Source organism: Microcaecilia unicolor, chromosome 4 (assembly GCF_901765095.1).
Source record: "Microcaecilia unicolor chromosome 4, aMicUni1.1, whole genome shotgun sequence".
NCBI lineage: Eukaryota > Metazoa > Chordata > Amphibia > Gymnophiona > Siphonopidae > Microcaecilia > Microcaecilia unicolor.
Genome location: NC_044034.1, coordinates 219264351 through 220282856, shown reverse-complemented (window position 1 = coordinate 220282856; position 1018506 = coordinate 219264351). Strand labels below are relative to the sequence as shown.

General features: G+C 43.3%; 3 protein-coding genes and 1 long non-coding RNA gene across 4 annotated transcripts; 2 read left to right on the top strand and 2 right to left on the bottom strand.

Annotated features, from left to right (window-relative positions):
- Window positions 1-115994: 115994 nt before the first annotated feature.
- MUC2 (mucin 2, oligomeric mucus/gel-forming) lies at window positions 115995-338651 on the bottom strand. The gene is given in 54 exon segments (XM_030202464.1): window positions 115995-116232; window positions 119086-119209; window positions 122682-122721; window positions 134103-134231; window positions 135178-135279; window positions 140314-140433; window positions 142249-142289; window positions 145339-145443; window positions 148467-148644; window positions 149298-149329; window positions 149748-149851; window positions 151909-151978; window positions 153312-153490; window positions 159111-159318; window positions 159912-160095; window positions 161997-162244; window positions 168042-168216; window positions 171997-172226; window positions 174054-174350; window positions 176626-177479; window positions 177481-179671; window positions 196479-196940; window positions 201370-201870; window positions 210781-211269; window positions 218790-219344; window positions 223974-224000; window positions 231527-231727; window positions 233875-233921; window positions 240136-240283; window positions 242745-242876; window positions 245214-245370; window positions 248221-248460; window positions 250707-250886; window positions 257082-257192; window positions 259199-259337; window positions 260247-260398; window positions 261861-261961; window positions 262270-262319; window positions 268383-268638; window positions 273601-273727; window positions 274055-274149; window positions 275828-275992; window positions 278922-279059; window positions 288036-288105; window positions 290307-290417; window positions 290731-290869; window positions 293321-293438; window positions 295260-295385; window positions 299544-299760; window positions 305318-305427; window positions 310244-310334; window positions 314037-314151; window positions 328696-328957; window positions 338576-338651. Coding segments are annotated over 54 exon segments (11757 nt in total).
- An 82333-nt stretch (window positions 338652-420984) lies between these two features.
- LOC115469014 lies at window positions 420985-426462 on the top strand. Its single transcript, XR_003941947.1, has 3 exons — window positions 420985-421016; window positions 423365-423367; window positions 426414-426462. It is a non-coding gene; the product is annotated as an uncharacterized LOC115469014 (long non-coding RNA).
- Window positions 426463-490394: 63932 nt separating this feature from the next.
- Window positions 490395-683504, top strand: LOC115469675 (mucin-2-like). The gene is made up of 37 exons (XM_030202463.1): window positions 490395-490467; window positions 492262-492502; window positions 500529-500610; window positions 504210-504297; window positions 517359-517468; window positions 519698-519905; window positions 524571-524693; window positions 526038-526158; window positions 528067-528205; window positions 530015-530119; window positions 537231-537303; window positions 537933-538070; window positions 548025-548189; window positions 554103-554197; window positions 556566-556698; window positions 557327-557576; window positions 559496-559548; window positions 562274-562380; window positions 565813-565964; window positions 569805-569946; window positions 576687-576797; window positions 577629-577814; window positions 580291-580530; window positions 584867-585023; window positions 593921-594064; window positions 595405-595467; window positions 596733-596753; window positions 603056-603091; window positions 619808-625046; window positions 625170-628024; window positions 632834-632872; window positions 646767-646793; window positions 647280-652160; window positions 657751-657777; window positions 662731-662772; window positions 672305-672407; window positions 682659-683504. The coding sequence occupies exons 1-37, from the start codon at window positions 490395-490397 to the stop codon at window positions 682831-682833; spliced, it is 16944 nt and encodes a 5647-aa protein (XP_030058323.1). The 3' UTR covers window positions 682834-683504.
- A 14824-nt stretch (window positions 683505-698328) lies between these two features.
- AP2A2 (adaptor related protein complex 2 subunit alpha 2) lies at window positions 698329-978085 on the bottom strand. The gene is given in 24 exon segments (XM_030201248.1): window positions 698329-698533; window positions 711036-711170; window positions 711685-711754; window positions 713187-713303; window positions 715086-715209; window positions 720208-720297; window positions 726600-726682; window positions 728283-728360; window positions 732978-733141; window positions 781451-781627; window positions 783139-783370; window positions 796696-796793; window positions 801082-801264; window positions 828752-828889; window positions 845721-845788; window positions 845791-845888; window positions 850101-850251; window positions 867141-867249; window positions 877322-877423; window positions 878362-878491; window positions 880420-880613; window positions 881037-881179; window positions 903719-903787; window positions 977899-978085. Coding segments are annotated over 24 exon segments (2898 nt in total). The 5' UTR covers window positions 977966-978085; the 3' UTR covers window positions 698329-698455.
- Window positions 978086-1018506: the final 40421 nt, after the last annotated feature.

Sequence of the window (1018506 nt, the reverse complement as noted above, 5' to 3'; positions counted from 1 at the left end):
GTCCAGCACTTCTCCTCCTCTCCATCCATGTCCAGCATTTCTACTCTCCCTTCCCTCCCCTGTAACCATATAAAGCAATAATTCTCTCTCTCCTCTCCTCCATCCAAGTCCAGCATTTCTCCTCTCTCCCCGCCCTCTATCCATCCATGTCCAGCAATTCTCCTCTATCTCCTGCTCTCCTCTCCATCCATTTGCAGCATTTCTCCTCTCTTCCCTGCCCTCCCATCCATGTGCATCTCCTTCCTCTCTTCCCTCCCCTCCATCCATGTCCAGCATCTCTCCTCTCTCCCCTGCCCTCCCCTCCCATGTCCAGCGATTCTCTTCTGTCCCCTGTCCTCCCCTGCCATCCATGTCCAACGATTCTCCTTTCTCCCCTGCCCTCCCCACTCATCGATATCCAACGATTCTCCACTCTCCCCTGCCCGCTCCTTCCATCCATGTCCAGCGAATCTCTCTTCCCTGACCTCCCCTCCCATCCATATCCAGTATGCCTCCTCCTTCCCCTGTCCTCCCTTGCCATCTATGTCCAGCGATTCTCCTCTCTCCACTGCCCCTCTCCTGTCATCCATGTCCAGCAATTCTCTTTTCCCTGCCCTCCCCTCCCATCCATGTCCAGCAATTCTCCTCTTTTCCATGTCCAGCGATTTTCCTCTCTTACCTGTCCACCCCTCCAGCCATCCATGTCCAGCAATTCTCTTTCTCCTGCTTTCCTCTCCATCTATGTCTAAGTGAAGATGCGATTCCATGTGCCCCAATGAATGGAGATTTTAATTGTACTTCCAATATTTATAATACCAGGCTTCCCAAGGCAGATTACAACAACAGTTAAGATATACCCATCAAGAAACAGGTTATCCTCACTGAAATTTTGCCAACTGTATTGTATAGGACAGTGTAGAAAAATGAGCACAAAATACAGTTTTTTTATATCTACATATGGGAAGCTTTCAAATAAATTAAAAAGGTGTCCAATAAGTTAAAAAATAATTTTTCTCCTCCACCTTTGAAGACACTGTCTATCCAACTAGGACAGTTTTAAACTTTTTACAGATGGACAGGCATAGGCAGTCCCTTGTTTCTTATTATCAATAGCGTTTGGAATTGTTTTGGGTGAAGCAGTGTGATAGACTCACCCTGTCAGCAGTCTCCCGCTTTTTTCTAACCTCAAGTCCAGGATGTCTCTCTCCTGCGCCCCCCACCCCCCGTGGACAGGTCAAATGAACATTTCCTCCCTCCCCATGTCTCTCTTCTGCGCCCACTCCCTTGCCTGCATCGGTAAACACTTCCCCATGCATCCCACCTACCAAGTACATTTTGAAATGATTTTCCCTCTCTGGCGCTAACAGTAGCAGCGTTCCACATTCAGCTGCCTGCCCTGCGTCGTCTCAGGAGTCCTTTCTCTCTGCTGTGCTGCACTCTGCCCCCTTTGCTGTATTCCTGTTTCCGCAGGGGCACGCCGGCGCGGCAGAGAGAAAGATTCCTGGGCTGATGCAGGACAGGCAGCTAAATGTGAAATGCTGCTTCTGTTAGTGCTCGAAAGTTGAATTGGAACAGGTATGGGGGTATGGGGAGGGGGGTTGAGAGAGAAGCTTAGGACAGCTACCATACCGTTGGTGGCAGAGGCAGCGGCGAGAGAGCGAGCGAGCGAGCGAGTGAGAGTACAGGTCAAGTCAGGACAGGTGAAAAAGGTGCCGGTATGCTGTACCGGCGCGTACCGGCACAAAAAAAGCACTGGGTATGATACAGACGTTTAAATACTTGAGAAGTATTAATATACATAGAAATCTTTTCCAGAGACTGTGAATCAATAGATTATTAGAGGACATGAATTGAGATTACAGGGTGGTAGACTTAGGAGTAATGTCAGGGTGGTGGATGCCTGGAATGACCCCCTGGGGGAGGTGATGGAGACCAAAACAGTGACAAAATTCCAAATTGCATGGGATAAACACAAATGCTCCTTAGATAGAAAGAAGATGGAATCAAAACAAAACTTGGTGGTGCTTAGAACTGGGAAATAAGGCCAGTGCTGTCTGTGTCCTGCTTATGTAAAGACAGATTTGGAAAGTCTGAAGTGGGCGTCAATAGCAATTCCAGCATTTGGGAAGTGAGACCAATGCTGAACAGATTTCTATGATCTGTGACTTGAGAATAGCAAGGACAGATGAATAACAAGTATGCATATTTTATATTACATTCATATCATATGCTATGAGTGTATCTCAGAGGGAGAGGGGAGACACCTTAAGGTTAATAGAAAGTAAAATTTGTCAGTTTGCAACATTGTTGGATTGTTGGTTTAATCAAGGATTGACAATGAATGTGACTATGCAACCAAAATGGTTAAATCACTTTGTCATGATTGTATCAAATATAACTGCCTATTTGTGGTTGGTATTGTGGCAAATTGCTGACTGCCCTATTTGTGATGCCAGTATTTTTTTTTTAATGTCATCCACAACCAAACCAGCTTAGAATGGTTTACAGCAGAATTAAAACATAAATTAAGCAAACAACATACAATATACAAGATAATCAAGAAATTATCTTACGTACATTTTAAATAGTCAAGTTTTCAACTGTTTACAAATAATTCCTCTTCAACCTCAAGAAAAGAGGTAAAACATTCCAAAGACTAGGAATAGTTGTACTAAATAAGTTCTTACACATTGATGCCAATCTCATCCTATTAGCTAGAAGCAACTCTAGCTTAACATAAGAACATAAAAGTAGCCATACTGGGTCAGACCAATGGCCCATCTAGTCCAGTATCCTGTTTCCAACAGTGGCCAAGCAAGGTCACAAGTACCTGGCAGAAACCCAAACAGTAGCAACATTCCATGCTACCAATCCTAGGGCAAGCAGTGGATTCCCCATGTCTGTCTCAATAGCAGACTATGGACTTCTCCAAACCTGTTTTAAACCCAGATACGCAAACCACTATTACTACATCCTCTGGCAAAGAATTCCAGAGCTTAACTATTCATTGAGTAAAAACATATTTCCATGTAACTTTATTGAATGTCTCCCGGTGTTTGTACTTTTTAAAAGAGTAAAAAAAAATGATTTACTTCTACTTGTTCTACACCTTTTAGGATTTCATAGACCTCAATCATATCTCCCATCAGCCTTCTCTTTTCTAAGCTGAAGATCCCTAACTTCTTTAGCCTTTCCTCATATGAGAGGAGTTCCATCCCCTTTATCATTTTGGTCACTCTTTCTTGAACCTTTTTTAATTCTGCTATATCTTTTTTGAGATATGGCAACCAGAACTGATTGCAATATTCAAGGGAGCAATACAGAGGCATTATCTTGGTTTTATTTAACATCCCTTTCCTAATAATTCCTAGCATCCTCTTTGCTTATTTGGCCACCACCGCACACTGGGCAGAAGATTTCAGAGTACTGTGTACAACACCTAGATCTTTTTCTTGGGTGCTAACTCCCAAGGTGGACTCTAGCATCAGGTAACTATGATTTGGATTATTCTTCCTAATGTACATCACTTTGCATTTGTCCACATTAAATTTCATCTGCCATTTGGATGCCCAGTCTTCCAATTTTCTAAGGCCTTCCTGTAATGTTTCACAGTCCACATGTGTTTCAACAACCTTGAATAATTTTGTGTCATCTGCAAATTTCATGACCTCACTTGTCATTCCGATTTCCAGATCATTTATAAATGTGTTAAATAGCACCAGTCCCAGTACAGATCCCTGCGGCAATCTATTATTCATCCTCCTCCATTGAGAGAAATGGCCATTTAACCCTACCCTCTGTTTTCTGTCCAATAACCAATTCCTATTCCAAAACAGAGCACTGCCATGACTCTTTAATTTTCTCAAGAGTCTCTCATGAGGAACTTTAACAAAAGCATTCAGAAAATCTAGATACACTACATCAACCAGCTCACCTTTATCTGGATGTTTAGTCATGTCTTCAAAAAATGAAGCAATTTGCTGAGACAAGACTTCCCTTGGCTGAACCCATGCTGACTCTGTCCCATTAAACCATGTTTATTTATATGTTCTGTAATTTTATTCTTTATAATAGTTTCCACTATTTTACCTGGCACTGATGTCAGCTTACCAGTCTGTAATTTCTCAGATCACCCTTGGAACCTTTTTAAAAAGTCAGCATCACATTGGCCACCCTCCAATCTTCAGGCAGTAAGATGACTTTGACGGCAGGTTAAACATGAGTTCTTTCAGTACCCTTGGATGCATACCATCCGGTCCACATTTACTACTATTTGTTGATTTGGCTCAGTATTTCTTCCAAGTTCACTGAGATTTCTTTCAGTTCCTCTGCATCATCATCCTTGAAAACCTTTTCTGGTACAGGTAGATCTCTTACATCTTCTTCCATAAAGACCAAAGCAAAGAATTCATTCAGTTTTTCTACTATGGCCTTGACCTCCCTGATTGCCCCTTTTGCTTCTTCGTGATCTAATGGTTTCACAGATTCCCTCACAGTTTATGCTTCTGAAAAAGTTATTACTGTTAATTTTTCCTCTGTGGTAAGTTTCTCTTCCTATTCTCTTTTAGCCTTTTTTATCAATGCTTTGCATCTAGCTTGACAGTGCTTATGTTGCTTATTATTTTCTTCATTTGGGTCCTTTTGGCTCTAATATCCTCTTTCATTTCACCTTTAAACCAAGCTGGCTGTCGTTTTCTCATCTTTCCACCTTTGTAAATATGTAGAATGCATCTGGTCTGGGCTACCAAGACGGCGTTTTTAAACAACGTCCATGCATATATTGTCAACCATAACTGAGGAACATAGAAGGTAGGGGAAGGGAGAGAGGGAGGTAACACTAGATAAAAGTAAATCTTAAGACACATAATAATTGTTCCGGTTTGAATTCAAAAATTTTATTTTGCTGTTCTTGCTTTTTGTGTTTAGCATTAGGACACTATCGTTTGGTTTCCAGATAAAAGGATTGGTGGGGAGGTGGGGAGAAAATTGAAAAACCAGTTTGATGATAGAACTTCCAAAGATATTTATAATGCTGTGTTCGGTCGACACAATTACTCATGGTTGATTTTTATGTCATGTATAACCTGTTATTATCATCAATAAAAATTGTTGAAACATAAACAACGTCCATGCCTGATTTAAGGTCCTAACCTTTGCAGCTGATCCTTTAGCTTCTCTTTAAACATTTTTCTCATTTTATCGAGTTTATTTTTTATGATTGATGATTATTATGAGCCACCTATATATTGAAGATTTTGCCTTACGAATTAGGTGAGACTCCTGCTTTTATATGATTGAAATAAATGTGTTAACTTATGTAGTTCTGTGGATGTTCCCACCACTCTTTGGTTTTGCTTCTATCAGTATATACTAAAATGTTTAAAAAATAAATCCTCAAACCAGAAGAACATGAAAACTATATAATAGTGCTGTGAAAGATACTCTTAAAATGTGACAAAAATATTACTATAAAATATTAATAATAATCAGGAAACATCGGACATACTGTTATGGCCTCATATAAATCACATACAATCCATAAGTTGTATACAACTCATATAAGTCAAACACAGTTCATATAGGTCATATAAGACTTGGACACTGAACAGTCACATGTTTAAAATGCTTCCTTCTTATAAAAACGTTTCTTGCACTATCATAAAAGTGATTTTGATTTTTTGTTTATGAACACATTGAACACTAGGGAGGAAGTTATTAAGGTGTAGTAAAAGTCAGACTTTTATCACATCATAATTTACAGAGGGAGTCTCCAACTGGTGGTACCTCAGTACCGTAGGTTATTAACTCCCACGGTATGAATAATGCTGCTTTTAAGCAACCTCACAAGCAGCGTTATTCTACTCTCTCAAGAGCATCAGGCTACAAAGCTGTGGCCTGATGCTCCCAGGCCCTTCTTAAAGGAGCTGGGAAAAGTCTTACTGAGCTGGACTCTGAGCCCATCTCCCAGTTACAATCCTCCTTCTGAAGACCCCCACAAGTCTCAACCTCACCTCAATTACATGCCCCCACTCATAAGAACTCCCAATTCCATGCCCCCCCACCAGGAGGAAGCCTCCCAGTCACATGCCCCCACACAATGAAGAACCCCCAATCAGATTCCCCCCACAACTGGAATAATACCCCCTCTTGAAGACCCCATCACATGCCACCCAAATTAGAAGACCCCTCCTTAGCAAACCATCCAGAATGATGCCCCAATCACACAGTTCCCCCAACTTCCCATAAACCTCTCCTATTCCTACCTTCAAGCATCTTATATGGGATCTTGACCCTGAAGACTACCATAAGACTACCACTAGGGGTCGGTGGCATCATTTTGAACCCAGCATCGGCAAGAGCAAGAACAACTAGGGACAGCTCCTGTACAACCTCATTAGACACCAGGGATGTTTGAAGGTAGGCTCAAGGTGGGGGGTTATGGGAAGTTGGAGACACTTTGGGCCAGACTTAGTAAATGGCACTCAAATTTAGGTGTTGTGAAAAATCCATGCTAAGCTCTATCCTTTAAAGAGTGCTTCAGGCTGAGTGCCCTTTAAAGAATAGCACTTAGGGTAGATTCACACTCCCAAAGTTAGGCGCGATAACTTATGCTTGCTGAAACCTGGTGTAAATCCTGGTTAGCAAGCTGGGCTCATAACCCCAGTATTCTATAATACTGTGCCTAAATTTTGGGAATGCCCCTGACCCTCCCATGCACCTCCTATGGCTATGCCCCCTTTTGTGTTAAGCGTGAGACAATTTAGACATGCAGTGTTATAGAATAGAGCAAAGGGAGATGCCTGCACCCATCCAAATTATTGTCAATTAATGTCAATAATTGATTGTTGATACCTTGTTAACTCATTAATTTGAGCATGCATCTACCTATATAGAATCTGGGGGTTTGTGATTAAGGGACATTGTTCCAGGTGCAAAGTGTTGCTTTGAGGAGGTTCTTGTGAGTGGGGGGGGGGGGGGCATGTGATTGGGGGGGGGTCTTCTGGGTGGAGGGAGCATATGATTGATAGGTCTTCAGGGACTGGGATGCTGGGGGGATCAACTTTGGGGTGTGATGCTGTAATTCATGGGGAGGGAGGGGAAGAGAGAGTGAGCAGCTACTTTTAGCAACCATCAGCCCCTTTAAGATGCAGCTCAGGAGCATCAGGCCCTGATGCTCCAGAATGGATAAATTACTTCAGTTTTTTACTAGCAGTATTTTTCCTATAATAGCATAGCTTGTGTTCACCACAAGTCACATTATTGCATTTACGTATTCATGAGTTTATTTGTATGCATTTGCACTTTTTGCATCTCATTAGTATGTCACCTCCCCCAGTAACTTAAACTACTGTGTGTTACAGTGATATAACTTTTGTTAGTTCCCTTTAATTCAAATTAAGAGGCAAATAATGCAAGTTATAACTGTAATATAGCTTGATAACTATCCCATTTAGCATGTAGGTATGATTAGAATCTAAAACTGAAACAAACAGTGTTTCTGGCATGATTATGTGATACCTCTTTATACACTGCACTCCCTCTTTGTATGACAAGGTGCTTAAATGTAGTGGCTGATTGTATGTATATTGTATGTATAGAATATTGCCACATGGGTAAGTATCCATGGACATGGCTGCATAGCCCTTGAACACTCTTCTATAATTGTTTGCTAAACCTTTGTAACTGTCAGAGGTACATTCACATGGGAACAGCAGGGGCAGTCAATAGGTGGGGAGCCCATCTTAGCATTTAACTTACAGAATACTATAATGTATTTAGGAAATAACATTTACACCAGCCATAGACCTGGCATATATGTTAGGGATGCCACTGGTGACTTTCGCTAATATTCTAGAAGAAAACCTACAGACATAAGTGTTCTTACATAATAGGCTAACTGCCTGTGGAAACATGGCACCTAAATTGGGATGCCCACCTATAGAATCCTCCCTTATAGGTGAACCCCTTGTTTTTTAAATAATTCAATAGTTTCTGATATTATTTAACTGAACATAGGAAACCAATGTAGAAAATCAACCTGTAAAGTCATCTCCCATGACCTATCATTTCAACTATTACAATAATTAATTGGCACGTGGAGAAAGAAAGTCCACCTAGTTTTAGGTGGCAAGAACATTAATTTAGTCATTGATGCAGGTACGTGGACATTTCCGTGCATAAATGATCTCTTCTAGAATATCGACTAGCAGAAAAGTAGACGTTATGCTTTGATGGCATGTACTTTGTCAGTGAGTGTGCATTTGGGTGAATTTTGAGAAGAGCATTGAGAGAGTGCATATGTATATAAATTACAGAATGTTATAATGTACATGCATTTATGCATACATCTAGTTGCAAGCATTTACACCAGTTATAGGGCTGGTGTAAGGGGTTGAGCCTAGATGTACACTTGCTCTCTGCCATAATCTGTAAAGAAAAGAACTGTAGGTGTCTACATTTCTTGATAGAAGAGGCTATAATCAGTGCCTTTAGTAGGTGCCCTGTTATAGAATTACCTTCAAAATGGGAAGAACCAGGCGATCATGAACTACATTCAGTTGGGTCAATATTCAGTTGACCAATTTACTGGTTAAATAAAACATGGATATTTAGTGCTCCTATGTGGATAGTGTGTGGACTGAATAGCTGGTGGTGGTTGGCACCGCAGCTATCCAGATGGTGGCGATATTCAGAATGCTGTACATATCGCTAATTGGATTAACCTAGGACAGCAATTTTTCTGTCCTAACTTAATCTGGATAATTGTTTAGATAGCAATTTGAATATCTCTCTAGATAACTTTGCACTCTGCCCGTGCACTACCCCGACATTATCCAGTGGTCTATAAAGATATTCAGTAGCCCTTTATGCATAGCACTACTGAATAGCTGTGGAGGAGTGGCCTAGTGGTTAGAGTGGTGGACTTTGGTCCTGGGGAACTGGGTTCAATTCCCACTGCTGGCACAGGCAGCTCCTTGTGACTCTGGGCAAGTCACTTAACCCTCCATTGCCCCAGGTACAAATAATATGTAAGCCACACTGAACCTGCTATGAGTGGGAAAGCACAGGGTACAAATGTAAGAAAAAAATATCCACAGACAGTGGCAGCTAAACAGACATTAAGGTAAATGCCTCTGAATATCTGGCTCTATGAGCATTAACTGATAGAAAGAGCCCACTGTTGAAGTTATTTTAACAAATGAAAATAAATTCATTTCATTTTTGTAATCCATGCTGTAATCATAATCGTCTCCTTTAGTGGTCTCAATGTTCTCCTTTCCTTATTATTAAGTGCTCCCCTTTTTGGCTCATGTCCCCAAAAGTACACTAATCATCTTATAGTAATGGCTTCTCTATGTCTCTATGGACTCTTATTAATGAAGTACAGTATTGTAAAACTGAGGTAGATTTCAGATGAATTCTGATAATGACACATTCACACTGAGGGATGACATCATGGTGCAGTTTTCTGCATTGGCTTTAATATTCGTAATCAGTAATGCAATCATTCTAGGATAATTGTTCTTTTTCTTTGTGAGGGAATTGTTACTACAATGATGCTTTTATAATTTCCAAAAATAAAATAGGGCTTTAAAAGAAAACAACAAAATAAGTAGAGTAATCACAAGGAATAGGAGTTATGTGTTAATTATAAATGGATTTATAGAAGCTATAATACATTGTGATGTAATCACACTCTGTGAAGAAAGCTATGGTAAAAATGAAATAGGCACCTTTAGAAGGATATAGTGGCAGTTGCCATGGAAAGTAAATCTCTTCCCGTCAAATGTGGTGAAGTGGGTGTTGCCCTCAATGGAACAGGTTTTAGAGCAGGGCATGGTCTTGCAGTTCCACTCGCCTTTACTGCAGATGCTGGGAGACAAGAAAGCATTCTCCAATTACAAACATCCCATCTTTCTTACAGAGCATAATATATGAGACCCCCAGATTCTGATATTTTAGCATCTGATAGCTGAAAACTAGAATTTCTCATAGCAAATTCTCTACAAAATGTCTTCAGTGGATTGCTAGAACTTCTTGCTTTCTGTTCCTCTGTGCACATTTATTTGATTGGATTTAGCTCATGCTTTTCATTGGTAGCAGGGCAAGTTACATTTGAATACAGTAGTTATTTTCCTGTTCTCAGAGGGCTCATAGTCTAATTTGTGTTCTGCATTTTGCTATAATCTCCATTTTCAGTATTTGAGAAACCGTCTAACATACAAACATCCAGAGTGATAGCCATGTTAGTCTGTAATAGCAAAAACAGCAGAGAGGATGGTGGCATTTATTAAGCTAATCACTTTATTTGAGGGATGAGCTTTCAAGAACCATAAACTGGTTAGTTTATACCAGAGGTTCTCAACCAATTCCTTTGGATATATCCAGCCGGTATGATTTTCAGGATATCCACAACTTTTTAAAAATTTATTTACAAGAGCTTGATATACTACAGAGTGCCAGGTTGGCTTCTATGCGGTTTACAACAAAACAGCTGCCTAGAGAAAGTAACAATTCAAAGAAAATATACATACAACATTAAAATAAAAATACACACAACAATTATTAGCTAGTGGAATAGGTATGTTTTCAAAGCTACTTTGAACTGAAGGGTTCTAAATGGAGCTGAACAGGGAGAGAAATCCAGAGTCGGGGCCCGGCATAGCTAATGGCAGTAGAATGAGTGATGTCGAGACATATAACAGAGGGAGAGGGTATCTAAAGTGAGCCTGATGCAGAGGAACTAAGCTGCCAGGATAGGGCATATGGTACAAAATGACGTGTTAGGTATTCCGGGGCAGATTGTTGCAGGGATTTATAAACTAATATACACAGTTTGAATTTAATCCAGGCAGAGAGAGAGGTAGCCAGTGTTCTGATTGAAGTAGCAGCATGACAAGGAGTTGATCGATGGAGTAAACGAACTGCAGTGGATTGAACAAGTTGGAGCCTCTTAAGGGAAGATAGAGGAAGGCCTGCATACAGAGAATTACAATAGTCTAAGTGGGTGATGACTAGCTGAGCAGAATGGAACGTATAGCAGAAAAAGAAAAAAGAGAGCAGACAGCACAGATTCTATGAAACATAAAGAAAGAAGCTTTAATAAGTGCATTGATCTGGTCCTGAAAATTAAGACGATAGTCAAAGCGTACTCCTAATATTTTGATGGATTCTTGAAACTGTAATTTCTGCTGATTGACCACAGGAAGTAACAAAGTAGATGAAGCTGGGCTCCAGGGGTTAGTGGCAAAAGGAATTGGAAAATGTATAGATTCACATTTCTTATTATTCAGGAATAGATGATGATCTGAATGCCAGGAGGAAACTTTTTGCAGACAATGGTTGAGCTCAGAAAGATCAAAGCAAGAAGAGGGAACATGATAGAGTATCTGAATATCATCTGCATAACAGAAAGGAAGACAGTGATTAGATAGAATCAGTGTGATAAGCGGTACCAGAGATATCTTAAAAAGTGTGGGTGCTAATATAGAGCCCCGTGGCACACCAGAGGTGATCAGAAAAGTGGAAGACCGCATTGTATTGTGATTAACATAACAGGCGTGGATGCTGTTCAAAAAAAGGAGGAAGGAAGACCAAACGACAGCTGGCACGGTTAAAAAATGAGGTGAAGGACGCTATTAGAGCTAAAAGATAATTCTTCAGAAAATGGAAGAAGGAACTGACTGAAAATAATAAAAAACAGCATGGCAAGTCAAATGCAAAGCACTGATAAGGAAGGCAAAAAGAGACTTTGAAAAAAAGTTTATGTTGGAGGCAAAAACACATATTAATTTTTTTTAGGTATATTAAAAGCAAGAAGCCGGCAAAAGAATTGGTTGGATGACTAGGTGACCGAGGGATAAAAGGGGTACTCAGGGAAGACAAAGACATAGTGGAGAGATTAAATGAATTCTTTGCTTCGGTCTTCACCAAGGAAGATTTGGGAGAGATACCAGTGCCAGATATGGTATTCAAACCTGATGAGTCAGAGAAACTAAATGAAATCTCTATAAACTTGGAGGATGTAATGGGGCAATTTGACAAATTGAAGAGTAGCAAATCTCCTGGACCAGATAGTATTCATTCCCGAGTACTGATAGAATTCAAAAATGAAATTGCAGAACTATTGCTAGCAATATGTAATTTATCTTTAAAATCAAGCATGGTTCCGGAAGATTGGAGGGTGGCCATTGTAATGCCGATTTTTTAAAAAGGAGATCTGGGATCCTGACGTTGGTGCTGGGCAAAATGGCACAGACTATTATCAAGAACAAAATTGCTGAGCATATTCAAAAGCATGATTAGACAAAGCCAACATGGATTTGGTGAAAGGAAATCTTGCCTCACCAATCTATTACATTTCTTTGAAGGGGTGAACAAACATGTGGATAAAGGTGAGCCAGTCAATATTGTGTATCTGAATTTTCAAAAGGGGTTTGACAGAGTACCCCATGAAAGACTCCAGAGGAAATTGGAGAGTCATGGGATAGGAAGTAGTGTGCTATTGTGGATTAAATACTGGTTAAAAGATAGAAAACAGAGAGTAGGGTTAAATGGTCAGTATAGCATTAAAGTGCAAACACAGCTTGTGGAAGGAGCGGGGGAGGGTAAGAAAGATGTGGAAATGCTGGAACTGCAGGAGGGGTGAGAGGCGCTGGACATGCGGGAGATTGGAGAGAAGAAAGAGAGGGAATGTTTTCGTTTTTTGGGGTGTAGCACTTCTGGGTAGGCCTGAACCACAACTGGATGGGCCTGGGTCACCTTACTAACTGAGACTTGTAATGGGACTACCCGATCCAATCCTGAGGCAAGAGAATGATTAAATATTTGTAGTTGGGAGAAAGAGGATAAGAGGAGGAGAACTGAGAGGGAAGGAAGCAGGGCAGGTAATAGAGAAAGATTTTCATCATTAAGCCTATGCCAGGGTGGTGGAGTGAAGTCAATGGAAGGGAAGGTAGGGGTGGAGTTAAAGAAACCATAAAAGTGAGCAATATATGATCCACCCAAGGTACAGTGGGGGAAATAAGTATTTGATCCCTTGCTGATTTTGTAAGTTTGCCCACTGACAAAGACATGAGCAGCCCATAATTGAAGGGTAGGTTATTGGTAACAGTGAGAGATAGCACATCACAAATTAAATCCGGAAAATCACATTGTGGAAAGTATATGAATTTATTTGCATTCTGCAGAGGGAAATAAGTATTTGATCCCCCACCAACCAGTAAGAGATCTGGCCCCTACAGACCAGGTAGATGCTCCAAATCAACTCGTTACCTGCATGACAGACAGCTGTCGGCAATGGTCACCTGTATGAAAGACACCTGTCCACAGACTCAGTGAATCAGTCAGACTCTAACCTCTACAAAATGGCCAAGAGCAAGGAGCTGTCTAAGGATGTCAGGGACAAGATCATACACCTGCACAAGGCTGGAATGGGCTACAAAACCATCAGTAAGACGCTGGGCGAGAAGGAGACAACTGTTGGTGCCATAGTAAGAAAATGGAAGAAGTACAAAATGACTGTCAATCGACAAAGATCTGGGGCTCCACGCAAAATCTCACCTCGTGGGGTATCCTTGATCATGAGGAAGGTTAGAAATCAGCCTACAACTACAAGGGGGGAACTTGTCAATGATCTCAAGGCAGCTGGGACCACTGTCACCACGAAAACCATTGGTAACACATTACGACATAACGGATTGCAATCCTGCAGTGCCCGCAAGGTCCCCCTGCTCCGGAAGGCACATGTGACGGCCCGTCTGAAGTTTGCCAGTGAACACCTGGATGATGCCGAGAGTGATTGGGAGAAGGTGCTGTGGTCAGATGAGACAAAAATTGAGCTCTTTGGCATGAACTCAACTCGCCGTGTTTGGAGGAAGAGAAATGCTGCCTATGACCCAAAGAACACCGTCCCCACTGTCAAGCATGGAGGTGGAAATGTTATGTTTTGGGGGTGTTTCTCTGCTAAGGGCACAGGACTACTTCACCGCATCAATGGGAGAATGGATGGGGCCATGTACCGTACAATTCTGAGTGACAACCTCCTTCCCTCCGCCAGGGCCTTAAAAATGGGTCGTGGCTGGGTCTTCCAGCACGACAATGACCCAAAACATACAGCCAAGGCAACAAAGGAGTGGCTCAGGAAGAAGCACATTAGGGTCATGGAGTGGCCTAGCCAGTCACCAGACCTTAATCCCATTGAAAACTTATGGAGGGAGCTGAAGATGCGAGTTGCCAAGCGACAGCCCAGAACTCTTAATGATTTAGAGATGATCTGCAAAGAGGAGTGGACCAAAATTCCTCCTGACATGTGTGCAAACCTCATCATCAACTACAGAAGACGTCTGACCGCTGTGCTTGCCAACAAGGGTTTTGCCACCAAGTATTAGGTCTTGTTTGCCAGAGGGATTAAATACTTATTTCCCTCTGCAGAATGCAAATAAATTCATATACTTTCCACAATGTGATTTTCCGGATTTAATTTGTGATGTGCTATCTCTCACTGTTACCAATAACCTACCCTTCAATTATGGGCTGCTCATGTCTTTGTCAGTGGGCAAACTTACAAAATCAGCAAGGGATCAAATACTTATTTCCCCCACTGTAACTATTGAGATGTCATCACAGTAGGACAAAATGAAGAAGAAGAGTAAGAGTAAGAGAAAACAAGATCCAATGTATTTCCACCGGAATGAGCGAGAAACAACACATGCTGAACAAGCCCGAGTTGCTTAGTAAGTGAGTAAAATGATAGATTTGCATGCAACAGAGGTAATGGAGGCAAACATTTCTCATGTATATTATAGATATCCTAAAAACCCAACAGGTTGGTTGAGCCATGAAGAGTACAATAGAATAGAAGAATCATATACTTGCTTTCATAAAGCCTTAAACATGTATTTTTTTCAGAGTGTATTTGAAAACATCACATGACAATGGGAAAGAAAATCAAATAGATATAAAGGATCTTTCAATTTTATAATGCAGAATTATAATTTTTGGTTTTAGAATGAATGGCATCATATTTGTTTAGTTACTTCTTCAGTGTGGATGTTTCTGTTTTGTGCTTTCCTATCAAACACTGGATTTCTTAGTTTGTATTTTTGTGTTTTAAATGTATATTTTTTATAATGTAAACCATTCTGATTTGCTGATGCAATAAGTAACAGTATAGTAAATAAATAAAGACACACCCTGGTAAGTCATTCTTTCCCTTGCATTTCAATACATGATGGTTTCTTAACACTCATGATACTATGACCATGATATTATCACAAGTCATTTAATTGATGTTTTTGCACATTAGGTTACAGAGAAAGTGAGTTAGATTACAATAGGTCACCATATCATATTATGTATAACTGATCTGATGCTTTTGCACACAAAGTTTTCTAAGTGCGCATGATTGTACATATTATTTTTAACTTTTCCCTGATTATCACTGTCTTAATTCTGTTCCTCAATCATTTTATTCCTGCATTTCATTTTAATACTTTCTTTCAACCATTTATTGCATTACCTCATTTATCTCATTTTACTATATTTTATATTGTTTTTATAATCCAATCATTAATTATTTTATGGTATGAATGTTTATTTATGTGCGATCTGAATCCATAATTGCATTTATAACTGTATTTCTGTGTGTTTTTATGTTAGACCCCTGAGGCAGGCGCTTGTGCGCCGAAACACGGCCTGTGTCGGGTCTTTTTCACAATAAAGGACGGCTATTATCTCTTTCTTGAAGGCCCAGTGGCACATACAATTCAATGGCAGGCTGCAGGTGGCTCACCCCAGATTTAGAGGGTATATGAGAGATGGGGTGAAATACTTTTGTGTATGAAAGAGGAGTGGGAATTGGGTATGAACATATGTGATGGTCTTAAGGTGGTCAAGCAGGTAGAAAAGGCGATGGAAAAAGCTAGAAGGATGCTTGGGTATATAGGGAGAGGAATGGCCAGCAGGAAAATTGTGGTGATAATGTTTCTGTGTAAGTCTCTGGTGAGACCTCATTTTTGAGTACTGTATACCAATTCAAGTGACTGTACCTTCAAAAATATATAAACAGGATAAAGTTGGTCCAGAGGGTGGCTACTAAATTGGTCAGTGGTCTTTATCATAAAGCGTATGGGGACAAATTTAAAGATCTCAATATGTATACTTTGGAAGAAAGGTGGGAGAGAGAAGATATGATAGAAACATTTAAATACTTCTATGCTATAAATGCACAGGAGGCAGGTCTCTTTGAATTGGAAGAAAGCTCTGGAATGAGGGGGCACAGAATGAAGTAAAATTGGGCAGACACGTGTAACCTAAGAAAACACTTCTTCATGGAAAGGGTGGTGATTTCGTGAAACGGTCTCCTGGTGGAGGTGGTGGAGACGAAGACTGAATCTGATTTCCAAATAACTTGGGACAAGTACATAGGATCTCAAAGGGAGAGGAAGGGATTTATGGCATTGATGGGCAGACTCGATAAGCCATATGGTCTTTATCAGCCTTTATTTTTCTTTGTTTCTATAACTGGCCTGCTGTATTCCTATATCATGACACCCCACCCCTTCCCCTCCATGTCTGTAAACTTCTTTCAAAATTGAATTTAGCCTTTTTGACAAAAGTTTGCCATTTAAATTTTTTTCAATTAAGTATGCTCTAAGGCTATGAACTACTGTAAGAGGAAATATTAGGATGGAGAATGAGTAGTAACAAGATAAAAGACATAAGATGTAAGATATAAAATATGCCATGTTGGGTTGGACCACAGATCCATCAAGCTGTCTCTGACAGGTCCAATCAGGGTCACTTGGAAGTACCTGGCATATCTTAAAGATGGATTATGACATTTCCCTTCTAGTGGTAGCTTTTTAGGTCTACTTGGCCCTTTTAAACCTAGCTATGTTATATGCCCTTACCAAATCCTTTGGAAATAAATTCCATAATGTGAGAATTCATTGAGTGAAAAAATACTTTCTACAATTTCTTTTACATCTGCTACCTGCCAGTTTCATCGAATGTTCTGATACTGTTTGAATAACTATTCCCTAGTTACTTATTCTACCCCACTCATATAAACCTCTTTTGTAATCATCTCTTCTCCAAGTTGAAGAGTCCTTAAACTATTTAGCCCTTTTTTTAATTGCATTTTCACATTTATACAACTCAAAATTAGAGAAGATTGAAAAAGGAAAAAAAAAATCACGATTACAATAAATTTAAATTTTGTCATATACAGACATTAAATGAAATAAATTAATAACATTTTCGTCCATAAAATTTGGAAATAGGATCCAAGATATAAGAAATTATTATCATTAAATAGATATTTGAGAGAACAAGAAATTAAATAGCTTACTGCTTCCCGGCTATTCCTTTCAAGCCAATCTTAACAGTGCGCTTCTGTTACCCTACTGTTACCACTATTTCTTCTCTACTTAACAAGAATTCCTCTAACTGTTTGGGCTCGAAAAACTGAAATTGTTTAGACTGGTACAGAATGCGACAAATACAAGGAAATTTCAAAATAAAACTCGCTCGAAGAGCCAGGAAAGCCCTGCGCCTTTTCTGAGTTTCTCTAGATAAGTCAGGATAAATTCTAACTTTTGAACCCAAAAACTGAGAGTCCAGATGTCTAAAGGAAAGTTTTAAAACAGCATCTCTGTCCATTTCAAGCGCAAACGTAACCACCACTGTGGTTCTCTGAGTAATAATTTCCATCGATGATTCCAAAAATGCAGTCAAGTTCATAGCTTCTCCTACTTGTGCTTGTGGAATTTCTCCTTCTTTCTTTTTATTAACTTGCAAATATTGTGTACAATAGGAGGAAGTGTTTCACTTGACATTCCCAATATTTCAGTTAAGTACTTTTTAACCATATCTATTGGAGATATCAATGGGGATCTTGGGAAATTAGTTAATCTCAAATTCAGTTTCCTTACTTGGTTTTCCAATTATTCTAATTGCCGGAAAGTATAGTTCCGGTCTCTTGTTGTAACTTGTCCCATTGTTTCCAATATTTGCACTTTCTCTTCCAATTGATTTATTTTAGAAGAACTTTGGGTAGCCGTTTGAGCTTGTAATAGGACAGCCTCTGATAACATTTTTATATGCTCCTCATTTTTCCCCAACCGATTTTAAAAGAGAAGTATGTAGTGTGTATGTTAGGTCCCAGAGTGACTCTAAGGTCACAACAGCCGGCTTTTCCACTTTACCCAAACTAGGGCCAGGAGTAGGAGCGCTAAGGATTTGGTTCAGGGTACTCACAGTTTGTAGTGGTAATATAGAGGGAATATAACTTCCTGAGTTCACAGCACCTTGCAACTCCTCCGGTGTGGGCTGGCTCCCTCCCTGAAAAACATCAGTCCCTCGTGGGTTCAGTATTTCAGGCCCAGCCTCCGCTCCTCTTCCTCCTGGCTGCGGGGGGGGGGGGGGGGGGGGGGGCACTCGCTGGACGGGGCTCAGGGAAACCCCGTCGACACTGCTGTCTAACGCCGTCACGTCAGCTCCGATAGTGGGTGAGGAAGTTTGCCTGGGAGCGGTCGAGACGCTGAACTGCTCCAGAGTCGCTTGCCGTCGAGGATCAGACCCAGCGCCGAGAGCGGGGACCTCTCGCACTTTACCTCTCCGTTTCCCCATTTTCACAGGGCTCAGGAGAGCCTCGCAGTCCAGACCTGAAGAGAACCTCGGCGTTTGTCCCTAGAGGTAAGCCTCTAAGCGGCCATCTTGGATCCCTATTCAGCCCTTTTTTCACAAAGGAGCCATTCCATCCCCTTTAACATTTACATAGTAATTACATTAGTAAATGATAGAATACCAGCATAAATGTGCATATATATATATATATATACCTATGCACATATGTTTCTAAGTGCGGAAAATCCATGTAAGCCTATTCTGTAAATATGCATATATCTTACATAGCGCATATGTGACGGGTAGGCATGCATATGTGTGGAGTCTGGGTAGAACATAGGCATAACTCACACTTATGTGTACAATTTATAGAATACTTTAAATTACTTGGGTGTATCCTTCATTTTCACATCATCACATATACCGGCTCAATGGCACGCATAAATGCTCACAATTGACTCTAAAAGTGCATATATAACTTGTTATGCTTACTTTCCATATATGAAAGTAGGCACCTATTTTCCTTCATAGAATATGCCCCAATCAGATGCCCTCTAGGTGCCTATATGTATAGGTACAATGTGATAGAATTACCCTTCAACTGTGTCCTTGCAATAATTATATGGTATATCAACATATACAGGCCCTGGTGAGGCCACTTAAATGGTTTAGGGTAAGAGCTGAATTCAAGCCCCTATGAAATGCAGGGCTAAGACAAAACCCTAGAAATCTACTTGCAGGGAGTGGAATTAAAATACTTTGGGTACTCCTTAGGATGCTGCTATCTTCCTTTCTTTTTTGATGTTGAAAGATATGTGGAGGGGCATTTTGACATAACGTCTAAATCCGATTTTGGACTTTTTTTTTGCCTAAAACGTCCAAAAATCAAGTGATGAAGATAGACATTTTTGAACCAGAAAAATGTCTAACTTTGTTTTGAAAATGGCCATTTGCTAGATGTTTTGTGCTCAGTATATCTATCTTTTTGGACCACTTTTGAAAAAAAAGTCCAAGGGAAAAATGCACAAAAACAAGCAATTGAGATGTATAGAGTCCAGCATTCTTACTAGACTGGCCACACAGACATCCCCCTTATATTGTATAGGAAGCCTTCCAAAACCCACCAAAACCCTACTGTACCAACTGTACACCACTACAATAGTCCATATGGCAGCAGGTATCACCTATATGTGGGTACAGTAGGTTTTTGATGGGTTTTAGATTGGCTCACACTTTCCACCACGTGTAACAGAGTGGGATATGGGCCTGGGTTCCCTTCTCTACAGTGTACTGACCACTAGGTTACTCCAGGGACCAGCTTGCTGCTCTAATAAGCCTGGCCATAACATCTGAAGCTGTAATAGAGAACAGTATGTACTTTTCATTCACATCTTTGGGGGTGGGGGGTGGGTGGGTGGGAGGAGGTCAGTGACTACTGGGAGAGTAAGGGGGGGGGGGGTCATGCCTTAATTCCTCTAGTGATCATTTGGGGCACCTTGTTGTGACTCAGTCATGAATGAAACAGGTCTAGACCAAAACATCTAACTCTTTAGCCCTGGATGTTTTTGATTTGTTCCATTATGGCAGAAAAACATCCAAGTTTTGGGAACACCCAAATCCCACCCACAACATACCCCTGATACACCCCAACATACCCCTGACACCCCCTTGTGCTAAATATATTTGTGAGAGACATTGCTGAAGGAGTAGAAGGAAAAGCTGGCCTTTTTACGAATGCCACGAAGATAGCTAATAGAATGGATACCCCGGAGGGAATAGAAACCATGTGAAGAGATCTCCAAAAACTGGAAGAATGGTCAAAGGTCTGGAAGTGTCAGGTTCTCAGGTTCAGAGCCCGTGGGGCCGGGCTCTGGAGCAAATGTAAGCCCTTGGGCTGCTGATGAGGAGCGACAGCAGCAGGCAAAACCCACCAACCAACACTGGGCAAGCACACCGGCACCGGCAGGGACTGTAGGCACCGCCCAGCGAGCTGGAACACATGGACTGGAATCCCCCGGACTGGAGGACACAGGACTGGAACACTGGACTGGAGCACACTGGACTGGTCCGTACAGCTTCACCTGCACTTAGCCACTGCCCCCAAGGGTTGAGCCCCTGGGTTCGAGTGGCCGGCAGGACTTACTGGATACCGGATGACACAGGGACCAGGGCTAGAACAAGCTGAAGCAGGAGTGCTCCAGGTACTCAACTAACTGAAGTGCTCCTAAATCTTAAACTGACAAACCTAAGCCCTATCCTACCAGGGGTGCTCCTAAGCCCTGCACAACAAAGGGACTTCCTAAGCCCTAAACTAACAGGAGCTCCTAAGCCCTGCTCAACAAAGGGACTTCCTAAGCCCTAAACTAACAGAGCAGGGAACTAAACACAAAGCTAACACAGGTGCTACTAAGCACCAAGCTACAAGCAGTGCTCTACAACTCTAAACTAACTAAGGTGCTCCTATGCACCAAACAACCAGAAGTGCTCCTAGCACTAAAAGGGACACCAGGGAGCCACAAGGGGAAAACAAGGAAGAAAAAACACAAAAACTAGCAAAGGTGCTTCTTAAACACCAAGCTACAGCTGTGCCCCACAGCACTAAACTAACCAAGCACTAAACCTACAGAAGTGCTAGTAACAGAAACTAACAGGGGAGCAGAGAAGCCACAAGGGAACAAGCAGGAAAGCCAAATACACAAACAACAAAGGTGCTTCCTAAGCACTAAACTAACAAGGGTGCTCCAAGCACCAAACTCCAGCACTACACTAACAGAAGTGCTTCTCACCGTAACAACAGGGAAAGCAGGGGAGCCAAAGGGAAAAAGCAGGGGAGCTAAACACGTACAAGTCACAAGTGCACTCTGCACTAACACTGACCTGGCCCTATAGCAAGTAGCAAAAGCAAACGCAACCATTGCAAAGGCCCTGAAGGAAAGAACACCACTTCCTTATCAAGGCCCTCCCAGATGATGTCACACTCCCTAGACCCAGGCATACAGCACATTGAACCCCAGAGAGGCCCAACCCACACCAATGCAGCACCGTGAAGCACCTGAAGCCAGTACACCCAAAGAGAGGTAGAGCTAACTCAGTCCACACACACAGCTGTAGTAAAGTGAAACAATTAGAGTCATGCTGCTGGAAGCTGCCAGCATAGAGAGAGAGAGCTAGCTCAGAAAGGACAGACAAAAGAAACAGAAGCCAGCTAAGCAGCTGACCCCCAGGAAAAAGGTAAGTTTGAGAGGGGTTCTGACCACGATCATAACAGGAAGTTAAAGATTAACGCTAGGAAGTGCAGAGTGATGCACTTGGGGTGCAGAAATCCAAAGGAGATGTACCAGATAAGAGGATAGTGATTGATAAGAATAGCTTAGGAGAGGGACCTTGAGGTGATGGTGTCTGAGGATCTCATGAAAAATTGTGACAAGGCGATGGCCACAGCCAGAAGGATGCTAGGCAGCATAGAGAGGGGTATAACCAGCAGAAGAAAGCTGGTGTTGATGCTCCTGTACAACTCATCAGTGAGGCCCCATTTGGAGTATTGTGTTCAGTTTTACATGCTGTATCTTGTTAAGGATGTAAAAAGGGTTGAAGTGTTTCAGAGAAAAGTGGCAAAAATGGTATGGAGTTTGCATCACAAGATGTATTGAGGAGAAACTTGAGGACCTGAAGATGCGTACCCTGGAGGAAAGGAGAGACAGGAGTGATATGATACAGGTATTTGTATTAGTCTACAAACAAACCTTTGCCAAAAATGGGAAGGTGGTAGATTTAGAGGAAATGAATTGAGGTTGCAGGGGGGCCAACTCAGGAATAATATCAGGAAGTACTTTTTCATGGAGAGGGTGGTATATACCTGGAATGCCCTCCCATAGGAAGTGGTGAAGATGAAAATGGTAACAGAATTAAAAAATGCTTGGAATAAACACAAAGGAATCCTATATGGAACCAAACAAGCATAGCAGTGATTAGATGGCAACATCAGTAATTGGAAAGCAAAGCCAGTACTGGGCAGACTTCTAGAGTCTGTGACATGATTGTGACTGGACAGATTCAGCTTCAGTAGCCACTGTTGGATGGTTGGAAAAATGGAAGGAGAGGAACAACATAAAATTCAAGAAACAGCATGGTGAAAAACAAGGCGCTGATGACTTTGGTGCTGAAAATTGGGTTGTTTCAGTTCTTCCTACCATCTTGAACGAGTTTGCACCTCGTGACATTTTCAATGCTGATGAAAATGGTCTCTACTGGTGAGCAATTCCTGATGGAACACTTGCATTCAAACATGCCGAAACTACAGGAGGTAAAATATCAAAGGACTGACTAACGATCGTCCTTTGCTGCAATATGGATGGGAATGAGAAGTTGGAACCCCTCATCATTGGAAAGAGCAAACAGCCCCACTGCTTCAAGAATGTTAAGCGACTTCCTGTGTTATACGAGGCTAACGCAAATTCATGGATGACTGGGGAAATTTGGAAGCAGTGTCTAAAGAAGTTAGAATGCGGGCACAAAAGCGTCAGATTTTGTTGCTTTCTGATAATTGTGCTCCACACAGTAATGATGTCAGGCTGTCTAACGTCAAGGTGGTCTTCCTGCCACCAAACACTACCTCTCTGATCCAACCTATGGATCAGGGCATAATAGCCAATTTCAAACAACATTATCGGGCTCTTGTGCTATGTCGTCTGATGAGCATTATGGATGACCAGACTGGCAAGGATAAACATGCTGTTGAACTGGTGTCAAGATTGTGACTGTATTCCTTGCCTGCATTCACCTTGCCCCCGGTTGATTGGGCCCTGTGGTTGCTGTGGACTGTTTTTCCCTGTCTCTTAGACATCTTCCAGTTCCTATTCCAGTCCTGATGTTCCAGCACTTTAGACTTGCCCCGATGTTTCTGCTGCCAAGCCTCACCTGTGACCTCATCTGTAATTGCCTTTATTAAGCTCCTGGGAATTGTCAGACTTGCCTTTGCAACAGAGGTCTTCACATGTGCTTTCGTCTGTGAGTGCTTGTTGCAGTTCTAGCTCTGCTAGCCCCTTTCTTGTTTGTCTTTAGTTTCTGTTCCTTACTGTTTGTATTTGTCTTGTTTGTTTTCAGCTCTGTTTCCTTTCCAGTTGTAGTTACCTTGTGTGTCTTTAGCTTCTGCTCCTTTCTGTTGTATCAGCCCTGCGTGCCTTTAGCTTCTGTTCCTTACTGTGTGTCTCTGCCCTGTCTGTCTTTAGCTTTAGTTCCCTTCCTGCTTGTGCATCCTACTTGTCCTTAGCTTCTGCCCTACCCTGCTTGTGTCTGCCTTGCTTGAAAGTCCTGAATCCAGTCCAGTCCAGCCAAGCCAAATCTGTTCCAGCATCTGGTTCCAACTCAGCCAAGCCAAGTCCGTTCCAGCTTTTGGTTCCAGTCCGGCCAAGCCAAGTCTGTTCCAGCAGTTTGGGTGGTTTTCCTGCTGTTGCTGGTCTCTGGCAGCAGCCCAAAGGCTCACTACTCCGGAGCACCCTCAGGGGCATGACAACTAGCTCGTAATCTATCACTGTTGGAGTCCCTACATATGCAGAAAGAAGCCTGGAATCATGTTACACAGGCAACCATTGTGAACTGCGGGGAAGCTTTGTTAGGGATGTAGAGAGGAACGAAACAGATGCAGCTGTTGCAAATGCGTAAGATGAACAAGCTATTGACATCCTAGCCTGTGTTACTGAAGAGGAGTTTCATCACTACATAGCTGTTGATTACACAGGCAATGGCTGATGATGAAACAGATGATTAAATGAGCAGTGAGGCACATGCTGACGAAATTCAACAACCAGGACTATGACTGATTACTTCAAGTAAGCCTAACGTCAGTTAATGGAGACTGTATACTGTATGTATAATAAACAGTACTGTACATATGTTTATCAGATGTCAAGCTTCTTTGGGTCACAACGGTTAAGTGCACGCTCTGGTATATATATATATATATATATATATATATGTAGTATCACATCATACCTTATGCTATAGGTTTATGAGTTTATCTTGTTGGGCAGACCGGATGGACTGTATAGTTCTTTATCTGCCATTATCTACTATGTTAGTATGTTACTATCCTGCTCATTTTCAAAAGAGAAGGGCGACCATCTTCCGACGCAAATCAGGAGAAGGGCGTCCTTCTCTCAGGGTCGCCCAAATCGGGCCGATTTTGGGTGCCCTCAACTGCTTTCCATCATGGGGACGACCAAAGTTCAAGGGGGCGTGTCGGCAGTTTACCGAAGGCGGGACGGGGGTGTGGTTAAGAGATGGGCGTCCTCAGCCGATAATGGAAAAAAGAAGGCCGTCCCTCACGAGCATTTGGCAGACTTTACTTGGTCCCTTTTTTTTCACGACTAAGCCTCAAAAAGGTGCCTGAACTGACCAGATGACCACTGGAGGGAATCAGGGATCACCTCCCCTTACTCCCCCAGTGGTCACCAACCTCCTCCCACCCCCCAAAAAAATTAAAACACATTTTTTTCCAGCCTCTATGCCAGCCTCAAATGTCGTACCCAGCTCCATGACAGCAGTATGCAGCTCCCTGGAGCAGTTTTTAATGGGTGCAGTGCACTTCAGACAGGCGGATCCAGGCCCATCATCCCCTACCTGTTACACTTGTGGTGGTAAATGGGAGCCCTCCAAAACCCACCTGAAACCCACTGTACCCACATCTAGGTGCCCCCCTTCATCCCTAAGGGCTATGGTAGTGGTGTGCAGTTGTGTGTAGTGGGTTTTGGGGGGCTCAGCACACAAGGTAAGGAAGCTTTGCAGCTGGGAGCAATTTGTGATGTCCACTGCAGTGCCCCCTATGGTGCCCGGTTGGTGTCCTGGCATGTGAGGGGGACTAGTGCACTACAAATGCTGGCTTCTCCCACGACCAAATACCTTGGATTTTTTTTAAATGGGCGTCCTCAGTTTCCATTATCGGCGAAAACCGAGGTCACCCATCTCTAAGGTTGACCTAAATGTTGAGATTTGGGTGTCCCCGACCGTATTATTGAAACGAAAGATGGACACCCATCTTGTTTCGATAATACGGGATGCCCTTAGAGATGAGCGCCCTTAAAGATGGGCCCCCCGTTCGATTATGCCCATCCACATTGCTTAATATTTTAATAAGATTATAAAATTATAATATAATTATAATATTATAATATAATGTAATAAATTATAAATATAATACAGTATAAATATAATATAAATACAGTTCAAATTATTATTACAAATATAAATATGTAAATATTATAATGTAATACAAAGGTCTGCCGTAGTAATGGCATGTGGTAAATCGGACCTACCGCAAAGCTACTGCAGGAGCCCAGCAGTAGTTCTGGTGAGTGCCACACGCCATTTCCTGTACTCAAAAATATTTTTTTTAAACACCTAAATAGGAGGCGGTAAGAGCTCCCACAGGAAATGACCATGTGGCAAGTGCTTAACTTACCGCACTGCCATTTCCATTAAAAGCCAAGTAATGAGATTCTTACTCATGCTTTATCAGTACTTCCTCATCAGTCCATGATTTAGTTTAAAAATAAAATTAGGGGACCCAATATTCAGCCTATGGCAGTATATGGCATCTGAGCTGCTCACAGCTGTGGGCTGACCTGATCCCGGATATTCAATGCCGAGGCATGTGTGGCTCCTGGTATTGAATATTCAGGTATCAGTGGCAGTGGCGTTCCTAGCCTGGCTGACACCCGGGGCGGATCGCCGATGCGCCCCCCCCCCGGGTTTGCGCCCCCCCCCCCCGGCGAAACTACCCCCCGGGTTCGTGCGGACCCCCGGGTTTGCGCGCCCCCCGGGTGCATTTTTACCTGCTGGGGGGGGGGGGGGGGGGGTGCCGCGCACCTGTTAGCTCCAAGTCTGCTCGTTCCCTCCCTGCTGCTCCCTCTGCCCCAGAACAGGAAGTAACCTCTTCCGCACAGAGGGAACAGCAGGGAGGGAACGAGCGGACTCGGAGCCAACAGGCGCGCGGTACCCCCCCAGCGGCGTGCACCCAGGGCGGACCACCCCCATTGCCCCCTCTTGGTACGTCACTGATCAGTGGTCAATCAGAAGTTACTTAGTTGGTCAGTGGACTGAAAATTGCTGCTAACTGGCTAAGTAGGTGCTCTACCTATGCTCTGCCTCTGTCCTGTTCCTAACTGGTTACAAGAAGGCTGGTTAGTGATGATATTCAGCAGCATTAACTGGTTATGTGCCACTGAATATCAGGTGCTAGGTCACTCAGCAGGGATTAACTGGCAAGAGACTCTCCTGCCCAGTTAAACCCTCTTGAATTTCAGGCGGATAGCATTCAGCTAGTTATCAACATATCCTTGCACTTATCTGTTTGTTCTGTGGAGCGATTATCAGCTAAGTTTAATCAGTAATATAGGATGGAGCAATGAATGGAACATGCAAAATATGGATGGTGTCAATGATGTGTAGTCACCATTGAGGCTTCATCTTGGATATGTTCAAAATATAACTAGTTAGTGAAATCTTGAACATATATTACATGTGCTACTAATTTTGCAATTTATAGTCTGCCCCTATGAGTTAATTTATTTAGATAGAAAAACTGGAGTCATTCACCACGTTCTCCGGCAATGTATTCCAGAGCTTAATTACGCGTTGGGTGAAGAAAACTTTTCTCCGATTTGTTTTAAATTTACTACACTGTAGTTTCATCGCATGCCCCCTACTCCTAGTATTTTTGGAAAGTGTGAACAGACGTTTCACATCCACCTGTTCCACGCCACTCATTATTTTATATACCTCTATCATGTCTCCCCTCAGCCGTCTCTTCTGCAAGCTGAAAAGCATTTCCTGTTTTTCCTGGTTATACCAGTTTTTTCTATTCTTGCTGTAAACCATCCAGTGGTGTAGCTAGGTGGGGCCATGGGAGCCTGGGCCTCCCAAATTTGCTCTGGGCTCCTGGTTGGCTGGCAGGGGTCCTCAACCCCCGCCAGCTGAAGACTTTGTCCAGTGCTGGTCTGCCACTATGCGGCTGCATTGCCTGCCCTGCTCTCTCTTCCCCTCATGTCAGGCACGCTCCTTTTAGTGTCGGTTTCACTAAAAGGAGTGTGCCAGATGTGAGGGGAAGAAAGAGCAAGGCAGGCAATGCAGTGGCACTGCTGCAGACCAGCGTTGGACAAAGTCTTCAGCTGGTGGGGGTTGGGGACCCCCGCCAGCCAAGGTATTTGTGGTGGTGGTGCTTCAATTGGTGGGGGCTGGGGACCACTGCCAGCCAAGATATAGAGCGGCGGCAGTGGGCAGCGAAGGGGGGCAGCAAGGCAGTGGTAGAGGGGGAGGCGTTGGCAGGGCGGTGACTAAAATATGCCCCTCCACCTTGGGCTCTGGCTCCCTCCCACTTCGAGGTCTGGCTAAGCCCTGAAACCATCTCATTCATAATTCACTGTCCTGCCCTGCAACTATCAATTGTTCATCCTTAGGTTTCAATTCAACTCTCTTTACATTTTCAAGTTTCAAGTTTTATTAGTGCTTGATGTACTGCCCTTTAGGTTCCTATCAGAGCAGTTTACAATAATCAAATTTTAATGTTTAATCTTTTTATTGAAAGATTTTAGAAATAACATTAAAAACAAAAACAAAAGCAAACGAGATACCATAATCAAGTTGACACTGCAGTATAAGCAAACAAGTACAAGAAACATGAACAAAATAGTCTATATATAACCCCAAGGGGCCTAATATAACAGAATAACAAAGGATGATATAGGGTCAATAGGCATCATACAAAGATAGTTCAAGATAAAATTTAAAACAGAGGATAGAAATGCAATGGAAGATAGGAAAGAGAACAGATAGACTGGTAGATCCCAAGACTTATTGAGCTTTGAAACCTTTCACTTGTGTGCTAAGGAGGAGAGGGCCCATAGTTTGACAGCATCCCTAAAAAGAGAGATTTTAAGATCTGTTTTAAATTTAGCTTAAGAGCATTCTAAATGTAGAGTGAGAGGGAGATCATTCCAGAGGTTAGGGACATTTATATTAAATTTTCATCTATGTATAAAATCAAAGCAGAGGGTTTTGAAGGATGGCATAATGAGGCATTTGGCTGGAAAGGATCTAAGATTTTGATCAAAGAATGGTTCCTGGAGCAACACTTTGGGCCCTGTTTACTAAGGCATCTGTACATCAAGCTTTAGGTGTTAAGAACAGGTTTATTGCTAAATCTCGGGGGTCTGTGCAAGATTAGGTTTTGCGAACTTGAAAGGGCATAGTCTCCAGGTCTGGGGAAAGGGGGATCTTTGCAAGATTGGACTTTGGAAGTTGAAAAGAAGAATTTTCTGGTCTACAAGAGTGTGCTTTGGATATTTGGTACAGATAGGCCAATATTTAAGTCTGTTATCCCAGCACCCATGGAGCTTATTCTGCCACCGCTGAAAATGAGCAATAACCAGTTAATTAACCCCCCTCCCAAGCATGGGTGTAGCTATGGGTAGGCCCACCCAGTTTTGGTTCAGGCCCACCCAGAAGCGTTACACCCCAGCCAATTAAAACATCTCCTCTCTTCCTTCCCTCCAACTTCCCGCATGTCCAGTGCCTCTTCCCTTCTTTCTACCCTTGCATGTCCAGCACCTCTCACCCCTCCTGCAGTTCTGGCACTTCTATGTCTTTCTTACCCTCCCCGCCCATGCTACAGTGGTGCTTGCACTTTAATGTTATCATGCTTCGGGCAGGAGCTCCACACAGTGCGTCAGGGCCTTCCCGTCTCACCCACTAATACAACAGGATGGGCGGGACGCGGCAGAGAGAGACGGCTCCGATGCAGCATGCAGGCCTGTGTGGAGTTCCTGCTGGGCAGCGATGATAGCATGAAGTGCAAGCGCCGCGGCGGGGATGAGGGGAAGGTATTGAAGACATGGAGGTGGTAATTCTGGAATTGTGGGAGGGGAGAGAGGCACTGGACATGCATTAGTTGGAGGGAATAGAAGAGGCACTGGACATGCATGCATGTGGGCAGGAGGTTGGAGGGAAGGGAAATAGGCGCTGGGCATATAAGGTGTCAAGGATTCAGGTAAGGTGAGCCTTTGTGATGTTCCAAGACCAGAAGTATAGGCCCGCAGGCATGATCTCTGTTCCAGGTGAAGCAGTCAACAAACCCAGTTCTTCACCTGTGATGACTGCCATTCCCCAGCAGTTGAGCCCCTGGGTGCTGGCAGCTGACAGGACTTAATGAAGCCGGAACAGGAGATAGGGACAGACTTGGCAGTAGCAGGAACAGGAATTAGGAACAGACTTGACTTGGCAAGAGCAGGAGTCAGGAACAGACTTGGCTAGTCAGGAACAGGAGACAGGAACTGACTTAGAGGGATAAAGTCAAGCAGGGATAGAATCCAAACAGGGAACATAAAGACAAGGTACGAGACCACTAGCAAGATGATGTCAGGTTCAGGCTTCAGATCCAGGCAGGCGGCTAGCAAAGGCAACGTCAGGCTCAGGCTTCATGTCCAGGCAGGCAGCTAGCAAAGGCAATGTCAGGCTCAGGCTTCAGGTCCAGGAAGCAAGCTAGCAAAGGCAACATCAGGTTCAGGCTTCAGATCCAGGCAGGCGGCTAGCAAAGGCAACATCAGGTTCAGGCTTCAGGTCCAGGCAGGACGCAACCAAAAATCAGGAACGGAAACGCATCAGTACTGAATCAAAAAGCAGTTGAGGCCCTGAGTCAAGATCTGGCTCCTCCTTAAAAGGAATAAGGCGTCTGACATCAGCTGGTGTCCTCACTCAGGAGGAGCAGAGCAGAGGAGGAGTCGTAGTGCCGCGACGGCCGTTTGTGCCGCTGAGGGTAACTGCCAAAGAGAAGGGGAAGGAGTCAGATGCCATGGCAGCCACCCGTGCCATTGTGCAGGGGTCAGAGCCAAGCACTGCGGCGGCCGTCCTCGCTGCCACACCAGATCCAGACCCCATAAGTTGTGACATAAGGAGGTCATGGGGGGAAGGGATAGAGATGTGGAACTGTGAGGGGAGGGAAGGAAGGGAGAGAAGAGCTGGATAAGAAGGGGGAGGGAAGGGTGCTGAATATTTAGGGGGAAGGCAGGAAAGGGGGAGAAGTGCTGGGCATGCAGGGGAGGACTGGAATGAAGGGAGAGAGGTGCTGGACCTATGGGGGGGTTAGGGTTAGAAGAAAGAGAGAGAGAGAGATGTTGGACCAAGGAGATAAAGGAAGACGGGGTGAAATGCTGAACCCACAGTGGGAGAATGAACCAGATGCATAAGGGGGAGGAAAGAGAGAAGGAGAGGAGCTGGTTGAGGTGGGGTTAGAGAGGAGAGGGACACACTGGTGTGGGGGAGGGAGAAAGGGGACAGGTATAGAGAAACAGAGAGGAGATGATGTGCATTGGGTGGGAGCATGGGGACAGGGACACAGGTGAGATGCTGTATTGGGATGGCATATGGGCACAGAGGGGCAATGCCTGACATGGAGGTGGGGAGGGTGATATGGGAATAGAGATACAATGGACATGGGGAGGGGGTAGGGAGATATGGGAATGGAGATACAATTGACACAGAGGGGAGATACCAGACAAGTGGGTGGAATAGGAACACAGAAGGGAGATGCTGGGCATGGGGTACATGGGTGCACAAAGGAATGATGATGGATGTGGGAATATGAACACAGGGGAGATGCTGGGCAAGGAAATATATGAACACAGAGATGGGAGATGGATGGTGGACATGGAGATGAAGAAATGTCAAATGGACAGGAAAGATAAAGGAAAGTAGAAAACAGAGACTAGGATCAATATGATTTGAAAAGTAAAATGACCAAACAACAAAAAGGTACAAAAAATTATTTTTATTTTCTATTTTGTGATTTAGAATATGTCAGATTTGGCATGTACATCTTGCCAGAGCTGGTGTTAGACATGACTGGGGCCTTCTTCAGCTTCTGGCAGGCTTGGGGCTCTTTCTGGCCAGAGAGCCAAGCGCAATTGCCCTAGTTCCACCCCCCTCGCAAACACCAACCCTGGCATGTGCTATCTTTATATTTTGCACGGGAGGAAATGCCTTTCTTTCTTGTTTCTCTTGTGTTGTACTACATGCAAGGTCCGGCTTTTTGGGGTTTCAGTTTAATTTTTATTTATAGAGTTTGTGGTCACTTATTCTGTATTTGGCGTTTGTGTTCTGTGTGTGTGACCCCGAGGTATTCTGTCACCGTGAAGTTTCTATGTAGCATTCTGTAGTTATTTGGCTTGTTCAATTTTCTCGAAAGATGTATCAATATTTTAGGGCCCCACTGAAATATTTAAGGAACTGCCTTTTATAGGTAGGATCCTCGTTTTGGAAGTTAGTGCTGGCATGGTAGATTTGCTCTAGATTCTGAGTGACTTTTTATTTATCGATTTTTAAAAATTACTTTACAATATATCTATTACTAGCCGTTAAGCCTGTAACAACGGGCTAGTTTTTTGTTTTCCTATGGCCTCCCCCCGCCCCTCCATCCACCAACCCTGCTCTCTCCCTTGCCCTCCCCCCAGCGTCTGTTTCCCTCATTTCCGCCCTTCCTTCCCTCCCTGCTCCCTCCTCCTCCGATTTCCATGCCCATGTCCAAGCCCTCCTCCCTATTGGGCTGTACTGCTGGTGGAGGCGGGGCTTGGACTTCTACACTCTCAGCGTTCCAACTCTACTGCGCATTTGCAGGTGAGTCGGTCACTTGCCGTTTATATGTTTGATTGAGATTACCAAAATTTCTTTGTATGGTGAGTTTTATGGGAAAATGTCTTTGCTCTGCTCTGCATCCATTGTTGGTGGAAGGCCAGGAGGTTCTCTGGATGTGAAATGTATTTGGCTTCAATACCATATGTGTGTTGGAGAACTGTGGCTCAATGGGGGCTGAAGAAGAGTGCAGTCTCTTGTACTTCCCTAAGCTCTCAATTGGCGACTGAAGCCTCCACTGTTACCCTCATTGAAGTAACTGGGAGTGAGGTAGGGGTGGAGCATGGGGTGGGGTAGGGACAAAGCATGAGTGCATCAGGTGACTGTTTCTTTTTCTCTTTCAATAAGTTGGCAACTCTAGTGCCCACCCATCCAACCTGTTGACTCACCCAAAAATTGCCTTCTGGCTACGCCACTGTTCCCAACAAAAATATACTTTCAGAAATACTCACATATTAAGTGACTAAATACAGATACTTCCAAAACTAGGCTACTGTTAGTTCCTCGGTAAATTTTAAAACCCTAAGATTTAGACGCCTAAACTCCATAATTAGGTGACTAGATTGAAAATAAGCTCAATTATTAACACGCTTACTTTGCTGTACCATACATGGAGCACACCTCTGACTGTGGTCTGGTGACTTACTTCTTAGCCTCCTGTCCAAAATTTAGGTTTACAGTTAATGAAACATCTCTGAAAGAAGTTACCATTCCTGACAATCCATAGTGAAGGAACTTCTGGGTGCATATATTTTCCCAAAGTGTAGGCAGGCACATTTCTCCTTTTGAATGCAGCCTTTATAGAAGTAGTCATCCAAAACCATGCCTAGGAAAGGAAAAAAATGAGATACAATAGTTACTGTTCTCTGTCCAATCTCAAAAATCTAAGATGGTGAAATTAAGTCAGCACAGCCACTATAAAATTACATATGCCTCAGTTTTGGTCTTGAGACTCAAGAGAAACATTTCAGAGAAGTGAAGCAAGTTGGCCTTATTATTGTTCTGGCAACATAGATAAGACCAATGGTTTCCAAATATGGCCCTTGACTAACTCCAAATGGTCTGTTTTTCATGGTAACCAAAGCATGGAGATTAATTTGATCTTTGGACCACTTTTTCTGCCAGTATAACTCAAAAATGTTCATAGAAAATAACTTGAAACCCAGAGCTATTTTGGAGGGAAAGAGGGCTCTCAAGGATATGAATTTGAAATGTTTAGAAAAAGTCAGATTCTGATAAGAATAACATGAATTAAAGACGCTCACTTAAACTTTACATTGGAAATAAAAGACTTCATCCTATCAGCCATTTTGCAATAAAGAAAATGGCTGCAGAGACTTACGGTGGTAGTCTTGCTGGTCTCTGCAGTCTCGTGAGACTTTCACAGGAAGTCTCAGCAGCCATTTTTAAAACACTGCAGAGCTGCCGGGCAGGAAAGAGTGGGATTCTTTCCTGCCCCGCAGAGGCCAGTAGACCATCAGGCTCTTCAAGTTAGGTTCGGGGAGGGCTGCAATGTGCTGTGGTGGTGGTAGGCAACCAGGCAGAGCCTCTGGGCCCAGAGGCTCTGCCTGGTTGCCTGCCGCCACCACAGCACATTTGTATACAATGGAGGCACTATATGCAAATCAAGTTCATGCATATTTATTGTGCATATCCTGAAAACCTGACTGGCAAGGGGCACTTCAGGACTAGACTTGGGAAACACTGATTTAGGGCACCTTTTTGTGCCTTATTCATTCTAAAAACAGGTCTAGACCAAAGCGTTTAAATTTTCACCCTGAACGTTTTCATTTTGTTCTATTATGGTTGTAAAACATCCAGGTGTTAGGCAGACCTTACGCTTGCCCTAATACTGCCTTCAAAATGCCTCCAACACGCTGGCTTGTGATTTGGACAAACTGCATATGAATCGAATAGATAGACGTTTGCAAAACAGGTTTTGAAAATACAGAGTTGGATGTTTTGAGAAGATTTTCATGCACATACTGCTTTATGACACTTTTAAAATGTTTTCTCTTTTGAAAATAAGCTCTTTAGTCATTTTGTTCATTGTTCCTTTTCTGTGGTTACCAGAACTACATATAATACTCATGATGCAGTTGCACCATGAAGTGATACAGAGGCACTATGACAGTCTTTGTTTCAATCTCCATTCCTTTCCTAACAATTCCTAATGTTCTGTTTGCTTTTTTGGCTGCCAATGCATACTGAGCAGAAGATCTCAATATCACCAAAATTCGCCCTCTCCTTTCTGAGCATGCTACCAGAATCCTCATCCACACTCTCATCAACTCTCGCTTGGACTACTGCAACTTGCTTCTCACATGTCTTCCACTCAGCCATCTCTCTCCTCTTCAATCTGTTCAAAATTCTGCTGCACGATTAATATTTCGCCAAAGTCGCTATGCCCATATCAGCCCTCTTCTGAAGTCACTTCATTGGCTCCCTATCCGTTTCCGTATACAGTACAAGCTCCTTTTATTAACCTTTAAGTGCATTCACTCTGCTGCCCCTCACCACCTCTCCACTCTCATGTCTCCCTACACTCCTTCCCAGGAACTCCATTCACTAGGCAAATCTCTCCTAATTGCACCCTTCTCCTCCATCGCCATCTCCAGACTCCGTTCCTTTTATCTCGCCGTACCTTATGCCTGGAATAGACTTCCTGAGCCATTACGTCAAGCTCCATCCCTGGCCGCCTTCAAATCTGGGCTAAAGGCCTACCTGTTTGATGCTGCTTTTAATTCCTAACTTGTCACCTGCTCGTAACCTTATCTTGTCTTCCTCTCTTCAATAGTCCCTTTTCCCTCTGTGTCCTATCTGTCTGTCCTACCCTTATCCCTTATTTGTCCTGTCTGTCTGTACTGATTTAGATTGTAAGCTTTTTTGAGCAGGGACTGTCTTTTCTTCATGTTCAATTGTGAAGCGCTGCATACAACTGGTAGCACTATAGAAATGATTTGTAGTAATAGTATTGTTCATGATGAGGCTTAGTTAATTCCTCCAATATTTTTTCTTTATTTTCTTCTGCAATGTAAACGTCTTTTTCTGTGTAAGTGGTATGCTTGTTTGTTTTCTTTGGAATTTATATAAAAGAATAAAAAGGCACCAGAGCCAGTAGAAATCCCTGGGGATCTCCACTATTAACCTTTTCCATTTAGTAAATTAACCATTTAACTTTACTGTGTTTTCCTTTAATCAATTCTCAATCCACAAGAGGGCAATGCCTCGCATTCCATTGCTTTTTCTCAGGAGTCTCTCATGAGAGACTATCTAGCTTATCTTCAAAAGGGAAGGACGCCCATCTTCCGACACAAATTGGGAGATGGGCGTCCTTCTCCCGAGGTCGCCCAAATCGGCATAATCGAAAGCCGATTTTTTGCATCCTACTACTACTACTACAAATCATTTCTACAGTGCTACCAGTCGTACGCAGCGCTTCACAATTGAACATGAAGAAAAGACAGTCCTCAACTGCTTTCCGTCGCAGGGATGACTAAAGTCCATGGGGTGTGTCGGCAGTGTACCGAAGACAGGATGGGGGTGTGGTTAAGAGATGGGCATTCTCGGCCGTTAATGAAAAAAAGAAGGGCGTCCCTCACGAGCATTTGGTCGACTTTACTTGGTCCCTTTTTTTTCATGACCAAGCCTCAAAAAGGTGCCCAAACTGACCAGATGACCACCGGCCTCAAATGTCATACCCAGCTCCATGACAGCAGTATGCAGGTCCCTGGAGCAGTTTTTAGTGGGTGCAGTGCACTTCAGGCAGGCGGACCCAGGCCCCCCCCCCCCCACCTGTTACATTTGTGGTGGTAAATGTGAGCCCTCCAAAACCCAGCAGAAACTCACTGTACCCACATGTATGTGCCCCCTTCATCTCTAAGGGCTATGGTAGTGGTGTACAGTTGTGGGGAGTGGGTTTGGGGGGGGGGTTGGGGGGCTCAGCACCAAAGGTAAGGGAGCTATGCACCTGGGATCAATTTGTGAAATCCACTGCAGTGCCCCCTAGGGTGCCCGGTTGGTATCCTGGCATATGAGGAGGGACAGTGCACTATGAATGCTGGCTCCTCCCATGACCAAATGGCTTGGATTTGGTCATTTCTGAGATGGACATCCTCGATTTCCATTATGGCTGAAAGCCAGGGACGACCATCTCTAAGGTCGACCTAAATGTTGAGATTTGGGCGTCCCCGACCGTATTATTGAAACAAAAGATGGACGTCCATCTTGTTTCGATAATACAGGTTGCTCTGCCCCTTCGCTGGAATGTCCTTAGAGATGGACGCCCTTAGAGATGGTCATCCCTGTTCGATTATGTCCCACCACGTCAAACCCTTTCTGAAAATCCAGATATACTATGGCACATATTTTAGAAGCTCTATTTTTTATTACATTTGTACCCCGCACTTTCCCACTCAAGGCAGGCTCAATGCAGCTTACAGGTACTTATTTGTATCTGGGGCAATGGAGAGTTAAGTGACTTGCCCAGAGTCACAATGAGCTGCCTGTGCCTGAGGTGGGAATCGAACTCACTTCCTCAGTTCCCCAGGACCAAAGTCCACCACCCTAACCACTAGCCACTCCTCCACTGTTTTAGACATCCGTAAACTGTCATTTAGATGTCCACATAGCATGGATGTTTAAACCCCAATATTAGAAAGCCGGACATGAATATCTAAAACCTCAGCACATCCAAAAGGCAAGGGGACTCAGTCCAGGTGTGTTTTGGACGGGGCTAGAGAAGGGCCAAAATATGGATGTCCAATTCCCATTTCAGAAAGAGAGCAGACATTTACGCCCAAAAAGATGGACATTGTCATTTAGATCTGCTTCCTCAGAGGCCTAGGTGTCAGAAAAATGTCATAATTGAGCAGCGCTCCACTGGAGAGATTAAGGAAGGTCACCCCCTTATTCCCTCAGTGACCACTGTCCCTCACAAAAGAGAAACTGGCATGAGATACCAGGCTCTGTGACAAACTCCTTGTTAATCTGTTTTTCCAACATGACATTTTTAATACATCTAACGTCAAACTGAAGTCTCTTTCTCTGCATCTATGCATTAGACTGATTTATCTGCCCGCTAATCCACTCTGCAATCTGTTATGAAACTTGACTTCCCAATGTAATCTTGTTGATTCTCTGTAATCCGCTCTGAACCTCTCGAGGTGTGAGCAGTATATAAACACCTGGTAAAGTAAAGTAAAGCTAAGGATGTTCATCTATTTCTTTATTTTATTTTTTAATTCATTTTAAAAACGTATAGTCCGCCTACAACCTAGGTGGATTACAAAAAACATACACGATAAAAACCACAAAAATACCAGCTAATAGAAGGGAAAACAAAGAGTTTAAAAATGCCTGTACAAAAAAGTATGTTTTTAAGAGCTTCTTAAATTGTGCAGTATCCTGACATAATCATAATGCTTCTGGCAACGCATTCCACAGAAGTGGACCAACCACTGAAAAAGCCACCGAACAAGTTTCAGCATATCTTGTTGCAGCTGCACCATCAAGAGTCAATCACGTTGCCGACTCTGATCGCAGTCATCTTCCTGGTTGATATACCATCAAAATCTGAGAAAAATACCAAGGAACTATAAAGTACGGTGCTTGTTGAATCAAGGACAGAACTTTATATTGTACTTGAAATTCCACAGGAAGCCAATGCAGTTGTTTTAACATAGAAGTAATGTGCTTGGAACCCCCATCACCATCCTGGCCACTGCATTTTGAATAACCTGTAGTACCCTAAATCTAAAGGCCATAACCCCATGATATAAGGCATTGCAATTATCTAACTTTGATAATACCAAACTCTGTACCACAGTTCTTTGACATCGACATCTAAGTGTCCATTACATTACATGGACATTCATGAGCTGCTACAATGGTGTCCATATTCCTGTTTTGTCTCATTCATATTTTATACATTTCAGTTTGTAAAATCGATATTCATACTGGATATAACCAGCACATGGATGTCCCTTTCTCTATGTATTTTAGATTAAGCTCTATGTTGGCAGATCCTGCTCTAAAATACAAGCATGTCTAGTGCCATACTTCATTAGAGGCCTCTTTTACTAAACTGAGCTAGCAATTCCTATGCGGCAAATGTAATGCAGCCCATTCAAAATTAATGGGCTGCGGCATATTTGCCACATTGGGAATCGCTAGTGAGGTTTAGTAAAAGAGGCGCTAGATGTCTGTATTCCTAGTTGGACATCCTTTCTAATATGCAGTCCACATCTACTGGCTCATCTTAATCCAATTCTTCCAAAATTCACATCTTCAAAAAATGTAGCAGATTGATGAGGCAAAATTTACTTTGGCTAAATCCATTTTGACTTTGTTCCATTAAACCATGCCTACCAATGTCTTTAATAATTGTGTAGTTTCTAGTACTTTGTTACTGAACGGATCAGTGCACCCAACTTGGGCACCAACATTTACAGCAGGTTTCACCAGGCATGTCTAGCACCCAAAGTTAGGGCATGGGAATCTGCATTAAATGCATTTCTATAAAGGATATGCACTCTTTATAGAGTCACACTTAGCGCTGATCTTTTCCGTTGCCCATTTTTGAGCACTATTTATAGAATCCAGCCCTATGCCACTTACATATGCCCTTACAGAACACCACTTAGATGCTTTGCTGCCACTTACTCATGTAACTGTATAACTGTACACTTACACTTACATTTATGCACACGAGTGGTGTGTCTATGTGAGTGCCCAGTTTATAGAATTGCCTTTTTTGTGATCACCCCATGTGAACCATGACTTTTCTTCAGCCTTCCTGCATTCTCAGCAAATGGTGTTAACAATTGCTGGATTGCCACACAAAAATGGGCATCTTTAGATTGACTAACTAGTTTAGTAGGTTTTATTCTATATTAAAGCACTTTGATCAAGCAAAATAAAATAGATGTTTTCAAGTCAATAAAAATTCCCAAGTAAAATATGACAGATATAAGTAAGCATAGCTGCCTCATGGAAGAGGTTACAACCCCGGTAAACAGCCTTAGTAGAAAACCATGTTATTTAGGGTCAGGACCTCACCTGAAGGGCAAAAACAGCCTGATATACAGTTGCCCTCACAAAGTTCTTCACTGTTTGGGTTGGAGCACATCTCCATACATGGTGAGCCACACTCCTTGTATATCATTGAAGGAAACGGACAAGTCTGATCTGTAAAAAAGAGATAATCCAAAGAGTTATCAAAATGAATTGTCACTGTGGCTGACATGGAGGGGCATAATCGAACGGCGCCGGCCAAATCAATGAGCGGCCATCTTCGGGGCCGGCTCCGCAAAGGAGCGGAGCCAAGCGTATTTTTGAAATACGCTTGGCGCCGTCCAAATCGCTCGCCGGGGTTAGATGAGATGGCCGACTCCGATTTTCAGCCATAATGGAAACCGGAGCCGGCCATCTCAAACCCGGCAAAATATAAGGCATTTGGGCGTGGGAGGAGCCAGCATTTGTAGTGCACTGGCCCCCCTGACATGCCAGGACACCAACCGGGCAACCTACGGGGCACTTTTTAAAAATTTAAAAAATAAAACAATTAGCTTCCAGGTGCATATCACCCTTCCCTTGGGTGCTGAGCCCCCCCAAATCCCCCCCCCCCAAATCCACATCTCTACAGCATTACCATAGCACTAAGGGCTGAAGGGGGCACCTACATATGGGTACAGTGGATTTTGGGGTTTTTTGGAGGGTTCCCATTTACCACCACAAGTGGAACAGGTAGGGGGGGATAGGCCTGGGTCCTCCTGCCTGAAGTGCACTGCACCCACTACAAACTGCTCCAGGGACCTGCATATTGCTGTCAGGGAGAGGGGTATGACATTTGAGACTGGCATACAGGCTGGCAAAAAAAGTTTTTAAAGTTGTTGTTTTGAGGGTGGGAGGGGGTTAGTGACCACTGGGGAAGTCAGGGGAGGTCATCCCTGATTCCCTCCAGTGGTCATCTGGTCAATTGGGGCACTTTTTTGGGACTTGGACCTGAAAAAAAAGGGTCCAAATAAAGCGGACCAAATTCTTGTGACGGCCGGCTTTCTTTTTTCCATTATCAGGCAAAGCTGGTCATCTCAATGCACGCCCCCGTCCCGCCTTCGCTACCATGCCGACACGCCCCCTTTGAACTTTCGCCGGCCCCGCAACAGAACGCAGTTGAAGCCGCCCAAAATCGGCTTTCGATTATGACGATATGGGCGGATTCAGGAGATCACCACCCATCTCCCAATTTGTGTCAGAACATGGGCGGCGATCTCTTTTGAAAATAAGCTGGATGATAAACTGTCCATTTCAATGTAATGTATTCCAGCTCATAAAGTTCTGGTACCTCAGGTAGTGCCCAGACATCATTTCTCTGGAGGCTTTCATTTGGTATGAACAATTTTCAGAGGACTGTGTTCATGAGGAGCTGGCTAAACTAAAGATGGAGAAGGGTCCAGATCGCATATATCCGATGGTGCTGAAGGAATTTAGGGAAGTTCTAGTGGTTTCACTGGCTGACCTTTTCAATGCTCTAGAGTTGGGAGTAGTACCGAATAACTGAGAAAAGCAGATGTGATCCCTCTCCACAAAAGCAGAAGGAAGAGGTTCGGAACTACAGGCCAGCAAGTCTGACTCCTGTGGTAAGTAAATTAATGGAAATGCTTTTTAAACATAGAATAGTATGTGCTGCTGCGGCTAGGAAAGCAAATAGAATGTTGGGTATTATTAGGAAAGGGATGGAAAACAAAAATAAGGATATTATTCTGCCATTGTATCGCTCCATGGTGCGACCGCACTTCGAGTATTGTGTTCAATTCTGGTTGCCGCACCTCAAAAAAGATATAGTGGAATTAGAAAAAGTGCAGAGAAGGGCGACAAAGATGATACAGGGGATGGGACGGCTTCCTTATCAGGCTAGGCTGAAGAGGCTGGGGCTGTTCAGCTTGGAGAAAAGGCGGCTGAAGGGAGATATGATAGAGGTCTATAAGATAATGAGTGGAATGAAACGGGTCGATGTGGAGTGTCTGTTTACGCTTTCCAAAAATACTAGGACAAAGGGGCAAGCGATGAAGCTGCAGTGTGGTAAATTTAAAATGAATTGGAGGAAATATTTCTTCACTCAATGCATAGTTAAACTCTGAAATTCGCTGCCGGAAAAGTTGGTTAAGGCGGTTAACTTAGCGGACTTCAAAAAAGGGTTGGACGACTTCCTGGAGGAAAAAGCCATAGAATGTTATTGAATGGATGAGGGAATACAGTATTTCTAGGGTGGGCGGGACAAATTGCTTGTTCTTTTGGCCGCTGTCGGTGAGAGTGTGCTGGGCTCGATGGACCCTTGGTCTGTCCCAGCATGGTGATGTTTATGTACTTATGTAGTAAAGTTTTTGGCATCCAATGGGTTACAGGACCCGAGGCAACATAGTTTCAGTAGAGGCAGGTGTTGTCAAACAAATCTGATTAATTTCTTTGACTGGGAAGCTGACTTGGTGTGCAGAGTTGGAGAGCCTGTAGCAGCTGTAGCAGGGAGCCAGTGGGGAGAGAACTTTGGTTCCAGCAACACTACGTGACGAGAAGTCACGCCCCATGACTGTGACAACATCATCATCTATCTACATTTTTGAGCCTCCCTGCTTGTGGTGGCGGTTGCGTGACCTAAGGGGCACAAAACCAAATAGAGTCATGCCCGTTTGGTGCTCCTTAGGTGCCACTTAGTGTGCCAGGTCCTTTAGATTTTCTTATCTCTATAATGGTGAAAAGGAATGTTAAAGTGAAGGCAGCCTCAACTCTATCTGCTGCTGTGAACGGTCCAATGGATAAACACCTGACTACTTCTGCTAAGGTGAGTACTACGACTCAGCTCAACTCCCTCAACCCAGTCCGCTTCAGTTTGGGGGCATTGTTTAGCCCCATTGAGAGGGTTCCTCCCCCAGTTCCGGAGGGTTTAACTGAGACATTACTTTTAAAACCATGAGAACTTGTTACTACTAGTGAAGTGAATATGAATGAGAAACTATGGGAGTCTTTTACAAAGGTACGCTAGCGTTTTAGTACACACTAATGATTAGCATGCGCTAAACACTAGAGATGCCCAAAGGAATGTATGGATATCTCTAAAGTTTAGTGCACGCTTATTTTTAGCACGCACTAAAAATTTTAGCATACCTTTTTAAAAGGACCCTAAGTCCTCTATCTGTGATTGGTAAAAGTTATTTGCCTATTCCTGTACCAATATCCTTGCCTAAAAAACTCAGCTAGTGCATTGACTGCACCTACAGTTCTGACCAGATCACTCTAAAGGACATTTGGACTTTATTGTCAATATAATTTATTATTAAGGGTATGACTAATCAAGTTGTTAAATTTCACATTGGTACTGCTGAGAAAATGAGCAAGGTGAATGGTAGATTTAAGAAAATGAGGATACTTGTGATTGTTTCTCTTCTCAATTTAACCTCATTGTAATCTCTAGCAGCAGCAAGGGCATGTAGAATTCTTGGAAAATTCCCTAAGGATTAAGAACCTTACCCCCCCCCCCCCCTTTACAAAGCTGCACTAGTGGCTGCTTCGCGGCAATGCTGACACAGCCCATTCAAAGTGAATGGGCTGTATCGGCATTACCGAACCGACAGCCAACAGCGCAGCTTTGTAAAAGGGGGGGGGGGGGGGGGAGGAAGAGGTTAGGTTGTTAAATTTTCCAAGAACCCATCCTCTTTCACCAGAAATTTTGTTTCATAATTATCTTAAACTAGTGCTGCAGATTACAGAAGTGGATAATATTTTATTGTCTAATTTATTTTACATCTCCAATTTTGTTAAACACATAAGATGTGAGATGATAGTTGATTTTCACCATTGAGCATTAAGATCAAGAATATAAGACATTAAGACCAAATATTAGGGACCGGTGACAATTTTGGGGTGGTCAAATGCGGCATTGAAGTTTGTTGACCACTTGAACCCAATGCTGAAGTCCATTAAACTTTTATAAAACATTTGAAGTGTGTTATACGCAGCTTGGATTGTTCATTATCAGTGATACACAGAATTCAGCTTGTGAAGTATATTTTCATTACGTTTGATATTGTGACTTACGTATTACTATCAGAAGCGTGTTTGAGCATAAAAGTCTTCCCAGTTGATGGATTGGTAAAGAAAGTCATAATCATAGCATGTGGATAAACACTACAAGATCTACATTTGTTGTGGCCTAAATGACTAATGGTCCCATTCATGGTAATTTGTGGTGGTAATACTGAGGGAACCAATTGATCTCTTGGGTTAGGTTCCCTGGAATATGCAATAACTAGTGTCTTATTCCTAAAACATTCATGTCCCTCCCAAATTCTCCAATTTTTACAAATGGCTTTCTATATGCAGCTGGCCATATGTGAATATCGAAAGTGCACACTATATCTGAGGTGTCTTTGTCTGCATTCTCAGTCAATAAAGAGTCTCTATTTGCTGATTTGGCTTTATTGAGATCCTCATTTATGTACCTATTTGGGTAGCCTCTATTACTGATCCTCTGAGTTATAACAAGCTTGTCTATCAAAATTGCTATAATCTGAACAGAGCCTGCATAATCTTAACTTTTTTTACAACTAATTTCATTATCACATTACGTGTCCCCTCCTTTAGACCAATTTCATAAATTACATATTTACCCCCCTGTTTACTAAGCCGCACTAGTGGCTGCCATGCGCTAATGCCAACACGGCCCATTCACTTTGAATGAGCTGTGTTGTCATTACATAAGTACATAAGTACATAAGTAGTGCCATACTGGGAAAGACCAAAGGTCCATCTAGCCCAGCATCCTGTCACCGACAGTGGCCAATCCAGGTCAAGGGCACCTGGCACGCTCCCTCAAACGTAAAACATTCCAGACAAGTTATACCTAAAAATGAGGAATTTTTCCAGTCATTTAATAGCGGTCCTATGGACTTGTCCTTTAGGAATCTATCTAACCCCTTTTTAAACTCCGTCAAGCTAACCGCCCGTACCACGTTCTCCGGCAATGAATTCCAGAGTCTAATTACACGTTGGGTGAAGAAAAATTTTCTCCGATTCGTTTTAAATTTACCACACTGTAGCTTCAAACTCATGCCCTCTAGTCCTAGTATTTTTGGATAGCGTGAACAGTCGCTTCACATCCACCCGATCCATTCCACTCATTATTTTATACACTTCTAGTCATATCTCCCCTCAGCCGTCTCTTCTCCAAGCTGAAAGCCCTAGCCTTCTCAGCCTCTCTTCATAGGAAAGTCGTCCCATCCCCACTATCATTTTCGTCGCCCTTCGCTGTACCTTTTCCAATTCTACTATATCTTTTTGAGATACGGAGACCAGTACTGAACACAATACTCCAGGTGCGGTCGCACCATGGAGGCGATACAACGGCATTATAACATCCGCACACCTGGACTTCCATACCCTTACCTAATAACACCCACATTCTATTCGCTTTCCTAGCCGCAGCAGCACACTGAGCAGAAGGTTTCAGCGTATCATCGACGACGACACCCAGATCCCCTTTCTTGATCCGTACTCCTAACGCGGAACCTGCAAGACGTAGCTATTAATTCGGGTTCCTCTTACCCACATGCATCACTGTTGCACTGGCACATTGAACTTCATCTGCCACTTGCACGGCCCATTCTCCCAGTCTCGCAGTCCCCTGTAAGCGTTCACAATTCCTCCTGCGACTTGACGACCCTGAATAATGTTGGGTCATCGGCGAATTTTAATTACCTCACTAGTTATTCCCATCTCTAGGGCATTTATAAATACATTAAAAAGCAACGAGACCCAGCACAGGACCCCTGCGGGACCCCACTAACTACCCTCCTCCACTGAAGAATACTGGCCACGCAATCCGACTCTCTGCTTCCTATCTTTCAACCAGTTCTTGATCCATATAATACCCTACCTCCGATGCCATGACTCTGCAATTTCTTCAGGAGTCTTTCGTGCGCACTTTGTCAACGCCTTCTGAAAATCCAGATATACATATCAACCGGTCTCCCCATTGTCCACATGTTTGCTTACCCCCTCAAAAAAAATGCATTAGATTGGTGAGGCAAGACTTCCCTTCACTAATCCGTGCTGACTTTGTCTCATCAGTCCATGTTTTTGTATATGCTCTGCAATTTTATTCTTAATAATAGCCTCCACCATCTTGCCCGGCACCGACGTCAGACTCACCGGTCTATAATTTCCCGGATCTCCTCTGGAACCTTTCTTAAAAATCGGAGTAACATTGGCTACCCTCCAGTCTTCCGGTATTACACTCGATTTTAGGGACAGATTGCATATTTCTAACAGTAGCTCCGCAAGTTCATTTTTTAGTTCTATTAATACTCTGGGATGAATACCATCAGGTCCCGGTGATTTACTACTCTTCAGCTTGCTGAACTGACCCATTACATCCTCCAAGGTTACAGAGAATTTGTTTAGTTTCTCCGACTCCCCCGCTTCAAATATTCTTTCCGGCACCGGTGTCCCCCCCAAATCCTCCTCGGTGAAGACCGAAGCAAAGAATTCATTTAATTTCTCCGCTACGGCTTTGTCCTCCTTGATCGCCCCTTTAACACCATTTTCGTCCAGCGGCCCAACCGACTCTTTGGCCGGTTTCCTGCTTTTAATGTATCTAAAAAAATTTTTACTATGTATTTTTGCTTCCAACGCTAATTTCTTCTCAAAGTCCTTTTTTGCCCTCCTTATCTCCGCTTTGCATTTGGCTTGGCATTCCTTATGATCTATCCTGTTACTTTCAGTTGGTTCTCTTCTCCACTTTCTGAAGGATTGTTTTTTGGCTCTAATGATTTCCTTTATCTTACTGTTTAGCCACGCCGGCTGACGTTTAGTCTTTTTTCCCTTTTTTCTAATACGTGGAATATATTTGTCCTGAACCTCCAGGATGGTGTTTTTAAACAGCATCCACGCCTGATGCAAGTTTTTTACTCTGCGAGCTGCTCCTTTCAGTCTTTTTTTCACCATTTTTCTCATTTTGTCGTAATCACCTTTTCTATAGTTAAACGCTAGCGTACTTGATTTCCTAGTTTCACTTCCTTCAATGCCAATATCAAAACCGATCATATTATGATCACTGTTATCAAGCGGCCCTCGTATCGTTACCCCCTGCACTAGATCATGAGCACCACTAAGGACTAAGTCTAGTATTTTTCCTTCTCTTGTCGGCTCCTGAACTAGCTGTTCCATGAAGCTGTCCTTGATTTCATCAAGAAATCTTATGTCCCTTGCGTGTACAGATGTTACATTAACCCAGTCTATATGCGGGTAATTGAAATCCCCCGTTATTATTGTGTTGCCCAGTTTGTTTGCGTCCCTGATTTCCTTTAACATTTCCGCATCCGTCTGTTCGTCCTGGCCAGGCGGACGGTAGTACACTCCTATCACTATCCTTTTCCCCTTTGCACATGGAATTTCAATCCACAGTGATTCCAAGGAGTGTTTTGCTTCCTGCAGAATTTTCAATCTATTTGATTCAAGGCTCTCGTTAATATACAATGCTACCCCTCCACCAATCCGATTCACCCTATCACTACGATATAATTTGTACCCCGGTATGACAGTGTCCCACTGGTTATCCTCCTTCCACCAGGTCTCAGAGATGCCTATTATATCTAATTTTTCATTTAGTGCAATATATTCTAACTCCCCCATCTTATTTCTTAGGCTCCTGGCATTCGCATATAGACATTTCAAACTATGTTTGTTGTTCCTAAGTACATCATGCTTAGTACTTGACAGTATTAATTGGCAATCTTTTGTCTGATTTTTATTGTTATTTAAAGATACCCGATCTACTACAATCTCTTTTGCAACCTCACTATCAGGATACTCTATCTTCCCTGTTATGGTGATATCTTTGAAAGATACCTTATCCCGAACCATGCTCTTTTGAGCGACTGTCGGCCTTCCCCCCATTTCTAGTTTAAAAGCTGCTCTATCTCCTTCTTAAACGCCGATGCCAGCAGCCTGGTCCCACTCTGGTTAAGATGGAGCCCATCCTTTCGGAATAGGCTCCCCCTTCCCCAGAATGTTGCCCAGTTCCTAACAAATCTAAAGCCCTCCTCCCTGCACCATTGTCTCATCCACGCATTGAGACTCTGGAGCTCTGCCTGTCTCTTGGGCCCTGCGCGTGGCACAGGTAGCATTTCAGAAAATGCTACCCTGGAGGATCTGGATTTCAGCTTTCTACCTAAGAGCCTAAATTTTGCTTCCAGAACCTCTCTCCCACATTTTCCTATGTCATTGGTACCCACATGTACCAAGACAGCGGACTCCTCCCCAGCACTATCTAGAATCCTATCTAGGTGACACGTGAGGTCCGCCACCTTCGCACCAGGCAGGCAAGTCACCAGGCGATCCTCACGTCCACCAGCCACCCAGCTATCTATATGCCTAATGATCGAATCACCAAGTACAACAGCTGTCCTAACCTTTCCCTCCCGGGCAACATTTGGAGATATATCCTCGGTGCGAAAGGATAATATATCCCCTGGTGGGCAGGTCCTGGCTACAGGAGTACTTCCTACTTCACCAGGGTGATGCTCACCTTCTAGGAGACCTCCCTCCTCCAAGGTAGCACAGGGGCTACCTGACTGGAGGTGGAACTTCTCTACAACATCCCTGTAGGTCTCCTCTATGTACCTCTCTGTCTCCCTCAGCTCCATCAAGTCTGCTACTCTAGCCTCAAGGGAACGGACACGTTCTCTGAGAGCTAGGAGCTCTTTGCATCGGGCACACACATATGACACCTCACCAATTGGGAGATAATCATACATGTGACACTCAATGCAAAAGACTGGATAGCACCCCTCTCGCTGCTGGACTGCTGACTCCATCTTAGTGTTTTTGAGTTTTTCCGTAATTTAAAACTTGCTAAAGTATTAAGGATATCAGCCTATCACTAACTTACAGTTCCTCCTTTAAACCCCAATCTTCAAGTTCCGAAAGCACAAGCAAAATTTGTTCACTTACCAGAGAAATATCCTCTTCTCCCAGAACTTATTAGAAGGAAAGCTTTCGCGCGCCGTTAGGCGCGCAGCACCTTGAGCAGAGGCCCCGAGTGGATCGGAACGGACCTGGGAGTCACTTTGGCGAAGGCTCCGAGGATATGCAGATGAGCTGCAAGTCCTCCACGGCACCTGAGAAGGCAACCGGTGGGAGAGCTGGGCACCTCTCAACCAAGAAAAGGCTTACCAGGGGTTAGGCCGAAGCCAGCATTCCTCCCCCTGAGGGTCACCTGATCCTGGCTAAGAAGTACCTGGTAGCTCTGGGTAGGTGGAGCGAAAGCCCTGGGTAACTGTGGCGAAGGCCCTGGGAAGGTCGGGGTGGATTTGGGAGTCACCCCGGATGCAGCTGTGAGGATATGCAGAACGCTGCAAGTCCTCCACAGCACCTGGTAGGAGCACTGTGCACCTTGAGCAGAGGCCCCGAGTGGATCGGAACGGACCTGGGAGTCACTCTGGCGAAGGCTCCGAGGATATGCAGATGAGCTGCAAGTCCTCCACGGCACCTGAGAAGGCAACCGGTGGGAGAGCTGGGCACCTCTCAACCAAGAAAAGGCTTACCAGGGGTTAGGCCGAAGCCAGCATTCCTCCCCCTGAGGGTCACCTGATCCTGGCTAAGAAGTAGCCGTGCAGTAGCAGCTAGCGCGGCTTAGTAAACAGGGGAGTTCATTTTTTATTGTTTGCCATATGAATGCTAATATGTTTTTATTTAGATTTTGTTTTGTCCTCTTTTTCACCACTGAAGTCTCATTCTGAATATCTATGCATTGCATTTCTCAGGTATGTCTTTTTTTAAGGTCATTTAGGGCCCTATTTACAAAGGTGCACTAGCGTTGTTAGCGCACACTAACTGTGTAGATGCCCAAAATTAATCCTACATTATGAAAGCTGCATTGAACTTAAGCTTTTTTGGGAAAATGCGGAGTAGAAATGTCATAATAAATAAATAAATAAATAAAGCTTAGGATAAGCACATAGGATTTCTAAAGGCAGAGGAAGTGATAATAAATGGTATGGATGGAAAGACTGGATACTCCATATGCTCTTTATCTGCCTTCATTTTTTATGTTTTGAGATGGTGAGATGTCATATGTGTGTGCTTGATGCAAAGAGCTCCTAGCTCTCAGAGAACATGTCTGTTCTCTTGAGGCTAGAGTAGCAGACTTGGAGGAGCTGAGGGAGACAAAGAGGTACATAGAGGAGGACTACAGGGACGTTGTAGAGAAGTCTGTAATGGAAAAAGTTTGTGCTTGACATTGAGTTCTGCCTAAGTATTGTTATCATATTTAATGTTTCCTTGAAAATACAAAATGAGTTCTGCCTATCATATTTAATGTTTCTTGAAAGTACATAATGAAGTAATGATATCATAGTTAATGTTCTCTTGAAAGTACATAATGGACTCCCATATGGATATTTAATGCTCTCTTGAAAGTACAAAATGGACTCTCAGGACAGGAATTGATAGCATAATCATATTAAATGATGAAGTAATTTGTACTAAATGGAATGACAACATGCTTAGGGGCTAAGGATGATGTTTAACATGAATCTCTGAAAACCTGGCCAGTTCCTGGGGATGCATTAAGAAACTGTCATATCCTTAAATACACATCAGCCTTATTCAATTGAATGATGAGATCATGTTTATTAGTCAGTATAAAACATGGGAGCTAAGGGCAAACAGACAGAGGTTTTTGGACCGGGAGCAGACTTGCTACCCAGGCTCTTGGTGCCTGCTGAGACTCTCTGCCTGGCTGCAACCGGACCTCCCAGTTGCTGGCAAAGATGTTGTCTGCAACTCAAGCGGTGGTGTATGATTTATGATTTACTTATTTGAATAAAGTTTATGTAATATCCTTTGACTGCCTCTATAGTATATGTCTGACAGAGATATACCTGAAAGAACCTAAAGCAAAACAAAGTCCCACCTCCAATCTGGCAGCCTCTGTGCTGCCTTGGAGGAGGGAGGTCTTCTAAAAGGAGAGCATAACCCTGGTGAGGCTGGAAGTAATCCTGTGGACAGGACCAGCACACCAGGGAATGCAATATCCTCTCGCACCGAGGATGTGTCTCCAGGGACTAGTGTCCAGGTGGCAAGGGTTAGGATGGTAGTTGGTGATTCGATTATTAGGCATGTAAATAGCTGGGTGGCTGGTGGACGTGAGGATCGCCTGGTAACTTGCCTGCCTAGGGTGAAGGTGGCAGACCTCACGCGTCACCTAGATATGATTTTAGATAGTGCTGGAGAGAAGCCGGCTGTCTTGGTACATATGGGTACCAATGATATAGGAAAATGTGGGAGAGAGGTTCTGGAAGCCAAATTTAGGCTCTTAGGTAGAAAGCTTGAATCCAGAACCTCTAGGGTAGCATTTTCTGAAGTACTACCCATTCCACGCGCAGGGCCCAAGAGGCAGGGAGAGCTCCTGAGTCTCAATGCATGGGTGAGACGATGGTGCAGGGAGGAGGGTTTTAGATTTGTTAGGAACTGGGCAACATTCTGGGGAAGGGGGAGCCTATTCCGAAAGTATGGGCTCCACCTTAACCAGGGTGGGACCAGGCTGCTGGCATTGGCATTTAAAAAGGAGATAGAGCAGCTTTTAAACTAGAGATTGGGGGAAGGCCAACAGTCACTCAACAGCGCATGGTTCGGAATAAGGTATCTTTTAAAGAAATCACCAAAACAGGGAACATAAGGTATCCCGATAGTGAGGTTGCAAAAGAGACCGTAGTAGATCAGATGTCCTTAAATAAAAATGAAAATCAGACAAAAGATTGCAAATTAATACTATCAAGTACTGAGCATGATGTAAATAGGAAATGTCTATATGCGAATGCCAGAAGCCTAAGAAATAAGATGGGAGAGTTAGAATATATTGCACTAAATGAAAAATTAGATATAATAGGCATCTCTGAGACCTGGTGGAAGGAGGATAACCAGTGGGACACTGTCATACCGGGCTACAAATTATATCATAGTGATAGGGTGGATCAAATTGGTGGAGGGGTAGCATTGTATGTTAGAGAGGGCCATGAATCAAATAGAAAATTCTGCAGGAAACAAAACATATCATGAAATCCCTATGGATTGAAATTTCATGTGTAAAGGGGAAAGGGATAGTGATAGGAGTGTACTACCGTCCGCATGGCCAGGATGAACAGACGGATGTAGAAATGACATCGGAAATTTGGGAGGCTAACAAACTGGGCAACCTGATAATAATGGGTGATTTCAATTAACCCGATATTGACTGAAACACCGGGGCATGCTAGGGATTTAAAATTCCTTGACGAAATCAAGGAGTGCTTTATGGAGCAGCTGGTACAGGAGCCGAACAAGATATGGAAAAATTCTGGACCTAGTTCTTAGTGCAGTACATGATCTGGTGCAGGATATAATGGTGATGTGGCCACTTGATAACAGTAATCATAATATAATCAGATTTTATATTAATTTTGGAGTAAGTATAAACAGGAAATATATTACGTTAGCATTTAACTTTCAAAAAGGAGACTATGATAAAATGAGAAGAACGGTGAAAAAAAACTTAGAGGAGCAGCTGTGAGGGTCAAAAATTTACATCACACGTGGATGCTATTTAAAAATACCATCCTGGAAGCCCAGGCCAAATATATATCATGTATTAAAAAAGGAGGGAGGAAGACCAAACGACAGCCGGCATGGTTAAAATGTCAGGTGAAGGAAGATATTACAGCTAAAAGAAAATCCTTCAGAAAATGGAAGAAGGACTGAAAATAATAAGAAGCAGCATAAAGAATGTCAAGTCAAATGCAAAGCGCTGATAAGGAAGGCAAAGAGGGACTTTGAAAAACAGATTGCACTGGAGGCAAAAACACGTGGAGGGGTATAATCGAAAGGGGTGCCCAAGTTTTCCTGAGGACGTCCTCACAGGACTTCCAGGCGAAGGGGCGGGGAAACCAGTATTATCTTTCGTTTTGATAATACGGTCGGGGACGCCCAAATCTTGACATTTAGGTTGTCCCTAGAGATGGTCGTCCTTAGACTTGATCGTTTCTGATTTTCAGCGATAATGGAAACTAAGGACGCCCATATCAGAAACAACCAAGTGCAAACCCTTTGGTTGTGGGAGGAGCCAGCATTCGTAGTGCACTGGTCCCCCTGACATGCCAGGACACCAACTGCGCACCCTAGGGGGCACTGCAGTGGACTTCAGAAATTGCTTCCAGGTACATAGCTCCTTTACCTTGTGTGCTGAGCCCCCCCCCCCCCAAAACCTACTACCCACAACTGTACACCACTACCATAGCCCTTACAGGTGAAGGGGGGCACCTACATGTGGGTACAGTACGTTTTGGGTGGGTTTTGGAGGGCTCACATTTACCACCACAAGAGGTGGGGGGGGGGGGGGGCTGAGTCCGCCTGCCTGAAGTGCACTGCACACACTAAAACTGCTCCAGGGACCTGCATACTGCTGTGATGGACCTGAGTATGATATTTGAGGCTGGCACAAAATATTTTTAAACTATTTTTTGGAGGGTGGGAGGGGGTTGGTGACCACTGGGGGAGTAAGGGAAGGTCATCCCCGATTCCCTCCGGTGGTCATCTGGCCAGTTCGGGCACCTTTTCTTGGCTTGGTCGTAACAAAAAAAGGACCAAGTAAAGTCGTCCAAGTGCTCGTCAGGGACGCCTTTTTCTATTCGATTGTGGGTCAAGGACACCCATGTGTTAGGCGCGCCCAAGTCCCGCCTTCGCTATGCCTCCGACATGCCCTGGGAACTTTGATCATCCCTGCTATGGAAAGCAGTTGGGGATGCCCAAAATCGGCATTCGATTATGCTGATTTGGGCGACCTTGGGAGAAGGACGCCCATCTTCCCATTTGTGTTGAAAGATGGGCGTCCTTCTCTTTCGAAAATAAGCCTGATAGTAAAAACGTTTTTAGGTATATTAAAAGCAAGAAGCCGGCAAAAGAATCTGTTGGATCGCTAGATGACTGAGGGGTACAAGGGGCAATCAGGGAAGACAAAGCCATAGCAGAGAGATTAAATTAATTTTTTGCTTTAGTCTTCACCGAGGAAGATTTGGGAGAGATACCGGTGCCAGAACTGGTATTCAAAGCCGACGAGTCGGAGAAACTGAATGAAATCTCTATAAACCTAGAGGATGTAATGGGGCAATTTGACAAATGAAGAACAGCATATCTCTTAGACCGGATGTTGTTCATCCCAGAGAACTAATAGAATTGAAAAATGAACTGGCAGAATATTGTTAGTAATATGTAATTTATCTTTAAAATCGAGTGTAGTACCAGAAGATTGGAGGGTAGCCCATGTAATGCCGATATTTAAAAAAGGTTCCAGAGGGCATCCAGGAAATTATAGGCCGGTGAGCCTGACATCGGTGCTGGGCAAAATGGTAGAGGCTACTATAAAGAACAAAATTACAGAGCATATTCAAAAGCATGGATTAATGAGACAAAGAGGGGCATAATCAAAAGGGACGCCCAAGTTTTGCTGAGGACGTCCTCGCAAAACGTCCCAATGGAGGGGTGTGGAAACCCGTATTATTGAAACAAGATGGATGCCCATCTTTCGTTTTGATAATATGGTCGGGGACGCCCAAATCTGGACATTTAGGTTGTCCTTAGAGATGGCCGTCCTTAGACTTGGTTGTTTCTGATTTTCAGCGATAATGGAAACCAAGGACGCCCATCTCAGAAACGACCAAATCCAAGCCCTTTGGTTGTGGGAGGAGCCAGCATTCGTAGTGCACTGGTCCCCCTCACTTGCCAGGAGACCAACTGGGCACCCTAGGGGGCACTGCAGTGGACTTTATAAAAAGCTCCCAGGTACATAGCTCCCTTACCTTGTGTGCTGAGCCCCCCAAAACCCACTACCCACAACTGTACACCACTATCATAGCCCTTACAGGTGAAGTGGGGCACCTAGATGTGGGTATAGTGGGTTTCGGGTGGGTTTGAGGCTGGCATAGAGGCTGGCAGAAAATATTTTGAAAGATATTTTTTGAGGGTGGGAGGGGGTTAGTGACCACTGGGCAAGTAAGCGAAGGTCATCCCCGATTTTATCCGATGGTCATCTGGACAGTTAGGCCACCTTTTTGTGCCTTGGTCATAAGAAAAAAAGGACCAGGTAACGTCGTCCAAACGCTCATCAGCGACGCCCTTTTTTTCCATTATGGGTTGAGGACGCCCATGTGTTAGGCAAGCCCAAGTCCAGCTTTGCTACGCCTTCGACACGCCCCCGGGAACTTTGGTCATCCCCGCAATGGAAAGCAGTTGGGGACGCCCAAAATTGGCTTTCGATTATGCCGATTTGGGTGACCCTGTGAGAAGGACGCCCATCTTCTGATTTGTGTCGAAAGATGGGCATCCTTCTTGTTCGAAAATGAGCCTGAAAGTCAACATGGATTTAGTGAAGGGAAATCTTGCCTTACCAATCTATTACATTTCTTTGAAGGGGTGAACAAACATGTTGATAAAGGCGAGCCAGTTGATATTGTGTATCTGAATTATTTGACAAAGTACCTCATGAAAGTCTCCACTAGAAATTGGAGAGTCATGGGATAGGAGGTAGTGTCCTATTGTGGATTAAAAACTGGTTAAAGGATAGAAAACAGAGAGTAGGGTTAAATGGTCAGTATTCTCAATAGAGAAGGGTAGATAGTAGGGTTCCGCAGGGGTCTGTGCTGTGATCACTGCTTTTTACCATATTTATAAATGATCTAGAGATGGGACTAACTAGTGAGGTAATTATATTTGCTGACGACACAAAGTAATTCAAAGTTATTAAATCGCGAGAGGACTGTGAAAAATTACAAGAGACTGGGAGACTGGGCGGTTATATGGCAGATGACTTTTAATGTGAACAAGTGCAAAGTGATGCATGTGGGAAAGAGGAACCTGAACTATAGCTACATAATGCAAGGTTCCACGTTAGGAGTCACTGACCAAGAAAGGGATCTCGGCATCATTGTCGATGATACGATGAAACCCTCTGCTCAGTGTGCTGCAGCGGCTAAAAAAGCAAATAGAATATTAGGTATTATTAGGAAAGGAATGGAAAACAAAAGTGAGGACGTTATAATGCCTTTGTATCAGTCCATGGTGCAACCGCACCTCAAATATTGTGTTCAATTCTGGTCACTGCATCTCAAAAAAGATATAGTGGAATTAGAAAAGGTACAGAGAAGGGCGACGAAAATGATAAAGGGGATGGGACGACTTTCCGATGAGGAAAGGCTGAAGCATCTAGGGCTCTTCAGCTTGGGGAAAAGAAGGCTGAAGGGAGATATGATAGAGGTCTATAAAATAATGAGTGGAGTTTAACGGGTAGACGTGAATCATTTGTTTATTCTTTCCAAAAATACTAGGACTAGGGGGCATGCGATGAAGCTACAAAGTAGTACATTTAATACAATTTGGAGAAAATATTTCTTCACTGAACATGTAATTAAACTCTGGAATTTGTTGCCAGAGAATGTGGTAAATGCGGTTAGCTTAGCAGGGTTTAAAAAAGGTCTGGACAGCTTCCTAAAGGAAAAGTCCATAGACCATTATTAAATTGAATTGCGGAAAATCCACTGCTTATTTCTGGGATAAGCAGTATAAAATGTATTGAACTTTTTCGGGATCTTGCCAGGTATTTGTGACCTGGATTGGCCACTGTTGGAAACAGGATGCTGTGCTTGATGGACCTTTGGTCTGTCCCAGTGTGACAATACTTATGTACTTATTTACTTATGTTTCCATGTTTCTATATGAACAGCTGTCAAGAAGTAAATTTTATAATGGCATATATGTGCCTATGTTATGTTTATGATACTATCAAATACTAAATAGATCAGAGTATTAAATATTTAAATTGTTCTCCCTTACTAATGTACCAATCAATCTATGGAGAAACTTCTCATATTTATCATAATATTATATTAATATAAAATATATATATTATATAAAAGATTAGTGAAGGTGCTCATACTTCTTAAGTTGTTTCAGATTGATTTGCTGATAACCAGAAATTCAATCATTGCACCAAACTCAACGTTTATAACAAACTTCTCCCCAAACTTCTAATAAAACAATCAATTTATAAAATGCTCACTTATCTGAATGAAATTCCTGATGATGGGTACTCTTGCATTCCTTTGACACTGTTGAGATAACACTAAAGCAATCACTGCAACTGTGAACCTTTTAAGTGCTCTTAAGTCCCATGAGTTCTTGTGAAGTGTAAACTTGCAAAACTTGTCCAATATCAGTCCATTATCAATGACATTACGATGGAAATATCTATACATTTTGGTGATTGATAAAATTACCCTCTCTATGCATGTTACTGTTGGTTTAACTATGAATCTTTTCTATTTTTACAATTTTTGTGTTATCTGAATTTTATTTTGTTTTTCAATTTTGAGTTCAACTAATGCAATCTACCTTAGGTTTTTCTGGAAAGGTGTAATATAAGTTGAAATAACTAATCAACTAACCAACAGCTAAATAAATAGAAAGTTGATCATTAAGGCTGCCATATAAATTTCCAATTAATACCAATGACATTGGCATATTTCGGGGGGGGGGGGGGGGGGGGTAGGGATACAAGCAGACCACTAAGTTGCCTTTGGAAGACATAAACCTTTTGTCACAAATAAGCTGAATCTCTACTTAATCATGCCTGGATCATTCTACTCACGGCATAATTTAGCTGTCCTCCAGTTGTGTGGCTGTCCTCCAATGAATGCACAATGCCGTGAATAGGCAGAAATGGTTCTGCACATGCCTGTAGAGTTGTGGTCATATAGGTTATTTGCATCATTAGAACAGGCTATCATGTAGTCTTCAATAGGCACCAGTTGGCGGCATATGTCAAAGGTAGGACCAGTCAATAGTTTCTTACATCTTGAATCCTGCAAGAAGTATAGGGCACATTCATCTCATCATTCAAGAGCTCTGTTATAAAATAAATGGAAACATCAATTCATCTGCTTGATAACAATTTCGTGATATCAAAGAAAAGAACAAATAATGACATATCTCAGTTATGATGGTCACACAGGGTAGCGTAAAAGTGATTTATGACGTGAAACCTCCATTAAACCCCCTGTTTACAAAGCTAGGCATCAAGTGATCTCATATAAACATTAAACAACAATGGGGACAAAGGTGACATCTGAGAAACACCTCAACCAGGCAGCCAGGGATCAGAATTAGTACCATTCTTATGAACCAAATATGTCCTCTTGCCCAAACATTCTGCAAGCCATTTTAGTACTTTTCCACCAATACCCAGGTCCACAAGCCTATGAAGCAATAAAGAGTGGTCAATAGCATTAAAGGCTGTGGAAATGTCAAACTGAACAAAGCAGCTTGACTCCCTTAGCTCAATATGTTCTTTATCTCTGACGAAAAAAAAAAAAAAAGAAGCAAGGTCTCGGTGTTGTGTAAAGGACAGAAACCATAACAATATGGTTTCCGTCCTTTACACAGTAAAGTGTAAACAATCATTAGAAAAAATTGATTCATGAAATTGTTGATATACGAGGAATTCCAAGAGTTTGGCAACTCATGGAATGCCCACAACGGGTCAAGAATTATCCACTATAGAAAAATCTGCATTAGTAGACTTAGGAAAAGGAGTAAAAACTATACCAGAAACAGAGTTAGGATAAATTCCCTCCATCAAGAATAATCTCATTAACTCAGTTAACCAAGTGCCCTATAATTTTTAGCTATAAGCTATAAAGTTTTACTTCAGGTATGCTACATTATTTCCCATCCCACTTTTCTCTTTTCCTATCAGCCACATGCAGGAATTTCTGGCTGGTCACATGCTCTGATGGTGAAAATGTTGCTAAGACAACTGGCAACTCAGATACCTGGTATATCTTGTTACAAAAGTAATTTACTGAAAAGGTATGGCAAGGACACCAATTGCAAGCTTCCAGCACATATGAAAGTCCCAATTACAAGTCTCCAGCATATATGCAGCACCTATGATTGGTCCAGGGTAGAGGAGAGGTAGATGCTCACCACAGCCTATAAAACCACGCTGCAGACAAAGAAACTCTGAAAAACTAGGCATGCTTGGAGAGTGAGTTAGATCCATCCAATGGCCTGTTTTTCCCGAAGGGGTTTGCTCTCCACCCTTCGTACCTTCGTAGAAACTAATTATCTATATCTAAGAATCTTTCTTTCATTCTTTCTTTCTCTGCTTTCTGTCTGTTCTATGACTTTTGTATGAGGAACAAACGTTTCTTCTCTTCTTTATATAATTAGTCTAATTACTTACAATTACCAGAGGAACTGATGTTAGATTTTGTAAGTTTGTTATAACTTTACAACTGATGTCTGATGCTGTGCTAGTGGGTGAGTAATTAAAGACTTAATTCTCTCTGATTCCTGTACAATTTATTTCTATAATATTTTGTGATATTTCATAAGTTGTTTAGAGAATAGCAAACCAAAAATGCGCAGCCTAGAACACAAGTTTCCAAGTTCAAAGGAGCATGTACTAACCGTGTAGACACCCATAAGAATATTATGGGCATCTACACAGCGTGATAATACATAGTGCGTTCTAAAAATGCTAATGTGCCTCTATCAAGGCTTAGTAAACAGTGCCCTTAATGAGTTCAAGAACTGTAAAAATAAATTAACATCTTGGTCATTAGTACTCTCTAAATGCATGTTGATATCCCCTAGAATAATAAGCTTATCAAAATAAGTTGTGTAAAATGAAATAAATTCATGCAGTTTACATTGGGCCTTCCTCCTACACTAAGGATGTGTCTCCAGGAGCTTGTACCCAGGAGAGGAGGGTTAGGACGGCTATTGTAGTTGGTGATTCAATTATTAGGCATGTAGCTAGCTGGGTGTCTGGTGGACATGAAAATTGCCTGGTCACTTGCCTGCCTGGTGCGAAGGTGGAGGACCTCATGCGTCACCTAGATAGGATTTTAGATAGTGCTAGGGAGGAAGGGAAAGGAGAAAGGGAAATGGGACTTGATATTCCACCTTTCTATGGTTTTTGCAACTACATTCAAAGTGGTTTACATAGTATATACAGGTGCTTACCTGGGCCAATAGAGTGTTAAGTGACTTGCCCAGAGTCTCAAGGATTTGCAGTGGAAATCAAACCCAGTTCCCCAGGATCAAAGTCAGCTGCACTAACCACTATGCTACTCCTCTACTCCATGTCTTGGTACATGTAGGTACCAATGACATAGAAAAATGTGGGAGGAAGACTCTGGAAGCCAAATTTAGGATCATAGGTAAAAAGCTGAAATCTAGAAATCTGAAATCTAGGACCCAAGAGGCAGACAGAGCTCTGAATTCTCAATATGTGATTGAGACGATGGTGCAAGGATGAGGGATTTAGATTTGATAGGAACTGGGCAACGTTCTGGGGAAGAGGGAGCCTGTTCTGAAAGGATGGGCTCTACCTTAACCAGGATGGAACCAGGCTGCTGGTGCTAATATTTAAAAAGGAGAAAGAACAGGTTTTTTTCATTATTTTAGCCCGGAGGTGTCCATGTGGAATTTGCTTCAATTTATCAGGAAATTGCTTAATTTGGAGAGAAGAATTAACTATTGAGGTCAAAACTGGAACTGTGAAATTCCTCATCTGCTGAAGCACTCCAATAATAATCTAAAGAGGCCTGAGTGGGTCTCAAAGAATGTAAAATTTACATAACTTTGATGTTTTTAACACTTTCAAATGTTGTGCAAAAGTGCTAGCAGAGTTATTTTATAATTTAAGCCACTATCCAGCTTATTTTCGAAAGAGATCGCTGGCCATCTTTCGACACAAATCGGGAGATGACCGGCCATCTCCTGAACCCGGCCAAATCAGTATAATTGAAAGCCGATTTTGGCCAGCGCCAACTGCGTTCTGTCGTGGAGCCGGCCAAACTTCAAGGGGGCATTTCGGCAGGGTAGCGAAGGTGGGACAGGGCGTGGTTACGAGATGGCCGGCTTCTCCTGATAATGGAAAAAAGATGGCTGGCTCTAACGAGCATTTTGCCGGCTTCACTTGGTCCATTTATTTTTAGGACCAAGTCTCAAAAAAGTGCCCCAATTGACCAGATGACCACCGAAGGGAATCGGGGATCACCTCCCCTTACTCCCCCAGTGGTCACCAACCCCCTCCCACCCAAAAATAATAATTTTTTTTTTGCCAGCCTCTTTGCCAGCCTGAAATCTCATACCCAGCTCCCTGACAGCAGTATGCAGGTCCTGGAGCAGTATTTAGTGGGTGCAGTGCACTTCAGGCAGGTGGACCCAGGCCTATCCCCCCCCTACCTGTTACACTTATGCTGGTAAATGTTGAGTCCTCCAAAAAACCCCAAAACCCACTGTACCCACATGTAGGTGCCCCCCTTCACCACTTAGGGCTATGGTAGTGGTGTACAGTTGTGGGGAGTGGGTTTTGGGGGGGGGGGATTTGGGGGGCTCAGCACCCAAGGTAAGGGAGGTATGCACCTGGGAGCAATTTTTGAAGTCCACTGCAGTGCCCCCTAGGGTGCCCGGTTGGTGTCTTGGCATGTCAGGGGGACCAGTGCACTACAAATGCTGGCTCCTCCCACGACCAAAAGGCTTGCATTTGGCCGGGTTTGAGATGGCCGGGCCCGGTTTCCATTATAGCCGAAAACCAAAGCCGGCCATCTCTAAACCCGGCAATCACTAAACCCGGTGATCTCAACATTTGACCTAAATGTTGAGATTTAGCCAGCGCCAACCGTATTATCGAAAGAAAAGATGGCCAACCATTTTCAAAACAGAAAATATCCAAAAAGCGGCAGAATTGCTATTTTCAAAACACATTTTAAAGATGTTTTTCTATGCTGGTTGTCTGCAGTGCATCCAAATCACAAGGGGCAATGTCAGGGGTGTGTTACGGGTTGGGATTTCTGTGTTCCCAAAACTTGGACATTTTTCTGCTATAATAGAAAAAAGCGAAAATGTCCAGGGCTAAAAGTTAGACATTTTGGTCTAGACTTGTTTCAATCACGAGTAAGTCATAAAAAGGTGCCCTAAATGACCAAATGACAACTGGAGGGATTAAGGCATGGCCCCCTCCTTACTTCCCCAGTGGTCACTGACCCTCTCTGCCCCCCCAAAGATGTGAAAGAAACAGTACAAACCAGCCTCTAAGATAGCTTCAGATGTAATATAGCCAATCTTATTAGAGAAGCAAGCAGGTCTCTGGAATAGCCTAGTGGTCAGTATACTGTAGAGAAGGGACCCAGGCCCATAACCACTTAAATGTTTCACTTCTGGTGGAAAGTGTGAGCCATTCAAAACCCACCAAAAACCTACTGTACCTACATATAGGTGATATCTGCAGACATAAGGGATATTGTAGTGGTGTACAGTTGAGTATAGTATGTTTTGGTAGGTTTTGGAGGGTTCTTCATACAATATGAAGGGGTAATGGTGAAATGTGTACCTAGGATCTTTTATGTGAAGTCCATTGCAGTGCTCTCTAGGGTGTCCCACTGCTTTGCTGGGATATCTGTGTTGCTAGCCTACTAAGAATGCAGGCCCACCCGTACATTCCAATGACTTGTTATTGTGCGTTTCCCCCTTGGACTTTTTTTTTTTAATGGTCCAAAAAGATAGACACACTTACAACACAAAAATGTCTAACAAATGGCCATTTTCAAAACATAAAAAATTGATGTTTGGTCACGATCAGCAATGGCGAGCTGAAGACGGAGCTCCTGGTTGCCAGCCGACAAATTAGCTAAAAAAATAGAGTCACCGAGGCCCGAAGCGGAAAAATAAGTAATAGCAGGGGCGGTGAAAGAAACGCGAACCTGCAAATGGCAAACTCGAAGCTCAAGACGGCAGATTTAACTGCCTTCGGATTTCGCCAGCGCCGACCACGTGGCAGGGAAACAGGCCGACGAACAGGGCGGGCCAGGGCAGTTCTGGAAACCCATGCTCTCCAACACTCAGAGAGCGCACGACGAAAATAGCGAGAGCGAGATAGCGACAGATAAATGGGAGCAATTAAGCACGTGGCTGCTAGATATAAAAAGGACATCAAAGAGATGAGGCGAGATTTTGCACAATTAAGTGCGGACTTAAGAGAAGAGATTAAAGATTTGGGGAATCGAGTCAATGAGACGGAGGCTGGATTAGAGCAACATGCAGAAACCTGACAATGGTTGAACAACAAATAACGGACCAACAAGCAGACATGAAATTTCTTACAGACAAGGTGGAAGACCTTGAAAATAGAAGTCGGCGGTCTAATATCCGGGTGCGGGGCCTACCGGAGCTACCAGAATTTAACAACTGCGAGAAGGTAGTACAAGATATAGCGGCTCACCTGCTATCCTCCCCGGATCATACAATAGCGCCAGACACAATCCGGATAGAACGCGCACATCGGGCACTCGGATCAAGAAAGGCCAATGCCCCCAAAGACATAGTGGCCTGCTTTGCAGAGTTTAAAATTAAAGAGGAGATCATGCGTCAAGCGAGAGCAGCCAGTCCTATCACGTGGGAGACATACCCCATTGAATTATTTCAGGATCTGGCGGCCACCACTCTAAAGAGAAGAGGAGCTTTGCGCCCACTAACAGAGAAGCTTCGAGAAGAGGGCATTAAATACAAAGGCAACACCCATTTGCCTAGTGTTTTATAAAGAAGGCAAACAGCGCCGGGTGATATCGCCTGAGGAGGCTCAAGAATTTTTGGAGCAGGAACAGACGGGAACAGAGTCCACCATAAGAGGGTCGACAGGGCCCCCAAGACAGAACAGGCAGAAATGGCAGCGAATATCACAAGGGCGAGGACGGCTGAGACGCCAGGCATCAGATCGTACCTTGGCAACTGGAAAGGGCCTATGAGGAAACAAAACATCCCACCTTGGAATATAAAAGACACAGATAAAGATTTGCCCATATAGAAATCTGGGCCAAGCGGAACTTTAATAACATACAACAAAAACTTTGAGCAACAGAGCAGGCTGGTAACGAATAAGGAAACGGAAGTCCATATCCTAATAGACATGCCTTCACAGGAGAAGGAAGCATGTTTCTTCAGGTTACGGGGAAGGGAGGGGGGGGGGGGGGGGGGATAGAGGGGAAATGGTGGTGGACAAATAGCAAGCTGCTTGTGTGTTATTGGGTGATAGGATGTTCAAATGTGTAACCTTTAATGTGCGGGGTCTTAATTCGCCTATGAAGCGCCAGCTAGCATTCAAAGAAATGATTCGCCTGCGAGCTGACATGGTGCTATGGCAGGAGACACATTTAAAAAATGCCATGAAAAGCTGGTGTGTCCCAAGCAATACCCCACTATACTGTTTCATCGAGTATAGATAACTCAAAACAGAGAGGGGTACTGATAGCGCTGTCGGGGTCTCTCCCATGGCAGGTACAACGTACCATAACGGATAAAAATGGTAGATTTTTGATGATAATAATCTCATTGTTTAATGTGCAATATACAATTGTGAACCTGTATGCACCAAACACAGGACAGGGAATGTTTATCGAGGAAATAGAACAAAAATTGCAAAGATATCAACAGGGGCACCTTCTGCTAGGAGGAGATTTTAATGTCACAATACATCCCCCACTAGATAACTCTGCGGGTCAGGCAGTGTATGCTAAAGTAGATCGGAAAAAACTGAAGGGATTTCTGGCAAGATGGGGACTGATAGATCTATGGCGGGCTAAACATGGGGAAGAGCGAGACTATACCTACTACTCTTCTACATATGGGTCATATTCCAGAATAGATGGATGGATGGGAGATGTGGTAGTGGCAAGTAAGGTGCATGAGACACATATTGAACCACGCATCTGGTCAGATCATGCCCCGGTGGTGCTAGAAATACACGCAGGCACACGGCAGGTGGGCATACGATATTGGAGATTAAATGAGGCAATCCTATTGGACACTAAAAATATCCCAGTGATAGGAAAATACATTGAGGAATACCTTGAATTGAATGATGTGGGAGAGACCCTCCCGGAGCACTTGTGGGAGGGTCTCAAGCAGTCCTACGCGGACAATTGATTGCACTGGGGGCACACATAACCAGACACGAATAGAGCAAGAAGAGAACATCAGAGCAGAGATACTAGATTGAACAGGAACACAAAAAGACCCCAAAAATACCCAGGACAAGTAAAAATACAGGAGCTGCGGTCCAAACTTAACGAACTACAGTTGGCAGAATTAGCCGCCAAATTGCAAATGACACAACAAGAATATTTCGAATTTGGAGATAAGGCAGGCAGACTACTAGCATGCAAACTCAAAAAATTAGCACAAAGAAACCACATAGGAAACATACAAATAGCAGGGGGGAACATAGTCACACAGGTGGAGCAAGTTCAAGAGGCATTCCTTGAATACTATACAACTCTATATGGGTCAGAACAGGTCATAGAGAAAGACAGAATGGAGCAATACTTGAGAGAAGCGGACCTCCCACGGGTGGGGAAGAAGGGGTCTGAACAGTTGTCGGCCCCCATATCGCTAGAGGAGATCACGTGGCCATAACAGTATGGTGAGTGGTAAAGCCCCAGGCCCAGATGGGTTCTCCCCCAGATTTTATAAATTGTATAGTAAATACCTAGCTCCAGTCTTACAGAGAGTGTTTAATGCACTGGCTGACTCACAGGAATTGCCTTATACCTGGAGATTGGCAGCGATAACCCTAATACCAAAACCAGGGAAGAACCCACAACTATGTAGCTCCTACAGGCCGATTTCGCTCCTGAATGTGGATTACAAGATATTCACTAAAATCCTGGCCCGCAGATTACAAAAACAGATACCAGAGTTAGTACATGAGGATCAGGCGGGCTTCATAACAGGACGCCAGGCGTTTGATAACCTCAGAGGTCTGATGCATGTCATTCAGCAGGTAAGAGACGACCAGGCCCCAGCGATATTGCTTTCGATTGATGCAGAAAAGGCATTTGATTGTGTGGACTGGTCGTTTCTATTCACGGTGCTACAGTGGATAGGGATAGAAGGGAAATATCTGAAATGGCTACAGCTACTATATCAGGCCCCATTGGCTACATTGAAAATTAATGGGATGTATACAAGAACATTTAAATTACAAAGAGGGACTAGACAGGGATGTGCGCTGTCGCCACTCCTTTTCGCTCTATCTTTAGAACCTTTACCATGTATGCTTCGCAAGGACCAGGAGGTAAGGGGAGTGGTGAGAGGCTGGAGGGAACACAAACTGATGCTGTTTGCCGATGATATATTGCTGACTATAACGAAACCGGATACATCGGTGAAGAAGATAGTGGAACATCTCACACAATATGGGCAATTATCAGGGTTTAAACCTAACTTGGAGAAATCAACCTTTTTAAATCTCACAGTGCCTCCCAAGGAACTGTCGACTCTTCAGACAGAGTTTCCCTTTGTGTGGGCGAGCAAATCTATTAAATACTTAGGTATCCAAATAACACCACAGTTAGAGGGACTATTTGCAGCTAACTTCCCCCAGAAAGCGGAAGAGCTATTTAGAGAGTTGGATAGATGGGAAGGGCTTAATGTATCTTGGAAAGGACGTATAAACGCCATCAAGATGATGCTACTCCCAAAACTATTATATCTATTTATGGCAATCCCGATACCAATTCCTGCTAGTTTCTTTACAAATTTGAATCGCAAAATGTTCACATACATATGGAGGAAACGTCCACCTAGAGTGAGACGCTCAATGATGTTTCAAACATGGGAGAGAGGAGGTATGGGGGTCCCCAATCTATATCTTTATTACCAGGCGGCCCAGATTCGCGTTTCTGGCGGAATGGGCCCCCGGGGCGACCAAGAAATGGCTGCACTGGGAGAGAGCCTGGCTAGGCAGACGTGAAATAGAGGATATTTTGTGGATTCCAGGGAGGAGCTAGTGCCCATAATCAAAAAATGCCCCTGGGATTAAGACCCCTATGTGGACATGGTACCAAGTGAGAAGGAGGCTATTCCCGGAGAGGCGATATTATCGGCAAACAGCAATACGTTGGGCAAAGGGATTTCCCCTGGGGAAAACTGAGAAAGTGTTTGGCACATGGGCTCAAGCAGGGTTGCGCACGCTGGGTCAACTATGGAAGGATGGGGTAATGTTACACTTTTCAGACCTGCAGGAGGAATATGGCCTGGAGGAGAGAGATCTTACATACTACTGCAATCTGCGCAATTTCATTAAAAAGAAAGCGCAAGACGAGTTGGATCTAGCTGAAACAGCCCTAGAAATAGCAATAAACAGGGGGGGAGGCAGGGGAGGAATCACTAGGATATATTTAGCCCTGTTGGGAAGGACAGACCCTCAGGTATTTTACCAAGCTAAATGGGAGAAGGTGTTTACAAACCACTTACTCAGAAACAATGTGGAGGGGAAATTATAAATATCTGCTTAAGCCATCCATGGCCCAAACGGTAAATGAAAATGGTTTCAAGATGTTTTATTGGTGGTACTACACCCCCGACCGGCTGCAAAAGTTGTACCCAGAAATGTCAGGGCAATGCTGGCGGGAGTGTGGTCACAAAGGCACATTCTATCACATTTGGTGGGCCTGTGAGAGAGTTGAAATGTATTGGAAAGATGTAATGCAAATGGTTAACACAGTTCTACAGAGGACATACCTATGGAAGGCAGAACACTGCCTACTACACTTTAGACCAGCAGAAATACCGAGCTGGCAGCATAGACTGGCGACTCAATATTTTGTAGCGGCAAGATTAGGACTTGCTCGTGCCCGGCGGCAAGTAGAACCACCATCACTTCAGGCGGTCACCAGAAAAGTGGAGCACCTTTACCAGATGTCAAAACTAACAGCTATGCGAAGAGGATCCGTGCTAGTTTTCAACAAAATTTGGACACTTTATGAACAATATAAGGAACAGCAACACACACCACCGGGATAGGGAGGGAAGGGAGGGAAACTACAGTTGGGGATAAGCATAGGTTGATATAAGAAGCAAGATGTCAATGTGTAATGGAAAATCTGTTAAGATGTATCTGTGAATCAATAATAAAAAGATTTAAAATAAAAAAAAATAAAAAAAAAATTGATGTTTTTCTGGTTCGAAAATCACTATGTTCACCACTTAATTTTTGGATGTTTTCAGCAAAATGACCAAAATCAGATTTAGACATCATATCGAAAATGTCCCTCCACATGTGAAACTTTCCATAAAATAAATTAATACATAATCTACAGTTAATCTATCTGTTTAGATAGATGTAGATTACTTATTTAATGGAAAGTTTCATCCACCCAATTTGGTCAGTATCCCAATGATGTCATGTCCTCAGTGGGATCAGAGGGCAAGGCATTATATAATTTTTATTTTATTAGGATGTATTTGCCGCCTTTCTGAAGAAATTCACCCAAGGCAGTGTACAACAAGAATAATCTGGACAAAGGCCAAAGACAATTAGAGCAGTAAACATAATTAAATAACAGTAAACGTGTAGTATGCTATTTACAATGTCAACGCATAAAAACATCTTAATAGACAGCATAGGATGTAAGCAGAGGTGGAACATATAGACATATAAAACAGAATAACAGGAGTTAGATAAGAAATATGGGTAACTAACTTTAAGGAAGAATTGCACCTAGAGTCAGAAAAGATTTATGAAAATGATCTCAGCTAGAGTAAGAGTGGATAGGCAAGTCCTAGTACAGTACATGCAGTGTTAGTCCTTGTGTAGATTGCTAGTCAGCTGCATTTTCTATTAAATGCTTTGGAGAAAAACCAAGCTTTCACTTACTTCCTGAAGCAGAGATAGGCTTGTGTTGAGCTAAGCCTTTGTGAGTTCATTCCAGAATTTGGGGGCTACTCTGAAGAAAGTTCTCTGGCTGGTGTCACATTGTCTGATTTACTTTGGAGAGGGAGTGGTTATAGATATTCATTGGGAGGACCTTAGTGACCTTGAAGATGCATAGAGGGAGATTGGTAGCGTGGAATGTTACTATTATTTGGGTTTCTGCCAGATACTTTTGACCTGGATTGGCCACTATTGGAAACAGGATACTGGGCTAGATGGACTATTGGTCTGATCCAGAATGGCTATTCTTATGTTCGTATCCTGTTCTTCCAGTACTCTGGCCCATTACCTTCAAAGACCTTGAAGATCAGATATAGAATTTTTAACATAGCCCTGTATTGTACTGGTAGCCAGTGAAGTTTTTGCAGAAATGGTACGATATGATCATTTCGCTTACAACCTTCTATCAGTTATGATGTGGCTTTAGTTCTCAAATTCAGACAAAAGGTCAGAGATGACCATCTATAGCTCAAAACTCAGGTTTTTCATTTGATATTAGCCAAAAGACCAAGCATACTCACAATTAGATCATAACCCTCTTCTTCTGATGAAGGAACATCCTCGCATGATTCTGAAATGTGGTTCTCTCTTTGCATATTGCCAAATTCAGTGGCGGTCAGGAGCATACCTGCAGATACACATGAATAATGACCTAAAAGTGGCTTTAGGAGATCCAATCCCCCCCCCCCCCCCTCAACACACACACTTTTTCTGGGAACTCTTCCTTGGTTGCTATAGCACAATATTAGGGATCCTTGTCATCATGGAAATTAAGGGGCCAATATTCAGCTGAAAGATAGCCGGATCAAGATATGCAGGTAAAGTTATCCAGATATCCTGAAACTGGTATTTAAAAAGTTGAAGATTCTTCTTTTCCGAGTAAAATGATTTTCCTGATAAAGTTATGTAGAAATATTGCTGAAACATTTATGTTAATATGTAAATACAAAATAAAATAAAATACATAAATTGTAAAAAAAATATATATCTGGATAAGTCAGAGATGCTGAACATGGGAAGATAACGATATCCTGATAATTATATCTGGTTATCTTATATATATATATATATATATATATGAACATTTGACATTTATTAGTGTTCATATGTCACTTAGAGAAAGTATTTGCAATCCATTCAACTTTCCTTCTATTAAAGGCAAGAAGAGAAAAATATTTTGAATCTTTGTTCGCTTTTCAAGCAGCAAAACTGGGAAAAGATTTAGGTAAAGTTTTGCAGGTCTCTTATAACTACCTAGATTTTAGGAGGAAAATCAAAACTATATTGCTCCATAAATAGACCTTAAATTAATTGATTAGTATATAGGTACAAAGTAGATGTCTTTTTATTACTTCTATAATGTACATCCCTGCTGTTCTTTATTTGTGATCCACTTAGAACTGTGAAGGTACAAGTGGAATATAAATTCCAATTTTATGTTATCTGTACATTCAACTTACTTTACTCTAATGGTGGCTGAATATTACTGCTATCTAGCTAAAGTTTAAACTCACATTGCCACATCTTCAACTTCTCCACATTTAAAATGAATAACCCTTGGCCATATGTTACAATTTCTGGCAGAATGTCATCCATTTAACTGCTCTGCAAATTTAAAAATGAATATTTATCCTGGTGGTAAACTCTCAGGGCTGATGTTAAACAGCAGGCTGTATCTCCTTTGGCTTCAGACAGAGTTGGTAGCATGGTGGTGCAAGGCAATCACCCTGTTTACAACCCCCTATAACTGGTTCTGTGAACTCTTGAAGTTAACAGGATAAGTACTTTTAAGTATCAAATCCTCAAATTTTTGGCATCTTATTAGATAGGAAATCTGTCAAAGCAGAGAAAAGACATTTCACACAGTGCTACTGTGCAAAGCAGAGGAATAAGAATCACCTTACAGCTGTGTGTATACAAAACACATGCAAATACAGCGTTCAGTGTAAAACTATGGCAGCTCATGGCAGCTTATGCCATCAAAAGAACAAGCATGAGGTGCTATAGTTTCACGCTGAACATTGTATTCGCATGTGTTTTATACACACACAGCTGCAATCTTGAAAGTATTCAGATTGGTTTTCTCTACTGACTCATTAATCATTATCAAGACCCTGGATGCAGGCAGGTTGCCAAAACACAGACCATATCTGGTCTTTTAATAAAGCTACATCTCAATACTAACCTGTTCTGGAAGGCCCTTTGTGCTTTTTTATCTGTTGGTTCATTCTGTCGTTCTTTGATTTCCCTCTTTTTTGTTTAACACATTTACACTGAGACAGGGGCGTAGCTACATGGGGCCACCAGGGCATGGGCCCCTGTAGATTTGGCCCTGGCCTCCCCCACCAACCCCTTCAACCCCCCCTTCCCGCCACCAACCCTCCCCCGCTGCCGCCGTCGGGTACGTGCAGGACGTCAGACTCACAGAAACAGAAGATTAGCAATGCGACTGCGCCGGAGAAGAGGACTTCGGCTGGGGGGGGGGGTTGGAGACCCACGCCAGTAAAGGTACTCGACAGCAGTGGTGGGGGAGGGTTGGCAGCGGGGGAAGGGGGTCAAAAGGGTTGGCGCCGGGGGGAGTCAAAGGTAGTGGTGGCGGGGGGGGGGGGGGGAAAAATGACAGGAAGGTGGTGGCACGGGGGGGGGGGGCTAAAATATGCCCCATCACCTTGGGCTCTGGACCCCCCTCCCGCCAAAGTCTGGCTATGCCCCTGCACTGAGCAGCTGAATATCTATGCATAACTTTATATGGATATTTTCATCACCGGTGCTGATGCTTATGTATCTTACAGAAAAAAAAGTGGGAAGTGGACCAATGACTTCAGGACTTCGAGACTATGGTGGTATGAAAGAGAATAAACTTTATTGTAGACTCAACACAGTACTGTGTTTTGGCCACAGGTCTGCCTCAGGAGTCTTGAGAGGTGTAAACATGTTTTTGAATTACTGGTTCGTCTTGAGTAGTGAGGTGTGGTAGCCGTGTTAGTCCACTTTTAAAGGTAATCAATAGAAATAAAACAAAATAAAACATGAAAAAGAAAATAAGATGATACCTTTCTTATTGGACATAACTTAGTACATTTCTTGATTAGCTTTCGAAGGTTGCCCTTCTTCATCAGATCGGAAATAAGCAAATCTTGGTAGATGACAGTATATATAAGTGTGACATCAAAGCATTCAAAGGGATGAAATCATGAGGAACATGGAGGAACTACATCCACACCATATAAGCCAACATAAGGAGGACCTGCATAACATCCAAGGAGAAAAACAATACATTGCTATCCACAAGAAAGAAATAAAGCTGTCTTCTCTCCTGCAGAATCACAGAGAGGGAAACAGCTTATCCTGGAACAGAAACAGCTCTGCAAAACCAACGTTCCCAGACACCTTGGAAACACCTGGATACGTATCTGAGGTATGTGAAAATCAAAGCCCAAACAAACCAAGAAACACTGATCACACTTTTGGAGAGGCAGATCAGGTGGGGATAGTAAACCTCTCGAACCATCAATTATTATAGCATGAAGTCTCTGTACTCTCCAAAGAACTTTCATTTTGCCCATCCAACAAGCTGGACGAAATCCAATTATACTCGGACCTAGAAGAATTTTTAGAAAACTGCGCCTGAGGGCACATTTTCACAATAAAGGGGCACCCAACAGATCGGAATACAGTTCTAAACAAAAGAACACTTATTTCACCCCACAGGATGGACAAAACTACAAACTTGACAACTACATAGAAAGCTTCAGACATAGGGTAAAATCACAACTTTCCACCAAACAAAAGAAAATTCTGTACAATCTTACCCCACCAGAAAGAGCGGCCATAAGAACTCTGCAAACTAACGAACGCATTATCATCAAACCCGCAGACAAAGGAGATGCAGTGGTAATTATGGACACACAAAAATACATTGAAGAAGGGCACAGACAGCTCTTAGACAATACATACTACAGGAAACTAACTGAGGACCCAACACAGGATTATACAAAGCAACTAAAAGACCTTATCAGAACATTTCCTAAACAAGTACAGCCACATCTGAAGAAACTCATACCAAACTAGCCTTCTGTGGGCACATTCTACATGCTACCCAAAATCCACAACCCCCGGAAACCCTGGCAGACCAATCATATCAGGTATTGGCACACTCACGGAGGAAATATCTGGACTCGTAGAGGGAATTCTGAAACCTCTCATGTACAAAACAAACAGCTTCATACAAGATACCACAGACTTTCTGAATAAATTGAAAACTATCAAGCAATTACCACCTAGCACCCTTCTGGTCACAATGGATGTAGAATCACTATACAGCAACATCCCCCATGCAGATGGCATAGCTGCATGTGGGAGGTTCCTAAAAACATCAACACTGGACCATCAATACTCACCAGAAACTATTACAAAACTAATCAAATTAATTTTAACTCACAACTACTTCCGCTTTAACAATGATAGCTATCTACAAATAATGGGCACTGCGATGGGCACCAGGACAGCACCCCAATATGCCAACCTCTTTATGGCTGAACTGGAAGAGACATTTCTGAATACATACCAGACCAAACCCCTAAAATAGTACCGGTACATTGATGACATTTTTATGATTTGGACTGAGGGGGAAGAATCTCTAAAACAATTTTACAATTCCTTCAATACATACAATACTACAATCAGATTCAAAATGGACTACTCCTCAGAAAAAGTCAATTTTTTTGGAAAAAACAGTCTCAATCAGCGATGGCAATATACAAACATCTATATACAAGAAACCTACAGACAGATGCAGCTACTTCCACAACTCCAGCTTCCATCCTTCACATACAAAAAGATCCATTATTTACAGCCAAGCCACAAGATACCATCATATCTGCTCTGACCCAGGGGACAGTGACAGACACCTAGAAATCCTGACTGCATCCTTCAAACATAAAGGCTATAATCCCAAAATAATCTCCAAGGATATTGCCTCCTCCCTCAAAACACCCAGGGAAAAATCTACTACAGTACAAAGAAAAAAAAGCCACAGACAGAATCCCCCTTATAGTGACATACAACCCAGAGCTGGAAAAATTAAGAAGAATCATAAAAGATCTACAGCCTCTACTCCAGGAGGATGAATTACTGAAAGAGATATTCCCATCCCCACCAGTGCTAGCTTTCAGACAGCCACCCAACTTAAAACACAAGCTAATTAGAAATAAGCTCCCAACACAGACTCAAAAAGAAGAGAATGGCACACATTCTTGCAATATATCCAGCTGCAAACTATGCCAAAACATCTCACAGGACCCCACAGTCATTCACAAAGGAAAAACATTCAACATAAAGGAATCCTTCACATGCTCATCTTCCAATGTGGTATACATCATCCAGTGTAAAAAATGTGACCAAGGATGCTATATTGGAGAAACAAGCCAGATGCTAAAAACAAGATTTAACTTACATAGACATCACATGAAAAACGCCATTGCCAGCCAGGATGCCACACCTGTGGGGCAACACTTTACAAAAACAGAACACTGTACTAGTGATTTCATACTAAGAATCCCAAAAGGTAACTTTAAAACAATACAGGAACGTAAGACCTTTGAAGTCAGAATGATTAAATATTTTGACACCCACCAGATAGGACTTAACAGAGATCTGGGCTTTCTAGCCCATTATAAGCCATAAAATTGTAAATTGTACTGCTTTGTTTGTCACTCTCCTGTCTCCATGCATATCCCCCTGTCTCACCCATCCCCCTCCATCCCCACCCTGTTAGATTGTCACTGAAATGCTTTGATGTCTCACTTATATATACTGTCATCTACCAAGATGTGCTTATTTCCGATCTGACGAAGAAGGGCAACCTTCGAAAGCTAATCAAGAAATGTATTAAGTTATGTCCAATAAAAAAGGTATCATCTTATTTTCTTTTTCATTTTTTATTTTGTTTTATTTCTATTGGTTCGTCTTGAACACTACCGGATGGTAGTTTTCACTAGCAATAGCAATTGTTCCTCCTCTGGCCAATATGCTGGCAAGCTCCACCCACTGCCTTCAGCCCAGATAATGGGCCAGATAGGATCATGCCGCCTCCTGTCACTAAACTTCCTTGTTCACAACTAACGAACTTCATTACCCAGAAATCCTTTGCTGGTTCTGGGTAATGAAGTTTCTTAGTTGCGAACAAGGAAGCTTAGTGACAGGAGGCAGTATGATCCTATCTGGCCCATTATCTGGGCTGAATGCAGTGGGCGGAGCTTGCCGGCATATTGGCCAGAGGAGGAACAATTGCTATTGCCAGTGAAAACTACCATCCGGTAGTGTTCAAGATTAACCAGTAATTCAAAAACTTTTTTACTTTGCTCAAGACTCCTGAGGCAGGCCTGTGGCCGAAACACAGTACTGTGTCGAGTCTACAATAAAGTTTATTCTCTTTCATACCACCATAGTCTCGAATTCCTGAAGTCATTGGTCCACTTCCCACTTTGTTTTTCTGTATTTGTACCTCATGGGATTTTGTGTTCATCCACTCTGTGGAGAGCCTTCCCCGCTTAGTAGTATCTTATCCATATTAAGTTTTACCTGCTACTTACTCATTTGGGTAAATATATAGGTCCTTATTTTAGAAGCCCTATTCGTGATACACATGAGTAAATACTGATATTTGCATATGTATATCAAATACATATGTAAAATCCAAATTGAGAAAGCAGATATTTGCAGGTGTATAACCGCACTCATGTATAGTTTGCAATATGGGCGTTGTTTGGGGGGCCGAGGGGGGCATTGCCCCCCCAAATGGCTTGCATGACGGCATCTCTCTCTTTCCTTCCAACTCCTTCCTGCAGCTCTGTTGTCAATCCTCCTCCTCCCGCTGCAGCCTTTCCATCTTCCAGGCTGCTGGCAGCGTTAGCAATGTTAACATGCTGCCTTTGCATGGCCTGGAAGCCTTCTCTCTATTGTGACTTCCTGTTTCCTCGTAGGCAGGTCACTCACTGCAGAGAGAAGGCTTCCAGCCACACAAAGGCAGAGTGCTTACGTTGCTAACACTGCCGGCAGCTTGGAAGATGGAAAGACTGCAGGTAGCAGAGCGGAGAGGTGGAGGAAACACCGGAGCTTGCAGGGGGGAGGGAGAGTGCTTCACAGGACCCAGCAGCGGTGGTGACGGTGGGGGGGGGGGGGGGGGGGGGGGGGGCGATTGAGCAACACCGGACGTAGGGAAGGAGGGAGGCAGGAAGGGCGGGTGACACCAGACCTTGTGGAAAGGAGGGAGAGAGGGAGGTAGAGTGAAATCGACCCTGTGGGGGGGGGGGGGGGGGGGGGGAGGAAGATTGGGAGAGTGCCACGAACTTGGGAGGAGGAGGGAGGGAAAGCGATACAGGACCTTGTGGAGAGGGGGGAGGGAGGGAAAGCGACACCGGACTTTGTGGGTGGGGGCAGGGGTAGGGAGGGAAAGCAACATCAGACTTTGTGGAGGGGGAGAGGGAAGGAAAGTGACACCGGACCTTGGAGGGAGGGAGGGAGGGGGAGCGAGCCCATACCTTGGAGGGAGGGAGAGGGGAGTGAGCCCGTACCTTGGAGAGAGAGAGGGAGGGAGGGGGAGCGAGCAAGCCCGTACCTTGGCGGAAGGGGGAGCAACACTGGACCTTGCAAGGGGGGGAGAGGAAGGAAAGGCATGGGGATAGGGTAAGAGATATAAGAATGGCCTTGGAAGCAAGGGAATGAAAGAGAGACAGGGATGGAGCTTGAGTAGCATGGATGGAGTCATAATTTATATATATTTATATATATATATATATATATATATATATATATATATATATATATATATATATATATATATTGTAAAGAGTATGTAGGCAGCTCTGAGGAACAGAAAGAAAAGAGGAGAGCAAGAAACTACAACTCCCCGCATGCCTCAGGGGAACCCTGGGCTAAGCAAGAATACCCCCGTTACAGGCAGGCATCCCCCAAGAAAGAACCCGAAATAAGGAACTACAACTCCCAGCATGCCCAAAGGGAACGTGGGGATAGGAGAAACTATGTGCATTCCCATGAGTCACCAGAGGAGGGCCGCAGGGGAAGGAATAAGGCTGATTCTCCAACCTGGGGGAAGAGGTGGTGGAACAGGTGGGTGGAGAAAGAGGAGACACCAAAGAGCTTTAATGAAAGAAAGGGCGAGCAGCTGGGAGAAGGGCGGGGTGAAGAGAATATGGATTGGGCTCCTGAGGAGAGAGGGGAGGAGAGTGAGCCTTGCCCTATGGAGTTAACTGAACCGGAGAGCGCCCTAGAAGAGCCGATGGACTTTTCAGCTCTGGCTCAGCGAAAGCCAAGAGAGTAGTGTGGCCAAGCCGGGTCAAGCGGGAGGAGGTCAGGTAGGAGTATGACTGACCAAGAGGGTGGGACCCTAGGCTTTGAGCCCGCGCAGAGCCATTACTGTGTTTTTGAAAGCCTGGCTGGACTGAGCTGTGTTTAAAGCCTGGCTCAAATTGAACTGTGTTTTGAAAGCCTGGCTGGACTGAGCTGTGTTTAAAGCTTGGCTAAAAGTGAACTGTGTTTTGAAAGCCTAGCTGAACTGAGCTGTGTTTTAAAGCTTGGCTAAAAGTGAACTGTATTTTGAAAGCCTAGCTGAACTGAGCTGTGTTTTAAAGCTTGGCTAAAAGTGAACTGTGTTTTGAAACCAGGGCTGAACTGAGCTGTGTTTTAAAGCTTGGCTAAAAGTGAACTGTGTTTTGGAAACCAGGGCTGAATTGCGCCTGGGGTTTTTTTTTCTTTTCCCTGCTACTCTCCAGGGGACCGGGAGAGAAAGCAGCGGTTGAAACCTACCCGGTGTAGCAGTATTTGTTGTTTTGGAGAAGCTATTGAGAGAAGGAGGGACGTTCCTTCCTATTCAATAGAAAGCTTCATTATATTTGTTTTTGAGAAAAAAGGGAGCCATACAGGAGTGTGGGTTTTTTTTTGGTTTGGTTTTTTTTTTTGGAAGAGCTGCAACCCAGGAGAAAGGAGGATCCACTTTACAATTGGTGTCAGGAGTGGGATCACTTCGCGGACCTGTCGCTCGAGGAGGCCAGGACGAGCCAAACAGAAAAGCCCGACGGAGGGGCCAACGCTGAGAAAGGCGCAGACCCGTCTGAGGTTCCGGTAAGCGGGGCCTAGATTGGGGGAAATAAAGGGATCCTAGTAAAAGAGGGAAACATAAGTAGTGAAACCGCACTTGGAGGGGTCCTCTGTGTTTTTTTTTCCCACCAGGAGTCGCTGTTCCGGAGCAAGGATGGACCCCAAGGAGATCTTCGCTTGGATGACGATGCAGTTCCAGAAACAGCAAGAACTGACGGGGAAGATGGTGGAAGACTCCTTGACGGCGGCACGAGAGCAGCAACAACCGGTGCTGAATATGCTCCAGGACTTTTTTCAGCGAGGGATCGAGGCTCCCAGGGGCGGTGGAGCGGGAGCAACTGGACAGGGGCCAGGAGGAAGCGGTGCGGTAGGACCTTTATCCCTGAACTCATTTACTTGGGGAAAGTTGTCTGAGCAGGATAATGTAGATGATTTCCTGACCGCCTTCGAGAGGGTGGCAGTGGCCGCAGGATGGCCACAAGAGCAGTGGGTCATGCGGTTAGTGCCCTCCTTATCTGGGGAGGCTCTAGGGGCCTTTAGAGACTTGGCTCCTGGGGACGCTGCCAACTATGGGAGGTTGAGAGAGGCCATTAAGGACAGATATGGACTAAGTACCCAGGCTTATAGGCGTAAGTTTCGGTCCACTAAATGGGAAAAGGGGGAAACCCCTAAAGCGGTGGCCACTAGACTGATGGATTTGGTAAAAAAATGGTTGGAACCTGATCGTCACACCACGGGAGAGATTCTTCAAGAATTAGTAGTGGAGCAGTTCCTGCAGGGCCTTCCCAGGGAGATTAGGGCAGGATTGGTCCAAAGGGGCTGTAAGATGGTGGAGGCCGTGACAGCCGGGTTGGAGTGTTATTTGGAAGCCCAACATTGGGGAGAACCCGACCTGGAGGGTGGTAAGCCCCGACCTGTGGGGGGCTGGGGTTCCAAAAGTTCCTTCTTTAAGCCAGATCCCCAGGGAGGGAAACCCGATTACGGCTGGGGTGGTAAAAAGCCCGTAGTGCCCTCAGGCCCTGAAAAAAAGGCCCCCTCGTATGAAGGAAAAATCTGTTATAAGTGTGGGAAGGCGGGGCACTTCAGGAGGGATTGCCCAGGTCGAGAGGGATGGACCTCGCAGGTTGCCCAAGGGTTTATGCCTCGGTATACTGCTAAGGTAGAGGTTGAGGGTTTACCGGTTGTAGCCATGTTAGACTCCGGGGCAGACCAGTCCATGATCTCTAGGAGGTTATGGGAACAAATAAGAAAGAGGAGGGCAGGAGGTAAGGATACCTATGAGGGAGCAGTGGCTATTCAATGCATACATGAGGCCAGTACTCATTATACCCTCCATAGGGTTCTCGTGAAGGGGCCCACAGGGGAGATAGAGATAGCCATTGCCGTTCTGCCCAGACTGCCACAGGAAATGATTTTGGGAAGGGACTGGCCCCCCTTTACCGAGTGTATTAGTGAAAAAAGAGTGTGGGTCACTACCCGCTCTCAGGCTCGGCGAGACCCTGAGGCTGAGGAAGAGGGAATAGGAGGTATTTTTCCTTTTCAAGGGGAGGTCTTAGGGGAGCCGGAAAAAGAGAGAAAGGGGAAAGCTTTAAAAAAAAAGGAGCAGAGGGGCAGACGGGAGGCCTTGGAGCAGGCAAGAAAAGAAAGTTATCTGCCAGTAGCCCCGAAAGAATTGAGCGAGCAGTTTCCCCAGTTTCATAGGGAGCAGGCCACGGACCCTACTTTAGAATATGCCTGGGAACGGGCCCGACAGGGGGAGGGCCGGGAAGTCCCGGGGTTCATGATAGAGGGGGACATTCTATATCGCAGGGTACCCAATTGGGAGAACTCTGAAGCGGGGAGACAGCTAGTAGTCCCCCAAGCTTTCCGTCCCCTAGTAGTAAGGCTCGCGCATGATCACCCTTTGGGGGGGCATAAGGGCTCCCAAGCTACCCTGACTCAGATATTGGGCCGGTTTTATTGGCCAGGAGTTTATGGGGAGGTGGAGAGGTATTGCAAGTCCTGCCCCAACTGTCAGAAGGTGGCAGACCGGCTACCGCCTAAGGCACCTTTAAAACCCCTTCCTAGAGTGGAACAACCGGGGAGGAGAATCGCAATGGATATTATTGGCCCGGTAACAAAATCTCAAAGAGGCTTCCTCTATGTTTTAGTGGTTATGGATATGGCCACTAGGTACCCCTGGGCCATACCCTTGAGAAGCATATCAGCGAAGGGCATTGCCAGGGAACTGATAAAAATATTTTGTGAGGTGGGATTCCCCCAAGAAGTTTTGACTGACAGGGGGTCCAACTTTATGTCAAGTACCTTGAGGCAAGTGTGGGAGGCTTTTGGGATCCAGCATATCCGTACAGCGGCCTACCATCCACAAACAAATGGGATGGTAGAACGTTTTAATAGAACTTTAAAGGGTATGTTAAAGAAAGCATTAGGCGAGGACAGGACAGGATGGGACCAGCTGTTGCCCTTCGTGCTATATGCCTACAGGGAGAAGGTGCAAGACTCCTTAGGTGTTTCGCCTTATGAACTAATGTTTGGCCGGAGGCCCAGGGGAATTTTAGATATATTGCAGGAGCACTGGGTACCTCCGGAAACACCCGATCAGTCAGTGGTCGAATATTTACAGGATCTGAGGGCCAGATTGGATAGGTTACAAGAATATTCCCAGGATAGGCTAGAACAGAGCCAAAATCAACAAAAGGAGTATTATGATAAAGGTACTCGGGAAAGGGAGTTTGTAGTAGGAGATAGGGTCCTTATCCTAATTTCGGAGGATCCTCATAAGTTTGCCTCTAGGTGGAAGGGTCCCTGGGTGGTGAGGAGGAGACTTGGGCCTCTTACATATGAGGTGGCGAACGAAAAAGGGCGGCTCCAAACCTTCCATGTTAACCTGATGAAACCCTGGGTAGCAAGGGTAGGCTTTCAGACCCGGGGGGAGGAAAAGGAGGGAGAGGAGTTGGGACCGCAAATAAGAGATATTTTCAAGCCCGGTGAACCAGGGGTTAATCCCCGGTTGACACAAGTACAAAAAAAAGAGATAGGAAGGCTCCTAAAAGGGTTTGATGATGTGTTGACGGCCTGCCCTGGAAATACTCACCTAGTGGAGCATGACATCATAACGGAAAGGGGTAAAGTAGTTCGGCAAAAGCCATATAGGCTGTCACCCATGAAAAGGAGGGAGGTGATAAAACAGGTCCAGGAAATGTTAGACTTCGGGGTGATCGAAGAGTCAAATAGCCCCTGGTCAAGCCCAGTGGTGTTAGTACCAAAACCTGAAGGGGAGTGGAGATTCTGCATAGATTTCCGCCAGCTTAATAATATCTCTCAAGCAGATGCATATCCTATGCCCTATATTGAGGAGCTGGTGGACAGGCTAGGATCTGCACAATATCTCACCACCCTGGACTTGACAAAAGGGTACTGGCAGATCCCCCTTACGTCAGGGGCACAAGCTAAGACCGCCTTTAGTACGCCCATAGGCCTATACCAGTTCAAAAGATTGCCCTTTGGCCTTAATTCAGCAGCTGCAAGCTGCCAGAGGTTGCTGGACAGGGTTCTCCGACCACATCAGGCATATGCCGCCGCATATATGGATGATGTGGTAATACATAGTGGAGACTGGAACACCCATTTAACCCAGGTAGAGGCAGTGCTGCAGGCTTTTAGGGAGGCAGGTCTCACCCTGAACCCAAAAAAATGTTATTTTGCGCAGTACCAGGTGAAGTATTTAGGGTATAATGTGGGAAGGGGAGAGGTCCGGCCCTTATTGAATAAGGTTAAAAGCATCCAAGAGTTTCCCAGGCCAAACACCAAGAAACAATTGCGTAGATTCCTGGGGATGGTAGGGTATTACCGCAGGTTCATCCCTCATTTTTCCGCAATGGCCACTCCCTTAACTGACATGCTGAGAGGGAAGAATCCGGACCACTTGAGGTGGGGAGCGGAGGAGTTGAGGGCATTTGAACAGATGCAGAGGGCCCTGTGCCAGGAACCGGTGCTGAAGGCAGTTGATTTTGAAAAGCCCTTTGTCCTTCAAACAGATGCTTCGGGGAGGGGGTTAGGCGCAGTGCTGTCCCAGGAACATGAAGGGGAGGAACACCCGGTGCTTTATTTAAGCCGGAAGCTCCTACCTCATGAGGAGCATTACTCCACCATAGAAAAGGAGTGTTTAGCCATACGATGGGCAGTGCAGGAGTGTAGTGCCTATTTAGAAGGGAGAAAATTTAGGCTGGTAACGGACCATGCTCCCTTGAAATGGCTGAGTCTGATGAAGAATAATAATGGGAGACTAATGCGCTGGTACTTAGCGCTACAGCCATTCCAATATTCCGTGGAGCATCGCCCCGGGCGATGTTTAGGAAATGTTGATGCCCTGTCCCGGGTCGAGGAGGAGAATGAGAAAGAATGGGGGGATAGAAGTTTAAGGGGGGGGGGTATGTAAAGAGTATGTAGGCAGCTCTGAGGAACAGAAAGAAAAGAGGAGAGCAAGAAACTACAACTCCCCGCATGCCTCAGGGGAACCCTGGGCTAAGCAAGAATACCCCCGTTACAGGCAGGCATCCCCCAAGAAAGAACCCGAAATAAGGAACTACAACTCCCAGCATGCCCAAAGGGAACGTGGGGATAGGAGAAACTATGTGCATTCCCATGAGTCACCAGAGGAGGGCCGCAGGGGAAGGAATAAGGCTGATTCTCCAACCTGGGGGAAGAGGTAGTGGAACAGGTGGGTGGAGAAAGAGGAGACACCAAAGAGCTTTAATGAAAGAAAGGGCGAGCAGCTGGGAGAAGGGCGGGGTGAAGAGAATATGGATTGGGCTCCTGAGGAGAGAGGGGAGGAGAGTGAGCCTTGCCCTATGGAGTTAACTGAACCGGAGAGCGCCCTAGAAGAGCCGATGGACTTTTCAGCTCTGGCTCAGCGAAAGCCAAGAGAGTAGCGTGGCCAAGCCGGGTCAAGCGGGAGGAGGTCAGGTAGGAGTATGACTGACCAAGAGGGTGGGACCCTAGGCTTTGAGCCCGCGCAGAGCCATTACTGTGTTTTTGAAAGCCTGGCTGGACTGAGCTGTGTTTAAAGCTTGGCTAAAAGTGAACTGTGTTTTGAAAGCCTAGCTGAACTGAGCTGTGTTTTAAAGCTTGGCTAAAAGTGAACTGTGTTTTGAAAGCCTAGCTGAACTGAGCTGTGTTTTAAAGCTTGGCTAAAAGTGAACTGTGTTTTGAAACCAGGGCTGAACTGAGCTGTGTTTTAAAGCTTGGCTAAAAGTGAACTGTGTTTTGGAAACCAGGGCTGAATTGCGCCTGGGTTTTTTTTTTCTTTTCCCTGCTACTCTCCAGGGGACCGGGAGAGAAAGCAGCGGTTGAAACCTACCCGGTGTAGCAGTATTTGTTGTTTTGGAGAAGCTATTGAGAGAAGGAGGGACGTTCCTTCCTATTCAATAGAAAGCTTCATTATATTTGTTTTTGAGAAAAAAGGGAGCCATACAGGAGTGTGGGTTTTTTTTTGGTTTGGTTTTTTTTTTTGGAAGAGCTGCAACCCAGGAGAAAGGAGGATCCACTTTACAATATATATATATGCAAATAAAGTACTCGCTAACATTTACACCTGCTCGAGAGTAGGCATAATGCTCACACCTTTAATCAAGATGCAGTTTCTGCCGGATTTGTGCTAATGTTTTATAAAGACACACAAATGTCTGTGTACATTATAAAATAGGCTAACAATTGGGGACTGATAGGGTGATGAGATTCAGTGGAGGGTAGATGAGGGCTAAGAGGATGGGAATGGGGGCTAAGCAAGTGGGTGAAAGATGGGGATAGGGGTTTAGGAGACTGGATAAGTGAGAGACAGAGGGAGTAATGGTAAAAGATAATAGGTAGTTGAAAAGTGAAACACAGACCAAGGTGAGAGAAAGGGAGATAAACACAAATAGACATGAAATGAAATCTGCCAGACAGATGTAGAGAAGGAAAGGAAGAAGCCAAGAGGAGAGAGAAGAAATGGAAACACCAACGTGGAAAAGAATTTAGAGAAGACTGACACATGGAAAGTGGAAAAGGGATTAGGACCAGCCCAATAAGAAAAATAAAGTGCTCGGACAACAAAGGTAGAAAAGAAATATTTTTATTTAATACTTTTTTAAGGACTGAGATGTGCCTGCTTTGTGAAATGTACATTAGTTCTATTTTTGTATTTTGCAGAGTGCAGGAGAAAATACATTTCTGTTTCTCTTTTACCAGTGTTTACACTGCTTACACAGTCTGGCTTTCTTAAGGAAGATCTCTATTTCAGTTTTTCTGTGGTTCCCTGTTTTGTATAGTGATAAAAACCACTGAGGTGCGGGAAACAGATGACCACTATGAATAGTCTACAAGGGAAAAGAGGGAGAGTAGTGGGTCTTCCAACATAGGACACTAACACACAAGTAATTGTTCAAGAGGCTTTATTGGCAATTACCTGCATGATAATGTCCTATGTTGGAAGATCCTTCCACTACTCTCCCTCTTCTCCCTATTTTGTATCATGTGAGGAGTCTGTCCATGTTCTGCATGTGCAACTTATATGAAGGATTCTGCTAGCATATAGTGTCTGTATAGGAATGTGTAACAGTCCAGATCCTTCCAGTTTCCCAGTAGCAGGTATAGTGGTGTTTGGGGAGGGGGGGGTATTTTTTTTTATCTATGTGGCATGGTATGGAGAGGTGCTGATAAGGAAGGAGAAAGCTGGGATTTGGAGAAAGTGAACAGAGATGGTGCTGTGTCGGGCCTAGGGAAAGTGCACTCTCCCCTTGCTAATTTGTATGAATGTGAGGGGCATATGAGAGAAATTTCCCTTGGGGCTGCCTAATTTCAGTTTAAAAAAACCCCAAAACTTTATTGCTTTGATATACTGACTTCATATTCAGTGTTTTAGTCTTGGGGGGTGTGTTTTTTGAAGAAGCATAATGAATATATATATATATATATATATTCAAATGAATATGCTAATAAACCAAGCAACACCTTTTGCCCCCCAAATGAAATGACCAAACTACACCCATGGTTTGCAAGGGGTGTGGTTTGGACATGGGTAGGGTGGGGCTTGGGCAGAACCAAAAACATGCATTCCTATTTCAGAAGGAAATACACGTATATGTCCCAATACTTACTCTTACACTCTCATCCTTCCTGTCTCATCAGCTCGTAACCTTGGGGTCATCTCCTCCCTCTCCTTCTCTGCACATATTCAGCAGACTGCTAAAACCTGTCATTTCTTTCTCTATAATATCACCAAAATTCGCCCTTTCTTTTCTGAGCACACTACCAGAACCCTCATCCACACTCTTTTATCACCTCTCGCTTAGACTATTGCAACTTGCTTCTCACTTAGCCATCTCTCTCCTCTTCAATCTGTTCAAAATTCTGCTGCACGACTAATATTCCACCAGTGTCATTATGCTCATATTAGCCCTCTCCTCAAGTCACTTCACTGGCTTCCTATCCATTTCCGCATACAGTTCAAACTCCTCTTATTGACCTGTAAGTGCATTCACTCTGCAGCTCCTCAGTACCTCACCATTCTCATCTCTCCCTATATTCCTCCCCGGGAATGCCGTTCACTGGGTAAATCTCTCTTATCTGCACCCTTCTCCTCCACTGCTAACTCCAGACTCTGTTCCTTTTATCTTGCTGCACCTTATGCCTGGAATAGACTTCCTGAGCCGGTACGTCAAGCTCCATCTCTGGTCGTCTTCAAATCTAAGCCAAAAACCCACCTTTTGATGATGCTTGTAACTCCTAACCCTTATTCACTTGTTCAGAGCCCTTATTTTATCATCCTCACTTTAATATTCCCTTATCTCTTGTTTGTCCTGTTTGTCTGTCCTAATTAGATTGTAAGCTCTGTCGAGCAGGGACAGTCTGTTCATGTTCAAGTGTACAGCACTGCGTACGTCTAGTAGCACTTGATAAGTAGTAGTAGTAGTAGTACTTACAACGGCTCCATCGAACGTCTATGTACTATAGAACTTCCACACCTTGGGCTTTTAGGAGGTCATTTTATAATAGGGCATCTAGGTTTGGAGATGGGCAAGGCACCAATTGTTAGTCTATTTGTGTGCCTTTTTAAAACATTAGCACAAATCCGGCAGGAACTGCACGTTGATTAAAGGTATTTGGAAAAAAAAAAATATATATATATATATACATACATTACGACTCCTTCCATGCCCCACCCAATCTCCACCCCTAAGCATACCATGCATACATTTAGGTAAGACCTAATTTTATAAGGTTTCATTTTCACATATAAATCAGCATTTTAAGCTGGATTCAGTAAATAGTGCTCAAAATACAGCATAAAATAAAAAACAAAATCAATGCTGAATGGTTTTCTATAACGGGCATTCCAGGATCAGCACCCTTTACAGAATAATGCATAGCATTGGGATCCATTCTCAACTTTGGGCGTGTAGAGTTACACCAACTGAAATCAGGTGTGAATCACACTAGTCAAGTTGAGCACGGATCTGCACTTTTCTATATCACTATGTGCATTTTAAAGGAATGCCCCTGACTCACTCATGCTCCTCCCATGGACACACCCCCTTTGCAGATCCACATGGATACACTTAGGCACTATTCTATAAATGGGTGTGTAAGTGTGTTTTCACATGGATTTGCCATTTCTGCTCTGTTTCGGTGCCTTGCATCTGTTAGAATGTTTTTCTGTACCAAAACTTCACCATGGAAATAGTGCCTAATGTTCATCACCATATATAGAATTCCCCTATTTATGTGTAACAATATTTTATAAAATTATCCTACATGTAGACTCCTACACTGTTTGGTTGTGAATCTCTCCTAGTCGAGCAATATTCCCCAATGCTTTTCTCCCTTCTTGGATAGGCCAAGGGAGAAGAAAACTCATAAAGATGCATGTGTCCTTGTGACAACTCCCAGAAGAAATCTGAGTGACCAGGCATCAACTATTTGATAGGACCCCTGCCCAGCATCTTTGGGAGGTCAAGGGAAATAAATTCACACACACAGATAGACAAGGGTTATGTTCAATATTAATTCAAAGGCCTTTGCAGGAGAGAGAACCAGAGTTCACTTAAAGACAGTGAATCTGCACTGGACTGTCTCCCCCCAACCCACCCACGACCCTCAGGCACTTTTGCCTTTTATTAGAAAAGCATTAAGTCATAGGTTAACAGTTTTACATCATAACCCATAGCTGCTGACAGTTACAAATTGAAGTTATGTTTCACTTCCATCAGCAGGTCAGTGGAGATTCAGGATAAAATTAGCCCATATATATATATATATATATATATATATGGCAAGGACAAATCAAACTCAGGTATAAAGTATCACATACCATGTAAAATGAGCTTATGTTGTTGGGCAGACTGGATGGACCGTACAGGTCTTTATCTGCCATCATTTACTATGTTACAATATAGACTATGGGAAATATCATTTTTGGTTCCCTGTCCTTTCTCCTATTTACTACAAACATGATTATTTTAGTGACAACTTCTAGCATCTGGAAAGGACATTACTTTCAAAGCAGGTTTAATACTGTTAATTCAGCAAGTAAACATTAGTTACATTTTCAGCCTATATCTTGGGGATCCCACTCTCATAAATATTCTTAATATCACCAACACAACTTACATTGGCTAGGGTGGTCAACTTTGACGTGTTTTTGAAAGACATTTTGAAATATGTATAGTGAAATAAATAATGCTTCATAAGCATACAATGAGATGTCCTAGACTGAGATGGAAAATTTCCCACAGATTACAATGACAATAGTTATTTTAAAATTCAAAACAAGGATTTTCGTTCCTAATTCAGTTGTTAGTTGGCCAATCTAGTAATGCCTTGAGCTCCAAACAATGTTAGGATCCTCTTTGGAATACACCAATCAGATCTAATCTGTCAACATAATACTGGCCCACCTACCTCGTAATATAAACTCTTTGTATGACTTGTTGCCATTGAAGTCACCACAGAGACCACATGTTGACTTCATGTATTTCGGATCCAGCTCCATCTAGATTTTTTAAAAGAAAATAAGGAAAAGAGGAGGGACTGTTATCAAGTCTCAGAAGATTAAGTGAACCCATTACTGAACATGGCACAAGGGAAATGATTAATAAAAAAAATTGGCTAGATCCTTGCAGCTTTCCTCTGAGACTAACTGTAGAGCTAGCAGCATGATAAGCCTCAGACAAAAGGAAGTATAGTATTGAAAAAATCTATATAAGAGTAAACAGGAGAACGGTGCATGTAACATTCTGTAAAATTGCATATTGATACTATTCAGTATTTGCTTTGGTGGGAAAGATATATTTTGCCAGTAGGATCTTCATGCAGAGGCAATAATCAACCAGTATACATAGGAAAAAAAGATATAAACAAATGGGAAGGTTTTCCTTCCCCTATACCACTATAGCTTCATCCCAGGGATGGGCAACCTGTGGCTCACCATTGAATTTTATATGGCCCACAAGACCAAGGGAAGTATGCACAGAAAGCATCATTAACCAGAGTTTCGGCAATTTTAGATACTGTAGTTAATAAATATTTTCAAAATTTTCAAAACTCTAGCAGTTTGTTTCATTTTTAGTTAAATATTTATTTATTTATTGCAGGTCTATGGAACTCTGTGCATTTCCAGTTCTGAAAGTATGTAATGTTGCAGCCTGCCAGGGATAGTGCTGACATTTATGTGGCCCTCTGTGTTTTAAAACTGTCCACCCCTTTCTCATCCAAATCAAAAGTAAAGATTATATAGTCTAAGAGGAAATGTACTGGGAGTGAAGGTTACAGCGATGGATTTTATCTAAGTACAGAAATAACCCATCTTCCAGCAGCTATCCTTCACTACAGTAGTTATTTCAGAACCTGAGCTTCTGGAAACAACTATTATCCATGCTTTACCTACTAATATTGAATTTACCAGTACAGATACATGAGCTGAACCCTGAGGGAATCTATATGAGTGAAAAGGTTGAACTCATATGTGCCACAAGATAGAAATAAAAATATTGCATTCATATTTATTGATTTCAGAGTTAATAATCATTTTGAACATGATTAAAGGCACCCTGTAATTTTTAAAGAAATAAAATCCAAAGTTTGAATAGGTGTCTAGGTCAAAATATTCACAATTTGAAGCACATTTCAATAACTCCTTCAAACTCCATGACCCAACTAACAAATATTTAGCTGACAGTTATGAATGTCTTAGAGTAGGCTGCAAATACTGATGGGCAGATTTTTGAAGTAAAATTGATTTCCATTGCAAAATAAGAAATATCCCCCTAATTCTATAAGATGCGATAAAAGTTGCATGCAAAAATTTGGCCTTTTAACAAGCAATTACTGGTGCTAATTTGTTTCAATTAAGATGTACACTTGTAAATGTAGGCACGTCACCCACACCTAAATTGAACGCACATCTCAAAAAGGGGGGGGGCGCGGAAATGGGAGGGTCATGGGTAGTTCGGGGCAGATTGTGGGCATGGTTTTGCGTTACGTGTGCAATTATAGAATAAGGGGGTTCTGTACTTAAATTTAGAAGTGGATGTACCAGATTTTTGTTGGTGCAAATGGATGCACCTAAATTTACACATGACCCCCCAGTAGTTAAGTGCTATACTATAAATTGTGCCTAACTTTAGAGGTACAGCTTATATAATAGCGTTTAAGTGGGTTTTTTGGTACTGATTTTTTTGGCACAATTTATAGAATTCACCCCTATATGTATAATTTTAAGGTTTGTCTACAATACAACCCTTTTAAATCTATATATGCCATGGGTAAAGATATAACTTCAAACAAATGCTCTGTACTCTATTAACATTTTATGTTTATATATCAATGACCTCAGCGGCAACTCGTTTCACATGAGTATACAACTCCTGATTCACCTGCCTCTTCATTGGTCAGAAATACTCTATTTTAGCAGGCTTTGTTTTCTCATCATTGCATTCCTTTCACTTTACGTTTTTATTGTGAACTGCTTTGATTTTAATTTGAAAGGCAGTATATCAAGCCAAAATAAACACAAACATATCAGAGTTGCATAATACCCAAAACTGACATACTTGAATTATTAAATTCAGTCACAATACCTTTTCTTTTCCTTTTTTCTTTTCTTTCTTTCTTTCTCCACCCTCACTGTGACTCTGACATCTCCCCCTTCCCCTCACCTCTCCTCATCATTGTTCTAGAATTGCCTTCTTCCCCTCATGGTCCTCTAAGTATTCAGAGGGCAGCTGGCCAGAGAAGCACTACACACAGGCCTCCCCTGGCCGCTCCTGATGCCTTAGTTCTGCCATGTCCTTCCAACAAGAAGTTGCATCAGAGGAGAAAGGAAATGGCAGAGGGAAGGCATTAGGGTTGTCTGGGTGAGGCCTGTGTGTAGCTCTTCCATAGCTAGTGACCCACCAGGAAGGGGAAGCAGAGAGATATTTATACTTAGAGGAGGAGGAGAGCACGGAGTTGAATGCGAGCACTTCTGTGCAGCAGGAGGTGGTTCCTACCAGTGAGTGGCCCTGGATTTTTTGCTGGGCTCACCCACTGATTGCCCTTGGTTACCCTTCTATATCATCAGAAACAGCCATAATTGACTCATTGTTAAATGGAATAAGACGTAGTGTTTGGTGTCAATTGACAGCATGCATGTGAGCCAGTCAGATATTGACTGAGTCCCAAATTACCACATACCTTCTAGCATGCGCCTACTTTCAGCAGAATTATGTCATATATGATATTGTTCCTTGCCGTGTCTACTTTTGAAAACAGCACAGTGGCAGAGGGTGAGGCTTTTTTGTCATAAATCATTAAGCCCTTAACCCCTGGCTTCTATATAGTGCGCCTAGAGATCGGCACCAAAATCAGCATGGATTCTATAACAATGCTCACAATTTAACAAGTGTAACAAGCTAATGAGTGCTGATAACAGCACTTAACAATCAATAATGAGCACTAATTGGCACTGATTAGAATTTAGACACACAACTCACTAAGCGTGTTCTATAACTTCTAACGCTTGCAAGCAAAAAGGGGCATGGGTAGGGAAATGAGCATTTTGTGGGCATTCCAAAATTAGGTACCTAATTATAAAATATGGCCTAGTGTGCCTAAATCCATGTGCTGAGATTTATACCATGTTTTCCTTGGTTTAAATGGATGCATGTAGATTTAGGATCTGAAATATCAACTGACCATCTAATATAATAATTTGCTCCTCCAACGTTCCAATGCGGTACCTGCCTCCGTAACCATCTCCTGATGTCACGAATGCAGTGAGAGACATTGGAACGTTGCAGGAGCAGCTTCAGCCCTTCCTCCACACGCACCAACATCTCCACCCAGGGCCACCAAGAGACTGGGACGGGCCCGGGGCAAGGCCACCCCGGGGGCCCGGGGCCCCACCCCTGCCACCCTCGCTGCCACACCCCCCGAGGTCGCCGCTGCTCACCCCTCCACCCCCCTCGAGGTCACCACCGCTCCCCCCTTCACCCCCCCCCGAGGTCGCTGCAGCCACTGCTCCCCCTCCACCCCCCCAGGTCAGCGCCACTCCCCCCTCTGTCCGCCCAGCCACTTTCCCTCCAGGCCTGCCCACCCACAGACCTGCCAAGTCTCCCCCGAAACATGCAGCGCCAGCTCCCATTTCCGGCCACTGCTGCTTCTCCTGTTGAGCAGCAGCGGCCGCTACAAAAACAAAAAGAGCTAATTAAACCACCAAAATGTTTTTAAAAAGCAAGCGTGGCACTGCAGGCAGCCATCAGGCATTGGCTGTCGGCTCTGCAGCCGCTCTTCTAGCCTCTCACATCACTGCCCCTGGAGCAGAACCCCGGAGGAGCGCAGCGACCTGAGAGGTGAGTGGAGCGGCTGCAGAGCTGACAGCCAATGCCTGATGGCTGCCTGCGGTGCCCCGCTTGCTTTTAAAAAAACATTTCTGGTGGTTTAATTAGCTCTTTTTGTTTTTGTAGCGGCCGCTGCTGCTCAACAGGAGAAACAGCAGTGGCCGGAAATGGGAGCTGGCGCCGCGTGTTTCGCGGGAGACTTGGCAGGTCTGGGTGGGCGGGCCTGGATGGAAAGAAGGGGATAGAGAGAGAGACACTGGATGGAAGAATCGGGAGAGGGGGGTAGACGGATGGAAGGATGGGGAGAAAAAGGGAGAAAACAGATGGAAGGATGGGGAGAGAAAGACACGATGGAAGGATGGGGAGAGAAAGGGGGAGATGGATGAATTGATGTGGAGAGAGAAAGGGGAGAGTCTGGAAGGATGTGGAGAGAGGAGACACTGGATGGAAGGATGCAGAAAGAAAGAGGGGAGACATTGGAAGGATGGGGAGAGAAAGAGGAGAGCTGCTGGATGGAAAAGGGGAGTAGAGAAAGACTGGAGAATAAGAGGAAGGGGCTTGAGGAGAACAAGGGTGAGAAAAAGATGAAAAGCCATAGGTAGATGAAGGAAAAAGAAGGAAATTAAACCCTGTCCCCCCGCTCGGCAGCTGCACCCCCTCCCAGTTCAGCAGTACCCCCAGGGGGGAGGGGGAGGGGGTCCTGAGACCAGAGGGGGTGAGGGGGTTCTGAGACCAGAGGGGGTCCTGAGACCAGACAGGGGGAGGGGGGTCCTGAGGGGGGTGGAGGGGATCCTGAGACCAGAGGGGGGTGAAGGGGGTCCTGAGAACAGAGAGGGGGTGATGGAGGGGGGCCTGAGACCAGGGAGGGGGGTTCTGAGACCAGAGGGGAGGGGGTCCAGAGACCTGAGAGGGGGGAGAGGGGAGGAGGGGAAGGGGGTCCTGAGACCAGGGGGGGAGGTATCTCTGTCACACACACACACACTCTCTCTCACACACACTCTCTCTCACACAGTCAGTGTCTTTCTCTCAGTCTCACACACTGTCTCTCACACACTCTATGTCTCACACTGTATCACATTCACTCTCTATGTGTCACACAGTCACTCTCGAACACTCTCTCGATCTCATACACTCGGTCTCACAGAGAGTCTGTGTATCGCACACATACTCTCACACTCTATCTGTCTCACACACTCTCTCACACACACTGCATCTGTGTGAAACACACTCTGTCACACTCACTGTGGCTCACATACGCACTCGCACATACTCTCATTCTCACACACACACTCTCTCACAAACACACTCGCACCCACACTCACTCTCTCTGTCACACACACACACACGCACATTCACTCTCTCTCTCTCTCTCTCTCTCTCTCTCACATAGTCACTCTCATACATACTCTCTCAAACATACACACTCCGAGGAAAACCTTGCTAGCGCCCATTTCATTTGTGTCAGAAACGGGCCTTTTTTACTAGTATTCTATAATCGGCACCTAAATTTAGGCATAGATTATAGAATATGCTTAGTTGGCGCTGATTTCAGAGCCAATTTTTAGGCACCATATATAGAATCTCCCGCTAAGGGTCCCTTTTACCAAGCTCCGGCAAAAGGTGGCCTGCGCTGGCATCAGCACGTGTTTTTGACTCGTGCAAAGGCCCCCTTTTACCACAGCTGGTAAAAAGGTAGTCTTTCTTTTCTGCAGGAAATGGCCATGCAGCAAGTAAAGCACTTGCCACAGAGCCATTTCAGGGGGATCCCTTGCCATCACCCATGGCGGTAAGGGCTCTCACGCTAACCTGACAGATTACCAGAAGGTACACCCTGGCGCTACAAAAATAAATATATTTTTGTAGCTCTGGATATAACGGCGCTCTGGGGTGGGAAGTACTCTGGGCTGCTGCGGTAGCCCAGTGGTACTTCCTGTTTAGCGAGCGGTAATCCCGCATTGGGCTTACTGCCTCTTTGTAAAACAGGACCTAAGTTACTTACTATGAGAGCATCTTTGCCATTCCACATTAAGGTCAGACCAGCTTTAGCGATGACTTTCAAATATTCTCCAACATTCTCCATTATGATGCCCATACTGTTATATGGTAATGTGATCCTAGGAAAAGAGAGAGAATCACAGTCTTGTGTATAACACATGAGTTACTAAGTTATTCAGTTGCAAAAAAATGAAGTTTTGTCTGGAAACCTGGCACAATAACTGGTAACAAAGCTGTTCTATGGAGCGGAATTTTAGAAAGGACATCCAACTCAGAATGTGGAATCCAAATCTGTAAGTCAGATATGGACATCCATTTCTCATGTATTTTAGAACAGGATCTGCTGACATACAGCCTGTTCTAAAACACATGAGAAATGGATGTCCAAGTGCTGACTACACCCAGCATTAACTTCTATTTTAGAAACTGAAATGTCAAAACTATGAACAGGGCAAAACAAGGAACATGGACTGCTGTGTGGCAGCATAAGAGCACCCATATTATAAAATGGCTACTTAGACATTTATGTGGAGGTGTAGCCTAATGGTTGGAGTGGCCAAATTAGAACCAGAGCAGAGAGCCAGGGTTTGCTCCTTCAAATGCCACGTCCAGACCACATTCCTATGCTATACAAACACACTCCAGTTTTAGATGCCCATATCTTGACTTTATAAAACCAGGATTTGGACATCCATGCAATAGGGGCAACTAAATGCCGGTTTTCAAAATTCATTTTAGAATTGGCCACATAAGCAGATGAGGCCACATAAAGGATAATTTTACAACCAGGTGCCTAGTTTAAGGCAGCAAAAATGCACCTATTCCAAGTCTGTTTTGTAAGAGTGGAGTGGTCTAGTGGTTAGAGTACCAGTCTTGCAATCCAGAGGTGGCTGGTTCAAATCCCACTGCTTCTCCTTGTAATCTTGGGCAAGTCACTTAACCCTCCATTGCCTCAGGTACAAACTTAGATTGTGAGCACTCCTGGGACAGAGAAATATCCAGAATACCTGAATGTAACTCACCTTGAGCTACTACTAAAAAAAGGTGTGAGCAAAAAATAAAGAAGGTAGCTACCTTTTTCTGTATCAAAAATACTAGTGTAAGTAGTTGAAGTGCCTCCATTGAAAACACAATCACATCTCAGCCCTATAGCTTGTGTAAATGAGTGTGCTTGCATTTTGCAGGAACACATGTAAATCATAGCATTCTATAATACATGTGCATAGGTCCTTGCACTGCCCACGATTCACACAAACTCCTCCAATATGCACACCCACAGTGAAATAATGTATGCAAACAATGACTTTTTTAAGCTGGTTGGTATTTAAGAGGTTGTTTATGCTTGTATGTTGCCATGTACATTCATAAATGACTAAAATAACCACATTCATGCACATTGCTCATGCCTGAAACTTGCACCACCTTGTAAAAGTACACTGTAATTATCTAAAAAGCAGACGGGCCCATACTCAAAAGCCCTTATCTGGTTGAGTGAGTACTGCTCACCAGGGCCTTCCACTGATTTTCAGCAGCACTATCCTGATAATACCGAATAAATCATTACAGATTGCCCAGGTGCTATCTAAATAGTGCCAGGGTGGTGAGATGGCACAGCAAGGGCAAAGCATGAAATTATCTGATTAACAGCAATATTCAGTGTCCTAAATTGTCCAGATAGTTATCTCGATAGTGATATTGAATACCACCTTTATCCCTGATAGGTCTGGTGGCTGGCGTTCTCTCAGGGCATTCAGTGCCACATTCCATAAAGCGACTGGCACTGAATATCTTGGAATATTTTTAAATACCATGACATTTAAATGAAATACCAATTGCAGAGTTTTAATATTGACACAGGTGATTTTAGAAAAGGAAAGTATTATGTATGTGCAGCCAACTCTGACAGGCACATGTAAACTAACAGTGACTCCAGAGAAGGCATACAGATACGTGTACATGTCTGTTGGGTTATATATGTGTACATAGCATTTTGCAAGTTATCCTCTGGATTCTATAAAAGTTGCTCAAATTTGGGCACGGATCCCAGATCCATGTGCAAAATGATACCACATCCTCTGGAACTCATTGCCAGAAGATGTGGTATCAGCAGTTAGTGTATCAGGCTTTAAAAAAGATTTGGTAAAAGGCTTTACTAGCAAGGGTTCGTTCTGCTTTTCTTAATATTTTGAACATACAGTTTAAGTAATACTTCTAGTTTGTTGCTCAGTGGGAGTATCTGAATTCTTCTCTGGGAGGGAGGGGATATGGGGGACTTTTGAAAAGATTGTCATTACTCAGCTGATTCTTGATAATTCTGGATGTGTAGTTTCTGCTGGGATTGTATTCTTTGCACGTGTGTGATGATAATAAACATATTTGACTTAAAAAAGGTTTGGTCAAGTTCCTGGAGGAAATGTTCACAGTCTGCTATTGAGACAGATATGGAGAAAGCCATTGCTTGTCCCTGGGATCAGTAGCATGAATCTTGCTACTACCTGGAATTCTGTCAGGTAATTGTAACCTGAATAGTCCATTGCTGGAAGCAGGATACTGGCCTAGATGGACCACTGGTCTGACCCAGTATTGTTATTCTTATATTCTTATTTATTTATTTATTTATGATTTTTATATCCAAGGAGCAGCCACAGAAGGTGGAGGAACCCTCAATTCCTACGTCAAAGTAGTGCAGCAAAAAGGAGTAGGATGATCTGGCCCTTTCAATAATCCAGGGAGACGTGTAACACTACAAAGTCTTTATTAAAGAGCATCAAGTGACTCGACACAGCAGCTGTGTTTCGGCGCCTATGCGCCTGCTTCAGGAGTCTAAAAGAACATACAAAAATCATATACAAATCATAAAAAAGTCAGGATCAAAAACAACCATATGCATATAATAAAGGCAAAACTTAGAATTAAAAGTACACATATAAATTAAAATTAAATAAATCATGCATTTAAAAAAATAAGTATTGTAACATGTAAAGTAAAACACCTAGAACATTAAAAATAACTCATTACATATAGAAATACATCTAAACCATTTAAGTTCACATATAAAAATATGTATGTGTGTGCTCTAGACAACGGACCTTGTGATGTTCCAAAGGTTTAAAAAAAAAACAAATTTTAATTTTAATTTATATGTGTACTTTTAATTCTAAATTTTGCCTGAAGCAGGCACATAGGCGCTGAAACACAGCTGCTGTGTCGAGTCACTCGATGCTTTTTACTAAAGATTTTTCAGTGTTACATGTCTCCCTGGGTTATTGAAAAGGCCAGATCATCCTACTCCTTTTTGCTGCACTACTTTGACGCCCACCTCTTTAACGCTGCTTTTGACTACTATTCACTACTCACTTGCCCTGTACCCTTTTATCCCCACCTCTTTAATTCCCTTACCTTTTAGTTGTTCTTTCTGTTTGCCTGTCATATTGAGACTGTGAGCTCTTTGAGCAGGGACTGTCTTTTTGTGTATGGTGTACAGTGCTGCGTATGCCTTGTAGCGCTATAGAAGTGATAAGTAGTAGTAGTAGTAGTTATTGAAAGGGCTAGATCATCCTAATCCTTTTTTGCTGACAATTATATCCCACATAATCTCAAATAGGATTCAAGTTGAATGTAGCTCGCAATATAACAAAAGTAGAACTCACAAAGTGTTCTGATTACATAGAACAAAGTATATATATCTATATATAGATATAGATATATATAGACAGGGCTTTTTTTGAGGGGGTACTTGGGGGTACTGAGTACCAGCACCTTTCCCACTGTCTGCTAAAATTGACCCATGGACCCCAAGTTTTAATGAAAGAGCTCAGGCTCTACACACCAATTCAGTGTTGTCATAGATTCTGTGACTGGTTGCAGGGGGCCTGGCTATTATGGGATGGGTCCCTCAGTGATTACCTCATTCCTGAAGGGTGGCCTAGCATTTGAGTACCGGCACCTTTTTGTAGAAAAAACACACTGGATATAGATATAGATATCACACTCACACAAAATTACTAATAACAGTATAACATGAAATCTTGATCATATAACGTGTATGTAATACACGTTATATTCTATCCTATGTATGTAATACATAGGATAGAATGTGAATATGGACAGAATTGTTGTTATTGCAAGTTTAGTTAGAGGGTTAGTTATTTCTGTTGGTAGAGGCAGATCTTATCAAGTGAGATTTCAATAGTTTATGAAATAAGAGATAGTCATAGGTTTGACAGAGTTATTTGGGAAAAGAGTTCCATCTGGTTGTACTTTGATATGAAAATTCAGCATTGTGGATAGTTTTTATATTTGATTTTATTACATTGAGGGAAGTGTAATACAAGAAAGTCTCTGGGTGATTTTTTAGCATTGTGTGTTAATAGCTCTATAAGATTCTGCACGTAAGATGGGAATGAACCATAAATTATTTGGTGGGTGAACGCACATAATTTGAAAGTAATGTGTGAAGTTATAGGTAGCCAGTGTAGTTTGAGTAGAAGTAGTGTTGCTTTGGAGTATTGGGTTGTTTTAAGTACAAGACGAGCTGCTGTGCTTTCAGCAGTTTATAATTTTCTAATTAGTGAGGTCTTAAGTCCTGCATATGCAACCCATGGTTTGTTTAAGAACACGATAGAGTGGACCCCTGGGTAGCAGGTCATTAGAGGAGTGACTGGAGGACCCAGGAGGAGCTCAGAGGATATATAAGGGAAACCTTGTGGGAAGGAGTTTGTCTCTGGTTCTGCCTCTTGATAAAGTAACCAGCTCTGGATGTGGGAGATAGGTGTTACAGTCAGTTCCCTTTGCAAGAGAAGGGGAAGTCCAGTAGCATTGTAACCAGTGGATTGATTATCTGGACAGTAAGCTGTTATATTGCATCAGCCATTATAGGAGCCAGAAACTCAGCAGATTGGGGAGTCCAGTTGTAACCGGGGCTCAGGTGAAATTGCAGTCTACCCCTAGCTGATAGTGAGACCTTCGGGGTGGCAGCCCGAAGGGAACATGAAGTTACTGGAAGCCCAGGCCAGATGGTATTGAAGTATTTCAGAAATATGAAAACTGCTCTGGGTTTGACTGAGCTGCAGGACAGGCATGAGGGTTAAGCATGTGTTTTAGCTCGGATATGTATTATTGCTTATGATCACCCGGAGAGCAATATTAGATACAATTAACTGTAAGAAGATCAATGCAATGGAAACCATCAGTTAAGAGTTAATAAATATTTCAGTTCTTTTAATCCTCTGAGTGCCGTATGTGCCTGAGTGGATGAGTTGACGGGACCAGAGTGAATAAGTAAAAATAACATGCAGTGCCTATTGAGCCCCTTCTAATCCAGGATAGGAGGACCAGGTTACACATAGACCGCATTGAAGTAATCAAATTTTTATTTATTTATTTATTTTTATTTGTTACATTTGTATCCCACATTTTCCTACCTATTTGTAGGCTCAATGTGGCTTACATAGTACTGTAAAGGCGTTCACCAATTCCGGTATGAACAAATGCAGTAATGTTGTGGTGGAATAAGGTTCGTGTGTACAGATACATTAGGGAATCGTAGAGAGGAAGAGATTCGTAGAGAGGAAGAGTTATTATATGTCCACTATGAGCTTTGGTTTCGTTGTATTGCAGGGTACAGGCATTTAAGTTGGGTCGGTAGGGTATACCTTTTTGAACAGGTTAGTTTTTAATGATTTCTGGAAGTTTAAGTGATCATAAGTTGTTTTCACGGCTTTTGGTAATGTGTTCCATAGTTGTGTACTTATGTAGGAAAAGCTGGATGCATAGGTAATGTTTATTTGTGTGCTCAGTTATAAAGTTACCCTTAATATAACCTTAGTATGTAAACTACCCCCTAGTGCATAGATAGGCTCCTGTATGTAAAAAGTGTGGTCCTGCTTCCCCTCTTTCCTTCCTCAAAAGAAACCAAAAGCTCCCCTTCATAGAATTTGTTCTACTTAAAAAAAAAATTCCTGGAAGTTAAAATACAAAATAAGTAGTTGGTGCTTATAAGGTTATTGTGGACTTGCCCACCTCTTTACAAAGATGCATACTTTTCAGTAACTAGAAAACAGGGTCCCACTCACTTCTGATCATTGAAAGTAATATTCTTGTTGGTCACCTTTATGGCCACTCCATCAATTACCATAAAGATGCGTGTGATGATGGGCAATTCTCTGTGCTTCGACACGTTGAACTCTCGTTTGATCTGGATGTTGAATTCCTCATAAGAACTTTTACAGTGAGAGGAGAAGATATAGTTGCAAAGACCAGGGAACCGGAAATATGATGCATCAAAGCTTCTAAAGTGGAAGTTTCCCCACGTGGAACAAATACCAGGAGGATCAATACCGCTGTGGCCTGTCCATAAAAATATGAGGAAAATAGGTTAGGCACAGAATAGTATACAGATATGTTCTGAGATTCTGTGGTAGCTGTGTGGACAAAGAATCCTTAAAACAGGGACCATCTTATGAGTTAACCACTGTCAAGATTTTGCACCACAATTGATCTTGTAATCTGTTGCCTTATGGCTGCACTAATGGTGCACTATCAACATGCATTAATGATAAGTTTTAAAACGTTTTAATGGCAAAAAAGTAGCACTGTGTTTTAGAAGCAATTTGGGACATGACTGAAGTAGCTTATTAATATAGTCATAATAATACTTGGCAACATACACTAATATACCAATTTTTAATGCAGAAGCAGTTAACCATACCTCTATAACATAGTAACATAGTAACATAGTAGATGACGGCAGAAAAAGACCTGCACGGTCCATCCAGTCTGCCCAAGAAGATAAATTCATATGTGCTACTTTTTTTATTTGTACTGTCCTGTTCAGTGCACAGACCGTATAAGTCTGGCCAACCCTATCCCTACCTCCCAACCACCAACCTCGCCTCCCAACCACCAGCTCTGGCACAGACCGTATAAGTCTGCCCAGCACTATCCCTGCCACCCACCACCAGCTCTGGCACAGACCGTATAAGTCTGCCCAGCACTATCCCCGCCTCCCAACCACCAACCCCGCCTCCCAACCACCAGCTCTGGCACAGACCGTAGACACGGTAGGCTTCAAAATCTGCACCATGGTCCACAAAATTATCTACGGCGAAGCACTGGGATATATGACAGACTGGATCGACCTACCAACCAGAAACTGAACCTCATCATCACGAAAATACTTAAATCTTAACTGCACAAGCTGCAAATGACTAAAATACAAATCAACTCAGGCATCCAGTTTTTCATACATCAGCACACAACTGTGGAATGCGCTACCAAAAGCCTTGAAAACCACGTACGATCACCTACAATTCAGGAAAAAACTAAAAACTCACGTGTTTCAAAAGGCTTGCCCTCCCGACCCAACATAAATGCCTGAACTCTGCGACACTACAACACTACAGTTCATAATGATCACCAAACAATCTCATCTGTTCTTGCTTTCCTCTATGTGGGTCCACCACATGAACCTTTATGTGGTTCCTACCACATGATCCTCTTCCTACCACAACTTAACCTAGTATTTGTATTTGTTTAGTCCGGAATCTACCAACACCTCTCCGGCACCATGTAAGCCACATTGAGCCTGCAAATAGGTGGGATAATGTGGGGTACAAATGTAACAAATATATAAATAAATAAAAATTCCTCCTCCCCTGATCTTCCTACCTGCATTGCTACTATGCGGTCCGGGCATCTCTTCCCCTTCTCAGCACAACAGTCTCTCCCTCCCTTCCCCTTCTGCTGCAATCCGCCAGGTAGAAACAGGAAATTGAATCAGAGGAGAGCGGACCTGGTGGATCATGGCAGAGAGGGAAAGCTTTGGGACAGTTGGAGGCAGCTTGTGAGAGTGGCTGCCATGCCAGGGCCCTTCTGAGAAAGGAAATACATTTTCAAAGAAGATCAGGAAGGGTAGAGGAGACGGACTGTGGTGGGGAGAAGGTGAAGAGATGCCTGGACCGTGGGGCCCCCTGGAGCTGTGGAGCCCAGGACAGCTGCCCTGTTTGCCCCCCCCCCCCCCACGGGGGTAGCCTTGCCTACCCCTTTCTCACTGCTTCCATGTTAGCACTTTAACATGGCAGTTAATATGCATTAATGCCAGAAATAACATGTGTTATCCACTAATCATGTTTTGAAGTGCAAATGTGGTTTAATAGGCCCCCTAGGGATCCTTATACTAAGGCTCGCTAATGGATTTAGCATGTGCTAATGATTAGCACACGATAAATGATAAGATGCCCATTATATTCTTATGGGCATCTTATTATTTAGTGCACACTAATCAGTGCATGCTAAATCTGTTAGCGTATCTTAGTAAAAGGACCCCTAAGTCTCCCATTAGTGGGGTTGTTGATAATTTTATAATGGATTTTTGGGGTGGGCAGGGAGGGGAGGGGAAGGAATACTTTCAAACTACTTATGCATCTTACCTGAGTATTTGTTTCTATACGCACTAAGAGATTTTTTTACATCTTTCATGATATGTGGTCTCTGTGGATCAACATTTTTATGGGACCACAGCACTGTGCCCATATGATCAGAATACTAAGAGGAATCCAGAATCATCAGACTTTTAAGGTTAACATGATAAAACACTTCAACACCAACAAGAAAGGACTTACAAAGATCTTGGCGATAAGAATCCATAACTTATTCTGCTTTGTACACTTCCGATCACCTATCCAACTTTACCTCTGTTCTTCCTTCTACCCCCCCCCCCCCCCAACACCAACTTTTTCCCTTGAGATTTATGTTTCACTTATATGTTCTGATATTGTCAGCTTTTGAATATTCTACATTCAGTTTCTGTATGATTTGATTTACTCAAAAATGGGCACCAGAAAAGATCGGTGCTAAGCGTACTTCTATAAAAGGCATGCACCCTTAGCGCTGACTCCTGCACCCTAACTTTGGGCACCATACTTATGTCTGTTGAAACCTGGGTAAATGCTGGCACCAAAGCTGGCATGCTGAGCCATTATTCAGCAAGAACACGTGCAACCTTTCGGAATGCTCCTGACCCACCCATGGCTCTCCCTTGGCCATGCTCCTTTTCAGTTGTATGCTATGGGATTTGGGCTTCCAGTGTTATAGAATAGCATGCAGCCAGATGCATGTGCAAATCTAAATTGGTGCCAATTAACAGCAATAATTGGTTGTTAGCATCCAATTATTGCTAGCTAATGGCTCAGTCAGTTAAATTTCCCGCACATCATGCGAGTGTGCCCAGATCTGAGCGCCATGTATAGAATTTGGGGGATACTGTCTTGATATGAGGAAGAAAGTTCTGATCTTTGAAAGGAAGTCAAAAATGTATTATGTAAGTCCAATGAAAAAGGTATCAGTTGTTGTTGTTTTATTTCTATTTCTATTAATCTTTAAAGTCATCTAACATGGCAATCACACTACTTTATCCAAAATAATGTGGACCCCTGACACTTGTAAGAAGCACAGATGCCTTCACCTGTGGACCTTTCATCAGTATTCAAAAATAATATTTACTCATATTTTCTAACTGAGAGTTGCCCTGGGAAAATGGACCATTAGGGATTGCAGCAGTTTTTTCTGTGAATAATATGTCCTTTCCAAACTATATCCATTGTTTTAAAACTGCAAAGCTATGTGCAGTGCAGCATTCCCTTCCCTACTGCTACCCTTAAAACATCTTTGCTCAATGTGAGTGATCGGTTTTCTGGCACCAATTCATACGAATAGTCATTTACCATATAAATGGCTTTTGACAATTAAATTTCTATATTTATAGGCATTTATATTACACTTGTATGGATAATGTAAAAGGAGAATGTTCATAAAAGTAACAGAAGAAAGAAAGAAAAGAAAAATGTAATCAGTTACTAATTTTGTCTAATGTCCTACTAGTTCTCATAAAACAAGACATCCAGAATGACAGTCTAAAGGTAATTGGGAAGAAAATTAAGAAACAATAACCATCATGCAGCTTATTTAATTAAGTGGGCATAACAGAACTTATAAGTACATACTTATCATTATACTAGGACAGGCCATATGTCCATCAAACCTATTATCCTGTTTCCAGCAGCGACCAATGCAAGTATCTGGTGATCACAAAAGAGTATAATAGATTTCTTGCTGCATATCCCAGGAATAAATAGTGGATTTCCCCAAGTCCAATTTAGTAATGATTTATGACTTTTCCTCCAGGAACTTCCCTAAATAAGGAAGCATTGGTAGTAATGGGATTATTGCTCAAGAAAGAGAATAGTTGAGGGGTCACAAAGAAAATGCACCTAACACCTTGATACTTCATTACACCTTTGGTCATGTGTCTTTACATGGAAATTCCATATCCAAACTGATTAACCTTAACCACTGTGATCTAGTGTTTACTTTTGTTGGACAGTGCAGTGTAAGGTGGAGTCAGCTGAGAATTGTCGTCAACTTAGAATATATTTTATTTTACCTATTTTGTTACAGAAGCTGTTGAGTAAAATGGCCTTGCCCTTACCTCCCAGAACATTGACGGTGTAGATCTGGAAACAAATCAGGAAAGCCACAAGGTAGTTCCATGTTATTCTTCTTTCAACCTGCTCCGTGCCCATAAATTTCAGATGGGGGAAAAAATGGAAATGTGATTGAAGAGTTAAAGAGAAAAAGAATCTATACTAGTGACTCTAAAATGTGTCCTACTGACTTAAAGCCAGTCAAGGTTTTAGGATATTCCTTCTGAATATGCAAGAAGAATATCTGCATATATTTGAAAGCCAATCTATATGCAAATGTTTCATCTGTACATTAAGTTTGGATATTCTGAAAATCTAACTGGCTGAGGGATCAATAGGAGATGCTTGGGAACCATTAATTTATCATATGCCCACAGTTTACAGTGCTAGGTTGTATTACACATTTTGTATCAGTGAACAAAAAGAATGAGGAATAAAGACAAAACATGTGAAGCTGTCTGAAAGGAAGGTGAAGCTATGGAGAAGAGGAGCCAAAATAAAGATTCAGAGGGAGAAGAGGACAATAGTAGGATATAAAGGGTAATTGCATAACTGGTTGCCTGACTTAATGGGGCAGGAAGGTGCCTATTTTGACCCTATAGTTTAAAAAAACAACAACAACAAAAAACAAAGGTGCCCAGGCAATGTGTCTTTATAAATTGAGCCGCAAAAGCACCTACATTGAAGGCATAGACAACATGCTGCTTAGGAACAGGTCTAAATGTTGCAGAGTTCACAAGTATGTGCATAGAGCTGTATAGTTTTAAATCAGTGTATATGCTTCATGACTTCATCCATATGCTGCCTAGGCTGCACCCCTTGGCGTTGCCTACAGTAAAAGTGTGTATGTTCATATCTATGTGCATACTTTTATATCTGACCTAAGTTTATAAAAAGAAATACAGAGGACCTCAAGAATAGATACAACACAGGAATTCTATAACTGGGTGCCAAAGTTAGGTGCCTAGATGCAACGCACTGAGCATGAATTCTATACTAGCATCTGGGCACCAAGATTATAGAATACTAGCGTAAATCAGTATCTATGCACTACAATTAGGCATGCCCACTTAAGCCACATCAATAGCAGATGTAAATGTGCACACACCTAAATGTGGCACTTTAGTGTGCAACTTGTAGTATGTTATAAGGTATGCATGTAAGTGGCAGCTCTCCAATGCCCTACCTATATGTGTATGTCCCTTCATTTATTTGCTACATGAATTGTGTACCAAAACTATAGACTAGCAAAGAGTTCTCAGCTAACATGCATGCAAATGTACATTCAACCATGTAAGTGCTAGTAATTCTAGAATTTTAGCAGGTAAGCATTGCTTATATTTAGCTGCTTAAGTTATAGAATGAAGGGGTTTATGCACATATACAGTCACAACAAAAAATATAAGGAACAGAGGACAATAATTTATATATCGCAATACAGCTTGATGATCCTTTTCAAGATAAGTACCTGCTTAATTTTTATAATTTTATAATTTGACTAATTTTCTTAAAAATAGGGAGGAAAAGCCTCAACAGACTGCATCCGGGCACAAAAGCTATAGATTGCAGGAGTTCTCTGTGTCATCATTGGCTAAAAAAAACCTCCCACAAACTTTGGTTAAGCATATTCTATAGGCTTTTGTGCCCAGATAGAGTTTGTTTAGGCTTTTCCTCCCTATTTTTAAGAAAATTAGTAAAATTATAAAATTATAAAAACTAAGCAGGTACTCACCTTGAAGAGCATCATCGAGTTGGATTGTCATATATTGTCACATACCTGTTAAAATGACATTAAACAATTTCGCAGTAAGAGGTACTGTCAGCAAAGATTTATAAAGTACCATATCAATTGCAAACATTGCACTAATGTAAACGCCACCAAAAATATCCTCAATATAACATCTTACCACTTTCTCACAATGCTCTAAATAATTCATGAGGAGGAAAAGAACCTCAGAAATTAAGCTTTCTCTTATACAATAGCAGGCCAATTCTTTGTTTTAATTTATTGGTCCAAAATACTCTTCTTATTGATACACATCCTAAAAAAATGTAAGTGGCCAAAAATACTCTAATTGTATTCTTTTCTGATCTCACATATATAAGCAGCCAAAAAACACAACTTAGCTTTGGGTCTCTTTTGCTAAAGTGAAGTAGGTTTTACAGGTATTGCACATTTAAAGCAAAAATGAGCCTGTGGTAACCTGAAAGCCTTTGTGGTAAATGGCAGGGGGTGAGTTCAGCATCTGCCCTGCATTTACAGCAGAGTACAAACACTTACTGCACCATATGGCACTGTGATACATGCAGATGCAAGAACAGCTGTAAACAAATAAATATTTCTGATGTGTCAGCACTCTCCCCCTTCTGTATCTTTCCCTTTGATCCCTCTAATCACACATGCTAACCCCCTGACAGTAGCTAATACCTACCCCACACACATGAATCAAAATATACCAACCCCCACACCTCCAATCAGAGCATAAAGACTCCTTCATACCCTTAATCATAACATACCAACTCCCCACCCCCTTTCAGAACATAACTCTCTCCCCACTACAACCCAGCTCCCATCAAACAAATGCCACTCACTCCTAGAAATCTCCATCTTCTGCCAGCAAAACTCCGATCCCCAGTCCATTCTCTCCCCACCTCCTCATCCCCTCCTGGGACTCACCCTGGGGGTCTGCATTGATGGCCAGTGGTGCCTGGTGGCAGCGATCCCCGTTCACTGCCACCTGGGTAATCCAAAATGGCACTGATGACCCTAATGGTAGTCTTGCTGTACTACCACCTCCTAGTGATAGTACTGCGAGACTAACACCAGGGCTTATCAGTGCAATTTTGGAATCTGGCATCTACCTAGGCAGCAGTAAAAGGGATCACTGCCACCTGAGACTACTAGCTACTAATGTAGATCCTAGGGTGAGTCCTGAGGAGAACATATGGGGTAGGGGAGAGTAGACCAGGGGGCAGAGTTTTGCTGGCATGTGATGGGGTTTTCCATGAGGGAAGCAGTAAGGTTTATCAGGGGCTGGGATGTTGGGGGAGGCACTGATGTTCTGATTGGAGGTGCAGGGTATGTCTTTATGTTTTGGTCAGGGGTGCGGGAGAGAGGAGTGCTAAGCACAAGTAGAACAGCACAAACTTTCCTTTTGATTAAAAAAAAAGAAGAAGAATAAGCACTTGGATTCCCTCTCTGTACTAACCCATGATCAGCACAGTGTCAAAGCTTCTTTTGTGAAGCCATCCAATCTTGCAACCAGTTCTTTCTGCACAGAATGTGCTACTACTGCACAACTATCTGTGCAATGTCCTACTCCTAAGACTCCGATATTGGTTATAGTAGCCATGAATCTTACTCATTGATATTTTTTCAGCAGACTCAGAATTCTCACTCATTTCTTCAAAGGATGTTTGAACACTTTGTAAAGGGATATCTTATGGATACATTGGATGTTCCCTCCATTCCAAGATATAAGGAACCATCTCACTCTTCTGCTCCTGTGCCTGTGCAGAGACCCATTTGTTCCATTATTGCGCTCTTCAGACTTGGAGCATGAACTGGCTCATTCTCTTTCTCCATATTCTCCAGACTCACTTCCATCTAATGTGAAGGGTGTACTAGATTCTTTTAAATATAGAACTACCCTCTACTATGCATGAAGAAGAGGGATCTATGGGCATTCCTTCTGATCCTTCTTCTCTAAGGAACAAGTTCATATCCAAAATTTGTCAATAACACGGCTAATGAGATGCCCTTTCCTCTTCAGTAGGAAACAGAACCCAGGTAAGACATTTTTGGCATTAAAAAAAAGCAGCAGTGGTAGTACCTGTACATGGTATGCTCAAGGACCTACAATTCTGCATTTGGTAAAATCCGCTCTCTATTCTGCCAACCTGTAAATGCTTGGATATAAAGTAAAAATGTCCAACCATCTCTAGGATTTACTAAAGTCCAGCAGTCATGCTGTTTGGTAGTCATGGAAGCAGTGATGTGGAAAGCCAAAAAATGCATAGATTATTCTAATGCTCCTCTGGCAAAGATTGTAGATTGATTGATCATATTGAAAATAAAGCTTTTGAAGCGGCTGTGCTCACTGCAAGAATAGTTTCTCACCAGCTCAATATATAGAAGCTGATAAGGTGGAGCTACTTAACAGATATTTCTGTTCTGTGTTCACAGATGAAAGAACAGGAGTAGGAGCAAAGAAGATGATACAAATAGGAATGGAAGTGTGGGTAACCCTGAATAATTTTCAGAGGACTGTGTTTGTGAGGAGATAGCTAAACTAAAAGTGGACAAAATGCTGGAGTCAGATGGCATACATCTGAGGGTACTGAAGGAACTTAGGGAAGTTCTGATGGCTCCACTGTCTGATCTTTTCAATGCCTTTCTAGTCAAGATGGTCCTGGAGACATGGATGGGTGGAAGGTGACAGAGAGTAGTGGTAAACGGAGCTCTTTCTGAGGACAGGGATGTTACAAGTGGTGTGCTGCAAGGATCAGTTCTTGACCTGGTTCTTTTAAACATTTAACAATGAAGAAACAGGCCTATATTAATTATATCCATGTGATCTAAAGACTGAGTTTTCATTACAGGACATTTATTTGCCCATTTTAACTATCAGACACCTTTCCTTCAGCCAAGGACTTATCATAGTAACAGAGTTAACCACATCACTACAAAGAGATTTCAAAACTGAAGTAGCACAGGGATTCAAAGCAGAGAATTATTCAGTCTCATTTATAACAAGCTCCACATGTCTAGAAAAAACTAAAGACAATTCAGACCATTTTGATGTAATAAACTCCTCTTCATAAGTCATATTGACAATGAAAAGAGCAATCTCATTAAAAATTCTCTTTGCCTTACCCCAGAATGTTATCATAAAGTCATGATTTCCAATCTCAGAGAACTTGCTATAAACTGCAGTTGATAAAGCAAACTTTTTGACCAATGCAAACAAAGCTTGAGATCAGGAAAAAAAACTGTTTGAATCTCCTGATTAAAGACCTCCTTCTTAGCAATCATAACACAGTCTTGATAAGACTCCATGTAGCTTTAAAATTCTTCCATGATGCTAGCATTGGGATATTTATATTGTCTCTGGGCTACAACCCATTTCTATCACAGTTCATCTCGGTGCACGTTCATCAATAGATATCCTTCCAGTTTTGCAATTGCAGCTGGTTGCAAACTTAGACTTGCTTCATGTATACCTTCATTGCCATTGCAAAAGCCCACTGTTCCTTGGGACTCATGATGTCTCCTCTTGTGCCTCTAGAAGCAACGTCTCACTAACTCTCTTAGTTGACATGATAACTACAAGGAAAAGAACTATCCAAGTAAAGAACTTGAGAGATGTGGTAAAGTTTCAAGCATTGGTAATGTATGAACCATATACCTAATTTCATTAGAAACAATTTGTCTTTCTGACACATCTCAAGTTTTTACTGAAGGTAAATAGTGCTAATACTTTCTATCCAAAGCTTCATTTCAATGCTCAAGAGAAAACATTTCATACTCGATTGTAATTAGGCTCTCACCTCTATTTGAAAAGAATTGCTTTATTCAGGAAGTAAACTCAATTATTTGATTCATTCAATTCAAATAGAACTTGAAGGCCAGATGTGAAAAGAACTTTAGCAAAGTGGCTTGCTTGCCTTTTGCATACAGTTCTGCTATGAACAAGCATATATTCCCTTTCGACTCCAAGATCAAATCTCATCTTATTATATTTAAAGCTGCTGCATTAGCTCTCTTGAAATCTGTCTCATTGACTGCCAGCTGCAGGGTAGCTATATATTCCTCTTGTTATACTTTCACTACACAGGCTTCAGGACAGGATGGTGCCTTCAGTCAAGTAACACACTTGACCTTGCAGGCTATTCTAAGGACTAAGAGAATATATAATTGAGCAGCTCTAAGCTTGGGAATCACTCACTGGTGTGCCTGACCCAGTCTTGCTTGCCAACAGAAAAAGCAATGTTGCTCTCCTGCAGCAGTATTGATAAGGCACAAAATTTCTCCCACCCCCAGACTGTGTTGAGATTTGAAACCAACTGAGAAGCTGAGGAGATCGCTATGTGTGGGGTGGACTGCACATGCTCAGAAGTTTATGCTAAAGTTACATGATTAGTGAGTACTAATTTTTAGCATGCTCTAAAAATACTAGCTCACCTTTGTAAAAGACCCCCTTAATAAATAAAAACAGAGAGATATGCACTCAAGTGGATTTTAGCTACTCAAAATTACATATGTAATCTGATGAAGTGCACAGATTTGACTGCATAAAAAAGAGCAATTTAAGGGGAATTTCAGGGGAGTGTTATGAATTTACATGTGTAACAACATGCTGTTGGTGTGTGTATCTATATAGACAGATATGTAGAGTGATGAGAACAAAAGACTAGATATTAACAAGTAAAGAAGGGGACTACTGATAAGAAGCTTTAAAAGTTGGAACAGACACACACAAATACCTGAATGTGAAGTCTTGCCTCGATGAGGCTCATCTCCCAAACAATGCAGCTCACCGACTGTGTATCATGGCAGTCTACCCTTAGGCCATTTGGAGTAGAGTCAGACACCTGGCATTGTTATTACATTCTTTCCATATAATAAAAACCAGTGAGTGTAACTATAGTCTCAAAAGAATAAATATGCAAAAAATTGAATTAATTTGAATTGGATTTCTTAAAATTCTTTTCTCCACAGCAAAAGTGAGGCAAAAGAATGCTCTAGGCAATGTGTCTTCAGCTGCAGTAGTCAGGAATTCCTGGGTTCCGTTGCTATAGAGATTTTTTCAAAACATACTGAAGAATCTGACATCATAGTGATGGAGATCCACTGTAGGGGGGTATATCTATGTACTCTACTATAAACAGCTCATCTTAATGTATGGGGACCATCTTGGACCCCTTTAATCCCAGTGTGCTGCTTACATCAGGTTATACCACGTTAGAACAGTGAGGAGAGATAAACAGTGTTTCTACAACAAACCTCCTGAGCTTCCTGCAGTATTTTTACCTGAATCTGTATAAGCTAGAGATACTTAAAATTTGGTATGGTTTGTGACATTTGGGGCCCTGTTTACTAAGGTGCCCTAGCATTTTTAGTGCACACTAAAAATTAGTGTGCACTAACACTAGAGACATCCATGGGCGTCTATAGCGTTAGTGTGTGCTAACTTTTAGCGTGCACTAATAATGCTAGGGCACCTTAGTAAACAGGGCCCTTGGTTCTGTGGATTATATTTAGTCATTCTTTAGGTCTGAGTGATTTTGTCTTGTGGAAGAATCTTCCCTGGAATTTTGAGTTGAAGAATAAAAAAGCAAGAAGGCAATTGGTTCACAGTATCCACCACGGAACAAAAGAGAAAGAGCAGACCTTGCTGAAGAAAATGCAGTCTTTATTAATGGGCCCAGCGTGTATCCTGGGAGCATTAATAAAGACTGAATTTTCTTCAGCGAGGCCTGCTCTTTTTTGGTTCCAATAAAGTTTGTGTAAGACAGATTTTCCCATCCTTTTGGCCTCTGAATAAAAAGAGAAGTATGTTGGGGTGTCTGAGTTTTGCTTGGTGCACCAACTTGGAGAAGAAGGGAGTGGTTTGGTTTTGGGTCATTTTTTAAAAACTTTCTCTGAATTTTTGGACAATTTTTCAGTTCATTTCACACATTATTTAAAATGCACTTTATAGACTTTACACACTTTAACTCATAGGTTAATGTGCATTAAAGCAATCCATGTACATTTTTTACAGGCGTACTTAGGAACTGAATGCATACTAATGGATGCATATACCTAGTACCTTGACCTACTTTTACAAATGAGGCTACTACAGGAGAAAGGTACAGTGTTTCAAAAATGTTTGTGAGGATTTATGTGCTGAAGATGATCCTTAGTGAAGGGGGGGCCATGGAGAATAGCCCCTGGAAAGATATATTGGATACCAAGTTCTATAGATTACAGGGCTGTCCCAAAGGCTGTGCATCGGTATGGCCACACAGGATGCAGGGGAGACAGGGGTGTAAAACTTTTTCCCCATCCATTGTTACCCCTGCAATGGATATGGTGGGATGCTAGGGGGTATGTTGCACAGGGTGTGATTCCAGTTTGGGATACTCCAGGTGAATTAGGCTGACCAGCTGTCAGGAGAGATCTGGAGCCTCAAGAATTGGATCTATTTAGGCATCTCCCTGTGACTATCCCATGTATTTTTGAATTCACTCATCATTTTTGACTCCACCACCTCTCCTGGAATGGCATTCCAGGCATCCAAGGTATCTCTCCTGATCCATGCTTGTCGGTCTCTCAACCCCTAGCACATACTACTCTTTTGGATTTATATATCCCAGATGTATTACTTTGCATTAAATTTTAACCGCCAAACATTTTAACTGACAAAAATTCAACCATTCTTCTAATTTTTGTAGATCCCATCTCATATTGTCCACTCCCTCTGATGTATATCTTGGTGTCATCTGCAGAAAGGCTTTAGCATCACAATAAGTGGTTATATAGCTTTAGTGAACTGGTTCCTAAGTGTACAGTTAATTTATGTCTATGATTGAAAATCAGGATATCATTGAAGTGTCACATCTGTAGAACAGAACTGTGTAGTCTAAAAGTTTATGCACTGCAACATATCTAAAGAGTTCTTATTTTGTCAAATACACGATATTGCAGTCTGCAAAGTATCTACTTTTCTCCAGGGCCATAAAGCTACTAGAACTCCAAACTGTGGGGCCCTTTTATTAAGCTGCACAAGTAAATGGGTTTAACAAGTCCTAACATGGGACTTTCCCGTGCACTGAGCCCATTTTTAGTATGGCTGTAAATTTGGCCTTTTTCAATTATTTTATTTTCTGGCCGTGTGCTAATGTTAACATTAATGCGTGGCCACTTAAAAAAAAAGAACGTGGGAGGCCTTACCCCTTCTGCTCCTGTCTCCTGTTTAGGAGGTGCTAAGGGTCCCCGTGTTAAGTCAGCATTATTCAGTTAGTGCACACTAATGTCAGTGCACTAACTGAATAGTGTTTCCATGTCCATTCTCCACCCCTGACGTGCCCTTTCCCCAAATATTTTTATAAACAATAATTACTGCACAGTTAGTGCATTGAAATGGCAAAACTAATGCAAAACACTGTACCGTGTCCTGCGTTAGGCTATTTTTGCCATGTTATTTATTTTATTTATTTATTTATTGTATTTGTACCCCACATTTTCCCACCTTTTTGCAGGCTCAATGTGGCTTACAGAGTATGGAAATAAAAACGTTGTTACATGATTTGAAAGAACAAAAACAGTCAATCATAAGCTGAGGTGAAAAAGGAATTCAGATGGAAAGGTGTTAGGTAAGGTCGTGTGAGAGGTGTTGTAGGTGCCTTATGTAGTTTACGGAATGATATGTTTCATTGAGGGTGACTTTTGTAGGCTCTGTTGAAGAGATGTGTTTTCAGAGCTTTGCGAAAGCTTGTTAGATTGGTTATGGTTTTCAGGGCCATGGATAGTGCGTTCCAATATTGTGTGCTTTTGTACGCAAAGGTAGTAGCATACGCCTGTTTGTATTTCATTCCTTTACAGCCGGGGAAGTTCAGGTTGAGGAATTTGCGGGCCGATCTTTTGGCATTCCTGGGTGATAGGTCCACTAGGTTTAGCATATAGAGTGGGGCATCTGCATGAATGATTTTGTGTACAGTCGTGCAGATCTTGAACTCAATTCGTTCCTTGAGCGGGAGCCAGTGCAGTTTCTCTCTGAGGGGTGTCGCACTTTCATATTTAGGTGTTCCAAAAATGAGTCTGGCTGCGGTGTTCTGGGCTGTCTGGAGTTTCTTGATGGTCTGTTCTTTGCAGCCTGCGTACAGAGCGTTACAGTAGTCCAAGTGGCTTATTACTAGTGACTGTACTAGGGTGCGGAAGATGTTTCTTGGGAAGAAAGATTTTATTCTTTTAAGTTTCCACATCGATTGGAACATTTTTTTCGTCGTGTTCTTCGCGTGGGTGTCGAGAGTGAGGTTTCGGTCAATGGTGACTCCAAGGATTTTCATATTTTCTGAGATAGGAAGTGTGCAGTAGGGTGTGGTTATTGTAGGGTAGTTGTTTGCATTGTATTGGGAGGTGAGAACTAGACATTGAGTTTTTTCTGCGTTGAGTTTTAGCTTGAATGAGTCCGCCCAAGAGTGCATAGTCTGGAAACTCTGGTTGATCTCATTGGTTTTTCATTTAAGTCGCTTTTGAACGGGATATGGATTGTAACATCATCGGCATATATGTAGGGATTAAGGTTTTGGTTGGCTAGGAGTTTGGCTAGTGGTGTCATCATTAGGTTGAAGATAGTCGGTGAGAGGGGGGATCCTTGGGGCACTCCGCATTCTGGTCTCCAAGGTGGTGATCTGTCCATATTCGTTATTACTTGGTAGGATCTGGTGGTGAGGAATCCTTCAAACCATTTGAGAACTGGGCCTCCGATTCCGAAGTACTCTAGTAGGTGTAATAGTATTCCATGATCCACCATGTCGAAGGCACTAGACATATCGAATTGTAGAATGAGTATGTTCTTGCCGGTTGCGATCGTTGTTTTGAATGTGTTCATTGCCGACACTAGTACAGTTTCAGTACTATGATTTGATCAAAATCCTGATTGAGACTCATGTAGAATTGAGTGTTTGGTCAGGTATTCCGTGAGTTGTTTCGTCACTATGCCTTCCATCAATTTTGTTGTGAGTGGGATGGAAGCGACTGGTCGGTAGTTGGTTAAGTCCATTGTGCTTTTCTTGGTATCTTTAGGCAGAGGAGTGAGTAAGATGTTTCCATTTTCCGTGGGGAAGAGTCCATTTATGAGTCTATAGTTTATTTGGTTCGTGAGGTCTTGTTTGAATTGTTTGGGTGCGGATCTTATTAGGCTGGTAGGGCAAGTGTCAAGTTTGCATTGAGATTTGGCGTATTTACTGAGCCAGTGTGTGAGTTCATTTATTGAGATCGGGTCAAAATTGGACCATGATCAATCGGCTGGGTATTCCCCAGGATTTGGGTCTAAGCATTCAAGGATGCTTGTGTACTCAATGGCATTGCTCGGTATCATGCGTCGTAACTTTGTAATTTTTTCGTTGAAATAGTTTGCAAGGTTTGTTGCCGATGGGGTGTCTGTGCTATTCGAGGTGACCTGTGTGGTATTTAGGAGATTGTTTACAAGTGAAAAGAGTTTGTGCGTGTCCTTGTAGTTTGGTCCTATTATAGTTTTGTAATGCGTTCTTTTGGTATGTCTGATTTTGTATTTGTATTTTCTTTGTACTTGTTTCCACTCTTTGAGTGTGTGTTCATCTTTTTTTTTGTTAAGCATGTATTAGAACTTAATGCATTTTAGTATAAGGAGTCTTTTGTGAGTGGCATTAGTGAGCATGTCTGAGACTTGCAGAGCCTGAAAAACAGATGAGTTCTTTCAGTGCCCCCTGCTTCCTCTCAGTGTCAGAGGTGCCCCTTTGAAACATGCTCACAAACTTCCAATGGCATATTCTGTACTGGTGCTGGAGAGAACCTTCACCACCAAGGCACTGGGAAACTGAACAACAGCTCCATCCTCAGGGCATGGCTTGTAGACATGTTTGTTGCTTGTGTCATTCTCCAAGATGCAGGCCAAGACAGTTTTCAAACCACAAACCTGCAAATCTGTAGAGCCTTATTCAATTCCCCTATCCACAACACTGTGTTGTGACCTTTGGTTAGTCACATAATCTACCTGTACTCAAAGTGGCATGAAAGTTCTGAGTGTCAGGCACACTGTATCCACACAACTGTGTCAATAAGAGTAAATCTTACATTGCAGGAAATAAATACATAAACATAGTCTGGTTATGAGGTGTGTCTTTATTAGAAGCAAGAAAACCTTAACCCAAAGGAAACAAAAATACAAATGCTTAAACTGATATGTACAGTGCATTCATATATATATATATTGATATAGATATATATTTATGTAAATGATACTATAACAATGCATCTGAATCGGTGGCATGTGATACAATGCAGAGATGTTACCTCTGAGTAGAGTGTGATTTTTGAATCTGCTGTAACGTGGGTTTGACAATGTCATCGAGCTTGTCTTGCCCAAGTCCTTTTGGGTTGGCCACATAGAGAAGGTAAAGAATGCTGTGTTTTATTCCATGCCAGAGAAATGTTGGCCATCTGGATCTATGCATTTGTAGTCTCTCCTCAGTCCATATATTGATATATACAGTACAAGGCAGATTCTAATAAATACAGTAGCATGAGGAAAAGGCAGGAAGAAAGCACCATCTACAAAACCAAAGCATAGACTTAGATTGAACTAGATTTTGGGAGCAGGGTGCACTTGCATGGATACTGCTGCTCTTAGTAACAGAACCATTGCTTGACTATCAGTCCTTCTTTCTGAATGACCTCTTGCGGCGTTGCTCATTGCCTTCTTCCTGCTGTGACAAGTTTCCAGTCAACGGCTCGCAGTTGGTGTTGATACAGCTGCAGCGCTCCACATAAGTGTAGCTGTGGGTCACATGACTGCCGTCGGGGCAATGCAGTTGCACCTGCCGCTTGCTGGTCTGCATCTCCTGGCAGCAGGTGCACTTGTGTGACATAGAGTTTGCTTCAGCTGAGTACCTGAGGGAGAAAGCAGAAAAGGTGATGCAGTCATCTATCCTAAAGAGACTTGACTTGGTAGCAGCTGCCCATGTAATAACATATATAAACTACTTCCCCTTAGAAAGGCTGCCAGTGTCACAAAGTGATGAGAGTGTAAATCATATACCCACAGGCTCTGATTCAGGCCCACAATCTAAAGAGTTGATATTCAGTGACACTTACCCAGGTAGGACTTAATCTACTACTACTACTACTACTACTACTACTACTTCTTATCATTTCTATAGTGCTACAAGGCATATGCAGCGCTGCACACCATACACAAAAAGACAGTCCCTACTCAAAGAGCTTACAATCTAGATAAGACAGGCAGACGGACAGAACAATTAAGGGCAAGGGAATAAAGAGGTGAGGATAAAAGGACAGGGCAAGTGAGCAGTGGTTAGGAGTTAAAAGCAGTGGTAAAGAGGTGGGCTTTAAGTTTGGACTTGAAAACGGCCAAAGAGGGGGCTAGACGTACAGGCTCGGGACGTTTATTCCAGGCGTGAGGTGCAGCAAGATAAAAGGAACGGAGTCTGGAATTAGCAGTAGAGGAGAAGGGAACAGATAACAGAGATTTATCAACAGAACGGAGTACCCGAGGGGGGGCGTAGGGAGAGACAAGAGTGGAGAGGTACTGGGGAGCGGCAGAGTGAATGCACTTATAGGTCAATGAGAGAAGCTTGAAATCAATGCAGAAACGGATAGGGAGCCAGTGAAGTGACTTAAGGAGAGGGCTAATATGAGCATAGTGACTTTGGCAGAAAATGAGTCGCGCAGTAGAGTTTTGGACCGACTGAAGAGGAGAGAGATGGCTAAGAGGGAGGCTGGTAAGAAGCAGGCTACAATAATCAAGACAAGAGGTGATAAGAGTGTGGATAAAGGTTCTGGTAGAGTGCTCAGAGATGAAGGGATGGATTTTGCTGATGTTATAGAGAAAGAAACGACAGGTTTTGGCAATCTGCTGAATGTGAGCAGAAAAGGAGAGAGAGGAGTCGAAGATGACCCCAAGGTTACGAGCAGATGAGACAGGGAGAATGAGAGTGCCATCCACAGAAATAGAGAAAGGGGGGAGAGGAGAGGTAGGTTTAAGGGGAAAGATGAGAAGCTCGGTTTTGGCCATGTTAAGTTTCAGATGACGTTGAGACATCCAGGCAGCGATATCAGATAGACAGGCTGAAACTTTGGTCTGGATGCTGGTTGAGATTTCAGGGATAGAGAGGTGGATTTGGGAGTCATCAACATAGAGATGGTATTGAAAGCCATGGGATGATATCAGAGAGCCAAGGGAAGAAGTGTAGATGGAGAACAGGAGAGGACCGAGAACAGAACCCTGAGGTACACCGATTGGTAGAGGGATAGAAGTGGAAGAGGATCCACCAGAATCTACCTGGATAAGTACCATTTTCACAGCATTATCTGAATAATACCACTGAAAATTGTTACTGACTGCTTTGGTACTATCCAGATGATGTTAGGCTGTTCAAATGTGGAGCCAAGGTGGAGCTGGAATTTAATTAGGGTACTGCCATTATTCGGCACTGGTACCTGGATAATTATCTAGAAGTTAGGACAGCAAAATAGCCTGTATAACTTCTGGTTGTCGCCTTATACCTGGAAATTCAGTGCCAGTATCTGGGTGTGGCCAGGTGCTGAATGTCCAGGTATAAATTTAAATGCCAGTCTGTGTTTAAATATAAAGAAGAAAACTTGTATCTAGTGCAATAGAGTCAAATGTGTAATCCAGAGTCACAAGGAATGTCACTGGGATTTGAACCCTGGCTTTCTGCTTTATAGTCTACTCCAACCACTAGGCTATTCCTCCAATGTCTGTTGATCTGTCAGCATTGGTAATTGTGTAACTGTGCATAAGCATATACATGTCCCTGTTTGAATTGTTCAAAATGAAAGTATATGCATTGCTTCACTTTGATGGATACCCAGGGAATACATACACTTCATTTACTCCTACTCACTGATATTTAAAACCATTTAATTGGCTAGGAACGGCTCCTGGCTGGTTAAATGGTAATTAACAGCTATCCGGTGAATTTCAGTGGAGATAGTTGGCTATCTCCCATTGAATATCGCTGGTCAGTGCTTAGTGAATAGCCGATTATATCGCACAATATAACTAGCTATCCGCTGATATTCAGCACACCACCGGCTAAGTTTGGTGGACACCGAAATAGCAGGCATATCTTCAGCCAGTTTAAACTTAACTGGCCATCACTGAATATTGACTTGGCCAATTAAGTTGAAACCAGCCAAGTAACACCCGGATATTGAATGCCGGTCACTGGAAACAGCCCAGCATTGAATATCCGGGCTCAGCGCCAACCATGGGAGGCAGCCTGGCTACTTCCCGTGGTCTGAATATTGGGCCCCTGCTCTTTAGCGTGCCCACATTTTCTGAGTTAGTTTATATGCATTTGTTTGACTTTCAAACGTATGAGCACAAATGGAAGCTCCTCTGGGAACACACCTCCGCTCAGTCCAAGTAAGTTAGGTGTGTATAGACTGTTTCACATAAATTTACAGAATATTTGGTATTCAGTTTTATGAAAAACAGTTTCCACAAGTAAAGTACTCTTTTACCCACAGAAGTGTGTTTGAAAATTATCTTTTATGTTGCTGTTTCTGTATTAACTAACCTGCAGTTCCAAAATCAGGTATGTTAGTGGTTTCTACTACCAAGTAAGCTGAAGGAGCATTTGCAAGCTATAGTGTTAGTAATGTGGTACTTATCTTTTGTTTGATGTACTGTAGTTGATACTAAGGCAAGCTCATTGCTCAGGAAGTAATTTCACAGATCCATATTGGTTTACTTACATGGAGAAGGTACCACAGGAGCCTTCACATCGTGGGATGCTCACTTTATCAAGGGATCTGCATCTGTTGTGTGAAATGTAGTCCTCATACTCTCGAACCTTACAAGAGGTTGTCTTCTCAATACCTGGAGCCCAGACCCAGAGGTTAGAAACATCTCACTCAAGAAAACCCAAGTCATCCTCAAATCTTTTTTGACTGTAAAAACACAGCTCCTATCTTGAAAGAAGGAGTCTTATCCTTGGGTGGTAATGTATTAAAGAAATCCAATATCATTGCTGTATATACCTAGAGGGTAAATTCTATAAAGAAGGTGCCAGCATTTAGGCATCAAGAATGCACATACATGACCAGAATACCACCATTTTTTTGACTGTAAAAACACACTAGGCCACTCCTCCACTCCATTTGTGGAGTGGAGGAGTGGCCTAGTGGTTAGGGTGGTGGACTTTGGTCCTGAGGAACTGAGTTCGGTTCCTGGCACAGGCAGCTCCTTGTGACTCTATCATAAGATAATGAGTGGAATGGAATGGGTTGATGTGGAGCATCTGTTTACGCTTTCTAAAAATACTAGGACAAGGGGGCATGCGATGAAGCTGCAGTGTGGTAAATTTAAAACGAATCGGAGGAAATTTTTTTTCACTCAGCACGTAGTTAAACTCTGGAATTCGCTGCCGGAAAAAGTGGTTAAGGCGGTTAACTTAGCGGACTTCAAAAAAAGGTTGGACAGCTTCCTGGAGGAAAATGCCATAGAATGTTATTGAACGGACAAGGGAATAATACACTATTTCTAGGAGGGGCGGGACAAATTGCTTGTTCTTTTGGCCGCTGTCGGTGACAGGGTGCTGGGCTCGATGGACCCTCGGTCTGTCCCAGCATGGCGATGCTTATGTACTTATGTAGAATTGCCCTCTAAGATAAGGCTGCCAACTGGATCCAGATTTGTAGGACAGGGTTGATCTAGTCCTGGTTTTACCCCAGTGCATGCTGGGACTTGTAGTCTTGCAGTAGGGCAATCAGACTATAAGCCCTTGCATGCAACAGGGTAAACCTAAAACTGGATCAACCCCGTCCTGCAAATCTGGATCCGGTTGGCAGCCTGAAAGCACATAGATGCATATGTTGTGCCTAGTGTATAGAGCAGTGGTTCCAAAACCTGGTCGGCACCCCAGCCAGTCAGGTTTTTGGGACACCCACAATGAATATTCGGAGAAAGATTTGCATGCACTACCTCCATTGCACACAAATCTATCTCATGAATATTTATTGTGGATATACAGAAAACCTGACTGGCTGGGGTGCCTCCAGGATCAGGTTTGGGAACCACTGGTATAGAGGCTATTTGTAGCACCAAAAGTTTTCAATAAAGGGATAATCAGCTATATCAACCATATAGTAATCTCCTTGAATAATATTTGTTATATATATTGGACCTTCAGATGTGCTACAGAAATAATTTATTTATAGCATTCAATGTACCCAAATCGTCATCAGTCCACTCTTATTTTTTAATTTTTAAATTGTGTTTTCAAATTCTGAAAAGTTTAAAAACATTTGGAGGGGCATTTTCAATATGATGTCCAAATCCAATTTTGCAAAAATATGTCCAAAACTCCAGTGCCAAATATGGTCATTTTTTTGAAAATTGCCCTGTTCTAGATGTTTTTGTGCTCAGTGCATCTTTCTTTAAGGGCCATTTTCAAGCAAGAAATGTCCAAGGGAAAAAAGCGCAAAAACAAGCCATTGGGATGTCTGGGGACCAGCAATCTTACTAGACTAGTTACACAGACATCCTAGCAGAGCAGTGGGACAGCCTAGGGGGCACTGCAGTGAACTTCACATAAAGGGTCCCAGATACATATCACATCATAATCCCCTTATGTTGTACAGTGGAATAGCAAGAAATGTACTGTACCCAACTTTGTACACCACTACAGTAGCCCTTATGCGTGCAGGTGTCACCTATATGTGGGTTCAGTAGGTATTTTGTATTTTTGGGGGCACTCATGCTTTCCACCACAAGTATATCAGTTACACTGGGATATGGGCCTGGGTCCCCCTCTCTACAGTCCACTGCATTGACCACTAGGCTATTACAGGGACCTTCTTGCTGCTCTAAGAGGAATGGCCATATCTCCAGCTGTCATAGAGGTCCGTATGTACTGTCACTTTCACCTCTTAGAGGGTGGGAAGGGGTCAGTGCCTTTATCCCTCATCTGTTCAGTTTGGGCACCTTCTTGGCACTCAGTCATTATTGAAACAGGTTTAGCCAAAAAGATTCTAATTTTTATCCTGGACGTTTTTACAATGTTCAATTATCACAGAAAAATGTCCACATCATGAGCCTGCCCTAGATCTGCCCAAAACATATCTCCAGCACACCCCTTTGAGATTTAGATGAACTGCATAGAAAAATGAGTTTCCAAAGTGATTTGGATGATTTTCTGGGAAATCATCCAAATCACTTTGGATGTTTTTCTGTTTCCAAAATGTGCCCCTTAGTCTTCTTTAAATCCCTCTTGAACTAACATAGCAAATTTATATAAAGAGAGCAATAAATATACTCATTTTTCATAGTGTCAGAGTGGACCATCATCTGACATTAGACAATGTTTCACCCATAGACTGTATCAAGTACAAGTCCCCTATTATCTCATACCACGTCACACCCATAAGCTATTAAAAATAATATTAAACTGATGACAATTTGGGTACATTGAGTGCCATAAAGAAATTATCTGTGCGGCACATCTTAAGGTCTGATTATATACAAAAAATATTATTCAAGGGGATTACTACATGGTTGATATATTTATAAAGGCAACAAATGCACCTATTATATGTAAAATAGCCATCCTGAAAGCTTCCATACCAAATTTCATTCTTCTCCAAGGCAGAAGCAACTTTGAGTATGTAGGTGCCAGTAGAAATTGGTGCATATGTATGTATTTTATGAAATGTCCACCTAGCACCTATGCTATCTCTTCTCTGCCCCCTCCAGGAATGCTTACACATATATCACAGAGAAGTGGGTGCTATGTTTCTTGAACATCTATTTTAATGCATGTATAGCTCCAGACTATTTTAAAAGCACCTACTTGAAGGCATACAATGCTGTACTGACATGCTCAAGCCACCTAGAAAGGGGCTTTGAGGGATCTGGGAAAGCCCAGGAGTGAGTTTTCCCACAGTGACAGCCTTAATTTTAATTTGTAACTAAGGGGCACACTTATTAATGTGGGCTACCCTAAGAATGTGTTATTTTATCATTAACTTGTTCTATTTTGGCACAGTAGAGAAAAAGCAGGATATGTTTTCTTTAGGAAAGAAATGCATGTAAATGTTTGATAGTGAGTGTGCTAGCCTCTGAACTGCTATAGAGAAAAATAGAAGGTTTGCAGGCTGTTACTGGACCAACACCAGAATTATCCGGAGATGGTGTACATGAGTAAAGATGGTGCTGCATGACCTTAAAAGCTCATGCTTGACATGATCTTTGGGTAATTCTTTGATTGGTCCAGTGAAAGCTAACCCAGTCTTCAGAGACTAATGATTTGACAGCAGAACAGTATTTTGAAATGAACGGTTTAGTTTCTTACATATTTTGCAGCATCCGTTGGGTAGCATCTGGATGGTTCCCTAAGAAGAGAGAATCAGAGATGACTGGTTATTCAAATTGGATGGATCTGTGCAGTTTCTGTTGCGTAAACTCCCCATTATGTGTTCAGTCTAGGGTGAGATTGGTTAGTTAATTAGCTCAATGGATTTCGACTGTGAGCAGAGTCATTTAGAGGGACACTAGAAAACAAAAACACTTGGGTAAATAATGTGTTTATATAGAGGGGTGGATATTTAGCATGATTTAAGAGAGCAGGAAAGGCTCCTGCTTGCTTAAACTGTGTTGAGCTGGCCAGCAAAACCCCTAAAAAAGAAACTTCACTGGCTCCCACTTAAGGAACGCATTGCGTTCAAGATCTGCACAATTGTACACAAAATCATTTATGCAGTCGCCCCAATCTACATGCTAAACCTAGTAGACCTACCTTCCAGAAACGCCACTAAATCATCCCGCAAATTTCTCAACTTGCACTACCCCAGCTGCAAAGGACTTAAATACAAGCTGATGCATGCCACTACCTTCTCTTACATGAGCACGCAGTTATGGAATGCATTACCTACAGACTTGAAAGCAATCAACGAAACAACTATCTTTCGAAAATCTCTGAAAACATTCTTCTTCAACAAGGCCTACAATGAGAGCCTACCACCTCACTAAGTCACATCATCAACCCACTCAATTATGAACGCCCAGCTTCTACAACTACCCCAATCACACTCTTCCTTCCTCTCTCTTCCCTTCCCTGATCGCTACACATTACTAACTGTATCTGATATCCTGAAATGATAATGTTAACAAATCTATGTAAGCCACATTGAGCCTGCAAATAGGTGGGGGAATGTGGGATACAAATGCAATAAATAATAATATGCAGCAGCAGGTAATAGTGCAGTGCTGCTGAATATCAACTCTGAATGCCCAGGCACAATGTGAGTAATAGCAAAGAGAGGACCACCAAAGTGGAGGAACAAAATAACCACTACGGCAGCGTCACAAGATGCAGCAAAGTAGGGTGTAAAATGACTCTTCCAACACAAAACAACAACAAAGAGAGGGTTCAAAGCACAAAACAAAGTCCAAACAGCAAAAAAGGGTACCAGAAGCCTTCACAAGCAGGACAAACCTTTAATTGCACATCATATATCTTGTACATAAATCTTGTACCATTGAACCGACACGGGCCGTGTTTCAGCTTGAAGTGCCTACATCAGGGGTCATTCAATTGTAATTGTTTAGAATGAAGAAACCAGCCGAGAGCTGAAGTCACATCAAACATGACTAAAATCCACGCAAAATGCATGCTTGGAGTAAGAGGGACGCTGTGCTCTGGTGAAGAGTAAGGAGGATGATTTTGCGTGGATTTTTGTCATATTTGATGTGACTTCAGCTCTTGGCCTGTTTCTTCATTCTAGACAATTACAACTGAATGACCCCTGATGCAGGCGCTTCATGCCAAAACATGGCCCGTGTCGGGACAATGGTACAAAATTTATGTACAAGATATATGATGTGCAATTAAAGGTTTGTCTCACTTGTGAAGGCTCCTGGTATCTTTTTTTGTGCTGTTTGGTCTTCCAACACAAAACCAAGGAATCAAAGAGTTCCACAGCAAAAATGTTTAATTTGTAAAACACCACTGAGACTCGATATAGAGCCATGTTTCAGCATGGCCGTCTGCCTCAGGAGTCTGTAGATGTATAGTCTCAAGTCTAACCACTAAAATAGAGCTATGTGTAAAAGTCTTCTATATATAACGCCTACAAATTTTCAAAAAAGGAACCTTAAAGAGTGCTAAGCTGTCTAGTGAAGCGAAACAATCTTCTTTGTGCAGACTATACACCTACAGACTCTTGAAGCAGGTGGCCACGCTCCATGACGAGTCTCAGTAGTGTTTTACAACAATAAACATTTCTCTTGTGGAACTCTTTGATTGCTTGGTTTTGTGTTGGAAGAGTCATCTTACACCCTACTTCCCTATAATCTGAGTAATGCCAGAGATGTTCCCGGGCAGAATCAGGGTAAAGGTGGGAGTTATGTGGTCACTGGTAATATTCAGGCTTGATATCTGCATATACTGAATATTGGCTGTACTAACATAACATCTGGTTGACATTGCTAAAATAGATATTCAATGGCAGTATCCATACATGGTTCACTCAGCATTGAATATTCACGTCTATTTTAGCTAGCAGTTGTCAACAGTTGTTTACCATCGCTAGTTGAATATTGACAGGACAGTGTCTTCAGCTGATTTGCTTCAGGTACTTTTCAGTCTATGATTTGAATGCAAATCACTTTGCTAGCTTTCAGGCTTGCAAGCAGTATATAATACACTTAAATACGTTTATTATTTATTAAAATTTGTATAAACTGCCTACATGTCTCTAAAGAAACAAATCAAAGTAGGGTGCATAAAATATGTAACAATATAATTTGAAAAAATATTAAAATCTATCCTATTCCATAAAAAATAAAAATCAGCAGCCATCTATATGCTCCACTCCTGTCCCACCTTTACCACAAAAATAACCAAGGGGCCCTTTTGCTAAAGTTTAGTGTGTGCTAATGGAATTCAGGGCACACTAAATGTTAAAAAGCTTTTTAGCATTTAGCCCATGCAAAGCTTTAGTAAAAGGGCCCCCAGTTTTTACATTTCCATCTAAAACATTTTTATTTTTCTATTATTCTCAAATCATGGGGAAGATTATTCCACCATTCAGGGACATTCACCGAGAAAGCTCAGCCATCCAATGAACTTTACATGTACATTGTATTGAGGGAACTTCTAACAAAGACTGGAATGAAGAGAGCATCTAGGTATATAAGGAACCAAATATATACTTGAATCGAACCCAGGCCACAATAGGTGCCAATGAAATTGGTTGAGTAAAGGTTGAACTGAACTCCAGCACAGTGACCTAAATAGCTGCTGCATTCTATGGTACTTGTAAGTGGTGCAAAAGCCTCCCTGGTAACCCCAAATATAAAACATCACATTAATCAGGAAGTAGAAGAATTGATACCTGGATCACCATTCAAAACAGAAGATCTGGTACAAAAGGACTGAATATTCATAGAAGACACAGCTTGTCAAATACAGATCTACCTGTATGACCTATTTCACTTTCTCCTGAGAAAGTGTGGTTGAAGATCTGACCCAAATCTATAACCACTACTTCTCAACAACATAAATTACATTTTTGTAGATTAGGTTGATCAAACACCAATATTTCAGTCTGAACCTCTCCCTCCCCCCCACTCCAAAGGAAAGGTTTAATAACAAATTGGGGAGAGAGATCTTTGATCATAGTGAGTTTTAATAGAAGATTTTCTCTGTCTGTATGGAATTAAGAAAATAAGAGGGGGTTCTAATTGTCTTCTTGCCTGTGCAGCAGCACTGTAGTACAAAAAGTATCAATTTCATAAAATGTTATATGGCTGAGCTAGGCAGAGAGGGAGGTGAGCAGCACTTTATGTCAATTATTCACTGAAGGAGAGACAGGCAGATTGATGGGATTGATGTAAGGGCCCTAGAGGAGCCCCGGGAGAACTAGAGAGATGGGGTCTGCTAGGGGATGAGGGAGAAATAGAAAGTCTATGGGGGTATTTTACTAAGGTGTGCTCACGTTTTTGGAGTGCGCTAAAATTGTGAGCGCGCTAAACGTTAGAAATGCCAATGCATTCCTATGGGTGTCTCTAACATTTAGCGAATCCACAATTTTAGCGTGTGCTAAAAACGTGAGCGCGCCTTAGTAAAAGACGCCCTATGTTAGTCATACAATGAGAAGGAATTGTTAAGTTCCTCTGAAGCTGAAAACAGTAGCCTTGAAGGGTATGAGCTGTGAATATTTGGTTGAGGATAATTACCTGTTGAACTAAATGTACTGATTTAAAAACAGAAGAAACAAATCTCCGCAGAAATATAAACCTAAGACATGAAAGAAACTGAGCAAAGTGTGTGTAGCTTAGCCAAAAAAGGATGTATGTGGGCCAGAAAGATATGGTGTAGCTGTTAATGTAACAGAAAGAGACTGTAAAAGTAAAAGTGTATTGCTTGCCAATTATCTTATCACATTAAGGAATGTATCTGTATCTTCAAAATTGCTAACAAAAACAGCTCAGCTGAAATAGGAATTAGAAGCCTGTCTAGCAAAGCTGCTGGGTGTGCAGCTGCATGACAGTCTTTCCTAAAGCTTTAGCTATTATTTTATACTTGTAACCCGTGTTGTTTATTTCCTCGACCACATCTTGGGCTCTGAAACCTAAGAGCCAAGGTAAGGTCAAGGAGCCCCCAGGTTTTAACAGCCATCAGGATTACATTTACACACTTTGGGAATATTATCCACTAAAGGGAATAAAAGCAAAATGGGTTTAGTAATACAAGCACACAGAGGAAGGATAGCTGAATCTAATCAGCAGATCAGAGAATTTACTCACCATAATAAAAAAGGAACATACTGACAATGACCTGTTGACCAAGAGCTAGGATCTGGGTCTTCAGGTATTTTATACTCAGAGATTCTGTGTGTGGTCTTTTGGCTGAGCTTGAAGGTTACCCTCTATTAGGGAAACTACTGGCCCAGAATACCTGTTAAGGACTGGTATTCTAGGCCACAGCAAGGAAAAGTACCCTATGGGCTCCTCCTGAAGATTAACAGAGGTTGACCTGTATTAGGGAAACTCTGTTACTGTTAGTCACAGAGCCTTGCTAAGGACTGGCATTCTGGGCCTCAGCAGAGAAAAGTACACTATGGGCTTCTCCTTAAGACCAGTGGAGAAGAGGTTGTCCTCTGTGGGGGAATCCTGAGACTGTGGGCTGCACAGCTCTGATAAAGAACTGATTACCTGGCCCACAACACAAGCCCTAGAGGCACCTGGGGAAGAGGGGAAGACCAGTGAGGAGATGCTAAGGGGCAATCAGCCCTTGGGAACATCTCAGGGTGAGGTAAAAGGCCTGGGGATCCATTTGGATCCCAGGTTCAGTGGCAGAGGTGGCCCTTGGGAGTAGGCTCAAGATGTATCGGCCTTTGAGAGCCAACTAAGGGCAAGGCCTTTGGAGGCATGAGGGGGGTGCCCAAGCCCCATCAGCGGAAAGCTTCTCAGCACCAGAAGCAGAGTGGTGGCTCACTGAGTGCAGATTGTCACCAGGAGCCCAGCGGAGGAGGTAGCCCTAGGGAGGGCAATTGTTGCTTGGAGCTTGGCAGTGGGGCCAGGTCAAGCCAGTTTGACTCAGTAGACATTTAACAGCCACCAGCCCAGAATGCCCCAGGAGGATGGTGAGACTTGGGGCCGATATTCAGATCGCGGGAGGTAGCCGGGCTGCCTCCCGCAGTTGGTGCTGAGCCCAGATATTCAATGCTTGGCTATTTCCTGTGACCAGCATTGAATATCTGGGTATTTTTTGTACAGTTTAAATTTCACTGGCCAAGCAGATATTCCAGCTAAGCGCTAATTGGCAGTATTCAGTGGGAGATAGCCATCTATCTCCCGCCGAATATTGCTGGATATCCAGTTAAGAGCCATTTAACCAGCCAGGAACAGTTTCTGACTGGTTAAATGGTTTTAAAAATTAGTTGGTTGGAGACTTTGTGGGGGAGGACCAGGGAAGGACATAAGGAAGGAGTAAGAGGTGGGACACAGGACACACTGCCAGACCCACACAAAGTCTAGAGTGACAGGAAGGAGCCTAGAGTTGCTGCTTAAGCAAAAGGACTAATTGATTCAAACAGTGTTGAACTAATTGGTTAAAAGAGTACTGGTTAGAAAAAGTAATTGGTTAAGTGTTGGTATTAAACTGTGTGATATATGGTTTATAGTCTTCTATGCATTGCAGTGGTTATCTCAAACCAAAGCTTTAAACATTGCTAATTTTTCAGCTCCTCTACATATCTGAATAGCAAACTCTGTATATAGTTCAATAAAACTGTTAAACCATTTGTTTACAGTCTTGTTCACAGAGGTTATTTTGGGGGGGTTTCCTGGGGGGGGGGGGGGGGAGGGTGAAAGAGTGTAAACCCACCCATTAACTCTTTTCTTCCAGGTGGAGGTACCAGATGCCAGAAGCTAAGGGACCAACAGAGCCTGCCCTAGGGGGACTCCAGCCAGTTCAGGCCCTGGACCCAGAAACACCCACAAGGGGACATTACAAGTCTTTTGTCTATTCAAAAGTTAACATTCTCAACCAACCAATTCTTAATACTACTAAGACTTTCATTTATCTTAGCCATGGTAGCAGCCTCATCAGACCCTAAAAATGTATATCAACTCATAAAGAAAACCTATCATATCTAACTAAGCAATTAGAAGTCCCATAAGGTCTAAAAATATGTTAAATAAGAGGGTAGATAAACAAGACAACTGCAGAACATCATAGGAAACAGAAACAAATTCACTCTTCTGGTGGTTATTACCGTAACTACTTTTGCATGTTGATAAAAATAAAAGAACAAATCAAAATCAAAGCCAACCCCTCAATATGAATCCAATACACCGTTGCACTAACCAATATAGAACTACCAAGTCACAGGCAGATGTTCAATCCAATAGAATAAATACTCTTTTTACCCCTGTATCCAAAAACTTACAAATCTCATCCTGCAAAGCAACCAAAACTGTCCCTGTCCGATAGGAAATCTGACTGAATATCAACTAATCCTCAGACTAAATATCAGTTAATCCATTCACCTACTCCACATAATCCTACAATTCATTAAAAAAAAATAATCACCAGCTCCAAAATTTTAGCTACAAAAAGAAGGTTAGCAACTGGTCTATAATTTTATACTCTTCAGGGGCCACTCTTGCTTCTTTCAGCAATGAGGCAATAACAGTTCACTTCAATTTTCCTGGAAGTTCCACTCCTGAAATAAGCAACATACTATCGCCCTCTAAAACTGCAGTAATTCCTCTGTCAATGTTTTCTATAATACTGCTTGGCAAGGATCATGAACCGTAGGTCCAACGGACACTTTTAATCACCTTGGACAACTGAACCAAAGAGGATAATGAATAACTTATAAAGGTACACTGTTCAGCACATAAAATCCAGTCTACCCTGGGCATGAGAATTTCTTCTCTCAACAACTGTACTTTAGAAACAAACAAAACAAAAAAACAACCTAGATAATGCCTCACTCTCCAAAGGCAACACTTCATTTTTTAACCTAATCCTTGATGATCTAACCTATCCACCTCTTGAAATAGTTCCTAAGTCTCATTCATGGAAGTATTAATCAAATGTAAAAAATATAATTTCTTCACTAGAACAACAGCTCTTTCATTCTCTCATTTGTTGACAAAATGTAGAATCCAGTTTTGAAAATTCAAAAGTATACAAGCTGCTGAATACCCTGTCCTAAGCCCACCCTAAGATGGCTCCCAATTTACAGATAAATGTACACATGTTGTTCAACGATGTGTATAATTTTATCTGCCGAGAGGGTGGACAATTTTCAAATAGCTCATTCCTGCATATAAAACACTGTTTTACTCATGAAACTGACTTTAAAAATTGCCCTCACACTGTACTAGCTTCTGTAAGAGAATAAGTACATTTACACTGGTACATATATGTTTATGTATATGCAGTGTCTGTATGTATACCAGAATACATAGACAAAGTGGATATTCTAATGTATACTACTGAGTGATTCTCGGCCTTGTTCGATGGTTATTTTCTGTATCTACCTCAAAAATTGAAGCTGTTTCTTCACCTTGTATATTGTTGCTTCGCAACACCATCCATTTTCACTTGTGCAAGATTGGATGAAGAGCATACATTAGCATATACTATACTTTCAGACTCCTGAGGCAGGTGCCTAAGTGCTGAAGTACGGCCGCTGTGCTGAGACTTTTGGTGTACTTCAATAAAATATCATATACAAGAATCATTGCATCGCCGTTGTGTCCTTTGGAAGAGCCTACCCACTCTACTCTTTGGTCTGTGTCAGCTGTGACTATGCCTGTGCAGAAACAATGGAGTTTCCTCTGAGTTCCAGTGGATTGTCCATAGAAATCTGCTGGGTTTATAATGGCCTTCACTGTATGCATGCAGTAATGTGTGCTTCTGTATGTTTAGGTATATGCATTCCGTACTTATTGATGTGTTAGCTACAGCAGTGTTTCTCAAGTCTGGTCTTTAGGGTTACCATATGGCTCCAGAAAAAGGAGGACGGATTGAGCCAGCCGGGTTTTACTTCCATTGCTTTAAAAGCAATGGAAGTAAAACCCGGCTGGCTCAATCCGTCCTCCTTTTTCTGGAGCCATATGGTAACCCTAGTCTTGGAGTACCCCTTGCCAGTCAGGTTTTCAGGATATCCACAATGAATATGCATGAAAGAGATTTACATATAATGGAGGCAGTGTAATCAAATCAAGTTCATGCATATCCATTGTGGATATCCTGAAAACCTGACTGGCAAGGGGTACTAGGACTGGACATGTGAAACACTGAGCTACAGTATCCCTTGGATTCCCATTCTATATATGACACCCAAAATTGGGTGCCAATATTTGGCACTGATCCAAAATGTGCACCCAACTAAAATGGCTAATGAGCCAATTAGTGCCAATAATTGGGTGCTAATTGGCACTATTTGGAATTGCATGCACATCTTGCTATTCACCATTCTATAAAATGTGCACCTAAATCCTATACTGTGCAACCCAAAAGGGGGTGTGGCCATGGGAGATGCATGGGTGGGTCAAGGACGTTCCTAAAATTTGCACACAGTGTTATGGAATACCGGTGATAAATGCCCAAATTGGATGCTTGAAATTACACCTGGTTTCAACAGGCTGAAGTCCTGGTGCTCAAATTTGGGCACCGAAATTGGCACTCAATGCTATTCTATAATGAGTGCTCATCTTTGAGTGCCCATTATAGAATAGGATTGAGTGCTATTTTTCTCAGCAATTGGTGCCAATTTTTGAGCACCATTTACTGAATCTACCCCTATTTGTGTATGTATTTCTGCACATGTTGAGTGATACACTATCCCCTGGATTCATTAGAACATAGAAGTAGCCATACTGGGTCAGACCAATATCCTGTTTTCCTGTGGACAAGCCAGGTCACAAGTACCCGGCAGAAACCCAAATTGTTGCAACACTCCATACTACAAATCCCAGGGCAAGCAGTTGCTTCCCATGCCTGTCTCAATAACAGACTATGGACTTTTCCTCAAGGAATTTGTCCAAATCTTTTTTAAACCCAGATGCACTAACTGCTGTTACCACATACTCCGGCAAACAGTTCCAGAGCTTAACTATTTGTTGACTGAAAAAATATTTCCTCCTATTTGTTTTAAAAGTATTTACATGTAACTTTCTCAGGTATCCCCTAATCTTTGTACTTTTGAAACAAATAAAAAATCGATTTACTTCTACTCGTTCTATACCACTCAGGAGTTTGTAGACCTCAGTCATATCTCCTCTCATCCGTCTCTTTTCCAAGCTGCAGAGCCCTAACTTCTTTAGCCTTTCCTCATATGAGAGGAGTGCCATCCTATTTATCATTTTGGTTGCTCTTCTTTGAACCTTTTCTAATTCTACTATATCTTTTTGAGATTCAGTGACCAGAACTGAATGCAATACTCAAGCTGCAGATGCACCATGGAGCAATACAAAAGCATTTTAGTATTTTTGGTCTTATTCACCATCCCTTTCCTAATAATTCCTAGCATCCCATTTGCTTTTTTGGCCACCACCGCACACTGTGCAGAAGATTTCAGCGTATTATCTACAAGAACACCCAGATCTTTTTCTTGAGTGCTTACCCCCAAGGTGGACCCTAGCATCACGTAACTATGATTCAGATTATTCTTTCCAATATGCATCACCTTGCATTTGTCCACATTAAATTTCATCTGCCATTTGGATGCCCAGTCTTCCTATTTCCTAAGGTCTTCTGGCAATATTTCACAGTCCGCACGTTTTTCAACAACCTTGAATAGTTTTCTATCATCTGCAAATTTAATCACCTCACTCATCGTTCTGATTTCCCATATATCACTGGTCCCAGTACTTATCCCTGCGGCACTCCACTGTTCACCCTCCTCTATTAAGTTAAATAACCATTTAACCTTACCCTATGTTTTCTGTCCAATAACCAATTCCTAATCCACACCAGAACCTTGCCTCCTATCCCATGACTCTTTAATTTTCTCCTGTCTCTCATGATGAACTTTATTAAAAGCTTTCTGAAAATCTAGGTACACTACATCAACCGGCTCACCTTTATCAGCGGGACTGGTGGTTGGGAGGCGGGGATAGTGCTGGACAGACTTGTACGGTCTGTGCCAGAGCCGGGGTTGGGAGGCAGGGCTGGGGAGGTGAGGATAGTGCTGGGCAGACTTATACGGTCTGTGCCTGTGCCAGAGCCGGTGGTTGGGAGGTGGGGCTGGTGGTTGGGAGGCGGGGATAGTGCGGGGCAGACTTATACGGTCTGTGCCCTGAAGAGCACAGGTACAAATCAAAGTAGGGTATACACAAAAAGCAGCAAATATGAGTTATCTTGTTGGGCAGACTGGATGGACCGTGCAGCCATCATCTACTATGTTACTATGTTATCCATATGTTTATTCATGCCTTCAAAGAAATGAAGCAAATTGGTGAGGCAAGACTTCCCTTGACTGAACCCATGCTGACTCTGTCCCATTAAACCATGTTTGTCTACATGTTCTGTAATTTTATTCTTTATAATAGTTTCCACTATTTTGCCTGGCACCAATGTCAGGCTTACTGGTTTATAATTTCCCGGATCACCCCTAGAACCCTTTTTAAAAATCGGCGTCACATTGACCACCCACTAATCTTCAGGTACTATGGACGATTTTAATGACAGGTTACATATTACTAACAGCAGATCAGCAATTCCATGCTTGAGTTCCTTGAGTAACCTTGCATGTATGCCATCTGGTCCAGGTAATTTACTACTCTTTATTTAGTCGATTGGTGCTAATAACCAATTATTGACATTAATTGGAGTTCATGGGCACCAATTTAGATTTAGGTGGCATCTGCCTATGCATTATTCTATAATGCTGTCTGCCAAAAATGTCTCACATGCAACCCAAAAGGAGACATGGCCCTGGGAAGGGCATGGGCAAGTCAAGGGTGTACCATATATTTAGACGTAAGGTTACACACCCAACTTATGCACCAGAATTTATGTCAGGTTTCAGCTGGCATAAATCCTCACTTCAAAAGTTGGGCATGGGGATCTGGACTAAGCACTATCCTATAAACAGTGCTCAGCCCACAGCACCCCTGACAGAAAGACATGTAGTGTGAATTTTTCCCAGCATCTAAATTTGAGCGTCATTTACTTAATCTAGACCTATACACCTCTGTGCTGTATCTGTTTTTACAGGGGTCTGTGCGCACCCTTCAGATTACTCACCGGTTCACAGTTTTCCTCATAGAATGGTGGGCAGGAAATGTTAGAGATGGAAGTAATGAACTGATTTTTGATAATCACACAGCTGTACAATGTGCAGTTATTCGTCTTAGACGGTATCATGTCACCAGGCTAATGCACAGAAGAAAAAATACAGGTTAAGCACCAGGAAAATATTATCTCAATCTATGATTTATATATATATATATATATATATATATATATATATATATATATATATATATATATATATATATATTCAGCACTGCTACATGGATTATGAGTGATGCTCAATATCCCACTAGAGCTGTATGTGCTCAAGACAGTAATTTTCCTGCCTTGTTATCCTCTCTGGATAAATGCCATCTCCACACCTGTTCAGCCCCACGTACCACCTAGGATTATCCAATAGTGCTGAAGTGGTCTGCAAGAGTGTTCAGTGGCACAATCCTCTGGACAGTGCTACTCATTATCCATGCCAGTGCCACCTAAGCTATTTATCTGGGAGGGTGTTTCACTGGAGATTGAAGCTCCTGTCCTCCTGTCTCTGGCCCACCACTAAATTGTCAAGTCAGGGTCAATCTCTTATAGGGAAGTGCATTTGATTTGTTAGCATGTCTTAAAATAGTCAATGTGCACTAAACCAATTTAATGCATGTTAGCTTATGAATCAACACACTTTTAAAATTAAGACAAATATGTGAAAATTGAAAAACAAAGAAAAAATAGGCAAAAACTGAAGAAAAAGTCCAACGTTGAATCAGCATTTTTTTCATGCACATCCCTAGTCTCTAATCAATCTAAGCAACACATTCACTGGAGCAACGTTTGCCATACTCAGCATGAATTACCCCTCCCGAGACAGTGGAGTTTGCTGTGTTGGGTGCTCTACGGCCAGTTGCACCCAGAACTGATTCCTATGACACCATTTCACTTCCTTCTTTAATGGTGAAAACACTAGGAAGGAGGACATTCAAAGCATGAATGGGGTACCAGTCAGAGAAAGGGGGCTCCTCGTGATTCTATACTTCAGCTACATTAGTGAACACTTTTTTTGTGCATTAAGCTTGGGTCTTACATTCATGATTTGGTATGTGCCATCTTGCAGGTTCAGCACACAGTGGGTCTGCACGCAGACCCCGCAGCATTCTCCCAGCACTCCCTGCTTCAGTGTGAATCCCTAGGAAGACAGCATCAGAAACACATCATTAGAAAACAAAAAACCAAACGAACCCCCCCCCCCCCCCCCCACAAACCGCTATCTCTTTACCAGCTGCTGCTGGGTTGATTTAAAATTTGCCATGACATTCTGTGATGGGCCACTGTGGTTTAATATACTGTATGGATAGATAGATCTGTTCATTCATTAAGGGGTCCTTTTACCAAGCTGTGGTAAAAGGACCCCTGAGGTGGCATTGGCACGTGTGTTTGCCGTGCACTGAGACCCCCTTTTGTCATAGTGGGTAAAAGGATTTAAAAAAAAACTAGAAATGGCCATGTGGTAAGTTAAGCACTTGCCATGCGGCCATTTCCTGGGGGAGCCTTTACCATTTCCTATTTAGGAGGCGGTAAGGGCTCCCATGCTAACCCGGTGGTAACTGGGCACTCTGCACATACCAGCACTACCGCTGGGCTCCTGCAGTAGCCCGGCAGTAGGGCCAATTTGCCACACTCCGTTGCCACAGAAACCCTACTGCGGCTTTGTAAAAGGGCCCCTAAGATATTTACATATTAATGTGACTCTATTTCATCTACCACTACACCCAGAAAGGGCTAATTAACAACATCTATACATTAATCATATACTAATATTATTAAAATTGAATGAAAATAAATCATGATATAACACAGTCACAAGTCACTCTCCCCTATGGGAGCAGTGATGGTACAGAGAACACTGGGCATGATGCTGTATTAGTAAATGTGAAGGATAACTTTGGATGGGATGTCCAGGTAAGAAAACAGATATTTAGGTGTATACATTTAAAAAAATGTATTTTAGTACATACCCAATGAATGCAGATCTTTTCTAAAATGCCTATATCACCACAAAAGAATCATTTGGATTTGGCAGGACACACAAAGGATGAATATATTTCACAAAAAGAAAACATTGAAATAAAGAACCTTTGCATGTGTAAGTAGCACCACTACCCTGTGTAAGTGGTGAATTTTGTAAAGATGTGTGTTTATGGAGACCTAATGATGCAGCTGAGCACTAAAGCTCAAACTTTAGGCATGTCAAGAAAGCTTTTAAGGACTTAAGGGGTCAGCATAATACTCCTCTCAAGCTCTCATCCCAAGCACAGGACTCAGGAGAAGTTACCTAACAGTAATGTATGACTTGTAATATGTGTAAATGCTGACAGGAAAATTTTGTGAGGTATATGTGCATTGCCTAAGATATTGAATATGCATGTAGTTTGAAGGGTTGCAGAAACTACTCTCATATCATGCTTTCTTCCAATCTCTGAGTACCACAGGCACATATAGGGGTAAATTCTATATATGGCGCAGAACAATCAATGCTGAAAAAAGCACTACTCTGTAAGCTACACTTAAAGTTAGGTGTGTTTTATAGAATAGTGCTTATTTCCGGGGATCACATCTAATTTTAGATGCGGCCATTTGCACCAACTGAAATGTGCCTAACTAGAGCGATTATTCTACAACAATCTGCGTAAATGCTAAGAACGCCCCTTTTCCACCCATAGCCCTTCCATTTCTGCACCCCTTTTTTTTACTCGCATGTAAAATTTAGGCAAGGATCCTGCACCTAAATTTATGCACATAAGTTCCAATTAAATCTAATTAGTGCCAATAATTGCTTAGCTCACTATTCAATTAAATTGCACAAGCAAATTTGGCAACTTTTATAGAATTAGGAGGTTAGTACATATACTGTAAGTAGTGCCTTTTCTACAACTGCTGCTTATAACTATGCAGTAATGTGCATTATATTACCATAATGTATGTTAGCTTAGGTTACTGTGAGAAACATATTAATGAGATGCAAAGCATGTAAATGCATGCAAAATACCTCATTATAATGAAAATCAAATGACACAGCTTGCAGTGAACACCAAATGCTACATTACTGTAGGAACAATAACACCAACTCAAAGCTGACTGCTAACTCGTGGTCCAATGCTCCCATGTGGCATCTTAAAAGAATTGGGACTGAACCTTGCTTTCTCGATCTCAAATAGAACCCCCCCTGAATACAGCCCCCCCTCAGCAGAATCTCCCCTCTCTGTAGAGCCACCGAGACCCTCACTTTGCTGTAGGTCCCCAATCCTCAGTCACTCCTGCCCAACCAGGCTTTAAAATGGTGCCAGAAACCCCTAGCGGTAATCTCATGGTACTACCACTTGGGGGTCCAGCTGCCATATTAGGGAAAAAAGGGTGTGTTTTGTGGGGGATGGCTCTTCAGGGGTTTCAATTTAGGGGGGAGAGGATCAAGATTAAGCTTTGGTTCCCTGGGATCATTGGGCTGCAAGTTAGTGGCCTGATGTTTCCAAGATGCATAAATAATGAAGCTTGTGATGTTGATTGCAAGTTGTATTATTCATGTAAAAACATAAGAATAGCCATACTGGGTCAGACCAATGGTCCATCCAGCCTAGTATTCTATATCTAATAGTGGCCAATCCAGGTCACAAGTACCTGGCAGAAACCCAAATAGTAGCAACATTCCATGCTACCAATACCAGGGCAAGCAGTGGCTGCGCTGTAAGCCACATTGTGCCTGCGCTTGTGGAAAAATGTGGGATATAAATGCACTAAAATAAATAAATAAATAAATAAATAAATGTCTATCGCCATAGCAGACTATGGACTTTTCCTCCAGGAACTTGTCCAAACCTTTTTAAAACCCATATATGTTGACTGCTGTTACCACATCCTCTGGCAGCAAGTTCCAGAGCTTACCTATTCATTGAGTGAAAAAAATATTTCCCCGTTTGTTTTAAAATTATTTCCATGTAACTATATTGAGTGCTCCGTGGTCGCTATACTTTATGAAAGAATGAAAAATCAATTCACAATTACCCATTATATACCACTCAGAATTTTGTAGACCTCAATCATGCCCCCCCCCCCCCCCTTAGCCATCTGTTTTCCAAGCTGACGAACCCTAACTTCTTTAGCCTTTCCTCAAATGAAAGGAGTTTGATCCTCTTTATCATATTGGTCGCTCTTCTTTGAACCTTTTCAAATTCTGCTATATCTTTTTTGAGATACAGCGACCAGAATTGAATGCAATACTCAAGGTGAGGTCACACCATGAAGCGAAACAGAGGAATTATAGTGTTCTTGGTCTTCCTTTCCTAAAGCTTCTTAGCATCCTGTTGCTTTTTTGGCTGCCTCTGCACACTGGGCAGAAGATTTTAGCATATTGTCTACAATGATACCTAGATCTTTTTCTTGGGTGCTGACTCCCAAGGTGGACCCTAACATCAGGTAACTATGATTTGGATTATTCTTCCCAATGTGCATCACTTTGCATTTGTCCATATTAAATTTCATCTGCCATTTGGATGCCCAGTCTTCCAATTTTATAAGGTCTTCCTGCAATTTTTCACAGTCCACATGTGTTTTAACAACTTTTAATAGTTTTGTGTCATTTGCAAATTTAACCACCCCATTTGTTGTTCTGATTTCCAGATCATTTATAAATATGTTAAATAGCACCAGTTCCAGTACAGATCCCTATGGCACTCCACTATGCACCCTCCTCCATTGAGAAAATGGCCACTTCACCCTACCCTCTCTTTTCTATTCAATACTCATTTCCTAATGCAGAACAGAACATTGCCTCCTAATCCATGGGCATTTAATTTTCTCAGGAGTCTCTCATGAGGACCTTTGTCAAAAGCTTTCTGAAAATCTAGATACACTACATCAACTGGCTCACCTTTATCCACATGTTTATTCACGCCTTCAAAGAAATTAAGCAAATTGGTGAGGCAAGACTTCCCTTGCCTGAATCCATGCTGACTCTGTCCCATTAAACCAGGTTTGTCTATGTATGTGGGAGTCACTAAGCTGTGATACTGAGATACCACAGGTTAATGACTTTCTAGTAATTTAAGGTGCAGTAAAAAGCCAACTTTTACCACACATTAGTAACTACTCCTTAAATAACTGTATTTTAGTGAATGCCATATTTCATAGTAAATTATGGCAGATAAAGACCTACATGGCCCATCCAGTCTGCCAAAGGTCATTCAATTCATTATTTAACCAACAATCCAACAGTGCTACTAATATTTTACTTACTAAGTTCCACTTTCCCATTGAGATACACAGCACCCACACTCATAACATACAATATGAATGTGGTATAAATTGCACATAGTTGATCCTGATCTGTCTTTGCCATTTTCAGGACACATCTCCAATGTTTTTTTATTTGTTTGTTTGTTTTCTGTTTGTTGCCAATTAGTTGTCATAAAGATGAAGTAATAAATTCTGTTCCTGCACCCAAGGTGCAACCTTTAGCGTCCCCTTCCATTCCAGCACTGCGACCCCCACACACAGTTCTGACTGTGTACCAGCCCTGGCCAGCTGTGGTTCTGTTTTAGCCACCAATGTTGCTAAACTGACCACTTGGGGTATATGACCTCCAGAGGTACAACACCAGGGCATCAATTATATTGCACTAACTAGACCCTATTTATTTCCTGGGTGCTGAACATAACCATGTTTTAATGGTCAGCTTGGTAATTTTTACATATGAAGAATGAAAAGAGTAAGGAAAATCAAATATTAGGATCTGCGTTTGTTTGAAATGACATGAGAAATGCCAATCATATTTCCTATATCATTTCATATCATTTTGTGAATAAAATGATGGGGAAACTCCCAAAATATTATGGGTTATTTTTCAGGTATCATCAATAGCTCACCTTATTGCCATATAGCATGCACTATTTATCAACAGGGGTGCTGCTGAAAAACTGTGATTCTATCCAGAAATAATATGCACTATCTAGAGATGGTACATCCTATTAAGCAATAGTGCATGTTATTAAATTAATTGCCTCTGAAACATAAAGGGAAAACAAAACACGCTTGCAAATGACATGAGAAAATAAAATAAAATTATTTTGCCTGCACATCCCTATCAAATGTAGATTGCACAGAGCAGGGCAGAAGATGAACGACAGGTAAATATCACTAATACCAAGGAGATGAAGAGAGCACTGCTTACCGGTAAACATTTGACGTTGCAAGGAATGTGTTCACATTTGATTATCGGCACATCGCTGCTGCTGGCATTTTGAGTGCAGACACATGTATGGCACTTATCGGAGAGTACAGGAGAACCCGGCTAAACACAGAACATAGATTTACTCATCAGAGAAGCCTGGAACATTGGCTAACAGCAGTGATAATGCCCATGCTTAACACATAAAATTACACAGAGGTCATCAAAGGAGCAAACGTACCATACTTATATTAGGTTCTAGACTACTCGCCTTTTACCGCACCTTGATTACTTCCCCCCTTAGAGAGCAATTTTAAAGGCTGGGGACTGTATCTGTTCTATTGTGAACTTAAAATATAGCTGCATTTCTTTATTGGGAAAGCCTGAGATTTTTCCATATGAATTTCAAAAATCTCAAAGGCTTGTGCCTCACTAAATTTGTGTGTTTATAAGGTGCTACCAGCCTCTGTGTCAATTTTGCTATTCAGGCTAACATGACTACTCTTCCAGAACTTTAAGTTCTATGATTTGCTTGAAATAATCACAGGGAACTGTCCCAGAGGATTTTCTGGGCCCCCTACTCTCCCATGGTTGCCTCAGCCCATTGTTCTAGGTGCTGGCTACTGTGTCTAGAGCAGGGGTTTTCAGGGGCCCTTTTACTAAGCTGCATTAGGTGAAAATTTGTGCCTAGCGTAGCTAAAAATGGAGTACCATGGGACACACTCTGGCATCCTGTGATAACTCTGAAATGTGCAAGTGCTAATTGTGTGCTAAAATATATTTATTTTTTGAGGGGGCATGTCATGGGCAGAGAGGCTTTCCTGTGCTAACCAGTTAGCGCATCTACATTACTGCACATGAAATGGTTAGCGCAGGATACCGCATGAGCTCCTACCACCTACACATTTTTTAAAATGGCCATACACTATGGAAACAGTAGTGCATGGCCATTAATACAAAAAATAGAAAATTGCCATTTTAAGACTGCAGTAAAAATGGCCTTAACGCATGGGAAAGACCCACATAAGAGTGTGCTAAGCCACTTTTTGCCCCAGTTTAGTAAAAGGACCACTTAACCTTTTTTGGTTAACTGATCAATGAAGCCCTTGCACCCCTTTCCTAAACCACATGTCCACTAGTTACCATTGACAGCTAGGTATCTCACCATGTACTGCTAACTGCTAACATGGTGCTAAAATCATAGTAGTACAGTTATTCTTCCAATAGCTGATCTAATAGAAACATGACGGCAGATAAAGGCCAAATGGCCTATCCAGTCTGCCCATCCTCAGTAACCACTAACTCTTCCTTTTCCTAAGGGATCCCACATGCTTGTCCCATGCTTTCTTAAATTTTGACACAGTCTTCGTCTCTACAACCTCCACCAGGAGGCCATTCCTCGCTTCCACCACCCTTTCCATGAATGACTATTTTCTTAGATTCCTCCTAAGCCTATTTCCTCTTATCTTCATTGTATGCCCCATCATTCCAGAGTTTTCCTTCATTTGAAAATGGCTCACTTCCTATACATTAGTGCCCCTGAGATATTTAAACGTCTCTATCATATCTCTTCTCTCCCTCCTCTCTTTCAGTATATACATGAGGTTCATAAGCCTGTCCCTATATGTTTTATGTGTGTAGCCACCCTCTGGACCAACTCCATCCTGTTTATATCCTTCTGTAGGTGCGGTCTCCAGAATAGCATGCAGTACTCTGAATGGGGCCTCACCAGAGACTTATACAAGAGAATTATCACCTCTTTGTTCATGCTGATCATCCCTCTCCTTATCCACCCAAGCATCTATAACTGCCTTCACTCTGACTAGAAAGTTTCAATAAATTGCCTCAGATTTCAAGACTCTTCTCCATACCCTTAGGGGTGTGGCTACTACAGAATGAATCATGTTAAATCAAAACTTCACCCAAGAAGATTCTTACCAAATATTCAGCATTTCCATGAATGCAGACTTGTTTACGAACTGTAATAAGAAGAAAATAAGGCAATTATGTTTGTATATCCCTAATTAAAACATAGGGTAATATGATACAAGTTAAGGAGATGCTATATTTGTGGACCATTTGTGGACCAAATCTAGGCTAAAAGCCCATCTTTTTGATGCTGCTTTTAATTCCTAACCGTTACTCACTTGTTCAGTACCCTTATTTTATCATCCCCACCTTAGTAATTCCCTTATCTCTTATTTGTCCTGTTTGTCTGTCCTAATTAGATTGTAAGCTCTGTCAAGCAGGGACTGTCTCTTCATGTTCAAGTGTACAGTGCTGCGTACATCTAGTAGAGCTACAAAAATTATATCTTACTCACCCCAATAAAGACACCAACAAAAAAACTAACAAAATCACCAACTACTGACCAGTAGCATCTATCCCACTGATAGTCAAACTGATGGAAAGCATGGTAACCAAACAACTTACTGATTACATAAACAAATTCTCAATATTACATGAATCACAATCAGGATTTCGCCCCCTTCACAGCACTGAAACAGTACTAATAACTCTCCTAGCCAAATTCAAGAAGGAAATAGCAACAGGTGAAAGCATACTTCTCCTCCAATTCGACATGTCAAGTTCCTTCTACTAGATTACTTTGGGATTGGCGGAAACATACTTAGTTGGATCAAGGGTTTCCTAACCACTAGAACATACCAAGTGAAGTCAAATTCAAATATATCATCACAGTGGAAAGCAGAGTGTGGAGTACCTCAAGGATCACCACTATCACCGATTCTCTTCAACCTAATGATGACCCCACTAGCCAAGTCCTTATCCAACCGAGGCCTTAACCCTTTCATCTATGCAGGCGATGTCACTATATACATTCCTTACAAATATGAACTGACAGAATTCACAAACAAAATCAAGCTCCGCTTGAACATCATGGATTCATGGGCAAATGCATTCCAACTAAAACTCAATACAGAAAAAACACATTGTCTCATCCTTTCATCCCAATACAATGCGGAAAACCCACAAGTATAAGCACACCAGATTACACCCTCCCTATCTCAGACAGCCTGAAAATCCTTGGCGTTACACTAGACCATAACCTTCCACTAGAAAGCCAAGTGAAATCCACAACTAAGAAAATGTTCCACTCAATGTGGAAACTCAAATGTGTGAAACCATTCTTCCCGAGGGCAACATTTCACAACTTGATACAATCAATGGTACTAAGCCACGTAGATTACTGCAATTGAATTTATGCGGGATGCAAAGAACAGATCTTAAAGAAACTTCAGGCCACTCAAAACACAGCAGCCAGGCTTATAGTTGGCAAAACACGATTTGAAAGCGCAAAACCCCTACGTGAAAAACTGCACTGGCTCCCAATCAAAGAACGTATTGCTTTCAAAATCTGCACCATGGTTCACAAAATTATCTACGGCTAAGCCCCAGGATATATGACAGACCTCATAGACCTACCAACCAGAAACACATCCGGATCAACACAAACATACCTAAATCTCCACTACCCAAGCTGCAAAGGACTTAAATACAAATCAACTTATGCATCCAGTTTTTCCTACTTGAGCACACAACTGTGGAATGCATTACCAAAAGCCGTGAAAACAATGTACAACCACCTAAACTTCCGGAAATCACTAAAAACTAACCTGTTTAAAAAGGCATACCCTACCGAACCAACTTAAATGCCTGAATTCTGCAACACAATGAAACCAAAGCACATAATGGCATAACATAACTCTTCCGCTCTACGATTCCATATGCGCCTGTTCCACGTGAACCTTATTCTACCACAACATCACTTTGTATCTGTTCATACCGAAGTCGGCATACGCCTCTCCGGTACTATGTAAGCCACATTGAACCTGCAAATAGGTGGGAAAATGTGGGATACAAATTTAACAAATAAATAAATAAATAAATAGTAGTAGCTTTGTCTTCAAACATACAGACTTATGTACTAATCTGCAGGATTTCCCAAGGACTACTACTAATCATTTCTATAGCACTACTAGACATAAACAGTTTATGCAGGTATTGTACTCTCTCTATCCCTAACAGGCTCACAATCTTAAGTTTTTTATGTGGGGCAATGGAGGGTTAAGGGGTCCTTTTACCAAGCTGCTCCTATGGTGGTGTCAGCGCACGGGTTTGCCATACACCGAGGTCCCCATTTACCACAGTGGGAAATAGTCATGCAGTATGTTAACTATTTTGCCACATAGCCATTTTCCGGGGGAGTCCTTACCACCACCTATTTAGGAGGCAGTAAGGGCTCCTGTGCTAACCCGGCAGTAACCGAGTAGTGTGAGGGGCTGCCCTATTACCACCGGGTAAACCCTTGGCACTAAAAAATAAAAATATTTTTAGGTGGGGGCAAGCACTACTGCCGGGCTCCATGGTGCTGAATTGCTGCACCTTTATAAAAGGGCCCCTAAGTGACTTGCCCAAGATCAAAGGGAGCTGCAATAAGAATCAAACCCTGTTCCCCAGGATCAAAGCCTACTGCACTAACCATTAGGCTACTCCTCCACTCCAAACAACAACCTCTTTCACCTGTTAGTTTGCTACCCAGGCACATAAGCTGGGTAGCAAACATTTGCAAGATATTTGGCTTCTGAGATAGGCAAAATAAGATAACTACACCTAAAGAGATACTGTTACCTTTTGGTACAAACTAGCATGTGAAGATATTTTTGTGGCTGGTTAAAAAAAAATCATAATTAAAGAGCTTCCTTGCATGATTTTGCATTGAAGCGTCTCATTCTAAATGAATTTGCACCAACCTTCACATAACAGAGCGTGAGAGAAAAATTTTTTATCCACTGTTTGGTATATAACCGCAGAGCCCCCCTCATCCAATTACTTCTGCTCTAACACATTTTCTTCTTCTTATGACCCTGCTTTACCCAGATAACCTCATTGTGCTGGTATTGCATGACTTACATAGAATTCCCCTGACTGTATTAGCTAAACATCACCCAGCCATTCTTGCAGTGAGCCATTCGTTCTAAGGCACCTCACACAGTAAGAGGAACGTACCACACTCATAGACTGGGCAACATTTGCCTTCAGGAATACTGGTGACCACCTGTTCTCCCAGACCACATTTAGGAGACTCGGTTGTGCAGAGGCTTGCATTGCATTCTACAAAGACAGAAAGAAAAGGCAAATGTAATAGGAGAGAGACATGGAGATTTGGAGACTCAATGCTCTTGCTCTGTGTATCTTATCTTGGACTCCATATTGCTTTCTGAATTCATAACTTATTAAACTGTAATGTACTACAGAGGAAAACAATTATTCTCATAGATTCACTGGTCATATCTACAGTAGTCACAGATAACAATGAAACCGCTCTCTTCTATTTGGCAATAAGTACATATGAGGAAAGGCTTAAAGAGGTTAGGGCTCTTCTGCTTGGAAAAGAGATGACTGAGGGGGGATATGATATAGGTCTATAAAAGCCTGAGTGGGGTAGAATGAGTAAAAGTGAATTGATTTTTCATTCTTTCAAAAAATACAAAGACCAGGGGACACTCAATGAAATTACATGGAAATACTTTTAAAACAAATAGGAGAAAATATTTTCTTCACTCAAAGAATAACTGAGCTCTGAAACTCTTTACTGGAGAATATGGTAACAGTAGTTAGCATATGTGGGTTTAAAAAAAGTTTGGACAGGGATCATGTGATGCACTGTGAGTGGAGGTCCCCATGATCCAGCAGCTATAAAGAACCGTTAAACTTATGCTTTCTTAAAGGGTCCTTTTAAAGGGTAAAGGGGGCACCTACATGTGTGTACAGTGGGTTTCTGGTGGGTTTTGGAGGGCTCCCATTTACCACTACAAGTGTAACAGGTGGGGGGGGGGATGGGCCTGGGTCTGCCTGCCTGAAGTGCACTGCAGTACCCACTAAAAACTGCTCCAGGGACCTGCATAATGCTGTGATGGAGCTGGGTATGACATTTGAGGCTGGCAAAAAATGTTTGTAATTTTTTTTTGGGTGGGAGGGGGTTGGTGACCACTGGGGGAGTAAGGGGAGGTCATCCCCGATTCCCCCCGTGGTCATCTGCTCAGTTCGGGCACCTTTTCAAGGCTTGGTCGTGAACAAAAAGGGACCAAGTAAAGTTGGCCAAATGCTCGTGAGGGCCGCCATTCTTTTTTCCATTATTGGCCGAGGACGGCCATCTCTTAACCATGCCCCCATCCCGCCTTCGGTACACTGCCGACACGCCCCCTTGAATTTTGGCCGTCCCCGCGACGGAAAGCAGTTGAGGCTGGCCAAAATCGGCTTTCGATTATACCGATTTGGCTGCCCTTAGGAGAAGGGTGCCCATCTTCCGATTTGTGTTGGAAGATGGCCGCCCTTCTCCTTCGCAAATAAGCTGGATAGCCAACTTTCCTTTATAGAATGCTAGAGTAACTGGATATATACACACAAATGCTGTTAGATGTGAGTACTTCACCACCCACAGAGCTAGTGCAAGTGCTCAGGCCTAAATTCCAAAGATATGCATACATGGGGTAATTCTATAAAGTGGGTGCAAACATTTAATGCCAGTTATGCAGTAACTCTGGATTCTATAAAGGGTGCCCAAATATCCATGCCCAAATCAGGTTTTTAAATTTTTAATTTTCATGTGAATAAAAATTTTTTGGTATCCTCATCCACTCTCCTCACTTTTTGTTTTATACTCCACGGTTTCGTGAGGGTTTTCACCTCCTTTTTTTGGTTTTTGCAAACATTTAATGCCAGTTATGCAGTAACTCTGGATTCTATAAAGGGTGCCCAAATATCCATGCCCAAATTTAGGCATGATCCAGAGCCAATTAACATGAATAATTGGATGCTAACAATTGATGTTAATTGACACCAGTTAGAGGTTGTGCATACATCTGGGAGCCCCAAAAGGGGCTGTGGCCATGGGAGGGGCTTGGGCAATCAAGGGCATGCAGTGCTATAACATTCTAGGGATATGTGCCCAACTTGTACAGCAGGATTTTCACCAGGTTTCAGCTGGAGCAAGTCCTCACACCCAAAGTCGGGTGTGGGAATCTCCATTCAGTGCTCTTCTATGAAGGGATCTCATTCCATATCACCCAATACAAAATAGCTCTTAGCGCAGATTTTTCCTGGCACATATTTTTCGGTGCCATTTACTGAATCCGGCCCTACTGTACTCATGTATATATAAATGCCAAAAATGTGCCTAAACGCTATTCTGTAAATATATCCACATATTGGCAGAGTCTGGGAAGAGCATGATCCCTTGGATCAGTAGCATTGAATATTGCTACTTTCTGAGATTCTGAATAGAATGTTGCTACTCTGGGATTCTATATGGAATCTTGTTACTCTTCAGGATTCCAGAATCTTGAAACAGGATACTGGGCTACATGGATCATTGGTCTGACCAGTGGCGATCCTAGGTCGGCTGCCACTCAGGGTGGATCGCCGTGCGCACCCCCCCCCCCCAGGTGCAGCGGCGTCCGTCCCCCCAGGGTGCAGCACAGCACCCCCCGGCACATCAAGCCCCCCCCCGGCGCAATGACACCCCCCTCCCCGGCGCATCAAGCCCCCACCCCGGGTGCATTCTTGGCTGCTGGAGGATGCAGAGAGCAGCCGCGCGCCTGTCAGCTCCACTGGCTCCCTGCTCCCTCTGCCCTGGAACAGGAAGTACCCTGTTCCGGGGCAGAGGGAGCAGGGAACCAGCGGAGCTGACAGGCGCATGGCTGCTCTCTGCACCCTCCAGCAGCGTGCACCCGGGGCGGACCGCCCCCACCGGCCCGCCCTTGCTACGCAGCTGGGTCTGACCCAATATGGCTACTCTTATGTTCTTATGTTATGTTCGTTCACACATGCAGACCTTGACTTTTGTGGCTTTGGGGCGTGTATATTTTCCCACCTTGTCAGAAGCAATCTGTTTCCTGCATTTCTGTATTAGTGGCAGTTACAATTGTTTAGAGATGATGGGTTACCATCAGAGAGGTTGATGGGTTATGTAAAACAGATACATTTTACACTGCATCAATAGTATGCCACAGAAAGTTCATGTGTGGTTAGTAGGCGATCTGTGAGATTAGGAAATTGTGCATGAGTTACCAAGTAAAAATAGTGAGTTGGTACATCCTGTACATACAGTGCTAAGGACTGGAGCCTGCACTTACTGCATATGGTTTCTTCACAACAGCTGTCAGTGGGGCTGATCTCGGTGACAGCTTTGAAACCTTCCTCATCACAGGTGATCTGAGATGGGGTTTTACATTTGTGGGGCTCACAGATGATCCCATTTCCTCCTTCAAGGCAGATGCAGTCTTGACAGTCCAACAGAAACTTCTCTCCAAACTATTAGCAAAAAAACAAACAGCAATTTCTGTTGAAATAACATAAAATTCAAGCTGCTCCTTGTGATGAAACATATACAAAATCTGACAGAAGGACAGATATTACTGACTTTAATAAATATAGGGCCCTGTAGTCCAAAATACCAAGCTCCTAAATTTAGCCACTTAAGTTAGGCTCCTAAATCTGTCTCCTATTTTCAATCAAATATAGGAGCTTAGGTTTTCTGCTAAATATTCATTAAATTTAGGACCTTAAGATCCTAAATTTAGGCCTGCTATTCATTTGCCTAGATTAACAGTCTAATTCAGGAGTCTAGAACACACAAGATAAGAGAGAATGAAGGCACCTGTTTAGGCGATGTTTTATATAGAAAAGTTGAAACTTAGGGGGTACTTGATTTAAAGAAGTTGGGAAACACTGCTTTACTGCATAAAGGGGATGCAGATAGGACTTGATATACCACCTTTCTGTGGTTACAATCAAAGCGGTTTGCATATTAGTATGTGCCCCCTTATAAAATTAGTGCTCACATGCTGACAATCTGTGCTAAGGCCCTAACTTTTCCCCCTAAAATCTGCCTCTGTTGCCACCCACTTCTTATACCCTAAATTGTGGAGTTTAGTGAAATTCTGAATATAAATGTGTTCACCAACCTTTCTTGGTATGTTATCTGGTCCAACGCAGCCTGAAAAACACAGAGACATGTTATTCCTATTCTGAAGACAAAACATGCATTGTATTAATTACATTGCTGTTTTGGGGTGACACATTTCAAAATGATAGATGACTTCAACATCATAATGGGTGACCTTGCACTCTCTCTTTCATGTGATGAGATCACATGTGAGGTCTCCTAACATGTCCCCTTTTCCCCACATACTATGTGTAAAACAAAAGTATTTCAAAAAATAAAACTCTTTAAATGATAAGAATTAAACACTTCCCCCCCCCCCTTGTTTACTAAGCCGCACTAGCAGCTTCCGTGTGGCAATGCCGACACAGCCCATTCAAAGTGAATGGGCTGTGTCAGCATTAGCGCACCACCAGCCGCTAGCATGGCTTAGTAAGCAGGGAGGTTAGTTAAATAGTCTAACAAAACTCACCACATGTCTGCACACAAATATCGACTCCAGAGCCAAAAGGTATAGTTCCATCAGGGCAGAAGCAACCTTCCACCAAACGGATGTTATCGAGTTTGACATCTGAGCTCTCAGAACTGAGAAAAGAGTCATGTAAGGGTACATCAGAAAGAGTCTGAACTATTGATTAAACCTGAACATTACTGTATCTACCATGGTTTGTAGGACACTTTTCTTTGGACAAGTCACTTAACCCTCCGTTGTCTCAGGCACAAAATTAGATTTTAAGCTCTCCACGGACAGGGAAATTACTTACTGTACCTGAACATAATTCATCTTGAGCTACTACTGAAAAAATGTGTGAGTGAAAATCCAGATAAGTAGGGGATAACCCTAACAATGGTTTTTTTATTATCACAAAGGAATTCATGGAGTAATTTGGTGTAATGAGAAAAAAGCCACATGATGTAGCATTCCCATGTACTACTGACAGAACCCCCCCCCCCCCCATGTTTCTTCCAGTAGATGGCAGAGCTATGAATAAAAAACAGAAGTATGATGTTAGCTAATCTCTCTGGGATACAAAGTGAGGAAGATGAAAAAAAAAGGGAAGATGTTACTAACATCTGGCTGAGTGCTGCTGTGCTATGCCTGTCCTCTGATAGCTATTGCACAGTGTTGACCTTATGTGCTAGCTAACACTGCTGCCCACAGTGCTTTTCAGCACCCAGGACAGCTCCAGGAGTAGAAAACTAGCACAGAGGTTCTTTAATGACTTTTATCAATAGAAATCAAACAAAATAAAACATGGAAAAGAAAATAAGATGATACCTTGTTTATTGGACATAACTTAATACATTTCTTGATTAGCTTTCGAAGGTTGCCCTTCTTCGTCAGATCGGAAATAAGCAAATGTGCTAGCTGACAGTGCATATAAGTGAAAACATTCAAGCATTACTATGACAGTCTGACAGGGTGGGAGGATGGGGGTGGGTCGGAGGTATGCATGGGGACATCAAAGCATATCATTGATATTCTAACAGGATGGGTGTGGATAGGTGAGGGGTGGGGTGATCAACAGAGACATACAGCTTTATGGTTTATAATGGGCTAGGAACCCCAGGTCCTTGTTAAGTCCTTTCTGTTGGGTGTTAAAATATTCAATCATTCTGACTTCAAAGGTCTTACATTCTTGTATGGTTTTAAAGTTACCTTTCAGTATTCTCACTGTGAAATCACTGGTACAGTGTCCTGGTTCTGTGAAGTGCTGTCCCACCGGGGTGGGGGCCCTACTGGCTGTATTGTTCATATGATGTCTATGTAAATTGAATCATGTCATAAGCATCTGGCCTGTTTCTCCAATATAGCATGTCCAATAAAAAAGGTATCATCTTATTTTATTTTCCATGTTTTATTTTGTTTGATTTCTATTGATAACCTTAAGAGTGGACTAACACGGCTACCACACTCCATGACTTTTCTTAAAATTGAAGTGAATGTTTAGGAGGATCAGTCAGTAGCTGATTGCATTAACCAGTTTGGGCTTGTCTTCAACACCAGAGGGAGTGAAGAGGAGAAAGTTGTACCAGGAAGTCTTGGAGGTTGTGAGTAGGACCTCAACGGTTGTGAGTACTAATAACCCAAAGGCAGTTTTAGACCAGGAGAGGTTAAAATAGTACTTTTCCACACTCAGTAGGACCCTAATCCTCTTGTTGAGCTCCATTAAGCATTTTGTTATCCTTGTTTGCCTCCTACATACTGTTGAAGTAATGTAATGTGCCTGTGCCCATTGCTTCAGCATCCCCACCAGCAAAGGTAAAGGGGTGCTGTAATTCTGGAGGGTGCCGGGAGGCCCAGGCCCCCAAGGCCCCCCCTGTGGCTATGCCATTATTGTGAAATCCACCTACATTCTACCTAACCTTCACTCTGTAAACGCCTAGTGACAAAGTACTCGCCATCATGTCATTGCACATACTTTTACAGCAGTTGGAAATTTATAACAGGCCATTTATGTGTGTGTGGCTACCTATGTGAGAAAGTTACTTTATAAAATTACCCCTAAGGCGTACCCACATGATGTCTGCAAGGAGTCAGCACAGCAGCACTGTGATTCGATCTTATTTCTCACGGCCGTAACACCAGTCTGCAGCAAAACTGCCCCACATTCAAATAATCATCTGCTTACCTCTCTTTGCATGTTAGCTCTTCAGCAGGACCACAAGGTTTGTAGACTTTGTGTGATGGACAGGAAATAGCTAGAAGACAGCAAAACCCAAGAAATGTAAGGGCCTTTGTCAGTTTAGCATGCAATTGCAAATACACTGAAACAGTGAAGATAGAACAGAGCAATTACAATACTGATCTTAACTGCACACTTCTTACAGAATTTAGCAGCCAGATTTGTGTGATGATAATATGATTTAGCTCAACCCATGAGAATTCTGGCTTCCGCCTAATGTGGCACAATTTGGTTGATATGCAATAAGCATTGATTGCTGGCTGCATTAGTGTTTGAGTCTAAAAATGTCAGGCTGGCAACAGATACATTTTGTCTTTGTAAGTCAATATGCAGCCAAAATATTTCAGTATAAATATAGGAGGGATTGGAGTATTCAGGGGGAGGGGGGGGCGGGACCAAAAGTTATCTGGACAGTGACAATATTCAGCTAGATAAGTCTGAAATCAGAAACAGGAGGCCTAAAAATGAATGGATAACATATTCCTATATTTTCATCTGTCTGTATCAGCAGCTTAGGCATATTTGCATATCTTTCTGAATAGCTACATGAAGGAATATGGTTAACTTATTCACATATCCTTGAGATTCTATATAAGCTGCTTTAACTTCCGCTTAGAAATCAAAGCATATTCTGTAACAATGTGTGCAACTTAATTGGTTAACTAGCTAATCAGCGCTGTTAATTGGACGTTAACAAGCAATTATCAGCACTAATTGGCATTAATTAATATTTATGCACACAACTCACTGAACGTATTCCGTAATGTGGTACGCCTAAATTCTAAGTCACATAGTTGAAAAGGGGATGTGGCCACGGGCGGGCATGTTGTTATAGAATACACCCACTCTGCACCAAATTTAGGCATTGGTATTTACGCTAAATAAAACTTGGCGTAAATGGCCGTGACTACACTTGATCACATGGAGAGATGCTCAGCGTTATTCCATATACCATGTGGAAATATACGCCTATTCTTTAAAATTTAGGTGTACTATACAGAATATGCCTAGGCGTATTTTTTTCCACATGGAATTTTCAGGTGCCATTTATAGAATACAGCCCTATACCTATACTTATATTGCATCAAAGGATATGCTAACAAAAACAAATAGGTCTTCAACAGCCTCTTAAATTGGGTCACATGCGTGGTGCATCGTGCAGTGTTTCACCACCATATGCATTTCTACACTAGTGATCTACATTACCCATTTGCCTGGTTGATGCATGCAACTTAGCAGTATCATACAGTTCTCACTATCTTCTGCAAGCCATAGATCCTCAGTTTGCATCTCCCATGTTTTCTAGTTACTATGTACACCCTGTATCCCAGCGCTAGCATGTTCCTTACCACATGTTCCATGTGTCTGGTACCTCCAGTCAACACAGATGCCCTGCTCAGCACAAACTGAGGCATATTGCTGCAAACTGGTGCATTCAATGTTGGAGTTGGGGACATGACAGCTGTCAAAAACACAGGCCTGGAAAAAGTCCTCTGGAGGAGAAGCTTTATGGCAAGCACTGAAGGTCCTGTGACAGGAAACAAAGAAGACATTAGTTAGGCTCTGAGAGTTCCAGATCGATGATGCAATGACATTTATAATATTTCCCTAAATCAGAGCACATATATTTGAGGCAAGAGATCACCTATATGAATTCAGTCAATTTATTTCAACAAAATAAACATATCTTACTGAGTGAAGGCCTCTGTGGCAGCAGAGCCGACAAGTTCAATGTTCTCCGAGTATTAATTGATGACATTTTATAGAGCTAATCCCTGGGCATTATCAATGTTATTACAACTTATACTGAGATAAAACTTGTTGAGACCTGGAAAAGGGTTTTTTTTCAGTTGTGGCACCCCAACTTTGGAGTTGGTTACTGCAGGAATCCTTAACTTTTAGAAAAGTAATTAAGACCTGGATCTTTTCTGTAGCCTTCAAATGCTGATTTTATCTGATGCATTTTCATGTTTATGTTACTGATTTTTATATTTATGTACAGAATTTTAAATGGTATTTTGATGCATTTATGATTATATGTGTCACTTTGAGTTTCTATTGGAAGACCTTGTGACACACAAGTATAATACATATAATAAAAAGAAAAAGAACATATTCAAGATGTCCTTATATGTTAGGACAAGGGTTTCTGCTGCCAATTTGCATTGATCAGTTTCCAGTTCCACTGGAGTTTTCAAAACAACTGAGCTCCTAAATTTATGCTCCTACGTATGCTTATAAATATAGTCCTGTAATTCATTTGCCCAAATGTATAAACCTAATGTATAAGCTTAGTGCTGAAATTCAGTTCTAAACAAACTTTTTTTTCCCCAGCCCTAAATCTGCCCTTGTTACCACTGTAGTAACAGGGATGGATTTAGGGCTGGCTTAAATAGCATTTGGCCTTCTAACCACTAATAATCAGTGGGAGATAGCTGGCTATCTCCACTGAATATTCATGGTTAGTGGCTAGCTGGCTATCCTGCTTATTTTTGAACGAGAAGGCTGGCCATCTTCCGACACAAATCGGGGGATGGCCGGCCATCTCCTAAACCCGGCCAAATCAGTATAATCGAAAGCCAGTTTTGGCCATCTTCAACTGCTTTCCGTCGTGGAGCCGGCCAAACTTCAAGTGGGCGTGTCGGCAGGGTACAGAAGGCAGGACGGGGGCGTGGTTACGAGATGGCTGGCTTCGCCCGATAATGGAAAAAAGAAAGCTGGCCCTCACGAGCATTTGGCTGGCTTCACTTGGTCCCTTTTTGTTCACGACCAAGCCTCAAAAAGGTGCCCCAACTGACCAGATGACCACCGGAGGGAATCGGGGACCTCCCCTTACTCCTCTAGTGGTCCGCAACTCCCTCCCACCCAAAACAAATTAAAAAACATGTTTTTACCAGCCTCTATGCCAGCCTCAAATGTCATACCCAGCTCCCTGACAGCAGAATGCAGGTCCCTGGAGCAGTTTTTAGTGCGTGCAGTGCACTTCAGGCAGGTGGACCCAGGCCCATCCCCCCTACCTGTTACACTTGTGGTGGTAAATGGGAGCCCTCCAACCCCCTCCCAAAACCCACTGTACCGACATGTAGGTGCCCCCCTTCAGTTGTGGGGAGTGGGTTTTGGGGGGATTTGGGGGGCTCAGCACACAAGGTAAGGGAGCTATGCACCTGGGAGCAATTTTTGGAAGTCCACTGCAGTGCCCCCTAGGGTGCCCGGTTGGTGTCCTGGCATGTGAGGGGGACCAGTGCACTACAAATGCTGGCTCCTCCCACGACCAAATGCCTTGGATTTGGCTGGGTTTGAGATCGCCGCCATTAGTTTCCATTTTCGCTGAAAACCAATGCCGGTCATCTCTAAAGCCGGCCAAAATGTTGAGATTTGGCTGGCTCCAACAGTATTATCGAAACGAAAGATGGCCGGCCATCTTGTTTCAATAATATGGTTGGGACGCCGCTTTATGGGGCCGACCTTGAAGATGGCTGCCCTTATAGATCGGTGGCCCCGTTCAATTATGCCCCTCCACATTGCACAACATAGCCGGCTAGCCATGAATATTCAAATGCTGGCTGGCTAAGTTATGCAGCCAAATTGTGCTGCGTAAATAGCAGGCCTATCTTTGCCACTATGAACTTAGCCGGCCAGTGCTGAATATTGACCTAGCCAGCTAAGTTTATAGTGGTCAAAAATAAATCAGATATCCAATGTCGGTCACTGGAAACGGCCCAGAATTCAATATCCAGGCTCAATGCTGATCATGGGAGGTGGCCGGGTTGACTCCCACGATCTGAATATCATGATCCATCTCTGGCCCTATTCAAATCCAGACAAAAAGCCCACCTTTTAAGACTGATTTAATTCTTTTTTTATTTTTATTTTATTTATTCATTTTATATTACATTTATGTCCAATACATAAATGGGAAAGAAAAGAGAAAATATCAATTAAAACAAACATTAAGGAAAAATATCATCTTTGTTAGTCCACAATTGGGGGATCCAAGATCAGGAAAACAATCTCAAAGAAAATAAGAAAAACACTGAATGGTTAATCTTACAATTCATATTTTCAGCGGGAGGAAGGTTAATCAGTAATTGCAGCCGGTACAGTGGTAGCTTAAAGGAAGTTGCTGCAGAGGGTTCTTCATCTGTTTTTTTAACTCCACAAACTCTTGTAATTTCCTGGGTTCAACAAATAAGTAATCAGGAAATAAAACACTTACAAGGGAATCGCTCTAGGAAGGTCCCACCCAGGGCAATGATTCTTGGCTTAAAAGCCAGGAGTTCACACCTCCTAGTCTGCAATTCCCTTGATATGTCAGGAAATATATTTATCTTTGAACCAAAAAAAACTATCAACCATATGTCGGAAATACAATTTCAAAACATTGTTCCTATCTAAATCAAAGGCAAAAGTCACTAATAATATAACTCTATATACAGGGTATTTTAGGAAAATTTATCTTTCTCAAGTTATTTTTCCTTAATTGGTTCTCCAGAAGTTCCAATTTTTTACCAAAAACATAAATTGTCCTTCATTACCAGATTAACTGATTTTCATAGAGAAACCATTTCCGAAATCAAAGTCTTTATTTTTTTATCTTGGACTTCCACTTTGTTAGATAAGTATTGATATAATCACATATTTATTCCTAAAAAATTTTTGACATCTGAAGAAGAGAGTTATTCACACTCTGCAGCACTTCCCATAGTGCGTCCGTTGTGACATTGTTTGGCTTCACCAGGTCCAATTTCTCCACAGAAACTGCTCCAGATATCTTCGGGGGGAAGAGCTCACTCTCCAATCCCCCAGTTGGTTTATTATCCGGAGTCAATGCTGCGCCAGGACCTCCTCGGATCGCCTGAAAATCCTAACCCACTTCGGGCATTTCCACTGTCGACCTCCATAGCGAAGCATTACTGTTTCTGGGTCTTGGAGAGGTCATGCCAACAGGGGGACTCAAAGTCACTCCCTCTCCACTGAGATTCGGCAATAAAGCCTTGCTGTTCCCCGAAGCAGGAACCGATATCCCCGACGTTATGACCCCGAGTCTCTCCAAAGTAGACTGAGAAGTGGTGGGAACCCCAGCCGTGTTCGAGGAGGGCAACACCACGGCTTTGCCTTTCTTCTTCCCCATTCTCTGGGGAGCGCGCCTACTTCTTCAGGTATTCTGGTTTAAAACGGGAACTCAACTAACGTACATCCTCCCTCGATGTCATCTTGGATCCTCCAGTTTGAGACACTCTTTGTCTGGTTTCTCCTCAGAGGCCTGTCTGATATGGGTAACCCTTCAGCATAGCCTTCTGAGTCACTGAAACACGGAAGCCCTTCCACCACTTACAAGGTGGTGTCCCTTCGGAGGGGGACTGATTTAATTCTTAACTCTTATTTGCCTAATCATTCACATCATGAAACTCTCTAAATCCCCTATTTGTCCTGTTTGTCTGAGAGAAATAGATTGTAACCCCTATCAAGCAGGGGTGGAGGGTCATTTTTGAAAGGACATCCAAGTCAGAATTGGAACATCCAAGTCAGAATGTTCCAAATGGAAGCACATGTATACAGGATACAGCCTGTTTATGTGAGACGGACATGCATGTGTTGGAAACATCCAGCATGAACAGCCATTTTACAGATTGAAATGTCCAAATTTTGAACAGGGAAAACAAGGGATGTCTATATAGCAGCATTCTTACAAAATGGCCTCACAGATGTCCATGCAGAGCAGAGGGTCAGCCTAGCTAGTGGATAGTGCAGTGGACTGTAAACTAAGGGACCAAGGTTTAAATCTCATGTTAACTTTTTTATTTTGTTATTGTGAATCCTCCAGGAACAGAAAAATATCTACATATATATGACACCTGCAAGTCTGAAGGCTATTGAAGTGTTGTACATTCAGGTATAGTAGTTATTTTTCTGTATCTGAAAGGGAAATGGGACTTGATATACTGCCTTTCTGTGGTATTTTGCAACTACATTCAAGGCAGTTTACATATATACAGGTTCTTATTTTGTACCTGGGGCAATGGAGGGTTAAGTGACCTGCCTACAGTCACAAGGAGCTGCAGTGGGAATCGAACACAGCTCCCCAGGAGCAAAGTCCACTGCACTAACCACTAGGCTACTCCTCCACTCAACTTATGATTTAAAAAAAAAGTTGAAATAGGATTTGAACCTGGGTGCCTTGGGTTGTAGCCCACTGCGCTAACCACTTGGCTACTCCTCAGATCTGCTTTCTGCTTTGTTAAGAATACTCATAATATCTTAAGTTGTCATAGAGTCTGGTGTCCCCTGCCGGTTTCACTTTCAGGGGAGAGGGAGGGGGACAGCAACCACTGAGGATTAATGAAGCATCATTCTTTAATCCCTGCAGTGATCAGCTGCTCAATCAAAGCACCATTCTGTAACATGGATGTTCCTGAAACAGGTCTAAATAAGGACATCCTTTTTAGACATGGATGTTTCTTGCCCTTCAGTAATCATTGTTGAACATCCAGATTTCAGGCCCTACCTAGTGCTGCTCAGAACACATTTCCTTGCAGTTTGGACATTCCGCAGTGTTGAATGTCCTTATTCTGTCTGTAAAATCAAGATTTGGACGTTCCAAGCACATGGATGTCCATTTTAGCCTTTTGAGATGTCAATATGCTTTGAAATTGAGCACCATTGGCTGTTACATGTTTGTGTACAGCACTGCGTATGTCTAGTAGTTTAAAGAATATGCTCATGTGCCGTTCTTGTGACTAAAATTTAGGCGCACACATTTGGGCCACCTAAAACCAGGCCTAAATACCTGTGCATAGTTTTTTAAAACACCCACAACCTACCCATTCCATGCCCCTTTTTTGACGCATTAGAATTTACATGTGCCACGTTGTAGAATAAGCCTAGAAAGTTGTATGTGTACATTCTAATTAAAGCCAATTAGCGCCACTAATTAGTTGTTAAGTACCAATTATTGGCACTGATTGGCATGTTAATCAATTAAGTTGTGCACCCACAAGTTAAGGTGCCATACATAGAATTTGGGGAAATGTACATTGTTGACATTAAAGACATTATTTCTGTTCCATGACATGCTACAGTTAAAGAAACTTATTACAATCACACATCAAGACTTGATATACTTGACTAAACATGTGCAGGATACTTACGGTCCATTGATGAGGTCACAGAGAGGAGAAGGTGTGCAGCTGGGTGGTGGTACTGTAACTCTTGGTGGCAATGTAGTAAGAGAAAGTGAAGGACAGTGTGGTTTAGTGGGGTCGTTAACTATCCAGGAGTCTGCCATAATTTCACAATTAGATATGATTTCTCTACTCTTTAGCATACAGTCATCTGTTTGGTTATTGGTGCAAGTCCCTGAAATGAAAAAGATGGTGATTTCATAAAGAGCCTGAATCAAATGGCTTCTTATATATTTTTATTTTGAAGACCAGTCCAGAATTTCAGTCAACCTCAAATGTATAAATTCTTACTTCTAAAAATAGGTGAAAATATCATCTAAAATTTGATGATTCCAGTAGCTACTCTTGAAACATTTCTAATTATACCAAAACTTTGGTATATTACTACAACTTTCCAAAAAACATATACATATTTCCAATTTTGCCAAATGGTAACAATCATTAGATATTTATATTGTTGTCTCTGTTATTTATGCAGTTTTCATCTCATTAAGCATTTCCTTATCCTACAGACTATCTTTAAGTTTTTTTCTTAACCTATAAGTAGAACAATTTAAATTCAACTTTGGCTACATCCTCAGTTTTTGTGGCACGTCTCCATAGATGTGGTTGGATATTAGTAACTGAAATGTAAAAACAGGTCCAGTTGAGACATGAATGAAAATGACCTTAAAGACACAATGGATTGGCATGATGTACTGATCCTAACTGTGGTGAATTGTCTATAAAAATGTAAAATACTGCAATATAAAAATGAAACATACTTACCGCACTGTCCCTGAGTGTTGTTGCCGAAAAGTTTGTAGGGCAGTTTAATGGAAAAGGCCATACCATTGAAAGAAATGTTTGCCTGGAGCTCTGCAATTTCTACCACATAATTAATACCAGATTGATAGATCTTTACACCATATTTCTTGTATGGTGTAGCTATTTTCTGGTTGTTCACAAATACCTGGCAAGATGAGAATGATAGAAAGCTGAATACATTGATTTTCAAAGAGTACAGTGTACTGATTCTCTTGTTATGTTTTTAATGTCATAAAATAATAGGACCTTCTTCATCCAATCAGAAAAGGGGGATTAAAAAAAGCGCATAGGGAAAGAACAGATAAATGTGTCCAAAGTGCCATCTTTGGTAACATATCATAGTCTCTGTTGTTCATAGACTGCTATATTATCCAATGGTTTAATCTGGACATCTTTACTGTCTTTCCATCAATGCATATCAAGAGCAGGGGTTCTCGACCCAGTCCTAGAGATACATGCAGCCAGTCAGGTTTTCAGGATAGCACATGCAAATTTATCTCTGGCATATTCATTGTGGTTATCTTGAAAATCTGACTGGCTGGGTATATCCTGAGGACTGGGTTGAGAACCTCTGATCTAGAAGGTGATTTTCAAAAGTAGAGCAGTACTGTCTAGCATACCTAGGGCGGGGCGGTGGGGGCAGTCCACCCTGGGTGTCATCAGTGAGTGGGTGCACAGCGCAGGCATGCACTGTTGGCTCTGCTGGTCCCCTGCCCTGGAACAGGAAGTTGATGTCTGAGAGGGCAGGGGACCGACAGAGCCGACAGCACTTGCCTGCTCCGCACACCCTCTTGCTTGAAGGAGGGGTGTGTGTGCTGCCCAGGGGAGGCATGTGCTCTACTCTGGTGCCATATAAGGTAGGTATGCTACTGGCAGTACTTTGCATGCAGAAATGGCCTCTTATAGAATTGCTTGCTCAATATGCAGGTAAATGTATGAACATACAGCCTACATGTTTAAGTTTACTCACTGTTTGAGGAGGTGTTCCTGAGTACAGGCTTGGGGAGAGATTTGCACTTACCCCCTGATCCTATAAAATGTGTGTGCACCCAAATTTGTGTGAACATTTTAATTGAATAACGAGCTAATTAGCAAGCAATTATTAATTAGATTTGATTAACATGTATGCACATAAATTTAAGCACGAGCTGGAAAAGGTGGGCAGAAATGGGAGGGTCATGAGCGGTTTGGGGTGGATTGGGGGCATGGTTTTCAATTACGAGCCTAATTATAGAAAGAGGGGGCACCGCATCTAAATGTAGGTGCAAACCCTGGGTTTAACCACTAAACCTAGGTGCGGTTTATAGAATATTGCTACGTGCTTTATTTTGGTGCCCCTAGGGGTGAATTCTACAAATGGTGCCTAAAAAATCAGTGCCGAGAAAAAAAATGCTTAGTGCTATTCTATAAACCATGTCTAAAGTTAGGGGTGGTTTAGAGAATAGCCCTTAGGTCCAGGGTTCATGACTACATTTAGATGTGGCCAATTGCAGCAATAAAAACATGGTACGAATGCCCATGCCTAAGTTTTAGTGCAGAGCCCTCTTATTCTATAATTGTGTTCGTAACTGAAAATCAGACCCCCCAAATTTGCACATGCACCTTATAGTGCGTTGTACAGAATTAGGGGGGGTTAATGTGCATTCCTTTAAAAATTCAAATGTATCAGCATAATTTAACCCCCAAAACTGGTGCCCTTCAAAGAGCAGCTGCAAATGTCAGTGCATTGGTGTATTGTTTTCCAATGTGAATACCTTTGCTTTGAAAATTTGGCAAAATCTGCAAAGTGATACTTGTATGCATAGTTTTTACTTGTATATCCATTTACAAATTCAATGAGAGCAAAACAGGAGTGTCCAATTGTGTGCTCCTTTTACAAAGCGATGCTACTAATTAGAGCATTATGAGTTCAACGAAGCCCATGAGAATTGAATGGGCTTCTTTGTATTCAGCGCTCCGCTAATCAGTAGCGCTACTTTGAAAAAGGAGCCCTGTTTCTCATTGAAGCAAGCCAATGGGCAGTGACTATGAGCACAACTCTCTTACCTCTACTTTAATGGGCATCAGGTTAATAGCTTTTATTTGAATTTCCTGGGTTTCGTGTTTCACAATAATTGTGCGTGGACAGGAGACTCGATCTCTTGCATCACAGTGATAGTTATCAATGTAAACTCCAAAGTTGTCAACATTTTTGACAATCTCTTCCACTAAAACATAGGTACAGTTTCCTTGGTAACTATAGTACAACCCATCAAAGGTCTTGTAGTGAGGGTCTCCCCAGCCTGTGCAGTAACCTGTAAAGACATCAGAAAGCAAAGTTCATACTACAGTACAGAGTCAAATTAGAGTAGGACTGTAAGAATCTTAATTCTGATCACAAGCTGGTGTCTAGAGATGTGCACATTTTTTTTCTGAAAAGCACTATAAAGAAATAAGGGGTCAATATCCAGCAGGAGTTAAGTGGGTAGGAGTGGATCCTTCCCATTTAACTCCCACTGACTGTGTCCAAGGCAGATGTTCAATGGCATTTGAATTAAGAATGCGACCAGACCTCGAATATCGTGTTCAATTCTGGTTGCCACATCTCAAAAAAGATATAGTGAAATTAGAAAAGAGACAGAGAAGGGCAACGAAAATGATACAGGGGATGGGACGACTTCGCTATGATGAAAGGCTGAAGCTGCTAGGGCTCTTCAGCTTGGAGAAAAGACAGCTGAGGGGAGATATGATAGTGGTCTATAAAATAATGAGTGGAGTGGAATGAGTAGATGTGAATTGTTTGTTTACTCTTTCCAAAAATACTAGTACTAGGGGGCACGCAATGAAGCTACAAAGTAGTAAATTTAAAACGAATCAGAGAAAATTTTTCTTCACTCAGCGTGTAATTAAACTCTGGAATTCATTGCCAGAGAATGTGGTAAAGGTGGTTAGCTTAGCAGGGTTTAAAAAGGTTTGGATGGCTTCCTAAAGGAAAAGTCCATAGACCATTATTAAAATGGACTTGGGGAAAATCCACTGCTTATTTCTAGGATAAGCAACATAAAATGTATTGCACTTTTTGGTGATCTTGCCACGCCCAAAGTTGGGCTTTAGTATTTATGCCAGCTGAAACCACTGTTCCCTCTAAGCTGAGTGAGAGTCCTTCGCCTACAGTCCTGCCAGTGGGAGGTGTTATTTCACTATCACATTTTAAATAGTGAGAGACAAGCAAACTCTGCAGGACTTCAGGGAACCTGCCTGTCCTTAGCAACTGAAAACACAATATTGAAGCACCACCCCCCACTGGCAGCAATGCAGTTGGAGGACTCCCACTTAGCTTAGAGAGAACAGTGGCAAAAACTTAATGTAAATACCAGTGCCCAACTTCTGGCATTTTGGAGTAGAAATGGAACTATTCTATAACCCCGTGCACAACCTTTCGGAATGCCCCTGCCCCTCACCTGGCCATGCCCCTTTTTGAGTCACACGCTAGGATGTTTAGGTGCACGAGGTTACAGAATAGCACACAGCAGATGTGCGTGCAGATCCCAATTATTGGCAATTAAGTGCAATAATTGACTGTCATTGTTAATTAATTACTAGTTAATGGCTCATTAGCTAATTACGATGCACACGCATCATGCTCAATTTTAAGCACCAAAGTCTCAGTGCCATATATAGAATCTGGGGGCATATGGTTAGTGAAGGGGTGTTCTGGGAGCGAAATGAAGGCAGAGCCAGGAGTTATTCGGGCACCACTGAGGTTCAGTGCCTGTGCCTGGATAACTATTCAGGCAGCTTTGATGGCATAAATAGCAGTTCTAACTTGCCTGGGCAGCTATCGGAATACCAGCACTGAAGATCAACAGTACTTGGATAAATTCCATCAGCTACCAATGACCTAGATATTCAGTGCTGGAAATGGCCCAGCACTGAATATCTGGATCTAAATCAGCCCGCATGGCCAATGTTTACAAAAATGCTGACTGCCACTGCCTGTATATTGACTGGTAATTTCTTCAGGCCCGATAGCCAAAAAAAGAGCTGAGCTCATAAATTTACACTCCTAAGTTAGCCTCTTACATTTGTGTCCTATTTTCAGCCAAATTTATGAGTGTAAATTTTCAGCTGAAAATGCACGTTAACTTAGGAGCTTAAAAGTTATGCTCATAAATTTAGGCCCGTCATTCGTTCGCCTACATTTATGAGTTTTATTTATAAGCCTTGTACTAAAAACTAGTGCTAAGCTCCTAACTTATTTTCCCTGCCCTAAATCCACCCCTGTTCCCACCCACTTTTTATGCTCCTAAATTTAGGAGTTTATGGGTCAATATTCAACGCAATTCAACTAGCCAGAAATAGCTTCTGGACGGTTAAATTGCCTTATTGGGGCTAACTACTAATTTTCAGTGGCACTTAACTGGTTGCTGGAGCCCGGCAATAGTTCCCACCCCCAGTGTGTGCCATTTTCTATTTTTGTAGCGCTGGTGCTTACCTGGCAGTAACTGGGCTTTGTGCCCTGCTTGATTACTACCGGGTTAGTGCAGGAGCCCTTACCACCACCTCGATGGGTGGAGGTAAGTGCTCCCCCCCCCAAAACAAAATGGCCGTGTGGTAAGTGGTTCACTTACCACATGGCCATATCTGTTCCAGTAAAAAAGACAGCCTTTTACCCACTGTGGTAAAAGAGGGCTTCAGCGCACATCAAAAACATGTGATGATGCTAGTGCAGGCCCTCTTTTGACACACCTTAGTAAAAGGACCCCTTAACTGGAGCTCCACAAACCCAAAAATTCAATGCTGGTGTCCAGACACGGCCCAGCATTAAATTTCCAGTTTAATGCCGACAGAGGTCGGCTGAATATCAGGTCCTCTGTGAAATTTTGAGTGAAATGTTATGCACTCAGCCCTACTGAATTCTCAAATAGGCCAATTTATGAGCATAATTCTCAAAGTTAGATGCAGAAAGACTTTGAATAACAGCCCCTTTAAATCTACAAGAATTCTGCAGCTTTGTCAAATTAGTTCAAGAGTTACTAGACTTGTTTCCATTGAATTGTTTTCTGCTGTCCAACACCCAAAGCTTTTATGATGGGAACAGTAGAAAATGTAATTACATACAATTACTTCTTGCAAGAAATCTCAGAACAGATTTATTTTATACAATTCAGTCAAATTCATCGCGCAAATTTCCTCAGACAATTTGATGAAAATTTGAAAATTAATCAAACTCAAACCAGGCTGAAACCCACCTGATTTGCATTTGACCTTATTCATATGTTTCCACTCCTAGCTCAACCATTTCTAGACCCAATTATCTTTGCAAGTACATTTGCCTCCATATATTGCACTCTAATTAGGCTGTGATACCTCATAAAAGATCCACACTAACGATGCTGTAGTATATGCATTTTTGAGAGCCCATAGATCCCTTCTTCAGATATGTTTTCATACATAAACTATGAATTTTATTTTTGTATCCAAAAGTCCAACAAAAGGAATCTCATTAATGAATCAGTGAATTAAGACTTAGGAAATCTACAGGGTTTCTGACCCAAGTTTATTGTATTTTTTGTCTAACAAGGCTTACATTTATGGTTTACCAGTTCATTAGAGCCCCATCTTGGCAGTGATATGCCACTGCAAGATCTTCTTCCGCCTTCATACTTTTTTAGGACCTGATTGGTTGTTACTGACTTCTTTCTATCTCCCAGAGATCTGCGGCTGCAACTATCTCTCCTCCTTCTCAGGCTCTGATCTGCTACTGTAGCTGCCTTCTCCTCCCTTCCTGGCCCTGAATGTCATGCTGTCTCCTGCCTCTTCTCTCCCCTTCTCCCAGGGCTGGTACATGGGAATTAGGCACCATAGGTGACCCTTCAGCCTTGTCTCCACCATTACCTTTCAGGATCCTAAGCCTCCACCACCACCAGAAGAGTAGCTGTGAGGGCCTGGGATGGCCTGGACCCATCCACCTTTGGCTCAGACCCACCCAGCAGTGGTACACCATTTGTTGTAGCCAGCAGATATCCCTATGCCCCATCAACTGAAGACATATGCAGCCTGCCATAAGCCCTGTCAGGAAACTGCAGCAGTCTGGAGCGGGGCTTTCAATCACTGACACTGGTGCCCACACATGCTCAGTTCTTGCACATGCTTAGTTCATGCATGAGAATTGAGCGTGCACGGGCGCCAGCATCAGTGGCTGGGAGCGCTGTCACTGATCCCTGACGTTTTCTGATGGGGGTTAGGGTGGGCTGTAGATGTCTTCAGCTGGCTGGGCTTGGGGATCTCCGCCATCTATGATATTTAGGAGTCAATATTTAAAGCCAGTTAACTGGTAAGAGAGCCTCTTGCCCCAGCCCTGCCAAGTCTCCCACACTCCTGCTGGGATGCGAAGATCTCCCTCTGAGCATCCTCCTCCTCCATTGGCAGCAGGAGATGTGTTAATAAGATATCATCTCCTGCTGCCACAGGACCAGTTTCGTGACGCTGCAAAATCTCACAGTTCTTATAGGAAGACTAGTCCTCTGGCAGCAGGAGATGATGTTTTATTAAGCCATCTCCTGCTGCCTGAAAGGGAAGTGGCTTCTTGGTGCCAGCCAGATCTGTTGAGGGTGGAGTCAACAAGTAGAGTAGGAGGCTATTGAGGGTATGACTTGGTGGAGCTGGGGATGTGACTGGGTGGGGCTAAGGATGTGGCTAAATCTCTCCATCAGCCATCCATGCTCTTTGGCAAATCTGTTGCCCAGTTAACTGGCAGTTACTAGATAGTGTTACTGAATATCCCTTCTAACCACTAAAGCTGAAACTGGCTATTGTGTGGGCGGTCCAGAGACATAGTCAGGTGGAGATGACAACTGGATAAATGCAGATATTCAGCCTTTAACCAGTTAAGTTAAACCAGCCAAATAGGACCACAAAAATAGCAGTCCTATGTTTGGCCAATTCAACTTAATCAGTTAATAGCTGAATATTGGCACTTATCTGGTTAAGTGTCATCTGCCGTACATACCCGGATATTTAATGCTAGTCCCTGGACACAGCCTGGCAATGAATGTTGGGACATAATTTCAGCAATGGCAGTCAGCATTAAAAAAAAACCCTGACTACTGCTGGTTGAATATTACTCCCTTTAGTTTTAAGTTGAGTGAGGAAGTGGTTGGGACAAGGAGTGGGAAGAGTAAGAGGTGGAAAAGAAATGTGTCATACCCATCCATTCTACCCATTGGTCCATCCAAACATTGACTTTTGGCTACACCATGGGCCCCTACCATGATTAAAATAGTTATAGTCAACAATCATGATTGTTATAGCATCCCTCCCTGAACAATCCTGTAAAATCTGGGGTTGTACCAAATACTCGTCCCCCTAGTGCCCTGAATGCATTATTTGTATTTGGTTGTATACGAATAATACATTTGGGGCACTAGGGAGCTGAATATCAGTAAAAAAAAAATGTATTCAGCCATCATACATAGCCATCTCTTTCTCCCTTCGAGCCAAATCTGTCATTGCCACTTACTATTCCCTCCCCTCATATCCTCCAGCTCTGATCTGCTCCTGAAGTAAATAGTTTTGCATTTTATCAGGAGTTGCTGTTAATTTAACATTTTTTCATGAATTATTATATTTTCTATAGAATCAGGTGATCCAGTACTCAGTGTCAATATCTGGCTAAATCTGGCAGCATTTTGGAAGTTCATTCTCCTAACCACTTATGTTTTCCATTCCAGCATCTATCAGAGCAAGGCTGTTCCTGCTACCTTAGAGTTAATAACCACTGTAGGTTTGAGCTGCAATAAATGCCTTCAGCCTTCACCCAAGAGTAACCACCTGGTACCAGCTCATACAGAACAGATGAAGCAAAACTGATTAGTCAATTCCCCATCAAAGCAAGCTGGAAGCAAGCCCATTAAAGGTTTGAAATATAAGTGTTATAAAAACCACAACTGACACCTGCACCATATTACTGTAGCCAGGTAAACATCCCCCCCCTCCTCCCCATTTCCTCACCCACACTGGGCAGAATGGGGAGCAGTGATAAAGATGAAATGATATACAGTCCTTCCCCAAGATGTCCAGCTGCCAAAAAAGTTATGTGAATAAACTTACAGTCACACTCCCAGTGCCAGCAGCACAAATTATCGTCCAACACCGGTACCGGGGGTCGGCCATTAGCACATTGTATCATAGGTGGAGGAACACACACTATTGGAATGATTATTACTGTATTATTTTCAACACATGTTGCTTCTGTACAGTTACACAGCATCCAGGTTTCATTTTGCTGCATGACAAAGAAAAAGAGACAATTATAATGAATTGGGATAACAATTCAGTTGGGCCAATATTGAAAAGAACTTGTGCGATTAGTCGACATCATGTGCTGGCCACATAAGAATAGCCATACTGGTTCAGATTGATGGTCCTTCCAGCCCAGTATCCTGCTTTAAACAGTGGCCAATCCAGGTCACAAGTACCTGACAGAATTACAAATTAGTTCCTTCATTTGAATTTTCTGGCAGGGACAATGGAAATGTTTCAGCCACATAAGTCACTAATATGCTTTAGGCACTAATGCACCCTAACACAGCAAAAATGGCTTAATGTAGGACACGCTAAAGTGTTCTGTGTTAGTTTTGCCATGTGCAATTGCTAACCATGCACTAATTTCTTTGAGGGGGCATGTCAGGATGGAGAGTAGGCATTCCTGCACTAACCAGTTAACACATCTACATTATCGCATGCTAACTATTTAGCACATGGATAACACTGGAGCCCACACCTCCTACAAAATAGGTGCAAGTGCTGCCACGGTAATGTTTAAAAATGGTCGAATGCTAGTGCACGGCCAGAAAACAAAATAACAGAAAAAAGCATTTTTTTATAGTCTTGGTAAAAATGGACTTAGTGCAAGAGAAAAACGCACAAATGCTAACATTTACATTCTAATTATGCATGGAAATGTTTAGAATAATAGCACTACTTTACAAGTAGGCGTACACAGTTGGAGTCTGGGAAGAGCAGGACTCACATTTACATGTGTAAAGGATTCCTGAAATCAAGATCTTACAAAGTGAAAATGAAAGGAATTTTATCCTCTCCTTGGTCACCGGACTGTGGCATCCCTCAGGGCTCTCCATTATCGCCCATTCTGTCTAATGAAATGATGTCACCAGTAGGTAACAGTCTAGAAACAACAGAATTCAAAACATTCATATATGCTGATGATGTTACCATATACAGTACATAACCTTCAAAAAGAACATTAGACATCTTACAAAATGTGAAACTTCCATAGTTATCCCAGTATGTATATGATACTGTATTGTAAAATTGGATTCTCACAACAGATTACTTTCTTATGCATTATTCTTCATTATGTATCCTATACTATTTATTGTAAGCCACATTGAACTCAAAGTTGTTTGGGATAATGTGGGATATTCAAACATGCGTGGGATAAACATAAAGGAATCCTGTGCAGAAGGAAGGGATCCTCAGGAGCTTAGCCTAGAATGGGTGGCAGAGATGGTGGTTGGGAGGCGGGGCTAGTGCTGGGCAGACTTATACGGTCTGTGCTGGGGCTGGTGGTTGGGAGGCGGGACTAGTGCTGGGCAGATTTATACGGTCTGTGCCGGGGCTGGTGGTTGGGCAGCGGGGATAGTGCTGGGCAGACTTATAGGGTCTGTGCCAGAGCCGATGGTGGGAGGCAGGGATAGTGCTGGGCAGACTTATACGGTCTGTTCCAGAGCTGGCGGTGGGAGGCGGGACTGGTAGTTGGGAGGCGAGGATAGTGCTGGGCAGACTTATACAGTCTGTGCCAGAGCTGGTGGTGGGAGGCGGGGTTGGTGGTTAGGAGGCGGGGATAGGGCTGGCCAGACTTATACGGTCTGTGCCCTGAAGAGGACAGTACAAATAAAAAAGTAGCACATATGAATTTATCTTCTTGGGCAGACTGGATGGACCGTGCAGGTCTTTTTCTGTCGTCATCTAATATGTTACTATGTTACTATATAAATGTCACAATAAATAAATAAATAAATAAACTTATGGAGTAGTATATGTTACACTAAACCAGAAACCTTCAAATCAATAAATATGCAGGAGGAGCATAAATGGAGGAAAAAAAGACCTCAGTTGGCTGTGATTAATTCTTGACAATGTATTCACAAGTCAAGCAACAGAATTGCCACTTCCTTTACACACAAGAGAATGTATATAAAGGACGTGGCATGTGCTTAGGCCAAAATTATAGGCACCCATTTCACCTGTTACAGAGGAAAGTAGGTGCCTATTTTCCTTAATAGACTGATTGCCCTGTTATAGAACTGCCCTCCATCAGGGTAAAATTATAATGGATTTTTTTGTGTGCACATGCCACTAAATCCTATTTATAAAATAACCCCACACATTTACGTACATATGATGGCAACTGAAGTCCACAAACAAGAAAGGAAAACTAACACTTCCACAAGTCAGCAACCAAAAAAACCAAAGGGCAGAGGTGAAAAAGGTTCCAGGAGGATCCAAACTGATGTCAAACAATTTTATTAGTAACTATGTTGGTAACAATATTGAGCAGAAATAGATTCCAGAACACAATCCCAGTCAGAAAAGACTCAACACAGGCCATGTTTCAGCTGCGTAGCCTTCTTCAGGAGTCCTATTGTATAGGCGATGGTCTGTGAAAACCTACAAACACTGGTGATTACAAAATAAAATGCGATAGAAGACATAATAGTTGCCAATTCTTGGATTACTGAGATGCAGTTCCAAAGCAATGCAGTAGCATTTGCCATGAGCAACTGTGGTCTGGAATCTATTTCTGCTCAGTTTTCACACAGACAGCGTCTGGTATGATTGAACAAATGCTCAGTGGTGGCTGGCAATTTACTCAGACTGTCTGAACATTCCTGCTCAGGGGTCAAGACACACTTTGACCCCTGAGGCAGGCGCTTGTGCGCCGAAACACGGCCCGTGCCGGGTCTTTTTCACAATAAAGGACTGCCATTGTCTCTTTCTTGAAGGCCCAGTGCTGCTTTTTCTTGTCAATATTGTGTACCAACATAGCTACTAATGAAGTTGTTTGACACTAACTTGGATCCTCCTGGAACTTTTTTCCTATAATGGCAATGTACAGATTTGTATTTGACTCTGGTATAGGCATGTTCGAGGCACAGTTGCTATTTACAGGTTTGCTTTATAAAATGTGCATGGTAACATATATTATACATGTGTAAATTTATACCAACTTCCAATTTCAGCCACAAGTTTGGCAGTTCGTGTGTTCTAAGAACTTAGCCCCAAAAGAGGTGCTTACTTGCCCTCTATACATAGGCAACATGCTAAAAAATTATTTGCTTTATGGCTAAACTTTATCTCCATGAATGGGATGGTTCAGGAGAAGGAGTAGAGGAATAGCTCAAGGGCCAATACAGTGGGCTGAGAACCATGGAAACTGGGTTCAAGTCCCACTGTGGCTCCTTGTGATGCTGGGAAAGTCACCTAACTCTCCATTGCCCCAGGTACAAAAAATTGGATTGTGAGCTCACTCAGGATAGAGAAAGTACCTGAATATAATAAATGTAAACAACTTTGGTTTGTACTGCAGAAAGACAGTGTCAAATCCATGATCCTTTTATACAGATACTGGAAATGTCCAGCCTTAGAAAATTGTGCTGGCGAATTCCATGCTCAGATGTAAACATATGTCTTTACTGAAAAGTGATATACAGCTGATGCAGTTGCTGGACTATTGAATATTGCCTCATTGTCTAGATTATTTTTTCTGTATGCTGTCACGTAAAAAGGCTCTTCTTCCTTAGTCATGTAAGCCTTTCCCACCCAGAGCTTAATGTCCTTCTGCATCAAGCCCACGTACTGCAGTGCCTTATGGAGTCAATTTAACTGTTGCTCTATGAATGGTCATAGGATGTTTTTTAAGAAGTATAGTACTTGTTTATTTCTATCAATCACAGTTCAATTCCTCTCTATTAAAATAAACATCATATCTATATCACATTATGCACAGATCTAATTTAAAATAAGCATTTAATTTACCAACCTCCCGTGGTGGATCAAATTCACATATTGGTGGCTTTTTTGTTGGAGTAGGGGTTGGCGTTGTAGATGTTGGGGATGATGTTGTGGATGTTGTTGGGGTTGGTGATGTAGATGTTGGGGTTGATGTTGTGGAACATGGCCAGTGGTTTGTAATCATTGAACAGTCAACTTCACAAATCAGTTGAAAGCACAAAGACCCATTCAAGGAGGAGCCACTGTAGATAATGTCACCTGTGTATAGAGGCAAATACATATAAATAGATCAATGGGATAAATCAATACCGCCATAGATTGAACTTTGTTCAAGGAAAGCAATACATAAGTATAACGTAACAGCATAAATACAAGATTAAGTATGACAAAAGTTTCTTACCAGTCTAGCTTACTACTACTACTGGGAAAACAGCCTAAAATATGGATGATAGGAAGGACCACAAACCAAAACAAAATAGAAAACAGCAACTAAACACAGAAGGTAGAGAAGTGCAATCAAACAAAGGGAGCTCTAAGAAAGCAATGCATTAAAAAATGTACAACACTGAAAAATATGGCCGCTCCTGAGAAATACTAGTGCAAAGCAAATAAGTCAAGAAAAGTGGAAATTTGTAGAGTTCAAAGGAGGAAATGATTGTGTGATTAAACAATATTTAATGCTGTAAAAAAACATTCCAATCTAGATGATTCAAAATATCAATTAGCTATTCCTCTGTTGGCCTTATTCCTAGATTTGTAATTAATGAATTTAAATTTTTTATTAAATTTCCCTATCATTTTCTTATGTCTTTCATAGTTTCTACCTTTCCTTATGGTTGCACCGTGGTATTTGAAAAAAAAAAAATAAAGGTCATTACCTAAGGGGGTTATTTACTAAAGCTTAGCTCAATTTATCTGCAGCAGGGCCCTTAGGATTAAAATGTGCCCTGCTGCAGATAACTCAAGCTAAGCTTTAGTAAACAGGGGTGTAAGTCAACTATTGAGCTTCTATATATTTTACAACCTTTTCCTCCTTTCTCCCTATACCTTTTATCCCCCTACTCCAGGTGTCATTGAGGCCCTTGCCAACCCAGAGACTGAAGGTTCACTTTCAGCATCGTTCATTAGCTAGCAGAGATCACCAATATAATAGCTGGTGCTTTCCTTCCTTCCATGGATATAAGCACATCACTTCCATCATAGACCCACATCTGATGGGTGAAGGATGCAAACCTAAAGACTATCATTACAGCTCTAAGTGATGAAACCTGATGCTTGGGTCTGGCTCTCTAGACACAGGTGCTTTATTTACATGTTACAGGAATGAATGCATTGTCTGCATATAGTTATAAGAAGAATCAGTGCATCACTGCCCTCTCCTCCATGCACTTTCATTCATGAACATACAAACTTTCCACAAAAAAAGAGATAAACCCTAGAATGAAATAGAGATACCTTGTTGATTTTGTTCAACAGCTGTTTGCTTTATTTAACTATCTATGAAAAAGTTGCTAGTAACGGTACTTTAAAACTGAGACTTAAAATCCTAAAAAAAAAACTACTCAGTGTTTAGCCATGAAGTACACAGTATAAGTTCTAACTGACTAATTGATAGCAGCACTGGCCCCCCACTTCAGTCTCTCATCCCAGGGCAAGCCAAGGGTTTCAGGGGCAAGAGCAATGCCCAGTCATCTCTTCTCCACCATCTGTGGAGGAGGCCTGTGGTTCAGCTGATATCACTGTGAATTCTGGCACCAGTGATTGGCCATTGCTCCTGCTCTTGAAGACCTCACTTTTTACCCTGGAACGGAATAAGGGTGGGCTGGGGGAATGGATAACTTAATTTTATTGAGGTCAGATGGGAGAGTAGGATATCTGGCATAGAGGGCAGGATTGAAATTATTATCTTGGTTGGTTGGGAGGGAGGGGTGGGAGGGAGTGATTCTGTTCATCTAATCATTTTTTATGTGCAGTTCTCCACTAGTATACTAAGATTTATGAGAGAGAGAAAGAATGCTGCAATGTTAACATTTATAAAAATTAGAAAATACATCTTTCTTTTCCAACAATAAATAGGAAACTTACCTGGGAAAAACACTGAGCCATTGTACAGACAATGGCATACTGTTGTTGATGAAAGTGTTGTTGTTGAAGTAGTGGCTGTTGACGTTGTGTTGACAATAGGGGTGGGGGTGGTTGTAGGTAAAGAGGTAGTAGTAGTTTCTGTTATGATGGTTGTCTTAGATGTAGTAGGAGTGGGGGTGGTGGTGGAATGTGTGGGGGTACTGGTAATTTTAGTGGTGGTTAGGGTTGTAGCTGTAGTTCTCGTTGTAGTTGTAGAATGTATCTCAGTGCTGGTAGGTGATGAAACTGTAGTTGTTGCTTTGAAAGAAAAACAAAGATACATGAATGATACACATACGAGGGAAAGTTATCAAAGTGTGGTAAAAGGTGAGCTTTTACCACACCTTGACATGCCACAGGAGTCACTAATCTGTAGTATCTCAGTACCACAGGTTGCTGACTCCTGTGTAAAAGAATAATGCTGCTTGTGAGTCACCTCACAAGTAATATTATTGTACCACCCAGGAGCATCAGGGCTGCTAAGCTATGGCCCAGTGTTCCTGGGCCACATCTTAAAGGGGTTGTTGGCACTGTCAGGCCCCCAATCAGTACTCCCACCCTCCAATCAAGGTTTCTATCCACAATCAATATCCACCCCCAATAATCGGCAATCTCATCCCTCAAAAGAACCCCTTCCCTGACCCCCTGAGTCTAATGGCACACATCTTGATGAACCAGTGAGCCCTAGGGCAGGAAAGGTCACCAGTCACTCCTGCCCTCATCTTGCAGTACTACTGTTAGAACTCATGTTTCCTTGTAAGGGCATCTATTGCTTTTAATTGGGGTTGTTTTACTGGCTATACTGCTGCTTGTGGTATGCAGTCAGTGCATTCCACAAACCATAGTATGGTATTTACATAGTAATGAGCTGCTTTAAATGCATTTGCATGTGTAGCATGGGATGATTTATTTAACACTGCATTAGGGCACGTCACCCATTGTTAGATGGGAACGTGATCACTTCAGACCCCATGACTAAGTCCCAATCCAAAACAGTACCAAAGGAGACAAGGCAAGCTGGGGAAAGGCTGCATTGAAGGCTTTTTTTTTTCTTCCTCTTCCAAAAACTTTAATTTGCCAGCATTTAGGGAACCTACCTTTAGCCCTCTCCCAGGAAAGGAGGAGGAGGACAGAAGAGGGACCCAACACTACTGGGTTTAGTGCCCCTCAGTTCTGTGAACTGGCCTCTACTAATTACATCTAGATTGAAGGCATGGACATTTATGTCTGTTTAGGATCAAGCATACATGATTGTATGCATTTTATATGTTACCTGAATAAATCATGACTGTGTCTGTTCTCTATCCAAACGCTGCCCCATTAGGCTTTAATGCAAATTGGATTACAATGGCTGAGAACTCAGTCTGAGGATGCATGCCACTATGGTTGGCATGCACAGCTTCACTGGATACTGCTATGTACTTTCTTATTCAGACTTGACAGAGTGGTCCAGATCATTTCTGTACATAACCTGAGCATATAAAAGAGACAGCAAAATCTGGTCCACTGCTGCAAACAGTACCACAATTCTTGGATCACAGTATGCAACTATATTCTATAAGTGTCTATTATGGAAATCCTGCAATTCAAAAGGTACTCATTAGAGGACTGGAAGCATCCCTACAATATACTGAAGCTTGATAACATTGTAGAACTGAATATACACTATTAAAACTTCCATTGTAGATATTTACAATGTCTTCTTGAAACATGCCTTATTAAAAAATCTAGATAATTAAACCTGCACAGAAATATTAGTCTCCCACTTAGTCACCTCTCCTCTCTCCAATCGGTTCAAAACTCTGCTGCCCGTCTCGTCTTCCGCCAGGGTCGCTTTACTCATACTACCCCTCTCCTCAAGTCGCTTCACTGGCTCCCTATCCGTTTTCGCATCCTGTTCAAACTTCTTCTACTAACCTATAAATGTACTCACTCTGCTGCTCCCCAGTATCTCTCCACATTCGTCCTTCCCTACACCCCTTCCCGTGCACTTCGCTCCATGGATAAATCCTTCTTTTCTGTTCCCTTCTCCACTACTGCTAACTCCAGACTTCGCGCCTTCTGTCTCGCTGCACCCTATGCCTGGAATAAACTTCCTGAGCCCATACGTCTTGCCCCATCCTTGGCCACCTTTAAATCTAGACTGAAAGCCCATCTCTTTAACATAGCTTTTGACTTGTAACCACTTGTAACCACTCGCGGAGGCCTACCCTCCTCTCCTCCTTCCTGTACACATTAATTGATTTGATTTGATTACTTTATTTTTTGTCTATTAGATTGTAAGCTCTTTGAGCAGGGACTGTCTTTCTTCTATGTTTGTGCAGCGCTGCGTATGCCTTGTAGCGCTATAGAAATGCTAAATAGTAGTAGTAGTAGTAGTAGTAGTAGTCTGCTGCAGCAGCAGCATTGGTATTATGCATGATGTATATAAAATCCCTTAAATGAATGATAAGGTTAACAATAAGAGAAAAGAACCTTTGTGAAAAATTATAAAAATACATCATTCTGGTTGTAAACATTATTTCACCAGTACCTGGAGTTGTAAATGAAGTAGGCTCTGGCTCCTCAGTTGTACATAAGGTTGTTGACGGCAAAGTTTCTGAGGTTGTTGCTGTTACTCTTGTGGTAATAGCTGTAGTACTGTAAGGAGTGGAAGGGCTGGTGCTTGTAGTGGTTGGTGTTGTGGACCTTGGTATGGGGGTGGTAGTACTTGTGGTGGTTTGAGTAGTAGTACTGGGAGTGGAGGTGGTGGAGCTCATGATGCTTGGTGTTGTAGTACTTGGTGTGGGGATGCTGGTGCTTTGCGTAGTAGTGGTTGGTGTTGGGGTGCTAGTGCTTTGTGTAGTAGTAATATGTGTAGAGGTGGTAGAACTGGTGATGGTTGGTGTTGTAGTGCTTGGAGTGGGAGTGGTGGAACTAATGATGGTTGGTGTTGTAGTACTTGGTGTGGGGGTGGTGGTACTTTGTGTAGTAGTGGTTGGTGTGGAGGTGGTGGAGCTAGTGATGGTTGGTGTTGTAGTGCTTGGCGTGGGAGTAGTGGAGCTAGTGATGGTTGGAGTTGTAGTGCTTGGTGTGGGGGTGGGGGTGGTGGTACTTTGTGTAGTAGTGGTTGGTGTGGGGGTGGTGGAGCTAGTGATGGTTGGTGTTGTAGTGCTTGGTGTTGGGGTGGTGGAGCTAGTGATGGTTGGTGTTGTAGTACTTGGTGTGGCGGTGCTGGAGCTAGTGATGGTTGGTGTTGTAGTGCTTGGTGTGGGGGTGGGGGTGCTTTCTGTAGTAGTGGTTGGTGTGGAGCTGGTGGAGCTAGTGATGGTTGGTGTTGTAGTACTTGGTGTGGAGGTGGTGGAGCTAATGATGGTTGGTGTTGTAGTGCTTGGTGTGGGGGGTGGTGGTACTTTCTGTAGTAGTGGTTGGTGTGGGGGTGGTGGAGCTAGTGATGGTTGGTGTTGTAGTGCTTGGTGTGGGGGTGGTGGTACTTTCTGTAGTAGTGGTTGGTGTGGGGGTGGGGGTGGTGGTACTTTGTGTAGTAGTGGTTGGTGTGGGGGTGGTGGAGCTAGTGATGGTTGGTGTTGTAGTGCTTGGCGTGGGTGTGGTGGAGCTAGTGATAGTTGGTGTTGTAGTACTTGGTGTGGGGGTGGGGGTGGTGGTACTTTGTGTAGTAGTGGTTGGTGTGGGGGTGGTGGAGCTAGTGATGGTTGGTGTTGTAGTGCTTGGCGTGGGAGTAGTGGAGCTAGTGATGGTTGGTGTTGTGGTACTTGGTGTGGAGGTGGTGGAGCTAGTGATGGTTGGTGTTGTAGTGCTTGGTGTGGGGGTGGAGGTGGTGGTACTTTGTGTAGTAGTGGTTGGTGTGGGGGTGGTGGAGCTAGTGATGGTTGGTGTTGTAGTGCTTGGTGTGGATGTGGTGGAGCTAGTGATGGTTGGTGTTGTAGTGCTTGGTGTGGAGGTGGTGGAGCTAGTGATGGTTGGTGTTGTAGTGCTTGGTGTGGGGGTGGTGGTACTTTCTGTAGTAGTGGTTGGTGTGGGGGTGGTGGAGCTAGTGATGGTTGGTGTTGTAGTGCTTGGTGTGGGGGTGGGGGTGGTGGTACTTTGTGTAGTAGTGGTTGGTGTGGGGGTGGTGGAGCTAGTGATGGTTGGTGTTGTAGTGCTTGGTGTGGGTGTGTGGGTGGTGGTACTTTGTGTAGTAGTGGTTGGTGTGGGGGTGGTGGAGCTAGTGATGGTTGGTGTTGTAGTACTTGGTGTGGAGGTGGTGGAGCTAGTGATGGTTGGTGTTGTAGTGCTTGGTGTGGGGGTGGGGGTGGTGGTACTTTGTGTAGTAGTGGTTGGTGTGGGGGTGGTGGAGCTAGTGATGGTTGGCGTTGTAGTGCTTGGCGTGGGTGTGGTGGAGCTAGTGATGGTTGGTGTTGTAGTGCTTGGTGTGGGGGTGGGGGTGGTGGTACTTTGTGTAGTAGTGGTTGGTGTGGGGGTGGTGGAGCTAGTGATGGTTGGCGTTGTAGTGCTTGGCGTGGGTGTGGTGGAGCTAGTGATGGTTGGTGTTGTAGTACTTGGTGTGGAGGTGGTGGAGCTAGAGATGGTTGGTGTTGTAGTGCTTGGTGTGGGGGTGGGGGTACTTTGTGTAGTAGTGGTTGGTGTGGGGGTGGTGGAGCTAGTGATGGTTGGTGTTGTAGTGCTTGGTGTGGGGGTGGGGGTGGTGGTACTTTGTGTAGTAGTGGTTGGTGTGGGGGTGGTGGAGCTAGTGATGGTTGGTGTTGTAGTGCTTGGCGTGGGTGTGGTGGAGCTAGTGATGGTTGGTGTTGTAGTACTTGGTGTGGAGGTGGTGGAGCTAGTGATGGTTGGTGTTGTAGTGCTTGGTGTGGTGGTGGGGGTACTTTGTGTAGTAGTGGTTGGTGTGGGGGTGGTGGGGCTAGTGATGGTTGGTGTTGTAGTGCTTGGCGTGGGTGTGGTGGAGCTAGTGATGGTTGGTGTTGTAGTACTTGGTGTGGAGGTGGTGGAGCTAGTGATGGTTGATGTTGTAGTGCTTGGTGTGGTGGTGGGGGTGGTGGTACTTTGTGTAGTAGTGGTCGGTGTGGGGGTGGTGGAGCTAGTGATGGTTGGTGTTGTAGTGCTTGGCGTGGGAGTAGTGGAGCTAGTGATGGTTGGTGTTGTGGTACTTGGTGTGGAGGTGGTGGAGCTAGTGATGGTTGGTGTTGTAGTACTTGGTGTGGCGGTGCTGGAGCTAGTGATGGTTGGTGTTGTAGTGCTTGGTGTGGGGGTGCTTTCTGTAGTAGTGGTTGGTGTGGGTGTGGTGGAGCTAGTGATGGTTGGTGTTGTAGTACTTGGTGTGGAGGTTGTGGAGCTAATGATGGTTGGTGTTGTAGTGCTTGGTGTGGGGGTGGTGGTACTTTCTGTAGTAGTGGTTGGTGTGGGGGTGGTGGAGCTAGTGATGGTTGGTGTTGTAGTGCTTGGCGTGGAGGTGGTAGAGCTAGTGATGGTTGGTGTTGTAGTGCTTGGTGTGGAGGTAGTGGTGCTTTGTGTAGTAGTGGTTGGCATGGGGGTGGTTAGACTTGTGGTTGTTGGAACTGTAGGTGATGAAATTGTAGTTGTTGCTGTGACACAAAACAGAGAAGTTGAAAAAAAACTTTACTTCATTTGAAAACACAAGGACAAACATGAACACTATTGCCTAGAAATATTCACATAATTTCAGAACATCAAATGAATGTACCCTTCATAAGAAGGAAATTGTCAGAAAGATGCTATTGCAATTGATAATGTTAAACTCATGTGTAGTATATAAATATGTCACCTATTTCTGGAACTTCAACTTTTACCATTCTACATTTATTTGCTTCATATCTGAGTTCTGCTTGTGGCTAATAGCTCTACTGAGAGAGTTTTCTATGCACATTTCTCTGCAGCTGAATCCAGAAATGTTGTCATTTCCTCATATATTACAGCAAGTGTGCTTTAATCTTTGTTTTATAACCTGGGGAAAACAACCGTAGGTGTATGACCAATGCAGATTCATAGCCATGGAGTCCCTTAGAGAAAGCATCATTCATGGCAACCAGGGGCAGCTTGTGGGGTAGGCAGGGACAGGTACAAAGACTCACTGTTGGACTCATTTGCATAAGTCTTTGCAAAAATCAGTAAGGCTGAAAAGTGGGGCTATGTATGAAAAGCAAATCTATTCATAACTAAGGCTAGCCCTGATGACAGCTAGGCTATATTTGATATAGCTTTTCAAAATGTTTGAACTTCGTGGGTGTGGCTTGGATCTCTTTCAGGGAGAGAAAACTAACAACTTATAGCAGCAGCTTCAGAGAGCATTTTCCATCTCACAGATAGGCTGCAGAGAATACCTTCTCCTGCTTTAGACTTAGCCTGGCCTCAGAATGACATCCTATAGTATATCTCCTATCAAACTGAGCTCTCTTTTTTCATCAAGCACTGCCATTTCCTCCCCTCACCCTCCCCACTGACAGTTTGAACTTCGTGGGTGTGGCTTGGATCTCTTTCAGGGGGAGAAAACTAACAACTTATAGCAGCAGCTTCAGAGAGCATTTTCCATCTCACAGATAGGCTGCAGAGAATACCTTCTCCTGCTTTAGACTTAGCCTGGCCTCAGAATGACATCCTATAGTATATCTCCTATCAAACTGAGCTCTCTTTTTCATCAAGCACTGCCATTTCCTCCCCTCACCGTCCCCACTGACAGTTTGAACTTCGTGGGTGTGGCTTGGATCTCTTTCAGGGAGAGAAAACTAACAACTTATAGCAGCAGCTTCAGAGAGCATTTTCCATCTCACAGATAGGCTGCAGAGAATACCTTCTCCTGCTTTAGACTTAGCCTGGCCTCAGAATGACATCCTATAGTATATCTCCTATCAAACTGAGCTCTCTTTTTCATCAAGCACTGCCATTTCCTCCCCTTACCCTCCCCACTGACAGTTTGAACTTCGTGGGTGTGGCTTGGATCTCTTTCAGGGAGAGAAAACTAACAACTTATAGCAGCAGCTTCAGAGAGCATTTTCCATCTCACAGATAGGCTGCAGAGAATACCTTCTCCTGCTTTAGACTTAATCCTACCCACCCACCCCTAGAGTGACATGTCTTATATAACCTCCCTATCAACCCACTCATTACTTTACCTCACCCATTTCTATTCTTCTATCACCTTCTCGCACTACTCCAACCAGAGTTACACCTAATCACACTGACCACCCTTCAACATCTTCTGTCCTTCTGTGACTGTTCTCTTGTGCTTGACTGCTTAAATATTTTAAATTTAAATGCTTTACTTTTGTCTATTAGATTGTAAGCTCTTTGAGCAGGGACTGTCTTTCTTCTGTGTTTGTACAGCGCTGCGTACACTTTGTAGCGCTCTAGAAATGTTAAATAATAGTAGTAGTAGTATATATATTTTATTCATTGAAAATTGCACTGAAAGCCCTCCTAATGGCTGAGACTTTTCTGTTTTGCATCGCAAAGATTTTTAAATTGGCAGTTAACTCCTCAGGTGCCAAGTTGCTCCATTCTTGCAAAAAGATTTTAGGCTAGTACTGGATTTCTAATCCCTTCCTGTACCATTGATTTCAACTGCTAGAATCAAGGACTACAAATACCACACTGCTATGACTTCAGGACCAATCAGTATATCCACAATGAATACACACAAGATAAATTGGCATACACTTGAGACAAGGAGGTATGTGCAAATTTATCCTATGCCTCTTCATTGTGGATATCCTGAAAACTCCTAGTGAGCTCACTAGAACTGGAATGGAAAGTCCAAGTCCTATATTAAGGTAATATTTTTTTTCTTACATTTGTACCCTGCGCTTTCCCACTCATGGCAGGCTCAATGCTGCTTACATGGGGCAATGGAGGGTTAAGTGACTTGCCCAGAGTCACAAGGAGCTGCCTGTGCCTGTAGTGGGAATGGAACCCAGTTCCCCAGGACCAAAGTCCACCACTCTAACCACTAGGCCACTCCTCCACTCCAAACCAGGGATTTCCAACCCTGTTCTACAGGTATTCCTAGCCACTTAGGTGGCAACTAAATAGGCACCAAGATCTAAGCACGCCCAATGGCATGTCCTTAGCGCCAATTCAATAACAGCATCTGGGTGCCAAGATGACATTATAGAATACTAGTAAGAAAGGCCCGTTTCTGAGACCAATGAAACGGGCGCTAGCAAGGTTTTAATCATAGTGTGTATGTTTGAGAGAGTGTGTGTGAGAGTGACTGTGTGAGAGAGAGAGACAGAGTGAATGTGCGAGTGTGTGTGTGACATAGAGTGAGAGTGTGTGTGAGAGAATGGTTGAGCACAGTCCATTTTAATAATAGGCTATGGATTTTTCCTTTAGGAAGCCATCAAAATCTTTTTTAAACCCTGCTAAGTTGAGCACAGTCCATTTTAATTTTAGGCTGTGGACTTTTCCTTTCGGAAGCTATCCAAACATTTTTTAAACCCTGTTAAATTATTTCCACTTTTTAGTTACGCGTGACCTGATTAATTAGGAAGTTGATGTTTCATTAAGTGATTGTCTTTTTTGGACATCCAAATTTGGTTGATCTATATAGAATGCAGAGGTATGTGTATGTCATGACTTTCACCCACACTCCATCCAAACCGTAGAGGCATGCTGTATGTACTTGAACATAGGGCAGGGTAATTTTATAAGTAGTAAATATGCACCAAAACCCCCGTTTTTAAATTCCCCTTCCCCCATGTATGCACATACAGCAAGTGTGGCTGGCACTGGTTAATTAGCTGTGCTGTTTGCTGTGAGGAAGCGAATGGCAGGGCTCAGCTTCTGCCTGCAGCATGGCAGAGCCTGGAAAGAGGTTAGTTGTGAGCTACAACTGTGTGACCTGCAAAATGAGTGGTAGAAAAGAGCTGCAGGGCACAGCACAGAAGGTAAGATTGAATGATCCTTTTAAACTGCAAATGAATAGATCTGTATTTGTCACAGCATGCTGTTTTTTGTTTCTTTTAATGAGTGAGTAAAGTACCCTCACCTGTTTAGAAGTTGGTATCACTACATGGGCAATAGAGGTATGAAGAGCTTGTGTTACTGAAGCTGTTGAAATCCAAAGTATTAGCACTTTTTCTAACAGATGTTGTTAACGTTTCCGGCCTATTGAATTTGTAGCAGCTCCATGTCCAGCGACCCTCTCCTCCCCTCCTGCACCCCTCTGCATCCGTTCCTCCTCTCCTTCTGACTCTGCACTCCTCTGGGGTCTTCCTGCAGGGGCAGTGACGGGCAGGGAGAGGAGGAGTGGTTGCAGAGATGGCTGTGTACAGAGCCCTGTTGCAGGTTTTTTTTTTCTTAGCTTTTTTCTTTGTGTACGGTCGGGTGACTTGGCTGAGGCGGGGGATGCTTTTGCACAGTCAGTTCCTGAAAAGGTGAAGAGGAAGGGGGTGGAGTTACCTGCATCGGCGTGAGCAACAGTGGTTTTTTTTCTTTTTGATATTTGGTTACTCCGTGGTTTTGTATGTTTTGGTTTTTGGTTTTTTTTTAGCTAATGATGAAGCTTGGCAGCCAGGCTCCCGAGCGTGTTTCCCTACACCTCCCCCCGCCTGGCTCGCTGGAGACTGGCTGCCAACCTCCATCATTTGTTCCACTGTTCTGCCCTCGTCGTCATCACGTTTGACGCGAGGGCGGTGCAGGGAGGCATTGTGGTGGCTTCACCACCATGAACTTACGAACCCTTTCTCTAGTGGTGTGACTTCAGAACTTTTGTCTTCAGAACGTTGAGGGTGCGTTTTATTATAGTAGATGAGCATAAATTGACACTGGCATGCCTAACATTATTATACTCATTTTAGAACTTTTATTATAATGAGATTCAGTTTATTCAGTATGTCTTCATATGAAGTATGCTACTTTTCTTTTTAAATTCCTTTTTTTAAATGTTGCTTATGATTTTATATGTATATGCTTTCTACATTTAAATGTATGACGTTCTTTGCAACAATTTATTTATATGTATTTATTTATTTATATAATGTTATTTTAATGCCTGGACCCCTTAAGTAGGCATTTGCAGAAACACGGCCATGTCAGGTCAACAATAAAATTAAACACCAGAGTGTGGCTCCAGTGACATCAATATACCCTTGACCATCTCCACTTTTTGTTGTTTCTGTTCTCTATGGAATGTTTTTGTTTATTTATTTATTTACCACCTTTTTGAAGGAATTCACTCAAGGCGGTATACAGTAAAAATAGATTTTGTTCTTTTCCTGTTTCTCTTCTTTAAAGTTAAGCACCAACGCTTATGCCAATTCAATGTCAGTTGCAACTGTTGGTGCCTATGTATGCCCTTAAGTGCATGAAACTTAAAGTATTCTATCATTTATGTGCACAACTCAGAGACACACCTATGACCCACCCAGTCTCAGTCCATGTGTGCACCTCCTTCAAACTCATGAACTAACAGCAACAGTTTAAATAGGACATAGAAGTAGGAATTGAGATATACAGCTCATATTTCACAGTATTTTAGAACAGAATCTGCACACCCATAATGGTCATCTTTGCATCTTAGAAATATAACCAGCTATTGCACCTGTACCAGTGACCAGTTTCCTGTACCATTTTGGACTTGGTGGGGGGACAAAAACAACTGGTGGATTATGGGGGTATCCCCCTTAATCTCTCCTGTGGAGTGCTGCTCAGGAGCAACTGTTTCCTAAAAAATAAACATGTTTGATAGCAGGTGTAACTTGCAATGTTAAACTTTTATGACATAGAAGTTTAATCCCCTTCTGAAATGAAGAATAAAGGTGTATGAATTTGCCACATCCTTTTCCTGTCCAAAACATGCCCAGATCACTCCCCCCCCCCCCCCCCCTTTGCTATTTGCATGCATTTGGATTTCAGATGTGCATATCCTGGCTCTGTAAAATGGGGAATTAGATGTTTATGCAAGATAAATGTTTAAGTGCACATTTATGCACAACTCAAACATGAATATGGCTTAACTGATTTTAGCACATATGCTATAGAATAATGCCTCGTGCCAATTGAATGCATATAAATGCATATAAATGCCAATTATATGCATAAAGTGCATTTATTCTATAACTCTTGCACTCAAATGGTACCTATCTTTACACACCAATTTACAGAATTGCCCTGGATTTCAATTGTTGATTAAATGCCGCTGCTGCCACAATCGGGCAACAACTTTCACAATAAATGTAAACAATACAATGAAATGATTCTCCTGTCAAGCTACAGAGATCAAAAATAATTGTGGCAGCTACGGCGTTTAATTGGCAATTGAAATCCAGCATTATAAAGTAGCTGACCTAACTGACCAAAGGTTCGTTGAACCTATATTTTTCCTGTGAAAATGGCAGACTCCTGACGCAGGCACTAATGCCGAAACACGGCCGTGCTGAGTCATATTAATCAATTACAATGAATATGTATCAGATAATTGTGCATACATTGGAGTGAAGTTAAGGGCTCCTTTTACAAAGTGGCGTTACCGATTAGCATGCTCTGAGTGCGGCTAGTTACGCCTTCTGAATAAGGTTGGGAAGCACTGCACTACACTGAAAAATATTAAGCACTGTTATTTAGGTGCTTCGATTATTTTTCTGAGGCTTTCCCCTTCCTTTTCAATTAAGAATTTTGGGACAAATAACATCATTTTATTAAAAAAAAACTTCAGTTTATTCTTGCAGTTGTATTTTTGAGTAGGTAATCTTTTTTTTATTTTCTGTGACAGTAACTTACCAGCTGGGATTCACAATGAATATGTATGAAATAGGTTTGCATGTCCTGCTCACTTCATTTATACATTTGCTTCATGCATGTAGATTGTGGATATTCTGAAAACCTGGTGGGCTGAGGGTACCCACTGCCTTACAGAAATGCATACAGGAAGGAATTCAATAAACGGCACTGAAACTTAAGTAACAAAAAAATTCAGCAGTAAGTGCTATTCTATAAAGGGCATGTCCCTTATGTAGACTAGCTTATATTGCAGATCTCATGCCTAACTATCGGGTATTGGACTTACCCTTGCTAAAACCTAGTACAAATGCTGACACCCAAGTTAGGAGCAGTTAGGCAATATTCTGAAATTTTGCACATGACTTTTCAGACTGCCTCTGACATGCTCATGGTCAGAGATATACACCCAGTGGCGTACCGAGGGCGAGGCGGTCCACCCTGAACTCATGCCGCTGGAGGGGTGCAGAAAGCAGCTGGGGGGAGGGTGTCGTGCTGCACCCGGGGGGATGGACACCACTGCACCTGGTGGGGGGGGGGGGAACCAAGGATCGCCACTGTATATACCATTTAAGTTAGGTGCTGTGCCTTATGGAATATTATGCATCAAGATGCACCTGCAAATTTTAATGAGTGCCGATTAAGTGCTAGGGAGGTAAAGTTCCTTGAGGAAATCGAGGACTGCTTTATGGAGCAGCTGCTACAGGAGCCGACAAGAGAAGGAAAAATTCTAGACCTAGTCCTTAGTGGAGTGCATGATCTGGTGCATGAGGAAATGGTGATGGGGCCACTTGATAACAGTGATCACAATATGATCAGATTTGATATTAGCTTTGGAGTAGGTATACACAGGAAATCCAATATGTTAGTGTTTAACTTTCAAAAAGGAGACCATGATAAAATTAGAAGAATGGTGAAAAAAACACTTAGAGGAGCAACTGTGAGGGTCAAAAATTTACATCAGGCATGGATGCTGTTCAAAAATACCATCCTGGAAGCCCAGGCCAAATATATTCTGTGTATTAAAAAAGGAGGGAGGAAGACCAAACGGCAGCCGGCATAGTTAAAAAGTGAGGTGAAGGAAGCTATTAGACCTGAAAGAAAATCCTTCAGAAAATGGAAGAAGGAACCGACTAAAAATAATAAGAAACAGCATAAGGAATGCCAAGTCAAATGTAAAGCGTTGATAAGGAAGTCAAAAAGGGACTTTGAAAAAATGATTGCATTGGAGGCAAAAACACATAGTAAAATTTTTTTTAGGTACATTAAAAGCAAGAAGCTGGTGAAAGAATCGGTTGGACCGCTAGATGACCGAGGAGTAAAAGGGGCAATCAGGGAAGACAAAGCCATTGCAGAGAGATTAAATGAATTCTTTGCTTTGGTCTTCAACAAGGAAGATTTGGGAGATATACTGGTGCCAGAAATGGTATTCAAAGCTGACAGAGAAACTGAATGAAATCTCTATAAACCTTGAGGATGTAATGGGGCATTTTGACAAATTGAAGAGTAGCAAGTCTCCTGGACCGGATGGTATTCATTCCAGAGTACTGATAGAATTGAAAAATGAACTAGCGGAACTATTGTTAGTAATATGTAATTAACTTTAAAATCGAGCGTGGTACCGGAAGACTTGAGGGTGGCCAATGTAACGCCGATATTTTAAAAAGGTTCCAGAGGGGATCCAGGAAATTATAGACCGGTGAGACTGACCTCAGTGCCGGGCAAAATGGTAGAGACAATTATAAAGAATAAAATTGCAGAGCATATTCAAAAGCATGGATTAATGAGACAAAGCCAACATGGATTTAGTGAAGGGAAATCTTGCCTCACCAATCTATTACATTCCTTTGAAGGGGTGAACAAACATGTGGATAAAGGCGAGCCAGTTGATATTGTATATTTGGATTTTCAAAAGGTATCTGACAAAGTACCCCGTGAAAGACTCCAGAAGAAATTGGAGAGTCATGGGATAGAAGGTAGTGTCCTATGGTGGATTTAAAAACTGGTTAAAGGATAGAAAACAGAGAGTAGGGTTAAATGGTCAGTATTCTCAATGGAGAAGGGTAGATAGTGGGGTTCTGCAGGGGTCTGTGATGGGACTGCTGCTTTTTAACATATTTATAAATGATCTAGAGGTGGGAGTAACTAGTGAGGTAATTAACTTTGCTGATGACAAAAAGTTATTTAAAGTTGTTAAATCACGAGAGGATTGTGAAAAATTATAAGAGGACCTTACAAGACTGGGAGACTGGCCATCTAAATGAGGAAAAGATAGGACTGCTGTTTTAGTTGGCGACTCAATCATTAGGCATGTATATAGCTGGGTGGCTGGTGGACGTGAGGATCACCTGGTGACTTGCCTGCCTGGGGCGAAGGTGGCGAACCTTACGCGGCACCTAGACAAGAGTTTAGATAGTGCTGGGGAGGAGCCGGCCGTCTTGGTACACATGGGTACCAACGACATAGGAAAATGTGGGAGAGAGGTTCTGGAAGCTAAATTTAGGCTTTTAGGAAGGAAGCTCAAATCCAGATACTCTAGGTTAGCATTTTGTGAAATACTACCTGTTCCACGCGCAGGGCTCAAGCGACAGGCAGAGATCCAGAGTCTCAATGCGTGGATGAGACGATGGTGTGGGGAGGAGGGTTTTGGATTTGTCAGGAACTGGTCAGCATTCTGGGGAAGGGAGAACCTATCTGATGGGCTTCACCTTAACCACGGTGGGACCAGGCTGCTGGCGTCAACTTTTAAAAAGGAAATAGAGCAACTTTTAAACTAGAAACGGGGGGGGGGGGGGGGGGAAGGCCGACAGTCGCTCAAAAGCGCATGGTTCGGGAGAAGGTATCTTTTGAGGATATCACCCAGATAGGGAAAAAAGGGTTACTTGTGAGTAAGGATGACAAAGAAATCATAGAGGATCAGATGGACTTAAATAAAATTAATAATGACCAGACAGAAGACAACATATTAATAATGCCATGTATTAAACGTAATAAAAAACGGAACAATAAGCATACATTGAAATGTCTATACGCAAATGCCAGGAGCCTGAGGCATAAGATGGGAGAGCTGGAGTACATTGCACACAATGAAAAACTGTATATTATAGGCATCTCTGAGACCTGGTGGAAGGAAGATAACCAATGGGACACAGTCATACAGGGCTACAAATTATATCGTAGTGACAGGGTGGATAGAATTGGAGGAGGGGTAGCACTGTATGTAAATGAGAACCTTGACTCAGATAGGCTGCAAATATTGCAGGAGACAAAACCCCTATTGGAATCCTTGTGGATTGAAATTCCACGTGAAAAAGGGAAAAGGACGGTGATAGGAGTGTACTACCATCCGCCTAGCCAAGACGAGCAGATGGACGCAGCAATGTCAAGGGAAATTAGGGAAGTGAATAAAAAGGGCAATGTAATATTAATGGGTGACTTCAATTATCCGGATATAGACTGGGTTAATGAGACATCGGTATACGCAAGGGAGGTGAAATTTCTTGATGAAATCAATGACGGCTTCATGGAACAGCTGGTTCAGGAGCCAACAAGAGAAGGAAAAATACTAGACTTAATCATTAGTGGAGCTCATGATCTGGTGCGTGGGGTAACGGTGCGAGGGCCACTTGATAACAGTGATCATAAAATGATCAGTTTTGATATTGGCTATGAAGTAAGTGAACTCAGGAAATCAAATACACTAGCATTTAACTTTAGAAAAGGAGACTACAATAAAATGAGAAGAATGATGAATAAAAGACTGAAGGGAGCAGCTGAAAGGGTAAAAAACTTGAATCAGGCGTGGATGCTTTTCAAAAACACCATCCTAGAAGTACAGGACAAATATATTCCGCGTATTAGAAAAAGAGGCAAAAAGACTAAACGTCTACCGGCATGGCTAAACAGTAAGATAAAGGAAACTATTAGAGCCAAAAAACAATCCTTCAGAAAATGGAGAAGGGAACCGACTGAATACAATAAGATAAAACATAAGGAATGTCAAGCCAAATGCAAAAAGGAGATAAGGAGGGCTAAGACGGACTTTGAAAAAAAGTTAGCGTTAGAAGCAAAAACACATAGCAAAATTTTTTTTAGGTATATTAAAAGCAGGAAGCCGGCTAAAGAGTCGGTAGGACCGCTGGACGACTGTGGTGTTAAAGGGGCGATCAGGGAAGACAAAGCCGTAGCAGAGAAATTAAATGAATTCTTTGCTTCGGTCTTCACCGAGGAGGATTTGGGAGGGATACCGGTGCCGGAAAAGGTATGTGCAGCAGACGAGTCAGAAAGACTAAGAGGCATATTTTCAAAGCACTTTGGGAGGCTAAGTTCCATAGGTTTCTATGGAACTTTGGGAGGCTAAGTGCTTTGAAAATGAGCCTCTAAATGATTTCTCTGTAAACTTGGAGGGTGTAATGGGCAGTTCTGCAAACTGAAAAGTAGTAAATCACCAGGACCGGATGGTATTCATCCCAGAGTATTAATAGAGCTGAAAAATGAACTTGTGGAGCTACTGGTAGTAATATGCAATTTATCCCTAAAAACAGGTGTGATACCGGAAAATTGGAGGGTGGCCAATGTAACGCCAGTTTTTAAAAAGGGTTCCAGAGGAGATCCGGGATATTATAGACTGGTGAGTCTGACGTCGGTGCCGGGAAAAATGGTGGAGGTTATTATTAAGAATAAAAATTACAGAGCACATACAAAAGCATGGGCTACTGAGACAGCACGGATTTAGTGAAGGGAAGTCTTGCCTCACAAATCTACTGCATTTTTTACATGTGGACAAAGGGGAGCCGGTGGATATTGTATATCTAGATTTTCAGAAGGTGTTTGACAAAGTGCCTCATGAAAGACTCCAAAGGAAACTGGAGAGTCATGGGATCGGAGGCAGTGTATTATTATGGATTAAGAGCTGGTTAAAAGATAGGAAGCAGAGAGTAGGGTTGAATGGTCATTATTCTCGATGGAGAAGGGTAGTTAGTGGGGTCCCTCAGGGGTCTGTGCTGGGACCGCTGCTTTTTAACATATTTATAAATGACCTTGAGATGGGAGTAACTAGTAAGGTAATTAAATTCGCAGATGACACAAAATCCAGGGTCGTCTCATTGCAAGAGGAGTGTGAAAGATTACAAGAAGACCTCATGAGACTGGGGGATTGGGCGTCCAAATGGCAGATGAAGTTCAACGTTGACAAGTGCAAAGTGATGCATGTGGGAAGGAGGAACCCGAATTACAGCTATGTCATGCAAGGTTCCGCTTTAGGAGTTACGGACCAAGAAAGGGATCTGGTAGTCATTGTGGATAGGACGTTGAAATCTTCAGCTCAATGTGCTGCGGTGGCTAAGAAGGCGAACAGAATGTTGAGTATTATTAGAAAAGGGATGGAAAACAAGCATGAGGATGTTATAATGCCGTTATATTGCTCCATAGTGCATCCGCACCTGGAGTATTGTGTTCAGTTCTGGTCGCCTCAAATAAATACAAAAGATATAAAGGAATTGGAGAAGGTGCAGAGAAGGGCGACAAAAATAATAAAAGGGATGGGCAACTACCCTATGAGGAGAGGTTAAGACGGCTAGGACTGTTTAGCCTGGAGAAAAGGCGGCTGAGGGGTGATATGATAGAGGTCTACAAAATAATGAGTGGGGTAGAGCGGACAGATGTGAAGCGTTTGTTTACACTTTCTAACAATAATAGAACCAGGGGACACAAGATTAAATTATAATGTGGTAGGTTTAAAACAAATCAGAGAAAGTTTTTCTTTACTCAGCGCATACTTAGACTCTGGAACTCATTGCTGGAGAAGGTAGTGACAGCAACTGGCCTTGCTGAGTTTAAAGGAGGTCTGGACAGATTCCTGAAGGAAAAGTCCATTGATCATTATTAAATTTGGGGGTTTTGTCAGGTTCTTGGGGCCTGGATTGGCCGCTGTCAGAGACAGAGTGCTGGGTTTGATAGACCTTTGGTCTTTTCCCAGCGTGGCAGTGCTTATATACTAATGTGAGCAAGTGCAAAGTGATGCATGTGGGAAAGAGAAACCTGAACTATAGGTACGTAATGCAAGGTTCCACCGAGTAAGAAGGGATCTCGGCATCGTTGTTGATATGTTGAAACCCTCTGCTCAGTGTGCTGCAACGGCTAAGAAAGCAAATAGAATTTTAGGTATTATTAGGAAAGGAATGGAAAACAAAAGGGAGGATGTTTTAATGCCTTTGCATCGGTCCATGGTGCGACTGCACCTCGAATATTGTGTTCAATTCTGGTCACCGCATCTAAAAAAAGATATAGTGGAATTAAAAAAGGTACAGAGAAGGGGAACAAAAATGATAAAGGGGATGGGACTACTTCACTATGAGGAAAGGCTGAAGTGGCGAGGGCTCTTCAGCTTGGAGGAAAGATGGCTGAGGGGAGATATGATAGAGGTCTATAAAATAATGAGTGGAGTGGAACGGGTAGACGTGAATCGTTTGTTTACTCTTTTCAAAAATACTGGGACTAGGGGCATGCGATGTAGCTACAAAGTAGTTAATACAGAATTTAAGTTAGTTCTTGGACCAATGTATAACAGTATATTTCATACATATTTATTGTGGAATCAGCATTGAGGACTGGAGTTTAGTACCATGGTAGTTTTGTAAGACTGAAAATACAGTAATGAAATGATGTGCAACTGGTATTAGCATTTTCAATACATGTGTTGAAGGGAAGTTTTGTAAAAAAGATAAAACAGATATCCTTGTCTATTCAGGTTCCTACAGATTCTATCAGTAGTGCTTTTGTTGCACCATAAATCCATTCTCCCTAGCTAAAGAGGTAATTGCTAATAAGCACAAAAAATGACAAATTTTTAAAATGCATTATTTAGTTGTAAGACATTATTTCAATGGTACCTGGGGTTGTAAATGAAGTAGGCTCTGTTTCTTCAGTGGTACATGTTGTGGTAGATGGCACAGTTGGTGTTGTTGTCACTGTTACCCTTGTGGTTGACAGCACAGTGGTATTTGTTGTGGTGGTTGGTCCTGGAGTAGTTGTGGGAGGAGGTGTTACACAAAAAGGTACAGTCAGGAAGCGAACACACCAACTAAGGGGCATATCAGCATGGTCTACTGTTAAGATGTGTTATTTATACCACTAAGGGGAGTAGTTATCCATGTGGGCTCTTGTCAAGATGTGTTTTTTTTTAGCACTAACATACTATTTTAGCAAAAGTCCCATTTTCTGTAATGAGACCTAGTTACCAATAACTGAGGTTTATAGTAAAATAACATGTTTTAATGGTAGCCCCTGATTACATGATAACTTGTAATAATCATCAACTTGTGATAGTTGATATCGATCCCCCTTGATTAATTTGTGATAGTTGATAACTATAGTTGATAACTTCCCCCTTGATTAAAGAAAATAGAAATGTCTCTAGAAATTTAAATCACTGCTATATGTAATAAACATGAGCCAAGTATAGGACAATCAATCCATTATGATATCACTGATGAGGCTGGCTCTTAGTTATTGGTGGAATGAGGCATTATGATGTCACAATATCAGCTCTGGTTACCAGAGACTTTTGAAACTCTTTTCACTAAGCGGGGAAGCTATCTATGTGCACTACTGTTAAGATGTGTTATTTTACCACTAACTTGGGCTATTTTAGCACTGGTCCCATTTTATACAATTTTTATTTATTTATTTAGATTTTGCTCACACCTTTTCCAGTAGTACCTCAAGTTGAGTTACATTCAGGTACAATGAGACCTCTCGTTACTAATAACTGGAGTTAACAAAAAATAACAAGTCTTAAGGGTAGACCATGTTGATAACTTCCCCCATAAAAGTGGTTAAACTTAAATCAGTACTTGTCTGTATTCATTGTTATTACAGCGAACATACATAGAAAGAAAAATATACACACATTCAGATTATTAAGAACTATGACGTGGAGGGGCATAATCGAAAGACGCCGGCCATCTCTATAGACGGCCATCTCCGGGGCCGGCACCGCAAGCAGGCAGAGCCAACCGTATTTTCGAAAAAGATGGCCGGCCATCTTTACCTTCGTTAATATGGTTGGCCCAGCCAAATGCCAGAGCTGGCCGAGTTTGAGATGGCTGGGATCGATTTTCAGCGATAATGGAAACCGAAACCGGCAACCTCAAACCCGGCCGAATCCAAGGCATTTGGTCGTGGGAGAAGCCAGCATTTGTAGTGCACCTTCTAAAAATAAGTAAATAAAAATAGCTCCCAGGTGCATAGCTCCCTTCTCTTGGGTGCTGAGCCCCCCAAAACCCACTCCCCACTACTCTACACCACTACCATAGCCCTAAGGGGTGTGGGGGGCACCTACATGTGGGTACAGTGGGTTTTGGGGGTTTTGGAGGGCTCAACAAATACCACCACAAGTGTAACAGGTAGGGGGGGATGGGCCTGGGTCCACCTGCCTGAAGTGCACTGCACCCACTAAAAACTGCTCTAGGGACTTGCATACTGCTGTCATGGAGCTGGGTTTGACATTTGAGGCTGGCATAGAGGCTGGCAAAAAATGTAAAGTTTTTTTTTAGGGTGGGAGGGGGTTGGTAACCACTGGGAGAATAAGGGGAGGTCATCCCCAATTCCATGCGGTGGTCAGCTGGTCAGTTGGGGTACCTTTTTGAGGCTTGGTCGTGAATAAGAAGGGACCAAGTGAAACCGGCAAAATGCTCATCATCGCTGGTTTTATTTTTTCCATTATCGGGCGAAGCCGGCTATCTCTTAAACACGCCCATGTCCCGCCTTCAGTACACTGCTGGCACGCCCCCTTGAACTTTCACTGGCTCTGCGACAGGAAACCGGCGAGGGTGTCAAAAAATCGGCTTTCGATTATACCGATTTGGCCAGTTTCAGGAGATCGCCGGCCATCTCCCGATTTATGTCGTAAGATGGTCGGCAATCACTTTCGAAAATGAGCTGGTTATTGACCTTACAAAAAAACGTTTTCTGCAATTTCTCTATCAGGTACAGTTGTGATTTCATAAAACATGAATAAATACCAAAGAAACATACTTATTACTGCCAATTAAGTGCCAATTTTGCACTAACTTGCAAATTAAGTTGAATACGTAAATGAGTATTTTATATCTCTGCACTCAATTATGCACTTAACTTGTGGCCCCATTTATAGAATCTAGGGGTTAACACAGATTTTCAGCACTAGATGATAATTTGCACAATCAAAACTAGGCCAAATCTAGGTGTTATCCTTGGGCACCAAACCAATGATTACAGTCTTATCCTCAGTAAGACACGGTGCCTTTCCATTCTTCCTACCTGAATTGACAATACTTGAAATAAATAGAGATGTGGCCCCTGCCTTTCATCATTCTATACAATGAAAACCTTCCCATTCACTCCCACCCCAGCTACAGCAAAAAGATCTCAGGAATTCCCTAATCCTTCAGAACCTCAGCTTATGGGTCTTCTTCATCCCCTCAGAAAGACACTGCCTCTTGTAGACAGCTCATTCAAAGTAGGTCAGTCTTTCCAGCAAGAGGGAGATTATGCTTCTTCTGCAAGCCACAATGGAAAAGACTCTGAAACCATAAGTGGAAATTCCATAGGGCTTGAGACTTCAGGGGATTCTTCTTAGTCGAGGGAGAAGGTCACACAAGAATCTTATAACAAACAGTGAAAAGGAAGAAACTGTGAAGTGGGGGGGCATCATACTTTTTTTAAGTATTGTGGAATGGCTGAAAAATTGTCTTTACTCAAAAGAACATTTAACCAAACATTTCAGCCAAGATAGAATATTCCAATCTGAGCAGCAAAATTTTGACTGCCCTTATTTAGGAAAAAATTGCAAGCAGACAACAGAACATAAGAATAGCCATGCTGGCTCAAACCAATGGTCCTTTTAGCCCAGTATCCTGTTTCTAACAGTGGCCCATTCAGATCACAAGAACCTGGCACAAACCCAGGAATCTTTACTTGAGTTTGGCTGAAAATTCACCTAAATTCAGCTGCTGAAAATTAGGCGCCCTTGATGAGATAGTCTTGAAAATCACCCTATTAATAAGCTGTCTGTATTCACTGTTGCAGTAAATTCTAGAGGTGTGTCTGACCCTACCCTCCCCCCCCCCCCAAAAAAAAGATCACTGTTAATTTAAATCGAATTTTCCCCTATTTTCATGCATTTTTTGTATTTCTTTGACCTTATTATTTTTTACATGCACATTTTATGTGCAAGAACTTAAAAATGCACATAATTGTGTCCATGTTAATTCATAGGTAAACACATACATTTTTAGGCACCTAATTAAACTGCCTGCAATTGAAAACAGGGAAATATATGTACGTTATTACTCATCAGCCCAGACTTTATGTCCTGCCTATCTACCTTGATGGCTGTGTTGCCAGAGGTTCCGTTTCTAAGTGGTGGTTTAGGTCTTTGTAAACAACAAGATATTAATCCATCAATATTTTCATTTCAGATACTTGTATCAAGCCATGTGGCAAAATGTCAGTGTGTGACCACTACGTTGTTATAGTGAAGAAGTGACTTGGATATTCTGTTGCGCACGTCACCTTAGTCAGAAGAAAATGTTATTAAATAGAAATTAGCAATATAGATTTACAAAAACAAATAGAATATTAAATGTACAATTATTGTCTGAAGATTTTCTATAGTACCTGTAGTTGAAGATATGGTTGTTGAGGCTGTGGTGGTTGGTGTTGTGGTTGTTATAGTTGGTGTAGTGGTAGTTGTAGTTGTGGTTGGGGTAGTTGGAGTGGTTGGTGTTGGGGTTGAAGCTGTGGTACTTGAAGTTGGAGGTGTTTCACAGGTTGTAAAGCAGCAGTAGATATTTACTTCATAATTCATACACATTGGAAATTCTATCTGGTCTTTGTTTTTGCAGACAAGTCCAGTTGAGACATCACATTCCACTTTCTGACCCAGGTCCTTGATTGGTGTATCTGGAAATCTCTCTGCTCGGCATGATATGTTACTTGGATTCTCACAGATTTCATATCCATGCTTTCTAATCTCTTCATAGGTTTCAAAATCACCACCCTCACCTTCTGGTAAATAACTGGGATAACTCACATCAATCCAACCAGTCCAATTGCAATAGACACTGGTTGAACACACTGCTGTAAGACAATAACAAAATGCACTGAGTAAAAGAATTATTTACTAAAAAATTTGCAATATACAGGAAAACAAAAAAGAACCTACTTCTATAACAACAGATAATATGTAGAAATTCTATTTCAAATACATTTTGAATATCTTCTAATTAAACAGAAGGACTACTCAATTTAACAATATGTGACCCGCTGAGTGAAAAGATACCAAAATGGGGGTATGTGGCTTATTTATACCACAAGATAGAGGAGTATCAATTGCATAATCCTGCAAAGTTTCTGCCTCAGATATGGACTAAGTACATGCTTAAAGAATGAGAAACATTTTTAATGAAAAAGATTTTCAGAAAAACACATCTGAGAAATAGCAAAAAATGGGCTGTACCACATGAAAAACATGAAAATTGTGATCATCCCTTGCTACTGACTCTATGACGCTCATTTTCTAAGCATATGGATGTCTCAAAAGGCCAAAATGAATGTCCATGTGCTTGAAATGTCCAAATCCCGATTTTGCAAAGGCAGAATCAAGAAGGTTTAATTGACAAGAGATGATGTCACATGACAAGGCTGAAGCCATAGCTTCAATGTTGTCACGGTCCTACAGTGACTCGCAGTCCTCCGCCGTCCTCCGTCATTCTTTCAGTGGATCAGGAGGGGTCAGGTCCCAGGATACACCATGGGGTCCTCTGCCTGCTGCCAGTGTGCTCCACGGTGATGTCAGACACCGAGGCTGGAGCGGGGCATTTAACCCTGGTGAGCCAAGACTGTGACGCTCTTGCGTCGAAGCCACCCTAGTTTGCTGTCTGCTGCCTGTGGGTCTTGAGACACCATTCCAGCTTCCAGCCTGTGGATTCCTGTCCCAGCTGTTCTGTGCTCGCTGCTTGTGTGAGTGGGCTCCTGCTTTGTTTGTTTTGCTTTGTGTGTATGTGGGTTGCAGCACAGCGGTCCGCTGCTTGTGTGAGTAGGTTCCAGCCTTGTTTTGCCTTGCTTGTGTGTGTGAATTCCAGTGTTACGCCTTGCTAATGTCTGTGTGGGTTCCAGTGCAGTGCCTTATTGCTTGTGTGTGTGGGTTCCAGTGCAGTGCCTTTCTGCTTGTGTGTATGGGTTCCAGTTTAGCCTTGCAGCCCATGTCAGTTGGCTTTTGTTGAGACTTAGTTCTTGTGTGCACGGATTCCAGTTCAGCCTTGCAGCCCATGTGAATGGGCTTCCATTCAGTCTTATTTCATGTGTGCAGGGGTTTCATTTCAGTCTTGCAGCCCAAGTGAATGGGCTTCCACTCAGTCTTACTTCCTGTGTGGATAGTGGAGGGCAGACTTATACGGTCTGTGCCAGAGCCAGTGATGGGAGGCGGGACTGGTGGTTGGGAGGCAGGAAATACTGCTGGGCAGACTTGTACGGTCTGTGCCCTGAATAAGGCAGGTACAAATCAAGGTAAGGTATACACATATGAGTTTGTCTTGTTGGGCAGACTGGATGGACCGTGCAGGTCTTTTTCTGCCATCATCTACTATGTTACTATCCTGCTTATAATCGAACGAGAAAAACGCCCAAGTTCCGACCTAAATCGGGAGATGGACTTTTATCTCACAAAAACGAATAAAGCGGTATAATCGAAAGCCGATTTTTGGACGTTTTCAACTGCACTCTGTCGCGGATGCGGACAAAGTTGATGGGGGCGTGTCAGAGGTGTGGCGAAGGCGGAACTGGGGCGTGGTTATCTGCCGAACAAAGATGGGCGCATTTCACCGATAATGGGAAAAAAGTATGCGTTTTTAGCTAGAATTTAGGACACTTTTCCTGGACCCTGTTTTTTCACGAATAAGGCCCCAAAAAGTGCCCTAAATGACCAGATGACCACTGGAGGGAATCGGGGATGACCTCCCCTGACTCCCCCAGTGGTCACTAACCCCCTCCCACCACAAAATATGCCGTTTCACAACTTTTTATTTTCACCCTCAAATGTCATACCCAGCTCCCTGACAGCAGTATGCAGGTCACTGGAGGAGTTGTTAGGGGGTGCAGTGGACTTCAGGCAGGTGGACCCAGGCCCATCCCCCCTACCTGTTACAATTGTGCTGCTTAATGCTTATTAGTCGTCCAACCCCCCCAAACCCACTGTACCCACATGTAGGTGCCCCCCTTCACCCCTTAGGGCTATAGTAATGGTGTAGACTTGTGGGCAGTGGGTTGTGAGGGGGATTTGGGGGGCTCAACACACAAGGGAAGGGTGCTATGCACCTGGGAGCTCTTTTACCTTTTTTTTTGTTTTTGTAAAAGTGCCCCCTAGGGTGCCCGGTTGATGTCCTGGCATGTGAGGGGGACCAGTGCACTACGAATCCTGGCCCCTCCCACGAACAAATGCCTTGGATTTATTCGTTTTTGAGCTGGGCACTTTCATTTTCCATTATCGCTGAAAAACAAAAACGCCCAGCTCACACATTGTTGAATAAAACATGGGCGTCTATTTTTTCCCAAAATACGGTTCGGTCCACCCCTTCACGGACCCGTTCTTGGAGATAAACGCCCATGGAGATAGGCGTTTTCATTCAATTATGCCCCTCTATGTAAATTGGTTAACCTTAAATCAGTACTTACTTGTGGATGAAACTGTATTCAGTGTTATGACAGCGAACATACATAGAAAGAAAAAAAATACACACATTCAGATTATTAAGAACTATGACATACTGACCTTAGAACAAACATTTTCTGTAATTTCTCTATCAGGTACAGTTGTGATTCATAAAACAAGAATAAATGCCAGAGAAACCTACTTAATAAGTAAAAGCCTTTGGAGCCCACCTCTCTTCCTACTAATTATTGCCAATTAAGTGCAAATTTTGCACTAAGTTGCAAATTAAGTTGAATGCGTAACTGAGTCTACTTTATATCTGTGTACTCAATTATACACCTAACTTGTGGTACCATTTATAGAATCTAGGGGCACTAGATGATAATTTGCAACAACCAAACCTAGGCCAAATCTAGGTGCTATCCTTGGGCACCAAAGCAGTGATTACACTCTTATTCTCAGCAAGTCACAGTGCCTTTCCATCCTCCTACCTGAATTGACAATACTTGAAATAAATAGAGATGTGGCCCCTGCCTTTCATCATTCTATACAATGAAAACCTTCCCACTCACTCCCACCCCAGCTACAGCAAAAAGATCTCAGGAATTCCCTACTCCTTTAGAACCTCAGCTTATGATTCTAAAGGGTCTTCTTACTTCATCCCCTCACAAAGACACTGCCTCTTGTAGATAGCTCATTCAAATAGGTCAGTCTTTCCAGCAAGAGGGAGATTATGCTTCTTCTGTAAGCCACAATGGAGAAGACTCTGAAATCATAAGTGTAAATTCCATAGGGCTTGAGACTTCAGGGGATTATTCTTAGTCAAGGGAGAAGGCCACACAAGAATCTTATAACAAACTGTGAGGGTGTTGTGGGGCATCATACTTTTTTTTTTTAAGATTTGGGGATTGGATGAAAAATTGTCTTTACTGAAAAGGAACAATTAACCAACCATTTTCAGCCAAGATAGAATAGTCCAATCTCAGCAGCAAAAATTTTGACTGCCCTTATTTAGGAAAAAATTGCCAGCAGACATAAAAGCATAAGAATAGCCATACTAGCTGAAACCAATGGTCCTTCTAGCCCAGTATCCTATTTCTAACAGTGACCCATTCAAATCACAAGAACCTGGCACAAACCCAGGAATCTTTACTTTAATATGGCTGAAAATTCACCTAAATCCAGCTGCTAAAAATTAGGCGACCTTGAAGAGACACTCAGTCTTGAAAATCACCCTATTAATATGCAGTCTGTATCACTGTTGCAGTAAATTCTAGAGGTATGTGTGACCCTATCCCCCCCCCCCCCCCGCAAAACATTGATTACTGTTAATTTAAAACTAAGTTTTCCCGATTTTAATACATTTTTTGTATTTCTTTGACCTTATTATTTTTTACATGCACATTTTATGTGCAAGAACTTAAAAATGCACATAATTGTGTCCATGTTAATTCATAGGTAAACACATACATTTTTAGGCACCCAATTAAACTGCATGCAATTGAAAACAGGGAAATATATGTACGCTATTACTCATCAGCCCAGACTTTATGTCCTGCCTATCTACCTTGATGGCTGTGTTGCCAGAGGTTCCGTTTCTAAGTGGTGGTTTAGGTCTTTGTAAACAACAAGATATTAATCCATCAATATTTTCATTTCAGATACTTGTATCAAGCCATGTGGCAAAATGTTAGTGTGTGACCACTACGTTGTTATAGTGAAGAAGTGACTTGGATATTCTGTTGCGCACGTCACCTTAGTCAGAAGAAAATGTTTTTACATAGAAATTAGCAATATAGATTTACAAAAGCAAATAGAATATTAAACATACAATTATTGTCTGAAGATTTTCTATAGTACCTGTAGTTGAAGATATGGTTGTTGAGGCTGTGGTGGTTGGTGTTGTGGTTGTCATGGTGGTTGTTATAGTTGGTGTAGTGGTAGTTGCAGTTGTGGTTGGGGTAGTTGGAGTGGTTGGTGTGGTTGGAGTAGTTGGAGTGGTTGGTGTTGGGGTTGAAGCTGTGGTACTTGAAGTTGGAAGTGTTTCACAGGTTGTAAAGCAGCAGTAGATATTTACTTCATAATTCATACACATTGGAAATTCTATCTGGTCTTTGTTTTTACAGACAAGTCCAGTTGAGATATCACATTCCACTTTCTGACCCAGGTCCTTGATTGGTGTATCTGGAAATTTCTCTGCTCGGCATGATATGTTACTTGGATTCTCACAGATTATATATTCATGCTTTCTAATCTCTTCATAGGTTTCAAAATCACCACCCTCACCATCTGGTAAATAACTGGGATAACTCACATCAATCCAACCAGTCCAATTGCAATAGACACTGGTTGAACACACTGCTGTAAGACAATAACAAAATGCACTGAGTAAAAGAATTATTTACTAACAAAATTGCAATATACAGGAAAACAAAAAAGAATCTACTTCTATAACAACAGATAATATGTAGAAATTCTATTTCAAATACATTTTGAATATCTTCTAATTAAACAGAAGGACTACTCAATTTAACAATATGTGACCCGCTGAGTGAAAAGATACCAAAATGGGGGTATGTGCCTTATTTATACCACAAGATAGAGAAATATCAATTGCATAATCCTGCAAAATTTCTACCTCAGATATGGACTAAGTACATGCTTAAAGAATGAGAAACATTTTTAATTAAAAAGATTTTCAGAAAAACACATCTGATAAATAGCAAAAAATGGGCTGTACCACATGAAAAACATGAAAATTGTGATCATCCCTTGCTACTGACTCTATGACGCTCATTTTCTAAGCATATGGATGTCTCAAAAGGCCAAAATGAATGTCCATGTGCTTGAAATGTCCAAATCCTGATTTTGCAAAGGCAGAATCAAGAAGGTTTAATTGACAAGAGATGATGTCACATGACAAGGCTGAAGCCATAGCTTCAACGTTGTCACGGTCCTACAGTGACTCGCAGTCCTCCGCCGTCCTCCGTCATTCTTTCAGTGGATCAGGAGGAGTCAGGTCCCAGGATACACCGTGGGGTCCTCTGCCTGCTGCCAGTGTGCTCCACGGTGATGTCAGACACCGAGGCTGGAGCGGGGCATTTATCCCTGACGAGCCAAGACTGTGACACTATTGCGTCGAAGCCGCCCTAGTTTGCTGTCTGCTGCCTGTGGGTCTTGAGACACCATTCCAGCTTCCAGCCTGTGGATTCCTGTCCCAGCTGTTCTGTGCTCGCTGTTTGTGTGAGTGGGCTCCTGCTTTGTTTGTTTTGCTTTGTGTGTATGTGGGTTGCAGCACAGCGGTCCGCTGCTTGTGTGAGTAGGTTCCAGCCTTGTTTTGCCTTGCTTGTGTGTATGAATTCCAGTGTTATGCCTTGCTAATGTCTGTGTGGGTTCCAGTGCAGTGCCTTACTGCTTGTGTGTGAGGGTTCCAGTGCAGTGCCTTTCTGCTTGTGTGTATGGGTTCCAGTTTAGCCTTGCAGCTTAGTTCTTGTGTGCACGGATTCCAGTTCAGCCTTGCAGCCCATGTGAATGGGCTTCCATTCAGTCTTATTTCCTGTGTGCAGGGGTTTCAGTTCAGTCTTGCAGCCCAAGTGAATGGGCTTCCACTCAGTCTTACTTCCTGTGTGCACAGGTTCCAGTTCAGCCTTGCAGTCTGTTTGAATAAGTTCCTATTCAGCCTTGCTTCTTGCGCCCTCAAGTTCCAGTTCATGATTTTCCTACTTGAGGATTTGGATCCTATTGACCTTGGAGCTTTGTCTTTGCCTGGCTGCCTGCAACTGCTTCCCTTGTCTGTCTGTGGGGATTTCATAGGCCTTCTCTACATACCAAGGACTCACAACCTCGAGACATAACATTGGTACATGTAAAACAAAGCAAACTATTGGTCCACGCCAAACCACACCTAGGCAGTCCTTATTTCAAATAAGTGTTTGCTACTGTTTCTGGTGATTTAATATGGTGGCAAGCTCTGCCTACTGGTTTCAGGACAGATAATGGGCCAAACATGCTCCCACTGCCTCCTGTCAATTAAACCTCAGGAAGAATAAGGATATCCATCACTGCAGTATGTACAAACAGTAAGGGGGTGTGCTCTGGGTGGTACAAGGGAGGGCCTGAAATCTGGATGTCCAACAGCCACCATGTCTAAAAAGAACACCCTTATTTAGACCTGTTTCAGGAACATCCAGGTTACAGAAAGGTGCTCTGATTAAGCAGCTGTGCACTGGAAGGATTAAGGCATGACTACCTATTTAATTCCCCAGTGGTTGCTCACCCTCTCCCTCTCTCCTGCAAGTGAAATCAGAAGGGGATACCAGACTCTATGACATCTTCAGGTATTATAAACATTTTTAAAAGCACAGGAAGCAGATCTGAGGCATAGCCTAGTGGTCAGTAAAATGGATTATAAACCAAAAAACCCAGGTTCAAATCTCACTTCAGCTCTTTTTATTTTTTATTTTTTAATTGTGAGCCTTCCATGTTTGTGTGGCCGTTTTCTAAGATTGCTGCTATACAGACGTCTATATCCGTTGTTGTCTCCATTAAAAATTTGGATGTTCCAGCATGAACATTCATTTTACAAACTGAATGTTTCCAGTGCATGGACATCCATCTCATGTATTTTCAAACAGGCTATATGCTGTTCGAAAATACATGTGAGAAGGATGTCCGTTTGGGATGTTATGATGGACATCTTTTAGAAAATGCTCCTCCACAGTACACAAAACTTTCAAAAATGAAAGTTCCCCAAATTTACCCCTACAAACCTTTATAGCCATTACCTCTGTTATTTGTAACCTCACTTTTGGTATCTTTCTGCTCAGTGGGTCACATATATGTCTGTGTATTAGGGAGTGCAGAATGTTTTTAAAAATTTCATTCTGTTTCATTGGGTTTTTTTTTTCAATTTCTCTCATTATCCTTCTGTTTTCATTTGCACTTAACAGCTAGTGTGGCTGTCAGCATGTGGTAGCTATTAGTGTGAGTGCATGCTTTTGGGTACTGCATACTAAAACCAGCCAGTGCAGTAAAAATCCCTTGGTTGCTGCTTAGTAAGGGTAGGATCAAAGTAAAATAATGGATGGAGATGGGGCATGGTTGGCACTGTCACCTAGTGTGCAGCATGTTACCACATGCTAGCTGACACAACTGCCAAAGCGCAGTTTCACTTAATGCCATGATAAGTACTGTCACAAAAAGAGAGGGAAACAGCATACAAATATAAACAAGAAAACAAAAAGAGCAAGCACTGGGCCTTCAGGATTGAAAAGAATCTAGTCCTTTATTGCAACAATGACCCGACATGGGCCGTGTTTCGGCATACAGACGCCTGCATCAGGGGTCAAAACAGTCCTATGGATCTGCTTATGGACTAATAAGAAAAGATATAAATTGAAATGGGCAATCAGGATGTGTATCCTGTTGTATGTCAGCAATCTGTTTGCTGCCGAAAAACTGCTGTCAGTATTGAAAACCACTCCCATAACTTTAGCAGGATAACTTACTAGCTTGCCACTTTGCTGAATATCACACTCAGTTATTAAGATTTATTTGACATTTAGCACCATTAAAAATGTTGCCTGTTTTGTCATGATATCCACAGAAAGGTATAGTCAGGAAGCGAATATACCAACTAAGCAGCGTATCAATATGGTCTACTGTTAAGATGTGTTATTTATACCACTAAGGGGAGTAGCTATCCATGTGTGCTCTTGTCAAGATGTGCTTTTTAGCACTAACTCATACTATTTTAGCAAAGGTTCCATTTTCTGCAACGAAACCTAGTTAAAATAACATGTTTTAATGGTAGCCCCTGATTACTTGTAATAATCATCAACTTGTGATAGTTGATAACAATCCCCCTTGATTAAGTTGTGATAGTTGATAACTATAGTTGATAACTTCCCCCTTGATTAAAGAAAAAAGAAATGTCTCTAGAAATTTAAATCACTGCTATATGTAATAAACATGAGCCAAGTATAGGACAATCAATCCATTGTGACATAACTGATGAGGCTGGCTCTTAGTTATTGGTGGAATGAGGCATTATGACATCACAATATCAGCTCTGGTTACCAGAGACTTTTGAAACTCATCACGCTAAGAGGGGAAGCTATCTATCTGCACTACTGTTAAGACGTGTTATTTTACCACTAACTTGGGCTATTTTAGCACTGGTCCCATTTTACACAATTTTTATATATTTATTTAGATTTTGCTCACACTTTTTTCAGTAACATAGTACCATAGTACTATGTCTGGCAAAGGCGCAAGTGGAAGAACAAATGGCTAGAATTGTAAGGAGGGGAGTCAAAAATTTCTTCAGGTATATTAGTGAAAGGAGAATGACTAAAAAGGGAATTGTGAGACTAAAAGATACAGCAAAACGCTATGTAGATAATGATGAAGAAAAAGCCAATTTGCTAAATAGATACTTTTGTTCTGTTTTCACTGAAGAAAATCCTGGAGAAGGACCACGAGGGACTGGCAAAAGTACACCTGAAAATGGAGTGGATAGAGCATCGTTCACAGAAGAGAGTGTGTATCAACAACTTGAAAAGCTAAAAGTGGACAAAGCCATGGGACCGGACGGGATCCACCCCAGGATATTGAGGGAGCCCAGAGAGGTTCTGGCGGGTCCTCTTAAAGATTTGTTTAATCAATCTTTGGAGACGGGAGAGGTTCCAAGGGATTGGAAAACGGTGGATGTGGTCCCTCTTCACAAAAGTGGTGATAAGGAAGAAGCTGGAAACTACAGGCCGGTAAGCCTCACTTCGGTTATTGGAAAAGTAATGGAAGCGATGCTGAAGGAAAGGATAGTGAATTTCCTGGAAGCCAATAAGTTGCAAGATCCGAGACAACATAGTTTTACCAGAGGGAAATCGTGCCAAACGAATCTCATTGAATTCTTTGACTGGGTGACTGGAGAATTGAATCAAGGACGTGCTATGGATGTAATCTACTTAGATTTCAGCAAAGCTTTTGACACGGTTCCCCACAGGAGGCTCTTGAATAAACTGGAGAGGCTGAAGATAGGACCTGAAGTGGTGAACTGGATTAGGAACTGGTTGACGGACAGACGACAGAGGGTGGTGGTAAATGGAGTTTGCTCGGAGGGAAAGGTGAGTAGTGGAGTGCCTCAGGGATCGGTGCTGGGGCCGATTCTGTTCAATATATTTGTGAGTGACATTGCCGAAGGGTTAGAAGGTAAAGTTTACCTATTTGCGGATGATACTAAGATTTGCAACAGAGTGGACACCCGGGAGGGAGTGGAAAGCATGAAAAAGGATCTGAGGAAGCTAGAAGAATGGTCTAAGGTTTGGCAATTAAAATTCAATGCGAAGAAATGCAAAGTGATGCACTTAGGGAGTAGAAACCCACGAGAGACGTATGTGTTAGGCAGTGAGAGTCTTATAGGTACTGAGGGGGAGAGGGATCTTGGTGTGATAGTATCTGAGGATCTGAAGGCGACGAAACAGTGTGACAAGGCGGTGGCCGTAGCGAGAAGGTTGCTAGGCTGTATAGAGAGAGGTGTGATTAGCAGAAGAATGGAAGTGTTGATGCCCCTGTACAAGTCGTTGGTGAGGCCCCACCTGGAGTATTGTGTTCAGTTTTGGAGGCCGTACCTTGAGAAGGATGTTAAAATAATGGAAGCGGTGCAAAGAAAAGCTACGAGAATGGTACGGGATTTGCATTCCAAGACGTATGAAGAGAGACTTGCTGACCTGAACATGTATACCCTGGAGGAAAGGAGAAACAGGGGTGATATGATATAGACGTTCAAATATTTGAAAGGTATTAATCCGCAAACAAATCTTTTCCGGAGATGGGAAGGCGGTAGAACGAGAGGACATGAAATGAGATTGAAGGGGGGCAGACTCAGGAAAGATGTCAGGAAGTACTTTTTCACAGAGAGGGTGGTGGATGCTTGGAATGCCCTTCCGCGGGAGGTGGTGGAGATGAAAACGGTAACGGAATTCAAACATGCGTGGGATATGCATAAAGGAATCTTGTGCAGAAGGAATGGATCCTCAGAAGCTTAGCCGAAATGGGGTGGCGGAGCAGGTGGGGGGAAGAGGGGTTGGTGGTTGGGAGGCGAGGATAGTGGAGGGCAGACTTATACGGTCTGTGCCAGTGCAGGTGATGGGAGGCGGGACTGGTGGTTGGGAGGCAGGAAATACTGCTGGGCAGACTTGTACGGTCTGTGCCCTGAATAAGGCAGGTACAAATCAAGGTAAGGTATACAGATATGAGTTTGTCTTGTTGGGCAGACTGGATGGGCTGTGCAGGTCTTTTTCTGCCGTCATCTACTATGTTACTATGTAAATTGGTTAACCTTAAATCAGTACTTACTTGTGGATGAAACTGTATTCAGTGTTATGACAGCGAACAAACATAGAAAGAAAAAAAATACACACATTCAGATTATTAAGAACTATGACATACTGACCTTAGAACAAACATTTTCTGTAATTTCTCTATCAGGTACAGTTGTGATTCATAAAACAAGAATAAATGCCAGAGAAACCTACTTAATAAGTAAAAGCCTTTGGAGCCCACCTCTCTCCCTACTAATTATTGCCAATTAAGTGCAAATTTTGCACTAAGTTGCAAATTAAGTTGAATGCGTAACTGAGTCTACTTTATATCTGTGTACTCAATTATACACCTAACTTGTGGCACCATTTATAGAATCTAGGGGTTAGCACAGATTTTCAGCACTAGATGATAATTTGCACAACGAAACCTAGGCCAAATCTAGGTGCTATCCTTGGGCACCAAACCAGTGATTACACTCTTATTCTCAGCAAGTCACAGTGCCTTTCCATCCTCCTACCTGAATTGACAATACTTGAAATAAATAGAGATGTGGCCCCTGCCTTTCATCATTCTATACAATGAAAACCTTCCCACTCACTCCCACCCCAGCTACAGCAAAAAGATCTCAGGAATTCCCTACTCCTTCAGAACCTCAGCTTATCATTCTAAAGGGTCTTCTTACTTCATCCCCTCACAAAGACACTGCCTCTTGTAGATAGCTCATTCAAATAGGTCAGTCTTTCCAGCAAGAGGGAGATTATGCTTCTTCTGCAAGCCACAATAGAAAAGACTCTGAAATCATAAGTGGAAATTCCATAGGGCTTGAGACTTCAGGGGATTATTATTAGTCGAGGGAGAAGGCCACACAAGAATCTTATAACAAACTGTGAGGGGGTTGTGGGGCATCATACTTTTTTTTTTTAAGTTTTGGGGGTTGGATGAAAAATTGTCTTTACTGAAAAGGAACAATTAACCAACCATTTTCAGCCAAGATAGAATATTCCAATCTCAGCAGCAAAATTTTGACTGCCCCTATTTAGGAAAAAATTGCCAGCAGACATAAGAGCATAAGAATAGCCATACTAGCTGAAACCAATAGTCCTTCTAGCCCAGTATCCTATTTCTAACAGTGACCCATTCAAATCACAAGAACCTGGCACAAACCCAGGAATCTTTACTTGAATATGGCTGAAAATTCACCTAAATCCAGCTGCTAAAAATTAGGCGACCTTTGATGAGACACTCAGTCTTGAAAATCACCCTATTAATAAGCAGTCTGTATCACTGTTGCAGTAAATTCTAGAGGTATGTGTGACCCTACCCCCCCCCCCCCCGCAAGAAATTGATTACTGTTAATTTTAAACTAAGTTTTCCCGATTTTAATACATTTTTTGTATTTCTTTGACCTTTTTATTTTTTACATGGACATTTTATGTGCAAGAACTTAAAAATGCACATAATTGTGTCCATGTTAATTCATAGGTAAACACATACATTTTTAGGCACCCAATTTAACTGCCTGCAATTGAAAACAGGGAAATATATGTATGTTATTACTCATCAGCCCAGACTTTATGTCCTTTCTATCTATCTTGATGGCTCTGTTGCCAGATGTTCCGTTTCTAAGTGGTGGTTTAGGTCTTTGTAAACAACAAGATATTAATCCATCAATATTTTCATTTCAGATACTTGTATCAAGCCATGTGGCAAAATGTCAGTGTATGACCACTACATTGTTATAGTGAAGAAGTGACTCGGATATTCTGTTGCCTAACCTGCTTATTTTCGAAGGAGAAGGGCGGCTATCTTCCGACACAAATCGGGAGATGGCCAGCCTTCTCCTAAGGCCGGCCTAACCGGTATAATCGATAGCCGATTTTGGCCGTCTTCAACTGTTTTCCGTCGCAGGGCCGGCCAAAGTTAAAGGGGGCGTGTTGGAAGTGTACCGAAGGCGGGACGGGGCGTAGTTAAGAGATGGCCGTCCTCGGCCGATAATGGAAAAAAGAAGGCCGGCTCTGACGAGCATTTGGCCGACTTTACTTGGTCCTTTTTTGTTCATGACCAAGCCTCAAAAATGTGCCCTAAATGACCAGATGACCACCGGAAGAAATCGGGGATCACCTCCCCTTACTCCCCCAGTGGTCACCAACCCCCTCCCACCCCCAAAAAAATTAAAAACATTTTTTTGCCAGCCTCTATGCCAGCCTCAAATGTCACAGCACTATGCAGGTCCCTGGAGCAGTTTTTAGTGGGTACTGCAGTACACTTCAGGCAGGCGGACCCAGGTCCATCCCCCCCCCACCTGTTACACTTGTGGTGGCAAATGGGAGCCCTCCAAAATCCACCACAAACCCACTGTACCCACATCTAAGTGCCCCCCTTCACCCGTAAGGGCTATGGTAATGGTGTAGATTTGTAGGGAGTGGGGTTTGGGGGGCTCAGCACACAAGGTAAGGGAGCTGTGTACCTGGGATCAATTTGTGAAGTCCACTGCAGTGCCCCCTAGGGTGCACGGTTGGTGTACTGACATGTAAGGGGGACCAGTGCACTACAAATGCTGGCTCCTCCCATGACCAAATGCCTTGGATTTGGCCAGGTTTGAGATGGCCGCCATTAGTTTCCATTATCGGCGACAACCAATGGCGGCCATCTCTAATGCCGGTGATCTCTAAGGGCAGGCCAAATGTTGAGATTTGGCCGGCCCCGACTGTATTATCTAAACGAAAGATGGCCGGCCATTTTGTTTCGATAATACAGTCGGGTACGCCGCTTGACGGGGCTGGCGTTAGAGATGGCTACCCTTATAGATGGCTGGCCCTGTTCGATTATGCCCCCATAAGTCACCTTAGTCAGAAGAAAATGTTATTACGTGGAAATTAGCAATATAGATTTACAAAAACAAATAGAATATTAAATGTACAATTATTGTCTGAAGATTTTCTATAGTACCTGTAGTTGAAGATATGGTTGTTGAGGCTGTGGTGGTTGGTGTTGTGGTTGTCATGGTGGTTGTTATAGTTGGTGTAGTGGTGGTTGCAGTTGTGGTTGGGGTAGTTGGAGTGGTTGGTGTGGTTGGGGTAGTTGGAGTGGTTGGTGTTGGGGTTGAGGTACTTGAAGTTGGAGGTGTTATACAGGCTGTAATGCAGCAGTAGATATTTACTTCATAATTCAGACACATTGGAAATTCTATCTGGTCTTTGTTTTTGCAGACAAGTCCAGTTGAGACATTACATTCCACTTTCTGACCCAGGTCCTTGATTGGTATATTTGGAAATTTCTCTGCTCGGCATGATATGTTACTTGGATTCTTACAGATTTCATATCCATGCTTTCTAATCTCTTCATAGGTTTCAAAATCACCACCATCTGGTAAATAACTGGAATTACTCACATCAATCCAACCAGTCCAACTGCAATAGACACTGGTTGAACACTCTACTGTAAGACAATAATAAAATGCACTGAGTAAGACATAATTATTTACTAATCATTTTGCAATATCAAGATACATGATTTTTACTTCCTTTCTTTTTTTGTCTCTTACTTTTTTGTACTGATAGATTTTATTCTTCAGTTTTCACATAAAGAAATAAAATGTGTATCTTTTTAACATGGCCATATCCACTGTTCAAAAAAAAAAATCTCTAGTCTAAACACTTCCACCTCCTAATGTCATAATTAGAATTTTCACTGATAGTGACTTATTCCTAGACAAGATTCAGATGCCACGCTAGTGATTCTTGCATATTAAATGAAAGGAAGCCCATTCAATTCTTATGGGTTTCCTCTCATTTGCCACACGGAAATCACTAGCGAGGCTTTGCAAAAGAAGCCCTTAGGACTCTGTTTACTAAGCCACGCTGTAGGCACACTAACTTTTTAGCTTGCGCTAATGATAGAGACACCCATTATATTCCTATGGGTGTCTCTATCATTATTGGATGCTGATCTTTAGCGTGTGCTAAACAGTTAGCGTGCCTATAGCGCAGCTTAGTAAACAGGGTCATTAGGTTCTTATTGGTGGTAGTGACTTCTGGAGTAATTTTCTAGATATTTTTTTGGTGTAAAATAGAATTTTGTTGTATTTTATATTTAGGACCCTTTTACAAAAGAATGCTAGCACTACCATACGGGCAGTGTGTGCCAAATCGGACTTACCACTGGGCTAGCACAGACCTTGTGGCATTTCTGAGTTTGGTACACACAGCTTTCCTGTGGTACATAAGTATTGCCATACTGGAACAGACTGCAGGTCCATCAAGCCCAGCATCCTGTTTCCAGCAATGGCCAGTCCAGGTCACAAATACCTGGCAAGATCCCAAAACAGTGCAATACATTTATGTTGCTTATTCTAGAAATAAGCAGTGGATTTTCCCCAAGTCCATTTTAAAAATGATCTATGGACTTTTCTTTTAGGAAGCCATCCAAACCTTTTAAAAACCCTGCTAAGCTAACCACTTTTACTACATTTTATGGCAATCAATTCCAGAGATTAATTACACGAGTGAAAAAATTATTGAATATTTTCTATCACAGGAGGCATTCTCAGCACTAACTGGCAATGCACCCATATTGCTGCTCACAACTTACTGCATAGTAGATGATGGCAGATAAAGACCTGCAAGGTCTATCCAGTCTGCCCAACAAGATAAACTCATTTCATAAGGTATGATGTGATACTTCATATGTATACCTGATCTTGATTTGTCCTTGCCATTTTCAGGGCATAGACTGTAGAAGTTTGTTCAGCACTGTCCTTGTTCTAAAACTTTTGAAGTTATCATTGAAGCCCCTGAAAAGCTCTACTCCAGCCCACCCAAATCTATTCAGCCATGATCAGGGCACAGACCATGGAAGTGTGCCCAGTACTGGATTTGCTTCCCAATTACCGGTGTTGCCACCTAATCTCCACTAAGCTTCTTTGGAGATTCTTCTGAACAGGATTCCTTTGTGTTTATCCCAGGCATTTTTGAATTGTATACTGCTTTCATCTCCACCATCTCCTTTGGGAGGGCATTCCAGGTATCTGTCACCCTCTTGGTGAAAAAATACTTTCGGACATTATTCCTGAGTCAGTATCTCTTCAACCTCAAGTCATGTCCACTAGTTCTACCACCTTCACATCTCTGGAAAAGTTTGTTTGAGGATTAATAGATTTCAAATATTTGAATATCTGTATCATATCACCCCTGTTTCTCCTTTCCTCCAGGGTATACATGTTCAGGTCAGCAAGCCTCTCTGGGTATGTCTTGCAGCACAAATCCCACATTATTTTCATTGCTTTTCTCTGAACCAATTCATGTCTTTTACTTCCTTAGCAAGATACGGCCTCCAAAAGTGACATTCCACTTTTCACCGTGGCTTAGTAAAAGGGCTCCTTAGTTTCTCAGTGAATGCAATTCCCTAGTAATGAAGGCTGAGGCTTTATGTGCTTTCTGTACGGAAACACAATTAGTTCCATATTCAAAAGATCTGTCTAGCTAACAGTGGGAGTTAGCCAAATTTTTGTGGCTCAGATTACCCCTCTCCCCTCCTTCACACACTAACTCATGCAGAGTGGGTAGATATCAGCAAAGTATGGCCTACAAAATATCTACCCATATAGAAAAAGGCACAGTGAAAGGGTTTGAGTAAAACCCCAGACTGAGCTGGAACTGCTTAACATTGATCTGCATGTGAAGAGCGTGAAGCCACACTTGTTAGGCAGAATCAGAGGGGAGTGAGTGGATGATTGGGGGAGTTGTGTCTAATAGATGCTTGGACAAATTGGTGGACTTTTGTTTCACTTTGGGTTCGGTAGGGAAGGAGACTTTCCTGTACCCGCTCACTATGATTTTATAATTATTTATAATGGTTTGAAGGAAGAGTTTGTTGCAGCTTTTGGCAGTTGGGGATTGTGAACCCTTTAGAGTTCCAGTCAAATAAGTACTTGGAGTATTGTGTTCAGTTTTGGAGGCCATCCAGCTTATTTTCAAAAGAGACGGATGCCCATCTTCCGACACAAATCGGGAGATGAACGTCCATCTGAAAAACAGGTATAATCGAAAGCTGAATTTGGATGGCCCCAACTGCTTTCCATCACGGGGACGGGCGAAATTCTCGGGGGCGTGGCCGAACGGTAGCGAAGGCAGGACAGGGGCGTTCCGGGGCGTGGTTAACAGATGGACCTCCGCGCCTGATAATGGAAAGAAGCAAGACGTCCCCGACGAGCATTTAGTCCACACAAAGTTGGTCCTGTTTTTTTCATGACCAAGCTTCCAAAAAGTGCCCAAACTGACCAGATGACCACCGGATGGAATCAGGGATGATCTCCCCTGTCTCCCCCAGTGATCACTAACCACCTCCCAACCTAAAAAACAAACTGTTTAAATATTTTTCCAGCCTCTATGTCAGCCTCAAATACCATACCTAGCTCCATGACAGCAGTATGCAGGTCCCCCGAGCAATTTTAGTTTAGTTGGTGCTGCGCGGGACCCATGCAGAGAGCAAAAATCGGAGGAAGAAAAAAAAAACATGCAAGTGCAGTCAGGGACGTCCAAATTAAAACAATAGAAATAAGGGGATTTGAACCAGAGCAATTTTAGTTTAGTTGGTGCTGCGCAGGACCCATGCAGAGAGCAAAAATCGGAAGAAAAAAAAACATGCAAGTGCAGTCAGGGACGTCCAAAAAAAAAAACAGTCCAAATTAAAACAATAGTAATACAGTGATTTGAACCAGCCACCTTCTGATTACAAGACCTGTGCTCTAACCACTGCACCGAGTACTATTTTTATTCACATTTTTTGGGTTTGGGAGAGGGTCAATGACCACTGGGGGAGTAAGGAGGATCATCCCTGAATCCCTCCAATGGTTGTCTGGTCATTTAGGGCACTTTTTATGTCTTATTTACTAGAAAAACAGGTCTACACCAACATGTTGTAGTTTTCCCCTATAGATGTTTTGGTTTTGTTCCTTTATGGCTGTAAAATGATCAAGTGTTAGACATGGCCTAATCCCACCTTTGAAATGCCCCCAACATAATCCCTTGTGATTTGGACATACAGACAAAATGAATAGATAGACATCTGCAAAACAGGTTTCAAAATTACAGATTTGGACATTTTGAGAAGAAATCCATCCAAATGGTGCTTTATGAAACTTTTTGGATGTTTTTCTCTTTTGAAATTGAGCCCCTTAAGTACATAAGTAATGCCACACTGGGAAAAGACCAAAGGTCCATCGAGCCCAGCATCCTGTCCACGACAGTGGCCAATCCAGGCCAAGGGCACCTGGCAAGCTTCCCAAACGTACAAACATTCTATACATGTTATTCCCTGAATTGTGGATTTTTCCCAAGTCCATTTAGTAGCGGTTTATGGACTTGTCCTTTAGGAAACCGTCTAACCCCTTTTTAAACTCTGCCAAGCTAACTGCCTTGACCACGTTCTCCGGCAACAAATTCCAGAGTTTAATTACGCGTTGGGTGAAGAAAACTTCTCGAATTTGTTTTAAATTTACTACACTGTAGTTTCATTGCATGCCCCCTAGTCCTAGTATTTTTGGAAAGCGTGAACAGACGCTTCACATCCACCTGTTCCACTCCACTCATTATTTTATATAACTCTATCATGTCTCCCCTCAGCCATCTCTTCTCCAAGCTGAATAGCCCTAGCCTCCTTAGTCTTTCTTCATAGGGAAGTCGTCCCATCCCCGCTATCATTTTAGTCGCCCTTCGCTGCACCTTTTCCAATTCCACTATATCTTTCTTGAGATGCGGCGACCAGAAGAACACAATACTCAAGGTGCAGTCATACCATGGAGCGATATAATGGCATTATAACATCCTCACACCTGTTTTCCATACCTTTCCTAATAATACCCAACATTCTATTCGCTTTCCGAGCCGCAGCAGCACACTGAGCAGAAGGTTTCAGCTATTGAAACTTAAGGTTGAATTCCTGTGGTTTGTAATAAAGCTGCAGCCTTTGTTGCACCACAGTTATTTGTGTTGTGTATTATTTGGCTGTGAATGGATGATTATGCATTTAAGTGCTTTAGGGAAACCTTCAGCCTTGCACCCTGTTTTTCCAATTAATCTTTAGGTTCCTTTGACCCCCCCCAACAAACATAATCACCCTCCATGAATAATCTGGGTAATTAGCTTTTGAAAATTTCCCATCATCCCTCCTGTTAAAAGTGCCTTCTGTTGTTTCCCTGTGTTTGTGCAGTTGTCTAGGGCTATTGATTGCTTTGATTGCAGCTGCTCTTTGCCATCCCCCAGAAGTTACTGCTCTGGGTGACTACCTAGTCTTCCCTCATGGTTGGGCCAGCCCTAAATAGAAATAGATGAAGCAGGAGGCATTCCTGGGGCATGGATAAATGTTATCCAGTTGGTGCTGAGGAGTGGCCTAGTGGTTAGGGTGGTGGACTTTGGTTCTAAGGAACTGAGTTCAATTCCCACTTCAAGCACAGGCAGCTCCTTGTGATTCTGGGCACCTAACCCTCCATTGCCACATTGAGCTTGCCATGAGTGGGAAAGCACAGGGTACAAAGGTAACAAAAAAAAAAACACTGGCCAGATAAAGTTGAACAGGTAAGTCTAGTCAAGATATATTCAGCAACAATTGTTTTTCCAAATATTCCTGCTGGTAATCTAGATAATATTTTTCTCATAATTCTTGTTTTGCTCAGGTCTATTTGCCATGGTAGCCACAGAAATGTGTAGTTAGGAAGGGAACACACCAACTAGCGGGCCCTTTTATAAAGCCACAGGAGGGCTAACACACAGGTAGCATGTGCCAAATGGGCACTACCGCTGGGGTAGTGTGTGCAGCTGGTGGTAATTCCGATTTTGATACAACGAATCCCAAGGTAGAAAATATTTTTCTATTTTCTGCTGCGGGGGCATTCCTGGTAGTAATCAGCAGCATGGCCATGTTGGCACATGCTGCACGGTTACCATGAAGGTAGCATGTCAGTCCATACCGCAAAGTCAATGGCTGGTGGTAAGGGCTCAGGCAGTAAAGAGGCACGCACTAGTTTTCATTTTTTGCGCATGCCTATTTCCCGGGCCATTAAAAAAATGTTCTTTTTACCATCCACGGTAATAAAGACATGCACACATACCGCAGGCCACTTTTTACTGAAACTTTGTAAAAGGACCCCTAAATGTTTAATCTTAAACCAGTACTTATGTGTGGTTGAAACTGTATTTGGTGTTATGTCAGCGAATATACAGTGAAAGAAAAAAAATACACAGGTTGAAATTATTAAAAAGGAATTAAACTATAACATACCAAAATCATCTATAATTACTCTATCAGGTACAGCTGTGTTTTCATAATATCAAGAATAAATGCCAGTACAACCTACTTAATATGTAAAAGCCTTTGGAACCTACCTCTCCCCAAGATTAATTGTTACTTATATCCTACTTCAATACCCATCGTTGTTTAACTGTTATTTTTCTTATTCTGCTAAATTTGAAAAATTGTACATCTTGCATTGTAACTTACTACAATATTTTTGTAAGCCACTTTGAGCCTGCTATCAGTGGGAAAAGGTGGGATACAAATGTGATAAATAAATTAATAAATATGGCTTTAACAGAGTTGTTTACTGAAGGGCTGGAGTCAGGGGTACTGTTCTCTCTAAGCTGTGTGAGAGTCCTTCACTTACAGTCCTGCCAGTGGGATATGTTGTTTCACTATCACAGTTTTAATAGTGAGGGACGTGCAAGCTCTGCAGGACTCCAAGGAGCTTGCCTGTCTCTAGCCATTGAAAATACAATATTGAAGCACCACCCCCCACTGGCGGCAATGCAGTCGGAGGACTCCCACTCAGCTTAGATAGAACAGTAGTCAGGGAGTGTGGCCGCCAAGGCCCATAATTTTACTGCCACTAGGGAAGAGAGTTTGGGACCCTTTTACAAAGCTGTGGTAAAAAGTGGCCTTAGTGCATCCTTACATGGGTCCATTTCTAGCCAAATCAGAGCAATCTAATCTAGAAAGCCAAGTTTTGGCCACCTAAATTTAGGGGAAATATTTCCAGCTGACAATCTAGGCACCTGGATTTGGCTGAAAAAGTTTTCTGAATCTAGGTACCCAAAATTTGATTATCTTAGGGGCCGTTTTATAAAGCCACATAAGGCCCTATGCGCGTCCGGCATGTGCCAAATCAGCACTACCGTCTGGCTACATATGCCCCAGATGGTAATTCTGAATTTGGCATATGCTGAAAACACGCGATAGAAAATATTTTCTATTTTCTACCACGTGGTGCTTACCTGGTGGTAAATGGCAGTGTGTATGCACTGCACGTCTACGGCCCAGGTAGTGCGTGAGACCTTACTACTAAGTCAACGGGTGGTGGTAGAAAATGGATGTGCACTGGTTTTTATTTTGTTTCACGTCCATTTTCTGGCCCCTTAAAAAAAGGTCCTTATTACAGGGCGTGGCAAAAACTGTCCTGGTGCATGACCAAAAAACGCGTTCGCACTGCTGCAGGCCACTTTTTGTTGCGCCTTAGTAAAAGGGCCCCTCAATGAGGCACTCAGCCTTGGCTGAAAATTAGCTTCTTAATAAATGAGTAAATTCATACAATGATATCTGCCTGAAACTGAAAACAAGGAAATGTAGGTATTTTCCTAGATTTATGACTCATCAGCTCAGTATATATAATTTTGCCATATCTATCTTATGGTCTTGTGGCCAGAGATTCCAAGGTGGTAGTTTAGAGCTTTGTAAATAAGAAGGTGTTAGTCCATCAAAATGCCCATTTCAGAACTTATATCAAATTGCGTAGCAGAATGTCAGTGAGTGACTACTACATCGTTATTTTGAAGAACTAGCACAGGTATTCTGTTGTCATTGAGAAAAAAGGTTATTATTAGCAGAGGTTAGTAGTTAATATTTAGAAAAAGAAATAGATATTTTAAATACATTATATACATTTTTTTCAGAGTAATTCTATATAGTACCTGTGATTGAAGTTGAGGTCATAGGTGTGGTGGTTGGTGTTGGGGTAGTGGTAGTCGGGCTTGTGGTGGTGGGTGTTGTTGGAGTTGGGGTAGTGGTAGTCGGGCTTGTGGTGGTTGGTGTTGTTGGAGTTGGGGTAGTGGTGGTCGGGCTTGTGGTGGTAGGTGTTGTTGGAGTTGGGGTAGTGGTGGTTGGTGTTGTGATTATCACCGTTGTGGTTGGGATTGTGGTGGTCAGAGCTGTAGTTGAGCACCTGTAGTCACAGCAACTGACTCGGATCTCATAATTATAGCACATGTTCCAGATTATATTTTGCTCTTCATTCCGGCAAATCAGCCCATAGGAAACATTGCATTGGACATTCTGTCCCAGCTGCTCAAGGGTGAGGTCTGGCTGTGAAGCAGCCCTGCACTGAATGTCTTCGGGAAGAGTACATAATTCATGTCCATGCTTCCTTATTTCCTCATAAGTTTCAAAGTCACCACTGTCCAAGTCACCAGTTGGCTTACTGACATCAAACCACTGAGTCCAATCACATACATAGTCATAGGCACAGGCTGAAAGGCAAATCAACACATTATCTGTAGTGTTTACATGGATTGAGTTGCAATCCCAAAATAAATCTCAGTTTTGTCATGTGAAAAGTAACTGATTCATTAGATAATCTTAAAGATGTACTATTCCTGCTGATTCTACTACATTCTTTGTTAATACAGTGCATTCACACAAGTTCCTAACAGTATATCTAATGTAACTTCAACTTGCTGTTAATTGTTCTACTTGATTGTGAGCCGCATTGAACCCCAAACTGTCTGGGATAATGTGGGGTACAAATGTCATAAATAAATAAAACGTGTAACTGAAAACTTACAAACTTATTTACTAATGTGCAAAAAATAACATAACTTAATTAAGAAAAGAAAAAAAACTTACTACAGTAGTTAGGAAAATTTTGCAGTGCTACAATTGTCAGAAACTTGAGGCATTCCCGGTTGCATTAACGCTCAATGACAGGCTCCATCCCTGATCCACCATTTTATAAAGAGGTCAGCACTTACTTGAGAAGAACACCCGCCCCCCCCTCCTCCATCTCCTCATGCTTTTTCAAAACTTCCTGCTAGACTATTGGTAATAGCACTGCTCTTTCCATTCCCACTCCCAAACCCACCCAGTAACTAAAGGCAGAAAAAAAAGAACATAAGAATATACAGTGGTGGAAATAAGTATTTGATCCCTTGCTGATTTTGTAAGTTTGCCCACTGACAAAGACATGAGCAGCCCATAATTGAAGGGTAGGTTATTGGTAACAGTGAGAGATAGCACATCACAAATTAAATCCGGAAAATCACATTGTGGAAAGTATATGAATTTATTTGCATTCTGCAGAGGGAAATAAGTATTTAATCCCTCTGGCAAACAAGACCTAATACTTGGTGGCAAAACCCTTGTTGGCAAGCACAGCGGTCAGACGTCTTCTGTAGTTGATGATGAGGTTTGCACACATGTCAGGAGGAATTTTGGTCCACTCCTCTTTGCAGATCATCTCTAAATCATTAAGAGTTCTGGGCTGTCGCTTGGCAACTCGCAGCTTCAGCTCCCTCCATAAGTTTTCAATGGGATTAAGGTCTGGTGACTGGCTAGGCCACTCCATGACCCTAATGTGCTTCTTCCTGAGCCACTCCTTTGTTGCCTTGGCTGTATGTTTTGGGTCATTGTCGTGCTGGAAGACCCAGCCACGACCCATTTTTAAGGCCCTGGCGGAGGGAAGGAGGTTGTCACTCAGAATTGTACGGTACATGGCCCCATCCATTCTCCCATTGATGCGGTGAAGTAGTCCTGTGCCCTTAGCAGAGAAACACCCCCAAAACATAACATTTCCACCTCCATGCTTGACAGTGGGGACGGTGTTCTTTGGGTCATAGGCAGCATTTCTCTTCCTCCAAACACGGCGAGTTGAGTTCATGCCAAAGAGCTCAATTTTTGTCTCATCTGACCACAGCACCTTCTCCCAATCACTCTCGGCATCATCCAGGTGTTCACTGGCAAACTTCAGACGGGCCGTCACATGTGCCTTCCAGAGCAGGGGGACCTTGCGGGCACTGCAGGATTGCAATCCGTTATGTCGTAATGTGTTACCAATGGTTTTCGTGGTGACAGTGGTCCCAGCTGCCTTGAGATCATTGACAAGTTCTCCCCTTGTAGTTGTAGGCTGATTTCTAACCTTCCTCATGATCAAGGATACCCCACGAGGTGAGATTTTGCGTGGAGCCCCAGATCTTTGTCGATTGACAGTCATTTTGTACTTCTTCCATTTTCTTACTATGGCACCAACAGTTGTCTCCTTCTCGCCCAGCGTCTTACTGATGGTTTTGTAGCCCATTCCAGCCTTGTGCAGGTGTATGATCTTGTCCCTGACATCCTTAGACAGCTCCTTGCTCTTGGCCATTTTGTAGAGGTTAGAGTCTGACTGATTCACTGAGTCTGTGGACAGGTGTCTTTCATACAGGTGACCATTGCCGACAGCTGTCTGTCATGCAGGTAACGAGTTGATTTGGAGCATCTACCTGGTCTGTAGGGGCCAGATCTCTTACTGGTTGGTGGGGGATCAAATACTTATTTCCCTCTGCAGAATGCAAATAAATTCATATACTTTCCACAATGTGATTTTCCGGATTTAATTTGTGATGTGCTATCTCTCACTGTTACCAATAACCTACCCTTCAATTATGGGCTGCTCATGTCTTTGTCAGTGGGCAAACTTACAAAATCAGCAAGGGATCAAATACTTATTTCCACCACTGTAAGCATTGCCATACTGAGACACACAGAAGGTGCATCAAGCTCAGTATCCTGTTTCCCAACAGTGGCCAATCCAGGTCACAAGTACCTGGCAAGATCCTAAAATAGTAAAACAGATTTTATTCTGCTTATTCTAGAAATAATAGATTAGAAAGAGATATTTGCAGTACCATAAGGTAAAAATAAACACCTGAGTATTATCTACAACTGAAAATCTAAGATTTTATTTATTTTATTGCATTTGTATCCCACATTATCCCACCTATTCGCAGGCTCGATGTGGCTTACATAGTTTTGTTAACATTGTCATTGCAAGGTGACATATACATTTAATGTTGTGTAGAGGTTAAATGAGGGTAAAAGAAGAAGGAGAGGAGTGATTTAGGTAGCTATGGTAGATGAGATATCTTAAGTGAGTGGATTGTCGGGTGGATTATTGTGGCTATTAGATCACCAATTTGCAGAAAAAAAATCCCTCCAAATGAATCATGTAGTTTAGCAACAAAACAAATCATCACTTGCACATTTCTGAGGTCACAGGGGATCTGACTCAGGTGGAAACCCAAAAAAGTAGAAAAAAATCACCAGGTAAAAAAAAAATACACCTTCAGGTGCAAAATTTAAGAACTGAGTAGAAGTCACTCATGGGTCCTTTTACCAAGCTGTGGGAAAAAGGGCCCTGCGCTAGGGGGTAAAAAGGTCCCAGACATACATGGCCATGCGGTAAGAGAACTCTTAAGTCATGGCCATGCAGCAGGGAGCCCTTACCGCCACCCATGGAGGTGGTGATCAGGGATCCCGCACTAACCCGGAAGTAACGGGGCTTTGCGCAGCGATGCCCGATTACTGTCACACAAGCCATTTCCGATGATTTTCTTTTTCCCACAGAAATGGCATGCAATCAGGGTGAGACTACCACTGGCAGCTGCTTTGAGCCAGCGGTAGTCCCGGAAGAGCGAGCGGTAAGCCAGCGTTGGACTTACCGCCGCCGCTCTGTAAAAGGGCTCCTCACTTTGTACATAAGATTTTGCTTTTGTGGAATATTTTTTTAATCCAGAAGTCCATTAATGTTCCTTAATAAATATGTTAGGCAGCCAGCTATATATGTAAAGGAACAAAACAGCAAGGATAAAAAAAAAAAGTCAAAAATTAAATGAAAATAAAAATCATGTCATGGTTTACTTAAAAAGGATTTCATTATAACAATCTATTATACATCCAAGGATAAGGATAATCAAAAGTGGATCAGAGATTCAACATGGGCATGGCTCAGCACCCAATGCATCAGGAAGCATACATTCCAATTGTAATTGTCCTTATCATGAAATCCTGTGCCTCTCAGAGTACATTCTTTTACCTTTTTTTGACGAGGCACAGAATTTCATGATAAGCACAGTTTCAGCTGGAATGCATGACTCCTGATGAAGGCATACTTGCTGAAACATGGCCATGTTGACTCTCTGATCCACGTTTGCTTATCCTTGTCCTTGAATGTATAACAGATTGTGCATATTATAATTAAATTTTTTTAAAGTAACCCTGACCTAATTTTTTTACATTTTAATTTATTTTTTGGCTCTTTTTTGTTATCCACACTGTTTCACAAACAGCTTTGACCTGTGATTCCGTAATAGCGGTATATCAAGACCTAAATTCACATAAATAAAAAGAAATACAATTTTGTTGCTTTATCTGTTTTTTTGAGGACCTTGTTCTTCCTTCTTCTGTTTGGATTTTGCCTACATATATAAAGGAAACCAGGAACAGCTCTAAAAATGTTGCAACCTCCTCTCTGTTAACCCTTTCTGTTTAACAGCTGACTCTGTATGTGATTTATTATCTCTGTCACGTTCTCAACCATAACTCTTGTTCTTGGTTTGCTCTTCCTCTCACACTTAGGGGCCCTTTTACTAAGCCATGTAAATGTCAACACAACGCATGCCAAAATGGAGTTACATCCCGACTACCGCATGGCTCTTGCGGTAATTTCATTTTTGGCAGGCGTACAATATGCGCATCTGAAAAATGGCTGGCGGTAAGGTCTCAGACCCAAAATGGATGCACAACAATTTTAATTTTGTCACACGTACATTTTTGGCAAAAAAAAAAAAAGAAAAAAGGCCTTTTTTAAAAGCGAGCTAAAAAATGGATCAGCGTGCGCCCAAAACCCGCGCTTATACTACCGCAAGCCATTTTTCAGTGTACCTTTGTAAAAGGACCCCCTTATATTTTAATGCATATTCTTAAGTATCTGTTTTTCTCCTCTCAAATGATTTTTTTTTCATTTGTACACTCCATTTCTCTTTTTGTCTTTTATTCTCCCATTCTCTCTCTCTCTCTCTCTCTCTTTCTCAAGTATAAATACAAATTTAACAGCTGGAACTTACTTGTGCTTGAAAGTACTGTGGTGGAAACTGTAATAATAAAAGACAGGAATTAGATAGGAGAAAATGTAGGTGATTGACCCATTAATATGAGCAGTGGATGTTAGAACAGTGTGGGAGATCAGCTAGATAACACCTTCTATTTCCTGTTAGTGCATGCTACAACAACGCTCAACAAAATGGAAAAAACAAACAACGGAGTGAATCTCAACAGTTTCACATCCTCAACATCCCTATTGAAAATCTCAGTTAACTACTTTAATTCCATTTATTTACTCAGACAAAATATGTTTTCAAAACTTTTGATCCAACCGATTAAGCCCTTACTTAGTTGACAGGATTGACTCTAGGCTTTATAGGGATTTCTTAGGCCACAGACTCAAGATCTTTAATTGAACTAGTGATTCTCATGAATACCACAATATGTTAAAATAACCATTAGAATTTGGAATTTGCCAAGCACTGTTTCTCTGTATCTAGCTCTATGACCTCTCCAGTCTGCCTTTTTTCCTGTTGTTGTTCTTCCTATTAGCCAAGCCTTGCTTTGGTGTCCCTGAAGACAAGCCTCACTTTGGTCTCCCTGCTTCTGCTTGATTTCCTACTTGTGACATCATCAGCCTACTCCTTTATAAGGACCCAGGGCGCTTTCCTGTGTTGCCTTTGCAACAGGTCTATTTTCCTTTTTCTTGTTGTACTGTTTTGTGATTCTGAGGGAACTGATCTTCTTGTTAAGCTGTGTCTCTGGGGCACAGTCCTGAGTCCTGTGTGAGTGCTTTTGGTTTGAATCTGTATGGATTACTTTCCTGTTAGGTTTGCTCGCAAGCAAAGACCTCTTTTGTTTCTCTGTGTGTGTTGTTCTGCTTTAAACCTATATGGATTACTAGTCTGTTAACTTTGCTTCCAAGCAAACCCCTCTTTTGTTTCTCTGTGTGTGATTCTGGTTTCAACCTAAATAGATTCCTTCCTTGTTATCTAGGCTCTCCAGCATAAGTCTGTTCTGTTTCCTTGTGTGGTTTCCCTTGTTAACTTTCACTGTTCAGAGTTGTGGGTTGTTGCCAGCCCAGCTACTTTCCTTGATTACTTTGCTCCTATGCAGCTGAGTGTGCTCTGTCTCTGCCTGCCTTTCCTTTCCCTTCCTGGCTGAGTTCTGGTAAGAACATTGTGTGTTTATCCCTTTGTTTGCTTTAAACCTTTGACTGCAGTGTAAGCTCTGCTTCTTTCTGATGTGTTTTAGAAGCAGCCTTTCCCTTTAGCCTGCTTTAACTCTTTGCCTGCTGTGTATGTCTCCTGATTCTTGTGAGCATTCCTCCTTATCTAATTTGTGTATTTAAAGGCAGCTTTCCCTGTTTGCTTACTTTCCCCTTTGTCTCTAGTGTCTGTTATTTGACTCTGTGACAGCCTTGTGTATTCCTATAAGCAGCTTCCCTTTACCCTTGTGTGTTGTGTGGCCAGCCTTGTGTATTCTTATGGGTGGTTTCCCTTTACCTTTGAGTGCTGTATGGCCAGCCTTGTGTATTCTTGTGAGTGGATTCCCTTGACCCTTGAGTCCTGTATGGCCAGCCTTGTGTATTCTTATGAGTGGCTTCCCTTTACCTTTGAGTGCTGTATGGACAGCCTTGTGTATTCTTGTGAGTGGATTCCCTTGACCCTTGAGTGCTGTGTGGCACAGCCTTGTGTATTCCTGTAGGTGGCTTCCCTTTGCCCTTGAGTGCTGTATGGTACAGCCTAGAGTGTTCCTATGAGTGGCTTCCCTTTTTCTCTTGAGTGCTGTGTGGCACACCCTTGAGTATTCCTTTGAGTGGCTTCCCTCTTCCCTGAGTGCTGTATGGTACAGCTTAGAGTGTTCCTTCATGAGTGGCTTCCCTTATCCTGGAATGCCGTGTGATACAGCTTAGAGTGTTCCTTCATGAGTGGCTTCCCTTATCCTGGAGTGCCGTGTGATACAGCTTAGAGTGTTCCTTCATGAGTGGCTTCCCTTATCCTTGAGTGCCTTGTGGCACAGCCTTGTGTATTCCTATGAGTTGCTTCCCTTATCCTTGAGTGCCATGTGACATAGCCTTGTGTATTCCTATGAGTGGCTTCCTTTTTTTCCCCTGAGTGACTGGTGACACACCCTTGAGTATTCCTTTGAGTGGCTTCCCTCTTCCCTGAGTGCTGTATGGTACAGCTTAGAGTGTTCCTTCATGAGTGGCTTCCCTTTTCCCTAAGTGCTGTATGGTACAGTCTAGAGTGTATTCTTATAGTTGGTTCCCCTTTACCCTTGAGTGCTGCATGGCCGGCCTTGTGTATTTTTATGAGTGGCTTCCCTTTCCCTTGAGTGCTCTGTGACACAGCCTAGTGTATTCCTATGAGTGGCTTCCCTTTTTTCCTTGAATGCCTAGTGGCACACCCTTGATTATTCCTTTGAGTGGCTTCTCTTTTCCATGAGTGCTGTATGGTACAGCTTAGAGTGTTCCCTCATGAGTGGCTTCCCTTATTCTTCTGTATGGCATTGCCATGAGTGTTCCTCTGTGTGGCCTTGTCTTGAGTTTTTCCTGTGCATTTTCTCTGTTTGATTCTGTTTGAGTGGGTGGTTCTTCTGTTTGCTGTGACTACTAGCTCAGCCTTGAGCTACCTCTCTGTGTGATTTTTGTTTGACTTGGTTAGGATTATTCGTTTATAGCTGTGGATCTAGCACAGCCCTGAGTGTCCTCTTTGTTTGGTTCTGTTTGTGCTTGAGTGGATGGTTCTTCGGTTTAGCTGGGACTACTAGCATAGTTTTTTGTGCCTGTGTGTAGGGTCTTTTGACCCCTTATTTGTGGCTCTGTTAAGTGCACTGCTTGAGTAGTACTTGCTCAAGAGATTCCATTCTGTTTCTTTTCCCTTTCCTCTGGTATGATTTGGTTCCAATTTGGCTGTGAAGCCTGTACGCTTGGACTTGTACGAGTGGGTTCCGGATCGGCCATGAGGCCCGCCTGAGTGGTCTATGTCCCTTTTCTGTGGTGCTTGTTGCTTGTCTTGAGTGTGCTCTGTCTATTTGCCATGTCTGGTATTCTGTTTGTATTCAATGACTGGTTCGCCTCTGCTCTGCGCCTCCCCAGAGGACTTGTCTGCTTCAGACTGGCTGTAGCCCAAGGGCTCACCATCCAGGGTTCCGTGACAACAGAGTTCAATGACAAACCTCTAGATTACCCCTGGAGTGACCAGTCTGGCCAGTCACCAATTCTAATGTCTGAAACTCAGGACTGTTTCCAAAGTAAACAAAATTATCCACACGCACATGTATATATGTAGCTGTATGTGGCTTACTGTGTTGTTAATTTGTTTTATGATTCTATTATATTATGTGTGTTACTTTTAAATTGCACAGAATATTCTTTTATGGGCAGACATCTCATAAATTTAAAACAAAGAAATTATATAGATAGAGAATATATCTATCAAAGTCAATATTCAAAACCACTTATGCCATTGGAAATAGGTGCCAGCTACACAGAACTTTAAAATTAGGTAGTGCTCAGATGAATACTTTCCTCCTTATTAACATTATTCAATAACATCATATTTAAACCAAATGATGGATAAATATCATGAATACTACTACTGCTACTTATTTCTAAAGCGCTAGTAGACATATGCAGCGCTGTACACTTGAACATGAAGAGACAGTCCCTGCTCGACAGAGCTTACAATCTAATTAGAACAGACAAACAGGATAAACAAGAGCTATGGGAATATTAAAGTGAGGATGATAAAATAAGGGTTCTGAACAAGTTAGGAGTTAAAAGCAGCATCAAAAAGGTGGGCTTTTAGCTTAGATTTGAAGATGGCCAGAGATGGAGCTTGATATACCAGCTCAGGAAGTCTATTCCAGGCATATGGTGCAGCAAGATAAAAGGAACAGAGTCTAGAGTTAGCAGTGGAGAAGAAGGGTGCAGATAAGAGAAATTTACCCAGTGAACGGAGTTCCCGGGGAGGAATGTAGGGAGAGATGAGAGTGGAGAGGTACTGAGGAGCTGCAGACTGAATGCACTTATAGGTCAATAAGAGGAGTTTGGACTGTATGCGCAAATGGATAGGAAGCCAGTGAAGTGACTTGAGGAGAGGGCTAATATGAGCATAACGACACTGGCGGAATATTAGTCGTGCAGCAGAATTTTGAACAGATTGAAGAGGAGAGAGATGGCTAAGTGGGAGACCTGTGAGAAGCAAGTTGCACTAGTCTAAGCGAGAGGTGATACGAGTGTGGATGAGGGTTCTGGTAGTGTGCTCAGAAAGGAAAGGGCGAATTTTGCTGATATTATAGAGAAAGAAACGACAGGTTTTAGCAGTCTGTTGAATATGTGCAGAGAAGGAGAGGGAGGAGTCGAAGACGACCCCAAGGTTACGAGCTGATGAGACAGGAAGGATGAGAGTGTTATTCACAGAAATAGAGAATGGGGGAGGAGAGGTTGGTTTAGGAGGAAAGATGAGAAGCTCAGTCTTGGTCATATTTAGTTTCAGATAGTGCTGAGACATCCAGACAGCAATGTCAGACAGGCAGGCTGCCACTTTGGCCTGGATTTCGGCTGAGATTTCTGGTGTGGAGAGGTAGATCTGGGAGTCATCAGCGTAAAGATGATACTGAAAACCATGGGATGAGATCAGAGTACCAAGGGAAAAAGTATAGATGGAGAAAAGAAGAGGTCCCAGGCATAGACGGTCGGTAGCCAACTGTTTTGGGGAGGCTAAAGGGGGCGGAGCTTACCTCTGTACTCTCCATGGAAGCGACGTCACGTCGCTGCCACGAAAGTAAAAAAGATAACACGCGCGCGCGGAGGGTGGGAGGGCGGGCGTGCTGGGGGTCACAAAACGGAAGTCCACGATTGGGCTGGGGAGTCTTAGCCTCCCCACGCCTCTTATAGGGGGCGCCTATGGTCCCAGGACAGATCCCTGAGGTACACCAACTGACAGTGGACTAGAGGTTGAGGAGGATCCACTGGAGTATACACTAAAGGTACACTGGGAGAGATAAGAAGAAAACCAGGAAAGAACAGAGCCCTGAAATCCAAGTGAGGACAGCGTATCAAGGAGTAGGCTGTGATCAACAGTGCCAAAAGCAGCAGATAGATCAAGAAGGATGAGGATAGAATAGAGACCTTTGGATCTGGCCAGGAACAGATCATTGAAGACTTTAGCAAGCGCTGTTTCAGTTGAATGAAGGGGGCAAAAGCCAGATTGAAGTGGATCAAGAACAGCTTGAGACGAAAGAAAGTCAAGGCAATGGCGATGAACAGCACGTTCAAGTATCTTGGATAGGAAAGGGAGGAGGGAGATGGGGCGATAGTTGGAAAGACAGGTAGGGTCCAATGAAGGTTTTTTAAGGAGTGGTGTGACTACGGCATGTTTGAAGGCATCAGGAACAGTCGCAGTGGACAGTGAAAGATTGAGGATATGACAGATAAAAGGGATAACAGTAGGAGAGATAGTGTTAAGTAGATGGGTGGGAATAGGATCAGAGGAACAGGTAGTTAGTTTCGAGGAGGAAAGAAGATGTGCAGTTTACTCTTCAGTGATTTCAGAAAAGGAAGAAAAGGAGGCAGGGATTGGAGGGTTGAGAGAATGGACTAAGGGAAGGAGAGGTGGAGGTGACCTGGTTGAGAATTCAAGTATAATCTTGTGAACCTGATCATGACAGATCTCAGCCAGAGTCTGGAGGGAAAGTGAAGGGGGAGATGGAGGTGAAGGCACTTTGAGGAAAGAGTTCAGTGTGGCAAAGAGACGTTGAGGGTTTGAGCCAAGAGAATTTGTCAACTGGATGTAATAGTCCTGTTTGGCAAGTAAAAGAGCAGACTGGAAGGAGGTCAGCAAGAATTTGAAATGTATGAAGTCAGCATGGGCACGGGATTTCAGCCAAAGGCGTTCGGTAGAGCGGGCACAGGAACGTAGGTAGCGGATTCTAGAGGCCAGCCAAGTCTGAGGTTTGGTACGTTTTACAGGACGGGGAACAGGAGGAGTGAGAGTATCCACAGCAGAGGAGAGAATATATCATAGGAAGAGACAGCCTCATTGACAGACTTGGATAACATAGTGGTAGAGAAGAGATTTGAAACATTAGAGGACAGAGTAGAAGGGTCAATAGCCTGAAGATTCCTAAATGTATTGATTAAGATTGGATGAGACTGGGGAGGAGGGTGTTTAAGTGTGAAAGTTATCAGATGATGGTCAGAGAGGGGAAGAGTTGAGGCACAGAAACTGGACAGTGAGCCGTTTGAGGAGAGGATAAGATCAAGACAGTGGCCATTCTGGTGTGTGGGGGCAGTGGAGCACAGTTGAAGTTTGAAAGAGGATGTTAAAGCAAGAAACTGCGAAGCATGAGTCAGAGGGATCATTAACATGAATGTTAAAATCCCCAAGAATGAGGGAAGGAGATGAAGATTCAACAAAGAAGGAAAGCCAAGCATCAAAGTCAGTGAGAAAGGAAGAAAGGGACTTAACAGGGGGTCCATAAATGACTGCTACTCGGAGAGGCAGAGGAGCAAATAGACGGATGGAGTGGACTTCAAAGGAAGAAAAACAGTGAGACTGAGGTAGAAGAAGAGGTTGAAATCTACAAGAGGGTGAAAGTAGTAGCCCGACACCACCTCCGCGGCCAACCGGGCGAGGAGTATGGGAGAAAAGATAACCTCCATGGCATAGGGCTGCGACTGAAGCAGAGTCTTCAGGGTAAAACCAAGTTTCAGTTAGGGCAAGCAGATGGAAAGTACGAGAGATAAAGAGGTCATGGGTGTAGGAAAGCTTGTTACAGACACAGCGGGCATTCCACAGAGCGCAAGGGAAAGGCAGGGAAGGAAGGGGGAGGAGAGGAACAGAAATTAGATTGGAGATATCACTGTGTGACCTGCACAAATAGGATGAGAGCTGAAGTGGAGGACCAGGATTGAGATTAATGTCCCCAGTGGAGAGCAGGAGAAGGAGCAAGAGAGTACGGAGAAGAGTAGGAGAGGTACGACGACAGCGACGAAGGCGAGATGTACTCAGATAGAAAGGAGATGGATGAATGGAAGGAAGGAAATGTTGAAGGTTGAGAGCTGAGAAAAAGGAAGAGGAAAAAAGAGATGGTGAGATGATGAATACAGAGGGTGAACAATGTGTTCCTGCAGTGTACAGTGGTTTCAGATGGAGAAACAAATTAGGAAGGGACAGTACCAAGAAGAAAAAGTGTACTGGAGCCATAAGTAGTAACTGGGAGAAAAATATATGTAAAGAGAAAAATACCCCGCACGCCTGCATCTAGAGCGGAGGCCCTGAGTGGATCGAAGTGGACCTGAGAGTCACCCCGGAGAAGGCTGTAAAGGATATGCAGATGAGCTGCAAGTCCTCCACAGCACCTGAAAGGCAGCCGGTGGTAGAGCTGGGCACCTCTCAGCTGAGGAAAGGCTTACTAGGGGTTAGGCTGAAGCCAGCATTCCTCCCCCTGAGGGTCGCCTGATCATAGCAAAAAAGCACCTGGAAACCCTGGGCACTTTTGACTCATCTAATGCAGACAGCAAGACAGGCTTCCAGCAGTGCAGACTTCTTGTAATCTGAAGTTTTACCTGTAGTGGGAGTGGTAGAGGTAGTGGTGGTAACTGCAGTGGTAGATAAAGTTGAGGTTGGTGCAGTGGTGCTACAGGGAACAACGCTGGACTGGGTGCCATTTTCTTCACATCTAATCTCACTGCAAAATCCTGCATTCTGTTCCTGGAAGATGACCTGACCCACTTGATAGCGTGTTCCATTATAGTCACAGTAACAAGCTGAAAAACAAAAAGGCACAATAAGAACCTATTCTGAAAAACACTGGTTAAAATTGATGATGCTACCAAATTCAGAGCAAAAGTGCTAGCCAGGGTCAAATGTGTCCAGTGCGGCCACACATTGTGCGAGTGAAGCTGGGGCACTAAACTTGAACCCTATCCATTAGTTTCCCTTGCCAGCGCATTGCTAGTGGGTGGGACAGAAGCAATTACAGCTTGTCACGCTCCTGATGCTAGCATATGGAGAGACAATCTCTTAACATAACATTGCCACATCTAAGCTGAAGATGAAGAGCAATGACATCAGTGTAATATTCATTTTTTCATTATCCCCAAATTTTGTGGTGCTATTCCATTTCTAACACTACTATTTTATTAACTTCTAAATCTGTAAACTGAGATGCCCTTTTACAAAGGCGCACAAGCACTACCGCCTGGCTATCATGTGCCCTGGGCAGTAATTCTATTTTTGGCATGTGCCCAAAAAACGCGGTAGAAAATATTTTCTATTTTCTACCACGGAGCCCTTACCCAGCGGTAATCAGCAGTTACCACACACTGCAAGCTTATCACTCGGTTAGTGTGTGACACCTTACTGCTAAATTAATGGGTGGTGTTAAGGTCTCAGGCCAAAAATGGACGTGCGCTGGTTTTTATTTTGCCACTTGTCCGTTTTCCGGCACACTAAAAAAATCCCCCTTTTTTCAGGTGCACTCAGGAAATGGACCAGTGTGCGTCCAAAATATGCACCTACACCAGCACAGGCCACTTTTGGGCATGTCTTAGTAAACAGACCCCTGAATGTTTACAGGATTGATAGCAAACAATGATTTCCATCGCAGTGTACACTCCAACTCAAGTTATTTTCCTTGCTTCTTTCTCCCTGACTCTCTTTAGGTACGTTCATAGCTTTCATCTTTGCCCTGAGCTGTCAGGTACTGGCCTATCAAGCCCATGTACATCTACTACTCTTCATATCTACTGTACTATATGTGCCGATTTTTTTAGGCATGATTTATAGAATTCATCTGATAAAGTTAATTCTATAAGACAGCACCTGGATTTTGGTATGAAGAAAGGGCTTATTTGAACCCTATTCTATGAAGAAAAGTAGGCACTTACGTTTCTTTATAAAATACTACAGTAAGTGGCCAAAAACAAGCCTATATTCAAAGTGTGAACACTTACGGGTGTCATAATGATGCATCTAGATTATAAGATGTTATTATTTACTTGAGCAAGTATGTATCCTCTGTATGCTCTATCCAAACTCAAACCATGTGAACCCCCACCTACAAGTGTGAACTTACAGAATAGCGTTCAGCTGGAAAAAGTCCATTTATTGACATATCAGCATTTGTGTGCATTCTTGCCAACTAAAACTAAGTGGTTCCTCATATAACTACCTTCTATATACTGTAGACATCAATTATGTGCTATTGGCAAATTATACGTTTTACATAAGCTGTACATTAAATAAAATTAGTAATATACAACAATGGAAAATCCTGGAGAGGGGCCATTCCTATATATAGGAATAGAATAAATATGGATCATTCATACATTTCTGACCATTATTTCTAAAATCTTATGCTTGGGTTCTCCTCCATATCTAACCAATCTTATTACTCTCTACTGTCCTGCAAGTGAGCTTTGTTCCGCATTTGACTCCCGTCTGTTTGTACCATCTGTTCACTGTGCCCGCCTTAGCTCCACATGTGCTTCTGCATTCTTCTGTTTGGCCCCTTTCCTCTGGAATTCTTTACCCCCTCCTTTGAAGACTGAGCTCTCGTTCTCTCATTTTCGCTGTCTTCTTAAAGCCCATTTGTTTTCTCAGGCATTTCCTTAACCCTTAATTTCTTTTTTCCTCAACTAAAGATCCAGCAAATGGCACTGGTTTCACAGGTGGGCTTGTAGATAGAGACTAACATGCATCGCTTGGATCATTCAAACCTATGCATATTGTTTTATGCCAAAATATTAACTGCAGATACAGCAGACATTGGGCAATAATAAAGCAAACTTAGAGTTACAGTTTTACTTTGATTATTGTACAAGTTCTGCAGGTACATAGTACCCATAGATTTTGCACCTAGAGATTCAGGATGATATATGCCACAAGATGTATTATGAATAGTTGGACTTACCGGATACATTGTAGGAACAGTTAACCTTTCCTTCAAAGGTACAGATGCTAACAATAGAAATGATTGAGAACTTATTAATTGCAATTTCTTAAAAGTAGACATTTATATTTATTTGCATATGTATTAATGACATCACATTTTATGAACCGTTCATCTGTCTTTCATTCTCTTTGCTAAGACAAGATAGCATTTGAATTATGAGCTAAAGAAGGCAAGTTGGCGTTTTCAGCAAAGCTCTCAAATCTAAGGTTAGAAATTGCAGTCTAATCCTGCTAAATAATCCAATGCACTATCCTTTGCTAATTAAACCCTAGGTAATAATCGATGTTAATATGTTATGGAACATTTATTTATTAATTTATTTAAAACATTTATAACCCACACAATCCGTAGAGCACTTGCCAGTTTACAGTAAGTACATTCACAGTGATGAAATGACAAATCATAACAAAAACATAACCATCACTTACATACTATACCAAGGATTCCACACACAGTAAGCAAACTAATATCAACTACACATTACTCACTATCCAGCTTATAATCGAAAGTAATCGCCGGCTATTTCCCGACACAAATCGGGATATGGCCGGCGATTTCGCAAAAGCGGCGAAAAGCATATATTCGAAAGCTACATTTGTGATAGCTTCGCCGCTTTCCCTTCGCCTCGCCGGTGAAAGTTCAAAGGGGCGTGTTGGCGGCGAAGTGAAGGCGGGACATGGGCAGGCTTGGGCGTGGCTACCAGATGGCCAGCTTTCGCGGATAATGGTAAAATAAAACCCGGCGATAAGCAGTATTTCGCCGGGTTTACTTGGTCCTTTTATTTTCACGACCAAGCCTCAAAAAAGTGCCCCAACTGACCAGATGACCACCAGAGGGAATGGGGGATAACCTCCCCTTACTCCCCCAGTGGTCGCCAACCCCTCCCACACTAAAATTATTAAAATATAAACCTTTTTTGCCAGCCTGTATGCCAGCCTCAAATGTCATACCCAGCACCCAGACAGCAGTATGCAGGTCCCTGGAACAGTTGTTGTTGGTTGCAGTGGACTGCAGAAAGGCAGAGCCAGGCCCATCCCCCCCCCTACCTGTTCCACTTGTGGTGGGTAATGTTGAGCCCTCCCAAACCCCCCAAAACCCACTGTACCCACATGTAGGTGCCCCCCTTCAGCCCTTAGGGCTAGGGTAATGGTGCACACTTGTGGGCAGTGGGTTTTGGGGGGGATTTGGGGGACTCAGCACACAAGGGAAGGGTGCTATGCACCTGGAAGCTAATTTGGTTGTTTATAAAAGATGTTTGAAGTGCCCCCTAGGGTGCCCGGTTGGTGTCCTGGCATGTGAGGGGGACCATTGCACTACAAATGCTGGCTCCTCCCACGGCCAAATGCCTTGGATTTCACCGGGTTTGAGATCGCCGGCAGATTTTTCCATTATTGCGGAAAAACAAAAGTGGCGATCTCAAACCCGGCGAAATCCAAGGCATTTCGCCGGCCCACACCATATTATCGAAAAAAAAGATGGCAGGCCATCTTTTTTGAAAATACGGTTCTGGCCAGCTGTTGCGCCGCCGCCAAAATAGATCGCCGGCGACCTATTTCGCCGGCGACGTTCGATTATTCCCCTCTATTTTACCAAAGCAGATATGACTCCTACCTAAACAGAGGCTTACTGGTCGCCAAATGCTTCTAAGAATAACAATGTTTTAAGCTCCCTCCTAAAGTAATCTAAGGCCTTCAAAGACCTGATGTACATAGGCAACTCGTTCCACAATTTTGGCCCCTCAACTTTAAAAGAAGACCTGAAATATTCATCTAGGTTAATAACCTGAAAAGATTGCACTTCCAAAAGGTTAGCGTTAGATCTCATATCTCTTGCAGGTTGGTATGCTCTTAAGGAAGTGGATAGAACAGGAGAAATCAGATGATTTCACACATTGAAAACTAACAATAAAACCTTAAAAGCAATCCTCTGTTTGAAAGGGAGCCAATGTAATGTTTTTAAAATAGGAGTACCAATCTCAATGGTTTCTTCTCAATATATTTTTTCTGGAACCTCTACAATTTCCCTCTATACCACACTCAGTGTCCAGACTCAAAACTTAAAATACTATAGTATCTTCACTTATTCCAAGAGTGTTTTATCTACTTCGTAGTGACATCAGTTGTGCTCATTGCCAACAATGTTTTTATGGCAATGGATCAAGCACATACTTCTTCATTGGCTCACATTTAATGCCACTTTTAATTGTTTTATTTTCCAAATAACTCAGTTCCTCAGGTCCAAAGTCCACCACCCTAACCACTAGGCCACTCCTATATATATAGGAGGAACTGAGTTCGATTCCCACTTCAGCCACAGGCAGCTCCTTGTGACTCTGGGCAAGTCACTTAACCCTCCATTGCCCCATGTAAGCCACATTGAGCCTGCCATGAGTGGGAAAGCACAGGGTACAAATGTAACAAAAAAATATATATATATATTACTTCAAATACTCATCTTTTATGAGCTGCGTCAGGTCAGGGGATTGCTGTTAACATATATATAGAGTGGAGGAGTGGCCTAGTGGTTAAGGTGGTGGACTTTGGTCCTGAGGAACTGAGTTCAATTCCCACTTCAGGCACAGGCAGCTCCTTGTGACTCTGGGCAAGTCACTTAACTCTCCATTGCCCCAGGTACAAATAAGTACCTGTATATAATATGTAAGCTGCATTGAGCCTGCCATGAGTGGGAAAGTGCAGGGTACAAATGTAACAAAACAAAAAAAAAAATATATATATATAAAATAAGTTATTTGGAATATAAAACAATTAAAAGTGGCATTAAAAGTGAGCCAATGAAGAAGTATGTGCTTGATCCATTGCCATAAAAACATTGTTGGCAATGAGCACAACTGATGTCACTACGAAGTAGATAAAACACTCTTGGAATAAGTGAAGATACTATAGTGTTTTGAGTCTGGGAACTGGGTGTGGTATAGAGTTGCCCCATGTAAGCCGCATTGAGCCTGCCATGAGTGGGAAAATGCAGGGTACAAATGTAACAAAAAAAAATAGGAGTGACATGCATATACTGGGAATAGCCATAAAGGACTCTGGCTGCAGTGTTTTGAGCAACCTGCAAGGCTTTTAAAATATTCCCATACCAATAAAATGTGGTTAGTTCTAATTCCCTGACCCTTGTAATGCAAACCAAAGGCAGGGGTCAATATTTCCATAGTGAAGTGAATTCCTGCAGTATAAAGGCAACAGAAAGGTGAAAGCTGCATAGACAGCAGGCGAGAATAATTTACTTGTTCCTATTTTGGAGGGGTTGTAAAAATACATTTCTCGTTTCTTTCATAAACACTCTGCACTCTCAAATAGTTATCTTAGCCTCATCTTGTTAGAACAAGAGTTCTCAAACTCAGTCCTCAGGATGCACATAACCAGTCAGGTTTTCAGGATATCCATGAAGAATATGCTTCAGATAGATTTGACTGAAATGGGGATAGTACATATAAATTTATTTCATGCATATTCATTGTGTCTCGAGGATTGAGTTGAAAACCACTGCTTTAGAATGATTTGTTAGACTCTGGTTATATTGGAAAAGAATTGTTTGACCAGGAAAACCAGATTAAATCACATGCTTTATTCTAAAATTACTCTCAGAAGTACAGGTAAGAAAATTAACTTGCCTAAGATCATGCAGAGGGTCAGTGGCATCTTGACCTTTAGCCCTAGGACTTCTAAGGGAGTCAAAACCCAATCACTAAGGGGCCCTTTTATAAGCCTAACATGGGCTTACTGCATGCTATCCTGGAACTACTGCCGGCCCAACGTGGCCACCGACGGTAGTTCCAGCTCTAGTGTGCGCTACTTCCATCTTGCCGTAAAATTTTTTTATAGTACGGTACTAACCTGGCAGTAATTGGGCATCCTGGGAGCCCTTACTGTCACCTCAATGGGTGGTGGTAAGTGCTCCCCGCTGCATGGTCACGCGGTAAGAGTTATCTTATCGCATGGCCATTTTTTGGGAGGCATTTTTACACGTTGCGGTAAAAAGGGCCCTGGCGCAGGGAAAAATGACCCCTGTCGCTACCACAGAGCCCTTTTTCCCATAGCTTATTAAAAGGACCCCTAAGTCACTCCTACCGTGAGTTGCACTTTCAGTCTAGTTTAGATCACCTTCATGTGCTATGAGTGTAGCCAACGTGCACATCTACATGCAGATTTTATTACAATTACTGGCATGCATTACTTGTTCACATGGAGCTCATTTACATGATCAGTGTGCAGTAAGTGTGTACTTGTGCACACACAACCCTTTTCATACTACCAGCATGCTCTAAGTTTGTACTAAGGATGTCCTCAGGCAAAATAATTCCAGTTCGTTTTTGGAGTTCCCAATTTTGGGGCTCTTTTTAGTCCGTTTCATACATTTGTTTTAGTCAAAAATGTTGAACAAGCATCAAAACTTTTTAACATTCATAAATCAATTGTCTGTGTGCCGATTCATAGTTTGATATCTGTTAAATTGATTACATGTGCCCAGGATTTTTTCAGGCACACTAAGGAACTGAATGCCTGCAGCTAACGAATGCAGATCCCTAGTGTGTACCAAACCTAATCCAATTTAAACTATCAACATGAAGTAGCTATGTACCTGTGCACAAACATCTCAGTGAGAAAAGCCTGCGGGAGGGTAATTTTAGAACAGGCCGTGAAGACACCGAGGTACACACGTCACACCTATATGCTCATAAACTTTTATAAAATTACCCCATCAGAAAGTAAGTGCACACATGTATACCTGCTTTTAAGCCTAAGGCTGTGCATACAAGTAAGTAATTTATAATATAGACATATGTGACCATCACTGGGAAAAGGTGACTAAAGTTGCTAGAAACAAAAAATAAGGTTTTGATGAAATCTATTACAGTAATCGATTTATAATACAACAGTCCAAATCCCATCCCAAAGTTACAGAAGTTCAAACATGTAATTTTTACAGGCTGTTTATGGACCATGACATGGTAAATCGGTCAATCTCAACATTTTGCACCTGAGACTTTAGTCACCTTTTCCCAGAGATCATCACAGATATCTCATAATTCCATTCCAACTTCACCCAACCGTCACCCCCGAGAATACCTATGTATACACTGTATAAAAGCATACACTAGGCATCAGCAGTGCAGGGAATTTTGTAAATCCTGTACATTCTTTGGTATTTGTTTTCCAGCTAATTAGGGAGGTTTAGGGACCAAAATAAATCAGTATTAATCAGTGTTTTTTCACCACAGGTACTATTGCTGAGCACCTTCCCTGGTGGAATAAAGTATGCAGGGGTATGTCACTTAGGAGCTGTTAGCTCAGAAAAAAAAACACAAAAACTGAGTAGAGAATACAAGACAAGTCACAGAAAGTGGAAGCAGGGGAAGTGGTGTTTTCGTAGTGTTTACCCAATAAACATTTATTTCAATTTGTTTTACAAAGGGGGTGATTTATCACTATTTATCCATTAAAACCTAAAATCATAAGCCCTAGTTATGAAATTGACTTCTAAATGGATGCAGTAAGCACATACCTGTTCTCATACATCTTCTTTACAGTGCCAGTATGCTCAGTGGTGTGCTGAAGCGGGTTCTCACAGGCTCACCAGAGCCGCTTGTTAAGTTTTTAAGAATCTTAGGAACCAATTGTTAAAGTAGCCCCCCCCCCCCCCCCCCCAATGGCTACTTTAACAACTGGCTCCCAAAATGTAGGCTTGGGCCCCCTCCTGAATTCTCTTTTACTTTGCTGGCGGGGATGCTGAGCCCTGCCAGCCAAGTAAATAGACTGCTGCTGCTCCCCGATCCTTGTGCAGGCTGGGACTTCTCCTGCATGTGAGAGAAGTCCCAGCATGCTGCTCAGAGCAGTAAACAAGCAGCGGGGAGTGGTGGCAGTCCATTTATTGGCTGGTGGGGCTCAGCATCCCTGCCAGCAAAGGTATGCCTAGTGTACCCGCACGAGGGGGAGGGGAGAGAGAGGCATGCTTTGGCCTCTCCAGTCCACCCCTGTCTCCTCCCTAATTACAGGGCTGGCTATGCCCAGAGAGAGAGCCTGTTGTTAAAAATTTACCAGCTGTAATGAGTTTGTCTTGTTGGGCAGACTGAATGGACCGTATTGGTCTTTATCTGCTGTCATACACTATGTTACTATGTGGAAGTAGGCAGTAAGCTGCCTGAGTTAATGTACCAGCAGATCCTATGCACAGTTGGCATTTGGGAAGTGTACATACCATGTCGTGCAGTTCTCTTCAGTAGGAATAAACTCATTCTCTGTGTAGTGGGTACCATTTATATAACAGCCACATTGCTCTTCAGTCACACACTTTCTTTTCTCTTCATCAAAGATGGGTCTGTCAGGAGGACATCTGGGGTAGCAGCCTATCCAGCATGGATCAAACAGGACACATTGCATTAAGATATGTTCATTGTTGCTATTATGTACTTGTAACAACTACAGAACACATGTTATGAGAGAATTTTGCTTGTTGGTTGATGAAAAAAATGCTATTCTATAAGCTGCACTTAAAGTTAGGCACGGTTTAAAGAATAAAGCTTATGCCCAGGAGTCACACCTAACTTTAGGCACAGCTATTTGCACCAACTAAAATGTGATGCGAATGCACATGCCTGAATTAGGTGTGTATCCCCGTTATTCTATAATAACGCGTGTTAATTTTAGGAATGCCCTTGTTCCACCCATGGCCCTCCCATTTCTGCACCCTCTTTTTCAACTCACGCGTCAAATTTAGGTGCAGATCCCATGCTTGAACTTATACATATAAATGCCAATTAAATCTAATTAGTGCCAATAATTGCTTGTTAAAAAGCCAATTATTGGTGTTAATTAGCTTGTTTTTCAATTAAATTGCACGTACAAATTGGGCATCTGCTCAAATTTGCATGCACAATTCTTAGTGACTTTTATAAAATTAGGGGGTTAATGCTGGGTTTATGCAAACATTATAAACTGCTGAATGCTCAAAGGGCTCACACGCCAGTGTTAATTTGCATGCTAAAAATGGCTGCAAATCACATTAAAATGTATTAAAATGGATGCTAATGAGGTCAGTAAGTATTTCTTCCCAATGCACAAATGAAAGTGCTGCTATGCACATAAGGAAATGATGGTCCATAATGCCAAAAACTTACCACCACGTCAAGGGCAGCATAGAAGGTTTTCAAGAGAAGATTTCTTGTCAATTTTTTGCATTGAACTATGGGTTTTGTCTTCTTTTGTAAGCAGAAAGAAACCCATTCATCTTTAAGCAAGTCTGAGCAAAACTGAAAGCGCACATTGGCACTTGTTTTTCTGCATTTAAATGTGAGCCTTTCAAAAATTTTAAATTCAAACAATTTTTGAAAGTCTCATATTTAAAAGCACAGACAAACAGCGCCAATGTGTGCTTGCACTTCCTGTTTTGTCTGGACATGTGCACAAGAGCCACGTTTGCCACAAAATCCTTGTGCATATGTGCCAGACGCGTTCCTCCTCTTGCTTTTGATTTGTTAGCATGAATTAACCACACATATTATTTGCATATAATTTCCTTTGACCATTGCTTAGCTATTTTTCTGCACTGTTGTTGTGCTACAGGGTTTTACATTGTGGGCTTTAGTGCCTAGCTTTGAGCATCAGCCACTTGAAGGATTAATGTGTCTGTTTACCAATGTGTCCTGAAACTGTGTTATTGTACAGTTTTTATATTGCAAGAAAAATTCTGAAGGATTTACTAAACCATGATGCCCTAATACTGCATTTTTGTCAATGTTGTGATTTTTTTCTTCTGTTGCTGTGGTCAGGAAATTCACATTTTCCTGGTTGCAGCAAGGTATAGTAACTAGAACCACCATTTTTTTTTAATAGGCTGGCCCAGGAAACCCCTTCATTCCATCTGCACCTCTTTCCTGCCCTTTGAAAAATAAAATTGGATATTCCCTGCAGCTCTCCTTCTCCATTCAGAAGCTTGGCCCCTTGTGGGCCAAAGCACCCCCCCCCCCCAAGTGATTCCCCAAGCAAACTTGAAATCCCATAAGAGCATCAGTAATCCCAAATTCCTTCTTCCCGAGCAGTATCATTTTACAAAATGGTGCCATTGGACACTAGATGCTGCTTTTGCTCTGCACATGCAGGGTGGGCATTCAACTCTAAGGGGTCCTTTTACTAAACTGCAGGAAAAGGGACCTTACGGTAGCAGCAGGGGCCATTTTTTCTGCATGCCAGGGCCCTTTTTACCGCAGTGGGTAAAAAGCCCCCCCCCCCCCCCCCCCAAATGGCCAGGCGGTAAGATAACTCTTACTGCATGGCCATACGGCGGGAAGCACTTACTGCCACCCACTGAGGTGGTGGTAAGGGCTCCTGCGGTAACCCAACAGTAACCAGGCAGTGAACAGCAATGCCCAGTTACCACCGGGTTAGTGATATGCTAGAAAAAAACACTTTAAAAAACATCAAATTCCCCGGCTGAATATTGACCCAAAGCTTTTCATCACTTTTTTTTTTGGCATAACTTTCTACGAGTTCATTTCAATCAGTACAAAACAATAACACAAGAGCAAAGAAACAAAACAAAACGGGAAAGTAGGACCAAGGATTAAGATGTAAAATGAGAAAGCTTAGTAGGAGGAAAATAAGGGGCAAAGAATAACTTTTCTTTAATGAACAGAAAGTTTTTGAAAGCTATTGAGTTTTAGATGCTTTGTTCTATCAGCAAGCATGTTTCGAGAGTTCTAGAAGTCTGGGGTGATGCTTGTCTGATGTGGTTCAGAAGAACGAGAGCTGGTTCTCCTTTGTACCCTCTTCGTGCTAAGTAGTGGAATGTCAAGAGCATAAGGATCTCACCTTCCAGGTGGGTGACTGTCACGTTACTATAGATGTTATTGATGGAGCGACAAGTTAAGATGCTATGGTTTCCACATGGCTCATAGTGCCAATCACACTCATCTGGTGGGTTGTAATAGTCACAGAAAATTGCTAAAGAAAGAGAGATTATGACATGAGATAAATTCATTCATAAGCAGAGAAAACATCATTGCTTCCTTCCTCTTAACTGGCAGCCAAAACAGTGTCCCAGTGTTTAGCTTAATCAAGGTAGATGCTGCCATATTTTCTACCAGTATATGGAGCCTGGATATCTGACCCCAGATGATGCGTGGTGCTATCCCAAACTTGCGATGCAGTATAAACAGCAGTGAGTTGGTAGAAAGCATAAACAAATCATTATCAAAATTAGTGGGCCAGATGGCCTGGCAAATGTATGAGGATCTGAAATGAGTACAGATAGGAGAAACAGGTGGATTTTTTTTCATGATGCTGCCAGCTCTTACTGAATTTAATATAATGGTTTCAATTTGCTTTATGTGTAGTATTCTCTGTAAATAAACTATCATGTGTAATAAAACCATTCAAAGTGCAATATCTTTTCAGGACACCCATCTAGACCTTCCCTGTAAAGGCTTAGGAGGCAATTTTACAACTGGGAGCCACAATTTGGGCATTAATGATGAGGTTAATGTTTTTCTTCTCTGGTATATATGACCTTCAACATGATCTCAGTATTTCTGTTGCTTCTATGGACTATCTCATGTTCTCCCAGAACACATATTAAAAATATATTCTCTGTATTACCTACACTAGAGAAATCTATTTTTATCAGCAGCTTTTTTTCCCTAAATAATTTCTATGCTAGTGAAATGATGTGTGCTTAGTCTATCAATACAGCAATCCTAGGGGCCCTTTTACTAAGACATGTAAGCATCTACGTGCACCAAAATGGACAGTTACTGCATGCCTCTTGCAGTAATTCCATTTTTGGTGCACAGCCAAAAAATAATTTTTATTTTCAGCTGTGTGTATCGCTGCACACCAAGTTGCATTTGCCGCGCGTAGGTCATTACTGCCCGGTTACCGCGTGAGACTTTACCGCAAGGTCAATGGCTGGTGGTAAGCTCACAGACCCAAAATGGATGCATGATAATTTTGATTTTGCAGTACATCCATTTGTGGCAAAAATATTTAAAAAGGCCTTTTTTACAGGCGTGCTGAAAACTGGATCGGTGCATGCCCAAAACCCGCGCCTACACTACCACAAGTCATTTTTCAGCGTACCTTAGTATATGGACCCCCCAATTTGCTAAATTATATTGTACCATTTTGGTATTTGCTATATCTATCAACTCTCTTCAGGTTTGCTGTAGTAAAAGTTTCTTTCTTATCAAGGGATTTTTCTGCAGCTCTGTTGCAGTGAGTAATCTATTGTGCACTGTAAATTTATTTTTCCATCCATACAAAGAAGGTAATTTTATAAGAGGATATATACCCACTCTGGGATATTTTAGTCATTCATACACAGATATGGCCATATTTTGAAATGACTTCCTTCCACTGATTAGAATGGAAACTTCTTTTGTTAAATTGAAGTCAATACTGAAAACCCTTTTTTTTTCAGTTGGCATTCGGGTCTTCAGATGCGTTTGTGGTTCCTTCCCCCCCCCCCCCCCCCCCAACCTGTGCTCATGGTGGCGGGACCACCAGCAGCTACTCTAGCTTCCCTGTGTATGAATGATTAATGTCTTTTTAAAAATAGAGTTCTTTTCTATTTATATTTTACATTTATTTGGTATTTTATTGTGAACCACTGAAATCATTTGGTTATGTAAAGGCGGTATATCAAATTTTCGATAAACTAGTAACATACATACATAAATGACCTCTTATAAAGAACTACTGGCACAAAAGTATGCACTTTGAAATGATGGTGTAAACTTTGCTGGTGGCTGTGCACAGGGGGTGGAGTTACAGAAGAGCACACTAGTGCCCATACTTGACAAATATTGGCACAGATGTTTATACCAGCCATAGGAGAGTTGTAAACGTTTCACACCTGCCACAGGCTGCTTTATAGAATAGGCTTCAAATGGGTGCCTTAAATGTCACTTTAACTAGGTGCTCCCTTGTAAAATTGCCCAACATGTGGGCAAAAAACTCTTTTCTGAATAATTTCTCTTTGCCTAAAGTAATTGACCCCCCTGCTAGACTCTTCCAATACATCACAAGTCTGCTCTCTCTAGCCTCCTCATTCAGTTATCACCAGCTCTCGGATTCATGTAATTACTTCCTCAAACTGAATATCCCTGTTACAATCAATATCTACTGTATAATTAAAGCATTACTATGCATTATACATGTAATGTTGTTCATCTTGAGTGGGAAAATGCAAATAAGTGTTCTCGTACATCATGCATGTGTCTTGTGCAAGGTGACTTTACAAGAAATTGTGCCATGCAAAGATCTGAAAGGCACTGCACTTACGACATATATCAGGTGTCCTCCAGTACACACAGGCCTCAGCTTTGGTGCATTCCTGGGCATACGCAGCCACTGCAGTACAGAAACACTCACAGTCTCCACCGCTGTCACAGGAGCAGGCATCGTGCACACAGGCTTCATAAAATGGATTTGGATCTACCTATTAAATGGGACAAATGTATACACTATATTCTGGACTTTCTTAGGAGGTACTAGACATAAAGACCAAAGAAATAGTTTTGTTGTTTATAATTCTTGGATTAAAACAGTGCATTTTATTTAAATTGCATTCCACTAGTGTTTGCATTAAGTGATACAGATGCAGCCACCTGTGTGGTGGATGACTTAACTGTGATTTATATCACATAATCTAAATAAGACCTGAAATAGAAAGTTGATAGAAGGGGAGAAGGAGGAGTGCTACATGCAGTGGTAAGAGAGGCTTGAAGGCACATGCCCAAAGAGGTATGTCCAAAGGGGAATGCCCCTTTGGAAGCATTCCAATGTTTTACTGGTACAACGCTGGAACCATACTGAAGCTGTGCTGAAATTCCAGCAGTGGTGTTAGTTATCATTGCTGGTGAAGGATTAACTCAAGTTATTATTCTGTAATATGGTAAAGTGTAAGAGTAAATCGAGGCGCTCTCTCTCTCTCTCTCTCTCTCTCTCTCTCTCAAGTACTGTGGGGCCTGTTGATAAACATATGTGAATAGTCAAGCCTGGGGATAAATCAGTCCGGAGTTATTAATTTTTTTTTCTGAGGGGTCTCTCTTAGTTCGGGCAGCAGCGAGCAGCTAGATTCAAATCAAAATAGGTCCTCACATTCACACAAACTGAAGGAAATAATAGGAGGTATTTCTACCAGCAGGGAGAGTGGATAGTTTTCAAATAGTCTATTTGCTCAGGTTATTCTGGGAGGGGTGGTTTGGGAGTGATCATAATTGTTGCTGGTGAAGAGGCCTAAAAGATAATTGGAGAGAGTACAAGGCACAAAGTTTGTGTAGGTATCTAATATCCCTTGCACTGGTCCTGATTAGATACTATGGGGTTGATATTCAGCTGGTGGCGCTCAGCGTTTTACTAACCACTGTTGGCGTTATGACCAGAAATTAAAAACCAGACCACGTCCAGGATCTGGAACTGAATTTCTGGGTTTTCAGCAGAGGCGTAGCTAGATGGGGTGCCAGGGGAGTGACCACTCCCCCAAATGGACTTTGGACAGCACTGGCGCCTATTTTTCAGGCGGTCCATCGCACCTATGCAGTGTGTGCATCTCCACTCCCACTGGCATCACAACCTGGCAAAGCTTTTGGTTTGTGGAGCCAGCTAATGCATAGCCAGTTAAGTGCGATATTCAGTATTTAACCGGCTATGGGGCACCGCATAAAGGTAAGACCAACTTTTATTCGGTCCTATTTATGTGGTTGCTTTAGCCGGTTAAATGCTGAATATTAGCACTTAACCAGTCAAGTGCTGACTCCACCCCCCGGAACACCCTCCGTCGGTTTTGACATAGGCCCTACCTGGACTTTTTCAGCGGCACTAACCAGTTAAGTACCACTGAAAATAACGGGTTAGCACCAAACAAGCAATTTAACTAGCCAGGAGCCATTTCTGCCTGGTTAAATCGCTTTGAATATCAACCTGTATAGAAGTAGCAGGTTTGCGGTATTTCTTTTCTTTCCGCACAGCAGCCGCACTTGGATCACTTCTCTGAGTCTGCTGTAGGTAAGACTTCCCCCTTCACTGGTAGGACAGTGTCAGACACTCCCAGAGCAGTAACTCGGTTGCAGTCTCACTACCTTCTCAGATTTACCTACCTTCTCAGACACTTGTACCCAAGGGGAAGAGGAGTCCCCTCTTTGAGGGCATTTCTATAATTTGCCACATCCAGATAGGTGTACCAATGCCATGTGTTGAGTGTCAATTCTATAATGGCATCAGTGTGGTAAGAATCTATTACAGAATAATAATGTAAATCCAAATTGGAGTATGCAAGTTTAGGCATGACCATTTATACCAGTTGAATGGCAGGTATGAATGGGTGCACCTAAATGCACCATGTGATGTGTGTAACTTCTACCTAGTATTCTATGTTACACACATAAGTTGGAGACATGCCCATGATCTGCCCACTTGAACACCCCCTTTACAGTCAAACAGTAAGGCACTTATGTGCTCTGTTATAGAGTAACGGGTAATGGACTTGCGTGTGCATGGGCTCATTTTCTCAGCACTTACTTGTGTAAGGTGCTTGGAACTATGGGTGCCGAGTTATAGAACTGCCCTTTTTATTGTCCAGCTTAAAAATATGTTGACTTTCACCAACTTATAATGACCCAATTGTTTTCACCGTGAACCTTTTGATTGCTCATCATCACTTTCCCCATGCTAGTATCTGCAAACACAGACTCTGTAGGGCTTAACATTTGTTTACTATCTCCCAGTGTTCTCCTGTTTTATCTAGAAAGTTTTATCTAGGAAACTGTTTCATTCATATGCTGCCAACTGGTAACCTTTCAGTGGTACCACTAGAACTTTCCAGGGATGCCTCATCTGCTGGTGCAGTTTCTTCTGGAAGTGTCCTAGGATCTTCAGTATGAGGGCTCACAGGACTATCATTGTTTCTTGTGTGGGGTCATCCATTCAAACAGATTTTTTAATACCCTCTATTCCTGTGCTGTTTTTCTACCCTGGCCTATATTTCTTGGGTGCTAGTCCCCGTGGGATTCTTATAACATGAAGGCTCTAACTGGTCTACTTATGCACCAATTGAGCATCACCACGTTTCACATCATTACATTTTCTCCCATCTTGGTTTCTGACTTCAATTTCAATGCTTTCTCATCCTTGTCATCTTGGTTTGAGTCATCACCACTGTGAGACAGGACTGGGATGGAAGTGTAAAAGTCAACACAGAGTTCCTACCTTATGATAACCTACAGTAAGAATGACAGAACTGAAGAGTGCCTTTGTTTGTTCTACCCGGCAGTGCTAGTGCTTTACCAACCTTGCTGTGGCAAATCTTGAACACCTCACTCTTGATAAGACTGCATTGTTTCTCAGCCCAGGCCTTTCTGTGTGGCTTCAGTTCACAGGGTAGGATTTCACGATCCACTTGTGGGCAGGTGGCAGTAGCTTTCCAGCTGTTTCCAAACTCCAGTGGGTTGGTTACCAGGAGTTGATGCCTGGTGGTAAAGTCATTGTTGGATATGCCATCAAAGTTGCCGCACAGGCCACAGACTTTACCCTACAAAAGAAGAAGAAACAGATGCTGAAGGGGGAATACATAGTATGTTTTTATTTCTTTATGAGAAACCCATCTAGAGTGCCAACTGGACTTCCTTATTACTAGGAATACAGAGGACAATATTGAGCAGATGCTGAGTGCATAAAGACAATGGATAATTTATCTGCACATCACTCTTCCCTCTAAGCTAAGTAGGAGTCCTCCACCTACAGTCCTGCCAGTGTGGGGGGGTGATGTTTCACTATCACATTTTCAATAGTGAGGGACAGGCAAGCTCTGCAGGATTCCAGGGGACCTGCCTGTCTATAGTGATTGAAAACACAATATTGAAGCCCCCCCCCCCCCCCCCCACTGGAAGCAATGCAGTTGGAGGATTCCCGCTCATCTTAGAGGGAACAGTGCTGCACACCTTTATGTGTATATTCAGTGACACTGTCCATATAAGTCTGTCAGTAGTATCTGCTAACTGTACCTGGATCACATTGTGTGACCGTCGTAGTATCAATGCATCATGATTTAACACAAACAGCAGTCACAATCCTCTATGAAAATAATATTTTCCATTTAACTCAAATTAAAGAGCAGTATCGCTCAATGCTCATCACTATCTAGGCCTAAATTAGGAGTTGGCATCACTGTGCAGTGATCTGCATGTCTCTTTTTGAAAACATTGCGTAAGCCTTATGTTTTCATTCAATATCATCCTGAGTGATCTCTAGTATATTCACTGTTGGATTCCTCTGTGATCCCATACAGTTTGCAGGCTGAGGTACAGCTGTTTTAAGCTATCAGCAATGCTCTTTTGCTCAGAATAATCAAAGCAAAACAGAAGAACAAACTCCGCACTCCAAAAGCAGACACAGCACAGTGGAGACGACAAGTTAATAATGCATTAAAGTCTTTTAATAAATATTTTCAAAGAACAACGCCGACTCGACACAGGCCGTTGACTTGTCGTCATCTCCACTGTGCTGTGTCTGCTTTCCTATTAATAATGTCATGTTATTCCTCCCACCACTTTCACTAGCCTTTGAACAATGCTTAAGCATCATTCTCTATTACTGGAGAAGATGTGAATTGGGAAGCTCACACATGTACACAGGACAGGTCAATAACTGATTAATATTTAACATTTTAAGCTTCTTTTTCATACTGACAACAACTTAAGCAGCCAGTGAGTTGTTCCAATAATTAGATTGTCTGGAACATCTCATCTCTTATTCCCTCACAGGGTGTTCTTGTATATTAGATGGACCTTAAGGTGTTCTAAGTGTAAGACTGAAGTCTGCTTCTATTTTTCAATTTAATCGTAAAAGTACACATTTATAAAGAATCTACACAGGCAATTCCTAGGTTTTGTAAGAAAAACTAATACAATATATAATATAAGTAACATCTCTAGACAGTATTATAAGATCAGCTTTACCACCCAGCCTTACAAAGCACCCGCACATCATCTGTGAGGGTTCAGCAAATAGTTTCCCAGAGTTTAACAGAATCATTATAGAAACCTCAGACCAATCAGAATCCGGCTTTCTGTAGCATATGAGTCATTCTGGAACACTATTGCTTAACCTAATTATTACAATGCACATTTGACATTTAACCAAAAGTACCGAAGTTTATATTTAATGTTATACTATACAACATTAATTCCCAGCCTTTTTGTACATCATGGTATACCTGATACAGGGGTCACTTTGTTATGGTATACCAATCACCTTTCTCTTCTTCTCTTCCCCTCTCCCCCCAAACCCTCCTCCTCTTTACTGCCAGCAGCATTACCATCCCTTCCTTCCCCTCCAAGTTCTGGCATTGCCACCATACCTTCCCTCTCTTTCCACCTCTCTGTCATCGGCCCATCCTCCCTCCCTCCTACCCCTGAATGTCCACCAGTCAGCAAGAAGAATCAGGCAAGCAGTGCTCTTTACCTGCTGCCACCCCTTCCTCAACCAGATTCCTTCTGAAAAGGGACCTGCATGGGACCCTATAGTTTTGTAAGGTCCACTGGGGTGCATTGTTCCAACTTCAGAAGGAAACCATTGTAGCAGGAGGCAGTAGCAGATATGCACTGTTCACTGCCCCCCTCCCTTGGCTTTTAGAGCACGTCAGATTCAGTCATGAGATATGTCTGAATAAATGCATTCATATTTAACCATGGATAAGGTTGATTTGGTTATCTGTTTATGCTCTCAAAAATTTTGCATTCTCTGCTCCACCAAAGGACACAAGAGAAATAGTCTCACCTTGTATGCTGGAGATAGGTTGATGAATATGGTGGTTTTTTGGTCCCAGATGAGCATGACTCCATTACTGGCCTCAATAACCAGGTACAGTCCTACTTCACGTGTCAGATATGATACATGCTTCCCAGTATCTGTCTGGATTTCTACCAACTGTTTGTCCTCCAGCTTCAGCTCAATATTCTGGAAGACAGAGAATAATACTGTGATGGCATACAGTGATTTCACCTAACATGGGCTGAAGAGTGAACCATCCGATTATTCAAGTGTCAGTAGAATTACCTAGGTAAGGAAAACTACTGTAGCATGGCTGAGATCTCTGACCATTCAAATCTTAAAAATCCAATGCAGTCACTATTTATATCACAGCAGTATCTGTTAACTGTGCATGGATCATGTGGAGGGGCATAATCGAACGAAAACGTCTATCTCCATGGGCGTTTATCTCCGAGAACGGGTCCGTGAAGGGACGGACCGAACCGTATTTTCAAAAAAAATAGACGTCCATGTTTTATTCGACAAGTTGTGAGCTGGGCGTTTTTGTTTTTCAGCGATAATGGAAAATGAAAGCGCCCAGCTCAAAAACGAATAAATCCAAGGCATTTGTTCGTGGGAGGGGCCAGGATTTGTAGTGCACTGGTCCCCCTCACATGCCAGGACACCAACCGGGCACCCTAGGGGCACTTTTACACACAAAAAAAAAAAAAGGTAAAAGAGCTCCCAGGTGCATAGCACCCTTCCCTTGTGTGTTGAGCCCCCCAAATCCCCCTCAAAACCCACTGCCCACAAGTCTACACCATTACTATAGCCCTAAGGGGTGAAGGGGGGCACCTACAGTGGGGGAAATAAGTATTTGATCCCTTGCTGATTTTGTAAGTTTGCCCACTGACAAAGACATGAGCAGCCCATAATTGAAGGGTAGGTTATTGGTAACAGTGAGAGATAGCACATCACAAATTAAATCCGGAAAATCACATTGTGGAAAGTATATGAATTTATTTGCATTCTGCAGAGGGAAATAAGTATTTGATCCCCCACCAACCAGTAAGAGATCTGGCCCCTACAGACCAGGTAGATGCTCCAAATCAACTTGTTACCTGCATGACAGACAGCTGTCGGCAATGGTCACCTGTATGAAAGACACCTGTCCACAGACTCAGTGAATCAGTCAGACTCTAACCTCTACAAAATGGCCAAGAGCAAGGAGCTGTCTAAGGATGTCAGGGACAAGATCATACACCTGCACAAGGCTGGAATGGGCTACAAAACCATCAGTAAGACGCTGGGCGAGAAGGAGACAACTGTTGGTGCCATAGTAAGAAAATGGAAGAAGTACAAAATGACTGTCAATCGACAAAGATCTGGGGCTCCACGCAAAATCTCACCTCGTGGGGTATCCTTGATCATGAGGAAGGTTAGAAATCAGCCTACAACTACAAGGGGGGAACTTGTCAATGATCTCAAGGCAGCTGGGACCACTGTCACCACGAAAACCATTGGTAACACATTACGACATAACGGATTGCAATCCTGCAGTGCCCGCAAGGTCCCCCTGCTCGGGAAGGCACATGTGACGGCCCGTCTGAAGTTTGCCAGTGAACACCTGAATGATGCCGAGAGTGATTGGGAGAAGGTGCTGTGGTCAGATGAGACAAAAATTGAGCTCTTTGGCATGAACTCAACTCGCCGTGTTTGGAGGAAGAGAAATGCTGCCTATGACCCAAAGAACACCGTCCCCACTGTCAAGCATGGAGGTGGAAATGTTATGTTTTGGGGGTGTTTCTCTGCTAAGGGCACAGGACTACTTCACCGCATCAATGGGAGAATGGATGGGGCCATGTACCGTACAATTCTGAGTGACAACCTCCTTCCCTCCGCCAGGGCCTTAAAAATGGGTCGTGGCTGGGTCTTCCAGCACGACAATGACCCAAAACATACAGCCAAGGCAACAAAGGAGTGGCTCAGGAAGAAGCACATTAGGGTCATGGAGTGGCCTAGCTAGTCACCAGACCTTAATCCCATTGAAAACTTATGGAGGGAGCTGAAGCTGCGAGTTGCGAAGCGACAGCCCAGAACTCTTAATGATTTAGAGATGATCTGCAAAGAGGAGTGGACCAAAATTCCTCCTGACATGTGTGCAAACCTCATCATCAACTACAGAAGACGTCTGACCGCTGTGCTTGCCAACAAGGGTTTTGCCACCAAGTATTAGGTCTTGTTTGCCAGAGGGATTAAATACTTATTTCCCTCTGCAGAATGCAAATAAATTCATATACTTTCCACAATGTGATTTTCCGGATTTAATTTGTGATGTGCTATCTCTCACTGTTACCAATAACCTACCCTTCAATTATGGGCTGCTCATGTCTTTGTCAGTGGGCAAACTTACAAAATCAGGAAGGGATCAAATACTTATTTCCCCCACTGTACATGTGGGTACAGTGGGTTTGGGGGGGTTGGACGATTAAGCATTAAGCAGCACAATTGTAACAGGTAGGGGAGGATGGGCCTGGGTCCACCTGCCTGAAGTCCACTGCACCCTCTAACAACTGCTCCAGGGACCTGCATACTGCTGCCAGGGAGGTGGGTATGACATTTGAGGGTGAAAATAAAAAGTTGTGAAACATCATTTTTTGTGGTGGGAGGGGGTTAGTGACCACTGGGGGAGTCAGGGGAGGTCATCCCCGATTTCCTCTGGTGGTAATCTGGTCATTTAGGGCACTTTTTGGGGCCTTATTCGTGAAAAAACAGGGTCCAGGAAATGTGCCCTAAGTTCTAGCTACAAACGCATACTTTTTTTCCATTATCGGCGAAAGGCGCCCATCTCTGTTCGGGTGATAACCATGCCCCAGTTCCACCTTCACCACGCCTCCGACACCCCCCCCCCCCCCCCCGTCAACTTTGTACGCTTCCGCGATGGAGTGCAGTTGAAAACGTCTAAGTTCGGCTTTCTATTATACCGCGTTATTCATTTTTTTGAGATAAACGTCCATCTCCCGATTTAGGTCGGAACTTGGGCGTTTTTCTCGTTCGATTATAAGCAGGATTGTGTGACCATCTTTCATTTAGTTTAATTTAATGAGTGGTTTCACTCAACGCTCTTCACCATCTAGGACTAAATTAGGAGTTGGCATTATTTTGCACTTCTCTTTTTACAAATACTGTCGTGAAATTTTGCTCTCACTTTCCTTTCAGCAAAAGATTTCATCCTTAAAATTGCTATAAATTCTTTTATGCAAAGAATTAAAATCTTGTCACTAAAAAGGTGTTTTTCTCCAGGCCTCGCTTCTCAGCTATTTAAATGATCACATTCACTTGCAAACTTCCTTTACTAGTAGTAATAATTTTTTTTTGTTAAATAGGAGTCCTCAAGTAGATCAGAAGCTCAATATCTCCTGCTTTCCTCACTGAGGTGAGTAAATGGAAGATTTAATTAAACTACTGATAGATTTTTCTGCACTTTTTAAGTGTAATTCACATGAATGTTTATGGGAACTGCATGAATGGACAGTAACTAGGGTTAAAGCCTTGACAACTAGTGCAACTGTTCACAAGTTTTAAACTTCTATTAAGTCCTTCTCTTTGTGTATATGTTCCTAGGGGGCCATTATTCAGTTGTGTCATATCTGCCTGTCTTTAACTGAGGGGCCCTCTTACTAAAAGTTTGCTGCATTGCAGTTCTGCCTCAAATGCATGCCATTTCCAGTGCTATTGAAAATTATTCTTTAATTTATAGTGTGGTGCTAATCTGGCAAAAATTATGCACTGCCTGGTTACCAGACTGCCCCAATTTGACCGCCCCTATCAGACTGACCGTTCACTTGTCTCTTAGATTGTAAGCTCTTTGAGCAGGGACCGTCTCTCTATGTTAAATTGTACAGCGCTGCATAACCCTAGTAGCGCTTTAGAAATGTTAAGTTGTAGTAGTAGTAGTTACCACCGGGTTACCGCAGGAGCCTTTACCACCACCGGAATGGGTGGAGGTAAGTGCTCTGCCCTGTATGGCCATGCAGTAAGAATAATCTTACCACATGGCCATGCCTATTTTAGGAGCTTTTCACCCACTGCGGTAAAAAGGGACTTGGCGTGTGGCAAAAATGGCCCTTGCCGCTACCACCAGAGCCCTTTTTACTGCAGCTTGGTAAAGGGACCCCTGAATGCGCAAAGATTTGTTCACCTATGTCCGAGGAGCTGAAAATCATCAGGTCAATAATGAAACATCATGACCTCTTTTTACAAAGCCATGCTAGCGAACAGCGGTGCACCAAATGCAACAACGCCCATTCAATTCCTATGGGCTTTGGTGCACGGTAATCACTACCGTGGCTTTCTAAAAACAGCCCCATGGATGGTTTTAAAATAACTGGGCCTGGTATTTAAAACTATTCCAGACATTACAAACAGTGCCAAATACCCGGACAGAGCAGCAAGCGGCCATGCCACCTGGGTATCAGTGATTTCGAGTCCACTGTCTGGGTAACAATCCAGATAACTTTAGAACAGCTTTCAATAGGTCAGAGCAAAATCAGCTAAGGAAGATGGTGTCTATATAATGAAAATATTCTGAAAACAGGTAATTTATAATGCACTTCTGTAAATTTGGGGCAAAGATATCAGGCAAAATGGAATATTTTTTCATGAATAATTCACAAAAAATGAAAATTCCAGGAGTTGATATTCAAAAGTATTTATCAGTACCTTCTACTTGAATAAATACTCTGAGAAAGATATTTAATGGCACTATCTGTTGACAGCACTGAATATCTTTACAGACCATCATGTCACCATCAGTGCTGGCATTGTCCAGGGCCAGAGTTCGGAGGAGACCACATTTATCTGGGTAGCAGCAATTATCTGGTCCCCTACCCGGATAACTATTTGGGACAGAAAACAAAAAGCAGTTCTAAGTGTATCTGGATAAGCTGTCTGGATAGTGACTGATTATCACACTACCTGGATAGTGCTGGGCACTCACTGCAGATATTCAAGGGCAGCCTTTATCTGGATAATGCCTCTAAATATCCAGGGGATTGATATCCAAAGCAATTTAACCAGATAGAAACGGCCCCTGGCCAGTTAAATCACCTGTGTGGGGTTAACCGCTAACTTTTACTGGCACTTAACTGGTTACTGCCACTGAAAATAACCAGTTAGTGCCAAACTGAAAACCGGCTATTTTAGGGGCGTTCTGGGGGCTAAATCGGCATTTGACTGGTTAAGTGCCAACATTCAGCACTTAACCAGCCAGGTTAACTGCATAAATAGGAAACAAACAAAGCAGATCAGTATATGAAAAAAACAAAGTTTAATGGAAAATTGTTGAATAAAATTAGGAAGCCTGACACAGGCCGTGTTTCGCCTAACTGGGCTGCATCAGGGGCTAATGGATATCGGTGTAACCATATGATTTCCACTTAAAAATCTATTTGTTGAACTCACATATGTAAAGTGGGATTGGAAGACAGCTTTACCAGAGGCAACTCAAAAAGAAGAATCACACCGAAGCCGCGGGTTGACGTCTATCACATTCATTTTTGTTTGTTTCCCATCTTGGAGTTTGCGGATCGGTTGCCCTATTGTTTTCTTGAACCGTATAATTAAGACACATAAATGTCAGTCTTTATGCAGTAACCCATAGCTGGTTAAAGAAGATTTTAGTGAATGCTAAAAATTAGCGTGTGCTAAACACTAAGACACCCATTATATTCCTATGGGTGTCTTAACGTTTAGTGCACACTAATTTATAACGTGAGCTAAAAACGCTAGTGTGCCTTTGTAAAAGAGGGCCCTAAGTGCTGAATATTGTATTAGCCAGCTCCAGAAACCCGGAAATACGATGCTGGTACCTAGACATGGCCTGACATTGTATTTCTGGGTCTAACGCCAGTGGTGGTCAGCAAAAGGCTGAATATTGAGCCCCAGATCTTTTTCCTATAACAGCTGGTGTTTTAAAAAAATTGCCGACTGCCGAGGGCTGAATATCTGAAGGCCAATTTCCATCCTTTTCACTTTGGTTTGAAAATGCTTCATATCCTTATTGGTCCTTACTCTATGTACAGTGACATACAGAGAAAGAGAGAGCAAATGAAAGTTCACTGTAGCCAAATGGTTTTAATATATGTTAAAATACAGAAATGAAATAACTGACAAAAAACAAAAGAAAGGCAAAATGAAATAAAAATGTTTCCCTTACATATCCTTGTTCCTGAGTCCACATCATGATTCCTTGTTCTAGAACTTTCTTTCCATTGAAAAATAATTGCATCTTATGCTTTGTGAACATCTTTGAAGTATGTGTATCTACTTATCTGCTATATAGAAGTAGATTGCAGAGAGCTTTAACTTTTTTCCATGTAAGCTAGGAAAGCATATACTTACTCCAAGAAACACTTTAATAGCCTTTGAGCAGGTAACGCCTGTGGTTCCGCATGGAACATTCTCGGTAATGATGCTAAATGTGCCAGTACCCTGTTGGCTGCCACAGTAATCCTATGAAAACAGGAATGCAAAAAGCATACATAAAATTAAACAACAAACTTTTCTAACTGTTAAGCCTCTTGATAATTGAGGGATTAGCACTAGTCTTGGTAAAAATTAGATATTATCTGTAGTTATTCCTGCTTAATTTTATCCCTTAAGTATTTGCATTACTTTGCCTTCCCCTCCCCCACCCTTTCTCTACCCATAGCTGAGTCACCTGATCTCTTGGAGGCAGGATCTAAGGCAAGAGCAGTGTTGCCAGATGGGCGGTTTTACCGCCCAATTGGGTGGTTTTCCACGACCCGCCGCAGGAAATTTTTGCCCGCGGCGGGTTGCGGTTTTTTGGGCTTCTTTTTTGTCTTTTGGGCGGTTTTTTTGGCGGTTTTTTCGGCCGCGGGGGGCGGGGTTAGTGAGGTTTTGGGCGGGGTTAGTGACGTTCTGGGCGGGGCCGATGACGGGGGAGGCAGGGCCGATGACGGCGGGGGCGGGGTGATGAAGCGGGGGTGGGGGTGTCAGGGGCGGGGTTTGAGTTTGGGCGGGTTTTGAGCTGGATTTAGGCTGGTTTGGGTGGGAAAAAAATTTTCCACCTGGCAACCCTGGGCAAGAGGTGTTCTATTAAAACACTGGAGATTGGTGTCACAGCTAGCACATTCCACAGCCCTTGGTTCCTTAGGCCCTTCCACCCTGCCCCTCAGCCCATCCACCGCTAGGGTGACACTTCCTATATAGCCTTCCAAATCCATTGCCTACCCCCTTCATAAACTTTCTCAATTACAGCCAGATTTGACACAATTTCTCCTTGCTTTTACTTGAGTTGTCTGCTATCAGGTACAGTTACGGATTTGATATAAACAAGGTTTCTCTTCCTTTTGTAGTACAAACTTCCATACTGTATATAAAACCAGGTTTACTGTTCCGTTCTTATATACATCTAAGAGAAGGATATTAGTTTGCCTTCACTTTTCATTTAATTAAATCAGCTTCCTCTAGGCTTTGTTTTTACCCTCACTTTAAGAAGGTAACAAGTAATACTCTTTTTTGCCATTAGGGGACCTTGATAGGTCCTTCGTTTCTTTTTATCCCCAGGTACAAACAACTCCTGCACTTGAAATATGACAAGGAAACATTGTGCCCCTAAAGCTGCGGCTCTCATTACAGCTTCTGCTTCTGTCCAGACTGAATGCTTGGCCTAAGGCAAGATTCTGGTTTCATGTGATAAATGCATGCACTTTGATTCCCTCATGAAAAAAGTGAAGAACTAAGACAGGGGGTGCCAAAACTAAGAAGCATCTGTGACAAATAGAAATTCATCCCAGAGACACATGTTGAAATATTGGGGATCTCCAGCGAAGGTGGTTTTGGCCTCTGAAAGATAGTCAAGAAGGAAGCAGGTTTATAACAGGGCAACAACATTTATGCACTCAGTTTGCATGGGCAGTGAGCGTAATCTATACCAACTCTTACATGTGTCAGTATTCTTATAGAACAGTAGTATTGGAAACCTAAATGTAAGCACCTACGTTTACGCCAGCTCTGTGGATACATGGGTGCACCTAAATGTGGAATTTTCACTTGTAAATTACAGTATTCTCTAAGGCCCCCTTTTACCAAGCCACGCTAGCGGCTGCCGGTATGGTAATGCCAACACAGCCCATTCAAAGTAAATGGGCTGTGTCGGTACTGCCGTGCAGTTTTCAAAAAAGGGGGGGTAAGTAACCTGCCACACCTCTGACACCCCCATGCCCGTTCCCTATGAATACCCTCATGCACTTATTTATTAAACCATTTTAGTCCAATAAAAACGTATCACTTTATTTTCCACTTTTTAGTTTTCTTAACCTTTCAAGCTGATTAACGTGACCTACTATACTATTTTCTGCAGGATGCACTGAGAAAGAATATTCTTAACTTTGTAGAAGCAGCTCTGAAAATTGCACTTGTGTGCACCATGGGGGAAAATGTGTCCCAAACCTGAATTCAGAGTCAGACTGAGACACAAATCTTTATTAAATTACCTGGGAAGCAACATATTCACAGTTGCCGTCAAAGTCATAGAATTTGCCATCAAAGGTAACGTAATGGCCACTTCCATAGATTGTACAGGTCCCGTAGCACATAACGTTGGTGCAGCTCCACTTGCCTCTTTGACATGTACTGTAAGACAACAAGGAGGAGATGTGAGCCATGCAAGAAGATTTATAAATTAATGCTGGCCTTTTTCATCCTAAGAGCTTCCAATCAACAATAAAAATGTGCTGACTCTGTTGGATGCCTCAAAAAGCACCACTAAGACTACAGGAAATTGTTGAGCATTTAGGTACTGTTTGTCATGTACAGATCCACATAAAACAGAAATATAAATACTAGCATAGTGGAATAGGGAACATGAGTTTTAAAGGCTATTTCTATGCACAAATAGACTCTGACAATTGACCACCCTCTCCCCAGGTAAAAGGTAAATGCATGGATCAACAATGGGTGTATATTTACTCTTGAAAATAGAAGGTGGAGGTTCCTGGAGGTAATGACATCCATTATTTTGCAATTTCAAAATCATGCACATTAATTTTCATGGAAGCAGTGCTACAGAAAAAGCAGACAAATCTCTGTAGATACTTTTCCCCCAGCAGTTTTCAAAGGGAAAGTCTTTTACTTTGAGAACTGGTTAGGAGTCTGCAGGTTAAGGGATACCTAGTCTGTCAAGTTTAGTTTTCTTTAGGTAACCCTGCAAGCTTCTAATAGTGATCCAGGGGGATGGCAAAAACTGTGATTTACACTGAAAGTTTACTGTTATAATAACAAAAAAATGAATAAATAATTAGGGGTAATTTTGAAAAAAATGAGAAACCAGATTTTCTATGTTAAACTTAAAGGCAGATTTCTCCAGCATTGCTGGGTACTATCCACACAGAGGTACCATTATGCAGATGAAATAAGCCTGCTGCCCATCAGTGCTCTCGTACCCCCACCTGCTACAAGTGTACCTTTCCACAGCTTCCCATTCATTTTCAGTCCTTTCCATAATGAGTCTTGATGAGTCAGTGGCAGAAAGTAATACCTTACCATGTGTTGCAATCCACCTTGATATGAGCTCCATGGGAATAAAATATTTCATTGTGAACACATGGGCAGTCATCTTCCTTGACACAGACCCCTTTGCCATCATCCACCAGTCCTTCTGGGCATACACATCCAGAAACACACTCTGCGTGAAACTGTGAACAACAGAGGCAAACTCAAGACATATTCATCTAATCAACAATCAGAAATAGATTCATGTTAGTTATTCCAGGCACTGATTGTTAATCTAGCCATGTCATGCCAACATGTTCAAAAACAAGTGGAACAAAAATTTATAATAGCATTCCAAGGTTAACAGGCCAAGTAGGTGCTTATTTAGGCGCTATTTTATAAATACACATAGACGTCTATGAGGTAAATTTCAGAAAGTATTTGGAGAGGGAATTCATGTCAGAAGATGGAGAATTCCTACAGTATTTTACAGAAGGCTCTGCCAAATGTACAGCCTCTTATAAAACAGATCCAGGCTGCCTATATATGTCTCTCCATGTGCAGTGGGAGCAGTAATTTTGAAAAGATGCCAATGGGGGAAGAATTGTGGAAATACCCTCTACATATACATGGGAGCAGTTTTTCAGAATTGCTGCTCCTGATAGCCCCGGTCGGCAGTACCTTTCCTCCTTGAACAGACCCCCAACTGCAATTCTCCCCCCCCCCCACACACACACACACACAACACACACACGCTCCTTAAGCATTTGATCTCTTCTAGCAAGAAGTCCTGCCACCAGACCCTCATTGCATGCATAAGTGCTATAGGGGTGAATTTGGGCTTGTGCAAAATTTGCATATGCAATTTGATTCAATAACAAGCTAATTAGTGTCAATAATTGGCTTTTTAAGAGCTGTTATTGGAACTAATTAATCTTAATTGAACTTTACGTACACAAATTTAGGCACCTAAATTTTACGTGCAATTTGAAAAAGGGGCATAAAATGAGAGGGGCATGTGTGGAACAGGGGCCTTCCTAGTATTTACATGTATTGTTATAGAATAACGTGGATGGTGTGCACATTTGCACCACATTTCAGTTGATGCACATGACCGCACCTAAAGTTAGACGCGATTGCCGGGCATAAGTGCTATTTTATAAGCAGTGCCTAAATTTAAGCATGGCTTATAGAATAGCACTTTTTTTCAGCACCATATATAGAATTCACCCCTATAGCACTTATGCATCCCATAACAGATCAATAATTATATTAATAATAATAACAGATCATAATTAGGTCAATTATGTACTTAAGTGCTAATATTTTGTGCAATTACACACAAAGGGGCATAAACCCTTGATTGCCTTGTTATAGAACTGCCATTCATATTTTTTAAGCTCCGCTAAAAAACTGAATTCACAACTCTAGAATTTAGAAAAGACAACCTAAAATAAGAGCAGGATAGTAAGAATGGGAAAGAAAGATTGTCTTAGTTGAATCTCATGTTGCCGTGATTTGGTTTGAGGATGGGTATGGGTAAGGGTCATGCGTTTGATATACTGCCTTTCTGTAGTACAACCAAAGTACTTTACATATTATCTACAGGATCTTCATTTCCTGTCTGAGTAAATTATACTGAAAATGGAGACAGATGCTACATACGTATTCTATATTATGTGCTTGACAGCTTCTCTGTACTGGGAATTCTGATGATCCAGGGAGGAAACTGTTGCAATCTAAGTAGATTTTATCAGATGAGCATGCTGTAAGAAATAAAACATTATTATAAATAGGTCTGATAGGAAAGTGGACGGGGCAGAGAACGAAGGAGTTTTACAAACCAACAAAGTGGCAGTCAACAATACTGAAATGTTTGTGCTTGATTCTATTGAGATTACAAATGCTTATGACATCAAATAGTTTTCATTTATAAGTATGTTATGGAATTTGTTTGTATCAGTGATTGAATCATTAAGTAAGAATGTGACTCCATATTGAGGATAGAATCACATTAAGCAATAATATTCATGCCCTTGCTATCACTGTTAACATCAGACATGACCTTACTTACTGTCATTGATGTGTACCGAGATGCAATGAAGTTTCCCATTCCGGCAAGTGCTGAGAAAGTGAAAACAAATATAATAGTAATATAACAACATAAAAGGAAAATTACACATTTATAAAGTACTAAGATCATACAGACAATTGCCACCAGAGGTGGTTATGGTAGCTAGTTCTAGGGGTGTGCAGTCCACAGTTTGTTGGGTTTTTTTGTTTGTTTGTTTGTTTTCGCATTGTTTAGTTCCCTGTGTCATTCACAGGAAATTTTATTTTGTATTTCTGGGGCATTGTCAGGAACAGGCACACTCTTCTTAAAGATTGCGCATTGTTTTACAAAGAATACACACTGTTTCTTGATAATGTGCATATGTAAATGCTATCAGAAAACAGGACAAATTCTTTGGAAAAAGTGCACATATTTTTGAGAAAGAGCACATATGTTATCAAGACTGCACACTGTTTCCTGATAGTGTGTACACTTGGGAAGAGTGCACACTCTTTCCAAAGAGAATTCACTGTTTCCACCACAGGACAAACATGGATTTTTCCTGTCATTTGAGGGAAGATGACATGAAATGAGAAATGTAATTAACACTACTCATGTCATTTCAAATTAACGCACACCTGTATGTTTATGTTCATGTTTATTTGGCTCTATGTACCTCCTTTCGTGACTCAACAAACAAAATAGTTTTACAAAACAAATTAAGCAACTAAGAAAAAAAATAAACAGAATGCCAAAATACAAATAGTTGGGGCGACTGTATGTGAGGAAAGAGGGGTATAGAAAAGAATCCAAAAAGAGCATAGAAAGAGAACGCACACATACACAAAAAAAGCAACAGAAGAAGGAGAGCAGCACGTCAGGCCTAGGCTTAAAGTGACCCTGCCGAGATACCAAAGGCGTGAGTGAACAGACGTGTCTCTTAAGTGCTATTTTGAAACTAGGGATTGAACACTTGGATCAGAGAGAGAGACAGAGAGCGGTAAGGGCTCCCCCCCCCAAAATGGCCACGCGGCAAGTGAAGCACTTGCCGCGTGGCCATTTCCTGAAGAAAAGAAAGACCTACCTTTTACCCACTGTGGTAAAAGGGGGCCTCGGTGCGTGCCAAAAACACATCCCGATGCCAGCACAGGCCCTCTTTTGCTGCAGCTTGGTAAAAGGGGCCCAATGTTTGCAAAGAAAGAATGCACACTCTTTCTTGGTAGAATGCACATACATCTAACTCTAGTTCTTCCTATTTCTGACCCCATTTTTGATATTAGAGCATTTTGTGTTAATATAGTTGAAAAATGGATAAGCACCTATTGGCTAAAGCTGAATCTAGAGAATATGAATATTTTAAATTTCTTATCTGCCCTTTCAGACTACGCTCTATCAAAACCTAAATATTAACTCAACCAATTTTTCTTTAGTTTCTGAGATGAATGTCCTAGGCATAATTTTGAATAGCACTTTGTCGCTGTTGGATTACTGTAATTCAGTCTATGTTGGGCTTCCTAAGAAACAGATATTGCAATTACTGCAAAATACTACTGTTAAGATGAATTTTGGGTATCATAGATATGACAGCACTACACCCTTGTTGAATGAATTGCACTGGCTGCCAGTTTAGGCTAGAATTATATATAAGATATTTTGCCTGGTTTTTAAATCTTTAAATGGTCATGGCTCTGTTCATTTGTATGACTTAATATGTTGCTCTATTTCTCATTTGACATTTAGAATTAGGGATAATAACATCTCATGTATCCAGCTACTTGACATGTAACATCTAAACGTAACCATGAATGATCGTATTCATATCAAGCAGTTCGCTTTTGGAATTCTTTGCCATCAGATTTAAGATCAGAAAGCTTTTATGGTTTATTTTGCAAGAACCTTAAAACATTTTTATATAGTGATTATCTGGTTGTAAGTTCAATTTAATCAATTTATTTGTAACACATTGCACAACCTCTTTTTAATTATTTTAATTATGTTTAATTATTATTTTCTGTACACTGCTTTGGGCCCTGGAGGAACTAGTGTTATATTAAGTGCCGGATTAGATTAGATTAGATATTGCCCAACATTCAAAAATAATTTTCTTGTGTTTGAGACGTGTTCATAATTGTTTTATATGTGTTCAATTTAAATTACTAGCTCAGTTTTAAGCCAGCTGGATTATTGCAATCTTTTATAGGATGGCTGTAATTTATCACTTTTGAGGAAACTGCAGACATTACAAAATAGGGCGGTCAGGTTGGTCTATTTGGCAAAAAAATAAGATACAGCTACTCCTGCTCACTGGTTGCCCATTCAAGCTAGAATAACATTTATGATCTGTATAATGGTATTCAAAATTTTGTGTTTCTGCCCACAGTATGTGCTTTTGTTGGTGTTCCACCCTACTATTAAGATACGAGGAAGGGAATTTTCAATATTTTGACACACAACAAACAGGACTTAATAAGGATCTGGGTTTTCTAACCCATTATAAACCATAAGCTGTATTTCTCTGTTTATTTCTCTGTTTATTACCCTCCTCTCACCTACCAACATCCATTCTGTTAGAATATCAATGAAATGCTTTGATGTCCCCATGCATACCCCCATCCTCCCACTCTGTCAGACTGTCAAAGTAATGCTTTGATGTTCCTTTTATATATACTATCTGCTACCACATTTGCTTATTTCCGATCTGATGAAGAAGGGCAACCTTCGAAAGCTAATCAAGAAATGTATTAAGTTATGTCCAATAAAAAAGGTATCATCTTATTTTCTTTTCCATGTTTTATTTTGTTTGATTTCTATTGATAACCAATATGACGTCGAAGTCCAACTTTGGCTAGTTGCTAGATGTTTTTGTGCTCTGTACATTTATCTTTTTGGTCCATTAAAAAAAAATGTCCAAGTGAAAAACACACAAAATCAAGCCATTGGGCTGTAGGAGGAGCCAGAATTCTTAGTAGAGTGGCCACAAAGACAATTCAGGAGAGCAATGTAGCACCCTAGGGGGTACTGCAGTGGACATCAAATAAATGCTCCCAGGTAAACATCTCACCATTGCTCCCTTATCTTGTCTGCTGAGCCCCCAAAAACCCACCCAAAACCCATTACCCCTAACTGTACACCATTGCAATATCCCTTACGGGTGAAGTGGGTACAGTGAATTTCTGGTGAGTTCTGGAAGGCTGACAGTTTCCATCACAAGTGTAACAGGTAGGGGGAGGTATGGACCTGGGTCCACCTGTCTGCTGTGCACTGCACCCACCACTAGACTACTCCAGGGACCTGAATGCTCTTCTAATGGACCTGAGTATAACATCTGAGGCTGGCATAGAACCTGGTAAGTAATGTTTTTCAACACATTTTTGGGGGGGTTGGAGGGGGTTAGTGACCACTGGGAGAGTAAGGGGAGGTCATCCCTGATTCCCTACAGTGGTCATCTGCCTGCTTATTTTCGAAAGAGAAGGGCACCTATCTTCCGACACAAATCGGGAGATGGGTGGCCTTCTCTCAGGGCCGGCCAAATCGGCATAATCAAAAGCCGATTTTGGCCGGCCTCAACTGCTTTCCGTCGCAGTTTCAGCCAAAGTTCAAGGGGGCATGTCAGCAGTGTACCAAAGGCGGGACGGGGCGTGGTTAACAGATGGCTGTCCTTGGCTGATAATGGAAAAAAGAAGGGCGGCCCTGACGAGCATTTGGCCGACTTTACTTGGTCCCTTTTTGTTTACGACCAAGCCTTGAAAAGGTGCCCAAACTGACCAGATGACCACCGGAAGGAATCGGGGATGACCTCCCCTTACTCCCCCAGTGGTCACCAACCCCCTCCCACCCAAAAAAACAAATTTAAAAACTTTTGCCAGCCTCAAATGTCATACCCAGCTCCATCACAGCACTATGCAGGTCCCTGGAGCAGTTTTTAGTGGGTACTGCAGTGCACTTCAGGCAGGCGGACCCAGGCCCATCACCCCCCCTCCCACCTGTTACACTTGTGGTGGTAAACAGGAGCCCTCCAAAACCCACACGAAACCCACTGTACCCATATCTAGGTGCCCCCGTTACCCTTTAAGGGCTATGGTAGTGTTGTACAGTTGTGGGGAGTGGGTTTTGGGGGGCTCAGCACCCAAGGTAAGGGAGCTATGTACCTGGGAGCAATTTGTGAAGTCCACTGCAGTGCCCCCTAGGGTGCCCGGTTGTTGTCCTGGCATGTGAAGGGGACCAGTGCACTACAAATGCTGGCTCCTCCCATGACCAAATGGCTTGGATTTGGCCGGGTTTGAGATGGCCGCCCTTAGTTTCCATTATAGGCGAAAACCAATGGCGGCCATCTCTAAGGGCGGCCCAAATGTTGAGATTTGGCCAGCCCCAACCGTATTATCGAAACGACGGCCGCCCATCTTGTTTCGATAATACGGTCGTGTACGCTTCTTTATGGGGCCATCCCTAGAGATGGGCGCCCTTATAGATGGGCGCCTCCATTCGATTATGCCCCTGCTGGTCATTTAAGGCACTTTTTGGGGCTTATTTGTTAATAAAACAGGTCTAGACCAAAACATCCAACTTATAGCCCTGGATGTTTTTGTTTTGTTCCATTATGGCAGAAAAACGTCCAAATGTTAAGAATGCCCAGATCCTGCCTTTAACATACCCCTGACATGCCCTCTTGTGATTTGAACACACTTCTGACAGACTTCATAGAAAAACATCTAAAAACTTTTTTTTTAATATCAATTTGGACGTTTTTGTGCAAAAAAAACATCCAAATGAGGATTTGTGCCACTTTTTGAATGTTTTTCTCTTTTGAAAATGAGCCCCTTAATATGCTAAGAGATCCTATATATTACACTTCCCATCGTCTAAGGCATCCAGTACCTAAGAATTTTTAAATTTCGTTCACTTATCTGGTAACAAGGATCTGGAACAGTTTACCTAGAGACCTTAGATATTTGAGGATCTATCCAAGGTTTAAGAAACAATTTAAAACATGGTTTTTAAACAACATCTTGGCTAAGTTATCTGAGCCTGTTATCACTGCAAGTTTTTATTTTACTGTAATTCTCTGGGCTATTCTCAGTTTTCTTGGTATATAATCTGCATTGAACTAATTAGGTATATGTGGAATATAAGTAAATAATAATGTAATATAATGTACATGTACGCACTATCAGGAAAGAGTGCATACTATTTCTTTAATAGTGCTCCTTCTTTTCAAATAGCGTGCACTGTTTGCAAAAAGTGTACACTCTTCTGAAAGAGCACGCACTCTTAACAACATTGTTCCTGTAACACACAAAAAAAAGGTAACCCTGAACAAAGGAAATACACCTGTGAATGACATAGGAAATAGCATGAAATGGCTTCTCATGCATAAGTAGTGGAATTTGGTATGACTTCAAGCACCACTGTATATCTTCCATTTCAGTAGATTTGTGGTTTTGAGGTGTTCTTGACCTGGACCTCTGCTGGAAGTTGTATCTCACACTACGCCCATTGCTTGACAGGAGTTTATGATGAATGTTAACAGTCAAAAGAAATGTTTTTGTTTTGCTCTCTAGTATGTCTAAAAGGTTGGGTGGAAATGGGAGGTCAGCTCTCCACTGCTTAGCCTAGTCCTACAGACAGTCAAATCACCTAAGAAACACAGGATAATGACAGAAAAAGACTTGCTATCACTTTAGTTTCCTTCCTACTGTTCTTCCCACTTGAACTCTAATTTCACCTTCTTCCCAGCCAGTGATTCTCTTTGATTATCCCATGCTTTGTAGAACTATTGTTATATCTCCATCTACAACTTCTTTCAACTAAAAAGAAGCTCTGGAGTATGGGGGCATAAGATGAAGGTAAAAGAGGATAGAATGAGAAGAAATCTTATGAAATATTTCTTACAAGAAAACATGGTAGATGTGTAGAACAATATATGTGGCTTAGTAAAAGGGGCCCTAAGGCAATTGTTCCACAGGAATTAACTGATAGTTGAATTAGGACTAAGACTGGCCCAGTGGAAATGTTTCAGATTTGCAGATTTGAGTACCTTGGATGAATTTTCCATTTTTCCCAGTTTGAACAGTCTGATGGAAGCTCACATATTTTTTTATAATAAGAATAAACAAAGATATTGAGCCTTGACATACCAGCGCTCATCCTGTTTGTAGACAACATCTCCAGGGTTCAGATATGAGCTCTTGAAATAGCATGAGCAATCCGAGTCTGGCACACAGTTGTTCTTCTCATTTATGTAGGTGCCTTCAGGACAACCACAACCATCTACGGGGATGAACTCTGCTGAGCAGGCCTTGTCAGTGTCACTGAGAGAGCGGCATGTTGGCTGGCATGTGGTAATGTTATACAGAAAAATCTGGGAGGCAGGGCAAGAGTTCACACCTTCATCTGGCAGAAGATAGAAAAGAACAAGCAAGTTGATATTGAAATCAAAGTTTAGTTTCAATATTGTATGATTAGGATAAGATCTATAGGAAACCTGTAGCAGTGGTACATTATTCTTTTTACCAGGGAAGCAGGAGTTCAGGCCTTGAGTGCTGCAAACAGGACAGGTTTTCAGGATGTCCCTAATGAATATGCATGAGATAGATCTGCATAGATACTACCTCTATTGTACGCAAATATATTTCATGCATATTCATTAGGGACATTCTGAAAACCTGGCCTGTCTGTGGTACTTGAGGCCTGAACTCCTGCATCCCTGCTTTATATTAAAACAATACAACAAACCAATGATTCCCAAATCTGCCCTGGGATAACCCCAACCAGTTGGGTTTTCAGGATATCCACAATGAATATGCATAAGATCAATTTGCATACTAAGGAGACCTCTCTATCTCATGCATATTCATTGTTAATATATAAGTTACACACAGTTATATGCATATTCATTGTGGATATCCTGAAACATTGACTGGCTGGGGTTCCCCCAGGAAAAGTTGGGACCCCTATAGCAAACACAGGCTGCAGAATACTGTTGACCCAAAAATTACAACAGTGAGCAATGCAGAATTATGTTGACCCTTAGCTAAAGATAACGCTGTTTCCCTACAACCTTCCCTAGGGACCAGAAGATTATGTGATTTACTGTATCATCCACCCGTGTGAAAAGCTGTATGTTGGGCAAACATCTGGACAGCTGTATATGCATCTGGTGTAACTTAAGAGTGCCATCAAGACTCAGAAGACTACGTCACCACTGGTGATTCATTTTGTCACAAATTGACATCTGTTTGAGACACTACGATGCTTAGTACTACAACAAGTTACCCCATTGGTGAGAGGTGGTGATAGATGCAGCCTATTGCTAATGAAAGAGCAACAGTGGATTTTAGATTAAATTCATTGATTCCACAGAGTTTGAATGCTAAACTTGAATGGTGCCATTTTTTGTGACTCTGTGTTTTTTACGGTTTGTTTACATTTTGATTTAATTTTGTCTGCTTTTCAGTTGGCACTCTGCCAATTGGCTGTTGCCTCTCTAAGCATCTGACATCATCTAAAGGTTATTTAGAGGGATCGCCATTTTTTCAGGAGGGTGTCTCCATAATTCCGTTAGCTTTTTTGAATGGAGTTTAAGTAAGCAATGTAAAAATTATACCATTAGGAAATCCTAGAATGCATGATGTTACTCTTTTCTTCTGTTTTGCAGATTCTCCAATTTTTCCACTGCTTACAGATAAGAATATAGTGAATCTTTTTTATGGTTTTAACATTAGTACATAGCCACTAATGCATAAAATAGAAAATCAGCCATTTTCTGACCATGACAAAAAGTGGCCTTAATGTATGGGAAAACCCCACTTTTTGCCGCAGTTTTGTAAAAGGGCTCCTAAGTTACTGAAAAACCTGTTACAGTGTGACAGGAGAGGGGTGTTTATGTCAGCCTATGTTTAAATACTGGCTATCCTGGAGTGCAGTTATCCTTTTGCTTTAGGGGCTGTTATCTATTTATTTATTTATTTATTTGCTACATTTGTACCCCACATTTTCCCACTTATTTGCAGGCTCAATGTGGCTTACATTATATTACAAAATATATAGTTATGAACAGAGTAAGAGGTTTGTTCTAAATTAACATATTACTACGTAAGAAATAAGGAATATACTGTATGACTGTGGAATAATTTACATAACACATAATTTAAAAAACAATAATATATGATGACCAATAATGATAATAAGGCTAATATAATCAATTCAGAGGGATCAGTAGGTGGTTGGTTTAGATATAGAATAATCAAGCTCTAAGGAGGATTCTTATTGTAAGTTTTTTCAAACAAGTGTGTTTTCAGTAGTTTCCTGAAGTTTATCAAGTTACGTGTTATTTTTATAGTGTTCGGTAGTTTGTTCCATGCAGGACAATGAAGGTATAGCCTACAAATGCTTTGCCAGAGTGTTGTGGAACAGTGCCTTGAAACTGTTGGAACTCTCTGGCAAAACTTCAACTAAAGATTTTGCTTACATGATTTTTTTTTTTTTTGTGTGTAAGTGTTTTCCCTTACTGAGTTGCAGGAAATACAATACCTGAACAAAAGAGATGTGATCTGATTTCAAAACTATACCAATAAACTGGCTTACACATTTATGGCAAGTGTTTATTTTAATTATCTAGAAATAATAAAAAGATATAAGCAAAATGCCTCTTAATTTGCACAGAAAATCATGAGATACAGGATTGCAACATATAATATTAAGGTTAATAAGAAAACCCAGTAACGCAAGTCACATCTGTTTATACAGGTAGCCTAGACCAGTGGTTCTTAAGTGACCTGTTTGCTTTTCAGGATATGCCCAATGAGTATGCATGAGATATATAGGGGCCCTTTTACCAAAGGTAATGGGCTTGCTGCGTGGCAACCCGGAACTACCGCCAGTCCAACGCAGCTGCCAGTGGTAGTTCTGCCCACAGCGCGTGGCATTTCCAGTGCTGCTGTAATTTTTGAAAAATTAATACCACAGGGGATTACTCGGCAGTAATCAGCACTACCCGGTTACCACCGGGTTAGCGCGGGAATGACGGTAAGTGCTCCCTCCCCCCCGAAATGGGCACACAGAAAGTGCAAACTTACCACATGGTCATTTCTTTTTTCCACCTTTTTACCTGCTGTGGTAAAAGGGGACTCTGCACATGGCAAAAACTCAAACTGCCGCTAGCGCAGGGCCCCTTTTACCGCAGCTTAATAAAAGGAGCCCATATTGCACACAACAGAGATCAGGTATGTAAATACATCTTATGCATATTCACTGAGGATATCTTGAAAACAAGAATGATCAGGTGGTTCTTTGAAAACTGGTCAAGAACCACAAGTGTAGACTTTAGATTGTAAGCTCCTTTGAGCAGGGACCGTCCTTCTTTGTTTATTTTGTACAGCGCTGCGTAACCCTAGTAGCGCTCTAGAAATGATAAGTAGTAGTAGTAGTAGTAGTAGTAGTAGACTGTGCATAGGATTAGTTAAAATTCTAGAATGCCTATGGAAGTGTTTTCTGCCCTGAAGGATGTCACACCTGCCGTATCTTCTCAGTACATTTCTTTCATGCTTAACTTCTGCTGAACTATTAGTCTAATTAATTTTTCTTACTTGTCCTTGTACTTTACTAGTTTTAGTACTTATTGCTGTTGCAGTGGCGTTGCTAGGGTGCCTGACACCCGGGGCGGATCGCCGATGCGCCCCCCCCCCGGGTGCAGCACGACCCCCCCCCCCGGCGAAAGGCCACCTCCCCCCTGGTGAAAGGACCCCCGGGTGCATTTTTACCTGCTGGGGGGATGCCACGCGCCTGTCTGCTTCGCTCGTTTCATGCTCCCTCTGCCCTGGAACAGGAAGTAACCTGTTCCAGGGCAGAGGGAGCACGGAACGAGCGGAGCAGACAGGCGCGCGGCACCCCCCCAGCGGCGTGCATCCGGGGCGGACTGCCCCCACTACCCCCCCCCCCTTGGTACCCCACTGTGCTGTTGCATTATTTCATAAATAGCACATTGAAAGGTCCAGGTGAGGAGTGCTGGGCATGTGTGGAATTGTGGGATTTCATAAGTAGTACTTGGGTGAAGTGTGTGTGAATAACTTGATAGGGTATGAGTATGCAGAGAATGAGGCTATGGGTATGTTGGGGGTCTTAGTGTAAAGGAATGGTAATGCTGGTGGGTATGGCTGTGGGTGCTGACTGTGTGAAGGGTGTGGAGGTGTCATTCCCTCCCTTCCCGTTTCTTTCTGTTCACTCTCCCTTTCTTCCCAACTGACACCCTTCCTCTTGATTTGACATTTAGTGGGGAAGTTATCAACATGGGCTACCATTAAGATATGTTATTTTACTGTTAACCCTAATTATTAGTAACTAGGTCTCATTACACAAAATGGAATCTGTGCTAAAACAGCATGCGTTGGTGGTAAAATAATATATCTTAACAGTAGCCCGCATTGATAACTGTACCCCCTACATCTCTCTTTTCTAGCTGGCTCTTGCTCCTGAATTACTGTTTGTCTGATCACATCTTCAGCTGGTGGAAGAGTAGGAAATTCATCAGTCATTATCATTCTGCTGCCTGGGGTCTGGCCTTTGTTTAGTTGGCAGAAGGGTTGGAAACTCTGCTTGCTCTTCAATCATTGTGCCAACATGGGTCTGGCCTCCACTTCAGATAGTGGGTGGGTGGGAATTTCTGCCAGCTCTTGTTCTTGTACCACCAGGGTCTGCCCACATTTCTAGTCACTATCTGGGGGGGGGGGGGGGGGGGGAGGCAAGGGTAAAGGGGAATCTGCCAGTGTTTCAATTTCATGCTCTGCGGGTCTAATCTCCTTTCCAGCCATTGGGGGACAAGAACCTCCACTGCAAGCACACACAGATTCTGCCTTCACTATTTTTATTCTCCAGTGCCCCATGAACCTCTTTCCCCCCTTCACTAGTTGACGTTTTAGTTTCAAAACCACATGCACTTCTGAAACTACAAACCTCATGGATATGGAGGGACAGGCAAACAGAGAGAAAGAGAGACAGACTGTCAGCAGGGCAAAATGTGCCAAAAAATCCTTAAATTCTGATGTTGTGGCAATTGGAACATGTAATAAAAATGTTAATTTTGTAATATGTATTTTTATTATGTTATGCAGGTGATTGACCCCTGCTGCAGGGTTTGAAAACATGGTCATATTGTATGTTTGTGTTAACTTGAAGTTGGTATTCTGCTGTTCTCAGAGAACTCAGCCTACCAAAATACCACCTATGAACTACCTCTCCATACATACTATGGGGTAAGACCAAGACTGGCTCAGCACCTCTGCCTGGACAGAGAGTTATATAGCCACCCTATGCATAATATACCAAAATCCTGCTCCCCAGGTCTTCTTTTCTACTTACCGCAGATGCCTTTCCTCCAGTTCCACAGTAGGATGCCTTTGGCAGCGCAAGCCCGAGCATAGCTGGAGAGGGCAGCACACATGCAGTTCTCGCTGTTCCTACAGCTACAGGTATCATATTTACATCTCTAAGGTAAGGAAGAGAAAAAAGCCAGTGTTGAGAGGAGACTGGACAGGAGGGAGGAAACTAATAGTTTTGAGGGGGTAAATGCACACTGATATCAGAGAAAAAACTGACTTCTTCACACAACTACACTCAAAGAGCAGACAATTTATTACAAACTGTTTATGAAATGCTTCTGGAACAAGTCAGTTGCAAAGTCCATGGGCACTTTTGTACCCATGATGTACACTCCAGCAGGGCATTTCAATGTGAAAACAAGTTTCCAGGTCAGCAGATACAAAACACAACAAACTGTATGGAGAGTCTGATAATTTGACCCTCTAATTCATACCTTGTAATATTCAGTTGGATCGATGGTTGACTGACATTTGGCAAAAGGAGTTTCAGGTTTTTTGAGCCAGGAGCACCAGTGCTCAGCATAGGTTTCTGTAAGAGCAGAGGGAGAAAGAGGTCTTATTCAATAGTCACTTAACTGCTTTGTCATCTGTCTCATTCCAGTAATTTTGAACAATAGTTAGAATAGAAAAGCAAGTAGAAAACCAAAGAAGATGACATTGTCATAAAATTCATGAAAATCAACTAATCTGCGTATTATTAAGTGAAGTTTTAAAACAGAAGGCTCAGTCTTTCTCACAAGCTCAGGGCCCTGTTTACTAAGCCACACTGTAGGCACGCTAACTTTTTGGTGCGTGCTAAAAATTAGCGCACACTAACAATAGAGACACCCATTATATTCCTATGGGTGTCTCTAGCGTTAGAGCGTGCTAATTTTTAGTACGCGCTAAAAGGTTTGCACGTCTACAGCACGGCTTAGTAAACAGGGCCCTCAGGTTAGACACCTCCTAAAACCTACTGAAGTGCAGTTCACCCCTGCTGTTACTACTGATAACGAGGCTTCCCCAGATCATGAAAAAAAAACAAAACAAAAAAAACTAGACAGCACACTATGGCAAACATGATATTTCCTCTGCACAGCCACTAAACTGTTTAGAACACCACTCGTGTCTTGCTGACACCCAATACTGAGCAAACCCCTGCATTATGTCCAGGGAGGGATAGTTTGTATAGATTTTAACACTACTTATTATTTGAAAAACTGGCTACTCTACTGCAAGCCTGCTTCCACTAAGCTACAGGAGAAACTATGGACCAGCAAAGGCTTGTGCTGCAAATCCATAAGAGCGATGTGGCAATAACTGAGGACTGTGTTTCTCATGCGGGAGGGGGGGGGGGAAATCATTCAGCCTTGAAAAGAGTGGGGATATCTAGAAGAAGGTGGCTGTACATTTCCTTTATTTATTTACATATTACTGACTAACAGCATTTTGCTGTTCAAAACAGTTATCAAGTGCAAGCAATTAACCACAAAGATCAACCAATGTAACACACACTATTCATCCACATATATTCAAAACTGTCTTATAATATCTGCTTGTCATGCTATTATCTTGTTTATCATAATCATATTGCTTGTTATACTACTATCTTGCTTTTCATTATCATATTGCCCAAGATTCCTCTGTAACACTAAATGTCTATTTCCTAATGTCTTCCATTTTTCAAGATGTATTGTAAGCCACATTGAGCCTGCAAAAAGGTGGGAAAATGCAATAAATAAATAAATAAATAAATAATGCACAACAAACCACCAGCAATTCCATGTAAATAAAACACCTTCTCACTATCCACTGATACAGGCAAGGCATATTTTGAATCTACAGTAAGAAAGTAGTGGCTTAATCAGAAAAAAAAAGTTTTCATATTTCTAGTATCTGATACCACCTGTCAAAAATCTACTCAAAACTGAAAAAGGGGTAGTAGATTACACTCAAGGACATCCCACTGTTTTCTCAATCCCCCATTCCATCCAGTAAGCATTTATTAAATTTACTCTAATACTCCTTAAAGAATAATAGAGTTTAAAGTTTCTGGGCCTCTAAAGTGCCACTTGCTACCAAAGTCAGAAAAGGCTACCAGACTGTCCATATTCTGCATATTTATCTCTACATAGCTCCATCTCACATTTAGTCCAAGTGCAATGAAGCTTGCTGCTACAGATGTCCTATGAATTCAGTGTAGGGAAGCTCTGTGTGATAATCCTTACCACTCTCAATGCTGAGACTGCAGGGATCCTCCAACCAGTCAGTCTTGTCATGGCAACCGGCTTGTGCTTTCCAAGTATTGGCAAATGCAGCTGCTGTTGCTTCCACTAGACCTCCAGCACTCTGGAAATCATCTCCCTCCTTGGCATTGAAATTTCCACAAAGACCTGTGGATTGGAAAGGTGGGGGGGGGGGGGGGGGGGGGGGGGGTCAGGTGCTATAATCTAAATCCTGTGTATGTTATTTATTTTAAATAAAATAAAGATCAATGGTCAAACAAGATCAGTACACTCAGAACTGATTAGGTTGTTTTATGAGGACATCTGATTATCGGTACTTTAAACAACTGTTTATTGTCTTCAGACTATTCACTCTGTGCCTAATGTAATAACAGTGCACCTAAAATTGTGTATTACATTTTAATGCAGATTTTTTTGTGTCCCGAGTAATTAGTAATGAAATATATTCAGCGGGGATATCCCCAGTTAGCAGCTATTGAATAACCGGTTATATTGCACGATATAATTGGCTAGCTGCCAATTTTTAAACTGGGTATCAAACAGAGGAATATCTTTGGCTGGTTTGAGGATAACCGGCTAAGTCTGAATATTGACTTAGTCGATTATTTTCAAACCAGCCAAAAATAAACCGGATATTCAATGCCAGTCACTGGAAATGTCCTGGCATTGATTCTCCGGGCTTAGCGCCTACCACAGGAGTTAGCTGGTTTAACGCCTGCGGTTGAATATCGGCCCCATGGCCTACATTTTTCAACAAATTATTCACATATGAAGCATAGATTGCTAGATTTTTATTAAGTGACATCCAAAGAGCAGCCCGATCTATCACTCTCAGGCTTATTTTCGAAAGAGAAGTACACCCATCTTTCGACACAAATCACAAGATGGGCGTCCTTCTCACAGGGTCGTCCAAATCGATATAATGGAAAGCCGATTTTGGGTGTCCCCAACTGCTTTCCGTCGTGGGGACGACCAAAGTTCCCAGGGGCATGTTGGAGGCGTAGCGAAGGCGGGACTTGGGCATGTCTAACACATGGGTGACCTCAACCCATAATGGAAAAAAAAGGGCATCCCTGACGAACACTTGGACGACTTTACCTGGTCCTTTTTTTCTTACAACCAAGCCACAAAAAGGTGCCCGAACTGACCAGATGACCACCGGAGGGAATTGGGAATCACCTCCCCTTACTCCCCCAGTGGTCACCAACCCCCTCCCACCCTAAAAAAAATTATACCCAGCTCCATGACAGCAGTATGCAGGTTCCTGGAGCAGTTTTAGTTTGTGCAGTGCACTTCAGGCAGGCAGACCCAGGCCCATCCCTCCCCCACCTGTTACACTTGTGGTGGTAAATGTGAGCCCTTCAAAACCCACCAGAAACCTACTGTACCCACATCTAGGTGCCGCCCTTCACCCATAAGGGCTATGGTAGTGGTGTACAGTTGTGGGGAGTGGGTTTTGGGGGGCTCAGCACACAAGGTAAGGGAGCTATGTTCCTGGGAGCATTTTATGAAGTCCACTGCAGTGCCCCCTAGGGTGCCCGGTTGGTGTCCTGGCATGTGAAGGGGACCAGTGCACTACGAATGCTGGCTCCTCCCATGACCAAAGGGCTTGCATTTGGTCGTTTCTGAGATGGGGGTCCTTAGTTTCCATTATTGCCGAAAATCAGAAACGTCCAAGTCTAAGGACGGCCATCTCTAGGGACGACCTAAATGTCAAGATTTGGGCGTACCCGACCGTATTATCAAAACGAAAGACGGACGCCCATCTTGTTTCGATAATACGGGTTTTTCCGCCCCTTCACCGGGACGTCCTCAGGAAAACTTGGGCGCCCCTTTCGATTATGCCCCTCTCTGTCTCCTATCAGAACTTTGATCTGCATGCTCTACAACAAAAATGGCCTTTTTTGTTCCTCCATGTGAAAGAACTGGGACTTGCTGAAGTACTCTGGCTCATTTCTCAAGTATGGCCCCCTTAGCCATTTTGGACCAAATCCTATAAATAGCACCAACAAATCATTGCCCAAAAAATTAACTAAGGGCCTGACTCTGTATATGGTGCCTAAAATTAACACACACTAGGAAATTACAACTAAGTGTTTCTAAATACCACAAGTAACTATATGCACTGTATTTAGAATATGCTTAGGCATAGTTCATGCGACTGAATCTACCCATGTCCATTTACACCAACAAAGAGTTGGTGTAAATCCCTGAACACAGATTTACGTGCACTGGCCCATAGTTTATAACAACGCGTGTAGATTTTGGAATGTCCACAAAACACCCATTTCCATGCCCCCTAAGCACGCCTCTTTTTGCCTGTGCACATTAGAATTTAGGCGCAGTACATTACAGAATATGCTTAGCAAAATATGCGCATAGATTCTAATTTTTGTCAATTAGGGCTCTTTATTTCTTGTTAAGAGCTGTTATCAACACAACATCATGTTAAAACAATTAATCTGCGTGCGTAGTTATAAAATATGCCTAGATTTATATGTGGAATCGTGCGTAATTCGAGGCATGCTATATAGAATCTGGCGGTAAACGCTGTTCTATATACAGCACTGAAAGTTAACAGCACTGGTTAATAGAATAGGCATAGCGCCAGGATCAGCGCCAAACTTTAGACACAAGGATTTACACCAATTAAACCCTGGTGTAAATCCTTGTGCCTAAATGAGCCGTGGACCCCTTTAGTCTATAAAAGTGCACATGAATTGTAGGAACACCCCTAATCCACCCATGACCCTCCCATGGCCATGTCTCATTTTGGAGCTACACACAAAATTTACACATGGATCCCCACAAAATGCATGCATAAATTTCAATTAATGCCAATTAGTGCTGATAATTGATTATTAGCAACCAGTTATTGGCACTGAGTGGCTTATTATTCAATTAAATTACACCCACAAATTGGGCATATGCCCAAAGTTACACGTGCAATTTTAAGCTCCGTTTATAGAATTTTGAGGTTTGTTTCAAATCAGAAATATAGCCTGCTTAGTTTCTCTGTTGGAGAAAGCAGGGCTAGTTAAGCCATACCAATTATAGAATAAGGTACAAATCACACCTTGAAGAGTATTGCGAGCAGATCGCTCCATGGTGAGATACAGCTGCATGATTGGAGCCAGCTGGATTTGCATTTGGAGATCAAAAGATGTTTGCACAATGATATGGGAGGAAGTTGGTTGCAGGATGGAAAAGCTTGCTGAAATCACAAAACAGAAAGATTAATTTTATTTCATATTTATAAAATGGCCTGTGAATTTCATTCACTGTAACTTAGATTATAAGTCCTCCAGGGACAGGAAAAATACTTACTTTACCTGAATGTAACTCACCTTGAGCTACTACTGAAAGGACGTGAACTAATTCTAAAAATAATATGTAAAATATGAACATTTCCTTGTCTCCCCAGGACTAAGAGAACTAGAGGCAGACTGAAGAATGTTGATCAAGATTTACAAAAAAGCAAATCAATACAAAAACTCAAGTAAAACACAGATTCCAAAATCATAACACATACAATAATCATAAAAGGCAAAATCTCCGGGGGGAAAAGAAAAGGAATAATTAAAATAGGATAAATTAGAATAAAGTTTAAACCTCCCATTTCATACCCTTCAAGGCACACATAACCAAAAGTATCTATTTGAGCTCAACTCTCCCCACACCCTCTACCTGCAAGATACAAAGGAGATGAAAGGAATTACCATATAGAGATTCCTAGCTAAAAGTGCAATGTGCATCATGAGAATTGAGCGTTGCTGGCACTTTTTCACCCTCCCCTCCCCCGCTGTTCCTACAGGGATGAAAATAATGTAAACATAATTTTATATAGGTAATTGTGCATTTCCCAGACTAAAGTTACCCCCTCAGTTTGGATGCTCTTTCTGTTGTTAGAATCCCATTGATTTAACTTTTAGTTTAGTTTCCAGGCCAAAAAGGGCTAATAAAGGTAACCGATAGGCTGTATCTGTGAATACATTACATACTTATTATTTGGTAGTAAATAAGATTGAACAATTCAATGTTTACTTTCTCTCTACAAAACGTTTGTGCTCTCCAGGTGCTATAAATATGTTTTAAGCCACTGGCTCCATACATGATTGCATGTGTTTCTGAACTATTGAAATGCATAGGGTGCTAGAAATCTGTCTAGAAAACAGCTGTCACAGCTTGATGTGATTTATAATTATTCGTGTTTTGATGTGCTGCACCCATAGTTTAAATCATACCTTTATGAAATCCCTTTCATCTCTGGAGGATGAGGCTCCGTCACTGGCCACAGATCAGACTGTGCACCTACAATTTATCATGGTCTGCTCTTAATGGACTTCTAAAGTCAGGTATTAATAAAAGTGTAAACTGGATAATTTGGAGCTGTGTATATTTTCCCTCTATTTCTGATCACTCATGATTGACTCACAAAGCCATTATGCCATATGAGTTTGTCGGCCATTATCGTACTTTCAGACAGTTTGGTTTTGTAAACTCACTTCAAAAGGCATTCTAGCTTTTTTAGTCTGTTGGGGAGTGGAATAGTATCAGGTTGAGAACCAGGGAAGCCAAGGTTCAAATTCTGTCTCCCACTGATGTTCCTTGTCACCTTGGGCAAGTCCCTTTAAACTTCATTGTCTCAGGTAGAAATTAGATTGTAAGTCCATTTGGACAGGAAAATAACATGTGTATCTGTTTGTCAGTTGGATTTGGAAAGGAGTAAAGAAGTAGATTAGTGGTTAGTGCAACAGGTTAAGGACTGGAGAAGCAAGTTGATCAAATATTATTGATGTTCCTTACCCCCTGATTCTATAAAAGTCACCAAAAAATTCATGCACAAATCTAGATATATGCTTAAATTTGCACTCTCAATTTAATTGAATGAGCCAATTAGCACCAATAATTTTAACAAGCAATTATTGTCACTAATTGAAATCAACATGTGCACATATAAATTTAGGCACGTGATCCGCACCTAAATTTTATACGTCTCAGAAAAGGGGGCATGGAAATGGGAGGGTCATGGACGTTTTAGAGCAGAGCGTGGGCATGGATTCCAGTTACATACACAATTATAGAATAAGGGGGTTCTACGTGTAAATTCAGGTGCAGGCATTTGCACAACATTTTCATTGGTGCAAATGACATGCCTAGATTTACACATGACCCCTGTGCTTAAGCGCTATTCTATAAACTGTGCCTAACTTTAGGCACAGCTTATAGAATAGCGCTTAAGCATTTTTGTCGATACTGATTTAGGCGTGATTTATAGAATCTAGCTCTTAACCCTCTATTGCCTCAGGTACGGATTTAGGTGGCAATTCTATAAATTGGCACCAATATTTAGGTACCTCAATGCCATGCACATAGCGCCAATTCTATAATGGCATCTTGGCAGCTAGATTCCATTATAGAATACTAGGATATGCCAGCATTGATGTGCCTAAAGTTAGGAGCTAACATTTATGCCAAATTAGTGCCAGTTGTAACTGCTGGTGCCTAATTGTGCCCTGAATTGAATGTTACTTATAGTATTCTTTAAGTTACATGAATATCTCAGACACATGCTCATGACCGCCCATACTCTGCCCATGTTTACACCCCCTTGCACATATGCACTAAGATAGGTTCATAATTGCCAATTAGTGGCGCCAATCATTCTATAACTTTCTTGGAAAAATTAATGCCTATCTTTAGGGGCGTAGCCAGACTGACTTCGGCTGGCGGGGGTTGGGCTCCCCCGCCAGCAAAGGTAGGCAACAGCAACGGCGGGCGGGTGTTGAGAGGGGGGTTGAGAGGGTCGTCAGCAGGGGGGGTCCGGGCCAAATCTACGGGGGCCCAGGCCCCCAAGGCCCCATAGTAGCTATGCCCCTGCCTACCTTAGATACCAATTAGAGTGCATTAGTGGCCTAGTGGTTAGGGTGGTGAACTCTGGTCCTGGGGAACTGAGTTCAATTCCCACTTCAGGCACTTCTGGGCAAGTCACTTAATCCTCCATTGCCTGCCATGAGTGGGAAAGCACAGGGTACAAATGTAACAAAAAAAAATTATAGAATTTCCCTTTTAGATTGTAAGACCTCTGAGGGCAGGAAAATACTTTGTGCACCTGAATGTAACTTTCTTCAACTACTACTGAAAACATGCGAGACAAATCTAAAATAATTTTTTTAGAACCCCTAAAATCCAAATCCAAGTCACTTTACTCTCCGTTCCCCCAGGTACAACTTAGGAAGTAACATCTGGGTAGGGAAATATCTCATCTACCTGAATATAACTCACCTTCAGCTTGGAATTGGAAAAAAGTAATTAAGTACAAATTTTAAAAATATAGCCATCATCGTACTGTAGATCTTCCCTGAGACATGCTGAGAGTAATTTTATAAAGGTTGTTCTGTGCATAAAACCTGTTTTGCATGCGTAAAATGCCCCTTTATAAAACCACATGGCAACATCTGCAGGTATAAATAGATGTGCTGACAAGATGGTGTATATTTATATTCTCGCTGCTGCACGCATTCCCAAAAACACAGTTTGGGAAGAACAGGGTGGAATTATGATTCATCACAGGTCAGGAATCTTGGAATACTGCTAGACTCACTCTGATCCCACAAATTCAAACAACCTTCAAAAATTTTCTCTATCACCTACGGCAGCTAAGAAATCTTTCTCCATATATTGAATAGACGAGCCTGACCACAGTGGCCCATGCTATGATAACATTATGACTAGACTACTTTAATGCCCTATACACTGACCAAACCAAAAAGTGTTTGTATCAGCTCCAACTAATTCAGAATGCTGCAGCATGACTAAAAGGCTGCAAGTGGCGTGACCACATTATGCTCTTACTGCAACAGCTAAACTGGCTGCCAGTACCTTACAGGGCTAAATTTAAAACTCTATGTTTGACTTTCAAGGCCCTCAGAAAAAAATGGGCCAGAATACTTAAAGAATAAGTTAACTCTTTACACACCTTTAAGACTTCTAAGGTCCTCTCAAGGATCATCACTATTTGTACCCTCATCAAAAGATGTGATACCCCCAGTGAGCCTTCTCAGGAGAAGCCCCCACACTCTGAAATTTACTCCCAGAGGGGCTACGTATAACTCGAGACTACCTCTACTTCAGGAAGCAGGTAAAAACCTGGCTCTTCTTCCAAGACTTTAATACATAGAGTGACTAACTATACACTCATTCTGCACCTGGACTAGCTTGCTACACACACTGTAACTTAAATCACTTCCTTATCTCTTGCTTAACTATACAAAGAAAGTGCCTTGAGTTCAGCCAACCATCAAATTATCCCATTTGACTCTGTACCATGCATCTTGTTCCCATCATATCTCTGCTCTTGGTCCCTCTGATATATGGGTAGCCATATTGTAGAAAATCTTTAGCATCATATCTATGTTAGTTGAATGTTCTAATGCATGCTTATTAGGTGTATCATTAGTATTATGCTAACTGCATTATATCTCTGATATTTGAATTCAAATGCTGTTAAATGTGTACATTTTTTATACTGTTTCACGGTAGTTCTATTATTAGGGTTCAATTTACTGTTTTCAAGTTTACCTCATTTATTGTATTTATGGTTTATTCTTGGTTATTTTACTATTGTTATGCTGTTAACAAAATTGTAAGTTTGAAGTTAAACAGTACCTGCTGTACACTGCCTCGGGTGAATCACTTCATAAAGGCGGTTAATAAATCCCAATAAATAAATAAAATAAATGCATATGTTTTATACAATATGCAAGTGTACACATAGGACTAAATTCTATATATGGCATATAAATAATTGGCGCCAAAAAAACCCGTGCTCAGTGCTGTTCTATAAACTGCACTTAAAGTTAAGCATGGTTTATAGAATAGCGCTTATGCCCAGGAACCACAACTACATTTAGGCACCAGTGGAAAAATGGTGCAGATGCTCACGCCTAAATTAGGCATGGATCCCACCTTAGTCTGTAATTACAAGCGTAACTGAAAGGAACACCCCTGATCTGCTCATGATACCCCCCCCCCATTTCCACACCCCCTTTTTTGACATGCATTGTGACAAGGCTACATCCCCGATGTATAGAGTGAAACAGCAGAACCATGAACTACATATCCCAGAATGCATTTCCAGTCCTAGCAGTGAGATCCCAGGGGATAGGCAAGCTGGCCATATACCGTCTCTGACCATAAGAGGGAGGGTGAATGAAGGAGCCAGTTCCCGGGACCAGCAATCTGTATATCATGCTGCCCACCTGTAATAGGGAGAGGTGGGCTGAGAAGCAGGAGGAGGATTGGATGGAAGAGGGAATTAATCAGCCTGAGCAGGGGAAGAAAGCGGAATGGAATGGGAGCTTGAGAGCTGAGGAAGGCAGCCCCTGAAAGTTTGGAACCTACATGGTTTTGGGAATTTATTTTGGTTTAAACCCTGCTTAAGTAAAGAAGCCTGGTTTTCTTTTGGGGAAACCCTGAGTGGTGGGGGAATTACTACCCTGTTTTGAAACCTGATTATTGTGAGAACCTCTGAAGTTGGAAGGCTTGTTTATGAAGGAGGGCTGCCTGGTGGGAAGAGGGGTTCAGTTCAGGAGGAGAGGAGCAGTGCAGGCTGAAAATCCTTGGGCAAGATAGGTCCCTAAAGAACTGAAGCAGGCTGAAATACCTTGGGTGGAAGGAAGTCCCAAAAGTATTGAACCTCCTGAAAGTAAAGGCTGCTTGGTGATTAACACTGTCTTGAGGGGAAATCCTGCTTGTGGGACAAGTACTATTTGTTTGCTACTGACTGAGACCACAAAAGCAGGGATTTCCAAAGGACTAATGCATTCCCCTCCGGGAAGGGGGCAAAGTCTTTGTGTAATTGGTTGATGTACTAAGCAAGGCAGAACAGCCCTGCCTGAGAAGCAAGTCTCTACTCTGGAGTGAAGTTTTGTTTATGAATCTGGAAAATAAAGGAATGTTTTTGAAGTATTTCCTGGTGGCAGTTTTGTGAAGTTCTGGCTATTCAGGGAAGGCAGCTTCCTTCCCCATACTGAAGCAGCGGGCCCGTTTACAATGGCACTATCCCAGATGGGACCTAAACTGTGATCCACACGGATAAGAGGGACAGAGGACCCTGGTGGGCCCTTACTACTGTGCAGACCAGCAGGCACCTCAGGTAAGCTGTACCTAGGGGGGCCAAGGCTGGATAAAGAGCAGGGTAAGGGAAGAGAAACCAAAGGGTGGAGAACCCAGGCAGAGTAAAAGGGGACCCGCTTAAAAGATAGCGCACTTGGGTCGTGTGTCTGTTTGCTTCACAGGATCTTCCTCACTGCCAAGGAGAAGCAGCAAGAGAGCTCGCAGCAGTGGCGTAGCCACAGGTGGGCCTGGGTGGGCCGGGGCCCATCCACTTAGGGATCAGGCCCACCCAACATCAACACATATTTAGTGCTAGCTAGTGGGGATCCCAAGTTTGCCAGCTGAAGACCTCCCCCTGATGGTGCTGAAAACACTGCTTTCCACTTCAGCAGTCTAGGTTTCCTAAGCTGCTGATATTGGCCTCATCACATTGGTGGGGGGGGGGGGGGGGAGGAGAACACTTGGTGCCCACCCACTTCTTGACTAGGCCCACCCAAAATCTGCTGTCTGGCTACGCCCCTGGCTCGCAGCACATCTTACATCAATTGGTGAAAGCATCCAAGGAACAATAAGGGCCCCTCCTAAAAGCCCTACAGACCCAGATGCAAGCCATGGACGTTCCTGAAGCCCGTCGAGGGGGCCAACACTGATAAGGCGCATTACTCGCCTACCCAGGTAAAGGGTACCTAGGGGGGAGGCGAGGGAGGATCCAAGAAGCTAAGAAATAGAGCAAGTGTAGGACCAGGGAAACAGACAGTCCGCACTTGGAGTCTTCTCTTGTGTTGCAGGCTATATCCCAGCAGACAATCGAGGAGGACGTCGGAGCCCTGGGAAGGCGGGGACGGTGCTGACCGAAGAGAAAAGTCCAAAGGCCCGAGGAGCCGGAGCCCAAGTCGCCAGCAGAAGAAATGGACATGGCAAAGTTGGACACCATGATCCAGGTTCTGGGACTTGGAGAGGGACTTTGTTTAGAGACTGTTGGGACAATGTTTAAGCCTGAAGGGGTGTCTGGGGAAGACAAGACCCCAAGGAGAGGAAAAGTGGCTGAGCCAGTATGTTACCAATGTGGGGAAATGGGCCATGTTGGAGAGTGGTGTCTGGCAGTATGCAGTTCAGAGGATGAACTGGGAGACTGGGAGGAGGGAAATCCTACAGTCAGTTGGTGGGGGTTAAGTAACATGGCAGGCAAGAGGAAGCCCAAAGGCCATGGGAGTCGGGAGGTGACCCATTCCTCAGGGGCAGACTTCATGGTGAGGCCGGGAACCCAAGGAGAAAGAGGTGGCTGCAGGGAAGAGGTCAAGAGGAACCCGCTGCAGGGAAAGCAACCCATGTCCCAGGGAGAGGGGAGGCCACCAACCTGAACAGTGCCAAGAGGGAGGAGGGGTGCCTGGACGAGAGAGGAAAACCCCAGTTGCAGGATAGTGGTGGTCCTGGTAAGAAGGGTAAACCTTCTAGGAAAGGGGGGGTAGGCCCGGGTGAGAACTTCCCAGGTGACAGGATAAAAAGTAGTCCTGATTGTGTAGGGGAAGTCAATGTACACTGTGAGCAGTGGGATGAGACAGCTGAAGATAAAATAGGCTGCCCATGCTCTGGTGAGGAACTGGCAGTATTTCCATGTGGTGGGGAACCAGGGAGAGTTGCCCCAAGGGAGAAATACTGGGAAACCCAGGGAAGAGAAGGTAGTAAGTCATTCACCCTGGAAAGGGGATTAAAGGAATCTCCCAACCATAATCCTGAGTTTGGTAGAAAGCTCCAGGAGGAAGCCCATAAAGAGAATGAGAACCCGCTGTTAAAATCCCTTAAAGAGAGTTTCTGGCAGGTAGAATGGGAGCTACAAGCCCTATGTAAACCTGGGAAACTCCATAGGTACCCTGAGCAACGTCTGAGGGAGGTTCTGGAATTTAATAAGGGACTGATGGTAACCTTAGTGGGCAATATACAGCAGCAGGAGGAGTCCCATAAGGTATTGAAGTCTGAGCGAGACTGAACAGAAATGGGTCCTATTCGAGTCAGCATGTAAGAAAGAAATGGCTGCTTCAGTGCAGGCCTTAGAGGCCAAATGGGCAGAGTCCCTTAAGCAGAAGGAAGGCTGTGAGGCACTGCTAGCCACGGTTAGGGCTGAGCTGCTCACAGAATGTAAGCTAAGGAAGGAAAAGGAAGCAGAGGTAGTCCATCTTACAGCCACCCTGAAAGAGACCCAAGCCTTAAATGAAACCCGAGTAGCTAAGCTGCAGTCCACACATGAGCAAGAGATAAGGGACCTCACAGACAAGTTGCAACTGGACCAGGAGCAGAGAGTAAACCTAGTTAAAGCTGAGTTCCGGAATGCTCGCCTAGAATGGCAAAAAGAGCAGGAGGCCCTAAGGGAAAGTATAAGGGAACAGCAAGCCTTGATTCTACTCCAGAAGCAAAGGGAAAATAAGCTCGTCACCTCTGTAAAGGCAGAATTAGAAGAAGCCAAGCAGGAGGTGAAGCAGAAGGAAATGGAGTTGGCTAAGAGGCAGGAGTGTGTTAAGGAGATGGGTAAACTACAGCAAACAGCTATAGGAGAGCTGAGGGGGATCTTAACCCACGTAAAGGCTGGGCTGGGAGAATTGAAGGGCAACAGGAAAGCCAGGGAAGTGCAGCAGGGACATACTGAAGTGGTGGCTCAGTTAACTGTGGCATTGCAGCAGATCCAAGCTGAGGCCAGGGGCCTGAATGAGCTTAATAGGGAGAAGGTAATCCAGATAGAAGACCTGCACAAGGGATACACCCAAAGGATAGAGGGGTTATTGGTGGAGATGCAGACAGCCCAGGAAAGGGTACGGTACCTTACTCAGAGGAACCTTGAGTTGGAAACTCAGATAAAGGAGTTGCAACAGGTTCAAGCACAGGGGGCAGCTGAGTGGGCTGTTGAGAGGCTGCAGGCCAAGGAAACCACAGAAAGGGCAGAAAGCTGCAGGGTGGCCCTGGAAGAGAGGTGCAGAGTGTTGACCCTCGCAGTGGATGTCCTCTTCCAGGATGGGCAGAGGAGATTAAGGGAGGTTCAGGAAGCAAAATCCTGCATTTTAGACCTCCAGCAAAAGCTTACCTGTCACATAGGGCAGATTCACCTTCAGCTCATTGAGAAGCACAGTGCCATCTTCTTTGAAAGTCACAACCTGAAGAAAATCAAAATGGAAGCCATGTTAGCACTGAGGCCCTTCCACAGAGCCCATGCTGAAGGAGCAGGAAGGGCATAGTGTATCATGAAAACATATTCCATCCTAATGTTGTACTGACAGCACCAATTTGTTTTTCATAGATACAGCACACCAAATGCCTAGGTGATGCAAGATGTCATGATATTTTGTGATAGGGTCGCAGCATTATAGCAGAATCTATTGTAGTCTGTGAGCAAATAGATATCGTTTGAGCTCACTAACAGGAAATATAAAAGAACAGAAACAGCATATCAAACAAAGTTGTCAATTAAGCCATATAACGTTTGCAGTTAGTTTTGCTACTAGTCTCTTGCTCTAAGCTATATATAACAGGAGTTTAAAAGTACCCACAAAAGGATAACATATTTTCTTACAGTATGTTTTCTACTGCTGAACTACTGATGGTATAGAGGTTATTGACCTATATCTTTCCTATAGGCCCTATCTGTTCATATAGATTGCATACATGTAAAAGTGGTGATTTTACATGTAGATAGTTCAAGGGGGAGTGGTGGGGGCAAGGGAGGATGAAGTTTGGAAAAGATCTGGGCAATACAAAAATCTATAGGTCCATCCCCCATATACAAAGAGTATATACATATATGGAAAAAGGTTTCCCTGTCAGGTTTAGAGGCACACACATGTTTTTTTTTTTTTTAATTGCATATTTATTCTAGGGCTTTACATGAGGCATTAAGGGGGTCATTCTCCTTAATTCCAGTTGTTTATTTTCACCTCCAAAATTAAACCAAATTAAAACTGTGGCCTCATAATTATTGATTACTTAAATGGCAGCACTTACATATCTACATTTATAAAATGGGGTAGTTGCACGTGGGAGTGGAACTGCCTACATGTAAAAAGGTCTGAAATTTCCAGTTTGATGTGAAGATGCCAACACACACACACACACACATGCTTGCACACACAAACATGTGCACACACACACATGTGCACACACATGTACACACACACACATACTCTCTCTTTCCATTTTCTGCCTTATACATCGTTCCTGAACAGATTACTGTCTGGTATTGCCATCTCCCAGTCTCTGTAATAGAAAGAGTATTCAGATCTGCCTCCATCGTCATGGCTAGTAGGTCTGGAATTTGATTACATGCACTATGAACATTTGTGCTCATAGTCTTTTAGATTTTGCTTTTTGCTTTCTATCCTCTCTGTATAACTTCATACCTGCTCCTTTTGTTTACTTATTACTTAACAGACTTATGAGATCCTCAGTGCTGTGGCTTTCTCCACTGACTTCATTTGCTTGTCAGAGGTTAACAACCTCATTCAGTTGGCTTCCATCCATGTTGAACTACATTTATCGGTCTGTTTTATATATTGTTTGGCTAATGGATAAGGGAAGATGGATGAATTTTTTTAAGGTTTTAATGTTATCATTGTGTTATTGGTGGGTTGAATACACTCTTGTTTTATTGGTGTTAGGGGAGGGAAGTTGTGTTTATTTGATTTTATTATTTTGTATTACTGTAAACTGCCTGGTGTCTTTTTGAAAACTGGTGATATATCAAATCAATAAATCAAACCAAATGATAATACAGTGACTTCTAGCAATACTCTTGGAAGTATATTCTAGTTGTCAAGGTTTCTTTCATTGCAAGAGAGCAGTAATGGAACAGAGCACACAATGATCAGAATCATTAGGGTAATATAAACAGATCTCGGAGAAATGTTTTTGCTATCAAGTTCCTCAGTTCTGGCTTTCATTTCCTATTGAACTTCAAAGTTCCTTTAGTTATTTTTTTGTTTCAGAAGAATTTGAGGACTTTTTTTGTTTAAACAGTTTATTTCTTAATTTGTATGTTATTTTTTTTAGGCTTATAGCATAGTTTTTGTTAACTGCTTTGAACCACTGATAAGTGGGTGTTGGCGGTATACAAGAAACATGTCACATCACTTATGATTTCAGCAACAGTGATACAGAATGGCACTGTTCAGTGAATCAGCGGTGAAACAAGGAGCTGTGGATCCCTTTGTAGAAGTACATAGCTCTCTCTATGTATCTATCTGTGCCTCACACTCTCTCTCTCTCCTTTTCTGTTGAAGTGTACGCAACGTTTGTCAGAAATACCCAACAATGGTAGTGCATGCACCCAGAGCTCCATCAAGTATTCTGAACTGGTGCTTACATTGCTCCTGCTATCTGTTAATAACACCACTGTCTTGAGACAAGTCTCTCTCTCCGTGGTGCCGCAGGGGGCCAGCTCTCCGATCACTACATGGGAGTCATTCGCAAGTCCCTGAAACAATGGAAAAACAAAAAAAGATCAGATTTGTTATCACAATCAGACATTCTCCTTCTATAGAGTCCAACAGCCTGAGTGAAAATAGAGCAACCTATGGTAGCTATCAGTGCCGGCTGTCTGTAGTGGTTTGGCAGTTGATTAATTTAATGAGCAGATTGAGCTCTTGAGGTCAGAATGTAGGCAAAGATTCTGGACTATGTAAGGATTATTTGCTTTAGAGCTGTGACAAAGCTGGTGGGATATTTTATGACAGGGATGTATATTGCAAGAGCCATGCATTCTTCTTAGGATATTGGGGTCACAGTACCTTGGAAAACACATAGTAGCAGTCCCCATGGAAGGTGTATTTCTTGCCATCGAAGGAAGTGAAATGAGCTCCTCCTTCTACTGAGCAGGTGCCAGGACAGGGCAGGTCCTTGCACACCCACTTTCCAGAATTACACACACTGTGAAAGCAGAGCAACACAAATCAGAGCTGGGTTTCATGGCTTTCAGCAAAGAGTAGGTTAGCTTGTAGAATAATGGTTACTGCTACAGTTCCCAAGCTGTAGATCAGTTGTTTTGTAAACATGTATGAAAAGAAATGCAGGACTACCACAACATAGAGTCCCCTTGGAATTAAAATCAGAATACATCTTATCCCCACAGTGTTAATACTTGAAATGGAGGAAGTCATTTTAGAATGGTTTGGTGGCATTTTCAAGTGTAAAAAGCTACTTTACAGATCTAAATGGACATGCGCTTGTAAGTAGTGATTTTTGGAAGTCATTACTGACATGTTTATGTCCACAGCATGTACAGATTCCAAGGGAGCATGGTGTGGCATTTTAAAATACGTATGTTTCAAAAATCATCCTCATCATCATTTATATGATTATATTCATCCTCTGAATCAAATGTAAGGTGAGCTAATGGCTTGATTTAGACCCAGTGTTTCGAGGAATGAGTCAGATGTTTCAGACTTTGCTTCTTAATTGGCTTCTCTTGTACGAGTAATTTTACAAAGACCAGCATTTGCACATGTATTTGCCGGTACTTACACATGAAAGTTGCAAAATGTGGAACTTCAACTTTTAAGTACTGCTGTTTACATGTATAACGTCCCAAGTAAAGTTGCATACCCTATCCTCCCGAATGCCAGCTGGTAGACATTTCAGTATTCACCTGGTTGAGAACCTCAGGTATGAGAGTGTGGGGAGGGGTGCCCCAGTTTTTGACCTCTTATGGGCCCTACTTGTGTAGATTTGCCTTGGACCTTGGACTCCCTAGGTGTGAACTCAGTGTACAACCTCTTCACAAATGTGAAGGACAATTCTATAACTTGGTGCTAGAGGCCAACTAATTTCATTTTTGATTTTGGTGCTACTTGCCAAATCCATAATTCAATCCTGTTTCAGTTTTAGATGAAAACGCCAGTGTGTATTCAGCTGAAACTGAAACATTGATGTGCCCTTCAAACAGGACCAGCCCCGACTCCTCCTCGGACAGAAGTAGCCACCCACCCACCTATCCATCCATCCATCTGTAGGCCTCCTTGGGCCTATCTTACAATTGTTGGTAGTCCAGTGGTGCAGTTGAAACATGAGCTATTCCCAGTTGCTCCTGTCCATGCTGGTTCCATTGTCAAAATGGCTGCCATGATATTGCTGCATGAGGTCATAAAAGCCATGTTGACAATGGAGTCAGCATGGTCTACAGGTGGTGGGATCTAGAATCGAGACTGCTGCTCCTGTTTGGGGGGGGGGGGGCAGGAAGGAAGAACGGGATCATAGTGCTGATTAGGGGCAGCAGGTTGTAGCGCTGATTAGGGATGACTGGTTTCATTTTCGGCTTTGGCTTTAGCTGAAACTGAATGATGAAATTCAGTCACAGATTCAGTTTCAGCCAAAACTGAAAAAAGCGGTTTTGGTTGCCCTCTATACTTACACACCATTTATATGCCCCAGAGGCACCAAAATAGGCAGTTATGTATGTAGCGTGTAACTACAAGGGAGGCATACATGTGACTGGAGCAAGGAAGAGGTATCAGCAGTCTCCAATGTACTATAAGTTACACATGTCGTAATTAAGCACACCCATTTATGCCAGCCATTGATCTGGCGTACAGGGTCACACCTAAATTTAGATGTGCCAATTCAGGTCTAAACAAGTATTCTATAACGGCATCTTGGTGCAAAGATGTCATTATAGAATTGGTGTACAGCATGTGGTATCAGTACATATTAACTGGAGGTGACAAATTACAGAATTCACCCCCCCCCCCCCCCTGAAAAGTTCTTTCACAATCCTCCTGCTGGGAAGTGGGGTTTTGAAGGTAGGGAACAGGCAGAAATATATACCAGGATCTCATTTTGAAGTCTCAATGTGCTCTTTATCTAGCACCCACAGACATGCAAGCTAAGTGAAGGAGTGAGGCTGGCTGTGGAGTGAGAAACCTTCATGATGCCTTTCTCCAGTCGAGCACCTATTCCCACCTTTGTGGTGGTTTAGTGGGGAGTTAAGTATGTGTAAACTGTATCTACTACCTCCAAATTGGCATGAAATAAGAGGTGGTATATCTTCTGCCCCTGGTTCATGTGTTCTTTTGCTCTTTTCTCTCCTTTCAGAATGAGTATTACCCCTCCCCCTCCCCCCCAGCTGGCAGTGCTTCTTCTAACACAGGGCCCATGGTGATCAACCTTCTTACTTTACCCTAAAAGCAGCCCTGGGAACTTCTTGAAAGTATTTACAATTATTTTTCACCTGTCAGTCACAAATGTACATACCTACTCTTACTGCAGTCCTTTTACAAATATAAACTAGTCAATAACCATATCGAATTTTTTTAAAACACTATGAAATTTGTGACTTTTCCAGGGATACCTAACAGGATTTTTATCACTGCCCTCATTCCTTACCAGTCCTCGCATTCAGTGCTTATCTTTTGTCCTGGTGAGTACAGCTTTCCATGTAGTTTGCAGTGACACTTGCTCACTGGCACACAGCCAGCCCCGGTGAGGTCATCAAGCACAGTCCCTGGAAAACACAGAACCCAACCCTTACTGACTACTGCTGATCCTCCAGTACCCTGTACAGTATCTGCCACACCAATGTTACACATGCAGAAGGAGCCCAAAGGTCTGGGCGGACAGTTGGAAAGAGGAATAGCAAGCTTTTCTGCAGAGATAGGTAATCAATAGAAATCAAACAAAATAAAACATGGAAAAGAAAATAAGATGATACCTTTTTATTGGACATAACTTAATACATTTCCTGATTAGCTTTCGAAGAGATAGGAAACACTGGGCCTCAAGTGCCACAGTGAAGGCAGAGAATGCATATTCAGTAGGGATATCTTGAAACTAAACTGATTTGTGGCATTTGAAGGCTAGCATTGCCTGCTAGGGATGGGTTATCCTGTGTAATGGCATGGGAAATATGAATGCTCAAAATGATTGCACCACAGATATGACTTCAAGAACCTCAGTGGCGACTCTTTTCACATGGATACACAGAACATGATTCGCCTGACATGTCACATTTATTTATTTATTTATTAAGATTTATTTACCACCATTTTGAAGGAATTCACTCAAGGCAGTGTACAATAAGAAGAATAAATCAAACATAATTCAGAAAGGCTGCACACGCTTTCCTAATAGTGCACTCATGTGTGAACCATGACGTATACACAAACCGTCGTGCATTTACAAACCATTGGAAAAGAGTGCATACTCTTTACAAAGAGACCATATTATTTTGAAAGAGTGCACACTCTTAGCAACATTGGTGTTGAAATGAAAAGTAAAACTAATCAAAACAAAACAAAAGGAACAATGCTGCAAGCGACATGAGAAACGAAACAAAAATGTATAGGCTGCCCATCTCTATTGCCTACCTGTGCTCTACAAGTAGAAAAGATTTGAACAGGGCTGTTTGGGGTACTGTAGTCTGAGAAAGATTGAGAAGACACAGAATACATGATCAGACTTAAGTAGAAGATGGAGAAAAGAAGCCAAGTAAGGATAAAAGTAGTGTGGTCTTGCTAAGGTTACCTCCTGATACCATGTCATAACAGGCTTCTCTATTTAAAATATGCGTAGGTTTCTAGTTTTGATTTTCTTGGAGAACTCAATGGAATAATAAGAACCATAAGTCTAGTGTGGTCAGTGTTGTCTCATATCCACTCACATAATTACCAAACCCATCTACCCAGGTAAATGGACTATTTGAAAACTTCTCACCCTCTTTGCAGGCAAAGGTATGCACCTATACACTGATGGTTCTTTGAGTTTGTGTAACTGTTTCGCTTTATACTTATACTTTATTAGATTTGCTAGGCTGCTCTAGCTGCCTGGGCAGAATAGAGCAGTGTACATATACATGACTAAAACATAAAGAAATTTTTGACAGAAAAGATATATAATCACTCAGAAGAAAACAGCGGAAAAATCCAGTCACACAAAGAAAAATTTAATGCATTCATGCTGAAGAAAGTATAAAGCACACAGCAAAGAAGACGGATAATAAAGGAAAGTATAAATCACACAGGTAAGACAAGGGTTGGTTCACCTAATCAACTGGCAGCAATTTCCGACTAATTCTGACCTTCAAAAGCGCCAGGTTTTCAGATTTACCTTAAAGTTTTTAAGGGACAGTTCGCTACAAAGGGAAAGAGGCAAAGAATTCCAGATATGGGGAGAGAGGAAAAAGAAGGCACGATGTCTGGTTGTTTCTGCTTTTTGAAACTCCCTAGAAACTGCCACCCTAGACAACTGCCTAGTCTACCTAATGGTTAAGATGCCTTTGGGTTTGCATGACTGCCCTAAGCTTGTTATACTTGAGATCAGGGCCTACCTTCAGGGCAGAAGCAGCCATCCATATGATGCTCTTCACAGAGTCGGCGGATATCCAGATGGGAGCAGGTGTTCATGCATGGAGAGCCACTTTCCAAGTACACCATGTTTGTGGGACATTGCTTTGCTGAAATGCAGAAATCCTTGCTGATTCAATGATTCAATTATGAGACGAGTTAAAATTGTATGCAGATCTGTCTCATGCAAATTCATTAATGATATCCTGAAAATTCAACTGATTTGCACCCTTTGAGGCTTAAAGTTGGACATCCGTGGAGGGGACTTTTTGATATGATGTCTAAGTCCAATTTTGAATGCACATGAGATAGAGCTGCATGTATTGCTTCTGTGCATGCAAATCTATCCCTGTATACTCATTGTGGATTATCTGGAAAACCAAACTGGTTACGGGATATTTCAGGACTGGCTTGAGAAGCTCTGCTCTAGGACCATAGCTGTCCCCATCTCAGAATCCATGTTTCAGACTGCAAAGAGTATTTGTCTCTCTCCTTTCCTTCTTTGTTCACCTTCCCATAAAGCTTTCTCCAAATCAGTTTTGACAATAACCATTTCAGTGATGAAGTTAATAATATCGATATGGTAAAATACAGATCTTATACTGAAGGGCTGACTCGTTGAGTCATGATACACAGTGTACACTGCCAAAGAGTTCAGATTTCTGTTCAGAACATTGAATAGCTATTGGAAGCTCTTTGTCAGGCAGTGGCACTTCCCGTAGATTGCTATGGGTTGCATACGGAGTCCTGGAACATTTTAGCAGCTTGTACTCTAACGAGGTACCAATCTGCTAGAATTCAGAGGGAAAGCAGAGGTCACCAACTTAGAATGTCAGAAAGAGAATGCCATAGAAAAGCCACAAGTGTAACTCAACCTAGTATAATAGATTTATTAAGCCAAGGAACAAAAACTTCCTGTTAAGCCACCTGAGAACACTCTGAGGCAGCAGACATATAATATAGTATGGGTATTTCATGTTTTCTATTAGAGTTCCTTGCTTAAATCTTTCACGGTCTCCTTGTTAACTTAAACCTTGTTATTACTTCCTTGTCTCTCTGTCCTAACTAGATCATAAGCTCTTAAGCTCCAAGGGGCAGGAACTGTCTCATATGTGTCTTTGTACAGTTCTGCATGTCTGGTATGTGCTATATAAATCCTGATTTATTATTATTAATATTATTGTTAATACTTTTAATATTAAAATAACTACATTGCACCTTCTCCAGATACCCACCAATATTTAAAGAGATATTCCTGTCTTTTTCTGAATTATTCTGTACTGCTTTATAACTAGGAAAAATAGAATTCAGAAGCAATCCAATCAACACAGACAAAAAAAGGACTATTGCATGTTCTTTGTGATCTGTGGAATCCCTCAGTCTTCTGCCAAATGACAGCAAACCCTTCTGGGCAGTAGGGGAAAGAGATTCTGATGCACTACTTTACTTCCTGGGGAAATAAGATCATGCACCAGCCACAAGGAATGCCCCCAATACATCAGCACCAGTTCAGAGGGTAAATAAACTGGACCCAGGGCAGAAACTAAGGAGCGGGCCCAGCAGCCAGACATCCTGATGCTCTGTCTCAGTGGCATCACTCAGCTTTGTCACAGGGGTGCATTGTAATGCTACTTGTATACCCCCCCCCCCCATTAAAATTGGCCCTGCAAGACTGTCCATGTTATTTTTGTTTCCTGTGATCCTAATATAGTACATTTTTAACACATCTAGCAAATAATTTTAATTATATTCAGTGGTACTACATGTTTAGTTAGTGCCATTGAATATAATGGTATGCTTAAATGCCCTACTTATGTGTATACTTTCTATATATAAGCACTAAATAACAGACAATATCCAGCTGATATTCAGTCGGCAATGGTAAGTGTTCTTTTAAACATTGACTTCTGCTGGCTAGATTAGCTTTGGATATTCATTGCTGGGCCATGTCCTTGGCCACCAGAACTTATGCGGGTCCTGGCCGATATTCAGCCAGGGAATGCATAAGAAAGTTATGTAGGCCCTGGCTGAATATTGGCTGGGACCCACATAACTATTTTTGAGTTTAAAAGCCCTCCCAATCCCACTCCAGGGCTCCCAAATAGCCTCCTTCCTACTCTCTCCTCCCAAGCCCATGAGCATCAATGCATTTCCTCTCCTTCCAAACAAACCCCCTCCCTCAACTCCCTCCAGGTCTAGGTAGGCCCCCTTGGGCCTACCTGTCTCCCTGATGGTCCTAGTGTGGTTGTTGGGGACAGGAGTGAAGCCCCCTCTCTCCTGCCCCTTTGTGGCTGCCCTTGCAAAATGACTGCTGTGATTTCTCATAAGTGCAGCTGCAAGGGGCAGAAGTGAGGGGGCTTCACTTCTCCTGCCCCCAACAACCCCACTAGGACTATCAGGGAAACACGTAGGCCCGAGGGGGCCTACCTAGACCTCAGGGGGGGTTAGGGGGCTCATTCAGGGGGGAGGGGAGGGGTGTTAATGCTCACAGGCTGGGGGGGAGGGAATAGGAGGGAGAGGGCTACCTGGGAGGTCAGGAGTAGATCAGGAGGGCTTTTAAACACAAAAATAGTAATGCAGGTCCCAACTGATATTCAGTGCCAAGGTCTGCATAGCTAAGTAGGTGAACGTATTCACCCGTTAACTATGCAAGTACTGGCACCTGTTTAACCCCCGGCTCTTCCCCAATACCACCCCAGTACCGCCTCTGACCTGTCCACTTTTTTCTTGGGTGGTGTCTGGGGATATTCAGCAGTACTGTCCTGTTAAGCGCTGTTGAATATCCCCACTTAGTAATAAAAAGAGTGGTTAGAACAGTGGGTTGAGAACCTGGGAAGCCAGGATCCAATCCATCAATTCTCTTTGGAGTTTTTTTTCTAAGCTGTGGTAAGCGCTAGCACATGCTTACCACAACTTAAAATGGCTAACCACAGGACGCACTCAGGCATCCCGTGGTAAAATTCCAAATCTGCATGCACTAACCATGCGCTAAAAAAATATTTTTTTCATTTTTGTTGGAGAGGTGTGTCTGCAGGGTTGAGAGGCAGCATTACTGTGCTAATCAGGTAGCGTGTCTGCATTACCATATGCTAACTGGTTAGAGGAGAATTACTGCATGAGCCCTTACCACCTATAACATAGGTGCTGGTACACACTCCTGCAGTAATTCTTTTCAGTGGCCACTCACTAATGGCAAGATTAGCACATGGCCACTAATAGATAAAATAGGAAATCATTTATTTTCGCGCTGTGGAAAAAATGGCCTTAGTGCACAGGAAAAACCTGCTTGAGGGCATACTAAAGCCACTTTTAGCACAGCTTAGTAAAAGAACCCTTTGTGATTGGGACAAGTCACTAAGGGACCCTTTTACTAAGGCATGTAAGGGCCTATGTGCGTCCAGCGTGCCTCAAATCGGCATTACCGCCTGGCTACCACGTGCCCCAGGTGGTAATTCTGAATTTGGTGCACACAGAAAGCACGCAGTACAAAATATTTTCTATTTTCTACCACGTGGTTCTTACCCAGCAGTAAATGACAGTGGGTGCATGCTGCATGCCTACCGCCCTAGTAGAGTATGAGACCTTACTACTAAGTTAATGGGTGGCGGTAAGGTCTCAGGCCGAAAATGGACGTGCACTGGTTTTTATTTTGCCACACGTCCATTTCCGGCCCCTTAAAAAAGGGCCCTTTTTCCAGGACACAGTAAAAAATGGCCTGGCGCACGCTCAAAAGACGTGTGCAATTACAGCTCCTTATTTTTGTTGTGGGGGGGGGGAGGGGTTTGAATGATACTTTGATGCCTGCTGCTTTGAATTTTGTTTTACTTTCCAGTTTCTGATATTTTATTTGATTAATCTGATTATGTACTCCTTCAGTCCTTTGGTTCCTGAATGACATTTTTCTTACGGTTCTTGTTTTTCCGCTAGAATTTTATTTTGCTCTCCTAATTTTTACTCATATATTATGAGGAAAAGTTAACAATGTGGGTTACTGTTGATGTCTTATTCTGCCACTAATGTGTTATTTTAGCACAGATACCATTTCATACAATGAGACCCAGTTAATAATAAGTGGGGTTAACAGTAAAATATTAGTCTTAATGGTAGTCCACGTTGATAATGGTCCCCCTTTATGTCCTTTGTTTTCAGCTATTTTAACTCTGAATACTTGTAGAATGCTTATAGTAGAATTAAACAGTAGCAAACAATCTTGGAGATAGAATATTGGAGCTATCCTTTGCCATCCCTTCTCCCATACCCAAACTTACGACAGAAGTTTTCTGTTCTCCAGTTTTGTGGCCGACCACCGGCATGAGAGCACTGGCGAGAGTACTCAGAAATGGTACTACATATGCAGAAGGAGTCCTGAGTTTTCTTGCAGGAGCACATATCTTGCATGCAGGCCTTGATGTAGAGTTCTAGGTTCAGATGGGTCTTGCAGTCATCAAATGCCGACATCGTCAGTAGCTTCTCACATTCGGAACGCTAAAGAAAGTCAGAACAAGAGGAAGGTCAACGGAGTCTCCAAATTGCAATGGTATCATCTCTTTTCATTCAGCTTCTCTTGGAGGTTATTTTAAATTATGACTTCCAAAAGCTAAATCTGATTCAGAAGAGTTTAATGGCCTAGGGGCTAGTGTTCTGCAAGGCTTGTCCCTCGAAACCCAGTGAGTCTCTAATGAATGAGATTTAGGGGCTCATTTTAAAAAAAGAAAAACATCTCAGAAATGGCATAAAGTGGCATTTGGACGTTTAACTCCCTAAAACATCCAAATCACGATTTCCAAAACTCAGATTTGAGAAGTTTTTCTCTGCAGTGTCTACAAATCACAAGAGGTGTATTAGGGACATGATGAGGGTGGGATTTTGGCATTCCCAAAACTTGGACATTTTTCTGCCATAATGGAACAAAGCAAAAATGTCCAGGGCTAAAATGTAGACATTTTGGTCTAGTCCTGTTTCAATCACCATTAAATCACAAAAATGTGTCCTAAATGACCAGATGACCACTGGAGGGATTAAGACATGATTTTTCTTACTCCCCCAGTGGTCACTGGCCCTCTCCCACCCCCAAAGATGTGAAAAAAAAAACAGTAAGTACCAGTCTCTTTGGCAGCTTCAGATTTATGTCCAGGCCTATTAGAGCTGCAAGCAGGCCCCTGGAGTAGCCTAGTGGTTGGTGCAGTAGACTGTAGAGAAGGGGACCCAGGCTCATATCCCATTCTAACTGGTACAGTTCTGGTGGAATGTGTGAGCCCTCCAATACTCACCAAAAACCTACTGTACCTACATATAGGTGATACAGCCGTAAAGGCTATTGCAATGGTGTACAGTTGAGTAGGTTTTTGGTGGGTCTTGAAAATCTCCCCATACAATATAAGGAGGTAATGGTGAGATGTGTACCTGGGACCTTTTATGTCAAGTCCACTACGGTGCCCCCTAGGGTGCCCTGCTTCTCTGCTGGGATGTCTATTTGGCCAGTTTACTGAATACTGGCCTCCCCCACCCCCACCCCGTACATCCCAATAGCTTGTTTTTATGCGTATTTCCCTTGGACTTTTTTTTAAATGGTCCTGAAAGATGGACACACTGAGCCCAAAAACATCTAGCAAATGGCCATTTTCAAAATAAAAGGACATTTTCTGGTTTGAAAATAGCTTTGTTCACTACTGGATTTTTAGACATTTTCTGCAAAACGTCCAAAATCAGATTTAGATGTCATATTGAAAATACCCCTCCACATACAGTATTAAACTTGCAGCCATCAGTGTTTTTTAGGTACTGACTGCTGTGACTTTTTCTCTGCCTGGATACTTAGTGAAAAGCCATAGTTAGATACCGGAGTTGAGCATCCAGGTATTTAGTAACGACCAGAAGTTATTTGGGTACTGCCAATATTCAGTGCAGGAGCCGGGTTGCTATCTGGACAGCTGAATCAGTGGTACCTGGATCACTTCCAGCTTTGCCTTGGCTTCACCCCCAGAGTACCCCAGCATACCCAGATAGTATGGAGGCAATCAGACTGGATTTTCAGCAGCACTATATGGGTAAATGCTACTGAAAATCTGGTGAAAACCCAGTGAGATTTTTTTTCAAGTTGAAAATGTTGCGCAGATTGCAGGACCTACTTTCTAGTTTGAATTTTACGACAGTGGTGCAGTCACTTGTGATGCCTGTATTTGCTTACTGCAATTTGTTACTGTTGGGTTTATTTCTTTATCTGTTGAAACCTTTGCAGTTAGCTCAGAATGCATCAGCTAGATTAATTTCAGGGGTTTCTAAACGCCCATATTTCTCTGATTTTGTGTGAATTACACTGGCTACCAGTAAAGTGGAGAATTCAGTTTAAGCTTTGAGTGATTTACAGAGTTATTTTATTTACTACATTTGTATCCCACATTTTCCCACCTCTTTGGCAGTACCCAAATAAAGGGCGAGATACCTACCCCTTTAGCTTCGGTGTTTATTGTCCACTATGGCTTCTTAGATCTGCTGATAAACTGTTATTGATTGTTCCTTCTTATAAACAGGTCAGATTGGAAGATATTAGATCTAAAACTTTTTATATTGAAGATTCCTGCTTATGGAATGAGTTGCCAATTGAATTAAGAAACGTTGAGAACTATTTGCAATCTAGAAAACTGCTTATGACTTATTATTTCTCTCAGGATAATTATTGATGGCCGATGCCCGTTGATTGGGAACTACTAGTTTTAACTCTTTGTTTTTTACTGTTTTGTATTGAAGATGTTGTTTTTGTTTAAATAAATTGTATAGGTTATTTTTGTAAACCACCTAGAATATAGGGTAGTGTGGTCTGTAAACCGTGTTATATAAAATAAAATAAATAAATAAAATTTATCCAGGCAGGAACAGCCCCTTAATATTTAAGAAATCGATCACATTGAAGTCCAGAGGGATAATGATGATAACTACAGAGTAAAATGTTCCCTTTCCAAAGAGTTGGTGGATATATATGTATATTGTCTAAGGAGTCCACTACTTTGAGATGTCATGCCTGTCTTTCCCTTCTCTCCTTACCCAATAGTTCTCCTTGCTTGTGTTTCTCCCTGTTTCCTATGTATTCTCTCTTGCTTTCTGTCCTATGATTAATGGCATGCTCTTCTTTCTTTTGAAATAAATTTTTTCAATGTGCTTCTTCACAAGATGCTATATATTATCCTGCTTATTTTCGAAAGAGAAAAATGCCTATAGTGCGACCTAAATCGCGAGATAGACGTTTATCTCGCAAAGGCGCCCAAATCGATATAATCGAAAGCCGATTTTGGGCGTTTCCAACTGCACTCCGTCGCAGAAATGAATAAAATTGACGGGGGTGTGTCGGAGGCATGGTGGAGGTGGAACTGGGGCGTGGTTATCGGCCAAGGAGAGATGGGCGTCTTTAGCTGATAATCGAAAAAAAAGGCGTTTTTACCGCGAATTTGGGTCACTTTTTTTGGACCCTTTTTTCTCAAGAACAAGTCCCAAAAAAGTGCCCCAACTGCCCAGATGACCACTGGAGGGAATCGGGGATGACCTCCCCGGACTCCCCCAGTGGTCACTAACCCCCTCCCACCAAAAAAAACCCACTTTACAAACTTTTTTTCCAGCCTCTATGCCAGCCTCAAATGACGTACCCACCTCCATGACAGCAGAATGTGTTCGATCCTGTCACAGCCTTTCCCTGGGTCAGATGTGGCTCTCGGGTGCAGTACAGGGTCACATCAGCATTGCATTGTGGTGGGTGTAGGGTATTGGGCTCCGTGATTTCATTAGCTTGTGTTACAGTCTCACGATGTTGGTAGTTGGTAGGCTCTTCTCCCATGGTGCTTTTCCCCCTGCCTATTGGGTCAGAGTGTGCCCTGTTGTGTTTCCTGTTGTAGTCCATGCGGTAGTGGCCATTTTTGTAAGCCAGTTTTAGTTCCCTTTCCTGTGTTAGCCACGTTAGAGAACTTAGTTCTTACCTTGAATGTGGCTGAAAGAGGGCATTGTACAGCATTCTGCCAGCTCTGACCTACTGCTCATCTCAGTACCAGGGAGACTCGTTGCCAGTGGGGCACAACCTCTGATCTGCAGTTAACTGTGAGTAAATGCGGTTATTCCAATAAAGGACGTTTTCGGAGAGATTAGTCTTCAGGTGTCAACTGGTGTGCCAATGTTATATAGCAGCAACCAGTCCTAGAGGCCTGCGTGTATGCAAGTCCCTGGAGCACTTTTAGTGGGTACCGCAGTGCACTTCAGCTAGGTGGCCCCAGGACCATCCCCCCCCCCCTCACCTGTAACACTTGTGCTGGTAAATGGGAGGCCTCCAAAACCCACTGTACCCACATGTAGGTGCCCCCTTCACCCCTAAGAGCTACGGTAGTGTTGTACATTTGTGGGTAGTGGGTTTTGGGGGAGGGGGGTTGGGTGCTCAGCACCCGTGGTAAGGAAGCTATGCATGTGGGAGCGTTGTCTGAAGTCCACCACACTGACCTCTAGGGTGCCCAGTTGGTGTCCTGGCATATCAGGGGGGCCAGTGTACTACGAATCCTGGCCCCTCCCACAACCAAATGGCTCGGATTAGGACGTTTTGGAGCTGGGCATTTTTAGTTTCCATTATCGCTAAAAAAAACAAACGCCCAGCTCAAAAACGTCCATTTTTTCGAAAATACGGTTCGGCCCGCCCCTTCACGGACCCATTCTCGGAGATAAACACCCATGGAGATAGGCGTTTCCATTTGATTATGCCCCTCTATGTCTTTTATTAGACCTTAAACATTAAGGTATGATAGAGGTCTATAAAATAACGAGTGGAGTGGAATGGGTGGACGTGAATTGCTTGTTTACTCTTTCCAAAAATACTAGGACTAGAGAGCACACAATGAAGCTACAAAGTAGTAAATTTAAAACAAATTGGAGAAAATATTTCTTCACTCAATGTGTAATTAAACTCTGGAATACGTTGCTAGAGAATGTAGTCAAAGCAGTTAGCTTAGTGGGGTACAAAAGAGGTTTGGATAGCTTCCTAAAAAATAGTCCATAAGTCATTATTAAGATGGACTTGCGGAAAATCCACTGCTTATTTCTAGGATAAGCAGCATAAAATGTATTGTACTGTTTTGGGATCTTGCCAGGTACTTGTAACCTGGATTTACCACTGTTGGAAACAGGATGCTGGGCCTGATGGACCTTTGGTCTGTTCTAGTATGGCAACACTTATGTACTATGTAAAAGTCTGGGGTTGAATATCATTATTATGAGAGCATTTGTCTTTCTGTAAAACAAACACCCTGGCAGTAAGGACAAACAGTGACATAATTGCAGCCAAAGGATACAGTAAAGAGCTTCCTACAAAGCTTGTTCAAAGGCTGCCATTAAACTATTAGGAGGTGTAGTTCTCAATTGTTTTTTAAAGGCTCTTGGGAAGCTGCCAAGTTCAGAAATAGAAGCAGTAAGCCATGAGGATGCCCTAAAATTCAGAATGTTGAAATGAAAGTGATGCAGCTACAGAAGTCCTATATTCTAAAATTAGCCACAGAAAACCAGACCAATACATCATAAGAACCTATTTGGTACCTGTGAAATCACACTGCTTGACAACTAGTCCACGCTAGCCTAATAACATGTTGGGGTTCACTTTTCCAGATCAGTACTCAATAGAAGCTTGCAGATTATCAGTGGCTTCTCCTATGAAATGTACATAGCTCTAGGATAGAAACCTTGCAAATGTTTAGCACTTCCATCTTGATATCTTCATGAGGTTATTAGTTTTGTCCTACTGCAAATATGGACTTGTAGTCTCAATTTTTCTAACAAAATCAAAACTATAACTTTAAGCATGATTTTGAGCAAACTCAGTCAGCCGACAGCCCTATCCTTTCATCCTATGCTGAGAACCCAGCAGAGTGTTATCTTCCTCCCTTACCTCCTCAGTTCCAGGCTCAATATGGGTAACACAACTCTATTCAATGCTCCTTTTCTCAGTTCTTGGGTCCCTTTACACCTTCCTTTATGCTGTTCAAATATCAGATACATTAACTCTACATTACTATTTACTCACATGCTGGGAGCAGACAGACATACTCTGTGTCTCATCTGGATCTCTGCACTCATCATTTGGCTTGTGAACCTTCTGTAAGTTTCCAAATGTGACTGGGCCATAGTACATATCTGCAACAAGAAAGCATGAAGAAAGCAATGGTACCATCCTCTAGAGAAGGAGCAATTTTTGCATCATGTGGATTGTGATCCAACTGCATAAAGTCCAATTCAGGTATTTGTCAGAACTTGGGCTTTTTGGACCATGATTTGCATTTGGACTTTACCAAACTAATAAAAGCCTGGTAAAAGTTCCACATTTCTTCAATCATGATATTAGAATGATATGTGTTATCATTCTCTCCTGTATGGAAAGTCAAATGGACAACATAATTTTCTATTTTCCTTCAATGAAAGGGTAACACCTTCAAACAAAAGTGTCCCTCTTAAGTAAGTCATTCATCTTAATAGGCTTCAACATATTTACCCACTTATAACTACTGAAAGGCATAGAAATGCCACTCACCGGTGGCTCAGCAATGTGAAAGGTATCAAGCTCTGATCATGTAGTTTAGCAGGTCTATAACATTGTAAAATGTTTAAAATTTTGGATTAATCTCACTTAGTGATATTGTATTTTTTTCTTTCTTTTGTATTCTGATGTAGTTTATACTTTGTATAGGATATTTTGTTTTCTTTTATTATTCAATTTTGTAAAACACCAAGGTTCATTTTTTTTGGATTATGCAGTATATAAACCTTAGCTGCGATAAGAAGATAAGAGGTACCAAGTAATATTCTACTAAAATGATCACAGTGAAACCATCAGAGTTTCAAGGAAATGTTAAAATGTTCATGATTCTTTTTAATGTTAGGTTTGGTCCTCTGTACCTGGATTAAACCATACAGGCACATAGGGGTAAATTCAAGAAAGATTACCAAAAGCTAGGTACCAAACATTTGGTTGCTAAGCATCAGTTCTATAATAGCAGTTCCAGATAGAACTGCTGTTATTGTAGACTAGCTTAACTTTAAGCTCATAAACTGGTGTAAGTGCTTGTGCCTAATTATAGCAATTAGGTGCATGACTGCATGTATTCAATAACATGTGTGTGCAAGTCCTGGGCATGCCCCTGACCTACCTATGCTCCTCCCCAGTACACACCGCCTTTGCAGTTGCATGCTATGGAGTTTGCACAAACATGTTATAGAATATTGACTAAAGGCAGTTGCACACGTAACGGCTAAATAGTACAACATAGCACCAATTAACATTACTTAGCGAAATATTGGTTGATAACACCAATTAGCAGCTCACTAAGGGGCCCATTTACAAAGGCGCATAGAGGGGCATAATCGAACGTGAATGCCCATCTCCGTGGGCGGCCATGTCCGTGGGCGGCCATATGAAAGGGCGGGACAAACCGCATTTTCGGAAAAAGATGGGCGCCCATCTTTTTTTCAATAATACAGGTTGTGCGGGGCAAATGCCTAGGATTTGGGCGTTTTTGAGCTGGGCGCTATCGGTTTTTAGCGATAATGGAAACCGAAGGCGCCCATCTCAAAAACAAACAAATCCAAGGCATTGGGTCATGGGAGGGGCCAGGATTCGTAGTGCACTGGTCCCCCTCACATGCCAGGACACCAACTGGGCACCCTAGGGGGCACTTTTACAAATTACAAAAGAATATTAAAAGAACTCCCAGGTGCATAGCACCCTTCCCTTGTGTGCTGAGCCCCCCCCAAATCCCCCCCAACACCCACTGCCCACAAGTCTACACCATTACCATGGCCCTAAGGGGTGAAGGGGGGCACCCACATGTGGGTACAGTGGGTTTTTGGGTTTTTTGGAGGGCTCAGCATTAAGCACCACAAGTGTAACAGGTAGGGGGGGATGGGCCTGGGTCCACCTGCCTGAACTGCACTGCACCCACTAACAAGTGCTCCAGGGACCTGCGTACTGCTGTGATGGAGCTGGGTATGACATTTGAGGCTGGCATACAGGCTGGAAAAAAAGTTCTTTTTTGTGGTGGGAGGGGGTTAGTGACCACTGGGGGAGTCAGGGGAGGTCATCCCCGATTCCCTCCGGTGGTCATCTGGTCATTTAGGGCACTTTTGGGGGACTTGTTCGTGAAAAAAAGGGTCCAAAAAAAAGTGCCTTAAATTCTCGCTACTGGCGCCCATTTTCGATTATCGGCCAAAGGCGCCCATCTCTCCTCAGCCGATAACCATGCCCCAGTCCCACCTTCACCACGCCTCCGACACGCCCCAGTCAACTTTGGCCGTTTCTGCGACAGAGTGCAGTTGAAGGCGCCCAAAATCGGCTTTCGATTATACAGATTTGGGCACCTTTGCGAGATGGCCGCCCATCTCCCAATTTGGGTCGAAATATGGGCGCCCATCACTTTCGAAAATAAGCTGGATAAGGACCTACGCACATCCAGCGTGTGCCAAATTAGCATTACCGCCTGGCTACCACGTGCTCCGGGCAGTAATTCCAAATTTGTCCGAACTGAAAACACACAGCAGAAAATAATTTTCTATTTTCTATCACGGGGGCGTTCCCAGCAGTAAATAGCAGTTGGCGTGCGCTGGATGGTTACCACATGGGTAATGTGTGAACCCTTACCACTAAATCAATGGGTGGCATTAAGTGCTCAGGACATAAATAGAAGCGCGCTGGTTTTCATTTTGCCACATGTCGATTTCCTGGCCCCAAACCCTACTTTTTCCAGACACGGTGGAAAAATGGTCCAGCGTGCATCCAATACACACACCCACACTACTGCAGGCCACTTTTTGGCATGCCTTTGTAAAAGGACCCCTAAAGTAAGTTATGTGCTGAACTGACCTTATCCTATAATTTGCATGTGCAACTTTTGGGCTCATTTTCGAAAGAGAAGGACGTTCATCTTTCGACATAAATCGGAACATGGACGTCCATCTCCCAGGGATGTCCAAATCAGTATAATCGAAACCCGATTTAGGACGTCTCCAACTGCACTCCGTCGCAAGGATACCAAAGTTCAAGGGGATGTGTCGGAGGCGGGACTTGGGCATGCCTAACACTTGGATGTCCTTGACCCATAATCGAAAAAAATGAGGACGTCCCTGATGAACACTTGGACGTTTTCACCTGGACCTGTTTTTCTTAGGACTAAAGCACAAAAAGGTGCCTGAAATGACCAGATGACCACCGGAGAGAAGCTGGAATGACCTCCTGTTACTCCCCCAGTGGTCACTAACCCCCTTTCACCCTCAAAAAACATCTTTAAAAATATGTCCTGCCAGCCTCTATGCCAGCCTCAGATGTCATACTCAGGTCCATGACAGCGCATGCAGGTCCCAGGAGCAGTTTTAGTGGGTACTGCAATGCACTTCAGACAGGCGGACCCAGGCCCATACCCCCCTACCTATTACATTTTTGGAGGAAACAGCGAGCCCTCCAAAACCCACCAAAAACCCGCTGTACCCACATATAGGTGTCCCCCGTCACCCATAAGGGCTATGGTAGTGGTGTGCAGTTGTGTGGTAGTGGGTTTTGGGCGGGTTTGAGGGGCTCAGCACAAAAGGTAAGGGAGCTATGTACCTGGGAGCAATTTATGAAGTCCACTGCAGTGCCCCCCTAGGGTGCTCGGTTGGTGTCCTGGCATGTCAGGGTGACCAGTGCACTACAAATGCTGGCTCCTCCCATGACCAAATGGCTTGCATTAGGACATTTTTGACATGGATGTCTTTGGTTTCGAAAATCACTGAAAGTCAGAAATGTCCATGTCTAGGGACGACCAAATCTAGGGATGTCCAAATTTAAGGATTTGGACATCTCTGACAGTATTTTCGAAACAGAAGATGGACGTCCATCTTGTTTCAAAAATACGGGTTTCCCTGCTCCTGGATTTCGCCGTTTTGCAAGGACATCCAAATTGCAACTTGGACATCCCTTTCGAAAATGTCCCTCTTTGCATACTAAGGGCTAGATAAAAAATCACCACCGAAAAAAATGCTCTTAGCACTTTTCTATAAACCTCAACTAAAGTTACATGCAGCACATAGAATACGCATAGTGCCCCTCCCTGCAACTAAAATTTAGGTGCAATCATTTACACCAACTAAAACCTGGTGTAAATGCCCATGCCTAACTTAGGCACAGATCAGGCATATTCTTTAACAGTGTGTAAACGTTAGGAATGCCCATGACCCCTCTATGCCCCTCCCATGGCCACACCCCCTTTTGATATCCACACCACCTTTTGATATCCACATTAAAATTTCTGTGCACCACTTTACAGAATATGCCTAGAAAGTTGAGTGCGTAAATTTTAATTAGTGCCAATAATTGCTTGTTAGTGGACAATTATCGGCACTGATTGTCTTGTTAAACAATTAATTTGTACATGGCAAAATTGTGCACGCAACTTTACTCACCATATATAGAATCCGGAGTAAGCATATAGTTGAGCATGTGAGTTTATAGAATTTGGGTGATAGCCTAGTATACTAAACTGTTAACTTGTAAAATAGTGTGTGCTGTTAGCGCATGAGCATGGCAAGTATTACCATGCTGGCGTGACAGTGTGTGCTAATTCACATCTTAACAGCATGCAGTGTTGCTGGTTTGGAGGTGGGAACTGGGTGAGTTATGGGCAGACTTAGGGCATGAACCACACATTGCATCAACATTTTTGTAGTAAAAGCAAATGTTTACTGCACTTCAGTAAACAGGCCTCCTATTATATATGCTGTTTTTTAAAGATTTCTGGCATCAGAAAATTAGAAAGAAAGCTAATCAGTGGCAGAGTGAGGATATTTAGGAGTTATGAGTTGTAGTTAACCAGTTAAACCAGTAGACCGGACCTCCTCTTAGACTCGTGAGTCCTTATTGTGGACTCTTTGAGGACTGTATTACAACTGTAAATCTCCAAAAGATAGCCCCTTCTGAGCCCCTCACCTTGATCTATAAACTCGTTGTAAACTGGAACGCCATTGTAATCCCCACACAGGCCGCAAGTCCGGTTGTTAAACCTAGCACTCAGCTCCAGCTACATAGGAGAAAAGATCACAGGAAATAACTGATCAGAAAATTAAAAAAAAACAACAACATTTCCTGATATCTATGAAGGTCTAAAGCAAAATTTCCTGCATCAGACATAGGTGATAATTGAGCCATTGTAGAGCTTTGCCATTAGCAGAATATCAAATTTATTAACGGATTTTTACCTGGTGATCATGCCCCACAAGGGGTAATTTTATGAAACATTTTTGTATGAGGAAATAGGCATTTATAAAATTGTCTAGACAACTGTGTATCTTTTATGTATATGGTACACACACATTTAAGTGCTATACCTTTAGAAAATGGTCCACCCTCCATTCAGGTAAAATGAATTCACTGCACAAGCAAATTTACCCAGAGTAGTGGGAGGTGCTCCTGAGAGTGACTTCAGAAATACATACATACTTTGGAATTTTCAAATTATACAAGCATGTTTTTCCCTCAGGAAAATTACCAGTATAAATTAGCAATATATGTGCAGGTAGTTTTATTGAGGCAATTTTCAGTGTGCTTTCATTTTGGAATATTGCTGAAGAAAAGTGTACCCACAGATACCTGCACCTCCTGTTCAGTGAGTATCGTTTGGAAAACAATGTACATATTTTTCAAAATACAAAAGTGTGCTTTGTTTGAGTTCTCACCCCTGGGGATACTTTTGATGAATATGAATGGAAGTGTGCATGCTGTGAGACTGCACATATACTTTTGCTCACATATAGGGTGTACAATTTTCAAAAAAACAATTTCTATACATACTGTACAACACAGCTTTACTTGTGGGAATAGCTTTGAAAACTGCTCTCCATGGATAGATAGGTTTTATTCACAGAAGAGAACATTTTGAAAATGCTTTAATCTTTAAGTATGGAAAAGGAATGGTCACTGGGGGCAGAGCTGGGATGGACCAAGTCAGGTACACACATGGATTTCACTTTGAATCTTTGCACAATCATTATCCTTCATGTTTTGCACCTGCAAAGTGCAGTGCAAAAAGTCCCCACAAGACCAGTTACCACAGTGTTTTCAAAAGGGTTGCAAACTGTTGGTTTTTTTTTTAGCTTACCTGGATGGATTTTCAGGACAGGCTAGCTGCCAACAGAAGTAACGATCTGGCTCCGTAAAAGCCACTAATTAAGGTTTCACCCCAACTTAGACTGAGTGGGACTGTTGCAATTTAATGTGGGGCGCACAGCTGGCCTGTAGGCACTGGCAGGCCCTACAGTTCCCACCCCTTCCTCCTGCATGGGCTTTCTGTTACCATGGAAACGCATGCAAGGGGTGGAGGCACTGGAGGGCTCTCAACCCCCCACTGAATTGTTTTTATTTCCTATTGTTGCTGCTACAGCTATCACCAGACTTAGAACTACAGCCACAAAAACTATGGGAAGGAAATAAGTTGGGAAGGGGCCGATGTTGCAGGAAAAAGAAGCTAAAATAGTCCATTTGGGGGGAATTAAAAAGAGAGAGGCAGAAAAGGGACCTTCAGCATGGATGGGATTGGAAAGGGAGAGGCCAAGGTGGTAGGTGTTAGAAGCAAGACTTTGTGCCCGATGGGCATAGTAGGTTTCCTTAGTGAATACAATAGCACACTGGAAGGAAAAGAGCATGACTTTTTTTGAATGTATAAAGTCAGTATGGGAATAGGATTTTAGTCATAAATACTGGAAGGGTAGATGTAATGTGTAAGAAGTTCACTCTGGAGATAAGCCAAAGTCAAGGTTTGGTATGTTCTAATGGATGGGAGGAGTGGTGCAAGGGTATCCAAAGCAGAGTGCAGTTATACAACAAAAAAAATGGCTTTATTAACAGACTCAGACGGTGTGGAGGAGAGGAGAGATGACACAAACACAGAGAAGAGGAAAGTCCACAGACTACCAGAAACCCAATAAGGAGCAGAGGTGGTGCAAAAATGGAGGCAAAATCACAGGTCCAATTAGAAATCCTTTATTAGTTGACCCAACACAGCCGTGTGTCAGCACTGTGCCTGTGTCAAGGCTCAACAAAGTAAAACAGGCATTTGTCCCAAACTCACAACATCCATCATGGAAGCTGTTCAAATCCTCAGAATAGCATGGTGTTCCAAAACACGCCACCTTGTACACTAATAAAACAGTAGTATGGAAGGTGGTATTTTTCAGAACACTACACTACTCTGAGTATTTGAAACATCTTCTATGTAATTTGGATGTTGTGAGTTTGGGACAAATACCTGTTTTACTACAAGTTGATGACCCTTAATGCTGGCATAATGCCGAAACATGGCCAGTTCAGGTCAACTAAAAAAGGATTTCTAATTGGATCTGTGATTTCACCTCTGTTTTTGGCCACCTCTACTCCTTTTTGGGTTTCTTGGAGAGAAGAAATGAGCCAGTGGTAGAGAAGATGGAGAATTCAATAGTCTGTAGAATTTTAAAGGTGTTACTGACTGGACAAGATCTTGGGAGAGGGTGGTTAAGTGTGAAAGATTTCAGATGAGATAAAGAAAAATAGAGATAAAGAAACCTGAAAGAAAATAATGGAAGAAAGGACTATGTCAAAGCACTGGTCTTAGGAAGCAAGGGTATAATTACAAGTCAAATGATGACATTAAGGCATAAGAATTAGAGGGATCATAAGCAAAGAAGTTATAGTCCCCAAGATATGAGAAAGGCACAAAATGGTTTTAAAAAAGAAGAATTTAAAGTCAGTGTTGAAGGAGGATGGGAACTTACCATGGGGTTAATATAAGACAGCAACATAGGGAGATAGTGTGATAACAAAGTAGAGGGAGTGGGCCTCAAGTATAAAAAAGGAGTAAGAGAGAAGAAGGGACTGAATCTTGTATATGGGAAAGTAGCAGCCTGTACTTCCGTTACAGCCTATTAAGTAAGAGAGAAATAAAAAACCTCTAGGACAACTGAAGCGGGTTCCTTAGGGAAAAGCTGGGTATCAATCAGTGTGGGAAGATGAAAAGCATGAGAGATACAGAGGTAATGAATGTACATAAAACTACAGAAAATCAAGTGGCATTCTATAGGAAAACATGAGAATAAGAAAGAAGAGAGAAGGGAGGGTGGTATATAAGAAATAAAATTAAGGGTTCCTTTTACAAAGGCATGCTGAAAAATGGTTTGCAGTAGTATAGGTGCGGGTTTTGGGTGAGCGCTGATCCATTTTTTAGTGCGCCTGTAAAAAAGGCCTCTTTTGTTTTGTCAAAAATGGACATACGTCAAAATCAAAATTGCCGTGCGTCCATTTTGGGTCTGACCTAGCGGTAAAGAATCTGGACGGTAATGACCTACGCACGTGAAATGCCGGACGCGTGCCAGAAAATAAAAAATATTTTTCAGACATGCGTAGCAGACGCATGCCAAAATTGAAATTACCGCAAGGGCAGTAACTCCAATCCGGCACGCGTTTGGCGTGCAAAGGCACCTACACGGCTTAGTAAAAGGGTCCCTAAGTAAATAAACGGGAAAGGGAAAAGGGACTTCATATACCACCTTTCCGTGGTCTTTGCAACTACATTCAAAGCGGTTTATATAGTATATACAGATACTTATTTGTACCTGGGGCAATGGAGTATTAAGTGATCTTGTATATAGAAAAATGGAAATTGGTCCCCCAATGAAGAATCACTGCATTACCACACACCATTCTGACAGCAGCAAAACAAGATTTCCATATAACACTACACAGCATTACATACCATAAGCGCATCTTCCAGGTTCCACATCAGGACCAGCCCTGCTTTGGCATAAATCTTGACATAGGCATCATTTTTGTCTATCAGCACTCCAAAGCTATAGTATGGGGTCTTTGCACTGTAGGGAAAAGAAAGCACAAGATCAACCTATGTTTAAGACAGTGTAAGAGGTCACCCACATTTTTCTTCTAGGCTCTCCAAAAATCAGCATTCCAACTTGTAGCATAATAGTGCTTCACTGAGGGAATGATTATGATATTATAAATGAAAGTTTCCGAGGATCCCTCAGTATCCAGCACAATGCAACATTCAGCACATTAAAAGATAATCTGTAGCCTGTCATTAAAATTAACCACAAAACCTGAAGATTGAAAAGTGGCCAATGTAATGTTAATTTTTAGAAAGAGTTCCAGAGGTCATCTGGGAAACCACAGACCAGTAAGCCTGACATCAGTGATGGTCAAAATGTAGAAATGATTACAAAGAACAAATTACTGAACACATGGAGGGGCATTTATGAAAGTTTGTCCAAGCCAGAATAGTGATATCCAAGTCAGAATGTTTCAAACGGATGCACATCTCACATGTATTTTTGAACTGGAAATATGTCAAAATTTCCTGTTTTGAAAATACGTGAGATGGATGTCCATATAGAAACATCCAGTATAAACATCCATTTTACAAACTAGAAAATCGTGATTATGCATGAGGGAGAGGGAAACAAGGGGCATGGACATCTGTATAACATCATTCTTTGAAAATGGCCACATAAACATCCCTGAAAAGCAGAAGGGCAGTCCAGTGGTTAGTGTAGAGGACTGTGAACCAAAAGACTCAGGTTCAAAGCCCACTTTAATGCTTTTATTTTGTAACTGTGAGCACTTCAGGAACAGCAACATGTCTACTGTACCTGTATGTACACCACATCTATAGCCTTTAGGCTTGAAGGTGGCTTATATATTTAGTGGTTAGTGCAGCAGACTGAGATCCTGGAGAACTGGGTTAAATTCCCATCCTGGGTAAGTTATTTAACCCTCCATTGTCTCATGTACAAAACCTCAGATTGTGAGCCCTCTAGGGACAGAGAAAATACCGGCATATAAAACCAAATTCACTAAATAGCACCAAAAAATTGGCACAAAATAATAATAATAATAATAATAATAATGTGCTAAGCTGTATCCTGTAAACGGCACAGAAAAGTTAAGCAAGGTTTATAAAATATGCTTAACACTGGGATCGATGCCTAACTTTAGACGTAAGGATTTATGTTAAATAAACCTTGGTGTAAATCCTCACATCTAAATTAGGTGTGGATCTCCCTTATTCTATAACAGCGCACATGGGCCCCTTTTACACAGCGGTGGTGAGCCCAACGCAGGCTTAGCACTCGCTAAACAGGAAGTACTGTTATAAATTAGGCAAAAGCCCTTCTAAGCAATATACAATAACAACAATACATCATGAACATCAACAAGAAAACCTAGAGACAATAGATAAAACCCCATACAACAACTATAAACCAAACAATTGGGACATGTTCAGCGGTGGTGGTCAGTATTATTTTTGATCTCTCTCTGTGGCATTTTAAAGAATGTGGTTCATTTTGTAAAATACATGTAAGACAGTAGGAAAATACATATGATCTTCCTTAAATGTGCAGCAGCAAAAAACATTTTAGAAAAAGTCACATGGATAGTCCTAATTTCTACGCAAATTTTAAAAAAGGCCTTTTTCACAGACATGCTAACAGTTAACGCGTGCTAATTTTGTGCACGCTCTAAAAACACTAGCGCACCTTAGTAAACAGAGCCCTTAGGGGTCCTTTTACAAAGGAGCACTGAAAATGGCTTGTGGTAATGTAGGCGCGGGTTTTGGGCATGCGCTGATCCATCTTTCAGCATGTCTGTGAAAAAGGCCTTTTTTAAAATTTTTGCCGAAAATTGACATGTGACAAAATGAAAATTGCCGCGCATCCATTTTGGGTCTGGGACCTTACTGCCAGTCATTGACCTAGCGGTAAAAACTCACGCGGTAACTGGGCGGTAATGACCTACACATGCGAAATGCCACTTGGAACGCGTCGGTTATACGCACACGAAAAAAAAAATATTTTCCAGATGCGTGTATCGGACGCGCGCCAAAAATAAAATTTCTGCAACAGCCACATGGTAGTTGGGTGGTAACTGCATTTTGGCGCACATCTGGCGTGTGTAGACGCCTACGCGGCTTAGTAAAAGAGCCGCTTAATTTCTTACCTTCTTCTTCAGACCATTCTATGGCAAAGGCCAATAATTCTTGGAAAGTTAATTCTGGGCATTCTTTATGTTTGTGTTTTACTTCTCAATGTAGGTTATCATTAATTATTACTTATTACTTTAAAACTTCTACATCAGAGATTGCAGTAGCTGTCTTTGATAAGATTTGATTCATTCTCTCACTGAGATCACAACCAAAGAACGCACTGTTACTCCTGGTAGTTACAGATAGGTGGCAATTTTTGCTGTCTATTACATTTACCTGCCAGTATTTCCGTGTATGAGTGCCAAAGAGGGGCATAATCGAATGGCGCTAGCGAAATCGATGGCCGGCCATCTTCGGGGCCGGCACCGTAAGCGGGTGGAGCCAAGCGTATTTTCGAAATACGTTTGGCGCCGGCCAAATTGCTCGCCGGGTTTGCAACAGGATCGCCGGCTGATCGCCATAATAGAAACCCGACCCGGCCATCTCAAACCTGCAAGGCATTGGGCCGTGGGAGGAGCCAGCATTTGTAGTGCACTGGCCCCCCTGACATGCCAGGACACCAACCGGGCACCCTAGGGGGCACTTAAAAAATCTTAAAAAAAAAAAATTAGTTTCCAGGTACATAGTACCCTTCCCTTGTGTGCTGAGCCCCCCCAAATCCCCCCCAAATCCCACTGCCCACAAGTCTACACCATTACCATAGCCCTTATGGGTGAAGGGGGCACCCACATGTGGGTACAGTGGGTTTTGGGGGGGGTTTGGAGGGCTCAACATTAACCACCACAAGTGTAACAAGTAGGGGGGGATGGGCCTGGGTCCACCTGCCTGAAGTGCAGTGCACCCACTAAAAACTGCTCCAGGGACCTGCATACTGCTGTCAGGGAGCTGGGTATGACATTTGAGGCTGGCATACAGGCTGGCAAAAAATGTTTTCATTTTTTTTTTTTTGGGGGGAGGAGGTTAGTGACTACTGGGGGAGTAAGGAGAGGTGATGCCCGCTTCCCTCCGGTGGTCATCTGGTTAGTTGGGGCTTTTTTGGGGGGGACTTGGTCCTAAAAATACATGGACCAAGTCCAGCCGGCGAAATGCTCGTTCAAGCCGGCCTTTTTTTTCTCATAATAAGGTGAAGCCAGCCATCTCGTAACCCCGCCCTGCCCCCCTTCCCGCCTTCGCTACCCTACCAACATGCCCCCTTGAAGGTTGGCCGGCGCCACAACGAAAAAGCAATTGGGGCCGGCCAAAATCGGCTTTCGATAATACCGATTTGGCTAGGATTGAGAGATCGCTGGCGATCTCCTGATTTGTGTCGCCGGCGATCCCTTAGGTGGCTGGGAGGGGATCAGTGACCACTGTGGGAGTAAGGGGGTTATGCCTTAATCCCTCCAGTGGTCATTTGGTCATTTAGGGAAACTTTTGGTCACTTAGTCATGATTGAAACAGGTCTAGCAAAAAACATAATTTTGGCCCTAGACATTGTCCATTTGCTCCATTATTGCAGAAAAACATCAGTCTTTTGGTGCCACCCATGTCCTGCCCAAAACATAGCCCCAAAATGCCTCCTTGAAATTTGGATGGCTCATGGTGTCAAAAAGCACAACTTGGATGTCTTTGAGAGAAAAATGTCCTTAACCACCTTAAACGGCAGTGGGTGTGTGCTGCATGAGATCTTACAGCTAAGTCAATGGGTGGCGGCAAGTTCTCAGGCCAAAAATGGACACATGCTGGTTTTCATTTTTCTGCACATCCATTTTCTGGCCCCTTACAAAAAGGTCTTTTGTTCAGAATGTGGAAAAAAATGGCCCAACACGCACCGAAAAGACACACTCGCACTGCCACAGGCCACTTTTGCCATGGATTAGTAAAAGGGCCCCTAATTTTGAAACTGATATCCAATAGAATCACGTAGGAACCTTTGAGCAAGCCTGGCTTCCTTACATAAGAATAAATAATTAGGTATATTCTTTAAATATTCAATTGGACAGGTTTTTAGTACTATTATTTTTACTAGTATTACAAATTCCAGGGATAAAAGGGCTCTACTTTGTCCCAGGTACTGCAACAAGCTTTTAGGTCAGGTGTTTGTGTCTTTCGATGAGTCGCCATTGGAAAACACACAATTTCCAATTGGCTAGCAGATTGGGCATAAGTGAAGGAAATTGGAATGAAGTGAGGGATTGGAGAACGGCGGATGTGGGCCCTCTTCACAAAAGTGGTGATAGGGAAGAAGCTGGAAACTATAGGCCAGTAAGCCCAACTTCGGTTATTGGAAAAGTAATGGAAGCGATGCTGAAGGAAAGGATAGTGAATTTCCTGGAAGCCGATAAGTTGCAAGATCCGAGACAACATGGTTTTACCAAAGGGAAATCGTGCCAAACGAATCTCATTGAATTCTTTGATTGGGTTACAAGAGAATTGAATCAGGGACAAGCTATAGATGTAATCTACTTAGATTTCAGCAAAGCTTTTGACACAGGAGGCTTTTAAATAAACTGGATGGACTGAAGATAGAACCCGAAGTGGTGAACTGGATTAGGAATTGGTTGACGGACAGACGCCAGAGGGTGGTGGTTAATGGAATTTACTCAGAGGAGGGAAAGGTGAGTAGTGGAGTGCCTCAAGGATCGGTGCTGGGGCCGATTCTGTTCAATATATTTGTGAGTGACATTGCTGGAGGGTTAGAAGGTAAAGTTTGCCTATTTGCGGATGATACTAAGATCTGTAACAGAGTGAACACCCAGGAGGGAGTGGAAAACATGAAAAAGGATCCGAGGAAGCTAGAAGAATGGTCTAAGGTTTGGCAATTAAAATTTAATGTGAAGAAATGCAAAGTGATGCATTTAGGGAATAGAAATCCACGGGAGATGTATGTGTTAGGCGGGGAGAAGGATCTTGGGGTGATAGTATCTGAGGATTTGAAGGCGACAAAACAGTGTGACAAGGCAGTGGCCGTAGCTAGAAGGTTGTTAGGCTGTATAGAGAGAGGTGTGACCAGCAGAAGAAAGGGGGTGTTGATGCCCCTGTATAAGTCATTGGTGAGGCCCCACCTAGAGTATTGTGTTCAGTTTTGGAGGCCGTATCTTGCTAAGGATGTAAAAAGAATTGAAGCGGTGCAAAGAAAAGCTACGAAAATGGTATAGGATTTGCGTTGCAAGATGTATGAGGAGAGACTTGCTGACCTGAACATGTATACTCTGCAGGAAAGGAGAAATAGGGGTGATATGATACAGACGTTCAAATATTTGAAAGGTATTAATCTGCAAACGAACCTTTTCCGGAGATGCGAAGGCAGTAGAATGAGAGGACATGAAGGGGGGCAGACTCAAGAAAAATGTCAGGAAGTATTTTTTCACGGAGAGAGCAGTGGATGCTTGGAATGCCCTCCCGCGGGAGGTGGTTGGGATGAAAACGGTAATGGAATTCAAACATGCGTGGGATAAACATAAAGGAATCCTGTTCAGAAGGAATGGATCCTCAGGAGCGTAGCCGAGATTGGGAGGCGGGGCTGGTGGTTGGGAGGCGGGGATAGTGCTGGGCAGACTTATACGGTCTGTGCCAGAGCCGATGGTGGGAGGCGGGGATAATGCTGGGCAGACTTATATGATCTGTGCCGGGGCTGGTGGTTGGGGGGGCGGGGATAGTGCTGGGCGGACGTATACGGTCTGTGCCCTGAAAAAGACAGGTACAAATCAAGGTAAGGTATACACTAAAAGTGGCACATATGAGTTTATCTTGTTGGGCAGACTGGATGGACTGTGCAGGTCATTGTCTGCTGTCATCTACTATGTTACTATGTTACTATATTGACAGACGTGCATTGAGGCAGTGTACTGGAAAAACAGAGTGTAAGTAATTAAGGGCTGAGCTCTGATGAGAAAATTGTTTTACTGTAAGTAAAGTCTCCTGGAATCCCTAAGCACTACAAAAAAAAATCATTAAACTGTGGAGGGATTTTAATGACACTCCACCCCATTCTGTGTGCCTCCCATATGCTCTAGTACATACATAGGCTCCCCCACTCAAAAGAGATCATTTAGCATTCAGGATATTCCAGCTGATAAACTATGCGCTGGGTAACCCTTTGCAAACAGAAGCTATTTACACTGGAGTCTAGCCAAGAATGCATCTCATTAGACAGCTGTCTACAAACTCTCAACCCTTATTTACTGTTCCTGTAGTCTTTAGGAGGATTCTTTTCCTTAGAATTGAAAGACGTGTTGTGTACTTAGTACATTAAAGCATGAGGCTGAATTTTAACTTTTCTATAAAATATAAATAAAAATTTTTTTGCCCATTTATTAAAGAATTTGCTGACCGATGAAGAGATATCAAGAGCAATCTAGCCTTTATGAAACGAGTCGCTGCTGAGGTCATATAAGCAAAGTAATGATTGAGCCTGATTTATCATTGAAGTTTCCAGATGAATATTTAGCACTGGGTATTTAACTATTGACCTGACAACAGGTCTGGCACATCAAAAATGGCTACATATTTCATTTCTGTCTTATTTTACTTTGTATCCACTCAGTCTCCCTTTTCAAGCATTTTAATAATAACAATAATAATAATAATAATAATTTTGGATATTAAGGCTGTCTTTCTAAATAATGTTCAAGGCATATGCAGTATATTCCTAACCCAAAGAGCATACAGTCTAACTAGATACCTGAGGGAACATAAGATCATGCGACTTGACTAACATCAAAAAGTGGCAATTGGTGAGAATCATCTTGCAGAAGGATTTTTTTTGCATATTTTTCATACAGGGCTACATTCTATACATGGCGCCTAAAAAATATGCTTTGGAAAAAATGCTTGAGCGGTATTCTATAAGCCGTGCCTAAAGGTCAGTGTGGTTTATAGAATAACGCTTAAGCAGAGAGGTCACACATAAATTTAGGTGCCGCCATTTGCAAATGCCCAAGCCTAAATTTACACATGCAGCACTGTTATTCTATAACAGTTACGAGCTACTCAAACCCACACCCCTGATCCTATGACCCTCTCATTTCTGTGCCCCCTTTTTTTTTGGACCACATGTAAATTTTAGGCATGGATCCCTCACCTAAATTTACACAAGTCCCAATTAAATCTAATTAGAGCCATTATTCTAATAGGCTCATTATTCTATTAAATTGCATAGGCAAATCAGGAGTGCGCCTAAATTTGCGCACACAATTCTTGTCACCTTTTATAGAATCAGGGGGATAGAGGTTTGTTTTTAATTGACAGGGTACCTATGTTTTTGTCAACTCATGAACCCACAAAATTTTTCAAGCATGCGGTATCCACATATGCTATAAAAATGCTATAAAAAGCAGCCTAGTTTTAGATGGCAGGAATATGCATAAACGACATAAAATACTAACTAATGGAAAAGTACATTCTACCTTAAAAGTATTTACGCGCATTGGGCTAGATTCTATATATGGCGTCTGAAAACTCCTTGTGGAATACAGGCGTATTCTACTCTGCTTAGAATTATGTGCAGCACAGAGAATATGCCTAGTGGCCACGACTGCACTTAAATGTAGGCACGTCCATTTATGCCAATAAATACTGGCACCTAAATTACACACAGAGCAGGTGTATTCTATAATCATGCGCATAGTTTTTTGGAATGCCCATGACACACTTATTTCCCCACCCATAGCCATGTCCCTTTTTGGATCTGCACATTAGAATTTAGGTGCAGTGTGTTACAGAATACGCTTAGTGAATTAAGTGCATAAATTCTAATTATTGCCAATTAGTGCTCACAATTGCTTGTCAAGCGCTGTTATCAATGCTGATTGGCTTGTTAAGCTAATTAAGTTATGTGCATTGTTATAGAATACTCGGATTTTGGAGCAGAATGCTAGGCACAATATGTAGAATTCTGGGGATTCTGGCTAACATAGAAGTGTGGGCATTTATACCAGCTATATGGCTGGTGTAAATGATTGTGCCTTAAGGGCCAGATTCTATATATGGGGCCTGAAAAATCCACATGGAAATGATTTCTGCCTAAGTGTATTCTATAAGCGGCACCTAGATTAGACGCGGTCTATAGAATTCGCTTAGTTGATATCCTAGCGCTTAAAACTATATGCCTCCATTTACACCATTGAAAATGTGGCATAAATCCTGGCACATAGATTTAGGTGCAGAGGGCCATATTCTATAATAGTGCAGGTAAATTTTGGAACGCCCATGAAATGTTCATTCCCCCGTCCATAACCACACCTCTTTTTCCTGCATGCATTAAAATTTAGGTGCAGTGCGTTAGCAATTTGTGTGTGTAAATTCTAATTATTGCCAATTAGTGCTCATTATTGCTTGTTGTGTGACCACTGGGGGAGTCAGTGGAGGTGATCCCCGATTCCCTCCGGTGGTCATCTGGTCAGTTCGGGCACTTTTTTGGGACTTGGACCTGAAAAAAAAGGGACCAAATGAAGCCGGTGAAATGCTCGTTACAGATGGCTTTCTTTTTTCCATTATCAGGCGAAGCCGGCCATCTCAACACACGCCCCTGTCCCACCCCCTGCCTTCGCTACCATGCTGACACACCCCCTTGAACTTTCGCCGGCCCCACGACGGAACGCAGTTGAAGCCGGCCAAAATCTGCTTTTGATTATTCCGATTTGGCCAGATTCAGGAGATTGCCGGCCATCTCCCGATTTGTGTCGGAAGATGGCTGGTGATCTCTTTCAAAAATAAGCTGGTTAGAATACCAGAGAAACTAAAGAAACAGATCCAGGAGACAACAGAGTGAATATAAATGCAGATTTCCAGAGACCCTTGAGAAATGTAGAAAAGCCGACTGTAAACCCACATTGGTATCTTCCGCCTAGAGTAACATGAGAAGAGGTATAACAGTTCAGAGAAAGGGCCAAAAGGTGTGTGAAGGCCCCCGGACACAAAGAGAAGCTGTGAGGACTGTTAACAATATAGAAGTTTACAGTGAATGCTTGGGAACTGTGTTACAGAAGAAGTGAAATGAACAATTTTGTGGCTGCATCAATTGTTACAATAAATGTAGTTTGCTATTTGGAACACCATCTGGGGGTCTGTGAGTTTTTTTGGAAGTGCACCTGCACCTAGAGCCTTTAAGAGGTGGATCTCTCTGCCCTGCTCAGAGAATCCACCCCAAGTTTTCCAAAGGAAAGGAAGAGATGGGAACCTGGACTAGTGAATCCCCAGCATGTTAAAGGAATGCCCAGGCATGGGGATACGTATCAGTATTGATGTTTTAATATGACAGCATAAAAACAGCTTACAAGTTAATTTGTTCTCCCATTACTGCATAAAACCCAAAGCCAACACAATTTAAAGGCCATTTCAAGCAAAGTGTCCCAATGACAACAACTGAGATGTTTTAAGTAGATCAAATAGATCACATTTTAAAGCACAAAGCACAAAAGTAATACTTTTTTCCAAAATCTAAGAAGGAATGCATTCACAAAGGACAGTTGGCACTTTTGGATAGTTAGGTGATATATCCACCTGTGAAAGTCTTTAGAAACAAACAAAAGCTAAAGTATAGATGAAACCTGTTAAACTAGAATGAGTTTTGTTTGGGTTCTCTTGGGCAATTGTAATTAGAGCAATAGGTTTTGGGATGCTTGTCTTATTAGCGATGAATCATTTCTTCTGCCTTTCTCTTCTACTGCAAAGCAAATATCATTTGGAAATGGTTTAACTGTATTCAGAAAAAATTATCATTATTTTTAGTTTGCATTGAATTGTATAAAAAGAGGGTGAGTACTATGCTGTCAAATGAGAGGAAAAACACCAACACAAAGAACACCAAAGGGAATATAGTAACCCGCAAGAAGAGAAAGAGAAGATAATAATTTTAAGGGCTCTTGTAATGAGGAAGCCAACTTTAATCAAAGGCCAGACATAGCCCAAGTTTCTGCAAAGGGGTCATATGGGGAAAAATTCAGTAAAGGTCACCCAAAGTTAGATGCTAGGATGATGCACACTAAGGGCCTGATTCTAAATATGGGGCCTCAAATTAATGTGCATTAGGCAATCACGCCTAAGTGTATTCTAAATACCACGTGTACATCTATGCACAGTATTCAGAATGCGCTTAGGTGTAGTTGATGAGACTAAATCTCATCAGTGGAAGAGTGGAGTGGAGGAGTGGCCTAGTGGTTAGAGCACCGGTCTTGCAATCCAGCAGTGGCCAGTTCAAATCCCACTGCTGCTCCTTGTGATCTTGGGCAAGTCACTTAACCCTCCATTGCTTTAGGTACAAACTTAGATTGTGAGCCCTCCTGGGACAGAGAAATATCCAGAATACCTGAAGGTAACTCATCTTGAGCCACTACTGAAAAAGGTGTGAGCAAAATCTAAATAAATAAATCTACAAGCATCTATTTATGCCCATAAAAAGCTGCACGTAGATTTATGCGCACTGGCCCATATTTTATAACAACGCAGCTAGATTTAGAAATGCCCATTTCCATGCCCCTAAGCATGTCCTTTTGCCTGCATGCATTAGAATTTAGGTGCAGTACATTACAGAATACGCTTAGCAATGTACATGTATAAACTCTAATTTTTGCCACTTAGTACTCGTTATTGCTTGTTAAGAGCTGTTAACAATGCTTAACAGCTTGTTAAAACAATTAATCTATGCATGTAGTTATAAAATATGGAATCAAGCGTAACTCTAGGCATGCTATATAGAATCCAGGGGTAAGCGCAAATCCTTTATAGAATTCTAGCTTAAGTCCACATTTTCCCACCTAACTTTAGACGCAAGCATTATTCCAGCCAAAGGCTGGTGTAAATGTTGGTGCCAAAGTCCTGGCAGTTAGGTGAAATAATAATAGTATTCTATAACCCCACAACTAATTTTCAGACATGCCCCTGATCTGCTCATGCCCCTCCCATGGGCATGCACACTTTGAAGTTGAGCGCAATGGGAATTAGGTGCAGGGGTTATAGAATAGAGCATATGATAGTTCCATACGTAACTACTAATTGGCTCAAATTAACCCTTGTTACGGTCAATTTATCGATCGTTAGCACCAATTAGGAGCCAATTAACCTACTAAGTTACACATATATAAACTGCCCATGGAATTCTGCGCCTAACTTTGGGTACCATACATTGAATCTGGGGACTAGTGGTTTCACTGTCAAACTGCTTCCAGGTCACTCCAATAGATAAAACACATATTAGTTACCAAGTCCGTCAATGGTAGTCAGACGTTACCAAAATCAAGATTCCTAAAGTAATACAATTGTATGAGCGGCAAATACCCTGCATCACTACTGGGACAAATACTGTAAGTGCCATGGGGGCAATATACAGACAGCTGAAATTGTGTCTGGATATTCAATGCTAGGCTATATCCGATTACCGGAATTAAATTTCCGGGTATGCGCGAACAGCCAGCATCTAATTGTTAAATACCAATGTTCAGCCCTAGCTGGTTAAGTTAAACTGGCCAAAGATAGGCTGCTATTTATGTGGTCCTATTTGGCCAGCTAACCTAAATAGTTAAGGGCTGAATTTCGTAAATACAGAATATGTTGAAAGCAAACAGATTAAATATAAACTGATCAATATTCAGCTCATTGCAATCAGTGTTTTTTAAACACCGATCATTATGGGCAAATGTAGGGTTACCATATGGACATTGATCCAGTCCGGGTTTTGCTTCCATTTTGAAAGCAATGGAAGTAAAACCCAGACTGGCTCAATCTGTCCTCCTTTTTCTGGAGCCATATGGTAACCCTAGGCAGACGTAGCCCCAGATATTCAATACTAGGCCGTGTCCAGACACCATCACTGAATATCCAGGACTAATTCAACATATGAGAGCCACTGGAGCTTATGTAGGTTTTGATTGATAGAGCACCAGAAGTAGAAAAAGTAGGCCTGGAGGGCCTAGGGGATGGGAGGGGGTAGAGAGGGCCTAGTCTGGGGCATACTGGATTTGGGGGGAGGGGAATGGGTTCAGGGGGAGGAAGGGGGCAGCAGGAATCCCTTAGGCCGCTACCAGGGAGTTAACCAAGTCCCCACCAATATATGGTGCCTGGTTAACTCCGCAGATGAAAATTTTTGCTGTCCTAACTTCATCCCCTTACTAAACTGGTTAGCGATCTATCACTACTAACCAGTTAAGTACATAAGTACTTAGGTATTGCCATACTGGGAAAGACCAAAGGTCCAGCAAGTCCAGCATCCTGTTTCCAACAGTGGCAATCCAGGTCATAAATACCTGGCGAGATCCCAAAAAAGTACAAAACATTTTATACTGCTTATCCCAGAAATAGTGGATTTCCCCAAGTCCATTTAATGGACCACCTCAGCATTAACTGGACAGTGCAGGGGTGGATAATGCTGACATTAAAAGCAGAACTGTCTGGTTAAATATGCTGAATATCAGCAGATAGGCAGAAAGAAGCGATTTAGCCAAACAGAAGGATCTCCTGCCCAATAAAAGCACTTTGGTATCAGGCATTAAACATTTCATGAAACCAATAAACAAAAGCATACACATAAAACCTATATATCCATATGATAAAGCATCAACTATCAATGATATATCAAATGCATTGGACTTTGGGGACACCCCCCCAATCGCTACCGTCGCCTCCCTCTACTGCGCCTGGGCCACTGGCGCCGCAGTCCCCTGTCTCCACCCGCCCACCCAAGCCCCGTCGACAGCCCCCCTCCATCTGCCACCGGGCCCCTGCATTCAAATCGGCAGTGCAGCGCCAGCGAGCAGCACCTCACCTCCGTGTGAAAGCGGCAGATCACCTCCCTTCGGACCCTCCCTCACTGTGCCCCGCCCTTGCAGAAACAGGAAGTTACATCAGACGAGGGCGGGACATGAGGGAGGGGCCGAGGCAATCCGCTGTTCTCAAACAGATGCGAGGCGCTGCACTGCCAACTAACGACTCCCTTTTCCAAATGCAGGGGGCACGGTGGCAGACAGAAGGGGGCCGCCGGTGGAGCCGAGGGCAGGCAGGTAGAGACAGTGGACTGCAGCACCGGCAGCCTGGGAGCAGGAGGAGAAAGACCCCTGTGCCACGCCCCCCCTTGGAAGCCTAGGCATGGAGAATTTTGTCCCCCCTGCCCCCTCTTCTCGGCGGCCCTACCAAAGAGAACTTTCAAGTTATACAACTGTGTGACAAGTCATTGGCCAGAGAAATTCTAAGATGTACAGAAAGAGGTATCACCAAAAGAAAAAAAATCAGGTGCCAGGATGATCTGTGTTAAACTAATATTCTGTAAAGGAATTTACACGTTCATAAAACTGCTGTAAATGCTGGTGCCCAACCGATGGCAGTTAGGCACACAAACGCAGGTATTCCATAACACTGTGTCTAATTTCTGCCCCGACCTGCTCATGCCCCTCCCATGGCCACACACCCCTTTGGAGTTACAAGCTATGGAATTTAGCATACAACGGAGAGGGTCAAATTACACAACAAAGCAATCAAGAAAAAAAGCACAATAGGTGCTCAATAAAAGGTACAAGTATGCTTTATTAATGACCCTTGTCAGGTCATTAATAACACTCGTACCTTTTCTTGAAAGCTCATTAAGCTATGGAATTTAGACACACATGGTATAGAATGGGGCGTAGGGTAATTCCATGAGTAAGTCCTAATTATTGCCAGTTAAGTGCTTGTTAACTCCAATTGTTAGCGTCTAATTGAGTAATTAGTTTACATGCGGATCTGGGATCTATGCCCAGATTTGGGCAACTGATACAAAATCCAGGGAATAGTGTCCAATTCTACCTGCTGCTGTAAAAAGGGCCCTGGCACACAGAAAAAATGGCCCCCACCACCAGCTCAGGGAAGTTTGATAAAAGGGCCCTTTACTGCCTTCTATTTAGGATCTGCTATGTGCTCCCTCCTGAACCCTGCATTAATAATTTAGCACGGTAATGTGAGCACGTTAGCTGGATAACACCTCCACCCTCATTCCCTGCCTACTCTCTGCCCATTAGTCACCCCTTCATACGATACAAAAAAATAAATAGCATGTGATTAGCTTGCACAAACAGAAAACTAATGGAAGACACTTTAGTGCATTCTGCAGTGGATTTTTCGGCATGCTAAGCCTGTGTTTGGGCTTAGTGCACCTTAGAAAAATAGTCCCATAAAGTGTATTTGGGAGGGGGCATTCACTGGGGAGGGGCATAGGTAGGGCACTGGCAGGACCAATGTTTACATGTACAACTTATAGGATACTGTAAGTTACGCATTAAGGTGTGGCATTTAGGCACTAAGATTTATGCCAAAGTTAGGCATTGTCAATGCTGACTTATGCTAATATTCTATGATGGAATCTGGGTGCACAGATGTCGTTATAGAATTGGTACTGAGCGCTAGGCGTCTGTGCGTCTACCTGGAGGTGCCATATACTATTAACTAATAAGACAAATGACAGAAAATTACTTACATTGCTCCATTAACCACCACCAAAAGGGGAGTCAAGTAGATGGAAACATCCTTGATGGTAACTAGGATATACTTGATATGGGGGTGTTCATCGACCAGGTTACGTTGGATATGAACTGAGAATTCCTTGTAAGACTCCTGGCAGTCTGAAGCAAAGTTGTAATCACAGAGTCCAGGAAACTGATATATATCTCCATCAAAGGTCTTGTAATGGTTGCTCCCCCATGTGCTGCAGACAAAGTGACCATGGCTAGGTGTTCGACCTGTTTATTCAAATCAATGAGCAAAAGAGATGTCAGATAAATTCAAATAATTATATTGAGAAGAAAATGTACTGAACTTCTAAAAGACTTTATGATGTTAAATATTGCTTTTTTTGTACTATTTGCTTAGATTCACAAGTTACTTATATAGGGGTCCTTTTACTAAGGTGTGTCGAAAAGTGGCCTGCGCTGGTGTAGACATGTGTATTGGACGCACGCAGGTCCATTTTTCAGCGCACCTGCAAAAAATGCCTTTTTGTTTTGGCTGAAAATGGACGTACGGCAAAATAAAAATTGGTGCGCGCCCTTTTTGGGCCTGAGACCTTACCGCCACCCATTGATCTAGCGGTCAAGTCTCACACATTAACCAGGCATACAATGCTGATTACCGCCCAGCTTCAGTTGCGCATAAAAAATGAAATTACCACCCAGGCCACATGGTAGCTGGGCAGTAGTTCAAAATTGATGCTCGTAGGCACCTACGCGGCTTACTATAAGGGCCCCATAGTGTGCATACAGAGATTTCAGGAAGAAGCCCATAAAAAGAAGAAAGGCAGTCTGAAGAGTTTAAGCATTAATAACTCCTGATTCTCTCTCTTAATCAATGAGGCCTTGGACACATTGGACTTGGACCCTAGGGTAATATTCGGCCCGTGGTCGACAGCATTTCTTTCAACACTTATCTGGGCGCCGGCAATATTCAGACTGGTATGGGGTAGCTACCCCCTTTTGCTGTCCTAACATTATCTAGATAGTTACCTGATTAGAGGGCTGAATATTGCTGCTGACCAAGTAACTACTGGATCTGTTTAGATTCTGCCCCTGAACTGCCCCAACACTACTCAGATAGTGTTGAGGTGGTCTGCTTGGATTTTCAGTGGTACTATCCAAATATTGTGTATATTGGACTTGTTCACCGCTCTGGATAAGGGCGGTATACAAAAATGATGACAAATGAAATGAAATAAAGTGCTGATCCTACCCAGATAAGTCCCTCTGAATATCAGTCCCCTACATTTTCAAAGTGTGACTCATGGCCCTACCAGTCAATTACAGCAGTGACAGTAGATTATGAGATGAACTAGCAACTGAGTTAACAGCTGACAGTGGTCACATAGGACAGAATTTTACAGCTACTGACAAGTTGAATAATATATTATCTGGAATGCAGCTTAAGAAAAGTGGAAGAACAGCTAATCAGAAGGATCACAATGCGAAAGCTGCTACTGAACTATCGCCTGCTGCGCTGAACTGCCAGGAAGCAGTGGTGTAGCTAGGTGGGGCCACGGGGGCCTGGGCCCCCAAACTTTGCGCTGGGCCCCTAGTTGGCTGGCGGGGGTCCCCAACCCCCACCAGCTGAAGACTTCATCGAGCGCTGGTCTACGACGGTGCCGCTGCATTACCTGCTCTCTCTCTTCCTCTCACATCGGGCATGCTCCTTTAGTGAAATTGAGTTTCACTAAAAGGAGCGTGCCAGACACAAGGGGAAGAGAGAGCAGGGCAGGCAATGAGGCAGCGCCGGAGACCACCCCTGGATGAAGTCTTCAGCTGGCAGGGTTGGGGACCCCCGCCAGCCAAGGTATTTGCGCCGGCGGTGCTTCAGCTGGTGGGGGTTAGGGACCTCTGTCAGCCAAGATGTTACAGCTGCGGCGGTGGGCGGCGGAGGGGTGGTGGCGAGCCAGTGGAGGGGGTAGCAGTGGAGGAGGGGCAACCAAAATGTGCCCCCCACCACCTTGGGCTCTGGACCTCTCCCACCTTGAAGTCTGGCTACGCCCCTGCCAGGAAGAGCTGAGACATGCTGCAAATCAGAATTAGGATACTTGATACAGGGCCTAGCTTTTAGCTAACCAAAGGATGTTTCTTATTCTTAACACTGCATGTTGCTGTCTCATGTGTATTCCTCAGTTGAACATTCTCCTGTCTACATGCAGAGCTTAGGAAATGTGTGTTCTTGATGACAGCCAAGAGTTCTGGAAGGAAGTCTCCTTCCATCGGCAAAGCTCACCACAGTAGTGGTGGTCGTTTTCCTTCTGTCTCTAGGATTGAGCTTTTGCATGTGTGGTGCATTTGACCTCAGTTGGTCCTGCAGAGTGAGAGATGAGAACTCAAATGCTATGAGCTGAGCCACCCAAAACTGTGCTTTTGTAAGACTCAGAGCTGCAGGGGCTTTCATTTCTCAGCCGTTCTAGCCTTTTGATAGCCAGTGCCCTCTGCAAGATAAGGTCACCTTCTAGTAATGTCTTTAGATGTATAGGGACACATTTGTTAGATTAATCATAGATGCCAACTTTTCAAAATTATTGGGGATGCCAAACATAATACAAATTCTACCAATTTCTATATATGGCGCCTTAAGTTGTGTGCACTAATTTGGCTCATTGCCAAATTGCGTGCACAACCTAATTGATTAACAAGCCAATCAGCGCTGAAAATTGGTACTTAACCAATTAGCAGCACTAATTGGCTTTAATTAGAATTAACACACACAACTTTCTAGGTGTATTCTATAACGCGATGCACATAAATTCTAATGCATGCCGTTGAAAAGGGGGTGTTGTCATAGGTGTGGAATGGGAGGGTTGTGGGCTTTTAAAAAAACTATGCGCACTATTATAGAATATATCCGACCTGCACCTAACTTAGATGCAGGTATTTAGGCCTGGTTTTAGGTGGCCTAAATGGGTGTGCCTAAATTTTAGTTGCAAGAATGGCATGTGAGAATATTCTATAAACTACGAGTATTATAGAATAATATTAATTGCAACATTTATCCTAACAATCCCTTTCAAAACATTAATTGCAGAAAGGCGATACCTTGCTAGCGCCCGTTTCATTGGTTTCAGAAATGGGCCTTTTTTACTAGTATTCTATAAACTACGAGTAACTTTAGGCATAGTTTATAGAATAATATTAATTGCATGGCTTTTTGGCGCTAATTTTTAAGGCACCATATATAGAATTCCCCCTATTAATAAAAATGTTTAATGCTGTATGCACTATTTTTTTAAGGTGTAACAGTGAATAGAATGCATACCCTTATGCCATACTTACTTCATCCCCTATATCTCATCTCTATTAAAATAATATTTTAACTCCTTTCCAACAGGGGCACTTCCAAAACTGAAGTCTTCTGCCAGTCCTCCTAAGAGATCTCTCTAGCGTATACCGGTTACCTTCTGTGCTACCACAGATACATCTCTAGTTTAGATTATCTTCTGCTTCCCCTCCTGGTGTCAGCTCTTGTACATATCATCTACCAGATTTTCTCCTACAGAGCTATAACCACTTTGTATCCTTCAGTCTCACAGAGACAGCTGTTATATTATTGCCTACCTCTTACCAATTAGAGGGGCATAAGGAGAATTCTTTTGCTTTTTAGTTTCTTTTCTTTTCCATATAATTCTATTTAATTGTAATTTTGTTCATTTTCATTCCATTTTAACATGCACTATTTCTTTATATAAAAGTACATACTGTAAGAGCAAAACCTCACACTAAGGGGCCTTTTTATCAAGCCGCAGTAGGGCTACTATGGCAGTGGCATGTGGTAAATTAGCCCTGTTTCCAGGCTCGCTCAGGAGGTCAGTGGTAGTTCCGGCTTCTCTCATCCGCCATTTCTAGTGCTAAGAAAAACTTTTTCTTGTGCCGGGGGTTTACCCAGCAGTAATTGGTTACCACTGGGTTAATGAAGGAGCCCTTACTGCCTCCTAAATAGCCAATGTACTGACTTACCACACGGCCACTTACTTTCCCTTTGAAAAAAATACCTGTTACCTGCTTTGGTAAAAGGGGGCCTCAGCGCACAGCAAACCCACATGCCGACACCACCGCAGGCCCCCTTTTTACTGCTGCTTGGTAAAAGGACCCATAAAAGAACAAAATAAAAATATCCTTGACCAACTTTCCTCCAAACATCTTATGTATGTATTATCACTGTGAATTTGTGCTTTCTGTCTAGAACCATTTGCTCAATTCTTAACTGGCAGAAACTAGAAGACTATGAGTTCAACTGGTTATTGAGTTACACAACCCAGAATTAAAATGACTAATAACACCCCTCTCAGCAAAACTATGGGTTCAACTGATTGTGAGTTCAATTATTAGAAAGAAGCATCTGTCATATAGAGGCAGATTTTAGAAAAGAGGTCTAACTCAGACAAACGGAGGTTCAAAACAGTTAATCACATATGGATGTCAATTTTTTATGTATTTTACAAAAGGATCTGCCAACATACAGTTGTTATAAAATACATGATAAATGGACATCCAAGTGTTGACTATGTCCAGCATGAACATCCATTTTACAAACTCAGATGCCCAAACTATGAATTGGGCAAACAAGGGACATGGATTCATTGAAGCAGCATAAGAATGTCCATGTTATAAAATGGCTGCATAGACAGCAATGTGGAGGAGGGGCTTAATGGTTAGAGCAGCCAGCTGAGAACCAGGCCAGAGGACCCTAATTCAAATCCTACTGCAGCTGTTTGTAGATTTCATATTTTTTTAATTTTATTTTTAATTGTGAGCCTTCCAGGGACAAAAAAAAAAAACTACTATGACTTCCCTTACTCCTGCAGTAGAGAACTACTCAGTTGGAGTACATTCTGGAGGAATAGCCTAATGCTTAGTATACTGGTCTGAGAACCTTGGGAACAGGGTTCAATTCCCACTATAGCTCCATATGACCCTCAACAAGTCACTTAGGACCCTGTTTTCTAAGCAGCATTATAGGCACGTTAACATTATTAACAGGGGTTAACCATGTACGTGCCAACAATATCCCTATAGGCACCTACATGGTTAGCACGCACGCTAACTGTAGGTGTGCTAAAAACACTAATGCACCTTAGTAAACAGGACCCTTAATCTCCATTGCACCAAGTCCAAAAATTAGATTATGAACCCATTAAGGACAGAGAAAGTAGCTGCATATAATATATGTAAATTGCTCTATGGTTGTATCACAGAAAGGCAGTATATTAAATCAATGGCCCCTTTATCTTTACTGGAACCTGGACATGCTAGGTACCAGGTCTAAATACCAACATCCATTTTTTTGGACATAGAGATCCCTTCCCATTCTGAACTCAGAGTTGGAAGACCATATTTTGGTTCCTAGTCCCACACGAAACACACCCAGACCACGATTCCTTGCCATATGGATGCACTACAGTTTTAGATGTCTACAGCCCAACTTTATAAAATTCATATTTGAATTTCCATGCAATCTAGATGTTTACATGCCAGTTTTCAGCTACTCAAAGTACAAATAGGGCTTCTAGAATAAGGACCACAGTCTAATGTTAACATATCACAAAATATTGCATTGTTATCAAATAAACCTTTTGTCATGCTGACATTAACGTTTGATTAACATCTGTCTATTGGATTCCTATTAAGACATGAAAACCATTTACCCAGAGTGCACTTGCTATTATCGACATTCCTGGGGAGACGTTGAGCTGGGGAGGTGCCAATACACACTGGTTTGCAATTTCCAACTTATAAGTACTGTTATTGCCTGAAGAAATACTGACAGAAAAAGCAAGTGCAGGTGTTTCTTGCTTTGGGCATGTTAGAAAGGGGAAGTGTGTGTGGATTTTTACTTTTGGAATTGTTGTAAAATCTGCAGGAAAAGTACCTGTAAACTTTACACATGTGTACAGTCCTGAAAACTGCCATGGGAACGCATCTGTTTTCTTGCCTTATATCTTCCACGCCACTTTTATTTACACCACTTGATAGCCTGGCAGTACAGTAGTCTCTCTTTTCCCTCCTTTAAGAAGTGGAATGTAATTTTTAATAATTTGATATTATTATACATTTAACTGTAATTAGATAACTTTTATTTAAATAGCATTTTAGCCAGACTCTAACACAGACTGTCACATCTGGGGTGGATAAAGATGTGCACTCATGGTAGCTTCCTCATTGGAGAAGGAGCTTCTATATATAAATACACAATTACAGTTCAGTCATTCAAAACACTTTTAAATGCTCATTTTTTTCAGATTGGCGTTTGGTCCCAGTGAATGACAGGCATTTGGGGACAGTTTAGCTTATTGAGAATTTGCAAGTGTTTTATTAATTGATTGTTTAGTGTTGCTGCTTGGTGTGATCTTTTCTTTCCTATTTTTAATTGGCATTCTTTTCCTTTTCTACTGTGATGTATTATTATCATTCTATCCTGCTTATAATCGAACGAGAAAAATGCCCAAGTTCCGACCTAAATTGGGAGATGGACGTTTATCTCACAAAAACGAATAACGCTGTATAATCGAAAGCCGAACTTGGACGTTTTCAACTGCACTCCATCGCGGAAGCGTACAAAGTTGACGGGGCGTGTCAGAAGGCGTGGTGAAGGCGGGACTGGGGCATGGTTATCACCTGAACAGAGATGGGCGCCTTTCGCCGATAATGGAAAAAAAGTATGCGTTTGTAGCTAGAATTTAGGGCACTTTTCCTGGACCCTGTTTTTTCATGAATAAGGCCCCAAAAAGTGCCCTAAATGACCAGATTACCCCCAGAGGGAATCGGGGATGACCTCCCCTGACTCCCCCAGTGGTCACTAACCCCCTCCCACCACAAAAAAATGATGTTTCACAACCTTTTATTTTCACCATCAAATGTCATACCCACCTCCCTGGCAGCAGTATGCAGGTCCCTGGAGCAGTTGTTAGGGGGTGCAGTGGACTTCAGGCAGGTGGACCCAGGCCCCCCCCCCACCTGTTACAATTGTGCTGCTTAATGCTTAGTCGTCCAACCCCCCCAAACCCACTGTACTCACATGTAGGTGCCCCCCTTCACCCCTTAGGGCTATAGTAATGGTGTAGACTTGTGGGCAGTGGGTTTTGAGGGGGATTTGGGGGGCTCAACACACAAGGGAAGGGTGCTATGCACCTGGGAGCTCTTTAACCTTTTTTTTCGTTTTTGTAAAAGTGCCCCCTAGGGTGCCCGGTTGGTGTCCTGGCATGTGAGGGGGACCAGTGCACTATGAATCCTGGCCCCTCCCACGAACAAATGCCTTGGATTTATTCGTTTTTGAGCTGGGCGCTTTCATTTTCCATTATCGCTGAAAAACAAAAACGCCCAGCTCACAAATTGTCGAATAAAACATGGACGTCTATTTTTTGCGAAAATACGGTTCGGTCCGCCCCTTCACGGACCCGTTCTCGGAGATAAACGCCCATGGAGATAGACGTTTTTGTTCGATTATGCCCCTCCATGTGAACCATTTTGACCTTTTTATTAAGAAATGATATATCAAGGTTTCAATAAACATAGGCATAGTAGCCAGATTTTCTAAATAATTAAGGGTGCTAAACCCAACAGAAATTATCCCTCCCTGGACAAAGTCAAGGAGTTTGGTCAATATTGGGGGGGGGGGGGGTGCTCAAACACCCACAGAGCTGGCTCCTGTTGCCTTGAGCACAGGGAGGTAAAAGGATAATATCTGAGTTTATTTAGAAGTAAATCTGTATGTTAGTTTGCTTATGCCGTTTTGAAATCCTGCATATTTTGCCTAAGCCTTAAATTTCCAGTGACTCCTAGAAGAGAAAAAAGATTATGCCAAAGAATTATGGGGTCCTTTTACTAAGGTGCGCTGCAAAATGGCCTGTGGTAGTATAGATGCGTGTTTTGGGCGTGCGCAGAATCATTTTTCAGCGCACTTGCAAAAAAGTGCCTTTTCAAAATATTTGCCAAAAATGGACGTGCTTCAAAATGAAAATTGCCGTGCATCCATTTTGGGTCTGAGACCTTACCGCCAGCAATTGATCTAGTGGTAAAGTCTCACACAGAAACTGGGCAGCAATGACCTGCGCTTGTAGCTGATGCACACCAGAAAATAAAAATATTTTTCGGATGTGCATAGTGGACGCACAAAAAATGAAATTACCACATGGGCCACGTGGTAGCCGGGCAGTAACTCAGAACTGGCGTGCATTGGGCATGTGCAGGTGCTTACGCAGCTTAGTAAAAAGCCCCTACTACCACTACTACTTATCATTTCTATAGCGCTACAAGGCATACGCAGCGCTGTACACATTCATAAAAGACAGTCCCTGCTCAAAGAGCTTACAATCTAAATAAGACAGATAACAGACAGAACAACTAAGAGGTAAAGGAATTAAAGATGAGGGGATACAAGGTACAGAGCAAGTGAGCAGTGGTTAGGAGTCAAAAGCAGTATCAAAGAGGTGGGCTTTTAGCTTGGACTTGAAAACGGCCAAAGACGGGGCTAGACGTACATGCTCGGGAAGTCTATTCCAGGCATGAGGTGCAGCGAGATAAAAGGAATGGAGTCTGGAATTAGCAGTAGAGGAGAAGGGGACAGACGAGAGATTTGTCAACAGAATGGAGTGCCCGAGGGGGGTGTAGGGAGAGACAAGAGTGGAGAGGTATTGGGGAGCAGCAAAGTGAATACAGGGTTGTACAACAAGCACTGAGGAACTGTTGACCAAACCTCATTGTTAACCCTCAGGTGAAGGTCTGCATATTTTTATTTGTAACATTTTCTGTGAGAGTTTCAAGAAAATAAAGCCTTGTGAAAATCAATAAATAAAATATCCAGAGTTTAGAGATTGTGCAAGCAGACTTGGCCTTTTGCATGCAGAGGGAAATGAAAGTCACCAGCTGCAAGTGATGGTTTTGTGCACCTGATCATTTCCCAGTTTCCTGACATTTTGCTAATTTTTGACACCCCTGGCCTTGCTTTTGTAAAATTTCTCTGTCTAGTAGAGTGCAGGTCATTTCATATTTTGTTAGAGAAACCAGGGCAATGTCATATCTACAATTGGTGGGGGAACAAAACCTAATAGGTATTTTAAATCCTTTTCTCTGAGATCTTAGTTTAAAAATATCCTTCATTTCTATCCCAATCCCATCCTTCCCAGTAAAATCCCACACATGTTATACTTGCTTGAAAAGCAGACAGTGACAATTTTTTGTAGCATACGTGGTGGAAACCTACAAACTTCTCAGATCAAGCAATTTGGATTCTATACCGCATGTGCATTAAGTGGGGAAGACTTAATTTTTGCTTAAGCAAGGAATGTGATAGGAACTGCTACAATATCAAAATCCTACCTGCTGTATATACATTATAAAACTCACTATCAAACCTTTAGTTTTGCCAAGTCCTTGGTCCTCTTACACATTAAGTGGCCATTTTACTAAGCCGCTTAGGCGCCTACGCACGCCAAAATGGAGTTACTGCCCAGTAACCGTGTGGCCCTTGGGATAATTTCATTTTAGGCACACGTCCAATAAGCGAGTCTGAAAAATATTTTTTATTTTGGGGCGCGCATAATGGATCCGCAGCAAGTGGCATTTGGCACGTGTAGTTCATTACCACTCGGCTACCACGTGAGTCTTTACTGCTAGGTCAATGGCTGGCGGTAAGGTCTCAGACCCAAATTGGACGCGCAGCAATTTTCATTTTGCCATACATCCATTTTCGGCAAAAAAAGAAGCCTATTTTACAGGTGTGCTAAAAAATGGATCGGCACGCGCCCAAAACTCGCGTCTACACTACCATTAATCATTTTTCAGTGCGCCTTTTTCTTCCTATGTGAGCTTGCTTTTTCTTTGTAATGCCTTCACCAATCATCTTACCTCTTCTAATGTCCACGGCATTTGCATAGGAAAGTGCCAGCCATAGGATACAGAGACTGGCAACCTGGAACCCCATTATGACCCTGCAGGGGCACTGGATGAGCACTGGTCCTTTTGAAACTCTTCCCTTTTATATAACGGGCACTGATCTTTTAGTGAGACTGGAGGGAAGGAGAATAGGATCGGGAGGTGTAATGTTTACTGAGAAAAAGACAAATAGATGGGGTTTGGCTTAGAAGATCCATGTTTGAAAAGGCAGGGATATAGTTATTTCCTTCTCATGTAACCAGTTTTATTACTCCTGTAGATCTGTTTACTCATCATCATATGCTATTATTTTCCCTGTGTTGCGCCAGTTCTCCAAATACACATTCCTCCCTGATAAATAAGATAAGGTAAAGGAAATAAGTGGCTCAGTTTTAGTAAAGAGAAGTCTGCTACTAGTTCAGCTCAGGGAAATCTCCTTTAGCTCAGAGACAGAGCCCTTCATTTAGAGAAAATGAAGAAGGCTCAAACCCCAAAATACCCAACTGAAGAAGTAGGCTGTGATACTGTAGAGGTTTGTAGTGAGATCTCTTATACCCCATTACCCATATATAGAAAAAGAAATGCCCAAATAATTGGGGGAATAGACAAATAATTGGGGGTTTCCTCAGTATATCTAGTACTTTATCAATAAAGACAGGAAAATAGCATCCTGATGTTCTATGTTAATAAAAATGTGATACCGAATCAGAACTTTTGATTAAAGACACCAGCTTCCCATCTCATATTGAATTATGTTTAAGAGACTTAGAGGTGCATTTTCAAAGCACTTAGGGGCCCTTTTACAAAGTGGCGGCAAGCCCATCATGGGGTTTACTGTGCGCCAATCTGGAGCTAACATCAACCCAACAAGCGTGCAGGTGGTAGTTCCAGTGCGACTCGCCGACAGTTACTTGGCCCCCTGAGGAAGCTAATCGTAGTAGTGAAACGGTGAGCCCTGTTGGGCATAATAGCAAAAGCTAAGTAACATTATTGATCAAGCAATTACCTAATACCACGTTTGAATTTATTATATTTCAATGGGATAAATATAACTGTCTTACTCACATGCAAGTGGAGTTTTTAGACCAGTGATAAGAACGGAGTCGTTTCAATGCTGGCACTGAGTGCTATTATGACACTGCTGCCATGCTTGGACTACTGAGGTCGTTTTTCTCCACTTTAAATAAGAAAAAAGTGAACCTTATTTCATTGATTTTGCACATTTTTGAACAAGACTGGGATAGTCAAATATTTTTCAGCTTGCTATTAGTATTTTACTTTTTTCGCTGAAAATTGGATCTAGCTTTATTGGTAGTTCCACCCTCAACATTTCCGGTGCTAGTAGAAATATTCAAAAAATATTTCCGTAGGTGCTAACCCGGCAATAATCAGGCAGCACAGCACACTATCTGGTTATCGCCATGTTAGTGTGGGAGCCCTTACCGCCACCTTAATGGGTGGTAGTAAGTGCCCCCCCCCCCCCTCCCGGCATGGCCACACAGTAAGTGAAATCTTACTGCATGGCATTTCTTTTATCAGCCTTTTTACCTACTGTGGTAAAAAGTGCTTCAGCACGCGGCAAAAATGGGTTCTGCGGCTAGCACAGAACCCCTTTTACTGCAGCTTGGTAAAAGGATCCCTTGGACTTACAAAGTTTCATAGTAACCAATGGAACTTTGTAAGTCTAAGTGCTTTGAAAATGAACCCCTTAGCCCTTGCTCATAAGATACTTCACTCTGAGATGCCAGCATTCCTCTTCAGTTTCCTCATACCCTAAATTCCTTCGAGGTCTCTTTGTTCCCTACTTGTGATTCCCACTCACTTACAAATAGGCTCTCAACAAAGCCAGGAGTACTTGTTTCAGTGTCTAGCCCCTAAATTCATTAAAGGATTTGAAGATAATGCTTAACAGGGGCGTAGCCAGACTTCGGCGAGGGGGGGGGGTCCAGAGCCCGAGGTGAGGGGGCACATTTTAGCCCCCCCCCCCACTATTTTTGACCCCCCCCCCCCGCTGTCACCGCCATCACCACCACCTTTGACACCCCCCCCCCCGGCGCCAACCCTTTCGACCCTCCCTTCCCGCCGCAGCCAACCCTCCCCCACCGCCATCGGGTATTTTTGCTGGCGGGGATCCCCAACCCCCACCACCCAAAGTCCTCTTCTCTGGCGCGGCCGCGTTGCTGATCTGCAAGGCTTCTGTTTCTATTGGCGGGGGTCCCCACCCCCGCCAGCCAAAGTCCTCTTCTCCGGCGAGGCCGCGTTGCTGATCTGCAAGGCTTCTGTTTTTGTGAGTCTGGACTTCGGCTGGCAGGGGTTGGGGACCCCCACCAGCAAAGGTACCCGACGACGGCGGGAAGGAGTTCGAAGGGGTTGGCGGTGGGGGGGGGGGCAGGGCCAAATCTATGGTGGCCCCGCGTAGCTACACCCCTGATGCTTAAGATTCATTATTTTAAACAGGCCGATCCAAGTGCAGCTAATATTGGTATATAAGAACTACATCCGTGGTTATCCCGGTATGCATTCATCACTGATGTCTTTTGAGATCTGTAGCACATCCTGTCCTCCTACTGCATTTTAGCTGGATTAATGTCTCCACCCTATCTCCCTTACCCTTATAATACGCACTTTGTATCATAGGTTTTCCTTGTGTCTCTTTTCCAATTTTCCTTCTTCCCTTATTTGTCTATTTAAGAGTGTAAACCGCTTATATGTTTTTAACTATTTGCAGTATAAGAAATAAAGGAGTCCTTTTACCAAGCCACGCTAAAAAATGGCCAGCGCTGGTGTCAGCAAGTGGGTTTTCCATGCGCTGCAACTACTTTTAGTGTGGCAGTAAAATGGCTGCCATGCCATACTTTTTTGTAATGGCCATGCGCTAATTTTCCCATTAGTGTGTGGCCATTACTACAGGAGCTCTTACCGCCACCTGTTTAAGAGGCGGTAAGGGCTCCTGCACTAGTTGTGTAGCATGTGGTAATGTGCCCTTGCTACCCGATTAGCGCAGGCACGCCTACTCTCCACCCATGGGCACACCTCCTGTGCGAGAAAATAAAAAATATTCTTCAGTGTAGGATTAGCGTGCGCTGAGTGGGAAACTGTGGCGGGATGCCTCAGCATGTCCTGCAGTAGTGCCCTTTTAACACGTGGTAGGCCCGCGTTAGGCCTACCGCGCCTTAGTAAAAAGGCCCCAAAGTGAACTATGAATGAACTTTGGAGACTATAGTCCTATTTTCCGGATGAAAGATGAAGAATGAGAACATGCCTGAAGGCTTTGGGATCAAAAAGATAACCCTACTTGTCTCTAGTTAAATGGAAATGTGTGATGCTTTATGATGCAAGAACTCAATTAAGGGGGCAACAGGGATCCAAGGCTCCCGGAATGCCATAGATACAGAAGGGTAACACTTTGATGAGAAAACAGAGAGAAGAGCCTTAGTTTGAAAATGTGCTCAAGTTATGAACAGCTTAATCCAGAATTCAGAGAAAGAGTATTTCCTGATAGAAAACCCTCTGGGGTTTCATTCTGACTTAATTTTTATAAGGGATATTTCTGTCTGGTCAGCATTCTTATTTTTTATTTTCCTGCTTGCTGAAACTAGCAGCTGTCTTTACTTCTATTACAGGAAAGTACAGGAAATCAAAGTTTTATTGAAACATAAAGAAGTCAATATTCAATGGTGCAGCTGCCTCATAACTGAACATTCTAGCAGGCTAAAATATTTGGGTCACTGCTGAAAGTTTATGTACAACTTTGAACAAATTTGCTTTCAGTTTAAAGTTATGCCTACTATTTATGCATCAAAAGTTTAAAAATTTAATTTTCTATAAAATATATGAAGGAGCCAACTCACATCAACAAAAACCCAGAATAAGAAATCTGGGGTCGATATTCAAAGTGATTTAATTGGACAGAAATGACTTCTGTTCGGGGATAACCAGTCATTTTCAGCAGTACTTAACCAGTTAGTGCCTCAAAAAATAACCTGTTAGTGCTCAAAGCAAAACTGACTATTTTGTGGATGCTCCAAGGGCAAAGTGGGCACTTGCCAGCTCATTTTTGAAAGTGATCGCCGGCAATCCTACGACACAAATTGGGAGATCGCCGGTGATCTCCTGATCCTAGCCAAATCAGTATTATCGAAAGCCGATTTTGGCCGGCCACAACTGCTTTTTCGTTGCGGCGCCAGCCAACCTTCAAGGGGGCGTGTTGGTAGGGTAGTGAAGGTAGGATGGGGTGGGGCGGGGGCATGGGTACGAGATGGCCAGCTTCGCCTTATAATGGAAAAAAAGTGGCCGGTTCGAACGAGCATTTTGCCGACTGGACTTGGTCCATTTATTTTTAGGACCAAGTCTCAAAAAAGTGCCCCAATTGACCAGATGACCACCGGAGGGAAGCGGGGATCATCTCCCCCTGCTCCCCCAGTGGTCACCAACTCCCTCCCACCCAAAAAAAAATAAAATAAAACATTTTTTGCCAGCCTGTATGCCAGCCAGAATTGTCATACCCAGCTCCTTGACAGCAGTATGCAGGTCCCTAGAGCAGTATTTAATAGGTGCAGTGCACTTCAGGCAGGTGGACCCAGGCCCATCCCCCTCCTATATGTTGCAGTTGTGGTGATAAATATTGAGCTCTCCAACCCCCCCCCCCCAAAACCCACTGTACCCACATCTAGGTGCCCCCCTTCACTCCTTAGGGCTATGGTAATGGTGTAGAGTTGTGGCGAGTGGGTTTTGGGGGGGAATTGGGGGGCTCAGAACACAAGGTAAGGGAGCTATACTCCTAGCACCTATTTTTGGTTTTTTTTTATATTTAGAAGTGCCCCCTAGGGTGCCCCGTTGGTGTCCTGGCATGTCAGGGGGACCAGTGCACCTGAAATGCTGGCTCCTCCCATGACCAAATGGCTTGCATTTCGCCGGGTTTGAGATGGCCAGGCCTGGTTTCCATTATGGCTGGAAAATGAAGCCGGTCATCTCATGTAAACCCGGTGATCCTGCTCTAAACCCGGCGCCAAGCGTATTTCGAAAATATGCTTGGCTCCGCCCCCTCGCAGAGCCGGCCACAAAGATGGCCAGCCATGGATTTGGCCGGCGCCGTTCGATTATGCCCCTCTTGGCTAGATAAGTGCAGATATTCAGCACTTAATTGGCCAAGGTCACCGCATAAAAGTCAATCCTATCTGTATGCAGTGCCCCAAATGCCAGTTAAGTGCTGAATATCGCACTTACGGGTCCTTTTATGAAGCCGCAGCACAGAGGGACCTGCACTGGTGTTGGCATGTGTTTCTGACACGTGCTGAGGCCCTCTTTTAACACAGTGGGTAAAAGGGAGGTTTCCCGTTTCTTAAAAAAATGACAGTGTGACAAGTGAATCATTTGTTGCATGGCCATTTCTGGGGGGAGCACTTACTGCCACCCATTGAGGTGGCGGTAAAGGCTCCCGCGCTATCCCAGCGGTAACCGGGCAGCACATGGCACTGCCCGATTACAGTCAGGTACACATCAGCGCTACAAAAATTGAAATATTTTTGCAGTGACAGAAATGGCACGTGCTGGGGGAGGGAACTACCACCGGGCTTCTGCGGTAGCCTGGCGGTCCTTCCCTTTTAGCGAGTGGTAAGCCCCTGTTCGATTTATTGCTGCTTTGTAAACCAGCCCCTTAAACCTAGAAATTCAATGCCAAAGCATCCATTTTCTCTGTTCACTAAAATCATGGAAAGTCTAGTGACCAAACAGCTAACTGATTATCCGCCTTATTTTCGAAAGAGAAAGACGCTCATATTTTGACCCAAATCGGTAGATGGGTGTCTTTCTCCCGTGGGCGCCTAAATCGGTATAATCGAAAGCCGATTTTGGGTGTCTTCAACTGCACTCCGTCGCGGAAACAGCCAAGGTTGACGGGGGCGTGTCGGAGGCATGGTGAAGGCGGTACTGGGGCGTGTTTATCAGCCAAGGAGAGATGGGTGTCCTCGGCCAATAATCGAAAAAAGAAAGGCATTTTTAGCACAAATTTGGGACACTTTTTTTGGACCCTTTTTTTCACGAACAAATCCCAAAAAAGTGCCCTAAAAGACCAGATGACCACCGGAGGGAATTGGGAATGACCACTCCTAACTCCCCCAGTGGTCACCCAAAAAAAAACAACTTTAAAAACTTTTTCCAGCCTGTATGCCAGCCTCAAATGTCATACCCAGCTCCATCACAGCAGTATGCAGGTCCCTGGAGCAGTTTTAGTGGGTGCATGCACTTCAGGTAGGCAGACCCAGGCCCATCCCCCCCTACCTGTTACACTTGTGGTGGTAAATGTGAGCTCTCCAAACCGCCCCCAAAACCCACTGTACCCACACCTAGGTGCCCCCCTTCAGCCATAAGTGCTATGGTAATGGTGTAGAGTTGTGGGCAGTGGGTTTTGGGGGGGGATTTGGGGGGCTCAGCACCCAAGGGAAGGGAGCTATGGACTTCAGAGGTAGTTAACTTTTTTTTAAATTGTTGCAAGTGCCCCCTAGGGTGCCCGGTTGGTGTCCTGGCATGTGAGGGGGACCAGTGCACTACGAATCCTGGCCCCTCCCACGACCCAATGCCTTGGATTTGTTCGTTTTTGAGCTGGTGCCTTCAGTTTTCATTATTGCTGAAAAACAAAACCGCCCAGCTCAAATCCGATGCATTTGGCTGGCACAAACCGTATTATCGGAAAAAAGATGGACGCCCACTTTTTCCAAAAATACGGTTTGTCCCGCCTCTTTCATGCACCCGTTCTCGGAGATAGACGCCCATGGAGATGGGCATTCGCGTTTGATTATGCCCCTCCACTTGAATTAGTTCAATTTACTGCATGATTCCCAATCAGGTTTCCAAGGTAGCTATTGCACTGAAACAGTCTTAGGTGCATTAGTGGCAGAAGGAAGGAACCTAATAGGAAGGGGTCAGAAAGCTGTTATTTTACAGTTTGATCTCTTAAGTACCTTCATTTTGGTAGATCATCAGTTATTATTATGTATAATGAGTGGTCTTGGTATTGATATAAATGTTTTATCTTGGTATAACGGATTTCTAACTTCTAGGATGTTTAAATTGAAATTTCAGGGCTCTTTCTCTGTCCCCTCTTCTGTTTAATGTTTTGATGTCTTCATTGGGAATGATACTAGAGAATAAGAGCTTTAAAATTATAGTAATGCCGATATCATAATTTTACTACCTATATACCACTCAGTTGAAGAAACGTCTCTCAAAATTAGAGATTGTAACAACCTTATTGAAAATTGCATATCGAATCATCAGTTAAAATTAAATACTGACAAAACCAAGTTTTTGCTATTGGACCAAAACAATATTATGTGGAACAATAGTATTCTAAAACTGAGTAATCCTAAATTTAGCTTTGAGTCTAGCATTAAAATCTTGGGGGTTACTATAACAAGCTCCCTAATGCTCAATTCTCAAATTAATTTGATAATTAAAAGATTGTTCCTGCATTTAAGAAAACTGTATGTATTTTGGAACCTTCAGTTTTCTGTATAGTTGCACAGAGTTCCCTTCTATTTATGCTGGACTACAGTAACATCATATATGCAGAATATCAGAAAACGTATATTAAAAAAATCTAAACCATTCAAAACATGGCAGTTTGATTTTTTTCAGCCCATGGATATGAAAGAGTGACTCCCCTGCTGGTAAAGTTGCACTGACTCCCTATTGAGGCACAGATTCATTTTAAGGCTTGTGTAGTGGTTTTTAAGATTTTGTATGATTTAGCTCCTTCTTATTTGAATGATCTGGTTCAGCTACACTCTAGTAAATATCCTTTAATAATTCTCTTTCCAAGTCCTAAAGGTCTGAAATATAGAGCTAGTATTTTTGCTAGTTTTATTTATCAGGCACCTGTTTTATTTCTCAGGGGGCAGACTCAGGAATGTCAAGAAGTATTTTTTCATGGAGAAGGTGGTAGATGCTTAGAATGCCCTCCCTGCGGAGGTGGTAGAGATGAAAATGCTAACGAAATTCAAAAATTTGTGGGATAAGCACAAAGGAATCCTGTTTAGAAGGAATGGATCCACGGAATCTTAATGGAAATTGGCCAGCAACACCTGGGCAGACTGGATGGACCGTGCAGGCCTTTTTCTGCCGTCATCTACTATGTTACTATGTAACTGGGAAGCAAAGCCAGTGCTGGGCAGACTTCTATGGTCTGTGCCCTGATCGTGACTGAATAGATATGGATGAGCTGGAGTGTAACTGTTAAGGGGCTTTGACGTTAACTTCAACAATTTTAGTACAAGAACAGTGTTGGGCAGACATCTACGGTCTGTGCCCTGAAAATGGCAAGGACAGATCTACATAAGAAGTATCACATACCATGTGTAATGAGTTTATCATGTTGGGCAGACTGGATAGACCACACAGGTCTTTATCTACCATCATAGACTATGTTACTATGCTATGGAGCTCATTTTCAAAAGAGAAAAACGTCCCAAAAAATCTGCATTTTTAGACATTTTTCTATGAAGTCCGTCAGAAATGTGTTCAAATCACAAGGGGGCATGGTAGGGGCATGTTAAGGGCAGAATATGGGCGTTCATAACACTTGGACATTTCTTAGCCATAATGGAACAAAGCAAAACCGTCCAGGACTAAAACCAAGATGTTTTGAGCTAGACCTGTTTTTATAACTAACAAGGCACAAAAAGGTGCCCTAAATGACCAGATGACCACTGGAGGAATAAGGGATGACCTCATCTTACTCCCCCAATGGTCCCTAATCCCCTCCCACCCCCTAATAATATGATTTCAAACATTACTTGCCAGCCTCAGATGTTATACTCAGGTCCATTAGAGCAGCATGCAAATCCCTGGAGTAGTCTAGTGGTGGGTGCAGTGCACTGTAGACAGATGGACCCAGGCCCATACCTCTTCCTACCTGTTACGCTTGTGGAGGAAACTGTGAGCCCTTCAAAAGTCAACAGAAACCCATTGTATCCACATATAGGTGGCCCCTTCACCCGTAAGGGCTATGGTAATGGTGTACAGTTGGGGGTAGTGGGTTTTGGGTGGCTCAGCAAACAAGATAAGAGAGCAGTGGTGAGACATGTACCTGGGAGCATTTTATGAAGTCCACTGCAGTGCCCCCTAGGGTGCTCTATTGCTTTCCTGGGACGTCTGAGGGACCAGTCTACTAAAAATGCTGGCTCCTCCTACTTCCCAATGGTTTGATTTTGTGTGTTTTGGAACAAAAAACAGAACATCCAAATCACAAAACCTTGTCCTAAACAGTATTTTTGAGAGAAAAAAAACGATAGACGTTTTTCTTTTTTGAAAATGACTTTCTTCCCTATTCAGATTTTGAACGTTTTTTTGTAAAACGTCCAAAGTCGGACTTAGATATCATATCGAAAATGCCCCTCCAAATATATTTCTATTTGGAACTAGCTTCCTCTAAGCATTGGATCTATACAAACCTATTTATTTATTTGTTACATTTGTACCCCACATTTTCTCACCTATTTGCAGGCTCAATGTGTCTTACATAGTACCCTGAGGCATTAGCCACCTCCTGGGATGAAACAAGTACAAAGTGATGTTATGGTCGAATGAGATTCATGTGTTACAGACACATTAGGGAATCATAGAGAAGAAGAGTTATATACATTATGAGCTTTGTTTTCGTTGTGTTGCAGGGTTCAGGCACTTAGGTTGGGTTGGTAGGGTATGCCTTTTCGAACCGGTTGGTCTTTAGTGATTTCTGGAAGTTAAGGTGGTTGTACGTTGTTTTCACGGCTTTTGGCAGTGCATTCCACAGTTGCGTGCTTATATAGGAGAAGCTGGATGCATAAATTGATTTGTACTTGAGTCCTTTGCAGCTAGGCTAGTGAAGATTTAAGTATGTTCATGATGATCCGATTGTGTTTCTGGTTGGTAGGTCTATGAGGTCAGTCATATATCCCGGGTCTTCGCCATAGATAATTTTGTGGACCAGGGTGCAAATTTTGAAAGCAATACGTTCTTTGATTGGGAGCCAATACAGTTTTTCTTGAAGGGGTTTGGCGCTTTTGAATCGTGATTTTCCAAATATAAGCCTGGCTGCTGTGTTTTGAGCAGTCTGAAGTTTCTTTATGAGTTGCTGTTTGCATCCCACATAAATTCCATTGCAATAGTCAGCATGGCTTCGTACCATTGATTGTATCAGGTTGCGGGATGTTGCCCTCGGGAAGAATGGTTTCATGCGTTTGAGTTTCCACATTGAGTGGAACATTTTCTTGATTGTAGAGTTAAATTGGCTCTCAAGTGTAAGGTTACGGTCGATTGTAACACCAAGGATTTTCAGGCTATCTGAGATAAGGAGGTTGTAATCTGGGGTGTAAGTTTGTAGGTATGTTCGTATTGTATTAGGATGAGACAGTGTGCTTTTTCTGTATTGAGTTTTAGTTGGAATGCATTTGCCCATGAGTTCATGGTGTATAAGCCGAGGTTGATTTCGTTGGTGATTTCTGTCAGATCATGTTTGAAAGGGATGCATATTGTAACGTCGTTTGCATAGATGAATGGGTTGAGGACTTGGGTGGATAAGAACTTGGCTAATGGGGTCATCATTAGGTTGAAAAGGATCAGTGATAGTGGTGATCCTTGAGGCACTCTGCAGTCTGCTTTCCACGGTGATGATATATTTGAGTTTGATTTCACTTGGTATGTTCTGGTGGTTAGGAAACCCTTGACCCAACTGAGTATATTTCCACCAATCCCAAAGTAGTCTAGGAGTCTTAGAGGGGCATAATCGAACGCGAACGCCTATCTCCATGGGCATCTATGTCCGAAAACGGGTACGTGAAGAGGCGGGACAAACCGTATTTTTGAAAAAATGGACGTTTTTCAGCTGGGCGTTTGTTTTTTTTAGCGATAATGGAAATTAAAAACGCCTAGCTCAAAAACGTCCTAATCCGAGCCATTTGGTCGTGGGAGGGTCCACGATTCGTAGTACACTCGCCCCCCTGACATGCCAGGACACCAACTGGGCACCCTAGAGGTCAGTGCGGTGGACTTCAGACAACACTCTCACATGCATAGCTCCCTTACCACGGGTGCTGAGCACCCAACCCCCCTCCTCCAAAACCCACTACCCACAAATGTACAACACTATCATAGCTCTTATGGGTGAAGGGGGCACCTACATGTGGGTACAGTGGGTTTTGGAGGCCTCCCATTTGTTAGGGGTGGGGGGGGGATGGGCCTGGGTCCACCTGCCTGAAGTGCACTGCGGTACCCACTAAAAGTGCTCCAGGGACCTGCATGCACACAGGCCTCTAGGACTTGTTGCTGCTATATAACATTGGCACAACAGTTGACACCTGAAGACTAATCTCTCCGAAAACGTCCTTTACTGGAATAAGCACGCTTACTCACAGTTAACTGCAGATCAGAGGTTGTGCCCCACTGGCAACGAGTCTACCTGGTACTAAGATTAGCAGTAGGTCAGAGCTGGCAGAATGCTGTTCAATACCCTCTTTCAGCCACATTCAAGGGAAGAACTAAGTTCTGTAACGTGGCTAACACGTGAAAGGGATCTAAAACTGGCTTACAAAAATGGCCATTACCTCATGGACTACCGGAAACAAAACAGGGCACACTCTGTCCCAGTAAGCAGGGGGAAAAGCACCATGCGAGTAGAGCCTACCAACTACCAACATCGTGAGCATTTGCCACAAGCTAGTGGAATCACGGAGCCCAATACCCTACACCCACCACAATGCATTGCTGATGTGACTCTGCAGTGTGCATAACAGAAAAGGTGTCACACTCACCCGAGAGCCACATCAGAACCAGGGAAAGGCTGTCACAGGATAGAACACATTCTGCTGTCATGGAGGAAAAAATGGACGTTTTTCATCTCAAAAACGTCCTAATCAAAGCCATTTGGTCGTGGGAGGGACCACGATTCGTAGTACACTCGCCCCCCTGACATGCCAGGACACCAACTGGGCACCCTAGAGGCTGGCATAGAGACTGGAAAAAACGTTTTTTAAGTAGGGTTTTTTTGGTGGGAGGGGGTTAGTGACCGCTGGGGGAGTCCGGGGAGGTCATCCCCGATTCCCTCCAGTGGTCATCTGGTCAGTTGGGGCACTTTTTTGGGACTTGTTCATGAAAAAAAAGGTTCCAAAAAAAGTGACCCAAAATCGCGGTAAAAACGCCTTTTTTTCGAGTTTCAGCTAAAGACGCCCATCTCTCCTCAGCCGATAACCACATCCCAGTTCCGCCTCCAACACTCCCCCATCAACTTTACCCGTTTCTGTGATGGATTGCAGTTGGAAACGCCCAAAATCGGCTTTCGATTATACTGATTTGGGCGCCCACGGGAGAAAGACGCCCATCTCCCAATTTGGGTCGCAATATAGGCGTTTTTCTCTTTCGATTATAAGCAGGATAGTAGTATATTATGGTTTACCATGTCGAATGCACTGGACATGTCGAATTGGAGGAGAAGTATGCTTTTACCAATTGCTATTTCCTGCTTGAATTTGGCCAGGAGGGTGGTTAGCACTGATTTGGTGCTGTGGAGGGGGCGAAATCCTGATTGTGATTCATGTAGTATTGAGAATTTGTGTATGTAATCTGTAAGTTGTTTGGTTACCATACTTTCCATCAGTTTGACTGCTAGTGGGATAGATGATACTGGGCGGTAATTGGTGAGTTCATTTGTTTTTTTCTTGGTATCTTTTGGTATGGGGGTGAGTAGGATGTTGCCTTTTTCCTTAGGGAAGAGACCTTGTTGAAGCATGAAGTTTAGGTGGGATGTGAGATCTGTTGTGAAGCGATCGGGGGCGGATTTTATTAGGTAGCTGGGGCGGGTGTCCAATTTGCAGTGAGTGTCGGAGACTCTATTAATCACATGGGCAATTGTTTTGGCGGTGAGGAGAGCGAATTTTGACCAGGTTCAGTCTATTGGGTATTCTCCTAAGGTTGGGTCCAGGTCATTGATGAAGTTTTCGATATCGGTAGTATTCTGAGGAAGATTGTTATGTAGTTTTACAATTTTTTCAAGGAACCTATCTATCTATCTATCTATATGATTGTTCATAGGCAGGGCTCTGAGGCTTTTTCCTTCCATTAAATATTTAACCATTAATCTCTGGTGTCAACTACATTGAAGTGTATCAAACGTACATATATACATATTGTTTCAGGAGAGTATTGGAAAGTTATTTATTTATCTATTTATTTATTTTAGATCATTTATACCCCGCTTTTTGCCACGTAAAGCAGCCCCAGAGCGGCTTACAATGAACTAATAAAAAACAATTACAATGACAGTTGAGAGGGCAGAAGGGAAGGAAGGGTATATAAATAAAATATTTAAACAAATAAGCAGCAGGCAGGGAAAAGAAAACAAAAAGAAGAGAAAGCAAAGAGTAAAGAGAGTCCAGAATCAGATCTTGACTCGCCGAGACACAGTAAGGCTGGAAAGCACATCATTTCCACCATCACTTTATCGTGTGCCAAAAGTTGCAGGAGACTGGGTGCCACCCAACTCCAAAACTCCAATGCAGTAAGGATCGCTGTGAAACTAAACTCGTTCTGGTTTTGGACAGTGGGTGCTACAGCTGCTTGTTCACAATAAACCACCCATAGCTGGGCGAAGATAAAGGTGTGGAAGAGAGAACACATGTGCAACACCAAGGTCTTGGATTGTTCTGGAAAGTCAATGAGGATTTCAATCAGATGATCTGCTATCTGGGATCCCGCGTCCAGAGGAATGGGCATACAGAACGAGGGAGAATTGGCACACACTACACTGTGAGTCAAAGACCCCAGGAGGAGCCATGACAGGAGCCAAATGTGAGACACACACTCGGTAAATTCTTCGGGTCCCTGTTGCATTGCTGACAGAGGATGATACAGCCAAGGCAAATATCGAATGACAGCTTTATTATCCCTGTGATTCCCTCGTGTGATTTTCATAGCAGCTATCTGTGCTAAGTCAACCTTCAGATGCCCACCAAATGTATCTTCATGCAATGGCTGAGAACAAGTCTGCATACTGTCTCACGCATTCCATCATTGCTGGTCACCCCACCACCGCACCGCCGATGCAATTGGGCTCTTCGTCGGCCAACCGACAAGCTGACGATCAGGAGCACACAGCTGAGAGACCCGTAACTCACTCCCTTTCCAGACAGGACAGCTGAGTGGGAGTGTCCCAAAAGACAAACAGCCGACCCCTCCCAAATCTCCGCCCCTGCCGCACCGGTGGATTGCAAAACGGTAGCGGTCCAGCAGAATAAGGGGGATAACGCGATGCAACGCAGCCCAGAGGATCCGCAACCGAAAGTTGGACGAATGGTCGCTCCCGATGAAGACACCAGACCCGAACAGATATAGAGACAAGCAGATATCTGCGGTAACCATTGGAGGCGGTTTGCTGCAAAAACGGGCTAAATCACAGCCAAACAACGGTCTTATTTATATGTTTTATAGTGCACATAGAATGCCACAAAGTCAGGGAAGGTGAGTCCTTGGACCTCCGGCGGATACCGGCTATTGGCAGGCGAACCGCCCGGGTGGGACAGAGCACTAAGGTAGAAACCAGGCAAGACAGGGCTGGAACTGGAGACTGGAAGCAGTGAGGCTGGAGAGAGGCAAAGCTGGAGCTGGAGGCAGGCAGGACTGGGACTGGAATTGAAGACAAGCAGGGCTGGAAATGGAACTGAAGACAAGCAAGGCTGAAACAGAAGCTGAAGACAGGAAAAGCAGGTCAAATTCAAACAGGAGATAACACAATACCTTGTATGCACAACTAGGCAGGAAACCTTGTTGTGAAGGCAATGCATGAGAGTCCCGTGGTTTCTTATAAAGGCCCTCACTAATGATGTCCAACCTCTGGTGCCCTGGAATGAGGCTTGAAACACACTGAAGAACACAGCAAAGGCACCAGAGAAAGGCTAGAATACTGAGACATCAGACTGAGGCTTCGATAGTCCCTGGAATGAAATTAGAATGTTGGAACATCAGAGTGAGGCTTGGATAATCTCTGGAATGGAACTTGGAAAACAGGCAGTAGGGGCATCAGTGCAGGAGGAATGTATTGCCAGGGCAGCAGTCTGGAGAATCCACAGAGCCCAACCACCAGAAGAAAAGGTGAGTCGGGACATGAGGGCATGGCCATAGCTGTGACAAAATATCTGTCAATAGAAATGTAGCGAGAAATTTTTCAACTTAACTTTAGTATCAGAGAGTGTTCCAAAGGCAGACAAGTCTTTCCATGGTTAAAGCCTCCCACTCAACCATCTATCCCCCCTTCAATCCATCCAGAACTCTGCCGCGCGTATCTTCCGCATGGACTGATATACTCACATCACCCCTCTCCTCAAGTCACTTCACTGGCTCCCGATCAGATACCGTATACGGTTCAAGCTTCTCCTACTAACCTACAAATGCACTCAATCTGCAGCCCCCCATTACCTCTCCTCCCTCATCTCCCCGTAAGTTCCTACCCGTAACCTCTGCTCACAGGACAAATCCCTCCTATCAGTACCCTTCTCCACCACCGCCAACTCCAGGCTCCGCCCTTTCTGCCTTGCCTCACCCCATGCTTGGAATAAACTTCCTGAGCTCATACGCCAAGCCCCCTCCCTGCCCATCTTCAATCCTTACTTAAAGCCCACCTCTTCAACGTAGCTTTCGGCACATAACCCTTTACCTCTATTCTGGAAACCTATATTGCCACATTTGATTTACTGCATAATTGTCCTTTAGATTGTAAGCTCCTTTGAGCACGGACTGTCCTTCCTTGTTTAAAATTGTACAGCGCTGCGTAACCCTAGTAGCGCTTTAGAAATGTTAAGTAGTAGTAGTAGTAGTAAGTCACTTCAGCCCATCTTAACGATGGCCGGATTTTTGTGTTCATACGACCTCTGCTTCAGAGATTTTGAGCAGGACTGCTGCTCTCCAAAAAACATCTCTCTTATTCTGCATACAAAACAAATTAGCTATCAACTCACATCAGAAATAATTTTTTGAAAATACAGAAACACTCATCACTTGTGACATACTGAAACCAAACTATGAGTGTCTCAAAGATGGCGTCAAGGTTTTTTATACAAATAAACCAATCACATATCCTTCATAGCATGAATAGTTAAAAATGAGGGGTTTTCAATGTTCAGTGTATCAATCAATCAAAAAATAAAACCAATCGCTATGTTTAAGCCATGAGGCTGGACAGTATTTAAAACATAAATCCAGCATTGCTCTCTCCGCTGTAATTGTCTTTTACGATTTCCCAAAATAAATAAATATATATACAAATAAACAAATAAATAATCCATTGCTACATATTCAGAACACTTTTTAATTTTTTTATGTATGTTTTCATTACCATTCCCGACAATGTTTTTTGGAGGAGAAAATCCCTGTGTTATGGTTTGTGCCCAATATCCTTACACTAATCTATGTTAGTTAGAGCAAAAGCCGTATTTCTTCATTCTCTCTTTTCAATTCTCTTTCCTTCATAACAAGGTTCTCTTATATTAATTTTCTCAGGTGTTTCTTCCAAAATCTTACCCAAACATCTCCCATGCCAGCCTCTCCCTCCTTCCTAATCCCCTGTGCACTTTTCCTATATCTATCATTCTTTGTCAAAGGAAACATTTCCTTTGTTCAGTGTTTGTTTTTTTTCAACCACATTTTTTTTTCACTGCTACCATAACAGAAAAGGAAGTCATCATTACTCATTAAATATGAGTCAGGGGTGAACATTCACCTACTAAGGCAAAAAGTGATGTAGCTATGGTTGAGCCTGGTTGGGCACAAGCCCACCCATTCTTGGCTCAGGCCCTCCCTAAATAGCCCACCAAAAAAGTTCAGTAGCAGCCACCTCACTCTCCTCTCTCCAACCACTGGATCTGGCATTCCCCTCCTGTGGCCCGGCAGCTCCCTCTCCCTCTGATCTACCTCAGCATCATCGGTGATGTACCCCTGCTGCCTGCATTGGTCCCACATGCCTCTGTCGTATCCTGCCCTTGCTGATGTAAATTCCTTTTTCCTGGATGTGGCAAAGGGAAGCATGCAGGGCCAATGTACACAGCATAAGTATGTTGCTGCTATGCTGGCAAAGATGCTGAGGTAGACGGGGAGGGGGGACAGTGCAGGATCCAGAGTAGGAGGACAGAGAAAAAGATGCAAGACAAAGGGGGGGGGGGGGGGGGAGGTTTGGAAGGCCCACCCATCCTAAGTGTGGGCCCACCCAAAATGATGGGTCTGACTATACCACTGACATACACTAGACAAAGGGAAGAAGCTTAGGTACAATTCAAGCAATAATAATAATTAGTTTCTACTGGCCAAGGTGTGTGAACTTTCTTACTACCCAATCAAAAAAAGAATATCCCTTGCCCCGTTTTTCTAGTTACTGTAAAATTCTTTAATTCTGTATATAGCTTAATTTAAAGTTTAGACACATAATGTTTTCCTTTCTTGGCTACTGGACAACAATTTAAAAAGCTTTGCAGCAGATTAATGTTCTAAAATCTCTGTTCCTGCCAATTCAACAAAACAAAGAAGATGTGTCCTTAGTTTAAAGACATAGGTAAGTTAAAATTTCACTCCCTGATCCAGAAGGGAACATATTCTTTGTAACAGACACATGTAGAGAGGTAATTTTATAACTTTTTTGAAAATTCTCCATTTTGTTCCTATTTTATACCTATTTCATAAGGCAACACAATCCAATAGGTTCCTAGTGGTAGCAACTACATCAAAATTGCAAATAAAATGGCTCCACTCATAAAATTTTCAAAATAAAATATCTTCATAGCTAGATGGATAGATATATAGATAGACAGATAAAAAAATTATAGATATAAACAGATATATAGTATCAAAAAATACTTAGCATTTCTATAACATAGCACCTTGCAGATTGCCTTTTATGCATATCAATGATGCCATCCAATTGACAGGTGCCTATGGAGCTCATTTTTGAAAGAGAAAAATATTTAAAAAGTGTCATATGCATCTTTTGGATGAACATCTCAAAATGACCAAATCTGTATTTTCAAAAACTGTTTTGCAAATATCTATTTAAGCAATTCGTCTGCAGTGTGTCCAAATCATAAGGAGGCATGCCGGGGGTGTTTCAAAGGTGGGCTTAGGGTTCCTAACACTTGGACATTTTATAGCCATATTGGAACAAAACAAAAATGTCCAGGTTGAAAATCTAAATGGTTTGGTCTAGACCTGTTTTTAGAACAAATAAGGCACAATAAAGTGCCCTAAATGACCAGATGATCGGTAGAGGGAATCAGGGATGACCCCACCTTACTCCCCAAGTGGTCATTGACCCGCTCCCACCCCACAAAAAATGTGAATAAAAATAGTACTTATCGGAGTCTATGACAGCCTCAGAAATTATAGCTAGGTCCATTACAGCAGCATGCAGGTCCCTAGAGTAGTGTAGTGGTGAGTACAGTGCACTGTAGACAGGTAGACCCAGGTCCATACCTCCTGCTTCCTGTTACACTTGTGGTGTAAACTGTGAGCCTTCCAAAACTGACCAGAAACCCACTGTACCCGCATGTAGGTGCCCCCTTCACCCATAAGGGCTATTGTAGTGGTGTACAGTTGGAGGTAGTGGGTTTTGGGTGGGTTTTGGAGGGCTCAGCAGACAAGATAAGGAGCAATGGTGAGATGTAAACATGGGGGCATTTAAATGACATCCACAGCAGTGCCCCCCCAGGGTGCCCCATTGCTCTCCTTGGATGTCTGGGGGATGAATCCACTAAAAATGCTTGGCCCTCCTACATCCCAATGGCTTTGTTTTCTAACTTTTTTCACTTGTATATTTTTGTTTTTTCAAAAATGGCCTGAAAAGATAAATGCACAGAGCACCAAAACTTGATACAAATGGTATTTTTGAAAAAAAAAAAAGATAGACGTTTTACAATTTCAAAAATTGTCATGTTTTCTATTCGGATTGGGACATTTAACGCAAAATGTCCAAAGTTAGACTAGTAAAAGTAACACAAATCATACTCTTCTGTAATCTGCTAAACACAAAATTAAGTAAGATACACATATCCATGAGCAGAATGTCCCCCTCTCCTCTCCATCCCCTTCTAGCCCATGTGCTTTATTTCCCCTTTTTCCTTCCCCACTCCTCCATGTATGTCACTCTTACCAATCTTTTTTTCCCTCTTTCCTGCACCCACATTCCTTCCACCCTAACTGCCCAGTTAGAGGAAAGATTTTATGTATCTGCGTTGAATACATTTTGTTTATTTTCCCATTGGGTCTGGTTTTCTTTTCTGCTGTTTTGGATCTTGCAGACTGCTTGCCTGTGTGCTGTTTGGGAAGATGCTATGTATGCTGAAATGCTTTATAAAATCACCCCGAAGAGGGTAATTTTTTAAAGTCACCCCTTGTTAATGCACATTTTCATGAGCTTATTTTATAATGTTAAGTACACACCTACTTCGCTTCACAACATATTAGCGCAGGTGTGAAAGAACTTTACACTTACACCACTTGGAGGGTTGCTGTAAATGTTAGTGTGTGCTTTTTGCAAGTACATGTGTAAACTAAGTAACTTTTATAATATTTGTGTGTAAATGCGAACTTTGCCCAGACTCCATCCAAACTCTGCCCCTGTGCATGCCCATTGTGAAGGTACGTGCCATGAACCCTACACACGGGCTTATCACGTTAGTCAGTATTTCATAAGAGATTACTAAGAGGATGTTCTATGCAATGTGGAGGCTGCGGCGTATTAGATTCTGTCTCACCAGAGAGCTCTTCCGCACTCTTGTTCACTGGTTAGTTCTGTCTCATCTAGTAGTGGGATATATGCGGGCTGTCAGGAGCACTTACTGAGAAAGTTCCAGACTGCCCAGACTCATCTTGGGAAAATCGCGCTTTGTTCATGCGCAGCCTCTACGTCTCAATCTACACTGGCTACCAATAAAAGAATGAATTGCTTTCAAGATCTGCACATTAACACATAAAATAATTTACGGATTAGCTCCGGATTATATGACTCCTTTAATAGATCTACCACCACGAAATGCCATAAAAACAGCTCGCTCCTATCTCCAACTACATTACCCAACTTGTAGGGGTGTCAAATACAAGCTTCTTTTTGCCTCGTCTTTCCACTACTCCAGCCCGAAGAATTGGAATGCTCTGCCTTTGTACTTAAAATCGCAAGCTGATCACCATCTTTTCAAGAAGATGCTGAAAATGTTCCTATTCAAAAAAACATACTCCATCAGTAACTCTGCTGTTTAGTCATTATTACTGTTGTTAGCGTTACATCCTTATTCTCCAATAGCATTCATGTATTGTACTTTTCTTCTTTTTATAATTCATGTAAGCAGGAGACCACGTGGTGCGATGAGAGAGTGAGACGTGTTTTTGCTCTCTCCGAGGCCCAGACGCGCTTAAACTTTAAAAAAACCCTACAGCGCCAAAAATAATACCTCTCAGACAGAGCAGGTCATCTGATCATTCATGGACAAATTTTTGGAAGCGCCAGTTAAAGGAATGGCAAGTAGAGGGGCGAGGAAAGACAAAGATAAGGCGAAGGCGCTAGAGGTGGCGGGAGAGAAATCGCCATCACGCGCTGGGCCGACGTTCTCGACGGAACAACTGGCGCAACTTACAGAGGTAATAGCAACGACGCTGGAACCAAAACTTGACAAATTATCTAGCCAATTTGAGTCCTTCGAGGCACGACTCACCGCGATTACAGAGCGGACTGGAGAGCTAGAACAGAGGGTATCAGACCTCGAAGACACCACCACTCCACTCCAAGCAGAAGTAAAAAAACTTACCGGAACGGTAGATTCTTTAACTGCAAAACTGGATGACCTGGAGAACAGGTCTAGACGGTCCAATTTGCGGATCGTTGGCCTACCTGAAACTATCGGAGACCGAGTGCTGGCAACAACATTAGAGCGCTGGTTGGCCTCCAAGTTCGCCCTGTCAGATTCAGCGGGACAACTATGTCTGGAAAGAGCGCACCGCGTGGGGCGAAGCAAAGATGGCGGGCAGGCGCCTCGTGTAGTGATTTTGAAGGTCCACAACTACATACATAAGGCAGAAATACTACGGGGATATCGGCTTAAGAGAGATGAGGTAAAATACGACGGACACCTCATACGAATATTCCAGGACTATTCTGCTCAATTGCAAGACAGACGGAGACAGTTTACACCGGTATGCAAAAGACTGGCTGATCTTAAAATCAAGTTCATGCTCCTCTACCCAGCTCTTTTAAAGATCAGACAGGATAATAGCTGGAAAGTTTTTGACACAGTGAATGCAGCAAAAGAATTTGTCTCACGTTTAGAGAAAGATTCAGGAGAGACAAAGGAAAGCCCTACAGGTGACTGAACATTACTGTAAGATTTGACTGCCTAAGATATGTGAGGGGATGTTAACATTTGAAGTTATGGGTTGTATAGCATTCTGTTGTAATAAGAAAGGGTTTGGGGGCCTTGTGCATTGAAGTGTCTCCAATTGTTACAGTTTGGGAGGTGATGGGAGGGGCGGGGGGGAAGGGAACTTTGTCAGGTGGGGGGAGGGAGGGAGATGAACATATGTGCAAGAGTCGAGAAGAGAGGGGAGAACGCATCAGACTGGGGCATGGAGCTATAACTAGAGAGAAGCAAAGCAGTGGTATAGGTGGTGTGGCGAAGCAGCAGTTCCCAAGGGTGAGGCTGGGCGCCCTGGGGCGGTTAATGTATCATATAATTGTAGGACTGTACACGGAAGACCCTGGTTAAATTAGGGAGTAGGGCGGTGCGCCTGGTCTCATGGAATGTTTGCGGCATTACATCCCCAGTGAAGCGTAAGAAAATTTTAGCGGCCCTAAAACGCCATGACACACATATAGCCTGTCTACAAGAAACGAGATTGTCACAAGAGGAGCATGATAAATTAAAACGGCACTGGGTGGGTGAGATGTTCTGTTCCCCGGCAGCAGGAAGAAAAGGAGGAGTGGCAATTTTGATAAATAAATCCTTAGCGTGCTCTACCAAACTGAGGTTTAAAGATGGGGAGGGGAGATATCTGGGAGTTCAAATTAATTTGCAAGGGAAAGAAGTACTCCTGGTAGCGGTTTATGCGCCCCTGGTGAAAAGTAGGAACTTTTTTACACACTTACTTAATAGATGCCAACAATACGCTCACTTACCATTGTTAATAGCAGGAGACATGAACCAGGTATATGATGTGCAGGTAGATAGATCAGGAGAGCGAATGCAGGGAGAAATGGTGGGCGAGACTATATTGGAATCTTTTTGCACACTAGCAGGACTAGTAGACCCATGGAGATTGCTCCATCAAGAGGAAAGAGATTACACTCACACCTCAAGGGCGCATCGTACACAGTCCAGGCTAGACTATATAGTTTTGTCCCAGACACTATTCCCGCAGGTGCTGGACGCTAGTATAGGCCCAGAGGAAATCTCTGACCATGCCCTGATTTGGGTAGACCTGGAGGCGCAGTACTTTTTTCAACAATCCTCGGGCTGGAGATTTCCCTCTTACCTATACTCCTCCCCAGAATTTAATAAATACATCCATGACAGATGGGGGGAATACTTGAAGAATAATGAGCAGCATCTAGAAGACCCAAGTCTGTTTTGGTCCGCGGCAAAAGCAGTGCTAAGGGGGGATGTAATTGCCTATGTTTGTAAGCGCAATCGATGTATCAATCGGAAAGTCATTGCACTGGAGCGGAAATTAAGAGAGGTAAAGAAGGCATATACTGCAACCCCTACGCCAGCCCGGTATGATACCCTAATGGTGACCAGGACGGCATTGAATAGTCTCATACACAAGAGAATGACCCGTTCCCTGATTTATCGAAAGTTTAGACTTCAGAAATATGGAGATAGATCGGGAACCTATCTAGCCAAGGTGGTGAAAACCGCAAGAAAACAAAATTTTATATCAGCATTACATACAAAAGCGGGAGGGGTGATAAACACAATGGAAGGGGTGGCTGAAGTATTAAGGGAGCACTTTGCGTCCTTATATAAAGATGCGGGAGAGCAGGAGGGAGAAAGGGCTAGAGTGTGGGAATATCTGGACACTACTGGCATGCTTAAATTGTCACCAGCCGTGGTGGAGGCCTTGAACCAGCCTATAACAGCGAAAGAGATCATGCAAAGCATTACGAAGCTCCGCCTTCACTCGGCGCCGGGGCCTGATGGCTTTACTGGCGAATTTTACAAAATGCTTAAAGCGCAATTGGTAGGTCCACTGTTGGAGGTTTATCATGCGGCGGTCCAGCAGGGGGCCTTCCCCCGTCATGCAAATTCGGCGCTGATAAGTCTGATTCCGAAACCAGGAAGAGACCCATTGCAACCTGGTTCATTCCGACCAATATCCTTAATAAACGTGGATATTAAAATCATGTCCAGGATATTGGCAGACAGATTGGCCCCTAGCTTGCCCCAGATTATACATGATGACCAGGTAGGATTTGTTAGAGGGCGGAAATCGGTGCTTAATGTACGAAAGCTTATAGCAGCACTGATGCACGCAAGAGACTCAGATATTAACAGATTGGTAGTCAGTTTAGATGCAGAACGAGCTTTTGATGAAGTCAGATGGCCATTCATGTTTGAGACACTGAGGTGGGTGGGAATTCAAGGATGGTATCTAGAAGCACTTAAAGCTCTGTACACAAAACCAAAAGCTGCGATCCTGGTTAATGGGGTCAGGACTAAGGAATTTGCAATAGGGCGGGGGACCCGTCAGGGATGCCCACTCTCGCCCTTGTTATTTGTGCTCACCCTAGAACCTTTACTATGTGTAATTAGAAACTCTAAAGATATCAAAGGGGCGCAGATTTCAGGGCATAGGGTGGAATTATTAGCATAAGCAGATGACCTAATGCTCCTCTTGGATGAACCCCAACAGTCGCTGGAAAATCTGCTAAGAGTGATAGAGGATTATGGAGAATTGTCAGGATTTAAGCTAAATCACACAAAGTCCCTGGCCATGCCGATAAAGGAGGAAACCCAGGCTGGCTGGCGGGGAAAGTTCCCCCTGAAATGGGCACCGGGGCAACTGAAATATCTAGGGGTAGTGGTGCCCAAAGACCTTTCACGGCTGTACAGTGAGAATGTGCTGCCGCTTTTGACTGAGACCAGACGTACATTATTGCTCTGGGGGAGGTTGCCGCTTTCCCTGACCGCAAGGATTGCTCTATTTAATATGATGGTGGCCCCCCGGTGGCTATACACCTTTCAGATGCTGCCGTTGTACCTGAGGCAAAGAGAAGAGAAGGCATTATCTGGAGCGATCCAGCGGTTTCTCTGGCAGGGTCGGAGACCTAGACTCCCAATTAGTGTCCTACAGAAGCCTAGATCGCATGGGGGAATGGACCTACTAAGTATAAGGTATCTAACGATTGCAAGCTCTATGAGGCATATAAGGGATTGGCTGGTGGGGTGCCAGGAATTCTCAGCAACCTTGATAGAGTCAACCGCCTTCCCCAAGATACATCTTGGTTGGCTGCTACACTCACATAAACATCAGCATAGCCCGGACATCAAGACCGCAACCAACCCCTTTGTGACATCGGCCAGAGCAGCATGGAGATGGCTATGTAAACGGCATGGGTTCTCAGCGAGCTCAACGCCCTTTCTACCCTTGCACCATAACCCTGACTTTCCGGTAGGCACCACCTCAGGAGTGTTTGCTCGATGGAGGCAAAAAGGTGTTCACTTCTTATATCAACTAATTACTGAAGAGGGACATTTGCGGACATTTGCAGACATACAAAGAGAGTATTCATTACTGGATGCAGACATGTTTGCTTATGTGCAAGTGAAACACTATGCTGTATCATTAGGATGGATTAACCTAAGTGAAGATGTGCAAGACACGTTGAGCACTGCACTGACACTGGGGTCTCAGAATGAAGTCCCGTTAAAATATCATCATAAGCACTTACTAGATACGACAGAAGACATAGATTATAAAAAACGGGCCCAAGACTGGTCTGCAGATCTTGGAGTAGAAGTACCAGAGAATGTACTACAAACTTACTTGCTCTCTATATTACAAAACTCCCCATTCACAAGATATTGGGAATCACAATATAAGTTTGCACTCCGTTTGCATGTGTCACCACATAGAGCCCACAGGGCGGGATTTGGTGCAACTGGACAATGCCCACGCTGTGCCTCCCCCCAGGCAACCCTGGGACATATGTTTTGGAATTGTCCTAGAGTACAAAGATTTTGGAAGCAGGTCCTGGGGAAGGTCTGGTCATTCTGGCACAGAAGGACAGAATTACAGCCACTGATGCTATTTGATGTATATAGATATGTCAAGCCGGCATTGCCAGGGTACAGAAGATTTTTACAGCGTGCAATACAGATTGGAAAAAAAGTGTTATTACATGGATGGATGGACCAAACAGACCCTAATATCACCCAATGGAGAGTATTTATGATAGATCTTTCAAGACTAGAACGATGTGCAGTCCGTGACCTAGACTCAGCGGAAAGGAAACAAGTGCTGCAGACCTGGAGTAAATTCTGGAATACGCTACAACCATCAGCAAAGAGACAGTTGTTTGTTTCCTAATCTCTATTTCTCTCGAACGTAGACATTACTAACATCTGTAAGGAGAAAGGGGGGGAGTGGGATGGGGGGGGGTGGGAGGGAGGGAAAGGGAAAGGGACTTATAACTGTATAAAGTTTGATGACAATAGAGATGATATGTAAAATTCTCACAAGGACCTGACTGTAAATTTGCATTTGTTATCAATAAAAAATATTGAAACATAATTCATGTAAGCCACATTGCGCCTGCATTTGTGGGAAAATGTGGGGTAGAAATGAACCATAAATAAATAAATAATAAATAATCATTTAGGCTTGTAAGTGGCCATTTACATGCCTAAAAGACAAAAATTCCAGCATTCACACACATTCATGTGCCTAAAACCTATAACTCCCTTTATGTGTTTTAAGTCACATTAGTTGTAATGCGCTTTTGTAGACAGACCTCTTATATTTTTAATATGCTTAGATGTACTGTACTGAACCTTTTTATCATCTGACTTTTCATGTAATACTATAAATAGTACTGTGTACTTTTAGGGCTGTAGAGCTTTCTTCATTCTATATAAAAAAGAACCCAGCTTACATCATGACCCATCAGAATGTGGCAACGAAGCAGGTACTTGCTCAACAAACCACCTGTCACCCAAGTCCTCTTAAAAGAGGATGTTGAGTCAATGTACTCAAGACATGATTAATCCTCTGTATACTTTTGTGAACATTTACACATAAATTCCTAGTTTATAACTCTCCTGACGCTTTCACCTTTCCCCCTCCTTGATCTCTAAGTTCTTTTTCCTTCTCATAAGGATACAGATGGTGTCATGTATTTCAGGATCATTTTCACTCAGGGTGAAACTGGTATGTTTTATTTGCTGAGGTCTTCCATGATTCTCCTGGACAAGGCCTTTAAATTTCAAAGTACTTATGCAGTCAATGGCAGAGCCAGTAGCACACATTTTTTTTTTCAAATCACAGCCATTTCTACATATAACTTTGCTCATTTTCCAAGTAAAAAGGCCAAGGTTGTGCATTTGGAAATGGGGATTGGTGTGGTTCAGCACAGACGAGTGAAAACTGTGTATGTTTAACAGCAAAATTCATCAGCTAAACACATAAGTTAAATGTATAAATGCTGATAGGTAATTCTATAAGGAAACACCCCGATTTAGGTAGCAAGGAAATGCATAAAGGTATTCTAGTAGTTTATATGTGTATATGGACATATTTGCACATAAATGGCCATTTTTTGGTTATGTGCTATTCTGTAAGTATGTGCCAATATTTGATGGAACATACTTTGCAGGTGAATGTTCACATGGTTGGAGCTTGGGCAGAGCACATATTTATGTGCATTTATACCTGCTCAATGGCTTGTGAAAAAAAATATAGGTGCATATTTGATCTGTTCGACCACTATTCTATATAGTAGGCATCTACTTTTCTTTATAGAATAGACTCCGAATAGGCACATTCTTGGTACCTAAAAAAGGTGCGCTTTATAGAATTTTATGTCACCAGATTCCATCCTTAGGTTTTCCTTCTTTTTTATCTAATCTTTTAGTTCCCTATTCCCCTGTCAGATCTCTTTGGTCCGCTAAGCAAGGAACCATCCTTTTGTCAGGTTTTCCTAGATGTTTCCAGAAATTCCTGCTTTAGCATAGTAGCGCCAACTTTATGTAACTTCCTCGAGTGTCCCCTAGTCTTTGTACTTTTGGAACAAGTAAAAAATCAATTTACTTCTACTCGTTCTACAACACTTAGGAATTTGTAGACCTCAATCATATCTCCCCTCATCCATCTCTTTTCCAAGCTGAAGAGCTCTAACCTCTTTAGCCTTTCCTCATACGAGAGGAGTTCCATCCCCTTTATCATTTTGGTCGCTCTTCTTTGAACCTTTTCTAATTCCGCTATATCTTTTTTGAGATAGGGCGACCAGAACTGAATGCAACACTCAAGGTGTGAACGCACTATGGAGCGATACAAAGGCATTATAATGTTTTTGGTCTTATTCACCATCCCTTTCCTAATAATTCCTAGCATCCTATTTGCTTTTTAGGCCGCCACACTGAGCAGAAGATTTCAGTGTATTATCTACAAAGACATCCAGATCTTTTTCTTGAGTGCTAACCCCATAAGTAATCTGTCTGCAGCATGCTTCTCTATGAACTGTATCTAACACCGTAACTTGCTGCATGAGCCTTTCAAAACCTTTGCAACATCATCAAATTTTCACCAGTTTAAAAGTATTTACAGCATCCACTCTACATCCAGTGCTGAAAGTTCCCAGCTTATCTCTGCAGTGAGAGAGAGAGCTGGGAGAGACAGACTCCAATTTGCTGCGCAAAACTCTTGTTCAACACTTCAGAACTGTAAGACATTTTTCTTTTGTTTGGTTTGCATTAAATAAGATTTTGGTTCAAGAGTACTAAGTCTTCACAGTGGCATTTTATACTTTGGTTTAACTGACAGTCTAGCTTACTGTTTGTTACAGCACTTCTTCAAGGTCTGTAATGATTGAGGTCTATCAAATCCGGAGAGGTGTAGAATGGGTCTGTGCTGGGACCACTGCTTTTTAACATAATTATAAATGATCTAGAGATGGGAGTCACTAGTGAGGTAATTAAATTTGCTGACAACACAAAGTTATTCAAAGTGTTAACTTGCAAGAGGATTGTGAAAAATTACAAGAGGACCTTACGAGACTGGGAGACTGAGCATCCAAATGGCAGATGACGTTTAATGTGAGCAAGTGCAAAGTGATGCATGTGGGAAAGAGGAACCCGAATTATAGCTACATAATGCAAGGTTCCATGTTAGGAGTCACTGACCAAAAAAGGGATCTAGGCGTCCTCGTTGATGATATGTTGAAACCCTCTGGCTCAGTGTGCTGCAGCGGCTAAGAAAGCAGATATAATGTTAGGCATTATTAGGAAAGGAATGGAAAACAAAAATTAGGATGTTATAATCACCATGTATCGCTCTATGGTGTAGTTGCACCTCAAATATTGTGTTCAATTCTGGTCGCCGCATCTCAAAAAAGATATAGTGAAATTAGAAAAGTTACAGAGAAGGGTGACGAAATGATAAAGGGGATGGGATGACTTCCCCATGAGGAAAGGCTGAAGCGTCTAGGGCTCTTCAGCGTGGAGAAAAGACATCTGAAGGCAGATATGATAGAGGTCTATAAAATAATGAGTGGAGTGGAATGGGTAGACATGAATCATTTGTTTACTCTTTCCAAAAATACTAGGACTAGGGGACATGGGATGAAGCTACAAAGTAGTAAATTTAAAATAAATTTGAGAAAAGTTTTCTTCACTCAACGTGTAACTAAACTCTGGAATTTGTTGCCAGAGAATGGGGTAAAGGTGGTTAGTTTTAAAAAAGGTTTGGACTGCTTCCTAAAGAAAATGTCCACAGACCATTATTAAAATTGGCTTGGGGAAAATCCACTGCTTATTGCTGGGATAAGCAGCATAAAATGTATTGTACTTTTTGGGATCTTGCCAGGTATTTGTGACCTGGATTGGCCACTGTTGGAAACAGGATGCTGAGCTTGATGGACCTTTGGTCAGTCCCAGTATGGCAATACTTAAGTACTTATGAATCTATTTTTCACTCTTTCAAAAACTACAAAGACCAGGAGACACTCAATGAAATTACACGGAAATACTTTTAAAACAAATAGGAGGAAATATTTTTTCACTCAAAGAATAGTTAAGCTCTGGAACTCGTTGCTGGAGGATATGGTAACAGCAGTTAGCATATCCAAGTTTAAAAAAGTTTTGGACAAGTCCCTGGAGGAGAAGTCCATAATCTGTTATTGAGATAGACATGGGGAAACCCTCTGCTTGCCCCGGGATTGGTAGCATGGAATGTTGCTACTAATTGGGTTTTTGTCAGGTACTTGTGACCTCAATTGGCCACTCTTGAATGCAGGATACTGGGTTAGATAGACCATTGGTCTGACCCAGTATAGCTGTTCTTATGTTTTTATGTGATCAAAGTGCTGTGCTCAGGCTAAAGTGCACAAAGTCATATTTTGAATTGTTTGGAGACAACGGAGGGACAAGGTAGGTAAACTGGAGTAGATAACATTACAATAATCAAGCGAAGAAATTATGAGGGCATACAGAAATGTCATCTGAGAGGCTTTATCCAGAAAAAGCTGTACTACATGAAATTGGCAATGAAAAGAAATATTTCTTTGAAAACAAGGCAATCTGTTCCTTAAAAGCTTTTGATCTAGGATAGGGCAGTACATTGATTAAAAACTGTAATCACATGATTACTCAAGATTTTTGAATCGCACAATTAAATGCATAAAGCATCCCCCTCACATTTCTTCATGTATAGTGCAAAATATAGACAGCAGACGTAAATTCTCAAAAATGACATATTTCAGTTACTAAACTGAAAATAAAATCATTTTTCTTACATTTATTGTCTGATTATTTTATTTTTCTAATGGCCTCCAGTCTTTTCTCTCCTCTTTTCTTCTTCACTTCCTGCCCTATATCCAACTTTCATGTTCATCTTTCTTCCAGTTTTCTGCCTCCTCAGATCTATCTAGTTTCCATCTCTTCCCTTCCCCTCCATCTATGAGCAGCATCTCATTTCTGTTCCCCTCCACCTGTGGGCAGCATCTTCCTCCCTTCTCATTTCCCTTCCCCTACATCTGTGTGCAGCATTTTCTTCCTTTCTCGCTCCCTTCCCCTACATCCATAGGCAGCATCTTTCTTCCTTCTATTCCATCTATGAGCCAGCATTTTCTCTCTCTCTCTTCCCTTCCTCACCATCCTTGGGCATTTCCCCTCTCTCTTCCCTTCTCCTCCCTCCATTCATGCCCAGAATTGCCCTTCTATTCTTCTTTTCTCCTCTATTTCCAACCAGCATCCTCCTTTTCTCTCTGTCTCTCTCTTCTCCCATCCTATATTGCCCAAATTATCACTCCATCTCTCGCTTTCTCTTCCCTTCTGCCAGGCATCAACGCATTTCTCTTTTCTCCATCCTTGAGCTTTTCCAGCCTCATTCCCTTTAAGCCAGCCTGTTGACTGGTTTTCCTCTAATGATGCCTTCCCCTTCTACAGAACTGTGACTCCCAGGCAGCATTCCCTGTCTGTACCCCTCTGCCACCTTCCACCACCATCCACCATTGTACGTCTCTACCTCCCCCCCTCCATCCCCATTTCGTTACCATCCATCATTTTTGGTTGCTCCCGTTCCTCTTCTGCACTCACTCATTCCTGGCTCCTCATCTGGACTACTGCTTCTTGAGTCTGCATGCCAACCAGAGGCATAGCAAGGGAAGCCAGCAGCTGGCATTTCCCACCCTCCTCAGCAATGAGGGGGGGGGTCTCTTAACTGCACTTCCCCCATGCCTCGTAAATGCTTCTGTTCTTCACTGGCAGCGAGAACTGGTGCCATCTCAAGCCTTCCATCTGATGTAACTTCCTGATCGCGTGAATAGGAAGTTACAGTAGAAGGAGGGCTTGGGGCCAGTGTGAGAAGCGGGTAGAAGTCCCTGATCACTGCCGGAGAAAAATAGAAGCATTTAAGAGGTACTGGGGGGAATACAGATAAGAGACCCCCCCCCCTTCATCGCTGGGGGAGGAGGATAGGAGAGATGCCAGGCTGCTGTGTTGCTGCTTGGTGGCACCCCTGCCAAGATGACACCCAGGGGATTCCACCCCCCCCCCCTTACTATGCCACTGATGCCAGCGGTGGCAGTGAAAACAACAGAAACTAGAAGACACGTGTGATACTGTCTTACATGTTTATTTATTTATTTGCATTTGTATCCCACATTTTCCCACCTATTTGCGGGCTCAGTGTGGTTTACAATACTTTGAGAATGATGGAAGTACAATTGGTTACAGTACGATTATGGATTACATTATGATGAGTTATTGAAGACAGAGTAAATACAGGATATCATTTGGGAATAGAACATCAGAAGATAACAGTGGTGAGTTGAGAGGGGGACAAACAATATCGAGGGAACATAAAGGTCTAACATTCTTATTTGTGGGTAGGGTTTTAAGGGTGGTGAGGATACGGGAGAAGAGACTTCAGGATAGAGTGTTTTGGTGCGTATCTATTGGTTTGTATGGACTTCATGTGTTTTGATCCTTGCCGTAGATTTTCTCAAAGAGATAGGTTTTCAGTAGTTTGCGGAAGTCGGTCAGTTTATAGATCGTTTTCAGATTGCGTGGTAGTGTATTCCAGACTTGTGTGCTCATGTATGCGAAGGTTGATCCGTGCAATGCTTTGTATTTTATTCCTTTGCACTTAGGGAAATGGAGATTGAGGAAGGTTCGGGAAGATCTTTTAGCGTTTCTGGGTGGTAGGTCTATTAAATCAGACATGTATGCAGGGGCTTCTCCGTGAATGATTTTATGGACTAAAGTGCATACTTTGAAAGTGATGCGTTCCTTGAGTGGTAGCCAGTGTAGTTTCTCCCGTAAGGGTTTTGCACTTTCGTATTTTGGTTTTCCGAAGATAAGTCTGGCTGCTGTATTCTGGGCTGTTTGAAGTTTCCTCAGTATTTGTTCCTTGCATCCTGCGTATAATGAGTTGCAATAATCCAAGTGACTGAGTACGAGTGATTGCACTAGACTGCGGAACACAGATCTTGGAAAGAATGGTCTAATTCTTTTCAGTTTCCACATGGAGTAAAACATTTTTTTTGTTGTGTTGTTCGCATGAGTCTCGAGTGTTAGGTGGCGGTCAAAAGTGACTCCAAGGATTTTTAATGTTTCTGAGATTAGCAGATTTAGTTTAGGTGTGTTAATGGCGGTAAACTTATTCGTGTTGTATTGGGAGGTCAGTATGTTCCACTGCAGGCTCTTCTGGTCCCACCCCCTCTGATATAACTTCCTGTTACAGAGAGGTGGAACCATCAGAGTCATCAGTGGTGCACATAGGGCAGTGCTCTACACATCTGTCTTCTATTTTTTGTTGGTGTTGCCACCTGCATGCAGACCAGTGGGAGTGGGAGTGGGAGTGGGAGTGGAGGAGCAGCCAGGACAAAGTGAGTGCAGATAGGGGAAAGGAAAGGGAGAGGGACTGGCAATGTCAGATGGCTGTGGAAGGGGGGGTGGTGGGAGACGGACAATGATGGATGGCTGGATGTTGGGGGTTAGTGGGAGAGCCAGACAAAAAATGATGCAAACTCGGTGAGACAGTGGGCCCAGTAGGCCAGCAGGAAGTGTAAGGTTGGGGCCATTAATCGCATTAATTTAAACTTTCAATGCGTTAATCATGTAGTTAAATGTGCAGCCCTAGTCTGGGATAATACCTAGATATCTGAAGGAGGGAACTACCTTAATTTTCTAACCATTTAAAAAAGGGGTCAGTGATGGAGCCTGAGAATTACCAGTAATCTAGATGGCCACAGTTTTTGCTGTATTGAGTACCAGGCGGTTATCTTGAAGTGAAACAGAAATTTATGGAAGATCGTCATTTAAGTGAGAAAAATCTGGTTGTAGGAAATTGGAATGATAAACTAACAAAATGTCATCAGCATAATAAAAAACATATGATACAATTTTATCTTAGATTCAGGACCTCCTGTGACAGCTCACAAGTACTGTATTGTATCACATGCCCATGCCGCTTATATTATATTGAACAGACTAATAGGAGGTTGAAAGAACGTATAGCTGAACATATTAGTAATATTAAAAATATGAAATTGGAGGCACCACTTCAATTCGTATTAAATTTGTAGCTTCATCTCATGCCCCCTAGTCCTAGTATTTTTGGAAAGAGTAAACAAACAGTTCACATCTACCCATTCCACTCCACTCATTATTTTATAGACCTCTATCATATCTCCCCTCAGACATCTCTTCTCCAAGCTAAAGAGCCCTAGCCGCTTCAACCTTTCCTCATAGCGGTCGTCCCATCCCCTTTATCATTTTTGTCGCCCTTCTCTGTACCTTTTCTAATTCCACTATCTCTTTTTTGAGATGCGGCGACCAGAATTGAACACAATATTCGAGGTGCGGTCGCACCATGGACTGATAGAAAGGTATTATAACGTCCTCACTTTTGTTTTCCATTCCTTTCCTAATAGTACCTAACATTCTATTTGCTTTCTTAACTGCCACAGCACACTGAGCAGAACATTTCAATGTATCATCAACAACGACGCTGAGATCCCTTCCTTGGTCAGTGACTCCTAACGTGGAACCTTGCATTACGTAGCTATAGTTTGGGTTCCTCTTTCCCACATGCATCACTTTGCACTTACTCACATTAAACATCATCTGCCATTTAGACACCTAGTCTCCCAGTCTCATAAGGTCCTCTTGTAATTTTTCACATGTGTGGGGAAGGATATATGCTTACAAAGACTTAAGTCAGCAAGTACGGAGAGGAAAGATCTATCATAGTAGCATTGTGGGTAATCCATATAAAAGTTAAAATCTTCAAGAGCTAAAAGGTTAAGGTAATCAATTACTACTTTGAAAGAGATTGAATCAGATCGTCCCACCGAACTGCATTGAAAGGGGAGAGAAAGTGAATTAAGATAGATGCAACGGGGTTTGTTGGGTCGATTTAATCAACAGGATTCCTTGATAAGAAAAACCATCTATTTGAAGTTCTACAGGCGACAGCATGTTTCCCCATAACACCAGCCACACAAATAAAAGGGGCAAAGTACTGTTGAAATTTCTAGAAATGTCCATATAAATAACTGCATTTACATGTGTTTATCCCATATACCCCTCGATATTCAAAACCATTTAACCAGCCAGGAATGGCACCTGGCCAGTTAAATGGCACTTAACCGGCTATCTGGTGATATTCAGCGGGGGATAGCTATCTATCCCCCACTGGATATTCCCGGTTAGCAGCTAGGAGATAACCAAATATATTGCACGATATAGCTGGCTATCTCTGAATATTCAGCGAATAGCCGGCTATTGTAAGCGGCCACATCAGGTCGCTTAAGTAGATGGAATATCTTTGGCTGGTTTAAATGTAACCGGCTATCTCTGAATATCAACTTAGCCAGTTAGGTTTAAACCAGCCAAAAATAAACCGGATGTTCAATACTGGTCACCGGAAACAGCCCGGCATTGAAAATCTGGGCTGACTGCCAACTGTGGGAATTAGCTGAGCTCCCTTCCGCAGTCTGAATTTCAGCCCCTTAAAACTCATTTTCAGAAAGCCGGTATTTATATGGATAAATCTGCATTACATGAAGGTTGCAAGGGATTTGGAAAAGGTTTGCATGGAACCAAAATCTAGACATGTAATCTCCATTTCAGAAAAGAAATGGAAGTATATGCCCCGGTATTTCAGCATCAGGATTTATAGCTGCACCTTTGCACATATATGTTTTTAAAAAGTGCTCATTGGGCCAGCCTTTTATGGCCAAGATTAAGGTAGCTCTCCCCCTTAATCCTCTGCTTCTTATTTTCCCCTACAAAATGACAATAAATTAGGATTGCAGTCCCTGTTGTCAATTAGCAGCATATATACATGCAGGTTTGCAAAACGGCAGTCATACACATGTAGACTGTAATTATGCTATCTTGCATGTTTAACTTATATCATGTGGAAAGTGCCTAATTTCACCATTCAGTTTTTCACTTCATAAAATGACTGCTCCTGCTGCACATGTAGTCAAATACATGTGTACACCTGCATGTATTTTAGCAAAGGTTCTACATCAACAGATCCTTTTCTAAAATACTGCCAGAATTGTACATGTCCCATCCTGAATGTATTGATTCTGATTTCTAAGTTCTGTCTAAAATGGAACTGCACATAAATTCTTTGCTTCCATCTTTACTAACGAAGATGCAAGGGAAATGCCCAAGGTGGAAATAGTACATCTCAGAGAACATGGAAGATGTGATGGTGCAAATTGACAAATTAAGAGTAGCAAATTATCTGTCCTGGAGGGTATACAATTCAAAAATAAAATTTCAGACCCATTATTAGCAATTTGTACCTTATCATTTAAATAATTTATAGTACCTGAAGATTGGAGGGTAACCAACATAATGCCCTATTTTCAAAAGGGTTCCAGTGTTTATCCGAGAAACCACAGAGCCTCACATCAATGCTTGGCAAACCAGTACAAAATATAATTAAAAAAAACATATAGATACTCCTGGTTTAATGGGTCAAAGCCAATATGGATTTAACCCAAGGAAATTTTGCTGTACCAATTTTATTATATTTTTTGAAGGTGTGAATAAATATGTAGATAAAGGTGAGCCGCCAGATACAGTATATCTAGATTTTCATGTGGCATATGATAAAGTCCCTCATGGCAGACTCATGAGGAAATTAAAAAGTGATGGGATAAAAGGCAATGTCCTATTGTGGATGTGGAATTTGTTAAAAGATAGAGAACTGAGATTAGGGCTAAATGATCAATTTTTTAATTGGAGTATCCCAAGGGTCTCTACTAACACTGGTTCTATTTTAAACATATTGATAAATAATCTAGCAATGGGAACAATGAGTGAAGTGGATATATTTGTAGACATCACAATATTATTCCAAGTTGTTAATTCTCAAGCAGATTATGAGATCAGTGCTTGAAGACCTTGCAAGACTGAGAGACATGGCGTAAAGATGAAATGTAATGTGGAGAAGGGCAAAGAGAGATACACCGGGAAAAATAATCCAAACTACAGTATAACTATACAATGCAAAGTTTCACTTTAGGAGTCTTAACCCAGAAAAAATATCTAGGCATCACTGAGAAAAATACAATGAGAATCTCTGCTCAATGTGCAGCAGTGGCCAAAAAATTAAACAATATTCAGAATCAGCTATTGGTTAGATACAGTATATAAAAATGACTATGTTATTTTATGTTATGTTATGAAAGAAATGGAGAATAAAATTAAGACTGTCATAATGCCTCTGTGTCCCTCTATACTGCAACCACACCTTGAATATTGTGTATAATTCTGATTATCACATTTCAAAAAAGATCATACACTGGAATTAGAAAGGTTCATAGAAGGAGAAACACAAAAGATAAATGGGATGCAATGAACCATTCCCTTTTGGGAAAGGCTTAAAGATATTAGGGCTCATCAGCTTAGAGAAGAGATGGAAGTTCATTGACTTTGTTGTATATTGACCTGAATCACTAAAACAGTCACCACCCAGCTTTTTAAAGAAACAAACCATAAAGGATATAGTGGTTCCAGTCAGTACTGGCGGAACTCACAACAGCTGGTTATTGGAAAGACCTGATAAAATCAGGTTATTACATTAGTTAACACCTAGCAACAGAACTTGTTTGATTTCTGATAAGATCAGGTCCCCATGTAGTCTTACCTGGTTAACAGGAATCATCTTTATCAGGTCTGCTTCATTGGCATTTGGCCTATAGGGCGTGGAGACTTTCAACCATGCAGAAGGAATACTGTACCAACAAAATAAGAAGAAAATTGAATTTCTGAAAGCAAAATAAATATTTATTTACTTGCCTATTAATTTATGCAACTTGATTGTTTTCTACTTCAAAATCATATAATGAGTGGTCCATAACAATACAATCTCATAATAATAAAACATACCAACTCCCAAACCACTGCCCCTATCTCATACATATCACCTTTCAAATCTCCATTCAATTTACATAAGATCAGACTCACTTCACACAGTTCCAGTATCAAAGGGGGTAATTTTATAAGAAGTCACCTAGTTTTAGACAGCAAGAATATATGTAAATTGTGGTATTCTAGTAATTTACACATGGAAGTGGCCACATACATATGTAAATGGTCTCTTACAAAACAATAAATTGTGAGAAAAGATATGCATGCATAGGACTGGTGTTTGACTGAGGTGTGAGCAGAATCTACATTTACATGCATAGATTATAACATTCTTTAATTTACGCACGTACTTCTGGAAAGTACCACACTAATGTTTACACCAGCTCTCAAGCTAAAGTAAGTGCTAGCACCTTCTCCTCTTCACCCTTTAACCCCCTCCCTCCTCCAACCTACCCAGGCCTCTTTCTCCTCCTTTCCTGAGATCACCAAGGATGAAACTTCCCGCCTTCTTTCCTCCTCGAAATGCACCACCTGTTCCTCTGATCCCATCCCCACCAACCTACTCAACACCATCTCCCATACTGTCACCCCCTCCATCTGTCGCATCCTTAACCTCTCTCTCTCCACTGCAACTGTCCCTGACACCTTCAAGCACGCCGTTGTCACACCTCTCCTCAAAAAACCTTCACTTGACCCTACCTACCCCTCCAGCTACCGCCCCATCTCTCTTTTACCCTTCCTCTCCAAAATACTTGAGCGCGCCGTTCACAGCCGCTGCCTTGATTTTCTCTCCTCTCATGCCATCCTCGATCCACTTCAATCCGGTTTTCTCCCTCTGCACTCGACAGAAACAGCACTCTCTAAAGTTTGCAATGACCTGCTCCTGGCCAAATCCAGAGGTCACTACTCCATCCTCATCCTCCTCGATCTTTCCGCCGCATTTGACACTGTCAATCATGATTTAATTCTTGCCACGCTGTCCTCTTTTGGGTTCCAAGGCTCTGTCCTCTCCTGGTTCTCTCTCCCACCGCACCTTCAGGGTACACTCCCATGGATCTTCCTCCACTCCCATCCCACTATCTGTTGGAGTTCCCCAGGGATCTGTCCTTGGACCCCTTCTTTTCTCAATCTACACCTCCTCCCTGGGCTCGCTGATCTCGTCTCATGGTTTTCAGTATCATCTTTATACTGATGACACCCAGCTATACCTCTCCACACCTGACATCACCGCGGAGACACAGGTCAAGGTATCGGCCTGTTTATCCGACATTGCGGCATGGATGTCCAACCGTCACCTTAAACTGAACATGTCCAAGACCGAGCTCTGTCTTTCTTCCTAAACCCACTTCTCCTCTTCCTCCACTCTCTATCTCAGTTGATAACACCCTCATCCTCCCCGTCCCATCTGCCCGCAACCTCGGAGTCATCTTCGACTCCTCCCTCTCCTTCTCTGCGCATATCCAACAGACTGCCAAGACCTGTCGCTTCTTCCTCTTCAACATCAGCAAAATTCACCCTTTCCTCTCTGAACACACCACCAGAACTCTCGTCCACGCTCTCATTACCTCTCGCCTCGATTACTGCAACTTACTCCTCACCGGCCACCCACTCAGCCATCTATCCCCCCTTCAATCTGTTCAGAACGCTGCCGCACGTCCTATATTCCGCCAGAACCGATATACTCATATCACCCCTCTCCTCAAATCACTTCATTGGCTTCCGATCAGATATCGCATACAATTCAAGCTCCTCCTCCTTACCTACAAATGCACTCAGTCTGCGGCTCCTCACTACCTCTCCACCCTCATCTCCCCCTATGTTCCTGCCCGTAACCTCCGCTCACAGGACAAAGCCCTTCTCTCTGTACCCTTCTCCACCACTGCCAACTCCAGGCTCCGCTCATTCTGCCTTGCCTCACCCTATGCCTGGAACAATCTTCCTTTACCCATACGCCATGCCCCCTCCCTACCCATCTTCAAATCTCTGTTTAAAACTCACCTCTTCAATGCTGCCTTCGGCGCCTAACCGCTTGAGAAATATAGAATGCCCCAATCTATCCACCCTATTAGATTAACTGTTCACTTGTCCTCTAGATTGTACACTTGTCTTTAGATTGTTCTCGTCTTTTAGATTGTAAGCTCTTTGAGCAGGGACTGTCCTTCTATGTTTAAATTCTACAGCGCTGCGTAACCCTAGTAGCGCTTTAGAAATGTTAGTAGTAGTATGCTAGTATTTTATAAAGTCAAGTAGGCAATTACTGGTCTTCTTGGCTCCTGTAACTTTATTACTTCAAACATTGGACTTCATTTTCTTTATATATGCTGACGATATCCAGCTCCTTCTCTTCGACTCTTGTTCTTCTAGTTACTCCTCAATTTCCAATAAATTAGACACTGTTGCAGACTGGTTATCTGACAATTGTCTGACATTCAATTCAAATATAATCTGTGGCTATGATATTCAGTTCTCATACAATTGATGTAAGCCCTCCATAGTTTACAATTAAAGGCTCTCCTCTCCCTTATTCTAAGTCAACAAAAATTCTGGGAGTTCTGTTGGACAACACTCTCTCTTTTCATTCTCACATCTCCAGGATAGTATCTTCTTCCTTTTTCACTCTTAGATATCTGTGTTCCATTAGTGCCCTTTTAGAGCCTGGTTCCCTTCGCACTCTCCTATCAAAACTGGATTATTGCAATTCTATTCTCATAATTTTACCTGCTTATCAATTACATAAACTCCAACTAGTATAAGATACCACTGCAAAACATCTCTACAATTGAAAGAAGCATGATCATCTCTTCTTGCTGCAGAGCACATGCTTCCAGTTGCCTATAGGATTCCTTTTAAGATTAAGGGGTCCTTTTACTAAGACGCGTAAACATCGACGTGCGTCCAACATGTGCCAAAATGGAGTTACCAGCCGACTACCGCATACGTGCGTCTGAAAAATATGTTTTATTTTCGGGCGCATGTAACGGACACACGTCAAGTAATTAATGCCCAGTTACCGCGTGTTTACTGCTAGGTCAATGGCTGGCGGTAAGGTCTCAGGCCCAAAATGGACGCGTGCCAATTATCATATTAGGGGTCCTTTTTCACAGGCGCGCTGAAAGATTGATCGGCGCGCACCCAAAACCCGCACCTACACTACCGCAAACCATTTTTCAGCGCGCCTGTGTAAAATGACCCCTAGTATTTTATTGCACCAGATTCCATCCTTAGGTTTTCCTTCTTTTTTATCTAATCTTTTAGTTCCCTATTCCCCTGTCAGATCTCTTTGGTCTGCTAAGCAAGGAACCATCCTTTCGTCAGGTTTTCCTAGATGTTTCCAGAAATTCCTGCTTTAGCATAGTAGCGCCAACTTTATGAAATGCCCTTCTGTTGTATTTGCGATGGGAAGGCACTTTTAATCATTTTAAAACCAAGCTCAAAACTTACTATTTCTTACTAGCTTTCCCACCAGACATCTTCTAATCTTTGATACATGGCTGAGGTAGTCCCAATCTTCCTGATTTTATTTTCCTTTCCCTTATTACCCTTTGTTTTATTTTTTAAACTTTTCTTTCCCCATTATCCTTATGTGTTTGGTGTTGTTTTGTCCTATTATGTTTTCCCTTCCCTGATATATTTTATACATTGTAAATCGTATAGATTTCTCTTGAAATTTGCAGTATATCAGTTGAACCTTGAACCTTAATAAAAATAGGTGCATGAAAAAGTGTATTATCTAGGCCTGGTTAAAGAGCCATGTTTTCATATCTAAGGTACAAAAAAGGCTTAGTTAATCACACTATAGTAATTTCTTACAAAGCCAATAGCACAATTTCCCTTTCAAAAGCAATGAAGCATCATGTTCTTTATCAGTTATGATAATGTAATACCATTAACAGCAAAGTCTACTGAATGCCTGTTAAATTAGGGTACTCTGATCATTAAGGGGACCAGACATTTTCATTCTTAAGGAACTTCAGACCACCCATCAGAGGTATGGTTGGCAGATAGAACAGCTTCCTGTTAACCCTACATTTTCATAAGCAGATTAGTGATCATTTCCCATTATCTTACTCAAGCGGTATTGATTTTGACAAAACTGATGCTTTTTGAGCTCTCCTACAACCCCTCATACAGATTTAACTCAAAGAAACTGTTATTCAATCATTAACTCCATTTTAAAAATAGGCCAAGGGCAGTGTATTTAATTTCAAGGTTCAAGGTTTCAAGGTTTATTAGGGTGTGAGGGGCCCCTTTACTAAGCCATGTACACATGTCAATTTTGAACTACCGCCCGGCTACCGCGAGGCCCAGGTGGTAATTTCATTTTTTATGTGTGTCCATTAGACGCACCGGAAATTCTGGCACACGGCACTAACCGGGCGGAAATCGGCATTGTACGCACATAGACCATTACCACCCGATTAATGTCTGAGACTTTACCGCAAGGTCAATGGGTGGTGGTAAGGTCTCAGGCCCAAAATGGACGTGTGCCAATTTTTATTTTGACGCACGTCCACTTTCGCCCCCCCCCCCCCCCAAAAAAAAAGAGGCCTTTTTTGCAGGTGTGCTGGGTGGGCCTGTGCACGTCCAATATACGTGTCTATACCAGCGCAGGCCATATTTTGGTGCACCTTAGTAAAAGACACCTGAGGGAATAAGTGACATAGCGGCAGGCATCCCTGGAAATACTCCCTCACTGAGGTTGCAGTTCAGCCACTTCATGGCAGGTGGCACTAAATCTGCCACGTCACAGGCTGAACTACATAGCCAAGGTAGTATAGAGAGGTTAGGCTACTTGTCAGGAGGGCAGGGCTTCACACAGTAAGCCAGATGTAAAAACCCTCTAACAGGACAGAAAAAGGAGGCTTTGGGAGGAGAGAAGCCACTCTAAACTACCTGAACCTGATATAAAGTGAGCTAATCTTGATTTTAAGCTTCAAAAGGATCCTGTTCTTCAGGTCTGACTGGAGGCAGACCTGTGTAAAAAAAACCTGACAAGTAGATGTGTATATATGTATTGTGATAAATAAGAGGCTGTCCTAGCCGGGGCAGGCCACTAGATGGCGATGTTCCCCTAAAAATGTCCAGGATGTCCGGGGTAGGCCACTAGAGGGCGCTAGGAGAATAGGTGGAGGTCGCTAGGACCGGGGAGAGCCCTGGGAGGTCCACAGGTGCAGGCGGTTATGGGCTGGGTCCTGTGTAGCTAATTAACCACTTTATACCCCACCTGAGATGTGAAAGAAAAAGAGAAGAGAGCTGGTAGCTGAAAAAAGAGAATCCCCCTGGAAAGAACTGACTAAACCCTATGGACTTGTGGTGGACTGTGTGCTCAAGGAAGAAAAACAAGCATTAGTGTTGGACTGTGTAGCCTCAGTACTTAGAGGAACTGTGTGTGCAAAGAAAGGACTGGGTGTCCAAGGAAGGAAGGACTGGGTGTCCAAAGAAGAAGTAGGGCTGTGAGTCCCAGTACTGAGAAGCAGGCTGAAAAGTCTGGGGTTAGAAGTCCCCAAAGTATTGAGGTTAATGCTGAGCCCAGGAATCTGTGTGGGGAGGCTCAGTGTGAAGATATGTAAATGTATAAAGTATGTAAGCTAGAAGAACTGTGCCCAGGGGCTGGAATAAAGAATTGCCTGAATATGCTGTTGGTAAGACCTGTTGGAGGTCAACATAAGAGGTACATAAATTCACTTCAAAAATGATCCACAGAGTAGCTGATGACCCTCAAACAAAATTAATTATCCAACTCCAAATTCTCAAAGCATGAAATAATCCATTGGAGGATAAACTACCCAATGATTTATAATGGCACACAGTCATTTATATCCAGTCAAGTGAAAAAATAATGCTTCTTAAGGGTAAATCTACTTGGATGCCATCTTTTAGGTGCCCCTTGCTGCACAGGAAATGTCTATTCTATAGTGACATCTGAGTGTTCAAATTTCATAACAGAATATTAGAGTAACCTGGTATTGGCGTGCCTAACATCTAGTCACAGACCAAAGATAACTGCACGTGCCTAAGGGGTCCTTTTACTAAGATGCGTAGGTGCCTACGTGCACACAATGCGCAAATTAGAACTATTGCCCAGCTACCACATGCCCTGGGCGCTAATTCTAATTTTGACTCATGTCCAAAATGCGCAGCAGGAAATAATTTCTATTTTCTACAATGTGGCGCTAACCTGGCGGTAATCGATAGTGTACGCATGCTGATGATTACCGCCCGGTTAACGCGTGAGACCTTACCGCTAAGTCAATGGATGGCGGGAGGTCTCAGGCCCAAAATGGATGCACACTGATTGTTATTTTGCTGTACATCCATTTTCTGCAAATAAAAAGGTCTTTTTTGCAGGCACACTGAAAAATGGACCTGCGCACATCCAATACACATGCCTACACCAGCGCAGGCCATTCTTCTGTGTGCCTTAGTAAATGGGCCCCTAAATGTGCTATAACTTACAGTATTCTCTAAGCGGCATGCACAATAGCACTGCCCATGTTTAGCCTATGTGAACACTCTCTTGCATGTACACAGTAGCCCCCGCTTCTATAAAAGTCACCAAAAATTGAATGCATAAATTTGGATGTGTACCCAATTTGTATGTTCAATTTAATTGAATAATGAGCCAATTAGCACTAATTGGCAATTAGCAATTATTGGTGTAAATTGAAATCAATTTACATGTATGTGTGTAAATTCAGGCATGTAATCCATGCTTCAATTATACATGCATCACGGAAAAGACGGCATGGAAATGGGAGGGTCTTGGGTGTTTCAGGATGGAGCATAGGCGTGGATTTAATTTACATGTGCAGTTATAGAATAAGTGGGTTGTGCACGTAAATTTAGGTGGGGGCATTTGCACCACATTTCCGTTGGTGCAAATCAACTCGCCTAAATTTGTGTGTGATCCCTGCGCTTAAGTGCCATTCTATAAATTGTGCCTAACTTTAGGTGCAGCATTCTGACATTTACGTGCACAAGGGCAATCAGTTATAGAGTAGCCCTTTATATGATAATTCAAAAAAAGAAATTACAGGATCAGTATTCAGCAATGGTGAAAACCATAATATTGCTGGCACTAGCATTTAAACTAATACATATGTTCAACATACCTCACCATACGTATAATTGGCAGTACAGAATATACTCCTTGTTGGTCACCAAACCAGAGCACTAACTTTAATTTAGGCTTGTTATTCTGCAGGGTTAAACTAAAAGTATAACCTATCTAGATAGTAGTTGAATGTCACCACTATCAGGATAATTTCACAGCCAACACTTGCTCCACCTTCCTTTCACACCTTTACTATATGGATAATATCAGGTCATTCAGATGGATTTTCAGGCCAGTGCTATTTATATAGGGGAAACTTTATAAAGACATTTTAGCCTGTATATGCCAATATACAAGCACAAAATGCTTCTTATAAAATTATTACCCTGGTTAGAGAAGGGCCACACACTTAGAGATCTGCAACAGAGAGTGTTGGAACAGATACAGTTGGGGTGGAAAGGTGGAGACATGGAGAAACTATTACATTTTAGGGAACCGTTTTGAATTTTTTCTCTGGGGATGGTTTTCCCTAAGGGTTAAACTCTGAAATTGATTGAGCATCCCTAATGTGAAACTGAATAAAGGATTGGTGAATGATTGTCAGGTGATGAGAGGTTAGAACCAATGGAGAGCTATATAATACAGTGATGTCATAAGCTGTTATGTTGAGGAAGTAATGTAGATGCCGAAATAAAGTGGCGTCATATGTAAGGTATGTGGGTTATTATGACTATTCCAGGGATTGAATTTATGGGAGTGGTGCAGGTCCAGTCTTAATGCATATGAAACAGATATGTTTTATGAATTTTACAAGTTTCTAAAGCAATTTTAATAAGAGTTTAAGGGCCCCTTTTACTAAGCGACGGTAAGTCCAATGCGGGTTTATCGCTTGCTAAACAGGAAGTACCGCAGGGCTACCACAGCAGTCCAGCGGTCCACCTAGCCATTCGGGGTTTTCAGGATATCCCCATTTATAGTAGCAGGTCAAGTCAAGAGCAAATTCAATAGAGACTGGCTAGATGTGCTCCAAGGACTGAGTTGAAAACCTGTGCCCTAGACGAAGTTGCAGGTTTGCTTGTTCCTAATTTGCTCATGACTTGACCTGCTACCCTATGCTACCCTAGAGGATCTGGATTTGAGCTTTCTACCTATGAGCCTAAATTTGGCTTCCAGAACCTCTCTCCCACATTTTACATAAGTACATAAGTATTGCCATACTAGGACAGACCAAAGGTCCATCAAGCCCAGCATCCTGTTTCCAACAGTGGCCAATCCAGAGGAAATTGGAGAGTCATGGGATAGGAGGTAGTGTCCTATTGTGGATTAAAAACTGGTTAAAAGATAGAAAACAGAGAGTAGGGTTAAATGGTCAGTATTCTCAATGGAGAAGGGTAGTTAGTGGGGTTCCCCAAGGGTCTGTGCTGGGACCGCTGCTTTTTAACATATTTATAAATGACTCAGAGATGGGAGTAACTAGTGAGGTAATTAAATTTGCTGATGACCCAAAGCTATTCAAAGTCATTAAATCGCGGGAGGATTGTGAAAAATTACAAGAGGACCTTACGAGACTGGAAGACTGGGTGTCTAAATGGCAGATGACGTTTAATGTGAGCAAGTGCAAAGTGATGCATGTGGGAAAGAGGAACCCAAATTATAGCTACGTCGTGCAAGGTTCCATGTTAGGAGTTACAGACCAAGAAAGGGATCTAGGTGTCGTCATTGATGGATGTTATAATGCCTTTGTATAAATAGTAGTAGTAGTAGCTCCATGGTGTGACCGCACCTCGAATATTGTGTTCAATTCTAGTCACCGCATCTCAAAAAAGATATAGTGGAATTAGAAAAGGTGCAGAGAAGGGTGACGAAAATGATAAAGGGGATGGGATGACTTCCCTATGAGGAAAGGCTAAAGCAGCTAGGGCTCTTCAGCTTGGAGAAAAGGCAGCTGAGGGGAGATATGATAGAGGTCTATAAAACAATGATTGGAGTTGAACGGGTAGATGTGAAGCGTCTATTTACACTTTCCAAAAATACTAGGACTAAGGAGACGAATCGGAGAAAATATTTCTTCACTCAACGTGTAATTAAACTCTGGAATTCATTGCCAGAGAATGTGGTAAAGGCGGTTAGCTTAGCAGAGTTTTTAAAAGGTTTGGACGGCTTGCTAAAGGAAAAGTTCATAGACCATTATTAAATGGACTTGGGGAAAATCCACTATTTCTGGGATAAGCAGTATAAAATGTTTTGTACTTTTTTGGGATCTTGCCAGGTATTTGTGACCTGGATTGGTCACTGTTGGAAACAGGATGCTGGGCTTGATGGACCTTTGGTCTTTCCCAGTTTGGCAATACTTATGTACTTATGTAGCACGCTTTAGTAAACAGGGTCCCATGTAATCAGCCGGTATGCAGCTGGTGGTGGTTAGCAGTTTTTTTAAACACTGATCATGACGGGCTAATGTAGCCCTGGATATTCAGTGCAGGCAATGTGCAGGCACTGGCACTGAATATCCAAGGTTAAACTGTCCCGCAGTGACTGCCAGAAGTTATGTGTGGCCCAGCCGAGACCCATATAGCTTTTTTATTTTTAGTGCCCATGATCCCCTCCCAGCCCTCCCAAAAAGCCCTCCTATTTCCATTCTCCTCCCCCAGCCCACACCATGTAGAAGCCTCCTACCCATGGAAAATTGCCCTCCAACCCCCCCCCCCCCCCCCCATGTGGTCACCAGCTGCCAGCGAATGTACACTTGGTTTTTTAATATTCTCACAAGCCTTCTAAACAACTGCCGAAGGACATATATAATTTTCTTGATCCCCAAAGAACATGATGTTCTTAAGTTGAAGAAATATATTAACTTGACATTTTCCCCTACCTGAAATAAGACATGAATCATGTTTTGTCCAGCAGGGACATCAGAGGATTTTTACATGATCAAAAGAAATAATCTATAAAAATTAAAGACATAACTATACAATCTTTGTGATTAACAAAGGGAATATTGTGGCCAATTTATTAGTAAAGAAACATCTTCCAAAAAGTGTCTCCCTATTCTAAATAAGCAGGAGACGGTCAAAACTGGGCATGCTTCTTCCCACCATTGTAGCACAATAGGAGTAGCAATGTGGGCACTACTCCCGGAGTGTTTGTCAACTTTCCAGGTACACCTCCAACCCCATTAAAAGCTCACTCTGAACTCAGTTATCATGGTGGAAGCGGCAGCCAGCAAACTTGACAGAGACCTCTAGATAATACTGGCACACTGCTACCACTAGATGGCAGCAAATGCCAAAGAGTAACTATTTGATATATGAGACTACTGCATCAATATGCATCAGGTAATGAACCATAATGAGGAGTTTCCTCATTCAAACATATAATTCAGTCCAGTGTCTGCAAATTTCTTTGTGGTTATTGGTGTTATCACTCCTGTCCAGTTTACTGGACAGTAATATCCTTGATCTGCAGCATTTAATTCTCTGCACTTCAACCTGCCAATTACAGATGAGTCAATTTAAAGAATAAACAGATCTTCCTTTGATCTGATGTCTTTTGGCAGTGTGTGATCTAGCATGGAAGGACCTCAAGGAAAGCAATCCTCAGATCATTTTGCAATGGAAGGGAATATGGGAACTGGAAGCCTCAGGAGGAAAATGGTTGAGACCATTTATATGGAAAGATTTGCCTTTGTTAGAATGCATACAGTTTGTCATGTGCACAAAATTGATTGTATGTGTGTCAACCAAACAATTAACAAGTATACAATTGATCTGTGCACATACAAATTTATAAAGCATCAGTGCTGGGCAAAATGATTGAGACTATTATAAAGAACACAATTATAGAGCATATACATAAGCATAGATTAATGAGACAAAGCAACATGGATTTAGTGAAGGGAAATCTTGCCTCACTAATCTATTACATTTCTTTGAAGGGGTGAACATACATGTGGATAAAGGTGAGCTGGTCGATATTGTGTATCTGGATTTTCAAATGGCATTTGACAAAGCACCTTGTGAAAGACTCCAGAGGAAATTAGAAAGTCATGGGACAGGAGGTAATGTCCCAAGATAGTGGATTAAAAACTGGTTAAAAAATAGAAAACACAGTGTAGGGTTAAATGGTCAGTATTCTCAATGGAGAAGGGTAGATAGTGGGGTTCCCCAGGCGTATGTTCTGGGACTGCTGCTTTTTAACATATTTATAAATGATCTAGAGATGGGAGTCACTAGTGAGGTAATTCAATTTTCTGATGATACAAAGTTACTCAAAGTTGTTAAATCGCAAGAGGATTGTGAAAAATTTCAAGAGGACCTTACGAGACTGGGAGACTGAGCATCCAAATGGCAGATGACTTTTAATATGAGCAAGTGCAAAGTGATGCATGTGGGAAAGAGGAACCCAAACCATAGTTAAATGATGCAAGGTTCCACATGAGGAGTCACCACCCAGAAAAGGATATAAGTGTCATCGTTGATGATACGTTGAAACCCTCTGCTCAGTGTGCAGCGGCAGCTAAGAAAGCAAATAGAATGCTAGGTATTAGCGGGGCAAAGAAAAGCTACGAGAATGGTATGGGATTTGCGTTACAAGACGTATGAGGAGAGACTTGCTGAACTAAACATGTATACTCTGGAGGAAAGGAGAAACAGGGGTGATACGATACAGACGTTCAAATATTTGAAAGGTATTAATCCGCAAACGAACCTTTTCCGGAGATGGGAAGATGGTAGAACAAGAAGAAATGAAATGAGATTGAAGGGGGGCAGACTCAAGAAAAATGTCAGGAAGTATTTTTTCACGGAGAGAATAGTGGATGCTTGGAATGCCCTCCCGCGGGAGGTGGTGGAAATGAAAACGGTAATGGAATTCAAACATGCGTGGGATAAGCATAAAGGAATCATGTGCCAAAGGAATGGATCCTCAGGAGCTTAGTCAAGATCGGGAGGCGGGGCTGGTGGTAGGGAGGCGGGGATAGTGCTGGGAAGACTTATACGGTCTGTGCCAGAGCCGGTGGTGGGAAGCGGGACTGGTGGTTGGGAGGCGGGGATAGTGCTGGGCAGACTTGTACGGTCTGTGCCAGAGCCGGTGGTTGGGAGGCGAGGATAGAGCTGGGCAGACTTATACGGTCTGTGCCAGAGCCAGTGGTTGGGAGGCGGTGCTGGTGGTTGGGAGGCGGGGATAGTGCTGGGCAGACTTATACGGTCTGTGCCCTGAAGAGCACAGGTACAAATCAAAGTAGGGTCTACACAAAAAGTAGCACTTATGAGTCATCTTGTTGGGCAGACTGGATGGACCGTGCAGGTCTTTTTCTGCCGTCATCTACTATGTTACTATATTAGGAAAGGAATGGAAAACAAAACTGAGAACGTTATAATGCCTTTGTATCGCTCCATGGTGCAACTGTGCCTCGAACACTGTGTGCAGTTCTGGTCACTGCATCTCAAAAAAAGATACAGTGGAATTAGAAGAGGTACAGAGAAGGGTGACAAAAATGATAAACAGGATGGGACGACTTCCCTATGAAGAAAGGCTAAAGCGGTTAGGGCTGTTCTGTTTGGAGAAGACACAGCTGAGGGGAGATATGATACAGGTTTATAAAATACTGAGTGGAGTGGAACAGGTAGATGTGAATTGCTTGTTTCTCTTTCCAAAAATACTATGACTAGGGGGCACGCAATGAAACTACTAAGTAATAAATTTAAAACAAATCAGAGAAAATATGTCTTCCCTCAACGAATAATTAAACTCTGGAATTCGTTGCCAGAGAATGTAGTAAAAGCACTTAGCTTAGCAGGGCTTAAAAAAGGTTTGGATAATTTCCTAAAAGAAAAATCTATAAGCCATTATTAAGATGGACTTGGGAAAATCCATTGCATATTCTAGGATAAGCAGCATAAAATCTGTTTTGCTGTTCTGGGATCTTGCCAGGTACTTGTGACCTAGATTGACCACTGTTGGAAACAGGATTCTGGGCTTGATGGACCTTCGGTCTGTCCTAGTATGGCAATGATTATGTTCTTATGCTACTGTCCAAATGATCTAAAATAAAATAAAACTTGAAAATCAGAAAAAAAAGTAAAAAAAAAATGAACCAAACATTTTTGGACATGTGCATCAGCATGGGTGCTGTGTACCTGTGGAAAATCTTGAAGTAAACTTACAAACGTCTTTTCTCTTTAGAACTTAATGCAGTTTCTGCAGTTAAAGAGTACTTGCAGACTTTGTCCCAATGTGGACAGTTTGAAAGTTGTCCTGTCCTCAGAGTCTTGTTCCCCAGGTTCTCACAGGCCATTAGGTGAAAAAACATTTGACTTGTTACAGGTTCATTGACTTTTATTTACCTTGTCTGAACTATGAACAGCTCCCATACTAAGTCATCTGCTACAGGCACAGTTCCAAAGGAGCTGGCATTGTACTCACTCCTCTCCTGTACCCACATTTATCATCCTGTGTTAATATTGATTGACCCACTTGAAAGACTATAGGGGTCATTTTTAAAACAGAAAAGCATCCAAAAGAAATCGTACAAAGCAGCTGATGGACTTTTTTTTAGTAAAAACGACCAAATCACTATTTTCAAAACTCATGTTTAAGATGCTTTTCTATCTCAAGAGGGCATGTTAGAGGCATGTTTTGGGTGGGAATAGGGCGGGCTTATGATTTGGACATTTTCCTGCAATAATGGAACATTTTAAAAATGTCCAGAGCAAAAATTAGAACGTTTTTAGCTAGACCTGTTTTAATAACGACTAAGTGTCAAAAAGGTGCCAAACTGACCAGATGGCCACTAGAGGGATAAAGGTATGACTATACCACTTAATCTCCCAGTGGTCACGGACCCTCTCCCACCACTCTAAGGGGCTCTATGACAGCTGCAGTCATAATGACCATTCCTCTAAGAGCAGCAAGCAGGTCCCTAAACTAGTCTAGTGGTTGGTGCAGTGAACTGTAGAGAAGGGGACCCAGGCCCATATCCCACTCTAAGTGGAACACTTGTGATGGAAAGTGTGAGCACCCCCAAAACCACAAAATACTTACTGAGCCCACATATAGGTGATACCTGCAGGCAAAAGGTCTATTGTAGTGGTGTACAGTTGGGTACAGTACATATTTCGCTATTCCTGGAGGACTTACCATAAGGGCAGTGGCGTACCAAGGGGGGGGGGGCGGTGGGGGCGGTCCACCCCGGGTGCATGCCGCTGGGGGGTGTCGCGGCGCGCGCCTGTCGGCTGCGAGTTCAAATCGCTACGCTAAATTCTCTCGTTCGCTGCAGCTCCCTCCCTCTGCCCCGGAACAGGTTACTTCCTGTTCCGGGGCAGAGGGAGGGAGCTGCAGCGAACGAGAGAATTTAGCGTAGCGATTCGAACTCGCAGCCGACAGGCGCGTGCCACGGCACCCCCCCCCCCCCCCATTGGCGTGCACCCGGAGGGGGTGTCAATTCGCCGGGGGGGGGGCGCATCGGCGATCCGCCCCGGGTGTCGTCGAGGCTAGGAACACCACTGCATAAGGGGGTTATGATGTGATGTGTATCTGGGATCTCTTGTGTGAAATTCACTGCAGTACCCCCTAGGCTGCCCCACTGCTCTGCTGGGATGTCTCTCTGGCCAGTCTAGTAAGACTGCTGACCCCCAGACATCCCAACGGCTTGTTTTTGTGCGTTTTTCCCTTGGACGTTATTTGTTTGACAATGGCCCTTGAAGAAAGATGCACTGAGCACAAAAATGTCTAAAATAGGATGATATTCAATCCAAAAAGACAGACATTTTTCTAGTTTGAAAAGGACCATATTTGGCACTGGATTTTTGGACTTTTTTTTTTTTTTTTTTGCAAAACGTCCAAAATCAGATTTGGACATCATATCGTAAATCTCCCTCCGTGTATTTCTTCCCTTCGGTCTGTTTTCAGTTTCTGCTGGTTGTTTTTGCTCATCTGCCAGCAGAGATTGACAAAGTGGATGCAGGGTCATAGACAGAAAAGAGAGCAGCCTAATCGTGGCTTGCATTGCACTACAGTACGTCAGTGGAAAATTGACTGATCTATTGTGGCACTAATCATGCATGACTCATGGCGCATTGGAATCAAAACATTGTAAACAGGCTGCTATTATACTGCTGTTTTGACTGCCATAGTGCAGACATGATATGCTTAACATTTTTTGAAAAGAATAGTCTATGAAATTCAGCCACAAATTATTATCTGTTACAGGGCCGTGCCTAGGGTCTCTGGTGCCCCCCTGCAGACTATCAGTTGGCGTCCCCCTCCCCTCCGTGTGGCACAAGATGGCAAGGCTTACAAGCCTTTCTTGCGAAATACTTGATCGCAAATAATTTTTTATGATTTTTAACCGTGAAAATGATCGCTCACCACTTGCCACACTGACAGGAATTGTCAGCAATATTCTTAGAAAACAAATTGCTATACATTGCAAAATAAGATAGCAGATGTAAATTCTCAAAGTGGACATATTCCAAACACTAAAATGAAAATAAAATGATTTTTTTCTACCTTTGTTGTCTGGTGACTTTGTTTTTCTATCCATATTGGTCCCAGTCTCTGATTCTGCTGCTCTCTATCTGTTCTCTTAACTCCATTTCCAGGGCTTCCTTTCCATTTATTTCTTTACTTTCCTCCTTTCTTCTTCATTTCTTACCCTACATCCATAAGTAAAAGCTGTGTCCTCCTCTGTGGAATTGAGGAGGTATAACATGGATCCAGCTTTTGCCTATTTTCTCCATCCATGTGCAGTTTTTCTCCTCTCTTCCCTTTCCCTCATCTCCATCCATGTGCATCTTCTTTTTTCTTTCCTCACCTCCATCCATGTCCAGCACTTCTCCTCTCTCATCCCCTCCATCCATGTTCAGCATTTCTCCTCTCTCGTCACTCCCCTGTATCCATATAAAGCAATAATTCTCTCTCCCCCCCTCCTCCATCCAAGACCAGCATTTCTCCTCTCTCCCCGCCAACTCCTCCATCCATCCAAGTCCAGAGAATCTCTCTTCCCTGCCCTCCCCTCTCATCCATGTCCAGCGATTCTCCTCTCTCCCCTGAACCACATAAAAGCCAGAAACTGTGCAATCTCTGCAGCACTGTTTCAGGCTTGGGCAGACCCAAGTGGGCCTTACAGTCATTCCCTTCTGTCATTCTCCATATCTCTCTCACCCAGACTAAGCAGGATATCATCTTTAACTACCAATAGGGTGAGCAGATGCCTTTCTGCCAGGTCATAAAGAACAGAAGCCAGCGCTGGATTCTTTTTTAAGTTCTTTCTCAAAGGCACTTTCTGCACAGACATAAAAAGGTTAATAAATAAAAACAAACAAAATCCATAACCTAAAAACAAACACAAAAAAAGTACTGACTCTAAAGTTTAGCAAATTCATTAAAGCAAAATGTATTTTCACATATCACAAACTCTTCCTATCCAAGCAGAATGTTTTATATTTATTTATTGCATTTGTATCCCACATTTTCTCACCTCTTTGCAGGCTCAATGTGGCTTACAATACATCATGAATGGTGGAGATATATAAGAAATAAACATTTAGTAATTACACACAAAAAAAGCAATCAGATTTTCACTTACCAGCTCTTCACAGCTAAACTTCCTCTTTGAACCTACTGTTTGAACCATCAGCCAATGAAATGGCTTTTAGCTGTAGATATCTCAGGTTACCTGATAAGATAATTATGCACACACACATCATTGCACTCATGCCCTCCTCTCAGTGTACATGCTCAAAAAAAAAACAAAAAAACTTTGAACCACTTACAGATTTTAACAAACAATTACACTATTTATTTTTTATTTCTCCCCAGTCTCACTTGCACACCTCCCTCCAAACCTGTTCTCTTTAATTTGAATGTTGTTCACTTCAAGCTTACCCTGAATGAGAAGTTCTTCCCACACCAAAGACATATATAGCACTGGTTGTATTCTTTTAAGCAACTTCAGCAGAGGTGTCTGCCTCAGTTAGCACTGTTGGGCTGCCTTCACTTTCTGACATGGGCAGGAGAGAGAGGAGAATCACAACTTCAGGTAAAAGATTTTGCAAGTGAACAGGTCGGCGCCCCCCTGCGGTGCTTACCGCGTTTGCATGGCCCTGCTCTGTTACCACCTGTGCTTGTAGTCCAAAGAAGGCAAATATCTATTGCAACAAGTCAATGGTCATCCTGTCTTCCTACCTCTGTGGAGGCAATTCTATAACTGGGAATCTTCAGTTAGGTACCCCAATGCTGCACAAGGAATGCCGACCCTATAATGGCATCTATGCACCCTGATCCCATTATAGAAGACTAGTGTAAACCTATAATGGCACGCCTAAATTTAGACGAAACCATTTACTCTTGGTCAATGGCAGGTATAAATAGGCAGGTCTCAGTGTCTGTAAGTGGCAGCCCTGCCCAAGTTCCTCCCATGCTCCACCCTCATGTATGCCTCTTTACAGGTACCCTCTAGAGAATTTACCAGCTATCTTTTAGAATAGTGCATAGTGCAATTACGCACAGTGAGTGATGTTTTCTGTGCACTTACGTGCTCAAGGCATACTTAACTGCATGTGCCTAGTTATAGAACTGTCCTTTGTATTAGGTCACTGCAAATAAGCATCCAGTACAACCAGAACATCTTATAACTAACTCTCTATGTCTCAAAAGAATTCAAAAATATGTATCTAAAAAAATGAAAATTATGCACTGAAAATTATTATGCAAAAGTAATTGCATATATTTTTACACAATATATTAAAAAGAATGGGCCTGATATTCAGTCAGCATTTTGTTGAGCAGTGCCGGTGTTAAACCTGGGAAGTCAATGCCAGGCCATTCCAGGCAAAATGCTGATTAGCACCGGCTGAATATCCGGCCCTAATTTTATTTCCATGTACCGTTAATAGTGTGCACTCTTTCAAAAGATTGTGCACTTTTTCCAAAGAGTGCTCACTATTTGCAGCATTATCAGTGCACATCCCTATTCTGGTCAGAGTGCGGCAACAGTCAAAAGAAAAACCAACAGAATGCTAGGAATTATTAGAAAATAAGACAAATATTATTATAGCGGAGTGGAGGAGTAGTCTAGTGGTGGTTAGTGCAGTGGACTTTGATCCTGGGGAACTGGGTTCCATTCCCACTGCAGCTCTTTGTGACTCTGGGCAAGTCACCTCCATTGCTCCAGGTACAAATAAGTACCTATATATCATACATAAACCGCTTTGAATGTAGTTGCAAAAACCACAGAAAGGCGGTATATCAAGTCCCATTCCCTTCTCTGTGGCTCTGTGGTATGACCTCACCTTGAGTATTGTGTTCAATTCTGGTTGCCATATCTCAAACTTTCTAATAAAAAACAATTTAAAAAAAGGATGTAGCAGAATTAGAAAGGGTTCAAAAAGGACAACCAAAATGATTAAGGAGATGGAACTCCTCTCATATAAGGAAAGGTTTAAAAGGTTAGGGATCTTCAGCTTGAAAAAGAGATGGCTGAGGGGGGCTATGACAGAGGTCTACAAAATCCTGAGTGGAACAAAAAGGGGAAAAAAAGAATCAATTGTTTAGTCTTTCAAAAAGTACAAAAACTAGGGGAAAATCCATGAAGTTACCTGGTAATACTTTTAAAACAAATAAACAAAAATATTTTTTCATTCAACAAATTTTTACTCTCTGGAACACGTTGCTGGAGAAGGTGGTAACAGCTGTTAGCATATCTACATTTATAAAAAAAAAAAAAGGTTTGGACAAATTCCTGGAGGAAAAGTCCATAATCTGCTATCAAGATAGATATAGGGAAAGTCACTACTTATCCATGGGGTCAGTAGCATGGAATCTTTCTACTCTTTGGGATTCAACTAGATACTTGTGTCCCAGATTGGACATTGTTGGAAGTGGGATACTGGGCTAGATGGACGCAATATGGCTATTCTTATGTTCTAAAATTTGTATTCAAAGAGAGGCATTTTCGATATGATGTCCAAGTCAGACTTTAGATGTTTTCTGCTGGATTCTATATAGCGCTAGAGTTCCGCGTGGTTCTGTGTGTAAATCTAGGCGTATTTTATAACTACGCATATAGATTAATTGTTTTAGCAAGTTGTTAAGCATTGTTGGGGAAAGGGAGATAAGGGAGGTGTTGACCCTCGGAAAACAGGAGTAGAAAACAAGCTGGGGAATTGAATGGGGGGGATGGAAACAGGAGAGATCATGTCTAGAGGATGATTTAAGGAAAAAGGGGGAAATGGCTGAGGAGGATAGAGACTGGGGAAAGACCCAGAAATTATTTATTCATTTATTTATTGGGATTTATTAACAATCTTTATGAAGAGATTCACCCAAGGTAATATACAACAGGCATAGCTTGACATAATGGGCACTTTCCTTGCTAGTACGACTGATAGAAACAGGTATCAATTGGACAGTACTTGCCTGATTCAGATCCTATCTATCAGATAGGCAACAATCCATAATGTTTGAGTCTGTGAGTCTGACGTCCTGCACGTACAACGTGCAGCGACGTCAGACTCCGAAACTGGATTCAGCAGCTTTGAACAGCATGGAGGACGAAGAAGAACTTAAAAGACCTCGGCTCGGCTGGCGGGGGTTGGGGTCCCCTGCCAGCTGAAGGAATATGTTTAAAGGCAGCGGCAGGAGGAAGCAGACCTTGGCAGGGGAGGGTTGACGGCAGGAGGGCGGTCCAGGGTGAAATCTGCAGGGGCCCAAGCCCCCGTTGCCCCATGCAGATACGCCCCTGCTTGGAATACAGTTAGATTCAACACTTACTCTGATTACCCAAATCCAAGCAACCTTCAAGAGCTGCTTCTACTATTTTATTTATTTATTTATTTGCTGCACTTGTATCCCACATTTTCCCACCTATTTGCAGGCTCAATGTGGCTTACAAAATGTTATAATGACATATACACATTATAGAATAAGAATTTCAAAATATAGATACAGATAAGTGCATAAGAATATCATAGCAATCATATTAACAGAATAATAATTTTACAGTTGTTACAAATAAGAGTGCATAAGTAAATCATGTAGGATTCGAAGTGGATTGATAGATAAACATAACATAATGATATCAGGACAAGATATAATATTCAGTCATGAGGATGTAATTAAGATGAACAAATAGGAGGGTTCCATAATAGTTGTAATTGGAATAATTTGGGAGTCAGATCGTTATGGGGAATCTTTTTTGTACGTCTTTATGAATAAGTAAGTCTTTCTCTCCTTATTTATTTATTTAGATTTTGCTCATACTTTTTTCAGTAGTAGCTCAAGGTGAGTTACATTCAGGTATGCTGAATATTTCTGTGTCCCAGGAGGGCTCAAAATCTAAGTTTGTACCTGAGGCAATGGAGGGTTAAGTGACTCGCTCAAGATCACAAGGAGCAGCAGTGGGATTTGAACCGGCCACCTCTGGCAGGGCTGGTCTTAGGGCGAGGTGACTGAGGCAACCGCATAGGGCCTCGCGCTCAAGGGGGCCCTGTGTGGCACGCCTCCGCCCCGACCGCCCGAGTTCCAGTCCCCCTCCCTCTGAATTTTAAAAGTTACCTCATCGGGTTACAGGCAGCGCCAGGCGGCAGCAGTGAAAAGCGTGCGAGCTGCTCGGTGCCTCAGGAGCCTTCCTTTCCCTCTCTCAGCTCTGGTCCTGACCTCGTGGAAACAGGAAATGAGGGCGGGACCAGAGCTCAGAGAGAGAAAGGAAGGCTCCTGAAGTACCGAGCTCGCATGCTTTTCACTGCTGCTACCTGCCGCTGCCTGTAACCCGACGAGGTAACTTTTAAAATTCAGCGGGAGGGGGACTGGAGCTCGGAGGGAAGCCTCAGAGGGAGGGAGGCCTCAGAAGGAGGGGGGCCTTGGAGCTGGGAGGGAGGGGGCCCTGGAGCTCGGAGGGGATGGCCCGAGAGCTCGGAGGGAGCTCGGAGGGAGGGGTGGCCGGCCCTGGAGCTAGGGTGGGGGCGGGGCTAGGATGGGGCCCCATCAAATTGGTCTGCACAGGGCCCCGCACTTGCTAAGTCCGGCCCTGGCCTCTGGATTGCAAGACCGGTGCTCTAACCACTAGGCCTTACATCGAGAAGGTAAATCTTATCCCAGTTCTGCATGCCATGGTAACAACAAGACTGGATTACTGCAAAGCACTATACAATGGTCTGACTACAAAGGGCCTTCACCAGCTCCAGTTGATTCAGAATGCAGCAGCAAGACTCATAGAAGGTTGCAAGCAATGTGACCACATCACACCATTTTTGCAAAAACTTCATTGGCTACCAGTACAATACAGGGCTAAATTTAAAACTCTATGTCTGATCTTCAAGGCCCTGAAAGGAAATGGCCCTGAGTATCTGAAGAATAGGATGATCCTCCACACACCGCAAAGGACACTAAGGTCCTCTCAAGGACTTTCACTAACCACACCCTCTCCAAAAGGACATTACATGATGTGATACCCGCAAGCGAGCCTTCTCCGGAGTAGCCCCCACACTCTGGAATGCACTGCCTGAAAGGTTCTGCTTAACACAAGACTATCTCTACTTCAGGAAGCAGGTGATGGCTTGGCTCTTCAACCAGGCCTTTAATGGAAGAAGTAACTAACTTGTTAGCCTCACACACACACACAAGGAGTGACTCGGGCTGCCCATACTGCAGCAGGACATGTTTATCCACTCCTACTCTAGCTGAGATAATATTTAACCATCTCTCTGACCTCATGTGCAACTTTCTTCAAATCAGTCACCTTACTTTCTAACCCATCTATATGTTACAACTTCGCCTTACCCTTCACTATCAGTTATAATGTTCTATTACATATTGTGTTGACATTGCAAGTAGTACACCATGCCATATTTTGTATTGTTAGTTGAATATTTTTACTGCTGAAACTGCCTGTTGCTCATGTTTGATCTATTCTTACTGTACACCGCCTTGAGTGAATTCCTTCAAAAAGGTGGTAAATAAATTCTAATAAGGAATTCTGCTTAAAATATTAAAAATTCTTCATCCGCAAGGGGATTTGGATTATTGTCTTCTTAGCTGCTGTCTACTAAAATGAGGAAGTGCAAGGAAGACCAAGCACCTAACTGTGAGTATGCATGTATTACCAGACCTGATTGAGAGACATTTGATATCTGTAAGTAAAGAGCTTCCCTCTCCTTTGACTGCTGGAGGTGACTCTGGTGCTTCTTTAAGTTCAGGGAAAAGGCTGACCCCTGAGCCACCCCGTCCATCTTTCCCTTGTTGGGGGTTTATCCCAGTTTGTTTTTTCTCCCACTGTGGGAACTGTGGCAGTGCAGCAATCCTCACCTTCTCCAACTTCTAAAGTTAGTTTATTTTCCTCCTGCGCTGTCTCCTAAAGAAGTACCGGTATTGGAAACTGGATCCTCACAAGTATCACTATTGGATGTCTGGAAGATTATGAAGAGGACTGAAGCATTGCTTCAAGGGCCTATATAGCAGCTCTGTGATTTTTCCCAGTTTATAGTTTATAGAATAGCACTTGTATATGTGATTGGTTGGTGCCAACCACTGGCTGTTATGTGCATAAGTTCTAGTCACTATTCTTTAAACAGTGCACCCAAATCATTTAGCACACAACTGTCATGGGGACGTACGAATGGGCGGAGTATGGATGTGTCATGGGTGTGTCACCAAGCAACTCATGCAACTTATTGAATACTATCAGTGGTGTGCATTGCATGGCACATTAAAGTGCATCCATTTACACCAGTGGCATCTGGGGCCCTTGGTTTGGAGCCTTTCTCCAGCACTGTTCTCTGTGCATTGCCTGTCTGCTTCCTCTCACGTCTCGTGCATGCTCGGTTTTAGTGAAACTGAGAATGCGCTATACTTCACATTAATAAAAACCGAGCATGCACGCGATGCGAGAGGAAGCAGGGCAGGCCATGCACAGTGAACAGCGCTGGAGAAAGGCTTCAGCTGGTGGGAGGCTGGGGACCCCCGCCAGCCAAAGTATGTGGGGCAGGGTGGTGCAGGGGTTGCGGCAGGGAGGTGGGCCAAACTGTGCCTCCCACTTTGGGCTCCAGATCACCCAAACATTGAAGTCTGGCTACACCCCTGATTTACACCCATCATTGACCTGTCAAAGTAGGCACCTAAATTTTGATATATCAATGCACTTTGTGCTAATGTTCTATAAAGCTTAGGTGCACCCTGAAGTCATTATAGAATTGTCAGTACACTTGCCCCCATGTGGCACCTTAAATGAGGCACCAATTTATAGAACTGTTTGCATGCACGGCATTTAAAAATACAAGAAAATATCAGATAGACCCAAACACTCTTTTAAAATAAGACAAGATAAATCTTGTGATTTTCCAGTGCTGTTGTGAAATATACTTGAACTCTGCACACATGACAGATCTGAAAGACACAAATTGCTGTGGACAAACTATGAGTCATCTGCTCTCAATAATTAGTGCTTTAAAACAATCCCAGTCTTGAAAGGCATTATCTCAGGTCATGAAAACTCTGGGAACTGGTCCAACCAAAGCCGGAAACCTTAAGTGTTTACCAACTTCTAATAATTCCTGCTGCTGCACATTTCAGGCCTGGCTGACTGACATACAGCACTTAAAACGTAGCTTCCTTTTTTTCTGTCCCCCCCCCCCCCCCCCCCCCCCATCCTTGGAATAATCTCCCTCTCTCTGTGTTCATAGTGATCTGTCTCTCAAAAGCTTTAAGGCAAACCTGAAAACCTGGCTATTCAGATAAGCCTTTGGAGAGTAGGGTTGACCAGGAGTCGATGCCTACTGGTCAGGTTGAGTTACATCTGTTTTTGATTGTGTTGCTTCAGTGCCTTTTTCTGGGTGATTGTATCTCTTTTCTATCATTATTTGGAGTTCCTTTCCCTTTCTTTATGTTATTAACTTTGTACACCACTCTTCTCTGCCCTGGCAGCTAGAGCAGTTTAGCAAGTTCAATAAATTATGAGGCCAATATTCAGACCGCGGGAATTAGACCAGCTAACTTCTGTAGTCGGCCCTGAGCCTGGATATTCAATGCTGGGCCATTTCCGGTGACCGGCATTGAATATCCGGTTTATTTTTGGGCAGTTTAAAGATAACCGAGTCAATATTCAGACTTAACCAGTTATCTTTAAACCGGCCAAAGATATCACACGTTGTCATGTGGCCAAATATGGCTGCTAAACTGGTATTAAAAAATGGCAGATAGCTGGCTATATTGGCCAATATAACAGGCTATCTACTAGCTGCTAACTGGGAATATTCAGCGGGGGATAGCTGGTTATCCCCCACTGAGTATTGGCAGATAGCCGGTTAAACGCTATTTAACCAGTCAGCAGCTGTTCTGGCCGGTTAAATAGTGCTGAGTATCGGGGGGGGGGGGGGGGGGGGAGGGTTTGTATAACTATAACTTAACACTAGGCTCAATCTAGTCAGTAAGCAAGCCATTGCGTAATTACAGCCAAAGTTCTTTTCCTTCATAGTTCATCTTTATTTGATATACCACCAATAAAGTCACTTATCTAAGGGTGCAGTGTCAGCCAATGGAAAAACTTTGGTCTGACAACTTAATGTCCAGGCAAAATATATCAACATAAGAAAAGGAAGAGCAAAGGGTGTTTGAAAGACGGGGCCAAAATGTATCCCGACAGCGATGATATTCAGTTAATATCCAGATATCGTTATCTATTTAGTAGGACCACACAAAGAGAAATTCAAAATCAAATGGATACATTATCCATTTAAATTTAAGACTGCATAAATGGAAAGAATCACTGAGTATCAAGCATAAAGGTAAGCAGATGACTTATCCACTTATCTCTATGCTGTAGCTGATGTTCCCCTGTAAGTATTTAGAAGCAGATTTTAGAAAGGACATAAGTAGAGAGGTGTGGTAGCCGTGTTAGTCCACTCTTAAGGTTATCAATAGAAATCAATCAAAATAAAACATGGAAAAGAAAATAAGATGATACCTTTTTTATTGGACATAACTTAATAAATTTCTTGATTAGCTTTCGAAGGTTGCCCTTCTTCGTCAGATCGGAAATAAGCAAATGTGGTAGCAGATAGTATATATAAGTGAAACATCCAAGCATTACTTTGACAGTCTGACAGGGTGGGAGGGTGGGGGTGGGTAGGAGGTATGCATGGGGACATCAAAGCATTTCATTGATATTCTAACAGGATGGGTGTGGGTAGGTGAGAGGAGGGTGATAAACAGAGAAATACAATGTTATGGTTTATAATAGGCTAGAAACCCCAGATCCTTGTTAAGTCCTGTCTGTTGGGTGTCAAAATATTCAATCATTCTGACTTCAAAGGTCTTACGTTCCTGTATTGTTTTAAAGTTACCTTTCAGGATTCTTACTATGAAATCACTGGTGCAGTGTCCTGGTCATGTAAAATGCTGGCCCACCGGGGTGGGAACCTGACTGGCACCGTATTATCGAAAGGACGTCCTCAGCAAAACTTGGGCATCCCTTTCGATTATGCCCCTCTAGGTGTGCTCTGAGGCCTGGGTTGGAAATAGCTGAATTAGATCTTAGCAATACATTCTTTTTAGGTCTATGAGGGGAACCTACAAATAAAAAATAAAATTACAACCCCCTTCCCTAAATATTAACATGCCTAGCATATAACTAGCAATCTTAGGGGACTTCAGTTTAAACACTGCTACTGCATTAGTAACTTAATTAACAACTCGCCAATACTATGGCACAGGCAGCAGTCCAGTGAGATTGGAGCTATTCAGTCTTTTCCAGAGTGTTGCATGTTTGATTATCTTTCAGTTTCTGAGAGGTTATATGTGTGTACTTGGTACAAAGAGCTTCTAGCTTTCAAGGAATGTGTTTGATCCCTGGAGGCTAGAGTAGCAGACTTTGAGGAGCTAAGACAGACAGAAAGGTATATAGAGGAGGCCTACAGGGATATAATAGCGAGGTCTCACCTCCAGTTAGCTAACCTTTGTGATGTCATAAAGGAGAAAAGTCAACTGAAGGTACAGCATCACCTTGGAGGGTCAAAAAGTGATCCTGCAGCCAGGATCTGCCTCCAGGGGATGCAATATCCTCTTACACTGAGGATGTGTTTCCAGGGACTTCTGCCCAGGAGGGGAGGCTAGGACAGCCATTTTAATTGGAGATTTTATCATTGGACAAATGGATAGCTGGATGGCTGGTGAATGCAAGGATCACTTGGCCACTTGCCTGCTTTATACGAAGGTGGTGGACCTAATGCGTCACCTAGATAAGATTTTAGACAGTGCTGGGGAACAGCCGGCTGTCTTGGTATATGTGGGTACCAACAACATAGGAAAATGTGAGAGAGAGGTTCTGATAGCCAAATTCAGGCTCTTAGGTAGAAAACTCAAATTCCGAAATTCCAGGATAGCATTTTCAAACGTGCTCCCCATTCCATGTGCAGGACCCAAGAGACAGGCAGAGCTCTCGAGTCTCAATGCATGGATGAGACAATGGTGCAGGAAGGAGGGTTTTAGATTTGTTATGAACTGTGCAACATTCTGGGGAAGGGGGAACCTAATCCAGAAAGATGGGCTCCACCTAGACCAGGCTGGAACCAGGCTGCTGGCATCAATATTTAAAAAGGAGATAAAACAGTTTTTAAACTAGAACCTGGGGAAGGCCAACAGTGTCTGAAAAGTGCATGGTTCAGAATAAGGTATGTTTGAAGGATATCACCATAACAGGAAAGTTAGGACATTCCAATTGTGAGGTTGCAATAAAGGCCATCGTAGACCAGGCACATTTAAATAAAGAGCAGACAGACTTGAAAGCAAATTATCAATGCTAACTGTTGGGCAAGTTGTTAATAGGAATTAAAAAAAAAAAAAACATCGTCTGAAGTGTCTGTAAACAAGTGCTAGATGCCTAAAAAATAAGATGGGAGAATATATTGCACTAAATGAAAAGATAGATACAATAGGCATCTCTGAGACCTGATGGAAAGAAGATAACTGATGGGAAACTGTCAAACCAGGGTACAAATTATATTGTAGTGATAGGTTGGATCAAATTGGTGGAGTGGTAGCAGTATATGTTAAAGAGGGCCTTGAATCAAATAGTCCAAAAATTCTATAGGACACAAAATACACCTGGAATCCTTACTGATAGAAATACCATGTGTACAGAGGAAAAGGATAGTGATAGGAGTGAACTATGCTCCACCTGACCAGAATGGAAAGGTCTTGAATTGGTAGCAGAAATTAGGGAAACTAACAAACTAAGGGGCCCTTTTACAAAGCCGTACTAGTGTTTTTAGCATGTGCTAAAAATAAGCACACGCTAAATGTTAGAGATACCCATATATTTCTATGGGCATCTTTAGCGTTTAGCGTGCACTAAAACCGCTAACGTGCCTTTGTAAAAGACTCCCTATGTAACAGATTAATAAAAGGGTGATTTCAATTACTTATATAAGAATGTGTTCTAAGAAATAGACATTTCACTTATCTTCAACATTGTTATATAGCTCCAAACTACCTTCTACATCTTCTTCTGTTGTAGATTAAATAGCAGAGGGACTGAAGTCCCAGAATTGGGCTTACATTGCTCTTGGGTCACGTGACCTATGGCTGAAGTGGGCGGGAGGAAGCCAAATTAAGAGTAAAATACAGTGACTCTAAGTAATTTATAAGATTTGATTACAGCTTTCATTTTGTGTTCTGCAAGCCATGACCATGTTTCTCCGTTACTACAAGATCATCATTGGCTTCCAGTTGAACAAAATATCCTTTTTAAGACTCTTGCCTTAACTTTCAAATGAAATAGAATTGGTCTTTCACTTTATCTGTCTTCACTCACAATCCCTTATTCACCTGCCCATGTGTTAAGATCTTTAAATGACCACTGCCTGCTTGTACCTGGGCCGAGGATGGCCAAGCTAGAATCCACCAGGCAGCAGGCCTTTTTCTTCTCGGCTCCTTCCCTCTGGAACTCCTACCCTTCATATTAGAACTGAATTATTCTTTAACAAATTTAAGAATGAACTTAAAACTTGGTTGTTTCATATTCCATACACTTCCCCTTAAGCTGGATGCAATCTGCACTGGGAGTACAGTGTCAGTGTTTGCCAGTCAGCCCTTCCCCTCTTTAGACCTTCCCTTTGCTCTTCACTTTTTCCTATTGAGTGGCTTGTTGGTTTTTGTGATGTACTTTATGATTTCTTGTCATCTTCCCTATCCAAATTGTAACTGCTTTCTTGATATATGTTGAATTTTATATTTTTAATGTAAACCGCTTTGGATGGCAAGTTAGCAAAGGCGGTATATAAATAAGCCAGAAACCACAACAGAGTTAAAGCTTCTTATCCATGATAGTGAGCAAGCAATAGTAGGGGAAATCTGCTCTTCTAGCCCATACATTGATATAAAGAAAATCCCAACAAGGACACCTTATTTAATCCAATAGGCTACCTCAGGGGATATAAAGTGAGCTAATATAAAACATAAGTAACATCAATCCTATCAGACCATGTGTCACCTTGCCACATTTCCTAGTACACGAGAGTAATCTAAGGCTTTCTTTGGACCAGTGATGGTGATTTTTTTCCCTATATATGTTGAGGGTTGTTTGTATTTTACATAAGTACATAAGTTTTGCTATACTGGGAAAGACCAAAGGTCCATCAAGCCCAGCATCCTGTTTCCAACAGTGGCCAATCTAGGTCACAAATACCTGGCAAGATCTGCAAAAAAGTACAAAACATTTCATACTGCTTATCCCGGAAATAGTGGATTTTCCCCAAGTCCATTCAATAACGGTCTATGGACTTTCACTTTAGGAAGCTGTCCAAGCCACACTGAGGTTCTTTTTTTCCATCAGTTTGGTTAAATGTTCACTGAACAGTAGAGTATCATACTGTTCCTAAGGTCTAAGTAGGAGATACCTGTGTATCTGTGATTTCAATTACCCGAATTTTGACATGATAGAGGCCCTTTTACTAAGGTGCGCCAAAAAATGGGCTGCGCTAGTGTAGGTGCGTGCTTTGGGCGCGTGCAAATCCATTTTTCAGCGTTTTTGCTGAAAATGGACGTGTGGCAAAATAAAAATTGGCACGCGTCCATTTTGGGTCTGAGACCTTACCGCCAGCCATTCACTTAGCGGTAAGGTCTCATGTGTTAACTGTGTGGTAATCGTCTATGCGCATAAAATGATGATTACTGCCCGGATTCTGCTGCGCACCAGAAAATAAAACTTATTTTCCGGCATGCGTAGTGGATGCATGTCAAAAATGAAATTACCACAAGGGCCATGCAGTAGCCAGGCAGTAACTCCAAATTGATGTGCTTTGGGCGAACATAGGCACCTTGGCAGCTTAGTAAAAGGGCCCTTTAGGGAGGTAAAGTTCCTAGGTGAAATCAAGGATTGCTTTATGGAGCAGTTAGTTCAGGAGCCAACAATAGGGGGAGCAGTTCTAGTTCTAGTCCTTAGTGGACCACACGATCTAGTGCAAGAAGTCACTTAACAAGAGTGATCATAACATGATCAAATTTGATTTAATAACTGGAGTATGTACACACAGGAAATCCAATATGTTAGCATTTAGCTTTTAAAAATGAGGAGCAGCTGTCAAAAATTTGCATCAGGCATGGATGTTGTTCACAAATATCATCCTTGAAACCCTGACCAGATATATTCCATGTATTAAAAAAAGACAGAAGCTGGTGAAAAAATTAGTTGGACCACTAGATGTAAAAGGGGCATTCAGGGAGGATAAGCCCATAGTGGAGATGGTAAATGCAGTGGCGCACCAAGGGGGGGGGGGGGGCTGAGGGGGCGGTCCGCCCCGGGTGCACGCCGCTGGGGGGTGCCGTGGTGCGCGCCTGTTGCCCTGTCTCCAAGTTCGCAATTCGCATGTGTTCACTGCTCCCTCTGAGTCTGCCCCGGAACAGGAATTAACCTGTTCCAGGGTAGACTCAGAGGGAGCAGTGAACACATGCGAATTGCGAACTCGGAGACAGGGCAACAGGCACGCACCGCGGCACCACCCCCCCAGCGGCGTGCACCCGGGGGGGTGTCATTTCACCGGGGGGGAGGTGTCATTTCACCGGGAGGGGGGGAGGTGTCATTTCATCGGGGGGGGGGGCGCTGCACCCGGGGAGGGGAGCGCATCGGCGATCCGCCCTGGGTGTCAGCCAGCGTCGGAACGCCACTGGGTAAATGAATTCTTTGCTTTGGTCTTCACTGAGGAAGGTCTGAGGGATATGCCCATGACAGATGTGGTATTTAATGGTGAAGAGTCAGAGGAACTAAAACAAATCTCTATAAACCTGGAAGATGTAATAGAGCAAATTGACGAAGAGTAGCAAATTGCATGGAATGGATTGTATCTTAAAAACTGAAATGGCAGATCAATTATTAATAATTTGGAATTTATCTTTAAAATAAACTATGGTACCAGAACATTGGAGTGCAAACAGTGTAATGCTAATTTTTTTAAAGGCTTCCAGAGGTGACCAGGGAACCTATAGGCCGGTGAGCCTGACATTGGTGCCAGGCAAAATGATAGAGATTATTATAAAAAAACAAAATGATTGAACGCACATATAAACATGGATTAATGGGACAAAGCCAGCATGGAGTTAACAAAGGGAAATCTTGCCTCAGCAATCTGCTACATTTCTTAGAAGGGGTGAATATACATACGTATGGATAAAGGTGGGCCTGTTGATACTGTGTGTCTGGATTTTCAGAAGGCTTTTGACAAAGCATTAACTAAACAATCAATAATGGCTATAAACTTGCTTGTATATTAAATCACAGAATACAAAATGCAAGCTGTAATCAAACCTTATGAATTTCTTAAGTCACTATTTTAATCTTAATAATGGGAAGAAAAGACCTCAGAAGCTCAGCCTGATCGTTTTAATCATTTGGGTTTTTATCCTATCGCTGAGCTGCTTCCTCATCAGTCATTAAAAAACCTCCCATTAGCAAAATCTTTTAATGTGCAAAATGTAATCACTCTTGAAAAGTACAACAATTCAACCTTCCACTTTCATGCAGGGTAGTTTTTGAAGAATTCATTTAGAATTGCAAAATGGCAGCTTAGCTTTCAATTGGCTTCTGCCCAACAGAGCACTGAAATTTCACTTTCGCTTCATCAGGAGTGTGAAGAAACAGTGTCTTAAGCCTTTAAAATGTATTAGAATTTTTCCTATTTTAATTATGTCCTGAAGTGTATTTCTCCTACTTGGCCAGCAGGTGGTATTTCTTTGCTGTAAAGCCGCTATAAGGAACTGAATGTTCTTGTTCTTTAACAGGAGCAGGAAGCAAGCAGCAGCATACTTTCAATTCTTGTTGACTGGGCTCTGATTGGCCCAGGAGCTCATTTCCTTTAAAGCGTACTGATTTTGCCTTCAGTCCTAGCCAGGAAGAATAGAGAGCAGCATCTCTTTGCTGAGGCTCAGTAAATAAACAGTTAAATATCTTGATTTTCCCAGGTACTTTTCTAGGAAGTATGCAGATGTTTAGTTAGTGTTATAATTAATCCATATTTCAGTTACCAGTTATTGTTTGCTAATTGCACATTTTTGTTCAGTGTTCAATTTTTATGAGAATAAACAAAATTGTTTGTTCGCTCTGCTTGTCTGAACTGATAAAGAAGCCTGGTAGTTTGTGTGTTGGGTCTGTAAGTGCTTTCTGGGAACTGTGGGACCACTAGGAGTATGGCCCCAGTAACTGAGAAATCACCTGGGTTAATTTGAGAGCGGGTAGGTTACCATGTGTCCGGTTTTACCCAGACATGTCCTCTTTTTGAGGACACGGCTGGGCAACCAGGTGTGCTTTGCCAGCCTGCCCATTTGCCCGTATTTGCGAACAAAACGGGCAGGCAGGCGGGCCTAGTGGTGTCCTAACCTCCCCTCCCCTTACCTTGCTATACTGCCCTGGTGGTCTAGTGACCTCTTTAGGGCAGGAAAGAGCCCCCTATTTCCTGCCCAGAGTGACTGCAGACTGTCTCTTGCTGCCTCTGGTCCCAGCGCCAATTCAAAATGACCACTGAGAGTTGAAGTGGCGGCCACGCAAGACTTCTGCAGAAGGGTGGTGGCCATTTTGAATCGGCGCTAATACAGGAGGGAGCAAGACAGTCTGCAGTCATTCCGCGCAGGAAAGAGGGAGCTCTGAAAAAGTTACTAGTCCACCAGGGCAGTACAGTGAGGGGAAGGGAGGATAGAACACCCTGCCTGAAGTGCACTGCAGTACCCACTAAAACTGCTCCAGGGACCTGCATACTGCTGTGATGGACCTGAGTATGACATTTGAGACTGGCATAGAGGCTGGCACAAAATATTTTAAAAGATATTTTTTGAGGGTGGCAGGAGGTTAGTGACCACTGGGGGAGTAAGGGGAGGTCATCCCCAATTCTCTCCGGTGGTCATCTGGTCAGTTTGGGCACCTTTTTGTGGCTTGGTCATAAGAAAAACAGAACCAGGTAAAGTCGTCCAAGTGCTCATCAGGGACGCCCTTTTTTTCCATTATGGGTCGAGTACGTCCATGTGTTAGGTCCGCTCAAGTCCCGCCTTCGCTACGCCTCCGACACCCCCCCCCCCCCCCCCCCCGTGAACTTTGGTCGTCCCTGCAACGGAAAGCAGTTGGGGACGCCCAAAATCGGCTTTCGATTATACCGATTTGGGCGACCCAGTGAGAAGGATGTCCATCTTCTGATTTGTGTCAAAAGATGGGCGTCCTTCTCTTTCGAAAATGAGCCTACTAGTCTCATCAGGTTTTCAGGATATCCACAATGAATATGCGTAAATAGATTTGCATGCACTGCCTCATTTGAATGCAAATCTAACTCATGAATATTCTTTGTGGATATCCTGAAAACCCGATCGGACTAGATGTTCCCAGAGGACTGGGTTGGGAACGGCTAATAGAGATGCCCTAATTAAACCTTATAGCCTATTATCTGGTTCAAAAGCCTATAAATCAAAAATCAAGCTGGGGTGGGTGGAACTGGGGTGCTTGGAAGGTATTAAACTCTAAACAGAGGTTTCCTTTAACTACTAGCTATTCTCTGCTATGGCAGAGGTTCTCAAACCTGTCCTGGGGGTCCACAGGCTAGTAGGGTTTTCAGAATATCCCTAATGAATACACATGAGAGAAATTTGCATGCTTGTCCACTCCATTATATGCTAAGCGGTGTACAAAATCACATACATAATGGTGTAAAAACTTTAAAACATATACATACTCTCTAATACAAAAAAATCTCATATTAATAATACATTTTACATCTATTCTTCTCAATTAATTTAGAAGATTGCCAGCCCTGGTCTACTGTAAAAGGGGCAAATAGCAGAATATCATGATCATCAATGTTCAACTGTCTCAATAATTTACAGAAGGTGCAATATAAATATTAACTTTAATAGCTGAAATGACTTATTACTAAGGCAAACCTTGACTTCAGTTATACCAGGTGGACAAATTTGTATCAACCATTACTTGCTGAATTTGATCAGCTAAAAAGGAGGAAAACCAAGAATAGACCCTAGAACTCAGTCCTGTTACAGTCAGTTTGGCTAATAGTATAGGATGGACTGCTGTACCAAAAGCAGCGATGCCATCTCATTTATGAGGAATATGTCCCATTCATTTGAAGGCTCTCTCTCACATTCTTTAAGCCCCTTCTCTCACTCACCGGAACCGCGGTGCCAGTGCACTGTTTCTGATTACAGCTTTCATAAGAATTTCCACCATTCATGATGTATTGTAAGCCACATTGAGCCTGCAAAGAGGTGGGAAAATGTGGGATACAAATGCAATAAATAAATAAATAAATAAGAGGCAGGCCTAAGAGAAGAAAAGCCAAATGTGTCAAAACATATGAAGAAATCTGAGCACAGTTTCCTGCATACTGGGGAGAGGAACATATACAAAATTAAAGACTCTTTCCCACCCACTAATGTAATCTCAGCAACATTTGGCTGCGGGTAGGAGTATGTATACTATGAAAGGGGGGGGGGGGGGGGGGGGGTCAAATTTCTCTTTTCCATGGGTAAAAACATTGTTTTATCCTGAAAATAGCTTTGAAAAATGGCCTCTAAAATTGGTACCTGAACTCCCTGTATACATAAACACATCCTGGGTGAATGAAAGGTATAATATAAAAGATAAAAGTGTAAACATGCATATTATTCTTCCTTTTCCATTACAGAAGCATCATGAATGATCCCTAACCTATTTTGATATTTTCTCTGTAAATTATTGCATGAAAATAGGAGATGAGGAATCATTATTGTGATTTTCAAATTTTTTTTTTTTTTGCATAATAAGCTTTGAGAAAACTGAGGCACCCAGAAATAAAGTGACTTCCCAGGACAGAATCTGCCATTTGACTTCCATTCCTGACTTTCAGTCCCACGCTCTAACCATGGGACTACACCTCCTATTGTCCAGTGAACCTGGAGAGCGATGCTTGTTCCCATACCACCTAACCCTCCGACACCACAGCTGCTGTAACGTGACATACTGCTGGTTTACAAAGAACACATTTTTGCTGTCTCGTCCCATACTGGGCAGGGGAGCTGGGAGAATACAGGTTTAAGCTGTTGGCTGGACAAAATGTACAACCAATGTTTGACAATAAAAAGCTTTTCAAGCCCATTGTCTGTTCTGCTATATAAATTCAGAGAATCTGAAATAAAACCCTGCAGGAGTTTTTGGACTGGACAGTATCTTCTCCCCTATTTTCAAATTATTTACTTCTCTCTATTTCTCTTCACATCAAGTCCTAGCGGAGAGCTGCATTGTATTAGCCAGGAACATTAATGCAGGTCACTCACAATAAAGAAGCTTGAATGCATTGTAACTTATTAACTTAACTTTGCTAATGGCATTGTTTGGTGCTGAGCTGACCGCCAGTGGGTCTGTTCCCGTCTCCGGAGTCCTGACTTGGAAATGCAGCTTTCTAGGACAGCAATGTCTAATCCCAGATCCCATTTTTCTTTGATGCTAAATATTGAAGCTATGTTGACTCCTCTCTGCACTGCTTATTTGTTTATTTGTTACATTTGTATCCCACATTTTCCCACCTATTTGTAGGCTCAATGTGGCTTACATAGTACAGGAGAGGCGTTTGCAGACTCCGGTATAAACAAATACAAAGTGATATTGTGGTAAGATAAAGTTCATGAGGCACAGCCACATTAGGGAATCGTACAACGGAAGAGTTGTGTTCTGTCCATTACGTACTTTAGTTTTGTTGTGTTGCAGAGATCAGGCACTTATGTTGGATTGGTAGGGTATGCCTTTTTGAACAGCTTATACCACTTGGGGAAGGGGAGGGTCTTTTACTAAGTTGCGGTAGCATGTTAGCTCGTGGTAGAAATCATCTGCTGGTAAACGCCAAGACGCCCATAGGCATCTCGGCGTTTACCGCCTGCTGATTTATATCACAAGCTAAAAATGCTACCACAGCTTAGTAAATAACCCCCCTATACCTCTCCAATCTAGGGCTTACAAAAGCTGATTAAAGAATTATCAAGTTCAGAATAAGAGAGCTAAGTTTGGGAATTTGGTCAAAGCACTTCTCCTCAAACTTATTTATCTATTTAATGTATTTCTCATTTCTTGTTGTCCACCATTCCAGACACAGGAGTTGAAAATGGTTCACAAAATCAACATCCAGTTGCTTCTCTTACTTTAGGTCTTAGTAGAAAAGCCTCTCATTTTCTTGGACATGCAATAGCGCTGTTAAGGTTTTGATATTCCCAAGTGATGTGCAAGCTATTTTAAATGGCTATTTTTCCCCTTCCTCAAAGATCTTATAGAACCAGATATGTGTACATGAAGAAATGTATTTGACTTGTTTGGAATTATTTGCCTTTCCAAATTCAACATAAGAACAGCCATGCTGAATCAGACCAAGGTCCATCAAGCCCAGCATCCTGTCTCCAACAGTAGCCAGTGAGTCACCCAAAAAGGAGATCTGTTTTTCATAACTCAGTTCCAGGGATGAACAATGGCTTTCTCAAGTCTACCTGGCTAATCATTTGTATGAGGCCAGCTGAAAACCCACAAAAATGGGGAGGTACACAAGAATAATAACTAACAAACCCACCCAAGAAATATGAGTGAACTAGTCAAAAGAAAAATATAAAAATTATGATGTGATAGTGGAAACTCATCAGTAAGGGCTCACCAAGCCCGAGAACTAAACATGAATTTGCCATAATAGGCCGGTCAATGTGCTCTCCTTACATCACAGAAGCTTCCAATGAATCAAGTGACAATAGTTTCTGTGAAAAAAATATATATAATTAAAAAACAATTCACAATCCTTATGAAGTGTTCTTATTAAATGTCCTAAGTAGTAGGAAAAGACAACCATAGCAGCTGACAGAATGAGTAGAAGAAAATACCAACAAAAAGATAAACGACACTTATCTCAAACTTATCTTAAATAGAGCACATTATTATTGTGGCAAATTTATGTATAGCTCTCGGGCTTGGTGAGCCCTTGCTAATGAGTTTCCATTATCACATTATAGTTTTAATATTTTTCTTTTGACTAGTTCACTCATATTTTTTGGGTGGGGTTGTTAGTTGTCATTAATCATTTTCATGGCCTTTTCCTCAAGACTGAAGATAAATTACATTTCAGCTACAGGAGGTATTCTCCTGCCCCTTAGGGCTTACAGTCTAGGGTTTTTGAAGAGAGGGTGAAGTGACTTGCCTAAGATCATAAGGTACATTGGTTGGAAAAGCAGGTTTGAATCCTGGCTTCCCTTGTTCTTAGCTGATTTCTCTGATCACTAGGCTATTCCTCCACTCTCTGCTAGGCTATTTTTCAGTTCAAGGACATGAACATTAAACTCTGTTTGAAAGTTGACCCTAAAGGTGTAAGCAAGCTGAGAAGCTACATATTCAGTTAGTTTTACTATGGAGCTCATTCTTGAAGCAGATAGACATCTCAAAATGGCCAAAAGCACATCCGTCTGTCAAAAACATCTATATCACAATTTTTGAAAAGACAGAATTTGGATGTTTTCTACTAAGTTCATCCAAATAGCATGTTGTGGGAATGTTATCGGTGAGAGTAGAACGGGCCCAAAATTAGGCCATATTTCAGCAATAGTGGGACAGGAAGACACATCCTAGTCTAAAAAGAAATCATTTTTACCTAGATCTATTTCAATCACATCCAAGTTAAAAAAAAAAAAATACTCCGAATGACCAGGAAAAGAGAATGGGATATAATATACTGCTTTTTCTGTGGTTACAATCAAAGCAGTTTACATATTATATACAGGTACTTATTTTGTACTTGGGGTAATGGAATTCCAGTTACTTACTGCATGCGGCAGGAGGGAAAGAACCCCCAGTACTAAAGGCTACCTACATCCTCCCGACTGCTAGAGCAGTGTGGCGTTGGATATGTCGGCATCACAATTATTCAGCTAAAGTAACACCATATCTACCCATTTGTGGCAACCCAGACTTTCCCCCAGGACAACTATATGGTGCTTTTCACAGATGGCGTCAAAGAGGCTTGGTTTACTTGGTGCAGGCCTTAACAGAGGAGGGACAGATCAAAATGTTTGTGGAGCTACAAAAACAATCCTACTTAATGCCAACGGATGCTTTTCATTATTATCAATTAAAGCATTATATTGCCAGCCTACCATGGGAGTCTTTAATGGAGGATGTGCAAGAGGAACTGGCTACTGCGTTCTTGTTGGGCGCGCAACAGAAAGTATCATTGTCATTCCATCATAGACATATTAAAGACTCGACAACAGAACTGGACTTTGATAGGCTGGCTAAGGCATGGAGTGAGGACTTGTGCATTGCAATATCCTCAAAAACGTATAAAGCGCATGTCATAGGATTGAAGAAGAGCACTATGGTGACAGCCCATTGGGAACTACAATATAAGTTTGCTTTGCGGGCATGTGTTTCTCCACGACGGGCTTTCTCTATGGGCCTATCGCCGGATGGAGCGTGCATGAAGTGTGGAGCAGAGGGTGCAACTCTGGGACACATGTTTTGGAATTGCCCGAATGTAATAACTTTTTGGAAACTCAGTGAAACAGATTTCAAAGATATGGTCAGTAGGGTGGCACAATGACCCATTGTTATTATTTGGACACCCCGGACTTGGGCCGCCCATACCACAAGGATACAGAAACTTTGTTGAGCGGGCCATAATTATTGCTAAGAAAACAATACTTTCAGGATGGTTGACCACAAATACCCTGTCAGTTCAGTACTGGCGAGGACAAATGCTGCTTTTGATGCGACTTGAGAGACTAGAGGTGAATAACTCTTCCCCTGCTAGAGCTCTAAGATTTCAACATAGGTGGGCCCCCTTTTGGGAGACCCTTGCTCCTTCAGCTAGGGGACATATATTGAACTTTTTATTTTTGCCAAGTTCTAAACCACAGAAAGGTAACGCTGGACTGCCTTATTTTGTGCTTGGATTGGGGAGAAGTGGGGGGTGAGAGTGAGGAGGTTGTGGGCAAGAGGGTTGGTTATGTTATGTTGTGTTGTGCATTTTGCTATAAAAGATTGTTGGTTGATAACAGTTTGTCTGAGTAATAATAAAAATTATTGAAACATAAAACTATAAACTGCAGTTATTTTTGGGGGGTGGGGATGAGATGCAACAAGGGCAGGGCCGCCGAGAGACTAGGCCGGGCCCGGGGCAAGGCCGCCCCGCCTCCACCCCTGCTGCTGCCGCCTTGTCGCTCCCCCTGCCGCTGCCGTCCCCTGTCACTGCCGCCCCCCCCGTCACTGCAGTCCCCGGTCTCACCTGCCTGCCTCCATGGTTCTCGGCCCCCTGCATTCAAAGCGGCAGTCGCAGATCGCCTCTCTTCTGGCCTTCCCTCCCTGTGGACCCTTAATGCAGGGTCTGTTTTATTTACATTGCCATAGTTGCTGCAATGTGCTAGTTAGGTGTGTGTGACATGCTAGCTCCTTTTCCACTGGCCACAGGAGGGTGCTGTCCAACATCCCTCCCCCCCCCCCCCCCTTACTTCCATAGGCTTCAGGTTGGATACAACCAGTGGGGTGCTGGTAAATGCGAGACTCACGCGGGGGTTGGAGGCAGAGAAATATATTGGCATGAGGTACATAGGCACCATTTTTTCTAAAAGTCTGCTTGGGGGAGAAACCACTCCCCCTGCGCCCCCCACCCCCTCCCCCAGCTATGCTACTGCCCTCTCTCTTGTCTGTCCCTTTCTCCTCTACTGCTAATTCCAGACTCCGTTCCTTTTATCTCGCTGCACCTCACGCCTGGAATAGACTTCCTGAGCCTGTACGTCTAGCCCTGTCTTTGGCCATTTTCAAATCCAGGCTAAAAGCCCACCTCTTTAACGCTGCTTTTGACTCCTAACCATTACTCACTTGCCTTGTACCCTTTTATCCCCACCTCTTTAATTCCCTTACCTCTTAGTTGTTCTGTCTGTTTGCCTGCCTTATTTAGATTGTGAGCTCTTTGAGCAGGGACTGTCTTTTCATGTACGGTGTACAGCGCTGCGTATGCCTTGTAGCGCTATAGAAGTGATAAGTAGTAGTAGTACTGCTAGTGTATCCCTATAACCAGCCCCTCCAAATGGCATTTATAACAAATTGCATAGGCGGTCGGTGGCCCAACTGTTTGGGGAGGCTAAAGGGGGTGGGGTTAGGGGTGGGGCCAGGGGTGGAGCTTAAATATATAATTGTCTGATAACACACAGAAAAAATAAATAAATAAAAATAAAAGTCACAATTAATACCTTTTATTAAATTTAGATATTAGATATGTATCATATGTCAAAGAATAAAGTGGTTACTCAAAGCATATACTAACCACAATCTCTCAACTGCAAAACACTATGCACAACTTTGTGCAAAAACACACTCAGAACCTTACTGTACCATAAATATTACACTGGGCAGAACCTAATACACCAATATACCATCCATACGGAAAATGCAATCCGTCAACAATATGAAACAAGGGATCATATCATCACAATTCTCATGCAGAGCCACAAAACACCCTAATTCATGTTTAATGTGGGATAAAATGCCATAAATAAGTAAATAAATATAAACTTTTAATGTTGAGCACCTGATTCTCACAGTGGACATATTCCAAACACTATAATGAAAATAAAATGATCTTTTCTACATTTTTTGTCTGGTGACTTTGTTTTTCTGATCATGCTGGCCCAGTATCCGATTCTGCTATTATCTGTCCTCTTAACTCCATTTCCAGGGCTTCCTTTCCATTTATTTCTTTACTTTCCGCCTTTCTTCTTCATTTCTTGTCCTACATCCGTAAGTAAAAGCTGGGTCCTCTGCAGACTTGACTGTCCAGTGGATCCAGCTTCTGCCTATTTTCTTCATCCATGTGCAGTTTTTCTCTCTTCCGTTTCCCTCGTCTCATCTCCTTCCTCACTCTTCCCTCCCCTCCATCCATGTCCAGCATTTCTTCTTTCTCCCTTCCCTCTCCTCCATCCATGTCCAGCAACTCTCCTCTCCCCTGCCCCCCTCCAGCCATCCATACCCACCCAGCGATTCTCTCCTCTCCCCTGCCCCCCTCCAGCCATCCACACCCACCCAGCGATTCTCTCGTCTCCCCTGCCCCCCTCCAGCCATCCACACCCACCCAGCAATTCTCTTCGCTCCCCTGCCCCCCTCCAGCCATCCATACCCACCCTCAACAATTCTCCTCGCTCCCCCGCCTCCGTCGCAGCAGCCCCAGTGAAAGCCCGTCTCTAGCCTTGTAAGCCTTCCCTTCATTTCCGTCAGTGTCCCGCCCTCGTGGAAAGAGGAAATGACGTCAGAAGAAGGTGGGACACTGACGGGAACGAAGGGAAGGCTTACAAGTGAAATATTCAGATCCTTTTCTCAATAGAGAAACCTCAAACTTGTAAATTTCCACCAATCTCTTTTCACTCATATTTTCTCATTTACCACATAATCAGGCACTCTTTTATAATTTCAGTCAACTTAGATTAAACAACAATTCTCTTTCAATTCTTACACACACAGAGCTCACAGCTGCATGCCTGTCTTGGCCAAATCTTCAGTTGCTCTCTTTGTGTTCCCAGGCTGAACTCTAACAGGAGCTGATCATCCAATCAGATAGCTCTATTTGAATGCAGATTAATGTACAGACACTCTAATGGGAATTTTTAGTCAAAAACACTAGATAAACCCTTCGTTTTTGGATCAAACTTCACATTTTTGATCAGAGCCATGCCCTAACATTAAGGCTGTAAACATTTCCAACAATTTTTATCCATAAATATGCAAATGAGAACCTCCCAAAACAGACTAATTTGCATATGGCTGGAGCAAATTTGAGTACATAGCATACCAATCCCACTTCCTAGCACCTAAATTCTGCAATTAGATTTAATTCAAATACTTTTAAAACTTATTTTTAGCACTTTTAAAATTTCAGGGGTCAGTGCAAGTCTCTTTGGTATGAACTGCTCATATGCAGGAAGTCATCCTCGTTAAATATCTCCCTGGCATCCCAGGACACCTCCAGCCAACCCCCTACTCTCCCAGCAGTAAGGTAAACAAATTAAACCAATTTCTACAACTGGTTACACAAGGCTATAGACGGGCTTTCACTGCAGCTGCTGCTGCGACGATGGAGGTAAATCAACAATTTAAACCCCCCCCAGAGCAGCGGGACTCCTGGGAGAAACAGCTGATCCATCCTGCTGCGGCTGGGGAGGCTTAGCCTCCCCAAGCCTCTTATACCGGGCGCCTATGACAAATTACTACTGTACCTATGAAAAGTTATTCATTATACTTCCTGTGTACATCCATATGCTGCACAAGCTGGCATATTTGAAAATGTAAGAGAGATTAAATAAAAATGCTCATAGGTCTGCTTACTTTGTTTTGAGTTTATGGTGAAGATGGTTGCGTGGGGAAGGGGAAACAGAGACTAAGCTAATTAGCTTCAATTTTTTGACTTCATGCCTTCTCCTGTTCTCAATCAAGCCTCCGTGCCTAGAGCTAACACAGCATCATCATCTCTCTGCCTGTCCAGCATACCTCTCTCAGCTTCTCGCCTTAGATGATCCATTCCCCTCACTGGCCATCCTTCAAACCTCACTACTCTTTCAGCAGCTCTATCAGTAGCATGCTGTGCCTGGCCGACCTGGAGCCTTTCCTCTGTAGTGTTCTACCTCGCTGATGCAAATTCCTACTTAAGCGTGGGCAGGATCTGGCAGAGAAAAGGCTCCAGGATGGCCAGACAGTGTATTACCACTAGTGCTGCTGGAAGAGTAGTGATATTTGACAGAAGGCAGTGAGGGGGATGGACCTGTGGAGGATATGAGGTGGGAAGCTGAGAGAGGTAAGCTGGACTTGCGGGCGGGCAGGGGAGGAGGAAGAGAGGATGATGCTGTTAGCTAGGGGAAGAGAAAAAAAAACAGATATTTGTAGACTGGCTGCCTGGCTCCATTCAACAACCTGCTCACAAAATTCAGCAAAAAGAACTCACTATATCTCACCCTGCCTATGTATGGTCCTTGAACATGGGTGGTGCTGTGATCCTGGGTGACAGTGCTTCACGCTCACCTTTCCAGGCTGCTCCTGATGGATCTCCATGCCCTTATGGAGACATTGTGGGGTGACAGGTAATGTTGGTACTTAAAATATCTCTCTCCTGTGCCTAAGGCACAGAAGGACAAGGAGTTCAGATTCCTGTACTGAGAAATTGGGCTGGCTGCACAGTGACATTGCTGTCCACAAAAAGAAATGTTCTTCCACGTGCAGAGGTATAAATATGCATATTTTGCATGTGGAGGGAATGTCCTGCCGCTGCACAGGACGCTTTTTCTACACGGGGACCACTATCACCGTAGCACGTTTACGTAATGTATTTCCGATTGGTGGAGACATTTATCTCAAATGTCTATGACGTTTGCAATGCATGTTTTAAAAAAAAATGTTTTAATGTAGTTTCAAATATCAGAAAACGTTTATTACCTCTTCCATTATGGATTTAGTTTTTTGCACGTTTTCTGATAAACATTTTTTTCGCCAATTGGACATCATATTGAAATTGCCCCTCTACATATTTCTCTACTATAACTTGTGTTTGTATACCGTAATATTTACAATCATGCAGAAGGCCAACAGGATCAGGAGAAAGCCATACAATCATATCACATTTGCCTTATCGCCTTATCATCACTTTTATTTATTTTTCTGTATTTCTCTTTACTTAAAACTTCAGCTGCATTGGCCAGGAATTAGGAATCAGGTCATGCCCAATAAACAGTCTTCAGATATGGTAACTTATTAACTCAACTTCTCTACTACCATAGTTTAGCTAAGGAGATCATTTATTTATTTATTTACCAAACCTCTGACACACTCCACTGAATAGTACTCATAGAAAGGTACAGGAAGAAGTGCAATTACAATCTCATTAACAAAGCATTCCAAATCAAAATCCAAACAGAAAAAAAACCCTCCAGTGTCATAATGCAGGAAGCAGTTGTGTATGCGATTCTTGTCATCATGTCTCAAAAAGACATAGGAGAACTGGAAAAGGTACAAAGAAGGGGGACCATATTGAGATATAATTTTTATATTTATTTGGATTTTGCTTATACCTTTTCAGTACTAGCTCAAGGTGAGTTACATTCAGGTAGACTAGGCATTTCCATGTCCCTGGAGGGCTTACAATCTAATTTGTTTCCTCAGGCAATAGAAAGTTAAGGGACCTGTTTACTAAGATGCACTAGCATTTTTAGCACGTGCCTAAAATTAGCCCTGGCTAAATGCTAGAGACACCCATATATTCCTATGGGTGTCTTTAGCATGCAATAAAACTGCTAGCACGCCCTTAGCGCTGCTTAGTAAACAGGGCCCTAAGTGACATACCAAGATCACAAGGAGCAAAAGTGGGATTTGAACTTGGCATCCCTGAATATCAAGCCTGGTTCTTTAACCACTAGGCTACTTCTCTATTCTTATGGGAAAAGGATAAAGGGAAAGGGAGAAGGAAAAGGGATGGGACTTGATATACTATCTTACTGTGGTTGCAGTCAAAGCAGTTTATATATTATATACAGATACTTATTTTGTATTTGAGGCAATGGAGTGACTAGAGCTAGGTTAGGGCTCTTCAGCTTGGAGAAGAGACGGCTGAGGGGAGATATAGTAGAGACCTATAAAATCTTGAATGGAGTGGAATGGGTAAACACAAATTGATTGTTTACCAAAAAGTATAACGACTAGGAGACATTCTATTAAGGTATGTGGAGGGGCATTTTCGATATGACGTCTAAGTCCAATTTTGGACGTTTTGCACAAAACATCCAAAATCCGAATAGGAAAAAGGTCTTTTTCGAAAAATAAAAATGTCTATCTTTTTTTTTCAAAAATACTGTTTTGAACAAGGTTTTGTGCTTTGGACGTTTTGTTTTTTGGTCTATTTTCGGAAAAAAAAACAAAATAAATGAATAAGTGCAAAACAGAGAAAATCTATCCACAGGGATGTAGGAGGAGCCAGCATTTTTAGCAGACCGGTCCCCCAGACATCCCAGTAGAGCAGTGGGGCACATCTCACCTTTGCTCCCTTGTCTTGTCCCCCAAGCCCTTCAAAACCCACCCAAAACCTACTGCCCCCCACTATATACCACAATAGCCCTTATGGGTGAAGAGGGCACCTATATATGTGTACAGTAGGGTTTTGATTACTTTGGGAGGGGTCACAGTTTCCACCACATGTGTGACAGGTAGAGGGAGAGAGGGGCCCGAGTCCTTCAGTCCACAGTGCACTGCACTACTTCAGCGACCTGCATGCTGCTCTAATAGACCTGGCTATAACATCAGAGGCTGTCATAGAGGCTGTTAAGTCATATTTTTAGTCACATTTTTCAGGGGTGGGAGGGGGTTATTGACCACTGGGGGGGGGTCATCCCTGATTCCCTCCAGTGGTCATCTGGTCATTTAAGGCATCTTTTCTGCATTATTCATTAGAAAAACAGGTCTAACTCAAAATGTCTTAGTTTTAGCTTTGTTTTGTTCCATTATGGCTGAAAACAAATCCTGCCCTTCACGTGCCTCCAACACACCCCCTTGAGATTTGGATGCACTGCAGACAGACAGCATAGAAAAACGTCTGAAAAATAGGTTTTGAAAATACTGATTTGGACATTTTTGTGAGAAAAATGTCCAAATGCTGCTTTATACCACTTTTTAGACGTTTTTCTCTTTTGAAAATAAGCCCCATAGTAGCACATTTAAAACAAATAGGAGAAAATATTTTTTCACTCAGTTTACAGTTAAGCTCTGGAACTCATTGCCAGAACAAGTGGTAAATGCTGGGTTTTAAAACGTTTGGGACAAATTCCTTGAGGAATAGTCCATACAACATTATTAAGGAAGATCTGGGGAAAGCCACAGCTTATCCCTGGGGTTAAGTAGCAGGGAATCTGGCTACTTTTGGGACTCTGCTGGATACTTGCAACTTAGTCTGGAACTCTTGAAAATAGGACACTGGGCTAGATGGCCCCTTGGTGTAACCAACCAAATGCGGCAACTATTATGCTCTTATGCATTGTGGAGTACATCATATACTTCCAGCTGCATTTACAGTGGGTATTTTTCAAAAAGGTGATTTATGGGAACAAAAAGGGGGCAATTCTAACTTGGTGCCTTGAAGCTGCATGCTGAGTGCCAATTCTATAACGACATCTTGGTACCAAGATTCTGTTTTACACACACGGAGTCCAGATAAAATGGGGCCCCTTACATAGGTTAAAAATGCATTGCAATTGTTTAAACATTAAATTTGACCTTTGAAAATACATTAGTATAATGGGGGGAGGGGGGTTCTCAGTTAATTCATAATTTCTGTTCAAAGTGTCTTCCTTCAACCTTGACACATTCACAAAGTCTTCATTGTTACTGGACTATTGGCTCAATAAATGCTGGGGTTTCATTAATTAAGAGATCAACTGTTTTGCGAGCTCCATGCCCTGGAGCTCCATCCTGTTGAAAAATAAAGTACTCAAATTTCAGGCAGAGGTTTCTGCTGCAGTAGGACATTTTTGGGTTATTTGGAAAAATGTTGGGGGTTCTTTTCTTTCTGAACACTATGTAGAATTCTGTCCCCCTGACTGATGTTTCCCTCTCATCCTTCCCTCCTAACCCCCCCCCCCCATTTTCCCCCTTCATCAGCAGTGTCCTGCCATTTTATTTTTGTGTACACACCGCTTAGTCACCTTTCCAAGATCTATTTGCAGTATATACAATCCTATATAATAATTTGCACCTCCAACGTTCCATGTCTGGCTGCCTGGGTTAGTAACATCTCCTGACGTCAGCCAGCCTCCAGCGTTCCATTCCCCCTTACTGTCCCGCCCTCGCCTCAAAACGTAATGACGTCAGAGGGCGGAACAGTGAGAGGGAAGGGAATGCTGGAGGCGAGCTGATGTCAGGAGGGATGTTAAGAACGGAACGGAAGCCAGCGCCAGCCAGCCAGAGAATGTTCAAGTACAAATCGAGGGGAGGAGAGAATCACGGGACATCGAGGGGAGGGAGGGAGGAAGGGAAGGGAAGGGGAAGAGAGGGCAGGGCAGAGGAGAATTGATGGGCATAGATGGGATGGGAGGACAGTAGAGGAGAGAATCGCAGGACACAGATGGGAGGGTAGGGAAGAGGAGAACAGCTGGACATGGAGGGGAGGGAAGAATTGCTGGACTTGGAGGGGAGGGCATGGGAGAGAGAAAAAAAAAGCTTACATGACAGCCTTCCTAGGGCCCATTTCATTGTTGAGGAAACAGGCATGGTTCCACTAGTGTTCAAATAAATATGGGGGTCTTTTACTAAGGCATGCTGGCATTTTTAGTGTGCACTAAAAATAGGGGCACGCTAAATGCTAGAGACACCCATAGGAATACATTGGTGTCTCTAGCGTTTAGCACGTGCCTATTTTTAGTGCGTGCTAAAAATGCCAGCGCGCCTTAGTAAAAGACCCCCTAAATAAAAGACCAGCATAAGTCAGTATTGATATGCCTACATTTAGGCCTGCCAATGTAGGGGCCCTTTTACAAAGCAGTGATAGAGCTACCGCCGCTTTGCTGCACGCCACATCAGGCCTACCGCAAAAGCCCAATGGTAGTTCCCATCCCCAGCATGCGCCATTTGTGGTGCATATTTTGTATTTTTGTAGCGCCAGAGCTTACCTAGTGGTAAGCAGGCAACACATAGTGCTACCCAGTTACCGCCGGTTTAGCACAAGAACCCTTACCATCACCTAAAAAAGTGGCAGTAAGGGCTCCCCCTGGAAATGGCCATGCGTCAATACCAGTGATTAGTGCATGGTCATTTCCTATAAATAAAACAGACTTATACCCGCTGCAGTAAAGGGGGGCCTTGGTGCACATCAAAAGCATGTGCCAATGCTACCACAGGCCCCCTTTTACCGCAGCTTGGTAAAAAGGACCCATGGAGGGGCATAATCGAATGTGGCGCCCAAGTTTTCCTGAGAGCGTCCTCGCAGGACGTCCCCGCGAAAGGGCGGTGAAACCCGTATTATCGAAACAAGATGGGCATCCAGCTTTCATTTCGATAATACGGTCGGGAATGCCCAAATCTCAACATTTAGGTCGACCTTAGAGATGGTCATCCTTAGAAATGGTCGTCCCCGGTTTTCGGCTATAATGGAAACCGAGGACGCCCATCTCAAAAATGACCAAATCCAACTCATTTGGTCATGAGAGGAGCCAGCATTTGTAGTGCACTGGTCCCCCTGACAAGCCAGGACACCAACCGGGCACCCTAGGGGGCACTGCAGTAGACTAACTGATGCACTAACTGAACAGATAACTGAACAGAAAAAGCCCTTCCCTTACCGATCCCGTAGCGATGCAGAAAGGAACAGGCATGTATGAAGGAAATCACATGCAAATGAGCTGCTCACTGTTAGCTCATTTGCACACAATTTCCTTCCTAAGGAGGGGAAGACAGTGCAGAGCAGCCAAGCATTATGCATGGCTGCTCTGCGCATGCCAAAGACGGCTTCATACATGCAGACAAGCTACGTGTATAAACGTCCAAGTGCTTGTCTGGGACGTCCTTTTTATTTTTTTACAGTATGGGTGAAGGACGTCCTTCGCTATGCCTCCGTCCCTGCGATGGCAGTTGAGGACGTCCTTCGCTATGCCTCCGTCTCGGCGATGGCAGTTGAGGACATCCTAAATGTGGATGTTTCTGTGAAAAGGATGTCCATGCCTGCTATGCTTCTGACACCCCCTTTATTTACTTTGATTTAGGATCACAAGTAGCAGCAGTAGGATTTGAACTGGCCACCTCTGGATTGCAAGACCAGTGCTCTAACCACTAGGCCACTCCTCCACACCACACCACACCACTCCCTTTTAATTTGGCCGTCCCTGTGGGGGGGGGGGCGGGGCAGTTCAGGACGTCCAAAATGAAAGAAGGACATCCATGCCTTCGCTATGCCTCCGCTGACACACACATACCTCCCCTCCCACGGACCTGCATAATGCTGCGATGGACCTGAGTATGACATTTCAGGCTGGCAAAAAATTTTTTAAGTTCTTTTTTCAGGGTGGGAGGGGGTTAGTGACCACTGGGGGAGTCAGGGGAGGGCATCCCTGATTCCCTCCATTGGTCATCTGTCAGTTCGCTCACCTTTCTGAGGCTTGGTCGTAACAAAAAATGGACCAAGTAAAGTCGCCCAAGTGCTTGTCAGGGATGCCCTTCTTTTTTCCATTATCGCTTGAGGACACCCATCTGTTAGGCACACCCCAGTTCCACCTTTGCTAAGCCTCCGACATGCCCCTGGGAACTTTGGTCGTCCCTGCGACGGGAAGCAGTTGGGGACGCCCAAAATCGATTATGCCAATTTGGGCGGCCCTGAGAGAAGGATGCCCATCTCCTGATTTGTGTCAAAAGATGGGTGCCCTTCTCTTTCGAACATAAGCCTGTTAGTAACATAGTAAATGATGGCAGATAAAGACCTGTCTGCCCAGTCATATTCATTATCAAAGCATTATTGAACCAACAATCCAATAATAATATTACATTGTACTTGCTAAGTTCCACTATACGATGTCGTCCCCTCCCCCACTGAGATATACAAGACCTGCACTCATACAATATGAATGTGATATACAATCCACAAACTTGCTCCTGGTCCATCCTTGCCATTTTCAGGGCTCAACCCATAAAAAAGTCTACCCTAAAAGTCCATAAACCATAATTAAGATGAAGTTGGGAAAATCCACTGCTTAATCCTTTGATAAGCCGCATGAAATGTATTTTATAGTCCTGTTAGGTACATGTGACCTGGATTGGCCACTGCTGGACAGATGATAGTGGATTTGATGGACCTGTGATCTGTCTTAGTACGGCAATACTTATATTAGTATTCTGTAAGTGGCACATGTAAGTGGCAGCACCAGCAATACCCTTCCCACATCACACCCATGTCAATGACCCCCTGCAATTACACTCAATGCCACTTACTCATGGGTTTAAAATTTAAATATGGCCAGAGATGGAGCATGATGCACCAGTTTAGGAAGTCTGTACCAGGCATATGAAATAGCAGTCATTCTTGTGCCTTTCTCTTCATTGTGGCCAAAAAAACAAACAGGGTGCTACAAACTATAAGGAAAGGGATGGTGAATAAGACCGAAAATACTATAATGCCCTTGTATGGTTCCATGGTGCGTCCACACCTTGAGTATTGTGTTCAGTTCTGGTCGCCGTATCTCAAAAAAGATATAGCAGAATTAGAAAATGTTCAAAGAAGAGCGACCAAAATGATAAAGGGGATGGAACTCTTCTTGTATGAGGAAAGGCTAAAGAGGTTAGTGTTCTTCAGCTTGGAAAAGAGATGGATGAGGGGAGATATGATTGAGATCTACAAAATTCTGAGTGGTGTAGAATGAGTAGAAGTAAATTGATTTTTTACTCATTCCAAAAGCACAAAGACTAGGAGAAACTCAAGGAAGTTACATGGAAATACTTTTACAACAAACAGGAGGAAATGTTTTTCCACTCAATGAATAGTCAGGCTCTTTGGTAACACTCCTATTCTGGAGAACCAGCTCTGGTCCTCGAAAACTTGTGCCTCAATTTGGTTAGTTTGTAAGGCCGTGGTTCCCAAACCTGTCCTGAGGGAGCTCCGGCCAGTCGGGTTTTCAGGATATCCACAATGAATGTTCATTGGAGAGATTTGCATGCAGAGTGATACACATTGGGAAAAAGAATCTGAATCATAGTGACAAATTGAAAGTGATTTACATTGGGGAGAATAATCTGAATCATAGTTACCTGATGCTGGGAGTAAGCACCCAAGAAAAAGATTTAGGTGTCATTGTAGACAATTGTATTCAGTTCTGGTTGCCATATCTCAAAAACGATATAGCAGAATTAGAAAAGGTTCAAAAAAGAGCAACCAAAATGATAAAGGAGGTGGAATACTTCTCATACGAGGAAAGGCTGAAGAGTTTGGGGCTCTTCAGCTTGGAAAGGAGGGGGGATATGATTGAGATCTACAAAATCCTGAGCAGTGTAGAATGGGTAAAAGTGAATCGATTTTCACTCTTTCAAAAAGTACAAAGACCAGGGGACACTCAATGAAATTACATGGAAATACTTTTAAAACAAATAGGAGGAAATATTTTTGTCACTCAGAATAGTTAAGCTCTGGAACTTTTTGCTGGAGAATGTGATAACAGTAGTTAGTATGTGATAACAGTAGTTAGTGTATCTGGATGTAAAGGTTTGGATAAGTTCCTGGAGGAAAAGCCTGCTATTGAGATAAACATGGGGATGTCACTGCAGTGCTTGCCCTGGGATTGGTAGCATGGAATGTTGCTGTTATTTGGGTTTCTGCCAGGTACTTGTGATCTGGATTGGCCACTGTTGGAAGCAGGATACTGGGCTAGATGGACCATTGTTCTGGCCCAGTATGGCTATTCTTATGTTCTCTGTAACTCTTTGCTGGAGGATGTGGTAACAGTGGTTACAGTATCTGGGTTTTAAAAACGTTTGGACATATTCCTGGAGGAAAAGTCCATAGTCTTCTATTGAGACAGACATTGGAAACAACTGCTTGCCCTGGAATTTGTAGTATGAAGTGTTGTCACAATTTGGGTTTCTGCCAGGTACTTGTGACCTGGCTTGACCACTGTTTGGAAAACAGGATACTGGGCTAGATGGACCACTGGTCTGACCCAGTTTGGCTACTCTTATGTTCTTATTGTCAGGTTCAGAGCCTGCGGGGCTGGGCTCTAGGGCAAACGTGAGCCCTTGAGCTGCTGCCGAGGAGCGACAGCAACAGACAAAACCCACCAACCAACACTGGGCAAGCACACCGGCAGGGACTGCAGGCACTGCCCAGCGAACCGGAACACATGGACTGGAATCCCCCGGACTGGAGGACACAGGACTGGAACACTGGACTGCAATCCCCCGGACTGAAGGACACAGGACTGGAACACACACCAGACCGGAACACACTGGACTGGAGCGCACCAGACTGGAACACACACCGGACCAGAACACACTGGACTGGTCCGTACAGCTTCACCTGCACTTGGCCACTACCCCCTCCCCCCAAGGGTTGAGCCCTTGGGTTCGAGTGGCCGGCAGGCCTTACCGGATACCGGATGACAAAAGGACCAGGACTGGAAACAGAAGAGACAGCAGTGCTCCAAGAAACTGGACTAACCAGGATACTCCTAGGCCTACATTAACAAAAGGACTTCCTAAGCCCTATACTAACAAGCTAAACACAAAACTAACAAGCTTTCTAAGCACTACTCTAGCAAGCTAGATACAAAACTAACAAGGAGTATCCTAAGCCCTACCCTAGCAAGCGAGACACCAAACTAACAAGGTGTTTCCTACAGCACCAAAACCCAAACAGCAAAGACTGCAATGCTCCCAATAGCACAAACACCAGGAGTACTTCTAACAGCAAAATCTGTAGTGCTCCTAACAACACCAAACCCTGAAGTACTTCTAACAGTAACAGAGCTTCCAAAGCCCTACACACAGCAATGCTACCAAAACCAAGAGGGAAAAGCAGGGGAACCATAAGGGAAAAGCAGGAAAGCTAAACACACAAACACCAGTGCACACTGCACTAACACTAACCTGGACCTTAGCAAAAGCAAGCAGAGAAACTAGACACAAAGTCAGAAGTGCACACTGCACCACCCTACCTAAAGCAAACACCACCGTTGCAAAGGCCCTGAAGGAAACAACATCACTTCCTTATCAAGGCCCTCCCTGATGATGTCACACTCCCTAGACCCAGGCAACAGCACACTGACCCAGAGAGCACACTGAAACCCATAGAGGCCCAACCCACACCAATGCAACACCGTGAAGCACTTGAAGCCAGTACACCCAAAGAGAGTTAGAGCTAACTCCGTCCACACACACAGCTGTAGTAAAGTGAAACAATTGGCCCCATGCTGCTGGAAGCTGCCAGCACAGAGAGAGAGAGAGCCAGCTGCTCAGAAAGGACAGACAAAAGAAACAGAAGACAGCAAAGAAGCTGACCCCCAGGAAAAAGGTAAGTTTGAGAGGGGTTTTGACCACGATCATAACACTTATGGTGAGGTCTCACCTAGAGTACTGTGTTCAGTTCTAGAGACTGTATCTCACAAAGGACAGAAATACAGATTTTAGATCAGGGCTACTCAATTCTGGTCCTTAAGGTCCATAAACAGGCTAGGTTTTCAGAATATCTACAATGAATATGCATGGAGAAAGTTACATGCACTGCCTCCTTGACATGCAAATCTCTCACACGCATATTTGTTGTGGATATCCTGAAAACCTGGCCTGTCTGAGTAGCCAGAAGTGAGTAGCCCTGCTTTAAATGGGAAGTGGTAAAAAAGGAGTTTGAGGGCAAGACAGTGCTTTTGTTTCATTTCATTCTGAAAACAAAACAAAACAAAAAAATAATGTAATGTTCTGTTTTCATTTTATTTTCATAAGTGCAGCCAGCAATATGACCCCTGACAAAAAATATACAAATCTCGCTTTAAAGACCTCTCTTTTTTATGAAGATGCATTTTTATTTGATTTCATGATATCTATTACTTTGAAATTAATAATCCAACATTGGAAAGATAATACCAACCGCTCAATTTATCTATGGTGGAATAGTTTACTTCTGTTTAAGAAATACGAAAACAACATTGGTAATACAATATCCCATGAACACCTTTATTGTAAATTGTTTAGAACCTTGGATACTGAGCCTTCTCCCCATTGCCCCCAATCCCCAGATTCCTTTTACCCCACCCTGGGTATGAAAAGGGGAAAGAACAATCCCCAGTAACTCCTGCCTTGCCGTTGCTATATTTTATAATGGCACTGCATTTCCTATTTTCCTGTTAGAATACAACTTCTAACAATCTTTTGAAGTGGTTCTTTCCAATAAAAACGTACATGTACCAGGTTACTATAGCTTGTTAGCGTAAGCACATTCATATTTACAGTCTCTGAGGTGACCAACAGGATCAGGAAAAGGCAAAACAATCCTATCAGATTGTGTATTATGTTCAACAGGATTTCTTATCACTGAAGAGATTTTCAAAGGAACAGCACAAATGAAGTGCAAGTAGATAGAAGAACAGTAAAATGGAAAGTTAGCAATTGCCTTCTTTAGTAATCCTGGAAATATTGCAAGAAGTAACATATACCTGTATTACAAACAATTAACATCTCACAAATGTCAAGCCCATTTATTGCCATGTTGACATTCTAAACACAAACAGATTATGCAGATAGATTTAATTTGCAAACCATCAATGAGGTCAAAAAGCCTAACTAAATAATGACTAGCAGATTATAGAGACCACCCTGATGGCAGCACGTGCATTACATGACATTACTGGCTGAGGTGACCTTCTAAGAAAGTACCAGATTTGCACAACATTACACTTCCTGCAGCTATAGAGCTTTGGACTCGTAGGGCTCCTTTTACTAAGGTGCAGTAAAAAGTGACCTGCGGTAGTGTAGGCGCATGTGTTGGGTGTTTGCTGGACCAGTTTTTACCGCCATCTACAAAAAAAATGTTTTTTTTTTAATGGGACAGGAAAGGGGCCTGCAGTAAAAATGAAACCAGTGCACGCCCAAAACTGGTCTGAGCCCTTAATGCCAACCATTGATCTAGCAGTAAAGGCTCCTATGCTACATGCGCAGTGACCAGTTGGCACATGCCAAGTGCCGACTACCGCCAGAACCGGCGCGCATAGGAGGAAATAAATAAATAATTCATCCAGGCATTATGGGTGCGCACTAAATCTGAAATTACTGCCAGGAGGGCATGCTAACCTGGCGGTAGTCTCATTTTAGTGTGTGCTACATACGCGTAGAGCCTACCGCAGCTTAGTAAAAGGGCCCCTAAATCCAGTGAGATAACAAGAGATGAGCAAGTTCAGAGCTGGGGAGTACTTGGGTGAGAAACATACAAATGGAATATTCATCTTTTATGCAAAGTTTCCTAATCCAAAAACTCCCAAGAGGCATTTTTCAGTGATGCAGGCACCACTTAACTATATATGTATAAGTTATCAGTCTATTCAGCAACAGTATGGGGTGAATTTTATAATGGAGTTATATGGAATAAATATTCAGTTGGCGGCAGTCCGAAATTTTTTTTAATGCAGACCAGTGCCAAGTGAATTAGCTCTGGATATTCAATGCCAGGCCACTGAATATCTGGTGCTAATTTTGGTTGTCCTGGCTGCTGGAGCTCATGCGGGTCCCGGATAATATTCAGCCAGGGAGGGCCCACATTAGACAGTTATGGGGGCCCCAGCTGAATAGCAGCCAGGAAACGCATAACTTAAAAATTCCTCTCAGGTCCTCTGATCTCCCTTCCAACTCCCCCCACCCCCCCCCCCCCCCCCCCCGAAAAAAAGTAGGCCCCTTTCAATCCCACTGCTCCTCTGAAAAGAACCCTGCAACATCAATACCCCCCAACCTTCTTGGCCCACCAACACCACAGGCCCTCCCTGGGCCTACCCGGTAGCCCTGGTGGTCCTATGGGGGAGTTGGGAGCAGGAATGAAGCCCATACGCTCCTGCCCCTAACAGCAGCTTCTACAAAATGGATGATGCAACCTCTTGTGGCCTTGTGGTAAAGGACTACTAACTAGTATTTGTGGAATGAATAGAGACTTTTAAACACATATATTAGGAGAAAAGGACCTCATATAGCCAAGTGCATAGACTTTAATTGCCAAACAGCATATCAAAAAGTCTGCTTTTAGGCTCCTTTGTAATCACTGGTCCTGAAAAAATCCTATAATATACATATAAATACTTATTCTTACATATATGTTATATCACCCATCGCCCAATTACATACACATTTAGATCCTTTCGTGAACAAACCACATCAGAAAGATGCGCTTACCGCTCGCTAAAAAGGAAGTACTGCCGGGCTACCACTGCTTCCCACCCCCAGCGTGCCATCATATCTGATGCTACAAGAATATATTTATTTTTCTAGTGCCAATGTGTACCCGGTGGTAACTGGGTAGTGCCGCATGCTGCCTGATTACTGCTGGGTTAGTGCTGGAGCCCTTACCGCCACCTCAATGGATGGTGGTAAGGACTCCCCTCCAAAATGAGTGCACAGCAAGTACATAAGTACATAAGCACTGCCACGCTGGGAAAAGACCAAAGGTCCATCAAGCCCAGCACTCTGTCTCCGACAGCGGCCAATCCAGGCCCCAAGAACCTGGCAAAAACCCCAAATTTAATAACGATCAATGGACTTTTCCTTCAGGAATCTGTCCAGACCCCCTTTAAACAGCAAGGCCAGCTGCCGTCACTACCTTCTCCGGCAATGAGTTCCAGAGTCTAACCACGCACTGAGTAAAGAAAAACTTTCTCCGATTTGTTTTAAACCTACCACATACTAATTTCATCTTGTGTCCCCTGGTTCTATTATTGTTAGAAAGCGTAAACAAACGCTTCACATCTGTCTGCTCTACCCTACTCATTATTTTGTAGACCTCTATCATATCACCCCTCAGCCGCCTTTTCTCCAGGCTAAAGAGTCCTAGCCATCTTAACCTCTCCTCATAAGGTAGTCGTCCCATCCCTTTTATCATTTTTGTCACGCTTCACTTGCTGCACAATCATTGTTTTAAAAAAAGACCTACCTTTTACCAGCTGCGGTAAAAGGGGGCTCGGCACGTGTCAAAAACACACACTGATGCCAGTGCAGGCTCCCTTTTGCCTCAGCTTGGTAAACGGGGCCCTGAACTTGCTATCTACAATACACAAATAATAATTAGGGCATAGTGAAGCCTCACCACTTATACAATCAATCTGATTCAAGGCTAACAAAAAGTACCTCATTATACCAGACAAAGGCAGCTTGACACAGGGAGCGTGTTCAATGGCATTTCACAGACCAAGATGCCAATGTGGCTAATTATATTACTAATGTAATTACATCAGCAAAGGGAAGTAAAACCCAGAAAATAATAATAGAACGCAGACCACTGCACATTAGCATTTAACCTCTCAGGTTCAATAGAATTCAACTGGTGAATCCACCACTAGTCTCTTTGGAAAAGTCTTGAAATAGTTCTAGACCAAAATGTCTAACTTTTAGCCCTGGACATTTTTGCTTTGTTCCAATATGGCAGAAAAATGTTTAAATTTTGGGAATGCCCAAATCCTGCCCCCAACACAACCCCTTGTGATTTGAATGCACTGCAGATGAACTGCATAGAAAACCATCTTTAAAATGAGTTTCAAAAATAGTGATTTGGACATTTTGGCAAAAAAAAAACAAAAGCTGATCTGCCTCTTTGTGATGTTTTTTGGCTGTTGTTCTGTTTTGAAAATAAGCCCGTAAATCAATTTTAACACACACTAAGGGGTAAATATTCAGCTGGCAGCATTCAGCACTTTTTGTTTGGCTGCCACCGGCTTTATATCGGATATTCAATGCCAGGCCCTGTCTGAATACTGGCATTGAATTTCCAAATTTGTGCGTCTGGCTATCCCTTATCCAGTTAAGTGTGATATTCAGCACTTAACCACTTAAGTGAAACCAGACAAAGACAGGACTGTGTTTTATGCGCTCCAATTTGTCAAGTCTTGTAAGTGCCTACCAGGGTAAGAATGGCAACCTTAGTGAATGAGATGCTTGCCCATTGAGAACTGGGTTGTGAGCCTTAGTCTAAGGCATTGAAGGGGTGGCAGATACAATTTACTGAAAATGTATTTGTCAAATCTGGATCTTTGTTTTCTCCACAAAATCTCTGATTTATAAGTAAAAGAGAAACACAATTCTTGCCAGATAATACAGCCATGTAAATCATCAGACAATTGGTTAAGGAAATTTGGCTAGTGCCAAGTTTTCTTTCAGATCACAATGACGAGTTCTAGTTGGGTAGCCAAGTTTAAACAGGAAGGCTGCCAAAGCACACGGATTCCCTAGAATACTGGACGGATTTCACACCTAGCAGAAATCAAACTGTGAGGACCATTCACATTCTCATGTTCCAAGCTTTAACTCGGGGACTTCATTAGCAGGGAATGCATTAAACATACATGGAAATAGAGAAACAGAGAAAATTTTGCCCTTCCATGCCAACTACTAAGCTCAGCAATTCTCTCTTCCTTCAGTATTTTCTGTACACATGTGGATTATACAGCTAAGTTGTTGGTATGGATGGGAAAAAGGGACAGGCCACATGGTCTTTATCTACTTTTAATTTACCTTATATACGTGATATGTCACTTGTAAAATGAAACTAGTAATTAATATACTATGGAGTATCTCTCCTCAAACTATGTTTTGTTTTTTTTGTTACACATCATGCTGTTCTTAATGTTGCATGATCAATTTTAAAGAGTTTTTATTATGAAACAAGTGTGGTTCATTTTTTTCTTAGTAACTACAGCACACTAATATTATTTGTGCTCTGCAATGCAGCAATATGGAAGTAGAAACATAGAAACATGATGGCAGATAAGGGTCATATGGCCCATCCAGTCTGCCGATTCTTAGTAACCACTAACTCCTCCTTTTCCTAAGAGATCTCATGTGTCTGTCCCACACTGTCTTAAACTCTGACACAGTCTTGTCTCCATGACCTCCACTGGGAGGCCATTCCATGCATCCACCACCCTATCTGTGAAAGAGTATTTCCTCAGATTTGTCCTAAGCCTATTTCCTCTTAACTTCATCTTATGCCCTCGCATTCCAGAGGTTTCCTTCATTGAAAAAGGCTCACTTCCTGAACATTAGAGCCACTGAGGTATTTAAACATCTCTATCATTACTAGTACTACTTATCATTTCTATAGCGTTACTAGACATGTGCATTGGACATAAAGAGACAGGCCCTGCTTGACAGAGCTTACAATCTAATTAGGACAAAAAGGACAACTAAGAGTAAGGGAATTACTTTTTTTTTAAATTATTTTATTGAATTTTCAAATACATATTTCAACAATATCAGAGATAAACAGAAAACATTCAAAAATAAAAAAGTCACATAAACATTTTAGGAAAATATACATCAATCTTTTGTCAACTAATCAGGAAATCAAGAACCCAATATATAAGAAATAATTATTCTAGAAAAAAAAAAGATAGTTCCAAATACAGGTAGATGCTCCCTTCAATTACTATCTGTAGCCCACCTTTCACATTCGAGAATTAGTTATGACATTCAATTCCTCCTTAGCTTCTAGAAATTCAATTAGCTGTTTTGGGTCAAAAATTTGAATTTGTTTACCTTCATGCAATATAAAACATAAACAAGGAAAACGTAAAACCAAATTGGCTCCTAAGACTAAGACTCTAGGCCGTAGGGCCAGGAAAGCCTTACCCCTCATCTGTGTTTCTCTTGAAAGATCAGGAAAAATGCACACTTTTGAACCCCCAAAAAAGGGTCTCCAAATGTCTAAAGGAAAGTTTCAAAACTGCATTTGGAAAGCTCTTTGGTTACTTTTGCCTTAGAACCTGATTGAAATGCAGAGATAAGGGAATTACTAAGGTGGGAATGATAAAACATGAGTACTGAACAAGTGAGTAAGGGTTAAGAGTTAAAAGCATGTTCAAAAAGGTAGGCTTTTAGCTGTGCACTTTTTCTAGTGAAAAATGTGCCAGTACTCAAATGCTTGACCACCCTTCAGGGGTGGGGGTAATCACTGAGGGACCCTCCCCACAATAGCCAGGCCCCCTGCAACCAGTCACAAAACCTATGACAAGGCAGAATTGGTGTGTAGAGCCTGAGCTCTGTCATTAAAACGTGGGGACCATGGGTCAATTTTAGCAGCCAATGGAAAACGTGCCGGTACTCAGTACCCCCAAGTACCCCCTCAAAAAAAGCCCTGGCTTTTAGCCTAGATTTGAAGACAGCCAGAGATGGAGCTTGACGTACCGGCTCAGGAAGTCTATTCCAGGCATATGGTGCAGCAAGATAAAAGGAACAGAGTTTGAAATTAGCGGTGGAGGAGAAGGGTGCAGATAAGAGAGATTTACCCAGTGAATGGAGTTCCCAGGGAGGAGTGTAGGGAGAGATAAGAGTGCAGAGGTACTGAGGAGCTGCAGAGTGAATGCACTTGTAAGTCAATAAGAGGAGTTTAAACTGTATGCGTAAACAGATAGCGAGCCAATGAAGTGACTTGAGGAGAGGGCTAATATGAGCATAGCTACACTGGCGGAATATATGTCGTGCAGCAGAATTTTGAACAGATTGAAGAGGAGAGAGATGACATGTGGGCGACCTGTGAAAAGCAAGTTGCAACAGTCAAAGCGAGAGGCGATAAGAGTGTGGATAAGGGTTCTGGTAGTGTGGTAAAAAAAGGACGATTAATTTTAGTGATATTATAGAGAAAGAAACAACAGGTTTTAGGAGTGTGTTGAATATGTGCAGAGAAGGAGAGAGGGGAGTCGAAGATCACCCCAAGGTTATGAGCTGATGAGACAGGGAGGATGGCAGTGAAGAGGAGAGGTTTGTTTAGGGGAAAAGATAAGAAGCGCAGACTTGGTCATGTTTACTTTCAGATGGCAGTGAGACATCAAGGCAGCAATGTCAGACAGGCAGGCTGATACTTTGGCCTGGGTTCCTGCTGAGATTTCTGGTGTGAAGAGGTAGATCTGTGTCACGGTCCCAGGCTTTAAACAAACAATCACAGACTCTGGGACAACGTGAGCCCTTGGCCTACTGTCATTGAGCGGCAGCAGGAGGCAAAAACCCCCAAGCAGGACTGGGCTAACAAGCTTGGCTTGGCTGGAATCGGATACTGGAATGGACTTGGCTTGACAGGAACCGGATGCAGGAATGGACTTGGCTTGACTGGAACAGAATTCAGGATACTCAAGCAGGATTCAGGATTTTCAAACAAGCTTGGTAGGAACAGGATTCAGGATACTGGAACAGGATTCTGGAACAGGATTCAGGATACTCAAACAAGCTTGGCAGAAACAGGATTCAGGATACTGGAACAGGATTCAGGATACTCAAAACAAGCTTGGCTGGAACGGGATACAGGATACTGGAATAGGATTCAGAATACTCAAGCAGAATTCAGGATACTCAAACAAGCTTGGCAGGAACAGAAGCACAAAACAAACAGGGCGGACACAAGCAGGAAGGGAACTGGATCAGAAAACAAACAGGGCAGACACAAGCAGGATACAAAGCTGACCCACACAGACAAACAACAGAACTATGGCTGAAGGCTGAACCTAGCACACAAACAGACCAAGAAGAACAGAAGCAGAAGTGCACACAGGCACCCTAAACAAGGCATCAAGACAGAAGTGCCCATGGGCACACAGGATATAAACAAAGCAACAAGAAATCAAGGCAGAAGTGCCCACAAGCACATGGACTATGAACAAGGCAACAAGAAATCAAGACAGAAGTGCCCACAGGCACACAGACTATGAACAAGGCAGAAGTGCTTCACTGCACATGGACTAACCTGGAGACCTTTGGCATTGCAAAGGCACTGAATGAAAGTGCACCTCTGCAAAGGCACTGAATGAAAGTGCACCACTTCCTTATAAACAGGACAGAGGCAGGAAATACACTGAACACCAAAGTGAGGCTTAAAACATGCAGGAGGTGGAGACCCTACAGAACAGAGGCAGGAAACACACTGAACACCAAAGTGAGGCTTGAAACACACAGGAAGTGGAACCCTACAGGACAGAGGCAGGAAATACACTGAACCCAAAGTGAGGTTTGAAACACACAGGAAAGAAACAATGCAGACAGTAGCCAGCTCAGCAGCTGACCATCGGGACATAAGGTGAGTCAGAGAGGGATCACGACCACAGTCGTGACAATCTGGGAGTCATCAGCATAAAGGTGATACTGAAAACCATGGGATGAGATAAGAGTACCAATGGGAAGAAGTACAGATGGAGAAAAGAAGAGGTCCCAGGACAGATCCCTGAGGTACACCAACTGATAGCAGGATAGAAGTGGAGGGGGATCCACCAGATTATACACTAAAAGTACGATAGGAGAGATAAGAAGAAAACCAGGAAAGAACAGACCCCTGAAATTCAAGTGAGGACAGTGTATCAAGGACTAGGTGGTGATCAACAGTGTCAAAAGCAGCAGATAGATCAAGAAGGATGAGAATAGAATAGAGACCTTTGGATCGGGCCAGGAACAGGTCATTAGAGACTTTAGCAAGCACTGTTTCAGTTGAATGAAGAGGGTGAAAGCCAGATTGAAGTGGATCAAGAATAGCTTGAGATGAGAGAAAGTTAAGACAACAGCGGTGAACAGCATGTTCAAGTTTGGATAGCAGGGAGATGGTGTGATAGTTAGAAGGACAGGTAGGGTCTAATGAAGGTTTTTTAAGGAGTTGTGTGACTACGGCATGTTTAAAGGCATCAGGAACAGTCATAGTGGAAAGTGAAAGATTGAGGATATGACAGATATAAGGGATGACAGTAGGAGAGATAGTGCTAAGTAGATGGGTGGGAATAGGATCAAAAGAACAGGTAGTTAGTTTTGAGGAGGAAAGAAAATGTGCAGTTTCCTCTTCTGTGATTTCAGAAAAGGAAGAAAAGGAGGCAGGGGTTGAAGGAGGGTTGAGAGAATGGACTAAAGATGAAGCTAGAATGTGGCAGATTTAAAACAAATAGGAGAAAGTTTTTCTTTACTCAGCGTGTAGTTAGACTCTGGAACTCGTTGCCGGAGAATGTAGTGACAGCAGCTGGTTTTACGGAATTTAAAGGGGGTTTGGACAGATTCCTGAGGGAAGAGTCCATTGAACATTATTAATTTTTTTTTTTTTTTTGGGGGGGGGGGGGGGGGGGGTTGCCGGGTTCTTGAAGCCTGGATTGGCCGCTGTCGGAGACAGAATGCTGGGCTTCATGGACCCTTGGTCTTTTCCCAGTATGGCGGTGCTTATGTACTTATGTACTAAAGAAAGGAGAGGTGTAGGGGACTTGGTTGAGAATTCAAGTTTAATCTTGTGAACCTTATCATGAAAGTATTCAGCCAGAGTCTGGGGAGAAAGTGAAGGGTGAGTTGGACGTGAAGGCACTTTGAGGAGAGAATTCAGTGTGGTAAAGAGACGTTGAGGGTTTGAGCCAAGAGAATTTGTCAACTGGATATAGTAGTCCTGTTTGGCAAGTGAAAGAGCAGACTGGAAGGAAGTCAGCAAGAATTTGAAATGTATGAAGTCAGCATGGGCACAGGATTTCAGCCAAAGGCGTTCGACAGAGTGGGCACAGGAACGTAGGTAGTGGATTCTAGAGGTCAGCTGAGGCTGGGTTTTGGTACGCCTTACAGAATGGGGAATAGGAGGAGCAAGAGTATCCAGAGCAGAGTAATATTACAGAAAGAGACAGCCTCACTGACAGACTTGGATAACATAATGGTTGAGAAGAGATTTGAAACACTGAGTGATAGAGTCAATAGCCTGAAGATTCCTAAATGTATTGGTTGCGATTGGATGGGATTGGGGGAGAGAGTGTTCAAGTGTGAAAGTTATCAGATGATGGTCAGAGAAGGGAAGAGCTGAGGCACAGAAACTGGAGAGTAAGCAGTTTGAGAAGATAAGATCAAGACAGTGGCCATTCTGGTGAGTAGGGGTAGTGGAGCACAGTTGAAGATTGAAAAAAGGATGTAACCTGTTCCGGGGCAGAGAAGAAGCATGGACCAACGGAGGACAGGCACGCGCGGCACCCCCCCCCCCCCCCCCCCCCCCCCAGCAGTGTGCACCCGGGGCGGACCGCCCCCACCGCCCCCCCCTAGGAACGCCACTGCAGGTCAGACAGCGGAGCTGCCAGAACTTCTCCAAGTTTCATGAGTACCCTTGGATATATCCCATCAGGCCCCATCTCTTTGTCTACTTTTAGTTTTGACAGCTCCTCACGAACACAGCCTTCCAAGAATCGGTCCTGATCTACCATGCATCCATCCTCATTAGCATTTGTCTTCTGCGGTCCTGCCCCCGGCCTTTCATCCGTGAGCACTGAACAGATATATTTGTTTAGCAGTTCAGTTTTACCTTTATCAGCTTCTACATATTCCTCCCCCTCAGCCTCAGTGTGACAAAGCAGTGGTTGTAGCCAGAAGGATGCTAGGTTGCATCAAGAGAGGAGTAATCAGCAGAAGAAAGGAGGTGTTGATGCCCCTGTACAAGTAATTGGTGAGGCCCCAACTGGAGTATTGTGCTCAATTTTGTAGGCCATAACTTGCTAAGGATATAAAAAGACTAGAAGCCATCCAGAGGAAGGCAATAAAAATGATATGGGGCCTGGGGCCTGCGCCATATGAGAAGAGACAGGAAGACCTGAATATGTATAGCCTAGAGCAAAGAAGGGATGCATGCTCCTTGGGGTCTAAATGTCAACCCTCAGATAATTTTCAATAGCTCAATGGAAGATTCACCTATAAGTACTGCAGAACAGATTTCACTGCTATTATACAATCACTGAGTCAGAAAAAGGAATAAACAAAAATCTGGCATTTTACTAGCAAACAGGTGGAGCTATTTTCTACTTCCTCTAAAGCTAACATAGTAATGGATCTTAAGTGAAAAGCAAACAAATTATGTGATATGCAAAGCCATTAAGGAAGACCAAATCCCTTATCATGAATGTTGTGAAAAAAAAACATATTTGCACGAATGTCGAGAATCGGCACATCTAACAAGATTTTAACCATGCAGAATGTAATTTCTCAGTGTATAGTCTAACTACTGAAGAAGAAAATCAGATGTGATGATCTAAAATGATATGATATGCTGATTTAGAAGTAATGGGGTCGATATTCAGTAGGACTTATCTGGGTAGGAATGGCTCCTATCTAGATAAATCCTGCTGACTCAGTCCATACCTGGATTTTCCACTGAATATGTGGTCATATCTCCTCAGCCAGGTGCTACAACAGTTTCTGGGGTTTGCTAACTACTACCACCAGTTTATTCGGAATTATTCCTCCATCATGGCGCTTGTTACGGCTCTTACCCAGAAAGAGGCTAACACCCAAGACTGGCCGGTGGAGGCGATAGAAACATTTAATCACCTGAAACAAGCTTTTATAACTGCCTGATTCTTTGGCACCCTGATCTGGAAAGGCCTTTCTTTGTGGAGATTGATGCATTTTCAGTGGAGGCCAGTGCTATCCTGTCCCAGTCAGATGCCAAGGGCAAGTTATTACCCTGTGCCTTCTTCTCTCAGAAATTCTCTCCAGCTGAGAAAAACTACATGATTGGAAACTGGGAGCTACTGGCGTCATGGTCTCAGGCTCTAAGCAAACTGTCACGGACTCAGAAACAACACAAGCTCTTGGGCTGCTGTTGATGAGCGGCACCAGCAGGCAAAACCCTCCAACCAGGACTGGACTAAACAAGCAAGACTAGAACAGCAGGACTGGACCTGAAACTGAAGGTAGGCAGGACTGGAAAAAGCAGGACTGGGACAACAGGACTGGAGCTGAAGCTGTAAGCAGGCAGGACTGGGACAAGCAGGACTGGAACAACAGGACTGAGTTGGAGAAACTGAATGAATTCTCTATAAACCTGGAGGATGTACTGGGGCAGTTCTACAAACTGAAGAGTAGCAAATCTCCAGGACCGAATGGTATTCATCCCAGAGTACTGACAGAACTGAAACATGAGCTTGCGGAGCTATTGTTAGTAAAATGTAATTTATCCTTAAAATCGAGCATGGTACCGGAAGATAGGAGGGTGGCAAATGTAACACCGATTTTTAAAAAAGGTTCCAGAGGAGATCCAGGAAATTATAGACTGGTGAGTCGGACGTCAGTGCCGGGCAAAATAGTTGAGACTATTATAAAGAACAAAATTACAGAACATATTCAAAAGCATGGATTAATGAGACAAAGTCAACATGGATATAGTGAAGGGAAATCTTGCCTCACCAATCTATTACATTTCTTTGAAGGGGTGAACAAACATGTGGGTAAAGGTGAGCTGGTCGATATTGTGTATCTGGATTTTCAAAAGGCATCTGACAAAGCACCTCATGAAAGACTCCAGAGGAAATTGGAGAGTCATAGGATAGGAGATAGTGCTCTATTGTGGATTAAAAACTGGTTAAAAGATAGAAAACAGAGAGTAGGGTTCAATGGTTAGTATTCTCAATGGAGAAGGGTAGTTAGTGGGGTTCCCCAGAGGTCTGTGCTGGGACAGCTGCTTTTTAACATATTTATAAATGACCTAGAGATGGGAGTAACTAGTGAGGTAATTAAATTTGCTAATGACACAAAGTTATTCAAAGTCGTTAAATCGCGGGAGGATTGTGAAAAATTACAAGCAGACCTTAGGAGACTGGGAGACCACGTGTCTAAATGGCAGATGACATTTAATGTGAGCAAGTGCAAAGTGATGCATGTGGGAAAGAGGAACTCGAATTATAGCTATGTCATGCAAGGATCCATGTTAGGAGTCACAGACCAAGAAAGGGATCTAGGTGTCGTTTTTGATGATACGTTGAAACCTTCTGCTCAGTGTGCTGCTGCGGCTAAAAAAGCAAATAGAATATTAGGTATTATAAGGAAAGGAATGGAAAACAAAATTGAGGACGTTATAATGCCTTTGTATTGCTCCATGGTGCGACCGCACCTCGAATATTGTGTTCAATTCTGGTTGCTGCATCTCAAAAAAGATATAGTGGAATTAGAAAAGGTGCAGAGAAGGGCGACGAAAATGATAAAGCGGATGGGACGACTTCACTTTGAGGAAAGGATAAAGCGACTAGGGCTCTTCAGCTTGGAGAAAAGGCGACTGAGGGGAGATATGATAGAGGTCTATAAAATAATGAGTGGAGTTGAACGGGTAGACGTGAAGCGTCTGTTTACGTTTTCCAAAAATACTAGGACTAGGGGGCATGCGATGAAGCTACAAAGTAGTAAATTTAAAACGAATCAGAGAAAAGTTTTCTTCACTCATCGTGTAATTCAACTCTGGAATTCGTTGCCAGAGAACATGGTAATGGTGGTTAGCTTAGCAGAGTTTTAAAAAAGGTTTGGACAGCTTCCTAAAGGAAAAGTCCATAGACCATTATTAAATTGGACTTGGGGAAAATCCACTATTTCTGGGATAAGCAGTATAAAATGTTTTGTACTTTTTTGGGATCTTGCCATGTATTTGTGACCTGGATTGTCCACTGTTGGAAACAGGATGCTGGGCTTGATGGACCTTTGGTCTGTCCCAGTATGGCAATACTTATGTACCTATGATCAGGACAGAAATGCTATAGAAGCACACCAACTGGGAAACGGCAGAAGTATTAAAAAGCACACCAACAAACCTGGAGACACTTGGCTTTGCAAAGGCCCTGAATGAATGTCCTCAACTTCCTTAAAAAAGGCCCTCACTGATGATGTCACAGCTAAAGGACAGAGGAAGGAAAAACACTGAACACCAGAGTGAGGCTTGGAACATACAGGAAGTGGAAGCACTACAGGAAAGAGGCTTGAAACACACTGAACACCAGAATGAGGCTAGGAACACACAGGAAGTGGCAGCAGGGGCAACAGTGCAAAGGAAGCTGATCACCAGAAGACAAGGTGAGACTGAAAGTGGAGTCACAACCACAGTCGTGACAACTGGCCATTAAGATAGCACTTGAGGAATGGTGTCACCTCCTTGATGGAGCCAAGCATCCATTTATAGTAAATACAGATCAAAAAAACATTCTGTACCTTCATAAAGCACGAGGACTCAATCCACATGGCGGTCACTGTTCTTTTCTAGATTCGACTTTCTGGTGGTTTTTCAGCCAACCGAGAAGAATGTCCGGGCTGACACCTCCCGATCCCTGGAGACCACTGAGGAGAGTCCAGATCTCTGGACCGTCATAGACCCCGCCAAGATCCTGACCATATTTATTGCTCAGATTCTTCTCGGCAAGACTATTGTGCCTAAGCAGCTACAGGATTCTGTATTGAGATGGAGGCATTAATCTAAGATTGCCAGGCATGTGGGAATTTGGGGCACTCTTGAACTTATCTCTTGGTCCTACCGGTGGCCAAGCTTGAGGAAGGACTTTAAAGACATTGTCACTTCATGCTCTGTTTGTGCTATTCACAAGCCATTTCGTGCCTGCCCATGGGAACTTCTCCAGCCGCTCCTGGTACCCAAGAAGCCAGGGGTCCATCTCACAATGGATCTTATCACAGACCTTCCTGAATCAGATGGTTTTTCCACCATTTGGGTGGTGGAGGACCAGTTTTCTAAAATGGCTCACTTTGTTCCTCTGACCAGTTTACCTGCAGTGCCTGCAGTGGCTAGGCATTTCTTTAAAGAGATCTTCCACCTTCATGGCCTACCAGAGTCCATTGTCTTGGATCGTGGAGCCCAGTTTACCTCCAGATTTTGGCAGAGGCTCTGCAGGTCACTACAGATCAAATTGGATTTCTCATCAGGATATCATCCCCAGACCAGTGGCCAAACAGTACATAAGTAATGCCATACTGGGAAAAGACCAAAGGTCCATCGAGCCCAGCATCCTGTCCCTGACAGCGGCCAATCCAGGTCAAGGGCACCCAAACGTACAAACATTTTGTACGTTATTCCTGAAATTGTGGATTTTTCCCATCTATTTAGTAGCGGTCTATGGAATAGGCCAACAAAAAGAGGTGTCTGTCTCCCCACTTCCATGCAGGAGACATGGTTTGGCTGTCCACCGGGAATCTGAGCCTGAGAACACCCTCTATCAAGTTTGCTCCCCGGTTCATCAGGCCTTACCAGGTTATCCATCTCATGGGTCCAGTGACATACCAACTGAAACTATCCACCACTTTACGAGTTCATGACACTTTCCACATATTCCTCTTAAAGCCTCTGATACTGAGAAAGAACACCAGGGGTGCTCAGAGAGAAACTGAATGAATTCTTTGCTTCTGCCTTTATGGAAGAAAATGTAAGAGATCTGCCTGTGCCAGAAATGGTTTTCAAGGGTGATGATGTGGAGGAACTGAAAGAAATCTCGGTGAACCTGGAAGATATACTGAGCCAAATTGGCAAATTATAGAGCAGTAAATCACCTGGACCAGATGGCATACATCCAAGGGTACTCACAGAACTCAAGCATGAAATTGCTGATCTGCTGTTAGTAATATGTAACCTAAAAATAGTAATAAAGTTAGAGCTACAGGTAATCTAATAATGCATAAAAAGTTGCTCATAAATAGGAAAGACACCTGAATGTAGCGCCTAGATGTAGAACATTCTGTTGAATATAGAGGAAAAGCCTCAATCCTGGCATGTGCTTCTTCTGTTATACAACATTAGGGAGCACTGCCTGATCATCACTGGCTCAAAAATCTCTATCTGACACCCTTCGTGTGCTCTCTTTTTTTTATATATAGATCTTGTTTTTCCAATTGTAAAATTTTCAAAAATTACTTAGCTTTTCTGCTAGAAATATTTCTTAAGCAGTCATATCCTAAATCACAGTCTTATGCATCTAATCCACAGTCCGACTCCGGCCTGAGTTTCATTATCTTCCTCAGGGTCCGTGGGATGTCTAGCTGTGTTATTGCAAAAACTTTTTGTCCTCTCGTCGATAATATGTAACCTGTCATTAAAATCATCCATAAAAGGTTTGAAGAAGCCAACCAGATGATCAATGTGGAATAATGATTTAGATAAATAATAACTGGGGATAATCAGGTTAATACCACATTTTCTTTGTTTACTGTTGTTTAATTGATCTCCTTGTCTTGTTTCACTCTCCCTATTTATTTTGTGGTCTAAGAAAGAGAAAGATTGTATATAATCCATTTATCTAGTTGAGATTGTTTTCTTCTAATATTGTATTATTGTGCAGTCATCTCTGTATTACTGTTTGCAAGTGACCCTTGCAAAATGAAAAATTATAAATAAATGATATTTTAAAAAAATCATCCATAATACCTAAAGATTGGAGGGTGGCCAATGTGATGCCAATTTTTAAAAAGGGTTCTAGGGGTGATCCAGGCAATTATCGACCGGTAAGCCTGACGTCGGAATTACAGAACACGTAAACAAACATGGTTTAATGGGGCAGAGTCAGCATGGGTTCAGCTGAGGGAAGTCTTGCCTCACCAATTTGCTTCATTTTTTTGAAGGCATGAATAAACATATGGATAAAGGTGAGCCAGGTGATGTAGTGTATCTAGATTTTCAGAAAACTTTAGATAAAGTTCCTCATGAGATACTCCTAAGAAAATTAAAGAGTCATGGGATAGGAGGCAAGGTTCTGGTGTGGATTAGGAATTGGTTATTGGACAGAAAACAGAGGGGTTAAATGGTCATTTCTCTCGCTGGAGGAGAGCGAATAGTGGAGTGCTGCAGGGATCTGTACTGGGACTGGTACTATTTAACATATTTATAAATGACATGGAAATCAGAACAACAAGTGAGGTGATTAAATTTACAGATGATACCAAACTATTCAAGGTTATTAAAACACGTGCGGACTGTGAAATATTGCAGGAAGAACTTAGGAAATTGGAAGACTGGGCATTGATATGGTAGATGAAATTTAATGTGAACAAATGCAAGGTGATGCACATTGGAAAGAATAATCTGAATCATAGTTACTTGATGCTGGGTCTACCTTTGGGGTCAATGCTCAAGAGAAAGATCTGGGTGTCATGGCAGATAATACACTGAAGTCTTCTGCTCAGTGTGCAGTGGCGGCCAAAAAAAGCAAATAGGATGCTAGGAATTATTAGGAAAAGGATGATGAATAAGACCGAAAACATTATAATGCCTTTGTATCGCTCCATGGTGTATCCACACCTCGAGTATTGCGTTCAGTTCTGGTCGCCGTATCTCAAAAAAGATATAGCGGAATTAGAAAAGGTTCAAAGAAGAGTGACCAAAATGATAAGGGGGATGGAATTCCTCTCATATAAGGAAAGGCTAAAGAGGTTAGTGCTCTTCAGCTTGGAAAAGAGATGGATGAGGGGAGATATGATTGAGGTCTACAAAATCCTGAGTGGTGTAGAACGAGTAGAAGGAGAGGCTTCCGGGTTAGCGCTTAGTAGCTGCAAGGAGATTGTTGAGTGGCAGCCGGCAGGCAGCGTGTGGGAATTGCTGCAAGCCGAGCCTGCGACCGGAATCGCTGTGCAGGAAGGAACACTGCTGCTGGGCGGGCCTGACCCCAAATTGGGTGGGCCCGCCCGTGGCTTCGCCCCTGCTGCCAGGTACTTGTGACCTGGCTTGGTCACTGTTTGAAAAACAGGATACAGGGCTAGATGGACCATTGGTCTGATCCAATATGGCTACTCATATGTTCTTATGTTATGTTCTGGCACTCATTCCCATTGAGGCCAATTCTGATGCCAAATTTGAGTTCCATAATGTCCTTGACTGCTGGAGGGTATGGGGAAAGCTTCAATTCCTTTTTGCCTAGAAGGGCTATGGTCCAGAAGGCAACTCATGGGAACCAGCAAGCCAGATCCACACACCCATCCTTCTATGCTGATTCCACCACATGTTTCCACACAAACCCATGCCCAGAGGGTACAGGAGAGGGCTGTCGGGTGGGAGATACTGTCAGAATAATATGATTTCCTAGCATTTTTAAGCTCAAGTTTATATATTTTGATTTGTTTCTTCTAATTTACTTTATATTCTCCAAATTCTTTCTAGTTTCCTACATTCTTGTTTTCGAGTGTGACGTTGTGGAGAATTCCAAGGACCAAAGATGGTCACATTTGATTACACTGCTATATTATTCTACTGAGAAAAATTATATAGTAAGGGTCTGGAAAGCAGTGTCATCAAAACAGTTCCTCTGTTTACCAGAGTTGGCAAGTTATTTTGACATTTGTGGTTCCCTATTCTACCTATTGAAATTATTGGTGAACATTCCACAGTTCATCAGGATGGAGGGAGAATGAAGAGAGTAGAAATGGGGGATGGGGTTGCTAAGGCATGGCTGCTATAGTGTGGACTTCTTCAAGGCTCCACTTTTTCCCCTGTTCCCCTGGTGGCAAAATGATAGAATGAATTACTGTGTAAGTACAATGGAACAATGAGTACAATATATATTATCATTGTTCTTCCCAAAATACATCATAGTAACCTGCATGTAGTGACAGTTCCAATTGCATGACATCACTGATATTGCATGGGTTTCCTGGAGGGAACTGGGACAGTATATATATATATATAATATATAAAATTGGACAGTATATATATATATATATATATATATATATATATATATATATATATATATATATATATATATATATATATAAAATAGCAGTTCTGGTTCTGAACAGAAATGGTATAGTTACATTGGACCTCCAAGAAAGCCTGGAGCTGGCAAAAACCAAAACTTCAGTGAGTAAGGAAAAGCAGGCCTAGATGTTGGCTTCTTACAAGATACACTTGTTGATGATGGAAAGATAATACTACTCCTACCACTTATCATTTCTATAGAGCTACTAGATGTATGCAGCACTGTACACTAAACACATATGAGACGGTTCCTGCTTGACCGAGTTTACAATCTATTCAATGGATGTAGTATCTTTAGAGGGAGGGGAGAGCATGGTTATTTTGGAAACATTATAACCCCTTTAAAAAGACTCCCTGGGAGCATCAGGCTGCATACTAACAGCCCCTTTAAGCTCCTGGGGAGCTTATGAGATTAACCACAAGCTGTGTTATTTACTATGGGAGTCACTAATCTGCAGTACTGACTACTAGGGTAAATTAAGTTGCAGTAAAATGCATTGTTCACCACAGCTTACTAACGCCCCTCTCCTTGAAGAAGTAAGGAAACTGCTCTTTCCAACTTTTACAGCACTGAAGACCAATTTGTTGAAGCTTCTGTACTGATGTTCTGTGAGTTCCAACAGTGAGGTAGAAGGAGTCTGGGAAAGAAGGATTGTATGGGATATAGAGAAAGAGACAGAAAGAGAAAAGATAAATTATAAACAGAAGAGAGGATTTGCCTTGCATTGCTACATTTTCAGTTGGATAGGATATTGTTACCACACTAAGTACATTTGTACCATTCTTCTGTCTGCTCTGAAAAAAAAATACCAATACTTGAAGTGCAGGTGTATTATTTAATGGCATTTAAATGTGAGGAAACTGATAAAGCGAAGATCCTGTTTGGCTATTTGACATAACCAGCTGTGACAATCTGAATATCTTGGGATTGGAGGAGGCTCCCTCTATATAAGATCTAGTTTGGCAGAGGTAACTCTAACTACCCAGAGGCTACAGCAGCACTGCCCAGTCCAAAACAGGTGGAAGGAAGCCTGGAGAATTCTCAGCAAGCGAATGAATAAGGGGCTGACACCATGCATTCCACCCTTCTCCTGCTCACCTGCTGCTGCTGCTACCTTCTGCACTGTGCAGGTAAGCCTAGAATAACCACAGGGGATCCATCACTAGTAGATGGTTCACCCACCTTTCTAAGTCACAAGAAAGAGGAGAGATCAGAGAAATCTCAAAGAGTAATGCATATGGGCAAATATTCTGGAAAGATGGATGGAGCTCTAGGGAACTATGGAAACACTGTTAAGAGCCATAAATTCTTACAGAGTGAATAGAATTCTCTTAGATTTTATTTCCATGTATATACATATACATATATATACATATACGTATATATATTTTTTTTTAATAGATAGATATACAGAGTGTGTGTATATATATATATATAAATAGATGGATAGATATAGATATATGGTTTGTTTTTGAAAATGTGGCTTTGTTCCCAAATTAACACATTTTTTTCAGTTTGTTTCATATCTTTGTTCTATTTTTTTATGTAACTTGTTAGAACTTTTTACCACATGCAGATCAATTCTACATGCAATAATTCAATGCATATCTTAAATCAATTTTCCACCCACAAAATTTTTTTAAGGCATACAAATTGCACTAGTACCTCAAGGTGACTTACATTCATATACAGTTTGTATCTGAGCCAATGAAGAGTTAAGTAACTTGCTCAAGATGAGAAGGAGCAGCAGTAGGATTTGAACCAGATTCAGACCAGTGCTTTAATCACTAGGCTATTCCTCCACTCCACTCCTGATATATCTGTGGGTGTACATACTTAAGCTATTTAGAACTATTTAGAGAAGGAGTAATGAGATTACAATAAAAGCTATTATCTAAAATGCTAGACCTTCTGGTAAGTTGTCACACGCAAGAAAGTTTGCTTGTAAAGTCAACTAAAGACCTTTAAAATGTATACTGGTGGCTGTACATATCTATGGCATCACCAGGGAATACTGGTATTACTTGCAAAGGTAGATATACTGCAAAACATTTGCGTTTGTTTTAGATTTGGAGAGAGAGATTAATTTCTTTTCTTTTCTTTATGATAGTGGCATAAGTGGTTTGCATAGTATACAGATACTTATTTGTACCTGGGGCAATGGAGGTTTAAGTGACTTACCCAGAGTCACATGGAGCTGCAGTGGGAATTGAACCTACTAGTTCCCCAGGATCAAAGTCTGCTGCACTAGCCACTAGGCTACTCACCAAGGAAGAAAAGAGCCAACAAGAGGAATGAAAAGATAAAAGGAAAGAAAACAAATTGACTTTATGCTAGAAATACATTCTGGATATTTCTAAAACATGATCAGTCTCCGTTTCAGAAGTGCATGCCATGAAGCAGAACATTTGGGACAGAATGTATGAGAACATGTTGCTAGTTTTCATTTTCTCTGCAAGCCAGTCAGTGCAGCCCTGCCCACAGGGCGGGTTTTTTACAAAACTCCTGAGCTGAAAAAAAGGTGGTCATTTGGCCTGTGGTAATTATTATTTTTTTTTTATACTGCAGAAGTGGTATTCAGACAGGCCTGTGGGATCTTCAGCTCTGTTCTAGGAACAGACCACAGAGGTTACACTGTACTTGGACATTTTCACAGGAGCAAACCTTTCCTATTCAAATTCCTGTGCAACTGAGGGCATATCATAGGGCTAATTGTTGAACTAATTCATTCAAATGGAAAACATGAATTATTGGGTACCTAAGAGGAGGCACCCACTTATAGAATTGCCCCCATGCCCCCCCCCCCCCCCGGATTCTATATAGCGCGCCTAGAGATCTCCACCGAAATCCAAGCGTATTCTGTAACAATGTGCATAACTTAATTGGCTTAACAAGCCAATCAGCATTGTTAATAGCACTTAACAAACAATATTGAGCACTAATTTATTTATTTATTTATCACACTTGTATCCCACATTTTCCCACCTATTTGCAGGCGCAATGTGGCTTACAAAGACCTGTTATGGCATCGCCATTCCAGGGTAAAAGATACAATTGGTGTTACAGAGAGATCAAGGATGCAAAAAAGAACTAAGCAAATAGTTATGAAAAGTAGACTTTTAGAATAGGGTGGAGTGCTGAAGTGTTATAATTAAGCTATGGATTCTCGTGGTAGGCCTTGTTGAAGAGATAGGTTTTCAGAGATTTGCGAAAGTTAGTTAAATCGTTGATTGTTTTCAAGGTAGTTGGTAGTGCATTCCACAGCTGCGTGCTCATGTAGGAAAAGCTGGTTGCATGCGTTAGTCTGTATTTTAATCCTTTACAACTGGGGAAGTGTAGAAGTGTAGATTGAGAAATGTGCGAGCGGATCTTTTAGCATTTCTTGGAGGCAGGTCCACGAGGTCTAGCATGTAGGTCGGCAATAATTAGAATTTACATGCACAACTCCCTAAGCGTATTCTGTAATGCAGTGTGCCAAAATTTTAATGCACGCAGGCAAAAAGGGGCATGGTTTATAGGCAAGAAAATAGGCATTTCGTGGGCATTTCAAATTTTTCATGCATTGTTATAGAATATGGCCCTCTGCGCCTAAATCTACATGCCAGGATTTACGCCACATTTTCATTGGTGTAAATGGAGGCACACAGTTTTAGGCACTACGATATCTACTAAGCATACTCTATATACCATGCCTAAATCTAGGTGCCGCTTATAGAATACGCTTAGGCAGAAATGTTTCAGTGCGGATTTTCTAGGCACTATATATAGAATTTGGTCCATAGTGCACAAATGCAAGGAGGCATGTACATGGGTGGATCATGGGAGGGGCATGGACAGTGCTGCCACTTACAGAATACTATAAGTTATACCCATTCCTGGCACATTTTATGCAACCATGGTTATACCAGGTCTATGGCTGGTATAACTGTGAACATGTAAATGTATGCCAGTATTCTATAATGGAGTCTGAGCACGCATATAGAATAGGCTGTCACTGCACATTATTGAGGTACCTAAATGGAGGTGCCCGCTTATAGAATTGTGTTTCTGGAGCTTTCGACTCCTTACTTTACAGCTTTACACACATGTATACACCATACACACGAGCTAACAGTGTTTATGAGCATCATGATATATATACCCGTGTGGTACTGCATAAAATATAGGTGTTTGTGTTACCACCCCTCTCGGCTGGACTGTAGTGATGTGCTCCCAGATACCTGATGGTTGTAGTTGTGGCGAATATCCAGGGAACACACACTCACAGCCGAGGAAGTGGAACAAATAAACTAACCTCGTCCTTTACTCTCAAAGAATAAAGGAGGAAAAGAATCTAAATTTAGGATTTGTTCCTGAAATGGAAGGACCAAACTTTCAGATTTGCAAATTATCTCTTTCTTTATTGAATACAAATGCAAGCAAATTTTCATTCAAATAAACTCAAATTCACAATTAGTGTGTGGCTTAATAGAACTGCAATAACATATTCAACATTCAAATGTAGAACTACATGTATACCCTTAACTTTGTCTGTTCCACCTAAAAAGGCAGAAAAGAACCTTTTCAGATAAGTATTTAAATTGTCTTTTTGTCAAAATCAGATATTTGTTTGAATACTCTTTCCTTGCTATTGATGTGAGAATTTGAGTCTTTATAGGTATTATGGATGTTTGTGCAAGGATCTCACTTGAACCCAGAACACTTAAGCATGTCAGGAAAATATGGATTTTTTTTATATTTGATATTGTTCTGTTCTTTAGTTTTCTCTTAAAATGTTGTGAAAAAATAATATATTTCTTTCAACACCCTTGGCAATGTCACTTAGCTGTAGTTGAATTTATTTAGGTGATGTTTTTCTTGCGTTGGAGCTCATCTGGAACCCTTCAGAGGATGACTCCCCCAGATTTCTTCTCCCTAAACCTCACTTATAAAGAAAATAAATGGAGGCAAGACCCTTGAACTCCCTCGGTTCTTGTTCAGGCTCTGGTGACTATTAACCAATTCTCAATACTGTGGCCAAACTCTCTAATTGAAATAAAATAAGTTAAAGGTTTTCTCACTACAAAACCTATTTCTCACTGTTGTTTCCCTAGTCTAAAATGATCCAGCAGGCTTCAACATTCCATCTCACAGACTTCACATAAAAGCATAACTTTTCCCTTCACAGCTATCAGATCAATCTGGAGAATACAGCACACTCAGACAACAGCAGTGCTGGATTTTCTTTATTCTGAAGTCAGATTCCAAACCTTGCTTGCACTGAACTCAGAACTCTCACAAACAACACACCTTCCCCCCAGACACAGCTTAATGGCTTCTTTCTTCAAATCACAGATTCACCTCTCAGTCCTTCCCCTGTATCAGAGTTAAAATCCTTACACACTTTTTCCTGACACCCTTATAGTTTCTTTCACTTAGTATAACTACCAGCAGAAATCACAGTCTCTCAGAACCTGAGTCTCAACTGTTTTCCCCTATTCTAAAAAGAGTAGGCAGCCATGTGTCCACTAATGCCTGAGCCTACAGACTCTCATTCCACCTTCCATGACCTTAAATTCCCTTAGAACTTAACCATTCCATTCACTGCATGCTGGGACATACATACCTCTGTTTCACTCCAAACCAAACTAAATTTGGTTTAAAACTTCTCACAGCTTTCTATTAGTACAGCTCTCTCCCACCCAAAATACATCAGTTTTTCCCCACATGTATTCAGCAACACAATCATGAAAAAGGCAGTCTGTTTATTGAAGTACTCACTTTTAAGCTCAAATCATCTCATTCTCAGCACCAAAGCTCACCTTCACTCACTTTCAATATTAAAGTACCCTTTTTCAATATCACATTTCACTTTAAACTCACAAAATCCATACTTTTATTCAGTGCTTTTTTTGTAGAAAAAAAGGTGCCGGTACTCATTATGGGCGGGGTCACCACATATGGCTCCAACCCTATGATAGCCACACCCACATTAACCACACCCCCTATACCAGCCATGGCGCATATAAACAGACATCATTGAAAATATTATAGTACTATAGGAGAAAAATATAATGTGATTTTTTTTCATGATAAATAATCTCTGTAAGCTCTTACAGCTCCAGTATACCCAGTGCAAAATAAGACAGCCAATGTAAATTCTCAAATTGGACATATTACAAACACTAAAATGAAAGTAAAATGATTTTTTTCTACCTTTGTTGTCTGGTGACTGTTTTTCTTTCCATATTGGTCCCAGTCTGTGATTCTGCTTTCCTTTGTTTTCGCTTAACTCTTCTGTGCCATTTGTCATTTTTGTCTCCTTTTTCTTTGCTTTCTTCAATATTTTTCAGGCTCTCTCTCTGTCCAGATTTAATTCATTCTTACTATCCATTCTTTAATTTCCTTCATCTACCTGTGGCTTTTCATCTTTTCCTCACCCTTGTTCTCCCCATGCCCCTTCCTCTTATTCTCCAGTCTTTCTCTATTCCCCTTTTCCATCCAGCAGCTCTGCTTTCTCTCCCCATCCTTCCAGTGTCTCCCCTATTTCTTTCTGCATTCTTCCATCCAGCGTCTTCCCTCTCTCTCTCCCCATCCTTCCATCTGTTTTCCCCCTCTCTCTCCCCATCCTTCCATCTGTTTCCCCCCTCTTTCTCCCCATCCTTCCATCTGTTTTCCCTCTCTCTCCCCATCCTTCCATCTGTTTTTCCCTCTCTCCCCAATCCTTCCATCTGTGTTTTCCCTCTCTCTCCCCATCCTTCCGTTTTTCCCCTCTCTCCCCATCCTTCCATCTGTTTTCCCCTCTCCCCAAACCTTCCATCTGTTTTTCCCCTCTCTCCCCAATCCTTCCATCTGTTTTTCCCTCTCTCTCCCCATCCTTCCCTCTGTTGGTTTCCCTCTTTCTCTCTCTCCCCAATCCTTCCCTCTGTTGGTTTCCCTCTTTCCCTCTCTCCCCAATCCTTCCCTCTGTTGGTTTCCCTCTTTCCCTCTCTCCCCAATCCTTCCCTCTGTTGGTTTCCCTCTTTCCCCAATCCTTCCCTCTGTTGGTTTCCCTCTTTCCCTCTCTCCCCAATCCTTCCCTCTGTTGGTTTCCCTCTCTCCCCAATCCTTCCCTCTGTTGGTTTCCCTCTTTCCCCAATCCTTCCCTCTGTTGGTTTCCCTCTTTCCCTCTCTCCCCAATCCTTCCCTCTGTTGGTTTCCCTCTTTCCCTCTCTCCCCAATCCTTCCCTCTGTTGGTTTCCCTCTCTCCCCAATCCTTCCCTCTGTTGGTTTCCCTCTTTCCCTTTCTCCCCAATCCTTCCCTCTGTTGGTTTCCCTCTCTCCCCAATCCTTCCCTCTGTTGGTTTCCCTCTTTCCCTCTCTCCCCAATCCTTCCCTCTGTTGGTTTCCCTCTTTCTCTCCCCAATCCTTCCCCCCCCCCCCCGCGACACTCCGGGCGAGTCCTGCACTTAGTTTTTTTTTTTAAGACTCAGAACGTGCGAACGATGCAGCCGGCAGCGATTGAAAGAGGCTGTCTGGGCTGGCGTCTGCGTCGGAGCTTCCCTCACCCTCTGCGAGTCCCGCCTTCGTTGTTACAACTTCCTGTTTCGTGGGACTCGCAGAGGGTGAGGGAAGCTCCGACGCAGACGCCAGCCCAAACAGCCTCTTTCAATCGCTGCCGGCTGCATCGTTCGCGCGTTCTGAGTCTTAAAAAAAAAACTAAGTGCAGGACTCGCCCGGAGTGTCGCGGGGGGGCGGGGCGGGCAAAAAAAGGTGCCGGTATGCCATACCGTTGCGTACCAGCACAAAAAAAACACTGCTTTTATTCTTACTTTTACACAGACACACACTATACGTTTTTTCTTTCTCAATCCATGTTCACAGCCCTGGTCTCTCTGCTCACTCCAGTCTCCCTGGCAACTCACCCCCCCCAGAGGATCTGACATCACTCAACCAATCAGCAGTGTTGCCAGGTGGGCGGTTTTACCGCCCAATTGGGCGGTTTTCCGCGACCCGCTGCGGGAAATTTTTGCCCGCGGTGGGTTGCGGTTTTTTGGGCTTCTTTTTTGGTTTTTGGGCGTTTTTTTTGGCGGTTTTTTCGGCCGCGGGGGGCGGGGTTAGTGACGTTTTGGGCGGGGCCGATGACGTTCTGGGCGGGGCCGATGACATGGGAGGCGGGGCCGATGATGTGGGAGGTGGGGCCGATGACGGCGGGGGCGGGGGTGATGATGCGGGGGTGGGGGTGTCGGGGCGGGGTTTGAGTTTGGGCGGGTTTGGGGCTGGATTTAGGCAGTTTTGGGTGGGAAAAAAATTTTCCAACTGGCAACCTTGCCAATCAGCTTGTCAGAGAAAGACAGTTTTTTTTCTGATCTGTTTAGAATCTCCCTCCCCCATAGAAGTAAATGCAAAACTTCCTATACAGAGAATTTCAAAGTCAATTTTAACCTGATTTGTACCCAAAACAGAAAGGAACATTTTAAAGTACAATCCCCACTTAATCATGGTTTATTTCTTGAAAAATAAAACCACATTTAAGAAACATCTCACACTTTCTTCAGCTAACTCCATTAACAATTCCCAAACTAAACTTTAAACCTTTTCCAGCCAGCAGCCTTCACCAAAACCCTGGCACAGCCCCAACCCCCCCCCCCCCCCCCCCCCCCCAGAGCCCCAGGAAAAAAACATTTAGTAAACATAGGCGTTAATGTTTTAAAAAGTTGCTCTTTGAATGGGCTTTTGAGCAATATCTGCATTGTTGATCAATATCTCTGTTTGGGATTACCATTCCAGCATAGTAAGGGGTGCATTTTCCTATCTCATGGTCCTTTAATTTGTATGATTTATTATATTTTAGGTATGTTTTATAGTGTTTTGTCTAATTTTTTAAATGTTTAATTGTATTTCATTGTATTACTCACTTAGGGGCTCTTTTACTAAAGCTTAGCATGCACTAACGGACATTAGCATGTGCTACGTGCCATGTGGCCCATAGGTATAAAATAGAATGTGTAGTTAGCATGTGCTAATGTCTGTTAGTGCGTGCTAAGCTTTAGTAAAAGGTCCCCTTAGTAACTGTATGATAGGTGAGGCATAAAATAAACCTGACTGACTGATATTATCATTGCTGCATCTCTCCTAATATCTATAAAACAAGGAGAAGTCAAGAGGGAAAGAAGCACAATTTGGGAGGAATAATGCCTTCTATTAGTGGCACCAGGTCAGGGTAAAGAGAGTAAGAGAATAAGAGCATAAGACGTGCCATGTAGGGTTAGAATAAAGGCCTGTTCGGACAGTATCCTGTTTCTGAAAGTGATCATTTCAGCTCACGTCTAAGTACCCAAAATACCCTAAGGAGAGGTGAATTCACTCTTGATCATGCTCAGAAGAAAGAGATGATGCTTCTCCAGATCTATCTGGCCAATAATCACCAATGGACCTGTCCTCCAGAAACCCAGCTTCAGTACTAGCCCTACCGCTTTCTCCAGCAACAAATTTCACATCTTAATTGTGCATTGACTGAAGACATTCTGTCTTCATCTTGTTTTGATTCTGTTATGAGTTAGCTGCATTGAATGCCCCCATGTTCTGGAATTATTTCAAAAAATAATAACCGTTTCCTCTTAATTTAGTTGATGCCACCTGTGAAAAAATATTTCCAGTTAAAATCTGAACTAGAAGATTATAAACGTTATTTTTAAAATGCACTCCACACAATTGCACCATATTAATTCAAACTGAGAAAGTAGATCATAATCCAAAACAAATATACTTTCTCCAAACAGTTATTTAGCGGCAAATCATTAAAACACATTAGTGCTTATCTTTATTTTACTTTTGATTCTTTCTTCCCTTTTTCATTTTTGTTAGAATCCAAGCAGGTGTTAAGGTCTTCTAGGTACTTCAGTACTAATCCAAACACTTCCAGTGGATTTCATCCTTTTAGAACACTTACTTCTTTCTTTTTTTTTCCATATTTTTATTAAAGGTTTTCAAAGTACAACAGGAGCAATCAGTACACAACAGAAGCGAATACACAAAAACGAACTAAAACACACACAAAAAAACAAAACACCATGGCATCTGAGGGAAAATATAAGAACATTCCATGACAATACCTAGAGGCAGAGGTCAGGTAGTGCTAAGGGAAGCCTGACAAAACAAGTCTAATCGAGCCCAAGTCTTCAAGACAGACTTCACTCTATGATATTTATGGGCAAGAATTAGCTCATATTTCCTGATAACACAAACATAGCTCCACCATTCATTATAATTCAGATTTGCATTATTTTTCCAGTGGGAAACAATGAAATGCATAGCGACAGCTAGCAGTATATTAAACAGTTTCTTATCCGACTCTAGAAGAGAGCTAGAAGGAGAAGAGGCGCGCAAAATCACAATTTCATAGGAGATTGCTGCAGTCTCAGGCAAGTGAAAAATAACACACAACTTCACCCAAATAAGTCGCCAGTATGCTCTGACGTTTTTGCAGAAAAAAACCATATGTGCAAGAGATCTATCCTGCTCCTGACAAGACCAACATTGGAAGGTAGTACTCTTCGTAATTCGTGCAACTCGAGCAGGCGTCCAGTAGGCTCTGTGGAAAACAAAATATGAGGATTGGGATATCGCTGCTGACTTTGTGGCATGCATGGAGTCAATCCAGAAGGTATACCAGTCGAATTCTGACATGTCAATACTCAGATCCTGCTCCCAGGACTGCTTTAGCAGAGCAACAGTGTCAGCGTACAAATTCTGAAGCTTTTTATACAATAGAGATGCCTTCTTACCCCCGGATGCAATGGTGAGGCAGGAGGAGACAAAATCCGAAGGGGCAGTTGTAACAGAATTGGAGACTTGAAGGGTCAAAATATGAGTACAGATGTCCCTCCATGCGCCAGAGAGAGAGTGAGGGAGTTACAGATGTATTCTCTGGAAATAAGAAGAGAAAGATGAAATATGATACAAGTATTCAAATATCAGGCAGGTTTCAATAAGATACCTGAAAGTAGCTTTTTCCATAGAATGTAAAGTTCAAGAAGAAGAGGTTATCATATTTACCCCCCCCCCCCCCACCTTTTACAAAGCCGCACTAGTGGCTGCCGGTGTGGTAATGACGACACAGCCCGTTCAAAGTGAATGGGGCTGTGTCGGCATTGCTGTGCAGCTTTGTAAAAGGGGGAGGGGGGTTAGTTAGGTAGTTATGGAATCTTTTAATAAAATATGGTAAATTTTGCACTTTCTGAATGGTTAATGCTAAAAATTACTGTGCAGTAAATGCATGGGCTGCATCTGCCCTGCATTTAGCACACAGGACTAAAGGATACTGCAGAGGCACCGAATTACCGTATTTTTCGGACTATAAGACGCACCAGACCATAAGATGCACCTAGGTTTTAGAGGAGGGAAATAGGAAAAAAAATTTTCTTTTTTCCCTCCTCTAAAACCTAGGTGCTCCGGTGCGTCTTGTCCGAGTTCGGGATCGCCCTCCCCCCGGCCTTGTCACCACTTCTCCCCTACTCACGTCACGCGATCTTCCCTGGTGGTCTAGTGACGTCGGGGCAGGAAAGAGCCCCCTCTTTCCTGCCCAGCGTGCTGCTCTCCGTCCTCCTGTATGCTGCCTGACGGTCTCGGCGAGATTCAAAATGGCCGCCGAGAATTGAAGTCTCGGCGGCCATTTTGAATCTCGCCAAGACCGTCAGGCAGCATACAGGAGGACGGAGAGCAGCGCGCTGGGCAGGAAAAAGGGGGCTCTTTCCTGCCCCGACGTCACTAGACCACCAGGGAAGATCACGTGACGTGAGTAGGGGAGAAGTGGTGACAGGGCCGGGGGGAGGGCGATCCCGAACTCGGGGGGAGGGCGGGCAATCCCGAACTTGGGGGGAGGGCGGGAGGGAGGGAAATCGCTACCTTCAGACTATAAGACGCATCTCCCATTTTCCTCCCAAATTTTGGGGGAAAAAAGTGCGTCTTATAGTCCGAAAAATACGGATACATTGCCTGATAGTGCAGGAGCAGCCACACTCTATGAGGTACCACATGTAACACACTGCAGGCCCAGACTATAAATACAAAGAATGTACTGCCCTGCAGCAACACATCATACACCCCAAACTCATCCCCCCTTAATATCGAAATCTCCCACCACACCCCAATCCTGCCACAATCACCAGCCCTTCCCCCTTCAAACATCCTGATCCCCCCATCAAGACTCATGACTCCCCCCTCGTCACGGCTCCCGATCTCTTTTCAAGCACCCAACTTCACCTATAAGCACCCACCTCCATCTTCAAGCACCCGACTCCCCTTTAAAGCAACTGACTCCCCCCCAAGCGTCTTACTATCCTCTCTCCACCAGGTTTTAAACACAAGAGCTTTCATTTTAGTGCAGTACACAGCAGCACAGACCTGCGCTACTCTCTATCATGCTGAAACTCCTGTGTTAGCTGCTGTTGTAGAAGCTGTTCTAAAGACCTGAACGGTCCATCCAGTCTGCCCAACAAGATAAACTCATTTTACATGGTATGTAATACTTTATATGTATATCCGAGTTTGATTTGTCCCTGCCTTTCTCAGGGCACAGACCGTAGAATGGAGCATAAACATCAACTTTTGGGAAACAAAACATAGAAAATCTTAAAGGTTGAAAACCTGCACATAAGTATGTCGAATATCAACTTAAACATGTATGTGCTGGCATATACATGCAGGGGCAGCCCAAGGTAATCTGCCAGCTGAGGCAAGAATGAGATGGCACCTCCAGCCACCCAGACCCAGCCCAACATTCGTCCCTTCACACTCTCTCTACCAACTCCCCCCCCCCCCCCCCAACTGCGATCTGGCATCTCCCCCCTTCCTTCCTCAACCCCCTTCCTTGAGTATACCTTCTTTTTTGGTTTTCCAAAAGTTGGTGGCAGCAGCAACTCCTATATGCTGCCCTACCGCTGGCATTGGCTTCTTCTCTCTACTGTGGCCCACCTCTCTGATTTAACTTCCTGTTTCCTCAGAGGCAGGCTGCAGTGCAGAGAAGAAGCCAGTGCCTGTGGCAGGGCAGCATATGGGAATCGTTGCTGCTGCCACTGCCAACTTTTGGAAAACCAAAAAAAGAAGGTAGACTTGGGGAAGGGGGTTGAAAAAGGAAGGGGGAAGAAGCCAGACTGCGGCTGGTGTGGGGGTTGGAAAGGAGAAAGTTGCTGCTCCATGAAGAGTGCCTCCTGGAGCCCCTGCCTCAGTTGGCCCAATTGAAAGGCCACCACTGCATACAGGTTTATCTTGACCAGCTTAGAAATATAAATGTGTATTTTCTTGATACTGTTACAGTTTGGCTTTATTTGGGGGGGGGGGGGGGAGGTTAAAACCACTGGGGGATTAAGGGGGCAACCTCCCCTAATCCCTCCAGTGCAGTGCTGCTCAGTCAGAGCAGTTTGCCAAAACCTAAACGTGCTTGGTAGCAGGTGTAAAACCTTAATGTTTATTCCCTTTGTGAAATGGGGAATAAATATGTATCTTCTAGACTTGCCCTAATCTTGCCCAAAACATTCTTAGACCATACCCCCATGCCATTTGAATGCACTTGGGATTTTGATGTGCACCTCCTGACTTTGTAAAATAGGAACTTAGATGTTTATGAAAGATAAATGATTAAGCACCAGTTTATGAACATCTCAAATGTGATTAATCCTTCTAAAATGACTGCCTTAGTCAGTGATTAGGATTTATTTACTGCCTTTTTGTAGAAATTCATCCAAGGTGGTGTACAGCAAGAATAAGCTGAACATTGGCAATAGACAATTACAGCAGTAAAAATATTCAAATAACATACTATGCTACTTACGATGTCAATACAATACATGACTGCATAGGAGGGAGACGGAGGTGAAACATACAGGGGGCAATTCTATAACTTGGTATCAAGTTATAGGTGCCACAATGAGGTGTGCTTAGCGCCAATTCTATAATAACTTCAGGATTCAGCTATAGAATACTAGTGCAAGGCGGCGCTGGCGTGCTGAATCTAGGTGTGCCCACTTACAACAAGTCAATGGCTGGCATTATGCCATGCAACATGTGCAATTGATAGTATTCCCACATGTACACCCCCCTCTCCCCAGTTACAGACTAAGGGATTCTTTTACTAAGCTATGGTAAGCACTAACGCATGCTTACCGCAGTTTAAAATGGTGTACCACGGGGTGCGCTAAGGCATCCCAAAGTACTTTCACCATGTGTGCATGCTATCCAAGCGCTAAAAAATACTTTTTTTTAAAAAAACGCTGGGGCAAGTTTGGGGGTAGACAATAGGTGTGTTCTGCGCTAATTGGTTAGCACAACTACACTGCCACATGCTAACTGACTAACCACTAGGTAAGGGTAGCACCTGGTTAGTGCATGAGCCCTTATCGCCTACAAAATAGGTGGCCGTGTGCTAATGGTAGCCAGTGAACTTCTTTTCAGAAATGGTGTGATGTGATTATGTCGCTTACAAACTTGCTGTAGCATTCTGAATCAACTGGAGCTCGTGCAAACTCTTCGTAGTCAGACCAATGTAGAGTGCATTACAGTAATCCAGTTATGATGTTACCATGATATGAACCATTGTGCTAAGACTTGCTTTCTCAGTGTACGGAGAGAGGCAGCATGGTTTTTGAAGTTGATAAAGGCAACTTCTGAAAGTTGCATGGATTTGGGAGATCAGCCTGTTGTGTCTAGTTGTATCCAAGGTTCCTGATCTGTGATCTAAGGGGGAGTTCATAGCTCTCAAAAGGGATTCTGATGTCAGGCATCTGACTGCTTGAGTTAGGAATCACAGGAGCTCAGTTTTACTTGTGTTCAAGCAAAGTTTGTTCTTTTTATCGCATTTTTGAACTGTTACTAAACAGGTAGTCAATATGTTCAGGCCTGTAAGCAAGCCTGGTTCATTGGATATAAGTAACTGCACATCATCCACACAGATGTAGAACTGAGTATGCATTGACTAAATGAGCCCGAATAGCAGCTTGAGATAGATTTTAAACAAAATAGATGGCAGTATTGATCCCTGTGGTACTATACATTGGCATTGTTGCCTATCTAATAGATATGAACTGAACCAGGCCAGTACTGTGCCACAGATACTTTTTTCTGACAGTCGTGCTAGCATGATATTGTGTTCCACACTAGTGTTAAAAGCAGTTGAGAAATCCAGCAGTGCCAACACCAAGATGGATCCCTGTCTCAGTTTCTGTGAAGATCATTTAGTAGGGATACAAGGATGCTCTCCATTCCATAACAAGGTCTGAATCTAGATTGGCATGCATCTAGTCTAGGTTTTTTTCTAGCTAAATGCTGACCTGGACACAAACTGTTCTATAATGTTTCCTAGAAATGGGATCTTAGATACTGGCCAGCAACTTCTGAGCTTGTATTGGTCAAGGTTGTTCTTTAGCAGAGGATGAACTACTGCCATTTTTAGTGCTGTTGGTAACTGTCCATTAGAAAGAGAGGAATTCACAATTTTTGTGGCTTCATCTTTGAGGCATCTGCTGCACTGTCTTTGATGGGTAGAGATCAAGGGAGCAAGTGATTGGTCGAAGTGCTCTCAGGATTTTGTCAAGGCCCTCATTTGTTATTATGTTAAAAGAGACCCCATATGTCTGTCTTAGGAGAGGGCAAATTTGTGTGCTCCTGATTAACTGACAGGAGGCTGGGAGACTGGGTGAGACTGTAAATCCTGGTGGAAACTTGCAATTTTATAGGGAAAGTATACATAAAAATCATTGCAGTTCAGTTTTGAATGGGCAGCCTAGTTCTATTGTGGGGTTGCATTAAGCTGTAAGCTATTTACTATGCTGAATATGTGTATGGTTGAATTGGCAGCCTGTTCAATGCACTGAATATTTTGGCTTCTGTTAAGGCTTGGCAGTTCTTTGTCATGCATTTCCTACAATTTAGCTTGTCCTTATTCAGGTGAAATTTGCACCATTTACTTTCCAGCTTCCATTCTTAAGGATCCAGATTTCTGGAGAGAACCAAGGTAAACATTTGTGAATGAGGCATGGTGCCTTTTTTAGTGAACAATTTTTTCTAGGGCCTTAGCTAAGTCTGTATTCCAACATGGGGAAAATTCTCAACCATTAGCTTGGGTGCCATTTGCTTTATTATTATTATTATTATTATTATTAATGACATTTATACCCCACATTAACACAAAATAGACTCAAGTTCATTGTGGCTTACAAACAAACAATAAAGTGAATAAAACGTAACAATGCACAGAATATAACACAAATTACAATAACTTCAAGAAGCAAATTAATACATGTGTAGTAAGAAACCAGGGATTTAGACTATCTCAAGGGCATACAAATAATTAAGGGTGGATAGGTGAGAGCATAATTAGGCAGGACTAGATGGGAAAGAAGGAAAGAGGATGAAATGAAATTAAGAAAAGGGAATGGATAAAGTTCAAATAGAGTTCTTTGTATTCAGAAAGGCCAGACTGAAAAATGTGTTTTTAGAAGACTTCTGAACGTTAGGTAATCATCTGTAAATGTGATTAATTTAGAAAGAGAATTCCAAATTTTGGTGCCTTGATAGGAGAAATTAGCAGAGTGAATTGTTTTATATATCATATCCTTACAAATAGGGAAATGTAACACAAGACAGTCTCTAGATGATGAAATAGCATTACGAGGGGGTAATTCAATAACATTATTCATATATGATGGGGCTTGAGCAAACAGGATTTGGTGAATGAAAACACATAATTTGAAAGATATTCTGTCTCTTATTGGTAACCAATGTAGCCCATATAAAAGAGGAGTGGCTTTGGTGAAGTGAGGAGCTCTATATATAAGGTGAGCAGCAGTATTTTGAGCTGTTTGTAATTTTTTGAGAAGACCACCTTTAAGTCCAGCATAGATGGAAGTGCAATTGTCGAATTTGGTGAGGACAAGGGATTGAACCAAAGTACAAAAGACAGATTTAGAGAAAAATGGCCTCAATCTCTTTAGCTTCCAAAGTGAGTGAAAGACATTCAAGGTCAACTTAGAAACTTGATTTTCAAGGTTGAAGAAATGATCTATTGTGACTCCCAAAGATTTTCAAGGCAATAGGTCTATTAAATGACCCTTTGCATTGGTCAGAGAATTGATCACCTGTGGAAATCCTAGTGCTGTCATCATGTCAAGGAATTTTTATAATCCAGATAATTCCTCAGCAGGCTTTGTGTCCACAAGCCTCATCACAGACCCAGAACTCTGGCTGCTCTCGCAAGCTACTGCATGTGGTAGAAGTGGAGGCATCTACTATCTTTTTGTCTAAAGACTACAGACCTACTACTCTATTAAGGGGCTCTGGGTTTACCTACAGCTGTAGTAGCTGTTGTAAACCTAAACGGCTTTGGCCTGCCTGATAGAAAAGGGTCAGAGAAAGTTAGCTAGAGTCAGACAATAAATTTTTATTTTTGTTTTTAAACCCACTTTTCTGCAGAGAATAGTTTGAGTTTGGGCTGCAGACAACTGGGATTTAGCCTAAATCATGATGGAGCAGCTAATTCAGGGCCTGGCAAAAGTCAGCTGCAGAGAGTTGTGTAAAATCAATGGGAGAAGAATCAAGTTCTGGAGAACCAGATAAAACTGCAACCGATCTCTGTAACACAGATGACACAAACTAGTGATTATAATTCAGCTGACCCCTCTGGGATTGGTTATGCTCAAGATGATCTCAGGAGAGGATCTGGATTATTTCCTACAAACTTTGATCAGAATGGCCAGTGGCAACATGGACTATTTACTTAGATAACGTACTGAGGGGCAGCAGCCAAGCTGCCTACCAGAATGCCAGTCCAGAAGGGACAGCTACCTATGCTGAGCTCAAGGCCCCAAAAGCTTACAGATAATAATAGTAGAAATAAATTTGAGAGTTTTCTTTTATTAGTTGAAAGCTGTAGGATGGAAATGGCTGCAACCAAAAGGGAAAACCAGAACAAGGTGGTCAAGTATTTCTATTGATGCAGTAGATCTACCAACATCTGAAGCTTATCCTAGAGGGCACTCTGAAAGGTTCTGATGACTTCCAGCAAGCTTAGTCAGGTCTGGATACCTCAGGCCGGAGAATATGGTAACAGCAGGTAGCATATCTGGGTTAAAAAAAGGTTTGGACAAATTCCTGGATGAAAAGTCCATAGTATGTTATTGAGATGGACATGGGGAAGTCACTGCTTGCCCCGGGATTGGTATCATGGAATGTTGCTACTAATTGGGTTTCTGCCTTGTACTTGTGACCTGGTTTGGCAACTGTTGGAAACAGGATACTGGGCTAGATAGAACATTGGTCTTACCCATTATGGCTATTCTTATGTTCATTCTTAGATTCCGGAAACCAGCAGCAGAAAGTGGATCAGCTACAGCCAATCATGGAGAAGGGAAAACATCCAGCCATATAACAGCCCCAGGACCTGAAACCTCCCTTTGCTTTAATTGTGGAGAAATAGGTCATGAGAGAATGCCCAGAGGTTGAAGACAAAGCCATGGACTTTAACCTGACACCTCATATCTCCAACTTTGTTGGTAACCCATACCTCAGAACACATAATTTCATTTTCTAGGCTGAATTAGAAGGATCCCTGCCCTTCACAGCCTCCACCCAACCACCCCAAGCCCTTGTAGACTCTGAGTTTTAACGGGTAATGGGTAATGCATTTGATATACTGCCTTTCTGTGGTACAGCTAAAGTGGTTTACATATTAAAACACCTATTTGAAGGGAGCTGGTAACGAGAATCCAGACTGACTAGGGAATGAAGAACAACTTTGGCTATATTCATGGGAACTACAGGTAATAACATACCAACCAGATCTCAGTAAAGAAAACAAAGAGGCAAGAAAATGTTGAAGTAGGAATACTGGAGTGAACCACCGAGGTGGAGAAACTGCATCTGTTACGAAAGGAGCAACACAACAAAAGAAGAGTAGCGTGATCAACACGACGCTTCCAAAAACCCAGGGAGACGAGGTGAAGAGAAAAGTTCTTTATTTGTAGTGCTGGTGTGTACCCAGCAGTAATCGGGCAATGCCGTGCGTTGCCCAGTTGCCGCCAGGTTAGCTCTGGAGCCCTTACTGCCACCTCAATGGGTGACGGTAAGGGCTCCCCCCCTAAATGGCCACACGGCCATTTCCTGAAAAAAAGAAAGACCTACCTCTTACCCACTGTGATAAAAGAGGGCCTCGGCATGCATCAAAAACACACGCTGATGCCAGCGCAAGTCCCCCTTTGCCACAGATAGAATATGTGTTCAGTTCTGGAGTCTGTATCTCAAACAGAAAGAATTAGAGACAGTCTAGAGTAAAGCAACCAAAATGAGCAAAGCCTGTATTAGAAGTCATACGAGATAAAGCTCGAGGTTTAAATATGTATACCCTAGGGGAGACAGGGGGATATGATTGAAACTTTTAAGTATCTGGAAGGCATTAATTCTTTCTCAATCAAACATATGATATATAAATAGGGGTTGCAATATACATCTACAATGGGGTAGAGTCAGAACAAACATCAGAAAATGTTTTTTTCACAGAAAAGATGGTGGATGCCTGGAACGCCCTCAAGAGAAAAATGAGAACAAGGTTTTAGAAAGTGTGAGAGAAAACATAGAGGATTCCTAGTGGTAAAGAGAATGGAAATGAAGCACTGGAGTATCTTAATTGGCGTGAAAGTTACAACCCAGTTACAACACAAAACAGAAAGGTAGCACTGGGATAGCATGAACAGAGCAGCAGTAACAAGTCAAAAGCCATCAGATTTATAAGGAATCATTGGGGGAAACCTGCACAGCACAATAGTTACTAGCAATAGCCTCTTTCAGCACTAAAATAGACAAAATCACATACTGGCTAGCTCAATACAAAATGAATCTGAATCCAGATGTAATCCTGTTAGATTGGGATTACTGAAAATGGTAAATCCCTGTGAAGAGTCACTGAGGGGAGTGACTGGGAGGTCCCTGGGTGGGAGGAAGCCCAGCCAAAGGGGAGTAGTTTGGGAAGAAAATGCAGAAAGATAGTTCCCATGTTGGGATGTGTGATAGGTTGGGAGGTGTTAGGATTTAATAAAGGCAGTTGAATGTGAAAGCACATGGTCTTTGGTTGCCTGATGGTCCCCTGCCACTGACCTGAAGGAGTAAAGGGGGATCCCAAATAAGAGAGATCAACCACAAGCTGTAAAGGACAGTTGTGGCTCAGCAAAGCTGCAACTGTGATTGAGGAGAGCTCTAAGGGTGTGGGTAGGGGATAAACTCATTCTGGGAGCGTGGAAGTGGAGCCAGGGAGTGTCCATCTCAGGGTGGTGCCAACACAAAGGACCACAAGGAGTCTGGACCTGGGAAATTTGTGAGCAGCACAGCCTTTGAGGATTGAGGTCTCTGGGGTAGGCATGGACGGGAGCACTTGTCTCTATGAAAATAGCCCTGACGTATCCCTGTAAATACATCCATGAAGCAAGTGGTAGAGGTGTTCCCCACGGAACAACAAAAGCTGACCAAGTTATTCAAGAGTACTTCAATCAATTGTGTTGCCAGTATAATAATTTACCAGTTGCTTGTTGCAGAAGTTCAATAAAAGTTGAGTTGTTATTAAGCTCTGGAGTGCAGTGTGGTTCCTGGACAGAAGGTCTGAGTGGAACCCTGAATGGTAAAGTGTCTCCAAAACCCCAAGATTGCTGTTCTGGACCATTCACCCACTCCAACGACTGTAAGTGGACTAAAAGGAGGTGCGGGATAAGAGTGGCCCACGTAAAAGCTAAGACTGCGAGGTTTGAAGTCAGAGAGATAGTGAACTTCTTTTGTGGCTTGGGTCTGGAGCTAGAACGGGGTGAGACCTGGGTTGCACAGAGAAAAAAGACTGACACTGAGATTCCATCTATACTTATGTCCAGCTCCCAGATTATTTTGGATTCAACTTTAAAGATTTTGGGAGTCATTCTAGGTAATGAACTGTTCTTTACACCATTTATATCTTAAATATAAAAAAAAATGCTTCTTTAAATTGCACTTGATTCACTCAGTAAAGTCATTATTTTCCACTGAAGCATTAATAACATTGATTATCTTGACAGAAATAAGCAATCTGGATTACAGTAATTCCCTAGTTAAAGGGATTCCTTTGATTGATCTCTGCCATCTTCAGATCATCCAAAACATGGCAGTAAAACTCTCAGGAGCCAAAAAACGTCACTAGTAAAAAAGGAACATTGGTTTCCGGTGTTTTCAAAATGATTCTTTCTGGAGTTCCTCTATCACTGTCTAAATATCCCATATTCCACTTCACCTGCACTATGATTGTCTCAACAAAATCTACTGACAATACTCTCATTTCATCACGTTATGATTCAATCTGTAACTCCAGCTTTATCATAGTAGTACCACAATTTCCAGAAGGGTCTAAAGACCTTTCTATTTGAAGATGCTTTTTGACTAACAGGCTCATTTTCGAAAGAGATGGACGTCCAGAAAGTGACATAAATCGGCATTTGGATATCCATCTCACAGAAACATCCACATCGGTATAATTGAAACCGCGTTTTGGACGTCTTTCTCAGAAGTCCGTCAGAAGGATGTCCAAATCTCAAGGGGGCACATCAGAGGTGTGTTCAAGGCGGGACTTGGGCGTTCCTAAGACTTGGACATCTTTGTGCCATAATGGAACAGAGCAAAAACGTCCAGCACTGAAACTTGGACGTTTTGAGCTAGACCTGTTTTTCTTACGAATAAGGCACAAAAAGGTGCCCCAAATGGCCAGATGACCACTGGAGGGAATCAGGGATGACCTCCCCTTACTCCCCCAGTGGTCACTAACCCCCCCTCATCCCCAAAAAGTGTGTTGAAGAACATTACTTGCCAGCCTCTATGCCAGCCTCAGATGTCATATTCAGGTCCATGACAGCAGCATGCAGGTCCCTGGAGTAGTTTAGTGCACTTCAGACAGGTGGACCCAGCATTTTATGAAGTCCACTGCAGTGCTCCCTAGGGTGCCCGATTGCTGTCCTGGCATGTCAGGGGGACCAGTCTACTAAAAATGCTGGCTCCTCCCATGTCTAAATGGCTTGAATTTGGACGTTTTAGACTTGGACTTTTTATTTTTTAAATGGCCAAAAATCAAAGACTTCCAAATCGCAAAATATCCAAATCCAAAGATGTCCATGGTATTTTCAAACACAAAAGATGGACGTCCATCTTTTTAGAAAATGAACTTCTCCCCATTTGGACGTCTTTATAAAATGTCCAAATTCTGACTTAGATGTTTCTTTCGAAAATGCCCCTCCACATGGATGAGCGAGCCATTGGGTGCAGACTGGTGGGATCAGAGCACTATGCATATCTACTGTTTTCATCTGAACTATTTGAAAAGAATCGTAATCATAAATTTAAAAAGCAGGGGTACTACTTTGAAAGTTTAGGTGATGAACACCCGAGAAAGTGGAGTGGATGTTGGTTCCCATATGGAAATTTGTATATATATATCTATCCAAATTGGATATATCGCTGTTGGGCTCACTCAATTGGCCCTTAATCTGCTATCAATTAATTTTGTTACCAAAGCTTGTGCAGATGTTGGCACGGGTTAGAGTTGCAGTTATATGCAATTTTCTGGGCAGGCAATGCAGTAAAATGTTTTGTGCAGAAGCTACCTGCATGAATCTGCATATAGCACACCGGCACACAGCATATTAATATGAATGCTAATGAAGTTATTAGCTATTTGGCCCCAATGCAGAGAAGTATTTAAGCTGAGCACAAGGCAGGAGCTTTAACGCCACGTCAGAGGAGGTGGAGAAGATGTGTTAGTTTGATCTTCTGTAGTACCATACTTGAGGATTTAATGCCTGTTTCTTCTTTTTGCTGCAAGCATAACAGTATTTACAACTTTTTAAAGACAAAATGGGCGGTGACAGCGCTGCACTCAGGTCCAAGCAGAAAACATTTTATTTGTGCCTGACCTTGAATATTCTTCTGTGCATATGTATCGGCATCTTAAAAGTCTCATACAGGGCGTGGTCCGGGGTGGAGTCTGGACAGAGCTGACACTTATCTGGGCAACATTCAGTGCTGATGCCTGGCTAGAACCACATAAAAACAGAGATGCCAAGTTACCCAATTCCTTTGGGGCCAGTCCTGGTTTGGAACTTACATTCAAAAGCAGTGTGGGATTTGTAGTGCCTGATCCTGGCCATTGAAATCAGTGCTGCAGGTTCCATAATACACCAGGATGGGGTGGTTAGAAATCCAGGACTAGCCCCAAATCACCAGCCTAGAACTGGGTAAATTGGCATCTCTGTATAAAGCTTCTGTTTTTGCCTATTTAGCTATCCAGGCACTGAATATTGGCAGGTGCCTGGTTAGTGGAGGATGTTATAATGCCGTTGTATCGCTCCATGGTGCGACCGCACCTTCAGTATTGTGTTCAATTCTGGTCGCCGCATCTCAAGAAAGATATAGTAGAATTGGAAAAGGTGCAGAAAAGGGCGACTAAAATGATAGCGGGGATGGGACGACTTCCCTATGAAGAAAGACTAAGGAGGCTAGGGCTTTTCACCTTGGAAAAGAGACGGCTGAGGGGAGGCATGATAGAGGTATATAAAATAATGAGTGGAGTGGAACAGGTGGATGTGAAGCGTCTGTTCACGCTTTCCAAAAATACTAGGACTAGGGGGCATGCAATGAAACTACAGTGTAGCAAATTTAAAACAAATCAGAGAAAATTGTTCTTCACCCAACGCATAATTAAACTCTGGAATTCGTTGCTGGAGAACGTGAAGGCAGTTAGCTTGGCAGAGTTTAAAAAGGGGTTAGATGGTTTCTTAAAGGACAAGTCCATAAACCACTAATAAATGGACTTGGGAAAAATCCACAATTCCAGGAATAACATGTATAGAATGTTTGTATGTTTGGGAAGTTTGCCAGGTGCCCTTGGCCTGGATTAGCCGCTGTCGTGGTCTTTTGTACTTTGGACTGGCTCCCAACCTATTCCCCCCAGCAGCATTCCTCCTCCCAACCACCTTTACCCACAAGGGCTGAACCCCTCCCCCCACAGGGCTGCACCCCCCCCCCAGACCACCCAACTAGGAGCCCCTCCCCCTGAGGCCTCACACCCACACATCGGCCCCTCCCCAAAACATTCCTTTGTCTCCCTGGTGGTCAAGGAGTCTAGGAGTGTCATTGGGGTAAGAATGAATCCCACTGGGGTACAAAAATTGCTTCCGGCCAACTATTTTCCATTGCTTTGGAATGATGCCCCTCTAGCTGTTTGACTAGAAACTTCCTTGCCTGTCTTTAAGGCCCAACTTAAAGCTTATCTGTTTACCACAGCCTTTGATTCTTAAAGTGCTTCATTGCCTGCTGGTATGACTGTAGTCCTTTATTCTCCCTCTTCTTTTCTCTCCTAAACATGACCTATCCCTCTCTGATTTCTTCTTCTATATATATTCCTTTTTACTTATTTTTATGGAGTTCCTTTCCGTTTCTCTTAATGACTTTAGAATGTATATTGTAAATTGCTCTGATAGGCTTCTCTTGAGCTCACTAATAAACTTGGAAACTTGGATTTTCTTTCCTTGGTAGTAGCAAAGTGGATGGGGTGAGTCACCCAGGATACAACTATAACATGGTACAGTCCTGCTCACCGCAGTGCTGGTGAAGGTTCTTAAGGACACATTGCTTAGTTGTATAGGTATAAACTGCTGAGTTTAGGCAGCCATGGGAATAGCTCAGCTATCCTTCAGATTGAAGAATAAAAACAGGAAGAGAGGTCACCTAATGGTTCACTGTCAGGAACTGCCTGCCTATCTGTCCTCTGACCTGGATATTTGCTGCATGTTAGAAACTGCTTGCATAAGAAGATCTTAGTGAAAAGAAGACAGTGATTGACACCACAGGCTATGGAAGCTGTATGTTAAAGGTGTTAGCGAATGGACATATGTGGCTTTCTCAGCAATTATAATATTTGATTCTTCTCAACCACTGTTTGAAATTTTAGAACAGGGTTCTCACAACAAAGGTTTTGGTGGCCTCAAATTGCAGTCACTAACTTATTCAGGGGGTCTTTTACTAAAGCTTAGCTCGAGTAATCTGCAGCAGGGCCCGTATGAATAAAATGGGCCCTGCTACAGATAACTTGAGCTAAACTTTAGTAAAAGACCCCCTCAAATGGTTGCATTTATAATTGTTCTTAAAATACTCAGGACCAGTGTTAAACATAATGAGGCCCAGAAATTTGAGAGGGGGCCCAAATTCCACCAGCAAGCTTCAAACAGGTTGGTGACCTTGTAACATGAAAGCCAAGGGCACTTGCCCTATTTGCACCCCATAATTCAGGCCATGGAAATGCTCCTTTGTCTCCTGGTCTCTTCCTCCATCACCTCACTCACCTTCCACATATCTCTTTCTTCCCTCATTTCATTGCCCCTTTCTTCTTAGTCTCTGCTTGCTCCCTTTCATTTTTTGCCCCTGCTTTCCCTTGTTCTCTCCCCTTGTTCTTCTTCTCTCCTTTCTTCCCTTGTTCCTTCTTTACATGTTATCCATGCTTCTGCCATACTGGAGTGGAGGCGTAGCCTAGTGGTTAGTGTAGCACCCTAAGAACCAGGGAAACCGAGCTCGATTCCCACTTCAGTTCTTTGTAACTCTGGGCAAATCATTTAAATACTCCATTGCCCCAGGTACAAAATAAGTACCTGTATTTAATATGCAAACCACTTTGTAACCACAGAAAGGCAGTATATCAAATACCATCCCCTTTCCCTGTGTCTCATTTATTTGCCTATTCTCTTTCCCTTGCCCCTTATTTCTCTCTCATAACCTCTTCTAGTTCCCCTTCCTCTGCCTTGTTCTTGAATGACAGCTTGCAGCGAGAGTCAGCTCTTCCTGTGACTCTTTCTCTTTCCAGGCCTATGCAGGCAACAACTCTCAATCCTCCTCAGGCCAATGCTGCCCCTTCTGCTGGTCTTGCATGGGTGCCAACATTTTTGGCAAAAGGCACATTTGGAAAGCATTTTAGAAGAACATTCATGGGGAGCACAGAATGTAATGTTCTCTTTAGTTTTATTTATTATTTATTGGGCTTTGTTAACCACTTTTATGAAAAGATTCACCTAAGACAATGTACAGTTTTGTTGATCAGTGGCCAGGATAAACTCCTAGACAATGAAGTTGAGTGTTACATCAGCAGGACTGTCTGGCACTGAAAGGCTCATGCAAGGATATAACTGCGTTACACTTTATCAGCTTGCTGTTGATGGTTTACCAGATTGCTGCAGGTCACCAGAGACAGACTGGATCATCCTTAGTTTACTTTTTTTCAAGAAGCCAAAGTTTCTATATGAAAACAATGTAGGAGTAATTTTATAAGTACATAAACACATAAAAACTATGTGCAAATTTTCATCTGTATGAGCTTCTGTGAATATTCAAAGTAAAAATATGCACATAGGGGCCGAAATTCAGACTAGGGGAGTTAGCCAGGCTGCCTCCCGTGGTCAGCGGCGAATCCGGAAATTCAATGCTGGGCCGTATCCAGCAATCGGCATTGAATTTCTAAGGTTTTTTTTGGCTGCTATGCATATAGTTGGTTAAGCCAATATTAATCGGCTGACCGACTAAGTTATAGGAGCCAAAGATAGAACTGCTATTTACATGGGTCTATCTGGCTGCTAAACTTAGCTGGTCTGCCAATCAATATTGGCGCTAACCGGCTATATCACTGCTAAGCACTAGATTCTATATATCACGCCTAAAGGTTTGATGGCAACATGAAATTTGCCTAAGTGCATTTTATAAAGTAAGCCTTGATTAGACGTACTTTATAGAATAAGCCTAAATTTCTGTGTGGTATAGAGAATATGCTGAGCAGCCATGACAGTGCCTAACTCTAGGCGTGGTCATTTATGCCAAGTAAAACTTGGTGTACATACTGACGCCTAAGTTAAGCGCAAAGCAGTGTATTTTATAACCCTAAACATAGTTTTCTGGAACTCCCATGGCTCGCCCACGCCACGCCCCCTTTTTGGCAGCATGCATTAGAATTTACGTGCACCACTTTGCAGAATACGCTTAGTAGACAGTACGCATAAATTCTAATTAATTCCAATTAGTGCTGATAGTTGCTTGTTAATATCCAATTATCAGCGCTGATTAGCTTGTTAACTAATTAAGTTATGCACATTCTTATGGATACGCTTCGATTTCCACACAAAAATCTCAGCATGATATATAGAATCTGGGGGTAAGTGGTAATATTCAGCTGAGATAACCGGCTATCTCTCGCTGAATATTAGTGCTTAGCCAGCTTAAGGTCATGTGTAAAATTTAGGCACATGTAATTCAAAGTGCCATATTTAGAATCTGGGGGTTAATGTATAGTTTTTCTCACAACCCTATTTTTCCTGCCCATTTGTTGTGCAAACACTGCTATGACTGCTGGAGGGTCTCATAGATAACATAATTTCAACACATAGAAATGTTTTTCTAGCATTAAGGGGACCTTTCGCTTAGGGTGCACTAATAGATTTAGCACGTACTAATGATTAGCATGTGCTAAATTATAACATGCCCATATACCCCCGGATTCTATATAGCGCACCTAGAGATCCGTGCTGAAATCCAAGTGTATTCTATAACAACGCGCATAACTTAATTGGCTTAACAAGCTAATCAGCATTAATAACATCTCTCAACAAGCAATAATGAGCACTAATTGGCAATAAATAGTATTTACATGCACAACTCGCTGAATGCATTCTGTAATCGTGCCTACCTTCTGATGCGTGCAGGCAAAAAGGGCGTGGTTATGGGAGGGAAAATGAGCGTTTCACGGGCATTCTGAAATTTACACACGTAGTTATAGAATATGACCCTCTGCACCTAAATCTACTCACTTGGATTTGCGCCACATTTTAGTTGGTGTAAATATCAACTAAGTGTATTCTATAAGCTGCGCCTAAATCTAGGGGCCACTTATAGAATGCACTTAGTTGGCATTGATTTCCGTGCCAATTTTTTATGCACCAAATATAGAATCTCCCCATAATCATTTAGCACACACTAATTGTTAGCGCACGCTAAATCTGTTAGCTCACCTTAATAAAAGGATCCCTATGTTTCCTATCAGGAATCTGTGAAAAGCAGCCAAGATGCAAAAATACGGTGAAAGAATCATCAAAGAAATAAATATACAGAAAATAGATATCACTGGACCTGAACTTTATATATTATGCAGGAAGAAAGCCATACAAGCGTTTCATTCAGGGGGATATGCAGACACCATTGCATGTCAGCATTTCGTCTATATCTCTGCATCTCACATGTCCAGCATACCCGCCTCTCTGTCCTCATCCCCTACCCATGGGTTCAGTATCTTTCCCTACCCCTTCATTCAAACTCTCTCTTCCCACCCCCACGCCCCGCAGTCTAACAATTTTTCTTCCACAGTCCATTTTAGACTCTCTTGCCCTTTCCCTTTTACTTCCTACCCTGTTCCTTTTACCCTATCTAATGTAATTGTAATTGATTCCTGTACATTGTAAGCCACTTTGAGTCTGCTTAATGTGGAAAAAGTGGGGTATAAATGTTCATAAATAAATAAATAGTAATGACCTATTCTAATGCGGTAATATTTCTTTTACAGCTGTGAATATGTCAGTTAAGAGGGGTAAGTAAAATACTTTTCAAGATGCCATCATTTTTTAGCTGCCAGAAAATATCTTAGCTTGGTATTCATAGAAATTTCAATATTTAATCAAATGTATATCCTATTAGCCACATGAGGGAGAACGTTTTACAATATTTTAACTTCATAAATAGTTATTTAAGGAAAATGGGGAGGGGGGCAGTATTCAAAATGATTTAATTCTTTGTTTATATTTGATTGTTTTTCTTGACTGCTGTATTTATCGTCAATAATACAGATTTAACATAAATTGCAGTGTTCGGCCCAACCGCTAATATTGAACGGCACTTAAATGGATAGTAAAGCACAAATATCTGAGACCACAACAAAATTTTCACTAATGATGAAATGTGACATTAAAGAAGGGGAGGAAAAGATTTCAGAAGCTTGATCACCTTTTCTTACCAAACTAGTGAACAACACGCTACGTAACAATCATTAGTCAGAAAAATCTCCCTTTATCCAAAATGTCGTTTAGGACTAAATTTTATAGATAGCGCCAAACAATCTGCACCCCAAAAAAGAGCTAAGCACTATTCTCTTAATGGTGCTCAATGGGGCCCTTTTACAAAGGCGTACCAAAAAGTGGCCTGCAGTAGTGTGGGTGTGTGTATTGGATGCTCGCTGGACCATTTCTCCATCATGTCTGGAAAAAAAGGGGGGGAATTTGGGGCCGGGAAATGTAGGTGCAATAAAATTAAAATCAGCATGTATCTATTTACGGCCTGAGCCCTTAACGCTACCCCTTGATTTAGCAGTTAAGGGCTCACGTGTTACTCGCACTGCAACTGTCCAGCATGCGCCAACTTACCGATTACTGCCGGGAACGCCCCTGCAGTGGAAAATAGAAAATTATTTTCTACCGCAGGTTTTTGGCGCACGCCAAACTCAGAATTACCACCAGGCACACGCGATAGCTGGGCGGTAATTCCGATTTCACGTACACTGCATGTGCGTAGGCCCTTACAATGCCTTTGTAAAAGGGCGCCAAAGTTAGGTGCCGTTTATAGAATAGCATTTACACAATGATATGCACTGTCTGTAGTCACGAGGATTTACATCAACTGAACCCTGGTTTAAATCCTTGTGCCTAAATTAGGCGTGGATCCCCCTTTTTCTATAAAAATGCATGTAAATATAAGGAATGCACCAATCCACCCATAGCACCTAACTTTGCATGCATAAATCCAAATTAATTCCAATTAAAGCACCAATTATTATTAGTGCAAAATTGGTGCTAATTGGCTCATTATTCAATTAAATTGTGAGCGCAAATTGGGTACAGTCTTCAATCTTCCTTTTTATTTGTTTTTTACCACATATATCTACAACTTTTCATCTTCCTCACTCCAGCCCTCCCATTATTTATTCTACTATTTCTCATTTTTTGCTAACTCTCCCCTCTCTTCCAGCACTTCTCTTTCCTCCCTTCTGTACAGCACCCTCTCTCTATTTTCTCTCCTCTGACCAATATATTCTCGCTCTTTCTCTCATCCCTCCATCCATATCCTCTTTCCCTCACCTCCATCCAGTATTTTTCCCTGTCACCCTACTTCCCTTCATATCCAGCATCCCTCTGTGTCTCTCTCTCCCTTGCATGTCAGCATTTCGTCTATATCTCTGCATCTCCCATGTCCAGCATACCCCCTCTCTGTCCTCATTCCCTACCCATGGGTTCAGTATCTTTCCCTACCCCTTCATTCAAACTCTGTCTTCCCACCCCCATGCCCCACAGTCTAACATTTTTTTCTTCTCTCTCTCTCTCCCCCCTCTGCCATGGGTGCAACATCTATCTCTCTCTCGCACCCCTCATTGGACCTCCCTTCCCATGGGTGCATCATCCATCTCTCTATCTCCCCTCCCCCCATGGACCTGTGCCCCCATTTTATACTGCTTATCCCAGAAATAGTGAATTTTCCCCTAGTCCATTTAATAATGGTCTATGGACTTTTCCTTTAAACTCTGCTAAGCTAACCACCTTTACCACATTCTCTGGCAACAAATCCAGAGTTTAATTAGACATTGAGTAAAGAACAATTTTCTCCAATTTGTTTTAAATTTACTACATTGTAGCTTCATCGCATGCCCCCTAGTCCTAGTATTTTTGGAAAGCGTAAACAGACGCTTCACATCTACCCGTTCAACTCCACTCATTATTTTGTAGACCTCTATCATATGTCCCCTCAGCTGCCTTTTCTCCAAGCTGAAGAGCCCTAGCCGCTTTAACCTTTCCTCATAGGGAAGTCGTCCCATCCCCTTTATCATTTTCGTCGCCCTTCTCTGCACCTTTTCTAATTCCACTAAATTGTTTTGAGATGCAGCGACCAGAATTGAGCACAATATTAGAGGCACGGTTGCACCATGGAGTGATACAAAGGCATTATAGCATCCTCATTTTTGTTTTCCATTCCTTTCCTAATAATACCTAACATTCTATTTGCTTTCTTAGCCGCAGCAGCACACTGAGCAGAAGGTTTCAACTTATCACCAACAACGACACCTAGATCCCTTTCTTGGTCCGTGACTCCTAACGTGGAACTTTTCCCACATGCATCACTTTACACTTGCTCACATTAAACATCATCTGCCATTTAGACACCCAGTCTCCCAGTCTCGTAAGGTCCTCTTGCAATTTTTCACAATCCTCCTGCGATTTAACGATTTTGAATAACTTTGTGTCACCAGCAAATTTAATTACCTCACTAGTGACTCCCATCTCTAGGTCATTTATAAATATGTTAAAAAGCAGCGGTCCCAGCACAGACCCCTGGGGAACCCCACTAACTACCCTTCTCCTTTGAGAATACTGACCATTTAACCCTACTTTCTGTTTTCTACCTTTTAACCAGTTTGTAATCCACAATAGAACACTACCTCCTATCCCATGACTCTCCAACTTCCTCTGGAGTCTTTCATGAGGTACCTTGTCAAACGCCTTCTGAAAATCCAGATACACAATATCAACCGGCTCACCTTTATCCACGTTTGTTCACCCCTTCAAAGAAATGTAGTAGATTGGTGAGGCAAGATTTCCCTTCACTAAATCCATGTTGACTTTGTCTCATTAATCCATGCTTTTGAATACACTCTGTAATTTTGTTCTTAATAATAGTCTCTACCATTTTGCCTGGCACCGACGTCAGACTCACCAGTCTATAATTTCCCGGATCTCATCTGGAACCTTTTTTAAAAATCAGCGTTACATTGGCCACCTTCCAATCTTCCAGTACCACGCTTGATTTTAAGGATAAATTACATATTATTAACAATAGATCCGCAAGCTCATTTTTCAGTTCTGTCAGTACTCTGGGATGAATACCATCCGGTCCTGGAGATTTGCTACTCTTCAGTCTGTAGCATTGCCCCATTATATCCTCCAGGTTTACAGAGAATTCATTAAGTTTCTCCGACTTGTCAGCTTCGAATACCATTTCTGGCACCGGTATCCCACCCAAATCTTCCTCGGTGAAGACCGAAGCAAAGAATTTATTTAATCTCTCCGCTATGGCTTTGTCTTCCCTGATTGCCCCTTTTTTTCCTCGGTCATCTAGCGATCCAACCGATTCTTTTGCCGGCTTGCTGCTTTTATTATACCTAAAAAACATTTTACTATGTGCTTTTGCCTCCAACACAATCTTTTTTTTGAAGTCCCTCTTAGCCTTATTTAACAGCGTTTTGCATTTGACTTGACATTCCTTATGCTGTTTTTTTATTATTTTCAGTTGGTTCCTTCTTCCGTTTTCTGAAGGATTTTCATTTAGCGCTAATAGCTTCCTTCACCTCACTTTTTAACCACGCCGGCTGTCGTTTGGTCTTCCGTCCTCCTTTTTTAATACGTGGAATATATTTGGCCTGGGCTTCCAGGATGGTGTTTTTGAACAGCATCCACACCTGATGTAAATTTTTGACCCTCACATCTGCTCCTCTAAGTTTTTTATCACCGTTCTTCTCATTTTATCATAGTCTCCTTTTTTAACCCTCTATTTTCTTCTCCTCCTTGGACCTCCCCCCACCTTTGCAGGCGCAGTGTATCTCTCTCTCTCTCTCTCTCTCCACCTCACACCCATGGTCCGGTATCTTCTCCTTCTCTTCCTGCCTCTAGCATGGCAGTCTTCCAATCTTTCAGCAGCATTGCAGATCAAGGCAGTCTTGTTGCCTGCTGGCCCACCTACATGGGAACAGGAAATGGTGCAGAAAGAAGACTTCTGGGGCCAGCAGGCGAGGAAGCTGGCTTGATCTGTGGTGCTGCTGGAAGGTCAATAGACTGCATCAGCAGCAGGCAGGGATAGAAGGGAAAGAGAAGTCGGACCACGAAGGACTGGAGAGAAGGGAAGAGAAAAAAAAGAGATACCGGACCAGCAGGGGGAGGGAAAGAGATATTGTGCCATGCTGTGTCAGACACAGAAAACGTGTGCACCTGACTGGGGAGAGGGGGCAGAGCCAAGATTGGGGGGCTGGGCCCCCAAGGCCCCCCTATAACTTCACCCCTGGTTCCATTTCTTCATGATTAAACACTGGTAAAATAAAGTTACACTGGCGCTGAATTGTGTGGTAGGCAAAAATTCTACCACTGAACCACCAATGCATTCTTTTTTTGTATTAGTCTCTGAGCTAAGCTCTGGTGTATGGAGTTAGTTCATTAAAATCAGAACATCTACAACTTGTTTGTTGACCCTTATTTTTTATGCATTCAATTGGAATAACAAATTGTGATAACTTTTTGTTGTTTGAGTAACTTCAGCTTTTTTTATTATTATCTAGGTGGCAAAAGGAAGCCAAGAGAAGGTGAGCATCTCTCCAGGACAATTATATCAGACCATGCTGTGCAGTGTTTGAAAGACTATGAGCAGCTACCTATCTCTGGCCCAAATTCTGAATAACTGGGCAAACAAGGACTGTGGGATTTCTATACTCACGGCCACACTTCATTATCTCACTGCTTTATATCCCACTTTATGAACAGAAGAAAGGCATTCAAAGTCAGACCAAAGGCATACCGAGCCCAGCATCCTCTCTTTGACAGTGGCCAGTTTGGGTCACAAAGAGGGGCATAATCGAACTTGGCGCCCATGTTTAAGGGCGCCCATCTCTAAGGACAGCCCGGTGAAGGTGCGGGGCTTCCCGTATTATCGAAACAAGATGGACATCCATCTTTCGTTTCGATAATACGGTCGGGGACGGCCAAATCTCAACATTTAGGTCGACCTAAGAGATGGTCAACCTAAATGTTGAGATCCCAGGCCTTAGAGATGGCCGACCTCGGTTTTCGCCAATAATGGAAACCAAGGATGGCCATCTCAAAAACGGCCAAAACCAAGCCATTTGGTCGTGGGAGGAGCCAGCATTTGTAGTGCACTGGTCCCCTCTCACATGCCAGGACACCAACTGGGCACCATAGGGGGCACTGCAGTGGACTTTACAAATTGCTCCCAGGTGCATAGCTCCCTTACCTTGGGTGCTGAGCCCCCCAACTCCCCCCCAAAACCCAATACCCACAACTGTACAACACTACCATAGCCCTTAAAGGGTAACAGGGGGCACCTAGATGTGGGTACAGTGGGTTTCGGGTGGGTTTTGGAGGGCTCCCATTTACCACCACAAGTGTAACAGGTAGGGGGGGGGATGGGCCTGGGTCTGCCTGCCTGAAGTGCACTGCAGTACCCACTAAAAACTGCTCCAGGGACCTGCATACTGCTGTGATGGAGCTGGGTATGACATTTGAGGCTGGCATAGAGGCTGTAAAAAATGTTTTTTAATTTGGTTTTTTTTGGGTGGGAGGGGGTTGTTGACCACTGGGGAATAAGGGGAGGTGATCCTCAATTCCCTCCAGTGGTCATCTGGTCAGTTTGGGCACCTTTTCGAGGCTTGGTCATAAACAAAAAGGGACCAAGTAAAGTCGGCCAAATGCTCGTCAGGGACACCCTTCTTTTTTCCATTATCGGCTGAGGACAGCCATCTCTTAACCACGTCTTCGTCCCGCCTTCGGTACAGTGCCGACACGCCCCCTTGAACTTTGGTCGTCCCCGCGACAGAAAGCAGTTGGGGACGCCCAAAATCGGCTTTCGATTATACCGATTTGGCCGGCCCTGAGAGAAGGATGCACATCTTCCGATTTGTGTCGGAAGACGGGCACCCTTCTCTTTCGAAAATGAGCTGGGAAAGTACCCAGAGTACTGTTCCCACCCAGCACAAAGCAGTGGCATTCCTAAATCTAAAGTCTTGCCAGGTATTTGTGACCTGGATTGGCCACTGTTGGAAACAGGATGCTGGGCTTGATGGACCTTTGGTCTTTCCCAGTATGGCAATATTTATGTACTTATGTAATAATTCTTTATAGACTTTTCCTCTACTAATTTTTCCAAACTCCTTTTAAATACCGCTGTGCTAGATGCATTGGCCACATCCTCTAGCAATAAATTCCTCTGCTTGATTGTTGGTTAAAGGAAACAAAAAAAATGCTTCTCCAATTTGTTTAAATTCTTCTACCTATTAGTGTCCTGGAATGTCCTCTAGTCCTAGTACTATCTGAAGGAGTAAATGTGTGCTAATTCACACGGTACCTGCTTACCACACTTTAGGAAAAGAAGTGTTCCTATATTTTGTAATGGGAAAGAGAAATGAAAAGAAGAATGGTTATAAGGCCAGGGTCAAAGTAGTTAGTTTAGAGCTAATGCATTGCAAATAATACCCTTCCACTTCAAATAAATTAGTCTCCCTTATCACCTTTAAAGGTACCAGAGATTAGTTTTACTGAAAGGGATTTGTCTGCTGGAAAGCATACATCAGAAAATTCATAATAATAAGTAACAAACTCTATACAAGTTAACTGGAGAATTTTGAGGAAAGAAATGTTTTTTGTACAAGTGTTCCTGCTGCATGCTTCATTCTCTATTATTTAATAAAATCTGTACTTTTTCAAGCCCTCTGTCATTAGATTTTTGGAAGTTTGCAGATATATCTTCACAGGTTAACTATGGGGCTCTTTTAGTAAAGTGTGGTAAAGGTTTGCCGTTACTGTGTGTTATTTGTAAAAAAATAATATACAGTAACTGCTGGAGACCTCCCAGCATTACCCTTTTATTTATTTGTTTTGATTTAACACACCTTTTTTCAGTAGTAGCGCCAGGTGAGTTATATTCAGGTACACTAAGTATTTTATTTATTTATTTATTTGTTTGTTTATTTATTTGTTACATTTATACCCCGCATTTCCCACCTTTTTGCAGGCTCAATGTGGCTTACAAAGTACCGTAAAGGCATTTGCCATTACGATTGATAATAAAAGATTGTGTTGTAGACAAATGAGGTAGATGTGGTTCAGGCGTTATGGGGTCAAGGGGAATGAGGATAGTAGATTGTCCAGTACGATCATTGGTTATGTTGTGTTGCTAGGTGTGGGGAGTTATGTATTTCCCTGTTCCATCACTACTACTACTACTATTTAGCATTTCTATAGCGCTACAAGGCGTACGCAGCGCTGCACAAACATAGGCTATTCTGTATCTTGGCATCTCCAGTTAGTGGTGTACCTACCTTATCTGCCACCCGAGACGGAGCACCCCCCCCCCCCCCTCCTCCAAGCAGTGCGCTGTACTGAGCAGACATGCAGCTGTCGGCTCTGCTGGTCTCCTGCCTTCTCTGATGTCAAATTCCTATACCATGGCAGGGGACCGGCAGAGCTGACAGTCACGCACTCGCTTGGTGTGCACCCCCTTGCTGCCTGCACCCGGCCTGGACCACCCCCACCGCCCCGCCCTTGGTATGCTAGAGCCTCCACTTAGGTGCACCAATGCCAAGTGCTGAGGGCCAGTTCTACAACAGAATCTGTGTGCCAAGATGCTGCTCTAAAGTATTAGCATAAACCTGAACTGGCACCTATTCACGCCAGGTTTATGACAGGAGTGTGCCATTCTCAGAATGCCCCTGTCTTGCCCATGCCCCATTTTGGGTTGTGTGCAGTAGGATCTGGGCGCCCAGTATTACAGAATTGCAAGTAGGCAGATGTGTGTGCAACTTCTAATTAACATTGAATTATTGATGACTCATTAACCCATTATGCTGTGTGCACATCTCAGGATCATGTGCAAATGTGGCCACCCTTTATTGAATCTGGAGGAATGGCACTTATATGCTGTCTTATATGAGTATGCTTCTGAGGCCCAGGGATGCAGCCACAGTAGTTCGCATGGCCCTGACCGGAAACGCAAGCCCCTATGGGAAGGGAGAGGGGAGGTGGACATTAGGCAAGCTTGGGTGGAGGAGGGGATTAATGGTTTGTGCAATGGCCTTTAATACTGGCAACATGGGTTCAATTCATACTACAGCTCCTTGTAACCTCGGGCAGGTTCACAATAAGTCTTGAAACAATATGAAATTTTTAATGATTAGTTGTTGGCATATAAAGTTCAATAATTTGAACAAGTGATCAAATGAAGATTTTGGAAATGTTTTAAAAACTTAAATATTTTCAGAATTGGAAAATTGTGTATCAGCTGCCGTTTGATACATATGCTTAAAAATGAAGGGAACTGCATTTTATCATGCACACACAGGAAATCATGAGAAGTTGGAATTTGTGGGTTTTTTTAACGGATGTGATGCAGTTATTTTATCTGAGTGCAAGTGGCACTGTTTGGATTTAGAGATGAAACTGAGCAGCAGACATCAACTTTTTAGATTGTTGTACTATATTCAATAAAACAATCAGTCATAGTAAATTGCTTTAATATGCCTGATGTGAAAAAAGTGCCTTTCTTCCAATTATTTTACAGTTTCCACTGAAGATGATGCATATTACCAAACTGGCTATGATCCTATTCCAGGTAAGAGCAATATAATGATGAGTATAGGCCTTTTTTAGGTAGATCCTTGGCCCCACCCAGTGCATCCCAGGATGCACTGTGCGGAACAGGGCAACACCATTTTGAAAATGGCAGCGCCGGACTCAGAAGTGAGTGGGCATCCTCCTGCCTTCAGGTATGGGGGAGGGGGTCTGGAGGGCTTGAAAAAGTGTTCTGGAGGTTAAGGGGTGCCATTAGACATCAGAGATTTATTTTACAGTAGAGGGCAGGCTTGTCAGGGTGGGGCAAGGGAGGGAACCCACTAGAATACCAGAAATTATTGTTGATGTTGGCGGTGGGGACAGGACAGAGGGGGCACTACACCTCCGGGTATTTTTTTTTTACTATTGGGGAACAGAGGGGGGCTTCGGGTCAGGTTTGGGGGAGGGATGAAAGGAGGCCACTTGACTTAGGACAGGGTGGTTGGGTTGGAGTGAGAGAGGGGGTACTATTAGACATCCTCTCCTCTCAAGTAATCCCTCTGTACTGCCCTAGACCTAGCACAAAGTTTCCTACACACAATGCATGGGAAAATTTTTTAATTTTTTTTCTGCATCGCCAACGACTATATTAACATGCATTTAAAATGCATTTTAATGCAGTCTGTGGTAAGGATTTCCATGTGAGTTAATATCTACACTGAAATCCTTTCTGCATTGCCCTCTAACTCCCTCCTTCTGGACCCTGTAGCCTCCTTCCCTCTTTATTCTCACCTCCTACAATACTTGTTCCAGTAACTCTCATTCCTCCCCTTCCAGATCCCACTTCCCTAGTCATTTATCTGTAAGTCTTTCCGGTATAGGCATACAAGCATTGCCCTGCTAAGCCTCCCATAATGAAGCTGTCTAGCTGATAAAAGCCACTGTGTAGAAGTGAGACAAGGGTTGCCTTTATATCTCTCAGCTATGGCGTTCATAGAAAGACATTATATAATAAGAAATCCCATCCCCTGACATCATCCTGAAACTCCTGGAGAATGGCACTATCCATCCTATTGCAGTCAGAAGCCCACTAACCCGCATCTCTACTTATCTCTCAACTTACTGTGAGCCACAGTTGGGGTTACCGACTGACAACCTTTATAGAATACACCAGTGATTCCCAAACCTGTGCTGGGGGAACCCCAGCTAGTCAGGTTTTCAGGATATCCATAGTGTGATATAGATTGCATTCCTGTTTATACTCAACAGATTACTTCTTATAGTTTCGTAAAGCCTTAAAAACTCATTTGTTTTCATTGTACTGAGTTTTGTAGCATTTTTTTTTCTTGTGGTTATAATGTACAGATTGTACTTTATATTGTAGATGTAATTTCTTTCTAATTAGAAGTGAGTATAATCCGCTTTGCAGCTGTGGTTAAAGGCAGAATATAAATGATGTAAACAGAATGCTAGGGAGCAGTCTAAGTTGCTCCCTAGCGGGTGTGCCTTCACTAGAAATTGGCATCCCAAGTTAGTATATTCCCTTCCCAGAGATCTGGGAAAGAACTTTGTTTAGCCTTGGGAGGGAGAAGGGAGAAGCTCAGTCCCATTGCAGGCTAAACAAAAGATGCAGTCTGGACTCCAGAGATCCAGGGGTGGGGAAAGTTGTACAGAGTTTCAATGAGAACAAAACCAATACACGCTCTGCCCCCAGGCTTCTGACTGCTTCCAAGAGGCTCCAGAAAGTAACCTGGAGTAATCCTTTACTCAGTTTGCATTTATTTCTTTCACTTCAGGATCTCCCAATGCTCCCAAGGGGGTACAAGCAACCAAAGACCTTGTGCACCTCACTTCAATCCCTTTTATTATTTTCCAACTCCACCCCTGCTGTCACTCACCACAGGGAACCACTTTATTTCTGTAACTTCTCTGCCAACCCCTCCATTTGGGCAGGCCTCTCAACTTTCTCTGCAGCCCACTGGCAGGGACCTCCCTCCCCTTAAGGCATCTGGAAAAATATATCATTGCCACCTTAGTAATGCCCATATCATGAGATATTACATATCCATGAAAGGAGGACTGAATCTGTTTTGGAGTTGTTATAAAATGGGGACAAGTGAACCTGTAAGCTGGGCTTTACATTCTCAAAGCTCAGGGCTTTTACAGTTAGCTCGATAGGGCTTTTGCCCTAGAACTGAGGGTAAGCATACTCCTGGAAACTGTGGAGAACAAGAACATTTTTTTCCTTTTTTTGGACTGATTTGTTTCTTTGCTTTGCGTTTCCTAGCATAAACACTGGCATTGTGAACTGGTACTGTAGTGCTTGTCTTTTGAGAACCACTGAAATCAAGTTGTCCTGCTAGAATGTTGCCTTGGATCCTGCAGTATTAAACCACCTGCTGAAGTTCTGGCTACATTCTGTTTGAAAAATTTTCTGAACTACTGGTTATTGCTCTTCTTGAATCTTGCTTCCTTCCCTGCGCTGCACTAGGTGTGACAATATTCATGAGATCAATTTGCTCCAAATAGGTGCCTTCTTGGTACCTAAATATAGACACCCACTTTATAGTGCCAAGGCAGTCTGAGCTGATATTTAGCAGAACTAGCCATATGAAGTTTATTAAAACATACAAAAAGCAAATCCATGTCAACGTCAACAGAGGAGCCCAACACTCCCTGTTCATAACCTCTGAGAATTTTACATTCAATCATGAATTTGTACCACAACCCCCCCCCCCCCCCCCCCCATTTTCTCCCCTTATTTACCCATGCCCAAGCCTTCCCTCCCAAACACATATTTTTCATCAGTTTTGAAAAGTTTTATAGAAATATTATTATTGTTTACATTTATGAAGTGTACTACAAGATTATTTTGAATTTGATAGTTTTGTTTGGAGTCCTATCTGGTTACTCATAATTAAATAGAAACATTCTCTTTTAACATAATTTTAAATATATTTCAAGGGCTTACAAAAGCTGTGCTTGATTTCCCACCAGCTGGGATGAAAACCCAGATCATTGAAATATATCCACAGCTGCATACAGCATTTGAGAGTTTGAATGAAGACCAGAGGACCATTGAGTTTAGCTTTCCTCTGATTGCATGACCCCCTTTAGCAGATATAGGGATAGGCACCTGGAAAACAAAGCAGAGGGTGAAAGTTTAAATTCTTCAAAGCTTGAGGACTATGATATTTTATGCAGAAGCGTAGCTAGGTTGTGACGCCAGGGGGAGCAGAGAGGCGTACACGTACACTGCATATGCACACGACAGACTGCCTGCAAAATAGGCACCGTCGCTGTCTGAAGTCAGTTTGGGGGAGCTGTCGCTCCCCTGGCACCCCACCTAGCTACGCCTCTGATTGTATGTAAAGTTAAAAACTTGAACTTCTAATCCTTGTTTTCCATTTCTCTTTCCCTTGTGAAAACCAATCCATCATCGATGATGATCATATATCATATGCAGAAAAATATGAAGACACTCGTAAGTGATTTTTTTTTTTAAAAAGGGTTGTAGAAAAGAAAAGCTGTGTAAAAACGCTGTATGATACCCTCATTTTTGGGGCCCTTTAATGTGTGCTTACCACTAGATAGAGTCGACCAAGAATTAGCAGCTTGATAAGAAAATAAAGAGGAAAACATTTTCACAGATAAAATAACTCTAGGATTTGGAAAGGATAAAACTCAGTGTGCAGCGGCAGCAAAGAAAGCAAATAGAATGTTAGGTATTATTAGGAAAGGAATGGGAACAAATGAGGATGTTATGCCTTTGTATCACTCCATGGTACGACCACACCTTGAATACTGTGTGCAATTCTGGTCACCCCTCTCCTCAGGTCACTTCACTGGCTTCCAGTCAGATACCGCATTTAGTTCAAGCTTCTCCTTCTTACCTACAAATGCACTCAGTCTGCAGCCCTTCATTACCTCTCTACTCTCATCTCACCTTACGTTCCCGCCCGAAACCTCCGCTCACAGGACAAATCCCTCCTCTCAGTACCCTTCTCCACCACCGCCAACTCCAGGCTCCACCAATTCTGCCTCGCCTCACCCTATGCTTGGAATAAACTTCCTGAGCCCGTACGCCAAGCCCCCTCCCTACCCCTCTTCAAATCCCTGCTGAAAGCACACCTCTTCAGCGTTGCTTTCGGCACCTAACCTTTATACCTATCAGGAAATCTAGACTGCCCCAATTTGACTGCCCCTACTTGACTGACTGTACATTTGTCCTTTAGATTGTAAACTCTTTGAGCAGGGACTGTCCTTCTATGTTAAATTGTACAGCGCTGTGTAACCCTAGTAGCGCTTTAGAAATGTTAAATAGTAGTAATAGTAGTAGTACAGAGAAGGGTGACGGAAATGATAAAGGGGGTGGGATGACTTCCCTATGAGGAAAGGCTGAAGCCACTATGGCTCTTCAGCTTGGAGAAAAGACGGCTGAGGGGAGATATGATAGAGGTCTATAAAATAATGAGTTGAGTGGAACTGGTAGACATGAATCGCTTGTCTACTCTTTCCAAAAATATTAGGAATAGGGAGCATGCATTGAAGCTACATTTAAAACAAATCAGAGAAAATATTTCTTCCCTCAACATGTCGTTAAACTCTGGAATTTGTTGGCAGAGAATATGATAAAAGCAGTTAGCTTAGCAGGGTTAAAAAAAAAGTTTAGATATCTTTTAAAAGAAAAGTCTATAAGCCATTATTAAGATGGAATTGGGGAAAATCCACTACTTATTTCTAGGATAAGCAGCATAAAATGTATTGTACTGTTTTGGGATCTTGCCAGGTACTGACCTGGATTGGCCACTGTTGGAAACAGGATACTGGGCTTGATCTGTACCAGTATGGCAATTCTTATGTTCTTAACCACAGAATTGGGTGTTAGGTGATATCGGTTAACTGCTGGCCTATTGATAAGTGCATATACTTCAGCACTGTGCCATAAAACATTTTAAATATCAGACAGAAAAGTTTGGCTTCTTAGAGGATCCAAAGCAGTAATAGAAAAAAAGGGGTTATCATATCATATTTTTAAGAGAAAAGATTAAACAAACTGCTGCATTCTGTAAGGTCTGAAGTGTTTTCCACAGAGATTTGGAAATGCCCAGATAAATGATATTACAATAATCTAGTTTGCTCAGGATCAGGGATTCAACCACTAATGTCTTGATGTATTGTTCTTGAGAAGTGTTTGTTAGATCTGTTTGGTGTGATTTTGCAATTTTATATATGTTTTTATTATGTACACCAGTTAGTGATAGGCAGGATATAAATTTTAAGAATAAAAATAAATAAGTGCATAATCTAAACTTATCTTGTTGAATATATTTATGGATTCTTCTAAATTTTCTCAGGAAAGCTATTTCAAGGGCTTCAAGGTTGGCAGGAGGGCACTGATGTTTGATGGGTGCCTTGCTTACCTGTCTTACCGCAGTGCCAAGATTGTGACCAAGGCTGCACATACCTCCTCTCCCCCATCTATCAGGAAGCCATCGGGGGGGGGGGGGGGGGGGGGGGGGTGAGACATGACAGTACTGGAGATCAGGCCTGTGAAGGAAGGCCTTGTGTCTGCTGCTGGACCTGGGAAAGGAAGTGATGGTAGTGGCAGACCTGGGAGGGGAAGGTGTAGGCGGCAGCAACAGGAATGATGGTGGTGCCAACATGACTGGAGAGATGCCAGCATACAGCTGTGGAGATGGGGGGCGCCAGCAACCCTAGCTCCATGCCTGTCGATCTTGGCACAATCTTCTCCAAAGGTCATTTCTTTCTGGGGAAGGAAGGCATTTCCCTTCACGGTCCAGGCATAGATTTATACTTCACCACAAATACTAAGACTGCTATTCAGAGCTACAATTAACTTTAGTGAAGACTCATGAAAACATATACTCCTTTGAGATGTCTTTCTTCCAAAGGTTGCCCAGCATTAAGTAAACACTGTTATATATAGCCACATATCATACATCTCCTTCATCAATGTCTGTGATTCCTTTTCACTTGAAGGCTTGTATTTTGAGTGCTGGGCTGGGTTAACCTATTCCTTCTACTGAACTTTGCAAGGGCTTTTCCCTCCTTTTTGGGATCCACAAGGGAATCTTATCCTCACCATACCTTCTCTTGTAGTTAACTCCTGTTTGGTGCCTCTCTCTGCCCATTTGGCTTGTAACTCAAACTCCTGAGTTCACTTTCTTGGTTCCATAGTTAAGCAGAGGGGTAAGCAAAACCCCTGACTTTCACACATACACGCTTCACAAAAGGACAGTAACTTAAATCTCAAGGGAGACTTCACACTGGACATAAAGCAAAATCGACCTCAAGGCAGAGCAGTAAGGAAATGCATCTTGCCTCTATCATGTCCACCACTAAAACCACTCAAAAACCATAGAACTACATTATGACTTTGGGGTTTCTGATTTATATAGGGTTAGGCAGAACCATTACAGTCATCATGGCGAGGGATGCTGTAGCAAAACTATTTACACCTCTTCACTACGCTTAGAGGCCCTTTTACTAAAGGATTGGCGAACGACAATGGGCTTGCTGTGTGCCAATCTGGAACTACCGCCAGGCTATCTTAAGAGCATGGTGGTAGATCCCAGCACCAGTATGCACCATGCTACAAAAATATTTTCTGTTTTTGTAGCACTAGTGCTTACCCAGCGGTAATCGGGACAACACCGCATGCTGCCTGGTTACCTCCGGGTTAGCGCGGGAGCCCTTACCACCACCTCAATGGGTGGCAGTAAGGTACTCCTCTCCGAAATGGCCACGCGGTAAGCGGTTCACTTACCACACAGCCATTTTCTTGAAGAGAAAAAAAGACAGACTTTTACCCACTGTGGTAAAAGGGAGCCTCAGCACGTATCAAAAACACATGTAGTGCAGGTCCCGTTTTACTCCAGCTTAGTAAAAGGAACCCTAAGGTAGCTGGTTCTGAGGCCAGGAGCATTCTTGGCAACTGAGGGTATCAAAAAAATTCTTACGAAACCTTTTTCCCTCATCTTTGCGGGCAGTAATCTAATACAAACACCAGCTTCATTATTCTGCCCATAAGATTACTTGGCCTATAGGTGGGAACATTGGAGCAAAACAGGCAGATTATAGGCAACAACAGAAAACCAGTTCCAATTACTATGTTAATCAGGTGGTATTTGGAGAAATTCCTATCAAGGGAGCAAGTTTCTGCAACACGCTCCAAGTTACTTGAAGAGCATCTTGTCTTCCTTTGCCAACAGGACAATGTTAATATTAGGCACACAGGTGTCTTAGAGCGTTTGTGGAAATACCTGTAGGATAGAAATATGATTTTCCAGGGAAGATTACAAATTAAAAGAAAAAAACATTGAAAGGAAGACATTGAGAATGCAACCAGATAACTTTTTCTATTTCCTGTAGTTGCTGGCAAGAGCTGGTGTTCCACCTGGGGCAGCCGACATTTCATGACTCTCGATAAAAACATGTACGAGTTCAGTGGAACCTGCAACTATATTTTTAGTACCGTCTGTGGCAGCAGTCCACCAGACTTCAACATCCAGCTGCAGCGATTATCGGATGGAAAAATCAAAAGGATACTTATTGAAATCAACCAGGTCACCATAGAGATTAGAAGAGGTGTCATTAATATCACAGATATTGGGTAAGTGATGTTACATGCCCTCCAATAGCAGTGTGTTTTGGGCATTTTTTTGTCACTTTTTGTGTTCTGCTGATGCTTTTGTTGCTTAAAAGTCTCATCCACTTTATGGGAGTTTCCAGCATTTTCTGGATCTGTACTGTCTTGGAGTCTCTTTTTTTTCCCGACCTGCATTCTGTTGGTGTTTGCAATGACTTCATTTTTCTCCAGGACCATACAGATACTAGAACTGCATCACAGTGTTTTGGATCAGTGATAACTGAACGATGGGATCTTTTTACTAAGTTGCAGTACAAAATTGACCTTAGCACGCACTTATGCGGGTCTTTCCCTACACCAAGGCCATTTTTACTGTGGCCGTTAAAAATCCCAATTTTCTATTTTTTCCATTTATGACTGTGCGCTAATGTTGCCATTAGCGTTCGTTCATTTTTTTTTTTAATTACCGCGGGATCACTTATCGACACTTATTTTGTAAGTTAGGGCCCTGTTACTAAGCCGCGCTAGAGGCGTGTTAGCATTTTAACGCGAGCTAACTGTATTGATGCCCATAATATTCCTTTGGGCATCTACAGGGTTAGCGTGCGCTAAAATCGCAAGTGCACCTTAGAGAATAGTGCCCTTAAGGCCCCTTTTTACCTAGCTGTGGCAAAAGGGGGCCTGCGCTGGCGTGTGTTTTTCACACACACCAAGGCCCCCTTTTACCACAGCAGGTAAAGGGAAGTCTCTCTTTCCTCCAGGAAAATGGCTGTGTGGCAAATAAAGCACTTCTGTGTGGCCATTTCAGGGGAAAGGGAAATGGGACTTGATTTACTGCCTTTCTGAGGTTTTTTTTTTTGCAATATATTTCAGGTACTACTTTGTACCTGGGGCAATGGAGGGTTAAGTGACTTGCCCAGAGTCACAAGGAGCTGCAGTGGGAATTGAGCTTAGTTCCCAGGATCAAAGTCCACTGCACTAGCCACTGGGCTACTCCTCAACTCCCTTACTGCCACCCATTGGGGTGGCAGTAAGGGCTCCTGTGCTAATTCGGTGGTAACCGGGCAGCACGGAGTACTGCCGATTACTGCAGGTGCTTCTAAATTTTGTAGTGCTGGATATGACGGTGCTAGGGGAGGGAAGTACTGCTGGGCTGCTGCGTTAGCCTGGCGGTACTTCCTGTTTAGAGCGAGCGGTAAGCCCGCGTTGGCTTACTGCCGCTTAGTAAAAGAGGCCCTTAGTGTGGTAATGCTGTTGCGCCTGTTTAGTACAGAAACACCCACTTTCTGCCTCTAACACGGCCCCTCAAAAAATGTAAAAGAAATACTTAGCATGCAGATAGTGCGTGAACATGGCAAAAGTAACGCGGAATGCTTTAGCTCATCCTGTGTTAGGTCATTTTTGCTGCGTTAGGCGTACACTAGCACTAACGCAGTCTAGTAAATAAGTACATAAGTATTGCCATACTGGGAATCAAGCCCAGCATCCTGTTTCCAACAGTGGCCAATCCAGGTCACAAATACCTGGCAAGATCCCCAAAAAGTACAAAACATTCTATACTGCTTATCCCAGAAATAATGGATTTTCCCCGAATCCATGTAATAATGTTCTATGGACTTTTTCTTTAGGAAGCCATCCCAAACCATTTAAACTCCGCTAAGCTAACCACCTTTACCACATTCTCTGGCAACGTATTTCAGAGTTTAATTACAGAAACTTTTTTCTCCGATTTTTTTTAAATTTACTACTTTGTAGCTTCATTGCATGTCCCCTAGTCCTAGTATATTTGGAAAATGGTAAACAGACACTTCACATCTAAAAGTGCCTCTATATACAACTTATTTAGTTTATTTATTTTCGGGGGTTTTTTTTGACTGCAATCCCATTCCAAAAGACTGCCCATGTGAACTTTGATCTTGTTGTGTAACAGGCCCTGGTATTCCAATTTGTGAGTGTGCTGATTCTTTTTGCAAACTATGGGCCCTGCTACAAAGGTGCACTAGCGTTTTTAGCATGCGCTAACCGTGTAGACGCCCATAGGAATATTATGGGTGTCTACATGGTTAGCAAGCACTAATTTTTAGCAAGCCCTAAATACGCTAGCCCGCCTTCGTAAACAAGGACCTAAAGAGGCAAATGTGATATGCTGAATGTTTTATGGCAAACAAATCTGATATAGATAGATAGATAGATAGATAGATAGATAGATAGATAGATAGATAGATAGATAGATAGATAGATAGATAGATAGTAGATAGATAGATAGATAGATAGATATAGATATATATATCAAGGACTCCTTCCTGCTTAAACCATGCTGAATACATGCCAGTTGCCAATGTTAGGCAGAATGTAATCAGGCAGTGCCACTGAATATCAGCTGTGGTACCATCTGGGCAGTGCCGAGGTGGTTTTGGAGCAGCGTCAGGCAGTCACGGAAGTTATGTGGGCACTGGTGATATTCAGCTCGCGGGACCATGTAAATAGTAGGGATGAGCTAGCGTTTGAAACAAATATCATCTGGCAGTAATAGTACACCCTTTTCTTAAAGAGTGCACATTCACCCTAATTCTATATTTGGTGCTCAAAATTGTGTGTGCAAATTAATTGCCTAATGAGCCAATAGGTGCTGATAATTGGGCACGAATCATCCCATATTAGTGCTAATTGGAATTAATTTGAATTTAGGCATGTATCTTGTGGATCCAAGAGGGAGCATGCATGAGAGGGCATGGGCAGGTCAGGGGCATTCCTGGAATTTGCACACGTGTCTCAAAAAACAACAAGCCAGACAATTTGCAACTCCATGTGGAAACAAGCAAAGCAGATCGGTGGTGCAAATACATCTTTCTTATAGGGTTACAACCCAATAAAATGCCCGACACATATGCCCGACAACATGCCATTTTGCCCCCAAAAGGGCTGCATCAGGGGCTATAATATGATCCTCATCACTAAATGTTTTAAATGGTGTATACCCTAGTTTCCACCATATACAAATAATGGATAAATGACAGTGGCACCATAGCAGATTTAAAAAAAACAGTATAGTTGCTTTATTAAAGGTTGTATCTCTCTCCAGAAGATGGCAGCATGTTACCACACATTTCAGTATCGCTGTATGCACAGCGTTTACAGAACAAGGGAGATTTGCACCTAATTTAGGCACAAGAATTTAAACCAGGTTTCAGTTGGTGTAAATTCTCACATCCAAAATTGGATTCCAGTGCCAAACACTGTTCTACGAATGGCACGCAACTCTGAGCACTGTTTATAGAATAACTGTTAGCACTAATTTCTGTCAGCACCAATTTTTACAGTATCATAATGCACATATATCCCCTAATTCTATACATGCCAAAAATGCATGCACAAATGTAGTCATCTGCCCAATGTGTGCGCACAATTTAATTGAATGAGACAATTAGTGCCAATAATTGGCTTTTTAACTAGCATTTATTGGCGTTAATTGAAATCAATTAACATGTACATGCCTAAATTTTACACACGTCCCGGTAAAGGGGGCGTGGAAATGGGAGAGTTATGGGCGTTTTGGGGCGCAGCGTGTGCATCGATTCTCGTTACGTGCACAATTACAGAATAAGGGGGTTCCACATGTAAATTTAGGTGGGGGTATTGCACCATTTTTGTGGTGCAAATGGACGCATCTAAATTTACAAGTGACCCCTGCGCTTAAGTGCTATTCTACAAACTGCTCCTAACTTTAGACATAGCTTATAGAATAGCGCATAAGCATTTTTTCGGCATCAATTTTTTAGGCACGATTTGTAGAATTCAACCCATCGTGTGCCCTCTTGGTTTTTACTACCGTTATATTTTCTCATGGCTACTGCAAATACTCATAATTTTAAGTATTGAATTTCTAACACTTTCAAAGCTGCTTTGGTGGTCCTTTTATAAATCTTTGAGCTTTGAACTAGCAATAAATGGGCGATAAACACCAATTATCGCAGATAATTGGCTCCAAGTGGGATTTGTGTGTGTATCTTGCTAAGTGCTATTCTATAAAGATGCACACACAAATCGTTTAGTGCACAACTGAAAAGGGGGTATGGGCATGGGCGGGCCAACGGCATTCACTAAGATGTGCGCAGTATTATAGAATTCAGGGGATCTATGCCTAACTTATTCTTGTGGCCAAAAGCTAGTATGGAAATCAGCTCTAAGTGCCATTCCATAAACGGTGCCCAACTCAGAGCGCCATTTATAGAATAGCTTCGGCATGGATTTTTTTCAGTGACCAAATCTAGGGCCCCTTTTACCAAGCTGCGGCAAAAGGGGGCCTGTGCTGGCGTGGGCATATGTTTTTCACGTGCACCAAGGCCCCCATTTACCACAGCTGGTAAAAGGGAAGTCTCTCTTTCCTGAAGCAAATGGCTGTGCAGAAAGTAAATCACTTGCCACGCAACCATTTCAGGGGGAGCCCTTACTGCCACCATTGAGGTAGCGGTTAAGGGCTCCTGAGCTAACTCGGTGGTAACCGGGCAGTGTGCGGCACTGCCCAATTACCACCAGATACACTCCGGTAGCACCGGATATGATGGAGCACTAAGGGTGGGAAGTACCGCCAGGCTCCTGTGTTAGCCTGGCGGTACTTCCTGTTTAGCGATCGGTAAGCCCGCGTTGGGCTTACTGTCATTTAGTAAAAGGGGCCCTTAGTCCTTAGAGTCTTATCATGAACTTTTGACTATATGACTATTTGCATCCAGTTCAATAAATTCCTTAAAAGCTTCAGAAGAGTCGAAGGTTTTAATTGAATTATTAAATGTTATTTGTCACAGGCGCTGGGTATTGGAGGCCATATCTGGCTCCCATGGCTTTCAGTTGCGGTTTTAGTTCCAAGAAGCATTTCATTCTGTATGCTGTAGTCTATGCAAGATCTGAAATAATTAAAAGTTTTCTAACTTTGAGCTGCGTTTGGAGTATTTCTCGCTGTTTTAAATATTTGTAAAGTGTGATAGTATCCTGTTTCCAACACTAGCCAATCCAGGTCACAAGTACCTGACAGGATCCCAAATACTAGCAACATTCCATGCTACCAATCCCAGGGCAAGCAGTGGCTTCCCCATGTCTGCCTCAATAGCAGACTACGGACCTTTCCTCCAGGAACTTGTCCAAACCTTTTTTAAACCCGATATGCTAACAACTGTAACCACATCCTTTGGCAATGAGTTCCAGAGCTTAACTATTCATTGAATGAAAAAATATTTTCCTCCTATTGTTTAAAAGTATTTCCTTGCAATTCATAGTGAATTCAGCTGAAGAGAAATAGGTAGAGCTCTTGTAAGGAATACTACCATATCTTGACTTTCCAACCCCTTCTTTATTTTAGGTTTATTGAGAACTTGATATGCCGCCTTAACTAAAAGAAGGTCAAAGCGGTGTACAATTAAAAAAATAGTAAAATCATAAGTAAGAACAGGAACCACATTAATACAGGAAGATACAACCAAATACACACACAAACTAAATGCAAATCAGAGGGGAGGTGGTATAGATAGTAGGGATAGCAGAGGGGACACCAAATTGTATCTTAGAGGCTACTCAGAGGTGCCAGCATTTAGGTAGGAGCAAATCAAAAGGCAACCTGGAAGAAAGAAGTCTTCAGCTGTGGTTGAAATTTAGCTAAGGAGAGCTTCAGATCTAATATCTGCAGGTAAGCCATTCCAAAGATCAGAGGCCAGGAAAAAGCAGAATGTTAAGTAGACTCATAATGAGCTTGGTCTTGGTGAGGACAGAACCGGTCGGTTCGTGTCAAAGAATGGCTAGAATGCAAATATTATTGTGTCAATTCTATTGGATAAATATTTATATCTCTATTAATTCTGTCAAACTGTTTTTGCGTCACTAATTGAAGCTGACTCACCGATGGCGAAACCAATTGCGAAAGATGTTCTGATTGCAATTCAACTGTTTCCAGCCATATCTGATATTGAGAAAGAGATGCATTGAGTGAGACTAACATCACTTTTAAGTGTACAGGTTATCAATAGAAATCAAACAAAATAAAACATGGAAAAGAAAATAAGATGATACCTTTTTTATTGGACTAACTTAATACATTTCTTGATTAGCTTTCGAAGGTTGCCCTTCTTCGTCAGATCGGAAATAAGCAAATGTGCTAGCTGACAGTGTATATAGTGAAAACATCCCACCCTGTTAGACTGTCATAGTAATGCTTGAATGTTTTCACTTATATACACTGTCAGCTAGCACATTGCTTATTTCGATCTGACGAAGAAGGGCAACCTTCGAAAGCTAATCAAGAAATGTATTAAGTATGTCCAATAAAAAAGGTATCATCTTATTTTCTTTTCCATGTTTATTTTGGTTTGATTTCTATTGATAATCTTAAGAGTGGACTAACAATGCTACCACACTCCTCTACTTAAGGTGTACAGGTAATCTCAAAATGTTTAGCAGAAAAGGCTCACAGCACTCACAGTTCTTCCATCATAGCCTCTTGTAGTAAAAGCACAGAAGGTTTGCTGGGTGCCATTTTTTCGGGAGTCTGTGGATTGTATTAGTTCTTGTTGTTCCAGGAGAAGTGGCTGAATTTGAGTCCACTTTAGCAGGTTTGCTGGAGGGACAGGATGACAGTTCACTGAAGTGCAAATAAAGTCAGAGGAAGGGGAAACAGATGAATTTGAATGATTTTCTACTAAGGTGGGAGAAAGCAGAAGCTGTGTGAGGCCTCTTCCTGAAACAGGATGCTGGGCTCGATGGACCTTTGGTTTCCAGTATGGCAATACTTATGTGCTTATGTACTTATGCTACTCTCTAACGTTCCGCAAGAGTCCTTTATTTATATCCAACAATCAATAGAAGGCTTTCCAAAACATAGATTCCTAAATCTATATCCAATGTATCATTCCAGAAACCATCCTTTTTCAATACCTGTGTCAGGAATCCAAGGTTCTGATAAATCCGCATCAAACAGCATAATTAATAGAGATGTGAACCAACATAGTACCTTCCAACATCAGAATGTATTGAAAAGAGTATTTTAGCATCTTCATTCTAAAAGATTTATTCCCCTGTTTTATACCATCTCATAACTTTGGTGCAGTCATTGCAGCATCCTTGGCTAGTAGCCATGCACTAGGGCTCTGATACTCATAGACCTTAATGTGTACCCAGAGTCCACTGTGATAGGGATGCTGAGAAGGTGGCATTCACAACCCTTCTTGATGCGGTGAAAGTAATTATCATTAGGGGCAATAACATATGGCCCTGTTTAGATACAGTGACACAGGATTTGAGAAGGAGTCATGATGATGCATATTTTCAAAGCACTTGGGAGGCTAAGTTCCATAGGTTTCTATGGAACTTTGGGAGGCTAAGTGCTTTGAAAATGAGCCTGATGGTGTATTGTTTCCAGCCTTGGAACTGTCACTGCAGTGATCACAGTAACATAGTAATATAGTAGATGACGGCAGAAAAAGACCTGCACGGTCCATCTAGGCTGCCCAACAAGATCAACTCATATGTGCTACTTTTTGTGTAACCCTATACCTGATTTGTAACCTATGCTCTTCAGGGCACAGACCGTATAGTCTGCCCAGCACTATCCCCGCCTCCCAACCACCAGCCCCCGCCTCCCACCACCGCTCTGGCACAGACCGTATAAGTATAAGTAGAAATAGTAGAGGGCTGAGTCTAATTAAAAAGGCAAAGAATCCCTGCATAGTTGTGAATTAATGCTTATTGGTGCCAGAATTCAGTCCTGGTTCTGATTGAGCTGGAAGAAAAAATAAGAGACAAGAAAAAAAAGAAGAACTGTTTCATGACAGTCCCTTTGCTAGTACAATCTGCTGTGTGATAATTCCTCCCCCATAGGTGCTATCAACCATGTTTTCTTGTCTGTTAAATATTGCAGTAGTAAATTAAGATCAACTGCAATAAAAGTACTATATAATCTGAATATTTTTATTATGATCTTACCACTGAGTTCAATGGGAATTAATAACTTTTTTTTGTAACAGGATAGTGAGGGCACCATATAGCAAAAATGGGGATTTATATCCAGAAGTTTGGAGACTTGGACGGTCTGGGGTCAACAGAAAGGCATGGAGTTGATTGCAATGTGGAGCAAGGAGGATCATCTTAGGGTGAGTAACCGAGAACGTGATGAGGTGCTACTCAGTGACTAACACCCAGATTCTATAACAGGCACGGGATTTGCAAGCAGATCCGAGATCCATGTGCTATGAGCACCAATTGTCCAATTAATTGAAGATTGATTGAGTTGTGCATTGGATATCCCCTGCACACTGTTCTATACCTAGTGCCTACTTTACCGTGAACATCCCAAAAGGGACATGGCAAAAAAGTTAGGCGCCAAATTATAGAATTTGGCTGATCCATGCCTAACTTGGGCACAGAACACACGATGTCAGCCGGGCAAAAAGCTGCAGCAAATCCTCTGCTGCTCTACTGGTTAGCAAGAAATATAAATTGGCAGCCTGGTCAGAATCCCGCCGCTCTTTCTGCGGTCACGGATCATGGCTGGGCTCGTTGATGCCGTTTGCATTTGGACCATCCCGCCCCCTCCCCTAGTCGGGAAGATGAGAAGGGCTGGTACTGAATGAGGACTGAGAGAGTGTCCTCTGAGCCTGTGACCTCTGTCCTGTCTGTAGCCCCTCTAAAACAATGACCACAGGTCAGGTACAGAAACCCCCAGGTATAGAACAACAAACAAAGACAGAAGTAGAGTGGGACCAAGAAGTCTCGTCAGCCGAGGGTGTGATTATAGGTCACTTTATTGCATCATATATGTATTTGATGCAAATAAAGTAATTACAATCAACCCTCGGCTGACGAGACTTCTTGGTCCACCCCTACCTCTTGTCTTGACTGTCTGTGGCCCCTGACACAGGCCAGTGTCGGCGATATACTGAGTTTGCTATTGTACGAATAAAAGTTTATGTATATCTATTACTGATCTGCTCTTGTTATTTTCATCTTGGAGTTTGCGGATCTTTTGCCCTGTTGTTTTTTGGGATCATCAGCTAATATGAACAAAATACAATGAAACTTGCAAAATCATGTCAGGACTATATTCTTGGGATGGCAGAACAGCTTGAATGGTTTCCGTATCTTCAGATGATGATCTACATATTTCATTCTTTCAGCTAAAGTTTCATATTCATAGATTAAACAGAGTTCCAGCAAAACATAAAACAAACTTTACAGTTATCTTTCCATTCGTAAAATCAAAGAAATTGCTATCAAAATATTGAAAAGTTTCTTATTTTCATTAGTGATTTAACCACTTAGACAAATGGAACAAAGTATAAGTTGGTATGATAAAACAGAATCAATAGGTAGAAGTGAAATACTTCTTGCCACAAAATTTGCAAATTGTTACAAAAAAAATATCATATGATCAAATGTGCCCATGTCCAATCCACAGGACCAACATTTATTTACTTTATTTTCCTTAACAAGTGTCCATTTACTTTTATATATCATAAAGTGTAATGATTGGAGAACTGAAGCAGATGCTAATTGTCTATTTACTTTTGTCCAGAAAATTGACCATTGAGCCTCAGAGATAGATATTTTCATGCCATTCATCCAGATGCTTTGTAAAGTACTAACATTTGTTAGTGGGAACTGTATAAAATCTGGAGGCAGATTTGCCTAAATATAAGGTTTCAAGCAATATTCTATACATTTCAGGAGTAGATGTAGTTTGGGAAGAGATCAAATCTTTTGATTTGATACTCGAGGAAAGTTGCATATACTGTAAAAATTGTGATTAACTCTCTTTTTAGCTTTTAAGTAGTTTGCTAGAATTCTCCCAGCTGTGTTCATCACAGAATAATATGCTGCTTGTTCTGAAAACAGCATAATACCAGCTTGTGAACTTAAAAGATGATTATACAGAGATTTCAATTTTTGTGTTGTTATTAAATCATTAGGGTTAGCCAAATGTTGATATTTGTATTCTAAAAACGTTAACTGTTCCTCTAGGTTAGAAAGTTCCTTTTTGCAAGTTATATGTGGAAATGTAGTATATTTCAGAATTTCCCTCCTAATGTAAGCCTTATAGGCATCCCAGATTACAGAGATATCTTATCTTCTGTTTCCATTGTGAAGGTACGCTGGCGGTTTGTTTACACAGAGTTTTTTTTATATAGTGTTTCTTTATATAAGTCTCTCCAGAAGTCAGTTGCATAAGTTATATTGTTTTTCTGCACTGTTTTGCACACCTTTGATTTAACATCAAGGGAAGACTCAGCAGTTTACTCCTGATGAATACTCTTTAGCCGAAACACAGACTGTGTAGAGTTTACTTGGCTGGGACTTGTTTATTACAGCTATGTAGACTCAAGACTGTGTCATCTTGATGCTTCATTCGAGTACTACTACTAATCATTTCCATAGCGCTATTAGATGTATGCAGTGCTGTACACCTTCCCCCAATATTCAAAACCTTTACCTGGCTGGTTGCATGGTACTTGGCCGGGTATCTGGCGAAATTCAGCAGGGGATAACCGGATATCTCCCGTTGAATATCGCTGGTTAGAGGCTAGCAGATAGCTGGCTATATCACGCGATGTAACCGACTATCCTTCGATTTTCAGCCTGGGTTTGGCTGCCATGTTGGCCATGTGTATACCTGGTATATCTTTGGCCAATTTCAACTCACTGGTCATGCCGAATATTCGCTTGACTGTTTAAGTCAAACCGCCAAAAATATACCAGATTTCAATGCCTGGCATCACTGTGGACTGCAGGAGTTAGCCGGGCTAACTTCTGTGTCCAAATATTGGCCTTCTTATGCAGGGTCCTTTTTCTGTCCCTAGAGAATTATAAACTAACCTTCCTGTTTACTAAGCCATACTAGCGGCTGCTGCACAGCAATGCCGACACAGCCCATTCAAAGTGAATGGCCTACGTCGGCATTAGTGCATGGCAGCCACTAGTGTGGCTTAGGTAAACAGGGGGTAAGTTTTTTGTACCTGGGGAAATAGAGGGTTAAGTGGCTTGCTTAAGGTCACAAGGAGCTGCAGTGGGAATCAAAGCCAGCTGCACTAAGCATTAGGTTACTCCTCCACTCCATCATTAGGCTACTCCTCTACTCCAAAAGACTTAATTCTATAAAATAAAGACAACAGTACAAATGAAATGCAATATGGCTACGGAACCAGGTTAGAAACTTACACAAATTCTAAAAAAAAAATCAAACAGAATCAATCATTTCAAAAACCATCTAATGCTGATCTCAACCTCATATGACCACATTGGGAACCTTACAAGGACCAAATGGTACAGGTCTGTAGCCCAAAAAGAGCCAAGATTCAGTTATACTTGACCAGAATGCTCACATTTGGAATCCACTTTATATATATATATATATATATATATATATATATATATATATATATATATATATATATATATACCTGTACTTTTAATAAGCTTGGTTGAACCAGTAGGTTTCCTCATTGCTTTTTTTCCTCCTGAGAATTCACAATTTTTTGCTTTCCCATGGAAATCCATCTGCCTATTTGGAGGATCTTGTGAAAGATTTAGTGTGAAATCCGGTGGCAAAGAGGCAAATAGTAGGGATGTCCTTAGACTCCGCCTTCAGCTTAAGGCTGGCATCATGTGTTGGAGCAGCAGTGTGACGCTATCCCTTAATCTGAAGATCGTCTCTTTCTTTAGATCCGAAGTATGACCTTTCTTTAACTTGTCTCAGGTTGCCATTGACAAGAAATACAAGAACATGACCTGTGGACTCTGTGGGAATTTCAATGACCAGCCTATGGATGAGTTCATGGTGCAAGGTAAGGGCACAATCAAATACTGCTTACAGCACTAAGAAAATATTTTACAGAAAAATAAACCTGTACACTTCCACTTTGTAATATGGTTAATGAAATAACTCTACAATCTACCAGGAAGGTAAATAGTTCTGGTTTTATGCAATTTCTAATGGGGGGAAGGCCGACAGTCGCTCAAAAGAGCATGGTTCGGGATAAGGTATCTTTCAAAGATATCACCATAACAGGGAAGATAGAGTATCCTGATAGTGAGGTTGCAAAAGAGATTGTAGTAGATCGGGTATCTTTAAATAACAATAAAAATCAGACAAAAGATTGCCAATTAATACTGTCAAGTACTAAGCATGATGTACTTAGGAACAACAACATAGTTTGAAATGTCTATATGCGAATGCCAGGAGCCTAAGAAATAAGATGGGGGAGTTAGAATATATTGCACTAAATGAAAAATTAGATATAATAGGCATCTCTGAGACCTGGTGGAAGGAGGATAACCAGTGGGACACTGTCATACCGGGGGTACAAATTATATCGTAGTGATAGGGTGAATCGGATTGGTGGAGGGGTAGCATTGTATATTAACGAGAGCCTTGAATCAAATAGATTGAAAATTCTGCAGGAAGCAAAACACTCCTTGGAATCACTGTGGATTGAAATTCCATGTGCAAAGGGGAAAAGGATAGTGATAGGAGTGTACTACCGTCCGCCTGGCCAGGACGAACAGACGGATGCGGAAATGTAAAGGAAATCAGGGACGCAAACAAACTGGGCAACACAGATAATAATGGGGGATTTCAATTACCCGCATATAGACTGGGTTAATTGTACATCTGTACACGCAAGGGACATAAGATTTCGTGATGAAATCAAGGACATCTTCATGGAACAGCTAGTTTCAGGAGCCGACAAGAGAGGAAAAATACTAGACTTAGTCCTTAGTGGTGCTCATGTATCTAGTGCAGGGGGTAACGATACGAGGGCCGCTTGATAACAGTGATCATAATATGATCGGTTTTGATATTGGCATTGAAGGAAGTGAAACTAGGAAATCAAGTACGCTAGCGTTTAACTATAGAAAAGGTGATTACGACAAAATGAGAAAAATGGTGAAAAAAGACTGAAAGGAGCAGCTCGCAGAGTAAAAACTTGCATCAGGCGTGGATGCTGTTTAAAAACACATCCTGGAGGTTCAGGACAAATATATTCCACGTATTAGAAAAAAGGGAAAAAAGACTAAACGTCAGCCGGCGTGGCTACACAGTAAGATAAGGAAATCATTAGAGCCAAAACACAATCCTTCAGAAAGTGGAGAAGAGAACCAACTGAAAGAAACAGGATAGATCATTAAGGAATGCCAAGCCAAATGCAAAGCGGAGATAGGAGGGCAAAAAAGACTTTGAGAAGAAATTAGCGTTGGAAGCAAAATACATAGTAAAAACTTTTTAGATACATTAAAAGCAGGAAACCGGCCAAAGAGTCGGTTGGGCCGCTGGACGAAAATGGTGTTAAAGGGGGCGATCAAGGAGGACAAAAGCCGTAGCGGAGAAATTAAATGAATTCTTTTGCTTCGGTCTTCACCGAGGAGGATTTGGGGGGGACACCGGTGCCGGAAAGAATATTTGAAGCGGGGGAGTCGGAGAAACTAAACAAATTCTCTGTAACCTTGGAGGATGTAATGGGTTCAGTTCAGCAAGCTGAAGAGTAGTAAATCACCGGGACCTGATGGTATTTCATCCAGAGTATTAATAGAACTAAAAATGAACTTGCGGAGCTACTGTTAGAAATATGCAATCTGTCCCTAAATCGAGTGTAATACCGGAAGACTGGAGGGTAGCCAATGTTACTCCGATTTTTAGAAAGGTTCCAGAGGAGATCCGGGACAATTATAGACCGGTGAGTTCTGACGTCGGTGCCGGGCAAGATGGTGGAGGCTATTATTAAGAATAAAATTGCAGAGCATATACAAAAACATGGACTGATGAGACAAAGTCAGCACGGATTTAGTGAAGGGAAGTCTTGCCTCACCAATCTAATGCATTTTTTGAGGGGGTAAGCAAACATGTGGACAATGGGGAGCGGTTGATATTGTATATCTGGATTTTCAGAAGGCGTTTGACAAGTGCCGCACGAAAGACTCCTGAGAAATTGCAGAGTCATGGAATCGGAGGTAGGGTATATTATGGATTAAGAACTGGTTGAAAGATAGGAAGCAGAGAGTAGGATTGCGTGGCCAGTATTCTCCAGTGGAGGAGGGGTAGTTAGTGGGGTCCTGCAGGGGTCTGTGCGGGTCCGTTGCTTTTTAATGTATTTATAAATGACCTAGAGATGGGAATAACGAGTGAGGTAATTAAATGCGCCGATGACACAAAATTATTCAGGGTCGTCAAGTCCGCAGGAGGAGATGTGAACGATTACAGGAGGACCTTGCGAGACTGGGAGAATGGGCGTGCAGTGGCAGATGAAGTTCAATGTTGACAAGTGCAAAGTGATGCATGTGGGTAAGAGGAACCCGAATTATAGCTACGTCTTGCAAGGTTCCGCGTTAGGGAGTTACGGATCAAGAAAGGGATCTGGGTGTCGTCGTCGATGATACGCTGAAACCTTCTGCTCAGTGCGCTGCTGCGGCTAGGAAAGCGAATAGAATGTTGGGTGTTATAGGAAGGGTATGGAGTCCAGGTGTGCGGGTGTTATAATGCCGTTGTATCGCTCCATGGTGCGACCGCACCTGGAGTATTGTGTTCAGTACTGGTCTCCGTATCTCAAAAAAGATATAGTAGAATTTGGAAAGGTACAGCGAAGGGCGACGAAAATGATAGTGGGGATGGGACGACTTTCCTATGAAGAGAGGCTGAGAAGGCTAGGGCTTTTCAGCTTGGGAGAAGAGACGGCTGAGGGGAGATATGATAGAAGTGTATAAAATAATGAGTGGAATGGATCGGGTGGATGTGAAGCGACTGTTCAGCTATCCAAAAATACTAGGACTAGAGGGCCATGAGTTGAAGCTACAGTGTGGTAAATTTAAAACGAATCGGAGAAAATTTTTCTTCACCCAACGTGTAATTAGACTCTGGAATTCGTTGCCGGAGAACGTGGTACGGGCGGTTAGCTTGACGGAGTTTAAAAAGGGGTTAGATAGATTCCTAAAGGACAAGTCCATAGACCGCTATTAAATGGACTTGGAAAAATTCCTCATTTTTAGGTATAACTTGTCTGGAATGTTTTTACGTTTGGGGAGCGTGCCAGGTGCCCTTGACCTGGATTGGCCACTGTCGGTGACAGGATGCTGGGCTAGATGGACCTTTGGTCTTTCCCAGTATGGCACTACTTATGTACTTATGTACTTATGTACTTGGTTATTTTACTATTTTTAAGCTGTTAACAAAATTATAAGTTTTATGTTAAACTGTTCCTGCTGTACACCGCCTTGGGTGAATCACTTCATAAAGGCGGTTAATAAATCCCCATAAATATATATACGGTTCAGATTAAGCGCCCTGTTTACTAAGCAGCGTTATAGACGCATTAATGTTTTAAACGCATGTTAATGTTTTTAACGCGCGTTAACCATGTATGCGCGTTAATCAACCTTATAGGCGCCTACATGGTTAGCGCACGCACTGTGTAGGCACGCTAAAAACACTAACGTACCTTTAAAAACAGGGCCCTAAGGAAGGAGTGCGCCAAAAAATATTATAAGACTAATATGTAAGGAGCTGTAGTTATGATTTCTATAAAAATGTAAGATTATATTTCCATGTATGTGTTGAATTAAAACAGTAGTTCTCAACCCAGTCCTTGGGACACACCTACCCAGTTGGTTTTTCCAGATACCCACAATGAATATGCATGAGACAGATGTGCATTACATAAAAACATAAGAGTAGCCATACTGCGTCAGAGCAATGGTCCATCTAGCTCAGTATCCTGCTTCCAACAGTGGACAATCCAGGTCACAAGTACCTGACAGAATTCTAGAGAGCAGCAAGATTCCAAGGAAGTAGTGCATGCAAATTTATTTCAAGCATATTCATTGTGGATATCCTGAAAACCTGACTGACTGGGTATGTCCCAAGGACTAGGTTGAGAACCCCTGGGTTAAAAGTATGCCTTAGCATGGGCCTTTTCACAGGCACTATACGATCACTCTGGGTTAATGATTCTACATTTGGAGGGAAAGAACTATATTTAAAAACAACAAAAGTAGTTATTATTATTATTATTTATTTATTATTATTTATTGCATTTGTACCCCACATTTTTCCACCTTTTTGCAGGCTCAATGTGGCTTACAGAGTGTTATTATGATGTAGTTGAAATGCTGACTTAAGACTGAAGCTAAAATTTTAAAAAAATATAGCAAGATTAATGCATTGATACTGATCCTGCCATGATCACTTTGCTCTTTCTAGAGGCAGACCAAAACTACTTATTTAAGTTTCAGCCAATACCAAACTGCTAACAAAACTGTCTAACTACTTTTGGCAGAAATTTATCACTTGTTTTCGGTCAAATCTGAAACCGAAACCTAAAGTCTGGTTGTGTTAATGTGAACCAGTGAGCCCCTCTGGGAATTGAAGGAGCTTGCAGTCCTCTGCTAAACCCACTGGAGATTATTACCCTCCAGTCCCAGGAACTGCAAGCACAGGCTGACAACTAGGAGAGCTATTATAACAAGGACTTCTTAACAAGTCTGGCACATTTAGGTTATGTGGAGGGGCATAATCGAACGGGGACGACCATCTCTAAGGGCGCCCATCTCTAAGGACATCCCGGCGAAGGGGAGGGGCCACGAGGAAACCCGTATTATCGAAACAAGATGGGCGTCCATCTTTCGTTTCAATAATACGGTCGGGGATGTCCAAATCCCAACATTTAGGTCGACCTTAGAGATGGTTGTCCTTAGCTTGTCCTTAGAAATGGTCGTACCCGGTTTTTGGCGATAATGGAAACCGAGGATGCCCATCTCAGAAACAACCAAATCCAAGCCATTTGGTTGTGGGAGGAGCCACCATTCGTAGTGCACTGGCAGTGGCGTAGCCAGAAGACAATTTTTGGGTGGGCCAGCGGGTTGGATGGGTGGGCACTACAACCCCCCCCCCCCCACACACACACACACACACGCGCGCGCGCAGCACATTTAAAGTTATTGGCGCTGCCTCCACTCACCTTCTCCCCACCGTGGTGCTGTCTCCTCTCCTGCACTTCATGGTCTCCATCTCCCACCCCCGCGGCAGCGCTCTATCGGCGCTGCCTGCCTGACAGCTGACAAACGCGGCGCGACAACGTCCTGCTCCGGGACCTTCCCTCTGCCGCGTGCAATCCACCCTGCATAAACAGTAAGTTGAATCAACGTGCAGAGGGAAGGCCCCGGAGCGGTGAGGACGTCGCGCCACATCTGTCAGCTATCAGGCAGACAGCGCTGATAGCAAATTGAAAGCGCTGCGCGAGGGTGGGACACAGAGACCGCGAAGTGCACTGAGAGGAGGCAGCGCTATGGCGGGGGTGGAGAAGGTGAGGATGGGCCTGAGACAAAACTGGGTGGTCCTGGGCCCATCCAGGCCCACCCGTAGCTACGCCCCTGTGCACTGGTCCCCCTGACATGCCAGGACACCAACCAGACATCCTAGGGGACACTGCAGTGGACTTCAGAAATTGCTCCCAGGTGCATAGATCCCTTACCTTGGGTGCTGAGCCCCCCAACCCCCCCAAAAAAAAACCCCACTCCCCACAACTGTACAACACTACCATAGCCCTAAGGGGTGAAGGGGGGCACCTATATGTGGGTACAGTGGGCTTCTGGTGGGTTTTGAAGGGCTCCCATTTACCACCACAAGTGTAGCAGGTAGGGGGGCATGGGCCTGGGTCCGCCTGGCTGAAGTGCACTGCACCCACTAAAACTGCTCCAGGGACCTGCATACTGCTGTCAGGGAAATGGGCATGACATTTGAGGCTGGCAAAAAAAACTTTTTTAGTTTTTTTTAGGCTGGGAAGGTGTTGATGACCACTGGGGGAGTAAGAGGAGGTCATCCCTGATTCCTCCGGTGGTCATCTGGTTAGTTCGGGGCACATTTTTGAGGCTTGGTCGTGAAAAAAAATAGACCAAGTAAAGTCGGCCAAGTGCTTGTCAGGGACGCCCTTCTTTTTTCCATTATCAGCCGAGGATGCCCATCTGTTAAGCACGCCCCAGTCCCGCCTTCGCTACGCCTCCAACATACCCCCGGGAACTTTGGTCATCCCCGCGACAGAAAGCAGTTGAGAGCGCCCAAATCGGCTTTGATTATGCCGATTTGGACGACCCTGAGAGAAGGACGCCCATCTCCCGATTTGTGTTGGATGATGGGTGCCCTTCTCTTTCGAAAATAAGCCTGCTAGTCAATGCAGATGTAGTTAAATATCCTCTGAGACAGAACCTTTGTGACAATGTGTTTAAAAAATGGTTACAGCTTTTTATGCTTACTCAAACTGCATAAAAAAAACAAGAGAAAACAGCATTGATATGTTTCCCGTTTTGTATTAGTTAAAGGACAATTCTAATATAGATTCTTACTAAAATAGGGTAAAGGAGTCCAGACAGTGGTGGACACTGTGGACATTATACCAGCCTGATGCACAATGCAGAATAAAGTCACTAAATGTGAGGACTTTATGCTGTGACAAGCAAGCTGGGTCAAAACCCCAGGGAGCCAAGAAATTAGAATGCCAAACCTTTTGATCATTTGGGAAACCCTCTATTACCAGGGAAGTCAAAAGAACTTTCAGTAAAATATTCTCACCTGCTTGCTTGATTATTAAATTTTGGGTTTTTGCCAGGTTCTTGGGGCCTGGATTGGCTGCTGTCGGAGACAGAGTGCTGGGCTTGATGGACCTTTGGTCTTTTCCCAGCGTGGCAGTGCTTATGTACTTATGTACTTATGCTTCTTTGTCTATGTGCAAGGAACTCCCTAAAATCAGGCAAAGCAGAATGCATGGGAGAGGGGTAGTAACAGGAAGCAACATGCAGGAAGTACCTCCAGCAGCCAGCTGGAGTCAGAGCAGAGCCTCTTGGGACAGATAGTCTAGGAGCTAGTCTCTCCACAGCTGGGGCAAATCACTCATTAGCTGACTGGGCAGGAACAAGAGAGTGTGGGTGGAAACACATACTGCAGGCAGTATTTTGAAGTAGAGAGACAGAGCATAGAGGGGGGGAGTATATATAGGGAGGAATTCCTTGGGTAGTTGATAGACCCTAAAGTATGAGGAGCACACCTAGGCTGAAATTCCTTGGGTATTGAATAGACCCTAAAGCATTGAATCTACCAGGAAGGTAAAAAGGCTGGGAGAGAAAAGCCTTTGGGAAAATTAGAACGTAAGGCATGAGTTTGAAGATGGCAGCAGCGAGGTGAGCTCCACAACTGCTCCAAAATCGCCCTCCTGCTTAGCCCAAAGACCGCTCAGCCAGCTGCTTGTTTTGGCTGGAGAGAGGCACCCAGACACCCGGCTTCTCACCAGACTTCAAGGGGAACCAATGGGCGCCCGTGACACTGGCACAGCACGACCAAGGGAAGCTCCCTACCACCCTGCACAGAGGCCTAGGCTCTGACCTCACTGACCCCAAGGCTACAGAGAGCCATGTGGATAGCAGGAGAGGGGTGCAGAAGCGCAGAGAACCCTCTCAACCCAAATGGAGACAGAAAGCTGGTGAGCGGCGCCAAGCAACGGAGGCACATTCTGACCCATGTGGACCTGGGTCATAGCACGGGGGACGGCCTTCAAGCTGAAGCACAGTGCAACCAGCCCATGCTCAAGCTCCCACAGGGCTGAGGAAGACCCGGGGGGATGGGCTGGCCTTGCCGATAGAGGGAATCCTTTACAGCAGTGCTGCAGACGGAGCTGGCAGCACTGAGAGCAAGGACCACATACCTGGAAGGACTGTGCGTGGACCAGATGGCAAACAATAAGCATCGAGCAGCGTGGCGAACAAGATACCCCGCAGCTGATTGGATTTTGCTTCTGAAGACACAGCTGAGGAGAGAGACCTAAAGAGAGGATCCCACCACCACAGAGGGTGAATCTACCAGTAGCTAGGACTGAACAACAGGAAACAGGAGTAGAAAAAAAAAGAACAACAAACAGAAAGGCACCGAGAGGAAATCCAAGTAATGACTGAAACAGGACTCCTACATGCATAAAAATACACACTAAAAAGACCAGAGGTGAATTCCTACACACACACATGATAAAGAAAAAAAATAAGGAAAATGACAAAAAACAAGGGGAAACAATTAGAGGAACCCATACAGGCCCCCCCTAAGGACCTCACACCCAACAGAACAACTAGAGGGTCCCCAAGAGGACACTGTACCAAAACACAAGATAGGAGAAAAACCAGGGGGTCCCTACACAGGGTCCTCACAAGGACTCCGCGCCTAAATGCCCTATAGGTGGAATAACCAGAGGGTACCTAAACAGGATCCACGTTAGGACTTCCAACGGGCATTTCACCGCACCCAACGAACCCTAGAATGGCAAACCTAAGAACATGGGCTAATATGAACAACAGGGATACTAGCGGCAGCACCAATGAATGGAGCAAAATCCTCATACCTATCACTGATAAACGAAGACCCCGCCATCAACTGGAAGTACAAAAATACAACCCTCACAACAAACTAGAGTCAAAATCAACAACCAACAACAAAAAGTCAAGCCAGAACATCACACAACAAGATCACAATCCAAAAACAGACAGACCACTTAGACAACTGTAGACTATCAAACACAACAAAATCAGTTATGATATATACGCACAGATATCCATAGGATATATAAATGCATGATGGGCAGTCAACAAAACAGACATACTTAGAGACTGGATCGAAACTGAAAAATTAGGATTACTACTCATAGCAGAAACATGGCTACACCTAGAAGTTGACCCAATACTGCTGGACCTATGCCCACCAGCATACAAAACAATACACATAAACAGGAACAAAAAAGAAAGGAAGAGGAGTCGCAATAATATACAAGTCAACTTTCACCGTTGAGCCTGTCACTAAACATTTATCCTCAACGATCAAAATCCTGGCATACAAAATCACTGACACAACAATAGCAGGTCAACTATGTATCATACTATTCTACCGACCCCAAGGCAGCTAGACAAACATTCAAGATGATTTCATGGACTTTTATCAAACACCTGCACAAACCAACAAAATGTCCTACTAATTGGCGACATCGATCTGCACCTAGACAAACAGAACGACACTAACACCAAAACCCTAACGAACTTCCTAAACCAGTTGAACTTCACAACACCACAAGGCACCACATCCCAAACAAAAGGCCACCTATTGGACTTGCTAGCCCACCGGTTACCAGCAAACAACAATCACACAATAGAGAGTCACAAATGGGAAGAGGTATCATGGTCAGATCACAGCAAGCTCACTTTTTACACTACAATGGAAAGCAAACGGAAAGAACAGAAAACCAAGCTCACCACATACACTCACAACCAGAGGGAAGGTGAACAACCACACCTGGAAAACAGTGTTGACTGAACATAGCAACCTAGAAGCAAAAAGGCATTCACTTTATGAGAAACTGGGATGAAACATGCAAAAAAAAACACTGGACGAAATAACACCACTTAAAACAAAAGCAAGAAATAAAAGGACCCTAAACCCTGGTTCAACAAAGAGCTATTGTACATGAAAAAACTGTGTAGGAGACTAGAAAGAAAATGGGCCAAAAATAAAACAGAAATAAACAAAGACACATGGAGAAAAGCTATAAGAATGTACAAACACAATATAAAGAATGCCAAGGAGGAACACTACAACACATACACAAACCCAGAACAGAATAATACGAAAAAAAATATTCAAACTCATGAACAACCTACTGAAAACACAGGACACACTGGCGTCAACTGACATATCACCTACAGCAAATAAGCTAGCGCAATACTTTGAACAAAAAATAGCAAAGACGAGATCCAACCTCGTGATACCGCAAACTTCCATCATAGACTACCTACAAGACTGTGAAACCAACAACACCCACTCCATGGCAGACAGAATTTGGTCTGCATTTGAACCACCCAAAATGAGCACAGTAAAAACACTGCTGACTAAATTTACACGTGCTAAATGTCTGCTAGACAAATGCCCCAACCACATGATGAAAAAACCACCAGATTGGTTCATCAAATGCATCACCAAATATGTTAGTAGAAGGACAGTTCCCAAAAGAAAAAGGTGAAATCATTCTCACTCCAATCCCCAAGAACACAACCAAAAAGATCAGCAATCTCACAAATTACAGACCAGTGGCCTCAATACCACTACTGACCACCTAACAAAATTCTCAATCCTTCATAAATCCCAATCAGGTTTCAGACCACAACACAACACTGAAACAGTCCTAACCACTCTGACAACGAAATTCAGATGCTTAATAAGCCAAGGTCAGTATATACTACTAATGCAATTTGACATATCAAGTAGACCACACAACACTGATGACCTTGTTCGATTACATGGAAATCAGTGGCACAGTGGCCGCATGGTTCAATGGATTCCTAAAGACTAGATACTGCATTGTAAAGATGTCCTACTAGCTATCAACATCCTGGATCTGCAAATGTGGGATATCACAGGGCTCATCAATATCACCAACACTGTTCAATGTATTGATGGCTCTACTTGGAAAAAAATAGAGACCAAGGGTTTAAACCCATTTATCTACACAGATGATGTCACCATCTACATACCTTTCAACAACAACATCACAGAAATAATGGACAAATTCAAAACTAGTCTGGACCTTATGGAAAACTGGGCAGAAACTTTCAAACTCAAATTAAACAGAGACAAAACCAAATTCCTGGTACTGTCAAGCCCGCATAATCCTACAGCCCACCAAAATTTCACAATAAACCACCAAACATACCAAATTGAAACACGGTTAAAAATACTGGGAATCATTCTTGACAAACACCTAACACTAGCCAAATATCAGCAGTAATAACAAAATGCTTCAGAACACTACGGAAACTGAGAAGGATCAGAGACTACTTTTCTAGACAATCATTCCGGATAAAGTACAATCGACTATACTTTCACAACCAGACTACAGTATACATCAGTTGCAAGGAAAGCGCACTGAAATCGCTGCAAACCATTCAAACACAGTGGCAAGGTTAATTTTCAAGAAGTTGAAATATGAAAGAGCCACCCCACTGCTCAAAACACTATACTGGCTGCCAATCAAGGCAAGACTGTTCTTCAAAGCAAGTACCATCATCTACAAAATATTATTTGGTTTGTTTCCTGAATACTTGACTGACTTGGTAGAACTATCCCTAAGAAATGCAAGCCCAGAAACCAGAAGACTACCTATTTCTTCACCTACCCCCCCCCCCCCCCCCCACCCGATGGTCAGCCTTAACCAGTTAAACTAGTCAAAGAAAACACTGCTATTTATCTGACCCTATTTGGCCAGCTAGCTTAGGGGCCCTTTTACTAAAACACAGTTAGTCCAGATTTTCCATGGCAGCATTTAGGGCTATTTTAATCTTTTTTTTTTTTTTTTGCAGGTCCCGTGCTCATTCTTCCAATAGGGTGCAGGAAAGCTTACTACCTCCTATTTATGAAGCACCAAGTATTCCTGCATTAAGTCTGCGGTATCCAGTTACCACATACTAATCAGAATATGCCAGCTGGATAATGCTTCCATGCTCATTCCCTCTCCTGAAAAATTACACCAATTGAGGGCCCCTTTTACCAAGTTGCAGGAAAAGGGGTTTGGTGCTGTTGTCGACGAGTGTTTTACTTGTGTGCCGAGGCCCCCTTTTACCATAGCTGGTAAAAGGGAAGTCTCACCTTCCTGAAGGAAATGACCGTGCGTAAAGTAAAGCACTTGCCAGGCGGCCATTTCGGGGAGGAACCATTACTGCCACCCATTGAGGTGGCGGTAAGGACTCCCACGTTAACCTGATTACCACTGGGTACACTCCGGCGTTACAAAATAAATAAATTTTTTAGTGCCGAAATGACAGTGCGCTAGGGGTGGGAAGTACTGCTGGGCTGCTGCGGTAGCCCGACGGTACTTCCTGTTTAGCGAGCGGTAAGCCTGCGTTGGGCTTACTGCCACTTAGTAAAAGGGGCCGTTAGTGTGGTAATGCTATTGCTCCTAACTGGTTAGTACAGAAACACCCACTTTCTGCCTCTAACATGCTTCCTCAAAAAAATGCAAAAAAAATATTTAGCATGCGGATAGTGCATGCAGATGGCAAAAGTAACACGGAATGTTTTAACGCATCCTGTATTAGGCCATTTTTGCTGCGTTAGGCATACACTGTATTTGGCGTACCACTGCTTAGTAAAAGGAGCCCTAAATATAGCGTGAGTAGCGTGTGCTAACAGGCAAATTACTGCAAAATACTTTAACATGTTTTCCAGTAAGCTTAGGTGACATGCTAACCACCCGTTACGGGTTAACGCCCTTTAGTAAAAGAGCCCCTTAACCAGTTAAGGGCTGAATATTGTCACTTGAGGGGGGGGGGGGGGGAATTATCAACATGAGGTACTGAAATGAGACCCTTTGCTACAATAACCCAACTTCCAGTAAAATAACCCAACGTACAGCAGCCCATGTTGATAACTTCCCCATAAGAACTGACCCTGCCCTGACTCTGCCTCTGGATCGTCCCCTGAATATCTGTTTTCAGCTTAGGTGGTTAGTGCCGCCGAATATCAGCAGATTTAACCCCCCCCACCCCCCCCCCCCCCCCCCCCCCCCAGACAATTTAACCACAGAGGATCCTTTCTTTCCCAGTTAAACTACTTTGAATATTGATCCCATGGTATAAAATGTTGAGTTTTACTGAGTAAATACATACAAAATATTTTTAAATGAAATGAAACAAAATAGGAAATATTGTTGAAATTTCCTACATTATGTCCAAGGAAGGCAGATCCTTACCGTTAAATAAATCCTCTTGTATCCATCTACCGAAATCATATTTCTTTCAACTGATGTTGCAACACTAGTAACTTTGTAACTCTCTGTTCCAGGTGAACTTCTTGAACCTTACAAATATGCTGCATTTCAACAGATGGATGACCCTGGTGAAATCTGCCCAATGCAGATCGATAATATCAAACCAGATCAAAACAAAAAATATGTACGTACCCCTTGGTGCTGTTTTCTGTGTCCTGCTCTGGATAGCTTATTTTAAACTGGACTAAAGGTATGTTTTTAACATTGCTGAAGTAAGTGGAACAGTCTTTGCTACCTAGGATTAGAAACAGTAAAGTTATTTTCTTGCCTCAGCTGCTGTAAGGTAATATAGTTATGTCCATATTTAATCCAGAAACAATAAAATAACCTGCGGGGACCTACACCACTGAATATTAATCAGTGTTATATTAATGTATATAAAGAGAATCGGGAAAAGAACAGGAGAATTCAGTATAGACTGTAAAATACAGCTGAGCACTTTATTTCAGTGAAAATTGCTGCAAATACTGTTCACTAGAGAGATAGTCAAAACAAGTCCAAATAATTGTGTGTGTGTGTGTGATATATATATATATATATATATATATATATATATATATATATATATATATATAGTAAAATCTGCTTAAGTGCAAGGGTCTGGGACCAAAGAAATACATGTAGTTAACTGGAGCATGCACTTTGCCATTGTGACCCAAAGTAGCTTCACATTTGATAAACATATGTACAGTACTGTTTATTATACATACAGTATACAGTCTCCGTTAACTGACGTTATACAGTCTCCGTTAACTGACGTTAGGCTTACTTGAAGTAATCAGTCATAGTCCTCTGTACATTCTTGTGTCTGTGAGTTCCATAGACTACGTCTGCCAGACGGTAAAAACTGTCATAGCACTGACATCCAGTGGCCTCCAGATAGGCCCGCATGGTTTTGAGACTCTCCCACGCTCTTGCAAAAGTGACAGGAGGTTGTTGAATTTCATCAGCATGTGCCTTGCTGCTCATTTTATCATCTGTTTCATCATCAGCCGTTGCCTGCGTGTAGGCACATATCTCAACATCAGTGCTGTCGTCAGCTGTTTGTAGATCGTAATGAACAGCTACGTAGCGATGAAACTCCTCTTCAGTAACACCGGCTGGGATGTCAATAGCCTGTTCATCTGACACGTTTGCAACAGCTGCATATGTTTCGTCCCTCTCCACATCCCTAACAAAGCTTGCCTGCTTGTAGCAGTTCACAATGGTTGCCTGTGTAACATGATTCTAGGCTTCTTTCTCCATATGTAGGGAATCCAACAGTGATAGATTACGAGCCAGTTCAACAGCACGTTTATCCTTGCCAGTCTGGTCATCCATAACGCTCATCAGATGACGTAGCACAAGAGCCCGATAATGTTGTTTGAAATTGGCTATTATGCCCTGATCCATAGGTTGGATCAGAGAGGTAGTGTTTGGTGGCAGGAAGACCACCTTGATGTTAGACAGCCTGACATCATCACTGTGTCCAGTGCAATTATCACAAAGCAACAAAATCTGATGCTTTTGTGCCCGCATTCTACAGCTACTGCCAGGGGTCAAACCGCTGGCATTTTTTTGGAAGCCACTACTATGCTTGGATATATCCAGTATAATCTGATGCCTAACCTGATGTATTATTAGAAGGACCATTTGGGATTTTATTTTCTATCAAAGAGAATACTGGTTTGACTCCTGAGGCAGGCGCCATTCTGCGCCGAAATATGGCCCATGTCGGGCCTATTTCATTAAAGAATGCACCATTGCTCCGGTCTTGAAAGCCGTTTTGTGCTTTTTTTGCTTTCTTAGTTCGTGTACATTTGGATCTTCTCTCTTGCTATTTGATTTCACACAAGGTAAGCCACATGGCTACATGGAATTGTCTGTGTTATTTTTCAGCCAAGAGCAAAAAGGCTGTTGATAGCATTTTCTACTTTCATACTAACTTTATATGTGGAAGTTCCTTAGTGTAGCTGAAGATACAGCATTAGATTGAAGAATGTGAGACCCAGAAACTTAAGGAAAAAAAACTGTTCTGTTAAAAAGGGAATTATGTAGCAGCTTGATCATTTACTGGACTTTATTTCTAAGTATCCAATAGAATTAAGAAAGCAATCATACTTTTACCACATTTTCTGGCATTGTAAGACAGGGTTTTCAATAAACATGCATTTCCATGAAGATCCATTAGATAAACTGCCATATATAGAGTTTCAATGCATGCAAATTTATCTCATACAGGATATCCTGAAAACCTGCCTGACTGGAGGGTCACCAGGACCAGTGTGGGAAAGTTATACCACAATAGATGACAACCTTTGACTGGCCCTACAACAGAACATTTCATGGCTCCACATATTTTCTCTTCATTCAGGCTGACCTCTGTGAATCATTACTGAATCTAGTTTCCTCGAGCACAGCAGTGCCCAAGAAGCCATATATCAGGCGGTGCCAGCAAGATATGACAACGTGCACTACACCCGGAGAGAGGAACTGCACCTGCTCCACACTGTCAGAATATTCCAGACAATTATCTCTGCAGAAGGAACTGATCAACAATTGGCGGCAGAAAGACTTCTGTTGTAAGTCAGTAACATAGTGTAACTGCCATGACAGGGATTTCCTGATTTTGCCACATTATCTTTTCATCCTATTCAATTGTGATATATTTCAGCTATCCTCCTGTTAGAGTCAGGGCTTATTGTCTGGGAAAGTGCCTGGAACTGTGTTCTGTCACTTCTTTTCAGGCTCCAGAGCAGCAAGGATGTTCAGCTCCTGCCCCTCCCTTCCAAGCAGCCTGCAAGAAAGAGGAGAGGGGATGAACCTGGAGCAGAGCAGAGAACAGTCACTTTCCCCTGGATTTTATATAGCGCACCCAGCATTCTGCGCCACAGCGGCATACTGAGGGCGGAGGTGGTCCACCCGGGTGCACGCTGCAACGGGGGGTGCAGGGAGCAGCTGTCGGCTCCGCCAGTTCCCTGCTCCGTCTGATGTTAATTCCTGTTCTGGGGCAGAGGGAGCAGACAGCCGCACAGCTGCTCCCAGCACCCTAGAAGTTGAGAACAATGCACCCGGGGGGGGGGGGGGGTCGATGCTGCACATGGGGGGGGTGCACAGCAGCAATCCGCCCCAGGTGACAGCCGACCAAGGAACACCGCTGCTGCGCCAAAATCCAAGCAAATGCTATAACAACATGCATAACTTAATTGGCTTAACAAGCCAATCAGCATTGTTAACAGCACTTAACAAGCAATAATGAGCACTAATTGACTAATTACACGTGCAAATCGATAAGTGTATTAATGCACAGTGCCTACATTTTAATGTGTGCAGGCAAAAAGGGGCATATTTATAGGTGGGGAAATGGGCATTTCATGGGAATTCCAAAATTTACATGCACTGTTATAGAATATGGCCCTCTATGCCTAAATCTACATGCCAGGATTTACACCATGTTTTCAATGGTGTAAATGGAGGCACACAGATTTAGGTGCTAGGGTGTCAAGTAAGCGTATTCTATATACCATGCCTAAGTCTAGGTGCTGCTTATAGAATATGCTTAGGTGGAAATGTTTTCCGTGCAGAATTTTTAGGTGCCATAGAATTTCCCCTCACTTTACTCCTTAATCCAGCCCTTCTTCTCTTGTTGCTCCTGCCCCTGGCTCTCCCACCCTTCCCCCAGTTTACAGATCAGATTGCTTTTTGTCTACAAATGAAATCCTAGTTACAATGACCATCTAGAATCAACAGAAGTGTACACACTGACTTGGCAATTCTCATTCTGTGTTGATGAAGGATATATGGATAACTTTGGTTTTACCTAGAGGCATGGCCATGGGTAGTCCTCGGTGGGCAGGCACCCATCCACTTTGGGCTCATGCCTACCCAATAGCAGTGTACCCTTGCATTAGCTACTATGAATGCATCAGTTGAAGACATCATTCAAAGGCACCCCGAGAACTCCCTTCTGCCAAGCTTGGCATTAAGTGGCAGGTTCCTGAGGCTGCTTTGTGCATCCTGTACATGCTCAGTTTTCATACATTCTTAGTTCATGTGCCAGAATAGACCATGTACGAGATGCCAGCAGCAGCAGCAGTTTAAGATTATTGCCACTGACTGCTGAAAATGGTAGGAGGGAGTTTCTGGACACTTTTGAAAGATGTCTTCAGCTGGTGGTGCTTGAGGATCCCCAAGAGTTAAAGTATAAGTTGAATGGGTGGTAGAGGGTCACTGAGGGTGGAAATAGGGCAGAAGCAGGGGTGGACAGGGAGTGGAATGCAGAGGTGATCGGGGACAGAAAGGTAATTTTGTGCCCACCCATTTTGCCCATTGGCTCACCTATCATTTGCCACCTGGTTCTCCCCCTCTCATTTGTTTTTCCACAGTCTTTGATGGTGAGGTTTATTTACATAGCTTGAACCACCAGTGTCTAGAATTTCTGTGGCTTTTGTTATTTAAAATATACAACTTCTGATACTGAATCCAGTGAAGTTACTTAAGTCCATAAAAGTAATTATATGGTCAGGATACCTTCCTCTTCTAAAATTATTCTAAAAATATGTATGTTTTTATGTAATGGGTCAATATTCAGAGGGCTAGCAGCATTTATTTGGAACTTCAGCTGAATTAAACCTGGAAATTCAGGATCAGTATATGGATAGTGATTGAGGTCATCTGTAACTGCTCCATTTTGGCCATAGTTAGAAAGGCTCTAAAATTTAACAAAAAAAAAAGAGGGGGGGGGGGGGTCCTTTCCTGCATTGGAAGTAATTCCATAGGCACATTGGCCATGATATTCAAAACAATATAACTGGGTTGGAGAGGCTCCTGGCAGCTTAAATCACACTGAGCGCATCAAGAAGTGATACTGAGCAGTGCCAATGAACAGTCCCTCTGACTGCTGTGGCACTGTCCAGGCAGTACTGGGTTGGTCCAGGAAAGGGAGTCGGGCATAGCATGGAAGTTTTACAGGGTCCGGCGATAATCAGTGTTGGTGCCCACATAACTAACCAGGCAAGTAGGACCATTTAAATAGCAGCCCTATCTTTGATGAGTTAGCTATACAGGTACCACCGCTGACCTCAACATTCTGTGCCAGTGCCCAGATATGGCCCACCACTCAATATTTAGGTCTAAATGAGTTGACGACATTCAAAATGCATAAAAACAACTGTGCCAATAATGAGCCCGGGAGAAGGAGAGGGACAGCAACCACTGAGGGACTAAGGAGGGGTTATATGCCCTAATCCCTGTGGTGGTCAGCTGCTCAATTAGAGCAACTTGTTGTAACTTGGACATGACTGAAACAGGTCTAGATAAAAACATCCTTCTTTTTTAGACATGGGCATTTCTTCCCAGTTGAAAATCCCTGTTAGATGTTCTACTTTGGGCTCTTCTAGTCCCATCCAAAACATGCTCCCTTGTTATTTGGATGAACTGTAGTGTGAAACATCCAAATTCTGACTTCCCAAAATCAGAATTTGGACATTTTTAGCAGATGGACCTTTTTAAAGGCATTTTAAGATGTCCATCTGTTTTTAAAAAGAGCACCTTAAACTCCTAATTTTGGATGAAAATTGCCTACTCTATACTTGGCTGCCTAAAATTTAGTGGTGCACCCGCCCAGGTCATGACCCAAGTTTGGGAAACCCTGCTGTATGATCAGAAATGTTAAAATCAGATGTAGACTGACAGAGCACTCGGAAGTACTCTGGCAACTTGATATTTATAAACTAGCTGAAACTGACATTTAGCTTACATAATTTAGTACTATTCCATTGTTTTGAAACAGGTCACTATGACCTGAACAAGTCCCTTGCAAAGCAGTATGACTACAATATTCTGTTTAAAACCTCATACAATCTTATTTATTGGCATATAGCTCATGCTAGCTTCATGTCCTGTCAAACTCTGCATAGGAAATGGTTTTAAACATTCTGAAGTGGTTAATAAAGATGTAACCACCAGTTAACATATTGCTTTTTTACCTGTTACTACATGGATTGCTATCCAAAGAAAAACACACTGAATTAGCTCATTGCAGATCCGTATCTGCCCACATCAGAAACGATGCAGAAATTATGTGTTCTAAATCAGTGGTTTCAATCTTGTCCTGGGGGACCACCAGCCAGTCAGGTTCTTAGGGAATCTATAATTATTATTTATTATTATTATTAATAATAATAATAATGACATTTGTATCCCACATTACCCTGAACAAGTTCAGGTTTAATGTGACTTACATTCAAGAAAAAACATCAAAAATATAATACAGTCAGATCATTATTGCATTTTAACATATTAGGAATAATTGTGTGTTTGTCATGAAGCTAGACTAGAGTATCCCTAGTGTATATGGAGGTAACAGGCATGCAAATCTGTCTCATGTGTATTCATCAGGGATATGCTGAAAATCTGACTGGCTGGTGGACCCCCACCCCAAGTCAGGTTTGAGAACCACTGTTCTAGATGGAGTAACATAGTATAGTAACATAGTAAATGATGGAAGCTAAAGACCTGTATGGTCCATCCAGTCTGCCCAACAAGATAAACTCATTTTACATGGTATGTGATACTTTATATGATTTGTCCTTGCCTTTCTCAGGGCACAGGCCATAGAAGTCTGCCCAGCACTGTTCTTGTACTAAGCTCTGAAGCTAACGTCGAAGCCCCTTAAAATTTACACTCCAGCCCATCCCTATCAGGGCACGATCCCTATCAGGGCATAGACCGTACAAGTCTGCCCAGCTCCCATTTTGTTTCCCAATTACAGGCGTCGCCACTCAATCTCCGCTAAGATTCCACGGAACCATTCCTTCTAAACAGAATTCCTTTGTGTTTATCCCATGCATGTCTGAATTCCATTACCGTTTTCATCTCCACCACCTCAGATTCTATAACTGGTGACTAAAGTTCCACATGCAAATCAGCTACGCATGCTGATTTGCATGCGGAACTTTAGTCGCCATTTATAGAATCTGAGGGAATGCTCATCACAAATTCTTATCTTGTCAGTGATGACATTATGGTTATGGTTTACATCATTTGGCAAAATTCATCACAAATCTAAAATAAACCTAGTGAATGGTAACTTCCTTGTATATTTTTCAGGATGTACCAGAGTTCTGTCATTTGCTCCTGGATGTTGTGGGATTGGCTTGGCTGCATTGTCCTCATAACAAGCCCTCATGCTCTCACCTCCATAAGGCTTTTTTTTTCATCTGTTCATGTTTCTTTGTGTATTTCAGCCCCTGGAAAATGTCCTGGGAACCAGATCTACAGTGAATGCCAATCCCCCTGCATTGCCACCTGCTCCAATCCACAATATACCTGCAACAGTTTCTGTGTCTACGGCTGCTTCTGTTCCCCAGGTAAAGTGCTGTTTTCAGACTTTAGCATCCTCCTTGCATTACCTGTGGTTGAAATCTCCTTGGGTTTTGCGGACTACCTTCAGCGTTATGCCTGGAAAGTCAATGCAGGGCCATATCCAGGTTCCAGCATTGAACTTCCAGGTTTATGGAGCTGGCTACACCATAGCTGGTTAAGTGCGACATTCAGCACTTAACCGGCTATGGGGAACCACATAAAGATTAGGACTGATTTCATGTGGTCTTTTTTATGCGGTAACCTTGGCCGGTTAAGTTAGTGGTTCCCAAACCTGATTCTGGAGGCACCCCAGCCAGTCAGGTTTTCGGGTAGCCATCATGAATATTCATGAGAGGAATTTGCATGCAATGGAGGCAGTGCATGCAAATATCTCTCATGAATATTCAAAGTGGGTATCCTGAAAACTTGACTGGCTGGGGTGCCTCCAGGATCAGGTTTGGGAACCACTGAGTTAAGTATTGAATATCTGCACTTAACAGGCCAAGTGCCAACTCTGCCCCTGGAACACTCCCAAAATAGCCAGTTTGGCATTAGGTGCTAACTGGTCATTTTCAGCAGCATTAACTGGTTAAGTGCTACTGAAAATGACTGATTAGCCCCAAACAAACTATTTAACCGGCCAGAAGCCATTTCTGGCCGGTTAAATCACTTTGAATATTGACCCCCATTTTTTTTATTTTGTTATTTCACAGTGAGTCATGTGACCATCCCAAGCAGGCATTAGGGAACCAAGATGGATTCTTAGCATCATGATCCCTTGGAAACAGCTGCAGTCTTTACTGTACAGTGGTACCTATTTGTCAATCCAATGCAGACCTTGTACTAGGCTGCAAAAGAAATCATTGAACTTATATCTAGACTAGAAAATCAAAACTTCAATGACGACTTTATTGCGCATAACAGAGAATCTAAAACATTGAAATAAAGAAAATCCAGGTTATTACTGAAAAGGCCTCTGGTGCCTCAGCTTCAGATGAGGCCCATAATAAGTAGCAGAGAGCATGGCTGAAGTAGATTCAGATTGGACAAAAACACTCAGGAACCTGAAATATTTCTTTGGCCCCAAACAACTGGCCATTGTGGTTAGAAACAAGGAAGATGGGGTAAATATAGATAATGCTTTGTCACAGAAATAAATGAAATTATTTCTACTATAGCAAGACATAGGAAGAAAGACACAAGAAGGGAGGCAGAGAACATGGCATGAACAAAACAAAACACTGGAAGTATGAGAATCAGAAAGAAGAGTTAAAGCTGAGGAAGAAATAAAGAGGTTCACAAACTGTGGCAGCTATTTACATCTATTGAATTTTGGCCTGTTCTGCTAGGTACTGTCCTGAATGATTTGACAGGCTCTCAGAAGTGCATTCCTGTACATGAGTGCCCATGCAAGATCAATAATGCCATCTACAATCCTGACTCTGTACTAAAAACCCAATGCAGCACTTGGTGAGTGGCTTTATTGCAGCCATTATTTGGCAGTTCGACTCCTAGCTGTAGTACCACGAGAACATTGCTAGAGGTTGGAGTTGCTATTTTGGACCTTGGTTCTGATGGGGCAGGAGCATCTAGGGATCTCTCCTGTCCTCATTAGAAATCAGTGAGATCCCCCATGAGCCAGTGGGTCTGGGAAATAGAGGATTATGGCTCTTGTTGAGAGAGAACCCAAGGGTGGGAGGGGGGTCATGGATGCTGTCAAGGGGGTTTGTGGTGGATGGGAGGAGGATCTGATTGAGGGGAGGAGTATGAAGAACGTTAGGGGTTTGGTGGGGGGTTAGATGGATGTCTTGTTAGTCCAGGGAAGGTGTGTGTGGGGTGGGGGGGAGGTATCATTGATGTATGCATTTGTAGACCCCAGATCTGAATTGGGAGCTGGCAGTTGTGTATGCCTCGAGGCAAGTGCAAAAGCAGATGTGGATTTTTTTTAATACAGATCTGACTTCCCATTGTGAAATGGGAAATAAACATTTATTCAGAAGCATGCCCAAACCACACTCAAAAATCACAAGAAATAGTAAACAGCTTATATATCAATATGTAAAAAAAAATTGGGGGGGGGGAGACCTCAGCAGAGGGGTTCGATGAATAATATTTTTTGTACCATCTAAACTAACTCTCCAAAGTTCTCACTGGTCTTCTTTTTTTTCTTTTAATATATTTTTTCTTTCTCAAATTTTTCACATCTTTTAAAGAAAAAACTTAATGTGTTATAATATTTTTATGATTCAAGACTTATCTGAATAGTGTCAGCTCTGGCTTTTTTCTGGTCCGACATGAGTCATGTTTCGCCATCCGGCTGTATCAAGGATCCATCTCCCTATGTGTCTCTCACACCGTCCTTGCCAACATTACTACCTTCTTGTTGTCAAGATCACATTCAAGGCATGGATTCACCATGCCCCATTCCAATCTCTGTGTCCTAGGGGCATTCACGTGCAGATAGCAGATATATGCAATCTTGACATGTACATGTTGCCATTTACACCTCTAGGCGCTTCTAGAATGATTTCCTTGACTGGTTAATATTTACTTGGTAGCACTAAATATCAGTAATAGCCACTTTAATTTTTCATATCTCCTAAGCATGCCTCCAACTTCTTCATTTAAAAATGGATAATGTTTGGCAAGCATCAAGTTGTCTGGACAAACAGTATCCATTGGGCGGCCTAGTAAATTGAAAAATGATAATCATCTGGTTAACTCAAGAAGTTATTGAATATTGTCCTCCGTGTTTCTAATAATAGTTAAAGATGAATTCACATACTTTTTTTTTCTCAGAATTCATTTCAGACTATATGTCCCCTCACATATGTTTTAAAGGATCCACCATAAAGATATTTTAGCATATGAGTTTCAGGCCTCTTCTTCAAATATACAGTAAATTACACATAACATTATCACCACAATTTCACCACCAGGCCTGTGTCTGAGAATGAAAGAGTGAACAAGCCAGAGGAAAACAGTGACACAAATTAAGCAGCAGAGGAATAGAGTGTAGTTTTGTTATTAATAAACATGTTTTGTAGTTTTAGATTTGGCCATCTTCTGACCTAGTCACTTTGCAACAACTAACACAGGCAATTAGCCAAAACAGTGCCAGGTCCTTTAATAAATCCTGCTTCCTCCAGTTTGAGGCTCTGCCTTTTCTTTGTTCACATCTGGGCTCACTACACTCTGCTCTGAGAAGGAAGCAAATATATCCAACTGATGTTGGTACATCTTGCTTTGAGTATATGGAAACCACTGAAAGGTAAAATAGATTCTGATATCAGTAGCTCAATGGAATTTTTTCCATTGCGATAGGGGTCACAGCTTAGTGCTAATGGATGCTCTTCTTTCCCCCTTAAACACCCCCAGCAAATGTGTAATGGGTCAGTGGAATTGCAAAGATCAAGTGTGTCCAGGAAAATGCTCAATTGAAGGAGGGTCGCACATCACCAGTTTTGATTCCAGCATGTTTCGCTTCCATGGAGTCTGTGCCTATGTCCTTCTCAAAGTAAGCTACCAACCCATTGTATTCATGGTGTCCATTAGTTCTAGTCTAGAGTTTGTAGTTAAATAACATCAACCATTCCGCTTCTGGTTTTTTTTTAACTTAAAATATTGCTGTCTTGGAATCAGGGAGGATAGGACTTGATATACTGCCTTTCTGTAGTTACAAACAAAGCAGTTTACATACTATATACTGGTACTTATTTTGTACTTGGGGCAATGGAGGGTTGAGTGATTTGCCCAGACTCACAAGGAGCTGCAGTGGGAATTGAACCCAGTTCACCAAGTTCTTAGGCCACCACCAGGCTACTCCTCCACTTATTATGCACTCACATAGAGGACCTGGGGTCTGTCCTCGAGCTGGCTGAGGTAGCATTTACATCCTCTGATTGTGGAAGGGGGAGGAGTAATTTGGTTACATTAACTTACTGTTTTGCCATATCATAAAAAGCTACATGGAACAGTTTAGTAGTTTCTAAGGCTGATCCTGTCTGTCCTAATATAAACGTTTACCACAGATCTTATGGCGAGTAATAGAGAACCATGAAAAACATTTGTGCAGTATCATCAGAGTAGTTGTGTGTATGAGTTCACCTATGAGCACAGCATGCTGTCTATGATATACATCACACTAGAACACCTCTAAAGAGTAGTTCCAAACTGAATTGTTGAGTTATCGAATCGCTTCTGTGTAACACGTGATTCAGGGCCGATATTTAGCTGGTGGTCATCAGCTCTTTGTTGGCCGCTGCTGGTGTTAAATCCAGCAATTCAATGTCAGACCATGTCTGGACACCAGCATGGTGCTATTAAATTGCTTTAATACATGCCCATCCATTCAGAAAATGTATAATAACTGCAAGTTTGACTCACTAATGCACATATTTATATAAATTACCACATGGGATCTGCAAGTGCTTTTATAAAATATAACTGCTGAAAGAGGGGCAACCATTGGAAAAACAGCAGTGCTTGTTTTCAAATCCATAAAGTGATGACTGTGTCTGAAAATTCACATTATTAGAACCAAAGCTAAACAAAGCAAATCACAGCAAAAGAACAATGATTACATCAAAACTATCTACCCCCAGCCTCCACAGCAGTTTTCCTAGAAGCTGAACCAGATGAGTTCAGTTAATCATACGAGCTCTGACCATGATCCGGAGCGCTCATTCCTGCACTCCAATGAGCTGAGTCTGAAGGAACATTTAGGGGCCCTTTTACTAAGGCACGCCGAAAACTGGCCTGCACTGGTGTAGGCATGCGTTTTGGACGCGCGCAGGTCCATTTTTCAGCATGCCTGCAACAAAGGCCTTTTTTTGTGGCCGAAAATGGACATGCGTCAAAATTAAAATCAATGCGTGTCCATTTTCGGCCTGAGACCTTACCGCCACCCTTTGACTTAGCGGTAAGGTCTCATGCGTTAACCGGATGGTAACCGTCAGCACGCATACACTGCCGATTACCACCAGGTAAGTGTCACGTGGTAGAAAATTTCTACCGCATGTTTTGGACGTGCATCAAAAATGGAATAACCACCCTGGGCACGCATTAGTTGGGCGATAGTTCCAATTTGATGCGTGTTGGACGCGATTAGGTGCCTATGCGCCTTAGTAAAAGGGCCCCTCAGTGCATTGAATATAGACCTAGACCCAACCCTGAACAGAATTAACCATTTCTACCATCCCTCAAACTTCCAGGAGAGAAAGGAAGGGGGTGGGAGATGTGGCTAAAAAAACCTGATGATAGACGTTTGCTAATTATTCAGCAACAGCCAATTTGACAATGTTTTTCCTGTGTATCCTCTAAACAGAATGACGAGCTGCCAGGAAATGTGACTATTGTGGGTACGTTTATAAAATGTGGCACTTCTGAAACAGAGACATGTCTGAATAATATCATCTATACACAGTTCCAGGTAAGGGATCAAGCAGCAGTCAATGGTCATTGTGTTCTACAATACAATATAGCGTAATTTACCCTTTTTCTGCAGCAAAGTTGATATCATATGCCATCTCTAACTGTTTGGAAAGTCTGTGGGTCTTCTTTCCAGTCAGCATTATTTAGTCTACAGAAGAAACTATTTGCCATTGTTGTGGTATCATCATGTTGTACCAAAGTACAGCAATATAGAAACTAGCTATGGGAAAATAATTCTCTAATTCACTACTAAAGTGAATAGTTGATAGGGGAAGGGAAAAATAATTCCCAGGCATAACATTGTTTATTTATTTATTTGGGGGGGGGGGGGGTTGGTATACTACCACTTGAACAATAAAATTGACATCATTGTGGTTTATAGTACTGGGAATAACTGAACGAACAAAACATGCAAGACTAGGATTAGAGAGTAGGACTGCTCAAAAGACAAAATAGACCTTGAAAGGTAGGGGAGATGTACAGCATTACAGTTCAAAAGACTATACATTTACAACTAAAAGGACCCAATAGGAAGAGAGACAAGGGGCTCCCATGAAGTTAGAAGGCAGCCAGATTATGGCATTATGTGATGGGAGTAGTTGTCATCTTGCTAGGAGCTGGTTTATTATTATTATTATTATTATTAGAAAGCCTAATGATAACTGACTATCCAGCTTATTTTCGAAGGAGAAGGGCGGCCATTTTCCGACACAAATCGGGAGATGGTTGCCCTTCTCCTAAGGGCGCCCAAATCGGCATAATCGAAAGCTGATTTTGGGCGGCTTCAACTGCTTCTGTCGCAGGGACGGCCAAAGTTCAAGGGGGCGTGTCGGCAGTGTAATGAAGGCGGGATGGGGGCATGGTTAAGAGATGGCCGTCCTCAGCCGATAATGGAAAAAAGAAGGGAGGAACTGACAAGCATATGGCCGACTTTACATGGTCCCTTTTTGTTCATGACCAAGCCTTGAAAAGGTGCCCGAACTGACCAGATGACCACCGGAGGGAATCGGGGGTCACCAACCCCCTCCCACCCAAAAAAAAAACAAATTAAAAAACATTTTTTGCCAGCCTCTATGCCAGCCTCAAATGTCATACCCAGCTCCATCACAGCACTATGCAGGTCCCTGGAGCAGTTTTTAGTGGGTACTGCAGTGCACTTCAGGCAGGCGGACCCAGGCCCATCTCCCCCCTACTTGTTACACTTGTGGTGGTAAATGGGAGCCCTCCAAAACCCACCCAAAAACCACTGTACCCACATCTAGGTGCCCCCTGTTACCCTTTAAGGGCTAGGTAGTGTTGTACAGTTGTGGGTAGTAGGTTTGGGGGGGTGGGGGGCTCAGCACCCAAGGTAAGGGAGTATGCACCTGGGAGCAATTTGTGAAGTCCACTGCAGTGCCCCTAGGGTGCCCAGTTGATGTCCTGGCATGTGAGGGGACCAGTGCACTACAAATGCTGGCTCCTTCCACAACCAAATGGCTTGGATTTGGCCGGTTTTGAGATGGGCGCCCTTAGTTTCCATTATCAGCGAAAAACCAATATCGGCCATCTCTAAGGTCGACCCAAATGTTGAGATTTAGCCGTCCCCGACTGTATTATCAAAATGAAAGATGGCCGCCCATCTTGTTTTGATAATATGGTCAGGTATGCTTCTTTCCAGGGCCGTCCTTAGAGATGGGTGCCCTTATAGATGGGCACCCCCATTCGATTATGCCCCTCCACAATTACCATCAGCCCAATCACAGTAGGTACCACAAAGCACATATTTCCCATAATTTTGGATGCCACAAGCTTGATCAAAAAGAACTTCCAAGTGCATTTGGATAAGTTGCCTCTACATGTTACAACTTATGAACTCCAGAAAGAAGCTGTCATTGACATAATGGTCCTGGGGAGGAACTGAGTTTGATTCCCACTTCAGGCACATGCAGCTCCTTGTGACTCTGGGCAAGTCACTTAACCCTCCATTGCCCCATGTAAGCCGCATTCAGCCTGCCATGAGTGGGAAAGCGCGGGGTACAAATGTAACAAAAAAAAAAAGAAAACAAAAACAAAAAAAACAATGCAGTAAATTTGAGAGTCTGAGATCATACTCCACACACCCTGGCTTAGGAGTGGGGTTTATTCCTGTCATGTTATGGGCAAAACTGACCTATTTAGAGGAATTGTCCCCACAATTGCATGTACCTCTATTCTGGGTACTCATATTGAATGAAAGGCTCATGTAGTTCCAAGTCTCCTCACCTGGTACAAAAGGATAACATGACATGGATCCTCCAATGGGAGGAGAAGGGATTATCCATTTAAAGGCCCAGTGCACTATGACACTCCAGAAATGAGTATTACATTTGAATCTTTTAAAGTGTTTATTGAATAAATGTTTCTTCAACATAAACAGGCAAAAAAGCATTTATGTCAGTCAGGTACATAGTCTTTGAATACAGTTCAGAACAAGAGGTAGATTCCTCCTTCCACACCTCTTAGGAACACCTATCTTCCCTTGCAGTGGATTGGGGCTCCCTTGAAATCTTCTCTATGATCCTTCACTCACAGTGACCATTTTAGTAACTGAAACTCAATAACTAGAATCACCCCTGTATACATTCTCTCTTCCGCTTCCTCTGGACTAACCAATAATGGAGTAGGTTCATCTGTTATGGTTTTCTCCATAGTCACAGTTTAAACAGCTTCCTTAAGTGAACAGACATAAAGATAACCACAAGGTGAATCTGTTGAATCATCTGCTTCCACTACATGAAGTTTAGGACCAGAGGAGATTGGCTTCTTTTTTTCTCCTTCATGCACTTTGTTGTTGGCTCTTGGAATGGCCCAGTGGCTTGCTGCCTCTCCAAAACCAACAAATCCAGGCAGAGAAACCAGAAATGCCTCGTGATTCTTCTATCCCATGCAAGACTCCTCACAACAGACTGTTCTTCTGGAGACAACTCCAAAGCAACCTCCTTGGAGAGAACTCTTCTCCAAATGCTACCTGAAGACTATTCCCTATCCCCATATGGAATTTTGACCAGTTCCCTGAACTCTACCATACTGATCATTCCTATGGGGGTGCACTATGGCTTATTCCCTCCTAGACTTATTCTTCTCTTTCTTGCTCCTTTATGCTACCCCACTGCACTCCTTTATATGTACCTTGTCATGTGTCTGAATCTCAGTGGAATGGTGGAAGAGGTTAAATGAAACAAGAGATGGAAGGATTCATTATGCATAATTCTGAAGAACTGCCTGCCATTATGTGCTCTGGGTTCTGTAGTGAAGTTTTTCAATATGGTAAGGCAGAATCAGATCCGATAGTATCTGGTTCTTACATAAGAACATAAGCGTTGCCATATTGGGACAGACCAAAGGTCCATCAAGCCCAGTATCATCTTTCCAACAGTAGCCAATCCAAGTCACAAGTAACTGACAACATCTCAAGAGTAAAACAGATTTTATGCTGCTTTTCCTAGAAATTATACAAACCTACTAAGCTCTGCTGTAGGTGGGCAAACATTTTAGCATGCGCTAAAAGGTTTGCGTGCCTACAGTGTGGCTTAGTAAATAGGTCCCTTAGTGAAGAAATATTTTCTCTGGTTTATTTTAAATTTACTAAAATATGTAACACTCCAGTTGCAAATATGCTAGAATTTATACTCTACATACAACAAAATCCGCTGCTCAAAGATGACTCTAATTAAATTATATGCACATCATCATCGGCCAAAAACCTTTACTCAGCATTACTCAGGACAACGCAATCCAGAAGCACCAACTTGAAAGATAAGTGATGGTGCTATTTTCATTACTGTATATTGAAAAAATCAATTAAACAGTAGAGCTGAGATAACCTACACTAGAAGGAAATACATTACATCAGAAGGTTTTTGGCCGATGATGAAGGCAGGATCTTTGATCTGTTCTAGCTTTAACAGACACATTAAAGATCTGTAAGCTCTTTGAGGCCTTTTTTCGTGTTAAACAGTAGATTGCAGTGCATATAATTTAATTGGAGTCATCTTTGAGCAGCAGATTTTATTTTAAATTTACTACTTAGTAGCTTCATTGCATGTCCCCAAGTCCTAGAATTTTTGGAAACAGTAAACAAGTGATTCAAGTCTACCCGTTCCTCTCCACTCACTATTTAGAGACCTCTATCATATCTCCCCTCAGCCGTCTCTTCTCCAAACTGAAAAGCCATAGCCGCTTTAGCCTTTCCTCATAGGAAAGTCATTCCATCTCCTTTATCATTTCCGTTGCCCTTCTCTGTACCTTTTCTAATTCTGCTATATCTTTTTTTGTGATGCAGTAACCAGACCTGCACACAATATGTGAGGTGTGGTCGCACCATGGAACAATACACAGGCATTATAGCATTCTCAATTTTGTTTTCCATTCTTTTCCTAATAATTTCTAACATTCTATTTGCTTTCTTAGCCACTGCTGCACACTGAGCAGAGGGTGTCAACGGATCATCAACAATGACACCTAGATCCTTTTCCTAGGTGGTGACTCCTAATGTAGAACTTTGTATCACATAGCTTCCTTCTTCAGAAGCTGCAAATCTAGCTGAGAAGCAAATTCCTAAATTCAAACTGGAATTTCAGTGTCTCCCTTGTTATTGCACCATAGACAGGGAGCTATCAAAATTATCCCAAGAAGCATCCTGAAAAATAAATACCATCCTACATTCTAGTGCCAAAATGGTTCATTCTACATATGTAATATTACTTGTGACATCGCAACCAATGTGAATCACACTCTTGACACATGTGAAACCTTTTGCTCAGTGTGCTGCGGCAGCTAAGAAAGCAAATAAAATGTTAGGTATTATTAGGAAAGGAATGGAAAACAAAAATGAGGACGTTATAATGCATTTGTATTGTTCCATGGTGTGACTGCACCTCGAATATTGTGTTCAATTCTGGTCACCACATTTCAAAAAAGATATAGTGGAATTAGAAAAGGTACAGAGAAGGGCGACAAAATGATAAACAGGATGGGACGACTTTCCTATGAGGAAAGGCTAAAGTGGCTAGGGCTCTTCTGTTTGGAGAAGAGACAGCTGAGGGTAGATATGATACAGGTTTATAAAATACTGAGTGGAGTGGAACAGGTAGATGTGAATTGCTTGTTTACTCTTTCCAAAACCACTAGGACTAGGGGGACATTCAATTAAGCTACAAACTACTTTGTAGAAGTAGTAAATTTAAAACGAATCAGAGTCACTTTTTCTTCACTCAACATGTAATTAAACTCTGAAATTCGTTGCCAGGGAATGTGGTAAAGGCTGTTAGCTTTGCGGGGTTTAAAAAAGGTTTGGTCAGCTTCCTAAAGGAAAAGTCCATAGGCCATTATTTAAATGGACTTGGGGAAAATTCACTCCTTATTTCTGGGATAAGCAGCATAAAATGTTTTGTACTTTTTTGGGATCTTGAAAAGGTATTTGTGACCTGGATTGACCACTGTTGGAAACAGGATGCTGAGCTTGATGGACCTTTGGTCTGTCCCAGTATGGCAATACTTATGTACTTATGTATTGTGGCACTGTTTGGGATATGATTTTTCTTAGAGGTTGGATGGGAAGAAGGGGAGGAATGACATACATAATTTAAGTAACTGAAACATAGGGAGGATAATTTTCAAAGACAATGGCTTTTGTACATTGTCCAACAGACATAGGCAGCAGAAACAGATGGACCACCAGGGTAATGGCCTGACCAACCTTTTTGCCCACAGGGTATCAGCAAGTAAGAAACTTGAGAAGGCAGGGGTGGAGGATGGCTTATTTACTGCCCCGATGAAGAAGGTGTTCAGGGGCAGAGGTGGAGTGGAGAGTGCATGCCTTTGGATTTCCAAAAGTACATGCATATATTTTCACAGATAAAGTACCTGCAAAAACAGCAGGTCTGTGTACAGAATTTTCCCAAGCCAATTTTCAAAGCAAATTTTTTCCTTTTGAAAATTGATATAAAATATGTGGGCTAAAAAGTACCTAGAGACTTTAAGGAAGATTTAAAAAAGAACATAGATATTGGAATTGAGACATCCAGGTCAGGGCATCTCAGATTCCAGCAGTGTTTTAGAAAAGGATCTGTTGACAAACCCCGAAATTCTATATATCGCGCCTTAATTTCCGTGTGGATATTTAAGCGTATTCTAATGGGTATAACATAATTAGTTCTAATCAGCACTGTCAATTGGATGTTAACATGCAATTATCAGCACTAATTGGCATTAATTATGATTTACATGCACAACTAGCTGTATATTCTGTAACTTGGTCTGCGTAAATTCTAAGTTGCATAGTTGAAAAGGCAGTGTGGTTATGGGCATGGAATAAGCGGGTCATGGGTGTTTCTAAAATCTATGTGCATTATTATAGAATACACCCACTCTGCGCCTAATATAGGCGTCGAGATTTATGCCAAGTAAAACATGACCTAAATGGACGAGACCAAATTTGGTCATGTGGAGAGGTGCTTGGCATATTCTATATACCATGTTTTCACAGCGCTGTGGAAGCTTTACTGTTTAACTGACCCCTGATGCAGGCCGGAATGCCGAAATATGGCCCATGTCGTGTCCTCGAATAAAGAATTGCTGTAGTAGCTCTGGAGGCCCTTGGTCCTTTTTTGTTCTTCTGCTTGTTGCTTTTTTACTTTGGAATTCCCTCTCTCTTCTTTGTGTGTGCTATCCTATAACAGTGGGTGCCCAAATTGGATCACATGCAACTCAAAAGGGGGAGGGGCACGGGCGGGTCATGGACATTCACAAGATTTAGATGCAGTTCTATAGAATAATGGAGATCCACGCCCAACTTGCATGCTAGGATTTACGCTAGGTTTCAGCAGGTATAAGTCCTTGCACCCAAAGTTGGGCACTGAAATCCACGCTAAGCGCTATTCAATAATTATATATTATTCACCATGTGTATAATAAGCACAGGGTATTAAATTAAAATTGAAGGGCACACCCATGATAAATTGACATTGAGAACAAACTGACAAAGCATTAGTAGTCACGTTTTTCTGCTTCTTTGGATGATATTGATCTTTTTGTGCTGCCACCAGTATTGATATGCAATAAATGTCTGACTCTATGTCCACTCTCCACAGAAATCAATTTTAATTTCTCAGGAAGACCATATCACTGTTGATGGAGAAATCAAACAGCTGCCCTATAGTACAGGTAAAAAGTTACAGAGATAGGCTGTTTTCTTCACAGGATACCTAGCTAGAGGATACAGTTTGTGCGGTTGCCAAACCCTATTGGTATGTGTGTCCATTGAAACATGTAGAGGCAGTCTGGAGGCCTATCAAAATTATACAGATGCATAACCATAAACTGTATATTTGCTCTATAACAATATTCCCAACCCAGTACTGGAGGCACACCTAATCCTTCTGGTTTTCTGGATAATTGGAGATAATATGCATGAGCTTTGCATATATTGCATAGATTTTGAAAATCATTTTAGCTAAAGTGAGAGGTGCAAGTGAATTCCCCTGAAGCAGCAAGTCTATGAAACAATGAAACTGTGTAAGGGAATGTTTAACTGGCTTGAATGACAAGTTTGAAAGCTAAGTACTTTTTGTTTTATTTTTTAATTTTTAGAGATTATGGATTTATTATTTTGATGAATTTTAGATTGAGGTTATGCCCCTTTGTGTGGTTTGGCAGAAAATTTGAAAGAAGATGAGGGAAATATAATCATTCTTGCAGTAAATTTTCTCATTATTTCTACTGTATTGAAGTGTGACAGATTAATTCTGAAAAAGTTTGGATTGAGTGGGGATTAAAATTCCCTTTCTTTTCAGGCAACATTGTGATTATCCAAGAGTCCTCTACTCACACTGTCCTGTACACCAGCTTTGGGATGAACATGGTGATTGAGCGGGAACCTGTTTTCAACGTCCACATTACTGTTCCACTTAGTTTTCAAGGACAAACTTCAGGTGAAAATCTGTTTGCTCTCTGATGACCACTGGAAAAACTACAGACATGTTCTGCTAGTATTCTGTGCCAAAATCTAAGCATATTTCATAACAACGAGCATAACTTAATTGGCTTAACAAGCTAATCAGCATTGATAACAGCATTAACAAGCAATAATGAGCACTAATTAGAATTTACACACACAACTTGATAAGCGTATTCTGTAATGACTCGTGCCTAAATTCTGATGCTCACAGTTCAAAAGGGGCATGGCCATGGGTGGGGAAATGGGCGTTTCATGGGCTTTCCCAATTTTACGGGCGTAGTTATAGAATATGGCCCAGTGCGTGTAAATCTACACGCAAGGATTTACGCCATGTTTTCGTTGGTGTAAATGGATGTGCATAGTTTTAGGTGCTGGGATATCAACTAAGCATATTCTATATGCTGCGCATAAATCTAGGCGCCACTTATAGAATACGCTTAGACAAAAATGTTTACCACGTGAAGTTTTTAGGCACCATATATAGAATCTGGACCATTGTGCATAAATGCAAATAGGTTTATTTATTTATTGCATTTGTATCCCACATTTTCCCACCTCTTTGCAGGCTCAATGTGGCTTACAATAAATCATGAATAGTGGAAACATATAAGATAATATACATTTGGCATTTCAGGAGGATCTTGGGTTACTTGATAATGATAAAACATATTAGTAGATTTAACAATCGAATATTGTAGTCAGTTCTGGATATTTGTACAGGAGTTCACATTTGATGATCTTTGTGGTATGCCCTATCAAAGAGATGGGCCTTCAGTAGTTTGCGGAAGTTAGTTCATAGAGCGTTTTTAAGTTGCGCGGTAGCGCGTTCCAGAATTGTGTGCTCAGGTAGGAAAAGGTTGATGCATGCGTTAATTTGTATTTTAGACCTTTACAGTTGGGGAAGTGAAGATCAAGGAATGTGCGGGATGATTTTTTTGCATTCCTGGGTGGTAGGTCTATCAGGTCTGACATGTAAGCTGGGGCATTTCCGTGAATGATTTTGTGAACTAGGGTGCATATTTTGAACGTGATGCGTTCCTTGAGTGGGAGCCAGTGCAGCTTTTCTCGTAGGGGTTTTGCACTTTCATATTTTGATTTGCCGAATATGAGTCTGGCTGCAGTATTCTGAGCTGTCTGAAGTTTCTTAATTATTTGCTCTTTGCAGCCAGCGTAGAGTGCATTGCAGTAATCTAGATGACTGAGTACCATTGATTGTACTAGGTTGCGGAAGACTGTCCTTGGGAAGAAAGGTTATTTGACATTCCTAGTAATGATGAAAAGAGATACAGCTTTCTTAAGAAGAATGGGCCCATTTTTTGGTTTGTCAATCCTCAGCCAGTATTCAATAATTGCCATTTGACTATGGTGATGGCAGGCCCAGTTTTAAGCACAGACAACAAAGAGGGGCATTTTTGACATGATGTCTAAATCCGACTTTGGATGTTTTGCAAAAATTGTCCAGAATCTGAATAGGAAAGAGGGTCATTTTCAAAAAAGAAATATTTCTATTTTTTGTTTTCAAAAATACTGTTTCAAACAATGTTTTGCGATTTGGATGTTTTGGACTTTAAAAAAAAAAAAAACATCCACGTGCAAAACGCACAAAATCAAGCCATTGGAGGAGCCAGCATTTTTAGTAGACTAGTCCCCATGACATCCCAGGATAGCAATAGGGCACCCTAGGGGACACTGCAGTGTACTTCATAAAATGCTCCCAGGTGCACATCTCACCACTGGTCCCTTATCTTGTGTGCTGAGCCCCCCAAAACCCACTACCCCCAACTGTACACCACTGCCATAGCCCTTACTGGTGAAGGGAGCACCTATATGTGGATACAGTGGGTTTCTGGTGAGTTTTGGAGGGCTCACAGTTTCCTCCACAAGTGTAACAGGTAGGGGGAGGTAGGAGCCTGGGTCCACATGTCTGCAGTGCACTGCATCCAACACTAGAGTACTCCAGGGACCTGCATGCTGTTCTAATGGACCGGAGTATAACATCTGAGGCTGGCATAAAGGTTGGTAAGTAAAGTCCTATTGTGGATTAAAAACTGGTTGAAGGATAGGAAACAGAGAGTGGGGTTAAATGGGCAGTATTCACAATGGAGAAGGGTGGTTAGTGCGGTTCCTCAGGGGTCTGTGCTAGGACCGCTGCTTTTTAATATATTTATAAATGATTTAGAGATGGGAGTAACTAGCGAGGTAATTAAATTTGCTGGTGACACAAAGTTATTCAAAGTCGTTAACTCGTGACAGGATTGTGAAGAATTACAGAAGGACCTTGGGAGACTGAGCGGCTAGATGGCAGATGACGTTTAATGTGAGCAAGTGCAAGGTAATGCATGTGGGAAAAAAGAACCCGAATTATAGCTACGTCATGCAAGGTTCCACGTTAGGAGTTACGGACCAAGAAAGGGATCTGGGTGTCGTCGTCGATAATACACTGAAACCTTCTGCTCAGTGTGCTGCTTTGGCTCGGAAAGTGAATAGAATGTTGGGTATTATTAGGAAAGGTATGGAAAACAGGTATGAGGATGTTATAATGCCGTTGTATCGCTCCATGGTGCGACCGCACCTTGAGTATTGTGTTCAATTCTGGTCGCCGCATCTCAAAAAAGATATAGTGGAATTGGAAAAGGTGCAGCGAAGGGCGACTAAAATGATAGCGGGGATGGGGCGACTTCCCTATGAAGAAAGACTAAGGAGGCTAGGGCTTTTCAGCTTGGAGAAGAGACGGCTGAGGGGAGACATGATAGAGGTGTATAAAATAATGAATGGAGTGGAACAGGTGGATGTGAAGCGTCTGTTCACGCTTTCCAAAAATACTAGGACTAGGGGGCATGCGATGAAACTACAGTGTAGTAAATTTAAAACAAATCAGAGAAAATTCTTCTTCACCCAATGCGTAATTAAACTCTGGAATTCGTTGCCGGAGAACGTGGTGAAGGCGGTTAGCTTGGCAGAGTTTAAAAAAGGGTTAGACGGTTTCCGAAAGGACAAGTACTAAATGGACTTGGGAAAAATCTACAATTCCAGGAATAACATGTACAGAATGTTTGTCCGTTTGGGAAGCTTGCCAGGTGCCCTTGGCCTGGATTGGCTGCTGTTGTGGACAGGATGCTGGGCTCGATGGACCCTTGGTCTTTTCCCAGTGTGGCATTACTTATGTACTTATGTTTTTCATCACATTTTTGGTGGGTGGGAGGGGGTTAGTGACCACTGGGGGAATAAGCAGAGGTCATTCCTGATTCACTCTAGTGGTCATCTGGTTATTTAGGACACCTTTTTGTGCCTTATTCGTAATAAAAACAGGTCTAGCTCAAAACGTCTAAGTTTTAGTCCTAGATGGTTTTGTTTTGTTCCATTATGGCTGAAAAACATCTAAGTCTTAGAAATGCCCAAGTTCCGCCCTGAACACGCCCCTAGCACTCCCCCTTGATATTTGGACACACTTCTGGCGAACGTCAGAGAAAAATATCTAAAAATAGGTTTCAAAAATGCTGATTTGGACGTTTTTGTGAGAAAAATGTCCAAATGCAGACATGCCACTTTTTGGACGTTTTTCTCTCTTGAAAATGAGCCTGATAGTCAACTGCCTAGAGTGTCATATTTGAAGCACCAAATGCCAAAGTCAAAGATGAACCTGCTCCAGCTTCCTTTAGGACCACATGGATATGCTGCTTCAAAGGAGCAAATGTACAACCAGTGGATCCAAAAAAAGGGGGTCTTCGCACAAATGGTGTTTCCCAAACAAGGTCTTTATTAGAATAAATAAAACGACCCTACACGAATCATGTTTCGGCCACAAGGGCCTGCCTCAGGGGTCTATAGACCTTTGGTGCAAACCAATGGTAAAACAAATAACTCACGGTCAATTTGTCAAAAGGGTATCACATCGATTGTGCCGCCACACCAATCTCTCTGTCGAGAGTATGTGACATTCACAAAGAAATTGAAAAGAACACTGTGGGTGTTGGCTTTAAAGGGGCACCAATGTGGCACTATAGACTTCCTCTGCCACTCTTTAGCCTCTCCAAGATGTCTGATACCATTTCCCTCCTTGCTCTGGGATCTGCTGCCTGATTTTGCATATGGGCAAGGGCAACAACATCTTAAATCTGGTCCTGGGTGGCACACTTACAAACCACACTGACCTCTTCTTGTGTAGCTTACAAAAATATGGAGTCAATATTCAGGGCTACTTGTACCATCAGTGGTAGTGTATAACCACTTATACACATTACTTTTATGAATAAATATCACTATGGGGCCCTTGTATTACCGGACAATGTTGTGTCCTATTTTATACCTGTAGGTCACGTGGGACTTAGCATATGCTAATTTATTTATATATTTAATTCATTTATATCCCACACTATCCCAATACATCAGGTTCAATGTGGCTAACAACTTATTGTAATTAACAGTACAAAAAGTGATGCAGGATAGTATACATTAAGTAGTAATAAAGTAAATGAGGATTGAGTATTACAATATGTAATATGGAAATGAATGCTAGACACAAAAATGCAACAATTTATTGTCATCCATGTATAATAACAATTAGAATGGAACTGAGAGTTCAAATTAATTATAATCATCCATGAGAAATTGCTTAAACAGAGAGGCTTTACGATATTTTAAGGTATCAAATAATTAAGTTCCCATCTGATGAATTTCCCGAAGGAATTCTACCATTTGGAACAGAGGTAAGGGAATCCTGACATGTAGATTGGCTTGTAGATCACATTTTTGCAACTGGGATAGTGGAGGGGTAGATAATCTCTTGAACCAGGGAGAGCATTGTGAAGGGGGAGATCAATTAAAAGTTGCATATAATCAGGGGTTAAGCCATATAGAGTTTTGAAAACAAATGTACGTAGTTTGAATGTTATTCTGGCTTTAATTGGGAGTCAGTGTAACTGTATAAGCACTTTCAAATCTCGTAGTCTGGCTGCTCTATTTTGAGCTGCCTGCATTTCTCCGCCGAAATGTGGGTGCTATTTACAGAATCTAGTCCTATATGTATATTCAGCACCAGTGCCTATAGAAATTGCAGTGCTGAATGTTGAGATTGAGCTAAATGCTGGTGCTGACATTTAACTTTATCCAGTCTCCACACTGGCTGAAAATTGAGCCCTGTATGTACAGTTCCATTTTTCAAATGCACATCAGCCACCCACAAATAGAGCAGGTATACATAGTAAAAAATCATAGTAGATGATGGCAGAAAAAGACCTGCATGGTCCATCCAGTCTGCCCAACAAGATAAACTCATATGTGCTACTTTTTGTGTATGCCTTACCTTGATTTGTATCTGTCATTTTCAGGGCACAGACCGTATAAGTCTGCCCAGCACTATCCCCGCCTCCCACCACCGGCTATGCCACCCAATCTCAGCTAAGCTTCTGAGGATCCATGTGTACACAAGCGCTTTGTACATACTGTGCATACACTGTGGGCAGTTTCTCCTTGAAAATTAGCTGCAAGGTAGATAGATACATATTAAACCACACGTGTACTTTCCAAGAACATGGGGTATTCAAAATTGCCCCCATTAGGAGAGAAATTTTAAATAGAATGCCTATGTGGGAATCCAAAAAAAAGGTGGCCATTTTAACCCTATTCCATAAAGGCAAGCTAGGGATCTATGAGCCTCTACAACCAGCTCCAAATCATAAACAAATTTACAACTACTCCACAAATGGGGGAATTCTATATAAGGCGCCAAATGTTAAGCGCTACCTCTGTGCCAAATTTCCTGCATGGATAAGCGTTCTAATGGATGCAAGGTGCTGAAATAGGGCAGAAATGAAAGATGCATATGAAAACATACTTGTGTCCATTTATAGAATAGTGCCTAAGATCTGCATTGCCATGGGAGGAGGATAGGCAAGTCAGGGGCATTTCTTAAAATGCATGCAGTGTTATAGACTACTACAGAAGCGCAAAAAGGGGACGTGCAAAACTCCACAGCAAAGCCCCACAACAGAAGGGGTGGAGAAAAGCACATCAAGCAAATGTGCGATCCAAAAGAACAACCTTTATTTAAATGGCCCGACACGGTCACCATGTTTCAGCTAGACAGCCTGCATCAGGAGTTTACAAAAGTATAATGGCTGACTTAGTGATGGAAGTACAGCTTAACCAATTAAATAAAACACACACTAAGAAATCCGAGCGACTGGTAAAAACAATAGCATGCACAAATTGCATAGTAGTCCAATTGTAAGCTGCCTCGTAACTGTGTTGGGTCATTTAAATAAAGGCTGTTCTGTTGGATCGCACATTGCTTGATATGTTTTTCTCCACCCCTTTGTGTCGCATAGACTAGTACAGATCCACCCCAATTTGCGCGACTGGATTTACTCCTGGTTTCATTTGGTGTAACTCCTCGCTCCCAGGGGAATACTGATAGTGATCTGGACCCCCCGGGCAATAAAGGTCACTAGCCCCCCCCCCCCCCCACCATGTTTTCAAAATGGGTGCTGAGACTTACCACAGTAGTCTCATTGATCTCGACAGTCTCAGCAGCTATTTTTAAAACACGGCAGCGCTGGGCAGAATAGTGGCAGTGAGCAGGAAAGAGTGTTGTTCTTTCCTGCTCCCACAGAGGCCACTAGACCACCAGGCCCCTCCAAGATGGGACTGGGCTCACTGAGGCTCGGGGGCTGTAGAGTGCAGCGGGGGGAGAGTCTCTGGGCCCTCGGTCACTGCCTGGTTGCCCAAATGGTCAGTCCGCCGCTGCTCTTGCCCAAAGTTGAGCTCTGATCCCGGTGCTATGCACTATTCTATAAAGGGAGCTAAATCCTAAAATGCCCATTATAGAATACCATCCAGTCTAGATTTATTTTGTTTTTGCGCTGAATTTTGAGTGCCATGTACTGAATCCAGCCCAAAGGGCGTAAATGTATGTATGTACTCCTCAGCCCAAACTGTGCTCCAAGGAATGCCTATGCACAGATCACTCTTTCTGCTCTGCACAACTTTATAAAGTCCTTTTGTGCATGTAAGACAGGTTTTCCATGCGGAAGAAGTTTTATGAAATCGTCCCCATTATAGGCCAGATACAGAGGCCTTTTTACTAAGCTGCAGGAAAAAGGGCTCTGCGATAGTGGCAGAGGCCATTTTTCTGGCACACCAGGGCTCTTTTTACTGCAGCAGGTAAAATGCAAAAAAAAACCTGGCCATGTGGTAAAATAACTTACTGACTGGCAATGCGGTAGGGAGCACTTACCTCCACCCATTGAGGTGGCGGTAAGGGCTACTGTGGTAACCCGGCAGTAACCAAAGTAACCAGGCAGCGCACTGTGATGCCCAATTACCACGGAGTTAGTGCCATGCTAGGTAAAAAAAATTCCTGTAGCGCTGGAAATTGTGCGCACACCAGCCAGAACTACCGCCAGCGGCCGCGTTGGGCCAGGTGTAGTTCCATTTTAGCTTGCGGTATGCCTGCTTTGGGCTTACCACCGCTTTGTAAAAGACAACTTCAGTAAATGACGCCCAAAGTTAGGCGCTGTTATGATCTGCACTCAACACGAATCCTTTGCGCGATATATTTGAGTGACTAAGGACAGGAGTGAACATCTATGCCAGCCACAGGCTAATATATACGCTGTGCCTAAGTCCTGTTAGTTGCGTGCAGAATAGCAAGTATTCTATAATCTTGTGCCTAACTACCAGCCACACCCACGACCCATCCATGCCTCTTCCATGGCCATGTCTACTTTGGAGTTGCACACCAATGAAGTTAGGCACAGTGGTTATAGAATACTAGTAAGACATTTCCACACCTAAGAATTAATTAGCTCCAATTAGCGCTTGTTAAGGTCACTTAAGAGATCCTTAGCGCTGATTGAGTGCCAATACATCAATTAAGTTATGCGCAGGAATGCAGACTGCGCTCAAAGTTCTATACCTAACTTTATGCACCATTAATAGAATCCAGGGATATGTGGTGTGTTGTAAAGTGTTGTGGGGCCGATATTCAGACAGCAGGAGGCAACCTGGCTAACTTCCGTGGTCGGTGGTAAGCCTGTATATTCAATGTCAGTCCGTTTCCAGTGACCAATATTGAATATTCAGTTTATTTTTGGCCACTATAGCTGACTAAGTCAATATTCAGTTCATAGCACCCAAAGATAGGCCTGTTATTTACACAACCCAATTTGGCTGTAAAACATAGCCAACCAACATTTGAATATTTGCGGCTAGCTGGGTATATCACACAATATAGCGGTTAGCCACTACATGCTGACTGCGAATATTCAGCGGGAGATAGCCAGCTATCCCCTGCTGAATACTCACAGATAGCCGGTTAAGTGCTATTTAACTAGCCAGGAACGTCTCCTGGCTGGTTAAATAGCGATAAATATTGGGCAGAGTTTATTTATTTATTTATTGCATTTGTATCCCACATTTTCCCACCTTTTTGCAGGCTCAAAGTGGCTTACAATACAGCATGGATAGTGGAAATGAGAGGGGAGTAAACATTTGGTGTTACAGAAAGATTTTGGGTTGCATGGTAATGGAATACATGATAGTAATATAACAGAAGGCATTATTAGCATTTCTGGATATATGCGGGAGTTTCACATGTTTTGGTCTTTATGGTATACCTTGTCGAAGAGATGGGTCTTTAGTAGTTTGCGGAAGTTGGTCAGTTCATAGGTCGCTTTTAGGTTACGTGGCAATGCGTTCCAGAATTGTGTGCTCATATAGGAAAAGGTTGACACATGCATTAATTTGTATTTCAGTCCTTTACAGTTGGGGAAATGAAGATTAAGGAATGTACGAGATGATTTTTTGGCATTTGCTCTTTGCAGCCAGCGTAGAGTGAGTTGCAGTAATCTAGATGACTGAGTACTAATGATTGTATCAGATTATGGAAGACGGTCCTTTGGAAGAATGGTCTTATTCTTTTTAATTTCCACATTGAGTGGAACATCTTTTTGGTTGTGTTTTTTGCGTGATTCTCAAGTGTTAGGTGCCGATCAATGGTGACTCCAAGAATTTTCAAGGTTTGCGAAATTGGTAGATTTAGTTTTGGTGTGTTGATGGTGGTAAATTTGCTCATGTTGTGTTGAGAGGTGAGTATTAGGCATTGGGTTTTTTCTGCATTGAGTTTTAGCTGAAAGGCATCTGCCCAGGAGTGCATGATATGTAGACTTTGGTTGATTTCATTGGAAATTTCTTTTAGGTCTTCTTTGAATGGGATGTAGATCGTTACATCATCAGCATAAATGTACGGGTTGAGGTTTTGGTTTGATAGTAGTTTGGCCAAGGGTGTCATCATTAGGTTGAATATAGTCGGTGAGAGGGGAGATCCCTGTGGAACTCCACATTCAGGTGTCCATGCGGCTGATGTAGTCGAATTTGATGTCACTTGATATGAGCTTGTGGTTAGGAATCCTTTAAACCAATTAAGAACATTGCCTCCAATACCAAAGTATTCAAGGATGTGTAGTAGGATTCCATGATCAACCATGTCGAAGGCACTTGACATGTCGAATTGTAGAAGTAATATATTCTTGCCGGTTGCAATCGTTTGTTTGAATTTCGTCATGAGCGTAACTAGTACTGTTTCAGTACTGTAATTAGAGCAAAATCCTGACTGGGAGTCATGTAGTATCGAGAACTTGTTTAGATAGTCTGTGAGTTGTTTGGTTACCATCCCTTCTGTTATTTTGGTTATTAAGGGAATGGATGCTACTGGTCTATAGTTGGTTAATTCACTCGCATTTTTCTTTGCGTCTTTGAGTATGGGGGTAAGTAGAATGTTTCCTTTCTCCTTTGGGAAGAGTCCATTTTGTAGCATAAAATTCATGTGTTTCGTTAGATCTGGTATAGAGTTGCATATATAGCCATGTTTCTGACACTGTTGTTCACAGCTGGCTGACAGTCCTTTTGTCTTTTCTTCTCATTTGCTCAGGGCTATGTGGAAATTTCAATGGGGCAACAACAGATGACTTCATGACCAGTTCGGGCATCTCTGAAGGGACTGCCACGTACTTTGTGGATTCCTGGAGGGCAGAAACCAACTGCAAGCCAGCCCAGAATAGGGATATCAACCCCTGTTCCCTCAGCCAAAAGAATCGTAAGCAAATCAAATTAAAATGTGCTCCACCTCCTCTGCATGTTTTACAGCTGTGCATGCACAGAGACAATCAAGAAGCAAAATGATTGAGAGAGTTAACCCAAAACTTGAGGGCATGCAACATGTGAACTGGAATCCTAGAACCACAGTATCAGAGCCATGCAGGCTGCATATACCAGCAGAGCATTACAACCAACAGAAAATGCTGGACTACAGTGATCAAAATGTCAAAGAGTGAGAATTTAAAAATAGGGCAGTACTACAAGTCTAGTCAAGCTAGGCACAAACACGCAACCATAAATTGGAAATTAGCATACAATATAAAGAAAAGTTTGGAAATATTATATATTACATGGTAGAGATGTGCATTTGTTTAAAATAACATAAGAATAGCCATGCTGGGTCTGATCAATGGTTCATCTAGCCCAGCTTCCAACAGTGGCCAATCCAGGTCACAAGTACCTGGCAGAAACCCAACATTTCCCATGTTGTTTCATGTCGTTGGCGAACAAAAATGAGCCAAATAAAACCCATGAATTTTTGTGCGCTCTTTCAAAAGAGTGCACACTATTGACAAAGAATATGCACTGTGCATGAACAGAATGTATGTACGGTCTTTCCAGATAGTGAGAATGTGTGCAAATCTTTGCGCATGTGCACTCTATCAGGAAAGAGTGTGCACTGTTCACACATAATACACACTCTTGTGAATAGTGCACATTCTTTATGAAAAGTGTGCTCCTGTGATGACAATGTGGGGCCTGATATTCATCCAGAAATGATCAATGTTTTGCTGACCACCAGCAGTGTTAAATCCATAAATTCAATGTCAGGACATGTCTGGGATCCAACATCACGTCTCCTTGTTTATGGAACTGGCTAATACATAGCTGTTTAAGTGCAATGTTCTGCATTTAACCATCTATGAGTTACTGCATAAAGATAGGACTGACTTTTATGTGGTCCTGTTTATCAGGTTAACCTAAAATAGCTGACTTTCGTTTTGGCACTAATCAGTTATTCATCGGTGCTAACCGGTTAAGTGCCACTGAAAATGAGCAGTTAGCCCCAAACAGGTGGTTTAACCAGTGAGAAGCCATTTCTGACCAGTTAAATCGCTTTGAATATTGGCACGATGAAAAATAAAATATAACAAAAAAATAACCCTTAACGTTCATAAAATCAATATGGGAAAGAACACAACACAAAAATTTCTGGCCGCATACTCCTACTCCTTGGTGCACCTTTCTAATCTTGTTTTCCTTTCTGCCAAGTGCACCCCTAACACTGTTCACTTTGGAACCTGTGCAGCACTGCAAATTAATGGCCAGGTATTCAAAAGGACTTATAAATTTACCCAGTGAAAGAGCTGAAACTACTGATGAATAAGAGAGAAAAAGACCTCAAACTGCAACAAGTACTGAATACAATAAACACCTTTTGAAGAGAATTGCCAAAATATGAGCCATATTAATACTGTCCCCTGAGGAAGCTCATTTGAAGTGAAAATTAAATGATCCCAGGTTCCAATCTAATTCATGTTTAATATGGGATAAAATGCCATAAATAAGTAAATAAATATAAACTTTTAACGTTCAGCACCTGATTCTCAAAGTGGACATATTCCAAACACTATAATGAAAATAAAATTATTTTTTTCTACCTTTGTTGTCTGGTGACTTTGTTTCTCTGATCATGCTGGTCCAGTATCTGATTCTGCTGCTCTCTATCTGTTCCCTTGACTCCGTTTCTAGGGCTTCCTTTCCATTTATTTCTTTTCTTTCCTCCTTTCTTCTTCATTTCTGGTCCTCCGCAGACTTGACTGTCCAGTGGATCTAGCTTCTTCCTATTTTCTCCATCCATGTGCAGTTTCTCTCCTCAGTTCCTTTTCCCTCATCTAATCTCCTTCCTCTATCTTCCCTCCATGTCCAGCATTTCTTCTCTCTCCCTTCCCTCCCCTCATCCATGTCCAGAATTTATCTTGCTCTCCCCTCCATCCATGTCCTGAAACTCTCCTCTCTCCTCTGCCCCCCTCTCCCCATCCATGCCCAGCAAGTCTCTCCCCTGCCTCCCTCTGCCCATCCATGCCCAGCAATTCTCTCCCCTGCCCCCCTCTCCCCATCCATGCCCAGCAGGTCTCTCCCCTGCCCCCCTCTCCCCATCCATGCCCAGCAAGTCTCTCCCTTGCCCCCCTCTCCCCATCCATGCCCAGCAGGTCTCTCCCCTGCCCCCTCTCCCCATCCATGCCCAGGGATTCTCCGCCCTTCCCTCCCGCTCCCAAACATGTCCAGCGGACGATGTCCTTCGCCCCCACCCTCCCCTCCCGCTCCCATCTGTCTTTTTTAATTACCTCAGTCGAAGCCCACGCTATTTAAAGCCCTGCTACGTGCAGACCGTCTCTCCAGGCTTCCCCTGCTTGCTTCAGTGATGTTCGTGCCCTTAGTCCCGCCTTCGCGGAAAAAGGAAATGATGTCAGAAAGACGTCAGAAGGCGGGACTAAGGGTGCAAACGTCACCGAAGCAAGCAGGGGAAGCCTGGAGAGACGGCCTGCATGCAGCAGGGCTTTAAATAGCGGTTTCAATGGAGGTAATTTAAAAAGTCAGATGGGAGCGGCAGTGGGAGGGTGGGGGCGAAGGACATCGTTTACCATGTTTCGGAGCAGCAGGGGAGGTAAGCATGGCCTGTGATGGCACCCTCCTGCCATGCTTACCTCCCCTAATGGAGCCGGCTCGCCCCCAACAACAACCGGCTCGCAAGAGCTGTCAAAATTTAACAAGCGGCTCTTGCAAGCCGGACAGAGCCGGCTCCAGCACACCACTGGCCTTAGGGGTCCTTTTACAAAGCGGTGGTAAACCCAACACAGACTTACCACATGCTAATTTGGAGCTACCACCGGCCCAAAGTGGGCAAAGGTGATACGTTCCAGCCCCAGCATATGCCATTTCCCACACTGGGGGAAATAGGGCTTGATTTGTTTTGCACAGCAGTTACCTAGCAGTAACTGGGCAGCACCACAGGCTACCCAGTTACCACTGGGTTAGAGCAGGAGTCCTTATCACCACCTCACTGGGTGGCAGTAAGTGCTCTCCCTCACATGGCCATGCAGTAAGAGCAATCTTACCGCATGGCCATGGCGGTAAAAAGGACCACAGCATGAAGCAAAAACAGCCCCCACTGCTTAGTAAATAGACCCCTTAATGCTATAAATGGCATCAAGTTTCACGAGATGCATTAGAAACCCTTTTTTTTAGGAAAACAGTTTTAAAAAAACAATTAAAGGATGATTTAAAATATGAAGAAGCACTTTATTAAAATGTGGTTAAAAAGATATGGGAGTTTTTTTATTGCCCAATGAATAAGAACTGACCCACGTAGGGGTAGCAATTTACCATTTTTGCTCCTCGTGAGGTTTATGAGGTCTTTTTCTCCCTTATTCATCAGTAGTTTCAGCTCTTTCACTGATTGCATTGCATGAATGTAAACTGATTACTTTGATTTGTACCAGCACAGTTACTGTTTTGTTGGTATCAATACTTATAAATTTACCCCCTTATTCTGTGACCTTAGCAGCTAAATATAAGCACCATTTGCACACTAACCCCCAATTCTATAAAAGTTGTTGAAAATTGCATGTGAAAATTTGGGCATGTGCCCTATTTGTATGTGCAATTTAATTGAATAATGAGCTAATTTGTGCCAATAATTGGCTTTTTAACAAGCAATTATCGGCACTAATTTGATTTAATTGGAATGTGCATGTAAATTTAGGTGCAGGATCTGTGCATAAAATTTACGCGTGATCTGAAAAAGGGGGCACAAAACTGGGTGGCTCACAGACATAATGGGGGTGATCCTAAAATTTATGCACATTGTTATAAAATAACGGGAATCTGCGCCTAATTTAGGCATGTTCATTTGCATCACATTTTAGTTGGTGCAAATGTCTGCACCTAAAGTTAAGGTGCGATTCCTGGATATAAGCACTAGTCTATAAACCTCACCAAACTTAAAGCGTGGCTTATGGAATAGCTTTTTTTTCAGTGCCATATAGAGAATCTAGCCCTAAGATTATAGAATACTAGCACTTATGCGTTTGAACATCACATGTTTGGTCACAAACCACTTCTGGAAGCAGTCCTATATCACAGGGCTGCTTGTCAGGGTAGAGGCCAACAATGAGAGTATCTGGACCCTAAACGAAGAGGTTAAAGGAGGGAAGAGACTTCTAAGATCAGAAAATCCAGACCAAGAGCATGCACCTCAGGACACAGGGGATGTAGAAGGGAAGGGACAGTCTGTGCAGCCTGCCAGACAGATCCAGCTGCTAATTGCTCTGTTGTTTCTTCAATTTTTGACTTTAAGAAAGAATAGAATTAGCACTGATAATCCTTAATTGCCAAAATGTGGAGAAATTGTAGAAGAATTAGCAGCTGGGTCTCTCTGGTAGAATGCTAGTACAGTAAACACAGGACTTCTAGTGGGAAGCACAAGTACTCATGTAGCTAGGTCTACCAGGTAGTCTGCATTAGGCTATGGATTGTGTTAGTGAGGGTCTAGGGTAGGGTAGGGGGAGTAACTTGATCTCACTAATGGCCCCTGTAACAGATAATGGGTCTGACTTGAGGTCCATTTTCTGTGTTGCTGCAGTCAGGAACCTGCAATGTTCCTAGATGCAGCAACGCTAATCGAAAAACTCAGGATACTCTTTTTGTGTGTTTTTATGTTTCAACGATCTTTATTGAACAGTCATTTTACATGTAGTAAAGTAAAATGCAATTCCAACACCAATCATACATTAACTCCACTGACTCCACCAAAACTTTAGCAGTATCATCTATTATTTGTTTTCCCCCCTCCTTATCCTCCCACCTAACCACCCACCCACCCTCCCCTTCCTCCCCCTCCTAGCACAACCATGTGGATTAACAGTTCAAAATATAACTTCTCCCTCTAGGGGGCAGAGTAGCCCAAATTGGCTCCCATCTAGCCTTAAAGTGAACCCCCGGTACACTGTCCATTTGTTTAACCCCACATCTATCTACCCTCATCTGCTGTATCATCTGAGACCTCCACAGTTGTAGAGAGGGGCCCGAAGGGGAAAGCCAAGAGCTCAAAATGGAATTAATCCCAAAGAATATAGCTATCCCAATGAAACCTTTAAAACCCTTTGGAGGCGCCGTCGTAAACGAGTACTTATTGAATAGAAGCAGTGGGTCCCAAACTAATGAACAACCCCATATTGCCTCCACCATTCCTAACATCCCCCTCCAGAATCTGCTCACTTGAGGGCAGGACCAAAACATATGCCCCAACGTGGCCAGGTCTTCCGCACACTTTAAACAAGACCCGCTTCCCGATTTTTTTTTTTTTAATTCACTTCTCATGCTGGAAATGCTGCCAAATATCACATTTGCTGGCATCCTTCTAGGTCAGTGGTCCCCAAACCTGGTCCTGGAGTCACCCAGGCCAGTCAATTTTTCAGGATACCCACAATGAATATTCATGAGAGAGATTTGCATGCAGTAGAGGCAGTGCATGCAAATCTCTCTCATGAACATTCATTACGGATATCTAGAAAACCTGACTGGCTGGGGTGCCTCCGGGACCAGGTTTGGGAACCACTGTTCTAGGTATTTTACAAAAAGCCCTGTGCTCAACAGAACCTTTAGTAAAATATAGGGGAAACTAAGCACTGCCTGACCTGGACAGCCTGTCTAAAATAGGAGTTTGCATCAGTTACACTTGCAATTTGAAAAATGGGGCTTAGCCAAAAGTGTACCCAATGGTTTAGAAATAGCTGGTGGCTCCATAAAAAAAATTGCAATTTCTGAACCTGATATCTCTCATCTTCCTGCTCTGTGATGCCGCTCTAGCTCAAAGAACCTAGCATGACTTTCTTTGCCTTTTCCACAGAAATCTGTGCAGAGACTCACTGCTCATATCTGACTGACAAGAACAATGTTTTTAAGAATTGTCACAGCAGTGTGGACCCAGAACCATTTTACTTGGTATGTGATGTGTATGATGGCAACACCTATACTTTATTCTCTGAGGCACACTCTGTTGACTTATGGGAAACAAACAAGTGTTTCGTCAGCAACACATGTAGTATGTTTGGTTTAGTTTAGTTTTTTCATGCATTTGCTATACCAGCCTTAGTCCAAAGGCTTCAAAGCAGTTTACAAAACAAAAGGATTAATACATAATACTAATACATTTATATAAATATAAATACATGGAGGTAGATTTTAGAAAGGAATTGGGGAGGGTAATTCACATGTCCAATGAGGAAGCGTTGAATTCCCATACTGTTTTACAAGAGGCCCTGCCAGATGTAAAGTCTGATATAAAATAGGAGAATGGTTGCACACTCAAGTCCCTCTAGTCCCGAGGGAGCAGCGATTTTAGAAAGCTGGACATGAGGAAAAAAACATTCTTCTCACCACCACCACCTAGACATGGGAACAGCTTTCTAAAATCCACAACAGCCATAATAATCTGGACTTGCGAGCCTGCAACCAAGCCTCCATTCTGATACCAGCTTCCCCCAACAGCACCCGACCCCCCCATAGAGTACCCAACCCCCAGATACAGTACCACCAACAGCAAATGGCTGCAAAGACCTCTAGTGAAAATATTGCAGTATTACAGCTAGGGTCAGATTTCCATACATGGGCATATCTCCTCTGACCGCCACAGCACTCTATGGTTAGTGCCAGGATGATCCATGGTTGGAGTCAGGGAGGAGCCAGCAGCTATAGAGGCAATGGTAATATTCAGTGCTGGCGCCCACATAGTTTCCGGATTAATTGGACCGCACAAAAGGCAGGCCTAACTTTGCCAAGTTAGCTATGTGGATGTTGGCATTGACTATTGTACAGCACCCACCTAACTTCCGGTTCACCTGAATATTTAATGCCAGTGTGCAGATATGGCCCAGCATTGAATATCTGGGTTAGATTCAGCCTATGCTGGTCAGCAGCTTTAAAACTACTAAATTAAATGGGTATGAAGACTCTGTCTTACAATTCTATAGTCTGAGCTTGAGCACTGGAAAGGTAAATGACTTGCTGAAAATCATCACAACTAACAATTATTAAAGATCAACTTTAACAATGGGGTTAACCGTATAGAAACAAGTAACTCATTGCCAACTTGGGTCCTCATGAGTTAAGCTAAGTACAAATAATATAGCAAAATCTAAAAACTTAAAAACAGATGTTTCTAATAAAAATTGCAAGCGAAATCAATGACGAATTTGGTGAGACATAAGGCTGTGTCTCCTTATGTGAAATGAGTCACTGGCTGAGGTTTCTGATGACAGCCAGAGTGTGCTGTTATATGAACATTTGGCTAAGTGATTATAATATTAGCAAATAGCATTGGGATCATCACAAGTAAAGCACAGAGATGAAGTTCAAAGTCTTGTCTGCAAGGTTCACAGCTGTGTGTTCTAAACTTTAACCACAGATAAATATTGATGTACCTGAAACTGATGAGAAAAGCTAGGACGTTGCACCTGCAATTTTTTTGTGTGTGTGAAAAATTGTTTCAGATTTTGTTGTACAGAGTCAGGTGTGCTGTTGTGCTTCACTACTGACTAGGTCACTGCTTATTCATGTCATTTTTCACACTGAGACCATGACATGAAAAAGCAGTGAACTAGTCAGTAGTGATAAACCCATCCTAACAAGTGAAGGGGGGGGGCCCTTTTATTAAGCTGCATAAACATCTACGTGCGCCCAATGTGTGCCAAAATAGAGTTACCGCTGGCTACCACGTGGCACTTGTGGTAATTTCATTTTTGGCGCGCATCCGATACATGTTCGATACGCGCGTCCGAAAAATAATTATTTTCGGATGCGCAAATCAGATGCACGCCAAGTGGCATTTGTTACACGTTGGTCATTACCGCCCGGTTACCGCATGAGTCTTTACCACTAGGTCAGTGACTAGCGGTAAGGTCACAGACCCAAAAAGGACATACGGCAATTTTGATTTGGCCGCACGTCAAATTTTAAAAAGGCCTTTTTTACAGTCTTGTTGAAAAATGGATCGGCGTGCACCCAAAACCTGCGCCTACAATACCGCAAGCCATTTTTCAGTGCGCCTTTGTAAAAGGACCCTTTGGCAATTAATCTACATTGATACATTTGGTAGGGCAGAGGAAACCACTGAGTCAGTTCTGGTTTTTCAACTCTGTTGTCACAGTATTCTGGGAATTTTTCACTCTCTCTGAGAACTTTTGGAGGAAGAGTACAGAATCCAAGACTGCCTCACCTGGATCCAGTTAGTCACCTGGGTGATATATATAGGCACCAAAGTTCTGAAGGAACTTGTGGCTTTTTACTGTCATGTCTTGGAATTTCATTTCAGAGATGCATCTATGAAGCCTGCAATTATGAAAACACCTTTGATTTCCTTTGCTCTGCCCTGAGTGCCTATGCACATGCCTGTGCATCCAAGGATGTTCAACTTCCTGACTGGAGGGCTACCATTCCCAACTGTGGTAAGTGACCTCAGCGAGCCTCTGGACTTGGGCAGGGAGTGTGCTGGCTGTCAGGAGGGATGACTGTTCCAGGAGCAGTGGCGTACCATGGGGAGGGCGGTGGGGGCGGTCCGCCCCGGGTGCACGCCGCTGGGGGGTGCCACGGTGCGTGCCTGTCGGCTGCGAGTTTGAATCGCTACGCTAAATTCTCTCGTTCACTGCAGCTCCCTTTCTCTGCCCCGGAACAGGTTACTTCCTGTTCTGGGGCAGAGGGAGGGAGCTGCAGCGAATGAGAGAATTTAGCGTAGCGATTCGAACTCGCAGCCGACAGGTGCGCGCCGTGGCACCCCCCCCCCTAGTGGCGTGAACCCGAGGATGGGTGTCATTTCGCCGGGGGGGGGGGGCGCATTGGCGATCCGCCCAGGGTGTCGTCGATGCTAGGAACGCCACTGTCCAGAAGCATCAATTTATGTTTACTGTGACCATAAGCCAGTTTTATTTGATAATTGAAGATAATTCTGGATACAGTCCAGCACCATATACCTGTCAAAACTACAGCATTTCCAAAATAGAGGTCTTCTTAATCCATATTCTTGTTTCTTTGGCTGGTGTTTTCTGTCTCATCTTCTCTGTAACTCTGTTTTTCTAGTAATCACCTGTACCGGCAACCAGACATTCAGTTATAACAGCAGATCCTGTGGACACACCTGCCTATCTCTGACCAACCAGTACCTGGAGTGCTCCCAGGAAAATATCACTGTTGATGGCTGCAACTGTCCCGATGGACTCTATTTGGATCATAAGAAAATATGTGTCCCCAAGTCCCAGTGTCCATGCTACCTGGAAGATGGCAAAATTATTCTTCCCAGTCAACCAACATCATACAATGGGCAAACCTGGTGAGTATTTCAACCCTAAACATAGGCATTGGTGGGGATGGTTGAGGGGTGTATCAGAGATGCCAATTGTGGTCCATCCCAGTGCTGGAAATTTACCACTGCAATGCTGGAAATTGAAGGCCAATGAGTAAGGTTTTTCTCGCCATCCCCAGCCATGTCTAAAACAGGGGCGTATCTGCGTGGGGCCTCAGGGGCCTGGGCCCCCGCAGATTTCGCCCTGGACCCCCCTACCGCTGCCAACCCTCCCCCTCCGTTGCTCGCCTACCTTCGCTGGCGGGGGACCCCAACCCCCGCCAGCCGAGGTCCGCGTCCTCCTGCCGCTGCCGGCTGCCTTTGGTCCTTTAATTCTTCCATTGAAGCTGGCGCCGACGAAAGTTTCTTTTGAGTCTGACGTCGCTGCACGTTGTACGTGCAGGACGTCAGACTCAGAAATTGTTTCTGAGTCTGACGTCCTGCACGTACAACGTGCAACGTGCAGCGACGTCAGATTCAAAAGAAACTTTTTCGTCGGCGCCAGCTTCAATGGAAGAATGAAAGGACCAAAGGCAGCCGGCAGCGGCAGGAGGACGCGGACCTCGGCTGGCGGGGGTTGGGGTCCCCCGCCAGCGAAGGTAGGTGAGCAACGGAGGGGGAGGGTTAGCAATGGCAGCGGCTGGGGGGAGGGGATCGGCAATGGCGGCGGCGGCGGCGGGGGGGGGGGGAGCTATAATGTGCCCCCCCTCTCTGGCCCTGGCCCCCCCTACCGCCGCAGTTCAGATACGCCCCTGGTCTAAAACTAGTTATGGCAGATTCACATTCCAAAAACTGACGTATGCCAATCAATAAATAGAAAACAAAATTCTTTTTTCTACCTTTGTTGTCTGGTCATTTCATTTTTCTTATTGTGTTGGTCCTAGTCTCTGAACTATCTTGCTAGATCTCCTTCTCCATTTGACACTTCTTTTCTCTCCATGTCCAGCATCCATCTTCTCTATGCATCTCTTTCTATCTGACCCAGCATCACCCTCAACTTCCCACGATGTTGAGCAGCGGTATTTTGTACTGTTTGTAATTTTTTAAGAAGTGAGATTTTAACATGACATTACAATAATCACATTTGGATAGTACCAAAGATTGGGTGATAAGAATAAGTGTGGAGCTTGGGAAGAAAGGATACAACCTTAATTAACCTTAGTTAATTATGTTACACACACAACTGGTCCTATTAGATAACTGTGTGCCCATGTTTGGGTGCCATTTATAGAAGTTGGGGTATGTGGATAGTGTCGGGCTGAAAATCCTTCTATCGCCCGACACTATTCGTCTAGTGGGAGGGTGGAGTTGCTATCCATATAAGCTATACTTTTAGTTTATACTTACTAAATGCTAAATAGCAGGCCTAAACTAAAAAATTAGATATGGTGGCAGCAACAGCACAATACATATAGTCAGTGCTATAGACTGATACTCAAAAAATGCTGAACTCCTAAATTTATGCACCTAATTTAGCCCCCTAATTTGGGTGATATTTTTAGCTAAACCTAAGAGCTTAACTTCTCAGCTGAAAACTCATGTTAATTTGGGAGTTTAAAAGTTATGTTCATAAAATTAGGCCTGGAAAATAAACCAGCAGATCAATATAACATCTAAAGATTTTATTAATGATACCATAAACCAGAAAATTGCCCGACACAGGCCATGTTTCGCCCAAAGGGGCTGCGTCAGGGGCTAAAGTAGAACCTTCCAATAGGAACAATTACAATACTCATAAAAGAAAAACCATACAACAGTACTTGCTGAATGTGATGGTTTTTCTTTTATAAGTATTGGATTCTGGACATTTTGATCAAAACATTCAAAGTCAGACTTAGACATCATATCAAAAATGCCTCTCTATGTATCTTTACTGAATGAAACATTTCTTGTCTTTTTTCCTGTAGTTTTTGCACTGATGGGAAGCTAAACTGCATCGGCCTGCCAGCAGATTTGGAAGGTATGGATTCTGCTTTTTTTTCCTTTCTCATGTCTGTAACTTAGAATTCTATCATTCCTCAGCAATCCTAATCAGGATCTGCCCCAGCCAAAAAAATGACATGCCCTGACCATATGAGCTCTGAAGCGAAACACAGATACGTATATTGTCAGACAACAGACCACCAATGTGTTTTCTGTTTCTACTCCTTTACCAGATATTGCAACAACTTCTTGTGGTAGGAGATAGGCTACAACACCCTCTTATGCTTTCAAGCACTATGCCAAACTTCTGTGGAAGAGCATTCGATTCAGCAAACCCTGGCACATGTCCAAAGCAACTGCTATGTTATCTAGTAATTGTATCACTACTGCTGAATAGGGATGGGCTGTCGTTTGCGACCACAGGTCATTTGCTGTAATAGCATGTACTCTCCTTAAAGAATGTGCACTGTGGGGTAAATTCTCAAAAGTTCACCAAACCTTAGGTACCATGATGATGCAAGCTAAGTGCGAATTCATGCAGAACTGCCGTTATAGAATAATAGCATATGTCCGCAACTTTGTGCCTCATCTTTGGCACAAGTACTTATGCCTAGTCAAAGCCAATGTAAGTGCTTGTGCCTAACTGTTGGCAATTAGGCGTGTAACTCCTAGTATTCTAGAACCTCCACGCGTAACACTTTGCCACACCCCCTTCTCATGGTTACATCCCCCTAGAAGTTGTGCGCTATAGAAATTGTGCACAGCTTCTAGAATAGCGACTAAGGGTAGTTGCATGCACCATTGCCAATGGGTGGTGATTAAGACCAAATTCAGGGGCCCTTTGACAAAGCGGCAGTAAACCCAGTGCGGGCTTACTGTGTGCCAATTTGGAGCTACTGCTGGCCTAACATGCCAGCTGGCTTAATGCTGGCTAACGCCCTAGTGCGCACCATTTTCCACACAAGTAGAAATATTTCAAAAGTATTTCTGCAGGTGCTAAACTGGCGGTAATCGGGCAGCACCACTCACCACCCAGTAAGAGCTCCCCTCCCCCGTCCCCCATGTGGCCATTTGGTAAGAGTAATCTTACAGCATGGCCAAGTATTTCTGCAGCCTTTTTACCAGCTGCAATAAAAAAAAGCCTCAGCACACAGCGAAAATGGCTGTTGCTGCTACCGCAGGGCCTTTTTTACCACAGCTTGGTAAAAGGGCCCCTAAGCCGATAATTGGTATGCACAACTGACCTTATCCTATAAATTGCACGCATATCTTTGTGTACTATACGTAAAATTTGGCGCCCAATTTTATAGAATGTGAGGGTATGTGCTAAGCGGACACACCCATTTCTGATAGTGCTTACACGCGCACATGCATGCCCTATCGAGAAAGAGTGCACTCTCTTAGCAAACAGTGCACACTCTTTGCTGAACTAAAAATTAGCTGGGAAAAACCATGAACATTTTCTGGCTGCCCATCCCTACTGCTGAGTCTTACACACACATTCTCTTGCAATATCCTGGAAATATGAGTTCATTTCCTGCCCAACTCAACTTATAATCTAGTTCTGCCTGAGGCAATGAAAGATGAAGGAATTGTGCAAGGTCAAAAGCAGTGTCAGGGAGAAGTTTATCATCTATATTGTTTATTGGCATTTAATAGACTGACTTATCTGACTGCTCAAAGCGGTCAGCAAACTAAAAACAGGAACTCCAAACTAAAGATAGGAAAAGAATATCACATCCATACCAAACAACATTAAAAGAGAACACAAAGAAATAAATTCAATAAATCTTACTGGTAAAATATAACCAGATTAATCTAAACGCAGAATGGCAATCTCATCCGTTATATACCAAAATCTTCAAATAGCCATTGCAAAAATACGTTTTTAAAACCATTCTAAATGTACAATAGGATAACTCAACCACAAATCTCCAATCACGAGGCGTGAAGTAAATATCACAACAAAACCCTGTTGAAACTTCACTGTACCAGTGTTATAAGTTTCTTAATGACACTGAATTGTAGTTAATACATTCTACTGAAGAAGGAAGAACAAAGCCTCAGAACTTAACGGGTGTTGATTATTTGTTATTTTTTTGTTACATTTGTACCCCGCGCTTTCCCACTCATGGCAGGCTCAATGCGGCTTTTGCACACACCTCCAGCTCTCAATCATTGGCTTTCAAAAAAACCCCTCCAAATCTTTAATTAAATTTGTAAATTTCAAGTATCTTCCCTTTTTTTTAGATATTTTTAAAAAATTTTAAATTATTGTCAGACAATGTCACTTAACTTCTGTTCTGCTTCAGCTGGTTTCCCCGATGCTGGCTACTGTTTTACAGTGCCTTGTCCCGCTGCTTTAGCGAGAAACGGTCTTCAAATAAATTCAAGGGTTCAAACATGAGCTTCATATTTGAAACAGGGGCAGAAACACTGCTCTTCTTCCCTTCACTGTCCCCGAACTAGCTTTATAGAAAAAAGCAGGCACAGGCACAGTTCCTCACACAGCTACACACAAAGCACCGATATGATGAACCCAGGTAAATGCAGATGGCATGAATCGTCTTTTTCAATGTACTTACAATCATCACTGAAAACATGAAGAACCACATTCCACTATCTTACTCATACATATGCCAGGGGTTGCCCATTCCTGAACTCTATTTTATGATATATCCTTTAATATTGTTTCGTCCTTATGTTGAACTTTCCCATAGATTCCCTTTTGCCAATAACCCCATTATTTTTCTTCTTTCTAGTAACATGCACTGCTCCAAAACTATTCAAAGGATGTGAACTGATATCACAGGACAAAGGAGCAGCTTGTGCCCCTACCTGTCAAATGCGGGCAACTGGAATTGACTGTGTGAGTTGCATATCTCTAGAGTGACAGTGTTGGCAGAGGATTCTCTTAGCATATCGTATGCTTATGAAATATGTTGCACATGTCTGAGATTTCTAGATTTGCAAGCTGCTTATCTGTGCTGGAGCTGAGCCTGGAAGTCACATGGTATCTTTGAATCATTAGATAGCAATATCACTGAATTCCACATGTCACACCCAGTGGAATGAGACATATTTAGGATTATAAATGCCATAGGCAATAATTCTATAACCTAGTGCCTTAATATAGGTACCACAATGGAGTGAACTTAGCATCAATTCTGTAACAGCACTTAGTTGCACCTGAACTATTATAAAATACTTGTGCAAAGCCAAGTTAACATGCCAAAGTGTAGGTGCACCCATATAGACAGGTGAATGGCTGGTGCAAGTTGGCATGCCTAAGTGTGCCGTGCAACACACGTAACTGTTAGTATTCTATAAATTGTGTGCATCACTTGGCAACACATCATTGACCTGCCTACGCTCCACCCAAATGTACACTCCCTTGCAGTTATATGCTAAGTGACTTGCCGATTATTGACACTTCTGATACACGCGAGTGCTAGCATTCTGGAAACTATATGCGCACTTGAGAGGGGAATTCAGTAAAGGTCTCCCAAAGTTAGGCACCAGGATGATACGTGCTGTGCAAATTCTATAACAGCAGCTCCGTGTAGAACTGCCTTTATAGAATAGTAGCTTAAGTCCACATTCTCGCACCTAACTTTAGGCACAAGCATTAAATTCTGGTGCCGAAGCCCCACCAGTTAGGCGCGGTAATAATAGTATTCTATAACCCCACAGCTAATTTCCAGGCAAGTCCCTGATCCATCCATGCCCCTTCCATGGCCATATCCATTTTGGAGTTGAGTAGGATGGAAATTAGGCAGGGGGATTTTAGACTAGGGTGTTAAGACATTTCCACATGTAACTACTAATTGGCTCCAGTCAATGCTTGTTAAGGTCAATTGACTGATCCTTAGCACCAGTTTAAGAGCCAATTAACCTATTAAGTTATGTGAGGAAATGGAAATCAGGTCAGAATTCCACACCTAGCCTTGAGTGCCATATATAGAATCTGGGGATTGGAGTCTAATAGTGGGCATGGCAAAGAAACAGAATAACAGCAACCCTTGCAGTCACACAAACAAGTCAAACACAGCGAGGGTGACAAATGATTGAACAGCAATGTATTGTAGCTTTATTGCAACATCCGAGACTTGACATGAGTCATGTTTCGGCCTAAAAAGACCTTCCTCAGGAGTCTTCTATTGGATGTAAGGAATTCTTAGTTAGCCTCTGCAAAAATACATATGATGTCTAATACCTTGCTGCTCGCATCTCATAGAGAAATCGTGAATGGTTGAACTCTCCAGAGGAAGGCCTCTTTTGGCTGAAACACGACTCGTGTCAAGTCTCGGATGTTGCAATAAAGCTACAATACATTGAACATCGTCTGCTGTTCAATCATTTGTCACCCTCACTGTGTTTGACTTGTCTAATAGTGGGCACCAAGTTATAGCATGAGGGGACAGTTTGCTCCAGCATTGGATTGGTCTAGTCCGACTGATGTAAAGCAGTGTGCTCACCTGACCTGAGCATCAGACGGAGTTAAGAGCTTGTGCATGTGCAGCCTTGGGCTTGTGTAGACATTTTGGAGAGAGATGCAATACAAGATCTCTTTGATTCTAGAGACTTTTTGTACTCAAGCAGATTGTTTATTCTTTAGAGAAGATGCAAATATCCCATCAAGAATATTTATTTTTTATTTTTGTTACATGTGACTGTCTCTGGGAAAAGGTGACTAAAGTCTCAGATCCAAAATGCTGAGAATGGCCAGTCTTTCATATTATGGATCCATAAGCAGTCTGAAAAATGACATGTTTGAATTTCTGTAACTTTTTAAAATTTGTTCACATAAAGCATTTGGACTGTTGTATTACAGATTGTTTGCCCTAACAGAATTCATTAAAACCTCATTTTTTGTTTCTGGAGACTTTAGTTACCTTTTCCTAGAGATGGTCACATATTATCAAATGGAATGTTATCTGGCTATTGGAAGATCCTAGCCACAAAACTGTGGCATCTCCTTTACTTATTTACTGTAAGTGTGATACACAGTTCTATAAAGGCAAGGGGATAGAGAAAAATAAGTAAAACATCAACATGAAGGCTTCTAAAAAAGTTAATCCTCTGACAGAGCAGGGGCATATCTGTGTGGGGCCACAGGGGCCTGGGCCCCCGCAGATTTTGTCCTGGACCCCTCTACCGCCGTCAACCCTCCCCCGCCAAGGTCCGCTTCCTCCGGTCCGGTGCCTTTAAAAATATTACTTCAGCTGGCAGGGGACCCCCAACCCCCACCAGCCCAGCCGAGGTCTTGTTTTAAGAAGTTTTTTCATCCTCGTGCTATTGAAAACTGCCTGCCTGCATCCCTTCCAGTTTCGGACTGAGTCTGACATCGCAGCACGTTATACGTGCAGGACGCACGTACAACTTGCTGCGACGTCAGACTCAGTCCGAAACTGGAAGGGATGCAGGCAGGCAGTTTTCAATAGCACGAGGATGGAAAAACTTCTTAAAACAAGACCTCGGCTGGGCTGGCGGGGGTTGGGGGTCCCCCGCCAGCTGAAGTAATATTTTTAAAGGCACCGGACTGGAGGAAGCGGACCACGGCGGGGGTAGGTGACAGCGGTAGGCGGGTGAGGGTTGACGGTGGTAGGGGAGGGTTGACGTGGTAGGGGGGCGGCGGCCGGGGGGGGCTATAATGTGCCCCCTCACTCTAGCCCCTGCCCGAACCTCAGATACACCCCTGTGACAGAGGCTGACTTCCTGTGCCTAGCTGGCGGATCCTGGAATGCCTCACTAGAATGTTAACTGTTTTTAATCTTAACCTAGAAGAGGGGCTGCAAAATGCAAAAAAACAAGGGCTGGATATTCAAAAGCAGCAGCTGCTCTCTAGATAAGTGTAACTCTGTGGGCCTATCTGATCATATTCAGAGGTGCTATCCTGACAGTGCTGCCATATATCATTACTGATTGCCCTGGCACTATTCAGATGATGCCCAGCAAAGCAAGGGTGGAGCGTGAACACTCCAGATTTTATCCGGATACCATTGATACTCAATCTGCTAGCCAGATAAATTTCCAACTAACTTTAGGACAATAAAAAGCTGATCTAAAGTTATCTTGATAATATCTGGACTGAATATCACTCATATTCAGATAGTGGAGGTACTGCCTGCTCTTCACGGAGGATATTCAACACCACTCGTTCTCTGGACAGCATTTAAAACAAACACCAGCCGCAGAGTTTAAATGTTGACCTGCAAAATGTTATAGAAAGAAAAGACTTTCTGAGAAAAGGGGCTTATAATAGGGCAATGTTTGTCATGCCCACCTACTGTCTTTTCAGGTACCCAGTAAATGCCAGTCTGGGTGTGTTTGCCCTAATGGACTGTACGAGGACCTGGATGGCAGCTGTGTGGTGCCTGAGAACTGTTCCTGTGAATATGGTGGGAGTCTATTTAAGGATGGACAGATGGTCCAAAAGGACTGCCAGAGCTGGTGAGTACATGGTCTTATACTGCTGTTCTAGTGTCTTATTCAATGGCTTGGGCTGCTCTTGTAATGCTTTTTCAGGAGATCTTGAAATAATTGTTATGTTTGGCAGTAGGGCATCTCCAGTCACTTTAATAGATTAGAACTCTAAGGGATACGTTTAAGAATGGACCAAAAATCCCTACACATGATTTGCACATCTCAAGCATTCACAGTTATTCTGTACATATTTTGCCTTGTGCTGAATTTTAGCTCTAGGTAAAACTTATATGAGTTTAAAACTGCACAGCTTAAACATGGATATGTTCGCTCACTTCTTTTCTTGCATAGTTGTGGAAACTGCGGGACCTTCTGTCCGAACCATAGATTTGGTCAAAATCACAACACTGCACCATAAAACAATTGCAGGATTTGATTTTTGACTGATTTGTAAAGCTGACCCATAGATTGTCTTTATTCTTAGTATCCCATGAATTTTGTGGCCAGTATTCAAAATGATTAAAGCGGGCAGGAGAGACTCCTGTTCATTTAAATCACTTGTCTGAGGCTAATCATCAATATTCAGTGGCAGTTAACTAGTTAACAATGTTGAATGTGCACAGTTAGCACCTGAGCCGAAACCGGCTAACTTGTGGGCTTTCCATGGCAGAGTTGGTACTTATGTGGTTAAGTACCGATATTCAACTCTTGACTACATACAGTAATTGCTTAAATTGGGCCACATAAATAGCAGTCCTATCTCTATGTTCCGTTTATGTGGTCAAGGGTTGAATATTACACTTAACTGCATAAGCTCTAGCAGCCAACCTAAAACCAGATATTCACTGCCAGTGCCTGGACATGACCCTGCATTGAATATCTGGGAATACATCTGGTGGCAGACATAAAAACGCTGATGCTGCCGGTTGAATATTGCCAGTGTCACAGTTGGGGAAGGTGAGCCCTTGGACCGTAATGAGGTTGGCTCTACCTGGGCAACGTAAGTGCCACACAGGGCCTCATCGATAGTTGCTGACGGGACCACCTGGCAGAGTCTTGGAGCTGGCGAAGGCAGGACCTGAATGGGTGCACAGCCACTTCCAAAAGGTGTCTCCACTCCTCCAGGGCTAACTTGATGGCTAGAAGTTTGCGATCCCCAATGATATAGCTCTGTTCGGCCAGGGTGAACTTCCTAGACAAGAAGAAACAAGGCAAAAGTCTCCCACTTGGGGAGGCCTGAGAGAGGATGGCCCCAGTCCCTACGGAGGAGGCATCCACTTCAACAAAGAAGGGGCGTGATATGTCAGGTCGTTGCAGTACAGGAGCCATCAGGGAGGCCTCCTTAAGCTTGGAAGTGGCCAGCTGAGCTTCAGTTGACCAATTGTGGTCTCCAACCCTTTGCAAGTAGGGCAGTGAGAGGTGCCCAGTAATCTCTGAAGGGCCTTAAGGCCCATAGGTTGTGGCCAGTCCTGGATTGCTGCAGATTTGTCCGGATCCATCTGAAGTCCGGAAGAAGAAAATATATACCCTAAAAAGGGAAGAGCCATCTGCTCAAAGGAATATTTCTCCAGCTTAACGTATAGACCATTCTCCTGTAGGCGCAGCAGCACCATCTTGACAAGAATTCAATGCTCAGACAGGGAGGTAGAAAACACCAGGATATCATCTAGATAGACCAAGACACAGGAGTAAAAGAGGTCTCAGAATGCCTCACTTATGGCATTGCATAATCCATATGGTATCATCAGGTATTAATAATGTCCACCCCATGTGTTGAAAACCTTTTTCAACTCATCACCAACTCAGATACAGATTAAATTATAGGCCCCCACAGCGGTCCAGTTTGGTGAAAATGGTGACCCCCTGTAAGTGGTCAAACAGCTCTGCTATGAGTGCCAAGGGGTATTTATTCTTGATGGTGATCATGTTCAAACCATGGCTGCAAGGATTCATCCCTACAAAAAAAAAAAAGCTCCTGCTGGAGAGGTGGAGGGATGGATAAAGCCCTGTTGCAAATTATCCTGGATATATTCCCTCATAGCTTTGGTTTCCGGAATAGACAGCACATAGATTTTGCCCTTGGGTGGCAACTTACCCAGTAAGACGTCAAAGGGCAGTGATATTCTCAATGAGGCAGTAGGGTCTCGGCTTGCTTCATGCAAAACATATCCGTAAAGGCACCATACACTGTAGGAAGACCTGGGACTGGGCATGGCTCGGCTTTAGCCAGAGGTAGCTAAGGGTGCACTGGAGTGAGACAGGAATGAAAGCAGTTCGGACCCCAGACAAAAATGTCCCCAGAGCAGCAGTCATGTTTTTGTAACTAGGGAAGTCACAGAACAATCTGGTTGACTGACTTAGGGAGTAGTTAGAACTCTATGACTTCCTTGTGCAAAAGGCCCACTTGGAGAGAGATGGGGCTAGTTATCATCACCAGGTGTCTAGGCAGTGGATCTCCGTAGATTGACAAGATACCAAGTGGTCTCCAGAGGGGATTTACAGGGATCCCATATTGATGTATCAATCGGTTGTCCACAAAATTCCCAGGAGCCCCTGAATGAACGAAGGCCTGAACCAGGATTTGTTTGTCTCTCCACTGGAGGGTGACTGGTAGAGTGATGAGGAAGACTGATGTAGTTCGAGGTGGGCCTAAGGTGTCTCCCCAACCAACAGTTGACCTTGGATTTTCCAGGTTTCTTGTGACATCTAGTGGCATAATGTCCTGAGTGTGCACAATATAAACAGAGGTCTTGTGCTCTGCAGCATCGATTTTCCTCCTAAGAAAGTTGAGAAGGCCCCACATGCATTGGAACTTCCTCCAACGGGGTAGCCACAGTGGGGGGGAGGCTGTAGTAATATCTGCTTCTAAAACTGGGGTGCCAAATGTTCGGGCCAGCACTTCCCTAGAAACAGACATCAATCGTAATGCAGAGGGATATGAGGTCATCCAGATTGGGCAACAGGTCTCGGTCCCACAAGTTCATCCTTAATGTGCTCAGCAAGTCCATTTATACAGCATGTGCCCATAAGTCCATTATTAAAATGAACTTAGGGAAAATCCACTGCTTATTTCTAAGGTAAGCAGCATAAAAGGTATTGCACTGTTTTGGGATCTTGCCAGGTACTTGTGTCCTGGATTGGCCACTGTTGGAAACAGGATGCAGGTCTTTTTGGCCCTTTGGTCTGTCCCAGTGTGGCAATACTTATGTACTTATGACTATCTGGGCTCCAAATGGTGGAATTCAATTCCCAAAGCCATAAGAAGCATAGACAACTATCTCCACTTCAAGAAGAGAACTAAAAACACATCTTTTCAAAAAGTTCTATGGCTATACAAGAACCGCTAACAATTGCACATACAATTGCAATCCCTGACAACCACAAGAAACACCATTAACCACCCCCATCTCAAAAATAAAAAACAAAAGAAAAACAATAACCATCTCCATTTCAAGAAAAAACAAAAACACAGCTCTTCAAGAAACTTAATGACAAATAAACAAAATAACCAAATACTACCAAAACATTATGAGAGTACAAAATATTGTAAATGAATCAAATAATGTAAGCGTACAAAAAAACTACAATCTATACCTGTCACAAGACACACCAATCACTATCACCATCCCAGAAGAAAACTTCAAAAACATCCCATCAAGAAATCTTATTGGGTAACCACCACTGGCACAAAACGTTTTCAATCTGACTGTAAATGTCTAATAAAAATGAAATGAATGTAAACCACAATGAACTGAAACTTGTTTTTGGATAATAGTGGGATGTAAGAATAAATAAATAAATAAATAAATAATGATTATATAGAAGGTTTCAAGTCCTTGTAATGTTTCTGCCTTTCTCCCAATTTAGTATCTGCAATGAAGGTAAATGGAACTGTCAGGAGAATGTGGACTGTGCATCCACCTGTGTGCTTTACGGGGAAGGTCACATCAGCACCTTTGATGGACAGCGCTTTGTGTTTGATGGCAACTGTGAATATACCCTAGTGACGGTAATCTAAGTGTTACTAACCTTTCTGCTTTTTCTCAAAACACAGTATCCCCGACTTTCTCTTTTCTTTTCCCTTGACATCATGTTTTCTGGGAGAAGTTTTCTCCTCATTTTTCAGCTGATCTCAGACCTTTTACTTAAGACTCAAAATTCAAAGCTAGATTTATGAAAAGGTGCAATGATATTATGGGGCACTAATGTATTTATGTGTGTTATTTACCACTGGTCCATTTTATGCAATAGGACCAATTTCAATTTACTAATAACGTTTGTTGGTGGAATTAGAGCATGTTTATCCATAATGAGCCCAATATTCAGGCAGGCAGCATGTTTGCTATCCACTGCTGGCTTTAAAACCTGGATATTCAATGCCAGAATATATCCCATAACCAGCATTGAACATCATGGTTTATTTTGACTGCTAACAAATTAATCAGCTATTCTGCGTTAACTGGTTAACTTTGTAGTAGTCAAAGATAAGCTTGCTATTTGAGCGGCCCATTTTGACTGCTCAACAGAGCTGGTTTGGTGCTACGTCATGCAATATAGCCGGTTAACAGTTGATAACTGGGATATTCAGCAGGAGATAACCAATTATCTCCTACTGAATAGCCACGGTTTGGCACTTTAACGCTATTTAACCGGCCACAAGCCGTTCCTGGCAGATTACATAGTTTTGAATTTTGGGGGGAATATCTTTTTGTGACATCATGATTCTATGAATTATTCTATGCCAAGTTGTAGTTTTCTAGCTCATGTACTTTGGATCCATGCCCTGCAACACTAGTCAAATTGGATATAGATTCAATTTTGTCTTTGACATTTTTGCAAAAATCATTGAGCAAGCTGTGTTATATCAGTGAAGGCAATTTGTCAATGATCAAAATTTATTAGATATTTATTAGTCTGAGTTCTTAAAGGGATTCAAAACAAACTTTATTGGTCACCACTATCAATGCCTGGCTCAGTGATCTTGAACCTTGAATGCAATTGTGGTAGTGTGGTTTGATATATTCACGGCTTTTGATTGGTTATTCGTGTTCTCGTGTTACCAAATTATGGGAAAATGGGATAGAATGAACAGTATTAGAATGATTTAGTTCATAACCAAATGAATGGACACACTGAGTTAATATCAGAGACGAAGGATTTGTTTAGTACTCTCCCCAAGTAATAAAGAACAATTTATCTCTGATCCATATGAGAGAATGTATAACTGGGTAGCCAGGTCTTGGACTAAACCTGTGTAGACCCGAGTAGATGATCATTACTCCCAAGAGTGAGTTAGAGATATTTGAATGCTTATTACAAGTTCTGCAGGTGGCTCAGAATGTGGCAGCAAAATTGTTGCCTGGCCTCATGAGATTTGATCATCTTTCTCCAATGTTACAAAAGTTACACTGGCCCCCTGTCCTATGGCATATTCAGTTTAAGGTGCTGACGCGGTACATAAAGCAATGCACAGTGATACTCCAGGGTCAATTGCAGCCACCCTTCTTGCTCTCTTCAATCAGCAACAAAACTATTCTTGGATGTCCTTTTTTTCCAACATATCCGGTTGGAGGAATACCATTAATCACTATTTTACATAGCTGAGTTTGTACTCTGTAACATTCCCCCTGTTGAACTTTGCAGTATGAAAAACACCTCAAAGCTTATTTATTAAAAAAGGCCTCCTTATAATGTTTGTGAGCATCAATACTCATTCAGGGTGTTGTTTTGAGATTTGCTGTGAATGCATGGGTGATAGGTGCTGTTTTTCTAGTGGAGTGGTATACCATTGTGTCCTCTTTTACTGTTTGACTATTTGATTATTTGTGTTTTTATTGTAAACACCTAGAACAATGGATAATGTGGGTCAGTGGTTCCCAAACTTTCTTGGGTCATGGCGCTCCTAGGCTAAACATTTCTTCTCGTCTCCACCCCGCCCTGCCCCTTCCCACCCCTGGGCCCTCAACTCCATCAGCATTGAGTCCTACCTTTGCTGGTGAGGATGCCTAAGCCCCACTAGCTGAACAGGTCCACTGCCTGAGGTCCCAGCTACATGCAGCTTGTGCAAGCAAATCGGTAGAATGCTTCAGCCACCACCTGCATTCCCGTGCATGCCCTCCTTCTCTCCCGCTTCCATCTAGCGTCTGCCCTCCTTATTTCCCCTTCCATCCAGCATCTGCCCTCCTCCTCTCTCCCTTCCATCCCTCCCTCTCTCACCACTTTCATCCAGCCTCTCCTCCTTCCATACAGCCTCTGCCCTCTCCCACTCCACTTTCATCCAGTCTCTGCCCCCCCTCACATTCCCCCTTCCATCCAGCCTAAGCCCCCTCTCAGTTTCTCCCCCAATCCAGCATCTGCCTTCTCTCTGTCCTCTCTCCCCCCACACCGCCATCCCTGCCACTGCCGCTGCTGCTTTTCAAGTTGAGCAGCAGCAGTGGCAAAACAAGCTGCAGCCATGCGGGACCGGAATCTCCACACATGCAGCTGCCGGCTGTGCCCCAGAACAGGAAATGATGTTTGAGGGGGCAGACTCGTGTATGAAGAGTCCAGTGCCGCATGGCTGCAGCTTGTTTTGCCACAGCTGTTGCTCATTTAGAGAAGTAAAAGTGGCAGGAATGGGTATGTGTGGGGAGGGGAGTGGGACAGAGAGAAAGCAGACACTGGGGGGAGCAGTAGCAGTTTGGGTGGCAGTGGGAAGAAGGTCGGGATTTTCCGCAGCACCCCTGAGAGTTTGCTGCAGGGTACAGTTTGGGAGCCACTGGTGTGAGCTTTTTATTAGAAAAGGTGCAGAGAAGGGCAACGAAAATGGTAAAAGGGATGGAACGACTTCCCTATGAGGAAAGGCTGAGAAGGTTAGGGCTCTTCAGCTTGGAGACAAGGCGGCTGAGGGGTGATATGATAGAAGTCTACAAGATAATGAGCGGAGTAGAGCGGACAGATGTGAAGCATTTGTTTGCACTTTCAAACAACAACAAAACCAGGGGACACAAGATGAAGCTAGAATATGGTAGATTTAAAACAAATAGGAGAAAGGTTTTCTTTACTCAGTGTGTAGTTAGACTCTGGAACTCGTTGCCGGAGAATGTAGTGACAGCAGCTGGCGTTACGGAATTTAAAGGGGGGTTGGACAAATTCCTGAGGGAAAAGTCCATTGAACATTATTTAAAAAATCTTTTTTTTGGGGGGGGGGGGGGGGTTGCCAGGTTCTTGAAGCCTGAATTGGCCGCTGTCGGAGACAGGATGCTGGGCTTGATGGACCCTTGGTCTTTTCCCAGTATGGCGGTGCTTATGTACTTATGTATGTACTTATGTACCTGGTATAAGGATTGATGATCACTGGCTGCAGGTGAAGCCTGAGGTATCGTAGTTGGGTATGATTATAGATTCAGACCCAACATTTAAATCTCAGGTTACGAAGATGGTACAAAGTTCTTTTTATAATCTGAAGCCATTTGCAAATGGTAATAATTTTAGGACTGTTACTGCATCCTAACCATGCATTAACCTCTGGATTCTATATATGGTGCTGAAATACAAATGGTGAAATTTAGGTGTGGACCCCAGATGTGAGCGCGACTAAATTAGTTCATGAGCTATCAAGTATGAATTAATGGGCCTTAATTTTATTTTTTTTACATTTGTACCCCGCGCTTTCCCACTCATGGCAGGCTCAATGCGGCTTACATGGGGCAATGGAGGGTTAAGTGACTTGCCCAGAGTCACAAGGAGCTGCCTGTGCCCAGTGGCGATCCTAGCCGGCATGACACCTGGGGCGGATCGCTGATGCGCCCCCCTCCCCTGGGTGCAGCGTGGCGCCCCCCCCCCCCCGGCGAAATGACAACCCCCTGGGTGCACGCCGCTGGGGGGGGGGGTGCCGCGGCGTGCACCTGTCAACTGAGTTTGCTGACTGCTAACATCGCTGCAGCTCCCTCTGCCCCAGCCAGAACAGGAAGTAACCTGTTCCGGGGCAGAGGGAGCTGCAGCGAAGTTAGCGAAGTCAGCGAACTCAGCTGACAGGCGCGCGCCGCGGCACCCCCCCCAGTGGCGTGCACCCGGGGCGGACCGCCCCCCCTTGGTACGCCACTGCCTGTGCCTGAAGTGGGAATCGAACTCAGTTCCTCAGGACCAAATCCACCACCCTAACCACTAGGCCACTCCTCCACTCAATAACTGCACTTAATTGGCACTAATTTAGATGTGCATGCGCATCCGCTTGTGCGCTATTCTTTAACCCTGAGCGCCTAAGTCCCATAGGGCCCCTTTTACCAAGCTGTGGGAAAAGGGGGCCTGCACTGGCATCAGCGTAAGTTTTTGATGTGCACCGAGGCCCCCTTTTACTGCAGCGGTAAAAGGTAGGTCTTACTTTTTTCAGGAAATGGCCGTGTGGCAAGTGAAGCACTTGCCATGCAGCTATTTCAGGGTGTAGTCCTTACCACCACCCATTGAGGTGGTGGTAGCAGCTTCCGCGCTAACCCAGTGGTAATCGAGCAGCGTGTGGCACTACCCGATTACCACCAAGTACACAACAGTGCTACAAAAATAAAAATATTTTTAAGGCACCAGATATGACAGCATGCTGGGGTGGGAGCTACCACTGGTCTGCTGCGGTAGCCCAGCAGTACTTCCTTTTAAGCGAGCGGTAAGCCTGCATTGGGCTTACTGCTGCTTTGTAAAAGGGGACCATAATGCACAACTCAAAAATTAATCAAAAGGGAAGTGTATGTAGTTCTTATTTTCAAACAGGAACATATGTATATATTAAAATATTCCCACGTCAGATTTTTAGCATCTGCTCTGAGGTGCGCAAAGTACCAGCTACCTGCTCATTTTGGACTTTGGGTCTCCACCAGTGATTAAGTGGGCAATTGGGCTAACCTCTGTGGTGTGTAAACAGCACCTCAAAAATTAATTAAAAAGCGGTAAAAACGGCGCTGCACTAGTGGCGGGGGCCATTTTTGCCACGTACTGCGGCCCCAATTTTTATCACAGTGGGTAAAAAAAGGCCATGTGGTAAGATTGCTCTTACTATAAGGCCATGTGAGGGGGAGCCCTACCACCACCAATTGAAGTGGCAGTAAGGGTTCCCCTGCTAACCTGGCAGTGTGTGGCACTACTACTACTACTTATCATTTCTATAGCGCTACTAGATGTACGCAGCGCTGTACACTTGAACATGAAGAGACAGTCCCTGCTCGACAGAGCTTACAATCTAATTAGGACAGACAAACAGGACAAACAAGAGATAAGGGAATATTAAAGTGAGGATGATAAAATAAGGGTTCTGAACAAGTGAATAAGGGTTAGGAGTTAAAAGCAGCATCAAAAAGGTGGGCTTTTAGCTTAGATTTGAAGATGGCCAGAGATGGAGATTGACGTACTGGCTCAGGAAGTCTATTCCAGGCATATGGTGCAGTAAGATAAAAGGAATGGAGTCTGGAGTTAGCGGTGGAGGAGAAGGGTGCACATAAGAGAGATTTACCCAGTGAACGGAGTTCCCAGGGAGGAGTGTAGGGAGAGATGAGAGTGGAGAGGTACTGAGGAGCTGCAGAGTGAATGCACTTATAGGTCAATAAGAGGAGTTTGAACTGTATGTGGACACAGATAGGAAGCCAGTGAAGTGACTTGGAGAGGGCTAATATGAGCATAACGACACTGGCGGAATATAAGTCGTGCAACACTGCCCGATTACCTCCAGATTAGCGTCATCTTAAAAATTCCAGCCCTATGTTTCCCAGCACAGGAAATGGCACATACTAGGGCTGGAACTACCGCCGGCGCCCACATTGGGCTGGCAGTAGTTCCAGATTAGTGTGGCACATGGAGGCATTACTTTAAACCACTAGAGTACGTGCTGTGATTAAAAGCTCGGACAACTGTTGAAGGTTTTGGTATCTGTGATTGCCCTATGAAAACATATGAGCATGTCCTTATTACTACTACTACTACTTATCATTTCTATAGCGCTACAAGATCTACGCAGCGCTGTACATTTGAACATGAAGAGACAGTCCCTGCTCGAAAGAGCTTACAATCTTATACACAACTTTATAAGTATAAGGAGGAAAGAGATTTTTAAGAGGTTATGAATGATATCATTCATGTTTTTTATGGGAATTTAATTTTCTTGTACACTTAGTCCTCCTAGGATTATACCTGTTTCTGAATACAGTCTGATCATCATATTTCCTTGTAATGATCATGAAAGTTGTGTGGTAAATTAGCAATACCCTAAAATAAATTGTTTTTGAATAACAGCCCAGAAAAACATTGGTCACCATTCAGATTCGGGTTTGCTTACAGTTGTGGGTGTTTCTCAGAGCACTGATGCCTACTACTGTGGTTAATGAAGAAGTTCCATGCCAATATTTAAATTTCCTGCTATTTGGAATGTAACATTTGATTCAAGAGAGACTAGTTCAACTGCTCCAATGTGGCCCAATCAGGTGGCAATGCTAGTCTGGGTTTCACTGCTAATGCCTCCATCCCCTTGCAGCTTAGAATGTTAACAGGGATGGTCTTATAACACTGCACACAATCAGGACCTGCAGGTTGCCTGAGCCATGTAATAATTATATTCAGTTGTGTAGTCCTGTGACCGTTAAGTAACCAACCCTGTGCATAGGATATACTGAACCTTTTTGTAATTTGAATTGTATTTCACTGGGTGCCTGGTTGTTTCACTGTGCTTTCATGTAGTTGGTCTGTATTTCTATACACAGTTCACTCACCGTGATCTCATTCCTTTTCCAGGATGGCTGTGCCGTTAGAAGCCCAGAGACCAGCTTCAGAATTGTGACAGAAAACGTCATCTGTGGGAGCACAGGCGTCACCTGCTCCAGGGCCATTAATATCTACCTGGGGGTAAAACCACTGACCTTATGACCCCCCCCCCCCCCCCATGTTCCTTCCTCTTTAGCAGTGCTAGCCTGTAGCATAGATGTTTCTCTGCTGGGATTCTTTGCTATAGAAATCATGAGCTATGAAATGTGTCACAGCATGTGTGTAGTAGTTCAATATGATTCCATGTCATTTATGAAATAACATCAGAGCTCATGTATTTTCCCACACACAAAATGCCAGCTAGTTGGGAGTGGACTGCAGCAGCCAGGATTAAAAGGATGGACAGCTTAAGGATGTTTAATGGAAAAGAGTAGCCTAGTGGTTAGTGTAGGGGCCTGAGATGTAGGGGGACCAGGGTTTGATTCCCACTGCAGCTCCTTGTAACTCTGGGTAAGTCACTTAACCTTCTATTGCCCCAGGTACAAAAAAATAAGTATCTGTATATAATATGAAAACCACTTTGATTGTAACCACAGAAAGGCAGTATATTAAATCGCATTCCCTTGCCCACTCACATATCCAAGAAAAAGGAGTGTGAGTGTGGCATTCTCTGCCTTAGGAGTGAGGTTCATTACTGCTATGAACCTCACTCATAAGGAAATTAATCCACATGGAGACCCTGAGAGGACTGAAATGGTGTGCTAAAACTGGATAGCCTTTCTTGAAAGAGTTGTAGTCACCAGCAGATTACATCTAGAATGCTAACATTTTGTAGGTGTATAACTGTCTTCTCCTAATGAAAGGTGTGCTTGCAGGGTGATTGTATGTATTGTGTAGTATGAATGGGTGTTTAGTCCTGGATACTTCAGATGAAAAGAGTAGCAATAACCACGTTACATAACTGCTTTCCAGACCACAGAAATCAAGCTGACTGATGGCAAATACATCATCACACCAACCAATGCTAGTCAGAGCATCCGTGTGCAAAGAAACAGTCTGTTTATAGTGTTTGATATCACTCTCCCGGGCAAGTTCACCATCAGCCTGCTCTGGAACAAGAACATGAATGTCTTCATTAAGATCCTCAAGCATGGACAGGTAACTCGAGCTCGCTGCAATGCTGTGTCTTCTTCCTGGCAACTACATCAAGAGAGGACACATTGGTTTTTCATTGCTCTGCTATATCGGGGTAATTCTCTAAGAATCTGTCCAGTTTTAGGTGACAGAAAGGCATGTAAATGGTGGTATTTGATTTATGTGTGTAAGTGACCTCATATAGAATACCAACAAGCAGAAAAATATGTGCTATGAGTTGATGGTGTGTATTTTGCTCACAGGTAAGTGCATAAATTATAGAACACTACCATTTGCTTGAGTTCCAGCATGACCATTTATACCAGCTGTAGGGTGCCTAAATGAATGTGCGTTTTTGGCCAGTTAGGCTAATATTGCATTTATAAAGAAAAGAAGGTGCCTACTTTTCTTTACAGAATAGGCTTAAAATAGATGCTTGCTTAACCTCTTATCCTTGGCACCCTGTTATAGAATTATCCTCCCAACGTTTATGGCTTATTCTGTTATGACTTGGGTTCACTTCTCAGCAAAGGCTCTTATGCTACAACATTTTTGGAATGGGAATTGTTATTTGTTTGTTAACTTTTATTTCTGTGAATTTCCAGTTACTATGATTGTAAGGATGAGTCACAAGCTCTCTCAGAAACATCTGATGACTGACCAACCTCACCTCAATAGTTGTTCAGCATTCTACTGTCTCAGTCACTGGAAGGCACAGTTATTTTATTATGGTGTTATATTAGCATTTTTCAACTACTTGGTTTCTACTCTTTAGGACTGATTGGTTCTCGGAGCTTAATAAGCCAATCTTATACCTTAGGTGAGGACAAACTACAGTGTGCTCACATTTCCTCCTTATGCACTGAGGGCCTCTTTTACTAAACTGCAGTAGCGATTCCTGCATAGCAAATGAGAGGAAGCAAATAGGAATTGAATAGGCTTCCTCTTATTTGCCATGCAGAAATCGCTAGCGCATCTTTGCAAAAGAGGCCCTGAGACTCTGATGTGAGAAGAGGAGCTCACTACATGTCAGAATGAGACTTTGATACAATGAGTGAGATTTGGCAGGTCTGCCATATTATTGTCAGCTATGTAGAATTGCAATGTGTTCTATATAGGAGGCAAGGGGAATAGAGGAACAGTGGAGAATACAACAGCAACGTTAGCCACTGAGGACCAGGAACTATGTTTTAATTGTTACTTGCTTAATTTGTGTTTCTCAGATTCTGTTTCCTTACATTTTAACACATTTGGGGGTGGGAGGGGGTCAATTCTATACCTGGATGCCTCCATTTCGGTGTCCTGATGCTATTATAGAATACTGGCATAACTGCAATCGTGTACACGCTGCAGGGATGCACATGAATTACAGTATTCTGTAAGTTATCCCCTGGATTCTATATATGGTGCTCAAAATTGTACGCACAAATTTGGGTGCATGCCTAATTTGTATGCACAATTTAATTGAGTAAAGCACCAATAATTGGGTGCTAACAATTATTGGCGCTAATTGGCAACAATTTGGATTTATCTGTGCATCTTGCTAAGCGTTATTCTGTAAGGATGTGTGCATAAATCTTATAGTGTGCAACTGAAAAGGAGGCATGGCCATGGGAGGGGCATGGGTGTGTCAGGGACATTCACTAAGGATGACACACTACTATAGAATTTGGGGGATCTGTGCCTAATTTACACATGAGGATTTACACCAGCTTGCAGTTGGTGTAAATCCTTGTGCCCAAAGTTGGGCGTGGATCCCGGCACTAAGTCCTAAATGGCACCCAACTCAGAGTGCCATTTATAGAATAGAGCTCAGCACTCATTTTTGTCAGTACCCAAATTTGGGTGCCATTTACAGAATCCAGGCCTATACATGTAAGTGGGAAATACACTTATGTCTTTACTTTGAGATCGAGAGATATTCATTCACATTGATTTGACTGCATGGCAGTCAAGGTATTACATCTGATGCAGTAGTGGTTTTAGTGCATTAATCCATTATTATACACTGAAACATATTGACATTGTTTCCTACACATCCAATACAGACTTTTGAGGCAGGCCTTTGGCTGAAACCCAGGCCTGTATTCAGTCAGTGGATATAATAAAGAATTGGACTTGACATTGTCGCCTGTCCATTTATTGGCAACTTCGCTGTGGTTGTGCACTTGCCCGTGCTCTGCCCATGTGTGCATCCCCCTTGAATTTACTCACTATTGGGCTCATTTTCAAAACAGAAAAACGTCTAAAAAGACAGAGTGCTGCTGAATATGCAATGTGATCACTCCAGCACCATGCAATTAGTCCTGGGACGATCTGTGGGCAGAGCCAGCAGTTACGCAGCTGTGGCTATAGTCATTGCCAATGCCTGCATAGCTAATTGGATGTGGATGCCGGCAGTTTGACTTGTGAACACTGGATTCATTTGATGGGGAAAAACACATGGACACGTGTCAGGATATAATTTCCCTCTCTCATGCCTTTTCCTTTTTCCTTACAGAGCAGCATCTGTGGCTTGTGTGGTAATTACAATGGTAACATGAAAGATGATTTTGAAACACGCAGCAGATTTGTAGTGTCGAACCACCTAGAGTTCATCAACTCATGGAAAGAGAAGCCCACATGTGGAGACGTGAGCTTTATCGTGGACCCCTGCAGTCAGAACCCATATCGCCAAGCATGGGCTGAAAAGAAGTGCGCCATTATCAACAGCCAAATCTTTGCTCCATGTCACAACGTGGTATGTGGACCTGGGGAGTGGGTCACAGATACAGTTGCAAAGTGTTTGCTTTGTAAAGACATATCTAGGCTCATTCAGAACAACCTCCAGTTTCACCTCTCAATGCCATACTCTCTGGTGTCCTATTTCCCCCAGCTCAGTCTTCTTTTACTGTATATACTTCACTGGCATTAGTGAGTAATAATGCCGACATAATTGATTGACTAAAAAATAAATATAGAATCTACCTAGCTGTACATCTATTCCTATGATAACCTACTTTTTCAATCCACTCAAGGACAGCTCAGAGTAGCTTAAGAAGGTAGAGAGCTAAGGTGGAAGAATAAAAAGCTGAATGAATAAGCATATAGGGATAGACTTAAGATCTCAATATGTATACTTTAGAAGAAAGGCAGGAGAGGGGAGAGATGATGCAGATGTTTAAATATTTCCAAGGCATAAATGCACAGGAGGTGAGTGTCAATTGAAAGGAAGCTTTGAAATAGGGGGAGCATAGGATGGAGGTGAAAGGGGACAGACTCAGAAGTAGCCTGAGAAAATACTTCTTCATGGAAAGGGTGGTGAATTTGTAGAACAGCATCCCGGTAGAGCAGACAAAAACGGTAACTGAATTCAAGAAAGCTTGGGACAGGTACATAGGATCTCTAAGGGGGTAGTAGATGGCATGTATGGGCAGACTGGATAGGCCATATAGTATTTATCTGATCAGGGGCGTAGCTACCCATTCTCGGTTCAAGCCCACCCAGTCTTTCACGACCCTCCAATCAGTGCTGGTCTGGCTGCCAGGGGCATAGCCGCAGCCACTTTCCCTCCAGGCCCGCCCACCCAACACAAACCTGCCAAGTCTCCCGCGAAACACGCAGCACCAGCTTCCATTTCCGGCCACTGCTGCTTCTCCTGTTGAGCAGCAGCGGCCGCTACGAAAACAAAGGAGATAATTTAAACAAGCAAAAATGTTTTTAAAAAGCAAGCGCAGCACCGCAGGCAGCCATCAGGTATTGACTGTCAGCTCTGCAGCCGCTCCTCTCGCCTCTCACGTCGCTGCGCTCCTCCTGGGTCTAGTTCCAGGGTGAGCAAGTGCTCAGGATATAAGCAGCTCTTCTAAATACCCTGCACATAGGGAGGAACATTTCAAATGGATCAAAGACGCCCAGCCATGGGTTGGAAATTATATAGCTATGTAGTTTCACATTATATCTATTGTTAAAGTCGGGACTCCTAGGTATTTGTGTCATGGAGAAAAATACCTATGCATAACTGAATTTCCAACTGTATGTGTATTTTATATCCTATGAGCCCCAATCATGCAATACCAAGGGGAAATTTTGCAGGTAATTCTGTTTTTGCATACCTTTGGCCAATTTTAAGAAAGAAATTACAGGGTAGCTATGCAAAGTAATTTAAACAGCCAGGAGAAGCTGCTGAATATTGCTTCTAAACAGCCAATCCCTAACCAACAAGCTTAGGGTCAGGCTGGGGATGGAGTTTGGGTGGAGCGGCTATCTATCTATATCAGCCCATATAAAGATAGGAAAGAAAAAAGGATGTCCTAGTTTTATGCTGGAAAGGAACCAGGCACAGGTCTGAATATTGGATGGTGCCCAGTTACCTTCTGGGTAGCTGTTCTGGTTGTCCCCCATCCTGATCTCCCTTCAAAGCCCCTTGGAACAGAAAACATCTTCTCCAGCCCAACCTTCCATTCCACCCAACCCCAAAGATAGAGCAAGGTAGGCCCTGAAGTATTCGCTACACTTGAAGTACTTCAAGGATACCTGTAGAGGTCATGACAGCCATTTTGAAGTAGCCTTTGAAGTGGGCAGGAGTGAGTTGGCATTGCACCTGTCCATTTACCACTGAACGACCAGGGATTCATCAAGGTAGACCTGGAGGTGGGGGCCAGCAGGGGTGAGGGGTCTGGACCTTCTCTATCTTTGGGAGGATAAGTGGGAGGGGGAATCAGGCTGTGAGTATGCTTTCCATTCTGGGGGAGGTGGGAGTGAGGATCAGGCTGGAAGAATTGGGATATTGGCAATAATTTTTTATGCCAAGTGTTTTATGCAGGTACCACTGAATATTGGCCAGAATCCACATAAGCTCCAGCGGCCAGGTTAATGTGAATTTTAAAAAAACACTGACTGCTGTGGAATGAATATCAACTGGTACCTGTTAGTTTCAGTTTGAAAATTAGCTAAAGATATGCTGGCATTAAAATAGTTTCTTTGAGGCTTATAGACATTTGAACTTAAATAAAATTCACCTTAGAACCTACATATTCATAGATCTAGGAATTGGAAATTGCATGTTGCTTTTTTGGGGCAATCAATATTTAGTGAGCTGGAGCAGGAAAACATTAGGTCAGAGACAGCCACAGCCCGAAATTAGGTTAGACAAATCCCAAGCACTAGTTTGCCATGGCAACTGGAAATTATCTCAGGGTACCTGAGATTTGCTATTAGCTCCTGGCCTGTTTCTCTCCTGATCTTTCTCAATACACGTGTTCCAAGCCCAAAACCTACAGGAGAAGAGTGGGGCAAGAGTGTTACAGGGCATTCATTTAACATTCAATCTGCAAAGGTTGAACAACAGCATTAGAAGCAGAAGACTTTGGCTGGCAGGAAGAAGTTGTTTTGTTTTGCTCTGCGCTCCTCCAGTTGACTATAAAGTGCTGGTGGAAGTGTACTGGGAGAATGGGTGTGAATACATTGGAAAAGCCAGAGTGGATGCATGTATCCTAATGTAGGTAGTACACTGAGAGAGAGGCAAGAGTGTGTGAGTGAATGTGAGGCAATGGGAAGATGGGTTAACACAGAGGTAGCTGAGTGTGTCAGGAGAGGGTAGAGAATGGCAGCTGGGATGGATATCTACATTTCAGAGATGACTTCCAGATCAGAACAAGATTTACCTAGAGTTAATCAAAATAATTGAGTTAGATCCGAGGGGGCACAAATCTAATGAAACAAATTTGCTGAATCCCATTGTTCCATGTCTAGAAAGACGGCGTCAGTCTAGGTTTCTTGTTTCAGGTCATTGTTTTTTTAAATAAATACTGTAGAAGAGTATATTTGAATTCATCCTAATATTTACAGCTCTTTAAATGAGATTATAGATTGCCTTGAGTGTTTACATCTATAATGGGAATGTGGTTAAAATATAACAAATTAAAAAGCTGGAACTACAGGTTTCATTTAATTTAGGTCTGCAAATCAAAGTATTTGCATCTTCATTTTCATTACTTGTTAAACCACCCATCAGGTGCCTTCTAAGCGGTTTACAATTACTAATTAAGCAAAGTATAAAAGAGAAAATTATAGAAAGAGAGGAAAAAAGGGAGGAACTCCATATTTTTGTAGGAACTACTACTACTATTTAGCATTTCTATAGCGCTACAAGGCATACGCAGGGGTAAGAAAGAGAAGGAAATAAGTTGCTGTGCTCTACGGATTCCCCAATCACCCAGCGCTGCTCCAGCATCTGCAGACAGGTATTCAGAATCAAGGCCAAAAAAAAATAATGTATTATATAAAAGCGACCTAGAAGAAAAATGTTTTCAGGCTAGATGTGAATTGTAAATGGATTGGAAGGGTGTTCCACAAGCTGGGACTGACTATTCTAAAGATTTTATTTCGAATATCATCCTATTTGATGTTCCTAAATGTGGAAACCATGAGTAATTGCTGCTGGCGTGATCTAAATGATCAGCCTGGAGAATATGAGAACAGTATATATAACAAAAAGAGCGGGAAACCATATTGTTGTATCTTATAGACAGGTAACAATATTGAACTCCTTCGTTTTAAAGAAGTTTCTGATATGCAGTAAGAAACGTCAGTTGTTACACAAGTTGTTCACTGCTTCATGACTAATTTACCAAGCTGCAGTAAAAAGGGCCTTGCACTAGCGGCGGGGGCTGTTTTTGCCACGCGCTGAGGACCTTTTTACCACAGCAGGTAAAAAGGCTGAAAAAAGACATGGCCATGCGGTAAGATTTCACTTACCATGTGGCCATGCAGGGGAGAACTCTTAACACCACCCATTGAGGTAGTGGTAAGGGCTCCCGGTTTAACCCGGTGGTAACTGGGTAGTGCGCGGCACTACCCGATTACCACTGGGTAACTGCTGCACTAAAAATAGGACCCTGTTTGCCCTAGTGTGGGTTAATGGTGTGTGCTGGGGCTGGAACTACCGCCGTTGCCCACATTGGGTTGGTGGTAAGCTCCAGATTGGCGCGCAGTAAGCCCGCGTTGGGCTTACCGCTTTCTTGTAAAAGGGCCCCTTAGAGCACTCACTAATGTCTCAGTACCTTGCTGCCTCAGTAACTGCTCTCTGGCTATCACAGGTGCAGCAACTGCCATACTATGACTCCTGTGTGCGGGATTCCTGTGGCTGCGACTTAGGAGGAGACTGCGAGTGCCTGTGCGATGCTATTGCTGCCTATGCCAAGAGTTGTATAGATAAGGGAGTCTGTATCGACTGGAGAAGGCCGGACTTCTGTCGTAAGTTACTCATTTTTTTTCTTTAATGACTTTGGATTCATTTTGTGAACATTCTAACAAGATCCTGGTGTAGATCAGAATCATTTTACAAGCAGCCATCGCTAGGGTGCATGTTACTGCAGCTTTTTCTGTATAGTTATATGGCATTGCATATCATGAGGATTTTTTTTTAAGTAATACTACTACTACTACTTAGCATTTCTTTTTTTTTTTTGTTGAATATTTTTATTAATGTATGGTGCCATTAACATTACAACTTGTTCCATTTACACGAACATAACACTGTCATGAAAACAACGTCTTCAAATACGGCTTGCCCCCTTCCCAGAAAAAACACAATGACCTCCATAACGATTTTATGTTTATATCCCCTCCCATCCCACCCCCTCCCCCCCTCTCCTCCCGCCCCCTATCCTCCCCCTCCCCCCCCCCAAGTGGATGTTTCTCCTATTTAAACTCTTACTCTAGGAACCTAGACCAGGACTCTTCTGGCAGAGCAAGGTACGAGTTCTCCCCCACAGATCTCGATATTGGCGATTCCTCAGGGAGACAGCAGATTTAAGTGATATGCCTACCCAATAACACATATCTAACATGCAGTTCTTCCACATTGCTAGATCTGGGGGCTCCTCATCGACCCACTTTTTTAATATGCATTTCTTCAGTATGATCATGGTCAACAGTACAAATTGGGACTGAGCACTTCCAAACCCTTGTTCTCGGAGAGACTCCTCGCAGCCCATCAAAGTAACCGAATACTTCCACTCCACTGTACGTTGCAAAATTTCTTCTACCAACCCCAACACCCCGACCCACAGAGCATGCAGTGAAGGACATTCCATAAAGGAGTGTAGAAAAGTGTCCACACTCCCCTTACACTTATTACACATGTCATCCTGCCACAACCCCAACACCTTCCCTCTGGATTTAGTGATATGTACCCTATGGAGGATTCTATACTGTAAGTCTTGAAGGGAAGCGTTCGGGGTGATCCTTCTTAAATTGTTAAAGACTGCTCCCAGGCGTTCCACTGTGATATCTTCTACTACCTCCCTGCTCCATGTCTCCGCTAAATGTGTCATATGTGATGCCTTCTGATGATCTCTAATCATTTGATGCCACCTTGCCAGCCCATTACATGGCGAATTTGTTTGTAGAAAAAGGTGATCTAATTTAGTAAACCGAACTATAGTCCGACTCCTGCGCTCCTCACTCAGCACATAATCTCGCACCTGTAGGTATGCAAAGAATTGGGAGCCAGCAAGCTGTAGTTCATTTTTAACCGTTTCAAACATTTGGAGAACTCCATCCTCCTCTCTTCTAAGTTGGCCTATAAATCTACAGCCTTTTTCCCGCCACCCGGTAAATACCGACATTCCCATTCCTGCCGGGAAGTCCATGTTCCCCACTAATGGCATAAATGGGCTAATCCCCTTGCCTGCATCCCCATGTCCTCTCCACCATCTCCAAGCCCGTTGTAACGCAGCCACATATGGGTTTTCCACTAACTTCCTCGCCCCCCGCAATGCCCAAGATTCTAAGACCGCAAAAGGATCGTTCGGCCTACACCAACTCTCCCAGAAATCTTGTAAGGCATAGTGTCCCTCTCCCGACATCAGTTCGTGTATCCACCGCATTAACGCTGCTACATTATATCTCCTCAAATCCGGAAGTCTGTCCTCCTTGTGCTTTGCCCTGTATCAACTTAGCAAAGGCAATCCTAGGGCATTTGGCAGGCCAGATAAAAGTACCAACAGTGCTGCGATACTTTTTCTCCTCTCCCTTTCGCACCCACAGCGGAAGCATTTGTAATGGGTATAAAAGCTTAGGCAGTAGCACCATCTTAACCAACGCTATCCTTCCCATGAAATTTAAAGGCAAGTCTCTCCATTTTTGACATAATTTTTCTAGTTCTTCCAGCCGGCTTACCAGATTTCTTTTATACACCCAGGCCTGATCCGCACTAAGATATACCCCTAAATATTTAATACCATCCGTGGCCCAGCGTAATGGGAAGTTCTGCGAGTCTCTACAACGACATCGACCGCTTACGGGAAGCGCCTCTGATTTCTCAAAGTTGATGCTGAGACCCGAAAAAGTCCCAAAGGCCCGGATAAGTTGCATCACCAAAGGTAGAGTTCTAGTCGCCTCATCCATTAATAATAGCATATCGTCTGCAAATAAATTTATTTTATATTCCTCTCCTCCCACTCTTATGCCTTTCAAACTCGCCTCTTGTCTAATTCTAGCTGCCAGAGGCTCCAGCGTTAAAATGAATAATAACGGTGACAACGGGCATCCCTGCCTGGTTCCGCCCCCCAAAGAGAAAACCTCTGTCAAAGAGCCATTTATAAGAATTTGAGCTGTCGGTGAGCTATACATAGCTCGGACCCAAGCCAGAAACTCCCCTTGGATGCCGAAGCGCTCCAAAATCCAGAACATATATTTCCACACCACCTTATCAAATGCTTTCTCAGCATCCAGGCTGGCCAAAACCACGTCCCCCGTCCGTCCTTTCCCCTCCATTAGAATCCGACTCACTTTCAGTATGTTTGCCGATGCAAATCTACCCTTAACAAAGCCCACCTGATCTGGATGAACCAGACAGGGGACCACCCATCCCAATCGGTCCGCCAACACCGATGCCAAAATCTTTACATCTTGGTTCAAGAGGGAGATTGGTCTGTACGAGCCCACCAACTCCCCGTCTTTCCCTGGCTTGGGGAGTACCACTATGTGTGCATGATTCAACACTGGTCCCAGACTACTCTGCTCTCTGATGTCCTCACACATAGCAATAAATGGATCTACTATCATATCCTGAAGGATTTTATAATATTCCACTCCCAGCCCGTCTGGACCCGGTGCCTTTGCCAACGGGATGCGCTTGATTACAATCTGAACTTCCTTCCCTTGTATTGGCGCGCTCAGCATCCTCTGTTGCTCCTCTGATACAGTGGGCAGTCCCACCCCCTCCAGGAATTCCCTACATTTATCCTCAGAAAATGACCCTTCCTTGTATAGCGCTGAAAAAAAATTTACAAACTCCCTTTTAATAGCCGGAAGTGTAGCACAAATCTGCCCATTCTTGTCTCTAATTTTACTGATAAATTTCCTGGCAGGCCTCTGGTTTACTAGAGACGCTAACATCTTACCCGTTTTGTTGCCCCACCGATGTAACTTGTATTTATACAAATTGACATTGTAAATCGCTTCCTCGTCCAGGACCTCCTGTATTTCTTTCCTGCACTCCATGTAAGCCTGCCGTTTACCTATAGAGGAGCAACCAATAAGGGCCCTTCGCGCCTCCCGCAGCTTCATGGTTAGATCTTTAAGTTTCATCCCTCGTTTTTTATTTTTCGAGGCCACATATGAAATAATTTTCCCTCGCAACATGGCCTTCGCCACCTCCCAGAAAATCCTCGGGCTCACAGACTGCTCTTCATTATCGGTTTTATATTCCAGCCAGCTCTTCCTTAAATAAGAGCAAAATTCCCTACTCTGATATAGAGCCGGGTTCATCCTCCAGCGGGTTGGACCCTCCCTGCTCCCTCATGCCCACTCTGCCCAAACGGGGGCATGATCAGACACATCTGGCTCTCCAATTCCCGACCTTACCGATGCCAAACCTACCGAGTGGGAGACAAGCAGGTAGTCAAGACGGGAGTAGGCTCCATGAGGGTGGGAAAAAAATGTGTAATCAGTATCATCTAAGTGTTGTTGCCTCCAGACATCCACCAAATCTAATTCTCTCATGAGAAAGTTCACCCCTTTATCTTCGTGATCCTTTTCTGCTTTCCTTGGGGGTTTGCAATCTATTGACGGGTCACTGGTAATGTTAAAGTTCCCCCCTACAACAAGTTGGTAATTGTCTAGAGACATCAACCTAGCTGCCAACAAGGTGAAAAATTTATGACAATACACATTTGGAGCATATACATTACAAAGCCCCACCTTAATCCACTGTAGCACTCCTGCCACTATCAAAAATCGCCCTTCTGGATCCTGATACATTGTATGTAAGTCAAAAGCAATAGATTTTCTGATTAGAATAGCCACCCCCCCCCCCCCCCTCTTTCTCCCATTGTATGATGCATAATATATGTCCCCAACCCAGTCCTTCTTCAATTTAAGGTGTTCTAACCTGCTGAGGTGAGTCTCTTGAATCATGGCCACGTCAGCTTTCTGACGTTTCAGAGCCTGCAAAATTTTTGTTCTCTTTACTGGGGAATATACTCCATCTACATTCAGTGATATAATTTTAATGTTAGCCATGCATCTCCATTTGTCTCCAAGCAGCGTGAGAATCTATTCCTCGTGTGGCCCAAGGGCTTCCCAGCTGAGCCCTCGGTAACCAGAGACATTGCTCTTGCCCCCCCCCCCCCCCCCCCCCGGTGCCTCATACCATCCCCGTACCTCTCATACATTTGCCACTCCCTCAGTCCTAGAGTTAACAAAATAAACATCCAGTAATAAACCCACCCTCCCACCCTCTCCCCCCTTCCCCCCTGCACATCCCTCCCTCTACCCGCCTCCCTACCCCTTTCTCCAACCCCCAAACCCCTCTTCCCTCCCTTCCCCTGCCCTCCCTCTGCACACATCATATTCCATTGTTCCATCATCCAGACCCACAGCCATACACCTCTTTCCCCCCAACCCATCATTACCAACTCTATTACCCCGCATCCACCTCACCCTCTCGTAGAGTATGTACCCCTCTTCTGACACTAACCTATGTGCGCCCTTACTCTTCCTTACCCCATGCTCTAAAACTACTGAATAGCTCAAATAGTCCACAACCATTTGCAATACATCAAAAGAAGATAGAAATGAGAAAAAGAAAGAGACAAAAGAAAGAAAAAAAAAGGGGGGGGGGATTATTAATCAGAATTGTAACAGTGCATACAGAACAATTAACGCAACTTTAACAGTATGGGGCTTTGTCTGTGTAACCTCTGCTGGGACCAATTTGAAATCATAGCTTATAAATGCTATCTCCAGCAGTCCCACCCGGTCTTCTGCATCCACCTTCTGGTGTCCATGCTCCATTCTATACTCAGGGTCCACCATCTCTTTCAACGACAACATCCCCGATCTTTCTGATCCTTTAACCTATGCGCGTTTCCTCTTCTTCACTTGTACACATTTATACACCTCAGGAGCCTCACACTTACAAAGGTCCACGGTCCCACCTCATGCACTGATCAAATCCTCTGCTTTTATAACTTCTCCACGAACTCTGCCAGCTCTTTGGGGTCGGTAAAGAAGAATACTTTATTATCCTGTACAATCCGCACTTTAGCAGGAAACATCAAGGCAAATTTCACCCCTCTGTCAAAGAGCCTTTTGCAGTGCTGCCCCATCTTCCTTCTCTGTTCAGAGACTGCTGCTGAGTAGTCCTGAAAAAACATCAATTTATGCCCCTCATACTCCAAGCTTTTCTTCTTTCTAAAAGCCTGCAGGATCATTTCTTTCTCTGCATAATTAAGTACCTTCACAATCACTGTCCAGGGCCGCTTTTCTCCTTCCTTCAACACACCTATTCTGTGAACTCTCTCAATCTTCGGAGCACCCTCGGCCATTTGAAGATCCAGCTGCTCCGGTAGCCATTGTTCCACTAATTGCCTTAAATCTCTGTCCTTAACTGATTCAGGGATGCCAACAATGCTAATGTTGCTCCTCCTGCTTCTATTTTCTTGATCATCTACCTGCTGTGCCAGCCTCAGGCATTTCTGCTCCAGTACAGCAATTCGCGCCTCCGTGGTCTCCATCTTGTCCTCTTGCAGGGACAGTCTTTCCTCAGCCTGCTGCAGCCTCGTGCTTTGCCGCTCCACCGACTCACAAATCTGCTCCACTGAGGCTTGAAACTTGGAAAGCTTCTCTTCCAGTATAGCCGTGACCTGTTGGATGAGCCCCTGCATTGTATCTGCAGATTGGCTCGTCACCCCCGCGATCTCTTTCGCCATCGCCATCTTGGAGCTTCCGTCCAACACACGTGGTTTTTGTAGGCGCTGATTTTTCGCTGGCATACCAGCCATCTACCTGCACACTGGAATTGCAACCACCGCAGACGAGAGCCCTTGGTTTCCGCTACTGTTCCAGGTATTTTCTGTGCCAGCTGACGGGGTCTATGCGGGCTAATTTTTAAAACTTAGAAGGAGGCTGGAGCGGAGTCGATCTTCGGACGTCCGCTCAGCAGCGCTGCATCACGTGACCCCCACTTAGCATTTCTATAGCGCTGCCAAGGCCTTCAGATTCGTCCTGCAGATTGGGTTTTAAATGCTCAGTCTAGAATTAATATAAATTCTTTCAGTCAATAAATCATTTTTGTAGCTTTAGAATTCTGCATTTTGTTTATATCTTATTCTAGAAAGACTTGTATAGGTGATTTTATTTCTTCTCTCACGCTGTCCTTTTTAGGTTGTGAAGACCTCTCTATCACTATGTTCACTGTAGCTAATCCAGTTTCCTCATTTATTACCAAGCTTACATTTCTCATTTGATCCCTTGTCCTGGTCTTTTCCATGGCTTTCATATTAATGGCTGCAAGGGCCCTTCAGAGCATGTCTAGCCCAAGAACCTGCCAAACCCTTCACCCTTTCATTAAATTCATGCACAACTTTTAAAACAAATACTTCTAATTTAACAACAGCTTTATACAAATCCTATATAATAAAACGCACTTCCAATGTTCTGAAGCTGAGAAAGTGAAGCCTTGAAGCATTCGTGCTCTCTCTAAAGCTGTATCCATCTCATGAAGTGACGTCCGTTTACTTCCGGGTATGTCACACGCAGCACTGACCAATCACAGGTGGGAGGGCGGCGATTGGCTGTACCGTTCAGTGGGTGTGCACGGTGAGCTGTGCACGGCAGCGGAGGTTGGGCGGTTGGCGGAGGGGCAGAGATTTGGGCGGTGTGGTGCTGTAAGGGGAAAGAGAATCGCTGGGTGACTGGAGGGGGGGCAGGGGAGAGAGCACAATCGCTGGGTGCCTGGGGGGGGGGCAGGGGACATAGGAGAATCGCTGGGTGGCTGGAGGGGGGGCAGGGGAGATAGGACAATCACTGGCTGGCTGGAGGGGGAGCAGGGGAGACAGGAGAATCGCTGGGTGGCTGGAGGGGAGGCAGGAGAGATAGGACAATCACTGGGTGGCTGGAGGGGGGGCAGGGGAGAGAGGAGACTCGCTGGGTGGCTGGAGGGGGAGCAGGGGACAGAGGAGACTCGATGGGTGGCTGGAGGGGGGGCAGGGGAGAGAAGAGCATCGGTGGGTGGCTGGAGGGGGGACAGAGGAGACGCACTCGCACCCAGCAGTCTCACTCTCTCTCTGTCACACACACACACTCGCACATTCACTCTCTCTCTCTCTCTCTCACACAGTCAATCTCACACATACTCTCTCAAACATACACACTCCGAGGAAAACCTTGCTAGCACCCATTTCATTTGTGTCAGAAACAGGCCTGTTTTACTTGTAAAAAAATAAAATGGTCTTGTTCTATAACTTATTTGGCCTTTTAGACTTAAACTATCTTTTTAAAAGCAGACCAGACAATATTCAGCCAGCAAAAGTCAGTGTTATTTTATGCATTGACCATTCCCTGATAAATTAGAACTAGATATTCAGTGCCAGCCAATGTCCAGTCACCAACATTGAATATCCTGGTCTGACTGGACTGCTCCTGGCTGCCAGGACCTGTATAAGACATTTAAGTGGGTCCCCACTGAATATCAGCCAGGACCCACATAAGAGTATTTCCACTTTTCTGCACCCCTAATTCTAACCCTCTCAATAAAGAGCAATAGGACCCCTCCTGACCTCCCTCCCAACCCTCCAAAGAGCAATACTCCCTCCTTCCTGCCCCCCCAAAAACAACAGCCTCCTCTTTCCTAATCCTTTCAACCAAAATAATGTTTTCTCATAAAGTCCTCCAACCCCTCTGACCCCTATTGGTCCCCCCCCCCAGGCCTACTTTAACCCTCCCTGGTGGTCCAGCTGGCTCTTTGGGCAGGGAGAATCCCTAGTCACTTCTGTCCATGCTAGCTGTGGCCTCAAAATGGCACCACAACCTCTACCACAAGAGTTGTTAGAGGTTGTGGCAGCCATTTTGAGGCTACAGCTGGCATTGGCAAGAAGAACTGTGGATCACTCCTGTCTGAATACCCAGATGGGCCACTAGGGAAGGTTACTGTAGACCCAGGGGTCCTACAGGGGTCATTTAGGTTTGGAGGCTTTAGGTGGGGGACCTATTTTGGGGGGGGGGTATGAAAAGAGGGGATCTATCGTTCTTTGTGGGGGTCAGGAAGGTGGAGGCTACTGTTTCTTTGGGGTAGGCGGGGAGGGATGGAAGGCCACTACTTGGAAGTAATATGGGTACCGACCGTTATTCAGTGATGGCAACCACATAGCTAACTGGCCAAAGTTAGGATTGTTTTTTAATGGTCATAACTGCCCAGTTAGCTAAGAAGGCACTGGCACCCTCCTAACTCCCCAAGCAACAACAGAGAGGGTCCAAAAGTGCATAAACCAAGACAGCAAAGAAAGTACAAAGGAGCCCTCAAGACTGGAACAACAGAGAATCCTTTAATGCAATAGATTCAACATGGGCCGTGTTTTGGCGCAAAAGAACACCTGCCTCAGGGGTCAAATAATATACTCGCAATTGTAAATAAAATTCAAAATGGTCCTTCCAACCACACTGCATCAGGGTATACAGCAGGACAGACCGAGTGCATCTAAACACAATAATGGCTTCCAACAAACCACCAGAAAAAGAAGCTTGCCTGCTTAAATTGTTTGAATATCTAGTATATGGTTTTTAATTCCAGGAATGGGCCTGTCACTGTCCTCAGTACACCCACTGCACTGCTTGCTAACATACAATTTCTTGCATTTTCTCAGCTGTATACTGTGACTTCCAGAATGTCCACCTGCAAGTTGGCAGCAACACTTTTGAGTACTTCAGTGATCTTAACTGCACATGGCATTACCAACCATGCCAATGCCCCTTCAATATGAAAGGGTATCCAACTGTGAATTCTGAAGGTAGGAGCATTTCAGAGTATGGTTTACCTATTTATAATATAATAAAGTCATTTTACCCTGCTACTGTATCAATGTCCTTCCATTTCCCCTGAGGACTGTCTTCCCTCCCCCATCCCTACATCTTGTCTTGGTCTCCTATCCCTTCCTGCAGCTTGCAGTTTCTCCTGTCCCTTACCAACTTATCCCTCTTTGATGTGGGCACTTCCTTTCTACCCACACTGTAAACAGAGCTCAGTAACTGGCAGCCACATATGAATAGAGTTAGACTGTTGGTGTGAAGGTGAAAGAGGGCGATGAAAATGATAAAGGGGATGGGACGACTTCCCTATGAGGAAAAGCTGAAGCATCTAGGGCACTTCAGCTTGGAGAAAAGATGGCTGAGGGGAGATATAATAGAGGTCTATAAAATAATGACTGGAGTGGAACGAGTAGACGTAAATCATTTGTTTACTCGTTCCAAAAATACTAGGACTATGGGGCATGCGATGAAGCTACAAAGTAGTAAATTTAATGCAACTCAGAGAAAATGTTTCTTCACTCAACATGTAAATAAACTCTGGAATTCGTTGCCAGAGAATGTAGTAAAGGTGGTTAACTTAGCGGGGTTTTAAAAAAACTCTGGACGCCTTCCTAAAGGAAAAGTCCATAGACCATTATTAAATTGACATGGGGAAAATCCACTTCTTTTTTCTGGGATAAGCAGCATAAAATGTATTGAACTTTTTCGGGATCTTGACAGGTATTTGTGACCTGCATTGACCACTGTTGGAAACAGGATGCTGGGCTTGATGGACCCATGGTCTGTCCCAGTGTGGCAATACTTATGTACTTATGAGGAAGGAATTTGTGACTGGAAGCCTTAATGTTGGCCTCTGTTGAGATCCAGGACCAAGGGTTGACCATAGATCACAATTTGGATTAATTCAAGTGCCCTCTAATGGTACTGGGGTGGTTCTCTTGCTCTCTTCACTCAGGGGGTCTTTTACTAAAGCTTAGCTTGAGTTATCTGCGGCAGGCCCCATAGGAATAAAATGGGCCCTGCTGCAGATAATTCAAGCTAAGCTTTAGTAAAAGATCCCCTCAGCTCTCTCAGTAACTCTCCTACGTATCAAAAAGAACAAGCCTCAGTGCATCTTAACTTAAATCACAACATCAGATGGAGTAAAGAGTGCAATTTTATGTGTAGGCCACAATCCTGGCTATATCCTGGCTGTAAAAATTACATCCTTGTAGTAATATTTTTTTTATTTTTATTAATCAAACATGCATATTTTACAAATATCTACATTTTTTGATTTCTTTATGATGATCTGGCAATTTTTTCTGTACTTTTCCTCCAGGATGCTACAACTGTGGTCCACACAAATACTACGACCCAGATAAGAAGACCTGTGTCAGCTGTGGTGAGTAGAGACTTAAACCAACCCTAGTGTCGGAAAGGTTATTGAGAGTGATGTAGGGTTACTTAGTCCCCGTCCTATGTCACAGTACAGTTAAGCTGATGTAGTAACTCATGGGAAATCCCATAGTTTTTGGTCGTTTTGTGCAACCTTCATAGAAACGTTTGCTACAGAAACCAGTACTGCAGTGTAGTTATACTTTTGGCAATATCTAGCCTATGAAGATGTTTTTGCTTGCCAGTTTTTGCTGAATTCAGAATTATTTGTCTACAAACCACCCATCCCATTACAGTACTAGGTGGGAAGCATCACAGTAAATTATATAACACCAATTGTACTCTCTACCCTGGTATGGGATGCCATAACAGGTCTTTGTAAGCCACATTGAGCCTGCAAATAGGTGGGAAATGTGGGATACAAGTGCAATAAATTTTATTTATTTTAGTTACATTTGTACCCCGCGCTTTCCCACTCATGGCAGGCTCAATGTGGCAGGCAATGGAGGGTTAAGTGACTTGCCCAGAGTCACAAGGAGCTGCCTGTGCCAGGAATTGAACTCAGTTCCTCAGTTCCCCAGGACCAAAGTCCACCACCCTAACCACTCCTCCTCCTTAATAAATAATAATAATAATAATATATATTGAACTTTACTATTTGAGAGGGAGAAAACAAGCAGAGAATTTCATAGATGTGATCTTACATGCAAAATGTTGAAATTTCTTGGGTTTCGCAAATTCATGATTGATAATTATTACTGGTTAGTACATTGGTGTTTAAGTCCCTCGAATGAGATAGATTCAATGAGTGGTAAATATGAGATTGACTCCCAAGCCTGGTGTCTTCACCTGGAGTCAGGACTGGGGGTGCCCTAGAGATAGAGCTCAGATGTCCCAGTCATTTCATAAAGGTGACACTAATGTTCAGAACCCAGGTGCCTGTACACAAGGTTCTAGAAGATGCCATGGTCTGTGGCTCCTGGCTAAAGGATTGCACTGCAGTGGTTATGAGATTACAAATAAAGGGGGGAATTTGTGTAATTGCCAATGAAGGCTCATGGTACCACCACTTCAGCAGAGGTCAGATCCAATTTAACTGGAAACCAAAAGGAGGAGGAGGAAATGATGGCAAAATAATAAAAGAAATTGGTAGATTCCTGAGGGGTTGGGGAAGCAATTCTTATTCAGAGGGCACTTCAGAAGTGGCAATCTTTTTAACTGTCATGTACTACTTTCCTTTCTAAAATATTGTACCTCTGTTTTACTTTTCAGACTTCAACACGACGACACCAGGTAGGTCCCAATACCTTAACATTTAATTCATATGACTGAGGAAATGGTTCCATAAGAAACCCAGAAGGTCAGCCCAGTGACCCAGCTTCTCAGTCTCACTTATCTACAAAATAACTGTGTTAAATACAGAAATCCTCACATTTCCTGCCTACAGAGAGGAAGAATCCATGATTTCTTATGCAAGAGAATCATCATCAGGCATTAATTGACATCTTACCAAAATCCAAGATATGCTGTAATTTATTTCGTGTGAATAACTACAGAATTATAGACTCAGGACCTCTGGAACTTTGCAGAATACTTTCAGGTTGCTATTCAGAAGCACTTATGTGCTCAGTATTGGTGCCAACTGCATGTGTATAAAAAAAAATCCATTGTGCTTATTCAGATTACATAGAAACAGAGAAAAATGTAGGCAGATAAAGACCTTATGGCCTATCCTTTCTGCCCATCCATGCCATCTGCTCTCCCTGTCACTCCGTTTGAGATCCTAAGTACTCGTCCCAAACTCTTTTGAATTCAGATACTGTTTTCATCTCCACCTGTTCCACTGGAAGGCCGTTCTACAAATTCATCACCCTTTCTGTGAAGAAGTATTTCCTCAGGTTACTTCTGAGTCTATCCCCTTTCACCTTCATCCTATGCCCCCTCATTCCAGACTTTCCTTTCAGCTGAAAGAGACTTGCTTCCTGTGCATTTATGCCACATAGGTATTTAAATCTCTATCATATTTCTCCTCTCCTGCCTTTCTTCCAAAGTATACACGTTCTGGTCAATATTCAGCCCTATTAAACCATCCAGAAACAGCCGCTGACCAGTTAAATAGCATTTTGCCGCCAAACCACTAATATGTAGTGTGAGATAACCAGTTATCTCTTCTGAATATTTGTGGTCAGCGCAGAAAAGACAATAAGTACATAAGTACATAAGCACCGCCATACTGGGAAAAGACCAAGGGTCCATCAAGCCCAGCATCCTGTCTCCAACAGCGGCCAATCCAGGCTTCAAGAACCTGGCACCCCCCCCCCCCCCCCCCCCAAAAAAAAAAAAAATTAATAATGTTCAATGGACTTTTCCCTCAGGAATCTGTCCAAACCCCCTTTAAATTCCGTAAGGCCAGCTGCTGTCACTACATTCTCTGGCAACGAGTTTCAGAGTCTAGCTACACGCTGAGTAAAGAAAAACTTTCTCCTATTTGTTTTAAATCTACCATATTATAGCTTCATCTTGTGTCCCCTGGTTTTGTTGTTGTTTGAAAGTGTAAACAAATGCTTCACATCTGTCCGCTCTACTCCGCTCATTATCTTGTAGACTTCTATCATATTGAAACGGGTGGGAAATCAGGAGACGAAAGGCAAACTTTGGTACCAAACAAGGCAACTTTATTGCTAGCAAGTGAACAGCACCGAGTAGTCTCGGGACACTGTGTGTCATAAATCATCTGACACTTACATTTATACTTCCCTACTGGGCCTGCGCATTTGGCCCCTTACACATCACAACTGGCATGCGCAGTAAACTTCTGTAGTTCTTACAGTACAAAATTGTAGTCCCAGTACATACTCACGTCATAACACTGAAATGATACTGGCAAGAAAAACGAAACTTAGCAGCTTATTCTTCACACACACACAATGCTCCTTTCTAGCACAGGAGATAAGGTTCGGCTCAGGAATGCAGGGGGTGTCAGCACCCTCCAAGGTCGCGTTGCTACATGCAAGCTGGTCTTGTATAGGCCTTGCAAACTACTGTTACAAGCTATATGTCTAATAGTCCTGCATTCTGTCCTTACATTAGTAAACAACAACCTTCTTGGTTAGTAAACAGTAAAACTGGATAAGGCACAAATGTCCAGTGCAGTAATAAGGTGTGGCTAAACAGCCAAAAGCAGAGGTAGAGTGCATAAGTCCATCAGTAGGCACAAAACATGAGGTTGTCCTGTTGTTCAGCAGTATTAGGGTAGTATTCGGCGTTCCACTCCTTCAATATCACCCCTCAGCCGCCTTTTCTGCAAGCTGAAGAGCCCTAACCTTCTCAGCCTTTCCTCTTAGGGAAGTCGTTCCATTCCCTTTATCATTTTCGTCGCCCTTCTCTGCACCAGTTATATCACGTGATCAGCTCTGACCAGCTAAGTTTAGCAACAAAATTGGACCGTTTAAATAGCAGTCCTGTTTGACCGCTATAAACTTAACCAGCTAGCACTAAATATTTACTTAGCCGGTTAAGTTTCAGCCAGCCAAAAAAACCCCAGATATTCAATGCCGGGGTCAACGTTAATCGCGGCACTTATGTAGGCTGCCTCCCGTGGTCTGAATGTCGGGCACATTGAGCTCTTTAAGTCTGTCCTGATACGCTGTATGACGAAGACCACTGGCCATTTTAGTAGCCGCCCACTGAACCAACTCCATCCTGTTTATATCCTTTTGAAAGTGCAGTCTCCAGAATTGTACACTAAATGGCCAAAGTTCTCTGTTTTAAGATAGGATGTACTTTGGGGCATGCCAGAGCAATGTAAAGGAGTTCTTTAGTAAAGTGCATTGCATTTTTCACTTATTGCACCTTAATAGCAAAACATAAGGGGGCCCTTTTACTAAGCTGTGTAGGCACCTACGTAGGTCCAACGTTCATCAGTTTGGAGTTACCGCCTGGCTACCATGTGACCCGTGCAATAATTTAATTTTTGATGCACGTACGGTATGCGCGCCAGAAAATATATTTTATTTTCTGAACCACAGTGAAAACCGGGTGGTAACACCGACTTGATGTGCGTAGGTGATTACCACATGGTTAACGTAAGAGACCTTGCCGCTAAGTCAATGGCTGGCGGTAAGGCCTCAGACCCAAAGTGAACACGCGCCAATTTTTACTTTGCTGCATGTCCATTTTCGGGGCAAAGTTTTTAAAAAGGCCTTTTTAAAAATGGGCTGCGGTAGTGTAGGCGTGTGTTATGGACGCTCACAGATCCACTTTTCAGTGCACCTTAGTAAAAGGACCCCCAAAGTGCAGTAAGTGTAAAGGCAGCACAGCAACTGTTGGGAGCGGGGAGGGGGTGCCCAGCATGCCTTCTACAGTTTCTACACAGAAATGTTCATTAGCACACGTTAACTCTGGTTGCATTTAACGTGGACACACATGTCTCCCATTGAGGAGACGCTAAGTGAACCTGCATTAACTGCACAAGTAACATTTAAAAAGAAGTATGTTCCATGCACTACCTGCAGTATGCTATCCATGCTTACTCTCCGCTTATGACCTGCCTAGTTCCTACCCCCAACACAAAATGCACTTAATGCGTCAATTAGCTCGCACTAACTGCTAAGCCACTGCAGGAACCATGCTTGTGTAATAGCAGTTAATGTTTGCTAATTCATGCATTTAACAGCTTAATACACTTTAATACAAGCTGCCCAATATTCAGCACTATCTAACCAGCCAATTCAAAGTGAATGGGCTGTGTCAGCATTAGAGCACGGCTGCCACTAACATGGCTTAGTAAACAAGGGGGGGGGGGGGGTAATGTTTTACATAAAGCACATTAACACACACAAATAATATTTTCCTAATTCAGGGGCAGATGCACTAAGGTCCTCGGAAGAGCCCTTCCCTTACCAATTCCATAGTGAATCGGTAGGGAACGGCCATGCATCAAGGAAAGGGAATGCAAATGAGCTGCTCGTTGTATCTTTCTTACATTCTCTATTCCCTCAGAAGCCAGTTGGCCGGTCGAGCATGTGTTATGCAATTAGGAAGGACTTCTCTGAAGAAAAAAAAAAAAAGGACGTCCCTGTTTTTCTTACCTGCCTAAACTGACCACAACCACAGTTCTCTCAATATTCCCCTCCAATGTTGTTTTCATCTTGCGGCCCCCCCCCCAGGATTGGGACGTGCGAGGACGTCCAAATCAAAACTTTTTGGACGGCCCTTCCTCCAGGTCTCTCTCAGTCAATCCCAGCACGTTTAGCTGATACTGGTAACAGCTAAACGCGCTGTGATTGGCTGAGAGAGACCTGGAGGTAGGGACATCCAAAAAGTTTTGATTTGGACGTCCTCGCACGTCCTGATCTTGGGGGGGGGGGGGGCACAAGCTGAAAACAACCTTGGAGGGGACTGTTGAGAGAACTGTGGTTGTGGTCAGTTTAGGCAGGTAAGAAAAACAGGGACATCCTTTTTTTTTTTCCTTCAGAGAAGTCCTTCCTAATTGCAGGTAAGAAAAACACGTCCAAGAAGGACGCCCATCACAAAAGCTGCAGGAAGACGTCCAGCTTGTGTTAGACGTCCCTGACGAGCACTTGGACGTGGCTAGGCAAAGAAGGACATCCATAAAGGATGTCCCTGACGAGCACTTGGACGTTTTTTTTCCCGATTTTTTTTTTTTACATTTATAGAAGTTTTTAGAGGCTGCGCAGCCCCAACGAGAGGTACAGACCTCCCATTAGATTTTCCACAGTTAGGCAATTGGAAAATGGTAGTGCATCTCATTACAATACGATTTATACACATTGGGGTACTAATTTGCTCATCTGCATTCTGTTTTCATTAGCTGCTACCGTAATCAGAAAATAGCTCGGAGAAGCATTTAGTGCATGCCACAGTTTACTACTTGCTCGTTAATGGCTCATTAAGTTTAGTGCATCTGGCCCTTGGTCCTGAAGTACCACAAGGGTGAATGGGTATTCCCACGGTATCCAGCTAATGCATTACGAATAGCAAGCACTGATTGTATATTGCAGGGTTAATGTGGGAGCACTTAGTGCTTCCTAAATAGGAGGTGGTAAGTGCTCCTGTGTTCATTTTTTGCAGGTTCTGTGTGCAATTGGGAACATTAGTGTGCAATCATTAAACCTGGGCTTAGTGCACTGGAAAATCCTGCTTTAGAAAGCATTAAGCTCAGGTTTACCACACTTTAGTAAAAGAGCCCTTATGGACCTTATTTACCAGGCAGAATTAGGTGGTTAACACAGAAATTACCATGTATTAACAGTTAAGGGGTAATTCATCAAGCAGTGTCAGGGCCTTAAGTTGTGCTATTGGGCTCTTAATGCATCTTAAATGGCCCTAATGCTTCTTGACAAAAAAGACCACAGCGGTATTCAAGTCACTGCAGATTAAATGGTAATGAGTTTACAAATCGCCTTGGGGTGCAAAAATCATTCTGGGGTTATTTCACTGCCCAGGGAAATCAGGCACAAAGCTACGTTCTGATGGTCCCAGGATTCCACCTCCAGCTTAAGGGCTCCCCTGACTTAAGCCCCACCCACTTTACTCTTTAAAGCCCCTATTCCCCCTGCCCCCTCCTCAAGGGCAACCCTTGCCCCCTCAAAGAGCTACATTAACATTATTGGTGGTCTGAGGGGGGTCTTTGGGCAGGAGCAATGCACAGTTTCTCCTGCCCAGCCTGGTGCTGCATCGAAAATGGCATGACTACCGCCAGGGGTCATATTTCCTTATATGGAAATATGACCCCCCCCCCCCCCAGCAGTAGTTGCCATTTAGAATGTGGTGCCAGACTGGGCAGGAGTGATCAGGCATCACTCCTACCAAGGACTCCTGGAGACCTCCCCCTTGGACCAACAATAATGTTAAGATAGCCCTTTGAGGGGGCAAGGGTTACCTTTGAGGTAGGGGTGAGGGAAGGGGAGTGGGAGGCTTGAACTTGTGGGGGTAGGTGGAGCTTGAGTCAAGGGTGGCATTTAAGCTGGGAGCTGGAAGCCTGTGGTGATCCTGCTCTGGCATCTCAGGAGCATCAGGATGCGGCTTTGTGAACCGATGCTCCCAGGCACTTGGAATAATGCAAACAGCGTTATTCTTTTACCATGAGGAACAGCAGCCTGCGATACCAGGATGCTGCAAGTTGCTGAATCCGGTGGAAAGTCAAAGTGCAGTAAAAGGTGAACTTTTTACCACACCTTGATGATTTCCCCCTTTAATGGGGCCACTTGAGCATGTAAGTGTACACTTGCCCATGAAAATGACAGTATACCATACTCTTAAATGCTCAAATGGTGTGAAAATGTTATAGACTTGCATCTTATTACACACATTTTTTTCTGATCCCTCCCAAAATATGGCCCTCAGGAATGCCTCACTCAAGTGTGGATAAAAATATGTGCATCTTTCAACAAGAAAATGCTTTTAGCTCTACCAAAGGAGTGTAGCTTCTGGATATCCAATTTATATGGGCAAACTGATACCTACTTAAGTGGCTTAAAAAACTATCTTCCTTACCCTTTGTGAATTTTAAGGCTATTGGGGTGTTTTCCATTGCTTTCATTTCCTTAAATATAGTCTTTTTTGTGTTTTAGTGCCAACAAGTACACCCATCACAACTACAGTATCAGGTAAGCTCAGATTTCTATCACATAACGTTAACTGCAGTCTAATTACTGGGATAGGTCAGTTCTTAATGCTTAACATTGCAGCTGTTTCCATAATATTACATCATTCACTTAAAGTGAGAATGAAGAACCTGTATCTACCATATGCTATGCAATATTCCACAAACACATGGGGGACTGTAATAAGCACCAGGAATCAATTACAATTCATTTGCTTCTTTTATTATTTATGACATTCATTGAGCTGCTGTCTTGTAGTTCCATTGAAAGAAATAGGAATGGACATCTTTCTAACAGTACCAGAAATATAAACTACAAATATGAAATTGAACCCATTAGATACTATTCTGTCAAATGCAAGTTGTGACTTTTGGAAGTGAGGCCTTAGTGTTTTGGCTTCCAGCTCGATTTGGATCCAGCCTCTATGGAGCTGCACTCATGACTACCCTTGTTTTTCCTTCATTTTTATGTCTCTTTTCCTAACTTAACCCAGTATTCACAAACAGGGAATTTTAGCTCATATCATATGGTCCTTAAATCAGGCCAGTAGGTGTCATTGCTGAGTGATGTCCAAAATTCCTTTCTTACAGGGGAATTTGTCTACTACTACTAATCATTTCTATAGCACTACTAGACATATGCAGTGCTGAACATATTATATGCAGGTATTTTCTCTGTCCCTTGAGGGCTCACAATCTAAGTTAGGCCACATCTCCACCTGGGAATTAAACCCAGTTCATCTGCATGGCAATGCACAACATATACCACTGAACCACAGGGCTGAGCCTACAACATTATTCATAGCTCACTTGTTCTGTGGGACTCAAGAAAATTACAAAGGTGAACTCTTGGGAATAAGAATAATTTTATTAAAAGTAGGCCTTTCAGTTGTCTATGTGAGGCTACTGTTGACTTTTAGGTCTTATTTAATAGGTTTTCAGGTTGAAAATAACTTTTACAACCTTCTAATATCTGCCTGTTATGAAGTACTAATGTATTTTCATGATTCTTGCTGAAGTTGATATCATAAGGTAATGGTATTGTAGTGTTTGATGGCATCACGGTTCCTCTGACCTGGCTGTCCGAATGTTTTCTAACTGATTGCTTCTAGTGGTGAAATTTTGTATCTGAATGATTTAATTTCCTTAGTTTTAGGTAATTTGTCTTGAACTCACTATTCTGGGCTGAGCAGAATATAGGTTGGAATTTAATTAAATCATTCTGAGCTTTGTATTCTGGTACAGTGACTCTGGGCCCTCTAAACAATTTCAGTTGTGAAAACTGAAAAGTGAAATGTATCTAAATACAGTGTGGATATCACAGCTTGCCACATGGACTTTTGAAATGTTGCATAGTACATGGTGGGTGCAGGGTTCAACACTGCAGGCTATAAACAATTTACAGGTTAAGGTAATAGCAGCATTAACTTATGTAATACTTGCATTAAATATTTTTCTACCTTTTAATTGGCATGTGTTCCAAGCATTGTCTCATACTAATGACATTATTTCTCTGATTTTCTTGCACTTAATTAATTTTCTTATCAATAGTGTGAGTGTTTATTATCGGTGCTATTAAAATTAATACACATTTTCCACATTTATTATTTTTCTGTCAGTAAATCTGTCATAGAGAGCCATTTTGTTGACTAACAATATTATTGATATTCCTTATATCTATTTGAAGTGTAGGCCTATTGAAACAGTAGCATTTTATCCCAGTGATGGTGATACCTGGCTTTATTTAAACTATGGTGCCTATGGTAGTTTACAAATATGGTAGCCATATTTGTAGCTGAAGAAGGCCAAAGCTGAAGAGCAGAGCATTACATGACAGAGCAAAGACAATTATCTGATAAGGCCTGTTTCCAAGGGCATAATTATTATTATTAGCATTTGTGTGCCACTGCTAGAGATTAGACAGTTCTTGCTTCTTGAAGCTTACAATCTAATAAGCCATACAGAAAGATGAGAAACACATGGCCTTTAACCTAAAGAAGTGGCGCCAGTTTCACAGAATGAGGCTTAATGAGAGTGCTTCTGTGGAAATAGCGTATGAACATGGAACGGATGCAATATGTGGACAGAGTAAGTTTATATTGTAACAGTAGCCTTAAAGAGTTATGTTTTCAGGCTGGTGTATGTCTACAGTATTAAACAAGCAAGAAGAGATTTGTAGCTGGACTCTTGGTGAGAGTTTGCATACAGAAAGATAGAAGTGGGAGTCATCCACAAACAAATGATACTGAAAGTTATGGGCGGAAATCAGATTGCCAAGGGAGAGGGCCTAGGACAGAGCCATATGGTATGCTGACCAGTAATAAGAAAGCTGTGAAACTGGATCCTCCAGAAGACACACTGAAAGTACGTTAGGAGAGATAGGAAATGAACAGAGACAGAACACCATCAATCCCCAGGAGTGAAACAAGAATGAAATGCTGCTGTTTCAAAGGCTTCAAATTAGAGAAATTGTAATAGATGTCGTAGTTCCACTTGTAGTCAACAGAATGGTGAGCTAGATTAGATAATAATATATGTAGGGCTTCTGATTTTAGGTTTTAACCAATAGAACCAATAAAGCTCCCCTGACACAAAAACATGTAAACTGCTGTTTATTAGATAAACACCAGAAAAAGAACATATTCCCTAATACCGAATAAAACTACCCTAATACAAAAAAATGTAGGGGACATTTTACTAAACTGTGTTAAGTGCTAACGAATGCTTAGCATGGGGAAAAGGGTATACTGCAAGATGCATAAAAGCATTTTGAGGTAGTTTGAATGAATGGGCTGTGATGGCATTGGCACACATGCAGCTGCTAGTGCGGCTTAGTAAACGGGGGTGGGGGTTAATGTAGTAATCCACAATGTTTATTTTTTAAAATACTTTCTGAGAGGGGGTGTGTCATGGGCAGGGAATGGGCATTGAAGTGATATCCAGCTAGCGAGCTCATTAACTGAGTAACATGGATTTAACGTGGAATACTTAGCACCTCCTAAATAGGAGGTGGTAAGTGCTGCCATGTTATTTTTGGGGGGAGGTGAACATGGCATGCAAAATTTTAAAAATAGGTCACAGTAAATCAAGGCTTAGCATGCAAGAAAGTCCACATTTGCAGCAGTTCAGTTAAAGGGCCCCTTAAATAGAAGTTTATTAAATACCATCAGAAAAAATATATATCCCCTAGTACTCTTTCACCCCTACCTTGACTTGTCTTTATACTCCACTCATTTTTTGTACCTTTTCGGTGCTGAAGATTCTTAAGTGACACAAATGTACATACTTGATTCCACCAAAAAGGTACCCTTCAATAGTGCCCATTGCACAAAATACATGACTAGCTAATATTCAAATGCATTTACCTGGTTAACAGGTGCTGCTCTCCGGACAAATGCTGCTGATGGGCAAGTCACTTAACCCTCCATTGCCCCAGGTACAAATAAGTACCTGTACACAATATGTAAGCCGCATTGAGCCTGCCATGAGTGAGAAAGCGCGGGGTACAAATGTAACAAACAAACAAAAAAAAATTATACCCTCTGATAGCCTCAGCACTGTCCGGATAATGCTGAGGAGATCTATGGGCTGAGCTTGGACAGAGTTGGAGGTTATCCAATTAGCAGCAATATTCAGACCATTAACCGGATCATTATCAAATAAAGTTAGGACAGCATAAAAGCTGTTCTAACTTTATGTGGTTAGGAATCTGAATGCACTACTAACCGGAGAGCATCGCTGTCACTGCTGATTGACAGATATTCAGAGTCAGCCACTATCTGGATACCAGCACTGAATATTTGATGGGTTTTTACCCACAGTGCTCAGCATTTTAACAACCGCTGCCCCCCCCCCCCCCCCCCCCCCACAGGCTGAATATCAGCCCTTGATTATTTGTACCCTTGAAGAACCCCTAAGCAGCTGGAAAATAAATACATCAATCTATATTGTATAAACACCTTGACAAGAAGCCCTACATATATTATACAGCATATTCTGCCTAGCGTTCCGCGCTTAAATCTAAGCATATTCTATAACAATGCATGTAAATTAATTGGCTTAACAAGCAATAATGAGAACTAATTGGCAATAATTAGAATTTACATGCATAACTCACTAAGCATATGCTGTAAGCCACTGAGCCTAAATTCTAATGTGCACATCCAAAAATGGGCATGGTTATAGGTAGGGAAATGGGCAGTTCATAGGCGTTCCCAGATTTATGTGCATTGTTATAGAATATGACCCAGTCCATGTAAATCTGCACACAGGGATTTATGCCACATTTTTGTTGGTGAAAATGGAAGCATGTATTTTAGGCGCGGGATATCAACTAAGCATATTCCATATACTGTACCTAAATGTTATAGAATATACTTAGGTGAAAATGATTTATGTGTGGATTTTCCAGGTGCCATGTATAGAATCTCAGGCATTTTGCATTTTCATCAGCTGAAGGAAATACAATTTATCTTTAAAACGATTCATAACTATTAAAATAAACAAATGGAAGGCAGCTCTCCTCTGCATTTTTCACTATAGCATTGATTTTTTAAAATTGTTATTTATGTATTTATTTGAAGTTTGGAAAATTTCGTGGCATCAAACCACATTAAAGAACATATAGTTGTGGTTTGTTCTGCCAAACTAATAACATACCCCCATGAGATTTTCTTACAGTCTTCTGTTCTTTAATTCCCATCTCAATGTACCCTGCTAGAACAAGACAAATGTCAGAGTATATTGAACTGGGAGTTAAAAAAAAACAGTATTGGACCAAAAATGTCACAATGAGGTAGAGATAGATCGAGTTGTCAAACCTTCCAATATTATGGAGCAAGGATGTGGTAAGATACTGTTATGAGCCAAAAGAGGCAGATGCTGCAGTGTGTACCTCAAGATCATCAAGCAACAAGACCTGGACCAGAATGAACATATGGCCTGATGCCACAGAAGCAGACAGAACAAGGTCAACCCATGACGTTTATTGCTGTCGTTGTTCAGTAAGGTGAGACGTGGTGGTGTTATCTGAAAGGTAAGAGTAAATCAGAGAATGGGGATGGGATCCTCTGACATTAATCCTAATCATAACTTAATCTTCCCTGTCTCACCATTTTGTTTGGATTCAAGTTGATCATAAGAAGCAAAAGAGAAAAGCAAATTGCATATTTTAAATAAATAAAATAATGAGTATAAACAAAAAATTACGGGAAAGACAGTGATATCAAAAGAAATTCTGGACATACAAGACAAAAAAGTAGAAAAAAAGACTCATAATGTAGCCATCTCCATTTGGATTTATTAAAAAATCCTCATCAGGGTGTATAAACTGCAGATGGACTTGCCACATGTACTGCAACCCCCAAGCAAGTACACCTATGTTCCTGGCACAGGATCAACATCATGAGACAAAGATGTCATTGAGCTGATAACACTAAAATATATTAGGGCTGTTGGACGACTTAAAGATTGTTAATTGTGATTACTCTCATGATTAAAACAATTAATCTTGAGTACCTCTATTACCACATGACACTCTACCCTCTATCTCCCCCAATTGTGATATTGCACCTTCCTAACAGGCTACTCTCTCATTTCCCTTCACCAGCCCTTGCAGGTTCAGCATAACATCTCATGTTGCACCCCCAACTCCCGCCTCCCACGATCCAGCATCTATTTCTCTCTCTATCTCTTTCTCTCTTCCCTCCTCCCACTCTAGTCATTTTCTAAACTTGCCTGGGTTGCATGCAGCATCTACAATACAAGCAGACTTCCTATGCTTGCACCGAGAGCCTTCCTGCAGCTGCGTCCCACCTCCTCTGATGCAACTTCCTGTTTCCACAAAGTTGGGGCACAGTTGCTGATTAATTATGATTAAAATGTTAAATTATACAGAAAATTAATGCATTAATCATCTTAGTTAATGCAATTAATCCACAGCTCTAAAATATTTGCACCCAATCCTGCTAAGTGTTCCGAAAACATATAATGGTCAAGAGCCAGAGTCCTCTGAAAACTAAACTTCACTCTTACATTTTTGTAGATTGGGTATGCATGTTGTGATGCTAGCACACAGACATTGTCTCATAACATTGGTCATGTTGAACATGTGTATAGGATATTTGGGGTTTGATATAAATAGGTTGAATATTTTTGATGAATATTTTCTAATAAATTAAACTCCCTAACCCATTTATGACTCCAAATGCCAAATTAAAGGGCTCATTTTCAAAACAAAACAAATCCTAAAAAAGTCATAAAGTGATAGAAGGGCATTTTTCTCTCAAAAACGTCCAAGTTGCAATTTTCAACACCTCAATTTTAGACGTTTTGCTCCACAGTTCGTCCAAATTTCAAGGGGTGTATGTTGGGAGCATGCTGTGGGCAGGACATTTTCTGCAATAAAGAAACAAAATGAAAATGTCTAGGGCCAAAATTAAGATGTTTTGGGCTAGACCTGTTTCAGTCATGACTAAGTGACCAAAAGGTACACTAAATGACCCCCCCTTACTTCCCCAGTGATCGCTGACCCCCTCCCACCCCCAAATATGTGAAAGAAACATTACATACCAGCCTCTATAACAGCTTCAGATTTTATGGCTAGCCCTATTAGAGCAGCAAGCAAGTCCCTGGAGTAGCCTAGAGGTCAGTGCAGTGGACTGTAGGGAAGGGGACCCAGGTTCATATCCCACTCTAACTGGTACTCTTGTGGTAGAATGTACTTACATATAGGTGACACCAGTAGGCATAAGGGCTATTGTAGTGTTGAAGTTCACTGCAGTGCCCCTTTGGGTGCCCCACTGCTCTGCTGGGATGTCTCTGGCTAGTCTACTAAGAATGCTGGCTCCACCCCCATACATCCCAATGGCTTGTTTTTGTGTGTTTTCCCCCTGGACAGTTTTTTTTTTTTTTTTTTTTTCAAAAAATGGTCATAGAAGATAGATACACTGAGCATAGAAATATCTAGCAAATGGCCATTTTTGAAACAATTTTTCTGGTTTGAAAATGGCCTTGTTCAGTACTGGATTTTTGGACATTTTTTGCAAAACATCCAAAATTGGATTTAGATGTCATGTCAAAAATGCCCCTCTAAATTCATCCGTTTGTTTCTAACTTGAATCCAAATATCTGTAGTCCTTGCAGCAGCCAATCTGTAAAAATGAATTACAAGTTTAACGTTTGTGTGGATAGTCAACTGTGAGATCAGATTGTGTTCTATAGACTTCTAGTAAGACAGATGCCAACCATATAGTACTTATTCTTCACCATGAACCATATTAAAAAAAACCAAGCAAACTATAGTAAATATCACAAAACATATCCCTGTAAATAAAAATGCAACAAGCACACATACAAAGTCACAACACATATACAATGAATGTCACTTCAAACAAAAACCACATGTGCAACAGAATTAATCAAAACCACCATAAAAGCAACCATGGTCCATGCAATACTATGAATACCTCTAATATTACTACTAAACATTAATATTGTGCTATAAGACATTAACAGTCCCTGCTCTGTGGAATTTACAATCCGAACAGAACATATCATGGAAAATAGGTTTAAAGTCTCAAAGGTATGTCAATGTGCCCCCTACCAGAACTGCAGCTCATATAATTTCAGTTCCAATCAAAACCACAACACTAAAGCTTCAAAACCGCAACACTAAAGCTATAGTTCATGATCAATAGCTAAAAACAACGAACACAAAGTAAATCCAATTCATAGCCTAAATCACAAGAATCGTAATCAAAATTCCAACATTAAAAACAGTTAAAAATAGAGCAAACATAGGTTTACACATCTGAAACCACAGTACACAAAACTATGGCTCATACTGTTATAAACAGGGGCACTTTCTGGATATTGATGAGGGCACAAAGCACAGCAAGGTATCTCTCAGCTCAGGAACTAACATCAGCAAACAACCAGATACCAACCATTGTTAAAAACACACAAGTTTTTCAGTAACCTATAGTACAATGCACCATCCCATAGTGATCCAGATACTAACCTCTACATCAACCAGGTATCAATTATAGTCTAATAGATTATAGACAGTAACATCAGTCCAACTTAGACCACACAGAATATAATGAAATATTTATTTTCAAGATGTAACAATATATCACTGTGCCAAAAATCATATCTGAGCAGCTTCATAAAACTATGCTAATTATACCAGACAGGTCTTATCAGTTCAATAAGTTGTTATTGTATGAGCTGGACTACCTTTCTGTATATTCTCTGTTGTCATGAAAACAGCTGGAAAGATCTGCACCCAGGAATCCAACTATATCAACCATTTCTTTTTATTAGTAAATGTGTTCCTATCTGTAAAGAATGTCCACAAAGATGATTTAATTGTAGCAGTGCCCTTTAAAATATGCTGCAGGACTTCAACTGAAATGGTGCTAAGCTCTGTCATCTAGTAGTGACCTTTGATCATACTCATTGATGAAAATTGTCTGTTCTTGAAATAATTTCAAAAGTCTTACAGTGATGATGCAAGTTATTTACTGAATTGTGACATTTGAAAAAAATGTAGAACTCCTGCAGAGTGGTATATAATACCCTTCTTTGGTCTATCAGATTTTAGCTTTTAGGCAACATACAGTAGTAAAGCTGATCTCAGGTTCTTGTAAACAAGACCAGATTACTCCCCTGTAGAGGGAAGAACATTGGTTTCCAATCCAATCTCATACAGGATTCATTTAAAATCCTAATCCTTACACACCACATTTTTACTCTGGAATCTCTAATTTTCTGGCTAGTCAACTTACATACATCATCACGCCAATTACGTTCCACCCATCAGAATTTCTCATGATACATTGTACACTAAGGTGAGACTTGATCTGACCAAGCATTCTGCCTACCAGTGGCGTAGCTGCATGGGGCCATGGGGGCCTGCCCCCTCCCAAATTACATCTGGGCCCCTGGTTTTGCTGGCAGGGGTCCCCAACTCCCACCAGCTAAAGCCTTGTCCAGTGCCAGTCTCCGGCGCCACTGCGTTGCCTGCCCTGCTCTGTCTTCCCCTCACGTCCGGCACGCTCCTTTTAGTGAAACTGAGCATACTCAATTTCACTAAAAGGAGCATGCAGGATGTGAGGGGAAGAGAAAGCAGGGCAGGCAATGCATTGGCACCAGAGACTGGTGCCAGACAAGGCTTCAGCTGGTGGGGGTTGGGGACCCCCACCAGCCAAGGTATTTGCTGCGGCAGTGGGTAAGGAGCGGCGAGGCGGCGTGAGGGGCCGGCAGACCAAAATGTACTCCCCCCCCCCACTCAGGCTCTGGCCCCATCCCATCGTGAGATCTAGCTATTCCCCCTGCTGCCTACACAGCCTTTGCCCCATACTTGTAGAATGACTTGCCTTTGGTTCCTTTCACTAGAATCTTATGAATAATTTAAAGAACCACTCAAAACCCATTTCTTCTGCTGTGTGTTTCTATTCTGACTACCTTCAGAGCTGCCATATTTCTTCAGTATGTGTCCAGGCATGGGATGGTCTGAATGTGCCATCTAAAAAAACAAATTCTCATTCTTGCCCTCACTTGCCTATTTACTTCTGCTGGAAGCTATATCTCTGCTTCTCTTCCCCTCATTTCTATTGGAAGCTCCACCCTTCCCTCCCTTCCCTCCCTTTTTGTGCCTAGGGACTAGATTCAAATACATGGTGCCCCTCCAAAAAAAATTCCATGTGGAGCACTAGTCTATAAATAGTGCTCCAAGTTGCACACCATTTATAGAATAACACTTAGATCCAATTTCTGCTCCAAACTGTGGGTGCGAGGATTTACTCCAACTGCATCCTAGAGCGTAAGTTAGGCACAGATCCCCAGTATTCAAGAATACTGTGTGCATCTTTAGTGAATGCCCCAGACCCCCCATGAGTGACCCATGGACATGCCCTCTTTGAGTTGCATGTTGTAAGATTTGCGCATGGATCTTTATAGAATGGCGCTTAGCAAGATGCATGCTCAGATCCTAACTGGAGCCAATTGACGGTTCTTAGCACCCAATTATTGCTAGTTAATGGCTTATTACTCAATAGAGTTGTGTGGGTACGCAATTTTGGGCACCATATAGCAGCAATCTAGCCGTGTAACTTACAGTATTCTATAAGTTATACACATAAGTAGGAGACAAGCTCATGCCCCTCTCATGCTCCGCCTATGTGTATGTCTCTCCAGCAGTTACACACTAAGCAGCCCTTTTACAAAGCAGTGGCCATACACTAATCTGGCAGTAGTTCCAGCCCCAGTGAGCACCATTTCCCACTCTAGGGAAAATCGGCCTGTATTTTTTTAGCGCAGTTCTAACCCGGTGGTAATTGGGCAGCATCGCATGGGTTAGCATGGAAGCCCTTACCGCCATCTCAATGGGTGGTGGTAAGTGCTTCTCGCCACCCCCCCCCCCCCCCCCCCCCCCCACACACATACACATGACCATGCTGTAAGAGCAATCTTACTGCATGGGCATGTCTTTTTTTCTGCCTTTTTTCCCTCTATGGTAAAAAGGGCCTCAGCGCATGGCAAAATCAGCCTCTGCCACTAGCGCAGGGCCCTTTTTACTGTTGCTTAGTAAAAGGACTCCTTAGGCACTTACATCATTACAAAATAGCACTCTGGTATAGACTTGTGACTTGTCAGTGAGAGCACAGTGCTATGGGGATCTGAGTAAACGGACAGGCTGGATATTTGCTTCTCAAAGCACTTTCTCCTAGTGACCTGCCTGATGTGCTTCGGACAACTGTAGCCAGTTTCGTGTGTCTTCTCAGCAATGTCATTCCTTTCAACCACAGAGATCAAGTCCCTTAAACTCTACCTCCAAACCTTATGCTAACAAATTCCATGCATTACCTTGATCCTTCCTTCCTTCCTTCCATTCTTCCTTTCTTTTCCATTGGTGGCTCAGTTGCAACCCAGTTAGCAGGCAGCCCTAGCATTTCTCTAAGCCCCTCCTTCTCCCAGCTGTTTGAACTGTGATGCTTACTGATCAGTAGAACTCTACAGTGCATCAAATAGTTCAAAATGTTGTTTTGTGGTCAGGGCCAGTCTTAGCAATTGCGGGGCCCTGTGCATACCAGTTTGGTGGGGTCCCCTGCCCCTACCTAGCTGCCCCTTGTTGACAAGATGTGGTTTAAAATGTTTTATTTCAAATAAAGACAAATCAAGCAAAACTTGTACAGAAAAACTAATTCAAATAAGCACAATGCCATCATAGGAAACCTTTGGGTTTAAAAAGCAAAACCATGTGCATATAAGGACTGGATAAATGAATTAAAACAAATGCCCTTAATATGTAATACATGGTAGCAACAATTAAACAGCGACTAAATATTCACATAGCAAGCAGCCTGAGCCAACAGATTTGCCACTGAACATTTATGAACTTGGCAGCTAATAGTGTGCTAAACTGGACAATGTTGGCACATTTAGATTGACTCTGGACAGTTCTGCAGGAAGGAAACCCTTCAATACCTTCTCTGTGAAATAGTAGTAATAAAAAAAGGCAAGTGCATTTTTATAATATACCACTGCATTCCACAAAGCAAAAGAAGCAAGTTCCAGCATGCCATCTTTTTCTTTTGATGTAGGCACAGGGAAAAAAAAGATGTTAAACGCTCCCAGGTCTCAACCTAATTATTGATTTTTTTTAAACTGTACTTATAAATAGTAAGTCTGATTCTTAAGCACCTGATACTCATAATGTCTGTTGTGGTGGCCCTTTACTAAGTGAAAACATCAGAGTGAGTCCCTATAAACCAGCCCATCCAAATGACACAATGATTATGATTTAGAACTAATTAGATGAAACCAATACTTCCTCTTTGTACATCCGTATGCTACACAAGCCGGCATCTTTGAAAATATAAGTGAGGCCCAATAAAAATGCTACCAACAATATAGAATGACAACATGGATAGAGCAGCTCATACATTTGCTTGCTTTGTTTGGGTTAAGGGATGAGGGGTGCATGGAGGAGAGAGAAAAGGAGACCAACCTCATGGGCTTCAGCAGCTATCTCAATCTAACCGCCTTCAGCACTCTCCTAAGCTCCCTTAGTTCTGGTTCGTAGCACCGCTGCCTTCTTCAATTTTCCGGGCCGCTGATAGCGTCACTTCGGCAGCCCTGGAAGCTCTCCCTCTGTTGCAGCATCCCACCTTTGCGGGACAAGAAATTGCAGCAGAGAGAAAGCTTCCGGGCCGCCGAAGGAAGTGCTTACCTCACTGACACTGCCAGTGGCCCAGATTGAAGAAGGCAGTGCTGCAGGGAGCCAAAACTGAGTAGGAGAGAGCTGACCAAGGCAGTTAGATTGAGAACAGGAAACGGCAATGACGGCTGTCGCCCCTGCTTAAGACCAGCCCTGTTTGTGATTAGGAAAGGCTCCTGTGGAAAGAGGAGAGTCATAGAAAAGCACTAGGGCTGCCCTTTCTGCTCTCCTTCTAGACAGAGCTGGGCAAAGAATGGGTACACAGCTTAGTTCAACGGAGAAGCGGTTGTTAAAGGGAAGAACCTCAGTTAACTGGCGTCTCAGCTTTGAGCTACCTCTTACTTTTAACGTAAGAGCTAGATAGTAGAGTTTGAAACAGATTCTGATTGGAAGATAAAGGTTAGCTGGCAAAATAAATGAAAGAAAGAAAATAAGAATTAAATTTATTGTTAAAGTAAAATAAAGCTAAATCTTCCTTATCACAACACAAATATAACATTCTCCTTTTGGACAGAGCAAATGGAAAAGTATCGTGAGAAAATGGACACACTTTTACCCACATACAGGGAGGTCACTTTTCTAGAAGTCCCTTTATCCTGTCTGCAAGCCATTTATATGGGCAAATGACTTTTTGAAAATTACACTTTAAAGATTTTGATGGAAATAGAAAAGTGGGAAATCTTCATGGCATTTTCCCTCCAATCTAGCTCCCCATCACATAGCTAAAATGATTCATTTGATACAGGAAGCACTAGCCAAAATTAAAAAAATAAAAAAAGATGAAGTTGGATTTAGGAATTAATTGTAGTTTTTTTTAAGGCATACAAGTAATCTATGCCTTTGCCAATAAATCAAGTACCAAAGAAATAAATGCAAATTCACAAGCACCTGGATTTATTACAACAGTCTCTGCTACTCAGTAAATAACTTGAATGATGCTCACACTGTATAATAATCTCTTTCCTTGCTTATATAGAGGTCCTTTTACTAAGCAGTGATAAGAACTAATGCGTACTTCCCGTGCACCAAAATGCAGAAACTTGGGGCATGCTCAGGCACCCTCTGCTAGTGCATGCATGTTTGGGGGCGGAGAGTAAGCATGCCCTGCGCTAATTGGTTAGCGCAGCTACATTCTGCACTCCAACCAATTAGTGCGTGGTTAGTGCGTGAGCCCTTTCCGCCTACTAAATAAGTGTCAGTAAAGGCTCATTTGCTAATGGCCATGCGCTAATTTGGAAATTATGGAAATGCGGCCATTTTAAACCACGCTAAAAGTGGCCTCAGCGCGTGGGGAAACCCATGAGCTAATCATAGCGCTGGCCACCTTTTAGCACAGCTTAGTAAAATAAGTATACTGTACAACAATGGGACTCTGCATTATTCTGTTAACTTGCACTAGATCAGATGGAAAACCTTGATCCATGCAATCATTCATGAATTGGAAAATGTTTCATGCTAAGGAATATTAAAACCCTTTCATTCACATAATGGATTGGAATCATCAACAACTTTATTTCATCATTTTTACCATTTCTGTCCTCCCATATTTTTTTTTAATAGTTAAGAACAATAGAGTCAAAAATCAAAAGGCTGATATTCAAAAGGATTTAAAATCACACTGAGCGACACAGGAGGTATTCAGGAGCAATTAGACAGGCAGTGCTACTGAATATCTCCTCTGACTACCGCAGAACTGTACAACAGTGCCAGGGTTCTCTGGGGGCAGAGTCAGGGCAGTCCCAGAAGTTATGTGGTCTCTAGCTTTATTCAATGCCAGTGCCCACATAGCTAACTGGGCAAGTAGAACTGCTTAAATAGCAGTCCCAACTTTGCCCAATAATCTATGCATGTACAGCACTGAATATAAATCATACCAGCATAATTTCTGGGTATTGCTGCTGAACTGGATATTCAATGCCAATGCCCTGACATGGCCTGGCACTGAGTATCTGGGTCTAAATTCGCCAGTAGAGATGAGCATTGAAAATATAAATCTCACTGCCGCTGGCTGAATATTGACCGGAAGGGATTCTATATAAGTAAATGCATGCATATCCATGAGAATGCTACTCTCACACCAGGGAGAGAAAAAAATAAGCTCTGCGAAGCAGCACACATAAAATGATGCAGCATGTGATGATCCCAGGTTGTCCTGGTCTTAGATCCTCAATGTTCTGGGCTGAACACCCTCTACAGGCCAGAGAGACAACCCTGCCAAAGCCTTATTAAGCAGCCACCCTAATTGTAAGTGTCTTACACAGCAGAAAAACACAGAAACTTTCTGAAATCAAAACATTTAATGTATCTTAACAAAATAAAAATAAAATAAAATACATAAATAATACCATCTTGAGTAAAGAGATGTGGTAGCCATGTTAGTCCACTTCTAAAAGCAGTCAATAGAAATAGAATAAAATAAAACATAGAAAAGAAAATAAGATGATACCTTTTTTATTGGACTAACTTAATACATTTCTTGATTAGCTTTTGAAGGTAGCCCTTCTTCATCAGATCAGAAATAAGCATATTTTGATAAGTAACTGCATATATAAGTGAAACATCAAAGTATATCAGTGACAGTCTGAAAGGATGAGGGAGGGGTGGGTGAGAAACAGAGAGGGCTGAGAGGATGGGAGACAGGGAGATATGCATGGTGATCAGAGGGTGACAAACAGGCTTATTTTTGAAAGTGATCGCCGGCCATTTCCCGACATAAATCGGGAGATGGCCGGCGATCTCTCAAAAGCGGCCAAATCGGTATAATCGAAAGCGGCTTTTTTGACAGCACCACCGCTTTCCTGTCGCCTCGCTGGCAAAAGTTCAAGGGGGCATGTCGGCGGCGTAGCAAAGGCGGGACATGGGCGGACATAGGCGTGGCTACCAGATGGCCGGCTTTTGCAGATAATGGGAAAAAAAACGGCGTTAAGCAGTATTTCGCCGGGTTTACTTGGTCCTTTTATTTTCACGACCAAGCCTCAAAAAGGTGCCCCAAATCACCAGATGACCACCAGAAGGAATCGGGGATGATCTCCCCGTACTCCCCCAGTGGTCACCAACCCCCTCCCACTTTTCTTTTAGGAAATTATCCAAACCTTTTTTAAACCCTGCTGTCATCCTGTACCACCTACTTGAAAGCGTAGGCAGAGGAATACCATGTCCAGAGTTCCACTTGCCAAAGTGCAAGCCGATTTCAATTCCAGCACCGCTTGCCGAAAATGCAAGCCAAATTCAATCCACAGTTCCGCTTGCTGAAATGAAAGCCAAATCCAAACCACAGTTCCGCTTATCAAAAATACAAACCAAATCCAATCCACAGTTCCACTTGCCGAAGTGCAACTTGAATTCAATCCAAGCACCGCCTGCCAAAAATGAGCTATGAAATTAAAGGATATCATGATGTGTAATCACCATAGGTTTGTTCAACTACTTTTTGACCACAAAAAGAGCCATCTAGAAAATTATAGCTTCATTTGTTGATGATTTTACAAGATAATGTTGGTGATTCCAATCAAGGAGGTTCATTTTCCCCTAGAATGAAACATCTTGCAATTTTTCTGTGATTATGAGCAGAAGAAAATGTCATTTTTCACCTCCATGGGTGACTAAAATCCACAAGGTATCCTGGGTGTGATTACTGTGGGAAAGAAAGCTCTCCAAAGAACACCAGAAGTTCTGTAATGGCAAATTAAAAACCTCTGAAAAGGATACTGACAAGTTTCTAGAAGGCACTTTTGCTCCAGAATGTCAAATAATTTGAGAAAACTCTACCGGAATGGAAACAGCCTAAAAGAGAACAAAATCTTGAGGGAGAAAGAACTGCAAGAGAGTGAGATTTATAAATAATGGATGAAGTGATGGAGTTCCTAAACAACATGATCCTGAATCAACTCTAAATGCTTGCAGCTCAAACAAAATCCTTGGAGCCTTAAGATGAAGACAAACTAGGTAGAAAAGGGAAGTATCCATAATGGATTTGGATTTTTGATTTGATTACTCATCCTTCCAATTGTAAGTCCATGGTACAGCTACCTGGATAAATGCTTTTGTATCATGGAGGTTCTCATAATAAGGAAGCAAAGTTCAGAACAAGTCAAGTAATTACAGAGTTATTATATTCAGAGAGAGATATGTCTTTTCTACAGTACAAGAAAAATCTTAAATTTCTGGTTCTGTACACCATTTCTCAATTATTCTCCAAGAATGGTGACAAGAATATATCCTTGATAATAGTAAAAAAAAAAAAAAAATAATTGAATTAACAAGAAAAAAGAATTTCTATTATCACTTATATTGTCCAATGATAAAATTTTGTAACATTTCCTGAGTTCTTTAATCACTAATGATAACAATGAATATGCAAGTGGTTATTAGAAATCAATAATTCGGTCAGGTTCAGAACTAACTAACTGCTTTATCAGAATCTTCAATGAAATCATAGGTGTGTGTTCATCTGTGGACAAATGCATTATCCTTCACATAACCATTTATTTCTTATAGTCAAAACTTCAACGCTCACGATGCCCATCAAAATTACAACACCATCCACAATATCAACAACATCAGAGTTACCAACCAAGGAAGTGACAACAGAGGAAATCACAGCATCAAAATCATTAACAACTGAAACACCAATTATAACCCTGACACAAACCACAACACCTGAAACACCAACCACTATATCCCAAACAACTACCACATCTCTGATATCAACTACTACATCTCAAACAACTACCACTTCCCAGATACCTACTATTACAACTCAAACACCTACAACTGAGACATCAACTACAACCCAAACAACCTCAACACAGACCCCAACAACTATATCTAACACACCAACTACAACCCAGACTGAGACACTAACCACTACAACTCAAACTACTACATCCCAGACACCAACCACTACTACAGTTCAGAGAACAACCCAGACGCCAACCACCACAAGTCTGCCAACTACAACCGAAACAACCACAAGCCATACAACAAGCACTACTCCTGAAACATCAACTATATCCCAAACAACTAACACATCACTGATAACTACTACATCTCAAACGACTACCACATCCCAGACACCTAATACTACAACTCAAACAGCTACAACTGAAACATCAACTGCAACCGAAACAACGCCAACCCAGACTCCATCTACTATAACTACTACACCAATTATAACCCATACAGTAACCACTACTGAGACACCAACCACTACATCACAAACAAGTACTACATCCCAGACACCAATCACCATAACTGAGACCACTACTACAATTCATACAACAACCCAGATGCCAACCACCACAAGTCTGCCAGCTACAACCAAAACAACCACAAGCCATACAACAAGCACTACACCGGAAACACCAACCACTATATCCAAAACAAGTAACTCATCACCAATATCAACTACTACATCTCAAACGACTACCACATCCCAGACACCTACTACTACAACTCAAACAGCTACAACTGAACCATCAACTACAACCCAAACAACGCCAACCCAGACTCCATCCACTATAACTAATACACCAATTATAACCCATACAGTAACCACTACTGAGACACCAACCACTACATTGCAAACAACTACTACATCCCAGACACCAACCACCATAACTGAGACCACTACTACTATTCACACAACAAACCAGACCACAACCACCACAAGTCTGCCAACTACAACCAAAACAACTACAAGTCATACAACAAGCACTACACCTGAATCACCAACTACTATATCCCAAACAACAACCACGTCACCGATATCAACTACTACATCTCAAACAACTACCACCTCTCAGATACCTAGTACTACAACTCAAGCAGCTACAACTGAAACATCAACTACAACCCAAACAACCTCAACCCAGACCCCATCTACTATAACTAATACACCAACTACAACCCATACAGTAACCACTACTGAGAAACCAACCACTACATCGCAAACAACTACTATATCCCAGACACCATCTACCATAACTGAGACCACTACAACAATTCAGACAACAAACCAGACCACAAGCACCACAAGTCTGCCAACTACAACCAAAAAAACTACAAGTCATACAACAAGTACTACACCTGAAACACCAACTACTATATCCCAAAAAACTACCACATCACCGATAACTACTACATCTCAAACAACTACCACATCCCACATACCGACTACTACAACAGCTACAACTGAGACATCAACTACAACCCAAACAACCTCAACACAGACCCCAACCACTATAACTAACACACCAACTACAACCCATACTGAGACACTAACCACTACATCTCAAACAACTACTACATCCCAGACACCAAGCACTACTACAATTCAGAAAACAACCCTGACACCAACCACTACAAGTCTGCCAACTACAACCAAAACAACCACAAGTCATACAACAAGCATTACACCTGAAACACCAACCACTATATCACAAAGAACTACCACATCACCAATATCAACTACTACCACATCCCATATACCGACTACTACAACAGCTACAACTGAGACATCAACTACAACCCAAACAACCTCAACCCAGACCCCATCTACTCTAACTAATACACCAACTATAACCCATACAGTAACCACTACTGAGACACCAACCACTACATCGCAAACAACTACTACATCCCAGACACCACCCACCATAACTGAGACCACTACTACTATTTACACAACAAACCAGACCACAACCACCACAAGTCTGCCAACTACAACCAAAACAACTGCAAGTCATACAAGCACTACACCTGAAACACCAACTACAATATCCCAAACTACCACATCACCGATATCAACTACTACATCTCAAACAACTACCACATCCCACATACCGACTACTACAACCGCTACAACTGAGACATCAACTACAACCCAAACAACCTCAACACAGACCCCAACCACTATAACTAACACACCAACTATAACCCATACAGTAACTACTACTGAGACACCAACCACTACAACACAAACAAGTACTACATCCCAGACACCAACCACCATAACTGAGACCATTACTACTATTCACACAACAAACCAGACCACAACCACCACAAGTCTGCCAACTACAACCAAAACAACTGCAAGTCATACAAGCACTACACCTGAAACACCAACTACTATATCCCAAACTACCACATCACCGATATCAACTACTACATCTCAAACAACTATGACATCACCGATATCAACTACTACATCTCAAACAACTACCACATCCCAGATACCTAGTACTACAACTCAAGCAGCTACAACTGAAACATCAACTGCAACCGAAACAACGCCAACCCAGACTCCATCTACTATAACTACTACACCAATTATAACCCATACAGTAACCACTACTGAGACACCAACCACTACATCACAAACAAGTACTACATCCCAGACACCAACCACCATAACTGAGACCACTACTACAATTCATACAACAACCCAGATGCCAACCACCACAAGTCTGCCAGCTACAACCAAAACAACCACAAGCCATACAACAAGCACTACACCGGAAACACCAACCACTATATCCAAAACAAGTAACTCATCACCAATATCAACTACTACATCTCAAACGACTACCACATCCCAGACACCTACTACTACAACTCAAACAGCTACAACTGAACCATCAACTACAACCCAAACAACGCCAACCCAGACTCCATCCACTATAACTAATACACCAATTATAACCCATACAGTAACCACTACTGAGACACCAACCACTACATCACAAACAAGTACTACATCCCAGACACCAACCACCATAACTGAGACCACTACAACAATTCAGACAACAAACCAGACCACAACCACCACAAGTCTGCCAACTACAACCAAAACCACTACAAGTCATACAACAAGCACTACACCTGAAACACCAACTACTATATCCCAAACAACTACCACATCACCGATAACTACTACATCTCAACCAACTACCACATCCCACATACCGACTACTACAACAGCTACAACTGAGACATCAACTACAACCCAAACAACCTCAACACAGACCCCATCTACTCTAACTAATACACCAACTACAACCCATACTGAGACACTAACCACTACATCTCAAACAACTACTACATCCCAGACACCAAGCACTACTACAATTCAGACAACAACCCTGACACCAACCACTACAAGTCTGCCAACTACAACCAAAACAACCACAAGTCATACAACAAGCATTACACCTGAAACACCAACCACTATATCACAAACAACTACCACATCACCAATATCAACTACTACCACATCCCATATACCGACTACTACAACAGCTACAACTGAGACATCAACTACAACCCAAACAACCTCAACCCAGACCCCATCTACTCTAACTAATACACCAACTATAACCCATACAGTAACCACTACTGAGACACCAACCACTACATCGCAAACAACTACTACATCCCAGACACCACCCACCATAAATGAGACCACTACTACTATTTACACAACAAACCAGACCACAACCACCACAAGTCTGCCAACTACAACCAAAACAACTGCAAGTCATACAAGCACTACACCTGAAACACCAACTACAATATCCCAAACAGCTACCACATCACCGATAACTACTACATCTCAAACAACTACCACATCCCACATACCGACTACTACAACAGCTACAACTGAGACATCAACTACAACCCAAACAACCTCAACACAGACCCCAACCACTATAACTAACACACCAACTATAACCCATACAGTAACCACTACTGAGACACCAACCACTACATCACAAACAAGTACTACATCCCAGACACCAACCACCATAACTGAGACCACTACTACTATTCACACAACAAACCAGACCACAACCACCACAAGTCTGCCAACTACAACCAAAACAACTGCAAGTCATACAAGCACTACACCTGAAACACCAACTACAATATCCCAAACTACCACATCACCGATATCAACTACTACATCTCAAACAACTATGACATCACCGATATCAACTACTACATCTCAAACAACTACCACATCCCAGATACCTAGTACTACAACTCAAGCAGCCACAACTGAAACATCAACTACAACCCAAACAACCTCAACCCAGACCCCATCTATTCTAACTAATACACCAACTACAACCCATACAGTAACCACTACTGAGGCACCAACCACTATATCACAAACAAGTACTACATCCCAGACACCAACCACCATAACTGAGACCACTACTACTATTCACACAACAAACCAGACCACAACCACCACAAGTCTGCCAACTACAACCAATACAACTACAAGTCATACAACAAGCACTACACCTGAAACACCAACTACTATATCCCAAACAACTACCACATCACCGATAACTACTACATCTCAAACAACTACCACATCCCACATACCGACTACTACAACAGCTACAACTGAGACATCGAGTACAACCCAAACAACCTCAACACAGACCCCAACCACTATAACTAACACACCAACTAGAACCCATACAGTAACCACTACTGAGACACCAACCACTACATCACAAACAAGTACTACATCCCAGACACCAACCACCATAACTGAGACCACTACTACTATTCACACAACAAACCAGACCACAACCACCACAAGTCTGCCAACTACAGCCAAAACAACTGCAAGTCATACAAGCACTACACCTGAAACACCAACTACTATATCCCAAACTACCACATCACCGATATCAACTACTACATCTCAAACAACTACCACATCCCAGATACCTAGTACTACAACTCAAGCAGCTACAACTGAAACATCAACTACAACCCAAAGAACCTCAACACAGACCCCATCTACTCTAACTAACACACCAACTATAACCCATACAGTAACCACTACTGAGACACCAACCACTACATCACAAACAAGTACTACATCCCAGACACCAACCACCATAACTGAGACCACTACTACTATTCACACAACAAACCAGACCACAACCACCACAAGTCTGCCAACTACAACCAAAACCACTACAAGTCATACAACAAGCACTACACCTGAAACACCAACTACTATATCCCAAACAACTACCACATCACCGGTATCAACTACTATATCCCAAACAACTACCACATCACCGATAACTACTACATCTCAACCAACTACCACATCCCACATACCGACTACTACAACAGCTACAACTGAGACATCAACTACAACCCAAACAACCTCAACACAGACCCCAACCACTATAACTAACACACCAACTATAACCCATACAGTAACCACTACTGAGACACCAACCACTACATCACAAACAAGTACTACATCCCAGACACCAACCACCATAACTGAGACCACTACAACAATTCAGACAACAAACCAGACCACAACCACCACAAGTCTGCCAACTACAACCAAAACCACTACAAGTCATACAACAAGCACTACACCTGAAACACCAACTACTATATCCCAAACCACTACCACATCACCGGTATCAACTACTACATCTCAAACAACTACCACATCCCAGATACCTAGTACTACAACTCAAGCAGCTACAACTGAAACATCACCTACAACCCAAACAACCTCAACCCAGACCCCATCTGCTCTAACTAATACACCAACTACAACCCATACTGAGACACTAACGACTACATCTCAAACAACTACTACATCCCAGACACCAAGCACTACTACAGTTCAGACAACAAACCTGACACCAACCACTACAAGTCTGCCAACTACAACCAAAACAACCCCAAGTCATACAACAAGCATTACACCTGAAACACCAACCACTATATCCCAAACAACTACCACATCACCGATATCAACTACTACATCTCAAACAACTACCACATCCCACATACCTAGTACTACAACTCAAGCAGCTACAACTGAAACATCAACTACAACCCAAACAACCTCAACCCAGACCCCATCTACTCTAACTAATACACCAACTACAACCCATACAGTAACCACTACTGAGGCACCAACCACTACATCACAAACAAGTACTACATCCCAGACACCAAGCACCATAACTGAGGCCACTACTACTATTCACACAACAAACCAGACCACAACCACCACAAGTCTGCCAAATACAACCAAAACAACTACAAGTCATACAACAAGCACTACACCTGAAACACCAACTACTATATCTCAAACAACTACCACATCACCGATAACTACTATATCTCAAACAACTACCACATCCCACATACCGACTACTACAACAGCTACAACTGAGACATCAACTACAACCCAAACAACCTCAACACAGACCCCAACCATTATAACTAACACACCAACTACAACCCATACTGAGACACTAATCACTACATCTCAAACAACTACTACATCCCAGACACCAAGCACTACTACAATTCAGATAACAACCCTGACACCAACCACTACAAGTCTGCCAACTACAAACAAAACAACCACAAGTCATACAACAAGCATTACACCTGAAACACCAACCACTATATCACAAACAACTACCACATCACCAATATCAACTACTACATCTCAAACAACTATGACATCACAGATACCAACTACTACAATCCAAACATCTACAACTGAGACATCAACTACAACCCAAACAACCTCAACCCAGACCCCGACCACTATGACTAACACACCAACTACAACCCATTCAGTAACCTCTACTGAGACACCAACTGCATCCCAAACACCAATCACCACATCTGAGATTACTAGTTCAACTCAAACCCCTACACCTGGGTATACATTCATAATACCTGAATCAACTTCCACACACCATATACCATCTAGTACTACCCAATCAACATCTACAAATGAGACACTGACTACAAGCCAAACAACCACAACCCAGACACCAACCACAATGCCTGAAACACTAAGTACAACCCACACATCAACCAAAACAACAACTGAGAATACAAGTAAAGCCCAAACCCCTACAATTGGGTATACATTCACAATACCTCAATCAACTACCACATACCATACAACAACCACTACTACCCAAACAGGTACTATAACTAAGACACCGACTTCAACTCAGAGAATGACCCAGACACCATTCACAACTGCAACCCAAACACCAAACACCAGATCTGAGACTACTAGCACAACCCAAACCCCTACACCTGGGTATACCTTCATAATACCTCAATCAACTACCACTTTACATACACCAATGATTACTACCCAAACAACAACTACAACTGAGGTACCATCTACAACCCAGATAGTAACCACTACTGCTGAGACACCAACCACTACATCCCAAATAACTACTACATCCCATTCACCAACCACCACAACAGAGACAACTTTTACAAGCCAGAGAACTATCACTAGAACTGGGCCAACCTCAACCAGAACTCATACAACAACCACTACACCTACTATATCCCAGACAACATCTCCATCACAAACATCAAGCACCAGAACCCAAACATCTATAATCCAGATACCAAGCACTACTTCAACTCAGATTCCAACCACTGCAGCTGAGACACCAACTATTATGTTGTCCACCAGATCGCAGACATCAACTACATTCAAGTCAACTAGTGTATCACATTCAACTACAACCCCCAAACCAACTTCTCACCATGAAAGCACAGTTTATGTCAGAACCCCAAGTTCTACAACACCAGAAAAAGCTGCTCTTATTTCAACGGTAGTTGTGAATACTAATCATACTACTCTAACTACATCAACTCCAAAATGTAAGTAATTTGGTATTTAATTGTTATTCATCTTTCTTGAAGTGCCAAATAGGTACTACAAGGTTCATGTCATAGTTTGTGTAATGGGTTGTTTTAAGATTTATTGTACATTTGGTCAAGTAGGAGGTAATTTAGTAATAAGCTATCTAGTTTTAGGTAGCATGAAAGTCAGTAAATGGTGGTATTTTAGTAAGTTGCACACCTATGTGGTCTCTTACATGCTTATATGATCTCATGTAGAAAAGTACATATCATGATTCGATGGCACACACGTTCCAAAAAGCATGTTCATGGGTAGAGTGCACATGTAATTACATAAATTATAGAATGCTGCAATTTTCACTCATTCTAGCTCCCAACTAGGCACCAGCATTTACACCAGCTATTGAGTGGTGTAAGTGCTCAAGCCTTATATGTACACACATTTTCAACCACTTAGTTTAGTATTCTACAATGAAAGTAGGCACCTACTTTTGTTTATTGAATGAGCTTAAAATAGATGTTATAACCAATGCCTTTAGTTGACAGCTTGCTATAGCATTATCCTCTTGTGGTTTTCACTATGGTGCTCATTTTCAAAGCACATAGACTTACAAAGTTATGTGGAGGCATAGTTTCAAAGCATTAGATTTACAAAGTTATACTTTTTGTAAGGCTGTGTGCTTTGAAAATGAGCTACCACAAGTTCATTAGTTTCCAGCCCAACATGGGCTTACCGCTCGCTCTTTCAGGACTACCGCTGGCCCAACATGGCCACCGACGGTAGTCTCATCCTGAGTACATGCCATTTCCTGGGGAAAAAGAAAGGTGGTGATAGCCTGGCAGTAATTGGGCATTGCAATTTGCTGCCCAGTTACTGCCGGGTTAGCATGGGAGCCCTTATCACTACCTCAAAGGTGGAGGTAAGGGCTCCCCATCGCATGGCCATGCGGTAAGAGCTCTCTTACCGCATGGCCATGTATGCCTGGGGTCTTTTTACCTGCTGCAGTGAAAAGGGCCCTGGCACGTGGGAAAAACGGCCTCCGCCACCAGCGCAGGGCCCTTTTTCCTGCAGCTTGGTAAAAGAGCCTCAAAGTTCTTCAATCTCACTGGTATTTTTCAGAGTATTTTATTGCTTAGGATGGTCAAATTACACACAAAAAAGGCTAATTCATGGCACAAACTGTAGACAAAAAAAAGCATAGTGATATATTGCAAAAAATGAATGTACACATTTTTAAGGAACCCTCATAAGAAATCAATCTGAGTTAGAAATTTCTACCCAAGCTTGATTCAATCTTATAGTTATTGGGCCCCTTAACATAAAATCTTATTTTATATAAAATTGTTTATATATCTCATTTATGAAAATTTTCACAGCCATAATTATCAAAATCCATGTTATAGGAGTAGGTTGCAAATACTTTGAAATGTTAATACTTTCCTTAATGTCTATGGTCAGCAAAGATGAAATCCCTCCCAAAGTCATGACTAGACTGCAAAGAATGACTGGGGGCTTAATATAGTCACATATTTTGGAGCTCCTGTATCTTATTTTTGCTGTGAATACCAGTGGCCCTCTATTAGAAAAAACATTTAGAAACTTTGAAGGGACATTTCTAGATAGAAACATATAAGTAGTGTATCTGCTGTATAGATGAATAATTAAAGCAGAAGATAACAGAATGATTATTTACCCCCAGATTCTACAAACGTCGCTCAAATTTGGGCATAGATTCCAGATCCACACACAACTGATTAGTTAATGAGTCATTAATAATCAATTATTGACATTAATTGGCACTAATTAGAACATGTGTGGATCTGCCTATGCATTATTCTATAACACTGTGCATCTAAATTGTCTCATGCAAAGTTCAAATGGGGTGTGGCCATGGGAAGGGCATGGCAGGTCAGCGGCGTTCCCAATATTTAGGTGCAGTATTATAGAATAGAATCGTTTACACACTCAACTTCCATCAGTTGGGTGCCAGGATTTTTACCAGGTTTCAGCATGCTTAAGTCCTTGTGCTATGTGCCATTTTATAAAGTGCGCTTAGCGCCAAGTGTCCTTTATAGAATTGGCACAAAGCACGGATTTTTATGGTACCCAAATTGGGTGTAATTTACTGTCTTTCCCCCTCAGTGTACATATATTGCCAACATTAACCAAATACATCATTAAATGCCCTTTTACTAAAGTATGGTAAGGTTTTGCACTTACAGGAAACATTGAAGGCGACTCAAAGAGGAAGATTGGGTAATACTCTTGGATATAGAGTTATTGATCAATCTACAGACTTGACATGTCCGTGTTTCGGCCAAGGGGCCTGCCTCAGGAGTCTCAGAAGCTGTAAGTGTGACCTATATTTCAGCTTAGGATAGTTAAGTTGAAATCAGTCAATATCCAAGAGTATTGTCCAATCCTCTTCTTTGAGTCACCTTCACTGTTTCCTGTGTGTTTACAAGCCTGCAAGGTTTTTGTTCTTCTGTGTATACATCAATGGTTTTGCACTTGCCATGTGGTGGTAGCTCAAACTACAGACAATAGTGGCAAGTTGGAGGAGGCTTGAGAGAGACCGGGGACACAGGATGTTTAACAATGATATAAAACATTTTATTGCTGATACATGCAAAGCACAACACGGCACTGCGTTTCGCAACAAAGTTCAACAGGAGTCAGGCACCTTCCAAATTGGAGTTGGCATTTTGGAAGGTGCCTGACTCCTGTTGCAGCTCTTGAATACCGGAGTTCCTTACGAAGGATTGGTTCCAAAACGTAGCTCTGTAGTGCCAGCATTTTCAGAGTTTATGACTTGGAATTCATGAACCTTGACTTCAGTTTCAGTAGGGGCATTTGTGATATGAGCTTTAGTAATGTCTACATTTAGGTTGGGGACACCTGACTTGATTGCAGTGGAAGTATACACTCTTATATGATGAGCTGTTTGATTTTGCACTTGCAGCATTTTGACTTATAGTTAGGTATGAACATTTACACCAGCCATTGAGCCAGTGTGAGTGCTCACGCCTAAAGTTAGGTGAGCAAATGCGGACGTACTGTTGTATTCTATAACGACTACCACATGAACAAATTGCCATTATAGAATTTAAACTTAGCGTGCATCACCCCAGCACCTAAATTTAGGCAATCTATATAGAATTACCCCCCCCCCCCCCCATTCATAGGCAGTGGAATAGGGTGGGCCACAGGGGCCATGACCTTACCAATTTTTTGCCCAACACAGTATCAGAAACTAGAGAGTTTGGAGTGGGACTAGAGATCACTTTGTTTGACCCCTCCCACCAAAAAGATATTCCGCTGCCCCTGCCCTCATTGTCTGCATAAGATTGAAAGGGCCATATTTACTAAGGGGTCAGTGTTCAGTTGGACCCAGTGAGCGGCACCTATCCAGACAGACGGCCGTTCCCACTGAATATTGGCCTCTTAGTAAATAAGGGGAGAACGCTCATACTTCAATCATTGGCTGGGTGGTTGATAATCAAAAAGCCCAGTTCCAGAGATGAAACAGCGTAACGCAAGAAAGGGGATATATTATCTAGACCATAGGACACCAGTGAATTCCAGGCTATTACTATTAGTATTAAACTTCAGTCTTGATAAGAATAGATCAAATTGGTTTTGCTATCAAGACCACTCAGTGGCTATTCAGAAACATTTCAAATTGAAGATGGATTGGATTTTGGATTTTTTTTTTACTCAACTTACGCAGAGGCAAGTTACAATCAGGTACACAAATTATTTCTCTACCCAAGAAAGCTTACAATCATAGGGCTAGATTTACTAACCTGTGTTCATGCTTTAAGGCATGATGTCATGATTAACTTGTTATTAATAAATTTGGCCTAGTGAAAAATGGGGTTTTCAATCCTTAAGTTTCTACCTGAAGCAATGTATGGTGAAGTAATTTGTCCAAGGTCACAGGGAATGACCATGAAGAAAGCGGGACTGACACTTTCTTCCCTTGTTTTTAGCTGCTTTATCTGGTGCCTTTTGCCAGGGTACTATACCATAAGGCAGCTCTGCACTCATAAGGAATTACTAGACTAGAAATTTCATCATCCAAGCCCTATAATAACACTAATAAATGTCTAGGTTAGAGTGGCTTATTATTATTCTAAAAAAGGTAAATTTTCTACTCATGAGATCAGTAGATAATGATATGGTCACCCATTAAGAAATTTTATATTCATTTTATTCAAATGTGCTATTACTATTTATTTATTTATTTATTTAAAAAAAACCTTTTACTCTGCTTAATCCAAAGTTCTTATCAGATGACATAAAAAGATACATAAACTTTCAAACCAAAAAACACACAGAAATTCCGCCATAATGATCAACAATCTGCTATACAAAGACAAGTGCAGGCTGAAAAAAATCATTCATTATCCCAGCTAAAAGCTTGCATAAAAAAATAACACCCCCCCCCACCCCCTGTTTACTAAGTCATGCTATCTTAGTAAACAGGGGGGGAGTTTTGAACTTCCTTTTAAACTTATGCTTTTTCCCTCTATTGAAGTTTGTGTAATTCATGGTTATTTGGTTCTTATTTCTTTTGTTAAATCAAGAGTAGATATTTTATTTCATAATGTTTTAAAAGTTGAATTTCTGTTATTGCAATTTGAGGTATATTATTTAACTTTCAATTGGAGCTGTTTAATGTTGTACCAAGTTGATAATAGCAAGTAAATTAGTTTTCAAATAAATAATCAGGTTCAAGCAGTAACCACAAATGTTTCATTTAGCACTGTTGCACCAGTAGCCTCTCTAATTGTATACTTTTTCATTCCTTCTTTTCCCAACAGCTACAACAACAACAACCAAAACAACTGTTCCTTACCAAGGTATGATTTTGCACTGTTTTACAGTCCCTGGTATGTAGCTTTAGATTACCTTGAGGGGACTTAGAGAGAAGAACTCTGCAATGACGAACCAGATCAGTGGCATAGCCACAGGTGGGCCTGGGTGGGCCTTAGGGCTCAGACCCACCCAACAGTAGCACATGTTTAGCAGTAGCTGATGGGGATTCCAAGCTCTACCAGCTGAAGACTTCCCCCTGATGCAGTGGCGTAGGAAGGGGAGGGGCGGTCCGCCCCGGGTGCACGCGCTCGGGAGGTGCCGGCCCTGCTGGTTCCCTGCTCCCTCTGCCCCGGAACAGGTTACTTCCTGTTCCAGGGCAGAGAGAGCAGGGAACCAGCGGGGCCGACGCAGCTCCGAGTGACGTGCACTCGGGGCGGATCGGCCCTCCCGCCGGTAAGAATGCGGTCCGGGGGGGGTTCGCTCCAGAGGGGGGGTGCGCCGCAGAGGGGGAGGGGTCGCGCCGTGCTGCACCCGGGGGGGGGGGGGGTGCACAGCTGCGACCCGTCCCGGGTGTCATTAGCCCTCGCTACGGCACTGCCCTAATGGTAATGAAAATGGTGTGCTCTACGTTACTGGCACCTGTGAATGCTCAGTTTTCAGCGCATACCTGCTGCAGACTGTCAAGGTGGAGAGAAACTTTTTCCCATCAGCTTAGATATTTTTTGGGGGGTAGGGGGAGAACACTTGGTGCCCACCCACTTCTTGCCTAGGCCCACCCAAAATCTGCTGTCTGTCTACGCCCCTGACAAGCATTGTTTCTGTAGACACAAAGGTATCAACTCCATAAAGTGCACTGAAATTTAGGTCCCATAATGCAACACACCCAGATTCCATTATCAAATACTAGTATAAGTCAGCATTTATGCACTAAAAAGTAGGCACACCCACATTTTAGGTGCATGCATGTATGCTTTCATTTGAAAGCATACATGCATGCACCTAAATGTAACACTAGCGAATGACAGTATTCTATCATGTACACTTGTTCATTTTTGACATGGACATGCTCCACCCATACACCTCCTTCTGTGCATGCCCCTTGCATTTCCATGCTCATGTGCCTAGCACTTACACACATGAATGCTACATTCACACATGAAAGTGCTTGTATTCTATGATCTTAGCGCAGAAATGGAGCTTACATTTCATTGCTAAAAATTATAGAATGAAGGATAAAGTAGGAGGTTAAAATCCTTTTGTATATTTGGTACTAAGGAAGAGAAAGAAAGGGAGTCATGTATGTGTGCATATGGCCCTTACCTATCTTCTATCCTTCTTCCGAAAATGCAAATTATTAAAGCCTAAACATTACATCCAATATTTACAACAAAACTTTATTAATATAATTAGTTAAAATATTGCAACAAATCCTGCAAGCTCTATAAATTTACCAAAGACCCTACAGCCCTTATAATATGAACCAGATCTACAAAGTCCTATTACATCTGCAAAGTCCAACTTAATCCATGACTGGGCAAAAAGCACCAGTCACTCCACTTATATTGATGCTGACAGTACAATGTCAAGCTTTTCAGCTGCTTCCAATCAGAACTTCGGCTCTAGCTCACAAAATAGGTCTCACTTTCTACACCAATGAGGTCTTTGATTATGATCCCATTTTTCCAAATTGCATCCAATACTCATCCAGACAGCTTTCAGGTCTTCACAATGGTTCCAAGAAAAGTTGCTATCTTGGTATAACACTGAAGTACAAAATTCAGATCCTCACTCGACACGAATCATGTTTCACTTCAGTGTCTTCAGGAGTGAGATCAAGCTAAAACAAAAAATGTGTATACATGCAAAAATACATACAACAAAGGACCTAACACATACTAATAAATATATTAACATCTTATTCACAAATAACTTTTACTTACAAACTGAATCCGATGTCGCTAGAGTGGACAACTCCACCAGCCTAGAGGCGGTTTGTATTGAACAAAAGCGAAAGTTTATGCTTGCATAATAGGCATTCAGATCACCATACTTTCATCCCTTTAATTACCCTATTCATTTTAAGCACAGAAATTCTCCTAGTGCTGCATTATCATTCAATTTCATGATTTAAACCAAATGGGTGTACTATATTCCATTGAAAGATTCATCGCTGCTCTTTCTTTCTTTATTTATTTATTGTCGAACCGTCTCCCCCTCAAGGTAAATTAACCTTCAGCAATATCACAAAGTGTAAATCCTTTAAATCATGAGATGCTTTAACCCAATGATCAATTGAGGGGGCCTTTGCTCTCTTCACCCTAATATTACTTCACCATTAGGTCGGTTTGGCCAATATACCATAAAGAACAGGGGCACTGGATGGCATAAACTACCTGACTCAATTCACAATCAGTTCTAGCATGTAAATAAAACATTTTACCAGTATGAGGATGCAATAGTATGCTTACAATATATACAATGATGACACTCATGGTGGACGGGGGGGGGGGGGGGGGGGCGGGGGGTGTCCTATGCCAGCAAGTTATCAGCTCCCCAAAATTCCAAGGATGAGTATATGCAAATTAAGGTTTACTCATAAAACCAGGTAGTAATTCTAAAAACCTACCAGTGTCACCAAATAATTGTCCCAATATATTTTGCTTGTGTAGAGTAAGGTAAATCACAAGTTGACCTTATAGATGAATCATTATCACCTCTATTCTGTGATTTATGTAATAACCAAAAATGATGAGCATAGTAAACCCTCTTGTAAGCTTACTTAACCACTGAATTTGCGCATCCTCTCTGTACAAACCGGTTCATCATGTGTATAGATTGTTGCTTAAAATCTTCCATTGTGTTGCATAACCTCTTTACTCTTAGAAACTATCCCACTGGGATACTATCCCACAGTTTTTTAGGATGGTGGCTTTTATAATGCAAGATCGTGTTACAATCAGTAGACTTCCGATACACTGATGTTCTAAAAATTCCCTGATCCAACCCTAAATGTATATCTAAGAAATTCACAATGGTGATCCCTACATTAGATATAAAAATAATACTGGGGGTCACATTGATTGATATATCTAAAAATTTCTGTCAACAATTGTTGATCTCCCTCTCAAAATGGTTATGCAGCATCTATCAAATAGGACAGATGAGGCATTTTGTATAGTTATAAATATCATAAGGAAAGAGATATATTCAGGAGTTTTAGCCTCCATATGTGTGCCGTTTCGACGTATGTGTGTAGTCTCCTTATACATGTATGTTCATTACAAATACATTGCTCGTATATATATCTATTAAAGGTCTGATTCACTGAAGGCTAAAATCTATATACACTACATATAGCATATTCTTTCAAAGAGACAAACATTTATATTCCACTTAGCCAAAATAATACAAGGTAGAGTATAATAAGAAAGAAATACATACAAACTACAATCCTATATAATAATTCTCACCTCCAACGTTCTAATCTTGCTGCCTGTATCTGTGGTTCCTTCAGAGTTGCTGAGCTAGACTCCGAAGTCAGGCTGACGTCACCGTTGCCATTATGCTGTGAACTTCAGAACCCGCGAAAAAAAAACATTCCATGCCTCACAGCTGATCCATGTCCAGCGACCCTCCTCTCTCCCCTGGCCCACCTGCAGCCACCCATGTCTAGCGACCCTCCTCTCCCCCACCCCCCCCTGCAGCCACCCATGTCCAGCGACACTCCTCTCTCCCCTGCCCCCCTGCAGACACCCATGTCCAATGACCCTGCTCTCTCACATGCCCCCCCTCCAGCCACCCAGGTTGTGTAGTGAATTTTTCGGGGCAGGCAGGAAAGATCCCCAGTCCTGCCTGCCCCTCCCCTGCTGCCGGATCGCTGTTCAAAATGGCCACTGACACTTACAAGGACGGCCTCCAAGACTACAGCAGAAGTCTCACGAGTCCGCCATTGGAAGTCTCGGTGGCCATTTTGAACAGCAATCTGGCAGCGGGGGAGGGTCAGTGCCAGCGCAAGCAGCGGGCAGGCAAGACCAGGGATCTTTCCTGCCTGCCCTGAAGAATTCGCTACACAACCTGGGTGGCTGGAGGCAGGTGAGAGAGCAGGGTTGTTGGACATGGGTGGCTGGAGGGGGGGCAGGGGGAGAGGAGGGGCGCTGGACATGGGTGGCTGGAGGGGGGGCAGGGGGAGAGGAGGGGCGCTGGACATGAGTGGCTGCAGAGGGGGCAGGGGGAGAGGAGGGTGGCTGCAGGGGGAGAGGAGGGTCGTTGGACATGGGGGGGGCCGTGGGAGAGGAGGGTCGCTGGACATGGGTGGCTGGAGGGGGGCAGGGGAGAGGGAGGGAATGAGGGGGGTCCTGAGACCAGAGAGGTGGGGGTGGAAGGGGGTCCTCAGACCATAAAGGGGGGGAGGGGGGTCCTGGGAGAGGGAGGTGGGGGCACACACTCACTCACTCTCTGTCTCTCACATGCACTCTCTCTGACACATTCTCTGTCTATCACACTCTCTCTGTCACACACACACAGTCTCACACACACAGACACTCTCTCTCTCTCACAAACACACACACACTCTGTCTCTCTCTCTCTCATTCTCTCTCTGACACACACACTCCATCTCTCACACACACTCTCTCTCCAACATACACTCCGAGGAAAACCTTGCTAGCGCCCGTTTCATTTCTTTTTTTTTTTTCCATATTTTTATTGAAGGTTTTTTCATAACATAACAAACGGGCCTTTTTTTACTAGTATTTGATAACACAATCAATCATATACACAAAAGTAAAATGATGTATCTACTAAAATAAAATAAACCATCGATACCATCCCCATTCTGACTACAATAAGGTAAAACAAATTTAAAAAATAAAATTTAAAAATTCTCAAGCATAATGCAAACGCATAAGTTGACTTTTTAAATTGGATGCATATGCATCTAAGGCAAGGATTCTCAACCCAGTCTTCAGGACATACCTAGCCAGTCAGGTTTTCTAAATATCTACAATGAATATGCATGAGATAAATTTGCATGCACTACCTACATTCTATGCAAATCTATCTCATGCATGTTCATTATGATTATCCTGAAATCCTGACTTGCTAGGTGCGTCCCGAGGACTGGATTGAAAAACCCTGGTCTAAGATTTACATGCCTAACGACTATTTCGATACGTCACAAAGTCACAGTGTAAATAAAGTGCTGTTTTGGTATATAGCCTAATACAAAATGTCTTTTACGAGTATAAAACAAAAGCCTGCTCCCAAATTGCCTCCTGGATTACGTTTTTTCTGTGTATAATAGACAATTTACAACACATTTCCCATATACAGCTGGATGTATTTTCTTTGAGAGCTCAACTGATCGTTTTCAAAACGCTAATTCTAATTTAACCATGTGTCCAAAATCATTGGGTTTCCTTCAGCTAATCATGGCCAGATCGTTGACATTTGTTGACCTTATTTTTTCCAATTTTTAGCTTCTAAGCTACCATACAGGGCGCGACAGCGTTTTGGTAAATATTGATCAAATCCAACCTCTGCATGTAAAACCTGTAGTTCTCCTCACTGTATTTATTCAAAAATCCCCTCCATATCTACTACAGCACTTGTACCAATCCTCAATCCTAGTTGTAGTAAAATAGCTTTTTCCACATTAGAGACCCTGCATGTCCTTCACATGTTCTTCAGGAGCACTTATCCTTCCTTGTCCTTCACACCCTTCACTTCCTTTCCTCCTCAGCACATTTGTCTTGGCTGTTTATTGTATTGGGTTTAACTGATGTTTAAGTTTAAGAGGCTCAGAGAATGTCATATCAATTCTTTTCATTCAAAATTTATACTAGAGAAGGGATTCCATTGTTTAACAGAGATTAGGGTTTGATTTTAGGATTATTTTTATCTCAGTTTATGCGAGGAAAGAAGGAATCATTACCACTGTCCTGGCAACAATGCTGACTACTCAGAAGCAACCTTGAAATCTATTGTCTCAAAAGTAAGGGTTGTCTGAAGCACTTAGTGAGAGAATATGATACAGAGTAGGGAAAATACTAGAAGGGAATCATAATGGCTCTTAAAGGTTAATATGTCTTAGCTATGTAGCTCTTTTTCAACCAGTTGTTTATATTCTTTGGGGACAAACCATGAGGGTGTCATGGGTAGGTATATACAGAGATGACTATGAGGCACTATTTTATAATGATAACTAGGTACCTATCCTGCTTATTTTCGAAGGAGAAGGCTGGCCATATCGGTATAATCGAAAGCCGATTTTGGCCAGCTTCAACTGCTTTCCGTCGCAGGGCCGGCCAGAGTTCATGGGGGCGTGCCAGCAGTGTACCGAAGGCGGGACAGGGGCATGGTTAAGAGATGGCTGGCCTCGGCCGATAATGGAAAAAAGAAGGTCGGCTCTGATGAGCGTTTGGCCGACTTTACTTGGTCCTTTTTTGTTCACGACCAAGCCTTGAAAAGGTGCCCGAACTGACCAGATGACCACCGGAAGGAATCGGGGATCACCTCCCCTTACTCCCCCAGTGGTCACCAACCCCCTCCAACCCAAAAAAACTAATTAAAAAATATTTTTTTGCCAGCCTCAAATGTCATGCCCAGCTCCATCATAGCACTATGCAGGTCCCTGGAGCAGTTTTTAGTGGGTACTGCAGTGCACTTCAGGCAGGCGGACCCAGGCCCATCCCCCCCACCTGTTACATTTGTGGTGGTAAATGGGAGCCCTCCAAAACCCACCCGAAACCCACTGTACCCACATCTAGGTGCCCCCCGTTACCCTTTAAGGGCTATGGTAGTGGTGTACAGTTGTGGGTAGTGGCTTTTGGGGGGCTCAGCACCCAAGGGAGCTATGCACCTGGAATCAATTTGTGAAGTCCACTGCAGTGCCCCCTAGGGTACCTGGTTGGTGTCCTGGCATGTGAGGGGGACCAGTGCACTACAAATGCTCGCTCCTCCCACGACCAAATGCCTTGGATTTGGCCGGGTTTGAGATGGCCGGCATTAGTTTCCATTATCGGTGAAAACCAATGGCGGCCATCTCTAACGCCGGCGATCTCTAAGGTCGACCCAAATGTTGAGATTTGGCCGTCCCCGACCGTATTATCGAAACGGGGCCGCCATTAGAGATTTATTTATTTATTGCATTTGTATCCCACATTCCCCCACCTATTTGCAGGCTCAATGTGGCTTACATAGATTTGTTAACATTATCATATCAGGATATCAGCTACAGTTAGTAATGTGTAGCGATCAAGGAAGGGAATAGGGAAGAAGGAAGAGAGTGATTAGGGTAATTATAGATGGTAGGCTTTCATAATTGAGTGGGTTAGTGAGGTGACTTAGTGGGGTTATAGGTTCTCATTGTAGGCCTTGTTGAAGAAGAATGTTTTCAGAGATTTTGAAAGATAGTCTTTTCGTTGATTGCTTTCAAGTCTGTGGGTAATGCATTCCATAAATGCGTGCTCATGCATGAGAAGGTAGTGGCATGCATCTGTTTGTACTTCAGTCCTTTGCAGCTTGGGTAGTGCAAGTCGAGAAATTTGCGGGATGATCTTGTGGCATTTCTGGGAGGTAGGTCCACGAGGTTTTTCATGTAAATCGGGGCGTCTGCATGAATGATTTTGTGTACAATCGTGCAGATCTTGAACGCGATGCGTTCCTTAAGTGGGAGCCAGTGAAGTTTCTCTCTTAGTGGTTTTGCACTTTCATATTTAGACTTTCATATTTAGTTTTTCCAAATATGAGTCTGGCGGCCGTATTCTGTGTGGTTTGGAGTTTTTTGATTGTCTGTTCTTTGCATCCGGCGTACAGTGCATTGCAGTAGTCCAGATGACTTATTACCATTGACTGTACTAGGGTACGGAAGATGTATCTCGGGAAGAAAGGTTTTACTCTTTTAAGTTTCCACATGGTGTAGAACATCTTTTTCACCATTCGATTATGCCCCTCCACGTGTCTTTATAAAACACTAGTGTATGTGTCACAGAACGCACCTTGAATGTAGGTACGATGACTTAAACCTGCTTAAGAGGTGGTGTAAATGAAAGCATATACTTATGCATGTAGATTTTATAATCTATGCATGTATGTATGAACTCCCCCACACTCGGCCCAAAGTCCACACCTGTGCACCAGCAAAGTACATACCATAATGCCAAAGTGCATACTTTTATACTAGTCGGTATTTTATAAGAGGTCTTTTACACACGTGTGGCCATGCACACACAAGAATGATTCTATAAAATTACCTCCTATAAGCAAACAACAAAGGTAGATGTTCATATGTAGAGATATTGTAGAATTTGGAAAAAAACAGATTGGAGAGGAATGTACTGTAGAAAGAAGACTAGTAGAAGACTCCTAGAAGGACTAAAAATAGAATATGGAGCAAAAAGGAGTTAGATATTCTGACATCTGCTAGACACACTTATATGTTTCTTTGGTCAGTAAGGGATATTTCCACACTTCTCCCCTTTCCTACTTCTGTTGTGATAGGGGTAGCTGTGTAGATGCTAGTTATTGTGATGTGTGGTGTGATAAGACTGATTGATGAGATGGGTCATGAGGCTGTGAAATTTGTAGCAGAACTTGAATGACCTCAGTACTTAATTATGCATTGACTGAAAAAAATTACTTTCTTAAATTTGTTTTACATCTACTACTAGGAAACTTCATGAAGTTTCCCCTAGTCCTAATATTAAACAATAGAGTACATAACCATTCACTTTGAACTTGTTCCATGTAATTTTAGAAAAACTCTTATCAAACCACAGGGAAAATCACCCGCAAAACTAACTCTTATATTTTCAAACTTCCTAGAGTTGTGGAGGGTCCATGTAATTTTATAAATATCTGTCATAACCCTCTTCTTCAAGCTAAAGAGACCTGACACATTTAGCCTTTAGAATATAAGACTTGCCATATTGGGTCAGAGGAAAGGTCCATTAAATTCAATATTCTGTTTCCATTAGTGGCCCATCCAGGTCACAAGTACCTTACAGGATACCAAAATGTAGCATTTTTCATAAGAGAACCATTCCATCCCCTTTATCATTTCAGTTGCCTTTTTTCTCCACTTTTTCTAGTTGAACAATATATATTTTTAATTGGGTAATCAGAACCACATGTAGTACTCATGGTATAGTCACACCATGGACCAATATAGAGACATTATAAATGTGCCCAGTTTTGTTTTCTATTCCTTTCTGAATAAATTCTTAATATTTTATTTGCTTTTGTGGCTACCACAGTATACTTAGCTGAGGATTTTAACATATTGTCTACAGTGACTCTAAGATCCTTTTCCTGTGTGGGAAATCCTAATACAGAATATAGCATTAGGCATCAATCTGCTCCAAAGCTCCCCCCCACCAAAGTACATCTTTCCACCCCAAAGACTCCCTCCCAATCACCCATAGCATCTCCATCCTCCCTTAGGCCCCGTTGGGCCTGCATCTTTTAATTCCTTGTGTCTAGTGGGTTTGGGGCATGAGTGATCCCATGTTGCTCCTTCCTCATACAGCAGCGGGTTCAAAATGGCACTGGTGATTCCTAGTGGTAAACTCTTGGTACTACCACTAGAAGTTAAGCTATTGTATATGGGGGTTATCAAGGCATAGGATGTACATGAGGGGCTTGGAAGTAGGAGCATGTCATTCGGGGATCTTTGGAGTGGGGCAATATCATTCACTAGTTGTTCTGAGGGTAGGATGATGTCATTGTGAGGGGAAAGGGGAGAGGCAGCTTCTAATTGTGAGCAGAGTACTAGCCCCTTTAAAAAGTACCCAATGGCAGCCCAATGCTCCCAGGACAGAAAATGCTGCCAGCTTTTTCTGGCATTATTTTTCCAGGAATAATATGGCTTCCGGTGTTCACTGAAAGCTGTGTTATTCAATTTGCATACTAACAAGCTGCTTCGAATGCATCTTCATGCTTTGCATCTCATTACTATGTACCCTGTAGTATATTAACATGTTACAGTAATATAATGCATGTTAGTGCCCTTTAACACATATTGATTTGCAAGTAATGTGCATTAGGACCATAAAGCAACTTAATAACTACCCCTCAATCACCTACTTATCACTCCTTGTTCTAGAGCATTCACTGCTCTCCTGTGAAACATACATTTCAGCCATGTAGGTCAATGAATGAAGTCCTTGTTGAAGATGTAGTAGCATTATTTGACTTAGAATACCAACAGCACATAGATCCTATCCCTATTCTAGCAACATATTTGCAATAGTAATCCTAAAATCATATCAACAAATGTCAAAATGAAGAGAAGTTGCATAAAAATGCAAGAAATGATCCCATCTGGATGGAAAATATCTTCATTGGTTATTGCACTAACAGGCAGACAGTGAGCTCTAGTACAGCCAATTAGAGAGGCTGCTTCTTGTATCCTGATATTTACATACAAGACTGACAGGACCCAAGGTCTTAGAAGGACTACTACGAAGAAAGACTGGGCTTTTGGCCTTGGCTTTTTGTCTTGGCTATTGCTTTTCCTTGGTTCTGCCTAATGCTTTGACTTTTTGACTTAGGCTTTCCAGGGCATAGTGTTTTGAGCCTTGTATGCTTCTTTATCCCCCTTTTATACCATCTTGCAGTTATTTAAGAACTAAACTTGCTAGAACTGGACACTCCTTAAATAATTCTGCCTCAAATCTTGGACTGAAGTCAGCAGTTTAAGATTACTGAGGACTGGCATTCCTTCTCACATCTGTGAGAGCTGTCTCTAAAAGATTATGTAAGGCTGAATTTATATACCTTAGCTGCAACCACCCCTCTTTTTTAAGGCTTTCATTCAAAGCATGGGGTGGTGGTGGGGAGCAGATGTGCTTGATGATGTCAGCAAGGCTTCTAATCAGGGCAGAGAAGGAGCTGCTTCTCTATGCCTCTTTTTGCTTCAGGAAGAGTGAAGACTCAGAACTGGACTTTTAGGGTCTGGCCACTTCTGACCAGACTCTGTACAGAGGGACTTAAAATCAGACTTCCAGTTCAAAACTGGGCAGTTAGTCATCCTAGTATCCATGTCGCTGTGGAAGTTTGGCCACAAAATAAAAAGCAGTAAACTTTGGAGACTCTAGAGGCTATAAAACAAAATGTACTTGCATTGGCCATTTTCTGGCCTGCTGGCCTTCATTTCTGGAAACTGGCCAGGCCAGCCAATACTTGCTGGTAGGCAAGTTTGCATTCATCATTCTAATCTAATTTCTGATTCACTTGCATATTCAAATACCATCTTCTGCCCTTTTCTTCTCATTTTGCTTTGCTATATTTTTGTACAACAGGTGTTTGCTACACTTCCTGTCAGTATGATCAGCCCATCGTGCTGGTAAATATTCCCTGTTAATATAACCAGGCAATGATTGGTACCTACCTTAGTTAGCCATTCTGCGGTTAGTGCACCAAGAGGGTAATTCTCAAAACCATTTTGTGGACAAAACATCATTTTACCATAAGAAATCTAAATTAACTACCTACAGGGTAATTTTATAACTGTTCACATGCAGAAAAAGTGTGCACATACTTTTCACACGTGAACTTGACTGGATTTTAAAGCTAAACAACATGAAATTTACTCCAAGGAAACTAGACTAGATGGAGCTCATGGTTTTCTGAAGTGTGCCTCCTTGATGGCTAAGAAATGTACTCTTATGATGTGGATGTTGCCAGAGGCTCCCTCACTTCTTCAATGGAGATTTTTTATGACTTCTTTGTTATTTTATGAAAAATTGTAAGTTGGTGATTTGAAATCAGTGAAAGGCAAACAATTTCAATGTATCTGGGAGCCCGTTTGCAATTCTTTAACATTGCATGCACGTAATAGAGTGCTGAACCATTAATAGTCGTAGTACATCTTTTTCTGTTGAATTCCTTTTGGTTACTTGTTGCACTGAAGGGGGGATGGGAGGGGTGGGCAGGTGGGTGATAGAGTTGAATGGTCTTATATTTACTCATTCTGCTATATTTGGAAATACAGATTATTGTATTTGAGCACTGTGCATTGTAAGATTGGTTTGTATGTATTCTTTTCCATAAAAATATTTGGACCATAAAGAGACTAGATGGACCATGCTGGTCTTATCTGCCATCATTTACTATGCTACCACGTTATTTTGGCATGTACAGATTTTCCAGAGTTAATGTACATGAGCACACTTATCCCCCTGTTTACAAAGCCGCGTGGTAATGTCGACACAGCCCATTCAAAGTCAATGGACTTTGTTGGCATTACTACACTGACAGCCGCTAGCGCGGCATTATAAACGGGGGGGGGGGGGGGGGGTTAATTTTTCAAATGTGTGCATGTAAATGGAAAATTCACCGGCCTTAGCCCAGGAAATTCCCCATGCCCCCTCAATCTAGGTAAACTCGCATGCATGTAGGTTGTACACACAGGCATTTAGCTGAATATTGCGCTGGTAATTTTATAAAAGTTCATTTTATTTTCTAAACTAGTCTTCAACCAAGGCACTCTCTCATATATATAATTTCTGGACAGGTAGCTTTACTACTACTACTAATCATTTCTATGGTGTTACTAGATGTATGCAGTGTACACATTATATGCAAGTACTTTCTCTGTCCCTAGGGGATTTACAATCAAAGTTTTTGTACATGGGGCAATGGGGGTTAAGTGACTTGCCCAAGGTCACAAGGAGCTGCAGTGGAAATTGAATCCAGGCCACCAGAATCAAAGCCCGCTGCACTAACCAGTAGGCCACTCCTTTATAAGTTGCATTAGCTGCCATCATCATTTCTATTATTATAGCAATACAGACAATTGGGTTTGTTTTCAGAAAAATTCCAGCTGATATGCAGTCAGTGGTGTCAACTAAATTAGCCCTGCACCAGCACTAAATATCCAGGGATAATTGTCTCTGTTCTGGCCGCCACAGCTTATGCAGCCCTGGCTGAATATCAGCCGGGGCCTAGATAAGAGTCCAAGTGCTCCTCAGGCCCTCTGATCAACCTCCCATCACAGAAACAGCTCCTTCTCCTTCTGATCTGTCTCCCACCCCCATTGAAGAAGGCCATACCTCACCTCCCACCCCCATTGATGAGTCAAGTCCCACCATTGCTACTCAGGATAGCCCCCTTTCTGGTCCCACCTGAAGTCCCTGGTGGTCCAGTGGGGTGATGGGAGAAAGTCACAACGTGCATGACATCAGCCCTCAATGGCCACACATAGTTTTATTGTATTTGAGTCAAAAGAACTTTATTTACTTGTCTATGTTTTTTAAAGTGGAATTCACTTGTTACACATGACCAAAAATACATTCATTTTTGGTGGGCTTCAAATAGTTTTTACTGAGTATATGAATGCAGTACAGAGTGATTGTTATGAATGGTGTTTAGTTTGTCAATTTATATGAATAATGGTACACTACTACTTTTTGATATTTTTTCCATTTGTTTGTTGGTGATGTAGGTAGCCATTTTTGTTCAAAAAAATATATATCCACCAGTTCAATCCAGGATTTGCACTGAGTGATTAGTAAAGCACTTTTGCTTAATACGCATATATGAGATGATAAAATACCGCATCGACCTAGCTCTAGGCAGAAATATTTGTACTTGTATATATACCAAGGATTTCTATTTCATTTTACAGACATCTAGGCTCCTAGCATCTGGTAGCTTTCTAGTTACAGTTCCGTATTTGATAAGATGCTTCTACAGGAAGGAGAACAAGAATATTCTTTCAAATCTGCTTTACTGGGAACCATTTTATCAGGTCTCTACATTGTGGTAGTTCATTTTTTTCCCCAGCAAACCTCTTAACATAAGTCCTATTGTGATCCAACACATATACACAATTTCTTGGTTCCTGTCAGTAATAGTTTTCATTCACTGCATCCCTTGCATGACAGCACAGTGTCACTAACAATGAAATATGTGTTTCTTTCATTATCTTTATTTTAGAACCTACAAGTACAGAACCAATTACTGGTAAGTTTTCTTTCCAGATTCATACTGTTGTCATGTAGTTTATAGAACTTCATGGTTCTAATTCAGAAAAGATCTAATTGTTACATTTCCATTCTCATTACATGTTTCTCAGATCTTTCAGGAAAAAAAAAAGCAACAGCTAAGCTACTTTCTGGAGAAATGCAAAAGGTTAAAAAAGTGGAGATTTCTGTTCCTTTGCTCTGTTCCTTTCCTTTTTCTGCTTTCCTTCCTATTCTGCCAATGAATTTCTGCAATCTTTGATCACTGTAAATTGTAAACCACTTAGACATGCTCGACAAGAAAGGTGGTATAGCAAAGTGGTAAAGCAAATTAAAATAAACCAAAAATCATAAACCACCTAAAAAGATTCAGTCAGAGGGAGGTAACATATATTAAATTGATACAATGTCTTCATGGTGATTAAAATGATATATGCTTCAGCTTTCTAATACCATTTTTAATGTTTTACCAATTCTTTCTAAACAGAAACCAAGACCATCTCTACAGAAATTACACCAACAGAAACCACATCTGTATCTACAGAAAAACCAACAGAAACTGTAACTGTGCACACACTTTCAACACCCATGTCAACAGAAACACTGCACATATCTACAGAAATAACGTCAACTGAAACAGAACCTACTTCACCAGAAGCTGAATCCACAACACCCATCAGCCCCAGTGTCACATCCACTCCAAAAGCAACTACTGCCAGCACTTCCATTACTACAACAGCTCCAACTACTATATCAACTACATTCACTTCAACTTCAACCTCTACCCCCATAACCACTAAATCCACTCCTATTACCACATCCATAGCAACCACCACCACCATGTCCACTCCATCCTACTCACCAACAACCCAGACCACATCTACTATGTCCACATCAACTGCTACCCACTCTACCACATCCACTAATTACACTTCAATAGTAACTCCTACTACCAGGCCCACTACATCTTCCACAACAAGTCCCACTACCACATCTATCACATCAACCTCAACAGTAACTACAACACCCAGACCCACTTCAACTTTCACAACAAACCTCACTACCACATCTACTGCAACCACCTTATCACCAACTAGTTCCACCAGTTCAACTACCACAACTGTGACTACCACATCCACAACTTCTGCCCCCACAACCACTACATCTACCCCTTCACCAACACCCACAACAGTAACTCCTACCACTAGACCCACTATGTCTACAACACCGACATTCACCTCAACAATAACTCCTACCAGTAGACCTACTACAACTTCAACGATGACTCCCACAACCACATCTACGGCAACCACCTCATCACCAACTACTTCTTCCAGTTCAACTACCACAACAACTATGACTACCACATCCATCTCAACAGCAACTTCTACCCCCACAACCACTACATTCCCTTCACCAACACCCACAACAGTAACTCCTACCACTAGACCCACTACAACGTCTACAACACCCACATCCACCTCAACAATAACTCCTACCACTAGACCTACTACAACTTCAACGATGACTCCCACAACCACATCTACGGCAACCACCTCATCACCAACTACTTCTTCCAGTTCAGCTACCACAACAACTATGACTACCACATCCATCTCAACAGCAACGTCTACCCCCATAACCATTACATCTACCCCTTCACCAACACCCACAACAGTAACTCCAACCACTAAACCCACTACAACGTCTACAACACCCACATCCACCTCAACAATAACTCCTACCAGTAGACCTACTACAACTTCAACGATGACTCCCACAACCACATCTACGGCAACCACCTCATCACCAACTACTTCTTCCAGTTCAACTACCACAACAACTATGACTACCACATCCATCTCAACAGCAACGTCTACCCCCACAACCACTACATCTACCCCTTCACCAACATCCAAAACAGTAACTCCTACCAGTAGGCCCACTACAACATCTACAACACCCACATCCACCTCAACAATAACTCCTACCACTAGACCTACTACAACTTCAACGATGACTCCCACAACTACATCTACAGCAACCACCTCATCACCAACTACTTCTTCCAGTTCAACTACCACAACAACTTTGACTACCACATCCATCTCAACAGCAAGTTCTACCCCCACAACCACTACATCTACCCCTTCACCAACATCTACAACAGTAACTCCTATCACTAGACCTTCTACAATTTCTATAACACCCACAACACCCACCACCTCGTCAACAGCATCTACCTCAACAATAACTCCTACCACTAAATCCACTACAACTTCCACAACACCCGGCACCATATCCACCACATTAACCTCAACAATAACTCTTACCACCAGACCCACTATAACTTCCACAACAATACCCAGCACCACATCTACTGCATTTACCTCAACAATAACTCCTAAAACCAGACACACCACAACTTCAACAATGACTCCCACAATCACATCTACTGCATCCACCTTCTCAGCAACTACTGCCACTAGTCCCACTACCACAACTCCAATTACCACATCTACTACATCCACTTCAACAGCAACATCTACTCCCATGAGCCCTACATCCACCTCAACGACTCCTACCACATCCATAGCAACCACCACCACCACCACCATGTCCACTTCATCCTTCTCACCAACGAAGACCACCACATCTACTATGTCCACTTCAACTGCCACCCACCCCACCACATATACATCAGCAGTAAGTCCTACCACTAGGCCCACTACAACTTCTACAACACCCACAGCCACATCCACCTCAACACTAACTCCCACCACTTCAGCAACTACTGCCACTAGTTCCACTACCACAACTCCAATTACCACCACATCTACTTCAACAGCAACTTCTGTCCTCACAAGTCCTATATCCTTCTCATCAACAACTCCTACTACCACATCCATAGCAACCACCACCATGTCCACTTCATCCTCACCAACAACAAAGCCCACCACATCTACTATGTCCACTTCAACTGCTACCCACACCACCACATCCACTAAATTTACCTCGACAGTAACTCCTACCACCAGACCCACTATAACTTCCACAACACCCATTACCACATCTACTGCATCCACCTCAACAATAATTCCTACCACCAGACACACAACTTCAACAATGACTCCCACATCTACTGTATCCACCTCCTCAGCAACTACTGCCTCTAGTTCTACAACTCCAACTAGCACATCTACTACATCCACTTCAACAGCAACATCTACTCCCACAATCCCTACATCCACTTCATTAACAACTCATACTACCACATCCATAGCAACCACCACCACCATGCCCACTTCATCCTTTTCACTGCCAACCAAAACCATCACATCTACTATATCCACTTCAACTGCAACCCACACCACCACATCCACTAAATATACCTCAACAGTAACTCCTACCACTAGACCTACTACAACTTCTACAACACCCATCACCACATCTACCACAGCCACCTCAACAATGACCCCTACCACCAGACCCACTACAATTTCTACAAGGACTCCCACAACCACATCTACTACATCTCCCTCCTCAACTATCATTAGTTCCACTACCACAACTCCAACTACCATGTCTACTTCATCCATCTCAACAGCAACATCTACTCCCAAAACCACTACATCCACTTCATCACCAACACCTACTACCACATCCATGTCAACCAGAACCATGTCTAGTCCATCCTACTCAACAACAACCCAGACCATAACATCCAGTAAAACTACTTCAACATCTCCTCATTCTACTTCATCTATTTCAATTACTACAGAAACTCCTGCCACCACATCAGCTTCAACATTCATTGCAACAGTTACTTCTGCTACCACATCAATTAAATCTACTTCAACACTAACACCCACTACCAGTTCCACCTCTACAGTTACTCCCTTCCCTATGTCTTCTTCTATAGCTGTAACCAATATCACATATACCTCAGGTTTTACAGAAACCACCCCAACTGAAACTGAGTCTATATCTACAGAAATTACACCAACTGAAACTATTTATTCTTCCATTACCCCCACTGTTATGAAAACATCTGTATCACCCCCCTCCACAAGATCCACATCAACCATCACCACCATGTCCACTACACCCTACTCACCAACAACCCCCATCACATCTACTATGTCCACTTCAACTGCCACCCACACTAGTACATCTACTAAATACACCTCAAGAGTAACACCTACCACTAGACCCACTACAACTTCTACAACTCCTATGACCACATCCACTGCATCTACATCAACTGTAAGTACTAGCACCAGATCAGCTACAACAGCTCCAATTACCTCATCCACAACATCCACCTCAACTACAATCTCCTCCACCATATCTTCTCCATCTACTTCATCAGCAGCTACGACCACCAAATCCACTACCACATCAGCTCCAACAACGTCTACTACATCCACCTCCACAGCAACCTCCACCACCACATCCTCTGCATCCTTTTCATCAGCAACTCTAACTACTACATCCACATCAACTACCAACACCATGTCCACTACATCTACCTCACCAACCCCCACCACTATATCCATATCATCCACCTCAACAGCAACTACTACCACTAGACCCACTTCAACAACAGCTCTGACTACCATGTTCACTACACCCATATCACTGACAATTCCCTCATCATCCACTATATCCACCTCAACCAAAACTATCACCACTCCAACTACCACATCCACTACATCCACCTCAATAGCAACTCCTACTACCACATCCACATCAATTACTACCACCATGTCCACTCCTTCTACCTCACCAACTATTACCACCAGATCCACTACAACTCCAACTACATTATCCACTACATCCACCTCAACAGCAACCCCCACCACCATATCCACTAAATCTCCTTCAACAGTTTCTCCTTCTACCCCAACTATTTCTGCTACCACAGAAACTCCTGGTACTACACTCATCTCCACATCCATATCAACAGTAACTCCTACAACCACATCAATTACATCTACCTCAACACTAACTCCCACTACCAGTTCTACCAGTACAATTACTCCCTTCAGTATATCTTCTTCTATAGCTGCAACCAATGTCACATCCACCTCAGTTTTTACAGAAACCACCCCAACTGAAATTGAGTCTATATCAACAGAAATCACACCAACTATTTATTCACCCATTACCATCACTGTTCTGAAAACATCTACATCCTCCCCCACCACAAGATTCACATCATCAGTTACTCCTACCACAATGTCTACATCAACTGTTATTCCCACCAGAACATCCACTTCAACAATCAGCTCTACCAGAAGCCATTTCACAACACATTCCCCGATGACTTTAACATCCATGTCCATGACCACTACTTCTTCCCCTGGTAAGAAACAACAAACTATTTTTTATTTTAAGTTTTCTGAGTTTGTTTCTTTGCTTTGTGGTTTTGGTGCCTTTTAATATTATGTTACTATTGTATACATTAACAGTATGTTTTGCAGTGCTATCCTGTGATTTCCTCAGGATATATTATCTAGTTCTACCATTTCAATTCATAAATTTAGTAAAGCAATATACTATATGAAAAATATTATGGAATCTCTTACAGGAACTTAGCTCACTGTTATATACTGTAGATTTATCTTGTTTTGGACTTTGTTAACAAAATCTCTGAATGACCCAGTAATCCAGGTGTCACTAGTTTTCATTTGCAGTTGGAGGCTCCTCGTTACTTCTTGTTATCTGGCCATGGTTGGAATACTAATTATGGCACGGCTTATTAACACCCCTATGCATATCTAGGGGACAATTTCTCTAAATGGGTTTTGTGCAAACCATGATGTACTTTGTGTTCCACCCACAAGATCTGTGAATACTGGAGACCAGGATTAGCCACTGTTGAAGACAGGCTGTTTGCCTTGATGTACCTTGGTCTGCTTTAGTTTGGCTTTTCTTATGTTCCTAGGTTTCTATATTATTTGCTATATTGAAGAAATGGGATGTGGAAGAAGATTACAAGACTATTAGAGAACTGTCATTTATTTATTGTACTTATAACCCACCTATTAACTTGGTGGGTCACAATGGAACATCTTATATAATAATACTCACTATGAACCTGGCTGCCTGTGTCTGTAACTTTCTTCGCTGGGCTCTGAAGCCCTAGCTAACGTCACTGGACGTGATCAAGTTGGAATCTGTTTGTGTGCATGCGTCAAACGTCAGACGCACGAACACTAACTGATTCCAACTTTATCATTCCTCCATGACTCCACTGCTTGGGGTCCCCCGCCAGCACAGGTACGCGACGGCAGCGGGGGAGGTTTGGCGGTGGGAAGGGGGGCTCGGGAGGGTCACAACAGGGGGGTCCAGGGGTCAGGAACTCTGAGGGGGGGGGGTCTGCAAATCGGAGGGAGGCAGGGAGGTGGGGTCTGGAACTCGGACAGCGGGAGGGAGCGGTCTGGAACTCGGAGGGGGGTCTGGAATTCAGAGGGGAGGATGAGAGGGGAGGAGGGGGGGAATGCACCACCTGTACAAAAACTAAAAAAAAGAAAAAAAAGGGGGTGAGACCCTGGAACTTGGAGGGAGGGGGGGGGGACAATGACCCTGGAACACGGAGGAAGGGGGGGGACAACCCTGGAACACGGAAGAAGGAGGGACACTGGAACTGGGTGGGAGGGAGGGACCCCAGGCACACACACTCTCACAGACATACACTCGCACACAGTCTCACTCACTCTGTCACACACACACACTCACAAATTCACACACTCTCACACACTCTCTTTCAAACATACACACTCCGAGGAAAACCTTGCTAGCGCCCGTTTCATTTGTGCCTGAAATGGGCCTTTTCTACTAGTATACAATAAAAAAAACAAACACATACAACTAAAAATTAGATCTCAGTCATAGTAGCACATCAAGTATACGCTTGCATGAACAAGTTTGTTTTCAACTGTTTCTTAAATGCAGATATGGATGATAACAGGCAATCATCCCCAGGTAGCTTGTTCCATAAAAGAGGTCCAATGATGGAGAAGAACGCATTGAGCCTGCCATGAGTGGGAAAGTGCGGGGTACAAATGTAACAAAAATAAAGTCAGTTTAGTGCCAGGAAAGAGGCAGCGTTTGAGAGTCTTCAGCTCTGCTTAGCTCCCAGTGAAGCTTCCCACCAAAACAAAAAAGAGCAAATGCAGTTGCTTTTTTCTGTGACCTTTCGGTTAAGAAAGGACACAAAATGAAATAGATTTCATTGTAGCTTACCCTGTCTAAAGAGATGCTCACAGTAGGAATTCTAGTAGTGTTCTTTCCATTCAAATTGGACACAGCCTTGGCCTTTTATTTAAGGATAGAAATGCTCAGTGCTTGGAGAAAAAGTTGGATGTTCCTAGATGTTTCAAGGGCCACATGGGAGTCTAGGAAGAGTCTTTTTTTTAGAGTTGTATCCACAGGTCATTGCTTGATGGAGGGATGACTCTTCCTAAAGGTTTCCTGCAAATATTTGGTCCAGCATCATGGGAATAGAACTAAAAGTATTTTTATTAGTCCCAAGTTTTTTTTTTTATCTCTCATTTTAAGTGTAGGATCTGAAGATGAGTTTGCAAGCTTCACAAGAGTTGGTTAAGAAGTTTCTGACAATTAGAGTTTGGCGTAATAACCTTTGCTTTATGGGAACAAATTTAAAACAAAGCACATATGTGTAAAGTCTGTAGGTACTTTTTACCCGTCAACTTTACATCCATTTTCAAAGAGAAGAGTTACTGGAAAAGTACATGCACAAATCTGTGCCATTTACACAAGTAGTTTTACATGCTTGTGAAACCAAGGATATTCTCTGACCCCAGAACACTCTAAGATATATATGCATGTGTAGTTATTTTTGGCAAATTTTCAAAAGCTCGATCACTTTGCTTTAAACCCTTTGAAAACGGCACTTTATATCTGTTATTCTTCTATTTAAATAATTACTCATTTCCTGGCTAAATTGGATCTCTGTGACAGAGACTCAATGGAGTCAATATTCAAAGCAATTTAGCTAGCCAGGAATGGCTCCTGGCCAGTTAAATCGCTTGTTTGAGGCTAACCACTGATATTTAGTGACAGTTAAACAGTGCTGTTGAATAACACAACTGACCTCTAAACTCAAAGCCAGCTATTTTGTGGGTGGTCTGGGGAAGTGCTTAACTGCCTAACCAGCTTATTTTCGAAAGTGATGGGCACCCATATTTCGACCCAAATCGGGAGATGGGCGCCCATCTCGCAAAGGCACCCAAATTGGTATAACCGAAAGCTGATTTTGGGTGCCTTCAACTGCACTCCGTTGCGGAAACGGCCAAAGTTGATGGGGGCGTGTCGGAGGCATGGTGAAGGCGGGACTGGGGCGTAGTTATTGGCCAAGGAGAGATGGGCACCTTCAGCCGATAATCGAAAAACAAATGGGCGTTTTTTAGCTCAAATTTAGGTCACTTTTTTGGATCCTTTTTTCACGAATAAGTCCCAAAAAAGTGCCCTAAATGACCAGATGACCACCGGAGGGAATCGGGGGATGACCTCCCCTGACTCCCCCAGTGGTCACTAACCCACTCCCACAAAAAAAAAAAGACCTTGAAAAACTTTTTTTTTACCAGCCTGTATGCCAGCCTCAAATGTCATACCCAGCTCCATCACAGCAGTATGTAGGTCCCTGGAGCAGTTGTTAGTGGGTGCAGTGGACTTCAGGCAGGTGGACCCAGGCCCATCCCCCCCTACCTGTTACACTTGTGCTGGTAAATGGGAGCACTCCAAACCGCCCCCAAAACCCACTGTCCCCACACCTAGGTGCCCCCCTTCAGCCATAAGTGCTATGGTAATGGTGTAGAGTTGTAGGCAGTGGGTTTTGGGAGGGATTTGGGGGGCTCAGCACACAAGGGAAGGGAGCTATGGACTTGGGAGGTATTTTAATTTTTTAAAATTGTTACAAGTGCCCCCTAGGGTGCCCGGTTGGTATCCTGGCATGTGAGGGGGACCAGTGCTCTACGAATCCTGGCCTCTCCCACGACCAAATGCCTTGGATTTGGTCGTTTTTGAGCTGGATGCCTTCGGTTTCCATTATCGCAGAAAAACAATACTGCCCAGCTCAAATCCGCACAAATCCAATGCATTTGCCCAGCACAAACCGTATTATCCAAAAAAAGATGGACGCCCATCTTTTTCGAAAATACGGTCTGTCCCGCCCCTTCACGTACCCGTTCTATGAGATAGACGTCCATGGAGATGGGCGTTCGCGTTTGAATATGCCCCTCTAAGTTTAACAGTCAAATCAGATCTAATAAAAGTCAGTCCTATCTTTATGTAATGAGCTGAATATCGTTTAACCACATAACAGATAGCCGGCTGTATAAACTCAGATATTCAATGTCAGTGCCTGGACATGTCCAGCACTGAATACTCAGGAATAACACCAGCACCACCACCACCACCAGTTGAATATCAACCAGATTTCTCAACATGATTTTATTTCCATTTTCTTCTTATAAAGATTTGGTTTTCTTTTATGTATTTATGGAAGATAGTGGGATATATCCTTTTCAGGCCAATAATCAAAGGATGGTATGTGTTGGCTGTTGGATGGCAAAAGCATAACTCCTCTATCTGGATATTTTAAATTTAGCAATTTAAATGGCCTAGTGCTATATATAAAAACAGCCAGACATTATCCATATAGCTATGGGTTGGGCTAGGGTCAGGTAAGAGGCACCCTAAAAATTATCAACTGCTGAACAGATAGTGCCGGCCAGTGTTCCTTCTGAGTTTGTCAAGCTGTGTGCTCAAAAAACACTATGGCCTGTTTTTACAAAGCTGCATTAACGGCTGCCATGCGGCAATGCTGACACAGCCCGTTCAAAGTGAATAGGCTGTGTTGGCATTACCGCGTGGCTTCGTAAAAGGAGGCCTATACAAGCTGAAATCAAATTTTTGCACTACAAGCCAAGTGTATCTCAGCAACTATAAAGCTAATAATGGGATTTGAAAAGTGTTATGTAAGTAATTGTTTTAGTAAAAGTGATTCTACAATGCTGTTGTAACATAGGATTTGTTTTTAATAAAACACATCAAAGAAATTAAAACTGATAGTAATAATATATAGATAAGCACAATTATTAGTGTGGGTGAAAAGATTAGGCATGTTAGGCCAACCTTCAATCTTACGCCCCCCCCCCCCCCCCCACATATACATACATACATACATATATATATATATACAGAGTTCTGGCAGCTCTTGAATAAACAATTATATCTTCATAGGTGATATTCAACCTGAGCATCCAGTGAGACTAACCTCATGCCACAGAGGAAACTGAGGCACTAAAGCTCGGGGCAGATGCTGAGTTGCTAGGATAATGTTTGCTGCCCTGTTGTCATCTCCAGAATGCTGAAACAGTATTATATTTTCTAGTGCATACTACTATAATCTATTTGTGAGACACATGCACACAGCTTAGAGTTCAAAGGAACAGTGGTGCCAGAATGGTTTCCAGATTACACATATATATTCAGTACTGCCCTCCAAATGCAAAAGGAAGCAAGTGGTAAATCTCATATTTTGAGAAAACCAGGGGAAACGTATTTTGAACAGCAGCAATTAGTATATGCTTCTAGGTAAACTTTCACAAAAAGGACCCTTTACAGCATTAGTCCAGGCAGGATTACACACATGTACAGCACTTGCTTCCCCAAAGTCAAATTAAATGAATTTTGATAAAAATGTTAGTTGCTTCCTTTTACCATTGGAGGGTAGTATCTGGATAGCCACACTGACTACCTGTATTAAGTTAAGCAACTGCGCTGGCTGCATATTGGCCTATTTATATATCCACTTATTTCACTTTGTGCAGATAAGCATACATTTTCTAATTATATGCAGGACAGCATGAATTCTGCATGTTTTGGTTGTCTCTCTGTTAACCTTTGTTCTCTTTTTTAAATGACAGGGACAAAATCACAAGTCACCGCAACTGGTAATTAATTAGATCTTTTGCATCAGATTTATTTCTCCTTATTAATGAACATTGACCCTGTGGTTTCATGACCTTTTGCACATCCTGTGTTTTCCTCTGTTTCTTTTGCATTGAGCCTGCCATGAGTGGGAAAGCACGGGGTACAAATGTAACAAAAAATAAATAAAAATTGTTCAATGTGGATATTGAGGACAGTTTTCCAAAAGCCATTTACCTGGGTGAATAAGCTGTCTGCAGATTGTGTACCCTTGAACCATGGAACAAATAACGCATACAGAACATTCATGCTTTCACTCACAGCAAGCTCAGAGCAACAGTTTAATTGGGAGATACCCCAGTGGAACTTAACTCTATTAGTACATCTGGCCCAATTAGCTGTAAGCCAGTGGTCCAAGGTTTATTCACTGAGACTGCTCCAGTCTGGTTTTCAGGGTAACATTATAGGGATGTTCTTTCTTTAAAAATGAAACAAAAACTTTGTTTCGTTGTTCATTTTTATCTTTTCAAAATTAAAAGAAAACAAAAAAATTGTTGCATCTACATGGACAGGAAAGCAGGAACAAGCTGCTCCTGGCCTGACAGCAGTAATCAACATGGGTGCTGACAGACTGAGCCCAGTAGATGGAGGTGTGTGAATGGAGGGAAGGAGGGGGCTGTAAATAATAAAAAAGGTAGGTGGAGGGAGGCTGGGGAGGGAAAAGGGAGAAATACAGCATATGGACAGAAGGGGTTGGAGAGGAAAGGGGATTTATGTTGCTCAAGGATGGGAGGGAAAGGAAAGGAGGACATGCTCGTGTGTGTGTGTGTGTGTGTGGGGGGGGGGGGGGGTCAATCAAGGTGACTGTGCAGTGCAAGGGCATAGCGGGGGTGGGGCTGCATTTTGCTTTGTGTCCTCTTGTTTTGTTCCCACAAATATGGTAAGCCTACTCAGTGCCATTTCGTGAATGACAGAATTTCAGAATAGTGTCATTCTCAGTTGACAAGCACTATGGCAGGAGCAGATGGAGAAATCACTCCTACCACATGAAAAAGGCAGGAATGAGTTAAAAGGCCAAGGGAGGCGGAAGGGAGGTCAGGAAAGTGCCTGAGGGGAGGGTTTTGTTTTTGTTGGGCTGGGCCTGACCCTGTTTTGTTTTTTCTTTTTTTCCCCACTTATTTGAAATGAGAGGCAACAAAAAAGGCAAAACAAAAAATATGTTTAAAAGTTCTCTGTGCACCCATACAAAATACTGTTTCTGGATATTGTGACAAAGGGGTGTAGGTTTCAGGTTTTTGCATGCACATAAGTTTTATCTGGGAAGAGGCTCGAAATGTGGCTCTTTAATATTGTTTTGGGAATGTTCTCTTGATGTGGATTGTTGTTGTTGTTAATTCACTTTTTGTTCACCATTTTCCCAATGTCCTTAGAACCAGACTAACAGCAAATGCATCAAATAGTTAATAAATGCAGCAATTAACACTCACTTTGCCACACCTTAGCAGTTAGGAAATGTGGTAGGCCCCTAGGGGTTAGTGGTTCTTGTGTACCAGATTTGGGAACCACTATTTTGAGCTAAATGAAATGCTCAGTAGGATTCCAAGAAATCAGGTTGGATTGCACAGAAGGATATTCAGTCACTATAATGTCCTGTGTAACAGATTTAGGCGCCAACGTCACAAAGCATTGCTCTGGCACAAAAATTACTCCAGACTAATCAGTGAAGGTGTCAAAGTATTTTTCATGGAAACATCACCAAGACAAACCAGAACAAAACTTGGACTTATATGGCCCATGTTTCTCTTCAGGCAGTCTTTTTGGAACTACTCAGTGAATTCCAGATAATATTTGCTCAAATTATTTGTTGACATCACTTTTTACTCACACTTAGTTACTGCAGAGTGAGAATGAAATTACAGGTCTGGGATGTGTTTCTGGGGCCCAAGACAGACCACAGACAATGGTAAAATCTTTATTCTCTAATTGTACAATAATGGTCCTGGAAATAACACATGCTGAGTTCTGAATTCTACTTCCTCTGTGCAGTAATTAACATGTGCAAAACTAATGACAAACTGCTACATTAAGAAGATATTGACCTGGAACTCAGCATAAGACTACATAGGCAGCGTAAAGGTTCTTTTTTAGCAGGGAAAGTAACCCTTTAAATTAGAAACGTGGGTTACTCTTAAGATGTGTTATTTTACTGTCAACCCTTTATTAATTACTAGGTCTCATTGCATAAAATGGGTACCTTTGCTAAAATAACATATGCTAACAGCAGCCTATGTTAAATGTGCCCTTAAATGTAAGTTAAGGACCTGCCCATCAACATTATTGTATAACATCAAACTGAACTTGATGAAAGGGTTATAAAAGCTCATTTAACCTGCAGTGACTTTTCCCCTGTGCCAGTTCCATATAACAGATGTCATCTGAATTGAAATTGCTGCTCAATTCTACTGCATTTCCCTGTGCATCTGGAGACAGCGCTGCTCAGAGGAGCCTCAAGCATGTCATCATACACCAGGGTATCAAATAAGTCACACCATTGCAGTAGGCAGAGCAAAGAAAAAGGATCAGATTTTTTCTGGCATGGTTTTGATGGCAGCTGGTAGGAGTGTAATGGAATGGCAGCAGGCCAGGTCGCTGTTAGCCATGCTAGGGCACAGGGCTGAGATTAGAGGGACCCCCAATTCTCACTGGTAGACGCTACCTCTTTCAGCATCAGGCAACATTGGAGCCCCTATGGCATGGGGGCCTAGTGCTATTGCCCTGTTTGCATCCCCTCTAATGCCAATGGCAGCAGGGCTTTGTAAAGAAAAGCAATCATAATGACTGGAAAGAAAACTGTTAACTAAGAAAGGTGAGGTTTTTTTTCACACTGAAGTATTTATCCAAGTCTTAGAGGTTGCCAATCTGTGGTGATAAACCCTTCTGTTGGCAGAGAATAATGATACATATAGCATCAAATTTAAATAAGCACTTACTGGTATGCAAAGAGCAGAGCTGCCCTTTTAATGCCAGCTTCTTTTCAGTGATCCAGGAGATCCAAATACCACCAGTCACTCTGTGGACATCAGTCTCATTGCTCCAAATGTTTGTGCCTCATTTTTATAAAGCCCATTAAAAAACAAAAACAAATCTAACCCTGAAAATAAAAACTCCTTTGCATAGGGAATTAATGCCCTATCTGGGCTCCTTTGGCATCCCACTAGGCCTTCCACCCCTGTGGAAGTTTTGCATAGGTGGGCCAAAGAGCAATCTTTTAAATTCTACTACCACAGTGAGTGGTAGCCATAACCTTTTAGTGGTAGGGCAGCTCGTACTTTGAAATTGCACTGATGGGACATTTTAGTGTAAGATATATTCTATATTTATCAGTGGCGTAACCAGACCTCATGGTGGGAGGGGGCCAGAGCCCAAGGGGGGGGGGGCACATTTTAGTTTGCCACCTTGCCGCTCTCCCCGCCACCCGCCACCGTAGCAAATAACTTTGCTGGTGACAGTCCCCAACCCCGCCAGCCGAAGCCTTCTTCAGCGCCGGTCTCCGGCACCGCTGCGTTCGCTGTCCTGCTCTTTCTTCTTGCTGACATCCTGTGCACACTCCTTTAAGTGAAACTGAGCATGCTGAGTTTCACTTAAAGGAACGTGCAGGACATCATGAGGAAGAAAGAGCACAGGGCAGGGAACGTGGCTCTCAGGAGACTGGCACTGAAGGCTTCGACTGGCAGGGGTTGGGGACCCCGCCAGCAAAACCAGTGGCCCAGGCCCCCTAGCTATGGCACTGATATCTATGTAAACGATTTGTTCACACCTTTTTAAGGAATAGCTCAAGATGAGATACATTCAGGTACACTGGGTATTGCCCTGGCCCTGGAGGGCTCACAATCTAATTTTTGTACCCGAGGCAATGATGGATTAAGTAACTTGCCCAAGATCACAAGGAGCAGAAGTGGGATTTGAAGCAGGCACTCCTGGAAGTTGATGTCAGTACTAACCACTAGGCTACTTCTCCACTCCAATAAGGGCCTTTTCTTGAAGATGCAGCACTGTAGAGATGACCATAGTTGATTTTGGGATCACCTTGCTTTGTGTGGGCAGAATAGGGTTATGCATCCATCATACTGGTAGTAGTAGTTAAGTTTTGGACGTGCAATTTCAGTTTGAGCAGCGCCTGGTAAAAACTCCTCAGTACACATTTCTGGCACCCACTGAAGAGAACCTAGGAATAAAGATGGCAGATGGCAATGATACCAGAGGTACCACTACTGCTGTTATCTGATTTAAAGTAAACTGGCTGGGTGTTAGGAAATTCAGCAATCACCAGAAGCAGAAACCCACACTATCTATATTCCTTGCAGAAATGGCATGCGCCCCAGAGCCAGCTTTGGTTTTGTATGTGTAAGCTAGGTCACTCCCTGTCCCCCCCTTTTCTTCATTAGACAAGTGATTATTTATAGCCTGCTTAAGTACAGCACCCAAATCTATGTACTATAAATGTCCATGGCACTAGTAACAAATTCTCAAAGAGAAACTGTAGTGCACTTTCACTTTGAGAATTCACTTACATGGGTCTACAAGGGCACAAATGTCCCAACAAATTTGCACTTCATATTTGTAAAGGAACTGAAATAAGAAGCCGTATGTGCTCAGATGCCCCTATGAATACAATTTTAACGTGACTAATGTGAAACGTGTGCACTTTTAGCCACACTCAGGGCCATTCTCCGATAGGCCAATTTACCTGGTGAAATAGCCTGGAAACTGTCCTTTACACATGCCGCTCCAGTAGCAGCTCACCACTTCCACTGCATAGGTAAATCTGATTCAGATAAAATATTTATTTGCATAAAACAAAATTATAATCTCAGTAAATGCACAAAGAGGTCAAGCCCTTTCTGAAACTTTGTGTTGTATGTGTACACATTCTGCTATTTCTAATCTATTTATACCTTTTATTTCAAATGTTTTAGGTAGAGTAGAACTTTCAACTCCACCAGCATCTTCTGTTTCAGGTAATCATGCAGTCATTCATTTCTACATATTTTTTGATAGTCATATTATATTGGTGAGGGTAATAATATGGAAGACCTTCTTTCAATATGTCCTCTTTCTGTTAAATATATTAAAATGCGGGAGAAGGAAAAGAGAGAGAGTTTTTGGATGGGTACACAAGGCCCCTGCCATGTAAAGTCAGCTGAAACCCTTCAGACTTGTTCAGCTCCAATTTCCATAATTTCACCCTTGGCGTTGCAGGCTTCTGGCCCTTAAACTGAAGTACATCCTTCACATTCCTACTGTTAGAGGGAGAGTATATTGGGGAGAAAAGCTTTCTGCCTGAGGAAGTATGCTCAGATTGCTAAATTTGGCATTAATACAGCATCAGTTGGAGCAGTCAACCCAATAAGTGCCATGGTGATTTCATTACTAATCAATCTGGGCCTTTAAATTCAAAGTCTTATTGTGGGAGAGGCTTTCTGCTTGAGGGAGTGTGCTTAGATGGTCATGTCTACTGCCAGTACATCATTTGCTTCAGGCACCCTGTGGACCTGGGAAGGTACCCTACTGCTATAACTGCCAACCAGCGTAGGCCTTTATATTAAAATGCCTACTGCAGAATGTAGCTACGTGGCGAAAGTGTATAGTCAAAGGTGAATTTTAGAGCTTAGTATAACATTAGTTTAGAGCACAGATACTAATTGAAGGAAGGCTCTGTTTAATGTTTAACATTGGTTTAGAGTACAGCTTTAACCAAAGACTAAGCAGAGGCTTCCCTCAACTGATATGTGTACTCTAAACTGAGCTTTAAATGCAACCTAAAACATTAAACTCTAAAACACTTTTTATATAAAACCCAAACAGACTTTAAAGGTTACACTGTTGTTTAAAAGGACTTTGCTAAATAAGGAGAGTAATTTTTAAGACGACAATGAAATTAACCCATATTTACCTTTTCCCAAGTTTGAATACAATTTTGAGTAGGTAAGATACTCAAATGACATTTTCTTCTCCTTAGCAGAGCCTCTCTCAGCACCTATTTAGGGTTAGGAGCAGCTGAGCTCTGGTTAACTATATGTAGCTGTACTTCTAAAGCAATATCTGCTACCACCACCTTGATGATTCACACTGCACTTAGTCTGCCATTTCAACTTTTCTCTTTAATCAGTCACTATTGATTGACAAGTAACTGAACAATGTATCAGTTTCTTTCTTCCATCCTAACAGGAAGGCTGTAGAGAGAGTTTCTGTAGCAAATAATTTCAAACAGATGAACACAAATGTGACCCTACCCTTCTAGTTTTTATTAATAGAGATTCCTATTCTTGTAGTGATTAAGCTGTGCTCTAAAACAATGTTAAACACTAAACAGAGGTTGCCCTCAACTGGTATCTGTTCTCTAAATCCTAACAGCGACTGTAAAGGCTACATTATTATCTAAACTGACTGCTAAATAAGGAAAGAAAAAAAAAGAGGGGCAATGAAATTATTTATTTAACCCCAAATTTACCTTTTCCCAAGTCTGAATGCAATTTCCAGCAGGTATACTCCCCATGAAGCTTTCCTCCTTTCAGCTGGTCCTCTCTCAGCACCTCTTCAACACTGCATTAGCTATGCTGCTGCTGTTGCACCATAAATATAAATATAAGGTGCTTTGATAAATAGGGCCCTTTGTATTTCATAAAGGACACTATGATAGACTCATTTAAGTGTGCTCCAGGCACAATTGGTGCAATTCACAGCTGCACCACTCAGTTATTTTTCTTACATAATAATAAAAGGAGACTATGTTAAAATGAGAAAAATGGTGGGAAAAAACCCCTCAGAGGAGCAGCTGTGAAGGTCAACATTTTAAATCAGGCATGGATGCTGTTCAAAAATACCATCCTAGAAGCCCAGACAAAATATATTGCATCTATTAAAAATGGAAGGAAGGAAGACCAAACGACAACCAGCATGGTTAAAAAGTGAGGTGAAGGAAGTTATTAGAGCTAAAAGAAAATCCTTCAGATCATGGAAGGATCCGACTGAAAATAATAGGAAACTACATAATGGCAAATCAAATGCGTTGATAACAAAGGCAGAGAGAGATTTTGAAAAGAGGCAAAAACACATAGTAAAAACCTTTTTAGGTATATTAAAAGCAAGAAGCTGGCAAAATAATCGGTTGGACTGCTAGATAACTGAGAAAAGGGACAATCAGGGAAGACAAGGTCATAGTGGAGAGATTAAATAATTTGCTTTGGTCTTCACCAAGGAAGATGTGGGAGAGATAGCAGTGCCAGAAATAGTATTCAATGCTGAGTCAGTGAAAATGAATCAAATCTCTGTAAACCTGGAAGATGTAATGGGGCAATTTGACAAATTGAAGAGTAGCACATCGCCAGGACCAGATGGTATACACCCCCGAGTATTGATAGAATTGAAAAATGAACTTGCAGAACTACTGTTAGTAATATGTAATTTATCTTTAAAATCAAGCATGGTACTGGAAGACTGGAAAGTAGCCAATGTAACGCTAATTTTATAAAAGGGTCTCATAGGTAATCTGGGAAATTACAGACTGGTGAGCCTGACATCGGTGCTGGGCAAAATGGCAAAAAGAATAAAATTACAGAGAATATTCAAAAGCGTGGATTAATGAGACAAAGCCAACATGTCACCAATCTACTAAATTTCTTTGAAGGGGTGAATGAACATGTGGATAAAGGTGAGCCGGTCGATATTGTGTATCTGGATTTTCAAAGGGCATTTGACAAAGTACCTCATGAAAGACTCCAGAGGAAATTGGAAAGTCATGGGATAGGAGGTAGTGTTTTATTGTGGATTAAAAACTGGTTAAAGGATAGAAAACAGAGAGTAGAGTTAAATAGTCAGTATTCTCAATAGAGAAGGGTAGATAGTGGGTTTCTTCAGTGGTCTGTGCTGGACCGCTGCTTTTTAACATATTTATAAATGATCTAGATATGGGAATAACTAGTGAGGTAATTAAATTTGACGACACAAAAGTTATACAAAGTTGTTCAAAGTTGTTAAATCGCAAGAGGATTGTGAAAAAATGCAAGACCTTATGAGACTGGGAGACTAGCCAGCTCATTTTCAAAAGAGAAGGGCACCCATCTTTCGACACAAATTGGGAGATAGGCGCCCTTCTCTCAGGGACGCCAGAATCGGCATAATCGAAAGCCGATTTTGGGCGTCCACAACTGCTTTCTGTCGCCGGGATGGCCGAAGTTCCCGGGGGTGTGTTGGAAGGGTAGTGAAGGCGGGACAGGGGCGTGCCGGGGTGTGGTTAAGAGATGGCTGGCTGCGGCCAATAATGGAAAAAAATGGGCGTCCCTGGTGAGAATTTGGTCCATTTTTTTTTGGTCCGTTTTTTTTAGATCCAAGTCACAAAAAAAGTGCCCAAACTGCCCAGATGACCACCGGAGGGAATCGGGGATCATCTCCCCTGACTCCCCCAGTGGTCACTAACCCCCTCCCACCCTCAAAAAAATAACTTTCAGAACTTTTTCTGCCAGCCTCTATGCCAGCCTCAAATGTCATACTTCGGTCCATGACAGCAGTATGCAGGTCCCTGGAGCAGTTTTAGTGGGTGCAGTATACCTCAGGCAGGCAGACCCAGGCCCATCCCCCCCTACCTGTTACACTTGTGGTGGAAAATGGGAGCCCTTCAAAACCCATCCGAAACCCACTGTACCCACATGTGGGTGCCCCCCGTCACCCCTTAGGGCTATGGTAGTGGTGTATAGTTGTGGGGAGTGGGTTTGGGGGGGGGGGGGTTTGTGGGGCTCAACACCCAAGGTAAGGGAGCTATGCACCTGGGAGTAATTTGCCAAGTCCACTGTAGTGCCCCCTAGGGTGCCCGGTTGGTGCCCTGGCATGTGAGGTGGACCAGTACACTACGAATCCGGGCCCCTCCCACAACCAAATGCCTTGGTTTGTTTGTTTTTGAGATGGGCACCATCGGTTTCCATTATGGGGGAAAACCGAGGGTGCCCATCTCTACATCCGGCGATCAGCATTTAGGTTGAGATTTCGCCAGCCCCAACCATATTTTCAAAACAAAAGATGGACGCCCATCTCGTTCGAAAATACGGTTGGCCCCGCCCCTTCGCCGCACCGTACTCAGAGATGGGCGTCCCTGTTCGATTATGCCCCTCCACGTATCCAAATGGCAGATGATATTTAATGTGTGCAAGTGCAAAGTGATGCATGTGGGATAGAGGAAGCTCAACTATAGCTACGTGATACAAGGTTACACCTAAGGAGTCACTGACCAGGAAAAGGATCTAGGAGTCATTGTTGATGATACTTTGAAACCCTCTGCTCAGTGTGCTGTGGCAGCAAAGAAAGCAAGTAGAATGTTAGGTATTATCAGGAAAGGAATGGAAAATAAAAACAAGTTATAATGGCTTTGTATTGCCCCATGGTGTAACCGCATCTTGAATACTATGTGCAATTCTGGTTGCCGAATCTCAAAAGAGATATAGTGGAATTAGAAAAGTTACAGGGGATGGGACGACTTCCCTATAAGGAAAGGCTGAAATGGCTTGGAGAAAAGACGGCTGAGTGGATATGATAGAGGTATATAAAATACTGAGTGGAGTGGAACAGGTAGATGTGAATCGCTTGTTTACTCTTTCCAAAAATACTAGGCCTATATGGGGCATGCAATGAAGCTACAAAGTAGTAAATTTAAAATGAAAATGAATCGGAGAATATTTCTTCACTCAATGTGTAATTAAACTCTGGAATTCGTTGCCAGAGAATGTGGTAAAAGCAGTTAGCTTAGCAGGGTTTAAAAAAGGTTTGTATAGCTTCCTAAAAGTCCATAAGCTGTTATTAAAATTGACTTGGGGGAAATCCACTGCATATTTCTGAGATAAGCAGCATAAAATATATATTGTACTGTTTTGAGAACTTGCCAGGTACTTGTGACCTGGATTGCGCACTTATTTGTCAGATGGAATCCAGTACCCAGAGAGCATTATAGAATTTCTTGTTGATTATCCCCACTTTCAAAGACTCAAGAGACTCAAGAAGAGATCACTAGTGATCTAGAGCTATGGTAGAGAATTCCATGCACCATGATATGACAGTGGAAGTAAATTATATGTTATTTCATAAAAAATATGAAAACGTATGTTAGGGAAGGTTTGATGATAATCTGTTGGGATATGTCTTTTTCAGATCGTGAGTTGGGGCATTGCTGTGCTCATACGTTTTGTAATGGTTTGGCTGGGGGAGGGCTGTGGAAGGGAGTGCATGGGGGCACAGTATCTCACTGGATTTTATTGTAATTGCTTTTGTTTATGCTTTTTTAATATAATAATGTAAACCATGCAAAGCAGTACTTTGCTGATTGGGAGAGTAGTATGGAAGAAATATATGCAATGAAATGATGTGCAGATACTGGACTGCTCAAGTATTTACAACCCCACCCCGATTAGAGGAGAAAGAAGGAAAATTAGAATTGCATAGGGTTGGGGGGGGGGGGGGGGGTGGAATTTATATCTCATAAAGCTATCCTATTATAGCCTCTGTAAAGAAAGTAACTACCTTACTAAATAACTGAACAGAGGAGTGAAACCTAACACATAGGAGAGCTCTGTACCTGGATAGTTCTTTTTAGGTTCATTTCCCAACTTCTATTCCTGTTGCAGCTCCTGAATGGCTGACAGTGGGAAGACAGCTAATATAGCATTTATGAGTGCTCGACAGGAGACACAAATGCTATGTTTTTAAAATTGATAATTAATGAGGACAAGAAAATAGCACTGTAGAAGCCATCTCTCGCCTGCCTAGATGTCAAAAGCATATCCTGTCCTGCTCTACAGGACAGGATGCAGGATTAAAATATCAATGGCCATGTGCAATTAGTTTCCTGCTGATGAACAGCAGTAAGAAGAGCAACTGTGTAAAGGGAAAAAGTACAAGAAGAAAAGAGAAATAGACCTTCCCACAAATTTCAAAAGTTAATTTACATATAAATATAAGTATTGAGCCTGCAAATAGGTGGGAAAATGTGGGATACAAGTACAATAAATAATAATAGCCATACTGTGTCAGACCAATGGTCCATCTAGCCCAGTATCCTACTTCCAACAGTGGCCAATTCAGGTCACAATTACCTTACATAATCTCAAATAGTAGCAAGATTCATACTACTAATCCCAGAGACAAGCAGTGGCTTTCCCCATGTTTATCACAATAGCAGTCTATGGACTTTTCCTCCAGGATCGTGTCCAAACCTTTTTTAAAACCCTGATACACTAACCACTGATATCACATCCTCTGGCAGTGAGTTACACATCTTAATTATTTGTTGAGTAAAACAATATTTCCTCCTGTTCATTTTTAAAGTAGTTTCATGTAACTTCCTTGAGTGTCCCCTAGTCTTTGTACTTTTTGAACGAGTAAAAAAACTCTACTTACGTTTACTTTACACTACTCAGTATTTTGTAGATCTCTCTCATGTTCCCCCTCAAGCCATCTCTTTTCCAAGCTGAAGTGTCATACCCTCTTAAGCTGTTCCTCGTACCAAAGGAGGTCCATTCCCTTCGTCATTTTGGTCACCCTTCTTTGAACCTTTTCTAATTCTGCTATATCTTTTTAAAGATACGGCAACCAGAACTGCACACAATATTCATGGCGTGGTCACACCATGGGATAATACAGAGGCATTATAATACTCTTTGTAATATTTTCTATCCCTTAATTCCAAGCATTCCATTTGCTTTTTTTAGCCACTGCCACACACTGTGCAGAAGAATTCAGCATATTGTCCACAATGACACCTAGATCTTTTTATTGGGTGGTGACTCATCAAATAGCTATGATTTGGATTATTCTTCCCAAAGGTGCATCACTTTGCATTTGTCCACATTAAATCTCATCTGCCATTTGGATGCACAGTATTCCAACTTCCTAAGGTCTTCCTGCAATTTTTCACAACCTGTATGTGTTAACAAATTTGGATAACTCGTTGAAATTTCAATAAAGATATTTTCAAATAAACTTGATTAGTTTTGTATCATCTGCAAATTTAATCACCTCACTTGTCATTTCCAGATCATTAATACATATTGTGATAATAATCCTGGGTCCCTTGAGCTCTTCTATCACTTGGTCAACACTCCCAGCTTTATAACTTCCTTGAGTTCAGGTCAAGGCCACAAAGTGATACACTCCATGTTTTCTTCCTTTATTCCAACCAAGCAGTTTTAACACCAGTGTAACAAACAAAAGGTAATCAGCAAACTGCTAGTATCCACAATGCAAAATCAGTTTTAAGAGTTTTTTGTACCCTGTTCTGTTCCACCACAGGTATCTGGTCCAACTTCAAAGGTGCTCAACAAATTTCTTTTGGCAGTCTGCCCCTCCAGTATTGAAGGCTGGCAGCTCCCTGCTCCAACAGGCTTCTTTTCCAGAGACAGGGAGTCGGTAGAACTAGAGTACACGAATTGAGGTTGAAGGGGGGCAGACTCAGGAGTAATGTCAGGAAGCATTTTTTTCACGGAAAGGGTGGTGGATACGTGGAATGCCCTCCCGCGGGAGGTAGTGATGAAAACAGTAATGGAATTCAAACATGCATGGGATAAACACAAAGGAATCCTGTTTAGAAGGAATGGATCCATGGCATCTTAGCAGAGATTGGGTAGCAACACCAGTAATTGGGAAGCAAAACCAATGCTGGGCAGACTTCTATGGTCTATGCCCTGATTGTGACTGAGTAGATAGGGACGGGTTAGAGTGTAAATTTTAAGGGACTTCGCGTTAGCTTCAGAAATTTTAGTACAAGAACAGTGCTGGGCAGACTTTTATGGTCTGTGCCCTGAGAATGGCAAGGACAAATCAAACTAGGGTATAAAGTATCACATACCATGTAAAATGAGTTTATCTTGTTGGGCAGACTGGATGGACCGTACAGGTCTTTATCTGCCGTCATTTACTGTTACTATGTTTTAGCAGTCTGCCTCTCCACTATTAAAGGCTGGCAGCTCTCCGATCGCATAAGCTTCTTCCAGCGGTCTGCCACCTTCACTATTGAAGGCTGACAGCTCCATGCTCCAATAAGCTTCTTTCTGTGGCTTCCCAAACTTGTCTTTTGGAGTACCTAGAATTCCTTTAGTAGACTTCCTATTCCAGTTCACCACCTTCTGCTTCACAGCCAGCTAGGGTTACCCTTTCTCCCTACACTCAATAACCTCCAGGTGGGAGAGAAAAACACCTTCCTCTTCCCAGGTGCTTTCTTTCCTCTCTGCCCTTCTGCTGGTACTGGGCCTGGCTCCTCCCCTCCAACTTCCACTCCTAATGAGGCAAGACTTGCTTTTTCTAGCCAGGGGAGCTGGACTTTCTCATTGAGGCTCCCCATGGTTGCCAAACAAGTTAACTCCACCTCTAGCTTAGGAGGAACAATCCTAGGGGTCCTTTTACTAAGATGCACTGAAAAATGGCCTTAGTAGTTTAGACGCGTGCACAGAATTATTTTTAATGTACCTACAAAAAAATGCCTTTTGCCAAAAAATGGACATGCGGCAAAATGAAAATTGCCGCACATCCATTTTGGGTCTGAAACCATACTGCAAGCCATTGACCTAGTGGTAAGGTCTCACATGGTAACTGGGCAGTAATGGTCTACGATTGTCAAATGCCACAATGCGTGTAGCTGCCACGTGCCAGAAAATAAATATTTTTCAGATGCGCATAGCTGCCGCACACCAAAATTGATATTACCGCAAGGGCCATGTGGTAACCGGGCGGTAACTCTAGTGTTACCATATGGCTCTAGAAAAAGGACAACACATTGATCCAGTCTGGCTTTTGTTTCCACTGAAAGCAATGGAAGTAAAACCCAGACTGGCTCAATCTGTACTCCTTTTTCTGGAGCCATATGGTAACCCTAGGTAACTCCAATTTGGCACGCATAGGTGCCTATGCAGCTTAGTAAAAGGGCCCCTTAATCTCTTCTTCCTGAGGGCATTCCGGGTTTTCCTTCCCTCCCTTAGGTCTAAGGCCAGAAGCTTTATCCTTAGGGGTTGTTTTACTGGGAATCCACCCCCTAGAGGGGCCATCTGGGATTGCTTCATGACAATATGTTAAATAGCACCAGTCTCAGCACAGATCCCTCGGGAACTTCACTATTCACTCTCCTCCACTGAGAGAATTAGCCCTTTAACCCTACCCTCTGTTTTCTATCCATCAACCAATTCTTAATCCACAACAGAATATTGCCTCCTATCCCATGGGTTTTTAATTTTCTTACGAGTTTCTCATGAGGGCTTTTGTCACACATTTTCTGAAAATCTAGATATGCTACAACCACCAGCTCACCTTTATCCACGTTTATTCACGCATTCAAAAAAATGAAGCAAATTGGTGAGGCAAGACTTCCCTTGACTGTATCTATATTGACTCTGTCCCATTAAACCATGCATTGTGGCTCTTATGCTGAGAAACCATATGCCCTGTCCCTTGGACTGTTGGCATTCATTTTTCAATTTCTGCTGAAATGGTGAATGTGATTTTTCCTTTTCTTTCACTTAGTATCCTGCCGGCCTGAATCGTACAAGACTAACTTGACCAAGGACGGATGTAACGTAGAGGTGACTCTAGTCCGCTGTAAAGGACAGTGCAGCTCAAACTCATGGTAAGAGCTGGTGGCCATCACCAAAGGGAAAAAAAAATACCCGAAGCTAAGAAAGAACTGTTACTTTAGTAACAATGCATGAAATTGTCAAGAAGCCATGGTTTTATCTACATCATACGAATGACTGTCATTGTCTTCTAGGTCAGCGTATACCCAGTCTGTCCTGGGAACTTCACAGTTAGTTTGGCTTTAAGGATATCCACAATGAATAAACACAAGTTATTTCCATATAGCATACAAATCTCACCCATACCCATCATTAATATCACAAATCAGGCTGGGCAGTGGGGTCCAAGAATTAGGATTGCAGAGCCACATATTTGTTGTAATATGTCAGTAATATAATATAATATAATATAATATAATATATCAACCTATCAGTTTATGGAGACAATCCAGGGGTTGTAAGCTCCCTTTCATATTTCAGCCTTTGAATTAATCAGCACTTAGAGGAGTATGGGATTCTAATTGGTCAGAAGACCTAGGGTCAATAGGTCTGTATCACTGCAAAGAAACCTGAACAGAGAGAAGGAAAATAATTTAGGAAGGTAGGAAATTTCAGAAAGAGGAAAAAAAGAAGTATATTCATGCAGAAGAACATGTTAAATATATACAATAATAAAGCACGATCATCAAAACCATGTTTATACATGGGAATGTTCTCAGCTATCATATACCCTACTGAAAATTACCTCAATCTCAGCCACATCTGGACTTTTTCTTTTAAATATTTTTCTTTTATTAATTTCATGTTAAAACATGACAAAATAATGACTCTTTAGTACACTGACAATCCAAACAACAGGTACCCAAACCATCAATTCCATCTTCTCCCCACCCCCGATCATTTTCAATCAATTGTACAACCATGATGGACCTTCAGCTTTCAAGCTCTTCAGTGTAGTTTCAGGTGAGTTACTGTGCCTCTTGCTGAACAAATTTAATGACTGTGAAACTGCTTTTCAGGCACTTGACCACAGCTAAAAATAAGTCATTCTAGTCATTGCTGGCATCATGGTATTTATGCTCCTTGTTTAGCAAACTAATACCCATTTTAATTTAGGATCCCAAAACTATTGTCTGAGAAAACTATGTTCTACAGTGTTTAAAAATCATAAGTTTAGTACTAATTTTTGCAAAAGTACAGTGATGCCCACTAGGTAATCAGAAAGTTGCTCAGTGCTGATTAGATCAAAAAGATTGACAACTTATGATTTAGCTGGAGTCTACCAATCTGGTTAGAACACAGGTATCCCTCAGACCTGCCATCACAGGACAAATCCCTCCTCTCACTACCCTTCTCCATCAATACCAACTCCAAGCTCTGCCCTTTCTGCCTCGCCTCACACTATGCTTGGAATAAACTTCCTGAGCCCTTACACCAAGCCCCCTCTCTACCCATCTTCAAATCCTTGCTCAAAGCCCACCTCTTCAATGTTGCCTTCGGCACCTAACCTTTTTACCTATTCAGGAAATCTAGACTGCCCCAATTAGACTGACTGTACATTTGTCCTTTAGATTGTAAGCTCCTTGAGCAGGGACTGTCCTATGTTAAACGTTACAGCGCTGCATAACCCTAGTTGCGCTTTAGAAATGTTAAGTAGTAGTAGTAAATGTGAGGACTACAGCAAGATGCTATACACGAAGAGGAAGTCATAAAGAAGGAAAACAGGGAGACTCCCCCCCTATGAACTAGGTGAGAAGGAATTGACAAAGAATATACAGTGTTCATAAAAAAGTTTGCAGACCCCCTAGGATGGTCCTGTAACAATTGTTTAGAGCATGATTAAATCCTAAACCCTGACCCCTAAATTCTACACATAGCATACAAATTTCTGCATGCAAATTGCACGCTATTCTGAAATGCACACGTAACTAAATTAGCTAATGAGCCAATCAGCACTAAAAACTGGGTGAAATTGGCAGGATTTGCATCTTTCTACACACAAGTCTATAAGGATTCTCATACAAATCGTTCAGCATACAACTCAAAAGGGGTCATGGCTATGGGCAGATGAGAGGCATGTGCTAAAGATGCATGCAATATTACTGCATATAGGGGATCTGCACCTAAATTACATGCCAGGCTTTACACAGTTTCAGTTGGTGTAAATCCTTGCACCCAAAGTTTGGCACAGAACTCGACTTTAAACACCATTCTATAAATGGTGCCCAACTCAGAATACTGTTTATAGAATAGCACTCCGCACAGATTTCTTTTTTGATATTAAATTTTGAGCACCATTTACTGAATCTAGTCCAAGAGGAGAATGATTACCTCATTAAATAGGATAGCTTTTGATTTATTCAAGAAACTGTTTCAATAAGCATCCTTGTGCAAACCCTTTCAGTTATACCTTCTTGAATAACAACATTCACAAAATATTTACTTTATCTAATCATCATTTTCTCATTATCTCCCTTAAGGTCTTTTAGACAATTCTTCTGTAAAAAAATATTTCAACTCGGGGACATCTAAGGGCTTTGTTATTGCATAAACAGCTTGTGTCAGGTCTTGCTGCCACATTTTAATAGGCTTGAGGCTAGGCCTTTGATTCGGCCAATCCCAAATTCAAGCTTTGTTCTTCAGCCATTTTATAGTACATTTACTTAAATGTTTCTGGTTGTTGTCTTCCTGCATGATGGTCTTTTGGCTCGGCTTCAAGCTGAAGAGATCTGACATTTTCTGAGATAAAGCAGAATGGTTCTATCAAAGATGACCAGTGTCCAGGTCCTCATGCAGAATAGCAGCCCACATCATGATCCCTACACTATCATGCTTGATAGGAATAGGTCAACGATCGGGAAAAACATGAATGTGAATGATGTTCATGGGAGAATAACTACAAAAAAACAAAATAAAACGCTGCTTTGTACTAAGAACATTGCTGACCACCTCATGCTCAACTGGATGACTAAAAAAGTCTTTCAGCATAGTTTTTTCTGCAGAGGAGACAAAAATTGCACTTTTCAGTCACAATAACAAATGATTTGCATGCTATTCTGAAATGCGTACATAAATAAAATGTTGCCTTCCAGAAAAACTCTTCCCATCTCTCAAATAATGGTGAGTAGGTTGCATGATTTGGGGCAGCTTGGCATCATTGATAAAAAACCATGAATTCTGATTTATATCAGAAAATTCTAGAGGCAAATGCCAGGCAATCCATTTATGAGCTATAGCTGAGCAGAAAGTGGGTCATGTAATAAGACAAACATTTACGTGGATCTATGACAGCACGATTGAAGAAGCAGAGGACTCTGGGCCCGATATTCTAAGGATTTATACTTCTAACTTAGGCATCCTTTTACTAAAGTTTAATGTGCATTAACAGAATGAGTGTGTGCTCAATGCTATGAAGCTCATAGGTATAAAATGGGCTTTTTAATAACAAGCTATGCTGTAGTAAAAATGCCACTTAAAGACTTATGCTCCTAAATTGGCCTCTGAAAATTTACTAGGGCCAAGTGCCAAAATTTATGCTCAAAATTTCACTAACCTCAAAGCTAAGAGTATAAAAAGTGAGTGGCAGCAGGGTTGATTTAGGGCAGGGAAAGTCATTAGGAGTTTTGCATTGATTTTCTGCACTAGGCTCAAATCTAAGCAAATGAATGCCAGTCCTAAGGACTTAAGCTCCTACAAAAAGGTGAATTTTCAGCTGAAAGCTTTAGCTCCTAAGCCTGGTTGAAAATAGGGCACAAAGTTAGGACCCCATATCAGGCCTCCTGGGTTTTGGACTAAAAATGTTGTGGCAAGACCTGAAGCAAGCTTCATGCAGGGAGGTTTTTAGAAGCCAAAATTGCTCAATGGCAATGTGAGAGACCAATCAACAGTCTCTGCAAATATGTATTATTCTTACTTAAGGATGCACCAAGTTTTGCTGAATGTTAGTGTAGGCAGTTATTTTGCCGCAACTGGACGATTATAATGTGCTGTATCAACATGTTTCATCTAAGCTGCAAGGAGGTTACAGCTACTGCAGAACATGGCTGTTAAATGGATCTTTTGTAAGGGGACAGGGGCAGCGGTACACTTTTTTGTTTGGTGTTACCCAAGCTCTGCCCCCCAATCCTTCCATACCATCAGACATATCTCTCCTTCCCTCTCAACCCCCCACGGTGTCAAGCATTTCTCTCCTTCCCCCCTATCTTATCCAGCATCTCTCTCCCTCTCAACCCTTCATGGTCTACAGCATCTCCCTCTCTCTGCTATGGTCTACAGAACTTCTCTCCTTCCCTTCCCCCACCCCTGCCTGTAGTATCCAACATTCCACCCCCCTCCAGGGTCTCCAGCATCTCTCTCCTTCCCTATCGCTTCCTTCCCCATGGTCTCTAGCATCTCTCTTCTTCCCTTCTACTCCCCATCCGTGGTGTCTAGTATCCCACCCACTCCATGGCCTCCAGCATCTCTCCTTCCCTCCCTCTCAACCCCCATAGTCTCCAGCATCTTTCTACTCCCCTCCTCTTTTCAACGTATCCCTCCCTCCCCCTCCATGATGTCCAAATTCTACCCCTCCCCCATGGTCTCCAGCATCTCTCTTCCCTTCTTCTCTATCAGTGGTGTACAGCATTCCACCACCCTTCATAGCCTCACTCTCCTTCCCTCCCTTTCAATCCCCAGGCCTCCAGCATGTCTCCCCTCCCCATCCTCAGCACCTGTCTCCCTCTCCCCCCTCCTCTGCCATTGGTGTCCACTATTCAACTCCTCTGTGGTGTTCAACATTTCACCCCCCCCCCCCCCATTGTCCTCAGCATCTCTCTCCTTTCTCAACCCCTTATGGTCTTCAGCATCTCTCTCTTCCCCTCCCCTCTTCATCATCTCTCTCCTTCCCTTTGGCATTACTCTCCTCTTCTCCCCCTTCTGTCTGTGGTGTCTATCATTCAAACTTCCTCCCTCCCATCTTCAGCATTTCTCTTCTTCCCTGCTGTGTCTGTGAGGTATTTATTCTCTTATCACGCTCCATTGGGGGTGGGGGCAACTCTATAAGCTATCTTGGAGACACCACACAGCTGGGTCTCATGCAGGGCCTTCAGATGATCAAGACCTGCCAACTCCCAACCCCTCCGAACTTCCTGTTGTGGAAGGGACAGAAATTAGCCAGCCATGAGTATGTGCAGAAGCAAGGTAACAGAAGAAAGGCCTCATGGGGGAAAAAGGAAAGATAGCAAACGTTCCAGGGAATATGTAAGGGGAGATTCAATAGTGTTACCCCATATATGAGGCTTCTTCATTGCCCAATTCAGAAGTGCATTAGCTTCAAAATAGCTTGCTTGGTCTATAAGTCCTTATTTTGTCAGAACTCAGGGCAGAGTTGCTTCGGATCTCTACATTAGGGCATACTATCTGTTTCTCACAGACATTACAAAATTGGTTTTCCCTCTTTTAGAAATATTTGATTCAAATTTGTTTATGATTGCTCATTTTCCTTTCAGGGTGCCAGAGCTTGGAATGGGCTGCCACAGGAGATTATAAAGCATAATAAGAGTATAAACACTTACTCTTATTATGCTTCAGGGAAGTGCAGCGCTGAAAATGCAGCTATTTGAGTTGGATTGTAATGTTTAAGTGTAAATATAATTATACCAGAGACTGAGGAAATGACATCATCGGGGAACATGGCTGCTTAAGTGCTGAGCTCCCGATCACTTGCAACGTTTTTTTCTGCATTCCCCCGGATCACGGCGATCCTACCTTTGCCTGCCCTGCATGAGACATTCCTCGTGCGAGCGTTCTGGGGAGGTGATGCAGACTCGGCACGAGCAAGAAGCACATGGAGGAGCAGGTGGAGGAGGCCTTGGGTGATAAGGAGCTAATCGGAGATATGATCCCGACGCAAGACCAAGCATGTCCCAAAGAAGGAGTTTTCCCGGAGCTCCGTTCCTGGCTACAGGAGATCCGGTTGGACCTTAAGGCAGTCCGCTCTGATCTGGCCGCTCTGGGGGCTGACTTACGAGGTGAGATCAAAGAGTTGGGACGTCGGATTGACGAGCATTCAGAGGCAATGGGGTCTATGGATCGGCAGATCACGGATATCCGCACTGGTCAGCAACAAATGGCTGATAAACTAGAAGACCTAGAGAAGCTGAGCCGACACAACAATTCGCAGTTCCGCGGTCTCCCAGAGACCCCTACATATCAAGATAGTGAGTCGGTGGTCCAACAAGTGGTTAGCTCATTGCTTTCTACAACTGAGTTGCCTATGGCTCCGGACACTGTAATATTGGAGAGATCGCATCAAGCTCTGGGGCAGACAAGGAATAACCTTTCTAAAGATATTATTGCCTGTTTTCAAGATTTCAAGCTGAAAGAATGGGTCCTAAAGACAGCATGACAAGCTAATGATTTCAAATGGGACTCCTACTCTGTGGAGATCTATCAAGTATTGGCATCAGTCACTTTGAAGCGCTGGGCTGACCTGAAGCCTGTCACTGCCAGACTTCATGAAATGGGTATCCGATACAGGTGGAGACACCCCTTTGCGCTGGTTTTCTATAAAGATGGACAAATGCACCAGGTTAAATCAGTTTCAGAAGTGCGAGAGGTCCTCCCCGAGGGGGACCTGACGGCGACACCATCAAAACCTGGCGTGTCTCGGCCTGATTCCGCCTTGAGGTCCCACTCTAAGTGGCAGCAAGTGGGGCACAAGCATTTGCAGCGCCAGCAATCGGCTGGCCGCCTCACGAGGGTTGAACTGGATTATATATTAAGGTCGTTCCTATGCTGACATTGCTGGGCCCCCTCTTGGGGGCATTGTTTCGTGTATGAACGGTGCTGTTTTGGCTAATGGGCTGGTGGACCTGTTGGATGTTTGGGATTGTCGCTTTATGGTGCTGGGGGTTATACTGATGTTCCATAATGTTGCTAAGTGTTGCTGTGTGGGGGTTTGATATAGTGGGATGCTTAATTGGCTGTGGGTGTAAGGGTCACGTTCCTTCTCTTGAGCACCTTTTCTGATATGGACAGGGTATCATGGATAAGTGGGGGTTGGAGGGGAGATACTGCATCTAGTGAGAGGGAGGATTTCAATATGGTATGGGGGGAGGGGACCCGATCGGGTGGGGGGGGGGGGGGGACTGATTTGGTGGTTGAACGGTGATTGTGAGTGGAGAGAGAGGGGTGTGAATGGACGGGTTGTAGATGGCCAGAGTGGGGTGTATGACACTGTTAGGATGTCAGATATAAACTTAATGCTCCTGAATGTCAGGGGTCTGAATGTGCATATGAAGCGTCAGCTTCTATTGCGGGAACTGGTTCATTTGAAGGTGGACATTGCCCTGATTCAGGAGATGCATCTAAAGCCACAACACAAACATTTGTGTAGACATCGTAATTACCCACTTATGTATTTTGCATCTAATCATGCGGGGGGCAAGACAAAGGGGGTTCTGACAGCGTTTAATGATTCCATGCCTCGGCATATTGAAAAAACTATTCGATTTAAGGGGGTCATTTTTTATTATTAGTCTTCTTAGTGGGGACTCAAAAATATGCTATAGTGAATGTATATGGGCCTAAAGCAGATCATAGGGAATTTTTCCACCAATTGGATCAGTCATTACTGACACATAGATAACTCAACTCCAACAATACAATACGCTCAACAGAGCTGCTCACTGCTTCATGCATTTTTAGCTAGGTGGCAATTGATCTATGGCAGCATACTAATCCTGTAGAGAAAATACACATATTTCTCCTCAGTTCATCAATCTTACTCTTGTATTGATCTCTGGATAGGTGATGCTTCAATTCTTCCAAGTATTCAGGACCAGCGGCTAGTGCCCCGTACATGGTCGGATCCCAGTCCAGTCTATGCCTTTGTGCTTGGACCCGGTCGAATGTTACCCCGCACTGGCGCTTAGATAATGCCTTGCTCTCTGATGTGACTAAATGTTCAACAGCTTGAGGGGCTGATTAAAGAATATATCCAATTAAATGATAATGGGGAGGTCTCGTCTGTGGGGTTTTGGGAGGGGTTCAAAGCAGTCAAGCGAGGGCACCTTATTGCCTTAAAGGCCCACATGCGAAAAGAGAACCAACAGGCGGAGAATTCTTTGCGGAAACGTTTAGCTGGGGTGGAAAAACTTATAATAGCGCAACACTCACACTCTCCCCCGCAGCCTTTACTAGATCAAGCACATGAACTTCGTCAGGAGCTGCATGAGTTGCAATTGGCCGATATCTCGGAGCAGCTGCAGCGGGTCAGACGCATTTTGAATTTGGGAATAAGGCAAGTAGACTTTTGGCCCATAAGTTAAAAAAGCAGGCGAGTCTAGACCATATTTCACAAATGAGGGATGGCAATGGAGTCATAATCTCGGATCCAGGGGAGTTACAGCTGTTTCAGCAGTTCTATGCAAAACTTTACACTTCCAACATTGATCCCTCAGAGGATGATATATTTGCTTTTCTAGATCAGATATTTTTACCGAGGTTACCGGAAGGGGCCCAACATAGGATGTCTAGACCTATTGAACTAGTTGAGATTCTAGAAGTAATCAAGGCCTTGGCCCCCACCAAGTCTCCAGGGCCGGATGGCATCACGAATAAATTCTACAAGATTTTTGGCAGGCTTTTGGCCCCTCTCCTCTTGAGGGTGTTTAACTCACTACAGGAAGCACAGACACTTCCGGAGACTTGGAATTTTGCTCTTACTACAGTTTTACCTAAGCCGGGTAAAGATCCGCAACTCTGCAGCTCCTACAGGCTGATTTCGTTACTTGGGGTGGACTATAAAATCTTCACTAAGATACTGTCCTCTCGTCTACATTATCTTCCTATTCTAGTGCAGGAGGGCCAGGCAGAGTTTGTTCATGGGCATCAAACTTTTGACAACATTCGACAGGTGCTTCACCTTATCTACTGTGCTCATTCCTTGAAAGTTCCCATGTGTTTACTTTCATTAGACACCCGAGAAGGCATTCGATAGGGTGCATTGGCCCTTTTTGTTTGCAGTTGCAGAGAGAATGGAAATACTGGGCTGTTTCCTCCATTGGCTACATCGTTTATAGAAGGGACCCACTGCTGCTGTGCGAGTAAATAGTAGCCATACCTCTCAGTTTCCCTTATTCCGGGGAACAAGACAGGGCTGTGCTTTGTCCCCTTTCTTCTTTGCAATGGTGATCGAGCCAGCAAAGGTACTTGATGGCAGTGGGGGAGGGTCAAACGGGTTGGGGGTGGGGGTCAAAGGTGGAGGTGGCAGTGGTGGAGGGATCAAAAATGGGGGGGGGGGGGGGGGCTAAAATGTGCCCCCTCACCGTGGGCTCTGGACGCCCCTCCTGCCGAAGTCTGGCTACGTCCCTGGTGGAGACAACAAAGGACAGCTTGTTGTTTCAAAATCCTTAATGATCAAGCTTCACATGACTCCACAGGCCAAGTTTTGGCTATCAGGTGGGGCAGCGCTGTGCAAGAAGTTAAAATTATTTCACATTGCTTAGAGATCAGATCACAGTTGCTTTGACTTTTTGAAGGTGGAATGAACCTGCGCTGTATCTAACCATATAGCCCATAAGAAATTCATCAGACTACTGCTGCAGGCATTACAGCTGAAACGCAGTCTGAGTCGTCACTTGCTGATTGATCATTCAAGATTTTGAAGCAACAAGCTGTCATATTATCCAGTGTGTTTGCCAACCTCAATCTTCTCAGCATATACTCCAGTTTTATCAAGCTCCTCAAGTGCTGTGCTCTGAAAGAAAGCAGTTACTTTGCCAGGTAATTTGCAGGTATATTATGCAAGTACAAAAAACAAGCTGTATTTTCAATTAGAGACCCAATGTTATGGAATAAACTGCCTAAGCAGTTGAGGAATAGCACAAATTTGTCTATTTTCAAGGAAGTTAAAAACTCATCTATTCAATTAAGCATTTCTGTCTTGAAAGTGATTACATTTATCAACACTAGTATGCAACTAAGTTTGTATTATTTTATGATTTCAGTTTTATTGTAACCCACATAGGACTAGGCCAGTTAGAAACGTTTTAAATAATTATAAATACTTGCATGCCTAACACAGTGTTAAGCAGGTGCACACTCACAGCTTCCTTCCCTGCCTTATGTGCATGTGCTACTTGACAGAGCCACATATGGCTATTTAACACAAAACACTGCCTCCACAATACATCCTGAGAAATGAACATAGCCTCGTGAGCAACAGACTAGCAAAGTGTACCTACAAATGAAAGTTTCATTAAGTTATGTTTAATGTCTTCTCATGAGCCCAGTACTTTAATTTTGTTGTATTCTTTGAACAGGTATAATCAAGAGACCCAGTCGATAGAAAGCCAGTGTGCCTGCTGTTTGCCTGATGAACAGACCAAAGTTGTGAGGGAGGTGACGCTGAAATGTACCAACAATCAAACTGTTACTCAGACAGTTGTCACATTTACTGCGTGCCACTGTAATAGCACAATATGTGCTAGGAAATGAGGACAGGACGCCCAGCCCGTTGCTTCTGTTGATGGTTAACTTATACATAACTGCAGCCAGCCTTTTGAAAACACAATTTGTTGGCTGTAAAGGGCTAGATGCAGTCAGGATAATATGGAGGTCATTATATTTAGAAGCAGTAAACCAGGTTGGAAGCCAATCAAACTGTTATAAAGCTCATGTTACGTATAGTATGAGGCCCTAGTACACCTCAGATATCCTTTAGGAGAATCATAACTTCAATGAGAGCTGTAACCAGAGTTTCTTGTTTAAAAACGGTTGCAAAAAGATGAAATAGATGCAGAAACAAGATACTCCACGCAGCAACGTTATTAATCCATTTATCTTTGAAAGAGGATTGTATCATTTTGGCTTTAAAGAAAAAAAAAATACATTCAATATGTTTTACCTCACCAATTTGGCTGGACACCTAGAAATAACTATTTACTGTAAATACAAGATTGTTTGATACTTTTTCTGGTTGTAAGTAGGCTGTTCTATTTGTTGGAGAAAGTAAGGTAAGCTCAGAAACACTGTGCTGAAGAACAGAGCTGCTGGCACCATTATCTTCAGTCTGAAACTCAAGAGATTGTAGCCACTAAAAGGGAAAAGGTTGTGACTTTTTTTTCACTTCTGTATTTCTCCTTTAAATAAACTGATCTTGCATTTTATGAATGAGTGGGTTTGCATCTCTGCTTTGACATTAGCTCATTCAGCCTTAGGGTTCAACGACTCTTCATCCCCAAATTTTCAAACTGAAAAAAACCTGAACACAGATGAAAGGTTGAGGGCATTTGGCAAAGCTTCAAGCAGGTTAGAGATATAACACAAAGGAAACATAGCGGCAGAGAAGACGACTGGAAACCAGAGTGGACAAGTATGGCTGTTTTTGTGTCTTCAGAGAAAGCAGCAGCAAGACAAACAAATCAACATGCAGGTTTTTCTTTGTTTCTTACTCACATTCCAATAAAAGCTCTTTTCCACCCAATATTCAAAAGCATTGAACCGGCTAGGATCAGCCCCATGCCAGTTAAATGCGCCATAAGCAGCTATCCAGCAATATTCAGCGGGGACAATCGGCTCACTCCTCCCTCCACCTCGGGCTGAACATTGCCGGTTAGCAGCTAGCGAATAACCCGTTTTATCAGGCGATAGAACCGGCTATCGGCCTATTTTTGGGCACAGTTTAGTTGTCAAATACGGCCGCTTGAAAACATGGGATAGCTTTGACGGGTTTCAAGAAAACCGGCTAAGTCTAAATAACTACTCAGCTGCTTATATTGAAACCTGCTAAAAATATTCAATGACAGTCAGTAGAAATGGCCCGGCCTTGAATATCCAGCATCACCGCAGACTGCAGGAATCAGCCAGGCTAACTCCCGCAGTTTGAATCGAGGTCCCCTTTGTGATTTCCAATAAAAGCGTTGTAATTTTAAAACCAAGGATAAAAGCTAAATTACTAAAACCACCACATCTCACTGAAGAGCAACCTGTGTGTGGGTGGGGACACACATTTGTCTGATCAGTAATCATGTGCCCACAGAATATGATGGTGATGTCAGGAATGAAAGAGGTTCTACTATAACAGCACAGAGTTCAGCATGGCGTAGGTGAACTGGTCCTTGTAAAAGGTGGCATTATTGCTGGCAACCGTTCCTTTTATTGAAGATCAAAACTAAGATGCAGAAAGGATTTAAATGTTCCTGAAAGCTCATACCACATTTTTCTATTATTGAAAATTTAGGTATACACAGCACTGTTGAAACGCAAACAATACAAAGCAGAGAAGGTAGGGTTAGGATCAGTGCAGATTCCAACAAGTTCTAAGACCATACAAAGATTATGAAGGTTAACCTTTCAAAAGGTACTTTCCCAAGCTTCCCTACCTTCTGCATATACTATTTTGCCCTGCAGGAACACTGGGCTTTGACCAAACTTCTCCCCTGGCAACATCAGCAACTTGGGAGTGCTGAAGGGGGAGGGGGCATTCTGAAATACCAAAAACATTTCTCATGGCAACGTAGTTTGCTTTTGTGTAAGAGTCGAAAAGAAATGATACCACAATTATGCTACTACTGAAGGACAACTATGACAATAGGGCTGTTATATAGTTACTCTGATAGTTAAAAAGTGCATTTAAATAATTTTGCAGGAAAGAAGGGATTAATTAAAAAAAAACTAAGGGGGTAAATTCTATAAATTGGCACCCTAATGCCATGTGCTTAGCACCAACTCTCTAACAGCATCTTTGTGCCAAAATTCCATTATAGAATACTAGCAAAATGTCAGCATTAGTGCGCCCATGTTTAGACAGACCCTGTTATGCAAAGTCTATGGCAGACATGACATACGTAAGTTATTGTATTGTATAAACTACACCTGTATTTGGGTAACATGCACATACTCTGCACAGCTGTACGATCTCCTTGCAGATAGGCACTATGGTGCTATCCTATAGAATAAGGCCTAATACACAAAGGCCCCATTTGTCAATGGTTGCAGCTCTAGGCACCAGTTAATAGAATTGCCCAGTTCTATAAACTATGTTTTTGAACCATTCACAACACACTACTTGAAGAATCTAGCTTTGGTAGGTAAGGCAGAAAACAAATCACCAGAAAGGAAGGCTTAAGGAGTTTCAGAATCAGACAAAGGATATCTGTTTCTCCATCCCCACATTGTCTAGGTAACAATCAGTTAAGTGCAATGTTGTGCTCCTGCGTTTCACTAATTTTAAAATATTATGGAAGGGGCAGGGCAGTCCCAGGACAAAATGATGCCCAGGCCAAGCATTCCTGTTCTTGGGCCACCCTCCCTTGCATGCTCTGAGGCTCAGCATGAGGCCTGGGAAGTCACTCTGCTTGCCCATCCATTGTGACAGCACTTAGAGGACAAGTAGAAAGCACTCTCTCAAGCACAGATCCTGAGTTTTCCTTTAACATAAGATTGCTGTACACAGTGGTGCATACTGCTATGGGCTGGGCTCAATGCATTGTTGCTGAAAGCCAGAAGGCTCAAAAACTCTAACTACAGAACCAGTCTAGCCAATGCAGTTCTAATCTGTTATAGAATACTAGTCCATTATCTCATCTTTTACAGGAATGTAACAACATTTTTCATCTATACAGATGATATTCTTCTGCTTTATCTAGGTGTCCCCTCTTACTCCTGATCTGTCATCCATTGTTGTGCCTGCATTCTCTCGCCCACTGGCTTGCCCACTACAGACAGGTACTTAGCCCATCAAAAATCACTGCCTGCTGGATCACAGGTTCTCTGCAGACCCCATCTGTGCCTCTTCATCTGTTAACATGTTCATATTTCTCGTTACTTCATTTTGTTAACTTGGGGTTATATTTGATTCAGGGCTTACTTTTGAACACCATGTTGCTCCGGTTATTAAGAAGGGCTTTTACTGGATCCGGCGACTCTGCTCCATTAGCCAATTTTTGGATTTCTCTCCTCCTTACTCTTTATCAATGCTTTTGTCATATCTCAAATAGATTATTTTATCACAATTGTTTGTGGAATTTCATCCTATGTTTTTCATTGTCTTCAAACACTCCACAACTCTGCTGCAAGATTTTTATGTAATGCTCTCCATCTTCACTGGTTACCTGCTCATTACAGATGCAGGTTTAAGATGCTCTGTCTCACACGTAAGACTCTCCACTTTGGCTCCTCACCTTACCTTTCCTGTTACAATCCCTTATACAGTGGGGGAAATAAGTATTTGATCCCTTGCTGATTTTGTAAGTTTGCCCACTGACAAAGACATGAGCAGCCCATAATTGAAGGGTAGGTTATTGGTAACAGTGAGAGATAGCACATCACAAATTAAATCCGGAAAATCACATTGTGGAAAGTATATGAATTTATTTGCATTCTGCAGAGGGAAATAAGTATTTGATCCCTCTGGCAAACAAGACCTAATACTTGGTGGCAAAACCCTTGTTGGCAAGCACAGCGGTCAGACGTCTTCTGTAGTTGATGATGAGGTTTGCACACATGTCAGGAGGAATTTTGGTCCACTCCTCTTTGCAGATCATCTCTAAATCATTAAGAGTTCTGGGCTGTCGCTTGGCAACTCGCAGCTTCAGCTCCCTCCATAAGTTTTCAATGGGATTAAGGTCTGGTGACTGGCTAGGCCACTCCATGACCCTAATGTGCTTCTTCCTGAGCCACTCCTTTGTTGCCTTGGCTGTATGTTTTGGGTCATTGTCGTGCTGGAAGACCCAGCCACGACCCATTTTTAAGGCCCTGGCGGAGGGAAGGAGGTTGTCACTCAGAATTGTACGGTACATGGCCCCATCCATTCTCCCATTGATGCGGTGAAGTAGTCCTGTGCCCTTAGCAGAGAAACACCCCCAAAACATAACATTTCCACCTCCATGCTTGACAGTGGGGACGGTGTTCTTGGGTCATAGGCAGCATTTCTCTTCCTCCAAACACGGCGAGTTGAGTTCATGCCAAAGAGCTCAATTTTTGTCTCATCTGACCACAGCACCTTCTCCCAATCACTCTCGGCATCATCCAGGTGTTCACTGGCAAACTTCAGACGGGCCGTCACATGTGCCTTCCGGAGCAGGGGGACCTTGCGGGCACTGCAGGATTGCAATCCGTTATGTCGTAATGTGTTACCAATGGTTTTCGTGGTGACAGTGGTCCCAGCTGCCTTGAGATCATTGACAAGTTCCCCCCTTGTAGTTGTAGGCTGATTTCTAACCTTCCTCATGATCAAGGATACCCCACGAGGTGAGATTTTGCGTGGAGCCCCAGATCTTTGTCGATTGACAGTCATTTTGTACTTCTTCCATTTTCTTACTATGGCACCAACAGTTGTCTCCTTCTCGCCCAGCGTCTTACTGATGGTTTTGTAGCCCATTCCAGCCTTGTGCAGGTGTATGATCTTGTCCCTGACATCCTTAGACAGCTCCTTGCTCTTGGCCATTTTGTAGAGGTTAGAGTCTGATTGATTCACTGAGTCTGTGGACAGGTGTCTTTCATACAGGTGACCATTGCCGACAGCTGTCTGTCATGCAGGTAACGAGTTGATTTGGAGCATCTACCTGGTCTGTAGGGGCCAGATCTCTTACTGGTTGGTGGGGGATCAAATACTTATTTCCCTCTGCAGAATGCAAATAAATTCATATACTTTCCACAATGTGATTTTCCGGATTTAATTTGTGATGTGCTATCTCTCACTGTTACCAATAACCTACCCTTCAATTATGGGCTGCTCATGTCTTTGTCAGTGGGCAAACTTACAAAATCAGCAAGGGATCAAATACTTATTTCCCCCACTGTACACCCTTGGCTGGTACTTCCCAACCCAACATCTACGCACTACAAATCTACTTGTAATTCTGCTCATTTTTTTTCCCTATCTCCCTTCTCAGAGTTACCCTTTCATATAAATTTCTTTAAAGCTCACTACTTTGAATTGACTTTTGGAGTTCAATATCTTCTTAAAACTCCCTCCTCGTGCATTCCAGTAGACCTGCTCTATTCTGGTACTCTCAACAAGAAATAAAGGATACAGATGATTCTTTGTAATGTTTTGTGTTTATTTTAATGTCCGTATGATTGGTCTATTTCTTTCCTATTTGTTATGGTGTTCTTTCTAAAATTTTATGATTGTTTTATTGTAAGCCATTATGATCTATGTTCAGCAATGATGGGATATCAAGAGTTTTAATAAACAGTGACCCACCTGGAATTATTACGTAAATAACCGAGCCAAGTTGGGAAAGGGATACCCACTGGTTAGACGTGGTAAAACTCAGGTGGATACAAATAAAGGCTCATAGTACCAGATTACAGCCCTGGTTCTGACTAAGCTGAAATAATAAAAGAAGTAGTGAGAAACACATACGTGGAAGATCAATTATGCAATCCACCTTCATTCCCTTATATACAGGAACAGCAGAATGCCTTTTTGGTTAGGGGTGCCCAAACCACCTCAAACCCCTCCCTACCATCCCATAGTGTCAAGTTTGTCTCTTTCCCTCCCTTTCAACTGCACTCAATAGTCTCGAGCATCTCTGTCCTTCCTTCCCTCCCTTTCAGCCCAATCCCCATTAGTCTGTAGCATTTTTCTCTTTCCCTACCTCGCTTCCCCCCCCCCCCATGGCATTCAGCATCTATCTTCTTCTCTGTCCCACCACTTCTGCCAGGATTTATTCCGTTACCTCACTCCCCTGGGGTAGCAACTATATCAACTGCATATGAAGCATTGTGTGATCAGACAGCGTGGGGCCTTAATCATGTGTGCACAGGAAACTGTCTGTTTCAGAGGAGACAGAAGTCGGTCAGCCTTGAGCATGTGCAAATGCTGAAGGCCCTGCAATGGCTGGCCACACAATGCCCCTTATACAGCTGACAGAATTGCCACATTAGAGAGTGAGGTAAGAGAAAAGTTGTCATGCGAGAAGCAGGGAAGAAACATTTTGGGGTGCCATGGTACCTATGCCTACACTGGAGATTAGAAGCATGGCCCTACAACACATGGGTCAATGGGACAGGGAGTATCTTGTTTTTCAATGTGAAGCCCAAGGTCCAGCACTTTAAAACATTCCCCAGCCTGTCCTACAGAGAGAGGTGCTGTGCCAAGAGGCAGCAGAGCAAGCAAGATACCCACCCTGAGCACAAATGTTATTAAGGTGCCAACCCCCTTCCAATGTGACTGAGGCCAAAAATGCTGCAGCCTTTAAAGGGCAAGGGTTGGGTAGCCCAAAAATGTGTATTTTGTTTCCCATAGCAGCTGCAGCATTTTTCATTCTGTGTTGTTTAATCTACCTTAATTTTTACTTCGGGGGGGGGGGGGGGGGGGGGGGGGGAAGACAATGTTATTAGAAAAGTGCACACTTAATACTCACAACAGAAGATCACCAATGCCTGCATGTGCCTAATATTCTGACTGCCACTGCTCACCCAGTGAACAAAGTGGAGATTCACCTGTCTCCTAAATATAGTCCTATTGAACAGTTTGAAATTAGGAGCTAACGGACAGAACAGGTACTTGAAATCCACTTCTCCACAATCTACAGAGGCTGGTCATTCAAAGCACTAATTTCACCTAAATACAATGTAACTACTTTTAATATAGTCTGTCTCCTGGCATGGGACATGATAGTACCGTTTCCTCCACTGAAGTTTTTCTCTGTATTCAAGACCTGCATGTAACTGCTGGCAGGGGTTGGGGAAGAGCATTAACCGTCACCATTACTAGATCCTCCCCTTTTCTCCTGTTCCGTTCCTGGGACTAGTACAGCATTGCTCTGACTTGAAGGACTTCCAGCCTCCTCTGAAAGCAACAGTGCTTGTAAGCGGTACTTCATATGAAGTGTTGGAAAGATATTTTTCCAAAGTTCAAATGCTTTTTACATTGCAGACATTCTGAAACGCATTGATCTTCCAGGGCATGAAAGCACCTCCAAACATCTATTCTTTCCCTTGAATCCCTTATCCCTGTATATCTGGCCACTCGTGGCTAGTGTCAGAAGATACTGGTGCATTAGTACTAGCATAAACATATGGCCACCCGTTGCATCTGCAGCTGTAGGAGTCTCCTCCTCATCAGACACCAGACTGCCAATAAGCTGCTCAGCTAGAGATCACCAGAATATTTGTGATCATTCTTGCATATCTTCATCATCTGATTCAAAGATTTTCTCTAACCCAGACTACATATGAAAAGAAGAGAGCATTGTACTGCTTTTGACAGCTGCTGTTTTTGTACTCCTATACAATTGCATCTCTATTTGATAACATATGCTTACTTAAGCATAGGTCACTAATACTAGTGGTACTACAGTGGCACCTAGTATAAGTATAGCTTTCCTTACCTCATTCTCTTTTATCTGCACATTTCCTCCCTCTTGAAAAGGACATGATTAATGTGTTAATGTTCAATAAACTGTGTGCCTATCCATTCATAATCCTGAAGCCTGTACTACAACTGTGCCTGCTGCTTTCTATATCTGGCCCAGCCTGCCCCTCAGACACACATCACTGAGCATTAGCACTGGCACTGACTCAGACTAAAAGGACAGACAAGTCACACAGCGTTCTGTGCCTGCCTGTTGTGCACAGGAGTTTGTCACTACATGGAAAGGTCGCTGCTCAGAAGCAAACGTGGGCACTAGAGGCCATTAGTGCTGGACTAGCACCTGCATTAACTAGCGCAGAATGATAAACTCTAGCGCAGGAAACAAGCGAACCAAACACCAGCACAAATAGCACACTAATGTAGTCAAACGATGTTGATGAGGTCATTTTCTATTCCCTCCTAATGCTCAGAGAACAGTGCAAAAAAAAAAAAAAAACACAACCCAAAGCCACCCTTACAGCAGGCATTAGGGTGTTTGGAGAGGATGTCTCACCATTCTCTCTAAAATCTGCTGGTTTTTATCAATTTAGAAACAGAAGGAAGCCCGTGTAAGCCCCTAAATGCTGACAGTACAAGACAAATGTGTGGAAGTTGTATCAAACCCAAAACTGAAAGCACGCATTGGCTCTCGTTTCCTGTGCTTAAACTTATGCTTGCCAGGTGAAAAAAAATTTGAAAAGCTTATATTTAAAGGAGCAGAGGAACAGCACCAATGTAAGCATCACTTCTGGGTTTGCCTGGACACATACATAAAAGAGATTTGCTTACCACAAACTTATGCGCATGCGCCATGCATATTTCTCCCAATTAACTTCCCAGTGCTAACAGAGAGCATATAATTTGCATGGTAATAGTGTTGAGCATTGGGAAGTTATTTTGCTGGGCTGTTCTGTCTAGCACCGGAGTTTTGAGCATCAGAGCCTGAAAGAAAAAAACAGCTCCAGTACATCTCTCCTTTCCTTTCAACTTGCACGCCCACTAAGTGTACTACTTATAATCTGCCTGCCCCTCCGTAGTACTGGGGTGATGTATGCTATTGGGTAAGGCAGGGCATTGCCTCACACAGAACTTGAGCAAATGCCAACCACCTACCATGATGTTATTAAATCAGAAACATTACTAATATCAAAATGCATCAGCTGTGGCAAGAGATAACCTATCTACTATCATCAATCTACTTCTTCACCGCGCTGGATCATCAGAACACTCCAGAGCTACAGATCTCCAACAACTGTGGAATGTCAAGTTCAAGCATTGCCTGTGACAGACAGACAAACACCTGCTGTTACTTTCATCTTCAAAAAGGAAGAGACATCACCTACTCAGGTTGTATAAGTCAAGAGCTGTAATTACTATCCTATTGTGGCACAAACAGGTGGCATTTTGCTACAGTGTGTTTATTCTAATTGATACCTTACAGGTGTTCTGCATAGGGGCTACTCCACATTCACATACTGCATCAGAACCTGAGCCCTGCATGGCTGTACCAGCTTTGCAGTCCATGAATTGATTTCAGGACTGCCTTGCTTCCTTAGAAACTGATCTTACTAGAGCTGTACCACTGAGCATTTAGAGGAATTCCAGTGTAAATATGAGCTTACAGTTTTAAGACCCCCCCCCCCCCCCCCCCCAAGTACATTCTTTTCCTTTTATATCCAGAAGACTATTAAAGGATAAAAAATTATTTCCTTTGGGTTCATGTGGGCAGGACTAATAGTAACACAGAAACAAAGAAAATCATAGCAAGTAAAGGCCATATGGCTACATCCATCAATTGAGCAAACATGGCTTTTTGGACATCAGATAACATGTTGAAAATGCCACTTTGGTAACAATACGAATCGGAGCAATTCTCTGGATTTACCATTAAAATATTTACCTGTGATGACCACTCATAACATTGTTACTAATAATGATGTGGTATACTCTATGGAAAGAGCTTGCCAAGATATGGGAGTCATATCCTCAAGTTACAAGGAATACTATTATAAGAACAGCCATACTGTGCCAGACCAATGGTCCATCCAGCCCAGAATCCTGATTCCAGCAGTGGCCAATCCAGGTCACAAGTACCTAGCAGAAATACAATTAGTATCACCATTCCATCCTACCAATCCCAGAGCAAGCAGTGGCTTCCCCCATGTCCACCTCAATAGCAGGCTATGGACTTTTCCCAAACATTTTTCAAACCCGAATACACTAACTGCCATTACCACATGCTCTGGCAATGAGCTCCAGAGCTTAACTATTCATTGAGGGAAAAAAATATTTCCTCCTGTTTTAAAACTATTTCCATGCAATTTCATTGAGTGTCCCCTGGTCTTTGTACTTTTTGAATGACAGAAAAACAGATTCACCTCCACCCGTTCCGCTCCACTCAAGATTTTTTAGACTTCAACCATATTTACCCTCAACTGCCTTTTTTCCCAGAACAGATTTCACAGCCATCAGCATCCCAGTCCTTCCCAGAGATATACTACACTATGATGAACATCGTTTGCTGACACTTGGAATAAAAAAATTAAAGCCACTGGCTGGATTCTGACAGGGTAATAATAATAAAAAAAGTAAATCTCAAATTAAGGGAAAAGAAAAAGTTCTCGCTTCAGAGAAAAAAATACCTATCAGAGACCATAGGCCTACCTTACAGAAAACCCCATCTAGTGAACTAAAAGAAAATTGTGCTGCTGCCCGAGCCCGGCCTGGCTCCCACCCGACAGTGCACCTGCCAGTTGCATCCATCTCAGCGTTTGCCGCAGCCGGTATCATCTCAGGAGCCATTCTTCTTCTCTGCTTCTAAAACGGACATGTTTACGTCTTTCTTTGCCTGCCATTTTCTCTCACTAATATTCTTCTCTTCTTCCATTTCTCCTTCAGAAAGCAGCTACATTCCCATCCTACACACTTCATGCAGACTACCGAGCTGTCCTTCCAGTCTACGTGTCAAACCAGCCAAAGAACGTCAACTTCTACGCATTTCCCAATTACAGTCCCTGTCGCCTTCCTCTCGTTCTGTCCTAGTGGGTTATGCAAATGCCAGATCCGTAGTCAAAAAAGCCTCAATTTTTACTGATTGTATCACGCTAGAAAACCTCAACCTGGTCTTCATTACAGAAACTTGGGTCCAATACCAAACTGATCCCATCTTGCTTGATTTATGCCCCTTGGGTTATAAGCTTGTCCATTGGTCACATCCTGGGAGGAGAGGTGGAGGAGGCATAGCACTTATTTATCGCTCCACCTTTATCATAGAACCCATTGCTGATTCCATTATGCCGCAACTCGAAATCGTCTCAGTGAGAATCCTTAATAAAACCTTATTTGGTCACCTGACTTGTATCCTACTATACCGGCCGCCCAGCAACTGGAGTGAAGCACAACCTATTTTTGCTGATTTCATTTCCAATACATGCTTGTCCTGTCCCAACGTACTTGTCCTGGGAGACATCAATCTGCACCTTGAAAACTATTCCTCAGCACACACGCGTGACTGCTTAGACTTCCTCAGCTCTTGGGACTTTACCTACTGGAATACTCAGGCTACCCACTCAAAAGGACACACATTAGATCTCCTCTCCCTCAAATCGGCTAATCACAATAGATTGTGCATTACCAAAGTCCTGTGGTCAGCTGTCCCTTGGTCTGATCACTTTAAGCTCAACTGCTCAATTTTGTGGCAGATAAAAGGTCCACAGCGCACACATTCCCTAACGTCATACACGACAAGAAGGTATGTCGACCCAGCGGCATTTTGGCAGTCCATTTATGAGTCAGACTGGCCTGACCCGGTGGACTCGGATAGCTTCTTCCTCAATTGGGATAACTGATGCAGAAGTATCTTAGACGCCATAGCGCCACTCAAGGTGTGTTCAACAAAAAGGAAAGTAGCTGCCCCGTGGTTTAATGATGACCTTAGAACGCTCAAAACCAACAACAGAAGACTTGAAAGGGCCTGGAGACAGCACCAGGACACTCAACATTTCACTGCATGTAGGCAGTCTCACAGAAAGTACAATTATGCAATTAGGCAGGCAAAAAAACACTACTTCAAAATCAAGATAGGACCGGATTTCAATGATGCCAAAAAGCTCTACTTCTTTGTAAACAAACTAATGGATACCACTGTGCTTACCACAACAGGAGAAGGCATACCTCCAGCTGCAGATTTAGCCAAATTTTTTCAAGACAAACTCATCAAATTACAGAGCTCCCTCCCGCTGAACAATTCCAGCATTAGTGATTTTATTAGTGGCTTGGACCCGGGGCCTGACGAGCAACCAGCAGACCGTTTGTTCTCAAGCTTTTCACCTCTTTCTGTAGATTCCGTCAAGCTGGAGCTTCGCAGATTTGTCAGGAAGTACTGCAGGCTGGATTGGAGTGGAGGAGTGGCCTAATGGTTAGGGTGGTGGACTCTGGTCCTGGGGAACTGAGTTCGATTCCCACTTCAGGCACAGGCAGCTCCTTGTGACTCTGGGCAAGTCACTTAACCCTCTATTGCCCCATGTAAGCCGCATTGAGCCTGCCATGAGTGGGAAAGCGCGGGGTACAAATGTAACTAAAAAATAAAAAAAAAATGTGTGCCCCAATTATTTACTCCAATGTGCCCCTGCCTGTTTTCTAGATGACTTGACGCTACATCTCAACTATATGCTTGGTAATGGCAAGTTCCCTGTAAGCTATGGTAATATCCTACTTACCCCAGTACCCAAAGATGCCAAGAAAAAGAGTAGTGATCTGTCCATCTGTAGCATCTATTCCCCTTTTCATGAAACTTATGGAGAGCTTGGTGAATAAACAACTTAGTGAGCACTTGGACAAGTTTAATATTCTGCATACATCGCAGTCGGGATTTCGACCGCTCCACAGTACTGAGACCGTGCTTGTCACTCTCCTATCCAACTTTAAGAGGGAAATAGCTGTAGGGAAGAGTATTTTGCTCTTACAGTTCGACATGTCTAGTGCCTTCGACATGGTGCACCATGGCATCCTGCTGCAGCTCCTAGATTACTTTGGTGCCAGTGGAAACGTACTAGCCTGGCTGAGAGGCTTTCTTACATCAAGAACTTACCAAGTAAATGCCAAGTGTAACTTATCATCTCATTGGAAAGCAGACTGTGGAGTGCCACAGGGTTCCCCACTATCACCAACTCTCTTCAACATGATATTGATTCCTTTGGTAGCGGCTCTTTCCAAACTGGGACTTAACCCATTTATCTATGCTGATATCACCACTATCTTCATCCCTTTTGAGAAAGACCTAAATGAAATAACCAGTAAGATTCGGCAAGGCTTTAACACCATGCTCAACTGGGCCAACTCATTTCGATTCAAATTCAACGCAGAGAAAACACATTGTTTGATTCTCTCCTCTCCCTATAACAAACTCAGGCCTCCTACATTAATTACTCCTGAGCTCGTCCTGCCAATTTCGGAGTCCCTAAAAATCTTGGGAGTCATAGTTGATAGATCTTTGACATTGGAGCAGCATGTGAACTCTACAGTCAAGCAAATGTTCTTCTCCCTTTGGAAGCTTAAGCGTATCCAGCCTTATTTCCCTAGAGAAGTATTCCGCAGCCTAGTCCAGTCTCTAGTTATAAGCTGTCTCGATTACTGCAACAGTATCTATGGGGGATGCACAAGCATGCTCCTAAAAAAACAGCAAACTGCTGAGAACACAGCAGCTCGACTCATCTTCGGTAAATCGAGATTTGAAAGTTTGAGACTGCTGCGTGAGAGGTTGCACTGGCTTCCTGTGAAGGACCGCATCGTTTTCAAGATCTGCACATTGGTGCAGAAAATCATCTATGGAGAAGCCCCTGCTTATATGGACACTCTCATTAACCTGCCGCCCAGGAACTCCCGCAAGTCAGCTCGTTTGTACCTCAATCTCCACTACCCTGCTTTTAGTGGCCTCAAATATAAGACCGTCTATGCTTCCCTCTGTTTCTTACCTCAGCACTCAATTGTGGAACGGGCTGCCTCAAGTGGTCAAATTCACTCCTGATCACCTGACCTTCAAGAAGCGACTCAAGACCTTCCTTTTTAGTAGAGCATACGCCGTGAGCCCGCCTGGCGCCACATCCTTCTGAACCATCTGAACCACGGCTATCATAGCGTCAAATTGTCACCTTCTCCTCTCTCCCTTTCCCTCCTCAGTTATTTCTCTTTCCCTCTTACGACATTGAATACTGTATTTTGAATTATTGTTTGCTTAATAGACTATTGTACTCCACATTGAGCCTGCCCGTGGGTGGGAATATTGTGGGATATAAATGCCATAAATAAATAAAATATACATTTTTGGTTAAAGACACAAAGTGAAAAAATAGCACGAATGCTGATGAAGCCATACTCTTTACATATGAAAGAGTGGCTAAGGGGTCAGACCAGGGTGGGAAACCATGCACATTTACAGTAAAGACCATGTATCAGAAAGCTTCAGAACATGGTTTTCCACTCCACATCACAGAGCCTCATACTAAACTCAAGTGACTGGTAAAGCAGCTGGTCTTCAGAGAAGTCTTTTCTTGTGATTTTCAGTATTTATAACAATGGAATAAAGTAAATCTAATCAAGGAAGTAGTCTCTCATTTGAAAGACACTGTACAGGAACTCTAGCTGTGCTTACTAAATAGGGCCAGCTACAAATGTCTTCCACTTGCACTCACTAGACAAATATCCATAAAGTCAGCAGAAAGCAATAACAGAACACCTTCTTATGCCGTCTTAATGGTTAAGAAAAAGGCATACTTAGTAAAAGCCACAAAGGCAAAAATGTATCCTAACTCAGCAAAAACATTAAAAATTAAAACTCCAATATTCAATCTCCCCCTCTCATTCATCATTTTAAGTATCTTTCTGAGGTAACATGTTGTAAACATATAATCTAGTGCTTGATCAATCTATGATGTGTGGGTCACATGCTCATTACACCATTCACAATCACTTATCACACACATACTTGACAGCTTTCCATATAACAATGTATATTCTTCTACCCCTTCCTCTAACCTCCCAAAAAAAGTCTGTAAAGAACGTCAGTCCACTAAGCAGTACAGCAGGACTACTTATTCACAATAGTTACTTGTTACTGCCATTAGTATTTCTCAGTAATACCTATGAGTACCATGGCAGGTCTGACGACTGCAGAAGTGGATCATGTTACTGAGGCAAGTAATATATTGAGACAGCAAGAATGGGGAAAACGTGCATTTTAGAAAACAATATCAGCTATATTTTGGCTTTAAGCATATTGAATGACATTTTTCTGAGTTATACTTGAACAGATACAAAGCTGTTGGGAGAAGTGGCACAGGCACAGTGGCAGTAATGCCACATGGAGGACCTTGGTTTGACTCCTGTACAGTATAAATTGAAAGGAATAAATTGTTGGTAAAGGTCTTATTATACAATGATTCATCTTGATATAACTTTAAAGAAAAACATGACAATTTCTTTAGTAAGGACAGGTAACTTGACTGCACTGCACATGGTTAAAACTGACAATCCCCACTCATGTTCTTTTAAATTCAAGATAGGAAAACTGGATACCCCCTATGTAAGGTAAGAGATAGAGAGAGAGGGATGGATGTGAACACTACATATTCCCACCTCCTTATACAAGGCATGTTTATTTTCAGTAGGAATAACAAAGACACCAAAAATGGAGATAAAGGGATGGATGGAAATACACACAAAAATAAAGAGACTGACTTCTGCTTTTTCTTGTAATTAAAATTGTTCTGAGAGCAGATTGCATAATCTCTCAGATACATTTTCTTTACTTGCCCGTAGTGTGAGTCGATACATCTGAAAGAGAACAAACATTAACAAGACAAGAAATTGTATGGTCTGCAATTAAAACTACAAGCAATAACGTGATTAAATAAGACATTTGATGGCAGCACTACCCAAATCCTGGAACATGTTCAATGTCTGTCTCTAGGTTCTAGCCTTCCACTGGATGAAGCTTTGTTTATGAACCTCAAGTACCCCTAAGTTTACTCATTTACTAATGTTAGATAATTCAATTATTGGCTAACATTAGTAAATGAGTTTTGCTGTACTAGATAATAAGGAGCAGCTGCTTTCAAATACCACCACATACCATTTTAATAAAAAGACAAGAGATGGAAAAATGTTAAGATAAATTGATTCATTCTTTGGTTGTTACAATTGCCAATAAAATGCAAAGTAAATAGATAATATGGCAGTGGTTTCCAAACCTGTCCTAGGGGAACCCCCAGCCTGTCAGGTTTTCAGGCTATCCACAATGAATATTCATGACTGCTTGGCATGCAGTTGAAGTGCAGGTAACTTTTTCATGAATATTCATTGAGGATATCCTGAAAACCTGATTGGCAGGCAGATTTGGGAGACACTGTAATAAGGGAATGTGTACAAAAAAAAAATCAAAAGAAAAAGATGGGTGGCAACATTACTTGGAAGTAGAAGTGTTTCCAGGATGTCAGCTGTATGCATTCTGAATATTGGCAGCAAACCAGCAGATCGATAATAAAAAGGATTCAATTTTATTCACCACATACACGCTGAAACAGATAAAGACTACCAATACACAGGAATGAGTTATTAACCAATAGGTGACACAATTGGATCAAACCTGGTTTTTAATACAGGCCCAGACGCAGCCCTTGAGAGGGTGAAACATGGCTGTGTCGGGCGTTTTATTTTTCATCTGTTTCAGCGTATGTGGTGAATAAAAAAATTGGATCCCTTTTACTATCAGTCTGCTGGTTTGCTGCCTTTACTGAAGGTACCGAGATTAAGCCATAAGTTTCAAGCAATTCAACTTTCTAAGAGTCTCCACAATCTTCCAACTATTGCTTTTCTCTTAATTTCCTTGGGATAGCACTATAGTTCACCTGTAAAAGATGTTTCCTGTAGACAGAAGGATTGATCAGGCACATGAGAAGGTGACATCACGCATCACCAGGATGGAACAGCTTACCCAGAGCTCAGAACAAAGGGCAAAATTCTAAGCAGAATGGTCCTTTTGCCACAGAGTGTTCTCAGCTCATTCTATTGTTTAAGAATGCAGTTCTCAGGAAGGTGGGAGAGACTGTGAACATGAATGATCCTTCTGTCTACAGAAAATATCTGTTACAGGTGAGAAAAAAATACACTGTCAACAAACAGGATTGAGTTCAGGATGCTCCTGGAAAACAGTACATAGAGATAAGCATCCCTGAAATCTGTATGCACAATTTTCCAGGAGTATCGCCCCCCCCCCCCCAAAAAAAAACCCAAAACAAAAAAACAGTGTAAGAGTTGCAAAATCAGACTAGCTAGCACAGCTCAATCAATGCACTACACTGTGGACTTGTCCAAATAGCAGCATGAGGTGAAGGACCCGGTTGATACTTTACAAACAGTATACAGTAAAGCAGATCTTAAGAGATCCCTGTTATAATGGCCCTTATCTGATGAAATTTTTACTGGTTACAGAAGCACCAATTTGTTCTAAACATAAGTGGATGCAGGATGCTAGACAATTTGCTAAAGTTCATTTGGTGATGGGAATGCAATTTTGAGGTTTTAAAAGATTAATAGGTGTATATATTCTAATAGATTCAGTTCTTTGGAGGTAGTAAGTCGAAGCCCATTTTATAGTCCAGGATCCAGAGAGCTTTGCTTTGTAGGAAATACTATTGTTTGAGGAACCACTATGTAATGATGAAAACTGATTCATATGCAACAAACCCAGCTACAAGGAGTACTTTTCCAGATGATATGCTTCATGTGTACCCTTTCCTTTTATAAAATGGAGTTTTCTTTTTTTCTACTTGTTTTATTCTGTTATTGTACACTGCTCAGAAATGTTCGCCAAATTGAGCTGTATATATTAAGGTACCAAAGGATAAGCAGCTTCCACAATTGTAGCTTGATATGAATAAGCCTTTAATAAGCTTAAAAATGATTTGGACATTGGGAAATCAAAAGCATATCAACTGGAGTTTAATAGGATGACTGGGTCAAGATATGTACTCCGATGCAGGAGGTTCAAGGTCCCTGATAATAGTGATAAGCAGCGCAAGATGGTTGCAAGTGGATAGTGAATAAGATCATAGCTATTTGTGAAACACTAGATGGAAAACCTTTACCACTTCAAAGTGTAGGAGTGCTATGGGAATCATGTTGCTTGGTCTGTTGAAACTTGTGCTTATTGGGATAGAGGATAAGAACAAAACAGCAGGGGATACGACATCCATTGCCTTCCAATCTCAGATGAAAATAATGAAGAATATATCTTTGCATTTTTGTTGCTAATGAAGGTCTATTTGAGGAGCTTCTAAAACCTAAAAGCATTCTGTAGAGTTTTCTGATCCAGGAACCATTTGTTTTGTTGAAGAACTTGTGTTTTGTGAGCATCAAGGCATGTAGGCGTAAAGGTTCTCCAGGGTAGAAAGGAGCAGAAAGTGCCATGATTGGAAGCAAAGTATAGAACAGTGGATCTTAAGGATTTCACCTACTTGTGCCCTTGTTTAGCAGAACATGGTGCACTTAAGATGGCAGAGGCAGGGAAGCCACAGTGGTGACAAGCAGCAGTAGAAATGACAGTGGAGAAGGAAGCTCCAAGGGTCCAAAATGTTACATAAGCACTTAAGAATAGCCACACTGGGCCAGACCAGTGGTCCATCTAGCCCAGTATCCTGCTTCTCTGTGAACCTGGAAGACATACTGAGAAATTGACAAATTCAAAAACCAGTAAATCACTTGGACTGGATGGCATGCATCCTAGGGTACTGAAAGAACTCAAACATGATGATAGGGCCCACCTTAGAGTCAAGAAAAAAAGATCTAGGTGTCATTGTAGACAATACACTGAAATCTTCTGCCCGGTGTGTGTTGGCAGCCAAAAAAGCAAACAGATGCTAGGAATTATTAGGAAAGGGATACAAAAATAAGACCAAGATTATTATAATGCCTCTATTGGTCCATGGTGTGACCTCACCTTGAGTATTGTGTTCAATCCTGGTCACCATATAAACAAACAAAACAAAAAAAGATTAGAAAAGGCTCAAAGAAGAGCGGACCAAAATGATAAAAGGGATGAAACATAGTAGATGACGGTAGAAAAAGACCTGCACGGTCCATCCATCTGCCCAACAAGATAACTCATATGTGCTACTTTTTGTGTATACCTTACCTTGATTTGTATGTCTTTTTCAGGGCACAGACCGTATAAGTCTACCCAGCACTAGCCCCGCCTCCCAACCACCAGCCCCTTGATTTGTATCTGTCATTTTCAGGGCACAGACCATATAAGACTGCCCAGCACTAGCCCCGCCTCCCAACCACCAGCCCCTTGATTTGTATCTGTCTTTTTCAGGGCACAGACCGTATAAGTCTGCCCAGCACTAACCCCGCCTCCCAACCACCAGCCCCGCCTCTGCCATCCAATCTCTGCTAAGCTCCTGAGGATCCCTATGAAGAAAGGCTAAAGCGGTTAGGGCCCTTCAGTTTGGAAAAGAGCTGAGGGGGGATATGATTAAGGTCTATAAAATCAAGTGGTGTAGAACAGATAGAAGTGAATTAATTTTTCACTCTTTCAAAGAGTACAAAGACCAGGGGACACTATGAAATTACATGGAGTACTTTTAAAACAAATAGGAGGAAATATTTTCACTCAATAGTTAAGTTCTGGAACTCACTGCTAGAGAATGTGGTAACAGTGGTTTGCGTATCTGGGTTTACAAAAGGTTTGGACAAGTTCCTGGAGGAAAAGTCCATAGTCTATTATTGAGATGGATATGGGTGATGTCACTGCTTGCCCTGGGATTTGTAGCATGCAATGTGGCTACTAACTGGGTTTCTGCCAGGTATTTGTAACCTGGATTGGCCACTACTGGAAATAGGATACTGGGCTAGGTAGGCCATTGGTCTGACCCAGTATGGCTTTCCTTACATTCTTAGAAGGATTACCAAGTTTCTCCTTTTCCTGATAAGACCGAGTCTCAATCAAATCACAATAACTACCTGTTGTACTCAGGGAGCTAGATCAGTTTGGTGATGTATTGGGATCAAAATTAATGATAGAGTAAGGAACACTGAATGTTAATCACCCTGAGACCAATTTGGTTGGAGTCCAGACAATTTTTCTGGACAAAAATAGTGCCTGATCTAAGTACAGATTATTCTCTCAAAGAGGGTGGATTTGGAGAAGCTTAATTATGAACTGTTGTGAAATCTGTGGTGAGTGAGCTGGAAAAATGGACACATTATAACCTGTCTTGGTTGGTCAAGGTGGAGACTGAAGGTGTTCCTCCTAGTTACTATCTCTTTTACAGACACTTCCCTATGGTGGTGGTAGCAAAGAAATTGATTAGACTGACAGAATGTCGTAAAGGCGGTTAGCTTAGCGGGGTTTAAAAAGGTTTGGACGGCTTCGTAAAGGAAAAGTCCATAGACCATTGTTAAAATGACTTGGGAAAAAGCCACTGCTTATTTCTGGGATAACTGCATAAAATGTATTGATCTTTTTTGGGATCTTGCCAGGTATTTGTGACCTGGATTGGCCACTGTTGAAAACACGATGCTGGATTTGATGGACTTTGGTCTGTCCGAGTGTGGCAATACTTATGTACAGCTACTATTTGGCAGCCCAGCCGCAGGCTATTTGGAATAAATGGACCCTAACGCCAAGCAATGGATGAGAACTGCCATCTCCAGAAAGCAAAGTTACTCATCTGTAACAGGTGTTTGAAGACAGCAGAATTTATATTACATAAGTGGGTGATGTCACTGAGAGCCCCAGTGTGGATGCTGCCTTCTAAAGCTTCTAGAAGCTTTTGGCTGCCCTGACTGCTTATGTGCGCGAATGCCTTCCTGCCTGTCTCAGTTGTACAGGACCAGCAGTTGACTTCCAAAAGCTTAGAAAATACAACTCCTAACGATAGGTGGGAAGATATGTGGTAATGCATGTCCTGCTGTCTTAGAACACCTGCTACAGGTAACTTCACTTTCTCTGAGGACAAGCATGACATGCATATTACCACATGTGGTAAACTCCTACCTACTAGGCTCACCAAAAACAAAAGGCCAACAGGCACGACCAATTAGGAACCAATTAACTATACTAAAACAAAAATTTGTTGGGAAGGTGCAGCCTGGAATAAAACAGGCCTAGGAGAGTGGAGTTGGATTCTAGACCTTGACAAATCCAGCAAAACTGCCTGACCGAATTCTCCTCAATGGAGGCTGATCTCAAGTGGGCTACCAACACAGCCATGGCTCTGACATTGAGCCATGACATGACCCTCTAGAGTTAGCCCAGCCTGGGCATAAGTGAAGGAAATGTAGTCTGCTATCCAGTTAGATAAAGTGCATTTACTAATGGCTGCCCTCATCCTGACTGGGTCAAAAGAAACAAAAAGCTGAGTGGACTGTCTATGGGCTGTAGCCTGCAGCAGATAGAAGGCCAGGGCTCGCTTGCAGTCCAAGATGTGCAGTGTGCTTTTCCCAGGATGGGCATGAGGTTTTGGGATGAATATTGGCAGAATAATCGACAGGTTTAGATGGAATTCTGATATCACCTTAAGAAGGAACTTAGTTGTTCTCCGCACACATCCTATTGTGATGAAATCTTGTATATATCAGCTACTAGGGCCCAAAGCTTGCTGTGTGCCAAAGTGACTGCCACCAAAACCAAATCCTTCCAGGTCAAGAACTTCTGGTGGCGCTGTGGCTCTAAAAGAACTTTCATCATCTGGGTGAGGATGATATTGAGGTCCCTGCTGGAGGGTTGAGGGGGGGTTGAGGGGGGGGGGGAACTGTCAAAAGCAAATTTCTCATGAAGCAAACATCTGAAGGCTATACAGAGATGAGCTTACCTTCCACATGAGAATGTAAGTGCCAACTGCACAGAGGTGAACCCTTATCAAGTTGGTTTTCAGGCCAGATTCAAATGTGTAGGAGGTATTCAAAGCAGTGTTTGGATAGGGCAGGAAAAAGGATTCAAGGCCTTGCCCTCTCACCAGATAGCAAACCTCTTCCAGTTAAAATTATATGACCTCTTAAAAGAACCAGGACCTGGGAGACACCCTCATGCAGTTGAAAGATGCCAAGATCTAAGCTAACATCTAAGCTGTGAAGGCTAGGGATTGGAGACTGGTGTGTATAACAGACCTCTCACTCTGGGTGATAAGGGTGAGAACACAGTCCAGTCTCCATGAATCTTCTGAGGCCAATTCTAGAAGCAGAGGGAACCACTTCTGCCTCAGCAAGTAGGGTGCAATGAGTATCATGGCTCCCCAGTCCTGCATGATATTCTTCTCTACACTAGGTATGGGAGGATACATGTACAGAAGGCCCTTCCCCCAATTGAGGAGAAAGGCATCAGATGCTAGCCTGCCGTGTGATCCCAGTCTGGAGCAGAACTGAGGGACTTTGTTGTTGAGATGAGTTGTGAAGAGATCCACTGAGGGGGTGCCCGCACTTGGGATGTTGCCTGGCATGTTGAGACCACTCATGTGGTTGCATTACACATGCTCAGGGTCTGCCAGGCTGTTTTTCCCCACCAGGTATATGGCCCTGAGACACTGCCACATTTCGACTGCTTCCTGACACAAGTATGATACTGCACCTCCCTGCTTATTGACATAGTACATCACAACACGATTCTGTGAATGAAAACAATTTGGTACATTATCCATTCTCTTAAACCCTTTAGCGCATTCCACATGGCCCACAGCTCTTGAAGACTGGTGAAGTTGTCTCCTGAGTAGATCAGTGGCCCTATGAGGCCCACCTACAAGAGCTCCCACATTCATTGTCAGCTTCTTGTGGCGCAGGAGGATTTTCAAATTGAAGTCCCATGATCAAACTGTGCTGAATGTTCCAAAGGAGTGACTCTGTGAGCTCTGGAATGACAGCTGACATATGTTAGGTTCCCAGTGGCCTGACACTACTGAGAAGTTAGGATCGAGCCAAAAATGGAGGGGTGCCATTGGCTTGAAATGTGGCCTAGCAACTTCAACATCTGCCAAGCTGAGACTAATGGCTCTGTCAAACCAGATGGGTGACATTTTACCATCGTATCCACCCTGGAAGCCAGAAAAAAAGTTCATGCCTGAACCATGTCTAGCAGGGCAATGAATTTCAATTGCTGAAGTAGACATAGGGGAACTCTAGTAACCCCAACACCAGAACGGTTCTCTGCATTGGTTGAGCATCCTTCTGCAATGAGTTCTTGATTAGCCAATTATCTAGGTAGCGAAACGTATACACTCCCAGTCTGTGCAGCTACTGCAAGGCATTTTGTGAAGAGCTAGATTGGATGCGGGGCCAAAAGGCAGGATGTGATACTGGTAATGAAGTTTCCCTATGCAAAATCTGAGATACATCTTGTATCTGGGACATAGCTATATGTAGGTGTAAAAATCCTTTAAGTCCAGAGAGGTTTGCTGGATGGGACTAACCTCCCCCCAATCTTTTTGGGCACAAAAAGTACTTGAAATAGAATTCCTTCCCTTCTTTCCTTGGTGGTATGGGCTTGACTTTATGGGTCTGTAAAAGAGAGAAGTTTATCTGTGAGTATTGAGAGCTGAACTGTGATGCTCTTGGTGGGCAATCTGGAGGGAGTTCTTGCCAATGAGGAGTGTAACACCCCTCTCCCCAAACTATTTTGAGAACTAGTCTGAGGTTATAAGAGCCACCTTGCTCAGTAAGAATTTGTACCCCTCCCCAGACTGGTAGGCCATCTGGGACAATCACTTATGGTAGCTATGCTCTCCCCTTGCTTTGACTGGGGGAGCTGATTGGGCTTCTGAGTCTGCTGCTGTTGAGGGTGGGAGTGAGAACCCTGGGACTGCTGGGGGTGGGGGAATGAATGAAATGAACTTAGGCCTTGGAGAGTAGTAGGTTCCTTTCTGACCACCACCTGAATACCTCTGAGAAGTGGAGACCTCAGAAGGATGGGTCAACACACAGGCTTTATGGTGTCAGCATATTTCTTAAGGTCCTTTTCCACCTTGTCCCCCTGAAATACTGTCTCCTTGGCAGGGGACATAGCAATACAGTAGATGTCGGCAGATAGACCTGCACGGTCTGTTTAATCTTCCCAAAAATGTGGCCAGCGTTATATCATATCCACAAGCGTCTGCTGAATAATTGGTTCTAGGTCTGAAACATGCACCCAGGTGAGTTTGCACATGTCAATACCTAAGGCAGAGATTCTGGACGCCACAGCATAAGCATCACAGGCTGCCCATGCAATGTACTTTCAACACTCCTTCTGCTTGGCTATTAACTGGCTGAGTTCTGCAGCCTGCTCTGGATGCAGAGTCTGAAAATTCTGCCACACTGTACCAAATTCCAAGTGGAAGCTCATGTAGAGCTGGAAGGACTGCATACATGAAATCAGCATAGAGCCCTGCAGTTGTGAGTCCTGGAGCATCTGGCCCTTTTTAGGGAGGAGTTGACCACCATAGAATGGTGAGGAAGCTGCTGTTTATTGATCTGAGAGTCTTCTGGACACTGTACATAGGTATGGGCTGCACAGAGGGATCTCCCAATTCTTCATCTGAGCTGCCTTAAGGATTCTGTGCATGGGCACCGTAGACAGCCTCCGTAAGAGGGGAATCATAGTTGACAGCATCCAACATCTCAGTCCTGGGCTCAGATCCAACCATCTAAATTGGTGGTTGAGGACATCTAATTTACTTTAGAAAAGTGACAAAGGAGAATTCCTTTGCAGGAAACACTTTTCCTGAGCTGGGGAGGGGTCCGAGGACAGAACAAGGATCGCCAACTCTGAGAGAATCCGTTGGTTTCACATCAGACACCCAAGCGCAATCCATATCAGACAGCAAGAACTCTTCACAAGTAGGCCAAGTCTGTGCCTGCTTCGGACCACTGAACTCATGGCCAGACTCTGGACGGAAGTACTGAGGGACGGGTCTTCTCCTGGACACTGGGGAGGGGGGGCCTTCCTCCCCAATGGGCTGGAAAGGAGCAGTGGCTCAGCTGGCACTTGTTCTGACACCTGACAGGACATGCATGAATGGCTGACTGATAGGGCTTGAGCCTCCAAGACTGGCTTGGGTGGCTTCATGGCTGACATTGGCATCCTTGATGCCTCAGCATAGAGCCAATCCAAGATGCACTGAATCAGAGATCTGGTCCCGGGCTCAGAGGAGGCTGTTGCAGCGACATCCATTCCACAGAGGGAGTGCACCCCTCTCAGTGTCAACGAGGCCAGTGCCCTGGAGCTCCTGGCACTATGCTTCAAGAAAAACAAATATCAGTATTACTTCACATCCACTCGACGCCAGACATTAGGATCCTTCGGTACAGACCAGGATGTCATCAAATTCTAGCATGTGCTTGGTGTTGGGTCCAAGAATGCTCGATCCAGATGGGTACCATCAATGCCCAATGTTGAGGCAGGAGCAGACCACCTCAGTACAGGAGCATCCCCAGCATCTGACATAGCTCTGGGAGCCATAGATACCGATGCCTCTAAATCAGATGTGCCAAAATTCTCTTGCACAGGGCCTCAACTCTCTTGGATTCTTTTCCACATGTGAGAGCAGAATTTACAATTAGACGCCTTATGGTCAGGTCTAGGCATGGCAAGCATCAGTTGCAAGGGTCAGCCAGACAATCTTGCTACACCAAGGACACTTCTTAGTTTTTTTTTTTTTTTTTAAAGACATCAGTGGAAAAATAGCTGAAGCAACAACAAAGATCTTAACCCAAAAAAAAAAAAAAAGTGTCCGGGTAAGGGAGCTCAGGCCTAAAAATCAAAGAAAAACATAAAAAGGCTGAAAAAAAATACTAAAAGAACTAAAACATAAAAACACAGAAACATGATGGAAAATAAAGGCCAAATGGCCCAGCCAGTCTGCCCTTCCTCAGGAACCACTAACTCCTCCTTTACCTAAGGGATTCCCACATGCCTCACGCTTCCTTAAGTTCTAACAGTCTTCTTCTCCACTACCTCCACTGGGAGGCCATTCCACGCATCCACCACCCTTTCCGTGAAGGAGTATTTTCTTAGACTCCTATTTCCTCTCTTCTTCATATGCCCTCTCATTCCAGGGTTTTCCTTCATTTGAAAAAGGTTCTCCTCCTATACATTGATGCCACTGAGGTATTTACACATCTCCATCATATCCTCTTCTCTTCCAGCGTATACATGTTGATGTTCATAAGCCTGACTCCATATGTTTTATGACAGAGACTGCTTACCAATTTTGTAGATGCCCTCTGGATCGACTCCACCCTGTTTATATATAAATGGAACACAAAACAAAAAAGGGGCCCTAACTATTCACATGAGGACACAAAGCTGAAAACAGGGAAGGCTGCATAAGAAAAACCTGGCTGAGAGCACAGACGCTCTTGTAGAAAGATGACAACTGCTGGTCCCATCCGACTGACAGGCAGGAAAGCATGTGTAGTCAGTGCTGCCAAAAGCTTTAAACTGTAAAATGCTGGGCAGCATCTGTACTGTGGCTCTGTTAGTTACATCACCCACACGCAGTAATACATGCCCTACTCATCCTTGGAAAAATCTCATTTCACTACCTTCCATAGCTACCTATGATCAGAAAGATGAGTAGTTATCCATTCATCAGGGGGGTAGCTAAGGGGGGGGGGGGGGGGGGGTCGCCAGAGGCGTGACTGCTTCCCCAAACGGACTTTCCTACAGCACCTATTTTTCAAACGATCTGTTGCATTTAAAATATTTATTGGGATTTATTAACCGCCTTTATGAGAGATTCACCCAAGGTGGTGTAAAGCAGGTACAGTTTAACATAAAACTTACAAATTTTGTTAACAGCACAATAATGCTAAAACAACCAAGAATAAACAAATATAATAAATGAGGTAAACTTAAAAACAGTAAATTGAATCCTAATAATAGAACTACCTTGAAACAGTATCAAAAATGTACACATTTAACAGCACTGGAATTCAAATACCAGAGATAATACAGTGTTTTCATGATACTAATGATACACCTAATAAACACGCATTAGAACACTCAACAGATATGATGCTAAAGATTTTCTACAATATGGCTTACCATATAGCTGAAGGACCAAGAGCAGATATATGTTGGGAACAAGATGCATGGTGCAGAGTCGGATGGGATAATTTGATGGTTAGCTAAACTCAAGACAAATTCTTTGTATAGTTAAGCAAGAGATAAGCAACTGATCTAAGTTAGTGTGTGTGGCATCGGAGCCATCAGCAGTCCGTTCTCCGCTACCCCAGCACCCTCAACCTGGCTACGCTTCTGCCATTCATATTACACACACAAACTGGAAGTGTTACTGAATTATTCTAATGGAGGAAAGGGCATGTCACTAAGTGATGGGAGAAAGGGGCTATACAGTGTAGTACAATTTGGGGGAGGGGGAGGTAATACAACATCTGAATGACCATTTCCACCTAGATAGGAAAGGTTTCTCCTTGTACCTTCATGTCACAGACATCCACTGCAAAATCAAAATGGTTTCATTTTGAAAAGTCAGTTCTAGTTGGGTTGCCAAGAACCCAAAAATGGGAGTAAAAGGAGTTGATGGCAAAAGAAAGCTTAAAGTAAAGCCAAAAGCACTAATAAGGAATTTTTTTTTTTTTGGGGGGGGGGGGGGGGGGGGGGAAGGGTGTGGGGAGGGAGAGAGTAAGCGAAAGAGAATAGATATGTTTTAGCAGCTCCACAAAAAACAAAAATGAGGTCTCACACTATATAGTGGGGCAGACAGAAGCATGCACTGTAGTGACTTTCAAAAGCTTCTTGGAGGCTTTATTAAACAGGCGAAGCTTATCTGTGTGGGCTCCGATGGATGATATTCAACCGTGACGTCTTGCTATCCAGTCAGTCCTCTAAGAATGAACTTTAAACAAGCCAAATGCCTGAAAATTTTGGCTTTTCTATACATGTTAAATGACAAGTTTACAAATATAACACAATTTAACTACTGCTGCAGAAATCTGCTCATGGCTTGTTACAGTAAACTGGGGAGGACTGTATCTGCAGTGCCACAGGCAGAGATCTAAATGTAGATTAGTAAAGCATAGTGCTATTTGTTAATGTTTATTAGGATGTATCAATCCAAAGCGAGATATGACATTTTTGAAAGGCAATTATAAGCAGATGAATAGTACAGCTTATAAAGAGGAAAGAAACTGCTTTTAAAAGAAAAGCCCAATCAAAAGGGAGTAGAGGATGGGTAATAAACACTCCACCACAGGAACAGCAAAAGAGCAACAGACACTGGAGTGAAAGCATGGGAAAGAAACACTGACACTTGGCTAGATTCTGATATATAGCGTCACCTACCTGTGCTTGTATGTTGGGCTCAAGACGCAACAGACATCCAGCCTGGGAAGATTGTGTGTGTATAATTCCAGCTCCCACAAAATTTGATGGGTTGGGATCTACTTCTTCAAGAAGGGCAACACCAAAGCCAATGATCTACCCAAAACAAAACATACACATTTAAATGGGCATTTTTCTCCCACTGCCCTACATGCCCAAACTTTACCATATAAAACCTGAAAGGCAGCTTAGTGTGTATACAATGACATTGTTTTCTAGAGATGTTATTCTATAAAAGAGAAAAGTTTTGCAAAAGGGTTCTTACTGTAAGAAGATGAGAGAACCATGATATTATTTTAAACAGGTGTCAAAGTATTGCAAGAGATAGAAAGGGAAAGAAAGTTGAATTTATGTTTACAATTGTGATCTGTAACAAGTTGTGAGTCTTTAAAGTCTGTTAGTATTTGAGTATTTTAGAGCCAACAGTCTGAGTTGAGCCATCTGTTTTCAGAAATGTTAGGTAATACCTGTAACAAGTTAAAAATAATGTAATCCAAATACATCATGTACCGGTCAATAGTTACATTTCTGGCCACATTTCAAAACTACAAAATCCACTTAATAAAAGTCACATAGATCCTGGCTTGTGTCAAAATAGCATCATTCTTACCTTTGCCTTTGTAACCTCCGAATCCATTGCATGCTTTGCCTTAAAGATTTTCTGTACTTCCTGCTGTGGACTGCATAAAACAAAGAAAAGCAGCAAATCAGTAGTCAGAACGTAATTACTGTGCATATGGATAAACACGGCTTGATAAGGAAGGGAGGACATGAAGAGAGGTCATGCTTTACTAAAATGTTAGAATTTTTGCATGTGTGAAAAAAAAGCATGTGAATAGGGTAAGCCAGTTGATATAGTGATCTGGATTTTGATAAAGTCCTTCGTGTGAGACTTCCTGAGGTACTGTGGGATTTAAGAGACAATGGACTATTGTACACTAACCTATAAGATACAGTAGGAAACAAAGAGTAGGACTAAATGGTCAGCTTTCCCAATGGAGAGACAAATAGTGCTCACTGGAAGCAGTATTTAACATTTATTAATCATCTGGAAAGGGAAATAAATTAGTGATCAAATTTAAACATGACAAAAAAATTTAAGTAGTTAAAAAAAAAACAAGAATGAGGAACTGCAGAGGGATTTTGCTAGACTAGGCACCTGGACATCTGAATGACAGATTAAATTTTATACAAGTCCACATTAAATTATAACAGAGAGAAAAAAATAATCAACTACAGATACAAAAACAATGATCCATTTTCAGAGTGCTGAGACCTAATACAGATCTTAGAATAACTGGTAGGCTATAAAATCTGTTACATAGAATGTCTGTTGCAATCTAGGGAGAAAAGAAACCCTTACCATCAGTGTGTGGTGGCAGTCAAAAAAACAAGATGTTAGGAATTGTTTGGAAAGGAGTGGAGAATAAAACATGTTGTGTCTGTTTCATTCCACATTGTGCACATAGAGTATCATGTGCAGTCCTGGTCATTCCATCTCAATACACACATAGCATAACTAGAAAAAGCTACAGAAGGGGACAACAAAAATGATACAGAGGGTAGAAAGCTAAATAGGTTAGGGCTCTTCAGCTTACAGAAATGTTGGCATCAAAATGATACAGGGGGTAGAAAGCTAAACAGGTTAGGGCTTTTCAGATTAGAGAAGATGTTGACAGAGGAAATCCAATAGAGGTTTATAGATTATTACTAATAGGGAATGATTATGAACCCTTTCAAACAGTACTAGGACTAGACACACTGAAATTTGCTAAAACAAATTTAAGAAAGCATTATTTCAGTCAATATTTAACTAGGCTGTGGAATATTTTTGCCAGAGTATGTGGTCAAAGCTAGTAATATGAAAAAAAAAAAAAAGATAATGAGGATGAATAATAGCAATTATTAGCCATGTAAACCCAGGAATCACCAGTTCAGAGTGAAACTAGGATTTGCTGAAGTATATCTAATAGACCTGGATTGGTCATCATTAAAAGACAGGATGCAGAGCTTGCTGGACCACTGATCTGAAGCATAGCACTTCTTATGCTCTTCAATTCTGGAAGACTAATACCAAGTTATTTGCATGCACATTAAGAACAAACTACGTACCTGCTGAGCTGCTTCCAGCGCTGGAAGAAGTCCTGGCCAGACATTTCTGTTGGCTGGAAAAACTTATTCAGGGTAATGGGCAGCTTTACAGAGATGTTCTGGAAGGTTCCTCCATATCTGTAATGACAGGAAAAAAAAAAAGAGGCAGAAAAAAACTGGTACACAGGAGATCTAGATTTGAGTAATGAAATTATCTCCTTAGGCCACTGAGGGCTCAGGATACTGCAAAGGTTACATACACAGCCCCAACTCATAATGCCAGTTAGCTCCAGGTTGCAGAAGGAGCTGCTCTGAATCTGCAATAGCTAAGCTAGACTGTGGCAGGAGAGAAGGGGATGGGACTCAGTAGGTTTCAAAGGTAGATTCATAGTACTTTAGTCCCAATAGAGGCTTATTCAATGGATCTGGAAGCTTGAACGGACAAAACTCGCAGATAACCAGTATGAAGTATAGGCTGTACGGGTTAATTCTGCAATATATTCCCCCTTCAAACCCTGCCCCCCCCCCCCACTCTACCTCCTTTATTTCTTTTATTCTACCTACTCCTGCCTCTCCCATGAACACTTTTCATATTCATCTTAGTTTGTCACTAACAATATCCAACATCAATTATATTGAAATGCCTTGATTCTTAATATAAACATTTGAAGCAACATGTAGATGGTTGCCTGCTTGCAGATTTGAGACTTGAGCAGAGTAAGGTGGCAACTGCTCAACATATTTCAAAAATGTTTCAGGCATAACAAAAAAAAAAAAAGCAGATGTGCTGCAAGATGCCAGTTGGTGAAATGTCCGATAACAGCCTTTTTGCTGTATTTGACATTAGACTGCAAGTGACTTCCAATCTCAAGGACTTCTACAGTACAATCAATTGCACACTCCAAAAAGTGAAAAATTAATAAAGAGGGAGGGGGAAGCTCTGCAACCTTACTGAAGGTAAGGGAACAGATTAATGAAAAAGTGTTTGAAGAACTAACCCTCCCAAATTTATAGTCTGTTACTCAAATGTTTGATATACTGCATTTCATGGGCTGCTTATTCCTGCATTTCCCTGTGTCATATCAAGGAACTCAATATTTTTTTTCTATGAATCTTCACATTGAGAAGTTTCCACAAGATCTTAGTGAGACTTCATAGGCTAGGTTGGTAATACTGGAGTCATAAAAAAATTTATCTATCTTGTTTTCTTGTGGGATATTTCCCTGTGTTTTTCTCATTTTCTTATGTAATGTGGGTTTGGTTATTTGTTTTTCTATGAATAGAGTTAATACTTTTTAGAAAAATCTTTCTGCACATTTTCCTGTGTGTTTCTTTGGGAAATGTAGGTTCTAGATACTCCAACTCACAAAAGGAGTATATAACCCAATGCTAACAAAAGAGAGAAAAAGAGAGGAAGAAGATATGAGCTCTACTTTTCAGTTCAAGAAATTCCTAAATATGGCATATTTATCGCTCTAGCCAGCTTTACTAATGTGCAGTTACATAACCTCCCTTTTTTTCATGCCTATAGAATGATAGACAGATAACCTTAGTCCAAATCCTGGCACTATATGCTTCTCTCTAGGGGAAACAGGCTAACCAGTATACAAATCAGCAAGCTATACCAGTCTATTTGGGTACATTTTTTTTATATAAGTTAGTAATTCTGTGGCTAAGGTTACAACTTAGAAAAAGTGAAAAAAAATTAAAGGAATGCTCAAGTGAATTTGCTTTTATTTTAATTTTTAAGAATGCTAGACAATGTATAGGTACGATGTTAGAGGAAATTATAAGGAAAGACGAGTTATTGACAACCAATTTTCCAAGAAATTTCCTTGCTAAATTTGTTACTTCATCATCAGTACACTTTTATAAAGAAAATAAATTACATAAAAGATTAGAAAAACAAAAAAGATTTACCTGAATTGGATATTTAGGACTGGGGCTTCTACAAAATCGGTTATACATTCAATGTTCACAACCTGCTGTACCTGAGCACCCCCATCCACAGTGGGATCCACTGGTTTGGTCTGCAGGTTCAGATGTGGAAGGTAATTAAGGAAATATCTTGTACTCAATGTGCATGCAAGAACAGGAAGACTTTTACAAATGTTATCCCATTATATTCAACATTGTCCTCAACTATACATATACATCTGCACCATATAAAGCCTCACACACATCATTGTCATACTTCAGCTTAGGGATACGATTGGTTTAACGCTACAAAAAATTCTGAAACTACTGAGGAAACTAATACACTACAAGATGTGTGCTTAGTGACAGGCTTTACAAGAAACCATGAAGTATGCCCAGATATATCCACCATCCAGACATTCCCTGTTTTAAGCTCAGATTTGCATTTGACAGCAATTTGCGTTCAACAGCAGCTAAAATGGTTATTTTAAAATCAAAAACTCTGGAAAAAATAGTTTGGGACAGTCTCACCCTCTCTACTATTTAACACATTAAACTAAAGGCATGCACAGTATCTGATTACATATGAGTTACAAAGAAAGACTTGGAATACAGAGAGGGACCACAAAAATACAGGTAAGTTAAGGGGGGGAGGGGGTGATGCAGGGGCAAGCTGAGCCAGCTGGTGTTATCCCAGTAGAAAAACAAAAAAAAGTGCATAAAAAAACAAAACAAAAAGAAACCCACCCAGAGCTCTGTTTTAACATTAAAAAGGTAACTCAAAGAAAGCTTGACATGTTTCGTCAATAGGCTGCATTAGGGATTAACATAGCACATGTAGAAGGTTAAATTAGGTCTTACCTGCTAATTATCTTTGCTCAAGTCTCTCTATATCACTTCAGATGCTTGGGTTTGTGCCTTCTTACCAGCAGGTGGAGGCTGAGAAACTAACAAGTGGTGATGTCATAGCTTAGGAACCCTGTGCAGCACCTTGGCCAAACAGTATTTGAACTACTAAGTCTTCCCCCCAAGCCCCCAAGAACTAAACTTTCATTCAAGTATGAATCCTTCACCTTATAAACAGACAATATGTAGAATTTATACAATACAACAAAATAACATTACTTCTAAGAAAAAAAACAGACTACTAACAATAATCATGGGTGGATTCAGGACTGGTCTGGAGAGACTCAAGGAAGGAAAACTAGCTGATAAAACTAATTTAACCACCTTTATTGTCCCACCAGACCAGTCTAGATGCTCAGTATGTACCAAAGCAGTAAATTATATAGGGTGGGACACGGCAATCCTGATCTTCAAAACCTTGGCCGAAAGGACTACATCATCTTGCCTACAAATCCAATCTGTAATGGTGGACAAAGGAATGCATAAAAGCCCAATTTGCCATTTTACAAATTTCTTGAGGTAGCATTAAAGAATGTTCTGCCCAAGAACTGACCTCTAGAAGAGTGAGCTTTTAAAACTGAAGGTGCTGTACACCGACAGAGAATATAAGCAGACATAATTGCCTCCTCAATCCAGTGAGCTACAGTGGCTTTAGACTATGGTTCTCCTTTACATAGTATTGTTATATTTGTACCCCGCGCTTTCCCACCCAACAACCTGTTTTTCTCTCATCCATTCTCTTACGATACTCTAACACGAAGCCCACATCCAACTTAAGCAAGACTGCAGACTCATATATTCCTGTCTTCCTTAAAAACAGGCAGAGAGATGGACCATCTTAAATGAAAAGTAGAAACCGCTTTAGAAAAAAAGTATGGTTGTAATGTTGCAACTGAGGAAACCACCGAGATAGAAGACTTCTTTGCAAGGGGGATGTGTGCATCCTGGCCCATGGCACTAGATCCAAGGTTGCCACCATCAATCCCAACACCTGTAGGTAGTACCAGACGGTCTATTTGTAGAGTCAGATTTCCGATGTTAGTAACTTCCTAGAGTGAGAAGCCCTTGGCCTAATGGGTGTTGAACCTGGCTCCCAAGTTTTGAAAGTTTTGGCCAGCAATTTTTCTTGTTTTATTCTAGCAGTTGAAGTGATGTCAGAAAACCCTTTACTGTTGTTTCTATTTGCACAACAATAAGTGGTTTTCCAACATCACTTCTAGTGCTAGCACAAAATGTATGTTCAATACCAGCAAAATCCTAAATCTAAATGAACTCCGTTTATCTTGAGAGCCATCTGAAATTATTCTTTCACCAAATATACCAAATGCAAAAACAAAACAAAAAAACCAACCAACCAACGCACCCCTGCAAAGTGAAAGGAGACAAGAGAAATGTTCATTATTTTTGCAGTACTGAAATACTAGACCATGAATAAAAAGCTGACCCATAATATAAGTATCTTAAGAATTTTACATCCATTCTCTCGACTATTTTAACAACAACAAGCTCTATGCTAGCACTTCCCACACTTTTATCCAATATGAATCCCACTCTCTCACCCCCTAATTTAACAATTTAACTATACACACTCACAGAGGAGCAAAACAAAATAGTAGACCTCTCCTTCACACCAACACTCAACCAAAGCAGGAAAATACAGGTAATCAGTAGATGCTCATCATAGGCTCCAAAGAACTTCTATACTGGTTTCTAGCCTTAACGGAGCTGAACAGGCATTTAAAGGCTTCTTTTTTTGTGCATTACTGCTCTTGGCTGTAGGCTACAAGATCCAGAGTGGAATGACTATTTCTGTAAACCTCATCCAGGATAACAGTCTACCGGTTTTGGAGAAGATAAGTTCTAGTCTAGACAGACTAGTACATACACCTTTATATTTTTATAGATTGATCCGAAAACTAGCTAGGATATATACTAATAAATATTTCTGCATTAGCTATATTATTTTTTAAATTTTTTTATCATTTTACTTAATTACATTCACATTTATCACATAAATGTAAGGAAATACAGAAATTAATATAAAGGAAAAAGAAAACATTTTCTATCATCAATATTATAATAACTGTCCACAATTGGGAGATCCAAGATCAAGAAAACAATCTCAAAGAAAATAAGAAAAACACAAAATGGTTAATCTTACAATTCATATTTTGAGGGAGGAAGGTTAATCGGTAATTGCAGCCGGTACAGTGGTAACTAAAGGAAATTGCTGCAGAGGATTCTTCATCTGTTCTTTTAACTCCACAAACTCTTGTAATTTCTTGCGTTCAACAAATAATAAGGAAATAAAACACTTACAAGGGAATCGCTCTAGGAAGGTCCCACCTAGGGCAATGATTCTTGGTTGCATTAGCTATATTAGATTCAACTTTTCTGTTACTTAAATTTCCTTAGTCTCAGGAAATCATTTTATATTTAAAAGTATCCAAAAATTTCTGGTGTGCTGGGCTGGCCCTGAATAATCTGCTTTATAAGACTTCTAAGCTCTGGGCTGAGAAAAATTCTTTAACATTACAACACCTTAAACTATTTAACACAAACTATTTAAGGGACAAGCAGTTTCCCTTCATCTAATACTTATAGTCAACCAATGGTCAACCAACTCCCCCCCACACACTTTCTTGGACACCCCTGAATCATGAGTCCCAGTGTGAGAAAGAAAGACACGTAGCAGTTGAGTAACAACCTTACCACTATCCATGTGACAATGAAAAATACAACTTAAACCTACTGTAAGCACAGATCTACCACTATCTGCGTTCCTTCTTCCAGTTCGGTCCTCGTCTGGTGCTTTTTCTCACCTCACCACCGACTTACCCACACAGTGCATGCACAACTCCCCTGTCACCATCACCACAAAACAGGACACCTTCACAGAACACTGTGTGGCAGCAGTGGCGGGCTGTGAATCTCTAGTCAGAAGAGGTGATTGTCATGCTTGTAGGGCTGGAAACAGCAGCAGCCCTGTGACTAGCAAGAAAGTCATGGACCAGCATTGTGAAAAGAGACGGTCCACTGGAGTCTGAATGAGGCGGAGGTGAGACCAACAGCAGAAGAGGGAATGCGGTAAAATCTACAGTAAAAAGGGAATACGGTCTTTTACTGTTCCCGCAGGGCGGTAAACACTTTCATTTCTGCATCAGTGGTAATTCTTGTTTAAGTTATTTTTACTATGTTACTCGTGTTTCCCCATTCCCATGTCATTCTCTAGCACAGGATTCTTGAGCTATAATATCACAACTCAATTTCTCAGTCTCCACTTGTCAGTAGGATGGCACAAACCCAAGCATCTGGAGTGGTCAGGTTGGATAACAACAAAGATGTGATTGAGAGGCACAGTGTACTAATCCTAAATCACCATTGCCAAATTATCAGCGACTTGAATGTGAAGAATATTAAAAGAGAAAGCCACCGTCGGCACAGATATCAGCAGTCTTCACCGATTCTCATCAGAGTGCCTTGAACTACTTTCAATACTCAGCCTGCACAATCAACATTCTTTAAAACCCTGCTGCTACAGGATTTTTTTTTTTTTTTAATACTGGATACTCAACACTTGGCACTGAATATCCAGGTATAAAACTTGGCTGCTGCAACTTATCCAGGTACAAGCAATATTCAGACCAGAACCCGGATAAACAACAAAATAACAGGGTAAAGTTAGGATAGCCTTTTTGCTGTCCGGACTGAATATTGCTGCCAACCAGGTAAATGGCAACTCCTCCAAGGCTCTTCCCCCGACCACCCCAGCACTACCCAGAAATCTTTGGGGTAATCTATCCAGATTTTTAGTAGTGTTATTAGGATAATGCGGCTGAAAATCTATGGTGAAGAACTTATTTGGGGGGGAGGAGTCATTCCTACCTGTATAAGTCCTGTTGAATATCAACCCCTCAGATGACATCCACATGCATACAATAAGACAGACCAGGGATCAACACAGCTAATGCCCTGGAACACTGTTTTATTGTCACCCTACGGATAAACCAAGCGTGCATTATTATTGGGTTTGATTGCACATGCTATACATACAGATGGCTATAAGCAAGTTGTGGAGATACCAGACTATATTTTCAGAGCCCTTTTTGATATAAATGCAATTCATGGGATCCAGTCTAAACATCATTCATCATCTTCCTCATTACACTTCGTTTAGCAGTCCCAATACCTCCTCATCTTGTGGTCTCAGCAAGGATATTAGACTGAAGGTCATCCGAACAGATTAGCTTTGCAGTAAAGTTTAGGAACTGAGTGGAAGTCTTGTTACCATAAAATATATACATCCGACCTAATTAAAACAAAATAAAGTCTGAATTAAGAATACACAAAGGCATCTGGGATATGCAAGTTGAAAGGTTTAGGCCTGAAGGTTTCCCACCGAGTCCACAGGAGAACTACTACTACTAATCATTTCTATAGCACTACTAGACATATGAAGCTGTACACATTATATGCAGGTACTTTCTCTATCCCTAGAGGGCTCACAATCTAAGTTTTTGTACATGGGGCAATGGAAGTTTACATGACTTGCCCAAGGATACAAGGAGTTGCCGTGAGAATTGAACCCAGATTGCCAGGATCAAAGCCAGATGCATTAACCATTAGGCCACTTTTAAGGCAGTGGTTCCCAGGAACAATGCTGGGTATGCATTAAATTTGGAGTGACGAGGGAAGGACCTTAGACTACAAATGGGAAAGATGACGAATTGGTTTGGGGAGGAGAAATTATAGTAGTTGTCACTCTATGGCTGGCATATATACCTACCACTGTGGACAGAAATAACTGGTCAGAATAAAGTTAATATACAAAATACATTGGAATCTCTATGCAGCACTTTTTCATTCAAAATTTAGCACAAGAATCATTATATAGTGCTAAAAACAGCAGTACTGTGCTAAGACGTTCTGGTGAGCATTTAGTACACATCTGATATGAAGCAAAAGACCCTGTACCTTAAGCAGCTTCCAAACCCAAAGTTAGAGAGTGCAAACTGGCTGATCTGTAAGACCCACTGCAGCTCCTTGTGACTTTGGGCAAGTCACTTAACCCTCTATTGCCCCAGGTACAAATAAGTACCTGTATATAAAATGTAAATCGCTTTGAATGTAGTTGCAAAACCTACAGAAAGATGGTATATCCAGTCCCTTTCCCTAATTAGCAAGGCAAGTGAGCAGGGCTTAAACATCTTGCCCCCCTTTACACGTACAATTCTATCTTGAAAATTATAACTATATAAAGATATATTGATGCTTTGTAAAACACTACAATATATACAATTTTGTAATGCTTAATACTGAAAAACTGTGGGAGAAGCAGCAATGTCCTAATATACATTGGCAACCAGTTAAAGATAGGAAGTAGTACTAAATGCTCAGCTTTACAAATGGAGGATGGTTACTAGTAGCATCTCAGAGACCTGTGTGTGATCTTTCAAAAATAGTTATAAATGGCATGGAAAAGAAGTGAAGTGATCAAATTTTGAGGAGGACACAGTTATTTAAAAGTAGATAAAATCACAAGCAGAACTGCTGCAGGACTTTGAAACGGATGGTGAAGGGGGGGGGGGGGGGGGGGGGGGGGGATCCAGTGCATCTAAATGGCAGATGAAATTCAATGATGACAGGTGCAAAATGAAGCCTGTAGGGAAAAATCTCTAACTATAGGTAAGTAATGCTGTGTTCCTGATTTTATTCTATACATAGGCCAATCTAGGCTGTGTACATAATCAACATCCATACTGGTAAACATGTATTTTTTATCATGGTTTGTATCGCTTTACATTGAACTCATGCAAGATAAGGTTTTGATTTTTAACGTATCTAAACAGGAAAAGCTTGCATAAGGAAACTTCTTAACTATGCACATAAAATGGCTATCCGCTCTCAGGGCCCATTAACCTATGAAAATAAGTCATATTATGCTTTCAGGATTTCTCTACTCTGCACCAGGCTTATGCTCTAATCTATGCTGCCTTACATAAGCACCATATACTCTATCCTGCTAAATCAAATGTTTTCACCGAGGGTAAACCAGTTTTTCAACACTATGGAGGCCGCTCAGAATTTCCTCCAGCAATTGCCGATCTCAGAGGCTGATCTTAAATAAATATGAATGCTTAGGGCGCTACTGGGAGGTTTCCCTGGAGAGGATAGAGCTGTGCTGGATCTCTGTAGCTTCAGTGAAAGACTGCCATCTGGAATCCCCATTGCTATCAGGTTTTTGATAATTTCTACTTCCAAGGAAATCATTCCAAAGTGAAGAATAGTGAATGAAGAATTTCATAAACCTGGACCCACTGTCAAAAAGGCATAAACTCATCTTGGCTTTCATGGAAGGAATTCCTAAGAGTGCACTACCAGTAGTGTGCAAAACCCAAGGAAAAAAAATACCTGCTTTCAAAAGTTTAAAATTCTCAGATTTGAAGGACTTGAAAACAAACCTTAGAAACCTATAAATAACTGCAGCCAATGTAAAACCATGAGTTGGGACATCATGAGCTCTTTCCAGCCTAATCAGTAACTGAACAGCAGCATTCTGTACTAGACAAAGTTTTTAAACATTACTGCTGGTAATCCTAGGAATACAGAGTATGTACTAGTCAATGGCATTTAAAATCAGTCTGCAGGGCCTGCTGAAATCCACCATAGTACAAGCAACTGCTTTAAAAGGCACAGCTTAGAAGGTAGCCACAGTTAAATAAAAATGATAAAGGCTAAAATGGTTATGTCTCTTCAATTGGGAAGCAAGATGGCTGAGAGAGTATGTGACAGAAATCTATAAGTGAATAGGTAAATAGGAAACAGCAGTTTACACTTCCAAAAAAATATCAGGACTAGGACACTAATCCACTAAAGATGGTGAAATATGCACAATATAAACTTTAGTTGTCAGAGGATATGGTCAAGGCAGAGAGCATGAACTTAGTTTAAAAAGGGTATAGATACATTCAAGGAGGAAAAGTTGATAAAGTAGCTGCCAACTGTATCTGATCAAGTGAGAAATGGATATACAGTGGTGGAAATAAGTATTTGATCCCTTGCTGATTTTGTAAGTTTGCCCACCGACAAAGACATGAGCAGCCCATAATTGAAGGGTAGGTTATTGGTAACAGTGAGAGATAGCACATCACAAATTAAATCCGGAAAATCACATTGTGGAAAGTATATGAATTTATTTGCATTCTGCAGAGGGAAATAAGTATTTAATCCCTCTGGCAAACAAGACCTAATACTTGGTGGCAAAACCCTTGTTGGCAAGCACAGCGGTCAGACATCTTCTGTAGTTGATGATGAGGTTTGCACACATGTCAGGAGGAATTTTGGTCCACTCCTCTTTGCAGATCATCTCTAAATCATTAAGAGTTCTGGGCTGTCGCTTGGCAACTCGCAGCTTCAGCTCCCTCCATAAGTTTTCAATGGGATTAAGGTCTGGTGACTGGCTAGGCCACTCCATGACCCTAATGTGCTTCTTCCTGAGCCACTCCTTTGTTGCCTTGGCTGTATGTTTTGGGTCATTGTCGTGCTGGAAGACCCAGCCACGACCCATTTTTAAGGCCCTGGCGGAGGGAAGGAGGTTGTCACTCAGAATTGTACGGTACATGGCCCCATCCATTCTCCCATTGATGCGGTGAAGTAGTCCTGTGCCCTTAGCAGAGAAACACCCCCAAAACATAACATTTCCACCTCCATGCTTGACAGTGGGGACGGTGTTCTTTGGGTCATAGGCAGCATTTCTCTTCCTCCAAACACGGCGAGTTGAGTTCATGCCAAAGAGCTCAATTTTTGTCTCATCTGACCACAGCACCTTCTCCCAATCACTCTCGGCATCATCCAGGTGTTCACTGGCAAACTTCAGACGGGCCGTCACATGTGCCTTCCGGAGCAGGGGGACCTTGCGGCCACTGCAGGATTGCAATCCGTTATGTCGTAATGTGTTACCAATGGTTTTCGTGGTGACAGTGGTCCCAGCTGCCTTGAGATCATTGACAAGTTCCCCCCTTGTAGTTGTAGGCTGATTTCTAACCTTCCTCATGATCAAGGATACCCCACGAGGTGAGATTTTGCGTGGAGCCCCAGATCTTTGTCGATTGACAGTCATTTTGTACTTCTTCCATTTTCTTACTATGGCACCAACAGTTGTCTCCTTCTCGCCCAGCGTCTTACTGATGGTTTTGTAGCCCATTCCAGCCTTGTGCAGGTGTATGATCTTGTCCCTGACATCCTTAGACAGCTCCTTGCTCTTGGCCATTTTGTAGAGGTTAGAGTCTGACTGATTCACTGAGTCTGTGGACAGGTGTCTTTCATACAGGTGACCATTGCCGACAGCTGTCTGTCATGCAGGTAACGAGTTGATTTGGAGCATCTACCTGGTCTGTAGGGGCCAGATCTCTTACTGGTTGGTGGGGGATCAAATACTTATTTCCCTCTGCAGAATGCAAATAAATTCATATACTTTCCACAATGTGATTTTCCGGATTTAATTTGTGATGTGCTATCTCTCACTGTTACCAATAACCTACCCTTCAATTATGGGCTGCTCATGTCTTTGTCAGTGGGCACACTTACAAAATCAGCAAGGGATCAAATACTTATTTCCACCACTGTATTCCGAGATCCTGCAAGATGTCTGTAACCTGAATTGGCCACTGGTCAAAGAGATGCAGCAGTGCCGTAGCTAGGTGGGGCGCCAGGTGAGTGGCTGCTCCCCTAAATGGAGTTCTGCTGGTGCCGGCACCTATTTTTTTTCTCGTTGTGTTGCATTGAAAATGTGCGCCGGTGGAAGTCCGCTCTCGTGCCGCTTTCGCTCCCCCCGCGCTTTCAACCTGGCTCTGCTTCTGAGATGCAGGTGGGCTTGATGCTTTGATCTGACCCAGTATGGCACACTATGTCCTCATATTATTGATTTGTGACAAAATACTCTTATAAAAAGAGGAACTGCAACAACAAATACAAGCAGAAAGCTTCAGTTTTGCTTCAAATTAAGATTACACACAGTTACCACTTTAGATATGATTTGTTAGCATTAGATATCTAGTGCCAATTTTACTGGTCCAACACAGACTAGATTATTAGTGTCTTTGCTGACCTCCTACACAGCTCTGATCACTCCCCATCAGCATGGTCATCTAAGAAATTTTGCATCCCTACCCAATCGCACTTCCCTGTTCCCACTGGTCTCACAGCACTAGCAGAGCTTATTAACAGCAGAATGAGTGAGCATGAGGCCTGAGCCGGCATGTACTAGCACACTGTCAATGGCATGTATGACCAGAGAAAATGTGACCACTGTGGTACTATGAGTATGAGCTGCCTCACCCATCATCCATATTTATTAATACTTATTATCTGCCTAGTCACCAAGGTTCAAAAAGGAGGACAACATACAGCAACAAGCAGAACAAAGGAGAGCTGTCAGTTCCCCCCCAAATTATTCTAACTCAGGACATTTTTTTAAAAACAAATAAACCTTCAATTGTTGCCAAAACTCAGATGTCTACAACAATTCTTAACTCATCCGATAAATGATTTCATAATTGTGGTGCACTAATACTTTAGTATAAATAATTTGCCTCATCTCATTCAACATCCTGTTACTAGAGCTGAAGTCATAAGTTCATAGATAAGACAAGCTTAGATGTACAAGATCCACAATCTGAGTAGGGGAGGAAGGGAGGGAAGAGGTAGGAAGTATAGGTGGCCACAGTGATCAGAGTTCCACGACATGGGGCTGGAAGAGAAGTGATGAGGTCCACTTGGGTGGTAGGAAAGTTGTTGGGTTCCATTTGGGAACAAGGGACTTTTGATTCCCTCATTTTTGCAAATCTGAACACAGGCTTAGTAAGCCAATATATAAATATGGACCTGGCTGTAGTACTGCACTATTTTGCAAACAAAACACAAAAGAACACCAGAACTCCACTGTACTACGTAGAAGGAAAGGCAGAGACAGACAAAAAGAGATAAGGAATGATGTCCTAGGAGCCATGTTTTGGCATGTGCCTGCAACAGGAATCTGTAAACCACTATGCCCAGAAATCTAGGAGCTGTATAATGACATAAAACAGATTATTGCTGGTTGTAATTCTTTGTTTTATGTGAAGTTTATTATTCCATCGTAATAGGTAGAATAGATGTTTTAGCTATTCTTGGGACCTACATATAGAAACACAGAAACATGACGGCAGATAAAGGCCATATGACCCATCCAGTACATCTCTCTGAACAGTCATCAACATGCTAATAGGTTATACAGATCAAAGAGTTCTGGGCAAAGTGAATTAAAAGACCCCCAAATGCAGGCACATGCTGAAACACAGCCATGTCAGGTCATATCAATAAACCGGTTTCAACAGTGTGGCTTCTGTTAACACCCTTATCTCCCTTTGACCATATCTGCATTACTTTGATAGTCACGCTTCCTTTTATCTAGTTAGTAGACCTTTGAAATATTCAACCTGGCTATTACACATTCAAAAATCTGCAAGTTTCAAATTATCCAATTAGGATTTACTAGTGTTGAGTGCTATATGGTACATCCAACAATACATAAGTATTCTCAGAAGCTGAATTTTAAACAGAAAAAGCTCTCACCCAGGTTCTGCCGGAATTCAGATTTCAGCCCAATCTGGAGAAGCTGATTCTCAAACAGAACACCATTATTTTTACATACAAACCTAAAAAAAGAGAACAGGATGTATATCATGGACTGTATGCTAAAGAGATGACTCCTTCCAATTCTTCCCCATCATCAAGAAGGAAGAGGTGTTGTGCAGAAAGCAAAGAAAATGGTGTCCTGGTCGCTTATAAGGGGATAATTCTGTAAGGAGCCACATAATTTAGATAGCAGGTGAACATGTGCAAAATAGTGGTATTTCAGTCATTTATGCATGCAATAATTGACTCTCACAGAAGATCAACCAGTAGCAAAGTAGATGCCACAATTTTGATGGTGTGTACTTTGCAATGGGTGTCTGCATGGGTGGAATTTGGGAAGACCACACATATGAAGAGATTATAAAATGGTACAATTTATGCATGTTGTAGATAACATCTAGGCGCAGGCATTTACACCAGCTTTAGGGCTAGTATAAGTATTGCACCTTTTAAATATAAGAACATTTTCTGCAACTTGCACTAATATTCTAGAGCGCCTTGAGTGTGCACTTTATTACAGAATTACCCTCTCAGCACCAAAGCAGACTAAACACAACAAGTGTGACTGATGCTATCAAGTGTTCCAAGATAAAGTAACATTTTAGTGTAGTTATCAGAATCAGATTTTAACCTGTCCCGCATGTTACTTAAAAAGGAGAACCACAGAAGAAACCATCAGACAAAAGCAACATACAGGCAACGTGCTTGTTCTTATAGGATCTTATTGGACAAGGGCAACATGAGCTTTCAGAGAAATATTTTTTTGTTCTGTATTGCAAAACACGCATCCTGTCTGCAAAATGTTATTCTCCCCAACACTAAAGTTATATGGCCCACCTAACTCCTCATATCAAACTTTTCCCACTATAGTTATTGCCCTTCAGGTCCTCATCAGCCAAAAACAGCTTTTTAACTATCAATTGATTGATCGTTACTAGTAATTTACTGTTTCTCTGCATTTGCCTTCCATCCTAAAAAATTACTGTGCAATATGCTCTTTATATCACTCCAGCATTCATTTGCCATATTGGGGGGGGGATGTTTAATTTCAGGACATGACACATTTTTAAGTGCCTACTTATGCAGACAACAGACTTACAATGACACTCCTCCTCCATAGCACTGAAACTGTCAGACATTTACAACTGTTTCAAAGGAGCTATAAAGTGTATATATACATATATGCATATATTTTATAAAACATTTGTACACATCATGACTTTTGCCCCTGCTCTGCCTAAATTAGGGTCCCAGAATGTCTAGGAACAGCTCAAGTAAAAAGCATACAAAATCTCCAATATGTCTATCTGCATGTATTCCCTCCTCTGCCACCAGCCCCCCATACACACAATGTAACAGCCATGCTTTATAAAACTGTCTCAGAAGTTAAAGCTTCAAGATTGAACTGGGAAACTTTTGTATCACTGCAAAATGACAAAGGAAACAACTCTCCAATATACTCAAATTGGCAGCAAAGAGATAATGTGACTGCTACTCTAAGGAACATTGATTATCCTATTATAAAAAAAAAACATTTAAAAACTGATAGCACAGGCAGAATATTTGCAATACAGAAGCCCATGTAGTTACCCAGCCCTGCCAGACTCTAGATATGCTTACTTGTCAATAAGTTCATCAGCATCATGCACAGCTGTAGCAGGTTCCTCAGTAACTACCTCACTGGAAGCCACCTCAATGCTAAGTCAAGCAGCAGCAGTGGACAGAGAAGAGAGGAGGCAGAAGCGATACAGGAAGCGATATAGAAAATTAGTACAGAGAAAGACAGCTCTAATGCAGCAATTCATTCACCCAACCACCTTCCCATTACTGATAGTGAAAAGGCTTCTCCACATGCAAACACAAACTATCAAGGCCAGAACTGATCCAATCTACTTGTTTCAATAGTACAACCTGCTTTAGATCCCTGTACATTGCATAGAGAAAGACAGGAACTATTTTTCCCCTTTTGCCAAAATAAAGATTTATATAAAAAGTACAATTTCAAATATAAAAATTCATAGGTAATCAGGATAATTTTCAAAGTCATTTCCCATAGGTTAAATACACATTTTAATTCATCAACCTCAAAGTGGGTAAAGTTACTTCCAAGTAATTTTGCCCACTTTGTTTGGCGGTATACTCAAGATGGGTAACAATAGGCTATGCAAACACTTTCGTATAACTAAAACTACATTATTAAACAATTTTTCTAAGTACAGAAAGTAAACTTTGATTTGTGCAAACCTTACAGGTAAGACATACCTATGGAGTTTGCACCCATAAGTAATTATGTGCTTTCTGGTAGTCTCTTGTGGCCCTTATACTTGTCTTGCATTAGTGTCACCCAAAATACACTGCCAACAGCATAAAAATAACTTAAATCAGGTCCTAGAAAACACATGTATCTAAAAGTGAAACAATAAAATTATTAAGCCACCTTGTGTGCTGATAAAGAAAACTAAAATGCAATTGATTAGCAAGGACATTGTGTCTTCATACCACATGGTAAACATAAGACATTTGGCACCTATTTCTACCAAATGAAAACACCCCCCCCCCCCCCGCGCCTCCCACTGAACCCCCAAAAATTAACTCACTGAAATGGGGACAGGAACAGGGTGGAGGGAATGAAATTAAATATTCTGTACTAATTTCCAGTGGTTCAGGTGGAAGAAAAGTGCAAAATGCAGAAGACAGTACAGAATAAGAAGGGAAAGGAAAGAGAATGCAAACTGTCTTGCAGTACTTCCAGTAGGAGCAGCATCACCATTGGTAAGTCCCTAAGGGACCCAGGGACTGATGCAGAAAGCTACTGCAAGCTCAGCGCGTGGATACCACAAGGTATACGCTGATGAGCAATGCAGGAAAGGAGATGAGCGTAGGTTTATCTTGATGTAGCATAAAATGAATGTACATGAGGCTATTAAGTACATGGCTTCTAATGAGTGGTTTTCGAGTGAACTTTTATGCCAGATCCAGGACAGATGTAGCCTGACCTGATCTCCCTGACAGTTTGCTACACCAACATCCACTCCCCACCCCTACCAGCCCCCAGTGACACTCCCTAGTGTTTATATCAACCCCCACCAACCACGTTGTCTAAGGCACCCACCTGACCCCTTCTCCCTAATACTTTTTTTTTTTAATCCCTGGTGTCTAAGTCACCCCCCCTCCCAAATTAACCCTCCCTCCCCATTGAACGCATCCCATGACAGCAAGGGTAACATTTTGCAATGAGCTACCAATTACTGCCACAAATTTTACGTGACACTAATTTGTATGCTCGTTGCATACAGCATGCCGCAGTAAGTGAAGAGAGCTAATTTCATAGTAGAGCTACAGTTCTACCATGCTTTCCTCATTGGCCCTTCAGACAGGGACAGAACAGAAGAGATAGACTGCTCCTGCTGCCAGTACTGATGGATGGAGTATCTACTCTTTCCCTTGATTTCCTACTGCCCTTGTGCCTCTGCTTTTCCTCTATCTGAAACATCAGTGTCTCTCTAGTAGATCAGTGTGATATTCCATTTCACCTGTAGGTCAGATAGGAGGATATTTACATACTTGTCGCCCTATTTCAACACTTTTCTACTTGCACGTGCAAAGAATTCACCAACATCTCTGATATCCATTCCTCTTGCTGTTACTAAAAACTATCAACTCTTAGGTAGCAAATTTTGTGCACCTAATTACCTCAAAAGACCTTGAATATTGATGCCACTTCTAATTCTGACCTGTCCACTGAACCCTAATGGACTTGGGAAATAACTCCCACGCACACTGAACACTGCCCAATGATTTTTATATTCACTGCCTTAGGGTCTTACCAGTGGTGTGCTGGTAAATGTTTAACAACAGGCTCTCTCCCCGGTCCCCCTCTGCGCCCCCCCCCCCCAAATTGCAGAGCTGGCTATAGCCGGGCAGAGAGCCTGGGGGGTGGGGGGGTGGCGGCGGCAATGCATTACTCCAGGAAAAAAAATTAAATGATCCCAGGTTCCAATCTAATTAATGTTTAATGTGCGATAAAATGCCATAAATAAGTAAATAAATATAAACTTTTAATGTTGAGCACCTGATTCTCAAAGTGAACATATTCCAAACACTATAATGAAAATAAAATGATTTTTTTTCTACCTTTGTTGTCTGGTGACTGTCTTTCTGATCATGCTGGCCCAGTATCTGATTCTGCTGCTATCTGTCCTCTTAACTCTGTTTCCAGGGCTTCCTTTTCATTTCTTTCCTTTCTTCTTCATTTCTGGTCCTCAGCTTCTGACTATTTTCTTCATCCATGTGCAGTTTTTTCTCCTCTCTTCCTTTTCCCTCATCTCCTTCCTCACTCTTCCCTCCCCTCCATGTCCAGCATTTCTTCTCTCTCCGTTCTCTCCCCTGCCCTCCATCCACCCATGTCCAGCAGTGACCCTCCTCTCCCCTGCCCTGCATGCACCCATACCCAGCGCGACCCTTAGTTCTCTCCCCTCCATCCACCCATGCCCAGTGACTCCCTTCTCTCCGCTGCCACTCCTCCCGAGTTGTTCACCAGCGACTTCTCCTCCCACCCTCCGGATCCATCCCTCACCAACCTGACTCTTCTAATACTTCGGGGCAGGCAGTCTTGCCTGCCCGCTACCAGCGCTGACTCTCCCCTGCCGGTTCGCGCTTCAAAATGGCCACCGAGACTTCAGCAAGTCTGGAAGTCTCGGCGGCCATTTTTAAGGCGCGAACCGGCAGGGGAGAGTCAGTGCTGGTAGCGGGCAGGCAAGACTGCCTGCCCCGAAGAATTAGAAGAGTCAGGTCGGTGACAGTGAGGGACCGGATGGGGCGGGCAATCGATCGGGCAGGCGGGCGGGAGGAGAGACAGCTCGCACTAGGAAACAACCGGCTCACAAGTCGGTACAAAATTTAACAACCAGTGCGAGCCGGCTCCAGCACACCACTGGGTCTTACAGACAATGCTGGTGCCGCTTGACCCCTCTCCAGATGCCAAAGGGGGGGGGTCTTCATGTCACTATGATTTCACATTTTACAACCCTATTGTCCCATAAACTTTTACAACTGCCTTTTGACAGGCTGCAAAAATGGGACAAATGAACTTTTAGGCTGCATTTCAATCTTTTCAAAGAAGGGGTCCTTAAGTCCTGATATACCCCATATCAAATTATGTTTTGGAACCAGCACATACAGTATTATGATGTATGTGTCAAATTTATTAACTAAATTTTAAAGTACTACCTTTAAGTGGTTGACAGTTGCCAAGTTTGGATTCAGACTCTGCATAGGCTGCCACACCTTTACTTTCTGAGCAAAATAAAGCGCTTGTGAGCCTCAATATAGACTATTTTCAGTTATTATACAATCAATTTGAAGGACAATTACACTGGCTGATGCTTTTGTAATATCAATGTTCAAGTAAAAGAACTGGTCGAGATTTATTGTATATGAGCCGAACTGTTTGTATTATTGTGGTGACTTGTTTTAACCACACTGGAGTGTAGCGGCAAAGAAAGCAGACAGAACTTGTAAACAGTTAGGTTACCCCAAGTACAAACTGGGCTAAATCTGATGGGAAAAAAAAAATCAGCGCTCAAAGGAAGCCTCTGGTGTGGGATTTTGGGGAACAGGGGGAATAAGCTTCATTTCTTTTTAAGGTAAGGCCTTAAAAGAGGCAAATGGAGAAAAGCAGTCAAATACAGAACAGAACACTAGACACTGGGAAAATGAGGGGTAGGCCAATGGAATGAAGATTTTGTATAGTAAGTATCCCAGTTGAACACACACACACAAAAAACACACCAACAATAGCCTATGGAAAGTGACACCTGCTGGGTGTCTGGAGGGAGGTGGTTTCTGTTTAGGAAAGATGTAAAGCAGCTCAACTGGGTTCTGTTTTGTATTGCATTCTGAACACACACCAAATTTCTGGTGCAGCAAACTGATAAGAAACCGAGGCAGTATCTAGACCATGGCAATTACATACTACTGATGCATTTATTTATGCTAATACCCAAACATGTTTAAAAGAAGCTCCAATTCCATCAGCAGTAAGACACAATGGCTCATGCTTTGCCAGCAACTAAAAACAGTGTGCTGCATGGAAAATAAAAAAGATCTTTACAATACTCATTTATAAACCATTTTAGAACAAAAGCTACATCTAGTATATGAAAAGTTGCCAACTTATAGCTCACTTTCTATCAACTATTTTATAAGGTTTAAGTCTTTCTTAAAAGTATATTGGAATTATCACATTAATCAACTTGTTCCCAATGCTAGAGTGCTCCAGTGATGCGCAATATAAGTCTGTGACATCTGAAATACCTTGCAAAGTTTTCTTCGGATCCAGCAGCAAGAGGTGCAACAGCAGAGGTGGACTCCGAAAATACATCTACTAGCAAGCTGCCACCAGATGAATGTGCAGTGGCGGAGTTGGAACTTAGTGCAGTACCCAGACCCAACAGGTCTGCTGATGGAGAAGGCGTAGACTGCAGAATAAAAAAGGAATATGTTCAAGTCACTTAATACATTGGCACGGTACAATTTTGCACTACACATAAGCAGTGCTAGTACTTTGGTTTTGATTTTAGAGGATTGTCAACCCTAGGCCAAAGCAATCGAATACTACACTCAATCTATGAGTCACAAAAAGAAATGACAGTGTGCAACAAATTAAATACTCAAAACAATCTTCCAGCATGCTTTCACAGAACACACTTCCTTTTATTTAACAGGGATTTATGCCATCTTTCTGAAGCTGATCAAAGCAGCTTACGAAGGTTACAGTAACTAGATATAAGCCAAACAAAAGAAAACAAAGTCCAGTTACATAGACACTCTCAACACATACATAGTATAAACACTGAAGAAAAATACTGTACTGAACCAGAACTCTCTATTCCCCCCCCTCCACTGCTAACAAAAGCATTGCCAGTCTTCTCTCCTCCCCAGTTCCACCACCATACAAAAGCATCTTCTATATTTGTCTTTCCTCTTCTGCTATTGCACTCACTTGGTCCTGGCTCCTCCTCTGGATTGCTGCTCCTACAGGTCTGCCTGCAGTTGGTTACAGCAACACCAACAAACAGTAGGCAAGCGTGAAGTATGGTCCTATATGTGCCACTATAGCGTCTCTTCCAGTCTCACCCCCTCTGATGTAACTTCCTGTTTCAAAGGGGTGGAATCGTCACAGCCAGCAATGGCACACATAGGGCAATGCTCTACAAGCCCGCCTATTTGTTGCTTTTCTTGCTGAATGCACTTATACCTGGGGAAGCAGCATGTTTGGAGAATCAGCCAGAATCGAGTTCAAAAGGAGGTAGACCAGCAAAGTTCAAAAGCAGTGGAAGAGGAGGGGAGAGTCAGTCAATGCTGCTGGATTTTTTTTTTTGGGGGGGGGGGGGGGGGGGGAAGGCAGGAGAGAAAGACAATGAGTGATGCAGGCCCAGGGAGACAGCAAGCCCACAGGGAGTAGAAAGTTGGGGCCATTAATCGTATTAATTTTTAATGCAAGTTAAAATCTTAATACTTTAATAACATTCAAATTTTGTCCAAGTTCTCAAACAAAATTTGAAGAAACTTTGAAGGACGCTAATTCCCAAGCAGGACCCCTGCCTTGATACAGCTCGTTTGGTGCAAAACATAGCACATTTGGGCTATTGAGTCCTATATTTATGAATTGGCTACTGTGACTTTACTACTACTACTACTACTTAACATTTCTAAAGCGCTACTAGGGTTACGCAGCGCTGTACAATTTAACATGGAAGGACAGTCCCTGCTCAAGGAGCTTACAATCTAAAAAGACAGGTGTACAATCTAAAGACAAGTGTAGAGTCCGTCTGGCAGGTAATACTATATCTCATGAGAGGTTAGGTGCCGAACGCGGCATTGAAGAGGTGAGTTTTAAGCAGAGATTTGAAAATGGGTAGGGAGGGAGCTTGGCGTAGGGGTTGAGGAAGATTGTTCCAGGCAAAGGGTGAGGCAAGGCAGAATGAGCGGAGCCTGGAGTTGGCAGTGGTGGAGAAGGGAACTGAAAGGAGGGATTTGTCCTGAGAGCGGAGGTTACGGGCGGGGACATAGGGGGAGATGAGGGTAGAGAGGTAGTGAGGAGCCGCAGACCGGGTGCATTTGTAGGTAAGGAGGAGAAGCTTGAATTGTATGCGGTAACTGATCGGAAGCCAGTGAAGTGACTTGAGGAGAGGAGTGATGTGAGTATATCGGTTCTGGCGGAATATAAGACGTGCGGCAGCGTTCTGAACGGATTGAAGGGGGGATAGATGGCTACGTGGGAGGCCGGTGAGGAGTAGGTTGCAGTAGTCAAGGCGAGAGGTAATGAGAGCATGGACGAGGGTTCGTGTGGTTTGCTCAGATAGGAAAGGGCGAATTTTGCTGATGTTGAAGAGGAAGAAGCGACAGGTCTTGGCAGTCTGTTGGATATGCGCAGAGAAGGAGAGGGAGGAGTCGAAGATGACTCCGAGGTTGCGGGCAGATGGGACAGGGAGGATGAGGGTGTTGTCAACTGAGATGGAGAGTGAAGGAAGAGGAGAGGTGGGTTTAGGTGGAAAGACGAGGAGCTCGGTTTTGGACATGTTCAGCTTCAGGTGGCGGTTGGACATCCAGGCAGCAATGTCGGATAAGCAGGCCGATACCCTGGCCTGGGTCTCCGCGGTGATGTCTGGTGTGGAGAGGTATAGCTGGGTGTCATCAGCATAAAGATGATACTGAAAACCATGAGATGAGATCAGTGAGCCTAGGGATGAGGTGTAGATTGAGAAGAGAAGGGGTCCAAGGACAGATCCCTGGGGAACTCCAACAGATAGTGGGATGGGAGTGGAGGAAGATCCATGAGAGTGTACTCTGAAGGTGTGGTGGGAGAGATAAGAGGAGAACCAGGAGAGGACAGAGGCTTGGAACCCAAAAGAGGACAATGTGGTAAGAAGTAAGTTATGATTGACAGTGTCAAACGCAGCGGATAGATCGAGCAGGATGAGGATGGAATAGTGGCCTCTGGATTTGGCGAGGAGGTCGTTGCAGACTTTAGAGAGTGCTGTTTCTGTCGAGTGTAGAGGGCGAAAGCCGGATTGAAGTGGATCTAGGGTGGCATGAGAGGAGAGAAAATCAAGGCAGCGACTGTGAACGGCGCGTTCAAGAATTTTGGAGAGGAAGGGGAGGAGAGAGATGGGGCGGTAGTTAGAGGGGCAGGTAGGGTCAAGTGATGATTTTTTTTAGGAGAGGTGTGACTACTGCGTGCTTGAAGGTGTCAGGGACCGTTGCAGTGGAGAGAGAAAGGTTAATGATGCGACAGATGGAGGGGGTGACAGTATGGGAAATGGTGTTGAGTAGGTTGGTGGGGATGGGATCGGAGGAACAGGTGGTGCATTTCGAGGAGGAAAGAAGGCGGGAGGTTTCATCCTCGGTGATCTCGGGAAAGGAGGAGAAAGAGGCCATGGTTGGTTGGTTGTTGGATAGGGCTACAGGCTGAGGAGGAGGTAGTTTGGTAGTGAACTCAAGGTTGATCTTTTGTACCTTGTCGCGGACGTAATTAGCCAGTGATTGAGGAGAGAGTGAAGGGGGAGTGGGGGCGGGGGGCACTTTGAGGAGGGAGTTAAGGGTGGTGAAGAGATGACGAGGGTTGGAGCTGAGAGAATTGGTCAATTGGGTGTAGTAGACCTGTTTTGCAAGGAATAGGGAGGAATGGAAGGAGGATAGCATGAATTTGTAGTGAAGGAAGTCTGAATGGGTACGAGATTTCCTCCAGAGGCGTTCCGCGGATCGGGAGCGAAGGTAGCGGATGCAAGGGGTCAGCCAAGGCTGGGGACTAGTACGCTTAGTGGGACGGGAGGTGGATGGAGCGAGGGTGTCCAAAGCAGAGGAGAGAGCGGCATTGTAAGCAGAGACCGCTTTGTCTACAGTCTCAGAGAACATGATGGAGGGAAAGAGATTAGAGATACTAGAGGATAGAGTGGGGGGGTCAATAGCCTGGAGATTCCTGGAGGTGGTGGTTAAAGTTGGACGGGGCAGAGGGGGGGGGGGGGGGTGAAGAAGTGTGAATGTGATCAGGTGATGATCGGAGAGAGGGAGAGCAGAGGCGTGGAAATTGGAGGGTGAGCCGGAGGAGGAGAGGACTAGGTCAAGACAATGGCCGTCACGGTGAGTGGGGGTGGTGGAGCATAGCTGGAGGTTGAAGGAGGATGTTAGGGTGAGGAATTTAGAAGCGTTAGAGTCGGAAGGGTCATCAACGTGAATGTTAAAGTCTCCGAGAATGAGGGACGGAGATGAGGGTTCAAGAAAGACAGAGAGCCACGCATCAAAGTCGGTGAGGAAGGAAGAGAAGGATTTTTCAGGGGGGGCGGTAGATGACTGCGACTCTGAGTGGGAGCGGGTAGAATAGGCGGATGGAGTGGGCTTCAAAGGAAGAGAAGCAGTGGGACTGCGGTAGGGGGGAGGGGGTTGGAAACTACAGGAGGGCGAGAGTAGTAGCCCAACGCCTCCACCGCGGCCAATTGGGCGGGGAGTGTGGGAGAAAAGATAACCTCCGTGGCAGAGGGCCGCGACTGAGGCCGAGTCTTCCGGGGAGATTCAGGTTTCGGTAAGGGCGAGCAGTTGAAGGGAGCGAGAGATGAAGAGATTGTGGGTGAAGGGCAGTTTGTTACAGACTGAGTGAGCATTCCACAGGGCGCATGAGAAGGGGAGGGAAGAGGGGGGGAGGAGGGGAATAGAGACGAGATTGGAGACATCTCGGAATCGTTTGCATGGATAGGACAGGGACAGGCAAGGGGGACCGGGATTAGGGTTAATGTCTCCTGCGGATAGCAGGAGGAGGAGCAGGAGAATGGGGAGGAGGGTGGGGGAGGTCGGGCGGCGAAGGCGACGAAGACGAGGCGCACTAAGGAGGAATGGGGATGGGTTAATGGCAGGAAGGAAGTGTTGAAGGTTAAAAGCTAGGAAGGAGGTGGGGGACAGGAGGGATGGTGAGGTGGTGGGGGATGAGGGTGAATAGGGTATTGCCGTGGTGGGTAGGGCGGGAGGGCAGCGAGTTCTAGTGGTAGACAGTGGGAGTGGGGGGGAAAGAAGATTAGGAAGGGACAGGGCAAGGAAGAGAACGTGGACAGGGGCCATAAGTAGTGTCTGAGGTGTGACAGGTGGCTATGGAGTGACTGAGGCGACTGAGGGTTAAGTGGATAGATAGAGCTGGATTTTAGACTGGCGAGTAGGTAAGTCAATGGTTGAGAAGCTAGCAGGCAGGTTGGTAAGTCAATGGCTGAGAGGCTCGCGAGCCGGTAGGAGGGTTACTCGATGTGTTAACAGGCAGGCAGGTAGCAGCTGGAACAAGTGGTCAGGAACAAGCTGGGGTAGATGGACAGGAGCAAGCTGGAGCAAGTCGTAACAAGCCGGAACAAGATGGACAGGAGCAAGCTGGAACAAGCCGGAGCAGGTTGGAACAAGTCATAACAAGCTGGAACAGATACGCTGGAACAGACGGACTGGCACAGGCCGGTCATGCAGGAACGGATGGAACAAGTCGGGGCAGGCTGGAACAAGCTGGAACAACAAGTTGGAACATGCTGGGGAAGGCTGGAGCGGATGAACTGGAACAAGTTGGAATAGACGGACTGGAGCAGACTGAATCACACTGGAGTCGATGGACTGGAACAAGCAGGGGGTAAGCTGGATCGCCGGACTGGAACAAGCTGGGAATAGGAGGACTGGAACACGCTGGAGCACGCTGGAGCAGTTGGGTGGAGAGTCTGGATCAGGCGGACTGGACCACACTGGAGCCGATGGGCTGGAACACACGGGAACAAGCTGGATTGGTGGACTGGAACAGGCTGGGATCGCAAGCAAGAAGAATCTGGATCAGGTAGACTGGAACGGGGACTGGAACACACTGGAGCACACGGGAACACACTGGAGTTGATGGACTGGAACACGCAGGAGGAAGGCTGGGTCTGCGGAGTGGAACACACTGGAGTCAATGGACTGGAACACGCAGGGTGAAGGCTGGATCAGTGGACTGGATAGCAGGGGGAAGGCTGGATCAGTGGACAGGAACAAGCTGGGAACAGATGGATAGGAGGACTGGAAGAAACCAGAACACGCTGGAGCAGATGGATAGGAGCAGGCAAGAAGGAGCTGGATCAGGCGGACTGGAAGACACTGGCGCAGATGAACTGGAGCCAGCAGGGCTGAAAGAAACTGGGACACGCTGGAGCAGATGGAACACGCTGGAGCAGATGAACTGGAGCACGCTGGAGCAGATGGAACACGCTGGAGCAGATGGAACACGCTGGAGCAGATGGATAGGAGTAGGCAAGGAGGAGCTGGATCAGGCGGACTGGAAGACACTGGAGCAGATGAACTGGAGCCAGCAGGGCTGGAAGAAACTGGAGCACGCTGGAGCAGATGGAACACGCTGGAGCAGATGGTTAGGAGCAGGCAAGCAAGCACGCAAGGAGGAGTTGGATTAGACGGACTGGAAGACGCTGGAGCAGATGAACTGGAGCCAGCAGGGTGGAAGCTGGAGCCGTGGACTGGAGCAAGCAAGCAGGGAGGGAGAAGCTGGGGAGGGTGGACGGGAGCAAGCTGGGCAACTCGGTTCCTGCAGAGCAGCTGGGCGCATGGAAGTCAGCCCCGTGGATGTGTAGTGCTCCGCCCCGACCGTTCCAGTGCCGAGGACGTGGCACTGTGATGGGGGCAGGCCGCAGGAGGACAGGCAGCGTGGGCGTCTCTTAAAGATAAGAGCACGTTTGTGACTATACAAAGAATTTTCATTGATGAACTGAATTAGTAATAAGTATGTAAAAAATTATTATTGGAATTTTTAGATAAAATTGAAAAATTGAATTCACCAAACCAATGATAGCGGTGAATCATGAGCCTGTGTAAGGCATGTAACACAAGTCACCACTGATGTTTGGTTAGTGTTGACTGCTTAATTGAATAAGTATACTAGCACCGAGACTCTGAAATTTAATCACATTATTAATATGTTAAATGTGCAGCCCTACTTGAAACCCTATCAAAGTCACAAGGATAGGCACAATAAGGCCATAGCATTATCCATAATAAAAAGGAGGGCGGAAGACCAAACGACAGCTGGCATGGTTAAAAAGTGAGGTGGAGGAAGCTATTAGAACTAAAAGAAAATCCTTCAGAAAATGGAAGAAGGAACGGACTGAAAATAATAAGAAACGGCATAAGGAATGTCAAGTCAAATGCAAAGCCAAGTCAAATGCAAAGTGATGATAAGGAAGGCTAAGAGGGACTTCGAAAAAAAGATTGCGTTGAAGGCAAAAACACATAGTAAATTTTTTTTTAAGTATATTAAAAGCAGGAAGCCAGCAAAAGAATCCGTTGGACCGCTAGATGACAGAGGAGTAAAAGGGGCGATCAGGGAAGACAAAGCCGTAGCGGAGAGATTAAATGAATTCTTTGCTTTGGTCTTCACCGAGGAAGATTTGGGTGGGATACCAGTGCCGGAAATGGTATTCGAAGCTCAGTCGGAGAAACAATGAATTCTCTGTAAACCTGGAGGATGTAATGGGGCAGTTCTACAAACTGAAGAGTAGCAAATCTCCTGGACCGGATGGTATTCATCCCAGAGTATTGATAGAACTGAAAAATGAGCTTGTGGAGTTATTGTTAGAAATATGTAATTTATCCTTAAAATCGAGCATGGTACCGGAACATTGGAGGGTGGCCAATGTAAAGCCGATTTTTAAAAAAGGGTCCAGAGGAGATCTAGGAAATTATAGACCGGTCAGTCTGGCGTTGGTGCCGGGCAAAATGGTAAAGACTATTATAAAGAACAAAATTACAGAGCATATTCAAAAGTATGGATTAATGAGACAAAGTCAACATGGATTTAGTGAAGGGAAATCTTGCCTCACCAATCTACTACATTTCTTTGAAGGGGTGAACAAACATGTGGATAAAGGTGAGCCAGTTGATATTGGGTATCTGGATTTTCAGAAGGCGTTTGACAAAGTACCTCATGAAAGACACCAGAGGAAATTGGAGAGTCATGGGATAGGAGGTAGTGTTCCATTGTGGATTAAAAAATGGTTAAAAGATAGAAAACAGAGAGTAGGGTTAAATGGTCAGTATTCTCAATGGAGAAGGGTAGTGAGTGGGGTTCCCCAGGGGTCTTTGCTGGGACTGCTGCTTTTTAACATATTTATAAATGACCTAGAGATGGGCGTAACTAGTGAGGTAATTAAATTTGCTGGAGACACAAAGTTATTCAGTTGTTAAATCGCGGGAGGATTGTGAAAAATTACAAGAGGACCTTACGAGACTGGGAGTCTAAATGGCAGATGACATTTAGTTTGAGCAAGTGCAAAGTGATGAATGTGGGAAAGAGGAACCCAAATTATAGCTACGTCATGCAAGGTTCCACGTTAGGAGTCACGGACCAAGAAAGGGATCTAGGTGTTGTCGTCGATGATACGTTGAAACCTTCCGCTCAGTGTGCTACTGTGGCTAAGAAAGCCAATAGAATGTTAGGTATTATTAGGAAAGGAATGGAAAACAAAAATGAGGATGCTATAATGCCTTTGTATCGTTCCAAAAATATTGTGTTCAATTCTGGTCGCCGCATCTGATATAGTGGAATTAGAAAAAGTGCAGAGAAGGGCGACAAAAATGATAAAGGGGATGGGACGACTTCCCTATGAGGAAAGGCTAAAGCAGCTAGGGCTCTTCAGCTTGGAGAAAAGGCGGCTGAGGGGAGATATGATAGAAGTCTATAAAATAATGAGTGAAGTTGAACGGGTAGATGTGAAGCGTCTGTTTACGCTTTCCAAAAATATTAGGACTAGGGGGCATGCGATGAAGCTACAACGTAGTAAAGTTAAAACGAATCAGAGAAAAAATTTTCTTCACTCAATGTGTAATTAAACTCTGGAATTCGTCATTGACCGAGAATGGGGTAAAGGTGGTTAGCTTAGCGGAGTTTAAAAAAGGTTTGGACGGCTTCCTAAAGGAAAAGTCCATAGACAGTTATTAAATGGACTTGGGGAAAATCCACTATTTCTGGGATAAGCAGTATAAAATGTTTTGTACTTTTTTGGTAGACAGTGAGCTTTGTGGATAAATTAAAACAGTGTTTCAAAATAAAACGCCGACCTTGAAAAGTGAGCCTGCATAGTGTAACGAGCAATTTGCACAAATGAAACACTCAGGTTTCATTTATCCACAAGGTTTGATGTCTACCAAGTACCAGCAATCCCTGAGGAAGGTTTATACTGAAATACATCCTGTGTAGGGCCACTTGGGTCACCGTCTCATTGCTTTGTGACCTGCTACTTGTGAATTTTGGCAAATAAATGATTTTAGAAGCTAAGACTTCAATCTTGCCTTTGGAACATCCTTTTCTTTCCATTCCTGTTTTGTGACTTTGTTCTTTTTGTGGAAGCTGTGTTGACCCTCTTTTTGCTTGGACTGATTTCAAATATAAATGCAACATTAAAATAAAGATAAGCTATATGGCAGTAGACTGCACAAAGCTATTAAATATGGTGACAAATAACCAAGATTCAGCATTATACCTACCATCCCCAGTTTGAGCTTCAAAGGCTTGTTTTAAAAATAACTTTAGGAGCACAAAGTTTCATTTTCAACTGTGCTAGCTGTAAGTTTGTAAGCTCCTTTTACTAAGCTGTGGTAAGCAGTAATGTGTGCTTACCATAGCTTAAAACAACTTACTGCTGGACATGCTCAAGTGATTTGCACACACAAACTACACACTAAAAAATATTTTCTACACAGGGGGATGTTTTGGGGCAGAGAATAGGTATTTCTGCGATGATACCACGTGCTGATTAGTGCAGGATTAGTGTGCGAGTCCTTACTGCCTACAAAATAGGTGTCACTAAGTGCTCACACACTAACCTTTGTTAATGGCCATGCTCTAATGGCAAAACCAGTGCACGGCCATTAATTGAGAAAATGTAGTCAGCCATTTTCCAGCTGTAGTAAAGATGGCCTTGGCACATGTGAGAGAAACACATAAGGGTACGTTAAGACCACTTTTCACAGTAGCTTAGTAAAAGGGCCCTATGTTTCTAAACACACATGCACAAAAATGCAAATCCCACCACACATGCTTATGCTCACAATGTTGCTCAGCTGTTTTAATACAGATTCATAGTACAGCAGTGTTTGATGTTAGAAGGAAATGAGGAATTAACAGTTTTCCATAAAAACACAACTTATTTTCTATGCTTTTCATACACATTCAAGATATTTAATTTAGTTCAAACATGCAGCAGCACTGTACTCCAACTTGTACAAACTGTTGGAGATGCAATTTGGATTTGTATCACCTGTAGCTGAATCATGAATAAAGCTTTAAAGTATGGATAAGGCAGCTAGAACCTCACATAAACAAAGCTACATTAAAAGCAATGGTTCTCAATCCAGACCTTGGGACACAGTTTTCAAGTACACATGCTCTTTTAATTATATGCATCAGATAGATTTGCATATAATGGTGGCAGTGCATACAAGTCTCCCATGCATATCCCAAAGATCAAGGTGTGTCTCCTAAATTGGGCTGAAAACCACTGATCTAAAAAGATATTGCTCTTTCTCATTCTTAAGGAAATTTAACACAGGCTAAAAGCAAAGTTCCCAATTTATCTAATAATGTATTAGTTCAGTACTTTTTTTGGCCCATCTTCTCACCTTCACAGATGGCCCTTTGTAATAAGTAGGGCTGAGGTATATTATGAGAAGTTTGTAGCAAAAATACTATCAGCACTGCAATCTCCAAAAAGAGAAAGAAGTCCAGCTCCCTTTATCACATAAATATGTGTCACATTGGAGCCTGAGCAGTAATGCTGTTCAATTCGGCCAAAATGTTTTATACACTCATATGAATTGATTTTTTTTTGATTCAATTCAGTTCTATAAGGCTACTATCAACAAACAGAAACTAGAATTCATTTTTCCACTTTTGTAGTCTGGTCTTAATTTTTGTAATTGTGTTGGTCCCAGTCTCTGGTTTCCGCTTTCTCTTAACTTTTGCCAGTTTCCTGGTTCTGTTGGCATTTCTTCTCTGTCCATGTCCACCATTCAATTCCCCTCTGTCCCCCTACCCCTATCTTCCTGCCGTGTTGAGTATCTCCCTTCTCTGTATCTTTATTCTTGCCCTATCCAGCAGCACCCCTGTGACCTTATCCCCCCTCCCCATGTCCAGCACTGTATCTCTATGTCCCTATGTCCTCAGTTCAGCTTCTTTCCTCTCCTTGCATACAGTGTCTGCTCTCCTCCTCTGCCCCCTTCCCATTAAGCCTCTGCCCTCCTTCTCTCCAGTCCTCCAATCCAGTGTCTGTATCCTGTGTTACCTTATCCCCGCCCTGACATCCATGCTGCTGCTGCTTCTCGATGAGGAGCAGCAGCAGCAGCCAAAGAAGCTATTGACTGCGGGGCCAGATGCTCCATTGGCGTGGCTACTGTCCCACCCCTTTGGACATAGTTTCCTTTTACGGGGCAGAGCCAGCAAACTGCATGAATGCAGAGCCAAGCCCTGTGGCAAGTAGCTTCTTTTACTGCCACTGCTCAAAAGAAGCAAGAGAAGCAAAAGCGGCTTGGGTGACAGCAAGAGGGAGGTGGAGAAGTCCTGATTTTTCTCCAAATGAATCGATTCGAATTGCAAATCTGACAGCACTATTGAACAGTGAAGATGCAGAGTAACAAAACTCACTTCACTGGCTTCCTATCCGTTTCCACATACAGTTCAAACTCCTCTTACTGACTTAAAGTGCATTCACTCTGCAGCTCCTCAGTACTTCTCCAGTCTCATCTCTCCTACATTCCTCCCCAGGAACTCGGTTCACTGGGTAAATCTCTATTATCTGCACCCTTCTCCTCCACCGCTAACTACAAACTCTGTTCCTTTTATCTTGCTGCACCATATGCCTGGAATGGACTTCCTGAGCTGGTACGTCAAGCTCCATCTCTGGTCGTCTTCAAATCCAAGCTAAAAGCCTCCTTTTTTTTTTTTTTTTTTATTTATGTGAAGTCTTTATTGAACATTTATGCAATACATTTTGTTCAAAATACAATCCATCAGTGCACTTATACATATATGGCCATGTGACAAACATTCCAACAAGATGTTTTCTATATTATAACAACATTCAAATAAACTCTGTTGACTTCTTTAATTTTTTTTTTTTTTTAATGTTTTCAAAAAAGAAAAAAAAAATATCCCCCCCAACCCTCCCCTCCTCACCACCGCCACCTTATGGGGAATACACTATACTCTTCCATCCATACATTTGCACCGGCATAACTCTAGGCTGTGTTCACATCATTGAGAAAGAATTTCCAGGTCAAATACCATTTACTCTTTTGATGTTTCCGCTCTGCTACAAGTCTCTCCATTTCACACACATATCGCAATTTATTATGCCACTTCGCAATTGATGGGACCCCCACTTGTTTCCAGTGTGAGGCTATTACTACCCGGGCAGCTCCCACCGCCTGCCTCACCAACGCTTGTTGATGTGTTGTAAGACCTACTACCTTTACAGAAAAAAGAAAAACCTCTGGGGTCCAGGCAATTGAACGGCCCACCCAATGCTGCAGCCTACTGTGAACAGCTTTCCAAAAGGCTTTCACTTTGACACAGCTCCACCACACATGCCCCATTGTGCCTTTTTGACCACACCTCCTCCAGCACAGCCCCGTCAAATCTGGGTATATGCGCTGAAGGCGGTCCAGAGTAAGGTACCATCGATACAGCACCTTCACCGCATTTTCCTTAAGCGGTACATGGATTGACACTTTCGCCACCACCCGTTCTATTCTCTCCCACCGGGCCTCCCCCAGGGCCACACCAAGCTCTCCCTCCCAGCTTTTCCTGTGTTTACTGTAGCAGGGAGCCCGCCTACTTATACAACCATACAGGCTCCCCGTGACATATGAAATTTTTCACAAATTTCCTCCAGTGGTGTTTTTTCCCGCTTGATCACCCGTGTAATTGCCTCAGTCTGGAGGAAGTGTGCCAGCTGACGATAAGCGAACTCATCCCTCTCCTCCACCGGGTACATAACCCGTAGTGCTGAGAAGGAAATTAGGGATTCAGCTTCATACAGTTGCCCCCACGTTTTCACCCCCAGCCCGTACCACCTAGTGAAGGTCCCCTTCTCATTGCCAGGCAGAAATAAAGGGTTGTATGCTATTGGGGACAGACGCGATAAAACACACTTACTCTGTGGAAATAGACTATCCCAATAGTGAAGGGTAACACCAACTGCCGGGCATTCATGCTCTCCCAGCGATCTAAAGGGGCGTGGCAACCACATGAGTGCCTCCAACGGCTTGACACCAACTGAGTACTGCTCCAACTGTACCCACTGTCTATCTGGATAGGCCTGATACCATTCGACCGCCGCCTTGCCCTGTGCCACCCGATAGTACCATGTGAGGTTTGGAACGCCCATCCCTCCCCTCTTCTTTTCTTGATAAAGGAGGACGCGCGACAGCCTAGGTCGCTTTCCTGCCCAGACGAAGCGCACTATACGATCCTGCAACATCTTTAGGAATCGCCTGGGCATCAACACAGGCAGCACTTGGAACAGGTACAGGAGACGGGGGAGAACATTCATCTTTACAATGGCTATCCGTCCAAACCATGAGGCCTCCAAGTCCCCCCACCGCTCCAAATCTGCCGCTATGTTCCTTGCCAAACCTTTATAGTTAGCCGAGAAAAGCTCCGAAAGGTCAGGGGTCAAATTGACCCCTAAATATCTGATTTGCTTTTTAGCCCATTTGAAGGGAAAAGTCGCCTTCAGGGACTCCACCTCCTCCCCACACAGTGTCACATTCAATGCTTCTGACTTGGCTATGTTTACCCTGAACCCCGATACTGCCGAGTACTCTTCGATAAGGTGATTGAGTTTTGGGAACGTGACTTGTGGGCGTGTTACATACAACAAGACATCATCCGCGAATAAGGCTAATTTGTGTGTTCTTTCCACCACTCTAGCTCCCGAGATTTCCGGATCGAGCCTCAGGCGTGAGGCAAACGGCTCCATGACCATGGCGAATAGAAGGGGGGGACAGAGGGCAGCCCTGCCTTGTGCCTCTAAAGAGCTGGAACAACTCCGAATTACCACCGTTAACTCTCACGCAGGCACTAGGGGACATATAGAAAGCCTGTATCCAAGCCCTAAACTGCACCCCAAAACCCAGAGTCTCTAATACTTTGTACATGAATGTCCAATGAACCCGATCGAAAGCTTTTTCTGCGTCCAAGCTAAGAAGACACAGAGGCTTCCGATTTCGTTTAGCAAGGTACATAAGGTCCAACGTTCGCCTGATATTATCCATAGCCTTTCGATGGGATACAAAGCCCACTTGGTCTGGATGTATGAGAACCGGGAGCAGGGGTGCTAACCTATTCGCCAATACTTTTGCCAGAATTTTAACATCGGCGTTTAAAACTGAGATGGGCCTGTAGGAGCCACAGTCCTCGTGGTCTTTGCCCGGTTTGGGTAACACCGCTATCCAGGCCTCCATCATGGTTGGGGGCAGGGTCCTCCCCACTCCTACCTGATTAAACATGTCTGCAAGAAGTGGCGCCAACTCAGCTGCAAACCTCTTGTAGAACTCGTTAGGGAACCCATCTAGCCCTGGGGATTTATATGAAGGCAGACTGTGGATAGCCTCCTGGATTTCCAAAGGAGTAACTGGTTTGTCTAGCACTGCTTGTTGTTGATAAGTCAGTGTGGGAAGCTCACTCTCCCTCAAGTAGTTCTCTATAATCTCTACTGAAGGATTAATCTCCTGCGCATAAAGTGTTCGATAGAAATCCCCGAATCGCTCACGCACCCGCGAAGAAGTTCGCAACACGTTGCCTCTAGCATCTCGCACCTGCCTAACCGTTCGGTCAACTTTTTGCCTACGCATCCGTATAGCCAAGAGACGGCCCGCTTTGTTCGCGAACTCATAAGACCCCGCCCTATGCTTCGCCTGTAACATACTGAGGTGTTCAGAGTAAATAGAGTCCAACAACAGTCTTTCTCTACTCAACTCGTGCCAGACTTGGGGAGACCGATTTGCCTTATGCTGGGCTTCCAAACTATGTATCTTCTCTAAACAGGCCGCTATTTGTGCCTTCCGGGCCTTGGAGCGTCTACTGGCCAATTTCAAAAAGTAGCCTCTGGACACCGCCTTCATGGCATCCCACACTACCCGAAGTGGAGGCCCAGAGTCTATGTTAAGATCCAGGTATTCTTTTAGCATGCTTCTATAGCCCTCCACCACCTCCTCCTCCTGCAGCAAACTAACGTTTAGTGTCCACCTCCTATCTTTGATTTCAGCCCTTACATTTGGCAGGGAGACCCAAACTGGAGCATGATCTGAGTGTGTTATGTTGCCTATTCCTGCCTCTGGCCCCCTTTCCACTAAGTTGGTGTCTACGAAGATGTAATCTATGCGTGAGTATGAATTGTGCACTGATGAATAGAAGGTATAATCCCTCTTAGCCTTATGGGTCAGCCTCCAGAGATCCAACACTCCTAAAGAATAAGCCATGGACTCCAATGCCGCGGTCTCTCGTTTCCCCTCCGTCCTAGCGGCTCCCGTACGGTCCAGCCCGGGATTCATCACTGAGTTGAAATCACCACCCATTATTATTGAGCCTTTGGCAAATGTTACCAAGGAATTCCGCACCCTCTCAAAAAATTCCCTCTGACCACTATTTGGAGCATATATGGATGCAATCGTTAAATCAGCCTGATCAATTTGTAAGTGAAGAAACAAAAAACGCCCTCCTGGGTCCCTCTTAATGTGTATTACCTGTGCCGCCACCGAGGTGTGTAGCAAGATTGCCACCCCCCTTTTTTTAGATGCTTCTGCGGACGCAAAGTATGCCCCCGGGTAGCCCGTGCAGGAGAGAAACCTCTCATGCTGGCGACGCAAGTGTGTCTCCTGCAAAAGGACTATGTGTGGCTTAAGCTGCTGCAGCTCCTTAAAAAACTTTTGTCTCTTTTGAGGCATATTCAATCCTTTTACATTGTAAGACAATACTTTCAAATCAGCACTCATTTCTGAGGATAATTACAGCACATAGTGATATTGAACATCAAACATCTTTCTCTTCCCTCGTGTACAACCCGCCTCCCACTTGCCAGTGTTACTTCCCTGAAATAACAAACCGCTTTCCCCCATGATGGTCGAGGTCCACTCCCTCCCCTTCCCCCCCCCCCCCCACCTTTCCCTTCCCTCCTGACCCCCTTCAGGATAACACCCCCACCAAACAGAACTATAAGCCCTGGTTGGGAAAAAGGGGCCCCCAGCGTACCCCACATGAACCAAACAGCCATACCTGTCCCACCTTCCCCCGATGACTTCCCCCCTGCCCGCTTCTATAATACAGAATCTGTATTCCCCCTAACTCTTTTGCGCTACCCACCCTCTAAAGCCCTTGCCACTTTCATAATAGCACAACATCAAGTAACTCTTTAAACACTGTAAGAAGAGGAAAAAAAAAAACAAGCCCTTGAATCAGCACTAACTTCTCACCACCTTAACTGGCATCTGCAGCCAAGACGAAGAAATAATGAGAGAGAAAATGAAAACCAAAAAGTCATGTCTTAGCTCCCCGATTCTGGGACTTCTGAGGCACTCTATTCCACTTCTGCAATTTGGCTTTGGTCGAAGGAGCCAGGTCTCCCGGAGGCACCGATGCTTGGGTCTGTCCCACCTCGTGCAGGAACTTCCAAGCCTCCGCGAGTTTTCGGAATCGACGCTGTTTTCCACTGAACATAAAACTCAAAGCAAAAGGGAATACCCATCTGTAAGAAATCTTTTCTTTTTGCAGGATTGCCAACACTGGTCGTAGTTCACGCCGCTGCGCTAGGGTAAACAATGACAGATCTTGGTAAACAGACACCTTCGCCTCATTGTACTCCAATGGTGGATTTTGGCGCGCTTTTAACCATACTTTCTCTTTGAGCACATAGGATGTGAATTTCACGATTATATCTCTGGGTTTGTTGTCTGCTGGCTTCCCAAGCGATCTATGTGCGCGTTCAAACAAAGCCACCTCTGGGTCAAGTTGTTCCCCCAAAATCTTCTCACACAGCAAGCGTGCTATCGTGGGCACGTCCTCCATATTGCCCGTTTCAGGAACCCCTCGGAACCGGAGGTTTTGTCTCCTACCTCGGTTCTCGAGGTCGTCTATTTTGTATTGTAACTCCTCCGACTGCTCTGCCAGTTGCAGAAAGCGAGCGTCCATGGCCTCTGCTCTCTCGGCCTGCTCGTCTGCACGCTCCTCCAATGCCTCGACCCTGCCCCCCAGCTCGAGGAGATCGAGGCTAATGGCGTCAACATGTTCAAGAATTTCTACTTTGGACGCCTTGATCTCCGCTCGGATCTCCTCCAGGTATTTAGCCATCTCTTTGGTAAAGCCTGTTTTAGGGGCGGGTCTCCGCGGTTCGGCTTGCGAGGAGGCAGACTCTGATCCCGATGAGGGCCCCGGGGCCGATGACATGTGGCGTACTCGACTCTTGGCCTGCTGTCGCGCCGAGCATCTCTCGCCGTCGCGCAACTGAGTTGCTGTAGCTTTGCTCATGGTGTGTCCGGATTCAGTACTTTTTTATGTGGCTATTCTGATGCAAAGCCAGGTTCTGGTGTCCGTGCTAAATGCAATTTTATCGCAGGGGAGCACGGAGCTATGGGCTCAGGCATCCATTCAGGTCCGTGACGTCACCGGAAGCCCCTAAAAGCCTCCTTTTTGATGCTGCTTTTAACTCCTAACCCTTATTCACTTGTTCAGAACCCTTATTTTATCATTGTCACTTTAACATTCCCTTAACTCTTGTTTGTCCTGTTTGTCTGTCCTAATTAGATTGTAAGCTCTATCGAGCAGGGACTGTCTCTTCATGTTCAAGTGTACAGCGCTGCGTATGTCTAGTAGTGCTATAGAAATGATAAGTAGTAAGTAGTAGTAACAAGAAAAAAATGAATTAAAGGGTAAGACAAGCAGTGGTCTACACTTTGTTTTCAGTAGAGAATTTAAGGAAAAAAATAAAACCCCCAAGAGAATCAAAGTCAGACCAAACTTTCACACAAAAGATTGTTGAGGAAGAACGTAGAGGAACTTGAACACAAAATCACTGAAGAAGCAACGCTGCGAAGGCCAGCACAGGACTTCGGCCGACGGGGGTTGGGGTCCCCCGTCAGCACAGGTACTGGACGGCGGTGGGGGACGTTTTTTTGCCGAGAAGGGGGGGGGGGGGTCTGCAGGGTCGCAGAAGGGGGGGTAAAAACGGAGGGAGGGCAGAGTCTGGAACAGCGAGGGAGGGTGGGGGATGGCCTTGCTAGCGCCCGTTTCCTCCCCTTTTGAAACGGGCATTTTTTACTAGTAATGTTATACCTTGCTAAACCACAGACATCTATGAAAGAACTTAATTTCTCATTTTTCAAGGTTATCTGGCTATAAAATCAATTGGGATAAAACTGAATTGATGCCTTTAAATATCTGTATTCCTTTTACTATTCCAGGTTATCCCCTTAAATGGGTTATATCCTCTATTAAATATTTGGGTGGTTTTTTTGTATAGAGATCTCCCTACTACCATCAAAATCAACTCTGATAAAATTATAGCTAAGGTTGAAAATTCTCTCATCTTGGTCTCCACTCAATTTAGCCTGGTGGGGCAGACTTGACACTATCACAATGATGATAGTTCCTACAATTACATATGCTTTGAGTATGATTCCTCTCCTTTTTCCTACTATTTTTTTTATAAAAAGTTGGAAAAATTACTCTCTAATTTTCTGTGGAATTTTAAGTCACCCAGAATTTCCTTAGGTAAGCTAAAATTACCTAAATTGCAGGGAGGGGTAAGGTTTCCTGATCTCTTATCTTATCATAAAGCGTTTATTATTCGTCAAGGACTAGATGGATTGCTCCCTTTAATATTGCTTCCTCACCTAGATGGGTATTATTGGAGCAATCCATTATAGATCCATTAATACACTCGTATTTAATTGGTATGCATCTTCCTAAATATATTGCTTCTAATCCCATTATCAATACTACTCATAAATTAATATCCTCTTTTGATAAGCAACTAAGCATTGCTTGGTCTTCTACCACATATATGTCTATATGGAATAATCCTAAATTTACAATTAATAAAAAACAAGACTCCTGGTCACATTGGCAATGCATAGGCATATGAGATCTTAACAATGTTATCAACCTGAACAATCACCTTGGAAATCATTTTCAGCTATGAAAGTAGATTTTCTTTATTAGATACTCAATTTTATCAATGGCTACAGCTCAGTTCAATGTTAAAAAAAGCAACTTACAAATTCACAGGATGCATCATACTCATGAGCTCACTTATACAAATTAAGAAACTTCAGTCTGAAAAGCATGTTGCATCCCATATTTATAAGTTTATCTTAAGTAAATCCCCTATTAAATGTATGGGCTTACGTAGATGCTGGGAAGAGGATATTCAGCAATCTATTAAAGATATAAATTGGGAACAGATATGGAGTTCACTATTTAAATGTTCCAGATCTTCTTCGATAACACAATCTCTATTTTTTTTTACACATAGATCCTTATGGACACCTCTCAGGTCACACTTATTTGACCTTCATATTTCTAATTTATGTTGGTCCTGCCATACCCAACAAGGCACTATTAAACACCTTACATTTGATTGTATATGTATTCAAAAATTCTGGAAAGATATATGGCTTATTTTAATAGACGCATTCCATCTTACTGGTCCAATATTGTATAAATATGTGTTCCTTAAGGATCAATGTTTTAGAAACATGTTAAAGTCTAATAAATGTATGCCTCTAATGTTGAATCTAAACTTTATAGCTCATTGCATTGTATTACTATTACTGTTATTGCTCTTTGCAACAAAATTAATAAAAATACTAAGGCTAAAACAGTCTGTCCTCAGATGAATATCAGCTAATCACCCACCAAAATTTATGGCTTTGATGTCAACAGAAGCATTTCTGCTCTGACAAATCTTGAGTTTTCAGATATATTCTGTTATTGATGGCTGCCATTTTACATTTCTTGTGTGTGTGTTTTATTCAATTTAAAAATATTTTCCTTTAGATTGTGTTTCTAGTTCATTGTTTAAAATTATAGAGATTACTGCAATGCACTATACAATGGTCTGACTACAAAGGGCCTGCACCAGTTCCAGTTGATTCAGAATGCAGCAGCAAGACTCATAGAAGGTTGCAAGCGACGTGACCACATCACACCATTTTTGCAAAAATTTCATTGGCTACCAGTACAATACAGGGCTAAATTTAAAATTCTATGTCTGATCTTCAAGGTCCTGAAATGAAATGGCCCCAAGTATCTGAACAGGATGATCCTCCACACACCATCAAGGACACTAAGGTCCTCCCAAGGACTTTCACTAACTACACCCTCTCCAAAAGACATTACACGATGTGATACCCACAAGCGAGCCTTCTCTGGAGTAGCCCCCACACTCTGGAATGCATTGCCTGAAAGGCTCCGCTTAACGCAAGACTAACTCTACTTCAGGAAGCAGGTGAAAGCTTGGCTCTTCAACGGAAGAAGTAACTAACTTGTTAGTCTCACTCACACACACAAGGATTGACTCGGGCTGCACATACTGCAGAGGGACGTGTTTATTCACTCCTACCCTAGCTGAGATAATATTTAACCATCTCTCTGACCTCACGTGCAACTTTCTTCAAATCAATCGCCTTACTTTCTAATTCTTCCTACTTTCTTACTCATCTATATGTTACAACTTTGCGTTATCCTTCACTACCAATTATAATGTTCTAGTACATATTGTGTTGTCATTGCTAGTATACCATGCCATACTTTGTATTGTTCGAATATTTTTACTGCTCTAATTGCCTCCTGCTCATGTTTGATCCATTCTTACTGTACACCGCCTTGAGTGAATTCCTTCAAAAAGGCGGTAAATAAATCCTAATAAATAAATAAATAAATAGAGAAGTGTATAAAACCAACTTGGAATAATGAGAGTCAATTTAGGATATCTGATAACAGCACTGGTCAGACTGAGGATATAGTACAGCCCCACCCATACCACTGTTTCCTAAGAGGTCTCATTACATTACAGTTTTACTGTAAGGTGTCCCTTGCTCGATTAATCTCACCTGGTTTATTTTTCCCTTCATAGTCTCAACTGTTTAACTTAAATCTAATTTCTTTCTTGTGTCTTTTCTTAACTGTCTTGACTGTTGTAAACTCTAGAAACTGGCTTGTATAGTTTTTATTTTTCTATTCAATGTGGATCACAATTACAAAACCTATACAAATATGTCACATCGCCACTAAGGTAAAGAGTCCATTCTCAAACTGCAATGCTGATTGTTGAATAGGAAGCTTAAAAATATGCCCAAGTAGGTTTTTCCCAAGTGGCCATTGTCTGGCCTGACATTATTACACCTCCTCCTCAGTTACCAACATGGCATTTTTTTCCTGGTAAAATTCTGTGGCCTGAAAAATTTAACCAAGCCTAAACATTTTAGGTATAAGGATCAAAATGAATGCCTCATGCTATAATACTTTCAAGATCTGGGTTCCAGGTGGCTGCTAGACACTATAGAGAATGTTACTAATTTGTATATATAAGGACTTCTAAGTAGATATGGTTTCACACTGATAAAAACAAACAAAAAAAAAATACATGCAACGTGTCAATTAGAGCAAGCCCTGGCCAACAGCAGCAAGATGAAGCACAAGTCAAGAAATTCATGCCACAAAAAAAAAAATCAACCATAAGACCTGGAAGATGAAGTCTCTTGAACATGGATGAGGAATTCCTGGCTGAGGACAGCCGGTGGCAAAATGAGAAAACAGATGAGAGGAAGGCCGAGGACGTACCACAGTAATCAATTGTTCAATCAAGGTGTCCCGAGGCAGAGGATGGAGGGACTTGTACAGAAAAAAGGAGGAAAATTTCAAGAGAGACTAGTTAAGACTATAGATTTGAAGGGGGAGGGGGCAGAGATTAAGATATCACAATTTACCGAACTAGGCCGTGTATATAATACACAGAGAATGAAATGCAAATATTAAAACAACTTACAAGAGGGAACCACTTGTGGATCTTTGGTGAAAGTCCTTAAAATATAACCACTTTACTCTTAACCTAGAGAAGACATCAGAAACCAATTGCCCCACTGGTTTATTCTCCTGTAACTTCCTTGGATGGCAACTATCAAAACATAAAATAGTGCTCCTGTCAATTGGTTTACAATGGATGGGGAAATGAAACCCTGAATTAGTACAAGAAATCAAAAGATCTAACAAAGAATCCGAGTAGGATGAAAAGTATAAATAAACTTCAAATTGGAATCAGTTACGTGAGAATATACTGGTGGGACAATTTTCGAGTTTACAATGCATTTGTTCCACAATACATGAATTTGTGTTTCAACAATTTTTTATTGATGACACCACAAACAATACAGCCAACAGGCTCAGCATACATCATGTTAGAACTAACACCAACAATATACTAGCCAAATAATGGGCTCGTCATCAAAGGTTTTTAACACATGCCACCCCCCCCCCAGACCCACCCCCATTACCCAGCCCCTCGCACAGAACTTTAAACTTAGCTAGAACAGAAATATCCCCTTGTATGAGTGAAACCTCCCCTACAGCCCCCCTCTAGACCATCCTAAAAACGAAACAACCAGCCACCTTGAACAGCAGCTATCAAACACACACAAAAAAAAGGGAGAGATGTGCACACTGCTATTCCATATGCAGGCGTGTGAGGCCCAAGCCTCCCCCCCCCCCCCGAGCACAGTAATTCTATCCTGAAAGAAGTCTCCCCGCACCACATACTAGAACACCCAAAAAACAATTTAGTTAAGAATTAAGGATTAGGCTCCTGGCCCGATGTGGAAGGGACCGAATATACACATCCCACACTTCAAGAAATATTTTAGATGCCTGGGTGAACACCTTGCATACTGATACTCTAAGAGCATCAATGCATGCAGACGATTCCTCCAAGCCGAAAATGAGGGCACTTCCTCCCCTATCCACACTCCTAGAATAATTCTCTTACCCAGCACTCCTGCTTTGCGAATAAACAAAGCCTGAGAAGGATTTTAGATGCGGAAAGTTTCATACTTATCTAACAAAAACCCCACAGGAGAGAAGGGAACCACCAGTCCAACAATTTAGTAAGATAAATAGATATATCCTTCCAAAAACTCCTAATCTTCGGACAATCCCAAAACACACAAAAAAAAAGGAATTTTGACCTTGCCTACACTTTTGACAAATCGGAGAATCTATCACTCCCACCTTAAAGAGTTGAGCCTGCTTGAATTATGCTCTATGTAGTGTACGAAATTGACGTTCACTCAACTCCACACTCACCAATATCTCTGGGATACAATAATAAGCTTATACAGATCTACTTATGTGTTTGACAACCCCAGATCCCGGCCCCATTTAGCACTCAGATCCCCAAATTTCCGAGGTGGTAAGATGGATTGCAATTCTTTATATAAACCGGACACTGACAGCCCTCCATCCCGAAACTTATCAAAAACCTTTTGTAAACACGTGCTCAGAGAAAACGATAAAACAGACATATCCAGGGAGCGTATATAATGCCTCAACTGATTATATAACGTACTCTCTAGGCACAATTTATTCAATCAATGAAGGGAGCCAATAGTTAGTAATCACATAATGTTCAGCTTCCAGTATAACTTATACTGGAAGCTGAGCATTATGTGATTATCAACTGATTATATGCCATAAAATCCTTAGTCTCTACAACTCCCCGTTCACGCAATATATTCCAAGAGAACATCCTGCCTTGCCTCCATCCAACATATGTTGTAACAGAAAATAACCCCTCTCCGCCCGTCTAAAACTTACATTATCAAGACCTGCGACTGCACCTCGAGTATTGTGTTCAAAAAAAGATATAGTGGAATTAGAAAAGGTGCAGAGAAGGGCGACAAAGATGATACAGGGGATGGGACGACTTCCCTATGAGGAAAGGCTAAAGAGGCTGGGGCTCTTCAGCTTCGAGAAAAGGCAGCTGAGGGTAGATATGATAGAGGTCTATAAGATGAGTGGAATGGAATGTATCGATGTGGAGCGTCTGTTTACGCCTTCCAAAAATACTAGGACAAGGAGGCATGCGATGAAGCTGCAGTGTAGTAAATTTAAAACAAATCGGAGGAAATTTTTCTTCACTCAATGCGTAGTTAGACTCTGGAATTCGTTGCCGGAAAAAGTGCTTAAGGAGGTTGACTTAGTGGATTTTAAAAAAGGGTTGGACGGCTTCATGGAAGCAAAGGCCATAGAATGTTATTGAATGGATGTGGGAATAATCCACTATTTCTGGGATGGGCAGGACAAATTGTTTGTTCTTTTGGCTGCTGACAGAGACAGGGTGCTGGGCTCAATGGACCCTTGGTCTGTCCCGGCATGGCGATGCTTATATACTTATGTACTTAACTGCAAATTACCCAAAATTGGTAGCTGATCTGAAATCTCGGGCTGGCCCCCCCAAAAGTGGAATCAAAAAATGCCACACCTGTCTCAATGAACAAAATATTACACTGTGGCGGATGCTTGAGGGCAAATGGCCCATCAGCGAATGCAAGAAGGAATGGATATGCCAAGGAGAATAAAAGGCCGCCTCGTACCTACGTGACGTATAACTTTGCTCCTCCAATATCCAATCCCCCAGGTGTCGAAGAAAAGTGTGGTTATATAAGCAATCCATCTATTTACTGGTTCAACTAATCATTAACAACAATTTCTCAGAAAATATCTCCTACCAACCTTCTTACTCTCCATGCTCTTCCCAACTTCTCCTTTATCGTCCCACCTCCTTATCTATCCCTATTCCTTTCTCTCACACCTCTTCTATCCCATCTACTCCTTGTTTATTTGTATTTATTTATTGCATTTGTATCCCACATTTTCCCACCTCTTTGCAGGCTCAATGTGGCTTACAATGTGTTATTGTTAGTAGATGGTAGAATAGGAGATAACTGTTAGTGTTAAATGGAAAGTAGTATCATCGAAGATTAAGCAAATGAGAATAAGTAGAAAACATATTGTTAAGTCCTATCACATACCTTCTTTGTTGATTCTGATACTACAGATTTTATTCTCTTGTTACTATGTAAGCCGCATTGAGCCTGCGATGAGTGGGAAAGCGCGGGGTACAAATGTAATAAATAAAAATAATAAGCGCAAATTTGGAAGAACTAATCCTCCGTTGCTCCAAGAACCAAGTAGATACTTAAAAGACAGTTTCAGTTTTCACCTGGCCCAGCAAAAACGAGACAGCAATTTCTGTAACACGACCAAATCTATTTTCAACAACCTGAGGGGCAATAATTGAAGAACATATAACCACTTAGGAAACAATACCATATTAAAGAGTTGGATTCTACCGTGGATCGTCAGTGGAAGATTACCCACTTCGCCAACTGGGCACCAGTGTGATCCAGTAATGCTGTAAAATTCACCTTATAAAGAGTGGCTGTATTTTTAGGTAGCTGAATACTCAAATAACGAAAGGAGTCAACCTCCCATTTCAACGGAAAGGGGCCACTCCAGTTCTCCTTGACCGAAAGCCTGGTAGGCAATGCCAGGGACTTATCCAAATTCAATTTAAAGCCCGAGAAATCCCCATATTCACTGAAACTCTCCATCAACGTTTCCAAAGATGCTTGGGGGTTAATATGTACCAATAAATCATCTGCAAAATGCGGAAAGTTTAAACTCTTGGGAACCTAGACTGACCCCTTGTATTTCTTGATTGTTAACAAATTCCCTAATAAACGGATCTAAAAATAGGACAAAGAGTAGGAGTGACAGGGGACAGCCTTGCCGAGTACCCCAACGAATCTCGAATTCCGAGGAAAAGACAGTGTTAATCTGTAATCTTGCCTTAGGTGAATTATAGAGAGTTTGCACAGCATCCAAGAAAAAACAGTTACCCCATATCGACGAAGCACCACAAAAAGAAATCCCCAAATCATTCGATCAAACGCCTTCTCTGCATCAAAACTAACAAAGAAGGCTGACCCACCCATGTTCCATCGACACTAAAAGCTTTCGCATATTATGAGTTATCGTCCTTCCACAGACAAATCCCACCTGTGGCTCTGCTATTAAATCCGGAAGCACCCGCGCCAATCTATTCGCCAATATGTTTGCAAAGAGTTTAGCCTCTGTATTCAACAGAGAGATACGCCTATAGTAAGAAGGCTGCGTAGGGTCCCTGCTGGGTTTCAACAGTAGTACAATTTGTGCCAGTTGAAGAGATTGTGGGATGCCCCCCAAAGTTACAAATTGGGTAAAAAAAAGATTGCAAAGTGGGAACAATCGATGAGGAAAGCAATTTATAAAATTCAGCTCTAAATCCATCCGGACCTGGCGTCTTACCCAGGGCGCTTTGCTGGATTACCAAAGCCACTTCATCTTCCGAAATGAGGACATTGAGCTTAGCCAAATCCGCTGCGTCACAGCAAATCCAAACTACCCAAATATATGTCCCTCTCCAAAGTAGTCTCCAAACCACACCTTCCTTAGTAATACAACCAATCAAACCAGTATGCAATAGGAGTACAACAAACCTCATAGGCTTGAAGGAAGAATAAAGACCAGAATCTTTCCAGAGTTAACACCTCTCTAATCGTATTCTCTTCGCAACCCTCCCCCCACCAAAAAAAGGGAGACGTATATTTTCAGCTTTACAATGAACATAACAGCTTCAGCGAGCAGTAAAATTAGGTTTTGCTAAAGACAAAGATACCAAGCAGAGCGCTCAGCAAAGGTAAATTTAACCCCACCATCCTATTAGGCCATCTCAGTTTTACCCTTTTCAATCACTAGCATTCCAAGTCAGCCCAGCATAGCAGCAGAAATCCAAGACCAGGGGAACCCAGATTCGTCAGATCCCCATGCAGCTCTAATCCACAAAAACAACAGGCAAAATCAATAAGTTGTTCTTGAAATGTAAAAAAAAAAAAAAAAGGGGGGGGAGAGAAGAGACGTATAATCTTAGCTTTACAATGAACATAACAGCTTCAGCAAATAGAAACATTAGGTTGTGCTAAAGACATAAGGATAACAAAACAGAGCTCTCAGCAAAGGCAAATTTAGCCCCACCATCCTGTCAGGCCATCTCAGTTTTGCCCCTTTCAATCATTGGCGTTCCCTGTCAGCCCAGCATAGCAGCAGAAGTCCAAGACCAAGGGAACCCAGATTCATCAGATCCCTATTCCGCTCTAATCCACAAAAACATTAAGCAGATAGTTCAGAACAGGCAAATTCAGTCCCCTCATCTGATTAGGCGTTTTCAATCGTCTTCTTCAAACACTGAAGTTCCGAATCAGCCCAGCCATTCATCAAAAGTGAACACATATTCAGTAGGTCCACTTATAGAAGTCATCCACTGTTCCTCACGCCATGTTCGCAGTTGGAGGTAAATCCTTTAAAAAGGCATGCGCTGTTTCGGGAGTATCATAATTTAGGCCTGCCCTTGGTAAAGATCTTAAGACGGGCAGGGTATAACAAGGCGAATTGCACATGTCGACGGTGTAGCTCAGCACAAACAGATGAATATGACCGTCCCAAACTCGAAACCTGAGACGAAAAGTCTTGGAAGCACAGAACCTTCTTGTTTTCATATGTAAGGGGGCCCTTTGCTCTAATGGTTCTTAAAATTTCTGTTTTATGTGCAAAGTTCAGAATCTTGAAGATAACCATCCATGGGCGCGATTCCTCCTGTCTCTTTGGGCCCAACCTGTGTGCTGTAGAAATAGGCTATTCAGTGCCCGCTCTATACTGAGTGGGCCCCCTGCCGACGGCAGCCGCAGATTGGAAACTAGTCACGTCTCCAAAAACTGCCTCAGTTCCACATCCGCAAAACTCTCCGGGAGACCAACCAAACGCAGATTTATTCTCCTACAACGATTTTCAATATCATCCTCTGTCTTCCAATGCTCGCAATTTATCTTGTAATGTGGTGTTCAGGGATGAGAGTTGCTGCACCTGATCCTCCAAATCAGAAACGTGCTGACAGTATGCAGAGAATTCGCCTCTTAAGGATACCAATTTGCCATCCATGTTATCCAATTTCTCTGCCACCTCCTGTAATCTTTTATCTAAAGAGTCCGCAATAGCCTTCACCTCGGAAACAACTTCGGCCACACACGCGGAGCTTACAGAAGCGCCTCCGGGATCTTCTCCAGCCGCCATTTTGGACTCTGTGTACAGCGCTTTCTCCTTCTCCCACCTTTGTAGCTTAGTAGACATAGCTGACAAGAAACAAATCTCTTTCACCGCCTCACGGATTATCAAAGTTAATGCCTCTAATTTGCTGGCTCAAACACCAATAAAAAGCTCCTGGAGGGTGCGATTCCGCGATCCGGGCCGGGGAGCTCTCCCACCTGTGCCTGCTCTTATAGCACGGCATCATGTGACCTCCCACAAAGCGAATGCTACATACCTGTAGAAGGTATTCTCCGAAAACAGCAGGCTGATTGTTCTCACCGATGGGTGACGTCCACGGCAGCCCCTCCAATCGGAACTTCACTAGCAAAGGCCTTTGCTAGTCCTCACGTGCCGATGCGCACCTCGCATGCGCGGCCGTCTTCCCGCCCGAACCGGCTCGTGTTCGTCAGTCCCGTATGTAGCAAGACAAAGACAAGGGAAGACACAACTCCAAAGGGGAGGCGGGCGGGTTTGTGAGAACAATCAGCCTGCTGTCCTCAGAGAATACCTTCTACAGGTATGTAGCATTCGCTTTCTCCGAGGACAAGCAGGCTGCTTGTTCTCACTGATGGGGTATCCCTAGCCCCCAGGCTCACTCAAAACAACAAACATGGTCAACTGGGCCTCGCAACAGCGAGGACATAAGTGAGATTGACCTAACAATTTATCCAACTAACTGAGAGTGTAGCCTGGAACAGAATAAACATGGGCCTAGAGGGGTGGAGTTGGATTCTAAACCCCGAACAGATTCTGAAGCTCTGACTGCCCGAACTGACTGTCGCGTCGGGTATCCTGCTGCAGGCAGTAATGAGATGTGAATGTGTGGACAGATGACCACGTCGCAGCTTTGCAGATCTCTTCAATACTGGCTGACTTCAAGTGGGCCACTGACGCACCCATGGCTCTGACATTGTGAGCCGTGACATGACCCTCAAGAGCCAGCCCAGCCTGGGCGTAAGTGAAGGAAATGCAATCTGCTAGCCAATTGGAAATGGTGCGTTTCCCCACAGCCACTCCCCTCCTGTTGGGATCAAAAGAAACAAACAATTGGGCGGACTGTCTGTTGGGCTGTGTCCGCTCCAGATAGAAGGCCAATGCTCTTTTGCAGTTCAATGTGTGCAGCTGACGTTCAGCAGGGCAGGAATGAGGACGGGGAAAGAATGTTGGCAAGACAATTGACTGGTTCAGATGGAACTCTGACACCACCTTTGGCAAGAACTTAGGGTGAGTGCGGAGGACTACTCTATTATGATGAAATTTGGTATAAGCAGCATGAGCTACCAGGGCCTGAAGCTCACTGACTCTACGAGCTGAAGTAACTGCCACCAAGAAAATGACCTTCCAGGTCAAGTACTTCAGATGGCAGGAGTTCAGTGGCTCAAAAGGAGGTTTCATCAGCTGGGTGAGAACGACATTGAGATCCCATGACACTGTAGGAGGTTTGACGGGGGGCTTTGACAAAAGCAAACCTCTCATGAAGCGAACAACTAAAGGCTGTCCTGAGATCGGCTTACCTTCCACACGGTAATGGTATGCACTGACTGCGCTAAGGTGAACCCTTACAGAGTTGGTCTTGAGACCAGACTCAGACAAGTGCAGAAGGTATTCAAGCAGGGTCTGTGTAGGACAGGAGCGAGGATCTAAGGCCTTGCTGTCACACCAGACGGCAAACCTCCTCCATAAAAAGAAGTAACTCCTCTTAGTGGAATCTTTCCTGGAAGCAAGCAAGACACGGGAGACACCCTCTGACAGACCCAAAGAGGCAAAGTCTACGCTCTCAACATCCAGGCCGTGAGAGCCAGAGACTGGAGGTTGGGATGCAGAAGCGCCCCTTCGTCCTCTGTGATGAGGGTCGGAAAACACTCCAATCTCCAGGGTTCTTCGGAGGACAACTCCAGAAGAAGAGGGAACCAGATCTGACGCGGCCAAAAAGGAGCAATCAGAATCATGGTGCCTCGGTCTTGCTTGAGTTTCAACAAAGTCTTCCCCACCAGAGGTATGGGAGGATAAGCATACAGCAGGCCTTTCCCCCAATCCAGGAGGAAGGCATCCGATGCCAGTCTGACGTGGGCCTGAAGTATGGAACAGAACTGAGGGACCTTGTGGTTGGCTCGAGATGCAAAGAGATCTACCAAGGGGGTGCCCCACACCTGGAAGATCTGGCGCACTACTCTGGAGTTCAGCGACCACTCGTGAGGTTGCATAATCCTGCTCAACCTGTCGGCCAGACTGTTGTTTACACCTGCCAGATATGTGGCTTGGAGCCACATGCCATAACGGTGAGCCCAGAGCCACATGCTGACGGCTTCCTGACACAGGGGGCGAGATCGGGTGCCCCCCTGCTTGTTGATGTAATACATGGCAACCTGGTTGTCTGTCTGAATTTGGATAATTTGATGGGACAGCCGATCTCTGAAAGCCTTCAGAGCGTTCCAGACCGCTCGTAACTCCAAGAGATTGATCTGCAGATCGCATTCCTGGAGGGACCAGCTTCCCTGGGTGTGGAGTCCATCGACATGAGCTCCCCACCCCAGGAGAGATGTATCATTCCTCAGCACTTTTTGTGGCTGAGGAATTTGGAAAGGGCGTCCCAGTCAAATTGGACCAAATCGTCCACCAATACAGGGTTTTGAGAAAACTCGTGGACAGGTGGATCACGTCTTCTAGATCCCCAGCAGCCTGAAACCACTGGGAAGCTAGGGTCCATTGAGCAGATCGCATGTGAAGACAAGCCATGGGAGTTACATGAACTGTGGAGGCCATGTGGCCAAGCAATCTCAACATCTGCCGAGCTGTGATCTGCTGGGACGCTTGTACCCGGGAGACGAGGGACAACAGATTGTTGGCCCTTGTCTCCGGAAGATAGGCACGAGCCGTCCGAGAATCCAGCAGAGCTCCTATGAATTTGAGTCTCTGTACTGAGAGAAGATGGGACTTTGGATAATTTATCACAAACCCCAGTAGCTCCAGGAGGCGAATAGTCATCTGCATGGACTGTAGAGCTCCTGCCTCGGATGTGTTCTTCACCAGCCAATCGTCGAGATAGGGGAACACGTGCACTCCCAGCCTGCGAAGCGCCACTGCTACTACAGCCAGGCACTTCGTGAACACTCTGGGTGCAGAGGCGAGCCGAAAGGGTAGCACAAAGTACTGGAAGTGACGTGTGCCCAGCTGAAATCGCAGATACTGTCTGTGAGCTGGCAATATCGGGATGTGCGTGTAGGCGTCCTTCAAGTCCAGAGAGCATAGCCAATCGTTTTCCTGAATCATGGGAAGAAGGGTGCCCAGGGAAAGCATCCTGAACTTTTCCTTGACCAGATATTTGTTCAGGGCCCTTAGGTCTAGGATGGGACGCATCCCCCCTGTTTTCTTTTCCACAAGGAAGTACCTGGAATAGAATCCCAGCCCTTCTTGCCCGGATGGCACGGGCTCGACCGCATTGGCGCTGAGAAGGGCGGAGAGTTCCTCTGCAAGTACCTGCTTGTGCTGGAAGCTGTAGGACTGAGCTCCCGGAGGACAATTTGGAGGCTTTGAGGCCAAATTGAGGGTGTATCCTTGCCGGACTATTTGAAGAACCCAACGGTCGGAGGTTATAAGAGGCCACCTTTGGTGAAAAACTTTCAACCTCCCCCCGACCGGCAGATCGCCCGGCACGGACAAGTTGATGTCGGCTATGCTCTGCTGGAGCCAGTCAAAAGCGCGTCCCCTGCTTTTGCTGGGGAGCCGTGGGGCCTAGCTGAGGCGCACACTGCTGACGAGAGCGAGCGCGCTGGGGCTTAGCCTGGGCCGCAGGCTGTCGAGAAGGAGGATTATACCTACGCTTACCAGAAGAGTAGGGAACAGCCCTCCTTCCCCCATAAAAATGTCTACCTGAGGAAGTAGATGCTGAAGGCTGCCGGCGGGAGAACTTGTCGAAAGCGGTATCCCGCTGGTGGAGCTGCTCTACCACCTGTTTGACACTCTCTCCAAAAATGTTGTCCGCTCGGCAAGGGGAGTCCGCAATCTGCTGCTGGATCCTATTCTCCAGGTCAGAGGCATGCAGCCATGAGAGTCTGCGCATCACCACACCTTGAGCAGCGGCCCTGGACGCAACATCAAAGGTATCATATACCCCTCTGGCCAGGAATTTTCTGCACGCCTTCAGCTGCCTGACCACCTCCTGAAACGGCTTGGCTTGCTCAGGAGGGAGCTTGTCCACCAAGCCCGCCAACTGCCGCACATTGTTCCGCATATGGATGCTCGTGTAGAGCTGGTAGGACTGAATCTTGGCTACGAGCATAGAAGAATGATAGGCCTTCCTCCCATAGGAGTCTAAGGTTCTAGAGTCCTTGCCCGGGGCGCCGAAGCATGCTCCCTAGAACTCTTAGCCTTCTTTAGGTCCAGATCCACCACACCAGAGTCATCAGGCAACTGAGTGCGCATCAGCTCTGGGTCCCCATGGATCCGGTACTGGGACTCTATCTTCTTGGGAATGTGGGGATTAGTTAAAGGCTTGGTCCAGTTCGCCAGCAATGTCTTTTTTAGGACATGATGCATGGGTACTGTGGACGCTTCCTTAGGTGGAGAAGGATAGTCCAAGAGCTCAAACATTTCAGCCCTGGGCTCATCCTCCACTACCACCAGGAAGGGGATGGCCGTAGACATCTCCCGGACAAAGGCCGCAAAAGACAGACTCTGGAGGAGAAAGCTGCCTTTCAGGGGAGGGAGGGGGATCAGAAGGCAGGCCATCAGACTCCTCGTCAGAGAAATATCTGATGTCCTCCTCCTCCTCCCACAAGGCCTCACCATTGGTATCAGGCACAAGTTCATGAACCTGTGACTGAAGCCGTGCCCGACTCGACTCCGTGGAAACATGGCCACGGCGGGAGTGTCGAGAAGTAGACTCCCTCGCCAGCACCAGCGAAGCTCCCTCCGCCGTCAGGGAATCTTCCTGGGAGGCGGCCGCAGCCGGCACCGCAAGCGGTACCGATGTCGGAGACCTCACCCCGGGCAAAGGGCCATCCGGCGCCTCACTCGACGGTACAGGTGGCGCAAGCACCCCCGGTACCGGAGGGGAAGGGCGCAACAGCTCTCCCAGGATCTCCGGGAGAACGGCCTGGAGACTCTCGTGCAGAGCGGCTGTGGAGAAAGACATGGAAGCCGATGCAGGTGTCGAGGTCAGAGTCTGTTCCGGGCGTGGAGGCGGTTCCGGGCTGTCCAAGGTGGAGCGCATCGACACCTCCTGAACAGAGGGTGAGCGATCCTCCTGGTGCCGATGCCTACTGGGTGCCGACTCCCTCGGCAACCCAGAGCTCTCGGTACCGATGCGGGAAGGAGACCGGTGTCGATGCTTCTTTGATTTCTTCAAACGAAGCATGTCACCGGAGCTTCCCGGTACCGATGAGGAGGACGTAGAATCCAACCGTCGCTTCCTAGGGGTCGAGGCCGAAGAATGTCGGTCTCGGGGGGGCTGTACCGCAGGAGCCCTCAGGGTAGGAGGAGACCCACCCGAAGGCTCACCGCCACCAGCAGGGGAATGGACAGCCCTCACCTGCACTCCAGTCGAAGCACCACCGTCTGACGACATCAGCAACAGCGGAGGTCCCGGTACCACCGACGCCGCCTTCCGATGTCTCGGTACCGACGATGCCGAGGTCGAAGACTTTGATGCTGTCGACGTCGATGCACTCGATGCCTCCGGTGCTGTTGTCGACGAAGAGCCGGAGAACAACACGTTCCACTGGGCCAATCTCGCTACAACACTCAAAAGATTCGCAAAATCCCATTGCAAACTAGATATCTGCCCAAACAACCTCATGAAATCAGCTCAACAATTCATAATAGACCTAACGAACCACGTGAACTTCATGCTACAAAACGGACTTTTCCCAAAGGAAAAAGGAAAAATTCTACTCACCCCAATAACCATAGACACAAAGAAAAACACAAGCGAAATAACTAATTACAGACCAGTATCATCTATTCCACTAATAACCAAAATAACTGAAGGGATGGTAACCAAGCAACTCACTAATTATCTTGATAAGTTCTCAATACTGCATGATGCCCAATCAGGATTCCGATCAAATCACAGCACAGAAACAGTACTAATTACCCTAATAACCAAATTCAAACAAATGATTGCTACCGGCACCAACATACTCCTCCTACAATTCGACATGTCAAGTGCCTTCGATATGGTTGACCACGGAATCCTATTACACATACTTGAATATTTTGGAATCGGAGGCAACGTCCTAAACTGGTTCAAGGGGTTCCTAACCTTGCGCTCATATCAAGTCACATCAAAATCAAATACGTCTGCCGCATGGACACCTGAATGTGGAGTACCGCAAGGATCCCCCCTCTCACCAACTATTTTCAACCTAATGATGACCACCTTGGCAAAACTTCTATCAAATCACAACCTTCACCCTCACATATATGCAGATGATGTAACGATTTACATTCCTTTCAAACAAGATATTAGCGAAATCTCCAACGAAATCAACCAAAGCCTACACATCATGAATACCTGGGCAGACGCATTCCAATTGAAACTGAATGCAGAAAAAACTCAATGCCTCATACTTACTTCCCAATACAACACAAATAAATTTACCGCTATTAACACACCTAAACTACAACTGCCAATCTCCTTGGAGTCACTATCGACCGCCACCTAACACTTGAGACTCACGCAAACAACACAAAAAAGATGTTCTACTCCATGTGGAAACTGAAAAGAATAAGACCATTCTTTCCGAGATCCGTCTTCCGCAGCCTAGTACAATCACTCGTACTCAGTCACTTGGACTACTGTAATTCACTATATGCAGGCTGCAAAGAACAAATACTGAAGAAACTTCAAACAACCAGAATACAGCAGCCAGACTCATCTTCGGAAAACCAAAATACGAAAGTGCAAATCCCTTACGTGAGAAACTGCACTGGCTCCCACTCAAGGAACACATCACCTTTAAAGTTTGCACCTTAGTCCACAAAATCATTCAAGGTGTAGGCACTGCATACATGTCTGATTTAATATACCTGCCACCCAGAAACGCAAAAAGATCATCCCGAACTTTCCTGAATCTCCACTTCCCTAACTGCAAAGCCGTAAAATTCAAAGCACTGCATGCATCAACTTTCTCCTATATGAGCACGCAACTCTGGAATACAATACCACGCAACCTGAAAACAATCTACGAATTAACCGACTTCCGCAAATTTACGGCAAGGATCAAAACACATGAAGCCTATACACACCAACAGAATTGCATCAATACACTTTCTTGTACCCTCCTACCCGTACTCACACCACTATTAACACTCCCATATATAAAATAGTTATACCTAAGGTTCCTTGCCATTATTCTATCGCCCTATTTTTTCCCCCATTGTACCATTCCAATGTTTCTACGCCAAACGATGTCTTGACTCGATTCTGTTTTCACATAACTCCTCACAATGTTAACCCATAATCGAACTGTACATATTGTATGTCCATAATTCACAATATATTGTAAGCCAGACTGAGCCCGCAAATAGGTGGAAAAATGTGGGATACAAATGCAATAAAATAAATAAATAAATACCTGAGTCCTCTTCTGTAAAAGAGCACAAAGACTACAGGCCTGCGGGCGGTGCCCAGCCCCCAGACACTGAAGACACGACGCGTGCCTATCAGTGAGCGAGATTATCCGGGCGCACTGGGTGCACTTCTTGAAGCCGCTGGGAAACTTCGATGACATGGGCGGAAAAATCACGCCGGCGAAATCAAAATTCGCGATGGTGACGAAGGGCACCAAAAATAAGGGAGAGAGAAAAATCCCGTACCGAGGCCACAAAAAAGACTTACCCCGAAAGCGAAAGGAAACTTACGCCGGGGAAACAAACTGGACACACGGGAAGGGACAAAGTCTCTTTCTCTTTTTTTTTTTTTTTGCAAAATCGCGAAGATGCGCGAGGGTCAACTTGAGGGGCGTGAAACGGCGGCAAAACACGACTGTACCGAGCGCGGACAAAAGAAGACTGACGACACGAGCCGGTTTGGGCGGGAAGACGGCCGTGCATGCGCGGTGCGCATCGGTGCGCGAGGACTAGCAAAGGCCTTTGCTAGTGAAGTTCCGATTGGAGGGCCTGCCGTGGACGTCACCCATCAGTGAGAACAAGCAGCCTCCTTGTCCTCGGAGAATACATGAATTTAAATTACAAACTACTATATTGTTTCAGAGACTACAAGCCAGACGGTATCCTTAACATGTCCTTAGAAAAGCTTAGAAACGAGAAAGGTGGGTTGACTGCACCCATTTGTTGTTACCGTCATGACATAGTTCAAGTGAACGAATGGTTTGTGTTATCCTTATTGTCCACTTCTACAAAAGTGATGATAGTTTTGAAGTACTGGCACGTTTTGCAATTTACACTCTATATGCAAGAGCAACTCTTATTTCAATTTAAGAAAGGGAAAATTTTGAGGGACCTTGTGTCTTTCTATTTGAGACCTAATACTGTTATTCCCATTGGTGAACCCCAAATGGGACATTTTTCTTGTAGGTCCTGTAGCGTTTGTGCTTCACCATTCTCGGGTTCTATAGTGACTTTGAATGAGAAAATGATCAGTCTGAAATTTCACACTACTTGTTGGGTACCTTAGTAGTTTACGCAGTTTGGTGCCTGTGCTCTTTGGTCTACATTAGACCTTTAAAGATCCATATGATAGAGCATCAAAGTTGATTACAGACACAGGATCAAAAAGCTCCTATGTCTGACCATTGTTTGTCATTTCATCAGTTTCAATGGTCTTTGGTTTTGTGCCATAGACTTGACTCTCCCTCCCCTCCCCAAATCCTTGTGGAGGGGATCCTAATGTTATTTTACTGCTTAAAGAAAAGCTATGGATCCTCAGCAGGTCACACAGTGATGTTGTCAATCTAATTTCGGTTCCTCTCCTCTTCTTCTCTGCCTCTCTCATGTGCTCTGTGAAATGCCCATTCTGTCTGCAACAAATTTTCCTGTATCCACGACTTCTTTATCTCTTGTACTTTCCATTTGCTTGCCCTGAGACTTGGCTTTGCAATGAAGTGCTTCAGCTGTGGCCCTATGTCATGGAGGTTACCTTTTCTCCCATACTCCTCGCCTGGTTGGCTGCGAAAGTGGTGTTGAGATACTACTCTCACTCTCTTGTAGATTTCAGCCTCTTCTTCCACCTCAGTCTCACCGCTTTTCTTCCTTTGAAGTCCACGCCATCCGTCTAGTCACTCCTCTACTTCTCGGAGTAGATGTCATTTATCCACCCCTTTATAAGTCCTTTTCTTTCTCTCTCATTGACTTTGACGCCTGGCTTTCCTTCTTTCTAGAACCTTCATCTTCTTCCCTAATTCTAGGGGATTTTAACATTCATGCTAATGATCCCTCTGACTCTTATGCTTCTCAGTTTCTTGATTTCCTCTTTCAATTTTCAACTGTGCTCCACTACCCCCACTCACCAGAATGGCCACTGTCTTGATCTTATCTTCTTCTCCAACTGCTCACTCTCCAGTCTCTGCACCTCAGCTCTTTCCCTCTGATAACTTTCACACTCAGAACCCCCCCCCCCCCCCCCCCACCAGGCCCATCCAATCTCCACTAAACACTCTCCTCCACAGTCCTGTCCAAACTCCACCAATACATTTAGGAATCTTCAGGCTATTGACTCTTCGTCCTCAAGTGTTTCAAACCTCTTGTCAACCACTGTTATCCAGGTTTGTCAATGAGGCTGTCTATTCCTATACTACTATTGTCTCCTCTGCTCTGGATATTCTTGCTCCTCCCATTCCCCATTCTGTAAGGCATACTAAACCCCAGCCTTGGCAGACCTCCTGAATCCATTACCTACGTTCTTGTACCCGATCTGCCGAATGCCTTTGGCTGAAATCCTGTGCCCATGCTGACTTCATACATTTCAAATTCTTGCTGACCTCCTTCCTATCTACCCTTTCACTTGCCAAACAGGACTACTACATCCAGTTGACAAACTTTCTTGGGTCAAACCCTCAGCGTCTCTTTGCTACACTGAACCCTCTCCTCAAAGCGCCTTCACCTTCAACTCTCCCTTCAATTTCTCCCCAGACTCTGGCTCAGTACTTTTGAAAGGTTCACAAGATTAACCTTGAATTCTCAACCAAGTCACCTCCACCTCTCCTTCTCTGAGTCCATTCCTCTCAACCCTCCTTCAACTCCTGCCTTCTTTTCCTCCTTTTCTGAAATCACTGAAGAGGAAACGGCACATTTTCTTCCCTCCTCCAAACTACTTGTTCCTTTGATCCTATTCCCATCCATCTACTTAACACTATCTGTCCTACTGTCATCATCTGTCATATCCTCAATCTTTCACTTTCCAATGCAACTGTTCTTGATGGCTTCAAACATACCTTAGTTACACACTCCTCAAAAAACCTTCACTGGACCCAACCTGTCCTTCCATTGCCCTATCTCCCTCCTCCCTTTCCTATCCAAGATACTGGAACGTGCTGTTCACCACCGTTGTTTTGACTTTCAAGCTATTCTTGATCTGCTTCAATCTGGCTTCTGCCCTCTTCATTCAACTGAACCAGCCCTTGCTTAAGTCTCCAATGACCTGTTCCTGGCCAGATCCAAAGGTCTCTATTCTATCATCCTTCTCGATCTGCTGCTTTTGACACTGTTGATCACCTCCTACTTCTTGATATGCTGTCCTCACTTGAATTTCAGGGCTCTGTTCTTTCCTGGTTTTCTTCTCATCTCCCCCATCACACTTTTAGTATATGCTGTGGCAGATCCTCCTCCACTTCTATCCCACTATCAGTTGGTGTACCTTAGGGCCTCTTCTTTTTCCATCTATACTTATTCCCTTGGTGCTCCAATCTCACCCCATGGTTTTCAGTTATCACCTGATGACTCCCAAATCTACCTCTCCACACCAGAAATTTCAACAGGAATCCAGGTGAAAGTCTCACTGCCATCTGAAACTAAACATGACCAAGACTGAGCTTCTAGTCTTTGCCCCTAAACCCACCTCTCCTCTTCCCCATTCTCTCTCTCTGTGGATAACACTCTCAACCTCCCTGTCTCATCAGCTCGTAACCTTGGGGGTTATCTTTGACTCCCCTCTCTTTCTCTGCACATATCCAACAGACCGCTAAAACCTATCTTTTCTTTCTCTATATCACCAAAATATGTCCTTTCCTTTCTTAGCACACTACCAAAACCCTTATCCACAGTCTTATCACCTCTGGTTTAGACTGTTGCAACTTGCTTCTCACAGGTCTCCCACTAAGCCATATCTTTTCCCCTTCAATCTGTCACTATCCATCTTCAAATCTAGGCTAAAAGCTCACCCTTTTGATGCTGCTTTTAGCTCCTAACCACTGGTCATGAAATGCCTAGAGCCCAGCTGGGGGGTTAACCCTGAGGCAAAGGGACTGTCCCAGCACTGCTCAGGTCTGCTACTACCTGCACACATGCTCTACATTGTCATATCCTTCCACCCGTCTGCTGGGTCCCACTTACCTCTGGGCGAAGTCTCCCACCCACATGTTATTTCCCCGGTGATTTCTAAGGACACTGGGGCCACAATCCCAGGGGTTTCATAGTTCCCAGAAAGCACCCACAGATCAAAACACAAACCACCAGAATTCTTAGTCAGTCCATGACAGCAGAGTCAATAAACTAATAATGTTTACTGTCAAGAAATTAACAGTGAATGGTAAGATGAAAAAATGGTGAAAATATAGCAACAACAACAGGTAAATCAAACAGGTATCAATATTAAAACTAACCAGACAATTATTTACTACTTGAATAGTACCTGGGGAATTCAGGAGATATAACTGCTCACAGGGCCTCAGTGAAGAGACCTTTCTCTCTCCTTTCCCTATCTGAGACTAAAGATTACCTCACAATTAGGTGAGAAGAAACTCACTTCTGTAACAGCTTTACATTAAAAAAAAAAAATCACCATCTGTAGACAAACAAGGGAAATACACGTCATGAAATAATACAGTTCACAGGCTTGAAAACCCACCGTTTCATCACACCCCTATTCACTTGTACAGTACCCGTGTATGTTATATGGTCTGTGCCAGAGCCGGTGGTGGGCAGCGGGACTGGTGGTTGGGAGGTGGGGATAGTGCTGGACAGACTTGTACGGTCTGTGCCAGAGCCGGTGGTTGGGAGGAGGGGCAGGTGGTTGGGAGGTGGGGATAGTGCCGGGCAGACTTATACGGTCTGTGCCCTGAAGAGCACAGGTACAAATCAAAGTAGGGTATACACAAAAAGCAGCAAATATGAGTTATCTTGTTGGGTAGACTGGATGGACCGTGCAGGTCTTTTTCTGCTGTCATCTACTATGTTACTATGGTTTCTGATGTTCTTTCTAGATTAATAAGGGTAAAGCGATTATATATTTTAAGGACTTTCCCCACTGAAAATCTACATGAATGGTTCCCTCTTATAAGCTGTTTTAAGGTAATGAACGGTAACACTTGTGTTTTTGACCCTGTGTGTGTGTATAATAAGTTATGCAAATATGATACATAAGACTAAACAAATCACTAACTAGTTACCACACAGCTTATTTCCTACATCAGTATTCTCCATCATGCGGCCCCTGTAGTTCATATTTGCAGCCCTCATATTCAGTGACTGCTGCTACTACGGGTAGAGGAAAGGCCCCGTGAAGCTTCAGTGGGTTAATGTGCCAGCGTGGTCACAGTGACATGCATGCACATGCCAGTTGACTGACACATACGTGAATTAGAAGAGGTACAAAGAAGGGAGATCAAAATAAGGGGATGAAATGCCTCTCATATGTAGAAAGGCTTAAGAGGTTAAGGCTCTTCAGCTTGGAAAAAGATGACTGAGGGCGATGTGATAGAGGTCTACAAAACCAGAGTGGTGTAGAATGGATGTAAATGAATCAAAATTTTTATTATTTCAAAAAGTACAAAGACTGGAGAATAGTCAGAAGTATTTCTGTAGAATCCTTCTCAGTATCACTGAATGAAAAAGGGAAAGTATCAAAGGGATATTACACAGTCCATATGATAAGCAGTGGAGTAGTCCACCATGTAGTGTGATATAAAGTCTTTAAACCCTCCACAGGTACACGATAAAGAAATGGGTTAGTCACTCCTGAATTTGTCCTCAGCTGTTCCTTATATAAATGCTGGTTCCCCAATGCAGGACCGCATTTCGCTCACTTCGTCAGGAGGAACCACCACACCATTTTATTCAATTCTGCTGCACGCCAGAATGAGACATCTCAGCTCGGGAGCCAACACCCGCAGCACACTAGATGGTGGATTGCTTCATAGACTATTATACATTGATTTACTTGTGATAACTTCAAAGTCAAGTACCCGTGTGGAAAGCCGGGACGAGAAATCCAAGAGAAAATTAGTAATTTGTTACACAAGTAGAATGTAATAACTAAGTGCAACATCATTGCTTGTATATTTTAGCAAGAGAACGTGGAGTGATGTTAGTCAGGTACTACGAGTGAATGGGGAATGAGTGAGTGGGTATTGTTTTTAAATGTGATCAGTGCTTAGGGTAAAAGCACATTTTTTCAATAAAGATATTTGCTATCAAAACAAGCTGGAGTGTTGGTGTAGTCAAAAAGAACCCCCAGATACTCCAGGCATTGGGAGGGACAAAGCTTCCTCTTGAAGAACTTCAAGACCCAACCCAGAGACTGCAGAACCTCCAGAAACATGAAAATTGCCTGCTCAGTGTCTGCAAAAGGAAGATACCCAAATCAGCCAATCGTCCAGACAGGGATATATCCCGATTCCTTGATGACGTACAAAGGCAGTAACCACTACTATGACCTTGGAAAAGATCCGGAGAGCTGTGGCCAGGTCAAAGGGTAGTATCTGAAATTGGAAACGATGACCCAGAACTGCAAAACAAAGGAACCTCTGGTGTGGAGGCCTAATTGGTATGTGAGAACATGCCTCCTTGAGTCCAAGAGTGGTAAGAAAGCTCCCTGGATGTACAGAGGCAATGACCGACCAGAGCATCTCCATTCAGAAATGGGACACAAGGTAGCTATTTACCAGTTTCAAGTCCAGCACCAGACAAGCACCTCTGTCCTTTTTGGAAACTATGAAGTAAACATAATAAGTTCCCAGCCCTCTTTCTTTGCGTGAAACAGGAGCTACTGCCCCTAAGCAGCACAGGGCTCAGTTTCTCCTTGCAGTCCGCTTTCGCACAGGACACAGGGACACCAAGGATGGAACGGCCTGTAAACAAAATTCCTGCCTGTATCCCTCTCTGACAATATCCAGAACCCACTGGTCTGACATGCTTTTGGTTCATTCCCAGTAAAATGAGGATAGATGTCCTCCAATGATGAGCAGAGGGGAATGGACAGAGAATTGCAGAAATTGCAGAAAGAACTTGGCTGGCCGATAGGGTTGCAAGGGCTTTTTGTCCGAACAAAAGGAAGACTGACTGAGCAGATACTGCCCAAGCTGAGAATACTGAGCCTGACAGGGTCAATAGCGCCTTCACCTCCTTAAATTTGGAGCAGGAAGACAAAAAGGAACGACATGAAGTCTTTGGCTTAGCCTCTTCCGACTCCTTGAACAAATTGGTTAGGTCCTCCCCACATAACCATGTACCCTTAAATGGCAGCTTGACCAAGCAGGACTTGGACGCAGCATCTACAGACCAGTGCCACAATTACAGCTGCTAAGCCATGACAGAAGGACATACATTGGGCATGACTGTGAAGGAAATCACAGATCGTGTCTGCCAGGTAGGCTAGACCCACCTCCAAGCATGGGCCGGAAGGCAGACTCGGGACCCTACCGGGTCTGGAAAAGAAGCAACATCAGCCACATTCTAACGCTAAACTCTGGCCACAAAGGAGCTACAAATTGTAGCCTGCAGCCCCAGGGAAGCCACCTCAAACAACTATTTCAGGGCTGCCTCCAGCTTACAGGCTTGCAAATCCTTCAGGGCAATGATCCGTTTCACCACAAGTATAGTCTTCTTAGTAACAGCCATCATCAAAGAATGGCAACTGGAGCATCTCCACCACCAAGGGGTATAGATAAGCCATAACCTTGCCAACCTTAAGACCCATATCCAGAGACTGCCACTCCGCTCAGACTAGATCCTGAATGGCCACATGCATTGAGAAAGCCTTGGAGGGATCCCCGAGTCCCACCATACTAGAAGAGACTGGAACTACAGCTGACTCTGAAGGGTCTGAGATGCTAAGGACCTCAAGACTTTAGCAATTAAAGAAGGCAGTTCCTCCCGGTGGAACAGGCATAGAACCTTGGGATTATCACCCTCCTCTGGAGGCAATTCACCTTCTTCCAGAGAGTCCTGCAAGAACAGGATCTAGACAGAAGCGAGCCCTGATCAGAATGATCCAGAGAGCACAGTGTCTTAAACTCCAGGGATTCTACCTCAACCTGCTTAGGAGCAGGAGGGAGGAGAGAAGAAGTAGCAGGGGCAGCAGACAGAAGCTGCCTGACCATGCTTCAATAAAAAAAGCCTGATGCATCAATAGAACAAATTCAGGTAAAAAAAAAAAAAAATAAAAATTTCTGAGGCTCAGCCCGCGAGCCCACAGCAACAAAGACTGTCTCTTGAGAGGATCGTTTGGGGGGAGCTCTGCTGCCATACTCCTCCCCGCCTGACTGCAGGGAGACTGAGGGCGAGCAACCACCTGCTTCTGCTCCAACTTGCAAGGCACACTTCCCTACCACTGAGCACCGTGACACACAGAATAATGTGCTTCACCATCTCTGCAGGTGCTTCCATAAAACCAAACGAGAGGCAGGAAGGGAGGAGGACAAAGCACACTGCACTGGGAGGAAGGCGCTAAGCAGTTGTGCCTCACTGAAGAAGCAGAAAAAATTAGATCCAATCTTTAGCAAACATAATAAACAAAGTACTAATAATGAGCTGAAAAATGCTTAACTATCTCAGTCGTCATTCAAATGCAATATCCAAATAATTGCACCTTCTTTTCTTTTTCAATTTATAATTTTTTATTAGGAAAACCATACATTCCACAACTGTACAGGGTGTCAAACTCCAAACGGCTTAATAACATAGATATAAACTTGAGTCCTTTCACCCTCTTTTAATACCTATTATTTTTTAAACTCTTCCCAATTTCCCCCCTCCATACTCCCTAGTTCCCCTACCTTCTCCCTCCCCAAACCCATATATCACATGCATCTGTTTTGGCTATTACAGTTCGTGTTTATAAACTATGTTTCAAGAGTTCAATCAGGTGCTTCCACTCTTCTGCTTCCAGGTTCAATCGTCCCTTGCGGCGGTCTGTCAATTTTTCCAATGCTGATACTGCTTTTAGTTTCAATAACCAAGTCTGTACAGTAGGGCCCGTCTTCTGTTTCCAATTCACTGCAATAAGTGTTTTCGCCACTGCCAAGCATATCCTCTTAAGTCTACATTGCCATTTCTTCCCTTTCCCATTACCACAACCCAACAGGCACCATTTAGGGTCATACGGGAATAATACCCCTAGGGTCTTGGAAAGTAGGCTAGATATCTCTCCCCAAAATTTCTTCAATGGTTCACACTCCCACCATATATGATAATACATGCCTATTGCTTGCTCACATCTCCAGCATTGATCAGAAGCCTCTGGAAACATAATTTTCAGCCTATCCGGAGTATAATACCATCTGCTTAAGATTTTATAAGCATTCTCTTTAAATAACACACAAATCGAGGTCTTTTTAACTTCCATACACATTCTTTTCCATTCCAAAATACTGAGTTCTGCCCCTATATCTTGTTCCCAAGCCCGCATATATAGCAACTTCTCCATTCCCTGGCCTCTTAAATATGTATAGAATCTAGAGATCCCCTTCCCACCCCCTACTGTCTTCCCCCCATAAGTTCTCAAAGCACTCCCGTTCCACTGCTTCAGCCTTTGCCCCATATTCTGTAACTATATAATGTTTAATTTGCAGATAGGCAAAATGATCTGTCTCAGGGAGCTCATATTCTGACTGGAGTTCCTCAAAGGTCTTAATAGCCCCTGTTCCCAGCAATTTGTGGAAGCGGATCAACCCTTTTAGTGCCCAAGTCTTAAAAATCCCACTCTCACCACCCGCTGGGAACCCAGGTTCCTGAGTAATCCAAGCATAAGTTGAGTTCCTCTGAGGGCTTCGTACTTTCTGTTTCAGGGTGCCCCAGAGTTCTAATAAGTGGGAAATGAAGGGGTTTAGTGTAAATTTCTTATAATTGCCCTCCGGAAGGGATGCCCATAACAGACCATCCAGCTGTCCCTCTCGTACAAAAATCTGCTCTAACCTAGTCACTGGTGACAGGTCCACCTTGCTCCATTCCCCCATCTGTTTCATTTGTGCTGCCCAATAGTACCAGAGTACGTTAGGCACTCCTCTACCCCCTTGTTCCACTGCTTTCAACATGATTTTTCGGGATAATCTAGCTGGGCGCCCTTCCCAAATGAACCTCCCTAATTCTGCTTGTAGTCTCATTAGCTCCCCTTTGGGGACCTGTACAGGTAGGGTCAAGCATCCTGTTTTCGTATATGTGTCTCTTGTAACATTACCACATCCCATTTCAATCTTCTTAATTCCCGAAACACTATACTTCTTTTCCCCGGACTGTTTAAGCAATTAACATTCCAAGATCCCACTCTAATCCTCCCTACCCCTCCCACCCCTCCATTCCCCACTCTACTGCCCCCCATTCCAACCCCTTAATTGGCCCATATTCCCTCCAGCCAGTTTGTTCTCAGAGAAAGTTAGTCTTCGCCAGAAGCCTGTCTTATGCCACCTGTATCCCCTTCAGCAATCCTCCTCATTCCTTTACCCCATTATTCCCACAGTAGCAGGATTTTCCACCCCTTAACAAACCATAACTCATAACAATGTAAAACTTTTCCATACAATACCACTTGCTACTGGTACCTTTTCCCCTAAAGTGAAGAATTCAGTCTCTCTATTGATTCAAGTTCCATGGTCTTTTTGGGGAGATCTCCGTTTTGCTCTGTCCACCTTCTCCCAGCTCGAAGTAGACCTGCTGCCACCACCTTGGCGGTTTCCTGATGTTGATCTTAATTCATCTGGAACATTTGTACATCCCATTTCTGTCAAGATCTTCCAGGATCCTTCCGGTTTCAATAGCCTGTGGGATTTATCTCCTACTGTGACCTGGAGTCCAAATGGATACAGCCACTTGTACCTTAATCCTTCCTTCTGTAGATAGGAGGTGACTTCTTTAAATCCACGTCTCTTTTGCAGAGTCAATTTTGCCAGGTCCTGATAAATCTGTGGTGTGCATCCTTTCCAATGGATCTCTCCAAGATATCTAGCTTTTTTCCAGATCTTCTCTTTCATCGCAAATTCATGGAAGCACACGACGATATCTCTGGGTAAATTCCCTCTTTGTGGACCCAAGCTTCTGTGTGCTCAATCGATGTGGATAGTTATTTCTTGATCTGCCCCAGCTCCTTCACCAGATTGCAAAATATACTCACTAAGCTCTTTCACCACCGCCACTGTATCTTTAAATTGTTCATCTTCAGGAACTCCTTTAATTCGCAGGTTACACCTCCGTGTTCTATTTTCTAAATCTTCAATTGTCCTCTCAAGCTCTTCCCTCTGCTGTTGCTCGTTCATTAAACCTGCCTGAATCGAGCCCATCTCCTCCGTCAGCGCTTCTACCTTCTCCTCTGTTTCTGCCATTCGACCTCCGATTTCTTTCACCTCAGCATGTAGTTCCGCCACTGCTGTTTGTATACTTTTTCGGGTCGTTACCAGCTCAGCTTTCATTTTCTTGAACCAGCGGGAAATCTCTTTCATATTCGCCGCCATGTTGCCGGGCTCTGCAATCTCGTGGTCTATATCTGAGTCCGATTCTTTGGGCGCCATTTTCGTGCCTCGTGTCGATACTCTCTGAGCGCCACTTTGACTCGTTCCGGGCTTCACGGAGGAATATTTAAATTGCGATAACTTTTTCCTCGCTGCCATCTATGTGAGGTAAGTAGTGCTAGGCATTATTTTACAGTCTTGGCTCACCTGACTCGGGGATTAAATTACTTTTATTTGGACTCCAACGGAGCTCCGTTCTTAAGCGGCCATTCGATAGCTCCGATGTCACTTCCTCCTCCTGCACCTTCTATATAGAAGATGCAATTATTTGGATATCGCATTTGAATGAAGACTAAGATAGTTAAGCATTTTTCAGCTCATTATCAATGAAGAAGCAGCCATAATCAAACCACCAGATCAGGTTTATATATTTTTTTAAGACGCTGCAGGAACTTACTCCAGGGCTTCCTCCTGCTCAGTGCTTCACTCAAGGCCAGTCTTTCTCACAGCCTTGCAGGCAGATGTGCAAAAGCCCACTCTGCAATGACTCTTGCATTTTTTCCCCTTCAACGGGGAGAAAGAAGCATTGCAGAGTGGACTTTTGCACATCTGCCTCCAAGGCTGTGAGAAAGCTGTAGGCACTTACTCCAGGCTTCCTTCTGCTGAGTGCATCACTCAAGGTCAGTCTTTCTCACAGCCTTGCACGCAGTTGTGCAAAAGCCCACACTTCCCCTTCAACAGAGAGAGGCATTGCAGATTGGGCTTGTGCACTTCTGCCTGCAAGGCTCTGAGAAAGACTAGCCTTGAGTGAAGCACTTGGCAGGAGGTCAGCCAACTGGACCAGAAGCACCTCTGAAAAAAGTCAGGAGCTGCAGAGCACACCTTCAACCACCTGCTGAAGATACAAATACTAGACTATGGGAGCTGGGTACAGGTCTTATACAGCACACCAAGTTTGAGGTCTCTATCTCCACCTGCTAGTTGATGAACACAACACCCACTTCTCTGGAATAGTCTAGGACGACAAGGAACTGAATCTATATATCTAGCACTTGGAGGCATAGAAATGGTGTCTCACTGGAGTACAGCATGTGCACACCAGCATGTGTGCGCATCGATGCCATGAACAGACATGGTAGTTCAGGTCATCTGAGGCTGAAGAACTGCACCATGGAGGTGAGGGGAAAACGGGAGATGGATGCAAAAGGTGATTGCCAGGGGAGTGAGAGGGAAAGGAAAAAAGAGCCAGCAGGAGTGACGGCAATAATGAGGCACAGGTAGAGAACAGAGAAAGAAAAGTGAACATACGAAGGCAAGGTTGTGGAGGATGGTGAACCCTGGAATCATTGAAAATGTTTTGCAGGTGTCTGCTAGTATACTCAGGTTCCTCAAGCATGGAATAAATACCACAAGTTTACTGAACATCTAAATAGAAGGAAAAACAAATGTACTGCTCACTCTATTGGGATTTACATGGACTCATGAATTATTTGGATATAATCAATGGATACTATATGGTGGTTCTTAAGAGTTCTCAAAATTATACACCTTGTACTCTGTGTCAAATTTACAATAAAAATGACAATGACTAGACTACAGAATTGATCATAAGATAATGGATTTTCTACTAAAGCAAACATTCTAGGAATGCTTTTGGAACATACCACTGTACTGGCATTAACAGGAGCAGGTTCAGTGCTTCCATTCATATCAGATGATGTTCTCTCTCTCTTGGTTTCTTCCAAATCCGTGACTGTGCTGGGGCCCTTCTTCTTCTTCAGCTTGGCCAAGATGGAAGATTCTCTCTCGGGAAATGGTGGCATTTCCTCTAGCACAGTTGCCTGGCACAGAAACAAGCACACGTTAAACCTGAGCAACTGAAATACAGGCACATGCTGTCAAGCAAGCACTTTCACAGATTGATTATGTTTACTGGCGGCAGGAAACATTTACCTAAATCAGTTGCTAAGAACTATTATCTTTTAAAGTAATCTTCTAGTGAAAGATGCTAACAGCAATGGAATGTAAATTTCAAGATTTTATCTGAAGGGAATAAATAAATAAAAAGTCAAAATCTGATGATTCTACAGTGTCATGTAGGCAACTGAAGATTTAAATTTAGAAAGCTTGTTGAAAGCTCACTATAAAAGTCATTTAACTGTATATATATTTAGTGCTTTAACATGCATGTGATAAACAACTGCATTACATTTCTGTATACTAGGCATCCAATGCAATGGAAGAACCCTTTGATTATTTAAATAACTTTGGCATCTGGACTGAAATGATCCTGTCATTAAACAACTGCTGCAAATGGTCTTTAGCACCTCCCATCATTTAATTAAAATATTTATATTAATCAAGATAAGGAAGCTTTGTTGAAACTAAGACTAAAAACTTGAATTTTTTTTTAATGTCAAAAGTTTCAATATTTCCTGGTGTAGCTAAATCTACCCAAGCCAGACATCAGCAATTCCTGAGCCTTCATCAAAAGGTTTTAGATGTGGGTGCTAAGTTTCAGTTCAGATATCCTTGCAAATGTATTGTTAATTTAGATAATCATACTTGTATATTCTATGAATCATCTCAACTTCAATTTTTTTCTACAAGGCAAAGGAACTGGCGCTCACCCCACCAAATTATTTAATGTTTGTTTCTTTAAATTTCCTCTTCCTCAGAATGGTTGGGATTCTTATTCCCCTCTATGTAGACTATATTGAGCTGAATCCTTTGGTTAATTCCTTTGAATTATTTCTTTGTTATATGTTTCTTGGTATCAGATTATTTGTCTTAATTTAATTTTATATTGATGTAATATAAAAAATTCAAATAAAAATATTTATAATGTACACCCCTGTAATATTGCAGGACACATTTTTCTTCCTCTCTCCATCTGACAGAGGGTTTTTCTTTTTTTCTTTTATGAAGGTAGCTCGATTTTTTCTTCCTTAGCAGTGATTATGACCCATCTTCAATGGGTTTTAAGTGGCAGAGAATTAACCCCCACCCCCCTTACACCCATATAGTACAGGTTCTCAATCTTAGCCAAAGGCAACAAGGTTCAGTCCTCCATTCATAGCTCAGAATCTGCAGAATCTTAGCCAAAAGAGGGGGGGGGGGGGGGGGGGGGGGGGGAGGCCTTAGCAGCAGTCAAATTTAAAAAAAAAATGGATGAATGGAAGACTCGACTTACCCTATTTCAGTTGGTCATTTAGGTACAATATAGCTGGCCTTATTCTTTGTCACCATTTTCTGAAGAAAGCTCCTGGAATGTTCATAATGCCCTATAGTGAGAGGTGAGACTAATGCCTAAGGAAGCCCTGGCCTGAGACTAAACTCTGCATTTCTTTACCAGTATATCAGTGCTGGCAATGGTACTGAGGCGCAAGTATTCCACGGCTCTCTGCTGCAGCTCCACATCAGAGTTCTTCAGCTGGCTGTCACTACGCAGCACATCCTGGATAGTGGTCTTAATCTCCGAAAAGAGATTTACAAATTTTATGTATGTGGAAAGCAGCAGTGCCCGAGTAGGTACACTGCACAGATGGAACTTGGAGTGCAACAAGTTGAACTGAATCAAAGGACTTAGTTGGAAAAATAGACAAAAGATTAAATGTTAGAGGTGCATGTATATTACAGTAAAAACAAAAATTAAACAGGTTGTGATAATTTACTGAATAAATGTAAGATACAGCCAGTGCAATTTTTCTCTTTGAAAATCTCACAGACATAGCTGCCTTGCAAATGAAAAATATGCAGGGAGACTTATCACACTGAGCTTTCAAAATTAAACTGCTGTGTAGCCAGCCAGCCTACCCTCTCCCATCTGGCCCAAGCATCACCTCTTCTCTGCACATAGAAGTATATGCATTATCTACAAGTAAGACAACAATTTTCAAAAGGGTTTTTTTCCAACATGTATAGCTTGTGCGCTGAAATCCTTTTGAATAAGATTGCTTGAGTGGTTAACTTAATTTTACCCATACCACATTCATATGTCCCACTCCTTTTGTTCCAGCCCTGATTCTGTTACATGAAAGCTACACCTCTGTTACATGAAAGCTACACCTCTGATTATTTACCACCATATGTGTCAGAATGGGGGGGGGGGGGGGGGGGGGGTAGCCACAAGTGTCATGGCACCCCAAGTATCACAAGTGCTGGACCAGCTGCTGTCCCAGGACCGAGCGAGTAGACTTACAGGCACGGCACTGTGGCTCTGTGCATCACTGCTTCCCTCCATCAGTCCTGCCCTTTCTATCAAAATGGAAGTTGATATGAGACAGGGCAGGACTGGTAGAGAAAGCAGTGGTGCGCAAGCACCAAAGTCCTGTATATCTTTGCTATCTGTTTAGCACCACAGGCCTCATAGACATGGCAGCAGGAGGAAGGGAATGAAAGATGCTGCATGGCAGCAGACAGGGTAGGGGAGAGGAGAGACAGGGTGGGGAACAGAAAGAGGGGGCCATGCAGGATAGTTCAGGGGGAGGGGAGAGAGATGGGGTAATACTGGAGAATAAGAATAGGAATGAGTGAACTGGGATGAAAGAAAGATTAAAAGCTGTAGGCAGCAGCAGCAGTAAAAACAGGAGAGTAAAAATAGGGTAAGAATGAAATCTGATTGGAAAGGGACAGAAAAACAGAAGAAAGCTAAAGACAGAAGAGTGAAAACTGACAAATGGACAGGAGACCCATGAAAAGAGTTAAAATACAGAAAAGCAGTAACCAGAGACTGGCACCTACATGATTAGAAAAATTAAGTGCTTATCTTTATTAAAAAAAAACTTACTATACTGCCCAACGTGACTAGCAGAACTGGGCGGTTTACAAATTAAAATACAAATACAAGAAAGAAAAGAACTACAATTATTTGAGAGGAGAGTGCACAAGCAACCAACAATCAGGGTATAAATGTGGAATTTGCTTGGGCTTGAATTGTCAAGTGGTAGAAAAAAAGGAAGTAGCTTAGGATGTAGTTATGTAGTAGCTATGTTAGAACACACTGAAGGTTAATAAAAGATAAATGAATAAGGTAATACCTTTTTACTGATGCACAGATGTGGAGAATATGAACTGATTATGTATGGAGTCAATGAAGTCGGTCTTTAAAACTTGCTCGTCAATGGGTTTAGTTACCAACTTAACTAAACCCATCGACGAGCAAGTTTTTTAAAGACCAACTTCATTGACTCTATACAAAACCAGTTCATATCCTCCACATCTGTGTATCAGATGCTCTTCGTTCACTGAGACTCCTGATGCAGGCCTAGTGTCCGAAACACAGAGTTTGTGTCGAGTCTTTTTATCCAATAAACATTTGTTTCTTGAAGAATCCATCAGTCTTTGTTTTCCGTGGTCAAACATCCCACTTTTTCTCTTACCTTGTGTTCTTTCGTGGGACATTCAAGTTCTCCGCCTCAGGCGGATTTTCCTGAATTCTTATCATATACCAATTGTTTATGTTTATTATTCGATATGGAGATATAAGATCTTAACTGCTAATTGGCTTTCCTTTAGTCTCTCTAGACTAGTACAGATGGGTTACACATTCCTACCAGAGAATGGAGGTCTGAGAACAAACTGAGCATCAAGTGAGCCTATAAGTGGGCTGTGCAGTCCCCAGGAAGCCAGTCTATGCCTAGCAAAGCAGATGACCCACGGGGGGGGGGGGGGGGGGGGGGGGGGGGGGGGGGAGGAAGGGAAAGAACAAAAAAGAGAAACAACAAAAAGAAAATACTCCCCAAAGAAAAAAAATCTCACCATCTACTTCTTCCACCTTGATCCCCTGACCAAGGCTGTCTGAACTGCTGCTGCCTGCCAACAGGAACATACCAGGCCCAACCTCCTCCAGGAAGGCTGGTACGGGTCCAGAGTTACTACACTTTTTTGTATTAGACCCAGAAATAGGAACTCTAAAAATGCGTCATATGAGCTCAAAAAAAAAAAAAAAAAAAAAAAAAGAAATCAAAGGCCCAATAATTGGCCTTTTGCCTTCCAGACCCAACAAACGTGGAAAGAATCAAATACCTGGAATGGCTCTGCGCCAGTCTACAGAGATTAAAGAAAAGCCAATTAGCGTTAAGATCTAAATGCTCCTTCCACAGCGCTCCTCTAGAACGGCACAGATGGGAAGTATCAGAGGAGTGACCATCACGGGTGGGACCCATGGAGCCCCGCTGTCAGCATCCCGGCACCAAACTACACATCCTGATAAGCATACACATCTAGCTGATGACGAGTAAGAGAATGAAGCAAATAACAGGCCGCTGCTCTACAAATCTCCACTGGAGAAACTAAGGAACGCTCCACCCACGAAGCCGCCAACGCCTGTGTAGAATGAGCCTTCAAGGAAGGACGAAAGGAAGGAATAGGATGCCTCCGAAGCAAATAGGCCGAGGCTATCGCCTCCTTCACCCAATGTGCAACACTTGGCCTTGGATGCCTCACCCTTTCACAAACCCCTCCTCCCCCAAAACACACCATAAACAGACGATCAGAGCGTTGAAGATCTGGAGTCACCCACAAATAGCGACAGAGAACCCTGCAGACATCCAAACAGTGCAAGCACTTCTGTCACCCAAGACGGGCAAAGAAACCTCCTGAGTCACATGAAACGGAGAATCCACCTTTGAAAGGTAGGGAGGAACTGCTTGGAGAACCACTTTGGTCTTAAAAGAAATGAAGGAAAGGCTTTGTGCAGGACAGGGCCTGCAACTCAGAAATATGCTGACCTGAAGCCAAGGCCATGAGAAACACTGTCTTTGAAGTAAAATTCTTCAGATACAACTCGCCATGGGCTCAAAAGGTGCCGCCACCAGGACAGACAACACGAGGTTAAGATCCCAAGGTGGAATAGACCTATAGACTGGAGGACGAATAAGATGTATGCCCCTAAAGAAGCAAACCACATCCAGAAGGGACTGCAGAGGATGCCCCTGAATCAAGTCCCTAAAACAAGACACAGCTGCTAACTACACCTTTAAAGACAGTAAAACGAGACCCTTATCAAAGCCAGCCTGCAAAAAAATTTGAAGCTCAAAGTGGAACAATAGAATGATCTCCACATCAGTTCTCAAAAATGCGCTAGAAGCGCACTTATGTCAGAGAAGTTGCCATCTTCTTAGAGCGCAACATAGTGGAAATGACCGGGCCAGAAAACCCTTTCTTCATCAAACACATCCTCTCAAGAGCCAAACCACAAGCAAGAACTGAGCTGGGTCGGAAATGAGCACCGGTCCCTGAGACAGATGGCTCACCACCGGCGAAAGCTGAAACAGCTCATCCAACAGAAGTTTAAGGAGGTCTCTCTACCACAGCCTGTGTGGCCAAACCGATGCCAAGACCACCAGACCAGCATGTCATTGAACTCGGAGAACTCTGAGGCTCATTTTCAAAGCACTTAGCCTCCCAAAGTTCCATAGAAACCTATGGAACTTAGCCTCCCAAAGTGCTTTGAAAATATGCCTCTCTGTCTACCAGGGGCACGTAGCAAACACAAAGAAGGTTGTCTTTGGGCCAAGGCTGAAACAGCACAAAGACCCTCCGCCCAACTGTCTCCGTCGGCTGAAGAAATGAGGAACCCGAGCGTTGGAAGCGGACGCTATCAAATCCATGACCGGAAGGCCTCAGCAGCCCACCACCAGAGAAAAGGCCTGCTCTTTGTACCTCCCTGACTGATGTAGGCGACTGGTATGGCATTGTCGGACATCACCTGCACCTCCATGCCTTGGCGCAGGGGCTGGAAAGTGATGAGAGTCAACCAGATCACTCAGTTCCAACACACTTATCAATAAACTCGCCTTCAGAATTGACCACTCGCCCTGTGCTACTAGACCCAAATGATACACACTCCAGACTGAAAGATGGGCATCTGTTGTCACCACGATCCACTGTGGAGAGTCCAGACTTGTGCCTCCTAAGAGATGACCTGATACAGCTGCCAGCGCAGACTGTCTCGCCAGCACCCGCAGAGGGGGGCGATTCTCCAGGGAGTGCGATTACAGATACCAGTGGGACAGAAACGCCCACTGCAAGGATCTCATTTGTGCGCCCTGGTCAACTACACCACCTTCACGGAGAAAGACACAGATACGAGCACTTGTAAGTACTCTTTGGCCCTCGGGTTCCAGGATTCCAGAAGAGACTTGAGATTGAAGCTTCTGAATCCAGGAGAAAATCTCTGCCTGCTCTGGTATCGAAATGAACTTCCAAATACTCCAAGATCTGGGACAGCTGAAGATGATTCTTGACCAGACTGACCACCCTGCCCAAGAACTGCAGCACGTGCACCACTCGGGCTGTAGCCTGTACACTCACCAGAAGAGCACGTTTCACTCCCAGAATAGGCCAACAGGAAACCTCTTTCTTGGTGACCACAAAATGGAATAACAACCACTGCCCTGTCCCACCTCCGGGATGGGAACCACAGCCGTAATGCCACGAACCTCGAGTGCCCACTGATCCAAGGTAATCCGGGTCCATTCACTCTAGATGTCTGGCAGCCTCACCCCCACAGGAACCAAGGACTGGACCCAGACACCTTCATTAGGCATATCTTCTGGAGATGTCTGCCTAAGGCCCAGAATCCCGGCCCCCCCGCCCCCCCGAAAGGACTGCACCCTCTGAAAGAAACAACTACAGTGAGGACTAGCGAACTGCCTCCACCAGGCCTATAGTGATGTGCCTCTCTAAACCTCAATTTTTCCTGACGCACCTCTGCTCACCACGCGAGGCCTATCCTCCAGAATACGAAGAACCTTTGTCTCCCCCCAGACTCTTGACCAGCTTATCAAGATTCTCTCCATACAATAAGGAACTGCAGAAAGGAAGCTTGCTAAGCTTAGACTTGGAAGTCGCGTCCGCCGACCAGCTCCAGAGCCATGACGACCACCAAGCCACTACACCAAGAGCCATGGACCTAGAAGACATGCGAATGAGATCGTAGAAGGCATCTGACAAGAAAGAGGCACCTCCAATTTGGCAGCCTCCTGACTGACCAAGTTCCAATCATCAGAGTCTCTGTCCAAAGTACAGTAGAGACTGGCCCAATGAAAACACGACCGTGCTACAAAACCCCTGCAAACAGCCGCCTACACAGCCAAGGTGGCCATGTCAAAACTCTACTTAAGCAGCCTTCCAGCCTGTGATCTTGGGGGTCCATAAGGGAAGAGACACCATTTACAGGCACTGTAACCTTCTTGGCGACCGCAAAGACAACAGCGTCCAACATAGGTAGATGCAAGGAGTTTCGATCTTGCTCCGGAATGGGAAAACATGAACCACTGACTTGGCAACAAGGAAGGGGACAGCGGGAGAAGCCCACTGCACCTGAATGACATCTCAAATGTCCTGCATGGGAAAAGACACATAGCATCTCTAGGATCTCTGAACTCTATTAAGAAGCATATCCACCATCCTAGGGGCCTTCGGGTAAGACTCCTCAAACTGCAGGACTGATACCTACAAAATGAGTTTCTGCAGCTCCTCACAATGGTAAATACGCACCGAGGGGTCCTCGAGGCAGCTCCTCCTGCTAGGGTTAGTCTCCCCAGTTGTTCCTGGTCCCTCAGATCCTCATCCTCAAACCAGGCCTCAGGCACATGAGACGCACGCTCCATGAGTTTCTCCTCTTCCTCCCACACTCCTCAATGGCACTTAGATGGAGGCAAGGAAGAGGGTTATTCCTGCAGCGCAGCCCCCTGCTGTGGCGCAGCTCTAGTTTGCTTCAGACAAAAGGCCTTGTATGTGGCCAAAACAACATACCAAAAGAAAATAGACTCCCGAGAGACCCGGCAGGACTGGTCCGAATGTCAGAGCCCCAGGAGATACCGGCTCCGAAAGTGGAGATCAGGGATACACAAAATGGCGGCGGTTCTCACAAAAAACGAGGCTGCCACCCAAACGGGCTCCCCCAAGGACAGTCCCGCCGAGGTCCCGGACACAGAAGCTGGTGTTGCCACCTGTCCCAACTCCCCACTTCCAGTCTTTGACCGCTCCGGAGCCACACAGAGGACACAGTGACCTGCAGAATCTATCCCTTGGCGCTGATAAAGCGATGCAGCACTTTTGGAGCTGTGACAATGCCACCCGAATTCGCGGTAACCCCATGGTCACCCAAGAGCTGCAGACAGCACAAGAACTGCCGAGGCAGCAGGAATCAGACCGGTACAGGCTGGGAAATCAAGGTAAAATTATGTATAATCATACCTGATAATTTTCTTTCCATTAATCATAGCTGATCAATCCATAGACTGGTGGGTTGTGTCCATCTACCAGCAGGTGGACATAGAGAGCAAACTTTTGCCTCCCTATATGTGGTCATGTGCTGCCGGAAACTCCTCAGTATGTCGATATCAAAGCTCCATCCGCAGGACTCAGCACTTAGAGAATTACACCCACGAAGGGACACTCTGCCCAGCTCACCACCGCCGAAACGGGGGAGGGGAATTAACCCAGCTCATCCCCACACAAGTGGGGGAGGGGAATCCGTCCAGCTCATCCCCGCGGAGCGGGGGAGGGACACCACACCCGCCGATGCGGGGGGATCTGGCTTATCCTGCAACCGCAACCGCGGGAGGAGCTGACTGACCCTAGCACCGCCGAAGCGGGAGGGGTACAAAACTGCCCTACAGCCGCACGAAGCGGGAGGGAGTGCCGGCAGAATTTTAAGTCTCAATCCAGCCCCGTAAAACGGAGGGGAGAGGAATGCAGCAGCTCACTGTAACACAAACTCGTCTTAACTCTTGAAGAATCCAAGTGAAAAAACTTGAACACGAAGTCTTTCTGAAGTAACTGAAGACTAAACTTGAACCTGAAATGCAACCAGAATAAAACAATACAGATATCTGGGAGGGGCTATGGATTGATCAGCTATGATTAATGGAAAGAAAATTATCAGGTATGATTATACATAATTTTACCTTCCATATCATCAAGCTGATCAATCCATAGACTGGTGGGATGTACCGAAGCAGTACTCACCCAGGGCGGGACATAGAAATCCCTGACCGCAACACTGAAGCTCCAAACCGGGCCTCCGCCCGAGCAGCCACAGTCAAGCGGTAATGCTTGGAGAATGTATGGGCCGAAGCCCAAGTTGCCGCCTTGCATATCTCTTCCAAGGAGACGGAACCGGCCTCTGCCATCGAGGTCGCCTGAGCTCTTGTGGAGTGAGCCTTCAGCTGGATAGGCGGCACCTTCCCCGCGGCCACATAAGCCGCTGCAATGGCTTCCTTGACCCATCTTGCCACTGTAGGCTTAGCAGCCTGCAGACCCCTACGAGGACCTGCAAACAGGACAAACAGATGATCCGATTTTCGGAAATCATTGGTCACTTCCAAGTATCTGATGATGACTCGTCTCACATCCAGATATTTAAGAGCAGAGTACTCCTCTGGGTAGTCCTCCCTACGAAAGGAAGGGAGACAGAGCTGCTGATTCACATGGAAGCGAGAAACAATCTTGGGCAGAAAGGAAGGCACTGTGCGAATAGTCACTCCTGCCTCAGTGAACTGCAGAAAAGGCTCTCGACATGAGAGCGCCTGGAGCTCGGAAACTCTTCTGGCTGAAGTGATAGCCACCAAAAGACTGCTTTCAACGTCAGGTCTTTCAGAGATGCCCTCGACAAGGGTTCAAACGGCGGCTTCTGCAATGCTCTTAGCACCAGGTTGAGATTCCACGCAGGCACCACTGAGTGCAGAGGAGGGCGCAGGTGATTAACTCCCTTGAGAAAGCGCACCACATCTGGCTGCGAAGCCAGGGAAGCACCCTTCAGGCGGCCCCTGAAGCAAGCCAGAGCCGCTACCTGGACCTTAAGGGAACTGAGCGACAGGCCTTTGTCCAGACCTTCTTGCAGGAACGCCAACACTGAAGAAATTGGAGCAGTTGAGAAGCCCTTCTTCCTCAGACGCTGCCGCTCAATAGCCAGGCCGTAAGACCAAAGGGGGAGGGATCCTCCATCACCACGGGACCCTGATGTAACGGGCCCTGCTCCACTGGCAGCCGCAGAGGATCGCCGACAGAGCCTGATCAAGTCCGCATACCAGGGACGTCTGGGCCAATCCGGACCCACCAGGATTATCCGGCCCGGATGCTTTGCCACCCGGTCTAGCACCCTGCCCAACATGGGCCAGGGCGGGAACACATAGAGAAGCTCTTGTGTCGGCCACTGTTGGAGGAGAGCATCTACTCCCAGGGATCGAGGGTCCCGTCCTCTGCTGAAAAAGCACGGCACTTGGCAATTGGCCGATGACGCCATCAGATCTAGGCTCGGCTGGCCCCAGCGCTTCGTGATGTCCAAGAACGCCTGAGCAGATAGCTGCCACTCTCCGGGATCCAAGGTTATGGCGACTGAGAAAGTCCGCCTTGACATTCATGACTCCGGCAATGTGGGCCGCTGACAGCTGTTCCAGGTTCGCTTCCGCCCACTGGCATAGACTCATAGCCTCCTTGGCTAGAGGGGCGCTCTTGGTACCTCCCTGGCGGTTGACATAGGCCACAGCCGTGGCATTGTCCGACAGTACCCGTACAGGCTTCAGCACCAGTACCGGGATGAACTCCAAAAGCGCCAACCGAATGGCTCTGAGTTCCAGGAGGTTGATAGACCACTTCGCCTCTGCAGGAGACCAGAGCCCCTGCGCTGTCCTTCCCAAGCAGTGGGCTCCCCAGCCCGACAACGAGGCGTCCGTCGTGACGACAATCCACTCTGGGGTCACCAGAGGCATTCCCGCAGACAACTTGTCTGTCTGCATCCACCAGCTCAGCGCCTTGCGCACTGCTGGATCCAAGGGAAGACGCACCGCATAATCCTCCGACATCGGAGTCCAGCGCTGCAGCAGAGAGTGTTGTAGTGGTCTCATATGAGCCCTGGCCCAGGGCACTACTTCCATCGTGGCCGTCATAGAGCCCAACAGCTGCACATAGTCCCAAGCCCGAAGAGGAGAGGCTACTAGGAACTGGTCCACCTGAGCCTGAAGCTTGACAATCCGATTGTCTGGCAGGAACACTCTGCCCACTTGGGTGTCGAATCGAACTCCCAGATACTCCAGGGACTGAGTCGGGCGCAGCTGGCTCTTCTCCCAGTTGATGATCCATCCCAGGGAGCTCAAAAGAGCAACTACCCGGTCCACAGCTTTGCCGCACTCTGCATAAGAGGGGGCTCGGATCAACCAGTCGTCCAGATAAGGATGGACTTGTACTCCTTCCTTTCGCAGGAAGGCCGCTATGACCACCATTACTTTGGAAAAGGTCCGCGGAGCAGTAGCCAACCCGAAAGGGAGGGCTCTGAACTGTAAGTGTCGTCCCAGGACTGCAAAACGCAGAAAGCGTTGATGAGGAGGCCAGATGGGAATATGCAGGTACGCTTCCTTGATGTCTAAGGATGCCAGGTACTCCCCTGCCTTCACTGCCGCTATAACAGAGCGGAGAGTCTCCATGCGAAAGTGCCGCACTTTCAATGCCCGATTGACCCCTTTGAGGTCGAGGATAGGCCGGACAGAACCTCCTTTCTTTGGTACCACAAAGTAAATGGAGTAACGCCCCTTGCCAAGCTGACTTTCTGGCACCGGAACGACCGCACCCAGGCGGATCAGATTGTCCAAAGTCTGCTGCACTGCCACAGCTTTGACCGGAGACTTGCAGGGAGAGAGTACAAACCCGTCTCTTAAGGGTCGGCAGAACTCTAGCTTGTAGCCGTCTCTGATGACTTCCAGCACCCAAGCGTCTGAAGTTATTGTGGTCCACTCGCCCAGAAACGAGGACAGCCGTCCTCCAATCTGCACTGGGGCTTGGACCAATACCCCGTCATTGGGTACGAGACCCTGGGGGAGGACCGGAGGGAGCACCTCCGGGACGGCGGTCTCTGCGAAAGGAATGCTGCTTGGGGGAGAAATTCCTCTTAAAGGAAGAGGGGGCAGAAGAACCCGACCTGCCCGGGCGGTACCGACGGGCTTCCTGAAACCGTCCTCTGGATGTACCGGGACGAGCACTAGCCCGAGCCCTGACCTCTGGTAACTTCTTGCCCTTAGACGTGCCGAGATCGGTCACGATTTTGTCCAGCTCGACCCCAAAGAGCAGCTTGCCTTTAAAAGGCAATCTAGCCAGGCGGGATTTAGAGGCGTGGTCAGCAGACCAATGTTTCAGCCAAAGCCACCGCCGCGCAGAGACTGTCTGAGCCATGCCTTTAGCTGAGGCTCTCAAGACATCATACAGCAAGTCTGCCAAATAGGCTAAGCCCGATTCCAGGGCCGGCCAATCAGCCCTCAAGGAATGATCCGAGGGGGAAGCCCGCTGCACCATAGTCAGGCACGCCCTGGCCACATAGGAGCCGCAAACTGAGGCCTGCAAACTTAAAGCAGCCGCCTCAAAGGACGACCTTAAGGCCGCCTCCAATCTCCTGTCTTGGGCGTCCTTTAGGGCCGTGCCACCTTCCACCGGCAATGCCGTTTTCTTAGTCACCGCAGTGATTAAAGAATCCACGGTAGGCCACAGATAGGCCTCACGTTCACTCACAGCCAAAGGATAGAGGCGGGACATAGCCCTAGCCACTTTAAGGCTCGCTTCTGGGACATCCCATTGAGCCGAAATTAAGGTGTGCATGGCATCATGCACGTGGAAGGTTCTAGGCGGGCGCTTAGTCCCCAGCATAATGGCAGAGCCAACAGGGGCTGAGGGAGAGACGTCCTCCGGAGAGGATATCTTCAAAGTGTCCATGGCCTGTAACAACAGGTTGGGCAAATCCTCCGGGCGAAAAAAGCCGCGCTGCAGAGGGGTCATCCGCTCCATCCGAGCGGGGATCCGTCTCCTCCAAGGAATCCGCAAAGGACCGTTGGGAGACCTCAGACACGCTGCCCTCATCTACATCGGAGGAGACAAATTCCTCCAAGGCCTGGGAATCAACCCGAGGGCGTTTACCTCTGGGAACCTCAACCTCTTTACCAGAGGAGGGAGCGGGGGCAGCGTTGTGCATGAGGAAGGCCCGATGCAGCAGCAAAACAAACTCGGGGGAGAAACCCCCCAGACTGTGCACCTCCGCAGCCTGGGCAACAGGCCTAGGCGCGCTCTCAACCGGCGCTCGCAATAGCGGGGAGAGACATGCTGCGCATCCAACATGGCGTCCGGCGCGAAACTCCGCGAAGGAGCCGCGCGGGAAGAACGGCTCTTAACTTTAGCCGCTTCTGTGCCGTCGCCCAAATTAAGGGCGTTCATGGCATTAACGTCTCCAACCTCAAGGGCGGCCCAAGAAGAAGCCGTCCGAGCCGCGTGGCCGGCCAAGATGGCGGAGGCGAGGAGCGGGGGATGGGCGTTTATGGCGGGAAAAACCGCCACGCCGGAGGAAGGACCGGGACATGCATCGGTCGCGAAACTGTCACCCACCAAGGGCGAATCCGGCTTGAAGACCCCCGCATCCCCTGTAGAAGCGCTCGAGCGACCCGGGGAGCGACCCTTTGCGCCCTCGCCCTCCGACGCCATGAGCCACGAGGAGAAGAATCGGGGAACCCCCGCCCGCTATAAAAAGGTAAAATTACCTGCTGTCCGCTCCGAGTTGTAACGACCTGGTGTCTCAGTGAGTAGCTGCAATAGACGCTTAAATAAACGTCGAAATAAACGCCTTTAAGGCCGTTCAAAATTTTTTTTTTTTTTTTAACGGAGCCAGCGGGAGGGGGGAGAAAAGGAGGGACCTGGCACCACCAGGTTTGCACTTGCTCAAAAGAGCCCTCAACCCCAGGCACTCAACAAAACCTAAAAATTAGGCTTGGAGGCCTAGCCAGAGCTGCTGCTGTGTGTGACCACCACCTGCTGAGATAGAGAACATACTGAGGAGTTTCCGGCAGCACATGACCACATATAGGGAGGCAAAAGTTTGCTCTCTATCTCCACCTGCTGGTAGATGGACACAACCCACCAGTCTATGGATTGATCAGCTTGATGATATGGAACTAAGATTTTTTTTTTTTTTTTAAGGTCTCAGCCCAGAGACCTGAGAAAGGCAGACCCCACAGCACTCAAAACTGCCAATCTACCAACAGAGAGCCAAACAGCTGAGGCTCACAGAACCAAGGAACCCGAAAAAGGGTCCAAGTGTGGGGGTGGGGGGTGGGGGGGGGGGGGGGCGCCCAGCCACCCGGGTTTGGCACCCCTGTGGTGAGAGAGACCCTCATGGGCCTCAGCCTCTATTCAGCAAGAAGACAAAAGGAACAAAAAGGAAAATACCACTAGCGATTTTTTTTTTTTTTTTTTTTTAAAGGGTCAATCAGCAGCCCCAGGAAGAAAAACCAAAAACCAAATCCCAGGGCCCACAAGTAACCAGACTGCACAGGCTTACCACTTCTACCATCTGCCGAGACTGAGAACAGACTGGCTTCCTGGGGTCTGCACAGTCCACTTATAGGTTTACTCGAAGCTCAGTTTGTTCTCAGTCTCCATTTGCTGGTAAGAATGCATAACCCATCTTTGCTGGTCTACAGGGATGCTATGGAAACTGCCTTTACATTAAATAGGTCAAAGCAGTTCACAAAATCAGTTAAAATCTATATTTAAAAAATGGAAAAGGAAGGAGAACTCCAAGCACACATAGGATAGTTTTGCAATGCTTCAAGCAGCTGGCCTGCAGTTCTGAAATTAAGTTACCAATTGCATTACACATGCACAAATAGAAAACACCAAATTCTCTTCCTGTTTATCCCATTCATCCTTCTAATTGGGTACAGTAGTGTGGTTGCTGTGTTAGTCTTCTTCAATAAAAGGTTAATAAAAAAATAAAACACACAAAAATAAAGATACCACCTATCTAATCTAGTACTGTCCTAACCTGAGGAAGAAAGTTCAAGCCTTCAAAAACTATTCCTAAAAATATATATTTTTATTTTTTTTAATTTCTATTCCTAACTGGCAAACAATAGGTCCTTCTTACCTTGATCTTGGATCACCAGCAATTAGGTTTCCAAACTCTCCCAGAATATAGCCCCCAACTTTGACCAAATTTTCATGGCAGGCTGGTGCCTGAAGGGCCTGTAAAAATGTAAATAAATTTACATTTACAAACAGTAAAACAAATTTAAATGTAGGTCACTGTGAATAAAAATGAATGTTTTACTAGTGGGATGTATGGTGAATAAGTTCACGAGAAGACACAAATTTAATATAGAAGTCATGCAGTAACAAATATGCTATATTTTCATGGTTTCCTAGTTAAATTTTGCTTCAGTTTGCCTCAGGCAGTGTTTTAACAATATTACCCTCTTTAGGAAATCTGTATCCAATATACTTCCTCCCCTAAATCTTTAGTCTTATTATAGAATGGTGTTTCCCAACCTGTGTGCTTTCAGACTAACTAGGTGTGCTGCAGAAAAATCACTACTGCCTAATGCTCAGGTGCTGACCAACTCATAGGGTTTTGGCTCTTAGCATCTCACTGAAATGTGTGAAAAAGCACTTTATTTTTTTTTCTTTAGTGTATCTGTAGTTTTGCACGTTGTATGCACAAATACATACTGAATATCACCTTTTCTTCCCCTTACTGATCTTCCTCTATATCCCTCATGTCTTATCCTCCTCCGTCTAAATGAGACCATCAGATGAAATGATGTTGGGGAACAGCAACAACGATGGAATTCTGGCAGCCACAAGCACATCATCAGCTGCCAAAGGTAACTAGGAAGTCCACTGCACATATCACACAGAGGCCTACTGTTTCCAGCCCTTGTATACAGGGCTGTCATTGGAGGTCTGCTTGTGGCAGGAAACGGAAGAGAACGGATAAAGGGAGAAGGAATCCATCCAAGCATAGTGAACAACTGATGAAGCAGGGAACTACTTGAATTCTCACTCCATGCACAGTACCTTGCAAAAAGTCTTCCCAGCACATTTTTCTTCCGTGTGCTGTCTAAAAATACAATTCAAAATACACTGAAGAGAGAGTTTGTCTTATTGAAGTATCCAGCATAATTTACCATTTCAATGTGAAATTATAGCACTACTAAAAATATTAAGAATAAGAAACGAAGAAAGTCTTGATCACATAAATGTTCCCGAGGACTCAATACTTGGCTGCAAGCGAGTTTCTATGAAGAACAGTTATGAGTTATACGGGATAAGTGTCTACCAACTTTAAACAGGAGAATGGGGCAGCTTTCGTCCATTCTTGGCAGAATTGTTCATGCTTTTTCAAGCTGGCTGTAAATAGTTTGTGGATTGTAGTCTTCACCTTGTTGCACATATTTATTCTATTCCAGTTGAGGTTTTGACTACGCTACTCAAGGACATTTATTTTCTAACATACTGAAATATTACTAAAAGTGTTCCCCTAATCAGTACCTTTGAATAATTATCCAGGCATTCTTTTGGCAGCTACGTGTTCAGCATTAGACCTTTGCTTCAAATTCACTTCATACAACAGAATTTGATCCTTTGTCCAAGAAGTATTCAAATCAGCTCAGCAACTCAGCTACACATTCTGAAGGCAGCCCACTGGCTTCCTTTGCTGCATTGCATCATCTACAAGATTTTATTACTGGTCTTCAAGATCTACCTTTCTGGCGAGCCCTCATCTCTCTCCTGCTTGTTAACTCTCTATTCCATCCAAAAAAATATTGATATCATCGTCCTAAAACCGATTAGTAGTACCATAATTCCGGGAAATGTTTCATGAGCACACAAGGAAAGTGATCTTCTCAGTCTCAGTCCAAGGACCTGACCACTGGAATAAACTACCACAGTCCCTCTGTCAGACCGAACAGACTCTCCACTTCTATTCTCTTTTTCTATCCTATCATGATTGTATGTCTACCCTTTTCACTCTCAGTCATGTCGGGTCATCCCCTCCCTCTCCCCTAATATTTTTTTAGATTGTAAGTCGCCTAGATATTTCATATGATGGTCGAGATAATAAATCCCAAATAAAACTTGGAAACATCAATGGGTTCACAACTTATTATGGGCCTTAAGGCAATTTTAGAAAACAAAGCTAGTTTGGGTTTGCAATGACAAAGGGAGTGATGACTTACAGAATCAAGACTTTTTCGTTTCTAAAATCTTACTTTGAATAATTGTTCTCCCATTGAAAAATAGTAGTATATGTTTTAATACTTTCAGAACTTTATTTTTCTTTTTCAGAAAGCAGAATGTGAAAAATGTACATGGGTGTAAAGACTTTTGCAAAACACTGTATATACTATAAGAACATAATAACAAACGTTGCCATATTGGGACAGAGAGATGGTCCATCAAGCCCAGTATTGGCCAATTAAGGTCACAAGTACCTGGCAAGATCCCAAAACAGTACAATACATTTTATGCTGCTTATCCTAGAAATAAGCAGTGGATTCTCCCAAGTCCATCTTAATAATGGCTTATAGACTTTTCTTTTAGGAAGATATCCAAACCTTTTTTAAACCCCACTAAACGAACTACTTTTACAACATTCTCTGGCAAGGAATTCCAGAGTTTAATTACACACCGAGTGAAGAAATATTTTCTCAGATTTGTTTTAAATTTACAGCTTTGTAGCTTCAATTGCATGCCCCCTAGTCCTAGTATTTTTGGAAAGAGTAAACAAAACCTACATAAAACTGGTGCTGTGGAGGAGCTACCTGAGCCTCCTGCATCAGAACTGTAAAAGCTGCTCTACTGGAACAGATCCAAATGCCATTCTACCATCTCTATCCATCTGTTTTAAAATCTGGAGGATGCGCAGTGGACTTTGTGTTTCTCAGCTCTTTTAGAAATGCGAGTCCTCTCTATGCCCACACTGCTTGTTCCCTTCAGGACTGGTTGTTATGGCATTTCTCATGCAACCATGCTTCTTTGCCTTTGTTCCGAGGCCTGTTACTGCAGACTTCAGCACATCCTGTTCACTGCAGCCAGAGGCCTTATAACGGTTTTATCTGCAAACTAGTACAAACCAGTTTTAGCCGGACATACAAGACAACGGCTGGTAAAACATGAGGTAATGATCAGACATATGGGCAGAGCCCTGTGTATGTGCAGGATTCCTCATTGGGTAATTTATGAGGTGGTGCTCTGTGATGGAAGGTATATAAGTGACTGCACATCTAGGGAATGTGGGAATATATTCTTCTGGTAGGTAAGGCATATTCCCGGGGGGGGGGGGGGGGGTGGGGGGGGGGTGGATGCGTGTGCTTTCTTCCCTCCCGTCACTATGGGTGGGGACTTGGTCTTTGCAGCTAAGAATCTTTCATTCTTTTTCTTCATTCTTTTGTTTCTCTCTCCATTCTCTCAGCTTTGTGTCTTTCATATGATAGTTTCTATGTATAAAACTCTGAAGAACTGCCGAAGCTCAGCGTCCATGATATGTCTGTCCTTTATATAATTAGCCTGACTTTTTTTTTTTTTTTTTACAGAGGCTGATGTTAGGTTTTGTGAGATTACTAATGTCTGCTACAGATAATTAGCCTGACTTTTTTTTTTTTTTTTTTTTTACAGAGGCTGATGCTAGGTTTTGTGAGATTACTAATGTCTGCTACAGATACCAGCTACTTTTGTAGTGGGTAATAAAACTTCCCTTTTTTCCTGTCTTTCCGTCTCTGTCTTGTCTTTCTGAGAGAATAGCATAAGCCATGCAGCTATTACATGGTATGTTTATGTTAATATAGGATTTGCCTCGAGACTAAAGGTTTGGAAACACTACTACAGAGAATTATATTTTTTTAAATGAAAATTGGCAAGTTATATCTATATTGAGCTTTAAATTAGCTATAATCTCGTGACTGCAGCACAGCAGTGGCAAAGATATAAAATTGTGGGGGAATTTGTTACCCATAACTCAGGTAGCCAAAAAACATCTAGCCCAATATCCTGCTTCCAACAGTGGCCAATCCAAGTCACAAGTACCTGGCAGAAACCCAAATAGTAGCAACATTTCATGCTATCCATCCCAGGGCAAGAAGTGGCTTCCCCCATGGCTATCTCAATAGCAGACTACAGAAACTTTTCATGCACATTCATTAGGGATATCCTGAAAACGCAACTGGCTGGTGTTCCCCGAGGACAGGTTTGAGAATCACCGTCAGTCACAACCTGATCTATCAACACTCACTGATATCTGTATTCAGTATTTTACAAAAAGGAATGACAAGGTACTTACCTTGGGTCCCATGGTTAAGGGGGCAGATGTGTATCCCCATCTCAGGTAAGGACAAAAGTTAACCCAGCAGACTACGGTTAAATCAGTCAAATTAAGCAGCTATGGATCAGAAGTCCTGGGCAATCATGCTCTCATTTCAAAAGCTAGCCTTCAGCTTTACATTGACATTTCTAGACACAAATCCTTTATTCTCACCTCAAAGACAGTCTTTGCTGCATAACCTTGCACATCATCTCTGTTAATCACAATCTGAATGACCCGGTACCACACCTCCTCACTCACGTAGTCCCCTGCAATTCGGATTAAATTTAGAATTGTATCGACATACCAGGTATAATCCACTGCATACTTTTCAGCAAGAATTGCAACCTTCAGCACCTAAAAAGGAAAGAAAAGACTGCAGACTAAAAAAAAAAACATCTTACTTCATAAAGTGGTACAGCAAGCAGCTTTTCTTATTCATGGTTCTGAGCCGAGATAAGACTGGTCAAATTATGTTCATATTTGATTTTTTTAAAACATCAAATGAATTCAAAAAGTCATATACCCACAGCTAGAAAACGTTAATTTTAGATGTCACAGATCTTCATTAGTTATTTTAAAAAGACAACCACTTCTAGAAAAGTGAAGATACTTACCTGTAGCAGGTATTCTCCGAGGACAGCAGACATTATATTCTCACAAGTGGGTAACGCAGGCCGTGTTGTGAAGTCTGGGACTTATGACCAGCATAAGAGAAGCTTTGTGGAGCGTGAAACACGTTCCACTGTGCATGCGCTAATACTATCCCGCCCGCTGCATGAAGGCGGTTACCGCAGTTGAGTATAACTGCAAGAAAAGGAAAAATAATAAAGGAGACAACTCCAAGAGGAGGTGAGAGGGACTGTGAGAATATAAGGCCTGCTGTCCTCAGAGAATACCTGCTACAGGTAAGTATCTTTGCTTTCTCCAAGGAGAAGCAGGCCTATCTATTCTCACAAGTGGGGAATTTCTAGGGGGGTGGAGTTGGATTCTAGACCCCAAACAGATTCTGCAACACTGTCTGCCCGAACTGTCGAGTCAGGTATCCTGCTCAAGGCAGTAATGAGATGTAAATGTGTAAACTGAAGACCAAGTTGCAGCCTTGCACATTTCTTCAATACAGGCTGACCGCAAGTGGGCTACCGATACAGCCACGGCTCTGACATTGTGAGCCGTGTCATGACCCTCTAGGGCCAGCCCAGTCTGGGCATAAGTGAAGGAAACGCAATCTGCCAGCCACTTAGACATGGTGCATTTCCTGATGGTGACCCCCACCCTGTTGGGATCAAAAGAAATAAAAAGTTGGGCGGACCGTCTGTGGGGCCTGGTCCGCTCCATGTAGTAGGCCAATACTCTCTCGCAATCCAAGATGTGAAAAGTGGTTTTGCCAGGATGGCATGAAGTTGGGGAAAGAATGTGGGCAATGGAACTCAGACATCACCTTTGGCAGGAACTTAGGGTGCATGCAGACAACTACTCTGTTATGATGAAACTTAGTATAAGGTGCATCCATCAATAAGGTCTGAAGCTCACTGACTCTACGAACTGAAGTAATAGCCACCAAAAAGAAGACTCCCAGGTCAAGTACTTCAGATGGCAGGAATTCAGTGGCTCAAAAGGAGCTTTCATCAGTTGGGTGATAACGACATTGAGGTTCCATGACACAGGCGGAGGTTTGACATGGGGCTCTGACAAAAACAAACCTTTCCTAAAGCAACAACTAGAGGCTGTCCAAAGATGGGTTTACCCTCTACATGTTGATAAGCACTAATTGCACTAAGGTGAACCCTTACAGAGTTGGTCTCGAGACCAGACTGATAGGTGCAGAAGGTATTCAAGCAAGGGGATCTAGGGCCTTGATCTCACACCAAATGGCAAACATCCTCCATTTGAAAGAATAGCACCTCTTAGTGGAGTTTTTCTTTTAAGCCAGCAAGATCTGGGAGACACTCTCCAAAAGACCCAAGGAAACAAATTCTAGGCTCTCAACATCCAAGCTGTGAGAGCAGAGACTGGAGGCTGGGATGCAGAAGAGACCCCTTGTTCTGCGTGATGAGGCTCAGAAAACACTCCAATCTCCAAGGCTCTTGTAACTCCAGAAGTAGAAGGAACCATATCTGCTGCAGCCAGTACGGTGCGCTCAGAATCATGGTTCTGCGGTCTTGCTTGAGTTTCAACAAAGTTTTCCCCACTAAAAGTATGGAACGATAAGCATATAGAAGACCTGTCACCAATTGAGGAAGCAGACATGTGACGTTCTGTCATGGGCCTTGAGGAAAAGGAAAGTCTATGGTCAGTGCTGGGGCTATTCATCTGCAGAGAATGGTCCCAGTACAAGAGGTGATGTGAACTGTGTGTGACCCACAGCATGCTGTGTAAAAAGTGGACATTCCACGGACAGGATTGGGTCTCTAGGGAATATGTGCAGATGGAGGAATAGTGAGTAAAAAAAAAAAATAGCTGACAGGAACTAAGGAATGTAAACATGGCAGAAGTGACTTATTGCGGTTGAAACAGACATGTGATAAAGGGTGTGTGGGGGTGTTTGTCAAACAGCATTAAGGGGAGACAAAGGGACTGGATAAAGAACAGGCTGGTAAGGTGTCTGGAAAGGCATTATAAAAGAGACTTGAGGGAATCAAGATGGACAGGAACTTGTCACTTAGTGATCTGCTGTGCATAACTGGTATTTCATGTTTGCAAATTCATTGCTTGTATCAGATATAAATTTTAATTAGATTTATAATTTGAAATAAAACTTTATGTGATTACTTACAGATACACTTGATTTCTTGCATAGTTTTTTTTGTAGAGGACCAGTGTGGGGACTTACCCTAATCTGACTGCTCACAGCCATATTAGACTGACTAACCAGGGATAAGCCCCAAGGTTATCCTCCTGAGGTAATCTTAGGAGCCAGGTGAGGACCTCAGGGGTTTAAACAGCCTGAACCCTGGAACAGGAGGGGCTTTGTGGTTGACCTGAGTGGCAAACAGATCCACTGAGAAGGTGCCCCACAACTGGAAGATCTTGCGGGCAATGACCATATTGAGAGACCACTCATGTGGTTGCATTATTCTGCTCAATCTGTCGGCCAGGGCATTGTTTTTGCATTGTGATTTCCTGTGCAGCATCTGTAGTCCATCCCTGAGGGAGTTTCAATCTGGCATGCAGCCGTTTTTGAGTAGAGGAAATGTGATGGTGGTTCCTCCTGAGGAAGATTTGTGAAATGTGGTCCTGCATTGGGGAACTGGCACAAATATGAGACAGATATGGTGGACTGTTGAGCCAGTCACCGAGCAACAGTACCTGTACTTTGATGTATACAGATGGTTGGAGGCATCATATTTAAAGTAGCCAACGGAGGGCTAACAGATAAACAATGTTTTCCCATTGGAGATCAGTCATCAAGCGTTTACGTATAATACGTTTACAGCGGCCAAGCGGAAAGCGTGGCGTCAACAGGAAAAGGACTATCGAGCTGGCAGGACTGATTTGTGATCTTTTTTGTATGATATAATGTACAATTGGGGCAAAATATATGTAAAATCAAGGAACAGCATATATTTGCAGGTCAGGATGTAATAGTGGTTACTTTATATTCAAGTACAGGTGGTGCAAGGTGAGTGAGTGAGGTTTTAATATTAGGCAGCAGTGCCAGTAGGTTTAATGGGGCATTGCAACACAATAAAATCTTTTGTGATATTGAAAAAAAATACTGGAGTCTTTGTGTAATAGATACTAAAAAAGTGACTCTGGAATCAAAAGCACTATCCCCTAATTAGTAACATTGTTTTTGCCTGCCAGATAAGTGGCTTGGAGGAACATGCCATGCTGGCAAGCCCAATGCCACATCCTGACAGAGGGCGTGATCCGGTGCCCCCCACCCCGCTTGTTAGCATAATACATAGCAACCTGATTGTCTGTTTGAATGAGAACAATTTGATGAGATAACCAATCTCTGAAAGCCTTTAGAGCATTCCAGATCACCCAGAGCTTGATCTGAAGATTTGTTTCTTGGGGGCGAAGCCCATTTACATGAGTTCCCTATCCCAGAAGAGATGCATCCGTCGTCAGCACCTTTTGTGGCTGAGGAATTTGGAATGGAAGAGTCAAATTGGATCGACTGGTCTATCACTGAAGGGAGCGTACAAGCTCTGGTCCACAACAAGGGACTGTACAAGCTCTGGGCCACTTGGGTGACATCTTCCATTCTCCTCATGGCCTGACACCACAGAGACGCCAGGGTCCATTGAGCTGAAGATGTGACATGGATATAGAGTATACTGTGAAAGCTATGTGGCCCAACAATTTCAACATCTGCTGAGCTGTGACCTGCTGAGAGGCTCGAACCATGGAAGCAAGCGAGACAAGAGTGTCTGCTCTCGTGTCCAGAAGGAAGGAAGGAAGGAAGGAAGGAAGGCTTGAGCTTTCTGTGTATCGAGTAGGACTCCTATGAATTGCAATGGCTGGAACGGGTGAAAATGGGACTTGGGGTAGTTTAAAACAAACACTAGTAGCTCGAGCACCCAAACAGTCCTCTGCATGGACTTCTGAGAAACCGTCCAGGGAGGTGCTCTTTACCAGCCAATCATCGAGATTGGGAGTCCATGTGTTTTCCTGTCTGGGCAGTGATGCTGCAACTACTGCTAGACACTTCAAGACCCTGGGAATTGATGCGCAACCAAAAGACAACACGCAGTACTGAAAATGATGTGTTACCAACCGAAATCGAAGATACTTCCGGTGAGTTAAAAGTATTGGATGCGAGTATATGCATCCTTTAAGTCTAAAGAGCATAGCCAACCATTTTCCTGAATCATGGGGAGAAGGGTGTCCAGGGAAACCATTCTGAACTTTAATTGGACTAGGAATTTGTTCAAGGCCCTTAGGTCTAGAATGGGATGTATCCTCCCTGTTTTTATTTTGCATAAGGAAGTACCTGGAATAGAATCCCTACCCTTCCTTCCCTGTTGGAACAGGCTCAACTGCATGGGCCTTCAGAAGGGCCAAGAGTTCCTCTGAAAGTACCTGCCTGTGCTGAGACAGCTGAACAAATGAGCTCTCAGTGGACAATTTGGAGGTTTCAGATACCGACTGAGGGTGTATCCAAGATGGACTATTTGAAGAACCTACTGGTCAGAGGTGATAAGGGGCCACCTTTATTGAAAAAATGTCAGCCTCCCCCCGACTGGCAAGTCGTCCTGGATGGACACTTACTGCGGCTATGCTCTGTTAAAGCCAGTCAAAAGCTCATCCTTTGCTTTGCCTGGGGAGCAGCAGGGTCTTAGGTGAACACTGCTGATGTGAACGAGTGTGCTGGGGTTGAGCCTGAGCAGACTGGCAAGCCGAGGGGTTGTACATATGTCTCCGATAGTAATAGGTACTCCTCCTTGACTCGCCAAAAGTCATCCTAGCTGAGGAGGTAGATGGAGAAGGCATCCGGTGGGAGAGAAAAGAGATGGTATCAGTATGTTTTTTTTTTTAAATTTGGTCTGTGACCTTCTCTCCAAAAAGATTATCCCCCCCCCCCCCCCCACCCCGACATGGGGCATCCACCAACCTCTGCTGAACAGAATGTTCCAAGTCAGAAACTGGCAGCATGTGAGCCTGCGCATTGCTATACACTGGGCAGAAATCCTGAATGCCATGTCAAAAATGTCACAAGTGCCCCTGGCCAAGTGCTTTCGACACACCTTCTGCTGCTTGACCAACTTGTGAAGTGACTCAGCCTGCTCCGGAGGGAGCATCTCAGTCAGGTCTGACAACTTGCGCACTGAGTTTCACAAGTAAATACTTGTGAAAAGCTGATAGGATTGTATTCAGGAGATGAGCATTGAGGCCTGGAACATCTTTCTCCCAAAATAATCCAGTGTTCTAGCTTCACTACCTGGGGGCACCAAAGCACAGTCCCTGGAACTCCTGGTTCTTTTGAGAGCGGATTTCACCACCATGGAATTGAGAGGCAACTGAGGTTTTTCAAATCCAGGCGTTCTGTGAATCTGGTACATGGAATTGATCTTCTTAGCCAGTACCAGGACCAATAGAGGGACTCCCCATTCCTAACAATGACTTCATGGAGTACCTCGTGGAGGGACAGTCACAGCCTCCCTAGGAGATGTGTAGTCCAGGACCTCGAGCATCTTGGCCCTGGGCTCGTCCTCCACTTTTAAAGGAAATGGAATAGCGTTAGCCATTTCCTTTACAAACGATGGAAATGAGAAATAAAAGGCTTTTTCTCCTTTCAGGTGAAGGGGAGGGTTCAGAGGGTATGCCATAGGGCTCATCTGAGGAAAAGTACCTGGTATCTTCCTCTGACTTCCATGAGCGCTCATCGGCATCAGAAAAAAACCTCTTTATGGGAGGGTCGAGGCCAAACCTGTCTCGATGCAGAGAAGCCATGTCCTCAAGAATGGAGTTGAGGAATCGGTTCCCATCTCGACTACAGTGAAGCTTCCTCCCCCGACGTCAAGGGAGTCCCGGCTTCGGAGGCAGTCGACACCCAGGCCACCGGGGTTGGAGGCCACACTGCAGGCTGAGGGCCATGTGAGGCCACAATGGGAGGTGGGATAAGTGCAAGCATCCCCAGTGCATAAGGCCATCAACCAGCTCAAGAAGCAAGGCTCAGATGCGCTCACTGAGGGCCAACATTGGGAAAAGCTGGGGCTACAGTTGAGACAGGTTGCAGGACTGTCGGGATCGATACTGGAACTGGCTGGTGGATGCTGATGCCTCCTACCTCAATGCCGATATAAACACTGAGGAACTGGACTTGGCTCCAAAAGGTTTCTCACGTTGAGCATCTCTGGAAAGGAGAGTCCTTTTTTTTCGTACTAAGACAAAGGTTGCAGTTTTCAGGGCTATGGTTGGGCCCTAAACACTGGAGACACCAAGAATGGGTGTCTGCTCCACAGATCGTCCAACTGCACCGGGCACAGCGCTTGAAGCCACTGGGAACTTTAGTGGACATGGACGGGAAAACTTTGTTGACTAAATTAAAAGAAGCAATACTGCCGGAAAAAAGGGACGAGGCACCTGAGAAAAAGGAGGGAGTAAACCCAGGAGAGGCCAAATAGATACATACATTGAATTCCACCCACACAGTAAATCTTAACAGGTTCTCAGTTCTTAACCTAAAACTACACATTAACTACCTATCCCCTATATCCCATAAAACAGGAGTAGGAGAAAAAACAGGTAGTTGTGTGACAGGCTACATATTTTATTATTACAAAATTTGGAACTATGATAAAGAAACAAAGAACCCCTAAAGCTACTGCTTTCAGTACGGCTTCTACCACTGTCAAGACCAAACCCTTGGACTAAGACAAGATTCTGGTTTCATGTGATAAATGTACATACATTGAGTCCCTTGTGAAAGAAGCACAAGAACTAAGAGAAGTGGTAAGACTAAGAAATATCTGGGACAACCAGAAATTTGACCCAGAGACACAGGTCAAAACATTGAAGAGTTCCAGCAAAGGGAGAGATGATCTTGGGCAGAGCACAGCTAGAAGCAGGTCTCCAAGTCCCACAAGATCAATCCTCCAACTCCACCTTCTATTCAGATAAAGTATTGGTTCATAGCCCTGGAGGTAGAAGAGCTAGAAACATCTAAAAAACAGGAGAAAACAATGACCAAAAATGCCATCACAGCCGGACAATTGGCCCAAAGAAAGCGAAAGGTTGTGGTGGTTGGAGATTCACTTCTCAGGGGTACCGAAGCGCCCATATGCCGGCCAGATATATTGTCCAGAGGTGTGCTGTCTGCCGGGTGCCAAGATTCACGATATTGTGGAAAGATTCCCTAGACTTATCAAGCCTACGGACCATGCTCCTATGCTACTCATCCATGTTGGCACAAATGATACAGCTAAGTATCCTACAAGACTTCGTGGCTTTGGGTCAGAGGGTGAAGCATCTAGGTGTGCAGGCGGTGTTCTCATCGATCCTCCCTGTCGAAGGTAGTCGAATGAGAGAAACTTGCATCTTGGAGATAAATGCATGGTTGGGTGGCTGGTGCTCAATAGAGGGCTTTGGTTTTGTAGACCATGGGATGATTTTCCAAGAGGTACTGAGCGGCGATGGTGTCCAACTGACAAGGAAGGGAAGGAGTGTCTTCTGCAACAGGCTGGCTAAAGTACTAAAGAGGGCTTTAAACTAAAATTGATGGGGATGGGTATAAAAGGCCACGAAGACATAATTAACCCCAAGGAAGGTAGGACATCTAATGCCTCTATAGAAGTGAATAAAAAGAGTAAAATCTGGACAGTCTTGTATACCAATGCCCAAAGTATGGGAAACAAACTTCTAGAACTCGAGGCTACAATGATGGAAGCAGACTTGGATTTAGTGGCAGTCACGGAGACGTGGTTCACGGAGAACCATGACTGGGATGTTGCTATACTTAGCTATAATCTATTCAGGAAGGACAGAGTAGGAAAAAAGGGTGGTGTGGCATTATATGGTAAGAATGATATCCAAGTGACAGAACTGCAGGACATGTGGGGTACGGAAGAAGCACTGTGGGTTAAACTGGAAAGAGGGAAAGGAAAATGTATCTATATCGGAGTGATATACAGACCTCCCTCACAGTCGGAGGAAATGGACAGGGACTTAATTGAAGATATCCGCAAGATAGCTAGGAAAAGGGAAGTACTACTGATAGGTGACTTAATTATGCCAGATGTTGATTGGGGTGTCCCAGCTACGGGGTCGTCTAGAAGCAAAGAGATCTTAGATTCCCTACAGGAAGAATTGTTCCAGCAGTGGGTGACTGAACCAACGCGGGATGGAGCTGTTCTGGACCTGGTGCTTACGAATGGAGAGTACATTTCCAACATCAAGGTGGCGGACCATTTGGCATCTAGTGATCATTGTATGGTATGCTTCAATATCAAAACAGAAGAGAGGGCTCACTCGAGATTGAAGGTCCTGGATTTCAAAAGAACTAACTTTGCCGAGATGGGGGAATTTCTCAAGGAACAGTTAGCGGGATGGGAACAGCTGAAGGATGTAGAACAGCAATGAACAAGACTAAAAGGAGCTATATTAAAGGCAACTAACCTTTATGTTAGAAAATTACATAAAAGTAAGAGCAAAAGAAGGCCTCTCTGGTACTTGAATGTAGTAGCTGAAAAGATAAGGGGAAGAGGCTAGCCTTTGAATGTTTAAGACGACTCAGAAAGATGAAGACAGGAGAGAATACCTAAATAAGCGAAGAGAAGCTAGAAAAGCTATCAGGAAAGCGAAGTGGCAAATGGAGGAAAAGACAGCTAATACGGTAAAATTGGGGGACAAGAACTTTTTCAGATATGTAAGTGACAAGAGGAAGTGCCATAATAGCATTGTGAGGCTCAAAGCTGAGGGAGAGAAATATGTGGAAGATAAGGAAAAAGCTGAACTGCTTAACGATTACTTTAGCTCTGTGTTCACGAATGAAAGACCGAGGGTAGGGCTGCAGAAAACAAAGGCTAAAGGCGATGGATGTATGGTAGACCAAGACCTGTTTATGGAGGACTGTATTCATGAGGAGCTTGAAAAACTAAAAGTAAACAGAGCGATGGGGCCTGATGGGATACACCTGAGGGTGCTTAAGGAACTTGGAGAAGTTCTGTCAGCTCCGCTGACAGACCTCTTCAATTCTTCCTTAGAAACTGGAGTGGTCCTGGTAGACTGGAGAAGGGCGGATGTGGTTCCTTTGCACAAGAGTAGAAGGAGGAGGTTGGGAATTACATACCTCAGTGTTTGACCTCGGTGGTGAGTAAGCTAATGGAAACGCTTCTAAAGAGGATTGTGACATTTCTTGAACTACATGGAATGCGGAACCCGAGACAGCATGGCTTCATGAGTGGCAGGTCATGTCAGACGAATCTGTCTTCTTTGACTGGGTGACCAAACAGTTGGATGTGGGAGGGGCTCTTGATGTGGTATACTTGGATTTCAGCAAAGCCTTTGATACTGTTCCACACAGGCGATTGATAGAGTGCCCTCGGTGTAGGACCTAGAGAAACTGATTGGGTAAAAAACTGGTTGAATGGTAGGAGACAGAGGGTGGTGGTAAATGGAGCTTGCTCTGAAGAAAAGGATATCGTAAGTGGAGTACCGCAGGGACCGGTCCTAGGGCCGGCTGTTTTTAACGTCTTTGTGCGCATTATTGCGGAAAGGCTGTCTGGTAAGGTTTGTCTCTTTGCAGATGATACTAAACTCAACTCTGCAATGCAACAGGGTGGACACCCTGGAGGGTGTGAATGACATGAGGAAGGACCTAGCGAAGCTAGAGGAATGGACCGATATTTGGCAACTAAGGTTTAATCCCAAAAAATGCAAGGTCATGCACTTGGGTCGCAAAAATCCAAGGGAACGGTACAGTATAGGGGGTGTAGTGCTTCAGTGTGCGAAGGAAGAGTGGGACTTGGGGGTGATTGTGTCTGACGACCTTAAAGCTTTCAAACAGGTAGAAAAAGCGACAGCCAAAGCCAGAAGGATGCTTGGGTGCATAAAGAGAGGCATGACTAGCAGGAAAAAGGAGATGATAGTGCCGTTGTATAAATCTCTGGTGAGGCCTCATTTGGAGTACTGCGTGCAGTTCTGGAGACCGCACCTACGGAAAGATATAAACAGGATGGAGTCGGTCCAGAGGGTGGCAACGAAATTAGTAAACTGTCTTGAATGCAAAAATTATAGGGACAGGCTTATGAACCTCAACATGTATATGTTGGGAGAGAGGAGACATGATAGAAATGTTTAAATATCTCAAGGGCATTTATGTACAGGAAGAGAGCCTTTTCCAAATAAAGGAGAGCTCTGGAATGAGGGGGCATATGACAAAGTTAAGAGGTAACCTAAGGAAGTATTATTTCACAGAAAGGGTGGTGGAGAATGACATCCCGGTGGAGAAGTCGAGGACTGTTCCAGAATTTAAAAAGGCATGGGATAATCATGTGGGATCGCTTAGGAACAGGAAGAATTAGGGGTTACAGAGGCTAGGCAGAGTGGATGGGTCATTTGACCTTTATCTGCCTTCATCCTATACAATAAAACGCACCTCTAACGTTCTGAAGCCGAGAAAGTGAAGCCTTCAAGCCTTGAAGCATTCCTGCAACCTTCCATCGCCTCAATTGACGACACGTAGTTCCAGAACGTTGCAGGAATGCTTCAAGGCTTGAAGGCTTCACTTTCTCGGCTTCAGAACATTGGAGGTCCGTTTTATTATATAGGATGTGCTCGGTGCTTATCTGTAGCACATGGGGGGGGGAGGGGAATTTAATATATGCTGATTAAAGTGGAGGAGTGGCTGGAGGGAGGGGGCAAGGGAAAAAGTAGAATCGCTGGGTGGCTGGAGGGGGAGCAGGGGAGAGAGGAGGATCTCTGGGTGGCTGGAGGTGGGACAGAAGAGACACAATCGCACCCAGCAGTCTCACTCTCTCTCTCTGTCACACACAAGCACTCGCACATTCACTCTCTCTCTCTCTCACACACAGTCAATCTCACACATACTCTCTCAAACATACACACTCAGAGGAAAACCTTGCTAGCACCCGTTTCATTTGTGTCAGAAACGGGCCTGTTTTACTAGTGTTTCTATGTTTCTAAAAGCAGGCTTGTGACAACGCAAAATTAAGGAAACTTAAAATTTGGCTAAAAACTAAGAAAATAAAGAAAGGGTTTAAACAAAGGTCCATGAATGGAAGGACTGCCAAAAAATATAGAATGGGGAGCAGCACTGGAGGCACAATAGAAGCTCTTGGACCAAGCAAGTGTGGAGATGGTGAAAAAAGTATACCCTCTCTCCTCATCGCGGTAAACAAGCAACTGAGGTAACCGTGTTTGCGCAGTGGGCAGGAAGCCACTCGTGCATGCGCAATAGAGTGTGTTTCACACTCCACAAAGCTCTTCTTATGCTGGTCATAAGACCCCGAACTGGGCAACGCGGCCTGCCTTACCCACTTGTGAGAATAGATAGGCCTGCTTGTCCTTGGAGAATTCATTGTACCATTTTATGGAGTTTTCCACAGTCACATCACAGCATATGACAAAACTATGGTTATACAACTGTACATCTAATTTAGATCCCTATTTACTAAAATGCTGCAAGATTTTGCAGATAACATACATTAACTACCAAAACTACCATGTGGTAATTCCAAAACCTCTGCATTAACTGTTTGGGGTATTCCAAGCAGGATACTAGGCTAGATGTACTGCACATAACCTTATGCAGTTAAGGAATTCAGGAGATAGCACGGAGAGGTTAATGCACTTTGGTAATTAACACATGGTAACTACTTCCCTACTAAAGCACAGTCCCTGTTCAATCCCCATTTGAAGCTATACATGCTATTAAACTGCTGTGCTGTTAGTGCACACTAATTCCTGTGTTCAGTTCATAGTGCAATTTAGTAAGTAAGGACCTTAAAGAGACATCCAACTTTTTTTTTTAAACATACTAGCTGTTTTTCAAATTTTATGTATTGGGATTTATTAACCACCTTTATGAAGATACTTCCCCTACAAAGGTGGAATTCAGCTTAACATTGTACTTTACAAACAGTACCCTGTGATCTTTATAAGGCAGTTTTAATTAATCCACTTAATGGCAAGATACAGATACAGACAGTGCTCCTGCAACTTTTTCTGAGTTTTCAATGAACATACTCTGGCAGCTTTAACCAAGAAAACTGCTACAAGATATGCTAGCACAAAAGCACCCTTATATACTTGCAACTGATTTACCTACAGCTTAAGTCTCAGAAAAAGCAAAGATACTTACCTGTAGCAGGTATTCTCCGAGGACAGCAAGCTGATTGTTCTCACATGTGGGTCGACATCCGCGTCGGCCCAGGAATTGGCATTTTGCAAGCAAAATATTTAAAAAGTTTTGCCAGTCCTCTGGTGCATGTGCAGTGCGCATGCATGGACTGATTTCCCGCCCATCACGTGAACGTGTTCCCTCAGTTAAATCAAAAAGCATAAACAGAAGCAAGTAACTCCAAAGGGGAGGTGGGCGGGTTTGGGAGAACAATCAGCCTGCTGTCCTCGGATAAAGCGAAAGCTACATACCTGTAGAAGGTATTCTCCGAGAACAGCAGGCTGATTGTTCTCACTACTGGGTGACGTCTACGGCAGCCCCTTCAATCGGAGATCTTCACTAGCAAAGACATTTGCTAGCCCTCGCATGCGCACGCTCACGTGTTCATCAGTCCGGTAAATAGCAAAGACAAAGACAAGGGAAGACACAACTCCAAAGGGGAGGCGGGCGGGTTGGTGAGAACAATCAGCCTGCTGTCCTCTGAGAATACCTTCTACAGGTATATAGCTTTCGCTTTCTCCGAGGAAGCAGGCTGCATGTTCTCACGAATGGGGTATCCCTAGCCCCCAGGCTCACTCAAAACAACAAGAATGGTCAATTGGGCCTCGCAACGGCGATGACATAACTGAGATTGACCTAACTTAACCAACTAACAGAGTGCAGCCTGGAACAGAATAAAAATGGGCCTAGGGGGGTGGAGTTGGATTCTAAACGCCGAACAGATTCTGTAGCACCGACTGCCCGAACCGACTGTCGCGTCGGGTATCCTGCTGTAGGCAGTAATGCGATGTGAATGTGTGGACAGATGACCACGTTGCAGCCTTGCAAATCTCTTCGATAGTGGCTGACTTCAAGTGGGCCACTGACGCTGCCATGGCTCTAACACTATGAGCCGTGACATGACCCTCAAGAGTCAGCCCAGACTGGGCGTAAGCGAAGGAGATGCAATCTGCTAGCCAATTAGAGATGGTGCGTTTCCCGACAGCCACTCCCCTCCTGTTGGGATCAAAAGAAACAAACATTTGGGCGGACTGTCTTGTGGGGCTGTGTCCGCTCCAGATAGAAGGCCAATGCTCTCTTGCAGTCCAATGTATGTAACTGACGTTCAGCCGGGTGGGTATGCGGACGGGAGAAGAATGTTGGCAAGACAATTGACTGGTTCAGATGGAACTCCGACACCACCTTTGGCAAGAACTTAGGGTGAGTGTGGAGGACTACTCTATTATGATGAAATTTGGTACAAGGAGCATGAGCTACTAGGGCTTGAAGCTCACTGACTCTACGAGCTGAACAGCCACCAAGAAAATGACCTTCCAGGTCAAATCCAGTGGCTCAAAAGGAGGTTTCATCAGCTGGGTGAGAACGGCATTGAGATCCCATGACATTGGTGGAGGTTTGATGGGGGGCTTTGACAAAAGCAAACCTCTCATGAATCGAACCACTAAAGGCTGTCCCGAGATCGGCTTACCTTCCACACTGTAATGGTATGCACTAATCGCACTAAGATGAACTCTTATAGAGTTGGTCTTAAGACCAGTCTCGGACAAGTGCAGAAGGTATTCAAGCAGGGTCTGTGTAGGACAAGAGCGAGGATCTAGGGCCTTGCTGTCACACCAGACGGCAAACCTCCGCCATAGAAAGAAGTAACTCTTTTTAGTGGAATCTTTCCTGGAAGCAAGACTCAGGAGACACCCTCTGAGAGACCCAAGGAGGCAAAATCTACGCTCTAAACATCCAGGCCGTGAGAGCCAGGGACTGGAGGTTGGGATGCAGAAGCGCCCCCTGAGTAATGAGGGTCGGAAAACACTCCAATCTCCACGGTTCTTCGGAAGACAATTCCAGAAGAAGAGGGAACCATATCTGACGCGGCCAAAAGGGAGCAATCAGGATCATGGTGCCTCGATCCTGCTTGAGTTTCAGCAAAGTCTTCCCCACCAAAGGTATGGGAGGGATAAGCATACAGGAGGCCATCCCCACAATCCAGGAGAAAGGCATAGCCTGCCGTGGGCCTGAAGTCTGGAACAGAATTGAGGGACCTTGTGATTGATTTGAGTGGCAAAGAGATCCACCAAGGGGGTGCCTCACACTTGGAAGATCTCGTGTACTACTTGAGAATTGAGCGACCACTCGTGAGGTTGCATGATCCTGCTCAATCTGTCGGCCAGACTGTTTACGCCTGCCAGATACGTGGCCTGAAGAAACATGCCGTTCCGGCAAGCCCAAAGCCACATCCTGACGACCTCCTGACACAGGGGACGAGATGCATGGGTACTGTGGACAATTCCTTAGGTGGCGAAGGATAGTCCAAAGGCTCAAACATTTCAGCTCTTGGCTCATCCTCCGTAACCACAGGGAAGGGAATGGCCGTAGACATTTCCCGGACAAAGGCCGCGAAAGACAGACTCTCAGGAGGAGAAAGCTGCCTTTCAGGGGAGGGAGTGGGATCAGAAGGAAGACAGTCAGACTCCTCATCTGACATCTTCCTCTGCCTCCCACGAGGCCTCACCATTGGTATTGGACACCAGTTCATGAACTTCAGTCCGAAGCCGTGGCTGCCTCGACTCCGTAGACACATGGCCACGGTGGGAACGTCGAGAAGAAGACTCCCGCATCGGCGGCGATGAAGCTCCCTCCATCAATGTCGTCGGGGAGTCTGCCTGGGAGGCAGCCGACGCAGGCACTGCAAGCGGTACTGGTATCGGAGACCTCACAACGGGCAAGGGGCCAGCCGTCACCTCACTCGATGGCACCGGCGGCGCAAGCACCCCCGGTACCAGAGGGGAAGGGCGCAACAGCTCCTCCAGGATCCCTGGAAGGATGGCCCGGAGGCTCTCGCTTAGAGCGGCTGTCGAGGAAGGCAGGGAGTCCGGCACAGGCAATGAACTCAGAATGTGTCTGGGGCGCGGAGGTGGCACCGGGCTGTCCAGAGTAGAGCGCATCAACACCTCCTGAATGGAGGGTGAGCGGTCCTCCCGGCGTCGATGCCTAGTGGGTGCCGAATCCCTCGGCGACCCAGAACTCTCGGTACCACGACGGGAAGGTGACCGGTGCTGATGCTTCTTTGCCTTCACACGAAGCATGTCACCGGAACCTCCCGGTACCGACGAGGAGGACGTCGAATCCAAGCGTCTCTTCCTCGGGGCCGAGTCTGAAGGAGGTCGATCTCGGGGGGTGGGGGGTGCTGTACCGCAGGAGCCCTCGAGGCAGGCGGAGACCTACTCGACGGCTCACCGCCACCAGCAGGGGAATGGACAGCCCTCACCTGCACTCCTGACGAAGAGGCATCCTCCGACGACATCAGTACCAACGATGATCCCGGTACCATAGACGCTGGAGCACCGGCCGATGACCTCATTACCGCAGACGTCAATGCACCGGCCGATGACCTCGATACTGTGACCGTCGAAACACCAGGCGAAGCCCCGAACAAAACGTTCCACTGGGCTAATCTCGCCACCCGAGTTCTCTTCTTCAATAGAAGACAGAGATTACAGGCCTGAGGACGGTGCTCAGCCCCCAGACAATGAAAGCACGAAGCATGCCTATCAGTGAGCGAGATAACCCGGTTGCACTGGGTGCACTTTTTGAAGCCGCTGGGAGGCTTTGATGACATGGGCAGAAAAATCACGCCAGCGAAGTCAAAATCCGCGATGGCAACGGGCACCAAAAAATAAAAAGGAAAACCCGTACAGGCGGCCAAAAAGGCCGCTTTCGAAAGCGAAAGGAAACTTGACAGGGAAAAAAAAACCCTCGAAAATAAGGCTTTTTCATTAAAAAAAAAAAAATAAAAATAAAAACATAACACGATTAACTTGAAATAGAAAAAGGAAGACTTCCGAACGGAAGAAAGCGGCAAAAGGAACGACGAAAACAGCCGTCCCGAGCCGCGGAAAAAAGAAGACTGACGAACAAGAGTGTGTTCAGGCGGGAAGACGGTCGCGCATGCGTGGTGTGCATGCGCACGCGAGGGCTAGCAAACGTCTTTGCTAGTGAAGATCTCCGATTGAAGGGGCTGCCGTGGACGTCGCCCAGTAGTGAGAACAAGCAGCCTGCTTGTCCTCGGAGAATACCTGCTACAGGTAAGTATCTTCGCTTTCTCCGAGGACAAGCAGGCTGCTTATTCTCACATGTGGAGTATCCCTAGCAACCAGGCTCACTCAAAACAATGAACATTGGTTAATTGGGCCTCGCAACAGCGAGGACATAACTTAGACTGACCTGAAACCATAAACAACTAACAGAGTGCAGCCTGGAACAGAACAAAAATGGGTCTGGGGGGTGGACTTGGATTCTAAACCCCAAACAGATTCTGTAGCACCGACTGCCCAAACTGACTGTCGAGTCGGGTATCCTGCTGAAGGCAGTAGTGAGATGTGAATGTGTGGACTGATGTTGCAGCCTTGCAAATCTCTTCAATGGAGGCTGACTTTAAGTGAGCCACTGATGCAGCCATGGCTCTAACATTATGAGCTGTGACATGGCCCTCTAATCAGCCCAGCTTGGGCATAAGTGAAGGAAATGCAATCTGCTAGCCAATTAGAGATTGTGCGTTTTCCGATGGCAACTCCCCTCCTGTTGGGATTGAAAGAAACAAATAACTGGGCAGACTATCTGAAGGGCTTTGTCCGCTCCATGTAAAAGGCCAATGCTCTGTTGCAGTCCAAGGTATAAAAGCTGCTTTCGCCAGGTCTGGTATGAGGATGGGGAAAGAATGTTGGCAAGACAATTGACTGGTTCAAATGGAACTCCGACACCACCTTTGGCAGGAACTTAGGGTGTGTGCGGAGGACTACTCTGTTGTGATGAAATTTGATATAATGTGCATGTACTACCAAGGACTGAAGCTCACTGATTCTACAAGCTCAAGTAACAGCCACCAAGAAAATGACCTTCCAGGTCAAGTACTTCAGGGCAGGATTTCAGTGACTCAAAAGGAGCTTTCATCAGCTGGGTTAGAACGACGTTGAGATCCCATGACACCGGTGGAGGTTTGAAATGACAAAAGCAAACCTCTGAAGCGAACAACTAAAGGCTGTCCAGAGATAGGCTTACCCTCTACACGGCAATGATAAGCACTAATCTCACTAAGATGAACTCTTACGGAGTTGGTCTTGAGACCAGACTCTGACAAGTGTAGAAGGTATTCAAGCAGGGTCTGTGTAGGATAAGAAAGAGAATCTAGGGCTTCGCTGTAACACCAGACGGCAAACCTCCTCCAACTGAAAGAGTAACACCTCTTTGTGGAATCTCTTCTGGAAGCAAGCAAGACTCGAGAGACACCCTACAAAAGAACCAAGGAGGCAAATTCTAAGCTCTCAACATCCAGGCCGTGAGAGCCAGAACCTGGAGGTTGGGATGTAGAAGTGACCCCTCGTTATGAGTGATGAGGGTTTTGGAAAACACTCCAATCTCCACGGTTCTTCGGAGGACAACTCCAGAACAAGACGGAACCAAATCTGACGCGGCCAGAAGGGTGCAATCAAGATCATGGTTTCGCAGTCTTGCTTGAGTTTCAGTAAAGTCTTCCCTACTGGAGGTATGGGAGGATACGCATACAGAAGGCCTGTTCTCCAATGTAGGAGAAAGGCATCTGACGCTAGTTTGTCATGGGCCTGAAGCCTGGAACAGAACTGAGGGACCTTGTGATTGATCTTAGTGGCAAAAAGATCCACCGAGGGGGTGCCCCACGCTCGGAAGATCTTGAGGACTATGCCCATGTTCAGTGACCACTCGTGAGGTTGCATTATTCTGTTCACCCTGTTGGCCAGACTGTTTACGCCCACCACATAAGTAGCTTGGAGAAACATGCTGTGACAAGCCCAAAGCCACATCTAGACAGCTTCCTAACACAGAGGGCAAGATCCGGTGCCACCCTGCTTGTTGGTGTAAAACATTGCAACCTGACTGTCTATCTGAATTAAAATAACTCTGTTGGACAGCCGATCTCTGAAAGCCTTTAGAGCGTTCCAGATCGCTCTTAATTCCAGGAGGTTGATCTGCAGACCTCTTTCCTTAAAGGACCAGGCTCCCTGAGTATGGAGCCCATCTACATGAGCTCCCCACCCCAGGAGAGATGCATCCGTCATCAGCACTTTCCTTGGCTGAGGAACTTGGAATGGTCGTCCCATGGTCAAATTGGATCGAAATGTCCACCACTGAAAAGAATTCCGAAAGTCGGTGGATAGTTGGGTTACATCCTCTAGGTTCCCAGCAGCTTGAAACCACTGGGAAGCTGGGTCCATTGAGCTGATCTCATATGCAGACGTGCCATGGGCATTACATGGACTGTGAAGGCCATGTGCCCCAGAAATCTCAACATCTCCCGAGCCGTGACCTGCTGAGACGCTCAAACCATGGACACCAGGGACAGAAGGTTGTCCGCACTTGCCTCGGGAAGATAAGCTCGAGCTGCCTGAGTGTTCAGCAGAGCACCAATGAATTCCAATTTTTGGACTGGGGTGAGATGGGACTTGGGATAATTGATGTCGAACCCCAGTAGTTCTAGCACCTGAATAGTCACTCGCATGGACTCCAGAGCACCTTCCTTCGAGGTGCTCTTCACCAGTTATCTTCGAGATAAGGAAACACATGCACTCCTACTCTGCGTAGCAATGATGTGTCTACAGGTAGGCATTTTGTAAACACTCTGGGCACAGACGCCAGGCCAAAAGGCAGTACATGGTACTGAAAGTGCTGTGTTCCTAGCCGAAATCGAAGATCCTGTGAGCTGGAAGTATCGAGATGTGTGTGTTACCATCCTTTAAGTCAAGAGAGCATAGCCAATCGTTTTCCTGAATCATGGGAAGAAGGGTGCCCAGGGAAACCATCCTGAACGTTTCTCGAGTAAGAAATTTGTTCAGGGCTCTTAGGTCTAGGATGGGACGCATCCCCCGTTTTCTTTTGCACAAAGAAGTACCTGGAATAGAATCCCAGCCCTTCTTCCCCTGGTGGAACGGGTTCGACCGCTTGGGCCTGTAGAAAGGCGGAGAGTTCCTCTGCAAGTACCTGCTTGTGCTGGGAGCTATAGGACTGAGTTCTCGGTGGGCAATTTGGAGGCTTGGATTCCAGATTAAGGGTGTATCCTAACCGGACAATTTAAAGAACTCACCGGTCGGAGGTTATAAGAGGCCACCTTTGGTGAAAAAACATTAACCTCCCCCCAACCAGTAAGTTGTCCGGTATGGACACGTTTACTGAGGCTATGCTGAACTGGAGCCAGTCAAAAGCCCATCCCTTGCTTTTGCTGGGGAGCCGTAGTGGCCTTAGGCGCACGCTGCTGACGAGAACGAGTGCACTGGGACTGAGCCTAGGTAGGCTGCCGAGAAGCAGGAGCGTACCTACACCTAGCATAGGAATAGGGAGCACTCCTCTTCCCTCCCAAAAACCTCCTAGATAAGGAGGTAGTAGCAGAAGACACCCGGCAGGAGAGAGAATCCATAGCATCATTGTGCTTCTTCACTGGTGAACTAGATCCTCTACTTTCTCAGCAAAAGGTTTATCCCCCCGGCAAGAAACATCCGCCATCCGCTGCTGGACCGAATGATCCAGGTCAGAGACACGCAGCCATGAGAGTCTGCGCATCAGTATACCTTGGGAAGCGATTCTGGATACTACATCAAAAGTGTTGAATGTATCCCTGGCCAGGAATTTGATACACCTTCTGATGCCTGACCACCTGGCGAAAAGGTTCGGCCTGCTCCGACGGGAGCGCATCAACTAAGCTAGACAGTTGCCTCACCGAGTTCCGCAAGTGGATGCTCGTGAAGAGCTAGTATGTCTGGATTTTGGCTACGAGCATAGCGGCCTGATATGCCTTCCTCCCAAAAGAGTCCAAGGTTCTAGATTCTCTGCCTGGGGGCACCGAGGCATAGTCCCTAGTGCTCTTGGCTCTTTTGAGGGCAGAGTCCACCACCATGGAATTGTGAGGTAGCTGAGACCTCATCAATCCAGGCTCACCGTGGATCCGATATTGGGATTGAGTTTTTTCCAGGATCACGAGATTAGACAGAGGGAACGACCAGTTTCACATAAGGACTTCCTTCAGTACATTATGCAAAGGAGTCGTTGCAGCCTTTCTAGGCAGAGAAGGATAATCCAGGACCTTGAGCATCTCAGCCCTGGGCTCACCCTCAACCTCCATAGAGAAGGGAATAGCCGCAGCCATTTCCCGGACATAGGAGATAAAGGATAGACTCTCCGGTGGAGAAAGTCTCCTTTCTGGTGGACAGGAAGGTTCAGAGGGAATCCCAAAGGACTTGTCAGATGAAAAGTACCTGGTATCTACCTCTTCCTCCCACGAACGCTCATCTTCAGTATCAGACAAATCCCTCAGAGCAGTCTGAAACTGAGCCTGTCTCGACGCCGAGGAACGACGTCCTCAATGGTGGTGCTGAGAAGTCGACGCCCGCCTGGACTCTGGTGAAGCTTTCTCCACCGACGTCGATGGGGAGTCTACCTGGGTGGCAGCTCACACCAATGCTGCAGGCGGCACCAAGGTCAGGGACCTCACCACAGGCAAAGGGCCAGATGCCGCTGCAGCAGATGGTACGGAAGGTGCAAGCACCCCCGACACAGCAGATTGGCGCAGCAATCCTTCCAGAAGCTCTGGAAGGAGGGCCCCGATGCGCTCGTCGAGAGCCGCAGTCGGACAAGGCTGCAGGGTCGGTAACGGAGATGGTGGCAGAATCTGTTGAGGCTCGGGAGCAGGTACTGGGCTGCCAGAAGACCAAAGCATGGGGACCTCCTGAATAGAGGGTGAGCGATCCTCTTGGCGCCGACGCTTCTCGGGTGCCAATTCCCTCGACGCACCCGAGTTCCCGGCACCATGTGTCGAAGGAGAATGATGACGGTGCTTCTTCGCCTTCCCTCAACGCCCGTCATCGAAACTCCTCGGTACCGATGAGGACATGGAAGAAGGTCAGTCCTGGGGGGGGGGGGGGGGGGGGGCTGCATAACAGGAGGCCCAGAGGCAGGTGGAGACCCACTCGATGCCTCACTGCTCCCAGTGCAAATTGGTCTTTCAGCAGCCATTACCTCTGCTCCCGACATCGATGCTTCCCTCGATGTTGATGCAGATGCCGCCAACCTCGGTACTGATGTCGAAGGACCGGATTGAGCCCCAAAAAGCTTTTCTCATTGGGCTTCTCGCTTGGGTCCGTTTCTTCTTATGAAGGCACTGGATACAGCAGGTGTGGGAATCTGTACCCGAGATGGTCCGGTTGCACCGAGTACAACGTTTGAAGCCGCTGGGTATCTTTGATGACATGGAAGGAAAAATGGCTTCGGCGAAATCAAAAGACGCGATTGTGCCTGATAAAGAAAAAAGGGCACAAATAATAAGGGAATAACCCGGCCGCGTCGAAAAACAAAGGAAACTTTAAAAAGTGAAGAAATCTAAAAGACACTACAGGATTTTTTTTTTTCAAAACTGCACAATAAATAAAATAAACAACAAAATAAAGAACAAACAGCGAAATATTTGCAAAGACTCTTTTCCTTGGCCTGAGAGGGATAGATAAAAACCTACCGCACCTCAACGCGGACAAAAGAAAACTGAGGGAACGCGTTCACACGACCGGCGGGAAATCAGTCCGCGTACGCAAGCCAGAAGACTCTGGCAAAACCTTTTTTATATTTTGCTTGCAAAATGCCGATTCCTAGGCCGACGCGGACGTCGACCCACATGTAAGAACAAGCAGCCTGCTTGTCCTCGGAGAATACATATTTAAAACACTTCAACGTCACCACATCCGCAGGAAAACAATGCAAGTTTACTATAGACATAGTACAGTATACACACATTTATAGCCAGCTATTTGAATGTATGTCTCCACGTTTATGTATCTTCCTAAATTACATGGACATATCCCAAATACGCTTCTGAAATTTTACCCATTAATAACCAAAGTTAGGAATTATGTCCCTCAAATTCAGAACTCAGTTTTCTGGACCGTGGGTAGCATGTAGTAATGTAGACTGATGACCTCCCCTAAAAAGGCTCAAAGGGGGCTTATGCAGTGAAGTCAAAAGTCTGTCCACGCAAAACTTTGCTGAAAAATGTGAAGACAAGAGTTTCAAAGGTTTTTTATTTTGATAAATTGCACTAACCTCATATTGAGCACTTCTGTGGTTTGCAACATGAAAGCCCTATGGGGACCAGGGAACAGTAAGCTCTGTACCCCCTGACATGTGGCACCCAGTCATCCTTTAAGACGTTGACCACCATGAAGGATGCCACTGCCTGTGTGCTGCTTTGTGTGCCAACATGTTTTTACATGTGGAATAACTGAGAGCACTTGAAGGCTTTTTGAATTATCAGTATCCTTAATTGCATTTGTGTTTTGGTGCAAATGAAAATAGATATGTTCCTCAAGAACAGATGCTTCAAAACACGCATGTGGTAGAGGGTTTTGTGGAATATGGGTGGTGCACTTCCACCTAGAAACAAAAATCAATGGCAGCATGGATCACCAGTTTGCATATTAAATTTCTCCAGTCATTCTGCCTACTATCAACCATGAATGTTTTGCTGTTTAAGATAATTAGTGTTAGTCAATCATGATCAATGAATTAAAAATGGCTGCTTTTGTAGACAAATTATACTCCTGGGAGAATTGTACACAAAATAAAAACCGTAAAAATTCTGCTCAAATTTTAGATTTCTGCAAAATTCTGCAGACTATTTGCCCACATAATATAACCATCACTTTTGAGTTACAAGTCATTGAGGATGCAATATAGAAAACATTACATCATAAAAATATAGAACTTTGTACATTTTCATGCAAATTGTATCATGTGCTGACCTAGTACACTGCCTTCAGCATTCATCTCTATCCTTCCCTTAATTTGACCTTACTCAGCACACATACATAAGAGTTTTCCTCTCACCTTAGCTGTTTCTCCGTCCTCTCCAGACTCAATAGCCTCACCCCAGTTTTCTCTCTCCCAATCCCGCCAGCTCTCACTGCATACACCCCATCCCACAAGGCTTTAACTCAGTGCCAGTATTCTTTTTTTCCAGGTCCCTGAAAAATCCCCCAGTTTGCTTTGCATTGACCTGGCTGCTTCTCTGGCTCTTTTTCATCCTCCCTAGCCAACTACCAGCCTATTTTTTTTTTTTTTTAAGATTGCTTCTGAAAGCTGCACCTTTGCACCTTAGTGTTAAACCACCAGCAGGGAGACTGAATCAGCCCTTAAAGACAGGAAGAGGGAGGCCACTGTTGTACTTTAGTGAAAATACACCTATTCATCATCCAACCAGCTCTTTCAGCTCTCAGGAGCATTCAAATGGGGGGGTGAGAAAGGTGCAGGAGGTTGCATTAGCCCCTCCAGCGAAACAAAAAAACAGTAGATGAAGAACATATGGCCTATCCAGTCTACTCATCCATCTACTATCGCTTCCTCCAAGATCCTAAATGCTTAATTAATGCTTTCTCGAATTCCTATATTATCTGTTTCCACCACCTCCATCACCCTTTGTGTAGTATTTCCTTAAGAGTTACTCCTGAGACTATCCTCTTTCAGCTTCACCCAGAGTTTCCCTTTCAATTGAAATACCTGCCTCCTATGCATTTACACTATGGAGGTATTTAAATTTCTATCCTCTCTCTCATCTTTCTTCCAAAGTATACACAAGGATTGATACTGACATCTATCCTGTTCAATATCTACCTCGAGCCACTAGCCGAGCTGATTAGGTCAATGGACACTCAGTTCTACATCTACGAGGATGATGTGCAGCTATTCATACCCACTGAACCTGACTTACCTACAGATTACCTGTCTAACATTAATTCAAGAATGGGCTAAACACAACAAACAAACTGAACCCAAGTAAAACCGAGCTTCTCTGGATCCCTAACTCAAGAGGACACGTACATAAGTATTGCCATACTGGGAAAGACCAAAAGTCCATCAAGCCCAGCATCCTGTTTCCAACAGTGGCCAATCCAGGTCACAATATACCTGGCAAGATCCCAAAATCAGCCGTTTTTAATTAATTGATCATGACTAACACAAATTATCTTAAGCAGCAAAACATTCATGGTTTGATAGTAGGCAGAATGACTGGAGAAATTTAATATGCAAACTGGTGATCCATGCTGCCATTGATTTTGTTTCCAGGTGGAAGTGCACCACCCATATTCCACAAAACCCTCTACCACATGCGTGTTTTGAAGCATCTGTTCTTGAGGAACATATCTATTTTCATTTGCACCAAAACACAAATGCAATTAAGGATACTGATAATTCAAAAAGCCCTCAAGTGCTGTCAGTTATTCCACATGTAAAAACATGTTGGCACACAAAGCAGCACACAGGCAGTGGCATCCTTCATGGTGGTCAACGTCTTAAAGGATGACTGGGTGCCACACGGCAGGGGGTACAGAGCTTTCCCACATGCATCACTTTGTACTTGCTCACATTAAATGTCATCTGCTATTTAGACGCCAGTGTCCCAGTCTTGTAAGGTCCTGTTGTAATGTTTTACAAACCTCCCGCGATTTAACGACTTTGAATAACTTTGTGTCGTAAGCAAATTTTATGATCTCACTAGATACTCCCAAATCTAGGTCATTTATAAATATGTTAAAAAGCAGCGGTCCCAGCAGACCCCTGGGGAACCCCACTAACTACCCTTCTCCATTGAGAATACTGACCATTTAACCCTACTCTTTGTTTTCTATCTTTTAATCAGTTTTTAATCCATAATAGGACAGTACCTCCTATCCCATGACTCTCCAATTTCCTCTGGAGTGTTTCATGAGGTACTTTGTCAAACGCCGTCTGAAAATCCAGATACATATCAACCGGCTCAACTTTATTCACATGTTTGTTCACCCCTTCAAAGAAATGTAATATATTGGTGAGGCAAGATTTCCCTTCAGTAAATCCATATTGGCTTTGTCTCACTAATTCATGCTTTTGAATATGCTCTGTAATTTTGTTCTTTATAATAATCTCTACCATTTTGCCCAGCACCGACGTCAGACTCACCGGTTTATAATTTCCTGGATCTCCTCTGGAACCTTTTTTAAAAATCAGTGTTACATTGGCCACCCTCCAATCTTCCTGTACCACGCTCGATTTTAAGGATAAATTACATATTACTAAGAGCAGCTCCGCAAGTTCATTTTTCAGTTCTATCAGTACTCTGGGATGAATACCATCCAGTCCAGGAGATTTGCTACTCTTCAATTTGTAGAACTGCCCCATTACACATCCTCCAGGTTTACAGAGAATTCATTCAGTTTCTCCGACTCGTCAACTTCGAACACCATTTCTGACATCGGTATCTCTCCCAAATCTTCCTCGGTGAAGACAGAAGCAAAGAATTAATTTAATTTCTCCGCTATGGCTTTGTCTTCCCTGATCGCCTCTTTTACCCCTCGGTCATCCAGCAGTCCAACCGATTCTTTTGCTGGCTTCCTGCTTTTAATATACTTAAAATCTTTTTTACTATGTGTTCTTGCCTCCAATGCAATCTTTTTTTCAAAGTTCCTCTTAGCCTTCCTTATCAGCGCTTTGCATTTGACTTGACATTCCTTATGCTATTTCTTATTAATTTCAGTCTGCTCTTTCTTCCATTTTCTGTAGGATTTTCTTTTAGCTCTAATAGCTTCCTTCACCTCACTTTTTAACCATACCGGCTGTTTGGTCTTCCGTCCTCCTTTTTTAATACGCGGAATATATTTGGCCTGGGCTTCCAGGATGGTGTTTTGAACAGCATCCACGCCCGACGTAAATTTTTGACCCTCTAAATAGTATCAGAGACTTACATAGAGACAGTAGCACCTAACATTCTATTTGCTTTTTTTTTTTTTTTTTGCAGCTACATCATAATGTATTGTCCAGAGTGCTTGCATTAGTGGGGGTGCAACTAGAGCAAATTGCCCTTTACCTGACGATCTAGCCTGCAAGTGGGTCCCCCCTAATAAATTTCTGCCTTGGGCCCCATCATGTTTAACACTGGCCCCCAACTGTCCACAATAACTCAGTCTCTTGCTTGGGTGCAAACTCCTAATTCAGAACCCAGTATTTTTTTAAAACTTGTAGATGGGGTATTTTTCACCAACTGAGTGAAAACAGCCAGGCTGAATCACAACAGTTGCCATCTCCACCACCAAATAGAGGCTTTTAAATGTGCTATTAAATGTCTTCTGAACTATTTTTTCCTGTTTTTTTTTTTTAATCACAGAGTTTATAAAAAGCAGTAAGGCATAAGTGGACAGTATTACTGAGCTTGCGTCATTATGGGGCCAGAATCAATGGTCTGAACAGCTGCAAGGAATACTAGCCATGGTGCATAATGAAGATATATAAAGTAACATCTCTGTTTAATGTATCATTTTGTACTTCATATTCCCAGTCAAGCACACTGCTCTATCATCAAAACAGGACCTTTACTTAATAGAAACGATGTGGTTTCTTGTGTTAAACAAAAATATTGAAGAGTCCAGTTTCTTCCTGCCATAGAAGTGAAACGGAACTGGCCACCGTCGGGTGTTAGCTAAGTGCTCAAATTTTTTTTCTTCTAGAAATAAGATTAACAAGCATTTTTGGAATAAATAAATGAAAGTTATTTGCAGGAAGAAACAAATAATTAAAAAATACATTTACGTTTTAAACTAAGGACTAAAATGTAATAAATAAAAACGGATTAAAAAAATATAGTACGACATTTTAAGACCGATGACCACCATAACCCCAGTGAAAGATGCTAGAATTTAAGTTGGCGTTTGGGTGTATTGAGGTCTTTTCCTTGTGTTAGCAAGAAAAGTAATATATATCTTGCATCAACACTGGTCGTCAATATTTTTGTCTAATTTGATTTTTTAGAGCCACAGTTATTTTTCTCTGTTTTTGTTTCTTGTGTTAAGCCATCAGTTTCCAAAATTGCTATGTGTGGTTGGGGAATGATTAACTGAATAAAGACACCTATTCTAGTTAAAATAATTTAGATGTTAAGTGAATTTTGAAATTTCTTTAGAAAAGCCTCAGAGGAAAACCAGACATGCATAGAGCACTTACAATCTCTTCCCGGATGGAGTAATCAGCTGTCTCCAGGTAATTCAGCATCTCAGCCACAATTTGCTGGGCATTGCTTCGATCACACATGGCATACAGGAGATCCACTGCTCTCTGTCTTACGCTCACATCTCTCTCTGTCTGCAAAAGCAATCAAAATCATTTGATGACCAGAGATAGCGTAGGGTCTTCCACACTATGGTTAGCTCAGAAGCATCTAGCAAATAAACAGACAAAAATTGTCCCATATTGCTCTCTCCCATAAATACAAGCTTGAGACACCCATGATCAGTTTTCAGTGGAAGGTTTAGAATACAATTTCATACATCTAGACATGTCAAATAATTCATATATTCAGTGGAACTACATTTACAGTAAAGGTCAACCCAAAAATTAAATATATATATATATATATATATATCTCAAACATATAAACGGCGAGTGACCGTACTCACTGCAAATGCGCAGTAGAGACTTCCCTCTCTGTCCCGCCCACGCGTCAATACGTGATGACGGGGGGGGGGGGGGGGGGGGGGGGGCGGGACAGAGAGGGAAACTGCGCCGCCGACGTTGCTACCGCTCCCCCCCCCACTCGGAGTCGCCGCCGCCACCCCTCCACCCGGCCCGGGCCCTCTCTTCCCTTCTGAACTTACAGATCCATTCGCCGAACGCAGCAACGCACATCAGCTGAGCTGCAGTGAGCCCTTCCTTCTTTGCCTGTGGCCCCGCCCTCCTGTGACGTAACGTCAGCGAGGGCGGGACACACACAGGCAGAGAAGGAAGGGGCAGCTCAGCTGATGTGCGTTGCTGCGTTCGGCGAATGGATCTGTAAGTTCAGAAGTGAAGAGAGGGCCCGGACCAAGTGGAGGGGTGGCGGCGGCGACGACTTCGAGGGGGGGAGGGGAGCGGTGGTGACCGCGGGGGGAGGAAAACCTCTATACCAGCCCGTTTTTACGGGCTCAACGGCTAGTATATATATATATATACATACACACACACACATACATACACACGTCCCACTATTCATATAGTTTATACAACATAGAAAAACAATAGTAAATTGAGTGATCAGGCCAGAAGTATAAGCTGTGTGTACAGCAGCCGGAAATCAGTGCCTATACATATAGCTTAAACCAGTGGTTCTCAGCCAGGGTGTTGCAACACTATTGTTTTGCAAGGATCTGGGAGGGGCACTGAGGCTGCAGTGGCAGCAGGAAATGCAACAGCAGGAGACATGATCACAGAAGCCCCAGCATTTTGTTGTGAACTGCACTCCTTCCCCTGAGTCACAGCAGCAAGTGGCACATAATATGCTTTCACTCAGTGGCGCAGGAAGGGGGGGGGGCGGTCCGCCCCGGGTGCACGCGCTGGGGGGGGGGGGGTGTCGGCGCCGCTGGTTACCTGCTCTCTTTGCCCCGGAACAGGTTACTTCCTGTTCCGGGGCAGAGAAAGCAGGGAACCAACGAAGCCGACGCAGCTCCCAGAGACGACGTGCACTCGGCAGGGCAGAGCGTCAGCGGTAAAGATGCACTCCGGGGGGGGGGGGGGGGGGGGTGCGCAGCGGCGACCTGCCCTGGGTGTCAGCCGGCCTTGCTATGCCGCTACTTTCAATTCCTATTAACTCGGCATATTGGAACTGAAATCAAATTAAGTGTCACGTACTGCTGTTACCCAAGGAAGGAGCACAGCTCACAACAAATTAACAGAGAATGCTGGGGCTTGTATGGTTGGTCTCTCCTACTGAACTAGAGGAGAGATGCTGGGCCGCAGAGCAGTGAACAGCAGAGATGACAGGAAGATGTTGAATCATAGGGGCAGAGAAGAGGAAAGAGAGAGAAAATTCTTGGTCACAAGGGTAAAGGGATATGGAGGTGTAATGCTGGGAATGGTGGAACCATATATGGGAGAGATCATAGCAGGCTGCCAAGGAGATGAGTACATGGAGAGCAAGAAGAAAGAAGAAAACATGAGGCCAGTGAAGAGTGAGAGAGAAATAGAGAAGCTAGGGAATGAGAGAGAAGGGGACGGAAGTCACCTAAGTCACTAATGACATCGGAGTCACCACTTGCTAACAGTTTCTTGACAGAGTGGGATAATTACCATTGCCTTCCGCAGTCATCTTTATCTCCTCTCCCCCCCCCCCAACAAGATAAGGCAGTGTACTCATTTATTGACCAAGTGGATGGAGAGATGATATGGCCAGAGGCTAGCTACCTAACAGAAATCCCATGCAGGATTCAAGCTCAGGTCGTGGGCAAGCAACCTACCAGTTGCACCATGAGGCCTCATGAGGAGAAGGAGAGGAAGATGGAAAATTGATAGGTGAGTGAAAATTAAAAAGGGAAAGATAGATTAGAATGAAAGGGTGAAATTTGTGTGGACAGAGGAAGAAAAGGGAGGAAGAGAAAAAGAGGGACAGAAAAAAAATCAGAGACTTGAGAAATGGAAAAAGAGAGGAGAAAATGGTAAATGGACAGCAGGCACTGGAAAGTATTAGCAGAAGACAGGCAGGAAAGCAAAAAAAGAGAAACTGGGACCAACATGTCTGAAAAATACAATGTCACAACAAAAGGAGAAAATCAACTGCAAAGTACATGCAGATAAAAAGCAGTAGCAGTGCGGCAGCTTAGAAAGGCTCAAAAAGGTGCTTTTGGTATCAGGTGAAAAATAGCCAGATTTCCACAAAACGTAGCTTAGCTTGACATATATCATCCACCTATAAAATAAACCAACCAAAAAAGCTACCTAAACATTCTGAAAAAAAAACCACTAAGACCATAAGAACATAAAACACAGGGGGGTGGGGGGGTGGGGGGTGAATATGTATGTACCTTACAAAGGTCAACACATATTCACCCTGTTTCTATTTATCTAAAAAAAAAAATGTCTAAAGAGAAAGATTTATTTTTGAATTTATTTTTAAAACTAACTACATTATGTTAGCTTTGGGAAATGCACATCATGGATGTCTTTGTACTTGTTCAGTACAAGAGGAAATGCATTTCTATTTATTTCTCCAGCGTTGTGTTACGTGCCACATTTGACTCCTCGGGGGTTCCTAGTTCAATTTTTGACTTCATATTTCTATGTCTTAATTTGTCATTCTGTATTTGGTGAGACTGCATGCAACTGAGGTGTGGTACTCTGTTGCATGCAGTTTTTGTGTAGAAATTTGTAGTAGTCTCACTTGTTTTGGTTCACCAGTAGTAGAGCTCAGTGTCATTTATAGTGCTGCCTATTCATAGGTAGGGTTCTTGCTGACTGAATCAAAGGAATTTGCGCTGTTGTATGGCAGATTTGCTACATCTATGTAGAGTTGAGATTTTTTTTTTTCAGGTTTTGTATTTCATAACATGCCTGGTTAGTAGAGAGATTTATATTGTTATTGCTCCAATGACAAGAGAATCAGAATAGTTTTTGTATGGTGACTTCCATGGACGCATGTCCTAGTTCTGATCTGCACCTGCTGATTTTTGTGCATGTAGAATCTTTACATTTTACTTGTAAGAACTGCTATACTGTGTCAGACCAAAGGTCCTTGAGGGTCATGCACGCAATGTGTCATATATGAACATCTTCTGGCAGGGGTGTCCCAAGTAAAAAGATGTTGAGAGCCACTGGTTTAAAAATATAAGACCTCTCTTACTAAACTGCAGTAGTGACGATTCCTGGTGCGGCAATGCAGACAAAGCCTATTCACTTTGAATGGCTTTGTCAGCATTGCCGGGCAGGAATCGCTAGCATGGTCTGGTAAAAGAGGCCCATATTGCACCCACCCCTGAATGCCCTGAACACACCCCTTTTGCTCTACCTATGATCACTCTTCTGGGTATTGGCTTTGCTGGGTTGTGTTCAAGATCGCCTTTATCCCCTATTTTGTTCAATATATACTTGTACTCGGGTAAAATGTTGCAGAAATTGGGATTAAAATATTTCATATATGCAAATATTTATATTTTTTCTATTCAATATTCCTTGGAAGACATTATCTAAACAGGTTGGCAAGAATTCGTAAGATGGTACAGTGGGATGAGGACACATTCTTAATTTGAACACAATACACTGATTTTATGGGTAGGAAGGCAGGCTCATTCTACCCCTAAAAAGGGTCCTATTTGGAGAAAAGGAAATAGCATTAGAATCAGTAATTTGAATGGTAGGAATTCTGATTCATCACTGTACAGCGCTGCGTAACCTGAGTAGCGCTCTAGAAATGTTAAGTAGTAGTAGTAGTCATTTGAACAGTTTAACCTGATTATTGAATCTTGTTTTTGTAAACTGTGGTTATGTCAAATGTAAGATTGTAAATCATTCAGTGAAAAAATGATAATTCAGGCTCTGACCCATTGTAATAAACTTCTCTTTTTACCTAAAAAAAACAACTTTTAGACAAAGCCACCAAAATCAACGTACTTAAGAACAAATATGATAGAGTAACAGCTCCACCTATAAACCTTGCATTGCTTACCTAAGGTTTTATGTTTGGCTTTTAAGATCATCAAAGGCCTTTGTCCTCTATTTATCCTGATATTTAACATTTCAATCTAGATTTTGTTCTTCCCATCAGATGTTTACATACCTTCAATTTCCTTCCGTTTCTTTGATGAGCAAACAATAGTGGAGTGGAGGAGTGGCCTAGTGGTTAAAGCACCGGTCTTGCAATCCAGAGGTGGCTGGTTCAAATCCCACTGCTGCTCCTTGTGATCTTGGGCAAGTCACTTAACCCTCCATTGCCTCAGGTACAAACTTAGATTGTAAGCCTCCTGGGACAGAGAAATATTCAGAGTACCTGAATGTAACTCACCTTGAGCTACTACTGAAAAAGGCGTGAGCAAAATCTAAATAAATAAATACATCAAAGCTACTATTTATGGGAGCTATGCTTAGAATGTAGAATTTTCTCCCATTACTGATATGCACATGTTTTTTTCTATAATTTTTAAAATGGGGATTTTTACTCAATACTATTCTCAGAAATGTTTAGTTTTGATAATCCCTTTGTTAGGATTAGACTATTTGTATTGTATTATATTTACAATACTATTTTAACTTTTTTTTCCTTTTTTTAAAAATATGTTTGTATCCATTTTGCTGTTTTTGTAAACTGCTCTGAACTATACACAGTCATAACAATATATAATTATATGTATAATGGCATATGTATAATTCACATGCATAATGCTGACAATACACACACATTTTTTTTTTTTTTTTTTAAAGAAAGTCAGTTTTATGTTTGGTACAACTGCTTTCTGAATACCAGGCATGCTCAAGTTTAGCTTGCTATTAATGAATCTTCCCTCAAGAAAAATGTTCAAACCTTTTTCGAACTGTTATTCTAATTGGCCTTAAACCCATCTTCCAATAACCACCTGCAAACTAAGAATGCACTGACTAAAAACCACCATTAAATGTGTATTAAATCTGCTGCCAGTTAGTACTAGGTCTAGGGAACACACCATGAAACTCTGATTTCCTAAATAGTTCCCTAGTTAACTAGTCCCACACTACATAATTTTACAAACCTCTGAATCAAACCCCAACTGATAGGTCCTAAGCTGTTTAGCCATTCTTCACATAGGAGTCCATCTATCCCAGTAATTATTTTTGTTTCTAGCTCTGCTGCATTTTTCCTGTATTGCAACCATAATTGCATAGAATAATCAGGTGTGGCTGCTTCATGGATCAATACAAAGGCACTATTGATTTTTAATTTTATGCCCAATTTTGGTCTGCATTCCTTACAAATAACATTTTATTTACTTTTTTTGACCAATACTGCACAGTGAGCTAAGAATGTCAGTGTATTGTTCACAGTAACTCTAAGACAATTTTCCTGGTGGTAATTCCTAATTCAGATCCCAGTATTGTGTACACATACATACACTAATTCTGATCATTATCCTCCACCAAGTGAATAGGTCAGAATGTAAAATGTGTTACTAAATTTTCCTCATGCATATTGCTTTGCACAAATCCATATGAAATGTATATATTCCATTTGGTTGCATGGGTTCCCTGGTTCATAAAGCACCCAATTCCTCACAACCTGCCTGTGTTATTACCCTCCCTTGAATACTTGCCATCTGCAAGTTCAACCACTTTGCTCATTGCTCCTTTTTCCGGATCATTTACTTTAGGTAGTGAAGGTTTTTGGGGCCTCCACTATTCATTTCTTCACTCTGGAAAACTCATCATTGAGTCCTAGTTTAGTTTTAGTGTTTAACTACTTTTCTATAGATATCAAAGCAGTATACAATATTAAAAACCAAGAAAATGAGAAATGTAAACATTCTGAAGTTAGAAGAAGAAAAAAATTTGAGGAACGAGGAAGAAATTAGGTATTTATTTATATACTAGTAAAAAAGGCCCGTTTCTTAACGCAATGAAACAGGCGCTAGCAATGTCATGAGTTCCTGCCATTAATGTTTCCACGGTTGTATTCTGAATGTAATTGTTGTTTACATGTGTAAGATTTCTTTATATATAATAGTTTTTGTGTAAACTGTGTTACAATGTGGTAAACGTTTTCCTTGTTCAGACCCTTCAATCAGTTTAACAATCACATCAGAAGAGCTCCTTACTCGTGAGAATGCAACATACAGTTGCCCATGTGAGAGACAGAGTGACAGAGTGTTTTACAGACAGTGTAAAAGAGAGATACACAGAGTGATTGTGTGTGTGTATGTGTGTGTGTGTGATGTGTGTGAGTGACAAAGTGATTAAATGTTTGTCTTCCCTTCCGTTCTGTGCACTTGCCTCCACTGATGTTCCTACCTCCCTGTATATGATTGTTAAGAGATTCAATCCACTCCACTTCCCTCCTCCAAGTTCCGTTCTGTCTGATTGGTTCTTCGTTCCTGTGATATTGCGTCTGTTTGCTTGGCAACTATGCAGCGTTCCGTTTCCTCGACGTGAGGGCGGGACAGTGAAAGCCAATGAAACACTGAATGACAGACTTACGAACCCTACACTGCCACGGAGTCAGCTTCAGAATGTTGGAGGTGCTTTTTTATTATATAGGATATTTTGCTCACACATTTTTCAGTAGTAGCTCAAGGTGAGTTACATTCGGGTACACTGGATATTTCTCTGTCCCAGGAGGGCTCACAATCTAAGTTTGTCTGAGGCAATGGAGGGTTAAGTGACTTGCCCAAGATCATAAGGAGCAGCAGTGGGATTTGAACTGGCCACCTCTGGATTGCAAGACTGGTGCTCTAACCACTAGGCCACTCCTCCACTACAACAAATTGCCCTTCATTACCCTCATCTGGACTATAAGCCATCTTGTAGTATACCTCTAATTCTTGCTTAAATTTTAGAAATGATCTCTCATTTCTCAGGTAGAATGAAAGATAAGTTGCAAAACACAAGGGCCGGATAAGAGAAAGCAGGGCCCTCAGCAAGGTCACTATTACAGAAGTGAATTATGGGCAACTGCCCTGGGCCCCAGGCTACAGAGGGCCCTCAAGTTTACCTGAAGCTGAAGGTACAAACCTGCTAGTAGGCTTTGGCAACCTCTGCTAAAATTACTGCCCTGGGTCCCAGCATGTTTAACACTGGCCCTAGTCCTGGTCCTCATTGATTTGGAAGAGAATGAATAGGTAGGAGGGAAACAAGAGTTACCTTCTGTCACGGTGGTGACTGTTTCCTTGTCTGTGCTCACCTCGCCCTCTGGTGGCCTGAACTGGTGGCTGCTATGAACTGTCACACGTTCAGCCCAATCCGATCCAGATCTTCCGGGCTGCCAGACTTGCTTTTCTTGTTTGTGCCTGAACAGCACCCATAGCTGTCTTGTGATTCCTGCAGCTAAACTTCAGCTGCTGATGGGCTTTATTAGCCACCTGGAAACTTTTGTGTTTGCCTTTGCATCGTCTAAGGTCCCTGGTATGTGGGTGTGTGCACTTCTGCCTAGTCCAGTTCTAGTCTGAGTTTCTTGCCTGGTTCTAGTTTGTTTGTGTGTAGTTAGCTTTGGTTTTATTGCTTAGTTCCTAGTCTTATTTCTGGTCTGCATTTCCTTGTCTTGTGTCTGTGTTCCATTTTAGTGGCTGCTTGGCAGCTTTCAGTCCGGACTCTCACCTGTCTGTGTTTCTGTCTTAGTGGCTGCCTGGTAGCTTTTTAGTCCTGACTCTGTTGTGTGTTTCCTGTTGGTATCCAGTTCCTGCCCTGTAAGTCCTGCTGGCCGCCTGCACCCAGGGGCTCAACTCTGCCTGTCCCAGCTTGTTTGCCTCTGCTGCAACTCCAGTCCGGGGTTCCAGTCCTGTTCTGCCTTGCCTCTGGTTTGGGGGAGGTTTTGCCTGCCACTGCCACTCCACAGCAGTGGTCCAAGAGCACACAACCCCTGTGCTTCTGTGAGAAGCGTGACACCTTCATTCACTTTTGAAGTGTAAAATGAATTTTATCTGGGCTTCTAAGATGGTATTTTTAGATGGTCTCTAGCCCATGCAAATTTTTAGGTATTGCCACTTTACATTTTCGCCTAATTCCCTCATATCAGTCTTCCTTTTCAAACTACTGCAATAGTTTCTTATGAATGTTCCCTCTATTACAGTAAGGGAAAATTAGGTTCTTACCTTGGTAATTTTCTTTCCTTTAGTCATAGCAGATGAAGCCATTACGTATGGGTTGTGTCCATCAACCAGCAAGGGGAGATAGAGAGCACTCAACTTTTCACAGTGCCTCATGGCCAGCCAGCTCCACTACCTCTTCAGTATTTGAAGCTTCCAAAGCAGCATGGCAAACCGCAATGGGAATAACATGAACTTTCCTCACAGCAAACGATGGCCCCTTAACAAGGGCATGAACTCAAAAGGAGGGAATGAACACATCCTCCTGGAGGGAATAAACTCATCCTCCAAAACATAAACTGGAGGGAATGGACTCATCCTCCTATAAGTGAACATGAATCCTGAAGACTGTTTTCCAACTTTCTCCCAAGGAAGGAACTTCAGGAAACAAGAACAGAACCTAAAACAAATTCACAGCATACAGACAATCATACAAGGAGGGCTCATGGCTTCATCTGCTATAACTAAAGGAAAGAAAATTACCAAGGTAAGAACCTAATTTTCCCTTCCTTGTCATCAAGCAGATGAAGCCATTACGTATGGGATGTAACAAAGCAATCCCTATATAGGGTGGGAACAGGTCACACCACGCGCTAGCACTTGTGCTTCAAAATGCGCATCCCTCCTAGCAGCCACATCCAGCCTGTAATATCGGGCAAAAGAGAGCTTAGAAGCCCATGTTGCTGCACTGCATATCTCTTGACGAGAGAGTAATCTAGTTTCAGCCCAAGAGGAAGAAATCGCTCTGGTAGAATGCGCCTTAAAGGCTACAGGCGGAGACCGGCCGGCAAGCAGATAAGCTGAAAAGATAGTTTCTTTGAGCCAGCGGGCAATAGTTGCTTTAGATGCTGGAGACCCTCTGGGAGGACCTGATAGCAAAACAAACAGATGATCATAGATCCTGAAAGAGATAGTAACTCGCAGATACTGCAGCAGAGTCCTGCGCACATCCAACAGGTGCAACTGCCCAAAAGATTCTGGAAACTCCTCCTTATCAAAGGAGGGCAAGAAAATAGGCTGGTTTAGGTGAAACGATGAACCACCTCAAGCATGAAGGAAGGCACGGTCCGAACTGTGACCCCGGACTCTGAGAATTGCAGAAATGGTCTCTACAGGACAGCGCCTGGAGCTCTGACACCCATCTCGCCGAAGTAATGGCCACAAGAAAAACTGCCTTTAGTGTCAAATCTTTCTCCGATGCTCGCCGAAGCGGCTCAAAAGGAGAAGCCTTCGGGGCCTTCAAAACTAGCCCCAGGTTCCAAGCTGGACAGGGTGCTCGTACGGAAGGCCGGAGCCAAAGCACCCCACTAAGAAACCGTGCCACATTTGGATGAGCAGCTAAAGACACGCCTTCAACCTTACCACGAAGGGAGGCCAACGCTGCCACTTGCACCCACAGGGAATTATAGCCAAGCCTATTTGTACACCATCCTGCAAAAAGTCCAGAATCGGCGAGACAGGAGCCCGCATGGGTGTGATCGCTTTTGAAGCACACCAAGACTCAAACTGGCGCCAAATCCTGGCATAAGCCACGGAAGTGGAACGCTTGTGGGCCTGCATGAGAGTGGAAATGACTGTGTTTGAATAGCCTTTGTCCCTCAATTGTGCCCTCTCAATCGCCATGCCATAAGACCAAAGCGGCAGGCGTCCTCCATGGCTACCGGGCCCTGTGACAACAGGTTCGGTACCAGAGGTAAAGGAAGGGGAGCCTCCATTAGCATCTGTTGGAGGTCCGCATACCAAGGCCTCCTGGGCCAATCCGGGGCGATGAGGACCACTTCTCCTGGGTGCAGCCGAATCCGCAGGAGCACGCGCCCTATCAAGGGCCACGGAGGGAACACATATAGTAGGCCCGGAGGCCAGGGCTGAGTCAAGGCATCCAACCCTGCCAAGCGAGGATCTCTCCGTCTGCTGAAGAAGCACGGGACTTTGGCATTTGAACTTGTCGCCATAAAATCCATCACTGGCTTGCCCCATTTGGCACATATCTGCAGGAATACTTCATCTGCTAGTTCCCATTCTGCTGGATCGATCTGATGCCTGCTTAGATAATCAGCTTGCACGTTGCTCTGACCTGCAATGTGAGCTGCCAACAGAAACTAAAGATGCAGCTCGGCCCAGTGGCAAATCTGTTTCGCCTGTGCGGCTAGTGCTCAGCACTGAATGCTGCCTTGTCGATTTATGTAGGCCACTGCTGTCGTGTTGTCTGACATCACTCTGACAGCCAATCCTTCCAGGGTCACTTGAAAGGCCAGAAGCGCCTGAAACACCGCTTTCAACTCCAGGCGGTTGATGGACCACTCCGACTCCTCGGGTGTCCATAGACCCTGGGCATGCTTCCCCTTGCAATGTGCGCCCCAGCCCTTCAGGCTGGCATCTGTCACTACTAGACACCAATCGGGGAGCTCCAGCGGCATTTCTCGCCGCAGCATGCTGAGAGCCACCACTCCATGCTGAGTCGGGCCGCAGGGAGCCAAGAAAGTCTGCATTGATAATCCTGAGAAACTGGAGACAATCTTTAAAGTAGGGAATACTGTAGAGGTCTCAGGTGCGCTCTCGCCCAGGGCACCACTTCCAATGTGGCTGTCATCGATCCCAGGAGCTGGACAATGTCCCAAGCTCGCGGGTGGGGCATCCTCAGGAGCAGACGGACCTGATTCTGAAGCTTGCACCGCCTTAGCTTGGGTAGGTATACATAGCCCGAGTCTGTGTTGAACCTGGCCCCCAAATATTCTAGAGATTGCGAGGGGGTCAGGTGACTTTTGGCCATATTGATGACCCAGCCTAGAGATTGAAGTACTGAGACCACTCTAGCTGTAGCTTGATAGCTCTCTATTACAGAGTCTGCTCTGATGAGCCAGTCGTCTAGGTACGGGTGAACCCTGATACCTTCTCGCCTGAGCAAAGCAGCTACTACCACCATTACCTTCGAAAAGGTTCGGGGAGCTGTGGCGATGCCAAAAGGCAAGGCCCGGAACTGGAAATGTTTTCCCATCACCGCAAACCTCAGAAACCTCTGGTGCGGGGGCCAAATTGGTATGTGCAAGTAAGCTTCTTTCAGGTCTAGAGACGTGAGACACTCTCCTGGCTGTACCACAGCAATGACGGCGCACGCAGGGTTTCCATGTGGAAATGCCGGACTCTCAGGGACTTGTTTAATTATTTAAGTCCAGAATAGGGCGAAAAGACCCACCGTTTCGCGGCACCACAAAGTAGATGGGTATCGGCCGTAGCCGTGTTCGGCGGGGAGGTACCGGGACACGGCCCCTAACTGAATCAGACCTATGCAAAGTCTCCTCTACCGCCGCCCGTTTGGCGGCAGAACCGCATCGGGACTCCACAAGCACGTATCTTACTGGGGCGTTGAATTCTATTCTATAGCCATCTCTGATCAGGTCCAGAACCCACTGATCTGAGGAAATATTGGCCCACTCCTCGGCAAAGAGGGAAGACGTCCTCTGACGACAGGAAGCGAGGAGGGGGCCGGCGCACCATCATTGAGAGGGTCGCCCCTGAACTCCAGGCCTAGTGGCTGCGGAACGCTTGTCCGAGCGAAAGGAGTTCCTCTGCTGAAAAACGGGCATGAGAAGTGAACCCAGCAGAACGCCCCGGGCGGTACCTTCTAGCTTCACGGAAGCGAGGTCTAAAAGAGGAGTGGACCGCCTGGCCCTTGGAGGAAGGCCTCGGCCTATCTTCGGGCAAGCGCTGGGTTTAGGATCTTCCAGGCCTTTAACAATTTTTTTTTCCCCAACTATTCACCAAATAGGAGAAGGCCTTGAAAGGGCAACTTCACCAACCTTTGCTTAGAGGCCATGTCTGCTGCCCAATGTCGTAGCCAAATAAGACGGTGAGTAGCCACTGCTACTGCCATTTGTTTAGCCGAAGCTCTGACAATATCATAAAGGGCATCAGCCAAAATGGACAAGGCCGACTCCACCAGCGGAGCCACATCGAGAACGGATCTGCTCTATCTCCGGGCTGTTCCACTGCCTGTTGCAACCACGCCAGGCAGGCTCTAGCAGCATAACTACTACTATTTAGCATTTCTATAGCGCTACAAGGCGTATGCAGCGCTGCACAAAACATAGAAGAAAGACAGTCCCTGCTCAAAGAGCTTACCAATCTAATTGACAAAAAATAAATAAAGTAAGCAAATCAAATCAATTAATGTGAATGGGAAGGAAGAGAGGAGGGTAGGTGGAGGCAAGTGGTTACGAGTCAAAATCAATGTTAAAGAGGTGGGCTTTCAGTATAGATTTAAAGGTGGCCAAGGATGGGGCAAGACGTAGGGGCTCAGGAAGTTTATTCCAGGCGTAGGGTGCAGCGAGACAGAAGGCGCGAAGTCTGGAGTTGGCAGTAGTGGAGAAGGGGAAACAGATAAGAAAGATTTATCCATGGAGCGGAGTGCACGGGAAGGGGTGTAGGGAAGGACGAGTGTGGAGAGATACTGGGGAGCAGCAGAGTGAGTACATTTATAGGTTAGTAGAAGAAGTTTGAACAGGATGCGAAAACGGATAGGGAGCCAGTGAAGGGTCTTGAGGAGAGGGGTAGTATGAGTAAAGCGACCTGGCGGAAGATGAGATGGGGCAGCAGAGTTTTGAACCGACTGGAGAGGGGACAGGTGACTAAGTGGGAGGCCAGCAAGAAGCAGATTGGCAGTAGTCTAAACGAGAGGTGACAAGGGTAGTGAATGAGGGTTTTGGTAGAGTGCTCGGACAGAAAGGGGTGGATTTTATGGATGTTGTAAAGAAAGAAAAGACAGGTCTTGGCATCTGCTGGATATGAGCAGAGAAGGAGAGAGAAGAGTCAAAAATGACCCCAAGGATTCGAGCTGAGGAGACAGGGAGAATGAGAGAGCCATCAACAGAAATAGAAAACGGGGGGAGGTGGGTTTGGGGGGGAAAAATGAGAAGCTCGGTTTTGTCATATTTAATTTCAGGTGGCATTGAGATATCCAGACAGCAATGTCAGACAGCACGCTGAAACTTTGGTTTGGATGCAAGGTGAGATATCAGGGGTAGAAAGGTAGATTTGGGAGTCATCAGCATAGAGATGGTAGGAAAAGCCATGGGATGAGATTAATGAACCAAGGGAAGAAGTGTAGATAGAAAAGAGGAGGGGACCAAAAACAGAACCCTGAGGTAGCCCGACAGGCAGAGGGATAGAAGTAGAAGAGGATCCACCAGAGTGAACACTAAAGGTGCGGAGGGAGTAGGTAGGAAGGAGAACCAGGAAAGGACAGAGCCCTGGAATCCAAGTGAGGACATAACAACTGGCATGCAGACGCCTGAACAGTAAGACCTACAATTTCAAGGACCGTTGAAGTGCTGCTTTCCAGCCTACGGTCTTGTATATCCTTCAGGGCAACTCCTCCTTCCACAGGGAGGGTAGTTCTCTTTGTCACCGCAGTGACTAGGGCATCTACTTTAGGCATTGCAAGGCGAGCCAACATGCTCCCTCACGCAGAGGGTATAATTGCCCCATAGCCCTGGAAAATTCAAAGGTCCCGCGGGGTCAGCCCACTGAGTGGAAATAAGCTCTTGGATGGAGTCATGCAAAGAAAAGGCTCGAGAAGGCTTTTTGTACTAGCCATCCCAGGATTCACAGAGGAGGCCGTGCCACTGTCAGGCTCTTCAATAGAAAGGACCTGTAGGGCATCTGAAATAAGCGCTGGCAGCTCATGGTGGAAATCCTCACCGCGGAGGGATCATCCAGATCCTGTGGTAATTCTGCACCTGACTCTGGCTCCTCAGACCACGAAGGCCTGCCAGAACTCTCCGAATCCTCACAGCCCGATCACGGAGGGGGGGGGGGGGGGGAGAGGAGGTGCACCACAATCTGAAGGGGAATTAGCCCTTCTACGCTTTTTCTTTATGCCAATTATCAGGGAAAATAGCCTCAGTGGCAGTCCCAGGCCAGAATCCACCGGGGGGACAATAGAAAGGGCCTCAGACGACCCTTGAGGGAGAGCTCTTTTCAGCATGTATTCTTTTATGCCATAACAACACAAACTCAGGGGAGAAGAACTCGCCCTGGGCAACCCAGATCCGTCTGGGGCTAGCCGCTCCCTGAATAGCCTCAATTCGAGGTCCCCCCCACCCCCCCCCCGGGCTCAGGGCTCTCCGTCTCTACGGAGGGCCGCGCCATGCGGAGAATCAAAATGGCGTCCGCTGCCAGCTCTGAGCAGGAAGAATCATCGCTCGCCATGCTCGGGCTGGCTCTTACACCTGTACAGCATGATTTACAGAGCCCGCTGCTGATTTGCGTTTGCATCACCGGGAACAGCGCTTTACATTCTCTGCCAGCCAATCGCCGAAAAACTGCGGGGAAATTCAAAATGGCGGTTTCGCGCCAAAAACCCCCCGGATACTCGGGCCCACCCGGAGGAGTTAGAAAACACGCTTACCTCACCGGGACCGAGTATCACAGCTCCGGTCCCATAGAAGAATCAAAGGAAAACTCTTCCATTTTTTTTAAAACGCTGTGAGGAAGCAGAGGTAATAAGAACCTCCGGAGGCTCAGATGAGTGGGAAAGGCAGGGAAAGGCGAACCAATGTGGCCTGCATCCACTGAGTGGGAAAGGACAAGGAAAAGCAAGCTAATATGTCCCACATCCACGGAGGCATGGGTAAGGCAGGGAAAGGGTCAACCTATGTGCCTTCAAAGTGAAGCTCTAACACCCCGGCTAACAACTGGCAAGCCAGGAGCCACCCCAGGCAGATTTTTCATGGAGCTCGAAGAAGCTGCAGCCACCTGCTTGGGGAGGTAGAGAATACTGAAGAGGATGGAGCTGGGCTGGCTATGAGGCACTGTGAAAAGTTGATGAGTGCTCTCTATCTCCCCCTGCTGGTGATGGACACAACCCATACGTAATGGCTTCATCTGCTTGATGACAAGGAAATGTGACTTCAAGTGACCCCTACCACCTGTATTCCTTGAACCAGGGCCCTGCAATCCATAAAACTAGATCTAAAATATCTAACCACGTCTCACCTCTTAAAACCAGTTGCTCTATGAAGCAGTAATTTGTCATTTAGAAATTTTATTTCCCTAGCATGCCCCACTAAGATATTCCCCCAATCAATACTAAGTAAATGAAAGACATTATTCTATTGTTTTTTTGTAATTTAGATTTTAAGTTTTTCACAGTACAGTAGAAAATACGAAGACAACTTTTGCAAAGTCCAATAATCAGACAGAACAACAATCCCTTTTCAGATATCTCCTTAAATCAATTGTTAATTTTATTAGTCTGTCTAATCTATAAACATTTTAGCATTTCATCATCCTGGCTAGGCAAAAAGTTTGTTTCCTTTATTACATTCATTCCCATCTTGCAAGCAAGTTCTATCCACAGAGGGCAGTTTGCTACTGAATTACCTTTGACTCTGCCACCTACAGTGCTATCCCACCCAAATCAATCTGTCCTGCCATTGCCATATATTTTGTATACTGGCTTGACGAGTACCATACAGATTCTCTATGAAATTCCTTATTATGACTATCTTATTTAACGCTACACAAATTTTAACTCTAATCTTTTTTATGGCATGCATATATACATTTTTTAAATCCCTATTCAGCACCTGTTTGTTAGCAATGGATTCAGTTAAACTGGAAGCAATCATATTTGCTCTTCATTTCAATCCATCTACGTGCCTCAAATTTTACTTCACTTTTTATATTGGGACACTCTGGCCTCTTAACAGTATCCTTCAAAACCAGTCACATGACAGCTAAATGATTTCAAGTGAGAGCTGGTCTTCCCCCATAATGTAACAAACATAAATGTGTGGTTTGCTCCCAGACAAGAATAGCCCAATGGTTAAGCACAGAGATGAGAACCAGAAAAAAGTTAAAATCCCACTGCTGCTCCTTGGGCAAGTCATTAACCCGACATTTTTTTCACGTACAAAACAGATTGTAAGCCCTCTGGAGACACATTTTATAAACAGGAAATTAGGAAACAACTTGAATCAAATCGTGTAGCTCTTTGCCCCCCCCCCCCCCCCAACCACACCCAACCAGAAGATCCTTCCATAACTGTACGAATATTTTGGAAAAATGCTACAAGAATTGAGGACTGGTATTACAATTTCATCTAATTGGTTTTCTTCTACCAATTACCAGCAAATTCTATTTTTGCTAGAATTAGCTGTAACAAAGAAGCTTTTCTGACCAAAACCAAATCAAAGTGAACCAACTAACCTCTATAGATAGGAAAATGCTTACTTGCCTTGAGCTACAAAAAAGTATGCTAAATCCCATATCCCTTTCCTTCCCACAAAAACAACTCTCTCAAACATCAGAGAAAGTTTTGCAAAAACACCTGAAGCAAATCACCAAGAGAATTTAACAGCCCTACTTGACAAGTCCTGCCTTTTATGGTGCACATATTTGGTTACCTTTAATGCGTTGATCACCGTTTCTATGTGTGTTTTGACAGCCTCGTGCGAGAACTCAGAGCTGGCAGGGTGCACATGCTTTCAAGTGCCAAGTAACGGAGGTTAGTCTCTCTGTGTTGTAGAAACTGGCCCAGCTGCGTTGCAAGCTCGAACCAATAGGTTGGGGCACTGCATATCAATGGTTTGGGGGGGTGGGGGGGGGAGAGAGAAAAAAACAAACAAACATACCATAAGCGGCTCACTCTGGGAATGAGTGATCTTATTCGTTCTGTGAAAATCAGAGATCTGAACACATGCAAGGGTGCCTTTATCACAGATAGCAGGTATGCAACTGGTAGCCAGCTACCAAAGATTCCTCCTATATTAGCATCTGGAGGATTATTAAATCTGTATGGTACAAAACCTAACACTGTCTCTTGTACGGAGATTCTGCAGAAATGGGCAACATTTCTGAAGGCAAGCCACACAGTTCACAGGAAAATACCAATGTTCTATAGCAGATCAGACATTTCCACAGATCTAACATTTTAGTATCATATATAACATCTGTGTGTGCCCCAAACAGTAAGAATTATACAGAAAAATGAACTGCAGCTATCAGAAAAATATGAAAATCACATCAATCTAGGACCACAGACCATCACTCCGATACAATGAAGTAAGACGTGGCCAACAAAAATTATATCTTACATGATAATTTCCTTTCCTTAGTCCTAGCAGATGAATCAAGAGACTTGTGGGTTGTGACCATCTACCAGCAGGATGGGAGAACTCCAGTTTGTAACCCTGTTTTATTAGTTCCAAGACATAGTGGTCTGAGGGTAAATTTTGGTTCACTCACAGAACCTGGAGGGCGATGTCCTGCTATTATGAAACCCAAGGAGTGAACATAGACCCCATCATTAGGAGGTGCAGGAGGCATTAGTAGACCTGAGTTTGAAGCAGAGTTCTTTTCGTCAGTATGACAGAAGGCTTGTCTTTGTTGAAAGTGGGAACCCTGAAAGTTAAGATTTGCCTGCATCTGTAGCACTTGGCCTCATGAAACCTAAGATGAGACAGAGGATTTAAGAGAATCTTTAGGCTTCTCCTCTGGCAATCTCTGAGACTTGGATTCCCCTAGGTCTTTAACCAACTTCTCTAGATTTCTCCAAACCAAAAGTACCTCTAAAAAAAGGTATCTTGCTAAATGTGACTTAGAAGGCTGATGCGGCTGTGCACTAGAACTAGCTGGCATGACTGACTGACTGCTAGAGCTAGATGGAGTAGAACATGGTTGTTTGTACCACTGTGCACTACTGATGGTAAGCTGCAGTGAGACTTGAACTAGCAACCTCTGGATCTCTGTGCTCACTCTCAGCTGGTTGCTTTAACCATTAAGCTATTTCTCTACACTGCCCCTGTATAAGTGGTTGGTGAGACCCCACCTGGAGTATTGTGTTCAGTTTTGGAGGCCGTATCTTGCTAAGGATGTAAAAGAATTGAAGCGGTGCAAAGAAAAGCTATGAGAATGGTATGGGATTTGCGTTACAAGACATATGAGGAGCGACTTGCTGATCTGAACATGTATACCTTGGAGGAAAGGACAAACAGGGGTGATATGATACAGACGTTCAAATATTTGAAAGGTATTAATCCGCAAATGAACCTTTTCCGGAGATGGGAAGGCAGTAGAACTAGAGGACATGAAATGAGACTGAAGGGGGGCAGACTCAAGAAAAATGTCAGGAAGTACTTTTTCACAGAGAGAGTGGTGGATGCTTGGAATGCCCTCCCGTAGGAGGTGGTGGAGATGAAAACGGTAACAGAATTCAAAAATGTGTGGGATAAACAAAGGAATCCTGTTCAGAAGTTTAGCGGAGATTAGGTGGAAGAGCCGGCGGTGGGGAGGGCTGGTGGCTGAGAGGCGGGGCTAGTGCTGGGCAGACTTCTACGGTCTGTGCCGTGAGGATGGCAGATACTAATCAAGGCCAGGTATACACAAAGGTAGCACATATGAGTTATCTTGTTGGGCAGACTGGATGGACCGTGCAGGTCTTTCTCTGTCGTCATCTACTATGTTACTATGAAGTAGCTCTGTAATATCACTAGCTGTCCAATACAATAAAAGGTACACAGAGCTAGTGGTGGCTGGAGCTGGTATGCAATAGTTTGAGAATGTAAGTGCACAATACCAGAGAGCAGAACGTCTGTGGGAAAAGCAACACAGCTAACCTTTAGCATTGTAGCTTAGTGTTAGCTGTCCAAGACATGCAATGAACTGCTTGTCAAAGCAAGCATATAGGAGAGTGAAGTAAAATAAGCCCCTTCGACACAGAGCTGAGCTCAACAGTTGCTAATATGTACAAACCAACCTTGAACCTGTGGCCTTCAGGTTGAAAGCCAACCACCTTCCAGATAAACTATTCTGCTTTTCAAAGCACTGTAAACACTGCACCTAGAAGATGTTCTCACTGTTCTATGGTTGACAAGGAGAGACATGGGAACAGTGCTCTAGTCTCAGGAAAAAAAAAAACCCCAAAAATCAAAGATGTAAAATTCTCACAGAAACATGGAGCCAACAGCACTAAGCCTGACTCCATATTAAACTCCTTTGTACAGATGCTGAAAGGAATACTTGGTACTGCCAATATAATAGAGTTCTGGTAACAAAAAACAAAATTCCACAATGAAGTGAGGGAAGCTTTCAGGGTTTTATTTTTTTTTTTAAGTACCAAGGGGACTCCAAGCTCTCTAAATGAAAAGTATAGAAGAACTGAACGCTAAATAGACCCTTTTAGAAGACCTAACACTATGGTGCGTTGCCCTGCTGCTTGTTCGCTGCTCCCACACTAGAAACAGCATTTAACCAACTCTGGAACTGTAAGTAAAATCTTAACTGACCACAGGCAGCGTGGTCGTCTTTGGTGACTGCTGCCACCAATGAATCCACTTTAGGCAAATGTAGTTTTTTCCAACTCAGGTGTGGAAACAGGATAAAGACGTGACACAGTCTTCGTCACCCAAACAGTAGTGTCCAGGATGACCAATGAGCAGTGATTTCCTGCATAACCTCATGCACTGGAAAAGACTTAGGCAGTCTTCTAGCGCTCAACATTTTAGAATTAGCAGGCATAGTAGGGTCAGAAGAAATATTAAGACCCTGGACAGCCTTAGTTATAAAGGAAGGCAACTCTTTCTTATGAAACACCAGCATTATGGTGGGATCATCAAATTTGTAAATAGCATTCCCTCCTCCAATTCCTCCTGCATCTGTGCAGAGACTACCCTGACATGACTCCCTAGATTGAGAGGGAGAAGTGGGAGCAATAGACCCTACTTCTGAGCTGGAGTGCAACGGTCTCCCCTTCAGAGCAAGGTCCTTAAGTGGAGAAACTGAGGCAGGGAAGCAAGCCAGAAATCTCCAAAGTCTGAGCTAAAGGAACTGTCAGTTTCCCTACAACCTTCAACATATAGGCATTATGTAGCGGTAGAATGAAACGGGGTGAAAAATTTCAGAAGACCTCCACCCCCAGAAAACCCCCTGGAGCGGCCGATATCTGTGTAAGGACTGCAGAAACAGTGGCGGGTAAAGAAGCCACCAGCAGTGCTGCTCCCGAATCACACCACTGTAAAATGGCTGCCAGATCACTTTCAGCACCATGAGAATAGGCCTGTGACTCTCCCGTGCAGGAAACTAATAAAGCCTCCCCAAACACCCAGACATTGCCCCGATGCTACTCTCCACTTCCCACAGTGGGAGCAGCATTTGATAACTTTGGAAGCCATTACAAAGAAAACAAAAATAAAACTGCTACTGACTGGAGTTGAAAGATAATTTAAAGATAAACTCACCCTGGGAGAGCCATCCGTCAGGAGTCCTGCCTGTCATACTCAGTGCTGCTGGAAGCAAACTCACACCTTCTCCACTACTAAGCTCTCTTTACTGGCCAAAACCAGTATCTCCCCTGCAGCCAAGACAGTGGGCTTGAATTATGCACCAATTATTTTTCAGTGAGGAAGGAGAATAGAGGAAGGGCTAGAGGGGGGATGGACCTGGTATCACCAGGTGTACCCCCTAAAAGCCAGCATCACTCAGCCACACACTGCAAAGCTCCACTGAACTGAGAACCCCAGAACAGGAGCCACCATCAGATGAGACCAGGAGTTTGTGAGAGACCAGCCATCCGCTTGCTCGAGATAGAGATTACTGACCAAGGAGCACTCCGCCCTATAAGACAGTTCAGTTCAGCACTCTCTTCACCTGCTGGTAGATGGTCACAACCACGTTTTGGGTTTCACCTACTACGGACTCTAAGGAACTCCTGTTTGAAAGCTGTCCTACTGGAGTGCTTCAAAAATATTATATATATATTTTTTTCTAAGCTCAGAGAGATGGCTCACCTGTCATGATGGATAATTAAGCTTATGGCTTCAAACAGGACAGCATTCTTTGCATTAGAGTGTTGCACTTTTTTGGATTTGGGGGGCTCCTGAGCTTTATTCAAGATGGTCTCAAGGCACTCAGTGAGGCGGCCACGTACCGCAGGGTCCTCTGTAACAGGGAGATGGGGGTGGGGTAGGAGGACATGGAGAGATTAAAAAAAAAGTGACCACCATCATCACCTGAAAACTAATTATACATTGTGCTTTTTTGCATGAAGCAAATAAGTGCTGATAAACTCAAAACTTGGCAAAGTAATTCCAGTAATATGAATCAAGAGGTACAGAGTTGAGTATTCCCCATCTCTCAGGAGCAGCTAACAGACCAAGATGTGGACTGAATAGAACAAAGTATATACTGGGGCATACAGAACAGAAGAAACCAATTCTTCTTCTTTGAGATTCATGCTCCTAGTTATGTGCCACTACCAGTTTACCCTTAAAGCAAGTACAATTTTGAAGGACACACCAGTGTTTTCTTAAGAATTTTTAGTGTCAGTTGCCATGTGAGAACACTGAATAGTACATACTAATTCAGACTCATTGTTAAGCTTCTTGTTTGCTAGGTGACTTTATTGTTTCAGGCCCTTCTGTATGCATAACCTCCCTCTGAATCTGTTACTCATTTTTTTGCTTGCATTTTGAAATCTTTTCAGGTGGTACACAACCTTCTTAATCTTAAAAACTGTCATTTGTAAATATCCTTTATACCAGTGGTTTTCAACCCAGTCTTCAGGGATCACCTAATCTAATCTGCAGTTTATATACCAAACAAATCTCAGCTGGAGGTTTGATGTGGTTTAAAGAGTAGAAGTTACTCAGAAGCAGAAGAACAGAGACACAAACTAAGAATTACAGGAAGCAGAGGTTTCAGAATTACATAGCCACAAGAGATGGATACTAGGGTATATAGGACAACGATTTAGAATGTCAAAGAGCAAAGTCTTCACTTTCTTTCACAGTCTCATGTAGTTTGATTCTTTTCGGATTGCGATGGGAAAGGAATTCCATTCACTAATGGCATGGTGGAAGAACAGAGTTTACCTGACATTTGAATCTTATATTATTCAAAGCCAGGTATTTCAGTAGCATACTGTCACCCAGCCTATTCGATTTGTAGTAGCATTGAGAGAACAGTTGGATTCAGCAGTCTGGAAGAATTCCCGTGAAGAGCTTGGAATACAAAGCAGATTGATTTGAAGGCAATTCGTGCCCGGATGCGTAGCCAGTACAAGTTTCTCAGGTGGCCGGAGACGTTTTTGAAGTTCCTTAATCGGAAAAATCAGCCGCATCATTGTGTTCTGAATAAGCTGTAATTTAGTGAACAGTTTGTTACTTAAGCCGATATATAAGGAATTACAGTAATTTAAGTTAGAAATGATCAGCATCTGGACCAACAATGTGAAATGTGATTTTTGGAAAAAGGAGCATATTAGCCTTAGTTGGCGCATTTGAAAGAGGGATTTCTTCCAGACTAGACTGATTTGAGCCTTGAAGCTTAGAGAAGAGTCTAATTTGATACCTAGGACCCTTGACTCTTTGGCTACTTTTAAGGTAGTAGGTTAGGTGGAATGTCAGTCATAATAATTTGTCCTGGTCTGGTTCAGTTGGAGCATGTGATCTGAGACCCATTTATGGATTTTGCTCATAGCTCAGACAACTCTTTTCAGATGTGTCATGAAGTGTAGGTCTTACTGGTATTAGCATTAGGATATTGTCTACATATGACAGTATGCGCTCGCCATTACCCAGAGCATAGTAGCATAGTAACATAGTAAATGACGGCAGTCCATCCAGTCTGCCCAACAAGATAAACTCATTTTACATGGTATGCAATACTTTATTTGCATACCTCAGTTTGATTTGTCCCTGCCTTTCTCAGGGCACAGACCGTAAAAGTCTGTCCAGCACTGTTCCTGTTGGAGAACCATATAGGCTTCCTGTTTCTCTTGTTTTTGTTTACTTTCCTTGCGTAAAGATCAGTCACCATATTTATAGCAGCCTTCAGCTTTGACCACTGATGTTCCACTTCTCCTAAGCCTTCCCACTCCAACAGCTCCTTTTTCAGGTATTCCCCCATTTTATCAAAATCAGTACGCCTGAAATCCAGTACTTCGAGTTTTGTGCGTCCATACTCCGCCTTCACCCTTATATCAAACCGTATCGTGTGATGATCACTATTACATTGGTGGGCACCCACCCAGATATTAGAAACACTTCCTCCATTCGTGAGCACTAGATCCAGCACTGACCCTTTCCTTGTGGGTTCCATCACCATTTGTCTGAGGCAAGGCACTTTGACAGGCATCCACAATCCCCCTACTTCTTTCCAATCCCGCAGACGGGACGTTTCAATCCACATCAGACAAGTTGAAATCTCCTAACAGTAGCACCTCCCCTTTCATACCAATCTTTTGAATATCCTCTATCAGATCCTTGTCTAGCTTCCCCATTTGTGCCGGAGGTCTGTAGATACCCCCGTGTGGATGCAGGTTCCATCTTCTCTTTCCAGGACGATCTATAAAGCTTCTTCCTTTCCCCAGGAGCCCCGTATTTCAGCCGCTCTGATATTGTCTCTCACATACAGCGCCACTCCTCCACTCCTTTGGCCTTCTCTATCCTTTCTAAAAAGATTATAGCCCGATATAGTCACATCCCATTCATGGGAATCATTGAACCACGTCTCTGTAATCGCAACAATATCCAAGTTTTCTTCAGACATTAGGGCTTGCAAGTCTTGAATCTTTTTACATAGACTACGAGCATTTGTGCTCATTGCTTTCCATCTACATAGTGAGTTTAGGTGGTTTTCTATATTTAGATGACCTTTCCCTCTACCATCAAGTTTATTCTGGGGGTGACTTTCCAAATTCCCTTCTTTCCTTTTGTCACCCCCGCCTTCTAGTTTAAATGTCTAGAAACATACTGTCTGAATTTCTACCCAAGGTTCCTTTTTCCCCATCACAGAAAGATTAGCCCATCATGACAGTACAGCCTGTATGGGAGAGGGAGCTTGTGAACAGATTGAATAGCATGGGTGATAACAGGGAGCCCTGAAGCACGCTGCAGGTGGGTGTCCAGTTTTCTTGACATTACACCCACTTTCCAGACTGTACAGGATCTATTTTTCAGGAAGTCTTTGGACCAGCTTAGTATTGAACCAGATAGTCCCAGGTCACTAAGTCTACACAGCAATAGGTTATGCTCAACAGAATCAAAGGGTGCAGAAACATCACACTGAAGTAAAATAATCTGTTTATCCTTACCAGATAATCCCTGACAGTAAAAGTTAGCACACCCCACCCCAATTAAATAGAAATATGTGTTTTAAAAGGTTAAAAAAATTCCAAAAAATACTTTTCATAAAATGTCTATGATGGAGTAAAAATAGCACGCTAGTCATCTAAATTTCAGTTCTAAGGCTTTTTTCTCCACCTTGGTTCCTTCTGCTTTGTCTGCACTGTTTGTAGATTTACATTGATGAGTATGTGTTTTGGTTAAGAGATTTGCATACCGAGAAGGCAGTGCATGCAAATTTCACACATATTCATTATGAATATCCTGAAAACCTGACTGGCCTGGTGGACCCTGAGGATTAGGTTGAAAACCACTGCTTTAAACTGTGTACATGGGAAGCTTGTTCCCATCAGTGAACGTCCTTAAAACTGTAGTCTCAATACAATCACTCTTCGTTTTGATAATATCTAAAGGATATTTTGGAACCACCACAAGTCATTTGAAGTTTTAGATGCCACTATTCAGCCACTGAAAAACTGTCAAATTGCTGATGGATCCCCTGCCATGAAAAAAATCTCTTCCACAGAAAGGCATAGGCACAGAAAGTGAGAATTAAGGTCTCTTCAAAATGACACAGTCGTTATCTGGGGCCATGGTAGCTCCCATAGCAATATCTTAATCTGCTGATAAAGCCTGCCATAAAATTTGTAAGTTTTTGTTGAAGGTTAAGCCAGCTAACCACATGATAAAATCAGCAGAACTGTGTGTGGATCTTATTGAGGACCGATTGGATCGCAGAAAGAGCATCTTGTGGAATGCTCATATAAAGGGATTTCATGTCTGATGGAGTTTGGTTTTGTGGGTTAACTGGCACTAGGACTGTTTATATTTTTCAGTATACCCTGTAAGGTTATTTTTCTTTTTCTGAGAAGATGGGCAGGGCTCTTCTACTAGTCTTCCTCCCTTTTTTTTCCTCCCTATTTGTTTTTCATGTCTGATGCAGATTCAGTTTCATAAATGTGTCAACTTAACTATGATTTGAACATTTTTTGTGTGTTTTTTCCTTTATATTTCTTCCTCTGTCTCCTGTGTTTTAGGTGGTCTTACTCTGTTTATTGTTTGGATTATAAAATGCTACTAACACAGGTGACCCTTGCTAAAACATGTGAAGCTGCTGAACTAAAGTAACATTAGACTTGCGAGTTCTATACCTGCTTGGTAACTGATAAAGGGCTTTGTTTTACTCAGTCAGCCTCTTGGTCGATTTCTGCTCCTCTGGAGTCCCTAATGACATTTACAGCTGCAGTGCCTCTGGTGTACTCTCCATCACTTACAAAACTAATCAGCACCTGCAAATTAGATGCATCTTAAGTCCATCAACAGGTCCTGCTTACTACACATCACCACCATACATTGGCTACATATTAATGCCAAATACTTTTCAGACTTAAGTTTGCTTTGTGCTTTTATAGAGAACACTGCATGGGTTTGGTACTAATATTTATAAAATATTAAAACAAAAAAAACATTCTTTTTGTAGCAGATCTAAACATCAGCTACAAGAGGTTACTACTCACATTCGTTTTCACTTTAAACTCCATAAACCAAGAAATAAACACACGTTTGCATTCTAAACAGGTGTCATTTGAAATAGCAATAAATTCCTGTTGACAATCACCTATTCTCAATGAATTAATTTACCTGTGCCTGAAAAGCATGTTTTATGCTTATTCTGTATCACCTTCTGCAAACAACAGTGCTGTTTACAATAGACTAAGCATACACAAAAGGGAGATAAAGTCAAAGATGAACAAATAAAAATTAACCAAGGGGTCCTTTTACAAAGGCACAGGAAAAAGTGGCCTTAGCACATTACATACCTTTGCTTTATTCAGTTGCTCCCTCCCATCCAACCCAGCCATTCCAGCTGTACACCATGAAGCGCAGATGGTACCTGGGGATCAGAATCCCATAGGACTCTTGTGCAGGTGGACAATTCTGCTGCAGTACCATCTGTCTCTTCCAGGCCAATGATTCAACCTAAGTCTTCCATATTAAGCAGATTGGGAACCTGTGTCCACCAGATTACGAGAGTATAAAATTGAATATGTTAAAATGGGGGGTGGGCGGAACAAGACACTTTTTTAGAATGGTTAGAAGTCTCACAATGCCACTTTTGCTCTAAGGTGAAAGGGAGGAATATGTACAAATTGATAAAGATACAGCTGAATTGCTTACATTTCTGTTCTGTGTTCACAGCTGAAGGGTCAGCAGGAGGACTGCAGAAGACAAAAGCAAATAGGAATGGTGAGGTGGTAGTCCCTCAACGATTTTCAGAGGACTGTGTTTTTGAAGAGCTGGCTAAACTAAAGGTGGACAAAGCGATAGAGCTGGATGGCACACATCCAGGGTACTAAGGGAAGTTCTAGTGGTTCTGCTGGCTGAGCTTTTTCCATGCTTTTCTAGAGTGAGGAGTGGTCCCAGAGGACTGGAGAAGAGTAGATGATGTGCCTTCTCCACAAGAGAGAAATTAAGGAAGAGGTTTGGAACTATAGGCTGATGAGTCTGACTTCTAAAGAAAACACATAAAATAGTAAAGGTTTTGGAATCAATGAATTACAGGACCCAAGGCAACATGGTTTCACTAGAGGCACGTCTTGTTAGACAAATCTGATTAATTTCTTTGACTAGGTGACCAGAAATTTGGATCAAGGGAGAGTGCTAGATTTGGTGTATTTGTATTTTAGCAAAGAGACACGGTTCCGAATAAACTAGTAAATAAACTGAGTGCCCTCAGTGTGGCCCTAAAGTAACTGGGTAAGAACTGGAAAGCGACAGAGAGTAGTGGTAAAGGAGCTCATTCTGAGGGAAGGGATGTTACCAGTAGTGTGCCACAAGGTTCAGTTCCTGGGTAGGTTCTTTAACGTTTTTGAAAGCGATTAATGCTGAAAGGCTGTCTGGTAAGTTTTCCCTCTTTGTGGATGATACCAAAATCTGCAATAGGGTAGACACCTCTGATGGTGTGGATAACAAGAGGAAGGACTTAGTGAAGTTAGAGGAATGGTCTGGAACTTGACAGCTAAGATTTAATGCTAAAAAAACTTTTGTGTACGAAAGAGAAGCAGAACTTGGGTGTGAACATTTGTGATCTTAAAGTGGTAAAACAGGTAGAAAAGGTGATGGCAAAATCTAGAAGGATGCTTACATGTATAGGGAGGAGAATGGGCAGTAGGACCACCAAGGTAATCATACCCCTGTATAAGTTGCTGGTAATACCTCACTTAGAATACTGCGTACAATTCTGGAGACCGTACTTTGAAAAAGATACAAACAGGATTAAGTTGGTCCAGAGAGCAGCTACTAAAATGGTCAGTCAAAATGGTCTTTGTCAAAAGCATATGGGGAAACTTAAAGATCTCAATACATATATTTTGGAAGAAAGGGGGAGAAGGGAGATATGATAAAGATATTTAAATACCTATGTGGCATAAATGCATAGGAGGAAAGTCTCTCAACTGAAAGGAAGATCTGAAATAAGGGGGCATAGACTACTACTACTACTACTATAAATCATTTCTATAGCGATAGACTCTGAAGTAACCTGAGGAAATTTCACAGAAAGTGTGGTGAATTCATGAGACAGCCTCCTGGTGGAAGTGGTAGCTACAAATACAATATCTGAAATCAAGAGAGCTTGGAACAAGTACATAGGATCTCTAAGGAGTAGATGGAATGGATGGGCAGACATTTTTCTTTGTTTCTATATGCTAAGGTCACTTTCTACCACAACACTAAAATAGCCAAATTTCCATTTTATTTTATTAATCACCACATGATGTTGACATTAGCATGTGAGCAGTTACCAACACCTATTTGTAGAGATTAAGGGTTCATTTGTAAAAAAAAAAAAAAAAAAAAAAAATGGCACTGCATTGTTAGACATTCATACAATAAGTGCAAGAATCAAACAAACACGCTAAAAAAAAAACAGTTCAGCTGGAAACAAATTATACACCCAATGTATAATGGACAATAAAAGATTCTCATTGAACAACCAAGCAGAACTCAACTACAGATCTAAATATGCTGCCATAGAGAGACACATTTCCCAAGGAATTGCTAATAGTCACTTGATTTATATTATGCCTTTTACCCATACAGCATTCCTACATAAATTTACATAATGGTGCTCAGAAACCCGACCACAGAAACCTCCAGGACAGTGGTTCTCAAACCTGGTTCTGGTAGCACCTCAGACATCAGGTTTTCAATGAATGTTCATGAGATAGATTTGCATGCAGTGAAGCACGTGAATGCAAATCTGTCATGAATATTCATTGTGCATATCCTGAAAACTGGGGTGCCTCCAGGACCAGGTTTGGAAACCACTATTCCAGGAGGAATAATTAGCAATCAAAGGGGGCGAGGAAATAAGAAAAAAAACCCATTATCAAATTATGTACTGGAATGCAAAGAGATCTAGGAAAACGGAAAAGCCATGCCTCAGATCATGCAGATCACTGGCATGGTGACCAGATTAAGCGAGATGGGAATTACAAGCAAGGTCTTTAATTGGTTCATAGCATTTATGAAAAATACACCTATGTTAGAAAAAATGGGTAATCTAGTTTTTGGCCATCAACCTGTGGGGTCCCACAAGAATCTCCGTCACCTTTGCTGTTTAATGTATACTTGAGTTCTCTGGTTAGATATTTGCCTGAACAAAATATTTTTTTCCATTATCCTACCCAGAATAAAGCACTTTTGAAGATACTCTGCTTTACGTGAAGTGTTATTTTACCACAGTAAATAACATCTACTCATTCTACACCACTCAGGATTTTGTAGGTCTCAATCATATCTCCCCTCAGCTGTCTTTTCCACGCTGAAGATCCCTAACCTCTTTAGCCTTTCCTCATACGTGAGGAGTTTCATCCCCTTTATCATTTTGGTCGCTCTTTGAACCTTTTCTAATTCTGCTATATCTTTTTTTAAGATACAGCGAAGAGAACTGAATGCAAAACTCAAGGTGAGGTTGCACCATGGAGTGATACAGAGGTATTTAACCCTACTCTCTTTTTTCTGTCCAATAACCAATTCATAATCCACACCAGAACCTTGCCTCCACTCAGACTCTCTAATTTTCTCAGGAGTCTTTCACGAGCTTTCTGCCCCAGCTCCCATTCCCCAAGATCCAGCCTATCGTAGCTGAGAAAATCTACCTGAACTCTCGTTGCCACTTACAAAGACATGACAAGACCAGGTAGTTTGCTTCTGCCCAGTGATAAAGGGCTGCTGCTTCCAGGGCTACTAACTGACTTATGGTGTTTACCTGCTTGTTGATATAAGCTACTGCCACTCTCTTCGTGGTCGGCTTTTCAATCAAAGTCCCTTCTGTCATTGACTAAATCTATTCCTCTAGTATTGAGAAACTTGCATTGGTTGCTATTTTGAGCTCGTCTTGTATTATTGCTTGTATGGTATTTAAAGTCTCACATGGTGGTTATTCCATTTTTCATATTCATTTATTAACACCTTCTGCTCTTTAGACCCGTTCCCCTTCTTCTTGGCTAAAAATCCCAGAATTTCAACTCCTACCACAGATTCTCTCTAGTTAACGCTAGCCTGTCATCTGGACAGATTTCAAGTTCTCGGAAATTTGCTGTAGTGTCGCCCATCCTGAAGAAACCCATGCTTGATCCCCAAGTCCTAGCAAATTACCAACCTGTTTTCAAATCTATGCTTTCTGTTTAAGATTTTAGAGAAGATGATATATTTACAATTATCCTCATTCTCTGATAAAACTCCAGCTCTTCATCCTAGACAATCTGGTTTTAGGGCCCACCATAGCATGGAAACTGTTTTAACAGCTATTTTCTCTGAAATATATGCTCATTTGGAAAAACAAAGTAGTAGTAGCCATTTCTTTAGATCTCTGCTGCATCTGACCTGGTTATCATAATTTATTACTCTCACAACTCTCCTCTCTTGGCATTTCTGGAGTATTTCTCACTTGGTTCCAATCTTTTCTTGTTGGCCGGGTCTATGAGGTTGTAACTCCTAACTCATCTGCTGCACCGCACTCTAACATGTGGTGTCCCCCAGGACTCAATATTGTCCCCTCTTCTTTTCAATATGTTCTTAAGCCCACTTGCTGCTCTTATACAACCAACTAGTATTTCTGTCCATTTTTATGGAAAATGATATCCTTTTAACTTTATCCCACAAGTTTCATCAGGCCATGAGGTAGATGACAGGCTGCCCCAACCGGTCCAGGAGGACATGAAAAAGAACATAAGAACATAAAAGTAGCCGTGGAGGGGCATAATCGAACGCCTATCTCCAAGGGCGTCTATGTCCGAAAACGGGTACGTGAAGAGGCGGAACAGACCGTATTTTCGAAAAAATGAACGTTTTTCAGCTGGGCGTTTTTTTTTTTAGCGATAATGGAAACTAAAAACGCCTAGCTCAAAAACGTCCTAATCCGAGCCATTTGGTGGTGGGAGGGGCTACGATTCATAATACATTCGCCCCCCTGACATGCCAGGACACCAACTGGGCACCCTAGAGGTCAGTGCGGTGGACTTCAGACAACGCTCCCACATGCATAGCTCCCTTACCACGGGTGCTGAGCACCCAACCCCCTCCCCCAAAACCCACTACCCACAAATGTACAACACTACCATAGCTCTTAGGGGTGAAGGGGGCACCTACATGTGGGTACAGTGGGTTTTGGAGGCCTCCCATTTACCAGCACAAGTGTTACAGGTAGGGGGGATGGGCATGGGTCCACCTGGCTGAAGTGCACTGCGGTAACCACTAAAAGTGCTCCAGGGACCTGCATACACGCAGGCCTCTAGGACTTGTTGCTGCTATATAACATTAGCACAGCAGTTGACACCTGAAGACTAATCTCTCCGAAAACGTCCTTTATTGGAATAAGCACGCTTACTCACAGTTAACTGCAGATCAGAGGTTGTGCCCCACTGGCAATGAGTCTCCCTGGTATTGAGATTAGCAGTAGGTCAGAGCTGGCAGAATGGTACAGCCACATCCAAGGTGAGAACTAAGTTCTGTAATGTGGCTAACACGTGAAAGGGATCCAAAACTGGCTTACAAAAATGGCCACTACCTCATGGACTACCGGAAACAAAACATGGCACACTCTGACCCAGTAAGCAGGGGGAAAGCACCATGGGAGTAGAGCATACCAACTACCAACATCGTGAGCATTTGCCACAAGCTAGTGGAATCACGGAGCCCAGTATCCTACACCCACCACAATGCATTGCTGACGTGACTCTGCAGTGCGCACAACAGAAAAGGTGTCACACTCACCCGAGAGCCACATCAGAACCAGGGAAAGGCTGTCACAGGATAGAACACATTCTGCTGTCATGGAGGTGGGTACGGCATTTGAGGCTGGCATAGAGGCTGGAAAAAAAGTTTTTAAAGTGGGTTTTTTTTTGTGGGAGGGGGTTAGTGACCACTGGGGGAGTCTGGGGAGGTCATCCCCGATTCCCTCCAGTGGTCATCTGGTCAGTTGGGGCACTTTTTTGGGACCTGTTCGTGAAAAAAAGGGTCCAAAAAAAGTGACCCAAAATTGCGGTAAAACGCCTTTTATTTCCGATTATCAGCTAAAGACGCCCATCTCTCCTCGGCCGATAACCACGCCCCAGTTCCGCCTTCACCACGCCTCTGACACGCCCCCATCAACTTTGCCCGTTTCCGCAACGGATTGCAGTTGGAAACGCCCAAAATCGGCTTTCGATTATATCGATTTGGGCGCCCACGGGAGAAAGACGCCCATCTCCCGATTTGTGTCGCAATACAGGCGTTTTTCTCTTTCGATTATAAGCAGGATAGTGGGTCAGACCAATGGTCCATCAAGCCTAGTATCCTGTTTTCCAAACAGTGGCCAAGCCAGGTCACAAGTATGCTAGGCCCATTATAAAACTATTTAGATTTGGTCTCAATGGTTTTCACATCACAAATTGGTACACAGCAAAAGTCTGTGGCCCGTTGTTTTTCTGGTGGCTCGACTGTTCCTACCTACTTCTCCATTTTGTTTCTTTGGTACATCCATCTTACCAGTTGATTCCTTTCGGTATTTAGGAGACATCCTAGATTCTCCTCATCTGACTTTATCCTCTTATGTATCATATCTAAAATTAGTTTTTTTGTTCTCCGTCAATTACACACTATATGCCATTATACTGACCAGAATATCTTTCACTCCCTGGTCTTCTTTCTTCTAATCTCAAGATTACATTATTGTAATATCATTAACCTTGGTTGCTACCAAATGAACATTAAGAAATGCCAGTTCATTCAGAATGTAGCTGCTAAGCTGATCTGTTACTCTAAGAAATACGATCAAGTTCTCCCCCCGCCCCCTTTTGCAACACTTTTATTGGTTACCTATTGAACAGTGTATTATATTTAAACTCATATTGACTTTTATGGACTTTAGAGCTGGGACTCCAAACTATCCATTCCCTATTCTCCTGTATGCTTGATTAGTTCCATCAACGATTTTTGCCTGGTACTTCCAGGCCCTAAATCTGCCCAACTTGAATATACTCATCGCCGTGCTTTCTTATTGCCCCTTTTTCTGGAACACTCCCCCTCTGTTTGGGGCCCTTTTACAAAGCAGCGGTAAGGTCAATGCAGGCTTACCGCTCACTAAAAGGGAAGTACCTCCAGGTTACTTCAGCAGCCCGGCGGTAGCTCCCATTCCCAGCACGTGCCATTTCCGGCGCTACAAAACTATTTTTGTGGCCCCGGTGTGTACCCAGCGGTAATTGGGCAGCACGGAAGCCCATACTGTCACCTCAATGGATGGAGGTAAGAGTTCCCACCTGAAACGGGCACACAGCTTCACTTGTCGCACATCCATTTCTTTAAAAAAAAAAAAATCCGGCTTTTACCTGCTGAAGTAAAAGGGGGCCTGTGCTGGTGTTGGCACGTGTTTTTGACGTGCACCAAGGCCCCCTTTTACTGCAGCAGGTAAAAGCCAGATTTGTTTTTTTTTTTTTTGAAGACATGGATGTGCGCCTGTTTCAGGTGAGAGCTCTTACCTCTACTGCTTTGTAAAAGGACCCCTTTTGTTAGGGCTGAACCTTCTTTTAAAAACTTTAAAACTGCATTGAAAAACCTGGTCATACCAACAAGCCTACAACAGAACCTTCTGAGTAGTGTTGTGCTCATGGAGCTTTCACCGACTTTCTCTATCTTCCCATTCCCCTCCATCTCCTAGTCTTTTAGGGTATTTGTTTGATTCTTGCACTTACTGTATGAATGAGGAGCATCTTTCCTGTCTAAAAACAGAGTTCCTTTCTTAATCTTGTTTTGTTTTTATTATTTTATGTACACCGTTCAGGTCTGCTAGTTAGAGTGGTATATTAAATTCTAATAAATAAATAAGTTATCGGTCATCACACTGCAGGTACGTCCTTGGCAGTTCAGAGTGCCTGCTGATAAATTTGGCCGGATCTAGAAACAGGCTGACAACTAGATATCAACTATGTGAATATTCTTTCCTCTGCACCTTCTTCCAGCATGGCTAGAAATACAGGCCACTAAAGAGAGTCATACCAGCTCACCGTGTCTACTGCTGTATAAGGCCTAGTTAACTCTCACAGAGGATGAAACTGCACAACCAATTTGAGATTACCATGTGCCACGAAGCATGGGAGGCTCCCGAGAAGATGGCCCCATCATGAACCAGTCCTGACCAGTCAACATGGAGGATCCAAGTAAAGGAGCTCCCACCACTGCATACCTCAATCATACATGAGTCCCCAGCAGTTAACATGTCCAGGAGCTGTTAGGTTGTCCATAGGGACATACAAGACATCTTATCTATGCATACTATTACCTGCAGGTGGTCAACATAGCCCCATCCAAGATACGCTGGACCTGACCCAAGAGGACTCAATCTGGAGCCACTGCATATAGCTGCTCTGAATAAGAAACCTTTTATTTTATTTTTTTTTAAAGACTCAAATCCTTCTACCATGAAGGTCCCTGAAAGCTGTGCTTTTCTAAATTATGGTGTTACATAAGGACAACCTTCCCATACTGTGCCCTCCCCTCCCACCCCCTATTGGTATTGCAACATCTTATTTTCCACCAGGAAGAGAATATAGAACCAAAACTAGAATCAGATATTACAGCCCGAGATGTCATCTGTAGTTGTCAAATGCTTAGACTATTGCAACTTGCTTCTCACAGGCTTCCCACTAAGCCATCTCTCTCCAATCTGTTCAAAACTCTACTGCACAACTTATATTCCACCAATGTCGCTATGCTCGTATTAGCACTCTCCTCGTCACTTCATTTGCCCTCTATCCATTTCTGCATTCAATTCAAATGCCTCTTATTGACTTACAAGCTCCTCAGTACCTCTTCATTCTTATCTGCTTCTCAGTACCACTCCACTCTTCTCTCCCTATACTCCTTCACAGAAAGTCCTTTCATTGGGTAAATCTCTTATCTGTACTCTTCTACTCCACTGCCAATTCCAGACTCTGTTCCTTTTATCTTGCTGCACCATATGCCTAGAATAGACTGAGCCAGTACATCAAGCTGCATCTCTGGCTGTCTTCAAACCTAGGCTAAAAGCCCTCCTTTTTTAGGCTGCTTTTAACTCCTAACCCCTATTCACTTGTACAGTACCCATGTCACATCATTCCTTTCCTTAGTAATTCTCTTATTCCTTATTTGTCCTGTTTGTCCGTCTTGATTAGATGGTAAGCTTTTTCGAGCAGGGACTGTCTCTTCATGTTCAAATGTATAGTGCGCATACTTCTAGTAGCACTGTAGAAATAAGTAGTAGTAATAGTAGAAGCACTTGGGGGGGGGGGGGGGGAGGTGAAAGAGAAGCATATGACCACCCAGAAATATAGGATCCTCCCACAGAATGATATTTGATGGCCGATTCAAGAGCTACTTGGAGATCAAGTCTTAGAAAATAAAGATCAGATTCTCTCCCCCATGTTAATCATTGATTTCTTTGATTGTATGACCAAAGAACATGTGCGCATGTGCTAGATGTAATCTACTTGGATTTCAGCAAAGTCTTTGATACGGTTCCTCACAAAAGACTCATGAATAAGCTAAGAGGGATGAACTTAGGACCCCAAGTGGTGAACTGGACTGGAAACTGGTTGACTGACAGGTGACAGAGGGTGGTGGTAAATGGAATCCACTCAGAGGAAAGGAGAGTAGTGGAGTGCCTCAGGGATCAGTACTGGGGTCAACTCTGAGCACAGTGCTTGAAAACACATTTCTGGGTTGCTTGTGTTACTGTTCTATTATACATTGTAGTTCTTTTGCTTTTAATTGTATTGTTAACTGTTTGCTCTGCTTGTCAGTTAAAGCTGCATATCAAATCATGAATAAATAAAACATATTTGAGAGAGACACTGCTGAAGGATTAGACAGTTTGTCTTTTTGCAGATGATACAAAGATTGCTAATATAGTGGATAGCCGAAAGGGAGTAGAAACCATGAGAAGAGATCTCCAAACATTAGAAGAATGATCAAAGGTGTGGTAGTTAAAATGTAATCAATATAAGACACATTGGTGTACCAATATATGTCCAGTTTCAAAAATATAAATATCTCAAAACATCCTATGAAACTCATCATTTAAAAAAATTATCCTTTTATTTATTCAATCATATATTCAACTGATGTATGTAATTGAATGTTATAACTACATGGTCAGTCCTCTTATTCAGCAATACTACTACTACTATTTAGCATTTCTATAGCGCTACAAGGCGTATGCAGCGCTGCACAAACATAGAAGAAAGACAGTCCCTGCTCAAAGAGCTTACAATCTAATAGACAAAAAATAAAGTAAGCAAATCAAATCAATTAATGTGTACAGGAAGGAGGAGAGGAGGGTAGGTGGAGGCGAGTGGATACAAGTGGTTACGAGTCAAAAGCAATGTTAAAGAGGTGGGGTTTCAGTCTAGATTTAAAGGTGGCCAAGGATGGGGCAAGACGTAGGGGCTCAGGAAGTTTATTCCAGGCGTAGTGTGCAGCGTGACAGAAGGCGCGAAGTCTGGAGTTGGCAGTAGTGGAGAAGGGAACAGATAAGAAGGATTTATCCATGGAGCGGAGTGCACGGGAAGGGGTGTAGGGAAGGATGAGTGTGGAGAGATATTGGGGAGCAGCAGAGTGAGTACATTTATAGGTTAGTAGAAGAAGTTTGAACAGGATGCGAAAACGGATAGGGAGCCAGTGAAGCGACTTGAGGAGAGGGGTAGTAAGAGTAAAGCGACCCTGGCAGAAGACGAGACGGGCAGCAGAGTTTTGAACCGATTGGAGTGGAGAGAGGTGACTAAGCAGCATGTTTACATAATGCGATACGAGAACGCTACTTGCAATAGGTACAGTATTCATCAAACATATAAATGGCAAGTGACCGACTCACCTGCAAATGCACAGTACAGACTTCCCTCTCTGTCCCGCCCTCGCGTCAAGACGTGATGACATCAGAGGGCAGAACAGAGAGGGAAACGGAGTCGGACTGTCGGACGCTGCCGCTGGAGCCTGAAAACGAACATCACGCGCACCAACCTCCACCCTCCCCGCCACCGCTCCTGCCCCCCTCCGTATCGGGCCCCCTGCACTGACCTGACAGCGCCTCTCACCTCCGTGTGGAAGCGCTGCAGGCAGCAGCAGAGCGATCTGCTGCTGTCTGCAGTGCTTTCACACGGAGAGGCGCTGCCAGGTCAGTGCAGAGGGCCCGGCACGAAGGGGGGAGAGAGCGGCGGCAAGGAGGGTAGCTGGAAATCTCGCCTGTTTTAACGGGCTTAATGGCTAGTTTTCTATAAAATGTGCATTGACTGATGTTTATTTGCTAAGCTAGCATTTTAGGGACATCCTACAGAAAACTTCTGAGGCAGACCTCTGTGGCTGAAACACAATTTGTAAAAGTCTTTGAATACTTCAATAAACCATTGATACTCTGGACATCATCTAGTCTTCAGTCTTTTTTGTCGCCTTTGCTGTGTTGGATGCTCTCAATTGTTTAAACATCATTGACTCATTATTATATTCTGCTGTTAAAATTATAGAGAACAGAAATCATACCATATACTATCAGTTTATCTTGTTGGGCAGACTGAATGGACTGTACAAGTCTTTATGTGCTTTCATCGACTATGTTACTTACTCAGATAGGCACCATCCCTTTCTGAAGAAGTAACCCCCATCTGTCTGTCAAACTGGCTTTCTCCTTCTCCTCTTACCCCAAATCAGTGGAATGATCTAGCACACTAAACATTGCCAAAAAGGTAATCTTTGGTTCTATTCACACAGGAACACAATTAGGGATGGGACCATACAGCATCATCAAACTCTCTACCTAAGCAACTAAGATGTACAGATGATTAAGATCTCACAAGCTACTAAAGCCATTTCTTTCAGTACTCAACTCATAAACTAATACCTTATATTAATACCTGTTTCAACTAAGCTAATTCTCTAGACTTCTTTACAGAGAAAATATGTAATCTTTCGTGATATATTAAAATTTATCTTGATTGTACTAGTTTTTCTTTCATGTAAGCCACATTGAACCTGATCCTGTTTGGGATACTTTTTCAGTTTCATTAACACTGGGCCATGCTTTAAAAGCATACTGCATGCATATATATATTCTGTACTTTCCACACAGCCCAAAGAATCATCTTTCACGCCATGAATGAAAATGTTATGCTTGGAAAGTAGTCCTTTATCCCATACCTGGAGGTGGATAACACTGTAAAAGTCTCAGCAGCTTCACTGATAGCCAGGGAGCAGGCACAAAGTAATAGGTATAGTCTTGAAGATCTGTTGATGCAGATGTCACAATCTAGAGCACAGAATACAGAAAAGAAGCAATTATTGCTTTTGTTTGTGTGGGTTTTTTTTTGTTCTTTTAGTTGGATCTGTCTTTTGGACAGTCCAGGGTACAACTTACCATGTGGGGTTCCACAGGGATCGGTCCTGTCCCCATTACTGTTTAATCTATATGTCAGTCCCTTGGCACTTCTCATTCAAACAATGGGTATTAGTTTTTATTCTTATGCGGACGATTTCCTTCTTATACATTATGTTAAACCATCTAATATGGATCTTACACCACTACAAATTTGTCTGGATAAAGTGGCAGACTGGCTCACAACATATCAATTAGTATTAAATCCAGATAAGACTATAACATCTTGGATAGTAGGACAGGGCACATGTCCAGCAGTGGTACCTATGCTATTTGGCAAGAATATCCCTACAGTTAAATCTTTAGATACCTTGGGGTTATAATTGATTCTGCTCTGACTTTCGAGGAACAAATATCTGATGTAGTGAAAAAATCTTTTTTCCATCTTAGGAGACTTCGGTCAGTTAGGAATTCAATTAGTAAGGATTCCCTTAAAACGTTGACATCTGCTTATATTACCTCACGCTTAGACTACTGTAATATCATATATTCAGGGATCACCCAAGCTAGCTTGAAGCGATTACAAAGAATACAGAATACTGCAGCACGTATGATTTGTAGGGCCCGGAGGGATGACAGAGTAACACCTTTGCTACATCAACTGCATTGGCTTCCAGTTGAAGCAAGAGTTAAGTTTAAAGCCTTAGTCTTGACCCATAAGGCCTTTTATACACTAAATCCTGACTATCTGTCAAATCTAACTATTCCTTACACTGCCACACGAACCCTTAGATCCCTGACAGATAACAGGTTAGTGATTCCTCCTCTTGCTAGGGCTAGATGGGAATCTACACGGAATTCGGCTTTTTTCTATCTGTCTCCCTCTCTTTGGAATGGCCTTCCAAAAGAGATCAGACTTGAGAAATCTTACTTTCATTTTCGGAAACTTTTGAAAACCTTCTACTTTATCGAGTATGTAGATCAGAATTTAGAATAATGGAAGAAAGGTTATAAATGGGCATCTGTAATATATACTAAGTCAAAACTGTATTATCTGTCTGTGTAGATTATATTATGTATTTAATTTTGTATCTGCAGTGTTCTCCTGTGTATTAATCATGAGTTATATTGTTTTCATCTTATGTAGCTAGTTTGTTGGGTTTGCTGTGCTTTCCTGTAATGATTGGAGTTCTAATGTTTGTCCAATTTGTACTTATTGTACTGCTTTTTTTTTTTTTTTTTTTTATAAATTGTAAACCGTTCTGTCTTGCAGTAGCAATAAGATACGGTATATAAATTGATGTAAATAAATAAATAAATAAATAAAAACTCATTCAATCCTATATTAAATTTTGTAAATTTCATGCACTATAAGCATAGGTTAAATTACTATGTATTAATACAGAGAATATTTTCGATTACCAATGCCACCAACTAAAACTATTTTTAAATATCATAATTCAGCAAGCAAATGTAACGAGCCACCATCCTAAGAGCCGAGAGACCGGCAATAAATGTTTTTAAAAAACTATTACAATTTCAAAAGCTCTCTGTATGCTTACAGTAGAACTGATAATGCTGTGATATGGTTCATGAGAAATAAGCCAGAATAAAAAGCTTACTATAGCCAAAACATGTTTTAGTATGTGCTTATTTAACAAATTATTCCCTTAAATGCCACCTTTATCTTTCATTTTAGATATAAATTGACACATATACTGAACCCCTATGACTTTCAGGACTAGAAAAGATAGAGTTCTACAAACAACCTGTTCTGAAACCAATTACTGATCTACCTTTAATTTTAAACTGTTTGAGTACAAACAAGTAAACACTGACCACAGGTAACTGACTCAATTTTTACCTTCCCCCAATAATCAGTGCTTTTCAATTCAAATTTATTCACTGATTTGTTTTGGGGAAATCAGGACTTTCCCCACCTCCTTCCTGCAGTCACCTAAGCCATTGCTGCTGCTTCTCTAGAGCAGTGGCAGCCAAAGAAGTTACTCACCACAGGACCAGACTCGGAATTTGCGCAGGCTGCCAGCCACCCAATGGAGAGTCCAGTCCCACGGTTAGTGGCTTCCTTTGCCATAGCTGCTCATCTAGAGAAGCAACAGCAGAAGTGGCAGGGTGTTAGGGGGTAAACATAGAAGGCAGCCACTGGACTGAGGTGGGGGGGTGGGGAGAAGAATAGAGGGCAGACACTAATATGAGACAGGATAGGGACAGAGATGCGGTGCTGCTGGACATGGCAAAAATAAAGATACAGAAAGGAGAGATGCTCAACATGGCTGGAGGACAGTGGCAGGGACATAGAGGGGAGTTGAATGATGGACATGGGTAGAGAACAAATGCTAAATGGACCAGGAGACTCAGCCTAAAGAATTAAAAGAGAAGAAAGTGGAAACCAGAGACTGGGACCAACATGATTACAAAAAACAAAGGTAGAAAAATGAGTTTTATTTTCTGCTTATTAATAGTAACCTTAAACAACTGAATTAAAAAAAAAATCAATTCATATTGAGTGAATCGATCAAGTGAATCAAATATCAATTTCAGCCAAATCAGACAGCACTACCCCCAGTCAGTCATTCATATCAGAATATTCTGCCTGCCATATCAGTAGTTTTCACTTTTAAAATTTTTTTACTTTTTCACTTCTTAGCTGAGCAACTGAAGAAAAAACATTTCACACCCTAAGACACTTTCTTGCTGTTTTTGCTCACCACAGCTGATTATTTTTCCATTCTCAGCAGCTCATGTATCTGCTGTCACCAGAAAACTAATATGACATGGATCTGTTAACTTAATATACTCTATAAGTGGTGTCGGTCCCACCGTATTTATCCAGTGGATTAAAATACATATTTTGGTCTCTAAACATGATTTCTGCTCAAGTATGATCTGAATCCCTCAAAGGTTGATTGGCCTCTTATCTAATATACACTTCTTCTGGTTTGTGTTTATCCCTTAGCATTTGTGACAAATGTACAAAAATCACTTCACAGAACTGTCATACATGTTATCATGCCCATGTACAATGGAGATGAGTAACCTCAGCAACCCTAGTTACACACTTGTACTAATGTGATGGTGCAGATGAAAAGAATCTGTAATTATAGCTTGCGCCACGTCTTGAGATGAGCTATGACAAGGCTTCACCTTGGCACCTGAGATCCCTTGCCCCCGAATTTTTATTACTTATTTTTGTGTGCCTCAGAAAACATTTCCTACCTGCCTGCAGCAGTTTAGCAGTTGTTAGCTTGAGCCGAGCAGTACAGGAAGCTCGGGTGCTCTTATGGATTCAAGCCTCGTGGGACTTGAAACCATGAGAGTACTCAAACTTTCTGCACCATATGGCTCAATCTTATAACACTGAGCTGAACCGCTCCGGCTAAGCCAGAAGCTGCCCAATGGCAATATTTGAGAGAGAGACTGCACGAAGGCTTCGGGGAAGGGGGGGTAGTTATGAGAGAGAGACACACACAGACAGGGTGAAGGCTGGGGAGGGAGTATATGCAGAGACAGGTCAGGATCTAAGTCATGATATGTAAAACAGAGGCCATTACCTCTTTAATTCACCTACTGGGTAATGTCATACTGTCGACAATTTGCTTCCAGAAGGGAAACTTCTGGTTTTTGGCTGTGATGTGCAGTGGCACCTTAAGGGACTGATTTACTAAATTTTCAGTCACAGAATGGGAAAAGATCCTCAGTAAATTAGTTTCTAAAGGAGCCGCTGCTGATCATAGAGGGGATTCCTTCCTCCCCAATATACACACTTCAATTTCACTGGAAACAACTTTAGGTATGGGGTAGAGGTCAAACAAAATAAGTTTCAGTAACTGGCTCCTAAGTTTTGGAGCGGGCTCCTAGATTCAGTTAAAAAAAAAAAACAAAAAAACAACTTTAAGGCTTAGGCTATGATGTTTAATAGAAAAGTAAACCAAAATGAGATTTCACTTAAATTACGAAGGCCAACATAATTTTTTATTTTTTTTATTTGTTACATTTGTATCCCACATTTTCCCACCCATTTGTAGGCTCAATGTGGCTTACATAGTACCGGAGAGGCCTTTGCAGGCTCCGGTGTGAACAAATACAGGGTGATGTTGTGGTAAGATCAAGTTCATGTGGCACGGTTAGGGAATAGGAGAACGGAAGAGCTGTGTTATGTCCATTACATGCTATAGTTTGGTTGTGTTGCAGAGATTGGCAATTTAAGTTGGATCGGTAGGGTATGCCTTTTTTAAACAGGTTGGTTTTTAGTGATTTCCGGAAGTTTAGGTGGTTGTACGTCGTTTTCTTTTTTTTTTTTTCTTTATTAAATTTTACATTTATATCCATAAAACAAATGACGGAATTTCAGAAATAATTACTATGAGGTAATACATTACCCAGAATTTTAACACAAAATTTTCATACATTTGTCCACAACATTGTGAATCAAGAGCTAAGAAATTCTAACATAGGAAAAACATTAATTTATAATAATAAAGAGTGGACAGGAGATACGAGCATCTACAGCCAATTTTAACAGTATTATCATAATTACGGGTTCTGCTCCAGAGACAGAACATTCTTTTCCTTTGCTTCAAAAAAATCTAGTAATTTCTTAGGATTAAAGAAAAGGTAGTTTACCAAATTCAAGGTAAAACAACACCTGCAAGGAAATTTCAAAATAAAGGTACCACCTAACTTTAAGATCCTAGGTTTGTACATCAAAAATTCTTTTCTTTTCCTTTGAGTGGCTCACGCCAGATCAGGGAAAACTTGTACTTTATGTCCCATGAATAAGTCATTTATATGCCTGAAATATAACCGTAAGATATTATTACGGTCCGGCTCAAGTGTGAATGTTACCAACAATGTGGTTCGTTCGGAAATAAATTTGAGAGAAGATTCCAAGAACTCTGTCAAGTTCAATTCAGTAGAAGGAGCTGCTTGAGATTTATCTTTAGGTAATGAAGATATCCCTGTAATATATTGGGTTCTCGTTATAGGAGGATATGCCTCCTCTGGAATCCCCAATACATCCTTGAAATATTTTTTTAGCATGTCCAGCGCATTTATTAAAGGAGACTTTGGGAAATTTAAAAATCTCAAGTTACTCCTTCGTCCATTGTTCTCAAGATATTCCAATTTTCTATCCTGGATTTCCCGTTCTTTGATTAAAGCCTCTAAGATTTTGTAATTTCTCAACTTGTCCTTCAGTTTTTTGAAACTTAACATTCTGCTCTTGAATTTGTTCAGACATTTACTGATTAGATTTCTCTAAATCAATTATTTCATTTTTAAACGAAGTATTCAGCAAAAGTGTTGTTCACTCCCTGGATAGCATCCCATAACACATTCATAGTAACCACTGCTGGTCTTTCTAAAGCTCCAGTACTCACAGTCCTGATCTCCAGGGCATTTGAAGCAGATACTCGAGCAGAGTCCTGCATCGTTGTTCCTTTGCCCGGGGTGGATGTACTCGTGGGTCCTCCTTCAACAAATGCTGAAGGACCGGGAGATTCCACGGGTTCCAGACGCTGTGACCCCACGTGTAGCAAATCGCTTCCGGGTCACAGAGGTGCAGTGTAGGAGGGAGGGCTAAGCATTACTCCCTCAATGCTGCACTCGGTCCTCGGAGGGGCCGAGTCAATCGAGGTGGGTATCCGTTCTCCAGGGACCCCCACCCCAAAACTGCTCAAAGTTGTCTGGCGTGTGGTGGAAGTTGATTGCGGAGCCACGAAGGTAGGAACCGCTATCTTTCCTTTTCTCTTCCCCATCGCTAGGTCAGAGAAAATTTTCCCTCGCCAAGGCATCTGTGAGAGTTTCAGGAGCTGTCGGACCCGACTTCTGCTCACGTCGCCATCTTGATTCTCCGTTGTACGTCGCTGTCAAGGCTTTTGGTAATGTGTTCCACAGTTGTGTGCTTATTTAGAAAAAACTAGATGTGTCAGTTGTTTTGTATTTATTTATTTTGCTGCATTTGTATCCCACATTTTCCTACCTCTTTGCAGGCTCAATGTGGCTTACATTATGCCGCAATGGCGGTCGCCATTAACGGAATGAGAAGAACAAGTGATATTACAATTAAGGTATATAAGATAACAAGAAAATTAGAAATAAAGAAATAATTATTACATATCAGATATTTAGGATGAGGATAACGTATAGTTTTAAAACATAACAGAAAATTAAGTAATCAACTTAGGTAGTTCAATATTGATTAATTGTAATACAAATTTGATGGTAAGTCTTTTATGAAGGATTCTTTTTATAAGTTTCGTTGAATAAGTTGGTTTTCAGTGACTTCCGGAAGGTTGTCAGATCAAATGTTGATTTTAAGGCAGTTGGTAGTGCATTCCAACGCTGCGTGCACATGTAGGAGAAGCTGGATGCATATAATGATTTGTATTTTAGTCCCTTACAGTTGGGGTAATGGAGGTTCAAGAAACTGTGTGAAGAACTTTTTATTTTTCTTGTTTAAGTCCTTTGCAGCTTGGGTAGTGCAGATTTAGACAAGATTGTGTTGACTCGGATGTATTTCTAATTTGTAAGTTGATCAAGTGTGTCATGTAACTCGGGGCTTCTCTGTAGATGATTTTGTGAAGCAGGGTGCAGATTTTGAAGGCGATGCGATTGAGAGTCAGCCTAGTTTTTCGCGGAGGGGTTTTGCGCTTTCAAATCGCATTTTACCAAATATAAGCTTAGCTGCCGTGTTTTGAGCGGTCTGAAGTTTCTTTAAGGTTTGTTCTTTACATCCCACATAAATTCCATTGCAGTAATCTAAGTGGCTTAGTACCATTGATTGTATCAGGTTGCGAAATGTTTCCCTCGGGAAGAATTGCTTCTCGCGTTTGAGTTTCCACATTAAGTGGAACATTTTCTTTGTTGTGGATGCCACTTGGCTCTCTAGTGTTAAGTTAGGTCCATTGTAACGCAGAGGATTTTCAAGCTGTCTGAGATAGGAAGGGTGTGATCTGGGGTGTTGATACTTGTGCGGATGTCCGTGCTGTGTTGGGATGAGAGGATGAGACAATGAGTTTTTTCTTTATTGAGTTTTAGTTGAAATGCATTTTCAGGCATTCTAGAACAGTTACCAAGTAGCAGTGTAAAACGGGTATGTAATATGTAATAGATAAGTAATGTGTCTGATCCAGGTTTAGTGGCCAACAATGGAGTGGTGGGGGTGGGGTTGTGGAAGAAATACTGCACCCTAAGGGAAAGCACAATATCTCAAAAAGGGTAATTTTATCTATAACATACTAACAATGAACCCCTAGTCCAGTGATGGCGAACCTTTCAGAGACCGAGTGCCTAAACAGCAACCCAAAATCTAATTATTTATCGCAAAGTGCCGGTACTCATTATGGGCGGAGTCGCCACATATGACTCCACCCCTACGATAGCCACACCCCTTACACCAGCCATGGCGCATATAAACAGACATCATTGAAAATATTATACTAGTATAGGAGAAAAAAATAACATGATTTTTTTTCATTATAAATCATTTCTTTAAGCTGTTACAGCTCCAATATACCCAGTGCAAAATAAGACAGCAGATGTAAATTCTCAAATTGGACATATTCCAAACACTAAAATGAAAATAAAATGATTTTTTCTACCTTTGTTATCTCTGATTCTGCTGCTCTCTTAACTCCGTTTCCAGGGCTTCCTTTCCATTTCTTTCTTTACTTTCCTCCTTTCTTCTTCATTTCTTGCCCTCCATCCATGTCCAGCCACCCTCCTTTCCCCTCCAGCCACAGATGTCCAGCCACCCTCCTCTCCCCTCCAGCCACCCATGTCCAGCCACCCTCCTCTCCTCCCTGCCTGCCCTCCCTCCCAGCACCAGGCAGGCCTCCCTCCCACCCAGCACCCAGTGGCACCCAGCTCCAGGCTTGCCTCCCTCCCTCCCAGCACCCAGTAGCTCCCAGCACCAGGTCTCCCTCCCACCCACCACCAGGCCACCCACCCACCTAGCACCAGGCCACCCTCCCAGCATCAGGCCTCCCTTCCACCCACCCAGCACCAGGCCTGCCTCCCTCCCTCCCAGCACCAGGCCTCCCTCCCTCCCAGCACCCAGTACCAGGCCTGCCTGCCTCCCTCCCTCTTCCAAGCCAACGAAGCACCAGGCCGCCTACCCTCCCTCCCAGCACCAGCGCTCGCCCTCCCTCCCTCCTCCCAGCACCAGGCCTCCCTCCCATCCAGCACCAGGTCTGCCTGCCTGCCTCCCTCCCAGCACCAGGCCTGCTTCCCTCCCTCTTCCAAACCGACGAAGCACCAGGCCGCCCGCCCCGCCCTCCCTCCCAGCACCAGCGCTCGCCCTCCCTCCCAGCACCTCCCAGTACCAGCGCTCGCCCTCCTCCTCCGAAATTGAAAAGGCGTCGGCAGCTGCAGCGAAACGCGGCATGGTCTTCGCTCGGCGCACCTTTGCTTCGCTTCTATCAAGCTCTGGTCCCGAGCTTGATAGAAGCGAAGCAAAGGCGTGCCGAGCGAAGACCATGCAGCGTTTCGCTGCAGCTGCCAACACCTTTTCAATTTCAGAGGAGGAGGGCGAGCGCTGGTACTGGGAGGTGCTGGGAGGGAGGGCAAGCGCTGGTGCTGGGAGGGAGGGCGGGCGGCCTGGTGCTTCGTCGGTTTGGAAGAGGGAGTGAGGGCGGGCGGCCTGGTACTCGGAGGGAGGGAGAGTGGGCGGAGCGGACCGTCGGCACGCGTGCCATAGGTTCGCCATCGCTGCCCTAGTCTATAAGAACCCCCAAGTGGATATCTGTTTGATGGCAGTCACTGGGTTTACACAAACACAGGAAAATAATAGGGTCCTGTGGTGTGAGGGTGGGGGGGGGGGGGGGATTATCTCCAAGGCCTTCACACCCCTTTACAGATTTCCTGGTCTTTGGTTTTCATTCTCAGACAAGTATAGTGATAAATGAGTCTTACTTTATACATGGGCACCTAACAAACTTAAAATGTAGATATTAAGATGAATGCAAACAGGTAGTTACAGTCTTCTGTTACTCAGTAGTATTCACAAGAGCACTACTCTCCTCCTTCCACAGTCAAGAAGGATTAATTCTTCCTTGTACAGGTCCAACAGATAGCTCTGAGGATCTCTGCTGGACTAGACCCTCTACCCTTCAGAGATGGAAGGAAACTCCTAGGGAATTATTTCAATTTACGGCTCTTAATTCTTCTCCATCTGTTCATATACACAGGGACCTCCAGTCACCCTCTCATTTCCCGTGAGCTCACAGATGCTACTGGTTTGGGCTAGTCTAGAATTCAGGCTAGCTTATTAGAAAAAGGTATCCTATCAAATAGCTGCTTCCACATTGTACCTGGGGGAAATGCTATCCTTTGTATCAGAGCCGAGTCAGATTCCAGGACAGCTTACAGTCTTAAGAAGCCACCTTTCTCTTCCCTCTCATTGGAAAGGGGACATTTCCCTATTCAAGCCTCTGCAACCTGAGTGAAGTAGACAAAGTGGTTAAGCTTGAGTTTAAATGGCAAGCTGTTCCCTTCTAGCTTTCGGGGTTCAAGGTGTGAAAAAAAAAGTGTGTGCCTTCAAACCCATGAGTATGTATTGTCCCAACAATTACCCTCCCAGTCCCTCCTATAGGTCAAGCTTAATTGCTGCTCTGTGGAAAGAGACTAGATGCGGCTTCATGCAGATTTTAGTGCAGACTTCCCTTGCCTAGCATGTCCAGAAACTAGGCGTTAAAACACCAAACACTGACACCCAAGTCACAGGTTTTGATGTTTTAGGTTCAATTTAATGAAAGCTCTGTATGCCACTGAAATAGATGAAAGTACTGGATCACTTTCTTTATGACAAATGTGTTAGTCGTTTATTACTGATTACTGTTACTAGAGCTTGCACTTTACTACTGTGTTCTCCAAACACATGATTTGAATCATACTGGACTTGATCTAAAAGTTCTCAAGACCTGTTACATTTTTAATGCAGAAGACCTCTGTCTCATGCTTTTTTAAATGTAAGATGGTACCTTACCCTACTCAGTCTGGATACAGCCAAGGACACTGAGGTTTTGAACTCTTCAGGGTTCTTCTGTGCCAGAGTAGTGATGAGGCTTGTAGCAGCAGTTACAACTCCCTGGGAAGAGAAGACTAGCATTTAAATAGTTTTTCTTGTGCCACTGCAAATATTCACAGACAAGAGTCATCCAAATTTGCATTTTCTACAGCACAAGAGCCATTCTATTATATTCATATTTCCAGGGAAGTTAATGGCATTTTAAACTTGCAACAGAAAAGGGTCTGAAACAAATGGGATGCAAATTGTGCTCAAGAGAACAGACTGCAACTTTTGCAAATTACACTGGATATCACTGATCACTTTAGAAGGGAGAAGGGGAAGGGAAAGGGATTTTGGCTCACTCCTTTTTCAGTTCTATCTTTAGATGAGTGACATTTGGGTACAGTAGGTATGTTCTGAACCCAGAGAGTATATTTACCTTAGGCAACGGAGGGTTAAGCAACTTGCCCATAATCACAAGGAGCCGCAGCAGGATTTGAACTGGGCTTTCCTGGTTCTCGGCCCACTGCTCTAACCATTTACGCTAAATCATCCATTTTAGAGTGCCCATTCCAACTGGGAACAATATTTCTAGCGTCTGTCTTTTCCCTCATTTATAAAATTGCCCACTCTTGAATGGTATGCCCATACAACCTCAGTATCTTACTAGCTCCGACAATCTCAGACCTGCTACAGGAACAGCTACAAATTGCTCTCTCCCCCCCCAAGATTCAACATCCCTGTGACACACCTGATCTCATCTGGTCCTGACAAACAGACTTGAATCAGTACACTGCACTACAGGACTACCAGCCTGGGCATATCACATTTTACCATGATGTAAATAATTAGCTTAACAAAGCTATAGGAAAGCTCCAACAGGAAATGGAGGGTAACTCCTTTTATCCATATATTTAGACCACTTCCAGCAAGAACAGTTCAGAAACTGGTGGCTACTCTGATTATTTCATTACTACTGCTTGGAACATGGTACTGTTCAAACAAAACACTCTTACCAAATGTTGGTCATTCAGGAGGTGAACCACTCTGGATATCCATTCTCCCATAGGAACAAGGTCAGGGGATGTTCTGTACAGACGCAGCAAGCAGAGTGCAGCACTCTCTTTCACACTGTCCATGGTGTCCCTGCAGGAAACAAAGAAAAGGCTTCTCATTGCTACACTTTCGAACTAAGAATTGTAGCCCATATCAGGAGAAAACAAACAACCTTTTGCAAACTTGTGGCTAATTCAGTCACAGGAAGGTTGACTGTTCAACAACCTGCCTAAATTGTGTAGTCATTACCTGCATACATTAATATTAAAAAAAAAAAAAAAAAACCTTCCCTTTTGGAAATTATCCAACCCAAAAAAATCCTGTATTTTACACCAGCTATTTAACATGCAGCAATGTGAAGAAAAGTGCATACTTATGAAAATCTGAAAGCATGCACTTAAAATCGAAAGTTGGACCCAACTCTACAACCCCCCCCCCCCCCCCACCCCACCCCGGGATGCCTCTGGACACAATATGCAAAAGTATGCATGGAATGCAATTATTCACCTGTTTACCCACATAAAATCCAAGCAGTTTTAAAGTAGCCATTTATGCACACAGTGGTTTACAGACAGAAATGGCCTTGAAAGTTATCCCTTCAGGAAACTATATCAAGTTTTCATGTGACAATCCGAAATGTGTAGGAGCAATATCTAAATAAAACAAAGGTCTTGCCATTAAAAATGAGAGAATAGTTAATACAGTACTGAAGTACACAGGCTGAGGAAATGAATGAGGCAAGGTGTTTTTTTTTTTTTTTTACCATGCTATACTGCCCAACAAAAGAAAAAGAGCAAAGTTTGTTTTTTTTTCTTTAATTCATCACCATATATATTTTTTTGGTGTGGGGGGGGGGGGGGGCAAACATTTTCAGTTTACAGAGAGCCTTACACACTTAATTTAAACTTTCTCCTTTAAAAACAATAATTTTTCTATTTGGTATCAACAAAACAAATGAGTTCCAAGAAAAGTCATCTATATGCTGTAATATCTTAGAAACTTAAAATCCCTTGCATTTTCCTTTTCAAGCATGTGACAAAAGAAACCATTACTTGCAAAATCTGGTATTACATAAATCTAGAAAGATCAACAGCTTCAAAAAGATTCTAATGTACACAGTAATGTACCATCTTTGTCTATGAACAAGTTCAGACCCTAACACAAATTAAGGCATTCTCTCATTAAAAATAATTAATGCAGAAAGTCAAGAACATAAGATGCTTCATTCTCTGAAATTGTGCAAATCAAAAGGTATGAATATTACCCATGAATGGTGTCTCAATGTAAATGAAGTCCTGTAATATTCCTAATATATCTCTAAGTAGCTAGAGTAAAGTAATCTCAGACTTTGTAAATCTGCACTTAAGCAAAAAGGGAGCGTCATGTGACAGAATGATCACCCAGCAACAGGAATATCCCAGTGCAATTCTAGGTCCAGAAAATGTTTTAATGTTTAACAACTCCTCTGATGGGCTGTAGAACTATTGGGTTTTCATGCCTCATATGAATCTGGGGTTCAAACAACTCCGTTCTGATTGGTCACTCTGAAAAAAATCCTTTGAAAGGATTAGAGATTCTTCTAGGAAGGGCTCTGGGTGTCAAGCTCTTTGGCTTGATCTCCAAACAGGATGCAAATTGAGAGGGCAGTGAGATAATGGGTTTTATGTAAACATCTGTCCAAAACAGAAAGACAGAACAACAACCCATGTCATTTCATGTCAGTTATGAAAAGCTATCAGGTCAGTATCAACTTCAGCTATACCTCAACTGGAAAGCAAAAAATGAAAGACAGTTCTCTCTGTTATGGTAGAGAATAGTTAATTAAAACCCTGTAACAGATGAATCTATATCAAAAGACAAAAGCTCAACTACAATGGCGATTCTCAACCTGGTAACCTCAAATAGCTGAAGATAAAAGCAAATGAACCTGTTTAGAAATGCCTAATCATGAATATTACAAACATCTTAAAAGCTATCAATCTGATAAGCTGCATACAAATTAACAGGGTAGCACCTACCCAGCTACTAGAATCTTCGGAATTTCACCAGCAAAGGCCTCTGCCATTTCACGGCTGCCCACATTGGCAATGCAGTGCAAGGCCAGACCCATGAAAGTGGGGTTGCGACTGGCCAGATCATTCTTTATCGCATTATTGATCAGTCGTATCAGCTCACTGTTGGAGTTCACCAGCACTGAGATGAAAAGGTATCCCTGCAGGACAAAAGCATGAAGGAGAAAAGGGTGAGACTAATATACTAAACTTCTAGAATCTAGTCTAGAGCACATTCTGCCTTACAGCAAAGCTGGTAAGAAGAGTTTTTCAGAATCTAATGGACAAAACCTGAATAGCAGCACATTCAAGTTACTAAAAATATTTTGGAATATAATTAAATAGGGGCTATCTTTGGATAGTTTTGATTTCCTCTAGGAGGCATTTCCCATCATTTGCGGTTCACACTTTCAGATTCTTTGTTTAAAAGTCACAATAATATAATCCTTCAAAGATCTGTGAAAAGTTAACCAACTTCCCAAAGAGCAGAACACTAGACCAAAGCAATACTTTGCTGTTACAGGTGTTATCCTACCTGGGATCATTACCTTTCCATGTCACTGCAACAGCATAGAACTACTCACAATTTGTTTCTCGGTGTATTTGTTAGAGCTAAGCAAGTTCACCGCCTCCATGTGTCCAAAGTCAATGTCATGTCCCAAAAGGAAGATAAAGAGAAGCTTGCAGACATACTTCTTTTTACTGTAGCCGTCGAGAGCTTTGTCACCTGGTAAGCAAATGAACACAAACACTACAATATACCTTAACCTAAAAAGATTTTCTACATTCAGATCAGCATTTATACTTTGTCAGCAGGTAACCACATGCCCACCAAATTCAGACAGATTTGAAAAGTGTTGAGCGCTACCATTCAAAAGAGGAGGAAGCCTGATTTTAGATTTTCCTCAGATTACTGTGGTATGCCTGGTGAATTGTTGAAGTAGTATTTGTCACATATGGCTATATCAAATGCAGTGTTGCCCCCTTTGTTAAGTGCCATCAATTTTTTGTGTTGATACATGGCAACCCTGTGGATAATTACTCTGAACAGTATTCCATCAGGTGGCTAATTGATAGCATGGCATCCATAGCTTTATATCAATCGAATTACTGTCTTCCTCTTTTGCATTGACCAACCTTGTCAAGCACACACGTCTCTAAATAATCTGTCTACATGATGCGTTTGAAGTACGGAAATTGAAGTCTTATCAATTTGAACTTCCAAGGAAAGCTTAGATTCAATCTCCTCCAATACCAACTGGTTTGTTCTTTCAGCAGTCCAAGGTATACGCAGTATTCTCCAGAACTATAATTCAAAGGCTTTGATTTTCTTCCTGTATTTTTTTTTCTTCACTGTCCAAGTTTCACATTCATATGACAGTATTGAAAATACCATGGCTTGGACAAGTTGAATCTTTGTATGTAGAGATACATCCCTGCACTTGAAGATTTTGCCTAGGTCTTTCACAGCCATTCTGCCAAGATTGATACAGAATTTAATGTGTCTACTTGTTGCTTCACTATTGATTATCGATCCAAGCAGGCTGAAGTTGTCCATTTCTATTACTTCTTCATCAAGGATGAAATTATTAATTTTATCAGTTGTCAGGATCTTTGTCATCTTCTGGTTAAGGTGCAAGCCCATTATGAGACTGTTCCTTCATCTTCATAAATCAGATGTTTCATATCATCTTAACTTTCAGCCAATAACATGGCATCAGCATAACAAATGCTGATGGATATTCCACCAATTCTTATGCCTCAGGTTTCTTCATACAGTTCTGCATCTACACTGATTAGCCCAGTGTTATAGTCTTAAACCGCATAGAGCTTTGTGGGGTATAAGTGTCTCATGTAAATGCAAAAAAAAAAAAAAAAGAAGAGTAACTTTGGCAATGTTTAACAATTCTATTTCTTTGCTCCATTAAAACTATTGCTTCTTGACCAATGTAAAAGCTGTGCATGAGATCATCAGGTGTTCTGGTTTACCCATGCTTCTTAATGGGGTCCAGAGTTTTTCATGATTTATTTGGATAAGGGCCTTGCTCTAGTTAAAAGACATGTAGATATCCTTTTGGTCTTCATCTTTTCAAGGATCCATCTTTCATTTGTGATGTCATGTTCCTTACCTTTCCGGAACCCAGCTTGAACTTCAGGCAATTCTTGTTCCAGGTATGGTTGTAGTCTCCAATGTACGGCAGAAACTGGGTTCTGTCAGGTACTTGTGACCTCTGATTGGCCTCTGTTGGAAACAGGATACTGAGCTAGATGGACCATTGATCTGACCCAGTATGGCTATTCTTATGTTCTTGCTGTCATGTGAGATCAGAGCGACTGTGCAATAATTCCACATCAGATCACCCTTCTTCATTTTGGATATGAACATAGATCTTTTTCAGTCAGTTATTATGTTGTCTTCAAAATTTCCTGGCAGAGCCTTGTAAGCACTTTAACAACTGCATCTGATTGCTGTTAATACTTCAGTGGTGTGCCATCAATGCTCAGTACCTTAGTTTGGTCAAGCTTTCAATGTTCTGTCAACTTTTCATCAAGGGTTACTGACCACAAGGTACAGGTTGAAATGATAATCCACTTATCTTTATGGTACGATTCTGTGTATTCTCAGTGTTTTTCAATATGGCTCTGAGCTTTTTAGCATTCCAATTCAAGGCTGGAATTTTCTCTAACTCATATGGCTTTAGGAAAAGCACTCATGTTCTTCCTCCTATTTTCTGTGTGTTAAAAACACCCTGGAATTGGGATTCAACAACTGAGGTCTCACCACTGATCTGTACAAAGGCATAATCAATTACGTTACCTATATTAACGTACCTAGCATCCCTCCAGTTCTGCTACCACCCTAATGCATTTTTCACCACTTTTGAAATCATTTGTTAATCATGGATGTCTTTGTAATCATCAGTATCATTCTATTGTGTACCACACTTTTGGATTTTTGCTGTCAATTAGATTTTCTCTTCACTGGTTTCCACATGTATGCAGAATAAACATTTCTAGTGACAGCAGGGGAACAAGTTATTTGTGGGAACAAACTTCTCATGCTGGCTTCAGTATTTGTAACCTCTCTACAAGCATTTGTGCCATATTTACAAGGTAAAATTATGTATCATACCTGATAATTTTCTTTCCATTAATCATAGCTGATCAATCCATAGACTGGTGGGTTGTGTCCATCTACCAGCAGGTGGAGATAGAGAGCAATCCTTTTGCCTCCCTATATGTGATCATGTGCTGCCGGAAACTCCTCAGTATGTCGATATCCAAGCTCCATCCGCAGGACTCAGCACTTAGAGAATTACACCCACAAAGGGACACTCTGTCCAGCTCACCACCGCCGAAACGGGGGAGGGGAATTAACCCAGCTCATCCCCACACAAGTGGGGGAGGGGAATCCGTCCAGCTCATCCCTGCGGAGCGGGGGAGGGACACCACACCCGCCGATGCGGGGGGATCTGGCTTATCCTGCAACCGCAACAGGAGCTGACTGACCCTAACACCGCCGAAGCGGGGGGAGTACAAAGCTGCCCTACTACCGCACGAAGCGGGAGGGAGCGCCGGCAGAATTTAAGTCTCAATCCAGCCCCGTAAAACGGAGGGGAGAGGAATGCAGCAGCTCACTGTAACACAAATTCGTCTCAACTCTTGAAGAATCCATTGAAAAACTTGAACACGAAGTCCTCCTGAACAGAAACTGAAGACTAAACTTGAACCTGAAATGCAACCAGAATATAAACAATACAGATATCTGGGAGGGGCTATGGATTGATCAGCTATGATTAATGGAAAGAAAATTATCAGGTATGATACATAATTTTACCTTCCATATCATCATGCTGATCAATCCATAGACTGGTGGGATGTACCGAAGCAGTACTCACCCAGGGCGGGACATTGAAATCCCTGACCGCAACACTGAAGCTCCAAACCGGGCCTCCGCCTGAGCAGCCACAGTAAAACGGTAATGCCTGGAGAAGGTATGGGCCGATGCCCAAGTTGCCGCCTTGCAAATCTCTTCCAAGGAGACGGAACCGGCCTCTGCCATCGAGGCCGCCTGAGCTCTAGTGGAGTGAGCCTTCAGCTGGATAGGCGCACCTTCCCCGCGGCCACATAAGCCGCTGCAATGGCTTCCTTGACCCATCTTGCCACTGTAGGCTTAGCAGCCTGCAGACCCTTACGAGGACCTGCAAACAGGACAAACAGATGATCCGACTTCCGGAAATCATTGGTCACTTCCAAGTATCTGATGATGACTTGTCTCACATCCAGACATTTGAGAGCAGAGTATTCCTCTGTGTAGTCCTCCCTACGAAAGGAAGGGAGACAGAGCTGCTGATTCACATGGAAGCGAGAAACAACCTTGGGCAGGAAGGAAGGCACTGTGCGAATAGACACTCCTGCCTCAGTGAACTGTAGAAAGGGCTCTCGACATGAGAGTGCCTGGAGCTCGGAAACTCTTCTGGCTGAAGTGATAGCCACCAAAAAGACTGCTTTCAACGTCAAGTCTTTCAGAGATGCCCTTGACAAGGGTTCAAAAGGCGGCTTCTGCAAGGCTCTTAGCACCAGGTTGAGATTCCACGCAGGCACCACTGAGTGCAGAGGAGGGCGCAGGTGATTAACTCCCTTGAGAAAGCGCACCACATCTGGCTGCGAAGCCAGGGAAGCACCCTTCAGGCGGCCCCTGAAGCAAGCCAGAGCCGCTACCTGGACTTCAAGGGAACTGAGCGACAGGCCTTTCTCCAGACCTTCTTGCAGGAACGTCAACACTGAAGAAATTGGAGCAGTGAAGGGAGAAAGTGAGCCTGCTTCACACCATGCTGCAAAGGTATGCCAAACCCTGGCGTAAGCAGTAGAAGTAGAGCGCTTCCTCGCTCTTAGCATAGTGGCGATGACCTTGTCTGAGAAGCCCTTCTTTCTCAGACGCTGCCGCTCAATAGCCAGGCCGTAAGACCAAAGGGGGAGGGATCCTCCATCACCACGGGACCCTGATGCAACAGGCCCTGCTCCACTGGCAGCCGCAGAGGATCGTCCACTGAGAGCCTGATCAAGTCCGCATACCAGGGACGTCTGGGCCAGTCCGGACCCACCAGGATTATCCGGCCCGGATGCTTTGCCACCCGGTCTAGCACCCTGCCCAACATGGGCCAGGGCGGGAACACATAGAGAAGCTCCTGTGTCGGCCACTGTTGGAGAAGAGCATCTACCCCCAGGGATCGAGGGTCCCGTCCTCTGCTGAAAAAGCGCGGCACTTGGCAATTGGCCGATGACGCCATCAGATCTAGGCTCGGCTGGCCCCAGCGCTTCGTGATGCCCAAGAACGCCTGAGCAGATAGCTGCCACTCTCCGGGATCCAAGGTATGGCGACTGAGAAAGTCCGCCTTGATATTCATGACTCCGGCAATGTGGGCCGCTGACAGCTGTTCCAGGTTCGCTTCCGCCCACTGGCATAGATTCATGGCCTCCTTGGCTAGAGGGGCGCTCTTGGTACCTCCCTGGCGGTTGACATAGGCTACAGCAGTGGCATTATCCGACAGGACCCGTACTGGCTTCAACGCCAGTACCGGGAGGAACTCCAAAAGCGCCAACCGAATGGCTCTGAGTTCCAGGAGGTTGATAGACCACTTTGCCTCTGCAGGAGACCAGAGCCCCTGCGCTGTCCGTCCCAAGCAGTGGGCTCCCCAGCCCGTCAAAGAGGCGTCCGACGTGACGACAATCCACTCCGGGGTCACAAGAGGCATCCCTGCAGACAACTTGTCTGTCTGCAGCCACCAGCTCAGCGCCTTGCGCACTGCTGGGTCCAAGGGAAGGCGCACAGCATAATCCTCCGACACCGGAGTCCAGCGCTGCAGCAGAGAGTGTTGTAGTGGTCTCATATGAGCCCTGGCCCAGGGCACTACTTCCATCGTGGCCGTCATAGAGCCCAACAGCTGCACATAGTCCCAAGCCCGGAGCGGAGAGGCTACTAGGAACTGGTCCACCTGAGCCTGAAGTTTGACAATCCGATTGTCCGGCAGGAACACTCTGCCTACTTGGGTGTCGAATCGAACTCCCAGATACTCCAGGGACTGAGTCGGGCGCAGCTGGCTTTTCTCCCAGTTGATGATCCACCCCAGGGAGCTCAAAAGAGCAATCACCCGGTCCACAGCTTTGCCGCACTCTGCATAAGAGGGGGCTCGGATCAACCAGTCGTCCAGATAAGGATGGACTTGTACTCCTTCCTTTCTCAGGAAGGTCGCGATGACCACCATTACTTTGGAGAAGGTCCGTGGAGCAGTAGCCAACCCGAACGGGAGGGCTCTGAACTGGAAGTGTCGGCCCAGGACTGCAAAACGCAGAAAGCGTTGATGAGGAGGCCAGATGGGAATATGCAAGTACGCTTCCTTGATGTCCAAGGATGCCAGGAACTCCCCTGCCTTCACTGCCGCTATAACAGAGCGGAGAGTCTCCATGCGAAAGTGCCGAACTTTCAAGGCCCGATTGACCCCTTTGAGGTCGAGGATAGGCCGGACAGAACCTCCTTTCTTTGGTACCACAAAGTAAATGGAGTAACGTCCCTTGCCAAGCTGATTTTCTGGCACCGGAACGACCGCACCCAGGCGGATCAGATTGTCCAAGGTCTGTTGCACTGCCACAGCTTTGACCGGAGACTTGCAGGGAGAGAGTACAAACCCGTCTCTTAAGGGTCGGCAGAACTCTAGCTTGTAGCCGTCTCTGATGACTTCCAGCACCCAAGCGTCTGAAGTTACCCTGGTCCACTCGCCCAGAAATGAGGACAGGCGTCCTCCAATTTGCACTGGGCCATGGACCAGGACCCCGTCATTGGGTACGAGACCCTGGGGGAGGACCGGAGGGCGCACCTCCGGGACGGCGGTCTCTGCGAAAGGAATGCTGCTTGGGGGAGAAGTTCCTCTTGAAGGAAGAGGGGGCAGAGGAGCCCGACTTGCCCGGGCGGTACCGACGGGCTTCCTGAAACCGTCCTCTGGAGATACCGGGGCGAGCACTGGCCCGAGCCCTGACCTCTGGTAACCTCTTGCCCTTAGACGTGCCGAGATCGGTCACAATTTTGTCCAGCTCGACCCCAAAGAGCAGCTTGCCTTTAAAAGGCAACTTAGCCAGGCGGGACTTAGAGGCGTGGTCCGCAGACCAATGTTTCAGCCAAAGCCACCGCCACGCAGAGACTGTCTGAGCCATACCTTTAGCCGAGGCTCTCAAGACATCATACAGCAAGTCTGCCAAATAAGCCAAGCCCGATTCCAGGGCCGGCCAATCAGCCCTCAAGGAAGGATCCGAGGGGGAAGCCCGCTGCACAATCGTCAGGCACGCCCTGGCCACGTAGGAGCCACAAACTGAGGCCTGCAAACTTAAGGCAGCCGCCTCGAAGGACGACCTTAAGGCCGCTTCCAATCTTCTGTCTTGGGCGTCCTTTAGGGCCGTGCCACCTTCCACCGGCAACGCCGTTTTCTTAGTCACCGCAGTGATTAAAGAATCCACGGTAGGCCAAATAAAGGCCTCACGTTCACTTTCAGGCAAAGGATAGAGGCGGGACATAGCCCTAGCCACTTTGAGGCTCGCTTCCGGGACATCCCATTGAGCCGAAATTAAGGTGTGCATGGCATTATGCACGTGGAAGGTTCTAGGCGGGCGCTTCGTCCCCAGCATAATGGCGGAGCCAACAGGGGCTGAGGGAGAGACGTCCTCTGGAGAGGAAATCTTCAAAATGCTCATGGCCTGCACTAACAGGTTGGGCAAATCCTCTGAGCGAAAGATCCGCGCTGCAGAGGGGTCATCCGCTCCATCCGAGCGGGAATCCGTCTCCTCCAAGGAATCCCCAAAGGACCGTTGGGAGAACTCAGATACGCTGCCCTCATCTACATCAGAGGAAACAGAGTCCTCTAAGGCCTGGGAATCCACCCGAGGGCGTTTACTTCCGGGGGCCTCAACCCCTTTATCGGACAAGGGAGAAGGGGCAGCGTTTTGCATAATGAAGGCCTGATGCAGCAGCAAAATAAACTCGGGGGAGAAACCCCCCAGACTGTGCACTTCAGCAGCCTGGGCCACAGCCCTAGACGCACCCTCAACCGGCGCTCGCAAGAGCGGGGGAGAAACATGCTGCGCATCCAAGATGGCGTCCGGTGCGACACTCCGTGAAGGAGCCACGCGGGAAGAACGGCGCTTAACTTTAGCCGCTTTTTTGCCGTCGCCCAAATCAAGGGCGGCCATGGCATGAACGTCTCCCAGCTCAAGGGCGGCCCAAGAAGAAGCCGTCCGAGCAGAGTGGCCGGCCAAGATGGCGGAGGCGAGCAGCGGGGGATGGGCGTTTATGGCGGGAAAAACCGCCGCACCGGAGGAAGACCCGGGACACTGACCGGCCTCCGAACTGACACCCAACAAGGGCGAATCAGACTGTAATACCCCCGCATCCCCGCTAGGAGCGCACACGCGGTCCGGGGAGCGATTCTTCGCGCCCTCGCCCTCCGACGCCATAGGCCACGTGGAGATCAATCGGGGAACCCCCTGCCCGCTATAAAAAAGGTAAAAATTACCTGCTTCTCGCTCCGAGCTGTAACGACCTGGTGTCCCAGTGAGTAGTTGCAATAAACGTTTAAATAAACGTTGAAATAAACGCCTTTAAGGGCGTCCAAAATTTTTTTTTTTTTTTTTAACGGAGCCAGCGGGACGGGGGAGAAAAGGAGGGACCTGGCGCCACCAGGTTTGCACTTGCTCAAGAAGAGCCCTCAACCCCAGGCACTCAACAAAACCTAAAAATTAGGCTTGGAGGCCTAGCCAGAGCTGCTGCTGTGTGTGACCACCACCTGCTGAGATAGAGAACATACTGAGGAGTTTCTGGCAGCACATGATCACATATAGGGAGGCAAAAGGATTGCTCTCTATCTCCACCTGCTGGTAGATGGACACAACCCACCAGTCTATGGATTGATCAGCATGATGATATGGAATGACGTGTTCAGTCAGTAACCTTCGGCCATACTGTAGCTGAATCACCAATTTCAGATTCTGGAAAAAAATTTATACTGCCAAAACTTTACTTAAAAGCAGTTCCCCTGTCACCAAAGTAGCAAGGATTAAGCTCCCTTCCACTGGTAAATCTTAACTCCAGATCCTCTTACTGTACATCATTTTCAGAACAAAATTAGCCATCCTTTTGCTACCACAAGTATACAGGTCCTGCAGCTGTCACTTGGGTCACCCTACAATATCTAAGGTCGTTCTACTGCATGTTTTAGATAGATGAAATGGGACAAAACAGTAGTTATGTCTCTTTCTATTAACAGCACCATCTGCTTCTCCTGGTATTTTGCTGCATGTATTTCTTTACAGGAGAACTAAAAGGGTCTAGAATGTGCATATTTAAGGTTTGATGTTCTATACAAGTGCATTCAGTTGGAAAATACAGGCAGAATCCAGGAACTTGAGTCAGCAGTTCAGAAAGCATAATAAGGTCAACAGAAGCTTCCTTTTCCTGACATCCTGTTAACCTCAACCTCACAGAGATATCCCCTTTATGAACTACAGTCACACATTCAGGCAAAAACTAAGGTCTACTGGGTAGACCACTGAATTATAAATTAGAATTCTTAAGTTAAAATCCTCCAGCACCACCTTTATATGGGTTAGTGTTCCTCTTAGAATCTTAAGAAATGTTTCTATTATTGTTTTAGTAAGTCATCTTCGACTCCTCCCTCTCCTTCTCTGCACATATTCAACAGACTGCTAAAACCTGTCATTTCTTTCTCTATATCAGCAAAAGTCACCCCTTCCTTTCTGAGCACACTACCAGAACCCTCATCCACACTCTTATCACCTCTCGCTTAGACTATTGCAACTTGCCATCTCTCTCCTCTTCAATCTGTTCAAAATTCTGCTGCATGACTAATATTCCGCCAGTGTCGTTATGCTCATATTAGCCCTCTCCTCAAGTCACTTCACTGGCTTCCTATCCGTTTCCACATACAGTTCAAACTCCTCTTATTGACCTATAAGTGCATTCACTCTGCAGCTCCTCAGTACCTCTCCACTCTCATCTCTCCCTACATTGCTCCCCGGGAACTCCGTTCACTGGGTAAATCTCTGTTATCTGCACCCTTCTCCTCCACTGCTAACTCCAGACTCCGTTCCTTTTATCTTGCTGCACCATATGCCTGGAATAGACTTCCTGAGCTGGTACATCAAGCTCCATCTCTGGCCGTCTTCAAATCTAAACTAAAAGCCCACCTTTTTGATGCTGCTTTTAACTCCTAACCCTTATTCACTTTGTTCAGAACCCTTATTTTATCATCCTCACTTTAATATTCCCTTATCTCTTGTTTGAGCTAATTAGATTGTAAACTCTGTCGAGCAGTGACTGTCTCTTCATGTTCAAGTGTACAGCGCTGCGTACGTCTAGTAGCGCTTTAGAAATGATAAGTAGTAGTAGTGAAGATGAAAACAAAGCAGACCAATTTAGAAAATCTTCTAGCTCAACATCCTGGTCAACAAGTTCACCAAGGCAGTATATAAAATCAAATATGAAACAAAAAATTTACAAACTAGATATACTGGACAAGTTTTCCCCTACAAATACCTGCCAGAATACACTGATGCCCAACATTCGCCTTCTGCACTGCATCTCACAGCATTATCCCCAGCCTTCCTTTTTTTTTCCTCTGCTCTTTCTACACAAACAGCTTTGCAATCATTAATAGCCTGTCTGCACCATATATTATAGAAGTCTATAAAATCCTAAATGGTGTGGAATGGGTGGACTGGGTGTTTATCCTGTCTAAACTAGGGGATACACCACAGAACTAACCGGTTGTACTTTTAAAAGTTTTATTGTTTTTAGTTTTCTAGTGTTTACATCTTTTAAATTATATACAGTTGTTTCCCATGTTATAGACTTCCATTTAAACGAGCTCTCATTGCTTTACAATGGAAGAAAAGACAACAAATTAGGCCATGTTGGCATTTAACTATAAATGAAAAAAAAAAAAAGACACAGGAAGATGTAAATGAAATTTTCTGTCTTCTTATATGTGTATCTTCTTATATCCATTTGAATCACTAAACTATTAATATCAAGTAATCTGTGAACATTTTGTTAGCATTTTAGTGGTAGCGTTTATCCTTCCTGTGTTTTACACCTCATTGTGTGGTGTCCTTTGGTACTTCCCTTCCTTACGCTATCCCTTTTCAGTCTGCATGGCTTGGCTTAACTTTACCTCTTTAGGAGTTTTAAGTAGCAATTGGCTGTTCGACGCATGCTCGGCAGACCCACTGGCTTTCTCCCCTACTAAGCCGCTCACTGTTTTTACGAGAAGCTCATTTGCATGCAATTTCCTTCATGCGTGGTCTGCTTTTTCCAAATCGGTAAGCTGCAACGGGGATCAGAAAGCTACGGGCTTTTTACGTGGAGTTTAATTGATCTAGGCCTCAATCACTACAGCAATGGCTGCATTTCAGCAGTACTGGGTAAATATACTGGCTGTTGTGGTTTGCTATTTGGATGAATATTCTCTTTGGCGTAGCTCAAAAAAAGCTACAATGAACGCAAAGATTATGCCTTTGTTCACAGATGAGTTTTATTCACTTAACACCTCCTCGAACACCTCCTTGCTAATCTCCCAGCTCCCAGGTATACTGCAACAAATGCAGACAGACCACTTTTAAGTCAGTTCATGCAGGTTAAATTTAGATCAGATGCAATGAGAGGAGCAGCGAGCAAGATGAGTGAAAAGTGGAATTTAAAAAATCTTAAATTGATGTGGGAAAAGCAAGACAAATATACCTTTCAGATCTGAACTCGTCAAGAGAGGTTTGCATCCTGAAGTAAGAGTGAAAGATTATTCCAGAGGGTAGGTGCCACCTCACACAAAACACGAAGTCCTGTCACGTGTCTAGATACACCTGACTGAAAGAAGGGATGGAAGATGTTGAACATCAGAGAACCCTTTTAACTAAGTAAGGAATGAGATGGGTAGTCAAAATACTCAAGATAGTCTGATGGGCGAAGATAAGAATCTTGAACGGGATCCAGTAAGGAACTGAAAGCCAGTGTTTGGTAATGGAAAGAGAAGTCTAGTTCTGTTCCCTACAAAGCGTTTACATTATTCTTGCTTATGTTCAAGTGCATTCTGTGCACACTGAGCACAGACTGGAGCACAAATATTATGCTTCTATGTCTAATTGTGTATAGAATGAACAACCATGTTGTTCTGCTCAGCTAGGTTCACTTGGCAGCAAGACAGATATTCAAGATAAAAAGTAAGGCAAACAATAAGCACAACCTGTGCAAATCATTATCAGTGTAGTTTAGAGGTAATGGGGGGTTTTTTTCATCCCAAGAATTTAAAGTTACAGCAATATCTAGGAAGAAAAAAAATTCTACATAATTTCCAAAAGCCAAACCTTGCGAAAAAAAAGGTTTTGAGGAACATTTGCCTTCATCTTATAATAATTTTCAGTAAATGTCCTTCAGTGCTTTCCGTAACAGTAGTTTTACTAACATTTCTTCCCCCTGCCAAAATTTACAAGAAGTTACATCCTGATGTAAATAAAAAAAAACCCTACCTATCCAAAATTATGCAAGCAAACTGATCTGCATTGGTTTGGCATCATTTGTCTCAAGCTCAAATCTAGACTAATGTTCTGAAAATTATATTTGACTCTAGAGATTGGCTGCTAATGGTTACATCACATAGCCTAACATGATTCTGTGCTGGCAGGAACCTACAAAGCCTCAGCTGATACTTCATATAAAAGTTCATGTACAAGATGATTGAACTTATGTCTCTTTTCATTTGAACACACAAAAAAATAATACAAACCCTAACTCCTCCCCAAAAAGGAAAAGTAGACTAGGCTATTCTATTAAAAAGATTGTTGAAGGGAGAGAAAGTGATGTCGGCTCCCTGAACGGCAGATTGAAACCAGAGCTCCCGACCCAGACTCACTTAAATTGCTTAAGTCAGGTGGCATCAGCGTAATTCCTTCTACTAACTTTACGTTCAAAGTGTGTGCTGTGACCACAATGGCTAGCAAGGTGAAGCAGACTGACCTTATGGAAACTTTTCACTAGATTCATTGCAAGGAAGGCGACATGACCACATGCCTGTCTTCATGGCCTACTTCCCCTAAGCATAGCCAAGGCTGTGTGGCCTCTGATAGCTCGGCGAAGGAACAGGGGGAAATCACAAAATAAACCTGCAAAGCCTGGGGCATGAGTTCAGGTGATGCTTTAAGGAGCTCAGCTCAGAACTAAAGGGATACAAGAGGTGATCTTTCCTCAAGGACTAAGACTCTGCATAGGGATGTCTTGTGACATGGGCTCGAGGTATGAAGAGATGAGGTACATATGGAATAACAAGGTGACACAGTTATGTACTTACAAACTAAATACCCCTCTTTGTCAGCCCAATATGAGAAGTTGCAGTACAAAATCGATGACCTTGAAACAGAGGTTGATGCAAGAATTTGAGATTCAGGGAGGTGCTCGAGAAAAACCACCCGGAATATGTTCTGCTGATTGTTCAACATTTGTGTCATTAGCTGCTAGGTGATGGTGGCTCCTGATTTGGAACTGGACACAGCTCAAAGGGCTTGGGCTTTCTGTTCACTAACTGCCCCAGAGACATCATGGTGCGCTTTACCAAATTTGGAGAAAAGTAGAGAATCCTCCACCGGGAAGTTACAGCGACTTTTTATCAGGACCTCTTCTCCTTTACTCTGGCTAAGTGCAGAGCTTTTAAGCCTATGCTGGAAGCCTTGGCGAAGGTCCAGATTAAACATAGTTGTTCTTACCCATTCACTCTCTACTCGTCAGAGGGAGGCAGACTAGCAAAAACACCAGAGGAAGCTTGGAAACTACTTAGGGAAGCAGGTCTCGCTACAGAATCCCCACTGGCAAGCTGAAGCATCCCAGCGGGTAATATCTACAAATTGGCAAAGGATTCCTTCCTGTGGAAAGAGACTGACCAAGCATTGTGTAGAAGGTCGCACTTGATTGTGTGCAAGTACTATGAGCATGGATCTTCTTTATGCTCTTTTAATACTCTGCATGCATCTGTAGCTATACTGTTTTTGTTGATTTTTTGAACTTTGACATCTTGGGACCTAACATGGTCCATTATGTGTGTGACGCGCTAGTATCACGAGAAGCTCCAAATGTGTGGATATGGCGTATAGTTATAAATTAACTTAGTTTTGTTAGTGTTGGGGTCCAGATGGAGGGGAGTTTCTGCTTTCCTCTCCTTTTCCACCTCTACCGGGGACAATTAAGTTTCTGGAATATTGGGAAGATATGGATAAGTGGTGAAGAAACTGGAATTGGGTTCTTTAGGGTGGGAGATGGGATTAGGCAGGGAATTTGCTAGGGTGTTTATTTTTATTTTCTCTCTGCTTTTGGTTTTGTGTCATTGTGGATTGTTGGGGATGCGCCTTGATGAAAATAATGGCTCTGTGGTGTTTTATGGCTTCTGAGGTCAAAGTACTTACCACCCTCAATGTCCTGGAAAATATTTTCTGATATTTCAAGAGCCAACATGACGAAAAGTACAGTGTTTATTCAGGAAATACACCTAAGCAGCTGTCATAAGCCATCGCTTCGACACCAGCTTTATCCCCATATTTTGTTTGTATCAGCTCTAAGACAAAAGATGTGGCAATTATAATAGCCAAGGATCTCAGGCTGCAGATTCAGAAAGTTAAACATGATGCGACAGGTAGATACACTGTTGCTCATGTTCTGTTGGATTAGGTTAAACTGTCTCTTGCCGACGTATATGCGCCCAAATCTCTACGTGTAAAATTTTTCTCTAACCTTAAAGTCCAACTGGTAAGTTTTGCAAAGGATGCCCTGCTATTAAGGGGGGGGGGGGGGACCTGCCAAACAAGTATGTCCTTAAGATTGGCACCCTAAGCCACACGCCCCCAAGCTCAACTGGTGGCAAAGCCCAGGAGCCCCCCAAACAGAATCCAGGAGCTGGAAGGAATCCGTCCACCACCTGCTGAAGATAGAGATATACTGAAGTGGTAAGGAGCTGGACGTCCAGGGTCACTGCTTTGTCTTCAGTGTTCTCTATCTCCACCTGCTGGTAGGCGGATACAACCCACTAGTTCCTGGATTCATCTGCTGCTGAGGCTAAGGAATGCCGATTTTAAAATATTTGGCAAAGTCCTAGTGGACCGATTAAGGAAAGACCTTCCCTCCTTGGTCCATCCAGACCAGAAAAGGTTTGTACCCAAGAGACAAGCTGTTGACAATATCCGTAGAATGCTCAGTCTCAACTATAGGGCTCTTAGGGGTCTCATTCCTGCTTTCTTATTGGAAACAGATATAGAGAAGGCCTTTGATAACGTCAACTGGGACTTTTTAGATCAGATTTTAAAACAAATTAGGGATAGGAGAGGGGTTTAGATACTTTGTTCAGGTCTTATATTCCTCTCCTCAGGCATGTCTAAAAGTAAACACGGGCCATTCAATGTTACCCCTCTCCTCTGGCACTAGGCAGGGATGCCCGCTGCCCCCGTTATTGTTTGCACTAGTGATGGAGCCTTTAGTATCTGCAATAAGATCCAACCCTGACAAAGGTGGAAGAGGTGGGAAATAAGAGAATATAAAATAAGCTTATTTGCTGATGACGTCCTGCCATCCCTAACTTCCCCTATTATGACAATACATCAACTGGGAAAACTGAACAAGCGAAATTACTACTGATTTCTATATAGAAAATCCACGCCAATAGAATAGCTAGCCTTGGTCATGCATACAGAACACAAATACCAAACAACACAAGGCTTCCAAGGGGACCAGCTTTTTAAGCGAGAGATTTAGGACATGCCCCCAGCCCCACCCATGGCATCAGCAGACGGCTTGTCATCTCCTGCTGCCGCAAGACCAGTCTTGCGATAAGAACTTTGAGACTGGTCCCACAGCAGCAGGAGATGACACTTTATTAAGGTGTCTCCTTTTGCCACTGGAAGGGGAACTGCTCAGCAGAAGATGAGTCTCCCATTGAAAGCAGGAGACTTGGCAGGTCTGAACACAGAATAAGTGACCGCAAACTAGAAATGCAAATATGTAGACAAATTAAACTGAAACCCTAAGTCAGTCTGACCTTGCATGTAGATCACCACCAGGGAAATAGAAAGATGCATTTCTCCTTATACTTGCAAAATATAAATATACCAGACGTCAGGTATATTGTTGGGAGCAGCATATTGTTGGGAACAGAATACAATCAGGGCAACTGTATGAGATTTCTTGGCCAGAGGGGACCCCAAGCCTGCCTGGACCTGAAGGTGGCATAGCCTGGTACAGAGCTTCGGCGGTCTCTCCCCAAATTTCTGCCATGGACCTCAACTATGTCTGATACCAGCTCTGGCAGTTGTACTTTCTAAGCACTAAATAGAAAATAATTCTACCTTTTGTATCTGGTCATTTAATTTTAAAACATTTTATTGGTCCTCGCTCTGGTTTGTCTTCTCTTAACTTTCTTGCCACAATCTCTTGTACATATATTTCTTTTCACTCCATATCCATCTTCCCTCTGGGCCCCTGTCCCTATTTTTCTCTTATGTTCAGCATCTCCATTCCCCTGCCCAATATCTTCACTCTTTCCTTGCCCTCCTCCCTTCTTCAGCATCACTCTTCTGTGTCCCTACCCCCCCTCCCCAGTTCAGCATTGGTCCTCCATCTCTATCCCTCGCTGTCCAGCATTTCCCCTCCATCTCTATCCCCTCACTGTTCAGCATTGCTCCTCTATTTCCCCATCCCTATGCTCCCCCTAAGCCCTCTATCTCCCTTCTGTGTCCCTATCCCTCCCCATGTCCAGCTTCTCTCTACCCTCCCCACCCAACATGGTCCAGCATCTTTCCTAGTCTTCCCACATGGTCCAATATCTGTCTCTCCTCTCCACCCTCTATGGGACTGGAATCTCTTCACTTATCTTCCCTCTACCCCCTCACAGCATAGCATCTCTCCCTTTTATCCCACCCTCCCAAAACCCAGTACAGCATGTGCCCCTACCTCTGTGTATCCAGCATCTCCACCCTCCCCCATTCCCCCCCAGTCCAGCAGTTCTCCTGCCCCCTCCCCCATGAGTCCAGCACTATTCCTGCTCCTCTTCCCTGCCCCCTTGCAGGCCAAACATTTCTCCTGCTTTCCCGCCCCCCCCCCCCCCCCCCCCCCCCCCCACTCCTTCAAACCTCTCTCCTTTGCTGGTTGTAGCAGCGATAAGGGAAAATTAGATTCTTACCATGATAATTTTCTTTCCTTTAGTCATAGCAGATGAAGCCATTACGTATGGGTTGTGTCCATCAACCAGCAAGGGGGGGATAGAGAGCACTCAATTTTTCACAGTGCCTCGTGGCCAGCTAGCTCCACTGCCTCTTCAGTATTTGAAGCTTCCAAAGCAGTATGGCAAACCGCGATAGGAATAACATGAACTTTCCTCACAGCGAACAATGGCCCCTTAACAAGGGAATGAACTCATTCTCCTGGAGGGAATAAACTCATCCTCCACTTTGTATAAACGGAGGGAATACTTGCATCCTCCTGGAGGGAATAAACTCATCCTCCCAAAACATGAACTGGAGGGAATGAACTCATCCTCCTATAACTGTAACAAGAATCCTGAAGACTGTTTTCCGACACCCCAAGGAAGGAATATAACTTCAGGAAACAAGAACAGCACCTGAAATCAGAATCACTGCAATACAATCATACAGGGAGGGCTCATGGCTTCATCTGCTATGACTAAAGGAAAGAAAATTATCATGGTAAAAACCTAATTTTCCCTTCCTTATCATCAAGCAGATGAAGCCACTACGTATGGGATGTAACAAAGCAATCCCTAAATAGGGTGGGAACAAGCCACACCACGCGCTAGCACCTGTGCTCCAAAACGCGCATCCCTCCTGGCAGCCACATCCAGCCTGTAATGTCGGGCGAAAGAGAGCTTAGAAGCCCATGTTGCAGCACTGCAAATCTCATGAAGAGATAGTGCTCCAGTTTCCGCCCAGGAAGAGGAAATCGTGGAATGTGCCTTAAAGGCTTCAGGCGGAACCCGGCCAGACAGCAGATATGCTGAAAAGATAGCTTCTTTCAGCCAACGGGCAATAGTGGCTTTAGACGCTGAAGACCCTCTGCGAGGACCTGCAAACAGCACAAAAAGATGATCAGAGGTCCTGAAAGAATTTGTAATTCGCAGATACTGCAACAGAGTCCTGCGCACATCCAAAAGGTGCAACTGCCCAAATGAACCTGGAAACTCCTCCTCAACAAAGGAGGGAAGAAAAATAGGCTGGTTTAGGTGAAACGCTGAAACCACCTTAGGCATGAAGGAAGGCATGGTCCGAACCGTGACCCCTGACTCTGAGAATTACAGAAAAGGGTCTCTACAGGACAGCGCCTGGAGCTCAACACCCATTTCGCTGAGGTAATGGCCACTAAAAAGACGGCCTTCAGTGTCTAATCTTTCTCTGAAGCACACCGAAGCGATTCAAAGGGAGCCCCTTGAAGGGCCTTCAATACTAACCCCAGGTTCCAAGCTGGACAAGGTGCCCGCACGGGAGGACGGAGCCGAAGCACCCCTCTAAGAAACCGTGCCACATCTGGATGAGCAGCTAAGGACACGCCTTCAACCTTGCCACGCAGGGAGGCCAATGCTTCCATTTGCACCCGCAGAGAATTATAGGCCAAGCCTTTGTGTACACCATCCTGCAAAAAGTCCAGAATCGACGAGACAGGAGCCCGCAATGGAGAAAGCGCTCTTGAAATACACCAGACTTCAAACTGGCGCCAAATCCTGGCATAAGTCACGGAAGTGGAGCGCTTAAGGGCCTGCAGGAGAGTGGAAATTACCTTATTTGAGTAGCCTTTATCTCTCAATTGTGCCCTCTCAATCGCCATTCCCATAAGACCAAAGCGTCAGGCGTCCTCCATGGCCACCGGACCCTGTGACAAACAGGTGCGGAACCAGAGGTAACGGAAAGGGAGCCTCCAACAGTATCTGTCGGAGGTCCGCATACCAAGGCCTCCTGGGCCAATCCGGGGCGATGAGCACCACTTCTCCTGGATGCAGCCGAATCCGCAGGAGCACTCGCCCTATCAAGGGCCACGGAGGAAAGACATACAGCAAGCCCAGGGGCCAGGGTTGAGCCAAGGCATCCAACCCGGCAGAGCGAGGATCCCTCCGTCTGCTGAAGAAGCACGGGACTTTGGCATTGGAACTGGTCGCCATAAGATCCATCACTGGCTTGCTCCATTTGGCACATATCTGCAGGAATACATCGTCTGCTAGTTCCCACTCCGCTGGATCTATCTGATGCCTGCTTAGATAGTCGGCTTGCACGTTGCTCTGACCTGCAATGTGAGTTGCTGACAGGGACTGTAGATGCAGCTCGGCTCAGTAGCAAATTTGTTCGGCCTGCATGGCTAGAGCTCTGCACTAAGTGCCGCCTTGTCGATTTATGTAGGCCACTGCTGTCGTGTTGTCCGACATCCCTCGGACAGCCAATCCTTCCAGGGTCACTTGAAAGGCCAGAAGAGCCAGAAACACCGCTTTCAACTCCAGACGGTTGATAGACCACTCCGACTCGTCGGGCGTCCACAGACCCTGGGCATGCTTCCCTGGCAATGTGCGCCCCAGCCTTTCAGGCTGGCAATCTGTCACCACTAGGCACCAATCGGGGAGCGCCAGCGGCATTCCCCGCCGCAACATGCTGTCCGAGAGCCACCACTCCATACTGAGGCGGGCCGCAGGGAGCCAAGAAAGTCTGCACTGATGATCCTGAGATACTGGAGACCATCGTTGAAGTAGAGAATACTGTAGAGGTCTCAGGTGCGCTCTCGCCCATGGCACCACTTCCAAGGTGGCCGTCATCGATCCCAACAGCTGGACAACGTCCCAAGCTCGCGGGCGGGGCATCCTCAGGAGCAGACGGACCTGATTCTGAAGCTTGCACCGCCTTTGCTCGGGAAGAAACACATAGCCCGAGGCTGTGTCGAACCTGGCCCCCAAATATTCTAGAGATTGCGAGGGGGTCAGGTAACTTTTGGCCATATTGACGACCCAGCCCAGAGATTGAAAGACTGAAACCACTCTGGCTGTAGCTAGATGACTCTCTTTTTCTGAGTCTGCTCTGATGAGCCAGTCATCTAGGTACGGGTGAACCCGGATACCCTCTCGCCTGAGAAAGGCAGCTACTACCACCATTACCTTGGAGAAGGTTCGGGGAGCTGTGGCGAGGCCAAAGGCAAGGCCTGAAACTGGAAATGTTTTCCCAACACCGCAAACCGCAGAAACTTCTGGTGCGGGGGGCCAAATTGGTATGTGCTAGTAAGCTTCTTTCAGGTCCAGAGACGTGAGAAACTCTCCTGAATGTACCGCCGCAATGACGGAGCGCAGGGTTTCCACAAAGTAAATGGAGTAGCGGCCTAGACCTTGTTCGGCGGGAGGCACCGGGGTCACAGCCCTTATCTGGCACAGACTGTGCAAAGTCTCCTCTACCGCTGCCTGTTTGGCGGCAGAACCGCATCAGGACTCCACAAACATGTCTCTCACCGGGGCATCGAATTCTATTCGGTATCAGTCTCTGATCAGGTCCAAGACCCACTGATCTGCGGAGATTTTGGCCCACTCCTCGAAAAAGAGGGAAAGCCTCCGATGACAGGAAACGAGGAGGGGGCCGGCGCACCATCATTGAGAGGGTCGCCCCTGAACTCCAGGCCTTGAACCGGCAGCTGCGGAACGTTTGTCCGAGCGAAAGGAGTTTCCCTGCTGAAAGCAGGCATGCGAAGTGAACCCAGCAGCACGCCCCGGGCGGTACCTTCTAGCTTCATGGAAGCGAGGTCTGTAAGAGGAGCAGACCGCCTGATCCTTAGAGGAAGGCTTTGGCCTATCTTCGGGCAAGCGCTGAGGTTTGGAATCCCCCAGGCCTTTAACAATGTTTTCCAGCTCCTCACCAAACAGGAGAAGGCCTTGAAAGGGCAACTTCACCAACCTTTGCTTAGAGGCCATGTCCGCCGCCCAATGTCGTAGCCAAAGAGTGCGGCGAGCCGCCACTGCTACAGCCATTTGTTTAGCCGAAGCTCTGACCATATCATAAAGGGCGTCAAACAAAAAGGACAAGGCCGACTCCAACCGCGGAGCCACTTCAGATAAGGTCTCCGCTCCATCACCGGGCTGTTCCACTGCCTGCTGTAACCAAGCCAGGCAGGCTCTAGCAGCATAACAACTGCATGCAGACGCCCCAAACAGTGAGACCTGCCAAATCAAAGGACCGCTTCAGAGCTGAATCAAGCCTGCGGTCTTGAATATCCTTCAGGGCAACACCTCCTTCAACAGGGAGGGTAGTTCTCTTTGTCACAGCCGTGACTAGGGCATTCACTTTAGGCATTGCAAAGCGAGCCAAATGTTCCTCACTCAGAGGGTATAATTGCCCCATAGTCCTGGCAACCTTCAAAGGTCCCTCGGGGTCAGCCCATTGAGCCGAAATAAGCTCTTGGATGGAGTCATGCAAAGGAAAGGCTCGAGCAGGCTTTCTGGTACTAGCCATCCTTGGATTAACAGAGGTGGCTGTGCCACTCCCAGGATCTTCAATCGAGAGGGCTTGTAAGGCATCTGAAATAAGCACCGGCAGCTCCTCACCGCAGACGGATCATCAAGCTCCTGTGGCAATTCTGCACCTGACTCTGGCTCCTCAGTCCAAGAAGTTCTGCCAGACCCCTCAGAATCCTCATAGCCCTACCACGGGGGGGGTGGGGGGGGGGGTGGGGGGGGGGGGGGAAGAGGGGTGCGCCACACTCAGAAGGGGAATTAGCCCTTCTGCGTTTTATCAGGAGGATAAGAAACAGGCAAAGTCAAATCCAAAAGGCCAGGATCCACTGGGGGGGCAGGCAGAGGGTCCGAAGAACCCTGTGGAAGAGCTCTTTTAAGCATATAAGCCCTATGGAGCAGTAAAACAAAATCAGAGGAGAAAACCGCTCCCTGACCGCCCGGATCCTGCCCAGGGCTATCAGCTCTATTATTAGCCTCACTCAGAGGACCCCCCCCCCCCCCCCCCCCGGATTCAGGGCTCTCCGTCGCAACGGAGGCCGCGCCATGTGGAAAATCCAAAATGGCGTCCGCTGCCTGCTCAGAGCGCAAAAGATCACCGCTCGCCATGCTCGGGCCAGCTTTACCGTCTGTACAGCATGAATTACAGAGCCCCGCTGCTGATTTGCGCTTGCCACATTTAGAACAGCGCTTTACAGTCTCCGCAGCCAACGCCGAAAACGGCGGTAAAATTCAAATATGGCGGTTCGCGCCAAAAACGTCCCGATCACGGGCCCACCCCTGAGGAGTCAGAAAACACTCTTACCTCACTAGACCGAGTATCACAGCTCCGGTCCTGCAGAAGAATCTCAAGAAAAAAAAAACCTCTTTTCCAAGATCGCTGCGCTAAAGCGCAACGCGACTTTAATTATTTATTTATTTTTAACGCTGTGAAGAAAGCAGAGGCAAAAGAGGTAAATAAAAACACTCCGGAGGCTCAGATAAGTGGGAAAGGCAGGGAAAGGCGAACCAATGTGCCTGCATCCACTGAGTGGGAAAGGACAGGGAAAAGCAAGTTAATATGTCCACATCCACGGGGGCATGGGTAAGGCAGGGAAAGAGCTTACCTATGTGCCTTCAAAGTGAAGCTGCTATAGCCTCTAACACCCCGGCTAACAACTGGCAAGCCAGGAGCCACCCCCAGGCAGATTTTTTGATGGAGCTCGAAGAAGCTGCAGCCACCCTGCTTGGGGAGATAGAGAATACTGAAGAGGCACTGTGAAAAGTTGAGTGCTCTCTATCTCCCCCTGCTGGTTGATGGACACAACCCATACGTAATGGCGTCATCTGCTTGATGACAAGGAAACACATGCTTTCCTCTATTGCATCCCGCCCCTCGCTGAAGCAACTTCCTTTGCACAAGGGCAAGACACGGCAGAGGAAAGGTTCCAGGTTCAGCTGCGGATAGTGTGTGCATTGCTACAGCAGCTGCCGAAGGAGGCAGGTTTGAAGCACCATGGGGGGAGGGGGATTATTTTTATTAAGCAATCCATTATAAATATGTAATTTAAGTTTTCAGAGGTAATTACCTCACTTTCAATAGGAAAGAATGCCAAGTGTCAAACTTAACATTTTATTGAGCACCCAGGAACTGAGATTCCTTGTTATAAATTACTCTTTCAAACACATGAATGAAAAGTAGACTGGGAACTCACCTTTAAACTTTGACCTGATATTGGCTAGCTCCTTGTTTATTCTCTTTATCTCTGCTTCTTTGCTTTTACCTGGGAAGGGGGAGGGGTGGAAAAGAAAGATATTAGGAGCAATAGGCAAATTACATTTCCAGGTCTCTACTTTCTTTCTTACACAGAGCAATCACTAAACTATCAAGGGGTAGGGACACAAGAGGGGGCAACACAATTGATCTAAACAAAGTTCACAACTGCAGGCATACTGCTAAATGATTTCTAGCTTCTTTGTTCTATATTTCAACTGTTTGGCTGTAGTTACTTTCAGATTTCTACTCTCTCCAGTTGCCTGTACTCCTTATTTCTTTTGAGTTTGGTAGACATCTAGTATAAGAAAAAAACAACCCATCTCTTTGACTTGCTTTTACGTAATGAGAGAACAAACCTTCTGTCATTTGCCCTCAGCACTGCAGACTGCTGGTGAACCACTATTTTCTTGACTCTGGAACTTCTGAAAAAGTCTTCAATATAATATTCTACTGGAAATCGTAGACAGATTTGCTTTCAGCTGAGAAATCCATCAACCTAGATTTTTCTTCCCAACATATAAACAATTTGTTTTCAATTGGATCAGTTTATATTAGAAGAGAAATAGCTAGAGAATCACCGATCTTAAATCCACTGAAGATCTAGGATTTACTCAGGTGATCAAATCTCCAACCCATGAAAAGGGCCATATGCTAGATTTAGGGTTCTGCTAAGGGGTCAACATTTTTAAACACAGAGCTGGTGGTACCAAAATAACATTCCTATAATGGACAGATTTTTTTTTAAATAAAGATCTTGTATAAAAGGACTACCTAAAACAGATGCACCTAAACAAAGTTTACAACAAAATTCAAGGCACGAGAAATTTGACTGCCGAGGGTAGGAAAAGGACTCTAGGAAATTCATATGGATGAAAATATGACCAGTGTCAGAACATATTGACATCTGGAATGCACATTTAGCAATTGCCTTAGGAAAAACAGTCCCATCGCCAAAAAGGTTCTATGTACTACGTACAGAATGACACGGGGACAAAGTTAGTCTCCAACCCTACCCCGTCCCCACAGGTTCTGTTCTCATCCCCACGGGCTCTGTCTTAAAAAGGAACAATATGCTGTGCAACTATTGTGTATAAATTACAAACAGAAAGCAATACCAGTGAGCAGCATTAATAACCCTCCTCACCGCCACCCTCTACCCGTCCAACCCTAACAATAATTGATTTCTACTACCCCAAGGAATCCTAATCCACCCTGCTAAAATGTCCAGCGGTACAAAATACAACCTGTTCTGTATGCCCTAGAGGGGAGAAATATGCCCTATGAAGCACTGTTATGATTTTTTAATCTGTGGATGAATAAGAAGTCATCAACAATCTCAGGATTCAGTCTAGCTCTCCTGTCTTCCACAGTCCTCCCTGCAATAGAAAATGTCTTCTTAGAAGATGTGCTGATAGCAGGAATGTACAGGATTCACCATGCAAATGTTGCTAGTTGTGGCCAGTATGTTTGTTTGTTTTTCGGGAAAAAAAAATCAAAATATCCTCTGCATCACTCAAACAAACAGTCCAGCTCATTAACAGGCTTCAAACTAGAAAATGACACAGACAAAATTTGTCCCCCTCCTCATGGGCTCTGTCTGCGTGTCATTCTCAAGTACTATGCACAAATGCTCCCTGTGGTTCTCCCTAGAACAATGGGTCCTTAAGTGTCAAGGGCATAAGGTTCTATGTACTACACACAAATACTCCCTGTGGTTCTCCCTAGAATCATGGGTCCTTAAGTGTAATGGGCATAAGCTTGAAAGAAAATGACAGAAATGTCATCTAAATGAAAGCAGGTTCAACTGTAAGAAACATAGCAATGTGCTGCCATGCCTCAGCCAAAACAAACTCATACCCACTAAACCAAGTAGCTATTCACTCTACTGCAAACCACACAACAGAACCAGCTCTCCCAGTTACAAAATAAATCAGCAATGATTTTTGTCATACACATTGCCACCAAAATTAAAGATCTCTAACTTAAACAGTTCCATCGAGCCTCCCACCAACTAACAAGAACACTCCCTTCTCTCTCCCGCCCCCATGCACAGCCATCTGAAATACAATCAACCAGGTAACAGCCAAAAAAAATTCTTGAAAGGCCTACAGCCAATATCCCTCCCCCTTGATCCCTGTCCAGTAAAGACAGTACAGCTAGCAAACAAAAGGCGTTACTGAAAGAGCCACAACTAAAATTGTTAACTCCTCTCTTGTGGAATGGAAGCTGCGAACACCACAAAAAACAAAACAAAACAGAAAAACAAAAAAACCCCACACCCCACCTACTGTTGTGCAACCCCTACTGAAAAAGGGTCCCTCGACCAGGACAAGTTCAAAAACACCCTTTCCTGGCAAAGTTCATAGAAGACTGTATTTTAAAACTGGCTGGTAAGAAATGGTCCAGGATATATTTTAAAGCTCAAAAATGGTCTAGCTGTAATGAGCAAACGTATCCATTCACATGTGTTTGTGATGTTTTTGTGTGTCATGTGGGTGTGTGAGTCTTCTGTGTTTGTGTGTGGTGTTGAATGAACAGAAGTCAAGATGAAAACAAAAAAATAATGTAAGGGCCCTTTTAATAAACTGTGGTAAGATTTTGCACTTACTATGTATTAGGTGCATGGTAAATGCAAAACCTCTGTGGTAAATGCAGGGAATGTGCCCAGCACCCTGCCTTTACTGCACAGGTACCACACTACATGCAGTGGCATATAGCATGGGTGCTCCCGTGCTGTCTGGCACAGCATGTAATGTGGTGCCAGCCCATAAAACAGTCCTACAATGGTATATTCCCTCAATACAATCTCTTGTGGCAGCTCCTCCTGTCCAGCCCATGCATTGATAAGAAGCCCCATCCCTTCTGCAAGATGCTCCCCTAACATGCCCTCTGAGAACTGCTGGGACTTCTCAAAGGCTATCCCTGGTGATCTAGTGGGATGGGGCAGGAGCACATGGATGTGTATGTTATTGGGGGGGGGGGGGGTTTAAGAGGGGGCATTTTGAGCCCAGATTTCTTAGCCACTGGCTGCTGCCTGCCATTGTTTCATCCTGTTACTGCCTGCTCCAAAGAAAGCTCTTTTGGGTAATGCAAAAAATTACTTTTCCCCCCTTTAAAGCTTAGCCGAGATTGGGTGGCAGAGCCGGTGGAGGGAGGCGGGGCTGGTGGTTGGGAGGCGTGGCTAGTACTGGGCAGACTTATACGGTCTGTGCCCTGACAATGGCAGATACAAATCAAGGTAAGGTATACACAAAAAGTAGCACATATGAATTTATCTTGTTGGGCAGACTGGATGGACCGTGCAGGTCTTTTTCTGCCGTCATCTACTATGTTACTATGATAGAAACTGGTTAAACCCCTGTCAATCTGGCTTCAGGCCCGGATGCAGAATGGAGACAGCTATATCCCTTCTTGACAATTTCCAGAGACTGACAGTGTCCACAGACCCTGGACATGCCTCTCCTGGCAATGAGCTCCCCAGCCCTTCAGGCTGGCATCGGTTACCACCAGGCACCAGTCGAGGAGTGCTAATGGCATTCCTCGCCACAGCTTGCTGTCTGAGAGCCACCACTCCATGGTGAGTCGGGCCGCAGGGAGCCAACTGAGTCTGCACTGATAATCCTGGGAAATGGGAGACCAACGTTGTAGCAGGGAACACTACAGCGGTCTCATGTGTGCTCTCGCCCAAGGCACCACTTCTAGGGTGGTCATCATCGACCCAAAGAGCTGGACAATGTCCCAAGCTCACGGGGAGGCATCCTTAGGAGCAGACTGACCTGGGACTGAAGCTTGCACATCCTTTGCTCGGGTAAAAAAAACAAAAAAAACCCGAGACCATGTCGAACCGAACCCCCAAATACTCTAGAGATTGAGAGGGGGTCAGGTGACTTTTGGGTATATTGACGACCCAGCCCAGACACCACTCTGGCTGTTACATGAGGACTCTCTTCTGCAGAGTCCGCTCTGATGAGCCAGTCGTCGAGGTACGGGTGAACCCGGATACCCTCTTGCCTGAGAAAGGCAGCTACTAACACCATTACCTTGGAAAAGGTTCGGGGAGCTGTGGCGAGGCCAAAAGGCAAGACCCGAAACTGAAAGTGTTTTCCCAACACCGCAAACCGGAGAAACCGTTGGTGCAGGGGCCAAATAGGGATGTGCAAGTAAGCTTCTTTCAGGTCCAGAGACGTGAGAAACTCTCCTGGCTGAACCGCCGCAATGATGGAGCGCAGGGTTTCCATGTGGAAATGCCGTACTTTGAGTGACTCGACTTTCTTCAAGTCAAGAATGGGCTGAAGAGACTCACCTTTTCGCGGCACCACAAGATAAGTACATAAGTAGTGCCATACTGGGAAAGACCAAAGGTCCATCTAGCCCAGCATCCTGTCACCGACAGTGGCCAATCCAGGTCAAGGGCACCTGGCACGCTCCCCAAACGTAAAAACATTCCAGACAAGTTATACCTAAAAATGCGGAATTTTTCCAAGTCCATTTAATAGCGGTCTATGGACTTGTCCTTTAGGAATCTATCTAACCCCTTTTTAAACTCCGTCAAGCTAACCGCCCGTACCACGTTCTCCGGCAATGAATTCCAGAGTCTAATTACACGTTGGGTGAAGAAAAATTTTCTCCGATTCGTTTTAAATTTACCACACTGTAGCTTCAACTCATGCCCTCTAGTCCTAGTATTTTTGGATAGCGTGAACAGTCGCTTCACATCCACCCGATCCATTCCACTCATTATTTTATACACTTCTATCATATCTCCCCTCAGCCGTCTCTTCTCCAAGCTGAAAAGCCCTAGCCTTCTCAGCCTCTCTTCATAGGAAAGTCGTCCCATCCCCACTATCATTTTCGTCGCCCTTCGCTGTACCTTTTCCAATTCTACTATATCTTTTTTGAGATACGGAGACCAGTACTGAACACAATACTCCAGGTGCGGTCGCACCATGGAGCGATACAACGGCATTATAACATCCGCACACCTGGACTCCATACCCTTCCTAATAACACCCAACATTCTATTCGCTTTCCTAGCCGCAGCAGCACACTGAGCAGAAGGTTTCAGCGTATCATCGACGACGACACCCAGATCCCTTTCTTGATCCGTAACTCCTAACGCGGATAAATGAAGTAACTACCGCAGCCGCGTTTGGCGGGAGGCACGGGGATCACCGCTGCCAGGTGCAACAAGTCTTGCAAGGTCTCCTCTACCGCCGCCAGTTTGACAGCAGTGCCGCATCGGGACTCCAAAAACACGTCTCTCATCGGGGCAGTAAATTCCAATCTGTAGCCATCTCTGATCAGGTCCAAAACCCACTGATCTGAGGTAATCTTGACCCACTCCTCGAGAAAGAGGGAAAGACGTCCTCCAACTGCAGGAATCGAGGAGTGGGCCGGCGCACCATCATTGAGAGGGTCGCCCATGAACTCCAGGCCTTGAACCGGCCTCTGCGGAGCGTTTGTCCGAGCGAAAGTAGTTCCTCTGCTGAAAACGGGCACGCGAAGTAAACCCAGCAGAACGCCCCGGGCGGAACCTTCTAGCTTCACGGAAGCGAGGTCTGGAAGAGGAGGGGAAACGCCTGACCCTTGGAAGAAGGCCGCGGCCTATCCTTGGGTAACCGTTGGGGTTTAGCATCCCCCAAGCCCTTGACAATTTTCTCCAACTCCTCACCAAATAGAAGGCCCTGCAAGGGCAACTTCACCAACTTTTGCTTAGAGACCATGTCAGCCGTCCAATGTCGTAGCCATAGAAGGCGGCGAGTGGCCACTGCCAGAGACATCTGTTTAGCTGAGGCTCTGACCAGATCATAAAGGGAGTCAGCCAAAAATGACAAGGCCGACTCCATCCACGGTGCCACCTTCTCAAGGGGCTCCGCTCCATCCCCGGGCTGTTCCACTGCCTGTTGCAACTAAGCGAGGCAAGCTCGAGCAGCATAACAACTGCACACAGACGCCCGTAAGGCTAGGCCTGAAATTTCAAAGGACCATTTCATTGCTGATTCCAGCCGTCGGTCCTGCATGTCCTTCAGGGCGACCCCTCCCTCTACTGGTAGGGTAGTCTTCTTCGTCACAGCCGTGACTAGGGCATCTACCCTCACTAAGAGGGTATAAGTGCCCCATTGCCCTGGCAACAAAGGCCCCTCGGGGTCAGCCCATTGAGCCGAAATAAGCTCTTGGATGGAGTCATGCAAAGGAAAGGCTCAAGCAAGCTTCTTAGTACTTGCCATCCTCGGATTACCAGAGGAGGCCTCGCCAAGCGAAGGATCTTCAATAGAGAGAGCCTGCAAGGCATCAGAAATAAGCACTGGCAGCTCATTGCGGTGGAAAATGCTAACCGCAGTGGGATCATCTGGATCCAGTGGCAATCTGGCACCTTCCTCTGGCTCCTCAGACCACGAAGGCCTGCCAGACCCCTCAGAATCCCCACAGCCTGACCATGGGAGGGAAGGGAGGTGCACCACTCTCTGAAGGGGAATTTACCCTTCTACGCTTATCCTGCGGCCAACTGTCTGTGGAAAAAATGCCTGACGGCAATTCTGGGCCAGCCTTCACCGGAGGGGAACCAGGTAGCAACACAGAGTCAGACACCTGCGGCAGAGCCCTCTTTAACATGAACGCTTTATGTAAAAGCAACACAAACTCAGGGGAGAAAGGCTCACCCTGGTCTCCCGGTTCCAATCCAGGGCAAGCAGCTCCTCTGGTAGCCTCCATCCGAGACTCCACTCTGCCTCAGACCCCTCCGCTCCTGCGGGGGTCGGACCATGCGGCGCATTCAAGATGGCGCCCGCTGCCAGCTCCACCGAGCGGGAAGAGACATCGCTCACCATGCTCGTGACGGCCCTGACGTCTGAAGAGCACGATTTACATAGCCCCGCTGCTGATCTTCGCTTGCCACAACGTGAACAGGGCTTAACAACCTCTGCAGCCATCGCCAAAAATGGCGGAATATTTCAAAATGGCGGATTTGCACCAAAAACGCCCCGATCGCGGACCCTTCCCAGAGGAGCTACAAGATGCTCTTATCTCAACAGACCGAGTCCCAGAGCTCCGGTCACTCTGCACAGACAGAAGATAGCCTCAGAATCGCAGCGCTAACAAGCGCGTCACGTTTTTTTTTTGTTTTGTTTTTTTTTAACGCTGTGAGGAAAGTTAGAGGCAACAGCTACAGAGGCACTCCGGGGGTCCAGAAGAGTGGGAAAGGCAGGGAAAATATGAACCAATGTGCCTGCATCCACATAGAAGAGAGTGGGAAAGGCAGAGACAGGGCAAACCTATATGCCTGCATCCACATAGGGGGGGGAAGGGTAAGGCAGGGAAAGGGCTAACCTATGTGCTTTTAAAGTGGAGCTGCAATCACCACAACACCCCTGCTACAACTGACAAAAGCACAGGAGCCACCCCAGGCAGATTCTTGAAGGAGCTGAATAAGCTGTGCCCAACCTGCTGGGAGATAAAGAATACTGAGAGGCAGATGGAGCTAGCTGTCCAGGATGCACTATGGTTTTCAGTGTTTTCTATCTCCCCCTGCTGGTAGGTGGACACAACCCATTCGTAATGGATTCATCTGCTGCTGATGACAAGGAAGCAAATATTTAAATAGTCTATATGTGAATGATGTAAACATTAAAAATAAGACTGGAGAGTAACTGTATATGGCAAATAAAATACGTTGGCATATTAGAAAAACTATGAATTGGGACACAGATACCAGGGTGCAAATATCAAAATTCAAATTGGTGGAGGGGTGGCATATGTTAAACAGAATAAAGCCCTGCAGTAAGCAAAATGCAATGTCACATCTTTATGGATAGAAATTCGATCTGCACTGAGAAGAGAATGAAGTGGTGAAGCATACTATTGTCCACTTAGACAGAATGAAGAGGCAGTGAAATACTAAAGAGAAATCAGGAAAGCATACTAATTTAGTTTAATTTCAGTGTTTTTGTCTGCACTTGACATGTAAGTTCTAAGCATAATACAAAGCACAGTACAAAATGTGGAACAGTATGACTACTTATTCGATGCAATAAACCACATCATAAATGTCATAATACTGTAGAATCAGAATACATACAGTTGCAATTAATTTACTGGCAGGCTCGTTTTTGATTTTTTTTTTATAATTTATAATATGTCAGAACAGAACTTACACATGGTGCAACAAAAGCGGTACAAAAATAGCAATTAAAAGTCATAAACCTAAACACTCAGAAAATGAAGCAAGAGCTCCAGTGTCAGGTGTTGAACCTCCTCTACACACCAACCAACACTCCATATCACATCCAAACATTCCACCTACCCCATTCTTTCACTCTTCCCCTTCTGTAGATCATCATATACTGGGCTCTGAGGGGATAGGTGCACCAGATAGAAGTATATTGGCACAGCTCTAGCTTGCCAGTTTTGCAATAAGCAAAGACCTCAAATCTGGCCATTTCCCACATTTTTTGCTCCCACCGTATTACTAGGGGTGCCTATGAGAGGCCCAGTATTGTAATATAATTTGCTTTAAGGTAAAGAAAAATATAAATGAACTTACGGTATGGGCATGAAATATTTTGTGCTATCCTCCCCCCCCCCCCCCCCCCCGGGCCCCTAATAAGGTCTCATAACCCACTCCAAGATAGCCAGGGCCTCGCTTCAGATGTCCAGAGACAGGAATTCCAGAAAGGAATGACAAAAAGTCACCCAACTCACCTTACAATGCAAGCAATGCCCATCAGCCCAAAGGCCACAGCGTTCTCCCTGGGCATAGGACAGGTAAGCACTTAGTATTTTAAGCCGAATCTCCTGCAAAGTCATGGATTTAACTAATTCATAAAGGATTGAGAAGAGCGTAAGAAATTGAGGGCAGTCAAACACTATTCCCAAATCTTGGTTCCAAAGTTTGGAAAATCGGTCTATACCATTGAAGAAAATAGCAGTTTTAAGCAGTTTATACCAAGTGGAAAGATAGAGGCTGGAGGTTACCTTAAGGTGGGGATCCAGGTTCCCCCACTGCCATGCACCCTCATACTTCCCTTGAAGAGTACTCCAATAAATGTCTAGCTTGGAGATAAAAGTAGAAAGTGTTTGTAGGGAATATGTCAGTTCTCCTGCATTTCTGTGAAGGAAGGGAATGGGCCTTCCCCCAGATCCATCAATTTACCTAAGGAACCTCATCCACGCCTAGTCCAATCTCTAAAAGGTGTAGCTCCCAGACCTCAGGGAAAGTCCACATTACCCTCAAACAGTAGTAATGGGGAAGCGTCTGCCAACTTATTTTGGGTACCAGGCTAAATGCATCAGTCGTAAAACTTAGAGCCAAGAAGCTTATGAAGGTTTCTGCAAATGCAACGTAGTTCAAAGAAAACAGCGTTCCAGCTCTTCAACCACCCCTCTGGGGTAAATGTTAAGCTACCCATGACCCCCTCTGAAATCAAGTGCATCAGAGCTGCAACACTATAAAGGCGGATATTGGGAAGACCAAGCCCCCATGCAAAAATGAAGGCTGAAAATGCAACTTCGGCCCTCTTACTAGGTCAAATAAAAGATTGAATAAACCTCCTAAACACTTCCTCATCTTTAACGCACGAGTCATATTGGGACTGTTTGTAGGGGATACAGCAGTTTAGGGAAGTGTACCATTTTCACAAGAGCTACTCTACACATCAAAGACAAGGGTAGATCATTCCACGTGTGGCATAATTGTTCAAATTTTCTCCAAGGGATCTAATATATTACACTTAAACAAGATATGCTTTAAATCAAATTCATAGAGGCATAGCAACCTGTGAGAAAGCCAACCTGACCAGAATGGATGAGTTGGGGTAAACGGCGATTCAACCACTGCGCCATGATTGCTGCAAGAAGTTTGGCCATCTTGGTTCCAGAAGGAAATCAGCCTACATAAACCCACTTGCAAAGAGTCTTTGGTCTAGAGAGCAGGACAACATGAGCTAAATTGGACTGGTCGTCAAGCTCATGACCCACCAAATCATTGAACACAGCAGAAAGCTACCAGATCCCCCATAAGTTTATCAGTATTCTGGGCCAAATCTATCAGGTCCGGGAGCTTTTGCTAGTTTCAGGTACTTTATACCCAGCCTGATTTTAGCGTCACTAAGCGGTGAGTTCAAGGCATGTAGGTGATCCGGGGAAAAGCTAGGCAGAGGAAGGTTCTGAAAAAGAAAACACCTTATCGAAAGGTCACCTGGCATATAGAGTCTTATAAAGTTGGACAAATTGTTCCCCGATCTGGGCTTCACCTGTGTTACAGTTCCCCTGGCTACCTTTAATGGACAAAATCATCTGCTTCTTTCTGTAAGAGTGCACTAAATTGGCTAAAAGCTTGCCCACCTTCCAACCCCATCTATGAAGTTTATAACAATAAAAATAAAGGTTATGAGTGGCCCTCTCATTAAGAAGGATGTCAATTTGTTTCTAATCTCAGTAAGCCTTTGTTTGTTCTTGTCCTCTAAACAGGACACATGGGTGTGGAACAGGAAGCTAAGTTCACCTGACAGGCCAAACAACTCAGCTTCCAGCAGGTTTTCTAATTTGATCTATGTGCACCAGGAACAGAATATATTAAAACAGGCCTTATTTAATAATTTCTGAAATGCATCTTTATCAGCTTTTAATAATCACAATTTGCTTCCTTGCCCAAGCTCGAAGAGGAGAAGGTTCCATTCCCTTAATGCCTGAATGAAACCTAGCCTATGGACTCTTAAGTTTATAGATTACTAAAATTTGCTATACTGCTATTAGTCAACTGGCAGATCAAAGCCGTTAACAGTCTAAAACCAAACAAGAAAAAGAGAAAGGACTACAATTAAACTCAGGAAAGAGCAACACATTCAGATAGGCTCAATCAAGCATGGAAATAGGGGGTAGGAAATAACGGTGATATTTACAGAAAACAATCCTAAATGGAATTAAATGCTTTATGAAAAAGCCAAGTTTTCAGGGCAGATTTACATTTCTTAAAGGAGAGTTCAGCATGGATTGGAAGTGGCAAGGAGTTCCATTGGGAAGAAGCAGCAAAAAAAAAAAAGGAAACATTAATATGGATTAACTGTCCTACTAGCCCACCACCATTAAAATTACTTTCCCTCCATTAGTGGAGCAGCTAGGACAGAAGGTCTTAGTAGGTTAAATTTTGACAACTCTACTGCAATAATGGACATCCAGATGGAAAATGAAATTTAATGGACAAGTGATGCAAACAGGTAACAATCCAAAAATATGCTACTAGGTTCCATATTAGGAGGAGTCACCCATCCAAGGAAAAGATCTAGGTATCATTGTACACAGCAGGTTGAAAATCTGTGCTCAGTGTATGAAAAGTCCCCCCCCCCCCCCCCCCAAAAAAAAAAAAAAAATAAATAACAATCTAAGAATTATTAGGCGAATAGAGAAAATCATAGTGGCTCTGTATCCCTCCATGGTACGAGCACACCTTAATACTTTATGCAATTCTGGTCACCACATCTGAAGAAGATATAGTGGAATTAGACACAGGAAAGAGTGACCAAAATGAAAAAGGGGATGGAACTCCTACACAGGTTAGATGTCTTCAGTTTGTAAAAAGATGATACAGGTCAATAAAATGAATAATGCAATGCGTTAACATGAATCCATTGTTATTCATACAAAAAGTACAAAGACTAAGACATGCGCCTGAAGTTACGAAGTACATTTAATAAGAATCTGAGAAAATATTTCCAACTCATAAAATTAAACTCTGAAATTTGTTCCCAAAGGATGAAGTAAAAGCAAGTTAGTGGATGGGTTTACAAAAGGTTTTGACAAGTGTCTGGAGAAAACCATTAGCAAGTTAGACTTGGAGAAAGCTACTGCTTATTCCAGATGACAAACAGCAGAAAATGTACCTTCCTGGTATCCTCCCAGGTACTTCTGGTTAGTGTTTGAAACAGAATATTGGGCATGATAGTCCTTTGGTCTGAGCAAATATGGTAGTTCTTATGTTCAATTGTAGTTCCCTTTTTCCAAATTTAGAGTTTCAAAAGTATTCCCAGCTCCCAAAGACAAAATCCATTTTGTTCTTTTGTGATTACAATTTGGGGTAATTCCACTTGAATGTCATTTCCATAATCTTTCCAATATATTTGTATGCAATTCTGCTATTTCTGAGTTGCAAAAAGATTATAGCAGAATTAAAAAAAAAAAAAAAAAGGTAGAGAAGGGCAACCTAAATGATAAAACATATACTAACAAACCATATGCTGCTATGGTTTGCAACAGACAAAAACAGTGCTTCCACAAATATAAACACTGTCCACTTTCCGTCCATCATTCACTTTTATCATATAAACAAATGCCAGACACATTTTGGTGTAATGCTTGCTTCACGGGCCTCCTAAACATTTAGATGATAGAACAATGTCAGGGCAGCGAGCCTTGATATCAAATTTCTTGCAATTTGATATACCACATCACTGGAATCTTTCTGAGCAGTTTACAAAATATTCTTAAAGAAAGGAACAGGAAAGAGTCAGTAAATATAAAACATATAAAGCTAAGAAAGAAACACAAACATGAACCACACAGAGTACCAGCGGAGGCCTGCCTACCATACCACAATAAACTATCATTCTGGAAAGTCTGTATTAAACAAATCTAAGCTTTCCTTAAACTTGTCTAAGGACTCTTGCAGATGGAGAGATAATGGAAGCTGATTCTGACGTTGGGAGCCCACAATATCAAAAAAGAGTTTGCGAAAACACCTTACTCACAGTGCCCACATATGCTATCATACTTTTAGATTAGATGATCTTAAACGGCAGGGTACATAGGGAACTAAAAGATAAGTAGGTCTACGAAACAGTTCTCTGTACATTACCACAAATATTCAGGAGGGTGACATATCAGACAAATTCAAAAAAAGTAAATCTCCAACCCAGTCAGAGAACTATAAGGATTGATTTGTGTTTATGTTCTTATGTATAATTATTTTGGGGTTTTTTTTTACTTTGATACATGTTGTGTATTATACGTTCTCCTGACTGCTCTGTGCATTATACATTGATATTTTTGCAATTAGGCTCCCCCTTCTTCTCAAGATTTTACTGAACATTTTCAGAATGTTAACAAAAAATATAAAAAAAATCAAACAAATCATCGTAACAGGACAGCTCCGATACGTAATTAAGAGAACAGAAATGCATCCTCTTATTATAGTCAAGGTAGTTGGTGTAGACAAGAGGTTAAGTTATGAAATTATTAAACTTGTGAACAAGTAAAGCAAAACAAGTCCATAAGGACATTAAAGAGTGTACTGAATGCTGTTTATAAGCAAGTAATGTCTCATATTTCTTAATTGTGCAGACATAAGTTCAATAGTGAGCTGTCCTTCCATTTGCATATTATTAAGTACATAAGTACTTAAGCAATGCCACACTGGGAAAAGACCAAGGGTTCATCGAGCCCAGCATCCTGTCACCGGCAGCGGCCAATCCAGGCCAAGGGCACCTGGCAAGCTTCCCAAATATACAAACATTCTATACATGTTATTTCTGGAATTGTGGATATTTCCCAAACCGTCTAACCCCTTTTTAAACTCTGCCAAGCTAACCGCCTTCACCACGTTCTCCGGCAACGAATTCCAGAGTTTAATTATGCGTTGGGTGAAGAACAATTTTTTCTGATTTGTTTTAAATTTGCTACACTGTAGTTTCATCGCATGCCCCCTAGTCCTAGTATTTTTGGAAAGCGTGAACAGACGCTTCACATCCACCTGTTCCACTCCACTCATTATTTTATATAACTCTATCATGTCTCCCCTCAGCCGTCTCTTTTCCAAACTAAAAAGCCCTAGCCTCCTTAGTCTTTCTTCATAGGAAAGTCGTCCCATCCCTGCTATCATTTTAGTCGCCCTTCGCTGCACCTTTTCCAGTTCTGCTATATCTTTCTTGAGATGCGGCAACCAGAATTGAACACAATACTCAAGGTGCGGTCACACCATGGAGCGATACAACGGCATTATAACATCCTCACACCTATTTTCCATACCTTTCCTAATAATACCCAACATTCTATTCGCTTTTCTAGCCGCAGCAGCACACTGAGCAGAAGGTTTCAGTGTATTATCAACGACGATACCCAGATCCCTTTCTTGGTCCGTAAGTCCTAACGTGGAACCTTGCATGACGTAGCTATAATTCGGGTTCTTTTTTTCCCCACATGCATCACCTTGCACTTGCTCACATTAAATGCCATCTGCAATTTAGCCGCCCAGTCTCCCAGTCTCATAAAGTCCTTCTGTAATTTTTCACAATCCCCTTGCTAATTAACGACTTTGAATAACTTTGCTTCATCAGCAAATTTAATTACCTCACTAGTTACTCCCATCTCTAAATCATTTATAAATATATAAAAAAGCAGCGGTCCTAGCACAGACCCCTGAGGAACCCCACTAACTACCCTTCTCCATTGTGAATACTGCCCATTTAACCCCACTCTGTTTCCTATCCTTCAACCAGTTTTTAATCCACAATAGGACATTTCCTCCTAGCCCATGACCCTCCAATTTCCTCTGTAGCCTTTCATGAGGTACCTTGTCAAACGCCTTTTGAACATCCAGATACACAATATCAACCGAGCCCTTTGTCCACGTTTGTTTACTCCTTCAAAGAATTGAAGTAAATTGGTCAGGCAAGATTTCCCCACACTAAAGCCGCGCTGACTTGGTCTCAGTAATCCATGTCCTTGGATGTGCTCTATAATTTTGTTTTTAATAATAGCCTCTACCATTTTCTCCAGCACCGATGTCAGACTCACTGGTCTATAATTTCTCGGATCTCCTCTGGAACCTTTTTTAAAAATCGGCGTTACATTGGCCATCCTCCAATCTTCCGGTACCACGCTTGATTTGAAAGATAAATTGCATATCACTATAACAGTAACTAAGCAAGCTCATTTTTCAGTTCTATCAGTACTCTAGGATGAATACCATCCGTTCCAGGAGATTTGCTACTCTTCAGTTTGCTGAACTGCCCCATTACTTCCTCCAGGTTTACCGTGAAGTCAGTAAGTTTCTCCGACTTGTCAGCTTGAAATACCATTTCCAAAACCGGTATCCCACCCAAATCTTCCTCCATGAAGACTGAAGCAAAGAATTCATTCAATCTCTCCGCTACGTCTGTCTTCCTTGATCGCCCCTTTTACCCCTTGGTCATCCAGCGGCCCAACCAATTCTTTTGCCGGCTTCCTGCTTTTTTTGCCTCTAATGCTATCTTTTTTTCATAATCCCTCTTGGCCTTCTTTATCTGCGCCTTGCATTTGCTTTGACACTCCTTATGCTGCTTCTTGTTATTTTCAGACGGTTCCTTCTTCCATTTTCTGAAGGCCTTTCTTTTAGCCCTAATAGCTTCCTTCACCTCACTTTTCAACCAGGCCGGCTGTCTTTTGGACTTCCGTCTTTCTTTTCTAATTTGCGGAATATGTTTGGCCTGGGCCTCCTGTATGGTATTTCTGAACAGCGTCCATGCCTGTTGTAGTCTTTACCCTCTCAGTTGCCCCCCTAAGTTTTTTTTTTAACCGTTCTTCTCATTTTATCATAGTCTCCTTTTTTAAACGCTAACGTATTTGACTTCCTATGTATAGTTACTTCAAGGTTGATATCAAAACTGATCATATTATGATCACTGTTATCAAGCAGCCCCCAGTACCATAACATCCCTCACCAGATCATGCGCTCCACTAAGGACCAAGTCTAGAATTTTTCTCTCTCTCGTCAGCTCCTTCACCAGCTGCTCCATAAAGCTGTCCTTGATTTCATCAAGGAATTGTACCTCTCTAGTGTGTCCCAATGTTACATTTACCCAGTCTATATTTGGATAATTGAAGTCACCCATTATTATCACATTGCCCATTTTGTTTGCGTTTCTGATTTCTTTTATCATTTCTGCATCTACCTGCTCATCCTGGCGAGGCGGACGGCAGTACACTCCTATCACCATCCTTTTCCCTTTTATACATGGAATTTCAACCTACAATGATTCAAAGGTGTGATTTGTGTCCTGCTGAATTTGTAATCTGAGTCAAGGCTCTCGCTAATATACAATGCTACCCCTTCACCAGTCCGGTCCACCCTATCACTACGCTATACTTTGTACCCTGGTAGGACAGTGCCCCACTGGTTATCCTCCTTCCACCACGTCTCAGTAATGTCTATTATATCCAATTTTTCATTTATTGCAATATATTCCAACTCTCCCATCTTATTTCTTACACTCCTAGCATCTGCATATAGACATTTCAGAGTATGTTTGTTGTTCCTATTTGCATGATGCTTAGTACTTGACACTATCGATTTGTCATCTTTTGTCTGCTCTTTAGTTGTATTTAAGTGTGTAGCAATAGCCAGTAATATATTAAACAGCTTATGAGAACTTTCTGGTATGGAAGTTTCCAGAATGGAGGAGCATAGGATGACAATGTTGTAAGAGATTTGTTGGTCTGGAAGTAGATGAAAAATGTCATACTCTAGACCAAATATAGTTCCAATATGCATGAACATTTTTACAGTAGAAGATCATATGTGATAATGTACCTTCAATAGAGTGGCAGGACCAGCATGTAATTTGAGAGGTTTGTTTGGAGATCTCAATCTCATAGTGGTCCAGTAGGCTTGATGTAACATGAAGAATGAGGACCAAGATATAGCCACTGATTTAGTTGAGCGCGCAGAGTTTTAGCCCAGCAGATAATTTAATCAAAGTTTCCGGGTAGGTTCCAAGATCTTGTCCCCAAAAAGATTTTATTTATAGAACACATTTTCAAAAGTCCCCAAGCTTAAAAAGAATAGAGGCCCGTCTGTGGCCACCTTGCAATTTCTGGCAATAAGATGAAAAATCTGATGGGTTGTGTGTGATTGAATACCTCTATCATATCTTCCCTCAGCTGTCTCTTCTCCAAGCTGAAGAGCCCTAGCCATTTCAGTCGTTCCTCATACGGAAGTAGCCCAACCCCTTTATCATTTTCAACATCCTTCTCTGTACCTTTTCTAATTCCACTTTATTTATTTTATTTGTTGTACTTGTATCCCACATTTTCCCACCTATTTGCAGGCTCAATGCGGCTTACAATGTTCCGTTATGGCGTTCGCCATACCAGAGTAAAAGATAACAATAGGAGTTACATAGATGACATGGATGACATAATAGAATTAAGCAAATAGATATCGGAAGAGAACAGTTCAGAATATAAGGTAAAGTGGTCATGTGTTACATTTACAGTTATTGATTGTTGTGGTATGCCTTTTTTGAAGAGATAGGTCTTCAGAGACTTACAAAAGTTAATTAGTTCGTAAATTGTTTTTAAGTTGAGTGGCAATGCATTCCACAACTGCGTACTCATGTAGGAAAAGCTAGACATGTGTTAATCTGTATTTTAGACCTTTACAGCTGGGGAAGTGAAGATTAAAGAATGTGCGGGATGATCTGTTAGCGTTCCTGGGTGATAAGTCGACCAGGTCTGACATGTAGGTCGGGGCTTCTCCGTGAATGATTTTATGAACTAGAGTGCAGACCTTAAACGTGATACGTTCTTTAAGTGGAAGCCAGTGCAGCTTTTCTCTTAGGGGTTTTGCACTTTCATATTTTGTTTTTCCAAATACGAGTCTGGCTGCAGTGTTCTGGGCTGTTTGAAGCTTCTTGATGAGTTGTTCTTTACAACCAGCATTGCATTGCAGTAGTCTAGGTAACTTAGCACCACTGATTGGTGTAGCAGATTGCGAAAGATGATCCTTGGGAAGAAAGGTCTTACTCTTTTCAGTTTCCACATTGAGTGGAACATCTTCTTGGTTGTATTCTTCACATGACTTTCGAGTGTAAGATTTCGATCGATGGTAACTCCAAGAATTTTCAGAGTGTCTGAAACTGGAAGAGATAAGGTTGGTGTGGTTATGGTGGTGAATTTGGTTGTGTTATGTTGTGAAGAGAGTAAAAGACATTGTGTTTTTTCAGCATTAAGTTTAAGCTGAAATGCATCCACCCATGAATGCATGGTTTGGAAGCTTTGGTTGATTTCCTTAGTGATTTCCTTTAAATTGTGTTTGAATGGGATGTAGATCGTGACATCGTCTGCATATATATGTGGGTTAAAGTTTTGACTAGATAGTAACCTGGCCAAGGGTGTCAGCATTAGGTTGAAGAGGGTCGGCGAGATGGGAAATCCCTGAGGGACTCCACATTGGGGTATCCATGGGGCTGATGTAGTCGAGTTAGATGTAACTTGGTATGACCTTGTGGTCAAGAAGCCTCTAAACCAATTAAGAACGTTACCTCCAACTCCAAAGTATTCTAGGATGTGTAGTAATATTCCATGGTCGACCATGTCGAAAGCGCTGGACATGTCGAATTGTAGGAGAAGTATGTTATTACCGGTTGCAATAGCTTGTTTACATTTAGTCAGGAGAGTAACTAGTATTGTATTGGTGCTGTGGTTAGACCGAAATCCTGTTTGGGAGTCGTGAAGTATTGAGAATTTATTTAAGTAGTTGGTTGCTTGGTCACCATACCTTCCATTAGTTTGGTTATCAGAGGGATTGATGCTACTGGGCGATAGTTGGTTAAGTCGCTTGTGTTTTTCTTTGTGTCTTTAGGTATAGGGGTGAGTAGAATATTTCTTTTATCCTTTGGGAAGAGTCCATTTTGTAGCATATAGTTCAAATGCTTTGTGAAGTCTGATATGAGTTGTTGGGGGCAAATTTTATAAGGTTATTAGGGCATATGTCTAGTTTGCTGTGGGATTTGGCGAATCTTTTGAGCGCTTGGGAGATGGTATCATCCGAGAGTGTGTCAAAGTTAGTCCAGGTTCTGTCAGCTGGGTGTTCGCCAGGGATTGGGTCTAGACAGTCAAGGAGTTTTACGAAGTCGGTGGTGTTGGCAGGTATCGTGAGTTGTCATTTTACAATTTTCTCTTTGAAGTATTTTGCAAGATTGTCTGCTGTTGGTGTATCTGTGCTGTTAGAAGTAACCAGTGTAGTATTTAGTAGTTTGTTCACGAGTTTGAAGAGTTTATATGTATCCTTGTAGTCTGGTCCAATTTTGGTTTTATAATATGATCTTTTAGTTTGTCTAACGGTGTGTTTGTATTTTCTTTGTAGTTGCTTCCACGCGTTGAGTGCAGAGTGTCTTTCTTTTTATTCCATGCTCGTTCTAACCGTCTGACTTGTGTTTTTAGTTTTTTCAGTTCTTCATTAAACCATGGTATTGATTTTTTTCTATGTGATGTTCTGGTTTGAAGTGGTGCTATGTTGTCTAATATGCTTCTGCATCTATTGCCCACTCTTGAAGAAATTGGTTAGAATCTGTTAGTGCTGTCCAATCATTATTATAGAATTGTTGCCAGAATGTTAACGGATCTATTTTGCCTCTCGTTCTTGTTTATGGTGTGAATCTTTCATTCACCATTGAAAGGAAAGGTATGTTTTGTAGTGGTCAGACCATGGTATAGATGTCCATTTTTTTATCTGTTAGTTCAAGATTTAAGTCAGAAGAGAATTTGTATGTGATGATGTCTAGTGTGTGTCCTTTAATATGGGTTGATTGCATATTTGGCCAGTGAAGATCCCATAGTTGGAAGAAATCTTTGCATTCACGCGTGTTTATTGAGTTGGGATCTTCAAGGTGAAGATTGATATCCCCTATTATGAGAAGGTTGGAGCTAGAAACACGTGTTCGATATAAAGTCCATAAAGTGGGACTTCCGGTGGTGCCATGAGCTAAGCGGCAGCAGCTAGCAAGAGCTCCGGAGCCCCCACCTCACCACCAAACACAACGCTAGAAATTAACGCCATCTCTCTTCACTTGCTGAGAAATTAATCACATATGGACAGATATTTGAGGACTAATACGGCCGGAATGGCGCAACGCTCCGCTAAAAAAGAAAAAATAAAACCGAATGGAGAAGAGCCCAAGATGGCCGACGACATGGCGGTGGCGGCAAAAGAATTACAGGTACAATTAGATCAACTAACTACAGCCATCACAAAGGCCTGGGAGCCTAAATGGGCGGCGTTAGACCGCAAACTTGAAGGCATTAACGCACAGTTTGACGGGCTAAAAACGAGGGTGGCAGATGCAGAGGTCCGGATATCCGCACTGGAAGACGACTCGCAGGGCTATGCCCCAGATATCACTACAATAAAACGACAACTTTCTGAACAGGAAAATAAGATCGAAGACCTCGAAAATCGCGCTCGTAGAAATAATATCCGCATAGTAGGATTGGAGGAATCCCTCCCCGAGCGTAACCTAGAAGTATGGCTGGAAAACTGGCTCTCTAAAGAGCTTGCCTTAACAGATACAATGGGCGCGCTGGTAATTGAAAGGGCCCACCGTATAGGCCGGAAACAAGAGACCCAAAATAGGCCACGTGTTGTGGTGGCGAAGATTCTAAACTACAAGCATAAAATCGAGATCTTGCAAGGTTTTAGACTTAAAAGAGACTCACTTAAGCACAATGGGAGAAACGTTCTGATTTTCCAAGATTTTTCAGCGGACGTACAGGAGCGGAGGAGACAATATCATCCGTTGTGCACAACTCTAGTAGCGAAGAAGATCCGTTTTGCAGTGCAATACCCAGCGAGACTCAGAATCATGATAAAAGACACATGGCAGACTTTTAATTCGGAGTCTGAAGCTAAAAAATTTCTGGTAGAACATAACATTATAGAACCTTTATAGTATGGTTCTGGGTCTAAAGAGTAAGTGAACTATTTGAAGGTTTGATGTAACTGTATGCATAATTACTAATGTGAAGGTTCCTTTTACAATTTACAGGTGGGGTGGGGGTACCAGGCACAACACGGGAAAGTTTAATTCTTCCCCTTAATAACAAGGGGGGGGGAGGGGGTTAGAAGAAGAGATAAGGGAAGTTGGGGGGGGGGGGGGGGGGAAGAGGGATTCCCTGTAATTTTGAAAGTCTAGGTATGCTATGGATGACTATGTGGCAGACAACACTGGATGGTTTAAGGGGGGAAATCGGGGTATGGAGAGACCAAGGGGAAAGCTCTAAATTAAAGAAGCCCGTTTTGAAATGGACCGCGTTGGATCCTCTGGGTGAAAGTGAGAGGATTACAGTATGCCAGTCCGAATAATATCATGGAACGTGGGGGGCATTAGCAACCCCATAAAAAGAGCAAAAATATTGCAGGCTCTAAATAGACATGGGGCAGATGTGGCCTGCTTGCAAGAAACGCGACTGAATGACATAGAACATTCCAAATTGTGTAGAAGCTGGGTAGGAGAGTGCCATTCGGTCGCAGCACAGGGACGGGGGGGAGGCCTAGCTATCCTAGTTAGGAAAAGAATGCCTTGCACTGTAGAAGTACTGGAACATGGCAAACAGGACAGATATCTTGCTGTGAAAATCTGGTTACAAGGGATTGAGTTCATATTAGTAAATCTATACGGCCCTAATGAACATATCCCTGGATTTCTCAGTGGGCTGGCTAATAGATGTTTACAATATAAAATAACAAAAATAATAGTGGTGGGAGATTTTAATCTAGTTTCAGACCCACAACAGGACACCACAAGTCCGTCATCATCCCACTACTTAGGGCAGAGGCGTAAAGAGTTTTTCATGTTCCAAAGAATGCTAGACTTAGTTGATGCATGGAGAATATTGCATCCAGGCGAACGAGAATACACCCATAGATCTAGAGCACATGGCACGATGGCGCGATTAGACCACACAATGGTAGAGAGATCCCTTTTCCCTATGATTATAACAGCAGAGGTGGGCCCAGAGGAGATATCGGACCATTCTTTAATTTGGATAGACATAGAAGTACCCACAGACCAGCAGGGAGGTAGGGGCTGGAGATTCCCAGCGTTTCTGTATAAGGACCCACACTTTAAGATATTTCTAAAAAAAAAAATGGGAAGAATATGAGAAGAATAATAATGAATATGCCTGTAGTAAAATCAGTCTATTCTGGGCCGCCTCAAAAGCAGTCTTAAGGGGAGAAGTCATCGCCTATTGCAGTAGGAAGAAAAAGGCAAGATTGGCAAGCATCTTACAATTAGAACAAAAATTACAGAGGGCAAAAAGGAGGTACGCAAACAAACCTAACCAAACAACATTAGATGAGTTAAAAATTATACAGAATACATTGAACACTCTACTACACGAAAGAGCAACGCGGTCATCTCTTTATTATAAATATAAATTACACAGGTTTGGGAACAAATCAGGAGCCCTTCTGGCACGGATTATCAGGAATTGGGGGGGGTCCAGGGCGATACCAGTTTTGAGGGAAACACAGGGGACAATTACCAGCTCTAGAGAGCGTATCGGACAAATGTTTACTGAATACTTTTCGAACCTATATAAAGTTAGCACACAATCACAACCACAACAAACACAAAGATTCCTAGGGGGACTGAAATTGCCCAAATTAGCAGATCTAGAACTAGAAAAACTAAATGCCCCCTTAACTATGTCTGAACTACAAAAGGCCATTAAATCCCATAAACTCCGTTCGGCACCCGGTCCTGACGGATTTACAGGGGAGTACTACAAATTGCTCCCCCCCAGTGCATTATCGGCTTTGCTAGAATACTATGAAGAGGTGATCAGCCGGGGTAGTTTTCCAAAATATGCTAACGAGGCTCTGATTGCGCTGATCCCTAAGCCTGGGAGGAAATGGATAGAGTGGAATCCTACCGGCCAATATCGTTGCTGAACGTAGATATAAAACTACTTGCTAAAATATTAGCTAACAGATTGGCAGGCATTTTACCTAACCTAATAGGCCCAGAACAGGTAGGATTCGTGCAACAAAGACAAGCAACACAAAACGTACGTAGGTTATTACTAGCTATGGCAACATGCTCGGAGGAGGGGTGGCCAGCACTGGTGGTTGCCTTAGATGCAGAAAAAGCATTCGACCAGGTTAGATGGGATTACCTATTTAATGTATTGGACCAAATGGGATTCTCAGGATGGTATCTACAGGCACTCAAATCCTTGTATTCCCATCCAACAGCAAGAGTGATAGTTAATGGGTTCCGGGAAACAGAGTTCAAAATAGAAAAAGGCACCAGGCAGGGCTGCCCCCTCTCGCCCATGCTCTTTGTATTATCTCTAGAGCCTCTATTGTGTGCACTTCGAGAGGAGGACAGAATCAGAGGCGTTCCCATAGGAACTCGGAATATCAAGGTACTGGCATACGCGGATGATCTGCTGCTGACCCTGACAGATCCAGAGCGGTCCGTAAAAGAGCTATTAGATAAAATTATGCAATATGGGAAACTCTCGGGATTTAAATTAAATGTGTCCAAGTCAGTGGCGATGGGAATTGGAGCAGATGAAGGGAAAGACTGGGGAAATAGGTTGCCATTTCAACAAGCAAGAGATCATATAAAATATCTGGGTGTAGTGGTGCCAGCAGATGTTAATAACATATATGACCAAAATATCAATAAGCTCCTGAGAGAAACAGAAACTAGTCTGAAAGCATGGGCGGGGCTCCCGCTGTCACTATTAGGCCGCATAGCCCTATTTAACATGATTATAGCCCCCAAATGGCTGTATGTGTTGCAAATGTTGCCACTGTATATAAATAACACACATGAACGAAAATTGCGGACTTTGATACAAAAATTCCTCTGGCGGGGTAAAAAAGCCCGTCTTGCATTTAGCTTGCTCGACACACCAGTAGAGTATGGTGGACTGGGGTTGACGAATATAAAGTATCTAAACATTGCTAGTGGTATGAGGACAATCAATGACTGGTTTCGAGGCACAACAAACTTCACGGATACTCCACTGGAACTCGAACTCACAAAAGGGACTCATTTCAGTAATTACCTACACTCGGCGGGAACACCGATCCCTTATGTGCTGAAACGGACAAAGATTATGCCCTGTGCAGTGGCAGTTTGGAAGTGGATTTGTAAACTCCATCACTTCTCTTCAAAAGTGACCCCATACTTACCAATCTGTGGCAATGCGGCATTTCCTCCGGGGCAGATGTATGCGGTGTTCCATAGGTGGAAGAGACGAGGGATAGAATACTTAATGCAAGTCATTACTAGAGAAGGCCATATGAAGTCATTTATTGAACTACAAACAGAATATGGAATACAACAAAATGAAAAATTCTTTTATGAACAACTGAAACATTATGTGGCCTCACTACCATGGGAGTCCTTGGCAGAAGATGCACAGGAAGAGTTATCCTCGGCGCTCTCCCTTGGGGCACAGCAGAAAGTGCCCTTATCTTATCATCACCGCCATATAAAAGATACAGTAGAAGAGCCAGATTACTTACGTCTGGCTCAACTGTGGACCACAGACCTTCACACTGAAATTAATGCAACACAGATAAAGTCCCATGTGCTGTCAATAAGGCGAACAACTTACCACTCTATACATTGGGAATTGCAATATAAGTTCGCACTGCGAGCCCATGTGCCCCCCAAACGAGCCTTCCATATGGGACTCTCTCCTTGGGGGGAGTGCCCAAAATGCAGAACAGAAGGCGCAAATTTGGGGCATATGTTTTGGCAATGCAGAGAAATAGAAAGATTTTGGAAAGAAATCATCAGATACACGAACTTGCTCTGGAAACAAAGTTGGACTTACAAAACTACCTTTTTGTTTGGTCACCTAACAATGGGCCCTCTCATAGCAAAAGGTTTCACATCATTTGTTCAACGAGCAATTATTGTGGGCAAACAAGTTATATTAACAGAGTGGTTATCGGTGAGAGGCCCGACTCTTCAACAGTGGAGGACACGAATGTTATGGTTGGTACGTATGGAAAGAATGAATGTGTCTGATGTCAACTCACCAGAAGGAATACAATTTCAACAGCGGTGGACCCCATTTTGGAACACTCTAACCCCATCAGCACGAAGTTACCTTTTGAACTTATAATAGCATACAAGACTAACGAGACTGTCTGTCAAAAATTAAAGGAATGTTTTGGTCCCGGGGGGGGGGGGGGGGGGGGGGAGGGGGGGGAGGGGGAAAAAAGGGGGAAAACAGACGGTTTAACAGGTGGATAAAGTTGGTTACCAAATGTATTTCAGAGATTATATGTTTCTGTTCACCAATAAAAAAAGATTTAAACATAAAGTCCATAAAGTGTGTTTGGCAATCCTGCCAGATACCTGGTGGCCTGTAGAACAGGACTACGATTAGGTGTTCAAGCAAGGTTAGATGATTGATTCTGAGGCAATTTCAAGTTGGGGAAGAATAGATTCAGTTATAGTTGTGACGTTGAACTGGGATCTGTAGATTATAGCTATCCCTCCTCCTCTTTTTCCGTTCCTTGTCCAGTGGGTAATTCTGTAACCTGGGGGGCATAGATCTAAAATTATGGGGTCTTTAAGGTCATGAATCCAGGTTTCACTTATGAATAAAAGATTTGAGATTGTCTGTAGTGATCCAGTCTGTTATTGTTGTTGTTTTGTTAACTACTGATCTGGCATTTATGTAGCCTAGTTGGATTGATTGGTAGGAGTTGGTTGGGGACGATGATGTGTTAATTTTTATTACTTGTCTATCCTCTTGGTGTCTGGATTTGTTGTGTCCTTTCTTCTCTTTCTGTTGATTGTGCCCGTGTGTAGTAGGTTTTCCTTTTAGTTGGTTGTTATTTTTTTGAACAGCTGCGTTGTATTTGAGTTGTCTGCAGGGTTTGTGTGCTGTGGGTAGATTGTTGGCTGGGAGATGGGTTGTCAGTGCGTGGTAGATTAGGGGGAGAAAATAGATTATTAGGAGCAGTCTGTTAATATTCATAATGGCGTTGGTTTGTGTAAGGCAGTAGGCGCTGATTGAAAATAGTAGTCAATAGTACAGAATGGTTGTGACTGATGAAATTTTACAGACAGTAGTGAAGTTTAGTGTAGTGTAATAGATGCCTTGGAAGTGGTTGGAGGTAGGAGTCATCGATATGTGTCAGTATTACAATTCAGTATGATTCAGTACTTCAGACATTCTGTGATACAGTTCAGTGTGCTATGTGATGCGAGAAAGCAGTCGAAGGTCAGTAGCGAGTAAGATCAGTTAAAAGGAACATCTCGAACTGGTGGGTTAATTGGTCAGTCTCTGTTTCCATTCCCCCATGCGGTCATCATTGTCATTCATTCAACTCGTTGTTTAGTGTATTAATGGGCTGGAGTGGAGGTGACCTGTCTAGTCCTGTTGAACTGTGGGTTTCTCCTTGTCTAGTTAGTCTTTAGCTAATCTCTATTTCCAATCCCTCGCGTTGTCATCAGCTCCCAACACCCAGAACAAAAACAAACAAACAAACTTGTAAGTTGTTGGGTGCACGCCTTTGCCACAGTCCGAGCCGAGCAAATAACCAGGACCAACTGCATCAAACAACTATTTCCAGTGCCTGGGTGTATTCCAATCAACAAACAAGCAGAATAAATAAAAACAAACAAGCAAACAAACAAATAAAAGATATCAAACTACAGTCCGCCCGCCACAGTCCGAGCTGAGCACTCACAGATGTCCAGGTGAGTCCTCGCGTTGGCGGCGTCAGCGGTGTGGCGCCGATGTTCACCTGCCTCCTTGATCTCGGCTCTCCCCGCTCATCTTCAGTCTCTGGGTCTGCAGCGCTGCCAGCCGTTCCTCTCCTCGATGCACCGTCCTGGGCAGGCGCTCGATCAGCTGGTGGCTTCGTCCAGTCGGGCGATGTCGTGGGGGGCGGCGCAACCCTTTTGAGATGCGATGACCAGAGTTGCACACAGTAGTCAAGGTGCAGTTACAAAGGCATTATAACATCCTCATTTTTAATTTTCCATTCCTTTCCTAATAATATCTAACATTCTTTTTCCTTTCTTCACCATCGCAGCACACCGAGCAGAGGGTTTCAAAGTATCATCAACGATGATTCCTAGATCCGTTTCCTGGTCAGTGACTCCTAACGCGGAACCCTGCATCACGTAGTTTGGGTTCCTCTTTCCCACATGCATCACTTTTTCACTTGCTCACATTAAACATCATCTGCCATTTGGATGCCCAGTCTCATAAGATCATGTTGTAATTTTTCACAATCCTCTTGCGATTTAACAACTTTGAATAACTTTGTGTTGTCGGCAAATTTAGTTACTTCACTAGTTATTCCCATACATAGATCATTTATAAATATGTTAAAAAGCAGCGGTCCCAACACAGACCCCTGCAGAATCCCATTATCTACCCTTCTCCATTGAGAATACTGATCATTTAACCCTACTCTGTTTTCTATCTTTTAACCAAATTTCTAATCCACAGTAGAACACTACCCTATCCATGACTTTCCAATTTCCTCTGGAAATTGTTGGAGTTGACTTAGTATAGTGGAGTCAAACAACGAGGAGTGCCAGAGTGGGATGTCTGACAAAGATTCTATTTCATGTTTAGTAACAGTGCGTAATTCTTTCAAGGAGCCAGCGAAAGATTTTAGGATCCTCAGAGATTTCGTATGTTTGTGCATAAGAGGAAGGAGGCGTAAAGGGCATGGGTGTACAAGAGAGGCCTCAAATAAGGGCCATCTCAGTACATCTCCGTTATGCTCATTTACAAACCAGAATACAATTTTGAGAGAGTCTAAAAGCTGTATGGTATGTTTTAAAATCAGAAAGTCCTACCTCACCTTTAGAATTAGGGAGTTTAAGGGGTTTTTTTTTAGAAGGTTATTTGAGGGGGGGGGGTTGTTTCCAGATAAAATTTATTGAGCAAGGTATCAACTTTTTTTTATAACTATGAGGGAAGGGAAGAGGAGTCATACTGAAGATATAGTTTAATTTAGGGGCTAGGACCATTTTGATGGCCTCTACTCTACCCCACCAAGTGAGAGATAAAGGAGACCATGAGTCTAGAATACAGGTGGTGATGGAGATAATAGAATCTCTTATTAGATTCAGTAATTTATCAATACAGTTGGAATAATGGACGCCTAAATATTTTATTTTCTTTGGGTTCCAGGAAAATGGCACATGGGCTAGGTGATGTTTGAGAGTACAAGGATAAGAGGCATTACTGCTGATTTAGACCAATTTATTTTGTATGCTGTTATGGGTATATTGCCTTTTTATCATTTTGAAGACCACAAACGACTGACTACTTATGAACAAAAACTAGAGCTTAGAGCACATCAATTTGGAGAAGGAATGGCTAAAGCGAAATATGGTAAGAGGTCTATAAGGAAGTGGAGTGGAATGAGTAAACATGATTATTTTATTCTTGTAAGTACAAAGAGGGATCTGGCAATGAAAAAGTACATTTAAAATAAATTGGAGAAAATCATTAAGCACTGACAGAAAAAAAAGTTTAAGAATGCATTGCCAGAGGATAGAGTAGAAACAGTGTAGCTGGGTTAAAAAAAAAAAAAAAAGGTTTGGGCAAGACCCTGGAGGAAAAGTCCATACATTAAGGTGGACTTCAGGAAATCCACTACTTATCCCTTGAAAAAAGGGATGGGATTTGATATGGGAAAATTAGGTTCTTACCGTGATAATTTTCTTTCCTTTAGTCATAGCAGATGCAGCCATTACAGATGGGTTGTGTCCATCAACCAGCAGAGGGAGATAGAGAGCACACTTTTTTCAGTGCCTACCAGCTTGCTCCACTGCCTCTCTTCAGTATTTGAACCTTCCAAAGCAGTATGGCAAACCGCAATGGGAATAACATGAGCTTTCCTCACAGAGAACGATGGCCCTACAACAAAGGGCATTAACTCAGAATGGAGGGAATGAAACATCCTCCCGGAGGGTAAAACAAACAGTGGATCCAATAAAAGTCCTCTCACAATGAGTGTCTTCCTGAACAAGGTCTTTATTCACAATAGCACAATTGACCCGACACGTGACGTGTTTCGGCCGTGAGGCCTGCGTCAGGGGTCTATTATTATCTGAAGACAAAATGCCTTGTGGGTCAGGTGATAAACCAACACTAAAAACCCAGGATTTTCAGCCTGCTTCTCTCCTTTGGACACACAGTCCACCACAAGTCCATAGGGTTAGCCAGTATCTTCCAGGGTAAGAACCTAATTTTCCCTTCCTTGTCATCAAGCAGATGCAGCCATTACAGATGGGATGTATCAAAGCAATCCCTAGATAGGGTGGGAACAAGCTACACCACGCACCCGCACTTGCGCTCCAAAATGTGCATCCCTCCTGGCAGCCACATCCAGCCTGTAATGTCGGGCAAAAGAGCTTAGAAGCCCATGTTGCTGCACTATAAATCTCTTGAACAGAGTGCGCTCCAGTTTCAGCCCAAGAAGAGGAAATTCCTCTAGTGGAATGCGCCTTTAAAGGCATCAGGCGGAGGCCGGCCAGCAAGCAAATAAGCTGAAAAGATAGATTCTTTGAGCCAGCGGGCAATAGTGGCTTTAGACGCTGGAGACCCTCTGCGAGGACCTGATAGCAAAAACAGATGATCAGAGGTCCTGAAAGAGTTAGTAACTCGCAGATACTGCAGCAGAGTCCTGCGCACGTCCAACAGGTGCAATTGCCCAAAAGATTCTGGAAACTCCTCCTTGACAAAGGAGGGCAAGAAAATAGGTTGGTTTAGGTGAAACGCTGAAACCACCTTAGGCCAGAAGGAAGGCACGGTCCGAACCGTGACCCCGGACTCTGAAAATTGCAGAAAAGGGTCTCTACAGAACAGCGCCTGGAGCTCTGACACCCGTCTCGCCGAAGTAATGGCCACTAAAAAGATGGCCTTCAGTGTCAAATCTGTCTCTGAAGCACGCAGAAGCAGTTCAAAGGGAGCACTCTGAAGGGCTTTCAGCACTAGCCCCAGGTTCCAAGCTGGACAAGGTGCACGCATGGGAGGACGGAGCCGAAGCACCCCTCTAAGAAACCGTGCCACATCTGGATGAGCAGCTAAAGACACGCCTTCAACCTTGCCACGCAGGGAGGCCAACGCTGCCACTTGCACCCGCAGGGAATTATAGGCCAAGCCTTTTTGTACACCATCCTGCAAAAAGTCCAGAATCGGCGAGACAGGAGCCCGCAGGGGTGTGATCTCTTTGGAAGCACACCACACTTCAAACTGGCACCAAATCCTGGCATAAGCCATGGAAGTGGAACGCTTGCGGGCTTGCAGGAGAGTGGTAAAAACCTTATGGGAATAGCCTTTGTCTCTCAATTGCGCCCTCTCAATCGCCAGGCCATAAGACCAAATCGGCCGGCGTCCTCCATGGTCACTGGACCCTGTGACAACAGGTTGGGAACCAGAGGTAACTGAAGGGGATCCTCTACGAGCATCTGTCGGAGGTCCGCATACCAAGGCCTCCTGGGCCAATCCGGGGCGAAGAGAACCACTTCTCATGGATGCAGCCGAATCCGCAGGAGCACTCGCCCTATCAAGGGCCACGGAGGGAGCACATACAGTAGGCCCGGAGGCCTGGGTTGAGCCAAGGCATCCAACCCCGCTGAGCGAGGATCTCTCAGTCTGCTGAAAAAGCACGGGACTTTGCCATTGGTGCTTGTCGCCATTAGATCCATCACGGGCTTGCCCCACTTGGCACATATCTGCAGGAATACTTCGTCTGCAAGCTCCCACTCCGCTGGATCGATCTGATGCCTGCTTAGATAATCGGCTTGCACGTTGCTCTGACCTGCAATGTGAGCTGCCGACAAACTGTAGATGCAGCTCGGCCCAGTGGCAAATTTGTTCGGCCTGCGCGGCTAGAGCTCTGCACTGAGTGCCGCCTTGTCGATTTATGTAGGCCACTGCTGTCTTGTTGTCCGACATCACTGACAGCCAATCCTTCCAGGGTCACTTGAAAAGCCTGAAACACCGCTTTCAACTCTAGGCGGTTGATGGACCACTCCGACTCCTCAGGTGTCCATAGACCCTGGACATGCTTCCCCTTGCAATGTGCACCCCAGCCTTTCAGGCTGGCATCTGTCACCACTAGGCACCAATCGGGGAGCGCCAGCGGCATTCCTCGCAGCAGCATGCTGTCTGAGAGCCACCACTCCATACTGAGTCGGGCCGCAGGGAGCCAAGAGAGTCTGCATTGATAATCCTGAGATACTGGAGACCATCTTTGGAGTAGAGCATACTGTAGAGGTCTCAGGTGCGCTCTCGCCCAGGGCACCAGTTCCATGATGGCCGTCATCGATCCAAGCAGCTGGACAATGTCCCAAGCTCGCGGGCAGGGCATCCTCAGGAGCAGAGGACATGATTCTGAAGCTTGCACCGCCGTTGCTCGGGTAGGTACACATACCCCGAGGCTGTGTCAAACCTGGCCCCCAAATATTCTAGAGACTGCGAGGGGGTCAGGTGACTTTTGGCCAAATTGACGACCCAGCCCAGAGATTGAAGTACTGAGACCACTCTAGCTGTTACATGCTGACTCTCTGCAGCAGAGTTTGCTCGAATGAGCCAGTCGCCAAGGTACGGGTGAACCCGAATACCCTGACGCCCTAGAAAGGCAGCTACTACCACCATAACCTTTGAAAAGGTGCGGGGAGCTGTGGCGAGGCCAAAAGGCAAGGCCCGGAACTGGAAATGCTTTCCCATCACCGCAAACCTCAGAAACTTCTGGTGCAGGGGCCAAATTGGTATGTGCAAGTAAGCTTCTTTCAGGTCTAGAGACGTGAGAAACTCTCCTGGCTGTACCGCCGCAATGACGGAGCGCAGGGTTTCCATGTGAAAATGCCGCACTCTCAGGGACTTGTTTAATTCTTTTAAGTCCAGAATAGGGCGTAAAGACCCTCCTTTTCTCGGCACCACAAAGTAGGAGTAGCGGCCGCAGCCGTGTTCGGCGGGAGGTACCGGGGACATGGCCCCTATCTGAATCAGACCTTGCAAAGTCTCCTCTACCACCGCCTGTTTGGCGGCAGAACCGCATCGGGACTCCACAAACACGTCTCTTACAGGGGCGTCGAATTCTATTCTGTAACCGTCTCAAATCAGGTCCAAGACCCACTGATCTGAGGAAATGTTGGCCCACTCCTCGGCAAAGAGGGAAAGACGTCCTCCGATGACAGGACTTGAGGAGAGGGCCGGCGCATCATCATTGAGAGGATCGCCCCGGAACTCCAGGCCTTGAGCCAGTGGCTGTGGAACGTTTGTCCGAGCGAAAGGAGTTCCTCTGCTGAAAATGGGCACGAGAAGTGAACCCAGCAGAACGCCCCGGGCGGTACCTTCGAGCTTCACGGAAGCGAGGTCTGTAAGAGGAGTGGACCGCCGCACCCTTAGAGGAAGGCCGAAGCCTATCTTCGGGCAAGCGCTGGGGTTTAGCCTCACCCAGGTCCTTCACAATTTTCTCCAACTCCTCACCAAACAGGAGAAGGCCTTGAAAGGGCAACTTCACCAACCTTTGCTTAGAGGCCATGTCCGCCACCCAATGCCGTAGCCAAAGAAGACGGCGAGCCGCCACTGATACTGCCGTGTGTTTAGCCGAAGCTCTGACAATATCATAAAGGGCGTCAGCAAGAAAGGACAAGGCCGACTCCATCCGCGGATCCACATCTGAAAAGGGCTCCGCTCCATCACTGGGCTGTTCCACTGCCTGTTGCAACCAAGCCAGGCAGGCTCTAGCAGCATAACAACTGCATGCAGACGCCCGAATAGTGAGACCTGCAATTTCAAATGACCGTTTAAGTGCTGATTCAAGTCTACGGTCTTGAATATCCTTCAGGGCAACAACTCCTTCAACAGGGAGGGTACTTCTCTTTGTCACAGCTGTGACTAGGGCATCCACTTTAGGCATAGCAAAGCGAGCCATATGCTCCTCACTCAGAGGGTATAATTGCCCCATAGCCCTGGAAACTTTCAAAGGTCCCTCGGGGTCAGCCCATTGAGCCGAAATAAGCTCTTGGATGGAGTCATGCAAAGGAAAGGCTCGAGCAGGCATTTTGGTACTAGCCATCCTAGGATTCACAGAGGAGGCTGTGCCACTGGCAGGGTCCTCAATAGAGAGAGCCTGCAGGGCATCAGAAATAAGCGCTGGCAGCTCATCACGGTGCAAAATCCTCACCGTGGAGGGATCGTCCAGATCCTGAGTCACTTCTGCACCAGACTCTGGCTCCTCAGACCATGAAGGCCTGCCAGAGTCCTCCGAATCCTCGCAGCCCGACCACGGGGGGGGGGGGGGGGGATGGAGGTGCAGCACTCTCTGAAGGGGAAAGAGCCCTTCTGCGCTTTATATTCTGCCAATGATCAGGGAATAATGCCTCAGAGGGCATACCCAGGCTAGAATCCACCGGGGGGGGGGGGGCATTAGAAGAGGCCCCTGCAGGGCTTTGTGGGAGAGCTCTTTTAAGCATGTATGCTTTATGCATTAATAAGACAAAATCTCACCCTGGGCACCCGGATCTGTGCCGGGGCTAGTAGCTCTCATATCAGCCTCACTCCGAGGCCTCCCCCCGGGCTCAGGACTCTCCGTCTCGGCGGAGGTCGCACCATGTGGTAAATTCAAAATGGCGTCCGCTGCCAGCTCAGAGCGCGAAGAATCGTCGCTCGCCATGCTCGGGCGTCTGTATAGCACAATTTACAGAACCCCACTGCTGATCTGCGCTTGCCACACTTGGAACAGCGCTTTACTGTCTCCGCAGCCATCGCCGAAAACGGCGGTACAATTCAAAATGGCGGTTCGCGCCAAATCGCCAAAACACTCTTACCTCACCGGACCGAGTATCACAGCTCCGGTCCCATAGAAGAATCAAAGGAAAACCTCTGTTCCTTTTTTTTTTTTTTTTAACGCTGTGAGGAAAGCAGAGGTAAATAGAACTCCGGAGGCTCAGGTGAGTGGGAAAGGCAGGGAAAGGGCGAACCTATGTGCCTGCATCCACTGTTGGTGGGGAAGGACAGGGAAAGCTAAGCAATGTGTCCACATCCACGGAGGTATGGGTAAGGCAGAGAAAGGGCGAACCTATGTGCCTTTAAAGTGATGCTGCTATAGCCTCCAACACCCCTGCTAACAACTGGCAAAAGCACAGGAGCAACCTCCAGGCAGATTTTAGATGGAGCTCGAAGAAGCTGCAGCCACTCTGCTAGGGGAGATAGAGAATACTGAAGAGAGGCAGTGGAACAAGCTGGTATGAGGCACTGAAAAAAGTGTGCTCTCTATCTCCCTCTGCTGGCTGATGGACACAACCCATCTGTAATGGCTGCATCTGCTTGATGACAAGGAAACCACCTTTATGTAGGATATATAGGTACTTATTTTGTACCTGAGGCAATGGAAGATTAAGTGCCTTGCTCAGAGTCCCAAGGAGCTGCAGTGGGAACCAAACTCAGTCCCCCTGATTCTCAGACGACTGCACTAACCACTAGATTACTCCTCCACTCCAACAGAATGGGATTTATATACTTTTTGGTATCCTGCCAGGTTCTTGTGACCTGCTGGAAACAGGATATGGAGCTTGATAGATCTTTCCTCTGAGCTAGTATGGCAATTATTAAGAGACTTATCTGGATGCAAGCCACAACTTGCAGAATGTATAGAACATTTCACCTACGGAGCTGCAATAGCTCTGTGCTGCCTCATGCTGGTCTGCAAGTGGGGAGGAGGGGAGAGCAATCCTAGCCCTTTACAACTATTTCTTTTATTACCTTCAGTGAGGACAATGTTTAGAACCTTATCCATTGCTCACAGGATGAAATGTTAGGAATAGAACAGGGCAGTACAAAAAGAAATTCAAGGGCAGGAGAACAAGAAATTATGGCAAAGTTCAACACAGCAGAAAAGTCCACAAATAGTGTTTTTTTAAACAAATATTTACTTTTTAAACTTCTGAATGGCAGAAATTTGTGGGGGTCAGTACTAGCCAAGTACACCTACTGAATGATTAATCTAGAATTTTGATGCACTAATTATGAGAACACATTTGTTCATCAGTAAGTCTCAATACACTTCTGAGAACAGATATAGGATAAGCTTGGGCAAATTGGGCTCTAAGTGCCAGTCCATTAATCCAAGTATAAATTCCCTCACATACTGAAAAATCAGACATTACTGGTGTAAACTCAAGTGTTTACCTTGCAGTGTTAACTGCAATACAGTAAATACTGAAGAGCACTACTTCATGCAACATGTCATTTGTTTTGAAAAACCACTATAATGCACTGAATAGCTAGATTATTAACTCAGAATAAAGGATTTGTGTATTTCATCTTTGTAAAAATGAGTTCTCCATATGCTTATACATGTTTATATTACTTAGTCACTCACACATATTAGTTAACACATACCCTGTTGATCTTATCAAAACCCCAAACTTAAATCATGGTTAGAACAGACCTTAAATTTCTGCCATTAAGCATTTGTCCATTTTACAATTAAGTGTGTAAAACAGACTTTTCCAGCTTCTTTTCAGTATGAAGTTGTCATCTCGGCTTGCTATCCAAAAAGACCTTCTATATTCAACAGCAGGACTTGTCTCCCAAGCTGAAATCCAATTAAAAGGATATAGGAGGTAGAGAAAACAATCCTATTATTTTTAATTCTCCATTATACAGATCAAAAACAATAAGCAGAAAAGCATATCACGTAACAGGAAATAACAAGAGTGGACAAAACGCAACCCCAGGAAACGAAACATTCTTCTGAGCCATGTCCCATTAGAAAAAGTAAGAAAAATATCCCAACTGCCTCTCCAGATTTTAATTGTATTCATTTACAAAGGGCTTATCTTCTGTACACATACAAAGATAATGTAGGTCTAAAGGCACAAGAATGTTATTTGACTTGTTTATAAAATAAAATAAAAACTCTGGACAAGGAGTCTTAAGGCAGCTTGCGCTCATTACATTTACTCCTAGAAGAATTCTGTGAAAAAAAATTGAACATTCTGTTTTTCATGCCCTAGGACTGACAATACTTAAACTGTCTCCAACTTCTCCAACTTCAGACTCAATCCCCCCCTCTCAAGCTAGCTGGAGTGAGACTTCTGGAACTCCACCCAATGGCTGACCTCCCCCAACCCACATCAAGTTCAGTCCCCAGTTTTCTATACTCCCCATCCCCCAGGAACACATATCCCATAACTGTCTGTCAAACTCCCATCTCCCCTGTAAAGATACCCAGAGCTTTCTCCCATACCCCCCCCCCCCAAACACCCATTGGCTCTTTCTGAAATACCTCTTACTCCAGCACAAACTTCCCTAGCTATGAGAAACCCATGAGTGCTGGTGTTAGGGCGTGGCAAACCAGGACACTTGCCCAGGGCCTGTATATCACAGCGGGCCCCAAAACCTGCCTGAAGCTAAAGGATGCATAGGCTACAGGCAGGCTTTGCTGAATCCTCCCAGTTTCTGCCCTGGCCCCTACCTCATCATAGTAGTCTCTCAACTCCTTTCCCCCAGCACTCTCAGCTCTTTCAAACCTACTTCAACTCTGCACATATATGCACAACCACCACCCCTCCCCATAGCAATCTGTACAGTGTTCGTCCTCCTCTTCTATTCCCCCCCCCCCCCCCCCCCCCGCCAAGTACCTCTGTTACACATCAACAGGTAGAAAAAGCGACAAAGTCAGAAGGATGCTTGGGTGCATAAAGAGAGGGATGACAAGCAGGGGGAAAAAAGGAGGTGACAGTGCGCTCTGGTGAGGCCCCATTTAGAGTATTGTGTGCAGTTCTGGAGACTGCACCTAAGGAAAGATATAAACAGAATGGAGTCGGTCCAGAGGGCAGCTACAAAATTGGTAAGCAGTCTTGAACACAAAAAATATAGTGACAGGCTTATGAACCTCAACATGTATACGTTGGAAGAGAGGAGGGAGAGAGGAGATATGATAGAGATGTTTAAATATCTGAAGGGCATTAATATACAGGAAGAGAGCCTGTATCAACTGAAGGAAAACTCTGGAACGAGGGGGCATAAGATGAAGTTAAGAGGGAATAGGCTTAGGAGGAATCTAAGAAAGAATTATTTCACGGAAAGGGTGATGGAAGTGTAGAATGGCCTCCCAGTGGAGGTCGTGGAGTTGAGGACTGTCAGAATTTAAGAAAGTGTGGGATAAGCACGTGGGATCCTTAGGAACCTAGCCCCCAAATATTCTAGAGAGATTGGGAGGGGGTCAGGTGACTTTTGGCCATATTGACGACCCAGCCTAGAGATTGACGTACTGAGACCACTCTGACTGTAGCTTGATAGCTCTCTGTTACAGTCTGCTCTGATGAGCCAGTCGTCTAGGTACAAGTGAACCCTGATACCTTCTCGCCTGAGGCAAAGCAGCTACAACCACCATTACCTTCGAAAAGGTGCGGGGAGCTGTGGCGAAGCCAAAAGGCAAGGCCCGGAACTGGAAATGTTTTCCCAACACCGCAAACCTCAGAAACTTCTGGTGCGGGGGCCAAATTGGTATGTGCAAGTAAGCTTCTTTCAGGTCAAGAGACGTGAGAAACTCTCCTGGCTTTACCGCAGCAATGACGGAGCACACGGTTTCCATGTTGAAATGCCGCACTCTCAGGGACTTGTTTAATTCTTTTAAGTCCAGAATAGGGCGAAAATACCCAACTTTTCGCGGCACCACAAAGTAGATGGAGTATCGGCCGTAGCCGTGTTCGGCGGGAGGTACCGGGGACACGGCCCCTAACTGAATCAGACCTTGCAAAGTCTCCTCTACCGCCGCCCGTTTGGCGGCAGAACCGCATCGGGACTCCACAAACACGTCTCTTACTGGGGCGATGAATTCTATTCTGTAGCCATCTCTGATCAGGTCCAGAACCCACTGATCTGAGGAAATATTGGCCCACTCCTCGGCAAAGAGGGAAAGACATCCTCCGATGACAGGAAGCGAGGAGGGGGCCGGCGCACCATCATTGAGAGGGTCGCCCCTGAACTCCAGGCCTAGAGCCGGTGGCTGCGGAACGCTTGTCCGAGCGAAAGGAGTTCCTCTGCTGAAAAACGGGCACGAGAAGTGAACCCAGCAGAACGCCCCGGGCGGTACCTTCTAGCTTCACGGAAGCGAGATCTGTAAGAGGAGTGGACCGCCTGGCCCTTGGAGGAAGGCCTCGGCCTATCTTCGGGCAAGCGCTGGGGTTTAGGATCTCCCAGACCTTTAACAATTTTTTTTTCCAACTCCTCACCAAATAGGAGAAGGCCTTGAAAGGGCAACTTCACCAACCTTTGCTTAGAGGCCATGTCCGCTGCCCAATGTCGTAGCCAAATAAGAAGGCGAGCCGCCACTGCTACTGCCATTTGTTTAGCCGAAGCTCTGACAATATCATAAAGGGCATCAGTAAAAAAGGACAAGGCCGACTCCAGCCGTGGAGCCACATCCGAGAAGGGCTCCGCTCCATCTCCGGGCTGTTCCACTGCCTGTTGCAACCACGCCAGGCAGGCTCTAGCAGCATAACAACTGCATGCAGACGCCCGAACAGTAAGCCCTGCAATTTCAAAGGACCGTTTAAGTGCTGCTTCCAGCCTACGGTCTTGTATATCCTTCAGGGCAACTCCTCCTTCCACAGGGAGGGTAGTTCTCTGTCACCGCAGTGACTAGGGCATCTACTTTAGGCATTGCAAAGCAAGCCAAATGCTCCTCACGCAGAGAGTATAATTGCCCCATAGCCCTGGAAACTTTCAAAGGTCCCTCGGGGTCAGCCCACTGAGCTGAAATAAGCTCGGATGGAGTCATGCAAAGGAAAGGCTCGAGCAGGCTTTTTGGTACTAGCCATCCCAGGATTCACAGAGGAGGCCGTGCCACTGTCAGGCTCTTCAATAGAAAGGACCTGTAGGGCATCTGAACTAAGCGCTGGCAGCTCATCACGGTGGAAAATCCTCACCGCGGAGAGATCATCTAGATCCTGTGGTAATTCTGCACCTGACTCTGGCTCCTCAGACCACGAAGGCCTGCCAGAACTCTCCGAATCCTCACAGCCCGACCACGGGAGGGGGGGGGGGGGGGGAAAGGAGATGCACCACAATCTGATGGGGAATTAGCCCTTCTACACTTTTCTTTATGCCAATTATCAGGGAAAATAGCCTCACCGGGGGGGACAACAGAAGGGGCCTCAGATGACCCTTGAGGGAGAGCTCTTTTCAGCATGTATGCTTTATGCAATAACACCACAAAATCAGGGGAGAAAAACTCGCCCTGGGCACCCAGATCCCGTCCGGGGCTAGCCGCTCCATGAATAGCCTCAACTCGAGGTCGTCCCCCCCCCCCCGGGCTCTTCGTCTTTACGGAGGCCGTGCCATGCGGAAAATTCAAAATGGCGTCCGCTGTCAGCTCTGAGCAGGAAGAATCATCGCTCGCCATTGTCGGGCCAGCTCTTACACCTGTACAGCACGATTTACAGAGCTCCGCTGCTGATTTGCGCTTGCCACACTGGGAACAGTGCTTTACATTCTCTTCAGCCATCGCCGAAAACGGCGGGAAAATTCAAAATGGCAGTTTCGCGCCAAAAACGCCCCGATTGCGGGCCCACCCCTGAGGAGTTAGAAAACACTCTTACCTCACCGGACCGAGTATCACAACTCCGGTCCCATAGAAGAATCAAAGGAAAACCTCTGTTCCATTTTTTTTTTTTTAAACGCTGTGAGGAAAGCAGAGGTAATAAGAACTCCGGAGGCTCAGATGAGTGGGAAAGGACAGGGAAAAGCAAGCTAATATTTCCACATCCATGGGGGCATGGGTAAGGCAGGGAAAGGGCTAACCTATGTGCCTTCAAAGTGAAGCTGCTATAGCCTCTAACACCCCGGCTAACAACTGGCAAGCCAGGAGCCACCCCCAGGCAGATTTTTTGATGGAGCTCGAAGAAGCTGCAGCCACCCTGCTTGGGGAGATAGAGAATACTGAAGAGGCACTGTGAAAAGTTGAGTGCTCTCTATCTCCCCCTGCTGGTTGATGGACACAACCCATACGTAATGGCTTCATCTGCTTGATAACAAGGAACCTCCAATTCCTTAATTTCCCCAAGTCTCCTTTAATTCCTCCAATTCAGATGGTAAAAAAATATATGATTGACATTCTGGGAATGGACAAAGATTCATTGCCTCCCATAACTCGGGCCCATTACATCTGGACCATTAGGGGGACATTGGGAGACCCCCCTAGACGAGAAATGGGTGAAGAAATGAACCTTACTTCCTTCCTGGAAAGTTCGCTAGAAGTGATTACCCATAGGACTACAATGTTAGTCACTTTTGTGCTGGAGCCAGATCGGAACGCTGTATTAAGACTTTCCCTGAGGAATTTAGATGAACTGTTTATGGGCTCCAAGGTTAGGATCTTTCCTGATCTTTCCAGACCGACACAAGTGAGACGTAGGGTGTTGTCTACAGACCCCCGACACAATTGGAGGAACTGGATAAAGCTCTGATCGCTGATATTCAAAAGTTGGGGAAGAAAAGAGAGGTGCTGTTGTTGGGAGATTTTAATCTGCCGGATGTAGATTGGAAGGTTCCTTCTGCGAAATCAGAAAGAAGTAGAAAGATTGTGGATGCTTTCCAAAGTGCTCTGCTCAGACAAATGGTGACGGAACCCACAAGGGAGGGAGCGACGCTGGATCTGGTGCTCACAAATGGGGATAGTGTGTCAAATGTCCGAGTGGCTGCGCACCTGGGAAGCAGTGACCATCCAACTGTTTGTTTTGATATAACGGCTCATGTGGTTAGCGGCCACTCTAAACTCAAAGTCCTGGACTTCAAGCGTACTGACTGTAACAAAATGGGGGAATACCTGAGGAAGGAGCTGATGGACTGCGAGAACGCACAACACGTGGAAGGACAGTGGTCCAAGCTGAAAGAAGTAATAAACAGGGCCACAGACCTTTATGTAAGGAGAGTAAATAAAAGCAAGAGAAAAAGGAAACCGATATGGTTTTCAAAGCAAGTGGCTGAGAAAATAAAGGCTAAAGAGTTAGCATTCCAGAAATACAAAAAATCTCAAATAGAGGAACACGGGGAGGAATACCGGATGAAACTGAAAGAAGCCAAGACAGAGGTACGTCTAGCGAAGGCGCAAGCGGAAGAAAAAATGGCTAGAAATGTACGGAGGGGAGTCAAAAACGTCTTCAGGTATATTAGTGAAAGGAGAAAGACTAAAAATGGGATTGTGAGACTAAAAGATACAGCAAAACGCTATGTAGAAAATGATGAAGAAAAAGCCAATTTGCTAAACAGATACTTTTGTTCTGTTTTTACTGAAGAAAATCCTGGGGAAGGACCGAGAGGAACTGACAAAAGTACACCCGAGAATGAGGTGGATAGAGCACCGTTCACGGAAGAGTGTGTGTATGAACAACTTGGAAAGCTAAAGGTGGACAAAGCCATGGGGCCGGACGGGATCCACCCCAGAATACTGAGGGAGCTTAGAGAGGTTCTCGCGGGTCCTCTTAAAGATTTGTTTAATAAATCCTTGGAGACGGGAGAGGTCCGAGGGATTAGAGAACGGCGGAGGTGGTCCCTCTTCACAAAAGTGGGGATAGGGAAGAAGCTGGAAACTACAGGCCGGTAAGCCTCACTTCGGTTATTGGAAAAGTAATGGAAGCCATGCTGAAGGAAAGGATAGTGAATTTCCTGGAAGCCAATAAGTTGCAAGATCCGAGACAACATGGTTTCACCAAAGGGAAATCGTGCCAAACGAATCTCATTGAATTCTTTGACTGGGTGACAGGAGAATTAAATCAAGGACGTGCTATGGACGTCATCTACTTAGATTTCAGCAAGGCTTTTGACACGGTTCCCCACAGGAGGCTCTTGAATAAACTAGAAGGGCTGAAGATAGGACCTGAAGTGGTGAACTGGATTAGGAACTGGTTGACGGGCAGACGCCAGAGGGTGGCGGTAAATGGAGTTCTCTCAGAGGAGGGAAAGGTGAGTAGTGGAGTGCCTCAGGGATTGGTGCTGGGGCCCATTCTGTTCAATATATTTGTGAGTGACATTGCCGAAGGGTTAGAAGGTAAAGTTTGCCTTTTGCGGATGACACCAAGATTTGCAACAGAGCGGACACCCCGGAGGGAGTGGAAAACATGAAAAAAGATCTGAAGAAGCTGGAAGAATGGTCTAACATTTGGCAATTAAAATTCAATGCGAAGAAATGCAAAGTGATGCACTTAGGGAGTAGAAATCCAAGGGAGGCGTATGTGTTAGGTGGGGAGAACCTGATAGACACGGAAGGGGAGAGGGATCTTGGGGTGATAGTATCTGAGGACCTGAAGGCGATGAAACAGTGCGACAAGGCGGTGGCCGTAGCGAGAAGGTTGCTAGGCTGTATAGAGAGAGGTGTGACCAGTAGAAGAAAGGAGGTTTTAATGGCCCTGTATAAGACGTTGGTGAGGCCCCACTTGGAGTATTGTGTTCAGTTTTGGAGGCCGTACCTTGCGAAGGATGTTAAAAAAATGGAAGCGGTGCAAAGAAAAGCTACGAGGATGGTATGGGAGTTGCGTTCCAAGACGTATGAAGAGAGACTTGCTGACCTGAACATGTATACTCTGGAGGAAAGGAGGAACAGGGGTGATATGATACAGACGTTCAAATATTTGAAAGGTATTAATCCGCAAACGAATCTTTTCCAGAGATGGGAAGGCGGTAGAACGAGAGGGCATGAAATGAGATTGAAGGGGGGCAGACTCAGGAAAGATGTCAGGAAGTATTTCTTCACAGAGAGGGTGGTGAACGCTTGGAATGCCCTCCCGCGGGAGGTGGTGGAGATGAAAACGGTAACGGAATTCAAACATGCGTGGGATAGGCATAAAGGAATCCTGTGCAGAAGGAATGGATCCACAGAAGCTTAGCTGAAATTGGGTGGCAGGGTGAAGAGGGGTTGGTGGTTGAGAGGCTAGGATAGGGGAGAGCAGACTTATACGGGGTCTGTGCCGGAGCCGGTGATGGGAGGCGGGACTGGTGGTTGGGAGGCGGGAAATACTGCTGGACAGACTTATACGGTCTGTGCCCTGAAAAAGACAGGTACAAATCAAGGTAAGGTATACACATATGAGTTTATCGTGGGCAGACTAGATGGACCGTGCAGGTCTTTTTCTGCCGTCATCTACTATGTTACTATGTTTTGGAACTGCGTCCCAGAGTAGAAGCCTTGAAAGCAAATTTTGTATTACGTTTTCCTTGCTTATGTACTGTATTGCTTGAGGGCAAACAATTTCAATTTGTAGACCCTAAACAGCTTAAAGATTTCCTAGAAGCTAGAGCTGAAGTGACTGTTACATGCCCTCCTACATAGCAGGCTGGAGTCTGAACTTAGAGGTAGCAATTGTGTAATAATAATTTAAATATTTTTGCTTTTTTCCTTTTCTTGGAATCGCTTTTCTTTTTATTGTGGACGGAAAATAGTTCTTATTGTTTCCTCATATTTTTATGTAAAGAGATTTTCTTGTTATTTGAATGTGAATTGCATAATCACATTGCTGTGTGAATTGTTAAATGATTAATAAAGGATTAAAAAAAAAAAAAGGAAATGCCATTAGCACAGACAAATGTTTGGGAAGAGGTATAAAGCAACCTAATCATAAAGGGATCATTAAAGCCGAACCAGGAGAGAGTTTTAAATAGATAAGCCCATTCAATGTGATCAAATGCTTTTTCAGCATCTAAGGATAGTGCAGTTAACGGGGAATCATTATCAATAGAATGTGCCAGTATATTCCAAAATAATCTAGTTATCAGAAGGTAATCTTCCAGTTACAAAACCGTTCTGATCACGATGCATAAGAGAAGGTAGAACCTTTCGTAATCGGTTCGCTAACACTTTGGCATAAATCTTATTATCCACATTTATTAAAGAAATAGGGCGATAGTTTGAAACAATTTCCTGCTCTCTCCCCGGCTTAGGTATAACTACAATTTTTGATTCCAAAAGAGAACCCATCTCTCCGTTATGCTGAATCATATGCTCATATAACAGGAGTATGGGACTTAGATCTGGTGCCAAGGCATTATAGAATTCAATGGTAAAACCATCATTACCTGGGGATTTGTTTTTGAGCAAATCTTTAATAGCAGTTAAAATTTCTGACAATGTAATATTTGCATCAAGAGATGCTCTTTGCTCAGGGGAGAGTGAAAGGGTGAGCAATATTGTTTAAAAAGGTCTGGAAAAGTGAGCCACTTGGAGATATTTCAGAATTGTACAATTGCTGAAAAAACTTCAAAAACTGCTGGGCAATCTCTATGTCATTATAGAGTGCTACACCGTCAGCATCCTTGATACAAGAAATCTTGGAACAATTTGTTTTAGTTTTAAGATATTGTGCAAGCATATGCCCTGCTTTATTATGTTCTTTTTTTATTTTATTTTATTTAATTATGAATTATTAAATTTACATTTATGCAATAATACATAGATGCACACTTCACACAATAAAGTATTAAACTTAATATCTCAAAAAGGCAAAAACATCCTCTTATTTAGTCCACAAATTTTGACCCAAGATCTAGGAAATTAAAGAAAAGGTAAAAAAACAAAAAAAAAATAGAGCAGAGAGGACTACAATATCACAGCCAGGATAAGCGCTAGCAATCAAAGACTTTCACAGCAATTATTGTTTAGCTGAAATAAACTCTTGTTAACTTCCCTGGATCAAAAAAAATATAATTAACTGCATTCAAAGAAACATAACACTTGCATGGAAACTTTAACATAAAGGATCCTCCTATTCGGAGGACCGTCTCTTTTAACACCAAAAACTGCTTTCTTCTTCTTTGAGTCGCTCTACAAAAATCCGGAAATATCTGTATTTTTGATCCAAGAAAAGGAGAGTTAATGTGTCTGAAAAAGTTTGAATATATTGTCCCGATCCAGTTGTAAGGCAAATGTAACCAGCAGTGTAGTTCTTTCAGTCACTCTGCTTTATTATGTTCTGTGTAATAAAAGGATTTTTGTAAAAAGATAGATGAAACTGCCTCTTTACTTAATATTGTGTTGAAGCTATACTTAACTTTAAGCAGCTCTTGGTAGACTTTATAATCTTGTGACTGCAGGTAAGTGTTCGCTAGAGATCTAATAATCTGCTCAAGGTCATCTAATTCTTTTTTTCTTTTTTATTGCAACCCCTGCAGTGTAATTAATTATAACTCCAAGCATGGTAGCTTTAAAAGTATCCCACCATATATTTATAGGATAATTAGCAAGATTATTAGTACAGTAGTCTGCAGTGGATTGTTTTAACAAAGTGAGGAAAGACTCCTCCTTGAGCAGAGAGGCATCAAATCTCCAAGAAGAGACCCTACCTGGTAGGGTAACTCCTGAGACAGTAACTGAAATGGCAGAGTGGTCTGAGATATGAGTACCCAAAATAGAGGATTCAGTGACAAAAGGAAGGTTTACTCTGCTTTTAAACCATGGAAATTTTGCTCTAACACACAAGGCTTAGATAATGTTCTTTTTCCAGTGACTAAAGATAGCTAATGAATAAGGTGAATATTTCTAGAAGAACCACGTGTGTTTCATGAATACCAAGCAGGATTTTAATAAGGGCATTGTCAAACGAGATGCTGTATTGTTTGAATTTAAAAAATGGGCAATGGGTTTAAATGGCAAATGTGACAGTATCTGACTGTACATCATGATTTGTTGCTGCCACATGAAAATTTGGTTTTTTTTTAGAGGGGCAGTTTTGTTTTTCTTTCTACAAAAAGAAATATGTTTCAGTTAGTGAGAACTCAAATCTGCACCATGTTATTTGTGATTGTAGGGTACCAAAGAGGTTGGCCCTTTCATCTTTGCTTTCTAATATCTTCTTGCAGCCTTTGGGAGCACTGATTTAGTTTTTTGGGGATGCTAGGCAGTTTTTTTGTATGCAAATCTTTAGCTAGGGATTCTAATGGGACAGGACCCAAGATTCTGACAGTTAATGAAAGCTTAAACATTATCATTATGGGTAGAGATAAGTGGCCTAATTTTAAATAATGTCTTAAGACAAAAGTTTTGGGGATTAATGGTGGTTGTCATGAAATGTTGAAGAGAAAGTGCTGGTCGAGATCTTGCAGGTGAAGTTTGGGGAGTTCAGTTTCATGGGACCCGTTTGAAACTACAAGAATTGCACAAAGTCTAATTTATGGATTGCTCTCTCTGCTTGACTACTGTAATGTGCTTTTCTAAAGCTAGCCATGAAGAATGCAATCATCTTCTAATACAGAAAACAGAGGACAAAATGGCTGTAGCTACAATGGCTACCAATTAGAGAATGGGTTTATTTTTTTAAAGATACTGGTTCTACTCTTTTGGGCCCTACAAGAAGGGAAACCATGTTTTAACCAAGCAGCTTACCTGGTACCAGCTTGGGTGGGTGCTTCAATCAAGTCAGTGTCACTAGAGATTCTAGGACATCAGTCATTTTGGAAAACTAGGTTAGGTGGCCATGCCTTCTCTTTAGAGAGACTGGGTTTGTGTAACTGTCTTAGATTATCAGGTTGTATCTAAATCTGATGAGGTTTTTTTGTTTGTTTGTTTTTTGAAGGGGGGAGGGGAGAGACCTGGCTTTCTCCAGGGGATTATTGAAAAACTATGTGATTTGAATTGCTTTACTAAGAATGAGTTTGAGGTATGGAGGTATATTTTAGCTGAGTTATTGTTGGTCAGGGCTTTGGAGTCAGTACACCAAACCTTCAACTCTATTTTTCTACTGTCTGACTCTTAATATATGTACAGTAAATCTAAGAGAACTTTCATTAGTAACAAACACAGGATATTTCTTTATATATATTAAATAGGACTAACAGACCACAAAATATATTTGAGCAAAGAACTTGAACAAAATGTATGTGTGTGTAAAATGATAAGTTTTATTTTGAAGTTGGAGTCAGTCAGTCAGAACATTTTCACCAACTGACTCCACCCAAAATTGATTCCGACTCCTTACTCCACAGCCCTGTTGGATTTTAAAATTTTGTAGTAAGTGTAAGAAAAGGGTGAATTTGGTTTGCTTTTAATGCTGTTGTACATTTTGTTTTTAAATAAACCATACTGTGCCGTTTTGTTGCTGAGAGGGCTGTATATAAATTTATATGAATGTTATGGTACACCTGTCCAAACACCTCCCAGCACAATCACTTGTTTTTGTACATTAATAAAAACCTATGAAATTCATAATTTCTTACCCTTTAAATTGACCCTGGAACATTCTGGCTACAGATCTACATCAACAAATGGACAGCACAAATGGACTTGGCACACTATCTCCTAGACTGGTACAACAGATGCAGAAGCACACTAGACAAAATAGCATCACTACAAACAAGAACCTCACGAAGACACAACTCGTTACCATGGTTTAACGAAGAATTGACAAAACTAAAAACACAAGTTAGGAGGCTTGAACGAGCATGGAATAAAATAAAAGATGAATACACACAACGCATGGAAACAAACGCAAAGAAAATACAAATATGCAATAAGACAAACCAAAAGGTCATACTACAAAACCAAAATAGGGCCAGACTACAAAGACACGCATAAACTCTTCCAACTCATGAACAAACTACTAAATACCACACCGGTTACCACAACCAACATAGACACCCCATCAGCAGACAACCTTGCTAAATACTTCAACGAAAAAAATTATAAAGCTACGAAGCACGCTACCACTTAATATCAATGACCATGAAAAATTCATTGATTGTCTGGACCCAATCTCCGATGAATAACCAGCAGACCGAATCTGGACTAACTTCGCTCTACTCACGGATGAAACCGTTACCCAAGCGATCAACAGGTTCGCCAATCCCACTACAAACTGGACACGTCACAACATGGACTCTTCCCTAAAGATAAAGGAAACATACTACTCACCACAATACCTAAAGATTCAAAGAAAAAAAGCAAACGACATAACCAACTACCACCCAGTAACATCCATCCCTCTGGTAGTTAAAATAATGGAACGTATGGTAACCAAGCAACTTACCGACTACTTAAACAATTTCTCTATACTACATGAGTCACAGTCAGGATTTTGATCCAACCACAGCACCAAAACAGTACTGGTCACTCTCCTAACCAAATTCAAACAAGCAATTGCAACTGGCAATAGTGTACTCCTCCTACAATTCCACATGTCCAGCAAGGTCGACATGGTAAATCATAAAATAGTACTAAACATCCAAGAATACTTTGGGATTGGTGGATATATACTTAGCTGGATAAAGGGCTACTTAACCGAAAGATCTTACCAAGTAATATCAAATTCAAACATCATCACCATGGAAACCAGAATGTGGAGTACCCCAAGGTTCACCGCTTTCACCGAACCTTTTCAACCTAATGAGAACACCTCTAGCCAAATCGCTATCCAATCAAGGCCTTAATCCCTACATCTACGCAGACGATGTCACGATCTATATCCCGTTCAAACATAATATAACAGAAATTACAAATGAAATCAAACAGCCTCCAGATCATGAATTCTTGGGCAGACGCATTTCAATTAAAACAACGCAGAAAAAACATGTCTCATCCACTGATCACAATACAACACGAGCAAACCCACCACTATAAACACCCCAGGCTACACCCTTCCTATTTCAGATAGCCTGAAAATTCTCGGAGTCACAATCGACCGAAATCACACACTTAGAAAGCCATGCGAAAAACACAACAAAGAAAATGTTCAATGTGTAAACTCAAAAGAGTAAATAAAACCTTTCTTCCCAAGGGAAATATTCCGCAGCCTGGTACAATCAATGGCACTAAGCCACCTAGATTACTGCAATGCAATTTATGCCAGATGCAAAGAACAAATCAAGAAACTCCAAACTGCCCAAAACACAGCGGCCAGACTCATATTTGGAAAAAGAAAATATGAAAGCACCAAACCCCTAAGAGAAAAACTACACTGGCTCCCACTTAAAGAACATATTGCATTCAAACTTTGCACCTTGACTCATAAAATTATTCACGGCGAGGCCCCGGCCTACATGTCAGACCTCATAGACCTACCAACCAGGAACACAAAAAGATCAGAACGCACATTATTGAATCTCCAATACCTCAGCTGCAAAGGACTAAAATATAAATCAACATATGCACCCAGCTTCTCATACATAAGCACCCAACTATGGAATGCACTACCAAACGCCATAAAAACAATACACGACCTAACAAACTTCCGAAAATCACTAAAAACCAACCTGTTCAAAAAGGCATACCACAATGACCCAACCTAAATACCAAAACAACGAAACGTATATCGGATCTGGACAAAACTGAACTCTCTACACTTGACTGCTTCATTCACTCTGTCACTAAGGATCATGAACGCAATTCCACTTTAGTTCTCATTCCAGAAATGAACTCTTTATACTTGAATGCTTAATCTACTCTGAGGCATATTTTCAAAGCACTTAGCCTTCCAAAGTTCCATAGAAACCTATGGAACTTTGGAAGGCTAAGTGCTTTGAAAATATGCCTCTCTGTCACTTATGAACTTTGTATTTCTCACCCGGAAATGAAAAGCGTCATTATGGCATAATGTAAGCCACACTGAGCGTGCAAATAGGAGGGAAAATGTGGGATACAAAAGCAACAAATAAACAAGGTAGCAAAGATCAATAGAAAAAGAGAGCCATTATGTTAAAACCAATGTGACAGTTAACCACGTTCACAGGTTAAACCCTGCTTTCAGACATGCTACAGCAAGAATCCCCAAATATTTCAAGAGAAGAGCCATACAGGATACTTCAAACCAATGCAAGAGCCAATTTGGGGGTAGGGTGGTTCCAGTCAAATGCATGTTATTACTATGTCAATCCCACTAGCATTGCTGCTTTATCTACTGTTGCACATGGGAATGAAGATAATTTTCTCCACAGGCCAGATGGAATCATTTATTTGGGCATGGGCAGAGCTCTTACTTAAAGACCCTTACATAAAAATTGGAGTAAAATGTTACTTGGCCCCCAAAGTTAACAATGTTCCTTTAATGTGACCCTAAATTTTGAATGTGCCCTGTAAGGTGTTTCAAGACACATGCTCTTTGAACCACCTTTTCCTGCAGAACACTGACATACTGGGTTTTTTAGAAAAAAAGTAGTAGCTGTCACAGCAGAGAGCCACACTTCAGACGCACAAAGGCAAAACCAGCCAGTAAAGGGGCAAGAGAAGCCAAGCCATACAGGAAAGTACTACTTAGGTAGTGTCTACCCCTGCACAGAGACTGTACTGTGCAGGGGCCATGGGTCAGAAGAATGAAGTTTTGCTGTGAGCTCTTCTCTCAACCCCCCTTCCCCTCTCTGGGTGGGCAGATGGGAACTATTTCTTCCCAGCTGTGAGTCTGTGGCTAAGTGATTCATCACCTGATCTGACTAAATCTCTACATTGCAATAAGTTTTTGTCAGCGTTGGGAGTCAATGCCCTGACTGGGAGAGAAAGGTCTGGTAGGGACTTGTGGAGGGGGAAAGAGATGCCCAGTAACAGAAACAACTTTCTAATTAGAGCACTGCACAGGAAAGGGGATTCCAGGAATCCCACAGGTATGGAAGACGTTGCCACGGGATTCCCGTGGGAGTGTAGTCAAAACCTCTGGTGACTCCAGAATGAGGCTTGGAATGCACTAAAGAGGCAACTGGAACACAAGACTGAGACTTGGAATATATGGAGACAGACAGCTGGAGTGTCAGACTAATGATTGGAATACCCAGAGAGGCAGCTGGAATGACAGAGGCTTGGAACACTGAGTGACTGAATAATGAATACTATTCAAAACAGAGGGCTGCAAGTAAACAGCAGTGTAGACTCCTGCGGGTCTGGATGGGGATGGAATGGATTTTAGCGGGTACGGGTGGGTATGGGTTAGATTCCACCGAGGACAGTTGAAATTTATGTCTCCATGCAACTTTCTACTTCAAATTGGGTGAGAAGAGAAGAGTCATGAAAGGGAGAGAGAGAACTTGGGGATGCAGAAAATATGCATATGTGGGGAGGGGGAAGAACGAGCGGGCATGAACTGAAAAGTCTGGCTGATAAATGCTGCGCTCTCCATTTTGTGTTAACAACTGGAATGTGAATCGGCAGCAGACTGTACCAGATGCATCCAGGCGAAATAGTGATTTCCAAAAAACCGCAAGAAACCACTATTATGCCTGGATGCATCTGATACAATCTGCTGCCGATTCTGATGTGTTATTAAAATATGTGGATGTGTGGATATTTATTTTCCACTAAAAGAATATTGGTTTGACCCCTGAGGCAGGCGCTCTTCTGTGCCGAACACGGCCCGTGTCTGCTCCATTTCATTGAAGACTGTACCATTGTTCCAGTTTTGGAGGCCCTTTTGTGCTTTTTCTTGCTGCTATATCCTCATTCAGGCATGCAAAGGTAAAATTATGTATCATACCTGATAATTTTCTTTCCATTAATCATAGCTGATCAATCCATAGACTGGTGGGTTGTGTTCATCTACCAGCAGGTGGAGATAGAGAGCAATCCTTTTGCCTCCCTATATGTGGTCATGTGCTGCCGGAAACTCCTCAGTATGTCGATATCAAAGCTCCATCCGCAGGACTCAGCACTTAGAGAATTACACCCACAAAGGGACACTCTCCCCAGCTCACCACCGCCGAAACGGGGGAGGGGAATTAACCCAGCTCATCCCCACACAAGTGGGGGAGGGGAATCCGTCCAGCTCATCCCCGCGGAGCGGGGGAGGGACACCACACCCGCCGATGCGGGGGGATCTGGCTTATCCTGCAACCGCAACCGCGGGAGGAGCTGACTGACCCTAACACCGCCGAAGCGGGAGGGGTACAAAGCTGCCCTACAACCGCACGAAGCGGGAGGGAGTGCCGGCAGAATTTAAATCTCAATCCAGCCCCGTAAAACGGAGGGGAGAGGAATGCAGCAGCTCACTGTAACACAAACTCGTCTCAACTCTTGAAGAATCCAAGTGAAAAAATAACTTGAACACGAAGTCTTCCTGAACAGGAACTGAAGACTAAACTTGAATCTGAAATGCAACCAGAATATAAACAGTACAGATATCTGGGAGGGACTATGGATTGATCAGCTATGATTAATGGAAAGAAAATTATCAGGTATGATACATAATTTTACCTTCCATATCATCAAGCTGATCAATCCATAGACTGGTGGGATGTACCGAAGCAGTACTCACCCAGGGCGGGACATTGAAATCCCTGACCGCAACACTGAAGCTCCAAACCGGGCCTCCGCCCGAGCAGCCACAGTCAAGCGGTAATGCTTGGAGAATGTATGGGCCGAAGCCCAAGTTGCCGCCTTGCATATCTCTTCCAAGGAGACGGAACTGGCCTCGATGGCTCTTGTGGAGTGAGCCTTCAGCTGGATAGGTGGCACCTTCCCCGCGGCCACATAAGCCGCTGCAATGGCTTCCTTGCCCATCTTGCCACTGTAGGCTTAGCAGCCTGCAGACCCCTACGAGGACCTGCAAACAGGACAAACAGATGATCCGATTTCCGGAAATCATTGGTCACTTCCAAGTATCTGATGATGACTCGTCTCACATCCAGACATCTGAGAGCAGAGTATTCCTCTGGGTAGTCCTCCCTACGAAAGGAAGGGAGACAGAGCTGCTGATTCACATGGAAGCGAGAAACAATCTTGGGCAGGAAGGAAGGCACTGTGCGAATAGTCACTCCTGCCTCAGTGAACTGCAGAAAAGGCTCTCGACATGAGAGCGCCTGGAGCTCGGAAACTCTTCTGGCTGAAGTGATAGCCACCAAAAAGACTGCTTTCAACGTCAGGTCTTTCAGAGATGCCCTCGACAAGGGTTCAAAAGGCGGCTTCTGCAATGCTCTTAGCACCAGATTGAGATTCCATGCAGGCACCACAGAGTGCAGAGGAGGGCGCAGGTGATTAACTCCCTTAAGAAAGCGCACCACATCTGGCTGTGAAGCCAGGGAAACACCCTTCAGGCGGCCCCTGAAGCAAGCCAGAGCCGCTACCTGGACTTTAAGGGAACTGAGCGACAGGCCTTTCTCCAGACCTTCTTGCAGGAACGCCAACACTGAAGAAATTGGAGCAGTGAAGGGAGAAAGTGAGCCTGCTTCACACCACGCTGCAAAGGTACGCCAAACCCTGGCGTAAGCAGTAGAAGTAGAGCGCTTCCTCGCTCTCAGCATAGTGGCGATGACCTTGTCTGAGAAGCCCTTCTTTCTCAGACGCTGCCGCTCAATAGCCAGGCCGTAAGACCAAAGGGGGAGGGATCCTCCATCACCACGGGACCCTGATGTAACAGGCCCTGCTCCACAGGCAGACGCAGAGGATCGTCGACTGAGAGCCTGATCAAGTCCGCATACCAGGGACGTCTGGGCCAGTTCGGACCCACCAGGATTATCCGGCCCGGATGCTTTGCCACCCGGTCTAGCACCCTGCCCAACATGGGCCAGGGCGGGAACACATAGAGAAGCTCTTGTGTCGGCCACTGTTGGAGAAGAGCATCTACTCCCAGGGATCGAGGGTCCCGTCCTCTGCTGAAAAAGCGCGGCACTTGGCAATTGGCCGACGACATCAGATCTAGGCTCGGCTGGCCCCAGCGCTTCGTGATGTCCAAGAACGCCTGAGCAGATAGCTGCCACTCTCCGGGCTCCAAGGTATGGCGACTGAGAAAGTCCGCCTTGACATTCATGACTCCGGCAATGTGGGCCGCTGACAGCTGTTCCAGGTTCGCTTCCGCCCACTGGCATAGATTCATGGCCTCCTTGGCTAGAGGGGCGCTCTTGGTACCTCCCTGGCGGTTGACATAGGCCACAGCAGTGGCATTGTCCGACAGGACCCGTACTGGCTTCAACGCCAGTACCGGGATGAACTCCAAAAGCGCCAACCGAATGGCTCTGAGTTCCAGGAGGTTGATAGACCACTTTGCCTCTGCAGGAGACCAGAGCCCCTGCGCTGTCCTTCCCAAGCAGTGGGCTCCCCAGCCCGTCAAAGAGGCGTCTGTCGTGACGACAATCCACTCTGGGGTCACCAGAGGCATTCCTGCAGACAACTTGTCTGTCTGCAGCCACCAGCTCAGCGCCTTGCGCACTGCTGGGTCCAAGGGAAGGCGCACAGCATAATCCTCCGACATCGGAGTCCAGCGCTGCAACAGAGAGTGTTGTAGTGGTCTCATATGATCCCTGGCCCAGGGCACTACTTCCATCGTGGCCGTCATAGAGCCCAACAGCTGCACATAGTCCCAAGCCCGAAGAGGAGAGGCTACTCGGAACTGGTCCACCTGAGCCTGAAGTTTGACAATCCAATTGTCTGGCAGGAACACTCTGCCCACTTGGGTGTCGAATCGAATTCCCAGATACTCCAGGGACTGAGTCGGGCGCAGCTGGCTCTTCTCCCAGTTGATGATCCACCCCAGGGAGCTCAAAAGAGCAACCACCCGGTTCACAGCTTTGCCGCACTCTGCATAACAGGGGGCTCGGATCAACCAGTCGTCCAGATAAGGATGGACTTGTACTCCTTCCTTTTGCAGGAAGGCCGCGTTGACCACCATTACTTTGGAAAAGGTCCGCGGAGCAGTAGCCAACCCGAAAGGGAGGGCTCTGAACTGGAAGTGTCGTCCCAGGACTGCAAAACGCAGGAAGCGTTGATGAGGAGGCTAGATGGGAATATGCAGGTACACTTCCTTGATGTCCAAGGAAGCCAAGAACTCTCCTGCCTTCACTGCCGCTATAACAGAGCGGGTAGTCTCCATGCGAAAGTGCCGCACTTTCAAGGCCCGATTGACCCCTTTGAGGTCGAGGATAGGCCGGACAGAACCTCCTTTCTTTGGTACCACAAAGTAAATGGAGTAACGTCCCTTGCCAAGCTGATTTTCTGGCACCGGAACGACCACACCCAGGCGGATCAGGTTGTCCAAGGTCTGCTGCACTGCCACAGCTTTGACCGGAGACTTGCAGGGAGAGAGTACAAACCCGTCTCTTAAGGGTCGGCAGAACTCTAGCTTGTAGCCGTCTCTGATGACTTCCAGCACCCAAGCGTCTGAAGTTATTGCGGTCCACTCGCCCAGAAACGAGGACAGCCGTCCTCCAATCTGCACTGGGCGTGGACCAAGGCCCCGTCATTGGGTACGAGACCCTGGGGGAGGACCGGAGGCAGCACCTCCGGGACGGCGGTCTCTGCGAAAGGAATGCTACTTGGGGGAGAAAGTCCTCTTGAAGGAAGAGGGGGCAGAGGAGCCCGACCTGCCCGGGCGGTACCGACGGGCTTCCTGAAACCGTCCTCTGGAGGTACCGGAACGAGTACTAGCCCGAGCCCTGACCTCTGGTAACTTCTTGCCCTTAGACGTGCCGAGATCGGTCACGATTTTGTCCAGCTCGACCCCAAAGAGCAGCTTGCCTTTAAAAGGCAATCTAGCCAGGCGGGATTTAGAGGCGTGGTCAGCAGACCAATGTTTCAGCCAAAGCCACCGCCGCGCAGAGACTGTCTGAGCCATGCCTTTAGCTGAGGCTCTCAAGACATCATACAGCAAGTCTGCCAAATAGGCTAAGCCCGATTCCAGGGCCAGCCAGTCAGCCCTCAAGGAATGATCCGAGGGGGAAGCCCGCTGCACCATAGTCAGGCACGCCCTGGCCACATAGGAACCGCAAACCGAGGCCTGCAAACTTAAAGCAGTCGCCTCAAAGGACGACCTTAAGGCCGCCTCCAATCTTCTGTCTTGGGCGTCCTTTAGGGCCGTGCCACCTTCCACCGGCAAAGCCGTTTTCTTAGTCACCGCAGTGATTAAAGAATCCACGGTAGGCCAAATAAAGGCCTCACGTTCACTTTCAGGCAAAGGATAGAGGCGGGACATAGCCCTAGCCACTTTGAGGCTCGCTTCCGGGACATCCCATTGAGCCGAAATTAAGGTGTGCATGGCATCATGCACGTGGAAGGTCCTAGGCGGGCGTTTCGTCCCCAGCATAATGGCAGAGCCAACAGGGGCTGAGGGAGAGACGTCCTCCGGAGAGGAAACCTTCAAAATGCCCATGGCCTGCACTAACAGGTTGGGCAAATCCTCTGAGCTAAAAAGCCGCGCTGCAGAGGGGTCATCCGCTCCAACCGAGCGGGGATCCGTCTCCTCCAAGGAATCCGCAAAGGACCGTTGGGAGAACTCAGATACGCTGCCCTCATTTACATTGGAGGAGACAAGGTCCTCCAAGGCCTGGGAATCAACCCGAGGGCGTTTACCTCCGGGGACCTCAACCTCTTTACCAAACGAGGGAGCAGGGGCAGCGTTTTGCATAAGGAAGGCCTGATGCAGCAGCAAAACAAACTCGGGGGAGAAACCCCCCAGACTGTGCACTTCCGCAGCCTGGGCTACAGCCCTAGACGCACCCTCAACCGGCGCTCGCAAGAGCGGGGGAGAGACATGCTGCACATCCAAAATGGCGTCCGGTGCGACACTCCGCGGAGCCGCGCGGGAAAAACGGCGCTTAACTTTAGCCGCTTTGGTGCCGTCGCCCAAATTAAGGGCATCCATGGCATTAATGTCTCCCTCAAGGGCGGCCCACGAAGAAGCCGTCCGAGCCGCGTGGCCGGCCAAGATGCCGGAGGCGAGCAGCGGGGGATGGGCGTTTATGGCGGGAAAAACCGCCACGCCGGAGGAAGGACCGGGACACTCATCGGTCACGAAACTGTCACCCAACAAGGGCGAATCAGACTTTAAGACCCCCGCATCCCCTCTAGAAGCGCCTAAGTGATCCGGGGAGCGACTCTTTGCGCCCTCGCCCTCCGACGCCATATGCCACGTGGAGATCAATCGGGGAACCCCTGCCCGCTATAACAAGGTAAAAATTACCTGCTTTCCGCTCCGAGCTGTAACGACCTGGTGTCCCAGTGAGTAGCTGCAATAAACGTTTAAATAAACGTCGAAATAAACGCCTTTAAGGACGTTCAAAATATATATATTTTTTTTTTTAACGGAGCCAGCGGGAGGGGGGAGAAAAGGAGAGACCTGGCGCCACCAGGTTTGCACTTGCTCAAGAAGAGCCCTCAACCCCAGGCACTCAACAAAACCTAAAAATTAGGCTTGGAGGCCTAGCCAGAGCTGCTGCTGTTTGTGACCACCACCTGCTGAGATAGAGAACATACTGGGGAGTTTCCGGCAGCACATGACCACATATAGGGAGGCAAAAGGATTGCTCTCTATCTCCACCTGCTGGTAGATGGACACAACCCACCAGTCTATGGATTGATCAGCTTGATGATATGGAATCACCAGTTTAACACAAGTGTATAGTGATCCAAAAATAAGCAAGGATTTTAATTGTTTTTATATGCAAGCTGAACATGTTTGTTCCTGTAAAACTGTATTGTTTTGTACTTTTCAGATTTGATCTTTGTGCCTTTCGATACCAGCTCTGGGAACCCCCATCTTCAAGAGAGACCAGTGAAAGGGAAAGGACCTAGACAGCTTGAACAGACCCTTACAAGATAGGATCCACATTCATTATGGAGGATCTTTGCCACCTGAAGCATAGTGGTAAATTTATAAATTAGAGAATGTAGTTCAGGTATTCACCTGTTCCACCAAGCCAAGGACTCTTCCACTTCCTCAGGTTCCAAGGAGATGTTTCCTTGAGGGCTCACTCCATGACCTCTTTCCTCCATAGAAGCAGCCAGGATTGGAACCCAAATGTCCCTCGGCACCCACTGGTCACACAGGGGCATTCCCTGCCTGATCACTCTCTAAAAGGGGCACTGGAGGAGGGGAGCCCAATGGGCTCCAAAACTGCTCCCAACTAGGTCAGAACATAAAGACAGACAGGGCACTGTGCAAGCAAACTAAGGCCTACAGAAACTAGGGGCCCAAAACTATGGGAGAACCCTCTAACACAGCCCCCTTGAGATTGCCTTGCTTTAGGGACAGGCCAGGGAACTCCCTCAAAGCTGTTGCATAGGGTAAGCTGTCTTGGTCCCACTGAGGGAGAGCCAGTCAGGCTTCAATATTGCCACCACTATTAGTCATAAAACAAGTAGAAAGCTTATCTAATTAAACTTTATTCTGAATGATCAGCATCCAATTCATTTAAGCAGAACTTTTGAAATGATCCTAAGAACTTAAGCTATTAGAGGTTTTTTCTGGTCATCTTTTCAACAAAAATAGCCGCTGCAAAATCAAATGACTCAATATCCTGACTGGGAGACAAGAGGTCCTCAATGAGGCTTACAATAGGTGATACAAAAACATACATTAAGGAAACTTGGACACAACTGAAAAACCCACCAAAATGCTAACAGGAAAGAGTACCACATGACAACAAAAGGACATTAGGGGGCGGGAGAAGGGGAAGACGACATACCCTTACAGAAAGCACAATTTTAAAAAGGAAAATCTTGAGGTGAACTTCAGTGATGCACATCTAACTGCCTCTGTGTAAAGCCAAAGACCAATGTGATCCCACTGATAGCAGCAGGCAGGAAGTGACACAACTTAAAAGCTTTGAGCATATTTTAAGCTGGATAAACTTCTTCTGCAGGCTCCATCTGACATTACCCATGATGTGATGACATGCTATCCTACTTGTCCTTGGTTAAATCATAATCCCTCCTCATTCTGTAAATGGCACCCAGTTAGGTACGCATTTATAGATAAGGGTCAGTTACACATGTAAACTGGCTATTTGGTGCGAAATTGGCAATTAACTTGTGCTACGTATCAATAACTGGTCTTAAGTGATAACTGGAGCCAACTTGTATATATAAACCCCTATTCTATGAACATCTTGCCTAATTTCTATAGTATGCAACTCCAGTGGGAATGGAACTGGGAGGGCAACAGGCATGTCAGGGGCGTGTCAAGCAATTAGGTGCCGTGTTCTAGAACACTATCCTTTACATACCTAAATGCCAGTACTTAGGCATTAACATTTACAACAGCCTTTGCTTGGCATAAATGCTCATGCCTAAAGTTAGAATACTAACCTAAGTCTGCATTTTTACACAAAGAGCTGTTCTAGAAATCACGTTTAGTGCCCATTTTGGAGCCATTTACTGGCTCTACCCCAATATGCCCAAATTTCATTAACCATTTTAAATAGGACTATAAACAAAAAAAAAACAGCACATGAGAAAATTCCTAGATAATGAGTTGGTATATATGGATGGTTATCCAACATAATGGCATTTTAATCTGTCTTCTAAAACAGTCTACTGCACTGATCCAGCACTATAGTTAAAACATCTTGGCATGGAGACAAATTGCTTACAGCATCTCTGTTAATTCTTTAAGATGTTAAGTCTGTGGTTTGGAGTATATGCAATAAGGCAAGCCCTGCAGTCTCTTAGCTCTTGCATCTGTCAGAGTTCTAAGCTTTTTTCTCCCCTAAACAGAATTGCAAATCAACTCCTTAAGTTAAATCAGGGATTACTATGTGTACGTCTAGTAGCACTTTAATGCTAAGTAGTAGACCTCCAAGCAACAGGCAGTACAGAAAGAAGTACTGGTGGGCTCAGTAAGCAAGCACACACTTACCCTTAAAGCTACACTGAAGCTATTTCCACGCTGCTAGCTAGGAGGCACTATGCTGCTGACAATACATATTCCACACCCATGTCAAACCAAGGATTTCCAAACCTGTCCTAGGGACCCCAAAGATTGCTGGGTTTTCAATATATCCACAGTAAACATGCATAACGATTTACATACGTTGAAATAGCAAACAGGAGGAAATAATTTTTCATTTAACGATAGTTAAGCTCTAGAACTTGTTGCCAGATGACATGGTAACAAAAGTTAGCATATCTGGGTTTTAAAAAGGTCAGGACAAGAAGTCCATAGTCTGCTATTGAGATGGACATAGGGAATCCACAGCTTTCCATGCTATCAATCCCAGGGTATGTTGCTACTATTTGGATTTCTGTCAGGTACTTGTGACCTGATTGGCCACTGCTGGAAACAGGATACTGGGCTAGATGACCACCGGCCTGACCCAGTATGGCTATTCTTATACAGTGGTGGAAATAAGTATTTGATCCCTTGCTGATTTTGTAAGTTTGCCCACTGACAAAGACATGAGCAGCCCATAATTGAAGGGTAGGTTATTGGTAACAGTGAGAGATAGCACATCACAAATTAAATCCGGAAAATCACATTGTGGAAAGTATATGAATTTATTTGCATTCTGCAGAGGGAAATAAGTATTTGATCCCCCACCAACCAGTAAGAGATCTGGCCCCTACAGACCAGGTAGATGCTCCAAATCAACTCGTTACCTGCATGACAGACAGCTGTCGGCAATGGTCACCTGTATGAAAGACACCTGTCTACAGACTCAGTGAATCAGTCAGACTCTAACCTCTACAAAATGGCCAAGAGCAAGGAGCTGTCTAAGGATGTCAGGGACAAGATCATACACCTGCACAAGGCTGGAATGGGCTACAAAACCATCAGTAAGATGCTGGGCGAGAAGGAGACAACTGTTGGTGCCATAGTAAGAAAATGGAAGAAGTACAAAATGACTGTCAATCGACAAAGATCTGGGGCTCCACGCAAAATCTCACCTCGTGGGGTATCCTTGATCATGAGGAAGGTTAGAAATCAGCCTACAACTACAAGGGGGGAACTTGTCAATGATCTCAAGGCAGCTGGGACCACTGTCACCACGAAAACCATTGGTAACACATTACGACATAACGGATTGCAATCCTGCAATGCCCGCAAGGTCCCCCTGCTCCGGAAGGCACATGTGACGGCCCGTCTGAAGTTTGCCAGTGAACACCTGGATGATGCCGAGAGTGATTGGGAGAAGGTGCTGTGGTCAGATGAGACAAAAATTGAGCTCTTTGGCATGAACTCAACTCGCCGTGTTTGGAGGAAGAGAAATGCTGCCTATGACCCAAAGAACACCGTCCCCACTGTCAAGCATGGAGGTGGAAATGTTATGTTTTGGGGGTGTTTCTCTGCTAAGGGCACAGGACTACTTCACCGCATCAATGGGAGAATGGATGGGGCCATGTACCGTACAATTCTGAGTGACAACCTCCTTCCCTCCGCCAGGGCCTTAAAAATGGGTCGTGGCTGGGTCTTCCAGCACGACAATGACCCAAAACATACAGCCAAGGCAACAAAGGAGTGGCTCAGGAAGAAGCACATTAGGGTCATGGAGTGGCCTAGCCAGTCACCAGACCTTAATCCCATTGAAAACTTATGGAGGGAGCTGAAGCTGCGAGTTGCCAAGCGACAGCCCAGAACTCTTAATGATTTAGAGATGATCTGCAAAGAGGAGTGGACCACAATTCCTCCTGACATGTGTGCAAACCTCATCATCAACTACAGAAGACGTCTGACCGCTGTGCTTGCCAACAAGGGTTTTGCCACCAAGTATTAGGTCTTGTTTGCCAGAGGGATTAAATACTTATTTCCCTCTGCAGAATGCAAATAAATTCATATACTTTCCACAATGTGATTTTCCGGATTTAATTTGTGATGTGCTATCTCTCACTGTTACCAATAACCTACCCTTCAATTATGGGCTGCTCATGTCTTTGTCAGTGGGCAAACTTACAAAATCAGCAAGGGATCAAATACTTATTTCCACCACTGTACTTCCCTCCTTTCTTCTTCGTTTCTTGCCCTACATTCATACGTAAAAGCTGGGTCCTCCCTGGACTTGACTAGAGGAGATATAGAGTGGATCCAGCTTTTCCTCATTTTCGCCATCTATGTGCAGTTTTTCTCCTCTTCCCTTTCCCTCATCTCCATGTGCATCTCCTTCCTCTGTCTTCCCTTCCCTCCATCCATGTCCAGCATGTCTCCTCTCTCTCCCCTCCGTCCACGTGCATCTTCTTCTTTAGTCTTCCCTCTCCTCCATGTCCAGTGATTCTCCTCTCACCCCTGTCATCCTCTCCATTCATGTCCAGCAATTCTCCTCTCCCTCCAGCAGCTGGGGCTGGAACTGTGAGCCACTGCCGGCGGTAAACATGGCCTGTGGTGCCCTCCAGAGGTCAGCACCCCCCTGCCATGCTTACCACGCTTACCAGGTTGCGCCAGCCCTGCCTATAACTACTGCTAGACATTTGATGACCTGAACTGAGGGGGGAGATTCCCAGTTCTTTGTCAGTACATCTTTAAGGATAGGGTGCAATGGTACCGCGACTCCTTCCTTTTCATTTCTGTCATGGGCTCCTCTTCCGTCTCTAACTTGAATGAAATGGCCAAAGCTTAACAAAAACAAGTGAAAGAGACCCTCGGGTGGATATTTACATCTCTCCAGAGGCAGGGAGGGATCATAAGGGACCCCCATAAAACGACTCCTCAAAGAAGTAATGGGGGGGGTCTTCTGAGTCCCGTGAGTGGTCCCAGTCAGACTCCTCACTGTGCTCAGACTTGATCGAGTGAGATGGTTCCACTAAGCCGGGGCTGGCACAAAGCCCACACCCCAAATGATGCCAAGGTATAGTCCTATCCCCAGGGAAGCTTCCTACCCCGACGTTGAGAGTGGTAGTGCAAGGGTCTATGTCAACACCCTTCAAGGTGCTGGAGAAAAGGGTCTCTACAGGCATGGTAGGAGATTTAGGAAGAATCTAAAGCTGATCTACAGTTGATGCAAGTGCTCCTGATGGCTGACTAGAGTGCAACCAGTATCTGCGCCGGGACTCGGTAACACTCTTCGAAGATAAGCAAAGGCGGGGGGCTGGGACAGAACCCTGAGAAGTCCGTGCTGAACTGAAAGTGGGAATCTGGATGCTCGGAGACTTGCGCACCAGCACCTTTACCAGAGAGGGGAGCACTCCTCGGGTACTGGCGATAATAATGCCCTGACACAGTGCGTCGAACAGGACCAATGCTTATACTTCTTGAGCTTCCTCCAATACTCAGCACCACGGTCCTTCATCGAACCCATATGCATCCTGTGTTGGTTCCAATGCTGACTGGTCCTGGGGCCTACTTTTGGCATCCAAAGTCAAGAGGTGGAGACCTCCTCAATACCGGTGCACTCCCAGTTATAGTTAAGTCTGAGTAACCAATTTAGGTCGACGCTTCCAGTGCCAATGTTGACGGATCGGACTTCGAGGAACCAAAAGTCTCTCCTGCTGGACTTGCCACACCCTCTGTCCCCAGAACTGCACTTGCAAACAGAGAGAAGAGTTAGGTTCACAGTCAGGCTCAAGGCACCCGATGTGCCAAGAGTGCGGGTCCATCACAGAAATTACCCGATTACATTGGGCGCACATTTTGAAGCCACTGGGGGTCATCTTAGACATTAAGAAAAAAAGAATTGTAGCCAAATTAAACTCAATTGTGGACTGTAAAAAGGGGCAGTGTTCAAACTGAGGTCGGTGCTCAACCCTAAGTGGGACTAGCAACTCATGAAAGATTGTTGCCAAATTAAACTCAATCGTGGACTGTAAAAAGGGGCCATATTCAAACTGAGGTTGGTGCTCATGCCTAAGCAATGCATGAAAAAGAAAGAAAAAACACCAAACTAAAAAGGAAACAAAAAGAACAAGAGAACTGTGAAAAGGGACAAATACCCATATGGGAAGGTAATGCAATAGTACAGAAAAAAAAAAACAATCAATCACACTGTGAGGAGAACACGAAGACGTGTCCTCCCTGCTCCACGAAAAAACAACAAAGACCAAGGAACTCATGCTTGCACATCGGGCAGGAAGGCACCAGCAACATACTCTTGGCTTTAAAAGAATTTTGAAGACCATGTCTGTACATACAGGATTAGCAAAAGACAATGGATCAGAATAAATGAAAAGCAATTTTTTTTTAAAATAGCCCAACCTGGCCAAATTTCGCCTATGGCATTCCGCTTCAAGAGTAGCAACTAAAGGGTATTCTAAAGACACATTTCCCCCCAAGTGGAGGGGGGTTCTGCTGGCACTAGCCATAATACTCCATCCCAATAACAGCTTTACATATAGGCTTTTCATGCTGGTAAATATTCTTAAGCAATCCTTTAAAGAAAAAGAAAACAAAGACACCCAACACCCCCCTTCCTTGGCTACGGCTTTTGGTTGACTTCTGAATTAGTTGAATTCACATGTTTGAATACAGTTGTTACATTATGATAAGAATATTTGCTCTTTTACTGATTACAGTTTCATTTTTATCAGATTTTCTGAAGATTGTGTTACAGTTTACTGCTAGTTTAGCTACCTTCACAAAGTTACTGAGACAGATGGGATATATCCAAGGACACCGAGAAAACTTAAAGAAGTTCTCACAGTTTCTGCTGTCTGACCTTCGACGCTTCCTTAAAGTTGGAGATTTATCTGGAAGATAGGAGAGAGGAATGGAAATAAGGAGGAGGCTGGGAACCACAAGCAGTTTAGTCTGACCAATGTAGTCAGTAAATTAATGAAATCACTGTGAAACAGGACAACCAAATTTCTGTAATTAAATGGTTTACAGGATCTAAGAGAGTGAATAGGTTGAGGTAACTCTAGATGGCTATATCAAGTTTTTTTTTTGGATTGGGTAAGTCAGCAGGGGATAGCACTAGCTGTGGAGTACTTGGATTTCAGCAAGCCCTTTGACATGACTCCTTACACAAACAAAATAAAACAATGTCCTTGGTATGGGCCCTATACAGACTACCTGGGTTACAAACTGGTTGAATGTAGGTAGTGTTAAATAGTGTCCACTCCAAGGGAAGAGATATTATCAGTGTTGTGCCACCAACATCACTCCTTGGCCTAAGACTTTTGTAAGCAACAGTGCAGAAGGGCCATCAGGAAACGACCTGCCTTTGGCAGCTTTTCTAGATACCTTTCCATTTTGTCCACACCTTCCAGGTTAACAAAACCTGCAATAGGCAATCCATTCCCAATACGTACATACAGGGTAATGCACTGGAACAGCAAACAAACAAAGAAGCAGTACAATAACAGCAGGTGGAGTTCTGTGAACAAGACCATATCTGATTATTTTTAACATAGCCAATCAGGTAATAGCAAATGTCAGAAGGATTCTTGGGTACACAGGAAAAGAATGATTAGCGGAAAAAAAGCTACAATATTGCCTCTGCATAAGTGCCTGGAGAAACCTCATTTGAAATATTGTGTGCAATTCTGGAAACCACTTCTTTTAAAAGAAACCTGGTGGGAACCAGTAGAGGACAGCTACTAAAATGACCAACATTTCATAAAGCATATGGAGACAGGAAAAAAAAAAAAAAAAGAAAAAGAAGATCTCAATACCAATACCCTGTAGAAGAGGAGGAACAGTAACATCGTACGTGACAGCAGATAAAGACCTGTACGGTTCATCCAATCTGCCCAACAAGATAAACGTATTTATTTGTTACATTTGTACCCCACATTTTCCCACCTATTTGCAGGTTCAATGTGGCTTACATAGTGCCGTGAGGTGACAGCCACCTACGGTACAGAAACAAATATAGTGAAGTTATTTACAATGAAATAAATATGGACACATTGGGGAATCATAGAGAGGGAAGTTACATAACAATCATAAAGTTCAATACAAGTTTGGATATCTTTGTGTTGCTGGATTTAGGTAATTAAGTTTGGTCAGTAGGATATGCTCTTCCGAACAGGTAGGTCTTTAGTAATTTCTGGAAGTTGAGGTGGTCGTACGTAGATCTCATGGTTTTCGGGAGAACATTCCAAGTCTTGTACCTATAAATGAGAAGCTGGATCCATGAATTGATTTATACTTCAGACCTTTGCAATTAGGGTAGCGGAGATTTAAATAATATCACATAGTTTGTAATATTTCACATGTATACCTGGTCTTGATTTGTCCTTGCCATTTTCAGGGCACAGACTATAGAAGTCTGCCCAGTACTGTCCTTCTTTTAAAATTTCCTTTGTGTTTATCCAATGCATTTTTGAATTCCGTTACTGTTTTCATCTCTACCACCTCCCGGCAGGAGGGCATTCCAGGTATCTATCATCCTCTCCTGAAAAACATACTTCCTGATATTATTCCTGTGTCTGTCCCCTTTCAACTTCAATTCATATCCTCTAGGTCTAGCACCTCCCTGTCCCTGGAAAAGGTTTGTTTGCGGATTAATACCTGTCAAATATTTGAACGTCTGTATCATATCACCTCTGTTTCTCCTTTCCTCCAAGGTATACGTGTTCAGGTCACTAAGTCCCTCCTCATAGATATTTAAATTTATTTAAAATGTCACTGTGGTGACATTTAAATACATCCAAAGTATAAATGCACAAGAGGTGGGCCTCTTAACAGAAAGGAGGCAATGGAATGAAGGGTCATAGGATAAGAGTGATGAAAAGCGGTAGATTATAGTGCACTGATGGGCCGATGATCAGAAGCAAAAGCAGGCGCTAGAGGCTGTTAGCGCCATACTAGCGCCTGCGTTTGCTACTGCCCCATGATCAGAGCCCCCGAGCACGTGAAAACGCGCTCGCGGGCTGTGAACGCAACTAGTATGCAAATGAATGCTAAACCTATTCATCCACAATGATCAGCAACCAGCGTGCCAAAGATTGTACTGGTGACCGCGGCAAACCCTAGGCCAGCTCGGAGCTGGAGTTAGGGTTTGCAGACCATTGGGGAGAAATGGTGAGCCCTGTCCAGAATGCATTTGCATGCTAGTAGGCCCCCATTGCCGCCAATGCAGCAACCCCCCCCCCCCCCCAGGAACTGATGATCCCCCCCCCCAGACAGGTTCGGGGGGGGCTGGAGATCCGGTGTGTCTCCAGCCCCCCCAACCCCCTCCCAGCATTGGTAAGAAGTCTCTGGTGGCCCAGTGGGCCACGGTCAATCCCCCCACCCCCCTACCTTAAGTTGGAGAAGAAAGGTGGCCTCTCTCCTCTTCCTTCAGTGCTGCCTGCAAAATGGTGGCGCCCAGCCCTGCCCAGTGTATTCTGGGATGCATTGGGTGGGGCATCACACCATATAAGGATACACTGGGCAGGGGGTGGGAGGATTAACCGCAGCCCATTGGGCCACCAGGGACTTCTTACAAATGCTTGGGGGGAGGGTTAGGGGGCTGGATACCCACCAGATCGCCAGCCCCCCCCCCCCCAAACCTGTGTTTGGGGGGGTCGGGGGAACCAGAGGTCCGCCGAAGCTCCAGCCCCGTCACTGGAGGGGGGGGTCGTAGGTCGCCCACTGGGCAACCAGGGACGTCTTACAAATGCTGGGGGGGTTAGGGGGGCTTGAGTCCCACTGGATCCCCAGATCTCCCTGAACCTGTGTCATGGGGGGGTGGTCATGGGGGACCGGAGGTCCGCCGGTCCTCCAGCTCCCATTTCACCTTGCTCGGGGCAGAGGTAGTTGGGGTCTGGTGGTCCAACGGACCTCCAGCCCCTACGTCTCACGGGACGGGGCTTTTGACAGCCCAGACCTGTCAAACAAGTGGGGGAGGATTGTGCCTGAGCAATCCTCCTGCACGTCTACCCCATGATCAGAGAGAACTGCATGCTTAAATTTGCATGCAATTATCTCTGATCATAGATGCAGTAAAGCCCTGCACTGTTTCAGAACTATTTTGTAGCGCTATAGAAATAAGTAGTAGGAGTGGGAGTATTTTTAGAGCGCTGTTTGGAAAAGCAGGAGTTTTTGATCATCTGCTCATGAATGTATTAAAAAGTCCTCCCAGTGGAGGTGGAGACTAGGACAGTATCCAAATTCAAGACAGTATAGGGCAAGTACAGATAATATCTAAGGAATATACTGTACAGAATTTGTTTGGATGGACACACTGCATAGTCAATCATCATGTTCTGTGCTATGCTTCTATGCTTAACTGCAAAGCTTATTAATATGCTCAACTATCCAAGCTGCAAACTCCAGGAATTCTGCCACAGAAATATACCTCTGAGCTGCTGCACAGTAAACTAGAGGATGTGAATATGATGACACAAATAACTAGGCGGTTACAGCTGAAGCACAGAATGTTTTAAAAATTAGGCTGCAGAAATCTTGTACATCCTTCTGAAGTACAGGTGCTGTAACTGCAATCTTTTTTGCTGCTTCATTAGATTAGATAAGTATGTTGCACAATGTAGTAGCCTCACAGACTAGTTAATGTTATGTTCTCTAACTTATAGTTCATTCCTATTCAGAGGTAAACGCATGTAATTTAGACCACAAAAAAAAAGTGTTTGTTAGCTTTATATACTATTATCTCAAATCTCAGTGGTAGTATCTAGTATTAATGACTGTTATGCATTAAGATACTTAGAGTACAGGGGATTTTTATTTTTTTGCATTAGTTAAAAACTACAAAAATACGCAGAAATCTTCTGCCCAGTGGGCAGCAGTAGCCAAAAAAAGCAAACAGGATGCTAGGAATTATTAGGGATGCAAAATAAGCCCAAGAATATTGTAATGCTTCTGTATCGCTCCATGGTGCAACCTCACCTTTGAGTATTGCAGTCAACTCTGGTCTCCATAGCTCAAAAATAGGAAAAAAAAAAAAGATACAGTAGAATTAGAAAGGTTCAAAGAAGAGTGACCAAAATGACAAAGGGGATGGAACTCCTCTCATATGAGGAAAGGCTTAAGAGGGTAGGACTCTTCAGCTTAGAAAAGAGATAGCTCTGGGGGGGGGGGGGAGATATGATTAAGGTCTATTAAATTCTGAGTAGTGTAGAACAAATAGAAGCAAAGTTTTCACTCTTTCAAAAAGCACAAAGACCAGGGGACACTCAATGAAGCTACATAGAAATACTTTTAAAACAAATAGGAGGAAATATTTTTTCACTCAATGAATAGTTAAGCTCTGGAACTCACTGCCAGAGGATGTGGTAATAGTGGTCAGTCTATCTAGGTTTAAAAAAGGTTTGGACAATTTCCTAAAGGAAAAGTCCATAGTCTGTTATTGAGATGGACATGGGGGAAGCCACTGCTTGCCCTGGGATTGGTAGCATAGAATGTTACTATTAATTGAGTTTCTGCCAGTACTCGTGACCTGGATTGGCCTCTGCCGGAAGCAGGATACTGGGCTATATGTCCATTTATCTAACCCAGTATGGCGACTATGTTCTTACTAGAAATAGTACACTGGGTGTGACCAAATGCATTTTGACTCAAATATAAATAGATTTATCTATATGCTTAGCTTTGGCCAATTACACAAGTAGAGAAGAAAAGCTTCTAACTAAGGAAAAAGGTTAGGAAACTTTATACTGCTATAATGTAACAGAGCATACTAATAAAAACCTACTGTACTTTTGAGCATATAGCCACACTTCATAGTAAACACCACGCTCTCCACTAGTTGAATCATACAAGTGGAGTCCTTCATATCAGTTTCAAATATTTTCTACCAAAAAGGTCTGAGATTAAACACACGCCTTTTTTTTAAACTGATTTTAAAATTGCTGCATAACCCTCCCCCGTCTCCCAACAGGATCCCCATTCCTTTCCACATGCCTTCACCATTCACAAGAGAACAAACTGAGCATCATTTTATGTTTGTCTACCTGAATATACTTTTATTTTTGCCCTATTTACTCCTGCTTGTTGCTGTAATTTTAAATTATTGGGAAAATAAAGAAAATCCAAGAATGAATACCCTTGTATATACAATAAGCACTAAATATCTAATAATAAACAATCAGCTAATGAACCAATAAAACAAAATCCCAACATTTTTCGACAATGTCTAAAGTCAGATTGATTTTTAACTTTGTATAATTTAGATAACACACACAAAGCAAAAACAAAACTAGAAGTAGTAATACTAATCAAGACATTTATCCCTGCATTAGAAACCATTTTGGAAAACTGAAAGGCAAGAGAAAATTCTTTAAACTGCATTCAGAACACCTTCACTGTTAGAATAAAATTTGTTTTTTTTTTCTTTCCTGATATTTCCCTATTAACCCCGGAAATAAAACTCCTCTCACATTTAAGTCTAGGTTTAAATATTTTCAAAATAACATGCAAAAAATTAAAGAATCATCTCCCCATCCCAAAAACATTGTAAGAGAACATCTGGGAGGCATTCCACTTCCACAGAGTTCATTCCTAGAATGGTCTTTATATCTTAAAGATAGGATGTGATATGCCAATCTAAAGTTTACCTTTTGACAAATAAAGCATTTTAAACTGAAATATAAATGTGAAAGACAAAATTGATGAAGTGACAGTTTTATTTAGTTTAAATGTACTTAAATTCCGCCTGTATCTAAGCAGAGCACAGTACTTTAAGTATACTTTGGGTAATAGATTTTGAGGTGCAGGGGTCTTACACTGTCAGAACAGAAACTATTTCATGGTCTAGGCAGCCATACTGCCGGAACAGAATTTATTTCATGGTCTGAAATACTTTACAAACAAAAAAACTCTTCTGGTATAAACATAAAGAAAATATCTTCTAGCCTACAATCGAAGTAGGAAGAAAGGGAGACTTCTACCATAATCATGGTTAAGTCTCGCTTCAGCTGATTCTGTTGGGCCAGTCTCCTTAATCACATCTAAGCACCAAACAGTCACATAACCTGCCTTAGGAGCAAGGTTCATTCCCGTCATGCTATGCGCAAAATTAACCTATTTGGAGACACTAATAATAAATAACCAAGAACACCACCACTAGGCACTAAATCTGGCTACTTTACTAAAAGATCTTGTTAAACTACATCCTTCTAAAGTTCTAGCGCAGCAATAGACAACCCATGCAGAAACATGTATAAAGAAAAGAAAGAAAGCCCTTAGGTCAGCATTTCCCAAACTGTGCGCCGCAGCAAATTCACAGGTGTGCTGTGGTGCAGATGGGAGGTTCACAGGCAAGTGCCGGGACATCACTTAATGTCAACATATTTAAACAAAGTTGTATGGAGCTCCAGGAAATCTACATGGCTGGAGCAAGCTACCGATCACAGCTCAGCTGTGATTGGTCATGGAGCCTGCTTGGCTCCTAAAAGGGCGATCCTGATTGGGAAGCAAGGAGTGAGGCTCTGTTTCCAAATCAGGATCGCCCTTTTAGGCGCCAGGCAGGCTTCAGTAACCAATCACAGCTGAGCTGTGATCGGTAGCTTGCCCCAGCCACATGGGCCAGGAAAACAGCAGTCCTCCGTCGGTGGAAAGATTTTGTACGCAGCAGGCAGAGAGAAAGAGAAAGGTAAGCACAATTAATCCTGACCCTGTAAGAACGGCAAGTTAAAAAAAATCACAAAACCAAGGGGAGTCTTCTGGGTTAGCGACAGGCACCATGCGGGAATCGCTGTTGCTGCCAGGGACCCGTTCAAACAGTGGGAGAATTGTGGGTGAGGTGGTGGAGGGAAGGAGACATGCTGCAGGAGGAATGAGAGGCTTAAGTGTTGGACATGAGCTGAGGGGGAGGAAGGGGTGAAATCTTGTATGAGGAGGTCAAGGGGAGGGTGAGAGGCTGATGGAGAGGGGAGATGGGCCAGAGAGGGAGACATGCTGGACAAAGGGGTGGAGGGAAGAGAGGGAGAAATACTGGATATGATGTGTAACGGGGGGGGGGGGGGGGTTGACAAAAAATTGCTCAAACACTAAGGGTGCCTTGAACCGAAAATGTTTGGGAACCACTGCCTTAGGTGGCTCAGAGCTTGCCTACTGTTCAGTGGCAGTGCTACTATGCAGAGGTCTAGGTTTGTTTTTCAGGCCAGGTTTCTGTTCCTCTGGTTGACTTAGGGATGCTGTGGAGCTAAAGGAAATGAGAGAAAGTCTCAGCCATTGCTCATACTGACTGGACTCACCATGCCTACATTTAGTGGGCCTTCTGAGAGAGCTGTCAACAAGGGCTGTCATTTCAATAGATGAGGCTACCAAGGGAAGGATAACACAGGAAAATCTCAGATATCAGACACTGAATTCTCAATTACATCATAACCCAAGTTGGGATGTTTGAAGGATAAAGAAGAAACCACCTGACAAAAACAAAAGGGCTCTTAGATGATCTATACTAAGAAGTGTATGCCCTCAAGTCTTAATGGCACTGTGGAAACAGTGATGTATTTATTTGTTACATTTGTACCCCACATTTTCCCACCTATCTGCAGGCTCAATGTGGCTTACATAGTAACGTAGAGGCAGTTGTCCATACGGTTGATAAATACAAAGATATGTTAAGGTCAAATGAGGTAGATGTGAATCAGGCATTATGGCGTCGAGAGGAGTGAGTATAGTAGATTGTCCAGTACGATCATTGGTTACGCTGTGTTGCTGGGTATGGGGATTTACGTTGGATTGGTGGAATAGGCCTTTTTGAAGAGGTGAGGTTTTAGTGATTTCCTGAAGTTTAGGTGGTCTTGGATTGTTTTCACAGCATTTGGGAGTCCATTCCATAGTTGTGTGCTTATGTAGGAGAAGCTACATGCGTATGTTTTGTATTTTAGTCCTTTGCAGTTTGGGCAATGTAGGTTTAGGTAAGATCATGATGATCCGATTCTATTTCTGGCTGCTAGATCTATGAGGTCTGTCATGTATCCTGGGACTACACCATAGATAATTTTGTGGACCAAAGTGCAGATTTTGAAGATGATCCATTCTTTGACTGGGAAGCTTTTCTCGAAGGAGTTTAGCACTTTCGAATCGTGTTTTACCATATGTATAATATACATCTAAAAATGTTTATTAAAGTTACTAAACAATTTCATGGATCTCCTAGGACATGTCATAAAAAGGACACATCTATTATAAAATAAAAATCTAATAAAAAGCAGAGTTACATATTATAATTTAAATTTAACTATAGTTACTGCTTTATGGATTTGCCTGTCTACTGTTTGCTTTATTTGTCCCTCACTTCTCAAAAAATTGTAAAAGTATGATGTTAAACAAACTAGAAGTGTCTTACATATCCAAAAGACATTGCAATCACAAATGTAGAAAAATTAAATACCATCAGTATGTATGAACACAAAAATAAAACTAGCTTAAAGACCAGGTTTAAAGACATAAGCAACCTTGTTCAGCATCTTCAGAAAGAGGGTGTGGTGACCAAGAAAGCTGTCCTGCCAGCTGTGGCTAGATAAGGAATAGAAACAGTGACTAGATAAGGAATAGAAACAGTGACAAAGAACAAGGTGGCATGGATAGAGAGGAGGAATAGGGCTACTGCAAAAGGTAAAAAGACGGCACACATTTTTAAGTGCACTCTAAGGAGTTAGCAGAATATCCAGACTACTGCAGTAATATGGTTAACTGGTATATATCCACCACTATGAAATTCAATAATTAAAAAAAGAGTAGCTTACAAACTTACCTAGAATCAAATGTGTGGAAAAATGAACCACTTGCATGAAACTACCATACATAACTTTGCCTAAAATGGAGTTCTTATGTCTACAGTAACAAATTTATTAAGAAAAAATACTAATCCATAGGGCATAATTATCCAACCAAACAAAGTTTTCCACCAGGTTAACCCTAATAAACAATACACGTGAAAGAAAAGTGCCAACCTCTCAAGCACTGCTCTATAAATACAGCTGCAACTGTGAAATAAATTTAACTTTGTATTCAAGACTAAATTGGGGGGCTTATTTCCAAACCCCGAAAATTTCCTACCCTTTCTTCCACCCAACACTTAATTCCATAAGTTGTCTGAATTCCCTGAAACCCTTTTGTGGTTAAAATGAATGTTAACACAAAGAACCACGTAAAGAATGCAGAGAATTTAATCTGGCGTTTCCCATTTTCTCCTATGCTCTAGTCACATATACAAGCAATACCACCAAGACAAATCCAGGGTACCAGAAATAACATAACGCTTTTAACAGGCGGTCAAAAATATTGCCACTGTCCTTGATCAAACGATACAATTAAGTTATTTCATACTACACTCTTTAAATTGTTTTTAAATCTGCAAAAATTGTGTTTCTTTTTGCGTCTCAGGCAGAACACCTAACGAGTATCCGGCCAAGGCAGCTTCACAAATGGAAATAGTTGCTTGGATTACAATGTATTCTGCCAGAGAGCTCCAAGTCGTTTCATCCCCTTAAAAGCATATTATCTTGCTGGCAGTCGGACATGAGGGGTGCAGAAAAGAGTATTCCTAAAACCGTTTTGTTTTGCAGCAAGATATTTCTTGAATACTGCTTTTGGAAATAGCTGCCTTCCCTCAGTTAACGGATACAAATTAAATATTCGTATGTCCTCTCAAACAACTATAGTTAAGGATGACGGTTCTGGATTAGAAAAGGTTTTTAAAAGTCTTCTTTTACAGCCACACAGAGAAGGGAAAGGAGGACCTCGGTATAAACTGGCAACAGAGTAACGGAGAGAGGCTAGCCCATAGGAAAGAGAGAGAGAGAGGGGCGTACTGCCGTTACTGAAGCTTCGGATGCCGGTGGCCTCCTCGCCCCAGACCACGCCGACACTACGGGAAAAGGCAGAGTAAAGCGGCGCCGAGTTAGCGGACACTCACAGTTTCTGATATCGGAGATGAAGACCGCCAGGCCCCGCATCCCGTCTCCCTTGGACACAGCCGGCATGGTGCACCGCTGTACACAGAAGCCGGAGCCGCTATTTCTCTCGAGTCGACACTTTCCGCAGCTACAGCTGCACCGAGTCCTCCTCGCTGGCGCGCGTACTCGACCCTGGCCTCGGCGAGCAATGGTGCCTGAGCGAGCACGCACGCACGACGCACGAAGCGGCGGCAGGGGAGGAGGGCGGTAGAGGGACGCTGCCGCGAGCCCACGGTTGCCATAGAAACAGCGCTGGCCGCTGCGGACTGCGGTGCTGGCGGGAAAAAGGGAAGCATGTAGCAGGGACTCGAGGATCACTTCCAAAGCCAGACATTCGTCCCCCAAATACAGGTGTACAGAGGTGGGCATAGTGCGGCCCTGTCAGTTTACGTGTTTCCATTCTAGTCCCCTGCAAATCTATTTGCATGGAATTACTTTATACCATCTAAACTAACTTTCAGTGTTTTCCTGTTATATTTATCAGTTTTTGAGGTATTTGCTTCATCTTTTCGTTTATTTTGCTTACTTCCCCATTATAATTTTTGTCCATGAGTTCTTTCCTCCAGTCCTCTTATAGTTGTGTTTTTATTTAACCAAGCTATCTATTTATTTATTAGGATTTATTTACCGCCTTTTTGAAGGAATTCACTGAAGGCGGTGTACAGTAAGAATAGATCAAACATGAGCAATAGGCAATTACAACAGTAAAAATATTCAAATAACAATACAAAGTATGGCATGGTATACTACTTACAATGGCAACACAATACATAATAGAACATTTTCATTGATAGTGAAGGGTAAAGCAAAGATGTAACATATAGACCCCCTTTTACTAAGGTGCACTCACATTTTTAGCACATGATAAAATTCGGCACGCGCTAAATGTTAGAGACACCAATGCATTCGTTTAGCATGTGCCCAATTTGCATGCACTAAAAACTTGAGCGTGCCTTAATAAAAGACCCCTATAGATAGGTAAGAGAGTAAGAAGAGTTAGAAAGTAAGGTGACTGATTTAAAGAAAGTTGCACACAGGGCCGGTCAAACCCAGTAAGCGGGGTAAGCACCGCAGGGGGGCGCCTGCCTTCAAGGGCACCGCCATACCGCGCCACCCTTGGTGCTTTAAATCTTTAATTTACCTCAGTTCCAGCAGCCGCATCATTTGAAAGCCCTGCCCTGTCTCTAGCCTTCCCTCCCTTCGTTAGTTCGTTCCGCAGTCCCGCCTTCTGATGTCATTTCCTCGAGGGCGGGATTCTGAGGGAACGAACTCACGAAGGAAGGCTAGAGACAGGGCAGGGCTTTCAAATGAGGTGGCTGCTGGAACGGAGGTAAATTAAAGATTTAAAGTACCAAGGGCGGCGCGGTATGGCGGGGGATGGGGCGAAGGAGAATTGCTGGACAGGGGCAGGGTGGGAGAAGAGAGAAAGGAGATTGGGGGGGCGCCAACTCATAGTCTGCTGGAGGGCGCCAGAGACCCTAGGACCAGCTCTGGTTGCACATGAGGTCAGAAAGATGGTTAAATATTATCTTAGGGTAGGAGGGGATAAACGTTCTGCTGCAGTATGTGCAGCCTGAGTCACTCCTTGTGTGTGTGAGTGAGACTAACAGGTTAGTTACTTCTTCCATTAACGGCTTGGTTGAAGTGTCAAGCTTTTACCTGCTTTCTGAGGTAGAGATAGTCTTCTGTTAAGCGGAGCCTTTCAGGCAGTGCATTCCAGAGTGTAGGGGCTACTCCGGAGAAGGCTCGCTTGCGGGTATCACATCGTGTAATGTCTTTTGGAGAGGATGTGGTTAGTGATTGTCCTTGGGATGACCTTAGTGTCCTTGGCAGTGTGTGGAGGATCATCCTATTCTTCAGGTACTCAAGGCCATTCCCTTTCAGGGCCTTGAAGATCAGACATAAAGTTTTAAATTTAGCCCTGTATTGTAATGGTAGCCAATGAAGTATTTGCAAAAATGGTGTGATGTGGTCACGTCATTTGCAACCTTCTGTGAGTCTTGCTGCTGCATTCTGAATCAAATGGAGCTGGTGCAGGCCCTTTGTAGTCAGACCATTGTATAGTGCATTGCAGTAAGCCAGTCTTGATATTATCATGGCATGCACAACTGGGATAAGACTTACCTTCTCAATGTAAGGAGAGAGGCAGCCTAGCTGTCAGAAATACTAGAAGCAGCCTTGAAGGTTGCTTGGATTTGGGGAATCAGAGTAAGTGTTAAATCTAACTGTATTCCAAGTCTTATCTCTGGTTTTCTGTTCTGCTTCTTGTTTTACCCCACCAAGCTTTCCTTTGCTGTCAGGCTTCTTCCATGGAAGCACTGGGTTTGCGAGCCCTTGGACCACTACCGTGGAGCAGCAGTGGCAGGCAAGGTCACCTTCAAAGCAGAGATGAGGCAAGGCTGGACTGGAACCCTGGACTGGTGTTCTACACTGGAATACACAGGACTGGAACGCACCGGATGGATGCCCACTGGACTGGAACCCACTGGACTGGTACACACTGGAGTGGAGCCCACTGGACTGGAACACACGGGACCGGAACCCGCTGGACAGGAACACACTGGACCTAGGCTTCACCTACGCTTAGCCACCGTTCCCCGAGGGTTGAGCCCTCAGGTTCGGGCAGCCGGCAGGGCTTACAGGAAAACCGGAACTGGAACTAGCAAGCAGGAACAACAGGAATCAGGATACAGAAGTGCCCCCAGGCACCTAGGTGAAAGCAAGGCAGACAGGCAGGGAATGTCTGGGTTCCGGCAATAGTCAGGTCTGGCCACAGGCAGCAAGTATCGGGGTTCAGGCAGAGAGTAGTCAGATTCAGGCAATGGTCAGGTCAAGTAGCAAGACTATGGCTGGAGCTCCAGTAACAAGGAGTACTGGCAGTGGACAGGACTAGGGCTGAAGCTCCAGAAGCAAAGGAAAACACACACGGGAAAACCAGAAAGCTAAACACAAGAAAACTAGTAAAGCTGTACACAAGCTAACAAGTAAGCTATGCCCAAGCTAACTAGTCACAAGCTAGAAACTCACACTAAGCAAAACACAGGAGAACTAGTAAAGCTGTACACAAGCTAACAAGCAAAGCTATGCCCAAGCTAACTAGTCACACGCTAGGAACTCACACAACACACAGGAGAACTAGTAAAGCTGTACACAAGCCAACAAGAAAAGCTATGCCCAAGCTACTAGTAACAAGCTAGAAACTCACACTGAACTGGACAAGGTAGCAGTGCACAGAGCACTCAAACATACCAGGGACCTTAGACGATGCAAAGGCAAAGGCTGCAGTCTCTAAGTGATTAATAAAGCCCTTCAACACCTGAGGAGCAACTGCAGCCATCAGTAAGCAACTACGGAGGCTGTCCAGGCACAAACAAGAGAGACAAGTCCGGCAGCCTGGAATAACCGGACCGGACTGGGCTAAAGTCTGGAACGGGTAGGAACAGCAAGACAAACTATGGCAGCCACTGGCTCAGGCCACCAGCGAGTGAGAGGAGCACCAACCAAGGAGCAGGCAGAGCGCACACAGAACACAGGTGCAGCACAGAGGAGCAAACAGAGCCAGGCTGGAGACAGAGATAGAGCTAACTCAGGCAGCACCCCCAGGTGCAGTAGAGTGGAGTAATTAGAGCCATGCTGGAAGCAGCCAGCACACAGAAGGAAAACTACTCCAGAAAGGATAGGCAGAAGCCAGCTTAGAAGCTGACCCCCAGAAATAAGGTAAGTCTGAGGGTGGTCACGGCCACAGACGTGACATTTGCCTCTTCCCTAGGATGGTAAAAGCCTATTGACTGCCTTAGGCAAACCTTCAGCCCTGCACCCCCCTCCCCCACCACCAAAAGATTTTGATAAACTCGTAAATCATGATCATCTGAACACCATGAGGGGCATAATCGAACGGGACACCCAAATTTTCCTGAGGACGTCCTCGCAGGACGTCCCGGCAAAGGAGCGGGGAAACCGGTATTATCGAAACAAGATGGGCGTCCATCTTTCGTTTCGATAATACGGTCGGGGATGTCCAAATCTCAACATTTAGGTCGACCTTAGAGATGGTCGTCCTTAGAGATGGTCGTCCCCGGTTTTCGGCGATAATGGAAACTGAGGACGCATCTCAAAAACGACCAATTGCAAGCCCTTTGGTCGTGGGAGGAGCCAGCATTCGTAGTGCACTGGTCCCCCTCACATGCCAAGACACCAACCGGGCACCCTAGGGGGCACTGCAGTGGACTTCACAAATTGCTCCCAGGTACATAGCTACCTTACCTTGGGTGCTGAGCCCCCCAAAACCCACTCCCCACAACTTATACCACTACAATAGCCCTAAGGGGTGAAGGGGGGCACCTAGATTTGGGTACAGTGGGTTTCTGGTGGGTTTTGAAGGGCTCACATTTACTACCACGAGTGTAACAGGTAGGGGGTTGGGCCTGGGTCCGCCTGCCTGAAGTGCACTGCACCCACTAAAACTGCTCCAGGGACCTGCATACTGCTGTGATGGAGCTGGGTATTACATTTGAGGCTGGCATAGAGGCTGGCAAAAAATATTTTTTGAGGGTGGGAGGGGGTTAGTGACCACTGGGTGAGTAAGGGGAGGTCATCCCCGATTCCCTCCGGTGGTCATCTGGTCAGTTCGGGCACCTTTTTGAGGTTTGGTCGCAAGAAAAAATGGACCAAGTAAAGTTGGCCAAGTGCTCGTCAGGGACGCCCTTCTTTTTTCCATTATCGGCCGAGGACGCCCATGTGTTAAGCACGCCCCAGTCCCGCCTTCGCTATGCTTCCAACATGCCCCCGGGAACTTTGATCGTCCCCGCAACGGAAAGCAGTTGGGGATGCCCAAAATCGGCTTTCGATTATGCCGATTTGGGCGACCCTGGGAGAAGGACGCCCATCTCCTGATTTGTATCGAAAGATGGGCGCCCTTCTCTTTCTAAAATAAGCCTGCATGCCTCCCAGAACAGTCCTGTAAAATAATTGGCCAGTTGGTCAATATTAAATTGGCCCCTGCCATCCTGACCTATACACAAAGAAAGGGAACTTTATAAAAAGTCATTTACCAATGCAAATGGACTAATGAAAACTGCCCACTCTATCTGCATGTATAAGTATGTCCTGGTAGTTTCTGCCCCTAGAAGAATGACTGGTCTTGAATGAATGTTAATAGGTCTTTCCTATTATGAAATGGAAAGTGATTTTGTATTTTATGCATTTTATTATTGTGAAGCAGTATATCAAAATTTTAAAACATTTAAAACATTGGAAGCTGCCACTCTAGGTGACCACCTAATCTGCCTAGTTGGTTCTGTTCTTCCCTGTTCCATCTTAGTCTATTTCCCCACCCCAATAATTCCTTTTTCTTTCAAATTAATTTCTCTTGCACCTTGAACCACTCAGTATACCTGCTGCTTTCTTGTACTGTTAGAAAAAGTTTGCTTAATTTAACAACAACTCAGAAAAGCATGAGCATAAATGTACTACCACACAGGTCAGAACCATTTTGTTGTTATTATTATTGTAAACTCCCATTCAAATATTTTGATATGATTAGTCCTGCATTTCATTATTATAAGAGGATTATTTACTTTTGAGTATTCCTGTGTTTTATATGGACTCCTCGTATACTTTGGGAAGAAATAGCAGAAAGGGCTCAATAATACCAAGATTGGTCCTTTAACAAAAATAAAAGGTCCAATATTTAAAGGATTTATGATCTTAACTTTAGGGTCCTTTTACTAAGCTGCAGTAAAAACTGGCCTTTGCACAGCCTTGTGTAAGTCTGTGTGCAAAGGCCATTTTTACCGCTGTCATAAAACCCCCACTTGCGCTAATCAGTTAGTGCACAGTAATGTAGATGCACTAACTGGTTAGTGTAGGAATGCCCACTCTGTGCCCTTGACACACCCCTAAAAAATACAAAATAAATAATCACCACACAGTTAGTGCACGCATACTGCAAAATTAATGTGGAATGTTTTAAGCGCATCCCGTGTTAGGCCATTTTTGCTGCATGAGACACATGTTAGCGCCCAACGCAACTTAGTAAAAGGGCCCTTTTTTGAGTTATGTCTCTAAATTGGCCTCTTTGAAAATTTACTAGGGCATAAGTGCCTACATTTATAGGTAAAATGTCATTAATAGGTCCGTATTCAGTGCTTATAGCCTGTTAAATCACCTATTCGGAGCTAACCAGAATCAGTTCTGTGGAAAAGCAAATACAAAGTGGCAGGGGGAAAGGCAAGAGGCAACAAATAGCAACTTAATTATTTACAGTGCCTCTGGTACTTGATATGCCTAAATCCAAATAGAAAAAAAAGTCAAACTCTCCCTCTCATAAGTCCTACTGCGGTAGGTAGCAGGGCAGTACAACTCACTATAATACTCATTGACAGTTATAGTTGCTGCTGCACAGAGGCTCAGGGACCCAGGCTTTGACACACTCTCTTTCCTTTCAGGTTCAGCTGGGATGTTGTTTATTCCTCAAGAACCTTGTAGATAAGAATTTCCAGTAGATGTTTTGGGACCAGCAATGGATGGAAAAAGTACAGATCACCCTTCTGTTAGATACACATGTAGTGTCAAGCAGGTACAGTGAAGATGACAGTGATGCCACACAAAAGTCAATAATGGTGCTATTAAAACTTTTAATCAAAGCAAGGCACGACTCGACATGGGCCTGTGTTTCGGCCAACCGGCCTGCATCAGGAGTCTATAAAACATAAAATATATAGATACATGTTCCTTAACAATCATAATAAGTACCTATGCAAAAGATTAACATACAAAAAAATAAAAATATAAAACAATAAAACAATCATAGATAATCATAAAAAGTGGAGTGTGTGTAAAAAAGAAACATTGCAATTGAGACCTTTAAATAGTCAATAACAAACTGACATGTGAAAGATGGATTTTAATATAAAAAGAGTAGAAGTATTTTCTCAACTCAAGAAATCCACAACTTAAACCTCAAGTGTGTACAAGCAAAAGCTGGATACTGGAAACACTGTGCTCAAATATTGATTCCTTTAATCAACCTCACAATGGTGAAGAAAAATAGATCAACATCCCAGAGATCTGAAGTAGATTTTTCTTTTTTTATTTAATGAATTTTAACAACATCACAAGTACAACACTTCTTCTATGAAATACAGCCAAGAATTTTTTCAGGTACAAAAAGAAAAATCATAATATATATTCATATCTTTTAAATTGGCTTCCTTAGACCACAAAATCACAAGGGGGACATTAATGCCATAAAGAGATATATAGGAGTATTTTAAGAATAGGTTACAATTACAAGGCTGCTTAATATTCCTCTATCTTTATATCTTTATATCTAACATTTATTTAAGCCTTTTCATATCTATAAAAACTTTTAGTTGATCAGGGGTATGAAATGTATATTTAGTCCCTTCAAATCAGATCAACATTTGCATGGGTATGCTAAGAAGAATATACCACCGAGTTCTGTAACATCTTTTCTTAGATTCAAGAAAGCCTTCCTCCTTTCTTGCGTTGTTTTTGTAACGTCTGGAGAAATCCAGACCTTCTCAGAGCAAAAAAGTTCTTTTGAATGTTTAAAGTAAATTCTGAGAATAGCGTTCAGATCTTGCTCGAAGACGAAAGAAACCAACAACGTGGCTCTCTCTGAAGCGCCTTCTATCGTTTGTTCTAGAATGGCTGAGATATTATTCAAGTCCAAATCATTTTTTACTTCAGGTATCCCACTTTCACCAGCATTTCCGGTTCTTTTAGGTAGATAATAGATCTTATTAATAGGAGAAATAGAGTCATTAGGAATTTTCAAAATTTCCAATAAGTATCATTTAAATAAGTCCAAAGGTAACTGGCCCGGTATTTTAGGAAAATTTAAGTCGGAGATTTAACCTTCTGTTATAGTTTTCGATCTGTTCTATTCTTCTATGCATAGCTGTTTTATCTTTAATTATAACTGAGTTAAGTTCTTGCAATTGCTTAGTATCAGTTTGAATCGAGTTAAATTTAGTAGATGATTCTTCTTTCACCATTTCAACATTTTTAACCAATTCTTTGAATTTAGTAAATAACGCAGTAACCTCACCTGAAGATCTTTGCAATGTTTCATCCATTTGGTTCAATTTTTGCCAGATTTTCTCAAGGCTGACCTCTGCTGTCATTTCTAAAGCCCATTTCGATTCTCGGACCTCCTCACGCTCGTTCTTATGTAGCGGTAATCCCTCGTCTGTGAGTTCAAACGCTTCACTCGTGGTGTGTTGAATACTCACAACTGCCACTGCCTTTAGCACCGGGCAGAGAGGAGTGTTAGATTCAGAGGGATGTGATAGTGATATTTCCAAACCCAGCTGAGGTTCCGCTCCTCCAGAAACGGTCCAAGCTTTACTGGTTTGTTAAAGGGGTTGAGGCTGGCGGGGGAACAAACCTCACCGAACCTTTTCTTTTTGAATGAGGCATATTATTTCAGGAATACAAGGTTTCTTCCGTCAAGCAGAGACACAGCGTTTCATCTCACCAGGCCAGTGCCATCTTGACATGCCCCATTTTCATGGACTCTTTTGTGGACCCCCTGAAGTAGATTTCAAAGAAACTTGCAGAGAAAAAACATATGTATAGAGAGTTGTCAATATTGTGCCCTTCGGCAGATGAAAAAATGGGACAAAGTGTACTGAGTGAAACATTAGTACCGTACTATAAATCCCAAAGCAGTGATCAGTGAATATACGGTGCAGAGTGTACTATAACGCCATCCTGTGTAGTCGGTGTGAACTACGTACCCAGTGCCGTTGATGATACTGAGCTCAGATTGCTATACACCAATAACACTAAAAGCTTGAAGGCAGAAATGAACATACTACAGTCACTCTTGTTTCCACAATCTGCCAGAACATGAGCAGTAATACTTGGCATTAAAAACTATGTTGCTAACACCCACGGAGGCTTGATGCCAACACAGTATCATAAAAAACACACACACATAGGACCAATAATTTGGTTCTGAATGAATAAAAAATATATGAAATTTACCACTTGTTGACTGACAATTGAATGATCCCAGTAGAGCACAATGAAAAACATGGCTGCGTTCAGTGTCTTCCTTATGAGAACCCCCTAACATGTACTAGTTAGAAACACAGAAATATGACAGCAGATAAGGGCCGTATGGCTCATCCAGTCTGCCCATCCTCAATAACCACTAACGCCTCCTTTTCCTAAGAGATCCCACGTGTCTGTCCCATGCCTTCTTAAACTCTGACACAGTCCTCATCTCCAAGACCTCCACCGGGAGGCTATTCTACGCATTCACCACCCTTTCAGTGAAAGAGGATTCCTGAGATTTGTCCTATGCCTATTTCCTCTTAACTTCATCTTATGCCCTCTCGTTCCAGAGGTTTCCTTCATTTGAAAAAGGCTTACCTCCTGTACAATAACATCACTGAGGTATTTAAACTTCTCTATCATATCCCCTCTCTCCCGCCTCTCTTCCAGCATATACATGTTGAGGTTCATGAGCCTGTCCCTATATGTTTTATGACTGAGACTGCTGATCAGTTTTGTAGCCGCCCTCTGGACTGACTCCATCCTATTTATATCTTTCCGTAAGTGCAATCTCCAGAATTGCACACAGTATTCTAAATGGGGCCTCACCAGGGCTTATACAAGGGCACATCACCTCTTTTTTCCAGCTGGTCATCCCTCTCCTTATGTGCCCGAACATCTTTCTGGCTTTGACTGTTGCCTTTTCTACCTGCTTGGCCACCTTAAGGTCATCAGACACAGTCACCCCTAAGTCGCACTCTTCTTTCGTACACAGACACTCTTCACCCCTATACTGTACCTTTCCGTCAAGATTTTGTGACCCAAATGCATGAGCCTGCATTTCTTAGCATTAAGGCTTAGTTGCCAATTTTTGGACCATTCTTCAAGCTTTGCTAGATCCTTCCTCATGCTAACCGCATCCTCTGGGGTGTCCACCTTATTACAGAGTTTGGTATCTTCCACAAAGAGAAAAACCTTACCAGACAGCCCCTCCATAATATCACTCACAAAGATGTTAAAAAGAGCCGGCCCAAGGACCAACCCCTGTGGTACACCACTTGTAACATCCTTTTCCTCAGAATAAACTCCATTTACCACTACCCTCTGTCTCCTTCTATTTAACCAGTTTTTAACCCAGTCAGTCACTTTAGGTCCCATACCAAGGGCACTCAATTTACTTATCAGTCTTCTATGCAGAACCATGTCAAAGGCTTTGCTAAAATCTAAGGTTATCAATAGAAATCAAACAAAATAAAACATGGAAAAGAAAATAAGATGATACCTTTTTTATTGGACATAACTTAATACATTTCTTGATTAGCTTTCGAAGGTTGCCCTTCTTCGTCAGATCGGAAATAAGCAAATGTGGTAGATGACAGTATATTTATAAGTGAAACATCCAAGCATTTCATTGACAGTCTAACTTGGTGGGGGTGGGTAAGAGGTATGCATGGGAACATCAAAGCATTGCATTGATAGTCTAACAGGATGGGTGTGGATAGGAGAGAGGAGGGTGATAAACAGAGAAATACAACTTTATGGTCTATAATGGGCTAGAAAACCCAGATCCTTGTTAAGTCCTGTCTGTTGGGTGTCAAAATATTCAGTCATTCTGACTTCAAAGGTCTTACGTTCCTGTATTGTTTTAAAGTTACCTTTCAGGATTCTTACTGTAAGAATTCTTACTGTAAGAATCCTGAAAGGTAACTTTAAAACAATACAGGGATGTAAGACCTTTGAAGTCAGAATGATTAAATATTTTGACACCCAACAGACAGGACTTAACAAGGATCTGGGTTTTCTAGCCCATTATAGACCATAAAGTTGTATTTTTCTATTTATCACCCTCCTCTCTCCTATCCACACCCATCCTGTTAGACTATCAATGCAATGCTTTGATGTTCCCATGCATACGTCTTACCCACCCCCACCCTGTTAGACTGTCAATGAAATGCTTGGATGTTTCACTTATAAATATACTGTCATCTACCACATTTGCTTATTTCCGATCTGACAAAGAAAGGCAACCTTCGAAAGCTAATCAAGAAATGTATTAAGTTATGTCCAATAAAAAAGGTATCATCTTATTTTCTTTTCCATGTTTTATTTTGTTTGATTTCTATTGATAACCTTTAAGAGTGGACTAACACGGCTACCACACCTCTCTACTAAAATCTAAGTACACCGCATCTAGCGCCCCTTCCACATCCAGCTGTTTGGTCACCCATTCAAAGAAGTCAATCAGATTTGTCTGACAAGATCTACCTCTAGTGAAACTATGCTGCCTTGTGTCATGCAGTTCATTCAGTTCGAGAAACCTCACAATCCTCTGTTTTAGAAGCGTTTCCATTAGTTTACTCACCAGACCTCCTCCTTGCTTCTGCTGTTGTGCAGAGGGACCACGTTCACCCTTCTCCAGTCCTCCTGGACCACTCCAGAATCTAGGAAAGCACTGAACAGGTCAGACAGCAGAGCTGGCAGGCCGGAAAATCCGGACTGGACTGGGCTGAAGTCTGGAACGGGAAACAGCACACAGACAATCCAATGCAGCCACCAGGCCTGGCCACCAGGGGGCGAGATGACTGAGAGCCTGAAACCAGGGCACAACCGTGACATTCCTGTAGAGAATCTAAGATCCCTTTTCTTCTAGACGACCTTGCAGCAGGGACCCTCCAATCGATGTTCTGCATTTAGTTGATGTCATAGTAGATGTCATTGGCATGGGAAATTTTCTAATGATGAAACTAAATATACAAATCCATTATATTGTTTACAGCTTCTAATCTCAAAGTTTGACACATGGCTATCAAAAATATATATGTTAAAATAATGTGTAATACCAAATGAACTGATTTGACTATATCCAATAAATATATTTAAATCCTCTCTGCATACAGGTACCCGTGCCAACTGGTAACTAACGTTTATCCATTTGTGCGTTTCATGCCACTGAATCTCCTCCACAGAACAAATGCAAATATGATTATAAATATAAACAAATCGCACCACAACTAATACAAGACTACACTAAAAATCTGACATTCTCTTGTAAGCTACCCTCACTGAGTTTGTTCCTGAAAACATGTGAAATGATTTAAAGACAAGGGAAAGGATTGCTAGCTACTCACTTTCGCCAACAACTGAACTTAGATGACTAGTGTCTAATTCTTTGAACACTGGTCACCATATTGTTTAAAAAAAAAAGTACACGTAACCTATCAGTAACATAAAATTCAGCCTTTAAACTGAATAAACCTAAAGAATATATAGTAAAACCTATTATACAAAAAATAAAGATGTATCAAGCCTCAATGTTCATTTCCTGTATTCAATCATACCGGCCGTACACGAGCCTGTACTTGCAGTACTTGGTTTGCAATATGTTAGACTCTTCAGATACTGTCCCTCAGGAATAGGTGGAGTCACTTCGGAGTTGGCCAAGAAGCAGAATGCCTGTTATAAGTTTCTGGCCAGGGGCACTTTTGACACCTTTGACATAGTGTCCAGATCTATGCTCAGAGCATAGCAATGTGCAGACTTTCATGGCAGTGTGTCTCTGACTTGGACCCCACAGTCCAGCAGAGGTTTGCGGATGCTACTTGCCATGGAGATAACCTTTTTGGGGAAAAGGTGGAAGAGGTTGCTGATGTGATCAAAAAACAAACTGATACCATCAACACCCTCTCCCAATGGACACCTTCTGCGCCCACCTCTTCTGGAAAGTTGAAGCAAGGTCCCTACTTCTCTCAAAAGCATAGGTACACTCTTTCTTCTCACCCCAGCCAGCTCCTCAGTCAAAACAGGGGACAAGTTTTTGACTGGCTCCAGGATAGCATAGCTGCCGTCAAAGTGACCATTCCAGATGACATTCCTGTCAGGGGGAGACTGAGTTTTTATCAAGAAAGGTGGCCCTTTTTTAACGTCCGATTGGTGGGTTCTTCAAATAGTTTGTCTCAATTATGCTCTGCATTGACAAAAGAAATCTCCAAATTGTCCACCAAGAGCATCTTGCCTCAACTCTCCACACAAGGCAGTACTTGTAGAGGAACTCTCTGCCCTTCTCAAGGCCCATGCGGTCAAACCCATTCCACCAGGGGAAGAAAGGAAGGGATTCTAAGACTAGCCATACTGGGTCAGACCAGAGGTCCATCTAGCCCAGTATCCTGTTTCCAACAGTGGCCAATCTAGGGCAAAATTACCTGGCAGAAACCCAAATAGTAGCAACATTTCATGCTACAAATCCCAGGGCAAGCAGTACTTTCCCCCATGTCTATCTCAATAGCAAACTATGGACTTTTCCTCCAGGAACTTGTCCAAACCTTTTTTAAACCCAGATACGCTAACCGCTGTTACCACATCCTCCGGCAATGAGTTCCAGAGTTTAACTATTCTTTGAAAAAACATTTCCTCCTGTTTGTTTTACAAGTATTTCCATGAAATTTCATTGAGTGTCCCCTAGCGTTTGTACTTTTTGAAAGAGTGAAAAATCGATTCACTTTTACCCGTTCTACACCACTTAGGATTTTGTAGAGCTCAATCATATCCCCCCTCATCCATCTCTTTTCCAGCTAAAGAGCCCTAACCTCTTTAGCCTTTCCTCATGTGAGAGGAGTTTCATCCGCTTTATCATTTTGGTCACTCTTCTTTGAACCTTTTCTAATTCCACTATATATTTTTTGAGATACAGCGACCAGAACTGAATGCAATACTTAAGGTGAGGTCACACCATGGAGCGATACAGAGGCATTATAATATTTTTGGTCTTATTTGCCATCTCTTTCCTAATAATTTTTAGCATCCTGTTTGCTTTTTTGGCCTTTTCCGCACACTGGACAGAAGATTTCAGCATATTGTCTACAATGACACCTAGATCTTTTTCTTGGGTACTGACTCCTATGGTGGACCCTGGCATCAGTTGTGTTATAAAATTAAAATTTTAGGATTCCAACCTGCTTATATTCGAAAGGAGAAAAACGCCCATGTTCGGGAAATGGGCGTCCATTTCCCGTGGGCGTCCAAATCGGTATAATCGAAACCCAATTTTGGTCGTCTTCAACTGCACTCCGTCATGGGATTGAGTAAAGTTGATGGGGGCGTGTCGGAGGCGTGGTGAAGGCGGGACTGGGGCGTGGTTATCGGCCGAGTAGAGATGGGCGCGCTCGGCCGATAATGGAAAAAAGAAAGGCGTTTTTAGCGAGAATTTAGGACACTTTTTTTGGACCCTTTTTTCTCACGAACGGTCCCAAAAAAGTGCCCTAAATGACCAGATGACCATCGGAGGGAATCGGGAATCACCTCCCCTGACTCCCCAGTGGTCACTAACCCCCTCCCACCAAAAAAAACCCACTTGCAAAATCCTTATTTCCCAGCCTCTATGCCACCCTCAAATTCTGTACCCACCTCCATGACAGCAGAATGTACATAAGTACATAAGTAATGCCATATTGGGAAAAGACCAAGGGTCCATCGAGCCCAGCATCTTGTCCACGACAGCGGCCAATCCAGACCAAGGGCACCTGGCAAGCTTCCCAAACGTACAAACATTCTATACATGTTATTCCTGGAATTTTGGATTTTTCCAAGTCCGTTTAGTAGCGGTTTGTGGACTTGTCCTTTAGGAAACCGTCCAACCCCTTTTTAAACTCTGCTAAGCTAACCGCCTTCACCACATTTTCCGGCAATGAATTCCAGAGTTTAATTACACGTTAGGTGAAGAAAAATTTTCTCCGATTTGTTTTAAATTTACTACACTGTAGTTTAATCGCATGCCCCCTAGTCCTAGTATTTTTGGAAAGTGTGAACAGATGCTTCACATTCACCTGTTCCACTCCACTCATTATTTTATATACCTCTATCATGTCTCCCCTCAGCCGTCTCTTCTCCAAGCTGAATAGCCCTAGCCTCCTTAGTCTTTCTTCATAGGGAAGTCGTCCCATCCCCACTATCATTTTAGTCGCCCTTCGCTGCACCTTTTCCAATTCTACTATATCTTTCTTGAGATGCAGCGATCCTCTCACAGCCTTTCCCTGGGTCAGATGTGGCTCTCGGGTGCACTGCAGGGTCACATCAGCATTGCATTGTGGTGGGTGTAGGGTATTGGGCTCCGTGATTTCACTAGCTTGTGTTACAGTCTCACGATGTTGGTAGTTGGTAGGCTTTTCTCCCATGGTGCTTTTCCCTCTGCTTACTGGGTCAGAGTGTGCCCTGATTTGTTTCCGGTAGTCCACGAGGTAGTGGCCATTTTTGTAAGTCCCTTTTAGAGCCCTTTCGTGTGTTAGCCACGTTACAGAACTTAGTTCTTACCTTGAATGTTGCTGAAAGAGGGCATTGTACACCATTCTGCCAGCTCTGACCTACTGCTAATCTTAGTACCAGGGAGACTCGTTGCCAGTGGGGCACAACCTCTGATCTGCAGTTAACTGTGAGTAAATGCAGTTATTGAAATAAAGGACGTTTTCAGCGAGATTAGTCTTACGGTGTGAACTACTGTGCCAAGGTTATACAGCAGCAACAAGTCCTGTCCCTGGAGCAGTTTTAGTGGGTAATGCAGTGCACTTCAGGCAGGCGGACCCAGGCCCATCCCCCCCTACCTGTACCACTTGTGGTGGTAAATGGGAGCCCTCTAACCCCCCCCCCAAAACCCACTGTACCCACATGTAGGTGCCCCCCTTCACCATTAATTGCTATGGTAATGGTGTTGAGTTGTGGGGAGTGGGTTTTGGGGGTCTCAGCACCCAAGGTAAAGGAGCTATGCACCTGGGAGATAATTTAATGTTTTTTCCTATTTTTTAAAAGTGCCCTCTAGGGTGCCCGGTTGGTGTCCTGGCATGTGAGGGGGACCAGTGTACTACGAATCCTGGCCAATCCCACGACCCAAAGCCTTGGATTTGGTTGTTTTTGAGCTGGGACGCTTCGGTTTCGATTATCGCTGAAAAACGAAAACGCCCAGCTCAAACAAATGCCCACATCTCAACAACGCCCACATCCAATGGATTTGTCTGGCACAAAACGTATTTTCGAGACTAAAGATAAACGTCCATCTTTTTCGAAAATACGATTTGGCCCACCCCTTCACGACCCGTTCTCGGAGATGGACGTTCTTACACATGGGCGTTTGCGTTCGATTATGCCCCTCTATGTGTGCCTCTTTCACACAAGTTAATTTTATTTAAGAAGCACATGTGGAAAATCTGAATCCAGTTACTGAGCCTAGCTGCTTCTCCTTGAACTGGCTGGAGATGTTGCAGCAGAGACAGATTTCATAATTCTTGCATCGAAAGAATCTCAGGCATCATGGCTCCACCTAGTGGCCAAGCTCAGGGCACTTTTTTTTTTTTTTTTTTAATTTCAGTCATTCGTCAGCTAGGTTACAGTTCACCATCTCAAGTACATCAACGTTATTACCATATTTGGAACAATAGCACAATATAACCCTTAGTTGTCAATATAATCATTGGTTCACTCTTCCCCTCTGATGGGTCTCTTATCCAGTAGGTTGTCTTCATGACCTGGTTATCTTTTTGGCTTTTTCTTTTCTTTTTGCCCCCTAACCACCATACGTTTCATTTGAATCTTGTCCCTTCACCCCCTTCCATTTTCTTCCCCTGCCTTTCCAGCCCTACACTCATACATCATCCTCTGGTATCCCCTCCCATGTTCTTTCCCTTCCCCTTCCCTTACCCTTCAGACTGTAGGTTTAACCCCAGCTCTCTCTGTTTGTGAAGTCAAATCAAAGCTCTGTAAGCCTTCTCCATCACACTCCCTGAAGGCTTCTACATGTCTCTGTGTAAAATTAAACCATATCTTCTTGTATTGCACACTCATTGTCTTATCATTGGTTTTATACATCTGTGCCTCAAAGGAGAGAACTTTCTCCATTTAGATAAACCATGACTTATGCATGGGTGCTTCTAGTGCCAACCACTTCAGAATTACTTTTTTTTTACCAACAGTAAAGTGTGAAGCACAAATGTCTTCACTGCTTTAGATACTGCCATCCCTCCCTGCTGCTCGCCCCAGTCCACCAAGAATAATAAATTATAAGCACATACCAGCTCACCATAGACATCAGAATGGGGTGGACCATATGGGTCATGTCCCCACCACTATTTTGTCCAACACAGCATCAGCAACTAGGGAGTTTGGAGGTGGGACTATAAATTGGTTGGTTGCCCTCTCAAACCAAGGGTGATCTGCTGCCCCTCAGCTACCCCAGTGGTGTACATCCACAATTCTTATAGTTCATAGGAGCCAACTTTTCAAAATGATTGGGGGAGCTGTTTGGTGTGATGGAAAGTCCCTAGACCCTTTTTCTTGCCCTGCACCAAAACTGCTTGAATACCTTGTGTGTCTTTTAGCCTGATCTCAAAACCAATTCTGTTAGGGTATACCTTGGTATAATTAGAGCTTACAATCTTTTTTGTTCACTTTTTGCAGGACTTGCTTCTATTGAAGACTTCCATCAAGCTACACCCAGTGTCATGAGACCTCAGTGTTGTTCTTACCCAGTTACATCAGCTCGCAGAGTAAGTGAGCTCCATGCTCTAGTGAGTGATCTACCTTACGTCAAGTTTTTCAACAATAGAGTGGATCTACACACCTATCCGAAGCTCCTGCCAAAGGTAGTGTCGGATTTCCATCTTAACTAGTTAATTGTCCTGCCAAACTTATTTCTGAAAACTCATTCCCACAAAGGTGAAAGTGCACTGCAGACATTGGACTTCCAGCGAGCTGGCCTTTTATCTTAGATCAGACTGACATCTGTCAAAAATTCAGCCACCTTTTTGTTTCTTTTGGCACTAAAAGGATGGTGGCTGCTATCGGCAAACACACACTTTCAAATTGGTTGGCAGATGGCAATGGAGTTCTTTTTCTTTTAAATTTGTGATTTTAAATTGTTAACCACCGTGACCTGTTAAAGCCAGTTGGTATATTAAATTTTGATAATAAACATAAACATTTCCATCACTTATGCCCAGATAGGCCCGATGCTAGAAGTCATGTCATAGCTCACAATGTCAGAGCCATGATGGCATTGGTAGCCCACTTGAGGTCAGTCTCCATAGAAGAGATTTGCAGAGCTGCAATATGAACTTCTCTCCATATATTAACCTTGCATTACTGTCTAGAACAAGACTCCTGATTTGACAGTAGGTTTGGTCATACAGTCCTCCAGAATTTATTTGGGGTTTACAATCTCACCCCATTTGGCCTAGACCCATTACTTTCAGTTCCAGGCTACCTCCCAAAACATAAAACATTTTTTTAAAAGTATAAAGCTTGTTGCCACAAAAAAAACTTGATATTTGCCTGTTGCAGTATTTGTGTCTGTTATTTGTTGTATTCCACCTTGGACATAGGACGAACTATAAATAAAAAAGTATTTTCCCTTTTTTCTGTTTAAAGTAGCCTATAGTTAGGGAGTCCCATAAGGAAGGATTCCACTCTTCTGCTAATCCTTGCAGAAAACATAGTTACTTACATGTGGCAAGTGTCCTTTGAGGCCTACAGGAAATAAATCCTCACAATTGTGTCACCTCCCAGAAACGTTGTATTGTACTAAACTTGTAATAGACTGAGGTGATCGTGCACAACAGGAGCAGGCGGGAAGAGGTGCACATGTGTAGTTGAATGTTCTCAAAAATTCTGTCCCAATGATGGAGAAAGTGCCCACGCAGGCCTTTATCGGATGACATCACCCCATGTCCTCCTGTCCTTGGAGAACACTTGCTAAAGATAAGTAATTGTGTTTTCTCCCATTCCAGATTCAAATTCTGAATTTCTTCTCAGTGCTAGAATGGTGATACTCTTGTGGAGATCTTCCATGATCTTCTCAATCAACACTAGGTTTTCCTGAATGTTATTGCCAGTGTATGTGCCCCCTCTGCTTATGCATTCCTTTCTGAAGTAGCAGAGTCATAAAATCATGTGTCCCTGCTATAGTTTCCCCCATTCCCTGTGCAAACATTTTGCCTCAGTATGCTTTCTGGATCCATCTTATCAACCCCAGCACATTGTATAGTCATAAATCTGGCATGCCCAGTCCTTCCTTTTCTTTCCCCATGGTCAACTTGTGATAACTAAATCTAGGATTTCTGCCTGTCCATAAAAACTGTTGAATTAGGCTCCTGAAAAAGGAGTAAGCATAAGCTAGCCGATATACAGCGCTATTTAACTGACCAGGAATGGTTCTTGGCCGGTTAAATATAATTTAACTGGCTAGCCACAAATATTCAGTGGGAGATAGCTAGCTATCTTCTACTGAATATTTGCAGTCAGTGCATAGTGGCTAACCAGCTATATCACATGATATAGCTGGCTAACTGTGAATATTCAGCGCATTGACAGCTAAGTTTGGCAGCCAATTCGGGTCACTCAAATAGCAGGCCTGTCTTTGGCCACTATAAACTTAACCAGCCAGCGCTGAATATTGATTTGGCTGGTTACGTTTAAACAGGCTAAAATAAACTAGATTCAATGCCTGTCACCAGAAACGGCCTGTGATAGAATATCTGGGCTCCCTGCCTACTGTGGTTTGAACGTCAGCCCCAAAATCATTGTCAGGGCTACCATCTTAAATGAAGCATTTCTCCCCATCAGAAACAGACAGTCATTTCATTTCTCACACAATTTCTTAATATTCTCCAGTTTGCCTCTAACATTCCTCTTGTACATCATTCTCACATTGGCATTTAATTGCATTCCCAAGTACTTCAAACTACCAAGGTTAAGGCTCTGCTCCTCCCCCTTCCCCGTGCTTGCAGGGCTTTTGTCTTTTTATTTGGAGTCCTGAGAACCTGCCAAATTGTTCTATTAGTTGTATTACTTTGTGTACAATTTTCTATGGGTCTCTGAGAAACAGCAGCTTATCATCTGCAAACAAGCAGATTTTTTTGCTCTTTATTTCCTAAGGGGCTCTTTTACAGAGCGGCAGTAAGCCTAACACAGGCTTACCGCTCACTATTCCGGGACTAACGCCAGCCCAACACGGCCGCTGTAGGTCGAGCACCTCCCTCCCGGAAATGGTTAGCACAGTGATAACCTGGCAGTAATCAAGCATTGTTGCACGCTGCCCGGTCACCACCGGGTTACCGCAGGAGCCCTTACCACCACCTCAGTGGGTGGCGGTAAGGGATCCCTGCCGCATGGCCATGCAATAACAGTTTTTTTACCACATGGCCATTTTTTTTTTGGGGGGGGGGGGTTACCCGCTGCGATAAAAAGGACCCTGGCACATGGGAAAAATGGCCCCCACCACTACCACAGGACCCTTTTTCCCGCAGCTTAGTAAAAGGACCCCTAAGTATATTCCTGTAATTTCTGTGGTTTCTCATATTTTAATTGCCAGTAGTTCTCACGTCAGTATAAATTAGTAAATACAGATGGAGGATACATCTAGCGTATTCCCCTTTGGAGTTCAAAAGGCTGTGCTAATTTCTCATTAATCATCAGTTGTGCTTTTGGTTGATTAATTGTACACAAATCTTTACCAATTTCAGAAAACCTTCTCCAACTCCAAATTTGCCAATAACCCACTACATGCACTCCCAATGTACCCAGACAAATGCTTTTTCAGCATCTAAAGTCACTAGTATTGCTCTTTTCTTTCCTTGACCCTTCATCCTTAGTGTCATTATTGCTTTAATTATATTTGTAGAAGCATGTCTTCAGGGCACATATGTACTGGATGTCATAAAGAACTATGGTCTGTAAACCTGGTCAAGTACTGTCACTGCAATAAATGGAGTAGGGGAGGGGTTAGAGAATGGGAACCCCCTCCCCCAATTGTTGCAAATGAAATTTCATGGTTCCATAGCTCAATAAAAGCTGGGGGGGGGGGGGGGGGATTGTTATGATTTTGTTTGTTTTTATTAAACTCGAATCCAAAGGAATATGAGGAAAATTGGTCAGGACAAAACTGCTAAATAAAAATAAAGATCACAGAATAAAATTTATGTATTTAGATTTTGCTCACACCTTTTTCAGTAGTAGCTCAAGGTGAGTTACATTCAGGTACTCTGGATATTTCTCTGTCCCAGGAGGGCTCACAATCTAAGTTTGTACCTGAGGCAATGGAGGGTTAAGTGACTTGCCCAAGATCACAAGGAGCAGCAGTAGGATTTGAACTGGCCACCTCTGGATGCAAGACTGGTGCTCTAACCACTAGGCCACTCCTCCACTCCAAATGTTCTTGATCTATCGGGGACAGCTTTCAATATGGTGCTTAAAGTTGATTCAGCTTGATATATTATATCCATTCAAACTTAGGATGATTTTCAGTTACAATCTAGGCAGGGGGACCAAGATGGCATCAGCAAGATAGGACACTGAGTTGCGCTCCTACCAGCTCTTCTTGTTTTTTTTTCTTTGCTAACTTGTGAAGAGAAAGAGGAAAACTAGGGTTTTTCCCTAGTAAACCTTTACTGATGAACCAGCCAACTATTCCCCACCTGGTTGGAGCATCAAGAGCAGCAGTAGTGTCAGGATCTGTCCTTGCTATCGGGGTAGATGAGGAAGTGCCTGTCCGACTTGAGGCAACATTGAACTTCGACAATAATGAACCTCTTCTGGGGCAGTCACTTCAATCAACGGCGAACCAAGCAACACTCTTAGCGCAAGTGGAGGTAGTGCTGGCTATTGCTTTGCCTGATCCTGGAAACACTGACAGTTCCCTGAGAGGTCAGTTTCAACATGAGAAGGGAATGGACGTGGCAGTGTATGTGGAAGGAATTCCCAAAGGTATGCACAACATTCTAGCCTGGTGAGTTCATCCAGATGCCAGAAAACATAATCTCTGGTGAAACCTACCACTGTGACTCTAGAGACCATTTGGTCAACTTTAGTATTATTGGAACAAACAGTGAGTGGCAGAGTTGCTGGTTTGGAGGATACCTTGCAGAGACTGGAAAATTGCCCCAACACCCTGGAGAGAGTTGTATCAACACATTCTGAACAACTAAGGGATCTAACTTCTAAAATTGCCCTCGATGAGGGATAAGTTGGAGTCTATGTAGAATAGACTGTGGAATTTAAATTTGAGGCGTTGAACTTTCCCCAAAGTCCCTCCATGTCTCCTAGGGAACTTTTTTAAAGGTTTCTTAAGGAGGTCCTTGGATTAGTAGAGGAAGCAGTACCTCCAATACAGTAGTCTTTCCATCTTCCTTTTCGGCAGAAGGCTGAGAGTCAAGGACCTGTAGGTGAAGGATCTGGAATATTACCAGATAGTTTAAATCTTTTAGTTTTCCAAGACCCATCTCAGGAAGAAATCCAAGAGAGGGCAACTTTGCTGGTGACATTTGTGTTTGAGCCTGATAAAAATTCTGAGACTTTACTTTCACTTGTGTCAAGTGCAATTCATGGTTCAATGAGTATGAATTTTTCCTGATGTATCTAAACAGATTCAGGAAAGACGTAAGTCATTCCTCTTGTTGCATCAAGAAGTTTAGTCCACGGATCGACAATTTTTCTTGAGATTTCCTGCAAAGTGTATTATTAAATTTGATGGATAAATGTATATTTTCTGGGACCCCCAAACGAGAGTTTTTCTGGATTCAAAAAAGAATGCCAGTTTTTCAGTCCAAGTTGCTAACTCACCTACTCACCAGTGTTGCAATCACAGTATAGTTAATGGAACATTGTCTAGCCATTTTCTTTAGTAATTTCAGGGAGAGAAAACTAACAACTTATAGCAGCAGCTTCAGAGAGCATTTTCCATCTCACAGATAGGCTGCAGAGAATACCTTCTCCTGCTTCCACCCACCCTACCCCTCTACCCACCCACCCCTAGAGTGACATGTCTTATATAACCTCCCTATCAACCCACTCATTACTTTACCTCACCCATTTCTATTCTTCTATCACCTTCTCCCACTACTCCAACCAGAGTTACACCTAATCACACTGACCACCCTTCAACATCTTCTGTCCTTCTGTGACTGTTCTCTTGTGCTTGACTGCTTAAATATTTTAAATTTAAATGCTTTACTTTTTGTCTATTAGATTGTAAGCTCTTTGAGCAGGGACTGTCTTTCTTCTGTGTTTGTACAGCGCTGCGTACACTTTGTAGCGTTCTAGAAATGTTAAATAGTAGTAGTAGTAATTTACTTATAAAATAATCTCCTTTGATTTTCTAGGAACTCTCTCTTTTTGTTGGGGGCTTGTTGTAAATAAATTCTAGTTACTTCTAGTTTATTATATTTCTTTTCATTCTGTTTTCTTTATTTTCTAGACAAAGTATACGCTTTGTGTTTTTCATATTGTGAATTGATAATATTAAAAATAAAACAATCTAGGTTGGTATAATATACTTGAATAAGGGGTCCTTTTACAAAGCTATGGTAGAAAATAGCTGTAGTGTGCCCTTATATGGATCTTTCCCACGCACTAAAGCCATTTTTACAGTTTAAAATGGCTGATTTTCCAATTTATGAATTAATGGTCATGTGCTAATGTTGCCATTAGCCCTTACCACCACCTAGTTTGTAGGCTTATTCACGAATCCCACTCTAATCAGTTAGCGTGCAGCAATGTAGATGCGTTGATTAGTGCAGAAACATCCAGTCTCTACCCCAGGCACCACCCTCCCAGGAAAATTAAAACTTTTTTAAAAAGTTTATATGGATTATAAATTTTACATTCAAAGAGCAAAAAAAGATTTTAGCACCATGAGCATCCCTAATTCCTGAAGCTGTCATTGAGCACATATCCCTTACTAGATCACTCCAGTGAATAGCTACTCAATCAGAGCACTTTTCTGTAACCTGCATCTGTCAAGTACCAGATCTAATAACAATATGTATCTTTTTGGACATAGATGTCCCTTCCCCTTCTGAAACTGGAATTGGACAGTCATATTTTGACCTCTCCCTAGTTCCACCTAAAACAGTCAAGACCACACCCCCTTGCCATAAGGACTGCAGTTTTAGACATCCATATTCTGGCTTTGTAAAATCAGGATTTGAGCATCCATGCAATATGGATGTCTAAATGCCAGTTCTCCAGGGACAAGCAGGACGTTGTTTCTCACATATGGGTGATGTCATCCAACGGAGCTCGGTGTGAATGCTGCCCAGCATAATATCTCTTTAAGAGGCCTTAGGCAGTGCCCCACTATGCATGCGCAAGTGGTGCCTTCCCTCCCAACATGTGAGTGTGGGACCAGCAGTATTTCATTTTCGTGGATCATTGAGGTCGAATCTGTGATCTCTCAGTGCATCAAACATTTTCTTTTTGTGGTGCCCTCCCTTGTAGGCTTTTGTACTCTTTCTTCACATCTTTTTTATTTTCTCTATTTCAGTATGTTCCCTAGCAAATTTTTTGTATTTCTGACATTTTTTTTAATTTTTTTGGCCCTAAGGTCTTCTTAGGCCCAGGTTGCATCAATAGTTTTCGGGCGTAGATTAAATTTACTCCCCTCACCTATTAAGCCCTTTGATTTGAGCCATTTTCCACTACATGCCCCAGAAGGCACCAAGCAGATCTAAGCATTGTGCTTGGTTCATCAGGGTTATTTTGGGCACTGACCCCTGTATCTGATGTGTTTGCTGCTTGGGACCAAACCACCAGGGTCTCAATTGTGTTCTCCATCACAAAAGAGCCTAGGGAGCTCAGTGTGAAAATCTTTTTGGCTCTCAGTCCAGTCCTTCGACGTTGGCATCAGTGACTTCGGGTCTGATTGCTGCTGAGTCTATTCCAGACACAGGGACTGTGGGCATCAGCATCGACATCGGTCACTGAACCAGCACCCCGAGATCAACTTCCCTTCTTTGGCAATGACAGATCTGCAGGCTGTTGCATTCTCGAGGGCCTTGGCATTCTGTCAGGTCCTCGAGGCAGGACTGGAGTTTGTGAGCCCTTGGGCCACTGCCCAGGAGCGGCAGTGGCAGGCAAGACCACCTCGGGACTGGAAACACAGAAGAGCAGTACTGGAACTCTGGACTGGAGTAATACAAGGCAGGCAACCAGAACAAATGAGACAGGAACAGCTTCACCTGCCCCTATCCACCGTTCCTCCGGAGTTGAGCTCCAAAGTGCAGGCGGCCGGCAGGACTTGCAGGATAAGGCAGGAACTGAAGATCCAGAGGACCCACCCTGGGTCTGGGATACACGAGGGCAACAGGGCACGGAACTAGACTCAGGCAGTGTGCTGCTGCACAGCCACTAGCAAGACCCAGAAGACAGACCAAGGAACCCAAGGCGTACAGAAGCTAGCAGGAGCAAGGACTAGGGCAGCAACACACTAGGCAGAACGCGGATACGGGAATACCCACAGGGTAAACCTTCTAGGTAGGTGGAGACAGGATACAGGAATAAACACCCAGGAAATACACACTAGCCAGACAGATACAGGATTCAGAATAAACCCTCAGGATATACAAGCAGGGTAGGCACACAGGCTAGACAAGGCAGGGTTCAGGGTAAAGACAGCAAACCAGGAATAACAGGCCAAGGGTCTTGGGCAGGCAGCACAGCAAACAGAGTAACCAGGAAGAACAGGCCAAGGGTCTGAAGCCACAGCCGTTCCACACACTGGGGAACCCACAAAGGCTGAGGCTTCGCATACAGACAGAGAACAAACCCGGACAAAGGCTTCACCCCAACCCAGGGTAAGCCAGGAACAGAGGCTTCACCCCAACACAGGGTAAGCCTGGAGCAGAGGCTTCACCCCAAACACAGGGTAAGCCAGGAAGGACCTGCAGTCCACAGACAGAGGCTTCACCCCAACTCAGGGTAAGCCAGGAAGGACCCGCAGTCCACAGACAGACAGTGGCAGGGAAGACCCCCCCACGGAAGGACAACAGACACACAGACACAGAAAGAAGCTGGGCTGGAACCCAGAGAGAGGCTAAGCAGTAGTGCAGCAGACACTTACTAACCTGTCCTGGCCTAAGAGCATAACACTTCTGCAAAGGCCCAGACTGCAAGCACAGCACTTCCTTATGAAGGCTCTCACTGATGAGTCAAAAGCAGTAGAGCAGAAGCAGGAAGTACACAGACCCCAAAGAGAGGCTTGACACACATAAGAAGTGGGCCCACAGGAAAGACAAGCAGGAGCCATCTTGGAAGCTGGCACAGAGCCAGTGGCAGCCATCTTAGATGCTGGCTCCCCAGAGAGGCATAGCACACACAGGTGAGGTCTAGTGAAGTAATCAGCACACAGATCCAGAGACAAGACTAACACAAAGACAGACAGAAGCCAGCAGAGCTGCTGGCCCCCAGAAATGCGGTAAGTCTGAGGGTGGTCACGGCCACAGACGTGACAGTACCTCCTCCTCAAGACCTCCCTCCCGGTCTCCATGGAGAGTTCAGGTGTCCAGGGGTAACAGTGGTGAAACTTCCTGATGGGTTTCAAAACCCAGACATGGATCACTGGACTGGAAGCAACAAAGAAGTCCAGCACTGGCAGGCAGGAACGGAGCTTGTAAACAGGAGGCTCCTTCGACTCACTGCTGGACCAACCCAGGAACTTGGATGCAGCAAGAGGAACAAAGTTCAAGAGGAACCCTTCTCTGAGGGAACCCAGACGGAACTCAGGAAGCAAACCGGGACTGGGACCCGGACTGGAGTCAAAAAGCAAACCTGGACTGGGATCCGGATGGGCGTCAGGAGCTTGACTGGAACTGGAACTCAGTGCCGCCTCAGCATCTTGGCTGGAACTGGAACTCGGAACGGACTCAGCATCTTGGCTGGAAGTGGAACTTGGAACGGACTCAGCATCTTGGCTGGAACTGGAGCTCGGAGCAGGCTCAGCATCTTGGCTGGAACTGGAACTTGGAACGGACTCAGCATCTTGGCTGATCCTGGAACTCGGAACGGACTCAGCATCTTGGCTAGCACTGGAACTCAGAGCGAACTCCGCATCTTGGCTGGAACTGGAACTCTGAACAGGAGCTGAACCGGGACTGGGACCCGGACTGGCATCAAAGTCTTGACTGGAACAGGAACTCTGAACAGGAGTTGAACCGGGACTGGGACCCGGACTGGAATCAGAGTCTTGACTGGAACAGGAACTCGAGGCACCATCTGCCTCCTGGCAGGGACAGAACTTTAACTGAGGCTTGGCAGCAAACAGCCTTTGGACAGGAATCTGAGGCTTGATCTGAAGCGCCACTCAAACTGGCCTTAGGAGCTTGATTGGAGGTGCCCTCTGGACTGGAAGCGGAGGCTCCACCAGAACCACCCTTCGGACTGGCACCGGAGGCTTGGTTAGAAGCCCCCCTCAAACTGGACTCAGTGGCTTGACTGGATAGGTCACTTGGACAAGAACCGGAGGCTCGACCCAAAGTGCCACTTGCATAGGCCTCGGAGACTCCGTCAGAATGTTAATAATAATGAAATATAATGAGAAACTGTTGAGCAGTGTGAAGTTCCTATGGTCAAAGAGTTAAGGCAAACGAGATATGAGTCACAAGCCTGTGAAAGCAATAAGGGAGTCATAGAATTAACCTTGAGAAGCAGCCTGGTGCAAAGCGGAGACAGGAGACTGTGTAAAAGGGGGGAGGGGAGAAAAGTCTGTGCTGGACAGAAAGAATGTGTTTGTAGATAAGAAATGTGAAAACAAGCTTCAAAGAGAGAGGGTTGATGACGTGCACACATTGGGTGCAGTGTTAATATAAGTGTATTTAAACTGAGGGAGAGATAGGTATCTTAAGCAAAGCAAGAGCAAAGCTGAGCAAGCATATATTTCTGTATTACTGCTAAGCAAATATATATCTCTGTATTATTGCTAAAAATATAGATTTTGCTTCCAGCTGGGTGTTCCCCCGCTGCCTCTGTTCGACGGAGAACAGTTGATAAAAATAAAAATTTTTTGATTATTCTTTTTATAACAGGTGTCAGTTTCTTTGTTTACACACATATAGGGTGTAAATCAACAAATTGGCGACCTGCGGCAGGACGCGGCTGCTGTCGTTTGGATTAAGTTTTTGGATTTGTTATCGTGTGACTTTCTTTCCTATGATTTCCAGAAATGGCCAGCCTGGATTGAGTAGGTTATAGACTGTCAGTCAGCTGAACCGTGAGTATATCTTGAAGCAAAGTCTTTTGAAAAATTGCTTCTTTATTTTTATTCTTGTATTTTCATTATTTATATTATTGTTTGCTGTGTATTTTGCTAGCTTAGGCATTGTTTGTTATTATATCATGAGACCTTTTCAGTCTAAGAACAAACCTTCCCCTAAACCCGCTGCAGAGGGTCAGGGAGAAACATCTATCACTCCTTATGTTTTGTATGTAGATAGCCGAAAGAATTGCTCACCCCTTGTGCATGTTAAAGATACTTTTCCCTTTGAAGCACCCGTTATTCAAAAGGTCTGTGAGAAATGGGCAGGATATGCAACTAAAGACCCATTCCTGGCATGGCCAGGCACGGGATCTTTTGCTCGTCCCCAAATATTGTCAGTTCAAAAGTACATTCAACAGCACAAAAAGGGTAAATCCCTTCAGAAACATCTGCATGTCCTTAATCTCTTTATGGTAACAGCAGATTTGTTTCACTCTGATAAAATGAAAATAGATACACAAGCACGTGAAACCGCACGCATGCAGGCAAACGAGGACAGCCATAAGCTGCCCCCACCTTATCAAACTTCGCTGACTACACATCTTTTCTATCCCTTTACATGAGGATTCTCGTGATCTTACCTCCTTTGTTTTTCAAAACCAAGCATACCGCTGGACGCGTATGCCTCAGGGTTTTACTGATAGCCCTATTGTCTTTTCAAAACAGCTCATGTCTGATCTCACTGACTTCATTTCACTTTTACCTTCAAATGTTTCCCTGTTTGTCTATGTTGATGATATTTTATTATCTGCGCCAACTCGAGAATTGGTGTATCAAATATACACTTGATCTTTTTCTTTTACTGTATCTCTCGGTATAAGTGCAACAGATCAAATGTCAGCTAGCCTCTCCAGTAGTTACTTTCCCTCGGTCAACAAATTGGCAAAGATAGACACATGTTAGACAAAGAATTGTTAACTAATGTACAGGCTGTCACAATGCCCACTTGTCTCAAATCCCTAAGATCCATTCTTGGTTTACTAAACTATTGCAGACATTGGATACCAAATTATTCAGCACAAATTATGCCTCTTTACTCTTATCTCCAAGTACCTGCTGGTTTCTGTTCACATACCCCAATTGTTCTTACCCCTGAGCACCAATCTCTGTTACCTCCATCATTGCTACTATTTCTGCTTGTGATCCCTTATCCACTGTTGATCCATCTCAGCCCGTGCATGTCTGGGTTACTGACCATACAAATACTTGGGCTGCTTTTATCAATCAAGAAAATGATCTGACTTTCCCAGTCTGCTTTTTGTCAGGGACTTTCTCAGCAGTTTGAAAGGGGTTTTCCTCCCTTTTCCAAACATTTAGTTGCGGTTTGTGCTGCCATTTCCAAATGGAGATCTATTATGCCACATTCATCTATCATTCTTCACACCCAACATTCAGTTCATCATATGATGTCTGCTAGTCAGGCCGCACTCACTAGTACCCGGTATGGAAAATATCAGGCTATTTTACTAGGTCAAGATATTACTACAAACCAGTAACAGAGCAACAGTCAAAACAATTAGCATTGTTGTTTCACCCCCCTCAGTACTGTTAACTCATCCCGACACTAAGCCACCGTGGCTCACTTTACAGTTTACCCCCGGTGGAGGGAGGATTTATATGGTTTACAGATGGTGCCAGCCATGAAGGTATTTCTGCACTTGCAGCATTACAAATCAACACTGATTTAAAAATAGTACAGAAACACCAACTACTGTGTCCACCTCAGCACACAGCACAGCATGCAGAATTACTAGCAGTTATAACCGCCATACAACACACGCCGCGGCAAACGTCAGCTACAATATATTCTGACAGTTTCTTATGTATTAGCTCATTGCAGTACCATCTCCTGAATGGCAACGTAGAGGTTTTATTACATCTAATGGTAAAACTTTACAGCACCTCCGTTATTGGGAATTGCGTTTTGATTTACTTCAGGCTCGTGAGGCTTTAGGGGTTAAGACAGCTTTTATTTGGGTCCCTGCACATACAGGAGCTAACAGTTTTGAAGCCCGTGGTAATCAGCTTGCTGATACAGCGGCTACGGAAGTTGTTAGTTCTCAGGCTATTCCCTTATGCATGGTTGTTACACGCACTGGTAAAAGTACTGCCCAGACTATTTTACCCCCCACACCATTGGAGCAAGCAATCTGGAAAAATACAGGGTGTATCTCTACTTCTACCGGATGGATACATCCTTCTGGAAAAGTTTGTTTGTCCACAGCTGAAGCTATTACTAAACTTACTGCAATACATGGTGAGCACCATGATTCTATTTCAGCTTTGGTTGATTCTTTATCTTTACTGTATTGGAACCCCAATCTTAGAGAATTGGCGGAATCTATTGTTAAAACATGTCTTTCTTGTGCTGTGACCATTCCCCGTAGAGGTCCAGCCATACCCACGGGATGCTTGCCTACTCCAACAGGACCAGGTATTGAATGGCATATTGACTTTACTGATATGATTCACCCCATTCAAGGTAAACGCTATATCCTTTTATGGGTCGATGCTTTCTCAAGATGGGTGGAAGCATTTCCCTGTACTAAGGAGACAGCTCATGTGGTTGTACAATCTTTAATTCGACATATCATGCCAGCACATGGTTGTCCACATAAAATTGTTTCAGATAATGGTTCACATTTTAATAATGTACTTATGCAGGAATTGCAGACTATCTTGAATATTACTCACCTCAAGGTGTCAGTATATAGCCCGACCTCTAATGGTCTGGTTGAACGATACAATGGTATACTGAAAACTAAATTGAGAACATTGTTGCATGACTTGGAGTCTGTGGCTCCACATAATAAGTACAATTGGTATGATCTACTTCCAGTGGCTCTCATGTCTATACGTAGCTCGCCACTGAGTAAATTGAAAATTTCACCTTTCAATTACAAACAGGCCGACATATGAGAACGCCTGTTGTTACTCCGTTGCATACGCCTCAAGTCTACTGGCAGCAATTGCAACCTGTTATGGAACTGGTTCAGTCTTTAGCTAACCCAACTCAGAAACAGTCTCGTTGGAACAGAGGTGATGATCTCTCTCTTTCCTTTTCCATAGGACAGCAGGTCTTTAAGAAAAAACTTCACTCACAAACCTGGAAGGATCCAGTTTATGTGGGACCATTCACTATCACTGATTTAACTCGCACAGCAGCCAAGTTGTCAGACCATACCACCTGGATACATCTATCTGATTTATGCAAGGCTCCTGATCCAGGACCACCTGAGCAAATAGAAACCACCATTGTACCCCCAGAAGGCATTGATTAACAACATCATCAGTGCAAAAGAATTATGAAGGTTTTTTGTAATCTGTCTGCTGGTAGGACTTATTATGGACTCATACATATGTTGAAAGAATTCAACATGCCTTAAAGACTCTTAATCTGACTAACTGTATTGGTTGCACTCCACGTCACTTCTGTAACTACCATTCCAGCACATGTTTCACCCTTATTCTATGATTACGTTGCAGGTCTTCATAACTGTTCAGTAATGGTACCTGCTATTTGGGTCAGGGTCAGGAGCACAGGCAATATTGATCAATGTTACTGGTCAACGCCTGCCTTCTTTATTTGCTCATACTATTCTGTACTAAACTATTGGTGTCTGATAAATTCTAGTTCACTTCAGGGTGAGAAACCTAATGTTTTATGTAATTATACTTATGACATACAATCCCGGAATTGGACGTGTTACCGGGATCCTATGTCATAAAATCAGACTGCAACATCTATGGCCTGTGCTAACAACCACTTGTACCGGACCCTGACAACCTCTACTGTTACCTCTACTAACCTTACTCTCACCCAATTTGACTTTCTTCTTTTATTATGTCATTAATGCCTCTTACCTGCAAAGCCATTCTGCTGTGCCTACTGCTTGTTCTTCAGGTAAGGAACCAAATAATCCTATTTTCCTTTTTCTCAAACATATGCTTTATATCATACCTAACTTCTCTACAGTCTTTACGGTTAGGGGATTATTTGTTACTGTGAAATATCCTGTACACTTATCTTCCATCATGTTATAAGTTCTGCCACTCTTGTTCAACTAAATTTATTTGATTTGATCATTCCATTAATGCCAATACATGGTTCTAATAGTCAGAAACGACGTAAAAGAGATGTTTCCAGTACCTCCTTTAGTGCTTTAACAGGAGGATGATCAAGCTTTACAATTAGCATTAGATTATATTAACAGTACATATCCTATGACCAAGAATGTCTAGATGCCTTGTCAGCCACTGGATGGATTCCATTTGAGGATCTGCCATTGCAGCTGAAATGGGTATGTCAATTAGACGCTTACAATCACTATTACATGTTGTAAACACATGAATTAGACATAGCTATAACAGCAATTCCAGAGGAAATTGATGATACAGCGCGATATGCAATGCACACACGCATGGCAGTTGATTTATGTTAGCCCAATCTGGAGGAGTATGCGGCATAGTGAATGATACATCATGTTGTTCAGTTATTAGAAATCAATCAATAATTGTTAAAAATGCAATGCAGCGCATTCTTTCTTTAGCAAGAATTCAAGTAAGTGATTATGAAGGGATATTGGACACGTCATGGTGGGGATACCATAAAAAATGGTTTGGAGGATTTAGGTCCATGGTTAAGAGGGATTGTGACTGGATGTATTGTTTTCATATGTGTTGCAGGACCTCTTATTATGTGTTTGCCTTGTTTACTTAGTTGCTGGAGACGAACATGTCAAGATTCATTGAAAATGACCATGGTAACTCAGATACAAAATATAATGCCTGACACCAGTGACTATGAACCAAACTGTCCTGGGTTACTGATGACTCCCGAAAGTTCTGTGGTTTGATAGAAAATGTTTGTCATTGCCCATGACGGCCTGAGGTGTTACCTATTTATAGGATGATGCCCAGTCTAACAGTGATGAAAACTATACCATGAAATTTTTTGGTGAGCTTGCTCTACAAGGTTCAAGGGAGGATTTGTTAATAAATAATGAATATAATGAGAAACTGTTGAGCAGTGTGAAGTTCCTAGGTCAAAGAGTAAGCAAACGAGATATGAGTCACAAGCCTGTGAAAGCATAAGGGAGTCATAGAATTAACCTTGAGAAGCAGCCTGGTGCAAAGCGGAGACAGGAGACTGTGTAAAAGGGGGAGGGGAGAAAAAGTTCTGTGCTGGACAGAAGAAAGAATGTGTTTGTAGATAAGAAATGTGAAAACAAGCTTCAAAGAGAGAGGGTTGATGACGTGCACCACATTGGGTGCAGTGTTAATATAAGTGTATTTAAACTGAGGGAGAGATAGTTATCTTAAGCAAAGCAAGAGCAAAGCTGAGCAAGCATATATTTCTGTATTACTGCTAAGCAAATATATATCTCTGTATTATTGCTAAAAATATAGATTTTGCTTCCAGCTGGGTGTTCCCCCGCTGCCTCTGTTCGACGGAGAACAGTGATTTAAAATAAAAAATTTTTGATTATTCTTTTTATAACAGGTGTCAGTTTCTTTGTTTACACACATATAGGGTGTAATCAACAAGAAGCACCCCCTCGGACTGGACTCAGGGGTTTCAAAGGGCGTGCCACTTGAATGAGGACTGGAGGCTCGGCCCAGAGCGCCACTCGAGCAGGATCAGAGGCTCAATCGAAAGCTTCCCTCCGAACTGGACTCGGAGGCTTAAGTGGAAGCGTACTTGAACTGGAAGTGGGGACTCGGTATGAAGCACCCCCTGGACTGGACTCAGGCGCCAAGGTGGCGGCACTACTTGGACTGGAATCAGAGGCTTGGTCCGACGTCTCACTCGGCCTGACCTCCGAGACTGCTGAGGAGCCCTGAGCAGAGAAATCCCACAGCGCCTTCTTTCGGCCTTAGCCTCAGGAGCTGGACTGGAACTGGAACTCTGACCCGGAGCTGGACCGGACCACTCATCCACCTCCTTGCCGCATGGGCCTCAGGAGTATTCCGCAGAGCTGGATCCAAGAGAAGTTGGAAGCGGTAAAGGAAGAGCTTCGTAGAGGGATCCATAGCAGAAACTGGGTCTTCAAAAAAACCCTCGCCCAGAAACGCGCTCTCTCTCCGCTGCTGCCTCAGGAGTATCTTTCAGGGCTGGATCAGACAAAAGTTGTACCCGGTAATCCTGGAGGGTCATTAACAAATCCAAAGAAAAAATCAGGTCGGAACTGGGATCTGAACTGGAATCAGGAGCTACACCGGGGTCGGAACCCGGATTGTCCATAGGGAATGAAGTCATGGGCAGGCAACCCACCTGGACCGATGATCTTGCCGGACTCATGGCCTTTGCATTCTGTTGCGTTCTCGAGGGCCTTGGCGTTCTGTCAGGTCCTCGAGGCAGGACTGGAGTTTGTGAGCCCTTGGGCCACTGCCGAGGAGCGGCAGCGGCAGGCAAGACCACCTCGGGACTGGAAACACAGAAGAGCAGTACTGGAACTCTGGACTGGAGTAGTACAAGGCAGGCAACTAGAACAGATGAGACAGGAACAGCTTCACCTGCACCTAGCCACCGTTCCTCTGGAGTTGAGCTCCGAAGTGCAGGTGGCCGGCAGGACTTGCAGGATAAGGCAGGAACTGAAGATCCAGAGGACCCACCCTGGGTCTGGGATACACAAAGGCAACAGGGCACGGAACTAGACTCAGACAGTGTGCTGCTGCACAGCCACTAGCAAGACCCAGAAGACAGACCAAGGAACCCAAGGCTTACAGAAGCTAGCAGAAGCAAGGACTAGGGCAGCAACACACTAGGCAGAATGGGGATCCGGGAATACCCACAGGGTAAACCCTCTAGCTAGGTGGAGACAGGATACAGGAATAAACACCCAGGAAATACACACTAGCCAGACAGATACAGGATTCAGGATAAACCCTCAGGATATACAAGCAGGGTAGGCACACAAGCTAGGCAAGGCAGGGTGCAGGGTAAAGAGAGCAAACCAGGAATAACAGGCCAAGGGTCTTGGGCAGGCAGCACAGCAAACAGAGTAACCAGGAAGAACAGGCCAAGGATCTGAAGCCACAGCCATTCCACACACTGACTAGGGAACCCACAAAGGCTGAGGCTTCGCATACAGACAGAGAACAAACCCGGACAAAGGCTTCACCCCAACCCAGGGTAAGCCAGGAACAGAGGCTTCACCCCAACACAGGGTAAGCCTGGAGCAGAGACTTCACCCCAAACACAGGGTAAGCCAGGAAGGACCCGCAGTCCACAGACAGAGGCTTCACCCCAACTCAGGGTAAGCCAGGAAGGACCCGCAGTCCACAGACAGACAGTGGCAGGGAAGACCCCCCCACGGAAGGACAACAGACACACAGACACAGAAAGAAGCTGGGCTGGAACCCAGAGAGAGGCTAAGCAGTAGTGCAGCAGACACTTACTAACCTGACCTGGCCTAAGAGCATAACACTTCTGCAAAGGCCCAGACTGCAAGCACAGCACTTCCTTATGAAGGCTCTCACTAATGAGTCACCAGCAGTAGGGCAGAAGCAGGAAGTACACAGACCCCAAAGAGAGGCTTGACACACATAGGAAGTGAGCCCACAGGAAAGACAAGCAGGAGCCATCTTGGAAGTTGGAACAGAGCCGGTGGCAGCCATCTTAGATGCTGGCTCCCCAGAGAGGCATAGCACACACAGGTGAGGTCTAGTGAAGTAATCAGCACACAGAGCCAGAGACAAGACTAACACAAAGACAGACAGAAGCCAGCAGAGCTGCTGGCCCCCAGAAATGAGGTAAGTCTGAGGGTGGTCACGGCCACAGAATTGACACAGGCTTTCTTCATGCCGACTACCCAGTCTTTACTAATGCCTGCCCTTCATGAGGAGATCTGGGCCATGCTCATGGAAGATAGGGAGGCTTCTGCAGATGCAGAGTGCTTAGACATTGAGGGCACTTGCACCAGCCATGCCATAGGCCCAACTGCCCAAGGAGACTTAATCTAAAGAAAGGTCTGGTGCAGCCCTCAACGTCGGGAGGAAATTTCTCTGGGGTCTGAAGGCAGACCTGTACATTACATTTCTTTGAAGGGGTGAACAAACGTGGATAAAGGTGAGCTGGTCGATATTGTGTATCTGGATTTTCAAAAGGCTTTGAAAACGTACCTCATGAAAGACTCCAGAAGAAATTGGAGAGTCATGGGATAGGAGGTAGTGTCCTATTGTGGATTAAAAAACTGGTTAAAAGATAGAAAACAGAGAGTAAGGTTAAATGGTCAGTATTCACAATGGAGAAGATTAGATAGTGGGGTTCCCCAGGGGTCTGTGGCTGGACCACTGTTTTAACATATTTATAAATGACCTAGAGATGGGAGTAACTAGTGAGGTAATTAAATTTGCTGATGACACAAAGTTATTTAAAGTTCTTAAATCGCAAAAATTCCAAGAGGACCTTACGAGATTGGGCATCCAAATGGCAGATGACGTTTAATGTGAGCAAGTGCAAAGTGATTTGTGTGGGAAAGAAGATCCCGAATTATAGTTATGTAATGCAAGGTTCCACATTAGGAGTCACCAACCAGGAAAGGGATCTAGGCATCATCGTTGATGATACGTTGAAACCCTCTGCTCAGTGTGCGGCGGCGGCGGCTAAGAAAGCAAATAGAAACATAGAAACATGATGGCAGATAAGGCCATATGACCCATCCAGTCTGCCCATCCTCTGTAACCCCTAATTCTTCCTATTCCTAAGCAATCCCACATGCTTAGCCCATGCCAGGGGCATAGCCAGACACCCAACGTTGAGTGGGCCTGGACCCAAGATGGGTGGGCAGAAGAACCCCTCCCTGTCCCACAGGTGATTTGGTCTTTCCTTGTCTCACCTGCATGCCATCTGCTATTTACAAGGTCTGCAGGAGGGACAGTTGTTGGGAGTTTTCAGCTGATGGGGCTTGGGAATCCCTGCCAGCCACACCATAGGTGTGCTGCTAACTGGGTGGGCCTGAGCCCAAAGTGGGTGGGTCTGGGCCCACTCAGGCCCACCCTTGGCTACGCCATGCTTTTCTAAATTCTGGAACAGTCGTCGACTCCACCACCGGGAGGCTATTCCACGCCTCCACCACTCTTTCTGTGAAATAATACTTCCTTAGGTTACTCCTAAGCCTATTCCCTCTTACCTTGTCATATGCCCCCTCATTCCAGAGCTCTCCTTCATTTGAAAAAGGCTCTCTTCCTGTACATAAATGCCCTTGAGATATTTAAAACGTTTCTATCATGTCTCCTCTCTCCCTCCTCTCTTCCAGAGTATACATGTTGAGGTTCATAAACCTGTCCCTATAATTTTTGCATTCAAGACCGCTTACTAATTTCGTAGCCGCCCTCTGGACTGACTCTATCCTGTTCATATCTTTCCGTAGGTACGGTCTCCAGAACTGCACGCAGTACTCCAAATGAGCCTCACCAGAGACTTATATAACGGCACTATCGCCTCCTTTTTCCTGCTGGTCATGCCTCTCTTTATGCCCCCAAACATCCTTCTGGCTTTGGCCGTCGCTTTTTTCTACCTGTTTAAAGCTTTAAGGTCATCAACACAATCACCCCCAACTCCCACTCTTCCTTCGCACACTGAAGCACTACACCCCCTATACTGTACCGTTCCCTCGGATTTTTGTGACCCAAGTGCATGACCCTGCATTTTTGGGATTAAATCTTAGTTGCCAAATATCGGTTCATTCCTCTAGCTTCGCTAGGTACTTCCTCATGTCATTCACACCCTCCAGGGTGTCCACCCTGTTGCAGAGTTAGTATCATCTGCAAAGAGACAAACCTTACCAAGACAGACCTTCCGCAATATCGCTCACAAAGATGTTAAAAAGAACCAGCCCTAGGACCGATCCCTGCGGTACTCCACTTACAACATCCTTTTCTTCAGAGCAAGCTCCATTTATCTCCACTCTCTGTCTTCTACCATTCAACCAATTTTTATCTAATCAGTTATCTAGGTCCCACACCAAGGGCACTCAATTTATTTATCAGTCGCCTGTGCGGAACTGTGTCAAAGGCTTTGCTGAAATCCAGTATAACCACATCAAGCGCCCCTCCCACAGTCAGATTCTCTGAAAAGACCTGCCACTCATGAAGCCATGCTGCCTCGGGTCCAGCATTCCATGTAGTTCAAGAAATGTCACAATCCTCCTCTTTAGCAGTGTTTCCATTAGCTTACTCACCACCGAGGTCAGACTGACAGGTCTGTAATTCCCTACCTCCTCCTTACTTCCACTCTTGTGCAAAGGAACCACATCTGCCCTTCTCCAGTCCACTGGCAAATAGAATGTTAGGTACTAGTAGGAAAGGAATGAAAAACAAAAATGAGGACGTTATATGCCTTTTTAATCGCTCCATGGTGCGACCACACCTCGAATATTGTGTTTAGTTCTGGTCATCGCATCTCAAAAAAAGATATAGTAGAATTAGAAAAAGTACAGAGAAGGGCGACGAAAATGATAAAAGGGGATGGGATGACTTCCGTATGAGGAAAGGCTAAAGCGGCTAGGGCTCTTCAGCTTGAAGAAAAGACAAATGAGTGGAGATAGGATAGAGGTCTATAAAATAATGAGTGGAGTGGAAGGGGTAGACGTGAATCACATGTTTACTCTCTCCAAAATACTAGGATTAGGGGGCACGCAATGAAGCTACAAAGTAGTAAATTTAAAATGAATCAGAGAAAATATTTCTTCACTCAATGTGTAATTAAACTCTGGAATTCGTTGCCAGAGAATTTAGTAAAAGCGGTTAGCTTAGCAGGGTTTAAAAAGGTTTGGATAGCTTCCTAAAGAAAGTCCATAAGCCATTATTAAAATAGACTTGGGGAAGTCTACTGCTTATTTCTGCGATAAGCAGCATAAAATGTATTGTACTGTTTGGGGATCTTGCCAGGTACTTGTGACCTGGATTGGCCACTGTTGGAAATAGGGTGCTGGGCTTGATGGACCTTTGGTCTGCCCCAGTATGGCATTTAGATTGTAAGCTCTTTGAGCAGGGACCGTCCTTCTATGTTTAAATTGTACAGCGCTGCGTAACCCTAGTAGCGCTTTAGAAATGCTAGTTAGTAGTAGTAGTATGTTCTTCAATGCATGACCATCAGTCTGGTAGGAAAGTGTACTTCCCATAAGGGTTGCTTTGCTCAGTCTAATTCAGGCCTTTTCTGGGAATGTGAGGAGGATCCACAGTACTCCTCTGTAGGGGTCCTATGATTTACCATATAACCCCTCCCCATCACAGAAAGGTGCAAGTTTCCTCTTGAGGCCATATCTTTTATGAGCTTTATACAGGAAATGGCAGAGCCCATTCCTTTCAAATTGAAGACTGAGGGTCAGCCTAGAGCTGCGTTGCTTACTAGTTTAGACTATGAGTCTCCACCTAGGCACCTCTGTCTGTCCATCTCATAAAGTTGACACTTTGTACAAAAGTCAGAAAGGTCCAGTTACCACACCATGCCTTGGTGGTTGAGTCTGCTTTCTAGAGAGCGCAGAGTTCAATGTCTTTTACCTCTGCTCTTCTGGGCAAGGTGGCCCGAACCCTAAACTTCATTGGGAGACAGCTTTATCAGGCCTCGATGCTTGTCAACCACATTCGGACCTATCAGCTCTAACTGCTATCTATTGAGGTGCAGGCTGTGCTCTTGTTCTCAGACTGTCTCCCTGTGGATAAGGCTGCTGAGTTCGCAACTGAACCAGAAACAGGTTTGTAGATAATATCTGACCAGAGACATCTTGATGTTTGACATTACATCCAGACTGTCCACTCTCATGTGGAAATGCACACATCTTCCTGGCTGCGTGTCTCGGATCTTGATATTCCCTACTGAGGAAATAATCATTTGGGGACAGGTGAAAGAAGTCACTGACCACATTAAGAATCACATAGACATAATAAAGTCCCTCTTTTGGCCACCTCTAGTTACATCTTCTTCTGGGAGGTCTTTGGGCAGGCCTAGAAGCAATAGTTACTATTCTCACGGTGTATATTTACCCCTTTTTCCCATACTCCTCAGCAGGCCTAGGTCGAATGCTTCCTTCCATGTCGACAGCGTACCCAGGAGGCCCTGTCTGATCCCCAGTCATAGCAGGGAACAAACTTTTGACTGCCTCCTGAAAAGCATAGGCCGCATTCGAAGTAGCAGTCTTGGAAGATCTGCCAGTAGGGAGGAAGTTGATTTTTTTTCCAGAGAAGGTGAGCCTTTGTAACCTCGGATTGGTGGGTTCTTCAGATAATACTAGCCTGGCTACATTGGCAAAGGAGACCACCAACTTGCCTGCAAAGACCTTCATACCTCAGCTTACTACACAAAGAGGATTATTTGAATGCTAGACTTGATTACTGTAATATAATTTATTTATGTTGTCCCAGTTTCCAGATGAAAAAATTACAGTCTTTATAAAATACTGTAATTAGACTTCTTTGTCATGCCTATCGTTATGACCGCCCCTCTCCTTTTTTGAATTCCCACCATTGGCTCCCTGTC

What these genes read in the sequence shown, in the direction of transcription:
- LOC115469675 (XM_030202463.1), top strand. Translation starts at nt 490,395, where the DNA reads ATGACAGTACTGGAGATCAGGCCTGTGAAGGAAGGCCTTGTGTCTGCT. An exon ending in ACCAGCATCTTCTGTTTCAG is followed by an intron (nt 662,773 to 672,304) that starts GTAATCATGCAG and finishes TCTTTCACTTAG; the next exon opens with TATCCTGCCGGCCTGAATCG. An exon ending in CAGTGCAGCTCAAACTCATG is followed by an intron (nt 672,408 to 682,658) that starts GTAAGAGCTGGT and finishes TTCTTTGAACAG; the next exon opens with GTATAATCAAGAGACCCAGT.